Source organism: Pristis pectinata, chromosome 6 (assembly GCF_009764475.1).
Source record: "Pristis pectinata isolate sPriPec2 chromosome 6, sPriPec2.1.pri, whole genome shotgun sequence".
Lineage (NCBI taxonomy): Eukaryota > Metazoa > Chordata > Chondrichthyes > Rhinopristiformes > Pristidae > Pristis > Pristis pectinata.
Window position 1 is genome coordinate 50,952,233 of NC_067410.1, and position 882,916 is coordinate 51,835,148.

At 44.0% G+C, this 882,916-nt stretch overlaps 6 protein-coding genes and 1 non-coding gene across 12 annotated transcripts; 5 read left to right on the forward strand and 2 right to left on the reverse strand.

The window, feature by feature from the left end:
* Positions 1-25,743: 25,743 nt before the first annotated feature.
* Positions 25,744-39,656, forward strand: terf2ip (telomeric repeat binding factor 2, interacting protein). The gene is made up of 3 exons (XM_052017703.1): positions 25,744-30,019; positions 33,005-33,147; positions 37,024-39,656. Exons 1-3 carry the CDS (start codon positions 29,413-29,415, stop codon positions 37,705-37,707), a joined length of 1,434 nt encoding a protein of 477 aa, XP_051873663.1. The 5' UTR covers positions 25,744-29,412; the 3' UTR covers positions 37,708-39,656.
* A 6,280-nt stretch (positions 39,657-45,936) lies between these two features.
* Positions 45,937-61,365, forward strand: abhd14b (abhydrolase domain containing 14B). Of its 2 annotated transcripts, none has more exons than XM_052017704.1 (4): positions 45,937-46,127; positions 56,182-56,413; positions 58,514-58,755; positions 60,077-61,365. In XM_052017704.1, the coding sequence occupies exons 2-4, from the start codon at positions 56,206-56,208 to the stop codon at positions 60,257-60,259; spliced, it is 633 nt and encodes a 210-aa protein (XP_051873664.1). In that variant the 5' UTR covers positions 45,937-46,127; positions 56,182-56,205; the 3' UTR covers positions 60,260-61,365. The 2 variants fall into 2 exon arrangements, with proteins under 2 accessions (XP_051873664.1, XP_051873665.1); XM_052017705.1 differs by lacking the exon at positions 45,937-46,127 and adding an exon at positions 46,884-47,026.
* Positions 61,366-72,286: 10,921 nt separating this feature from the next.
* On the forward strand, positions 72,287-100,192 carry gmppb (GDP-mannose pyrophosphorylase B). Of its 2 annotated transcripts, XM_052018529.1 has the most exons (11): positions 72,287-72,426; positions 73,897-73,981; positions 74,844-74,978; positions 75,890-75,970; positions 76,916-76,964; positions 77,613-77,755; positions 78,617-78,775; positions 93,218-93,296; positions 95,513-95,640; positions 97,955-98,137; positions 99,000-100,192. In XM_052018529.1, the coding sequence occupies exons 3-11, from the start codon at positions 74,850-74,852 to the stop codon at positions 99,129-99,131; spliced, it is 1,083 nt and encodes a 360-aa protein (XP_051874489.1). In that variant the 5' UTR covers positions 72,287-72,426; positions 73,897-73,981; positions 74,844-74,849; the 3' UTR covers positions 99,132-100,192. The 2 variants fall into 2 exon arrangements, with proteins under 2 accessions (XP_051874489.1, XP_051874491.1); XM_052018531.1 differs by lacking the exons at positions 72,287-72,426; positions 73,897-73,981 and having other exon boundaries at positions 74,915-75,046; positions 99,000-99,482.
* Positions 100,193-100,531: 339 nt separating this feature from the next.
* Positions 100,532-432,210, reverse strand: LOC127571811 (E3 ubiquitin-protein ligase RNF123). Of its 2 annotated transcripts, none has more exons than XM_052018522.1 (39): positions 432,091-432,210; positions 431,714-431,812; positions 424,146-424,230; positions 412,733-412,812; positions 397,378-397,475; positions 393,763-393,817; positions 390,105-390,190; positions 382,980-383,066; positions 382,023-382,090; positions 375,263-375,388; positions 369,556-369,670; positions 367,650-367,754; positions 366,725-366,850; positions 360,451-360,543; positions 359,948-360,023; positions 356,936-357,051; positions 356,706-356,796; positions 351,394-351,455; positions 348,176-348,247; positions 323,543-323,663; positions 321,234-321,335; positions 302,723-302,823; positions 296,467-296,659; positions 294,328-294,473; positions 274,709-274,792; positions 272,545-272,652; positions 271,973-272,150; positions 266,402-266,476; positions 262,981-263,068; positions 261,487-261,574; positions 254,175-254,259; positions 238,472-238,611; positions 235,037-235,225; positions 223,634-223,709; positions 211,089-211,173; positions 129,432-129,574; positions 115,860-115,954; positions 105,589-105,674; positions 100,532-103,887 (listed from the first exon to the last, which is right to left on the reverse strand). In XM_052018522.1, exons 2-39 carry the CDS (start codon positions 431,793-431,795, stop codon positions 103,788-103,790), a joined length of 3,906 nt encoding a protein of 1,301 aa, XP_051874482.1. In that variant the 5' UTR covers positions 431,796-431,812; positions 432,091-432,210; the 3' UTR covers positions 100,532-103,787. The 2 variants fall into 2 exon arrangements, with proteins under 2 accessions (XP_051874482.1, XP_051874483.1); XM_052018523.1 differs by having other exon boundaries at positions 432,087-432,193.
* On the forward strand, positions 116,657-116,821 carry LOC127572171 (U1 spliceosomal RNA). Its single transcript, XR_007956599.1, has one exon. It is a non-coding gene; the product is annotated as a U1 spliceosomal RNA (small nuclear RNA).
* An 18,647-nt stretch (positions 432,211-450,857) lies between the features above and the next one.
* ip6k1 (inositol hexakisphosphate kinase 1) lies at positions 450,858-543,834 on the reverse strand. 3 transcript variants are annotated; one of them, XM_052018527.1, is made up of 7 exons: positions 543,704-543,816; positions 501,194-501,282; positions 500,314-500,695; positions 488,822-489,026; positions 473,304-473,485; positions 462,896-463,071; positions 450,858-456,488 (listed from the first exon to the last, which is right to left on the reverse strand). In XM_052018527.1, exons 3-7 carry the CDS (start codon positions 500,534-500,536, stop codon positions 455,982-455,984), a joined length of 1,293 nt encoding a protein of 430 aa, XP_051874487.1. In that variant the 5' UTR covers positions 500,537-500,695; positions 501,194-501,282; positions 543,704-543,816; the 3' UTR covers positions 450,858-455,981. The 3 variants fall into 3 exon arrangements, with proteins under 3 accessions (XP_051874487.1, XP_051874486.1, XP_051874488.1); XM_052018528.1 differs by lacking the exon at positions 501,194-501,282 and having other exon boundaries at positions 450,860-454,797; positions 456,101-456,488; positions 543,704-543,834; XM_052018526.1 differs by lacking the exon at positions 501,194-501,282 and having other exon boundaries at positions 450,859-456,488; positions 543,704-543,834.
* A 6,514-nt stretch (positions 543,835-550,348) lies between these two features.
* On the forward strand, positions 550,349-597,422 carry LOC127571812 (aminoacylase-1A-like). Its single transcript, XM_052018524.1, has 15 exons — positions 550,349-550,642; positions 550,803-550,905; positions 554,526-554,590; positions 558,053-558,157; positions 558,239-558,333; positions 559,470-559,546; positions 566,121-566,210; positions 567,535-567,591; positions 574,071-574,144; positions 574,818-574,867; positions 590,021-590,165; positions 590,320-590,388; positions 591,191-591,270; positions 592,011-592,071; positions 595,519-597,422. The coding sequence occupies exons 1-15, from the start codon at positions 550,364-550,366 to the stop codon at positions 595,681-595,683; spliced, it is 1,515 nt and encodes a 504-aa protein (XP_051874484.1). The 5' UTR covers positions 550,349-550,363; the 3' UTR covers positions 595,684-597,422.
* The last annotated feature ends 285,494 nt before the right edge of the window (positions 597,423-882,916 follow it).

The following is an 882,916-nucleotide window of genomic DNA, read 5'->3' on the forward strand; positions in this document are numbered from 1 at the left end:
TCAAACCTCATCTCATTTGGCAATGGTTTGATGCAGAGAAACACAACCACCTGGCTCCAATCTACTAAAACTCTCAAGCATAATTCTGCAGGGATAATTTGCTTGTTACAGATTGTGAAGGTGATTGTAAAAGCTGCATTTTTCATGATCCCACTTGGCTATTATAGGTGAGAGTTGTTATAGGGTTCTGGTAGGTTTTATATAGTGTGTGTGGAAGGAAGGGAAACAAGCAGTGGTGTCATGGAACATGTAGATATTAAAGAGGAGGAGGTGCTTGCTGCCTTACAGTGAATAAAGGTGGATAAATCCCCCAGGCCTGACAGGATATTTCCTCGGACATTGAGAGAGACTAGTGTAGAGATTGCAGGGGCCCTGGCAGACATATTTAAAATATCCTTAGCCACAGGTGCGGTGCCGGAGGACTGGAGGGTAGCTCATGTTGTTCCGTTGTTTAAAAAAGGCTCTAAAAGTAAACCAGGTAATTACAGGCTGGTGAGCCTGACATCAATAGTAGGTAAATTATTGAAAAGTGTTCTGAGAGATCGGATATACAAGTATTTGGACAACCAAGGGCTGATTAGGGATAGTCAGCATGGCTTTGTGCGTGGTAGATCGTGTTTAACAAATCTTGTAGAGTTTTTCAAGGAGGTTACCAAGAAAGTAGATGAAGGAAAGGCTGTGGATGTTGTCTACATGGACTTTAGTAAGGCCTTTGACAAGGTCCCACATGGGAGGTTAGTTCAGAAGGTTCAGACACAAGGTATCCATGGAGAGGTTGTAAACTGGATTCGAAATTGGCTGTGTGGGAGAAGACAGAGAGTGGTAGTGGATGATTGTTTCTCAGACTGGAGGCCTGTGACTAGTGGTGTGCCTCAGGTATCTGTGCTGGGGCCATTGTTGTTTGTTGTCTATATCAATGATCGAGATGATAATGAGGTAAATTGGATCAGCAAGTTTGCTGATGACACTAAGATTGGAGGTGTAGTGGACAGTGAGGAAGGCTTTCAAAGCTTGCAGAAGGATCTGGACCAACTGGAAAAATGGGCCAGAAAATGGCAGATGGAATTTAATGCAGACAGGTGTGAGGTGTTGCATTTTGGAAGGACAAATCAAGGTAGGACATAAACAGTAAATGGTAGGGCACTGAGGAGTGCAGAGGAACATAGGGATCTGGGAGTTCAGATACATAATTTCCTGAGAGTGGCATCACAGGTAGACAGGGTTGTAAAGAAGGCTTTTGGCATCCTGGCATTCATAAATCAAATTATTGAGTACAGGAGTTGGGATGTTATGGTGAGGTTGTATAAGACATTGGTGAGGCCAAATTTGGAGTATTGTGTGCAGTTCTGGTCACCTAACTATAGGAAGGATATCAGTAAGATTGAAAGAGTGCAGAGGAGACTTACTAGAATGTTGTCGGGTCTTCAGGAGTTGAGTTACAGGGAAAGATTGAACATGTTAGGACTTTATTCCTTGGAGCACAGAAGAATGAGGGGAGACTTGATAGAGGTTTACAAAATTATGAGGGGTATAGACAGAGTAAATGCGAGTAAGCTCTTTCCACCTAGATTAGGAGAGATAAGTACGAGAGGACATGGCTTTAGGGTGAAAGGGGAAAGGTTTAGGGGGAACATTGGGGGAACATTGGGGGAACTTCTTCACTCAGCAATGGTGGGAGTGTGGAACGAGCTACCATCTGACGTGGTAAATGCAGGCTCATTCTTAAGTTTTAAGAATAATTGGATAGATACATGGACAGGAGAGGTCTGGAGGGTTATGGACTGGGTGCAGTTCAATGGGATTAGAAGAATAAAATTTTGGCACAGACTAGAAGGGCCGAATGTCCTGTTTTTTGTGCTGTAGGGTTCTATGGTTCTATTCTGTTGGATCCCCCACACAGAATCTATTGTGGCTGATCCCTCTCACATGATCCTCAAGGTAGTGTCCATTATGCTGGTTCCATTAATTTTCATTTTATTATGTTGGGTCTGTTACACCAGATTCATTGAACAGGTCCTATTGCACAGGATGCATTACACTTGAGATGTCGTTAAGGACCCTGACCCATTTTTGCATCTGTCCAGTTTTTCAGCATCACTTCCCTGCTAACTTTAGTGATAATAATAACTGGCATCAGATATCTCACCTTCCGCTGCCTCATTATCAGCCACAAATCAAGACTGTATAAAACAGGTGTCAGCATTGCCAAGCAATGAATGCAATGCTACAGTTGATATGAAAACCTACATGCAGGACACCTCTCATGCCTTCCACCATTTCGATAATTTCCAAATCCCTCATCCCAACTGACTCATCTTTACCATGGACATCAAATCTCCATACACCTCCATCCCGTCACAAGGTATTAGTGCCCTCCGTTTATTTCCTGAACAAAGACCCAACCAGTTCCCCTCCATTAACACACACCACTCAGTAGGACATGGCCCTACCCTCAACTTCTCTTTTGATTCCTATCACTTTCTACAGATCGAACAGGTAGCTCTGGTCACTCACATGGGCCCTAACTGTGCCTGTCTTTTTGTTGGCTACATGGAACTGTCCTTGTTCCAAGCCTATTCTAACATCCCCCTCCCCAACTCTTTCTCTGCTGAATTCACAACTGTATTTGTGCTGCCTCCTGCAGAACTCATCAATTTCAGCACCTACACCACCAACTTCCACCCTGCTCTCAAACTCACTTGGACCATCTGAGGAGATAGACTTGCCACTGCAATCTTATACAAACCCACCAACTTCCAGGCTGCCTCCTATAAGGATGCCAGCCCTTTTCCTCAATCTTTCTGTCTCTGTCCATTCTGCTCTCAAGATGAGGCCTTCTGCTCTAGAACTTCTAAAATGTCCTCCTTCTTCCAGAAGCATGCCTTCCCCTCTCATGTATTTCCTCCACTACCCACACATCTGCCTTGACACCTGCCCCTCCCCACCCCAGGCAGAATAGAGTTCTCATGGTGCTCACCTTTTACCCCACCAGCCTCAGCATCCAACACATCATCCTCTGCCACTTCTGGCAGCTCCAGCACAATCCCATTACCAGGCACACCTTCCCCATCCCCCTCCTTTCCTGCTTTCAATAGGGACTGCTCCCTTCGGGACTCCCTGGTCTGCTCATCCCTCCCCATCCTCCCCTCCTGTCCCCTGGCACTTTACCCTGCAAACGAAGGAGGTGTAACAAGTGTCTCTTCATCTCCACCCTCACTACCATCCAGGACCTAAACAGCCCTTCCAGGTGAGGCGGAGGTTCATCCGGACCTCTTCCAACCTGGTCTACTGCATTTGGTGTTTTGCGACATGGCCTCCTCTACGTTGGTAAAGCCAAGTGTAGACTAGCATTCCTTTTGCAGAGCACCTGCATATTGTCTATAAAGGCCACCTCAAGCTTCTGGTTGCATGTCATTTGACCTCTCCCTCTCACTCCCCCACCAACCTTGCTGTCCTCGGCCTCCATTGATACGGAGAGGTCAAACACAAACTGGAAAAACAGCATCTCATATTCCACTTGGATAGCTTACAACTCAATGTTATAAATATTGAATTTTCCGATTTCAGCCAATCCACACCCCGGTGCCTTCCTCCCACACACTCACCTGTTCAACTAGTTTTCTTCTCTTTGTTCATTCTCCCTCATCCTGGTTCCATCTATCCATCATCTCCTCCCTATCTAGCTCCACCTATCATCTACCAGCCTCTGTCCCACCCCCTCACCCCTATCCCGTTCCATCTGCCTGTCATCCCTTCCCCATCTAGTTCCATCTATCACTTTCCAGCCTCTATCCCACACCCTTCTGTATTGTGAAGGGTCATGGCTGTCACGTGACACCACTGATCACCTGGTCGAAAGTCACATCACTGTCAATCAAGGTCTGGCTCCACCCACCCATTGGTTCACACTTGACCATTGGCCTCTGTAAACACCTGTGTACCTGGCCTTGGGCCATTGGCTTGTTTGAACTACCTGGGCTGGACCACCCAGCCCTCTAGCACTATAAAGAGTGCCACATGTGCGTGGTTCACTCTCTTTTTTGATTGCTCTGAGGAATCGTGAAACAACGCTGAAGAGACCATTGGTAAGAGTGTGCACTTCCACGGGGTTAGGAGCATCCTAAAGTAGATTCCTGGTAGCATAGAGCCGTGCCCGCACTGAGTCGAGGGGTGGCAGGCATCGTATTGTTTCTTCCTTGATTGTTTGTACCCAGTGCGTTGTGTGTGTGCATCTTACCCTTGTTGCAATCCCCCCATGTTCACGATCACCAGTGTGCATGTGTGTATGTGTGTGTTGTTCCCATTATCCTGTCCCGCATTTGTCTTTTATAAATAAATCATTTTAACTCCAAGGACTGTGTCCAGAGTCCTTGTCCCTTGAGACCCTCGAATCTGTTACACAACACCTTCATACTGCTAATTACTGGAAATCTTTCCTGTTTGCTCTTTTTTTCTGATGATGTCCCAAACTGTCGATTTACATCATTCACCTCCACAGATGCTAATTGATTTGCTGAGTTCTTCCAGTGTGCTGTTTTTTGTTCAAGATTCAGTTTAGATGGTTTTAAAATGTGGACCATAAACATGGCAATGATGGGCTTATATACCAAGTAACTGCACATAGAAATTCATTTGTGGAAAGTTAACCATAGAACCATAGAACCATACAGCACAAAACAGGCCCTTCGGCCCACCATGTTGTGCCGTCCATCAAACCATCCTCACACTATCTAACCCTTTCCTCCCGCATATCCCTCTATCTCACATTCCTCCATGTGCCTATCCAACAAACTCTTGAACCTGTCCAATGTATCTGCCTCCACCGCCACCCCAGGCAGTGCATTCCATGCACCAACCACTCTCTGGGTGAAAAACCTCCCCCTGACATCTCCCCTGAACCTCCCACCCATAACCTTAAAGCCATGCCCTCTTGTCTTGAGCACTGGTGCCCTGGAGGGAGGTGCTGACTGTCTACTCTATCTATTCCTCTCAATATTTTATATACCTCTATCATGTCTCCTCTCATCCTCCTCCTTTCCAGTGAATAAAGCTCTGGCACCTTAAGCCTCTCCTCATATTCCATATCCTCTAATCCAGGCAGCATCCTGGTAAATCTCCTCTGCACCCTCTCCAATGCCTCCACATCCTTCCTATAATGCGGCGACCAGAACTGAACACAGTACTCTAAGTGTGGTCTAACTAGAGTTTTGTAAAGCTGCATCATCACTTCGTGGCTCTTAAACTCAATCCCACAATTTATGAAAGCTAACATCCCATAGGCCTTCTTAACTGCTCTATCCACCTGTGAGGCAACTTTCAGTGAACTGTGAATATGAACTCCCAGATCCCTCTGCTCCTCTACACTGCCACGTACCTTGCCATTTACCCTGTACTCTGCCCTGGAGTTTGTCCTTCCAAAGTGTACCACCTCACACTTCTCCGGACTGAACTCCATCTGTCACTTTTCAGCCCAGCTCTGCATCCTATCAATATCCCTCTGTAAGCTCCAACAGCCCTCCACACTATCCACAATGCCGCCGATCTTAGTGTCGTCCACAAACTTACTAACCCAGCCTTCCACCCCCTCATCTAAGTCATCTATAAATATCACAAAAAGTAAAGGTCCCAGAACCGATCCCTGCAGGACACCACTAGTCACTGCCCTCCAATCCGAGGGCACTCCCTCCACCACAACCCTCTGCTTTCTACAGGCAAGCCAATTCCTAATCCACACAGCCAAGCTTCCCTGGATCCCTTGGCCTCTGACCTTCTGAAGAAGCCTACCATGAGGAACCTTATCAAACGCCTTACTAAAATCCATGTAGACCACATCCACTGCACTACCCTCATCAATCTTCCTCGTCACCTCCTCAAAGAACTCTATCGGGCTTGTAAGGCAAGGTCTTCCCTTCACAAAGCCATGCTGGCTGTCCCTAATCAGTCCATGATTCTCTAGGTGTTCATAGATCCTATCCCTTAGAATCCTTTCTAACAGCTTACCCACCACAGACGTGAGACTCACCGGTCTGTAATTCCCTGGACTATCCCTACTACCTTTTTTGAACAAGGGGACAACACTCGCCACCCTCCAATCCTCTGGCACTGTCCCCGTGGACAACAAGGACTCAAAGATCCTTACCAGTGGTTCAACAATCTCCTCCCTCGCCTCACGAAGCAGCCTGGGGAAAATCCCGTCAGGCCCTGGAGATTTATCTGTCTTGATATTATTTAACAACTTCAACACATCCTCTCTCTTGATATCTACAACCTTGAGAACATTACCCCTACCAGCACTCCCTTCCACGTCATCAAGATCCCTCTCCTTGGTGAATACCGAAGAGAAGTATTCATTGAGAACTTCTCCCACTTCCGCTGCCTCCGGGCACATTCTCCCACCTTTGTCTTTAATCAGACCTACCTTCACCCTAGCCATCCTCCTACCCTTCACTTACGTGAAAAAGGCCTTGGGATTTTCCTTAACCCTACTAGCCAACGCCTTTTCATGTCCCCTTCTAGCTCTCCTCAGCCCTTTCTTAAGTTCCTTCCTCGCTAACCTATATTCCTCATGGGCCCTGTCTGAACCTTGCTGCTTATACCTTACGTATGCTACCTTCTTCTCCCTAACTAGTCGTTCCACCTCTCTCGTTACCCACGGCTCCTTCACCCTGCCATTCCTTCTCTGCCTCAGCATTAGAAAATAGAAAATTGATTTGTATTCAGTTGTAACATGATTTCTTGGATGTTTTGTGTAATTCTGGAAATTCAAATGTCTAACTCCTGGAGTAAGAACATAAGGAATGGGGAGTGGTGCAGGAGTTTAATTTCTTACCATTAGGCCAAAAATGCCCCTTAAGTCAGCTACACCAATCTCAAATGTTCCAGTCTCTGCCTCAGTATCAATTTCCCCTGATCTCCCCATACCCCTTGGCTCCCTGTTAGCTCAAGTGTCTATGAACATCTGCCTTTACGGTGAAATTTCTGAAGAATGATGACCCTGTGAGAGGAGAAATTCCTCCTCATCACCATGTTAAATGGGTAAGCTCTTATTCTGAAACTGTTTCCCTAGTTCTAGGTACCTAGAAGAAATGTCCTCTCATCACCCACCCTGTCAATCTCCCTCAGAATCTTATATCTTTTAAAAACATCATCTCTCATACTTCTAAACTCCAATATTTAGGCCCAATCTGATGGACCCATACATCACAAAAACGAACCTAGTGAACCTTCTATGCACTACCTCTGAAGGAAGTACAGTAAAACTCGAATAATTCACTATTGGACTGTTTGAAGATCTCAGAGGTTCGGCATCTTACTCAGTAGGTGTTCATTCCCAAACTCCCTTTAACATACCAGACTCTGGTTCCTGCATTCCATTTAACACACAGGTGATGCAGTTACCACGCTCTGTTTTGCATGGCCAGGGGCCCGATTCTCACACTCCCTTTAACACACATGACCTTGGTTTTCTCACTCCCCATCACACACCAGGGCCCTGGTTCCTGTGCGCACCCTTTAAACTCATCAGGGCTGCAGTTCCTGTGCTCCCCTGATATTCACCTGGTTCTGGGTTTCCCACACTCCCCTGAAACTTACCAGGGTCCTTTTTCTATGCTCCCTTTAAACTTCCAGATTCACTGAAAATTTTATTATTTTACTGTGGAACATCTGAAAATGTGCTGTAGTATTAATAGGAATAACAACCAACAAACCAGAAAATCTACTTGTCCATCATCACCAAAGTCCTGAGCATGCCAGATTAAAGGAGTTTTACTATACATCCTTCCTTAAACATCGAGACCAAAGTTACATCAGAATCATGTTTATTATCACTGACATATGTCATGAAATTTGTTGTTTTGCAACAAGCAGTACAGTGCAAGACATAAAAATTACTATAAGTTACAAAAATAAGTAAATCGTACAAAAGAGGGTAACAAGGTAGTGTTTATGGACCGTTCAGAAATCAGATGGCGGAGGAGAAGAAGCTATCCTAAAACGTTCTGATTCTGAGTGTGGGTCTTCAAGCTCCTGAACCTCCTCCCCAATGGTAGTAATGCGAAGAGGGCATGTCCTGGATGGTGAGGGTCCATAATGATGGATGCCTTCTTGAGGCACCGCCTCTTGAAGATGTCCTCGATGGTGGGGAGGGTTGTGCCCGTGATGGAGGTGGCTGAGCCTACAACCCTCTGCAGCCTCTTTCGATCCTGCACATTGGAGCCGCCATACCAGATGGTGATGCAACCAGTCAGAATGCTCTCCACTATACATCTGTAGAAATTTGCAAGACCCTTTGGTGACATAACAAATCTCCTCAAACTCCTAATGGAGTAGAGCCACTGGCATGCCTTCTTCATGACTGCATCAATGTGTTGGGCCCAAGATAGATCCTCTAAGATATTAACACCCAGGAACTTGAAGCTGCTCACCCTTTCCACTGTTGACCCCTCAATGAGGACTGGTGTGTGTTCAACCGACTTCCCCTTCCTGAAGTCCACAATCAATTCCTTGGATTTGCTGATGTTGAGTGCGAGGTTGTTGTGACACCAGTCAACCAGCCGATCTATCTCACTCCGGTATGCCTCCTCATCGCCATCTGAGATTCTGCTAACAACAGTGGTGTCATCAGTGAATTTATAGATGATGTTTGAGCTGTGCCTGGCCACACACTCATGAGTGTAGAGAGAGTAGAGCAGTGGGCTAAGCACGCTGTAGTATGAGAGCACAAGGCTGTCACGTGACAGTAACAATACTGACCTCCCCTAGTCGGAGGACAGCATTGCTTATTGGATCAGAAGTGACACTACTGTCAGTCAAGGTTTGGCTCCACCCCACCCATCAGGTGTGGGCATAGGGATTGGCCTTGGAGAGCACCTTTGTTCCTGAACCTGCCTGACCATTGGCCTTGGAAGGCACCTTTGTCCTTGACCTCCAAGTCATTGGCCTGTCCAAATTACCTGGCCGGGCTCCACCCAGCCTCCCAGCACTATAAAGATTGTTGCACTGCCCTGGCCCTTCCTCTTTTGACTGCCCCAGGAGTAGTGAGATGATGCTGCAGAGACCACTGGTAAGAGTGTGCATCACCACGTGGTTTGGGAGCATCTTAGTCAGATTCCAGGGAGTGTTAGGGCCAATGCTTGTTTGGGTCAAGGTATTCAGGCATTGAAGTGTTTATCCCTTGATAAGCTGTACCTTGTTTATTGTGTGTTTGTGAGTGTGTGTGTGTGTGTGTATCTCATCCTCGTTGTGATTCCCCCTCATGATTGCGGTCTCGTGTGTGTGTGTGTGTGCGCGCGCGCATCCGTTCCCATTCATTCTGTCCCCATGTTTGCCTTTGTGATTAAACCACTTTTAAAATCCAAAGCCTGTGTCCAGAGTCCTCCATCTTTAAGATTCAAAAGAACCTTTTCACACAACACATGCATCCTTGAAGTACGCCTGTGCTGATTGTCAGTGAGGAGGAGATTTTACTACCAATCCACACTGACTGTGGTCTCCTAATAAGGAAGTTGAGTATCCAGTTGCAGAGGGAGAGACAGAGGCCCAGGTTCTGAAGCTTGTTGATTAGCACTGAGGGGATGATAGTGCTGAACACTGAGCTGTAATTGATAAACAGCAGCCTAACGTATGTTTTGCTGTTGTCTAGGTGCTCCAAAGCCAAGGGGAGAGCCAGTGAGATTGCATCTGCTGTAGACTGCTATAGGCAAATTGCAGCGGGTCCAGGTCCTTGCTCAGGCAGGAGTTAATTCTAGCTATGACCAACCTCTCAAAGCACTTCCTTACAGTAGATGTGAGTGCTACCAGATGATAGTCGTTGAGGCAGCTTGCCCTGTGCTTCTTGGGCACCGGTATGATTACTGCCCTTTTGAAGCAGTTGGTAACCTCTGACTGCAGTAGTGAAAGGTTTAAGATGTCCTTGAACATTCCAGGCAGTTGGTCGGCACAGATTTTCAGTACCCTGCCAGGTACACTGTCGGGGCCTGATGCCTTGCAAAGGTTCATCCTCTTGAAGGATGTTCTGACATCAGAGATAGAGATCACAGGGTCGCCAGATGCTGTGGATTCGCACAGGTGTAGCGTTAGTCTCCCTTTCAAAGCGTGCATATACACAGTACTCCAAGTGTGGTCTACCAGCATGCTGCAAAACTGCATTAAAACTTCACTATTTTTGTATCCTATACCCTTTGCAATCAAAGCCAACATTCCATCAGTCTTCCTATTACTTGCTGTACCTGCATGCCAGTCCTTTCTGTTTCATGCAGCAGGACTACCAGATCCCTTTTGACTGCAACGTTTTGTAGTCTTGCCCCATTTAAGTAATGTTACTTTTTCATTCTTCTCTCCAAAGTGAACAACCTCACATTTTCCCATACTATACTCCATCTGCCAACTTTTTGCCTACTATTACGTACCAGCAACAATAGAAACACTGAATCATGTACAAGTGTTAAAAACTATTTTATTAATAACTACTTGTAATAATAAGAAAAGTAAAAACATCAGATATCAAACAAATTCCCCAAAACTAAACTCAAAGTGTGTGTGTGGCAAATTCCCAAACCCCAAGTCTAGGAATAGTTCTCAAAGTTCAGTTCAGCAAGTCATAAGGTGAAATGTGAGCAAAGGCTTTTGCAAAACTACCGTTGACTGAAGAGAAAATGTAGCGAGAATATAGAGAGAATTTATGAAATCCACAATGGAACCCATACGACACCTTAATCACTGATGATCTCCATTGCTTTGTTCCGAAGTATCTGCCACCCTGAAGGCATTCAATACGTGGCCACCCACAGAAATACCTGTTTCCCTCTACAGGTTAACGACAAAATGGACTCCATTTGTTTGCTCCAAAAATCCATACATGGATTGTAGTGACAGATACAGCTATTCTTCTTCATCCATTGTTACCGTGACCAGCAGTCAGTGTCTCTCTCTCTCTCTCTCCCCCCCTGACTCACTTCAACTCACTGAGCAAAAAACAGCCAGCACGTTGTTATCTTGCTGTTGTGATGATACCCCACACACACACACACTACTACTCTACTGTCCAGGTGCCTTAAAGGGACATTCGCCAAATAGCAACCTGCCTTGTAACACCACTCGCAAACTATCTATGTCCCTTTTCAGACACATTGTGTCCTCCTCAGATCTTGATAAGCCACCTACCTTTGTATCATCAGCAATTCTACTATAGTACACTTAGTCCCTTCATCCAAGTCTTTAATATAGATAGTAAATGGTTGATCCCTACTAATGGAGACACAAGAGACTGCAGATGCTGGAATCTGGAGCAACACACAAGAAGCTGGAGGAACTCAGTGCATCAGGCATCATCTGTGGAGGGAAATGAACAGTTGACATTTCAGGTAGAAACCCAGCATTGGTCCTAATGAGGGGTCTCAGCCCGAAACGTTGACTGTCCACTTCCCCCCCTCAGATGCTGCCTGACCTGCTGGGTTCATCCAGCTTCTTGTTTATTGCACCCTACCAATTACTGATTCCTGTTTCCATAGATGACTCTTCCAAGGCTCTTCTATCAGAAGGCACTCCACACAAGAAATTTTCACTACATTTGCACTTTATTTTCACAAAACTCAGTAAGGCCTAAGTGGTAACATTATGTTTGACCAAATTCCAATCTTTGTTTGGCTGTTAGGACTTCAGCCAACCAGGTGAACTACAGCTTGTGCATGGTTTGGCTGTAATTTCAGTTTTGAATGGCCTACTAATTTCAGACACAGAATGTCTTCTTTAATATCAGCAGTGAAAGAACTCTTCCTTGATCTGCTTCCAATCTGTTTTCTGCTGCAGATAGATGAACAACCCAGCCAAGAGTATTCAGCCCAATCTGTCTGTGTGTGGAGTTAAAACAAGTCACATCGCTGTTTTTCTAGAACACTGTGGTTTCTTTTGCTCTCAGCTACACCTTATACTATAAGATCATTCTAAATATTAGCTTAGATTCTGAACTGAAATTGTTGAAAAATCAGAATTGTTAAGAAGCAAATTTTCTCCAAATTGCAACTGCTAACCATTTCCTCTCTCCAGGAGTGAGACCACTCCCCATCAGTCAAGCTCCCCACTCCTGCATCCCAACAATCTACAGCCTAGCACCACAAACCTCCAGTAAGCTTTCCCAAGAATAACCTTGTTGGAATGCTAGCTACCTTCCAACAGCAACCCCATGTTGGCAGGCTAGGACTGCCCAGAGGATGGTGAACATGGACAGTGCTGTCGGTTATGGTTGAGTGAGATGAACAAAGCCTGCAGGATGAATCTGCCCATAAACCCCAGCAAAGCTCACAACCCATCTGAAAAGTGATCATGATCTTTCCTGGGTTGTGACCACTGACGTGATCATAATCCATATTTTAAGAACTGCTGCTTCATGCTCATTACTTCCTCTATTTTCCCTTCAACATAGAAGATGTAGCAGGCATGACTTTCCAGCACAGCTAGCTTCCCAAAGTTTTAGACCTTAATAAACTGCACACTAGACACCTCTGGCTTCCCTTCAGAATCCAAAGCTCTTTTATGAGTTTCAAGGGCTTCTTCTCTCTTACGACAAGCATCGTCATAATAATTTTAGTCCAGACAAGTCTGAGGTAATGCACTTCAGGAAGTCAAATCCTGACAGGACATTTGGAGTAAATGGCAGGGACTTAGGAATGTTGATGTACAGAGGGACCTTGTGGTGCAAGTCCATAGCTCACTGAAAGTGGTGACACAGGTAGATAGGCTAGCAAAGAAAGCATTTAGTATGCTTGCCTTCATAGGCTGAGGCATAGAGTAGACGAATTGGGATGTTATATTACAGCTGTAGAAAGCATTGGTGTATGATGTACAGTTTTGGTGTGGAGGCAATAGAGTGTGCAGAAGAGATTCACCAGGATGTCACCTGGAATGAAGGGTTGTAATTATAAAGAGAGATTGAATTGGCTATGTTTATTCTCATTGGTGATCTTAAACAAGTTTATAAAATTGAGAGGAATAGATACGATAGAAGTCAGTCTTTTTCCCAGGGTAGGAGAGTCTAGAACTAGGGGGCACAGTTTAAGGTGAGTGGAGAGAAATTTAGAGATCTGAGGGGTAAGTTTTTCCACAGAGGATGGTGGTTATCTGAAGTGAGCTGCCATTGGTGGCGATACAGGCAGATACAATTACAACATTTATAAGTCATTTGGACAGGTACTTAGGAAAGACATAGAGGGACACAAGTCTATCAGAGGCAAATGGACGAAATGGGCTGCAAGGGCTCATTTCTGTGCTGTATAATTCTATGAAAAACCACAGCAGCACAAGGAGCTTGATAGACCATTCTACTGGCCTCCTTAAAATGGGATTTGCTATCTACAAAATTCTAGAGGTGTCATCAAGAAATCACCAAACAAGGTCTCATTCCTTATTGTTTTCTGCTGCTTACTGCATAACCTAGCAAATACCTTCCTTTCCTGAAAGGCTTTAACAAGAGGAGCATGTGGAAACATAACATGAAGTTATAGACATGTTGAGCGAGTGGGAAAATGCATGACAGATGCAAAATAATGTGAGTAAATGCGAAGGAAAACAGAGGAAAAGCAGAGTATTATTTAAATGGTGAGAGATTGGGAAATATTGATAAACAAGGGGAGCTGAGTGTCCTTGTACACCAATCACTAAGCAAACATGCATGTGCAGCAGGCAGTTAAGAATGTAAATAGTATGTTGGCCTTTATTACAAGAGTATTTGAGTACAGGAGCAGGGATGTCTTGCTACAATTATACATGACCTTGGTGAGGCCATGAATTAAATATTGTGTGTAGTTTTGGTCTCCTTACCTAAGAAAAGATATAGTTTCCATAGAGGGAGTGCTTCAAAGGTTCAGCAGAATGATTCCTGCAATTACAGGATCCTCATAAGAGGAACAATTGAATTGACCATGTCTCTGTTCACTTCAGCATAATAAAATGAAAGGAAATCTCATTGAAATGTACAAAATTCTGACAGGGTGGATGTTTCCTCTGGCTAAGAGTGTAGAATCGGGGGTCACAGTCTCAGGATATAGGATGAGACAATTAGCACTCAGATGAAGAGAAATTTCTTCACTCAGTGGGTGATGAAGTTGTGGAATACTCTACCACAGAAAGCAGGGAGGCCAAGTCACTGAAAATATTTAAGAAGGAAACAGACATATTGCTAAATACCAAAGGAATCAAAGTGTATGGGTAAAGCTCATGAACATTGCATTGAAATATATGATCAGCTATGCTTGTACTGCTACATTGCCTCACAAATTTCTTCGCCCTACCTCTGCAATCGAACCCTATAACATAGAAACATAGAAAACCTACAGCACAATTCAGGCCCTTCGACCAAACATGTCCCTACCTTAGAAATTACTAGGCTTACCTACAGCCCTCTATTTTTCCCAGCTCCATGTACCTATCCAAAAGTTTCTTAAAAGAGCCTATTGTTTCCGCCTCCACCACCGTTGCCAGCAGCCCATTCCACGCACTCACCACCCTCTGAGTAAAAAACTTACCCCTGACATCTCCTCCATACCTACTCACCAGCACCTTAAACCTGTGTCCTCTTGTGGCAACCATTTCAGCCCTGGGGAAAAGCCTCTATCTACCCGATCAATACCTCTCATCATCTTATATACCTCTATAATCCTCCATCGCTCCAAGGAGAAAAGGCCGAGTTCCCTCAACCTGCTTTCACAAGGCATGCTCTGCAATCCAGGCAGCATCCTTGTAAATCTCCTCTGCACCCTTTCTATGGCTTCCACATCCTTCCTGTAGTGAGGTAACCAGAACTGAACATAATACTCCAAGTGGGGTCTGACCAGGGTCCTATATAGCTGCAGCATTACCTCTCAGCTCCTAAATTCAATTCCCCGATTGATGAAGGACAATACACCATATGCCTCAACCACAGAGTCAACCTGTGCAGCTGCTTTGAGCGTCCTATGGACTCGGACCCCAAGATCCCTCTGATCCTCCACACTGCCTAGAGTCCTACCATTAATACTATACTCTGCCATATTTGACCTACCAAAATGAACCACTTCACACTTATCTGGGTTGAACTGCATCTGCCACTTCTCAGCCTGGCTTTGCATCCTATGTCCCGCTGTGACCTCTGACAGCCCTCTATACTATCCACTACACCTCCAACATTTGTGTCATCCGCAAACTTACTAACCCATCCCTCCACTTCCTCATCCAGGTTGTTTATAAAAATCACAAAGACTAAGGGTCCCAGGATAGATCCTTGAGGTACACCACTGGTCACCGACCTCCATGCAGAATACAACCCTTCAACAACCACTCTTTGCCTTCTGTGGGCCAGCCAGTTCTGGATCCACACTGCAATGTCCCCTTGGATCCCATGCCTCCTTACTTTCTCAATAAGCCTTGCGTGGGGTACCTTATCAAATGCCTTGCTGAAATCCATATACGCTACACCTACTGATCTCCCTTCATCGATGTGTTTAGTCACATCCTCAAAAAATTCAATCAGGCTCGTAAGGCAGGACCTGCCCTTGACAAAGCCATGCTGACTATTCCTAATCATATTATACCTCTCCAAATGTTCATAAATCCTGCCTCTCATGATCTTCTCCATCAGTTTACCAACCACTGAGGTAAGACTCACTGGTCTATAATTTCCTGGGCTATTTCTACTCCCTTTCTTGAATAAGGGAACCACATCCATAACCCTCCAATCTTCTGGGACTTCTCCCGTCTCCATGGATGATGCAAAGATCATCACCAGAGGCTCTGCAATCTCCTCCCTCGCCTCCCACAGCAGCCTGGGGTACATCTCATCTGGTCCCGGTAACTTATCCAACTTGATGCTTTCCAAAAGTTCTAGCACCTCCTCTTTCCTAATATCTACATGCTCAAGCTTTTCAGCCTGCTGCAAGTCCTCACTACAATCACCCAGATTTTTTCTGTAGTGAATACTGATGTAAAGTATTCATTAAGTACCTCTGCTATTTCTTCCGGATCCATACACACTTTCCCACTGCTACACTTGATAGGCCCTATTCTTTCACATCTTATCCTCTTGCTCTTCAAATACTTGTAGAATGCCTTGGGGTTTTCCTTAATCCTGCCCACCAAGGCCTTCTCATAACTCCTTCTGGCTCTCCTAATTTCCTTCTTAAGCTCCTTCCTGTTATACTCTTCCAGATCTCTAACATTACCCAGCTCTCTGTACCTTTTGTAAGCTTTTCTTTTCCTTTTAACTAGATTATAGCCTTTGTACACCATGGTTCCTGTATCCTCCCGTGACTCCCCTGTCTCATTGGAACATGTCTATGCAGAACTCCACCCAAATATCCCCTGAATATTTGCCACATTTCTTCCGTACTTTTCCCTGAGAACATCTGTTCCCAACTTGAGCTTCCAATTTCCTGCCTGAGAGCCTCATAATTCCCTTTACTCCAAGTAAACACCTTTCTAGTCCATCTGTTCATCTCTCTCTCCAATGCTATTGTAAAGGAGATAGAATTATGATCACTATCTCCAAAATGCTCTCCCACTGAGAGATCTGACACCTGACCAGGTTCATTTACCAATACCAAATCAAGCACAGCCTCTCCTCTTGTAGGCTTATCTACATATTGTGTCGAGAATCCTTCACGAACACACTTAAGAAACTCCACCCCATCTACACCCCTCACTGTATTGAGATGCCAATCGATGTTTGGGAAATTAAAATCTCCCATTACAGCAACTCTGTTATTATCACACCTTTCCAGGATCTGCTTCCCTATATACTCCTCAGTATCCCTTTTACTATTGGGCGGCCTATAATAAACACCTAGTAAAGTTATTGACCCCTTCCTGTTCCTAACCTCCACCCACAGAGACTCCGTAGACAGTCCCTCCACGACGTCCACCTTTTCTGCAGCCGTGACACTATCTCTGATCAACAGTGCCACTCCCCCACCTCTTTTGCCTCCTTCCCTGTCCTTTCTGAAACATCTAAAACCCGGCACTTGAAGCAACCATTCCAGTCCCTGAGCCATCCAAGTCTCTGCAATGGCCACCACATCATAGCTCCAAGTATTTATCCAAGCTCTAAGCTCATCCGCCTTGTTCACAATACTCCTTGCGTTAAAATGGACACATCTCAAACTGTCGGTCTGAGCATGTCCCTTCTCTGTCACCTGCCTATCCTTCCTCTCGTACCTACTACTAGCTTTCTCTATTTGAGAGCTAAATACCTCTTCCCCAGTCTCTCCAGTTTAGACCCCACTCCCCAACAATTCTAGCCTTTTGAGTTATTTGCACTAATCCAATTCTTCAGATATGAGCATCTTCATATTTAGCTGGTTCACCACTGGTGGCTGAAAAATTAGCTGACAAGATGCTTAGGTCTGAATTTCATCCCCACTCTCACCTTTCTCCTCCTTTAAGGATTTCCATTGAGCAGTTTCCATTAGCAGGTAGTTCAAGGATCAGGGGGCATATATTTAATTTTGATAAAAATATAGTTGGAAGAAGGTGGTGGGAACATAATAAAAACCTGTTTTTGCGAATATATGATTTTAACAGTATAAAATGGATTTGCTGAGAGTATGACCCTGAGGTGCAGGCAGGGACCAAACCCAAAGAGACAGCAATAGCTCCTTGGTATTATTCTTCAAGGCCAAGGCAAGAAGATGCCAGAAGTGCCTTTGGTGGATAAACAGCTAATCATGTCAATGAGAAAGTTGAGCAGGCTGTGAGTCATGTAAATTAAAATGGTGTGAGTCCTTGCTATGACTGTTATGGATGTCTTATGGCCTTAGAATGCTTGTTCAAGATAACCCAATGTTTAAGTTGCCACTGACAGGGCACTTTGCACTGGTGTACTTGTCCCTCAGTAAGGCAGCTGCTGGTAAGGACAGTGATCCTCATCTATCCTAGGTGCAAAAGTATAGAACGATGTTCATGGAATACCATCCATGCACTGGAATCAGAGAGTGCAGAAGTTGAGATGGGTATGCAAGTCAGAATTTACTGTACAAACAGTAATCAGCAGTACATTAGTGGCTTTCTTATCAATTGAAAATATTGCAATCAGCATGCCTATTGACTCTGCTGAAAATTGGTTGACTATAGGGCAAGATGTGTCCCAAAAATAACTCAAGTGCTTTTATTTTAAGGCAGAGTAAACTGGTATTAAGCACCAGTGCAGGAATAATTCTTCAAGTATGGGAAAGATATTCTGTTGGTTGCCACTGGAAATAGGAAGATCCAATTACCTACTGTGGTCATGGACCAGTGATAGGTACTTACAATCACTGGCATCCATTGAATCAAGCCACACAAGTTGCGGGACTTTTTTTTAAAAAGCATTCCAGCACTGGGTGACGACAGGATCTGAGTCACTCAGCCGGCCACACCCAAGACCACCACTGGTAGAATAGCTTCAGAGACACCAAGAAGTTCAGAGCTGATAAAACAAGGCCACGCCAGGACTAACGTACACTACTTTTCTGGTTGCCCATGGAGACTGAGAAATCTATAGCTAATGTTCCATTCACTGGGAAGACAATATATAAATCAAAAACAGCAGATTTTGGACATTTGAAATGAAAACAAAAATATCCAGTAGGACAGGCAGCATATTTGGAGAGAGAAAAACTGAATGAATGTTACAGGTTGATAACCTTTCATCCAAAACTGGCCACTTTTAACACAAACTGAAAAGAATTGGTTGCCTGAAATATTGAGTCCTGACAGCTGTAGTGTGCCTAGTCAGAAGATGGGGTGCTGTTTCTTGAGCTTACATTGGGCTTCAATAGAATAGTGCAAGAGGCCAAAGACAGAGGTCAGAGTAAACAAAGTTATGCCTGGTGAGAAGAGCATGGTGGTGACAGACACTTCTCTCCATGGAAGCAAGTCTGGTAATCTTGATACTGGCAATAACATGCTGGCACTGTAGTTGGAGTACAAGGAGCACCCAATTTAAGGAGCTTATAGTTTGTGCCATCAAATGAGAGAAACAATAAGTGAAAGGGTTTTTAGTGAGGAGGTAACTCAGAATCTTGCAAAGATTGTTTTGACAGGAGATTCCTAGAAGATACAACAAGGTGGAGCTGTGGTCAAGATAGGAACACTAATACCATCCACAATATTAAGAGAGGTGCAAGAGTGTTTCTCGAAACATGGGGATTTGCAATGTAGATTGTTTGCCATAATCCCAAAGAAAATCAAGAAGCTTGATCCAAGGGGTTGTAGTAATGCCATTTCAATCTCCTGCATTGTGCCACTTCAGTGAAAGAGACAGCTCAGATTCTGGAAAAAGCTGTGGTATCTATGAATCTTCTATTGTTCACAAATGTGCTACATGACTTGAATCAGTCTCAGACTAAGCTGGATGTCCTGAGAGAATTGTTTTACTTTTTGAAGGTGATTTTATGAGTCCTAGGGTACAATGCATGATGCCACCAGGTCTGGATGTATAGAAAGCAAGCTAAGATGTAGCTGACAAGGAAAACATGGCAGGGACAAGCACCTCCTTCCTTAGCAGCGAGTATGGTGTGTGACATTCTGGCAGCAAAGCATTGGCACTGACAGATAGAGTCTATGGACAGTCCATCTGAAGAAGAGCATGTAACTTGAGCTGGATGATGGCTAAATTGCAGGCATTAGAAACCAAACAGAAAAGGAAGCTCCCAGGAAGTGGTGACTTCCTAACTTCAAAAGGGTCAGAAGAAAAAAGGTCAACTGTCCATGAGAAACTACAGTTCACACTTGGTTAGCAAACATTTACTTAAGAAACCTTTGTCACAATGAAGGGTTTTATTTGTCACTTAACAAAGGCTTTGCTCATTACAATGAAGGTCTGTGAACACACTTGGAGACTGCTTTTAAACATGGGTCCATAAAAACCAGTTACATTTAAGTCTTTTTGATTGAAACTCTGGGAAGGAATCTGTTAAACAAACAAGCTATTTAAGATGGGGGGAGAAGTTTCCTTGAGCAACTGTGCTCTTTCAATGGCACTTGATGCCAGATGTATGAATGATATATAGGTTTTAACCTAACAAAATACCAGCCATTTACCTTTGATTTACTACATCCTTGCCGGGTGATTTGACTAGCTTCTGACTTTGTTTTCTTACCATCCATTGCAGCTGGTATCTCCCGCGAAAATTAAGAGTGGACTGTGTCTTCCACTGTACAAATTTTCATATAAAAAAGGATTCTTTAAGAGCATTAACTGGGGGGGTGGGGATTGAAGTGGAACCTGTATAGTGAGAGTTAAAATGTAAAACAGTGTTGTTACGGACTCAGTGAAAGTCCCTTTAAGATAGAGAGTGTGTGTATGTGTGTGTGGGGCATGCTTACGTCAATAGAAGATAAAGGACGTAATGACGTTGTTGGAGAAGTCAGAAGAAGAAGAGAGAGAGAGAAGGGAGAGAGACACCAGCCTGCTTGTTTTCTCTATCGATGGATGAGAAACAATAACTGTGTCTGCCACTGAAATCCATGTATGGAAGTTGGAAGTAATCCGGTGGAGTTCACTTTGTTGCTGACCTGTAGAAGGAAACAGGTATTTGTGTGTGGACGACCACGATTCGGATGCTTTTCGGGGTGAGGAAGTCACTACCGAGTAAACACTGAAGCATCGCTTGGGTTCCATCGTGGAACATTTGGATTTCGTATTTACTCTCTCTATGTTTCTCTATGTCTACATCTTATCTTCAGACAACGGTGGTTGTTGAAGAAGCCCTTCCTCATGTTTCACCTTATGGCTTGTGGAACTGAACTTTAAGAACCATTCCGGAACTGAGAGTTTTGGACTTTGCCACACACACACACGAAGAGTTTAGTTTTGGGGTTAACGTCCGAGGTTTAACATTTTTGAATTCTAACATACTAACATTTTTACTTTTATTTTACGCATTATCATAAGTAGTGACTAATAAAATAGTTTTTAACACTGAATCATGCTCAGTGTGCTTCTTCTGTTGCTGGTTCGTGACAAAATTGGGGGCTCGTCCGGGATCCAATCCAAAGATTAACGAGTGTCGTCTGGGATCGTTCCCCAGATTGACGAGATTTGTTCGGGATTCAGTCCAAAGATTTTTGAGGGAGGTCTGATAAATTATTTTTAATCGGCTTGTGTGTGTGGAAACCAGCAGCAATGGATATTAAGGCATTTTTGGAGTCACCAACCCTACAGGGATTGGAGGTGGTGAAAAAGGATGATTTGATAAAGATTGCTACAAAGCTAAACCTTACAGAAGTAAAGCAGTCTATGAGAAAAGCAGTTATTCATAGAATGATAGTTGACTATTATTTGGAGAAGGAAGTGTTTGAGTTGAGTGAGGTAGTTGAGTTTCCTGAGAGTAAACCAGTAATTTCTGATGTGACTTTTCAACCAGTGGAGTTGGAGGATCTGGAGGAGGAAGAATTAGAACAGTTAGAAGAGTTTTCTGGGGGTGAGTCAGAGAGACCTGTTAGACAGGTGCAGATAGCAAAGATGGAGTTAGAACAAACACGGCTGAAGGTCGAGTTGGGACAAAAAAAGATAGAGGCTGAACGAGAGCAAACCCAGTTAAAGATAGAGGCTGAACAAGAGCAAAAGAGATTAGAGGCCGAACAAGAGCAAAAGAGATTAGAGGCCGAACAAAAGAAATTAGAGACTGAACAAGAGATAACTCGGATGAAGATAGAGGCTGATCTAGCAATGAAGCAGATAGAAGTGAAAAGGATGGAGCTGGATAGCGAGGAGAAAAAGAGGCAGCATGAGTTACAAATGAAGCGAAAGAGTTCAGAATCTGATTCTGATGATGGTTTTTCAGCCAGCAGGGAGGTTCGATTAGTCCCTCCTTTTGAGGAAGATCAGGTTGATCAGTATTTCCAACATTTTGAAAAGGTTGCTGTGAGTTCAAACTGGCCAAAGAAAGGATGGGCTCTTATGGTACAGAGTGTGATTAAAGGGAAAACTCAAAAAGCTTATTCTGCTTTGTCTGCTGAGGATGCAGCTGATTATACCAAGGTAAAACAAGCTATATTGAAGGCCTATGAATTGGTACCTGAAGCTTATAGACAAAAATTCAGAGACTTGAGGAAATCTGCAGATCAGACTTATATGGAATTTGCCAATGGAAAGAGAATATGTTTTGAACGATGGTACATGGCTAAAAATGTAGATGGGGATTTTGATAAATTGAAAGAATTGATACTAGTGGAAGACTTTAAAAGATGTGTTCCAGCTGAATTAACAACATATTTAAATGAAAAGGCAGTGGAAACTTTACAAGAAACTGCTAGGTTGGCAGATGATTATGCTTTAACCCATAAATCCAAATGGGGACAACCTAAAACCTTTCAAAAGAGTTACAAGGACAATCCAGGTAAACCGGAGATTAAATTGGGAGGTAATCAAAAAGGAAAGGATGAAAAGAAGCCAGGGCTGGAGAAACCTGTTGAGCGTACTTGTTATTACTGTAGGAAACCTGGCCATGTGATATCTAATTGTGCCCTTTTGAAGGAAGGAAGCTGTGCCCAATGCTTGCTTTCAGGCAATTAAAAATCAAAAAGGTTTAGGAGATGCTGTTAAAGATCAGGCCTTGCAAGAGGTAAAAGCTGAAAAGTTGGAGGAGGTGAGAAAGGAATTCTGTTCTTATGTATCAGAGGGTTTTGTTTCACTGAATGATGGGTCACCCCAGGTGCCAGTGAAAATTCTTAGAGATACTGGGGCTTGCCAATCTCTCTTGCTGGACAGTGTTTTAAATTTTGGTAAAGAAAGTGACACTGGTAAGGTAAATCTAATACGAGGCGTTACAGATGACACCATATCTGTCCCTTTACACAGGGTGATTTTAAAGTCAAAGTTCGTAGAAGGACCAGTCGAGATAGGGATAAGACCTAGGTTACCAGTGGAAGGAGTTTCTTTGTTATGGGGAAATGACCTTGCAGATGGAGAAATTGTTCCTGTGGTACGGTTAACGACCAAACCAAGGATTGATGAGTCTGAGAATGATCCAGATGTTTACCCATCATGTGCGGTGACTCGAGCTAGAGCTAAGGAATTAGCCAAGGTCGACAGTCCGGTGCAGTCTGATGTGGTTCCTTGTGACAGTCCTAAACAGGAAGAAAATTATGATGCCTTATCTGAGACTTTTCTGTCTTCACTGGAGGATCAACATCCTTATAGTGAGCCTGAATTTAAAGATTTGTCTTTGTCGAGGAAGGATTTTATGGTGGAACAGACAAAGGACCCTGAGTTGACAGAATTGAAAGAAAAAGCTCTCTCATGTGAGGAGATTGAAAAAGTGCCAAGTGGATATTATGTCAAAAATGGAGTGTTAATGAGGAAATGGAGACCTCCTCATGTTCCTGTTAATGAGGAATGGGAAGTTATTCATCAGGTTGTTGTTCCAAAAGTTTATAGGGATGAGATTTTAAACCTGGCCCATAGTATGCCTTTGGGTGGTCATTTTGGGGTGAATAAAACTGTAGGGAAGATCTTGAAACAATTCTATTGGCCTGGTTTGAGAAAAGATGTGGTGATGTTTTGTCGAACCTGTCACACATGTCAGATGGTAGGTAAACCAAATCAAAAACCCCCTGTGGCTCCATTGAAACCAATTCCTGCTTTTGGTGAACCCTTTTCGAAGGTGATTGTGGACTGTGTTGGTCCATTACCAAAGTCTAAGACTGGAAATCAGTATTTGTTAACCATCATGTGTGCCACTTCTAGATTTCCAGAGGCAATACCCCTTAGAAATATTAAGGCCAAGATGGTGTCAAAGGCTCTTTTAAAATTTTTTACCTTGTTTGGTTTGCCAAAAGAAATCCAATCTGATCAAGGTAGTAATTTTATGTCAAATTTTTTTCAACAACTAGTCTATGAGCTGGGAGCAAAGCAGATTATATCATCTGCATATCACCCAGAATCTCAAGGAGCTCTGGAGAGATTTCATTCTACTCTCAAAAATATGCTGAAGACTTATTGCTTTGAAAACACAAAGGATTGGGATGAAGGCGTTCATTTACTTTTGTTTGCCGTTAGAGAATCAATCCAGGAGTCAATAGGATTTAGTCCGTTTGAGCTTGTATTTGGACATAGGGTGAGAGGACCTTTGGAGTTGTTGAGAGAGCAATGGGTTAATGAAGAAGTGCACTTGAGTCTGTTGGACTATGTCCAAAAATTTAAAACTCAGTTGGAGAGAGTCTGCCAGCTAGCGAGAGAGAATTTGAAAACCAGCCAGATAAGAATGAAGACATATTTTGATAGACGTGCTCGGCCTAGGACATTTGCAGTGGGGCAAAAGGTGTTGGTATTTTTCCCTAGCCAAAATAATCCCTTGCAATCTCGTTTTTCTGGACCCTATGTTATTGAGTCTCGAGTGACTGATTTAACATATATAATCAAAACACCAGATAGACGCAAGAAAACACAACTCTGTCATGTAAATATGCTAAAGTCTTATTATGAGATGGATTCAGTTGTGGCCTTGGTGGATGATGTAAAGGTTGTTTCTAGAATGCCTGATGTTGATGTTGAGGAAGGCCAATTTAGACCAAATATTGTTCCATCGAAACTAAAAAACCAAAATATCCTGGAGAACCTTGAAACAAAGTTGGACCCTTTACAAGTTTCACAAAAACAACAGATGAGAGAATTAATTTTAAAATTTAAAAATTTGTTCCCAGATGTTCCAAACAGAACATCGATAATTACCCATGATGTTGATGTTGGGGATGCAAAACCAATCAAACAACACCCATATGGAATGAATGTGGAAAAAAGTAAACTTGTTGATCAGGAAATAAAATACATGTTGGAAAATGATATTATTAGACGTTCTACTTCAAATTGGAGTTCACCCTGTGTTATTGTACCTAAACCTGATGGAACTGTTAGATTTTGCACAGATTACAGGAAAGTGAATGCTGTAACAAAGTCAGATGCTTACCCTATTCCTAGGGTGGATGATTGCATAGACAGAGTGGGAAAGGCAAAATTTCTTACAAAGATTGACTTATTAAAAGGGTACTGGTGTGTTCCATTAACAGATAGAGGACGGGAGATTTCAGCCTTTGTAACCCCTTCTGGATTGTATGAATACAATGTTTTGCCATTTGGAATGAAAAATGCTCCGGCAACATTTCAAAGAATGATTAATTCAGTGATTCATGGGTTAAAACATACAGATGCCTACATTGACGACTTAGTGACTGGGAATGATACATGGGAGGATCACATATCTGCGTTCGAAAGGTTGTTTGAAAGACTTTCCAAGGCTAACCTTACAGTAACTTGGCTAAAAGTGAATTTGGCCATGCTACTGTGACGTATCTTGGTTATGTTGTAGGTCAAGGCAAGCAAGCTCCTGTTCAGGCAAAAGTTCAAGCAATATCTGAGTTCTCTATTCCCACAGGTACGAGGACTGTTAGAAGATTTCTGGGAATGGTTGGATATTACCGAAAATTCTGTAAAAATTTTGCTGATATTGCTCTTCCCCTAACTAATCTTCTGAAGAAGGGAGTAAAGTTTGTTTGGACAGATTCTTGTCAAGAAGCATTTGAGAAGCTGAAAGCCATTTTATGCTACCATCCTGTGCTCAAAACACCTGACTTTGAAAAGCCATTTTCATTAGCAGTAGATGCCAGTGATGAAGCTGCAGGAGCTGTGTTGTTGCAGAAGGGTGACCTTGATGATATTGACCATCCTGTAGCTTACTTTTCAAAGAAATTTAATGAACATCAAAAGAATTATTCCACCATAGAGAAAGAATTACTGTCGCTTGTTTTAGCCTTGCAACATTTCAGTGTATATGTTTGCACCACTCAGAAACCATTGACTGTATATACAGATCATAACCCACTGGTGTTTCTGAGCCAAGTCAAAAACAAGAACAGAAGGCTGTTAAACTGGAGTTCAATTTTGCAAGAGTTTGATCTCATGATAACTCACATTAAAGGCAAAGATAATGTGATTGCTGATTGTCTTTCCCGATGTTAAATGGGAAACATGTACCTGTACTAATCTGATAGTCTGTAGTTGTGTAGAATGATAATTATTGACATTACTAACTGTATGCGCGGTTAAATTTTTCTTGGGAAAAAATTTTTTTTAGGTGGGAGGTGTTACGGACTCAGTGAAAGTCCCTTTAAGATAGAGAGTGTGTGTATGTGTGTGTGGGGCATGCTTACGTCAATAGAAGATAAAGGACGTAATGACGTTGTTGGAGAAGTCAGAAGAAGAAGAGAGAGAGAGAAGGGAGAGAGACACCAGCCTGCTTGTTTTCTCTATCGATGGATGAGAAACAATAACTGTGTCTGCCACTGAAATCCATGTATGGAAGTTGGAAGTAATCCGGTGGAGTTCACTTTGTTGCTGACCTGTAGAAGGAAACAGGTATTTGTGTGTGGACGACCACGATTCGGATGCTTTTCGGGGTGAGGAAGTCACTACCGAGTAAACACTGAAGTGTTGCTTGGGTTCCATCGTGGAACATTTGGATTTCGTATTTACTCTCTCTATGTTTCTCTATGTCTACGTCTTATCTTCAGACAACGGTGGTTGTTGAAGAAGCCCTTGCTCATGTTTCACCTTATGGCTTGCGGAACTGAACTTTAAGAACCATTCCGGAACTGGGAGTTTTGGACTTTGCCACACACACACACACGAAGAGTTTAGTTTTGGGGTTAACGTCCGAGGTTTAACATTTTTGAATTCTAACATACTAACATTTTTACTTTTATTTTACGCATTATCGTAAGTAGTGATTAATAAAATAGTTCTTAACACTGAATCATGCTCAGTGTGCTTCTTCTGTTGCTGGTTCGTGACAGTGTGCATGGAGACAAGAAAACAAGAAGTATTTTTTAAAAATTTGTATAATTAATAATTGGTTTGCGACACCTATAAATATTTTGGAAAAAGTGTCTATTGCAATTATTGCAGTAGTTAATGGGTTATTAGTAGTTTTGGTTATTAGGTTTTCAGACTTAAAATCAATGTTGAGAAATACATGTGAAATACTGCACATAATTAGGTATAGTTAAGACAACTAGTATAAGATATGGGATTTATCATATGTTAAGCTTTCTGGAAAAGTCATTCATTGGATTTGTCACCATCAGATATAAATACTGATTGATTTTTAAGGTCTGGTTCATATTGTAGTGTTATGGTTGAGAGGTTTAGAAAAATTAGATATAGGGTTACTCATTCTTAATAAAGGTATATATAGTGTTTGTAAATAGTTATTTGCCTAATTCTCTATAGTATGTAGATAGTCAAGTTTATTTAACTTGCAAGTAGCTAGTGATATAGCTTTGTTATTTTTGGGAGATAGCACTGTAATAGATATTGAGTGTCTTCTTCTCAGGCAGTCCCTTGGAATTGAGGATGACTTGCTTCCATTCCAGTTCTGTGGGATCTGAAGTGACCGACGAGGCCAAATGTTGAATCTGCAGACTCTATCATGGGTGGAGCAAGAGGCGCCTAACGGCACTGGCAGGTAGTAGTCTGTGAGCTCCTTCTACCTTTTGTACTAGGCTTCCGTGTACTTCCAATGCACGGTCTTGAAGTTCCCAGTGCCAGCCCAAGTGCTCCTCTGCTTTGATTGGCTGTATGCCAGGAATTTCAGTCACTGGGGACATTACATTTGTTTCGAGATGGTTTTGAGACCATCCTTGAATCTTTCCCTCCACTTGATAAACTCTTCCTGTGATAGAGCTCTAAAAAGAATTGTCTGTTTCAGGAGTTGGGCATGTACACAATGCTGCGTGCTCAGTAGAGCCATCTGACTATAATTAGGGTCTCAATGCTAAGGATGTTGCCCTTGGAGACAACACCAATATTGGTTTGCTTATTCTGCCACTAGATTTGGAAGGTTTAGTGGAGATAGTGATTGTGAAATCTCTCCAGTACTTTGAGGTGCCTGTTGTAGATCATCCAAGACTCTGTCAATGGGGACAGACTGTGAAGCACCATCTTCAAATCTGGCTGCCCACAAAAATTCTCCTCCCGTCTTGCATTTTCTTCATGACAGTCTGCAAGCCAAAATCTAAGGTCTACAACAAAGCCAATCTCAAAGAAGACCGGTATCTAGCAAGACCGAATCATTACCACTGCAATCTTTTAATCTTTCTCACCACAATGTTGCACCTCACTTCCAATAAGCTTCTAGGTGAAACTTATGGGAAACTATTCAACTTACATTGTCTCCACTACAGACTCAAGGTCACTTCTACATCATTAGTCATGCTACAGTGTGCAGACAACACTTGTCTATAGCCATTTTTGGAGGGTCAGCTCTAAGTCACCATCAGCTGGTACATTGGAACATACAAGGGAACAGATCTAACATTCAACATCTGCAAAACAAGATCTTCAACCAAACTACCTCCACTGTACAACACTGCCCCCTGACAATAATGATTCACATTAGGACCTGGAAAATGTAGACCACTTCCCATATTTCAGGAGCCACCTCTCGGTGAGAACAGACATCAGTAATAAAATTCACCATGACCTGCAGTGTTTCAGCAGACTTTGGCCACCTGAGGAACATGTTTACTTATCTTACTAAAACAGCAGGAACCTACCAATTAGGGGCATTCAAAGTTAACAGCTGAGAAATATTTTAAACACACCGGCATGGAAAAATATTTACATTTTCAATGCACTTTGTTCATGACATTGTTGTAAGATGACACCTCCTTTTCTGTTGGGAGGGTACTGAATGGGTGAGAGAAGTGGCAATGTTAGATCAAGATGTAAGTGTACAGTGGTACTTCAGCGTAGGCATTTTGAACTCTCAAAGAATGCAATGGACCTGCAGAGGTTGAGTGGAAACGTCAGATCTGTTATGATGAAAGACTGGATAGGCTCGGTTATTTTCCTTGGAGCAGGGGCTGGTGAGGCTGATAGAGGTCCACGAAATTATGAGGGGCATATATAGGGTGGGCAATAATAAACTTTTCCCTATAGCAGAGGAGCCTGTAACCAGGTTTATGGCAAAGGAGTAAGAGGTTTACAGAGAATAAAAGAAGACTTTTTTTTACCCAGATGGTGGCAGGAATTTGGAACGCTCTGCCTGAGAAAGTGGTCGAGGCAGAAGCTCTCACAACATTCAAATATCCAGGCGAGCATTTGAATTGGCAAGGCTAAGGCTGCGGGGAGGTGGTGGCAGGACGCCAGAGCAGTCTCAAACAGACCATCACCTGTCCGAGACTCGTAGACTCCAGAGGTGGTTCCCCCTCTATCAGATGTTGACCAGTATTGTTTTGATCCCCCCCCACCCCGCCTCGCAGCACGATCCAATCAGGAGCTGCGCTCCTTGTCTCCGACACAAGACTGTTCAATGAAAGAACCGCTGCCCAACCAGCCTATCAGACGGCAGCATCACGTCAGCCGCCGAGCGCGCGGCTTTTCTGTTGGCGACTTCGAGTTCGGGCTGAATGGCGACCAGCAGGAAGGCTGGGACCTCCGGGCTCCTGTCCCATTCCAGGACTCTCTTCCTGACGAGTCACGGCGAGCCGCTGCGCTTTTACATCCGGCCGGGGCCTACCAAGAGCTCGCTGCTGCCGTTGATAATACATGGGGGTGGCGTGATGTGCCGAGTCCAAGAGCCGGGCGCCATTCTGTTGGCGGACTCGGCGGAGCGGGAGGGGATGCCGAGCGGCTACACCCGGACGCAGTACGTGCTGGACTGCGTGCAGCAGAACCAGCAGTTGTCGCTGGAAGATTACACGGCGGTCAGGTCGCCGCCGCAGCGACAGGCGCGGTCGAGCGCCGCCGGTAGGGTTGCCTACACCAAGCTGGAAGACGTGGCCATCCTGATGTACGTGCGCGACCACGGCGGCGCGGGCTCGGTGCGCGGCAACGCACTGTGGCGCGAGATGGAGCGCGTGCAGCTGACACGTCACAGCTGGCAGTCTATGCGGACCCGGTACTTGCAGCACCTGCGCGGCCGCGAGCACCTCTACCAGATCGACAGCCGCTCCGTCATCCCCACCGCCGTCTTTTCTCAAGTGCTCGACCGACAGCCGCCCAAACCAGAAGCAGGTGAGAAGGCAGAGGGAGGGCCGCCACAGTCTCACCGTGAGGAGGGGGGTGGCGAGGTTTGATGCGGTAGCCACACCCTGACCGTTGGGAGGATAGCCGTTGCTCTGCGCATGCTCCAAACTCCAACCTTGCTCTTGCGCGGATCTCTCCTCCCCGCCACAATAATGACATTTAACATGTTGCTGACTTTGTTCTTCTGTTACCTTGGCCTTTTCTTAACCCTCACTTTTCTTTTTAAAATCCTCCGTGTAATTCTGTCCCATCTCGGTCCTTGGTTACCCGCCGTAAATTCCATAGTTTCAGATGATTGGAGTGTGAATTCATAAGGGACCCGAGTCTGAAGACTGGTGAGGTTTGTGGAGGTGGTTTTCCATCCTAACAGATGTGGACCACTAGTTTTTCCAATTGTTAAACGATCAGACCCCTAACATATTTGCACTAATGTGTTATTCTGTGATTGCCCTTTTCCAAAAAAATCTGGAGAGCATTGGTGTTCTCAGCCCCTGATTGTAAGGTGGCTGTGTTTGAAAAGAAATTGTCTCTGGAAAGAAGATCTTGCTCAAATCTCTTTCTGCTGCAAAGCCTGATATTGATGGAAGTAATTTGCTGTTAATTTTTCCAAGTCCCTGGTATAAATTGCACATTGTAGAAAATTATCTTGTAAAGCAGATTCACAATGGCATTGAAGACACGAGACTGCAGATGTTGGAATCTGGAGTAACAAAATCTGTTGGAGGAACTCAGCAGGTTGAATTTCCTCCCACAGATTCTGCTTGACCTGCCGAGTTCCTCCAGCAGATTGTTTGCTGCCTCAATGACATTGCAGTTTCACCCAGGTAAGGAGTTACCTCAAATCAAATGAGTTTACAACACTGAAGGTTTTACGAATTACTGTCTTGATGCTAGATTGAAGTTTGCCAAGTTTTCATTGATAATTGTAATGAGGAATGTCTTATCCTATGGAGATCAGCTCCCATTTTGTTATTCTCACAAAAATCCTTTGCCCTCTTATTAGGGCTCAGTGAAATATTGTGTGGGTATTAGATTTGTGCAGATAAAGGGATATTCATTTTTGGGTTGAAACCTTGCATCGGGGCTGAGTGTAAAAGGGAGATAGCCAATATAAAGGAGTGAGATGGGCTGGCAGGTGATGGGTGGAACCAGGTGAGCAGGGATATGGGCAATTGAGGGGGGGTGGAATTGGGAGACTGGCTGGAGGGTGATTGGTAGAGAAAGGCAACAGGTGGAGGTAGAGCCAGGCTGGAAGGTGATCTGGAAGCAAGAGACTGCAGATGCTGAGATCTGAAGAAGAAAGTGATAAGTGGACCATGCAGCTCCAACCTTGTCTACTATATTTGGTGTTTTTGATGTGACCTCCTCTACATTGGCGAAACAAAGTGTAGACTAACTTTTGCAGAACTCCTACTGTATGCTCAGTCTGCAATGGCCTCCTGACAGCATGCCATTTCAACTTCCCTTCCTAGTCACACATCAAACTGTCCTCAGCCTTTATTTATCTTATTCAACATCAGATTCCAGCATCTGCAGGCTATTGTTTCCACTTACATCCAGCCTCCACCCATCTACCTCCATCCTCCTCCCCTGCTCCAATCTGGCTCCATCTACCCTTTTTTTCCCCTCTAGTTTCTACTTATCACCCACCTGCAGCTGTCTCCCGACTCCAACCCACTTGGTTCCACCTATTGTCTGCCAGTTCCTGACTCACCCCTCCCTCTCTTTATACTGGCCATCTCCCTTACACTGTTCTAATTCAGGGTCTCAATCCAAAACATTGACTATTCCTTCCCCTGTAGAGATGCTGCCTGACCTGCTGAGTTCATCCAACAGTTTTTTTTAAACTCCAGATTTCAGCATCTGCAGTCTCTTGTGTATATTAGATCACTTGTTTATGTATCCAACTTTGGGGGTCATTGTATCCTCAAGTTAATGCTCTTCTGGACCTGGGAACGCCTTCATCAGAGTGATGAATGTGGAATTCTTACCACAGAAAGCAGTTGAAGCCAAATAATTAAATATTAAAATAATTACAATTAGTTCTTGGGGTATAGGATCAAAGGATATGGTGAGGGAATGGGGTATTGAATTTGATGATAAACATGAGCATATTGAATTGTGGAATGTGTTTGAAGGGCCCCCAGAGGACAGGATTCACAACTCTCAAACAATGGATTTCATTTTAAGTTTTGAGAGATGACCCTTGTACCAGACTGGATCCTAGCATTGAGATGTACCTCATCAAATTCTCATGATTTCAGTGAGGTCACCTCTTGTAAACTGAAAAGAGCTTTCATTTATGACTTAAATAACCATCTCTATAAAGTACATAGTGGAACTGACAGGACTTTGTTTAACATCTCATGCCAAAAATGGCACCTCCAGTAGTGCAGCATTCCCTCAATGCTGTACTGGCCTAGATTTTTCCCTTTGGATGTCCAAAGTGGGACTTGGAGTGTTATCCACTCAGCTTTACTAACAAATTGAGCCCACGCAGCCAAACTCAATTTGATAGTAAGAGGCAATGTTTCCTGATTGCAGTGGTTCACTCAAAGTGGGAAGATTTATTAAAGATCATCATAGAGTTGTACAGCATGGAAACAGGCCCTTCAGTCCAACTTGTCTCTACTGACCAATTTGCCCACCTGAGCTAGTCCCAGTTGCATGTGTTTGGCCCAATCCCTCTAAGCCTCTTCTATCCATCTACCTGTCCAAATGCATTTTAAATGTTACAATTTTACCTACCTGTACCTCTTCCTTTGGCAGCTCATTCCACATACCCACTACCCTCTGGGGGAAAAAGTTGTCCCTTGGGTCCCCTTTAAACTCATCTTAAATCAATGCCCTCCAATTTTAGATCCAGATATTTCTATGATTATCTAATTTGTCATACCATTGTTGTCTTTAAAATTTGTTTAAAAATAAAGTTAATTGAGACTTGTTTTTCCTGTGGTTGAATGCATCCAATAGGTGAAAAGAATAATGGCAGTCTCAAACATGCTGAACGAGAGTCTAATGAGGATGCATCTTTCCCTGATGAGCAAGAATCTGATGGTGTAAATTCAGAGGAGGAATTCTTCAACATATTTCCAGTTGCTATCCGTGAATTTGAGGTAGGTTGTATGATTATCCTGTTAATGCATACCTTGTTTTTATTGAAGTTTGAAAGTTTTTTTAGTACACTTGACATAGGAATAGAGTACCCAAGCGATCCAGGCTGAAGAATGCTTCATTTGTCTCCTCCCATTTTATCACAAGACCATAGATATAGGAGCAGAATTACACCATACAGCTCAGTCTACTCTGCTATTCAGTCATGGTTGATTTTTTCCAACCCTATTCTCCTGCCTTCTTGTAACCCTCAACCCCCTTACCAATCAAGAACTTATCAATTTTTGCCTTAAATTCACCTAATGACAGTCTCCACAGCCCTGTGGCAACAAATTCCATAGATGTCCCACCCTCTGGCTGAAGAAATTCCTCTTCTCCTTGGTTCTAAAGGGATGTCCCTTTTATTCTGAGGTGGTGTCCTGATGGAACCAGCCAGGCCTAAGTATTCAGTAGGCTTCAATGAGATTCCTGCTCCCCTCCCCATCCTTCTGAACTCCAAGTACAGGCCCTGAGCCATCAGACACTCCTCATACATCAAGCCTTTCATTCCTGGGACCATGCTTGTGATCCTCCTCTGGACAGCACATTTCCTTGGATACAGGGTCCAAAATTGCTCAATTCCAAATGTGGTCTGACTAGTGCCTTAGCCTCGTCAGTACATCCTTTTATATTCTAGTCCTCTCAATGAATGCTAACATTGCATTGCCTGTACTACCAACTCCAACTGCAAGTTAACCTTAAGGGAACCTGAACTAGGATTCCCTTTGCACCTTTGATTTCTCTCCCCATTTAGAAAATAGTCTACCCCTTTATTCCTTCTACCAAAGTGCATAACCCAACACATCTCTATGATGTATTCCATCTACTACTTATTTGCCCACTCTCCTAACCTGTCAAAGTACTTCTGCAGGCTACCTGTCCTACCTATCTTTGTATTGTCTGCAAACATGGCCACAATGCCAGCAGTTCCTTCATCCAGATCATTAACAATTAGTGAAAAATTGTTGTTCCTAACAATGACCCCTGCAGAACTTCACTAGTCACCAGCAGCCATCCTGAAAAGGACCCCTTTATTCCCACTTCTGCCAGTCTCTATCCATGCTAGTACCTTGCCTCTAACACCATGGGCTTTCGTTTAGCAGGCTCGTGTGGCACCTTGTCAAAGGCCTTCTGAAAATCCAGGTAGATGACATCCACTGATTGTTTGCCTTAAATAATTCTAACAGATTTGTCAGGCCAGATCTCTCCTTAAAGAAAATGCTGACTTTGCCCTATTTTATCATGTACTTCCAAGTACTCTGAAATTTCATCCTTGATAATGGATTCTAAAATCTTACTAACCACTGAGGTAACCTCGTTCCTTGTTCTGCTTGTATTATTGGTTCCCACATGAACTACGACAACTGGATCCTTCCTCTCCCACTCCAGGTTCCTCTGCAGGCCAGATTGGATATCCTGAACCCAGGCACCAGAGCCATCTGGATTCTCGATGCATTCCCCTGACTTTACTATTTCTCTTCTCCCCTCTTGAATGGCACCCTGAACCATGGTTAGGTTGCTTATCCTTCCTGTAGTCCCTGCTCTAATCCACACATACAGCAAGAATCTCAAACCTGTTTGACAAGCTCAAAGGCTGAGGCTCTTTCAACACTTTGGATCCCTCTACCTGCCTCACTCAGTCACACCCTTCTGTCCCTGAGCACTAACAGAATTTGATTTAGATAATCTAAGCAGGTATGACTGCCTCCTGAAATGGTGCCCAGGTAATTCTCCCCCTCTGAGGTGTCACAGTGTTTGAAGCTCAGATTCCAGCTCATCGACTTTGAGCCAGAGTTCTTCAAGCAACCAATACTTACTACAGATGTGGTCACCAGGAGCCACAGTGGGGGCCACCTGCTTCCACATCATGCAGCTACAACACATCACCTGGCCCTGCATCTCTACTTCATTTAATTAGTTATAATCTTTTTTAATATCAAAATGCTGTGTTATTATCTAATTAATGTTGTAGACATTAAGTTACAAGTCTACTAAGCAGTTTATCTTGCAATTCAGGAAAGGAAAGTTAAAAGACCTTACCCACTCTTACTTGGACCTGAGACTCCATCTTCTTGCCAAAGCCTCTCCATTTGCACAATGACTGGAACCTGCCTTTTACTGGCTGCTTGGTCTCCCAATTAGCCAATCTACTGCTGCAATGCTCTACTCTGCCTTGGAAATCTCACTAGTCAGCTACATCTATTAGTGTTGCTCTCTGTCCTCTTCTCACTGTGCCCTTGTCCAACCTTAAACACTTCCTGTGTATCAAGTTCCACATTCTCACCACTCTTTGGGTAAAAGTTTTTTGAGTTCCCTATTGGGTTTCTTGGTGACTGCCCTATAATGATGGCCTTTTAGTTACACTCTGAAAACATGCTTTCTGTATCCATTTCTATCAGAACCATTTGCAATTTTACAGGCTGCCTACTGGGTCACCCCTCTTCTTTCTGAGAGAAGACCCAATGTGTTCATGTTTTCTTGATTATGTATACATTCATTTCTGGTATCATCTTTGTTAGCCTTCTATGCATCCTAATCATTGCCTCTGTCCTTGTAATATGACAACCAGAACTGCATTCAGCATTGAGGAACAGTGTAACCAAGGTACACGTTTAGCATAACTTCTCCGCTCTTAAATTCTTTCCCTCAAATTAAACACTTCCTGCTTGATTCATTTGCTTTGTGGCCTTCAACTTGCAGCAGAATTTTTAGTGTTTGTGCTGCCAAAGTTCCTTTTGTTCCTCTACTCTATTTAAACTTGCACTTTAAGAAGTAAGAAAATGGTGATCATTATTCATTGTACAGAAATGTACTGTTGAATCTCATCTGCCAAATATTAGCCCATCTACAAATTTATCAATGTCTTGTACTTGTTGCTGTTGTCCTCTGGATTGACTATTTCCCACCCAATTTGATATCATTGGTAAACTTCTTCCATCTAAGAAGTTGAGTATGTCCCTGTATCCAAGGCTATTGGATGGACCATGACCTTCCTGTTAATGGGAAGCCTGCACAGACCTCTGGTGCTTCACCTTAACAGGTATATAAAATTCGTAGAGAAGGGGCATATCATCTCCTGCATTGTGGCCTCCGTGACCCTCAAAGGTAGCTAGAAAGAACCTGTGTCCTGAATGAAATGTAAGTGATATTGAGGTGAGGAATGTGGGAAGAGCATTAATGCCAGTATTAGAATTTTGCCACATGCAAAGATAAAACATTTCATATAATCATTTTATTTAATTTACCATTTATATGGGTAATTTGTAAGCATATAGGGCAAGATCCCAAAAAAGATGGATAAGTAGCTAGCACTTATGCTAACCACTTTTTTTTGATTGTTAGACAGATGACACCTTGTTTAATGCCATTTGAAATTGCTATCATATATAGCACACTTGGCCTAGGTTGGACCTTTGACCAACAATTATCTGAACCTCTAGAGTGCTATGAGTTGAGTCAAGCAGATTGTTATCCAAATTGTCATGATTGTTACCATTAGCTAAGGATATTGTGATTATATTGTGTAAGATTTTAATTATCCATGTTGCTTGGTACATGCTTGACCCAACTGAACATGCTTTGTTCTTGAGAAGTGAGAGATACTGGAAAGGCTGTCCTGGAGGTAGTGAGTCTGAGTCCCATGAATCAAAATGGAGTTGATGGGCATGTGAGAGAATATGGTGTAGGGGTATAGGAAAATGATGGGAATATTGTCCCTGACAGCTGGTGTGAGCTGAATGGCTTCATTCTGTGTCATTGTAAGTTTAAGATGAGTTGCTTGAACTGTTCTGTTTACTTGATGGCTTTATTTTTTAACCATCTTGTTTTCCCTGTCCTAGATTGACGAACCTCCTGAACAGCTGAAGGAGACTAGTGATGTGACAGAGGCAGAAAATATCCTGCAAGAGCAACAGATGCAAACTGACAAACAACCAGAAGTGGGCCTTAGTGAGCGTTGTCCTAAAAGGAAAGGAACTATGGCGGAATTAATTCCAGGCAGTGACCAAATGGAAACAGACAAACCACAAGAAGTGAGCCTTGGTGAGCCTTGTGCTAAAAGGAAAGGAACTACCTTAAAAATTATTATGGACAATAAGCAGATGGAGGCTGCCAACCTTCCAGAAGTGAGCATTGGTGACCAGCAAACTAAGAAAAGAGCTTTGTCAGAGTTTGTCGTGAACAATAAGCAGTCAGAATCAGACTCTCGAGCATTGGTAGATGAGCTGTCCTTGCCCACAGCCTCCCAGGATGAAGTGGAATGTGCAACCATGGCCATCAGTACATTGATGCAAACTCATGATCTAGATCTCTGTACAGCCACACAGTTGCTACTGAAGAACAATGGAGAACTGGCAGCAGCATTACACTTCATGGAAACTGGCCACCGACCAGATGGTTATTCTATCTGGACACACCAAGATGACCTTGACCTTGAGAGTGTTGATAGAAAAGTGCGAGGGAGGCTAATCCAAAAATTTGGCTCTGAGAACCTAGCTAAACGCATTGCCTTCAGAAAAAGTTAACAATGAAAATTGACTTTCATATATTTAAGGTTTTGGATATGTAGCTAAAAGGAGGCAGAATTTGAGGGGTGATTTTATGGTTGAGTCTTGCCCCTTCTGTCTCCTAAGACCTGAATTTACACCTGGTTTGCTGACTGAATAGAATAAAAATCCATGACAGTTACAAAATCAATTGAGTTGGAGAGTTTCATCCCAAATTGGTGTACAAAACTGACACTAATTTGCCACAAATGTGCACTGAAGGTCAAGCTTGTATAAGAAATGGAAATAAGAGTTAAAAGTCCATAGAATTTTATTCTTCCCACATTCCCACATACTCCTCCAGATTTTGCCATTCACCTATATGTCAGAGGCAATTTACAGTGGCCAACTTGTGTATTGACCTACATACCTTTTGAGATACGGGAGGAAACCAGAGCACCCGGAGGAAACCCATGCAGTCACAAAGAGAAAAACAGACTCCTTGCAACAGCTCGAGGACTGATCACTGGAGCTGTGAGGATGCCCCACTGCTGCCACATATTAGTTGTCAATTTCAGATGAAGTTTTGCTGGATGTTAAATTTAACATGTCTAACCAGAGAATGCAGTTTTGGAAGATAATCCAGGAATGAGCTTTTTTAGCAGTGGGTTTGAGTGGAGTAAGTGCTAATGACATGGGAAAGATTTGGGGGCATTGATCATTAACTAAAATATGAATGTTTGTACAGAAATAAACTACTTAAACTTGCAATCCATTCATATGTATAACTTAAACAATGATTTGTACAGCACTATCCAAATCTTTCTTTTGAAAATTCAGTGAGATGCTAAAATGCACTTTCTTGCAGAATATTCTTTACTGATTTTTTTTCAGATGAGTCTTCATGTTGTTTGCCTCTACTGTTGCTATCTGACGTAGTGCTTGTTCCATTTTAACGTTGTTTGAGTTATTGATCTTTATTCCCAGCCCATCACTGGAATAAGAAGAGTGGTCTTGATACAGTGGGCTGATATGGGGGAAAAATTCAGTGGTTTCTGCTGAATTGTCTGGTGATGTCTCATGAAAAGCATGGATATTGAATGTAGACAAGATTGCATCTGTCTGCAATTCCTTCCAGTCTTTTCTATAATTATGCTAATTGGTGGGGTATTAAGGAATTAATGCAATGGAACTATCACTGCCTGTTGGTTCCTTTGAGTAAGGAGAACATTGGGGAGGGATGATGGAACAGCCTAATTTTCTCGTTGTGTACAATCTCTACATTAGAGGGGTTGCATTCCTAGAAAACTGTCCATATCATGTATTCCTACAGGATGTTTTTCTCTGATATTAAGGGGTGGGATTTGAGAATTGGGGTTCATGATATTGAGAGACTTAAGCAAATTTTGTTTTTTTTTCTTTCACCTTTGTTTATTTATTCCCACAAATTCTGTAAAAGCAAATTATATTCTGTATCTCAAATTTGAGTAGTGACTTCTGAATTTCATAAGGGTGAATTTCTGTTACCTGAATGGCTGTAACATGGTGGTTGCCTGGATGTTGAATGTAATTTTCTACTGTAAAGCTAAGTATTGTTGATGGCATATGGTTCCATAATGGAGTCCGCCAGCGATTGGGATTCGATTCCCGTCACTGTCTGTAAGGAGTTTGTACGTTCTCCTGTGTCTGTGTGAGTTTCCTCCGGGTGCTCCGGTTTCCTCCCACATTCGAAAGATGTACGGGTAGGTTAATTTGGGGGTTTATAATGGGCAGTGCGGACTCATTGGGCCGAAAGGGCCTGTTACCAAGCTGTAAATAAAATTTAAAAAAAATTAAATTTATATGTACCACCTATTAACTACTAATATTACATTTATCAGACTGGTATATTCTGTGTTATACTGTTTATGAGGTGATGTACAATAGAAAGGGATGGGTCTAACTAGTACAGCATGTCGGTTCACTAGGGAATAAAGACTAATTTGTAAATGAAAGTCCTTGTATTTTCATCCTTCAGTTATACCACTGCACCCTGTCTTTTTCCAGACACATGAATTAAAAGTTTTTAATATTGTACGTGGTTTGGGAGTTGCTGGTTCTGCTCTGTACAATTGAGAGCAAATATTCCTAAGGTGCTTAACAGTACAATCATAAAGTAAAAATGATGCTGAGACTCATTGGGTTTTATTAGGACAGGTGATCAAAAACTTAAATATGTTTTAAGAGTGGGGGGAAAAGTGGGAGGGAGTTAAAAGGCCTTGTGCCTTCAGCTGGCAATGGTGGGGTGTTTGCAATCGGGAATGGGTAAGAGCAGAATTAGAGATGCTTGGATATGTTATGTCTTAGAAGGTTGGAGAACATCAGGTTGGGGGAGGTAATGGAGGGATTTGAAAACAGGATGACAATTTTTAAAATTGGAATTGCTTAACCAGGAGCCTGCAGAGGTCACTGATGTTGGGCAAGGGATTTGATTCATTTGCCGTGCAACCCATTCATCCATCTATGACTCTGACTTGACTGCCAGAGATAGTCATCCCAGAAGTGTTTACCATTCCAATCTTTTACCACTGCATCTCCTGCACACTGGCCATGTTGTCCATTTATTTATTTCCTTTATTTATGTGTGGGAAATAGATTGAAAATTAAAAACAATTCCATTTGTTTCAGCAGAAATTCAGTCACTTACTGTGTTGCCCAGTTCTTTAGTAATCTTTAGTAATCTTCAGTCTCCCCTAAAAGGATCTCCCATGTCTTGGTCTTTGTTTTTGAAATATAATAAAGCAAATCAGACACACAATTCTGCAGATGCTGGAATCTGGAGCAATGCACAAAAAGTGCTGGAGGAACAGCAGGTCAGTCAGCATCTATGGAGGGAAATAAACAGTCGACATTTCGGCTGAGACCCTTCATCGGGACTGGAAAGGAAGAGGGCAGAAGCCAGAATAAGGTGGTGGGGTGGGGGAGGAGGAGCACATGCAGGTGATAGGTGAGTCCAAGTTAGGGGGAGGGGGTGGGAGAGAAGATGTAATAAGCTGAGGTAATGGGTAGAAGAGGCAAAGGGCTGAAGAAGGAGGAATCTGGTAGGAGAGGGCAGTGGTCCATGGAATAAAGGATGGAGGAGGAGACGAGATGGGCAGGTCATCAAGGTGGGGGAAGGGAGCCACATAAATAAGGGAAAACAAAGAAGAGAGGAGAAAAAGAAGGGGTGGGGTTACCAGAAGTTAAATTGATATTGAGGCCATCAGGTTGGAGATTCCCAAGGTGGAATATGAGGTGTTCCTCTAACCTGCGCCTGGCCTCAATGTGGTATTAGGAGGCCATGGATGGACATGTCAGTATGGGAGTGGGATGTGGAATTGAAGTGGGTGGCCACGGGGAGGTCCTGGCTGTTGTGGCGGATGGAGCAAAGTTGCCTGATGAAACGGTCACCCAATTTGCATCAGTTCTCACTGATGGACAGGAGGCCGCAATGGATGCATTAAATGACACCCTCGGACTCGCAGGTGAAACACTGCCTCACCTGGAAGGATTGTCTGGGATCCTGAATGGTGGTGAGGGAGGTGGTATAGGGACAGGTGTAACACTTGGTGCAGTTGCAGGCATAAGTGCTGGGAGTTATCAGTGGGAAGGGATGAGTGGACAAGGGAGTTGCAGAGAGGGGGGTTGAGGGGAAGATGTGCCTGGTGGTGGGATCCCATTGGAGGTGGCGTAAGTTGCAGAGAATGATGTGTTAGATGCGGAGACTCGTGGGGTGGCAGGTGAGGACAAAGGGGAACCCTGTCCCTGTTATGTCGGGGGTGGGGGGGTGAAGGCAGGCGTGCGGGAAGTGGAGGAGATACGGGTAAGGGCAGCATTGATGGTCGTGGAAGGGAAACACCGGTTACTGATCTCTGATGTCCTAGAATGAAAAGCCTTATCATGGGAACAGATGTGGCGGAGGAACTGGGAGAAGGGGATGGTATCCTTACAAGTGACAAGGTGGGAAGAGGTGTAGTCAGGGTAATGGTGGGAGTCAGTGGGTTTGTAGAAGATGTCTGTGGTTAGTTTGTCTCTGGAGATGGAGACAGAGAGATCCAGAGAGGGGAGAGAGGTGTTGGAGATGGACCAAGTGAATCTGAGGGCAGGGTGGAAGTTGGAGGCAAAGTTGATGAAATCGATGAGCTCAGCACGGGTGCAGTCATCAATGTACCAGAGAAAGAGTTGTGGGGGGGGGGGGGGGGGCCTTACCGGTTTAGACTTGGAACATGGACTGTTCCACATAGTTGACAAAGAGGCAGTCATAGCTGGGGCCCATGTGAGTATCCACGGCTACACCTCTAGTTTGGAGAAAGTGGGGGGAGCCGAAAGAGAAGTTGTTAAGGGTGAGTACCAGTTCCGCCAGTCGAAGGAGGGTGGTGGTGGAGGGGAACTGGTTGGGTCTGTTATCGAGAAAGAAACTGAGAGCCTTAAGGCCTTCCTGATGGGGGATGGAAACCAAACACTTCTGTAATACAGTACAGATCTAGATAGTTCCTGAAAGTGATAAAGTATTTCCTGTTACTACTGTCACCCAAGGCCCAGAAGAAGTAACCAAGGCAATGATCCATCCCCTGGATTAAAGGTTAATTACTGTTTCACAAGATGTTCAATGTATGTGTTCCATCTTATGAAACATACTGATTGTTTTTGATTTACAGGAATGAATATTACGAAACCATTATCCCTCTTATATTTTTAAGATAAACAGAAACTTCTGAAATTTTTGGTGCCAAAATCTAAGGACAGAATAAGTATTCATTCAATCGTTTGTCTACAGTTAAATCTACATTTTGAAGTAGTGATGTCACTAGCTGTATGTTCTTTAAAGTTACAATTGTGTCTAGGAGTATGAATCACTGTTACTTCTGCAATGGGGAGACAAAACACCCTAACACTGGTGACATTGCCTTTTTCTCTAGAGAAAAAGCAATCTTTTTGTGAACTTGGCCTTTTAACCATTATGTAAATTTGTCTCTTGGGTAAATGCCTCAGTTAATGATAAAGTGTGGATTCTTATCAAAACTGCAAGAGACGTACTAAGTAGCTTTCAAGAGATTCCAGTGAAACTAGAGGCACTGATACTGAACTACTTTAAGACCACAGTAGAATGCTAGTGGATGGTGGACGATATCATGGTTTGCATAATATGTTGCATATGTCTCCCTTGGCTGCACATCTCTTCCACCATGCTTGACCCTGAATCTTGGCTTGAACATATAGAATAGATTTTCTTGTATAGTACCAAAGATGAAGGGATTTGTGGAGGGACCAAGGGTTTCACTTGGGAGTAAATAAAGCTGAGAAGGAATTGTTCTAAATCATGAACTGTTCATAAGGATCTGGTCACTTTATCCTACCAGTAGTGTTGATAGATAAGCAACAGCTGAATTGAAGATTGTTTAGAGGTATTTTGGGATTTGTGTGTGGCCAGAGATTAATCTCTCAGAATAGCTGATTCTGGAGGACAGAGTCTGGCTGGAGCCTAGATTGTAGTACTTGCACTGGGAGGGTATTCACAAGAACTGAGTAGAATGAAACTGTGAGAAGATACCTTCCCTGAGCTGAAAATATACAGATGCAGTAGGCCATGTGATGCTGTGAGTCTTCTCTGACATACAATAAGATTGTGACTGACCTATGTCACTCCACTTCCCTGTCAAATTTTCTTGTCTATCACTCCCTGTTGAATGCACTTACTGACTCAGCATCCACTGGTCTTTAGGTAGAGAATTCCAATGATAACGCTAATGGAAAACTTTCCTGCTACTTGAATCTAATCCCTAGTTCTAGATTCTCCAGCCAAGGAAAACAACTTTAGTCTCTCAAGCCTCTTTATGCATTGATTTGGTGAAATCACCTTCATTCTTTGGGCTCTTATTCTCTACAATTTCAGCCTCCTTAATCCTGCCCTCATAGGACATCCATCTTGAAATACTATGAGAGTGTCTGTCTCCATCAGACAGTGCGTTCCAGATTCCAACTTCTCTGTTCTGCCAGCTCTTTCCCCATCACTCCCTCTCAGCCCTTTATACTGGCTAGATATCCTCTACTCTCAGTCCAGACGAAGGGTCTTGACCCGAAATGTTGATTGTCCATTCCGCATCCCCACCCCCCCCCCCCACCACCGCTCCAAGATGCTGCATGACCCTCTGAGTTCCTCCGATTTTTCACTTTTTGCTCCAGATTCCAACAATGGCAGGCTCATGTCTGCAAGAAAGTGAAGATCTTAACATAGAAACAGCAAGATTTAAAGTAATATGTATGAATGCCAAAACCCAGGATTGAACCAGGGACCTTCAGGCCTTCAATCTCTAATGCTCTCCCAACTGAGCTATTTCAGCTACTTGAGAAAGCATTATTATTACCAATTTCAGTTTAGCTGTACTGAAAATTGATGTACTTTGAATGCTTTTATTTGACAACTGAACCTATCTGATTTTGCTAAACATTAAAAATCAAAAAACACCTGAATGGAACAGAAATAAAAACTGGAAAATCTCAGTCCCTAAGTAGAACATAGAACTGTAGAGCAGAGGAACAGACCCTTTGGCCCACAATGTTGTGCCAAACTAGTTAAACTAATGACATCTAATCCCTTCTGTCAGCACATGCTCCAAGTGTAGTGGTTAGCGTAACGCTATTACAGCGCCAGTGACCCGGGTTCAATTCCGGCCGCTGTCTGTAAGGAGTTTGTATGTTTCTCCCCGTGTCTGCACAGGTTTCCTCCGGGTGCTCCGGTTTCCTCCCACATTCCAAAGACATACGGTTTAGGAAGTTGTGGGCATGCTATGTTGGCGGCGGAACCACAGCGACACTTGTGGGCTGCCCAGAACACTCAATGCAAAAGATGCATTTCACTGTGTGTTTCGAATGTACATGTGACTAATAAAGAGATCTTATCATCCCTCCATTCTCAGCCTCTTAAATGCCTCTATCGTATTTGCCTCCACTACCACTACCACTCCTGGCAGTGCATTCCAGGCACCCACTACTGTCTGTGTATAAAAAAAATTTGCCCTGCACATCTCCTTCGAACTTAGTGTTTCTCACCTTAAATGCATGCCTCTAGTATTAGACGTTTTGACCCTGGGGGAAAAAGATACCAGCTATCTCTCTATGCCTTTAATAATCTTATAAACTTCTATCAGGTCTTTCCTTAGCCTCCACTGCTCCAAAGAAAACCTACTTTGCCCATCTCTCCTTATAGTACATATCCTCTAATCCAGGCAGCATCCTGGTAAACCTCTTCTGTACCTTCTCCAAAGCCTCCTCTTCTTTCCTATAATGGGGCGACCATGCTGAACGCAATACTCCAGATACGGCCCGACCAAAATTTTATAAAGCTGCAACCTAGCTTTCTTATTCTTGAATTCGGTGCCTTGACTAATAAAGGCTAGCATGCCATATGCCTTCTTTACCACCCTATCAACTTGTGTGGCCATTATTATTTTGATGTGTGTGCAGGAGCAGAGAAATGTGGTGGTGCCTTTATGGTTGAAGGTGTCAGGGTAAGTTGATGGACAGTTAAGAAAGCAAATGGAGAATAGGGCGTGGCATTCAAAAACAACAAACTTTTAAAAACCACTTGTCTGGTTTTGAGTATTGTGCCCCATTCTGAACACCACAGCTTGGAAAGGGCATCAAGGTCTGGAGGGGGTTTACCAGGATGTTGCTGGGTGGAGGGACTTGTTCTGTGGAGAGATTGGAAAATTGGGGTTTTTCTCCTTTGAGATTGAGAGAGCTTTTTCCCAGGGTGGAAATGTCAAATACAAGAGGGCATAGCTTTAAAATGAGAGGGGGAATGTTTAAAGAAGATGTGCAAATCATTTTTATAGAAATTGGTGGGTGTTTGGAATGCACTGCCAGGAGAGTTGGTAGAAGCAGATACGACAGTGATGTTTATGAAGCAGCTAGACAGGCAGGGAGTGGAAGGACACCATGTGCTGGCAGATGGGATTAATTTAGATTGGTATCATGGTCGGCACAGACATCGTGGGCCGAAGGACCTGTTCCTGTGCTGTACTGTTCTCTGTATCATGGGGGGTTTGAGGTAGGGAGAATATGTTTCCTGTGGCTTGTGAATCAGAAAATATGGTTTTAAAGTAATTGCCAAATAGATATATATTTTTCCAGGGGTTTTTGAGATCTGGATCACACCGAATGAAACGGTGGGAGAAATCACATTGCATGGTAAGAGCAGTTTTTCTCCGTTGTTTAATTTGCAGGATTAACATCGAAAAACGTTGTGACGTGGAGAATTTGCGAAGCAGCTCCTCCCGGGGCGCTGAGATTGACGGGCCGCGGCTGGTAGTGGTGCTGGCGAGCAGTAGAGGGAGCAGACGCTGGTTTTCTCCATTCCTGCTCCCGGAACGAGCTGGAGACTAGTAGAAAGGCGGTTTGCTGTGGAGTGTGCAACTTTAATACTCCACCCAAAGACTTCGGTTGGTGAAACCTCTTCCTCTTTACTCCGTCTCTCTGTCACTTCAGTAGTGTAAATAATTCCCCTCCTGTCTATCTGCTCACTTTTAACTTGCAACTTTGTGGGGACAATAAGAATGCGTGTTGCCCTAGGTTTTCGAAAGGACATGCTGCAGCTGATTCGCTCTGTGCCTAGGTTTTAGAGAATGGTTACAACGGCCCCTCGGGTCTGGACTAGCTGTAGGTAAAAGCAATCCAGCTGGTCTCACTCCCCTGCACTCCCCCCAGAAACTTTTTCAGAAACTTTCCGAGGTTACTTCTGAGTACTATAACCTTATCCGCCTCCACTACTCCCCCTGGCCGCACATTCCAGACTCCAACCTTAAAGTTAATTGGAGAATGGGTTTCGTCTTGAAAATCTATGAAGTGCAGATGCTGGAAATATGCAATAAAAACAGGAAAGTCTGGTAATACTCATCAGGTCAGGTCGCATCTGTGGGAGGAGAAAGAGAGTTCAGGTCGAAGACCCTTCGTCAAAACTGGGAAGCAGCTCATTAAGCTGCCGGAAGGGTGGGTGGGTCTGACAGGGTAATACCAGGGTGACCATGGGGACAAGCTGTTAACAAGGTTATCTGGTCAATGATTGAATGGGAGCAGTTAGAGTGAGAACATAGAAGAATGTGGGAGTTGCAGAATGACAGGCTCGGCGAGTTGGGCTGGGTGTGTCCCAAGCTGAGCCACTGATACAGACAGAAATCAAGTTACCTGAAGCTGTAGAATTTAGTACTAAGTCCCGAAGGCTGCAACGTACCCAGACAGAAGATGAGGTACTGTTCCTCAAGCTTGTGTTGGGTCTTACTGTACCAGTACAGGAGGCCACAGACTGAAGGTCAGAGTGGGACTGGGATGAAGAATTAAAGAGGTAGGCAATAGGAAGCTCAGGGTCACCCCTGCAGACTGAACACAGGAGCTCTGTAAAGCAATCACCCAAACTGTGTTTGGTTTCTCCAGTGTAGGGAGACCACATTATGAACACCAAACTGCAGTACACTATATTAGAAGAAGTGCAAGTAAATCGCTACTTCACCTGGAAAGATGACTTGGGTGCCTGAATGGTGGGAAGGGAAGAGGTGAAAGGACAAGTGTTGCATTGCCTGTGGTTGGCAAGGGAACATGCTGGAAAAAGGAGGGTGGTTGGTAGGAATGGAAGAATCTAGCTCCCACAAATATCCTAGGGAGATTTTTAACAGAAATGTAAATGTAGATAAACTCTCTACTCAGCTTTGCAGTTTCTGGTGGTGTTTGATGTTTTTCAGTGTCAGCTCTGGCATTCTTGTAAACGCTCTCACTTCTGAATCACAAAGTTCCAGAATTCTGCAATAAATTATCTGGTGTTATCATGTTGCTGCTTATGGGAAATTGTTGGGTGCAAACAGGCTGTTGCTCTTAAAGCAGTGACTACGTTAGAGAAGTATTTCATTGGCTGTAAAGTGCTTTGAGATGATCTGGATGGGACAGGAAAGGCGTCATATAAATGCACATCCATCTTCCTTGGTATTTAACTTGTGCTGTTCCATTGCTGGGAGTGCTTGACATGGCAATGCAGAGGGAACTTTATTGATGTGACACTGTGAAGGGAGGTTTAATCTATATTTAACGTAGGCTGCACCAATCTAATGGAACTGTGTAAAGTGAACTTTGAATGCTTCCTGTCTGGTTCTTCACCTCCCATCTTGATAGTGTTGGGGAGTTTACGCCTGTATCAAACTATGCTGTAGCTATCATAGAACGTTGGATGGAACAATGTGTAGATATTATTCAACAGTATAATTCCTGGTATATGTGAGGGGATAAAGTTGGGACAGCATTATCTAGATCCAGCCTGTTCTGTACCTGTCCTGTGACTGACGGATGTTGTAACAGGTGTTTTATTCTACATCTACCAAATAATACCCGGTCCTGGAATGTTTGCTGGATCCACATCGAGGAAGCCTTGCACTGTTTCATCAGTGCTATACTAATCCTGGGGTGTGCTGTATAAGGAGATGCATTTCTGAATTTAATCTGCTTTGTACCAAGTAGTTAAGAAGGCAAAAGGCATATTGACCTTTATTGCAAAGCGAGTTTAGAAATAGGGAAGTTACAGTTGTACTGGGTGTTGGTGAGGCCACACCCGGAGTATTGCACACAGTTTCAGTCCTCCTACCCAGGAAAGAAAACCGACCTAACCTATTCAGCCTCTCTTTATAGGACAATCCTCTAATTTCAGGAATTAGTCTGGTGAATATCTTCAAGATAAAGAGGTAGTCAAAGACAAAATTGAGGTTAGATAAGATAAGATGTGCACAAGTACATGTCTGCACAGGTGCAATGAAAAACTTGCAGCAACATCACAGGCACATAGCATCACATAAGCAGCATTCACAAGAAAAACGTAAATTATACACAATTTTTACAAAACAAACACAATTAGAACAAACAAAGGTCCATTTTAATGCAAAATGATCAGAGTGGTCATATTGTTGCTAAACTGTAGTGATTAGGGTTTTGCCGGTTGGATCAAGAATTGAATGGTTGAAGGGAGGTGGCTGTTCTTGATATTTTCAACAGTAGTGGTATTGGTTTATTATTGTCACTTGTACTGAGGTACAGTGAAAAGCTTGTCTTGCATTCCGTTCATACAGATCAATTCATTACACAGTGCAGATACATTGAGTTAGTACAGAGTGCATTGAGGTAGTACAGGTAAAAACAATAACAGAATACAGAGTAAAGTGTCACAGCTACAGGGAAGTGTATTGCGGGTAGACAATAAGGTGCAAGGTCAAACAAGGTAGGTTGTGAGGTCAAGAGTCCATCTCATCGTATAAGGGAACTGTTCAATAGTCTTATCACCGTGGGGTAGAAGCTGCCCTTGAACCTGGTGGTATGTGCCCTTGGGCTCCTGTATCTTCTACCTGATGGGAGAGGGGAGAAGACAGAATGACCCGGATGGGGGGGGGGGGGGGGGGGTCTTTGATTATGCTGGCTGCTTCACCAAGGCAGCGAGAGGTATAGACAGAATCCATGGAGGGGAGGCTGGTTTCCGTGACATGCTGGGCTGTGTCCACAACTCTCTGCAGTTTCTTGCGGTCCTGGGCAGAGCAGTTGCCATACCAAGCTGTGATGCATCCAGATAGGATGCTTTCTATGGTGCATTGATTAAAAATTGGTGAGTGTCAAAGGGGACATTTCAGATTTCTTTAGCCTCCTGGGAAAGAAGAGGTGCTGCTGAGCTTTCTTGGTCATGGCATCTACATGGTTGGACCTGGACAGGCTATTGGTGATGTTCACTCCAAGAAACTTGAAGCTGTCAACCCTCTCAACCTCAGCACCATTGATGTAGATAGGTGCATGTACACCACCCCCTTTCCTGAAGTCAATGATCAGCTCTTTTGTTTTGCTGACATTGAGGGAAAGGTTGTTGCCATGTCACTAAGCTCTCTATCTCCTTCCTGTACTCTGACTCATCGTTATTTGAGATCCGGCCTGCTACGGTGCTGTCATCTGCTAACTTGTAGATGGAGTTAGAGCAGAATCTGGCCACACAGTCATGAGTGTATAGGGAGTAGAGTAGAGGGCTGAGGATGCAGCCTTGTGGGCACCAGAGTTGAGAATAATCTGTACATCTGTAGAAGTTTGTTAGAGTGTTCAGTGACAAGCTGAACCTCCTTAACATCCTAAGAAAGTAAAGATGCTGGCGCACTTTCCTTATGATTGCATCTATGTGTTGGGCCCGGGACAGGTCATCTGATATGTTAATGCCTAGGAATTTAAAGCTGCTGACTCTCTCCACTGCCTATCCCCCAATGTAGACTGGTACATGTTCACCCTCCTTCCCCTTCCTGCAGTCAACAATCAGCTGTTCAGTTTTGTTGACGTTGAGTGACAAGAGGTTGTTGTGGCACCACTCAACAAGGTGTCTCATCACCACCTGTGATTCGTCCAACAACAGTGGTGTTGTAGATGAACTTGAGGATGGCATTGGAACTGTGCTTAGCCACTCAAGTCTTGTGTTATAGAGAGTAGAGCAGGGGGCTAAGCACACAGCCTTGAGGTGCATGATCAGCGAGGAGATGTTACAATCCTCACTGAGGTGTGCTGATGAGGAAGTCGAGTATCCAGTTGAAGAGGGAGATACAGAGGCCCAGGTCCTGAAGCTTGATGATGAGTTTGGATGGGATAACTTTGTTGAACACTGAGCTGTAGTTGATGAACAGCAACCTATGTATGAGTTCCTGTTGTCCAGGTGGTCCAGAGCAGAGTGAAGAGCCAGAGAAATCATATCTGATGTTAACCTGTTGTGATGGTAGGAAAAGTGGAGCGGATCCAGGTCATCTGAGGCAAGAGTTGATTTGCGCCATAACCAACGTCTTGAAGCACTTCATTACAATAAGCGCCACTGGACGGTAGTCATTGAGGCAGGTCACCGCGGTCTTCTTCAGCACCGGTACAATAGATGCCTTTTTGAAGCAGGTGGGAACCTATGACCACAGAAGCGAGAGGTTGAATATGTCAGTAAATGTCATTTTAATCTAACGTACATGGAAATTTCTTCCCATGGAGGGTTGTGAATCTTGGGAATTACCTGCCGAGAGAGTTGTGGAGACCAGCTGGTTAGAAATATTTAAATGGTGATAGGTGCATTTTTGGAAGATTGAGGGATTAAGAGTTATGTGGATCTGGCACCGAGAAAGAGTTGTGGTCTGGGTTAGATCAGTCATGATCATACTGAATGGTGGGGCAGGCTTGAGGGGTCCTGTGGCCTACTCCTGCTCTTATTGTCTTCTCTTCTTGGAGTTGTACAGCACAGAAATGGGCATTTTGGCGCAACGTGTCCATGCCAACCATGATACCCATCTATGCTAATCCCATTTGCCCACATTAGTTCCTGTCCAAATGCCTTTTTAAACATTTCAATTGTATCTGCCTCCACCAGCTCCTGTGCAGCTTGTTCCAGATAACCACCACCCTCTTTGTGGGAAAACTTACCCCTCAGATCTCCTTTAAATTTTTCCCCTCTCTCTTTAAACCTGTGCCCTCTGGTTCTAGACTCCTCTTCTCTGGGGGAGAAAGACTCTGAATATCTATCCAATCTATGCCCCTCAATTTTATAAACGTCTATAAGGTCACCCCTCAGCCTCCTACATTCCAGTGAGAATAAACCCAGCCTTTAGTAAAGCCTTCCATTTCAGGCAGTATCCTGATGAATCACTTCTGCATTCTCTCGATTGCTACCACGTCCTTCCTGTAATACAGAGGGATCTTGGGGTCCAAGTACATAGTTCAATGAAAGTGGCCACGCAAGTAGATAGGGTGGTAAAGAAGACATATGGTGAGCTTGCCTTCATTGGTCAGGGCATTGAGTATAAGAGTAAGGAAGTCATGTTGCAGCTATATAGAACTTAGGTTAGGCCACACTTGGAGTACTATGTGCAATTCTGGTCGCCCGATTACAGGAAGGATGTGGGGGCTTTGGAGAGGTTGCAGAAGAGGTTTACCAGGATGCCACCTAGATTAGAGGGTATGATCTATAAGCAGAAGTTGGACAAACTGGAGTTGTTTTTTTCTGGAGTGGCAGAGGCTGAGGGGAGACCTGATGGAAGTTTATAAAATGATGAGAGGCATGGATAGGGTAGACAGTCAGAATCTTTATTCCAAGATAGAAATGTTAAATACTAGAGGACGTGCATTTAAGGTGAGAGGGGGAAATTTAAAGAGAATGTGTGGGGTGTTTTTGTTTCACACAGTGTAATGAGTGCCTGGAACAGGCTGTCAGGTGTAGTGGCGGAAGCAGATACAATAGTGCTGTTTAAGAGGCTTTTAGATAGACACATGACTATGCAGGGAATGGAGGGATATGGATCATGTACGGCCAGAAGAGATTTAGCTTAATGTGGTGTTGTGTTTGGTACAGACATCGTGGGCTGAAGGGCCTGTTCCTGTGCTGTACTGTTTTACGTTCTATGTAGTGCGGTGACCAGAACTGTGCACAGTACTGCAAGTGTGGCCTAACCAATGTTTTGTACAGCTGCAGCATGACATCCCAACTCTTGTACTCAATGACACAGCCAATGAAGGAAAGCATGCCAGCTGCCATCTTCACTACCCCATCCACCTGCGTCACTATTTTCAGGGAACTATGTACTTGCACACCAAGGTCCTTCTGTACATCAACACTCCTCCCATTTACCGTATATATCCTGTTAGTATTTGATGTCCAAAAATGCATTCTTCTTGTACCCTTCTTAATTTAGCTGCATTATAGAGAGAGCTTCATTTTGTAACAAACCCATGATTTTGCTTGACCAAGGACCATTTGAATAGGATGTGTGGAAGGAACTTTCCCTATTAAGAACACCACCTGCAGTGAAGAGTTCAGCAGGAGTTGTAGTCTGTATCGTATCAGTACTCAATCTGCTCTGGGATTGTTTGATGGTCCCACGATTTCCTCCTATACTTTCCACAAAATCCTAGGATGTGTCCCATATGGTCTTGATGACTTCCCTACTTTAAATTCGGCCATTCTTATCAATATTTAGTGTATCCTGTAACTTGGCTACTACTTTGGAAGCACCCTTTCCCTGGTGAAGATGTACAAAGTACTCGTGTAGTTCCTAAACACTGCCCTCAGCATCCATGTTCAAGTTCCTGTTGTTCCCTGTAGGAAGTCTTCACTATATATGCTGGTTAAACAGTTTTGGATTTCCTCTCACATTGGCATCTAATCTTTCCCCATTTGCTCCTCTTTTCCTTTTTTTTAAACTTCCAATCTGAATCTTTTGTGATCTGCCTGGTTCTCACTGATATTTACAACCCAACACTTATCATATTTTACCTTTTCTTGCTATATCTTCTTCCAGTTAATGTTTCACATCAATGACCCTTCATCAATGTAGAGGGAGTCTCTGTCTGTCTCCATCTATAACCCATGCTACATGGTTTCACCGTGTATCTAAACCATGAAACAAGGACATTTACTTTAACACTTACTGTACCTGACCTGCAGTTGTAATAGGACAGTGTGGAAGGAACCTTATTCATTTTCTAACCTGTCCTGAACCAACCCTAGAAGTGTTTTGATGGGATATTTTCAGGGGAAATTTACACTATATATAGTTCTCTGGGAATGCTTGAGGTGACAATGTAGAATGAGCTTTGTATCTGATTCCTGCTGTACCTGTCTTGAGAGCATTGAATGAGACAGTAAAGAGGGAATTTCACTGTGTAAGTGATGTTGACAATCTGAGATAAAAACAGAAAATCTTGGAAGCACTCAGCAGTTCAGGCGGCATCAACGGAAAGAGGAACAGAGTTAAGGTTTCAGGTCCAAGACCCTTTGTCAGAAGTGGGAAAGAGAAATGAGCTAAAACATGGGAAAGTGCCATAAGATAGGGAACAGTTGATGGGGACATGAGTGGACCAGGGAATTATGATAGGAGCAATCCTCCCAATGCTGAAAGAGGATGGGAGCAAAATGCATCTGGTGGTGGAACTGCAAAAATTCAGAAGGATGATCTGTTAAATCCAGCGGCTGGTGTGGTGGAGGGTGAGGACCGGGGGAACTCTGTTCTTGCTCTGTCCAGGAGAGGAGGGGTGACAGCAGAGATACGGGAAACAGATGAGATGCAGTCAAGGGCTCTGTTCACTATGGTGGAGGATGCCACATGTCAGCTAAAAGGTCATTTAAGAATGGAAACATTATTTCTGTTTCTCTCTCCACAGATGCCATTTGACCTGTTCAATGTTTGTAACATATTTTTGTTTTTATTTCATTTTGTTTGTAACTGGTGCTGGGATGGATAGGATAGAATATGTTTTTATGTGCAGCATCCTGTGCACCAGCTCCCATGGTAATGATGGACCAGCGTGATGGGACCTTTACTCACTCTCTAACTGTGGTGTACTTGTTCTGAGAATGTTGTATGAGCCAGTCTAGAGGGAGATTCATTCTGTACCTAGGCTGTGATGTTCTGGTGACAGGCTGAGACAGTGTAAGGGAAGCCATGTACTATAAGTAACCCATGGTCTAACTGCCCTGAGAAGGCATGATGTGACCATGTAGTGGATGCTGTTCCCTGCATCTATATCTGCCCTGGGATAGTTGGTTGAGATATAAGAGTTTTACACTGCATGTAAACCTGAATATAACATACCCTGAAATTGTTTGCTTGAACAATGTAACGGGAGCTTTACTGTGCTAAAAATCAGCTGCAGGAGGAACTCCACGGGTCAAGCAGCATCTATGGAGGCAAACGGACAGTCGATGTCTTGGGTCGAGACCCGACAGCAGGAGAGAGTGTAAAGGGGAAATAGCCCGTATAAAGAGGTGAGGGGGAGGGGTGAGACAGGAGCTGGCAAATGAGAATGGATTGATGGGCAGATGGAGCCAGGTAGGGGAGGGAAGGGTGGACCTCTCCTCACCTGGTTCCACCTATCACCTGCCAGCTCCTGCCTCACCCCTCCGTCTCACCTCTTTATACTGGCTATTTCCCCTTCATTATCTCAGTCCTGATGTAAACTGTCGACCCAAAATGTCGATCATCCCTCTGCCTCCACAGATGCTGCCTGACCTGCTGAGGTCCTCCAGCAGTGTTTTTTTGCTCTAGATTCTGCAGTATCCCGTGTCTCCATTTCACTGTGCTAAACCCACATTGAGCCTTCTGTTGTGAGTGTGGCGGAACTTTACTCTGCAGTAGTCCTTGGACTATTTAATAGTGTAGTGTAAAGAGAACTTTACTCTGTACGTAATGGAGGATATCCCCGTATGGTGTAGAGTGTGTTTTTTCACATTCTGTCTAGACTGTGCTATATCTGCCATCGGACTGTTTGATGAGACATTTTGAATGGCTTTTCATATTAATTAGAGTCATGGAGAGATGCAACATGGAACAGGCTCTTCAGCCCACTGTGTACCTGCCATCGACCACCCATTTACACTCAATCTACACAAATCCCATTTTATTCTCCTGCATTCCCATCAATTCTCCCCAAGTTTCTACCATTCAACAACACATCTGGGGCAATTTACAGTGGCCAATTAACCTATCAACCTAGACACTTTTGGATGAGGGAGGAAACCGGAGCACCCAGGGGAAACCTGTACAGTCACAGGGAGAATGTGTAAACTCCCCACAGACTGCGGGTCAGTACTGAACCTAGGTTGCTGGATCTGTGAGGCGGCAGCTCTAGCAGCCTTGCCACTCTGTGATGTATATATCCAAGCAATGTTTATTGGGAGATACAGTTGAGATTTGCTCTGTAGTTAACCTGTGCTGGGAGTGTTTGATCAGCACTATAAGAGGAAGGTTTACTGTGTACCCAGGGCAAAAAAAAACAAACTGCTGGAGGAACTTGGTGGGTTAGGCAGCATCTGGGGAGGCAAAGGGATAGTTGATGTTTGGAGTCCAGACACTGCATCAGGACTGTGTGTGTAAAGGGGACATAACCAGTATAAAGAGGTGAGGGGCAGAGACGAAGTAGGAGCTGGCAACCGATAGGTGGATCCCATTGAGGAGGGGTTGATGAGCAGGTGGGGGAGGGAGGGGTGGAGATGGCAACAGGGGCTGGGCGGTGATTAGTGAGACAACAAAGGGCTGCAGATTATGGATAGAAAATACTGAGGAAGGACATGTGACTGTAGCGGCAGGTTTGAGTGAGAACGTAGTCGAAGAGCAGTAGAAATCAGAATGGGGGACCAATGTGAGAGGGTCTCACAGAAATCCTGTCAAAAAGAGGAGAAAAACTGTGTACCTAAATAGCTCTGCACATATTGTTCTATAGTACTATGTAGAGAGTGTTTTACTCAGTATCTAACCTCTGTTATACCTAGCCTGGAATTATTTATCTCTGCAGTGAGGGGGGAGCCTTAGTATTTAACCAGTGCTGTACCTGCCCCTGGAGTGCTTGATGGGTCAGGGTAGAGGTTATTTTATATCACATGTGTGCTTCATCTATCCTGAGAGTGTTTTGTTTAGAGATGTAGAGGGAGCTTTCCTCTGAGTCCAGCCCTTGATGTTCCATTGTGTCCTCTTGCAGGATCTGCATGCGTATCTGGTGACCATGGCTGCTGCTGAGATTAAGGAAGGCAAGGTGGAGCTCGAAGGACAGGAGCTGTTTTACAGATGGGCGAGTCCCACTGAGCAGCCCCCCAAACTCTCTGTCCTGCTGCTCCATGGCATTCGTTTCTCCTCTGAGACCTGGCTGAACCTTAGAACACTCCACAAACTGGCAGAGGCAGGGTACCAGGCAGTGGCTATTGATCTACCAGGTAAGGAGGCTGCTCACTGTTGATCAGCGCTACTGTTGAATGGGCACAGCATTGAAGGTTGGCTGCATGTTGGGAATGAAGGCTGCCACACCCACTTCTCACCCTGACATTTCTGTGGACACTGGCAGCTTTTACCTTTCGATTACTTCTCAGGATGTTGCCAAGAGCAGCATTTATTCCCGATCCCCAGTCCTCCTGTACAATCACATGGCTTCTTCAGAGAGCAGTTGAGAGTCTGAAACTGAATGATGTAGAGCATGACCAGCCAACCATGGTAGATTTCCTTCCCTGAAGGACATTTGTTCACCATATCAGTTGTTACTGTAAACGGATGGGTATGAGATCACTCTTCATGATCTTAGATTATTAAATCGAATTCAGACTTTGAAACTGCTGTGGTGCATTGTGATTAATTCTTTTGGATTATTAATCCAGTAACGTAATCATTGCAAAATTAATGGGCAGCATTACTTGTGTCTTTCTGCTCCATTGTTCATTGTGTTCCTCCCACTTTCATTACGACGGACCCCAAATTTAAGTCCTTATGTGGCAACATTATCAGCAAATTGGACTACATTCAGAGTGAATGCAAGATGGTGTCTGGCTGATAAAGGCTGTTCAACCACTGCTCTGTTTGGTTTTGCGATTGTTTGTTTTATAAAACACCCATCCACATCAGTACCATGAGCTGCATGGACAATAGAAGAGTTTTTTGGGGGTCAGGATGTCAACTGTTAGCTGTGGAGTACTCAGCCCTTCATCTGCTACTGTAGCTTATTGACATTGCCTTTAGCAGGTTTTTGTTTTGCTGTTTTTTGCCACTTCTTTCCCAGAATATGGTTCCCCAACCTTTGAGAGCTCTTTGGTACCTCTACAAACCTAATTTCTTGTGAATTTTGGCAAGGTATTCAACTCTAGGGCATCACAGTTGACAAGTCATAGAGAAATACAGCACAGAAACAGATCCTTCAGCCCACTGCGCTATCAAACACTCATTTACCCTCATTGTACCCTAACCCATTTTATTCTCCTCATATTTCAGCTCCCCCAAGATTCTATCACTCGCCTACACACTAGGGGCAATTTACAGCAGTCAATTAACCTGTATGTCTTTGGGATGTGGGATGACATTATGGCCAAGAAAGCGCCTCTGCATCCTCAGGAGGTTAAAGAAATTTAGCATATCCTGGTTGACCCTCACCAATTTTTATAGATGCACCATAGAAAGCATCCTATCTGGATGCATCATGGCTTGGTATGGCAGCTGTTCTGCCCATGACCTCAAGAAACTGCAGAGAGTTGTGGACACAGCTCAGCACATCACGGAAACCAGCCTCCCCTCCGTGATCTGTCTTGGGAAAGCAGCCAACATAATCAAAGACCCTACCCACCCTGGACATCCTCTCTTCTTCCCCCTCCCATCGGGCAGAAGATACAAAAGCCTGAAAGCACGTACCACCAGGCTCAAGGACAACTTCTATCCCGCTGTTATAAGACTATTGAACGGTTCCCAGTATGATAAGATGGACTCTTGACCTCACAATCTACCTCATCATGACCTTGCACCTTATTGTCTGCCTGCACTGCACTTCCTCTGTAACTTTATTCTGCATTCTGTTTATTGTTTTTCCCTTGTGCTACTTCAATGTACTGATGTTGTGAAATGATCTGTATGGATGGCATGCAAAACAAAGTTTTTCACTGTACCTTGGTACATGTGACGATAATAAGCCAATTAGCCAATTTTACCCACACAAACAGCACTGGAAGTCAGGATCAAACCTGGCTCCCTGGAGCTGTGAGGCAACAGCTGTACTACTGTGGCACCCTCAGTCCTGTCCATGTAGGTGCAGTGCTTTCTGGAAGTGGGGTGTGATCAGGAATTTCTCAACTCTAATGCAGGGATGCTTAGAAGTTGTCTGACATCAGCAACACCTACAAAGGCTGGTAACAGAATTGCGGTCTTCTGCTTTGCAGCACTGCACTGGCTGAGTCATTACCAATGGAGTACTCTTAGTGTTCTGGCGCTGTGTGGTTAGTGAAGGATATTACAGGTGCCCTGACCAACTTTTCTTCTGCTGTTTCTCTCTCCCCTCCCAGGCCTGGGTAACTCTAAAGAATTCACTGCTCCTGCCAGTGTCGGGGATCTCGCTCCTGACAGTTTCCTCTTGAATGTACTGAAGGGTTTAGAGCTGGGCCCAGTGGTGATAATCAGCCCATCGCTGAGCGGAATGTATTCACTGCCGTTCCTGTTTAGCCACAATGATATGGTGAAGGGGTTCATCCCTGTGGCCCCCATCTGCACTGAGAAGTTCTCCACTGAGCAGTACAGGAATGTACAGGTAACCTGGCTTTTTCACACACATTGCAGCAGAGTGCTCTTAACGTTCTCTGGACACTCCAATGCATGGAACAACCAATGAAGCACTTTGTGAAAGTTGGTCATATTATTCTATTTGTTTCCACTGTTGAATACCAGTAACCTCTTGAATGATACCAGCAATGTCTGCTCCTCCTGCCCTTGGACCATTATTATCCAAATGCTAATGGTTCTGTGCTGAGCCCAATTCTTCTCATCCACATTGCTCTTGGTTGAAGGTATCTGCATTTAAGGGACTGGCCCTACATGTATGTCAATGAAACTCGCTCTACATCTCCACTCGACCCTTCTCCTGCCTCTGCTCTGTCTGGCACCCAGTTATCAAACAGCTCTAATTAACTCCACCTTTGCTCCCTGTCACAAACTCTTTACAATGCCAACAATAGCCTCTCTGGCCAATGCCTGTGGTTGAACTAAAACCTTTCAGTGTTGGGATCCAATTTCACCCTGAGCTGAGCTTTCAACTCCACTGAAACTTGAGGATAAGAATTTTACATCTGAGGCATTGGGAGATGCTACGAACCAAGATTAGGCAGCAAGCACAGTCAAGTGGATAGGGTGTGGGCAACAAAGGTTCAGTTAAACTTTTCAAAGCATAGTAGGTGTCAGATAAAACAACGTGTGCCTTGATACCATCAACCTGGAGGTGACCAAGGTAGAAATAGACTGTGTTGCAGAGGTGGAATTGGGCAATATTAATGTTAAAGATTACCACCGTCTCAGATTTTAGATTCTTCTCCTTGTGTTTAAATCAATTCAAAACCTCCTGTCCCCATCCCAACCCAGACTTCCACTATCCTATCATCTCTCAAAACTGCGGAACTGGAGATTGTCACTAATCTCTCTCTCTTCCTGACTTGCATCTTTCCTTTACCTCCACTTCACTTCACCTTTAACTTCTGTGGCTCACTTCTAGCAGATCTAATTCCAGATGTCCAGGTCCTTGCCCTTACAAAAAAATCTCCTGCCCCTTCACATACCTCCCCTCCTTAAAGCCTTTCTCTTTAACCAAGAACTTGTTCAACTGTTCCCTACCATCTCCTCCTCTGAGTTAATCTTGTGAAGTGCCTTGGTACGTTTCTACATTAAACACCCACTGTAGATACAATATGTTCAAACTGGTCCACGTGGTCTAGTGAGCAGTGGGCTCTTGATAAGCTATCGGAAATCTTTGTAAAACTAAGCAGTGAACAACATATGCTGCAGTGGACCTCACTGGCACATTTTCAGTAGTTGGATGATGGTACTGAGCCAGTTACTGATCCCTGTTTTGTTTTTGACAGATCCCAACGTTGATAGTCTACGGTAGTGAGGATAAGCCAATGGGAGAGGCATCATTCAACAATCTGAGACACTTGTCTAACCACAAGGTGCATATAATGAAGGAGGCACCACATGCCTGCTACCTCAGTAATCCTGACGAGTGGCATCAAACAGTGCTGGAGTTTCTACAGAGTCTGTCCTAAATCCCCTTGGACACAGACCACAGCAGTAGAAATAGTGTTTTATTATTGAACTAATCATTCATGTCAATTATTTACTAATACACCAATAAGAATACATCTTGTTTAGTCCCTGATATCTTACCTCCAATAATAATGCAGATTTATTACAGCTTCTGACATTGGTCAGACCTTCATTGCCAACCCACCTAAGCTCCACGCCACTTTGGACATGCAGCCCTCCCTCGTGCATACGAGGTATCTCATGCATACGAGGTATCTCGTGCATACGAGGTATCTTGTGCATAGAGGACTCAGAACCGTGCACAGAAATATCAGTTTTCATTTGTCTGCTCCAGTCATACTGTGTAAATTAATCAGGAAGGAATGCATACAGAAAGGCTTTTACTCTCCAGTCCACAGCTGGGCTGGCTGTGTGTTTAGGAAGGCTAGTTATGCAACTTGTTGCAGTGAAACACAATGGGAATCAGCAGACATTTCATTTGCACAGAGGAATTATTTGGTTCACCTATTCTTTGATCAATTTATCCATATTACACCACTTGATCACGAGTTGGCATGTATCATCTGGAAGCAAGAATGGGAGGTGGATGATGATCTCCATCAATATAGCTCCAGGGCTCCCAGAACAGAGTTGCCTTGGTCATTTACATTATAGACTGTAATCTCTCCAAAGGGGGTTGGAGTTGGCCTAAGTGAACATGGAGGCTGTTTGGGGTGTTGATACCAATAGCTGCACATCTAGAAGATGTTGTCAGTGTATCAGTGGAGCAGTGCAATTTGAAATGATCACTTCAAGCTTTAAGTTGCTAGCAGTCTATATCCGTTATTCATTCACATGGGTCACCTCGGTTTGATTTTCTGAATAAACTCTTATGCTTCCCTTTATGTTAGAACATTGTAACACTATTAAAAAAAAGCAATTCACAACCAACTGATATCAGAGCCCAGTGATTTTTTGCAGGGACGATTTCAATCCTTTTGACAAAGTCACTCTAAATAGACCAGCATCTGGAGTAAACTCTCCTTCAGAGTGGGGGAGGTGAAAACCCTGTTTATATGGAATGGTTTGTTGCTAATGCACAAATAAAGATGACCTTACTCATTCACTGATCATGTAAATCTTTGAAAAAGAATGAAATTTACAAGAGTTATCCATGTTATAAAAGGGTTGCAGAGGCACTGGAGAAGATGTGAAAAATATCAGAAAGGATAATAACAAAACAGATCTTATTACCTAGAAATTTGAACTGGGCCAAAAAAATTACCTTGGTCATTGACCCAGCACATCAAACTTATGTTTTGACCACTTCCCGCCCAGTCCTCATCTCCTGGAATTGTTGAGGGAAGAAAGCTTGGAGCCTATATATACACCATCACTTCCTTGACCTTGCTATCACACATCATATCATATATGGCCATTGACCTGAAACAATAACTGATCCTCTCTCCACAGATGCTACCTGACCTGCTGAGTCTTTCAGTAGGTCCTGTACCATTTTGTCTCTATACAACACTGTTAATACAATTATAAATACCCAATGGGCAGAACCTACAACTTTACCAACCAGAGCTGTTAAATGTAGATGAAAGTTGTAACGTATACATAGGCAGTCTCAAGATTAAATGTTGCCCTAAAGCTTGAAAACAGGAAACAGTGTACTTGAACTGTGGTTATACAAAACCATCTTAATGATAAACTTGGAAAAAAAGTTTTCCACTCAGAAGTTGATGAATAAAGACAGCTGGTCAGGTAAAGCACCAGCTCATCTAGATCTGTCAGACTTGTAATAGCTATAGAACGCCACACACCTGTTTCAGAGAGGGACTGTTGGAAGGTTTCAAGATTAAAAAAAGGGATTTGGTGAATTAAAGAGTGATCACCCATCTCTGCTATTTATAGAATGGGAGAACTTGCGGTGTTCTTTGCTGCCAAAACTTCTAGCCTAATTTGACAGAGAACAAAGAGGACCATCTGAGAAGTTCCATGGAAGATTTGTGATGGACTCAGGTACTGATCATTGTAATGGGCATAAAGACAAGAATTCACCTCACAGATTCAAGATAAGGACACAATTCAGACAAAATATAATAATGAGAAAGGGGACCGATTTGCAGCTTGAGTGCTGGAGGACTTAGTCCAATACATTTCCATAAACGACAAAGGGCAGCAATTAGAAGCACAGGCTGAATTGGTCCTTATCCTGCTTCTTACAATCCCACTTTCTTCGGTTCCATTGTATCTGTTCCCTGGTTCACTCATCATTCTTCACTAATACCATCCTCCCTCTTCTCAGGCATTTTCCCATGCAATCACAGGAGAAGCAATTCTTCTAAACTCCAAGGAATACAGACCTAAACAGTCTAACCTTGTGATTGGATAACCTCTCATCCTAGGAATTAGCTTGGTGAATTTCCTTTGGATTTACTTCATTGCTAATATATCCATTTTGTTTTTAGGGTGAGGGAAACAAAACTGCATGGTATTCCTGTGGTGGCATCATTAACACCCTGTACAACTGTAGCAAAACCTCCCTGTTTTTAAACTCCAACCCCATGGCAATAAAGCCAACACGTCGTTTGCCTTCTTAACTACTCCGTGGACCTCCCTGCTAACTATTTGTGATTCATGCACTAGAACACCTATTTACATCTGAACTTCACTCATGCAGTCTCTCTCCATTTAAATAATCCACCTTTTGATTCCTCTTACCAAAGTGCATGACTTCTCACTTCCCTACGTTAAACTCCATTTGCCAGGTTTTTGCCTACTGACTCAATCTATAGCCTGTTGCAGAATCACAATGACTTTCCGTGTATCAATTGGAAAGCTTGCATTTTGTTCCCTCCTCCAGGTCATTAATGCAATTGAGGGGCAAGAATTGATCCCTGGGTACTTCACCTCTCTACCTGGTAACCTCTTGCTCTGACAGAACTTGGAATGGAGTCTCTTGTTGGACTCTAATCTTCTTTCCACTCTACCAGCTATCATACACAACAGATTATTCCCTTTCTTCAGCATGAGGCTATCATTAAACACATATCCCTCCCTCCTCATCAAAGGGAATGTTCCATGTGCAACACCCTGGTCAATTCTTCAATCATCCCCAAGTTCAAGTTTATTGTCATAGGCATACATACCAGGATACAGTTGCCATGAAAAATTGCTTTTTACTCCATTTTCCTGTTCAAGCACAAGAGATGCACACCTCCCCTTTCAGCTCTGTTTTATTCTGTCTTTTCAGGTGAAACACTAATTTACCACTTTCAAGGTAATATACTTTATTTGCTACAAAAGCAAAATTCTGCAGATGCCAAAAAGTTGAAATAAAAATATAAAATGCTGGGAATACTTGGGATGTCAGGCAGCATCCACATAAACAGAGATAGCATTTTATGGTGTTACAGACTCAGTGAAAGTCCCTTTAAGATAGAGAGTGTGTGTGTATGTGTGTGTGGGGCGTGCTTACGTCAATAGAAGATAAAGGACGTAATGACGTTGTTGAAGAAGTCAGAAGAAGAAGGAGAGAGAGAGAAGGGAGAGAGACACCAGCCTGCTTGTTTTCTCTATCGATGGATGAGAAACAATAACTGTGTTTGCCACTGAAATCCATGTATGGAAGTTGGAAGTAATCCGGTGGAGTTCACTTTGTTGCTGACCTGTAGAAGGAAACAGGTATTTAGTGTGTGGACGACCACGGTTCGGATGCTTTTCGGGGTGAGGAAGTCACTACCGAGTAACACTGAAGTGTCGTTTGGGTTCCATCGTGGAACATTTGGATTTCGTATGTACTCTCTCTATGTTTTTCTACATCTACATCTTACCTTCAGACAACGGTGGTTGTTGAAGAAGCCCTTGCTCATGTTTCACCTTATGGCTTGCGGAACTGAACTTTAAGAACCATTCCGGAACTGGGAGTTTTGGACTTTGTCACACACACACACGAAGAGTTTAGTTTTGGGGTTAACGTTCGAGGTTTAACATTCTTGAATTCTAACATACTAACATTTTTACTTTTATTTTACGTATTATCATAAGTAGTGATTAATAAAATAGTTTTTAACACTGAATCATGCTCAGTGTGTTTCTTTTGTTGCTGGTTCGTGACAAAATTGGGGGCTCGTCCGGGATAGTTCCCAAGGTTAACGAGATTCGTCTGGGATCCAATCCAAAGATTAACGAGTGTCGTCTGGGATTGTTCCCCAGATTGACGAGATTTGTTCGGGATTCAATCCAAAGATTTTTGAGGGAGGTCTGATAAATTCTTTTTAATTGGCTTGTGTGTGTGGAAACCAGCAGCAATGGATATTAAGGCATTTTTGGAGTCACCAACCCAAAAGGGATTGGAGGTGGCGAAAAAGGATGATTTGATAAAGATTGCTACAAGGTTAAACCTTACAGAAGTAAAGCAGTCTATGAGAAAGGCAGATATTCAGAGACTGATAGCTGGCCATTATGTGGAAAGAAGGTGTTTGAGAAGGAAGTGTTAAAACAGTTTCCTGGCAGTGAAATAGCAATTTCTGAGGCACAGGTGCAGCTGGCAAAGATAGAGGCTGAACGAGAGCAAAATAAATTAGAAGCTGAACGAGAGCAAAAGAGATTAGAGGCTGAACGAGAACAAACCCAGTTAAAGATAGAGGCCGAACGAGAGAAATTAGAGGCCGAACAAAAGAAATTAGAGACTGAACAAAAGATAACTCAGATGAAGATAGAGGCTGATCTAGCAATGAAGCAGATGGAATTGAAGAAGATGGAGCTGGATAACGAGGAGAAAAAGAGGCAGCATGAGTTACAAGTGAAGCGTAGGAGTTTGGAATCTGATTCTGATGATGGTTTTTCAGCCAGCAGGGAGGTTCGATTAGTCCCTCCGTTTGAAGAAGATCAGGTTGATCAGTATTTCCAACATTTTGAAAAGGTTGCTGTGAGTTCAAACTGGCCAAGGAAAGGATGGGCTCTTATGGTACAGATTGTGATTAAAGGTAAAGCTCAAAAAGCTTATTCTGCTTTGTCTGCTGAGGATGCAGCTGATTATACCAAGGTAAAACAAGCTATATTGAAGGCCTATGAATTGGTCCCTGAGGCTTATAGACAAAAATTCAGAGACTTGAGGAAATCTACAGATCAGACTTATATGGAATTTGCCAATGGAAAGAGAATATGTTTTGAACGATGGTGCCTGGCTAAAATGTAGATGGGGATTATGATAAATTGACAGAATTGATACTAGTGGAAGACTTTAAAAGATGTGTTCCAGCTGAATTAACAACATATTTAAATGAAAAGGCAGTGGAAACTTTACAAGAAACTGCTAGGTTGGCAGATGATTATGCTTTAACCCATAAATCCAAATGGGGACAACCTAAAACCTTTCAAAAGAGTTACAAAGACAATCCAGGTAAACCAGAGATTAAATTGGGAGGTAATCAAAAGGAAAAGATGAAAAGAAGCCAGGGCTGGAGAAACCTGTTGAGCGTACTTGTTATTACTGTAGGAAACCTGGCCACGTGATATCTAATTGTGCCCTTTTGAAGAAAAAGAAGGAAGCTGTGCCCAATGCTTGCTTTCAGGCAATTAAAAATCAAAAAGGTTTAGGAGATGCTGTTAAAGATCAGTCCTTGCAAGAGGGAAAAGCGGAAAAGTTGGAGGAGGTGAGAAAAGAATTCCGTTCGTATGTATCAGAGGGTTTGTTTCACTGAATGATGAGTCACCCAGGTGCCAGTGAAAATTCTTAGAGATACTGGGGCTAGTCAATCTCCTCTTGCTGGACAGTGTTTTAAATTTTGGTGAAGAAAGTGACACTGGTGAAGTAAATCTAGTACGAGGCGTTACAGGTGAGACCATGTCTGTCCCTTTTCACAGGGTGATTTTAAAGTCAAAGTTCGTAGAAGGACCAGTCGAGGTAGGGATAAGACCTAGTTTGCCAGTGGAAGGAGTTTCTTTGTTATTGGGAAATGACCTTGCAAATGGAGAAAAGTGATCCTGTGTATGGTTAACAACCAAACCAAGGATTGATGAGTCTGAGGATGATCCAGATGTTTACCCCATCGTGTGCGGTGACTCGAGCTAGAGCTAGAGAATTAGCCAAGACAGACAGTCCGGTGCAGTCTGATGTAGTTCCTTGTGACAGTCCTAAACAGGAAGAAAATTATGATGCCTTATCTGAGACTTTTCTGTCTTCACTGGAGGATCAACATCCTTATAGTGAGCCTGAATTTAAAGATTTGTCTTGTCAAGGAAGGATTTTTATGGTGGAACAGACAAAGGACCCTGAGTTGACAGAATTGAAAGAAAAAGCACTCTCATGTGAGGAGATTGAAAAGGTGCCAACTGGATACTATGTCAAAAATGGAGGTGTTAATGAGGAAATGGAGACCTCCTCATGTTTCTGTTACTGAGGAATGGAAGTTATTCATCAGGTTGTTGTTCCAAAAGTTTATAGGATGAGATTTTAAACCTGGCCCATAGTATGCCTTTGGGTGGTCATTTTGGTGTGAATAAACTGTAGGGAAGATCTTGAAACAATTCTATTGGCCTGGTTTGAGAAAAGATGTGGTGATTGTTTGTCGAACCTGCCCACACATGTCAGATGGTAGGTAAACCAAATCAAAAACCCCCTGTGGCTCCTTTGAAACCAATTCCTGCTTTTGGTGAACCCTTTTCGAAGGTGATTGTGGACTGTGTTGGTCCATTACCAAAGTCTAAGACTGGAAATCAGTATTTGTTAACCATCATGTGTGCCACTTCTAGATTTCCAGAGGCAATACCCCTTAGAAATATTAAGGCCAAGACGGTGTCAAAGGCTCTTGTAAAATTTTTTACCTTGTTTGGTTTGCCAAAAGAAATCCAATTTGATCAAGGTAGTAATTTTATGTCAAAAATTTTTCAACAAATAGTCTATGAGCTGGGAGCAAAGCAGATTATATCATCTGCATATCACCCAGAATCTCAAGGAGCTCTGGAGAGATTTCATTCTACTCTCAAAAATATGCTGAAGACTTATGCTTTGAAAACACCAAGGATTGGGACGAAGGTATCCATTTACTTTTGTTTGCCGTTAGAGAATCGATCCAGGAGTCAATAGGATTTAGTCCGTTTGAGCTTGTATTTGGACATAGGGTGAGAGGACCTTTGGAGTTGTTAAGAGAGCAATGGGTTAATGAGGAAGTTCACTTGAGTCTGTTGGACTATGTCCAAAAATTTAAAACTCGGTTGGAGAGAGTCTGCCAGCTAGCGAGAGAGAATCTGAAAACAAGCCAGATAAGAATGAAGACATATTTTGATAGACGTGCTCGGCCTAGGACATTCGCAGTGGGGCAAAAGGTGTTGGTATTTTTTCCCTAGCCAAAATAATCCCTTGCAAGCTCGTTTTTCTGGACCCTATGTTATTGAATCTCGAGTGACTGATCTAACATATATAATCAAAACACCAGATAGACGCAAGAAAACACAACTCTGTCATGTAAACATGCTAAAACCTATTATGAGAGGGATTCAGTTTGTGGCCTTGGTGGATGGTGTAAAGGTTGTTTCTAGAATGCCTGATGTTGATGTTGAGGAAGGCCAATTTAGACCAAATATTGTTCCATCGAAACTAAAAAACCAAAATATCATGGAGAACCTTGAAACGAAGTTGGACCATTTACAAGTTTCACAAAAACAACAGATGAGAGAATTAATTTAAAATTTAAAAATCTGTTCCCAGATGTTCCAAACAGAACATCGATAATTACCCATGATGTTGATGTTGGGGATGCAAAACCAATCAAACAACACCCATATCGAATGAATGTGGAAAAAAGTAAACTTGTTGATCAGGAAATAGAGTACATGTTGGAAAATGATATTATTAGACATTCTACTTCAAATTGGAGTTCGCCCTGTGTTATTGTACCTAAACCTGATGGAACTGTTAGATTTTGCACAGATTACAGGAAAGTGAATGCTGTAACAAAGTCAGATGCTTACCCTATTCCTAGGGTGGATGATTGCATAGACAGAGTGGGAAAGGCAAAATTTCTTACAAAGATTGACTTATTAAAAGGGTACTGGTGTGTTCCATTAACAGATAGAGGAAGGGAAATTTCAGCCTTTGTAACCCCTTCTGGATTGTATGAATACAATGTTTTGCCATTTGGAATGAAAAATGCTCCGGCAACATTTCAAAGAATGATTAATTCAGTGATTCATGGGTTAAACCATACAGATGCCTACATTGACGACTTAGTGACTGGGAATGATACATGGGAGGATCACATCTCTGCGTTAGAAAGGTTGTTTGAAAGACTTTCCAAGGCTAACCTTACAGTTAACTTGGCTAAAAGTGAATTTGGCCGTGCCACTGTGACGTATCTTGGGTATGTTGTAGATCAAGGCAAGCAAGCTCCTGTTCAGGCAAAAGTTCAAGCAATATCTGAGTTCCCTATTCCCACAGGTACGAGGACTGTTAAAAGATTTTTGGGAATGGTTGGATATTATCGAAAATTTTGTAAAAATTTTGCTGATATTGCTCTTCCCCTAACTAATCTTTTGAAGAAGGGAGTAAAGTTTGTTTGGACAGATTCTTGTCAAGAAGCATTTGAGAAGCTGAAAGCCATTTTATGCTACCATCCTGTGCTCAGAACACCTGACTTTGAAAAGCCATTTTCATTAGCAGTAGATGCCTAGTGATGAAGCTGCAGGAGCGTGTTGTTGCAGAAGGGTGACCTTGATGATATTGACCATCCTGTAGCTTACTTTCAAAGAAATTTAATGAGCATTTCAAAGAATTATTCCACCATAGAGAAAGAATTACTGTCGCTTGTTTTAGCCTTGCAACATTTCAGTGTATATGTTTGCACCGCTCAGAAACCATGACTGTGTATACAGATCATAACCCATTGGTGTTTCTGAGCCGAGTCAAAAACAAGAACAGAAGGCTGTTAAACTGGAGTTTAATTTTGCAAGAGTTTGATCTCATGATAACTCACATTAAAGGCAAAGATAATGTGATTGCTGATTGTCTTTCCCGATGTTAAATGGGAAACATGTATCTGTACTAATCTGATAGTCTGTAGTTGTGTAGCATGATAATCATTAACATTACTAACTATGCGCGGTTAAAATTTTCTTGGGAATTTTTTTTTTAGGTGGGAGGTGTTACGGACTCAGTGAAAGTCCCTTTAAGATAGAGAGTGTGTGTGTATGTGTGTGTGGGGCGTGCTTACGTCAATAGAAGATAAAGGACGTAATGACGTTGTTGAAGAAGTCAGAAGAAGAAGGAGAGAGAGAGAAGGGAGAGAGACACCAGCCTGCTTGTTTTCTCTATCGATGGATGAGAAACAATAACTGTGTTTGCCACTGAAATCCATGTATGGAAGTTGGAAGTAATCCGGTGGAGTTCACTTTGTTGCTGACCTGTAGAAGGAAACAGGTATTTGTGTGTGGACGACCACGGTTCGGATGCTTTTCGGGGTGAGGAAGTCACTACCGAGTAAACACTGAAGTGTCGTTTGGGTTCCATCGTGGAACATTTGGATTTCATATGTACTCTCTCTATGTTTTTCTACATCTACATCTTACCTTCAGACAACGGTGGTTGTTGAAGAAGCCCTTGCTCATGTTTCACCTTATGGCTTGCGGAACTGAACTTTAAGAACCATTCCGGAACTGGGAGTTTTGGACTTTGTCACACACACACACGAAGAGTTTAGTTTTGGGGTTAACGTTCGAGGTTTAACATTCTTGAATTCTAACATACTAACATTTTTACTTTTATTTTACGTATTATCATAAGTAGTGATTAATAAAATAGTTTTTAACACTGAATCATGCTCAGTGTGTTTCTTTTGTTGCTAGTTTGTGACAATGGTTCAATATCTTTCATTGGCACTGGTAAATATGAGAGAGAGAACAAGCTTTAAGATATAGGAAAAGGGGAAGGGAAGGAGAATATTAGTATTGGTTTATTATTGTCACTTGTACTGAGGTACAGTGAAAAACCTGTCTTGCATACCGATCGTACAGATCAATTCATTACACAGTGCAGTTACATTGAGTCAGTACAGAGTGCATAGATGTAGTACAGGTAAAAACAATTACAGTACAAAGTGTCACAGCTACAGAGAAAGTGCAGTGCAAATAGGTACAAGGTCACAACAAGGTAGATCGTGAGGTCATAGCCCATCTCATGGTATAAGGGAACTGTTCAATAGTCTCATCACAGTGGGGTAGATGCTGTCCTTAAGTCTGGTGGTACGTGCCCTCAGGCTCCCGTATCTTCTACCTGATGGGAGAGAGGAGAAGAGAGAATGACCCGGGTGGGTGGGGTCTTTGATTATGCTGGCTGCTTCACCAAGGCAGCGAGAAGTAAAGACAGAGTCCAACAAGGGGAGGCTGGTTTCTGTGACGCACTAGACTCTGTCTATAACTCTCTGCAGTTTCTTGCAGTCCTGGGCAGAGCAGTTGCCATACCAAACTGTGATGCATCCAGAAAGGATGCTTTCTATGGTGCATCGATAAAAGTTAGTGAGTGACAAAGGGGACATACTGAATTTCTTTAGCCTCCTGAGGAAATAAAAAGGAAAGGTCTGTGATGGGGTGGATATTTGCTGCTTTGCACTAGGGTGACTGAACACAGCAATAGCTGCTGGAGGGTAGTAAGGGGAAACACAGCACTGGTAGCCTTCGCATTCCTATTTATCACCCTCCAGCCTGTGCCTCCACATTCACCCTATGCTACCAATCTTGCATTCAATTTAAAGGCGACCCAAGGGGCAACTTTTCCCCCACACAGAGAGTGGTGGGTATACAGAGTGAGCTGTTGAAAGAAGTGGTGGAGGCAGGTACAATTACTATGTTTACAATACAATTGGACAGGTCCATGAATAGGAAAGGTTTAGAGCATATCAGGGGCTCTGATAAATAGACCATTCTAAGTCTGCTACATCATGACCTGCAAGCCATGATTCTAACCACTGGGATTCAGCAGAACTGGACTGGAAACAAGTTTTGTTCAACCTCAAAGGACTAGCACAAACAGCTATGAAGTGTAAGTGCCATACATCTGCCATAAGGAGAATCTGGAGTTAATACTGTGCAAGAAGAATTATTTTCCAATTAATGACCAACTACATCAAAACTTAGGCACAAGGTAAACCATATGTAAACAAAGCTTGCTGCTGTAACAAGGAGACACAGAACTGAACTCTGGACTCATCCAGTCACATCCAAAAATCATTTATCCTCAGCCTATTTCACATGACTGCTTTATTAATAAGTTTTATTGAAAAAGAATCTTTGTAGAGCTTAATCTCTGATACCACTGGTGAGAACAAACCAGTGAGTAAATCCAAAACATCACTTATGCATTTTATTTTACACAATTGCTTATCAGGCTAAACTGCACCCATCTCTGAAACAAAAAAACCCAGAAATGGCTGGGAAACTCAGCAGGTCAGGCAACATCTCTGGAGGGAGACCTGTTTCAGCTGGTTGATCCTGCATCAGAATGAGAAAGGGAGAAATCAGGTTGGATTAAAGTTGTAGGGAGGGTGGGATGACATGGCGGGCTCAGGGGAGGGTTCTATTTCTCTTCCAGTGCCATTAACAGCTAGGAGAATGGTTCAAGTCTGGTCTCACAGATCAACTCTCCAACCAGCACCTCTTTGGCTTTATTTCAGGTTTCCAGCATCTGCAGTTTCTTTTGCTTTTCATTCATTCTCTCTGCAGACGGATGTCGATGACCATCGGCCGGCAGCAGCAGACATTGTCCTCAGCAGTGTGCTCCTCTCATCACGCCTGCTGCTGCCTAGGGAGGTCACTGTCCTCCGAACTCCTCTGGCGAAGCCCATCTTGTCTTCACTGCACTGTAACAGCTGCTGTCGCTCCCTCATTGGTCGGTGCGGACCGTCCTCTTATTGGTGAACGCTGGCGCGTGCGCACAAGGGTGCTACCTTCGATTGGGTTGGGGAAAAAACACCCCCGTTTCTCATTGGCCGGCTGACCCACAGGCGGCCGGCTATTGGCTGTTGCCACGTTACGGCGCGGCGGCGGCGGCAGCGGCAGTGCCACGTCTGGTGTGTTTGGGAGGCCGCGGGCCGGCAGCGGCAGCGAGGGCGAGGGAGTGGCTGCGTTCCGTGTCCGTGGGTCGGCGGTGCGGCACAGCCGAGCGCGGCGCTTCCATTCTCTGCGGGTGAGTGTGGAGGGCGCGATCGGGGGGTGGCCCAGTCCGGCCCGGAGACGCACTGACCGCTGCCTGGCGCGGTGCAGCCCCGGCCGCTGCTCCGTGCTTGGCCGCCAGGCCCTGAGCCACAGGCTGGTGCAGCTGGAAGGCGAATGCGTCACCACCAGGATCGTGGCAATAGGTGGGGCTGGCGATCAGGAGGCCGGGACTGGAGGAGCGCAGGGAACTGGAGGCAGGAGACTGCAGGTGCTGGGAACTGGAGCCAAAAACAAACCGCTGGAGGAACCCAGCGGGTCAGGCAGCATCTGTGGGGGTGGAATAAATGGGTGACGTCTTGGGTCGAGATCCTGCATCAGGACTGAGAGTGTCGAGGGGTCATAGCAAATTTTAAGAAGTGAGGAGGAGGGGCGAGGCAGGAACTGGGAGGAGATAGGTGGAACCAGGTGAGGAGGGGGATAATGGACAGTTGGAGCCGGGTGAGGGGAAGGGTGCAGGTAGAGACAGAGGCTGGAAGGTGATTAGTGGAGACTCTAGAGGCTGCTGATGCTGGAATTTGAGGAGGAAGTTCTTCAACCAGAAGGAGGTGAATCTGTGGAATTCATTGCCACAGAGGGCTGTGGTGGCAAAGTCATTGGGTGTATTTGAGGCAGAGGTTGATAGGTTCTTGATTGGTAAGGGGTTCACTGAAGGAGGGAGAAAGGAGCACAGGGAGTATGTGTTACCTGAAGTTGGAAAATTCAATGTTCACACCTTTGGGTTGCAGACTACCCAGGCAGATTACTAGGTTCTGGCCTCACCCTGACAGTGGAGAAGGCTGAGGGCTGACAGATACCTGAGAGTGTAGTGGTGGAGTAGGTTACAGATGTAGGGACTGTCTAACCATAGCCGAATTTGAACACTGACATCAGGCGTAATGTTGAGTTACTGTTGGACAGCACAGGTCAGTGAGAGTCTGGGTGGTTGGGGTTTGGTATAAATTAGGATCTGGCTAAGTGAGTTTTGTAGATGAGGTCAAGTTTATGGAGATAGAAAGTGGGTGCCGGATCAGGAGTATGTTGGAAAAGTTGGGTTTGGATGATGGTTTGATTAGTAGATGAGCTCATTGGGGTAAACTTGGTTGCACCTTCCCCTTTGAACCACATAATATAACACCAACAATGTGAACAGTCTTTGTGGGTCAGGGAGAATGATGGAGACGTGAAGTGGGAGTTGTTGATGACAATATGGTCTCCCCAGTGTTTATTTGGTGGAAATTATTGCTCATCCATTACTCAAAGCTGGACAAGCAGTCTGACAATGGATGAGTATAACATACAGATGGAACCTTGATCAGAGAATCTTACAATAAGAGCAGCCTACTTGCCCTATTGTAGTCACTTTTGTGAGATTTGGTTGTGGATTTCCTGCAGGTTGTTGCCTTTCAATTCTTTTTTCAATATTCTTGCTAGATTATTAAATCATCTTCTATTATCTTTTCAGGCAGTACATTTCCAGATCACAACTCGCTGAATTAAAAAAATCTCCACTAAACTGCTGTGGTTCTTTTGCCAGTTAATAAAATCAGGTTAGTCTTTGACTCTAATTAGTTCTCTTATTATAACAGTGGTTACTTTGTGATATACTTTCTGATGTTTTCATCAAGGGGGAGCATAAAATAGGAGGTGCTAAGAACAGAGTCCTCTAGAACGTAATCTGACACAGCACGGAGGCAGGGCTTTGCCTCATCGAGTCCACACTGATGATCAACCACCCATTTTTGCTAATCCTACATTCTCCTTGCGTTCTATGAACTCCCCCCCAGACTCTATCACTTGCCTACACACTAGGAGCAATTTGCAGTGACCAATACCTTTGGGATGTAGGATCTGAAGGAAACCCTTGTGATCACAAAGAGAATGTTCAAGCTCCACACTGGCAACACCAAAGGTCAGGATTGAACCCGGGTCTCTGATGCTGTGAGGCAGCTGCTCTACTAGAAGTTCAATAATAGCTGTTAGGTACTGTGATAATAGTAGAAACCTCAACAAAGAGTTCACACATATGAAGACATGGAAGCAATATGTACAATGAGAGAATACAGGATGGGAGAATGGGACACTAGATTGTAAGGATGGGAGGTAGGGTTTGCTGTATATTTGTTTTGTGAAGCGATAATGATAATTGAAAGATTGAAGTGGAAAGAATAATAACAGGGAAGAACCATTAACGTGAGGGCCACAAAGGGAAATTGGGTGATCAACAGTTTAGTGGGAAGGGGTTGAAGATGTGTATTCCCAGACATGTCTTTGTGGGGCGTCACTTGGTATATGGATGGTCACGTTCCTGTTGTTGCGAGTATATTACAGCATTTTTAAAGCCCTGTTGCCACAGCAGTTTTCACCTCTGAAATACTGAGTGAGAGGTCGGATTTCCAATTTGTTTTACAGGTGAAGATGAAAGCATTGATTTTGGTCGGAGGCTATGGTACGCGGTTACGGCCGCTGACGCTTAGTGTTCCAAAACCGTTGGTGGATTTTTGTAACAAGCCTATTCTTCTGCATCAAGTGGAGGCTTTAGTAAAGGTACACTCAGCATCTCAGTGGCAGGATGGAGATCGGAATGTGAGAGAACAGTGCGCATTATTACCAAGGCATGAATTTAAGCATCCTACGGAAATGTTGTGATAGTCTAACAGTGGTTGGTTGTCTATTGGGGGATTGTTCCCTAATTATCTTTCATCATTACCTCTTATTTCTTGCGTAAACTTGCACGCTTTCAGCACTATACGAACTATTTCCCTTATATGGGTGCTAACATGTATCATGGAATATTACAGATATGCCAATACAATAAAGTATTGGACATTCCCATTTCAAATTTGTTAACACCAATACTACAGGGACTGGTTACAGTGATTAGTAACTTTGGGTTGACAAGACAACAGTTCAAGTTGTTCCTACTTAGGAGGAACACATCTGTGGTCAACATGATTTCACACTTGGTCAGCATGATTTTTGCCTTTGTGTTATATATACTGTATCCAGCAAACCTGAAGAGAAGCTTATCTAATTGTACAGTTTTTTTTTAAAATGGTGTAATACTTGTGTCCCCATTAGCTTATTTAATGTTACGCCAGAAGAAATGTAGGTAGTAACTGTTTGATATTTGTTGCAATAATAGGTGCATGTGTTTATCGGGAGTTTGGTGCAGGTCCTCCCCAGGTTACGAGTGCCTAACTTACGTACAGCCTGTACACACAAACGAGTGTTCGGGTGGATTTTCCAGCTGCTGCGGCATCTTCTGATTGCCTGGGAACTTGGTTCACGGCTGCATTTCCAACTTGAGGATTGTCCCAGGTTATGAAACAATTCACAGGAACGGAACCCTGTCGTAACCTGGGGATGACCTGTGTTCAGCCAAAAAATGCAAACTGTGAGAAGAATGTTTTTTACAATTCTTTCCTGAGCATAACCATGTGGTCTGTTTTGAATAGGCGGGGGTATCACATGTGATTCTTGCTGTTAGCTACATGTCTGAGATGCTGGAGAAGGAAATGAAGGAACAGGAACAGAGGGTAAGCCATGAAAATGAACAAGAATGCTTCCAGTACATTAAAAGTTCCTGTCGTTGTGATAGGCAGAAGGAATGCTTGAATTGAAATCCTTTTTCACTCCTAAAAATATGTGATGCACCCTAACTTTATGCAGGACAAGTGTATCAATTTTGCTTTCAAATGTATTTGATTGGTTCTTCAGCCTAACCCTAATGCATTGTTTCAGATGAAGTGGATAGGAAATGTTTGCATTCAGGAGAATGACCAAGAACCATGTAAGAAATAGCCCCAGTGAAAAGTATGAAATCATTCCACAACTAAAATCAATAAGGGAGCTGTGTTTCCAATGAGTCACAAAGCAGTGAAGGTTTTCTGTGTGTTTATTTGTGTGTTTGTTTTTGTATCTGTGTGTGAGAGAGAATTCATGAACTTGCAATCATAAATTGCTTCTTACAACCCCAGTATGAAGTATCTTTGAAGGATGGTCATGCTGTAACATAGGAAAAGCATCAGTTAGTTGCAGTTGGCCGTATTCCACAAACAACATTGTGATATTTTCTGGCAATCTATTTGTAATGCTGTTAAAGGGATCAAATGTTGGCTGGAGTTCTCTGCAAGAAGTGCCTTAAATTCTCTCATGTCCAGCTGAAAGCACAAATGAGAACTCTGTTTAACATCTGATCTGAAGGAGGGTAATTCGAACAGTGCAGCATGCTCCCAGTATTGCACAGGAGGTGCTGGTTTGCATTATGGGCTCAAGTGCCTTCCACCTCTGGCTACTATAGAGTTGCAGGTTGGATGAGCACCTGATCAGGCCAGATCGCTAAATTCCATCCAACCCACCCTCTCCGTCTAGCTCTGTATAGGTTGAATGGCCACCTAAACCAAAAGCCACTAACAAGCTACCACAGAAGGGTCTTGCAAGAGAAAAGGTGAAGTAACTGTGTACTTCATTACTTCCTTTAGCTGGGTATTCGTATCTCGTTGTCTCATGAAAAGGAGCCCCTGGGAACGGGTAAGAAATCTCTCTACATTTCAGTGGCAGCATCTCATGGTCCTTTTATTTGTCCTATGGCACTGTAATCCTGATAGAATTTAGAGGGACATTTTAATATAATTGAATCAGATCAAATAATTAACTGTTTCTCTTCTAGAATTAAATTTCTTTGTAATCCTTAGTTTTTCATTTTGCCAATTGTTACAGGAAATAAAAGTTTTTTTTGAAATTTCAATAATGTTCCATTCTGTTCAGTGATACCTTTCAGTAAGAGATACGATGCACCCATTGAAGGCTGTTTAAGTTGCACATGATTAGCTATAGGAACAGGGGTAGGCCATTCAGACTCTCAAACTTAATTTGTGCTTCAGTTATATGACGACAGATGTTTAACTTAACTCCTTTCCTCCTTTGATAAGTTTCTTCTTCAACAAAAAGCAGCCAGTCTTTTATTTCTAAGTTCCAATTGGAAACCTGTTTTATAGAGTGGCAGGTTCACTGTATTTGATGTTGGCCTGTCTGTGGCGAGAGGAGTGAATGGAGGGTTCAGATAAATTTTGGAAGAGGATTGAATTAGAGGCCGAGTTATTGACTGTTCTCTAGCTGGTAGTAACATGGTGCCATTCTGATTCACCCTTTCTCACTCTCCGATTCTTGTGTTTGCAGCTGGACCCCTTGCTCTGGCCCGTGAGCTATTCGCTGATAGCTCAGAGCCTTTCTTTGTCCTAAATAGTGATGTCATCTGCGACTTTCCCTTCCAGGAGATGGCCCGCTTTCACAAGCATCACGGGAAGGAAGGTACCATAGTGGTAAGTACAATGTCCATTAACACTGGGTCAGTAAGTAGTAAATCAAATTTGTATCACAGGAGAGGAATGACTATCTCCAAGAAGGTAGAGTTGAATTGTCTTAGAGTCACTCACTGTCAACATGCTGGGATCACCCCTGACTGTAAACTAGACCAGTCACATAAATACTGCAAGAAATGGCCAGAGGCTGGGTATGCTGTAGTAAGTGACTCACCTTCTGACATGGATCACTGTGGCAGACCTCCAAGACCAGTGACCTCTACCAGTAAGAAAGATAAGGGCAGTGGGTGCCTGGGAGCACCACCACCTGTAGTTCTCCCGCAAAGTCACAGACCATCCTGACTTGGAAATAGAGTGCTGGTCTTATGTTAGTGCTGGGTCTGGAACTCCCTCCCCAAACAGCACCTTGGGAGCACCTTCACTGGGAGGACTGTGGTGGTTAAAGAAGGGGCTTCTGAAGGGATGGGCAATAAATGTTGTCTTGACAATGATGCCCAGATCCCAAAAATGAATAAAACCAAAAGCCTTTGTCTCCTGGTATAGTGATTGCTGTAATACCCATTGAGGAATGTACCTCCTCAATGTGGTTTTGAATTTAGAGATATAGCAGCAGGTTACTGCCTTAAGTTAAGTATGTGTGTTTGTGATACAAGGTCGCAGGCTTTCCTCAACTAGCATCTTGAGTGACACTCTGGGTTCTCCCTGCCAATAGTTCCAGTTCTGAATGGAGCAGTGTGAGCTGCCTTCTTGCAGTTGCAACAAATGAGCTGATGGAGACTGAGAGGCAAAATTGTCTTTTAAAGGTTCTTCCTGTCCTTGGTATCTTTCAATGACTGTGTCATCTGCCCCTTTATTTGACAGGTTACTAAAGTGGAGGAACCTTCCAAATATGGGGTGGTCATATATGAAGCAGAGATTGGGCGGATACACCGATTCGTGGAGAAGCCTCAGGTGTTTGTGTCAAACAAGATCAATGCAGGAATGTACATCTTCAGCCCCTCAGTCTTGAACAGGATACAGGTATGATTGTCTTTACAAGAAGAAGGAAAATCTCTGGTCCAAAGGGCAATGGAGCCCACAGTGCTTTGTGTACAAAGTCACCTTTATGTTGAAGGTGATGGAATTTAGGTCCTATTACCAGACAACCAGGACATCTGGCAAACTCTTGTGCATCATAAGAAACTTTTAGTGCTGATGAACAGACTTCAAATCACATCAAGACAGATGTTGTCATAATGGAAGGTGGAGTAAGACTTCCACTATTCTGTCCTGTCAAGATGCCCAGGGGAGGTACAGCAAGGATTAGATATGGCAGTTCACTATACTCTGTCAACTGCGAACATCACCAGAACATTATCCCACCAGCCTGTTTCTGCATGGGTATTTGGTGCTAAATGATTAGACTTGTGTTTACAGGAAGCTGTTGTATTATATTTCCAGTCTGAAAGCTGTCCTAGTGAGAAGGAAAATCTCAGATCCAAAGAGCAATGGAGCCTACAATGCTTTGGTTTAGTTGCTGCTCGACATTGCTTCTGTTCAAGCCTGTATTTGGTGTTTTACCAGAAAACCCAGCAATGGGCAGATGGGCATGGTTCGACATTGCATTGATTAACATTTAACACTCTGCATGAAAAGTTTGCCTGCTGTCTGGTTGTAGGTGTGGAGTGATGTACCAGTACCAGAGATGATGGATTTGAGCTCCAAAGTCAGATTGGAAATGCTGGGATTGTGTTCCTTGGGATAAAGGAGATTGAAAGGAAATTTGATGGAGATGTACAAGATCATGATGGGTTTAGACAGTGTAACTATATGGAATCTGTTTCCCTTTGTAGATAGTTCAAGGATCAGGGGTTATAGATTTAAAATGGTTAAAGGATACAAGGGGCTGTGAGGATAAATGTTTTTGGAGTGTGATAATAATGTGGAATTTGCAGCCTGTAAGAATGATGGGTGCAGAATCAATCCGGCATTTCAAAAGGGAATTTTTCTAGGCTCTTGAAGAATAATTTGCATGGCTGCAGGAGAATGAAAGTTTCTGGGAGCTGGTGTGGACACATTGAGGCATGTGGCCTGCTGTGATTATAAGCTGCAACCTTAAAACTGGCATCTGTTCTCATGGACAAATAGCTGTCAAGTGAAAACAGCATGTTCAAAAGACATGTTGCAATGAGGATATTTGGACTATGCAACAGGATGTAGATAGGTTGAGTGAGTGGTTAATTACGTGGCAAATGGAGTTCAGTGTGGGTAAGTGTGAGGTCATGCATTTCAGTAAGAGGAATCTAAAGTGGACTATTATCTAATTGCAGAGAGACTACAAGTGAATGGAGTGCGGAGGGATCAAGGTGTTCGAGTGTATGAATCGCACAAAGTTAGCAGGCAGGTGCAGTAAGTGGTTAGGAAGGTGAGTGGCATATTAGCCCGTATTGCAAGGGGGTTGGAGTTTGGAAATAGGAAAGATTGTTACAATTGTACAGGATGTTACTGAAGCCACACCTGGAGTACCAATTTAAGACCCAGTATGTACTCGCATTGAAGGCTGTCCAAAAGTGATTCATTCACTACGCTAGTTTCTGGGTTGAGAGGGTTGTACTGTCACATACGGATAAAACAGGTCTGTATTCTTTGGAGTTTAGAAGAGTAAGGATGATCTTACTGAAACATAAAGATCCACAAGTGGGAGAGCCTCGAAAGAGAGGACATAGTTACAGGATTGGGGGCAGTCATTTAAAACTGGGGTATATAGGAATTTCTTCTTGCAGAGGGTGGTGAATCGCTGGAATTCTCTACACTAGGGAGTTGTGGATGTGAGATCTTTGGATGTGAGAGTCAGAGAGTCATACAGCATGGAAATGGGCCCTTCAGCCCAACTGGTCCATGCTGACCAAGATGCCCCATCTAAACTAGTACCATTTGCCAGCATTTGGCCCATAACCTTCTAAACCTTTCTTATCCATGTACCTATCCAACTGTCTTTTAAAAGTTATCATTGTACCTGCCTCAACAGCTAGTAGCTCATTCCACATACAGTGGCATGCAAAAGTTTGGGCACCCTTGGTCAAAATTTCTGTTACTGTGAATAGCTAAGTGAGTAAAAGATGACCTGATTTCCAAAAGGCATAAAGTTAAAGATGACACATTTCTTTAATATTTTAAGCAAGATTACTTTTTTTATTTCCATCTTTTACAGTTTCAGAATAACAGAAAAGGAAAAGGGCATGAAGCAAAAGTTTGGGCACCCTGCATGGTCAGTACTTAGTAACACCCCCTTTGGCAAATATCAGAGCTTGTAAACACTTTCTGTAGCCAGCTAAGAGTCTTTCAATTCTTGTTTGGGGGATTTTCACCCATTCTTCCTTGCAAAAGCCTTCTAGTTCTGAGATTCTTGGGCCATCTTGCATGCACTGCTCTTCTGAGGTCTATCCACAGATTTTTGATGATGTTTAGGTCAGGGGACTGTGAGGGCCATGGCAAAACCTTCAGCTTGTGCCCCTTGAGGTAGTCCATTGTGGATTATGAGGTGTGTTTAGGATTGTTATCCTGTTGTAGAAGCCATCCTCTTTTCATCTTCAGCTTTTGTTTTACAGACGGTGTGATGTTTGCTTCCAGAATTTGCTGGTATTTAATTGAATATATTCTTCCCTCTACCAGTGAAATGTTCCCCGTGCCACTGGCTACAACACAAGCCCAAAGCATGATCAATCCACCCCTGTGCTTAACAGTTGGAGAGGTGTTCTTTTCATGAAATTCTGCACCCTTTTTTCTCCAAACATACCTTTGGTCATTGCGGCCACGAAGTCCTATTTTAACTTCATCAGTCCACAGGACTTGTTTCCAGAATGCATCAGGCTTGTTTAGATGTTCCTTTGTGAACTTCTGATGCTGTATTTTGTGGTGAGGATGCAGGAAAGTTTGGAGAGAAAAGGGTGCAGAATTTCATGAGAAGAACTGGTAAGCATGGGGGTGGATCGATCATGCTTTGGGCTTGTGTTGCAGCCAGTGGCACGGGGAACATTTCACTGGTAGAGGGAAGAATGAATTCAATTAAATACCAGCAAATTCTTTTTTTAAAATTTTATTTACAGCGTGGTAACAGGCCCTTCTGGCCCAACGAGTCCACACCGCCCATTTTAAACCCCCATATTAACCTACCCATATGTCTTTGAAATGTGGGAGGAAACCGGAGCACCCGGAGGAAACCCACGCAGACATGGGAGAACGTACAAACTCTTTACAGACAGCGACAGGAATCGAACCCTGATCGCTGGCGCTGTAATAGCGTTGCGCTAACCGCTACACTACCGTGCCACCCTAAAATCCTGATACCAGGAGTGGGGTCAATTCTGGAAGCAAACATCACACCGTCTGTAACAAAAAAAAAAGCTGAAGATGAAAAGAGGATGGCTTCTACAACAGGATAATGATGCTAAACACACCTCCAAATGCACAATGGACTATCTCAAGAGGCACAGCTGAAGGTTTTGCCATGGCCCTCTGACCTATACATCATCGAAAATCTGTGGATAGACCTCAGAAGAGCAGTGTATGCAAGATGGCCCAAGAATCTCACAGAACTAGAAGCCTTTTGCAAGAAAGAATGGGTGAAAATCCCCCAAACAAGAATTGAAAGACTCTTAGCTGGCTACAGAAAGCATTTACAGGCTGTGATACTTGCCAAAGGGGGTGTTACTAAGTACTGACCATGCAGGGTGCCCAAACTTTTGCTTCAGCCTCTTTTCCTTTTCTGTTATTTTGAAACTGTAAAAGATGGAAATAAAAAAAGTAATCTTGCTTAAAATATTAAAGAAATATGTCATCTTTAACTTTATGCCTTTTGGAAATCAGGTCATCTTTTACTCGCTTAACTATTCACAGTAACAGAAATTTTGACCAGGGGTGCCCAAACCTTTGCATGCCACTGTACATACAACCCTTTGATTTAGAAAAAAAAGTTGCCCCTCGTTCCTATTAAATCTTTCCCCTCACACCTTAAACCTATGCCGTTTAATTCTTGATTTCCACAACCCTGGGAAAAAGACTGAGTGCATTCATCCTATCTATCCCCCTCATGATGTTATACACCTCTAATAAGATCATCTCTCTCTGTCTCGTACGCTCCAACGAATAAAGTCCTAGCCTGTCCAACCTCTCCTTATAACTCAATCCCTCAAGTTCTGGCAACATTCTTGTAAATCTTTTCTACACTCTTTCCAGTTTAATAACATGCTTCATAAAGCAGGATGACCAAAACTAAATACAATACTCCAAGCATGGCCTCACCAGTGTCCTGTACAAATGCACATGCCTCCCAAATTTTATACTCATTGCCCTGACTGATGAAGGCCAGTGTGCCAAAAGCTACCTTCATCACCCTGTTACTGTACTTTCAGGGAACCATGTACTTGAACTCCAAGGCCCCTTCTCTTTGACAACACATCCCAGGCCCTACCATTCACTATGAAAGTCCTTGCTTGATTTGACTTTCTAAAATGAAACACCTTGCATTTATCTGAATTAAACTCCATTTGCCATTCCTCGGCCCACTTACTCAGCTGATCAAGATCCCCTGTATTTTTGATAATCACCTTCATTGTCTACTATACCACCAATTTTTGTGTCATCTGTAGACTTACTAACCATACCTTGTACCTTCTTATCTAAATCGTTTATAAATGACAAACAACAATGGACCCAGCACCAACCCCTGATGCACACCACTAGTCATGGGCCTCCAGTCTGAGAAACAACTTTCTGCCATCACCCTCTGCTTCCTACCATCGAGCCAGTTGTGTATCCAATTAGCCAGATCTCCCTGGATTCCATGCGATCTAACCTTCCAGAGCAGCCTACCATGTGAACCTTATCAAAGGCCTTACTGGAGTCCATATAAATCACATCTATTGCGCTGTCCCCATTGACTTTCTTAGTAACATCATCAAAAAACTCAATCAAGTTTGTAAGACATGATCTTCCACGCACAAAGCCATACTGACTATCCCTAATCAACCCCTGTCTTTCCAGATGCATCTATATCTAATCCCTCAGAATCCTCTCCAGTAACTTACCTACCACAGATGTTAGACTTGCTGGTCTGTAGTTCCCAGGTTTTTCTTTGCAGCACTTCTTAAGTAAAGGCACAACATTCGCTACCCTCCAGTCTACCGGTACCTCACCCATGGCTAATGGCGATGCAAATATCTCAGCCAGGGCTCCTTCAATTTCTTCAATAGCCTCCCACAGTGTTCTTGGATATACCTGGTCAGGCCCTGGAGATTTGTCTACCTTCAAAAGGTGTGGCCTCTACTATAATCTGGACTGTCCCCAAGAACACCCCATTAAGTTTCCCTAGTGCCGAAGTCTTCATGTCTTTCCCCACAGTAAAAACAGAGGAGAAATATTTATTAAGGACTTTGCCCATTTCCTGTGGCTCCACACAGAGATGTCCACTTTGGTTCTATTCTCTCTCTCTAGTTACTTTTTTTCCCTTAATGTACTTATAAAATCTCTTTGGATTCTCCTTAATCTTCTCCTCCAAAGCTATCTCATGCCCCTTTTTTTGCCCTCCTGATTTCCTTCTTGAGTACACTCCTGCATTCTCTATACTCCTCTTGGGATTTGCTTGATCCCAGCTGCCTGTACCTGACCCATGCCTCCTTTTTCCTGGCCAGGGACTCAATATCCCTTGTCATCCAGGGTTCCCTACTCCTACCAGCCTTGCTCTGCACTCAAACAGGAACAAACAAGCCTTGAGCTCTCACCATCTCACATCTTAAGAAGTCTCCCACTTTCCAGAGGTCCCTTTGCCCACAAGCAACCTACTCCAATCAACCTTTGCAAGCTCCTGTCTCATACTGTCAAAATTTGACTTGCCCCAATTTAGAACTTGAACCTGTGGACCAGTTCTGTCCCTTTCCATAACTATTGTAAAACTAATAGAACTGAGGCCTTTGGTCCCAAAGTACTCCCCCACTGTCACCTCAGTCACTTGTCCCGTTCTATTACCCAACATTCAGGAAGATTTTGGACAGTCAGCATGGCTTTGTGCGTGGAAAGTTATGTCTGACAAATCTCTTGTCCTTCTTCAAGGAGGTAACCAAAAGGGTCGATGATGGTAGGGCAGTATGTGGACTTTAGCAAGGCCTTTGACAAGGTCCCTCAGGGCAGGCTAGTCTGGTAGGTTATATCGCATATAGCTGATTGGATTCATAATTCATAATGATAGGAAGCAGAGGGTGATGGCTGAGGGTTGTTTCTTGGACTGGAGGTCTGTGTGTAGTGGTGTGCTACAGGGCTTGGTGCTGGGAAGTGTTGTTTGTAATTTATATAAACAAGTTGGATGTAAATGTACGAGGCATGGTTCGTAAGTTTGCGGATGATATTAAAATAGCTGGTGTTGTAGATAGTGCAGAAGGTTATGAAAAATTACAGGGGGATCTTGATCAGCTAAATGTATGGGCTGAGGACTGGCAAATGGCTTTCAATCCAGATAAACGTGAGGTATTGCATTTTGGGAGATCAAACCAGAGAAGGACTTGTACAGTGAACGGTAGGGCCCTGGGGAATGTTATGGAACAGGGACCTAGGAGTGCAAGTGCATAGTTCGCAAAGTGGCGTTTCTGGTAGATAGGATGGTGAAGAAGGTGTTTGGCACACTGGCCTTCATCATTTGTGGCTTTGACTATAGGAGCCGGGAAGTTATGTTGCAGTTATATAAGATGGCGAGGACGCACTTGGAGCATTGTGTACAGTTTTGGTCACCCTGTCATAGAACTAGAAGGAGTATAGTAAAGATTTACCAGGATGTTGCCTGGACTTGGGGGCCTGAATTATAAAGAGGTGTTGCGTAGACTAGGACTTCATTGCCTGGAACGTAGGAGATTGAGGGGTGATCTGATGGAGGTACATAAGATCATGAGGGGCATGGACATGGTGAAAGCACGTAGTCTTTTTCCCAGGGAAGGGGTGCTAAAAACAAGAGGGCATAGGTTTAAGATCAGAGGCGAGAGATTTTAAAATGGACATCAGAGGCGGCAGCTTCACGCAAAGGGTAGTGTGTATTTGGAATGAGTTGCCAGAAATAGTGGTTGAAGCAACCATATTAATAACGTTTAAAAGTCATCAAGATAAGTACATGGATAACAGGTTTAGAGGGCTATGGGACAAACGTGGGCAGATGGGTCTAGCTCACTGGGCAACATAGTTAACATGAATGAGTTGGGCCAAAGGGCCTGTTTTCATGCTGCTTTGCTCTATGACTCTATGGATGTGAGTTTCAGAACTGAGGTCTCAATAGCTGGTCATATATTCAGTGATGGAAAATTGGGGAGATGCAATAGGACAGAAATGGAGAAGTGTTGACATTTGGTGTATCATTAGAGTGAATAAGATTAGAAAGATCATAGACAGGTTTGAAAACATGAATGAGAATTTTTTAAATTGCTTAACCAGTAGCCATGGTATGAATGAGCATGAAGATGATCAATGAACAAGACTTTGTGTGGGTAAGACACAGATAACAGAGTTTTGGATGACAGATTTGTTAAGGTCATTATGAGTGCATTGGAATCATTAAGTCTAGAGGTAACAAAAGGCAATATTAAGGAAGTGGTAATAGTGGTTTCAGTATGGTGTATTGTATGGTTCCAATCTTAACCTGAGGTTGGATATAACACCAGTGTTGGCTGTTGTCTTATCAGTCTCTGTTGCCAAGAAGCTGGATAGCCATTTGATGGTCAGGGAATCTGTTCAAGTGAGAGCTTTGGTCTTCCCAATATTTACCTGGAGGAATTTTCTGCCCATTCAGTATTGAGAGTTGGAAAACCAGTATGATAACTCAGACAGTGGACAGATCAAGGTTGAGTTACTGGTGAGGTAGAGTTGGTGTCTTCGGCATACATATGCAAACTGATGGTAGAAAAAAGAGCACACTGGAAGAACTCAGTGGGTTAAGCAGCATCTGCGGAAGCAAAAAAAGGTGTAAGTTAGTGCATCAGGACTGAGAGGGAAGTGGAAAGATTGCCAGTAAAAAGCAGTACGAAGTGGTGGTGGGATGGAGGCTGGTAGGTGATAGGTGGAACCAGATGGGGAGGGGATGACGGGCAGATGGAAGCAGATGGGGGATGGGTTGAGACAGAAGTTGGTAGGTAATAGGTAGGCTTCCAGTTGCATGTCATTTCAACACTCCTTCCCACTCCCATACCAACCCATCTGCCTTCAGCCTTCTCCTTTGCTAGGGAGAGACCAAATGCAAATTGGAAGAACAGCAACTTGTATTCTGCTTGGGTGGATTGCAAACCAATGATTGAATTTTCCATTTTCAAATAACCCACACCCAAGTGTTCTCCTCCCACACACATTCATCCATCCACCTGGTCTTGTTCTTCCTTCATTCACCTCTCCCATTCCCTTTCCCCCCACTTGGTTCCATCTTCCCATCATCCTCTCCCCATCTGTTTCCACCTATCGCCTACCAGTCTCTATCCCATCCCTGCACCCCTCATACTGCTACATAGTGGAAATCTTTCCTCTTCCCTCTCAGCCCTAATGCAAAGTCATGGCCCAAAACATCGATTTATACCTTTTACCTCCACAGATGCTGAGTTCTTCAAGCGTTCTGTTTTTGTTCCAGATTCAAGCATCTGGAGTCTGTTGTCTGCTAACTGATGGTGTCTTTTTGATGCCATTGACAAAGTGCAGTCATGGAGATTAGAACCAAGGGATCCATATAGATCCCTGGGGGACACCCAATGTGACTGGGAAAGTGTGGATAGAAACCAATGCAACAGGTTTTCTGGATTGGTAAGAATTGAATCAGGTGAGTTTGGTCCCACCACAGGCAAGGAATTGGAGGAGAATGGTCAACCATTTTTTTTTTGTGACTCTGAAGTGAGCCATTTCAGTACTGTGATAGAGTCATAGAGTAATATAGCATGGAAGCAGGCCTTTTGTCCCAACTCATCCGTGCCAACCAAGTTCCCCAACTGAGCAAGACCCATTTTCCTGCATTTGACCATAGCCCTCTAAACTTTTCCTATCCCTGAACCTGTCCAAATGTCTTTTAAATGTCATAATTGAACTTGCCTCTACTACTTCCTTTAGTAGCTTGTTCCATATACTCACCAACCCGGTGTGGAAAAAGTTGCCCCTCAAGTTCCTTTTAAATCTTTCCCCTCTCACCTTAAGCCTATGCCCTCTAGTTTTGGACTCCCTTACCCTGGGGGGAAAAAGACTGTGATCATCCACTTTATCTATGCCCCTCGTAGATCATCATAGAGTCATAGAGCACGGAAAAGGGCCCTTCAGCCCAACTGGTCCATACTGACCAAGATTCCCATCTAAGCTAGTCCCATTTGCCCACGTTTGGCCCATATCCCTCTAAACCTTTCCTTTCCATGTACCTGTCCAAGTACTTACTAAATGTTGTTAAAGTACCTGCCTCAACCACTTCCTCTGGCAACTCATTCCATATACTGACCGACCTCTGGGTGAAAAACTTGCTACCCAAGTTCCTATTAAATCTCTCCCTTCTCCCTTTAAATCTATGCCCTCTAGTTCTTGATTTCCCAACCCTGGGAAAATGACATGCATTGACCCTATCTATGCCCCTCATGATTTTATACACTTCTATAAGATCACCCCTTATTCTTCTATGCTCCAATGAAAAAAGTTCCAGTGCTGCTCAACCTCTCTCAAGAACTCAGTCCTTCAAGTCCTGGCAACATCCTCGTAAATCTCCTCTGCACTTTTTCCAGCTTAATGGCACCTTTCCTATAGCATGGTGACCAAAAGTGAACATAATATTCCAAATGTGGTTTCACCAATGTCTTGTACAACTGCAACATAACATCCCAACTTCTGTACTCAGAGCTCTGATTGATCAAGGCTAGCATGCCAAAAGCCACCTTCACCACTCTGTCTACCTGTGACGCTAATTTCAGGGAACCATGTACTTGTACTCCTAGGTCCTCCTCATGATTTTCTAAAACTTTTAAGGTCACTCCTCAATCTCCTTCACTGAAGGGGAAAAATGTCCTAGTCTATCCATCTCTCCTTGTAACTCAAAGAAATCTGATTGGAGGCGTTTGGACATGGGCCTGCGAAAGTGGATTTTTAGAGGTGATGGCATGTTTATGGAAAGAAATGGGAGGATGAAGATGGATCAGGACCTTGCAAGGAGAGTGGAATCAGGACTTCGTTGAAAATCAGTAAAACCGCAGATGCTGGAAATCTAAAATAAAAACAGATAATACCGTAAATACTCAACAGATCAGATCGTATCTGTGGGAAGAAAAAGAGCCAACGTTTCAGGTCAACGACTCTTTGTTGCTCTTGAGGAGAGGTGTGATGACTGCAGATTTAGGGGACTGCACCCTAGGAGAGGGATCCATCACCATCAGCTAACCAAGAATTAGGAAAGGAGGTTGAAAGGAAATGTCAGCAGTTCAGTGGGAATAGGAGGTCGGTCTCTGAAAACTCGGAGTGAGCAGGTGGTGAGAAGGGAAATGAAAGAAACATGAGTGCAAAGTTTAGGGCAGAGGGAGGCCTTTGAGCAAGTTTGACCTGCTGGGCTAGGGGAGGGGTGGGGGGGAGCAGAGGATTGTCTGGAATGATGTGCTGTCTTGGCAGATGGGAGCAGGGCCCAGGGAGCTTTATGGTCCAACCACATCTGGCCTTGAAGGGTTAAACCACAGGCATCTGCATCCCTTGGAGCTAAGGGAATATAGACAGTCAGTCTGAGGAAACAGGTCAGGTGAGGGACCAGAGCGCCAGTCCTGAAGGTGGGGATGTCACTGAGTTGTACAGCACAGAAACAGGCCCTTCCACACAGCACGTCCATAGGTAGCTGCAAACAAGTTGTTATTGGGGAACTCAACAGTAAAGATTTTGAAAGTGTGTAAGATTATCCTAGGGGCATCCGCTGATTTTTAGTGGAGTTGTAAGAAGAAAAGATTGTGAATGGAGAATGATAGCTACTTTTTTAGGGCTAAGCTGATGAGAGGCATGAGATTACATGAGGTCATATGATTAAATGGTTGACTGTGAAAATGGGGAGTTTGTATGTGGGAAAAGATGAAGGGAGGTTCAGAGGAAATGGGTTTAGTAGATAAAACAATAAACTAAAACAGAGGTCATTTGGAAGTTGAGAAGGACACTTGTTTCCTGGCTTCCTTGTTTGGCCTATTTGGTTGGGTCACAGAGACCTTGGGCCTGAGATATCAGGAGGCTTGCATATTAATCTGCAGCCTATATGAGCAACTGATCTTGGCTGCAGTTGGCCTTGAACATAATAATACAGGAGTGTGCCTCAGGCTATCCTGAGCCTGCTCTACCATTCACTAAGATCATGGCTGATCTTCCATCTCTTGTCTGGTCCACACTTCCCTTGATTTTGGAATCCAGAAGTCTTATCAAGCTCAGTTCTGAGTATATGATCAAGTTTTCAGGGAATTCTCTGGGATGGAGAATTCCAAAGTTTCAGAGATTCTAGGTGAAGAAATTACTTCTGATGTATCTTGATGTTTGATTTTCTTATCCTAAGACAATGACCCTGGTTTAGACACTTTTTATAATTTTAGTTATTTCAAGGAATCACCTCAAAATTCCAGAAAATTCGACTCAATTCTACCCATTCTACTCAATTCTAACCATTCTACTCAAATTTTGTTCAGGGGACAGTTCTCTCCAATAAGTTTTCAGTGGCACTGCCTGAAAGGCAAAAACATCTTTCCTCGGGTAAAGAGAGCAAAACTACCCTCTGCTCGAGAACCCTACACAACTGTGGCAAATCTTTCCTCCTCATTGCCCAGTTCTCTTGGATTGAAGGCTTATGCGAGGTTTCCTAATTGCATGCTGCACCTGCACAACTAACTTTCTGTGTTTCACATCTGAAGACTCCTCAACCTTGTCTGAAACCAACATTTAATAGTTGTCATCCATTTAAAAAAAGTTCTATTTTGCTATTCCTCCTACCAAAGTGAATAATCTTGCATTAGCCTGCATTACACTCGATCCCCCACCTTTTTGAACATCCACTTTAACTCTGACTCAGCCTGTTTGTAGTCTGCTTTCCCTCCAAGTTGTATTTTATCAGGAAACTTGGCTATGTTACAATCAGTCCCCTTATATATATCATTGGGCTAGATTGCAATGTATCAGCCTACTGCCCATGGTTCCTGAACTCACCTGGGCTGGAAGAGGGAAACTGAACTCACTGGTCTCTGCACTCGGGTGGGTGGGATGATCTGGGTGGTGGCTAGAGCTCGGGTGATGTTGGGTGGAGTTCCTTCCCTGCTTCACGGAAGGCAAAACTGGGGCAAAGCCTTATTGTCTGACAAAGGTGTCAAGGATTTTGACAGTTTTTAAATGTCTTTAAAGTTCAGACATATTTAACAACTGTCTTTTATTAGTTTTTAAATGTCTTCAATATGTAAGAACATTAAAGAGATTTAAAAACTTAAAATTGAAGTAAATGATTTAACAAAAAGCTTTTTCATATGTACAAACTATAGAGTTAATTAAAAATAAAGTTAATTGAAATGCATAAGAAGACAGTGAAGTAATTGAAAGGATTAAGCTAAAGTAAGCGAACCATAAAACAACATTGCTGGCCTCCCATCTAAATTCTAATTTTCTAACTCAAGAAAACTTGAAATCGATGGGTCTCAGAACCTGTGCCAAGTCAGACCTGGAGCAGGACCTGAGCAATTAGGAAGGCAAATGGTGTGTTGACTTCAGTGCAAGAGGATGTGAGCGTAAGAATAAAGGCTTTTTACCGCAGTTATAGAGTGCTATAGTGAGACCAGACCTGGACTATTATGCACGCCTGGTCCAACAAACAAAAGGATGGATTCCTGGGATTGGGGGAATTTCCTATGAGGAGAAGATTAGGCCTACACACTCTAGAGTCTAAAAGAATGAGAGGTGATCTCGTTGAAATCTAAGGTTTTTAATGGGGGTGAGAAAATGATGTTTCCCCAGGCAGCGGTGTTGGGAACCAGGGATGGAAAATAAATAAGAAGTCTGCCATTCCTGACAGGGATGGTAACAAATTTGTTCAAAAGGTAGTGAGTCTTTGAAATTCTCTACCCGAGAGGCTGAAGATTATATTAAGGAAATCAGGAGATGTGTGGTTAGTGCAGGGAAGTGGATCAGAGGTAGATCATTGATCTTATTGAATGGTAGAGAAGGCACCTGGGGCTGAATGGTCCATTCCCGTTTCTATTTCTTGTGTTTTGACGTGTTCTCACATTCTGTGTGGTGATTTCTCCAGCATGCTGAGCCCCATGTGGAGTCTGGTCACTGGGCAGGGTGAGAGAGGTGGCGCCACCTGTCACTCGGTTGGTCTCAGACTTATCCTGCTGCTGATGCAGAAATCTGAGACATTTAAGATTCAACTGTTGAAAGTCACTGGTTCCAATCGAGATCACCAACTCCATCAGGGTTTGTCCCATAAGTGCAGATTGTAAGTATGTTGAGGCTGGAGCTCTGATCCATCCAGTAGCTGCCTGGTTACCACCTGCCAATCTGAAATGACCCAGTTATTCCTACTCATTTTCTCTATGTTGCTTGGGCCTCTATTCCACCTAATCCCAACCTTGTGAGCTCTATTCTCGTGTAACAACTTTTACCGTGACACTTTATTACAAATCCTTTGATAATCTAAATATACCACCTTTACTGCTGCTGCTTTAGCCTTTTGAGATTTTTTTTGATGTAAAATTCTTTGGCAAATGCAATTTCCCTTTCATTGAGCTATGTTGGCTCTGTCTAACCAAGTTATGCTTTGCTAGGTGTCCTTTATCACTTACTTGATAATTCCATATTCTATATTTCTTTAGGATGTAGAAGGAGGCCATTTCAGCTTGTTGAGTCTATGACAGATAACAGAACAATCTCATTCCCCCACTGATATTCCCTGTGAAACTATTCTCCTTGTATTTCCATCAAATCCCACCACCACGCCCCCATCCTCTGGATCCACCATTTGCCTTGCATTTTAGGGCCAAGTAACAATGGAACACTAACCCACCAACTCGCATATGTTTGGGATGTGGGAGGAATCCAGAGCACCTGGGGGAAACCTATACAGTCACAGATGGAATATACAAGCTCCACACAGACAGCACCAGAGGTCAGGATCACATCTGGGTCACTGGAGATATGAGAAAGCAGCTCTACTTGCTGCAGTAAGTGCCAGCAAATGCAGTTGGCCCCAGTTCTGTTTTCTCCTCATTCCTTCATTTCTTGAATAGGGTGTTATATTTGTTGTTTTCCCAAAGTGCTGGGGCCATTCCAGAATCTGGGGAATCTTTCTGGATCACCCACTTGCATTCATTGTCTGTGCACCATCTACTGGAACCCTAAGTGTAGGTCTTCAGATCCGGGAAATTGTTAGCTTTCAGCTGGATTCTTGTGAGGTGAGGTCAGTGGTGTTGACTCTGCATGTTGTTTGTCTTTCTGCAGCTCAGGCCAACATCAATAGAGAAGGAGATTTTTCCCGTCATGGCACAGGAGGGGCAGCTGTATGCCATGGAGCTGCAAGGTGAGAATGTGCCCAGTACAGGTCTGGAATGTGGTATCCAGATTCTTATCACAATGCAAAATCTCTGGGCTTCAGGTTGGGTCACTTTGTGCTGTTGAAATGATAATCCAACTCCTTTTATTCCCACCACTCAAACACGTCATCTCTCTGAAGCTGCGTGGTGAATGTTGGTGACCTGTTTGGCCATGTGGAGGTTGCCCTACTCCACTTTTGGGCACTCACTTGCTAATTGGAGGACACTAGAAGAGAAGACATTTGGGGCAGGCCCTTTAGCCAATGCCCCATTGTATTGGCCAGGGATTGAACCTGAGAAATGGTAACTTCAGACCCACGGACCTAAACCAATGGCCTTGTGTTCCAATGTCCAATACTTCCCTCTGGAAGCTCGAGGTCCCTGGAGAAATGATGTAATCACCTGATGTGCGTGCTGGAGAGTTCACCCCTTTGCTGCACTCAGCCATTTTTTTTAAAGCTAGCATTGTTTCTGCTTTGCCCAGGAGTCAGTCTTGAGGTTGTTTTGCCTGTAGGGTTGATGCTGCTGAGGGAGAGTCTTTCCATTGGTTTTCATGGAAACCTAATTCACCTCGGTCTCCATGAACTTTCCCTCCATTGATTCGTTCATAACCTGCATAGGAGTCACTTTCACTCACACTGCCTGCTCTCATTTTTGGCACCCTTGACACTAGTGATGCTTCTGGTTTGGCTGTGGAAAGGTAGCATGGGAAACAGACTGAAATGGAGAGACTCTTTACTACAGTGGAGGAAATCCAGAAGAAAGCTTTATTAGAGCCAGGGCATTTAGGAGTAAAATTGGGAAGGGATTTACACAAAGAGTAAAGTAAATCTGGAAGTCTCTTCCCAGAAAACAGCTGAGGATGTTGGTTAATTGGAGCTTTCAGGACTGAGATTGACCTTATCCAGAAATCAATGAAGGATGTGGATTAGTGGATTCAATTCAGCTGAATGCAAGGATGTGATATCAAACTTGCATCAAAATTTGTGCAGCTCCAGACACCATGGGGAAGGTTGTCAAGCCCTTGGAGAGGATGTAGGGGTTTGCTGAACAGAGAAGATTGACAGGAACGTTTAAATCCTGTTAGAATAATCCTGCCTGTCCGTTTCCTGTCTCTTCCCATAGGCCTGCAAGTTATTCCCTCTTGTGAACATCTAATTTCTTTTTAAAGACACTAATTCATTCTGTTCTCATCAGCTATAGCCAGTAAATTTCAAAATGTGATGACTATGCATAATAGAGAAAGTGTTTTTCCTCACAACTCTATGTATCTTTTGCCCAAGATTTTAAATCCAAGCACTCTGGCTGAACTAGTAGCAGCAGTATCCACAACTCTCCCTTTTTGCTCCAGTAATGATCTTTTACATCTCTATGAAATTTTCTCTCAGCCACCTTTATGTTCCAAGGAGAACAGCTCCAGCTTCTCCAGTCTAAAAAAAATCCCTCATCCCTGGAACAATTCTGGTAAATCTTTTCTGCACCCTCTTGAGGACCTTTATGTCCTTATAAAGCTACTGGAACTGGAAGCAGTACCTCACTTGTGGCCTAACCAGAATTTTAAACAGACTTGCCCTCAATTCTATGCATTTGTACAGGTAGTTCTGCTGTTGTGATACAGCAGAACAGGCTGTAGTTGCCTTCAAAGCACAAATTTAAACGGGTTTATCTGATCGCGATCATGCTATAACCAGTGTGGCCCATGTAATGCAAATAGTATTCCCTAATCCATCAATCCTGTTATAACCAACACGTGTTATAGCAGAACTACTGTACTCTATGTCTCCATTTATCATTCTGTGGATCCTCTCTCCTCCTGCCCTGCCAGTTTCAGAATTTAAACACACACACACCCAGGTCTCTCTGTTTCTGCACACCCTTTGGATCTGTGTCACTTGGTCTATGTTGTTTCTTATTCTACCTACCATCTACCACACTTCTGTATTAGATTTTATCTATCACTTCACCTGCTCATTCTGCCAGCCTTTCTGCCTTCTTACAGTCTGATCTTCAAAGACTTGAGGGAAGAAGGTGAGTGGACATTGTAGGTAGTTCTTGAGAGTTGGCATAGTTACAGTTTCTGATTGGTTCTTCTGATCCAAATGCAATTTCCACGATCTACAAGCAGTTCCTACCAATCCCAGTTGAAGCTCTGGTCCCAAATCTCTGACCTTGGTGACTGATGCAAATGTTTTCTTGTGTCTAGGATTCTGGATGGACATTGGGCAGCCCAAAGATTTCCTGACTGGGATGTGCATGTATTTGCAGTCCCTCCGACATAAAGCACCGGACAGGCTGCACCAAGGGCCTGGTATTGTTGGCAATGTGCTGGTGGTAAGTTGCATATCCTGACGGGTTTTGCACCTTCAGCTTTGTTTCTTGGTTCATGTGATGCGACACCGATCTTGTGGAAGCCTGTGACTTGTACCTTTCTCCCTGCCCAATTTTTAGAGCAGCAGTCAGTGGTCTTGGCTTTTTGCAACAGCATGTTTTGCTATGTTTTGGGTTGGGTCAGATGCATCTATCAGGCAGAATGTTGGACCTTGTACAATGCCCCTACAACCCCACAGCTTCTATCCCCTTCTTATCAGACCCTTGAATGGACCTCTTGTATGATAAAGATGAACTCTTGATTTCTTAATCTACCTCATCGTGGCCCTTGCACTTATTTGCCTATCGGCACTGCACTTTGTCTGAAACTGTAACACTATATTCTGGATTCTGTTATTGCTTTTCCTTTTGTACTACCTTGATGTACTTGTGTTTGGCATAAGCTGTCTGGATGGCATGCATCACTGTATCTCGGTATGTGACAATAATAAACTAATTACTAATTAGATGATAACCAATTACCAATTATTTCACCAACTTCACCAATGCCCAGTCTAACTGGAGGGCCTGGATCTCCCCAGCCCAATCCTGCATAAAGCTACTAGGAGAGGGAACTAGGGAGGGGAAGGAGAACCACTGCTGTGTTAACGCCGATTCACTATTGAGCTGGTTTGAAAAGTCTTGCTGTTGGTTGTACTGTAACAGCAGCCACTGCTGTGAGCTTGTAATTGGGAATAAGAACTGTTACTGCAGAGTGCGAGTTCCAGGCTGCCTGAAGGTCAAGATCACGTACTTACAGCAATTAAGGGTTTCCTTTGTGAGCATGTGATCACAGGGATCAATTGTCATTAGCCAGAAAGCCCAAAGTTATTTGTTTTTTGTGGAACTTCACTGCAATTTCATTTAGCTTGGTTAATTAACTTTTCCTGTATAACTGTGTCTAAATTCATGCAATCATGTTTCGGCCTGGGTCTTATTGGTTTTGCCATATTTTGTATGATTTGTGTGCGTTTGAGGTGCTGGTATTGTGAACATTTATAGTCACAGGATAGATTCTTGGGTATTGGCTAATTGTCTCCTTCCCCAGCAGGTGGCAGTGTCTGACCAGTTTTTCCAATGTGATGCAGCCTGGCCCAGGGTATTTCTAAGGGTTGTTGAGTCAAACATGCAAATGTCGGACTGGAGCAGATCAGGGCAACATGTTTCCCTTCCTTAATGACATCAATCAACTGGTTGGGTTTTCAATCACAATCTGAGTTTCATGGCTCCATTCAGTGGGAAGGACCTATTGGGGTGAATGAAGTTGTTGGGGTTGTATTTCATAAGGTTACAGAAATGGGCCCTTCAGCCCACCTCGCTTATGCTGATCCTCAAGAACCCACCTGTACTAATCACCTTTACCAGCACTTCACCCATAGCCTATTGTGCCTTGGTGATTCAAGTTCTTATCCAGAGATTTTCTTAAATGTGAGAGTACCTGCTTTCACCATCTTCTTTAGGTAGTGCATTCCAGTCTGCTACTAGCCTCTGAGTGAAAAATTCTTCCTCAGATCCCATCAAACCTCCTCTCCTCAGTCAAGACTTCAGTTTTAGATATATATGGTTTTAGACATCTCTGCCACAGGGAAAAGTTTCAAACTATCTGCCTCATCTGTTCCTCTCATTATTTTGTTCACCTCTGTCAGGTCCCCCTTCAGCCTTCTCCGCTCCAAGGAAAGCAAACTCGGCCTACCCAGTCACTCCTCATTACTGAAATGTTCGATCCTAAGCAATAACTGGATTGGGGTGGCGATGTGAGTGCATCACCCTAGATTGGTTGGTAACTAATAGAGGCAGGACTGCTGCACAGTCCAAAGACCAGAGGAAAGGGCTTCTGGAAATTATGCAGAGAAGGTTGTTGGTATTGGGGAACTATTTCAAACACCAGCACTCCCCAAGCTCGTATAGTACAACCAGATGCAGCATTAAACACCATCCTCGTGCCCACCCTCTGGGTGACCCCCCCACTCTGCCATATTTTCCCACATCCCGCTCAAGTCCCATTCAGGCCTCTCTGAATGACATTGCTGCTTGGACGATGTATAGACTTTAGGGTGAAGCACAGTAGGAATTGAGTTGGGACTGACTAATCATTTCACAGACCTTTGCAGCCAATAGATATGACAATAGCATCCAGGTCAGATGTGAAAACCCACTGCCAGACCCTCTGTGTGATTCACTGTCATTTAAGTGTTTCAGCCCTTGCATTTGGTTTGCAGAATTTGACTACCTGTCGCAGCTCCGAGACTCGGCATCGATGTGTTCTTCTCTCTCCTAGGACCCAAGTGCTCAGATTGGAGAGAAATGCTCCATTGGTCCCAATGTGACGATCGGCCCGGGAGTGGTAATTGAGGATGGAGTGCGGATAAAGCGCTGCACGGTGCTGAAGGGCTCACGGATTCGCTCCCATTCCTGGCTGGAGTCCTGCATCATTGGCTGGAGCTCTGATGTGGGTCAGTGGGTAAGTGAGGGGAGGTGGGGCTGTGGTGATGAGAAAGAGGGTTGGGTGGGGGGGAAGAGAGGTTTGTGAGGAGCAACTGAGGGAAGATGTAGGATCCTTGTGTTTCCCCCGTTCCCTCCCTGTACTTGCTGGTGTGAATGGATCTGATGGGCAGCATTTGCTGCCCAGTATTTTAGGGCAACATTTACCATTGTCCCCAACATGTTGCACCTGGGCTAGTGCTGTCCACTAATAGGTAGCTGAAGTACCTGGATATAGTAAACTAAGTTGACAAGCTCCCCACATTCTGCTGAGGATCATTTGGCTCCTGGACTCTGCACAACAGGGGAGAAATCGCTCAATTTTGGGCCCATCTTTAGGTGTGAAACTGGACAAAGGAAGAAGATCTAATTTCTCAGGGCTGTGACACTCACCTCAAGGATGCCTCAAATGCACACATGCACTTTTATACGTTAATAAAGTCTGACTTTTTAAGGACCCCTTCCAGGAAATGGCAGCACTGATTCCCTCAGCTGGATGAGCCACTGCCAACAATCAATAACATTCTAATTAGACACAGTCGAACAGGAGCTTTGTGGTCTGGAGTTTGCTGGATCAGGAAGTTGGAGCAGGGGATAAAAGCAGAGGTGCTGATCATTTATACATAATACACTTACACATTGAATGAGAAAGTGTTGTAGCTGCTGAGTAGTGAGCTTTTGGCCTGTCCACTGGGATGCCTTCATTTCTTCCTGATATTCTTATACCTGTGGCATCGACCCTGTTGTGCCCGTTAAGGTGGTCGCTTTATTCCGACACAGATAGTGAGGTATAAGATTGCCACTGGCATCGTTGGGGTTGACTGGTGTCTGTTTGTCTCCAGGTGCGGATGGAGAATGTTGCGGTCCTGGGAGAGGATGTGATTGTGAAAGATGAACTTTACTTGAATGGAGCCAATGTCCTACCTCACAAGTCTATAGCTGACTCTGTGCCCGAGCCCAAGATCATCATGTAGGTCATGGCTGTTTCCTGAGCTCAAGCTGAAGGGCTGAGCTCTGCCACTTGCCAATGGACGGATTGGAGCTACAAATCAAATAAATGAATAAAGGTTGGGTACTTCGATAACTCCCCTTGCAGCACCTGAATTCAGGCTATGACAAATCACCAAAGATGCTGTTGTTTAAACTGCGTCTTCTTACCAAGTGCGTGAGGGAAGTTCATCTTAAAATTTGATTTGCCTTGAAGTATTTGCAGCTTTTAATTATTTTAGGTGGCTCTGTGAAGGGTGCAAATCTTATACGAGATTGGATCCAGTAAATAGTATCCTAGAAAGAGGGTGTTTTTTTAAAATATTACCTGGGAAAGACACACCAACCTCTTTTACTAACAGTATCTAGCCATTCATTAACATAAAACAGGGCCTTTGGTCATTGTGTGGGTAATTTATCCATTGGATTCCAATCTGTTCCACTTAATGAAATGGCATGTTCTTGAAAACAATCTTGAACTGTACAGCCTTCACATGTTATAGAATTGAGACCAAGGGTGACACATGGCCACACCCAGTTTAAGTTGTTCTGGCTGCATCATACTGGTCTGAACATTCAGCATTTTAACTGTAATTCTACATGGTTATAATGGGGGTTAGGAATAATGCGGGCTCTGACACTGTTGCACTGTGCTGGGTAATGTGAGATTGATGCTGCTTTGCTCTGTACCCTGTAGTGTTAACCTTTTTTTCTACGTGCATGTGCCAGTACAGACTAGAATGTTTAGAAATGTAAGCAATTACCCATTGTGGTGAAACAAATACCAATGATAATGGTGGGAGTTCCAAATTAATTCCTTGTGGGTTTCTTATGTGAATTATTTTTATTAATTTGTACACAGTTTCTATACTATACCCTTTATTTGGAATTGGAGAATTACTTGCTATCAGAAGCATCATTTAGTTTGTTTAACTGAAGTAGTTGTGGAATTGGCCATTGAAGTGCCTGTAAATGAGTGGGGCCTCCTGTTGTATTTTAATGTGATAAATCTGATAAATTTTTGTGCAAATATAGTTTAAAAGAATCATGCAGGCTCCAGCAGTAGTCTTTGTGGTCTCTCAATGTGTTAAATGTAATCTAATCCAAAGGCTCTTATCATGTTAGTCTCATCATAATCAAGAATACTTTCAGCATGGCTTATGGTCACAAATGTTTTATAAAACTGATTATTACAATCTTTGAAGATTAATTGAAACTATACCCTTGCCATATGTTCAAGACTTGCAGGCAGTTGACCTGATGACATTGTCACCAGATCCTGGTTGCATTAAATCATTTCTTTACCAAATATCTTTTGCATATTTCAAATGAAAAGTGAAAATTATGTCCACTTATTTGTATTTGTCACATTTTATATTTGGCTATTCAAAAAACTATAATGCTAATTTCCAAAGCATTTAAACAATTAAAATGCAGCTAAGGTAAAAACATTCATTTATCCTTGGAGACCTCAGAAAGCTGTGATCAGAGCAAGAATCAATGGTGGCACTCGCAGGGCCTAAGGGTTGGAGGTCAAGTCCTCCCCTGAATTTCAGCATGTGATCTAGACTGACATCCTTGTGTTTGAATGCCCTAAGGACTGATTCCAGCTGCCATTTTAATTTGGGACTTCCTGTGGTATTTCGTAATTGCTGAGTTAGAGGTGGTGTCACTAGTCATGGTACTGGGTGAGACATTGTAGGAGTGCTTCCATGAAACAGGCCTCAAATCTGATTGGTAACTCATTTTTATTGTTCATGTCTGCAAGTAAACTCGCATATAAGAACAGTCCATCAAACTTAACACAAGCAGCAGTTTCTCACACACACTCCATTATCCCCAACAAAAGGGAATCCCAAAGTATTAAAAGCAGAAATCAGCAGTTCTCACACTGCATGCATCTTCCTGATGAAAGGCTCTCCATTGCTGCCGACCCTTTCTCACCTTCAAGATGGGGAACAGGGTCCTAGTGCCCTACCAACTGCTTAGACCAGTCAATTCATTTGTGATAGTTGTGAAATCCTTTTTGTAAAAATAAACCTTAAGTTCTGAACTTCCCAGGCAAGGAATACGATGATATACCAGGGCCACAGAGCGAGTTACAATATTAATTTATAAATGTTAAATCTTCAGTTTTTAACACATGTTGAGATACAAGATCAAATAGTGCAAATCAGCACCTTCACACACTCTTCACTGCAGCCAAGAGTCCAACAGTAACTTGGACAGCAGAGAGTTTAGTGCTTGACAGCCATCACTGGTGCTGTTGTAGGAGGACGATGAATGGCACTGTCCTGGTTACTAAGTTCCAGCTTTAACTCAAACCCAGCTTCACCAGTCAATTTCCTCTCTCACTGTTGCAATGCATGTATGCTGGTGCACAGTCAGATAATTTTGCATGTTGTGCACTGACTGGTTACTGAGAGTGAACAGTGTCAGGTACTCTGAATTTAATTAGCGAAGAGAGAAATAAATCATTAAAATTCAGGGAAATCAGCCTTCAAAAAACACACATCTCACACAGCATTGTAGCAGAGATTGGGACAAGTTACCCAGTTCCTTAAGAACTTGATGCTGATTTTCTCTCTCTCTCTTTCCCAGTTTTTCCCATCTTTCTAAAAACTGAGAATTTACTGCTTCTCACTGGTCAAGTCTGACACACTGATGGCTACCCCACAGACTCTGGGCTCCTGCAGCAAGCAACACTGTAGTGCAAGTCTTCACTCACGTGGTAGATCTTTGAATCTGTAATGTCATGGCAACTCCAAGTAGCATTAAATTAATTGTGAGAAGGTGGATCTCACTATTGATAACACTCCTCTGTAGTGTGGTTTATAGTGTCAATGACCAACAGTAATCATCTTTAGTAAAATTGAGTTTTGAAAGTAGAAGAGGAAAGGCACTGTCTCACATGTTATGCAGTGTCATTACAGATAGGGACATATGGGAATCTGCCTGGTGTGATAATCTCGTGACAAACCAGACATGGACATTTTGGTTGATTCATGTTTCATTTGAGGTGCAGACCCATGAGATCCTGGCTGATATCACCCAGTGACAATCCAGGTGGCAGCATGTTTTTGTACATTATTCAACATTGGACCAAGTGAATACATTAGTACCCTGACTTGCATGTTAGTCAATGAATGCCAGTCCAGGCATCAGCAAGTTCACACCTGGTACCCTGCTGTGACACTGAACAGGTTCACAGCAGTCCAGTGTCATAGCATCCGTATAGGTGTGGACACATGGGCTTGATTCACACGTTATCTAGCATGTCTGGGTATAGACATGTTATGCAATGTCACACAAGGAGTGTCTCACAGTATTGGTCTGGATGTGGACACAGGACTCTGATGTACAAAGGGTCAGTGTTAGTCTAACTATGGACAGATGAACCCTAATCATTGCCTTCTCAAGCATCAGGCTGGCTGTGGCCACACAGGATACTGAGTGGTATGTTTTCCAGTGTTAATACAGGTGTGAACATATGATCTTGATGCTAGTTACATGAAGCGAGTCCCAATTCTAGAATTAGAGAGGTTGGGGAAATACCTTAGACTTAAAGCTGAAAATTGGATAATAGATAAGAAACATACCTGATGACTGGGGTCACTGGGTCAGATTATGAGGCACAGGACCTAAATCTTAGATGTGGGAAACTCCAGTGCTGGCACTAGGGCATAGGTGAAGCACAATGAAATCACTGCAACTGGTTGTTGCCCTCACGACGATGCAGTGGAGTGACTTTATTCTCCAGTCTGGCACTGTCTGTGGCTGCACCAGTTGCTGGACATCAAGGGACGTGAAGTTAAGGGGGAAATGTCAGCCATTTGAGAAATGGTTAATTGGGACTCCAGATATGAAACCAGGCAATCAGACAGGAAGTGCAGAGACACATTGTTTCCAAGTAGGATTATTTAGAAAAACTTCAGGACATTGATAAGACCCCTGGATTAATAGAAAATGATCCTGCCATTTTGTGATGGTTTGGTTAGTAAAAGTCAGGTCAAGGCAGGGCATCGAAAAATCTGGTAACTGTTTGAATTCCGCTGTTGATAAAAAAAGTTTTCACCAAAAGCCTTAATGTGTGGCAAAAGGGATACAGTAGCTTCGAACAATTTTCACAGGAGCCTGAAACCACCTGCTGAAGACAAGGTATCTTCTCATGGATTGTTCCAAGCCCCCGCCAGACTCTAGTTCAAGCCAAGTAATACAGTGGAAGTTACACAAGTATTTGCTTCCTTCCCCATTTCTTCCAAAGATTTAAAATCTCACTTGACTCCAGTTTGCAGCTCATAAGCTAATAAAGGTAGGCATTAGGACCCAGGGTGGGAATCAAAGTTAAGACACAAGATTAGCGTGTCAGGGTTTGAAGGGACAGGGCGAAATACAATCTGTAAATTGCCCTTCAGAACACGTTAGCCTCAGTCACTAGCAATCAATATATGAAATTAAATAGCAATCTAACAAGCGTATCACTGCTTGATGGAGCACCAAGGATCTTTCCCTTTTGTAAACATCAGATATTGATCATTTCAATCTCTGCATCTTACACAGTTGCTAACATCCTGAAGAGTATTTTCTCTGTTACCCTATCTTTTGGAAGCAGGGAAATTGCAAGGTCGGCAGATCAGTGACAACTAGGACGACGATGGTTTTGTGTAATCATCTACGGCGGTGATGGTGGCCTTGCAGAAGAAGCAGTCCTTGTTGTTCATCAGGTGCTGGTTGATGCAGGCCCTGAAAGGGCAAGAACAACAGTTGAATCTCTCCAGCACTGGCTCCAGAAATAATTTCTGCTGCTTCCTGTGAGAAGAGCCAGTGTATTCCACAAACAAAGAACTTAAATTACCAATAATAAAAAAATGAAAATGCTAGAAACACACACTGCAGGTCAGGCAGCATCTGTGGAAAGAGTTCTGACAAAGGCTGTTCAAACCTGAAACATTAACTCTGTTTCTCTCTCCACAGATGCTGCCTGACTGACTGGCTGAGTGTTTCCAGCATTTTTGGTTTATATTTCAGATTTCCAGCATCTGCAGTTATTTTGATTTTCAGCCTTATTTACCACACAGCCATCCACATAGTGTATTAAAGTGGCCGTCTTTCTGGTCAGTTCATGCTGTTCTACAGAAGGACAAGATACTTCAAATTTGGAATTTCTTTGGCAATTGAAAGGTGAGGGGAGCAAAACACATAGTAAACCGGGTTCAATCCTTTGCTCGGGTGGTGTCAGTGGGGAGTTTACACATTCTCCCTGTGACTACGTGGTGCTCTGGTTTCCTCCCACATCCCAAAGATGTGCAGGTTAATAAGTTAATTGGTCTCTAAATTGCCACACGTAGGTGATCGGTATAATCTGGGAAGAGGTGGGGGAGTTGATGGAAATATGGGCAAAATAAAATAGGTTAGGGTCGTATTAGTTTAAGAATGGGTGCTTCATGGTGGCTGTGGACTTGCTGGGCTGAAGGTCCTGTTTCCTTGCTGTACTTCTCCATGACTCGGACATCTGGTGTAACAGCCTGGACACGGGTTGGATGCAATGTAAACCCTCCTATTGTATTCTGACAGCAGAAACTCAAATTGTAGCATTTTCAGACAAAGTGAATCATGGCAAGAGTGGTTGGGGAGGTGTGAGATACATTAAGGGAGGTGTTGGACAGATCAATACAAGGGATGGTGCAGTTCATAAGGTAGCAATAGCTTGGGAGGAGCTTCAAGTTTGAAGAAGATCTCGAACTGGAAAGGATCCTAAAGAATAGGGAACAGATCAATACAGGAAGACCTGGATGAATTTTACTGATGTTAGACTGATGAATGCTGGACTTAGTAAATAATGGAAGAAGGCAAAAATTGAAACAGAAAAACAGTCATAACCACTTTTAACAAACAAAATATCCCAGAAGTACTTCACAGGGATGCTATCAGAGAGAAAGTGACACCAGGCCACTAAAGGACATTTTAGGGAGATAACCCAGAGCTTGGTCAAGTGAATCGTCGAGCGGTGGAATAAGGGAATTTCAGAGAGCAGGACCAGGATAACTGGGGGCACAGACATCCGTGGTGAGTTGAAGGAAATTGGGAATGGACAAAGGAGCAGAATTTGCACTCGTGTAGGAATGAAGTTGGAGAAAGTTACACAACAAGCAATATAAGCAAAGTGGGATTACTGAACGGGAATACTGTGGATCCATTGCAGGAGACATTAGTACATTGTGTGACCTGTGGGCTTGATGTATTTAGGGAAAATGGAGAAGAGCACCTGGTGTAGAGGGAGTGGGGTGACAGTAGGCTAACAGGGAGCGCACAGCAGTGTGATGCTAAGACATTTGCCCTGTTAATGAGCTGAAAATTTTTGGTAAAGAATACAGACAAGACGACGGTCAATATTTTAACACTGTTGCAGGACGTAGTCTCGAGCGTAACTCAGGCTGGGCTTACTTGCAAGATTTGTGAGAACACGGCCTGAAAACGGCAGAGATTGGATGTGCGTAACAGATGGGGCACAGATCTTCCTCACTGGTCGGCTGCAAGAAAACAGGAAGATATTATAACTCTTGCGGTGCTGCACGGCACACAGCCCCCACCCCAACCTTGGTGGCCCTGCTGATGCTACATTCAGAATTCAGTGAAGCTCAAAATTCGTGCAGTATTTTCCTGGGAGAGATCTGTCAGTTTTCATAAACCTTACTGTTAAAACTTGTACTAACAACAGAGACTGTAATTCAAACTTACTGACCAGACAGGAAATCCTCAGGGATAAGGTAAACTATATAAATGCCACTTCTCCCTTTAGATTGGTTTCTGAAGCTCCAACATGAAAGGTTGGGACCTGCAGTTTCTGATCAAGACCCAAGGTAAAGGACGCGGGGCCAGGTTCCTGTGTGATCCCTACACCTGGCCATAACCAGACAACAGATTCACTGACTGCCCTCATATAGAGCCAGATTTATGCTCCTGTTCTAGGTTTACCTAATCATCTAGAATCTAAAAGTAAATGCAGCGGGATTCACTGCAAAACCCAGTAAAATCTGGGATTCCCAGTCACCACCTCATCTCACACCTATAATAATACACAAGGCCCACGGGTCCCACACCTGTGGAGCAATCCCTTCTTTCCCATTCCTCCTCACCTGTCTTCCTGAAGCTTATTTGCTCTTACACACCCCTTTGATTCTTCTTGTCAACAGCCTACACTAGGGGTCATTTACAGAAGCCTCTTAACCCATCAGCCGTCTTTGGGAGGAAACTGGAGCATCCAGAGGAAACCCATGCAGTCACAGGGAGAACGTACCAACTCCACACAGACAACACCCAACGTTAGGATTGAACCCAGGTCAATAGGACTGTAAGGCAGCAGCAATTAACTGCAAATCCACCATGTCTTGGCAGACTTATTGTTTGTAGGCAGCTTTGCAAGACAAACTGGCTGTAAGTGTTCGAGGTAAGAGTCATTCACTGTATGAATGTTCCTGGTAAGAGGATTACTGGCTGTGAGTGAGTGCTTAGAATTCCTGGTTATTCAATGGGGTAAGGGTCATTCTCTGTAATGTGAGAGTTCCTGTTGGTTTAGCAGGCCATGTTATTTTTCAATCTCTGCACATTAATTCATCCTTTAATGATTGTTTCAAATTATTCAATCTTTGCTGATGTCATCAGTAAAACAACAGCAATGTGAGCTATTGATTTTTATATTTCTGATTTAAGTAGTTGGTATTCATGGTCTTCCGGTATCAGTACCTAGTGATATCACTGTTCACACATTCTCTTCTGTCCCCGTTTTCACAAGTCGGAGCTGTGGATCTACAATCATCAGTCCAAAGTTGCAGCACAGCATGAGCACATCATCCTAGTTTGTTGTGCTTCTTGTTTTTTTTGAAAAGAACATTCTGCTGACACTGGAAGACCTGCCCAGTCTCAGATCTGATTGCAGGTTACTCAGACACCTTCCAAAGCCCACAGAGTGTGTCACAACTAGCAATGGAGTGCCTTTCTCTAGCAATTATTCAGTGGGTGCCTCACTGGGTCACTGCTGACAACAAACCTTTACCAGAGACTGATATGGCAATAACAAGGTTGGGGACCTTGTGAAGATCCTACTCCGTGTAGTCCAGCCTCTCTCCATGTCTAATCCTTAAGGCCAAAGTAGTTCAGCCAGCACAGCCCAGATATCACTTCATAATCACTCTCATCCTTTGCAGGAACCACCCGTGTTGATGGTCCATTTACAAAGTGACCTGCTGCAACTACTGTATGTTCAAGTGGTCAGTAATTACTGGAAGCACTGAAGGTTCTGTGATGAATGAGTGGGATTCATGTGTGGATGGGGACAACTGTAGCCACCTCTTGGTGGCCCTGAGTGAGGTCCTGCCACATATCTCTCTGAATGAGGAGCTAAATGTCCCTTTGAGAATAAGAGGTATTTTCCTACCCCTGCAGCTTTGCTCCTCCACAGCCACAGTATTACTGTGCATTACTGGTGCCTGATTGCCATGGGACTGTGCCTTTAAGAGCTGACTCTCTGCTCACATAGAGGTGCTGCGAACGGTCACAAATTGTGTTCAGCTGAGCCTGGTTCTGTCAGGGAACATTTAGTTAGGTATGGCTGTAGCAACATATTTCAGTGTGTGAACCTCCCCAATGCTGTTTCTAACATCTTTCCGGTCAGTTTCACGAATTTCTTTGTGGTGAATCTGATTGGTGTATGCAGTGGAGGTTTAGTGAACTAATTGAGGGTAAAACACATGCGTCTTATTTGGAAGTTCAAAAGATTCTTCCTCCACAGTGAATTTAACATGATGAAAGCCCAGCAAATGTGCTGACCAGCTGCTGCACACAGAGAGCAGTCTGTTTCATTGTGAGGACTGACCTGCACAACACAAGTCACACACCTGCTCAACATCTGCCAATCCCCAAACCTACAGTGGCATATTTTCTACTAAACAAGCTGCATTGTGCCCAACCCTGTTCCTCAGTATACCTTGGCACAGTTTACTTGACACCCTTGATATTCCAGTTAGATATATAAGACGCACTGACTACCACCACCAGCAGGTACAAAGGGGCAGCACAGTTGGACAGCTAGAGTAGCTGCTGCCTCACAGTGCCAGAGAGAGACCCAGTTTCAATTCTGACCTCTGGTGCCATCTGTGTGGAGTTTGCACATTCTCCCTAAGACCTCATGGGTGCTCCAGTTTCCTCCCACATCCTAAAGATGTGCGGGTTGGTAGGTTAATTGGCCGCTGTGAAGTGCCCCTAGTGTGGAGGTGAGTGGTATTGGTTTATGATTGTCACTTGTACCGAGGTACAGTGAAAAACTTTTCTTGCATGCTGTTCATACAGATCAATTCATTACACAGTGCATGGAGGTAGTACAGGGTAAAAACAATAACAGAATACAGAGTAACGTGTCACAGCTACAGGGAAGTGCAGTGCAGGTGCAAGGTCATTAACAAGGTAGATTGTGAGATCAAGAGTCTATCTCATTATACAAAGGAACCGTTCAATAGTCTTATAACAGCAGGATAGAAGCTGTCCTTGAGCCTGGTGGTATGTGCCCTCAGGCTCCTGTATCTTCTGCCCGATGGGAGAGGAGAGAAGAGAGAATGACCCGGGTGGGAGGGGTCTTTGATTATGCTGGCTGCTTCAACAAGGCAGCAAGAGGTAAAGACAGAGTCCATGGAGGGGAGGCTGGTGAGGCTGGTTTCCGTGATGTAGAATCTGGGGGGAGTTGATGGGAATGTGGGGAGAATAAAATGAGATTAGCAAAGGATTAATGTAAATGGGTGACTGATGGTTGGCATGGACTTGATAGGCCAAAGGGTCTGTTTCTGTGTGGTGGGACTCTGTGCTTCCACCAGAAATGGAGAGGAATCAGATTTGACAGGAATCGGCAACAACCCACTCATTGAAGGCTTTACAGGGGTTGCACTGTTATTTGCATTTTTAGATTTCCTGCATCTGCAGTTGTTTTGTGATTTGTACTCTTCTTCTTATTTATTTATAAATTGAATTAAAATAATTTCCACAGCAGCTGGATAATGATGGAGTTGGAACAGCAGTTGTATCCCCTGGGTTGGGGTTCAGGAGCTAGAAATTACCCATGGGATTCCTTATGGACAAGAGGATCAAGCAGAATATGAAAACAAATCTATTCACCTGCAATTACTTGCATTTGTTTAATTTGTCAATTATCAAGTTATTTTCCTTGTTTAGTTAGTCTCTGTTCTGACTTAGACCCAATTAATTTTAGTTAAAATGAAAGAAAATATTTCTCTGTTGAACCTGTGATTATTACGTTATGTACTTTCATTGGAAAGCAATACGCTTATCAGAAGTGAGAATAGAGCCCTAGAAGTTGTTCACCCAATCACCAGGCCGGTACCAATCAAAGAAAAGAGCTACTGATACTAACCTGACACCTGGGCAGTCAGTCTATCACCCTGTAGCACGTGACAGGTAAGAATTTATCAAGGTTCTCCTCAAGTCTGATGAAGGTTTTTTTTTAGCTCTTTAACCTTTCCAGAAAGGGCATTCCAAACCCCCACCACTTTGGGTGTCGGAAGATTTCACATGTTTCCATGCTCAGCAACGTCATCAATGATCTTCCTTTCATCACAAGGTCAGAAGTGGGGACACTTACTAATCCCATCTGAAACTCCTCAGGAATTGAAGCAGCTAGAGCTGGAAAACATTCAGGCCTGAGTTGATAAGTGGTGAATAATGCACCACTTATGCAATGGTTACCTCCAACAAGAGGGTCTAACCAACATTCTACAGTATTGCCATCAACATGTGGGGTAATGAGAGTGCCTCTTATATAAATAACTATAATAGCAGGTCAGAGGTTGGGTATCCTGTGGTGAATGACTTACCTCCTGATTTCCCAAAACCTTTGAAGCAACTACAAGCCATTCAAGGAATAAAATGGATGAATGCAGCTCCAACTCTCAAGAAACTCAACATCACCCAGGACAAAGCAGCCCATTTAAATGGCACCTAATCAACCATCCTAAACATTCATTCCCTCCACCACTGGGGCACAGAGCCTGCAGTGTGCATCGTATACACAATGCACTGGAGTTACTCACCAGGCTTCTCCGACAGCACCTCCCAAAACGCAGACCTCTGCTACCAGGAAGGATCAAGCCCATGGCAACACCATCTCATGCAGGTTCCCCAGTCTTGGAAGCAAATTGCCACTGGGTGTAAATCTTGGAACCCCCTATCCAACAACACCTTCAGCAGAAGGAAGGCAGTAGTTAAAGCACTTGGTAATACTGTAGAACGTTAAGGAGGTGGTTAGACCCTCTTGTTGGAGCTAAATGTTACCCGCCTCTTGTGAGTGCGAGCATTATTCACTACTTTTCAATCCAGGCCTGAATGTCTTCCAGCTCCACCAATTTCAGTTTCCTGTGTTCCAAATAAAACAGTCCCAGCCTGGACAGTCTCTTCTAATTACCATGCTCCAGCTCCTCAATCTTCCTCCACCCCCTCTGCTGTCATCACTCCTGTGGTGTCTTCCCAGAACTTTATGCATTACTCTAGAAGTGGCTCAACCAGGGTTTTTATACAGTTCCAATACGACCTTATCATGTTTATATTGTACACCTTGGCTGAGAAAGGAAAGCACCCTATATGTCTTCATAACCATCTTTTCCATCTGCCATCTTGTCTTCAGCCATGCACCGTTCACTCTGCTCCTCTACAGCATCCGAGCATTTATGACGTATTCCCTTGCCTTATTTTCCACCTTAAAATACACTTCATTGGACTAAGTTCTATTGCCATATTTCTGCTTCCTTGTCCATTGATATCTTCCTGCAGTTTACTTCCTCATCAAACACTACTAATCTTTGTACCACTTGGCTCCTGCATTCGAGTCCAAATTGATTGACACACCACTCAGCCCTGCTGCAAAAAGGCTGACATTCACTAAAATTAACTATCAACATTACCCTTTGTTTCCTGCCCCTGTCTGATCCATCTTGTTAATTTCCCCTTACCTTTCTGATGAGTCTGCCATTTGGGATCCTGTTAAGTGTACACAACATCAAACATACTACTCATTTCCACCCTCTTCAAAAAATTCAATCAACTTAGTCAGATAAGACCTTCCCCTAATACTGACTGCCCTTGATTAATCTCTGCTTTCTAAATTATGAATTATGCTGCCATACTTTGTTTCAATTATTTGGTAGGTTGATTACCCAGTAATTAATTGGTCTTTTCTTCTAAGTAACACTATCACATCAGCAGCCTTCCAGTCCCACAGCATCAGGCCTAGACCTACAGAGGATTAGAAAGTGCTATCTCCTCCCTTCCTTCCATTAAGGTCTGGGATACATTTTGTGCAGACTTAGTGATTTATCTACATTTAAAAAGCTAAATCCCTCAATATTCTCATCAATGCATATCAAATGCAATATTTCACATTTCCAACTTATAAGACTGCAGCTTGCAATAGAAACACCAGACACAAGAGAAGTTCTAGGCAACAAACTCTGTCTCTCTTCCACTTTCAGCATTCCCAAGGGACCATCCCTCCATATTCTGCTTCTATCCCCACCAGCACTGAGTCCCCCTTCTCACTGCCCCTTACTGTGCAACTACAGGAGATGCCAGCTTCCCTCTCACCCTCCTCCCTTCCACCATCTAGTATCCCAAACACTTTATCCATGCCAAAGTAGTGATTTACTTGAACCAATTTAGTGTACAGTGCTCACTGCTTAACACGTGGTCCTCCTCTACAGTGCGAAGACCAAATGTAGATTGGGTGACCCTTTATACAATACCTCCGTTCAATTTATGGCCATGACCTGACCTCCCAGTCACTGGTCACTTGGATTCTTCACCTCCTTCCCACTCTGACCTGTCCTTGCACTCTTACACTGTTCCAATGAATCTCACCATAACATTTCATATCCTGACTGAGCACATAACAGAGTCTTCTGGAGCCAGCACTAGGTTCAACTCTTTCAAATAATTAGCATATCCATTTCAAATTTTCAGTAGTAATTTCAAATTCCTTTGGCCATTTACGATAATCACTCTGTATTTTCACATCCTTTGGGTTTTTGTTACGCTGCACTATCACCCTTTCATCATATAATCTCTCCTGCCTTCTGCCCTTCCACAGATCTTCCCCTTTTTTTCTCTCCCACTCGAAGCTCTTCCTCTGCATCTTAAAACATGCAGCATTTCCCCAGTAATCATTCCTCTCTCCACCGATGCTGACTGAGTTCTGAGTAACTCCAGCATTTGTTTTGTTTTAAGTGAAGAAAGCAAGTTCTTTCCTGTGTGTCTGTACTGAGGCTGTTTGGGTTAGTGTTAGCTGGGAAAGGCAAGAGGCAGCACTACCTAGGAATGGAGTGAGAGGACAGCATTCAGGACAAGATGAAGGAGGAATGCTTCACTGTAAATGGCTTGTTGGATCACTCCATAACTGGGAATGGCACATGAGAGGAAAATAGAGGGAAAATGGCATTCTGTAGGTAAGAGGGAATAGCTATGTCGCACAACATTGTGGGCTGAAGGCCCCGTTCTGCGCTGTACTGTTCTATGTTCTATATACCTGGGGAATGTCTGAGGAACACTGTTTCACTGGAAAGGTGTCTCAGAACTACAGGTGTCACACACAGACTCCTAGACAGAAGTGGGCATTCCAGAGACTTGTACAGGGTTTTTCTAGCCAGGAATGGATTATTTTATCACTTGAAATGGTTTGAGGTATTAATCATGGAACATTTACACAGCAAACTATCGAGAAAATTATGATTAACTTTTGTAAACTGTGTCCTGACAGGGGTAAGGGAAGACTGCTTTGGGATGCAGAGGATGAAATAAGGCTGCGGTGAGAGGGTCTGGGGTTCACTGAGGGGGTAGTGGAAGTTGTGGTTAGGTAGGTACTGGGCCCAGAAGGTGGAGTCAAGTCAGACTACTAGTGCAGGGCAGAGTGGAGTGGAGTCTGTGGGCTGGCTGAGCCTGTATTAACCTACAGGGATATGAATCATGCCCTTCTGACCTAACGTTCACTGACCGGTCATTAAATAATTTGATATTGTGTACTAATATAGTGCCATAACTCTTTGCTGGAAATTGATCAAACAGTGTCAGGCTGACATTGTCTTGACTGTTGATAGCAAGACATATTTACACAATCATTTCCCTTGCACTTGAGGCATTAACTAGAGCCCAAACAATAGCTTCACTTCATTAAATTACATGATGAGGCATCCAGGGCACAGGCTGCAGTGGAACGAAGAGATGCTGACTCAGTACCACTCAGAAATGTGGAAACCACTGAGTGCCTGTGCTGTCAATTATTCATCATGCCAGCATTCTTTCAGGTCAGGGACTGCGCAGTTTGTGTGCTCGTTACTTCAAACTGCACTATCACTTTCAGGCAAATCATGGGAAGGTGACTCACCTCTGCTCTGCTCAAAGTCTGCAGCTTTCATCAAAGAAATTCAGAGTGCAAAATACTACCATGATTGAAGTGAGTAGTGGTGGGATTCAGACAAATCAAGGAGAAGAGCATAGCTGGTGCCAGCTTAAAACAAAATTCACAGCAAAGAACTGCATCAAATACTGAGTCAGATAATGTCAGACATCAGGGCATCCAGAGACACACCGTGTCAGACACCAGGGCATCCGGAGACACACCGTGTCAGGCCCCCCAAGATACACTATCCGTACACCAGGACACCCTGACTGTGTCAGACAGCAGGACACCGAGACACCCTGCCTGTGCAAGGTAGCCTGTGCCACACAGTAGGACACCACACATGCAATGCCCACTGCAGTGTCCAGAGACTGTGGACCTCAGTGTATAAGGAGGTAATTTATTTGTTTAATTTAATTAGTTTTTCTTAACCTTGCAGCTTTCATTTGCAGTGATAAACAAATAGTATAAAGTGGTTAACAAGTAACTAGGCAATTAGGTAACCAGCTAGAACTAGTTAATATCCTAAGGGTTTTGAAAGTGATGGCTATGGAGAGAGTTGATGTAGTGGTTTGTCATCTTCCAAAATGGTTCCCACAGATTGGAGGGGAGTAAACTTAACTGCACTATTTGAGAAAGGAGCAAGATGTCAAACCGGGAGCTAGAGACCAGTTAGACTGCCATCAACAGGATGGGGAATGCTGGAATCTAATACTGGAGGAAACAGTAGCAGGGCACATAGATGATAAAAATAGGATTGGGCAGAGTCCACATGGATTAATGAAAGGCAAATCGTATTTGGCAAATCTGTTTTGAGGTTATACGAAGTAGAATGGATGAGGGGGAAACCAGTGGATGTGGCGTATTGGGAATTTCAGAAGTCTCTGATTAGGTGTCTAACAAAAAGTTATGAAAGAAAGTATGGGCACATGGATCAGGGGTTGATGCACTGGCTTGGGCCAAGGATTGGTTCACTGACACAAAACAGAGACCAGGAATAGTGGGGTGCCAGAGGGAGTAGGAGCAGTGGGGTGGCACAGGGAATGGTGATGGGTCTCGATGTTAACCATCTACATCACGATTTGGGTGAGGGGAACAAGTGTAATACACCCACTCTAAGCTGGGTGGCAGGTTGGGTTGTGAGGAGGATGCAGAGAAGCTTCAATGGGATATAGAAAGGTGAAATGAATGGGTGAGAACATAGCAGATGGAAATGGGCAAATGTCACTCTCAGAGATCTGTGGAGGACAGGTCTCTCAGAGACCAAGAGATTTTTGGAAATCAAGGGATATGGAGCAGGAAAGTGACACTGAGGTAAAAGATCAGCCACAACACAACTTGCTGACCAATACTGCCTCTTAATATCGTTTAGAATGTGCATTTCTGACCAGATGCACTCCCCAAACCTTTCGACCAAAAAAGACTCAAATTTAAGTTGTTCTTTCCCAGAGGATAGGGGTGAGGGCAGAGGTGCAGGAAATGGATGAGTCGCCCATCTGTGATATTAGCTCAGTTTGTTTTTTCTCCCTGGAAGTGGAGGACACCCCCAGCCTGACCTGCTGGGCATGTCTTCCTGCTCTGCATCCGGCAACTCCTACATTCTTTTGTCCATGTTCTTACCCTCTTCCTGCTCCCATTCACTCATTGACCAGATAAATCTATTTATAACTTATCCTCAAGGTCACCCTGTTTTTACTCTATCAGAGACTTCCCACCACCTTCCCCCCACCCCCCCCACAGCTTTTGTCTTCTCCCCAGTTCTGACAGAGGGTATTTGACCTGAAACATTAACTATTTCTCTTCCCACTGAAGCGGCCTGACCTGCTGAGTATTTCCAGCACTTTCTCTTTTTATTTTAGCTTTTCAGCATATGCAGGTTTTTTTTTGATTTTGATGAATACTCTGACACAGTCTGACTGTGGGGGAAACTACAACACTGACACAGTCTGACTGTGGGGGACACTGCAACACTCTGACTGTGGGGGACACTACAACACTCTGACACAGTCTGACTGTGGGGGATACTACAACACTCTGACACAGTCTGACTGTGTCAGTCAGTTTAGATTTGAGTTTCTGAATTTCTCCAAGCCTTACACAGAAATCTGTGGTCAGGAATGTAGAAAATGCTGCAACAATGATCTCTGCCTTTGCTTTGAAAGCGGATTTAATAAAAAAAGCTCACAGCCCTGATGCCATGACAATAAAACAGTAAGAGAAGCAATAAATAAGAGCAAAGTTGTGGTGTATTGCTGTCTGTGGTACTCACCAGGGCAGTGGCGGCAGCCTGTTTAGACTCGCGGGTCAGATGGGAGAGTAAACCTTCAACCTTCATCAGCTCTTCCGAGCTGATATAATCTGGGTCTTAAGAGGGAGAATCAGAGGTAGACACAGTCATGCACATAACCTGAATCAACTCTATAGAAGCAATCTTAAAACGGAAGTCTGAGCTGTTTTAGAATTTAATGTTCAGCTGTGTATTTCATATTAAAATGACATCCCCTGTTGCTCCTCAAGTGTGGTGATGGTCAGCAAGAGGCCTGAAAACAGGTGCACCACTGACCAGGTAGTAACACTGAAGATACACTGCAATGGTGGTTTAAGGCAGGGCTGTGCTGGTTGACCTGCCAAATACAAATTTAAACTCTCTAGTTTCAAGGTCTAGAGTACATTACTCAGAATGATGGCATTTATCATCAATGTTGCAAACAGATCCTTTATCATCTGCCAGCAGAGGAGATGGAAGCAGATTCAAGCACAAGAAGCAGTGGTATCACCAGTCCTCTCTAACATCTAATCTGAATGTCTGGCATCCCACCCATCACAGCTGAAAGGTGTATCCCTGGAGATGACTTAACCATATTCACCTTCAGCAAGTCAATTCCCAAAATACTAACTGTTTAGTCTCAGGATATGAATATTGTAAATACGGGACCAGGTAGCTTCCAGGGAGCCACACGTGTGGCATCGGTGCTGGTTTTTTTATATATATAAAAAGGTAACACTAATTAATGATCTGTACAAGAATGTAAAGGTTTGCACTGTTTTGTAATTGTATATAGTTTGTCTTTTATTATGAACAAAGTTTATTTTGAATAAAAAAAAAGGTTCTCCCAGGACGAGGCTAGCCCATTGCACTTCGGGTGTGCTGACGCCTGCAATATCCCCAAATGCGGGATACTCAACTGCAAAATTTGTGGTAGTGGGGGACTGCGTTCGTGATCTCCCCTGGCATTCCATTCAAAGACAGAACTGATGATATTCTTTCTCCGCAGCATGTCGCCGAGAGCCCCACGAGTGGCATGGGTGCTGTGTTTTTTATATATGAAAAGGTAACACTAATGATTGATCCGTACACGAATGTAAAGGTTTGCACTGCTTTATTGTTGTATATAGTTTGTTTTTTTATGATGAATAAGGTTTATTTTGGATTTTAAAAAATGAATACCGGTCTCCTTGCACTAATGGAACCTCAAGCTCACACAAATATAAAAACACTCATTACTGTTCTCCTTTGTTATCATACCTCATAGAAGAGAATCAAGATTGCCCTTAACAGTAATGATCTTCCTTTCACAGGGAGGAACTCCAGCTAAGACATGAACTTACAGGGAACCTTGACTGAAAATAGCTAAATGTCAAATCTCGCATTGGTACTATGAGATGGTGAGGCAGGAACCACCTTCATAGTCAATTTCATCAATCCATGAACATCACCATCTGCACTATTACATACTCCACTGAATACTGCTGAATAGTCACATCAATAAAGCTGATGTTGCCCTGAACTTAACAAAGAGAACAGTGTATGATCTCCTCCTATCGACATGGTGTCAATTCATTGACTCTCCTTTATCGATTCTACGAATTACAACCTCAAAAATCTCTCACAGATTTGACACATATGATTTTCCTTTCATAAATCCATGTTGACTTTGCATAATGCTATTAGTATTTTCTAAGCACCCTTTACCACTTCCTTAATAACAGGTTCTAGCATTTTCCCTGCTACTGACATCAGGCTAACTGGTGTGTAGTTCCCTGATCCCTCTATCCTTTTTTTCAGTAGTAGAATTACATTGCTACCTTCCATATGGAATTCTGAAAGGTAGCAACCCTGTGTATTCATTTTCACAGCCACTAGTTTCAAAACCTCAGGAATTGTAGAGTGAGGCTTTACCAGATTGATTCTTGGGATGGGGAATGCATTCTATCATGAGCAATTTAGCAGACTGGGTGTATACTTGGTTGAATTTAGGTGAGCTCATTGAAACCTTGGGCTTAATACAGGGAAAATGTTTCCCCTGACTGGATGCTTAAGTTGCTGAGTATGTTCAAGACAGAGGAAGATAGATCTTGAATTACTAAGGATGTGTGTTTGGTGCAGGAAAAGGGCCCTGAGGTGAATGATCAGCCTTTTCTCCTTGGAGCGATGGAGGATGAGGGGGGACCTGATAGAGGTATATAAGATGATGAGAGGCATTGATCGTGTGGATAGTCAGAGGCTTTTTCCCAGGGCTGAAATGGTTGCCACAAGAGGACACAGGTTTAAGGTGGTGGGGAGTAGGTACAGAAGTGATGTTAGGGGAAAGTTTTTTACTCAGAGAGTGGTGAGTGCGTGGAATGGGCTGCCGGCAACAGTGGTGGAGGCGGATACGATAGGGTCTTTTAAGAGACTTTTGGATAGGTACATGGAGCTTAGAAAAATAGAGGGCTATGGGTAAGCCTAGTAATTTCTAAGGTAGGGACATGTTTGGGACAACTTTGTGGGCCGAAGGACCTGAATTGTGCTGTAGGTTTTCTATGTTCTATGTTCTATAATTGAACTGAATGACTTAAAGGCACAAGTGGCTGATTGGCCTTCATCTGGGTCTGTTCCTTACAAAGGTGATCCTGGCCGGTGTGAGGTGGATAAGGATCAGAGTGAGGTCTTGTTAAATCCAAGCAATGTTAGGTATTTTTTTATTCAACTCTGGACATGGGAGTTACCACCAAGGGCACTATTTGCTGCCCATCTCCAGCTGAGGAGGTGATTGTGAACACTTTCCTGAGCCACATTGTTGGGTAGCGCTTTTCATATTTGATGATGAACTAATGTATGCTTACAAGTCCAAATAAGGTCATGATCAGTGCAGGTAACATCCTGCAAGGTCTGCAACAGTTTTGGGTAAAGGTTCATTATTGTGTGAAATGTTAAACCTAGTTGAAATGTAGTAAAGTTTCCCACTTGTTCCTTTGCTGCTATTCCTGTTGCTTCTCTTTCTCTCCTCTTCCTGCCTGCTTCTCCTGTTTGTTTCTCTTCTACTTTGTTCTGCTTCTATTTCCTGTTTTCTCCCCTCACTGTTGTTTTATTCCTTTCTTTTTCATTTCCATTTTGTCACTCTTATCCTTGGTCTCGTTCTCAACTTGATGGTACCATCACTTTAACTCATTTTAGCTCTTTTAAAATGAGCATGTTTCATTTCTAAATTGCTTCTTCCCACTGATAGTACTTAGTTCATTATGGCACTATTCTTTCTCATTATGTAATGATAGCCATGGTGGCCTACACAAACAGTACAATGTCAAAGCAGTTACCATACAATAATAGGAAGATAATGAAACTATTAGCTGAAATCACCTTGGCACATCAGCTCAGACCATAAACACGTGGACAACGGATGGGACCCACTGACCCAAAATTGCATATACACATGCCCGCTCGGTTAAACAATTAGATGAGAAGTTGCTAACCTTGCATTGATACTCTTTTTGAAATGGAACATTAAAAAACATGAAAGCAGAACATCAAGGGCATCAAAAAGTGATCAGAAATCTTGGTTTATGTGAAGAAGTGAAAAAAACAAGCTGGATGCTATGGTCAACTTGTAAAAATATTTAGTGTGGCCACAGCTGGAGTACCATGCACATTTCTGGGCTCCCATATCATAGGAAGGTGTTGCAGCCACAGAGGATCACCAGGACTTTGAAAAACAAAAAAATTGCAGATGCCGGAAATCTAAAGTAAGAACAGGAAGCACTAGGGAATCCTCAGCTGTCAGGTAGCATCTGTACAGTGAGAAACAGAGTTAAGGGCCATTGACCTTAAACGTTAAACTCTGTTTTGCTCTCTACAGATCGTTTGAGTATCCCAGCATTTACTGTTCACTAGGATATTGTGCAGTGTGAAGAAATACAATGACAAAAGACTTGAAAAAATTGGAGCTGCTTTTATGAGGGATTACAGTTTCGGGTGATTGAAAAGCTAAAAGAAAGTGACTAACTTAGTGACTTCGAACCAAGATCAGGAACTGATGAATTCTTGTAAGGACTGAGAGACATGAAGTAGTGAGTGAAAAAGAGACCAGGATAAAGGAGAGAGAAGGAATGGGGAATGAAAGCATACTGGATGAGTTAGGCTTGAGGGATTTGGTCCAGCTGACAAGCCTGATCTGTGCCATTATTTCCCTGTGATTCTAATAAACTTAAACAATGATGCGCAATGTACACCTATTAAAAACACAGATGAGATTCATGGCAACAGGCTTAACATGGGTAGGGAAGCCTCCCTTTTACTGCTGATGGCACTCCCCCAGCTGATGAATCAGTGGCCCTTCACATTGAACACCACTTGGAAGTTGGACTGAGCAAGGCTAGGGCACAGAACGTATTGAGTGAGGAGGCTTCAAAGACTAATTACCAAGAGGTGCTCAGCGGGATAACCATGGGTTGAGCTGGCCAACGCCTGAAGGACGCAGCTTCCAGACTGAGCTCACAGCAGATGGTGAGTACACCAACACGAAGCTAAAACCTACTTGATCTCAGCTTCACCATGCTACCTGTCATGTAATGGCACTGTGAGGAGTGACCACCACATGGTCCCCAAGGACATGTTCAATCATCTTGTACAGCACTATCACCAGACAAAATGGAACTGATATAGAACTTATTGAACAACTCAATACATCCATGAGATGTTGTGGGCCATCAGTTGTAGGAGGTTTAGGTGGTGTACATGCTCATCATTGTCCTCCAGCACAACCTATAATCTCATGGCCCAGTATATCTCTCAGTCTGCCATCACTATTAAGGTCAGGAGATCAGCTCTGGTTCAATGGTTCGATGAAGAGTCATGGAACAGGAGCAGGCCCTTTGGCCCCACAGTGTCTGTAACAATCATGATGCCATTTAAACTAATCCCATCTGCCTGCACATGGTCTGTATCCATCCATTCCCTGCCTCTTTCATGTGCCTGTCTACATGCCTCTTAAATGCTGTGTCGTATCTGCTTCCACCACCTCCCCCGGCACCTACCACTCAATGTATTAAATTAAAACTTGCCTCGCAAATCTCCTTTAAAATTTCTAATTCTCACATTAAAGTTATGCCCTCTGGTATTTGACGTTTCCACCTTGGCAAAAAGTCTCAGTCATAGAGAGCTACAGCATGGAAACAAGCCCTTTGGCACACTGTATCCATGCCAGCCATCAACCACCCATCTACATGAATCCCTTTTTTATTTTCTATTTTCCTCACTTTATCAGCAACTCCTCCCAGATTCTACCACATACCTACACACTAGCAGTAATTTAAAGCAGTCAATTAACCTACTAACCTTTGGGATGTGGGAGGAAACTGGAGCACCTGGAGGAAGCCCGCACGGTTACAGGGAAAATCTGCAAACTCCACACAGACAGCACCTGAGGTTAGGATTGAACCCAGGTCCTTGATAATGAGGCAGCAGCTCTACAGTTGCACCACTGTGCCGCCCAAATAATTCCACTCTCACAGCAATCCTATTCCTCCACTTATCTCCCAGTAACCTATTCTCCTTCACATGGTATTATCACAGCCAGTTAACCCCACCAGCCTGCACGTTTTGGGATTTGAGAGGAAACCAGAGCACCTGGGGGAAACCCAAGTGGTCACAGGGAGAACAAGCAAACTCCACACAGACAGCACCGGAGGTCAGCTGTGCCTGGCTAAGGAGCCAGTTCATAGGATGTGCCAGAAGAAGGAGTAACTAAAAATGAGGGTGCAATCTGTTGAAATGATAATACATATTTAAATGCATGTTTAATAGTCAAAAGCAGCAAGTGAAAGACCAAACTGCAACTGACCAAATCAAAGCTCTTCTCTTGCCACATCCATTCTCAATGATAGTAGACTATTTAACAACACAAAGAATAGGCTTGATGAACGTTTCCATCCTCAGCGATGGCAGGGTCCAACATGAGTGCTAAACACAATGATTATGCACTGGCAACTGTGCCAAGTGAATGTTTGCATCTGGGCTCCTCCTGACATCCCCACCATCACAAAAAACCAATCTCTAGCTGATTCAGTTCACTCCATGTGATATCAAGGAAAGGCTGGGCGCAGCAAAGGCCATGACACCATACAACATGCCGGCTGTTGTACTGAACACCTGCACTCCACAACTGGTTGTGCTTCAGCCAAGGTTACATCATGAGCATCTACCCAACAATGTGTACAAGTTTAAGTATGCCTGTCTATTAAAGTAGGACAAATTAAATCTGGCCTATTACCATTAACCTATGTGCTCTTGAACACTGAAACAAAATTCATACAGGTTTCAACAGAGTAAATGCAGGGAAGATGTTTCCCTTGGCTGAGGAGTTTAGAACTAGGGTAGGCTACGTTTTAGAAGCAAATACAATTACAATGTTTAAAACACATTCGGACATGTACTCGGATAGGAAGGGCATGGATGGATACAAACCTAATGCAGGAAAATGGGATTAGCATAGATTGGCATCACGGTTGGCACAGATAAGGACCCATTTCTGAGCAGTATGACTGTATGAGTCTATAACCTCTCTCATTCAGCTAGATGGAGTGATCTTTACCTGATTACAGTTTTATCTTTCCAGGTTTAACCACAGGATGACCTGTGATGGGATATCCTCCCACATAGTTGCCTCCGGTGTCCCCAGAAATCTATTCCCAGGCTCATCCTATCACTCACCTAGGTGCTATTCCTCAGGAACATCATTCATCATCTCTAATTGGATTTCCTTCTTGCTGACATTAACTCCAAATGAACAGGAATTTCCTCCAACCACACACTCTGTTCCCTAACCATTAATTCCATCCCTGACAACTGCCTGATGTGGAATTAGACTGTCCATGACCTTGGCACTATACGTGACTCTGAGGTGAACCTCCAGCCACAGATCCATTTCATTCCTAAGACTGTTTCTTTCCTCCTCTGCAGCACTCTACTCTGACCTTGCCTCAGCTTTTCTCTGCTGAAATGTTATCCATGTCTTTATTACCTCTTGACTATTTCTGTACTCTCCTGGCCAGCCTCCCATCTTCCACATTAGATAAACTGCTCTCCAAATTTTAACTGGCAACAAGTCTTATTCATCTTCGTTTGCTGACCTACACTGGCTCCTGGTTCCAAACTGCCTCCATTTTAAAATCCTTACCCTCATTTTCAAATTCCTCTACGGCCTCAGGACTACACTAACCAGTCATAAGGCACTAGGATATCTTGCATATGTCCAATTCTGACAAACTGCAGATACCTGGTTAATCCTCTAGCATTGTCTTCTATGTTTTCAGCTCCAAGCGCTGAATCCTGACATGCTCCTCCTGCCTCTGTATCCATTTCTCCTGTTTTAAGATGCCACTTAAACCTAACTCTTTGACCAAGCTGATGTTCATCTGTACTAATAGAGGTCTGTGCTTGGTAATCAATATCTTATCGGTAATACCCTTGATGAATGACTTGAATCTTTGCTGCCTCCTAAATGTCATGTAATTTCAAACTCTTCTTGCCGTTTTACAATTTGACCAGTTTGTTTTTGTTCAGCTTATATCAGGTGTCACCTTCTACCTTACCCTGATAAACCTTTAAACATATGAACAAATGAGGGCAGTGTGGTAGCATAGCGGTGAGCGATAGCGCTATTACAGCGTCAGCGATTGGGTTCAATTCCCGCCGCGTCTGTTAAGGAGTTTGTATGTCCTCCCCGTATCTGTGTGGGTTTCCTCCGGGTGCTCCGGTTTCCCCTCACGTTCCAAAGACGTAAGGGTTAGTACGTGAACATGGGTGTAATTGGGCGGCGCAGGCTCGTTGGGCTGGAAGGGCCTGTTACCGTGCTGTATAAATAAAGTTAAAGTGAACTTGAGTGTTTCTTTTTATATGTAGTGTTCTAACTCCTCCTTGCCCAACCCCACTGAGCCCCAAGGCACTCAAGGTGGCTATGGATCAGAATGCCATGTGTAAAGAACAGCACTTCCTCCTTAAGCAAAAGAGCTGGGCATGGTTCCAAGAGCACTTTCCAACAAATTTTGGAAATAGGTCAGCATACACTGGCTAGTAATATACTACATTCCACACCACTGCATTTTCCTCATAACAAACTTCTCACACATTGACTTTCCACAGCAAACTTGGATCAACACAATCCATGTATCCCAACTCAATGAACAATGCTCAGAGCAAAACTGAATATCTCAAGGTAGCAACAACTAGCACTGAAATCTCACAGAAGTTGCACGTCTTTCTCCTTATTAAGATAATACATGCAGCACATTTTTTTGTTATCATTTTTCCTCATCCCTCCAGAACTTGTATTTATGTGGCACCTGTCATAATAACAGGAAATTCCAAAGTACTTTCCAGCCATTCAAGTAATTTTACGATTACTGCTGTGGCACAGGAAACAGTATCTAATTTGCATAGAGCTAGATACCTCAAAGAGAACTGAGAAAATTATCATTAGATCTGTTTTAGGCATTCATTGAGGGGTACTAACCAGGACACTCTTCTGCTCTTCTTCATATAGTGCAATGAAATGTCCAACAACTACTGAACAGAGCAGATGGGCCCAGCAACTGTGAATGTGCAGCACATCTTTTAGATCTGGAAAGGGAGCGTGTAGTTGGATAATGGCTTCGAGTCTTAAGAGCAACTCCACAACCTTCTGAATTAAATACAAGAACATTGCCCATTAACTCATGGCAGACACAAGCTGCTGAATCATTCTTCAGGGTGCTGTAGCAGCCAGAGAGATGTCAAGCATTCAAACAGGCTCTGGGAGGACACTCTGTTGCTGGCAGGGGAGTGAGAAGGGGGGGGGGGGGGGGGGGGGGGGGGGGGGGAGGAGAGGGGGGGTGGGGATGGGGGGGGGGAGATACAGATAGAGGAGAGCGAGAGAGGAGAGAGAGAGAGAGAAAGAGAGAGAGAGATAGCAGGGAGACAGAGACAGATAGGGGAGAGAGAAGAGAGAGAGATGTAGAGGAGAGAGAGCCATAGAGGAGAGCGAGGAGGGAGAGAGACAGAGACATGGGGGGAGAGAGACAGATAGAGGAGATAGAGGACAGAGAGAGACAGACACAGACAGACAGAAAGGAGAGAGAGACAGACAGACAGATAAAGGAGAAAGCAAGAGATAGATAGAGGAGAGAGTGAAGGACAGATGGAGCAGAGAGAGAGAGAGAGAGAGAGAGAGAGACTGACAGAGGAGGAGAGAGACAGATATAGAGATGCTGGGAACCCCAGAACAAAATGAAAGTAATTCATGTGGTCAACACCTGGTCAGTATCAATGTGAGAAAATGGAGTTCCTGACAACACAGAGCTGACTCTGGGCACAGAACAAGCAAATACGGATGTTTTGGAAACTGACATTTTGCAGAAGGGACAACCTGATAAATTAAAAAAGCAGGAACCGATGGTTGAGGTAATTGTGGAATGGCGCTGGCAAGAATTTGAGGTGGTTAAAGAAAAAACAAACTTGTATGGATAAGGAACAGACTTATATCTGCACGGTTGGCTATAAGATTTAAGCAATATCTGGAAGGAATGCGAAGACATGTGAAAAAAATCTGCCTTATGAGATAACTTGGCAACAGTGTCTCAGGAGACCAACCACTGAAGAAGACGACCCCGAGTCAGGGAGTCAGAGAAGAACTCGCCAAGAACAAACCCCAGCAGATTCATCAAGATGCGGGTAATATTGGAATACAGGTAGTGGGTTTTGTAAGTTGTGAAAGTAAACAGTTGTGTAACTGAAGAGTTGATGAGTTTTAAGGTTGTGAAACTAAAGAGTTAAGTAATTGAACTACGTAGTGAATCTTTGAGTTGTTTGAGCTAATCTCAATTAGTAAAGGAGTATAGCCATTAGGCAAAGTGTGCTTTATCGTGTGCTGTATTTAGGTGGCAACAATGCCATGGGTGATCATTTGCCCCTATTTGGTCAGGACAGTCCTGACATGTGAGCATTCAGGCCTGGGATGTACAACTACAGGACAGCATTTGTCTCACAGAACTCTGAGCAATGACACACAGTTTCCTTCCGCAGGCTCACTAAAGAAGCAGCAGTGCACTGTGTCTGCAGTGGGCTCCTAGAAGCAGGAGTGGGTTCCTGGAAGTGGTGCTGAGGTCCCAAAAGCTGTGATGGACACAGGTTTGTGGAGGCAGTGGTAGTGGCTTGTGGTGGATCCTGGTGCAATTTCACTGTGATTATGACAGCACTGGATTAGGTAATGGGATTCAGAAGATGGCAGTGGCAGGAATGTGGAGGTGTTCATGCAGTGTACAGAATGAATCAAGATCTGAGTGAGGGCATTTAAGAGAGGCACACTACATCCTACTCCAGTGCCGGGTAAGGTTTAATGCAGCATTTCGTAATTACAGTGAAAGAACATCCTTGCATTGCCTAGTTTTTAAATAGAGCTGTTCTCAGTTGCTGTAAAAAAGACTTGCATTTACACTGTGTTGCTGGTGGGGATGCGCAAGGGGCTGGAGATTGCTGCAGTAAGAACAGAAGTCACAGGTTCCTTCATCCAGCCAGCTCAGACTTCCCTCTTTAAGTGTCCTGTCTGCTTTGATTATCAGCTGCACTGCCCAACCAGACACTTGGTGGAAGCTCTTCTGCTGCTCAAATGGCAGGGCCCATTCACTCTTTACCAGCACCAGGAACAAGGCCCCGGTTAACAACAAGAGAAAAGAAATTTAATGCAAAAATAAACCACTTCTTATTAGAGAATGCATTCTGAACCAGGCTTTATCCTGAGGCAAAGGACTGCATTCTATGTCATAAAACCATCACATAGCGTCATACAGCACAGAAAAAGGCCCTTGGGCTGACCAAGATGCCCCATCCAAGTTAGTCCCATTTGCTCATGTTTGGCCCATAATCTTCCAAACATTTCCTATCCATGTATCCATCCAACTGTCTTTTGAAAGTTGTTAATGTACCTGCCTCAACCACTTCCTCTGGTAGCTCATTCCACATACATACCAGCCTCTGTGTAAAAAAGTTGCCCCTCAAGTTCCTATTAAATCTTTCCTCTCTCACCTTAAACCCATGCCCTCTAGTTCTTAATTCCCCAACCCCGGGTAAGTGCATTCACCCTATCTACGACCCTCGTGATTTTACACACCTCTATAAGATCAACTCTCAGCCTCCTACACTCCAAGGAAAAAAGTCCCATTGGCAGGATTCAAACAAACCTTGCTTGTGGAACTAACTAGACAATGTTCTCTGTATTCTTAAATGGTGTATGCCCCACTTTCTCCTTGAAAAAGGAAGCAACGCAAGAGTGCCAACAGCTTGTTCTTGTGGCTATCATTTCATCCCTGAGTTTTGGCAGCCATTCATCAAGCAAAGTGCATGATTATGGAAAGACTGAATCAGATGCCGTCTCATTCAAAATGCACAAGAGAGATGCTGTCGGAGTAGCCTGGGAAGGAGGGAGGTAGATCAGGTTTCAATCAAGAGGGTTGCTCTGTGCTCAGTGGCTTTGCTTCTTGAGTGTTGCTAAAACTGTACTCATCCAGCAAAGTGGAGACCATTTCATTACAAATCAACATAAGAAATAGAAGCAGGAATAGGCTATTCAGCCCCTCATGACTGCTCTACCATTCAGTAAGATCATGGATTATGTTTTACCTCAGTGCCACTTCCCTTACTAACCCCACATCTCTTGGTCCCTTAATATCTAAACATCTACTGATCTCAGTGTTGAATATATATAGCCACTGAGCCTCCACGGCTCTGTTGGGTAGTGAATGCTAAGATTTCACTATCCTCTGGTGGAAGTAATCTCTTCTCATCTCTGTTCTGAATAGCCTACCCCTAATTTTGAGAGTGAAATTCTTGGTTCTAGAATCGCCATTTAGAGGATACGTCAACCTCACATCTACCCTGTTAAGCACCATGAGAATTTTCTACATTTCAATGAGATTGCCTCTCATTCTTCTAAACTCTAGAGAGCATCAGCCCAGTCTGCTTAACCTCCACTCATATGACAAACCCACCATCACAGGAATTAATCTGGTGAATCTTTCTTGAAGGTAAATCCTTAGGTAGCAAGATCATAGATGTAAACAATATTCCAGATGTGGTCTCTCCATGACTCTAAGTAATTGGAGTAAAGACACTCTGACTTGTGTAATCAAATCCTCTTTCAATAAAGGCTGACATATTGTTTGCCCTCCTAACTGCATGTTACCTTTCAGGGATTCATGTACAAGGAAACCAGGTCCCTCTGAACACCACCTTTCAATCTCCCACTATTTAAAAAATACTTTCTACTTTTCTATCAAATTATATCCCACGTACCATTTCCTGCCCATACACCAAATCTGCCCATATCCCTCAGAAGCCTCTCAGCATTCACCTCACAGCACAAAATGCCACTGAGTTTTGTGTGATCATCACACTTGGTTTTGTTACATTTGACTCCTTATTCAAGCCCTTATTCTGATACAGATTGTGAACAGCTGGAGCCCCAGCACTGATCTCTGCCGCACTCCATTGGTCACAGGCTCCCAATCCAAAAAATGACCCATTTATACCTAATTTGTTTTCAATTCACACCAATCTACACCATTTGCGTGGCAATTTATCAAAGGTCTTCTGATATCAACTGGTTTGTTCTCATCTATTCTGTTCGCTACATCCTAAATTAATAGATTTGTCAGACATGATTTCTCTTTCATAAATTCATGTTGACCTTGCTCAATCTATTATTGTTGCTTTATAAGTGCCCAGTAAACAATGCTTAATAATTGATTTCACCACTTTCCCTAGTATTGATATTGGGCTAACTGTCTGCTGGTCTCCATTTTCTCTCTCCCTCCTTTTTTTAAAATTGCAAGGTAACATCTGCTTCCCTCTGTGGAAACTATTCCAGAATCAATGGAATTTTGAAAGATGACAATCAAGAGTATCCACCAAAACAAATTCCTTCAAAACCCAAATATAGAGATAATAGGGTCTTGGGGATATAGCAACATCTAGTTCCATTAATTTCTCCAATATTGAATTTATATTAATGCTAATTTCTTTCATATTCCATTCACTTTTCTATCAATTCCAGTACATTTTCTGTGTCTTCTGTGATACAGACACAAAATAATCATTTAATTTCTCTGGCATTTCCTTATTAATAATTTCTCCTGTTTCCGTCGGTAAGGGACCCATATTATACTTAGTTAATCCTTTTCTGTTAACATATCCTTGGAAGCTCTTACGATCTGTTTTTACGCATTTTGCTAGCCTTGGTGCTTCTTTGCAAATTCTGACATTTTTCCCAATCAGAGGCTTACTGCTCTTTTTTGGCAACTCCATATATCTTTGACCCAATATCTTCTTGATAGCGATGGCTGGACTACTTCTCCTGCCTATTTGTGCCTTGATGGTGATAGAAAGGTTTCTGGAAATCAACATCAAATGAAAATGCAAATAGTTTCCACATTTCCTCTCTCAAACGGGTAATGGAAATCATGAAGTAGCTACGGATTCTCCAGAAGGATATGGAGCAGACCTTCTGTGTTGCAACAGGTCTAATCCTCAAGCCCAAGTACCCATTATACTCACATGCTTGGAGTGAGAAGTGTTTCTTCACAGTTGGTGGGGGTGTTGCTCCCAGAGCAGAGAGCTCATTTTCTCCTAGAAGGTATTGTATTGATCGCAGCTGAAAGCAGGGATCGGCCAGCAGCACAGCTGTTCCTCTTTGGACCCTGGAAGAAGCAAGAGATGAAGCACTGGAGGAGACCTTGAAGTGATAACAGAGGGAACTGATATAACCATTCCAGGCACATCACTCACCATTCAAGAATTCCAGTTCAAACATATTAGCTGTCAAGTATGATAAAGGAAGCAAGCTAACTGGAGCATTTTGGCTCCTCAGTTGCAAGGGGGTGTGTAATGGTCAGTATAGTGGGCTAAAGTGTGAGGTATAAATAGGATCAAAGGGCAATTAAGTGTACTTCTGGAGGGAGAAGAGATATGAAAGTGGGATTGATGACTTGAATTTAGTGGGGCTAATGGCTTCTCAAGCATCACCTGTTTGTCATCAGCTCAAAGGAGTGAGAGCCTTGTGCTCAGTACTTCAGTAAAGAGCAAACTGAGCAGCCATCCAGCATCGATAACCCAAAGTACACTGAGGATATCTACAACCTCGTTCAGCCTTTGGTGCAACTCAGTGGAACACATTTCAAGTGAGTCAAATGCCCTATGCTGTGGAGCAGGCCCACCGGTATTGTGTTGGGTCCCAAATATATTACTTAATGTTAAAAGTTCTTCAGTCATTTACACCTGGCACTGACTATACCACAATAAAATATACCTCACAGTACTATAGAGGCAAACCCTTGAGAATGAGAATGCAATTTTTGTCATTCATTTGCCCAAAATACTGTAGGACACACACCACTGTTGATTTTTACATGGTGAATACTGAACTTGAAGTTTAACATCTATTCCTCCGCTTAGCTCCAGCACAAACCTCCTATTTATGATGCCTCACTCATTAGAACACTCACCTGATGCAATGAATTAACTGGGCGACACCAACTGTATATGGGCTCCAAGTTTACAGACTTCATGTCTTTGGATCATGGTCTGTGAATCTGGTTCCTTGTCCAGTAATATAATCACCATTTTATTGTACTTCTAATATACTGTACCAACTGAACCCGCAACATTTTTGTGTCTGAAGGGTTTAAGATCTGGGCTCTTTGAAACTTCGACAGTCTTGTAATTCAGATGAAGTGCCCGAGAACAGAGCAGCCATCTTCTCACAGTTAAAATCAGGCAGAAGGTACAGAAGCCTGAAGTCCCACACCACCAGGTTCAAGAACAGCTACTTCTCTTCAACCATTTGGTTCTTGAACTAACTGGCACAACCCTAATCGCTACAGTTTAGCAACAATATGACCACTTCGATCACTAAAATGAACTTTGTTTTTCCTTTGTTCTAATAGTGTTCTTTTGTGAAAAAATTGTATTTAATTTATGTTTTTATTTTGTGAATGCTGTTTATATGATGCTATGTGCCTGTGATGCTGCTGTAAGATCTTCACTGCACCTGCGTGTACGTGTACTTGTGCATATGACCTTAAACTCGACTTTAACTTTGAGAAGGAAGACCAGGTGTTGTATGCTCTGTAACCACTCCCCCCCACTCCACCCACCCACACACACACACACACACACACACACACACACACCTCTCACAATGTCATTTTTAACTTTCCAAGTAATAGATGTCCATGCCAATGAAGCACATGATATACAGACAATGCATGGAACTGGGGAAGACCATGACTGAAGGCCTAAGGCAAGCTATGGAAGTGATTGTTCCCAAAACTTCATCACCTACCAAAACTTTTGTAAAGACTAGGCTCTGTACAAGCTTTGCATTAGTTCCCTGCGTAACCTGAGCTGCTCCCATGAATAATCTCAGAGACATTAATGAACAAAACCATCCAACTTTATCAGACTGTATAAGGTCCTGCAAGAAGTGATGGAGTATTAGATTATCCACATACTACAATGTGCGTACTATACACATTCTATTGCACCAATGCTCAAACATATATGCAAATTTCTGTGGAACAACAGCATTTATCTTCTAGTCAGTATGGATTTAAACTTTACAGCAAACAAAACATACCATATCTTTAGTAAAACAACTGTGCAAAAACAGATTAATATACAAAATAACTAGAAGAAACCCATCATTATTTAAAGGTCATGCTTGCGTGGTGGGAGCAAGAGAACACAGAGCAAGGACAGACCACATTGAGTCTATAGTGACAACTCTCGCAAATGTATGGACCTTTGAATCACCCGTGCCGTCTTCCGGTTCATCTGGGGATCCAAGATGGAGCGGGTCCGATGGGCCACCACGCACAAGTCCCTGGGCAATGGAGGTAAAGGTGTCCCCAATGTCGCCCTCCTCCTGATGACCACCTTCGTCTGTGGCTGCATCAGGCTGTGCGTGGAACCCAAGTATGTGGGCACTAAGTGTCACTACATACTGAGGTTCTACCTGTCTCTGCTGTTGCGAAGGATAGGCCTGGCCCCATGGCCACACAGCGTCCCAGTCAGCTGGACGCTGCCGCGCTACTTGTCCTTCGTGGAGAAGTTCTTCCAGACCAATACCTTCGACCACAAGTCCATCAGGCAGTGGTCAGCACGGAACATCCTGCAGGCACTGCAGGAGAAGGACTCAACGGACACTGTGGGGTGGTTCGCTGAGCAGACTGTCCAGACCATCTGGCAGAATGCCTCATCGCCAGAACTCACCAACAAGCACCAAGACCTCGCTTGGCTGGCGGTGAGAGGGGCCCTCCCAGTCAGATCCTTCCTGCATGGTCGGAACCTCACTCCCAGCGCATGCTGCCCCCGGAAGGACTGCGCTGGGGATGAGACGGTCGCCCACCTCTTTGCGGGCTGTGGGTTTGCGAGGAGGGTGTGGCAGAAGATGCAAGGGTCCTTGTCATGGTTCATCCCCAGCAGCTGCGTAACAGAGGATTCTCTGATCTACAGGCTGTTCCTGGGGACACATACAGAGACGGACATCAACTGCTGCTGGAAGGTCATCAACTCGGTGAAAGATGCCCTTTGGTCTGCCCGAAACTTGTTGGTCTTCCAGTACTGCGAGGTGTCCGTAGGGGGGTGCTGCCGACTGGCACATTCCAGGCTGCAGGAGTACGTGCTGAGGGACACACTGAAGCTGGGTGCAGCCAACGCAAAGGCTCGGTGGGGAAGGACTACAGTTTAGGGTTCTTCTGCCGCTGGAGAGGGAGGGACGGGTCAGGCGAGAAAGCCCCCTAAATATTGTAAATATGGGACTGGGGTATCACCCCAGGGAGCCACACGAGTGGCATCGGTGCTGTGGTTTGTGTAAAAAGTAACACTAATAATTGAAATTGATCTGTACATGAATGTAAAGGTTTGCACTGTTTTATTATTGTATATAGTTTGTCTTTTATTATGAATAAAGTTTATTTTGGATTAAAAAAAAAGGAAATCTGAAAGGAAGGACAATCTAATTCTGGTAAAATCAATGGGTATTTCTTTGAAGGAGAGCATGGGCCACAAGGAACATGACTTAAAATCAGTGCAGCAGTTTCCAGAATTAGAGGTTGTAGATTATTAAGTATGATTGATTAACAACATAAAAAACTGGAGAAGGATAATGGCTATTCTTCTACCTCAGTGCCATTTTCCATGCCATGAAAAGCTCGGGCCTGAGCACAGATCACTGTGGTAGTCTACTCATCATATCCTGTCAATCTGAGAACAATCCATTTATTCCCACTCTGCTATCTGTCCAATAACCAATCCTCCATTCCTGTTAACCAACTTTCTGTGTGGGATCTTATTAAGATCCTTCTGAAAATCCAAATAAAGTGGCACTGTGGTGCAGTTAGTAGACATGTCTTCAGTCCTCACCTCAGATGCTGTCTACGTTGAGTTTGCATGTTCTCCCTGTGCTTGTGTGGGTTTCCTCCAGGTGCTCCAGTTTCCTTCCACATCCCAAACACCCAGAGACGTGTGGGTTACTAGGTTAACTGGCCACTGTAAATTGCCCCTAGTGTGTGGGTAAGTGGTAGAATCTGGGGAGGGGGCAGGAGTCAAGGAGAATGTGGGGAGAATGCAGCAAAATTAGTAAAAAATGTTAGTGTAAGTGGGTACTTGATGGTTGACATGGATTTGGTGGTCTTAGAGGTCTGTTATAGAGTCATAGTGTTATACAACACAGAAACAGGCCCTTCGGCTCAAACCATCCATGCCGATCAGGGTTCCTACCTAAGCTAGTCCCATTTGCCTGCATTTGGCCCATATTGCTCTAAACCTTTCCTGTTCATCGAGTCCTGATGAAGGGTCCTGACTCAAAACGTCAACTGTCCACTTCCCTCCATAGATGCTGCCTGACCGGTTGAGTTCCTCCAGCTCGTTTGTGTATTGGTCCAGATTTCTAGCATCTGCAGTCTCTTGTGTCCCTATCCATGTACCTGTCCATGATCTATGATGATATGACTCTACGACCACATCATTTGTCCCCCCCCCTTATCTGTTCACTAGTCACGTCCCCAGAGAACTCCAGCAGACTGGTGGAACATGATTTTCCTTTCCTCTTGGTTCTCTGGTTTTTCTGGGAACTATTTTGTATAGATTCAAATGTGAATTAAAAGTGTAGGTTGAAGGATAATATTGTACAACACTCCATCCAACATATGCAGTTTGCCAGCTAGTTAAGTTCAAGAATTTAGGTACTAATTTAACTTCTGCCAATATCTAACTGTTAACAAATATCTTATTCAAGAAGCATTCTCAGCAAAGGGACAGGGTCATGTGCCTGTAATCTCTCTCCCACTGAAAAGCACTGGTCGGTCTGTGTCTGTGACCCCTCTCCCAATGAAGGGACATTGGTCTGTGTCCGTGATCTCTCACCCAGTGATCCTCCTCACAGTGAAGCAAAACTGATTTATGATTCCTTCATAATGTTAGAGCTTTTATCTACTTTAGAATACCTCAAATTGTAATTCTGAATCTACTTGTAGGAATTGTTAAGAAAAGAGAGCTACAAATATATCAAGGTGCATATGAACAATGCTACAGACATTCAGAGTCTCCTGCTTGGGGAATCATCGTGCCTCGTGAAATACCTTTCGTGATGAAAAATGACTTCTACAGCTTGGTGGCTTTTAACTCTTCCATCTGAGTACATTCTCCATGGATGTCAGGTGTCCAGAGAAAGACAGTACCACCATTGCAGAGAACTCTAAATTATCATCATCCTGCGTTATTGATCAATACATTGAAAAATCGGCTGTTTGATAAAGTCCTTTGCATTCTGCAATGTTCAATATTAGACTCTGGCATAGTCCTCTAAGGTTACTGCAGACACAATATGAGATCTACTACAGGTGGGGTGACCAGATGTACCAATATCAGAATTGTCTGCTTTTTTCCCCAGCATTATCTAAACATTACCTAAACATATTTTTCACACTTGCTATCTGGTCACTTGGGACCAGAGTATAGTGGAACTGCTGAGCACAATTTGCTGTCTAATACATCTTTACAGTGCAGCAGGAAGTGTTTATGTTCCACTTCTACATTATAAGGACCAGGCTGGAGTTTCAGATACCGATTGGTTATGTGTGGGATTATCTCTAAGCCCACCTCTGTGTCCACTCCAGCTAACCTAACAGCACCTGTTGCAGCAATGGGTACTGGCCTGTGGTCACTTCTTGTCCATTCTTCTGGGCACAGTGCAACTTTCCAAACTAAGAAGCTAGGGGCTACAGCCGGAATGTGTGTGAGGAAGACTGGAAACTGGGCAAGGGAAGAGCTGCCCGGCTCAGCTTGGCTTCACCTCCCCTCCATGCCGTAACTGCAGTCAGCTGTACTTGTTCTCCCTTTCTTTGGGTAAAGGCTTCTGACTGTGACCACATTGAGGATTTCTAAACTCCATGGAGCTAGCAGGCTGCTAATGTTGGCCACTGTGACTTCCTTGCCCACCATGAACAGAAAGTTGGGAACAGCAATTAAATATTAAAAGAAGAAAATATATCCTTGCTCAGCTCATTATGGCACAGGTAGCAGCTCTAGAAACATGGCCAGGTGTTGCACAGAGGACATTGGAGTTGGGGTGTTTTAAGGGTAGAGGTAGGTTTCCACAGGGACAAATGTTCATGGAGCTGGAACAATGCGTTTTAGCAAACTTAATGCTGAATTGCAAATTCAAGAGGAGTAAGTTTTATAAGCATTGATAGGGCAATGCGGTACACATTAATTTATTATTGCCATAAAATAAGATATCTTTATTAGTCACATGTACATCAAAACACACAGTGAAATGCATTTTTCCTCTAATGAAATCTAAAATCATTTCTTCCAGTGAAATTAGTCCCACAAAGAACTCTGGTCCTTTTGTAAAGTCGACCCTTATTTATCCAAGTACACATTTTGAACAAACATCAAAGTGAAAGTAAGTACTCTGCAGCAAGTGTAAAGATACTTCAGCTTTTTTCCCACTACTTCCCCACACTGTCCACATCAATTATTTAAGGACCTGCTCCACAACAATTCAGCCTAATGGTGCACATTCTGTTATTTTAAAATACATATGCAATTAGCTCATACGTATTGTTATGAGACAGAACAAATGTTTTGTGAGGATCCCTCAGCAACAAGAGTGCGTGCAAAAGACTAAATTTCAAGTATGTATAAGCTTCTGACTTGTTATTACACAGGTCTTCGATTCAGTCAGCTGTTGGTGAACTCCACTGTACAGAGTAGAATTTTGAGAGTGACCAGACTCAGCACCACCTCATTACATTTTGACCAATTAAAGTTACAGGGCTAAGGTAGAGAACAGGGCACTAGTTTGGAATGTGCAGGTGTTTTCTGTCCTGTGAACATAGCCCTTCCCACCACCATTAGCCCTTCCCACCACCAGGGTTATGAACCAAATGCAATTCATAATCTGATATTATGGTATTTGTAACAACAGAATTCTAATGCAAAATATATTAAAGATGAATGCTTGTGTAAACTTTTTAAGGCGAGAAAATCTATGTGTTATTAATTCCCGGGTCAAAAATGAGTAACATGCATATTATTAGATTCTTGCAAATTTCAGCTCCAGGACAGAAGTAGGATAAAATTATGTACCTTTGCCTTGATTGTAACACTAACATGATGTTGTCTGAAGTAGACCAGTGGCAATGCATTATTTTGCAACAAACAGAAGGATATGTCAATAGAAATAACGTTATGTGAACTACAGAACACAATATTTCCTTACAACCTAAGCAGCCTCCTTACCGCACACTTTAAAGGTGGTCCTAATAATCTGACTCATTTATTGCTTGCTCAGTTATTTCATCAAATTGGTTCCTAAAACTAAAACAAAATTTGTGGAATGACCTAATAATGACAAAAGATTTGAAGACAAAAGGCAAATGGGCCTGTGCCCAAAGAGAGTGGTCAACGAGCTGTAAACTAGGAATGAATCAAATTCAGAATGTTCAATTGTGTCTCTATCTGATTCATCCATAAAGCTTACAATGAACACTCTGGCTAGTTGTACAGCACTCAATGTCTTTTTTTTAAAGAAGTGTTGTATTTGTGCCAATATGAAAATTGGCTTGCTGTTGAAGCACATGACTGTAGAAGTTCACAGGACAGAAAACACCTGCACATTCCAAACTAATGCCCTGTTCTCTACCTTAGCCCTGTAACTTTAATTGGTCCCAATGTATATCAAAACGTAATGAGGTGGTGCTGAGTCTGGTCACTCTCAAAATTCCACTCTGTACAGTGGAGTTCACCAACAGCTGACTGAATCGAAGATCTGTGTAATAACAAGTCAGAAGCTTATACATACTTGAAATTTAGTCTCTTGCACACATTCTTGTTGCTGAGGGATCCTCACAAAACATTTGTTCTGTCTCATAACAATACGTAGACCATTTAGGATTGCGATGAGGACAAATTTCTTCAAATAAGGGTGGTGAAGCTTTGGAATTCTCTACCCCAGCCTTAGTTATTGAGTTCTTTCAATGGATAGATTTCTAGATAGTAAGGAAATGGGGCTGTTCTGGAAAATGGGAGCTGAGTTATAGGATCAGCCATGATCTTGTGGAATGGTGGAGCAGGCTCAAAGAGCTGAATGACCTACTCCTGCTCCTACTTCTCATGTTCTTAAAATTATCCAACCCAAGTTTCTCATAATAATGAGCATCCAGTGATTTCATTAAAGTTTTGAGTAACATAACTCTTCTAACACTGGGATCTTGGAATAAAGCCAAAATATCTCTAATCGTATTGTCTTTGTAGAGTTTCAGTTAATTGCATCATTATAATATTTTTAATACCCAAGATGAAGGATTATGAACCACAGCTTTTGCCAAGTTCATTTTAATGGGGCCAACTAACTTGTGGAAAGCTTGCACTGGTGTCAGAATGCACAAGACCTGTACTCAGCAGCACTGCACCCCAGTTGCTCAGGTGTAACCCAAATTTGCAAGAAGTAAATCTATATCCGTGTATTTCTCAAAGTTCAAGGAGGCGCAGATACACCTAACATTACACCACTCATGCAGGCAACATCACATCTGCTATCTATTCTATCGAGAATACCCTTCAGGTACTACCTACATTTTAGACAGAATGGTAGGTTCTCAGGGAGGACAGCACTGAATGGAAATACCACCATGGAACATTAGGGATAGTTGGAGCCAAATGATCCTCGATCCTCCTCTAGTTTTCAAACAAGTTCTTGGCTCATCTGATCTTGGCCTCAACCCCACTTTTTTGACAGGCCCCCCATAATCCATTTGGACATATAGCTCAAAAATCTGCCTAACTTGGTCTTGTTTAGCCAATGACTCTGTCTCCACAGCTGTCTGGGTTAGAGATTTCCAAAGATTCGTGACCCTCTGAGAGAAGAAATTCCTCCTCATCTCCATCTAAAATGGGCAAACCCTTATTCTGAAACTATTTGTCTTGGATCCACATTCCTTATAGGGGAAACATCCTCTCAAATCGTCCCCTTAGAATCAAAAGATCACATTTCATTCTTCTAAACTCCCAGCCTGTTCAACCTCTCCCCCTCATCAGACAAACTTTTAATTCCAGGAATTAGCCTAGTGAATCTTCTCTGAGTTCCATCCAGTGCATGTATATACCTCCTTAAATAAGGATACCAAAACTGTCTGCAGCACTCTTGCTATAATTTCACTGACACCCCCCCCCTCCCCCCACCACCACACAGGTGCAGCAAGATTTCCTACTTTTACTCTCCATCCCCTTCTCAATAAAGGCAATGCTCCATTTGCCCTTGTAATTATTTGCCACACCTCTGTGCTATCTTTTGGCATTTCACATACAGTGGCATGCAAAAGTTTGGGCACCCCTGGTCACCCCAAACTTTCCTGCATCCTCACCATAAAATTCAGCATCAGAAGTTTGCAAAGGAACATCGAAACAAGCCTGATGCATTTTGGAAACAAGTCCTGTGGACTGATGAAGTTAAAATAGAACTTCTTGGCCGCAATGAGCAAAGGTATGTTTGGAGAAAAAAGGGTGCAGAATTTCATGGACAGAGCACCTCTCCAACTGTTAAGCACGGGGGTAGATTGATCATGCTTTGGGCTTGTGTTGCAGCCAGTGGCATGGGGAACATTTCACTGGTAGAGGGAAGAATGAATTCAATTAAATACCAGCAAATTCTGGAAGTAAACATCACACCATCTGTAAAAAAGCTGAAGATGAAAAGAGGATGGCTTCTACAACAGGATAAGGATCCTAAACACACCTCAAAATCCACAATGGACTACCTCAAGAGGCACAAGCTGAAGGTTTTGCCATGGCCCTCACAGTCCCACGACCTAAAAATCTTCAACAATCTGTGGATAGACCTCAAAAGAGCAGTGCATGCAAGATGGCCCAAGAATCTCACAAAACTAGAAGCCTTTTGCAAGAAAGAATGAGCGAAAATCCTCCAAACAAGAATTGAAAAACTCTTAGCTGGCTACAGAAAGCGTTTAACAAGCTGTGATACTTGCCAAAGGGGGTGTTACTAAGTACTGACCATGCAGGGTGCCCAAACTTTTGCTTCGGGCCCTTTTCCTTTTTTGTTATTTTGAAACTGTAAAAGATGGAAATAAAAAAGTAATCTTGCTTAAAATATTAAAGAAATGTGTCATCTTCAACCTTATGCCTTTTGGAAATCAGGTCATCTTTTACTCGCTTAGCTATTTACAGTAACAGAAATTTTGACCAGGGGTGCCCAAACTTTCGCATGCCACTGTATTCTGATTCTTCTGCACAGTAGCATTCTGTAGATGCTCACCACTTAAACAGAGTTCTGCATTCTATTCCTTCCACCAAAGTAGATAACCATCATACAGTCTACAGGCACCAGCATATCAAAAATATGCTGCAGTATAGTTGCTTTTTGTAAACAGCTCCTTTCTGCTCTTGCATACTCGCTATTATTCTCTCCCCCTCCACAACTTCACCACCATCCATTTGATTTGGCTGCCTTCGTAACACACTGCCGCCTCCTGCCTCCCATTCCTAAATTAATAAATGATTAGCACTCTCCTTACAGTAGCACTTTATAATTATCTTCGATCTGAAGCCAAGCAGTCGTTAATTTGGGGTACTTCTTGTAACATGTGATTGAGTTGAAAGTTTTTAAAGCTGTTAACAGCAAATTTGCAGTCTACAAATTGCTCTGCAACCATCTTTAAGGTATTACAACACCCAGTGAAATATCATTGAGCATATTCAAGAGTTCCATATTATTGACATTGTCAATTTAAAAAATATATTCTCATTGCTTTCCAGGGATAATGCACATCAGAAGAAACCATTAGCAAAATGAAGTATGGTTGGAAAGATTGCTTTATAAGAAGCTACATACTATTTCTTGTAACGTTCTTCTTGTATCCACACGCATTAGCATTGTAAAAATGAGTATTACTTGATGATTTCAGAAACTAGCTAAGCAGGAAATTAGCCTGCTGATGAAAGCATTCAATGACTTTCACAGATAATAATTATGATTATTGGGTACAGAGTTTTGGTAATTTGAAGGTACTTAGGGAGGAGGATTGGAGGAGAACTGGAGGATTTTGTTTCAGCAAAGGGATGCTGGAGGTTTGGAACTGACTGCCTTAATGAATGACAGAGGCAAAAGCATTCATTGCCTCTGAACAGTACACGGATCAGATTGCAACAACATGCAAGGCTGTAAACCAAGGTCTGGGAAATGGGATTAGACTGAGCAATTTTTTTCCAGTTGGCATGGACACAATAGACAGCATGTGCTATAGATATTTTTGATGACCTTCTACCCTAAACCTCTCTTCCAACCCACTCCTCCTTAAGGAAGCTCCATGAAACCTATGATAAACAAGGTTTTGGTCATTATGTCTTTATGTAGCTCTGTGCCATGTTTTATTCCATAATGCTCTCATGAAGCAGCTTGGGGTGTTTTACAGTCTTAAATATGCCATGTGGGTGCAAGTTGCCATTCTTGCATATCCATCTTTCTTCTTGAAAGGTCACACATCATGTACACCAACTTGTAGGAAGGGATGGTGGGATGTGAGGAATGAAGGTGACCATCAAGATGATAATGATTTATCCTCTGATTCATCCATAACTTCAAGGATGGATTTCGGAAAGAGGGAAGATTTATAAACCAAGATGTCAGTTACTTAGAGAGATGTATTATATATTTCATGGATGAGCAGTAAAGCTGGCTTTACAAGCAAAACCAACATCTCGTAGAGGAACAAAAATCTCAAACCTTGGAAATGAACCTCAGTATATATGTGAGCATATATAATATACACTAGAAATATCATCACTCTGGAGAACTATTGGCTCAGAAAACAGCCTTTACTAGACCATTAAGTTCTCTAGTAAGAATGCAGCAGTGTAACATATACAAAGCCAACATGTGCCTGGTTTTCATCTGCTCTTTGAGGCATAGAAAACATGTAACTACCTGGATGTCCAAGAACAACATAGAAGCTTAGATTTCTACAAATGTCTATATTCTTCGGTGACTTTTATCTCCAGGGCATACTGATTCACCTTTCTGTTTCCAACAATAACTTATTCCATTCTCATAACACTTTCCCGTGCAACCACAGGAGTTGTAATACCTGCCCTTTTACCTTCTCCCTTCCCACCAGCCAAGTACCCAAATACTCTTTCCAGGTGAAGCAAATAGAGTACACGTCTTCCAATTTAGTGCACAGTATCTACTGCTCACAATGTGGGCTTTTCCGTACTGGGGTGATTAACCTCAGATTGGGTGACCGCTAAGTGCTACATCTTGGTTCAGTCCTCAAGCATGACCTCAAGCTTTCAATCCCCTGCCACTTTAATTCTCCATCGATTCCCACTGTACCAAATAAATTCAATGTTAACTCAAGGAACAGCACCTTATCTTCTAAAGAGGTGCACCATCTTTTGGAAGCAGCATTAGGTTCAATAATTTCAAGTAATCAGCATTTTATTTCAGATTTCCAGCATTCACAGCATTTTCCCTTGGTAATTTCAACTAATGATTTGGATTCTCCTCTTTATACTCCTATAGGTTTACTCTCTAAATGTCAATAGCATGATTAACACTGTATGGATAAAGAAATAAAGCCAGCAACAAGGGATAGGCTGCTGAGACTGCTCACCATTTGTGCAAAGTCCAACTGTCTACCTAAGATCTGGAGAAAAGAAAGTATGGTTGCACTTCTGAAGCCAGGTAAGGTCCTCTCATATCCAAAGATCTTCCAGACAAGTTCCTTGCTTTGCTGCCTTAATAAAATGTATGACTGCATCACTTGGAGTTGATTCTCACCCTGGGAAAGCAAGTGCACCCCAACAGGCTGGTTGCTGGACATGATCAAATCTGCCCAATACACCAAAGACAGCTTTGAGAAAAACCCAATTACTGGTGTCACTTTTATCAATCTCTTATTGGAGTACCACACTGTATAACATCCAACACTGCTTTAGAAGATGTACCACATGCGAGAAATCATTAACTGGTTCATATTAACCAAACACCTGTGGAAACCATTATTTGAACTCTAAGGAAGAAATAGCTACAGGTGCTTCCAAAGAAAAGCCTATCTCAAGAATCTATCTCAGCATCCATTTTTGACACATGCATGAACCACCAAATCTCTGAACTTCATCTACACAAATGACTAGTAATAGGGTCATAGTCTTATAGCACAGAAATAGGCCCTTCAGCCCAACATGTCCATGCTAACCATAAGGTCCCCATTCATACTAACTGCATTTACCAGCACATGCTCCACAGCCTTCCAGGCCTTGGCGATTCAAGTGTTTGTCTAGATATTTTTTAAATGCTGTGACAGTACCTGCCTCCCCCATCCACTCAGATGGAGTGTTGCAGATTCCAATTATTCTCTGGGTAATAAAGTTCCTCCTCAGCTCCACTCTAAACCTCCTATCCTTTACCTTAGTCCTATGCCCTCTAGATTTAGACAGCCTTGCTATGGAGAAAGGTTTCCTATTATCTACCCTATCTGTGCCCCCATAATTATGCACACCTCTTTCAACTCCAACCTCTCCAGTTTTTTCTCTTAACCGAAAGGCTCCATCCCAGGAAAAGTCCTGGAAAATCCCCTCTGCGCCTTCTCCAGTACCATCATGCCATCCAGATCAAATGCATTATCACAGCTACACCAAACAAGCTGACTGACTGTTATGCTGTTTATCAACTTAAACCAAGTCAAACACAATCATAATGAACATAAAAAGCTAATCATAACAGGGCCATCTCACTCACTGAACAAACCCAGTTTACCTTGCTGTAGTCAAACTGAAAAAGCTGCAGTTGCTAGAAATCTGAAATAAAGGCAGACTATGCTGGAAATGCTCAAAAGGTCAGGCAGCAGCCCTGGACAGAGAAACAGAGTTAATGTTTCAGGTCAATAACCCTTCATTAGTTTTGATGAAAGCTTGCCTGATGTTACTCCAATGCCAAGTCTGCTTGCCTGGTATGAGAACACTCTGCCACGCCATATCCCATGAGCATCATCTTTCATCTTGTACTCTTTCATCCCTCTATTATTATATCCCTCCTGCATTCCATCCTATCACGCCCCTTCCATTTGCTCTCCTCCCCCTTACCTTGCAACTTGGAACTTGTTTATCTCTAACCTGCCTGATGAAAGGTCATTGGCCTGAAGTGCTAACATTTGATCCACTCTCCACAGACACTGCCTGTTTCCAGCATTTTCTGTTTTATTTCAAATTTCCAGCATCTGCCTCATTATCTTTGTGTACGCATGAATACAATTGGCTTTAAACCAATTTCAACAGATACACGCAGAATGCGGAAAATATCATTAAAGAATAGGGTGAAATGATTTGAAGGGTCATTGCTTGACAAACCTTTACTATTGTATACTGTTAATAGCTGCCTTGTGTGAAATAATGAAAGCATCCACTATCCAAGATAGCATCTGATCTAACAGCCGTGGTAGGAATACAATTTTTGGATTTCATGTGGGATTCTGGTCTGTTTACTGCCAATATTTTTTAAAAACTGCAGGTGAGTAAAATAGAATAAATGTAGGGCTGATGTTTCAAATGAAGTGCTCACGTTTTGACGACAATTTCTACTTTTTAAATCGTAGCTAGCCTGGCATTGAATTCTTGGTGGAATTGTAGAACTTTAATTTATGATTAATTCAAAGATTAACATTCTTGTGATCAGATTCACCAGATGAAAAAGCACAAACTACCCTTTTCTAAGGAGTCTGCCCTTACTGGAGCCAACTGAAAGCTGGCCATTCACCTAGCCTCTAATCTGTTAACTGAAAGCTGGCCATTCACCTAGCCTCTGATCTGTTAACTGAAAGCTGGCCATTCAACTAGCCTCTGATCTGTGAACTGAAAGCTGGCCATTCACCTAGCCTCTGATCTGTGAACTGAAAGCTGGCCATTCACCTAGCCTCTGATCTATTAACTGAAAGCTGGCCATTCACCTAGCCTCTGATCTGTTAACAGTCTAGATGAAATGTAACTGGCTGAGAGTGTTTGGACAAATTCATGCTGAAACAGCATAATATCATGCCGCAAGAGTAAAAAGCGATGAAAGGTTTTGCTCCTGAATTTCACAAGAATGATGGGAATACAAGAACGGTCAGTACACAGAAAAGCATTACTGTTTGCAGCAAACTCTGTCTTTCATAGAACAATACAGCACAGCACAATACGGGCCCTTCGGCCCACCATGTTGTGCCAACCTTCAAACCTCACCTAAGACTATCTAACCCTTATTCCCACATATCCCTCTATCTTAACTTCCTCCATATGCTTACCTAACAGTCTCTTGAACTTGACCAACGTATCAGCCTCCACCACCACCCCAAGCAGCGCATTCCATGCACCAACCACTCTCTGGGTGAAAAACCTCCCTCTGACATCTCCCTTGAACTTCCCACCCATTACCTTAAAGCCATGCCCTCTTGTATTGAGCATTGGTGCCCTGGGAAAGAGGCGCTGGCTGTCCACTCTATCTATTCCTTTTAATATTTTGTACAACTCTATCATGTCTCCTCTCATCCTCCTTCTCTCCAATGAGTAAAGCCTTTAGTCTCTCCTCATAATCCATACTCTCTAATCCAGGCAGCATCCTGGTAAATCTCCTCTGCACCCTTTCCAATGCCTCCACATCCTTCCTATAATAAGGCGACCAGAACTGGACACAGTACTCTAAGTGTGACCTAACCAGAGTTTTGTAAAGCTGCATCATTACTTCGCGGCTCTTAAACTCGATCCCACGACTTATGAAAGCTAACATCCCATAAGCTTTCTTAACTACCCTATCCACCTGTGAGGCAACTTTCAGTGATCTGTGGATATGAACCCCCAGATCCCTCTGCTCCTCCACACTGCCCAGAATCCTGCCATTTACCTTGTACTCTGCCTTGGAGTTTGTCCTTCCAAAGTGTACCACCTCACACTTCTCCGGATTGAACTCCATCTGCCACTTCTCAGCCCAGCTCTGCATCTATGCATGGCAACAGTAACTCTGCATGGCAACAGTACAGGTGATAGATACATTTGTATTGTGTACGCAGACTTGTAAAGGCTGACCCTGTTGCTGGAATAGAGAATTCTGCTAAAACCTGTTGTGCTTTGTTGATTCTGTAATTTCATGCAGGTATTAAATCGAAAATTGCTTCCATTTACTGTGAAAGGACTAGAAATTATACATTGCGGTCTATGTTGAAGCAAGCAATTCAGGCAGGGATAGAGAAAAGTTTCTGCTCAGGGGGTATCAGAATTTGGGGGCTAAATTAGAAAAACAGGACCACAAAGGTCTCCAGGTTACTGCCCAGGTCATAGAGATTGACATGGAAACACTGAGACAAGCAGAATTAATGGCTGCTTAAAGAACTGGTGTGGAGTTGGCACCATTCTCATTCATATTAGGATAGGTAGATGCTATTATCATTGAAGAGGACTCCACCTGTACGAGCTTGGGACCAAGCGTAAAGAGCAAATAGGAAGCTGGCAAAGATTTTAAACCAGTACAAGATGGAAGGGATCTTCAGGAAATAAATCATACAAGCAAAGTAGGAAAACATAGAACAGACTAAATAAAGGAGGAACAGAAGTAGCTCAGAAAAAATTTTAGAACAGGAATGTGAAAAGATAGTTTAGAATGGAGAATGAATATGTCTAACCACTAATGCACAGAGTATTGTTCGGAAAACATGACATTAACACATTGTAAGAAATGTAAAATAAAAATAACCTAGATATAGCTTGTGGGAATTAAACAATGCAGGATATAACTTATTTAGACAAAAACTAAAATGGGAAGGGGCAGAAAGAATGACAGTAGCATAAGTGACACTGTTATCAGTAGAATAAACAAGATAATGCATGTGTATAGAGTTATAAGGTTATAAAGAACATTCACACCAATACCACCAGGTCACTTAACAGAGAAAAAGTTATGTAAACAGATTAGAGAAAAGAATAAAAACATAGAATAACTGAGTGGTGGGGGAGGGAGGGGAGTGGGGAGGATGAGACTGCAACAAAATTAATTTGCTGCTAAGGGATAGGTACAAAAGTGAAAAGTTCAAAGAGGGAGGCTACACCATTGAATTTAGTGAATCAGAATGAACCAGAGCAAATAAGAGAAACTCTGAACATTTAGGCAAAATTGCACATTATGTTCCATGAAATAACTGAGAAGGGCATAAGTGTACCAAAAATACAGGGTAAAAGATTGGAAAAGTATCTTGAAGGGCTAAGAATAGAAAATATTGATAATATTGGTAAACCATGATGTGGAAAAGCAATTGGAAATATTTAACATAATGTGCAGAAAAATGCGGCCCCTTTCTTGTTGGTAAATACAGGGAATTCTGAATGGAACCACCAGCACTTGTTTATTTAAGTGGAAGTAAGCCCAGAATATTTGTTGTCTAATGCCAATGATCTCAACATGGAGTCCAGCTGCAGAGTTCTATCTTGCTGAGATTCCCCAGGATCTATGCTGTGGAAACTGCCCTCTTGGATCCTGTACCAGGCTTGATCTGGCGCAGGACCCAAAACTCAATTGATTTCAACTCTGATTGGAGGACTGCAGATAAAAAGCAAAGTCAAATGCAAGGAGATTTCTTTAATTATTTAGATCAGGTTTAATGGTTGTAATCATTTATATGTTTGTAACTATTGTTTTAAGTTGTATTGATTTTACATGTTTAAAAGCATTTATTGCATTTCAATAGTATTTAAATATCTTGAAATATTCTATGATTATTGTAGGTTTTACAGTTGCAAAGTATAGGTGTGGTTCTGCCAGAGGTCAAAGCTTTCGGGGACAGACTTCCTCAGTGTGCCAACAGAGACCCAGCTTTCACTCAGCCTACATTCTGGGATGCTTTGGGTCAGCAAAGTAGATGTGTGGGAGATGATAGGCAGTGATCCCAGGCCAGTAGGATTTAGCCCATTTTATTCCAGTCAAACAAGCAAAAGAAGCCAAACACTGAAGAGACCCTATAGATAAATAATAATAACTTGCAATTCTAAAGCAAGTTAAAAAAGCAAAAAGTCCTAGGGCATATTTCAGAAACACAATCAAAGTTTGAAACCAAGCCAAAAGGGGACATTAGGGCAGGTATCAAAAGCTTGGTCAAAATGACATAACTCAAGGGGGTGAGGAAGGTATGGAGGCAGAGAGGTTTCAGAAGAGAAATGCACAGTTTCCAGCCTAGGGGTATCACCAGCAGAGCAATGACATTTGGAGCTGATAAAAAGGCTAGAATTAAATGAGTGCAGAGAAAATTTTAGAGGTGGAGTGGGTACAAAGGGATCAAAAGAGAACATTGTGTCTAAGGAAGGAGGTATAAACCAAGTACTAAAAACACCTTACTGAAATTTTACAGGTCCTGGTGAGGATGCACCTTGGAAAATGTGGACAGATCTGCTCTCCCTGCCCAAGGAAGATCAGATATTGTGATAGAAGGAGTGCAATAAACCAGATTGATTCCTGGGATGGGGTGGTGTCCTGTGTGGAGAGAATAAGCAGACCGCGGCAATACTCCCTTGTGTTAAGAGAAGTGAAATGGAATGACATGGAAAATCTGGCCAAGGGCCCAGTCTCTGCACTGCATATTTCATAGTGTATGAAGAGCTAAGAATAATTGCTAATGATGAAAAATCACAATCCTTACTAATAACTAATCCTTATCCTGCTTAATAATCATCAATGTGATGTCAAAGACAGAGCCACAGTCCCCAAGACTAATGAATAAACAGTATCTCCGCAATTACAGCACAACCCTTATAATAACTAAGAACCCCTGAATTCTTAACAATTTAGAAATGCTGTTAATCCAGCTGTTTTGAACAAATTAAACTTAATCTAGCAAATTTTAAGGCAGAGTTTCATTCCTCTTTTAACAAAGGTGTTTTTCTGTCAGCTGAGTAATTGTGCAAGAAGAAAAATCGCCTTAGCCAAAAACCTTTTAACCAGTCTCCTGAGAAATACACATAGCAGATAAGAAAGAAAAACTTGTATTAGTATAACATGTTTTTTGATGTCAGGGTGGTCCTTTGTGCCTCACAACAAGTGAAACACTTTTGAAACGCAGCCACCGTTGGTTATATTGGAAACACGGCAGTCAGTTTGCACATAGCTAGGTATCGCACACAAAGAAGAGGGATAATAACAAGATAGCTGCTTTAGTGTTAATGACTGAGGGATAAGTATTCAGTAGGGCTCCAGGGAAAACTCGTCTCTTCTTCTGTGATCAGTACGCTCAACCCATTGTGACAGATGGGGCTTTGTTCCTCACCTTATCCAGAAGACAATGCAGCACTTCCTCGAAAATGCACTGAAATGTCAGCCTAGATCCTGTATTCAAACATCTGGAATGGATCCTGAATCTACAACTGTTTGATTCTAAACTAAACTGCTACAAATGATACCTGAGTGGTTTGTTCACTCAATGTGGAACATGCATGCTCACTCTCCCTATAGAGACATACCTCACTAACCTACACACAAATGAGAATAGCTAAGGATTATTGTTTATTGCAGAAGTTTAACCATAGTTTCCTAGTTGCTACATATAAACAAACAAGTTAAAAGTGGGAGTACGCTACTCAGCCCTTCAATCCTGCTCTGCCATTCAAGGGCATCGTGACTAACCTATCACTTCAACTCTGCATTGCTACCTGCCCCTATGGCCCCTAATTCCAGATACTACCTAAAAAGGACTCATTGTCTATATCCACATTGTCAACACATCTCAGGATCTTAAATGTTTCAATGAAGACCGCTCTCACTCTTCCAAACTACAGCAAATACGGGCCCAGCATGATAAACTTTTCCTCACAATACACCCGTCCACTTCAGATATTATTTTAATAAACCTTCTCTGAACTGCTTCCAAAATGGAGTTTAGAAATAAGTATGTGTATTTACAGTTGTACAGGGTGCTAGTGAAGCCACACCTGGAATATCATGCACAGTTTTAGTCCCCTTACCTAAGAAAGGATACATTAACATTGGAGGCAGTCCAAAGGATATTCACCAGGCTAATTCCTGGAAAGACAAGATTGTTCCATTAAAAGAGGCTAAACATATTGGGTCTGTATTCTTTGGAGCTTGAAAGAATGAGAGGTGATCTTATAAAACATACATGATCCTGAGGGAACTTGACAGGGTAGATGCTGAGATGTTTAGTGGGAGAATCTTAAAAGGGACGTAGTTTCAAGATTAGGAGCCAGTCATTATAAAATCAGGGTGCATAGAAATTTCTTCCCAAGGGGGGGATTGAATCTCTGGAATTCTCTGACCCAGAGTGGTGAAGGCTAGATCATTAGAAATATTTAAAGCGAAGGTAGATATATTTTTGAAAGACCAAGGAAGAAGAGTTGAAGCCAGCACAGATCAGCTTAAATCATATTGATTGGTGGGGCAGGATTGAGGGGCCTGGTGGTCTACTCCTGCTCCTATTTTATTGTGCTCTAATGCTTATAATATTTGATATAAAACTAATGAAATGTAGTTTCCTGCTTTCTGTATTAGGTTTGCTATTTTACAATCTAATGGAACATTCCCTGAATCGAGGGAATTTTGGAGAATCAACATTGAATACATCAACTATCCCACGAGCCACTTTTTTGACCCTAAGATGAAGTCCATCTGGAGCCAGGGACTTGTCAGCCCACAGGTCCAACAATTTGCTCAGTACCACTGCCCTGGTGATTGTAATCCTCCTGAGCCTCTCCTTCACAACGAAGACCTGATTCACAGCTATTTCTGGGATGCTACTTATATCATCCACAGTGAAGACTGATGTGGAAAAACCTGTTTAATTCACTTGCCATCTTCTTGTATTCTCTTATTAAGTTTCCAGACTCACTTTCCATACAACCAATACTTACTTCAACCTGATAAGAACAAAGATCCAATGGCATCTGCCTGCCATTAACCAGGAACTTGGTTAACAGTAGGTCCTGGATAAATGAACATTTGTTTCTCAAATACAGCCTCCTGGTACCATCTATCTTCCCAAGAAGCAGTTATCTTCCCAAGGCTCAGAATTTCCCCATTAACAATGAAATAAATACCAGGATTTATATAATGCCTTTCACCTCCCTTGCTTGGCATACCAAAGCATATAACAAGCAAAAAGGTACTTTTGAAATTTTCGAGAGCAGCAGATGTGGCAGTTAATTTGTGCACAGCTAGTTTGCATAAACAACAAAGTAATGGTCATATTCTGCTTGGTCAAATATTAGCCAGGGCACAGTGGTTAAGCCACATCTTCTTGAAAATAATGCATATGCCTGGATAGCAGATGGGCTTCGATTTAACCTCATTAAAGAAAATCCAGGGTTCCCTCAGTTCTGCAATAAAATGTTCAACTCAAGGCTTTGGCGTGGGATATACAAACCCAGAAACTTCTAATTTAGTGGTGAGAATGCTCTCAACTATATTAGCAATAAAACTAAATGATAAAAATTGCCATGCTGGCAGCACCTATGTTTAGGGCTCTCAAACCTGTTGTAACACAGGCACAAAGGCATTCTTAAAGGCCTCAAGCTTGAACATATCTAACAAAGTGGCTGGCATTCCTCAACAACTGAAATCGAACTGTCTTTGCGTTGTCTTCTGTGCCAAATGTTTACTTTGAAGAGCAGAATCAACCAAGTTCCTATCCCCACTAATGTCTCAGTTCTAGTTAGACTTCAATGATCCCAAGAATTTCTTGTTTTTCAAATTACTTGTACACCTCCTACTCCAGATTCTAATCCTTTCAAATGATTCACAGCATTATCCAGTTTCGCTTCCTCAGCCATTTGCACGTTGACCTCATTAAATTCTAATCCATATTCTTTGAAATCATTCCCATCACCTTCAACACAACAATCAGCACATTTCTTCAAACATCTGTTCTGCATCTTTTCCCCTCCTTAGTTTAATGTTAAGTTTTCTTTAAAATTCCAAAGTGTGCAGTTGGCTTTTAGCTCTCTCCCCTACTCCCTGTTTTCTCTCTGCAGTCAAGCTTCTATACTATCACATTGTCAAAACATCACTATTCTTTATCTTACATCATCCAAAACCAGTCAGCCCAATGCTAATGTGGGGAACTGTTTAGAGAGAATAATCCTAGATAAATTAATTTATAAAGGACACATTACGGTCTAATAAGTGAAAGAAATCCAGGATTTGTTAAAGGTACATTGTAAGTGACTACCTTTGAAAGGGTTGATGAGTTTAGTGCAGTTGATGCCATACAATTAGATTTTCAAAAGGCTTTGACAAACAACCACTTAATAGACTTTCTGGCAAGAGTGAAGTCATGGGATTAAAGGGGAATAGGCTGTATGGATTAAAAAAACAGGGCCAAAGGGTAGAAAGTGAATAGTACTGGCAAACAACACACTTCACATATGGAAATGCAAGTTTCTTTCCTGTATGTATCCAGGACAAAATCATTATCAGCTCCATTTGCTCACTTGGATAGAGAGGGCATATTTGTTTAAAAAATTGTAGGCGTCACAAAACCCAGAGCAATGAAGGGAATAGTAACAAATTGCCAGAGAACACAGACTGGTAGAAAGCACAGACATGTGGCACATAAAATTTAACACAAATGCTACATTTCGGCAGAATGAATGGGAAAAGGCAACATGAACTAAATGGTACAATTTTAAAGGAGGTGAAGAAACAGACAGATTTGGGAGCACATGCACACAAATCTTTGAAGGGATAGGTGAGAAGATTGTTAAAAAAATATACCAGATCCTTGGTTTTATTAACAGAGACAGAGTACAAAAAAACTTTATAAAAGGCTGGATATGTAAAATAGAAAATCTGAGATTCTGATGCTAAGGACACTATGTGCGATTTTATGAGGAAAACAAGCTGTTGGTGAACTGATTTTTTCTCCTCACACCACAGCGAGGTGTAGTGAGAGAAGGGAGGGCCTTGGTCTCCATAACACGCTCCTAAACTACAGTACGAGTTTCAAATGGATGCTTGGACTGAACCCATTGAATTAAGAAGCTTAATTCCCAAGGGCTTCATATATAACTCTGGACCATGTTCAAGCTGAATTGCATCAAACACACAGGACTGCATCAAAAAATGCAATTATAGAGCTGCCACCAGTAGAAACTAATGCTGATTCAGGTCAGCAGCAGCTTCAGCTGAAATAAAGAACAAATTTCACACAGCTGATCGCAAAAGAAAGCAATACAATGAAGAGGGCAATTATTCAAAATAATTACCAGTTTAAAATATACACCTCCTGATGATGGGTTCCATTTTATAGACAGGTTCATACCTGGGGCCAGGTGTCCTTCAGGGAGTTATGTCAGGGAGAGAAAGGTGTTATTCTAACCCATTCTCTAAGAATATTATGCCATTCTACAGCACTCATTACTTAGAGATATTCAGAGTTTTACACTGGATGGTGAATGGAGAGGCACCATGGTGGAGTAGGAGTGATATGGAAAGTAAAAGTGGCCTTGGCAATGCTTCGATGCTGCAGGTGAACTGGACCTGAGGTGACAAGTGGGGACGAGACTGTGTCAAAGGCAATGTTGAGGAGGCTTGGCTGGGAGCTGAAGAAAGTTGCTTCTCATTTCTCACAGTAAAGCTAGAGGAATTCCCCAGTCATCCAGACCCATGTGTACAATATATGGCCAACCTGCCATACCCAGTCCACCTATACTTGCCATCCCCGAAGCTCCACAGGTTTGCTTCTGGACCTTCTCCATACTAGCTACCAGGCCATGAGATTGGCAACAGTTGCAAATATGAAATCAAAATTGGCTGTCCTGTTTGACCCTCACAGGGAAACCAACTTTCCCATAAAGCCAACAGAAGCTGTGGGGAAGACACTTGGAATCCTTAAGACAACATCAACTTAAAAGGAGCAGCCATGATGTCATCAGGCTGAAGCCAAGTGGAAAGGGCAATGTAGCGGGTGCGGTGGCAGACCAGTGGTAGGACTTGAACCTCCTGCTGCCTGCCCAGTGCCGAAGACCCACCTGATGCCAGGCTCCTCAGGGCTCACTGGATTCTGGGCATGGGACAAAAGCCCTGGATGGGTCTGAGGTCATGAGTCCAAGACGTCAAGGATATTTGCATGTATGAGAGAATAAGCTGCAGGGTTAAAAGGGCAAGAAGAGGGAGAATGGGATTGTTCTGCTGGGAGTAGCATGGACCTGATGGGCCAAGTCGCTTCCTCCTGTATCATAATATATTAAGTATCAAGAGACCACGTTTTACCCAGGCTGATCTGCTGATCCCAGAACATATCCCACCCTTGACCTAGGGTACTGCACTGGAAAGTACAATCAGTCACTGTGACACAGGTCTGTCACTGTATAATATTTGACTACAGTAATGCTGGGCAGTAATTCCAAGCAAGCTTGTCACCAAACTCCGAGACCTAGGACTCAACACCTCCCTCTGTAATTGGATCCTTGACTTTCTAACAAAGAGACCGCAATCAGTGAGGATAGGCAGCAATACCTCCGGCACGATTATTCTCAACACTGGTGCCCCACAAGGCTGCGTCCTCAGTCCTCTACTCTACTCCCTATACACTTATGACTGTGTGGCCAGATTCTGCTCTAACTCCATCTACAAGTTTGCAGATGATACCACCGATGTAGGCCGTATCTCAAACAGCGATGAGTCAGAGTACAGGAAGGAGATGGACAGCTTAGTGACATGGTGTCATGACAACAACCTTTCCCTCAATGTCAACAAAACAAAAGAGCTGGTCATTGACTTCAGGAAAGGGGGTGGTGTACATGCACCTGTCTACATCAATGGTGCTGAGGTCGAGAGGGTTGAGAGCTTCAAGTTCCTGGGTGTGAACATCACCAACAGCCTGTCCTGGTCAAATCATGTAGATGCCACGGCCAAGAAAGCTCACCAGCGCCTCTACTTCCTCAGGAGGCTAAAGAAATTTGGTTTTTCCCCTTTGACTCTCACCAACTTTTACAGATGCACCATAGAAAGCATCCTATCTGGATGTATCACGGCTTGGTACGGCAACTGCTCTGCCCAGGACCGCAAGAAGCTGCAGAGAGTTGTGGACACAGCCCAGCACATCACGGACACCAGCCTCCCCTCCTTGGACTCTGTCTTTACCTCTCGTTGACTTGGTGTAGCAGCCAGCATAATCAAAGACCCCACCCACCTGGGTCATTCTCTCTTCTCTCCTCTTCCATCGGGTAGAAGATACAGGTGCCTGAGGGCACGTACCACCAGACTTAAGTACAGCTTCTACCCCACTGTGATAAGACTATTGAACGGTTCCCTTATACAATGAGATGGACTATGACCTCAAGATCTACCTTGTTGTGACCTTGCACCTTATTGCACTGCACTTTCTCTGTAGCTGTGACACTTTACTTTGTACTGTTACTGTTTTTACCTGTACTACATCAATGCACTTTGTACTAACTCAATGTAACTGCACTGTGTAATGAATTAACCTGTACGATCGGTTTGTAAGACAAGCTTTTCACTGTACCTCGGTACAAGTAACAATAATAAACCAATACCAATACCTAGATCTATCACTGAACATCAATCAACAGCAGATGCTGGAAATCTCAGTCAGCATGGATCTGTTGGGCCAAAGGGCCTGTTTCCATGCTGTATGACTCTATCTGAAATAAAAATAGAAAATACTGGAAACACTCTGAAGGTTATGCAGCATCTGTAGGAGGAGATACATTGACCTATCACTGTTTGACACTGAGGTACTCTAGCGTGGGTACAGATATAATGTTAACGCTGCATGAGCCCCAAGGCTTTTTTGTCTGCCTGGTGCTAGGGCTAGGAAGAAAAATCAAAGTTAGTATCAGTTGAAAGGAAAAGGCTGAAGATATTGCCAAAAGGAGCTGCAAGCCAAAGGAATGGGAATATTTCAGAATTTAATAAAGAGAGGCAAAAGCATTGATAAGGACAGGAAAGGCAGAATATGGGAGTAAATGAGCCAAAAACATTGAAACAGAGAGTAAAATTTTCTATAGATATGTAAAAAGGAAAAGTTAATCTGGGTCCTTACGGACAGGAGACATTATATTGGGAAACAAGGAAATGGCAGGGAAATTAAACAAATATTTTATGTCTATCCTCATGGAAGATATATAAAAAAACTCCAGGAAATAGTGGAGCAAAATAGGTGAAGAGTGAATAAGGAGCTGAAAGAAATGAGTTGTCCTTAGAAGTAGTTTGATTTATCAATCTAGCGCTTCTTACAAAAAATTTGTGTACCATTACCTTACAGAGAAAGTGAGAGAAACTGGCATTACCGATGGAGTCAATTATGATCCTCAAATCAAACAGCAGGAGGATTAATTTGTGAGGCAATGTATGTTTTAAGTATTGTCACAAGCTAACATTCGATAACCAAGTATCAGGAGAGTCACAAGTACATAGAATGATGCAGCTGTGGAGTCAACATGGCCTTTCAGGTCTGTGCTGACATTTTGAAAGAGTACTTTACATCCACTCCCCTGTTCTTTCACCATAACCCCTCTTGTCAGTTACTATCTCATCTGATTCTTCCACTCTTCTAGGCAGTGCTTTCCCAATCATCACATCAGACCAGCTAAATAAAATTCTCTTTTCTGGTTCATTTGTATCCTCAAAGAGAATGTTGATGAGTGGCTCTTGTTATGTGCAGCCTGTACTGAAATATTCTCAAAATCAAAGTATGTTGAAGACTATTGACAAAACAGGTGCCTAAATACTCAATGCAATATTGTCGGCAGCACCTTGTAGCTCTATTTGTTTTAATTATTCATATTTGGCCCATCAAATCTATGCTGGGTGACAGAGGAATCTAATTTTCCCAACTTATTTTCCCTATAACCTATTCTCCCCATATTGTGTCAACTTCCTCCAGATTCTACCACTTATCTACATACTAGGGGCAATTTACTGTGGTCAATTAATCCACGACTGGCAGATTTTGTGATGCAGGAGGAAGCCAGAGCACTTGGAGGAAACCCATTCGATCACAGTGAGAATGCGCAAACTTAGTATAGCTAGCATCAAACATCAAGACTGAACCTGGGTCACTGGAGCTGTGAGGCAGCAGCTGTACCAGCTGAGCCACTATACAAACTGTTAGCATGACTATAAATCATAAATCCAAGCTCCTCCAATTTTCCAGGGCTGGCCAGTGTATTATTTACCCATTTTGACCACAAAATCCCTAGTTTAATTGGCACTCTCATCTGGGGATCCAGTTGCATTTTTCTTTGGAATTGCCTCTCCTGGTCAAATTTGCAGGAATTTGTGCTGGACTGTGCAAGTAATAGGCATTATAGCTAGAAGCCTGAAGTTGAATATCCTGATTATACTGGGCTCACAAGTGAGGAGTGGCCATTTGGCTACAGTATGATAGGATGAAGGGTACCTGTATGGTTGTACACTAATAATAGTTAGCATCTCCACAAATGATGCAAAGTTAAAAAGGAGCAAAAAAACTATTACTGTCTGTCCTTGTTGCTGTTCTATTAAATTCCTCCAAGTGTCACTTGGAATGTATCAAATAGCGAGCAGACATCACACAGGCAATGGAGATTACTGCTGGTTTCACATTACAGGATATATTTCACTGATACAGTACAAAGCACAGTAATTGCTAATTCACTAACCTTCAATTTATGAGCCAAAATTTAGGTGAAAATTATAAGCACTGCTAGAGAGAATAAAGCAACTACAATGATACTTATAAGCCACTAAAATGGTAGGTAAATATGTTTTTTCTCTCTCCGCAGGAGAGGACCCAATTTGTATTGATTGGTAGTCAATCTCCATTACTCAGCAAAACAACTCTATTCAATATTATTCAAGAGAGACTGCAGATGTTGGAAATCTGGAGCAATACACACAAAATGCTGGAGGAACTCAGCGGGTCAGGCAGCATCTATGGAGGGAAATGAACAGTCGACGTTTTAGGCCAAGACCCTTTGTGTGTGTGTTGCTCAATACTCAAGGACATAGGCTCCTCATTGTGTAATAACGCATTACAAAGCTATGACTTGGGAATCAGTTTTTACTCACATCAGGAACTTTTCTAATCCAATCCCACTGATAATTTCAATGGTCAGACTAAAAGAAAGTAGTACCGCAAATGGGCAGAACAATCTAACAAGCAAATTGCCTAACTTGTAAATTGTTACAGATGCAAAGGTTCCCTATCATTAGGTCCCTTTTACCTGCAGTATTTGTACTGTGCAATTCCACTTGGGTTTCACATAATTGGATCAAGGGACATTTGTGTCTTTACAATTTTTCCGACTACTTCACATTAGCCCTTGGAGGGCAGCTGAAGTGTTTTTGAACTCCTCCCAGGAACAAATGCGACGAGTATTTTCCATTTTCTTGACATTTCTATAAATAGAGGCCTAAGCTACGCTGAGGTTGAGTGTTGTATGCTGGCAGACCTACCCATGAGTGCCATGTGTTACTTAACAAACTGAATTCTCATGTGAAAAGAGGGCTCTCCAAATGCTTCACAGCCAATTAAGTTTTATTCTAAGGTATAGTCACTGTTGTAAAGTAGGAAGCTCGGCAGCCAATTTGCTTGTAATAAAATCCTACGAACTACAATGTGATAATGATTTGATAATCCTGATAACAATTTTCCTGAGGAATACACATTGACCAGAACACTGGCAAGACCTTCAAAATATTGCTATAGGAACTTTTATACAAACAAACAGACTCGGTCTTACCTTGCCACTCACTTGAAAGATAGAAGTTCCAAGCATCCAATAATCCCTCAGATTATCTGCTCATATCCTAGCAATGGGAATTGAACCCATCCTGGGCTACTCAGGAATTCGAGTGCTACCAATTGAGCCAGAACTTGACAAGGCATTGGCTGAAAAGTGATTCTAATACTTCCTCAATGGTACAATCTTAGAGAGAACTCATCAGTAGCCTGCAACAAACAGATCAAAGTCATTGCCGCAGCAGATGATTTGGTGCAGTGGAACCTTGACTTGCTGAAACAACAGTTTTCCAGGGAAAAACAATAACCCTCTGATGCAGAGAAACAAAATACGTTGTCAGTGACACCAGGACCCCTGGTGCCTTGGGCTCAGTGGCATCACTCAGGTGTCCAAACATCTCACATCACTGCGATCACGTTATTATCGGGGCAGATGCACCTGCTGTGTAATAAGCAGAAAATGAGGTGCAATGTATTAACAACCAGTAGAAGGACAGAAAGAACTAATGCATTTATAGTCCAGTGTGATGAATCAGGAAGCAAGGGGCTGGGATTTGTGCCCAAAACATTGATTTGAAACAATGATCAGAAAATATTATTTCCAGATTGAGTTAGCTAGAACTCATCAATGCTCCCCCTCATTGTTTTATTTGGGACCTGGATCAAGAACAGCATCAAAGTATATCTGAGGACAGCCTGCTCACCCTGCTTTTCTCTGGGAGTTCTGCACAGCACAATCAGAAGGTCACCCGTTCAGCAAGAAGCACTGTGTTCTGGATCTCACACCCAATATTGTGTACAAGCCATAATGGGAATTAATCTGGGAAAAATGTGCTCTGACAGTCTGAGCCAACTCCATAATATTCATCCTGAAATAAGAAGCATGTTTCCACGTCCCTTGATGCAGTCCCCTCACAATGACAGCTGATCTTTTTGCTTTCATTCAGAGAGTTATTCTCAATCCTAATATTTTTGTCATTAAACCTTTATGTATTCCTGTCCCTTTTAACTCACAGGGCGTTATAGTGGCATTAGGCTGTCTTCGACTTTGCCATTGCTGAGATAAACGAGTGCTGGTTACAGCTCACTCCCACCCACTAGTGGTGAATAGTGATTGCACACCACTGCATTGAGACCTACTTAAACATTGCCCCAACTACTGACAGCCAATCAGCATCAAGCCTGCCTCTCAGCAAGCCTCCCATCCACTCCAGTTTAAATTGAGAGAGATCAATTATACACAGGCTGTGGGACTGCACGGAGCTTTGTGCTTGTCACCAGTCAAAGCAGAAAGTTGTGAATTGCTGCCGAGGGATGGTGTGTCTAGATTTAAAGATTTGTCCAGAGGGAAACAAGTGACTGAAGCAAAAGCATCAAGGGATCAAAGGCTTCGTCATTTATTTCGCGCTTGCTACCTGAGTGTTCTGTGTAACTTCATTTGCCTAGAGACTACAGAGAAGGGAGTTTAACACTCCTGATAACACTGTATGCAGATGTGGTCCTGAGTCAACAGCAGCAGCAGCAACTCTGCCAAGATGAATGACGGATACTAACTGATCTGAAGGAAATTATCAGCTGTAAGTACTTTCATTAAAAGGGAATGGAAGGAAGTATCCTGTGTGAATTGATACTGTGACATTATGCCATCACATTAATATAGCCACAGTCTGTGTGGTTAAACATGCAGCACTGAACTCTCAAAGACGGCAGCCCTGCAGTATGCGGATCCCTGTGCAGTTCACGGTTCGGCGTGGTTTAATGTCGAAACAGATGTAAAATGAAAGTGTCCATTTAACTCCTGGCAAACTTCACTGCAGCCTTTCAAGAGTGGACCACTAAAGTTATATACCATGAGTAGCCCTGGATTGGTGATTCTGGTTCTGTGGTGGCTAATGGCAGAGTTGTTATCGGATTCAATCTCAAAGGGAGTAGAGGCCAGCCTCCATGCTTGTCCTGGGGCATGCATTTGTGCCTCGGACCTGCTGAGCTGCGTTAGTCGGAGTCTGTCCATGCTGCCTCCTGGACTCCCCAACACTGCAACTAGCTTGGACCTGAGTCACAACAGCTTGCATCAGCTGCAGGACAGATGGCTGGCTCAGCTACCCCGTCTGCACATGCTCAGAGTCGGTAACAACCACATCAGCCACATTGCTGCAGGGGCCTTCCATAATGTCTCCCAGCTCACACACCTGGACCTGTCCTCCAACAGGCTGCACTCGGTGGAGAAACACTTCTTCCAGGAATTGACCAATCTGCAAGAGCTGCTGCTTTACAACAACAAGATACAGCGGGTGGACAGCAATGCTCTGCCTGCCCTCAGCAGTGTTCAGAAGGTGTACCTCAGCTGGAACCTGCTGACAGATTTCCCCTTCAGCACAATGCAGGACAACAGCCTGCCTCAGCTGAAGATAATGGACATCTCATCCAACAGGCTCTCTTCCATCCCCATTGATGAGGTGATTGCATTGCCTCAGAATATTAAGAATGGCCTCTACCTTCACAACAACCCTTTCACATGTGACTGTACTCTGTACAGTATGTTTCTGCACTGGGAGGAGAATGGGTTTAATTCTGTTCACGACTTTCGAGAGGAGCACACCTGCCTGGTCCTCAGGCGGCCCACAGCCTCACTGCGCTTCCTGAAGCACCGCAAAATGTTTGAGAACTGTACCCTTATTGGCCACGGACCGATCGGGATGAGAGATGCCAACTTCATGGGGGTGGTGGGGGAGCCAGTGCTGATTACCTGTGACACCAGCTTGCAGGGCAAGCAGACAACCTACCTGTGGATTTCGCCGAACAAAGAGCTTATCACGAACAGCTTCAACCAGACATTCAAACTCTACTCCAACGGGAGCCTGGAGATTCGCAAGGCTCGTAAAGAGGACTCTGGTATCTACACATGCATTGCGACCAACAAGCGGCTGATGCACAACGAGACCCACGAGGTCAATGTGACTGTGCACCACAGAAGGCACGATACTGAAGGCTTCAATACTGGGCTCACCACTCTGCTCGGGTGTGTGGTGAGTCTCGTCTTGGTGCTCATATACTTGTTCCTGACTCCATGCCGTTGCTGGTGCAGGCCACCGCCAAATCCTACCCCGCCAAATGAGTGCAGTGCCCGCTCCTCTATACTAAGTGCCATCCCGCCCTGCAATGACGAAGCTGGCCGCAAAGCCGGCGGGGGAAAACATGTGGTGTTCTTGGAGCCCATAAAGGACTGCCAAAACGGCAAGATACGGCTTGCCGTCAGTGAGGAGTTCCCAGACATCAAAAACCCGAAAATCCTCCAATTGAAATCAGACTCAGATTCCATCAGTTCTGTCTTTTCAGACACTCCCATTATGCACTAGGTTCATATAAGGGAAGGAAGCTTTTCCATAAACTGCTAGCAATTCCTGAGTAACCCAATCTACTGACTGAGTGTTGCTAGTATGAGTCAGAGTATCCAAATGATGTTGTGCACCAGCACTCTACATCAAACACCAAAATGCACTTTTTATCAGTTTACAAGTAGTTCTGCTGCACAGGCTATTTAACAGAACAGAAAATCAATACCCTGTGTTGGGAAATGCAGGTAATGGTATTGTGTGAATTACAGCTCTTCTCACTCCTCACAGGTTTAGAATGGATCTCACCTTTCATCCTGGTGCCTTGTGTTTGGCAGAGGTCCCCTTCCAGCCAATGACAGGAACAATGACAGGAGTAGTGTGGGATAAGGCGGGCCAGAGACTGGCCAGAACTTTTAAACTATGTTAAATGAAGAAAATGTGTAACATATCAAATATATTGTCCTAATTATATATGTGTAATATCTAACAAAACATTGTATCATATCATGTATTTCATGTACATTGCAATGATGTAATCCTTAATAGGGCCTAATTTATAATAAATAATTTGATTTATTTCTACCCTTGTATATCTCATAGATCAAATAAATGGGCAGAGAATAGCAAAGGGTGCATGTTATTGGTGCTGCTGTTAGAGAATATGGAGGTGATCTCAGCTTCCTTGTAGCCTATTTTTAGCAGGGGAAAAGGTTAGGGATGAATCACTTTGGAAGACCTGCAAAATTGATTTATTATCATTTTCTATCAACTCTTTCATCTTTTCTTTTTATTTATGTATTTTTTCTTCTATATTTTGTTAAATTACAATGATGGAGCTTATTGCAAGGGAATAGGTTACCTCCGACTTCTGGCATCAAGTACTTTCAGATCATTTTGTAAATTACCCACAGCACGCCCAAAAAAGTGGAAGACAGAACGGTAGAGAAAGGAGGACATTGAAAATAGGGAGAGAGAAATAAACGTTTTTTTTTGTTCTTCAAAGACAACACTATGATTAATAGTGCTTGAAGGAACCCCTTCAGAATTTTAACACTAGTTCACAAGCAGAATGATGTAGTAGCAGAGGGCTTCCCCAACTATTTTCCAATACAAACCGATTTTAACACTTGAAATTTCATGTAACTCCCAGACAGCAACATATATTGCGCAGAGGAAGATTCCACAAATGTGATGATGATCAGATAATTTATTACAATGATGTTGACGAATTAATATTAGTCAAGACACCATAAAGACCTTCTGGGTATTCTACAAATATTGTCTTAGGATCGGTTACACCTGTCTGAGAGAGGAGACATGGTCCTGGTTTACAGATGGGAACTTTGACAGTGCAGCACACCCTCAGTACTGGAATTTTAACTTAGAATTTTTGCATTCAAATCTCTGGAATGTGACCTGAACCACTACTTTCTCACTGAGAGACGAGAGTTCTACATAGAACTGTACAGCACAGTACAGGCCCTTCTGCCCATGATGTTGTGCCGACCTATATAAACCTATTCTATAATCAATTTAACCCTTTCCTCCTACACAGCCCATAAACCTTTTTTCTTACATCCATGTGCCTATCTAAGAGTCTTTTAAATGTCCCTATTTTATCAGCCTCTACCACCACCCCTGGCAGTGCGTTCCATGCACCCACCACTCTCTGTGTAAAAAACCTACCTCTGACATCTCTCCTAAACTTTCCTCCTCTAACCTTAAACTGATGTCCTCTGGTATTGGCCACTTCCGCACTGGGGAAAAGGTGCTGGCTGTCCACTCCATCTATGCCCCTCATAATCTTATACACCTCTATCAATTTGCCTCACATCCTGCGTGGCTTCAAAGAGAAAAGCCCTAGCTCGCTTAACCTTTCCTCATAAGACATGTTCTCTAATCCTGCCTCTGAGAATATACCTGTCAATATTTGGATTTAGCCAACTCAAAGATTCGCATACAGTCACACTCACAGGCCTGGGCACTAAAATTTCTGGCAATGAACACTAACAGGCCTGACAGAGCACTTGGCTTCCACCCAATGCACAGGAGATGGAGGAAACACAGTGACATTATTGCTCTCTCTGTCCCCCTCCTTTCCTGCCAGAGTCCAGCTGCCGAGCACAGCAACAGGCCAAGCTTTTGTTCCCTCCCTCTCCCCATTGTGAAAACTCCTGCTGTCCAACAGATTACAAGCAAGAGTTACAACGGTTGAGTGGATAGGTAAGCCTTCACTCCCACAGTTCAAGATTAACACAGCAGAAGGAGTGGAGAGGGGCTGTCGAACAATGTGGTGGGTGGGACAGTGTGGTCCAAGAGTCCTGTGACAATAGTATGAGGCAACATGGCAATTCAAATGATGCCCTAGATTGTGACCCAATCAGCTGATGTTGTAATCCAACTTGAGATCATGACCCACAGCTTGAAAAAGCATAAATTAGAGCCCCACAGATACTGTGGTGTCCAATTTCTTTTTTTTGGTCAAATCATACTTATGTACATGGTGAACCATTCACTTTTCTTTCCTCCCATTTCAAATTGATCCTGGATACAACAATATCCTCATTTATGTTTAGCAAGGGGTAACATTCTCTGCTCAAAAGCCAAAGGCACTGCACAGCTACAAGCCTATTTCCACCACCCTCTTTGAGTATTAACATCATTTAATCATAGGCAGCTGTCAACAGAGATAATAAGCAATTCTGACACAAAAATCCATCAGCGTAGAAATCTGCAAATTAGATTAACCCTTCTCTTACCCAACATGTTACTCATAAAAAAACACCCGTGGCCGTGCACTTTCGAGATGCTCCCAGACACTTCCTCACACAGATACTTGATTAGTTGGTTACACATTGCAATGTGGACAGGAATTTTTCCACCAGACTTAATCTGATGAATGCACTAAAATTTAAAACACTCTCAGTTTCCAAGGATTGTTCGCACTTGCAACCAGCATGACTCATTTCAAGCCTTTATCTAGTGCGATTCCATAAAACTCATTCCCCAGACACATTTTTAACTTGGTTTAAAGCACATCATTATCATATTTATATCTAATGTGACTTTGTAAAGCACACACCTTTCTCCTATTTATATCCAGTGTGACTCTGCACGGTTCATTTACTGGTGACATTGCTGTCAAGTGTAACTTAGAATAGCTTGCTCGCTTTAACACCTGTGACCGAGACCTCACTCCCCATGGTTGCAGTAATGTGTACAATTATTCCTTGAGTTCATTCCCTTGTTACGCCTACACCTGGTGTTGCATGATTTTTGACTACATTAATAAGTAGTGTGACCCCCATGTGGCTCACTCCAACTGGACCACTGCAAATCACCTTCTGATTAAGCTATTGTCTGGTGTGACTCAGTACAACTCACCTTCACAACATTATTCACTGTGTACTACAAATATACTACAGGTCAGTGTGATATTGTGCAGTTCGCACTTAGTTATAATAAAGAGACTCTGAAGGTCCCTTTCCAATTATGATTGCCTAATGTAATAGTGCATTTCACTCTGTGGTAATACTGTTTTGGAGTTTGACTCTGTGTGGTTCACTCTCTGATCACACTACAGTAAAACTCCGTTAAACCACACTTGGGACTTAGTCTGGAAAATCTGTCAGTTTTGCACCACCTATCAGATGTTATTCTGTTAATCCTACAACACACATTTAAATCATTTTCTCCTTAAATTTTACACAGTAGAATATTAAGTCTTCCAGAACAGAGCTCCAGTGAGCAGGAAAGAGTGCAGCAAACATCATCTGGTGAGCCAGATGCCGAACCATCAGCATTTCCAGATTGTGGGATAGCAGGTTATTGGATTTGAACTGTATTGTCCTGAGTGATATTGGACAACTCAGTTTCTGATTGCTAACCATTGAGGCTTTGAGCAGATTACACTATAGCCCAGTGACCCTAGCTGAGCACTCACTGATGACATTGTAGCCCTGTGTTCCTCTGGACAACTCACTTGTTGATGGCATGATAGCTCAGAACTCACTTGGTTTACACTTGCACCTGTTCCGCTCACTTAATGGTTAAACTATTACTCGGATTAACAATGAGCAATGCATTCTTGTCCTTATAATCTTTCAAAAGACCTTGGTCCCAGAGGATTGGAAAAACATAAATGTAACCCCCCCCCATTCAAGAAAGGAATGGATCAGAAAGCATTTGGAACCAGTCAGGTCACATCTAGCATTGGGAAAACATGAAATCCATAATGAAGTAATAGCAGGACATTTATAAATCATAATCCAATTAAGCAGAGTCATCATGGTTTTATGAAAGGAAAATGCACGAGTATCTTCATAGAACAACAATAATATGTTTAAACAGTGGATAGAAAACAGGAATCAGTAGCAGTGCATTTAGATTTCCAAAAGGCATTTCAGAAAGTGCCATATAATTGCACAAGGTAAAAGCTTAAGACACTGGGACTAATACATTGACATGGATAGGGGATAGGTTAACTAAAAGGAAGCAGAGAGTCAGCAATAATGTTCATTTTCAAGCTGTAACTAGGGAGGTACCTCAATGATTGGCAATGATTTAGATGAAGGAAACAAATGTTTTGGAGGCAAATTTGTTAATAGTACAAAAACAGGTGGAAAGCAAGTTATGAGGAGAACACAGAGGTACAGATAGTGGAGGATATTGACAGAAGGAGTATATTGTGGGGAAGTGGGAGGCTATCCACTTTAGTAGGAAGAACAGAAATGCAAATGATCGTTCAGGAGAGAGGGTCTATAGAATGCTGCTCTACAGAGGAGGTCCTTTCACATGAAATTAGCATGTAGGTAGAGCAATTAATTAGGAAGGCAAAGGGAATGTTGGCCTTTATTGCAAGGTGTGGTGGAGTACAAAATAGTGAAACCTTGTCAGAACTGGGCAGACCACACCTCAAGTACTATGTGCATCTTTTGTCTCATTTAGGAAGGGATATATTTGCATTGAGGCACTCAGAGATGGTTCACTGGTCTGTACCTCGAGATGAAGAGGTTGTCCTTATGATAAACAATTGAGAAGACTATACCCACCAGAAGTTTTGAAGAACGAGGAGGGCTCTTTTTGAAACATGGTGGATGCTAAGAGGAGGATGCCAAGTGGGGGAATCATGAACCAGAGAAAACAGCTTCTTGGTGAGGGGTTGGCTTCAACAGAGAGTTGTTGTGGCTGAGTCAGTGAATATATTCAAGGCTAAACTCAGCTGTTCCAACTACTGTAGAATTAAAGGTTCATAGGGATCAGGCAGGAAGATGGAGTTGATACTAACATCAGATTTGCCATATAGAACAGTGGAGCAGGGTCCAGAGGCCATAGGACGGCTCCTGTTCCTTTTTCTAGGGCCAGATCACTTGCCCTCTATCGGGCATTTACTGCTGCAACTGCAGGCACTTAACTACTTTTCAGATAAGAAGGTGGCCAGACTGGCAGAGTTGCTCCCTACATGTCAGGCTGGCAACTTTCCAACTGTTGGGAGCCATCGACTCTCCCTGTCTGTGTTGGCGAGCAACCCTGGCGGGATTGATCCAGGTTCCACTGAGATTTTCCAGTATACCAGTCAGTGGAACAGGCTCAGCACAGATAACATTGAAAATTCAAATGGACACTCTTCTGCTACCATAACTTGATTAAATAAATTCAGTGTTACCACTTTGGTCTTGCATCTCTGATCTCAATGATTCCTTCACTGTCCAGAAAACAAATCATGGTCCGTTTAAACATAGCATGCAATATACAACAAAAATAACAATTATTGGCAAATAGTGGTTCCCTGATTGCAAAGTTATTCAGCAGAAATCAATTGTTTTTAATTGTTTTACTGACTGAACAAGTTGGCCAATTTGAATGATTCACTTAACTGCCTGCAAGTACTGGTTAGTGTGGGTTGGTTTTAAAAGAGGCGGAGGTAGCAAAGTATATTACAATACGGGCTTCAATTACCACCTTAAGAATGCAGAACATTGATACAACCTCTGCAATTGATTGGAAAACTTGCAGCATAAACATTGGGGTAATTATGACCTGAACAATTGCAGGAAGTGCAAGGCTGCCTGTCCCATTAAGATTGCCTGCTCCTTCCAGTCTTTGTCGATCATCTCTTACAGGTCCTCCCCAGTACAAACACCTGACTTATGTACATACATACAAGTGTTTGGGAGATGGGCAGGATGGACTTGCCAGCTGCTGTCGGGCTGCAGGTATCTTCTGCTATGTAGGAAATCAGTTCGCGGCAACATTTCCAACTTGTGAACAGTTTGGGTGACGAACAGTTCACAGGAACGGAACCCTGCCATAACCTGGGGACAAACTGTATTATTATTTCAATGCCACTGTGACCTAAACTAGGGAATTTTCAGTCTCAACTATCAGTCAAGTGAATCCAGGATGGCAGTTCAGGCGATTCTCAGAGTTAAAAGGACATTCTAACATTGCCAGAGGACTAGTTAGTGGGAGGATAGGGGGAATGCCAACCATTGGGTGTAGATAATCCTCACTTCATATACACAGCACAAAACCTTCTGTGCTGTGCTGGTACTGGAATTCCAAACAAATGATAACACAATATATTTGAACAATTATATTCACAAAGATTAAGTTTTAATTAATTTCCGGTAAGTTGTGATGACTACCCATAGTTTAAGATTTTAAATTCAAATAAAGTGACTCTTCAAAGGCACTGAAAGGAATAATAGTGAATTTGATAAATACAATCAGATCTTACCACAACCACTTAACTTCAAAACAAGTTTTGGGGAGGAGCGTAATTGTGGGGAAGAGGCAAGATATCTTTAATAATGACATTAAAGTCATCATGAAAGTACACATGAGGAGCAGTCAAGAGACCTACCAGGAGCTTCACTCAGTTCAGTACCTATAGGATTTGTCAGAGGGAGTGACGTCCGAACCAGGACAGCCATAGGTTCACTTGCTATTCTCAGGTACAAAGCTGGTGAGTTGCAGGTCAGGAATTCTGTCCTCTAATGTACCGTGCCTGGTGTGGCCCTGGGCAGCTCACTACTCACGCTTTGACCCTGGGCAGCTCACTATGGTCTCTCTCCCTATTACACTACTGCCCGTTTCAACTCTATGGACCTCTTTCTTTTCATCACTTTTCACATAGCACTAATAATTTATGTAAACTATCCAAAAATCCTTGCAGAACTTATATAGAAGAATAACTGTCTCTCAACCAAGGAGGCTGAAAACATCAATGCTTTATGAAGGGACTAGTAGACGCAGAAGTCCTATGTGTCAAGGATGGAGAATCATGATGCACACGTGATTTCTGTACTGCCAAGAGCTATGTCGAATCTAAAGCAAAGGAAGGGACCCTCCAGTGTAGCTGGTCTGTATGAGTGCTTACACTCCATGAGATTTCTCCCACTTTAAATACCCCATCCCATAATAGCTCCAGTACCCCACTTTTATCTTCTCCTTCATGTCTGGACCAATCCTCTCACCAAGTGAATTAGTACTGTCTGCCTCAACCATTCCATACTGCAACAAGTTCTGCACTCACACCACGTAAAGAAATTACTCCTAAATTATTTACTTGTTCCATTTGTATCTATCTTATATTGCCTTGTTCTGGACTAACCATCAATGGGAGACAGTTTCACTGCATCCCCACATAAGTTAAAAGCCCCTACTAGGACTCCTCTTGGACTTCATTCTTCCCTAGAAAAGTGCCCAACTCTCCTCAAATTTTCCTGTTTGTTGGATCTTTTCACTTCAGGTAACATTGTGTAAATCTTTGCTGCATTTTCTGCCACACCTCAGGATCTTTCTGCATGATGGTGTTTAGAACTGAACACAACTGTTATTGAGATTTAGGCCTTTGTGAGTTTAAAAAAAGAGATTTCCTTACGAAAAGAACTTTATATTCAGCTGAGTTATGTCATACTCCAAAGTATCAAAATGGGAAAAAAATGCAAGTTCAAAATGGCATAAGACACTACGGAAGAAATTCCATCTTACCTCTTCCCAATCAATGCAAGTGAATTTTCATCATCTTTATAAAAACATTCTTAACTTTGGGAAAGTAAGCCACTTTGTTCTAATGAAACCAGCTTTGGTTTCTCTAACATCTGTCCATATTTAAAGTCTCTGTTCCCTAACTATAGTACTGAATCCCTTCTGCATTATCAGCATAGCTGAGACCTACTTTCCAAATTAGATGAGGACATACGCACGTAGTAACAGACAGACAGAGACATACGCATAAAAGACTTGTATGTTCAGTAAGTCACTTTGGCAGTTTGCCTTGCACAAAAACCTATATAAATAGATATTAAACTTTTCCCATGTTAGGTTTCTATAATAGTCCTCAGAAACTCTGCACCAGCATGTATTGATTACCTCCTTAAACAAATTCAGCAGAGATGATCTTCCACATACAATGTCTGCTTCCACTTATATTGTGGAAATGTAATTTATAGGATCAAATAACTGAGAGCTATCAGTTTGTGCAATGATACCCCTAACTTTTATATCTATGGCCCTATTGATAGAATACTCTTCCCTTTAAAGATTCTCAAACAGCGACTCCAAGTCTTGGTGTTGACAGACAATTACTTTAGCCAATTTCAATTGAGAGAAGCTTTGTCACCTAGCAATAGGAGTGTTTGGATGTGATCACTCACAGACCTGCTTTTTCATATATTGGAACACCTTCCCTCACACAGAAATGGTGTGACATCAGCCATGTGCAAAATGCTGAATGACCAGCATCCTTACTGATGGAGAGGTGACTGATGGAGAACCCTGTGGACTTATGTGGAGTCAGGTTTATTTATTTATTGCCTGGCAAATGAAGATATTATGGTTGTTCAAGTGCACACCTGCAGCTGTAATGAATGCATGAATGCACTGCTGTGACTGCTCTCACACGGTCACGGTCACACAGCAAGGAAACAAGCCCTTTGGCTCAACTCGTCTACCTTGATCAAGATGTCCATCTAAGCTAGTCCCATTTGCTCGCATTTGGCCCATATCCCTCTAAACCTTTCCTATCCACGTACCTGTCCAACTGTCCTTTAAATTACCCTCAACCACTTCCTCTGGCAGCTCGTTCCATATTTGCACCACCTTCTGTATGAAGTTATCCCACAAGTCCCTTCTAAATTTCTCCCTTCTCAGCTTAAACCTATATCCTAGTTTTTGATTCCGTTTCCTTGGGAAATAGACTGTGTATTCATCCTATCTATGCCCCTCATGATTTTATACCCCTCAGTTTCCTACGCTCCAATGAATAAAATCCTAGCCTGCTCAACCTCTCCCTCAGGCCCTCAAGTCCTGACAACATCCTCGTAAATCTTCTTTGCACTCTTTCCTGCTTAGTGACGTCTTGCCTTTAACAGGGTGACCAAAACTGTACACAATACTCCAAGTGCAGCCTCACCAATGTCTTTAGTACAATTTCCAAAGCTGAATCCTTTGTGAACTGGTGAAAGTTTAAGTTTGGACTTCAGACAAAAACACCCTGTAGCAGCATTTTACTTCTCCTTGCATCTGATGTTAACTGAGGGTAAGGAAGCTGGGCTGTAACTCTGGTCAGGAAGATCTTCATTGTAATGCAATCCAGGGAAGCACTGAGCCTTAGGCTATAGATCCAGTGCATTTGCTTATTACTTTAATGACAGAGTTTAATGTCCACAACTGGGGATTGAAGATCCCAGCTGTGATGCATCATTTCAAAATGTTATATCTAAATTCTAAACTGTAACAAGGACTTGATAGTCAATGAAATACATTTGAAGTATTGTCATTGTTGTAATGCAGGAAACTTGGCAGCTGAATTGCATTCAGAGAAATGTAGCATTGTAAGAATTGCTAGACAATCTGTTTTTAGTAGTGTTGGTTCAGACTGGGATGCCAGGAGAACTTCAGCTCTTTTTGACTGAGGACCATATCCAGTGTTCCTGACAGGGCTTCCTCTAGCCAGCACAGCAGTGGCATTCAATCCATTGGCAGTGACGGCAAGCCATCCACCATCAGAACAGACATTCCACCTTTCTCGTATTATTGCTGAGTTGTCCTTCCAGCACAGCATGGACTTTCAATTAACACTGACCGGTGAACCACCATCCAGCGCAGTACTGGAACTTCTCCCATTGACAAGCAAACAAAGCCACATATCCAACATGGTGCAAGCATTCTATCAATTAAAAAAACATACAGAGGATAGTAGAGGCAAGAGTAGACCACTCGGCTCCTTTTGCTTGCTCCATTAGTCAGTAAATCCTTTGTTCTTTTCCCTTGGTGCCAATTTCCTGCACTGACCCTGTGATTCCCAAAATATCTAGAAATATACCAGTCTGTATCTTGAATATACTTAGTGACTGATCCCCATCAGCTTTCTTGGGTAGAGAATTCTTAGCATTTACCAACCTCTGCATGAACATATTTCTTCTCATCTCTGTCCCGAACGGCCAGGCTCTTCGACACTGTGACATCCCAGTGAGGAGAAACAGCAATTCCGTATCTACCATGTCAAACCCTTTAAGAGTTCTGTATATTTTAATGAGATCACCTCTCATTCTTCCAAAAACAAGAGATTACAGGCATATTGTACTTAATCTCTCCTCATATGACAAATTCACGATCCAGAAATCAATTTTATGATCTTTGCAGATATTTCCTTCCCTTGGTGGGGAGAGAGTATACAACATTCCAGGTGCAGTCTCACCAGGACTCTATACAAATGGGGTAAGACATCTCTACTCTTGTACTCCAATCCTTTTGCAGTAAATGCCAACATACTGTTTGCATTCCTAACTGCTTATTAAATCTGCATATTAACATTGAGAGATTTTTGTTTAGGACACCCTTTGAAAATCAACCCCTTTCACTTGCTCACTATTTAAAATAAAATTCCAACTTACGAATATAACCCACATTATATTCTATCTCCCAACCTATTATGTTTTCTGTCTGTTAGCTCTTCGCCAATCCATGCTACTGTATTACTCCTGATATTAAACCCTTTAATTTTGTTTGTTTTCGAAGACCACTTGAAGATTCAAATACACCATATTAACTCATTAATCGGTATCAATCTGCTAGCCAAAAGCTCAAAAGATTCCAAAAGCTTTGTCAAATAGGATTTCTATGTAGATTCTGCCCAATCCTATTCTTATCTTCTAAGTGTCCTGTTGCCACTTGTTTAACAGATTGCAGCTCTTTCCCTATTACTGATGTCAGGCTAAATATTCCCTAGTTTCCCTTACCCTGCTTTCTTAAATAATAGGGTTACATTGCTACCTTCCACTCTGCGAGAACCATTCCAGAATTCATGAAATTTCGGAAAATAAAAATTAATGCATCCACTTTTTCTGTAGCCAGTTCCTTAAAGGCCCTAGCACCCAGTTCTTCAAATGCTGGGGATGTATCAGCTTTCAATCCCATTAATTAATTCAATACCTTTTTTAAAAAAAAACTAAGGCTAATTTCTTTCAGCTCCTTGTTACTCTAAACCTGTAGTTCTCCACTATTTCTGTGAGGTTTTCTGTGCCTTCTTCCCTGAAGACAAACAACATATATATGCTTAATTTCTCCACCACCCAACACAGTACAGTGTTTGTACCAATTGCTATTGAGTCACCCAACAAGCACATTATAAGCATTGCAACTATTACCACTGAGCCATAAGACCATAAGATATAGGAGCAGAATTAACCATTCAGCCCATCCAACAGAGCCACCCATTCAACACAGTACAAGCATTTAGCAATGGCCAACACTCATCATCATGGTCAGAGTGCAGCCCTGAGCCCCACCTCAGCATTGAGCGGCTGTACACCCTGGCTCAACCCACCCAATTCTAGCCCTCATAGGGCTTAAAGCACACTTCGTGGGCCTTTCATTACTTCATAAGCACCAGCAGAGGGCAGGCATTCACACCAGTTTCTTGACAAAGAGACACGTCTCCAGGTATAATTGCTATAATGAACTTTTTTTTGTGAGGTACCAGTGTACATTAAAAGCCATCTGCTGAACTTCAACTCTTGTTTCAAGAACTTTAGCTGGAAATGTACTTAAAACTCCTGGATAACAGCTTGTAATCCTCGCAGTACTGAAGAATTTGGTTTGAGCCAGATGCATCTGTCTGTTCTCTAATGCTCTCTTAATTGCTGCTTTTTAATGAATGGGGTATTTGAGCATGCCTTACACCACAAGGATAGACTAAATTCTGTCCTAAATTTCAAAGGCAATTTTCCACACTTTACCCAATAAAAAACAAATTCAAATATTCTGAGCCTGTATTTATTTATGCAGCTTCCCAGCATCACCTGTTCTGACGTAGGGTGTAACTACTCCAAGAAGCTCACCTAGGCAGTTCTCATTATAAATAGAAGGCTACAGATGCTCACACTGACCCTGCTGTAATATTCTATCCCATGTGATATTGCATTCAAGTCATGAGCAGACACCTAGTCAGCAGCCCTCCCTTACAACCACCTCTTTGAGGGCAACAAACAAAAAAACAGAAAATCCCCAGGGCTCAATCTTTCTCAGTTTTTAAATAGTCTCATCAGAAGCAGTAAAAACTGATAGATCATGCAGAATGAAGGTGATAACACTTTGAAAGCATGGGAGAATACAGCATTTGGCATTCTTACCCTGCACTTTACTTAAAGCTACACTCGAGTGGGAGTTGAGCTGTTTTGTCTCCTTTCATTATAATGCAGCATCCTGCCTGCCCAAGCAAGTTTGTTTAGGGAATGCAACTGCCCAAGGATCTGAGAGACCTTGTCTATAAGACAACGCGTCTAAGGGACAATAGCGTCATTGTGCTGGCAGTCAGCTATAGCCCGCAGCATCACTCAATGCAGTTAGTCATCACCATGGAGATCGCAGGTAATATGGCAGCATTCGGGACACAAATAAATACAATCAGCATGGTGAGGGACACAGAATTTTAAACATACACTGCAGGTTCCAGAGATAAATGCTTGATTCAGGAACTTCAGCTGAAGAATGAGGTGCATAACTAAAGAGGTTAAAGAGGCACTCTCTTCATATAAATTGCCCAGATTTTTTTAGTACCAAAAATACAAGGCAATAAGTGCCCTGGAACCTATTACACTGTTGTAAGAAAACAAGTTTCCAACTTGACATGCAACTGAGTTCTATTTTTGAAAATGGCAATGCAAACAGTTTTGCAAAATTATTGTCTTTCTTTAATTAAAATCTATTAAAATAAGTTGAAGACAAAAAATATTTTTCAGCTGAGTAGTGTAAGATGATTCAATATATTCATTTTATCTCCATTTGAAGACCTTTGCCATATTTCAGCACAGTCCCAAAAACTAAAAGAAATTGAACTTTTGTAGTTCCCTTGAGGTCCCTTGCTGAGTTGTGTGAGGTATTGCAGTTGGGAATACCCACGGCCATATCTTCCTGCCTAGCCTATTGTTCAAGATGATGAGTTGACCACACAAGATACATATGTGATTTAGCTACAGATTTAATACTGCATGCCCACATTGCTGATATATATATGGAACAGAAACTGAAAATATTTATTATACATTGATTAATAAATATTATTTATAAATCAATATATCAAGAATTGTAAGAGTGAAGAACTACCCTCTTCATTTCATTGATCAGAGCTAGCTGAAGGAAGCATACACCTTCAATCTGAATATGAAAAACTAGTGTAAATCAGGTATACCACATAGAAATAATATGAACTATTGCAATCAGATTCAATGGGTTAACGTTGTTTTGAGATATTACAGAAAATAGGTGAGAGCATATCAGCAACCAGTTTTACACTTCTAATTTCTTTTCGACTGACTTCAAACATGACATGGTGTCATTGAAACAGGTTCACAGCTTACATGCCAAATGATAATGGAACTCTCTAATTTCTAGGATGATTCTGGCAGCTCCTAGCTTGCATAACATCTCAGGCTAACTTTGGCTTTGTTCCTAATGGATGAAGCTATAATGTAAAGCACAGTACAGATGCGTAAAGCTGACACTTGGTTCCCAATTTGGACCTATCTTAGTGCTGAACATTTTGCAGGAGTGAATGACATGCTCCGAATGTGCATTTGTTTGGAGAAATGGAACAGAAAAGACAGCAGTGCCTTTGCCAATGGGGCCACTTAAACTGGGAGCCATGAAAGCAAGGCGGCCACATCTCAATTTAATGCAAGTCTTTTCAACATTCAAAGCTTTCAATAAGCTGAGAGGGTGCAGCCAATAAACGGTCCCATAGAGGGAACAATGAAAACCCAGAGGGAATTATTGAAAAAGTCTGGAATCACTAAAGATGAACTCTTCAAAGACACAAACAAGATAATTTTGGATTTACTTCGGCTACACTACTAATTCTAAACTTTGACAATGACTGTCATATAATATGTCCTATAGAAAGACAGCAATAAAATGACACAAGAAAATATTTGTGGTCAACTTGAAATGAAAGCAAAATATGATATTCTGTTACCAAAAATGAAGAAAGTTTTCAATTAAAATGAAATCAGGCTTACTTTTCTTCAATTCAAAGGGAAATCACCCTGAATTTTCTTAGCTATGTGGAGAGTTATCAGCCTCCATAAGTAATAAATACAACACCGTCACATCAGATCAATGGTGTGGCTTTAAAAGTAAATTGACATGGCAGGAAGCCGAATGGTCATTACTAGGAGCAACTGTGGTATTATGCTTCTCTCAGTGACAAAGTGTGTGGAGAGACAAATCCTAAAGTTTACATCAAACTTCACCTGTTATAATTTACTGTGAAACTTCAACTAAGGCATCAGGAAATATCTCACTCACCTCACCAGCAAGCCTGCAATTCAAGGCCCAATCAAAACATAAACACTCAAAGACCTTTGTCAGTTTAGAAGGAAGATGTGCTGAACTGTACAAACCAGGATGTCTGCTTATGTTGAGTCAGCTGATCGCTGCTAGAAAGGTGGTTCACCCATCAATTTCACCCATGCCACATCACCCCACTCGGCAGTGCCTCCTAGTGAATCATCCAGAGTTTGTGCATCTTGTCATGCATAACGTTTCAGCTTTTTAGCATTCATTAAGACAATAAGAAACAGGACCAGGAGTAGGACAATTGGCCCTTCAAGCCTATCTACCATAAACTAAGCTCATGGCTGATCCAATCTTGGCTTCACCGTGACTTTCCCACACTCCTCCTTGACTCCTTTGTGGTTCAAATGTTTGTCAATCTTCACCCTGAATGTATTTAATGACTCCACTGCCACAGCTCTGTGGGATAGAGAATTCCTAAGGCTCTTGACCTGACAAGAAATTTCTATGCACCTCTTTCTTAAATGGGTAACCCCTTATTCTGAAACTATGCCCACTAGTTCTGGATAACCCTACTACGAGAAACACCCCTCAGCATCTATCCTGTCACTGCCCCTGGAACCTTATGTTTCAATAAGATCACCTCTTATTTCTCGGAACTCCAGTACATAGAGGCCCACACTAACCAACTTCCTCACCCCAGGAATCAACTCATGAATAGTTTCTGCACAGCCTCCAATGTAAAGATACCTTAAGTATGGAGTCTGAGACTGTACCCAGCACTCTACATGTAATCTCACCAGTGCCCTGTAAAGTTCCCTACTTTTGTGCTCCTTGCAGATGAAGAGCGTGGCAGTGCTGCACTGAGATGCCTGTTCACGTGTCCTTGGACTGGAGAAGGCGTGGAAAAAGGAGAGACTCGGCTGCGACTGACAACCCTACTGACATGATGACGTCAGATCTAAATCTTATTGTCCGACAGTACTGAGTTGTTAATAATAAAAATTGACAAAGTCTGTTGTTTCTTTCGCATGAGCCTTGTCCATCTTCAGTCTAATGTTGGCCTCTGCCATTAAATAGTGGTGGTGGGTCACTTTGTCATGGCCAATAAGATGGCTTAATATGAGAGAAAAGCATCCCATAGGAATGTATCTCTGCTTATAACATAGGATTCAATGGGAAAAAGGGGTTTTTGTTACAGAAAACTGTGATAGGATAGTTTTTAGGAAGGCAACCCCTCTGTAGTGTGCGAGGCACCTGTATTGTTACAAACGCCTCACTGAAATGGCTATCAGTTCATGGCCATTTGGTTCTATTTGTGGCATAACCTCATCTACCTTATTATAAATACTGAATGGATTTAATAGAGAACCTTTAATTTTATCTTATCATTTTTCCTTACTTTTACTTTACTTATGGTACACTCTGCTCCTGCCCAATACTCTGTGGCTATTGACACCCTTGTTGTTGCCCTTTATCATTGCATTTTCCTTTTTCTTAGCCTTCCTAAACACGTCTTAACCTGGATCTTCTATTTCCACCTTAATTTTTCTCTCTTCTTGTTCTACCATCAGGTAGAATCCCTTTGCCATTTTAATTTAAGCCCTCCTCAGAATACTGCCCACCAAGACACTGTTCCCATTAAGATGCAACCCATCTGGCTTGTTAAGGCCCCAGAAACAACTTAAATTCCTCAGGAATCTCAAACACTCCATCCAATACCCATCTCTTCAGCAAGGCATTCATTTATCTTCCTATTTCTGTACTCACTAGCTGCAGCACTGGTAATAATCCAGACATTACTACCTTTGAGGTTCTGCTTTACAACCTCTTTCTAGATCCTAAACTTTGCCTGCAGGTATATCCCTCTTTCTTCCTCTGTCATCGACACCAATATCTCTGGCTATTCACTAAGCCCCTTCGGCTGTCTAGGGACAATCTTGAACCTGGAATCAGTGTCAAACATGCTACAGCAGAATCGCCTAGCTATTCCCCTGACTGTTGTATCCCCTACCAATATTGCACTCCATCTTCTCTCCCCTCACCATAGCTGAGCCTTCCATGATGCTGTGGTCTTGGCTCTGTCTGCATCATTCTCACCAGAACTCAGTACCAAATACCAATTGGTGAGCAAGATGGGCCCCAGAGATTCTGCACTACCTGCCTGGTTCTCCCCTTCTTCTGTCTGACACTCACTCATTCCCTCTCTGCCAGCACATTCCAAAGTTTAAGCTTGAGGTTGTTCTTGGTATAAGGCAGCACTGGCAAGGTCAGCATCTATTATCTGCTCTGTTACCTTGGAAATGGTGGAGCTGAGCTTACCTCTTGAAGCATTACAGTGGTGAATATGCTCCTGTTAGGAAGGGAGTTTCAAGACGTTAATCAAACAACAACAAAGAATGATGATATATGCCCAAGTCAGAAAAGAGAGCAAATTGAACTTGGAGAAGATGCACCTGCTGACCTTGTCTGTCTAAGCGGAGGAGGCCACAGGCATGGAAGATCAATACTGTGCAAAGTCGAGACCAAGCACACCTGTTGTGTTCTTTCTGTGTGCTCACAATGATCCCTTGTACAGGTTCCCATTTGTAAGAAGCCAGGTTAGATGAGATACAGGAGATGCTTAGTATGGATCCATTTGCAGAGATTCAGGTAGCTACCTCAAACGCATTGTGATTCCAATTTTGGTGCCACCTAGTGCCAACAGCCCTACATGAGCCTAAGCACAGGCGTGGTGCTTGTAGTGGCAAACAGAAAACTGAAGAATAAAATTCTATGTGCTTGTATGAGAGGTGACTTACACAAGATTCTGACACCATCATTCTAAGTTATGATTTGTTAACGCACCAGATGGTGTCATACCTTTCCAGAGATAAGCATAGTGACCTAATTGGATCTACTAATGCAGTTTTCAACAGTTGGGTGAAAGATGGTAATACTAAAATTAATCTGCCAATTTAGACTGCTGCAGTGATTATGCCTCAGTTATAAAAGTTTGATAACTGCATATTTAATGCAATTAGCATTAATGGCATAAAGGATCAGTGTCTGCATGGTGTGTGCCTAGACCAAAGAGCAGAAGGTTAACAGTTATAAAGAAAGCCAGCCAGAAATCAGCTGTTCCATTGATACTGTTTCTATAATGAAAACTTTATGAGCAGTACTCAGTGAGCAAGAAGATGGGAAATTCAATCTGCTTTAACAAAACACTTACTAATAGTTGAAGCAGGGTAAGAGAACTTTATGATGCAGGGCCAGGTCAACAGTCAGAAGCCCAGGAACACCCCAAGATACACTAGTCAGAGTGGAGTGGTGGTTGAAATAGGGTACCAAGTGGGTTGCTTAAACATACGGGTCACGTGAACTTCCTGGATTCATGATGTTGACCATAAAAATTTCTTCTGATGGTTGATCTTGAGTTCATGGAATTGGGACTATGGATTTAAAAACTAAGTTGTGTCTGAGATCCAAGAAGAAAACAAATCATATAGAGCTCTGGTTTCTGAAGGGGACAGCAAGGCACCACTAATGAAAGCTGGCACTCTTTGGGGAAACTTACTTTCCTTGTAAATCCATGTGCAGACTCAGCCTGATGGTCTCTGCTAGGGAAAGGAGACAAGTAGGGATCAGAGGCTTGGTATCCTGTGACAAATGATCCACCTTCTGGTACCCCAAAGCCTTTCCATCTTCTACAAAGCACATCAGGAGAATGATGGAATATTCTTCACCTGCCTGGATAAGTGCAGCACAAACAACTCCCAAGAAGCTCCACAGTATCCAAGACAAAGCAGCCATTTTGATTAGCACCCCATCTGCCACCCTAAACATTCATTCCCTCCACCACCGGTGCACAGTGACTGCAGTGTGTAACATCTACAAAATGCACTGAAGTTACTTGCTTAGGCTACTCTGAAAGCACCTACCAAACCCACGACCTCTACCACCAAACCAAGGAGGGCACTTGGACCATGAAACACCACCTGCAAGTTCCTCTCTAGATCACACACCAAGCTAACTTGGAAATATATTATCAGTACTTCAGCAACTCTGCATCTAAATACTGGAACTCTCTACCTGAGCACCTTCACTGAAGCATTGCAATGGTTCAAGACAGCAGTTCCCCACCACGTTCTCCAGCACAAAGAGCAGTAAATGCTGGCTTTACCAGTGATGCAAAGATCCCAAGAAATAAATAAAAAAGCCCTTTCTTCAGTAGAAAGTATAAGAAACAGCTGTAAAGCTCTGGTGTCACGAGAAGCTCACATATAGGGCAATTCTTTGACCACTATGGGAAGAGCAGTCAAGCAAGAACTGCAGCTCTGTCTGCAGATGTCACCCAGTGACTTACGCATGCTTGTGGGAGAGCTGAAGTAAGAAGCGCTGTTCCCTGGACGAAGGTTGCCAACGTTTATTCCAACACCAAGGCAGTGACTGTGGCCAGGGCCCGATACAGATCTGGAAAATTGGACGCCCTTGGTCCAGTCTGATCTCTGGTCATTGGTTCTACCCCTGGTGTAGTTCCTGGGTCTCAGTTACTGTTTCAGCCCCAGTACAGTCCCTGTGTGGTTAGGCCCTGGTCCCAAATACAATGTGATCCCTGGGTCCCTGAATTTCCAGTCATTTGGTCCATGGTCCTAGCACCAATCTGCTCCTGGGTTCCAGGTGCCTGGTCCCAAGCCAAATCAGCTCCAGGGTGACTAGTCCAAGACCCAATCTGTCCCTCAGTTCCCATGTCCCGGAGCCAGACCAGTCCTGTGTCCCATTTCTGACCCCGTGTCCCAGACCAGTCTGGTCCCAGCATATTCTGGTCCCACTGTCCCAAACCAGTCTGATTCTCAGGTTCTGGGTGCAGTCTTACCAATCACTCAAAAGTTAGTTCAGGATGAGTTAGTTTGGAGTAAATCTCATTAGACAATGCTGGAAAATTCCTTTACATCAGATGCAAAAAACCTACAGCACCATTTGAATATTTCCATTTTCTTGCATTAAAAGGGCGTTTTCCCTTGGGCAAGGAGAGAACTGAAAGAGACTGGACAATTTATTGCTAAGTCACTCATAGGTGATGAAACCAAAGATAACAATATATTACTTTATGAAAGGTGAATTAGTTTGCTAAGCTATGATGGACACATTCATAATTGGCAGAAATTAAATCTAAATTAGCAATGTAATGGATTAATTAGAAGAGAAAGTATTTTCTGTAATTATAGTATGCTTACGTTGCTTTTAATTAGATTCTGCATACAAATAAGGTTAATCACCACTGGACTTTTTCCGGATAACTCAGCAGAGTCCACTGGTACAAGTATGTCTGGAAAGTGAGATCAACTCCAGATAATGATGACTTTGAAAATCAGTACTACAGTTCATATTTGGAAATGTCAGACATGTATTGACATTCCAGTAGGTAGTATATTTATTCCACTTGGATCTATAAAGTACTACTATTAAGATTCTGGTGGAACAAATCACAGAGAATAAATAATGCACCAATAAAGTGATGTCTGATTACTTCAGCCAAAAATAGCAGCAACCACTGCCTGCCTACCATCCGCTCACTGCTCCTTCTAGTCTCCTGCTGAAGCTATTACTTATTTGTTTTGTGAATCCTTCTTTCATCCTTGTTGTACAGCTGCCCAATCTCAAAGAGAAAGCTGACTTATCCACCATTTGAACCTCAGTGACACTGGTAAAAAGAATTTCTCTCAAGTTTTACCAACAATCAACATCACGCATTAATCTGTCAAGCTCTGTCAGATCCATCATTCTGCAAGTCACAAACAGATCCCAATGACATTCCAGTCAAATTCAAAGTATGTGACTAAATCCAGTATTTCTCCACACTGTCTTGTCAATATCATATGTGTTCAGTGTAAATGTCCTTCCCCTTTAAGAATGCATAGTAACTGATCCACCTATCCTCTAATTCCCACCTCATGGATCTTACTTCAGTTCTTTCTGAAACCATGGAAGCTGATTTTATCTATTAAATAAACCTCAGCTTGAAAATTTTGGTAGAATATAGAAGAGCTAAGATAACCATTCCTGGTGACCTTCTTATAATGAATAAGCACCTTGGTTTCATAGGCATGAGCACCTCCAAAACATCTGATGAAGTGAGGCACCCTGTACTTTCAGATAATTGACCATCATCTGTCTGTGTTGATGGTTATGTGGTTCTTTGAACTATTCCACATCTTGAAGTTTTGTGTGGATTGGCTGACAAATCAAGGAGTCTTTTTGTGATTCTTGCCCTCCCTCTCATATTATTCTTTCTACATAACAATCATCACGTTCAAATCATCATCTGATCCCATTGCATTGCTCACAATTCCACTCGCTATCCGTCAATTTCTTTGGAATGTTCCTCCAAAGATCCAATGCAATAAGACAATACAGATTATACAGTGCAGATATCTGATTACCCAGATGGTAAACGCATGTTGCTACTATTCTGATGCTTTAACATAATGCAAAGAAAGAGCCGTGCATTTGAGGCCTCCACAGCAAAGCTGATTTCCATATCCATCACAACTATCAAGCTTTAAAAGTAAAGCATTTTCCATGTGTCCAAAGTTGACCAAAATTTCTGGATGTGCCGGGGACTTGGGTTTACTTTCAGTATAATTCAAAAATGCATATTCTGCAATTCCTAGTTCTGTAAATGCTTCCTCATCACTGCTCATTAAGACAGATTAATACCCAATGATAAGAACTAGATGAGATATTAACAAGGTAGACTGAAGGTTCATCAGTTCAAGCCATAAGAGCACAATAATAGTGGAAAAAGGTAGTGAACTACAATAAAAGGAAGACACAAGAGACTGCAGATGCTGGAAATCTGGAGCAACACACGAAAGGAGCTGGAGGGACTCAGCAGGTCAGGCAGCATCTATGTAGGGAAATGCATAGTCAAGGTTTTGGGTTGAGACCATTCATCAGGAGTGAAAGAAAGAGGGAAGATATCCAGTATAAAAAGGTGGGGGGTGGGGGAAGAAGGATGGAGCAAGACCTGGCAGGTGATAGGTGGATCCAGGTGAGGGGGTTAATAGGCAGTTTTGTTTTAAATTTTATTTACAGCGTGGTAACAGGCCCTTCTGGCCCAACGAGTTCGCGCCACCCATTTTAAACCCCGAATGATGCAAGAAGCTGGGAGGCGATAGGTGGAAGTGGTAGAGGGCTGATGATGATGGAATCTAATAGGAGAGGACAGTGGACCATGAATAAATGGAAGGAGATGGGGAGGGGAACCAGTGGGAGAAATGTGTGGGTGTTGGGCAGATGGAGAGGGTGGGTAAAGGGAAAGAGATAGGGTGATTGGGTCTGGTGGGATCAGGAAAAAAAAGAGGGAAGGGACAAAGGGGAGTAGTTACCGGAAGTTAGAGAAATCGATGTTCATGCTGTCAGGTTGGAGCCTACCAAGGCGGAATATGAGGTGCTGTTCCTCTAATCTGCGCCTAGCCTCAATTTGGCAGTGGAGGAGGCTGTGGATAGACATGTTGGCATGGCAATTGTACAAAACACATGTAGCACAGATTTGCCTCACTTTTGTTAAGTCACATGTCCAATTATTGATTACTAACCTTTGCCCTCAACAGTTAAGCCTGACAAACTATAAAGGAGCTCATAATGACTCTTAGATTGGACTCCTTCAGATGAAGGTATTTGGAAGGTTTCATGCTCTGTGTGATCTCCTGCTCTGTATAATGACTGAAACTAGAAGGGTGACTTAGCAGTTGGGGTTACAAACATTCTGCTCCAACAAGAAGGGTCAGGTTGCACATCAGACCAAGTCCCCAGCAGCAGCTCAGGCACAGTGACCCAAACCACTCCCTACAACCATTGACCTAGCATGGCTAGCATGGATGCTAGCAATGAAGTAAATGAGGAAAAAGAAAACATAATACAGGATTTGCCAGTAACTCATTCCTGAAATCTGACCATCAAACTCTAAAGCAACACTCCAGGGTACTCAGAAAAAAATATATAAAAATGTCACCTTTGCAAAAAGGACAAACATTTCCCAAGTTAGGAAGTTGGAGACATTTCTTCCCTGTCTACCCTCAAAAGCCACCATCCTTCACAGTATTAGCTTTAGCTAGAAAGCCCTGAAGCTCACATTCACATGCCTAACAAGAATAAATTCTGGGAGGAAGGTCACGGCAGGGAAATATTAATTAACATATGTGCTTGTATCAGCTCTTTAAAAGAGTTCTTTGAAATTGGAATCATAGAGTCATACTGCACAGAAACAGGCTCTTCAGTCCTCTATGTCTATGCTGACCATTAAGTACCTAGCTTCAATAATCCCATTAACCAGCACCTGGTCTGGTTTAAACTGCAGTTAGTACCAACAAAAATTGTTCAGGTTCAGGCCATTCCCTGGGACCAGGGTCCAAACTGCTCCCTGGTGCTCCATGCATAGCTTAAGGACCCAGACCTTGCACTGGCACACCACTGTGTGGTTAGTCCTACACTGAGTGAGCCTTGAGGATCTGGCTAGCAGCAAAGAGAGCCTAGATGAATGGGCTCGGAAACCTGGCATACTGCAGACAAGTGCAGTAGTTAGTGCAGCTGCTTTACAACTCCAGCATCCCAGGTTCACTCCTGACCTCAGGTACTGCGTGTGTAGAAATATCCAGCAGGTCAGGCAGCATCTGCAGAAAGAGAAACACAGTTAACATCTGAGGTCAAAGACCCTTTGCCTCCGACCTGACACATTAACTCTGTTTCTTTTTCTACAGATGCTGCTTGATCTCTTTTTTTTATTTTCTATTAACCTAGGTTTATACACCTTCCATGACTGCCTCTGGCATCTATGAGTACTGATGTGGGAGAACTGGCTCAGGAAGCCCAATTCTGTTCCAAAGCAGCAGTTAGGATGAGGTAGTTTAAACCAGGAGCTGGTGATACACCTTATTATCCTTCTGGTAATTGTTCTACTTGGAGGCATCGTAACAGAAGAAAATCTGATTTTGAACCTTCTCATGCACCTTGGTGGCAGATTATTCATCCACCCTCCCTTTAAAAACTAGCCTACCATAGTCCACTGACAGTTGCACCTTTACCGCAAAGCACTTGTGGCATCGCTCACAAGCTGGATTTCTTCATCCCTCCCTAAAAGATGCCTTCAAAAATTTGCAATCTACATGAATCTTTCTTGAAAGATGAAATTAAGTTTGAATGACTAATAATGTCTGTCTGGCTGTCTCAAGGTGACTCTATCTTGGAAATAAAAAATTACCATTGACTCTTTTAATGAAATGTTGCTGAGATAATTGGCTTTCATAAGATTTAAACTTTTGTATTTATTTACTACAGGTTGAAACTTCTGTGGTCTGGAACTCCCGGGTTCTGGCATGTTTTCAATCTGTAGTACAGATCTATAAGTAAATAACTAACTCTAACCAAGATCTAAAATAAACTAAGATCTGTACTAATCTGTAGCTAATTAACCTCGTAGTGCAATTTATGCAAACTCAGCTGACAGTGTTTCCGACTTATGTAAACTTCAGTTAATGGACCCTTACGTGCCATACTTAAAAAGAACAGTTCTGCTCAAAGGAAGATGATCAGGGGGCAATTTCTGTGGTCTGGATTTTCTGTGGTCCAGGACCAGTCAGGTCCCAAGGGTGTTGGACTAGAGAGTTGCAACCTGTATTAGGATCAAAGGAATCTCCCTGTTAGACCCACCCTATAACCATCTCCTTCCCTCACAACTCAACTCATTTCTGAATTCATGGAACTCAAAATAACTTTCATTTATATATAATTCTTAAACAGAGAAAAATATTCCAAGCCACTTTACTGTAAGCAACACAAAATGTACAGCAGGGACAAAATAGTTCAGTGTAACACACACAAATGCTGGAGGAACTCAGGTCAGGCAGAATCTATGGAAGAAAATAAACAGTTGACGTATCGGGTTGAGACCCTATGTCCACTGTTTATTTCCCTCCATGGATGCTACCTGACCTGCTGAGTTCCTCCAGCATTTTGTGTGTGTTGCTCTAGACTCCAGCATCTGCTGAATCTCTTGCGTCTTCATAATAGTTCAGTGTCATTTGTTTTTCATACTTTCTCATGAACACACTACTTTTAAATATGAGGCGCCATAATAAAATATAACACAGAAGACCATTCAGTCCGTCGTTTGCATGCCATCTAACACAAACCATTGTGATATCTCTTTTCACAGATTTTGGTCCATAGCTTTGTAGGTTACAGCTATTCAAGTACTCAGCAAAGTAATTTTTTTTTAAATATGGTCAGAGTTTCTGCCTCCACCATGTCAGGCACTGAGTTTCAGGTGTACCTGATTAGTTCAGTTAAAACTCTTCTTCAACTCCCCTCTAATTAGTTCACCAATTAACTTAAACCACTACCCCTAATACTGCCAAGGGAAATAGGTCCTTCTAGTTCACCGTCTTGGCTTCTTGTGATTGTCGACATCTCAATTAAACCTTCCTTCAGTCTACTTTGTATCAAAGAAAGCAGCACCAGCCTGGATGGCTATGCTCATTGCTGTTGTTCTCCAGCCCTTGTAAAATTCTCGTAAATCTCCCCTGCATCCTCTCTGGTGACATCACATCCTTCCTGTCATACGATGACGGGAACTGTGCACAATGCTCTAGTTGTGGCCTAACTGGTGTTTTATACTGTTCTAGCATGACCTCCCTACTCGTCTATTTTACCTCTTGGCCAATAAAGACAGGTATATGTACAGCTTCTTAACCATCTAACCTAGCTGTTGCTCCACCTATAGGGTTGTTTGGACATGAACTCCAAAAGTCTTTGCTCTTCTGCACTTGGTATCCTACCATTTGCTGTGCATTCCCTTGCCTTGCCAAGCTTTGGCCTCCTTACCTAAGGAAGCATGTACACACTCTGGAGGAGGTGCAAGAAAAGCTCACTAAAATAGAATTGCTGAAGATTGCAGATTATAACCCTCTGTGATGTTCAATATTTACTGATGTTGATTTAATACTTGCAGGCTACCACGCGTTTCTGGAATTTGTTGGAAGATCATTTACAATCTTACAGATGACTGGGTACCCTGATGGATATCCTGGCAGTTCTCCATTACAGTAGCACTATTGGTATAGGGAAGACCTTATAATAGACTGGTAATAAGAGTGATAAATGCAAGACAGATTACACAAATATGTTGAAACACACTCACACTGGAAGTAAATCCCAACATCTCTGTTCATTTACTGCAGAATCCAAAGAATGATTTGCCCTTTCAGTGAAGTGATTATCTGTTTTACTGAATAAATTTCTGTCCATTCTGTCCATGGGTGCCTTGGAAATTGGGGTAGATCTTCTGTAGGAGTTCCCTTATCTCCTGCTGTAACTTCAGCCAGAACGCTGAAAAAATTATATCACTACTGAAACTGAAGATGAGAACAACTCCAACAAAAATTGCATTTGTTGAACCCTGGTGTGTGCAAATTAGCTGGCTTGATTCCTACATTACACCAGTGAATACATTTCAAAAGTAATTAACTGGCTGTGAATTGCTTTGAGAGACCATGGGTCCAGGAAAGATTCTATAAAAATACAAACTCTTTTCTTATCACAGACAATGCCAGCTTGCTGGGTCCCCTGAGGAGTGAGAACCAGCCAAAGGCCACACCGTAGAACCAATGAAGTGCTGCTGAAGAGCTGTCATTGGTTTTGTGGGTAAAGGTGGTGGACAATTTTTACACAGCATGGTCTCCCAAAAGACAATGAATTAATTGTCTAATTAACCTATTTTTGTACAGTTGGTTGAGGCTTCAATAACATAGGACACAGAAGAGAGCTGTCAGCCTTCAAACCAAAAGTTAGATCAGTAGTCATTGCACAAGCTAAATGTACCAAATAAGGAGTGGAAAGCAGTTCATCCAGTTACAATTCTATAATTCCTTTCAACATCCACCATAGTGATTTTTACAATCAAGTGATCAGCCAACAGTCCCAAATAGTTTCTACATTTGTTATGGAAATCACAGGGTTTGCAATCAGCTCTGGCACTTGTGAAATCACCTTGAGAGCACTTGAGAAGACGTTTGTGCCAGTGGACCATGGAGAAAGGCCAGGACTATAGCCTTGCACTACTGGTGGCTGCTAGCTAAAGAGTGAACCATAGAACATAGAACACTACAGCACAGAAAACAGGCCATTCGGCCCTTCTAGTCTGTGCCAAAACTTTATTCCGCTACTCCCATTTACCTGCTCCCAGTCCATACCCCTCCAGACCTCTCCCACCCATGTATCTATCCAATTTATTCTTAAAACTTAAGAATGAGCCCGCATTTACCACATCAGATGGCAGCCCGTTCCACACTCCCACCACTCTCTGAGTGAAGAAGTTCCGCCTAATGTTCGACCTAAACCTTTCCCCCTTCACCCTAAAGCCATGTCCTCTTGTACTTTTCTCTCCTAATCTAGGTGGAAAGAGTCTATTCGCATTTCCTCTGTCTATACCCCTCATCATTTTGTAAACCTCTATCAAATCTCCCCTCATTCTTCTACGCTCCAAGGAATAAAGCCCTAACCTGTTCAATCTTTCCCTGTAACTCAACTCCTGAAGACCCGGCAACATTCTAGTAAATTTTCAGAGTGATTGAACAAGTCTGTAAATAATTATGCTTTATTAAGAACAGAACAAACAGGAGCAGGAGTGGATCACCCAGCCCTTTGAGCCTGCTCTGCCATTCATCAAATTTATGGGGGATCTATCTCAGCTCCATTTCCCAGCACTATCCCCACATCCCTCAATTTCCTCAATATTTAGAAATCTATCAACTTTGGTTCTGAATGAACTCAATGACTAAGTCTCCACAACCCTCTGGTGTAGAGAATTCCAAACTTTAATCACCCACTATGTGAAGAAATTTCGCCTCATCTCAAATCTACAGAGGTTTAGTCTGAGACTGTGAACTCTGGATTTGGACTCTTCAGCCAGGACAATATCCTCCATACATTCACCCTGTCAAGTCCTGTAACAATTTTGCAAATGTTAATGAATCCACCTCCCAACCTTCTATACCCTGAATACAAGCCTAGTCTGTTATTTTTCTTCTCATACAGCAAATCTGCCACCAAAGAACTAGTCCCATTGATCTCCTTTGCGCTCCCTCTATGATAAGTATATACTTTTTTTTAGTTAAGATGGCCAAAACTGTACATATTACTCCAGGTACAGTCTCACCAAGGCCCCATATAATTGCAGTGTCATCTTTACTCCTGTGCAATCCTGTACTCAAATCCTCTTGTAATAATGGCTATCATATGATTTGTCTTCCTAACTGGAGACACAAGGGAGTCCAGATACTGGAATCTGGAGCAACAAACTATCTGGTGGAGGAACTCAGTGGGTTAGGCAGCACCCATGGGGACGGAAGGAATTGTTGACATTTCAGGTCGAAACCCTGTATCAGGACTAATTGTTTGTTGCTTGTCTTCCAAATTACTGGCTACAACAGCATGTTAGCATTTATTTTCTTATGTACAAACACATCAGGTTGGTTCTAGACATCAACATCTCAAATCTGTCAGCCTTCATAAATACTTTGCTTTTCTGTTATTTTCATCAAACCAAATGACCTCACATTTTTGCACATTCTATTCCATCTGCCAGACTCTTGCCTGCCCTTTCTAAGGGATGGAGACAGAAAACTGGTGACCATTGACCAGTTAACCTATCACCTACCATTGGGAAAACTCCAGAATCCATTATTAATAGCAGGAATATTGTGCTACAATTTGGCTGAGTCAATCTGGGTTTTATACAACATTCTCTTACTGCTGCCCCTAGTACTTTGTTGCATGCCTCCCCCAGGATCAGCAGTCATAAACAGAATTAACAGTTTCCTTAGAGCCATTGCTTTGGGTTCTGTAAACACACACACACACACACACACACACACACAGATAAACAGAAACAGTCTCTTCGGCCCACCATGTCCATGCCGGCTGTTTTGCCCATCTACACTAATCCCATTTGCTGGCATTATGACCACATCCTCCTACGCCTTGCTGATTTGTTTGTGACTAAATAGCTCTTAAACATAGTGATTAGATCAGATTCCACCATCTCCTCTGATCGTTCCAGATATCAACCACTCTGTGTAAAAACCCCTACCCCTCAGATCCCCTTTAAGACTCCTTCCTCTTACCTCAAACCTATGCCTTCTTGTTTTTGATACCCCTAATATGGGGGAAAAAGAGACTTGGACCATTACCCTATCAATGACTCTCATAATCTTACATACTTCTATCAGGTCACCCCTCAGCCTCCTTTGCTCCAGGGAAAACAAGCACAGGCCAATCCAATCTCTCCCCATCACCGAAGCCATCCAGTCCAGGCAACATTGTGGTGAATCTCTTCTCATTTTCTCCAAAGCAATCACATCCTTCCCATACTTTGATGGCCAGAACTGCACACTATACTCCAAGTGCGGTCTAACCAGTGTTTTGCAAATTTGCAACATAACATCCCAACTCTTACATTCTGTGCTCCAATCTATAAAGGCAAGCATGCCATGTGCCTTCTTCACCACCCTATCCACCTGTATTGAGGTGGTCCATTGCTCCATAACCTTTAGAATTGTCATGGACAAGGATAAGAGCAAAGAGGACGGGAAGATAGTTAATTGGGGGAAGGCGAATTATGAGGCTATAAGGTGAGCACTTGGGAGTGTAAATTGGGATGATATTTTTGAAGGGAAATGTCCTATGGAGATGTGGTCAACGTTCAGGGATCTCTCGCAGGATGTCAGGGATAAATTTGTCCCAGTGAGGCAGAGAAGGAATGGCAGGGTGAAGGAACCGTGGGTGTCGAGAGAGGTGGAACAACTAGTTAGGAAGAGGGCGGTGCATACATAAGGTGTGAGCAGCAAGGATCGGACAGGGCTCGTGAGGAATATAGAGTAGCAAGGAAGGAGCTTAAGAAAGGGCTGAGGAGAGCGAGAAGGGGACATGAAAAGGCTTTGGCGAGTAGGGTTAAGGAGAATACCAAGTCTTTTTTCTCGTACGTGAAGAACAGAAGGATGGCTAGGGTAAAGGTAGGTCCGATTAAAGACAAAGGTGGGAGGATGTGCCTGGAAGCTGTGGAAGTGGGTGTGGTTCTCAATGAATACTTCTCTTCAGTATTCACCAAGGAGAGGGGTCTTGATGATGCTGAGAACAGTGTAGGTGAGGGTAATGTTCTAGAGTATCTAGATATTAAGAGAGAGGATGGGTTGGAGTTGTTAGAAAATATTAGGACAGATAAGTCCCTGGGGCCTGACGGAATATTCCCCAGGCTGCTTCGTGAGGTGAGGGAAGAGATTGCTGAACCGTTGGCTAGGATCTTTGAGTCCTCGTTGTCAACGGGGACGGTACTGGAGGATTGGAGGGTGGCGAATGTTGTCCCCTTATTCAAAAAAGGTAGTAGGGATAGTCCAGGGAATTACAGACCAGTGAGCCTTACGTCTGTGGTGGGTAAGCTGTTGGAAACGATTCTAAGAGATAGGATCTATGAGCATTTGGAGAAACATGGACTGATTACGGACAGCCAGCATGGCCTGTGAAGAGAAGATCTTGCCTCACAAGCCTGATAGGGTTCTTTGAGGAGGTGACCAGGAAGATTGATGAGGGTAGTGCAGTGGATGTGGTCTACGTGGATTTTAGTAAGGCGTTTGACAAGGTTCCACATGGTAGGCTTTTTCAGTAGGTCAGAGGCCAAGGGATCTGGGGAAGCTTGGCTGTGTGGATTCAAAATTGGCTTGCCTGTAGAAAGCAGGGGGTTGTGGTGGAGGGAGTGCATTCGGATTGAAGGGCTGTGACTAGTGGTGTCCCGCAGGGATCGGTTCTGGGACCTCTACTTTTTGTGATATTTATTAATGACTTAGATGAGGGGGTGGAAGGGTGGGTTAGCAAGTTTGCAGATGACACAATGATCAGTGGTGTTGTGGATAGTGTGGAGGGCTGCAGAAGCTTGCAGAGGGATATTGATAGGATGCAGAGCTGGGCTGACAAGTGGCAGATGGAGCTCAATCCAGAGAAGTGTGAGGTGGTACACTTTGGAAAGACAAATTCCAAGGCGGAGTACAAGGTAAATGGCAGGATTCTGGGCAGTGTGGAGGAGCAGAGGGATCTGGGGGTTCATATCCACAGGTAACTGAAAGTTGCCTCACAGGTGGATAGGGTAGTTAAGAAAGCTTATTGGATGTTAGCTTTCATAAGTCAGGGGATCGAGTTTAAGAGCCACAAAGAGATGATGCAGCTTTACAAAACTCTGGTTAGGCCACACTTAAGAGTACTGTGTCCAATTCTGGTCACCTCATTATAGGAAGGATGTGGAGACGTTGGAAAGGGTGCAGAGGAGATTTACCAGGATGCTGCCTGGATTAGAGATATGGATTATGAGGAGAGACTAAAGGATCTAGGGCTGTTCTCATTGGAGAGAAGGAGGATGAGGGGAGACATGATAGAGGTATATAAGGTATTGAGAGGAATAGATAGAGTGGACAGCCAGTGCCTCTTTCCCACGGCACCACTGCTCAAAACAAGAGGACATGGCTTTAAGATATTGGTGGGAAGTTCAAGGGTGATGTCAGAGGGAGGTTTTTCACCCAGAGAGTGGTTGGTGCATGGAACGCGCTGCCTGGGGTGGTGGTGGAGGCTGATACATTGGAGAAGTTCAAGGGATTGTTAGATAAGCATATGGAGGAATTTAAGATAGAGGGATATGTGGGAAGAAGGGGTTAGATAGTCTTAGGTGTGGTTTGAAGGGTGGCACAACATGGTGGGCCGAAGGGCCTGTATTGTTCTATGGTTCTATGGTATTGCCACTTCCAGAAAACTTGGACTTGGACCCCTGGGTCTCTGTATTATGTCCTGTCATTTATTGTATGTCCTTTCCCTCTTTGACTTCCCAAAATTCTCCATCCCACTGCCACGCTGTCATCTGTGTCTTTGGTTTCCTACACTTTTCCAATGACAAAGAACACTTCATTTTCCATCTGGGCACATTGCAGCTCTCAGGTAACCCTTTTTTTGTTCTGTATTTTTCAGTTTCAATGAGTTTCTTTTTTCTTTTCTCTTCTGTCTCTAACTGCTGGTGTTTAATTTGATCTGCACCCTATCAAATGCATTCCCTCTGCTTTCTCTATTTCTCCCCTACTTTGCAACTTTAAACACATTTGTTTTCTCATTTTTCCAGTTCTGATGAAGGATCATTCTCCTTCTCCCTGAGCTGCTCAGAACTTCTGGATTTTAAGTTTTTGTCACAGATATATCCCCCCCTCTTTCTCAGACACACACAGCAATTCAGACCAGCCCTGCAAGCGTTCACTGATCACTCATTATCAAAGTACAGAAGCACCATTTAATGAACTGTGCCTCCATTTAAAGTATTTGAATCAATCTTAAAAGTGTGAAATGCTAGTTGATGCATCTATCCAGAAAATAGTTTTACTCTGTTTGTTGAAAATATTTTAACTTACCAATAACCCACAGCAATGCAAAACAATCCAATTACCACAACTTTTAGAATTAAAAAATATTCTGGATCAAGTAGTAATAGGACAGATTTCCCACATGTATTATCATTTTACAACTGACAAAAGAGTCCTGCAAAATTTGGGCAGTACACTTGTTTGGTGGGGGTTGGCAGAAGGAGTTTAAAGCATTTCTGTGCAGCAACTTTTCCACCTCTTCGCATCAGAAACTTATTGGATCAATGCTAATAGGGTGCTGAAAATTGCAAAGCATGCAGCAAAGGTGTCCTCCCTTTTTTGGAACATTTTATTTAATTTGATCCATTAACAGGTTTAATTTAGTATCCTGCTCTCACACATTAGACTTCTCCATGATATAACTGTAATGGATTTTTAATGATATCAATCACTCAGATGTTTGTCACAGCTTTAGTTAATTGATAAGTGCATCCATCATGTTGCAGCAACAGCATCGGAAGTTCAGTATACTGGGCATGTGATTAAACACTTCCAAGAGCATCAGGACTAAACAGCAAACCCAGAGCAGCTTCCAGCTAAGTGTGTTCCATAACAGCCTTCCAGCACCACGTAACCCTGCACTTAAACTACTCTCCAACTGAAACTGATCTCTCTGTTGAACCAAATGATTGCCAACTAAGTTATGTTTCACTAGAGGAAGTCAGTGGACAAACACCTCTGAGTTCAGCAGTGGAGTGAAATCACCAAGCACAGTGAGTCAATAACTCCATTACAGAATACTTCTTATTGTTAAGAATGAAATTCTTCAAAAATAAGTCATTACCTTAAAGCAATTGATTGGAATTGTGTTTGGTTGGAGAAGGGGACATGAAAAGGCATTGGCTAGTAAGGTTAAGGAAAATCCCAAGGCCTTTTTCACCTACGTGAAGGGTAGGAGGATGGCTAGGGTAAAGGTAGGTCCGATTAAAGACAAAGGTGGGAGAATGTGCCTGGAGGTGGCGGAAGTGGGAGAAGTTCTCAATGAATACTCCTCTTCAGTATTCACCAAGGAGAGGGGTCTTGATGACGCGGAAGGGAGTGCTGGTAAGGGTAATATTCTCGAGGTTGTAGATATCAAGAGAGAGGATGTGTTGAAGTTGTTAAATAATATCAAGACAGATAAATCTCCGGGGCCTGATGGGATTTTCCCCAGGCTGCTTCGAGAGGCGAGGGAGGAGATTGCTGAACCGCTGGTAAGGATCTTTGAGTCCTCGTTGTCCACGGGGAAGGTGCCGGAGGATTGGAGGGTGGTGAATGTTGTCCCCTTGTTCAAAAAAGGTAGTAGGGATAGTCCAGGGAATTACAGACCGGTGAGCCTTACGTCTGTGGTGGGTAAGCTGTTAGAAAGGATTCTAAGGGATAGGATCTATGAACACCTGGAGAATAATGGACTGATTAGGGACAGCCAGCATGGATTTGTGAAGGGAAGATCTTGCCTCACAAGCCTGATAGAGTTCTTTGAGGAGGTGACGAGGAAGATTGATGAGGGTAGTGTGGTGGATGTGGTCTATATGGATTTTAGTAAGGCGTTTGATAAGGTTCCTCATGGTAGGCTTCTTCAGAAGGTCAGAGACCAAGGGATCCAGGGAAGCTTGGCTGTGTGGATTAGGAATTGGCTTGCCTGTAGAAAGCAGAGGGTTGTGGTGGAAGGAGTGCCCTTGGATTGCAGGGCGGTGACTAGTGGTGTCCCGCAGGGATCGGTTCTGGGACCTCTACTTTTTGTGATATTTATAGATGACTTAGATGAGGGGGTGGAAGGTTGGGTTAGTAAGTTTGCGGACGGCACTAAGATCGGCGGTGTTGTGGATAGTGTGGAGGGCTGTCGGAACTTACAGAGGGATATTGATAGGATGCAGAGCTGGGCTGACAAGAGGCAGATGGAGTTCAATCCGAAGAAGTGTGAGGTGGTACACTTTGGAAGGACAAACTCCAGGGCAGAGTACAGGGTAAATGGCAAGGTACTTGGCAGTGTAGAGGAGCAGAGGGATCTGGGGGTTCATATTCACAGTTCACCGAAAGGTGCCTCACAGGTGGCTAGAGCAGTTAAGAAGGCCTATGGGATGTTAGCTTTCATAAATTGTGGGATTGAGTTTAAGAGCCACAAAGTGATGATGCAGCTTTACAAAACTCTAGTTAGACCACACTTAGAGTACTGTGTTCAGTTTTGGTCGCCGCATTATAGGAAGGATGTGGAGGCGTTGGAGAGGGTGCAGAGGAGATTTACCAGGATGCTGCCTGGATTAGAGCGTATGGAATATGAGGAGAGGCTTAAGGTGCTAGGGCTTTATTCACTGGAAAGGAGGAGGATGAGAGGAGACATAATAGAGGTATATAAAATATTGAGAGGAATAGATAGACAGCCTGCGCCTCCTTCCCAGGGCACCAATGCTCAAGACGAGAGGGCATGGCTTTAAGGTTATGGGTGGGAGGTTCAGAGGAGATGTTGAGGGAGGTTTTTCACCCAGAGAGTGGTTGGTGCATGGAATGCACTACCTGGGGTGGTGGTGGAGGCAGATACACTGGACAGGTTCAAGAGTTTGTTGGATAGGCACATGGAGGAATGTGAGATAGAGGGATATGCGGGAGGAAAGGTTTAGATAGTGTGAGGGTGGTTTGATGGATTGCACAACATGGTGGACCGAAGGGCCTGTTTTGTGCTGTATGGTTCTATGAGAAGCAATTAAAGACAGATGGCCAGATGGGCAGGCACAGTGGTGTAGCGGTTAGTGTAACGCTATTACAGCGCCAGCAACCCAAGTTCAATTCAGGCTGCTGCCTGTGTCGGTTTCCTCCGGGTGCTCCGGTTTCCTCCCACATTCGACAGACATACAGGCTAGGAAGTTGTGGGCACACTATGTTGGCGCTGGAAGCATGGTGACACTTGCGGGCTGTCCCCAGAACACTCTACGCAAAAGATGCATCTCACTGTGTGTTTTGATGTACATGTGACTAATAAAAATATCTTATCTTAACTTGCTGAGAGTTTGAAGATCTTCAGTGTAATAATCACAGACAATTTATTTGCTTATATATTGGATGGGAGGGAGGGAGGGAGGGAGGGAGGGAGGGAGGAAGGAAGGAAGGAAGGAAGGAAGGAAGGAAACAAACAAACAAACAAACAAACTTGTTCTGGGAAATGTTCTTGAAGTAATCTCTGGATTTAGGCCAGATTAATGAAGTGGATTGCACTGTCACAATTGGAGAGCATCTTGGAAAAAGCAATGAAAGATTTGGATTAGTTATAGAGAAGGACAAGGAGCAACCTACAATGAAAATACTCAACAACCAGAGAGTTTATTTCAATGAATTGAGGAGTGACATATCCTGGGAAAACTGTAGTCAAATACTGTGACAGGCAGAACGTAACAGAGCAGCGACAGTCCTCGCAAAGACGTCATCACAACCTCAGTCCAAACATGGGTCAAAGAGCTGAATTCCGGGATGGGGTGAGAGTGACCTCCCTTGAGTTCAAGATAAGCATTGACTGAGCATCATGGAGCTCTGGTAAAACTGATGTCACCAGGGATCAAAGGGAGATAATTCCAATGGCTGGTGCCAAAGCTCACATAAAAGAAGATGACTGTGGTTATTGTAGGTCAATCATCCTGGTCCCAGGACACTGTTGCAGGAGTTCCTCAGAGCAGCGTCCTAGGCTCAACAATCTTCAGCATAAGGTTAGAAGTGCTGACGACTTTTATTGACGATTGTGCGTGTTCAATTTCATTCACAACTTCTCAACAAATAAAGCAGCCCACACCTGCATGCAGCAAGACAGATATTTAGGCATAGGTTGATTTGCCACAAGCAATACTTCTGATGAGCAATATTTGTGACAAGCCACAAGAGTACCAGGCAATGGATATCTCCAACAAGACAAAGTGTAACCACCAGCTTTTGGCATTCAATGGCATTACCAACGCTGAGTCCCCACCATCAAGTGGGGGATGGAGGGGTCAATATTGTCCAGAAGCTCAAATGAAGCAGCCATTACATGGCTAAAACAGGTCAGAGACTGGGTATATTGAGGAGTGATACCCAGACTTGATTAGCATCCTATCTCCCATCCTAAATATTCATTCCTTCCATTATCGGTGCACTGTAACAACAGTATCAACAATCTATAAAATGAAATGCAGTTAAGTACCCAGGCTACTCTAACACTGTCTCTCTAACCCATGACCTCCACCACCAACAAGAACAAGGGCAGCAGGTATATGAGAACATCTGGGTCTGCAAGTTCCCCTCCAAAGTACACATTACCCTGACTTGAAAATGTACTGCTGGTTCATCTTTGCAACTGTGTCAAAATCTAAATCCTGGAATCTCTTAACCAGCAGAAGGAACTGAAGTGATTCAAGAAGGTAGCTCACTACTATCTCCTCAAGATGAATTAGGTATGGGCGTTAAATACTGGCCTTGCCAGCAACTTCCACATCCATAAAACAATAAAAAAAGGAAGATTGGCTAAAAGGAAGTACTGTTTGACATGAGGGTATTCACCCTCTGATGAGATTAATAATATAATCAGCAGGTGATGTGCACAACCTCTGATGTGAATGGATGGGAGTAATTTTAAGTAACCTTCATAGAATTGGACACAGTAGGCTGAGATCAGAATAAGGATAATAAATCAATGCAGTGTAGTGTAGCTCCTGTCAGCTCTATGTCAGAAAATGGAATCATTAGTGAGTCAATGGCTTATGCGTACGAGAGAGGAACACTGCATTCATTGGAAACTAAGTTAATTCCTTAAAATCATTAACAATTAACATTGTGCAGGAGCTAATAAGTCTGCAGATGACTGAATGCTGCTCTACTTTTCAACTGTCCAAAGATACTGTAATCCCTTAAACTGAACCTGCAAGTGAATGAGTCATTTGAGAATAAGTGGGCTGCCAACCCTAATGTTTCTGCCTTCTTAAAGTTTTTCACATTATATTCCATCTGCCATGTTCTTGCCCTCTCACTAAGTTTGTCTACTTCCCCTTAAAGCCTCTTTCCATCCTCCTGTCACATCATAATCCCACCTTGTTTGATGCTATCGGCAAACTTGGAGATAAGACATATGGCTCCTTCGCCAAGTCACTGGTATTGATTGCGAGAAGCTGGGACCTAAGCACCGATCCCTGATCCATTATTCCCAGCCTTCAACCTGAGAATGATCTAATTATTCCCACACTTGGCTTTTTGTCCGATAACCAATTTTCAATTCACGCCAATATATTATTCATATTCTATGCACTCTACCCTTGTTAACCAACCTCCTGTGTGGGACCTTATTGAAAGCCTCCTGAAAATCAAAATGCATCATATCAACTGGTTGCCCCTTGTCAAGACTATTCATCACATCCTCAAAGAGCTCCAGAAGATTAGTCAAACATGGTTTTCCTTTCATAAATTCACACTGACTTTGCTAATTCATTTCAAAGTGTTCTGCTATTATATCTTTCATTATATATTCCAGCATTTTCCCCACCACTGACATTAGGCTGACAGGTTGGTAGTTCTCTGCTTCCACTTTCTGATATCCACGGTATTCATTATATTTCTAACCATAAACTCAAAACTCTGGGATATATGCCATTCGGACCTTAGGAGTTATCAGTTTTTAGTCTCACCTACTTCTCTAGTACTATTTATTTTACCAATACTTCTTCCTCATTCTGACTAGACCTTTGGTTCCCAGACACTTCTTTCTGTGTCTTCTGTGAAGACAGACACAAAGTAGTTGCCATTTCCTCAGTCCCTGTTATTAATTCTTCCTGTCTCTGTCTTCAAGAAACTCACATTTCCCCTGGGCTTGTCTTTTCCTTTTTACATACTATTGAGGCTCTCATAGCACGTTTTTATGTTTCTTACCAATTTAGACTTATATTTTCCTTCCTTTCTTCGTCAATTTCTTGGTTCCCTCTTGCCGAGTTCTAAAATGTTCCCCATCCTTGGGCCCAGTGTGATTTCTGGTAACTTTATAATCATCCTTTGATTTAGTACCATCTTTAATTAGTAGTCAGTCATGGACAGGCTACTTATCCTGTTGGGTTTTTGTACCTTAACATAATACATCTTAGCTGCGAATTAATATTTCTTTAAATACTAGGCGTTGCCTGTCCACAATATTATTTGTAAATGTATTTTTCCAATCAACCACTAATGTTCCCCTCATACCTTCATTTTTCTTTGTTTAGATTTAAGACAATAGTTTCAGATTGAACTACATCACTTTCAAACTTAATGTAAAATTCTATATTATGGTCACTCTACCCTAAAGCAACAAGATTATCAATTGACACACAAAATGCTGGAGGAACTCAGTAGGACAAGTAGCATCTATGGAGGGAAATGGGCAGTCAATGGTTTGGGTCGAGGCTCTTCGTCTAGATCGCCCGAAATGTCAATTGTCCATTTCCCTCCAGGGATGTTGTCTGTTCTTTTGAATTCCTCCAGCGTTCTGTATGTTGCTCTAGATTCCAGATTTTTTGTGCTGCCTATTTATTTCACTTATTACTTTTCTAACATCCACCTCCTGCTTTGTTTCTTTTCTTCCTGACTTCCATCTGAGGTTCCCATCTGCCTGCTAACCATAAACTGCACAATTTGCAAATGGAGTCCCTTGAGATTAAGAAGTCTGGTTGTAAAGGGAAGTATCCTCTATAAAAATCTGCAATGCTGGAAAATCTCTCTGCCTACTCTGCTTCAACCTCTGGCTAAAAGAAGAGTAGATGAATATTTTTCTCCTTGGGTATGGAGCATGAACAATAATGCAGTTAGCAACAGACTAAGGCATGGCAGAGCTCAGCCAAAGCTGCCTGGAATTAACTAAGACTAGGAAGCTGAGTGTAACAGTGACATTGACTTTGAACATGAGAACATACCAGGGGTGTGAAAGTTGTTTGAGGGCACCTGTACCCACAGTCACCATGGCAGACGTCAGATCAGTCTTCTTGAAAGTGAACCCATGGAAAGCATCTCCAAACTCCTAGACCTAGGACTCTGCACCTCTCTTTGCAACTAGATCCTTGACTTCCTGATTAACGGACTGCAATCAGTAAGGATAGGCAGCAACACCTCCACCATAGTTATTCTCAACACTGGTGCCCCACAAGGCTGCATCTTTAGCCCTTTATTTTACTCTCTATACACTCATGACTGTGTGGCCAGATTCTGCTCTGACTCCATTTACAAGCTTGCAGATGAGATCACCATAGTGGGCCAGATCTCAAATAACAAGTTGTTGTATACAGGAAGGAGATGGAGAACCTAGTGGCATGGTGTCATGACAACAACCTTTTCTTCAATGTCAGCAAAACAAAAGAGCTGGTCATTGACTTCAGGAAGCAAGATGGAGCACACGTCCTTGTATGTGCTGAGGTGAAGATGGTTGAGAGCTTCAAGTTCCTGGGTGTAAATATCACCAATAGCTTGTCCTGGATCAACCACATGGACACTATCACCAAGAAAGCTCACCATCTCCTCTACTTCCTCAGAAGGTTAAGGAAATTCAGCATGTCCCCGTTGACCAATTTTTTAATAGATGTACCATAGAAAGCATCCTACCTGGATGCATCAGGGCTTGGTATGGCAACTGCTCTGCCCAAGACTGCATGAAATTGCAGAGAGTTATGGACACTGCAGTCCATCACTAAAACTAGCCCTCCCTCCATGGACTCTGTCTACACTTCCTGCTGCCTCGTGAAAGCAGCCAACATAACAAAAGACCCCTCCCACCCTGGTCATCCTCTCTTCTCTCCCATTACAATGGGCAGAAGATACAAAAGCTTAAAAACACACACCACCTGGTTCAAGGACAGCTTCTATCCCGCTGTTATAAGACAATTGAGTGGTTCCCTTGTACGATAAAGATGAACTCTTCACCTCACAATCTCCCTAGTTATGGCCCTTGCACTTTATTTGTCTACCTGCACTGCACTCTCTCTGTAACTATAACACTATATTCTGCATTCTGTTATTGCTTATCCCCTTGTACTACCTGAATGTACTGATGTTTTGAAATGATTTCTCTGGATGGCATGCAAAACAAAGTTTTTCACTGTTTCTTGGTACATGTGACAATAATAAATCAATTACCAAGCTCAGTACAAACCTGCCGTGTCTTCCATGCTTATGGCACATTCTGTGTCTTTGAGCAACAGAAGTAGTTGGTCTAGGCAGAACCATTGGAAGCAATATTTCTATGAAGAAATGTCATTGGAGGTCAAGAAAAGGTGCAGTGTTAAGATGAGCTGTCTGTAGGCAGCTTCCACAGTAGTGTGGAACAGTCAGGCAAGTAATGCAGCTTTAGTGTGCGAGTGGTCCTTTAAATCAAGGAGCTCCAGAGGATGCTGTATTAGTAAAACCTGGCTGGTCCAAGAGTGATCAATAACCGCCCAGTTTTGGACCAATGTAGCTTAAAATTAATCTGTGATACTGGAAATGTGTTGGCACGATTGTAGTCATAACTAGGTGGCCTTTTTGTGCTGAAAATCAAAATCCTGACAAGAAATCCCAGAACATGTTTCCAGTCGGGTATGATGTAACCCAGGAAGGGTCACTAAATGCTCCACTCTGTGTTAAACTAATCTTCAGCTGCACCGAGCTTTTTTTTCCAGTGCTATGTGATCAGATGTTTTAGGCTTCGAGTTTAATAATTTGCTTATTTTCATGATTTCTGAGCCTAGACTCTGTACCTGTCCCCAGACTATTCATGGAGAAAAAAACTTTCAGTCTGTGATTGCCTTACGGGACTTGATGGATGTGCTGTTCAAAGAGTGGAAGCCACTCCTCCCACTCCATTAACTGCTTTTTTCCTGTCAGAGCAGGGATTCCCATGAGGGATGTTTCGTTTCTTGAAGGAGGCTTTGAGCACATCCTTGAATCTTTTCCTCTGCCCACTGAGTAATCCGTTCCTGTGACACAGCTTGGAAAAGAGCATCTGTTTCGGGAGCGAAGTGTCAGGCTTGTGAATGATGTGACCAATCATTGCACACACAACCATCGTGCACAAACACATCTGAACACTTCAACAATTGTCCCAGCTGTAGGTCAAGTAGTCTCAATGACTTGTGGGTAGGCACTTGAACCAAAGAAAAAGGGAGTACCGCTGTCAGTAAATCATGTACAGTATCTGCAAGCCACCGTGCCAATTTCTCAAGGGCAGCTCCAGCTGCTGACAGCCTACACCTGAGCACATCAGCATACACGTCACAAGCTCAAGTGCCTGTGTGCACTAATTTGTGAGGAAACAGAGTGTGGGACTTAAATCTACTCACTAAAAGCCCCCAGCCGACAGGCAGCTTGGATGCATGACAGGCCAATGGCGGATGTTTGCATGCTATTGAGGTGACAGAGTTGCCTTTTCCACCACAAGGACAAGGCAGGAGAAAAGAGTTCTTATTCATTGTGTGCTTAGCCAGCCAGCTGGTTGGCCATGGTTATGGTTAACTATATATCCCAACTCTGTCACATTAGTAGCTTTCCAGGAGGACAGAAGAATTAAGTTTTGGTTGCAGAGCTCAGAACAGAGTGCTTGTTTTGAGAAATGGGTGTCAAGCATGTGAATGATGTGGCCTGTATAATGGAGCTCAATGAATGTGATCAGAATCTCAATGCCAGGGAAGTTGTCTTGGAAGATGAAGCTGACATTGATTTGCTTATCTTGTCAGTGGATTTGGAGGATTCTTTAGAGAGTGCTGGTGGAACACCTCTGATGCTTTCTTTAGGTGGCTACAATGGGTTGTCCATGTCTCTGAAGCTTATAGAAAGGCAGGATTCACCGCTGTTTGGTAGATATGAGCTTATAGTCAGGTTTGAGGTCTTGGATATTAGTCTACTCCAGCCGGGGAACTACAATTGAATTAAAGAATGTTATTATTACTAGGTTAAGTGTGGTACAGTGCAGGAGAGGCCAGCCCGAAGTGATAGGATATCCCTATCATACACAGCAGAAACTGTTCTGGAACTCCAACATCCCTGATGGACTGCACAGATGCAGCAGTAAATGAAGAGCTAAGGCTTTATTTTTAAAACCAGGCTAAATCTTATATACAGATCTCCGCTTATATATACTCAGCTATGCTTAGTGAAGAGGGAGGAAACCTGCACAGTGCCAGCACTGCCTGCACACTCACTGACATCCATGTGCAACTAAATCTGGCCACAATTTTCCATCCTGCAATTTAGCAAATTTTTCCCAAGAGTGACAGGACCACCCTCCTTTCTGAGGAATTAGTGCAGTGAATCTTTTTTGCACTACCTCCAATGCCAGCATATCCTTTAAGTAAGGGGACCAAAATTGTGCACAGTACTCCAGATGTGGCTTCACCCCTACTGCGTATAGTTGTAACAACACTTTCCAATGACTCCAACCCCTATATAATATAGGCCAATATGCCATTTGCTCTCCTAATCATTTATTAGAAGAACAACTATCTCCTCTTGAAATTCACTTTACTTATTTACTCATGTACGGAATGTGAGTGTTGCTGGTAAGGGCAGCATGTATTATCTAATCCTAATAGCCCTTGCGAAGACGGCAGCAATCCAGTTTCTCGAACTGCTGTTGATCTTCTAATGAAGGTACTTCAAGAGTGTTGTTGGGGGGAAACTTCCAAGATTTTGACCCAGTGATGATGAAGGAAGGACGTGTGACTTGGAAAGGAACCTTTGGTGTTGGTCTTCCTAAGTGGTTGCAGATTTGCTGAATGCAGTCACAATAACCTGGGCAAGTAACTGTAGTGCAGTTTGTAGAAAAGGTAATGAATGTTTAGTGGGGTGAATGAAGTGCTCATCAAGTGTACTGTTCTGTCCTGGATGGTGCTAAGCTTCTGCAGTGTTGCTGGAGTTACCCTCACCCAGGAAAGGAGCCAAGTGCATTATAGAACATAGAACAGTTCAGCACAGGAACAGGGTCTTTGGCCCACGATGTTGTGCCAAACTAATTAAACACCTAACTAAACTAATCCCTTCTGTCTACACAATATTCGTATCCCTCCGTTCTCTGCATATTCATGTGCCTACCCAAGAGCCTCTTGAACACCTCTATCATATTTACATCCACAACACCCCTGGCAGCACATTCAGGCACCTACCACAATTATGCCCCTTCCTTGTGCCTTGTTAATGGTGGAAAGGCTTTGGTGAGTCAGGAAATGAGTCACTCACTACAGATACCCAGACTCTAATCTGATCGTGTAGCCAAAGTAGTCATGTTGTGGATCCAGGTGGCCTCTGGTCAATGGTGGGGACTCAATGACGGTAATGGCATTGAATGTCAAGGATAGGCGTTTAGATGCTCTCTTGTTGGAAATGGTTATTGCCTGGATGATGTGGTACAAATCACTTACCATCCTATGCCTGATTGTTGTCTGGGTCTTGAAGTACGCAGACATGGACTGCCTCATTTGCTGAAGAGATGTGAATGGAATTGAACTATGAATTCATCAGCAAACATTCTTACTTCTAACCCTATGATAAGCTCATTGAACCAGCAGCTGAAGATGATTGTCCCAGAGGAACTCCAGCAGTGGTATCCAGGGGCTGGGATTGTTGATCTCCAACGAGTTTCTCATTTTTTTTACAAGATACAAGTCCAGCACTGAAGTGTTTTCCCTTGATGGCCATTTGACCAAAGCTCCCTGAAGTTAGAGTTGGTCAAAATATTATCTTGATGTCGAGAGCAGCTAGCTACTCTCAATTCGCCTCTGGAAGATGGCATGAGATGTAGAACCAAGCAGTTCTTGTGAATGCCAACAGCGAGCAAGTTATTTTTTTTCAGCACAGTTTGATAGTACTGTTAACAATACTTTCCAACAATCTGCTGATGGATGATGGGAGGTTAATTAGGCACTGATTGGCCAGATTGGAGTTGTCCTGCTTTTTGTGTACAGGATACATCTTGGTAATTCTCCACATTGTGGGATAGAAGCCAGTGTTGTAATTGTACTGGAAGAGCATAGCTAGAAATCCAGCTAGTTCTGGAGCACAAGTCCAGTACTACAGCAGGGCATGTCTCATAGTCTTCATGCAGTGCTGTAAGACATGAAGTGAAATAAATTGGCTGAAGACTGGCTTCTGACTGGAGGGACCTCAGGAGGAGGTCAAAATAGCTCAGCCCTTCTAGCTGAAGATAGCTGCAAATGTTTCAGCCCTCTTTTGGCATTCAAAGGTCCTGCCATTGTAGTGAATGGTGATTCCCTTAGATTCTCCTCTGTCCAGCTGAGTCCCAGAACATCCTATATTCATAACTGACCATAAAATAACAGGCACTGCTGCTTAAATACAATGACAAGAGCAGAGCAGATGTGTATTCTCATCTCCCGAATCCCCAAAGCCTACTTAGCGCTGAGAAGACATACATTAAGGGTGTGATGAAATATCCCTAACACACTTGCTTGACCAGTACAGCTCCAACAATATACAAGGAGCTGTGAGGGACCCAGGGCAAAGCAGTTCACTTGACCATTCTATTGATCATCTTAAAATTTGCCTTCCCTCTGCAACCAGCACAAGGTGGCCTCAGTGTGGAACATCTTCCAGCTCCACTACAACAGGTCGCTAAACCTCGACCTCTACTATCTATGATAGCAGGCACCTGGGAACACCACCACCTTTGTTTCCTTCCAAGTCACACAATATCCTGAGTTAAATATAATGCCATTTCTTCAATATCCCTGAGTCACACTTCTGGGACTCCTTACATAATAAGCGCTATGAAAGTTCTTCCACAAGACAGATTGTGTTGATTTCTCTCCATAGGTACTGCCTGACCCAGAGTTCTTCCAGCCCCTTTGTGTATTGCTCCAGAGTAATTGGGGATGTGCAAAAAAAAAAATGCTGGCTTTGCCAGTGAAGGCCACATCGCGAAAATTAGTAAATAATTTAAAAGATAATAACATTGGCACTGTGCACTGCAGAAAAACAGAAAGAAAATTATGGAAGGGTTTTATTCAGTGGCAGATTACTTAATGGACATCATGCTGATCTTTAGCTGGTGGTTATATAGGGAACTGCTGCCTCACTACAGTGTATGTGTCGGCTTGTTCCAGACTTCTGCATCTGGGCACTGCAACATGGAATGGGCCAGAGGTCAGGTGCCAATGCATCAGATCTCCCGCCCACAGATGGACCAAGTCCAGCAGTGCTTCCTAGTCAGACTAGGTCGAGGCAGCAGATACACTCTCTGCCATTGGAGTGAGCTTGTCGACCTTCATTAAGAAGTTAGGTGGATTGGTTATTTTTTCTTTCCTAAATTAATTTTAAAGTTTTCAATTAATTTGCAAAAGGTAATAGTGTTTTTATATAAATTTATTATACCTTAATTTTAAAGTAATTATTAATGTTTTTAATTATTTAAATGTATTTTAATTTTTTTATATATCTATATGTCTCCAATCTTTGAAGATGTTCTTAAGTAGCAGAAAAGGCCCTCTGACAGCATATGTTGCCAGAGGGCCTTCAGGGCAGCCCAGGGATGTGCCTGAGGCAGTCCCCACTCGCTGACCTGTCCAGCAGCAAGACCTCGGGAGACTGGATATCACATGGCTGCAGGTTAGTGTGTGCATGGGGATCCCACAGAAGGCCAATGTCAGGCGCAGGCCAGGCACAATCTGACCCACAATACAGGCTGGTGAGCCAAAGGCAGCAAATAAGGTTTGATATGTTAATTATTCTGAGGACAGTACCATTTGCGTCATCCTTTGCTGCAAGATCCCGTTCAGTTGGCTGGGCAAAATTCTTTCATGCACTCAAAAAGAGTGGCTAGAACAATCCAGGGGCATTCAGTATTGAGTAGTATGTCCAGGAATATGTCCAAAACTTAGTGAAAGAAATCCAGTGAAGAAGAGAGAAAAGATGCAAAAGGAAATAAAGGCAAAGGGAGAATATGTCATAGAATCATACTGCAAGGAAACAGGCCCACTGAGTCCATGCCAACCATCAACCATCCACTTACACCAATCCTATGTTAATTCCATTTTACTTTCCTCATATTCCCATCAACTCCCTCAAATTCTACCATTCACCTACATAGTAAGGTCAATTTACAGTAACCAATTAACCTGCTATCCTTGGGACATGGGAGGAAACCAGAAGACCCGGGGGAACCCATTAAGTCACAGGGAGATCATGCAAACTCCACACAGACTGCACCAGAGGTCAGAATCGAACCCGGGTCGCTAGAGCTGTGCGGCAGCAGCTCTACAGCTGTGCCACTTGCCACGTTGTGACATGACAGAGGTTGCAGTTCAAAGTTGCTCTTATAGTGCCCTGGGATGTGTGAGGCATTTGTCAGAGATTCAAGACTCCAGGCCTATCTTTATGATCCCTGTGCCTGCTTGCTGATTTTGTGTCTTGAGAAAGGCATGCACTGTTAATACTTTTCTGGGAGGATTTGCTGCAACGTGTTGCCAGGCCACAGGAGATCATTCTCCTCAAGAGTTTCTCTCCTTCCTGCAGTGATGTATGTGTAGCATCACTAACTGCATCATTATACTGCCATCAGTTTTGCACTGTTTCCATACAACAGAGGACGTGGCCAATTTGTCCCATCAAATCTATTCCAGTCCAAAGAACAGTCCTATCCCCTGCTAGCTTTTTCCCCTAGTAACCTGTTCTCCCCCATATTCCCAACAGCTCAAAGCACTCAGAAGAAACCCATGTGGTCACATGGAGAAGGTACAGACTCTACACAGACAACACCAGAGGTCAGGGTCAAACCATGGTCACTGGAATTGTGAGGCAGCAGCTCTACCAGCTTTATCTCTGTGCTGCCCTTGCTATTCACGGAGGCGGTCAGCTCATGGATTGGCTTCCCAGCCTTAATTAGCAGAATTCTGTTCCTGTCTGTGCAGCTCACCCAGGGACTGATGGTTTGGGAATCCCACATTTTCCCCTCTCCTCCCCCCTCATCTGATGCTACTTATTGTGGTATTTTTACTTCTCTCTAATTAAGATATCTTTATTAGTCACATGTACATCGAAACACACAGTGAAATAATTCTTTTTGTGTAGAGTGTTCTGGGGGCAGCCCGCAAGTGTTGCCACATTTCCGACGCCAACATAGCATGTCCACAACTTCCTAACCTGTACATCTTTGGAATGTGAGAGTAAACTGGAGCACCCGGAGGAAATCCACGTAGACACGGGGAGAACCTACAAACTCCTTACAGATAGCAGCCTGAATTGAACTTGGGTCTCTGGTGCTGAAATAGCGTTACGCTAACTGCTACACTACCAGGCCTGCTCTATTTCTGCAGAACCCCTGTCTTGAACCCCATGCACTGATGCTCTGTCCAGCCTCAAGCTCAGGAAACAGCTGCAAGAGACTGTTGGGTTCAGTGCGGTGCTAAATTGGGATTGTGAGCCTTTTATATATTAATATTCACCTGCACCTTGCAGTTTGCTCCATGCCCCAGGGGTCATGGAGCAAACTCCCAGATGCAGGTGTGAGAATTGACTGGCAACAGGCAGAAGGCATGGCTGAAACACTACATGATTATTCTGTATCTGCCTTAACCAAGGAAGGTGTTGCTGTCGAAGTCTCAGCATAGATAGGGTCAAAATTGATGAGGACAAGATAAAAGAAAAATTGACTATGCTTAAATATGATAAATAACATGGTCTGGTTGGGATGCATCCCATATTGCTGATCAACTATGGCTGGAAATTTCAGAAGTACTGTGCAGAATCTTGGAATCTTCACTCGGTACAGAGATGGTATCGAGCACTGCAGAATGGCAAACATTACAACTTTGTTCAGTAAATAACCAGACAGAAAAATTAACAGTCATTGGGAAAGGTCTGAATTATTAATGACAAGCTGTGTTTGACTAACTTACTCCAGTTTTTTGATGAGGTAATAAAGGAGGCTAATGAGTATAATGCAGTAAATATCACACATAACTAACTTTCAGAAGGCATCCAATAAAGTCTCTGGCTGTTAGCAAAACTGAAACCGATGAAAGAGAAGGGACATTGATGGCATGGGTAAGAGGTTGGCTCAAGGACTGAAAGCAGAGAGTTATTGTAAATGGTTGTTTCTCAAACTGGTGAGAGACAAACAATGGTGTGGGTTGTTACTAGACCAGCAGTTCTGGACCAGTGTTCCACTGGCAAATTAAGGAATCCAGGAAATATAAATTCAGTAACAAAATAGACCTTGAATTAAAAAAAAAGCTGCAATAAGTCACCCCATGAGGTTACCAGATTGAAAAGCAAGGTGGTTATTTTGAAACTTTATAAACATTGGCTTGTCTACAACAAGAGTTTAGCATCCCATTCTGCTCATCACAGTTTAAAAAGGAATGTAAAGGTCCTAGATAATATGAACAGAGGGATAAGAGATTTCGGTTACAAGAACAGACTAAAGCCTATATTGTTCTTAGTGCAGAGCAGGTTAGGAGGCCAATACCATGATGGGTTTAAATAGGATAAATAGACAGAAACTGTTCCCATTAGTGAAAGGCTAAGGACACAGATTTAAAATAACTGCAAAAGATCCAGGCTGACAAGAATAAAACCTCTATAACACAGCAGGTAGTTATGATCTGGAATTCCCAGCCTGAAAGTGTAGTGGATATTTTTTAAATTGTGGTTTTCAAAAGAGAATAGATAAATAAATGAAGGGGGAAAAAAGCAAATGTGTTAATAATGAGCAGGTTAACTAGACTAACTGGAGACTCTATCAAAGCTAGGTATGGACCTGCTCTGCTGGGCTGAATGGTCTCCTTCTGTGCTATAATGATTCTAGCAAGTTTTATAGCAAGTTAAAATGGAGGAATATAGCTGAACTTTGCACTGCTACCATTGGGGTTCTGCTGCAGCTCTTCTAAACCTCAGGACTGACACAATCTGAATTAATCCCAATAGTTCTTTAACCAAAACTTCACAGGCTGTTTTTGCAACCATGCTTAAGAGCCAAGAAAAATGGTCAACACTTTCTATCAGCCATAGACACTAAGAGAGTTAAACATCAAGGAGTAAAATATACCTCTACAACGATAATTTATTTTATTGAAAATAAAATTATGCAGTTTCACATATCAAATGCACTCTCTAACCAGATGATATCTATATGTGTGTGTGTGTGTGTGTGTGTGTGTGTGTGTGTGTGTGTATGTATGTATATATATCTATCTATCTATCTATCTATCTATCTATCTATCTATCTATCTATCTATCTATATCTCAATCATCTGGTTAGAGAATGCATATAGATATATATATAGTATACTGTACATATACAAAGTATCATATCACAGCCCAACAATTCTCCTGCTCAACACTTAGCAAACAGTTTCTTACCCCTGAACATCAGAGTCAACTAGGATGTGGACAAGAATTCCAGTCACAGCTACCAATATTGGATAATGATCCACACTTTCCAAACCTGAGGAAGTAGGAAGGAGGGAATAAAATCATTAGTGCACTCATTTTTGAAATACAGTTTCTAACTTGCCACATTGATCTACATTAAAGCAAGATTGTTGCAAGAAAGTATGGAAGATCAGGGCCTAGTGTGTGTATTTTCATAGTCAAGCTTTAGATGAACAGATTTGTGAATTTGAAGAGAATCAAGGAATATGGGGATCAAACGGAAATGGAAACTTGAGGTTTCGGATCAGTCATGATTTCATCGAATAGTAGTGCAGGCCATTTAGTCAATCCCTGCTTTTCTTAATTGCAATGTTAAGCAAGACTGGGGCATAAAAACCTCCAAACTACTGGATTGCAAAGCAATCTTAGACTACTCTGCTGCTTAGTTCACATGACATTTTCCAGAATTTTACTCAAGCCTACATGTCAGTTTGACCACTTCCTCCACTGTCTTTGAAATAGCATCCATGCATATGGATTTTACTCTCTTGAATCATGAGTGCTATCCACTTCGGCATCAGAATGTTTTCTACAGCAAAGCAACACTTGTACTTATTGCAATGTGTAGGTGGCATGAGCTGAACAGCACAGAAATGGCCCCTTCGGCCCACCATGTCCATGCCAACCTTTTTGCGCATCTACACTAATCCCATTTGCCTGCATTAGCACATATCCTTCTGTGCTTTGCCTACTTAAGTGTCTGTCTAAATGCCTCTTAAATGTAGCAATTGTATCTGCTTCCACCACTCCCTCTGGCAGTGCGTTCCAGATATCAATTACTCTCTGTAAAAAGAGTAATATAATCACAGTAATATAATTAGATAAAATCTAACTATGAGCTGCATAGAGGAGAGGTAACCAAACACTGCTCACAGTCTTAATGTCTTAAAGACAAAAACCAAAGAGGTTTAGGAAGGGAATTCCAGAGGTTAGGGCCAAACATACTAGGCATGCTCATTAACACTGAGCTGAACTGATACTGTGAAAAGTGGTTTATAAATACAAATCCTTCCCACAATAATTTGAGGAACTGAAAGATGTGGAGAATTTTAAATTTGAAGCATTAGCAAAACTGAAAGCCAATGTAGGTGATGAGCACAGGTGAAAGGTTAATGGAGCTCGGGTAGGTGGGGATGGAGGAGCAAAATTCTGGATGAGCACAATGAAAATCAAAAAAATTGATGCTGGAAATCTGAAATAAAAACAGAAAATGCTGGAAACACTCAGCAAGTCAGGCAGCATCTGTGGAAAGAGAAACACATGTTTTAGGTCCAAAACCCTTCATCAGAACTGGGAAAGAGTAAAAACAGGTTAGTTTCAAGTTGCAGAGAAGCTGGGGGAGGGATGGAAGGGACAAGGGAACATCTCTGATAAAGTAAGACAAAATAGTTCAATGTGGAAGTTTGACACAGATTATGCTCCTTTGTCTGTGTTGTCTGTTACCGACAGCAGGGTTGTGGGACATGCCCAGTCTGTCAGGCTCAGGAATGCAGGCACAGTGTTAATGCTGTTTAGGTTCTTTAATAACCGACTCACAGGATGGAGACTGAATATTGGTTGGAAGAGGTATTTTAATGCATTAACTGCCTACATAATAATTTATTTTTTTAGCAGAGTCTGATTATTCTAAAACATGGCCAGATTAGATGAGTTTAAGGGATTTCCACATTGCCATACCAATTAATCAAATGGGACTGAATCCAATTTATTTATATTTTCATAATATTTGTCACTTACTTATTGCAATTACACATATTGCTAGCTTTTCCTCCTCCACAAAGCCAATCGTACCTAAATCCTCCCTCTTCCATCATCATTCCCAAGGCACCTTCAGGGCAGCACAGTGGAACACCTAGTAGAGCTGCTACCTCAACTCTAATGATCCAGGTTCAATCCTGAGCTCCTGTGTGGAGCTTGAACGTTCTCTCTGTGACTACATGGTTTCTTCTCACATCCCAAAGATGTGCGGGTTAGTAAGTTAATTGATCGCTATAAATTGTCCCTAATATGTAGCTGAACAGTAGGGAATTGATGGGAATGTGGAAAGTATAGGTTAATGGAAAATTAACGGCAGAATAGGATTGCTTTATGCCAGGAAAGACTCAATGACTAAAACAGTCTCCTTCGATATCATAGGAAATGTGGTAATTTGGACCTACAACTCCATTCTACTCCTGTCAGAGCCCTCTTCTCAGGGCCCTTCCTTCCTTTCCTCGCCCAGAACATTTTGCCCATTTACAAAGCCCAATGCAATCCCAAGATCCATCCATCCTGCCAGACAATGCTCTTCTGCTCTTACCGCTTCATTCCTTCATACTGAATCTGCTCAAAGTAATCAGATGTCAGGATACAGCTTTTCTTATACACAACCTTAATATGCACACACACAAACAATCTGAAACAGGGGATCAATGCTCCATATGCACCATATTGAACAGGGGGGACAATGCTCTGTGCGCCCAGTACTAAACAGAGATAGTACTATTTCCAGCACAATTGTATAAGTTGGAGGGTGTGTGGGGTGGGGTCATTCCTCAATAAACATGCAGATACAGAGGAACAAGTGCTGCATCCACACTCAACACAAAACAGGCAAAGCTTGATACCCAAATCCAATATAGGGAACAGTGCCACACATACACAAACACTCACCTCCATAGTTTTTGTTTCTCTTTTCTCTCTCTCTCTCTCTCTCTCTCTCTCTCACACACACACACACACACACACACACACACACACACACACACACACACACACACACACACACACACACACACAGTATCTCCAATGGACTGGGATTCTAGAACAAATCAAAACCTGCAACATCACAGGCAAATAGGTAGGTGATCATGCCGTGGGATTTATTTATTTATTTATTGCCGAGGCAGTGCTTTGAACAATAAGCCAGGGTATACAACTTACTATTATTTTATTAGATTAATAACTTAGATAAATATGACAAAAATTATCATCTGAATAAAACTAAGAGGCTGCAGCTGGTGGAACCTGGAGCATCAAACAATCTGCTGGAGGAACTCAGCGGGTCGAGCTACATCTGTGGGGGGAAAGGAATTGTCAATGTTTTGGGTCAAAACCCTGCATCAGGACTGAGGGTGGAGAGAGAAGATAGCCTTTACTGTCCACCCTCCGTCCTGAAGCAGGGTTTTGACCCGAAACATTGACAATTCCTTTATCCCTCAGAAACTGGTCGACCCAGAGTTCCTCTAGCAGATTGTAAGATTGAATAGGAATGGCCGGTCATGTGGAAGTTGGTGAAGACCAGTTAGGTCCCCAGTATCCACAATTACAGGGGTGCTGTTTCTAAAGGAACTTCAGTTCTAAGTTGCTGAGCTGGAACCTGAGCTGCAAACACTACAATGCACCGGGCTGCTTAATCGAAGAGGTTGTCAAACCCCTCAGGTTAGGTGGAAGTTTAGAACTGCTCAGTAGTCAGAGACAGGTGGTATGACTGTAAAGCAGGTGAGTGTAAGAAACCAGAATGCAGCGATGCAGGGGCCTCATCCAGCAGAAACACAATATATATGCTGCCTGTACAGATGATAATAAAGTCAGCACGAAGGATGGGAAAAGTGACCATGGCATCATTCAAAGAACAAGGAAAACGGTTTTAATAGAGAATAGAATGGTCTTAGAGATAGACACTATCCTCTACAGTCAAGGCAAAGTTCTGAAAGCTGGTTGTCTGCCTGGTGACAGGGTTAGAAATGAGCTGAGAATGAGAGAGGAAGGACTTAGCTGGTATGTGTAGAAACCAATTCCATAGGTAGAACTAGAAAGGTGGTTCCTGAGAGAGGTCAAGGAGTTAGGGTCAAAATTAAAATTCAGAACATCAAGAATAATAATTTCAGGATTATTACCCAAGCCCATGCAAACTGGCATATGGTGGAATGGATCAGAGTTTAATGTGTAGCCCAGGGATACAGATGCATGAGACACAATAACACTGGGGGAAAAGACAGTTATTCTGTTGGGATGAGCTTCACTTAGTGAGTCTGGGGCCAGTATCATTATAAACTAAATATCCAGAACAGATGCTATTAACTAATCAGGCTGTGGTGGGAAGAGAGAGAAAAGGTTCATATGAGATTAAATATCAGGCAGAGACAAAGTGTTTAAGGATAATAATACAACATCAAGTAAAGTCAATTCAAGGTAAGGTAGAAGTTTAAAGTGTTGCATATGAATGCATTCTTTACAAAACAGATGAATTTATAGCAATAAATAGAGACACCTGTGCCTGATCTAATAACCCAACATGTGTGGTAACCAAGCTTGGGAATTAGGTATTCCAGGGTTTTCAACAGTTAGAAAAGAGAGATGACTAAATGAAAGGAATTCTTCAGGTTGTTACTAGGAGGGGTCACAGGGATTAGTATTGGGCCCTCAGCTACGAACAAAAATAAACAGAATGTAACATATCTGGACTTGCTGATGATACAAAGCTGGGTAAGAAAATGAGCTGAGAGGAGGGTAAAGTCTGGGTTTCTCTTTATAAATGTACTGCACCAATAAAACTCAGCTAAATATCGTTGTGAACTCAAAATCAAAACAAGCTACAGTATTGACAATAAGTGCCATAAAATTAAATGTTAGTGTTTTATATCATTGATTGATGGTGGCACCACAGGTAGGGAGCACAGTGACAAATTAAACGTGAAATCTAGTCAAATGTTCAAGTTCATAAATCATGTGCTAGGACACCCAGATCCCTCCGTAGCTAAGAGCTTTGCACTGTCTCACCATTTAGCTTCTTTGTTTTGATTCCCATCAAAATGGACAATTCCACATTTTTCACATTATACTCATGCAAATAAAAGCTTTTCACTGTAACTCAGTACATATGGCAGTATTAAACCAATTATCAATTAATTGCAGATCACATTTAGCCTATCTTTATTCCTTTCTAGTCCCCTCAAATCTCTTCACAACTTACTTTCCTATCTACCTTTGTGTCACCTTAGTACTGTAACAGAAAACAGAATGCTGGAAGAACTTAGTGGGTCAAGCAGCATCTGTGAAGGCAAACAGTGTAAGTCAATGTTTCAGGTCAAGACTATGCACCAGGTCGAGACCATGCACCAGGTCGAGACCCTCCTTCAGTCCTGATGAAGGTTCTCGGCCCGAAACAGCAACCATTTCTTTTCTTCCACAGATGCAGTTTGACCCACTGAGTTCTTCCAGCATTTCTGTTTTTTGTTCTAGATTACAGCATCTATAGTCTCTTTTGGCTTATAGTACTGTACGCTGTTACTTTGGCTGCTGAGGCAAGTTGTATTGACCTTAAGAGTCAGTGCGGTGTAGACGTGCAAGATTGATGCCTGGGATGAGGGGCATAATATACAAATATTACCTACTAAATAAGCACCACAAGATTGGTGAGTTGCTACTTTGAGAGACTGTGCCACATGACCATCTCCTGTAACGTTGTTTGTACTCTTGTATGGTGTTCAGTTGAAGTTCTACACATACACACAATCCCAAACAAACTGCTCTAGATAAAAACAGTTCTCTTTAGCAAACAGATGAACAGTGCTTTATACACACAGCCTTAGAGAAGGTGTCAGTGATCCATACATACACAATTTGTAAAACACTCAACCAAAATAATAAGTATTCACCACACACACCCAAATTCTTTACCTGGGGACTATGATTCTACATACCTAACACTAAACATGAGGAAATCAAAATTCAGTGCTGCGACAGACTAAGCACAGAAACTGTACTCAGAACCATTAACATGTGGAAAGGGCTTCAGAGGTATAATTCTAACAGGAGGACAGTGCACTTCACACATACCAGAAGGCAGTGTTCTCCATAGACAATCTTGAGAAGTGAACAATGCCTCAAACTGATCCTAAATGGGCACAAAACCCTTTACACACATTTTAGGACTCCCATTAAGTACTTCACACACATATCTTAAATAGGTGACAGTGATTTTATCATACAGATTTCCATGCAAAATCCCAAATAGACGGACAGTGCTTCATAGGTGAAACCCAAAGCAGAGAACAGTTATCAATAAACAGTCAATTCTTAACAGGAAGACAGGACTCAATGCTCACTCAGGAGTCATCTATACATACAGTCTCACATTGAGTGAAATACATGACAGGCACAGTTCTGAACAGATGGACAATGCTTCTTATATAAAAATGGAAAATGCTTGAAATATTCAGTTGGTCAGCCAGCAGCAATGGAAAGGGAAACCGTCAAAGACTTTCATCCGGAATAGCTAGAGATAAAGCAAGTTTTACGATAACAGAGAAAGGGACAAAGTTGGAGAGAATAAAAGTGAAGTTTGTGAATGGAGTTGAAAGGAGGTGATAATAGGAATCCAAAGGATAATGTTGAGGTAGTGTACAGGCAACACAACTATTTGAAAGTACCAGATGAACATGCTAGAAAAGTGAAAATAACCATGCCTGGAAATGCTGATTCACCAAAACTGTTGAACTCAATGCCAAGTCAGAACCTGAGGTGCCATTCCTTGAGATACAATGCAATGTTTACAAATTCAAGGGCACAGGGATCAAAGTGGGAGTGAGATGGAGAATTTAGTGACAGGCTTGTAGACTGAACAGTGATGGATTGGCCTCAAATGTAGAGGTCACCACATTGTCAGCAGTAATCATACTAATACATAGATAGCTTCACCAGGGATGGGGATGTGCTGGGCCTGATCCTAAGAAATAAAGCTGAACAAGTGGATGAAGTGTCAGTGGGCGAGGACCACGTGGATAGTGATCATAACTTGTTAAGTTTCAAAGAAGTTATGAAAAGGGATAAGGATGGTCTGAAAATTAAGTGTATGAATAAGGGAAAGGCCAATTTTAATATCATCAAACTGGACCTGATAAATATAGACTGGGAGCAGATATGTGCAGGTAGACCTACCTTTGGGAAGTGGGGAGTATTTTAAAAGTGAAAACATGAGAGTTCAGAGCTAGGTGCTCCTCTAAGTCTGAAGGGCAAGGACACCAAGTCCAGTGAACCCTAAATATCAAGGGATATCAAAGATCTGATAAAGAAAAGAAAGGAAGCTTACAGTAGGTATAGAGAACTGAAAACAGGGGAGATCCTTCAGAGTAATAGATGGTATAGGAGAGTGCTTAAAAAGAAATTAGGAAGGCAAAGAGGGGCCATGAAATATCACTGGCAGATGAGGTTAAGGAAAATCCCATGGTATCTTATAAATATATTAAGAGCAAGAGGGTAAGCAGGGAAAGAGTGGGGCACATTAGGGCAATCTGTGCATGGAGCCAGAGGACATCGGTGAGATCTCAAATGGATACTTCTCATCTGTATTCACTAAGGAGAATGGCATTGTCGTTGGATAATTCAGTTGGATCAATGAAATTCTCAAACATATTGAGATTAAATAGGATTAGATGTTTTAGTACACTAAGAAAATCTGCAAGGCAGAGCATTATTTAATTGGGGGTAAATTGGGAAATGTTGATGTAAAAAGAGATCTGGGTGTCTTTGTAAAGTAGTTAGTGAAAGAAAACATGCAGGTTCAGCAAGTAGAAGAAACAAATGGTATGTCGGCCTTCATTGTAAGAGACTTTGAGTACAGGAGCAGGGATATCTTGCTGCAACTATACCCGACCTTGGTGAAACCAGAACTGGAGTATCATGTGCAGCTTTGTTCTTCCTACCTAAGAAAGGATATACATAGAACAGAACAGCATGGGACAGGCCATTCGGCCCATGATGTTGTGCCGATCTTGATGCTGATTTATACTAAATGTCCTCCTCCTGTGTATCATCCATATCCCTCCAGTCCCTTCATATTCATATGTCCATCTAAAAGCTTCTTAAACTCCACCAAACTGCCTAATTCCACTACCACCCCTGGTAACCCATTCCAGAAACCCACCACTCTCTGCATAAAAAACTTGCCCCTCATTTTGCCTTTAAACTTCCCCCCTATAATCTTAAAAGTATGTCCTCTGATGTTTGACATTTCTACCCTGGGGAAAAGATTCTGACTGTTTACCTTATCTATGCCTCTCATAACTTTAAAAACTATCAGGTCACCCCTCAGCCTCTGACGCTCTAAGAAGAACAACCCAAGTTTGTCCAAGCTTTCCTTATAGCTCATATCCTCTAATCCAGGCAGTATCTCGGTAAACCTCTTCTGCACCCTTTCCACAGTCTCCACATCCTTCCTATAATGGGCAACTAGAACTGCACACAATACTCCAACAGCGTTCTGACTAAAGGTTTATATAGCTGCAGCATGACTTCCTTACTCTTATACTCAACGCCCCTACCAATGAAGGCAAGCATGCCATACACCTTCTTTACCACCTTATCCACTTGCGTAGCCACTTTCAGTGAACTATGGACCTGGAGCCCAAGATCCCTCTGTACCTCAGTGTACTTTTTCCTTTCATTTGACCTCCAAAAGTGCAACACCTCACACTTGCCCAGATTAAACTCCATCTGCCATTTCTCTGCCCATATCTGTAACTGATCTATATCCTGCTGTATTCTTTGATATTCCTTTACACTGTCCACAACTCTCCCAATCTTGGTGTCATCCGCAAACTTGCTAATCCACCCATCTACATTTTCATCTAAGTCATTGATATATATCACAAACAGAGGCCCCAGCACTGATCCTTGCCGAACACCACTGGTCGCGGACCTCCAGCCAGAATAACAACCTTCCACCCCTACTCTGTCTCTTCTATGGGCAAGCCAGTTCCAAATCCACACTTGCAATTCACCCTGGATCCCATGCATCTTTATCTCCTGAATCAATCTACCATGAGGGACCTTGTCAAATGCCTTACTTTAGTCCATGTAGATAACATTCACTGCCTTACCCTCATCAAGTACCTTTGTCACCTCCTCAAAAAACTCATCAAGTTTGTAAGGCATGACCTGCCCTGCACAAAGCCATGTTGACTGTCCCTAAGCAGGCCATGCCTTTCCAAATGTGTACAAATCCTATCCCTCAGCATTTTCTCCAATAGCTTCCCTACCACTGATATGAGGCTCACTGGCCTATAATTACTTGGATTATCCCTATTTCCCTTCTTGATGAAAGGCACAACATTTGCTACTCTCCAGTCTTCTGGGACCTCACCGGCTGCTAATGAAACACAAAGATACTTGTCAAAGCCTCAGCAATCTCCTCACTTGCTTCTTTCAATATTCTGGGATATATGCCATCAGGCCCTGGCACAAGACACCTGCCACAAATGGCTGCACTGTCAAATGACAATGCTCCATAGACAAAAAGAATCCTAAACAGGGGGACAGTGCTGATCACACACATAATCGTAAAAGGCTAGTGGAACAAACAATCAGCTGAAGGAACTCAGCAGGTCGAGCAGCATCTGTGGGGGAGGGGGGTGGGTGGAAGGAGTTGTCCATATTTTGGTTTAAAGACTGGTAATGAGTTCTACAGTTGAACCCCTTAAATAGGGGTTCAGTGGTCAATATGTACAGTCCTAAGCAATAGGAAAGTGCTCCATATGCATGTTTTCTGAAACACACAGAAACCAAAATGGGCCATTTAATTCCTCAGGCACTTTGTCTTTTGGTGTACTTATGTAGTACAAGTAAAAACCATTTCATGATATACTTCAATTCCTTTAACAAAGATTTATCAATTTAAAATTAATGACTAATCTCTCAGCTATTGGCATTTGTAGAGCAAGGTTTCCAGCCCTTCATAAAAAGCCTCCTCTAATTTTTAGGGGTAGTCTCTCTAGTCCTAGAATCTCCAGTCAGTAGATATAATTTCTCTCCAACCACTCAATCAGTTCCACTTAACAGCTTGTAAAACATGAAATCACCTGTAACTTTCAAAAGTACTGAACTTTACACACTTTCTCCTTGTAATTCAACTCTCAAATGAGGCATCATTCTATGACTCATTCCTTCCAAGAGCAACATGTACTTCCTGAGCTGTGGTGCCCAGAACTGTTCCCAATATGTCCCAAGGCTTCATGCAGACTCCCTTGTACTCCCACCACTTAGATGCAAAACATGTTATCAGCTTTTTTTCCATTAGTTTCCTGCACTGATTGATAATGGGCCAAATCTCCATCGTCAATATCTCTCATTCCCAATGCGATCACTTGTGTTTTGCAATTACATGAGAGTTGTCCTGGGCTGCTGTCCAAGCACTGGTACGTACAGATGTTCCTTTACTCATTAAATGATTGACTCCAAATTTTGAACTAAGCCGCCCCCCCCCCCCCCCCCCATCCCCCCCCAGTTTTGGACTCCTCAACCACTGTAAAACCAGCCTTGTCAACATTCCCCAGAACTAAGCCTCCCAGATCCTATGCCAGGTCAGATCCACGATCCTATAGACTTCCAAGGGATTTATAGAGTTTAGGATTAGAAGGCAAAGGCGTTAAGATTTTATTTAGAATTATTTCACATTAATTCAATGATTTTTTATTATGTATTATGTATTTTGAGATGAGTTTAATTAACTTTAATGGTTTATACACGAACAATCCAAAGCAGCTGAAGTGGGTTCTGTATTTTCACAATTCACAATAAATTTACAGTGCAAGAGGGACTCTATCATCAATAGACAGACCATGCTCTATACAAAGTCTTGAAAGGGTGATAATACTCTGAATATACTATCCTAAATTGAAACTGAATGTACTGCAACCACAACCATTAATGCACACATTGACAAGATCAAAAGGCCATCTAGCAACTCCAAATCAATGTTCTCAAAAACAGATAGTATTCCTGCTGTAATTCTGAAACTTGGAGAGAAACCTCAGCCACAAATTCTCCACCTCAATAGGTGAACATGCCAGGGATGCCACAATAGTCACCATCTTCAAGAAACACAAATCCATTTACAGTAATTATAGAAAAGGTCCTCTGCTCTCTGCCACAGGCTAAATTTTGACCAGGATCCTTCTCAATCACCTCCTGCTGGTGGAGCTGCTCTCCAAATCGTAGTGTGGACCCTGCCCACCAGAAGCACACTGGACATAACCCTTTCTACAGTGTCAGCTTCAAGAGAAATGCAGGGAGCAGCATTAACCGCTATACCTGGTATTTTGTGCTCTCACAGGAACATTTGACTCTACCTGTGGAAAGGAACTGTGGTACATCCTTCTAAATGTGTCTACCTACAAAAACTTGTTGCCATCTTATATCTGTTATATAATGGCATGCAAGCCGTGATCTTAACCAATGCATTCACAACAGACCCAATCTCAGTGCTGACCAGTGTCAAACAAGGCTGCTTCACTATCCTGACACTTTTCTCAACCATTTTTGCTATAATATGGCACCTCTCCTCAACAAGCTTCCCACTGGAGAAGAGCTAAAACACATGTCAAATGGGAAGCTGTTCAACCAATATCACTTTCACTATGAACCAAGGTCATTCCAACTTCAGTCATTGAGTGTAATGCATGCACAATGGTTATGTATTCACATGTTCCAAATCTTAGCTCTAAATCATAGTTGATACATTAAAGAATGGTCCTACAATTAACACTCACAGAACAAAGGAATCAACCCACTCCTGCTGTATAACATCATCCACCAACAATGAAGGTCAACAACAAGACCCTGGAAAACGTGGCCCATTTTCCAAATCTCCTGAACCATTCTCAACTAAGGCAGACATGGATGATGAAATTGATCATCAGCTTCAGTGAATTAGCACAGCCTTTGGCCTTCAATAATAGAGACTTCAAACCTGGTACAAAGCTCACTGTCCATTGGGCAGCAGTGCCCCCTGCTCTAAGGTACATTTCTGATATATGAATATCTACAACAGGCAACTCAAAGCATTGGAGAAATACCACCAACACTCCCTCTGCAAAACACTCCAAATCCACTGGCAGAATAAGTGATCTTCAGCATCCTTTCCCATGCCAGTATCCCCAGCACCACATCTCTAATTAGTCATCTCCAGTAGGCAGGCTATATCATTCTCATGCCAGACTTTCAAGAAAGGCACTTCATTCCAAGCTCTGTCATGGCAATGAGATTGCCTGGTGGATGAGCAATTTAAGGATGGTCTCAAGGCTCCTTGAAGAAGTGTAACATCCAGACTGACTTGTGGGAATCCTCTGGCCCTTGACTACTCAAAATGGAAGAGCACTTACAATGGCACTGAGAACCTTCACGGCAAGCAGCACAACACCTACCAAATTACCCAGCTACCTGCCAATTTAAGCATCTCCTGCTCCACTGTAGCAGAGTCTGCAGGTATCACATTGGCCTCATCAGCAACTTCAGAGCCCATATAGCTGGAGTGGAAACAAATCATACTCAGCTCCAAGGCAGAAATATATGCTTCCCATCACTGTGTGTTATGCATAGTGCATGGATGTAAACCTAATAACTTGAAGGTAGTTTACAAGTCAGGTGGGCTCCGTAAATATCCTTCATAAGCATTACTAAAAGCTTTCTGAGAAATCAAAGAGGATACCACTCACCAGGTAAACGCAGATTGACAACACGGTCGAAGAGATTCTTCTCTGCCGTCACTCTGTTCAACACCTGGTTTATCAACTGTGGAGGAAACAAATGAGTATGGATTAGCAGGAAACACATTTCTCATCGAATTAAGTCAAATGGCTTCTATTACTTTTAACATTTGTTTGTGGCCCTGCTTCCCCAATCATTATGCAAGAATTAACACAAGCCCAAGAGTAATTCCCCTGGTTGTGCACTTATATTTAATACCACCATACCAAGATATTTTTTCAGGTTAGCTTAGAATATTTAAAGGCACACTGACTTTGAGGAATGAGATTCTGTAGCTGACTCTAACTTCAAATTCCGGTAACCTTTATTGAAATTGCCCATGCACATTTAACACTACACAGATCATAATGTAGTCTTCTAATAATTTAGCACTAACTGTATTCAAAAAATGAAGATGCTATTTTAGTTAGAAAATTATATTGAGCATGTTGTTCCATTATTCAAGAGGGAAAAAGGGATAATCCTGGAAATTACAGACTGATAGGGACTGGTAGGGAAACCACTGGAGAGGATTCTTAGAGATAGGATTTATGAGCATTTGGAAAACCATGGCCTAATTAAGGACAGTCAGCACGGCTTTGTGCAGAGCAAGTCATGACTTACTAACTTGATTGAGTTTTTCAAGGAGGTGACGAAGGTGATTGATGAAGGTAGAGCTGTGGATGTTGTCTACATGGACTTTAGTCAGGCGTTTGACAAGGTCCCTCATGGGAGGCTCATCCGGAAGATTAAGATGCATGGGATCCATGGTGAATTGGGCGTTTGGATTCAGAATTGGCTTGTCCATAGAAAACAGAGGGTAGTAGTAGATGGAACTTATTTTAACTGGAGCTCCATGACTAGTGGTGTTCTGCACAGATCTGTACTGGGACCTCTGCTGTTTGTGATATATATAAATGACTTGGGTGAAAATGTAGATGGATGGGATAGTGAGTTCACTGATGATACAAAGATTGGTGGTGTTGTGGATAATGTAGAAGATTGCCAAAGGATACAGCGGGATATAGATCAGTTGCAGATATGGGCAGGGAAATGGCAGGCAAATCCGGCCAAATGTGAGGTGTTTCACTTTGGGAGATCAAATGTAAAGGGACAGTATGCTATTAATGGCAAGACCCTTAACAGTCTGAAAGTTGCTGCACGGGTTGATAGAATGGTAAAGAAAGCGTATGGCATGCTTGCCTTTATTAGTTGAGGCATTGAGTTCAAGAGTCGGGAAGTTATGTTGCAGCTTTATAAAACTCTGGTTCGACCAGATCTGGAGTACTGCATTCAGTTCTGGTCGCCCCATTATAGGAAGGATGTGGAGGTTTTGGAGAGGGCGCAGAAGAGGTTTACCAGTATGCTACTGGGATTAGAGGGCATGTACTATAAGGAGAGGTTGGACAAACTTAAGTTGTTTTCTCTGAGCAGTGTAGGCTGAGGGGAGATCTGATAGAGGTTTATAAGATTATGAGAGGCATAGACAGAGTATACAGCTGGTATCTTTTTCACAGGATCAAAATGTCTAATACTAGAGGGCATGCATTTAAGGTGAGGGGGGTAAGTTCAAAGGAGATGTGTGGGGCAAGTTTTTTTTTAAACACAAAGTGGTGTGTGCCCTGAAATGTGCTCCCAGAGGTATGGTGGAGGAAAATATGATACAGACTTTCAAGAGGCTCTTAAAAAGGCACATGAATGTGCAGAGAGGGAAGGATATGGACATTGTGTAGGCAGGAAGGATTTGTTTAGTTAGGCATTTAATTACCAGTTTAATTAATTCAGCACAACATTGTGGGCCGGAGGGGCTGTTCTTGTGCCATACTGTTCTATGTTCTATAATAGTGTGATTACCCGCGTTTACCAAATTGTCTTGTGATCCATTCATTTAAAATTTCTTAACTGTGCTAACTGTGCAAGGAATGTTACTTCATTCCTTTGAACTCAGAATGTGGTGCTACTGGCACCTCCACCAGAAGAAAGTCCCACCCTGAGGTAGTGACATTAGACAAGGATTTCAAGTTACTGACCTGGTGTTGATGAGGACAACAAATGCATGTTCAGGTCAGGGTGCTGTGTGCCTTCGGGAGTAACTAAGTGGTGGTGGTGCTTCCATGCTGTTATACACAGGTAAGGATTGATTATCTTGTTTTATACGCCATGAATATTACTTAACACTTACCAGGCCAAGCCTGGAAGTTGTCCAAATACTGCAGTATTCTGGTAGTGAGTGTTTCAGTATCAGGAATTGTGAATGGTATTGAACATTGTAGAATTATCAACAATCATCCCATTAAAGGAATGGAAGGTCATCGATGAAGCAAATGAAAATGGTTGCGCTGAAGACATGGACACTGCTGAGGTATTCTTGCTGTTATATAGAGAGCCATGAGATTTGGTCCCTCTTCCAGAAGGAACCATTTAACAACTACCTCCCACTTTATTCACTTCAACTTCGTCTCACCCAGTTGATGTGAGTCTATTCTAATCTCCATCATGGTCCTATCTCCTGAACTGAAATGTTATGTACTTCATTTAATTTAATAAAGAGTTCCATATTCTCCTGAACTCCTCATTGGCTTTGTCAATGGTTACCTTATACTTATAGCCCCTAATTTTGGACTTCCTCGGGGAGATATCTCCATGTCTGGCAATTAAAACCATAACACTCTTTTAGTCTTGAGAAGGAGCCACACCCTATTCTGTCATAAGAATAGGAGAATTGGGAGCCAGATTAGGCCAACTGGCCCTTCAAACCTGTTCACCGTTCATCAAAATCATGATTGATCTTCTACTTCAGTGCTACTTTCTTGTAATATCCCCATATTCCTCGACTCCCTTAACATCCAGAAACCTATCATCTCTGTTTTGAATGAACTCAACAACTGAGCTTCCATAGCCTCCAGTGTTGGATGCTCCTTCTTCACCATCTTGGAAGAAATTTCTCTTCATCTCAGTCCTAAACTGCTTATTCCTTACTCTGAGACTGTGACCCCTGGATCTGTACTTCTCATCCGGGGGAAACACCTTGCCTGCATCCAGCCTGTTAAACCCACCAAGAATTTGGAAGTTTCAATGAGATCTTCTCTCATGCTTCTAAAATCTCAAGAGTACAGGCCAAGTCTACTCAATCTCTCCTTATTCAGCAAACCCTCCCTCTCCAGAACCAATCTTTCACCAATTAGAAAATACCCTACTTTTCTGTTTGGTGGATGACTTCATATTTCTCCACATTATATTGCACTTACTATATTCTCAGCCACTCACTCAGCTTGTCCATATCCCTTTGAAGCCTCTTTATATCTTCCTCCATACTCACAATCCTACCTAGTTTACTATCATCAGCAAATTTGAAAATATAACATCGTCCCCTCAACCAAGTTATTGATACGAATTGTGAATAGCTGGGGCCCAAGCATAGATCCCTGCTCCTTTTCTGATAGTTTTATCATCAGTAAAACCTTTCCTTTAGCACGCACTGCTACTTTTTCTTTCACTATGGAAAGATTTGGGATCTCTTTTGGACACGTGTTGTGGACAACATTATGCGGCGGACTTCATCAACCATTTTACCATGAAAATGCAATCTTCCCTGTGCTTTTGTTTGCAGTTTTTCCAAACTAGATGGAATACTGAGTTGCAAATTGACAGTTCTACAACACCATTTACAGACTCCATGGTTCTTTCCCTGTCGCTGGGTCAAAATCCTGGAACTCCTTCCCTAACAGCATTGTAGGTCTACCCACACCTCAAGGATTGCAGTGGTTCAAGAAAGCAGCTCACCATCACCTTCTTAAGGGCAATCAGGGATGGGCAACTAGATGCTGGCTCAGCCTACAAAGCCCACATCCCTTGAATGAATATATATATAAAAAAAGTTTCCACTATAGGATTTGACATATTTTAATATTACTTAACGTTATTAAGCATGTGCTATTATTTGCAGATGTAGCTTTATGATGGGAAACTCTGATCAAATACATTGGATGAGTTGTCTTAACATAACGTTGCAAAAAATGATGGAAAAAGAAGCTATGTTGGAGGGTTTAAAAAGAAGTCATAAGATTCCATTTCGTTTCGGGTCGTTTCAGCGAACTTCGGACTTCGAAGCAGCTAAGTGTTTTTTTCTCTCTCTAATCGGGCATAGTGGGGCAAGACTGCACAGACGCATGATGTAAGCAGGTAGCGCGCACGAGCAGTTTAAAAAGCGAAAAAAAAACTTTGGCGGTTTCGTTGTGGTCATTTCAGCGAACTTTGGAGGAGCTAAGTGTTTTTTTTCTCTCTGATCGGGAACAGTGGGGCAAGACTACACCGGCACGTGACATCAGCAACAATACTGGTGAGTAGCTGGTAAGTAAAGGTAAGGTATACCTGTTATCTGTTATAAATTTTTAAGTAGGATAAAACTAGGTAGGGAAAAAAAAGTAGTTCAGATGGAGGGCAAGGCGATGTGCTGCAGCTGCTTGATGTGGGAGCTAGCGGACCCTGCTGTGGTGCGTGGTGACCACATCTGCAGTAAGTGCTTGAGGCTGGAGGAACTTCAGCTCAGAATTGATGAGCTGGAGTCGCAGCTTCAAACACTGTGAAGCATCAGGGAGGGAGAGAGTTATGTAGATGCTGTGCATTGGGAGGCAGTCACCCCACTTAGAGCAGGTACATCTAGGGTCCAGGAGGCAGAAAGATGGGTGACTGTCAGGGGAGAGAAAGAGAAAGGGAACAGGCAGACAGTGCAGAGGACCCCAGAGGCTGTTCCTCTCAATAACAGGTATTCTGCTTTGGATGCTGTTGATGGGGATGACCTACAGGGATCAAGTGGCACAAGCCAGGTCTCTGGCACTGGGACTGGTCCTGCTGCTCAGAAGGGAAGGGAGGAGAAGAGGAGGGCAATAGTGATACGGGACTCAATAGTCAGGGGAACTGAGAGGAGGTTAAGTGGATGTGAGCAAGAATCCCGGATGGTATATTGCCTCCCAGGTGCCAGGGTCCAAGATGTCTCTGATTGGGTCCATAGCATTCTTGAGCGGGAGGGAAAGCAGCCAGAAGTCGTGGTACATGTTGGTACCAATGACAGAGGTAGGAAGAGGGATGAGGTCCTGAAAAGTGAGTTTAGGGAGCTAGGCAGAAGGCTGAACAGGACCTCAAGGGTAGCAATCTCAGGATTGCTGCCAGTGCCACGTGATAGTGAAGGTAAGAATAGGAGGAGATGGCAGATGAATGCGTGGCTGAGGAGTTGGTGCAGGGGGCAAGGTTTTAGGTTTTTGGATCATTGGGATCTCTTCTGGGGAAGGTGGAACCTGTACAGAGTGGCTGGGTTACATCTGAACTCGAGGAGGACCAATAACCTTGCAGGCAGGTTTACTAGTGTGGTTTGGGAGGGTTTAAACTAGTTTGCAAGGGGGATGGGAACCAGAGGGATAGGTCAGTGGAAGAAGTGCATGGAGTAAAGTCAGATCTAACATATAGAGAGGCTTTGAGGAAGGAGAATCAGAGTACAGGGTATAAAAGTAGAAAGGTGAATGGGCAAAAGTGCATTTACTTAAATGCAAGAAGTATCAGGAATAAGGGTGATGAACTGAGAGCTTGGATAAATACGTGGAACTATGATATTGTGGCTCTTGCAGAGACTTGGCTGTCACCAGGGCAGGAATGGATACTGAATATTCCTGGATTTCAGTGTTTTAAAAGGGATAGGGAGCAGGGAGAAGAGGTGGCGTTACTGGTCAGGGATACTATTACAGCTGCAGAAAGGGAGGATAATGTAGAAGGATCCTCTCTAGAGTCAGTATGGGTGGAAGTTAGGAACAAGAAAGGAGCAGTTACTCTACTGGGAGTATTCTATAGGCCCCCAGGTAGCAGCAGGGATACTGAGCAGTTTGGGAGGCAGATTTTGGAAAGGTGCAAGAATAACAGGGTTGTTATCATGGGAGGCTTCACCTTCCCAAATATTGATTGGTACCTGCTTAGTACCAAAGGTTTAGATGGGGCAGAGTTTGTTAAGTGTATCTAGGATGGATTCCTGTCACAGTATGTTGACAGGCCGACTAGAGGGAATGCCATATTAGATCTAGTATTAGGTAATGAACCAAGTCAAGTGACAGATCTCTCAATGGGTGAGCATTTGGGGGACAGTCACCACCGCTGTCCTGGTGAGGCAGAGAAGGAATGGCAGGGTGAAGGAACCATGGGTGACAAGAGAGGTGGAACATCTACTGAGGAGGAAGAAAGCAGCATATATAAGGTTTAGGAAGCAAGGATCAGATAGGTCTCTTCAGGAATATAGGTTAGCAAGGAAGGAACTTAAGAAGGTGTTGAGGAGAGCAAGAAAGGGACATGAAAAGGCCTTGGCGAGGAGAGTTAAGGAAAATCCTAAGGCTTTTTTCATTTATGTGAAGAGCAGAAGGATGATGAGAGTAAAGGTAGGACTGATTAACGACAAAGGTGGGAAGATGTGCCTGGAAGCTGTGGAAGTGGGTGAGGTTCTCAATGAAGACTTCTCTTCAGTATTCACCAAGGAGAGGGGCCTTGATGACGCTGAGGACAGTGTTGGTAAGGTTAATGTTCTGGAGCATGTAGATATCAAAAGGGAGGATGTGTTGGAGCTGTTAGAAAATCTTAGGACAGATAAGTCCCTGGGGCATGACGGAATATTCCCCAGACTGCTCTGCAAGGCGAGGGAAGAGATTGCTGAACCGTTGGCTAGGATCTTTGAGTTCTCGTTGTCAATGGGAATGGTACTGGAGGATTGGAGGGTGGCAAATGTTGTCCCCTTATTCAGAAAAGGTAGTAGGGATAGTCCAGGGAATTATAGACCAGTGAGCCTTACGTCTGTGGTGGGCAAGCTGTTGGAAAGGATTCTTAGATATAAGATCTACGGGCATTTAGAGAATCATGGTCTGATCAGGGACAGCCAGCATGGCTTTGTGAAGGGCAATCATGTCTCACAAGCCTGATAGGGTTCTTTGAGGAGGTGACCAGGAAGATTGATGAGGGTAGTGCAGTAGATGTGGTCTACATGGATTTTAGTAAGGCATTTGTCAAGGTTCCACATGCTAGGCTTCTTCAGAAGGTCAGAGTGCATGGGATCCAGGGAGGCTTGGCCGTGTGGATTCAGAATTGGCTTGCCTGTAGAAAGCAGAGGGTTGTGGTGGAGGGAGTGCATTCAGATTGGAGGGCTGTGACTAGCGGTGTCCCACAAGGATCGGTTCTGGGAGCTCTACTTTTTGTGATTTTTATTAGTGACTTGGATGAGGGGGTAGAAGGGTGGGTTGGCAAATTTGCAGACGACACAAAGGTTGGTGGTGTTGTGGATAGTGTGGAGGACTGTCGAAGGTTGCAGTGGGAGATTGATAGGATGCAGAGCTGGGCTGAGAAGTGACAGATGGAGTTTAATCTGAAGAAGTGTGAGGTAGTACACTTTGGAAGGACAAACTCCAAGGCGGAGTACAAAGTTAATGGCAGGATTCTAGGTTGTGTGGAGGAGCAGAGGGATCTGGGGGTTCATATCCACAGATCCCTGAAAGTAGCCTCACAGGTGCATAGGTCCCATAATAAAGCTTATGGGATGTTAGCGTTCATATGTCATTGGATCGAGTTTAAGAGCCGCGAGGTAATGATGCAGCTCTACAAAACTCTGGTTAGACCATACTTAGAGAACTGTGTCCAGTTCTGGTCGCCTCATTATAGGAAGGATGTGGAAGCATTGGAAAGGGTGCAGAGGAGATTTACCAGGATGCTGCTTGGTTTAGAGAGTATGCATCATGAGGAGAGACTAAGGGAGCTTGGGCTTTACTCTTTGGAGAGGAGGAGGATGAGAGGAGACATGATAGAGGTGTACAAAGTACTAAGAGGAATAGATAGAGTAGACAGCCAGCGCCTCTTTCCCAGGGTATCAATGCTCAATACAAGAGGGCATGGCTTTAAAGTAATGGGTGGGAAGTTCAAGGGAGACATCAGAGGTTGGTTTTTTACCCAGAGAGTGGTTGGGGCGTGGAATGCACTGCCTGGGGTGGTGGTGGAGGCAGGTCCATTGGTCAAATTCAAGAGATTGCTAGATAAGCATATGGAGTAATTTAAAATAGAGGGATATGTGGGAGGAAGGGGTTAGATAGTCTTAGGTGAGGTTTAAAGGTCAGCACAACATTGTGGGTTGAAGGGCCTGTATCGTGCTGTACTGTTCTATGTTCTATGAAAGTAAAGGTTGGGGAGGGAGGTTAGGGGGCAGATGCATGTCTATTTACTAACTTGTTGACATGGACTATTTGTTAGCTCATCAGTTGAGTACAGACACAAACAATAAGGAATAAGGAATATCTTTGTATTGAGATAAACTATTTTCAAGGAAGGTAGCTGGTATCCATCAAAGATCCCCACCATATGGGCCATGCCATCTTCTCACTGCTATCATCGGTTAGGAGGTACAGAAGCCTGAAGTCCCAAACCGCCAGGTTCAAGAACAGCTACTTCCCTTCAACCATTTAGTTCTTGAACCAATCAGCACAAGCTTAATCACTAGAGTTTAGCAACACTGTGACCATTTTGATCACTTTTCACTAAAATGGACTTTGTTTATTTTGTTCTAATTGTGTTCTTGCCTGTAAAAATTGTGTCTATGTTTTTCTTGTGAATGCTGCTAATATGATGCTATGTGCCTCTGATGCTGCTGCAAGTAAGTTTCTCATTGCACCTGTGCAGACATGTACTTGTGCATATGACAATAAACTCAACTTTGATATTTTTGACTTTATTGGTCTCAGTCAACAAAACCCATTACTTCCACCATCAGCTCTGACAAGTCAATCCAGCCATGGAGAAGGCCATGAAAGAGACGATAAAAGAATGGTACTGTAGATGCTGAGTGATATGCATCATTGTAAAAATCAAGGGTATCTTGTCCTTGCTTTCCTCTTTTAGTCTTTGCACTGAATGATTAACATCCTGGTGACCTCAAATTTCAATCAACAGGGCTTTGTCTCTCTCCTGAGTTCATTGGCCATTTCCTTTAAAAATCCCCTCTCCCCAAACGACCACTGCTTCTTTCTCACTGTTTCTCTTGGCCTTTCAATTCAGACTATAAAAGTCATTGACAAGGCAGAATCCAATATTTTTCCTACTCACCTCCTTTACTCCCTCTCTCCAAACAAATCCTACTTGCAGGCAGGTGCTCTGCAAAATAACTTGCCCAAATCCTTTGCAAACACAATTTCACCATGCTGTTTGTTCCACTACTGATTTGCCATATGATATTCTCTCCACTCCTTTCCCTGATTAAAACTATTTTTTTTTTCTCACCCAGATTCATACTTATTTTTTCAGGATCTGGACATTGTAGGAAGGCCAGAATTTATTTCCCACCCCTACGGCCCTCAAGAAGATGGTGAATTGCCTTCTTGAACCGCTGCAGTTCCTGAGGAAGGGACTCCCACAATGCTATTGGATAAGGGTTCTGGGATTTAGATGCAGCAATGAAGGCCAAGGGTGGTTACATTTCTGATGGTCCACAGCCCTCATGGGGCTGTTTTGAGCTGCCAAGTCTGTTCTGAGTCTTTCCAATTTAGCACAACTATAGTTCCATGGAACACCATTAAGGCTGTCCTCATTGTGAAAACAGAACTTTGTCTGCTCATGGGCTGTGGAGTGGTTACTTCTATGAATACCGTCATAGGTAGATACACCTGCTGCAGGTAAGTTGACAAGGAAAAGTAAATTTGCGCACCCCCCCACCCCCATGTTAGTTCACACACTACCTGCAACAGAACCAGTCTGGCAGCTGTGTCCTTCAGACTTGGCTGGCTCAGTCAGCGGTGGTGCTACCAAGCCACTCTTGATGATGGACATTGAGATCCCCAGAATATTCTTGACCTTGCTACTTTCAATGCTTCTTCCAACTGTGGCCAAACATGGAGCAGCCCTGATTCATCAGCTGAGGGAGAATGGGAGGTGGTAATCAGAAGGAGGTTCCCTTGCCCATGTTTCACCTGATGCCGTGAAACTAGGCATCTGGAGTCAATTTTGAGGATTCAGCGGACCACACTCTCATATCTGTACAGAAGGATTGAGGCAGACATCTGGCATGATGTGGTAGCATGTGATTCTGTATGATAATGTCAAGCTTTTTAAACGCCAGTCCACAGATGTTAGAGAGGAGGTGACTGTCTGAATTCAGTGCTAATGGTCCATCCAGTTTTATATTTTTCTGCCTTAACATGTGGCTTTGATATGACCAGGTAGCTTGCTTGGTCATTTCAGAGGGCAGTTTGGAGTCAACCACAATGCTGTGGGTCTGGAGTCACAAAAGGACAGACCTGCAGTGCGTAGCATCACTGCAGTAACTCAGGGCCTTCTTTAACAGCATCTTCCAAACCCATGACTTCTACCACCTACAAGGACAAGCACAGCAGCCACACGGCAACACCAGTCACACACCATGCTGATTCCAAAGGACCGTCATTCATTCATCCCAGTATCAGAACCCTCTGCTAAACACCATTGCAGGAGTACCTGCATCACAGACCATTGACCAACTTCCCATTAAAAGATTACAGATGGCCATTATGCTCTGGCCTTTTCAGCAACATTCATATCCATATCCATAAACTATTAAAGACTCAGCAAAGACAAGTTGTGATACATTAGGAAGAAGTGAAAAAATTATGGGATTTCAAAGCCTGTAGATTGCAGAGAGAATGAAAACCTGAGGGAGATGAAGAGTTTAACAATCGTGAGGTACTGCGAAACACAGCTGAAGCAAACCATATTCCCAGTCATGAAGCCACAATATTAGACTCCCTTATTTCCATATACTAAAAAAGGTGCCTCCTGCAATTAAACAGTCCTGAAACTGCAGAGTTTATAACTATTGCAAAAACATTGATCTACTCTAGCAATCTTGCTGATGGGATTAATCTCCCCAATACATCACAGTCAACGTACAGGATTAAACTGCAAGGCATGTCCAATGGTACAATTTTATCACAAGCAGAAGTATTCTGCACATAGGGTCTGGGTGATTAATGAGCCCACATGTTGAGGCCCAGGGATACAGTGACCCAAACTTAGCAGAAATTATTGCGTGGCTGATATGAAGAATGAAAATTAAGTCTACCACCAGGGACTCACAGAATTAATCCCCAAGGTAAATGATCAGCAGAAATATCAAATCAACAGGTAAAACCAATTGGCTCATGTACTGTAACAAAGCTTAGTTTCACAATATCTCCAGTTTTCTGGGCAAACAGATAAATATTTACTGAAACCATGACATTTCCAAAAGCACAGAACTGAAAGTGCAAACTTCAGGTTATCCTGAAGTGACTGTTACACATCAGTGATCTGCAAATGTGAAAGTATACATGGGGAGCAGGTCTGCAGCCTACCTGTGCAAGGCGTCGCAACAGCAGTTCTGCAGACTGTCTGGTCCAGTTCAGAAAGATCTCAGGGACAAGAGTGACGGTCATTTCCAGAACTCTCAGCAGGCTCACGGAAAGGTCAAAGCAAGTGGCACAAACCTTCAGCTGGCGACTGTCGACAAAATTCCGCTCTGGTCGCTCAGCCGCCTGTTGTATCTGCCAGGGCAAGGAATAGGCAGCATGACCTAACACAGAAGGTTTCCACATCAACAATGAAACTACAATTAGACTGTTCTTTCTGCTGGCTGTGCTAGGACAAGGAATTTACAGCAAGACTTGATAGAGACCATGCCACTTCAGCAAGGATCAAATTGTAAATACATATATTTATGGTCTTAACAGTGCAAATTTATACATACATGAGGTCCGTGTTGATTACCTTAAAGAGGGGCATTACCTTGGAAATAAAAAAACATAGGCAAAGACTGCAAAATAGTAGAACTATTAAATAATCTGGTCGCCTCACTACAGGAAAGATGTGGAAGCCATAGAGAGGGTGCAGAGGAGATTTACAAGGATGCTGCCTGGAATGCAGCGCATGCCTTATGAAAGCAGGTTGAGGGAACTCGGCCTTTTCTCCTTGGAGAGACGGAGGATGAGGGGGGGACCTGATAGAGGTGTATAAGATGATGAGAGGTATTGATCGGGTAGATAGTCAGAGGTTTTTCCCCAGGGCTGAATTGGTGGCCACAAGAGGACATGGGTTTAAGGTGCTGGGGAGCAGATATAGAGGAGATGTCAGGGGTAAGTTATTTACTCAGAGAGTGGTGAGTGCGTGGAATGGGCTGCCAGAAACGGTGGTGGAGGCAGATACGATAGGGTCTTTCAAGAGACTGTTAGATAAGTATATGGAGCTGAGTAAAATAGAGGGCTATGGGTAAGCCTAGTAATTTCTAGGGTAGAGATTTGTGGGCCGAAGGGCCTGAATTGTGCTGTAGTTTTTCTATGTTCTAATTGCATATTTACCAGGGAGACAGATCTGGAGTGCATATGGCATCAAAGGATGAAATTAACAATGACATTACCACATTTAATATAATAAAATATTAAATAAAGAATATTAAACCCTTGTTTTAAAGAGTTGGCAAAGCCATTATTATACAAACTTAATAATTCATTAGTGAAAGTGATAATGCCAGAGGACAGGTAATATCTCTTCTTAAAAGTAGGTAGGATATGTTCAGGGACCCATAGACCAAAACACAATAATATACAGTTAACATGGATATCAAAAGAAAATGTCTTTTTTTGAAGATCGAGCAGCTGGAAAGGAGTATTAACGCTGGCCTTAGTTGGGCTGAATAGCCTGCCCCTATGTTTATTCTCCATGCAATTCCATTCTGTGTTGTTGAAACCACACCAAGGTAACACTTCTACCAACTTTTCCCACAACATCTTCTCTTAGGCCCCTCTCTGTCCTTTTCTCTCTCATGTACTTTCCCAAACCACTACTCAACTCTTCATTGCTCTTCAACCTGACTACTCTCCTCCCACTGACCCATGATTGATCAGATCATGAAATACCTTTTACCTCTCTCACCATCCCTTACAGCACCAATCAAAAGCAGTGGCCCCAACTCTCCCACCACACTCTCTTGCCCACATTCACACAGTGCACATGCAGAAAGTGATTCCTTTCACTTTTCTTCCCATTCCACTCATCTTTCCCAACAATGATCCAATGAATGCTGCTGTTAATCAACCATCACTCCCACTATATCTTTTTTCCATATTTTTCATATATCCTATGAGATATGATGCCATTTCAGCCCATCAAGTCTGTATCAGTACCCAGACCAATCCCATTCCCCACTAAGCCAATTGAGAAGGAACAAAAAATAACAACCAATCACGATGAAGATCATTGATTTCATAACTATACCAGAAAACCACTTAAGATCTCAGCACATGGAGATAGTGATTTCAGTAGAGTGTACTTGTGCTGAGTAATGTGTGCTTTAAGAAACAGTAGTGTTAGGTGTCTTGCACGTATCTGATTTTTTCCATCTCTTATTTCTCAGGCTTAATGTTCAGAATGAAACCAGAGTTAGGAAAGGGATTGTTTACTGAAAGAAGATCTGGAAATGAAAAGAAAACAAGAAAGGTGGACAATTAATTGCAAGAGTGGCTGCTTCCTAAGCCTCCCTCAATAATGGATAACTAATCACCCTGAAGTACATTCAACTCAAAACAAATTGGTTTGTTTTTATTTCCATTGGCTTCAGGAAGCAGCATCAACTTCAGCTAAATTGTATGGAACAATTACCAAAATCTGCTGATTCCCACTTCATAGGAGACAAAACACCTATACCCTGCATAAATCCAGCAAAGGCTCATTGCTGTAAGGTGAAGTCTTTTAAACTCAGTTGTGTTATGGGAGCTGTACACATTAACATGATACATGTGGGTTCAGTCGATTTGCTCACTCCCCCATCACATCAGGCAATTGCCATTATTATTACATCAAAGGAAGCCAACACAAGTGGCTTGCAGCAGTCCAAAGTGGTGGCTCACAACCAGCTTACCACTAACATCCACATCCTGCAAATATACAAAATAAATCTGACCTGAAAGGAAGGAAAAGAAATAACTTTAGTTCAGATGAATATTCCTTTGCATGCGCCAGAGAAAATATTTTGATTAAAGTGTTTTCTCTAAGAAAAAACATTCAAATGAAGGAATTTAGGTGTAACTCAGGGTGGTTCAATGAGACATGTTAATTAGTAAGAATGGATGTAGTACATCTGGTAATATTTATTTGCCTTACAGTCAGAGCATTTCATTGTTTATAGCATTACAGCTCTGAAGTCTAAGTTTACATTGAGCAGTCCATGTCATTCACCAGACTCCCAAAAACTCTGTTCTGCATTCTGTCACCAGAGAGAGATTACCAGGTGGACAGATGAAAAGGTTCAAGAATGTGTCCAAAAACCCCCTTGACAAAAAATGCAACATCTCTACTGCACCCTGGGAATCCCTGGCCCACATCTGCTTAAAATGGAGAAGAAATATTTGGGATGGCACTGAGAAATATTGGTGCCGGAAGCATGGTAACACTTGTGGGTTGCCTGCAGAACACTCTACACAAAAGATGCATTTCACCATGGGTTTCAATGTACATGTGACTAATAAATATCTTATTTTAACTTAGACCTGTGCATCAGGAACACACAGAAGCTCTGCATAAACTTACAAGAAGAGTGTACCACCTACCCACCCAACCACCAACCCTGTAGGCACCTACTACCCCAGCTGTGGAAGAGTCTCCAGATCCCACATTGGTGTGTTAATTCCTCAAAACAAGAGCAAGTCCTCCTCGATCCTGAAGAGCTGCCTAAGGACGAGAGAGGGGAGTTTGAGTAGACAGTTGGATTTTTACTGTGGGGGTACCTTGGTCCTTACCTCCTGGATCATGCCAATGAACTCAGAGAAGGCCCAGTTCAGCTGGTTGAGCACACTATTGAGGAAACTTGCTGCCATTTCACAGTCAGAGCGCAGCAGATCCGCCATGTGTTGTTGTAGTAGAGTAGAAGGACAAGGCTCTGGAAAGGAAGCAGAAACACAAAGTCGGTAGTTAATAGAAAGTTACTGAGGAAACAAACATAGAAGATCAAGAGCACTGACCCAAGCGCAAGATCTCCGAGGGAGAAATGCCAGCAATCACTTTGCCCAGAAGCCCTTTGGGTACCTATGCTTCACTGACTCAGAAGGGTGATGCTGGGTGGACAGTCAGTGGCTCATAACACCAAGACTTTCCCCCTCCATACACACAGGATTCTAAACTAAAGATCAAAAGGTGGACTGTGAAATGGGGCCAAGACTCTCTTCTCCCACTGGAATCTGCACACTTTCTCATTCTTCTGAATGAACACTTACTTCTAAACCTAAACAAGCTGACAATTGCTAACAAGGATTTTGCATTGATAACATTCTCATACACAGAAAAACACTAAAAGCTAGATAACTGTACCCTCAACCAATCGGATATTCATCAACAAAATGCACAAAAATAGTTTACCGTGACTTCATTAAAATTCCCATGCAACACTTTTGCCTCAGTTTGGAGCTCATCAAGAACAAGCAAGTTCAATTAATACAGTTGTATGCCACCAATTTTTTTTAAATGTAATGCCTTGTCCTTCTTAGCAGAAATGAATGCATATTCAGCCAAAACATCACAATCTAATTCACCAATCTTTTATACTGCATATCATGTCCTGTTGCTAATAAACTGGCCCAGAAGTGTAACAGGAGTTTTCAGCAAGCTTAAACTCATGTAAGAATCATAGAATCATAGAAGAGTACAACACAATACAGGCCCTTCAGCCCACAATGTTGTGCCAACCTCTAAACCTCACCTAAGACTATCTAACCCCTTCCTCCCATATATCCCTCTATTTTAAATTCCTCCATATGCTTATCTGGCAATCTCTTGAATTTGACCAATGTACCTGCCTCCACCACTGCCCCAGGCAGCGCATTCCATGCCCCAACCACTCTCTGGGTAAAAAACTTTCCTCTGATATCTCCCTTGAACTTCCCACCCATTACTTTAAAGCCATGCCCTCTTGTATTGAGCATTGGTGCCCTGGGAAAGAGGCGCTGGCTGTCTACTCTATCTATTCCTCTTAATATTTTGTACATCTCTGTCATGTCTCCTCTCATCCTCCTTCTCTCCAAAGAGTAAAGCCCTAGCTCCCTTAGTCTCTCCTCATAATGCATACTCTCTAAACCAGGCAGCATCCTGGTAAATCTCCTCTGCACCCTTTCCAATGCTTCCACATCCTTCCTATAATGAGGCAACCAGAACTGGACACAGTACTCTAAGTGTGGTCTAACCAGAGTTTTGTAGAGCTGCATCATTACCTTGCGGCTCTTAAACTTGATCCCACGACTTATGAATGCTAACATCCCATAAGCTTTATTAACTACTCTATCCACCCGTGAGGCAACTTTCAGGGATCTGTGGATATGAACCCCTAGATCCCTCTGCTCCTACACACTACCCAGAATCCTGCCATTAACTATGTACTCCGCCTTGGAGTTTGTCCTTCCAAAGGGTACCACCTCACACTTCTCCAGATTGAACTCCATCTGCCACTTCTCAGCCAAGCTCTGCATCCTATCAATGTCCCTCTGCAATCTTAAACAATCCTCCACACTATCCACACCACCACCAACCTTTGTGTCATCTGCAAACTTGCCAACCCACCCTTCTACCTCCTCATCCAAGTCATTAGTAAAAATCATGAAAAGCAGAGGTCCCAGAACCGATCCTTGTGGGACAACACTAGTCACAGCCCTCCATTCTGAATGCACTCCCTCAACCACAGCCCTCTGCTTTCTACAGGCAAGCCAATTCTGCATCCACACGGCCAAGCTTCCCTGGATCTCATGACCTGAAGAAGCCTACCATGTGGAACCTTGTCAAATGCCTTATTAAAATCCATATAGACATCTACTGCACTACCCTCATCAATCTGCTTGGTCACCTCCTCAGAGAACATTATTAGGCTTGTGAGACATGATCTGCCCTTCACAAAGCCATGCTGGCTGTCCCTGATCAGACCACGATTCTCTAAATGCCCATAGATCCTATCTCTTAGAATCCTTTCCAACAGCTTGCCCACCACAGACGTAAGGCTCACTGGTCTATAATGCCCTGGACTACCCCTACTACCTTTTTTGAATAAGGGGACAACATTTGCCACCCTCCAATCCTCTGGTACCATTCCCGTGGACAACGAGGACTCAGAGATCCTAGACAACTGTACAGCAATCTCCCCCCTTGCCTTGCGGAGCAGCCTGGGAATATTCCATCATGCCCCGGGGACTTATCTGTCCTAAGATTTTCTAACAGCTCCAACACATCCTCCCTTTTGATATCTACATGCTCCAGAACATTAACCTTACCAACACTGTATCAGCGTCATCAAGACCCCTCTCCTTGGTGAATACTGAAGAGAAGTATTCATTGAGGACCTCACCCACTTCCACAGCTTCCAGGCACATCCTCCCACCTTTGTCTTTAATCGGTCCTACCTTTACTCTCGTCATCCTTCTGCTCTTCACATAAGTGAAAACTGCCTTGGGGTTTTCCTTAACCCTACTCACCAAAGCCTTTTCATGTCCCCTTCTTGCTCTCCTCAGCTCCTTCTTAAGTTCCTTCCTTGCTACCCTATATTCCTCAAGAGCCCTATCTGATACTTGCTGCTTACACCTTATGTATGCTGCCTTCTTCCTCCTTACTAGATGTTCCACCTCTCTTGTCACCCATGGTTCCTTCACCCTGCCATTCTTTCTCCGCCTCACCAGGACAAATTTATCCCTAACATCCTGCAAGAGATCCCTGAACAACAACCATATCTCCATAGTACATTTCCCTTCAAAAATGTCATCCCAATTTACACTCGCAAGTTCTAGCCTTATAGCCTCACAATTTGCCCTTCCCCAATTAAATATCTTTCTGTCCTCTTTGTTCCTATCCTTGTCCATGACAGTGCCTAAGGTTAGGGAATCGGACATGTTTAGCTGAAACAAGAGTAAAAGTGGGCAAAGATAGAACTGATGGTCTTTATAGAGTCATAGAGTACTACAGACCTTTGGCCCATCTAATCTATGTCAACCTGATCTTCTGCCTAGTCCCATCTACCTGCACCCGGACCATATCCCTCCAATCCCCTCCCATCCATGTACCTATCCAAGCCTCTCAAAATGTTACAATTGAAGCTGCATCTACCGCTTCCGCTAACAGCTCGTTCCACACTCGCACCACCCTCTGAGTGAAGAAGTTTCCCCTCAGATTCCCCCTTTCACCCTAAACCTATGCCCTCTAGTTCTAGTCTCACCCAACCTGAGGGGAAAAGCCTGCGTGCATTCACCCTACCTGTACTCTACATAATTTTGTATACCTCTATAACATCTCCCCTCATTCTCCAGCACTCCAAGGAATAAAGTCCTTTCCCTATAACTCATGTCCTCAAGTCCCGGCAACATCCTGGTAAATTTTCTCTGCACTCTTTCAAGCTTATTGTTATCTTTACTGTAGGTAGGTAACAAGAACTCCAAATACTCCAAATTTGGCCTCACCAACACCTTGCATAACTTCAACATAACATCCCAACTCCTGTACCCAATGCCCTTATTCATGAAGGCTAAAGTGCCAAAGGCTCTCTTTACGCCTGTGACGACACCTTCAAGGAACTATGGATCTCTATTCCCAGGTCCCTTCGTTCTACCGCACACCTCAGAGTCCTACCATTCACTGTGTAAGTCTTATTCTGGTTTGTCCTCCCAAAGTGCAACACCTCACACTTGTCTACATTAAATTCCATCTGCCATTTTTCAGCCCATTTTCCTAGCTGGTCAAGATCATGCTGCAAGCTTTGATAGCCATCCTCACTGTCCACTATGCCCCCAATCCTGGTGTTTGCTGATCCAGTTTACCACATTATCATCTAAATCATTAATGTAGATGATAAACAACAATGGACCCAGCACCAATCACTGTGGCACACCACTAGTCACAGGCCTCCAGTTAGACAGACAACCATCTCTTACCACTCTCTGGTTTCTCCACTAAGCCAATGTTGAAACTAATTGGCTACTTCATTCTGAATGCCAAGCGACTTAACCTTCTGGACCAGCCTCCCATGCGGGACTTTGTCAAAGGAAAATGAAAGTGGAAAGGAAAAGGGAGTTTCATTGTTCTAATTGGAGCTTCTGAGTTCATATCCTCTTTATGCTAAAGAGTATACAAGTTCCGTAGCTCAACTTAGAACAATGAAACTGCCAAAAAGTCCAGTTCAAACTGAGACTAGACTGGGGAAGATGGAATCAATGGCAAGAGGAATATACTCATCGACCAAGTACCCTTAGCCTTCTGGGAAGAAGTATTCCATATCCCAATCTTTTACCCTGAGATTATGACCCCTAGTTCTTGATACTCCAGCCAAATGAAACAGCATCTCAATATCACAAAACTGAGGTCATTAGATTTTTATGCAATGAATATGGGGTTAGGTCTAGAAAGTGGAGTTGCACAAATTCACCAGTGATGTTATTGAACAACAAAGCAGGTTTGAGTTCTGTGGCCCTCAGATTTGGGTGACGCAGTGGCAAAGCCAGTAGAGCTGCAGCCTCACAGCACCAGTGACCCGAGTTCAATTCTGACCTCAGGTGCTGTCTGTGTGGAGTTTGAATATTCTTCTTCCACAGGGTGCTCCAGTTTCCTCCCATATCCCAAAGATGTGTAGGTTGGTAGGTTAATCAACCACTGTAAATTGCCTCAAGTATAGGCACATATTAGAATATGGGAGGGTGAGGGGAGTTGATGAGAATATGGGGAGAATAAAAAATAGGATTAACGTAGGATTAGTATAAGTGGACAGCAGATGGTCAGCATGGACTTGGTGGGCTAAAGGCCCTGTTTCTAAGCTGTATCTCTCTATAAAGTCTATTTTGAGAGTTGCAGATTGGGACCAGAACAGAAGGAAATTCCCAGGGATGAAAGTAAGTAGAGGTTTTGTTGGGAATAGATGCATAAGTGCGGTTGAGCATCAATGGATACAGATAAGTGTCTTGACAACTGGAAGACAAAAGATGAAGCGCGAGACTGATAGTGCAGATGTTCTGACTTAGGGGATAAATTTTTCCAAGGAATGGACAATGAATGAAGTGGAATTGAAATAGGTTGGAAGACTTTGACTGGGAAGAGGTCAAAGAAAGTTTGTCAGCAATTGGAACAATAAAAGTAGAAGGGCCACAGGAGTAAGCAAGATCAAAGAGGTAGAAGAACTATCCTGGAGAGCATACTTTAGAAAGACAGGAGGGCAGTGATTTGAGTAGGACAATTTAATTACCAATGGACAGAACCACCAGAAGTAGCAGTAGAAGAGGGAGGGAATAGCTCTGGCCGTGCACAACAATGACTCCAGCCTCCAGGAAATCCCACACCAACAGACTAAATAAGGACAAGAAAACTTCCTGCTGATTACCGCCTATTGTCCTGTCACGGCAGATGACACAGCGCTCCTGTGTTGAACAACATTTGGAAGCCGTCATGGGAGTAGCAAGAGGACAGAATGTACTATGGAGGGCAGTTTCAGTGCCTAAAAATCAAGTGGGTTAGCAGCAAAAATAATTGAGCAGGACAAAGGACAAAGCTGCCAGCCTGGGTCCACGACAGGCGAGCATATGAAGCAACATGTGAGACAACTTACTTGCTGCAGATAACTCTGTTCATGTCAGTTTAAAGGAGTGACCAACAAGTACCCAAAGAAACAAAAGCCAGTCTTCACACTGAGGACACTGTTTGTCATATTGTGTAGAACCACCAGCATTGAAAATGTGATAGACTCAGAACAGATTGGGCAGCCGAAAACTGTGGAGGTGCCGTGGCCATCAGAAGCCAGAATCACATACAAGTACAATCTGTATCCTCATGGCCCAGGACATCTCTCATTCTGCAATTATTATCGAGCCAGGGAATCAGCTTTGGTTCAACAAGCAGCGCAGGAGGGTATGCTAGGAAAACAAGACATACTTAGTGAAGTTACCATTGAAGACAACTCGTGCGAAACAGCAAAAAACAGCCTGCAATATGCAATCCCACAACTGATGGATCATATTAATGCCATACAGTTTTTTATATAAATATGTATATTACATATTATGTATATATTTATATATGCTCTACAGCCAATCAATTTAATCACTTTACAGTAGATATCCACACAATGTTCCATCTAGGCATAGTCTGGCATTGCACCAACTTTATCAGAACATTACAATTGTCCTTGAAAGCTGCTGACAACACTACAAGTAAAATGAAGAGTCCTCGAACCGTCAAGCAATTTTGTGCAATGAATGATTATGATGGGGGGGGAGGGTGGGTGGGCAGAAATCATACTGCATACAACATTGACAAGATGACATATCTGCAGGATCACAGTGTGAATAGCACTGCAGTAGATCCGGGCATTCATTTCACTTAACCCCTGATCAGTAAGATTCAGCAACACGTTGACAGGACACATGCTTGGGCAGCCTGAACTAAGTTCCATGCTGTCACATCTTTCATATGGATCTGGCAAATCTTTTACAATTAAAAATTAGGTAAAAGGAACCCTTTTGTTTTGGAAGATGGAGCAGCATTGTTAGTAGCGAAAGGAAGGACACGGTTTTCAATGACCGTGTCCTTCGCAATGACCTGGTTGTTAATGTACTTTGAACAAGAGTATAATCCAATTCTGTGGGTCTAGGCATGTATTTTGCAATTCATTTTTCAAGATCTGGGCATCGCTGAAAAGGCCAACAATAATTACCCCTCCCCAATCTTCCACATTGTCTCGTAGATGCCAATGCTGTCAATGCACTGGAATAGCTTGGCTAAAGGCACAGCTAGTTCTGGACCACAAATCTTCAATCCTTCAGCTGGGATGTTGTCCAGTCTCATGGTTTTAATTGTATCTAGAGCCCTCAGTTGTTACTTGATAGTCTGTGGAGTGGGTCTCAAGAGGAAGCCGAAATGGATTATCCACTCCGCACTTCTAGCTGAACCTAGCTGCAATGTTTCATTCTCGCTGCACCCCAATCTGTTTATTTTGAGTGATTTCTTTGTATTCAAGACAAGGTACAACAATGGAAATGTAGTATCCAGAAAAAAATATTCAATACTCCCATTCCACATAAAATAGGAGAAAGTGTCAGATAAGATCCAAGATGGCATGGAATGAAATAAACTTGCTGTTTGTCCCAATGAGCCCCCTCCCTCCATTAGACCACAGGGCTTGCACTGTAGGATACTCTCACCAATTTATATAACTTTTCCTGGAGGATATTAATGAGGCAGAGAAGTCTCTGTGACACTTCAACCTGACACCTGGAGGTTACCTGGTCAACAGCTGAATACTGCAAGCTGCTCCACTACAAACCTCTTTGGGCACAAACCAAAGATGAGATTAATGGGCAATTTTGACAGAAGGTGCTGACTCCCGACAAAACATTCTGGACCCAGAGCAGCACAATCCTTCAAATGGGCAGGGAGTTAAAATGATCACTTTCAACAAAGAAGTGGAACTAACTTCACATTTAATTGTTCCAAGATATGAAACATCTGCCCGAGAAATACCTGATAAGGACAGTGAAAGAAATAGCAGCTTGAACTTGAACATACAACAGCAGCAGCTTGCTATTCTATCACATGCTTCATTGCTTACAGATTTAAAGGACTAATCTGCTTGGACATTATTTATAATAGCACATGAACTGTGCACGTGAATGTGCACGCGCACACACACGTTAAACTGCTATTGATACTTTGAGACAAGGATCAGTGACACTGATACAGTGCTGATGCAAGTGTTGCTGGCAGCATTTCAAGACTCAATGTCACAGAACTTGTACATATAATGAAGAACGCAAATACATTTCAACAAAAATATCATGAATACAGAAGAAGCAACTGAGCACTGAGGTCAATTACGAATGAGAGTCAGTGACCCCACTCCAGAATAGTACTCTGCTGAAGATATCGACAAGTAGATGAGATTATAGAAACCTGCAGACATTTCTTTAGAATATTAATCAAATGTACATTTGTTTCAAACAAGCCTAACACAGCAAATGGATCAAAATGACACCATTTCCCAAATGTATAAAAGTGTCTCAGATGCAAACTGAGTTTCTCACAGTATGTAACTGCAGCATTTTCAAAAAGAAATCTTACATAAACATAGGAAATTCACAAAAAGCTTGATAAAATCCAAGAAAACATCTTGATACCAGTTAGTTAGAGTTTCATACCACATAATCCAACACCCTCACCAAATTGAAAACAGGTGATCTGAGCCTTGGTTAGTGCTTAAACATTCACATGGAGTCAGATAACAGGCAGATAGATGCAAGATCAGTGAAAACAAATCTTGCGTGTAAATGGGTGGTTGATTATCAGCATAGACTCGATGGGCCGAAGGACTATTCCATGCTGTATCTCTCTGTGACTCTATGAATGTAGGCCCCACCACAGTGTGAAATGGGAGTTTTATAATGGGAACAAAGAGCTTTCAACAAATAGTTTGGTTGTTTTCATGGAAGCGGAGAGAAATAATTTCCCAGAAATGATGGGGAACCCAGATCCTAATGAAAAGAAGGAAATAAAGGAAATTAGGATTAAGATCAGTAAAAACAAAACCATACTAGAGAATTTAATTACACTGAAAATTGATGAATACTCAGGGTCCGATAGTTTGCATCAAGGAATACGAAATAAAGGTAATCATGGACTTAGAAGATGCAATGGCTGTCATCTTCCAAAATTCCATAGATTATGGAACAGTTCCTGCAGATGGGAGGGTGACAAATGGAGGGTAGCTATTTAAAATAGGAGGGAGAGAAACAAGGAACTACAGATCAATTAGCCTAACATCAGCAAAGGAAAAATGTTAGATTCTATTACAGAAAATGTGATATCAGGATACTTAGAAAATACCACCAGTGGGTGTGGATACCACCAGTGGATTTTTAAGAAGGCCAATACAGAGGATAGTATGCAAATTAAAACACATGGGATTGGAGGTTATATACTGACAGAGATTAATAACTGGCTGACAGACAGAAAAAAAAAGTAGAAGTACATGGGACTTTCTCAGGGTGGCAAGCAGTGACTAGTGAGGTACCACAAGAAAAGGTGCCTGGGCTCCTGCTATTCACAATATACATCAATGGTTTGGATGAAGGAATCCAGTGTAATATTACTAATCTTGTCAGTGACACAAAACTATGTGGGATTGAGAGCTGTGACAAGGATGCAAAGAAACTTTAGAACATAGAGCTGTACAGCGCAGTATGGGCCCTTCAGCCCACGATGTTGTGCCGATCTATATAAACCTACTCCATGAGCAACCTAACCCTTCCCTCCTACACAGCACATAACCCTCCATTTTTCTTACATCCATGTGCCTAACTAAGAGTCTCTTAACTGTCCCTATTGTACCAGCCTCTATCACCACCTCCAGCGGTGCATTCCAGGCACCCACCACTCTCTGTGTAAAAAACCTACTTCTGACATCTCCCCTAAACTTTCCTCCCCTGACCTTAAACCGATGTCCTCTGGTATTGGCCATTGCCGTCCTGGGGAAAAGGTGCTGGCTGTCCACTCCATCTATGCCCCTCATAATCTTATACACCTTGATCAAGTCTTCTCGCCCTGTGTCGCTCCAAAGAGAAAAGCCCTAGCTCGCTCAACCTTTCCTCATAAGACATATTCTCTAATCCAGGCAGTATCATGGTAAATCTCCCCAGTACTCTCTCTAAAGCTTCCACATCCTTCTTATAAGGAGATGACCAGAACTGAACACAATACTCTAAATATGGTCTAACCAGAGTTTTATAGAGCTGCAACATTACCTTGCGGCTCTTGAACTCAATCTCCCAACCAATGAAGGCCAGCAAACCATATGCCTTCTTAACCACTGTATCAACTTATGTAGCAACTTTGAGGGACCTATGGACTTGGACCAAGATCACTCTGTTCCTTCACACGGCAAGAATCCTGCCATTAACCTTGTACTCCACCTTCAAGTTCGTTCTTCCAAAGTGTATCACTTCATACTTTCCGGATTGAATTCCATTTGCCACTTCTCTGCCCAACTCTGCATCCTGTCTATATCCCATTGTAACCTACGACAACCTTCTACACTATTCAAAGCACCTCTAACCTTTGTGTCATCTGCAAATTTACTAACCTGTCCCTCCACTTCCTCATCCAAATCATTTATAAAAATTACAAAGAGCAGGGATACCAGAACAGATTCCTGTGCAACACCACTAGTCATCGACCTCCAAGCAGAATACTCTCCATCTACTTCCACCATCTGCTTTCTGTGGGCAAGCCAATTCCAAATCCATGCAGCCAAGTCTCCATGGATCCCATGCCTCATGAATTTCTGGATGAGCCTACCATGGGGAACCTTGTCAAACACCTTACTAAAATCCATATTCACAACATCCACAGCTCTTCCTTCAACAATTTGTTTTGTCACCTCCTCGAAAAACTCAATTAGGCTCGTGAGGCACGTCCTGCCCCTCACAAAGCCATGCTGACTATCCTTAATGGGACTATGCTTCTCCAAATGCTCGCAAATCCTGTCCCTAAGAATCCTCTCTAATAGCTTGCCCACCACTGATGCAAGACTCCCTGGTCTATATTTCCCAGGATTATCCTTATTACCTTTTTTGAACAACAGAACAACATTTGCCATCCTCCAATCTTCTGGTATCACTCCTGTGGCCAGGGAGGATGCAAATATCATCATCAACACCCCAGCAATCTCTTCCCTTGTTTCCTGTAGTAACCTGGGGTATATCTCATCCGGCCCTGGGTACATATCTATCCTAATGTTTGTCAGAAGCTTCAATGCTATCTCTTTCTTAACCTCAACATGCTTCAGCACATTAGCCTGTTCTAAACTGACCTCACATATGTCAAAGTTCCTCTCCCTAGTGAGCACTGAAGCAAAGTATTCATTAAGGACCTCCCCTACATCCTCTGCCTCCAGGCACACGTTTCCCCCTTTATCCCTGAGTGGTCCTACCCTCACTCTAGTCATCCTCCTGTTCTTTATGTACATGTAGAACACCTTGGGGGTTTCCTTAATTCTACTCACCAAGGCCTTCTCATGTCCCCTTCTAGCTCTCCTAAGTCCCTTCTTAAGATCCTTCCTGGATACCTTATAATTCTTAAAAGCGCTGCCTGATTTTTGCTTCCTAAACCTTAAGTATGTTTTCTTCTTTCTCTTGACTAAATGTTTCACCTCTCTTGTCAACCATAATTCCTTTACCCTACCATCCTTTCCGTCTCAGTGGAACAAATCTATCCAGAACCCCATACTAGTGGCCCCTAAACAGCCTCCACATTTCTTCTGTGCATTTTCCTGAGAACATCTGTTCCCAATTTACACTCCCAAGTTCCTGCCTAATACCATCGTAATTAGCCCTCCTCCCTTTCCCATATTGTCTGCTCCTATCCTTGTCCATGGCTATGCTATAGGTCAATGGGTTGTGGTCACTGTCTCCGAAATGCTCGCCCATTGAGAAGTCTGTCACCTGACCAGGTTCTTTGCCTAGTACTAGATCCAGTATGGCCTCTCCTCTGGTTGGCCTGTCCACACACTGTGTCAGGAATCCTTCCTGGACACACCTAACAAATTCTGCCCCATGTGAACCCTTTGCACTAAGGAGATGCCAATCAATACTGGGGAAGTTGAAGCCACCCATGACAACACCCCTGTTACTTTTGCACCTTTCCAAAATCTGCCTACTTATCTGCTCCTCAGTGTCCTGGTGGCTATTGGGGGGCCAATAGAATACTCCCGCTAGAGTGATTGCTCCCTTCCTGTTTCTGACTTCCATCCACACTGACTCAGTAGACGATCCCTCCACAATGTCCTCCCTTTCTGCAATGTGATACTATCCCTGATTAGCAATGCAACTTCCCCCCCTTTACCTCCCTCCCATCCCTTTTGAAACATGTAAACCCCAGAACATCAAGCAGCTAATCCTGCCCTTACAACAGCCAAGTCTCTGATCCATGCTCTAAGTTCATCACCCTTACTCTTAATACTTCTCACATTAAAGTGAACACATTTTAACCCATCCAACTGACTGCATTTATGCCCAATCCACTGCTTATCCTTCCTCACAGTCCCTCTGCACATTGTATCTACCTTTACACCAACTGCTCCATCATCTGACCTAACACTCTGGTCCCCATCCTCCTGTTAACCTAGTTTAAACCCTCCCCAACAGTTCTAGCAAACCTTTAAGGCAATCTAGACAAGTTATCCACTTTGGTTGGCAAGAAAGGCCAAATATTACTTAAATGATGATAGATTGGGTAATGTTGATGTACAAAGGGATCTAGATGTCCTTGTACACCGCTCATTGAAAACAAACATGCAGGTGCAGCAAGGTTGTTAAAAAGACTAATGGTATATTGGCCTTCATTGCAAGCAGTTTTGAGTACAGAAGCAGGGATATCTTTTTACAATTATACAGTGTCTTGGTAGGACCACACCTGGAGTATTGTGTGCAGTTTGGTCCGATTACTTTCAAAAGCAGAGGGAATGCAATAGAGGGAGTGCAGTGAAGATTCACAGACTGATTCTTGGGACAGCGAGACTGTAGTACTGGGTAACTAGTAAAGTATTCACAAGAGTTTGGAAAAATGAGAGGGCATCTCATTGAAATGTACAAAAAGGTGATAGGGTGAGCAAGACTTGGGGTGGATGTTGCCCTGTCCCAAGGGGGGGGGGGGGGGGGGGGGTGGGGGTGAGGGTGTAGATGGAGGAGGGATCACAGTCTCAGGATACATGTGGACTGACATGACGAGAAATTTCTTTACCTTTTGCTGGGACTGGAGATTTTTGATATAAGGTTGAATATCCTTCATTCTAGATGGTCCCAAGAAATCATAAATGCTTCATTAAATGTCATAGAGGCATACAGCATGGAAAATGGGCCTGAGTCTGCATTGATCATCAATTGAGCAAGCAGGGTCACTGATTCAACTTTCACATGACCCAATGAGTAGCGATCTCTGGGGTATGATGCCCAAGGCATTACAACTGTATGGGGAAGACTGAATGAACAACCCTGCATTTTCCTCTCCACCATTTTGTCTAACAAAGCACATGCTCATGGGCAACTTGCCTAGTTTGACCTTGGACTAACAATTTGCATGCCCAAGGGTACTTTGTCTAGGTTGTAATTTTAGATACATTAAAATCCCAACCTGGTCCAAGGCCTCCTGGAAACAAGCAAAACACTCAGATCTTGGTCAGAGAGCAGTTTATGAAAATGGAGAAAAGATTTTCCCAATAAACCCACACCAATATTCTTGATACCACTGGTTGCCCTGTTGCTTGTGGTCTACTTTTGTTCTTTAACCGGACTCAATGACATGAAGCAGTTGTTAATTTTGTAAATATCTGCGTTATCTTAGAATTTTCTAAAAAAAAAATCAGGATTCTGTGCACCAAAAATTGAGTTAAAGTGCCCACATACACAAGAGGAGTTAAAACTTGAAGTCGCATTCCTTCAGTGCTTGTGGGATTTGACAGGAGCGCCCATAGATTAAACAAAAGCGGTGAACCACCTGGCTCACAAACATCAAACTTCAGCAAGCAAGTTTTCCAGGGAGATGCAAGAGATGGAGATGCTGGAATCTGGAACAAAAAAAAACCACTGGAGGAACTCAACGGGTCAAGCGGCATCTGGGACGGTTGACATTTTGGGTCAAGACCCTGCATCACATTTCCCAGAGGTTCATTCACCTGCAATATACCAGCTTTGGAAATGAGCTCCACTCAGGGCCTTCATTATGTTATAGAGAGATACAGAATGGAAACAGGTCCTTCAGCCCACCAGCTCTGTGCCGACCATCCATTTATGCACATCCTATATTGACTGCATTTTTTATTCTCCCCACTGGGCTGATACACCAGTGCAATACAGAGGGAATGCTCTATTATCAGAGAAGCTGTCTTTCTACTGAGACTTTTATCCATGCTCCCACCTGCCTATTAATGTGGATACAAAAGGTTCCATGGTACTTCTAAAAATTTCTTTCCACTACCTTCCCTTCTTTCCCAGTCTCCTCTCTTCCACTGTTGATATCCCATCACTGGGTGCACTTTAGCCCAAAATATTTAACTCTTAGTTTTAACCATCACTTCTCAAACCCTGTCTTGAATACCCAAAGATTTCTTCAGTGAGCATGGGACATTTTCTCTCATTTGAATTCCAAATGCCAGACCTTCTCTCAACATTAAGCTGATGCTTCAGTACCTGCTCTGGCTTTGATCTGATGCTCAGATTCATGAATTTTAAATTAAAGTTATGCATACTTTCCCATGCTATCGTACTGTGATTGGCCCAATGTTTAGTTTCCCAATTTCAGCTACAACCTAGTCCATGCTGGAAGTTTGTGCTTCTGAGCTAAAATATATTTCTCCACAACAATGTCATCCAACTGCAACCATTTTATTTTCTGCTATGTGACTTAATAGATTTGACCTGGAGTTGTGGGTCATTCATGAAAATGCTGAAGTATCCTGGTATCTTGCATGAATTCGAGGTCAATGTAGTCAGAAAGCCCTGCCTTCTCCATATATTAGCCCATCAGCAGAGCCATGGTGTGCACATGTCAGTCTTTTTCCCAGGGCGGAAATGCCAAATACTACAGGGCACAGCTTTAAGGTGAGAGGGGAGAGTTTAAAGGAGCTTTATGAGGTAATTTTTTTTAAAAAACAGTGATGGGTGCCTGGAACGCACTACCAAGGGAAGTGGGGGATCCAGATATGATTGCAAGGTTTAAGAGGCATTCAGACAGACATATCCACAGGCAGGGAATTGAGAGATAATGGTCATGTGCAGGCAATGTGCAGCTTAAATTGGCATCATGGTTGGCACAGACATCATGGGCCAAAGGGCCTGTTCCTGTGCTGTACTGTTCTATGTTCCATTCCTACTTCAATTCACAAGATGAATATATCTCCCCCTTAATTCATCAACTGCAGGAATCCTCACCCAACCTTTATTACTTTCAGATTCAATAATTCCAACCCACTCTTGACTGGCTCCTTTGACCCTCTGTGAACTAATGATCTAAAACTCTACAGCCATTATCCTAACTCACACCAGTTTCAATTCATCCATTTAGTCTGTCCTCAGGATAATGTGAGAAAGACTTTGTGAGAGAAATTTCCAGTTCTAAATAGTTTAATAATAGCCATGACATTTAAGTTACCCTTGCTGCAGTTAAGTACATTCCTGTAAAGAAATGCAACTACAAAGTAGCAAGATCTCTGATAGCACAGTTAATTGATGTATGGACTAAGGATGGCTTCAAACTCCGTTCAGAGAAACCTGTCTGACCATATGACTCATGTCTGACTTTTTAAAGGCAGAGTAAGATAAATAACTTTGTTTCATTTCATTTGTTTGTAAAAAACAATAGGGAAAACTGCTAGATGGAGACAGTGTCACGAGATGAGTCAGCCATAGAATCAGCTGCCAATGAAGTTATGGTTTGGCTCATACTCACTCTGCAGGCTTGGCATGTTGGCATCTTCTGGTTTGCTTTTCAATAAGTGAGGGAGCCGTGTGTACCTGTATCCAAACCCACATCCCTAGAAATGAACAGAGAATTACATTAAAACAGATCTCCTAAGCATTTGTTTCACGACATTATTCGTGAACACCACATCACTTCTGGCACTGTCCTACTCAGGTGTTCAAACTGATAACTACAATAAGGCTCCAAACTTGTAGCAGTTGTCTGTAGGGGTGAATGAGATTTTGCAGTTAGCAACTCCTTCATTAAACTGCCGACAGCTAATCTACTTCTCTGCAGACTAGCTCATTGCTTGAGAGTCCTTCCAGACTTCCAAAGTGAGTGGAGGAATATCATGTCAGTTTATGGTCAGTTAACCCCTAAACAGTCTGTTCAGCATGCGAATAGTGCACGCTTCCTCTCATCCAAAACTGACATGTTGCTCAAACAGACATGGAAGTCTCAGATTCTTTATAACACCAAGCTTCCTTCAGGTTAGCTACAAATTATATTGCAAGTGAAGTAAAAGAAAAATTACAAAGTAATAAAGAAGGCTGGGTAAGATTTGTGTCAGGGAAACCAATAACAAGCCACATGCTCTAGAGCAGGAAAACTAATCTGAACTCTCACACTCACCCACATTGCCAGTATGGGATATGTGATAATCTGGCAGGATCTGAATGAAGCATGCACTCATACATCGCCCTACTTAATAGAGTTCTACCCTTGTGGAAAATGATTAAATTATAAAAAAATTCCTCACCACCTTAAGCGCCAGTAATAATAATAAAATAAATGATAAATTTATTGCTAGATCTAAGGAAACCTATATCTAAAGGTAAGATTACCTCTTTTAAAATGCATATAGGTCAGCTAGTGACCTCAAGTTCACTCAAATCGTAGAAGGCAATGGCAATTCTAAAAACCAGAACTGTAATTAACACATGGTTCAACAAAAGTGTGGGAATGGGATGAACAGAAGAATAAACAGACCAATGATATCCAATCTACAGCCCACCACCTACCCGTCTCCCACAAAGGTATCCTCTGACTCACTGTCACCACCTCTCATGTGCATCAGTCTACAGAAAATTAACTTCCATTTGAAAATTACTTCATAAGGCATTCTAGTTACATTAAATAAAATTCAAAAAGTGGAAACTGCTTGAAATGATTGCCAAGGACTCAAAGCAATAACGATTTTGTTTAATGATGCAGTGGACTTAGTTTGTAACTATCAGGGAGGGATGTTGTATGCAGAAATGGCTTTAAAATATCCAAAGCACATTCTAACTAAATGAGCTTTTAGTAAATTAATCACGAATCATACCACATTCCAAGTAATAAATTACACATTTTAACATTTCTTTATCAACTAGAAATTCAAGACCTGGGAACAGGAATAAACCATCTGGCTCCTTGAGCCTGCTCCATCATTTAAAAAACATACATCACAGCACTATTCACATATTGCTTGATTTCTTCTACAACCAAACATATATTGATCTGTTTTGAATGCAATCAGTGTTTTAGCTTCAGGTTAGAGAATTCCAAAGATTCATGAGTGAAGAAATTTTATCTCATTTCAGTCCTACTTTTCAGCTGATGACCCTAGTTCTAAACTTCGCCAAGAAAATATCCTCTCTGCTTTTCAGGTCTAGCATCCAAGCAGAATTCAGAATATTCCACATTTGTTTACTAAGCTTTATTGAACTATAAAAGATATACTGGGATTTCTATACCCTGCCTCAACATTTAAAAGGTTTATCAAAGGTATCTCCCAAGGGTAATCTCTCAGTTTGAATTTTCACAATATTTGTACTGCAACATGTGTAGTGGTGATCATGGAGATCCTCTGGTACTTTAACAAAACCTCATGCAGGTTTTCTACACAGATGTTGGCGCTGGAACTTGGCACCAAGACTTGTCAAGAGTATCAGTGGGGTGGATGACTGGGAAATGATGCTGTATCATTTTTGGACTTAAGGAGATGTGCTCAATATTCTGCAATCCAGTTGAATCAGCTGCAGTCATTTCCTGCTGTCTACTTTCTATAAAGTTCTGGCTCTTTAGTTCCATTTGAATTATGCAATACAACAAAGGAAGGTTTGCAGGGAACAGAGGTGAATAAAAATAGAGGAAGAAGCTCTCAATTTATATAGAATCTATACGTATTCAGGACATTCTAAAGGGCTACAATGCTCATTTATTCCTTCCAAAATGGAGAAACACAGTCAATTTGTACAGAGTAAGGTCCCACACAATGACCGCAGTTTTGAACGTCAATGAGCTGCTCTGGTGACAAGGATTGTGGGATAAATTGCAGCTAGGAACTGTGGAAGATTCCCCTCCCTTTCTTCAAATGGTCCCATGGCACTTTTATGTCCAATTCAAGCTCAACACCTGCAACAGCACTCCCATAAAGTATAGCATTCCTCAGCACTGTACTGAAATGTCAAGCTGAATTTTCTACTCGTCTTGCAAATATTCTTCTGTGCGTCACTGCCCGCTGCTTCTGTGGCACAAATGTTACTTGGCGCTTATCGGCCCATGCTTAAATATTGTCTAGGTCTTGCTGCATGGTAGTTGGGTCCAAGACACAGCCCTGAGGAACTCGGACCCTGAACAATTACAATCATTTTCCATTGGGTGAGGTACGACTCTGACCACTGCATTGTTTTCTCCTTGATGCCCATTGACTTCATTTTTTCCTGGGCTCCCTAATGCTACACTTGGTGTCAAGGGCAGTCAGTCTCACCTCACTTCTGGACTGAGGCTAAGAGTTCTGTCGGCAACTGGTCCTAGCAAAACCCAAACTGGATTACTGTTGAGTAAATGATACTTGATGGCACCGTTGAAGAGATCTTCCATCATTTTGTTAATAACTAAGATTAGATTGACTGGGCAATAATTAGCTGGACTGAATTTGTCTCAGTCTTTGTGGGCAATTTTCTACATGGTTTGGTGGATGCCAGTGGTGTAACAGTACTGGAACAGCCTGGCTGGAGGCACAACTAGCTCTGAGCACAGGTCTTCAGCAACATCTTTTTGTTTTGAAACAAGACTAGAAACTCCTTTTGTCATTAATCTCTCCTGCTTTCCACCTTACTGCTGACCATCCCTTTTGTTATCACTGTCCCTCCTCTCTCAGCTTCCTCTACAGCTTAACCATTGTTTTATGTCTAACTTTTACCAATTCTACCATAAGATCTCTAACATTAATTCTGTTTCTATCTCTGCAGATGCTGCCTAACATGTTGAGTAACTCTCAGCACTTTTACCTTTTATTTCAGGTTCCCAGCATACCCAGTATTTCCCTTTTGCATTTGCGCTGAATCCCCAGGTTACATATAATGAACTAAATACTCATAGCAGGTGTAAAAAGCAAGTGATACAAATAGTTATAAACAAAGGGTTAGCTCAGCCCATAAAAATGGAAGGATATCTTCTGCAGAATCTTTTACTGAATGGTCAGATTTTTACCTGATAGCAGCATTTTCATTAAACATACCCCTTTTAAGAGCCTTTTAGTCAAAAGTAGTAGCTATGTTCCTCACCGCGAAGTACCATGAGCAGCAAGAAATAAGTGGCCAATTAATCAATTTTGGTGTACAGTATATATCCTGGCTTTAGAGTACACTGAGCATTCAGTTAAATCTCTTTACTTTCTCAGCAAAACAATATTGGTTAATTATTATCATTTTAAGAATAATAAATTGCAACCCATTGCTTTCTAGCTATTAGGTTAGATCAATCCCTAATTAAAACTTCATCTTATTTATATCTGCTACTCGTAACTAACTGCATTAACCAACAGTGTCACAAATTGCATATATTAATTTTAGAGTGGCAGCTTGGCTCAGCGAAAATTTGCATGTCTGATTAAAACCCTATGGGTATAAACCCCATCCCAGGACTTAAAGATAGAGTCTTCAGTGCCTTGTTTGGGTATGCTGGAAAGCTGTTGCCCTTCTGATGATATATTTTAATTAATCTGCAAGATAATGCACCTTGCCTTCATCTATTGATCAAGAATTGGTAGTGGTGGTAAGGCTTCTGCTGGTCTGAAATACCTGAGCAACTTGCTGGAAAGGGCTGATATAGGTTTACCACATGGGTGCACAACCTGTGAGGAGGCCAGATTGACAAACCAAATCACTTCTCAGAACCAATCATGTGAATCATTTTAATTGCACAATCAGATATTGATATTTTAAGCCATGTACATGGTATATGTTCAGGTGGCTACCAAAGAACAGCTAACCAGTAATAGCTTTCTTACTTAAAATGTAGTTAACTATGACAGGTATTTGTATGCAATTTAAAGCATGAATGCTTGAAACCATTCTCAAAGCCTTATCAGTCCTGGAAATCTAATAACAGTCTGGGCTTTTGATCTTATCACTGTCTCTTCATTATTTTAAAACATCCACAGTCTTATAAATTAAACACTCATTTGCAAAGTATACTTATTAGACTGGGAGTATTTAATTTTATCTCAATTAAAACCTCCTCCAGTTTTCTCTGAACTCCCTCCAAGTTGCATCTATCTATTTGTGTCTATGTTTATTCTCATTAAATGATAATACAGCTCCTTGAGAAAGAATTAATTTTCCTTCATGGATATTTGTTCCATGAAAGAAAATAGCTGCATTGGACTGGGATATTATAGCCATTACAGAAACATGGCTCAGAGAGGGACAGAACTGGTAGCTAAATGTTCCAGAGTACAGGTGCTATAGACGCAATAGAGGTGGAGGAAAGAGAGAAGAGGGAGTTGCATTTCTAATCAAGGAGAACATCACAGCAGTAGTCCGAGATGAAATTACTGTGGGATCATCCAGTGAGGTTTTGGGTGGAACTGAGCAATAAGAAGGGGATGATCACCTTGTTGTGATTGTACTGTAGGCCCCCTAATAGTCAACAGGAATGGGAAGAACAAATATACAATGAGACTGCAGAAAATTTTAACTTTCCTAATGTAGACTGGGACTCCCATAGTGCAAAGGACTTAGATGGGCACACATACCCATCAACTCCCCTTTGATTCGTTTGCTTTTTATCTACACTAAGGGATAATTTAAAGTGGCCTTTGTGTTCTGGAAGGAAATTGAATCAGCTGGAGGAACAGGCAGTGCAGTGGTGCAGCTACTAGAGCTGCTGCCTCAGAATGCCAGAATCCTGGGTTCAATCCTACCTGGTGTGCTATCTGCATGCAGTTTGCACATTCTCTGTATGACTGTATGCACTTCTTCCCATACCCTAAAGATGTGCAGCTTGGTAAGTTAATCACCCATTGCAATCACCTCTAGTATATAGGCATCTGGGGGAGTTGATGAGAATGTGTGGGGAATAAAATGGGGTTAATGTAGGATTAGTGTAAATGGGTAGTTGATGGTCAGTGTGAACTTGGTGGACTGAAAGCCTGTTTCCATGTTGCTTCTCTCTGTGACTCTATGAAGTGTACATGGTCACAGGTAGAATATGCAACTCCACACAGAAACAACCTGAGATCGAAACAGAAGCCAGACTGGGTGGAAGACAGTAGCACCAACTGATGTCTCTTCCACCCATCACTCTGTCACCCAAATAAGAATGAGACCGGTCAAGTCACTGAATAACTCCCTTGGGAACCCCAAAGAGTCACATTCAGGCTACTGTCAGGAACACTGGATGGAAACAAGAGATTGCAGATACTGGAATCTGGAGCAACAAACAATCTGCTGGAGGAACTCAGTGGGTCAAACAGGATCTGTGGAGGGAAAAGAAATGTTGATGTTTCAGCTCGAAACCCTGCATCAAGACTGAACTGGATGGAACTTGGATGGGAGAAATTCAGTTTTTACACAGCAGAACTGCAGGTGGTAGAATAGAAGGTTGAATGGTTTCACATGGGTGGATGTTTAGCTGTAATATTGCTATGACTGGTGCAGTTTATCTTCTACCACCGTGACCGCACTCAGTGCAACTACAAGAGTTATATTGGCTAATCATGGCAATCAATCTCTATCAACGGCTAATGATAGAACTGGAGGTGATGCAAGGAAAACTCTAGCAGTGGAGTAATTCATGCAAATAAATCTGCTTCTCCCAAGTTTCCTACAATGACCACATGATGGCCAAGAGATGAAATTACATAAAGATCTTTATTTCTGCGTTATGTGATTGAAATAAACATTGGACACAGTGAATTGCAATATCGACAATTTCCAAATTATTTTGTCTGGACACTTAACACAGCACTTCCTAGAGGTCTCGGGAGTGATATGTGCACACACAATGTCATTGCCTGATAGAAATCTAATTTGCTTTTGAATGAATCAATGCTGACTTCTTCCACCATCTCATTTAGAAGCCTCTTCTTTTGCTCACTCACTCACGGAATACATTATGCTTTTATAGATGAGTTTTGAATTTACCTTTCTGCCTTCACTTCCAATACAGGTTATGTCCTCACAATCAAGATGAAACAGCTTTTCATGATCCTTATCATCCAGTCCATTTAGGATCATAACTACAGCAAAAACAGCACCACTCAGCCTTTGCTTTTCCAGAGAGAATATGCTCCATTTACAGTTAGTTCTCATACTCCAAAACCCTACATGCCTTCATCATTATGCTTGCATTCTTCTATATTTTTTCCAAAAGCTGCAACAGTTATTGTTACCATGATAATGGAAAATATACACAGTACTCTAAATGCAGCAGCGCTGCTAGTTGATAAAATGCAGGAACGAACACCTTACTCTCAGTTCAATATTGACCTTTTAATCTACCCTAACATCTGATCTTCTTTTCTTACCACTACTGAGCATTATTATGACAACTTCAAGATAATGCCAATCTCCAGATCTCCCTCATTTTCTAAGCATGCTACTTTATTTTTCTCTTGAAGTAGTTATATACAACTTTGTCCACAGATGAAACTCATTGCATTTAATGCCATTGTCAGCCTGATGTCCAGGTACATTGATGTCTTTCTATGATTATCCTGTTTGTTGTTGGAGGTCTCCACCTCCCTAGCTTTACACCCTGGGTGAATTTAGCTATTGAGCTGATATGACATTAGCTCCTGATTTGCTGAGTTTTAATAATAATTAGAAAACATCTAGTCAGGGGTGAGGAAAAGACAAGGCTTAGAAATATTTTTAAATGGAACCCTCCCCCGTAACAATACTCCAAGTTAATAGAACACATGCAAGTGTCGAATAGAAAAGAGCAAAAATGAAAGAAAACACTGTTGTATTGAATTTTTGTTTTAAAACTGTAAGTAAAACCTCTGTGCAGTAAGAGGTAAGCCTACCCTCCAGAGTCGCACAAGGATCCAGTTGGTCTGTGCCCATGGCCGCTGTTCATAGGGAGCTAAGAGATTCTTCATCATGGCTATACGTCTGCAAAAACAAAGGCACAAGGCTCCAGAAGTACCAATATTTATTAACAGCTTGTAGAGACCTTCCTTGGCTTTGGATGTGAGTGGTTGTGACGATGTATTTGAGGAACTGAAAGGCTGCACACTGTGCAATGTTTACAGAACCAGAGACACTTGCTGCTAGTGTTACACCTTCAACCATCAGAATGAAATCCCAATGAAAAAGCTACACTGTGGCACGCTTCTGGCATAGTGGTGCCTTTTGAATAGAAACTAACAGCAAACCAGAAAACTCTGATGAAAACTGTCCCCTTAAAGAGCACAACTTGCATATCATGGACATATGAACAATGTTTCAACAGATTTATCATATTTTCAAATACCAGTATTTTATAAAATAAGGCATCAGAGATCAGCATTCTTTGGGTCACTGTTTTTATCCTTCAGGTTCCCAAAGTTCAGCTTGTGCTTCAGTTTATTTTGGAATGAAACTGCCTGAGTTCATTCAACAGAGGATCACCAAATGATTGAGTGTTATCTTCAAAGTTTGTGACAACTCAAGTTTCTAGCTCACAAGCTGTTGACATGAATCACGTGGTAGGTATTTTACTACATTTCTCACTGCCTCGGTAAGGCAGCCAACATTATCAAAGACCCTTCCCACCCCAGACATTCTCTCTTCTCCCCCCTCCCATTGGACAGAAGATACAAAAGCCTGAAAGTATGTACCACCAGGCTCAAGGACAGCTTCTTTCCCACTGTTATGACTATTGAACAGGCTTCTTGTACATAAGGCGGACTCTTGACCTCACAATCTACCTTGCCATGGTCTTGCATTTTATTGTCTCCCTGCACTGCACTTTTTCTGTAACTGTAACACTATATTCTGCATTCTTTATTGCTTTTCCCTTGTACTACCTCGATATACTGATGTGATGAAATGATCTGTATGGATGGCATGCAAAACAAAGTTTTTCCCTGTACCTTGGTACATGTGACAATAATAAACCAATTAACCACTGGCACTGTTCCACATCAACAGGAAAATTGAGGAAAATGGAGTGCAGAAAGAGAACTTTCTCTGACAGTATAAACTTTGGTCAGAATTATAATTACAGTTACAACTACAATTGGTCAAATACAACTGCAGTGCCCCAAAGCTTGTAAGATGTTATACTGGTGGATTCCTATTATTCTTCATGTTACCACTCAGCCCTTTTCAGTCTCACACTGCGGGTAAGTGTTATCTTGGTCACAAGCTCCCACCATGTTTAATTTAGATTTCTCCCCAGTCTCTGTGGGATCTAAACCTATGAATTGCAATTACACCTCCACTAGATAACAACTGTTGCGAATCTGACCATCAATCAGAAATGTGTTTAGAGCGTCTCTGTTGCATATGCAGTAGCCAATAGTGTTTATACTTACTGCTCCTCTGGGATGCTCTCAACAGCTCGCAGAGAGTGTGGGTAGCAGACATAGCTGGCGAGAGCCTGCATCAGAGAATCCTTAATATCTGAACGGGAGAGAGAGAGAGAGAGAGAGAGAATGAGAGAGGGCGAATGGGTTTTATTGTCTGAAGGGACCATGAATTAATATTGTGGAAAGGAATAATTTCCATCCATGAAACAGCAGTGCCAGATATGCCCAGATGCATATAAAGCTTGCTTAGTACTGTACACCCCATCCAGAGGCAGGAGATTTCACTCTCATCAGGGATGAATTGGCATAATTCCAGTCATTTATAGTGAAAGTTACAGACTAAGCCAAAAAGTCATCAATCAATTCAACCTACTCAGTACATGAGAACTGTTTAGAGTTTCTGGTAATCAGTGCAGTCATGAAACACCAGTGGATCATTAAAACTAACTTAGGCAGTGGAGTTGGTAGCATATTTGGTGGTCAAGGAGTTAAAATAGCCAGCCCAGAACAGAAAAACATGCAGTTATTTTAGTTTGAACCAATGTTTAGAGGTTGCCAAATGCAAGGGGTTAACAGTCTGTGAAGGTCACTGAGAAAGTTTAGAAAATATACACGAGGAGATTGATAACAATTTAAGTGAATAAATGATCTTCAAGACTGATTAATTACTGGATGAACTAGTCTGGCATAAGATAATGGACAATACCCCAATGTAATATTCTCTTAGCTCCACTAACCAGCAGCTATAAATTGGGAAGATAGCTCACTTTACCTCACCCAAGGACTCAGAGGACTAATTAATTGGGAAGTGGGCATCTGGTTATTGTAAGATATGAAACAAAGAGTTCATTCTAAGACATCTCCAATGGCATTTAGGGCCTAAATGGCAAAAAAACTGGCTGTTGCTACGGTAACAATAGATAGCTGGAGGTCTAGGTTAACACAGAGAAATATCTAAGTGATTTGATCTGGTCATGAGTCTCATGTGGGGAATAGGACCCTTGTACAAACTGTCAGGAGCAATCAGTTTCACATTCTGTACCTGACTGGGTTAGTATCAATAACTAGAATGTTACACAACCGGTGAAGTGGGTAGTGGAGGTGATACTGTGGCAACCAACATCCATCTGCAAAGGGATGAAGATGGATAAAATGGCTGTAGTATTAACAGGGTACTGTCCGATTCACAGGGAACAGAAGGAATAGGCAGGAGATGGGTCCTGGAAACCTGGAACAGTATGAGAGTCTAAAACTAATACTCGGAAAAGAGAAGCCCTGAATATGGGATTCAGAGAAAGTTGGAGCTGATTGCCTTTTGTCTTGATGCATGATGTAATGTGCAAACTGAGTGCCTGTACTATGCAATTACGAGTTTGAACAAAACTAAGAATACTTTCACCAGATGTTAGTGATGTATCTCTAATATGTGTGAATTCGGCACAGCACACGGTAACACCAGCAGCCTTTAAACAATATGCACCAAAACCACACTTGCCTGCTCCTGCACCACAATATTTGTTCCAGAGTGGCCTTGGCTCAGTCTTCTGCAGTTAGCACAGCTCCAAACACTTCAGCATAGCTTGGAGCCTTGTGACTGATTCAACAGAACCAGCCTGATGAACTCACAGAATGGTTTTGACAAACAGGAGTCTCTATGTCCCCACCAGGCCAAGGGGCTGACAAAGCTAGCCACATAGTTAGGTGAATGTTTTACATTCACAAACATTCAGTAACAAATGGGACATCTTACAAAATAAAAAAACTTTGTTTAAAATTAGAAGTATTATTAAATTACATTTAAAAAAATCAAATCAAATCATTAAAACTAACATAAATAAATAATGAACATAGAACATAAAGCAGTACAGCACAATACAGGGCCTTCAGCCCACCATGTTGTGCCGACCTTTAAACCTCGCTTATAACTATCTAACCCCTTCCTCCCACATATCTCTCTATTTTAAATTCCTCCATGTGCTTATCTAGCAGTCTCTTGAATTTGACCAATGTACCTGCCTCCACCACCGCCCCAGGCAGCGCATTCCATGCCCCAACCACTCTCTGGGTAAAAAACCTTCCTCTGACATCTCCCCTGAACTTCCCACCCATTACTTTAAAGCCATGTCCTCTTGTATTGAGCATTGGTGCCCTGGGAAAGAGGCGCTGGCTGTCTACTCTATCTATTCCTCTTAATATTTTGTATACCTCTATCATGTCTCCCCTCATCCTCCTTCTCTCCAAAGAGTAAAGCCCCAGCTCCCTTAGTCTCTCCTCATAATCCATACTCTCTAAACCAGGAAGCATCCTGGTAAATCTCCTCTGCATCCTTTCCAACGGTGTTGTTCATCATTCCATTAATAAATGGAATGATGACTTGCCTTTTCCTGGCAGACAATTTCTCTCTTTGATCTGAATGGGGATTCCCGAACCAGTGCAGGTTTAACCTGGCACAGCCTCAGGCTGAGAATAGGAAAGAGGAAGATCAGGAGCAACAAACAATCTGCTGGAGGAACTCAGTGGGTTGAGCAGCATCTGTGGTGGAAAAGGAATTGTCGGCATTTTGGGTCAAGACCCTGCATTGAGGAGGAAGATCTGGCTGGCCAGCTGCACTGAGTCATCTACCATAGCAGTAGGGCAGCAGATGGTGGTGTCAAGGCTGAAGATGCTGCTGCTGGGTTAAGCCAATGCCAGCACTGGAAACTAGTTCTCCCTTTGGGATTCCCTGGCAAGTCCTGGTATACTTTCTGGATCTGGGGTGGAAGAACTTGGCCAATCCCAACAACTGATCTGCTCTAATCCTCATCATCATTCTTAGACCTGTAACATTTTCAAAGTATTGGTGAGTTCTTCAAGCTGTCTGCAAACAGACCTGGCAATGTCCGTGGTTAGTTTCAACACTCTGTTCATCTCAAGTACTGAATCAAAAAGCTACATCCAAGAAGCAAACCTGTAGCTCCCAAATTTCCCATCTGTGCCTGAACCTGAATGTGGAGCAGCAGATGTTGACCTTTAACTTAGAAGTCAGAACCCATAAAGACCTACCTGATTACCTTAAAATAAAAATGGCTTTTGCTTCACAAGGTGAAGGATGCATCTGCTGGGAAATGGAACATTGTTCAATACAAGCAACTATTCCCACCTCAGAGTTGAGCAGAGCCACTCTCTGCTCTCCTCCAAAGAAATACCTCAACGCCATCCTCATGTGAGCAGTTTCTCCTGCATGCAACAAGCTCCTCATTGATCAGCCTGCAAGCTGATGTGTGAAGCATTCCTAAATCAGCATCAAACATGTCAAGTGGACAGAACATTGTAGAAGACGGTAAACAATTAGCTTGTACAAATTGATCCCTTTCATTCCAGGGGCCATGCTTAACTTCACCCCAAGGATTGTACTGAATCAAACAAGAGCTGACCCATAATGCCTCACCTGTTCCCACGATTCGAGAGTCAGCAAAGTGCTTGGCAAGGATGGCAGCTAATCGGCTCAGTGTCTCCTGATACCCTGTGGAGAAAGGTATTAATTACTTTAGGCCTGTTGCAACTGGACACAACCAGATTCTTCTAGTCAGACACCCTTCCTCAAGTATCAGTGAGTAGTGCACAACACCTAAATATAGACTCAATTCCAAATGTTTGTTCTGTGCTGGGTTCTCTCCCATCTAGAAATGTAGAAAAACTACAGGACAATTCAGGCCCTTCAGCCCACAAGGCTGTGCCGAACATGTCCCTACCCTAGAAATTACTAGGCTTACCCATAGCCCTCTATTTTTCTCAGCTCCATGTACCTATCCAACAGTCTCTTAAAAGACCCTATCGTATCCGCCTCCACCACTGCTGCCGGCAGCCCATTCCACACACTCACCACTCTCTGAGTAAATAACTTACCCCTGACATCTCCCCTATACCTACTCCCCAGCACCTTAAACCTATGTCCTCGTGGCCACCATTTCAGCCCTGGGGAAAAGCCTCTGACTATCTACCCGATCAATACCTCTCATCATCTTATATACCTCTATCAGGTCCCCCCTCATCCTCTGTCGCTCCAAGGAGAAAAGGCCGAGTTCCCTCAACCTGCTTTCATAAGGCATGCTCCGCATTCCAGGCAGCATCCTTGTAAATCTCCTCTGCACCCTTTCTATGGCTTCCACATCCTTCCTGTAGTGAGGTGACCGGAACTGAGCACAGTACTCCAAGTGGAGTCTGACCAGGGACCTATATAGCTGCAACAATACCTCTTGGCTCCTAAATTCAATTCCCCAATTGGTGAAGGACAATACACCATATGCCTTCTTGACCACAGAGTCAACCTGCGCAGCCGCTTTGAGCGTCCCGTGGACTCAGATCCCAAGATCCCTCTGATCCTCCACACTGCCAAGAGTCCTACCATTAATACTATATTCTGCCATCATACTTGACCTACCAAAATGAACCACTTCACACTTATCTGGGTTGAACTGCATCTGCCACTTCTCAGCCCAACTTTGCATCCTATCTATGTCCCTCTGTAACCTCTGACAGCCCTTCAAACTATCCACAACACCCCCAACCTTTGTGTCATTCTCAAACTTACTAACCCACCCCTCCACTTCCTCATTCAGGTCGTTTATAAAAAAAACACAAAGAGTAAGGGTCCCAGTACAGATCCCTGAGGTACACCACTGGTCACCGACCTCCACGCAGAATACGACCCTTCAACAACCACTCTTTGCCTTCTGTGGGCCAGCCAGTTCTGGATCCACACTGCAATGTCCCCTTGGATCCCACGCCTCCTTACTTTCTCAATAAGCCTCGCATGGGGTACCTTATCAAATGCCTTGCTGAAATCCATATACACTACATCTACTGCTCTCCCTTCATCGATGTGTTTAGTCACATCCTCAAAAAATTCAATCAGGCTCATAAGGCAGGACCTGCCCTTGACAAAGCCATGCTGACTATTCCTAATCATATTATGCCTCTCCAAATGTTCATAAATCCTGCCTGTTAGGATCTTCTCCATTAGCTTACCAACCACTGAGGTAAGACTCACCGGTCTATAATTCCCTGGGCTATCCCTACTCCCTTTCTTGAATATGGGAACAACATCTGCAATCCTCCAATCTTCCGGAACTTCTCCCGTCTCCATCGACGATGCAAAGATCATCGTCAGAGGCTCCTCAATCTCTTCCCTCGCCTCCCACAGTAGCCTGGGGTACATCTCATCCGTTCCCGGCGACTTATCCAACTTGATGCTTTCCAAAAGTTTCAGCACCTCCTCTTTCCTAATATCTACATACTCAAGCCTTTTAGCCCGCTGCAAGTCCCCACTACAATCCCCCAGATCTTTTTCCGTAGTGAATACTGACATAAAGTATTCATTAAGTACCTCTGCTATTTCTTCTGGATCCATACACACCTTCCCACTGCTGCACTTGATAGGCCCTATTCTTTCACATCTTATCCTCTTGCTCTTCACATACTTGTAGAATGCCTTGGGGTTTTCCTTAATCCTGCCCGCCAAGGCCTTCTCATGTTCCCTCCTGGCTCTCCTAATCTCCTTCTTAAGCTCCTTCCTATTAGCCTTATACTCTTCCAGATCTCTAACATTACCTCTCCCATCTCTCCCGGTGTGGATTTGGACAGGCCAACTTGTGCCCTCGTTCATCTTTCATCTGCACCTTATGCGGTTGCCAGTTCTGCTCCCAGGTACTGAGCCAACCAACACAAAGTACCAGTGCCTCCAGGAAGCCAGCTCACCACCTCAGTGGGGTAATTACACACCATTGTTTGGCACAGCCCCACAGCAACATACAAAAAACTGGAGATACTATCCCTTAGATCTTGCATTTCTGAAACAGTAAAAGTAAACAGGAAAGGTATTTTCTATACTAATCCTGCTGTTAATGCTGAGAATCCTTGCTCTGTTCAAAGGGGGGGGGCAGCGTTCTATCAGATCTCTGTCAATAGGGGCCTCCATTATCAAAAGGTAGCACTCAATCAGGATAGCTCCATCGGATATTTGTTCTCTATTTAAGGGAAGAGACTGAAGCATCAGCTCAGCATCTGCCCCATCACTGTAAGTTAAACAAGAACAACCTCTTTTGGATGGAGGGCATTACTAACTTTAAAGGAATAGTCTCCCTCATAAAATAAAGCCAAGGTGTTTTTGTTGGTAAAAGGAAAAACTGGGATAATATCTTGAGAGAACCCAATTGTTACATAACAAACACAAACCAAAAATCAAAGCAGTTTTCATATTATTAAAATGGGTGAACAATAAGCAGTGTAAAATAAATATTTGATGCAAACAAACAGGAAGTTCTGGAAACTCTCAGTTGGTCAGGCAGCATCTGTGGGAACAGAAAAAGTTAAAGATTCAGGGCTAACAACCTTTTTCAGAATTGGATAAGAAATAGAACAAGTTAGTCTGAAGATGCAGAGAGGGTGGTGGAGGGAGTTTAGGACAAGGGGAATATCTCTGATAGGATGAGGTCAGGCTGTAGGGATAGGCAGTTGATGAAGTTATCTTACTGATAGGTTATTGGAGGACATTAGAGGGAGAGAACATAAATAAAGTAACATAAACACTGTGAAATGCTGGGTTGTAGGAAATGCCCAGCAAGTCAGTCCATGCTAAGAGAGAAAATTTGAGCCAACAACAGAACTGGCAAGATCCAATACAAACAGAAAAGGCAAGTTATTTGAAACTGCTGAATTTGATATTGAGTCTAGAAGTTTGTATCATGCCCAGACAAAAGGCAAGATGCTGTTCCTCTAGCTTATGTTGGACAGGAGGCCACAGACAGAGGCATCAGAGTGGGCATGGGATGAAAAATTAAAGTGGTAACAGGAAGCACAGGGTCGCCCCTATGGGCTGAACAGAGATGTTCCACAAAGCAGTTATCAATTTACTTTCTCCAAATTGCAAAAGGTGATCCATTGAATGCAAAGGCTGACTGGGTGAAAAGTGAGGCCGAGAGAACTCTCATCTTGCTCTATCCAGGAGAGGGGATGTGAGCAGAGGTGTGGGAAACAGATGAGATGCTATCTAGAGTGCTGTCAATTGTACTACGTAGTACACAATCTGTTAATGAAAACATGACATTGACCATCTTGATTTTTCCATAGCCCTTACTCACTCTTACCTGCCCTCTTCTGAACTAGCAGCACTCTATTCACTAAGAACCGACACCGATGACATCATCAAATTACATCTCCATGCAATCAGCTACTGCAGTTACTTATCTGCACTTAATCAACATGAACACAATGGGCCGAATTTTCCTGATAAGTGCTGTCAAATCACATGGAACATGTATCACTTCCCTATACAAGTGCCTGGAATCCTTAGGTTCTCCCAAAAATGTGCTCGAAATTGAAAGTCTGTACTTCTTGATGCGTGTTTGCTGGGATTTTGCTTCAATGCATTGCCACTGGATACCACATAGAGACCAATGAGAAGCAATAACTTGCTACATTGAACAGCACTGAGACTGGGATTAGGTTACAGCTGGCATAAGTTCAGCAACTCCATTTACCTTAATGTGGAGAGAGCTGAGCTTTGATGATACATGATTTTTTGAATTAATTGTACTTATTTAAGCACTTATTTATTATTTTTTAAATATTCATAGAAAAATGTCACAGAAAGAGGCTTTTCAGCCTATTGTGTTTCTGCTAATTGAAAAAGAGCTAATAAAGCAGGGAGTATTGTGTGCAGTTCTGGTTGCCAAGCTTTAGGAAGGATGTGATTAAGCTAGAGAGGGTGCAGAAAAGATTCATGAGGATGTTGCCGGGGCTGGAGGGCTTGAGTTATAAGGAGAGATTGGATAGGTTGGGGCTGTTTTCCCTAGAGTGAAGAGACTGAGGAGTAACGTTATAGAGGTTTATAAAATCATGAGGTGGATAGTCACACTCTTTTTCCCCTAGAGTAGGAGAATCTAAAACTAGAGGGCACAGTTTTAAAGTGAGAGGGAAAAGTTGTAAATGGGATCCGAGGGGCAAATTTTTCCACAAAGAAGTTATATGGAATGAGCTGCCAAAGGAAGTGGTAGAATTGCAGGTACAATGGAGGGGAAAGGTTTAGAGGAATATGGGCCAAACACAGGTAAATGGGACAAGCTCAGGTAAACACCTTGGTCAGAATGGACGAGTTGGGTTGAAGGGCCGGTTTCCATGCTATGACTTGATGTGTCTCTGTATGGGACTTGTTCAGGTTGTAGTACATGATATCATTCACATCCAAAAAGCTCCAAGCTGCACTAAGCTTCACTGCCTTTAATGAAGAAGTTTCTTCTGGAAGATCCATTAAAGTTAAGTGTGGACATAGCAGGTAGGTGAATGTCAGGGGCAGAAAACTCACTGCTGTCAGAAAATACTGCATCAACATTTCGTCCTTATCCACTTCAGTACCTGAAGTCACATTGAAGACATTAGCAATGGTGCTGAGTTCCAACAAACACGGAGGCCGAGCACATCTATGGTGAGAGGTCCAGAACTACATCTTACATGAACCAACTCTACAAATTATTCTGATCAAGGACAGGGATTTGTGGGGGAAGAGGTAATCAAGTGAGGCAACACCCTGTTGTGAAAAACACACACAGAGAAAGGGCATTTAGTCTATCATGTATCTCTTCTCTAATAACAAGTTACATTCATATGGCACATTTAATATAATAAAATTATCTTGGGCACTTCACAGGAACATTACAAGCAAAATTTAACAGCAATCCTGGAAGCAGATGTTAAAAGCTTGGGTCAGCAAGGTAGATTTTAAATATTATTTTAAAGAAGAGAGATAAAGAGATTTTAATGGAGGAACTGCAAAGCTTGGGAACCTGGCAACTGAAAGCATTGTTGGAGCACTTATAACTTACACGTATAGGATGTCTGGAAAAAATCCAACTGTGCAAGGGAGCTTGGAGTAAATTTACAGACAAATCCTCCAGGAGCAGAAACACTTCCCAAATCCTACAGCAAAGCTGGTGGTACTACCTACCCATCCACCTGCACTTACCAGGCAGTTCGTCCATGCTGTTGACTGGACTGAAGTAATTCTTCAGAGCACTGTAGCTGTTCATGGCAACATTCATGTAGAACTCCGGCATGAAAGCAAATAGCGTTTTAGTCCGGTCACTGTGTTCAATTACTCTTATGCACACCTGCAGCAGCCAGTAGATGTCCAACATCTTCTCCTGAAGCAAGTAATAGTTTTATTCAATCATGGAAAAAGAAAACTAACTTTCTGAAAACTGTCTAAAATCTACCTAGCCTTACCTTTGGGTAAATTATTTGCTAGACCCTGTTTTTAATAAAACTATTAATTTAAAATTAATGTAAATTATTGGGTGGCCACAATACACTGATGGTCCTGTTGCTGAGAAAGATCTGAATGCTCCAGTGAGATTCTCTTTCCCACTCACCAACATTCCAGCGTACAAAGAAAATCATCCAGTTATGTGTAGTTTAATATTTCACTCTGACCAATTTAAATCAAAACTAGTGACTCATGTTTTCTGAGCTCCAGACCTCGTGCAAAAGGAAAATGGCTCTTTACATCAACATTCACAGCTCTGAGACTTACTTTACCTTGGAGTAGATGGTGGCATTTATCCAAGCTAGCCGGCGGCTCAGATGATTCAGCTTCTCAGAGAAAACCTTCTGACTCTTAGTCAATTCATCTAGAATATCTTTCCTCTGAAAGGAAACAAAAAAGGCACTGGAATTTCCTCAGTGAATGGGATATAAAAGGGAGAAAAATCATGAGGAGACAACAGGGGTTTATGTCAAATTTAATGGCTAACACCAGCTTGATGGTAGAATGGCTTCCTTCTGTGCTAATGCTGTTCTCTCCTTCTGTTGTATTCAACCTGTGACAAACCAACAGAACTAGTCTCCATTTTACAAGAAGGCCCACATCTTCTACAGAGTAGCCTGCCATCCACACTCAGTGGTTGCTTGCCCACTGAACTTAATGTAGAGTGGGCCAACTAAGCCAAACTTCCTTTGTTAACTGCCTCCAACCTGACTTGAGGCCTTGCACAACACAGAGGCTTCTGTATACACAAGAGCATATGAAGAAGAATAAGCAACACCATGAGGTCTGTCATTCCTGCTCTGCCATTCAAAAGGCATATCATATTCAATATGATCCACACCCCTTTTGAATAGAAAATGCCAAATATTCACCATCCACTGACTGAAGAAACTCTTCTCACATCTATCCTAAATGCCCATTCCCTCATTTTGATGCCTTGATTCCTGTTGAGGACAATCCAGTCAGGAGTAACATTAACCCCACACTCTCCCTGTCTTGCCTCTTTTATTTCTGTATCCTTCAATGAAATCAGCTCTTATTCTTCTAAACTTGGGAGCATAATCTCTCCTCATACAACAATCTCCCCTCATACAACAATCTCCCTCTCCCACCCACCCCAGGAATCAACCCGTTGAACCTTCATTACATTCCCTCTGTCCGAGATCTACCCTTCCTTATGTAGGTGCCCAGACCTGTACTCAATGTTCCAGCTACGATCTCACCAGGGCCTAATATACCTGAAGCAAGATACCTCTACCTTTGCACTCAAACCCTCTTGCTATAGAAGTCCAAGTTTTTCCTTCCTATTTGCTTTCAGTACCCTCATGCAAACTTCTAGTCTGATTGCAAACAGCCTCATAGCTCCAGCGGCCCAGGTTCTATTCCTCCATGGAGTTTGCATGTTTTCCCCATGTCTGTGTGGGTCTCCCCCAGGTGCTCTGACTTCCTTCCATATCCCAAAGGTATACAGAGTGGTAGGTTAGTTGGCTGCAGTAATTACCCCTGGTGTGTAGGTGAATAGTAGAATCTGGGATGAGTTGATGGGAATTTGTAGAGAATAAAATGGGATTATTTTGGACGGGTGCTGAATGGTCAACAAGGAGGTCAAAGGAACCTTTTCTGTGGTGTATATCATCAGCTCAGTTACATTAATAACAAAGTAAATTCTTTTTTTACTTTTCTTCCTTGCAGTTGTTCCTCCCTGAACAAGTGAACGGACTTTGTTTCCACGCCATAGGCAGATTTCCCGGTTCAAACACTGGGAAACCATGAGGTCTGCCATCCACCTCTCCACTTGCCTCCAAATCCCCACTCCAGTGGAGCTGCTGGTTGTTCTGTCTGTACCAAGCATCTACAAGCCTAGAATCAAAGGAGCTACGATGGGAGGAGGCTCAAGTGGGGTATAAATGCTGGTGTGAAGTGATTGGGCCGAATGGCCTCCTTCTGTGCCATTTATCCTACATTTAATTCAATGTGAAGAAATCTTTCCTGAAGTCATAGCTCACCTTTCCATTCCAATACATCTACCAGGGAACACCAGAAGTATGTCTTTACCCAAAAGGTGGTTAGAATGGGGAACTCTTTCCCACAAGAGGAATATCTAACCACCAGGGCAAAAGGAATGGAAGCACACATTGTTGGGGTGGAGGAAGCTCATGTTGAGCATAAACACTGGCACTGTTGGGAAAGATGGCATATCTCTGTGTTGTAACTACTTGAAAACATTTTGCAATGAAGATTCTGGATATTATGTACAATCAACAGTCTGCACACATCTACCATTAGGGGGCAAGAATGAAGATTGATCAGTTGTTTGTGGGTGTGTCTCAGAGACAGGGACCACATTAAGGACTAATTGGTATTACCATCCATTATGCCATATGTGCATCATCACAGACCACTGCATCTCACCAGAATAAATATCTATTTACTTACCTTTGCAGGACAACGTGCAATTTTGTCTTCAGTGTCTTTCAAGGCCACTGCATATTCATGGACATCATCTGACACACCCACCATCTGCAAACACAGAGAAAGTTGAGCTGAGCACAACTCATCCAACAAAACAGCAGTCACAAAATCAGCGTTTGCATGACATGAACATGCCACAAAAAAACAAAAATCACACCAAACCTAACAGGAGTTTAATTAGGAAAAATTCCATCCTCTTTTTAATTCCAACCAACTCCCCATCTGCCCATTCTGGCTGAGCCACATGGTAGACCCTTGCTCGGTCTTCACTGAGCTTCGAATATGATATCTTCATTCACCACTCCATTCCATACCATTCTCCAGAACTATAACTCTGATGGGCTCCTCCTGTACATCATTTAGGGGAAGAATCAATGGAAATGCCTCCCTGAACTTTCTACTTTGCAACTTCATTTCTTCCCTTAAAAACTTTCCATTACAAACATGTTTTGAGATATTGACAAATTCTCTGTTCTCTCTTTTTCTTTCTGCAGGCACCATCTTGGGAGATTTTGTTGCATTAAAGACACAGTAAGAAAGCAAGAATTAATGGGCCTTACATCTCACAGCTAACAATGTCAGAAATGACCAGATCATCTACTTTAGTCATCTTAAATCAGGAATAAGTATTGAGGAGTGGTTAGTCTAGATTCCATTACATCCTGAATGGAAACTGAGCCCACAATCTCCTGATTCATAGAGTCATACAGCATGGAAACAGGCCCTTCCACCCAACTCGTCCATGCCGACTGTGTTGCCCAGACAGCTAGTCCCATCTGTCACATTTGGCCCATAGCTCTCTAAACCCTTCCAATTCATGTACTTGTCTAGATGGTTGATAAATGTTGCTAATGTGCCCACCTCAACCACTATTTCTGGCAGCTCATTCCAAATACGCACCACCCTTTGTGTGAAGAAGCTGCCCCTGATTTTTTAAATCTCTCGCCTCTGACCTTAAACCTATGCCCTCATGTCTTTGGCACCTGCTCCCTGGGAAAAAGACTATGTGCTTTCAACTTGTCTATGCCCCTTGAAATCTTATATACCTTTATCAGGTCACCCCTCAATCTCCTAGGTTCCAGGGAGTAAAGTCCTAGTCTATGCAACTTCTCCTTGTAAATCAGGCCCCCAAATCCAAGCAACATTCTGGTAAATCTTTTTTGCACTCTCTCTAGTTTAATAACATCTTTCCTATAACAAGGTGACCAAAACCATACACAATACTCATGATGAGCAAATTAGAACCATAGAACAATACAGCACAATGCAGGCCCTTCGGCCCACCATGTTGTGCCGACCTTCAAACCACACCTAAGACTATCTAACCCCTTCCTCCCACATATCCTTCTATTTTAAATTCCTCCATATGCTTATCTAACAATCTCTTGAACTTAACCAACGCATCAGCCTCCACCACCACCCCAGGCAGCGCATTCCATGCACCAACCACTCTCTGGGTGAAAAAACCTCCCTTCGACATCTCCCTTGAACTTCCCACCCATTACCTAAAGCCATGCCCTCTTGTATTGAGCATTGGTGCCCTGGGAAAGAGGCGCTGGCTGTCTACTCTATCTATTCCTCTTAATATTTTGTATACCTCTATCATGTCTCCCCTCATCCTCCTTATCTCCAATGAGTAAAGCCCTAGCTCCTTTAGTCTCTCCTCATAATCCATACTCTCTAATCCAGGCAGCATCCTGGTAAATCTCCTCCGCACCCTCTCCAACGCCTCCACATCCTTCCTGAATTGGACACAGTATTCTAAATGTGGTCTAACCAGAGTTTTGTAAAGCTGCATCATTACTTCACGGCTCTTAAACTCGATCCCACCGCTTATGAAAGCTAACATTCCATAAGCTTTCTTAACTACCCTATTCACCTGTGAGGTAACTTTCAGTGATCTATGGATATGAACCCCCAGATCCCTCTGCTCCTCCACACTGCCCAGAATCCTGCCATTAACCTTGTACTCCGCCTTGGAGTATGTCCTTCCAAAGTGTACCACCCCACACTTCTCCAGATTGAACTCCATCTGCCACTTCTCAGCCCAGCTCTGCATCCTATCAATATCCCTCTGTAAGCTTCAACAGCCGTCCACACTATCCACAACACCACCCACCTTTGTGTCATCTGCAAACTTGCTAACCCACCCTTCCACCGCCTCATCTAAGACATTAATAAATATCACAAAAAGTAGAGGTACCAGAACTGATCCCTATGGGACACCACTAGTCACAGCCCTCCAATCCCAATGCACACCCTCCACCACAACCCTCTGCTTTCTACAGGCAAGCCAATTCTGAATCCACACGGCCAAGCCTCCCTGGATCCCTTGGCCTCTGACCTCCTGAAGGAGCCTACCATGTGGAACCTTGTCAAACGCCTTACTAAAATCCATGTAACCCACATCTACTGCACTACCCTCATCAATCTTCCTGGTCACCTCCTCAAAGAACTCTATCAGGCTTGTGAGGCAAGATCTTCCCTTCACAAAGCCATGCTGGCTGTCCCTAATCAGTACATGATTCTCTAAATGCTCATAGATCCTATCTCTTAGAATCCTTTCTAACAGCTTACCCACCACAGACGTAAGGCTCACTGGTCTGTAATTCCTTAGACTATCCCTACTACCTTTTTTGAATAAGGGGACAACATTCGCCACCCTCCAATCCTCCGGTACCATTCCCGTGGACAACAAGGACTCAAAGATCCTAGCCAATGGTTCAGAAATCTCCTCCCTCGCCTCACGAAGCAGCCTGAGGAATATTCCTTCAGGCCCCAGGGACTTATCTGTCCTAATATTTTCTAACAGCTCCAACACATCCTCTCTCTTGATATCTACGTACTCTAGAACATTACCCTTACCAACACTGTCCTCAGCGTCATCAAGAATCCTCTCCTTGATGAATACTGAAGAGAAGTATTCATTGAGAACCTCACCCACTTCCACAGCTTCCAGGCACATCTTCCCACCTTTGTCTTTAATCGGACCTACCTTTACTCTAGCCATCCTTCTGCTCTTCACGTACGAGAAAAAAGCCCTGGGATTCTCCTTAACCCTACTTGCTAAAGCCTTTTCATGTCCCCTTCTTGTTCTCCTCAGTCGCTTCTTAAGTTCCTTCCTTGCTACTCTATATTCTTCATGAGCCTTGCTGCTTACACCTTATGTATGCTGCCTTCTTCTTCCTAACTAGTTGTTCCACCTCCCTTGTCACCCATGGTTCCTTCACCCTGCCATTCCTCCTCTGCCTCACCGGGACAAAATTATCCCTAACATCCTGCAAGAGATCCCTGAACATCGACCACATCTCCATATTATATTTCCCTTCAAAAGTGTCATCCCAAGTTCATCCCACTCTCAAGTTCTCGCCTTATAGCCTCATAATTCACCTTTCCCCAATTAAATATCTTCCCGTCCTCTTTGCTCCTATCCCTATCCATGACAATGCCAAAGGTTATGGAGCAGAGGTCGCTGTCTCCCAACTGCTCACCCACCGATAGATCTGTCACCTGACCCGGTTCATTACCTAAAACTAGATGTAATATGGCATCCTCTCTAGTCAGCCTATCAACATACTGTGACAGGAATCCATCCTGGACACACTTAACAAACTCCGCCCCGTCTAAGCCTTTGGCACTAAGCAGGTGCCAATCAATATTTGGGAAGTTGAAGTCTCCCACGATAATAACCCTGTTATTTTCACATCTTTCCAAAATCTGCCTCCCAATCTGCTCCCCGGTATCCCTACTGCTACCGGGGTGCCTATAGAGTACTCCCAGTAGAGTAACTGCTCCTTTTTTGTTCCTAACTTCCACCCATACTGACTCTAGAGAAGATCCTTCTACATTATCCACCCTTTGTGCCGCTGTAATATTGTCCCTGACAAGTATCGCCATCGCCACCCCTCCGCCCCCTTCTCCCCCCCCTTCCTATCCCTTCTAAAACACTGAAAACCAGGAATATTCAATATCCATTCCTGCCCTGGTGTCAGCTATGTCTCTGTAATAGCCACAATATCGTAGTCCCATGTACTTATCCAAGCTCTCAGCTCATCTCCCTTATTCCTGATACTTCTTGCATTTAAGTAAATGCACTTTAGCCCATCCACCTTACTACTTTTATAGCCTGTACTCTTCTTCTCCTTCCTCAAAGCCTCTCTACCTGTCAGATCTGACTTTTCCCCATCCCATTCTTCCTTTGTCCTACCCCTCTGGTACCCATCCCCCTCGCAAACTAGTTTAAACCCTCCCGAACCACCCTAGGAAACCTGGCTGCAAGGATATTGGCCCCCCTCAGGTTCGGGTGTAACCTGTCCTCTCTATACAGGTTCCACCTTCCCCAGAAGAGATCCCAATGATCCAAAAATCTAAAACCCTCCCTTCTGCACCAACTTCTAGCCAAGCATTTATTTGCCATCTCCTCCTATTCCTACCTTCACTATCGCGTGGCACCGGCAACAATCCCGAGGTTGCTACCCTTGAGGTCCTGTTCTTCAGCTTTCTGTCTAGCTCCTTAAACTCACTTTTCAGGACCTCATCCCTCTTCCTACCTAAGTCGTTGGTACCAACATGAACCACGACTTCTGGCTGTTCTCCCTCCCGCTCAAGAATCCTGTGGACCCGAGCAGTGACATCCCGGACCCTGGCACCCGGGAGGCAACATACCATCCGGGATTCATGCTCACTACCACAGAACCTCCTATCTGTTTCCCTATCGAGTCCCCTATCACTACCGCCTTCCTCTTCTCCTCCCTTCCCTTCTGAGCAGCAGGACCGGTCCCAGTGCCAGAGACCTGGCTACTGCTGCTTGATCCCTGCAGGTCATCCCTCTCAACAGCTTCCAAAGCAGAAAACCTGTTATTGAGGGGAACAGCCTCCGGGGTCCTCTGCACTATCTGCCTGTTTGTTTTCTTTTTCCTTTTCTCTCTCCTGACAGTCACCCTTCTATCTACTTCCTGGACTCCAGAAGTACCTGCTCTAAGGAGGGGTGAATGTCTCCCGATGTACATTATCTACATAACTCTCTCCCTCCCTGATGCTTCGCAGTGTTTGAAGCTGCAACTCCAGCTCATCAATTTTGAGCCGAAGTTCCTCCAGCCTCAAAGCACTTACTGCTGATGTGGTCATCGTGGATCACAGCAACGTCCACGAGCTCCCACATCAAGCAGCTGCAGCACACCACCATGTCCTCCATCTGAACTAATTCCTTTTCTCCCCCCCCACCTAGTTTTTTCCTACTTAAAAATTTATAACAGATAACAGGTAAACCTTACCTTTACTTACCAGCTACTCACCTGCCTCGCCCCTTTAAGCCGAAGCCCCTTTAGCCAAAGCCCAAAACACTCTGCTCCCACTCACTCAGCTGCCCACTCCGACGCTGCCTGCTGGTTATGGCAGTCTTTTTAAACTGTGCACGCGCTATTGACTAACGTCACGCGCCTGCGCAGTTACCCCCCGCTATCCTTGAAACTGTTAGAAGAAAAAAAAACTTATCTCTTCGGAATTCCTCGGCTGCTTCTGTTCACTGGCCTCTCGCTCCTGATCATCTCCAAACTCCTAGAACCGGGACTCAACACCTCCCTTTCAACTGTATCCTTTACTTCTTTACCAACAAACCAGATTCAGTAAGAATAGGCAGCAACACACCTCTGCCATGATCATTCTCAACACTGGCACCCCACAAGGCTGCATCCTCATTCCCCTACTCTACTCCCTATACACTCATGACTGCGCGGCCAGATTCTGCTCGAACTCCATCTACAAGTTTGCAGATGATACCACCATAGTGGGCCGTATCTCAAATAATGATGAGTTGGAGTACAGGAATGAGATAGAGAGCCTAGTAACATAGTACCATGACGACAACCTTTCCCTCAATGTCAACAAAACAGAAGAGCTAGTCATTGACTTCAGGAAGGGGGGCAGGGGGGCAAGCCCCTGTTTACATCAATGGTGCTGAGGTCAAGAGGGTTGAGAGTTTCAAGTTCCTAGGAGTGAACATCACCAATAGCCTGTCGTGGTCCAAGCACATTGACACCACGGTCAAGAAAGCTCACCAGTGCCTCTAATTCCTCAGGAGGCTAGAGAAATTTGGCATGTCCCCTTTGACCCTCACCAATTTTTATCAATGCACCATAGAAAGCATCCTATCCAGATGCATCACAGCTTGGTATGGCAACTGCTCTGCCCATGACTGCAAGAAACTGTAGAGTTGTGGACACAGCTTAGCACATCACAGAAATCAGCCTCCCCTCCGTGGGCTCTGTCTATGCTTCTCACTGCCTCGGTAAAGCAGCCAGCATAATCAAAGATCCCACCCACCCCAGACTTTCTTTCTTCTCCCCGTTCCCATCAGGCAGAAGATACAAAAGCCTGAAAGCACGTACCATCAGGCTCAAGGACAGCTTCTATCCCACTGTTATAAGACTACTGAATGGTTCCTTAGTACGTTAAGATAGACTCTTGACCTCACAATCTATCTCGTTGCAACCTTGCACCTTACTATCTACCTACACTGCACTTCCTCTGTACTGTAACACTTTATCCTGCACTGTTATTGTGTTTACCTTACACTTCCTCGATGCACTGTGTAATGAATTGATCTGCACGGTATGGACAGTATGCAAGACAAGTTTTTCACTGTACCTCAGTACACATGGCAATAATAAACCAATTTACCAATTTACCCCCAAGTGCGGTCTCACCAATGTCTTATATAACTGCATCACAACTTCCCAACTCCTATACTCACTGCCCTGATTGACGAAGGCCAGTGTGCCAAAAAGCCTTCTTCACTACCCTATCTACCTGTGACGCCACTCTCGGTGCACTTTGAATTTGCACTCCTAGGTCCTTCTGCTCCATAGCACTCCCCAGGGCCCTACCATTCACTGTACAAATCCTACCCTGGTTTGATCTCCCAAGATGCAATACTTCACACTTATTTGGATTGAATGTAATTTGCCAATCCTCAGCCCACATACAGTACCTAACTTATCCAAGATCCCCCTGTAATTTTTCATAAACTTCCACACACCAGCTATTTTAGTATCATCCACAAACTTACTAACCATGCCTTGCACATTCACATCCAAGTCATTTATATAAATTACAAACAACAAAGGTCCTAGCACCGACCTCTATGGCATATCACTAGACACAGGCCTCCAGTCTGAGAAACAACCCTCAACCCTCACCCTCTGCTTCCTACCACTGAGACAATTATGAATCCAATCTGCTATCTCCCCCTGGATCCCATATGATCTAAGCTTCCAGACTAGCCTGTCATGAGGGACCTCGTCAAAGGCCTTGCTAAAGTCCATATAGGCAACATCGCTCATCTACCCTCTTGGTTCCCTCCTTGAAGAACTCCAAGAGATTTGTCAGACACAACTTCCCACACACAAAGCCATGCTGACTGTCCTGAGTCAGCCCCTGTCTCTCCAAATGATGGTAGATCCTGTCCCTCAGAATCCCCTCCAGCAATTTACCCAACACCAATGTCAGACTTATTGGCTTATAGTTCTCTGGCTTGTTTTTGCTATCTTTTTAAACAATGATACCACTAGTTTGTGAGGGGGAAGGGAACCGGAGGAGTAGGTCAGAGGAAGAAGGGAATGGGGAAAAGTTAGATCAAACAGGCAGAGAGGCTTTGGGGAAGGAGAAGCAGAATACAGGCTGTAAAAGTAGTAAGATAGATGGACTGAAGTGTGTTTACTTAAATGCAAGAAGTGTCAGGAATAAGGGGGATGAACTGAGGGCTTGGATAAGTATGGGGGACTATGATATCGTGGCTATTACTGAGACGTGGCTGACGTCAGGAGAGGAGTGGATATTGAATATTCCTGGTTTTCGGTGTTTTAAGAGGGATAGGGAAGGGGGGAGAAGAGGGGGAGGGGTGGCGATACTGGTCAGGGACACTGTTACGGCTGTGGAAAAGATGGATGTTGTAGAAGGATCATCTCTAGAGTCCGTATGGGTGGAGTTAAGGAACAAGAAAGGAGCAGTTACTCTACTAGGAGTATTCTATAGGCCCCCCGGTAGCAGTAGAGATATAGAGGAGCAGATTGGCAGGCAGTGTTTGGAGAGAAGCAGAAATAACAGGGTTATTATAATGGGAGACTTCAACTTCCCAAATATAGACTGGAACCTGCTTAGTGCCAAAGGTTTAGATGGGACAGAATTTGTTAAGTGTGTCCAGGAGGGATTCCTGACGCAGTATGTTGACAGGCCGACTAGAGGGAATGCCATGTTAGATCTAGTTTTAGGAAATGAACCGGGACAGGTGAAGGATCTATTGGTGGGTGAGCATTTGGGGGACAGTGACCATTGCTCCATAACCTTTAAAATTGTCATGGACAGGGACAGGTGCAGAGAGGACAAGAAGATATTTAATTGGGGAAGGGCGAACTATGAGGCTATAAGGAGAGAACTTGGGAGTGTAAATTGGGATGTCCTTTTTGAAGGAAAATGTACCATGGGGATGTGGTCGATATTCAGGGATCTTATGCAGGATGTTAGAGATAAATATGTCCCGGTGAGGCAGAGAAGGAATGGCAGGGTGAAGGAACCGTGGGTGACGAGAGAGGTGGAACGACTTGTTAGGGAGAAGAAGGTAACATACGTGAGGTATAAGCAGCAAGGTTCAGACAGGGCCCGTGAGGAATATAGGGTAGCGAGGAAGGAACTTAAGAAAGGGCTGAGGAGAGCTAGAAGGGGACATGAAAAGGCTTTGGCTAGTAGGGTTAAGGAAAATCCCAAGGCCTTTTTCAAGTACGTGAAGGGTAGGAGGATGGCTAGGGTGAAGGTAGGTCCGATTAAGGACAAAGGTGGGAGAATTTGCCTGGAGGCGGCAGAAGTGGGAGAAGTTCTCAATGAGTACTTCTCTTCGGTATTCACCAGGGAGAGGGGTCTTGATGATGCGGAAGGGAGTGCTGGTAGGGGTAATGTTCTCAAGGTTGTTGATATCAAGAGAGAGGATGTGTTGAAGTTGTTAAATAATATTAAGACAGATAAATCTCCGGGGCCTGATGGGATTTTCCCCAGGCTACTTCGAGAGGCTAGGGAGGAGATTGCTGAACCGCTGGTAAAGATCTTTGAGTCCTCGTTGTCCACGGGGGTGGTGCCAGAGGATTGGAGGGTTGCGAATGTGGTCCCCTTGTTCAAAAAAGGTAATAGGGATAGGCCAGGGAATTATAGACCGGTGATTCTCACGTCTGTGGTGGGTAAGCTGTTAGAAAGGATTCTAAGGGATAGGATTTATTAACACCTTGAGAATCATGGACTGATTAGGGACAGCCAGCATGGCTTTGTGAAGGGAAGATCTTGCCTCACAAGCCTGATAGAGTTCTTTGAGGAGGTGACCAGGAAGATTGATGAGGGCAGTGTGGTGGATGTGGTTTACATGGATTTTAGTAAGGCGTTTGATAAGGTTCCTCATGGTAGGCTTCTTCAGAAGGTCAGAGGCCGAGGGATCCAAGGAAGCTTGGCTGTGTGGATTAGGAATTGGCTTGCATGTAGAAAGCAGAGGGTTGTGGTGGAGGGAGTGCCCTCGGATTGGAAGGCAGTGACTAGTGGTGTCCCGCAGAGATCGGTTCTGGGACCTCTACTTTTTGTGATATTTATAGATGACTTAGATGAGGGGGTGGAGGGCTGGGTTCGTAAGTTTGCGGACGACACTAAGATAGGCGGTGTTGTGGATAGTGTGGAGGGCTGTCGGAGCTTACAGAGGGATATTGATAGGATGCAGAGCTGGGCTGACAAGTGGCAGACGGAGTTCAATCCGGAGAAGTGTGAGGTGGTACACTTTGGAAGGACAAACTCCAGGGCAGAGTACAGGGTAAACGGCAAGGTACTTGGCAGTGTGGAGGAGCAGAGGGATCTGGGGGTTCATATTCACAGTTCGTTGAAAGTTGCCTCACAGGTGGAAAGAGCAGTTAAGAAGGCCAATGGGATGTTGGCTTTCATAAGTCGCGGGATTGAGTTTAAGAGCCGCGAGGTTATGATGCAGCTTTACAAAACTCTAGTTAGGCCACATTTAGAGTACTGTGTTCAGTTCTGGTCGCCTCATTATAGGAAGGATGTGGAGGCGTTGGAGAGGGTGCAGAGGAGATTTACCAGGATGCTGCCTGAATTGGAGAGTATTGAATATGAGGAGAGGCTTAAGGTGCTAGGGCTTTATTCACTGGAAAGGAGAAGGATGAGAGGAGACATGATAGAGGTATATAAAATATTGAGAGGAATAGATAGAGTAGACAGTCAGCGCCTCCTTCCCAGGGCACCAATGCTCAAGACGAGAGGGCATGGCTTTAAGGTTATGGGTGGGAGGTTCAGGGGAGATGTCAGAGGGAGGTTTTTCACCCAAAGAGTGGTTGGTGCATGGAATGCACTGCCTGGGGTGGTGGTGGAGGCAGATACATTGAACAGGTTCAAGAGCTTGTTGGATAGGCATATGGAGGAACGTGAGATAGAGGGATATGCGGGAGGAAGGGGTTAGGTAGTGTGAGGGTGGTCTGATGGACAGCATGACACGGTGGGCCGAAGGGCCTGTTTTGTGCTGTATGGTTCTATGGTTCTATGGTTCTATTAGCCACTCTCCTGTCCTCCAGAACCTCACCTGTGGCCAGAGATGAAGCAATAATCTCTGCAAGGGCCTCCACAATTTCTTCTCTAGCTTCCTACAGGCTCTGAGAATGCACCAGGTCAGGACCTGGGGATTTATCCAACAATGCACTTTAAGGCCTCCAATACCTCCTCCCTGCTAATTCATATGTGGGCCAAGACAACACCACTCATTTCCCCTGTTTCCTTAACTTCCATTGTTTTCTCCACAGTAAAAACTGAAGAGAAATATTCATTAAAAATATCACCCCTTCCCTTTGGTCCTACACACAGATGGCCATGCTGATCTCTAAGGGGACCTATTCTCTCCCTAGACACCCTTTTACTCTTAATATAGCTATAGAATATCTTGGGATTTTGCTTCACCTTGCCTGCCGGATCCTTCTCATATCCTCTTTTTACCCTCCTAACTTCTATCTTAAGTGCACTCTTATACTTCTTGTAGTCATCAAGAGATTCACTAGTTCCCAATTGTTTATGTGCAGTGTATGCCTCTGTCTTTTTCTTAACCTCAAGCCTCAATATCTCTCATCAACCAGGATTCCCTAAACATTGAGCATAATTAAACAGAGCTCAATTTCACATTGTGTCCTATGGCCAACTCACAACTACCACAAGTGTGCAGTCTCTGTAGTGTATGTAGCACCTGTGCACAAACTGTACTCTTATCACACATATCCCACAGCCCTACTGCTCACATCCCTCCCCACCCAACTCAGGTCCCCTACTTCTATTCCATCCTGCTACCTTGAAAGATTTCTATCAATGGTCTTGTGGTCTCTCTGATCTTCCATCCCTCTAAAATTGTACCATTTGATTAACATTGCCTTTCCCCACCTTTAGGGGTTTGTTATTGTCAGTAAAATTATTTCCTGTTTTTCTAACTTTCACTTCATCTGCAAACTTTGAAATTAAGTCCCATTTATCAAGTCCAGGCCTTTCAAACAGCTGTGGTCCCAAAACTGACCCCTGCGATTCACTAACACACAATTCCAACACATCTGAAAAATGCATCATTTCTGCTTGCTTCCCTTTTCTTCGTCAATTATCTATCCAGAAACCCAGTGCCCCTTTCAAACAATGGAGTTAATTTTACTAATGAGTTTCTTTTGTGGAAATGCTCTTCAAACTTTATAACCAATCAACCACTGTGTTACCATCATCAATTTCCCCAGCAGAATGCATTCCAAGCCACTTGTCCAGAAGCCATCTGAGAGACAGGCCCTTCAGCCCACCATGTCTGTGCTGACCACGACATAATCCAACTAATCAGTTAATTAACAATAACAGAATAAAAAATCTCTAAAAGAACAGTAGTATGTGAATTACATATTTAGTTTGGGAATAATGTCCTCAAGTTAATTTTGAGGGTATAAGAGGCAAATAGGCTACGAATGGAAAATTAGATAAATGGATGTGCTAAATGGTTGGAAATATTCAAAGAAATATTCTATAATTTCCGATATATATTCATAGGTCCCTTAGAAGCTGGGAGAGGAGAAATAACAACAAATAAGATGTTAAACAAATATTTTGTCCAACTTTACTACAATAAACTTGAGAGGACCTGTGTTAGGGGAATGGGTTGACCAACATCCTAGCTGGGAGGTTTGCCTGTGCTGTTGGGTAAGGTTTAAACTGAGCTGGCAGGGAAAGGGGGCTGAGAGCAGTTGTTCAGATGGGGAGGTACAAGCATCAAGAGGAGTACAAGTTAGTAAGTCCAGAAGCAGAACAAGTGACTAAGTGAACACCAAGGGAATTCAAGCTCAAATGTATCTATTTTAATGCAAAAAGTATAACTAGTAAAATAGATGAATTCAAAGCTTTAATTAACACGGAGATCTATGACATCGTTGCCATCACTGAGACATGGTTGAAGGACAGGCAGAACTGACAACTCAATATCCCAGGGTATAGAATTTTGAGGCAAGGCAGAGGGAGGGGTGGGTGGGGGAGGAAAAAGGGAGAAGGTATTGCACTAACAGTTAGTCAAAGATTGCAGTATTGAGGGAGGATATCCTAGACGTCTCCTCAAACGAGCTACGTGGGTATAGATTAGAAACAAAATGTCTGTCGTCATTTTGCTGGGGGTGTATTACGAATCTCCCAACAATCATCAGGAGATAGAGGAACAGTTATGCAGGCAAGTAGCGGAAAGATATGATAAAAATAGGGTTATATTACTGGGGGATATCAATTTCCCAAATCTTAAATGGGATTGCCTTAGTATTAAAAGCTCAAAGGGGGCAGAATCTTTGAGGTGTGTCGAGGAGATGAGATGTAGTATGTAGATAGACTAACAAGGGAAGGAGCATTACTGGACCTTGTCTTGGGGAATGTAGCTGGTCAAGTGGAGAGAGTGTCGGTAGGGGAACATTTTGGAGATAGTGACCATAACTCAGTATATTTTAAAGTGGTTGTGGAAAAGGATAGGGGTGGAGCTGCAATTAAGGTCTTAAATTAGGGGAAAGCCTAATTTCATTAATATAAGGGAGGACCTGGAAAAGGTAGATTGGGAGCATCTACTTGTAGGTAAGTCTACATCTGCACAGTGGGAAGAATTCAAAGGAGACATAGAAGAGTTCAAGGCTGACATGTTCCTGTGAGGGCAAAATCCAGGAGTAACAAGTATAGGGAAACCTGGATGTCAAGGGATATCAAAAGTTGCATAAAGAGAAAAAAGGAAGCATATGACAGGAATAGGGAACTAATGAGGGGGGAGGCTTGTCAAGAGTATAAAAAGTGTATGGAAGTGGCTGAAAATGAAATTGGGATCACAAGAAATCACTGGCAGATGGGATTAAGATAAATCTGGAAGTGTTCTATAAGTGTATTGAGGTCAAAAGAATAACCAGGGAAAAAGTAGGACCAACTGGGGACAACAGGAGCAATCTGTACATGGAATCAGAAGGTATAGGTGAGGTTCTAAATGAATACTTTTCATTGACATTCACAAAATACAGAAGTAGGAAGATTATGCTCCAACTTTACAAAATCTTGGTTGGACCTCAGCATGCAGTTCTGGTCACCAAGGTAAAGGAAGATTGTGATAGTGTTGGAGAGAGTGCAGAGGAGATTCACCAGGATGGAGCATTTCAGTTATGAGGAGAGACTAGAGAAGCTAGGTCTTTTTTCCCCTGGAGTAGTGAGGGGACATGATTGAGGTATAATAATTATGAAGGGTATAGATAGGGCAGATTGAAGTGAACTGTTCCCCATACCAGAGGCCGATAAAACTGGAGGACATAGGTTTAGAGTATGGGGGAAGAGATTCAGAGGGGATCTGAGAGGGACCTTCTTCACCCAGAGACTGGAGAGTACCTGGCCTGAGAGAGTGGTTGAAGCTGGGTTGCTGACAGCTTTTAAATAAGTGTCAAGATGAGCACTTGAATCACTTTGGTATAGAAGGCTAAGGACCAAGTGCTGGGTGACAGGGCTAATATGGAAGGATGTCCACTGTTGGGCAATTTGATCTGAATGGTCGGTTTCCATGACATACAATTCTATGAAAACAAGCAACTTTCTACAAATTGTGGGAAACCAAGGTTCATAGGAGGGTGAATCTTAAGCCAAATATTAATACTAAAGAAAAAGTGCTGGAAAAACAACTGCACGCAATAGACAAAACTAAACAATCCCACAACCAAGTCCTGCTGTCCTGCCACATCAAGCTATGCATGGTGGATAGCTAAACATTCCATCGTAGAAGAAACCAGCAATATCCCTATCTATAATAATGGAGTACAACACATAACAAAGGAGGGAGAGAGAAAATATACAGCTTTCGGATGAATTAGCCTTTCATCATTTGCTGGGAAAACGCTGGAATCCATTATACGAGCATCAGGAATCCAATGGCTTGATTAGGGAAAGCCAGCATGGCTTTGTGTGGGGCAAGTTGTGTCTTACTAACCTGGCTGAGTTTTTTGATAAAGTGACGAGAGAGATTGATAAAGGTAGAGCTGTGGATGTCATCTATATGGACTTTAGTAAGGCATTTGACAAGGTCCTACATCATTGGTTAATCAAGCAAGTACGGATGCCTGGGGTCAGTGGAAAATTGGCTGTGTGGATCCAGAACTGGATTGCCCGTAGAAGACAGAGGGTGGTGGTTGAAGAGGCCTGTGAGTAGTGGTGTTCCGCAGGGATCTGTGCTGAGACCTCTGCTGTTTGTGATGTACTTAAATGACCTGGATGAGTATGTTGATGGGTGGGTTAGTAAGTTTGCAGATGATATCAAGATTGGTGGAGTTGTGAGCAATGTAGAAGACTGGCGATGGATACAGTGTGATATAGATCAGTTGCAGATGTGGGCAGAGAAATGGCAGATGGAGTTCATCCCAGATAAATGTGAGGTGTTGCACCTTGGTGGGACTCATGTCAAGAGGTAGTACACTCTAAAGGGCAAGACTCTTAACAGTGTTGAAGAGCAGAAACACCTTGGGGTGCAAATCCATGGCTCACTGAAAGTGGCTACACAGGTAGATAGGGTGGTAAAAAAGGCTTATGGAATGCTTGCTTTCATTAATCGAGGTATTGAGTACAGGAGTCAAGAAGTTATGATGCATCTCTATAGCGCTCTAGTTAGGCCGCATTTAGAGTATTGCATGCAATTCTGATCACCTCACTACAGGAAGGATGTGAAGGCTTTAGAGAGGGTGCAGAGAAGGTTTACTAGGATGCTGCCTGGATTAGAGGGCATGTGCAATCAGGAAATGCTGTACAAACTTGGGCTCTTTTCTCTGGAGCAGCAGAGGATGAGGGGTCATCTGTTGGAAGAGGGGCATAGATAGGGTGGACAAGCAATATCTTTTTCCCATTACTGTGCGATCCAATACCAGAGGGCATGCATTTAAGGTGAGAGGGGGCAGGATCAGAACAGACGTCAGGAGCACATTTTTTACTTAGAGAGTGGTAGATGCCTAGAATGCATTGCCTGATAGGGTGGTGGAGGCAAATTCATTGGGGGCTTTTAAGAGAGGCTTGGATGGGCACATGAATGAGAGGAAACTGAAGGATATGAGATTTCTGCAGGTAGAAGGGATTAGCTATATTGGCACAACATTGTGGGCTGAAGGGCCTGTTCTGTGCTGTACTGTTCTATGTTATGTTCTATTTATTATTACCATGTATACTTCATGCGAGCAGGGAATTTCGTTGCACCCTGGTGTAAATGACAATAAACTAAACTAATCTGAATCTTATTAAGAAAGTGATAATAGGGTAGTCTGGCTTATCACTTTACGTTTTTCTGAGTCAACATGGAGATGGAGCATAATGTGGTCAGTAAAAGGGAACTTGTGAGGGTGCCTCTAGCAAGGTAGATAAGGAGAAACAAGTAGATGTGGTATATTCAGAGCATAAGAGATTGTTACACAATCTGAGTGCTCAAAGGTTTGGATAGGCTATATTAGCTTGGCTGGAGGATTAGCTAATCGCTTTGATATAGAAGGCTAAGGACCAAATGCTGTGAAACGGGGTTAATACGGAAAAGAGTAGGAATCAATGGGTCATTTCTGGTATGCTGATAACAGGATAAGCACTTGACCTCAACTACTTACAATTTAAATTGATGTTTTAGTTGTTTAGCGCACACTTTAAAGGTTAACATACCACTTATAGGTACAGTAGGACAGTAGATTAAATGATGGTGATCAAAAAGTAAACTGTAAGGAAGATGCAAAGGGATAGAGGCAGGTTAAATTAATTGACAGGACAATGGCAGTCAGAGTGTAAAGTAGCAAATATGAAGCTATTTACTGGAAGAAGAACAGAAAAACATAATTGGATTATAGCTATTACCTGTTGATGTTTAAAGAGATCTGGCTCTCTTCGATAATAAATCACAGAAAGTTTGTATGTAGACACAGCAAGAAATTAGGGAGGCAAGCAGCACATTGGCCTTAACTATCAGGGGATTGCAGGATGTGGAAGTTTTACTCCATTTGAAAATAGTTATGAGACTGCACATGGAGTATTGTGCAGTTTTGATCTCCCTAACTCAGGAATTATATTACTTACCTTGAAGGCAGCATAACAAAGGTATCATTTGATTCCTAGATGAGAGGACTGCACTAAGAGGAAGGATCAAGTGGAATGAACCTACATCTTCTGGAGTTTAGAAGAATGTGAAGTAATCTCAATAAAAGCATAAAATATTCTGAAGGGGATTGACAGGACACTGGAGAGTCAAGAACTGAGGGACGTCATCTCAGGAGTAAGGATCAAACATGTAGGATTGAAATCAGGAGAAATTTCTTCAGTGTCGTTACCTGTGAAATTGCGACTTGGGAGAGCTATGGATGATTAGTTTCTTCAATATGGTCAAGACTGAGATCAGAGTTTTGGAACTGCAAAGAACCAAGAGATAAGGGAATCACAAGGAACATGATGCTGATGAACACCAGCATGGTGTTATCAAATGCCAGATCAGAGTTGAAGGGTTACAGTATGTGATCTACTTTTGTTCTGTTCTTGTATTTCTCTCTCCTTTCTACTCTTATACTCACTAACAAATGTTACTGGGAGTAAACCAGGAAATAATATGTTTGAGGTTTTGCTCTGAATTTAAAACTTTTTTGACAGAAGGTTGAGGAAATACAGAGCATTGGAAATTTTTCACACTTTAATGAGAGTCGGAGTATGCAGAGCAGCTGGCAGGGGCAGGGTGTACTACTGGGGCAGGAGTATGGGCTGCTAATAATCATGACGCATGCTAAGGCTGCATAGATATACACATATAGGTGTATGTGCTCTGTGTGGCCTTCCAAAACAGCAATTTAACTCCTGTGCACTCTCTTCTGTGTGCAAGAGTGAGAGTGAGAGTGAGAAAGGAGGGAGCTGAAAGTTAGCCATCATTCAGATAAAGAACAATGTGCAAGATTAGATAATAGCATTATGATCGCAAGCCCACTAGTGCTAAACTTGACAGCTGGTAGTTAAGTATCCAACTTCTTTGTTATCAACATGTACAACAAGTGATTCTTAGTCCAGTTCTCAATGCTTCTGCATCCTCATTGTCCCAGAGTTCTATCTTCCTCTTCCTACAACTTCCAGAGTTCTAATGCCTCCTCACCTCAAATAACCACTGTAAACTACACTTTAAGCATCTCTGCTCTATTGCAGGGAAAAGAAAATTACAGATGCTGGAAATCTGAAACAAAAGAGGAAAATGCTTAAGACACTTACCGGATCAGGTAGCATCATTGAAAGTTTCAGGTCAGAGATCCTTCTTCAGATTGGGAGTTCTAACAAAAGGTCCCCGACCTGAATCATTAACGGTTTCTCTTCCCAAGGATGTTGTCTGACCTACCATGTATTTCCAGCATTTTTTTGTTTTTGTTCCACTCTATTACTGCTCTTTCAACAGGTCTAGTGAGATTCAGCACACATTCCTCTGAATGTTTAGTCCCAGGCCATACAGAGTACAGCACTGGGGAAATCAACAATAATAATTCAAATTTAAGAAAGCTAGAATTCCCCTTCTGCGAGAATCTCATGGCCTTCAATTGCTAATCTTGCCCAGGTGAACAAATGACTAATGGTTTAGTGATGGGCGGCTGAGTGGAATCATACCCATGTGAGGGCTTCATCAGCAAAGGAAAGACACTGAAGTGAAGGGATGGGTTGAAACATACCATCCTCCATGCTTACCATTTCCATCTCATCACTTTACACTCTGTCATTACTGAAAGGCCATTTTAATGAAAGACAATTGTGACAATCAAGCGTTTCTCACACTAAGGAAACCTGATTAATGGAGATGTGGGACAACTCGTTTCCCATTAAAAATGCAGCCCAACGATAATTGAAAATTGCAGTGGTGCAGAGAGAGTTCTTAGCATTAGAAATCTTATATCTGTACACAGTTCCTATCAATCTTTTACGCTAAATCTTGTTTGTTTCTATTAATAATGAAGCTGTGTGTAACTGTCAATTGCAATTACACCCACCATTCCATTGAGATACCAGTGAGTGAGTGAATGTCGGTACTGCATAATAAATTCACAAGGGCGTTCCCGTTAGACATGTAAATTTATAATGGCAATAAACAAAAAGCAAGCATAGACTGAATATCATTTAAAACAGAGACTAAATTGAGTAAGTACATCTGCTCCAATAATTCCCCACCAACTCCAGTTCACTTCAATATTACTACTTAATTTTAATTCTATCATGAATAATTTCAAGCATAATCAGTTGCAAATAGGTGAACATTTAATTATTTGCAAAGAAGCTGCCGAGTCACAGACCTTGGATGGAATTGTACAAGGTTCACTGTGCCATAGAGAGCTGAAGTGGTGACTAATGGAGTTTGACTTATTTTTCCAGTCAGTTTGGAGCTAATTAGTTTTAATCTTCACTATCTGTATATTATAGAGTACCATACAGAAAGGCAATGTCAAATCAATGTGAGGAGAACAGTACAAGCAAAATAAAATAAAACCTTTGTACTTTCTCTCTGGATTGTGAGATTTATTTTCTTGTTAAAGAAACAGCTATGGAGGAATTGTGTGGAACATCTACAGAATTGTACACAGTTTTACAGAACCACATAATTTCAGAATAATACCAAACAGGGTTTATTATTAACACTTTTGTTAGCTTTTAGTAATACTCTGCATGCTGGCTGGCCCCAGTTCCTTCTACTCTTCCTGCAGAGTGAAACAAAGTGAGAGAAATTCCCAGGATTGCTTGAACCACAGAATCGCATGCACAGCAGACTGTGATACTCTGAAATCCCAGCATATGGTGGCTGAATGAAAGGTATGGGCAGAATGAGGCTAAGGCTTCAGCTGATTGCTGGGACGTGCAGCACTTTTGGATATGTCAGCTTCTGATAGCATTGTTGAATCTATGCCCTATGTTCCTTCAAAGCGTTAAATAAAATGGTGATACTTTTAAGATGAGCAGGGCTGTCCTGGGCACTCACATCAGTCCCTCAGCTAACATTCCTATATTACCTTGCCAAGCTGCTGGTGCACGCTGAGGTTGTACATCATGATAGCTCCATCTAGGATTTCTAGTAGAGATTTCTCTGCGATTGGATGTTCTGGTTCATCAGGAGGACGCCCTAACAACAGGCCATCATTTCCATGGGTTCCTTCAACTGTAGGGAGAAGTTATCACATTACATCACATCACTCTTCATTTCACTGTATAGGTATCAGCATGCATATGAGTACAGATACTGGAACAGCTGCAGCACAATACAAAGTTACCTCCACAAGTATTACACTGATACTTGCATCCATACTCTGACCTTCACTGTGACCCACCTGTAACTGCTACTTCCAGAGTATACACAATGTAAATGTGATACACATACCATTGTTCAACTGCACATAGAGTACAAAATATCACACAACCAGTACTATGTTTGTGAACAGTGACTATATTGCAGCTACTTAAACATTCCCCTGAAACAAATAGCAATTACCCTTGTTTGAGTTTAAATCCTTAATGAGGTCTCCACACAGCAAACATGCAGCACTATGAAAGGATTTATATGGATGGATTGGGGCAGGGATCACTCTAGGTATGCTGCAGGAGGTCAATGGCACACACTGTTGCTGCAGCTTTAAATTCTGTGATTTACCCAGTGTGTGCTAAAACCACTTACATGGGATGGATCATTCTTCCCCTCTTTGTGGGATCCATGACTTTCTAACAAACAGACTGCAATCAGTGAGGATAGGCAGCAATACCTCCGACACGATTATTCTCAACACTGACGCCCCACACGGCTGCATCCTCAGCCCTCTACTCCCTATACACTCACGACTGTGTGGCCAGATTCTGCTCTAACTCCATCTACAAGTTTGCAGATAATACCACCATTGTAGGCTGTATCTCCAACAACAATGAGGCAGAGTACAGGATGGAGATAGAGAGCTTAGTGGAATGGTGTCATAACAACAACCTTTCCCTCAATGTCAACAAAACAAAAGAGCTGGCCATTGACTTCAGGAAAGGGGGCGGTGTACATGCACCTGTCTACATCAATGGTGCTGAGGTCGAGAGGGTTCCTGGGAGTGAACATCACCAACAGCCTGTCCTGGTCAAATCACGTAGATGCCACAGCCAAGAAAGCTCACCAGCGCCTCTACTTCCTCAGGAGGCTAAAGAAATTTGGTTTGTCCCCTTTAACTCTCACCAACTTTTAACGATGCACCATAGAAAGCATCCTATCTGGATGTATCACAGCTTGGTACGGCAACTGCTCTGCCCAGGACCGCAAGAAACCACAGAGAGTTGTGGACACAGCCCAGTGCATCACAGACACCAGCCTCCCCTCCTTGGACTCTGTCTTTACCTCTCGTTGTCTTGGCGAAGCAGCCAGCGTAATCAAAGACCCCACCCACCCAGGACATTCTCTCTTCTCTCCTCTTCCATCGGGTAGAAGATACAGGAGCCTGAGGACAGCTTCTACCCCACCAGACTTAAGGACAGCTTCTACCCCGCTGTGATAAGACTATTGGATGGTTCCCTTATACAAGGAGATGGACTATGACTTCGCAATTTACCTTGTTGTGACCTTGCACCTTATTGCACTGCACTTTCTCTGTAGCTGTGACACTTTACTCTGTACTGTTATTACCTGTACTACATCAATGCACTCTGTACTAACTCAATGTAACTGCACTGTGTAATGAACTGACCTGTACGATCGGTATGCAAGACAAGTTTTTCACTGTACCTCGGTACAAGTGACAATAATAAACCAATTCTAATACCAATACCTTATTCACCATTCCAGTTCTGATCACATCATCGTAAGCCTTCCCTATTATCCATTACTGTCCCAGCTCCAAACCCTACAATCCTTTTCCCAGGCTCTGTACTTATAAATTGTTAACCTAGTTTTTATAAAAGGTCATCTTCGTAAAACAGGCTTTATTTATCCCTCTGCAGAAGCTGCCTGATGTAATGTGTTTTGCAGCATTTTGTAGTTTTGTTACCTAAAGTCACTTCTCACATGTAACACTTTGCAGATTTAAAAGTCAATCAAGTTATGTTATTGTTCCTTGTTGCAGAAACTACATTTTTCTCATGTAAATACATCTCACTTCAAACTAACCACCTACTGAATGAATACTTACTGTCTTCCTCTGTCCTCTGCTCCACACTCAGAGTACGAACCTTCACCTTTTCCACAGTGGCCAGGGAGCGGCGGGGATTCATCAGACTCACTGCTGCTGTACTTAGGAACCTATTGGCTCGGCCTAACGTTGGAGAACTCAACCAACTTGGTCTGGCAAGAGCTCCACCTCCAGCAGTAGCACCACCTGACCTCTGCCGAAATTCAAGGTACATGCAAAGGAGGTAGAATACAATTACAAAGCTGGAACAAGATGCTAGAGTTATATGTAAAATATAATACTCAAGGACCTCTCCTTTCTACAGTAAAACTCCAATAATCCACTCTCCAATTATTCAGCATCTGGCTCTCCTGCTTCCCATGCTCCCTTTGCACACACAAAGGCCCAATTTCCTTTGCTCCCTCTAAAATGCTTTGCATGTCCATTTAAACACATCTGCACTACTGCATAACACCTTAGAAGAAAATTGAATTAAAAGTGTGTTGGTGCATTAATACAAGTATTATCCAATAGTCTGGAAAATCTGGCAGTCCAACACCAGTTTGGGTCTCGAGATTTGCCAGTGAGTTTCACTGAACAGGAGCCTACAAGAGACACACTTGCAAATTGGGGGGGGGGGGGAGAGGGGGAGAGGGGAAGCTGAGGCTTTGGTGTGAAGAGGTTGAGTAAATGCCCCAGGTGTTGGGAGTGAGAGTAGCTCTTTAAGAAGGCTTCAGTGCGAAGGCAAGGTTTTAGTTTGTTGTTGATCCTTAGCTCTTGATTCAGTGTAGACAGGATGGTAGTTAGGGTAGTGGAATGCTCCTCCTGGAAGATGTGGAAAGTTGGGGAACCTCATGGTCTCCCTGATGACTACATCTGTGGGAAGTGCATCCAGCGGCAGCTCCTGACAGACTGGGTCATAGAGCTGGAGGTGAGAGGCTGAGGGTTTCATAGATGAGAGTTTTCAGTGAGGTGGTCACACCCAGGATCCAGGCCTCAGATGGGTGACCACAAGGAGAAGTAAGGGTAGTAGGTAGACAGTGCAGGGTCTTCCTGTGACTATTCGCTCACTAACAGGTATACCTCTTTGAATACTGTTGAGGGGGATGTTCTTTCATGGGCTAGCAGCAGTAGTCAGGTCCCTGGAATTGAGACCGGCTCTGAGGCTCAGAGAGAGAGGGTACAGTCAGACAGGGTGATAGTAATAGGAAACCTGACAGTGAGGGGTACAGACAGGAGGTGACTGTGGCTGCAGAAGAGATGCCAGGATGATGTGTTGCCTCCCGGGTGCCAGGGTCAAGGAGGTCTCTGAGCAGTTGCAGAAAATTTCTGAGGGGGAGGGTGAAAAGCCAGAGGTCATTGTATATGTTAGTACAAACAACATAAGCAGAACAAGGGATGAGGTTCTGCAAAATGAGTACAGAGAGTTAGGTAAGAAATTAAAATGCAGGACCTTGAGGGTAGTGATCTCCAGATTACTCCTGGTGCCATGTGCTAGTGAGTCCAGGAATAGGAAGATAGGCCAGATGTATTTGTCGCAGAAGAGCTGGGGCAGGGATTTGGGTTCTTGGACCATAGGGATCTCTTCTGGGGTAGAGACAAGCTGTACAAGAGGGATGGGTTGCACTTGAACCAGAGGGGAACCAATATCCTAGTGGGGGAATTTGCTTTTCCCACCAGCGAGGGTTTAAAACAGATTGTCAGGGGGTTAGAACTTGAGAGAGCGAAGTCAGTGAGGAGACAGGTGCAAAGAGTGTAAGCCTAGCAATCAGGATTGCCATGTTTACAGTAAAAGGGCAGATAGGACCACTGCTTTAAATTGCATCTATTTCAACACATGTAGCTTAACAGGCAAGGTGGATGAACTGAGGGCATGGATTGCCTCTAGGGACTGGGATATTGTGGCCATAACACATGTGACTGAGAGAAGGGCAGAACTGGCAGCTCAATGTTCTGGGATACTGGTGCTTTAGGCCTGACAGAGGAACAGGTAAGAATGGATGAGGTGTTGCCTTTTTGATAAGGGAGGGCATACAGCAGTGGTTAAGGAGGATATTCTTGAGGGATCATCTAACAAGGCCATTTGGGTAATACTTAGAAATAAGAAGGGGATGGTCAACCTTGGTAGGGCTATATTATAGCTTCCCCCCCTTACCCCCCCAAAAGTCAGCAGGAACTTGAGGAACAGATGTGTCGAACTGTTACAGAGTTGTTAAGAAAGTAGGGTAGTGCTAGTGGGAGATTTCAATTTTCCCAGCATCGACTGGATCACCCAGAGTGTAAAGGGCCTGGATGGGGCAGAATTTGAGGTGCGTCCAAGACAGTTTCCTCACACAATAAATAGAGGAACCTATTCAGGAAGGAGCAATACTGGACCTCCTCTTTGGGAAAAAAACGGGCCAAGTAACTGAAGTGACAGTTGAGGAGCACTTTGGGTCCAGTGACCACAATTCTAGTTTTAAAATAGTTATAGAAAAAGATAGAACAGGTCCTCAGGTTAAAGTCTTGAACTGGAGCAGGGCCAGCTTTGAGGGCATTAGGCAGGATCTACCTGGGGTCAACTAGGTGACTCTAATTAAAGGCAAAGAAACAGTTGGCAAGTAGAAGGCTTTCAAAAGGGTCATATCAGGAGTCCAGGGGCAGCATGTTCCTGATAGGGGGAAAGGTAGACATACCAAGTTCAGGGAACCCTGGCTGATGAGAGATATCGAGGCTCTGGTCAGAAAAAAGAAAGAAGCGTACATCACCTTTAGGCAGCTAGGTATGAATGAATCCCTTGATGAATACAAAAAGTTAAGACCAGGCTTAAGAGAGAAATCAGGAGGGCAAAAAGAGGAATGAGATGGATTTGGCAGGCAGGGTTAAAGATAATCCCAAGAGGTTCTCCAGTTATATTAACAGTAAAAGGGTGACTAGGGTGCAACTAGGTCCTCTTAAAGACCATCAGGGCCACCTATGTGTGGAGCCACAGAAGATGGCTGAGATTTTTTATGTGTGTTTTTCCTGTATTTACTCAGGAGAATGTCATGGATGCCAAAGAAATGAGGGAAATAAGTAGTGAGGTGAGGAAGGAAGTATTTGCAGCCTTGAAGTGCATTATGGTGGGCAAATCCCCAGGGCATGACCAAGTGCACCCCAGGCATTATGGGAGGCCAAGGAAGAAATCGCGGAGGCCCTTGTAAAGATATTTGCTTTGACGTTAGCCACTGGTGAAGTTCCAGAAGACTGGCTAATGTTGTTCCATTGTCAAGAAGAGTAGCAAGGACAGGCCAGGGAACTACAGGCCTATGAGCCTGACTTCAGTTGCAGGGAATTCTGAGGGACAAGATCTACCATTACTTGGATAGTCAAGGTCTGTTCAGGAATAGTCGGCACAGTTTTGTGTATGGGAGGTCATGTCTGATGAATCTTTTGGAGTTTTTTGAAGAGGTAACTAAGGGGATAGATGAAGGTAGAGCAGTGGATGTTGTCTATATGGACTGTAGTTAAGGACTTTCACAAGGCCCTGCATGGCAGGCTGATCTGAAAGGTTAGGTCGCATGGGATTCAGGGTGAGCTAGCGAGGTGGATTCAGAATTGGCTCAATGATGGGAAGCAGAAGGTGATGGTTGATGGTTGATTCTCCAACTGGAGGCCTGTGACTAATGGGGTGCCCCAGGGGTCAGTGTTGGGACCTCCGTTATTCATTATGTATGTAAATGACCTGGATATGAAAGTACATGGCACAATTAACAAGTTTGCTGATGATACTAAATTAGGAAGGTCTTGTTGCTAGTTAAGCAGGTTACAATGAATTACGAAGAGATCTTGATCAGTTAGGGATATAGGCTGAGGAATGGCAAATGGTTTTCAACTTGGATAAGTGTGAGGTGATGCATTTTGGACATTCAAACCAGGGTAGGACTTGTACAGTGAATGACAGGGCATTGTACAAGAGTGTTGTGGAGCAGAGGGACCTGGGAGTACAAGTGCACAGTTCGCTAAAAGTGGCCATGCATGTAGACAGGGTGGTGACATAGGTGATTAGCATGCTGGCATCATCAGTCAGAACATTGTGTTTAGTAGTAGTGGGGACATTACGTTGCAGTTACATAAGCCGTTGGTGAGGTCACATTTGGAGCACTGTGTACAGTTTTGGTCACCCTGTTATAGGAAAGACATTGTCAAGCTGGAGAGGGTGCAGAAAAGATTTGTGAGGATGCTGCCTGGACTAGAAGGCCTGAGTTATAGGGAGAGGTTGGCCACACTGAATCTTTATTCCTAGAAGAATGAGGGATAACCTCATTGAAGTTTATAAAATCATGAGGGGTGTGGATAAGGTGGACAGTCATAGTCCTTCCCCCAGAGTTGGGAGTCCAAAACTAGAGGGCACAGATACAAGATGAGAGGGGAGAGACCTGAGAGGTAGCTTTGTTACACAGAGGGTGGTGAGTGCTTGGAATGAGCTGCCAGAGGAAGTGGTTGAAGTGGGTACAATTGCAACATTTAAGAGGCATTTGGAGAGGTGCATGAAGGGGATGATCTTGGAGGGTTATGGGCTGAACACAAGCAACTGGGACTAGAAGGGAGGATGCTGTAATCAGCATGGACCAGTTGGGCTGAAGGGCTTGTTTCCATGCTGTATTACTCTGACTCTATGACCAAAGTCATGAGGTTGCTGGATTAATGGAGTTTTAATGTACTTAGAAATTTTGTCAGAAGACCCTGTAATCTGAACTATTTTCTTTAATTCCAGTAGTTTCACTACTTGAAAATTTGACTAACTTTCATTGTTCCAGAATCCAAGACCTTGTTATATGTGAGATGCAGCAGTGGCCTCATACATAACCCAGATTACTTCACTTCATGTAATTACTAGTCTTCTACAGGTTCATTGTTCATTCCCAAAATTTAACCCAGATTACCAAAGGGTTATTTTCTATAGAAATCTGCAAGTTTACTTATTATCAAATTCTATTAGTGTACATGGAATTGGAATAAGACTAATGTTAATAGTTGTCTGGTTTTATTTAGTCTCCCTTTTAGAATATAGTCACCACAATGACCACTTCTAATTAATAACCACCTCCCTTCTATCCAGCATCTTGCCTCAAGAATGTCCCACTCAAAACTGAGTTGAATCAGTCTACCACTGAAAAAATGTTTAATTTGGACACATTAAGCGATCTAGGATTCTCATCTTAGTTCACCACCTTAGCTACCTCTACTTGGGGATAGAATGCTACTCATTGCTTTCCCTAGAGAACATGTGGAAAAAGCAATCTTTAGAATATTTCTCATTTTTGTTCTTATTTTCAGTTTCATACTTCCCACATCTTTCATAGCTCTTACTTCTTGTTACCACTGTAAGATAGTTGTACTTTTCCTCAGCTCCAATGTAGTTTTCTAGGTTTATCATGGCTCCTCTTATTGCCCGTACAACATATTTGTGAATACACCTATGCTTTGCTCTGTTTTTCCCCTGCAGGATGTGTGAAAGTCATTTTTTTTTCACTTTATATTGATATTGATGTGTCAATCACAGAGTCACACTTGTTTAGGATGAGCTTACTGATTTTATTTAAACATCTGCCCTTCATGCTTGGCAGAGTTTCTTTTAGAGTCATTTCACTTGCTGCCTTCTATTGTGGTTTATTTGCTTTTGACATTCCCTCAATTCTTTTCATTCAGTTATTATTGGTCTTGGTTAAATTTGATAATTCTATGCTTCCAACTGCCAGCATTGTTACAACATGAAACCCTATGTGTTTGAAAAGTCATTACAAAGATATCAGCTCAATTTGAGAACCATCTCTCCTGGCTTTCATAACTTGCTGTACCATGAAGATAACATCCTGGTATTTCAGTTTGGATGGTGCTCATGGGGCAGGGGTAGATTAATACTCTGAGGTTGTCTTCCCCTCAGAGTGTTCCTGGAGTAGCAAAAAATAAACATTGCACAGTACTAAGATTTTTCTTTTGTCACAAAGCTTAAGTGAAGCACAACCATATAAGGATAACATAAGTTCTTCAAGATCATTGAGAAGCTGCTTGCATAATGTGGCTTCATTTGCTGCAACCAATATAAGTTACAAAGAGTATTTGAGACATCCAACAATAGGATAATGCACTTACCTGAATATCAGCTCCCTATTATTTTTAAACAGCTAATGTCAGAATATCAATAATAGGCCCTCCACAATCCTTATGATATTCTTGGTTAGCAGTAGTTACATCACCATTTCCTTTGGAATCTAACAACTGCAGCAAACTGCAAAGCTGCAATGCACTTATGTACCTGTTGAGTTAAACTCTCATCATCCTCATCTAAGTCATCCATTGAGATGGCGGAGATCTCTGCAGGATCAATGATAATGTTGGCCTTTGACGCAAGATCATCTATGAAAAATACAGCGAGTATTAGAGCCTTCAATGTTCTGCACAAATACATATTACTAACATCTGCAATGATATGATGTAATTAAAACTCCTGTGGCAGCCTGATTATCAGTTCGTGTGCTGAATATGATAAGTATCATTCCTTCAAAGTTTGTCATATGATTAGGCAAAAAAAAAGTCTGAATGAGCCCATATGTCTAACTCGTGCAGGTGAATGAACCATAAGGCAACAAGGAGGAGTACATGAAGAGCATAAATCAAACTAAATATCTCAGTTATATTCCAGAACCTATAAAAACTGGAATGCATTGTAAAACTAATCAAACAATACCTTAACATAGAACATAGAAAAGTACAGCACAGTAAAGGCCCTTCAGCCCACAATGCTGTGCCGATATTTTATCCCACTCTTAAGATCTATCTAACCCTTCCTTCCCACATAGCCCCCTATTTTTCTATCATTCATGTGTCTATCTAAGAGTTTCTTAAATGTCCCTAGTGTATCTGCCCCCACCACCCCCGCAGGCAGCGTGTTCCACACACCCACCACCTTCTGTGTAAAAAACTTACCCCTGACATCCCCCCTTATACCTTCCTCCAATCACCTCAAAATTATGTCCCCCCGCGCTAGCCATTGTCGCCCTGAGAAAAAGTCTCTGACTGTCTACTCGATCTATGCCTCTTATCCCACTTTGACCACTGCACTAAAATGGACATTGTTTTTTTTTATGTCTCTTTTAGATCTCTCGCCTTCGATCCCAAACCTGCGCTGTCCTGTCCCCAGCACCCCCTCTCGGGGAATATATGTTCTTCATTTGTCATTTCCTTCCCAAAGTAAGACAGAGGGCTAGAATTAGCACCTCACACATAAAAAAAACTGTACAATAATTTTGGGATGGGGAGAGAAATCACTCAATTTTTCCAAAGGATTATTTAATACTGTAAACACTTGCAAGAAGGTTCCCCAAAAATAGAACTGTGCCAGTGTAGGCAATCCTAAGTTCATGAATTCATTACTATGAGCATTTACCTCTGTTCATAGCATCTTTCTTAACCAACAGTCACTTATGAAGGATATCTGCATTTTATTCTTAGTCAGGGACAGAATGACAGCTCAGCTTAACATCTTTGAGTTTCAACAAAATTGGGTTCTGTTGCCTTTTTTTGAACTGACAGGAAGTTTCAACTAATTTGGTCTGGAACCAAAACCACTTTTCATTAGTTTAAGGACAAATGCTAAGCTATTGCTTATTGCCCAAGATCATCCATGAGGTACACTTCTGAATTGACAACATGCCCTTACTAAATCAAAGTTCCTTTACACATGGGCCAATGAAAGGGAAGAAAATGAAGTACTGGTTCCTATTACTCTGATCTCTTATTACATTATTCATTACGATTTTAAAATTACCATGCCAAAATCTGTTTTAATTACAAACACCCTCCCTACTTCATTGCCTGTAAGATGGCAAATCATTTGCCTAACAGCAAAATATGAGCTCACAGCTTTCTGCAAAAATTTCTACAAGGCTTTCACAGCTTTAATTATCTGTTAGCTTTTGCCTTTAGCTGTTATCAGTAGTTTTCTATAGCTCACCATATCTTCCTTGTTCAACCACCCACATTCCTTTCCCAACATCTCGCAATGAACCCAGATGGGCTGCGCATCTCACTATGACCAATGCTTATAGTGTTCTTGAATTAGCTTGTGAAGAACAACAATAATATATTCCATAGGTGCAAAAATTTCAACAGGAAATGTGTGTGGGGGTTGGGTGGGAATGGTTGATGGTAAAGGTGGAGGGCAAGTGGCTAAAGAACAAATTGATAATACTTTATTTGCAGCAGGTAAAGATTAGTGGAAGCCAGGCAGCCTATGCAAGGATCATGGTGCTCTGTTGGGAGAAAACAGCAGAGTGCACGTCAAGACATTACTTCATTTGCCTTTTAATTTCCCTGAATTTATGGCTTATTTTGCAAAGTGCATTTTGTTCCCAGATGGATTAAAATCTGTCAGCCCAATAAAATAAAAATACTGTGAAATCATTCCAAATGACATGAAATTCCAGCAAAATAACTGCACTTCTGCCAAATCAGGTTCATCAATGGAGCACAAACTTTGTCTGTCCGGCAGACTGAACAGATTTATGGGTGAAATTGACTGGGGCATCTGCACTTTTAATCATGGATATTGGGAAAATGAACCAGGGCTAGGTAAGTGCCCATGAGCCTTATGGAAACACTCATGAAACTTGCCAGAGGAAATTATCCCCTAACTAGTCAGTAAAACAAATCCAATTCAGTATCTCCGGCATTAGAATCAGAAACAACCATTTATCTACCACCTTTAACGTAGCAAAGTGTCATTAAGTGATTCATAGTTGGGAAACAAACCTGAGGAAATGGGGAACTGGGCTGGATCATTTAAAGCTCAATTGATGCAAGACAGAAGCAGAAGAGATGGAGAAAAAGAAAGATCATGTAGGGGAGCTTTAGAGTGGATGGATGAGATGGCTGCACACTGTGCCCTTGGTGCCAGAGGAAGGGTGGAAGCTACAAGCAGAGAAATATCTTTGTAGAGTTTGGGATGGCAGCCAGTGGACTTTGACAAAAACAGGGAAGTGATATCTTGCGTCTTGAGTTTGTGGGATGAGATTCGGATCAATAATAACACATTGGATATATTGTTAGGGATAAGTCAAGTACAAAAGAGGACTTCATTGGAGTGAGGTACAGATGAAGATTCAATCCTCAGGGTGAAAACAGTTGACCTTGATGACAGATTGGACATTGAATTTGAAGCTCAGCTTGTTGTCAGATTGAATATCTAAGAACAGGATTGAGGAACAGCATGTGGTGGAGACATGCCTTCAAACTTGCCAACATCAAGACATAAACAATTTACACATTTCTAAGTTTAATTGTTCCACTATTAAGGACTGTACCATGAGCTCCTTTGTTCCCTGGTTCTAGAATTCCCTCCCTAAACATTCCTCAGCTTCTGCATACCTCTCCCTGGTTTATTCACCTACCTGCCTAGATCTTTAACCACGCTCTTGGCGATCTGCCCTGCTCTTACGTTCAGGGTTTAATACCAAAAAAAATGGTTAAGGGCCTAAGGAAGTTTATTATATTAAAGGTACAATATAAATGTATTCATATTCAGAGATTCATATTCAGTGACCATGTAACCCGAAACATCACTAAGAGGTTACTTAAATGGTCAGATTATCTGCATCTGCCACAATTATAGCAATATGAAATGGTGGAAAAGTTGCTTGTCACTCATATAAATCATTTTGTTCTTTCCATTTATTGATGTTTCTCTTGACAAGGGAGCTTTCTCTCAGTCCACCTAAAATCAGCACTTACTGAGGTATTTTTGTATTCTACTGTCTGTGTTGCATTGCCACAACTAAGGGTAAAAGGTGACAAAACACCACCACACCAAATTTCGTGCTTATAACTTTAACAGATGTTTTATAAAAATTTAGCCAAACACAGAAACCATCAATAACATTGAATATGCCATCCTCAAATAGGATAAATATTACATTACCATTTTGAATATGGCTTTGTTCTGTCATTTTGCCAAGGCTCATAATATATTATGTTCAGTGGACGTATGTTCCAAAAGCAGTGATACAGGAGATTCGAGAAGTAACAGTGTAGAGCAATTTCAGCATAGATGATGATCATAAGCTGTGCTGAAGTCTTCAACAGCACCCACCTGTTCTAAATCCATTTAAAATACCTTTTGTAAATGCACAAAAAGCAAAAATTTGCTGCTTGAAATTTGAAATAAAAGCAGAAAATGGGTATATTTGGAAAGTCATGCAGCATCCCTGGAGAAAGAAGCAGAGCGGACCTTTCATTTCTCATGGAGTTACCCAGCACAGAAATAGGCCCTTTGGCCCAACTCACACATACCGAGCAAAGTGCCTACCTGAGCTCATCCCACTTGCCTGCGTTTGGCCCATATTCCTCTAACCTTTCCTACTCATACATCTGTGCAAATGCCTTTCAAATGTTATAATTGTACCTGCCTCTACCACTTCCTCTGGCAGCTCATTCCATATGTCCTTCTTCTCTGTGAAAAAGTTTCCCCTCAGGTTTCCTTTAAATCTTTCCTCTCACCTTAATCTTATGCCCTCCAGTTTTAGACCCCCCCCCCCACCCTGGGAAAAAGACTATGACATCCACTTTATCTATGCTCCTGATGATTTTATATACTGTACCTCTAAAAGGTCATTCCATATATCCACCATCCTCTGTATGAAAAACTCGCCCCTCAGGTTCTCCTTAAATCTTTCCTCTCTCACAAACCTATGTCCTCTAGTTTTAGACCCGCTACCCTGGGAAAAAGACTGTGACCATTCACCTTATCTATGCCCTTCATGATTTTATAAACCTCTATAAGGTCACCCTTCAGCCCCCTATAGGGAAAACCATCCCAGCCTATTCAGTCTCTCTTTATAACTCAAGACCTCCAGTCCCGACAACATTCTTATAAAGCTTTACTGCACCCTCACTAGCTTGATCATATCAGGGGCAATGGACAAGGGCAGGAATGGACCTGATAGGGATTTGCCTCCACTGTTGAAATGTCTGCTGACACTAATTTTTAGGCTCGCTTGAGCAGAGGACAGCCAGTGGTCATGGAAATAATAAAACAGTTTGGAGTCAATATGTCAGGACAATATAGGAGTGTGGATAAATAACAGCAGGATGCTTGCAAAGTGACAACAGCATCTCAGTCAAGGAGAAACAGTGATCAAGCACTGTATCAAATGGAACTAGCCAATACGAAATTTTTATTCCTTTTTCATTGGCCTGATCGGGGAACAAAGGTTGAGATTGTGATACATAATGACTGAGAAAAAACAAACATCGTCACTCAGTAGCTGATACTTTCAGGGATGCAGGCTGTAGAAACCCTGACTCAAGCACATTCCTCATCTTGGCAAGACCCTTCCTACAAATCCATCAACCATTTATTGCTATTCCGTGGCCTGGATCCACGTATCATCATTCTATGTTTCATTTACTGGCTACTCTAAATCACTACTATAATAAAGATCTGTTTTTTTACCATCTGGTATAATAAATACCTAACTTTATTTGAAGTATACATTTTAAACAGGTTGGAAACTTCAAAACCACTGAGTAATGAATATTATAGACTGCTCCTGCTGCAACAGCGCCCCCCACTGCATCCATGCAAGTTCAACATTCTAAGCACTCAATGGGGAACAAAATTTCTTTAAAATTCCCCGATGGATTTACTGTGAAAGTTAAAGGGACAGAAGTAAAAAAAAACAACTGTTGGTCTCTGCCTGATGAGGTTATTGACTTTCACAGAAAAATACAAAGAACATTGTTTAGTTAAACTCTGCAATGCAGCCACTTTTCAAATTAGAAAGAAAATCTCCCCATTCTTTGAATCTCACAGGTTTTTCAGATCAAGCCAGTCTCAGAGGTTTTCTACTGCAAGGGTCAGCTATTCCCAATCTTCAGTATTCCTCTCTCTTTCAAGCAACTGTCTTAACTCATCTTTAAGCATTCAAAAAGCAGAAAGAAACTGCAGATGCTGTAGATCTGAAATAAAAACAATGTACTCAGCAGGTCAGGCAGCACCTGTGGCAAGAGAAATACAGTTAACATTTCAGGTCAATGACCTTTCATCAGAACTGTGAAAATTGGAAACGAGGCATGTGTACAGTTGCAGAGAAGGGGAAGGGATAGAGAGAACAGAGGGAAATTCTGCAATAGGGAGCTAAAGACACAGACTGGTGTCAACTGAGAGAGGTGGCAAAGCCTAGTTAATGCCAGCTAATGTGCTTGGTGGAGGTGTAAATAGAGGGAATACAGTGGAGAAAGAAACATTAACAAACAATACAGGAGGATTTAATTTCATTTTTAAGTAACTTCTATTTCAGAATTCCAGATGCTAATTGGTTTCTAAACACAACATTTTCTAAACTCTTCATAGCTGAAATCTCCACAAAATATTTCTCAATCACATGATCTAATGCTAGGACAGAAAAGACAGGCCCCTCCAGCCAGCTCCACCATTCATAGAACATAGAACAGTACAGCACAGGAACACACTCTTCGGCCCACAATGTCTTCGCCAAACACAATGTCAATGCCAAATTAAACTAAATCTCTTCTGCTTGTACATGATCCATATCCCTCCATTCCCTGCATATTCATGTGTTTATCTAATAGCCTCTTAAACGCCACTATCGTATCTGCGTCTACCACTACACCTGGCAGCCGATTCCAGGTATCGTCACTCTCTGTAAAAAAAAAACTTGGCCCACACATCTCCTTTAAACTTTCCCCCTCCCATCTTAAATGCATGTCTTCTAGTATTTGACATTTTGACCCTGGGAAAAAGATTCTGACTATCTACCCTATCTATGCCTCATCATTTTATAAACTTCTTTCAGATCTCCCTTCAGCCTCCAACAATCCAGAGAAAACGATCCAAATTTGTCCAACCTCTGCTTATAGCTCATGCCCTCTAATCCAGACAGCATCGTAGTAAACCACTTCTGCGCCCTTTCTCCACATCCTTCCTGTATTGGGGCAATCAGAATTGCACACAATAATTCATTATGATCATAGTCTCATATGGGCCTCAACTCCACTTTCCTGTTTGTTCCCCATGATCCTCAACTCCCCTGTAATTCAAAAACTGTATCACAATCGTGAACATATTTAATGAATCAGTCTCCAAGGGTCTCTGTGTTACAGATCCCAAAAATTCACAATACTATTAGAGCAGAAATTCCTTCTCATCTCTGTCTGAAATGGGCAAATCCTTATTTTGAAACTAGGGCCACAAGTTCTAGATTCCTTCCTGAGGGGGAATGCCCTCTCAACATCTATCCTTTCCAGTCCCCCCAGAATCCTTTATTTTTCAATGAAATCACTTCTTCTTCTACATTTCAATGCATATACACCCAAACTGCTCAATTATTCTTCATATGACAACCCTTTCATCCAAGAAATCAACACACTGAATTTTCTCTGAACTGTCTCCAAAGCTAGTGTATCCCCGCTCAAACCAGGAGACCAAAACTGTACACAGTACTCAAGGTGTGTTCGTGTCAATGCTCTGTAGAGTTGAAGCAAGATTTTATAGAATCATTCAGCACAGAAACGGGCTTTTTTGGCCCATCTTGTCCATGCCGACCATGATGCCTATCGACACTCATCCCATTTGCCTGCATTAGGCCCATATCCCTTTACTTTCCTATCCAAGTACCTGTCCAAATACCTTTTAAACATTGTAAATGTATCTGCTTATACCTCCTCCTCTGGCAACTTGTTCCAGATAACCACCACCTTCTGTGTGAAAAATTTACCCTCGAATCTCCTTTAAATTTCTCCCCTCTCACATTAAACCTGTGCCCTCTAGTTCTAGACCCCCTGCCCTGGGAAAAAGACTGACTGATAATTCCTAAAGATTCCTAAAAATTCCTAAAGATTCCAACTTCTTTACTTTTATACTCCAACACTTGTGATTCCATCCACTTTTCCAATGGGAATACAAAGATAATTTAATTTCCTCTCCCTACAACAAACTATTTTTTAAACCCTGCACCAACCCCTTCCACTACCAACAAGAATTAGGAGCTCATGGACTCCTTTTGTACTAAGGATGAAGTCATCAGCTGGTGGTGCCTTTGTCACTTTCCCCCATTCCCAAAGGCCAAAGACCTTCCCCTACCTCTTCACAAAAAACTCTCTCCTACTTCCATGATTCTTTTCCCACTAAACTAAGTTCACAGCATTGGTCCCTGCACCTATGTTAGCCAATATTAATGAATACATCACTCTGCAGGCACTGTCACCCTTTTCTTTAATCCTGCCCCAATTGTTCTTCAAGATTCGTCAAGATCTTCTGGAACTATCAGCACCCTTTGACATGGTTGAATATATCATCCTCTTCCAAAGCCTTTCAACTGCTCTCTAGTTGTGTGGGACTGCATTCATCTGGTACCATTCTCATCCAGTATTAACCAGTGAATCACCTGTGTTACCTCCAGTGTGTTACCTCCAGTGTTCACCAATGATTTCCTCTATTATTGTCACCTACTTGCTGCCCTTCAACATCAACCAAAAATCACTGGACACAACACCCCTACACCACATGCATCAGGAATATGGGCAATTAGTAGAGCCACTGCGTCACAGCACCAGAGACCCAGGTTCAATCCTGACCTCCAGTGCTGTCTGTGTGGAAATGTGAAAACAGGGAGGACTGTATCTAGTGGTGTCCCACAGGGGTCGGTGCTGGGACCTTTGTTGTTTGTAATTTATATAAATGATTTGATGTGAACGTACAAGCCATGGTTAGTAAGTTTGTGGATAATACTAAAATAGGTGATGTTGTAGACAGTATAGAAGGTTATGAAAAATTACAGAGGAATATTGATCAGCTAAGTGCACTGAGGATTGGCAAATGGCTTTCAATCCAGATAAATGTGAGGTATTGCATTTTAGGAGATCAAACCAGGGTAGGACTTATACAGTGAATGGTAGGGCCCTAGGGAGTGTTATGGAACAGAGGGACCTAGGAATGCAAGTGCATAATTCACTGAAAGCCACGTCACAGACAGATAGGGTGGTGAAGAAGGCATTTGGCATACTGGCCTTCATCAGTCAGGGCATCGAGTACAGGAGACTCAAGAGACTGCAGATGCTGGAAATCTGGAGCAACACACAAAAAGCTGGAGGAACTCCGCGGGTCAGGCAGCATTTATGGAGGGAAATGGAGTGTCGATGTTTCGGGTCGAGACGCTTCATCAGGAGTCATTGAGTACAGGAGTTGGGAAGTTATGTTGCAGTCATATAAGATGTTGGTGAGGCTACACTTGGAGTATTGTGTACACTTTATTCCCTGGAACATAGGAGATTGAGGGGTGACCTGAAAGAGGTATATAAGATCATAAGGGGCATAGACAAGGTGAAAGCACATAGTCATTTTCCCAGGGAGGGGGTGCTAAAGACAAGAGGTTTAAGATCAGAGGCGAGAGGTTTAAAAGGGACATCAGGGGCAACTTCTTCACACAGAGGTATTTGGAATGAGCTGCCAGAAATATTGGCTGAGGCAGTTACATTAGCAACATTTGAGCTATCTAGATAAGTACATGGACAGTGAGGTTTAGAGTGCTCTGGGCCAAATGCAGGCAGATGGGACTAGCTCGCTGGGCAACACAGTCTGCATGGACAAGTTGGGCCAAAAGACCTGTTTCCATACTGTATGACTCTATGACTCTAATTAAAAAAGCAGGATTAATATAGTACCAGTATAAATGGGTGGTTGATGATCAAGGTGGAATCGGTGGGCAGAAGAGCCTGTTTCAGTGCTTTATAACATGGGCAGGAGTATGGACAGAGGCAGGGCCAAGTTAGTTGCTGGGAGCAGGACTGGAGGTCAGAGTGAGGCAGGGAGAAGGAGAATGCAACGTGGACAGGGATGCCCAGGCAGAAAAGAAGGGCGTAAGGGCTAGAGGGAGGAGGACTGAGAGAGGGCAGGATGAGCTCACAAGAGAGGGGAAGGGAAACAGGGATAGATGCATGTAGAGAGGAGATTCAGGCAGAGGAAAGACAGGATTGCAGAATGACTGCAGATGTATACTGATACACAGAAACAGCAACCCTGCCTTCTGATACAGTGACCTTGTATACAGACACAGCAATCAGATTATACTGACAAGGTGGCACATTGCACACAGTGTATACTGACACAGAGCCAGTGATTACTGACTCACTGACACTGTGCTGGTGTATGCTAATAAACTGACACAGCATGTGAGCCAACAGACATGCTGGTATAACATCAGTGTATACTGACAGACAAATACAATGCAAGTATCACTGGCAGTATTAACTGGCATGACATCAGTGTAAACAACATAATGACATAGCACCCAACTATGCTGACAAAGTGTTGGTTTACGCTGACATTTCCACACAACACCAGTGTATTCTGAAACATGCTGCCAAATGACCCACAGTCCAGGTGCTGCTGCACACAGACACTGACACAGCATTGGTGTGCACTGACACACAGCTGCTGTTAATGACACACTGAAATAGCACTGATGTTTATTGAAACATTGGAACAATCCTCGTATGTATTAACATACACACTCCCTTGGAGCACAATGACACACTGCTGGTATATAATGACAAACTATTAGAGTACAGTTGATCCTGAGACCTTGACAAAGTGACAGTTTATTCTAACTGAGCACCATTTCACACTGACTCACCAACACATCAACTGGGTATACTACAATATGCCACAGTATCAGTGTATCAGTATACAACATTGGTATACAATTACACAGAGCCAGTGTGGTGACATGACAACAGTGCACAGTGACACAGCACCAGTGTACAGTAACACAACGCCAATGGATACTCATGCACCAACGTGGTGCCAGTGTATATCAATACTGAGGCAACACTGATATGTCCTGATACAGAAATACACACAAAATGAAGCAATACCAGCATGTACTGACACACAACCAGTGCACACCAACACAACACAGGTCCAGTGGTGCACAGTACTACTGTGTACTGACTGCTCTTTAGTTAACAGTTTAATTACCCTCTGAGGGAAAAGTGGTTTGCAGGCCACTGATAACAAACCCCACACATCATAGGACTATTAATAATTTTGCTTTGTTAATCAATAATTTCCAGATCAAACTTACTAAATATTTAGATTATATACTAAATTGATCCAAAAAAATGAGTTCTCTGTCAGATAAACACCCCCACACTGTGGAATGGTTTAACTTTTCTAAACAGTTGTCCCCACAATTTCAACAATGCACAAGAGGAGTTACCCACACCCTCCCCAAGCTCCCAATCAAAGCAAGTGCATCCAGAGATAGATCAGCACACCAACTGCGTGTGAAACATCACTAAATTGTCTTGGTTTGTTCCTCCACCCCTCCCAGCCATCAGTTTCCACTTTTAACAGAATGTCATTCTGACACGTAGATATTTCAAAGATGAAGCAGTCAAACTGTACTCAGCTGGCCGGGCACAAGGTTAATTTAATACCAATTTCTCTGATGAACATGTTTTTTTTAGTCCTATTGACAAGCTATTAGTCACACTGCAGCATTTGACTGCCTGAGCTTAGAGAGCAAATAGAATTTGCAGGCCTTTAAGTAAATGAGGAAAGAACTTCCCTCCCAAAGCCCAGATTACTTGCCCCTTCCCTATCCCTTCTCCTTCCCCTGCCTGGTCTTCAGCTTTGGCTAACCTTCCTTTTTATGTCTGTGGTGGATGCAATTGTTTGCTTTACTAAAGTCCTCTCACAACTCACGACTGTTCATTTGATGTTGATGTACATAGAACCATTGAACAATACAGCACAAGACAGGCCCTTCAGCCCACCATGTTGTGCCGCCCTTCAGACCACACCTAAGACTATTTAACCCCTTCCTCCCACATATCGTTCTATCTTAAATTCCTCCATATGCTTATCTAACAACCTCTTGAACTCGACCAACCTCAACCACCACCCCAGGCACCATTCCAGGCACCAACGATTCCCTGGGTGAAACACCTCCCTCTGACATCTCCCTTGAACTTCCCACCCATTACTTTAAAGCCATGCCTCTTGTTTTGAGCATTGGTGCCCTGGGAAAGAGGCGCTGACTGTCCACTCTATCTATTCCTTTAATATCTTGTACACCTCTATCATGTCTCCCCTCATCCTCCTTCTCTCCAATGAGTAAAGCCCGAGCTCCTTTAGTCTCTCCTCATAATCCATACTCTCTAATCCAGGCAGCATCCTGGTAAATCTCCTCTGCACCCTCTCCAACGCCTCCACATCCTTCCTATAATGAGGGATCATTACTTCGCGGCTCTTAAACTCGATCCCACGACTTATGAAAGCTAACATCCCATAGGTTTTCTTAACTACCCTATCTACCTGTGAGGCGACTTTCAGTGATCTGTGGATATGAACCCCCAGATCCCTCTGCTCCTCTACACTGCCCAGAATCCTGCCATTTACCTTGTACTCTGCCTTGGAGTTTGTCCTTCCAAAGTGTAATACCTCACACTTCTCTGGATTGAACTCCATCTGCGACTTGTCAGCCCAGCTCTACATCCTATCAATATCCCTCTGTAAGCTTCGACAGTCCTCCACACTATCCACAACACCACCGATCTTTGTGTCATCTGCAAACTTGCTAACCCACCCTTCCACCCCCTTATCTAAAGTCATTAATAAATATCACAAAAAGTAGAGGTACCAGAACCGATCCCTGTGGGACACCACTAGTCACAGCCCTCCAATCCGAATGCACTCCCTCCACCACAACCCTCTGCTTTCTACAGGCAAGCCAATTCTGAATCCACACGGCCAAGTGTCCCTGGACCCCATGGCCTCTGACCTTCTGAAGGAGCCTACCATGCGGAACCTTATCAAACGCCTTATTAAAATCCATGTAGACCACATCCACTACACTACCCTCATCAATCTTCCTGGTCACCTCCTCAAAGAACCCTGTCAGGCTTGTGAGGCAAGATCTTCCCTTCACAAAGCCATGCTGGCTGTCCCTAATCAGTCCATGATTCTCTATATGCTCATAGATCCTATCCCTTAGAATCCTTTCTAACAGTTTACCCACCACAGACGTAAGGCTCACTGGTCTGTAATTCCCTGGACTATCCCTACTACCTTTTTTGAATAAGGGGACAACATTCGCCACCGTCCAATCCTCCGGTACCATCCCCGTGGCCAATGAGGACTCAAAGATCCAAAGCAACGGTTCAGCAATCTCCTCCCTTGCCTCACGAAGCAGCCTGGGGAATATTCCGTCAGGCCCCGGGGACTTATCTGTCCTAATATTTTCTAACAACTCCAACACATCTTCTCTCTTGATATCTACATACTCTAGAACATTACCCTTACCAACACTGTCCTCAGCATCATCGAGACCCCTCTCGTTGGTGAATACTGAAGGGAAGTATTCATTGAGAACCTCACCCACTTCCACAGCTTCCAGGCACATCCTCCCACCTTTGTCTTTAGAACATAGACCATAGAAAAACTACAGCACAGTTCAGGCCCTTCAGCCCACAAGGCTGTGCCGAACATGTCCCTACCCTAGAAATTACTAGGATTACCCATAGCCCTCTATTTTTCTCAGCTCCATGTACCTATCCAACAGTCTCTTAAAAGACCCTATCGTATCCACCTCCACCACCATTGCCAGCAGCCCATTCCACACACTCACCACTCTCTGAGTAAAAAACTTACCCCTGACATCTCCTCTATACCTACTCCCCAGTACCTTAAACCTATGTCCTCTTGTGGCCACCATTTCAGCCCTGGGGAAAAGCCTCTGACTATCTACCCGATCAATACCTCTCATCATCTTATATACCTCTACCAGGTCCCCCCACATCCTCTGTCGCTACAAGGAGAAAAGGCCAAGTTCCCTCAACCAGTTTTCATAAGGCATGCTCTGCATTCCAGGCAGCATCCTTGTAAATCTCCTCTGCACCCTTTCAATGGCTTCCATATCCTTTCTGTAGTGAGGCGACCAGAACTGAGCACAGTACTCCAAGTGGGGTCTGACCAGGGACCTATATAGCTGAAACAATACCTCTCGGCTCCTAAATTCAATTCCCCGATTGATGAAGGACAATACACCATATGCCTTCTTAACCACAGAGTCAACCTGCGCAGCCGCTTTGAGTGTCCTATGGACTCGGACCCCAAGATCCCTCTGATCCTCCACACTGCCAAGAGTCCTACAATTAATACTATATTCTGCCATCATATTTGACCTACCAAAATGAACCACTTCATTTTGAACTGTGTCCACCACTTCTCAGCCCAACTTTGCATCCTATCTACGTCCCTCTGTAACCCCTGACAGCCCTCCAAACTATCCACAACACCCCCAACCTTTGTGTCATCCGCAAACTTACTAACCCACCCCTCCACTTCCTCATTCAGGTTGTTCATAAAAATCACAGAGAGCAAGGGTCCCAGTACAGATCCCTGGGGTACACCACTGGTCACCGACCTCCACGCAGAATACGACCCTTCAACAACCACTCTTTGCCTTCTGTGGGCCAGCCAGTTCTGGATCCACACTGCAAAGTCCCCTTGGATCCCATGCCTCCTTACTTTCTCAATAAGCCTTGCATGGGGTACCTTATCAAACACCTTGCTGAAATCCATATGCACTACATCTACTGCTCTCCCTTCATCGATGTGTTTAGTCACATCCTCAAAAAATTCAATCAGGCTCGTAAGACAGGACCTGCCTTTGACAAAGCCATGCTGACTATTCCTAATCATATTATACCTTTCCAAATGTTCATAAATCCTGGCTCTCAGGATCTTCTCCATGAGCTTACCAACCACTGAGGTAAGACTCACCGGTCTATAATTCCCTGGGCTATCCCTACTCCCTTTCTTGAATAAGGGAACAACATCCGCAACCCTCCAATCTTCCGGAACCTCTCCCATCTCCATCAACGATGCAAAGATCATCGTCAGAGGCTCCGCAATCTCTTCCCTCGCCTCCCACAGTAGCCTGGGGTACATCTCATCCGTTCCCCGGCGACTTATCCAACTTGATGCTTTCCAAAAGTTTCAGCACCTCCTCTTTCCTAATATCTACATGCTCAAGCTTTTCAGCCCACTGCAAGTCCCCACTACAATCCCCCAGATCTTTTTCCGTAGTGAATACTGATGTAAAGTATTCATTAAGTACCTCTGCTATTTCTTCCAAATCCATACACACTTTCCCACTGCTGCAGTTGATAGGCCTTATTCTTTCGCATCTTATCCTATTGCTCTTCACATACTTGTAGAATGCCTTGGGGTTTTCCTGAATCCTGCCCACCAAGGCCTTCTCATGCCCCCTTCTGGCTCTCCTAATCTCCTTCTTAAGCTCCTTCCTATTGGCCTTCTACTCTTCCAGATCTCTAACATTACCTAGCTCTCTGTACCTTTTGTAAGCTTTTCTTTTCCTTTTGACTCGATTTATTTGACTAGGTCTTTAATTGGACCTACCTTTACTCTAGCCATCCTTCTGCTCTTCATGTACAAGAAAAAAGCCTTGGGATTCTCCTTAACCCTACTCACCAAAGCCTTTTCATGTCCCCTTCTTGCTCTCCTCAGCCCCTTCTTAAGTTCCTTCCTTGCTACTCTATATTCCTCACGAGCCCTGTCCGATCCTTGCTGCTTTACACCTTATGTATGCTGCCTTCTTCTTCCTAACTAGTTGTTCCACCTCTCTTGTCACCCACGGTTCCTTCACCCTGCCATTCCTTCTCTGCCTCACTGGGACGCATTTATCCCTAACATCCTGCAAAAGATCCCTGAACATCGACCATATCTCCATAGTACATTTCCCTTCAAAAATGTCATCCCAGTTTACACTCCCAAGTTCTCGCCTTATAGCCTCATAATTCACCTTTCCCCAATTAAATATCTTCCTGTCCTCTTTGCTCCTATCCCTGTCCCTGACAATGCTAAAGGTTATGGAGCAATGGTCACTGTCCCCCAACTGCTCACCCACCGATAGATCTGTCACCTGACCCGGTTCATTACCTAAAACTAGATCTAATATGGCATCCTCTCTAGTCAGCCTGTCAACATACTGTGACAGGAATCCATCCTGGACACACTTAACAAACTCCGCCCCGTCTAAACCTTTGGCACTAAGTAGGTGCCAATCAATATTTGGAAAGTTGAAGTCTCCCGTTATAATAACCCTGTTATTTTCGCTTCTTTCCAAAAACTGTCTCCTAATCTGCTCCTCAGTATCCCTACTGCTACCAGGGCGGCCTATAGAATACTCCCAGGAAGGTAACCGCTCCTTTCTCGTTCCTAACTTCCACCCATATTGACCACCATAATGTAGAGGATCCTTCTACATTAACTACCCTTTCTGCAGCTGTAACAGTGCCCCTGACCAGTACCGCCACCCATCCTCCTCTTCTCCTCCCCTCCCTATCCCTTTTAAAACACTGAAAACCAGGAATATTCAATATCCATTCCTGCCCTGGTGTCAGCTATGTCTCTGTAATAGCCACAATATCGTAGTCCCATGTACTTATCCAAGCTCTCAGCTCATCTCCCTTATTCCTGATGCTTCTTGCATTTAAGTAAATGCACTTTAGCCCATCCACCTTACTACTTTTATAGCCTGTAGTCTGCTCCTCCTTCCTCAAAGCCTCTCTACCTGTCAGATCTGACTTTTCCCCATCCCCTTCTTCCTCTGACCTACTCCTCCGGTTCCCTTCCCCCTTGCAATCTAGTTTAAACCCTCCTGAACCACCCTAGCAAAGCTGGCTGCAAGGATATTGGCCCCCCTCAGGTTTGGGTGTAACCTGTCCTCTCTGTACAGGTCCCAACTTCCCCAGAAGAGATCCCAATGATCCAAAAATCTAAAACCCTCCCTCCTGCACCAACTTCTCAGCCATGCATGTATTTGCCATCTCCTCCTATTCCTACCTTCACTATCGCGTGGCACTGGCAGCAATCCTGAGATTGCTACCCTTGAGGTCCTGTTCTTCAGCCTTCTGCCTAGCTCGCTAAACTCACTTTTCAGGACCTCATCCCTCTTCCTACCTATGTCGTTGGTACCAACATGAACCACGACTTCTGGCTGTTCTCCCTCCCGCTCAAGAATCCTGTGGACCTGATCAGTGACATCCCAGACCCTGGCACCTGGGAGGCAACACACCATCCGGGATTCATGCTCACTTCCACAGAACCTCCTACCCGTTTCCCTGACTATCGAGTCCCCTATCATTACTGCCTTCCTTTTCACCTCCCTTCCTTTCTGAGCAGCAGGACCGGTCCCAGTGCCATAGACCTGGCTACTGCTGCTAGGCCCCAGCAGGTCATCTCCCTCAACAGCTTCCAAAGCGGAAAACCTGTTACTGAGGGGAACAGCCTCCGGGGTCCTCTGCTCTGTCTGCCTGTTCGTTTTCTTTTTCCTTTTCCCTCCCCTGACAGTCACCCTTCTATCAACTTCCTGGACTCCAGAAGTACCTGCTCTAAGGGGGGGGGGGGGGGGGGGGGGGGGGGTGACTGTCTCCTTATGTACAGTATCTACATAACTCTCCCCCTCCCTGATGCTGCGCAGTGTTTGAAGCTGCAACTCCAGCTCATCAAGTTTGAGCCGAAGTTCCTCCAGCCTCAAGCACTTATTGCAGATGTGGCCATCGTGGACCACAGCAAGGTGCACGGGCTCCCACATCAAGCAGCTGCAGTACACCACGATGTCCTCCATCTGAACTAATTATTTTTCCCCCTAGCTTTTCCTACTTAAAAATTTATAAACAGATAACAGGTAAAACCTTACCTTTACCTACTTACCAGCTACTCAACCGCCTTGCCCCTTTATGCCGAAGCCCCTTAAGCCAAAGCCTGACCACTCTGCTCCCTCTCACTCCACTGCCCGCTCCGACGCTGCCTGCTGGATATGGTGGTTTGCTTTTTAAACTGCCCGTGCCTTACCTGCTGACGTCACGCGTCTGCGCAGTCCAGCCCCCACTATTCCCGATTAAAACTTATATAACAACTTATAATAAAGAACCTTATAAAAACTAAACCTTATAATAAAAACCCTATTAAAAAAAAACTATCTGCTCCAAAGTCCCGACGTCTGCCGAAGTGAAACCTACGAAACCTCTGAAGTTTTTTTTTACCCGCTTTTTAAACTGCGCGCGCCTTACCTGCTGACATCACGCGCCTGCGTATTAAAAAGCAAACCGCCATATCCAGCGGGCAGCGTTGGAGCGGGCAGTGGAGTGAGAGGGAGCAGAGTGGTTGGGCTTTGGCTTAAGGGGCTTCGGCGTAAAGGGGCAAGGCGGGTGAGTAGCTGTTAAGTAGGTAAAGGTAAGGTTTTACCTGTTATCTGTTTATAAATTTTTAAGCAGGAAAAACTAGGGGGAGAAAAAAAGAATTAGTTCAGTAAGTATGTAAGTATGATCTTAGTACATACTTTGAACTGGCGATCTTCCCCGAGCTTACATTCAACTTTATTTGTGATTGTTTTTGCGCTCTCATGCATGGCTGTTTTGTTGTGCACAGGATCATACCTTTTCTTCCAACAAAGAACACTGAGAATTTATGCAGTAAAGGACAGGGTTAACTTGTAACATTATACACACACCCATTACACTCAACCCATCACTGACAGGTTCAGCAAAAGTACCACTGGAATCTGGAGTACAGGTCTCATGTTTAATATATAAGAGATATCACACTGCGCAGACGATGTTTTTTAAACATTATGAATTGCAATTCTGATGAAGTGTACATTAGCATCAGTAACGGAATGCTAGAAAGGACAGAGACCATTGATTCATATATATTGCCTCACCTTTTAGGGTTTTCTTTAAATGAGAAAGAAGACCACCGAGCCTCTGCTGGTCAAAGTAATCCACCTTCCCATTGAAAAAGAGCTGAGGGGGGACGTATGCATCTGCAAGCACAAAAACAGAGTAACCAAGAAAGTGGACAATGGCTCACCACAGAACAAATGCACAGTCAATGGATCACAACTCCACACGCGCGCACACACACACACACACACACACAATGGACCACCACTCAGTGTGCACACATACAGTCAATGGATCACAACTCCATGCCCACAGTCAATGGATCACCACTCTACACACACACACAGTCAATGAATCACTATACACGCATGCACAGCTGCAGTCAATGGATCACCACTCCACACACAGTCAATGGATCGCCACTCTACACACAAACATAGACAGTCAATGGATCACCACACACACACACACACACACACACACACACACACACACACACACAGAGTCAATCGATTACCACTCCATGCTCGCACACACAGTCAATCACCACTCCATGCATGTGCGCGCACACACACCATACAAACACACACACAATCAATGGATCACCACACACACACACACACACATCCAGTCAATGGATCACCACAGACACACACCCAGTCAAACATTCACACTCATGGTTAATGGGTCACCATTACACAATATAACAGCCTTCTCCAGGTTTTGTGTTGGTGACTTTGTGCTCCAAGTAGGAGCATAAACAGCCCACTGGACCCTGCATCGCAAACCTTCCAGTGAAAGCAGTAATTAAGCTATCTCAACTAGTCCTTTCAAGGACATTAAAAGAGCAGTTGACCTTTCTCTTTATACACTCAAAACTCCACATTGACGTCACAGCCCTCCAAAAAGAGAGGAAATGACAACATCAAAATCACTGCCTGTGAGCCTCAAAACCATGAGCCAGCTGAGTAAGCATAGAACAAATAATGACATGAAAATTTTGGAAGCATCAACAGTGAGCAAAGGAGGTGTGATCATGGTTTGAAATGGGGATATCACTATAGCGGACATATACAATGATCATCATGTGTCTTAATCCCACACTACCTTCCCTTCCTCATCCAGTCCAGAAAGCCTGCTCAAATAGTCGAACATGGGAATCTATCACAGAATGGTCTCTCTTGATGACTCTGCTCTATGATCTGAGGCTATCTGAATCATTTGGTTCTGCAGGTTGGACTACAGGTCATAAGCTTAACCGATGTTCTGTTACCACAACTTCAGGTACCCCAATTGCACCACAGGAACCATCCTGACTCAGTCCTGCACAGCTAACATCATTCAATCAATTTAGCCAAGAAGAGTCATATCTGCAACATATAATAAAGAAATTTCCTTGGCACTTTCTACTGTCAAATCCTGGTGCGATATTGTCGCCAAGGAGTTTAAACTGTTTAACCCACAACTCAATAAAGCAATGAAAATGTGTTCAGGAAAATTGAACTGCCTTCCACTCCTATCAAACATCCCACCTCCACAAAGCAAAAGAGCATCAAATATCTCCAACTAGTTCAGGTACCTGCCTAATTCTGACACACGGTGCTGGTTATCAAACCCATTCATTAATAAAAATTCCTACAAATCAAACGAATGAGAACGAATATCTGTTTGCACACCCACAGTCAACGGGCCAGTGCTCAACACACACCCACAGTCGTGGGCCAGAGCTCAGCACACACCCATAGTCAACGGGCCAGTGCTCAGCACACACCCACAGTCAACGGGCCAGTGCTCAGCACACACCCACAGTCAACAAGCCAGTGCTCAGCACACACCCACAGTCAACGGGCCAGTGCTCAGCACACACCCACAGTCAACGGGCCAGTGCTCAGCACACATACACACAGTCAATGGGCCAGTGTTCAGCATACACACAAAGTCGATGGGCCAGTGCTCAGCACACACCCACAGTCGATGAGTTGCCACTCAGCACACACCTACTGTCGTGGGCCAGTGCTCAGCACACACCCACAGTCAATGGGCCAGTACTCAGCACACACCTACAGTTGATGGTTCACCATTGATGACTACACTCAGGGATCATGAGTCATCACACATCTGTGCTTAGTGGATCACCATTCAGGTCACTTCCCACTCTTCTATACTCCAGTGACAATAAGTCCATCCAGCTCAATCATTCCTCATTAGATCACAAAAGAAACATGTAACAGGTTCTAGGAAAGAAATTTATGCTTTGGGATAAATTTCAGCTGCGGGTCCTCATCACTCACAATGTACAATTCAGATACTGACCTGCCTGCACACACAATTAAACACTGGTCTATACCTTCACTGGGTATCGCTGATGGATTCCTCAATCTGTACTCATCCCAGTAACTTCGCAAAGCAGCAATCAGTCGGTGCAAGAAGCAGACCATGTATTCAGGAGGGCAAAGAATTGTTGGATTCTGTAAAGGCAGAGAAGGGTATGTGGCTGTTAGTGCTGTAGCATTTGAGCAGCTAATAAAGATGAGATGGCCTCCCGAAGTGGGCAAATATGCATCTTCCTCATAACATTGGACCCCACCAGAGATCCAGCAAGCCACCCAAGACTGAGACCTCAGGTGGGCAGAAGAGGGCATGGAGACAGAGAGTGACAAAGAACCCAAATGTGAGTGACGGAAGAAGAGAAAGGTGAAGGGAAGGGTTGTGGAGAGGAAGGGGACAGGAGGATGGGAGAGGAGAAGTAGCAAGAAAGACCTAAGCACTGGGAAGAATGGGGTAAGAGGTGGGAAAGAGGCTGGAGGGGAAGTGGTTGGGAAGGAAGAGAGATCCAGTGGAGTGGTTGAGGTCAGAAGTAAGGTTGTGGAGTTTGAGGAGTGAAGGGTGGAGTAATTGTGGAAAAAATTTATGTGAGATCCAGGTGTGTTAGGGAAGATCTGGCAAGGGGGTATCTGAGGAGAGAACCATGGTAGGTGTGTTATGTGAGGAAGGAGACACAAGGTTCAGGAGGAAACAGGAAAGACTCAATCAGCAGGAAAATGCAAGACCAGCTAAGTGGTGAGGGAGTAGATGAAAGAGTAAAGGTCCAGCCATGGTAATGGAACTGGGAGGTGGAGGAGGGGAGTGGGAGAAACTTTGGCAGGTGAGTGAAATTGGGACCAGAGGTGGAAGAAACTTTCCACCAGTAACTGATGATAACTCAGATTCCTTACATAGCCAACTACAATATAAAACTGGATGTATAGTCTACATCTACCTGGTAGGATGCATCTAATGCCACAGTATCCTCATTTAAACCCCCAGTAATCCTATAACCCACTGATGTTCACCCTGGAAATGAAGTCATGATCCCTCAGTTTTGCACTGAACAAAGTGCTATGAGTTTCCCTCTCAGTAACTCCTTTAATGTGCATTCTTCTCACCATCTGTACTAATCCCAATAAATCTCCTTCTTCAATATCTCTCATTGCTCTGAGTCCAATTTACGCTCAACTAGCTGCTTCCACTCCACTTCTGCAGTATCACTTCCCAGTATGGTAAATTTGGCCTTCAGCTATTTGAGAATTTTTACTTCTATTTTGCTGTTTACCAACTAAATTCTCCTGAATGCGATTTAGGAATTTCTGTGTCTCTATACTTTTCACACTGACTGAATCCCAGTTAATATTCAAGTAATTGAAATTTCCTGATTATTATTCCCCTAGTGTTTTTGCGCTTATCAGAAATGTGCCTACAAAGTTGTTCTTTCATCTCCCTCGCACTGTTTGGCAGTCTACAGTATAATTGTTCCTATTTTTGTTCTTTTGTACAATTGATGTATATTTTAAAACAACCACAGAACTGGACTCCCTGCCACTCACTCCCTGTCACAGGAAAACTTCTGGTATTTATGGTAGCAGAAATTCCAAAAAGCCCGACTCAGTCCTTGCTGACAATAGTTACCTGATAACCAGTTCCAGTTTGTCACTTTATCAGCCTTGTAACTAGCATGAGCAGAGAGCTTGTTTACCACTAACTTTGTGAAAGAAACTATATTAAGGTCAAAGTTAAATGCAAAATTAAACAATAGAAAGAGACTAACACCCAACAACATTCTCCTCCACCCTCCATAATCCTGAGTTTGTAAGCGCAGTTCTCCATGGAAATGGACTCTATGTTACTTCCGCTTCTGGTTTCCTTCTATCTGAGTTACTTCATCCTCAACATTCTCTTCTTCCTTGAACCTCACCCACTGCCAAACACCCAGCAATGGTCTAATGACTCTGGTATCCGCCTTAACCCCAAACTCCAGTCCAGCTCATTAACTTCCATCTTCCAACACCCCAAATCTGCTCCGAATGCAAATACAGGTAGTTCCTAGGTTACGTGAGGGTTCCGTTCCTGAGAACTGTCCTTGCTGATTTCTCTAGATTAGAAACCTCTATTTTCTATAACCACCCATATTGTATCGTTTTACGTACACTTGTTATAAGTCTTTCATTTCATTGAATAATCACCCTAATATTACCCATAATTAAACTCACAAGATCACAAGGCAAGGGAGCAGAAGTAGGACATTCGGCCCATCGAGTCTGCTCCAAAGAAAAGAAAAAGAAAAAGAAGATAGAAAAAAAGAAATGAGAAATGGGGGAATGTCCATGAGAGAGAAAAAAAAAACTATTCCTTTCTATCCCCAATTTCCGGCCTTATCCCCATATCCCTTGACACCTTGACTAATTAGGTAACTATCTATCTCCCCCTTAAATGCGTCCAATGATCGGGCCTCCACTGCTGTACATGGCAAAGAATTCCATAAATTCATTACTCTCTGGCTAAAGAAATTTTTCCTCAACTTTGTTTTAACCCTGTACCCTCTAATTCTAAGATTGTGCCCTCTAGTCCTGGACTCACCCACCAAGGGAAACAGCTTAGCCACATCTACTCTGTCCATTCCTTTCAACATTTTAAATGTTTCTATGAGGTCCCCTCTCATTCTTCTGTACTCCAGTGAGTACAGTCCAAGAGCCGAAAAACGCTCATCATATGTAAGCCCTTTCATTCCGGGAATCATCCTCGTAAATCTCCTCTGAACCCTCTTCAACATCAGTACATCCTTCCTAAGATTTGGGGCCCAAAACTGCACACAGTATTCCAAATGAGGCCTCACTAGTGCCCCGTAGAGCCTCATTAACACCTCCCTACTTTTATACATTATACCTCTTCAAATGAACGCCAACATAGCATTCACTTTCCTTACTGCTGATCCGACCTGGTGGTTAACCTTTAAGGTATCCTGCACGAGTACCCCCAAGTCCCTTTGTACTTCTGTACTTTGAATTTTCTCCCCTTCTAGACAATAATCTGCCCATTTATTTCTGTTTCCAAAGTGTACAACGGCACATTTCTCAACATTGAATCTCATCTGCCATTTCCTTGCCCATTCTCCTACACTATCTAGGTCTCTCTGCAACCTTCCTGTCTCCTCAATGCTCCCTACTCCTCCACCTATCTTGGTGTCGTCTGCAAACTTAGCCACAAAGCCATTTACTCCATCATCCAAATCATTAATGTACAAAGTAAAAAGAAGCGGCCCCAACACCGACCCTTGCGGAACACCACTAGTAACCGGTAGCCAACTAGAACAGGATCCTTTTATTCCCACCCTTTGTTTTCTGCCAACCAGCCAATGCTCCACCCATTCCAATATCCTACCTGTAATTCCATAACCTCTCATCTTATTAATCAGCCTCTTGTGCGGCACCTTGTCAAAGGCCTTTTGAAAGTCTAAATACACAACATCTACAACTTCTCCCTCATCCACCCTACCTGAGATTTCCTCAAAAAACTCCAATAGGTTGGTCAGGCAGGATCTTCCCTTCAACTAATGGAGTATGTACTGTATCCAGTCAGTAATGAATACTGTGAAACATTTTATCATTATTGTTATTTCTAGCTTGAAAAATGATTTAAAAGTGGGAGAATTTGTGTAAAGTCGAATTTCCTTAAGTCAGGTCATTCATAACCCGGAGAGCTTCCATACACTTTCAACCTCCCTACGCCCATAAGCCCATACCTCTAAGCGCATCACCGCACCCCCCACCCCACCCCACCACCACCACCATCTTTATTCAATCAAGTGCCCTCAATGTCTTCAGCCATCCATTCACCTGCTGGGTCTCAAACCATTGACCCCTCATGGTTGCCCTCTTTCAATATGGCCTCTCACTTCTTCCAACTCAGTCTCTCCCCCATCCTGGGGATTGGTTGCCTGTGTGGATGTGGGAAGGATAATGCCAACACCATGCCAGACCTCTCACTGCAGTAGCTGCTGGTGATGCTGCAGAACAGGTGGAGTCCTGGTGCAATGAGAAATCCATATTTAGCAGCTTCTTCACACTGCTAACAGTATCCAGCAGATTCATGCCCAATTCCTGGAGACAGGAACTCAATCCAGGTTCCATGCTAATGCATCCGTAAACAGATTTAGAGCAAGTATCCACTTACTCCCAACAACAACTAGAGTAATAGAGCCTTAGAGAGATACACCACAGAACAAGCCCTTCGGCCCACCAAGTGCACTCCAACTATCAATCACCTATTTACATTGATCTTACAATAATCCTATTTTTTATTCTCCCAACATACTCCACAAATCCCCCGGATTCTACTACACACTAGGCAATTTACAGTGGCCAATTAACCTGCCACGCACACGTCTTTGAGATGCAGGGGGAAACTGAAGCATCTGGAAGAAACCAACGTGGTGACAGGGAGAAATTAAAATCTCCAAAAGACATAGGAGCAGAATTAGGCCATTCAGCCCATCAAATCTGCTCCACCATTCGATCATGCCTAATTTATTTGCCCGTCTCAACCCCATTCTCCTGCCTTCTCCCCGTAACCTTTGACACCCTTACTAATCAAGAACCTATCAACCTCTGCTTTAAATATACCCATTGACTTTGCCTCCACAGCTGTCTATAGCAATGAATTCCACAGATTCATCATCCTCTGGCTAAAGAAATTCCTCCTCATGTCAGTTCTAAAGGGATGTCCTTTTATTCTGAGGCTGTGCCCTCTGGTCCTCGACTCTGCTACTACTGGAAATAACCTCATCACATCCACTCTATCCAGGCCTTTCAATATTCAGTAGGTTTCCGTGAGATCCCCCTTCATCCTGCTATACTCCAGTGAGTACAGGCCCAGAGCCATCAAACGCTCCTCATACCCAGGGTCATTCTCGTAAACCTCTTCTGGACCCTCTCAAACACCAGCACATTCTTCCTTAGATATCAGGCCCAAAACCACTCACAATACTCCACTGTGGTCTGACCAACACCTTATAAAGTATCGGCATTACATCATTGCTTTTATATTCTAGTCCTCTCAAAATGAATGCTAATATTGCATTTGCCTTCCTTACTACCGACTCAACCTGCAAGTTAACCTTTAAAGAATCCTGCACTAGGACTCCCTTTGCACCTCCGATTTCTGAACTCTCTCCATTTAGAAAACAGTCTACACCTTTATTCCTTCTACCAACCTGCATGACTTTACACTTCCCAATGCTGTATTCCATCTGCCACTTCTTTGCCCATTTTCCCAACCTGTCCAAGTCCTTCTGCAGACTCCCTGCTTCCTCAACACTACCTGCCCCTCCACCTATCTTTGTATCATTTGCAAACTTGGCCACAAAGCCCTCAATTCCATCAACTAGCTCATTAACATATAACGTGAAAAGTAGCGGACCAACACTGACCCCTGCAGAACACCACTAGTCACCGACAGCCAACCAGAAAAGGCCCCCTTTATTCCCACTCTTTGCCTTCTACCAATCAGCCCATCTTCTATCCATTCTAGTACCTTTCCTGTAATACCATGGGGTCCTATCTTGTTTAGCAGCCTCGTGTGCGGCACCTTGTCAAAGGCCTTCTGAAAATCCAAGTAAGCACTTTGTCTATCCTGCCTGTTACATCCTCAAAGGATTCCAACAGATTTGTCAGGTAAGATCTCCCCTTAAGGAAACCAAACTGACTTCAGCCCATTTTATCATGTGCTTCCAAGTACCCCAAGACCTCAAACTTAATAATGGACTCTAACATCTTACCAACCACTGAAGTCAGGCTAACGGGCCTATAATTTCCTACCTTTTGCCTCCTTCCTTTCTTAAAGAGTGGAGTGACATTTGTGATTTTCCAGTCCTCTGGAACCATTCCTGACCATTCTTGAAAGATCATTACCAATGCCTCCAAATCTCTTCAGCTACCTCTTTCAGAACCCTGGGGGGTAGTCCATCTGGTCCAGGTGACTTATCCACCTTCAGACATTTCAGCTTCCCAAGCACCTTCTCCTTAGTAATAGCAACTACACCCACTTCTGCCCCCTGACTCTCTCGAATTTCTGGCATGTTGCTGGTGTCTTCCACAGTGAAGACTATGCAAAATACTTATTTAGTTCATCTGCCATTTCTTTGTTCCCCATCACTACCTCTCAGGTGTCACATTCGAGCAGCCCAATGTCCACTCTTGCCTCTCTTTTACTCTTTATTTATCTGAAAAAGCTTTTGGTATCCTCCTTTATATTATTGGCTAGCTTACCTTCATATTTCATCTTTTCTCTTATTGTTTTTTTAGTTGTCTTCTGCTGGATTTTAAAAGCTTCCCAATCCTCTAGCTTCTCACTAATTTTTGCAATATCATATATCCTCTCTTTTGCTTTTATGCTGCTTTTGACTTCACTTGTCAGCCACGGTTGCCTCATCCTGCCTTTAGAATGCTTCACCTTTTTTGGGATGAACTGATCCTGCATCTTCTGAATTACTCCCAGAAACTCCTGCCATTGCTGCTCTACCATCATCCTTGCTCAGGTCCTCTTACAATCAACCTTGGCCAGCTCCTCTCTCCTGCCTCTGTAGTTACCTTTACTCAACTGTAATACTGATTTATCCAATTTTAGCTTCTCCCTCTCAAACTGCAGGGTGAATTCTATCATATTATGATCACTGCCTCCTAGGGGTTCCTTTAGCTTAAGCTCCCTGATCAAATCTGGTTCATTGCACAACACAAAATCCAGAATTGCTTTTTCCCTAGGGGGCTTGACCACAAGCTGCTCTAAAAAGCCATCTCGTAGGCATTCTATGAATTCCTTCTCTTGGGATCCAGATCCAACCTGATTTTCCCAGTCTACCTGCATACTGAAGTCCCCCATGGCCACCATAACGTTGCCTTTCTTACATGCCTTTCTATCTCCTGTTGTAATTTGTACTCCACGTCTTGGCCACTATTCGGAGGCCTACATATAATTCCCATCAGGGTATTTTTACCCTTGCAGTTTCTTAACTCTACCCACAAGGATTCTACATCTTCTGATCTATGTCACTTCTTGCTAAGGATCTGATTTCATGTTTTACCAATAGAGCCACCCCACCCCCTCTGCCCACCTGCCTGTCTCTTCGATAGGATGTGTATCCTTGGATGTTTAGCTCCCAGTTGTGATCTTCTTTCAGCCATGATTCTGTGATGCCCACAACGTCATACCTGCCAATTTCTAACTGCGCTATAAGCTCATCTACCTTTTTTCATATACCGTGTGCATTCAAATACAACACCTTCAGTCCTGTATTCACTACGCCTGTTCTCAAATTTGTCTTCCTGTTGTCTAAAGTTAAATTCTTATCCCTTTCTAAACTTTATGTCTTATTTGTTTATTCTGGAGACTTCAGTAACCTCTCCTGTGCTCATCTTCCCTTTTACTTAATCCATACTTTTCCAATGTGTTGCACCCACCATGTAAAGCGCTATCCGCAGCCCTAGTTATGTGATTCGCCAGGACCCTGGTCCCAGCATGGTTCATGTGGAGCTCATCCTATTGGAACAGCTCCCTCCTTCCCCAATACTGGTGCCAATGTCTCACGAATTCAAACCCACTTCTGCCACACCAATATTTAAGCCACACGTTTAACTCTCTGATTTTATTGACCCTGTGCAAATTTGCATGTGGCTAAGGTAGTAATTTAGAGATTATTACCTTTTTGGTTCTGCTTTGCAATTTAATCCCTAGCTGCTCAAATTCCCTCAGCAGAAACTCTTCCCTTGTTTTACCTACATCGTTGGTACCCACATGGACCATGACAGCTGGATCTTTCCCCTCCCACATCTCTGTGCAGACAGCACCCGAGGTCAGGATCGAACCTGGGTCTCCGGTGCTGCAAGGTGGGGGCTCTACTATCTATGCCCTTGTACTGCTGAAACTTGAATTTTCAGATAAAAAATTGTCCCAGGACACAAGATATTTGGATAAATACATGGATAGGAAATGTTTAGAGGGATATGGGCCAAACTCGGGCAAATGTGACTAGCTTAGGTAGGTATCTTGGTCGGCATGGACGGGTTGGGCCAAAGGGCCTGTTTCCATACTGTATTACTCTATGACTCGATGACTTTGCAATAGACTTACTGAAGAAGATTTGAGACCAATCAACATTGGGAAACATTAAGACAGGAGAGCAAAAGCTTGGTCTCAGAGGTAGATAAGATCGATCTTAAGTATTGTTTGAAAGGAGAAGCAGAGAGGCAGAGAATTTTAAAGAGAAAATTCCAAGGCTTTGCGTCCAGGTAACTGAAGACATGGCCAATAGTGGTAGTAGAAAGGAAATCAAGGGTCCACAAATGAGGGCTGGAAGTTACAGGAATGGGTGGTCTACTTGCATAAAGTCCAGTCCATGGAGCCCAAATATCCACAGTTCATCACCAACAGTTTAGCTTTCAGTACAAAGTGGCTAATTAAGTTTAGTTTCTTTCATTACAGTAAAAATGATAACCAAAGACTTTATATATTATGATGGGTCATGATTCAGTAGTGCCAGACTGATTGGAAGGGCAGATAATTAAGAAAATTAAAAGAACCAAAGATCAGAAGAACTTTAAAAATCTTCACAAAGGTAAAAGGCAAGCTAACTATATGTCACATCAAAGTTTAAGCAGAATTCATTATGTGTTTTCTTTTAAAAACTGTTCATTTAGGACATGAAGGACATGGACAGTGGTGGTAGTGGTTAAAGAATCCCAGAAGCCTAGACTAATAATTCAGAGAAGCAAGTTCAAATCCCACCATGGTAGCTATGGAATTTAAATTCAGTTAATAATCTGGAATTTAAAAATAAATGCGGTCACTTTTACAATACTGTAGTGGAGAGATGCTTCTGAACAAAATTAGGATCCCTCATGGTGGTTTGCTCATTAGCAGTCAAAGACCCAATCTGGCACCAGTGCCCTTAATGACACATTCAGGTGTGATGTGATAAAATGGTGCTCCTCCACGCTGAACAAGGCAGCGCACCACAAGATAAAAGAGATATTCATACCCACATTAACATAGCCCAGAAGTTCAGAGGTCCTGATTCTATCATGTTCATTTATACCTCAAAGAAAACCTAATCTAAGTATCAATTCAAAATTCACCAGAGAATGTTTAAAACATGTGTCATTTTTCACCACTAGATGGTATAATTGTGCAAACACTGCTGGAAAGGATTATAGGAAATGAGCAGGAGAACACCACATGGTGTAAACACCACAGGACCAAAACCAGGGTCTTCAACTTAAGGAAGGGCAATTATAATGGTATGAATGTGGAGTTGTCTAAGGTGGACTGGGAAAATAAGCTAAGAGATAGGTCTGTAGATGAACAGTGGCAGATATGCCGATTGCTGGTCCACAACACTCAGCAGGAATTTATCCAAATTAGAAAGAGGGATTCATTAAAAAGAGGCACAATCTGTGGTAACAAAGAATGTCAAGGATAAGGTTAAATCGAAAAGTAGAGAATACAAAGTGGCAAGGGCTGCTGGTGGACCAAAGGACCAAAGTTTTTAGAATCTATCAGCAAAAGACTAAAAAGCTCATAAGTTGGTGGGCATGTTACATTTTTTTTAAGGAAGTTTTGAGGACTTCCTTGAAGTGTTATCTTTGTCCTCCTGGAAATTGCTTGCTGTGACGGAGTTCAGAGCAGAGTGCAGAAGTTGGCTGGAGCACACTGAGCATGATTGGATCTATTGGAGTACAGAGCATAACTTCTGCTATATGGTATTACCAACGAGGCTGTGAGTTTCTCTTGAGTAGGCTGACATTCTACATCTACATTTCCAGTCATATAATATTCTCTGTGCCTTTCAGTATTTTCAAAAGAATTTAAAATTTTGTTGGGATTACTTACTGCCCCCTGAGATTCTGAGAAAATCCAAATTTCAAATACCTTTGAAGTTAGTTGCTGTAATTTGAAATGAGGTTAAAAATGATGGACAATGTGGGCAAGAGATTGTACTTTGCACTGGGAAAGCCCTGAAAAAGTGAGGCACATTGAGAAAGCTGTAATGGTACCTCAAGATTGTACGTAAACAAAGCAGCAGGTTAGTACAGGGTTCCTCACAGCTTGTAATGCAGGGTGAATGCAGATTAGCTTGGCTGTGCTGAAGAATTTTATGAAGCTTGAACACCATTCCTATTGTTGCTTTTAAGATAACTAAGTGGAAAACAGTCCAATTACAGCATTCTGACTTACGCCTAGGTGAGGGCAACAGAAATAATTCTTCATTTCTTCACTCCATAGCAGAGCTTATGAACAGATAGAGTATGTGAAGGAGCCTCTGTCTTTTAGGATGGTTAAACTGTGTAGGATTTAAATTCAGGATCCTAATAGTTGATGGTATTAGTGTGTGCTACAAATGATCTGACTTAAACAAATCCTCCTATGTTTTTGTGAAATGTGCTTCAGAACACAGGCATCAGTTTTGGGGGAAAAAAACTTGGAAATTTTATTTCTCAAAGGGATCATTTATTGTTTTGTTGATTTTTATAAATGATCCACATTCTCATGTTGTAGCATGACTGTATTCTTTTTGCCAGCAGCATAAACTGATCTTTTTATTATCAGTAATGCACACCTAAGCATTAGTGAACTGATATATTTTGGTGGAGGAGAGAATTAGTTTACATTGTGCTCTCCATATAAAATTAGATCATTTTTGAAACTAGATAAGAAAAAGGTTTTGATAGAAAACATGAATTAAACCCTTGTACACAACAAAATCATTATTTCTACAGTTGTATTATTACTTGGTGTATGACTTACTGAACAATAGCTTCACTTTCCCATTCTTCTATCTGTGGCTCAGTGGGTAGTACCTTTGCCTTTGTCATAAATTCAAGTTGAACTCCAGAGACTTGAGCATAAAAATTGGGGCTGATTCTCGAGAGTGTTGCAGTATCAGAGGTGATATCTTTTCAATGAGACTTTGAAATCTATAAGCACTTGGAGAAATATGGACTGATTAAGGACAGCCAGCATGGTTTTGTGAAGGGAAGATCTTGCCTCACAAGCCTGATAGGGTTCTTTGAGGAGGTGACCAGGAAGATTGATGAGGGTAGTGCAATAGATGTGGTCTACATGGATTTCAGTAAGGCGTTTGACAAGGTTCCGCATGGTAGGCTTCTTCAGAAGGTCAGAGGCCAAGGGATCCAGGGAGGCTTGGCCATGTGGATTCAGAATTGGCTTGCCTGTAGAAAGCAGAGGGTTGTGGTGGACAGAGTGCATTCAGATTGGAGGGCTGTGACTGGTGGTGTTCCACAGGGATCGGTTCTGGGACCTCTGCTTTTTGTGATATTTATTAACGACTTAGATGAGGGGGTGGAAGAGTGGGTTAGCAGTTTGCAGATGACACAAAGATCGGTGGTGTTGTGGATAGTGTGGAGGGCTGTAGAAGCTTGCAGAGGGATATTGATAGGATGCAGAGCTGGGCTGACAAGTGGCAGATGGAGTTCAATCCAGAGAAGTGTGAGGTGGTACACTTTGGAAGGACAAACTCCAAGGCAGAGTACAAGGTAAATGGCAGGATTCTGGGCAGTGTAGAGGAGCAGAGGGATCTGGGGGTTCATATCCACAGATCACTGAAAGTTGCCTCGCAGGTGGATAGGGTAGTTAAGAAAGCTTATGGGATGTTAGCTTTCATAAGTCAGGGGATCGAGTTTAAGAGCTGCAAAGTGATGATGCAGCTTTACAAAACTCTGGTTATGCCACACTTAGAGTACTGTGTCCCGTTCTGGTCACCTCATTATAGGAAGGATGTGGAGGTGTTGGAAAGGGTGCAGAGGAGATTTACCAGGATGCTGCCTGGATTGAAGAGTATGGATTATGGGGAGAGATTAAAGGAGCTAGGGCTGTTCTCATTGGAGAGAAGGAGGATGAGGGGAGACATGATAGAGGTATACAAGATATTCAGAGGAAAAGATAGAGTGGACAGCCAGTGCCTCTTTCCCAGGGCGCCAATGCTCAAAACAAGAGGACATGGCTTTAAGGTATTGGGTGGGAAGTTCAAGGGTAATGTCAGAGGGAGGTTTTTCACCCAGAGAGTGGTTGGTGCATGGAATGCACTGCCTGGGGTGGTGGTGGAGGCTGATACATTGGACAGGTTCAAGAGATTGTTAGATAAGCATATGGAGGAATTTAAGTTAGAGGGATATGTGGGAGGAAGGGGTTAGATAGTCATAGGTGTGGTTTGAAGGGCGGCACAACATGGTGGGCTGAAGGGCCTGTATTGTGCCGTATTGTTCTACGATTCTATGGTTAAGGAGAAAAATTGATCTTGAGAGAAAACACGTGTAGTATAAAAACAGACATTAGGAACTTCTATAGATATATAACTAGGAAGAAGGTGGCTAAGGTAGGGATGGAACCTCTGAGGAACGAGGTGAATTAATACAGGAAACAAAGAAATGGCAGATATGATAAATCAATTTTTTTTGCATCAGTCTTCACCATGGAGAACATTGCAAATATCCCTAAGGTAACAGATGGGTTATTTTCAAATAACGGGGGGGGGGGGGGGGGGGGGGGGGATACACACACAAAATGCTGGAGGGACTTAGCAGGTCAGGCAGCATCTATGGAGAGAAATAAACAATTGACGTTTTGGGTCGAGATCCTTCATCAGGACTGGAAAGGAAGAGGGCAGAAGCTGGAATAAGAAGGTTGAGGGAGGAGGAGGAGTTCATGTAAGCAGGTGATAGGTGAGTTGAGAAGGGGATAGTTTGAAGACAATGTGTGAGTTATTTTTGTTTTACACAGGAAGTGGTAGGTGCCTAGAATGTGCTGCCAGAAGAGATGGTAGAAACAGATACAATAGCAATGTTTAAGAAGCATTTAGACTGTCACATGAACAGGCAGGGAATGGAGCTTTAAAGACCAGGTGTAGGCAGATGGAACTAGTTAAACAGGCATCATGATTGGGGCAGACATGGTGGGCCAAAGAGCCTGTTCCTGTGCTGTACTGTTCTATGTAACTTATAAAAATCCAAATCACAAGGGATAAAGTATGAGAGAAACTCATGGAGCTAAAGGCAGACAAATCGCCAGGATGCAATGGTTTGTACTCACGAGTTTTAAAGGAAGTGGCTGCAGAAATAGCGGGACCCATTGGTTACGATTTTTAAAAACTTGCTAAATTCCAGGGGAGCCCAGAAGACTGGAAAACAGCCAATGTGACTCCTTAGTTCAAAAGGGGAGGAAGACAGAAGGTGTGGAAATATAGGCCAGTTAGTTTAATGTCTACTGTTGGCAAGATGCTGGAGTCAATAATCAGAGGAAGTAACTGATCATTTAGGAAAGCTGAATGTAAACTAACTTAGTCAATCTGGTTTAATGAAAAGTGAATCATGTTTTACAGATTTGCTGCAATTCTTTCAGGATGTGACAGGGAGAGTTGACAAAGGTGAACCTGTAGATGTGATGTATCTAGATTTGCAAAAGGCATTAGATTGGGTGCCACATTAGAGGTTGATACATACAGTATATTAAGAGCCCTAGGTATTGGAGGAGGTGTGTTAGCATAAGTTAAAAATTGGCTGTCACATAGAAAACAGAGAGTTGGAATAAATGGGTCCTTTTCAAACTGGAGAACTGTAACTAGTGAAGTACCCCCAGGATCGGTTCTTGGCCCTCAATTGTTTACTGTTTACATTAATGACCTGGACAAAGTTTAAGGTTTCCAAGTTTGCCAATGATAGAAAAATAGGTGAAAGGACATGTTGTGATGGGGACACTGTGATGCTGCAGTGGCATGTAAATAGAAACATGGAAACATAGAAAACCTACAGCACAATTCAGGTCCTTCAGCCCACAAAGCTGTGCCGAACATGTCCCTACCCTAGAAATTACTAGGCTTACCCATAGCCCTCTATTTTTCTCAGCTCCATGTAACTATCCAACAGTCTCTTAAAAGACCCTATCATATCCGCCTCCACCACCGTTGCCGGCAGCCCATCCCACGCACTCACCACTCTCTGAGTAAAAAACTTACCCCTGACATTTCCTCTATACCTACTCCCCAGCACCTTAAACCTCTGTCTTCTTGTGGCCACCATTTCAGCCCTGGGGAAAAGCCTCTGACTATCTATCCGATCAATACCTCTCATCATCTTATATACTTCTATCAGGTCCCCCCTCATCCTCCGTCTCTCCAAGGAGAAAAGACCGAGTTCCCTCAACCTGCTTTCATAAGGCATGCTCCGCATTCCAGGCAGCATCCTTGTAAATCTCCTCTGCACCCTCTCTATGGCTTTCCTGTGGTGAGGTGACCAGAACTGAGCACAGTACTCCAAGTGGGGTCTGACCAGGGACCTATATAGCTGCAACAATACCTCTCGGCTCCTAAATTCAATTCCCCGATTGATGAAGGACAATACACCATATGCCTTCTTAACCACAGAGTCAACCTGCGCAGCCGCTTTGAGTGTCCTATGGACTCGGACCCCAAGATCCCTCTGATCCTCCACACTGCCAAGAGTCCTACAATTAATACTATATTCTGCCATCATATTTGACCTACCAAAATGAACCACTTCACACTTACCTGGGTTGAACTCCATCTGCCACTTCTCAGCCCAACTTTGTATCCTATCTATGTCCCTCTGTAACCTCTGACAGCCCTTCAAACTATCCACAACACCCCCAACCTTTGTGTCATTCTCAAACTTACTAACTCACCCCTCCACTTCCTCATCCAGGTCGTTTATAAAAATCACAAAGAGCAAGGGTCCAAGTACAGATCCCTGAGGTACACCACTGGTCACCGACCTCCATGCAGAATATGACCCTTCAACAACCACTCTCTGCCTTCTGTGGGCCAGCCAGTTCTGGATCCACACTGCAATATCCCCTTGGATCCCATGCCTCCTTACTTTCTCAATAAGCCTTGCATGGGGTACCTTATCAAACACCTTGCTGAAATCCATATGCACTACATCTACTGCTCTCCCTTCATCGATGTGCTTAGTCACATCCTCAAAAAATTCAATCAGGCTTGTAGGGCAGGACCTGCCCTTGACAAAGCCATGCTGACTATTCCTAATCATATTATACCTCTCCAAATGTTCATAAATCCTGTCTCTCAGGATCTTCTCCATTAGCTTACCAACTACTGAGGTAAGACTCACCGGTCTATAATTCCCTGGGCTATCCCTACTCCCTTTCTTGAATAAGGGAACAACATCTGCAACCCCCTAAATCTTCCGGAATTTCCCCCATCTCCATCGATGATGCAAAGATCCCTGTTACCATTGATAGGGTACCATTAATAGGATAATTGATAGGATACCATTGACCAGGGATACTAATGGTATCCCTGTTACCATTGGGCGGCCTATAAAAGACATCCAGTAAAGTTATTGACCCCTTCCTGTTCCTAACCTCCACCCACAGAGACTCTGTAGACGGCCCCACCACGACTTCCACCCTTTTCCGCAGCCGTGACCCTATCTCTGATCAACAGTGCCACTCCCCCACCTCTTTTGCCTCCCTCCCTGTCCTTTCTGAAACATCTAAAACCTGGCACTTGAAGCAACCATTCCAGTCCCTGAGCCATCCAAGTCTCTGTAATGGCCATCACATCATAGCTCCAAGTATTGATCCAAGCTCTAAGCTCATCCGCCTTGTGCAGAATAGTCTTTGCGTTAAAATAGATACATCTCAAACCTGTCTGAGCACGTCCCTTCTCTATCACCTGCCTGTCGTACCTACTACTAGCTTTCTCCATTTGAGAGCCAAACACCTCTTCCCCAGTCTCTCCAGTTCAGATCCCACCCCCCAACAATTCTAGTTTAAATTTTCCCCAGTAGCCTTAGCGAACCTCCCTGCCAGGATATTGATCCCCCTGGGATTCAAGTGCAACCCGTCCTCTTTGAACAGGTCCTACCTGCCCCAAAAGAGGCCCCAATGATCCAGAAATCTGAATCCCTGCTCCTTACTCCAATCCCTCAGCCATGCATTTAACCTCCTCCTCATTCTGTTCCTATACCCACTGTCACTTAGCACAGGCAGTAATCCAGAAATTACTACCTTTGAGGTCCTGCTTCTCAACTTCCTTCCTTATTCTCTATAGTCTTTTTTCAGGACCTCATTCCTTTCCCTACCTATGTCGTTGGTACCAATATGTACCACGACCTCTGGCTGTTCTCCCTGTTTCTGTTCCAAATGACCAATCCCTTATTTTCACACCATGACCCATGAGCCTAAATACCCCATCCAGAGGAAATGTCAACTCTGCATCCACCCTGTCAAGCCCCATAAGAATTTTGTCTGTTTCAAATGTGTTCATTTCTGAACTCTGGAGAGTGTATAGGCCCAGTACGCTTAACTACTCCTCATAGAACAATCCCCAACAATCATCCCCATCACAATCTGGTGAACCTTCACCGCACTCCCTTTATTACAAGTACATCCTTCCTTAGCTGCAAGACCAGACCTGGACACAATATTCCTGGTACCATCTTCACTAGGGTCCAATATATTTGGAGTATGATGGTATTACTACTCCAGTCCTCGTGCAATAATGACCAACATGCTATTTACCTTCTTAACTGCCCTCATTTTCTAAATTTCCCAACATGGAGAACATCTCTTAGGAAGTAACTGACCCATCAGGCTATCTTAGAATCCTATATGTTTCATAAAGAGCATCTCTGGGCAGACCCCATCAAGGAGTCATCTATGGCTCTATTCCATAGGGGGATCCACCTTTGCTGAAGCATTTCTAACAAAGAGTAATTTCAGAGAGACCCACCACCTGAAGTGACCACATTGTAATTTTCTGTAACTGTCCTCACAGGGAACCAAATTTGAAGCAGTTACCAGAATTGGGAGTTGGGCACAAACATGTACAAAGTCAAGATTTGTGTCATTTTATTAATGAATTTCCAGTTATTCAGAAGAACTGTTCAATGCCTCTCATCCCTCTCTATGGTTTCTCCATTTTGGCTTCCCTCAACAACTATAAATGGTAAGCATATTATTACCACCTAAAGGACCCATGTTATTTGTTACAAATTCATTCCAGCTGTAAGCTACAGGAGTTGATGGAAACCAATGCATCAGGAAGCAGGACACATGGTTAGACAGACACTTTGTTCCAGGAAACACTCACATCCTTTGAGGGGCTGAACAGTCATTTCCTATGCTGTGAGAAAATATGTGAATTAAATATAAGGACTTTCAAATTGGTCAATTAAGAGGGATAGAAGGCCGTGACTATGCGTGAGGCAGGTATGGGAATCCAGAAAGTAGAGATGGAGGAGGATTAGCCCTTGTACTTGCCTAAGTGAATGAGAGCAGATCCTGTAGGGAGGATAACTAAACTCAGCACAGCACTGTGGAACAGGGGGCCATTCAAGTTGGGGTAGTGAAAAGAAATGTAGTGGTAACAGTGGAAGTAGAGTTTGCGGGGTCAGTATCAGGCTCTGCATCCACAGGAGTGTGTCCAGAACACTTTGATACTTCAGGGCCCTACAGGAACTTGGAGTGGGGAGAGGAAAGATCAAGTTGTAGTAGTCCGTATGGAAAACAATGACATGGATAGGATAAAGGAGGTCACTCTGATGGAGAAATATGAGCAGCTAGGGTCCAAATTACAAAGAACCACAAACATGATAATCTCTGGATTACTACATGAGCCATGGCAAATTAGCATAAAGTAATTAGGTCAGAGAGGTCAATATGTGGTCCAAAGATTGGCATGGGATAAGTGGGTTTCACTTCACAGGCACAGGAACCAGTACTGGGAAAAGAGGGAGCCGTTCCATTAGGACTGGCTTCACTTGAATCCAACTAGGATGAGTGTCCAGCTGAATTGAATTACTATGCTATAGATAAAGCTTTAAACTAAAAAAAATCTGTGTGGAGGGGGTGGGTTCTAGTAAAGGTGAAATTAGAGATACATAACACAAAGTGATATATCAGGGCAGTGAAATGGATAATGATAATCAGTAAGAGCAGTGCATTCAAACATAAAAATATACTTGCAATTAGAGTTAGTGCAGGAAAACGTCGCTCAAATACAAAACTGAATTCTCTGAATGCACACCAACTTCATAACATGGGTGCATTGATGGCATAAATAGAAATGAATGGATACAATCCAATAGACATTACAGAGATGTGGCTACAAGGTGATCAAGTCTGGAAATTAAATATTCCAGGGTAATTAATTTTTAGAAGAGGTAGGCAAAATGGCAAAGAACGGGGGAATGGCCCGGATTTTAAATGGTGGGATAAAGTCAGTGCAGAGAAAGGATCATAGCTCAGAAAATCAAGAACTGGAACCAGTTTGGGTGGAGCTAAGAAACAGCAGCTGTCACGAAACACAAACAGTGAAGGTAATGCAGGGCATAATGTAAATCAGGAAACAAGAATAATGTAATAATCATGGGAAACTTTAATCTACGTAGAGACCAGGCAAACCAAAGAAGAAGCAAATATGTGTTGTGTATTAGAGCTCAATATGTAGAGGAACCAATGATGGCTACTTTAAATTAAATATTGTGCAGTGAAAAAGAGTTCATTGATGATCTGGTGGCTTTGGGGCATTAGCGGAACAGTGATCATGATTTGATAGAATTTTATATAAAGATTGAAAGCAAATTAGTTCAACCTGAACAAACTATGAAGGTACAAGGATGAAATGGCTGTGGCAAACTGGGAATGTACATTAAAATTATGATGGCACAGTGGTGCAGCTGGTAGAGTCGCTACCTCACTGCACCAGAGACTCAGGTTCAATCTTGGCCCGGGGTGCCTACTTTGTGAAATTTCTACATTTCCTCTGTGACTGTGTGGGTTTCCTCAAGGTGCTCCGGTTTCCTCCCATATCCCGAAGACAAGCGGGTTGGTGGGTTAACTGCCCCTAGCATGTAGGTGAGTGATAGAAATGGTGGGAGTTGATAAGAAAGTGGGGAGAAAAAACAAAAGTGTGATTAGTGTAGGATTAGTTTAAATGGGTGGTTTATGGTTGGCATGCACTTGATGGGTCAAAGGGCCTGTTTCTGTGCTGTATCTCTCTATGATTTTATGACTTCATGTATGATAGTAAACAAAAAGTGGCCAATTTTCAAAGAATTAATGCATACTTTACAAGGAATATAGTAAGTTTAAATCTTTTCAACCATGATTTCATTGAATGGAGGAAAAGGCTTGCAGGACCAGGTGACCCACTCCTTCTCCTAATTCATATGTTCCTGCTTTTATTTCTTAAATTCTTACATTTGAAGTTGCTTCACAGGAATGTTATCAAGATAAATTTGACATTAAACCACATTAGGTGGCTTGATCAAAAGTTTGACCAAGAATGTTGTTTTTAGATAGTATCTACAAGTGAGGAAAGAGATAGCAAGATTTTAGGGAGAGAATTCAGAACTTAGAACCTAGACAATTAATGTCACTGAATCAAAGGTGGCGCAACGAAAATCAGGAGATCCACAAGAGGCCAAAACCGAAGGAGCTCAGAGGTCTCAAATCTGCGGGAAAGCAAGACCATGAAAAGATTTCCAAATATAAGAACTTTAACATCAAAGCACAGCCAGATAGAGATGCAAGTCACAAGGGTCATGGGTCTACAAAAGACTTTTGGCACATGAGCAATTAAATTTTGAAAGAGTTCAAAGTTACAGAGGGCTGAAGCTGGGAGGCCAGCTAGTAAAACAATGTAATACTCAAGTCTCAGAACAAAGGTTTCAGTAGTGGGCTGGTCAAAAATGTAGAAGTCCAGCATGGGAACAGGCCCTTCAGCCCAACTCACCCATGCCAACCAAGATGCACACCTGAGCTAGTCACATTTGCCTGCATTTAGCCCATATCCCTCTAAACCTTTCCTATCCATGTGCCTGTCCTAATTTTACCCATCTCTATCACCTTGTCTGGCAGCTTATTCAACATACCCACCACCCTCTGTGTGAAAAACTTGCCCCTCAGGTTCCCTGTACATCTTTCCCCTCTCACCTTAAACGTATTCCCTCTAGTTTTAGACTCCCCTACCCTGGGTCTATGCCCGTCATGATTTTATAAACCTCTATAAGGTCACCCCTCAGCCTCCTCTGCTCCAGAGAAACAGCCCCAGCCTATCTAATCACTCCTTATAACTCAAGCCCTCCAGTCCTGGCAACATCCTTGTGAATCTTTTCTGCATCCTGTCTAGCTTAATCACATCCGTCTTATAGTGTGGCAACCAAAAATGCATGCAATATCAGCAGCTGTATTAGCTCTCTATCAATTGGCAGAGGCACAATAGGCTAAAAAGCCTCTTCCTGTGACACTTACTATGAACATAGAACATCAAAAGGTTACAGCAGGGGTAAGCCGCTTGGCCCCTAACACCTATTCTGCCATTCTATGAGATCATGGCTGATCTTTTACTTTAGCAACACGTTCCATCTCCCATCCCTTATTATCTAAAAATCTATGGATCTTTGCCTGAATATAATCAGTGAGTGAACTTCTTGGGAAGAGAATTCCAAAGAATCACTATCCTCTGGGTGAAGAAACTTCTCCTCATCTCCTACCTTTTAATTTGAGATTGAGACCCCTGCATCTACACAGCACAGCCAGGGGACTTACCATCCCTGCCTCTATCCTGTCAAACCCATAAGGAACTTGCATCAGATCACCTCTCATCCTTCTAAACATGAGAGTACAGGTGCTGTCTGCGTAATCTCTCCTCATAGCACAACACCCTTTCGCCTCAGCCCACTTTTGCTGCATTCCCTCTAACATGCATTTAACTCCCGATTTAGGGAGAACACTTTCAATTCTCATGTACAACGATACTCAGGTGCCCCTGAACACCAACACTTTTCAATCCTTTTCAATCTCTCACCATTTAAAAAAATATGCTTGTCCTTCTGGATTTTCTACCAAGGTGGATCTTCACATTTTTACACATTCATTTCTCCAGTACTGTGTTTGTTTTTAAACTTGTACTAATTTCTTTTAACTACTAATTCACTTTACACCTGTTGATAACCACTATTTCCATGACGTCTTTTGAGTTTATCTGTGAAAACAGATGAAAAATATTTCTTTAACTTTGCTGCCATTTCTTTATTCCTGAATATAATGTCTTCTTCAGCAGTGTGTAAGGGACCCATATTAACTCTTGCTAATCTTTTGTTGTTTAAATATCTATAGTCTATTTCATCTTTAGAACACAGAACATAGAACAGCACAGCACAGGAATAGACCCTTCAGCCCATGATGTTGTTCTGAACTAATTAAGCTAATGACACCTAATCCTTCTATCTGCACATGGTCCATATCCCTCCCTTCTCTGCGTATCCATGTGCCTATCTAAAAGCTTCTTAAACACTTCTGTCGTATCTGCTTCCATCACCCTCCCTGGCGGTGCATTCCAGGCACCCACCACTCTGTCCTCGCACTTCCCCTTTGAACTTTCCTCCTCTCAATTTAACTGCATACTCTCTTGTCTTTCTCACCAGATTACTGCCATACTCCACTTTTCCATCCCTTATCAATACCATGGTCCTTTGGTGGATTCTGAGATTTTTTCTATCCTCAGGCTTATTGTTCATTTTAACCCATTTCCTTTGATCTAATGCTATCTTTAACTTCTTTTGTTGACCACTTTCCTGTTGTTTTTTTGAGCCCTTAAGTGACATATACTTGTTGTAAATAATGCACTTAAACACTAACCATTGTTTGACCATTGTCATACCTTTTAATGTAGATTCCTATTCTACCACAGCCAGCTCATGGCTTTGGACTTCAATGTTTCCTTTGTTTAGATTTAAGACCTGGTTTTAGGTGCAGCAGACACAGTAGTATAGCGGTTAGCATAACGTTATTACAGTGCCAGCAACCCGGATTCAATTCAGGCCGCTGTCTTTAAGGAGTTTGTACATTCTCCCCGTTTCTGCGTGGGTTTCCTCCGGGTGCTCCGGTTTCCTCCCACATTCTAAAGATGTATGGATTAGGAAGTTGTGGGCATGCTACGTTGGCGCCAGAAACGTGGCAACACTTGCAGGCTGCCCCCAGAACACTCAACGCAAACGATGCATTTCACTGTGTGTTTCGATGTACATGTGACTAATAAAGATATCTTATCAAATTATGTATAATCTTAATATAAAAACTCTATCGTGGTATGATCGTTTCCTAAAGGTCCCTAACAAGATTATTAATTAATACTTTTTGTTGCACAATATTAGATTTAGAATAGTCTAATCTCTAGATGACTCATCAACATGGTTTTGTGAAGGGAAGATTCTGCCTGACCAACCTATTGGAGTTTTTTGAAGAAATCACAGGTAAGGTGGATAAGGGAGAGGCGGTAGATGTTGTGTATTTAGACTTTCAAAAGGCCTTTGATAAGGTCCCTCACAAGAGACTGATTAATAAGATGAGAGGTCATGGAATTACGGGTAGGATAACAGAATGGGTGGAGCATTGGCTGGTTGACAGGAAGCAAAGAGTGGAAATAAAAGGATCTCGTTCTGGTTGGTTACGGTTACTAGTGGTGTGCCACAGGGGTCGGTGTTGGGACCGCTCCTTTTTACCTTGTACATTAATGATTTGGATGATGGAATAAATGGTTTCGTGGCTATGTTTGTGGATGACACCAAGATAGGTGGAGGAGTAGGGAGTATTGAAGAGATAGGAAGGTTGCAGAGGGACCTAGACAGTTTAGGAGAATGGGCAAGGAAATGGCAGATGAGATTCAATGTAGGGAAATGTGCAGTTGTACACTTTGGAAGCAGAAATAAGCGGGCAGATTATTATCTAGGAGGAGAGAAAATCCAAAGCACGGAAGTACAAAGGGACTTGGGGGTACTCGTGCAGGATACCTTAAAGGTTAACCACCAGGTTGGATCGGTGGTAAAGAAAGCGAATGCTATGTTGGCATTCATTTCGAGAGGTATAGTGTATAAAAGTAAGGAAGTGTTAATGAGGCTCTACGGGGCACTAGTGAGGCCTCATTTGGAATATTGTGAGCCGTTTTGGGCCCCACATCTTAGGAAGGATGTGTTGACGTTGGAGAGGGTTCAGAGGAGATTTACGAGGATGATTCCAGGAATGAAAGGGCTTACGTATGAGGAGCGTTTTTCGGCTCTTGGACTGTACTCGCTGGAGTACAGAAGAATGAGAGGGGACCTCATAGCGACATTTAAAATATTGATAGGAAAGGACAGAGTAAATGTGGCTAGGCTGTTTCCCTTGGTGGGTGAGACCAGGACCAGAGGGCACAATCTTAGAATTAGAGGGTACAGTTTCAAAACAGAGATGAGGAAAAATTTCTTTAGCCAGAGGGTGGTGAATTTGTGGAACTCCTTGCCACATACAGCAGTGGAAGCCAGATCAGTGGGGGCGTTCAAGGAGGAGATAGATAGATATCTAAATAGTCAGGATATCAAGGGATATGGGGATAAGGCCGGTAATTGGGATTAGAATAGTTTTTTTTTTCTTCTTCCCCCATTCCCCATTTCTCATTTCTATTTCCCTTTCCTTGGAGCAGACTCGATGGGCCAAATGGCCTGCTTCTGCTCCCTTGTCTTGTGATCTTGTGAACAAACTGATCTGGAAAACCACCTTCTATAAACTCCATGAATTTGCAATCTATACTATCATTGTTAATTTGGTTGGAATCACTGTCCATGTAGATTGAAATCCCCTATAATTATTCAGTACCCTTGTTACCCTCTAATTTCCTGATTTATGCTAACCCCTTTACTGGTTGGAGGCCTATAGATTACCTCCACAAATGCCTCTCAATAGTTCTTAGTCCAGACTAATTCTACTTTTTGATTTTCCAAGCAAAGATCGGCTCTCATTACTGCCTTTATCCCATTGGTCATTATCAGGACCATGTCAGGACCACATCTCCTCCTTTCCATTTCTAACACGTGTAAAACCTAATAATCATGGAAGACTTATTTCCCAGTCTTGGCCATTTTCAACCTTGCCTCCATAATGGCTCACATCCATTAATTTCTATCCATGCCATTAATCCACCTGCCTCGTAACAAATGCTGTGTGGATTCAGATAAAGAACCATAAATTTTCCTCTTTCTTTCCCCAATACTGTCACTAGTGCCCCATGAATTGAATCCTACATTTCCCACACCTGTCTTTGAACCATGGATTCATCTCACTGATCTTATTGACCCCATGCCAAATTGAATGCGATTCTATGATGAGTTCTGACGGGAGCAGAGTCATACTTGGTCAGTGTTGTGGAAGTGAATGTAGATGGCCTGAGTGATGAAGAGAAAACATGGTCAGAGCTCAGCTGTGAGTAGACTGGTTCAGCCTTAGATGTTGGCTAAGGATAACAATGGAGTAAGTTGGTGGCTACAGAACAGGATTTATGATGCCCTTTGTGTTTCCTATAACCAGTTGGTTGAAATTTCTGCTCATCCAATCTGGGATACCAGGCAAGAAGCAGAACAAATCAGAAGACGTGGATGGTCAACAGGGTGCCAATCAATGGACACAAAGAAAATAATGTGTTTTTAATGATGCTGTGGAAGGTCAGGATTTAGATTAGAAACAGGAAGAGACCAAGGATGGACCCTTAAAGGACTCCAAAAGCAACCCTGAAATATTGCAGAATTCCTTATACAGATTTGGTTAGAAATCCAGGATCAACAAGATGTTAATGAGTACTCACCCCTCGATTGCTGGCATTCTCCTGCAAAAATTTTCTGAACTTATTCAGGAAAATGTATCTGGATGCTTCACCCTAAAATGAAAAGAGTTAAACATGTTTTTGTGTTGAATTAAATCTTTTATCATTTAACCCTTTGGTTACAGTCTCAGCTTCCAACTAGATGGAACCTCAAATTCCCTGGTGAGAGAGTTTCATTGAAAGCTTCAGACTTGACACATTACCAATATGCTTCATACAACTGAGTTAGACTTTATTAACAGCCTCAGTCAAAAACCCTGTGACCATATCCCACTAACAGCATGTACATAAGTTAAAAACTGGCAGTCAGATAGTTAATAAAGAGACTAACCTATTGTTGACCTGTATTGCAATAAGCTTAAATACAAGGAGGATAAGTGATGCTTTGGACACTTAATTGGTTTAGGTACCAGACTTCAAGTGGGATATATTAGTCTTCAGTAAAGTAGAGATTCTAAGATTACTACCAGCTCTTTAAAGGGTTGAGGGGCTGTAGAATAAAACTGTTTTAAATAAAATTTTAAAATGATGAAAAGATTTGTTAAGGAAGAGGGAATTGTTTTGTCTGGCATAGGAATCCTGAATAAGATAGGGTAAGGGGCAAAGGTAACTTTCAAGATCAATTTTTTTTTGTTTGAAAGGGATGTTGAAAGAATAAAGGTAGACAGGCATTGAATATGGATCAATTGTGATCCAGATAAATGGCAAAACAGCCCCAAAGGCTGAATGACCAATTCCCATTCATACATCCCCTGAACTCACTGAGCTATTAATAATTTATTTCTGCCAATGCATGAAATTCTACACTTTTGCCCATATCTATGTTTTATATGACACAGGAGGAGACTATGCAAGCTCCCAGAACAATTCCATTAATTCCATTCCATCATTTATTTCCCTATAACTTATTCTCTCACACATGACCATTAACACTACACTGATTCACCTACCACCCACCTAGGGGTAATTTACAGTAGCCTAACAACCAGGACACCTTCGGGATGTGAGAGGAAACCAGGGCACCCAGAGGAAACCCACGTAGTCACAACGTGCCAGCTCTACATAGACAGCACCAGAGGTCTGAACTGAATCTGGGATACTGGAGCTATGGGCAGTTATACAACCTGCAGCACTATCATGCCAACTATCTACACTTCTATCAATGATCTAGCTCATCCTTACTTCTCAAATTGTTCTATACCCATGTATGAAGGTCTCTGTAATTTATTTCTTTCAAATCCTCATTCTTCCACTACAACTTCAGCGCCACACCCTTCCAGCTATTTGACCTTGCACACTGGACTGTCCACTCAATCAAACCCATTAATAAGTTTTCTTCTCCTTTTAAAAATCTCTTCATGAAGAAGCTCTCTGGCAAGCCTTTTGGTCACCTCACCCAATGCTTTTCCTGCTGCCAAGTTAAGTTCATTTTTGGCCTCTGGAATTCTGTGCAGAATTTTAAAGAGATAAAGGCAATCTAGCTGTCATTTAACTGCCACACTGCAAAACCAGACACCAAAAAAAATGAATAAAACATGGCATGAACTCGCCACACTTCAACACAACAAACTCATAAGTGAGTACCAACAAAAAAACCAGTAAACAAGCCATCAACATAACTCAGAGAATATTGGGCATCCTAACCCAAACACAGGGCAAACTCTGAGAAGAACATTCATGACATCCAGAGCATTAACCTGCAACAAAGCACAGACCACTTAGAAAACAATATTAAGATGCAAAGCACTAAACCACAACCTACCATTCTTACCACAAAGTGTTCAAAGTAAGTGCAGCACAAGGCCATGATTGACCAATAAGTTTGGCAAGGTGCAGAGTCAAAAATACATCTCCTTCAGGGGAAGAGGATGGAGAGAAACAGGAAAAGAATGAACAGGATCAAGAGAAATCAGATCCAGTTCCTGAGCTTACAGCTGGAGCTGGGAATGAATCTGAAATATATGCATTTAAAGCAGAAATATTCTACAGTCCCGCATTTGCTGCTACAATATCTACAGTAGGTGCATCACTGACTGATGTTTACCAACATGGGAAATAAGAGCAGACGCTGCTGGAAATACTCAGCAGGTCGGGTAGCACCTGTCAGAGAGAAATGGTTAACTTTTCAGTTCAATGACCTTTCATCAGAACTGGGAATAGTTAGCAAAAAAAACTTATTTTAAGTTGAGTGAAATGGGGGAGAGGCAGAAAGGACAAAAGGAAGGTGTGTGATAGGATAGTGGCCTGGTGAGATTGAATGATGCATGCAGTGGTGCCAGCTAAAAAGGAGCAATGAAAACTGGTGCATTACCAAAGCTGTGTCTAAAGCAGATGTCATTTGGGAGGAGTCAAAAGAAACCTGAACACCAGAAAAGGCGAGGGAGAAGAAAAATATCACGTGTGCAGATAGTCTGCAGTTGTGCTTAAGAAGGAATAGAGATAGTACATGATGGGTTCAAAATAAGAATATTGACAGTGGTCAGTTAGATCAGATTTATCATCACTGATATGACATGCAATTTGTTGTTTTGCAGCAGCAGTACAGTGCAAAGGTATAAAAATCAATAAATTACAAAAATAAATCGTGCAAAAAAAGGAATAAAAAGGTAGTGTTCATGGGTTCATGGACCGTTCAGAAATCTGATGGTGGAGCAGAAGAAGCTGCTCCTGAATCATTGAGTGTGGGTCTTCAGGCTCCTGTACCTCCTCCCTGATGGTAGTAACAAGAAGAGGGCATGTCCCAGATGGTGAAGGTCCTTAGTGATGGATGCTGCCTTCTTGAGGTACCACCTCTTGAAGATGTCCTCAGTGTGGGGGGGGGTTGTACCCATGATGGAGCTGGCTAAGTCTACAACCCTCTACAGCCTCTTGCGATCCTGTACATTGGAGGCTCCATACCAGGCCGATGTAAACAGAGTGCAGTATGTTTCAAGTGGGAAGTTAGAGAGTACGCATTGTATTCTACACAGAAATATAGACAGTAGGTAGTGAGATCCACATGTAAATATACATACTGGGCAAGAGGTTTGACACAAGAACGCAGACAGTGTGCAGTGGGTTATGGACAGGAATACAGACAGTTCACAGTGTCTCTGAAAGTGCAGTTTTACACATAAACTTAGACACTCAGCAGTGATTTCTTAATCAGGAATATAGACAGTAAGCAATAGTGTAAGCTCTTCTTGCACATTGTTACTCACCGATCCCCTGTCTCTGTTGTTGAGAAACAATTTCAGTATTTGAATCTGCAGCTCTTCCACAACTACAAAACAAAACATTACAGGTTATCAGTGATTCCTGCCCACTAGAATGTAGTTTTATATTTCACACCAATTCTTCAATTACATTATCACATTTCACAGCAAAATGCACAACATTAAGCTTCTATCAATAGGGCATCAGTTCGTTGATGACGTTATCCATTGTAATAAACAATGTAGGTGCAATGCCCTAACTTTAATTCAGCTGTATTCACCCAGGGCAACAAATGGGTACAGAAACAGGTATGAAGTGAGCAGGGAAAGGGATCTGTGTGCTGGCTGTGTCACCCTTATGGAACAAATTTTTTTTTTGTAGCAGAGTCCCAAAGAAGGAAACATTTTTGAGGTACAGATCAAAACAACTCCACCTTGGAAATGATCAGTGGCTGTAGGCTTGTACCTCATCAGTAATCAATCCCTGTAGAACTGTACCCCACCAATAGCCAGTGCCAGTGGAACTGAATCTCATCAGGATCCAGTGCCAGTAAGTCTGTTCCTCACCAATATCCAGTGTCTGTGGATCTGTCCCTCACTAATCTCCAGTGTCCATGGATGTCCCTCACATCCAGTGTCCTTTGATGTCCTTCACCAACATCCGGTGTCTGTGGATCTGTCCCTCACCAATATCCAATGTCCGTGGATCTGTCCCTCACCAATATCCAGTGTCCGTGTATCTGTCCCTCATCAAAATCCAGTGTCCGTATATTTGTCCCTCACCAATATCCAGTGTCTGTGGATCTGTCCTTCACCGATATCCAGTGTCCGTGGATCTGTCCCTCATCAATATCCAGTGTCTTTGGATGTCTCTCACCAATAACGAGTAGTTGGTCATCACAATTATGGTTATTGGTGAGAGACATCCATTTTATTTATTGCTGCTTCAACTACACAGTTAATGACAAATTGTAACATGATTAAAAAAGAATGCCAAGCATTAGACATTTGGACTTTTCTTCCTAAACTGGGATAGGCTACAGAGTCAAATGGTTATAGGAATGATTCTGTCATTTCAACAAGCAATAGCAGGATGGTGCTCACTATTGTATGTCAAAATTCTTCATAAATCAAGAATTAATTGTGATTTGGTTGCATGTTTCTATGTAATGAAGCTGTTTCAGGGGCTGTCAATTGACAGGATTTTAAAGAATGAGCATGATCATTCACATATATAGTGTTCAGCAACTCAAGATTTTAACACTCCAACTAGCAGTTACCACAGAGGCAGCCGAATTCCAAACATCTTACGTAGTGTATGATTTAAGGAAGACTAAGTGACAGAAACAGTGCATAAAGACATTCTATACTCATAACTTTGGCAGCGCCCCAGACTCGAATGAAGTAAATCTGAATTCTCACTACAGATATTACCCTCCATGTTATTCTTTCTTCAACACAGGTAAGTGTGGACACTGAATGAGGACAAGCTTGGCTGCACTGCTCATGCAGTGTATCTCACTGTCTACATTCATGCACAAAGACTGACTATTCATGCGACTACAGCATTGTGTCCATGCAAGAAACTGGTTTTGTGAGGAAGGAAAGGGATAAAAAAATTTTTAAAAAGCTATGTTAAGAATGAAGTTGCTTGAGACCAGGTAAAGCAAGTAATATCCAAACTAATACAATGTCATATAAAATGTAGGGTATTGTAGTACAGACAATGGGTCCAGTTTTGCAGTTGGCTCTGGAGCTGGAGATCAGAGCATGAGGGGCAAGGAAAGTGAGAAGGCAGACAGTGGGTTATGGGTTCTCTGTCTGTGTGTGAACATGCTGAGTGGCACCTATACCTGCGCCCATCTCCATGTGTGAGTGTCAATACCCACACAATGGAATCTAGTCTCCAGTCACCTTGGGCCCCCTCACCACTGGATCAAGACCTTGTGATGTGAAACCCATGAGGCAGCTGGTGTACAACAAGTACTCCACGTTAGAAGAAACCACAACAGACAACTTCCCTTCCACAATATGAAGGTCCGGAGCTGGATTGTCAGGACTCTCATGGACCACCCACCCCAACAGTGATAGACCTGAGGGCCGCTCCATTATCACAGCTCAGGATCTCAGACACTTTGATGATGAATTGTCACACTGAATGAGACAACAGGCAGGAGATGGTCATTTTAAAGAACACAGTGATAAGTGCACCTTCTTCTCAAGGGGCAAACCAGGAGAGGAATGGAGTGAGCTTCACCTTTAGTAATGAGCTAACCTGACATCTCAGCAACTCCCCCTGAGGAATTAGTGAACATCTTATAAGCTTTGGCTTACTCTAGCACAGAACCTACAGGCTATGGTCAGCAGGGGAATGAGATTGATGGGATGGCTCTGAGACTGGCATTGAGTCAATAGTCTGAATGACATCTTTCTATGTCCTAAGAAAACATGAATAATACGAGAATGCAAAAGTGGGAAGGGATGGACATTCTGTCAACACACACAAAATGCTGGAGGAACTCAGCAGGTCAGGCAGCATCTATGGAGGGAAATAAACAGTCGTCATTTCGGGTTGAGACCCTTCATCAGGACGGGAAAGGAAGAGGGCAGAAGCCAGCGTGTCTGGGAAGGAAATAGGGAAAGCTAACTCCAGCAATGTCCTTCCTTTGACAAAATGCTTAGAACGTGGCCTTGTCATAACGAACACCCCCTTTCATCACAGGGAGACACACAGGATGTCATGGCAACACAGCAGGCCCAAGCACTGGCACCTGTTAGAATGCATCATTGTGAGGAACCACAAAGATATTCATGTCACCTGAACCAAATCAGGCAGTGATCACTGTTGCACTAACAACTGCTTAATTTGCTCTATCAATTCGATCAACCAGGCCCAAAAACATCAGAGGTGTTGCAGCAAGAAGTTTAATATCAAAGCTGTCAAGCATCCCACAAAGACAGCAGTTCTCAGCCAGCACCTCAAAGACAACGTGAAAACTCTCAGCCTGCAGGAGCCACAAGACGTCCACAGTTCATGAGCTACCCTCGAGACCCGCAGGTGCCTATTTCTCTACCCAGGAAAATCAGGACTAGTTTGATGAGAGTTACCAGGAGATTCAGGAACTAAGTAACTGCAAATGCAAGGCATTCCTCAAGGGAAAAGAAACAGCTTTACAGGCATGTATATCCAGAGGTCCACCAGAAAACTCAGGACTTAAAGAACAAGTGAATGGAGTGAGTACAGGAGGCTCAGCAACTCGCTGACAACCATGGCGTGAGCAGGTTTTCAGAGCTGAAAAAGCAATCTATGCACCAAACACTCAAGGCCCTACCCTACTAAGATACAAAAGCAAAGGTGAACTCATCAGGAACAGTGAGGCAGTTAACAAACGCTGGAAAGAACACTTTACAGGCCCCAATAATCCTCTGTCCTTGAACTGAGCACTCTTGACTCCATCCCAAAGCAACATACTCAGAGGTGAGAAGCTCCACTCACAAAGCCACAATTTCATCAGCTACATCTGGGATGACGAAAGCATACCAGGGAACCTCAGCAATGGTTAAACATGACCACCTTCAAGAAAGGAGACATCCAAGTGTCATAACAATAGAGAGGTCTCCCTGCTAGCTGCCGAAGGAAAGTCATCCCCAGGGTCCTTCTAAACATTCTCACCTCAGTGGCTGAAGAACTGCTCCCCAAATCGTAGTGTGGATTCCATCCATCTAGAGGTACAGTGGACATGATCTTCACTGAACAACAACTCCAAAAGCACAGGATTCACCACCAGGCACCATGGCCTCTTTCAACCTCACCAAAACCTTTGACTCCATGAATCAAGAGGGATTGTGATATTAACAAATAGGTCTACAACAACAGAGCCAATCTCAGTGAAGACTGATATCTTCCGTGCTGCAATGTTTTGCCACCAACATTCTTGCAAGAGTGGAGCTAACCTTCAGAACTAATGGCAAGGTGTTCAAGCTACAGCAACCAAGGTCATCCAAACCTCGGTGCTCAGGCTGCAGAATGCAGTCAATACTTGTGTTTGCACACACTGGAAGGATGAGCTCCAAATCATTGTCAACTCATTCACTGATGCATAGTAGAGGATGGGCTTTACACTGTGTGACCAGGACAAAGATCCCCTGGCAACCTGCCCCTGCTGCACCACAGTATCCTCCAACAAAAAAGGTTCTCTTTGAGACCCTGAAAAATGTGGACCACTTTCCATATCTCAGGAGTCATCTTTCAGCTAAGGCAGATGATGGTGAACTACAATGTGCTAGCACATACCTTGTTTGATTCAGGAAAAGGCTATTTCAGGATTAAGGCCTCAGACCTAGTACAAAACTCTTGATCTACCGAGCAGCAGTGATCGCTGCCCTCCTATATGCTTCTAAGATTTAGACTGTCTTCAGCAGACATTGCAAGGCAATGGAAAAATACCATCAACACTGTCTCTGCAAGATCCAAGAAATTTACCGGAAGGATAAGCAAATATCAGAGTTCTCTCCTAGGCCAATATCTCCAGTGCTGAGGCCTTGGTTACACTCAGCCAGCCACAGTGGGCAAGCCACATCACTCCGAGGCTGACACCAAATTGCAGAAACAAACACTATTCTGAGAAAATGAGTACTAGCCAGACAGAGGGAAAGATTCAGGATGTGCTCAAAGTCTCCTTCAAGTAATTCAACATCCCATTTATTGTTGGAAATCCCTCAAACATGATCACTTAAACTGAAGGAGGAGCATCTGGGACAGTATTGAGAACCTCTAGTACATACACCAGGAGCACATGGAAGCCCTGTGTAATTTGCAGAAGGAGTGCACTACCTCAAAAACTGCCCACGCACCCTCCCCCTCAGGCACCACCTGCCTAATCTATGGAAGAGTCTACGGTTCCCAGACTGGCCTCATCAGCCACACCTCAGAACCCAAAAAGCTGGTCGGGAAGCAAGTCACAGTCAATCCTGAGGGTTCGTCCAATAAGACAAAGAAGTGAAGTAATTATGCAACAGGATAAAAAGGAGTAAGGATATCAGCTCATCGATTTTCATGGTTCCCCACCACAGTCAATACTGCATTGACATTTATTGATAAGATTCTCAGATGAAAGAATAGCCCTTAAACCTAAACTGAGATACTAACCATTAAGAAATTGCTGTCAGGAACATCTAGAAATGCAGGGAAGAACTACAAGGAAATGCAAGCAGTGGATACGGGAACCCTAGAACATTAGTGCCAAGGAGCGAGCTCCAAATACATTACCATATAAATGGCTCCAACCATCAGTATCCTTCAGATGGTAAGTGCTTACCTTCAATCCGCTTCTTCAATCGCTGACAACCACGTTCATAAGCTCGGCGTCTCAGCCTCTCCTCAGCACTTTCTTCCTTTACCTCCTTGCCCTGAAGTGAAACAATCCGGCTTCTGTTAAAATGAGAAAATTATTTGGAAAATCCCCCTGCCCCCAACTTCTCCCACTGAAACCAATCCCACGTATGCTTGCTCACTCACAAAGAGCAAAGGTCAAACAAAGGATCTCACCTCTTTATCAAACCTGGTTGGCCACCAGGTGGTGGGAATGAGCTCCTCTAATCCTGCTTCTTCCACTCGAAGAGGGGTCTTAATATAAAAAAACACAACTGATCGAAGCACATCAAATGTAACTTCAAGTTAAGGGTCATTAGGACACCAAGCCTTACTTTAAAAAAGTTTGTGTCATATTCTCAAATGACCATTGCCCTAACTTCTTTCCTCCGTGCTAATTTACTTCACTTATCCCAACCAGAAAAAGGGAAAGAATATTTCAGTCTTGCCAAGTTTTGAGAGACAAGATTGAAAACACAGGGACAATCTCTAAAAAGGGCACTATGTCCTCAGTTACACTACTCATAATGCAAGCAATTTCCACTGGTGAGTTCATCTGTTGTCAAACATTACAGCACAGAAACAGATTATAAAGAATGACAACAGAGGTAGGAAATCATTTCCAAATCCATAATGTAGCCATATATCATATAACTGTTTGTCCAACTCCAAAGGGCCTGTCAAGGAACCTTAGTAAAACTGAAGTCAATTGATAAACACTGGAACGGTTGGAGTCATACTTTGCACAGATCTAGATGGTTGTGATATCTATTTGACAGATCTTTTGGAGCTGGACAAACACATATGAATGTTTGGCTACAGTATGGTTTTGGAAATGACTTCTTAGCCTTATTTGTTGGAGAGGAAGGATATGATTACACTGGAGAGGGTACAAGTGGGGATGTTGTCTGGGATGGGATGTTTCAGTTAGGAGGAGAAACTGGAGAGGCTGGGTTGGGTTTCCTTAGAGTGGATGAGGCTGAAGGGGGGAGAAGATAGAGGCATACTAAATTGTAAGGGGCATAGATAGGGTGGATAGCGGGTAACTTTTCCCATAAGAAAGACATTTAAAATCAGAGGGAGTAGATTTAGGAAGGTTAGAGGGGATCTGAGGGGAAAAAAATTCACTCAGCAGGTGGCTTCAGTCTGGAAAGCAGGGCCTGAGAAGGTAACGGAGACAGGTACTCTTACAGCATTTAAAAAGCATCTGAATGATCAACTGTATCACCAAGATAAAGGCGGCTACAGACCACGTGCTGGTAAGAGTGATTAGTGTAGATACGTACTTGATGGCTGGCATAGACATGATGGACCGAAGGGCCTTTTTGGTATTGTGTGACTCTATGGGCCCTGGGGCATCATTGCAGGAGTTTCTCTGGGCAGTGTCCCAGACCCAACCATCTCCAGCTACTTCATCAATGGCCTTATTTCTACCACAAGGTCAAAAATGGGGATGTTTGTTGATGATTGCACACTGTTCAATTTCATTTGCAACTACGCAGACAGTGAAGTTTTCTCAGTCTGTGTAACCATGCTGCAAGATCTAGACAACGTTCAAGCACAAGCTAATAAGTGGTAAGTTACAGAGTGGGACGACAGAAGTCCCAGACAATAACCATCTACAAAAAAAAAATCTAACTACCTACTCTTGACATTCAGTGCCATTGTTGAGTCTCCCATCAACATACTGGAAGTCCACCATTGACTTGCAACTCAACTGGACTGGCTACATAAGTATGTGACTATAAGAACAGGTCAGAGGCTGGGTATCCTACAATGAGTAACTCATCCCTTCACTTGCCAAAACCCTTTCAACATCTGTAAGTCAAGAATATGATAAAATACTCTTCAGTTTTTGCATAAGCACAGCCCAGAACACTCAAGGAATTCAGCTCCACCCAGGAAAAAGCAGTTTATTTGACTGGAACCCATCCATCACCATAAACAACCTTTCTCTCAATGTCAGCAAAACAAAAGAGTTGGTCATTGACTTCAGGAAGGGGGCAGTGCACATGCTCCTGTCCACGTTAATGGTGCTGAGGTCAAGAGAGTTGAGAGTTTCAGGTTCCTAGGAGTGAACATCACCAATAGCCTGTCCTGGTCCAACCACGTAGACGCCATGGCCAAGAAAGCTCACTAGTGTCTCTACTTCCTTAGGAGGCTAAAGAAATTTGGCATGTCCCCTTTGACCCTCATCAATTTTTATCGAAGCACCATAGAAAGCATCCTATCTGGATGCATCATGGCTTAGTATGGCAACTGCTCTCCCCGGGACTGCAGGAAACTGCAGAGTTGTGAACACAGCTCAGCATACCATGGAAACCAGCGTCCCCTCCATGTACTCTGTCTACACTTCTCGCTGCCTCGGTAAAGCAGCCAACACAAAGACCCCACCCACCCCGGGCATTCTCTCTTCTTCCCCCTCCCATCACGCAGAAAATACAAAAGCCTGAAAGCATGTACTGCCAGGTTCAAGGACAGCTTCTATCCCACTGTTATAAGACGGTTCCCTAGTACAGTAAGATAGACTCTTAACTTCACAATATACCTCATTACGATCTTACACCCTATTGTCGACCTGCACTGTACTTTCTCTGCAGCTGTGACACTTTATTCTGCATTTTGTATTGTACTACCTCAATGCACTGTGTAATGAATTGACCTGTATGAACAGTATGCAAGATGAGCTTTTCACTGTACCTCAGTAAAAGTGACAATAATAAACCATTCCATTTTAATTTCTTTTTTAAGCATGACTACTGATGGAAAGCTCCAGTACCTTCAATAATCAGCAGTTGCAGTGAATAATATGCATTATTATTGAGGAATCTATGGAGGACAGGCATATAACCTTTTGCTTCCATCCTTGGTACACCTAAATTCCCAGCAGCAGTTGCATGGTAATGGGGAGACACTAAATTACTCACAGTGAAGACCACTGAATCCTCTCAGATTTGAATGAACCTAGTCTAATACACACTGCAACCACTTCATTGGAGAGGAGCCAAACACTTCCTCAAAAAACAGGCATTGACACAATGAGCTGCCGTCATGCCCCTTCTACTTGTCACTTTGGCATGAGCAAAGCCTGAGGACAGGATATCCTTCTGCCAGCATAATTAGAGATCACGTCACGGGATAAATGAGGCAGAGGTTCTGTCCTAGGACCAGAGGAAATGTTGAAAGGATATAAGACGTTGCTGAGCAAATACTTCCTGGTTTTCTCGTGCTTCAGAATAGCTATGGTAAGGCGCAAGTAGTGGATCTGAAAAGAAATACAAATGAAGCATGTTAATACACCAAATTACCTGAACCATAGGTTGTTATACCACAGAAGAAAGCCCGCTAGCCCAGTTTTCTTAACATATAAATGCAAGGAGGGGTCCTTAAGCCCATACTGTCACTACATAGGATCATGACTGATCTGATTTTGGCCTCAATTTACACTATTATTGTTTTTGCTGAATACTGTCCAGTAACTGATTTTAATATCACTTTAAATGTTACACTCCTGTTGTGGAATGTTTGAGAGGAGTTAACTTCCTAATGTATGATTGTGGGGTGTGAGGATGCACTTGCAGTTTTGGGTAATCTGGATCTATTTGCCGCAATCTTAGGGTTGTGGCAAATAGATCCAGACACCTGCTTTGAAAGCTTAGATAATGCTGCCATACAGGACGGGAAGGCCTCACCTGTAGCCCTAGGTCAGGAATGATTGGAGAAAACCTGTAGGCACGAAGTAGTGACATCATCAGCTGCTTCAAACACTCTTGTACTTCATAGTCCTGCAACAGATAATAAAGTATTATCCAAAACAAAGCCCAGGTGACAAGCAAGAATGGCAATAATGAATGAAACACATCACAGCGAATTATCTCCTGAAAGAGCCCAAATAGAGAGCAAACAGTACATTAACTTGACGGCAGTTAAGACGCAAATACAGACTCACAAGTACACATGTTGGGGGGTGGGATCCGAACTGGAGAGACTGGGGAAGAGTTGTTTGGCTCTCAAATAGAGAAAGCTAGTAGTAGGTATGATCAGCAGGTAATAGAGAAGGGACGTGCTCAAACAGGTTTGAGATGTGTCTATTTTAACACAAGGGGTATTGTGAACAAGGCAGATGAGCTTAGAGCTTGGATCAATACTTGGAGCTATGATGTGCTGGCCATTACGGAGATTTGGATGGCTCAGGAACTGGAATGGTTGCTTCAAGTGCCGGGTTTTAGATGTTTCAGAAAGGACAGGGAGGGAGGTAAAAGAGGTGGAGGAGTGGCACTGTTGATCAGAGATAGTGTCACGGCTGCGGAAAAGGTGGAAGTCGTGGAGGGACTGTCTACAGAGTCTCTGTGGGTGGAGGTTAGGAACAGGAAGGGGTCAATGACTTTACTGGGTGTTTTTTATAGGCCGGCCAATAGTAACAGGGATATCGAGGAGCAGATGGGGAAGCAGATCCTAGAAAGGTGTGAGAATAACAGAGTTGTTGTGATGGGGGATTTTAATTTCCCAAACATCAACTGGCATCTCCAGACAATGAGGGGTTTAGATGGGGAAGAGCTTGTTAAGTGTGTTCAGGAAGGATTCTTGACACAATATGTAGATAGGCCTACAAGAGGAGAGGCTGTGCTTGATTTGGTATTGGGAAATGAACCTGGTCAAGTGTCAGATCTCTCAGAGGGTGAACATTTTGGTGATAGTGATCATAATTCTATCTCCTTTACGTTAGCACTGGAGAGAGATAGGAACAGACAGACTAGAAAGGTGTTTACTTGGAGTAAAGGGAATTATGAGGCTCTCAGGCAGGAAATTGGAAGACTAGATTGGGAAAAGATGTTCTCAGGGAAAAGTACGGAAGAAATGTGGCAAATATTCAGGGGATATTTGTGTGGAGTTCTGCATAGGCATGTTCCAATGAGACAGGGGAGTCACGAGAGGATACAGGAACTGTGGTGTACAAAGGCTATAATAAATCTAGTCAAAAGGAAAAGAAAAGCTTACAAAAGGTACAGAGAGCTAGGTAATGTTAGAGATCTGGAAGAGTATAAGGCTAATAGGAAGGAGCTTAAGAAGGAGATTAGGAGAGCCAGAAGGGGGCATAAGAAGGCCTTGGCGGGCATGATTAAGGAAAACCCCAAGACATTCTACAGGTATGTGAAGAGCAAGAGGATAAGATGCAAAAGAATAGGGCCTATCAAGTGCAGTAGTGGGAAAAGTGTGTATGGATCCAGAAGAAATAGCGGAGGTACTTAATGAATACTTTACGTCAGTATTCACTATGGGAAAAGATCTGGGGGATTGCAGTGGGGACTTGCAGCGGGCTGAAAAACTTGAGCATGTAGATATTAGGAAAGAGGAGGTGTTGAAACTTTTGGAAAGCATCAAGTTGGATAAGTCGCTGCGACCGGATGAGATGTACCCCAGGCTGCTGTGGGAGGCGAGGGAAGAGATTGTGGAGCCTCTGACAATGACTTTTGCATCGTCAATGGAGATGGGAGAGGTTCCGGAAGATTGGAGGGTTGCGGATGTTGTTCCCTTATTCAAGAAAGGGAGTAGGGATAGCCCAGGGAATTATAGACCGGTGAGTCTTACCTCAGTGGTTGGTAAGCTAATGGAAAAGATCCTGAGAGGCAGGATTTATGAACATTTGGAAAGGTATAATATGATTAGGAATAGTCAGCATGGCTTTGTCAAAGGCAGGTCCTGCCTTACGAGCCTGATTGAATTTTTTGAGGATGTGACTAAACACATCGATGAAGGGAGAGCAGTAGATGTAGTGTATATGGATTTCAGCAAAGCGTTTGATAAGGTACCCCATGCAAGGCTTATTGAGAAAGTAAGGAGGCATGGGATCCAAGGGGACATTGCAGTGTGGATCCAGAACTGGCTGACCCACAGAAGTCAAAGAGTGGTTGTTGAAGGGTCGTATTCTGCGTGGAGGTTGGTGACCAGTGGTGTACCTCAGGGATCTGTACTGGGACCCTTGATCTTTGTGAGTTTTATAAACGACCTGGATGTGGAAGTGGAGGGGTGGGTTAGTAAGTTTGCGGATGACACAAAGGTTGGGGGTGTTGTGGATAGTTTGAAGGGCTGTCAGAGGTTACAGAGAAACATAGATAGGATACAAAGTTAGGCTGAGAAGTGGCAGATGCAGTTCAACTCAGATAAGTGTGAAGTGGTTCATTTTGGTAGGTCAAGTATGATGGCAGAATATAGTATTAATGGTAGGACTCTTGGCAGTGTGGAGGATCAGAGGGATCTTGGGGTCCGAGTCCATAGGACGCTCAAAGTGGCTGCGCAGGTTGACTCTGTGGTTAAGAAGGCATATGGTGTATTGTCCTTCATCAATCGGGGAATTGAATTTAGGAGCCGAGAGGTATTGTTGCAGCTATATAGATCCCTGGTCAGACCCCACTTGAAGTACTGTGCTCAGTTCTGGTCACCTCACTACAGGACGGATGTGGAAGCCACAGAAAGGGTGCAGAGGAGATTTACAAGGATGCTGCCTGGAATGCAGAGCATGCCTTATGAAACTAGGTTGAGGGAACTCGGCCTTTTCTCCTTGAAGCAACGGAGGATGAGGGGGGACCTGACAGAGGTATATAAGATGATGAGAGGTATTGATCAGGTAGATAGTCAGAGGCTTTTCCCCAGGGCTGAAATGGTGGCCACAAGAGGACATAGGTTTAAGGTGCTGGTGAGTAGGTACAGGGGAGATGTCAGAGGTAAGTTTTTTACTCAGAGAGTGGTGAGTGTGTGGAATGGGCTGCCGGCAACGGTGGTGGAGGCAGATACGATAGGGTCTTTTAAGAGACTGTTGGATAGGTACATGGAGCTGAGAAAAATAGAGGGCTATGGGTAAGCCTCGTAATTTCTAGGGTAGGGACATGTTTGGCACAGCTTTGTGGGCCAAAGGGCCTGAATTGTGCTGTAGGTTTTCTATGTTTCTATAACCAATAAAAAGGCAGCAATACAGACCCAGCCATACACTATATGGTTCAAATACAGACCAATCGATCCACTAATTTGACAGAACAATACAGACACAAACAGAATGGTATACTAATCTCACAGAGAGCAACAAATATAAGCAAGGCAGTTTACTAATGATCACAAGATCACAAGACAAGGGAGCAGAAGTAGGCCATTCGGCCCAGCAAGTCTGCTGCATGATCTAAAGGAAAAGAAAAAAAGGAAAAGAAAAAAAGAAAAAAAAGAAAAGGAATTAAAAGAAAAAGAGAAAAAAAACTATTCCTTTCTAGCCCCAATTTCCAGCCTTATCCCCATATTCCTTGATACCTTGACTAACTAGATACCTATCTATCTCCTCCTTAAACACCTCCAATGATCGGGCCTCCACTGCTGTACGTGGCAAAGAATTCCATAAATTCACTACCCTCTGGCTAAAGAAATTTTTCCTCATTTTTGTTTTAAACCGGTACCCTCTCATTCTAAGATTGTGCCCTCTGGTCCTGGACTCACCCACCAAGGGAAACAGCTTAGCCACATCTACTCTGTCCAGTCCTTTCAACATTCTAAATGTTTCTATGAGGTCCCCTCTCATTCTTCTGTACTCCAGTGAGTACAGTCCAAGAGCCGAAAAACGCTCATCATATGTAAGCCCTTTCATTCCAGGAATCATCCTCTTAAATCTCCTCTGAATCCTCTCCAACATCAGTACATCCTTCCTAAGATTTGGGGCCCAAAACTGCACATAGTATTCCAAATGAGGCCTCACCAGTGCCCTGTAGAGCCTCATCAACACTTCCCTACTTTTATACACTATACCTCTCAAAATGAATGCCAACATAGCATTCGCTTTCCTTATTGCCGATCCGACCTGGTGGTTAACCTTTAGGGTATCCTGCACGAGTACCCCCAAGTCCCTTTGTACTTCTGTACTTTGAATTTTCTCCCCTTCTAGATAATAATCTGCCCGTTTATTTCTTTTTCTGAAGTGTACAACGGCACATTTCTCAACATTGAATCTCATCTGCCATTTCCTTGCCCATTCTCCTAAACTATCTAGGTCTCTCTGCAACCTTCCTGTTTCTTCAATACTCCCTACTCCTCCACCTATCTTGGTGTCATCCGCAAACTTAGCCACAAAACTGTTTACTCCATCATCCAAATCATTAATGTACAAAGTAAAAAGAAGCGGCCCCAACACCGACCCTTGCGGAACACCACTAGTAACCGGTAGCCAATCAGAACAGGATCCTTTTATTCCCACCCTTTGCTTCCTGCCAACCAGCCAATGCTCCACCCATTCCAATATCCTACCTGTAATTCCATGACCTCTCATCTTATTAATCAGTCTCTTGTGCGGCACCTTGTCGAAGGCCTTTTCAAAGTCCAAATACACAACATCCACAGCCTCTCCCTTATCCACCCTACCTGAGATTTCCTCAAAAAACTCCGATAGGTTGGTCAGGCAGGATCTTCCCTTCACGATACCATACTGGCTTGGATCTACCTTGCCTTGCACCTCTAGGTATTCCATAACCTCATCCTTGAGGATCAATTCCAATAACTTTCCCACCACCGACGTCAGACTAATAGGTCTGTAATTTCCTTTATGCTGCCTCCCACCTTTCTTATGTAGCAGAACTACACTTGCCACCCTCCAGTCCTCTGGGACCATGCTGGAGTCTATCGATTCCTGGAAAATTATCACCAATGCTTCCGCAATCTCTAAAGCCAGCTACTTCAGAACCCAGGGATGCACCTCATCCGGTCTGGGAGACTTATCTGTCTTTAGTCCATTTAGCTTTCCTAGCACCTTCTCTCTAGTAATCTTAACTGAACTCAGTTCCATCCCTTGAGACTCCTGACTATCCGGTATAATGCTGATGTCCTCCACAGTGAAGACCGATGCAAAATACTCATTTAGTTCCTCTGCCATCTCTTTATCATCCATTATAATCTCTCCCACACTGGTTTCAATTGGTCCTATATCAGCCTGTGCCTCTCTGTTACTCTTCATATATTTTAAAAAACTCTTAGTATCCTTTTGAATGTTATCTGCCAACTTCCTTTCATAATTCATCTTTTCTTTCCTAATGACCTTCTTTGTTTCTTTCTGTAGGTTTTTAAAATTTTCCCAGTCTTCTGTTTTCCCACTAATTCTTGCTTCCTTGTATGCCCTCCCTTTTGCTCTTATTTTAGCCTTAACCTCTCTCGTTATCCACATTTGTGCCTTTTTTCCATTCAAAACCTTTTTTCTTGGAATATATCTATCCTGCATTTTCCTTATTTCTTGTAGAAATTCCATTCATTTCTGCTCTGCCGTCCCTTCAGCTAGCTTGCTCTTCCAATCAATATGGGCCAGCTCCTCTCTCATGCCACTGTAATTTCCTTTGATCCACTGAAATATCGATACACCAGCTATCAGTTTCTCCTTCTCAAATTTGAAACTGAACTCAATCATATTGTGATCGCTAGTTCCTAATGGTTCCTTTACCTTTAGTTCCCTAATCACCTCCTTACACAGCACCAAATCCAAAACAGCCGATCCCCTGGTGGGCTCATCAACGTTGCTCCAAAAAGCCGTCCCATAGACATTCCACAAACTCACTCTCCTGAGATCCATTGCCTTGTTGGATTTCCCAATCCACCTTCATGTTAAAATCCCCCATAATTATCTTAACGTTGTCTCTCTGACACGCTTTTTCAATTTCTAACTGTAGCTTATAGTCCACATCCTGACTGCTTTTAGGGGGCCTATATATAACTGCTATTATTGTCCTTTTACCCTTGCCATTTCTCCACTTATTCCCATGTTGGGTGAAAATACACACTCAGTGCTAATCCAGTGGAGGCCAGAAGTCATTATTGTGCCCTTGGCTCAACAAAATGGACAAGCTGTACTCCATCCCGCAGCTGTACACACCCCACCCCACACCCCCCGCCCCATCTGCTGGTCCAACCTTTGAACCATTTGGTATGTCTTTCGTTATTTTCACTCACCTCCATGAGGAGCCACATCAGGTCCAGCAAGTGTTGGATCAATGGGTGTTCATCTACTGCCCCGCCCCTCTCCAGTATACCCAGGAAATAGGACATCAGCACTTCTTCCACAAGGTAAACTTTACACTGTTTATAGCAAAGGAACATGAATTAAAAAGAGAAAACATTTCTGAATTTGCCTCTTCTAGCTAGTACTCTGAATATCAGGTGTCAGTTGTGAGGGTCCTACAAAATACTGCCAGAGAGATCAGTGACAGATATAGGGAGGATAGAGATAGCAAGGTGAACAAACAGTGGTCAAAGTGGGGATAGAAAGAAAGAATCAACAGTGAAATATGGCGAGAATAATGTATACAAAGTAACTGCAGAAAATAATATAAATATCTGTCAAAATCATCTTTACTCAAACTAAGATCACTTTACATTACTGAAACATTTAATGAAAATATAGTGTAATTGCTGATCCAAATAGGCCTTGAGAGGTTCCTTAATAATTTACAGGACCCAAGGTCAGTGACAGTGAAGACACTGAGAAAGACATTTGTGGAGGCAGGTTCTCTGGCTGCCTCTGAAATATGGTGTTGCTGCCTGACAAAGGTGTCCTTTACCATATCATGCTATAGAGTCAATATGTTTGACCCTGGTCACCCATGGGTTATCAACTCTGTCAAAACTCTAACACATAGTGCTCACTGTTCTCAAGTATGAAATATCCAACCAGGCCAATACAGGATGTTTGTTAATGCAGCTCAGCATTACCAGGATGCTTCACCAAGATGCACAATTGCTGTTGGGTTCCATTTGCAGCTTCTGAACAGGTGCCATTTGAGCAAAGATCACATGGTTTTTGTAATGTTGCTGCACGAGGCTGAGTAGACACCTGGAGGTATGCTATGGTTTCCTAACTGAGTGGTCAGGTACTTGCCATTAGCGGTGCAAAGCAGTTGAAGATGTGTGCTAATGTAATGAGCACAGTAGGTTCTCCCTCAGCTTGCCACGATGCAGGGTCCTTCTCCGTCAGCTTTCCTTCCTTTAAAAAAACACTTTACAAAATAAGCAATGTTATCACCTCTCTGCTGTTTCTCCAGGATGTACTGGCTGCTAGGTGCTCTGCAGCAATTCTATCCTCAACATCTCCCAAACCTTTATTGCCCCTCCAAGTCACCACCAGTTGCTCAACAGCAACTACAGATGAACAACAATGATGGTCTTTCTACCAAATCTCAGATCCCCTGAATGAATAAAGAATAGTAACTGCTCATAGGCTGGCAAAACACACACTAAGCCACATGTCATTGCGGTGCCTACAAAGTTTTATTATTTTAACCTATCCCACTGCAGATTAAGGATGAAAAATCCAACAGCTGAACTTGAACTACCGGTGTTAAATACTGAAGGGCTGTACGCTGCCAGGCAATAGCCCATCCACAGGGAGCATTATTGTGCAAGTTATGCAGTGACACTTTACTTGCCGTGTTACCTTAAGTACAGATAATTAACTGCAGAAATTGCTAGTACAATGTCCAAGTTGTCAAACATTACCTTGTGAACACAAATTCTCATCACCAATGCTATCATGGGAAGGGAAAACATGAGCTGTTAATACTGTGTAATATTCCAACCAACTGGGAACAGGCCCTGCACTATGGGCAAGACAGTAAGCAGTCAGTTAATATATTGAGAAGTTGGAATTAAAGAGGATAACAATGAATCTACAGTTCTTGACCGCCCACCCCCCTCCGATATTAATACTGAGTGAACTAGCGTCACTCAACAGGGTGGACAGACTGAAACTAAACTGGAAGGACTCTTAAAAATGGAGAAGCCAGGTGCATAATTGGAAGGTGGAAAGCATTCAAGGAGTGGGAGGGATGACTGGAATGCTGGAGAAGTCGAGGCTTCTTTTCCTGAAAACAAACAATGATGTGAATGGTGAATCAATCTTGAATGAGACCAGAGGCTGATAATGTCAGCAGGTTTACAAATCCTCTATTAGAAGTCCAACTCTGCATTATCCAGATGATGACTGCCTTAAGCGTCACTGGATGAAGTGGGTTTTGATGCAGGCTTAAGGACAAAAGATTCAACAACAGACAAGCAAAGCTCCACTTGTGAGGGCGAAGGCTGTGGGGAGGTAGTCCTACAGGGAATGACCAATGGTGAAGAGTTTGCGAATGTTCACAATGAAAGGGAATGTGTAAAAGCCACGAGTGAGGCCACTCTGCCCAAAACAGCAGTTATACCGAGGTGATGTTGGATGCCGTGCGGAACCTGGTATAAATGAGGTTTTCAAATTACATGTAAGCCAGAAGAGTGAGCGAGCTGAAGGGAGCATGTGTGATTGAGGTCAAAGTAATATTGTTGTTTCTCTTTCCCATCGATTTTCTCCATCCTTACCGTCCTGAATCATTTCCAAGACCTTGGCTGAACAGCGACTCTTAATAACATAGAGTGCAATTGTCAGCAAGTTATTTTGTATGGAGTAAAATGGGAAAACACCCAATTACTTTCTCAAACTCAATTTGCACTTTCCCTCCAGGTTACAAATCTAACTAAAACATTTCTATTTGGCATAGCAGGAATACACCAACTCAACACAGACTGGAAGATGAGTGTGAAGCCCTTTTGCCAACAGAGGCTAGCAGCAGGAAAATTTACCAAATTCTCCACTAAGGATTATGCATAGTGCACTCAAACACAAGGGAGATATCATAATATCCATTCTTACACCACGCTCACTGCCTTTCCAACATTCCCAGCACACGAACAATCATGACCCATGGGGGTAACTAAATAAAACATCAATGATGAGTTAAACCCAATTTCCTTACCTGGATGTCTAAGCCGATAGTGAACACATTCTTCAGGTATCCCAAGAGTTTGTGTGCCTTCGTGAGATCTGCCTCTGGTGGGTCCTGCATGGGGCGATAGCCTTCCATTGGATACGTGTGAATAAGTTAAAAGTCAATTTGTTCAAACTGCAAATGGTAGGGCTTTGGCAAAGTTCAGGCTGCTGGCAATTATCAAAGGCATGACTAATGGAGAACTGTTAACCAATGCGACACACTGTAATATCAAATTGCTTCATTCACAGCAATGTACCTGGACTAATACACGGTCACAGGAGGCGATGAGTCAGCTTACTGGAGCAAGATAGGACACCTGGTTGAGTGGTGCTGCAACAACAACCTCTCACTCAACATCAGCCAAACTAAAGAGCTGATTGTTAACTTCAGGAAGGGGAAGAAGGGTGAACATGTGCCAGTCTACATTGGAGGATTGGAGGTGGAGAGATTCAACAGCTTTACATTCCTGGGCGTTAACATATCAGATGACCTGTCCTGGGCTCAGCACATAGATGCAACCACAAGGAAAATGTGTCAACGTCTTTACTTTCTTAGGAGGTTCGGCTTGTCACTGAACACTCTAACAAACTTCTACAGATGTACTGTTGAAAGTATCCTGACTGGTTGCATCATGGTCTTGTACAGCAATTCAAATGCGTAGGAACGTAAGAAGCTGCAGAGAGCAGTGGACTCTGCTGAAATAAAAATGGTGCCAGAGAGGGGCAACTTTTGATGTGCAGCTCCCAAGGGAATCATCAAATACTCCTGTCTGGACCTACTACAGCTGAAATCTGCAGCCACAAAGACTGCAGTAAGTAACATTGTCCCAAGCTATTTAAAAGAACAAGCTTCAGACCACACACCAACATGTCTGTCCACGGACTCCTCAACTGCCAAATTGAAGTTAAACACAGATTAGAGGAACAGCACCTCATATTCTGCGTTCATAGTCTCCAACCTGACGGTATCAACATTGATTTCTCTAACTTCCGGTAACCACTCCCACTGCTTCCCCTCCACCTCACCACCCCGCCTTTGGTTTTCCCTTATCCCTTTGGCCCTTTCACATCTTCTGTTTACCCTCATGACCTGCCCTTCACCCATCCTCCCTCTGGTTCCCCCCCCCCCTTCACTTTATTCCTGTCCTCTCCTATCAGATTCCATCTTGTTCAGCCCTTTGCCTCTTCCACCCATCACCTCCCAGCTTCTCATATCATTCCCACTTCCCCCCCTCACCTGGATTCACCTATCACCTGCCAATTCGTACTCATTCCCCCTCACCCACCCTTTTATTCTGGTTTCTGTCCTCTTTCTTTCCAGTCCTGAAGAAGGGTCTTGGCCCGAAACATCGACTGTCCATTTCCCTCTATAGATGCTGCCTGACCTGCTGAGCTCCTCCAGCATTTTGTGTGTGTCGAGCTTCAGAGCCAGCAGGCTCAGGAATCCAGACCACCCAGGTAGCGAGTGCAGCAGCTGGAAGCTCAGGGGAGGTCTCCATCGTCTCAGAAAACATGGCTGCCGGGGAGGTCTCCAGGTAGAACTGAAGCACAGGGCCCCAAGGCCACCCCTCCCTACCATCCTCCTGGTTAATACACAGTCTCTAGAAAATAAAATTGAAGACCTCAGAGCAAAACTGCAGTACCAGAGAGACATCAGGGACGGTTGTATACACTGCTTTACAGAGACATGGCTCACCCCCGGCACTCTGGACACAGCACTCCAGCCAAGGGCTTCACCATCCATTGCATGGACTGGATGGTGGCATCAGGGAAAGGCAGAGGCAGCAGCATTTGATAAATGACTAACTCATCGTGGTGCACAGACGTGGTGGTTTTGTCTCAGTCCTGCTCCCCCAATCTGGAACATCTAATGGTCAAGTGTCATCTGCTCTACCTGCCAAGGGAGTTCTCCGCCAACATCCTGGTAGCGATGTACGTTCACCCTCTGGCATATGTCAAGCTGGCACTGGGGGAGCTGAGCACCGTGGTCAACAGCCACGAGACAGTGCACACTGATGCCTTCCCGACCATCACGGGGGACTTCAATCAGGCCAGCTTGAGGAAGTCTCTGACCAACTACCACCAACATGTCACCTGCAGAACCAGAGAAGCCAACACACTCAATCACTGTCACACCACCATCAAGAACGCTGTGCCATCCTGCGCCCGCACTTTGGCAAGTCCGATCACCTGGCTGTACTTCTACTCCCGACGTATAGGCAGAGACTGAGGACCACAGCACCAGTGGTGAGGACAACAAAGGTATGGTCAAGGGAGGCGGAGGAATGTTTACAGGACTACTTTGAATCAGTGGACTGGACCACATTCAGGGATTCATCTTTGGATCTGAATGATCTCCCGGTTCATCAAGATCTGCATGGATGAGTGTATGCCTTCAAGAACATACTGAGTTTTTTCCAAACCAGAAGCACTGGATACTAGGAGATTCACAGTCTGGTGAGGGCTACATCTGTGGCGTTCAAGACCAGCGATCCAGAATCTTACAAGAAGTTCAGGTATGACCTGCAGAAGGCCATCGTGATAGCAAGAAGGAAATTCTGAGTGAAGTTTGAGACACAATCAGATGCATGACGCTGTGGCAGGGTTTGCATGCCATTACTTCCTATAAGGCAAAACCTAACAGCATAAATGGCAGTGGTGCTTCACTCCCTGATGAGTTCAGCGCCTTTTATGCACACTTTGATAGGAAAAATAACACTACACCTGTGCGAATCTCCACAGCATCTGGTGACCCTGTGATCTTTGTCTCAGAAGCAGATGTCAGAACATCCTTCAAGAAAGTGACAAGGCGTCAGGCCTTGACAGTGTACCTGGCCAGATACTGAAAACCTGTCCTGACCAACTGGCTGGAGTGTTCAAGGGCATGTTCAACCTCTCACTGCTGTGATCTGAGGTTCCCACCTGCTTCAAAAGGGCAGCAATCATACCGGTGCCCAAGAAGATCAGGGTGAGCTGCGTCAATGACTATCGCCCAGTTGCACTCACATCGACTGTGATGAAGTGCTTTGAGAGGTTGGTTATGGCTAGAATTAACTCCTGCCTGAGCAAGGACCTGGACCAGCTGCAGTTTGCTGACCTCCACAATAGGTCTACAGTGGACACATTTTCACTGGTGCTCCACTCTGCTTTGGAGCACCTAGACAACAGCAAAATATACATTAGGCTGCTGTTTATCAATTACAGCCGGGCATTCAACACCATCATCCCCTCAGTACTAATCAACAAGCTTCAAAACCTGGGCCTCTGTACTTCTCTCTGCAACTGGATCCTCGACTTCCTCATCAGGAGACCACAGTCAGTGTGGATCGATAATAACATCTCCTCCTCACTGACAATCAACAGAAGCACACCTCAAGGATGCGTGCTCTACTCTCTCTACACAATGACTGTGTGGTTAAGCACAGCTCAAATGCCATCTATAAATTCGCCGATGACACCATTGTTGTTGGTAGAATCTCAGATGGCAACAAGGAGGCATACAGGAGTGAGATAGATCAGCTGGCTGAGTGGTGTCACAACAACAACCTTACACTCAACGTCAGCAAGACCAAAGAATTGATTGTGGACTTCGGGAAAGGGAAGTCAGGAGAACACGTTCTCATTAAGGGGTCAGTAGTGGAAAGGGTGAGCAGCTTCAAGTTCCTGGGCGTCAACATTTTGGAAGAGCTATCCTGAGCCCAACACACTGATGCAATTATGAAGAAGGCATGCCAGTGGCTCTACTGCATTAGGGGTTTGAGGAGATTTGGTATATTACCAAAGACTCTTGCAAATTTCTATAGAAGTAATGTGGAGAGCGTTCTGACTGGTTGCATCCCTGCCTGGTATTGAGGCTCCAATACACAGGATTGCAAGAAGCTGCAGAGGGTTGTAGACTCAGCCAGCTCCATCATGGGCACAACCCTCCCCACCATCAAGGACATCTTCAAGAGGTGCTGCCTCAAGAAGGTGGCATCCATCACTAAGTACCCACACCATCCGGGACATGCCCTCTTCTTGTTACTACCATCAGGGAGGAGGTACAGGAGCCTGAAGACCCACACTCAATGATTTAGGAACAGCTTCTTCCCCTCCACCATCAGATTTTTGAATGATCCATGAACCCATGAACACTATTTTGTTATTCCTTTTTTTTAGTGATATTTATTTATTTTGTCATTTATATTAATTTTACGTCTTTGCCCTGTACTGCTACCACAAAATGCCAAATTTCACAACATATAAGTCAGTGATAATAAACCTGATTCTGCCCAATACATCATGGGCATATCCCTCCCCACCATCAGTAGTATCTATAGGAGGCGCTGTCTTAAGAATGCAACATTCATCATCAAAGATCCCACCTCCCAGGCCATGCCAACTTTTCGCAGCTACCACCAGACAGAAGGTACAGAAGCCTGAAGTCCCACACCACCAGGTTCAAGAACAGCTACTTCCCTTCAACCATTCGGTTCTTGAACCAACCAGCAAAATCCTAATTACCACTACTGTTTAGCAACACCATGATGATTTTGATCACTTTGCACTAAAATGGATTTTTTGTTCTGTTTTTTTTCTTGTAAAAATTGTGTATAATTTAGGTTTAATTTATGCTTTTCTTGTGAATCTGCTTATATGATGCTATGTGCCTGTGATGCTGCTGCAATTAAGTTTTTCATTGCACCTGTGCAGACATATATTCATGCATATGACAAGAAACTCCACTGACATAAATCACAGTAAAGAGGAACGTTGGAGATGCACTGATGCACACCTCTCTCTGGTCTCAGTTTTGCCGTCAATGGTCTGGCTTTTCCCTTCCTTCCAGTTTGGGGCCCTCCCCCTTATTCTTCTTGAAAAGGGGAAGGGCACAGAAGCTGGGCCCCTTTAGGTTTCAGACTCATCTAAGATGATTGGGTACTAAATCCATCTTCTGTGAAGGATTGGGTAATCCAATACTTCAGTTAGGTAGACTAAGAGCATTGCAATGACAACATAGACGGATGACCATAAATTGTCTTACTGACCTGGAAAGGTCAATGCATCACAGACGGTTGTAGTTTTTGCACTGTGGTTGAGTTAACCTTGCAAGCCAAGTAAGGTCAGCCTAACTTAGTTAACAAAAAACATATGGTAAGCAACATGCAATCTGCCATCTATACTCCAGCAGGGCTCATGGAGATATCTAGTGACCTTGAGACTCAGACTATAAAGTGTCCATGCTTAGGTAAGCAGATCACATCTACTTGGCACTCTGTGTCAAGTAAACAGAATCACGTATGAAAAACAAATCAAACTGCTGATTCTGGAATCTGAAACAAAACCAGAAATGCTGGAAGAACTTAGGCAGTTAAGCAGCACTTGTGGAAAGAGAAACCAGATAACGTTTCTGGTCAGGGACCTCAGAACTGAGAAATCGCTACTTAAGTAAAATTTTTGGTACCTTGATAATGTAATTCTTTGCTTATTTTACATCAAATTTATCAAAAAAAATAATCTCACTCAGCTTCCTCAGCCTTCACTGAGCTAGTGGCTAATTGACATTTTATGCCACAGAGAAGGTGTCACATATTTGAAGTAAAAACACCGTCTGGAAACTAACAATAACACCAAGGGCCTGAAGATGGGAATGCTCAGTCTACACCTGTGTTGGACAACAGTTACTGATCAACCTGACAACCTAAAAAGGATATCGGATAGGCCGGCTGCCAAAGTTGAAAGCCACCGACTCTTTGAAGGACAGGCTGATTGCTGGGAAGTAGGCTACACCAGGGCCTAATCTGATGTCTTCAAACGCAGTTCCCAAAGATATTCCGTTTCTGGAAAAGGAAGATTATTCTCAGTTGGATATCTCTGATTTCATCTGATTAGTTCAACTCTTTCTCGTGGCCTACAGTAAAGAATTACACAAAGTCGCACTACGTTTCGGAAAAATAAAGCAAACAAAATTTCTACATCAATGCACACAAAATTAAAATGATAAGCTGTATTCCAATACCAACCACATTGGTGATTTAGGCAAGCACTTTGGCAGGTTTAAAATTAAAGTTAGATAGCTCAGTAACAGAGCAAGTTTGTGGAAGGTGAGAATATGTATGGGGCAAGAGGGCAGCTGAGAGAGAGGGAGGAGGGTGGATGAAGAGCAGCCAGAGTGAGAAGAATGGGAAAGGCAAGTAGAAAGAGAGAGGGCACGAGATGGGATTAGAACATAGAACAGCACAGCACAGGAACAGGTCCTTTGGCCCACGATGTCTGTGCCAACCACGATGCCAAATTAAAGTGCACATCTGCCTGCACATGGTCTTTCCCTCCATTCCCTGCCTGTTCATGTGTATTGTCTAAATGCCTCTTAAATGTTGCTATAATATCTGCTTCCACCACCCTCCCTGGCAGCATGTTCCAGGCACCTACTACTCTCTGTGTAAAAAAATCTTTCCTCATAAATCTCCTTTAAACTTTCTCCTTCTCACCTTAAAGTTATATCCTCTAGGGTATTTGTAATTTTCTCTCTGGGAAAAAAGCTGACCATCTACCCCATCTATTCCTCTCATAAGTTTATAAACTTCTATCAGGTTGCCCCTCAGTCTCCAATGCCCTAGAGAAAACAATCCAAGTTTGTCCAACTCTCCTTATAGCTAATACTCTTTAATCCAGGGAACATCTTGATTTACCTCTTTTGCACCCTCTCCACAGCCTCAACATCCTTTCTGTAATGTGGCGACGAGAACTGCACACAGTCTCCAAATGTGGCCTGACCAAAATTTTATACAGCTGCAACATGACTTCCCGACTTTTATGCTCAATGTTCTAAGTGAAGAAGGCAAACATGCATTTCACCTTCTTTAGCACCTTATCTACTTGTGTTGCCACTTTCATGGAGCTATGCACTTGCACCGCAAGATCCCTCTTTACATCAATGCTCCTAAGCATTGATGCTTAGTTGCCATTTACTGTCTCCTTTTACATTTGACCTCCAGAAACGGTTGAGAAGTGAGGGCAAGGGGGTGAGAGACAGGAAGGGGAAGGAACACGAGGCAGTGATCAAGGGGGCACAAGATAGAGGCCAAGGGAGTGAGATAGACAAGATGGATAAAGGGCAACTGGGAGAGAATAAAGAAATGTAGTAATGGTAGGGACAGCATAGTTAGAGTGGCAGACACTGTTCTCTACAGCTGTGTGTCTCAGTCCCAAGGCAGTGTTCCCTGTTACTTCCAGAATTAACAATACCTATTCAAGGCTAGAGAGTGGCAAGATCCAGTTGTCATATTCCACGAAAGTACCAATAATATGGGTTGGACAAAGAAAAAAACTGTGCTGAGGGAGGAGCAGCGGTTAGATTCTAATTTAAAAGGTAGAACTAGAAAGATAATAATCATATTTAGATTGACGTACAGTCAACAAGGTCAGAGTTGAAGGCGTGACTCAGAGGGGCAAGCAGCGAGGAAAACAGGGCGGGGATGCTCTGTTAGTAAACAATGAGATTAGTGAAGGAGTGAGGAATGATCCTGGCTCACAAGGTCAAGATGTGGAACCAATTTTGGCTGAAGAAGTAGCAAGGGAAACAAAAATCATTGGTGGTAGCAGTACCTGGGTCCCTAACTGTAGCTACACTGTTGACTAAGTATAGATCAAGAAAAAAATGGTTGTTTGCAAGACGGGTACTGCAATAAATGTGAGTGATAGATTGGACAAATCAGCAAATTGCAAAAGTAGCCTTAAAGGTGGATTCACAGAGTGTATTTAGGATAGTATTTAGAACCAATCAGGGAACAAGTTATTTTAGAACTAGTCATATACAATGAATCAGGATTAATTAATGATCTCAAAGTAAAGGGAGGGCAGGGTAATCATAATAGTGTGACTTGGTAGGCATTTTCTGGGTGTAGTGTTCCCATGCTTTTGCTGCCCTAGAAAGCTGGTAAAAGTTATGGATTTGGAAGGTGCTGTCTAAGAAGTCTTGGTGAGTTCCTGCAGATGGTACAAACTGCTGCTACTGTGTGTCAGTGGTGGAGTGAGTGAATGGTTGTGGATGGGATGCCTATCAAATGGGCTACCATGTCTTGTATGGTGTTGAGCTTCTTGAGTGTTGTTGAAGCTGCACTCATCCAGGCAGGTAGAGACCATTCCATAACACTCCAGACTTGAGCCCTGTAGATGGTGGACAGGCTTTGGGGAGTTAGGAGATGAGTTACTCACCACAGGACTCCTAGCCTCTGACCTGCACTTGTAGCCACAATGTGTATATGGCAACTCCACTTCAGTTTCTGGTCAATGGTAACCCCCAGAAATATCAACAGAACACAGAACAGTTAGGCACAGGAACAGGCCCTTCAGCCCACAATGTCTGTTCTGACAATGATGCCAATCTAAACTATTCCCACCTGCCTACACATGGTCCCTATCCCTCCATTCCCTGCCTGTTCATGTGTCTGTCTAAATGCCTCTTAAACCGATTCAGTGATGGCAATGCCATAGAATGTCAGGGGGTGATAGCTAGATTTTCTCTTGTTGGATATCGTCATTACCTGGCACTTGTGTGATGTGAATGGCCTACTGCTTCTAATGTTCTTTGGAGCGATATAGACAGAAATATACATTTCCCTGGTTTGGCATGAATGCCTGCAACTTATATTCTATACTATAGCTTAGTTGAATAAAGATATGATGCAGTTATCTTGGGTGTACATCTACAGTGCGGATTCAGTGCATCATTTATCCTATGTTTTCTGTGTTTTTCTAATTAACATATATCTAGATAATGAAGGTGCTCCTGTACGACACCATTTAAGTCAAATAAATAAGATAACTTGTTTTCTATTTAATCAGATAATCAGATAACTTGTTTTTGATGGACCACTACCTAAATATGACACTGAGGAAATAGCCTTCACGTAAACTCACCACTGACTACAAAGCCCGAAATCGTCCCAATGCCAGCTGTCACTGAAATTATTTAAAGCTTACGAAATTCTCAATCCACAACTTCACTGCACTTCAAAATAAATAAATTACTTTATAGAATAACAATGGTTGGTAAATAACTGGAAGCATAGGCTGTGCATTCACCTTCGGACTGATTAAATTACAAGATTAGATTACAAGATTACAAAATTAGAATCAAAATTTGGAAGCAGTTTAAGACAATGGGTACATATGGATGCTGTTACTGAGCATGAGCTGGATGTATAATAATTGCATGTATTCAGGTATTCTCATTCAACAGACAATACATAAATAGGGCTAAAAGAAAAATGTTTTTCTGACTAAATGTCAGAAACCATTGTGTTCATTCCTCCTCTCTCCGTGGCTATTATCTAACATGTTGATGTTCCCAAGTATTAAGTTTATTATTGTTTGACATATTGTAGCCTTTCTGTGTATACTCTTCATCCTCCCCAAGTGCTGACCTTCCAGTATTCTGCTTCCTTCCTCCTTTATCCTCTTCTTTCAAAATGCAATGACAACTTTAATGGCACCAATTTCCTTGCAATTTTCAAAAGACCCTTCTTCACCAGTTTGCCACACATTGTTTTGGCTAATGTATTAAATGTCATCAACCGAGGGTAATTTTAAAAATAAGGGGAAACAGTCAAGATTTTAAAAAAATCATAGCTGCAGAACTCCCGTTTTAATGTTTAGCTCAGAAAATTCACCTATTTATCAATCAGCACTTCAAAATTGCAGATTTGATATCAGCCCTCCAGAGACTACATAAGAAATAAGAGCAGCAGTAAGCCATCTGGCCTTTCGAGTCTGCTTCGCCATTCAATAAGATCATGGCTGATCTGGCCGTGGACTCAGCTTCACCTATCTACCTTTTCCCCATAACCCTAATTCCCCTACTATGTAAAAATCTATCTAACTTAGTCTTAAATATATTTATTGAGGTAGCCTCCACTGCTTCCCTGGGCAGAGAATTCCACAGATTCACCACTCTCTGGGAAAAGCAGTTCTTCCTTATCTCTGTCCTAAATCTATTCTCCGAAATCTTGAGGTTATGTCTCTTAGTTCTAATCTCACCTACCAGTAGAAACATTCTTGCCTCTATCTTATCTATCCCATTCATACTTTTATATTTTTCTCTAAGATCCCCTCTCATTCTTCAGAATTCCAGTGCGTATAGTTCCAGGTAGCTCAATCTCTCCTCATAGGCTAACCCCCTCATCTCCGGAATCAACTGGTGAACCTCCTCTGCACTGCCTCCAAAGCCAGTATATCTTTCCTCAAGTAAGGAGACCAGAACTGCACTCAGTACTCCAGGTGCGGCCTCACCAGTACCCTGTACAGTTGCAGCATGAGCTTCCTGCTCTTAAATTCAATCCCTCTAGCAATGAAGGCCAACATTCCATTTGCCTTCTTGATAACCTGTTGCACCTGCAAACCAACCTTTTGTGATTCATGCACCAACACTCTCAAGTCCCTCTGCACAACAGCATGCTGCAATCTTTTGCCATCTGATCTTCTATTTTTCTTTCCAAAATGGATGACCTTGCATTTGCCAACACTGTACTCCATCTGCCAGATCCTTGCACACTCACTTAATCTATCTATATCTCTCTGCAGACTCTCCCCATCCTCTGCACAATTTGCTTTTCCACCCAATTTAGTGTCATCTACAAAATTAGACAAGCTACACTTGGTTCCCTCTTCCAAATTGTTAATGTATATCATGAACAGTTGCGGGCCCAGCACCAACCCCTGCAGCACTAGGAGTTATATCCTGCCCAATTTCTCTCTAGCTGGCAGTGATCATGGCAAATTTCGGTTCCACAGGCATAATGTAACCTCCAGATTTTAAACAACTGTAAACGTTGTGATAATCATTTAATAATGATGTAATGTCATAATCTATAAAATGATATTGATCAGTTTGTATAACTGGTAGAGCAATGGCAGATGGAACTTAATCCTGATGTGCAAGGATCATTTTGGGAAGACAAATAATGGTAGGATATATAGAGTGATGGTAGGGCCCCAAGGGAGTACTGAGGAACAAAAGGATCTTGGTGTACAAGTCCAAAGATCCCAGAAGGTTGCGGTACAGGTAGGTAAGGTGATGAAAGAGGCATATGGGATACTCGCCTTCATTGGCCAAGGCATACAATATAAGAGCAGGGAGATTATAAAATATTAGTTATACCACAGCTGGAGTACTATGTACAGTTCTGGTTGCCACACTGCAGGAGGGATATGATCATACTGCGGAGGATGTAGAGGAGATTCACTGTGATGTTGCCTGGGGTGGAATATTTCAGTTATGAGGAGAAACTGGATAGACTGGCCTTGTTTTCTTTGGAGCAGAGGAGTCTGAGGGGAGACCAGATAGAGGTATATAAAGTTATGAAAGGCATAGAGAGGGTAGATAGTAGGAAACGTTTCTCCAAGGCACAGGTTAGGGTAGGGGTAAGAGGTTTAGAGGGGATCTGAAGAAGACCTTTTTATCCAGAGGGTGGTTCCACTCTGGAACACATTGCCTGAAGGGCTGGTGGAGTCAGTACTCTCATATTTTGGAAGCATCTGGGCAAGCACTCGAACTGCCAAAGTTTAGAAGGCTACAGACAAAGTGCTGGGAAATAGTATTCTTATGGTTAGGTACTTGATGGCTGGCATGGACATAGTGGGCCAATGAATGTTTCTGTGCTATATGTCTCTGTGAGAATGTATGGATAAGGCCACCCCTGCCTGAAATTTATTGTTAATATCTAGTACCTTAATCCTCTCCCTTACTGTGCTACCAGAAAACAGCTAAGTAAGCATCAGCATTAAGGATATCTTTGGAGACACACATAGACAAAGACAGGGATGATTCCTTCTCTGAAGAACATCAGTGAACCAGCTAGCTTTTAATAACAATCTGGTAGCTTCACAGTCTCTTTACTGATTCAGACACCACTGCTCATAGTGAACACATTTCATGCAAATAAAATTTGCCCACAATACACGTTGGTTGACATTACAAGGTAGTAGTAATTCTGCTGCTCATTAACAGCAGCTGCTCTCTGAACAAGTACCTGAATGAATCTCCTTAATGTGGACCCAGGACCAAACTAAGTTCACACTTATATGTATTATATTCCACTTCTTCCCCGAGTTGCCACTCCCGAGTACACAAGAATCTGCCTCTGATATCATAGTCACTATGCTGCCCCTTCACTACGCATGGTAAACAGCCATGCTTCCAACAGGCAGATTCTTCCACAAGACAGAGGAACTGAATAACAATGTTAACCCATGGAGTGTCAGATTTAAAACCCAGAGTCCCAATGGTATTCCTAATGTTTTAATTTCATTATGTAATTTTGCAATGGATTATAACTAGTTTGCCAGAAAGGACTGTGTAGTTCCCTGAATGTTTTCCAAACAATGGAAGGTAATCAAGATCTTCAACTCTTCCTTAGGTACAGTATGCTAACATTTGAACTCGTTGTGCGAGAGGTTTAACACTCTACTCACAGGCAGAAGCCAATCTTCCCTTCATCCAGGTCTATCACACAAGTCACAATATCTCCAGCTGCCCAAGCCTGAAAAAAAAAGACAGTATTGACAATATTTAGCAGAGAAAACTAAATTTACTTTTACATTCCATTGCCAGATACCAGACATCAATCACCCCTGATTGGAGTGTGGAGAATGTACAGGTTGAACAGGAAACTGTTCAACCTCGGTCACCACCACGGTAGAACCAAGCTCAGTCATTGAAGTTCAGTATGTAGACAACACCTGCACATGTGCACACTCAGAGTCTGAGCTCCAAGTGATTATGGACTCCTTCTCTGAAGTTTGCAAGAGGATGAACATCATAGAGGATATCTGTAAAACAAATATTGTCTACCAACCAGCCCCACTGTACAACACAGCCCCCAAAACTATCAAACTCCACAACGAAAATTTGGAAAATGTGAATCACTTTCTATATCTCAGAAACCATCTCATGGCACAGGCAGACGAGGAAGATGAAATTCACCACATTCACCAGTCTTTGCCAGTCTGAGGAAAAAAGTATTAGGAGATTACAACCTCAAACCCAGCAGTAAACTAAATCACCCCTGATTGGAGTGATTTAGTGATTGGAATGACCCCTGACTGGTGATCATTGCTGCTCAGCCTGCTGAGCAGCAATGATCACCACCCTGCCATAGGCTTCTAAGATATGGACAAGGATTAAGGCAAAAAATGGGGATGGAGAGACAGAACTAGATGCCATATAGTAAGTGAAAGAAAGCAATTCTCATAAAAGGGTTGGATGTAGAAAAGAAACAATGCAAAATATAAAGGTTTCCCATTTCTGAAGTTAGAGATAGAGCAAAAGAGAGAGTGCAAGTGCACCTATGGAAGTAGAGAGCTGTAAAAATGTGACAAATTTATATAGCTTAAAATTACCATGTAATTATAAATCCACAAGTCACTTACTTTTCCATAATTAGTGGTGGTAACATTCCATTTGCGAACTCTATTTCCATCATAAGCGTAAGAATCTGAGGTGTCACCAACCCCCTCCTGTTGAACAGACAAACAGGTATCAGGAACATACGCTGAATAAATTTGCAATTCCTGAAGCAGCAAGAAGGCTGTCAGAATATCTCACCGCGAACAAAACCGCTTTAGACACATATTATGCTCAGGTTAAGAAAACTTAATGCACTGTGACAAATAAATAAACATCATTATTACAAAAGAGAGTGCAGACTAAAACTTGCAAATACTGCCACTCACCTTTCTGTTGCCACACCTCCTTCGAATCCAAATTTTGCACTGAATTATCCATAACCATATTGTGAAGTTCCCTAAACTTCCTCTTATTTGCTTACCATTGCTTGGTGTTCCAGGAATACTACACCTTTCTATCAGTAATATTTACATATTTCCAGGTAATCACTGTGCAACATGTAGTCAGTCAGTCAAGCACCTCTTCCAATAATCTAATAGTGCAATCCAACTGTTAATTAATCAGTAAGTGTGTGATTTAATCATAATCAAACACATTTCCCAATGATTGCTGTGAAATAACGATGAACAACCTCTGTAAAATAGTGTGAGAATTGATCTGATTTCAATAATCTTTGAACATCAAAAACACTGCAGATGCTGAAAATCTGAAAGAAAAACAGAAAAGGCTGGAAAAACGCAGGAGGTCAGGCAGCATCCTGATTACTAACATAACATACAAATTAGGAGCAGGAGGAAGCCATTCGACACCTCAAGCCTTCTATTCCATTCAGTGAAATCATGCTGGAAGGGCAAGTTGTGGTGATGGTAATGTGAATCTGCAACAGATATCGAAAGATCAAGTGACTGGGGCAAAAACTTGGCAAATGGAGTTTATTGTGGGAAAGTATGAGGTCATGCACTTCAATAAGACGAATCAACAGACAGATCATCTAAATGGAGAGAGACTGCAAATACAGGGGGATCTAGGTGTTCTTGTGCATGAATCTCAAAAGGTTAGTAAGCAGGTGCAGTAAGAAGGGTGCAAATGGCCTATTGACTTTTACTGCAAAGAGATTAGAGTTTAGAAATAAGGAAGTTTTGTCACAACTGTTCAGAGTGTTGGTGAGGTCAGGAGCACCACACACAGTTCTGGTCTCTTATCCAAAATAGTATAGAGTAGCATTGGAGGCACTTCACAGATTCACCAGGCTAAATCCTGGGATGAGAGGGTTGTCCTATCAAGAGAGGTTAAATCTTTGGAACCTAGAAGAATGAGGGGTGACTTTATTGAAACATGAAAGAGCCTAAGGGGTTGAGATGTTTTCACAAGTGGGAGAGTCCTGTATGAGGGGCCGTAGCTTCAAGATAAGGAGCCAGTCATTTAAAACGCAGGTACATGGAAATTTATTCTCACAGACGGTGGTGAATCTCTAGAATTCTCTACCCCAGGGAGTTGTGGATACTTGGTCATTATTAGAAGTATTTATAAAGTTGAGGTAGATAAATTTTTGAAAGGTCAGGGGATTGAGCTCTGTGGGGATCTGGCACAGAGGCAGAATTGAGACCTGAGGTAGATCAGCCATGATCATATTGAAAGGCGGGGCAGCTTGAAGCACCATGTGACTTGCTCTTGTGCTCTTGAGATTCTGACTATTTCTGGCTAACTTTATCTTGTACTCTAATTCTTCCTTCCTCATTAAACTTTTTGTCATTCATTGCTGTTTTATATTCTGTCCACTCTTCTGACCTGCCACCCATCTTTGCACAATTACATGCTTTTCCTTTAAACCTTTATTTTTTATTAGTTAACTGAGGATGGTGCACCCTCCCTTGGAATATTTCTTTCTCAGCGGAATGTATCAACTGTGTATTCTGAAAGATCTGATTAATTACCTTCCACTGCATTTCAATAGATCGATCCCTTAACCTAATTTGTTAGGTCACTTTTCAAGCCCTCATAACTGCCCTTGGACTCATTTTCTCTGACTCAAACTGAATGTCACTGGAAGTTGTGAAATGGCTCTCAAATAGAAGATTTTAGATTTCTCCATGTGCAGTGCTGAAGTGCATGAATAGGAGGATTCTACATAATGTGGTGAAGTATCTGAATTTCCTGTCTGTATTTGCATTTGGATGTATCCAACATCTCCCAATGTGCACGTCAGGATCCAATGGATCATCCATATGAAGTTCATGGCAACTCGATGCTTCCACTGGACAGAGAAGCCCAAGGGATTAGTTATCTCTAGTCATTTTTAGTTAGAGAGACTCTTCTTGACTAATGTCCTTCTCCATTTGTGATGAAGATTTTCAGCTAGCAAATTTTGATCTGTTCTTTACATGGGCTGGATGGACTTGGTGGATGTGTTATTTCAACGTGCTAAGGATAGGGGCACATCTAACGTGGGTTTTTTTATGTGCAGCTTCTATCACATTTGTTTTGAGGTGGCATTTGTGGTAAGAGGATATTTAAAACCACCAACAACCAAGTTAGCTTCTGGCCTTAGTACAAGCAAGACCAGCTTTGCTATGCCATTTAACTGCGTGACAACCATGACAACCTTTCCCTCAATGTCAACAAAACAAAAGAGCTGGTTATTGACTTCAGGCTACATCAACGGTGCTGAGGTCGAGAAGGTTGAGAGCTTCAAGTTCCTAGGAGTGAACATCACCATTAGCCTGTCCTGGTCAAATCACGTAGATGCCATGGCCAAGAAAGTTCACCAGCGGCTCTACTTCCTCAGGAGGCTAAAGAAATTCGGTGTGTTCCCTTTGACACTCACCAACTTTTATCGATGGACCACAGAAAGCATCCTATCTGGATGTATCACGACTTGATATGGCAACTTCTCTGCCCAGGACCGCAAGAAACTGCATGGAGTTGTGGACATAGCCCAGCATGTCACAGAAACCAGCCTCCCCTCCTTGGACTCTGTCTTTACCTCTCGCTGCCTTGGTGAAGCAGCCAGCATAGTCAAAGACCCCACCTACCCGGGTCATTCTCTCTTCTCTCCTCTCCCATCAGGCAGAAGATACAGGAGTCTGAGGGCACATACCACCAGGCTCAAGGGCAGCTTCTATCACACTGTGATAAGACTATTGAACAGTTCCCTTATACGATGAGATGGACTCTGACCTCACAATCTACCTTGTTGTGACCTTGCACCTTATTGTCTACCTGCACTGCACTTCGTCTGTAGCTGTGACACTTTACTCTGTACTGTTATTGTTTTTACCTGTACTACCTCAATGCACTCTGTACTAACTCAATGTAACTGCACTGTGTAATGAATTGACCTGTACGATCGGTAGGTAAGACAAGTTTTTCACTGTGCCTCGGTACAAGTGACAATAATAAACCAATACCAATACAAAAGGGAGCTGCTGGCTAGGCTGACCACTGTATTCAGCTGCTGAAAATGCATGTTCTGGCATAACTGTTCATAATGTGTTGGCTCTGCATCCCTAGTTGGTACCAGCCAGTTTATTTGTGTTGGGCTTTATAGTCCCCAGATACATGAAGCTGAGATCCAGTGCACTTACAAGTCAACATGGACAGCTATCATGAGAATTTTTTTTTCCCCACTGCAGTTCTATTGCTATTTCCACACTGCTTTGGTGGAAGTTCAAGAAAACACACTTTGCTAGGTTGGACTCTTAGCGCGAACACCAAACCCTCTTCTGAGATAGTTACTGTGATTGTCTGTGTAAGCAAATTTTCAGCTCGAGGATGATGATCTGTCAGCTACATCCAAATTAATGAAGCAACAGTAAGCACAGAGTCCTGGGGGACTCCATATTAAGCTGCGTTGATCTCCAAGATATACTCTGAACTGTTCAGACAGCAGGGCTGGCCCTAATATGCCCCATCCCCACATTAATAACTGTTTTCAATCATATCTGAGCAATTATGTTCTAACCAACTAACGTGATTAGCATGGAGACCCAAAGTCATCCCCTGGACAAAAAAGTTAGTGATTAAGTACCAGGTTAACAGGCATCCAAATCTGTTTTCCATAGCCTGTCTCACACACAGTCCCAAGCATGTCAGCCCTGTACTGCTAATCTAAACTGATTCCTGTTCTAGCAATACCCGAAATTTAAAATTCTTGAAGTATAAAAAGGGCTTGAATTTTTCAGTTTTTAATAAAGTTTTGTTTGGGAATATTTAGTGATCAGCAAAAATCACTTAATAAATGACATCCAGAGACATAAATAAAAATAAAGCACAACCATATTCAATGTACAACATCTTATCAAAATTTATTTAAGTCACTGCTTGCATCGTGGCACCATTTTCTTACAAAAATACATAATAAAAAAGTATACACATGATAACAAAATATGTGGAAACATATGTGTGTGTATATATATATCTATATATATATCTATATCTATATATATATATATATATATATATATATATATATATATATGATTCAGAAAATCCGTTATGGTAAATCATGGCATACAATTTTAATGAGTCTGCAGCTCATTAAAATGATGCTCTGCAATCACTCACAATACGAATTTGAGAGCAGGAACTGACTTTGCACTAATTGTGGGCACTGTCAATCTGGTTAATATGGTTAATTTTGGCCACCAGGCAGGCTCTCCTTTCCAGAATGTTGAGGTGTTCAACAAACCCATTTTGCAGCATCACTTGAGCACCTTCCCACAAAATAGGTAATGGTTAAACTATAACCAAAAGTTGGGGAAAGCTCCCCCTCACAGGATGTTGCTAACTTCAGGTTAACAGAATGGGTCCTTGCACTGAAATTACCATGCCTCCTCCATGCACCTTTGGTTGCCAGACACTTGAGAAACATGAAACAGAGAGACTTCAGGGATGTTTCAGGCTTTCACATACATTGAACATAGAGTTCAGCAGAGAACAAGTTTCAGCCCCAGAATCACTGAAGCTTCAAGTTCTATGGTTTGGTTTGACTCAGTGATGTGACATTCCCACCATAAATTTAAGATGGCAAAATAAAAAGCACTTTTTAACTTTCAGAACTGATGAAGCCGACCAGTCTGAGTGCCTCTACTTCCTCAGAAGGAAATTTGGCATGTCCTTGTAGGCCCACAGAAAACATCCTTTCTGGATGCATCACAGCTTAGTACGGCAACTGCTCTGCCGAAGACTGCAACAAACTGCAGAGTTGTGGACACAGCTCAGTCCATCCTGAAAACCAGCCTCCCTTCCATGGCCTCCAGTCTACACTTCCCACTGCCTCAGGAAAGCAGCCAACATAATGAAATGCCCCGCCCACCCTGGTCATTCTCTTTTCTCCCCCCCTTCAAACGTGCAGGTCATACAAAAGCCTGAAAACACACACCATCAGGCTCAAGAACAGCTTCTATTTCGCTGTTATAAGACTCTTGAATGGACTTCTTGTCGATCAATATGAATTCTTGATCTCACCATCTATCTTGTCTTAGCCCTTGCACCTTATTGTCTACCCGCACTGCACTTTCTCTGCAACTGTAACACTATATTCTGCATCCTGTTATTGCTTTTCTTTTGTACTACCTCAATGAACTTATGTCTTGAAATAACCTGGTATGCAAAACAAAATTTTTCACTCTCTCATGAAAATGAATCATGTTTCATGTAACTGTAATAAACTGATCATCAATTACCTTCCAGAGGCTGTGATGCCTACTGGAAATTCTGTGAACGGTCCCCTGCTTTCAAGCAAGTTGATAAGAATATAATTGTTCAGATACAATTAAACCAGTCATTAAATGGGGGGCACAATGTTGCACTAAATGAGGGTGCCACATTAGTTTTCAACAGCCTCAGTAAAAGAAAACCAACTAAACATAGTGACTGATGGGATCACTTTCAGTACTAAACCAATTTCCTGGCACAGTCAGTACACAGATATATCAGATCAGCTTTCCGAATATGTTCAGAACATTTCCCAGTGATGTTGCTAGATAGAGAGGAATTGTGTGCTTGCACAATCTCCAGATTGCCTATTATAGTATTCCTGCCATTTCCTTTCTCATCACAAAACAGATGCATCCAGCTGGATCAATGTGCATCTCAGGGCTTTTCTTATTACCCATAATGCTTGAATGTGTCGCAAATCACTTTAGGAAAACCTTTGACAAATACCTGCTGTAAAGCAGCTGTGTGTATGGAAGAACTTACGCTGCAGGATCTCTTTTATGAAACAGTTCGCTGAAGGGTTCACCCCCAACTGAGTCACTACCCAAACAAATTCATCATACTCTTTTTTCACTATACTTACAGTTTCACTTCGTGACATCTGTACAGCTCCAGAAGTTTAAACAGAATTTTAGTTCTATCTGCAATGCTCTGCGCCAAAATCTGACAAACGATTTTGCTAGTATTCACAGACAACTCTGTAGTATTCACAGACTATTTCAAGCCTTCTTTTCATTTCTTCTGCAAAATCTTCATTTTCTTCCACATATTCACAAACACCTTTTGGTTTTTGCTCCATTTCTGCCCAAGCTTTTTTTCCGCCGGGTCACTAGCCAGTACATCCCACTGACAAACGGGAATGATGAGAGGTCTCTGTGCATGTCTTACAAGGTGTATTCAACATTCAGCAAAGGCAGCATGGTTGACAGTTACTGCAGGTAGGGAGCTTTAACAGTTGAAAAAAATATATAAAAAAACAATTTCCAAGTAAGTAGGCCCTCAGGGTTTTTTCTCCATGTTTTATTGGTTAAAACTGAAAAGTTCAAGTCCAATCAATGTTCTGATCCTTCCCTCTGTATTCGGTACCAGTCCTACACACCTCAGATCCTGTTCTCCTGTCTCACAGATTCAGTGTGCCCCAAATCTAGCGATTGAGCCTACAACTGACCTGAAAAGCTCTGGAATTTCTTCCCTAACCTCTCCAACTGCTTCTTAAAATGATCCTTGAAATTAATCTCTGACTAAGTTTTTGTTCACCTAATTTAATAAATCCTTATGTAGCTCAATGTCAAACTTGCTTGGTAAATCTCCTGTCAAGGACTCTGGTACATTTTGTGTTGAAGCAACTACATAAGTGCAAGTTTTCATTAGTGAATCAAAATACCTCACCACCCACCTTGTGTAGACACGAGAGTAAAATATCATCTCACCTCCTGATTGAACCTGCAGTGCAGGGTGCACCAACCAATCTGCATCAGCCCTTGAGAGGAGATCAGAACTTCATACATCCACTTGCCTGTGACACAAGAATCAAAGAACAAGGTGAGATGGGTATTGTAACAACAGCACACAAAGCATAGGGGATTTAGATCTTTTTGCAAGTCTCACACACATATCAGACCTTTGCATCATAATCTCAAACTGTACAATAACAAGTGTCTGTAAATGCCTCAAAACATGGGATTAACCTATATGTGTTACTGAAAATTGAGAAACAGATTCCCCATCTAGATAACTACCTGTTTTATCTAACGCAACAAATTATAACACAGCCAAAAATTAAAAGATTGGTTTAAAACAACTGACATTCATTTTTGTTTAGCTAGCTGCACTTTACTCTCTATTCCCGTGCTGATGAAACCTCACTGACCTAAAAACCATCAGTCTTATCTTCCCCCCTCCACTACTTTCTGCATTTCGCAGGGACCACTCATTTTGTGACTCCCTGGTCTGCTCTTCCATTGCCACCCACCACTCCCTGACCCACAGCACCTTCCCATGCAGCCAGAGGAGACGCAACACCTGTCCTTTCAGCTCTTCCCTTCCCACCATCCAGTGACCCAAACAATCATTCCAGGTGAAGCAGCGATCCACTTGTACTTCTTCCAATCTAGTGTACTACAATCGACGCTCGCAATGTGGTCTGCTCTCCACTGGAGAAACCAAATGCAGATTGGATGATCACTTTACGGAGTACCTGTGTTCAGTCCACAGGGGTGATGCTGAGCTTCCTGTTGCATGCCACTTTAATTCTCAATCCTACTCCCCTTCAGGCCTGATTTTCTGCAGCCTCTTCCACTTCTATAGTGAGGCCCAACATAAAATTGAAAAAAGTCTTATTTTCTGTCTTGGCAGTTGCAACCTTTTGAAATGAACTTTGAATTCTCCAACTTCATGCAAACTGCTTTCATCCTTTCTCACTCCATTTCTTTTAAATGCCTTGCTAATGGTCAGTACTCATGCTCCTTATCAGTTGGTCTGCCTTAACTTATAACTTAATTTACCCCTCCCCATTTGCTCTGCATTGAAAACTACAAATCCTACACTCTTCCCTGAGTTCTGAGGAAGGTCACTGATCCCAGAGCATTGACCTGTTTCTCTTTCCACAGATTTTGCTTAACTGCCAGAGTTCTTCCAGAATTTCTGTTTTAGTACCAATCAAGTGGCTGCTTTGTCTTGGATGGCATCAAGCTTTGAGTATTATTGGAGCTGCATTCATCAAGAAATGAATGAAGCAGCTGAAGATGGTTGGGCCCAGGTCACTACCATGAGGAACTCCTGCAATGTTCTTCTTAACTGGGATGACCGACTTCCAACAACTGCTGGGACAGCTTTGTGGCATGGCCAGCTGACCCACTGCCTCACAGCTCCAGTGACTCGGGTCCAATCCTGACCTCCAGTGCTTCTGTGTGGAGTGTGAGAGTTTCCTTCCATGTTCCAAAGACGTGCAGATTGGCAGGTTAATTGGTTGCTATAAACTGCCCCTAATGTGTAAGTGAGAGATAGAATCTGGGGCTATTGATGGTTACATAGGGAGAATAAAATGGGATTAGTTTAGAATTACTGCAATTGGGTGCTGAGCAGCCCTGGCAAAACTCAAAATGGGCATTGGTGAACAGAATACTGATGAGCATGTGCTACTTGGAAGTAGTGACAACAATACCTTCCATCACTTTGCTCATGGGTGATAATAAGCTGGAATGGATTTGTCCTGCGTTGTGTGAACAGGACATACCTGGGCAATTTTGCACATTGTCAAGTGGATGCCAACACCGTAACTATACTGGAACAGCTTGGACGAAGGTGCAGCCAGTTCTGGAACACAAGTTTTCAGTACTACGGTCAAGATGTTGTTTAGTCCCGTAATCTTTGCCTCATCTGGTGCTAACAACTTTTCCTCAATATCACAGGGAGTGAATAGTTATTTTGATGTATTGCAATTGGTCCTGTCATCTAGGTTTAGTGATGATACAATGGTACATGAGAAACTACAGAGGGTGCAAAGGGATATAGGTAGATTAAGAGATGGGCAAGAAATTGACAGATGCAAATACAATGCTGTCTAAAGTGAGTTTACTCACATTAGGAGGAAGAGCAGAAAGACATTATTAAAGAACAACTATTAAATATTGGCATTGAAGGAGGTTTGAGTACCCCCTGCATACAAACCACAAACGCAGCTGCAGCTTTTAACGCAGGGGGCAAATGAACAAGAGGAAGGAAATCCTGTTGTAATCATGCAGGACTTTTGTGAGACCACACTTGGGAGTACATAGTTGCTTTGGAGGCAGAGGAACGGTTTACTAGGTTGATTTCTGGGAAGTGGTGAGTCCAATTAGGAAAGATCAAGTACAATGGACAATGCGGTGGGTTTTAGAAGAAAGAAAGTTGGAACATATTATTGGAACATAACTAAGGGGCTTGACTGGGTGTATGCTACAATGCAATTTTCCTTAAACAGGTTGTCCAGAAATAAGGGCTCAACCTTATTCAAGGGGTCAACCTTTTAGGTCTGAGATCAGGAGGAACTTAAACATACTAAAGGGCTGCTAGTCTCAGGAATTCTCTCCCTCAGAGAGCTGCAGATGCTTGATTGCTGGGTATAACAATAGATTTTTGTGATCCAAGAGGATGTGAGAATTGGAAGGGAAAGCAGAACTGAGGTGGATGATCAGCCATGATCCTGTTGAATGGCATACCTGACATGGCGTAGATGCTCACATTTTTTATCTTCACAGCGGATGGGACAGCTGGTAAATTCTGGGATGCTCAAGAGGGCAGAACTGAGGGAGCAATTTATCTCAGCAGGTTACACTGTTGGTACATTTTACAGAGATAAACGGGGTAGGGGCAAGGCAATGGAAAAGTAGGATGAGCAATTTATAACTGAAATACTATTTAACTGAGAAACAATGTAAATCAGCAATGGAAATCTAATTGGGTGAATGTGACTGGGTGGGAGTTTGGATGATCTTGTTTACAGATGGTAGAAATAGGGAGTTTGGCCAGAGGTGCATTAGATAAAATCACCTTGAGGTAATGAAAGTATGGGCAAGGGTTTTAGCAGCAGATGAGTTGGGGGCAATTATATGATCTTATGGAGGTGGAGATAGGTGGTCTCAGCAATGTCATAGATTTGTAGCTTGGAACTCACCTTGAAGTCAGGTAAGAACACTAAAACTGGAACAGTTTGATTCAGTTTGATCAGGAGACTCTGTAGTTAGGTAACAGAGTCTGTGGTGCAACTAAGCTATCCTACCATAGAGTAATACAGCATGCAAACAGGCCCTTTGGCTTAACTCATCCTTACCGACCATGGTGCCTACCAAGCCAGTCCCATTTGCTTGTGTTTGGCCCATATCCCTCTAGACCCCTCTTATCCATGTACTTATCCAAATGTCTTTTAAATGTTGTTGTTGTACCTACCTCAAACACTTTCTCTGGCAGCTCATTCCATATATACACCACCCTCTATCGTTGATCTTGCTCTACATTAATTGCAGTGACATAGTGTGATGTGGTCAGATCCTTTTGAGAGCAGTAGGATTACAACAATGGTTTGACCCAGACAAAACCCTTCACACTCACCTTTATATACACACGAGGTGGCTCTGATTGAGCTGAAATTACTATGGCCAACAACCTAAAAGGGGGAAAAACAAAGCAAGTACAAGTCAATATATACTGTGGCATAATTAGTCCTCAGCTACAGGGAGGAAGGTTATGGTAATCTAAAACTATCTCTTCAAATTCGTGAAATAAAATGACAGCATCACTCAGGGAAACCTTGAAAGTGGCAATGAAGTAGCATCAACGGTACGGAAAGAGTTAAGGTTAGCCAAAAGTCATTTCTGATTCCTCCTTAGTATGTGCAGCAGTGTGTAACATAAAATGGTGGTTGTAAGACAAAATGGTGTCAGCCTGGAATGTGGTAATACCTTGAAGATGTGCACAGACACACATCCTTGAGATTAGATACTGGTGAAGAATGGTTTCTTCTTTGCAGACTTGCTGTCTCTGTTTCTAAGTTATATGCCTAGGCCAAAGGTCGTGAGTGAGAAGGTGGTACAGGCTGGTACCACTAGGGAATGGAAAAGTACTGGGGTAAAAGTTTTTGAAGGTTATAAAAGGGGTACCTTCTTTGTGCAAGTCGGAACCCTCACTTTGGCTGGGTCACAACTGGTGCTAAGACACAGAGGGAGGCTGCGTGAAAGGCTGTTGGACACCAGAGGTTCCCTCCGGCATTATATAGATCAGTTCATTGATTGGTTGATAAATATTATTTTGCTTCCTTCTGTTTTTGTTAAATATTCTTTTTCCTTTCTGTATTTTATTCTTTATATAGCTCCAATAAAGTAGTTTCTATAACCTTTAACAGCTGCATAGTGCATAGTGCCTCCTTTGTTTGCAAATACCTCTTGTTGCTGAATCAGGAAAGAACAAGGAACGATCTTTAAAATATTTTCATTGCAGCAACATTGTCAAGTCTAGGATCCGAGGGCATGGCCTCAGAATAAAGGGACATGCCTTTAGAACTGAGATGAAGAGGAATATTTTTCAGCCAGAAGGTGGCAAATCTGTGGAATTCATTGCCATAGAGGGCTGTGGAGGCCAAGTCATTGAGTGTATTTAAGGTAGAAAGGTTCTTGATTGGTAAGGGGGTTAAGGGTTACGTAGAAGGTAGAAGAATGGGGTTGAAAGAAAAATCAGCCATGTTAGAATGGCGGAGCAGACTCGATTGGCTGAATGGCCTAATTTTGCTCCTATATCTTACAGTCTTATAACCTTCATAGATTCGGTACAAAAGAATGGGTGGTAGAAAACTCAACAAGCAGCTGGGTCTGTTACAAAGCCAACAAGTGCAGTAAAATTTAAATAAAGCTCAGAATTGAGCTATATTATTTAACCCACATGAAATACAGGACACTGTGATGGCCAAGCCATATAGACCAAGAAAATCACATCTTCAAACTCAGTCCATGTTGAGTAAGCTGATCTCAGCTGGAAAGGTTGCTACCAGCCACAACTGTGAAATCCAGTTGGCAGTGTCACTGCCACTCACAGACTATAAATCTCTCCTCCCCTCTCCTCCTGAAAGTACAAATATATGGATTCCAGAGGAGTGCCAGATTTTACTCAAAGTGATTTGCAGCACATTCAAAGAGCAGACCATTCTCTGTCAAATCATATGGAGGGATAATGGGCATAATCATCACTTGTGCAACTTATTTTTTCTCATGACACAGGAGGCGGCTATGTGAGTCTGCATTAGCTGTCAGACCAATCCCATCAGTCCCATTCCCCACCTCATTTCCCTTAACCTATTCTCTCTCATATTCCCACTGGCTCCACCCTGATTGTCCTACTACCCATCTACACTAGGAGTCATTTACAGTAACCAGTTAAACTAGAAACCCACACATCTTTGGGATAGGGGAGCAAACTGGAGCACCCGGAGGAAATCCATGCCATCACAGGGAGAACAGGCAAACTTCACATAGATAGTACCTGAGGTCAGGGTTGAACCTGGATCTCGGAAAGCTGAGGTAGCAGCACTACCTGCTGAGCCATTGTGCTGCCCAATGTCTCTAACAAGAAATTCAAGTCCATCAGAGGGAAAATATCAAATCATAGCATAGCTAATGTTCTGCCTTTATTTAAGAACGGCAACAAGGATAAGCCAGAGAACTACAGAGCGATGAGCCTTACATCAGTGGTAGGAAAGTTACTGGAGGGGATTTTGACAGACAGGATTAATCTGCATTTGGAAAGGCAAGGACTGATGAGAGATAGCTTGATTTTGTGCGTGGGAAATCATGTCTCACAAATTGGATTGAGTTTTTTTTGAGGAGGTGACCAAGAGGATTGACAAGGGAAGGGCAACAGATGTCAACCTGGACTTTAGAAAGGCTTTTGATAAGATTCCACATGGTAGGCTGGTCCAGAAGGTCAGATAACATGGGATCCAGGTGAGCTAGCCAATTGGGTACAAAATTGGGTTGGTGGAAAGAGTCAGAGGGTGGCAGTGGAGGGTTGCTTTTCAGATTGGAGGCCTGTGACTAGTGGTGTGCCACAGGGATCAGCGTTGGGTCCGTTGTTGTTTGTCATACATATTAATGATTTGGATGAGAAATAAGGTGGCATAATTCGTAAGTTTGCAAATGACACTCAAAATTGGTTTGTCGTGGACAGTGAAGAAGGTTGCCTAAGGTTACAACAAGATCTAGATCAACTGGGAAAGTAGACAAAGGAATGGCAGATGGAATTTAACTCAGACAAGTGTGAAGTGATGCATTTTGGGAAGTTAAACCACATCAGGACATACACAATGGGGGCCTGGGGAATGTTGTTATAGAACAGAGAGACCTAGGGGTACAAGTACACAGTTCCTGAAAATAGAAACACAGGTAGACAGGATGGTAAAGGAAGGCATATGGCATGTTTGCCTTCATCTTCCAAGGCACTGAATATAACAATAGGGATGTCATGTTAAGTTTGCACAAAATGTTGGTTGGGCCCACTTGGAGTATGTTGTTCTGATCATCACACCTTAAGAAAGACATGATTAAGCTAGAGAAGATGCAGAAAAGATTCACAATGATGTTGCCTGAATTGGAGGGCTTGAGTTATCATGAGAGATTGGGTTTTGTTTTTCCTGGGTTAGGTTAGGTTAGGTTTGTTTTCCCTGAGGCAAAGTAGGCTAAGAGGTGACATAATAGAGATAGATAAAATTATGAGAGGCATAGATGGGGTAGATAGACAATGTCTGTTTCCCATGGTATAGGTGTCTTAAACTTGAAGGCATAGGTTTAAAGATGAGAGGGAGAAGGTTTAAAGGAAAGCTAAAGGTTAAGTTTTTCCACACAGAGAGTAGTTAGAATCTGGAGTGAGCTGCCAGAGGTGGTAGTGAAAGTAAGAACAGCAACAACGATTGAGGTATCTGGACAGGTATTTGATGAGGACATAGAGGGATATACAATTAATGCAGGCAAATGGGATTGATATAGATAGAAATAATGGTCAGCACAGGTCAGCATGTTTCTATGCTTACAACTCTATGATATACAGCACAGGAACGGGCCCATTGACCATGTCCATGCTGAATGAGGCAAAAAACATGATAAAATGGAACAAATTGGTTTCAGAAAAACTTATCTTTAAAATCAGGAAGGTAATCCTGAAATAATGCTCTTAAGTACTTACCCCAAGTAAATCATCATCCACAAGCAACAATCCCTCAAACCCACTTGTGTGATCCAGGACCACTGTGGCTGGACCAAGACGCCCATCCATATTTTGATCTGAAATATAGAACCAACAAACTGTCAGCAATTCTCAAGGTCAATAGCAAATTGACAGCAATTACAAAGATATAGAGATGGGTAGACCACAGATATCTGGGAGTGGATTACAGCCTGTTATCTGATCAAGGGGTTTGAGCGCAGGATAGAATAGGTACCCAGGAATGGGTACAGTCTGGAATATAATAAGAGTGTTTCAGGTAATACACATATAGTAGGGACCCTAAAATCTGACACTGAAAATATTCAAAATTATGCTTGATACAAGCAGCAACTTTGAAAAAGATGGCAATAACTCAATTCTTGGCTTTCACAAGTAACCTCACTGTCTGATGTTCCAGGCACTGAGGTTATTTACATTCCTGATTACAGTTAAAACTGCTCCTCATTCTAGCTGAGGCAAGGAAAGGCAGGACTCTAGTGACTGAATGATTTAGAATGATTTCTGTTTTGTCCCCAGCATCAGTCACTGGCTATAAAAGGTTGCATTTCATACAATCTTTATTTTGGCTGTGTGCATAAGTTAAACATCTGTCCAGTAACACACCTGGTAACTTCTTTGTCATTAAGTACAACCCTATGTGAGATCGGAACATCATTCTGCTGCCAGTGAGTGGAGGAGCATGCCAGCATGTGTCATGAAAAGGACTTCACTAAATCCATGCTATCACCAACATGTCTGATCTGGTCAGTTTGTCTTCCAAGTTAGCACTCCTAAATCCATTTTTTTAACCTGGTTGCTCTTGAGTAGATAAACTCAAAAAACTAGATCAGAGATACCTATCACTGTAAAGTAAACTGATGTTCATATGAAGAAGCTTTGCATGCCAATTATGTTCTCTCTAGTAGCAGTTGCTCACACCCTGTCCAACAAACTAGCTATCAAGGAATAGGAAGTTTGTGCTCATTTATTGTTTAATGTACTAACCTAATGCTGGCACAAACTTGGGAGACAGTTTCAAACTGAGATTAACCAAGCTTTTCACCCTAAAACTAGCTCTCCTCAATAGGTCTGACATTTTTTTTAAAAGAACCAATCACAACAAATAGGTTTAATACAAGACATTCATTCATATTTGAAGGCAAGGCAAGACTTTTGTGTTTGTTTGCATTCTGGTGTGATGACAGTGTAAAATACAAAATTCTATTGTGGGCTTGCATTTGACACATATGGCTGAGATACATGGGAAATGAAGAGCCAGACAACTATCTTCAGTAGCCACTCTGATGTCACATGACTGAGATTTTATCGTCATAGATAACCTTCCAGAAAAAAACAGCTTTTAAGTTCAATAGGAAAGTGTAATGAAAAATTAATAGGGCTAAAGGAGATCTTCCCCCCCCCCCCCCCCACAAGATGTGAGTACTATTGACAAAGTCAAAATATTAGCCCATCTCTAACCAGCCTTACTAGTGCACTTCAAATAACCATTATGACTCAACCACCTTGCTGTGGGCCCAAAGTCACATACAAGCCAGATTGTGCAAGGACAGCAGATTTACTTCCTTGAAGGGCATTACTAAACCAGATGGACTTTTACTGTAATGTAATAATTTCACAGTCACCACTACTGATAATAGCAATGCATTCCAGATTTATGAACTGAATTTAATAAATCTGGAATGCATCCCAGTTGCCATGGTGGGGGCTGAACTCATATATAGGAATGATTTGTCCAGGATTCTGGATTAGTCCAGTAGCATAACCGTTAGCTTTTTAGGAAGGCTGAGGAAAACAAGACAAAGTTTAGGGAGAATTTTAAAGGACAGAGAGAGATGAAGAGAAAGATTGATTGCATAGAGTGCAGCCAACGGGTCACGTCGAGGGTACGGGCTTTACAACAGACACAAGTCAGAGGGTTCAGAATTTGGGGGTCAGGGTGGGGTTCTTTGTAAATTGAAGAGGTATAGGGAAGTGGAAGATGGAAAAAAAACTAAACAATACTGACTACAACTTTCAGGGAACTGCTGCATACAAAGCCAGTGCAGGTCTGTAAATAAGTCAATAAAGAAACAGTCCCTTTAGCCGAATATGTCCATGCCAATAGTTTTGCCCATTTATACTAATTCTATTTGCCTGCATTGGGACCACATTCTTCTATGCCTTGCCTATTTAAATGTCTATCAAAATGCCTCTGAAATGTAGTGATTGTACCTGATTCCACTACCTGCTATGGCAGTGAGTCCCAGATAGCAACCACTCTCTGTAAGAAGAAAAACATACCCCTCAGATCCCCTTTATAAGTCTTGCCTCTCACCTTAAACCTATGCCTTCTTGTGTTTGATATCCCTACCATGGGAAAATGATTTTGACTACCTACCCTATCTATGCCTTATAATTTTATATACTTCTGTCAGTTACCCCTCAGCCTCCTTCACTCCAGGGAGTGCAAACCCAGTCTATCTAATCTCTTCTCATACCAAAAGTCCCCCAATCCAGGCAACATCCTAGTGAATCTCCTCTGCACTCTCTCCAGCAAAATCACATCCTTCCTATAGTGCAGCAGCCACAACTGCACAGAATACTCCAAGTGTGGCCTAACCAACGGTTTGTAAAGTTGCAACAATGTCATAAACTCTTTTATTCTGTGCCTTGACCCATGAAGGAGAGCATGCCATATGTCTTCTTCACCACTCGATCGACCTGTATCGCCACTTTTAGGGAACTGTGGACTTGAACCCCTAGGTCTCTCATCAATATTCCTAAGGGCCCAATCATTTACTGTGCATGTCCTTGTCCCATTTAACTTCCCAAAGTGCATCACCTAACACCTGTCAGGATTAAATTCCACCTGCTAATGCTCCTCCCAACTTTCCAATTGATCTATATCCTGTGGTAGCCTTAGACAATCTGCCTCATTATCCACAACAGCACCACCAAGTGAATAAAACCCAGTTATAGCTGGGTTACAGCAGCAGTTTACAAAAGCTGGAGGATGGCAGGCTGGTCAAGTGAGCATGGAACATTCAACTTCAGGGCTTAATTGGCTGAGGTTGGGCAAGGGTGGAGGTTGAAAATTACAACTGTGAAAATTTGTCATGGAGTTGCCGATACCTGCAAAGTATCTGATTCAGCTGGAGACAATGGCAAAGAAAGAAAATGGAATCAGTTTTAGGAGGATGGGGGAGAAGTTGAAAACAATGACTTTGGTCTTAAATGTGTGGCTAAATTACAATGCAGCTCAGCCACACAGGAGACAGACAAGCAGACTGAAAATACAGAGGCAGTGAGTGCTAGTGATGGTCAAGAGAAGCATAGTTTAAGATGTACAGGATTATACAGCCTGAAGCTTGTGCACTTCAAGACCATGACCTGGTGAAGAATGGACTCTCAAAGATCCTAATTTGCATGTAATGTAATCTGCTGTTTATCCATCACAGTAATTTTTCCTGTAAACTTGATCACCATTTTTTAAATTATTTAATCCCAGAATATGGGAGTTTTGGGCAAGGCGAACACCTTTTCAACTCATCAGTGAATAGGTTTCTACAATCCTGTTAGATACAGAGCTTCAAGATTTTGACCCAGCAGCAATGACATCAACAAACATACACATCAGAATGGTGTGCAGCTTGGAGGAAGAGATACGTCACTGGTCCCCATGTCCTTCTAAGGGGTAAAGGTCATGTGTTTGCCAAAGAGGCCTTGGCTCCACATAATATGGGCAGCAAACTCTGCAGCCACTAGTCTCTAAACCAACAGAGGAAGTGGATGCTTGAGACAATGGACTAGTTACTGAACAACGTGACTGCTCGGTCCTAAATTATGATGAGCATTGAGTTTTGTTGAAACTTTACCTGAACAGGCAATTATTCCTTCATAATTCAGGTGCACTTCAAGGCTGCATGCTTAGCCCCCTGCTCTACTCTCTATACACACATGACTGAGTGGCTAAGGAAGGCTCCAATGCCATCTTCAAATTCGCTGATGACACCACTGTTGTTGGACGAATCACAGGTGGTGATGAGTCAGTGTACAAGAGTGAGATAGGACACCTGGTTGAGTGGTGCCGCAACAACCACCTCTTGCTCAACGTCAGTAAAACTAAAGAGCTGATTGTTGATTTCAGGAAGTGGAAGGAGGGTGAACACGCACCAGTCTACTTTGGGGGAAATCAGTGGTGGAGAGAGTTAGCAGCTTTAAATTCCTGGGCATTAACATATCAGATGACCTGTCCTGGGCCCAGCACATAGATGCAATCACAAGGAAGGTGTGCCAGCACCTTTACTTTCTTAGAAGGTTAAGGACGTTTGGCTTATCACTGAAAATTCTAACAAATTTCTACAAATGTACTGCTGAAATTCACCTTGCAGGAATCAGGACTTGGAGCGAGATTTGGTGCAGGAGATTTGAAAAGAGGTGAGTCTCTGTGATTGTGCTTGGGAGTTTCACCTTGTAGGAGTCTAAAAAAGGCACATTTGCAAGTTGTTAATAGTTGATTGGCTCTTTGGCTAGTTAATAGCAGCCATTTCGGAGCAGCTATTGTTGGAGTGGGCCAGTGTTAAAGTGGGGAGCTGAGGCTTTGGTGAGAAGAGGCGAAGGCTAAGGAGTTGGCAACTTGGAGCAAAAGCGGGAGAATTGAAGCGACTCCTTGCAAGTTTCACTTACAGGAATTTAAGATATAAGTCTTAGTTAATAGGTGATTGGCTAATTATCAGCAGCTAATAAAAACAAGTTAGTGTCAAATAGCCATTTTGGAGCAGCTACTACTGGTCAAAGTGCTGCTGGTTGTTTAATGTGGGCTTTGGTGAATACCAGGCTTCAGTGAGCAACACTAAGGTAAGGTGAGGGTTGATTCCTATTTTTTTTTTCTGTCTATTTTCCCTCAAAGCTTTTTAGTCATAGCAGGTAAGCTCAGATCTGTGTCACACTCCTCCTGTGCAATGTGGGACTCTGAGGCTGCCAGTATCCCTGATGACTACATGTGCAGGAAGTATGTCCAAGTGAAGCTCCTGATGGACTGTATGACAGCACTGGAGCTATGCATGGATTCACTTTGAAGCATCTGTGATGCTGAGAATGTTGTGGCTAGCATATGAGTTGGTCACACTGCAGTTTAAAGGCCTAGGGAAAGATACAGAATGGGTGACCAACAAGCAGAGCAGTAGCAGGAAGGTAGTGCAGGAGTCCACTGCAGTCATCTCCCTCCAAAACAGATGTACTGCTTTGGATACTGCTGGGGGAGATGGCTCATCAGGGGAAGGCAGCAGTGGCCTGGATCATGGCACTGTGAGTGGCTCTCCTGCACAGGAGGGCAGGAAAAAGTGGCACAGCTATAATGGTAGGGATTCCATGGTAAAGGGAATAGATGGGAGCTTCTGTGGCTGCAAATGGGACTCCTAGTTGATGTGTTGCCTCCCAAGTGCAAGGGTCAGGGATGTCTCAGTAATTGTAGGGCATTCTGGAAGGGGAGGGTGAACAGCTAGTTGTTGTGGTGCATGTAGGTACCAGTGATATAGGAAAAGTGGGATGTGTTCCTGCAAGCTGAATTTGGGGAGCTAGGAGATAGCTTAAGTAGGACCCCAAAGGTAATAATCTCAGGATTACTACCTATGCCATGTGCTAGTCAGAGTAGGAATAGCAGCATAGTCAGGATGAATATCTGGCTTAAACAGTGGTGCAGGATGGAGAGTTTTAAATTCCTGGGACATTGGGACTGGTTCTGGGGGAGGTGGGACCAGTACAAACCAGATGGTCTACACCTGGGTAGGACTGGGATCAACAACCTAGGGGGAATTGTTTGCTAGTGCTGTTGGGGAGGGTTTAAACTAATATGGCAGGGGGTTGGGAATCCATGCAGAAAGACAAGGAAGCAAAGCAGAGACCAGAATAAAAGTTAGAAAAGAGTGAAGTACAGAAAAGTCAAATGCAAAGGATATAAAGGTTTCTAGATTCTAAAAGGATAATGAGTGCAAGGACACTTTATCTGAATGCCCATAGTATTCAAAACAAGGTCACTCAACTTGTGGCACAAATCAGTACAAAAGGGGTATGATAGTGGCCATTACAGAAACATGCTTGCAGGGTGGAGATGGGTGAGAATTAAGTATCCAAGGGTATCACGTAATACAGAAGGATAGGCAGGAAGGTAAGGGAGGTGGGGTAGCACTCTTAATTAAGAATGAGATTGGGGGATAGTGAGAGATGATACAAGATCTAAGGAGCAGAATGCTGAGATTGGAGATGGGTAGAGATTAGGAATAGTAAAAGAAAATAATCACTGGTAGTTGTCGTCTATAGGCCACTGAATAACATTACAGTTGCACAGGCAATGAACCAAGAAACATTTGATGCAAGTAAGAATGGAATGGCAGTTGTCACGGGGGATTTTAACTTCCACATAGGTTGGGTGAATCAAGTTGGTTGAGGCAGTCTTGAGGAGGACTTCATGGAATGCATCCATGATAGCTTTCTTGAACAGCATGTTAGTGAACCTACAAGGGAAAATGCTGTCTTGGATCTGGTCCTGTGCAATGAGACAGGTAAAATTTAATGTCTTGTATTTAGGGATCCTATGGGAAAGAGTGATCATACTGTGATTAATTGAATTTCCCATACAAATGGAGGGTGCAATAGTTCAATCTAAAAACAGTGTATTATGCCCAAACAAGGGAGACTACAATGGGATGAGGGAGGAGTTGGCTAGTGTAGACTGGAAACACAGGCTATATGGTGGGATAGTTGAGGAACAGTGGAAGACTTTCGAAGAGATTTTTCACTGTGCTCAACAGAAGTATATTCTAGTTAAAAGCAAGGACAATAAGGGTGAGGAGAACCAGCCTTGGATAACTAAGGAAATAAAAGGTGGCATCAAGCTAAAAGCTCATGCATACAAAGTCACCAGGAGTAATGGGGAAACTGGAAGATTAGATTGCAGCATGCTGTTGTGCAGAGGGACTTGGGAGTGCTTGTGCATAAATCGCAAAAGGTTGGTTTGCAAGTGCAACAGGTTATCAAGAAGACAAATGGAATGTTGGCCTTCATTGCTAGAGAGATTGAATTTAAAAGCAGGGAAGTTATGCAGCAACTGTACAAGGTACTGGTGAGGCTGCACTTGGAAGTACTGTATGCAGTTCTGGTCTCCTTACTTGAGGAAAGATGTACTGGCTTTGGAGGCAATGCGGAGGAGGTTCACCAGGTTCATTCCAGAGATAAGGGGGTTAGCCTATGAGGAAAGCCCGGGACTATACTTGCTGGAATTAAGAGGGGAATCTTTTAGAAATGTACAAAATTATGAAAAGGATAGATAGAGGCAGGAAGGTTGTTTCCACTGGTAGGTGAGACAAGAACTAGGGGACATGCCCTCAGGATTCAGGGGAATAGACTTAGGACTGAGAGGAGGAGAAACTGCTTTTCCCAGAGAGCCTATCGAATTTTCTGCCCGGGGAGCAGTAGAGGCTACCTCATTAAATATATTTAAGACAGATTTTTGCATTGTTGGGGAATTAAGGGTTACTGGGGGGTGTGGTGGTGGAAGGCAGGTAGGTGGATCTGAGTCCATGGCCAGATCAGCCATTACCTTATTGAATGGTAGAGCAGGTTCGACAGGCCAGATGGCCTATTCCTGCTCCTATTTCTTATGAAAGCATCCTGACTGGTTGCATCATGGTCTCTTATGACAATTTGAATGCACAGGAATGCAAGAAGCTGCATAGTGGACTCAGCCCAATACATCATGGGCACATCCCTCCCCACCATTGGTATCTACAGGAGGCATTGCCTCAAAGGCAATATCCATCAGCAGAGATCCCCACCACCCAGGCCATGCCATCTTGCAGGTACAGAAGCCTGTAGTTCCACACCAGGTTCAAGAACAGCTGCTTCCCTTCAACCAGTTGGTTCTTGAACTAACTGGCATAACCTGAATCACCAGAGTTTGGCAACACTGACCACTTTGATCACTGCACTAAAATTGACTTTTTTGTTCTAATTGTGTTCTTGTAATTGTTCTCTTGTTAAAAGCGTATAATTTATGTTTGTCTGTCTTGTGAATGCTGCTTACCTGATGCTATATGCCTATGATGCTGCTGCAAGGAAATTTTTATTGCACCTGTGCATACATGACTTGTGCATATGACAATATAAAAACACAAACATGACTGAACTTTTGTTGGAGATGACCTACTCATCACTGAAAATCCATCCTGACCTCTTAATCACCATATGAATGGATTAGAAGAAATGGGATTGTGAGAAAGAAGGATGATGGAAGAAGTCTTCAAAAGAATATAGACAAACTAAGCAAGTGGGCAAGAACATGGCAGTTGGACATAATGTGGAAAAGTGTGCAGTTAATCATACTGGTACATGACAGAAAAGCAAAGCATTTTTTTTCTCCAATGTTGAGAGAATGAATAATGTTGCTTGAAGGGACCTAGTAGGCCTTGTACAAAAGTCACTGAAAGCCAATGTGCAGGTACAGCAAGTGGTTAGGAAGACAAATGGTTTATTGAGCTTTATTATGAGAGGGTTTGACTACAGGAGGAAGGATGCCTTTCTGCAGTTACACAGGGCCTTAGTGAGACCACACCTACAAAATTGTGTACAGTCATGGTCTCATCTAAGACAGGGATATACAATAAACTCAAGTAATTCACCATCTCATTGGTTGGAAATCCTGATGGTTCAGCAGAAGGCCCACCAGATGACATTTCCCATGTTCCCTTTAATCTCTCCAGGGCCCCATTCCCACTCTCCTTTAAAACTCACCAGGGCCCCATTCCCATATCCCCTTTAAACAGCCAACATGCTCCCTTAAACTCACTGAAAAAAAAATTATTATACTTGTTGCTCAACATCTAAAACAATGTAAATTAAGCTTGTATTGGGTATTAATAGGAGGAACAGTGAATAATCCAAAAAAAAAACTACCAGATGACACAAGTCCTGAGGATGCTGGTTTATTAGAAATTTTATTGTACTTGCCACGGAGGGAAGTGCAGCAAAAGTTCACTGGACTGGTTCCAGAGATGGCAGGTTTGCTGTACAAGGACAGATCAATCAGACTAGACTTGTATTCTTGAGCAGTATGAAGGAGAGGCATCTTGTTGAAATTCACACAATTCTGAGAGAGCTCAGCAGGCTGAATGCAGAGAGAACATTTCCCTAGCTGGGGTGGTGGGTTCTAGAGCAAGAGATTACCCTGTCTAAATATGGGGTAGATTCTTCAGGACTGGATAAGGAGAAATTCCCTCAAGTGAATCTTTGAATTCTGAGGGCTGTGGAGGCACAGTGACTGAGTTCACTCAAAACAGAAATCAACATTTTTTGTCATTAAGAAAATCAAGTGATATGGGAATAGTGCTGAGAGGAGATCAGCCATGATCTCAATAAATAGTGGAAGAAGTTTAAAGATCCATATGACCTTGTACTTTTGTAGCCTTTGCAAAATAAAACTCCTTTTCTTTTCCAATGTCTTTACTTTAAGAAAGGTGCTCTATGGTGAAATGATCACATGGTCAAAATGTACACAAGCTGGAGGACAACAAAGTCAAACCCCAACAAGGTCACACTTACCACTGATGGGTTGACATTTTCTGGCAAAGGACTTGGGGTTTACAGTCAGGACTAAGAGCTATAACTAATTTTCTATTTCGTTTTAGAATTCTAATTTCTTTGCCAAGAAACTTTGGGTTAATTTTAGAAGCCAGATCAAAAGTGTGTAACTCAGACCAGTAGCAGTTTGGCAGCCAGTGAGCTTACCAGCAGACTCTCACCAGCTGTCAAAATCATTCAGGAGTGGAGCTAGCTAGCTGCTGCACTTAAAGTCCCTGCACTGTGCTGGTCCTCACCAACCAGCTGGAAGCTGGCTTCCAAAAGGAAGATTAACCCCTTGTCCTCACTTTGGGAAATCAGACCACCAGGCTGTGCTCCTTCTCCCTGCATACAAACAGAAACTGAAACGGGAGGATCTGGTACAGAGTCGTGCAGTGCTGGTCTGAGGAAGCAGATGAGCTCCTATGTGACTATTTTCAGACAGTGGACTAGGCCATGTTAAAAGACTCAACTGCCAGCCTTGATGAGTATGCCACCACCATCACAGACTTTATCAGCAAGTGTGATCCTCTGTGTACCAAAGAGGACAATACAGGTGTTTCCAAACAGGAAACCATGGATGAACTGGGAGATCCACTCCCTACTGAAGGAGAGGACTGCTGCATACAAATCTGGTGATGCTGATCGTACAAGAAATCCAGATATGCCCTTTGGAAAGCTATCAGGGATGTCAAGAGGCAATACTGACTCAATAGTCCCAGACCAGCTGTCAGCTATGGCAGGGCTTACATGCCATAACAGGCAACAAAATGAAGTTGGGCTGCATAGTTGACAACAGTGCATCCCTTCCTGATTAACTTAATGCATTCTATGTGCATTTTGAACAGAAGTGGATTGTCACCACCCACCCTGACAGCCTCCAATGCAACTGAACCTGTGATCACCATTGAGGATGTAAGATCAGTCTTCCGGAGAGTGAACACGAGGAAGGCATCAGATGGTGTCCCTGGCTGTCCCCCTTCAATACTACAATTCCAAGCAAACTTGTCACCAGACTGAGACCTAGGACTCAACACCTCCCTCTGTAAATGGATCCTTTACTTTCTAACAAACAGTGAGGACAGGCAGCAATACCTCTGGCACAATTATTCTCAATACTGGTGTCCCACAAGGCTGCATCCTCAGCCCCCTACTCTATTCCCTATACACTCATGACTGTGTGGCCAGATTCTTTAGCCTCCTGAGGAAGTAGAGGTGCTGATGATACCACAGTCAAGTTTGCAGGTGATACCACTGTTGTAGGCCTAATCTCAAACAGCAATGTGTTGGAGCACAGGAAGGAGATGGAGAGCTTAGTAGAATGGTGTCATGACAACAACCTTGCCCTCTGTCAACAAAATAAGAGCTGGTTATAGACTTCAGGAAAGAGGACTGTACATGCACCTGTCGACATCAACAGTGCTGAGGTTGAGAGCTTCAAGTTCCTGGGAGTGAACATCACCAACAGCCTGTCCTGGTCAAATCATGTAGATGCCACAGCCAAGAAAGCTCACCAGTGCCTCTACTTCCTCAGGAGGCTAAGGAAATTTGGTTTGTCCCCTTTGACTCTCCAACTTTTATTGATGCACAATAGAAAGCATCCTATCTGGATGTATCACAGCTTGGTATGGCAACTGCTCTGCCCAAGACTGCAAGAAACTGCAGAGAGTTGTGGACACAGCACAGTGCATCATGGACACCCGCCTCCCCTCCTTGGACTCTCTTTACCTCTTGCTGTCTTGGTGTAGCAGCCAGCATAATCAAAGACCCCACCCACCCAGGTCATTCTCTCTTCTCTTCAATTGGGTAGGAGATTGAAGCTTGAGGGCATATACCACCAGACTTAAGGACAGCTTCACCCACTGTGATAAGACTACTGAACTGTTCCCCTATACGATAAGGTGGACTCTGATCTCATGATCTACCTTGTTGTGACCTTGCACTTTATTGCACTGCACTCTCTGTAGCTGTGACACTTTACTCTGTACTGTTATTGTTTTTACCTGTACTATCTCAATGTACTCTGTACTAACCCAATGTAACTGCACTGTGTAATGAATTGACCTGTACTATCAGTATGCAAGACAAGTTTTTTCACTGTACCTTGATACAAGTGACAATAATAATCCAATACCAATAAATTAAACCCAGCACCACTCGAGAAGGCAGGCAAACAGTGTTCAGGCCATTCACTGCTCATTAGAAGATCAGCCCCACTACAGCAACTGACCAAAGGCAGATCTTAACAGATACCTTCTAGAAAACTAGAGGAAGAAAGACTTGGGCAGGGATTACCACTGACCAAAGGCAGATCTTAACAGATACCTTCTAGAAAACTAGAGGAAGAAAGACTTGGGCAGGGATTACCAAAATTCAGTGCAGGCAAAAAAAGTCACAGCCAGCACTAGTGCATTAATTCATATTGGCATCATGGAAGAGTCCAGACTGGAAATGTAGAAGTCTTTAGGGGTAAATAATATAATTGGACATGACCTCTTAAGCCTGCACTGCCATTCAATATCATAAATTGAGATTTCAAACACACTCACTTGATTGCTTTATTCTCCAGAACAAATCTCTCAAACATACTCAAGTGCAAAACATTCAGGGCCTTAGAGGCAGAGAATTCCAAAGATTTAAATACTTGAGTGAAAGGTATTGCTCTACTTGATCCAAAAAAGTCACTCTTCTTGAGACCTGGTCCCAGTCTAGACTCTTAGCACTTACTCTGTCAAGCTTTTTCAGAATCAGACATTTCAATAATAGTCTCATTCTTTGAAACATCAGTGAGTGTAGTCCAATCTTTCTTTTTACATAAGCTAGGAATCAATCTTGTAAAATTATAGTGCACTGCCCCCAAGGCAAGTATAGCCTTCATCAAGTAGAGGCCAAAACACAGCCAGTACTACAGGTTTAATCTCATCAATGCCTTTGCTACAAGACTTCTTTCTTTCTATACTGCAATGCCATTACAACATAGCATTTGTTTTCCTAACTGTTTGATGTTACTGAATATTAACTTCCTGTATTTCATGAACCAGCACAGCCAGAGCCTCTTACACAAACGTTTAATTGTTTCTCAGTTATGATGGACTGACCACATAAAATTCAAGCAATCCAAAGATGTTACCACATGGAAGCTACTGCAAAGACAGTAGTTGCAAGGTCAGTCTGTAAAAGAGGTGCATAGACTTGCTCAGAATTAATCTCAACGACTGGGCCTGGACAACAGCTACAAGGACAGTTACAGGGTACAGAACTTGCAAGACTGCAGTGTATGACTTCAAGCATCACCTATGGGAGTCAACCTTCAATATAAGGCTTGCAGGATACTGAGCCGTGTGGAGAAACACAGGTACTTTTGAGAGTACATACACAAATCCTGGAGAAGATTCTTAAAGACAGGATTTATGGGCATTTAGAGAAGCACAGGCTGATTAGGGACAGTCAGCATAGCTTTGAGGGGCAGGTAGTGCCTCATGAGCCTGACTGAATTCTTTGAGAATGTGACAAAGCACATTGTTGAAGATAGAGCAGTGGATGGATTTTAGTAAGGTGTTTGATAAGGTTCCTCCTGGAAGGCTTACTCAAAGTCAGGAGGTATGGGATCTAGGGAAAATTGGCTATGTGGATTCAGAATTGGCTCACCCATAGAAGACAGAAGGTGGTGGTAGATGGAGCGTATTCTGTCTGGAGGTCAGTGACCAGTGGTGTTCCGCAGGGATCTGTTCTGGGACCCCTGCTCTGTGATTTTTGTTTTAAAAATGACTTGGATGAGGATGTGGAAGGGTGGGTTAGAAAGGTTGGTGGTGTTGTGGATAGTCTAGAAGGTTACTGTAGATTACAACAAGATATTGATAAAATGCAGAGTTGGGCTGAGAAGTGGCAGATGGAGTTCAACTCTAAGTGTGAAGTGATACACTTTGGGATATCGAATTCGAAGGCAGAATACAAGGTTAATGGCAGGTGTTACAAATTAGATTACTATTTGGTGAATGGCCCTTTAAGACATAGTACAGTAGTGTGTGTGTGGCATTATTATGACAACAACAGGAGATATACTGTGTTTCTTCTGTTGCTGGTATGTAACACTCAGCAGTGTGGAGGAACAGAAGGATCTTGGGGTCCATGTCCATGGATCCATCAAGGTTGCCACGCAGGTCGATAGGGTTGTTAAGAAGACACATGGAGTGTTGGCCTTCATTAGTCAGTGTGGAGTTCAAGAGCCGTGAGGTGATGTTGCAGCTCTATAGAACTCTGGTCAGACCACACTTGGAGTATTGTGTTCAGTTCTGGTCGCCTCATTATAGAAAGGATATGGAAGCTTTAGAGAAGGTGCAAAGGAGATTTACCAGGATGCTGCCTGGATTGGAGAGCATGTCTTATGAGGATAGGTTGAGTGAGCTAGGGCTTTTCTCTTTGGAGAGGAGGATGAGAGGTGACTTGATAGAAGTGTACAAGATAAGAGGCATAGATCGAGTGGACAGTCAGTTTTTTCCCCCCAGGACGACAATGGCTAACACGAGGGGACATAATTTTAAGGTGATTAGAGGAAGGTATAAGGAGGATGTCAGGGGTAAGTTGTTTTTGTTTAAACACAGTGGTGGGTGCGTGGAACACACTGCCAGCAGGGGTTGTGGGGGCAGATACATTAAGGAGATTAGAAGATTCTTAGATAGACACATGAATGACAGAAAAATAGGGGGCTATGTGGGAGGGAAGGGTTAAATGGAACTTAGAGCAGGATAAAATGTTGGCACAACATTGTGGGTTGAAGGGCCTGTACTGTGCTGTAGTGTTCTATGTTTAAATCCTTAAAGCTGGCTAGACAGGTCAATAAAGTGGTTAAGATAGCAGATAGGGTGCTGTGCTTTATGAGTCAAGGCATAGGATACAAGGACAGGGATGCTGTGCTGAAATTGTATTTAAGATTGGTGAGGCCTTAGCTCCAGTAATGCACTTGGCTCTGGTCTCATTACAGGAAAAATGTGACTGCATTGGAGAGGGTGCAGAGAGAGTTTGCAATGATGCTGCCGGGACCAGAAAATTGTAGCTAAGGAATGACTGGATAGCTGGGGTTATTTTGGAACAATAAGGTTGTGAAGAAATTTAACTGAAGTGTATAAAACAAAGGCCTAGATGGAGCAAAAAGGATGGACCAATTTCTACTCATCTGCTATGAGGAAAACCATGGGGGTGGGGGTGGGGGGGGGGGGCAGATATTTAAACTAATTCATGAAAGAATTAAAGGGGAGATGAGGAACAATATTTTCATCCAGAAGAGTTGTATATCCTCAGTGTACAGATGGAACTCAGCATGATATTTACACTGTTTTCCTAACTGATAAATGAAAAACATTAGAGGGCCAAGGACAGATCCTTGGGGATCATGGGTACAGAACAGGAGCAGAAAAATCCCCATTGCAGGAGATATTATGACTATAACAGACTAGGCAAGAATAGAAATGAGGGCAACTGAACAATGGAGGAGAGGCCTTATTTAAAAAAACATGATGGTCAACTGTATCAAAAGCTGTAGACAAGTGGAGTAGGAAGAGAATGAGACATTGCCCCATATTATCCCATAATGATAAATGATTACAAAATACACCAGTGTTCAGAAGAATAAATAACCTCTCCACTACACAAGCCTATATCTGGTTTTATTCAACCTCACTCTCAGGAAAAACATGGTGCTACTCCCATGACACAATTTTCCTACCTTTATCTGCCTCAGTGTCCAGTCCTTCAGTCAGTATTCGATCCAAATGTTCATTCAGATTCTGAAAGTTCAATGGCTTTCTGAAACAAATGTACAAAATATTAGAATAAAAATGAATATAAAATATTTCTAGCTTAAACTAGACTACAGAATAAATTTGTAACCTTAAAACCTTTAAGTAACTCAGCATTCCTTACTCATAGTTTGTACCAGATCCCAATAGGGGGGTGGGGAGAAAAACAATGGTTTTTATTTCTGCACTTTCCCTAACTGCCCCACAAGAACCTAAGGGTGAGCAACCTCCTTGAACCCCTGCAGTCCTTTGGTGAAGATGCTCCCACAGTACTATTGGGTAGGGAGTTCAAAGATTTAGACCCAACAATGAAGAAGGAATGAAGTTGTTTCCAAGTCAGGACATTGTGCAAGTTAGAGGGGAATCCACAGATGATGGCGTTCTCATGCACAAACTGTCCTTGCCCTCGGTGGCAGACGCCACAGGTCTGGGAGACAGATAGTGCAGCCTAGGTGCGCAACTGCAGTGCACTTTATTGATGTACTCATTACAGCTAGTGGTGAAAAGAATTGAAGTTCAGCGTGATTATTGATGTACTAATCAAGTAGGCTGCTTTCTCCAGAATGGTGTTGAGCTTCAAGTGCTGTTGGAACTGCACTCATCCTGGCAGGTGGACAATATTCCATTGTGTTCATGACTTGTGGCTTGCATACATTGGAAAAACTGAAGTGTCAGGAAGTGACTTACTCACCACAATATACCCAGCCTTTGATGCATTCCAGTTGTCATAATAGTTATCTGGCTAGACTTCTTGCATCTCCAGTCAATGGTGGTCCCTAAGGTATTGATGGTTGGGCTCTGATAAAAAAGGCCATAGCAAATCAAACATAGGTGGTTAGACTCTCTCTTCTTGTAGATGGTCATTGCCTGGCACTCTTGAAGCAATGTCCTAGCTGGGAAAATGGATATCCACTAGCCACAAACACCTCCCTTTTTGCAAGGTATAACTCCAGTGACTGGAGTATTTTCCCTTTGATGCATACAACTTCAGTTTTAGTAAGACTCATCGATGCTCAGTTAAATTATACCTCAAAGCCAAGGGTAGTCAAAGTTGTTAGGAGATACAGAAACAAGTAGTCCTGCAGTAAAAGCCAAACTGAGCATCATTGAACAGGTTATTGGAGTCTTAGAGCCACAAGATCAAGGATTACTCTGTTCCATTTCCAATTCTTGGGGTTCTGAGGTGAATGATGAGGCCAAAGTGGGACGGATAGGTGGACAGTTTGAGAGGTAGTGCACTCCTTCCACTCTTTGCTAAGCTTCTGTGTACTCCCAACAATGATTTGAGGTTCAGTTCTCTTCTGGATGCTCCTTCTCCATTTCAAGCAGTCATGGACCAGAGATTGCTATGACTCAGTGGGAATCTCCAAGAACATCCATGAAACATTTTCTGTCTGTTTGGAAATCTCTTGCCATGATGGAGCTTGGAAAAAAGTACCTGTTTCAGGAGTGTGGTGTCGGGCCCATAAAAGATGGGCTGCCCAACAGATGTAACGTGTTATTATAACTTGTGTAACGTGGGCCTCACTGCTGGAGATGTCAGCCTGGGAGAAGACACTGACATTGGTTCACTTATCTGTCAGTGGATTGTGCAGAGAGTGTTGGTAACATCTTACCAACACTAGTGATGTTTTGGAGAGTAATTAGCTGGATTGGATTTGTCTCACTTCCTGTGAATAGATGTAGCTTGCCCTGCAGGTTCCAGTGCTCTGTCAGCTTGGCTAAAGGTGCAGCTGGCTCTGGAGTGCAGGTGTTCATTACTGCAGCCAGGATATATTCTTGAAATATCCACAGGATTCTAGAGTGGGAGGGAGATCAGCCAGAAGTCGTGGTTCATGTTGGTACCAATGACATAGGTAGGAAGAGGGATGAGGTCCTGAAAAGTGAGTTTAGTGAGCTAGGCAGAAAGCTGAAGGACAGGACCTCGGGTAGCTGCCAGTGCCACGTGATAGTGAAGGTAGGAATAGGAGGAGATGGCAAATATGTGCATGGCTGAGAAGTTGGTGCAGGGGGGAGGGTTTTAGATTGTTGGATCATTGGGATCTCTTCTGGGGAAGGTGGGATGTGTACAGAGAGGACTGGTTACACCTGACCCTGAGGGGGGGCCAATATCCTTGCAGCCAGGTTTGCTAGGGTGGTTCAGGAGGGTTTGAACTAGATTGCGAGGGGGAAGGGAACCGGAGTAGAGGAAGAAGGGGATGGGGAAAACTCAGATCTGACAGGTAGAGGGGCTTTGAGGAAGGAGAAGCAGAGTACAGGCTATAAAAGTAGTAAGGTGGATGGGCTAAAGTGCATTTACTTAAATGCAAGAAGCATCAGGAATAAGGGAGATGAACTGAGAGCTTGGGTAAGTACATGGGACTACAATATTGTGGTTATTACAGAGACATGGCTGACATCGGGGCAGGAATAGATATTGAATATTCCTGGTTTTCAGTGTTTTAAAAGGGATGGGGGGTGGGGGAGGGGGAGAAGAGGAGGAGGGGTGGTGATACTGGTCAGGGACACAGTTACAGCTGCAGAAAGGGTAGATAATGTAGAAGGATCCTCACTGGTCAATATGGGTGGAAGTTAGGAACAAGAAAGGAGCAGTTACCCCTGGGAGTATTCTATAGCCTCCCTGGTAGCAGTAGGGATACTGAGGAGCAGATCAGGAGTCAGTTCTTGGAAAGATGTGAAAATAACTAGGTTGTTATAATGGGAGACTTCAACTTTCCAAATATTGATTGGAACCTACTTAGTGCCAAAGGTTTAGATGGGGCAGAGTTTGTTAAGTGTGTCCAGGATGGATTCCTGACACAGTATGTTGACAGGCTGACTAGAGGGAATGCCATATTAGATCTAGTTTTAGGTAATGAACCGGGACAGGTGACAGATCTATTAGTGGGTGAGCATTTGGGCGACAGTGACCATTGCTCCACAACCTTTAGAATTGTCATGGACAAGGATAGGAGCAGAGGACAGGAAGATATTTAATTGGGGAAGGGCAAATTATGAGGCTATAAGGCTAGAACCTGAGTGTAAATTGGGATGACATTTTTGAAGGGAAATGTACGATGGAGATGTGGTCAATGTTCAGGGATCTTTTGCAGGATGTTAGGGATAAATTTGTCCCAGTGAGGCAGAGAAGGAATGGCAGGGTGAAGGAACCGTGGGTGGCGAGAGAGGTGGAACAACTAGTTAAGAAGAAGGAGGCAGCATACATAAGCTGTAAGCAGCAAGGATCAGACAGGGCTCATGAGGAATTTAGAGTAGCAAGGAAGGACCTTAAAGAGCTGAGGAGATCGAGAAGGGGACATGAAAAGGCTTTGGCAAGTAGGGTTAAGGAGAATCCCAAGGCTTTTTTCTTGTATGTGAAGAGCAGAAGGATGGCTAGAGTAAAGGCAGGTCCAATTAAAGACGGGTGGGAGGATGTGCCTGGAAGCTGTGGAAGTGGGTGAGATTCTCAATGAATACTTCTCCTCAGTATTCACCAAGGAGAGGGGTCTTGATGATGTTGAGGACAGTGTTGGTGAGGGTAATGTTCTGGAGCATGTAGATATCAAGAGGATGTGTTGGAGTTGTTAGAAAATATTAGGACAAATAAGTCCCCAGGGCCTGACGGAATATTCCCCAGACTGCTTCGTGAGGCGAGGGAGGAGATTGCTGAACCATTGCTTAGGATCTTTGAGGCCTCGTTGTCCATGGGGATGGTACCAGAGGATTGGATGGTAGTGAATGTTGTCCCCTTATTCAAAAAAGGTAGTAGGGATAGTCCAGGGAATTACAGACCAGTGAGCCTTGCATCTGTGGTGGGTAAGCTGTTAGAAAGGATTCTAAGAGATAGGATCTATGAGCATTTAGAGAATCATGGACTGATTAGGGACAGCCAGCATGGCTTTGTGAAGGGAAGATCTTGCCTCACGAGCCTGATAGGGTTCTTTGAGGAGGTGACCAGGAAGATTGAGGAGGGTAGTGTAGTGGATGTGGTCTACATGGATTTTAGTAAGGTGTTTGATAAGGTTCCACATGGTAGGCTTCCTCAGAAGGTCAGAGGCCAAGGGATCCAGGGAGGCTTGACCATGTGGATTCAGAATTGGCTTGCCTGTAGAAACCAGAGGGTTGTGGTGGAGGGAGTGCATTCGGATTGGAGGGCTGTGACTAGTGGTGTCCCATAGGGATCAGTTCTGGGACCTCTACTTTTTGTGATATTTATTAATGACTTGGATAAGGGGATGGGAGGGTGGGTTAGCAAGTTTGCAGATGACACAAAGATCGGTGGTGGTGTGGATAGTGTAGAGGGCTGTCGAAGCTTACAGAGGGATATTGATAGGATGCAGAGCTGGGCTGACAAGTGGCAAATGGAGTTCAGTCCAGAGAAGTGAGGTAGTACACTTTGGAAGGACAAATTCCAAGGCAGAGTACAAGGTAAATGGCAGGATTCTGGGCAGTGTAGAGCAGAGGGACCTGGGGGTTCATATCCACAGATCACTGAAAGTCACCACACAGGTAGATAGGGTAGTTAAGAAAGCTTATGGGATGCTAGCTTTCATAAGTGGTGGGATCGAGTTTAAAAGCCGCAAAGTAATGATGCAGCTTTACAAAACTGATTAGGCCACACTGTGTTCAGTTCTGGTTGCCTCATTATAGGAAGGATGTGGAGGCGTTGGAGAGGGTGCAGAGGAGATTTACCAGGATGCTGAGGAGAGACTAAAGGAGCTAGGGCTTTACTCTTTGGAGAGGAGGATGATGATGAGGGGAGACATGATAGAGGTATACAAGATATTAAGAGGAATAGATAGAGTGGACAACCAGCACCTCCTTTCCCAGAGCACCAATGCTCAATACAAGAGGACATGGCTTTAAGGTAATGGGTTGGAAGTTCAAGGGAGATGTCAGAGGGAGGTTTTTCACCCAGAGAGTGGTTAGTGCAGGGAATGCGCTGCCTGGGGTGGTGGTGGTGGAGGCTGATACATTGGTCAAGTTCAAGAGATTGTTAGATAAGCATATGGAGGAATTTAAGATAGAGGGATATGTGGAAGGAAAGGGGTTAGATAGTCTTCGGTGTAGTTTGAAGGGTGGCACAACATGGTGGGCTGAAGGGCCTGTATTGTTCTATGGTTCTAGTTGATCCAATATCAACCAACACCAATAGAACAGATTGTCTTGACCAATAGCCTTGCTGCATCGAACACTTGCAGCTATTTCTTGATACCACCTGGAATGAATTGAACTGAACTGGCCAGTACTGATGGTGGGGATTTGTGGAGGAAGCCACACCCCTCAATGAACCAGGGTAGACCTCTTGGCTTGATTTTAACAATAAGAGTCTGGGCCATGAGATTGCAGTAGTGTACCTTCGGGCAGTCCCTCAGGATCGAGATGACTTGTTTCTACTCCAGTTTTGTGGGTTCTGTATAACTGACTTCAGTGTTCCAGGGCATACAGAAGTTCATAGACTTCAGCCTGGTTGTGATGAAGTGGGTGTTGGAACACCATGAAGCAACAAATATAGTGAGGCAGTCTGAGTAACCACCTGAAGGGAACAGGAAAGGAGAAACAAAAGTTTAAAACTGAGACAGGGCTATGCTGAAGAAACAGAACTGAATTCAGAGACACAGATTCTCCTAAATCAACAATAGCAAATGTATATTTAATTAATCAGATAACAAGTGCAACATGAAAGGCAAAACTGCACATAGTGAAAATAATTCCAAAGTTGCAAAGGCACGATAGCAACAATTCAATACACAGCAACCATGAGGAATGTGTGACAGTGGTAACCAGGCAGTTGGAAATGAGAGGCAATAAAAAGTTGCTGGAAGTGATAAATCTTTTGTCTGCTATTTCAACTCCACTTTGCAATACATAAAATAAAAAAAAATAGGCATCTAGCCAAATGGTCTGTGCTGTTGATTATTATCTAGATACCTCCTCCTTAATTTATCTTGAGGCATATTCTTTCTTCATGTTTCTATTCACCTTTCCCTTGTGCTATTTGTTTCAACTGCTCCACATGCTACTTAGTTAAGCGAGAGAAGAATATATTATACAAAGACAATGAAGCATTAAAATTCCACAACTAAAATTATTTCATTACTGCATGCTGATTGGTGAATATTTCAATCACCAAAAGTGACCAGAGCCACCAAAATAATGATGAATTAAACTTCCTGCAAAAGGATGTATGTTGCTGCCCTGATGTCATCATTCCCTTCTAATCATTTTCTGCCCTGCATAGTACAAACTCATCTTTTGAAAAATCACCTTCCTTCCCTCCTGATTGCTGCTCCCACTGGACAACCTTTGGTGCATTCCAGATAACAGGCCTGTCTGTCCTTCAGGAACCTTTGAACAATGTCCTGGAGGTCCTACACTGGGTTTCAAGCCAAAACATCAACAACCCCCCAAATGCTGCTTGACCTACTGAGTTCCTCAAGCAGTTTTTGTTGCTATAGTTGAGCTGTCTTTAGTCGGCCTTGTAGCCTTGTTCCACTATCTTCAATACAATCTTATGCCTTCAAGGAGGACCCAGCTGCTGTTCCATTATTCTCCAGCCTGGTGTGCAACTTAAACACGTGCTCTATTGACATGAAACAAAGCCGACGGGCCATTCCTCTAACATGTACTCTACTGCGTGACCTTTCTTGTCTCCCCATGTGCCCAGATCCACTCCCAGCTGGACTCTGCTTCTGTACTATTTCTTACTAATACAAATCATTTGTTTTTTCTGCCCAACACATGGTTCTTATCAAGACTGCTGTACATAGCGACAATTCTCTGAAAAGTGATTGATTAAGTTGTGAACTTCATCCTCCTTTGGCCTTTGCAGACTAATTTCCCCCACCACCATGTCCCATGTCTTCCAGTCTAGCTGCCAAATACTGTCAGACCAGAATCTGTGCTCCTAGTCCCAACGATGCTCCAATAGCCAATCCGGCAATCATCCAAAAAACAAACTGCTAGAGGAACTCAGCGGGTTGAGCAGCATCTGTGGAGGCAGAGGGTTGGTCAACGTTTCAGGTCGAAACCTTACAATCAGGACTGTGGGTAGAGGGGATATAGCCGGTATAAAGAAGGGAGGGGGATGGCCTGGTAGGTCATGGGTAGAACCAGGTGATTAGGGAGATGGGCAGATGGAGCCAGGTGGAGGTAAGGGGTGGAGTTGGGAGATAACAACTGGTGGGTTAGGTTGAGACATGGGGAGAGAGGAAAAAAAAAATGGGCATGAGCCATAGCTACCATTGTCTTTTCATTGGCTATTTGGAACTGTGCTTGTTCCAAACCAACTCTGGCACTTTCTCTGCAACATCAACTACTACATTGGTGCGGCCTCCTGAACCCCATCGAACTCATCAATTTCATCACCTTCACTCAAATTTCCACTCCACCTAAGTAAAGGGTTAAGAAATTGTGACCGTACATAAACTAATGAAAAAAAATACCATGCAACTAAACAATAAGTGAGGTTTGTCCTAAACAATGACTGTGATGGTTGTCTTTTATCTTAGGCTCCCCAATTGAAATTGGTGCAGTCGCATTAAGTGTGTGACAAGGACTGTATAAATTGTCTGCCCCTCTATTGTGGAGACCTCCAATAAAGACTCTGCGTGAGAGTCAGGAGAATTCTCCCTGGCAGTATACTGCTCATAAACACGTTTTAACAGAATTAATCTGTGGCACTGTGATTTTGCAGTAGGCAGGAGTAAGAACTTAAAATTGGGATTACACACCCTCAAATTCACTTGGACTATTTCTGATACTTCTCCCCCTTTTCTGGATCTCTGTCTCCATCCACTGACGTTTACTCTAAACCCACCGTACCCAGACTGCTTTGACTCCAGTTCCTCCATCTCCACCACATCTGCTCTCAAGATGAAGCCTTCTGTTCCAAGACATCCGAAATGTCGTCCTTTCAGGAAACAGCTTCCCTTCTACTGTGATTGATAGATCTCTCTCGCATCTCTTCTGTTTCTCAGACATCTGCTCTCACCTCACCTCCCCCCCAGATAGAATAAAGATAGAGTTCCCTTGGTCCTCACCTTTCATCCCATCAGACTCTGCATCTAGCAAATCATCCTTCATCACTTCCACCAGCAATCACATCTTCTCCTCCCACCCCTTTCCACAGGGACCACTTCCTCCATGGCTCTTGGTTCGCTCATCCTTCCCTATCTCCTGACACTTTCCCCAGCAACCACAGGAGGTGCAACACTTCTTACACCTCCCCCACCACTGTCCAGGGAACTAATCAACCCTTCCAGGTGAGGCAGAGACTCACGGGCACCTCCTCCTACCTAATCTGCTGCATTCAGTGCTCTCAATGTGACCACCTCTACATTGGCGAGACCAAGAGTAGACTAGGCAACTGTTTAGCTGAACACCCACACTTCGTCTGCAAAGGCCATCTTGACCTCCAAGTTGCATGTCATTTCAACTCCCTTTCCCACTCTCACACTGACCTTAGTCCTCAGCCTTCTCCACTCCCATGGTGAGGCCAGACGTAAACTAGAGGAATAGCACCTCTTATTCCGTCTGGGTAGTCTACAACCCAATGGCAAGAACATTGAAATCTCTAATTTCAAGTAACCCACAACCCCTATGTTCGTTTCTCTCTCCCTGATCCACCCAGGTTCTTTCACCACCCCCCCCCCCCCCCCCCCCCCCCCTCACCCATAAGCATTTCCATTCTGGTACTTCTGATCTCATCTTGACACTCCTGAGCCTTTGGAACGGAAAGAGCATTTGTGCAATTCACAGAAATATAGGAAGTGACACTTGCATTTGTAAGTCTCTTTTAATATACAAAAAGATAGAACAGTACAAGCAGGATCAGGCCCTTTAGCCAACAAGGTCTGTGCCAACAACGTAGCAAAACATCCCAAAATACCTTCCAGGAACTTGATGCAAAGACCGACAATCACAAAAGACATTTGGAATGATGACCAAAGGCTTGGGGGGAGAAAAGCAGGCTTTAAAGAATGGAGGGTAGAAAGGTAAGATTCTTAGAAAGAGAATTCCAAAGCTTTGTTCATGGATCACTGATGACTGAGTACCATTGCTGGTCCAAGAGCAGAGTTAGAGCCTAACCAGGAAACAAAATCAGAATGAAATCCAAATAAAAAGGAACAAAGGGTTGAAGAAAGAATTAAAAGGGAGGAATATTTTTGCATCCAAGATACTACAGGAATTGCCTTAGTTATTTCTACTATCACATAACAATAAAAAAGCATGCATTATTAGCTGGTGAGTTGATTTTTTTTTAAAAAATGGTTACCAGGTTTGTATTTTAACCTCTAATAAATGTCAACTTGAACCACACAAAATAAACCAAGCTAAGGAGTGGGGCTGGAACCCTATTGGAAAACATCTGCACCTTCAGAGCTGTGTAATCTGGAACTGTATCATCCAGTTGCACTATCAAGCTATTATTAGTGAATGCAGACTCACAAGGTCAGATGCTGGTATATGGAAAAAGTCAAGCAGTTTACACTCTCTGGAAGGTGTTCACACGATACTCTAGATTCCCTACACATCCTGAAACCCATGCTCTCCCATCATATAGATGAAATCTGACTACTGAGGAACAAACTTAAATCAGAGAATGTTAGCTTAACATCTGTATGATGCGTAGATATACTACATTATATCACATCCAGAAACAAATGCTCACATGATTTAAATCATTCTTTCATGTGTTGAACTGTACTTTCAGTTCACTCTAGAAGTGACTCAAAGATACTAACAGCCTTCAAGCTCATGCCCAGTGCATTACAGACACCAGTCTCCCCTCCTTGGACTCTGTCTTTACCTCTCATTGTCTTGGTGTAGCAGCCAGCATAATCAAAGACCCCACCCACCCAGGACATTCTCTCTTCTCTCCTCTTCCATCGGGTAGAAGATACAGGAGCTTGAGGGCATGTACCACCAGACTTAAGGACAGCTTCTACCCCACAGTGATAAGACTATTGAATGCAATGAGATGGACTATGACCTCATGATCTACCTTGCTGTGACCTTGCACTTTATTGTACTGCACTTTCTCTGTAGCTGTGACAGAGCTCTGTACTGTTATTGTTTTTTTTTACCTGTACTACATCAATGCACTCTGTACTAACTTGATGCAACTGCACTGTGTAATGAATTGACCTGTAAGATCGGTTTGTAAGACAAGTTTTTCACTGTACCTCCGTACAAGTGACAATAATAAACCAATACCAATTATAATGGGCAACTCTAGCCAACAGCTATGACCTGCAAGTTCAAACACTCCCAATCTTGTCCTGTTCTATTCTCACGTCTATACACAAAGGTTCTCTCCAGCTAGGTCACGGAAAGCCATTTGGCCTTTTAAATTTTACTGTTTGAGTCCAAAGACAGAGAGACCAATTCTGCCATTATATTAATATTTCTGTTTGACAACAGCTTATGTACCTTTACAGCTGCCACTACAGGTCCAGACAGGGGAGTTTGAATTGCTTTGCCATGTTAACAATTTCATTGAGAGTGCTCTCAAACTCAATTTCAATGAAAAAAGGTACACAAGCGTTACTTGTAGTGTCATGTCTTCTCTGTGGATTGTCACCTTGTTGTGGTGGAGAAGCTTGTGTCGTCCTGAGATCTCGAGAGCAATGTTGTCTGGAGCTATGCTCCTGGTAAGGTCACCTATGGCAGTAAGGTCGATGGTGAGGTCCCTGACAAAGAACAATCCAACCAAGACCTCAATGGTGGAACAGGCAGACGAAGTTACTTCAAACTCAACGGCTATGAAGGCGGATGAAGGCTACAACAAATCCATCAGCCCCAATCGTCGTGGTTTCCATGCCATTGGAATCAGTTGGTTGATTTGTGAAGTATTGTGTGCTTTTTGTAGTGCAACATCAAGTACATGTTGAACAAATACATGTTGAACAAATACATGCACAGGCGTCTTCGCTCTGTATGAACCAAGATTGGACTCATAAGCCACTTGAGAGCCCATAAATAGATCAACGGAACGAAGACCATCATCCTCGACCTTGAGGGATAGCCACGACGACGAGTGTCACGTAAAACTAGGTGATCTTAGTGCACGATAGAGAGCACTCACATATAAATAAAAACTAGGCTCCAACACTGATCACTTCTTTGATCCCCAAAATAATGTACAGGAAGTGATACTGTAAAGTGTATCAGCAAATGTCAACTAAATAACCATCCAACAGAGCACAAAGCTGCAAGTGAACAAGAACCTTTAGACCACCTTCAATAGTCAGAAACTGCAAAGTGCAGCCACAAAAACTGGACATCACACATTTACACACTTCAGTAGACAAGGCTATTGAAACAGTCTACAGAAGCACTTTATCAAACACTCTGTACCTGGATGTAGCAGCCAGCTGAGCATTCTCAGAGGAAGGGAATACATGGTGGAGGTAGTTGCTGAGGAGTCTGTCATTCACAAAACCTGCAAAAAAAAATGAAATCAGACACATTCTCCTGCATTATGATACCCATCTAATATTTTTATTTCTAACAATATTCATTTCTGTTGTATTGCTTGTGTGCATTCATTCTGCAAAAAAGTACTTCCTCATTTCCTTCCAAATCAGCTTGCCTTTAATTTCACCTTCTCATTCTCAATTCCCCAAATGTAATATTTTTTTAAAAATGCTGCTACCTTATTAGTCCCAATCAGGTGAATAGTCTGAGAGGTGCTGAGTACTCATCAATACCTCAAGTACCAAAAGCCTTAACACCTATTTAATTATAGAGTAGAGGCAAACTGCTTCATCTAATGTACTCTTTTCAACTTTATTCACTGCACAATGATCAGAATTAAGATCTTGATTCCCTCTCTGGCCCAAGGGAAGTCAATGACAATATACCATCATCTCCACTGTCCCTCACCAGAGGTTAGACAAAATAAGCACAATGTGCAAATTAATGTGGATTCTCATTAGTCCACATAGCTCAGTAACATGCAATGTAATGCTATCACCTAAGAAGAAAGAAATAAAGCTCGCCTCAATAAGCAGGTTCATTAGACTACCCTGGTCAAGACAACAAATACTATGTGTGCTGCTATTCTTTCTTAGGAATGTTTAAGCATATTCCCAACTCTTATTTTTGCAATAGCATAGTGCAGGACAGCCTCTGCACGTGTAACAAAGTGGCAGAGCTGATGTTTATCTCCACCACCCTCCATAAGCTTAGCCGATCTAGCCAAGCAGCTAAGGGTTTTTTTTCCATTTATTCATTTTGAGGATCTGTGAGTCACTACCAAGACCAGCATTTATTGTCCATCCTTACCTACTCTTGAGAAAGGATGGTGAGCCAATACCTTGAACCTCGAGATACTCACATTGTAAAGGGAGTTCCAGGATTTAGACCTGGCAGTGAAGAACCAGCAATGTATTTCCAAATCAAAATGATGTGCAGCTTGGAGTCAAACCAGGAGGTGCTGATGTTCCATGCACCTGCTCCCTTGTCCTTCATGGTGGCAGAGATCACTGGTTTGGGAAGTGTGTTGGAGTAGCCTGGGTGAATAACAGCAGTGCATTTTTTTTTAAGATGGTACACACCGCAGCCATTGTGCGCTGGTGGAGGATGGGTTGCCAATCAAGCCAATTGTTTTGTCCTGGATGGTATCAAGCTTCTTGAGAGCTGGTGGAGTTGGACTCAGCCAGACAAGTGGAGAGTACTCTCCTCATATTCCTGACTTGTGCCTTGTTATGGTAGAAAGGCTTTAGGGTGCCAGGAGGTGACTCATTTGCCACAGAATATCCAGCTTCTGACATATTCTTGTAACCATGGTATTTATGTGACTGGTAGTCAATGATCAGTATAGATGAAAGGTCACATTCAGCCTTGCACCAAATCCACAAACCTCCCTTCCCAACCAGTCTGCACTTTTGCTTGAATAACTGCACTCCCTTTATTGAAAACTACTGCAAGTACTAATTCTATGTGCTGAAGTGCTTGCTAGCGTCAGTCCTGTATTTGATGTGGATGAGTTGAGATATTTGATGTGGACCTGTGGATGAGAATGTACAAGGCATGGTTAGTAAGTTTGCAGATGACACTAAAATAGATGGTGTCATTGACAGTGAAGATGGTTATCAGGATTTACAGAGGGATCTTAATCAACTGGGTAAGTGGGCCAAGGAATGGGAAATAGAATCTGATAAGTGTGAAGTGTTGTATTTTGGGAAGACAAATGAGGGCAGGACTTTCACAGTGAACGGTAGGGCCCTGGGAAGTGTTGTAGAACAGAGGGACCTAGGAGTACAAATACATGGTTTCCTGAAAGTGGCATCACAGGGTGATGAAGGAGGCTTTTGGCATGCTGGCCTTCATCAGTCACAGCATTGAGTACAGAAGTTGGGATGTTCTGTTGCAGTTGTACAAGACGCTGACGAGACCACATTTGGAATATTTTGTTCAGTTTTGGTCAACCTGCTTATAGGAAAGATGCCATTAAACTGGAAAGAGTGCAGAGGAGATTTACAAGGATGTTGCCAGGACTTGAGGGACTGAGTTACAGGGAGAGGTTGAGCAGGTTGGGATTTTTGGAGGAGTGATCTTATAGAGATGTATAAAATTACAAGGTGCATAGATAGGGCGAATTCATACTGTTTTTCCCCCAGAGTTGGGGAACCTAGAACTAGAGAGCACAGGTTTGAGTGAAGAGATTTAATAGGAACCTGAGGGGCAACTTTTTCAACCCAGAGAGTGGTCAGTATATGAAATCACAAGACAAAGGAGCAGAAGTAGGCCATTCGGCCCATCGAGTCTGCTCCATGAGCTAAACTAAAACTATTCCTATCTAGCCCCAATTTCCGGCCTTATCCCCACATCCCTTGACTAATTAAATACCCATCTATCTCCTCCTTAAACGCCCCCAATGATTGCACCTCCACAGCTGTACGTGGCAAAGAATTCCATAATTTCACTACCCTCTGGCTAAAGAAACTTCTTCTCATTTCTGTTTTAAAATGGTACCCTCTAATTCTAAGACTGTGCTCTCTAGCCCTGGACTCACCCACCAAGGGAAACAGCTTAACCACATCTCCTCTGTCCAGTCCTTTTAACATTCTAAATGTTTCTATGAGGTCCCCTCTCATTCTTCTGTACTCTAGTGAGTACTGTCCAAGAGCCGAAAAACGCTCATCATAAGTAAGCCCTTTCATTCCAGGAATCATCCCAGTAAATCTCTTCTGAACCCTCCCCAACATCAGTACATCCTTCCTAAGATATTGGACCCAAAACTGCACACAGTATTCCAAATGAGGCCTCACCAGTACTCCATAGAGCCTCATCAATGCTTCCCTACTTTTGTACACTATACCTCTCAAAATGAATGCCAACATAGCATTCACTTTCTTTACTGCCGATCCGACCTGGTGGTTAACCTTTAGGGTATCCTACACGAGTACCCCCAAGTCCCTTTGTACTTCTGTACTTTGAATTTTCTCCCCTTCTAGATAATAATCTGCCCGTTTATTTCTTTTTCCAAAGTGTACAATGGCACATTTCTCAACATTGAATCTCATCTGCCATTTCCTTGCCCATTCTCCTGAACAATCTAAGTCTCTCTACAACCTTCCTGTTTCTTCAATACTCCCTACTCCTCCACCTATCTTGGTGTCATCTGCAAACTTAGCCACAAGACTGTTTACTCCATCATCCAAATCATTAATGTACAAAGTAAAAAGAAGCGGCCCCAACACCGACCCTTGCGGAACACCATTAGTAACCAGTAGCCAATCAGAACAGGATCCTTTTATTCCCACCCTTTGTTTTCTGCCAACCAGCCAATGCTCCACCCATTCCAATATCCTACCTGTAATTCCATAACCTCTCATCTTATTAATCAGCCTCTTGTGCGGCACCTTGTCGAAGGCCTTTTCAAAGTCCAAATACACAACATCCACAGCCTCTCTCTTATCCACCCTACCTGAGATTTCCTCAAAAAAACTCCAATAGGTTGGTCAGGCAGGATCTTCCCTTCATGAAACCATGCTGGCTAGGGCCTATCTTGCCATGTACCTCTAGGTATTCCATAACCTCATCCTTGAGGATCGATTCCAATAACTTTCCCACCACCGATGTCAGACTAATAGGTCTGTAATTTCCTTTATACTGCCTCCCACCCTTCTTATACAGCAGAACTACATTTGCGACCTTCCAGTCCTCCGGAACCATGCCGGAGTCTATTGATTCCTGGAAAATTATCACCAATGCCTCCGCAATCTCTGAAGCCACCTCCTTCAGAACCCGGGGGTGCACCTTATCCAGTCCGGGAGACTTATCTGACTTTAGTCCATTTAGCTTCCTAAGCACCTTCTCTCTAGTAATCTTGACTGAATTCAGTTCTATCCCTGAGATCCCTGACTATCCGGTATATTGCTGATGTCCTCCACAGTGAAGACCGATGCAAAATACTCATTAAGTTCCTCTGCCATCTCTTTGTTATCCATTATAATCTCTCCCACACCATTTTCAATTGGTCCTATATCAACCCGTGTCTCTTTCAACTCTTCATATATTTAAAGAAAACTCTTGGTATATTTTGGAATGTTATCTGCCGACTTCTTTCATAATTCATCTTTTCTTTCCTAATGACCTTCTTAGTTTCTTTCTGTAAGTTTTTAAAAGTTTCCCAGTCTTCTGTTTTCTCACTAATTTTTACTTTCTTGTATGCCCTCCCTTTTACTTTAGCCTCAACTTCTCTCGTTATCCACTTTTGTGCCATTTTTCCATTCATAACCTTTTTTCTTGGAATATATCTATCCTGCATTTTCCTTATTTCTTGTAGAAATTCCATCCATTTCGGCTCTGCTGTCCCTCCAACTAGCTTACTTTTCCAATCAATTTGGGCCAGTTCCTCTCTCATGCCACTGTAATTTCTTTTGTTTCACTGAAATATTGACACATCTGATATCAGCTTCTCCTTTTCAAATTTGAAACTGAACTCGATCATATTGTAATTGCTAGTTCCTAATGGTTCCTTTACCTTTAGTTCCCTAATCACCTCCGGTTCGTTACACAGCACCCAATCCAAAACAGCCGATCCCTTGGTGGACTCATCAACAAGTTGCTCCAAAAAGCCATCCCGTAGACCTTCCACAAACTCTCTCTCCTGAGATCCACTGTCTTCCCGGCTTTTCCAATCCATCTTCATGTTAAAAATCCCCCATAATTATCTTAATGTTGTCTCTCTGACACACTTTTTCTATTTCTAGCTGTAACTTATAGTCCACATCCCGGCTGCTGTTAGGGGGCCTATATATCACTGCTATTATTGTCCTTTTACCCTTGCCATTTCTTAGCTCCACCCATAAGGGTTCTACTTCTTCTGACCCTACGTCCCTTCTCTCTATTGATTTTATACCATTGCTAACATCAGAGCCACACCACCCCCTCTGCCAACCTGCCTATCTTTCCTATATACTGTGTACCCCTGGACATTTAGTTCCCACTCACAGCCTTCCTTAAGCCATGACTCAGTGATTGCCACAATGTCATGAGATGCCAGAGAAAGTGGTTGAGGCAGTACATTAACAACATTTAAAAAGGTACTTGAACAGATACGTGAATAGGAAAGGTTAAGAAAGATATGGGCCAAACGCAGGCAAATGGGGATCTTGGTCGGCATGGACCAGTTTGGCTGAAGGGCCTATTTCAGTGCTGTTTAACAGCTCAGGCATCACAACCAAACTCAAAGTAACAAATAGCATGATTATTAAAAAGAGGAAGAAATCCATTTGAATTTAAACAGGGCTGTTGGACCACCACAATGTGATACCTGCCCATGGAAAATGCATTGCAAATTACACAAACCAACTGGGAATTTGGGAAATTTTAGGTCTTGCACAGTTTATATCTCAACTCTTGACTTAAATTTCTTGGGAATTTACATGTCCAAACAAAGAAAGACGGGTACTGCACCACTGTAAGGCAGAAACCAGCAGAGGCTTCGAGGAATATTAAAATCATCACAAACTTCAGACATTCTGAAACTTGCACTCAGCACTCTTCATCACACCTATATGCTGTAGCTTCCTAGATAATATTTACAGTAACTAATTAAGGTTAGACATATTATAATTCTGCTGCACATGAGCATTTCCTGGCCATATATTTCACACTCATAAGTTTTGACTTCAATGTTTGCTATTAAGTAAGTCATTGTAATCAATTTGTCACTGTTCAGGGATCTCTTGCAGGATGTTAGGGATAAATTTGTCCCGGTGAGGCAGAGAAGGAACGACAGGGTGAAGGAATCATGGGTGACAAGAGAGGTGGAAACAACTAGTTAGGAGGAAGAAGGCAGCAAGGATCAGATAGGTCTCTTGAGGAATATAGGTTAGGAAGGAAGGAACTTAAGATAGCAAGAAGGGGACATGAAAAGGCCTTGGTGAGTAGGGTTAAGAAAAATCCTAAGGCTTTTTTCATTTATGTGAAGAGCAGAAGGATGACGAGAGTAAAGGTAGGACCGATTAGAGACAAAGGTGGGAAGATGTGCCTGGAAGCTGTGGAAGTGGGTGAGGTCTTCAATGAATACTTCTCTTCAGTATTCACCAAGGAGAAGGGCCTTGATGATGCTGAGGACAGTGTTGGTAAGGTTAATGTTCTGGAGCATGTAGATATCAAGAGGGAGGATGTGTTGGAGCTGTTAGAAAATCTTAGGACAGATAAGTCCCGGGGGCCTGATGGAATATTCCCCAGGCTGCTCTGCGAGGCGAGGGAGGAGATTGCTGAACCGTTGGCTAGGATCTTTTGAGTCCTCGTTAATGGCAGGATTCTGGGTAGTGTGGAGGAGCAGAGGGATCTGGGGGTTCATATCCACAGATCCCTGAAAGTTGCCTCACAGGTGGATAGGGTAGTTACAAAAGCTTATGGGATGTTAGCATTCATAAGTTGTGGGATCGAGTTTAAGAGCCGCAAGGTAATGATGCTCTGGTCACCTCATTATAGGAAGGATGTGGAAGTGTTGGAAAAGGGTACAGAGGAGATGTACCAGGATGCTGCCCCGGTTTAGAGAGTATGCATTATGAGGAGAGACTAAGGGAGCTGGGGCTGTACTCTTTGGAGAGGAGGAGGATGAGGGGAGATATGATAGAGATATACAAAATATTAAGAGAAATAGATAGCCAGCGCCTCTTTCCCAGGGCACCAATGCTCAATACAAGAGGGCATGGCTTTAAAGTAATGGGTGGGAAGTTCAAGGGAGATATCAGAGGGAGGTTTTTTACGCAGAGAGTGGTTGGGGCATGGAATGCGCTGCCTGGGGTGGTGGTGGAGGCAGGTACATTGGTCAAATTCAAGAGATTACTAGATAAGCATATGGAGAAATTTAAAATGGAGGGATATGTGGGAGGAAGGTGTTAGATAGTCTTAGGCAAGGTTTAAAGGTTGGCACAACATTGTGGGGCGAAGGGCCTGTATTGTGCTGTACTGTTGTATGATTCTATGAATTTAGAATAGGAATTCCATCTGTAAATAGTGGAACTATCAGGGATTTTTAAACCACCTGCAAATCTAGTGGGACCTCTGACGATTCCCTTGGTATTCTACTGACCTGTCAGCATACTTGAAACAATGATATTCTCAATGTGAAAATATTCAAAGATAAAGCTAATACCATGCAGCATCAGATACCTGACATTCAAATAAGGCTCCCATTCATCTCAATGGTATTGAGTTTCACCAAACTGCCTAATATTCTTGAACCAAAATGAAAGGGAAAAAAATTACTCCTTGCCATCCTATCTGGCTTCTGCAGCAGAGACACAACCATCTGAGTACCAGACAACCAAATCTTCACTCCTTCATGCCATATTTCAATTCACAAAGGAAAACAGTTTCCTTACAAACTAGAAATGCACATTCCAAACAGCATTTTTACTCTTTCAACCAACCACACTGTGTCGACCCAAACGTACCTGTGACTTTTGGCTTTTCATTGTCAGAGGTTAGTCGATAACTCTTCCTAGGGTAAGCCGCACTGGTTCCTTTTGATGTCATTTTCAACACAGGCGTCTCTGTAACATAAACTAATGCATTAACAAATGGAACATAAGGAACAACTACAATTATCCCACTGTATTAAAATGGTTATGGTCATCCAAAACTCAGTGGTGTGGGGAAGGGTGAAAGGGGGCGTGGGGGGACTGAGGGGTGGAGGAGATGGGGGGAGGGGGAGGTTGGTGTGGCGTGGGGAGGAGAGCTGGAGGGAGTACCGGTCAGAGGGAGGCCTCGACCCCCACAGCCCAGGCCCCCCTCTCTCCCTGACCCCGTGTCCCGGCGCCGCCTCACCTACCCCACCGACCGACCAGCCCCAGCCCCGCTCGTCTCCCGGGTAACGTCCCGCCCGCTCGCCTCACAGCACCAGCTGCGCCGCCATAATGCTGTACGGTGGCCGCTGCGGCCGTCAGTTCAAAACGCGATCAGCCGGCGCGGAGATAGAAATCCCGCTTCCTTGTAGCCACGCCGCCTGCCGCTTCACTCACGAGTAACCACGGCCGCTAATGAATCCGGGTGTAGTCACGCCTCTCCCACCGCACCCAGTAACCTCTAAGCCTTTCTACTCATCATCCAGGAGTAATTGCATCCACTCCCACTCTCCTTCCAGAAGTAACTGCACCCCTTCCTACTCACCAACTAGCGGTAACTACATCTCCCCCCTATACTGTCGAGAGTTAACCACATCCCCTCCCGCTCACCATCAGGAATAACTGTTGTGACTCCAATTACATCCGCATGCACAGGAGACTGAGGGGTGACCTGATAGAGGAGTATAAAATCAGGAGGCCAAAGGGTGAGTGCACAGAGTCTTTTTCCCAGGGAAAGGGAACCAAAAACTAGAAGGCATAGGTTTAAGGTGAGAAGAAAAAGATTTAAAAAGGACCTTAGGAGCAACTTCTTCACACAAAGGATGGTAGATAGATGGAACGAGCTGCCAGAGGAAGTGGTTAAGACAGGTACATTAACAACATTTAAAAGACACTTGGACAAGTACATGGGTAGGAAAGGTTTAGAGGGATATGGACCAAACCAGGCAAATGGGATCAGGGTCACCATGGATGAGTGGGACCAGTTTCTGTGCTGCATTACTCTCTGACTTTATATAACATACACTGCTTAGTACTACCCCACAGCACCCTATTGCTGAATGCTAGTCACTCCAAACACTCATGGGTACATTGCCCACTTGGGCTGCACACTGCACGTGATGTGAGCCTCTGCCCTTGGTTGACACTCACAGCCTGGAGATTTCCCAATGGCTGCGTGGCCAAAGATTGGGGGATATGGAATTTCCATCATACCCAGCACGTCGATGAGGGAGACTGTAGGATCGACGAAGTCTGTCAGCATATTGGAGCAGGTGCTCCCAGTCCCCACCAATGCCCGTGCCCTGAGCCCCACATCTGTTCTGAGCAGCTGCACCACTTACTGAATCCTTCCATCTCCAACCCTCACAGGTAGCTTCATTACGGGGGGAAGCACCCAATTCCCAGTACAGCAGTGTGCCATAGTGGGGAGGGCAGGTGTACACACCAGTGCCAGGTACAGCAGTGTGCAGCACTGTCAGTGATGCATCTCTCTCTCTCTCATATAAAAAATTCACACCGATTCCATTCACACTCTCATTCTGAGAATGTATCCTGAGCACTAGGTGAGGTACCAGTGCAATGTGCAACTTCCTTAGTTCCATGTACAGCAAGTAGTGACTGCTGGATATAGCCATGTTCAAATACAGCTATATCCCATGAGCCAAAACTTAATTCTGAATCACTTAACAGTCAGCCTTCCTCTCACAGACCAAAGTGATGGAAGCTGTCATCAACAGTGCTATCAAGCAGCACCTACTCATCGACGACCTGCTCACCAATGTCCAGTTTGAATTTCATAGGAACACTCATCTCCAGTCCTCATTACAAGCCTTGGTCCAAACATGAGCTGAACAAGTGAGATATCAGGATAGCATTCGACATACAAGGCAAAAGATATCTTTATTCGTCACATGTACATCGAAACACACAGTGAAATGCATCTTTTGCGTAGTGTTCTGGGGGCAGCCCGCAAGTGTCGCCACGCTTCTGATGCCAACATAGCATGCCCACAACTTCCTAACCTGTATATCTTTGGAATGTGGGAGGAAACCGGAGCACCCGGAGGAAACCCACACAGACACTGGGAGAACGTTGAGGAATAAAGGGCTCTGGTAAAAATTGTAGTCAACTGCATCAGAGTGAAAACACTCCAAAAAGGAAGATGGTTGTGACTGATGGTGGTCAACCTTCCCAGCCTCAGGACCTCACTGCAGAAGTTCATCCTGGGCCCAACCATGTTCATCAACCTGAATCTTCTTTTAGGCTGTACCTAGCAGAATTGATAGAATGGAACTAGTGGCTATGACAGATTTGGAATTTCAGGTCTTCCATAAGGTGCTGGATAAAGTTATTGAACAAAATTAGAATACGTGAAATTAGGGCAATATCCGGGTGTGGTGGAATATTAGTTAAACAGATTGAAAACAGATAAAGGAATAAACAAATCATTCTTCAGTTGTGAGGTTGTGTCTTGAGGAGTGCCAGAGGGATTGGTGTGTGGCCCCAGCTGTTCCATGAGTTGGACATGGGCATCAAGCTCAACATATCCAAATTTGCTGATGATGGAGGTGGGAGCTGTGAGGAGGGTGCAGAGAGTAATGAAGATGGGCTAAGTGAATGAGTGAGGACATGGCAGGTGGATGAGAATGAAGGAACAGCAACAATTAAGAAGGCAAACAGTATGTTGGCCTTTATTAGAAGTAGAATTGAGTAAGATTTGGTGTTTTTCCTAAATATTATAGGGCACGAATGATACCACACCTGAAGTATTGTGTATATGTCTGGTCTCCCTACCTAAGAAGTAGAGGGAGTGCAGTGAAGGTTCAGTATATTAAGTACTGTGATGGGAAAATTATTCTGTGAAGTGATTCAGCAGACTGAGCCCATACACTGGAGAGTTAAGAATGAACATACAAAATTCTTTTAGGATAGAAGAGATAGATGTGGAGTAATTGTTTTTCTGATACTAAGGTGTCCAGAATCAGGGACCACAGATATGAAACAAGGGAGGTGAGCAGAAATTTCTTCATCCAGTGAGAAGCAAATGTTTGGAGTTCTCTACCGACTCCGTAAGGTTCTGCTACTCTACTAAGGCTCAGTGCATTCAAAAGAGAGACCGATAATTGTTGGATGTGAAGGGAATGGAGAGTAGGGGCTAGTTCTGGAAAGAGGCTCGATTAAAGATCAGCCTTGACAATACAAAAAGGCAGAGCAGGTACGAGGGGCCAAATGGCCCACCCCAGCTTCATTTCTTGCGCTCTGATAGTATGAACACAAAAGAGCCTCAATAGCCCTGCTGATGATATCTTCATTGTTTTGCTGATAGTTGAGAAAAATAGCATTATAGCAAATTTATGACAGAAAAGGAGGCCACTCAGTCTTTCGTGTTTGTGCTGGTCAAAAAAAAAGTTAATCAGCCTAATCCCACTTTTGGCACTGGGTCGCATCCCTACTGGCAATGGTTCTTCAGGTACACACCCAAACACTGTTTAAATAAGAGTTCCAGACACCTACGCCTCATTTTCCAGGAAATCTAGGAAACATTATTCCTCTAATCCTTACACCAATTACTTTAAATCTCTGCCCCCTTTGTTATTGACCCCTCTGCTAAGTGAATCAAGTCCTTCCTATTCACTCTATGAACCCTTCATAATTTTATTCATTTCAATTAAATCTCTCTTCATCCTGCTCTGTTCCACGCAAAACAACCCCAGCCTATCCAACCTTCCCCCACAGCTGCAATTTTCCATCCATGGAACACCACAGCACGGAAACAGGTCTTTCAGCCCACAATGTCCGTGCTGTTCATGATGCCAAATTAAACTAATCCCATCTGCCTGCCCATGATCCATATCACTCCATTCCCTACCTGTTCATGTGCCTGTCTAAATGCCTCTTAAATGCCATGATCATATCTGCTTCCACCACCATTCCTGGCAGCATGTTCCAGGCACCAACCACACCAAGGGGAAGTCAGGAGAACACACACCAGTCCTCATTGAGGGGTCAGTGGTGGAAAGGGTGAGTAGTTTCAAGTCCCTGGTCATCAACATCTCAGAGGATCTATCCTGGGCCCAACACGCTGATGCAATCATGAAGAAGGCACACCAGCAGCTACTTCATAAGGAGTTTGAGGAGATTTGGTATGTTACCAAAGACTTACAAATTTCTACAGATGTATGGTGGAGAGCATCCTGGCTGGTTGCATCACTGCCTGGTATGGAGGCTCCAATGCACAGGATCACAAGAGGCTGCAGATTCAGTCAGCTCCATCATGGGCACAACCCTCCCCACCATCCAGGACATCTTCAAGAGGCAGAGCCTCAAGAAGGTGGCATCTATCATTAAGGACCCTCACCATCTGGGACATGCCCTCTTTTTGTTACTACCATCGGGGAGGAGGCACAGGAGCCTGAAGACCTACACTCAATGATTCAGGAACAGCTTCTTCCCCTCCACCATCAGATTTTTGAACAGTCCATGAACGCTATCTCACTTTTTTTTGCACTATTTATTTTTGTAATTTGTAGATTGACTTTGCAGTGTACTGCTGCCACAAAACAACAAATTTTATGTCATACTTCAGTGATAATAGATCTGATTCTGATTCTTTGTGTAAAAAAAACTTGCAAATCTCCTTTAAACTTTCCCCTTCTCACAAACCTATGCCCTCTAGTATTTGATATTTCACACCCTGGGAAAGGGGCTGACTATCTACCAAATCTATGTCTCTCATAATTTTATAAACTTCCATCAGGTCTCCCCTCAGCTTTCTTCACTCTGGAGAAAACATTCCAAGTTTGTCCAGCCTCTCCTTATAACAGTCTGCAGTTTCATGCTGACCATTACTGAGACCATTTTGTTTTATTATTATCCGTGTTTAAATTCCACAACTCTGGTGGTAGGATTTCTAGTACAGATCTCTGAATTAGCAGTCTGGTGGTTCAATCTCTGCCACCAGCCCCATTGTTTGAATCATCTGGTGAGTAAACCAGTGATCGATGGAACTTAAGCAGCTGTGAAACAGGCTGGGTATCTACTGGTGTAGATCAGTTAGGATGTATACTGAGCTGTGGTGTGAATGTTAGCGTCCTCTCCCAGCCCTGCATCAAGCCTCCGAGCACACTCAACAGGTAAGTGGGATGGGGGGGTGGGTGGGGTGGTGGGCGTATCTATCAGTGTGGTGTAAATCACAGCTCCATTCAATATCATTTGTTTCTGGCTGTTGGAGATCAAGTAAACCATGTTCATAAAATCTGTCAAGATACATTAAATTATCATAAAAAGAGTGTAGCTCACAGTGCAACACTGATCACCCTACTGCTGGACTTGCCACAAGGCTCAACACGGGGATGGGACAGAGGACTCTTGCTGGACAGTATTTGAAGGCTTTCCCACACCCACCCATTGACTAGACAATGGGATGGAGCTGTTGCATTCCTCCTCAGACTGTGCTTTGAGGGGCTTTATCCTCTGATGCAGACTCCTCTACTTGCCAAACTCACCAAAACTTAAGGGTTCAGCGCCAGGATGGGCTGGGAAACTATCCATGGGAAGGATTTTCAGGTCCTTAGAAGGTTGGGTTGAAAGGATGCCACCTTCTCCCTCGAGGCTGCTGACACCAAGGTATCAGTGTGTGGCTCGCACCTGCTCTCTGGAATGGACTTTGCACCACAAGATGTGTGGAGGACTGTGGAGGACAGTGAGCCCAGAAGCACACTGTGAGTTCCTCACTGATTCAGGCACCTACTCTGGCAGAACAAGCAGATTCAGCAAGTGTCTCAAGGCAAGATTCTCCCTTCCCTCCTGCCTTTGGGGTTGAAGAAGCTTTCATTTTGCTTTGAACACTTACCCCGTGCAACAGGAAATCAAAAGGGGGTTCAGCCTTTTCCCTCCCCTTTGATTTGCTCAGTTTCACTTTTGATACAGGAAGTCCCCGACTTATGAACGCCTGACTTACGAACGCCCGTACATAAGAACCGACGTTCATGGTCTTAACAACCTTTGGTTCGTAAGCGGGCCCGGCCCCCGATCCTATCACCTTCTTTGGCCCAACCCCGGGCCAAGTGCGCATGCGTGGCCACGATCCCCGGGCCAAGTGCACATGTGCGGACACTATTCTGAGTTACAGACAAAATCGGGTTACGAACAGTCTCAAAAACGGAACTCGTTCGTAACCCGGGGACTTCCTGTATTTCCATATTCCACTGTCAACCTTCATCTGCCAACAAACAATCTGCTGGAGGAACTCAGCAGGTCGAGCAGCATCTGTGGGAGGGGAAAAGAATTGTTCTTGATCTGCCAAACCTGTTTCTTTGTTTAGTACAAAACAGACCAGCAAACTGTCTTGGAGCTGTGACACTGCAAAGTAGCATGTTACTGTCAGCCAGACACGGCCAAGTTAACAGCCAGACCCTTGGAGAGGAAACATCTGCGAAGGTGTCAGGAAAATAGCACTCTGTCTGGAAATGTCACTTGGCCCACATTACATAAAGGTTAACAGGGCTGTTGGTCATTTACCCCTGAACTACGGTTATTGGAAACAAAGTTACCCACCTGCCTGGTCTGTCCCTGCTAATGACAAAAGGCTGTTGCCCAGGCCCAATCTCTTAAAGGGACCTCACTTCACCTGTGCTGTTTCTGTCAGTTTTAATTCTCCTGAGTTAGCAGGACTAAGGAGCTGACTGTTCTCTGGCCTGGCCCACCTTATTGATATTACCACTCAGCCTAAATATCTGAATTTGCAACTGTAAGCAGGACAGCAACTCATCCGACAACTGTGGCAGCATCAAGGATTTTCAGCTGAAAATTTAGCTACCCAACAGAGACTCAGTTGTCTGTGGCCAACCTCAAGCGTGTTACCGAAATACCTCCAGTACATCTCCTGCTCCACCAGGGGCACCAACACCCTTGACCACTGCTACACAACCATCAAAGATGCCTTCTGAGCCACCCCTCATCCTCACTTTGGGAAATCAGACCACCAGGCTGTGCTCCTTCTCCCTGCATACAAACAGAAACTGAAAAAGGGAAGATCCGGTACAGAAAGTCGTGCAGTGCTGGTCTGAGGAAGCAGAAGAGCTCCTACGTGACTGCTTTGAGACAGTGGACTGGGCCATGTTAAAAGACTCAGCTGCCAGCCTTGATGAGTATGCCACCACCATCACAGACTTTATCAGCAAGTGTGTGGAGGACTGTGTACTAAAGAGAACAATACGGGTGTTCCCAAACAGGAAACCATGGATGAACCGGGAGATCCACTCCCTGCTGAAGTCGAGGACTGTTGCACACAAATCTGGTGATCTGTATAAGATGTCCAGATATGACCTTCAGAAAGCTATCAGGGATGCCAAGAGGCAATGCCGACTCAAACCAGACCAGCCATCAGCTATGGCAGGGCTTACATGCCATAACAGGCTACAAGGTGAAGTCGGGCTGCATAGTTAACAACAGCGCATCCCTTCCTGATAAACCTAACGCATTCTATGCATGTTTTGAACAGAAGGGAAGTGGATTGTCACCACCCACCCTGGCAGTCTCAAATGCAACTGAACCTGTGATCACCACTGAGGACGTAAAATCAGACTTCCGGAGAGTGAACACGAGGAAAGCATCTGGCCCAGATGGTGTCCCTGGCTATGTGCTCAGATCTTGTGCTGATCAGTTGGCAGAAGTATTTGCAGACATATTTAACCTCTCCCTGCTTCAATCTCAGGTTTTAAGAAGACCACTATCATCCCGGTACCGAAGCAAGGAAACATGCCTCAATGACTACCGACGAGTGGCTCTGACATCCACCATTATGAAGTGCTTTGAGAGGCTGGTCATGGCACGCATCAACTCCAGCCTACCAGACAATCTTGACCCACTGCAATTTGCCTTTCACCGAAACAGGTCCACAGCAGACACCATCTCCCTGGCCCTACACTCAGCTCTGGAGCATCTGGACAGTAAAGACACCTACGTTAGACTATTGTTTATTGACTACAGCTCTGCCTTCAATACAATAATCCCAAGCAAACTTGTCAGCAAAGTCCAAGACCTAGGATTCAACACCCCCCTCCGTAACTGGATCCTTGACTTTCTAACCAACAGATCGCAATCAGTGAGGATAGGCAGCAACACCTCCAGCACGATTATTCTCAACACTGGTGCCCCACAAGGCTGCGTCCTCAGCCCCCAACTCTACTCCCTATACACTCATGACTGTGTGGCCAGATTCTGCTCTAACTCCATCTACAAATTTGCAGATGATACCACCGTTGTAGGCCATATCTCAAATGGCGATGAGTCGGAGTACAGGAAGGAGATAGAGAGCTTAGTGGAATGGTGTCATGACAACAATCTTTCCCTCAATGTCAACAAAACGAAAGAGCTGGTCATTAACTTCAGGAAAGGGAGTGGTGTATATGCACCTGTCTACATCAATGGTGCTGAGGTTGAGAGGGTTGAGAGCTTCAAGTTCCTAGGAGTGAACATCACCAACAGCCTGTATTGGTCAAATCATGTAGATGCTATGGCCAAGAGAGCTCACCAGCCCTCTACTTCCTCAGGAGGCTAAAGAAATTCAGTTTGTCCCCTTTGACTCTCACCAAATTTTATCGATGCATGATAGAAAGCATCCTATCTGGATGTATCACGGCTTGGTACGGCAACTGGTCTGCCCAGGACCGCAAGAAACTGCAGAGAGTTGTGGACACAGCGCAGTGCATCACAGACACCAGCCTCCCCTCCTTGGACTCTGTCTTTACCTCTTGCTGTCTTGGTGAAGCAGCCAGCATAATCAAAGACCCTACCCACCTGGGTCATTCTCTCTTCTCTCCTCTTCCATTGGGTAGAAGATACAGGAGCCTGAAGGCACATACCTCCAGACTTAAGACTATTGAACGGTTCCCTTGTACGATAAGATGGACTCTGGCCTCACGATCTACCTTGTTGTGACCTTGCACCTTATTGCACTACATTTTCTCTGTAGCTGTGACACTTTACTCTGTACTGTTATTGTTTTTACCTGTACATCAATGCACTCTGTACTAACCCAATGTAAATGCACTGTGTAATGTATTGATCTGTACGATCGGTATGCAAGACAAGTTTTTCACTATACCTCGGTACAAGTGACAATAATAAACCAATACTAATACCAATTTCTCGTCCACACACAAAAATGTGGGCAACCCACAATTATCAATGGCTGTGCCTTGGTCAGGAATTGCAGCTAATTGCCCTTCACAGATCCATGATTCAGTTCAAGGTTGTGAAGCTTGTCTCAAACCTTTCTCCCTCAATTCCCATCTCTGTTGACAATTCTTGTTTCTGAAGATTGGAAACAACAGGCCTGCTTCCTTTGACCTGTCATCCGGTTTGAAAAGGCTCGAAGGGCTAAAGAGCCTACTACCACCATTACGCAACAGGCTCAAGGAAATGGATGAAGTACCCTATTCCAATGTCAAGCGGATTACTTATCAACAGTTTAAAACTTTATAAAACTTTGAAACTTTATTTATACAGCACGGTAACAGGCCCTTCCAGCCCGCGCCGCCCATTTAAACCCATGTTAACCTACCTGTAAGTCTTTAGAATGTGGGAGGAAACTGGAGCACCCAGAGGACCCATGCAGACACAGGGAGAATGTACAAACTCCTTAAAGACAGCAATGGGAATCGAACCCTGATCACTGGCACTGTAATAGCATTGCGCTAACTGCTACGCTACTGTGTGCTATGCTTATCCCAATGACAATGTGGCCTTGACTTACCAGGGGTATTCCCTTTGTCCAGCTGTTCACACCCCCCCTTACTATCGTAATATTAACTTTTTTCCTTCTTTCACAGTTCTGACCAAGGTCTTTGGCCTGCAACATTAACTCTTTGTTTCTCCACAGATGCTGCCTGACCTGCTGAGTGTTTCCAGCATTTTCTGTTTTTATTTTGGGTTTTGAATCCCCTCCCCTTCCCCTGCTGGTTCAATCCATCTACAACCCACACACTTCAACAATTGGATCCCTCCCCCAGCTGCTCCCCATCTCTCCCCTAATGGTTCCTATTATCACTTTTCTTACTTATCAGATTAGCACAGGTAGCCCTTTGTGTCCCTGTTTATCATCCATCCAGCTGTCTTCACCTTCATCCTTCACCCCTCCTTGGTCCACCAATCACCTCCTGTCTCACCCCTCCCCCTCTCTTCACACCTGTCATCTCCCATCTCTACTCTCAGTCCCAAATTGCCAACAATTCCTCTTTTCCCACAGATTCTATTCAACCCATTGAGTTCCTCCAGCAGATTTTTTTTGCACTTGATGTTACTGAGACCTGGGTCCCACCTCATTGGATGAGTCACTCACAAAAGGCTGCAAGTTCCCTGATCTGTTGTTAGTACAGCAGTGATTTTTACATTTTCCTTGCCTACCAGTACAGCCCATTCATCAGGTCTGCTGATCCTCTGGGATTGGTTGTGGTGCTGCTGTCTGTAAATTGCACCTGCTTTATCGTAAGGATAAAAATACTACACATTAACACCAGCTTCCACCTGCTGAATTTGTAGTGAAATTAGGGGAATACCTGCAGTATTTTCACATCTAAATCTCTCCAATGCATGACCATCAAGAGACCGTCATGGACTCCATCTATACCTCTCGCTGCCTTGGTGAAGCAGCCAGCATAATCAAAGACCCCACCCACCCAGGTCATTCTCTCTTCCCTCCTCTTCCATCAGGTAGAAGAGACAGGAGCCTGAGGGCACGTACCACCAGGCTCAAGGATAGCCTGTATCCCACTGTGATAAGACTATTGAATGGTTCCCTTATATGATGAGATGGACTCTTGACCTCACAATCTACCTTGTTATGACCTTGCACCTTATTGTCTACCTGCAATGCACTTCCCTGTAGCTGTGACACTTTACTCTGTACTCTTTTATTGTTTTTACCTGTACTACCTCAATGTATTCTGTACTAACTCAATGTATCTGCACTGTGTAATGAATTGATCTGTATGAACAGTATGCAAGACACGTTTTTCACTGTACCTCAGTACAAGTGATAATAATAAAACAATACCAATCAAGGACTCTGAATGCCTGGAGCAGAAGCAGTTGCTTCTCAGAGCCATCAGGTGGCAGTTGAGTCCCGCAGTTCCCCGAATCAGTGGGTGGGTTATTGCTGGTGCCCACACTTCATTTACATGAAGAACCCCTCCAGCTAGCTCCAGTGGGTGAACACATTCCTTGCCCACATGTTGCAACATGGAAGTCATAAGCAATGGACCAGGTTCCTCAGAGTTCTAAGGTGAGGGGTTGCATGCACTTCATACATGGCCCCTCACCACTGTGCAGACATGACTAGTGTATTCATTTGAATGGAGATGCCCATGGCTGGAGAAGATAGGTTTGTTTTCTCCCCTTTATTTTTATTAATATTATTTATTAATCCAAATGAGATATGCCTTTCTAAATTTTGACATTTACATTTTTTATATTTATACATTTTAAGCTTTTTTTTTACAAAACTGATGACAGACATTAAGTTGAAAAGGCCTCTGACAGGGTTGTCCAGGTTCCACCACTGAGGCTGAGTCACTGCCCATGGGCTGCTATGTCACAGGGCAACCAAGGCAGTGCAGCCACAATTTTGTTTGGACCCATGTGACCATAAAAGGTTTGTGCAACTGTAGGGTTAGTGCAGAAGGGCATATCCAATAGTCAAGCCTGATTGGAGTAAATAATTTGTAACAAGCTTTTGATCTGCAGTCCATCACTTTCCAGATGTCCTGACTGGTCCACAGCTAGGCCAATTATTTACCCTCGATGGCGTTACCTTACAAAAACCTCTTGGTTCCACAATGGATGAACCCAGTGCAGCAGCATCACCACCCTCTTGCCATTCCAGTATCCACAGGGATTCAGGCTACAGAGTCCCAGCTTCTGTGATACTGTGTGAAAAATTCTTCCTGATTTCACCCCCAAAAGCAGAGATCCATGGATGAAATGTTGCCCCCTGTTGTGGATTTCACAGCAGAAGAATGTTTTGATCAGATCAATTTGTCATTCAGGTTGGAAACACCTCAATGAAAACACTTAAAAGTTAAAAAAAAAAATCAGTCATGATTGAATGGCGGAGCAGTCTCAATGGGCTGAATGGCTTAATTCTGCCCGTGCCTTATGGTCTAACACATCTCAGTCTTCTAAACCCAAATGAATATAATCCAAGCTGTGCTTGTATCTGCAAGCCAAGGTCCCACTGACCCTTCACCTTACCTACAGCCCCACTATTCAGGATTAATTTCCTTTCCCTGTTCTTATTTCCAAAATGAAATATTTCATTGTTTTTTTTAACTTTTCACTGTTATAAACCCAGAGCACATTTCTCCTTATTGACATGAAGATTGACTTTGCACATGGCAAGGCACTAGGCAAAATCTATTTTAATGTGAGGAAAGGACAGCACAGGAATTTAGGAACAAACTCTGCCCCTTGAACCTGCCATTCACTTAGAAGATACAGCTCTGCATCGTAAATTGAGCTGACTCTATACCCTCCAACCAACAAAAATCAGCCATTTCTCGGTGTCCTGTTTTCAGTTGAAGGAGACCGTTCGCTATTTCCACTAGACTTTGTGTGAAGAACTATTTCTGACACCACCCCTTACAAGGTTATGCCATCACTGAATAGTTTTCCCCACCAAAGTAAATGGTTTGCCTTTCCCCAACATGCCAAATCCTTTAAATCATCTTAAACACCTTCATTACATCACCCCACTTCCAGTATTTTCATTTTTATTTCAGACTTCCAGCATCTGCAGTAAGTAAACACCATCCCCTTCAATGCAGTTGCTGTTAGATCTACATACAATGGAAATAACCCCTAGTCCAAACAGAGATGTAGCCGGTAAAGATAATTCCTGACCATTAACTGCACCATCTGTGAATTCAAGCCACAATCTGAATAATTCACATGATTGATTTGCAAGATATCTGCCACTGCATGCAAGCATTTAAACATAAATTATCCATCCCATTTCTCTGCTACATAGCATGGATGACAGGTCTCAGAGCACAGCAGGTGCACCATAATATATTGGTATAGTTTATTATTGTACAGTGAACAGCTTTTGGCTGTGTGCAATCCAGGCAGATCATTCCATACACAAGTATATTGAGGTAGTAAGAAAGAAAACATAATGCAGAATATAGTGTTAAAGTTTGGAGGAAGTGCAGTGCAGGTAGACAAATAAAGCACAAGGGTCACGATGAGGTGGATTGAGAGATCAAGAATTTTTCTTTAGTGTACGAGAGGTCTGTTCAAGAGTCTGATAACAGCAGGATAGAAGCTGTCCTCAAGTCTGGTGGCATGTACTTTCAAGCTTTTGTATCTTCTGTCCAATTGGAAGGCAAGAGAGAATGACCGGGATGGGAGGGGTCTTTGATTATTCCCAAGGCAGCAAGAAGATTAGACAGAGTCAATGGAGGGGAGGCTGGTTTATGTGATGGACTGGGCAGTGTTCACAACTCTCTGCAATTTATTTCGGTCTTGGGCAGAGCAGTTGCCATACCGAGCTGTGACGCATCCTGATAGGATGTTATGGTGCATCTGTAAAAACTTGTAAGAGTCAGTGGGGACATGCCAAATTTCTGAAGTCTTCTGAGGAAGTAGGGGTGTTGGTGTACCATGAAGCATCCAGAAGTGGAAAGGTGACTGAACTTTGAGGTTTTTCCACAGTCAGAGCTGATGTAACATCCCAGAGCAACCAACACTGACATTGTTACTTAACAGCTTTACTGCTTTGGTTCAGACTACAGACTTCTCTGGAGCAAAAAAAACGAGCTGCTGGAGGAACTCAGTGGTTCAGGCAACATCTATGGAGGGAAATGGACAGTCAACGTTTAGGGTCAAGACCCTTCATCTGGACAGAGGGGAGATAGCCAACATAAAGAGGAGAGGGGATGGGGTGGAGCAAGAGCTGGCAGGTGAGGAGGGGTGATAGGCAGATGAAGGAGGAAAGGGCAGGTAGTAATTGTGATGGAAGCTGGGAGGTGATAGGTGGAGGCAACAAAGGGCTGCAGATGATGGAATCTAATAGGAGAAGGTGGAGCATGGAACCAAGTAAGTGAGGTGGAGAGGATGAATGGGAACAGCAGGGGGAGGGGACCCAGTGGAAGAAGTGTGTGGGCAATGGGCAGATGGGGTGGGTGTAAGAACTGGGTAGATCAGGAGAGAGAAAAGGAATGGGAGAGGTGGTTGGGGGGGCGGGGAGGGGAAGCAGGTTACCGGAATTCTCTGCTTTGCCACAGTTCAAAGCAAGAGTTGCAGATACAGTGGAACCTGCTGCACAATGGCCCACAGGTTGCTGATCAAAGTGAGGTGGCTGATCCCTTGTCAGCTTTAAATTACAAGAAAAGGCCAAACTGTCAGGAAAGCACATTTCTGACCAATGCAAAAGTACTAAGGCAGTAATAATGGGGAATTTCAATTACCACAATATTAACTGGAATATCCTCAAATGTATTCAGAAGAGAACTCCTTTAGCCAGTATAAAGCAGGTCTAACACAGTCATGGTGGTGGGAGGTGCCATTTGTGAAGGAGTAGGGGAGGAATTCTGGAATCGGAGTCATACAACAGGGAAACAGTTCCTTTGGCCCACTTGAGTCCACACTGATGTCACGCACCCACACACCAATCCTACATTAATCCTATTTTACCTTCTTCACATTCTCATCAACTATCCCCTGCTTCCAACATTTACCTACAGACCAAAGGCAAATTACAGCAGTCTGCTAATCTGCATGCTTTGGGGATGTAGGAGGTAACCAGATGACCCAGAGGAAACTCAGGGAGAATGTGCAAAATCGCACAGATAAAACCTGTGGTGGGGACTGAACCCAGTCACTGGTGCTGTGAGGCAGCAGCTCTACCAGCTGCGCCACTGTGCCACCCAAGTTCATGGAATTAAGCTGGGAGGTGGAAGGAGAATCAATGAGAGAGGACAATAGTGGTAGTGATCATAATTAAGTTAGACTTAGTTACCATCAAGTAGCTGGTTCCTATTCATGTTTTGCTAACTCATTTTGCTGTCCAGTAAAATTGGCCTGACCCTATTTAAGAACTTTTACTCTTATTTTAGTTTCAGAGCAGTGAGAGGCATTTGAGGAAGAGATTCAACTGGTCAGGGTAAAAGTTCCCGCTAAGGACAGAAGTGCCAAATCTAATGCCCCCTGGATGACAAGGTACATAATAGGTAGGATACGGCAAGAAAGGGAAGCTTACCTCACATGACAGAGCTAGTAGAGCCGCTGCCTCACAGCGCCAGAGACCCGGGTTCAATCCTGACCTCTGATGATGTGTGTGGAGTTTGCACATTCTCCCTGTGACTGTATCTTCTCCCATGTGCTGAAGACGTTTTGGTTAGTGTGTAGGTGTTAAAATCAGAGGGTAATCAATGTAAATGTCGGGGGAATAAAATTGGATTGACATGGGATTGGAGTAAATGGGTAGCTGATAATTGGCGTGTATTAGGTGGGCCAAAGGACCTATTTCAATGCTGTATGACTATGACTATTAATATGGCAGAAAGCCTGTACGAATTGAGAAGGTGCAATGATAACTTTAAAGGGGAAATTAGGAAAGCAAAGGGAAGGTATAAGAAAATATTGGCTGATAAAAGTAAAAATCCAAAGATGTTTTATGTACATAAAGACCCAAGGAAAGGGTAGGGCCTTTTAAGGACAGAATAATAATGTGTGGGAAAATTATTGGAAACCATTCTAAGTGACAGAATGTTGCAATTTGGGAAGTCAAGCCAGGGCAGGACCTTCACACAAAACACTCGAGGAACTCAGCAGGCCAAGCAGCATACTGAGTGTTGGATGTTTGTGCTCCAGATTCTAGCATCTGGAGTCTCTTGTGTCTCAAGCATAGGACTTTCACAGTGAATGGCCCTGGGAAGTGTTGTATAATAGAGCAACCTAGGAGTACAAGTACATGGTTCCCTGAAAGTGGCGTCACAGGTAAATAGGGTGGTGAATAAGATGTTTGCACACTGGCCTTCATCAGTCAGGGCAGTGAGTATAGGAGTTGGGATGTTATGTTGCAGTTGTACAAGATGTTGGTGAGACTGCAACTGGAGTATTGTGTCCAGTATTGGCTACCCTGTTATAGAAAAGAAGTCATTAAGCTGGAAAGAGTGCAAAGATTTACGAGGATTTTGCCAGGACTCAAGGGTTTGAGTTACAGGGAGAGGTTGGGCAGGCTTTATTCCTTGAAACATAGGAGACTGAGGAGTATAAAATCATGAGTGGCATCAATAGGGCGAATGCACATGATCATTTTCCCAAGGAAAAGGAATGAAGAACTAGAGAGCATAGGTTTAACATGAGAAGGGAAAGATTTAAAAGGGACACAAGAGGCAACTTCTTCACCAGGGGAAGTGGTTGAGGCAGGAGTGATAACATTTAAAAGACATTTGGACAGGTACATGGATAGGAAAGGTTTAGAGGGATATGGTCCAAACACGTTAGACCAAAGGGCCTTTTCCATGCTGTACTACTCTATGATTCTAATAAACCTTCATTGGAAAGACTCAGATTTATCAATGGGCAGTTAACATAGAGTTAAGAGAAGATCTAACTGATGAAATTTCTTGGGCAGGTTACAAGGAAGCTTGAGGTGAGAACTACATTTCATGTGCTCTATGTTGCTTTTAGCAAGGACTGTTGGAGCTGATTGCTCTGAAAAGTTAAAGCTCATAAGATCCAAAGGAGAGTGACAAATTGGATCCAAAATTTTATTGGGGGCAGGAAGCCAAGAGTAATGGTTGACAGGTGCTTTTGTGAATGAATACTGTTACCTGTGCGGTTCCAAAGGGTTCAGTACTCAAGAGTTATACAGCACAGAAACAGGCCCTTTGGCCCAACTTGTTCATACCAACCAAGATGCCTACCTGCGATAGTCCATTTCCTTCCAAACCTTTCCTATCCATGTGCCTGTCTTTTCAACATTGTAATTGTACCCACCTCTACCACTTCCTCTGGCAGTCTGTCCCACATACCCACCTCTGTGTGTGGAAAACTTGCCCCTCTTGTCCCCTTTAAATATTTTCAGTCTCACCTTAAACCTATGCCCTCTAGTTTTCAGCTCCCCTATACTGGGGGGAAAAAACTGACCATCAACCTTACCTAGGCCCCTTGTGATTTTATAGGCATCTATAAGGTCACTCTTCAGTTTCCTATGCCCCAGGTAAGAAAGCTCCAAACTATGGAGTCTCTCCTTATAACTCAAGTCCTCCAGTTTTGGCAACACCCTTGTGAATCTTTTCTGCACCCTTTTGATCCCTGAGTTTTTGCTGTCTAAAAATATTGAAGTGTAGGGGATAATACAGAAATTTGCAGGTGATACAAAAATTGGCTGTGTGGTTGATAGTGAGAAGGCAAGCTTGTGGCTTAAGGAAGATTTAGATGACCTGATCAATTGGCGTAAAAGTGGCAAATGGAATTTATCCAGAAAATGGGAGGTAATGCTTCTGGGGAAATGCAACAAGGCAAGGAAATATGTAAGTGGGAGGGCATTTAGTAGTGTGAAGGAAGATACCTTAAACCTTAAAAAGGTAGCAGCACAGGTTGAAATTGTCAGTAGAAAAGCATGGGGATAGTTTCCTTTATTAACTACATTTGAGAGCAGGGAGGTTATGTCAGAACAACATTAGTTAAGTCAGTGAAAGAATGCTGTGTATATTTCAGGAGAGGCTGCAGAAGGGATTTACAAGTGTTGGCTGGATTGGAAAACTATATTATGAAAGCTTGATTAAGCCACAGTTGTTTTCTTTGGGGGGGGGGTGGGACTTAACTGAGGTACATAAAATGATGAGGGGCCCAGATAGATAGAATAGGAAGGCCTGAATCGAAAACATGGGGGAAGAAAATTTAAACAAATCTGTATATTCATTTGCACAGACTAACATATGTGCACCTGCCAGTGCACTCCCAGCCTTATTTCCTTCCTCTAAATGAGGGAATTAGGACAGAGAATATTGGTCAAGGTGCTCAGGAGCATTATTTTACCCCTTTCTCAGACCCCATATCATGCCTGGAACATGCATACACCAATACGCAGTATGCTATATCAATGTGTTGTAAAACAATGATTCAACTTAATAGCAAAGAAGCCATTTACTTACAAGGTCAAACTGGTTTGCTTGTTTAAGTAACAGTAGCCTTTACTCTGGTGTGCTATTTTATTCTGCAAATACCAAAGTATTTTTCTTTTGTATTTCTCTTATACGAGTACTTGATGTTGCACATCGAACATCTTCTTTTGACAATTATATGTATTGTATGAGTGGGCCACAATGTTGCATTTCAAAAGCAGTTAAATAATCCTGTCAAGCACCAACCTTGATAACATCCATTTTAAAGTGTTGATATTTACTTCCAGCACCATTTATGCAGAAGTTCATCTGGTGTTGAGAGAGTCAGGAAAATGCTAAATGTCTGGTCAAGTAGTGTTTGCTGCAAACCCAGCACAGATCTGGCTCAGTGGCAGTTTGCAGCTGCACAATCAAGCCATTGTCCACAATCTGTCCACCAGCACCAAAGCAAGAACAGCAAGATACTCATTTTGGAACATTTTCACACATTGAGTTTTAATTACATTTCTGATCCTCAGATAAATAACATAACGTATCTCTGCTCCTTCAGAGCCCAGGGTGAACAGCCCTCAATATATTACCTCAATTCTTCATATATTATTGCAATCTTTCTGCAGACTCTTAGGAAGCCCTCTGAGAACCAGATCATCACTGGCATTCACCAGTCAGCACTCTACAAATGTAATACTTGCACACCCAAGCAACCAATTTCTTTTTTAATTTCCTGGTTGCTTCATTTGGAAACTGAGTAAATGGGATAATGGATGCCATCCAAGCATTCGGATTCTATGAGCTATTTCTTGCATATCTCCAATAAAACATGTTTGAAGAAAATTCCACTTCCTTCCCCACCAACCAATTGCTAGAGATGAAAAAAATCAAGACCATTCACCCAATGGAAACAATATTTGGGGATTAAATCCTCAATATATCAAGGAATTGCCCAACCCCTGTAAAGACAAAATGGCAGGAAAGTAGCACTATAACCCTCTCTCCTATAGTGAGACAATTGAAGATGATCTGACCTTAGTGATACCAAGGATTAAGCCCAACTGGAACCTAGAAACCAACAACCTTCGCACTCAACACCCCACTCCTAACGTCACTACAAATGTCACTAGTTTCAGTGCAGTGACTGTGTACAAGAGCTTACCTGATCTCCTGTCTTTCCTGAAGACTGTACCAGTGCCTTTAAAGACCAGGAGATCATCAAGCTATATTCCAAGTTGAGATGGTCATTACATGGCTCTCAAGTTGCATATATGTTACTTGTCATTAGTTAACCAGATCCTAGGTATTACCTGTCTTTTTCTGGCATGTACTGCTCTATGGAATCATCTTTCTACAAGACAAAATAACCAATGAAAGATCAAGCAGAATTATATGACTCCTAAATGTATTTATTTCATATGTAACTGTGACAACTGGAGGTAACACTATCAAACACAGATCACAGGGATACAGTATACTCATGCCCACAGATTCCTGAAGATAGTTTATTAGCATTAAAGATATAGTCACGGAACAGAAATACAATGAAAAGAAACCAGTGAAACTTTGAATAAATTAATCATGTTATAAAACAATTCCCATATCTTGTTGGGTGCTGAGGGACTTTACCTCCGGTTTAATGCTGTGCAGATAATTAATGGTTCCCTACATCTCCGGCAAATGGTTTAGTACAACTTTCAGGAGCCCTTGTGACTTTAGCAACCTCAGTGGAAGAAGGAAAATGTTTTTAGCCTCGACTTTCCCCACATTCCCTCCACTTTCCAATAGCGAGCATTACATCAAAGCTACAGCATCCCTTCTCATTAGTTAGGTTCAGGTCTTAGCTGAGTAAAGAAAAGGGCAAATATATCACTGCTTTTTCTCAGTGCAATGATTTGACTGTCAGTCTCCAGGGATGGGAGTCAGCATTAAGAGAATGCCATTAGTTCACAAAAGATAGATTTCATATTGAGTGGGAAAATACATTTGCCAGCACAGTTTGGGGAACACCAGCTCCCAAGTTATAGGTAGGTGTACTTTGAAACCTACCTGGTTTGGAAGCAATTAGTAACTAGGTATCTGGAAATTCCACCAGTGCTGGTCACCCCCTCAGTTCTGTACATTTGTCATTTCTGTTTGAAATAATTGAAAACACAACCAAGCCTGAACAACCTAATTGAACTGGACAGAATATCTGGACTGGGCTGCACCATCACAACAATCAGGTATCCGCAAGCCTTAATGACGTGTTGTATCCATACAGTACCTTGGAGCCAGGCTGTTCCAGGAACACGCACACCTGAAACACTTGAAATAACTAGATCTTCCTTGGCAACTGGAACAACTACATTTAATGTTCCAGGGATGAGAAAGGACAGCGATCCACGACACTGTGTTCCAAAACCAAGGCTTGTAGCATTCCTTTCCTTTATTTCCCTTAACAGGCTCTATTTTTAAATAGCTGTGCTTTTTGTTCAGAAAGTTAATCTTCTACCTGCATTTCTCTTTGAGAGAACAACTAATAAGAAAGTTTGAATTTGATTTTTTTTAAGATGTTTGGTGATGGGCATCTCACATCTTCTGTTCTGGCCACCTGTAGTCAGGCAGAGTGAGATGGCACATTAACACTTGTATCCTTTCCCTTCTATGACACACTTACTTCAGAAACAGAAAAGTGGGCACAGCTCAGAAGCAGAAATGCTCCCAGCATATTTGCCTTTCTTTTTAAAGAAAGGATTTAAATTACTAATGTACAAGTTAAATTATTCCAACATATTTCATTCTCTGCCAGTGTCTTGGTTCCAGGCCTGTTCATATCCACCTGCTAGATGTAGATTTGTGCAAAGTTTCTCAACAGATATATTGTTATGTACGTGTTAAGTAATTGTACTGAGGATTGCAACATCATTTTAACAACACAACTTGGATTTTGCTTCAAGATCAGAGAAGTGAATTAGCATAATGAATGAGAGGGGTGACTGTCCACTCCTCTATTCAAACCACCGCACAGCTACAATAAAAGACTACTGTATTAAAACAATCTTCCATTAATCAGCCAATTAGCAACCAGCAACTGCTTCTAAAAGAATTAAAAAATGCCTGAAATTTTACCAAACATCTGGCAGCCATACTGGTCCCGACAGATCCAGTTACACCTGAAAGTAAAATATAATTAAAAAAGCAATGCTAGGATTTAAAAAAGTCACCAATAGCCTACCCAAGGACCTTTGCCCTTTTCCGTGCCCTCCAATTTATCCTTTGAACCATTTCCCAACCTTTTGATTCTTGGTGCCCTAGGCCTCAGTGAATATGGCCTGTGAATTCAGTCTTCTTCACTGGTGCTCACTCCTAACCTCAGGACGGTTTCCAGCATGTTGCTAAATTGAAAGATCCAGAACAAGGTGATGGGGAAGTACTTTTCTCTTCTCACAATGCTGAGTACTGCCCTGTTTCTGAATGCAGTGGTTTAGACATTTTGAAGACGATGAATGAAACTTTCTTTGTTCAATGTTGCAGTGGGGTTCCATTGAGGTAAGCTGGTGTCATTTACCTGCTAAACTGGGAAGCGGTGCCTTTTCTGTCAGCTCTATCGAACTGACCTAGGCACTACAATAACGACAGTTATGTTCCCAAGTGCTTAATTCCCCTGGGAAGTAGGGGCTTTGATATGGGACGGGCATAAGGAAAGACACAAACAGGACCACTCAGGTCCCCAACCACTGGCTTTATGAGTGAACTGTATTCAATAGTGAACTGTAATTCATGTTGAGCTGCTGAGGAGCCTTCAAAGGCATCTCAGAAAGAATCTAGATTTATGTTCTCTTTTGAACATCTGAAAGACAAGAAGTCACTTCTGGTATGTGCTTGCAAAATACAGGAAGCAATCCAATCTGTCTATAGGGCAAAGTACAAGGAGGATGTGAAACACTCAAGCTAATATTTCATGTTATTAACTACAACATAAATGGTCCATGGCTCATGCTCTAATGTACCCACAAGCATCACAAGAGAGACCAACTCATAGTTAATGAATTCTCTGAAGAAGAATCATCTGCTCAAACAAGGTTAAGCAAGTCAGCAAAAATGTCCCTGTAAAGTGTTTAGAACTGTAGTAGTTGGGAACTTGCCCATAGCTCTCTCTGGCAAATCGTGTAGACTCTCCCATACCTGTTCTATATATCTCATGCTGCATACGAGGGGACAATTCAGTCCCCGTCACAGAACATAACCCCAAAATGATATTGGTCCTAGTTAGAAACCTATCAAACCTAATCAAATGCCAGAGCCAGAATCTCAGGAACTTGCAGTGAAACCTTGGTCATAACCAACCCAAGAAATATGATTGTGAAATTACCACAACTTTCCCTTTGGTCCAATGCTGGGGAAAGGGCAATACCTGCAGGTCCAACACATATTCATGTTTTTAAGTACAAATAGATGTATCGTGAGCAGGTCCAAACATGCCCTGGGCTCACAGTAAAACACTCACAGGTGTGTTTAAATTAAAACCTAGACTTTGAGCAGGCAGCACTCCATCCTGATTAGACTCATTAATTTCACAATATGGTCTCCAACCTCAGCCACATGGGGCAGTGTTCTCAGCTGCCAGCCAGCCAACCAATCAGGGCTTTAATACTGGAGCAAACCTGAGCTATGCATTCAGCTGAGCCAATCCGTGCCTCATTCTGGAACAAGCCACTGCAGCTTTCAGCTTTTCTTACACATGCCACTGAAAGGGGATGGACAGCATTCTGTAAGGCAGGGCTCTTCAGTATGTCATGATCTGGACTGAAATGTACACAAAGACAAAAATAAAGATTTAGGATCAACATAACAATATAGCAATCTTAAAAACTACACAGTAAAATTAGTTGCAACTCATTAAATACTGGAAATATTTGTACACAAAGGTGTATAAACATATTTTGAACAAAAGGATGACGACATAAGTGCTTTATATTAAGAGGGTACAAGGCAATGTGCTTTCTACGAATGCCTAAATATCTCCCCGAAACAGCAAGATGTATATATGCAGTTACACAAATAACAGGTGAAAGTCAATTCCATGTGGGAATGAACAATGGGAAGTATTTCTACATTTATGCCACTCCCAGTAACATTCACAGGAAACCTGCAACAGCACTGTTATTTTTTTTGTCTTCTTATTCAACCAGTATTGACAAATTTGTGCTAGTTAGCAAAAATCTCTTGCATTAGGACATTCATATCACCACTGTAAAGCTCTGACATTGTGACATACACAGTCCTTTGCAGTAGAACAACGTTGGTCCGTGATCCAACTCTTGGAACACTACTCTGATCTACCTTCCGAAGAACATGCAACGGCCTTCCAAAAAGCAGGCGAGCCACAGGCTCTGTGCATTAAATTGCTGGCAAATGAGACATTAACTCTGGCAAGGTACAGAGGGAATAATATTCAAGGGAAAAAGTGAAATTCAAAACAAACCCACACACCTGTCAGCTAAAGAACCTGAGTGCTAGATTATGGAGTTCTTTACTCACATTCAGGTGGTCATAAATGAGGAAATTTGTCCCAGCATTTACAAATATACAGCTATTCATGCAGCCTCAGTCTTTGGGAACTGTAGAGGAATTACCTGGCCTGCTTGCTGCTTTGGTACCGAGTGGCTGCCCTCACACTGGCAACTTCCACTCTACTGCATGGCTCAGTGAATGACATTGCTCCCTTGCACTAGTGTCAGTACAGGCAGTGCTGCTTCACACGACTATATAATGGTTTTATATATACACTGGGGTATAACAAACAGTTCAAACAACAAACTCCTTTTTTTTGTCTAATAACCTGCCAAAAATTGACAGTAATTTTTTTCCTGTGATGTCATCGCTGTGATGAGCATCAAAGTGAGCAGTCATAAGTATGTGCTTGAGAGGGAGAAGGTCACACCCTCCCTAGAGTAATAGGTAAAGAAACAGGAAAGATTTTGAATATGCTACTGATTCTGAAGTTGAATCTTTTCAAGAATATTAATGAGGTTCTCTAGTCCAAAGATGTAGCCTCTGTCTGGCCCATCATGCACAGTTTGGTCATCCCGGAACCCCTTGTACGTACTGTGGGCAAAGTCTATCATCCTCACATCGATTTTTGGCAGGTTCCCAGTGTTGGTCGAGGAGCAAGATGAAGATGGTAAGGAGCTGATGTTTTCCTGCATGTTGTCCTGGCTCAGTACCTCTGCAGAGTTCTGTTGCACTTCCAGCTTTTCTTCCTTTCCATCATAGATGATCAGTAAGGAGCTGGAGTAGAAACGATAAGAAGCCTGCTTCTCTAGAACCCCTTTCAGACTTCGAAGTTTCTGCAGAATTGCATCAAACAAGTCTTTTCGCAGGTACCTGCCATTGTGCAGGAACTCATACAGAGCGTTCCCAAACCCTTCAATGGAAAGGCTACGGCCATAGTACTTGTTCCTGCACACGTAATGCCCTGAGTCTAACTGATATACCTGGAAAAAAAACGAACATGACTGCTCAATTTGGCATTTAGGATGACCAATTATCAGCACAAACAAATTGGCAACCTGAAATACTCTACGTTTTTTTTTAATGTTTGCATCCAGGATGAGATGAGGGAATTCCCACCCACAATACAATCCAGCATTATATACAATTGTCAATCTCACAAACTAGTCTGCTAGTAAGTAAAACTAAATTAGCAGCAAAGAATACAATTTACTCCAATGATTTTTGGGAGTTCTGATGATTTAAGAGGAAGGGCGGAGGCAGACTGGGCAATGTTAGCTCTGGTGATTACCATCAGTTGAGATAATTTCATAGCACCCTGCTGAGGGCATAACAATGAACAAGTTTTGATTCGACCCAATGAATGTTTCCAGTTTATTCCGTTCTTACAAGGATGAGTAATATTGTTGGGAAGTGCCTTCTGAGTGGGAAAGCAAGGATGGTGATAGGTGCTTTGTATAAAGTGTTCAGGGCAGTAACTGCACAAATAACAGGTGAAAGTCAAATCCTTCTCAGAATGCCCATCACTTTCCAATCCTCTTTGGCTTTGGGCATAATGTCAGAGAACTGGAAATGAGCTAATGTGCAATTGTTATTAGAAAGGAGATAGGGACAGACCATCAACAAAGGCCTGTACCTTGCAAGGAGACTTCAGCAAGGCATTTGATGAAGTCCATATGGCAGAATAATCAGGAAGATAAATGCCCATGGGATCCAAGGAAAAATGGCAAGTCAAATTTAAAAAATGGCTCAGTGGAAGAAAGCAAAAGTATATATTAGTTTTGTTATTTATAAATGATTTGGATTTAAATATTTGCTGATAATACCAAAATTTGGAGTGCAGTTAATAGGGAGGAAGCAAATTCTTGGCAACATGAAGAAAGTAATAGACTGGTTAGGTGGGCATGGAAGTGGCAAATAGAGTTCTATCTGGTGAACCATGAGATTATAAATTAGGGTAGAACAAACAAGGCAAAGGAATAAACAATAAATAATAGAATACCAACTGGTGCAGAGAAAGCGGGCTCAACATTCACAGATCACTTAAGGTAGCTGGATAAGTAAATGAGGTGGTTGAGGGAGCATTTGGCTAAGAATATAACAGCAAGATAGGAACAGGCATAATTAGACCACAGCTGGAGCAGTTTTGGTCACCGCATTACAGAAAGGATGTTGCAACATTAGAGAGGCCACAGGTGAGATTCCCGAGGATGTTGCTAAATTAGAGAGTTACAGTTATGAAGAAAGACTGACTAGACCAGGGCTGTTTGGAGCAAAGGAGACCAAGAGCAGATTTACTGAGATGGACAAAATTATGAGAATCTGAGACTGAGGAACAGGAAAGACGTATTCCATTTAGCAGAGAGGGTGACCACTAGGGGATGTAAATATACATTGATTGATGGAAGGATTATAAGAAAATTGAGGAAATATTTTATCACCCAAAGAATGGGTCTGAGACTAACCACCTAAACACATGGTGGAGGTAGTAGCCCTCATCACATCTAAAAGGTACCTGGATGAGATGAAGAACTGTAACCTAAAAGGTTATGTACTGATAGCTGGGAAGTGGAAGTAATGTGAATTGCTACATTTTTGGGTGCATAGAACACGATGGGCTGAATGGTCTCCTACTCTGCTGTAATTTCAATGATTAACATTTGGCAGAGACATGGGCAGCAACGGGCTGGTCACTAAGAGGGGCACTGCGCCTTAATGCATGTTAAGTTATCAGAAGATAAAGGTCTCATGTACATCGAAACACACAGTGAAATGCACCTTTTGCGTAGAGTGTTCAGGGGGGCAGCTGGCAAGTGTCGCCACGCTCCTGGCGCCAACATAGCATTCCCACAACTTCCTAACCTGAACGCCTTTGGAATGTGGAAAGAAATCAGAGCACCCGGAGGAAGCCCATGCAGACACACGGGGAGAACGTACAAACTCCTCATGGACAACGGCCGGAATTGAACCCAGGTCTCTGACCCCGTAATAGTGTTGTGCTAACTGCTGCGCTACTGTGCCTACTCCATGATACAGGGATGATGTGAGGGGAAAATATTTTTATGTAGTAAGTTAGAATTACCTGGAACACACTGCCTTAAACATTTGTGGAAGCAAATTTAATGGTACATTGCAAATGGGAACATTTCAGGGAAGTATTTGTGTGCAATGGACAAAGGAGAGTGGGGCAACATGGATACAATTTTCAAACATCTGACATAGCTACAGTGAACCACATGGTCTCCTGTGCAATATCACTCCATGTATATCAGGGAGGGACTGACTGGAAGGGCTGACAGACAAGGTGAAGAAGTTGGATTATCATTGATGGTAGAGGCTGTAACACGGGGAGGTGTTATTGAGTGATAGAGTGAGAAAGGTAGTTATTATTTAAGACAGTGGATGCCTTTTGTTTTAAGCTGTTCATTCCTGCATTTATTACAGAATTGGAAATAAACTACAAGGTGGCTAGTCAGGCACTGGACAAAGTAGTGTTTGCCACACCTCCCTTTGCTTCTTTCCTCCTGTACCTCAACTGTGCAAAGCTAAGTTCCACAAACTCCAGATGGAATAAGTAGGATAAGTTGTGTTCAATTATATTGGCAATTGTAGTCAATCTTATCCATACAAGAGAAAGAGTTGATGCTTCAGGTCCGAAGTACTTCGTGAGAATGGTCACACTGAAAGCATTGTTTCTCTCTCCACAGATGCTGCCTAACCTACTGAATGTTCCAGCATTTTCTGTTTTCATTTGAGATTTCCAGCATCACCAATTTCTTTGACTTCCACATTTGTACTGCACTGTCACTGCTCCAGTATTTCTGGCAGGATTTTTGTGTCTTCCATGAAAAAGACACTAAATATTTGTTTAATTCCTCTGCCATTGACTTATTCCCTGTTATAAATTTTCCCATTTGCGCAAGGAACCCACATTTGACCTTGCTGAACTTTTCCTTTATACATTCCTAAAAAAGCATTTACAGTCTGTTTTTGGTTTGCCGCTAGTTTATTCTCATATCCTTTCCCTTTCTTTATCAAATTATTGTTCATCTGTTACTGAATTCCAAGACTTCCAATCATTTTATAAGCCTTTCCCTTAAGACTTAATACTCTTTGTAATTCACTGTTTGAATATTTTTCCTGTTTTGTCTTCAAGCCTTAAATCCAAGTACATCAGTTGCAAATCAGGCCTTATTTCTTGGAATGTGAGCTGTTACCTGAACACTGTCATATTCTTTAAAAAAGCATTCCAAGCTACCACAGCCTTCCAGCCCCTCATACCTTTACACCATAGATTCTAGAATGGTTCTGGCAGATTGGAGGATAGCATAAGTGACTTACTATTTTAGGAATGAAAGGCAGAGAAAATGGGGAACTATTAACCTGTTTGCCTGATATTGGTAACTGCGAAAATGCTGGAATCTGTATTAAAATATGAAGTATCAAGACAATTATAAAAAGGTGGTAAGTGACTGAGCAGAGTCAACATGGACTTAAGGAAATCATGTCTGGATAATCTACTGGAGTTCTTCAGGGATGTAACTAGCAGAGTAGAAGAAGGGAAATTTGTGGATAGTAAAGAGGGTTGTCAAAGGATACAATAGGATACAGATCAGTTGGAAATAATGGGTGGAGAAATGGCAGATGGAGTTTAAACTAGATAAGTGTGAGGTGATGCACTATGGAAGGTCAAATGTTAAGGGGCAAGTATACAGTAAATGGCAGGCCCCTTAGGAGCAGGGATCTTGAGCTGTAAGTCCATAGCTTCCTGAAAGTGGCAACGCAAGTAGATAGGGTGGTAACGAAGGCATACAGTGCCTTTACTGGATGGGGTATTGAGTATAAAAGTTGGGAAGTCATATTGGAGCTGTATTAAACTTTGGTTGGGCCATATTGGGAGTATTGTGTACAGTTCTGGTTGCTGTATTACAGAAAGGATGTGGAAGCTTTAGAGAAGGTGCAGAACAGGTTCACCAAGGTGTCTGGTTGAGAGAGTATTAGCTATAAGGAGAGTTTGGACAAACTTGAATTGTTTTCTTTAGAGTGTCAGAGGCTACGGGAATTCCTGAGAAAAGTTTATAAAATGAGAGGCCTACATAGAGTATATAGTCCTTTTCCCCCCAAAGATGGAAATATCAAATACTAGAGGGCATAGGTTTAATGTGAGAGGGGAAAGTTTAAATAAGATGTGTGAGGAAGTTTTGTTTTTAAACTCAGAGAATGGTTAGGTGCCTGGAGTACACTGCCAGGGGTAGTGGTGGAATCAGATGCAATAGTGACATTTAAGAGGCATTTGGACAGGCACATGAACAGAGTTTAATTTGGCATCAGGGTCAGCACAGACATCGTGGGCCAAAGGGCCTGTTTGTGTGCTGTACTGTTCTATGTTCTTAAGGGAATTCACCAGGTGTAGCAAACTTTTCACAAACTTTCTCTAAGATCATATATAGGTTGGTGAATTAAGTTAGAGCATGTGGAATTGGGGGTAATATTTAGCACAGACTTGAGAATTGGTTAACAGAAAGAAAACAGAGAAATAAATAAGCCCTTCTCAGGATGGTATGGCTTGTAGGACTATAGGGATTGCTGCTTGGGCCCCAACCATTGATATCAACAATTTGGCTGAGGGGGCCAAATACAACATTCCCAAGTTTATTGATGGCACTAAACTAAGTAGCGACATGAGTAATGATGTGGATGCAAAGAGCTTTCAAGGGGAAACAGATGGGCTGAGTTAGTGGGCCACAACATGGCAGATGGAGCACAATGTGGAAAAATGCAGTTATCTTTGGCAAGAAAATACAGAATTGCTGTATTTATATGGCGAGAAATTGAGAAGTGTTGACGTTTAGGTAGACCTGGACATTCTTGTACACTAATTACTGAAATCTAACATATAGATGCAGCAAGCAATAAGGATGACAAATTATATATTGGCCTTTATTGCAAAAGGATTTGAGGACGACAGCAAAAGTGTTTTACTGCAATTATACAGTGCCTCAGTGAGACAACAACTGGAACAATGTTCGGTTTTGGTGTCCCTACCTAATAAAATGAAATACTTGTTAGAGGGAGTGCAGTGAAGATTCACCAGACTGATTCCTGGGTTGTAATGAAGGACTCACAGGGCAAATATGGGAACCAGAGGTCACAATCTCAAAATAAGGAGCTGGTCACTTAGATCTGTGATTAGGAGAAATGCCTTCATTCAGAGGATAGTGAGTTTTTGTAATTCTCTATCCAAAGGACTGAAGTTGTCAATTACTGTAGTCAAAATGGAGATCAATGTGTTTCTGGATATTACAGATATCAAAAGAACACTGGTATAGGGCAGGAAATTGATGCTGTCAGATCAGTCATTACTTGGAACCTCCATAGAACCACAGAACCATACAGCACAAAACAGGCCCTTCGGCCCACCATATTGTGCCGTCCATCAAACCACCCTCACACTATCTAACCCTTTCCTCCCGCATATCCCTCTATCTCACATTCCTCCATATGCCTATCCAACAAACTCTTGAACATGTCTAATGTATCTGCCTCCACCACCACCCCAGGCAGTGCATTCCATGCACCAACCACTCTCTGGGTGAAAAACCTCCCCCTGACATCTCCCCTGAACCTCCCACCCATAACCTTAAAGCCATGCCCTCTTGTCTTGAGCATTGGTGCCCTGGGAAGGAGGCACTGACTGTCTACCCTATCTATTCCTCTCAATATTTTATATACCTCTATCATGTCTCCTCTCATCCTCTTCCTTTCCAGTGAATAAAGCCCTAGCACCTTAAGCCTCTCCTCATATTCCATACGCTCTAATTTCATCAGAGCTGAAATTCAAATTTACTTCATTTGGTAGAGCCTGCAGACTTGACCAGTTTGCATTAAGTTAACAATCTTAATTTGCCTAAAAGTAAAATAAAGATAGCAAAGGTCTGAACAACAATCTCTGCAGCCCCTCATTTGGCACCTTACTTTCTTCCCCTGCAGCTGTCATGACTCCCTTAATAAGGACCAAGTTCTTCTCGTTCTTAAGCCAAGTGCCTAACCCTTCCAGTTTTTGAACTGAAGCTAACTGTGTGCAATGTGGCCATTTTGTGACTAATGAAACCAATCCAATAACATGATTCTGCATCAAACCTGAATGGCTTTCTCACCCTCTCCCACTCAAACCAAAATTAAGTTTCAGTGTGGGAAATTCTCTCAGGTTCTGATCTCCTCCAATTACATGATGATTTGGATCTGTTTGAAAGACTATGGGAACTAAAAGAATGATTGTATTAATTAAAATTCTTTCTAATACAGATTTAAGGAAAATAATTCACCTTGCTTGAGAAGATAAGGTTGAACTGATTGGCAGAGTTTTTAAATGTTTAAATCAGTCACTTACCTGCATCCCACAAACTCGCACACCCAGTGCTCCTGATGTGCTCAGCTGACACTTCTTTATCTGCCGTGCTGCTTTTTCCTCGGATGCATCATCTCCGTGCTGCCTAGTCCCCATCTTTAGATCCAGAATACAAGGATACCCAAAGTGATGAACCACATTCTCCAGCAGCAGAAACTCTTGGAGGGAACTTTGTCAAGGAAAGTCTCTGGCACAATATGGCACAGAATTCTGAGCACATCCTAGTACAAAGGTAACCCAACATAATGTCTCTCATTAGGACCCTGCTCATCAACCAAAAAATAAGTTCAAATCTGTATTTAAATCATCCAGAAGCTACACTGTTACTCCTGAAATGATATCTCAGAGGAACTGGAAACTGCTTAGAACTTAGTAAAAAGTGTCATGATACACAAACTCACTTGACCAGCTAGAACTGAAACTTTGACCTTCAGAGACATTGAATATTTCTTTTAAATCCATTTGCAAGACGCACTGAAAGTTTCCCAATAATAGAAAAGATGATGACAAAGAAGCTGCGAAAGGATATGTTAAACAAATGGGCAAGAGTCTGCTAGATGCAATATAATGTAGGGAAATGTAAGGTTATCTACTTTGAAATGAAGAATGGAAAAGTAGACTTTAGTTTTACATATATAGATTCCCCACATTACAGTGATTGAGAGGGGATTGTGGAGGGGTTCCTAGAAAACCACATAATGATATCCTGTAATGTGAAGCTGCGTCATCTGTACATGTGAAGAAATGTGGTTTGAAATCAAATAAATTTCATATTTATTTACTTTTTTCCCCACATAAATTCTGTAAGAGCGAATTTGATTCCGTATTTCAAATTTTCGGAGACTGATTTGTGAATTCTGTAAGGGTGAATTTCTGTAACCCAAACAGCCAGAATGCAGGGGTCACATGTACAAACAGATTACAAAATGCTGCTCTACAAGGGAATCTCAGTTCCTTCTTCATGAAACAAGGTTAGCATACATGTAATTAACTAGGAAGGGAAATGGAATGTCGGTCTTTACTGGAATGGAGATGAACTACAAAAGTAGTTAAGTTTTAAAAGTAGTAAAGAGCTTAACAAGTTCAATATTGGGCAGAAGTTTCCCCTTGTGGGGAATCTCAAATTGGAGGGCAAGGGCAGAGATTCAGAATAAGTGTTGCCCACTTCAGAAGAGGAGGAATTTTTCTCTGACGATCATCAGACTTTGGAGTTCTCTGCCTCCACAGCTCTCAGAGGTGGAGTTATTGAATACATTCACACTGAGGTAGGCAAGAGTTTTGGTCTATAGAGTTGAGAATTCTGGGGAAGATGCAGGGAAGGGGAGTTAAGGCCAAGATTGGATTTGCTGATGCCTTATTGGATTGAGGGTCTGCAAGGGATACTACCGCTCCTATGTCCTTATGTCACGTGAATGATTTTCAAATAACTCTTCATCACACTTTCTACTTTTGGTGTGAACTAAGTGCAAATGATCAAGGATTAATAGTTCTGTATTGGCCAACTTAACCCAATGGTTAAAACTATATTTCTCAGATGTTCTCACATTCTTTCCTGATGACTCCCTCTACTCTGCCCCAACACCCTTGTATCAGCCACATAGATTCAAAGGTGGAGGTTCAATCTTGCTGTGATTCCCCAAGTTTTAACAGTAATCTTGCTTTAAAAAACATTTAACCAGAATCCAGTGTGAATAGTTTTAATGCAAGTCAGAACACACAGCTCAATATTCTTCAATTGTCCTGGAGGCAGGAAAGGAAAAAGTCAAGGACAAAGCATGAAGGATGTAGAGTGACAGATGGAAGGATAACAACATGTGTTCATGAGCGCCTGCATCTTAGAAAAAAACATAGAAAAAACCACAGCAGAATTCAGGCCCTTCGGCCCACAAAGCTGTGCCGAACAACAAAGCTGTGCCAAACAGCTGTGCCGATCTTGCGGAGTGTTTCCAAGTGTTTGCTTGCTGACCTGCACACCTTGTGGTGCCGAGGGCATGATGGGAATATTTGTCCCAGATCTATGTCATGAACAATGCACAGAGCTCCTCCAGCTGCAGCAACACTGCCAGAGGTGGACACAGCTCTGGGATTTGCAATATTGTAATAGCTAGTGCTACACAGTCTGATTAGGAAGCCATGAGGATATAATATGGGTAGAGGTTTAACTAGACAGAGGCCAGTTCCCCCAATTCCAATGTTCACTCAGTGCCAAAACAGTTCAAAGCAGGACCAAACTATTTCCTTTGAGCTTGTATAATAGAACCATAGAACACTACAGCACAGAAAGCAGGTCATTCAGCCCTTCTAGTCTGTGCCAAAACGTTAGTCTGCTAGTCCCATTTACCTGCACCCAGGCCATAACCTTCCAGACCTCTCCCGTCCATGTACCTATCCAATTTATTCTTAAAACTTAAGAGTGAGCCCGCATTTACTACATCAGATGGCGGCCCATTCCACACTCCCACCACTCTTTGAGTGAAGAAGTTCCCCCTAATGTTCCCCCAAACCTTTCCCCTTTCACCCTAAAGCTATGTCCTCTCGTACTTATCTCTCCTAATCTAGGTGGAAAGAGCCTACTCGCATTAACTCTGTCTCTGCCCCTCATAATTTTGTAAACTTCTATCAAATCTTCCCTCATTCTTCTGCGCTCCAAGGAATAAAGTCCTAACCTGTTCAATCTTTCCCTGTAACTCAACTCCTGAAGACCTGGCAACATTCTAGTAAATCTTCTCTGCACCCTTTCAATCTTACTGATATCCTTTCTATAGTTAGGTGACCAGAACTGCACACAATACTCCAAATTTGGCCTCACCAATGACTTATACAACCTCACCATAACATCCCATCTCCTATACTCAATACTTTGATTTAAGAACGCCGGGATGCGAAAAGCCTTCTTTACAACCCTGTCTACCAGTGACGCCACTTTCAGGGAATTATGTATCTGAACTCCCAGATCCATTTGTTCCTCTGCACTCCTCAGTGCCCTACCATTTACTGTTTATGTCCCACTTTGATTTGTCCTTCCAAAATGCAACACCTCACACTTGTCTGCATTAAATTCCATCTGTCATTTTCTGGCCCATTTTTCCAGTTGGTTCAGATCCCTCTGCAATGTGAGGTCTACTCCACCACACCTATCTATAGAGCACAAACTGGTATTTAGATCAAAATATTACCAAATATCAGAGCTCAATGTGAATAATATAAAGCTCATAATAAATCAAATCACTACTTTTACCCCCTCAAACAGGTCAATACTCACAACTGAAAACATCCATACACCTTAATCCCCTACTATAGTGAGTTACTTCACCACAAGCCTGCTGTTGGGTCTTGAAATCTGGGTTGTGAATCCAAAATCTTAGCTGGTCTCTGCTACTGGAACAGTCATACCACTGCCACTGAAGACTGAAGGCCAAGTCATGAAATATATTCAAGGAGATGCAAGATGTATTCCTTAATGCTGAAGGGATATGGGGAGAAGACAGAAACAAGGTGGATTATCAGCCATTGTGTTGAATGGTGAAGCAAGGACAAAGGGCTGAGTAGGGTACTTCTGATCCTATTTTATGTTTCTAGCTGTGGTAAACTCTATTGGTAAAAAGTTGATGGACAAGTGCTTTGGAATGAGTTACAAAGTGAAGGCACTATACAATGAAAGCCGTTGAGAAAGTAGTTTACGGGAATTTTATCACTCCAAAAACAAAAGTTTTTTTTTGAAAAGATTGTTCGCATCCAAATTGAACTTTGATGACAATGTTGGCATCTGTTGATCATCATTACTGCCCCTAAATTGAGGAGGCATTGAGTTACAAAGAGGTGAGGCCAGATAAGGATGGTAGATTTTCTTTTCTGAAGGAGAGTGGTGAATCAAGAGCATTACAACAATCCTGAAGTTATACAATTACTGAGGCCAGTTTTTACTAAGTTCCAGAATTATTTCTTGCTTCAATATTCCCAGAAAATTGGGATGGAGCTCTGTAGGTTGAGGTGTCTAATGTGGCCAGTATGGGACCCTCAACCTTTACAACAAACAAGAGGCAGCTGGATGGGTAGGTTGGGAGATGGTGCATTATTCTGACATTTATGTTGGAGTCATAGAGTTACACAGCATGGAAACAGGCCCTTTGGCCCAACTCACCCATGCTGACCAAATTGCCTACATGAGCCAGTCTCATTTGCCTGTGTTTGGCCCCATATCTCTCTAAACTTTACCTATCCATGTCCTTGTCCACATCTTTTTTAAATGTTGTAATCATACCCATCTCTATCACCTCCTCTGACAGCTTGTTCCATATGCACACCACCTTTTCTGTGAAAAACTGGCCTCGTATGTCCCCTTTAAATCTTTTCCCTCGCCTTAAACCTATGGCCTCTAGTTTCAGACTACACTACACTGGGAAAAAGACTGTGATCATCCACCTTATCTATGTCCTTCATGATTTTATAAACCTCTACAAGGTCACCCCTCAGCCTTCTACGCTCCAGGGAAAAAAGCCCCAGACTATCCAGTCTCTCCTTATAATTCAAGCCCTCCGGTCCCGGTAGCATCCTTGCAAATCTTTTATGCACCCTTTCCAGCTTAATGACACCCCCCTTATAGTTCAATGACCATAACTGTACACTGTACTCCAAGTGTGGTCTCACCAACGTCTTGTACAATTGACATAATGTCCCAACTCCTGTTCTCAATGCCCTGACCTATGGAGGCAAGCATGCCAAATACCTTCTTCATCACCCTGTCTACCTGTGTCACCATTTTCAGAGAACTACGTAATTGTGCCCCTAGGTCTCTCTGTTCTACAACACTTGCCAGAGCCCTACCATTCACTGTGTAGTTGGACTCATGACTGCTTCCAATGAAAGGACTTGAGGTTGTTAATGACATTCCCAAAGCTCCTTCTCCACGATGAGTTGCCACAGGGAGTTAGCAAGAAAACGGCATCAGAAGTGAGGTACAGCATTGAAGGGAGAAAGATTGAGAAAGTCTATGAGATATGATGTAGCCTTGCTTGACCCCAGTCTGCATTGAGATTGGGTCTATTGTGGTTATAATCACTGCTTGCATTTCATCATGTAGCAGACTTGAATCAAAATACTCAGCAGCCTTAGCAGGACTTAACCGCGATGCTGCTGTACCTGCTGGAAACATCACAGAACTACTGCAGAAGGCTGGATATGCAAATAAGAATGAATAAGAAAGTAGCATATTAAAAGACAATGGCCAAAAGTGAGACAGTCAAGCGCATAGATAGATAGCTGGATAGATATACATAACACTGAACGTGCAGTTTCCAGTGTTTTTCTGTGTAACCATTAAGGCAGTTAATCCAACGCGAAATCCTTCTTACGTAGCTTATCTCCTTATATACTGTGTCATTAGATTTCCTTGAGGTAATACTCACCTGATCCAACTTGGGACATTTTACTACTTTAACGGCATCATGAAACTTGAAACTGAAAGACATGAATGACATAGAAAGCAACGCTCCTAGTCATTTTGGAGTATAATTCACCAAAGGTTCTCTGCTAATAGTATTGTTTTAGAAAAGTTTTTGTGTTGCTGACAAAGTCCTAAATGTAGCAAAAGTCAGACGCCAGTGAGGTGTTCGGATGGTGTTCCTGAATACCCTGGAAGAATTAGTTAATCTTAAACCACTGGAAATGTCTAATACTTCAGGGGTTGGCCAGTAAAGATAAAACTCCTTCTGCAGTGCACATTAAAACTACGGGACCTGTGGTTGATTCAAAACTGTCCTCTGAAATGGCCTTGCAAACCATTCAGTTACATCCAAACCACTCTGACCAAACAGAATAAGAATAAAACAGACCTCCTGGGACTGAAATAAATGCTGACTTTGGATAGGACGAAGTCAGTACCAGACAAATTGACTTTGCAAAATCCTCAACATGAGCATCTGGGACTGTCATCTACATTAAGAAAGCTGTCCCACAGACTAAGCAAGCAACAGCCCGAGATAGTCATATTCACAGAACCATACCTTACAGCCAAAGAGCCAAATTCCTCCATCACAATCACTGGCTACATACTGGCCCATTGGCAGAACATGTGTGCAGCACAGATGTGGCAGGGGAACACACACAGGCAGGAGGAAGGGACCTTGCAAATCATCCACAATGAGCAGACCCCATGCAGTCTCATGGCATCAGGTCAAGCAAGGGCAGGGAAACCTCCTAATAACCAACTATCCCAGCCAATAAATCAAAACTGGTGCATGGTGAATAACATCTGGAAGGAACAGGAACAGAAAGGGAATAAAATGTACTCTGGTGGTGGATTTCAGTGCCCATCACCACCCGAGGTTCCCCCACTCCACGTCAATACTTACCTGGTCCACACAATTTTGCTGGTCTGAAACATGCTGGAATCCAATGCATGTTCTGAGCTGTGACAAGGATTTCAGCAGAGCAGTGTTAAGGTCTTGGCTCTGAAAAAACCTCACCCGTAGCGCTACCAGTTGCAAAAATGTTTTTGTTATGTGCCTGATATCCAGAGACATTTAAAATTATTAAAATAAAGTTAAAAACCTTTAAAAAGCAAAGAACCCAGAGTGCATAACTAATTAACATTAAATGAAAAGTAAGTTGCGTTTCCCTTTGTCTTCTACTATGAAGCCCTACAGTTCCCATTGATTTCCACAGGTCTGAACTTGTGCTGGTTCCAGCGGGGGTTTCCCCAGCAAGCCTGGAGTCCACACTGAACTCCAGGATGGAGTGACAAGCCCCATGTACTTGTCTGAAATAAAGTGTTGTTCACAGGCATGCAATGCTGAACTTGGCTGGAGCCATTCCCTTTAACTGCTTCCCAGTGAAAGCAATTTGGAGATGCAGGTGCGGAATGATAACATAGATTTTCCCTTAACGTGGAGACTGTATAATAATCATTGCACAACATTCTAGACTAGTCAGTGGTGAACTCTGAATGCTTGACCCTGCTCTCTGTTGCAATGTGCTAAGTATTGAGAAACAATGGATAGGCTCTGGAGGGTGGTAGCACATAAACTTCCTGTCTTTCATTTTTTTTTATATATATATTAAATCACTTGGACAGAACAAAAAAAGCAGGTAGTCTCCATTCTAAGGGAAAATCTGCATTTCATCATTCTGCATCTGCACCTCAGTTTGTAAAATCTGATGTCTCAGCACACATTCAACCTTCAGCTAGCTGCTTCCAGTCTAAATTTTGCTAAATTTTTCCACTTTTGGTCTTTCTTTCCTTTTAGACTTGTCTCTGACCAAGGTTTTGGTCAAATATTATCAAGTTCTCATGTGGTCAGGGTTATATTTTACCTGATACAGCTCCTCTAAGCATTTTGGAACATATTACAATGTTATAAATGGTTTAAGAGTGGAAATTTTTAGCATGGGATCTGAACATCAATGGCCACACATGCATTTATTACAAATCTCATTCTACCACTTCTTGAACTGCTGCACTCCATGTGAAGATAATACCCCTATGCCGTTAGGAAACTAACCTAGGATTCTGACCCAGTTGGTTTATAATGTGTGACTTTGATAGAAACTTAAAATCTAATGTTCCTGAGGTCCTGCTGCCCTCTTCCTGGGGGTCACGGGTTTGGGGGTCATTGAAAGTTGCTGCAGTATGTTTAATAGATTGTATGCACAGCACCACAATGCACTGTTAGTGGAGAGAATAAATGGTTAAGGTGGTGCATGGTAATGAAGCAGTTGCTGTGTTTGCTCTCAAGTGGTGCTGGAATTGCACCAGCCACTAAAGTGGTGAGGATCCCTTGACACTTGTGATGTGCCTTTTAGATGGTAGAAAGGCTTTGGAGAGTTCAGAGGCAAGTTATTTATTGTGCAACACCCAGTATCTACCTTGCTCTTGTTGCTACAGTACTGCCGTGGTTGGTACAGTTAAATTCCTCATCAACAGTGACACCCACGATTTTGATGGTGATGGTTTTAATGCAGGTAACAGGGAGGAGTTTAAATTCATTCTTGTTAGTTGTTGTTCGTCTTAGGCTGGCTTTTCCCTTCCTATGCTGGTCGCCCCATTATAGGAAGGATGTGGAGGCTTTGCAGAGGGTGCAGAAGAGGGTTGCCAGGATGCTGCCTGTATCAGAGCACATATGCAAAAGGGAGAGGTTGGACAAACCTAGAATTGTTTTCTCTGGAGTGGCAGAGGCTGAGGGGGGACCTGATGCAAGATCATAAGATTATGAGAGGAACAAATAGAGCAAACAGCCAGTATCTTTCTCCCCAGCATCGAAATGTCCAATACTTGAGGACATAGTTTTAAGATGAGAGAGGGAAAGTTCAAAGGAGATGTGCAGGGCAGGTTTTTTTTAAATATACAGAGAGTGGTGGGTGCCTGGAATATGCTGCCAGGGGTGGTGGTGGAGGCAGATACGATAGAGGCATTTAAGAGCCTCTTAGATGGGCACATGGATATGCAGAGAATGGAGGGATATGTACCATGTGCAGCCTGAAGGGGTTAGGTATCATGAGCTTAATTAGTTCGACGCAACATCGTGGGCAGAAGAGCCTGTTCCAGTACTGTACTGTTCTAATGTGCTATACTTCAAGTTGCATTCTAGTCTGCAAATTTCTGGCCTGTTGCTTTTATGCAAAATTTTGTTAAAAACATAAATCAATGCTGACTTTCTGTTTACATCCAGCGTTTCACGATCCAAAGGGGCTGTGCCATGCTGGGGGAAGGTGGTGGAGGAGATAATGGATGTATCAGGAAAAAAGGGTTCAAACACAGGCTTGAGTCATGTCCATACCAAACCAGGTCATAATCTTATACACAAGCAGATCTCCAATTCCTTGTTGTCAAAGACCGAGATCTTATAAACAACTGTAAACTGCAGCCTACATGCTGACGACATAAACCCACCTGCCAGCTGACCAGACAAAAACAAAGTTAACAAACAGTAACTATTCTTGGATCCTTAAAGGATTCATTATGACTAAGCAACTTTGCCTAAACCAGTACAGAATTAATTTCAGCCCACTTGGTGCAAAAGAATTCCAGTCTCCAGTTAAGCAACTAAATGCTCATTCCTTTCACAACGGAGCTGGGTGATGAACAAGAGAATCAGATTGACACTACTGGAGTAGTGAAAGACTCCTGATGAATATTTATCCACCAATCAAAATCATGAAACAGATTAACTTCCTGTTTGTGGAAGCTTGTTGTGCGCAAATTGCCTGCTGTATTGCCTATGTAAGTATAACTGCACTTCAAAAGTGCTTTGCAATGTCCTGAAAGGTATGTAAATAATGTTATAAGATGTAGTAAACTACAGATATGGATATTCCCAATTTAATTTCTAAAGTATAAAGGTGTATCAGTGGAAAGGAAAAAAAAAGTAACTGCACCATGCATTAAATTCAGAGGGTGATATTAGAGAACTTGACATTTCTTCCAGTTAAGTATTGAGCCCCAGGTCATCTTCCTTCGGCCTCATTGTAAAGCCCTCCCCTATCACTACATGAGCCTTTGAACTCTTATCTTTACCCAAATGGAAATATACCAGTTATAACACAAAAAAAACAGGCTTTACAACCCAACTTGTGCATGCCAAAATTAATTTAACACCATTCTCATATAGCTTCAACCAACCTTGTACTGTAATCTTGAATGTAGATGTGGTTTGTGGCTCAGCAGAAATGATAATAAGGAATATTTCTGCACTATCATTCCACTCCCCTTTCTCAGTCCATCTGCATGGGAAGTCCCTTTCCAAAAAAAAATTATGTCATTGGGACCCAACAATTCCAAAATTCTCCCAGCCAGCCTCCCATCCTTCAGAGTTTTCAACATCCAAAATGCTATTCCCCAAGTGTCAGCCCTATACTATGGCATGCTTACCTGTCAATCACCCACCCTTGTTGACCTGCTTGGCTCTCCCATTATCCTTTCATCCTTGCTCCTCTCTAGGAGTGAACACCTCCAGTTCAGCGACATTCTTCCACTCCCATCACAAAATTTTCTTTCCCATGATTTCTCCCTTGTGGATTTCTCACCGATGGCAGCCATACCTTCTGCGCCCTTCACCACACTCTGGGATTCCTCCTTACACCCCTATGCCTCTTCTTCAAAACCCACCTTGTTTGCCAAGTCTTTGGTTACCAGTCCTGACTTGCCCACTGTCTCTAGCCACTAGACATCTTCTGTTAATGGGTTTTACATTAATGCAAACTTTTATCATGGGTTGTAATTGTTGCATTAGTACCTTAAGTACATTTAGGTGTAGATGTGGTGTTCTTTCTTGATCAGACCTTTTGAGGTACTGCAGTTATATTAAGTTGTAGCAAATCAGAGCATGGAATGGTAACCAGGATGTCACAACATTGACCCTAGCACATTACACATGTGTATCTAAGCAGAGGATACTGTACAGTTTCCGGTCCTTTGATTCAGAGCGCATACGACTCAGCTGCTGTTTGTGGCAGCGTAAACTCCAAGGGTTGAAGCTGATCTTCTCTGAAATCAGTGTACTGTTGCTATCCAGCATTTGGAAGGGAATGTCAGACGAAATCTGTAACTCCATCCTTGGACTCTTCATCTCCTGAGAGCTATGGGAAAACCAGAGAGCAAGGAACACCATGAAGTGGGAAACAGTGATTCATTTAAATGTCAAGATGACAAACACTAATTAAAGATGGGGCTGGGGTCTTTCTAAACACATTGATCTAAATGGGATCACAATGCAAACCAAAACATCGATGAAATGAGAAGTGGATCTTACACTGCAATAATTCACAGCATGTTTTGTTAACTTCAACTGAAAGCAGTAATATTTTACTGGTAACATTCTGTACTTGGTTCACCTGTTTGCTTTGATAAATGGTCATTCATTGCACCAAAATTTTAAATAGTTTACATTGAAACCCCAATTCTAACACTGGCACATAAAATTAGATTGAAAAATAATCTGTGACATCGTGCTGAAAGCTGATTGCTTTCTAACGGGGATTCAAAGTTGCCCTGTGAGGAATATGTATCTTTAATACCAAGCTAATAGCAATTGGGATTGGCCAGTCCCAATATTCTGGGCAGCATTAACTTCATATAAACCTCCTTACCATTAAGTAATGGCCTTTTGCCTATTGACTATGTGTCAAGGCAGTGGGATTGAATTGATTTACATTCCTTGCAACTACCAATACAACCATTGTGACTCGTATTCATGTGTTCAAGCTAATTACCAACACACTGTCAAGTACACTGTGGCATATTTAACTTCTTCAAATGTTTGCCTGAGGTTTCAATTACCTTCACAATATCTCGGCAAACGGTGCCACATGTCAGAAGTCACTCTCCCCATATAGCAATGGAAACATACATGTTACTTGATCAGGCAACCACTCTCAGAATTCTGTTCTTCAAAGCAGATAATTTGCTGTTTTCCTGAGCTATTATTGCAACCTCGCCACATGATGTGGATTCACTGCACCAGAAGGCTTAACTTTTTCCCAATGACACCTGCAAATTCACTTTCTCGATCACTCCTATCAAACCCACATTCTCAAAGCCATTGCCAAGATGGGAGCTTTGTTCCAACAGCTGGGATTTCTCTGTACTCTGACCCTCACCAATTTTTATCAATGCACCATAGAAAGCATCCTATTCAGTTGCATCACGGCTTGGTATGGCAACTGCTCTGTCTGTGACTGCAAGAAACTGCAGAAAGTCGTGGACACAGCCTAACACTTCATGGAAACTGGCCTCCCCTCCATGGACTCTGTCTATACTTCCCTGTCTATACTTCTCACTGCCTCAGTAAAGCAGCCAAAATAATCAAAGATCCCACCCACCCTAGACATTCTCTCTTCTCCCCCCTCCCATCGGACAGAAGATACAAAAGCCTAAAAGCACGTACCACCAGGCTCAAGGACAGCTTCTATACCACTGTTATAAGACTACTGAACGGTCCCTTAGTACAATAAGATGGACTCTTGACCTCACAATCTGCCTTATTATGACCTTGCACCTTATTGTCTACCTGCATTGCACTCTCTGTAACTGTACCACTTTATTCTGCATTCTGTTATCGTTTTACCTTGTACTACCTCAATGTACTGTCATTATGAATTGATCTGTGTGAATGGAATGCAAGACAGGTTTTTCACTGTACCTCTGTACAATTGACAATAATAAACCAATTTACCAGTTTACCAATTTAAATATTTATTTCCTCAAGCACCGACACATTGTGGCTGCAGTGGAACCAATCTACAAAATGTGACAATAATAAACCAGTTTACCAATTTAGTTATTGTGCCTAAGGCACAAAAATAGAACATATAGCCCACTGGCATAAGTTGTGTATGATGGGTTGCCCTTTAACTGTTTTCTCCAAGTGCTTACCTAGATCCTTTAAATATACCTACACTATTTGTCTCAAGTGGAGTCCACTGAGCACATATATTCTTTCACAAGTGGGGCACAGTCATCTCTTTCAAACCTCAGTCCAGAGTTTCTAGCATTTTTCTAAAGTGCACCAAGTAAAAACTTCTATCAATCAGACTTAAAGCCCTCTATCGCTTCTCATTAAATACTACCACATTCCTTCAGATGTGTGGGCAAAGGAACATTTATTGCATTGAAAACTGATCGCCCCACCCTTCTTACAAGTGCCAGAATTACTACAAATGCTTCTAGCCAGTCATGAAAGACCTGCAGGAGGAGTTACATACATATCAAATACTGCTGTATGTGCAGGACAATCACGCAAGTCAATTTACTTTCGTGATGCTACAAATATATTTCATCAACCTCACAAATATTAATACTGCAGACCATTGATAGAGGCGAACCAAAAGTGACTAGTATGGTACCAGTTATACAGTGGCATACCTATACCAATCAGTACTGGACCACCAATGAAATCCCAATGTTAGTGACAGACTCCTACTAATCTGCACTGAACCCTTTATCAGGGTGACACATCTGTATCTACCAGACTGCAGACCAAAAGTTCTGCAATGATACACATTTGCATTCACACTGTGCCCTGTATCATACTGATAGTAATGCATCTTGTTATGTAGTGACAGCCCACCAGCATTCTACCACAATGTTCCACAGTAACAGACTCCCTGTTACCGCTAATTCTGTACTCATGTCCTTTAATGACAGATCTGCACACATCAATATTGTACCCTCTATACTTTTTCACACATCAGTACTATACTTTTCTTAAATATGGTTTGGGATATGGCATCACTGGAAAGACCAACCTTTATTGCTATCCAGAAATACTCTTGGTAAAGTAGTGATGAAACACCTTGAACAGCTTAAGTCCTTCCGGTATCTTGCTTTTGTTACACAGAGACTTCCAAGATTAGACCCAGTGATAATGAAGGAACACTGATATTTTTCCCAAGTTGGGATGGTGTGTGATAGGGCCAAGTGTGGAGGCTGTTATCTTAAGGCTGTCCATCTTACCAGCTCATCAATAGTGTCCTGCAACCATAGACCACACTCCAATCAACAGCATCATCAATATTCATGTCATCTCTGAGCATACTAATCATGCCTCCTATATTCACATCCAAATCATTATTGTATTTAACAAACAGCAAATGTCTGAGCACCAATTCCTGTGAATACACCACTAGTCCCAAGCACAGCCCTCCACCATCACCCTCTGACACCTATTACCAAGCCAATTTTCAATCCAATTTGTCAATTTGCCCTACGCTTTCACCTGCTGAATCAGTTGCTCAGCTGGAACCATGTCAAAGACCTCACTGAAGTCCACGTAGACTACATCAATCACACTGCCTTAATCAATACACTTGATTCCCCCTTTGGAAGAATTCAAATCAGATTGGTCAGAAAGGATTTCCCCCAAAGCTGTGCTGACTACCTTCAATTAATCCTTGGCAATTTAAGTGTAGGTGAACCTTGTCCTTCAGTACTTTTTCCAATAAATTCCTTACCACTGACATTAGATTCATCACTGGCTTGTAATTACCTGGTTTATTCCTACTGCTCATAAAAGTACAACATTCGCTGTCCTCCAGTCAGAAAGTATCCACCTGCTTGTTCTTTACACTGGCCACATCCTACTCTGAGGTCCCCAGCTATGACAGTAGAGTGGCATTCAGGTCTGTCACAGTTGGGATTATCCACAAGAATCCTCATGTTCCAGGTCCCAATCTTCATACTGTGGAGTGGAGGTTGCCTTGTGCTGCACATTAACCACCACATAGACATCACAGAGCAAGGGTCTTGATCTAGTGCAAGGATTCCCAAGTTGGCTGGACACCAAGCTCTGCTGTGTGGGCATTAACACTCATCCACTGGTAGGCACATGAAGAGGGGTCACATGGTACACACATAACATATACACGAGCCCTTGACCACTGCTTCCCTCCTCACCTCCCATACTTATCCTCCTGCTGCTGTGCCCAGCAATGCTCCTGTGTCCAACTTCCAATCCTATCTACATAACTGACCAACATTATACTCCAATGTAGCCACCATCTTCTATCAATATTGTGTTAGGCAGTACAGCATCCCAGTGTTGTTTGGCAGAGCTGTAGCAACAAGCACTTTAGCAGAGTGTTGCACAATGGCAGATCTGCACCCAACAGTATTTTACCCCAATGTTATACATTGGTACCAAAGCAAAATTATACAGATGCTGTTTGTCAGAACTAAGGAAAAAATAGCTTTTGGTTGGACAGAAAGTGGGAAGCGGAGATCAGAACACAATGGTATTGCAAAGCATTACCCCTTTTTGTCATTTAACTCATCCTGCCTTCCATCTTGCCACAAACTTCAGTTTGGTTTCCTCCACTTCTCCCTATTTCTCTTTGCTTATCATCCTGAAACAATGTCTTTTTCGCCCTCCACAGATGCTACCTGACTACTTCCAGCATTATTTACATTATACATTTGCACACTAATGTCATAGACAAAGGCTTGGTAATAGCCACCTAGACATTTTTATAAATTGGGAAGTATGGGAATGCCATTGAAGGTAATTTTGGTAACTAAAGGCAAAACATCAAATTGTGACATTTGGGATTTATGGTACACTCTTTGAAGTCCAAATTCTGACATCTACTTTTGTTCAAATGTATGTTTGCTGAGATGATAACTGATCTTCAAATTATTTTTCATTTCCTACTCACATTTGCTAATAACCTAGTAACTACCTTGTGATGGTGGTCAAACCTAACTTTGTCATAGCCTGCTCTCTTCTCCCACAGTTGCATTCTTATGTCGAACCTGTATCCAGTCATTTCCAAGTATCAATCAATCCCATCTTTCAAATTCTAAGACACCTGCTGTGCACCTTCATAAATCTTTTTTAGTTCAGATTAACAACACTTCTCTCTAATTGTGGAATCTTGCTATTTCCCCCCACAGTTAAGGTAACCACAGTCATGATAATTTCAAATACTCACTTACATAGAGCAACAAAATCATATTTTGTCGGCATTTACCCATCTTTAGTTTAATACTTAATACTAGTCTCTATTCATCATGAATTAGAAACATTCCTTATGCCAATTTACATTGAAGTTAATGCTGAATATCTGATCCAATTTAAGTTCATTAAACACACACAGTACACAAATACTCCCTCATCTATATCATAGGAAATAGGCGCGGTAGTGTAGGAGTTAGCGTAACGCTTTACAGCGCCAGCAACCTGGGTTCAATTCCGGCCACTGTCTACAAGGAGCTTGTACGTTCTCCCCAAGTCTTGGTGGGTTTCCTCCGGGTGCTCTGGTTTCCTCCCACTTTTCAAAGACGTACAGGTTAGGAAGTTGTGGGCATGCTATGATGGCGCTGGAAGCGTGGCGACATTTGCGTGCTGCCCACAGAACACTCTACGCTTAGATGCATTTCACTGTGTGTTTCGATGTACATGTGACTAAGAAAGATACCTCTTATCTTATTCTCCAGAGAGTAGAACAAAGTTTAGACACACACTTCAATGCAATACTGAGGGTGTGCTTCAATGTTGGAGATGCTGTCTTCCAGATGTGATGTTAGGCCAAGACCCAACCTTGGGCTGCATGGTTCGATCCTGACTTCGGGTTCTGCCCTTGTGGAGTTTGCATTTTTCCCCATACTATATGGCGTTCCTCCCACATCCCAAAGATATCCTAGTTATTAGGTTAATTGGCTGCATTAGATTACCCCAAGTGTGGATGGGTGATAGAATCAAGGAGAAGTTAATGGACATGTGAGAGAGAACACATTACAGGGTAATAGGTGGGGGTATTGGATTGATGAGATTGCACAGAGAACCATCATAGACTTGATAAGTCGAATGGCCTCCTCCTCCATGGTATGAAATATGAAAAAATCTGTTGCCCCTGCCATCACATGATGAATAGATGGCGAAGTACACCCATCAACCAAAATAGACTCCAGTCATTGATGTTTATGCAACCTTGCTTTGAGCAAAATTACTGCTCTTCATATATTACAATGTTTACTCCACTTCAGAAAATACTTGGAGATGTCCTGCAACAGTGAAAGGTATGCCATATTTTCTCATCAATTTAGCTCCCCCAACAAGGGAGTTTACTGCATGGAAATTTATCTGGAAGTTACCTGCATGGAAGAAACAGTACAACATTTGATTAAATACATAAACTATACAATATTATTTGAAATTGTTTGACATTTACTCCACTGGAATTTAGTTTGTGTTAAAACATATTGTAATGATAATTCATGTTCTAATTTTTCCACACGTTGTCAAAAGACAGCTGAAGATCCTAAGTAATCACTCATATATATCTGTTTCCTTGCTGCAGGGTTTAAACAAACGACAATGGTCAGGCAAACAGAGAATTGATCATCTTGACCATTTAAGCAGCTAAGGTGAACAGGAAACTATTTGTTTCTGGTTAAGTCATTTCCTTTGGATATTTAGAAATCATTATTGACAATTGCATTAACAATTCAAAAACGGAAGTACAAACCTACCACATTCCACAACATAATTGCTGCCTATCTCCTTAAGAAATTAATAGTTTTGTGCACTTCTCTCAGCAACATGTAGACAAAAAAACTTTCATGTTTCATATGGCAGACTAAAATTAACATTAAAACTTTATTCTACATACTATATATACACACAGTATATACACACACACATATACACAGTATATATAATACACACACACACACAAACACACAAATCCTTCTCTAACTCAATTTATTCTCCCCACATTCCCATCAACCATCCCCCTACACACACCCCCCACCTGCAGATTCTACTACTAGGTGCAATCTACAGGGCCAATTAACCTATCAACCCACACATTATTTTTGGCATGTGGAAGGAAACTAAAGCACCCAGAGGAAACCCCCATGTGGCTACAGGGAGTATGTGCAAACTCCACACAGACACCACCAGAGGTTACATTGAACGCAGGTTGCTGGAGCTGTGAGGCAGCAGCTTTACTAGCTGTACCACTCCTATCCTTTTTTATAATAACATTTCCACAATATGCAATTTAGACAGAAGACTTCAGATACGTGATGTGTATAACCACTTCAATACTACAGACAGGAATGGGAGTTCTTAGAAAAAACAAATCGAGTAATGCAAGTTTACTAATCATTGGTGACCTTATTAATCCAAGGACCAGCTACCAGGTTTGTCTTGGATTACAAAAATGATCAACATAATGGGATAAACCATTGCCCTGATGTACTTATCTATAGTGGTAAAGATCTTGCAAAGTACAGCATTGATATAGCCTGACCTGTAACTGAAAATACAGAGGCATGAGAGAGACAAAAGCATTCCTCAGCTCCTGAATGATGAGTAACCAAAAGATCATCAGCTTGATGATCCTTGCATCTCAGTTCATTGCACTGCCCACACATAGCCTCAGCTGGGGTTGAAGATGTTCCCGAGGAAAAGTGATCTCAGTCTGTGTACCAGTTGTGACCAGCTCTGTCAAACATTATCTTGTCCTTAACTTGGCCATCCTTACAATCATCTCCATTTCCTCCAAATACATCTCTTTGCGGGTTAAGTTCTTCCGTATATGACAGTGTGCACATTTTAGCCCTAGCATGGCAAGTAGTTAGCTTACTGTCAATGTTCACCTCCCTGCTGTGCTGACTCTGTTTTCCTCAGTAAGCTCTGCATCTTTTTGGCTGCCAAAATCTTAACTTCTCTAGACATTCTACACTGAACATCAAAGGCTCAGATGATGCAGCTGTTCAACAAATTCATAAATTTTAAAATAACTTTATATGGTCTATAACTCATGTCTGTTATTACATGGTGAGTCCATGACTGCCTCTCATATGGCTCAACTTCTGGTCCCTGGAAATTCTGGAACTTATGGTGATTTCCAATTTTGCCGCATTTATGTCTTCCAAAATAGATTCTGCACATCACTGGCATTTTCATTCCCTCTCATCCAATGTCCTACAAATGGCTGACGGACTCAAATGATTGCCAAACCTGCCTTGCAACCTGCAGATCCCTACCAATAACAACCCACACAGGTATGTTTGATTTTAGCTATGGATTCCCTCCTATTGGCTCCTCGCTATTCTGATTTACTTCCATGATATGTGCATCCTAAACCTGTTAGGTGTCAGACATATGCAACTTAAATTTTCCATAGCCTGTGTCCTGACTGACTGCTAGTCCAGATTGATCCATCAACTCTGCCGCCATATTTTGCTTTCCTTTTGTCTTGCTTTCTAATCCCAAATCAGTCCCCCTTCTGTTACCATGCCTCCTTTCATTTTTGTTCTCTTGGGTCCATGGTCTCCAAATCCCCAATCCAATGCCTCAGTACTGCCCATCTTTCTACTCTCCTGGTCACCATCAACTTCAAACATTTATGACACAAGCCTAATACTAACTTCTGCTTATGATCCCAGGTGTTCATCCCTGCATACTCTTATGAACAGAAACCCAATATTCCAGCCCAGTGCGCCCAATGGGGGCTCATCTTTCCTACATTGTTCCATTCAGCTCACCCTACCCTGTGCTGACTCTGCAATGTCTACCCCATTTCAACTTTTATTGGTCTTCTTTGCCCTTCCCTTCAGAATGTCTGTTCACTTGTGAAGTTATTCAGAAGCTTATTGTGGATAATTGCACTAACATCATAACCTTGATGGAAGCCTGGCTGAGGAAGTGGCATCTACTTTTCTAAATTAAACCTTCCTGCCATACTTGCCTCACCCAGACACAGCAAAAGTTTCTCTAAACAATAAATCACACCTTCTCTCTACCATCTCATTGGCACCTTCTCTTCTTTCACTTTGTTCTACCTTTTCACTCCGTATTTAAAACCTTCATTTTCCACAGCACCTAAAGACTATACCTTTATTGCTTTTCTTACTCATCCTTAATGAAATCAACCTCCATCTGAAACTTGCATTCTCTTTCCTCATTGTTCACTGTTCACCTATCCTCCCTTAATCATTGTCAATATAAGCTCCCCAACTTCCACAAAATCAATCATAGCTAAGGCTATAATTGATTATTTACATGAACTGTTTCCCACCCACCCTCCCCAATGCCAACTCAATTGCCTTATGTGTCCCTTTGGGAAAAGTTCATTTTACTCAGCTACACTTTCACAATCCTATTTGTCTAGTTTTTGACTTTACCATTCAGTACAACATTTTTTGCAGCAAAAAATTTAAGCCATTATGCTCTTCCTGATTTTTTGGGCACATTTCAGCTTTTAAAGGAAATGCAGACTTGAATGGGTTTGCTGGACATGGGTTTCCAATTAATGCCTTATCTGGCTGATCTGTGAAAAGGACATTTGCACCCTACACTTGTTTGTCACAGCTGTTCACAAGTGCAAATTACACAGCTACACAGCTACTCTGTAATAGCACTCAGAGCATTATAGTGCTCTTGGCCTTCAGTCTGACCACTGATCACTCACAGATACATACATCTCTGTAAGTTGAAACAGGCATTCAGTCGGGCTGCACACTGCGGTGCTGGGAACCTAGGAATGTGCACTGTGCACTGCAGATGTGCAGTGTTGAAACTTGCAAGGGTTGGCAGTGTCAAGGTTGCAACCTGGCTGACACAGTGAACGTGGGCCAGTGCCTTGGACTAGCAGCAGCTGCTGCCTGTTGACAGAACATCTGCATCTCCCTCATAACCTCCTGTTGGGCTTAATGGAAGCTGCTATCTCTACCCTCTCATTGTTGTTTTGCACAGCTCCCCCTTGCCCAGGAGATTTCTCTGTGGAAACAAGCTCAAATGTGATTGTTGGCTGTTTGCCAATCCTTTTCCTCTTGCATGTCCACTGGGCTATGTGCCCTAGGGCTATCCTATCCCTCTTCTCTTATCTCTTTGAATGTTCAACTTTCTCTCATCCAGCGGACCCACCTGCTTCCTCAAAGTTACTCCCACTGAACCAATGACCACATAAATACCCTTCCAGGTCTGATGTTGGCAGTTACAGCTCACTTCCTACAGGTTCCATTTCAGTCTCTTTGAAAATTGCCTTTATTGCTCCTATCCTCGCTATCCTAGTACCATCCTGTCATCTGTAACTGTCCTTTTCTCTCCAAAGTCCTTAAATGTGTTGTTGTCTCCCAAATCCAAGATATGATCTTCTGTGAATTCAAAAGATATTTTGGGGTTAATAATACAACCCAAGAGAAACTTATTCATCACAGTAGAACTAAAGCAAAGCTGGAAATATATTAAGCCAAGTTAGCTATTCCAATAATGGACTGAGAGAATATACTCCAGCAATCAGGATCGAGTCTCTAGAGCTTTCCTGGCCAGTCACACCAGTTCCAGTGGGACCAGAGAAGTCAGGTTCCAACCCACATGCATTCCTCAAAGATACCAGACTAAAGTTCACTTCACAAGTACCAAATGACTTTAGTGTACTTTAAAATCTAACCCCAAAATAGCCTCGAAAAAATATATTCTGCTTGCAATCATTAGATAAATTTCGACACTGAATAATTTCATTCTCACAGATTCAGTAAAGCTGTTTTCAGGAGCTGCTGAAATTGCCAGTGAAAATATTAGCACTTTCCCATAACTTGCCCTCCTCCAGCCCTACAACTTTCCTCCAATTCCAGCCTCACTGAAATGCAGCATTTCCTTTGCTCCCAAATCCATGCACATTTTAATTCCATATTTTAATCCCAGGAAATCCTTAAAAATAATGGAACTCATTCACCTGAAATGTTAACTCTGTTTCATCATTGACAGATACTGCTTGACCTGCTAAATATTTCAAGCACCCTCTAGGTAACATACCTCAATGACTACCGACCAGTGGCTCTGATATCCACCATCATGAAGTGCTTTGAGAACTCCAACCTACCAGACAACCTGGACCCACTGTAATTCGCCTATCGGCGAAACAGGTCTACAGCAGATGCCATCTCCCTGGCCCTACACTCAGCTTTGGAGCATCTGGACAGTAAAGACACCTACATTAGACTATTGTTTATTGACTACAGCTCTGCCTTCAATACAATAATTCCAAGCAAGCTTATCACCAAACTCCGAGATCTAGGACTCAACACCTCCCTCTGTAACTGGATCCTTGACTTCCTAACAAATAGACCGCAATCAGCGAGGATAGGCAGCAATACCTCTGACACAATTATTCTCAACACTGGTGCCCCACAAGGCTGCATCCTCAGCCCTCTACTCAACTCCCTATACACTCACAACTGTGTGGCCAGATTCTGTTCTAACTCCATCTACGAGTTTGCAGATGATACCACCGTTGTAGGCCATATCTCAAACAGTGATGAGTCGGAGTACAGGAAGGAGATAGAGAGCTTAGTGGAATGGTATCATGACAACAACCGTTCCCTCAATGTCAACAAAACAAAAGAGCTGGTCATTGACTTCAGAAAAGGGGACGGTGTACATGCACCTGTCTACATCAATGGTGCTGAGGTCGAGAGGGTTGACAGCTTCAAGTTCCTGGGTGTGAACATCACCAACAGCCTGTCCTGGTCATATCACGTAGATGCCACAGCCAAGAAAGCTCACCAGCACCTCTACTTCCTCAGGAGGCTAAAGAAATTTGGTTTGTCCCCTTTGACTCTCACCAACTTTTATTGATGCACCATAGAAAGCATCCTATCTGGATGTATCACAGCTTGGTACGGCAACTGGTCTGCCCAGGACCGCAAGAAGCTGCAGAGAGTTGTGGACGCATCTCGGACACCAGCCTCCCTTCCTTGGACTCTGTCTTTACCTCTCGTTGTCTTGGTGTAGCAGCCAGCATAATCAAAGACCCCACCCACCTGGGACATTTTCTCTTCTCTCCTCTTCCATCGGGTAGAAGATACAGGTGCCTGAGGGCACGTACCACCAGACTTAAGAACAGCTACCCCACTGTGATAAGACTATTGAACAATGAGATATACAATGAGATGGACTATGACCTCACGATCTACCTTGTTGTGACCTTGCACCTTATTGCACTGCACTTTCTCTGTAGCTGTGACACTTTACTTTGTACTGTTACTGTTTTTACCTGTACTACATCAATGTACTTTGTACTAACTCAATGTAACTGCACTGTATAATGAATTGACCTGTACGATTGGTTTGTAAGACAAGCTTTTCACTGCACCTCGGTCCAAGTGACAATAATAAACCAATACCAATACCAGATATCTAATAATTGCTTAAATGTGACAACATCAAGTTTTGTTTTAGGTACTCCCTGTGAAATGCCTTGAGACATTGTTTGCACTTCAAAGTATACAGGAGATACTGCTGACATTAGTTTGCCACTTGAAACCATTAGGATAAATAAGATTTTCCTTTTCCATATAAAAATTCTTACTTGAATCCCACTCTTAAATGACTTTTAAAGATGCTTTTCCTCACTGCTGAAGTTGGCAAGGAGCCATACTGTTTAAACAGAAAAAGAATAGTTCAAATCCAATGAAGTACTTTTAAATGTCCTACAAACAGCACTGTGGTAATGATCAGTTTTGGTGGCCAGTGGACCAGAAGTTTTTCTCTGAATAAGGATCTTTTCATCTATCCTGAAAAGGCAGACAAAATTTTGGTTTAATGTCCCAACTGAGAGGCAGCACCTTCAACAGTGCAGCACACACACAGTCTGGATTATTTACTCATTCTCCCAGAATGTGGCCAGAATCCATGCCCGATAGCGTAGCCGGTTAGCACGACGCTATTACAGAGCCAGTGATCGGTGTTCGATTCCCGTCGCTGTCTGTAAGGAGCTTGTACGTTCTCCCATGTCTGTGTGGGTTCCCTCCGGGTGCTCCGGTTTCCTCCCACATGGCAAAGACGTATGGGTAGGTTAATTGAGTTTAAAATGGGCAGCGCGGACTAGTTGGGCCAGAAGGGCCTGTTACCACGCTGTAAATAAAATTTAAAAATTTTAAAACATTTTTTTAAAAATTCTAATTCAGGAAATGAGGGTGTTAGTTATTAAGTTATGGCTGACACTGTCATTATAGATGATCCTAGTTAACCCTCTCAATAATCCTAGGAAATAAATTACTATTCCTGGTTGTGCTATTTATAACACAGTAAATCCATTCATGCTTCAAAGGGAAGCCTTTGTGAAAAGAGAATTAAGATATTATCTCACTTTTCCTTTTTGTCAGAAGGGGACTTTGGGAGTACAATGGGATTGAAGAAATCCAACAGGGCAAAAGTGACACAAGAATGAGCATTCACTACAGGTGTTTGCAAGAATAAAGAGAATAAATTATGGCAGATGAGAAGAGTATCTATTAAATGCTTGCTATAACTGAACAGCAGAGAGTCATACAAGCATGTTAAGCACTTGCCAATAAATGACATCTAGGAAAATGCTTAATGTTGCATCACCTTCACATCCTAGATGTGGAGTTATTGCAGATGGCAATAAGCACTATAAATCAAGTTCAGTCATCATTAACAAGTAGCAGGGAATTGCTTTTTCTTAAAGTTCTTCATATGATTTCTTCTTAAGGGTATTACTGTTCGCACTTCATGAATTCAGAATCCACCTACAATCATAGCTGCCTCCACAAGATCAAGTTCAAAGATGCAGACAGATTTTTCTTAAAACACAGGAAATAAAATCATAATTTTTACTGTCTTTTGGTTTATTTTTCCCTATAAAAAATACTTAAAAAACAACTACAACTCAAATCTTGTTCAAAGTTGGGCTTCAGTGCAGTTTAAACAGAAATGAAGGCAATTAAAGGTAAGAAGGGTTGGAGAAGAGTTGGCTAAAGCTGACTGAAATAATACATTAAAAGTTAGATAAGCAGCAGCAGACATTTAAGAATCCTCAAAAAAATATATTCCATTGAAATAAAAACTCCATGAGAAGGAGAATCCATCTGTGGCTGAGGAAGAAACAAATTGGGGGAAAAAAAAGCTTACTACATGTTGAACATTAGTGGTAGGCCAGAAGAATCGGAAAATGTTAGACACCGGCAAAAGATGACCAAATAATAAACAGGGATAAAATAGATCATGAGAGTAAGAATAAATGCAAAAACTGACAACAGTTTTTACAAGAGTATAAAGGATAGCTCAGGTAAATGTTGGTCCCTTGGAGGATGAGGCTAGGGAATTAATGGAAAATATTTCACCATCTTCATGGTAGAAGACACCAAAAGCATCCCAAACGATGGAAAATCCAGGAGCAAAAAAGGGACAGAGGAACTTGAAACCTATTTCTATCACAAGAGGAAAATACTGGGTGACATAGTGGCACAGCTAGTAGAGTTGCTGCTTCACGGCACCAGAGACCTGGTCCAATCCTGACCTCAAGTGCTGCCCATGTAAAGTCTGCACAAGCTCCCCGTGATCATGTGGATTTCCTTTGGGTGCTCCAGTTTCCTCCCTCATCCCAAAAACATGCCAGTTGGCTGGTTAAGGTTAAGTGGCCATTGTAAATTATTCCTAGTGTATAGAATCAGACAGCATCTGAGGGAGGAGGGGGCAGGGGTGAGTTCATGAGATTAATGCAAGATTGGTGTACATGGGTGGTTGGAGGTCAGCACAGACCTGGTGGGCTAAAGGGCCCATTTTCCATGCTGTATCTCACTCTATAAAGAAAATTAATGGAACTAAAAATAGCCAAGTCCCTTGGACCTCATTGCCTGCATTCAAGATTGTTAAAAGGATTGGCTGCCGAGATAATGGATTCATTGGTCATCATTTTCTATAACAGTAATCTCGCAAGAAACAAAAACAGACTGTAAAAGCTTCTCTAGCTATACTAAAAGGTCTCAAATAAATGAACAAATGAATGATCTGTTTATTCCTACTTTCTCTTTACTGTCTGTAACTAATTCCCCATCCTATGCTCTAATTTTGTTTAATACTTTATATGGTACTTACCAAAGGTTTTCTAAAAGTCCAAGTACACACATCCACTGGTTCCTCTGATCTACACTGCTAGTAATAACCTCAAATAAATCCTGGCCAGATCTCTCAGCCCGAACCTTCAATAGGCTGATGCATCACACCACTTTTAAATAATCAAATATGAATATCTCTCAATTGCGTAAACCTTTTCAATGCAGCCTGGATCCAGCTGTTCTCCTTGGCATACTTCCACCTCCATTAGCGTTTAGTTCATCACTCATTGTGGATTTCTGGGATTCAATCTAGGATAGGCTTTTAGAAATCCAAGCTCTTCCCAACATCCATTGGGGCCATTGAAATTGACACTGTTGGTCCTACAGTCTTCTTTCTGCATTGCACCATGACAAATTTACGGTGATCTGACTGAGACCAGAAGTTCACACTATGGGTAAATAATAGATACAGGTCTGGCTCTACAAATTGCAGCTTGCCTTAGAGTATCCTGAGCAAACCTTTTGATGGAATTGTGGTTCTTGATGAGATCACTACACAATCCACAAAGAAGCACACTCAAACATCCTGAAACCGCTCCACCTACCTCTCTGCGCTGTCAGAATTGTCTATCTGGATCAGATGCTCATTGCCACTAGCTGACCGGTAAAGGCTTCTCCGTGAATGTTTCCTGCGGGGTTGTTCTCTTTCTTGAACCTCTTCCTGCTCCAAATTTTCACTTTCCACGTATGGGTATGCGACTAAGTTAATGTAACCATCACGACCTCCTTCGAAACACACTGACACAACACCTGGACAGGAAGAACATTGGAAGACTTGCAAATTTGCTTTATAAGTGAATTTTGTCTCCTAATTTCCTTGAGAAAGTTATTGCAAAATAAGTACATGCATGTATTTGTAGCATCACATATTCCCTGCTTCATTAAACTAAAGCACAAAATAGTAGTCACAGAAATCAGAAATTAATAATGCTATAAAACACTTAGAGGTCAATCAGCACCTGTAAAGAGAGAAACTGATAATGTGCTGATGCAGACATTCTGCCCCTCAAGGCCTCTTGCGCTCCAACTAAAGTACCTTCATTCACAAGCAGTCATGTTTCCTTGTTCAAATGACAAGGAAATGCTATAATATGTACAGGGCACATAGTCAGTGTTTATAATGTGAAACACAAGCAGCTTCAAATGTTGCTCCCTACATCATCAATTTACAAAGGCTTTCTATGCTGACCCTCAATTAAAAATAAAATCTGTTCTTACCCGTACAAATTTCACATCATACAAGTCACTGATAATACACCTGATTCTGATTCAAATTGGGCAGTGGCTATAAAAAGAGTAATATTAACAAATTACGGGAGCTTCATAGGTTATTTGATTTAATGTATATTCTCATGGAAGGTAGGCATTCTTGGCAAAGCCAGCATACTATGGTCATTTCCCTAATTGCTCAATTAGCTGCCTTCCTGAACCATTGAAGACCTGCTAGCTATAGGCAAGGATTACCTTTCCGTGACAATTAAGAAATCACTATATATTTCTAGTTAGGATTGTGAGAGTCTTAAAAGAGAGTTAGTGGTGATTCTATGCAATTGACTGAGAAATTTCTGTCAAAATACCCTTAGTGAATGACTCCAGTGCATGACGTGGTTGCCACAAACTATAGATAAGGCTGGCTGCGGTGGAGAAGTCCATGCCTGGAATGGTGCATGGAGTGTCAATCAAACTGGCCACTTTGCCTGGATGAAGTTGAGCTCGCATGTTGTTGGAGCTGCAATTTCCCAGGCAAATAAGATTATGCTATCACACTGAGTTGGATTTTGTAAATGGAAAAACTTTGGGGAAATCAGAACAGAACACCCCATTGTAGTAGTTATGGTGGCTGGCCAATGATGAATTTTTTTTGGTGAGGGCATTGAATTGTTTTGCTTTTGAATGTCAAGGAGAGACGGTTTACTCTCTGCTATTGGGTATTGCCTGGCAATTGTGTGGCATGAATTAACCAGACACTTTCTGATAATGTCTAGGGCCTGCTAAATGCAGTCATGGACAGCTGCATGATCTGAAGAGTTACAGTTTTAATTAATAATCAGCCCTATGCATAAAGAGAGCTATTAATACCACAGTTTATATAAAGCTTCAGCAGCAGAGTCTGGACTGGAAAGGTCACAATATTTTCAGCCTAAGTTCATCCAGCCAACTCCCACAATCTGTCTGATTAATGCGTTCATCGACATCCACAGTAATGTCAACAACTACATTAGGTGGGGGAGACAGCTGCCTGCTAATGTTGTGTGATGTTCATTCTTTTCAGTTTTTTTAATTCTCAATCTTCAAGCTCCCCACACATTTCCAGAAGAAATCAGAAGCTAGAATTTGGCATAAATTCTGCAAAGGTAAGTTTATCAGAATTTTCTTGTGAAAATTAATTTAATCATACTGACCAATACAATAAATAAGTGGCATATTGCTCTAGATAATATCAACAGAAATAAAACACAAAATGAAAGCCATGGCAAGTTGCTTAGTTGAAAGGTGGTAGCCTGTTCAACACTGAGAAGTTTAACTATGACAAAAATCTCGTGACTTTCTTCCTGTGTTACAATAACTTATTACTGGAAAATACTACAAAGCAGTCCTACTTAAACAAGATTTTATCCAGTATCTTTTTGTATTAATCCACAGAATGTGATTTCAGGCAAGACTTGTGTTTATTGACCACAACTAAACCCATGAGAATATCAGCCTCCTTGAACTGCTTTGGTTCCTGTGGTAAAACTAGTTCTACATGCCTGTGAAGGTAGGGAGCTACAAGATTGAAAGCCATGATGAAAGAACTGTGATCCATTTCCAAGTTAGGACAGAGTACCATTGGAGATGAAGACAAAAGAGACTGCAGATGTTAGAATCCAGAACAAAAGCATGACGCTGGAGGAACTTGACAGGTCAAGCAGCATCCATGGAGGTAAAAGGTGTAAGCTGACATTTCAGGCTGAGACTCTGCATCAGGACCAGATGCTGGGCCTCAACTTGAAACAGCAACTTACAACTTTTACCTCCACAGATGTTGCTTGACCTACTGAGTTCTTCCAGCATTCTATTTTTGTACTGCTTGAAAATGGTTATATTTCCATTTGGTGATGTCCTTGTCCTGTTAGTTGGAAGTGGCCGAGTTGCAATGCACTTTTGGAAAAGTCTTGGTAAATTATTGCACTGCATTTTATAAAAGGTATGTAAAACAGCCAGAGTGACAACAACAGAGAAAATGTTTCTCTGGTGGGTGAAGGGTTTGCCAGTCAAGCAGGCTACTTTGTCCATTCGTGAGCACCATTGGAGCTGCACTCATCCAGGGGGTAAGTGGAGAGTATTCCATCACATTTTCTCTGGTCTTACAGACATGTGGTAGTCCAAGAGTAAACAGAAATCCTCAGGATATTGGTAGTTAAGATTCAGCAACAGTAAGTAGCCAGTGAACATCGAGGGTGAGTGGTGTAGACCCTTATCGGAAATGGTCACTGATTGGTAGGACTTTGTGGAGCAACCTGCTCTTGTTGCATTACATTGCCCTCTGGCAATAAAGGCTCACAGCAAGACTCTTGAAAACGTACACCACTTTCTATATCTCAGGAGCCACTTCTCGGCAGAGACCAATGTTGATGATGAAATTCACCAGGACCTTCAACTGGGATTGAGAAAGATGGTGCTTAAGATCAAGACCTCACACGCAGCACAAAACCTGAGTAGCAGTCATCCTGTCCTCTTATATGCTTCAGAGACCAAGATTACCTACTTACAGCAGGAACCTCAAGACTCTGGAAAAAAACACTGCCAATGCTCCAAAATCTTCCAAATTCAATGGAAGGATAATCAAACCAATTTCAGTTTCCTCTCCCAAGCCAACACACCCAAGTTGGCAGGCTGCATCATTTGCATGCCTGACCCCAGACTCCTGAAATAGAGGCTTTATTCGAAGCTGTTATGGTGAACAGAAATGATGATTCAACAATAAGCTCAAAGTATCCTTGAAGAAGTGCAGCTCCCACCGACTCCTGGGAACCTTCAGCCCATGACCATTCAAATCAGAGACTGAGAATTTGGGATAGTATAGAGAACCTCAAGTCCATGGGACCTCGAGTCAGGAGCACACAGAAGTCCAGCATATGCAGTAAAAGGAGTTCCTACCTCAGAAACTACTGACCCACCTGCTCGCTCCAACAGTGAAAAACTCTTGTCATTCCCACGTTGGCCTCATGAGCTCCCTCAGAACTCAGAGTGGAAGCAAGTCATCCTCAATCCCAATAGGCAGCATAAGAAGAGATAATGAAAACAAGTTGTTTTCGTCTCTCCCACTTTAACTCTGCCAAGATTAGGGATAACCCTCACGCCAGGAGGAATCATTGCCACAAACACCACCTTATGGCTTAGTAATTAGCCCAAATGTTCTTATAATAACTTTACTAAATCCATCAAGCTTTCAAAATAAATATAGCACTCTTATTTTAGCATTAGAATACGATACAGATATCAAACCCAGGGTGACTACTACATTACCGCATTAGTGCAATAACCACTTTAGGAATGATCTAATTTGTATTAAGCTGCATCTACATAGGGACATGGAGAATTTGTTGCAGCTCACTCTGCTTTTGTTTACTTAACCTGCTAACTAATAGCCAGCTCACAAACACTCTTGGTATTAACAACATTATCTAACCATGTCTTGGCATTTAATAGCTGCTCCAAAGAGATCTGTGAGAAGAGATGAAAGCTAATTAACATGCAAAGTAAATATAAACAGAAAATGCTGGAAACACTCAGTGAGTCAAACAGCAGCAGTGGAAAATTAACATTTCAGGTTGAAGATGCGTTCCCAGCATTTTCTGTTTCCATTGCGAACTTCCAATATCTGCAAATTTTGGATTTTGATGCAAAGTTAGTACTCAGATTTATCCCTGAGAGTGTATATTTTTAGTATCAATATAAAAGAATTGTTGTTATCAATATGATTAAGTGGTACTAAGCGTGCACCATTTTCCAAAGATAATATTACAAAGATAGTGAGTGCAACAGCAATTACCCAAGTCCAGTAGAATTAAGAAATAGAATGAAATATTTACTTTTTCCAAATTCAAGGCTTGCACTTCAGTAACTGTGGCAAACCACTCAAAGGGGAAGAGCAAACAGGTGGGAGAAAGGGGAGAGGGAAGAAATAAGAAAGAGCAGAGAGAAAATAGAAAGCTACATGAATATGCAAAGAATGGAGAGATATGAACCATGTTTAGGCAGAAGGGATTAGTTTAATTAGGCATCATTAGCTTACTTAGTTCGGCACAATACTGTGGGCCGAAAAGCCTGTTCCTGTGCTGTATTTCGTATGTCACTAAAGACTCTTGCAAATTTCTATAGAGGTATGGTGGAGAGCATTCTGACTGGTATGGAGGCTCCAATGTACAGGATCGCATGAGGCTGTAGAGGTTTGTAGACCCAGCCAGCTCCATCACGGGCACAACCCTTCCCACCATTGAGGATATCTTCAAGAGGTGCTGCCTCAAGAAGGTGGCGTCCATCATTATGGACCCTCACCACCCGGGACATGCCCTCTTCACGTTACTACCATCGAGGAGGTGGTACAGGAGACTAAAAGTCCACACTCAATATTTCAGGAACAGCTTCTTTCCCTCTGCCATCAGATTTCTGAAAGGTTCATGAACCCATGAACACTACCTTGTTATTCCTCCTTCGCACTATTTATTTATTTTTGTAACTTATAGTTATTTTTTGTCTTGCACCGTACTGTCGCCACAAAACAACAAATTTCACAACATATGTAAGTGATAATAAACCTGATTCTGATTTGCTCTATGTTCTGTATCATGGTTATATAACTGTCTGATTCAAACCCCTGCCCCCCCCCCAACCCCCATCTAGTATATTGCGTTCAGTTCTGAAAGGATACTCTAGCCTTCGAACAGGAATCGAGCCGATTTATCAGGAATGATACTTGGACCAAAAGTGATAAATACTAAAGCAAGTTGAAGGGACTCAGCCTGTATTGCCTTCAGTAAAGATGACAGAATGATTATATTTGAAATGATTATCAAGTTTCACAAAGTAATCAAGATGGTATTTCCAACATTCTCTTATATTTCATATTTCCAGCAATATCTATGTTCTGTATCACACAGCTTAGTATGTTCATTCGTTTCCAGTTCCTCTCTAAATGCTGGCACCATAGGCAACCACATTGCAAGGGTGATCTTGGGTTCCACCTTATCACTGAAATTCCCTCTCCACCCCTCCTATCTTTGCAACTTAAAACAGGGCTGCTTTCTCACTTTTCCAGTTGTTATCAAGGTTCATTGATCTGAAACATTATCTGTTTCTCTCTCACCACACACAGTGATGAATATCCCCAGCAACTTGTTTTGTAGGAGAAACTTTTCTTCTTATGAGTAAACCAAGAACTGGGAACCAAAACCCTAAAATTAGAGTTAGGATAGTTGAGTGCAATGTCAAGAAGTATTTTCCTCACACAAAAAAATGATGAACATTTGGAACCCTCACAAAGTAGCTATTAAGGCTGTTGGTCAAATGAAAATTTATGAATTGAAACTCATCAAATTTTTGTTAAGCATGGTATTAAAGGTTACAGAACCAAGATGAGTAAGTGGAGTTAAGATGCAGATCAGTTATGAATTAAGTGAATAGCAGTGTAGTGCTGAGGAACCGAATAAGCTCCTTGTGCTTCTAAGAAGAGGACAAAGAAGTGAGAGGAATAATATATTCAATGCAGAAATCTGACTGTTGGCCCACTTGATATTGATCAGCATAGTACTGGTTTAGAACCACTAGGCAGTGTTTTATAATTTAAAATTGCAAATGTTGGAAATCTGAAATAAAAACAGAAAAGAGAACACCACCATCTAGAAGTTACCCAACCTAACACCGTCCTGACTTGGAAATATATCACTGTTCCTTCATCATCACTGGATCAAAATCCTGGAACTCCTTCCCCACAGCAACGTGGTTATATCCATAACACAAGGACTGCAGCGGTTCAAGAAGGCAACTCACCACCACCTTCTCAAGAGCAATTAAATGCTGGCTCAGCCTGCAAAGCCCGTATCCCTTGAATGAATGTATTAAAAAATCTTATTGGAATGGAAATTACAAAAGATGATCATTGAATGTGGAGGTTGGTGGGATGAAAGGTGAGGACCAGGGGAACCTCTGTCCAGGAGATGGGGCTGAGAACACAGGTGTGGGAAATAGATGAAATGCACATTATGGTGTGGAATAAACCATGGTTCATACAGTCCAAGATGATGATTGCTTGGAACTGGAACAGCTGTTGGTCATTTAATCTCTTAAGCCATCAACTTGACCACAGCTGATTGGTCCCTCAGCTCTAATCACCCAACTTTATTCTGTACCCCTCTAACACAATTCTACATTGAAAGTGTCAATTGATTTTCAGCACCCAAAACATTTTGGACAGAGTTGGAGATTTCCTGATCTCACTCTTTCCTACTTTCAATCTATTTTTAAGATGGTGCTCCTTGCTTTGAATCCTCCCACTAAAGGAAGTATTTTTGTCAAATCTACCCTATCAAAATCCTTTGTCATTGCCTCTCAGTCTTTGTTGCTTTGTGGAGCACAAAACCAAGTTCATGTCACCTGTTTCTACAATATAAATCCATCCTTGAGCTTTCAAACCAGGAACTAAAAGTGAGTCCTGCCACGGTACTAACATCTCAGACCTGTGGTCTGTATTCACCAACTATATACATAGCAGTGCCACAAATAGCAATGACCTCTTCAATCCCTGTGCAATGCATTCCAAGTATTTAGTTAAAACATCTGTACTTTTCTAATTTGGGACTTGCTCTTGATATTATATTGCAAAGTGTCATCTGCAGCTTTATGTGTAGCACTATGGAATGGTTAGCTCCAGCTTACCAGCCACGTTCCATAGTTTTAGTGATGTAGCATCCCCAATAATTAATAACAAAAGGCTGCTGCTGCTAGTATTAGTTTCAGATGAGATTTTCCTTAATGCATAGCTATCCTACAAGGTATAGTCCCATAGAGTTTTGCTGAAACAAGTGTTTCCTTGATTTCCCAATAAATTCCAGTGTTAAACTGTACAAACTAAAAGCCGATTTCAAGTTCAACCTTCATTCTGTGCTATGTTACTTGACCTTAGCATATGTTAACAATAGGAACAGTAGGATTGGGCTCCATGTGGAAAATCAGTCAAGGTCCCATTCAGTTCTGACAAAGGGTCTTCAATCGGAAACATTAACCATTTCCCTTTCCACAAATGGTGTCAGACATGTTGAGTGTTCCCAACATTTTCTTTTTTTATTTCAGTTTCCATTACATAATGGTCACTTCTGTTTTACTGGAGGAAATTATTGTTTAAAAAGCCTGGATATTGGATCAGCAGACTGACAACACAGGGCGCATAATGTCAAGAGAAATGGTAGAGAGGTAAAGCCAGTGCTGCCCATATGTATTTGAAATGTGAAACGTTAAACTCTCGAAGGATAGCATATAGATAAGGAAGAGGGGCAAGCCTTGGGAAATTCCAGACGTAACAGTGAGGGGAATGGAAGTCATTGCTGAAGATATGCTAGTTGTGATCTGATAAAGTCACCTGTAGAAAGCAAGCACCCATTAACCAGACAATGCAAGAAGGGTATTAGCAATATCTTTCTGGTATCAAATGGCTATACAGTAAAATGAAGATGAATAAAAAACTGAAAATGCACAATGGTGACATTCTGAGGATGTTATTTGTAATGATGTTAGAGCTGTTTCAAAGCAGGAGGAAAGGCTGGAATTTAATTGGAGATTTCAATAAGAGTATTACAGGTAAGATCACTGAGGATTTGGGATCAAGATCTGGAGTTTTCCTGCATTTGCACCTTGATACATCTGCAATGTGGGTGCAAACTAACTGCATTGTTTACAAGATCATAGAATTGGCCTTGAGTAACACTCATAATAAAAAGAAGCACAAATTGCCCTGAACTGTTTATGCCCATCCATCAAACCTGACATCCGAACAAACTTCTGGCCATAAAACATACCATGTCCCCGAATCCAGTTCATATTCATTCCAATTGCATACGACTCAACTACTTTAGAGGGCTTTTCAATGGGGTCCTTTAACATTTATTGGAAAGCAATTCTCAGTTCAGATTTTTTTAATGATACTTGTTATCAATACACATTAATTAAAATAACAAAAGCTTCCCTGATTCCAGGTTCTCAAACATTGTGTGCCTGATGAATGGTCTGTAAAAGAAAATTTTAGGATTCAAGGAAGAAAAACTGGTGAGGTTCTGATTATTCCACTGGACTAAATTATTTCTCCTAATTGATGCATAGTTACATTTAGGCGTAGTCCAATGAGATTAAATCACACGCAAGCATTCTCCTAAAGTTAGCAAAACAGATTTGCTTCCAGATCTATATATTCAGGGATTTTGGAAAGAAAAAGGAGGGTGGAGACACAGCACTTGCTTGCAAGAACAAAAGGATTGCAATTAGATTTTGAAAGATGGGCATTGATCGTCATTTTGAAAGAGGGCATGGGGGTCGCTACCAGGAAAGCATTGAGAGAAAAGTTCTCCATGTGGCTCAATGGTAAAGTACTAACCAGCAAATGGATCCCAATTTTGTGCACTTGAGAAACAAAGTACTGCAGATGCTGGAATCTAGATGAAAAACGCTATGATGCTGGAGGAACTCAGCAGGCCAGGCAGAACCCACGGAGAAAAACAGGCCGTCAATGTTTCAGGTCAGGACCCTTCTTCAGGACTAAAGAAAGGAAAAGCCCAATATATAGGAGGGAAAAACAGAGCAGTGATAGGTGGACAAAAGAGGGGAGGCAGGGTGGGCACAAGTTAGTGATAGGCAGGCGCGGAGCAGGAGGGGAGAGCAGATCCACTGGGGGAATAGGTCAAAGGTAAGGAGAGAAAAAGGGGGTAGAAAAAAGAGATGTGCACAGTTTAGGTCAGGGTGAAGTACTGCTCAACTAAAAAAGGGAGAAGAGAAATAAATTCATCTGCTGGGTTTCTACTCCAGACTGTTCTATCATGACAACCAAATCCCACACATCTTGTTGACAGTGTAATTGCAGTGTAAAGGTCAGGATAGAAACTCTTATGAAGAACAGCCATTTTCATTAGATATCATAGGGCTGGGTACCATATCCATTGTTCGAGGATTACCTGAACCTCGTGTGATCAGGTATACTATTTATACTAGTATCAATAACTTTAATGGACCAAAGTGAGCTGGATTCAGTCTGCTGCCAGGACTCGACACTTGCAATCTCTGCCTCACTGGTTTGGATGCCAGAGACTAATCGAGCAGCCAGGAAACATCCAGATAGGTATAGTGAAGCCTCAGCGGCGAGTAGGCTGAGGCTACATACAGCTAAGGCCCTGCTCAGGGAACAGCATTTGAGAAGAGGCAAGGCTAGGGAGGAGCCTAATTGCTTTGTAAAACTCTTAAATGACTCCGATATCATAACATTTGAAACTTATTTAGATTGCTTTAAATGAAGTAAAAATTTACAAACTACAAAAATAAAATTAAAAATATTAAAACACTAAGAAATCATTAAAGATATTAAAATAAAAGTAAAAACAAAATGATTTAAGCTTTGGAACCTGACCTCCAGGCCAGGAATCCCATTCAAAGGTATGGCATATCCACTTCTACACCCTACTCCCCAGCATAACCAAGCTCTGCTGCTGGACTCCACGTCGATCTAAGTCTAGGACCACTTATCTGACAACTGGCCAAAACTAGCATTGTCCACGTTAATGAAAGCTAGCCTTACACATATGTCCATTTATTCAAGCCAGAGTGCTGCAAGGACTAATGGACTATTGTGTCATTTCAGAAGAAAATATGGTAGAACCAGCATTACGAGTTTGGTCAGTGCAATATTCTTGCACTGTTAAATCTAGAGCTCAACTTAACAAGCATTAAGGACTATCTTCAAACAAAAGAGCTGGTCATTGACTTCAGGAAAGGGGGCGGTGTACATGCACCTGTCTACATCAATGGTGCTGAGGACGAGAGGGTTTAGAGATTCAAGTTCTTGGGAGTAAACATCACCAACAGCCTGTCCTGGTCAAATCACGTAGATGCCACAGCCAAGAAAGCTCACTAGCGCCTCTACTTCCTCAGGAGGCTAAAGAAATTTGGTTTGTCCCCTTTGGCTCTCACCAACTTTTACCGATGCACCATAGAAAGCATCCTATCTGGATGTATCACGGCTTGCTCTGCCCAGGACCACAAGAAGCTGCAGAGAGTTGTGGACACAGCCCAGCGTATCACGGACACCAGCCTCCCCTGTCTTTACCTCTCATTGTCTTGGTGCAGCAGCCAGCATAATCAAAGACCCCACCCACCTGGGTCAATCTCTCTTCTTTCCTCTTCCATCGGGTAGAAGGTACAGGAGCCTGAGGGCACATACCACCAGACTTCTACCCCACTGTGATAAGACTATTGAACAGTTCCCTTATACAATGAGATGGACTCTGACCTCACGATCTACCTTGTTGTGACCTTGCACCTTATTGCACTGCACTTTCTCTGTAGCTGTGACACTTTACTCTGTACTGTTATTGTTTTTACCTGTACTACATCAATGCACTTTGTACTAACTCAATGTAACTGCACAGTGTAACGAATTGACCTGTACGATCGGGTTGTAAGACAAGCTTCTCATTATACCTCGGTACAAGTGACAATAATAAACCAATACCAATTATTTGCATCCAGTTCTCTAGCATTAGGACTAATTTATGTGACCATAAGTGATGTGGATTACATATTGTATCTATTTAAAGTACAAATACTGCGGAGATCAACTGATTCAGTGAACAGTCAAATATGCTGCCAAATTGTTCTCACTTAATCCAGGTTACAAACAGTACCACTCATCTTAAGCCATTCGAAACCAAACTTAGTGCAGGCTTCCTTGGAATTTGCACTCATGCGATAGATAAAAACAAACTGCTAACTTGTGTTAAAAGGTTTTTTGATTTCTCACCTTTGTACTCTGGAGTAAATTCTTTCATTTCTGGTGGCAATGACTCGTAGAACCTCTGCTCCCGACTGATGAGGGGCTTACAAACTGTATGGTCATCATAGCGCATCATGCTGGTGTGCCCGCCAACCTGATGATTGAAGGGCTCCAAGAGAACTCCTTTGCTTCTCTCTGGAACTGTGTTGTTACTGTATTTCCCCACTTCCATGGTGTCCAAAAGGCACATTGCGTTACTGGGCCACAACTCAGAGGAGACATGGAGCACAGCGCATAGGTCTGGTTACGCTGGCTGTAGGTGTATGGGCCAGAGGACCAGCCCTCAGGACCAATATCTCCAGGGAAGAGATGTTTTAAAATCCACACAAGTCCTGCTTAATGCACGCTTCTAAAGAGAAAAGGAAAAAGAAAAATGTAAACTCACGTAAACTCCAGTAATCCACGGACTGGCACCTCACGCTTTTACGACAATGTTTGCACTGGCTACAAGCAATCACTGAAAAATCTTAATCAATTTCCAGGTAGTCTTAAAACTAATAGAATTCTCATCAGATAGGCCATGGGAGAGTCTCACACTTTTCATAAATTTGAAACTGGATGGTTAAAGTAAAATCAAATTTACTCAGAATCCCAAGCACCACTAGGATGCTTAAATTTAATTTTTAAAATGAAAAATGGCCATTCCTCAAAATCTCTAGCTTTCATAAATATTTTCATACAAAAACAGTACAATAAATTTGGTCATTTATGCATAGTAGCATAAGTAGGCTGTTGACAAAAAGCAAGATAACATAAACAGATCAGTATAATCAGCATTAACCCTGCTGCACATTTACTTATTGAAAAGTCACTTGTCTAAACCAAACAGAAGATCCGTTCAACGCACATTAGGAATACTCGATCTGTTCCTCTTATGGCACTGTATCCATTCCTCTGTGTCTATAACAGTTTAAAAGAAGCTGGAGTATCAAAGGCCTGAAAATAACAAGCAGGACATTGTGACTGGCAATGCAAGTGATGATGTAAGCTGTTTATAAAGGCTGCACTGAAAACACAACAGGACAGCACCTCATATAGGCAACAAGTTGTCTATTTTTAAAAACAATGAGGAGCTCTCCTATGGAAAGCCAGATAGTGCAACACTTAAAACGAGAGAGGTACAACTTTATTCTGCTAAGGAGGAACTGTGATAAATAGTTCAATTAACAGTTATGGGATACTTTACAATTTCAATCCAAGTCTTCAATGAGTCATAATTTTCTCCAGTTTTACATGAAATATCACTGTTTTCTGAAGTCAGCGTCTTTTCTACCCACTTCCATTGCACTAATTATCATTTTTGCATCCAGTTCAATGAAGTAAACTTGAAACCCTGAATTTTACTCCAAGAACTCTCACCTCGCTCCTCACCTCTATTCGGTTCCTGAAACTCTTCAGTTAAAGGTTCAGTGTGCCAGGTAGTCACCCATGATCCATTTTCAATGAACAACGTCCAAAGAATGGCACACCTAACCTGACTGTAGTGTTTTCATATTTCTACCCATGAAGCAACTTGATGTTCTTTATAGGAAACAAAGAAATGGCAGACGAACTGAATAAGTATTTTGCATCAGTCTTCACTGTGGAAGACATGGGCAATGTGCCAGAAATTCAAGAGTCAGGGGGCAAAAGTGAGCATAGTCACTATTACAAAGGAGAAGGTACTTGGGAAGCTAAAAGATCTGAAGATAGATAAGTCACCCGGACTAGATGGACTACACCCCAGGATTCTGAAGGAGGTAGCTGAAGAGATTGTGAAGGCATTAGTAATGATCTTTCAAGAGTCACTGGATTCAGGAATGGTTCCAGAGGACTGGAAAATGACAAATGTCACTCCACTCTTTAAGGAGGGAGGCAAAAGACAAGAAATTATAAGCCAGTTAGCCCAACTTCAGTGGTTGATAAGATGTTAGAGTCCATTATTAAGGATGAGGTTTCAGGGTACTTGGAAGCATATCATTGGAACAGACTGAAGTCAGCATGGTTTCCTTAAGGGGAAATCTTGCCTGACAAATCTGTTGGAATCCTTTGAGGAAGTAGCAGGCAGGATAGACAAAGAGTCAGTGGATGTTGCTTACTTGGATTTTTAGAAGGCCTTTGACAAGGTGCCACACGAGGCTGCTAAACAAGATAGGATGATATAACAGGGAAGGTAATAGCATGGATAGAAGACTGGCTGACTGGCAGAAAGCAAAGAGTGGGAATAAAGGGGGCCTTTTCTGGTTGGCTGCCGGTGACTCGTGGTGTTCTGCAGGGGTCAGTGTTGGGTCCACTACTTTTCATGTTATATGTTAATGATCTGGATGACGGAATTGATGGCTTGGTAGCCAAGTTTGCGAATGATACAAAGATAGGTGGAGGGGCAGGTGTTGAGGAAGTGGGGAGTCTACAGAAGGACTTGGATAGATTGGGAGAATGGGCAAAGAAGTGGCAGATGGAATACAGCATAGGGGAGTGTATAGTTATGTACTTTGGTAAAAGGAATAAAGGCATAGACTATTTTCTAAATGGGGAGTGAATTCAGAAATTGGAGGTGCAAAGGGACTTGGAAGTCTGAATGCAGGATTCCCTAAAGGTAAACTTGCAGGTTGAGTTAGTAGTAAGGAAGGCAAATGCAAATGCAAATTCGTTTTGAGAGGAGTAGAATATAAAAGCAAGAATGTAATGTAGAGGCTTTATAAGGTGTTGGTCAGACCACATTTGGAGTATTGTGAGCAGCTTTCGGCCCCATATCTAAGGAAGGATGTGCTGGTGTTGAAGTGGGTCTAGAGGAGATTTACAAGAATGATCCGGGGAATGAAAGGGTTAATGTATGAGGAGCTTTTGATGGCTCTGGGCCTGTACTCACTAGAGTTTAGAAGGATGAAGGGGGATCTCATTGAAACCGCCCAAATATTGAAAGGCCTGGATAGAGTGGCCGTGGAGAGGATGTTTCCAGTAATGGGAGAGTCTAGGACCAGAGGGCACAGACTCAGAAAAGGTGATTCATTTAGAAGACAGATGAGGAGGAATTTCTTCAGCCAGATGGTGGTGAATCTGTGGAATTGATTGCCACAGACGGTTGTGGAGGCCAAGTCAATAGGTATATTTAAAGCGGAGGTAGATAGGTTCTTGATTAGTTCATGATCGAATGGCGGAGCAGACTCAATGGGTCGAAGGGTCTGATTCTACTCCTACGTCTTATGGTCTTATATTAAGAATGCTTCAGAGATAAGATGTTATTTGTGCCATCATAAATTATTACCCTGAGCACAATTCATTTCAGAAGCTCATTAAACTGGTGGAGAGTTGTATTGTTGAGCAAAATGCAGACAGATTTATCAATGATAGGATGAAAACTCCCAACAAACTGCGTGCTGCAAAACTGCATATTCGTTAAAGCTGCTGGCCATGAAGGAGGAAATGAAAACCAAAGGAGTTATTCTGCATCTAATTGCTATGCAGTTCAAAGAGTGCAGAATTCATCTAAGAACTGACCAGGTTCATACCAACAAAGACTGACTAGCTTGTGTGACCACAACAGCCACATGGACAACAGAGATTTGGAGTGGGAGCTTTGAAAGGAGGTGAGTCTCTGTGCATGTGCTTGTGAGTTTCACCTTGCAAGAGTCTAAAAGAGGACATTTGCAAATTGTTAGTAGTTTATTAGCTAATTAACAGCAGTGAAAAAAGGAAGATGGGTATAAGCGGAGCGGCCATCGTGTGAGTGGATCAGAGTTAGAGGGGGGACAGGCTTTGGCTCAAGAGGCTTCGGAGAGAGTAGGTGGAGGCTAAGGTAAGTCTCTGGTAAGTTTGTTCGCTTCTTTCTTTCTTTGATTTTCCATAGTTAGAATGGTTCCAGGGTCAGTGGTGCGTTCATCTTGTGGGCAGGTAGTGCAGAGTATCCCTGTGGCCATTCCCCTGAATAACAGGTATACCGCTTTGGATACTGTTGGGGGGAAACAACCTACCAGGGGAAAGCCGCAGTTTCCAGGTCTCTGGCACTGAGCCTGGTTGTGTGGCACAGAAGGGAAGGAAGGAGAGGAGGAAGCAGTAGTGATAGGGGATTCAATAGTAAGGGTGGCAGACAGGAGATTCTGTGGACATGAAAGAGGCTCCCAGATGCTATGTTGCCTCTTGGGTGCCAGGGTCAGGTACGTCTCAGATCGGGTCCACAGCATTCTGAAGGGGGAGGGCAAACAGTCAGAGGTCATAGTACATATTGGTACCAATGACATGGGTAGGAAAAGAGATGAAGTCCTGATGAGGGGATATAGGGAGCTAGGGAGGAAGTAGAAAAGCAGGATCTCAAGCGTAGTAATCGCTGGATTGCTGCCTGTACCATGCGCCAGTCAGGGTAAGAATAGGTTGATTTGGCAGATGAATGTGTGGCTGAGGAGCTGGTGCAGGGGGAAGGGTTTCAGATTTGTGGATCATTGGGATCTCTTCTGGGGAAGGTATGACCTGTATAAAAGGGACAGGTTACAGCTGAACTCGAGGGGGACCAATATTCTTGCAGGCAGCTTTGCTAGAGCTGTTGGGGAGGGTTTAAACTAGTTTGGCAGAGGGATGAGAACCTGAGTGATAAATCAGAGGTTGGTGCATTTAGTGTACAAGTAGATGCAGCATGTAGAAAGACTGTGAGGAAGGATAGGCTGTTGAAAGGGCAAAATTGCAGTCAGTTGAATGGAATTAAGTGTGTCTACTTTAATTAGGAATGAGGGTGATGAACTTCAAGCATGGGTAAGTACATGGAACGACGACATTGTAGCCAGTAGAGAGACTTGGCTGTCACAAGGACAGGAATGGCTGCTGGATATTCCAGGCTTTAGATGTTTCAAAAGGACAGGGATGGAGGTAAAAGAGGTAGGGGAGTGGCTTTGCTGATCAGGGACAGTATCACAGCTGTAGAAAGGGAGGATGTCCTGGAGGGATCGTCTACTGAGTTAGTGTGGGTGGAAGTCAGAAATAGGAAGGGAGCAATCACTGTACTGGGAGTATCCTGCAGACCCCCCAATAGCAGCAGAGACACTTAGGATCAATCAGGAGGCAGATTTTGGAGAGGTGCAAAAATAACAGGGTTGTTGTCATCGGTGACTTCAACTTCCCTAATATTTATTGGCACCTCCATAGTGTCAAGGGGATAGATGGGGCAGTTTGTTAGGTGTGTCCAGGAAGGGTTCCTGACACAGTATGTGGACAGGCCATACTGGACCTGGCACTCAGCAATGAACCTGATCAGGTTTCAGATCTCTCGGTAGGCGAGCATTTTGGAGACAGTGACCATACATCCTTGAACTTTACCATACCCTTGGAGAGAAATAGGAGCAGACAATAATGGGAAGGTATTTAATTGGGGGAGGGGGAATTATGATGCTATTAGGCAGGAACTTGGGAGCGTAAATTGGGAACAGATGTTCTTGGGGAAGTGCACAGCGGAAACGTAGAGGTCGTTTAGGGAGTACTTGCATGGGGTTCTGGATAGGTTGGTCCCATTGAGGCAAGGTAAGGATGGTAGAGTGAAGGAACCGTGATTGACACGAGACGTAGAATATCCTGTCAGAAGGAAGAAAGCAGCTTACCTCAGGTTTAGAAAGCAAGGATCAGACAGGGCTCTGGAGAGTTACAAGGTAGCCAGGAGGGAGCTTAAGAATGAATTTAGGAGAGTTAGAAGGGGGCATGAGAAGGCCTTGGCGAGTAGGAATAAGCAAAACCCTACACGTATGTGAAGAACAGGAGGATGAGTAGAGTGAGGGTAGGACCGTTCAGGGATAAAAGATGTGCCTGGAGTCGGAAGAGGTAGGGCAGGTCCTTAATGAATACTTTGTTTCAGTATTCACCTTGACGTTTGTGAGGATAGCATACAACAGGCTGATACTCTAGGGCATGTCGACATGAGGAAAGAGGATGTGCTTGAACTTTTGAAAAACATTGGGATAGATAAGTCACCGGGGCTGGATGGGATTATGGCCAAGGTTATTACGGGAAGATAGGGAAGAAATTGCCGCACCTTTAGTGATGATCTTTGTCTCCTCATTGGCCACAGGAGTAGTGCCCGATGATTAGAGGGTGGCAAATGTTGTTCCTTTGTTCAAGAAAGGGAGTAGGGACATCCCTGGGAATTTCAGGCCAGTCTAACTTCAGTGGTGGGCAAATTACTGGAGAAGATTCTTAAAGACAGGATTTATGGGCATTTGGAGAAGCATTGGCTGATTAGGGACAGTCAGCATAGCTTTGTGGGGGGCAGGTCATGCTTCATGAGCCTGACTCAATTCTTTGAAGATGTGACAAAGCATATTGATAAAGGTAGCGCAGTGGATGGATTTTAGTAAGGCATTTGATAAGGTTCCTCATGAAAGGCTCAATCAGAAAGTCAAGAGACAGGGATCCAGGGAAACTTGGCTGTGTGGATTCAGAATTGGCTCATCCAGAGAAAACAGAGGGTAGTGGTTCACGGAGAGTATTCTGGCTGGAGGTCGGTGACCAGTGGTGTTCCGCAAGGATCTGTTCTGGGACCCCTGCTCTTTGTGAACTTTATAAATGACTTGGATGAGGATGTGGAAGGGTGGGTTACTAAGTTTGTTGATGACACAAAGGTGGTGTTGTGGATAGTGTAGAAGGTTGCTGTAGATTACAGCAGGACATTGACAGGATGCAGAGCTGGGCTGAGAAGTGGCAGATGGAGTTCAACCTGGAAAAGTGTGAAGTGATACACTTTGGAAGATCGAATTTGAAGACAGAATACAAAGTCAATGGCAAGACTCTTAGCAGTGTGGAGGAACAGAGGGACCTTGGGGTCCATGTCCACAAATCCTTCAAGGTTGCCATGCAGGTTAATAGGGTTTTTAAGAAGGCGTATGGTGTGTTGGCCTTCATTAGTCGGGGTATTGAGTTCAAGGGCCATGAGGTAATGTTGCAGTCTATAAAACTCTGGTTGGACCACTCTTGGAAGTTTTGTTTTCAGTTCTGGTCGCCTCACTACAGGAAGGATGTGGAAGCTTTAGAGAGGGTGCAGAGGAGATCTACCAGGATGCTGCCTGGATTGGAGAGCATGTCTTATGAGGATAGGCTGAGTGAGCCAGGGCTTTTCTCTTTGGAGCAAAGGAGGATGAGAGATGACTTGATAGAGGTGTACAAGATGATAAGAGGCACAGATCAAGTGGACAGTCAGAGACTTTTTCCCAGGGTGAAAATGGCTAACACGAGGGGTCATAATTTTAAGGTGAATGGAGGAAGGTATAGGGGGGATGTCAGAAGTAAGTTGTTTTTTTTTTTACACAGAGAGTGGTGGGTGCATGGAACGCACTGCCGGCAGAGATGGTGGAGGCAGATACATTTGAGACATTTAAGAAACTCTTAGATAGCCACATGAATGATAGAAAAATGGAGGGCTATGTGGGAGGGAAGGGTTAGATAGATCTTAGAACAGGATAAAATGTTGGCAGAACATAGTGGGCTGAAGGGCCTGTACGATGTTCTAATGTACCAGGAAGCAACACGCTGGCAGAGAAAAAATACAAAAGCAGAATGCAAAAGCTTTACCTGCCTAACGCAAGGAGAACCAAGCAGTTAATGAGTTCAAAGGAACCAATGGTTAAATGAAACTTGGCCAGGAGAAAGCAGAAACTGTAGGGTAACATAGTCAACGAAAAGTTTCCTTTTGCAAACCAAAACACCTCTGGAAAATTCGGTCTTGGATAGTTCAATATTACGAGAGCCCCATGTTCCAAGCAAAATTACACTATCTCTGATCAGCATCTTTGTTAGAACTTTCCAAATGCTGCCATGGCTGAGGTTAATCAACCTGGCAGAGTCCAGAAAATGAACTACAAACTCTCTTTGTGGTGCACAGTTTGAGTATCACAAGCAGCCAAGTTGCTTTGCTTTGCCTTTTCTCTATTTCTCTTAAATCACTGAATCACAAGGATTCCTGCATGTTTAATTTGTGGAAGGGTCACTCAATGGGTTAGAATGTAGGCTTTCAATGGTATGATGATTATTGAGACAGATGATTGTTAAGACAGACATTAGCAGGTGCACGCACACATTTTATTGTATGTTGTGCTATTCACCATGCAGCTCTAGGCTTTTGTACCCTTCAGTTGTTTTTATCTCTGCTTGTTTATAATTCCCAAGCCATATCCATCCAAATGAACACACAAATTAGAAATGGAGTAGACCACTCCACCATTCAATCATGAATGGCTGCTCTGATTATGAACTCAAATCTGTATTCCCACCTACTCACAGTAAGCTTTCACCCCTTGCTTATCAAGAATCTACCTCAGCTTTAAAAGTATTCACAGTCTCTGCTTCCACCACCCTTTGAGAATGAGTTCTAAAGACTCGATCATTAGAGAAAAAAAATTCAATTCATCTCCGTCATAAATAGGTGACTTCATTTTTGAACAGAGACCTCCTAGTACTCCTAAAGGAAGAAATATCCTCTCCACATCCACTCTGTTATGACCCCTTGGTATTGAATATGTTTCAATCAAGCTGCCTTTCACTCTCCTAATCTTATACTTCTAATGACATGGAAGGAAGCTGTTCAGTCCATCAGGACCATGCCAGCTCCCAAAGGAGCAATCCGCTTAGTCCCATTCCCTCTCTCATTATGTCACTATACCCCTGCAACTTAATCTCTCTCTCCACATATCAGGCAATTCCCCTTTGAATCATTTTGCCATTAACCTACACTAAGTGGTAATTTATGGTAATTAACATACCAACATGTTTTGGGATGTTGGAGTGAATCCGGAGCACCCAGAGGAAACATATGCAGTCAGGAAAAGATCGTGCAAACTCCACACAGGTAGCACCCGAGGTTGGGATCAACCCTGGGTCCCCAGAGCCAAGACACAACAGTATTAATTGCTTTTAAACACCAGCAGATACGAGCTTAGTCTTTCAACCTTTCTTTGTAAGGAAACCTGCCCATTCCATGTAATAGACTAATAAACTATCTCTGAACTGCTGCCAACACACCTACATCCTTCCATAAATAAGGAAAACAATACATGGTTAGCTTTCCTAATTACTTGCACTGTTTACTAGCCTATAGCGAATCATGCATTAGCATACCCTGATCCATCTGCACTTTTAACCCACATTTCAGACTTCAGCCCAGAGTCTATGCTGACACACAGAGCAATTCCAGTCCATCACTAAATTTTTTCCCCCTGTAGCCCATTTTCCCCATATTCCCATCAATTCTCTACCACCCCCCCCCCCCCCATTCTACCAGTCACCCCTACACCATGGGAAATTTACAGCAGCCAATTTATCTACCCACCCATAGTCTTTGGGAGAGTGGTAGTGGTTGGTTGTTTCTCAGACTGGAGGCCTGTGACTAGTGGTGTGCCTCAGGGATCTGTGCTGGGGTCATTGTTGTTTGTTGTCTATATCAATGATCTAGATCATAATGTAGTAAATTGGATCAGCAAGTTTGCTGATGACACTAAGATTGGAGGCGTTGTGGACAGCGAGGAAGACTTTCAAAGCTTGCAGAGGGATCTGGACCAACTGGAAAAATGGGCCAGAAAATGGCAGATGGAATTTAATGCAGACAAGTGTGAGGTGTTGCATTTTGGAAGAACAAATCAAGGTAGGACATACACAGTAAATGGTAGGGCACTGAGGAGTGTGGAGGAACAAAGGGATCTGGGAGTTCAGATACATAATTCCCTGAAAGTGGCGTCACAGGTAGACAGGGTTGTAAAGAAGGCTTTTGGCACCCTGGCATTCATAAATCAAAGTGTATAGGAGTTGGGATGTTATGGTGAGGTTGTATAAGACATTGGTGAGGCCAGATTTGGAGTACTGTGTGCAGTTCTGGTCACCTAACTACAGGAAGGGTATCAGTAAGATTGAAAGAGTGCAGAGGAGATTCACTAGAACGTTGCCGGGTCTTCAAGAGTTGAGTTACAGGGAAAGATTGAACAGGTTAGGACTTTATTCCTTGGAGCGCAGAAGAATAAGGGGAGATTTGATAGAGGTTTACAAAATTATGAGGGGTATAGACAGTAAATGCGAGTAGGCTCTTTTCACCTAGATTGGGAGAGATAAGTACAAGAGGACATGGCTTTAGGGTGAAGGGGGAAAGATTTAGGGGGAACATTAAGGGGAACTTTTTCACTCAGTGAGTGGTGGGAGTGTGGAATGAGCTGCCATCTGACGTGGTAATTGCGGGCTCACTCTTAAGTTTTAAGAATAAATTGGATAGATACATGGATGGGAGAGGTCTGGAGGGTTATGGACTGGGTGCAGGTCAATGGGACTAGCGTATAAAGCTTCGACACAGACTAAAAGGGCCGATTGGCCTGTTTTCTGTGCTGTAGTGTTCTATGGTTCTTTGGGACTTAGGAGGAAACCCATGTGGTCACAGGGACTACTCCACACAGACGCCAATGGAGGTCAGGACTGATTCCAATCAATGGTGCTGTGAGAATGCAGCTCTACTAGCTGTGCCACCCTGCATTTTTGAGCTCTGCAATCCGTCAACATTTAGATTAAATGTTTTTATTTTTCACTTTTCCTATCAAAATAGGTTAATGTGAGAAAATGCAAACTTGTCTATCTATATTCATTTGTAGCATCCTTATGTCTTCAAAGTCTACTTTCCTGCTCATCTTTGTGACATCATCAAATTTAGCTAGTTTACCTTTGGGGCCTTCATTTATGTAAAATGTTGAGTGCCGATATCATTCCCTGTGGTACAGCATTCTTTGCATCTTGTTGACCAGAGAAAGACCCATGTCTACAGTTTCCTGCATCTTATGAAATGCCTTCTGAAAATCTTAGTAAATCCACTGATTCCTCTTTAGTGACCCATCCTGTTACTTCTTCAAACATGATTTCCCCTTCATCCCATGTTGATTTTGCCAAATTATGCTAACATTTTCCCCAAAGTGCTCCACATCATATTGTTAATAACAGCTAACATTTTCCCAATGAGAGATGTGAAGCTAACTGGCCTATAGTTCCTTGCGCTCTCCCTCTTTTGAATAAAGGCTTGATTGCCTTAATGGCATGAATAAGCCCAATGAATACAGTTCTGATGAAGGGTCCTAGACTTGGTATGTTAACTGTTTCTCTTTCCACAGTTGCTGCCTGACCTGAGTGTTTCCAGCATTGTTTTTATTACCATAAATAAATATTACCTCTCTCCCTTCATTCTCATCCGTTCTTTACATGCACCAAAATGAAATTAGTTTAGGGAGGTGCTAGAGAGGTAGCACAGACATAGTGAGCTGAAGGGCCAGTTTCTGTGCTGTGTGACTACGCCTATATGCACACATTTGAGCCAGTATCTCCAGATTACAATATTACACAATGACCATATGGTGATTACCTGACATTGGCCTTACTCAACAGAATGAATCAAAAATGCATGTTAGAAATAGTCAACTATTAGGTCTAAACAGTTTAGACCTGAATCTCTCCACAGTATTGGTTTATCAAATTTAATGTAGCAAAAGCATGCACTTGGACTGGTTTCTTAAAAAGAAAATCTGCTTAACCCAGTTCACTGGCAGCAATTATGGCTGTGGGTCCACCTCCTGATGGCCTAAAGCCCTTCAGCCATCTACCAGGTACAAATCAGAATGTGATTAAAATAATCTCCACTTTCCCGGATAAAGATATCTCCATCAACACTGCAGCAGCCCAATATCATTCAGGATAAAGCAGGCCACTTGATTGGCATCCCATTCATCACCTCCACTAGCAGGTATATCATGGCTACAGTGCCTACAAAATGCTTCCAGTTATAGATCTGAGACACCTCCCAAACCTGCAACCTCTACTATCATGAAGAACAACTAGTAAGTGAATTGGAACACCACTGCTTACATGTTCCTCTTCAGACTTGGGGGCCTGACTTACAAGGAGAGGTTGTGTAGACTAGGACTTAATTTCCTGGAACGTAGGAGACTGAGGGTGACCTGATGGAAGTATGCAAGATCATGAGGGGCATATAACAGGGTGAATGTACATAGTCTTTTTCCCAGGAGGGGGTGCTAAAAACAATAGGGCATAGGTTTAAGATCAGAGGTGAGAGATTGAAAAGGGATATCAGGGGCAGCTTCTTCACGCAAAGGGTGGTGGGTATTTGGAATGGGCTGCCAGAAATAGTGGTTGAGGTGGGTACATTAGCAACATATAAAAGCCATCTAGATAAGTACATAGATAGAGGTTTATGGGCAAAATGCAGGCAGATGGAACTAGGTCATTGGGCAACACAGTGGATGAGCTGGGCCAAAGGGTCTTTTTTCATGTTGTATGACTCTAAGTCATGCACCATCCCAATTTGAAGATACATCGCCATTCCTTCATTGCTCAATCTAAATCCTAGATCCAACAGCTATGTGGGAGTGCCTTCATCAGAAGAACTGCAGCAGCTCAAGGTGGTGGCTCACCAACACCTTCTCAAGGGCAATTAGAGATGGGTAATAAAAGTAGCCTTGCTCTTATCCTGAAAGACAAATAAATTGGCTGTGTCTTTTAGATACATAAACACAACATAAACCAATGATGTCACTGGGATTTCAGGGAAATTTAAGGGTGGACATGTGAGAGTTCTGCATTATATCCCATAGAGTAGTAATAGTTGCAGTAAAAAGCTTACTATTGGTGCTGGTAGCAGTGAATCAAAACAATGCAAATGCAATTTTTGAATAATGGCACCCATAAACCTGGCCATTGCAGTCAACCCATGTGCAAGTTCCCCAAGATCCTCACCCTTTCAAATTGAAATGACTCAAACTACCATACAGTGGCATGCAAAAGTTTGGGCAACCCTGGTCAAAATTTCTGTTACTGTGAATAGCTAAGCAAGTAAAAGATGACCTGATTTCCAAAAGGCGTAAAGTTAAAGATGACACATTCCTTTAATATTTTAAGCAAGATTACTTTTTTCCCCCCATCTTTTACAGTTTCAAAATAACAAAAAAGGAAAAGGGCCTGAAGCAAAAGTTTGGGCACCCTGCATGGTCAGTACTTAGTAACACCCCCTTTGGCAAGTATCACAGCTTGTAAACGCTTTCTGTAGCCAGCTAAGTCTTTCAATTCTTGTTTGGGGTATTTTTGCCCATTCTTCCTTGCAAAAGGCTTCTAGTTTTGTGAGATTCTTGGGCTATCTTGCATGCACTGCTCTTTTGAGGTCTATCATCCAAAATCTGTGGAAATTTAGGTTGGGGGACTGTGAGGGCCATGGCAAAACCTTCAGCTTGTGCCTCTTGAGGCAGTCCATTGTGGATTTTGAGGTGTGTTTAGGATAGTTATCCTGTTGTAGAAGCCATCCTCTTTTCATCTTCAGCTTTTTTTTTACAGACGGTGTGATGTTTGCTTCCAGAATTTGCTGGTATTTAATGGAATTCATTCTTCCCTCTACCAGTGAAATGTTCCCCGTGCCACTGGCTGCAACACAAGCCCAAAGCATGATTGATCCACCCCCGTGCTTAACAGTTGGAGAGGTGTTCTTTTCATGAAATTCTGCACCCTTTTTTCTCCAAACATACCTTTGCTCATTGCGGCCAAAAAGTTCTATTTTAGCTTCATCACTCCACAGGATACATCAGGCTTGTTTAGATGTTCCTTTGCAAACTTCTGAAACTGAATTTTGTAGTGAGGATGCAGGAAAGGTTTTCTTCTGATGGCTTTTCCATGAAGGTCATATTTGTGCAGGTGTCGCTGCACAGTAGAACAGTGCACCACCACTCCAAAGTCTGCTAAATCTTCCTGAAGGTCTTTTGCAGTCAAACAGGGGTTTTGATTTGCCTTTCTAGCAATCCTACGAGCAGTTCTCTCGGAAAGTTTTCTTGGTCTTCCAGACCTCAACTTGACCTCCACCATTCCTGTTAATTGCCATTTCTTAATTACATTACAAACTGAGGAAACGGCTACCTGAAAATGCTTTGTTATCTTCTTGTAGCCTTCTCCTGCTTTGTGAGCATCATTTATTTTAACTTTCAGAGTGCTAGGCAGCTGCTTTGAGGAGCCCATGGCTGCTGATTGCTGGGACAAGGTTTGAGGAATCAGGGTATTTATAAAGCTTTGAAATTTGCATCACCTGGCCTTTCCTAATGATGACTGAACAAGCCATAGCCCTTGCAAGCTAATGAAGGTCTGAGCTCAAATCTCTTGGGGTGCCCAAACTTTTGCATGGTGCTCCTTTTTTCACTCTAAAATTGTACAAAACAAAAATAATACAATTATCTTGCTAAAAATGTTGAAAAGAATGTTTCATCTTTAACTTTATGACTTTTGGAGATCAGTTCATCTTCTACTCACTTAACTATTCACAGTAACAGAAATATTGACCAGGGGTGCCCAAACTTTTGCAAGCCACTGTATATGAGACAAAACTTTAGTCTTCAATCCAACAGGCTATTGCTGGTCTTGCAATATTACCTGCCAGATTTGAGGCCTGATTTTTTTCTTTTAAACCACACTGTAGATTTACAACATGTGTTGTAGAAAGTGGTGTATATTAACATTCCTCCGTATCCCAATTTCTATCTCAAAAAAAGCACGTTGGAATACCCTGCCCTTTCAACTGCACAAAGTTGGAGAAGCAACAAGGAACTGAAACTTCTGTCTTCAACAGCTTCTGGAACAATTATACAAGATTTCAAGAAAGGAAACTGCTGAGAATGGCAGTAAGAACATAAGAAATAGGAGCAGGAGTAGGCCATCTAGCCCCTCGAGCCTGCTCCACCATTCAATAAGGTCATGGCTGATCTGGCCATGGACTCAGATCCACCTACCTGCTTTTTCCCCCATAACCATTAATTCTCCTACTATGCAAAAATCTATCTGTGTCTTAAATATATTTAGTGAGGTAGCCTCTACTGCTTCCCTGGACAGAGAATTCCACAGATTCACTACTCTCTGGGAAAAGCAGTTTCACTTCATCTCCATCCTAAATCTATTCCCCCAAATCTTGAGGCTATGTCCCCTAGTTCTTGTCTCGCCTACTGGTGGAAACAACCATCCTGCCGCTGCCTTATCTATCCCTTTCATAATTCTATGTGTTTCTCTAAGATCCCCTCTCATTCTTCTGAATTCCAGCAAGTATGGTCCCAGGCGACCTAATCCCTCCTTGTAGGCTAATCCCCTCGTCTCCAGAATCAACCTGGTGACCTCCTCTGCACTGCCTCCAAAGTTAGTATATCCTTCTTCATGCAAGGAGACCAGAACTGTATGCTGTACTCCAGGTGCAGCCTCACCAATACCCTGTACAGATGCAGCATAACCTCCCCCTGCTTTTAAATTCAATCCCTCTAGCAATGAAGGCTAACGTTCCATTTGCCTTCTTGATAACCTGTTGCACCTGCAAACCAACCTTTTGCAACTTTGTCAAATGCCTTACTAGAGTCCATGTAGGTGACCAACTGCACTGCCCTCATCAATATACTTAGTTACATCTTTGAAAAACTCAATCAAATCTTCCAAAGGTAAGCCGACTACCTCTCATCAATCTCCACCTTTACTTCAGAATTTTATCAAATATCTTCTCTACCACTGACAGGTTAGATGCTAAATAATACATTTGAAAAAAGATCTGATTTTTTGAAAATTTAGATTTTTTTGAAAAAGAACACATTTTAAAGGCAACCCTGAAGCTTAAAAATAGATTCAGCTTTTCAAAATTGTAAATTAGTGCAAAATAGGTAAAGATACAACAACCGAAGAGTTCAAAAACTCAAATGTTAAATTAATATTATTCTTAGTAGCAAGTTGATGAATGAAGGCCCAGCGGTTTCCAAAAAAATGGTGTGAAAGTATACCAAAGTTTGATGAATTTGAGAAAACCAGAACAGTGTGAAGTTATTAAAAGTTATTATCCTACTCAACAAAAGGATAAAAAAAAATCAGGAATGACACTTCAGCAAGTTTTGTTTTGAAAGTATGAAATTCCTTACAACATTCATCAGGCAACATGTTGAAAGCTAATTAGGAAAAGGGAGCAAGATTCTGTGAAAGGAAGATCGAGCCTGGCCAAACCCAATGCAAAGATTGGACAAAACACCTAAGTGGGCAGATACTGAAGGCAGGTACAGGACAACAGACAATGAGGCTCAAATCACATGATAAAGTTTACTATAACACTAAGTAATCTTAATGACAAAATTATTGGTAATCTAATGACATAGACAGGAAATTAGATGGGAAATATGAAAACAAAATGCAGATGGTTCAACCAAACATAATCAATCTGAAATAACACCAGGAAATGCTCAAAATACTTTACAATCGGGTAGCATGTACGAAAAGAGAAACTTAGAAAGTTCTAATGAAAAATCATCCAACTGCAACAATTGCTCTTTCTCAATTTACATACATCATCCACCTTATGAACATAGCCAAAACACTGTAATAAGTTTGACAAACAGATCTATCTTTCACAGCTTGAAAGGAAGTATTTCCTAATTGCTGCATAGTAAATGGAACAATGTTGGGCCCCGGTTCACTCTTGAATTATGAAAAATCAATTTTTTAAACTTGTACTATTGCAGAAGGTAGGTACATCAATTAAGAAAATTTGCAAATGTGAAAGGACAGATTATATAACTGATTCTATCCATACTTGTTTAATCCAAAGATTACATGGTGATAGCAAACTTTTGGGTGAAAGAATCTAAATAAGAAAGCATAATTTGGGGGCAGGGATGGATGAAAGAGAATGTGCATAGTGTTTTTTTTGTTTCAGGCATATCTCATTAACGGCTCATGTTAATAAGCAGAAAGGGCAGAAGGCAGGACATCACAGAAGAATATATAATGTTAAAGTTGTTCCACGCAGTAATAATGCAAAGACAAACAGAACCAAGGAGCGTACGACAAGCACTTTATTGTTCTTTTGCTGGTGGGAGTGAGGGATACAGAGAAAGAGTAAACAGTGTAACCCGAGCTCTGTATTGATACTCACTCCAAGATTCCAATGCCAGGGTCCCTTTTTATACTTAAAACAAAGAAGCCTACATGCTAAGTTTCACATACCAAGCTATACTAACGACTATTTTTTCTTAATTATAATGATTTACTCCTTCCTTCATTATCCGTTATGTTTTCTTATCTTTAAGTACTTTGTAACCCAGCAGCAGTTCATCATGTTACAATCCGAAGTCACAGACAGCTCCAGGCTCCAAGGATAATCGCTTATTGCAGACTTGCGAAGAGAGGAATACTCCTAACTACTTTGATTTACACAAGGCACCTGGGTACATCATGCATCTCTACTATAGTCATACCATGGTTAAGCCATAGCAAGCTGAACAACATTAACCCTTACATTTTCAGTTTCTTCTACAATAGAACAAGGCAACATTACTATATTTATTCATGATATTAATCAGGAATATGGGGCTTCAAAGTTGCTGACCTAAGGAAAGAGGCACCAGAATTGGACAGAGTCCAGCAGCAATTTGTTACAGCCTGGGAGAAAGTCACGATTGAGTACTGAATAAAATTGGGATGGTCCCAAGATGAGAAATTTCATTATCCAATGTGTGCATTTCAAATAACGAAGGGAGCACACTATTTCTATCCTGGCAAGGTATGGGTATATTGAAATTGTTTTGTTTTTAAACAAAAGATTTAAATCCCCAATAAACAGTAAATACCTACTGTGCAGTGTATTGCCATGACTAAGGCATGAAAAGTGATAGTAGTTCAAGAAACAATAATTAGATGACAGACAGTATTTAAAAGGTGATAGGAAGGGAAGGGTCTGCTACACACGCCAGAGAGAAAGATTACTTTTAAAACCAACTTGGTGATATACAATTTTTAAATGCATTATATAATGGAGAGAAAGTTACTCCCAGAACCAAGTTATCTTTTGAAAGAGTTCATCCATAAAACGGGTTGAATGAAATAGAAATTTAACATTACCTAAGTACTATCCAGACAACCCGGTCTGTCTTCAAACAACTCTGGGCCCAACATAACTACAATGCCAACCTTGCTTCTGAAGCCAGGGAAAGTTTCAGCTGAGTAATGGGCTATTATTACTAGTTACTTTCATGCAATGTCAGTAAGACCACAGTCTACTTACTTATAGATGCATCCAGATACAGCAGCTGTTGACAGATCCAAGCAGTCAATCAGGCGAATTCAGTGTGCTTCCCACACTGTGAAGGTGACAACAAATGTATACACTACTACTGTGAACTCCTTCCAACAGCGATGTCGAGCATGTCAGTCATAAGCATACACTAAAGGACCACCTCTCTGATTACGCATGTCCATTGCTTGGAAATAAACAAGTAAATCAGCTCAAGGAAAAGGTGCCTATTGAATCAACCACTTGGTTCAAAAAGAATGCAAAGGTGACCCCGCTGAGAGGCTTTACTGCTATGGTAAACTAGTTGCTATGGATTAAGTGCTTTGCTGAAAAAGCTTTTCACACTTTAAATCTTTTCTATAACTGCTGACCCTTGTACTTCCCGGACCTCTTCCTTGCTCAACAATAATTTTGATTTGTATAATGCCTTTACCATGGCAAAAACATCTCAGTGTGCTTCACAAGACAGCTATCAAATGAAAAATGACATTAGAATATGGGAACACAAGCTTGGTGAGAAAGTGAGGTTTTAAGGGCCATTTTAAAGGTAAAAAGGTGGAGAGGTTTTAGGATGGAATCTCGAAACTTAAGGCCTTGATATCTGAAGGCGCCTTCAAAGATAAAATCTGGGGATGTACAACAGGCCAAAAGAGCATAAATGGTTATATCCTTGTAGCAGATTATCAAGATTGATGGTCAGATCACAAGGCAAAACGACATACATTTATTGCCAATGCATTTCCTGCATCACCTCCCCACCCACTTCAGAGGCGTCCCCAAGTTTTAGACTCTCTGATTGACAGAAACCTCTCAGTAACTTTAAACTTCGAAGAACATAGGCCCATCTAACTATTCTCAATCAGCCCTTGTAACCTTTAATGCACCGCTTCCAAGGTGGTTACACTGCAGCAACTCCTTAATCTTGTTGTCCAAGCCTTTTGCAATGAAGTCCAACATACTATTTGCCATCCTAATGTTTTGCTGTACCTGCATATTACGTAATGTACAAGGAGACTAAAGTGTTTCTCAACATCAGTATTCATAGCTGATCTTCATTTATTAGAGAAGACAAGAAAAACTGCAGATGCTAGAAATCTGGAATAAAAACAGAAAATGCTGGGATAAAAAACAGGTCAGATGGCATCTGTGGAAAGATGAAGGGTCTTCAAGCTGAAACATAAACTGTTTCTCTTTATACAGGTGCTGCTTAGCTGCTGTCCTTTTTGGTTTTCCTGCATTTTCAGTTTTTATGCTTCATTTAATTGATATTCTGTTTTACTATGTAACACCACCTGTAACCAAGGCTGAAACAGGATCCATTGCTGACACCAAGTGAATCAGTACAGGGCCAACATCTTGAAATATGCAGCAGGTCAAGCAGCATCTGTGGGAAGTAAAACGTCAATGTTTCAAGTCTCCACAGGTGCTACCTGACCTACCGAATATTTCCAGCATTTTCCATTAACAGATTTCCAGCATCAGTTCAGTAAGACTCCAATAATTCACTACCTGACCATTCAGAAATCCTGATTGTTCAGTATCTCGTTCACCAGTGTGTACCAAGTTCCTTTCTGACTTACCAGGACCCTGGTTCCTTTGCTCCCTCTCAACCGACCAGGGTCCCATTTCCCACATTCCATTCAAGTTTACCTGGTTCACTGGGAAATTTATTATAATACTCTGCAGCATGTAACAAAACATGAATTAATATTAATAAGTCCGATAGTCTGGAAAATTTGCTAGTCCAGCACCAAAATCCCAAATGTGAGGGATTATTTTTTTACTGCTTATTTATTTTGCTTTGAAACAATTTTGCTTTGATCAGTTATCTTGTTCTCACTAATCCATCTATCTCAGATGTATCTATTCATGACAGTCTTAGTAAAAGCAACCAACAAATCCTCATTTGCAAATGACAAATTCTTGTCTTCACACTGAGGAACATTCCATTATATATGGCACTACTACAGAGTCAGTGAGATGAATTCAGAGCAAAATCCAGTAACCCAATGCTACATGAGACACTGCAGGCCATCAGCAGCAGCATTGTATTCAAATCTGTAACCTCAAGTTCTGCAGTACACCTCATTCTACTCACAGCGGAACCCTGGTCAAGGGATTGCAAGAGTTGCCAAAAAAAGATGTATTTCTGTTGAAGCTACGAAGTCCCACATGGTAGGCTAGTCTGAAAGGTTAGATTGCAATGGATCCAAGGAGAGCTAGCTAACCGGATTCATTATTAGATTGACAGTAGGAAGCAGAGAATACTGGTGGAAGGTTGTTTCTCAGACTGAAGGCCCGTGACTAAAGGTGTGCCATAGGTATCGGTGCTGGCCCATTGTTGTTCATCATTTATATAAAAGATTTGGATGAGAATGTACAAGGGATGGTTAGTATGTTTGTGGATTATACTAAAACAGTTGGTATTGTACACAGTGAAGAAAGTTTTCAAAATTTACAGGGGGATCTTGATCAGCTAGGTAAGTGGGCCAAAGATTGGCAAGTGGCATTCAAATATTATTCAAATAAGTGCGAAGTGTTGCATTTTGTGAAGACAAAGGTAAGACTTGTACATTGAATGGTATCACCCTGGGGAGTGTTATGGAACAGAGGGACCTAAGAGTACAGATACATAGTTCACTGAAAGTGGCATCACAGGAAGACAGGATGGTGAAGGTGGTGTTTGGCATGCTGGCCTTCATCAATCAAGGCACTGAGTATGAGTCGGGATGTTATGTTGCATTGTACAAGATGTTGGTGAGGCCATGCTTGGAGTACTGTGTACAGCTTTGGTCACCCTGTATAGGAAACATGTCACTAAGATAGAAAGAGTGCAACGAGAATGTGCCAGGACTCAACAGCCTGAGTTACAGGGAGAGGTTGGGCAGGCTAGGACTGTAATCCTTGGAATGTAGAAGATTGAGGGGCAACCTTATAGAGGTGTATAAGATCATGAGGGGCATAGATAGAGTGAACACACAGTCTTTTTCCCAGGGAAAGGAAAGCAAAAACTAGAGGGAATAGATTTAAGGTGAAAGAGGATAGATTTAAAAGGGACCTGAGGGGCAACTACTTCACACAGAAGATGGTGTGCATATGGAACGAGCTGCCAGAGAAAGTAGTTGAGGAAGGCACAATAGCGACATTTAAAAGACATTTTGATAAGTATATGGATGGGATATGGGCTAAACATGGGCAAATGGGACTAGCCTCGATGGGTACCTTGGCATGGACAAGTTGAGCCGAAGAGCTTGTTTCTGTGTTGTTTTACTCTATGACTATGACTAAGACAATAACACAGACATACTAAACATTGGAAATAGTATGTTACACAGTACTAAGGATAACACAACCAATGAATCAAGTTTACAGTTCTGCAATCCTACTATTAGTAGAGTGGTAGAGAGAAAAAACTAATTCAACACTAAAGACTCTCATTTGTCAACACTCCTTAAACATAGGGGGAGGAGAAAAGAAGAAAATGAAACACAGATGGCCGTGAAATAGATACTGTCACAAACACATGACTAAAGTCCATAAGGGTGCACTTAACAATGTCACACTCTCTATAAACTTTATCTTGTAAATCCACTGATTGATGGCAGTGTTGAAAGGTAGATCCAATTTCAGATAAACTGTGAGAAGCTCAGTTGCATGATCCACATGCACCATCAGTGATCTTCCATTACAACTCCCACATGAAACAAGAGAGGGCAACATTTAATAATCTTCATCTAGGTACTGTTTGGTCTAGTGGTCAGCTTTACATAGAATTCTGCGTCAAACGTGAAGCATTTTGCAAAAACATGAAAACCTCCAGCCTGTTTATAAAATGCCAGTGTAAAGGGGACCACTGATTTCCTTCCCATTATCATTCAGTGCATCTGGAGGCACTATACCTTGTGCTCTTAGGAGTGTGGCTGACAGTGAACTGGGAGCTGAGCTTCTCAACAGCTTTTGTGGGGAAAACAAAGACTGTCTCATTCTTCTGGGTGTACTACAAGATGTGACTTCTATAATGGAAAAGTAACTACTGGCATGAAACATTGCTGAAAATGCAGATTTTGTAATAGTGCTTTTTTTAAAAAGAAACATCTTAAAAGGCTAGCATTCAATGGTCATTTTTTTTATTATACAAAACAGTACCTTGGTGGCTGTTAAGTCAATGACAACATTAGGTCCAGGGCTGGCAAGTACAACACAGGGGGCTTAAGTGTTAAACAATATTGTGGCACTCTTTGCAAGCCACCTGTAGCCTTTCATGTTTGCAGGACATCTTTCACAACCAGTGAAGTACTTGTTTGGTCCATGTTGTTTTGAAGGAAATGTGACAGCTAATTTGCATACAGCAAGTCCTGACCAGTATATTAGGGAAAACTATCTTGCTCCTTTTCAATATAAGTTACTTTGGGTGTACCAAGTGGAGAGAAAGTTTCACTGCAACGTTTGAAAGAGCACTTCCAACGATGTACCAACTGTTCAGTGCTAAAATATCAAAATAAATTTGACAGCTAATAAAACAGAAAATTAAAACAAAACATGTTGGCTCCATTTTTATCCCCAGTGAAGAGTGACTGGCCTCGATCACACAATGTGCATGGGGTTCACTGCTGAGAAAAGTGCTGGTGGTACCATGCTGAACAATCCTCAGGCACACCAACAATTGATAATGTGAATATTAAAATGTGCCATCTGCCCCAAATGCAGAAGAGACAGAAATTTTCAGTAAGATGTCTAATTTAACTCTGAAAATTCTCATCGCCACTGTTACTTAAAATCTTCAACTTTAAACACATCCCCTTCCCATTTAATGAAAAGTTAATTAAATGCATAATTCCACCCCAGCTAAAAATAGCTTGTGCCAACTGGTCACAATTAGGCAACACAGTGGCACAGGTAGTAGAGCTGCGTCCTCAGAGCACCAGAGACCCGAGTTCAATCTTGCCCTTCGGTTCCCTCTGCGAGGAGTTTGCACATTCTCCCATGGCTGCATGGGTTTCCCCCAGGTACTCTGGTTTCCTCCCACATCCCAAATATGTGCAGATTGGTATGTTAATTGGCTGCTGTAAATTGCCCTTCGTGTGTAGGTGAGTAGTAGAAGCTAAGGGGTATTAATGAGAGCATGGGGAGAATAAAATGGGTTAGGATAGGATTAGTGTAAATAGGTGGTTGATGGTCAATTGGTGGGCTGAAGGGCCTGTTTCTATACTGTATCTTTCTATGACATTGTCCCTAGCAGTATGTCTTTGCTGCTCAAACACTTCAACATCTATCAATGAACTGCAAAAATGGCAACAGTTGAACAACAAAAGGGCTGGAACAAAATGCGTGCAACCAATCTGTGAGCCATGCTAAAAGGATGAAACAACAATAAAAACTGCCACTATAAACTTCAGAACATTTCAGCCAAAAGAACTCTCAGTGGTTTAGGGACAGGGATGAAAAAGAGCAGAAAAATATTAAATAGAGGGAAACCAGCAAATGACCCCAAACAAGAACATAACAGTTTTCAGGAAATTTTCCAGAGCTTGTCAAGAGGTACCTATTGTTCTTCAAGTTACTACATGGTGAACATTCCTTGACACCAAGATGAACCTGTGGAGTATTTCAGTGCTCTCAGCTCTCCAATATTTCACCTGGTGGTCCTATTTTAATTACAATACAGCATTTGTATTAATGTAATATAGGTTTGACACAAAACCAAAAGAAATACATGTGGGGAATTACATTGCTGAATTCAGAAAGCATCTTGGTGATTGTGATATTCTGCAATAGAAGCAAGGTTCAATGTATTGGGAGTTCATTTTGGCTGATGTAACATTTCTTAAACCTCCATTACAAACTTTGAGAGGAGCGAACAGCTGGCCCATCAGTCCTTTAGCCTGAACAAGTCATTTTAGGTGTGTAGCAGGTAATATAGTTGAACACAGTAAAAAAGAGAATCATGGGATTAGGCTCCTAGAAGATGGGAAATAGGAGCAGTAAATCAAAAATCTAAATTGAATATACTCAACTGAATATTCACAGCCATCCAAGATAAAACATTCCAAATGTTTATAATCTTTTGTAAAAAACTTCCCATCTTGTTCCAAAATAGCCAAATCCTCAGCCCCATCTAAATTCAGGGCTGAAAAAAAACAGCCTTACAGCATTTCTCCTATTAATCTCTGTCAGAACTTTGTGCCTCTCAATGCAATCACTTCATTCTTCTAAATGACAGTGAGTATAGTCAATCTTACTCACTCTTCACAGGACAGCCTCCTCAACTCAGAAATCAATCTCATGAATCTGTGCTGCACTGACTCCAAATCACTAGGTACAGAGATCATAGCTACACTCAGTACTCCAGATCAACCCCCCGAACAATGTTGGCAAGATTTCTTTATTTTCACAATGCAACCACCCTTGTATAATAAAAAACAAACTTTTTGTTAGCTTCCTAATTCCTTACAGGTTTACTTTCTGCACTTCATGAACTAATACACCTCTGCACATCATTAATAAAGTATTGCTTTCCATTCTCCCCACAGAACTGAACAATATTTTCCTCCATTTCACCCATCTACCATCTTCCTGCCCTGCTGGTTAACCCACCTATAAATTGCTTTACAGGGTGTGTGTCTTTCTCAGCTCATTTTGCCATCTAGCAATGTATCATCTGCAAACTTGTATATGCTACACTGCCTTTTCACCTAAATTATTAATATAAATTGTGACAGCTGAAAAGCCAAAACCTTGATCCTTGTTGTACCACAACAACCCTGAAAATAACTTGTTTTCTCCTATTCTGTTTTCTGTCCTTTAACCATGGAAGGCGAATTTTACCTACCAGGAGTCCAAACTTGAAGTGAGAGGAGGAGCGGTTTCACCCTACAGAACTCTAAGAGGCAAGTTTGCTAATTGTTAGTTAATAGTTGATTGGCTAATTAGCTAATTAACAGCAGTGAATAAAAAGGTAGGGTCAAGTGGAGTGGCTATTGTGACATTAGGCTAGTGTAGAAAGCTGAGGCTTTGGCTCAACTTACTGAGTAAGTGGCCCAGGTTTCAGAAGTGAGTAGTGGATCTTTAAAAATGCTTTGGTGAAGAGGCACAGGTAAGGTTTTATATTGCTGTTGATCTTTAGTACTTGATTCAGTGCAGGCAGAATAGCAGTTAGGGCAGTAGAATGCTCCTCCTGCAAGATATGGGAAGTCAGGGAACTTCATGGTCTCTCTAATGACTACATCTGTGGGAAATACACCCAGCTGAAGCTCCTGACAGACTTGGAGCTGTCTGGAGCTGGAGCTGCAACTCTAGGGAGCTGGATGGACTTGATCAACTGGGAAGCTGAGAGCTTCATAGATATCACCTTTTAATGAGGTGGTCACTCCCAAGATACAGGCTTCAGATAGATGGATGACCACCAGGAAAAGTAAGGGCAGTAGGCAGACAATGCAAGGTTCTCCTGTGGCCATTCCCCTCACAAACCAGTATAGCTCTTTCAACACTATTTCAATGCTCTTTCAGGGGCTAGCAGTGGTGGTCAGGTCTCTGGCACTGTTACTGGCTCAGAGGGGAAGGGTGCAGTCAGAGAAGGTGATAGTCATGGGAGACTCAATGGGGCAGATGGGAGATTCTGTGCTGTAGAAGATACATCAGGATGATGTATTGCTTCCAGGGTGCTAGGGTCAAGGATGTCTCTGAGGTCAGAAATAGAATGATAGGCCAGATAGATTTCTGGCTGAGGAGCTGGGACAGGGATTCAGGTTCTTGGACCATGAGGATCTCTTCTGGTGTAGAGGTGACCTGTACAAGGAGGAAAGGTTGCACTTTCTCCAGAGAGGGACCAATATCCTTACAGGGAAATTTGCTAATGCTCGATGGGAGGGTTTAAACTAGATTGGCAGGGGGGTGGGACTCTGAGCAGGAGTAAGTCTTGGGATAAAGCAGTGGCCACCAAGTTTAGTAATCAGGATAGCCAGGTGTACAGTAAAGGTGGGGAAAGGAATACTCAGTTAAACTAATTTAGTTCAATGCACGAGGTTTAACAAATAAGGTGGACAAACTCTGAGCATGGATTGGCTCTGGGAACTGGGATGTTACAGCCATAACAGAAACATTGCTGAGGGAAGAGGAGGACTAGCAGCTCAATATTAAAGGCTACAAATGCCACAGGCATGATAAATACAAGTAAGTAGGGAGGGATGTTGCCTTTTGGATAAGGAGGCTGTAACAGCAATACTTGGAGATGACATACTTGGTGGATTGTCCATTGAGGCCATATGGCTAGAACTTGAACAAGGGGAGGGTCCCTCTAGTGGCTGTATTACAGACCCCTTTATAGTCAATGGGAATGTGAGGAGCAGGTTTGTAGAGAAACTGCTCCTAGTTGTACCAATAATAGGTTGTATTAATGGAAGACTTTAATTTCCCCAGTATTGACTAGACTACTCAGTGTTAAGGGGCTGAACAGGGGGGTATTTGTGAAATGTGTCCAGGAAAGTTTCCTAAGATAATATAGAGGGCCCTACTCAGGAGGGTGCAATACTGGACTTTCTCTTGGGGAACATGGTAGGGCAGATAACTGAAGTGTCAGTCAGGGAGCACTTTGGCTCTAGTAACCATAATTCTCAGTTTTGTGATAGTAATGGAAAAGGATAGGACAGGTCCACAGGTTAGGATCCTAAACTGGAGCAGGGCTAATTTTGGGGGAATTAGGCAGGATCTAGCAGAGGTCAATTGGGTGAACCTGTTTGAAGGGAAAGGAATGAATAGCAAGTGGGAGGCTTTTAAGAGTGTGATACCAGGAGTCCAGGAGAAGCATGACCCTGTTAGGGTGAAGGGCTAACCTGGCAAGTTTAGAGGACTTTAGCTGTCGAGAGTTATTGAGGCTATCTTCAAGAAAGAAGAAAGCATTTGTTATGTTTAGGAGGTTGGGAATGAGTGAATCCCTTGATGACTATGAAAAGATTCAGAATGCTCAAGGGAAATCAGGAGGTCACGGTATGAGATGGATCTAACAAGTAAGGTTAAGGAAAATCCAAGAAGGTTCTATAGCTATATTAAAAGTGTGACCAAGGAGATAGCAGGTCCCCTGAGATCAGCAGGGCTGCCTATGTCTTGTGCTGCAGGAGATGGATGGGATTTTTAACTAATTTCTCCTCCTTACTAAAGAGAAAATTATGGTTGCTCAAGAAGGCAAACTAGTGGACATGTTTTGGAGAACATTCATATCACAAGGGAGGAGGTATTTGCAGCCTTACAGTGCATTGAGGTGGATCAATCCCTAGGACCTGAGAGTGCATTCTTGAGCTTTGGGAAGCTAGAGAAGAAATTGTGGAGGCCCTTGTGGAGACTTTTGCTTCATTAGCCACTGGTGAAGTTCCTGAAGACTGGAAGGTGGCTAATCTTTTAAGAAAGGTAGCAAGGACAAGCCAGGGAACTACGGGCCAGTCAGCCAGATGTTAGTAGTGGGGGGAAACTACTGGAGGGAATTGAGGGACCAGATCTACCAGCATTTGGAGAGACAGCCTGATTAGGAGTTGGCATAGCTTTGTGCATGGAAAGTCATGCTTGACTAACCTTTTGGTCTTCTTTTGAAGAGGTAACCAAAAAGGTAAATAAGGATAGGGCAGTGGATGTTGTCTATTTGGACTTTAGCAAGGCCTTTGACAAGGTCCTGCATGGTAGGCTGGTCTGGAAGGTTAGTCCCATGGAATCCCAGGAGAGCTAGTCAGGTGGATTCAAATTGACTTGGTGGTAGGAAGCAGAGGGTGGTGGTTGAAGGCTGTCTCTCCGAATGGAGGTCGAAGAGTAGAGGTGTGCTGCAGGGGTCGGTGTTGGGACCCTTGTTATTCATTATTAGTATGATTTGAATGCAAATACACAAGGCTTATCAGGAAATTTGCAGATGATACTAAATTAGGTGGTGGTGTTGATAGTGAAGAAGATTATTGTAGATTACGAGGATCTTGATCAGTTAGGGAAGTGGGCTGAGGAGTGACAAATGGATTTCAATACAGAAGTGAGGTGATGCATTTTAGAAAGTCAAACTAACATAGAACTTGTACTATTGTAGGGAACTAGGGAGTGTAATGGTACAGAGGGACCCAGGAGTACAAGTGCATAGATCATTGAAAGCAGTGTCACAGGTAGATAGGGTGGTGAAAAGGGTGTTTAGCACACTAGCCTTCATCAGTCAGGGCAGTGAGTATAAGTTACAACATTATGTTGCAGTTATACAAGTTGTTTGAGGCCACACTTGGAGTACTATGTACAGGTTTGGTCACCCTATTATAGGAAAGATGTGGTTAGACTATAAAGAGTGCAGCAAAGATTTGAGTATGTTGCCAGGACTAGAGGGCCTGAATTACAAGGAGGTGTTGGCCAGGCTAGGTCTTTATTCCTTGGAGTGTAGGAGAATGAAGAGTGATCTTAAGTTTATAAAATCATGAGGGCATAGATAAGGTGGATGGCAGCACCCTTTCCCCCAGGGATCCAAAACTAGGGGGCATAGATCTGGGGTGAGAGAAAGATTTTAAAAGGGGTCTGAGGGGTAACTTCACGCAGAGCGTGGTGAGTATATGGAATGAGCTGTCAGAGGAAGTGGTTGAGGCAGACAAATAGTATCATTTAAGAAGCACTTGAATAGGTTCATGCAGGGGCAGGGCTTAGAGGGGTATGGACTGAATGCAAGGAATTGGGACTAGATGGGTAGGCACCATGGTTGGCATAGCCTCATTGGGCCAAAAGGCCTATATCCATGCTGTATGACTCTAACTCTAACCAATCTTCTGACAATGCTGTTACCCATAACCCCATGAATGCTTGATGTAGCAACCTTATCTACCTTGCTAGTGGCATTTTCAAAAGCTATTAAATTTGTCAAATGCAATTTTCCATTTGACTCTACCTAATCATATTATGAATTGGTAAGTGCCATTACCAGTTCATTAATGATGCCTCAGTGCTCTTCTGACAACTAATGTCAAGTCAACTGATGTATGGCTCCTTTTTTTCCCCTTCTTACAGAGCAGTATTACATGTTCTAACTGCCAATGTACTAGGACTGTTGCAGAATCCAAAAAAGTTGATGAATTATTACTTAATGACACAGAAGGTGGTCAACTTCCCCACAGGGTCCATGCCAGAGCCTTCACTCCCATTCCCTTGCTCCTTGTTCCCTGTACCTATGCAGCCTATTCTCTTACACATGCCCATCAATTCCCCTGTGATTCTTTGTCATTAACCTATATAGTGTAAGTTAGTAGTTTATTAACTCACCAACACATCTTTGGGAGGAAACCCAAGCACCCAGCAGAAATGCATGTGGTCATGAAGATGCAAACTCTGCTAATTACAGCACCCTAGATCAGGATCAATCTGGGGCTTGGCTACAAGACAGCAGCCTAACTACAGCACCAACACTTGGCCAACCTTTTTTAGAACTCTGAAATGCATAGCATCAGGGTATGTTTACGTCACTTTAATTTCTCGATATTGCTTCCTAAAACTTGTCCAATCCTCATCTTTCACCCCCAGTCCACCAATCATCTTGGGCTCCTGTCTCACCACTCCCACTCTCTTTATACTGGCCATCTCCCTTCTCCATGCAGTTTTGATCTGAAACATTGACAATTCACTTCTTCCCCCTTACCACTGATGCAGCTTGATCCTGTGGAGTTCCTCCAGCAGATTGTTATTGTCTCAATCTGAGTTAACTTTAAATGGACACTATCCACAAATTCCTTGGCTCTCAAACTGCATGTTAAATTATTATATCACTCTTCCTAGAGGATTCCTTGCAATGAGCTTAGTAATTTAACTCCTGCTTCCATTATGTACTTATTCAGAAAATGGTCCAGCATTACTATCCATTTCTAGCCCTGTGACATACACAGATGTACCCAGAGACATAAAAGCAATGCTTTCTCCATCTCCCACACAGCTCCTTTGGCGTTCTACAGGAATGTAGCCAAGGCCACATCCACTTTTTCTTTTGTAGAATTAATGCAAGGGATGAGGGTATCAGTATTTACTGTGCATCTCTATTTGCCACTTAGGAGGTCATGGCAAGTTGCAGTTATTCTGGTGAAGGTACTCTTGTGAGTTGTTGAATCTAGATCCAGAGGCAATAAAGAAACAGTAATATATTTCAAAGTTCTCATAGTGTGAGACTTGGAAACAGAATTTATGGATCCATTCTGATATATCTGCTGTCCTTGTTCTGTAAGTTGAGGGTTGACAGTTTGGGAGCTCCTGTGAAGAAAGTTTTAAGTAGCTGCAGTGCATTTTGGATATGGTAAACATTGGAGCTATATTGGTGGTGGCAGGACTGAACATCTGGGGTGGAGGACAGTTGCCAGTCTAGCAGGCTGCTTTATCCTGGATGGCACATTAAGCTCTTTGAGTATTGTTGCCATTGTTCTAATCTAGGCACATGCGGAGTATTATGATCATGCTTCTACCTTTGTAGATCGTGAAAAGATTTTGGGTGTAAGGTGGCAAATCATCCACTGCTGCATATCAATTCTTACAAGAACAGAATTTACATGGCTGCACCTGATCAGTTTTTGGTTAATGATGGGAAGGCTCTAATATTCATGCCATTCAACATGGAGAGGTTTACTTATTCTTATTGGGAGTACAGTTGCACAATGAATTCATTCATTGAAATTGATAAAAGCTCAACTGCCCATAAAACTGGATTGCAGAAATATTTTCTGACTCCTTGGTTTACAGGGATGACAGCACAGCAGCAATGGCAGGAGTTTCTGGGAGTAATTCAGAAGACACTGGATTAGTTTATCCCGAAGAAGCAGCATTGTAAAGTGAGGCAACTGTGGCTGACAAGGGAAGTCAAAGACAGCATGAAAACAAAAGAAAGGACATACAATATTGCAAAAATTAGTGGGAAGCTAAAGGATTGGGAAGCTTAAACCAACAACTAAAAAAGCAATAAAGGGAGAAAAGATGAAATATAAAGATAACTAGCCAATAAATGTAAAAGGATACCAAAAGTTTTTTCAGACGTAACAAGTAAAAGGCAAGAGTAGACATTGGACCACTGGAAAATGATGCTGGAGAGGTAGTAATAGGCAAACAATGAAATGGCAGATGCACTGAATAAATATTTTGCATCAATCTTCACTGGAAGACATGAGCAACATGCCAGAAATTTGAGTTGGGGCAAAAGTGAGTCTACTACTAAGGAGAATGTGCTTGGGAAGCTGAAAAGGTGGATAAGTCATGTGGACTGGATGGACTACACCCCAGGGTTCTGAAAGAGGTAGCTGAAGAGATTGTTGAGGCACTAATAGTGATCTTTCAAGAATCACTAGATTCAGGAATGGTTCTGGAGGACTGGAAAATCACATGTCACTCCACTCTTTAAAAAGGGAGGCAAAAGAGAAAATTATAGGTCAGTTAGCCTAAATTCAGTGGTTGGTAAGACGTTAGAGTCTGTTAAGGATGTGGTTTTGGGGTACTTGGAAGCACATGATAAAATAGGTCAAAGTCAGCATGGGTTCCTAAAGGGGAGATCTTGCCTGACAAATCTGTTGGAATTCTTTGAGGAAGTAACAGGCAGGATAGACAAGGGAGAGTCTGGATATTGTTTACTTTGATTTTCAGAAGGCCTTTGATAAGGTGCTGCACAAGGCTGCTAATCAAGATGTGAGACCATGACATTACAGGAGAGGTATGAACATGGATAGAAGTTTGGTTGACTGGCAGAAGGAAAAGTGGGAATAAAGGGGGCCATTTCTGGTTGGCTGCTAGTGACTAGTGATATTCCACAGGGATCAGTGTTGGGGTCTGTTACTTTTCACATTGTATGTTAATGATCTGGATGACTGAATTGATGGTTTGGTGGCCAAGTGTGGTGGGGGTGGAAATCTCATTGAAACCTACAGAATATTGAAAGGCCTGGATAGAGTGGATGTGGAGATGTTTCCAGTAGTGGGACCAGAGGGCACAACCTCAGAATAAAAGGACATCCATTCAGAAAAGATGAACTTCTTTAGCCAGAGGGTGGTGAATCTGTGGAATTCATTGCCATAGATGGCTGTTGAGGCTAAGTCATTGGGTATATTTGAAGTGGCAGTTGAAAGGTTCTTGATTAGTAATGCACTTTCTCTGTAGCTGTGACACTTTACTTTGTACTATTATTGTTTTTACCTGTACTACCTCAATGCACTTTGTACTAACTCAATGTAACTGCACTGTGTAATGAATTGACCTGTACAATCAGTTTGTAAGACAAGCTTTTTACTGTACCTCAGTACAAGTGACAATAATATACCAATACCATTGAAGGTTATGGGGAGAAGGCAGGAGAATGAGATTGAGAGAAAAACAAATCAGCCATTATCAAATAGCAGAGCAGACGCTATGGGCTAACTGGCCTAATTCTGTTCCTGCATCTTATGGTCTTAGGGGAAATCGGCATCCATTGTACAATCTGGCCAAAATGTGATTCTAGTCCTGCAGCAACGTGATTGAACTCCATCTGATCTCTGAAATGGCCTTGTATCAGTTCATGGGCAAATAGGAACAGAAAGAATTGTTGGCCTTTGAAGTGACAGCCACACCCCATGAAGGAATGAAAACAAATGATGGACGATGCCTAGCACCAATATTATTTGTCACTTATCAGTCCCTGCCTGAACATCACCCAGGTCTTGCTGCATGCAGACACAATGCTTCATTATCTTGGGCATTATGAATGGAACTGCAGAATAGAGGTCATCCCAAAGTTACAGCAGGGTTCCTGTGAACTGTTCACAAGTTGAAAATGCAGCCACAAACCAAGTTCTCACCTAGCAGAAGATGCCTGCAAAAGCCAGTATACCCATACTGCCAAACACTTGTTCATACAAGTATTATAGATCTTCCCCAGCTAATGAACACCTGACTTACACTGTATGTAAGTCAGGTGTTCATTAGCTGGGGGAGATCTATAATCACTGAAATTCTCACCTCTATCCTTGACTGCATACTTCCCTTGGCAACATTATCAGAAAAAAACAGCAGTCTCTAACTTCACCAACAACTGCCCTGAGCTCTCTACTATCTCCAAATTGTAGACCATCTACCTGACAATCAACATTAGATTAACAAATATTTCTTGAAATTAGATATTGGGAAAACTGAACACCAACCACCCTGTGGAAAGAACTTGCCTCAAACAAATCTCCTTTAAACTCCACCCCCCCCCCCCACCTTAAACCTATGGACCCCAGAGTTTGACATTTCCACCCTGAGGAAAAATACTATTGACTATTTATCTATGCATCTCATAACATTATATACTTATAGCAAGTCACCCTTCAGCCACTGATATTCCAGAGAAATCAATCCAAGTTTGTCCAACCTCCTTGTAGCTCATGCCCTCTAATCAAGGTAGCACCCTAATATATAGGGTTTCGACCCGAAACATCAACAATTCCTTTCCTCCCACTGAGTTCATCCAGCAGACTGTTTGTCGCTCCACATTCCAGCATCTGCAGTCTCGTGACAGCATCCTAATGAACCTCTTCTGCACCCTCTCCAATGCCTCCATGTTTTTCCTATAGTGTGATGACCAGAACTGCACACAATACTCTAAAATGTGGCCTAACTGAACTTTTATACAGCTACAGCTGCAACTGCTTGCCAACTTTTATGCTCCATGAAAGCAAGCAGGCCAATATGCTGCTTTTACCACCCTATCCACTTTTAGAGAGCTATGCGAGACTCTCTTGGTGGCGCTAGATGCAGTAGGTTGCATTTTGGCACTGCTCCACTCAATTTTTAAATTCTTGTTCACCACCCTCTTATTACCTATGCTAAAGTATTAACAAGACTTTTATAATACTTTTACAAGATTGGATTTTGATTTTTAACTGCCAGAAATGAATACCAGAGCTAAAGCTACAGCTGAAAGCAAGGGGAATGGGGATCCTCAACTTACTTTGGAAGCCATTTCTAAACTCCTGGATAAAAAACTTGATCAGAAATTTTCCACTTTGGAAAGGCTGTTAAAGGAGATTGAAGACAGACTAGCAACACTTAAACAGGAAAATGTTAAACAACAACAATTAATTGCTGAACTGGATGAAGCTGGCAAAGAGAGAGATCGCAGACTGAGCTCATTGGAAAAGGAATTAACTTCGACTACCCAAATACTGGAACAGCAAAGACAGATTATTGATTTAGAAAGTCGAAGTCGGAGGAACAACTTGCGATCATTGGCCTTCGCGAAGATGCCTAAACTGGTAATCCTACTGAATTCTTTTCCAAACTTTTGATGGATGTGTTTGGCTCTGAAGTTCTCTGTATGCCCCATATTTGATCATGCTCACCGAGCATTAAGACCAAATCCTCTGGCAGAGCGAAAACATGGCCAGTAATATTGAGATTCCACTATGTGAGTACTAAAGAACATCTCATTCGAATTACTCATCATCAAGGAATGATCCAATACAAAGATTGAAAGTTTCATCTGGTTGAAGGTTACAGTCCAGAAGTTATGAAAGAGAGATTGCATTATAAGCTGATTATGTCGTGGCTTTATCAAAGGAAGTATCAGCCTGCATTGCTGTTTCCAGCTCACCTGAGAATTGTCCTCCCTAACAAATCACGTAAATGGTTTAATTCCGTGGATGAAGCTGAAGAATTTCTCAATTATTAACTTTCGACTCCAGGTGGTTAATAAATGTGCTATTCTTTGATTTTTACACCTATTGGTCTACAAGATAATAACTAACTCACAGATTTGAGATCTTTTTTGCCCTTTGTTAACACTTTTGTGTTTGGTTCTGTAACATGGATATTTATCATGTTTCTATTTCACAATTTTTTCCCTTTTATTATTCTACTTTAATATTTTTAATTGTTTTTTCTTTTGTAATATTAGTAAGATTGTATTTTTTTTTAAATGTCACCTTTCAGTATTTTTTAACCACGTAGAATTTTCTCAGTAAGCTGTTTTGTCTCAATGTTTATATTTTTGAAATGTTTTTGGTGCTTGTATCTCCATGTTTTGACTATTGGAGATTTTCCACCAAAAGAGGTGGGGTTAAGGGATTTTAGTAGGTAGCATTCTGGTTGTCTATTGGCCAGCTTTCGGGCTTTTGTGGGTAGGGGGCGGGGTTGTTTTTAGTTTAGTTTTTTCCTTCTGGACTGATCTAAAACTACAAATGTGTCTGAATTGTCGTCATATCCCGCTCCTCTTCGAACTTTTTTCCTCTTCCTATTAATGAATCTCCTGTGCATCAAGGTTAACCCTTTACATACCATATGTTTTGGTTTATTAAAATGGATAATATGATTAATTTTGTTTCATGGAATACGAATGGTTTAAACAACCCAATTAAGCGGAAGAAGATCTTTAAAGTTTTTCAATAGATTAAATGCTCAGATTTTTGCTCAGGAGACTCGTTAGGAGAGAGGATAATCAGCATTTTTTAGATTCCAGAGAGGTCAACGGTTTCATTCTAATCCACAAGCGAAGGTGAAAGGAGTCTCTATTTTTATAGACTCCTCAATTTCATTTGTTCATTATGAACAATTTCGGACCCGAACGGTAGATTTTTATTAATTACTGGCTTACTTCGTAACAAAAAAGTTGTTATGGTTAATGTTTATGCACCTAATGTTGATCATCCCGAGTTCTTTAAACACTTATTTGCATCTTTTCCTAATTTAAACAAATATACGTTGATTATGGGTGGAGATTTCAATTGTTGTTTAAACCCTTCGATAGATAGGTCTGCATCGCATCAAGTACTTCCAAACAAATCCGCTGTTTTTATTAATTCCTCTTTAGTTGATTCCAGAATATTAGAAGTTTGGAGATTTCTACACCCATATGATAGTGTTTTCATTCTCTTCTCATGTCTATCACAACTACCCTAGAATTGATTACTTCTTTATCGACTATCTGTTATTGACTGTAAGTATGATGCAATTGCTGTTTCTGATCACGCGCCATTGAAACTATCAATCAAATTAGTGGACATAGTCTCTGGTGCCAGACAATGGCGACTCAATTCTTCTCTACTTCAAGATTTAAACTTTGTTAATTTTATTAAAGAACAGATTTCCTTTTTCTTCTCAACTAATTCCACGGAAGAGATTTCCAGTGGGATATTATGGGATACCTTTAAAGCTTATATCCATGGTCAAGTTGTTTCATAGTCTGCTGGAATTGAAAAAATGAACTAAATGAATTATGCATATTGGTTGATAAGATTAAAGAAATTGATAAAAAACTGTCGCTCCTAATTTGGAGCTTTATAAAAAGAGAATTGAACTTCAATTGCAACACAATTTGTTATTAACATCTCCAATTGAAAATCAACTACTCAAAACTAGGAGCCAGTTTTATATACATGGTGATAAATCTGGTAAATTATTGGCCACCAACTGAAAACTGCTTCCACTAAACATCAGATTATTAAAGTTCATAAACGAGATGGTAATTGGACGGTTGACCATGATCAAATCAATAAATCTTTTCAAGAATTTTATACTTCTTTATATCAATCAGAATTTCCTGAGGATTCTACATTAATGCATGAATTTTTAAGGAAATTGAAGATTCCAAAATTATCACTTAATGAATGTTTAATATTAGGTGCACCCATTTCAGAGGAAGAAATAAAGAAAGCAATTTCTTCAATGAATTTGGGTAAAACACCTGGTCTCAATGGGTATACAGTTGAATTTTTAAAATCTTTTTCTGATCTTTTTTCTCCTTGGTTAGGTAAAATTTTTAAAGATGCCCTATCAGTAGGTAAAATTACCACAATCCTTTTATGAAGCAACTATCTCTTTAATTCTTGAAGGATAAAGATCCTACTGAATGTGCATCTTACAGACCTATCTCTTTATTGAATGTGGACTCCAAAATTTTTTTCCAAAATATTGGCTTCTAGACTGGAAAAGGCACTTTCACAAATTATTTCTGATGACCAGACAGGATTTATTAAAAACCAGTATTTACATTTTAACATTGAGGTTAATGAATATTGTATATACCCCTTCATCCACAATTCCAGAATGTGTTATCTCGCTTGATGCCAAGAAGGCGTTTGACAGAGTCGAATGGGAATATTTATTTAATACACTTGAGAAATTTAATTTTAGCCCAAATATTTTCCACAATTAAATTGATATATCATACACCTTTGGCTTCAGTACTTACTAATAATCAGAGATCCTGCTTTTTTGAGGCACTAGACAGGGCTGCCCTTTATGTCCTTTACTATTTGATATTGCCTTGGAACCCTTGGCAATTGCCTCTCGGGACTCTTCTAACATACTTGGTATTAGTCGTGGAAATAGGACGCATAAGACATTATATGCAGATGACCTGTTACTTTATCTCTCACCCTGAGAAATCTGTCCCTGCAGCATTATCACTGCTTGCTCAGTTTAGTGTTTTTTCTGGCTGTAGATTAAACTTAAGAGTGAGCTTTTCTCATTAAATACGCAAATCCCAATCTATAGGAAATTACCATTTAGACTAGTGATTGATTATTTTATTTATTTGGGTGTTAAAATTACCAAGAAGCAAAAGGACTTGTTCAAAGTTAACTTTTTACCCTTAATCCATCATGTTAAACAATTGCTTACTAAATGGTCCCCATTGATTGACCAATCATTGATTGGTCGAATCATCAATGCAGTTAAGATGACCATTTTACCTAAATTTTTGTATTTATTCCAGGCGGTTCCAACCTTCATCTCAAAATCCTTTTCTTGATATTATTGATTTCAAAATTTTCATATATATGGCAGAATAAAAACCCAAGGTTAAGAAAGAAATATTTATAGAACTTAAAGAATGGCAGTATGGCTTTGCCTAACTTTAGATTTTACTACTGGGCAATTAATATTAGACATTTAATTTTTTGGACACAAGATTTAGATGTAATTCAATGTCCCCAATGGGTGTATCTTGAGCATGAGTCAGTGCAAGGGTTTTCGTTAGCTTCTATTCTAGGAGCTTCGCTCCCCTTTGCACTTACTAAATTGAGTAAACAAATGATTAACCCAATAACTAAACATACAATACAAATATGGTTTCAATTTCATTAAATTTTTTGGATTGATTAAATTCATGTTATCAAGTCCTATCCAATCCAATTTTTTCTTTCAACCATCCAGAATTGATTTAGCTTTTTCTTTATGGAAAATGAAGGGAGTAACATGCTTTTGTGATCTATTCATTAATAATTGTCTTTTGAACAGTTGTCTAATAAATACAATTTGCCTAGATCACATTTTTCAATATTTACAGATTAGAAAATTAAGTTATTTTACCTACTTTTCTGATACCACAATTGAAATTACAGAAAATTTAGGTTTTAATCCTTATCAGAAGGGCCTGATAGCAATAATTTATGATCTGATTATGAAAATACATCTAGAGACACTTGATAAAATTAAGAATGAATGGGAAAGGGAACTTTCAGATACTTTTACCTATAGAGGACATAGAAGAAAATTCTCCAATTAGCTAATACATCTTCAATGTGTGCTTGACATTCTTTGATACAGTTTAAGATGGTTCACAGGACCCATATGTCTAAGGATGAGTTAGCCTATTTTTATCATCATATAAATCATATATGTGACAGATGTAATTCGGAGGTTGCTTCCCTGACATGTTTTGGTCCTGCCCTCTTTTGGAAAAATATTGGGAAAATATTAGCGGCACAGTAGCATAGCTGTTAGCACGACGCTATTACAGCGCCAGCGATCGGGGTTCCATTCCTGTTGCTGTCTGTAAGGAGTTTGTACGTTCTCCCGTGTCTGCGTGGGTTTCCTCCGGGTGCTCCGGTTTCCTCCCACATTGCAAAGACGTACGGGTAGGTTAATTTGGGTTTAAAATGGGCGGCGTGGACTCGTTGGGCCGGAAGGGCCTGTTACCACACTGTAAACAAGTTTTTTAAAAAAAAATATATTTTTAATATTATTTCAATTGTATTGAATATTGATTTACAACCTCATCCTATCACTACAATTTTTGGGTTACCAATGATGGAGTTCAGCCTGTCGTATGATTGCATTTGTTACATTAACGGCCAAGAGATCCATTCTATTTAAATGGAAGGATCCAATACCTCCTACCACATTTCAATGGTTTTCTCAAACTATAACATAATTAAACTTAGAAAAAATTAGGAGTGGTACTGTTGATCCTTTGCTTAAATTTGAGGAAATGTGGAGCCCATTTATTCAGTATTTCCCTATGATGTAACTAGACCTTTTTTGAATCCCTTTCAGTAACCTCCTATTTGAATATAGAGGAGCGGCGCTAACGACAATGTTTTTCAACCGAAGAAATAACAGTCCAGCTTTTGTTTTTGAAGTTTTTGGTTTGTTTTTGTTTTTTTTTTGTTTTACTATGGTTTTTTGTTTTATTTTTTGGGGGTTCTCTTTTCATATAATCAAATTTCTTTTCAAATTCTTTTGTATCATGTTCATTTAGTAAGAAGTTGGGAGGTTCAGATTATATATTTTACTCCATGTTTGTATATGTCAACTGTTACTATTGTAATTCTGATCTCTTCTACCATGTGTATAATAACTATTGTGTATTAATTTGAAATTTAATAAAGATTGAGAAAGAAAGGGGCTATGTACCCCAATATCTGTACATCAAAGCTCCTTAGAGTCCTATATAACTACTATATAATTTCCTGTTACACTTGCCTCCCAAAATGCATCTTCTTACTTGTCCTGACTAAACTCCATCAGCCATTCCTCATCCAAAATTTCCACTGATCATACTGTTGAAACTGAACCATACTAATCACATAATCAATTATTTCACAACATTAAATTTGGAGTTCATATCCATAACAACACAGATGTAATATTGCCAGACTGATCTTGTTTCTGCTCAACAGCTGCTTGTTTGTTTTACAAATTTGCTATAATTGAGGATATTAGCAAACAATATGAATAAAGGAATCAGGAGACCAGGCTTATTTGGATTCCCAGAAAGCATTCAATAAGGTGCCATGTAAAAAGTTACTGCACACGAGCACATGAAGCTAGGGTTAACATATTGGCATAGATAGGGGAGGGGCTAACAGAAGAGAGAGTTGGGATAAATGGGTCACCCAGATTGGTCATCATAGTCACACAGCATGGAAACAGGCCCTTTGGCTCAACTTGTCTATGCCAACTGTGTTACCCAGCAAGCTAGTCCCATCTGCCAGCATTTGGCTCATAGCCCTCTAAACCTCTCCTATCCATATACTTATCTTGATAACTTTTAAATGTTGCTAATGTGCTCACCTCAAGCACTATTTCTGGCAGCTCATTCCAAATCAGCACCACCCTTTGCATGAAGCTGCTTCCCCTTTATGTCCCTTTTAAATCTCTCACCTCTGATCTTAAACCTATGCCATTCCAATGGTAACTGGTGGGGCATCACAGGGGTCTCAACTATTTAGAATCGATACTGATGATTTGAATGATGGACCAAGTGTACTGTAGCCAAATTTGTTGATGACTCAAAGATAAGTGAGTTAGCAAGCTGAAAGGAGTTCACAAAAAAAACCTGCAATGGAATACAAATAGGCTAAATGAGGTGGGCAAAAGTTGGCAAATGGAATATGTGGAATAAGAGGTTATCACTTTAGAAGGAAGAATAAAAAAAGTGAATGATTTAAGAGTGAAACTATGAAATATTGCACTCCATTGACAGACATGTAAAAAGAAGGGGATTGAGGGGGACAGAGATAGAGGCCAAGACTGGATCAGCCATGATGTTGCTGAATGGCAGAGTAGGCTTCAGGAGCTGACTAGCTTGCTGTTACAACTAATGTTCTGTCTCTCCCAAATCTGCAATGCTTTTGGTTCAGAAATTCTCTCTCATATCCCGACATGGTCTCATGCCACTAGATCTCTATGCCTGTCACTTCTCAAACTTTGTCTTTTAAGCATCCTCAAATTTTATTGCTCCACCATACAAGGATAGAAGTACGTTCTCTGCCAATACAATGAGATCATGGTCGATCCTTCACCTCAGCAACACTTTTCTGAAGGAACCCCATGTGCCTGCACTTTGAATATCCAAATGCTCATCAATAGTTCTGCCTTCAGCTACCAAGGCCCTAAACACCAGTGGTTTTTTGATGCAAACTCCTCCTGTCTGCTTATAGGATACTCCTCTTCAACCAAATTCTTTTCTCGTGTACCCTCGTACTTCCTCCTGAGATGCAGTGTCAACAAGCTCCTGTGAAATGCTATGGGACATTTGTGCTCGATTAAACGGATACCCTAAATAGGCGGGGGAAGGGGAGAGGGGGGGAGGAGGGGAGAGGGGGGGAGGAGGGGAGAGGGGGGGGAGGAGGGGAGAGGGGGGAAGGGGGGAGAGGGGGGGGAGAGGGGGGGAGGGAGGGGGAGGGAGGGGGAGGGAGGGGAGGAGAGGGGAGGAGGGGGGAGAGAGGGGGAGGGGGGAGAGAGGGGGAGGGGGAGAGGGGAGAGAGGGGGGAGGGGAAGGGAGGGGGGAGGGGAGGGGGAAGGGGGGAGGAGGGAGGGGGAAGGGGGGGAGGAGGGAGGGGGAAGGGGGGAGGAGGGAGGGGAAGGGGGGAGGAGGAGGGGGAAGGGGGGGAGGAGGAGGGGGAAGGGGGGGAGGAGGGAGGGGGAAGGGGGGGAGGAGGGAAGGGGGAGGGGTGGAGGGGAAGGGGGGAGGGAGGGGAGGGGAGGGGGAGGGAGGGGGGAGGGAGGGGGGGGGAGGGGGGAGGGAGGGAGCGGGGGGGAGGGGGGAGGGAGGGGGGGAGGGGGGGAGGGAGGGGGGAGGGGGGGGAGGGGGGAGGGAGGGGGGGGCGGGGGGAGGGGGGAGGGAAGGGGGGAGGGTGGAGGGAGGGGAGGGGGAGGGGGGAGGGAGGGGGGCGGGAGGGGAGGGGGGAGGGGGGGGAGGAGGGGGGACGGGGGAGGGAGGGGGGAAGGGGGAGGGAGGGGAAGGGGGAGAGAGGGGGAAGGGGGAGGGAGGGGGAAGGGGGGAGAGAGGGGGAAGGGGGGCAGGGGGAGAGAGGGGTGAGGGCGGGAAGGGGGAGAGAGGGGAGGAGGGGAAGGGAGAGAGGGGGGGAAGGGAGGAGAGATGGGGGGAAGGTGGAGAGAGGGGGAAGGGCGGGAGAGAGGGGTGAGGGGGGGAAGGGGGAGGGGAGGTGGAAGGGAAGGGGAAGGGGAGAGAGTGAGAGAGGGGGGAAGGGGAGCGAGAGGTGGGAGAGCGTGGGCAGGAGGAAGGGGGAGAGAGGGGAGGGGGAAGGGGGAGAGAGGGGCGATGGGGGAAGGGGAAGAGAGGGGGCAGGGGGAGGGGAGAGAGCGGGAGGAGGGGGAGGGGTGAGAGCTGGGAGAGAGGGGGAGGGGGGGAGTGGGGAGAGAGGGGAGGGGGGGGGAGGGGGAGAGAGGGGGAGGGGGGGGCGGGGAGAGCAGGGGGAGGGGGGGAGGGGGAAGAGAGAGAGAGTGGGGGGGGGCGGAGGTGGATGAAGGGAGGGGGTAGGGGGGAGGGAGAGGGAGAGGGGGAGGGGTGAGAGAGGGGAAGGGGGGGATTGGGAGAGGGAGAGAGGGGAGGGGGATGAGAGGGGAAGGGGTGAGAGAGGGGGAAGGTGGGAGAGGGGAAGGGGGAGAGAGGGGAAGGGGGATGAGAGGGGAAGGGGGAGAGGAGGGGGAAGGGGGAGAGAGGGGGAAGGGGGGGAAGGGGAGGGGGAAGGGGGGGAAGGGGGGAAGGGGTGAGGGTGGGGAGGGGGAAGGGGGAGAGTACGGTGGAGGGGGGGAAGAGGGGAGGGGAGGGGCAAGGGGAGAGGGGGGGGAAGGGTGGGAGGGAGGGGGAAGGGGGGAAGGGGGGGAGGGGGGGAAGGGGGAGAGAGGGGGAGACCCTCCTTCTCCCAGGACTAGACCTCCCCAGTTTGGGGCGGGGTAGCCGCCTCCCCCCACCCCGGGCCGACCGGAAGAACCTCCCCCACCCAGACCTCTCTTCCCGGGACGATACCGACCCCACAACACTCCCCTCCCCCCCGGGACCAACCACAAAAACCCCCTCCCCCCTCAGACATACCGCATCTCCCAGGACTCTTCCCTCCCCCAGGGACCGCCCCCCCTCTACCCCCGGAACCGGCATCCACCTCCCCCTTCCCGGGGCGGAACCCCAACCTCTCTCTCTCCCCCTCCCGCCCTTCACTCTGCCCCCCCCCCTCACCCCGCAAAGGCCCCCACCCCGCAAAGGCCGCACCGCTCGCTCTGCTCACGCGCTTAACCCCCTTCCCCCCGACCCTGGTTCCACCATTCGCACCCCCAGGGTGGAGCCGGGCCGGGTGCGCTTACCGTGCCGAGGGGCCGGCGCTCGGCCTCCCTCACTCGGCCACAGAGCAACGGGCGCCCACTCACCACCGCCTGGAGACCCAGACACAAACAAACAAGATGGCGGCCGGGCCCGCGCGGCCACCTCATCGCGCTCATCAACACGCGCACGCTTGCTGCTGACGCAATCACGCCTCATCAATATGCGGGCCAGGCGGCCGCTGAGTGGAGGGCGTCTATACATATTCATACCCTTGCGCTGTGGCCCCGCCTTCACGCCCCAGCCCACTAGCCCCATTCATTCCAGCTCAGAATGAATGAGGGACCGCACCAGTGCTCATCTATATTTATGAGGCACGGATTTTTATTCTCTGTTCCCAAGTTTTTTCTTCTTTGCTCCTCCGGTGTTGTGCCTCAGGAAGGCTCTGCTTGTAATACAGGGAGCGCAGCGGAACTTCAGTGTATTCATTCCAGGGATGGTGCTGAATATTAGATTTGAGATCGGGTGCAGCATTCAACAAGGAATTTTCATGGAATAAATGTAAAACGGTATTCACGGGGAGACTCTACCTAGAGACTCTGTAAATCAAATTATAACTAATAATGCAGAAGAATTCTTAGGATATATCGGAGATTCGTTTCTAAGTCAGTATGTGGACACAATAGACTGCAGATGCTGGAATCTGGCGCAAACTGCTGGAGGAACTCAGCGGGTCAGGCAACATCTGTGGAGGGAAATATTTCTTGAATTTAAGAAATAAACTTTATTTATAATAAAATATATATGAAAAGAAAAATGCAGTGCAAAACTTCTTACATTCTTAGTGACATTTGGTCAATATATTCGGTAGTGTTAATAGTTTAAAAACCATAACACCATTGGAGGGACTATTTTTATTCCAAAATAAACTTTATTCATCATAAAAAACAAACTATATACAACAATAAAACAGTGCAAACCTTTACATTCGTGGACGGATCAATCATTAGTGTTACCTTTTTATGAAAAAACACAGCACCGATGCCACTCATGTGGCTCCCTGGAGTGCTACCCCAATCCCATATTTACAATATTTAAGGGGCTTCCTTGCCTGACCCCACCCCTCCCTCTCCAGTGGCAGAAGATCCCTAAACTGTAGTCCTTCCCCACCGAGCCTTTGCGTTGGCTGCACCCAGCTTCAGTGCATCTCTCAGCACGTACCCCTGCAGCCTGGAATGTGCCAGCCAGCAGCATTCCCCTATGGACATCTCGCAGCGCTGAGAGACCAACAAGTTTCAGGCAGACCAAAGGGCATCTTTCACTGAGTTGATGACCTTCCAGAGGCAGTTGATGTCTGTCTCCGTGTGTGTCCCCGGGAACAGCCCATAGATCAGAGAATCCTCTGTTACACAGCTGCTGGGGATGAACCGTGACAAGGACCCTTGCATCTCCTGCCACACCCTCCTCGCAAACCCACAGCCCGCAAAGAGGTGGGCAGCCATCTCGTCCGGGAAATGGACAGCCGACGTTTCAGGTCGAGACCTTTCATCTGGACTGAAAGATAGAACGGAGATAATATAGCGAGGTGAGGGGAAGGGGTGGAACAAAAGCTGGCAAATGATACATGGATCCAGGTGAGAAGCCAAGAGTGGAAAGAGGGACAGAGGCTGGGAGGTGATAGGTGGAGGATACAAAGGGCTGAAGATGATGGAATCTAATAGGAGAGGAAGGTGGAGCATGGAATCACAAGGTGGGGTGGGCAGATAGGAAGGGGACCCAGTGGGAGGAGTGTGTGGGTGATGGGCAGATGCAGTGGGTGGAGGAGGGGAAAGAGATAGGGGGTGGGGTGGGGTAGAAGAAACTGGGTAAACAGTAGGAGCAGTTTACCAGAAGTTGGAGAATTCAATGTTCCTGGGTTGTAGATTACCGAGGAAGAATATAAGGTATTGTTCATCTAGTTTGTGTTTAGCCTCACCCTGGCAGTGGAGGAGACTGAGGACAGATATGTCAGTGTGGGAATGGAGAAGAGAATTAAAATGAGGTAACTGGGAGCTCCAGATGGCCATGGTGGATGGAGTGCAGGTGCTCGGCAAAGCGGTTGCCCAGCCTGTGCATGGTCATACCGATGTAGAGGAGGGAGGGATGAGACATGGGCTAGTAGGTGATAGGTGGAAACAGATGAGGAGGGGAATGATGATGGGCAGATGCAACCAGGTGGTGGGTTGAAACGGAGGCTTGTGGGTGATAGGTGGAAACAGATAAGGGAGGGATGGTGGGCAGATAGAACCAGCTGGGGAAGAGGATAGGAAGGGTCGGCCTGGGAGAAGGAAACCCAGGTGGATAGATGTGCAGGTGATGGGCAGATGGAACCAGGTGGGGGAGGGTAACAAATCTAGCTGGGGTGGGAGGGATGGAAAAGGTGAACAAAGGGAAAGAGACCCTGGGTGGACTGGTGGGAGTGGGAAAGGAATATGGGGAGTGAGTTACTTGAAAATAGAAAATTAATTAATAGGTAGGTTGCTGTGGGACTGGAAAGGGGAGTTGGAATGACCTGCAACCAGAAGCTCAACATGGCTGTTGAGAACAGAGGGCAGGTGCTCTGCAAAACAGTCACCCAGTCTGTACTTGGTTTTGCTGATGTAGAGGAGGCCACATCATGAGCACCGAATTCAATAGACGCTGTTGGAGGAGGTGAATGTGAATCTTTGCCTCCCCTGGAAGGGCTGTTTAGGACCTTGAATGATGGTGACAGAGGAAGTGAAGGGACTGGTTTTACACCTCCTACAGTTGCAGGGGAACGTGCCAGGAGTCAGGGAGCAATACGTGGGGAGTGATGAAAGAACCAGAGAATCATGGACAGAGTTGTCCCTGTGAAAAGCAGTAAGGGGAGGGGGGAGCGGGGAAGAAGTGAGTGGTGTGAAGGGATCACCTTGAAGGTGGCAGAAATGGCAAACAATGATTTGCTGGATATGAAGGCTGGTGGAGTGAACTCTTATCTCTGTTCTGCCTAGGGAAGGAGGGACAAGAGCAGATGGCTGGGAAATGGAGAAAGTGTAATTGAGGGCTCCATCAACTATGGTAGAGGAATGTACCAGGGAACTGGATGTTTTGGATCCAAAACTGTGCACGGAGTAAGAGTTAGTTAATAATCTTGTTGTAAAGGGGGACCTTGGAAAGAGTGACCACAATATGATAGATTTTACTTTAAGTTTGAAAGTGATGTAGTTCTTTCTGAAATGAGGGCATTATTAATTAACTAAAGAAAATATGGAAGTGTATATAAAAATTATGAAAGGCATAGATATGGTAGAAGGCATAGATTTAAGGTTGGAGGGGAAAGTTTAAAGGAGATGTGCGGGGCAAGTTTTTTTACACAGAGAGTGGTGGGTGATGGAACATGCTGCCAGGGAAGTGGTGGAAGCAGATATAATAGCAAAATTTAAGAGGCATTTAGGCAGGCACATGAACAGGCAGGGAACAGAGGGACATATATCATGTGCAGGCAGATGTGCAGTTTAAGTTGGCATCATGGTCAGCACAGACATCATGGACCAAAGGGCCTGCTTCTATGATGTTCTCCCTAATCAATATTGCGATGCCCCCTCCTCTTTTACCCCCATCTATCACGTCTGAAATTTCTATACCCTGGAACATTGAGCTGCCAGTCCTGCCCTTCATTCAACCACAATTCTGTGATAGAAATGATATCGCATTCTCATGTGCTGATCCTTGCTCTAAATTCATCAGTCTTGCTTGTCAGACTCCGTGCATTAAAATAATTGCAGTTTAACCTAGCTGCCTTATCATGCCCCCATCTATTCTTCCTACTGACTTGGTTTATTCTGTATTTTACTTCATCTCTCTGCCTACTGTACTACTGTTCTGTGTCCCATCCCCCTCCCAACAGCATGAGCAAACCTCCCTGCAAGGATATTGGACCATTCCAATTCAGGTGTAACTGGTCATCCCAATGATCCAAGTACCTAAAAGTCCTCCCCTCTGCACTAGCTCTTCAGTCACACATTCATCTGTCCTGTCCTATCTCTATACTCACTAGCATGTGGCACCAGAAGTAATCCAGAGATTACAATCCTGCATGTTCCACTCTTTAACCTTCTGTCTAACTGCCTAAATTCACTCTGCTGGACCTCAACCCTGTTTTACCTATGCTGTTTGTACCAATGTGTACTATCACCTCTGGCTCTTCTTCCTCCCCTTTGGATGTTCCGTACTTATTCCAAGACGTCCCTGACCCTGGCACCAGGGAGAACGACCACAGACCATTCTGGAATCTCGCTTCCTCTCTGTTCAGTCCACTACTACTACAGCTCACCTTGTCAACTCACTCCCTTATAGCCCAGCTGAGCCAACTGTGGTGCCACAAACTAGGCCCCTGTTGCTGAGGGGTCATCCCCCCAACGGATCCTATAAATTTCAACTTGTATCCTATAAAGTGGAGGGTGACAGCTATGAGCCAACTATTGAGGAAAGAGTGAGTGAGAAAACAAGGAACTACCAACCTGTTAGCCTGACAGTGATAGTAAAGGAAATACTGGAATATGTCACGGTTTGTGATGTCAAGATATTCATGTAATGATATTATTGAGCAGAGTCAACACGGATTTATGAAGGGAGATCATGTTCTGTAAGGATGTTTTCAGTTGAGTAGATGAGGGAGGGTCGGAGTGTAGGAAACCAGTGAATGTGGTCTATTTGGAATTTCAGTAGACCCTTGAGAAGGTCCACATAGGAGGTTGGACGTGACATGTACTAACACACCCAGGGCCCTTTGTAGAGGAACACCATTGAATCTCACACCACTTAACAAATACTGTGCCTGCCTGCAATGTGCACTGAAGGTTACAACGCATGGAACAGGGGATGGGGGAGGCGGTAATATACATGTGTGAATTGTCAGTTATTTAACAGTGAGAAAGCAGAGAATAGGAATAAATGGGTCTTTCTTAAAATGGCAGGCTGGGACTTGAGAATCTAAGAAGTAGGAGCAGAGGAGTTGATCCGGCCCCTCAAGCTTGTTCCATCATTAAGATCATGGCTGATCTTCTATTCAATTTTTCAGAACTATTACCATTTCCTTGATGTCCAGAAATCTATTGATCTCAGTTTGCCCCTATACTCACACTGTAGCCCCTGGTGTCAAACTTAGTAAAGGGAAATATCCTTCCTGTATAATGCCTGTCTAGCCCTCAAACAATTTTGTAAGTTTCAATGAGATCTCTTCATTCTTCAAAACTGTAAAGAATGTATGAAAAACACAATGATGCTGGAGGAACTCAGCAGGCCAGGCAGCATCCATGGAGAAAGTCAGGTGGTCAACGTTTCAGTTCAGGACCCTTCTTCAGGACTGAACCGAAACGGTGACTGCCTGCTTTTCTCCATGAATGCTGCCTGGCCTGCTGAGTTCCTCCAGCATCATCGTGTTTTTCATCTAGATTCCAGCATCTGCAGTCCTTTGCTTCTTCTGTAAAGAATGCATTCCCACTCCACTCAATCACTTCTCAAGTGTCAAACCCACCATTCCTGGGACCAGTCCAGTGAATGTTCGCTGCACTCTCTCTATGGCAAGTACATCATTTCTTAATAAAGGACATCAAAACTGTACACCGAAGGTGTAGTTTCTTCAAGGCTCTGTTATAATTAATAGAATCACAGGGCACACAGAACTGAAACAGGCCCTTTGGCCCTCTGAGTCTGTGCCAACCATCAAACAGCCACACACCAATCCTGCACTAATCTCATTTTATTCTCCCCACATTCCCATAAATTCCCCCAGATTCTATCACTGACCTACACACTGAGGGGGGTGGGGGGTCAATTACAACGGGCAACTAACCAACCAACTCGCACATCTCTAGTATATGGGAGAAAACTGGAGCACCCAGGGGAAACCCACACCGTCACAGGAAAAACTCCACACAGATAGCACTTGAGATCAGGACTGAACCTGGCTCTCTGGTGCTGGTAACTGTACTAACTGTGCCACTATGCTGCCATTCCAATTGCAATAAGACATCCTTACTCCTATGGAAGCATGGCAACACTTGTGGGCTGCCTCCAGAACACTCTACGCAAAAGATGCATTTCACTGTGTGTTTTGATGTACATGTGACTAATAAAGATATCTTATCTCCAGTTAAAAAGGCTATACCATTGCTTTCCCAATTGACTGCTGCATCTGTATGTTGGTCTTTGGTGACATGTGCTAAGTCAGACAACTCCCTTTGAACATCAACAATCTTTGACCCAAACCGTCGACTGTTTACTTCCCGCCATACATGCTGCCTGACCTGCCGAATTCCAGCATTTTGTGTGTGTTCCTCTAGATAGCAGCATCTACAGAATCTCTTGTGTCTCCAGAAATCTTTTACTTTGTTTTTGTTTGTTATAAGCAGCAAAGTGGATGGTGTCACATTTTTCCTTATTATATTCCATTACCCACTCAGCTTGGCCATATCCCCGGGGTACATCTTTACATCTGGTTTCCTGCTCACAATGCCATCTAGATGAACGTCATCAGCAAACAAATAAGACATTTTGTTCCATCAGCCAAATTAGTGATATGAATTGCAAATAGGAGTCCAGGGACCGAGCCCTGCAGTAGCCCCGAGTCACAGCCTGCCAACCCAAGAATGATCTGTTTATTGCTACCCTTTGCTTTTTGTCCAATAACTAGTTCTCAGTCTATGTCAGTATATTACCCCAATGCTGTCTGCTCTGGCCCAGGGGAGTGTGTGATAACCAGGGGAGAGTGTGATGCCCAACCGGTGGTGAGCGGGGCAGGTAATCTGCCCCCCTCCCCCTCCGGCTTCCGGCGTCGGGGACTGCCTCCCATTCCTCCCCGGGGCGGAGCGAAGATCTGGACCCTCCCGCCCTGGGCGCCGCCTCCTCCTAGATTTCTGTCTGGGCCGGGCCCAGCGCAGAGGAGTGGAGCGGTGAGAGCGACCGGGTGTTCTAGTGAGTGGGTGAGTGAGTGAGTGAGAGGGAAGGGTCGGAGACGGGGGTGGGAAGCGGATAATATTGTTTGTTGTTTGATCTGTCCCGGGCGCTGTTGTTGTGGGCGGTGGTGCTGTGGTTGTTGCTCTGTTGTGGCTGCTGTAACCTGCACCTGTTGTCTGTCTCCAGGGTCACTCCAGGATGGGTGGGATACAGGAAGAAGAGCATCCCTCTGTTGGATTGTTCCGGGAGTACCTCAGGATCAGGACGGTGCACCCTCAGCCGGACTATGGTAAACTGTGTGGGCATAGGGGCCAGCAGTGATAGTGCAGCCGCAGGATGTCACAGATCCAGGAGCACCCTGTGAATGTGCCGTCCTCCTGCCCTTTTACTTATTCTGGCAAAGTGCTTGCAGTTTTCACCAATTAATTTACAATTTATAGTAAAGAGAAATACTGTTCTATTTACAGTGAGACATTTGTTTCTTGCCATGCCTGATTAACCTGAGGGGTGTTGCACACAGTTCAGCCCCACCCTCTGCAGTTGGGGAGAGCCTTCAGCCCTCACCTTTCCCCACAGAACCTTTGCAAGGGCAGACTTCAGCCTTCAAAGGCACGAGTCTGCAACATGGTGAATTTGGGGGTGTTTTTAACTTCAACTGAGTGATCTTGGAAGCATTGAATTGAGAGAAGATTAAGATGAAATATCCAAGATGCAAAAGGGGAGAGGGATTTGGGAACATTCGCCTTGGAGGTGGGGAGACACAAGAGACTGCCAGTGCTGGGATCAGGAGCAACAAACAGTCTGCTGGGGGAGCTCATTGGGTCGAGCAGCATCTGTTGGGGGAAAGGAATTGTTAACCTTTTGGGTGGAAACACTGCATCAGGACTTAGAGTGGAGAGGGGAGAAAACCAGTATAGAGAAGTGGGGGGGGGGGGTGAGACAGGGCCAAGAGGTGATTGGTGAACCGAGGGAGGTGGTGGGGGTGAAGGATGACAGGCAGTTCAACTTGAGTAGGGGAGGGAGTTGTAGTTGGGAATCAGAATCAGGCTTATTTTCGCTGACATATGTCGTGAAATTTGTTTTTTCAGCTGCAGTACAGTGCAAGACATAAAAAATTACTATAAGTCACAAAAATAAATAAATACTGCTAAAGAGGAATAACAAGGTAGTATTCGTGGGGTTATGGACCATTCAGAAATCTGATGGCGGAGGGGAGGAAGAGGAAGAGAAAAAGGCAGATGGAAGCAGACAAAAAAAGGCCCCTACACTATCAGGCCTGATTTGGGGTCTCAACCTGAAATGTTGACCATCCCCCTGTCTCTCTACCTCCACAGATGCTGCCTGGCCCGCTGAGTTCCTCCAGCAGTTTGTTTTTTCTCCAGATCCCAGCATCTGCAGTGTCTTGTATCTCCTTTACAATCCAGTCAGATCTGGTGCAAAATGGTTAGCGCATTTGTCTACCATATTAATTTAGGCTTGCATCCATTAGAGTGGGTAGAGCAGGAGTGAGGAATGCATTTGGGGAATGGTCAGGGGTGGGGAGAGAGGGTAGACGCACTTGCATTAAAGAGGAGAGTATGTGTGAGTTGATTGGTGGTTGGAAAATTGTTGTGATGAATGAAGTCCAAATGGCTTGAGAGGTTCAGATGTGATTGCAGACTCTGAAAAAAGTGGTAAGGGGATATGACAAGAATTGACCCTGCCTGGGAGTAAGGGGAGCATGTTAAACAATTGAAGGATAAAGAGGCTTGGTGACACAGCTAGAACTTTGATCATTGCCAGTGTCTGATAACTGGCAGTACAGTCAAAGTTCCTATTGCACCTGATTGTGTAAGGTGGACTGGAGCCAGCAGTGGAACATTAATGGCTGGGTTGTGCAAGAGTTCAGTGCAATTAAACATTGGCACTCTTACCTGTGTTTTTCAGGTCAGTATGCCTCCAGAATCTGATGGTAGAGGCACTTTATTTGCTGGGAATGTTTGGGCCACATTTGCAGCATCCCCCTCCAAATCCACCGTTCCTGTCGATAGTTGCGTGTGGTGAATCAGTGTGGATGCCAGCCTCTGTACGTGAGGAGCAGCAGCAGGCTGCTGGCTCTAAATGCTGCTTCTTGCCCGCCTAGCGCACACACATGCCTTTTCTCCCATAACAAGGACCACCCATTGTGGCTGATGGTTCTATCTCTACCCACAAAACCCGAGCCTCCGAAGCCAGCTGAGGCCAATTGTAGCCAGACAGATGCTGACTGACAAGCAAGGCTGCTGTGTACACCTTAGCGTCACATGCCAGCATATGGAGAATGAATGTCACTCATTTAACGGTGCCCATCTCTATGATACAGAAAAAGGAGGGTGTTAATGGTGTGGCTGAGTGCTCTGCCTTATCTCTACTCCGCACAGAGACAGCGTTCCCACTTCTTGCTGGACACACTGGGACTGGCACTGCTGCGTCAGATGTCCTCGTGCTGAGTTGGGAGTGGAGCCGTTAGTTGGTGTACAGAGGGATCTTGCTGTGTTGGGCTTTTAAATGCTGCAAGTTGTCAGGAAGGTATACAAAACAATTGGGAAGGCACTTGATGTGTTGGCTTTCGTTCTGAAAGGCCTTGACAGTTGGTGATAAATGCTGGCTTGGGCAAGGTTGTCCACATCCAGTGAAAGAATTAAACAGTTCCTTAAAATATACATCTTTGATCCAGCTACTGGTGGCATCAGAGGTTCAGTGTCAAATTTTGGGTGATAAAACTATTTAACTATGAAACCATTATTACGGAGTGTCCACAATACAGGTGTTCCTTAGGACAGCAGGATAGACATTCAGAGGGCCTAGAGCTAAGGGACATAATCTCAGGATCTTGGGGAAATCATTTAGGACTCAGATGAGGACAAATTTCTTTAATCTGAGGACTTGGCATTGTCTGCAGATGCTCAGTCATTGGGTGTACAGCAATTCCTCCAATCACAAAATGAATGGTAAATATTTCACTAAATGGAATTTCATTAATCAAAGACTGGATGAAATGCATTACGTGTATTTTAATTTGATGTTTTTCTGTGGGCAGAGCATGGCACGCTCTCTGCTACACCAATAAAATAAACCCTTAAATCAAGGACACTGAGCACAGAGAGTCAATTACTTTAAAGTGGGAATTAGTACAGTGAACATCGGTAAATCAAGACAGGGAAAGATTTCTCAACATTCCATGATTAATGTTGAGTAGGAGTTTCATCACCCAAAGTTTGAGACTAAACCTCTGATGGAGGTGATGGAGTGGACAGCCAGTAGTTGGATCAAAGATGTACATTTTGAAGAACTGTTTAATTCTTTCATTGATGAGGGTGACCTTGCCCAGGCCAGGCTTTATCACCGTCTGTTATGGTGAGGTGAGTCACTGCCTTGAACTGCTGTGGCTGTGTGGTGAAGGTATCCCCAGTGTTTCAGGTTGGGAATACCAGGATATAGACCCCAGCCATAATAAAGGACCAGCTATACATTTCCAGGGCAAGATGGTTTGTTGGGAACCTGAAGGTGGTGCTGATGTTCCCACATGCCTGCTGCCCTTGTTCCAGATGGTAGGGGTGATGGAGCTGTATAAGTAGACATCCTGACCTTGTAGATGGTGTACACTGCGGACAAAATGTACCAGTGACTGAGGGAGTGAACTTTTAGTGCGGTACTCTGCCTTGGTTTGTCCTGTTTGGTGTCGAGCTTCTTGAACCTTGTTGGAGCTTTATTAGACAGGAGAGTATTCTTGTCCTTGAGATGTCAGAGGGTGAGTCACTCACCACAGGGTAGCCAGCCTCTGAGTTGCTCGTATAATGACGGTATTGCTGTTGATAACCATAACGTCTGTTATAAGCCCTGTGCCTGTGGGTACTGCAGGATGGACTGTGTGAACTCTGTGTTTTTCAGATGGTGCCATTGAATTCCTGGAGAGGCTCGGTACAGAGTTGGGTCTTCTCTGTAAGAAGATTGAGGTGAGAGATTGTTCTTTCCCTGTCCCTGCCCATCACTGCAGAGCAGATTTACAATAATTAATTTGGATAGTTTTCATCCATGTATTTTGGGAAGGGGAGGGAAAGAAGAGGTGTGACAACTATTAGAGGTAACATATGAAATAGGAACAGGAGTAATCCATCTGGTCCTTCGAGCTTGCTCCACCATTCATCAAGATCATGGCTGATCTACCTCAGTGCCATTTTCCCACACATCCCCATATCCCTCAGTTTCCTCAATATGCAGAAATCTATTGATCACTGTTTTGAGTCAACTCACTGACTCAGACTTTGGGGGTGGGGAATTCCAAAGATTCACCACCCCTGTATGAAGACATTTTTCCTTGCTAATTATTTTGAAGCTGAACATTAGTTCTAGACTCCTCAGGTAGAGGAAATATTCTGCCGACATCCTTCTCAGTATTCTGTACGTTTCAATGAAGTCATAGAGTTATACAGCACAGAAACGGGGCCTTCGGCCGAACTGGTCCATGCTGGCCAAGATGGCCATCTAAGCTAGTCCCATTTGCCCACATTTGACTTATATCCCCCTAAATCTTTCCTATCCATGTACCTGTCCAGGTGTCTTTTAAACATTGTTACTGTACCTGCCTCAACTGCTTCCTCTGGCAGCTGATTCCGTATGCAGACCATATACTGAAAAAGTTGCCCCTCAGGTTCCTATTATAGCTGTTCCCCTCACCTTAAATCTACGCCCTCTAGTTCTTGATTCCCCGACCCTGAGAAAAAGACTGCATTCACGCTATCCGTGGCCCTCATGATTTTATACACATCTATAAGATCACCGCTCATTCTAATGAATAAAGCCCTAGCCTGCTCAACCTCTTTCTAAACTTAGTCACTTGAATTCTGGCAACATCCTGCTAAATCTTTTCTGCATTCTTTCTAATTTAATAACATTATTCCTATGGCAGGGTAACCAAAACTGAACACAGTATTCCAAATGCTGCCTCACTAATGTCGTGTACAACTGCAACATAACATCCCAACTCCTATACTCAGTGCTCTGACTGATGAAGGCCATCATGCCAAAAGCCTTTTTCACCATCCTATCTACCTGTGACGCCACTTTCAGTGAAGTCACCTCTCAATTTTCTAAATTCTTCAGAGTAGAGGCCCAGTCTACTCGACCTCTCCTCATATGACAGACCTGCCATCCCTGGAACCGATCTGGTGAATCTTTGCTGCATTTCTGCCATAACAAATACATACCTTTTTAGGTAAAGACACTTCAGCATATTTTATCTTTATTTACTTCAACTTTAAACAGTACTCCAGGCATGGTCTCTCCCATGCCCTGTATAATTGCAGTAAGACATCTTTACTCTTCTCCTCAGGAATACCAGTTGCTTTCTAAAACAGTAACCTGGAGACCTGGACTAACAATCTGCAAACCTGAGTTCAAGTCCCACCACAGCAGCTGTAGAATTTAAATTCCATTCCTAAGTTGAAATTTAAAAGAAAGTATAGCTGTTAGAAATGATGATCATCAGTTTACTAGATAGATATAAAAATCTCATCTTGCTCATTAACTTCCTTACCCAGTCTGGCTATCAGCACCTCCAACTCAGAATTCTTCTCCTGATGTTTAAATCCCTTCATAGTCTGGCCAACATATATCTCCATAATCTGCATAACTTCCTGGCCATTGTTCCTCTGGTTTGTCTTCTGATTATAACTGCTTTTCATCTCTCTACTATTGATGGTCAGACAGTACATAGAACCGCTGCCTCGCAGCTCCAGTGACCCAGGTTCAATTCCGGTCTCCGGTGTGGTCTGTGTGGAGTTTGCACCTTCTCCTTGTGGCTACACAGGTTTCCCCCGGATACTCCAGTCTTCTCCCACATCCCAAAGACTTGTTGGTAGGTTAATGTGCTACTGCAAATTAACCCCAGTGTAGTAAGTGGCAAAGGAGTCAAAGGGGACTCCTTTGCCACTGTAAAAGGATTTAGAGGGAAATAAGGAGAGGGGAATGGCATTGATGGGTTTGCTCTGGTGGGAGCTGGAATGGTTCTAATGGGCTGAATGGCCTCTTTCTGTTCAGTAACACACGAGTAAATGCCTTTGGCTACCCTGGCCCTAAGCTGTGGATGGATCCCCACCATCTGGGCCATGCTCTCTTCTTACTGCTACCATCGGGCAGGAGGTGCAGAAGCCTGAAGTCCCATACCACTATGTTCAGGAACAGCTACTTTCCTACAACCATGAGGTTCTTGAACCAACCTGCACAACCCTAACCCTACCTCAGCAACGGAACACTACGGACCACCTCGCACTACCATGGACTTATCTCTGATTTTTTTTTGCACTAATGTCTTGTTTTGCAGTTTTTTTTCTCTTCACTACCTTGCATAATTTATGTGTAATTTATATGCTGCATGTTGTCTGTACCTGCAAGCAAGTTTTTCATTGTACCTGTACCTCACTGTACTTGTGCACATAACAATAAACTTGACTTGACTTGAATTCCCTCTTAAACTTCTCTGCTGCTCTGTCCCTTTCATCTCTTTCATCAGGGTTTTGGGTTCTGCTTCCTTTAGACATAGACATAGAACAGTACAGTGCAGGAACAGGGCCTTTGGCCCAAGATGTTGTGCTGAACTAATTAAACTGGTAATTAAATGCCTAACTAAACTAATCCCTTCTGCCTATACAATGTCCATATCCCTCCATTCTCTGCACATTCATGTGCTTATCTAAGAGCCTCTTAAATGCCTCTATCATATTTGCCTCCACTACCACCCCTGGCAGTGCATTACAGGCACCCACCACTCTCTGTGTAAAAAAAACTTGTCCTGCACATCCCCTTTGAACTTGCCCTCTCTCACCTTAAATGCATGCCCTCTAGTATTAGACATTTTGACCTGGGAAAAAGATATCAACTGTCTATCTCTACTACCTATGCCTCTCATCTTATAAACTTCTATCAGGTCTCCTCTCAGCCTCTGCCGCTCTAGAGAAAACAACCCGTTTGTCCACCTCTTCTTATAGCAGATGTCCTCTGATCCAGGCAGCATCCTGGTAAACCTTTTCTGTACCCTCTCCAAAGCCTCCACATCCTTCCTATAATGGGTTGACCAGAATTGAATGCAATACTCCAGTTGCAGCCTAATCAGAGTTTTATAAGGCTGCAACATAACTTCCCGATTCTTGAACTCATTGCCTCAACTAATAAAGGCAAGCATGCCATACACCTTGTTTACCACCCTATCAGCCTGTGCAGCCACTTTCAGGGAGCTATGGGATTGGACCTCAAGATCCCTCTGTACATCAAAACCTCTATACCTTCCTTGACAGAGTTCCCATTTTGTACGATTACACCTCTGCACAGCATCCTGTGAGGTTTCACTGTGTCACAAGTGCTGTGTTAAGTCAATGTTACCGAGTGCAGCTGACGCTGATGCTCATGTTCTTCTTCTCCAGATTGGTCCTGGCCTGAGAATCCTCATCCTCACCTGGGAGGGGACTGACCCCAAGCTGAAATCTATCCTCCTCAACTCCCACATGGATGTGGTTCCAGTGTTCGAGGTAAATGATGTGGGGAGAGAGTTGGGTGTGTAGGGTGGGAATGTGGGGAGAACTGAGCTCATTCTTCCCTTCTGTATACAGGAACATTGGAAGTTTGATCCATTTGCAGCCCAGAAGGATGAAGAAGGGAATATATATGGCCGAGGAGCTCAAGACATGAAGTGTGTGACCATTCAGTGAGTTCATCACCTGGGGTACCCTGCACTGGTACTGATGCAAGCAAACCAGGGGTGGATCCCAGTAACGGAGAAGCAAAAAGCTGCGGATATCTGAAATTAAAATAGAAAATGCTGGAATCGCACAGCAGGGCAGGCTGCATCTATGGAAGGAGAAACAGTTAATGTTTCAAGTCGATGGCGTTTCATCAGAACAGATGCTGCCCCATCTGCTGAGTAACTTGAGCATTCTCTGTTGTCAGGGCTCCTCATTGGGTTTTCAGTCTGAGCCCATGTAAACCTTTCCGGCTATGCAGTAGGGGAGGGAGCTGGTTAGAACAAGTTTCCATGTTAGAAGGAGGGTAAAATCAGCTAGGCCTCCAACTCTTGATTGCTGACTCATGGTTGTAAATGGAGAATGTGTGTGTTCTGAGTTGCTTAATATGCCTCTGTGGTCCAATTACATAAAGTGTGATGAAGGGTTGCTTGGATAAAGGTATTAGAAAATAAAAAAAACTGCAGATGCTGGAAACCTGACATAAAAACAGATAATGCTGGAAACACTCAACAGGTCAGGCAGCATCTGTGGAGTGAGGAACAATGTTTCATGATGAAGACCTTTTATCAGAACCGGCCTGAAACATTGACTGCTTCTTTCTTCACAGATGCACCTGATCTGCTGAGTATTACCAGTGTTTTCCATTTTTATTTTGGGCCAAGCTGTGTTTGGCTCGTTGGTCAGTCTGTGAACCATTTTGAACACAGATCTTTTCCACACCACCCTACAATCTATAACTGAAGTACAATGGAGGGGGTGTTGTGTGATAGGATGAAAGTTACCACTGGCTCTCGGCATCCTTTGTGAAATGTGTTTAGGCAAAAGTATGTTGATGGGACTGGATAGGGGAAGGGGTGGGGGGGGGGGGTGCACATTGCTCATTCTAATCCATACTGTAGCTGTCCTGGGAGTGAGTAACGTGCAATGAACGTTCCAAGCACTGGCCCCTTCCACTTGGACTGGTGGTACCTTTCCACACTGAATGCATACAGTGGTACTACTGGGATCATGTGTTGTTTGCCGTGGCTTAGTCTACAATACCCTGATCTCGCTACAAGTCCTGTAGGTTTCTGAATCACTTATCACCTGTTCCTTCCAGGTACCTTGAAGCAATTCGAAGGTTGAAGTCAGAGGGCAAAAGGTTTCCACGGACAGTTCACCTGTCGATGGTTCCTGGTAAGAGTTAATAGCTCATTCTGATGCCCACGGTTGCTAATAATTGTGCTGTGTTCCTTTAGCAATGGTGAATGTGACAATAATAAAGCATTCTGTCTGTGAAATTTGGTGTTCCAGTGAATTCTGTGTCAGCAGATTTGGAGTCTAGGAGAGTTTCTGCCTGAATCTGTAACCACCCCAACATAGTACAGATGTTGCTTTGATTACATCCAGGAACCTTTGATTCAGGGAGTAATCATAACTACTTATTCCAACTGCTTTCCATCGTGCAGCACTTCCACAAAAAGTTCCAGAACGTTCTGTAGGATGAACAGACATAACTAGGCATTCAGGGTAGAGATAAGGTGAAGGAGCATAGAAAGGGTGAATGCACACAGTCTTTTTCCTAGGGAAAGGGAGCCAAAAACTAGAGGGCATAGGTTTAAGGTGAGAGGGGAAAGATTTAAGAGGGACCTGAGGGGCAACTTCTGCATGCAGAGGGTGGTGAGTATATGGAACGAGCTGTCAGAGAAAGTGGTTGAGACAGGTACAATAATGGCATTTAAAAGACATTTGATAAGTACATGGCTTAGAGGGATAATGGCCAAACGCAGGCAAATGGGACCAGTTCAAGTGGGCGCCTTGGTCAACATGGATGAGTTGGGCCGAAGGGCCTGTTTCCTTGCTGTATAACTCTATGATGCTATTTGACAAAATTAAATTCTAAGACCTGGACAAAAGCTTGGTTAGATGTTTCTGAAGAGCAGCTGAAGAGAGGTAGGAGAGGGAGAGACGAGCTAGAGATGGGAGAAAACTCCAGGACCTGAGCTGGAGGCAGTGGTGGGCAGAAAGATCATAGGTGGAGGAGGTGGCTGGGATTGGAAGCCTGAAGTTGGCACAACGGTTCCACTACATTCATTATGGGCAGTTCCTGCTCTAGTCACTTGCTACATCTGACACATGCTGGAATCTGAGGCAGAGTCAGATTAAAAACCATTGACCAGTTTTGGGATCTTCAGAGAGGAAAGATGAGCAACTGGGAAATGTAAAGGGAAATGTAAAGAGAAATTACTGCAACTTTAAATATTAAGTTTGCCATTTACATCTACAGCAAGCTCTGATTTTGTGGCTCCTGTCAGACCTGAAGAAGGATGAGAAACCTGAGACCAAGTACTGTTCCTATGAAAAAAAATATTTCAGATGGTTCCCTTAGGCGAGTTGAAATTAAAGCCTTGAGTGGAAACTCCAGAATGAGAGCAGTTGTGAAATACAGACCGGGGTGAGCGAGGATACAGAGGCTCCGGAGAGTTGAGAGTTTGGGCCAGCTGCTTTCTCCAAAGTTCTAAAACTATTTTACAACTTCAGACTTGTTCCTGCCATTGCATGAGATGTTGCCTGTCTATGTAGCTTTCTCTCTTTTCCCTGAAATGAACTGGCAGAGATATCAGCAGTGCCTCTGTGACAGCATTCAGACTGAACGTAGAACAGAGAATGTCACAGCACAGTATAGGCCCTTCGGCCCACAATGTTGTCCCAACATTTTATCCTCCTGTAAGACCTATCTAACCCTTCCCTCCCACATAGTCCTCCATTTTCCTATCATTCATGTGTCTGTCTAAGAGTCTCTTAAATGTTCCTAACGTACCTGCCCCCACAACCTCTGCCGGCAGTGCGTTCCACGCACCCACCACTCTTTGTGTAAAAAAAAACTTATCCCTGACATCCCCCTTATCTTCCTCCAATCACCTTAAAATTATGCCCCCTTGTGTTAGCCATTGTCACCCTGGGAAAAAGTCTCTGACTGTCCACTCAATCTATGCCTCTTATCATCTTGTACACCTCTATCAAGTCACCTCTCATCCTCCTTCGCTCCAAAGAGAAAAGCCCTAGCTCACTCAACCTAAGACATGCTCTCCAATCCAGGCAGCATCCTGGTAAGTCTCCTCTGCACCCTCTCTAAAGCCTCCACATCCTTCCTATAATGAGGTGACCAGAACTGAACACAATACTCCAAGTATGGTCTAACCAGAGTTCTATGGAGCTGCAACATCACCTCACGGCTCTTGGACTCAATACCACGACTAATGAAGGCCAACACACCATATGCCTTCTTAACAACCCTATCGACCTGCACGGGAACGTTGAGGGATCAATGGACGTGGACCCCAAGATCCCTCTGTTCCTCCATACTGCTAAACATAGGTGTGGATCCTACCTAAAGGTGGGGCAAAAATCTATGCAGTAGTGAAAGTCTGTATGTTTCAGGTGATGTTAAACTAAGGCTCTGTTGGGACTTAAAAGACTCTATGGCACTCTTTTGAAAAAGAGTGACGTAGTTCGTTCTGCAGTCTGTCTGATGTCTATAATTTTAATATCATTGAAGTAGATAATCTAAATCTTATTGTTAAGCCGTATGTGGGAAGGACTAAGGAAAGTTGAAACAGAACTGCAGATACTGTAAACCTGAAATAAAAACAGAAAATTCTGGAAACACCCAAGAGGTCAGACAGCATCTGTGGTGAGAGAAACAGAGATAAGGTTTCGGGTTGAAGGCCCTTCATCAGAACTCTGACGAAGGGTCCCTGACCCGAAACATTGGTTCTGTTTCGCTTTCCACAGACATTACCTGACCCACTAAGAGTTTCCAGTATTTTCTGGTTTTTATTTGTGAAGGACCGCCTTTCTTTCTATCCACTGGGTGACCCATCAGTCTTGCGATACTGACTGCTAATGGTATTACACCCAATGATCATTTCTTCATGTGTAGGTACTGTGAGGCTGTTTTGGCCATCATTAATCTCATTGTCCCTGTTTTCACCTGAAGTATGTTTCTGTCCAAGAGTCGCTTTGATTTGGATTTATTTTCCTGTCACAAATCTGTGAAGCATTGAGGTTAATAGACAATGATAATTGGTTTATTATTGTCACATGTACCAGGATACAGTGAAAATCTTTTGTTTCCATGCCATCCAGACAGATCATTCCATACATTGAGATAATACAAAAGAAAAGCAATAACAGAATGCAGAATGTAGTGTTTCAATTACAGAGCAAGTACAGTGCAGGTATATAAGTGCATGGGCCATAACAAGGTGGATTGAGAGATCAAGAGTTCATCTCTATTGTACAAGAGGTCCATTCAAGAGTCTTTAACCGTAGGATAGAAGCTGTCCTTGATCTTGGTGGTCCGTGTTCTCAAGTTTTGTATCTTCCACCTGGTGGAAAGGGAGGAAGAGGAGAGAATGTCCAGGGTGGGAGGGGTCCTTGATTATGTTGGCTGCTTTCCTGACGCAGGGAGAAACGTAGATGGAGTCAATGGAGGCGAGGCTGTTTTGTGTGATAGACTGGGCTGGGTTCACAACTCTCTGCGATTCCTTGCAGCCATGAGCAGAGCAGTTGCCATAACAAGCTGTGATGCATCTGGATAGACAATGTTGCAAGCACTCAGCAGGTCTAAGAGCATCCTTTGAAGGAGAAACAGCATTAACATTTTAGCTTGATGGTCTCTCCCAGAACTAGGAAAATCTAGAATGCAGGCACGTTTTGTTACAGAAGGAGAAGGCAGAGAGAACAAAGGCAATGTGATAGGGTGAGAGAGACTAGGTGACACAGATTGATGTTGAATTAGAGAGGGTACTGGAGGCTTGTTAATGAAGGCTAGCTAATCTGGCTAGCTAAACATGGGCACAAAATGCTGGAGGAACTCAGAAGGTCAGGCAGCATCTATGGAGAGAAGTAAACAGTCAACATTTCGGGTCGAGACCCTTCATCAGGACTGGAAAGGAAGAGGGCAGAAGCCAGAATAAGAAGGTCAGGGGAAGAGTACATGCAGGCAGGTGATGGTGAGTTCAGGTGAGTGGGGATGGGGGGAAGGTGGGGGTGCGGAAGGGGGGAGATGTAAGAAGCTGAGAGATGATAGGTAGAAGAGGCAAAGGGTTGAAGAAGAAGGAATCTGGTAGGACGGGGCAGTGGACCATGGAATAAAGGGAAGGAGGTGGGGAATAGATAGGCAGATCATGAGGGCGGTGGAAGGGGAAAGAAGGGGGGGAGGGGGCCACAGGAATGAGGGAAGACAAAAGAAAAAAGGGGAGGGGTTACTGGAAGTTAGAGAAATTGATGTTGAGGCCGTCAAGTTGGAGACTACTAAGGCGAAGTATGAGGTGGTGTTCCTCCAACCTGCGTCTGGCCTCAACGTGGCTGTAGAAGAGGCCATGGAAAGACATGTCATTATGGGAGTAGGATATTGAATTGATGTGGCTGGCCACTGGGAGATCCTTGCTTTTGTGGCAGACGGAGCGAAGGAGCTCAACAAAGCGGTCACCCAATCTGCATCAATATAGAAGAGGCCGCACTGGGAGGGTGTCATTTATTGTCCACCTTGTTGGATCTGTGAATAAGGGAGCATGTAGAAACTCCAGCAGGAGAGAGAGAAACTGAGACATCAGACTTGGCCAGGGATTGAAAAGCAAAAAACTGCAGATGCTGGGAATTTGAAACAAATGTTGGAAGTACTCAGCAGGCAAGGCAGGATCCACAGAGAGAAACAGAGCTGATACCCCAGGCCGATGATCTCCCGAAACACCAAGCCAAACTGGCAGACAACCCAGCATTCTCTGCCTTTATTACAGGGACTAGTAAATCCTAACAAACTGGAAAGGATGGTTATCTGAAGGTGTTGAACTCCATCTTGAGCCCAGAGGGCTTTAGAGTGTCTAGACAATACAAAATGTTACTAATGTTGTATTTTGTTGGAATAATGTGAAAGGCCAAAGAGAGAGATCAGAATGGAAGTGGGATGTTCACTTTAATTCTTGATCCCACTCTGACCTCTCTATCTCCAACAAAGCCTGAAGGAAGCTCAAGGAACATCACCCTATCTTCTGTTGAGGCACATCACAACCCTTGGAATCCAATATTGAATTCAACAACCTCAGATAATCAGCCTTTCCAGTTTGTTAGAATGAGTCTGTTTAGTTATCAGAGGAGTGAATGCTGGTGATTCTCAGTGCCTTGGGCAGCATCTGTGAGAAGGGGCAGAGTTGGTGTTTTGGAGGATGACCTTTCGTAGCTGGGGGCAGTTATTGGCTGTAGGTACTAGCTCTTTTGCTGTTGTCATAGATGCTGATGGACATGCTGAGTATTTCCACGTTCTGTCTTTGTTTCGGGTTTCTAGCATCTGCAGTTTTTTGCTTTTCAATCCCTGGCCAATTCTGATGTGGCTCAGTTTTTCTCTCTCTGCAGCCACCTTCATCCTGCCTCCATTCACACCATTCTGTGTATCTGTGTCTTCCACTTTCTCCACCCTTCCACCCACATTCCCACTGTTCTCTCCCCTCCTCCGCAACCTGCTGATTTTCTAGATTTTCCTACTTCTGATCACCAATCTGACCTGTTGAGTGTTTCCAGCAATTCAGATTTACAGCATCTGCAGTGTTTTGCTTTTCAAGGGCTGAGGTTAATTGTCCAATCATGGACAAGCCAGCAGGAGCACACTCTGAGCAGGTTGTTAGCAGATCATGCAGCTTCAGCAATGAGTGCAGCTTGGGTTCATGAAGGCTTTTCCCACTTCTGACCCAGAGTCGAGCCTGTTCTGCCACGCTTCAACCATGGATGCTGTAGGCAGCCTGTATCATCTTCCCAGGGCTGAAATGCATCAAAGATTAGAGGGGGACAGTTCAAAGGAGATGCGTGGGGCAAGTTTTTTTTATATACAGCGAGTGGTGGGTGCCTAGAACGGGCTGCAGGGGTGATAGTGGAGGCAGATACAATAGAGACATTGAAGAGGCTCTTAGGTAGGCACATGAATATGCAGAGAATGGAGGGATATGGATCATGTACAGGCAGAAGGGATTAGTTTAATTAGGTATCATTAGCTTAAGTAGTTCAGCACAGCATTCCTGTACTGTTTTATTTAACTACTGAGCACTGCTCACTCTGCTGCAGTCCTGGACACGGAGTGAATGTGCCCTTGCAACCCGCCCTTGCCTGCATGAGGGGTACCTGCTTGGGTATTGGTACCAGGATGTGCTCACTGGCATTGCAACTGCTCTTGTAGATTCTTCACCCTTATCCACTCCTGTGCCAGTGTCTGTGTAGAGGGGAAGAGAAAAGACGTTTAGTTAGTACCTTACCCTGTCAACTCCACAGCCAGGAAACTCTGCCAATTTGCACACAGCAAGATCCTATGGACAGTAGTGCAATGATCCCTGTATTTGGGTGATGTTCATTCTGTGATAAATATCAATCAGGTGTCAGGAGATTCCCGCCCCCCCCCCCCCCACGTGATTCATCTTCAAATGATGTCCTTGGAGGTTGGTTCAGTGTGCCATCTGAAAGGCAGCACTCTCTCAGCACAGGACTGACTGCTTTGGGGTGCTGGTGCCTGGGGCGGCCCTTGAACCCACAACCTTTTGACTTGGGGTGAGCACAAGACAACTGGGCCAGGGTGGGTGCCACCCCTCCCCACCTCTGTTCCCCCTCACTGGGATGGACGGGCAACAGGAGGAGGTGTTCTTGGGAGCTTGGTGTGGGAGGACGGTGAGATGGTGGATAGAAACTTTGTTACAGTGCCTGAAGTCTGTTTCCTTTCCTCCAGATGAGGAGATCGGAGGTTACAATGGAATGGGAAAGCTGATCAAGCATGAGGAGTTCCGGGCGTTGAATATTGGGTTTGCCCTCGATGAAGGTAGGAAATGTTTCTTTACTTTGTTTCTTTCCACTTCAGATTTCTATTTTCTTTCTGTTTTTTTTAAACTCCTGGGCCTTTCAGCTAGGCCTCTCTGTGTCCTCCATACACACGCCTACATCATCTCCCCACCATCTCCCTGCTGCTCGTCTGACACACTGGATGAGCAGAGAAAGAGTGAAAGGATCCAAGATATTTCATTTCCCTGTGAAGTACATGCTATAATTTTTATTTCTGGACGTTTGGCTTTAAAGGAATGAGCTGGCTGTGACTCTCAGCACACTGCACAATGAGGAAGACAACCCCTCCTTTGTAACTCACCAGGCGCCCACAAGCTGCAGTGGACCAGTTAACCATCCAGACTCAAACCCGCGCTCTGTCTCTCTGCAATGGACCAATCCAGCCCTGCCCAAGTGCCAGACCCTCACACATTCTGCACCAGCTCTGTTTGACTGGGGCCCACCGATTCACTCTTCAATGACTCTGACCCCCTCCCACCACTCACTCTGCTGTACGGTAAGGTGTCCTCACTCACCTGTGACATTACCGCCCACCCCACAGTGCCCTGCTTCTGTACTTGTCCCACACATGCTAGTTCCTCCTCCAGTCACTCCTTCCCAGTCCCTCTTGTGCACCACCAACCCCCACCAACACTGCCCCCTTCCCCAGCTGCTCCTTGCTACCCATCCCCTTCACAACCTCACCAAACCTGTCTCTGCCACAAGATTGGCAGTGCGGGAAACGCCCTAAGGTTCCATTTCGACTGGCAGCAGTGTTGGCTCTTGAGCCTGAACTCACTGCAGGCGGAGTCACTAACGAACCTTGGAAGCCTCAAGGTCCACTGTGCACTGCCCGACAGTCGAGCCCCTGAGGTAAACCATTGGCAAGACCTCGGGCTTGTGGCTGCTCTGTTTCCCAGGCCTCAGGCTCGTGGGCTGCACCATCCTCGAACGCTACAATATTTAAAACATAAAGATTTGTGATCAATCAGTCTTCTCCCACCTCCCGCAACCTGGTTTTTAGGTATCTGATGATTCAAAGCCCATGTCCCCATTCTCTGAGCCTAGTGCTAGTGGCTGTACAGGGCAGGGAGTCAGATGCCAACACAACTTGGCTCTCCCACACTTGCACACCTTAGGGTGTTCCTCCATCCCTAATCCTCACTGTAGGCTGGACTTTGATCCTGATGTCCTTGTTTGCTTGGTTCCTGCCAACAGATTTACCCACTAGCCCCTCTGTCCGAACTTTGCCTTGGAACATTTGGACTACATTTAATTGTGCAATTCTGAGTACCATCACTAATTCCTGATCTTTGTGTCTGCAGGTTTGGCCAACCCTGGCGATGCCTTCACAGTGTTCTACGGTGAAAGGAATGTGTGGTGTGAGTAACTGTACGCTCCTTGGTTCTGGCCGCTATTCAGTGCTTGTTATAGTAGCTGTTGGATGCCATTGGTCACTGTGTTGTTCTGTGATGCCACTCCTGTTGACTGCTGTGACTGTAATTGAGAGCATGGGGCAGTTTAGCCTCATACTGCACCCATCCCCTGATACTGGGCTGTGATCATTGGTGTTGTACCCAATGTTCCAGTGCTTGAATTTCCAAAGTATGACAAGGCCACAGGGAGGGCAGGAAACAAAAAGTTAAGACAATGCTGGAAGTACTCAGTGGTTCAGACAGCACCTGATGTTCAGTGAACATCACCAACAGCCTGTCCTGGTCAAATCACGTGGATGCCACGGCTAAGAAAGCTCACCAGCGCCTCTAATTCCTCAGGAGGCTAAAGAAATTCGGTTTGTCCCCTTTGACTCTCACCGACTTTTACCGATGCACCATAGAAAGCATCCTATCTGGATATATCACAGCTTGGTATGGCAACTGCTCTGCCCATGACCGCAAGAAACTGCAGAGAGTTGTGGACATAGCCCAGCGCATCACAGACACCAGCCTCCCCTCCTTGGACTCTGTCTTTACCTCTTGCTGTCTTGGTGAAGCAGCCAACATAATCAAAGACCCCACCCACCTGGGTCATTCTCTCTTCTCTCCTCTTCCATTGGGTAGAAGATACAGGAGCCTGAGGGCACATACCACCAGATTTAAGGACAGCTTCTATCCCACTGTGATAAGACTATTGAGCGGTTCCCTTATACGATGAGATGGACTCTGACTTCACGATCTACCTTGTCGTGACCTTGCACCTTATTGCACTGCACTTTCTCTATAGCTGTGACACTTCACTCTACTGTTATTGTTTTTACCTGTACTACATCAATGCACTCTGTCCTAACCCAATGTAACCTTACTGTGTAATGAATTGATCCGTATGATTGGTATGCAAGACACGTTTTTCACTGTACCTCAGTACAAGTGACGATAATAAACCAATACCAATACCAATCTGTGGGGAGAGAAGGAGGCATTGAGTTTCAGGCCATGGACCTATTCACCAGGAAAATTCGCTGGGATGAGGGTTTTACATGGGAGGAGGGGCGGGCAAAACTGTGGCTCTTTTCGTAAGGGCAAGAGATGCTTGATGGCAGTTTTCAGAGTCTCCACTGAGTCTGGTGATTACAGGGTCTGTAACTGAAAAAGTTGGAAGAAAGATTGGAAAAGTAGAAGAGGCGGTACAAAATGCTAAAATTGAATCAAAAATAATACTTATAAGGAAAGGAGAAACTTAAACCAATTAACATCAGGTGCTATGGTAAACCAATGAGATGAAGTTGGGAAGCAAGTCCATAGTTCACTGAAAGTGGTGACACATGTGGATAGGGTAGTGAAGAACGCATTTAGCTTGTTGCTTGCCTTTATAGGCCAAGGCATTAAATAGAAAAGTTGGGACATCGTGTTGCAGCCGTACAAAACATTGGTTAGATTGCACTTAGGGTATTGTGTACAGTTCTGGTCGCCGCACTACAGAAGGGACTTACTAACAATAGAGAGAGTGCAGAAGAAATTCTCCAGGATGTTGCCTGGAATGGAGGGCTGTAGTTATAAGGAGAGATTGGATAGGCTGGGTTTGTTCTCACTGGAACATAGGAGGCTGGGGGTAACGTTATAGAGGTATACAAAATAATGAGGGGCATAAATAGGAAAGACAGTCAGAGTCTATTTCCCAGAGCAGAGGAGTCTAGAACCAGAGGGCACAGATTTAAGGTGAGAGGGGAGAAATTTAAAAGAAATCTGAGGTTTAAGTTTTTCCAGATCGAGGGTGGTGAATATCTGAAACAAGCTGGCAGGGGAGGTGGTGGAGGCAGATACAATTACAATGCGTAAAAGGTGTTTCGACAGGTACATGGATAGGAAAGGAGTAGAGGGATGTGGGCCTAACGTGGGCAAATGGGATTAGCGTAGCGAGGCATCAAGGTCTGCATGGATGAGATGGGCCAAAAGGGCTTTGTTCCTGTGCTGTACAATTCTATGATTTAGTGAAGGTTGACAAGTGCCTGGAACCTGTAAACCTGCATTTTGGGGTCATAAGGAACGGGCTGCAGAGGTGTGGATGCATCACTTGTGATCTTTCAAAGTTCCCTAGTTTGTGGAAACTCCCAGCTGATTGGTTAGCCACAAATGTAACATCACCATTGTGTGAGAGAGAGAGAGAGAAAAGATCAGTTCATCTAATCAGGAAATGGTATCGGAGGACTTAAAAAATCAAAGGAAAGTTAAGCAGAATCACCATGGACAAGCAATAGGGAAATGTGTTTGGAGAACTTATTACAGTTCTTTGAGGATGCATGAAATGGATGTGGTGTATTTGGATTCCAAGAGTTTGATAAGTGGTAATTGGTTTATTGTCACATATGCTGAGGTACAGTGAAAAACTTTCATTTTGCATGCCATCCATACAGATCACTTTACAACGTAAGTGCATTGAGGTACTATTACAGTTACAGAGAAAGTGCAGTACAGGTAGACAATAAGATGCAAAGGCCATGATGAGGTAGATTGTGAGATCAAGAGTCCATCTTTATCGTACATAAGGTCCAGTCAAAAGTCTTATAATAGCAGGACAGAATCTGATAAGGTGCCAAATCTGGATGAGGGGGTGGTTTATTAAAAGAAAGTGGCAGGAATAAACAGGACATTGTCAATTTGGCAAGATGTAACTGTTTGAGTGCTTTGGGACTCGGTGGGCCCCAGCCATCGCGTATTGGTTTTAAGTATTTATTTAATGATGGCATGTAATATATTCAGATTCAGAGATGGGGAGGTCTTCGAGTAGCTACAAAAGGATATAGACATGTAACTGGGCAAAAAGATGACAGATGCAGTATGAAGAGGGCAATTTAAAATCATAGACATTTGAATGGGTCCATGGATAGGAAAGATTTAAAGGGATATGGGCCAAATGCAGGGAAATGGGACCAGCTCAGGTAGGCACCTTGGTTGGCATGGATGAGTTGGCCTGATGGACTTGTTTCTGTGTTGTATAACTGTATGACTCAATGAGAGATATAGCGTGGAAACAGGCCCTTCGGCCCAACAGGTCTGCATTGTCCATCAACCACCCACTTACACTAATCCTACATTAATCCCATTTTTTAGTTCTTTAAATTTATTTTTATGAGCTACCTACATTGGTGGGAACAGTAGATAAAGGAGCAATGAGTGCTGGCATTCAGACAGAACTCTGTTTCCTAATACAAGAAAAAACTAGGTCAGCATACAGGTGCGACAAATCAGTTGGAAAGCAAATGAAGTGTTGCCCTTAGTGTAAAGGGGCAGGGATATATAAGGAGGCAAGTCTTGCTTCAGACACATTGAACATTGCTGAGACTACATCTGGATTACTGGCCTGGGAAGAAACTTTATGCATTGAGGGGGCTGGGAGTATCTAGAACAAAGGGGCACCGAGGGTACAGAATTCCCCCACATACTTTTATGATCATATCAGCTGAACCATGATCTCAATGATTTATGTGGTTGGATAAATGCCACAAAGAAGGAGATTTATTTTGTGTCATAGAGACATACAGCTTGGAAACAGGCCCTTCGGCCCATTGAGTCCATTGCAAACCATCAACCATTTTACACAAATCCTATATTAATCCCACTTTTTTATTCTCCCCACATTCTTATCAACTCCTCCCAGATTCTACCACTCACCTACATGCCAGGGGTAATTTACAGCGGCCAGTTAACCTGCCAACCTGCACATCTTTGGGATGTGGGGGGAAACCCATGTCGTCACAGGGAGAATGTGCAAACTCCACACACAGAGCTCCAGAGGTCAGGCTTGAATTCGGGTCTCTGGCACTGTGGGTCAGCAGCTCTACCCGAAGGTCAACTGTTTGGAAGGTAGTTATGCTCAGCACTATCCCAGCATCACATCGAATGTGTGACCAGTAGCAGAACTGGGAGCAGAGTTCGCAGGTTTTTGTTTAGTCAAGGAAGTGTGTAATTATTTGGAGTTGTTTAAATGAGTCTAGGGAAGCAATTTAAAATCACAGGGAGACATTTGGATGGGTCCATGGATAGGAAAGATTTAGAGGGATATGGGCCAAATGCAGGCAAATTGGTTTATTATTGTCACATGTACCAAGGTACAGTCAAAAACTTTGCATGCCATCCGTACAGATCATTTCATTACAAGGTAGTACAAGGTAAAACAATACAGAATGCAGAGTAAAGTGTCTCAGCTACAGAGAAAGTGCAGTGCAGGTAGAAAATAAGGTGCAAGGCCATGACAAGGTAGATTGTGAGGTCAAGAGTCCACCTTATCATACTAGGGGACCATTCAACAGACTTATGACAGTGGGATAGAAGCTGTCCTTGCACCTGGCGGTACGTGCTTTCAGGCTTTTATATCTTCTGCCTGATGGGAGGGGGCAGAAGAGAAAACGTCCAGGATGGATGAAGTCTTCGATTATGTTGGCTGCTTTACTGAGGCAGGGAGAAGTGTAGACAGAGTCCCTGGAGGGGAGGCTCATTTCCATGATGTGCTGAGCTGTGTCTACAACTCTCTGCAATTTCTCGCATAGCTTTCTCAGTAAGGGCCAGTCTGCCATATGGCCTGTTTTACTGGGTCTGTGATTCCTCCAGAACCTCCTATTTTCAAAGGGAGTTGGAATGGGAGCACCAAGCAAGAGGATCAGGGAGGTCCCATAAATGATGGTTAACACTTGAGGACCTTTCCAAATAAATTCACACTTGATGTCGAAAAACAAACAAAAGACCCTGCAGATCTTGGAAATCCAAAACAAAAACAGAATTAGAATCAGATTTATTATCACCAACTCAGATAATGTGAAATTTGTTGTTTTGCGGCAGCAGAACAGTGCAAAGACATAAAAGGCCTGTATCCGTGCTGTATTGTTCCGTGACTCCATGACATCCCCATCCTCACTCTACCTTCTGTCTTGCATTACTAAAAGTTACAAAAATAAATAAATAATGCAATCAAAAAGGAATAACGAGGTAGTGTTCATGGACTGTTCAGAAATGTGATGGCAGAGGGTAAGAAGCTGTTTCTGAATCCATTCAGTGTGTGTCTTCAGGCTTCTGTACCTCTTCCCTGATGGGAGTAATGAGAAGAAGGCATGTCCCAGATGGTGAGGGTCCTTTGTGATGGATACTGCCTTCTTGAGGCACCACTTGTTGAAGATGTCCTTGACGTTGGAGAGGGTTTGAAGACCTTTGATCTGAACTGTTAACTCTGTTTCTCTCTTCACAGATGCTGCTGAGTGTTTCCAGCATTTTCGGTTTTCGTTCTATATTTTGTATGAATCAACGGAAAGGGGAATGTTGGACAGGTGCTTAGATACCACCTGAATGGTACATCTGGGACCTGGGCTCAGAAAGCCTTGGCTGATGAGTTGTGTTCTCCCTGCTACTTGGTACAAGGTGCTCAGGTGTATCAGAGTCAATTTACTGCTGTCCTAAATTGAATTAGACATTCACTGGAAAATGCAATTAATTAACAGAAGGAAAATGTCTTAATGGAAATAATGTTGTGGGTTTGGAAAGTAATTGAACAGTGTTACAGGAGACTTGCTCTCTATTCAGCTGACACCTTCCCTACCCCAGAAATATTTCCTGGAACACCATAGAAGGTACTTTGAAATATAAACAGAAAATGTTGGAAACACTCAGCGGGTCAGAAAACATCTTCAACACGAGAAACGGCATTAACTTTTCAGGTCCATGACCTTTCATGAGTGTGGATGGTACTCCGATCTGTAGCAACAAACAAAGAAGTGAAGGAACTCAGCAGGTCAGGCAGCATCTGTGAAGGGAAATGACAGTTGATGTTTTGGGTCAAGACCCTTCATCTGGTCTAACAGATAGAGGGGAAATAGCCACTATAAAGAGGTAAGGAGAAGAGGTGGAACAAAAGCTGGCAGGCGATAGGTGGATCCAGGTGAGGAAGTGTGATAGGCTTTATCCTGGCTACCTCTTGTCAGATGAAGGGTCTCGATCAGAAACATCAACTGACCATTTTCCCCACGGATGCTGCCTGACCTGCTGAGCTCCTCTACCTCCTTGTTTGTTGCTTCACATTCCAGCATCTGCAGTCTCTTGTGTCTCCTGTATACTCTAATCTGTATCTAACAAGCTTCCCCAACACGGTCCCTCAAACACTCCCGTGCACTGGACATTTCAGCTTGCTACAGGAAAGGTTGTATCCAGTGTTGGATGAGAGGAGAGGAGGGAGAGCTGTAACCTGGATCTTCATTCTTTGTCTGCCTTGGTATGGCATCTAGATAGCTGGATTAGGAGATCAGCTCCCAGAGATAAAGCACCATAACAGAGATGCAGTGTGACTGAGCTGGAGACCTGAAGTATAGAGTGCAATTAGAGGGGGCAAAGGTGAAGCTTTTCAATTGTTAATTTGTGCAATCTTGTGTCCATCCATTCAGGGGTATCAGTGCGGTGCCCAGGTAGTCCAGGACATGGGTCTCGTTTCATCGAAAACAATGCGGGAGAAAAGCTGGTAAGTGTTGCAGTAAAGTGAAAGGTCTCCAAGCCTCTCTGTACCTCCTGACCCAACTCCATATTTACCTGCTTAAACCCCTCCACTCCCATTCCCCCTTCTGTAGATACTTCCATCCCTGCAGCCCCATCCTCCTCATCTCCTTACACCCCTCCATTTCTCCAGACTCCTCCCCTCCTCATTTCCTTCATCCCTTCCTGACCTGTCCCTTCCTCACCTCTGAAACCCTCACAGCTCTCTGTTCTCTTTATAACCATCCATTCATTGTCTCAGTGCCTATTTCTTCTTGTCTTTCTGCGCGGACAAAGTCCCTGTCCTGGTGGGGGTGGTGTGGTGGGGATAAAGAAGAGATGGAATGTTACACTGAGGATGTGTGAGGATCACGAGATGCAGCATCAATGTTCCATGCGTTTATGGGCGAGAGATTGGTGAGCAACACTGGGGAGATCAGGGATTGGGAAGCTGAGGATCTCCAGATTCAGTGAGGTATAGACCAGGTATTAGTATTAGACATCTGGAGGTATGGCTCCGTTGAGACCAACGGTTAAAGGGAGGGCCTGGAGATGTGGAGGGTGTAGATTTTACAATGATGCCATGTTGAGAAGCTGAAGATAAGATAGCAAGATTTAAGATTTAGTCACTGTTAATTCTTTCTTTTTTTTAAACATTGAAGCGTCGAGTTGTCAATTCGTTCTTGGACTTCAGAGAGAAAGAGAAGAAGAGGTGAGGCTCTGCATCTTATTCTCTGTTCAGCCTGGGGCAGGTGCTGTTTTTTCTGAATGAAATGTTGTATCTCCTTCTGGCCAATCATACCAGACACTCCATTAACACGACTGACACAGTGGTGTGATGATGCGGGAGTGTCACCCAGTCACAGGTGTCACCTTTTGGAAGAGATGTTAAATTGCAAACCATCTTCTTATATCTCAGACCGATTTTGGGATGAGTGATAGGTTGTTCTGGGGTCCCAGCTGGCTACTATGCCACAACAGCAGGAGCTTTTGAAGGATCTTGGAGCTAAATTAATGGCGGAACACTTTCAAGCAACAAACTGACACTGGGCCATGCGAAGAGATATTAGAAATGGTGACACTGTCAAAAAGAGAGGTTTTAAGGAATAATTAGACAGGAAAAGAGCTTGATCTCAACAGCTAATGGTACAGCTGCCAATTACAGGGTGGTTAAAGAATGTGAAGAGCCCAGAAATGAGGACATGGAGGGGATGGGAAGAAGTCTGAAAACAAGGATGACAATTTTGAAATGGATGTGGTGCCTTTGTAGAACTGCTTCAGGCCATTGAACGGGGGAGAGGGTTGAATGGAAGAGGGGATGTTTATGTTGTAATCCTTTAAAGTACTCCCAATTGATTGTTAATTGTCTTTCATAATCTGTGGAAACAGTCAGGCTACTTGTTGGTTCAACAAGAGTTCAGAGTCTTTACATAACGTGGTAGAATGATCAGAGACTGTGTGTAATACAAAATCTTACAATTATTCTCATACAACATAGAATAATAGCGCATAGGAACAGGCCCTTAGGCCCATGAAGCCTGTTCTGACCTTTATGCCAATTTAATTGGTAATTGGCTTATTACTGTCACACGTACTGACATACAGTGAAAAGCTTTTGTTTGCATACCATTCAGATAGATCATTCTATACATAAGTACATTGAGGTAGTAAACAGGAAAACAATAACAGAATGCAGAATATAGTGTTAAAGTTGCAGAGAATGTTTCAGACAAAGTGCAAGGGCCATGACGAGGTAGATTTGGAGATCAAGAGTTTATTTTCATCGTATAAGAGGTCCATTCAAAAGTCTTGTAACAGAGGGATAGAAGCTGTCCTTGAACCTGGTGGTACATGTTTTCAAGCTTTTGTATCTTCTGCCTGATGGAAGAGGGGAGAAGAGAAAATGTCCGGGGTGGGAGGTGTCCTTGATTATGTTGGGTGCTTTCCCAAGGCAGCGGGAAGTATAAATGGAGTCAATGGAGGGGAGGCTGGTTTGCATGATGGACTGGGTTGCGTTCATAACTCTGCAATTTCTTATGATCTTGGACAGAGCAATCACCATACCCAGCTGTGATACATCCTGATTCAAACTGCGCATTTGCCTGCATGTGGTCTGTATCCCTCCATTCCCTGCATGTGTCTGCCTAAATGTCTGTTAAACATTGCTATCATTATGATTTCCTTTGCATCTTTCCACAAGTTCAGAAACTGTCATTTTCCTTAAAGCAGTTTCCGGTTGCCAATTTTACATCTCTATTCAATATTAGGCCAGGTAACATGTTACAAAGTTTCTTGCGCAGGTTTTGACACAATGACCATTGATCCCAGTTGTTTAGCATTTATCAGGGCACTGTGGATTCCTGTTAGTCCAACGTCAGTGTTGGGGAAAATGCTGGAATCCATAATGAAAGATGAAAGTTAACAAAATACCTTGGCGTGACAAAATGATAGGATTGAGTCAACTTGGATTTGTGAAAGGAAAACTGTGTGACTGACTAATCTGCTGAAGTTCTGTGAGGATGTGACTAGTGGAATAAATAAGGGGGAACCTGTGGATGTGGTGTATTTGGATTTCCTGAAGGTTTTCAATAAGTCCCACACAGGAGTTGGTTAACACAGCACTGGGGGAAATGTACAGACATGGATTGAGAATTGGTTACTGGACAGAATGCAAAGAGTGGGAATAATAGGATCGTTCTCAGGCTGTGAATAGTGGGGTATCACAGGGATTGGTGCATGGGCTTAGCTATTCATGGTCTGTATCAATGATTTGTCTGAGGGGACCAATTGTCAAATGTCCATGTTTACCAATGTCAATCTAGGTTGGGATTGTGAGAGGGAGGAAGATTCAAAGAGGCTTCAACGGAATCTAAACAAGCTAAGTTAATGGTCAGGAACACAAAGATCTTGGTCACGGCCCCAGCAATCTCATCTCTTGCCTCTCTCAATAACCTGGTGTATATATCATCAGGTCCTGGGACTTGGCCTCTTTAATGTTCTTCTACCTCTTCCTTAATCTCAATATGCCCAAGGATATTAGCATGCTCCACACTAATCTCCCTATTATCTACTTCTTTATCCTCTAAATACCAACACAAAGTACTCATTTAGGACCTTGCCCACATTCTCCGCCTCCAAGCACATGTTTCCTTCTTTATCCTTGAGTGGTCTCACCCTCTCCCTAGTTATCCTCTTGCACTTAATGTAGGTATAGACTGATTTGGGATTCTCTTTAATCTTACTTGCCAAGGACTTTTCGTGGCCCCCCCCGCCCCCCCCCCCCCCCGGCTCTCCTAGTTCCCTTTTTGAGTTCTTTTCTAGCTTCTTTATAATGCTCAAGGGCCCTGTTTTATTTTGGCTTCCAGGATGCTGCTTGGATTAGAGGAGAGATTGGATAAACTTGGGTTATTTCCTCTGGAGTGGCGGAGGCTGAGGGAAGACCTGATAGAAGTTTATAAGATTATGAAAGACATAGATTAGACAGCTGGTATCTTTTTCCCAGGGTCGAAATGTCTAATACTAGAGGACATGGCATTTAAGGAGAGAAGGGATAAGTTCAAGGAAGATAAGATCAGATATCTTTATTAGTCAAGTGTACATCGAAATAAACAGTGAAATGCATGTTTTGCGTAGAGTGTTCTGCGGGCAGCCCACAAGTGTCAGCACACTTCCGGCACCAACATAGCATGCCCACAACTTCCTAACCTGTGCATCTTTGGATGTGGGAGGAAACTGGAGCACCTGGAGGAAACCCACACAGACACGGGGAGAATGTACAAACTCCTTACAGACAGTAGCGGAAATTGAACCCGGGTCGCTGGCGCTGTAATAGCGTTACACTAACCGCTACACCACCGTGCCTGCATGTTTTTTTACACAGAGAGTGCTGAGTGCCTGGAATGCACTGCCAGGGGTGGTGCTGGAGGAGGCAAGTATGATAGAGGCATTTAAAAGGCTCTTAGATAGGCACATGAATGTGCAGAGAATGGGGGGGATATGGACGTTGTGTAGGCAGAAGGGATTCATTTAGTTAGGTGTTTAACTAGTAGTTTAATTAGTTCAGCAAAACATTATGGGCTGAAGGGCCTGTTACTGTGCTGTACTGTTCTATGTTCTAAACCACACTCCCCTTAAACTCACTAGGTTCACTCGAAGATTTATGATACTACTGTGTTATATCTTTAAAAAAAGTTTATTAAAATCGGTTTGGGATAGTAACAAAATAACAGCCAATAGTCCGGGAAGTGCACCAGTCCAGCACAATCAAAATCCTGAGTGCATCAAATTATTGGAATTTTGGTGTATTGTGTAAGTTTTGGTCTCCTCACAGAAGAGAGGATGTACTTTCCATAGAGGCAGTGCAGTGAAGATTCACCAGACTGGTGGTGGGCTTGCCACATGAGGAAAGATTGAGTAGACTGGGACTGTGTTGTCTGGATTTTCGAAGAACGAGAGGAAATCTCACTGAAAAATTAAAAAATTCTTATGGGGCTTTAAAGGCTAGACACAGGCAGTTTGTTTTTTTTTACTGAGGAGTCAGACTACAGGGCACATTTTGAGAATAAGGGGTCAGCCATATAGAACTGAGCTGAGATCTTTCTTCAATCAGAGGGTGGTGAACCTATGGAAATCTGTACCCCAAAGGCTGTGGAGGCTCAGTCAGTGAGATCATTCAAAACAGGGATAGCTAGGTCAGATTCAGATTTATTACCACTGACTTATATGACAAAAAATACAGCAGTACTGTGCAAAGACATACTGGAAAACTGTGCCAAGGTAGAAGATCAGCTGTGGTCTTGAATGGTGGAACAGGCTCGAAGACTATTCCTGCTCCACAGAACCATAGAACAATACAGCACAATACAGGCCCTTCGGCCCACCATGTTGTGCTGACCTTCAAGCCACACCTAAAACTATCTAACTCCTTCCTCCCACATATTCCTCTATTTAAAATTCCTCCATATGTTTATCTAACAATCTCTTGAACTTGACCAACATATCAGCCTCCACCACCACCCCAGGCAGCGCATTCCATGCACCAACCACTCTCTGGGTGAAAAACCTCCCTCTGACATCTCCCTTGAACTCCCCACCCATTACCTTAAAGCCATGTCCTCTTGTTTTGAACATTGGTGCCCTGGGAAAGAGGTGCTGGCTGTCCACTCTATCTATTCCTCTAATATCATGTATACCTCTATCATGCCTCCCCTCATCCTCCTCTCCAATGAGTAAAGCCCTAGCTCCTTTAGTATCTCCTCATAATCCATACTCTCTAATCCAGACAGCATCCTGGTAAATCTCCTCTGCACCCTCTCCAATGCCTCCAGATCCTTCCTGTAATGCGGCGACCAGAACTGGACACAGTACTCTTAAGTGTGGTCGAACCAGAGTTTTGTAAAGCTGCAATATTACTTCGTGGCTCTTAAACTTGATCCCACCACTTATGAAAGCTAACATCCCATAAGCTTTCTTAACTACTCTATCCACCTGTGAGGCAACTTTCGGTGATCTGTGGATATGAACCCCAGATCCCTCTGCTCCTCCACACTGCCCAGAATCCTGCCATTAACCTTGTACTCCGCCTTGGAGTTTGTCCTTCCAAAGTGTAACACCTCACACTTCTCTGGATTGAACTCCATCTGCCACTTCTCAGCCCAGCTCTGCATCCTATCAATATCCCTCTGTAAGCTTCGACAGCCCTCCACACTATCCAAAACACCACTGATCTTTGTGTCGTCTGCAAACTTGCTAACCCATTCTTCCACCCCCTCATCTAAGTCATGAATAAATATCACAAAAAGTAGAGGTCCCAGAACCGATCCCTGTGGGACACTACTAATCACAGCCCTCCAATCTGAATGCACTTCGTCCACCACAACCCTCTGCTTTCTACAGGCAAGCCAATTCTGAATCCACATGGCCAAGCCTCCCTGGATCCCTTGGCCTCTGATCTTCTGAAGAAACCTACCATGTGGAACCTTATCAGACACCTTGCTAAAATCCATGTAGACCACATCTACTGCACTACCCTCCTCAATCTTCCTGGTCACCACCTCAAAGAACCCTATCAGGCTTGTGAGGCAAGATCTTCCCTTCACAAAGCCATGCTGGCTGTCCCTAATCAGTCCATGATTCTCTAAATGCTCATAGATCCTATCTCTTAGAATCTTTTCCAACAGCTTACCCACCACAGACGTAAGGCTCACTGGTCTGTAATTCCTTGGACTATCCCTACTACCTTTTTTGAATAAGGGGACAACATTCGCCACCCTCCAATCCTCTGGTACCATTCCCATGGCCAACGAGGACTCAAAGATCCTAGCCAATGGTTCAGCAATCTCCTCCCTCACCTCACGAAGCAGCCTGGGGAATATTCCGTCAGGCCCCGGGGACTTATTTGTTCTAATATTTTCTAACAGCTCCTCTCTCTTGATATCTACATACTCTAGAACATTACCCTTACCAACACTGTCCTCAGCGTCATCAAGACCCCTCCTCTTGGTGAATACTGAAGAGAACCTCACCCACTTCCACAGCTTCCAGGCACATCTTCCCACCTTTGTCTTTAATCGGACCTACCTTTACTCTAGCCATCCTTCTGCTCTTCACGTACGAGAAAAAAGCCTTGGGATTCTCCTTAACCCTACTCGCTAAAGCCTCTTCATGTCCCCTTCTTGCTCTCCTCAGCCCCTTTTTAAGTTCCTTCCTTGCTACTCAATATTCCTCACGAGTCCTATCTGATCCTTGCTGCTTACACTTTATGTATGCTGCCGCCTTCTTCCTGACTAGTTGTTCCACCTCCCTTGTCACCCATGGTTCCTTCACCCTGCCTTTCCTTCTCTGCCTCACCTGGACAAATTTACCCCTAACATCCTGCAAGAGATCCCTGAACATCGACCACATCTCCATAGTACATTTCCCTTCAAAAATGTCTCCAGTTCCTTATCTTCTGATAAAACATTTTCTCCTTGGTTCTGTTAAACCAAGGAGAAAATGCATTCCTAGCAATCAAAGAATCTCCCACCATCTGTGTCCCAGCAGTACTGACCCTTCACCCCACTAGGTGATGTTCCACCAGGACTACTTGGAATATTGTGTACGGTTTTGGTCACCCTGTTATAGGAAAGGCATCATTAAACTGGAAAGAGTGCAGAGAAGATTTGAGGATGCTGCCAGGGACAGAGGACCTGAGTTGTGGGGAGAAGTTGGGCAGGCTAGGACTTTATTCCTTGGAATATAGGAGACTGAGGGGTGACCTAATAGAGGTGTATAAAAATCATGACGGACATGGATAAGGTGAACGTACACAGTCTTTTTCCCAGGGAAAGGGAACTAAAAATTTGAGGGGAAAGGTTTAAGGTGAGAGGTGAAAAATTTAAAAGGGACCTGAGAGTTAACTTTTTCATGTAGAGGGTGGTGGCTATATGGAACGAGATGCCAGAGAAAGTGGTTGAAGTAAGTGCAGTAACAACATTTAAAGGCATTTGGATAAGTACATGGATAGTAGGGGTTTAGAGGGATATGGGCCAAACGCAGGCAAATAGGACTAGCTTGGTGGACATCTTGGTCAGCATGTACGAGTTGGACCGAAGGGCCTGTTTCTGTGCTGTATGACTCTAGGACTAGTTGTGGTGTGGGGCACTACCTGCAGTTTCTAGCCCAGATGTTGTGTGGGTGAACGAGTGAGTCTCTTCTGTTTGTTGCCTTTCCGCTGCTTCTCTTTTCTCAGCCAACCTAACCCTCTATAAGTGCAGCAGGACCGGGATTAAACAGCTCCTTCTTGGCTTGGCAGACTGTGATTAGTGGGGTACCGCAGTTATTAACAATCTAAGTCAATGATATGGCTAGAGGGGCCAGACATCATATGTCCATATTTGCAGATGATACAAAACTAGGGGGGGATAGTGAGTCTGAAGGAGGATGTAGAGAGGCTTCAAGGGAAGGTTTTACCTGAAGCAACCTTCCCTATTCAGAGACGCATCTGCAGTGTTAAGGAATAATCATGCCACAGAAAATGCCAAGCAGTGGTCATCTCCAGCAAGAGAAGGTCTTAAGAACCTTCCTTTTATGTTTAGTGCCATTACTGTTACCGAGTCCCCCACCATCAGCATCCTGGGGGTCACCATTGACCAGAATCTCAATTGGACCAGGCATACCATGACTAGAAGAGCAGGTCAGAGATTGGGTATCCTGTGGTGAGTGACTTGCCTTCAGACACCTTAAGGTCACCAGCTAGAAGGTACAAGGTGGAACACTCACCTTATGCTAGGATGAGTGCAGCTCCAACAACACTCTTTTTAAAAAAAATCTCAACTCCATACATTATAAACATCTGTCCCTCCACCACTGGAGCAATGTGCACCATCTACGAATGCACTGCAGTTACTCGCCCAGGCTACTCTGACAGCACTTCCCAAACCCATGACCCCCACAACCAAGGGCAGGGGCAGCAGGTGCATGGGAACATCGCCGCTTCCGGGTTCTCCTCCGCATTGCCCTGGCTTTGGATATATATCACCATTCCTTCATTGTGGTTAGGATTAGATCCTGGAATTCCCTCCCCCACAGCACTGTGAGAGCACCTTCACCAGAAGGGTTGCAGCAATTCAAGCAGGGACTCACCCCCGACCTGCTCAAGCTGGGCTTGCCACTGACACCCATATCTTGGAGAATTAATAAATTAAAATACAATGAAATGATGCGCTCAAATGAACAATTTGAGTGGGACCCAGGCTGAATGTAGTCATTTGAGAGGGGAGGTGGAAAAGAAGATAAGAAGGTCAAAGAAAGGATTTCAGAATAGAATGGTAGTCACCCTAGAGGAGAAAGATCCCCAATGTCTTCTACGAGGCGATGGTAGGAAGAGAAGGTGGGGCTAAGAAGGTGACCCATGCAGAGAACTGGTCAGTATACTCAGTGAATACTTTGTCACAGAGTATGGAAATAAAATGCTGGAAATCTGAAATAATATAAAATATTAGAAATACTCTGGTCAGGCAGCTTCTTTGGTGAGATAAACAGAGTTAATGTTTCATGTTGAAGGTAGTTCATCCAAACACAAGTGATGCCTCGTGATGAATGTTTCCAGCATTTTCTGTGTAAACAGAAAGAACCCATTTCCCTCAGCAGAGGATTCGATAATGTGGGTGCATTGATTTCAGATATAGACGGGAGGAGGGGAGGAAGTTTTTTTCCATGTATGGGGGGGTGGGGGAGTCAGGAAATCACTGTCTGTTAGGATGTTGGAGGCAGAACTTGTCACCAAGTTAGTGCTCAAAGAGCAGTTATCTACGGACCCATGGACCAAGAACTGGGAAGTGAGATTAATCTTATCTGTGTTTGGTTGGCATGGATACATTCACTGAAGATCTTCCTCCTGTACTGAAAAATTCTACCATTCTTACAACCCAGAATGATGCTTTCATTCACAGAAACAGGCCATTTGGCCCATCTCGCCCATGCTGACCCTATCTGTGCCCCTCATAATTTTATAAACCTCTATAAGGTCACCCCTCAGCCTCTTTTGCTCCAGGGAAAACAGTCCCAGCCTATCCAATATCTCCTTGTAACTCAAGCCCTCCAGTCCTGTAGCATCCTTGTCAATCTTTTCTGCATCCTCTTTAGCTTAATCAAAATTGATAAGTGCTGATTCTGCTCTCTCTGCTGACATATTTTAAACAGGTTATTTTCCAATTGCTCAAGGCCTTGACCTCTAAGTTCCCAGTTGGTGTGTGGCTCACTTATATACAAGAGTTCCTGGCCAGGGCCTATTTACTTCTAGTTGTAGCATTGTCTCCCATCAATAATATCTCCTTTCCCCCTATGCTTCTCTCTTATCAGTTGCAATATTTCCTGCATTCAGACATTGCTTGTGTGCTGACACAGTACAACGTCCTTGTATTTTGTGGCGTGCCTTTCAGTGAGTAGCAGAACCCTGGTACCTCGCACTTGACGTCCTCAAGGTCTGTGGTTCATGCTCCACTGAATAAACTGGCAGTTATCACCTTTGCTCAGACTGGGAGCTTGTAAAACAAACCACTATTAGCTCTTGCACTAGCTTTCAAAAAACACTTCGTGTGCAAACTTTTTCCAGTTGACAAACATACTGGTCTCAACTTGTGCTCAAATTAAAGGAAAAAGCTCCTTCAGATTTGCTTCCAGCTGCTAAATATTTCACCTTCTGTACCTGGCTAAAAGAAATCTGATTCATCTCTGTACAAATCAGAGGGAGTGCTGGCTCACTGATCTCCTGAACGTAGTGGAGGGACATACACAACTTCCAATCAGAGGGAACTGTTCCTGAGTCAAGGCACTATACTTGGGGCACTTGCAATGTTCTCATCTCACTTCTTTAAAATCACGGGGTGGTCACGTTCCCACCGCTCCCCCCCACTGTCCTGGGATCTTCTCCAATCTTGTTCTTGAACACTGCTATTCTGGTCACGTTTGTTGTGGTGAGTCTCAGTTCCTAATTCAGTTTTAGCTTCCTTCAAACGTTCAGCTTGCCTCCCTCCTGCTTCAATATAAATTCTGAAGCTTTGTAAACAATAAACATGAGTGTCATTTCCTTGCTTTCATTTAACTGTTTTTATGAAGCCTTCATTGTTCCTGACTGCCCATTTCTCCTGATACAACTCAAAATGATTGATGTCTTTAAGATTTTTCATACTTTTTTGTATCTCTTGTATTTTTTTTTACATTTTATTGGCCTTTGTCTTTTCCCAAGGGCCTGCGTCTCTGCTTGTTCTGACCTTTTTGTATACTTTATTTTTAATCTCACAAAATCCTGGACTTCTTTAATCATTCATGTGTTGTTATCCTTTGCAGTTACTAATCCCACAGTTTTCCCAGTGAGTATCAGGCTGTAACTGAACCTCCTGACATTGATGGCACTGGAGGTGAAACACACACTGGTGTCAGTGCTTTAAGAGGTGCATGATCCCTGTCTCACAGTGATTCTACCTGCGCCATCTGGTGGAGCTACCACCACCTTTTATGTGGCTGATATGGTGAAAGTGCAACAACTGTCATGTTAGATGTTTAAATTAAATAGCTGTACCGGGGCGAATGTGCATTTTGCTGTGGGTGTTACAGTGGCGTAGCCAGTAGAGCTGCTACCTCACAGCGCCTGTGACCCAGGTTCAGTCCTGACCTCCAGTCCTCTCTGTGTGGAGTTTGCTTGTTCTCCCTGTTACCGTGTGAGTTTCCCCCAGGTGCTCTGGTTACCTCCCACATCCCAAACACATGCAGATTGGTCGGTTAATTGGCTGCTGTAATTTGTCCCAAGTGTGTTGGTGAGGGGGGAGTTGATCGGAATGTGGGGAGAATAAAATGGGATTAATGTGGGATCGGTGTAATGGGTGGTGGCTGAAGGGCCTGTATCCATGATGGATGACTCTATGACAACAAAAAATCTCACATTGCTATTTCGAAGAAGAACATGGGAGTTAAACTGGAGACGGCAGATGCTGGAATCTGGAGCAACAAACAATCTGCTGGAAGAACTCAGAACTTTCCCCTCTCACCTTAAACCTATACCCTCTGGTTTTAGACTCCCCTAGCCTAGGAAAAGACTGTGACCATTCACCTTATCTATGCACCTCATGATTTTATAAACCTCCTATGAGGTCACCCCTCAGCCTCCTTTGCTCCAGGGGAAACAGCCTCAACCTATCCAAATGTTGTGAGAGTCTCTGTTTCCACCCTCAGGCAATGCATTCCAGATTGCAACCACCCTCTGGGTGAAAAAAATTCTTCCTTAGATCCCCTCTCATCCTCTTACTCTTCACTTGCCCTCTGGTTTTGGACACTTCTGCTTTGGAGAAAAGTTTCCCATTATCTACACTAGCTATGCCTCTCAGAATTTTGCATACCTCTTATCAGGTCCCCCCTCAGCCACCTCCTCTGCAAGGAAGACAGATCCAGCCTCTCCAGTAGGCGGTAGGAGAATCAGAGAAGAGTAAACAGGCACGAGAGCGAGAATAGGCAGTGAAGTAAATGGGGGAATAGGACTGATGGGATTGCTCTGAGGGCTGGCATAGACTCAATGAGCTGAATGTCCTTCTATGTTGCAGAGAAATCTGAGAAGTACATTTGTAGATCGGGCATTTGGTCTGTGTATGTTCTGTTACTTGTTCCTGGCCATAACAGTCAGACTCTGCAGAGTTCCCTATTGTCTAGTTTTGTATTGTGACCACGATGGCCATGGCTTGGGTAGACTTGGGGCAGTGTTGCCCAGAGGCTACATGGACAATGAAAGCCTCTGAGGAGGTCCTTCACTGGATGTGGAAGGGAGCAGCCTTCATGTGGACCCCTCTGCTAAATGAGGGCTGAGGAGCTGGTACAGGGGGCAGGGATTCAGGTTCTCGGACAATTGGGATTTCTTCTAAGGTAGAGGTGACCTGTACAAGAGGGACAGGTTGCGCTTGAACCAGAGAGGGACCAATAACCTTGCAGGCAAATTTGCTAATGCTACATGGGAGGGTTTAAAGTAGATTGGCAGGGGGCTGGGATTCTGAGCAGGAGCAAGTCATGGGATAAGGCAGTAGCCAGCGAGAGCGAATTTAGAAATCAAGGTAGCCAGGGGCAAGGTAAATGCAGGGAAAGGAATACTCAGTTAAACTGCATATTTCAATGCACAAGGTTTATAACAGGTAAGGTGGACAAATGCAGACTATGGATTGTCTCTGAGGACTGGGATGTTTCAGCCATAACAGAAACATGGCTGAGGGAAGTCCAGGACTGGCAGCTCAGTGTTCCAGGATACAGATACTGCAGGCGTGACAGAAGTACAGGTAAGTGAGGAGGGGGTGTTGCCTTTTTAATAAGGGAGGATTTAACAGCAGTGCTTAGAGATGACATTCTTGGGGGATTGTCCAGTGAGGCCATAAGGGTAGAACTTAGAAACAAGAAGGGAGGGTCATTCTAGTGGGTCTGTATTATAGACCACCCGCCCCCCCCCCCCCCCCCCCCCCCCCCCCCCAGTAGTCAGTGGGAACTTGAGGATCAGGTGTGTAGTAAAATTGCTCATAGCTGTAAGAATAATAGAGTTGTATTGGTGGGAGATTTTAAGTTCCCCGATATTGACTGGACTACTCAGAGTGTCAAGGGCCTGAACAGAGTGGAATTTGTGAAATGTGTCCAGGAAAGTTTCCTAAGACAATATATAAAGGGCCCTACTCAGGAGGGTGCAATACTGGACCTTCTCTTGCGGAACGAGGTAGGGCAAGTAACTGGAGTGGCAGTCAGTGAGCACTTTGCTCTAGTGACCATAATTCTATTAGTCTTAAGATAGTAATGGAAAAGGATAGGACAGGTCCACAGGTTAGGGTCCTAAGTGATATCGAGAGTCCAGGAGCAGCATGTGCCTGTTAGGGTGAAGGGTAAACCTGGCAAGTTTAGGGAACCCTGGCTGACAAGAGATATTGGGGCTCTGGTCAAGAAAAAGAAAGAAGAATACATTGGGCTTAGGAGGTCGGAGACATGTGAATCCCTTGATATAAAAAGATTAAGCATACTCTTGAGAGGGAAATCAGGAGGGCAAAGAGGATCTGGCAGGTAAGGTTAAGGAAAATCACAAGGGGTTCTATAGATATATTAAGAGTAAAAGGGTGGCTAGGGAGGGAGTAGGTCCCCTTAGAGATCAGCAGGGCCGCCTTTGTCTCGAGCTGCAGGAGATGGGGGGGATTTTTAACAAATGTATCTCTTTGGAGTTTACTGAGGGGAAAATCATGGTTGCTCAAGAGATAAGGGAAACAAGTGGAGATGTTTTGGAGAACATTCATATTACCAGGGAGGAGGTATTTGCAGCCTTCCAGCGCATTAAGGTGGAAAAGATTTATGAGGGTGCACCAGGACTAGAGGGTCTGAGTTACAGGGAGAGGTTGGTCAGGCTAAGTATTTATTCCTTGGAATGTAGGAGAATGAGGGTCAACCGTATAGAAATGTTTAAAATTATGAGAGGCATAGATAAGGTGGATGGTAGGAGTCTTTCCCCAAGGGTAGGAGAGTCCAAAACTAGCGGTCATAGATTTAGGGTGAGAGGGGAAAGATTTAAAGGGGACATGAGGGGCAACATTTTAATGCAGAGGGAGGTGAGTATATGGAATGAGCTGCCAGAGGAAGTGGTTGGGGCAGGTACAATAGTGTAATTTAAGAAGCACTTGGATAAGTATGTGCAGGGGCAGGGCTTAGAGGGATATGGGCCAAACGCAGGAAATTGGAACTAGCTGGGTGGGCACCATAGCCGGCATGGACTCATTGGGCCGAATGGCCTGTGTGCGTGCTGTATTGCTCTATGACTCTAGGAGAAATACTGACAAGTGCAATCAACTTAGAAACCCATTACCAATCACCCATCCACCAGTGTAAGAGCAGCCATTCCAACCACCAAGGAAAATCCAGCATCTTGTTTACCTTTTGTGCTGCTATGTGGAGATGAATGCCAAGTCAAAAGTGATGGGCACGTTTTGACATGCTTTAGAGTTTTAGATCCTCTTGTGTTTGCTTCCGGTGTTGCAACATTTTGTTGTGAACATCCTTCAACTCTGATCAACCTCCCAGTGACGTAATTAATCTGTCAGACAGTTGTAGAGTGACCCAATGTTGGAAACAGGCCTTTCGGCCCAACTCGTCCATGTGGCCGAGATGCCTACTTGAGCTGGTTCCATTTGGCCCATATCCCTCTAAATCTTTCAGATCCATGTACCTGTCCAAATGCCTTTTAAATGTCTTAATTGTACCTGCCTCTACAGCTTCCTCTGGAAGCTCGTTCCATATGCCCACGACCCTCTGTGTGGAAAAAGTTGCCCCTCCAGACCCTTTTAAATCTTTTCCCTCTCACCTTAAACCAATATCCTCAAGTTTTGGACTATCCTACCCTGGGGAAAAGACTGTGACCATCCACCTTATCTATGTCCCTCGTGAATTTATAAACCTCTCAGGTCACCCCTTAGCCTCCTCCACTCCAGGAAAAAAGAAGTCCCAGCCTATCCTGTCCTTCCTTGTAACACAAACCCTCCAATCCCGGGAACATCCTCGAAAATCTTTTTTTGCACCTTCTCCAGTTTGATGACATCCTTCCTATCGCAAGGTGACCAGAACTGTACACAGTACTCCAAGTGGGGTCTTATTGGCATCTTGTACAACTGTAATAATGAATGAAGGTAGGATATTGAGAAAGGAGGGTTAGCAGTACAAGAAAGAGCCCTCCAGCTTCATGGAGGTGGACCTAGACCAGGCTCACAGATGGTGCAGGAAGCAGCACTTTATAGTTTGGGAGCAGTCTGGTTTTTAAGAACAAGAAATGCTGAGTACTGGGCAGTTTGTGGACAGAGCTTGCAAGAGTCATTTCAAGCTCTGACAAAGTTGTAGAATCAGAGGTAGGAGCCATTCGGGAGCAAAGTGTGCTGTTTTGATATCACATCTGACAATAGGTGCAGGGTCACAGGGGTCAGACACAGGACCACAAGACACGCAGAAGAGATACGGGTACTGAGAAAAAAGACACAAGGTCAGACGACAGAAGGCAGGTGAATGAATGCACCATAATGGTCTCACACAGGGCAAGGAATAAAGATTCACAGAGTGCAAATATCAGACTGGAGCACACACAGTAACAGCAATGAAAGGTGAGGCCATCGACACAGTACGGTATGTAGGACTATTGTGTGCGGACTGGGGTGGCGAAGGTCAGTGCATGGAGATGATGGATAATCAGCATGAACTAACAAATGACAACAGGCAGTGAGCACCTGATAAGAGGACACATCCATGTGATGATGAGAGCTGAGAAGAGGACACAGACAGAGCAGCATTAACACAGGTCCTGGTTCTGAGTGTAACCATGCTGTTGTGTTGTGTCTAGGCTCAATCAAAATGAGTGCCTGACTCTGGGAGATGTCACCACCGTCAACCTGACCTCCTTAAAAGGAGGTGTAGCCAACAACGTTGTTCCTGATGAGTTTATGGCCGGCTTTGACATCCGGATCCCTCCCACTGTAGACCTCAAGGTATGCCATGGTCTGTTAAGTGGTTTACAATGGCAAAGAGAGTGTGTGTGCATCAAAGGACAGAGGGAGACCTGTCCTTACCTGGCAGAGGTGGGTGAGCATGATCTTGGACATCCATAGATGGAGACCACTGTCACCTTCTGTCTTGTTTCAGGCTTTTGAGGAACAAATGAAGACATGGTGTCAGAATGCAGGGGAAGGAGTTGTCTATGAATTTTCTCAGGTAATAATGTGAAAGCTGTGGTTGACAGTCTGGGCAGAACCTGTGATTTATTATTTTGAGAGCTCCCAGCTCCCAGGAACATTGTGGTGGCTTCTGTAGGAGGCATCTTGCACCTCTGATCTCGTGTACAATGTAACTCTCCCTTCTGCTGCATAGTCTGTCTCGGCTGGGAGATGTGTCTAGACTGCTTGTCCTGTGTGCATGCAGAGACAGTATGTCTAGACTGATCCCACTCTGTCTGTATGATGGGATTCCCCAAACACAGATGCCGTTGGTCTGGACGAGTTTCTCCCTCTCTGTGCAGCATGTCTAGAACCATCGCCTCCCATACTGATGCAGTTTGTCAGCCTGGTCTCCACTCCTGTCTGGACTGGTCTTGCTGCACATTACTGGGGTGTGTCTGGACTGGCCTACTGGTCTGGACTCTCCCTACTCCCCATGAGCTCTCAGTGATCAGGAGATGATGAAAGCTCAATATGTTGATGGCTCCTGTCACAGGTCTCCCTCTGTCCTTTGAGGCAGCAGAGAGACAGTAACAGGGATCACACTGCCAACTGCCAATGGCTCCACTCCCAGCACTGTGGAGGTTGGATGTGGGCAATCAAAAGCTTGGGTCCAGAGTCCACACAGGATATTTGCAATGAGTCTCGTTCAATGGGCTTATATAGGGGCCACTGACGGGGGCTGCGTACCGTGGTTAGTGACGGGGGCTGCATACTGGGTCAGTGATGGGGACTGCGTATTGGGTCTGTGTACTTGGCTGTGTTTTCGGGGTACTCACTGCTCTGAATTTCTCTTGCAGAAAACCACCAACAAGCAGCTGACGTCGATCGACCAGTCGAACCCTTGGTGGAACGCCTTCAATACCGCCTCTCTCCAGATGTGAGTGGGTGCTGGGTGTCCAGGGGAGGCAGGGTTGAAATCTCGGGGTCCCTCTGACCCAGCCTCACGGTCACTCACCACCCCGTCACTCTCGCCGCCCCCCCTCCCCCCCCCCCACCCCAGTCGATCTCACCCTCCCTACCTCTCCTCCTCTTCGGCTGTCCTCTCGCCCACGCCTGCTCCCCTCAGCTTCCCTTCCCCCACCCTCACCATGTGAACCCCTCACTTCGCCTCCTGAACCCACCCCTCCAACACAGTGAACCTCTCACACAGCCCTCAACCCACATCTCCTTGCCACGTGCCTCTCCCTTCACCATTCTCCTCACCCTCCCCTTCATCCACTTCCCCTCCTTAAAACCTCTTCCCTGACTCCCCCACTCCCTTCACCCCATTGATCCTCTCACACCACCCCCTCCCTTGTCTCCCTCACCTTTGCCCTAACTGAGGTGGATGTGCTCTGACCTGGCCCCAGGGTAGTTCTGAGGAATGACTCTCTGTATTTGAGTAGCTGCCCCCGACACCTGAGGATCTGCAGTGGTGAGGTCATCGGCACTAGTCTCTGCGTTCCACTGAGGGTCTGTATACAGTCTTGGGTCTGTGTTCCAGTGAGGGTCTGCATATTGACTATGCTGTGTGGTGAGCTGTGGGTACCTGTGTCTGGGTTAATGTTCTGGGTTGGAGGGTGTTGTCCTCACCTGCTGACCCTGAGTCCACATTAACACACTCCTCCCGTGTTCCAGGAACATGACCGTGCAGACTGAGATCTTCTCTGCAGCCACCGACAGCCGATTTATTCGAGAGGTGAGTCCCACCAGAGCAGCCCAACATTCACCCATCGCTGGATTACACGGACAAAGTGTACACACAGATTGTGTATGGGGTGTGTGCGTGTGGGCTCTGGGGTGTGTGCGTGTGGGTTTGGGGTGTGTGTGCGTGTGGGTCTGGGGTGTGTTGTGTGTGCGTGTGGGTCTGGGGTGTGTTGTGTGTGGGTCTGGGGTGTGCTGTAGGGGTCTGTGGTGTGTTTGTATGTGTAGGGGTCTGGGGTGTGTTGTGTGCGTGTGTGGGTCTGGGGTGTGCTGTGTGGGTCTGGGGTGTGTTGTGTGTGTGTAGGGGTCTGGGGTGTGTTGTGTGTGTGCGTAGGGGTTTGGGGTGTGTTCTGTGTGTAGGGGTCTGGGGTGTGTTTTGTGTGTGGATCTGGGGTGTGTCGTGTGTGTGTGTGGGTCTGGGGTGTGTCGTGTGTGGGTGTGGGTCTAGGGTGTATGGGTGTGGAGTGTGTGTGTGTGTGTGGGTCTGGGTGTGGAGTGTGAATGTGTGTTGGTCTGGGGTGTGGAGTGTGTGTGTGGGACTGGGGTGTGGAGTGTTGATGTGTGGGGGTCTGGGGTGTGTTGTGTGTCGTGTGGGGGTCTGGGGTGTGGAGTGTGTGTGTGGGGGAGTGTGGTCTGGGGTCACAAGATCACAAGACAAGGGAGCAGAAGTAGGCCATTCGGCCCATCGAGTCTGCTCCTAAGAAAAGGAAAAAAGAAATGAGAAATTGTGGGGGGGGGCGCAAAAAAAACCTAACCCCAATTTCCCCCTTATCCCCATATCCCTTGATACCCTGACTATTTAGATATCTATCTATCTCTTCCTTAAACGCCTCCAATGATCTGGCCTCCACTGCTGTACGTGGCAAGGAATTCCACAAATTCACCACCCTCTGGCTAAAGAAATTTCTCCTCATCTCTATTTTAAACCTGTACCCTCTAATTCTAAGATTGTGCCCTCTGGTCCTGGACTCACCCACCAAAGGAAACAGCTTGACCACATCTACTCTGTCCAGTCCTTTCAACATTTTAAATGTCTCTATGAGGTCCCCTCTCATTCTTCTGTACTCCAGTGAGTACAGTCCAAGAGCCGACAAACGCTCATCTTACATAAGCCCTTTCAATTACGGGAATTATCCTCGTAAATCTCCTCTGAACCCTCTCCAACATTAGCACATCTTTCCTAAGATATGGGGTCCAAAACTGTGCACAGTATTCCAAATGAGGCCTCATTTGAACAAGATCCCCCTGTAATCTACGATAACCTTCTTCACTATCAATAACCTCTGCTTCCTTCCTCCGAGCCAATTTTTAATCCACCTAACTAGCTCTCCCTGGATACCATGGGACCTAACCTTCCAGACTAGCCTGATGTGGGACCTTGTCAAAGGCCTTGCCAAAGTCCAAATAGACAATATCCACTGTCCTACCGTCAACAACATTTTCTCCAAAAAAAATCTAAAAGGTTCGTCAAGTATGCCTTTCCATGCACAAAGTCATGCTGACTCCTCCTAATCAGACTCTGTCTATCCAAATGCTGCTAGATCCTTTCCCTCAGAATCCCCTCCAGTAACTTCCCTACCACTGATGTCAGGCTGACCGGCCTGTAGTTCCCTGGCTTGTCCTTGCTACCTTTCTTAAAAAATGGAACAAAATCCAGTCTTTGGGAACTTCACCAGTGGCTAACGATGAAGCAAATATCTCCACAAGGGTCTCCGCAATTTCTTCTCTAGCCTCCTGCAAAATCCGGGGCTGCACTCGGTCAGGCCATGGGGATTGATCCACCTCAATGCATGGTAAAGCCACAAATACCTCCTCTCTGGTAATATGAATGTTCTCCAAAACATCTCCACTATATTTCCCTTATCTCTTGACCAACTGTGGTTTTCTCCTCGGTAAACAACAAGGAGAAACTTCTGTTAAAAATCCCACCCATCTTCTGTGGCTTGAGACATAGGCAGTCCTGCTGATCTCTAAGAGGACCTACTCTCTCCCTAGTCACCCTTTTACTCTTAATAAAGCTATAGAACTTCTTGGGATTTTCCTTAGCCTTACCTGCCAGATCCATCTCATACCCTCTCTTTGCCCTCCTGATTTCCCTCTTAAGTGTATTCTTAATCTTCTTATAGTCATCAAGGGATTCACTCGTTCCTGACCTCCTAAACCCAACGTCTGCTTCCTTTTTCTTGACCAGAACCTCAATATCCCTCAACAGCCAGGGTTCCCTAAACTTGCCGGGTTTACCCTTCACCCTAACATGCTGCTCCTAGACTATTGATGTCACATTGTTAAAAGCCTCCCACTTGCCATTCATTCCTTTCCCTTCAAACAGGCTCACCCAATCGACCTCTGTTAGTTCCTGCCGAATTCCCCTAAAATTAGCCCTGCTCCAGTTTAGGACCCCAATCTGTGGACCTGTCCTATCATTTTCCATCACTATCTTAAGACTAATAGAATCATGGTCACCAGAGCCAAAGTGCTCCGTGACTGTCACTCCAGTTACTTGCCCTGCCTTGTTCCTAAGAAGAGGTCCAGTCCTGCACCCTCCCGAGTAGGGCCCTCTATATATTGACTCAGGAAACTTTCCACCCCATTCATGCCCTTAACACTCTGGGTGGTCCAGTCAATACTGGGGAAGTTAAAATCCCCCACTAATACAACCTTATTATTCTTACAACACTGTGCATTTTCACTACACACCTGATCCTCAAGTTCCCACTGACTATTGGGGGGTCTATAATACAGCCCCACTGGAGGGACCCTCCCCTTTCTGTTTCTAAGTTCTACCCATATGGCCTCACTGGGCAATTCCCCCAACAATGTCATCTCCAAGCACTGCTGTTACATCCTTCCTTATCAAGAAGGCAACACCCCCTCCTCACTTACCTGCACCTCTGTCAAGCCTGCAGCATCTGTATCCTGGAATATTGAGCTGCCAGTCCTGACCTCTCCTCAGCCATGTTTCTGTGATGGCTGTAACATCCCAGTCCTCAGAGCCAATCCGCGGCTGAGTTCGCCCACCTTGCCTGTTAAACCCTGTGCATTGAAATAAGTGCATTTTAACTGGGTGTTCCTTTCCCTGCCTTTACTGTGCCCCTGGCTATCCTGATTACTTAACTTGCTCTCGCTGGCTACTGTTTTATATATGAGTATGTGTGTGGGGTGGCATGTGAGGTGTCTGTAGCGTGTGTGGTGTGTCTGGGTTACCTGTGGGGTGGTGTGTGGGGGGTGCGTAGGGAGGGAGGTATCTGCTCCACCACCACTGTGACCTTCAAGAAAAACACTATGATACTGGAGGAACTCAGCGGGCCAGGCAATTTGTGTGGAGTTTCTCAGCATCCTGGCCTGCTGAGTTCCTCCAGCATCAAAGTGTTTTTCATCTAGATTCCAGCATCTGCAGTCCTTTGTTTCTCCCATACCGCTGACCTTCCCCTCTCTCCCACAGATGGGATACCCGGTGATCGGATTCTCCCCGATGAACCACACGCCCATCCTGCTGCACGACCACAATGAACACCTCAACGAGAGGGTCTTCCTCACTGGGATCAGCATCTACACCAACCTCATCCCCGCCCTCGCCCGGGTCCCACCCCTCGCGGGGGAGGCCTGAGGGAGCAGGTCCCACTGCACACTCCACACTTCCTCCCGCCCTCCCTCCCTCCCGCCCTCCCTCCACATCCCCCCCTCCTCATCCTCCTCCACGTCCCTCCTCCTCCTCCACCTTCATGTCCCCCCTCCTCCTCCTCCTCCTCGCCCCTCCTCTTCCTCCACCTCCACGACCCCCTCCTCCTCCTCCTCCTCCTCCTTGCCCCTCCTCTTCCTCCTCCTCCTCCTCCTCGCCCCTCCTCTTCCTCCACCTCCACGACCCCCTCCTCCTCCTCCTCCTCCTTCTCGCCCCTCCTCCTCCTCCTCCTCCTCCTTCTCGCCCCTCCTCTTCCTCCACCTCCACGACCCCCTCCTCCTCCTTCTCGCCCCTCCTCGTCCCCCTTCTATACACACCTTTCCTTCTCTTCCTCCAGCACCCTGCCCTTGCACCCACTACAAAGACGTTGCTTCCCACCCACCCAGCCCCCTCCCCCTACTCCCCCCCCACCCAAACATTACCTCACAGCCCCCACCTTGCCCCATGTCTCCTGAGCAATCTCTGTGCTCAGTATTACCTCAGTTACTGAATGTTTTGACTCTCTCTCAGGCTTATTAGATTTATCATTGGGCCTTCCACAGGCCTATCAGTAGTCTCCCCTCCTTTTCCACTGTTCGATCAGCTGCCTTTAAGCTCTGAGAAACCTTTCTACATTTTGAATCTGACAATTCCACCCAGCTCCTGTTGTCAGCGAGAGCTCCCGGTGCCGGGGAGTGTGGACCCACTGTCGGTCAGCTTGGTGAAGGTGGCTGTGCCTTTTCAACAGGGGATACTGTTCAGCAGAACCCCTCTCTCAGTCCCAGTGGAGGAGTCCAGATCTGGGACAGAGCCACCAGGAAAACCCCGGGAACTTGGGACAGCTGCTGTCGTTGGAGGCAGGGGCAGACGTAACTATAGTGGAGGGCCCCTCCCTGCCCCAGCTGGAAGTCTGACATCTCCCCATTCTCTGCTGAGGAGGGGCATGTCTGGGAACCCCCAGTCAGGGAAGATGTGGGTCTGTGGACCCCGGGACCCTCACGATTCAGCCAACTTGAAGCAAGGCTGTGTCTACCCTACAAGGCTGTGTCTGACCCAGCTGACACCCCAAAACCTCCCCACCATCCATCAGGTGCGTCAGGAGTACAATGGAACACTCCCCAGTTGCATACTCGAGAAGCTCAACACCATCCAGGACAAAACAGCTGCTCGATTGGCTCCCAGTCCACCATCCTAACATTCGCTCCCTCCCTCGCCGGCACACAGTTCACAAAATGCACTGCAGTTGCTCACTCACCCAGGCTGAGTCCAACCTCCCAAATCTGTACCTTTCCCATCAGCAGGCTCGTGGGATCACCATCCACCACCTCCTAGTCACACACCATCCTGACTGCTCTTGCATCGCTGGGTCTAAATCTTGGAACTACCTCCCTAACAACACTGTGGACAAGATGACAGCCGTGGTTCCAGAGGTATCTCTCACAGAGAGGTGGGGTAGGCATTAAATGCTGGCCTCAATGACAGTGCCTTTACAGTACATCAGAGAGAAAGGGGCAAGTTGTGGAGGGGTAGGGACTCCCCGGAGAGTGGAGCGGAGCTGGCAAACTCGAAGAAATCTGTGGGATAAATGTATTTTCTGGAGATCATGGATATAATTAGGATTAGATTGCAATTTAATCATCATTGTATTCTTCCAAAATAAAGCACTGTGCAGTGCAGACTCCACACTGGCTGCTGTCTCTGGCTTTTTATTGCTCTGACCTTACTGAAGAAATATAAAATATATACAGCACAGAATCTGACTAAACACAAGATCATAAGGAACAGAAGGCCCGTCATTCCCTGTAGCCTGATCCACCATTCCAATACACCATGGCTGATCTAATCTTAGCCTCAGGACCACTTCCCCATTCTCTCCTCAATACCCGTTGAATCACTTGTAGTTCTAATGTCTGTTGGTCTCCACACTGAATATATTAATTGATTCTGTATCCTCAGCTGTCTGAGGATGGGAATTCCAAAGATTCACTGCCCTCTGAGCAAAGAAATCCCTCCTCATAGAGTCATACAGTAATGCAGCATGGGTACAGGCCCTTGGCCCAACCAGTCCAGGCCAGCCACGATGCCCGCCCAGCTCATCCCAATTTGCTACATTTGGCCCATATTTCTCCAAGCCCCACCCCTCCATATACAGTACCTATCCAAGAGCTGCTTAAATGACAATATTCTACCTGCCTCAACCACTTCCTCTGGCAGCTCGTTCCATATACTCACCACCCTTTGCATGAAAAAGTTGCTCTCAGGTCCCTTTTTAATCTTACCCCTCTCACCCTAAATCCATGCCCCCAAGTTTTGGACTGCCTACCCTGGGGAAAGGACTGATACCATCCTCTGTCTGAAATAGGTGTCTGATTATTCTGAAACAACTCCCCCCAAGATAGGCTGAGGCTGTTTTTCTCGGAGCATGGGAGGCTGAGGGATGACCTTACAGAGGTATACAAAATCATGAGCGGCATAGATAAGGTAGATACCTGGGCCAGTGGGATCTTGCCTGCCCGGGACAGTCTCCTTGTACAACAGCTATCGGATCCAGACGTACATTAAATTGTTTAAGATGCAGCGTCAAATCCTGTCTCCCTGAGGCTGTCTATGGTTTGGAGACAATATTATACTTGCCCTTACTTTATAGAATCGGAGGAGAGATTTTGATGTGCAGAGTGCCACAGAAGATGGCAGTGTTAGCTTGATCTTTCACCGTCAATATCAGTGAATCCCACATATCCTGCATTTCCATCCTACTGTCATTGTGAGAGGGAGACTCCGGGCAAGAACATGGGGAATCTGTCTACACTCCCACTGAGAGCAGCAAGCCTGCTTATCACTCCAACCCCAGCAGGGGGCACTCAGGCACAGCATCTCACCACAGGCATTAGCAGACCAGTCTCCCACTGACTCACTCTGCACAGACAGATCACTGCCGTCATATGTTGCTCCGCCTCCCCCACTGGGTCTCACCTCTGCTCGTGTGTCTCAGTGTGTGTTTCTGTGCCCCCAAAACACACACACACAGCCACACAGCCTCTCCCCACGTGCACTCACACCACACACACACACACACACACACACACAGGAAGTTTCTGAGGGACAAGATTAACCTACACTTGGAAGGGCTGAGATTAATCGATGATAGTCAGCATGTTTTAGGGGAAGATCTTGTCTGACTAATCTGAATGAATTTTTTGAAGCAGTAACAAAACGTATATAGTATGCAGTCTATAGTATGGCCTTTGACAAGATCCCATATGAGAAAGTGGTCCAAAAGGTTAGAGCCCATGGGATCCAAATTAAGTTGGCAAATTGGATCCAAAATTGGCTTGGTAATAGGAGGCAGAGGGATGCCTTTCCGATTCCAAGTCTATGACCAGTCGGGTAGCACAAGGATCGATCTGGGATCCTTGATGTTTGTGATATAAACAACTAGGATGTAAATGTAGGAGGTATGATTAGCAATTATGCAGATGGCAAAAAAATTAGTAGCGTTGTTGATAGCAAGGAGTGTAGTCTTAGGCTACAGGGTGATATCAATGTATTGATAAATTGGGCAGAACAATGGTAGATGGAATTTAATCCTGAAAATTGGAAATAGGAGGACTGATAAGGGTAGGACATACAACAAGAATTGTAGGCTCCTAGGGAATATTGAGGAATAAAGGGAGCTTGATTTACATTTTCACAGATCCCTGAAGGTGGTAGCACAGGTGGATAGGGTGCTGAAGAAGGCATATGGGATACTTGCCTTCATTAGCCAGGGCATAGACTATAAGACCATGGAGGTCAAGGTACAACTTTATAAGACATTGGTCAGGCCACAGTTGGAGTACTGTGTACAGTTCTAGTTGCCACACTACAGGAAGGATGTAATTTCATGGGAGAGGGCAACATACAGTGGCACGCAAAAGTTTAGGCACGCCTGGTCAAAATTTCTGTTACTGTGATTAGTTAAGTGAGTAGAAGATGAACTGATCTCCAAAAGTCATTCTTTTAAACATTTTAAGTAAGATTAGTGTACTGTTTTTGTTTTGTACAATTTTAGAGTGAAAAAAGGAAAGGAGCACCATGCAAATGTTTGGGCACCCCAAGAGATTTGAGCTCTCAGATAACTTTTACCAAGGTCTCAAACCTTCATTAGCTTGCAAGGGCTATGGCTTGTTCACAGTCATCGTTAGGAAAGGCCAGGTGATGCAAATTTCAAAGCTTTATAAATACCCTGATTCCTCAAACCTTGTCCCAACAATCAGCAGCCATGGGCTCCTCAAAGCAGCTGCCTAGCACTCTGAAACTTAAATTAAATGATGTTCACAAAGCAGGAGAAGGCTATAAGAAGATAGCAAAGCGTTTTCAGGTGGTCGTTTTCTCAGTTCGTAATGTAATTAAGAAATGGTAGTTAACAGGAACGGTGGAGGTCAAGTTGAGGTCTGGAAGACCAAGAAAACTTTCCGAGAGAACTGCTCATAGGATTGCTAGAAAGGCAAATCAAAACCCCCATTTAACTGCAAAAGACCTTCAGGAAGATTTAGCAGACTTTGGAGTGATGGTGCACTGTTCTACTGTGCAGCGACACCTGCACAAATATGACCTTCATGGAAAAGTCATCAGAAGAAAACCTTTCCTGCATCCTCACTACAAAATTCAGTGTCAGAAGTTTGCAAAGGAACATCTAAACAAGCCTGATGCATTTTGGAAACAAGTCCTGTGGACTGATGAAGTTAAAATAGAACTTTTGGCCCGCAATGAGCAAAGGTATGTTTGGAGAAAAAAGGGTGCAGAATTTCATGAAAAGAACACCTCTCCAACTGTTAAGCACGGGGGTGGATTGATCATGCTTTGGGCTTGTGTTGCAGCCAGTGGCACGGGAACATTTCACTGGTAGAGGGAAGAATGAATTCAATTAAATACCAGCAAATTCTGGAAGCAAGCACCACACTGTCTGTAAAAAAGCTGAAGATGAAAAGAGGATGGCTTCTACAACAGGGTAACGATCCTAAACACACCTCAAAATCTACAATGGACTACCTCAAGAGGCACAAGCTGAAGGTTTTGCCATGGCCCTCACAGTCCCCTGACCTATACATCATCGAAAATCTGTGGATAGACCTCAAAAGAGCAGTGCATGTAAGATGGCCCAAGAACCTCATGGAACTAGAAGCCTTTTGCAAGGAAGAATGGGCGAAAATCCTTCAAACAAGAATTGAAAGACTCTTAGCTGGCTGCAGAAAGCGTTTACATGCTGCGATACTTGCCAAAGGGGGTGTTACTAAGTACTGACCATGCAGGGTGCCCAAACTTTTGCTTCGGGCCCTTTTCCTTTTTTGTTACTTTGAAACTGTAAAAGATGGAAATACAAAAGTAATCTTGCTTAAAATATTAAAGAAATGTGTCATCTTTAACTTTATGCCTTTTGGAAATCAGGTCATCTTTTACTTGCTTAGCTATTCACAGTAACAGAAATTTTGACCGGGGTGCCCAAACTTTTGCATGCCACTGTATGTCTACATGTGTGGTCATTATGTTTTAGACACCATGACCAGTAATCTGGAGGTGTGGGTTTAAGTGCCACTACAGTAGCTGGAGTGTGTAAATTCAGTGTATGAAATGCCAGTGTATGAAAAAACAAGTGAGAGTGATGGTGACCGTGACATTCCCTGTAATTGAAAAACAGAAAAGAAACACAGATATTGGAAATCTTAAATAATTCTGCACAGAAACAGATCCTAACTCTGAGGTACAGCACCTCATCTCTCATCTCTCATCTGGGCGCATTACAGCCCTCAGGACTCAATATTGAACTCAACAATTTTAGGTAACCTGCCTTTCTTTGTGTCAAAAAAAGACCAGTTCTGATCGAACTTAGTTTCTTATTCTATCCTGTCTCCCTTTGTCAAGTCCCTCCCCACCTACATCCAGGTCATCTCGTATGCCCTCTACCACTTAGACAACTTCTAATTCACCGGCACCCACTGCCTCATCTTCTATGGACATCCAGCCTCCATCCCCTATCACAAAGGTCCTAAAGCTCTCATCTTCTTTCTGCACCAGAGATCCAACCAGTTCCCCTCCACCAGCACTCTCATCCACCTGGCTGAACTTGTTCTTAACCTGAACAACTTCTCTTTTGACTTCTCTCACTTCCAACAAATTACAGGTTTCATATGGTCACCCGTATGACCCCCAGCTATGCCTATCTTTTCATTGGGTACATGGAACAGTCCCTGTTCCAAATCTTCTCCAGTCCCAAACTTTTTCTCTGTTACATTGAAGCTGCTTCCTGCACCCATGCAGAACTCAATTTTGTCACTTTTGCCACCAAGTTCCACCCTCCTCAAATTCATGTGGACCATTTCTAATACTTCTCTCCTTTCCTAGATCTCTCTGTCTCCATCTGCTGATATTTACTGTAAATCTGCCAACTCCCACAGCTACTTAGACTACCCCTCTTCCCACCCCGTCTCTTGTAAGGATGCCATCCCTTTCTTCCAGTTTCTCTGTCTCGGCCACATCTGCTCTCAAGATGAGGCTTTCTGTTCCAGGACATCTGAAATGTCCTCCTTCTTCAGGAAACGTGGTTTCTCTTCTGCTGTGGTTGGTGGAGCCTGATCTCTCATCTCCTCTGTTTCTCATACTTCTGCTCTCACCTCACCTCCTCCCAGACAGAATAGGGATAGAGGTCACCTGGTCCTTACCTTTCACCCCATGAGCCTCCGCATCCGACATATCATCCTTTGTCACTTCCACCAGCTGCAACATGATCCCACCACCAACCATATCTTCTCCTCCCCACCCCTTTCCACCTCCTGCAGGGGCCACACGCTCCGTGACTCCCTGATCCACTCATCCCTCCACACCCACCCCTCCCTAACCCCTCGCACTTTCCCCTGCCCTCACAGCAGCTTGTCCTTACGGCTCCTCCCTCACTACTATCCAGGCACCTAAACAGTCCTTCCAGGTGAGGCAAAGGTTCACATACATCTCCTCCAACCTTGTCTACTGCATTCGGTGCTCCCGATGTGGCCTCCTCTACATCAGCGAGACCAAACGCAGACTCGGTGACTGCTTCGCAGAATATCGATGCTCAGTCTGTAATGGCCATCCCAAGCTCCCAGTTGCAGACCATATCAACTCCCCTCCCCATTCCCACACTGACCTGTCCATCCTTAGACTTCCCTGCCAGGATGAAGCCCAATGCAAACTAGAGGAACAACACCTTATATTCTGCCGAGGTATTTTACAACCCAATGGCATGAATATTGTGTTTTCCAATTTTAGGTAAAACCCTCCCCTTCAGTGGATTGTTTTCCCCCCTTTCCCCCTATTTCCCCTGCTTTTTTTCCACACCCATGCCCCCCCCTCTCTCCTTCAAATCCTCCTCAGCTCCTCCCATTTTTGTCCCCTTTCCCAGCAGCCCCCATCACCCATTTTCGTCCCCCTGGTTCCAACCACCCACTACACACGCAGTTCACCTGACCGGCTCCCCCCCTCCCCTCCCTCCTCTGGCTCTGGTTCCATCTGCCATTCACCTCTCCCCCAGTGGTTCCCATTATCACCTCCTTATTTATCAGAGTCCAGCACTGGTAGCGCTTTGTGTTCCTGCTTATCTCCCTCAGTTCCTTCATTCTCCACCTTCAATCTCCCCTCCTCCCTCCTTGCTCCATCTGCCTCTCATTCTTTTCTCTCTCTTTGTCTGCCTCCATCTCTCACCCACCTGCCACAGTCTCCCAACTCCACCCCTACTCCCCTCCCCTATGCGGTTCAACCTGCCTGTCATCTTACATCCCTCTTCAATCTGCCAATCGCCTTGGACTCCTGTCACACCACTCCCTTTCTCCTCTTTATGCTACCCATCTCCCCCCTCCACGCTCAGTCCTGATGCGGAGTCTTGACCTGAAACATCGACAATTCTTCTCTACAGATGCTGCCTGACCCACTGAGTTCCTCCAGTAGATTGTGTGTTGCTCCAGATTCCAGCATCTACAGTCTCTTGTGTCTCCTGATGGAAGATCATCCACCTGTAACATTCACTCAGGTTTTCTCTCTCTATGGATCCTGCCTGACCCACTGAGTACTTTCAGCAGTCACTTTTGTTTCAGATTTCCAGCAACTGCTGTTTCCTGCACCTCACTCCTCCAATATGTTTCTTTGTTTCTTTTCTCCAACGCCCAGCACTGAAAATAACTCTATTGCCTGAACTACCTCAGTGCCCACCCTATCACAGACATTCCCTCTCCACTTTTCCCTATTTCTGTGACTCAAAACGTGCCAATTTTCCCATTTGTCCAGTTCTGATGAAGGGTCAATGATCTGAAACGTTAACACTGTTTCTCTCTCCACAGATGCTGCCTGACCTACTGAATGTTTCTTAAATTTCAAATTTCCAGCTCTGAATCTCAGCACTTTGGTGTCTACCACTCATCTACCTTCATTCTTCTCACTCTGCACCGAACACTCTAACAAACTTCCACAGACGTACTGTTGAAAGTATCCCCATTGATTGCATCATGGTCTGGTACGGCAATTCGAATGCGCAGGAACATAAAAAGCTGTAGGGAATAGTGGACTCTGCCCAATACATCACAGGCACATCCCTCCCCACCATCAGCAGTATCTATGGGAGGCGCTGCCTCAAGAAGGCAACATCCATCATCATAGATCCCCACCATCCGGGCCATGCCATCTTCTGGCAGCTACCATCAGGCAGGAGGTACAGAAGCTTGAAGTCCCACACCGCCAGGTTCAAGAACAGCTACTTCCCTTCAATCATTCGGTTCTTGAACCAATGAACAAAACCCTAATCACTACAGTTTAGCAATACTGTGACAGCCTTGATCACTTTGCACTAACATGGACTTTAATTTCTTTTGTTCTAATTGTGTTCTTTCTTGTAAAAATTGTGTATAATTTATGTTTAATTTCTGTTTTTCTTGTGAATGCTGCTTATATGATGCTATGTGCCTCTGATGCTGCTGCAAGTAAATTTTTCATTGCACCTGTGCAGACATGTACTTGTGTACATGACAGTAAACTTGACTTTGACTGTTTACACCTCCTTCAGACAGATCAAGCCTTCACCACCATTGCTCCTCTTGGATTTCATCCTATCACAGACATTGGCTCTGTTTCCTCCACCCCTCTCCCATCTCCAGCTCAGACCTGGGCATCCATGTGGCGCTGGGTACCATCAGCAGCAGCAGGAATGTACACCACCACAATCTGTAACCTTTTCACTCAGCCTATCCCACTCTACCATTACGACAGGGTCAACCCTGGTTCAGTGAAGAGTGTGGAAGGCCATGCTGGAAGCAATACAGACACACATAAAAACATGCAGCCGGCCAACGTTCGCTCCAACACAGGACTGCATGTGTGCTTAACAGCAAAAGCAGCAAAAGTGGATCAGATTGCAGTCTGACCATAGCTGGCGGTGAGTGGTGGTGGTAGCTAACAGGAGGAGGCTCCAAGAATATTCCCATCTCAACAATGGTGGGGCCAGCATGTGAATGCTCGAGGCCAGGCTAAATAATGTGCAACCACGTTCAGCCAGAAGTTTCAAATAGTGTAATAGATTCACAGAGTTATACAGCACAGTTGGCCGAACTCATCCATGCCAACCGAGGTGCCCACCTGAGCTAATCCCTTTTGCTCCTGTTTGGCCCATATCCCTCATAGAATCATAGAGCAATACAGCATGGATACAGGACCTTTGGCCCAACCACTTCATGCTGACCACAGTTCCCACCCATCTAGTCCCAATTTTGGCCCATATCCCTCCAATCCCCACCCCTCCATGCACCTATCCAAGTGCTTCTTAAATGATACTATTGTACCTGCCTCAACCACTTCCCCTGGCAGCTCTTTCCATTATGAGAAATAGACAGTTGATGTTTCGGGACCCTGATGAAGGGTCTTGGCCCGAAACGTCGACTGTTTATTTCCCTCCATAGATGCTGCCTGACCTGCTGAGTTCCTCCAGCACTTTTTGTATATTGTTCATTCACCCTATCTATGCTGCTCATGGTTTTATACACCTCTGTAAGGTCACCCCTCAGTCTCTTACATACCCAGGAATGAAGTCCTAGCCTGCCCAACCTCTTCCAATAACTCAGCCCCTCGAGTCCAGCAACATTCTTGTAAATCTAAATAGATGAACCATCTCAGCTTCTTTCTGAAATCTTCACCATCACAGAAACCAGTCAATTCCAATCACCCCACATTATATCAAGAAATATTCCAGGCAACATTCTGTCTCTAGTACTGGAGACCTGCACTCCACAACTAGCTGCATCTCAGCCAAACCCTTGCAGTACAGTGACAACATGTCATGTACCTGACATTGTGGTTTGTCCTGTTCACAATAAGCAGGATAAATACAACCAGGTTAACTACTGCCCTGTCTACTCACAAACATCAGCAAAGTGATGGAAGCTGTTGTGGATGGTTCTATCAAGTGGCACTTACTCACCAATAACCTGCTCACCAATGTCTGACAACACTGTGAGAGCGCCTACAACTGAAGGACATACACAATGAATAGCAGGGTCATGGGGAGTGTTGTAGAACAGATAGACCTTGGGGTACAAGTACACAGTTCCCTGAAAGTGGCAACACAGGTAGAAAGGGTGGTGAAGAAGGTATATGGCATGTTTGCCTTCCTTGGTCAGGGGCACTGAGTACAAAAGTTGGGATATCATGTTACAGATATACAAATCCTTGGTTAGGCCACCTTTGGAGTATTGTGTGCAGTTCTGGTTGCCGTGCTAGAGGAAGGACGTGATTAAGCTGGAGAGGGTACAGAAAAATTTCACAAGGATGTTGTCTGAATTGGAGGTTTTGAATTACAAGGAAAGACTAGATAGGTCGGATCTGTTTTCCCTGGAGTGAAGGAGGCTGAGAGGTGATGCAGTTGAGGTATATAAAATTATGAGGGGCACCGATAGGGTAGATAGCCAGAGTCTGTTTCCCATGGTAGAGGTGTCTAAAATAAGAGCGCATGGGTTTAAGGTGAGAGGGAAGAGATTTAATGGAGATCTGAGGGGTGAATTTTCCACACAAAGAGTAGTTGGTATCTGGGAGGATCTGCCACAGGAGGTGATGGAGGCAGGAACAGTAACGACATTTGAGGTATCTGGAGAGGTAGGTGAATGAGCAGGACACGGATAGATATAGAATGCAGGCAAGTGGGATTGGTATGGATAGACATGATGGTTGGTATAGACGTGATGGACCAAAGGGCCTGTTTCTATGCTGTACCACTCCACGGCTGCAGCCATTGTGAGTGAAGCTCACCACCATGTTCTCTGGGACAATAAGGGAGGGGCAATTATCTCATCAGCAATGACCACGCCCACTCACCTCTCAGCCTAGACCTGGCTTGTTGCTATGGGGATTTAAGGCAAAGGATTCAAAGGCAAAGGGCAGGTAAGTGAATGTTTCAGAATGATCTTTGTCTTAGTTTAATAATTCACAAGTATTTTTATTAACTTTAATATTATTTTTAAAATATTAGTAATGTTTTAGTTATGTGCCTCTGTCTTATCATCAGTGATCTTACAAAATGATTATAATCCTTAACAGCGAAGTCCTACCCCCAGCTCTCCCAGCCAGGGGTAGATCCAGCTGTGGAACAGGGACTTCCTTGGTCTGCAGGAGAAGGGGGCGTGTGTGATGTCGGTGAGAGGCGGGAGGACCTCCTGTAAGGGTGCGGCTCTTCACTTGGCAGCTGTGCCAGTCATGCCATCATTCCACTTCAGAGCCTTTCTATAAAATTCCGAACAATGAATGTGTCCACATCAGCTCTTCTACTGAAGCCCCCTAAGGTGGGAGAAAAATACCTCATGGTCACCCAGAGCAGGAGATCCCTCAAAGTTCTGGGCAGTGTTTATTCCTCAGACCAGGACACTGGAACAGACTAACCAGCCAGTCATCACATTGACCCGAGAAGAACTTGCATTTGCTCCCCAACTTCCACCTCTGACTGTTTTTTAATTCATTCTTTAGCACCTGGGTATATATGGCAAGAGCAGCATTTGTTGCCCATTACTAATTGCCCCTGAGAAGATGCTGGTGAGCTCTCTCTTGAACTACCTACAGTCCTCCTGGTGAAGGTTCAGCTTCAGGATCAGATTAGTTTATTGTCCTTTACACCAGGGTGCAATGAAATTCCTTGCTTGTGTGAAGCTCACAGAGTAAAGTGTGCATGGCAATAATAAATACAACAATAAGTACAACAACAAACACAAAACTACAGATGAAGTAGTGCAAAAAGAAATGCAAAGGTGACAATAGCAGAGTAACCGAGAGAATTCAAATTAAGGCTCCTAGAACATGGCAGCACCACCGGGAAGGGGATTTGAAAGAGGGGATTGGTTCAGAAGTCTGATAGCAGTGGGGAAGAAGCTGTTCTCAAGTCTGGATATCTGGGCTTTCAAGCTTGTGTATCTCCCAAAGTACTCCCAATTGCTATTGAGGAGGGCATTCCAGGATTTAGACCCAGCAACTAAAGGAACTGCGATATCTTTCCAAGACTATGCTCTAGAAAGGTACTTCCTTGGTTGTGAAGGGCATTGGAATGTCCAGTGGTTGGAGAAGCTGCTGGAGAAACTACCCTCCTGCCCAGATGTTTCTGTCACTCAACAGGAAAATGTGCGGCGTACTTTAACACAGGCTGTGGCAGACTGCAAAGTAACAGCTACTCGTTATGAACAGAAAGTAATTCATCTCCATTTTGAATACGGCGACAAATCAAAGTTAAATGAGAAACTTGACCCATTTAGTGAGATAAAATCAAGGAGTTAATAGGTTTGCCAGACTGCCCGGCACCTAGGTTGGGAGATAACGAGATGCTTTTCACACTGAACTCATCCCTAGCGTTTGAACAAGATCTTCAATATGACAGTCTGCCAGATAAAAAGTGACTTTAATTAATTCTCTATATAAATATTATTATATTAACAAAGCAGAGTTTCCATTAGTGACAGGAAGCATCTCATTCACGTTATGATTGCTAACTGACAGCCCATCCAACTCCACAGTGGAGTCTATTCATACGTGTGTAACTGAGGCTGTGTCACAGACACTGCCACTCCAGCTCAATGCCTCCACACTGCAACCCAGTGCTTACCTACTGGAAGCTGAATACTGGCCCCACTGCTGCATGTGGAAACATGTTATTGGTCTTAACTATTCACTCCCCTTTTGCCCTCTAACCTGTTTGTCAGCTTTGTTAACGAGGTCCTACAAAATTTTTTGGAGGTTTGGATGCCTGCTTAATGTTGAAAGATTGAGCGTTGTACCTTAGGATTCAGGCACTGTAAGGAGGAGTTAGTGGCTGACAAGGGGCAAAGTATTTCTAACTGTAAGTTCTGTAAGGCTTGAAGTCCAAGGAGACAGGCCTGTCTGCACACCAAGTCTGCACTGACCATCAAACAGTCACAAACACTCATCCCATTTTATTCTCCCCACATTCCCATCAACTCCCCTCACATTCTACCATCTACCTACACACTAGGGGTGATTTATAGCGGCCAGATCCCCTACCACCCTGCATGTCTTTGGGATGTGGGAGGAAACTGAAGCACCTGGAGGAAACCCACATGGTCACAAGGAGAACGTGCAAACACCACACACAGACAGCGCCCAAGGTCAGGATCAAACCCAGGGTCTCTGAAGCTGTGAGGTAGCAGCTCTGCTAGCTGAGCCACGGTGCCGCTCTCCTGTGTGCCGGGTAGGATGCTGAGATCTCACTGAAGCAGCTTTCTCTGCCTCACCTTGAGCCATGCAGCCATTGAAGCAGCCGCAACACTGCCTGTGTAATCCACAGCTTGCAGCACAGCCTTGTCACGGGCCTCAGGGACCATCGGCACCTGTGTCCAGGAGCAGAATCAGGCAGTGACGAAGGAGACCGAATGGAAGCCTGAAGATTAATTTCCGCTGACAAGCTTTTTGACAGATTTTCCCACCTGCTGCCTCAGCTGTGGCGCCATGCTGGTCAAACAGGTTGAGCTGGAGCAGTCAAATTGTTCGTAGAGTGAGGGCAGGACTCCCGGAGACAGCTGACAGATAACACCCCTATGATGTTGGAGCCTGGTGCTGTCTTTTCAGAAGAATAAATACTGCGAGAGATGGGAGCCCAAAGATATGTTTTAATTGCTTGCAGACGGTGTCCACCGTGCTCCCAAGAAAGTCACACAGCACAGAAACAGGCCCATCCTCCACGCCAACTAATCTACCGGCACCTGGTCCACAGTATGTTGCTTCAAGCCTCATCATTGTTGAGTTGGCCCCCTGTGAGCTCCCAACATGTGGGCTCGGACAGCACAAGGGCCAAGGGAGGGGCTGTGGGTGCTCTGCGGAAGAAGTTCTTCTGGTTGGGAGCACCTTTGGAGTTTCTTCCAATGGAGAAAGACGAGACTTCCTTTCGTTCTTCTCTCCCTGCACTGGGGCTTCCTCATCAGTCCTAAAATATTACCCTCTTACTCTAGAGAAACAAAGGATTGCAGATGCTGGAATCTACATGAAAAACATGATGATGCCGGAGGAACTCAGCAGGCCAGACAGCATCTGTGGAGAAAAGCAGGCGGTCAACATTGTTGACCGCCTGCTTTTCTCCACAGATGCTACCTGTCCTGCTGAGTTCCTCTGGCATCATCATGGTTTTCAACCATATATTCCTCTGCTTTCCCCATTCACCTTCATACTTTCTCGGTCTACAAAGCTATCTCACTCCTTCTTAAGTATACTCAGTGATTCGACTTCCACAGCTTCCATGGTTAAGAATTCCACAATTTCACCACCCTCTGAGTGAAGAAATTTCTCCTCTCCTTGAAGTGTCCTGAGACTATGCTCTCTGATTCTACACCCCAATAGGGGAAACCACCTCCCTGCATCCCAGCCTGTAAAGCCCTGTCAGAATGTTGTACATTTCAATGAGATCTCCTCTCATCCTCCCAAACAGTAGTGACTACAGGCCTGGTGGACCCAGTCTCTCCAGAGATGACAGTCCCACATCTCCGAAAGCAGACTGGTGAATCTGGTGAGCCAGACCAGATGAAGGGTCTCAACCTGAAATGTTGTCTGTCCACCTTCCTCCACAGATGCTGCTCAATCTGCTGAGTCCCTCCAGCAGATTGTTTGTTGCTCCAGATTCCAACATCTGAAGTCTCTTGTGTCTCCTGGTGAATATTCACTGCACTCCCTCTGTTGCAAGAAGATTTTTCTTCCTTCGGAAAGGAGGCCAAAACTGCACGCAGTACTTCAGATGTGGCCTCACTCAGAGGGTGGTGAAATTGTGGAATTCTTAACCACAGAAGCTGTGGAAGTCGAATCACTAGGTACATTTAAGGAGGAGTGTGATAGCTTTGTAGACTAAGGAAGCATGAAGGTGAATGGGGAAAGCAGAGGAATATGGTATTGAGCCATGATGGCATACTACTGTATAATTGTAGTAAAACATCCCTGCTCCCAGATGCTCTTACAATAGAGGCCAACATACTATTTCCCTTCTTAACCACCTGCTACACCTGCATGTTTGCTCTTGGTGATGTGTACGAGGATTACCAGTCCTCTTGCTTATGTCAACACTTGCCAAATTATCATTCTTTGTTTAAACAGCCTTTGTTCTTCCTACTGAAGTGAATAACTTCACATTTACCCATGTTATATTGTACGTATATGCCCAGTCATTCAAAGCACCAAAACACCTTAAAGCTTCTTTACATCCTTCTCCCATGTTGTCAGCAAATTTAGAAATCTTACGTTCAGTTCCTTAAGTCAAATCTTTGATAAAATATATACATATACAGTGAACGGCTGGGGCCCAAACACTGGTCCCCTCTGTCGCCACCTGCCACCTGGAGGAAGACTCGTTTTATTCCTACCCTCTATGCCCCATTTGTCAATCAATTCTCAATCCATGCCTGTATGTTACTCCTCCCTTCCCCCCAGTCCCATGTGTGTTAACTTGGCACACCAACCTCTTACGTGGGACTTCTGAAAAGGTGTACAAGGATACCCGATTCTCTTAGAACATGGAACAGTACAGCACAGGAACAGGCCCTTCGGCCCAACATGTCTGTGCCAACCATGATACCAATCCAAAATCCAAATACGCCACATCCACTGGTTCTACCTTATCTATTCTATCCTCAAAAAACTCCAGTAAGTTTGTCAAACATGGTTTCCCTTTCATTAATCCATGCTGATTTAGTCCAATCCCACTGATATTTTCTAAGTGTTCCGTTATCACATCCTTTATAATAGATTCCAGCATTTTCCCATTGACTGATGTTGGGCTGTCTGTGTAAAATTGGAGGGTGAAAGACAGGGACATCTGGTGCTGATCGTGTTCATTCCACTCTTATACCCAAGAACCACGCTCTTAAACACACTGTTCTAGGATTATCTAAGTCAGAACAAAATGCCAAATCTGCCCACAGTGAATAACCGTTGATGGTAAACAGCAGCAAACACAACTCTGTATTCAGTGCAGGAAAAAGTCCTTGGATGCTTCACAGGAGTATTGGTACCCAATAATCCAAAGCTGTGCTGGGCAAGGAGGTGTTATCCGAGGTAACCCATAGTGCAGTCATAGCCGGGAGGTCTTAAGAAGGACAGAAAGGAGAGGTAGATAGGGGAGAATTCCAGAGCTTAGTGTCCTGAAGGCCATTAATGATGGAGGGAATTCAAGAGCACAGGCACCTGAGAAGATTGCAGGGCTGGAGAAAGTGACAGGAGATAAGAAGGAGTGAAACCATAGAGGGACTTAATGAGAATTTTAGAACTGGACATTGATAAACATAGGGCTGATGGGTGATCAGAAAACGGTGCAAGGTACAGGACACTGGTAGCAGAGATTTAGTTGAGCTTGATTTTCTGGAGGTTGAAAGAAAGAAGGGTTTCTGGGAGAGATGGGTCCGTTGACAGCACATTCATTGACTGCCAGCAAAAGGGGATCTGTGTAACCCACCATCCTCTTTCAATGGGATCAGTAACGACTGAAACTTGTCATGCATACATTAATTCTTTCTCTTCCTGGATGTACTTCAGAGTACTTTTTAAGACTTTTTTGTCATAGGTTTCTGTGCTGGAGCAGGTGATGTATGAAGTCAGACATGCCCTCTAAACAGGATGCTTCTCCACTGCCTCCAATTCCACCCATTGGATGCCTATACACCTCTCTTGGCCTCGTGTATTCAGTTGAAACATAGAACCATAGAACAGTACAGCACAATACAGGCCCTTCGGCCCACCATGTTGTGCCGACCTTCAAGCCACACCTAAGACTATCTAACCCCTTCCTCCCACATATCCCTCTATCTTAAATTCCTCCATATGCTTATCTAGCAATCTCTTGAACTTGACCAATGTATCAGCCTCCACCACCACCCCAGGCAGCGCATTCCATGCACCAACCACTCTCTGGGTGAAAAACCTCCCTCTGACATCTCCCTTGAACTTCCCACCCATTACCTTAAAGCCATATCCTCTTGTTTTGAGCATTGGTGCCCTGGGAAAGAGGCGCTGGCTGTCCACTCTATCTATTCCTCTTAATATCTTGTATACCTCTATCATGTCTCCCCTCATCCTCCTTCTCTCCAATGAGTAAAGCCCTAGCTCCTTTAGTGTCTCCTCATAATCCATACTCCCCAAACCAGGCAGCATCCTGGTAAATCTCCTCTGCACCCTTTCCAATGCCTCCACATCCTTCCTATAATGAGGCGACCAGAACTGGACACAGTACTCTAAGTGTGGCATAACCAGAGTTTTGTAAAGCTGCAATATTACTTTGCGGCTCTTAAACTCGATCCCACCACTTATGAAAGCTAACATCCCATAAGCTTTCTTAATTACCCTATCTACCTGCGAGGCGACTTTCAGTGATCTGTGGATATGAACCCCCAGATCCCTCTGCTCCTCTACACTGCCCAGAATCCTGCCATTTACCTTGTACTCTGCCTTGGAGTTTGTCCTTCCAAAGTCTACTACCTCACACTTCTCTGGATTGAACTCCATCTGCCACTTGTCAGCCCTGCTCTGCATCCTATCAATATCCCTCTTTAAGCTTCGACAGCCCTCCACACTATCCACAACACCATCAATCTTTGTGTCATCTGCAAACTTGCTAACCCACCCTTCCACCCCCTCATCTAAGTCATGAATAAATATCACAAAAAGTAGAGGTCCCAGAACCGATCCCTGTGGGACACTATTAGTCACAGCCCTCCAATCTGAATGCACTTCGTCCACCACAACCCTCTGCTTTCTACAGGCAAGCCAATTCTGAATCCACATGGCCAAGCCTCCCTGGATCCCTTGGCCTCTGACCTTCTGAAGAAGCCTACCATGTGGAACCTTATCAGACACCTTGCTAAAATCCATGTAGACCACATCTACTGCACTACCCTCCTCAATCTTCCTGGTCACCTTCTCAAAGAACCCTGTCAGGCTTGTGAGGCAAGATCTTCCCTTCACAAAGCCATGCTGGCTGTCCTTAATCAGTCCTTGATTCTCTAAATGCTCATAGATCCTATCTCTTAGAATCCTTTCCAACAGCTTGCCCACCACAGACGTAAGGCTCACTGGTCTGTAATTCCCTGGACTATCCCTACTACCTTTTTTGAATAAGGGGACAACATTCGCCACCCTCCAATCCTCTGGTACCATCCCCGTGGACAACGAGGACTCAAAGATCCTAAGCAACGGTTCAGCAATCTCCTCCCTCGCCTCACGAAGCAGCCTGGGGAATATTCCGTCAGGGCCCGGGGACTTATCTGTCCTAATATTTTCTAACAACTCCAACACATCCTCTCTCTTGATATCTACATACTCTAGAACATTACCCTTACCAACACTGTCCTCAGCATCATCAAGATCCCACTCCTTGGTGAATACTGAAGAGAAGTGCTCATTGAGAACCTCACCTGCTTCCACAGCTTCCAGGCACATCTTCCCACCTTTGTCTTTAATCGGACCTCCTTTACTCTAGCCATCCTTCTGCTCTTTACGTACGAGAAAAAAGCCTTGGGATTCTCCTTAACCCTACTCGCCAAAGCCTTTTCATGTCCCCTTCTCGCTCTCCTCAGCCCTTTCTTAAGCTCCTTCCTTGCTACTCTATATTCCTCACGAGCCCTGTCCGATCCTTGCTGCTTACACCTTATGTATGCTGCCTTCTTCTTCCTAACTAGTTGTTCCACCTCTCTCATCACACACGGTTCCCTCACCCTGCCATTCCTTCTCTGCCTCACCGGGACAAATTTATCCCTAACATCCTGCAAGAGATCCCTGAACATCGACCACATCTCCATAGTACATTTCCCTTCAAAAATGTCATCCCAATTTACACTCGCAAGTTCTCGCCTTATAGCCTCATAATTCGCTTTTCCCCAATTAAGTATCTTCCCGTCCTCTTTGCTCCTATCCCTGTCCATGACATTTCTAAAGGTTATGGAGCAATGGTCACTGTCCTCCAAATTCTCACCCACTGATAGATCTGTCACCTGTCCCGGTTCATTACCTAAAACTAGATCTAATATGGCATTCCCTCTAGTCGGCCTGTCAACATACTTTGTCAGGAATCCATCCTGGACACACTTAAGAAACCCTGCCCCGTCTAAACCTTTGGCACTAAGTAGGTGCCAATCAATATTTGGAAAGTTGAAGTCTCCCATTATAATAACCCTGTTATTTTCACATCTTTCCAAAAACTGCCTCCTAATCTGCTCCTCAGTATCCCTACTGCTACCGGGGGGCCTATAGAATACTCCCAGGAGGGTAACTGCTCCTTTCTTGTTCTGAACTTCCACCCATATTGACTCTAGAGAGGATCCTTCTACATTATCTACTCTTTCTGCAGCTGTAACAGTTGATTAGCTAATGAAGCTGGAGAGAGAACACTCACGGAGGAATAGAGAAGCTGTGAAATGTAGAGCTGTCGGAAATGCCCAGCAGATTAGACCACAGATGACTTCACCAGAAGACTTCATCAACAGTTTATCACCATGGCAACCCAGGCCTCACTCTATCAGAGCTTCTATCCTGCTGTTATAAGACTATTGAACGGTCCACTAGTGCGATAAGATGGACTCTTGACCTCACAGTCTACCTTGTCATGGGCTTGCACCTTATTATCTGCCTGCACTGCACTTTCTGTAACAATAGCATTTTTTTCTGCATTCTGTTACTGTTTTCCCTTGAACTACCTCAATGTACTGATGTGATGAAATGATCTGCATGGATGACATGCAAAACAAAGTTTTTCACTGTACCTCAGTACACGTGACAATATTAAACCAATTTACCAATTTATTTTAGAGAAACAAAGGACTGCAGATGCTGGAATCTAGATGAAAAACACGATGATGCTGGAGGAACTCAGCAGGCCAGGCAGCATCTGCGGAGAAAAGCAAGCGGTTAACATTTCGGATCAGGACCCTTCTTCAGGACTGAAGATAGGAAAAGGTGGGGGGGGGGGGAGAGCCCAATATATAAGAGGGAAAAGCAGAGCAGTGATAGGTGGACAAAAGAGGGGAGGTGGGGTGGGCACAATGTGGTGATAGATAGATGCAGGTGCTGGGGAGGGGGTAGAGCAGATCCACTGGGTGATGGGTCGGGGGGGCGGGTTAGAAAAAAGGAGAGATAGGCTAGGAAAAGTAAGAAAAGAAGAAGCAAGGTTGGGTGTGGGGGTGGGGTGGGATGTGGGTGTGGGGATTACTTAGTGGGAGAATTCAATGTTCATGCCATTAGGCTGCAAGTTTCCAAGAAAGAAAATGAGGTGCTGTTCTTCCAGTTTGCGCTTGGAATTCTCCTGGCGGTGGAGGAGGCCGAGGACTGACATATCAGTGATAGTGTGGGAGGGGCAGTTGAAGTGACTGGCAATGGGGAGATGCAGATCACGGTTATGGACAGAGTGCAGGTGTTCTGTGATATGGTCACCTAGTCTGTGTTTGGTCTCACCAGTGTAGAGGAGGCCACACTTGGAGCACCGAATGCAGTAGACGATGTTAAGGGAGGTGCAGGGGAATCTCTGTCTCATCTGAAAGGATTGTTTGGGTCCCTGGATGGAGGTGATGGAGGTGGTGTAGGGGCAGGTGTTGCGCCTATGGTGGGGGAAGTGGAAAGTTCCCGGGGTGGGAGCGGGAAGGGCTGGGGGTGTGGGAGGAGTGAACGAGGGAGTCGCTGAGAGAGTGGTCCTTGCAAAAGGCAGAAAGGGATGGGGAAGGGAAGATGTGCTTGGTGGTGGGGTCCCATTGGAGATGGTGGAAGTGGCAGAGAATGATCCAACCCCCACCCCCACTCCCACCCCCAACCATGCCTCTTCTTTTCTTCCCTTTCCTTGTCTATCTTTCTTTCTTCTACCCCCGTGCACGTGTGTGTGTGTGTGTGTGTGTGTTTGTGTACAACACACACCATACATGGATAGAGCAGTTAGAAGCTACATGTGCTCCATATAACTCACATGAAGAAGCAGGATAGAAATAAGTCCTGAAGAAGGGTCCTGACCTGAAACGTTGACTGCCTGTTTTTCTCCACGGATGCTGCCTGGCCTGCTGAGTTCCTCCAGCATCATGGTGTTTTTCCATACCAATTTATTTTGTCCTATCCATTACTTCCCTGTCCTCTCTGCAATTTAAAACTAACTTGTTTTGTCTCCTTTCCAGTTCTGACAAATGGACTTTGATCTGAAACACTAACTCTGCGTCTCTGTCTGTGGATGCTGCCTGACCTGCAGATTGTTTCCGGAATTTCTGTTTTTTCTCCTTATCTCACCTCAGGTTTTTAGCAATTTTGTTAAGTCAAGTTTCTCAGCCACCAACCATGCTGGCAGTGGAAACTGTTTGCCCCTTTTCAAGCTACTAAAAACCCTCCATGCTGGTGAATGCCTCAAACAAGACTCCCCTGACCATATACAGAACTCTATCTTCCCACATAACTGTGGTTCCTCATCTCTGATACCTTCTAGTGGCCCTCCTCTGCCCTGCTTTGATTTCTTTGCTAACATGTATTATTGTACCTCAGTACAAGTGACAATAATAAACCAATACCAATACCAAGACCTAAATTGGACTTCAGTATTCCAGCTGGGACTGAGCCAGTGTGTCCAGCTGTGCACAGGGATCTTCAGGAATTATTCCATGCACAAGAGATATTGAAGCTGCTTTCTGAGTTTTGCTTCATTGCTGCAACTCCTGTATTCCACTGTTGTTTCTCTGTGTATGAAACACTGCAGCATACAAAGTTAACCACTTTAAACCACATTCATTCTGCTTCTATTTGAATCAGAATTGCAATCCCACTTGATTTCCTTATCTCGCATTGAAATGCCAGCGTTTGGTGTGGAATAGAAGTCACCGCTCTCTTGGAATGTGTAATCTGTTCATTATCACTCTTTATAGAGTTGTTGTTGGAAGACGTGACACAGAGGTGCAAACCCTCGAGAGTCTTTTGCAGATTTTTGCACTCAATCTATCACAGACAATAGAAGCAGTGGTGCTTTTGTGAAGCTGACATTTCCGTGACTCAGACTGGAGTCTGGAGGTGCAGGTATTGAGATTGAAGCGATGTGGGTAATTAGCTTTTCAACCGCAGCTTCGCGGTGCAAGACACAGTGCGGGAAAACTGATAACCTGCCTTCAGTGGCAGAAGGACACAGGATCTCTCGGGGTTGGCACTGACGTACAGCTACACTGAACCTTTCGGAAGGTTGGAGATGATTCATTATTGAAGCATATTATAAAGCAGCCCCGTGTAAAGCAGCACTCTCTTGACATCAACCTCACTGATTTTATTTGTTGAGTCTCCCTTTCCTAACTCTTCCAGCACCTTGTTAAGTGAGCAGAGAGTTGGGTCCTTCTCTCCTCAGCTGTCTGATGAGTGGAGTGGGTGAAGTTTGTCCCTTGTTGCCCTGTGTGCCACAGCCGGGTTTTCTTGGATGCCCTACCTGTCTGCAGTGGGTTAGAATTTACCTGGCAGGAACAGAGCCAGTCCTGGGAGTGGAAACAGCTTGAGGCTGCTGGAACCTCACATCCCTTGTCCCAAGGTGTTTAGCTGTGTGACATTTGACTGGGTGACATTAGGACTAGAGGGCCTGAGTTGTGGGGAGATGTTGGCCAGGTGAGGTCTTTATTCCTTGGAATGAAGGAGAATGAAAGGCAACCTTATAGAAGTGTTTAAAATTATGAGAGGCATGGATAAGATGGATGGTAACAGTCTTTTCCCCAGGGTAGGAGAGTCCAAAACAGGGGGGGGGCATAGCTTCAGGGTGAGAGGGGAAAGATTTAAAAGGGACCTGAGGGATAACTTTTTTCACGCAGAGGGAGGTGAGTATATGGAATGAGCCGCCAGAGGAAGTGGTTGAGGCAGGTACAATAGGGTCATTTAAGAAGCACTTGGATAGGTATATGGAGGGGCAGGGCTTCAAGGGATATGGGCTGAATGCAGGAAATTGGGATGAGCTTGGAAATTGTGTGGGCATGGACTGGTTGGGCCAAAGGGCCTGTATCTGTGCTGTGTTGCTCTGTGACTCTATGACCTGTTGATCTTCGTCTGGTGGTCTCCTGGTCTGTATCTGAATGAGGGCATACTTCCATGCCAGCAGATACCCCAGATCTGTTCCCCACCTCCAACACCCACTCCCGCCCAACAGGACGGACAACTGCTCTAGGGTGGAGCTGTAGAGGTGACACATTGTTAGCCCATACCACCCACCCCTACCCCCCAACTCCCTCCTTTCCGCCAGCGCTTAGCTTACACAACTGCTACTGGCTGCTGGCTCATACCAGCTCTGAAAGACCACTGGCTCAATCTGGCCTTCATGACATACTTGGCCACATGCATCCCAACACCAATTTCCTGAAAGAACAGAGACATCTTTTTTCTCTACTCTTCCATCTCATACCTTTCTTTTATGATATAGGAGGAGTCCATTCAGCCCATTCAGTCCATGCCATTTCTCAATCCAATTCCCACTTATTTCCCTGTAATCTATTCTCTCTCATAGGCCTGTCAACTCCTCCTGGATTTTCCAGTCACTCACAGGAAGGGCAATTTACAGCAGCCAGTTAACCAACAACCCCACATGTCTTTGGGATGTGGAAGGAAATCTAAGAGATACCCATGTGGTCACAGGGAGAACATGAAAACTCAACACAGACAGCGCCTGAGGTCAGGATTGGACCTGTGTCAGAGGAGCTGAGAGGCAAGTGGCTCTACCCACTACACCACTGAGTCTCAGACACCAGTTTACAGACACATGGACTGCTCTGAGGCGCTGGTCAAGTGGAGTCCTTCACGATTGTTTCTGCAGCCAGTAGGTCTTTCAGAAGTGGAGTGGCTGCTGACACCTGAGCATGAGCTGGGGAGGAGACTTCTGCGAATGCTGCCGAGAACGAGGGACCCCCAATACATTGGAGAAGTTGGGTTGTTGGAGCAGGGAGGGATAAGAAGAGTTTCTCCCAGTTGCAGCAAGTGATTCGTTCTTCGCCCACTGCTCTACTCTCTCTATGCTCATGACTGTGCGGCTAAGCACAGCTCAAACGCCATCTATAAATTTGCCAATGACACCACTGTTGTTGGTAGAATCTCAAATGTCGACGAGGAGGCGTACAGGAGTAAGATAGGTCGGCTGGTTGAGTGGTGTCATAACAGCCACCTCACACTCAACGTCACTTCCGGAAGGGGAAGTCGGGAGAACACACACCAGTCCTCATTGAGGGGTCAGCAGTGGAAAAGGTGAGCAGCTTCAAGTTCCTGGGCGTCAACATTTCGGAGGATTGATCCTGGGCCCACCACATCGATGCATCTCAAAGAAGGCACGCCAGTGGCTCTACTTCGTTAGGAGTTTGAGGAGGTTTGGTATGTCACTAAAGACTCTTGAAAGTTTCTATAGATGTCTGGTGGAGAGCATTCTGACTGGTTGCATCACTGCCTGGTATGGAGGCTCCAATGCACAGGATCATAAGAGGCTGCAGAGGGTTGTAGATTCAGCCATCTCCAAGGTGACTCAAGAAGGCGTCACCCATCATTAAGGACCTTCACCATCACGAGCAGCTGATCTCCTTCAGCAAGCACCTTCTGCTCACAGTGAGTCACACTGAGGTCAAGTTGCGAACAAAAGAGTTGTGCTTCACTCCCTCAGGATCACGTACTGCATCAGTCTGAAGGTACGATGTGATTCCTGGGATCACTGCTCACCAAACTTACACTCTGCACAAACCTTGGACAATTCCAACTCCAGTACTTGTACAGTGGCTCTGGAGAGGTAAGGGGCAAGGGGAAGGCAGTGTGGGAGGGACGAGCGATGGGAGGAGGGCATTGGGAAAAGAATGAACTCTGTGTGTTTGTCTCTGTGTGACTTTATGTCTCTGTGTGTGTTTATGCCTGTGTGTGTGTTTACATCTGTGTCTATATGTGTTTGTGAGTTTATATCTGTGTCTCTGTGTGTTTGCCTCCGTCTGTGTTTGTGTTTCTGTGTTTATGTCTGCGTGTGTGTTTAATATCTGTGTGTGTGTGTGTGTGTGAGTTTATGTCTGTGTCTGTGTGTGTTTTTGCCTGTGTTTGTGTTTATGTCTGTGTGTGTGTGTTTTTGCCTCTGTGTTTATGTGTGTGTGTGTGTGTGTCTGTGTTTTATGTCTATGTGTTTGTGGTTTTGCCTCTGTCTGTATGTGTGTGTGTGTATATGTGTGTACAAGTGTATATGTGTATGTTTGTGCAGGTATGTCATTTCAGTACTGTACATGTCTTTGAGTCTGTGTCTGTATCTATGTCTGTGTCTAGGTGTGTTAGTCTGACTCTGTCACATTATATGTGATGGGATCATTGTCATACAGCATGGAAACAGATCGTTTGGCCCACCGTGTCCATATCTACCATTATGCACCTCTCCATTTCACAGCACTCAACCTGTAGCTGTGTATGTCATGGATCTGCTTGTGAGATGGGATTTGGGCTGGAGGATGTTGATTTATGGGCCAGCGTTTAGTGCTGAATCATCCTTGCCTTTACCTTTCACTTCCTTATCACTGACACCGGATACACCACCATGCTTTTGATCTCAGAATAATAGCAGCACAATCAAACTGGATGGAAGAAAGGAATTATTTTTCAGCCACTATGCACTGAATAGAATTCATTGCAGGCAGACAAGAAGCAACACTGAGAAAGCACGAGCAGGACATTCAATTGAGAACATGGCTGATGAAATCCTGTCAGCTTGAAACCATGCTGACATCTTGGCTTAAACCCAGCCCCCTTACAACCCTGCTGTCAGTTTCCAAACTACTTATGTTTGTGCGATAATCATTGTGCTTCTCCCTTACAATCTACTCAGCATTATTTCAATTTGTTCACACTCAATAATTGCAATCGGCTTTTCAAACCTCACTTAGTGCCAACTGAGATTCAAACCAGACTCGTGTGTGTGTGTGTGTGTGTGTGTGTGTGTGTGTGTGTGTGTGTGGGTGGGTGGGTGTGTGTGTGGGTGGGTGTGTTAACATAGTTTGAAGAACCAATGAGCAGGCTCCATTCAGCAGCCCTTTGCTGGGATTTGACAACGAGAGTATTCTGGGATCGGGCATCGGGCAGGAAATATCTGTAACTGCCCAGGTTACAATGATCTGTGGAAGGTTCAGGAGAGGATGTGAGAAAGAGTGAGCACTCTAGCTGTGGGCAGTTTTGAACCATGCCTGTTTATAGGTTGTGATGTAGGTAAACGTTGACCCATACTCACTGTGTCACTGAGCTGGAACAGCAGTCTCACCTCAATGACTGATCAGCCTTCTCACCTCAGACACATGTTTTGCTTCACTACTGGGCATCCACAAGCTGTAATTTGCGGCATTTCATCAGGCAGAAATAGTAGAAAACATGAAAAATCTGTTTGGAAATTAATTTCTTTTCCTCTCAGGTTGAGCTGAGGAGTTTTATCTCCACCCGACTGGGTTCCGAATTGGGGCTCCAGCACAGCCATGTCTAAGACGGCTGTTACATGGAGAGAGAAGAGGGGGAGGAAGGAGCGTGGGTGACTGGGGAGACAGGTGGAGGGAAGCAAAGTGAAGAGAATGCTTACTTACTTGTACAGCACAAAAGGAGACAATCAGTCTTAGAGGCCTCCCCATCTCTCCCTCCAGCTTTCTCATTGTCTCTCTTCCTCTCTCTCTTTCTTTCTCTCTTTCCCCTTCTCCATTTCCTCTCTGCCTCTCCTCTCTGCCCCCCACTTTCTCTCCCTCTTTCTTTCTCTTCCTCTCCCTCTTTCTCCCTCTCCCACTCTACCTCTTTCTCTCTCTCCCTCTCCACTCCCTCTCTCTTTCCCTCTCTCTCTCCTTCACTTCTGTTCCTCTCGCCCTCTCCACTTCTCTCCCTCTTCTCCCCCCATCCTCTTTCTCCATCATTATTCCTCTTCCTCTCTACCTTTCCTGCTCCATCTCTCTCTCTCTCTTTCAATCTACACCACCACCCCATCATCTCAATACTTTCTTTGATCTCCTTAGAAACCATCTGGGCTCAGTTATTGGGCATCTGCCCTAGTATCACCTCATGTCCAAATTCTTTTTACTGACTCCTGCTAAGTACCTAGAGGTGTTGTAAAATCCTTAACCTCATTGAGGGTTATGGGGAGCGCACAGAGGGGGAGTTGAGGCCAACATAGATCAGCCATGATCATATTGAATGAGACAGAATATATATCAGTACAGCACAGGAACAGGCCCTTTGGCCCACAATATTGTGCCAAACTAATTAAACTAGTAATTAAATGCCTAACTAAACTAATGACTTCTGCCCACACAGTGTCCATATCCCTACATTCTCTGTACACCCATGTGCTTATCTAAGAGCCTCTTGAACCCCTCTATTATATTTGCCTCCACCACCACCCCTGGCTGCACATTCCAGGCACCCATCACTCTCTGTGTGTAAACATCTTGCCTCGCACATCGCCTTTGAATTTATCCCCTCTCACTTTAAATGCATGCCCTCTATATTTGATATTCTGACCCTGGGAAAAAGATACCAGCTGTCCACTCCATCTATGCCCCTCTTAATCTTACAGATCTCCACCACGTCTCCCCTCAGCCTCTGCTGCCCCAAGGAAAACAATCCAAGTTTGTCCAGCCTTTCCTCATAGCACATGTCCTCTAATCTAGGCAGCATCCTGGTAAACCTCTTCAGTCACCCTCTCCAAAGCCTCCACATCCTTCCCATAATGGGTATGGTAAGCGGGGTGTGAACTTCTTAATGGCTCCAACAGTTCAACAGTGGGTCTGGGGATCAGGACCTGAGAGCTGCCATCACCAGAGTCAGAGAACGGTGTTACCCCACCAGTGACTGACAGTGGCAGCAGGAGTCTTGGTCGTCCTTCCTGAGGATGTGGTGCTGTACAGTTGGAAGTGTCTTAAGGCTGGAGCAGAACAAACCTACATCAGTTTCTGGCCTCACACCACACTGGAGTCTGATGCCAACCTTCCCTGGCACTGAATGAAACTTACCTTTGACATCAGCGACAGTGCCTCATTGCTTCACAACCTTGCTGTGAGATTTCAAACCTGATGGCTGGTGTTCACTTTCCAAACAGTTCATGTATCCCCCTGCTGTTCCCCAGAAACCAGGGCATTTTTAAGGGCCAACACTCAGACAGTGCTCGATGCAAGGCTGCTCCACAGCCACTCTGCAGCCTCACGCTCACTCTACACACTGCACGTTCATCTCTACATGGGTGGCAATTGTATTCACCGGCCACCCCTCCTGTTGAGTGAAATGGAAATGAATATAAGCCTCGAACTTACCACAGGCAGCCATGGGTGAGGAGGGATTGAAGAATTCATCACCCAGGACAGATGATTTTGCGTGGCACGGCAGTGCACCTGGTAGACCCGCTGCCTCAAAGCTCCAGCGACCCAGGTTCAATCCTGACCTCAGGCATTGTCCATATGGAGTTTGCACGTTCTCCCTGCGACCACATGGGTTTCCTCTGGCTCTTCTGGTTTCCTCCCACATCCCAAAAAGAGGTGAGTCGGTGGGTTAATTATCTGCTGTAAATAGTGTATGGATGAGTGGTAGAATCTGGGGGGAGTTGGTGGGAATGTGGGAGCAATAGATTACGGGGAAAATTAGAGGGGAAATGGGAATGGTGTGCGCTGGTGTAGACTCAATGGGCTGAATGGCCTCCTTCTGTGTCATAAGGAGATCTGGAATATGAAGATCTTACCTTTCCAGGATTAGAGGGTCCCAGGCCCATATCCAGGGTTCTGTCAGCAGCAACGTCTGAAGAGAGTTTGCACTGGGATCTGTGACTTCAAGTACAGCCTTACACATAGGTCTGGACTGCTGTCACAGTCAAAGTCATCGTTAATCTCAGTTTCCTAGCCTCAGGATCATCCTAGTCCACTGGCACTGACCAATACCACCAATGTTTTGTGTGTGTGTGTGTGTGTGTGTGTGTGTGTGTGTGTGTGTGTGTGTGTGTGTGTGTGTGTGTGTGTGTGTAAAAGACCAAAAGACATAGGATTAGGCTATTCGGCCCATCGAGTCTGCTCCACCATTCAATTACGGCTAATTTATTTTTCCCTCTCAACCCCATTCTCCTGCCTTCTCCCCATAACCTTTCATGCCCTTACTAATCAAGAACCTACCAAACTCCGTTTTAAATATACCCAATGACTTAGCCTCCACAGCCGTCTGTGGCACTGAATTCCACATTTTCACCACCCTCTGCCTAAAGAAATTCTTCCTCATCTCTGTTCTAAAGGGACATCGTTTTATTCTGAGGCTGTGCCCTCTGGTCGTAGACTTTCCCACTACTGGAAACATCCTCTCCACATCCACTCTATCCAGGCCTTTCAATATTCAGTTGGTTTCAATGAGATCCCCCCTTATCCTTCTAAAATCCAGCAAGTACAGGCCCAGAGCTATCAAACGCTCCTCATAAATTAACCCTTTCATTCCCCAGATCATTCTTGTAAACCTCTGGACCCTCTCCAACACCAGCACATCCTTCCTTAGGTATGGGGCCCAAAGCTGCTCACAGTACTCCAAATGTGGTCTGACCAACACTTTATAAAGCCTCCACATTACATTCTTGCTTTTATATTCTACTCCTCTCAAAATGAATGCTAACATTGCATTTGCCTTCCTTGCTACTAACTCAACCTGCAAGTTAACTTTTAACGAATCCTGCACTGGGACTCCCAAGTCCCTTTGCACCTCTGATTTCTGAATTCCCTCTCCATTTAGAAAATAGTCTATGCCTTTATTCCTTCTACCAAAGTGCCTGACCATACACTTCCCTGCGCTGTATTCCATCTGCCACTTCATTGCCCATTCTCCCAACCTATCCTAGTCCTTCTACAGACTCCCTATTTCCTCAACACTACCTGCCCCTCCACCCATCTTTGTATCATTCGCAAACTTGGCCACAAAGCCATCAGTTCAGTCATCCAGATCATTAACATGTAATGCGAAAAGTAGCAGACCCAACACCGACCCCTGCGGAATACCACTAGTCATCAGCAGCCAACCAGAAAAGGCCCCCTTTATTCCCACTCATTGTCTTCTGCCAGTCAACCAATCTTCTATCCACGCTAGTACCTTTCCTGTAATACCATGGGCTCCTATCTTGTTTAGCAGCCTCATGCGCGGCACCTTGTCAAGGGCCTTCTGAAAATCCAAGTAAACGACATCCATGGACTCTCCTTTGTCTATCCTGCCTGTTACTTCCTCAAAGGATTCCAACAGATTTGTCAGGCAAGATCTCCCCTGAAGGAAACCATGCTGACTTCGGCACATTTTATCATGTGCTTCCAAGTACCCCGAAACCTCATCCTTAATAATGGACTCTAACATCTTAATAACCGCTGAATTCAGGCCTATAATTTTCTGTCTTTTCTTTCCCTCCCTTCTTAAAGAGTCGAGTGAAATTTGCCATTGTCCAGTTGTCTGGAACCATTCCTGAATCCAGTGATTCTTGAAAGATCACTACTAATGCCTCCACAATCTCTTCAGCTACCTCTTTCAGAACCCTGGGGTGTAGTCCATCTGGTCCAGGTGATTTATCCACCTTCTGACCTTTCAGCTTCCCAAGCACCTTCTCCATAGTGATAGCAACTACACTCACTTCTGCCCCCAACTCTTGAATTTCTGGCATGTTGCTGATGTCTTCCACAGTGAAAGTTGATGCAAAATACTTATTCAGTTCATCTGCCATTTCTTTCTTCCCCATCACTGCCTCTCCAGTGTCATTTTCCAGTGGCCCTATGTCCACCCTTGCCTCTCTTTTACTTTTTATTTATCTGAAAAATCTTTTGGTATCCTCTTTTATATTATTGGCTAGTTTACCTTCATATTTCATCTTTCCTCTTCTTATTGTTTTTTTAGTTGCCTTTAGTTGGATTTTAAAAGCCTCCCAATCCTCTAGCTTCCCACTAATTTTTGCAATATTGTATGCCCTCTCTTTTGCTTTTATGCTGCCTTTGACTTCCCTTGTCAGCCACGGTTGCCTCATCCTGCCTTTAGAATGCTTATTCTCCTTTGGGATCAAATGATCCCGCATCTTCCGAATTACTCCCAGAAACTCCTGCCATTGTTGCTTTATCATCATCCCTGCTTGGGTCCTCTTCCAATCAACTTTGGCCAGCTCCTCTCTCATGCCTCTGTAGTTACCTTTTCTCAACTATAATACCAATATTTCCGATTTTAGCTTCTCCCTCTCAAACTGCAGGGTGAATTCTATCATATTATGATCACTGTCTCCTGAGGGTTCCTTTACCTTAAGCTCCCTAATCAAATCTGGTTCATTGCACAACACCAAATCCAGAATTGCCTTTCCCTAGTGGGCTTGACCACAAGCTGCTCTAAAAAGGCATCTGGTAGGCATTTTACTAATTTCATCTCTTGGGATCCAGTGCCAACCTGATTTTCCCAGTTTACCTGCATATTGAAGTCCCCCATGACCACAAACACATGTGTGTGTTTATTTGTGTGTGTGTGTGTGTGTGTCTGTCTGTCTGTCTGTCTGTGTGCATGTGTGTGTGTGTGTGTGTGTGTCTCTGTGTGTGTGTGTGTGTGTGTCTGTGTTTTGCAGTGGGGAAGGGTGATCTAGGAGAGAGTGCAGTGATGACAGAGTGACAGTCAGTCTGTGTGGGTGGGAGAGTGTGTCAGAAGGAAGTGTTGTAGCAGGATGTGGCTGGAACTGAGGAGGTATGAAGTGCTGACGGTTCACCTTCGTATACCCAGTGGGTTGATGTATTCCTGGCTGCATGGGTTTGCAGAAGCACCTCGATTCCATGGTATGCTGCTGCAGAAACCAGAGAACCAGGCAATATCATTTAATACTATCGCAGTGGAAAATTCTGAGCACAGTGGCATTTCTTTAAACCACAATATCATATCATGCCACATTCTTTTACCACAGCTGGAAGGAAAGACTGCTCTTTTGTGGCTGAGGTTTCTCACCTGCGATAAAGGTGTAAAAGACCAATGATTTTGTAAGTTGTGTGTGCCACTCATAACCTTACAGTTATGCATGCATCTGTGCTAGCTGTGTAACAACTACTCTTGCTGAACAAACACCAAACTCTAACCAGAACTGATTAACAGCAAAACATTGCTGCTGCTGTAGATCTGAAATAAAAGCAGAAAACATTGGAAACTCTCAGAGGTCAGGCAGCATCTGCAGAGAGAGAAAGAGAGTTAATGTTTCATGTCGATGAACCTTTGTTGGAGCTAACAGTTTGATTTCTTTCACAGATAAGCCCAAGCCTACTGCATAAATGATGATTAATTTGGAATAATTTAGAGGGCTAAATTACATTTTTCCAGTAAAGCTCAAGATAAACTCTAGGGACAGCACCTCAGTTTTGATTATGTTCATTCCAGCGATTCAGACTCAGCAGGAAGTTCAACAAATTTGATTTGTCACTTAAGCTTCTCAGTCATTTTCCTGAAGCATGGACTTTCTCCGATATTCTTCCCTCCCCTCCCCCAACTCTCCGTCTCTGCCCTTTCCTAAGCTCCATTATCAACTTCTCCAAGTTCTGACGAAACTTCATTGAAACATTAACTGTTTCTCTCTCCTTTCCTTTGACGCTGCCTGACTTGCTGAGTGATTCCAGCATTTTCTGCTTTTACCCTCCCCCCAACTGGTAATTGGTTTGTTATGGTCACATGTACTGAGATACAGTGAAAAACTTTTGCCATCCAGACAGATCACTTCAAAACATAAGGACATCGAGGTAGTACAAGGGGAAAAGCAAATGCATAATGCAGAATATAGTGTTATAGTTACAGGGAAAGTGCAGTGCAGGTAGACAATAAGGTGCAAGGCCACGATGAGGTAGATTGTGAGGTCAAGATTTCACCTTTATCGTTCAAGAGGTCTGTTCAAAAGTCTGATAATAGCAGGGTGGAAGCTGTCCTTGAGCCTGGTGGTGTGTGTTTTCAAGCTTTTGTATCTTCTGCCTGATGTAAGGGGGGAGAAGAGAGAATGGCCGGTGTGGGTGGGGTCTTTGATTACGTTGGCTGCTTTCTCGAGACAGTGAGAAGTGTAGACGGAATCCATGGAGGGGAGGCTGGTTTCTGTGATGTGCTGAGCTGTGTCCACAACTCTCTGCAGTTTCTTGGGGTCTAGGGCAGAATAGTTGCCATACCAAGATGTGATGCATTTGGTTAGGATGCTTTCAATGGTGCATCTGTAAACATCGGTGAGGGTCTTGGAGACATGCTGAATTTCCTTAGCCCTCTGAGGAAGTACAGACACTGGTGCACTTTCTTGGCCGTAGCTTCCACGTGGTTGGACCAGGACAGGTTATTGGTAATGTTTACATCTCGGAACTTGAAGCTCTCAACCCTCTCCACCTCAGCACCATTGATACAGATAGGGTACTGAGCTACTTCACCCCCACCCAACTTTTGGCTATTAATTAATTCCTTTTCTCTCCTTCCTATAGCAAACACCAAAAAATATGTAAGGTGGTCCATCTTTGCTTCATTTCCTTCTGATTGCTCATTAAAGCTAAATTCTACAGGAGAGATATGAGATCAAAGACAATGTGAATTTTAAAGTCAAGGCATTCCTTAAATGGAAGCAAGCATAGGTCAGGGTGAGTGAAGGAGACTTGGTGAGCATTAGGAATCAGGCAGCTGAGTTTTGGATGTTCTGATAATAAAACACAGGAGGAATACGGGAGTATGTTGGAATAATCAAGTGTAGAAGGGCCAATGGCATGAATTGGGTCCTTTACCAGGCAGTCAGGCGCAATGTTCGCTTCATACTGACTTCAAGAAGTGTCCGGCTCAGGGGCAAAGTGAGGTTTGGGATTATTGATGCCCATTGAGGCACAACCAGCTGCCTAACCTGTTCAATGTCTTCAGTGAGCTGATTGTTTAGTGGAACTTTTGTACTGACTGCCCTTAGCAATGGCAATGGATCAGCTGATGGAGGTGATGTGTCAGCTGAAACAGGCGATGTGGTGTTGGACAAGCCCGAATGCACCAATAAACTAATAATGCACTAATTGGCAGGCATGGTAGTGTAGCGGTTATGACAGCACCAGCGACCTGGGTTCAGTTCTGGCCACTGTCTGTAAGGAGCTTATATGTTCTCCCCGTGTCTGCATGGGTTTCCTCCGGGTGCTCCAGTTTCCTCCCACATTCCAAAGGCGTATGGGTTAGAAAGTTGTGGGCATGCTATGTCGGCGCCAGAAACGTGGCAACACTTGTGGGCTGCCCCCAGAACACTCTACTCAAAAACGATGCATTTCACTGTGTGTTTCAATGTACATGTGACTAATAAAGATATGTTATCTTATAAACAAATAGTTAATTTTAGTGAGGGTAAAAATAAATTATAAGGAATACTTAAGATGCTCCACACCATCCAGAAGCAGTTTCCTGTCTCGGGATACAAAATTAGCCTCACATTAGCAGTCAATGCTGAAGATATCCTCCAGGGATCCTCGAGGAATGGGATGATCCACAGGGATCTGCTCCTGTCACTGATCTACAGCAAAACATCAACAATCTGGTGCCCTTGATGGTGTTGAACTTGCAGATTTTCCTGATGTTGCTTCCATTAATAGCCCAAAACACTTTCATTCACTTTTTAAAGTAAGTTTTCCATTGAATCAGGTAAGTTCAAAGGGAGTGCAAGAACTGGATGGTGAGTGGGAAGAATAGAACCAATGCCAATGAACGGAAGGGGAGGACAGCAAATATTATTAGTGAGTCAGATACTTAACCATTGGGATTTCTGACAGCAGATTTTTAGAGCTTTACTGTACTGCAATATTGACTGCAAAAGACTCCTGGACTGTGGATGGGGTTGAGAAATTGAAGTGTTCTCCAATTGAAGGGGGCTTACTCTGCCCCCAACTGGCCCTTCACCCTCCCACGCCAGGGAGCACTTGGCAAGTGCAGGGCTACAAGGATGACCACTCTCTCGCCCGCAATGGAGGATTCCCAAGGGAAACCTCATTTTTACCAGGTTAGTGATCCCACCATGTAGCGGAAACAGCAAAGGGCTAAGTTGTGAGAAGGGGTTGGAGTGACTGTGCTTTGTTTGAGGTGAATAAATCAGGCACTCAACATGAGCTACCTCCTCATAGAAAGGTTCATTTAAGGTGAAGGGGGGTGGATCAGAACAGATGTCAGGGGCACATTTTTTACTCAGAGAGTGGTGGATGCCTAGAATGCGTTGCCTGATAGGGTGATGGAGGCAAATTCATTGGGGGCTTTTAAGAGGGGCTTGGATGGGCACATGAATGAGAGGAAAATGGAGGGATATGGGATTTCCGCAGGTAGAAGGGATTAGCTATGTTGGCACAACATTGTGGGCCGAAGGGCCTGTTCTGTGCTGTACTGTTCTATGTTCTATGTCAGTGAATGTCTGGAACCCTCTTTCCCAGACACTAGGAGGTTAACTCACAACTTCAGAACTGCAACTGATAAATTCTTGTTTGGGTAAGTGGGCCAAGGAAAATGGAACTACTGTGGGTGGATGGAGGTAGGATACAGGTCAGTCATGACAAAGGACTCAGCTCAAGAGGTTAACTGACCTGCTACTGTTTCCACGTGCCTGAATAATCTGTGGCATCCATATCACCAGCTACCTATGCTGGGATTTTAACCCCTTACTCCACATTTTCAACAGTGCTAGGAGCAGGGGCAGTGTATTGTGAGGGTTAAACCATGCCCAAGTTGAGTTATTTTACATTTTCCGGCACTTACTTTGGAAGCATGGCTTGGCAGGGATGAGAAGATGAGAGGAGTGCCAGGAGAGGAAGACATTTTGGAAAGGAACTAAAGAGGCAAAAATTTGCAACACTTATGTCTCCCGAAGGAGACAAATAAACGGGAGCACTATCTGTTGTTTGAAGTGGTACATTTAGTCTTTGGGCTCATCAGCTCCCAGAGCTCCCCTAACAGCAGCAGCCTGAGCAACATCATGAGCCAGCTGAGCTCACACGAGTATCATTCCACCTTCCTGAAGGGGAGACACAATCTATTGGCAGATGTGGATTGATAGCTGCTGAATGGTTGGTGAGTCCCACATTGTCCACTCATGGAGCTAACACAGCTGGACTTTCCACGGCTGAGTGACCCACATCTCCAACAGCGCACGATTCCCATCTGGCGAAGATTTAACCCCATTATTCCAACAAGTCGCAGACAACAGACTGGTAACAATGTGGGAAGCCCTGACCCAGGATCTCTGAGACACTCAGTGACCATTGCTGGGGTTCATACTCATTCAGCTGGGCATGTGATCATCGCTGCCTCTATGGACATTGGCCCCCCTCAGTTGAGGCAGTGATAGACCTTGATAACACTCTTGGTCTTGCTAGGACTCATGAGTCAGGGGCCAACCGTATTGGCTAACCACCCTCCAGGATTTGCTCCACTCTGTCCATGGGAGTTACAGATTAGTCTCCTGTGAGGGAACTAGGAAGGAAATCACATGCAGAGATTAGTTTTCCGTATTAACTGAACAGATTTGTTTATTATCTGCAGGTGTATAGGAGTTGGCAGGTCAACCTGGAGGAAGCAGGCAGCCGGAGACAGCAGCTCTTACCCATGAGATGTGGCAGGGAGTGCACACATGCTTCCCAACAAAGCTCTGAGGACAAACTGCAGGTACACCTTCTACTGAGAGCAGCCTTTTCAATCCAGGAAACAGAAAGTGTTGTAAACTCACTGGTACAGCACAGAAACAGGCCCTTTGACCCACCACATCCATGCCAACCTTTTTGCACATCTACACTAATCCGATTTGCCTGCATTAGGACCACATCCTTCTATGCCTTGCCTAGTTAAGCGCCACCTACCATGGGAACAAGATGCTGTCTATCTACCCTCTCTATGTCATGGAGTCATAGAGCAATACAGCACGGATACAGGCCTTTTGGCCCAACCAGTCCATGCTGACCACAATGCCTGCTCAGCTAGTCCCAATTTCCTGTGTTCGGCCCGTATCGCTCTAAGCCCTGCCCCTCCATGTACGTATCCAAGTGCTTCTTAAATGACACTATTGTACCTGTCTCAACCACTTCCTCTGGCAGCTCGTTCCATATACTCACCACTCTCAGCGTGAAAAAGTTGCCCCTCAGGTCCCTTTTAAATCTTTCCCCTCTCACCCTAATCTATGTCCCCTTGTTATGGAATCCCTACCCTGAGGAAAAGACTGTTACCATCCACCTTATTTATGCCTCTCATGATTTTATAAACCTCTATAAGGTCATCCCTCATTCTCTTACGTTTCAAGGAATAAAGACCTAACCAGGCCAACCTCTCCCTGTAACTCAGGCCCTCTAGTCCTGGCAACATCCTCGTAAATCGCTTCTGCACTCCTTCCAGTTTAACCACATCTTTCCGATAACAGGGTGACCAAAACCAAACACAGTACTCCAAGTGTGGCCTCACTAACAACTTAGACAACTGCAACATAATGTTTCAATTCCTATACTCAATGCCCTGACTGATTAAGGCCAGTGTGCTAAATGCTTTTTTCACCACACTGTCTATCTGTGACGCCACTTTCAATGAACTATGCACATAACCCTTGGTCTCTTTGTTCCATTACCCTCCCTAGTGCCCCACCATTCATAGTATAAGTCCTACTCTGGTTTAACTTTCCAAAATGCATCATCTCACACTTATCTGTATTGAAATTCATTTGCCACTCCTCAGCTCACTTCCCTAACTGATCAAGATCCCCTTGTCATCTACAATAACCTTCTTCACTATCAACAACACCTCTTAATTTTGTGTCATCCGTGAACTTACTGATCAAGCCTTGTGCATTCACATCCAAATAATTTATATAAATAACAAATAACAAGGGTCCCAACACCAACCCCTGCAGCAACCGCTAGTCACTGGTCTCCATTCTTAGAAAAAACCTTTAACCACCACCCTCATAAACTTCACCACAGGAACTTCACCGGTGGTTAATGATGAAGCAAGTATCTCAGCAAGGACCTCCACTATTTCCTCTCTAGCCTCCCACAAAGTCCTAGGATGCACTCGGTTAGGCCCTGGGGATTTATCCACCTTGATGTGCAGTGAGGCTGCAAATACCTTCTCCCTGGTAATAAAAATATCCTCCAAAACATCATCACTTGTTTCCCTTATCTCTTGAGCAACCATAATTTTCTCCTCAGTAAGCACTAAGGAGAAATATTCATTAAAAATCCTACCCATTTCCTGTGGCTCAAGACATAGGCAGCCCTGCTGATCTCTAAGGGGACCTACTCTCTCCCTAGCCACCCTTTTACTCTTTATATAGCTATAGAACCTCTTGGGATTTTCCTTAACCTCACCTGCCAGGTCCACCTCATTGCCTCTCTTTGCCCTCCTGATTTTCCTCTTAAGAATACTCTTAATCTTTTTATAGTCATCAAGGGATTCACTCATCCCTGACCCCCTAAATCCAATGTACGCTTCCTTCTTTTTCTTGACCAGAGACTCAATATCTCTTGTCAGCCAAGGATCCCTAAACTTGCCAGGTTAACCCTTCACCTTAACAGGAACATGCTGCCCCTGGACTCTTGATATCACACTCTTAAAAGCGTCCCAATTTTTTAATTTCCCTTCAAGCAGGCTCTCCTAATCAACATCTGCTAGATCCCACCTAATTCCCCCAAAATTAGCCCTGCTCCAGTTTGGGTCCCTAACCTGAGGACCTGTCCTATCATTTTCCATCACTATCTTAAAACTGATAGAATTATGGTCACTAGAGCCAAAGTGCTCCCTGACTGACACTTTAGTTACTTGCCCTGCCTCATTTCCCAAGAGAAGGTCTGCAATATATTGACTCATGAAACTTTCCTGGACACATTTCACAAATTCTACCTCATCCAGGCCCTTGACACTTTGGGTGGTCCCATCAATATCGGGGAAATTAAAATCTCCCACTAGCACAACCCTATTATTCTTACAACTATGAGCAATTTCTCTACACACCTGCTCTTCAAGTTTCTATTGCTAGGAATGCAGAGCAGATCAGTCTGTGTTTATTGAGAGAATCTGAGGAAGCTTTGACCTGAAATGTTTCTCTCTCTACTCAAGCTGCCTGACTGACTGTGTATCTCCCCATCTGTAGCTTTTGGCTTTTCATTTTAATTCTAGACATTCCTCCAAAGGTCCACACCAGTAATAATATTTGAAACAATGTCCTCTGAGTACTTTGATTCCAATCTCCCAAAAACATGTCCAATGAAAGAACCATTGCAACATGACACCTGTTCTGTAAGAACAGAAGGATGTTAGAAAGAGGAGTAGAAGTAGTCCACTCAGCCCCTCCAGCCTGTCCCACTCATCAATAAGATCATGGCTAATCTGATCTTGGCTGAGTCCAATTACAAGCCTGTTGCCCAGAACCTGGAGTTCCACATAGACCAGGGTCTTGAATGTATCCAGGGATACCGCCTCCAAAGCCTCCTCAGGTAGACAAATCCAAAGAATGACAATCCTCAGGGAAGACATTCCTCCTCTTCCCTGCAGCACTCTCAGACAGAGGGAAACATCCTCTCAGCGCGATGCAGGGAGACCCCTTTAGGAGACGGGATATAGATAAGTTCTATAGAATTCGGGGGACTGCAAGGTGCCATCCAGAGGTGTGGTATTTCTGCAGGGTGAGATCCAGGGGTTAAGAGTGTGGTAGGGAAGAGGGGGTGATCCAGATATTTGGGTGTGGAAGGGTTGATCCAGGTGTTGGGGCAGAGGGAGAATCCAGATGTCTGGGCATGGACAGTTGATCCAGACTTTGGAGTCTGGAAGTGATCCAGATGTTGGAGTGCAGGGGGTGATCCAGATGTTGGATTCTAGGGGTGATCTAGATGTTGGCATATGTAGGTGGATCCAGGCGTCCAGATGTTGGGGTGTGGAAGGGTGATCCAGGGATTGGGGCTGAGGAGGGGATCCAGATGTTGGGAGTTTTGAGGGGGTGATCCAATTGGGAGCATGGATGGATGATCCAGATGTTGGGGCTGTGGGGTGGTCCAGATGTTTGGGGAGTGCGGATGCAGCACTTCAGATGTAGGGATGTGTGGAGGGATTTATCGAGAGTTCAGGGTGTTGGCTGGAGGGGTTGATCCAGATGGTCAGGTTTGTGGAGGGGGTGATCCGGGGGTTGGAGCTCTCCTGTTCATGCTGTTTGAAGGGAGGGGGCTTCTGGAGATGTGCATTCAGCATAGATTTTGTTGGACCTTTCCTTCTTTCCCAACACCTGGACACAGTTGCCCCAGCAACCACCGCCTCCGTCTCTCCCCCTTCCCCAAACTTCTTGTCTGATGTCAGGCAGGAGATCCTGCGATTGAATGGGGTTGGAGGCCTGGATATCACGTGGGTGGGAGAGAGCGAGAACACAAGCCTTGAGATGATGGTCCAAACGATACAGGGGCAGTTAGTTCAGCGAGAGAGGTGGGTCTCGGGCATTGGGATGAAGAGGGATATCCCTGGCCTGGCATTCCTGGAGTGGATGGATCTATTTCAGGACAAAGGCCTGTAGTTTGGAGACTGCACCTTTCATCAGGAGTGGTGTTGATCAGAGCATGATGGGTAGGATTCTTATTTGTACACTTATTTGTATCTCTCATGAGGATAGGTTGAGTGAGCTAGGGCTTTTCTCTTTGGAGGGAAGGAGGATAAGAGGTGACTTGATAGAGGTGTACAAGATGATAAAAGGCATAGATTCTGTGGACAGTTAGAGACTTTTTCTCAGTGCGACAATGGCTAACACGAGGGGACATAATTTTAAGGTGATTGGAGGAAGGTATAAGGGGGATGTCAGGGGTAAATTTTTTTACACAGAGAGTGGTGGGTGCGTGGAACGCACTGCCAGCAGAGGTTGTGGGGGCAGATACATTAGGGACATTTAAGAGACTCTTAGATAGACACATGAATGATGGGAAAATGGGGGGCTATGTGGGAGGGAAGGGTTAGATAGATCTTAGAGCAGGATAAAATGTTGGCACAACATTGTGGGCCGAAGGGCCTGTACTGTGCTGTAGTGTTCTATGTTCTGTGTTCTACGTACACGCAAAGAACCAAATATGTGCAGTGTGGAGCCAGAGAAACACCACATCAAAGTGGCAGGTGGCTACCATCTTGGAGCACTGCAGGTAAACTTTCTTCTTCTTAGGCAGTCCTTTGGGATCAAGGATGACTTGTTTCCACTCTGGTTCTGTGCGTTCTGAAATGGTTGAAGAGGCCAATATGGGACCTGTAGACTCTTGCACTGGTTTCTGATGGGAACAGGTGGATGTGTAGTTTGTCAAAGTCAAAGTCAAAGTCGAGTTTATTGTCATATGTACAAGTACATGTATGCGCAGGTGCAATGATAAACTTATTTGCAGCAGCATCACAGGCATATAGCATCAGATAAGCAGCAGTCACAAGAAAAACACAAATTAAGCATACATTAAACACAATTTTTACAAGAAAGAACACAATTAGACAAAAAAAACAAAGTCCATTCTAGTGCAAAGTGATCAAAGTGTTACTAAACTGTAGTGATCAGGGTTGTGCTGGTTGGTTCAAGAACCGACGGTTGAAGGGAAGTAGCTGTTCTTGAACCCGGAGGTGTGAGATTTCAGGCTTCTGTATCTCCTGCCTGATGGTAGCTGTGAGAAGATGGCATGGTCTGGATGGTGGCGATCTTTGATGATGGATGTTGCCTTCTTGAGGCAGCGCCTCCCAGAGATACTGCCGATGGTAGGGAGGGATGTGCCCGTGGTGTACTGGTGCACTCTCTGCAACTTCTTATGTTCCTGCACATTTGAATTACTGTACCAGACCATGATACAAACAGTTAGGATACTTTCAACAGTACATCTGCAGAAGTTTGTGAGCTGGTGTGTTCCTTCCACTCTTGCACAGGGCTTCCCTGTGCTCCTGATGTGTGGACTTGAGGATCTCAATACCTTGGTTCTGGAGTTAGACTGTGGATTGAATATTTCCCATTCGCTCTGATGATTAGCTCCACTCCCTGTGAGTACAGGTGACACTCACATAATGCCACTTGGGTTACAGAAATTCAATCTCACAGAATTCACAAATCACTACCCAAAAACTTGAGATGCATAATAAAATTCGGTCTCATGGGATTTGTGTTATAAAATTAAATAAAGTAACACAAACTTTTTTTTTCAAATCGCATTTCCTGACACATGCACAGATTACATGGATTCACATTATAGAACATCACGACAAAGTCCATATCCTGGGAACGTAACCCCCCCATAACACAGGGCTCACCTGTAGTTTGTTGGAGATAAAACACAACATTGTGGCAAGAAAGAATGAATGAAGTATTGGGGAAAAGACCCAGCCTTATTTGCTTTCAGTCTTGGCTGGGATCGGTTCTGTTGCAGGCTCATTGGTTAGGGTCACAGATGGATGCCAACGTGGAACAAACATAAGATGCAGACTAATTACTGTGGGCAGCTGATTGATGGAGTCAGTGGTTTGGTGGGGTTGAAGAAGGCCACGGATAGTGGTTGGAGCTGCTCCATGCATTTGTCTTAGAGTTGTCACACGGTGAAGATCACCTCCATCATGCCTGTGGGTGGATGTACTGTACTGTGACTCCGGGGGCAGTTCTCCGGCCATGGAGCAGGCAGTTGAGGTAGACTCCAGTGATGACCTTTCCTTGTGACAGGCAGCAGGGAGAGCCCTCTGGAGTCACCACAGTCAGACTCATCACCCTTTATGAATATGGTCATGATCTTTTCCCAGATGAGGACAGTGCAATTGTGGATTTGTGACTGGGGCTCTTCACCACCAAGATTAGGACTTCTGTGGGAGTACCATCTGCTCTCTATACACACACACATCCCTCTCTCTCTCTCTCTCTCACACACACACACACACACACACACACACACACACACACACACACACACACACACACACACACACACACACACACTCTCATTCACACACACAAACACTCACACACACTCTCTGACACCCATACACGCATACACACATAAATGGTCACACACACACGCAACCAATTATAAAGACACTCGTACTACAGAACACATAAACACATGCGGTCAATATTCTCTGCATTTTGAATCATACAGTTCAGATTTGTTGCCACATCAAAGGCCCGAGGAGGATGTTGCCCATTTATTTACTCAGAGCACAGAGCATTGTTGCAATGTGATTGGACGAAGCAGTGTAAATGCCGACAATCAGTGATGGGCCACTGCCACCGAATCAGTCTTCTGCCGAATTTACAAATTACACACCATGGGTGAATGGGTGTAAACAAAGTGATTGGCTGCTTATTATCTGTGAGTTTAGCAGCGGTACATTTGTGATTCAAGGACCTCTCAAGCTTTCACAGACAAATTTCCTAGCAAGGCCACATTCATTAACATAAAACTCCATTTATGCTGACATTCCTGCAGCTAAAATGAATAATCAGCTCCACTCAAATGCTCAAGGGCTTGTATCCATGTCAAGGCTCCTTCTGCCCACCTCTTATTCTGGCATCATCCCATTTCCTCTTCAACGTTCGTTTGCTGTTTGCTTTGACTCCTGGTTAAACCAGTTCTGTGCATTTGTTCGGAATGAGGGTCTGGTTGGAATTAAGGCTTCAGGTTGGAACAGGATCAAATTGTAACAACATCGAAATTCAGCTTCAGTGATCAGGAGCTCCGGACACTCAGAGAAATCGACTGATTCACCAGCCCTTCAATCATCTGCTGTACATCCCAGACACACTCAGGCAGTTCTCTGTTTCTAACAATGATACATTCTGGAAATGCAATATCACATAATTCACTTAACTCACAGGGAGGCTTCAGTGCTGGAATCATAGTAGTGAAGGCAGTATATTTGTCTCTGTGCTCAGTGTGTGAAACAATAGTGTGACCGGTCCCATACTGTGGGTGCACTGTGTAAGCACAGACTATCAGTAATGGGCTACTGTCATTGAATCAGGATTCTATTCAGTTTATAGATTACTCACTGGGTGAATGCTTTACAAGTATTTTCTTTTCAACAATTCATCCAATTTCCCTCTGGAAATTTGCAACCAAACCCACGTCCAACAACCCAAAAATCTCTAGGGTATAATGACTCCTGAGTAAAGTTACTGCTGTTAATCTTCCTGCTTCATGCAACATGATCTTAAATCTTTGATGAAGTGTCTTCCAGTTGAAACATTAACTCTGTTCCTCTCTTCACAGACACTGCCTGACCTGCTGAGTGTTTCCAGCAGTTTCTGCTTTTATCTGAAATCTCAGTTCTTGAAGTACCAGTTCTCCAGTGTGTGTGCATGTGTACATGTGGATGTGTGTATGTGAGAATGTGTGTGTGTCTGTGTGTACAACACACATCATACATGGGTAGAGCAGTTAGCTACATATGCTTCACGTGAAGAAGCAGGATTAAAATGATAGTAGTTTAGCCCATAGAATGAGGCCACTCAGCCCATTATGTTCATGCCAGCAGAAGTGGCCTTTAATCCCATCCCATTCTTGTTCCCTGGGTCATGGTTCTTCTGCTTACCCTTACCTGTGGAATGTGACAGAGATTTCTGCCTCCAATGCCCTTTCAGGCAGCGAGTTCCATAATGCCTTCTCACCTCTCTCATCCTTCTACCAATTAACTTAGAGCAATGTTTGATTGTTACTGAGGCCTCTGTGAGGGAACTGTCCTTACAATTTATATTAATATAGATAAAGGGAAGAAGAGAAGTATGGTGGTGGGGGGGCGGTGGGGGGGGGGGGGTGGGAGCGGTGGTTGGTGGGTAAGGGGTGTGGGGATTACTTAAAGTGGGAGAATTCAATATTCACGCTGTTAGGCTGCAAGGTTCCAAGATGGAAAATGAGAAGCCGTTCCTCCAGTTTGCACTTGGAATTCTCGTGGCAGTGGAGGAGGCCGAGGACTGACATGTCAGTGATAGTGTGGGAGGGGGAGTTGAAGTGACTGGCAGTGGGGAGATGCAGATTGCAGTTATGGACAGAGTGCAGGTGTTCTGCGAAATGGTCACCTAGTCTGCAGTCAGTCACTTAGACTAGTCATCTAGTCTAAATAGTCACCAAACCTTTTCTCTTTCCTTTCTCTCTCTGCCTTTGACCCATCGCCCGGTGGATCTGCTCTCCCATCCTCCCCCGCACCTGCCTATCACTATCTTTTACCTGCATCTTCCTATCATTACCCTGTGCCCACCCCGCCTCCCCTCTTTTGTCCACCTATAAATGCTCCACTTTTCCCTCCTATATATTGGGCTTCCCTCTCTCCTCTCTTCAGTCCTGAAGAAGGGTCCTGACCAGAAACGTTGACTGCCTGCCTTTCTCCACGGATGCTGCCTGGCCTGCTGAGTTCCTCCAGTATCATAGTTTTTCATCAGACATGTGTTGCAGTTGTCCATATTTGGAATATTGTGTTCAGTTTTGGTCACCCTGCAATAGAAAGATGCCATTAAGCTGGAAAGAGTGCGGGAAAGATTTATGAGGATGTCGCCAGGACTCGAGGAACTGAGTTACAGAGAGAGGTTGAGCAGGCTAGGACTTCATTCACTGGTGTACAAAATAGGGAGAATGCACACAGCCTTTTCCCCAGGGTTGGGGAATCAAGAACTAGAGGGCATGTTTAAGCTGAGATGGGAGAGATTTAAAAGGAACCCAAGGGGCAACTTTTTCACTCAGCGGGTGGTCAGTATATGGAATGAGCTGCTAGAGGAAGTGGTTGAGGCAGATACATTAACAACATTTAAAAGACAATTGGACAGGCACATGGATAGGAAAGGTTTAGAGGGATATGGGCCAAATGGGATTAACTTAGATGGGAATCTTGGTAGGCATGGACCAATTGGGCCGAAGGGCCTATTTCCATGTTGTACAACTCTATGACCTAAGTGAGGGACTGCCATGTTTTGTTAGAGAGTTGTGTTCTTCCTGGAAAGTATTTATAGTGAGGCATGGTATGTTGGGTTCAGAGAATTGCCTGGTCTGTCCTCAAAGTATGGAGTGGTGTTCTTAGATCTGTGTGTTCTTGTGATATATGCCTGTCACCTTCTGGCTGGCTGCATTGTGCTAGCTACGTTCTGACAGTGCAGCTATTGGCATTCAGCAAGCTCACGCCAAGCCATTTCACATCATCATCATCTTTATCAGAAAGCCAGGGAGAGTGGGAGTTGGCAGGTTTAACATTGTGCAAGGAATCTGCCACCGTCTTCTGCAGCTCTCAGTCTCACTCGCTTTCCTCTCTCTTCCATTCATGCAATCCTGCTTGGCAACTTCCTATTCACAACAACCCCCTGCACACTCCAGGGCAGTGCCATGTCTTGAAACTTCCACCACCACTCCACTGAGATACAATGCAATAAATGAGGTGTCATCCTTATCTCAAGGAAGATGGATGGTGAAGGGTTGTAGATTAGACAGGTTAGATGCTGTTGCGAGTACTCTGCTAAGCCTGGCCACCAAGTCTCAGGAAAGCAGGGTCCTGGAGAGTGTTATAGAAAAAAGAGACATAGGGATACAGGTACATAGTTCCCTTAAAGTGGCAACAGAGGTGGACAGGGTGCTGAAGAAGGCATCTGGCATGCTTGCCTTCATCACTCAGAGCACGGAGTACAAGAGCTGGAACATTATGTTACAACTGTGCAAGATGTTGGTGAGACCATACTTGGAGTATTGTGTGCAGTTCTGGTCACTGAACTATAGGAAGGATGGCATTAAGCTGGAAAGGGTGCAAAAAAGATTCACAAAGATGTTACCAGGACTGGAGGGCTTGAGTTACAAGGAGAGGCTGCATAGGCTGGGAGTGTTTTCCCTGGAGCATAATGGAAAGAAATGAACAGTCGATGTTTCAGGTCGAGACCCTTCATCAGGACTGGGAAGGAAGAGGGCAGAAGCCGGAATAAGAAGGGCAGGGGAGGGGGAGGAGCACATGCAGGCAGGTGATAGGTGAGCTCAGGTGAGAGGGGGAAGGTGGGGGTGGGGAAGGTAGGAAAGATGCAAGAAGCTGAGAGGTGATAGGTAGAAGAGGCAAAGGGCTGAAAGAAGAGGAATCCGGTAGGAGAGGGCAGTGGACCGTGGAATGAAAGGAATGAGGTGGGGAACAGATGGGCAGGTCATGAAGGCAGTAGAAGGGGAAAGAGAAGGGGGGAGGGAGCCACAGGATTGAGGGAAGAGAAAGGAGCAAAAAAAAGGGGATGGGGGAAGAATTAGAGAAATTGATGTTGAGGCCGTAAGGTTGGAGACTCCCAAGGAAGTCTTGTTCCTCCAACCTGCATCTGGTCTCAATGTGGCAGTAGAGGAGGCTGTGAATAGACATGTCGGTATGGGAGTGAGATGTGGAATTGAGGTGGCATGATTAGTAAATTTGTGGATGACATCAAAATTGGTGATGTGGTGCACAGCAAAGAAGGTTGTCTAAGGTTACAACAGGATCTGGATCATCTCGAAAAGTGGGGAAGGGAATGGCTGATGGAATTTAACTCAGACAAATGTGAAATGATGCATTTTAAGAAGTTAAACTAGGGCAGGACATACACAGTGAACGGCAGGGCCCTGGGGAGTGTTGTGGAACAGTATAGGGATACAGATATACAATTCCCTGAAAGTGGTGACGGAGGTAGACAAGGTAGTGAAGAAGGCGCTTGGCATGCTTGTTTTCATTGCACAGGATATTGAGTACAAGAGTTGGGACATCATGTTATAGCTGTATAGGATGTTGATGAGATGACACCTGGGGTATTGTGTGCAGTTCTGGTCACCAAACTATAGGAAGTATGTAATTAACCGAGAGAGGGTGCAGAAAAGATTCACAAGGATTTTGGCGGGACTGGAGGGCTCGAGTTACAAGGAGAGGCTAGAGAGGCTGGGACCATTTCCTTGGGGTGTAGAAGACTGAGGAGTGACATTATAGATAAGGTGGATCATCTTTTTCCCAGGGTAGAGGAGTCTAAAACTAGATAGCATAGATTTAAGGTCAGAGAGGAAAGGTTTAAAGGGGCCTTGAAGTCAAGTTGTTCAGGTGGAGGGTGTTGGTTATATGGAACAGGTTGCCAGTGGAAATGGTAGAGGGGGGTACAATTACAATACTTAAAAGGCATTTGGACAGGTACATGATTAGGAAACATTTAGAGGAATATGGGCCAAATGGGACTAGCTTAGGTAAGCATCTCTGTCTACACATAAAGTCATAGAGCAATACAGCATGGATACAGGCTCTTCAGCCAACCAATCCATACTGACAATGATGCTCACTCAGCTAGTCCCAATTTCCTGTGTTCGGCCCATATCCCTCTAAGCCCTGTCCCTCCATGTACCTATCCAAGTGCTTCTTAAATGACACAATTGTACCTGCCTCAACCACTTCCTCTGGCAGCTCATTCCATATATCACCACCCCCTGCATAAAAAAATTGCCCCTCAGGTCTCTTTAAATCTTTCCCCCTCACCCTAAATCTATGCCCCCTAGTTTTGGACTCCCCTACCCTGGAGAAAAGACTGTTACCGTCCACCTTACCCATACCCCTCATGATATTATAAACCTCTGTAAGATCACCCCTCATTCTCCTATGTTCTAAGAAATAAAGACGAAACCAGGCCAACCTCTCCCTATAACTCTAGTCCCTCTAGTCCTGTCAACATCCTCATAAATCTTTTCTGCACGCTTTCCAGTTTAACCACATCTTTCCTACAACAAGGTGACCAAAACTGTACACAGTACTCCAGGTATGGCCTCACCGATGACTTGTACAACTGCAACATAATGTCCCAACTACTATACTCAGTGCCCTGACTGATGAAGGCCTGTGTGCTAAATGCCTTTTTCACCACTCTGTCTATCTGTGACGCCGCTTTCAATGAATTATGCACTTGTACTCCCAGGTCCCTGTTCCATTACACTCCCCAATGCCTACCATTCATAGTATAAGTCCTACGCTGGTTTGATTTTCCAAAATGCATCACCTCACACCTATCTGTATTGAAATCCATTTGCCACTCCTTGGCCCACTTCCCTAACTGATCAAGATCCCCCTGTTATCTATAATAACCTTCTTCACTACCAACAACACCTCCTAATTTCGTCATATCATAGAACCATAGAACAATACGGCACAATACAGGCCCTTTGGCCCACCATGTTGTGCCACCCTTCAAACCACACCTAAGACTATCTAACCCCTTCCTCCCACATATCCCTCTATTTTAAATTCCTCCATATGCTTATCTAACAATCTCTTGAACTTGACCAACGTATTAGCCTCCACCACTACCCGAGGCAGCACATTCCATGCACCAACCACTCTTTGGGTGAAAAACCTCCCTCTGACATCTCCCTTGAACTTCCCACCCATTACCTTAAAGCCATGCCCTCTTGTATTGAGCATTGGTGCCCTGGGAAAGAGGCGCTGGCTGTCCACTCTATCTGTTCCTCTTAATATTTTGTATACCTCTATCATGTCTCGCCTCATCCTCCTTCTCTCCAATGAGTAAAGCCTTAGCTCCTTGAGTCTCTCCTCATAATCCATACTCTCTAATCCAGGCAGCATCCTGGTAAATCTCCTCTGCACCCCTTCCAATGCCTCCTCATCCTTCCTATGATGAGGCGACCAGAACTGGACACAGTACTCCAAGTGTGGTCTAACCAGAGTTTTGTAAAGCTGAATCATTACTTTGCGGCTCTTAAACTCAGTCCCACGACTTATGAAAGCTAACATCCCATAAACTTTCTTAACTACCCTACCTAACTGTGAGGCAACTTTCAGTGATCTGTGGATATGAACCCCCAGATCCCTCTGCTCCTCCACACTGCCCAGAGTCCTGCCATTAACCTTGTACTCCGCTTGGAGTTTGTCCTTCCAAAGTGTAACACCTCACACTTCTCCAGATTGAACTTCATCTGCCACTTGTCAGCCCTGCTCTGCATCCTATCAATATCCCTCTATAAGAGTCAACAGCCCTCCACACTATCCACAACACCACCGATCTTTGTGTCACCTGCAAACTTACTAACCCACCCTTCCACCCCCTCATCTAAGTCATTCATAAATATCACAAAAAGTAGAGGTCCCAGAACTGATCCCTGTAGGACACCACGAGTCACAGCCCTCTAGATCACCAGTCATCTGCAAACTTACTGATCAAGCTTTGTGCATTCACATCCAAATCATTTATATAACTGACGAACAACAAGGGTGCAACTCAGACCCTTGTGTCACACCACTAGTCACTGGCCTCCATTCCAAGAAACAACCTTAAACCGCCACCCTCTGCTTCCTACCTCCTAGCTAATTTTGAATCCACCTAACTAGCTCTCCCTGGATTCCATGGGATCTAACCTTCTAAACCAGCCTAGCATTTAGGACTTTGTCAAACGCCTTGCTGAAGTCCAAATAGACAACATCCACTGCCCGACCCTCATCTACATTTATGGTTACCTCTTCAAAATACTCTAAAACACAACTTTCCATGCACAAAGCCATGCTGACTCTTCCTAATCAGACTCTGTCTATCGAAATGCTGGTAGGCCCTGTCCCTCAGAATTCCCTGCAGTAACTTCCCCACTACTGATGTCAGGCTGACTGGCCTGTAGTTCCCTGGCTTCTCCTTGCTATCCTTCTTAAACAACGGAACAACATTAGCTACCTTCCAGTCTTCGGGAACTTCACCTGTGGATAACAATGAAGCAAATATCTCTACAAGGGCCTCCACAATTTCACCTCTGGCCTCCCACAAAGTCTGAGGATGCACTCAGTCAGGCCCTGGGGACTTATCCACCTTAATGCTCTGTAAAGCTGCAAATACCTCATCCCTGGTAATATGAATGTTCTCCGAAACAGCTTGACTGGCTTCTGTTACCTCTTGAGCAACCGTGATTTTCTCCTAAACACTGAGGAGAAATATCTGTTAAAAATGCACCCCCCCCACCATCTCCTGCGGCTTGAGACATAGGCGGCCCTGCTGATCGCTAAGGGGACCTACTCTCTCCTTGGCCACCCTTTTACTCTTTATATAGCTATAGAACCTCTAGGGATTTTCCTTAGCCTTACCCGCCAGATCCATCTCATACCCTCTCTTTGCCCTCCTGATTTCCCTCTCAAGTGTATTCTTTTTTAGTCGTCAAGGGATTTTCTAGTTCCCGACCTCCTAAACCCAATGTATGCTTCCTTCTTTTTCTTGACCAGAACCTCGGTATCCCTCACAAGCCAGGGTTTCCTAAACTTCAACCTACCAGGAACATGCTGCTCCTGGACTCTTGATATCACACTGTTAAAAACCTCCCACTTGCTCTTCATTCCTTTCCCTTCAAACAGGCTCACCCAATCAACTTCTGTTCAATCCTGCCTAATTCCCCCAAAATTAGCCCTGCTCCAGTTTAGGTCCCTAACCTGTGGACCTGTCCCATCCTTTTCCATATCTATCCTAAAACTAATAGAATTATGGTCACTAGGGCCAAAGTGCTTGCTGACTGCCACTCCAGTTACCTGCCCTGCCTTGTTTCCCAAGAGAAGGTCCAGTATTGCACCCTCCTGAGGAGGGTCCTCTATATATTGACTCGGGAAACTTTCCTGGACACATTTCACAAATTCCACCCTGTCCAGGCCCTTAACATTCTGGGTGGCCCAGTCAACACTGGGGAAAATAAAATCTCCCACTAATACAATCCTATTATTCTTGCAACTATGAGCAATTATTCTACATACCTGCTCCTCAAGTTCCTGCTGACTACTGGGGGGTCTTTAATACAGCCCCACTAGAGTCACCCTCCCCTTCTTGTTTCTAAGTTCTACCCATATGGCCTCACTGGGCGATTCCCCCAAGAATGTCATCTCCAAGCACTGCTGTTACATCCTCCCTTATCAAAAAGGCAATACCCCCTCCTCACTTACCTGCACCTCTGTCAGACCTGCAGTATCTGTATCCTGGAGCATTGAGCTGTCAGTCCTGACCTTCCCTCAGCCGTGTTTCTGTTATGGCTGTAACATCCCAGTCCTCAGAGACAATCCACAGCTGGGTTCGCCCACCTTACCTGTTAAACCTCATGCATTGAAATAAACACAGTTTAACTGGGTGTTCCTTTCCCTGCGTTTACTGTGCCCCTGGCTATCCTGGTGACTAAGCTATTGCTTTATCCCATGACTTGCTTCTGGTCAGAGATCCACCCTCCTGCCAATCTAGTTTAATCCCTCCCGTGTAGCGTTAGCAAATTTACCTGCAAGGATATTGGTCCCTCTCTGGTTCAAGTGCAACACGTCCCTCTTGTACAGGTCACTTCTGCACAAGAAGAGGTCCCATTGGTCCAAGAACCTGAATCCCTTCCCTCTGCACCAGCTCCTCAGCACAAATTTATTGGCTGCTGCTAATTAGCCAATCAACTATTAGTTAACAATTAGCAAACTTGCCTCTTTTAGAGTCCCGTAAAGTGAAAACTCACAAGCAAGCCCCGAGACCTATCTCTTTTAAACTCTTTTACCACTTCTCACTGCCTTGGTAAAGCAGCCAGCATAATCAAAGACCCCATCCACCCTGGACATTTTCTCTTCCCCAACAACGCCACCCCCCCCACCCCCAATCAGGCAGAAGATACAAAAGTCTGAAAGTATGTACCGCCAGGATTAAGGACAACTCTATCTCACTGTTATAAGACTATTGAATGATCCCCTAGTACGATAAAATGGACTCTTGACCTCACAATCTACCTCGTTATGACCTTGCAGTTTATTGCCTACCTGCACTGCACTTCATCTGTAACTGTAACACTTTATTCTGCATTCTGTTATTGTTTTCCCTTCTACTACCTCAATACACTGTTGTAATGAAATGATCTGTATGGATGGCATGCAAAACAAAGTTTTTCAGTGTACCTTGGTACTTGTGACAATAATAATAATCCAATTTATACATCTTGGTCAGCATGGATGAGTTGGGCCGAAGAGTCTGTTTCTGTGCTGTATAACTCTGACTCTCTGACTTTAGGCCTGGATTGAGCAAGGAAGCTGCGAAGGTTTTGGGCCATTGGTTGCACATAAATCCTGAGCCAAGATCAAAGCATGAACAGTTTTCCCAGTGGGAACATTGGAAGGGGTTACTCTAGCCTGGTGATCAACTTGGCCATCAGTTGACAGCATCTCCACTCGTTCTGCCCTGTCAGAGTGAGTGTGTACATTGGGGAATGTGACGTGTTGGGGGAGGTGGAAAATAGGGATGGGTGATGTGAAGAGGGCTTGCTGTAATGTAAGCCTGTGCTCAGCATTCCCTTGTTGTAACTTTGGGCAGATTTGTACTATTGAGTCAGAGGGTGAAGTAGAAGCTCATCCACTGTGATCTCAGACCTGAGGCAGGTCCACTCATACCACTAGCTGGGCATAAGATCACCTGGAGCAAAAAGCTGCAGATGCTGGAAATTTGAAATAAACATGGGAAATGCTGGAAATGCTCAGAAGGTCAGGCAGCATCCCTGGAGAGAGGAGCAGAGAGAACATTTCAGGTGGATGACCCTTCTTTGGGGTTGGGAGGTTGGTATACCTCCACGAGTTGGATGTATACCAACCTCCCAACCCCAACGGGTGTATGGCCAGAGGCAGAACCAAGCTCCAGTAATTGGAAGTGCTGCTGTTCATTGTGAGATATGTCAGAAGCTTGGGATTGACAGGCAAGGGTGTTTGTTTTGACACTAATACCAGCCACATAGGTCATATTCTGCTTGATTGTCTCCAGAGAGAACACATGTAGCTCCGGGCTACCCAGCCAATCCCCCAGTTCAATCAGCCGCACTTGAAAAACCCCAACGTCACTCTCAATTAAAATCTCCATCCCTTTCTTTGATTTGAAAGACTTTCTATCACAAGTAGTTTTTATAACACTGGCAGGCAAGACCTGGCTCTTAACTGTTTGTATGTCTTGCTGTTTCACTCTGTAGTGAGAAGCTACACAGAGCATCAGCGGCAAAGGAGCCCTCTACCGAGCTTCATATCCAATCATAGTGCTAAGGAATGTTGATGGACACAGAAACATCGGGCTCCAAGTTCATGGTTCCCTGAAAGTGGCACATGGCATGCTTGCCTTTATAGATTGGGGCACAGAATATCAGAGTCGGCACTTTATGCTGCAACTTTACAAAACACTGGTTGGGGCACACTTGGAGTATTGTGTGCAGTTTTGTTTGCCACACTATAGGAAGGATGTGATTGCGCTGGAGAGAGTGCAGAGGAAATTCACCAGGATGCTGCCTGGATTGGTGGACTTTAGTTATGGGGAGAGATTGGATGGGTTGTGTTGTTCTCCCTGGAGTGAAGGAGGCTGAGGGGTGACCTGACTGAGGCTTATAAAATTGTAAGAGGCATGGATAGGGTAGATAGTCAAAGTCTTTTTTCCATGGTAGGGGTATGAAAAACAAGAGGGAATAGGTTTAAGGCGGGAGGAAGGAGATTTAAAGGGGATTTAAGGGGAAAGTGTTTTTTCAAAGAGAGTGGTTGGTGTCTGGAACTCACTGCCAGAGGAGGTGGAGGAATCAGATACAATCACTGTGTTTAAAAGACATTTAGACAGGTACTTGAATAGGCAAGGTATAGAAGGACATGGTCCTAGTGTGGGCAAATGGGATTAGTGTAGATGGGCAAAAAGGTCAGCACAGACATGGTGGGTCGAAGGGCCTGTTTCTGTGCTGGACGACTTTGTGACTATAACATTCCAGCGATTGGATTGTAACCCACACTGGGTGAGGATTGTTCTGTGAGCATGCCATTATTAATAATCCAGTTCTGCCCTCAATGGCTTTGACAAAACCATGGAAGGGCTAAAGCAGAGCCCTGTTCAGTTACCTTGCACCCAAGAACATGGAGTTTCTTGAGCATCAAACAATCTACTGGAGGAACTCAACAGGTTGAGCAGCATCTGTGTGTCTTGGGGGGTTCGGGGGAAGAATTGTCGATGTTTTGGGTCGAAACCCTGCATTAGGACTTTGACCCAAACTGTTGACAATTCCTTTCCTTCCACAGATGCTGCTCGACCGCTGACCTCCTCCAGCAGGTTATTGCTCCACGTTCTAGAATTTGCTGTCTCTTGTGTCTACATGGAGTTTCTGGGCTGATGTGTTGTGGTGCTGTCTGTTGAGAAATGTATATTGGCTGGGTCCTCCTTGTTCTTTCTCCATGAGGTGCCAGAAAGCATTTGCATCACCTGGGAGCGAAGGTCCAGCCTTGTTTCAGTGTCTTGTCTGAGCAGTCTGGCTCTCCCCGACACTGCACTGAACTGTCAGCCCAGATTAGGTGCTGCAGTGGGGCTGGAACCTGCCCTGCAGGCAAGGGTGCTCCCACTTAGCCCACGCTGAGCTCCAGGTGGAATGACTTAAAACTAATGTTGCTGGTGGGTTAGGGTTCACTAACCTCCCCTGAGAGGGTGATGCTGAGGCTGCAGTCTGTGTGCTGAAGGTTGCTGTTCAATCGGGAGCTCCTGCAGTGATGAAATATGTGCACGTTAGGAATGTGACGAGGAGACAATGCAGTTCTCACATACCTACTGCCCTTTTAAACTTGTCTAATCTATTCACAGCCATCCACTGACTCGCCTGTCACACAATCCTAGATAAACCATTTCTGGTTCAACCTTTATTGCTTATTGTCTCCCTACAATCCAACCCAGCTTTGTGACCAACCCTGAAAAGCTCTCTTTTCTATCCATTCTCTGCAATTTCTAAATCCTTCCAATCTAGACTTTGGGCACTAGGTTTACACTTCCTGCTACCTCAGGAAAGCAGCCAACATAATCAAACACCCCTCCCACCCCAATCATTCTCTCTTCTCTCCCCCCTTCCATCAGGCAGAAAATACAAAAACTTGAGAACATGAACAACCAGGCTTAAGGACTGCTGTTATCAGACTCTTGAATGGACTTCTTATACACTAAATGATGAACTCTTGATCTCTCAATGTACCTTGTCATGGCCCTTGCACTTTATTTATCTACCTGCACTGCACTTTCTCTGCAAATGTAACACCATATTCTGCATTTTTTTTCCTTTTGTACTACCTTATGTATGGAATATATGCACTTGTATGTATGGAATGATCTGTCTGGATGGCACACAAACAAAGCTTTTCACTGTACCTCAGTACATGTGACAATAATAAACCAATTACCACTAACGTTACTTGCTGTAACCTCCTGCCCCCACACCTGACAGTATACGCATCCCTGCCAGGAATACAAATTTGAGTGAATATACTGGAGTCGTTTTCTATTTATTCATTTTTCAGAACCTGGGAAAGACGAACATTTATTACTCATCCCTCACTGCCCTCGGGAAGGTGGTGGTGAACCGCAACCTCGATCTGCTGCAGCCCTTTCAGTGAAGGTGTCCCCACATTGCTTTTGGGAGGCAGTTCCAGGATGTAGACCCAGTGATGGTGAAAGACCACCGATATGGCTTTCCTGTGTCTATATTGATTAATGTGCCTGGAACCTCTCTTCCAGCTGCTATTCTTTGCTGGAACCCAACCTTTTAACACTGTCCCCCATGTCTCCTTCACCCTCACCTCAATAAAATGTGTGAATATCTCATGGATTTTGGCATTAAGGTAGGGTTTGTCTGCATTTTTCCTGCATTAGAAGTGCCACATAAATGCAAACCCTTGTGTCATGGCCTAATGGTCCAGTTTAATGGGTCGTGAATGCAGCTGAAGACAGGGAAGAACCACGCAGGATGTACATAAGCGGTGGCATCATCACTCTGAGTGGTCGAGTACACTAGGCATGCTACAAACATTTGGGAGATCATTGTGTTTCTGGTTCTTTCATACTCGGAATATGAAGAATAGGAAAACCAAGCCTCAGGCATCGGCAATGACTTGGCCTTGGAGAATGTATCAAATATCAAAACAATATTAAATCATATGTAGCAATGTGTAAAGAGTAAATTGGCTTCAGAGTAAGACATTGTATATCCTGCAAGAAAAGCCAATTACCCACAAACCACATGTTTAAGTTGATCGACCAGGGGCTACAGATTTGTCTGCTCTGGACTAGGAAGTGGCTGCAAGATCTGGGATGCAGCAGCACAGTCCTATCCCTTGCACTGGGAAAGGTTTCGGCATTCAAGTGCAAGGCACATAATATTGAGATGAGCACTGTAAATGCACGGCAAATGTTGATTATTTTAACACAGGCACGTGATGTCCAGTTTGGAACTGACAGTTTTTTATCAGAATCAGAATCAAGTTTATTATCACTGACATATGATGTGAAACCTGTTGTTTTGCAGCAGCAGTACAGTGCAAAGACATAAAAATCTATAAATTACAAAAATAAATAAATAGTGTAAGAACAAGGAATAACGAGGTAGTGTTCATGAGTTAATGGACCGTTCAGAAATCTGATGGCGGAGGGGAAGAAGCTGTTCCTAAATCGTTGAGTTTGGGTCTTCAGGCTCTTCCTCCCCGATGGCAGTAATGAGAAGAGAGCATGTCTCGGATGGTGAGGGTCCTTAATGATGGATGTCGTCTTCCTGAGGCACTGTCTCTTGAAGATGTCCTCAGTGGTGGGTAAGGTGGTGCCCATGATGGAGCTGGCTGAGTCTACAACCCTCTGTAGCCTCTTGTGATCCTGTGCGTTGGAGCCTCCACACCAGGCAGTGATGCAACCAGTCAGAATGGTCTCCACTGTAATGTATAGAAATTTGTAAGTGTCTTAGGTGACATACCAATTTCCTTGAACTCCTAATGAAGTAGAGCCGCTGGCATGCCTTCTTCGGGATTACATCAATGTGTGGGCCCAGGATAGATCCTCTGAGATGATGCTGTCCAGGAATTTGAAGTTGTTCACTCTTTCTCAAGCTTTTGTATCTTCTATCTGATGAAAGGGGGGAGAGGAGAGAATGAGCAGGATGGGAGGGGTCTTTGATTATGCTAGCCCCTTGTGTCTGTTCTATCATTCAGTAAGGCCATGACTGATCCAATCTTGGCTTCAACACCACTTCTCCACTCTCTTCCCCATACCTCCTGACTTGCTTGTGGTTTAAATATCTGTCTACCTTGGCTGTGAATATAGTCAATGGCTCCACCTCCCCAGCTCTCCAGGGTAGAGAATTCCAGAGATTCAAAATGCTCTGAAAGAAAAAAGAAATTCCTCATCTCCATCTGAAATGGGCGATGTCTTAAGTCAACAGAGTCACAGCAATGATGCAGAAGCAGACAAGGCCAATGCAACATCAAGGACATGTGGGGCATTTGGGAGAGCTCAGTTCCACTAGATCCGTAAAACCTTCATGGTAGACAAGAGGCTGGCAAGTAACTTGCATCTGATAGTAAATGAGATCTGGTAATGTGGGATCCCCTGGGGATCTTACCACCAGACCTTCCCCTGAACATCACATGGGTTTGGATGGATCCAGGAACATCCTGTTGGCCTCAGTTCCTCACCTGAGTTTTCCTCCTGTTGGGAGAATGAAGAATATTAGGCATTAGTGCAAAGCTGCTACTTTGCTCCACAACAAGTCATTTGCCTTTCAAAGGAAGTAAGGGGGATGGATTGATCATTCAGTCATACAGAAGGAAGACATCAGTACCATCAATACAGCATTAATCATTTCACAAAGCAATGTACTTTGTCCCACTCCACCAACTGTGCACCATCCCAGCAATGTTTCTCCAGCAGTGTGCACAGGCAGATCTTTCTAAATCCTGACAAGAGACTGCAAATGCTGGAATCTGGAGCAACAAACAATCTGCTGGAGGAACTCAGTGGGTCGAGCAGCATCTGTGGGAGGGGGGATTTGTTGATGTTTCTGGTCGAAACCCTGCACCAGGACCGGTCTTGGTAAGAAGAGCAGGAGAGCAATAGACACCACAGAGAGGGAGCAGTGAGAAAGGGTCTCACAGAACACCCATCAGAGAAAGGAGGAAAACTTCTTCAACATCGACATACCTTGAAGACACTTTGTAGTGGAGCAGCCCTTGATGCAGGGTTTCAACCTGAAACATTGAGAGTCCCTTTCCCTCCACAGATGCTGCTCGACCCACTGAATTCCTCCAGCAGATTGTTTATCATGCTCTTAATACTATCCACTTGATTAAAAAAAGTCACTACCTCTGTTAATTTTTAACTGTACCATCTCAAAAATGCACTGTGGTTACTTGCCTTGGCTACTCCAACAGCACCTCCCAAGCCCAACAATTCTACCACCAAGAAGGACAAGGCAAGCAGGTGCATGGGAATGCCACCACCTTCAGGTTCCACTCCCAGTCATATACCATTATGACTTGGAAGCATGTCATTGGACTCTTACTATATCTGGATCTAAGTCCTGTAGCTTCCCTCCTACCAGTACAGTGGGAACACCTTCACTGGAAGGACAACTGTAATTCAAGTGATTTCACCCCCATCTTGTCCAGGACAATTACAGGTGGGCAATAATGTTCTGGTCTTGCTAGCAACAACTAGATCTCAAAAAATGAAAAAATAAATTTAAATTGGTGACACAAGAGATTCTGCAGACGATGGAAATCTGGAGCAACACACAAAATGCTGGAGGAACTCAGCAGGTCAGGCAGCATCCACGGAGGGAAATGAATAGTTGACATTTTGGGCTGAGGCCCTTCATCAGGACTCAAAAGAAAGAGGGCAGAAGCCAGAAATTTAAATTGGTGCCTTTTATTAAGTGCATATCCAGAGGAAATAGTTCTTTTTGGTCCCAGCTAAACCTCCAAGGTTTTAAACATCTCTATAAAATCTCAGCTGAGCCTCCTGCAGCTTCTTCAGTCTGACCACCTAAGTTAAATCCTTCATCCACAGAAGTTACCCTCCCCTAGTCTTAGTGGTGCCCAATCATAGAGGGGTGGCATTACCTTCCTTATTAAATCTTCTGATGGGACACAGCAGGACAAGTAATGTGACTATGGTTTATCTTAATGTCCAAATAGTTGGAGACTGATTTACATCTTCTGGGAAGTTTATTTATTTTCTTCAAGCCTGCTGAGTGCACATGCTTGCAAACACAGCCCAACGAGAGATCAACCAAAGTGGTTTCTGCCAACACTCACAACATTGACACGAGATAGGATCAGAATCAGGTTTATTATCACTGAGATATGTTGTGAAATTTGTTGTTCTGTGGCAGCAGTACGGTGCAAGACAAAGACATAAAAATGACTAAGTTACAAAAATAAATAAGTAGTGCAAAAGAGGAATAACATGGTAATGTTCATGGACCATTCAGAAATCTGATGGTGGACGGGAAGAAGCTGTTCCTGAAATCATTGTGTGTGGGTCTTCAGGCTTCTGTACCACCTCACTGATGGTAGTAACGTGAAGAGGACACGTCGTGGGTGGTGAGGGAGTGCCCCACACCGCTCCACTGCTCTTGAGTTCTGGCCTCAAAGGTGCTTGTTGGTCACACAAGAGGAATGTTGAGCCAGAGTCACCAGGATCTCTCAGCTGCCTGGATTCTGCTCGTAGAAGACTGTATTGAAGACTCAGCAGGTGAGGCTGTCTTTGGCACAGAACCTTATCAGCAGCTGGAGGGAGGTTTGGGCTGCCGGAGTCCCAGAGCAGGAATTCCGATCTGACGGACTGCGTGATCCGACATCGGAAGGCGAAGGACGCACACTAATGTGTCAGTCCATCCAGAAATATGTTCCATGAATCCACTGTATCCCATTGGAGCAAGAATTGGCTTGTTGTCCTTAAAAATAGAGAATGCCATAAAATCTAGTAGGAATATCAGGAGCTGGGCAGAGAGATTGCTTCTGATAGATCTGTCTTGCAACTGTGGATTGTAATTTTAAGAAAGAGTTTCTTATTGAAAATTTTCTACATTAACAGCAGTCCGACTGGTTGTTGCAGCACTGCTGGTCTGGCAGCTAAGTCATCGCCATCACTTCTATCCTCTTATTCGGTCATGGCTTTTCTGTCAGTTCCCCTGCTTTCCCGTTAGCTTCACAATCTTTTTGGGTGCTAAATCCAGCATGTGTTTCTGCCTCAGTAGAACAACTGCTGCCCAGTTTAAGCCTTCACAGTTATTGTAATGTCCATAATCTATGATGTAGAATTGAATGCTGGTAGTTGGTGGTTGCTCTCCTCCAAGCCAGCAGAGGTCTTGGTGATTTTGGTCAGTAAGACCAAGGAAATGATTGTGGACTTCAAGGGGAAGTCGGGAGAACACACACCAGTCCTCACTGAGGGTTCAGCAGTGGGAAGGGTGAGCATCTTCAAGTTCTGGAAATCAACATCTCAAAGGATCTATCTTGGTGCCAACACATGACACAATCATGAAGAAGGCACACCAGTGGCTCTACTCATTAGGAGTTTGAGGGAGATTTGGTACGTCACCAAAGACTCTTGCAAATTTCTATAGATGTACGGTGGAGAGCATTCTGACTGGTTGCATCACCTCCTGGAATGGAGCCTCCAATGCGCAGGATTGAAAGAGGCTGCAGAGGGTTGTAGACTCAGCCAGCTCCATTATGGACACAACCCTCCCCACCATTGAGGACATCTTCAAGAGGTGGTGCCTGCAGAGCCCAGGGTATGGTGGTGTACAGACATTACTGGGTGAGTCTTGCCCACTCACTCAGCTTGTCCATATTTCCTTGAACCCCTTTGCATCCTCCTCTCTACTCACAATCCCACTTAGTTTAGTATCATCAGCAACCTTGGAACATTTGGTCCCAGCAGCCAAGTCATTGATATAAATCATGAATAGCTGGGCCCAACCCAATTTATAGATACTTGATGGCTTCTTTGAAAAGGTTGTTCTTGTCACCAAGTACTTATCTCCACATGGTGATATCTGCACCATTACACTTTAATTCAACATTGTGATCTACATACCCTACAAGTTCTGGGAGCCAATAGCATCATGTGACCCAGCTGTATGGTGATAAGCTGAGAGCCAATCAGGCGTCTTCAGCACCAGAGCAATGGGCACCACACAGCTGATTTCTTGGCCATATCTGTCAGGCACTATCCAACTTCAAATTCAAGTTTATTGTTGTCAGACATACATACACAGGGTATGAATGCCATGAAAATTAGTTTTTTGCAGCAGCAACACAGTACGTTACAAGACGAGGACAAACATAAGTTAACATGAACTTAAATTAACATGTAAAGATATGTAAAACTTTACACTACAAGAAACTGCAGAAATGAGCAGTTGGATAGGTACATGGAGGGGCAGGGCTTCGAGGGATATGGGCCAAAGGCAGGAAATTGGGACTAGCTGGGTGGGTGCTGTGGTTGGCATGGACCCATTGGGCTGAAGGACCTGTATCCTTGCTGTGTTGCTCTGTGATGCTATGAAAGTATGAGTTGTGGACACAGCTCAGCACATCACAAAAACCAGCCTCCTCTCCAAGGACTCTGTCTATACTTCATTGCCTTGGTAAAGCATGCGTAGCCCACTGCTCTACTCTCTATATATACACATGACTGTGTGGCTAAGCACAGCTCCAATGCCATCTTCACATATGCCGATGACTCTGCTGTTATTGGATGAATCACAGGTGGCGATGAGTCAGCTTACTGGACTGAGATGCTGCTGCAAGTAAGTTTTTCATTGCACTTGTGCATACAGGTACTTGTGCATATGATAATAAACTTGACTTGATTTGACTTAACATAATCAAAAGATCCTTCCCCCTCTCCCTTCGGGCAGAAGATACAAAAGCCTGAAAGCAGGTACCACCATGCTCAAGGACAGCTTCTATCCCACTGTTATAAGACTATTGAACGATAAGGTGGACTCTTGACCTCACAATCTACCTCTTCGTGACCTTGCACTTTATTGTCTACCTGCACTGCATTTTCTCTGTAACTGTAGCACTATATTCTGCATTCTTTCCCTTGTACTACCTCGATGTACTGTTGTAATGAAGTGATCTGTATGGATGGCATGCAAAACAAAGTTTTTCACTATACCTTGGTAGGTATGACAACAATAAACCAATTTACTTACCAATTTGTGTGTGCAAGATAAACAACAGAATAAACTAGTGCAAGATTGAGAGAGAAAACAAAATATAGTCCGAGGTCCATCATCATTCTAATGTGAGGGTACTTGGATGGGATACAACAGTAAAAGCCAGTCTCCGACATGATTGAAGGATAGTGAAGGAGATTGTGACCGTCCCCACTGTTCCCTTGTCAATCAATGTGATCTCACCTGCTTGCAATTTCATTTGGACTTTATAAGTCTAAATAAATCACAAAGAGTTGTACTGGACCCTTCAAAAAAAACTTAGCTTTCACCAAATTCACAGTCCACGAACTTGGTTCTTCCAAGCGGCAGAGTATTGTCTACGACTTCAGGAAAATTCATTTTTTTTTCGACAGTGCAGCCAATGGCTAACCCCAGACATTTTCAGTAGTATTGGAGAGCTGTCAGTAACCATTTTAACTCACTCTGTCACTAATACAAATTACACATCAATTTAATCTCTTTAGTTTAGCTCAATCCATCACACACAAAAAAAGACAGACATTGATGTAAATCATTCCATCACCAAATCAGTTCAGAAAGCAACACTGTGTCTCATTGAAATTCTCCCTGTCAGAGATTCAAATCAGGGAGCTCTTCAATGTTAACTCACTCCATCAATGACACTGACATACATAAGGGCACAAGAAACAGGAGGAGAGATGCAGCCCCTCAAACCTGTTCCGCCAATCAATATTGGGCTTATCGTAGCCTCAGCTCTACTGTCCTGTCTGTTCCCCATCATCCTTGACTCCCCTTTTGACCTGAAATCCACCTTAAAAATATTTAGTGTTTCCCCCATCACTGCTCTCTAGGGTAGAGGATTCCAAAGAGTCATGACCCTCTGGAAGAAGAAATACCTCCTCATCTCCATCTCATCCTTCAGCACCATCATCTGAGGAATCAACCTTCTGAACCTTCTCTGCACTGCCTCCAATACAAATATATCCTTCCCTAAATAAGTAGATCAAAACCGTACATAGTTCTCCAGTGCAGACTCTAATTCCCCACACAATTGCAGCAAGACTTCCCCATTTTATACTCCCCTGCAATACAGCCCAACATTCCATTTGCCTTCCTAGTTACTTGATGTACCTGCATGCTAATGTCATTTTTATCGATGCACCACAGAAAGCATCCTATCCGGATGCATCATGGCTTGGTATGGCAACTACTCTGCCCATGATTCCAAGAAACTGCAGCGAGTTGTGGACAGCTCAGCACATCATGGAAACCAGTCTCGCCTCCATGGACTCTGTCTATACTTCTCGCTGGCCTGGTAAAGCAGCCAGCATAATCAAAGACCCCACCCACCCCAATCATTCTCTCTTCTCCCCCCTCCCTTCAGGTAGAAGATACAAAAGCCTGAAAACACGTACCACCAGGCTCAAGGACAGCTTCTATTCTGCTGTTATAAGACTATTGAACAAGATGGACTTTTGACCTCACAATTTACCTCATCATGGCCTTGCCTGCACTGCACTTCCTTGGTAACTGTAACACTTTTTGTTCTGCATTCTGTTATTGCTTTTTCCTTATACTTCTATGCACTGATGTGATGAAATGACCTGTATGGATGGCATACAAAACTAAGTTTTTCCACAGTACCTCGGCATCTGTGACAACACTAAATCAATGTACCAATTTATTTACCAATTTACATTTGCAAAATAAACAACATAAACATAACAATTATAAACCAATTTATGCTGCTACAGGTAGTTTTGCTTTAACATAATGCATATGGATATAACGTGACTGATGAATTAGGGAACAGTATTTGTATTATGTAGGCCAAATTGGTTATAATATGATTTCGATCAGGAACTAGCCCTGCAGTAATCAGCTGTCACTGAAGAACACAGGCTGCTAGTTTCACCATGGGAGGTGACTTAAGAGATTTGCTTTGGAAATTGACAAGCAATCACTTCAATTGATACTTGTGCAGTGATACTCTATTAAACAATGTAACGTACAGCCGTTAGTAATCCAAGATTGTAGTAGCAAAGTAAACTTAACACCTTAGTTCTGAAAATCCTGTGGGAAAAATAACTTTGTTAATGTGAGTCTGCAACTGTCTCTAGCCCCAACTCTCTTTTTCCCATTGACCCATTTATTTGTATCATGTGATTTTATCACAGTCCTGTCCAACATTTATCCTTCCTGAAATGGTGACAGCAGCATTAGTCTTTCTCCGGTTCTTAGCGGACGGTCACGTGGAGACTGGCTGGGCCTGTGCCAAGTGGTGCTTCGGGTAAAGTGGTGGTTGCTGCCATGTAAGTGCTATTCTAATGCTGAGTGAGCCAGCTTCACTGGGACTGCTAATGCAATCCCACAGGTCATTCTGACAGCATGCATTTTACAGCAAATGTAAATCCAATCAATCTTCCCAGAAATCTATGACTGAGGTTCTCCTATACGTGAGGGGAATTCAGGTGTGAGCTCTTGCATGAGAGTCTTACTGAATGTTCAGTGCAATCTTTGGGGACATAGGCCCACCAATTGTCCCTCGGTACCTGCCTGGAGATCTGGTGCAGAACAGCACTAATGATGCATTGGTCCTCTTCCAGAAAAGAGGAGCAGAGACCTGGCTCCACCATCTGTGGAATTCGCTGCCACGGAGGGCTGTGGAAGCCAAGTCACTGGGTGTATTTAAGGCAAAGATTGATAGGTTCTTGACTGGTGAGGGGGTTAAGGGTTACGAGGAGAAGGTAGGAGAAGGCAGTCAAAAAAAAATCAGGCATGATTGAGTGGTGGAGCAGACTCAATGGGCCGAATGGCCTGATTTTGCTCTTATATCTTATGGTTTTATCTCACTCAGGTGGCACAATGGAGCATCAGGTAGTGCTGTTTCCTCACAGGCCCAGCAACCCAGGTTCAACCTTGATCTCCAGTGCTGTCTGTGTGGAGTTTGCACATTCTCCCTTTGACCATGTGGGTTTCTCCTGGGTGCTCCAGTTTCCTCCCACATCCCAAAGACTTGCAGGTTAGAAGGTTCATTGACTGCTGTAAATTACCCCTGGTGTGGGTTTACTGGCAAAAAGAATCAAAGGAGAGTTGATGGGCATGTGTGAGAGAGAGCAAGTTCAGGGGTACAGGAACAAGGGAGTAGGGCTGATGGGATTTCTTCTCTGGTAGCCAGCATTGATTCAATAGGTTGAATGTCCTCCTCCTGAGTTTGACATTTGCTTGCTGCTGATGGGAAGTTTAAAAACTTTTATAATCTATTCAGAACTAGTGACTTCAACTCACTAAGACAGTTGATTAGTAGCACACAATGTTCCCTAATCACTGGGAATTTTACTAACTATTAATAAAGTCAAAGTCGAGTTTATTGTCATATGCACAAGTACATGTCTACACAGGTGCAATGAAAAACTTACTTGCAGCAGCATCACAGGCATATAGCATCACATAAGCAGCATTCACAAGAAAAACAAATTATACACAATTCTTACAAGAAAGACCACAGTTAGAACAAAAAAAATAAAGTCCATTTTAGTGTAAAGTGATCAAAGTGGTCATAGTGTTGCTAAATGCTAGTGATTAAGGTTGTGCTGGTTGGTTCAAGAACTGAATGGTTGAAGGGAAGTAGCTGTTCTTGAACCTAGTGATGTGGGACTTCAGGCTTCTGTACCTCCTGCCTGTTGGTAGCTGTGAGAAGATGGCATGGCCCAGATGGGGATCTTTGATGATAGATGTGAGGCAGCACCTCCTGTAGATACTACTGATGGTGGGGAAGGATGTGCCTGTTATGTATTGGGCAGAGTCCACTACTCTCTGCAGCTTCTTACACTCCAGTGCATTTGAGTTGCTATACCAGAACATGATGCAACATGATAGCCAACACCTGTGTTTGATGTCTTTACTAACCACTAATAATCAATGCTGGAGTTGTCTACTGGTTATTATCCACCAATACCATAGCATCATAAGGCACAGTGAGACATTACTTTCTCTGCAGTTTTTAGAATCTGGTTTAAGTTTATGTTTTATATTTTTCATACAGCTCACTCAGAGATTGGATAGCTTGGATGAAAACCACTGGGCAACAATCAGAACCATGATTAAATCAGAGAACTCAAACAGTTTATAGGTTCTGGTGTGGGGTGTAAGTGGCAGAGCCAGCCCGCCACACTTTGCAGTCTGAAGGTTGCTCTAATGTGACCAATATTTACAGTGCAGTCAAAATAATCAAGGACCCCTATTGTGTGAAAAGGTTCTTTTGGAATCTTAAAGACGGAGGGCTCTGAACACAGGCCTTGGATTTTAAAAATAGTTTAATCCCAAAGGCAAATGCCGGGACAGAATGAATGGGAACATATGCACACTCACACACACCCAGGAGACCGTGAATGTGAGGGGGAAATCGCAACGAGGATGAGATACACACACAAACACACAATAAACAAGGTACAGCTAATCAAGGGATAAACACTTCAATGCCTGAATACCTTGACCCAAACAAGCATTGGCTCTAACACTCCCTGGAATATAAGACGCTCCCAAACCACATGGTGGTGCACAATCTTACTGGTGGTTTCTGCATCGTTGTCTCACTATTCCTGGGTCAGTGGAGAGAGGAAGGGCCAGGGAAGTGCAACACTCTTTATAGTGCTGGAAGGTCCGGCCAGGTGATTTAGAAAGGCCAATGGTTTGGAGGTCAAGGACAAAGGTGTTTACCCAGGCCAATGGTCAGGCAGGTTCAGGAACAAAGGTGCTTTCCAAGGCCAATCCCTATACCCACACCTGATGGGTGGGGTGGAGCCAAACCTTGATTGACAATGGAATCACTTCCGATCCAATAAGCAATGCTGTCCTTCGACCAGAGGGGTCAATGTTGTTACAGTCATGTGATAGCCATGTGCTCTCATACTACAACCCCTAACACCACTGTCATTCTCTCTTCTCCCCCTTCCATCGGGCAGAAGGCACAAAAGCTTGAGAACACATACCACCAAGCTTAAGAGCAGCTGCTATCCCACTATTATTAGACTCTTAAAAAGACTTGTACACAAGATGAACTCTTGATCTCTCAATCTACCTTGTCATGGTCCTCGCACCTTATTGTCTGCCTGCATTGCACTTTCTCTGTAACTGTAATACTATATTCTGCATTCTGTTATTATTTGCCCTTTTGTACTACTTCAATGTACTTTATGTATGGAATGATCTGTCTGATGGCTATGCAAACAAAAGCTTTTCACTGTATCTCAGTACATGAGACAATAATAAACCAATTACCCTGTTTCCTGTGGATTTCACTAACCCTATGAATGCTCCTGCTATACGATGAGGTTGATGATTCTGTGGTGGATCACCTACATTCCCCCTCACCTGGACTCACCTATTACCAGTCAGCTCGTGCTCCTCCCCCTCCCCCACCCTTTTATTGTGGCTTCTGCCCGCATCCTGATGAAGGGTCTCAACCTGAGACATTGACTGTTTATTTCCCTCCATAGATGCTGCCTGACCTGCTGAATTCCTCCAGCATTTTGTATGTGTTGCTCCAGATTTCCAGCATCTATGGTCTCTCGTGTCACTCATGGTCACCAAGCTCCCTGGATTATTTTGGAATCTCCAGGAATCCATCTCCCAGACACAGATGTGGGAAAACCAGAAGATAAAGCCAGAGGAAGCTGCCTTGTTATTTTTGGAAACTCATCTCTCATTTGAAATTTCAGCACTTTCCGATCTCTATAAATGCCTCTATTCCTTGCCTTTCCCACTTCCCTGGCATTCACTGCCCCACCCCGGAGCTCAAGTTCACAGGTGGCTCTGGAACCTCCTCCCAAGTGTTTCCCTTTCTGTCTCTCTGTCCTACTTAAAGGCATCCTAATGGAAATACAGCCTGTCCCCAGGTTATGGCAGGGTTCCGTTCCTGTGAACTGTTCATCACCCAGACAGTTCACAAGTCACAAATGCAGCCGTGAATCAAGTTCCCACACAGCAGAAGATGCCTGCAGCCCTGCAGCAGCCGGCAAATCCACCCCGTTGGTCTCCCAGACACTTGCTCACGTGTACAGGCTGTACATAAGTCAACCATTCATAAACTGGGGAAGACCTGTAACTGGCCAAACATTTGTCCATCTGTCCTAAGGTCTTCTTTGATTGGGAGTGAATTTTTTCCATTTAACTGAACTTCCATGTAGAACTTCAGATATCTTTTTAAGATATCTTTATTAGTCACATGTACATCAAAACAGTGAAATGCATCTTTTTTTTTGCATAGAGTGTTCTGGGGACAGCCCACAAGTGTCGCCATGCTTCCAGCACCAACATAGCATGTCCACAACTTCCTAACCTGTACATCTTTAGAATGTGGGAGGAAACCGGAGCACCTGGAGGAAACCCACACAGACATGGGAAGAACGTACAAACTCCAGAACACTTCATTCCTGAATGGTGCTGTGCAACTGTATATTATGGTTGTCATCCTTAGCCATCCTACCGCTGAACCTGCCTTGTCACTGCTGACCAACTGTGACACCTGTATACTCTCACTTTATGGTTGCAAACACATAAACCACTCACGTCCCCTACCACTAGCCAGTTCCACCGTGTAATAAAGTCATGGCTGAGCTGATTATAATCTCAACTCTGCATTCTGGTAACCTTTCGCTCCTCTTGCTTTATCAAAAATCTATCCACCCCTGCTTTAAAAATATTCAAAGGTTCTGTTTCCACTGCCCTTCGAGGAAGAGAGTACTGGACTTCTGAGAGAAAAAAAAGTCTCTCATCCTCCTTATTTTTAAACAGTGACCCCCTAGTTTGAGATTCTCCCCCAAGAGGAAGCATGGTCTCCACATCCACCCTGTCAGACCCCTCAAGATCTTATGTTTCAATCAACTCCCCTCTCACTCTTCTAAACTCCCAGCCTGCCCAACTTTCTTCATAAAGCAACCCACCCATTCCAGGGATTAATCTAGAAAATCTTCTGAACTGCTTTCAATGCAGTTACATCCTTCCTTACATAAGGAGGCCTGTACTATTCACAATGGTCCAGATGATGTCCACATTCTGGCATTGCACACACTCTGGTGGTGGCTGATATGCACTTTATCTACAGCCCTATAACGTAACTCTGTAGAAACACAAAGGTTTTACAAATTATCTTCGGTATAAGAATGCAAGCACTAAACTGCACTTACAGGCTTTGTTAATCAAGTGTATTGTCTCATGAGACACACAAGACTATATCTTGAACTCTGGGTTTGACTTACACCAGTGCACCAGAACTCTAGGCTTACAGCTGTGCACCCATTGAAGGCTGCAGAAGTTGGCACACTTCCCAAATGTGCAGGCTAGCTTGGGCAGAACAGGGAGATGGAGGGATTAAGGCAGACCGCCCTGCTGTAGGACTCTGATTCAGCAGTCCCATCAGCCCACAGCTCCTCCTGTGGGTCAGGAGTTGGTGACCAAACACCTCACCACCACCCTCCACCCACCGCCCCCCCCCCCCCACCACCACGCCCCAACAATTCCAGAGACCCAGACCAGGGGTGGGGGGGCCGGATCCATGAGTTACCCAGTGCAGATGCTGTGACCGAACAGTGTGTCAACACTGCCAGGATTGGTGCACACCTGCTGATCAGTAAGTAAGCAGAAGATGAAGTCGTTGGCTGGAGTTTTAGATCACCCAGTTGTGACTGGAAATTCTTCCAATCCTTCCAAGGCAGAGATAAATGCTAAAGTTTGGAAGGGTTCTCTGGGGAATAAATCTCTGTCTACTTGATGCTGACACTGTGCATTGGAAGGCAGCCTATGGGATGTGGCACTGGGTCAGGAGAAAGGCAGAAATGCTGCACAGAGAGTGTTATCAGTAAATGAAAACAGTCACTATAGCAACAAAGCAACCTTTACAAACCTCTGCTCCTGATTATGAAATGCAATGAGACTTCCAATGAAAAATGAAATGAATTTGGCTGTGGTATAATTATGGGATTCAGGCTGCCCTGGGACAACAGTGAATCTCTGGTTGTGATGGGGATTACAAGCAGGACAAGGCACAGGGCTGAAGTGATCTACCTGATGGGCAGCAACAGATGTTTTGCAAAATGTTCACAACTGAGAACCTTCTTACTACATCCCTGCTTGCTCTGTACAGTAAAAAGAGATTAGTTGTTGTGTCAGTCAATGGGTCCATTATCACTGGGTCATGTGACCGCCAAGATGACTGTGGGTGAACTATACTGATCATGGTCTCTTGACAGCCCTGTTCTGTCTGGGAACTATTCAACACTCTCACAGCAAGAGTGTTCAGGCCTTAGTGAGCCTGATCGTGATGCACACTTGATACAGGATGTGCACACACCAGACTGAGTCTGCAACCTGTGTAACCCCATCTCAGGTGCATATGTGGGGGCCTGCACATCTGGTGTAGGCACAGAGCTGGCATACCAGTGCACACAGAGTTGGCATACCAACAAGCCCAGGCTCCAGTGCACATGTACAGGCCCTCAGATCAATGCTCATGTACAGGCCCTATTGGAGCCTGTGGCTGCAAGGCCTGATGATGGGTGCATGTGTGCAGCCTGGAGAACAGGGTGCACACACTGCAGACTGAACGTCTGGTGAATGAGTATGGGTGCAGAGTTCCAGTGTACAGATTTAAGATCTCTTTATTAGTCACATGCACTGTACATTGAAACAGAGAAATACATCTTTTGCATTGAGTGTTCTGGGGGCAGCCTGCAAGTGTCGCCATGCTTCCTGTGCCAACATAGCATGCCCACAACTTCCTAACCCATACATCTTTGGAATGTGGGAGGAAACTGGATCACCTGGGAGAAACCCATGCAGACACAGGGACAACGTACAAAATCCTTATAGACAGTGGTGGGAATTGAAAGCGGGTCACTGGCACTGTAAAAGTGTTATGCTAACTGCTACACTACTATGCCATGGTCCCGGCGCATGCATAAGTTGGAGTTCTGGTGTTGTCCAAACCAATGGGGAACAAGCCACAGCCAATGTCTCGTATGCGGCAGCAGATTGCAGAGACTTGGCTGTCACCAGGGCAGGAATGGATACTGAATGTTCCTGGATTTCAGTGTTTTAATAGAGATAGGGAGGGGTGGTATTACAGGTCAGGGATACTATTACAGCTGCAGAAAGGGTGGATAATGCAGAAGGATCCTCTCTAGAGTCAATATGGGTGGAAGTTAGGAACAAGAAAGGAGCAGTTACTCTACTGGGAGTATTCTATAGGCCCCCTGGTAGCAGCAAGGATACTGAGGAGCAGATTGGGAGGCAGATTTTGGAAAGGTGCAAGAATAACAGGGTTGTTATCATGGGAGACTTCAACTTCCCAAATATTGATTGGCACCTGCTTAGTGCCAAAGGTTTAGACAGGGCAGAGTTTGTTAAGTGTATTCAGGATGGATTCATGTCACAGTATGTTGCCAGGCTGACTAGAGGGAATGCCATATTAGATCTAGTATTAGGTAATGAACCAGGTCAGGTGCCAGATCTCAGTGGGTGAGCATTTGGGGGACAGTGACCACCACTCCCTAACCTTTAGCATTGTCATGGACAAGGACAGGACCAAAGAGGACAGGAAGATATTTAATTGGGGAAGGGCAAATTATGAGGCTATAAGGCTAGAACTTGCGAGTGTGAATTGGGACGACATTTTTGAAGGGAAATATACTATGGAGATGTGGTCATTGTCCAGGGATCTCTTGCAGGATGTAGGGTTAAATTTGTCCAGGTGAGGCAGAGAAAGAATGGCAGGGTGAAGGAACCATGGGTGACAAGAGAGGTGGACCAACTAGTTGGAACCATAGAACATGACAGCACAGAAAACAGGCTATTCAGCCCTTCTAGTCTGTGCTGAAGTGTTATTCCGCTAGTCCCATTTACCTGCACCCAGTCCATAACCCTCCAGACCTCTCCCGTCCATGTATCTATCCAATTTATTCTTAAAACTCAAGAGTGAGCCCGCATTTACTACATCAGATGGCAGCCTGTTCCACACTCCCACCACTGAGTGAAGAAGATCCCCCCTAAACCTTTCCCCTTTCACCCTAAAGCCATGTCCTTTTGTACTTATCTCTCTTAATCTAGGTGGAAAGAGCCTACTTGCATTAACTCTGTCTATACCCCTCAATTTTGTAAACCTCTATCAAATCTCCCCTCATTCTTCTGCACTCCAAGGAATTAAGTCCTAACCTGTTCAATCTTTCCCTGTAACTCAACTCCTGAAGACCTGGCAACATTCTAGTAAATCTCCTCTGCACTCTTTCAATCTTACTGATATCCTTCCTATAGTTAGGTGACCAGAACTGCACACAATACTCCAAATTTGGCCTCACCAATATCTTATATAACCTCACCATAACATCAGCTCCTATACTCAATACTTTGATTTATGAATGCCAGGATGCCAAAAGCCTTATTTATAACCCTGTCTACCAGTGACACCGCTTTCAGGGAATTATGTATCTGAACTCCCAGATTCCTTTGTTCCTCCACACTCCTCAGTGCCCTACCATTTGCTGTGCATGTCTGACCTTAATTTGTCCTTCCAAAATGTAACACCTCACACTTGTCTGCATTAAATTCTATCTTGCCATTTTCTGGCACATTCTTCCAGTTGTCCAGTTCCAGCCCAGGTCCCAGGCTGCTTCTGTTAATTTTGCCTTTAAGCGGCAGGAACATGCAAACTCTGCACTCAAAATTGCACCTTTGAAGGCCTTCCACTTACTGAACACATCCTTGCCAGAAAGCCAACTTATCCCAATCCACTTCCTAGATCCTCTTTCCATTTCACAAAATGGCCTTTCTCCAATTTAGAACTCAACTTGAGGACAGACCTGCCCTTATCCATAATTAACTTGAAACTAATGACATAATGGTCACTGGACCCAAAATGCTCACTCTAACATACTTCTGTCACCTGACCTGCCTGTTCCCTAGTAGGATTTCAAATTATTACATTCTCTCTCGTTGGTACCTCAATATATTGATTTAGAAAACTTTCCTGAACACATTGACAAATTCCAGCCATCCAACCCTTTCAGTGTGGGAGTCCCAGTCAATATGTGGAAAGTTAAAATCCCCTACTATTACAACTTTCTGTTTCTTACATCAGTCTGCTATCTCCCTACAGATTTGTTCCTCCAATTCTGACTATTGGGTGGTCTACAATACAACCCTATTAGTGTGGCCACACCTTCCCTGTTCCTCAGCTCCACCCATATGGCCTCTGTAGATGAGCCCTCCAGGCTGTCCTGTCTACGCACAGCTGTGATATTTTCCCTGACTAGTAATGCCACTGCTCCCCCTTTATCACATCTGAAACAACAGAATCCCGGAACATTAAGCTGCCAGTCCTGCCCCTCCTGCAACCAAGTCTCACTAATAGCAATAATGTCGTAATCCCACGTGCCAATCCACACCCTAAACTCATCTGCCTTACCTACAATACTCCTTGCATTGAAATAGATGCACCCGAGTACATTCCTATCATGTACCAACCTTTGATTTCTGTCGATACCTGCAGTCCTCACATGATCATTTTCCTCCACCTCACTATCTGCTCTAACACTCTGGTTGCCCTTCCCCTGCAAATCTAGTTTAAATCCCCTGGAGCAGTACTAGCAAACCTACCCACAAGTATGTTAGTCCCCCTCCAGTTCAGGTGCAAACCACCCCATCAGAACAGGTCCTACCTTCCCTGGAACAAGTCCCAATTGTCCCGAAACATGAAGCCCTCCCTCCTGCACTATCTCTTTAGCCACGTATTTAGCTGCATGATCCTCCTACTTCTAGCCTCACTAGCTCGTGGCACAGGTAGCAATCCTGAGATTGCAACCTTGGAGGTCCTGTCCTTCAACTTTGCACCTAGTTCTCTAAATTCTCTTTGCAGGACCTCCTCCTCCTTCCTATCCACATCATTGGTCCCTACGTGGACCACGACATCTGGCTGCTCACCCTCCCTCCTGAGGATATCGAGAACTCAGAGATATCACAGACCCTGGCACCAGGGAGGCAACAGACCATCCAGGATTCTCGATCTCTCCCACAGAACCTCCTATCTGTCCCCCTAACTATCAAATCCCCTATCACTTTTCCCTCCTTCCTTTGAGCCAAGGGTCCCATCTCGGTGCCAGAGACACGACCACTGCAACTTGTCCCTGGTAGGTCATCCTGACCAGCAGTATCCAAAACAGTATACTTATTGTTGATGGGAACAGCCACAGGGATGCTCTGCCCTTTTGGTCTATACCCCTTCCCTTTCCTGACAGTCACCCAGCTACCTGCCTCCTGACTTTTAGGGGTGACTATCTCCCTGAAACTCCTGTCTGTTTCTGCCTCAAACAACCCAGAGTTCATCCAGCTCCTGCTCCAGTTCCCTAACTCAGCTTGTCAGGAGCTGCAGCTGGATGCACCTTTTACAGGTGTAGTCATCAGGGACAAGTGTACTGTCCCTGACTTCCCACATACAGAGCACATGACTGCCCTAACTGCTGCCTTCATTACCTACTCCTAAGTTAATTAAATTAAAGGAACTTACCAGCCTTACCTCTCTGGGAGCAAACTCTTCCTCAGCTCGCCAAAGCTTCAAAGCTCCACTCACACACTGGCCGCTCCTCTTCAGTTACCCCTCCTTATATTTGTCCCTGCCAATTACCTCAAGTGCACACTCCCTCTAATCAAGCACTCAACACTCTGTTTAACCTTTCAGTTGCCCTCCACTTATTAAACTTTTTAAATACACTCACCGTACCTGAAAGGGAACTGCTGCTCCAACGGCTCCTGGGTCGGGTAACAGATCTCTCAGTGGGTGAGCATTTGGGGGACAGTGATCACCACTCCCTAACATTTAGCATTGTCGTGGGCAATTTTCCAGTTGTCCATGCTGAGGAAGAAGAAGGCAGCATACATAATGTTTGGGAAGCAAGGATCAGATAGGTCTCTTAAGGAATATAGGGTAGCAAGGAAGGAACTTAAGAAGGGGCTGAGGACAGCAAGAAGGGGACATGAAAAGGCCTTGGCGAGTAGGGTTAAGGAAAATCCCAAGGCTTTTTTCACTTATGTGAAGAGCAGAAGGATGACGAGAGTGAAGGTAGGACCGATTAGAGACAAAAGTGGGAAGATGTGCCTGGAAGCTGTGGAAGTGGGTGAGGTCCTCAATGAATACTTCTCTTCAGTATTCACCAAGGAGAGGGGCCTTGATGACACTGAGGACAGTGTTGGTAAGGTTAATGTTCTGGAGTATGTAGATATCAAGGGGGAGGATGTGTTGGAGCTGTTAGAAAATATTAGGACAGATAAGTCCCTGGGGCCTGACAGAATATTCCCCAGGCTGCTCTGTGAGGCGTGTGAGGAGATTGCTGAACCGTTGGCTAGGATCTTTTGAGTCCTCGTTGTCCACGGGAATGGTACCGGAGGACTGGAGGGTGGCAAATGTTGTCCCCTTATTCAAAAAAGGTAGTAGGGATAGTCCAGGGAATTACAGACCAGTGAGCCTTACGTCTGTGGTGGGCAAGCTGTTGGAAAGGATTCTTAGAGATAGGATCTACGAGCATTTAGAGAATCATGGTCTGATCAGGGACAGCCAGCATGGCTTTGTGAAGGGCAGATCATGTCTCACAAGCCTGATAGGGTTCTTTGAGGAGGTGACCAGGAAGATTGGTGAGGGTAGTGCAGTAGATGTGGTTCTACATGGAAGGTTTCTTCAGAAGGTCAGAGGCCAAGGGATCCAGGGAGGCTTGGCCGTGTGGATTCAGAATTGGCTTGCTTGTAGAAAGTAGAGGGTTGTGGTGGAGTGAATGCATTCAGATTTGAAGGCTGTGACTAGTGGTGTCCTACAAGGATCGGTTCTGGGACCTCTAATTTTCGTGATTTTTATTAATGACTTAGATGAGGGGGTAGAAGGGTGGGTTAGCAAGTTTGCGGATGACACAAAGGTTGGTGGTGTTGTGGATAGTGTGGAGGACTGTTGAAGATTGCAGAGGGACATTGATAGGATGCAGAGCTGGGCTGAGACGTGGCAGATGGAGTTCGATCCGGAGAGTGTGAGGTGGTACACTTTGGAAGGACAAACTCCAAGGCGGAGTACAAGGTTAATGGCAGGATTCTGGGTAGTGTGGAGAAGCAGAGGGATCTGGGGGTTTATATCCACAGATCTCTGTAAGTTGCCTCACAGGTGGATAGGGTAGTTAATAAAGCTTACGGGATGTTAGCATTCATGAATTGTGGGATTGAGTTTAAGAGCTGCAAGGTAATGATGCAGCTCTACAAAACTCTGGTTAGACCACACTTAGAGTTTTGTGTCCAGTTCTGGTCACTTCATTATAGGAAGCATGTGGAAGCGTTGGAAAGGGTGCAGAGGAGATTTACCAGGATGCTACCTGGTTTGGAGAGTATGGGTTATGAGGAGAGACTAAGGGAGCTAGGGCTTTACTCCTTGGGGAGAAGGAGGATGAGGGGAGACATGATAGAGGTATACAAAATATCAAGAGGAATAGATAGTGTAGACAATCAGTGCCTCTTTCCCAGGGCACCAATGCTCAATACAAGAGGGCATGGCTTTAAAGTAATGGGTGGGAAGTTCAAGGGAGATATCAGAGGGAGGTTTTTTACCCAGAACGTGGTTGGGGCATGGAATGTGCTGCCTGGGGCAGTGGTGGAGGCTGGTACATTGGTCAAATTCAAGAGATTGCTAGATAAGCTTATGGAGGAATTTAAAATAGAGGGATATGTGGGAAGAAGGGGTTAGATAGTCTTAGGCGAAGTTTAAAGATCGGCACAATATTGTGGGCTGAAGGGCCCGTATTGTGCTGTTCTTTCTATGATTCTATGATTCTATGATTGGGCCCGAGATTGGGAGCAGGCTGGAGATAGGGAGTGGGTCAGAGATTGGGAATAGGCCCAACAAGAAGGTCAGGCTGGAGAAGTGGGTTTCCAACAGGTTTGGGAAGATGTCAGTCTGGCTGAGAGGGAAGTGTGGAGAGGATCAGAGGTGGTTCATTGTCTGCAGCCTGACCTGTGGAGCAGTCCTTACTTGCAGGTGGGAGAAGATCAGCATCAGGACTTGGACTGATTTTAATTCCAGCTGTTGTTAAAATGAGCAACTACAGGAAACAATGGGTGGCACGATGGTGCAGTGATCAGTGCTGCTGCCTCACAGCTCCAGACACCCAGCGTCAATCCTGACCTCCGGTGCTCTTTTTGTGTGGAGTTTGCATGTTCTCCCTGTGACCTGGATGGGTTTCTCCTGGATGCTCCATTTTCCCTCCAATCCCAATGACGTGTGGGTCAGTTCATTGGCCGGTGTAAATTACCCTCAGTGTTGACAAGAGGCAAAAGAATCAGGAGGATGTTGATGGGCTTGTGTGAGAGAGAATAAGTTACAGGGATACAGGGAAATAAGGATTGGGAGTGGGGCTGATGGGATTGTTCCCTGGGAGCCACTCTGGACCCAGTGGGTCAAATGGACTCCTAATAAATGATATGAGAGAGGAGCAACAGTGATGGAGCCCTCCAACACTCCATGCTGGGCCTCACCCCGTGATCTTGTCACTTCCCAACACAATAGAAGCTGCTTCTAGTGTGAATGCTGCTGTGGATCAAGCAGCCCACTCACTACCACCCCCTGAGAACCAGCAGGGGCTGGACAGTGAAAGCCAGCCCCGCCAGAGGAGCCACCCTCCTCCCCTCTACCACTTGTTTTCCTGGCCAAGGTCCCATCATCAAAGTCCTGACAGGTCCCTGACCAACAACAATGTAAAGGCGCCAAGAAGAACTGCAACATCAACCTCCCAGCTGTGCAGTACCATTAATACAGCAAGACACCTCATATTGTCAGACAAGGAGGTGGTAAGACAGGTGATCCAAGCCTTAAGTAATTAGGTTGCAAACGGTGAATGAAAGGGAGAGATGCAGAGTTAAGAAGGGAATTCCAGAGCTCAGGGCCCAGGCAACTGGAAAGTGTGGACTTATAAAAACTATCCAGAGCCAACACCTCTCAGTAGCTGAGAAGTTGAATAATTGTTTAACAATGACTTAACCAAGCAGAACTGTAATAACCTCTCTCTGCCTCTGAGCGATGGAGCTGTGTGGTGCCAAGGGCAGGGCTGGGGTATCTCTCTCAGTCTCACTCCACAACTTAATGCAGAGCTGGTGTTCGTCCAGAAAACATCCCGGCTCCATGTGGAATCCAGTGGCTGGGCTCCCTACCAGCCAGACCTGGTGAAGGAATGGTGGCCCCATTCTCCTGAACAAGGGATGACCATGCATCCCTTCTGCAACAGGATGTGCCCTGCCTGTTCTGAAGAAGTGGCAAGTTGTCCCATATCTTGTGACTCCCAATATCTGTTGCACTTCACAATAAACCATAACACAATTTTGCCAAATGACTGTGTCCCTGAATCAAAATCTACAGAATACCTGGGTTAAGTAGGGGTACTGCCATGCTGCAGGAAAGGGAAACCTTGCTGCACTCACAGTAACATAAATATGCCAATTAACTTTGTGGTACAGCAGTGACTCCCAGTGCACTGATGAACATGCATAAGCTGTGCTGGGCATACAGCATTGCACACTTAATAACACCACAGACACATCACAAAAGAGTGCCTGTTCTTCTATTGAGAACTTCTGAAAAGAGTGAGAGTTTTGAAGACATGTTGGTTGCTGACAGCAGACAATTTGTTCGATGTGTGCGCAGGACACGAGTCAGGCTCTCCCAGTGGCTGAGGTGACATGGCTCAGCACAACACACAGAGACACTGAGCCACAGGACGGTGGGTATATGGAATGATCTGACAGATCAAGGAAGTGTTAGAGGCGGGTATAATTACAACATTCAAAAGACATTTTGGATAGGTACATGGATAGGTAAGGTGAGAAGGATATGGGCCAAATGCAGGCAAATGGGACTAGCTCAGTTAGGCAACTTGATCGGCATGGACGAGTTGAGCTGAAGGCCTGTTCCGTGCTGCATAGCTCTATGACTCTATAACTGTAACTGCAAGAGTTTCACATTCTCTTGTAAAGCAAAATGCAGAAATTCCCAGTTCTAACGCTTCATTTTCATCCAACGATTGAGGTGAAAAAAAATCACAAGAGTTTATTTCTCTGCTGGGGGAAATATCTGGCTTGCAATATGAATTTCTTCATCAAACTGTTTGAGAAAAATCACCCCAGTGAAACGCCTGTTGGACTTTGCACAGATGGCCTCAATACATATGTTGGAGGTGCTAAACAAGCTGGAAGGAGCAATTGTAGGCTAGCTGAAGGCAGGAGATAGATGGTGTTGGGTTGGTGGTCATGTTGCTCACACCTGTCTACAGACTGCAGACAACCATATTCCACCTGCCTTGGGGTGCTTTGCTGCGAGAATCTATAAATATTTCCGCATCCGCACTTTCTGTGCAGAAGAACTGTTGCTGATTTCTGACCCTTCAGAATGCTACACTGCAGCACGTGGTCCCTGAATGGGCCAGCGCCTGACAGAATTTTATTGATTTTTGCAGGACCGTAAGAAATAGCCAGCACTGTTGAAAAACATCCTTAACGACCCTTACATCAAATCATGGCTTGCTCTTGCTGGTAAACAGATAGCCACTATTCAGAAGGCAGTAGAAGCTATTGAGAAAACTGTCAGTGACTGAAGGTGATGTACAAAGCTGTGGACTCCGGGAAAACTCAACAGGGAGGCTCAGAAAAGGCTTGTCACATCAGGCAGAGAGATACTCTTAGAGTGTTTGGTGAGAAGGGGAAATTAGGGGATCTTTTCTCCACAGCACTGAGTTTGCCAGCCTTTGAGTGCACAGAACCATGGGAGTGGGCCTTGTGAAGGAACATGCTGGAGTGATATGGCGTATGAAGCAGCCTTCCCACTAGCTGAACAAGAATTGCTGCCCAAAGTTTAATGGGCAAGAATTGATGAACAGGCAAATGCAAAACTAATAATCCCCTGACTGATTGGAATGCACACAAAGTCGTGTCTTCTGAAAGGCAGGACCAGGTTTTGCAGGAGATGGACAGAGACTTGCTGTGAGACTCAGACCACCAAAGTCAACTGAGTTCATACTGAATCCCCTGGCAGCCTGACCCTAGCTGAATGAGCCTCCTCGATGACAGAAAGGAGGGCGGCCTGAAGCCGCTGCTCACCGTTTCTACAATGTTTTGTTTCTATTTTTGGCCCAGACTGCACAAACTTCCATGAAAGACTGTTGAAAGACAAACAGACCTTACAAAAGATCCTTTCAAAGAAAAATGCATCCTACAGGAAGCATTTCACTCAGACGGCACAAGGAGAAGAGCTAATGACAAGGGACCTTGGACTACCTTGAACCAAGGGCTACAGAAAGAGAATAGGAAGGTGGCGCTGAGGTCAAGATTGGATCAGCCAAGATCTTATTAAATGGCGGAACAGATGAGGGCGGAATGGCCTCCTTCTGCTTCTGTTTCCGTGCTCACGTCGAGAGCAATCACTGATTAATTCCAAGCATTGGCTCGGAGGTAGGAAGCAGAGGATGGTGGCTGAAGGTTGTTTCTCGGAATGGAAGCTGGTGACTAGTGGTGTGCCGCAGGGGTCAGTGTTGGGACCCTTGTTATTCGTTATTTATATAAATACTTCGGATCTGAATGCACAGGGCTTGGTCAGTAAATTTGCAGATGACACAAAATTAGGAGATGTTGTTGATAGTGAAGAAGATTATTGTGGATTACAGGGGGATCTTGATCAGTTAGGGAAGTGGGCCGAGGAATGGTAAATGGAATTCAGTACAGATAAGTGTGAGGTGATGCATTTTGGAAAGTCAAACCAGTGTAGGACTTGTACTATAAATAGTGGGGCACTGGGGAGTGTAATGGAACAAGGGACCTAGTAGTGCAAGGCATTAGTTTGTTGAAAACTGCATCACAGGGAGATGGGGTGGTGAAAAAGGCATTTAACATGTTGGCCTTCATCAGTCAGGACACTGACTATAGGAGTTGGGACATTATGTTGCAGATGTATAAGTCATAAGTGAGGCTGCACTTGGAGTACTGTGTACAGTTTTGGTCACCCTGTTAGAGGAAAGATGTGGTTAAACTGGAAAGAGTGCAGAAAAGATTTACGAGGATGTTGACAGGACTAGAGGGTCTGAGTTACAGGGAGCGGTTGGCCAGGCGAGGTCTTTATTCTTTGGAACGTAGGCGAATGAGGGGCGATCTGATGGAAGTGTTTAAAATTATGAGAGGTATGGATAAGGTGGGTGGTAACAGTCTTTTCCCCAGAATCCAAAACTAAGGGGCATAAATTTAGGGTGAGTGGGGAAACATTTAGAAGGGCCCTGAGGGGCAACTTTTTAATGCAGAGGGCTGTGAGTATATGGAACAAGCTGACAGAGGAAGTGGTTGAGGCAGGTCCAATAGTATCATTTAAGAAGCACTTGGATAGGTACATGGAGGGGAGGGGCTTAGAAGGATACGGGCTGAATGCAGGAAATTAGGACTAGCTAGTTGGATACTGTGGTCAGCATGGACTGGTTGGGCCGTAGGGCCTGTATCCGTGCTGTATTGGTCTGTGACTCTATGACTCTATTGTCACATTTTGTTTTACTGACAATAATTAGCAAATGTTTTTCTTTGCCGTGCTTTGATGCTGAACGGTTTCTGTCCCAGTGCTGAGTGACTCCTCACCTACATGATGCAGATGGAGTGGGGCGGGGGAGGTGTGTGGGGTTGGACGTGTGATTGGGGCCCAGAAGTTTGCAGCCTGAGCAGATTCTTAACGCTGTAGGTTAAACATGCAAGTTATCTTACTTGGTGTATTTTACGTTATTTTAAATGTTTTTATTATTTATTAATGTTTTAGCGTTTCTTGGTGATTTAAATTTAATTTTTAGAATAATTACCTTGTAGCAGCTAGCTACACTACTATAGAATAAAGACATGGAGTCTGTTGCTTGGAATCAGAAGTCAATTGCTCGACAGGGGCGCGGTGCACCTTTTAATACCGAAACTCTTCCCGTGCTTCAGTTCCTGCGCTGATGTCACGCGCGGGTCACCTGACCTTCCCACGCACGAGCTTTCCTAGCCCAACGATGGAGAAGAAGGAGGGCCCCGCACCATCTTGGATCGGGGCCTCCGACAACGCTTGCGATCTCGGGAGCTGGTTTGATACTGGTAAGGTGATCTGCCACGTAACACCCCCCCCGCCCCCCCAGAACCGGCGATACCATCGCGAAAGCCAGAATTAAATAAACTATGACTTGGGTGGCCTGCCCCGTGTCGCGCTCGCTGGACCACTACCAGTTCGTCCAGGTCTAAATGAGCCAGCTTCAGCCGGTCAATGGCAAAAAACCTCCTCGCGCCCCCCAGTGTCCAGCACGAACATAGACCCATTGTTCCTGACGACCCGGAATGGCCCTTTGTATGGCCGCTGCAGCGGTGTTTGGTGCGCACCCCTCCTGATAAAGACAAACTTACAGTCTCGGAGGGACGTTAGCATACGGGTCAGGGCCTGTCCGTGTCGCGAGGTGGGTATCGGGGCCAAGCCGCTCATGCAGCCGGTTGAGCATTGCAGCAGGTTCTTCCTCTGGCCCCCGAAGGGCTGGTAGGAACTCACCCGGGACGACCAAGGGCATTCCATAAACCACCTCTGCGGACGAGGCATGCGCGGTACGTATCCCCAGCAGGACCCAGTGGAGTTCGTCCACCCAGTTGGGTCCCTTAAGGCGGGCCATGAGTGCTGACTTCAGGTGGCGATGGAACCTCTCCACCAGCCCATTGGATTGCGGATGATAGGCGGTGGTGAGGTGGATCTGGGAACCTCACAAGTTGGCGACGGCAGACCAGAGGCCAGAGGTGAATTGAGCTCCCCTGTCTGAGGTGATATGTGCTGGGACACCGAAACGGGCCACCCAAGTTGACAAAAGGGCCCGTGCACAGGACTGGGTGGAGGTGTCTGTGAGGGGAACGGCTTCTGGCCAGTGGGTAAAGCGGTTGACAATCGTGAGGTGGTACCCCACTCCTTGGGAGACTGGGAGGGGACCGACAAGGTCAAGATGGATATGGTTGAACTTCCGGCGGGTAGGTTGAAAGTCCTGCAGGGGGGCCTTGATGTGTTGCTGTACTTTCGAGGTTTGGCAGTGTGTGCAGGACCGGGCCCATTCGGAAACCTGTTTACGCAGGCCGTGCTAGACGAACTTGTCGGACACCATCCAGACAGTAGTCCGGATGGATGGGTGTGCCAGGCTGTGGATGGAATCAAACACCTGTCGATGCCAGGCAGCTGGAACGATGGGGCGGGGTCTACCAGTGGAGATATTGCAGAGCAGGATGCACTCACTGGGGCCTACCAGTAGGTCTTGCAGTTGCAGGCCCGAGACTGCAGTGCGATAGCTAGGCATCTCCATGTCTGTTCTGGGCATCTCCATGTCCATTTGTTTTGCCTCCTCCAAGGCACCGAAATCCACCCCCGGGACAAAACTTGGATGGTGGGCCGTGACAGTGCATCCATGACCACATTCTTTTTCCCCGACAGATGGCGGACGTCAGTGGTGAACTCTGAGATGTACGACAAGTGCCGCTGCTTCCGTGCTGACCAGGGATCTGAGACCTTGTTGAAAGCGAAGGTCAATAGCTTGTGGTCGGTGAAAGCTGTAAATGGCCTGCCCTCTAAGAAGTATCGGAAGTGTCTGATGGCCAGGTACAACACCAACAGCTCGCAGTCGAAGGCGCTATATTGGAGCTCTAGTGGTCGAAGGTGTCTGCTGAAGAACACCAGCGGTTGCCAACGCCCTTTGATGAGCTGCTCTAGAACGCCTCTGACCGCTGTGCTGGAGGCTTCGACCGTGGGGGCAGTCAGGACGTCTGTACGAGGATGCACCAACATGACTGCGTCTGCCAAGGCCTGCTTGGTTTTGACGAACGCAGTGTCAGCCTCCTCTGACCAAACAATGTCCTTGCTTCTGCCCGACAGGAGAGCAAACAACGGGCACATGATGCGGGTCGCGGATGGTAGGAACCGGTGATAAAAGTTTACCATACCGAGAAATTCCTGCAGGCCCTTGATGGAGGTGGGTCTGGCAAAGTGGCGGATAGCATTGACCTTTGAGGGCAATGGCGAGGTGTCGTGTTTGTCGATCCGATGGCCCAGGAAATCGATTGTCTCGAGCCCGAACTGGCATTTGGCTGGGTTGAATGTCAGGCCGAAATCCCTCAGGCGAGAACAGAGTTGGCGGAGGTGCGTGAGATGTTCCTGGTGGCTGCTGCTGGCAATCAAGATGTCGTCGACGTATATGAAGACCAAGTCCAGGTTGTGCCCGACCACGTCCATCAGTCGTTGGAAGGACTGAGCAGCGTCCTTGAGGCCAAAGGGCATCCGGATGAATTCAAAGAGGCCGAAAGGTGTGATCAGCGCCATCTTTGGTATGTTGTCCGGATGCACCGGGATCTGGTGATAGCCACGGATGAGGTCGACCTTGGAAAAAATGGACCGCCTGTGCAGGTTGGCAGCGAAGTCCTGAAGATGCGGCACGGGGTACCGGTTCAGGGTAGTTATGTCGTTCAGGCATCGGTTATTGCCGCAGGGTTGCCAGCTTCCGGCTGACTTGGGGACCATGTATAGCAGAGAGGCCCATGGGCTGTCCGACCTGCGGATGATCCCCAACTCCTCCATCCTCTTGAGTTCCTCCTTCGCAAGGCGGAACTTGTCCGGGGGTAGCCGTTGGGCGCGGGCGTGGAGGGGTGGTCCCTGAGTGGGGATGTGATGCTGGATGACGTGCTTGGGCAAGGTGGTGGAGAACTGGGGCGTTAGTACAGACGGGAACTCTGCCAGGACCCTGGCAAACTCATTGGTCAAGGTTGTGACGGAGTCAAGGTGTGGGGCCGGTAACTTGGCCTCACCCAACGAGAACATTTGGAAGGTCCTGGCATGTACCAAATGCTTACCCCGCAGGTCAACCAGCAGACTGTTGGCGTGAAGGAAGTCTGCCCCGAGGAGTGGTTGTGCAACGGCGGCCAGGGTGAATGTCCAGGTAAAGTTGCTGGTGCCGAACTGGAGTTGCACTGAATTGGTGCCAAAGGTCCAGATGGCGCTGCCGTTGGCGGCTCTGAGGGTGGGTCCTGGTGTGCGGTTGCGTGTCTCATGGCTGTTGGGAGGCATGACACTGACCTTGGCCCCGGTATCAACCAGGAAACGACGGCCAGAACGCCTGTCCCACACATGCAAGAGGCTATCCGGGTGGCCAGCCGCCATAGCCACCAGTGGAGGCTGGCCCTGGTGTTTCCCGGAAACCTGCATGGTGGCCAGCACCTGCGGGCATCTGCGCCCCACCGCTGGTGGTAGAAGCACCATTGGTTGGTTGGTGTCTCAGACCTGGTGGCTGATGGGGTGCGGTCGATTGCCGGGTCTGGCCTGCTGGGCCGCTGGGTACATGGTGTGGCAACGTGCTCGACAGACGCCCCGCTCTCCTTCTTCGCCAGCCAAAGGACGTCAGCACGAATGGCCACCTTCCAGATGTCGCTGAAGTTGGCATCCGCCAGGAGCAGGTGGATGTCATTGGGTAACTGCTCTAGAAAGGCCTGCTCGAACATCAGGCAGGGTTTGTGGCTGTCTGCCAGGGCCAACATCTCGTTCATGAGCGCAGAGGGGGGTCTGTCACCCAACCCATCGAGGTGGAGGAGGCGGGAGACTCGTTCGCGTTGGGAAAGGCCGAAAGTCTCAAGAAGGAGGGTCTTGAACTTGTACTTCTCCTCCTCCGGGGGCGCCTGAATGAAGTCCTTGACCTAGGCTGCGGTGTCTTGGTCGAGGTCGCTCACCATGTAGTAGTACTTGGTGTCGTCCCTGGTGATCTGGCGAATCTGGAACTGGGCCTCGGCCTGGTCGAACCAAGACATGTGGCCGGAGGGTCCAAAAGGTGGGCAGTTTAAGTGCTACAGCCTGTACCTCTTGTTGCACAGACATCGTGGGTCCAAAAACATTTGGGCCCGTCAGGGTCACCAATGTAGTGGCTAGCTACACTACTATAGAATAAAGACATGGAGTCTGTTGCTTGGAGTCATAAGTCAATTGCTTGACAGGGGCGCGCTGCGCCTTTTAATACCGAAACTCTTCCCGCGCTTCAGTTCCCACGCTGACGTCACGTGTGGGTCACCTGACCTTCCTGCGCGCGGGCTTTCCTAGCCCAACGATGGAGAAGAAGGAAGGCCCCGCACCATCTTGGGTCAGGGCCTCCGACGACGCTCGCGATCTCGGGAGCCGGTTCAATACCGGTAAGGTGAGTTACCACAACCTTTTTTACGTATTTAAACAAGCTCAATATTTTTAACTGTCCCTGGGCATACGAGATTTATGAAGACTGTTATAAAATGCCCCTCAGCACATGAGGCTCCCTGATCAACACAGCCTTCTGTCACAGGGTGTCAAAGTGACCCAGGGGCTGCACCTCACTGGACACCATGTTCAGTTGCACTGTATCCAGATGAGTTAAGCACGGGCAGGTTGGCATTGTGGATGCCCTTAAGGCGTGAGGTAGCTCTACAGTAAAAGCTTGTGGCCACATTAAAAGTTAAACACCTTTAGAACAACACATCAATATGGAAACAGCGAGCTCCTCAACCAACACCCCACTGCGCCTCAATAACCTCTTGTTTACAGAATGACATTTCATCAGAGGCCACACTTTGGTTAATCTCAGGCTATTGTATTAAACAAGAGAAATAAAGACAATTCAAAAAAAAGAGGAAGTGGGTGGCAAGTCTTGGAATTCATATTTTCCCACCTGAAATGTTACTCTTACTTAACTCTATTTTTCCATTTGAAGAATAACCTCATTCTAACTAAAGAAATGATGTTTGACCACTTGGAATGTAATTCAAATTGTGAATATATAATATTTCAAAACTGTAGCGAAGAGCTGACACAGATACCAAATAAACAAACAGAGTAGTTACAACCAGAGTTTTGTTTGCTTGGGACAGGAGTGGGGAAGAAAGGGTGCACAAAACTTAGTGTTAGGTCAAAAATTAAGGTGCAATTTAAACTGGGATTTTACTGTATAAGTAAGACCTTACAACCAAAAGGCATTGTAATCAGGGAAGGGTAACCCCATCAGTCACTAGTAGATGTCAACTGGTAATTGGTAATTGGTTTATTATTGTCACATGTACCAAGATACAGTGAAAAGCTTTTGTTTGCATGACAGATTATTCCATACATGAGTACATCGACATAGTATGAAAGGAAAACCAATAACAGAATGCAGAATATAGTGTTGCAGTTACAGTGTAAGTGCAATACAGGTAGACAAATAAGGTGCAAGGGCCATGACAAGGTAGACTGAGAGATCGAGAGTTTACCTTTATCATACAAGAGGTCTGTTTAAGTGTCTTATAACAGCAGGAGAGGAGCTGTTCATGAGCCTGGTGGTGCGTGTTTTCAAGATTTTGTATGTTCTGTCTGATGGAAGAGGGGGAAAAGAGAGAATGACCAGGGTGGGAGGGAACATTGTTTATATTGGCTACTTTCCTGAGACAGTGGGAAGTGTAGACAGAGTCCATGGAGGGGAGGCTGGTTTTTGTGATGGACTGAGCTGTGTTCACAACTTTCTGCAATTTCTTGCTGTCTTGGGCAGAGCAGTTGCCATACCAAGCAGTGATGCTTTCAATAGTGCATCTATAAAAACTGGTGAGGGTCATCAGGGACATGCATAATTTCCTTAGCCTTCTGAGGAAGTAGAGATGCTGGTTTGCTTTCATGGCCAGCATCTACGTGGTTGGAGCAGGACAAATTGTTGGTGATATTTACACCTAGGAACTTGAAACTCTCAATCATCTCCACCTTAGCACCATTGATGTACACAGGAGTATGTGCACTGCCCCCCTTCCTGAAGTCAATAACCAGCTCTTTTGTTTTGTTGACATTGAGAGAAAGGTTGTTGTCATGACACCATGCCACTAGGCTCTCTATCTCCTTCCTGTACTCTATCTTGTTGTTATTTGAGATCTGGCCCACTACGGTGGTGTCATCTGCAAACTTGTAAATGGCGTCAGAGCAGAATCTGGCCACACAGTCACGAGTGTATAGGGAGTAAAGTAAGGGGTTGAGGACATAGCCTTATGGGGCACCAGCATTGAGGATGATTGTGGCAGAGGTGTTGGTGCCTATCCTTACTGATTCCGGTTTGTTGGTCAGGAAGTCAAGGATCCAGTTGCAAAGGGAGGTGCTGAGTCCCAGGTCTCGGAGTTTGGAGACAAGCCTGTTTAGAATTATGGTATTAAAGGGGGAGCTGCAGTCAATAAACAGGAGTCTTACTTTGTTGTCTTTGTTACCCAGATCTTCCAGAGATGAGTATAGGGCCAGGGAGATTAACGTCTGCTATGGACCTGTTTTGGCCACAGGCAAATTCAAGTGGGTTAAGGTTGTCTGGGAGCCTGAAGCTGATGTGTTGGAGCTGGAGTTGGCTGGTGTTTGAGCTGCCATGACCAGCCTCTCAAAGCACTTCATGATGGTGGATGTCAGACCACCGGGCTGTAGTCATTAAGGTGGTCCACTGAGACAAGGAAAGGCCAAGGAAATAATGATCTGGTCAGTCACTAATGTTGTGCCTCATTGAGTTGTTAACAGGTTAACACCTGAGACAATTGTGAGTATGTGGGGCTCAGTTGGCACAATAGAGGGTAGAGAGAAAGGGGAGGGTGTCACAATAATCTCTCAATATCAAGATATTTTCACACAGAATAAAGAACTCTGGTTAATTGTCAGTTGAATTCCTTCGTTGTACTCCTGCAGGGTCGCTGCTAGCTCAATCCCAGTCAGCTGAAGTGTAGGTAGGTGGGGGAGGTGATTCTGGTCCCATGTGATGGAAGCAGGTGAGTGAGCTCCACCAAGAGATGTTGGAGGAGGATGGAGTGGGCCAGCTGTGGCTTAGCAGGACAACGAGGGATGGTGACAGTTCTAGAAACACTGTGGTTAGCAGGGCAGTTCCTGAGGTCCCTTTGACAGTACGTTCAGTGTGCCAGGCTGCAGGTCTGGGGAATATAATGTGGAAAGATGGGAAGACACCCACTTTGGTGCACAAAATGGAAAGCAGAACCTTTATTAAATGGTGAAAGATTGGGAAGTGTTGATGTTCAAAGGGACCTTAGGTGTCCTTGTACACAAGTCACTGAAGGCCAACTCACAGGCATAACAAGTGGTTAGGAAGACAAGTGGTCTGTTAACCTTTACTACAAGAGGATTTGAGTACAGGAGTAAAGGTATCTGACTAAAATTATACAGGGCCTTGGTGAGATGCATCTGGAGTATTGTACACACTCCTTATCTAATAAAAAGTAGGTATAACTGATGTAGAAGGAGTGCAGCAAAAATTCACCTGACTAGTTCCAGGGATGGAGAGCTTGTTGTATGAGGAGAGATTGAGTCCACTTGCCTATATTGTCTAGAGTTCCAAAGAATGAGAGGAGACCTCGTTGAAACTTAGAAAATTCTTGCAGGGCTCAACAGCATGGATGCAGGAAGGGTGTTTCTCCACCTAAAGGGTCTAGAACCTAGAGAATTGCACATAAAACTCCAGGTGCGGTCTCACCAATGACTTGTACAGTTGTAAAATGACGTTCCCACTTTTATAGTCAATGCCCTGACTGATGAAGGCGTGCGTGCCAAACATACTATTCATCACCTTGCCTACCAGTATCGTCACTTTCAGGGAACTATGTACAGCAATCTCTGTTCAGAAAGAAGTCACTGACTGAACCACTGCTTTTCTGTCTCCCGGGTCAGTAACACTAAGATACTGGCAGAGTCTGTGGGTTAAATTAGCAAAGGGTTTTTGAAACAACATGACTTACAGAGAGAGATGGATAATTTATTTTCCCTGTGCCTACTCCCAGACAGGCAACTGGTTCTGACGAAGGGCCTTCAACCTGAAATGTTGACTGTTTCTCTCTCCACGGATGCTGCCTGACCTGCTGAGTGTTTCCAGCATTTACTGTTTTTACTCCAGATTTTCAGCATCTGCAGTTTTTTTTTGCTTTTCTTTCAGTGGTTTGAGCAAGTTCTCCACTAAACATTGTCCCATTAAACACACAGAGAGGAGCTGATCACGTGATGCAATACTTAAAGGAGCCACACCTGACATCACAGAAGCAAAATCCAGTACAATCCCCAGAGCCCCCAGCGGAAGCCGCGCCCACCCCCAGTTCTGATCCTGATCACCGACTTGATCTGGTACATCAGTCATGTGCTTCAGTCAACCCTCCACCCTCTCATCCTGGCCTCAACCCTGGACGACACACTACTCTTGTGGCAAAGGCACATCACCCAGTGACCAGCACTGATGCACATCAATTTTGTACTAACTCAGAAAGAATAAATTTCCTATTTGTTTGTTAATTGGAAATGATTAGCAGTTTCCCATGCTTTAGCATTTCAAACTCAGCTCTGAGTTACTTGTTGACCAGCATTCCAATTCACCTGAAAAACATATTCTGCCCTAAGTGAAAGAGGTTCCTTGACATCACCCCAAATAATGCCTCTGTCCCAAGGAGGGACCTGTTGGTAAATCAGTATTAGCTCAGAACATGGTTAATTACACACGTCGACTTCAGCCATTTAATCAAGTGCCTTTTCAAAGCAGTTACTCTTTTCTAAGGAATCACGCTTAAAGTAATCTGACCAATTTGTAACTTCAGACTCTGGCCCCTGCTGTAGTTAATAATCACATCCATTAGCACCGAGTTACAGTGACATACTGAATTGTGCGTACAACCTTTGCAAAGTGTGACTCAAGCTCTACTCAGGAGATTAGATTTATATGTGTCTGGAAATGTCCATGTGTACAGCTTTAAATGTGATTGTAATTTATAATCAATTAAGTATGTTTCTTACATAACTTGTGGCTTGGTTCTCTCTTGATGAAGTGGACTGGTGTTTTCCTAACTGATTTGGGAAGGACAACTTCATTCATTCGCCCAGCAGCTTGAGGCTAATCTTACCGGGCACCAGTAACTGCACTTGCATCAGAACTGATTAGTGTGAGATGGCTTGAGGAGCTGAGGCAGGCATTGTTCATCCTCGGACTTAAGCTGGGATGTGAAAGGTCAGACAGTTCCTTAGAGAGAGGTTGAATCAGGCAATAAGGGTCTACCTTGTTCAATGTTATATATTTTTCAGGACACCAAAGGACATCTTAAAAAAGTGTCTCCATGTGCATCCAAAGTGCAGGACATGCAGCTCTGTAAAAACTGCAACTCCTTTCATAATTCCATATTTTCTTACAACAAAGGAGGCTGTTGAGCCTGTCGAGTCAATGTCAGCTCTCAGAGCAATCCCACCCATCTCCATTCCCCCACTGATTTCCCTGTAACCTCTTCTCTCTCAATCGCCCTTCAACTCTCCCAATTCTCCTGCAATTCTCCCATTCACCAACACCAATGGGTAATTTACAGGGGCCATTAATGTAGTCGCACGTCTTTGGGATGTGGGAGGAAGTCAGAGCACCTGGAGGAAACCCACGCAGTCACAGGGAGAACATGCAAACTTCATACAGACAGCACCAGAGGTCAGGATCAAACCCGAGTCATGGGAACTGTGCCGTAGTGGCTTTATTTGAGTGTCGGTGGCAAGGCCACCATTTATTGCCCATCTCAAATTGTCCCTGAGAATGTGAGGGGTGAGCCACCACCTTGAACTGCCACCATCCCTCCAGTGAAGGCACCCCCACAGTGCTGTTGGGGAGGGAGATCCAGGATTGGCACCCAGTGGTGATGGACTGGTGATATATTTCCAAGTCAGGGTGGTGTGTGACTTAGAGGGGAACCTGCTGGTGGTGGTGTTCCAATGTGCCCTGAGCCCTTGGTGGTGAGTTTAGGAGGTGTTTTCAGAGTAGCCTGGGCAGTAACTGAAGTGTATTTTGTAGATGGTGCACACTGCAGTCTCTGTATACTGTTGATGGAGGGAATGAATGTTTAGGGTGGTGGATGGGAAGTCAAGGGATTGCTTTGTCCTGGATTTTACTGAGCACCTTTAAAGTTTTTGGAACTGCACTCATCCTGGCAAGTTAGGGTATTCCACATGGTCCTGGCTTGTGCCTTTTAGATGTTGGGAAGGGCTTTGGGGTGTCAGGAGGTGAGTCATTCACCACAGGATCCCCAGTCTCTGACCTGCTCTTATAGTCACAGTATTTATGTTGTTGAATTTCTGGTCAGTGGTGATCCCTAGGATGTAGATGGGGGTGGGGGTGGGGTGGATCTTGGCAATGGTATGTCAAGGGAATGTGCTTAGGTTCTCTCTTGTTGGAATAGTCATTGCCTGGCACCTCTGTGGTGTGAATGTTACTTGCCACTTATTAGCTGCTCTGATTACAAACATGGAAGTTCAGGCAGTTGTAAGAAAGGATCTTGACTTAAAAAATCTTGAAGATGAATTAGTTTAGGTTGTAGGAAACAACACGAGACAGAAAATACTGGTGGGAGTAGTCTACAGTCACTTAACAGTAGCTATGCTATGGTTCTGAATACCAATTAAGAAAAATAAAGGAGTTTGTGACAATGATGTTGCAGTAACTATGGGTGACCGTAATCTCTATATAGATTGATTAAATCAAATCAGTCAAGGTAACATTGAGACCCAAGAGATTCTGCAGATACTAGAATCTGGAGCAATACACAAAAAGTGCTGGAGGAACTCAGCAGGTCAGACAGCATCCACGGAGGGAAATAAACAGTTGCCGTTTCAGGCCGAGATCCTTCATCAGGATTGTGGGCAGTTCAAGTGGGCAGAAGCCAGAATAATGTTGAGGATGAGTTCATGGAATGCAGACTACTGGAACCATATATTGTGGACACATACAGGATATAAAATGTGTTAGACCTTGTTGTATGTAATGAGAAAGGACAGTACCCTCACAGAAAAGGATCCTCTGGGAAAGATATATGATACAATTTCACTTTGAGTTTGAGTGACAAATTTAAGCCTAAAACTAGTGTCATTCACTTAAGTAATCTTAAATAATAGATTTAAGAGCATTACACCAGATAAGCAGTGGGAGATAGTTAAATAAATATTTTATCATTCACAATGAATATAAATTCTATTGATAAATAAAAACATAGGAAAAGTGTGTCACCCATGACTAATGAATGAAAGTTATAGATGCTGTTTGGTTGAAGAAAAAGGCTCATAAAGTTGTAAAGCATTGTAATAGACCTGGGGATTGGGATAATTTTGGAAATTGGCAAAGGGTGACTATTAATAGAGAAAAGAAAGAAAATATGAGAGTAAATCATCAGAAGTTAAAAACAGATTGTTAGAGCTTCTGTAAGTGTGGAGAAATGAAGAAGTAAACAGTGGTGCCTTAGTTAACCTGGGGCAGGAGAATTAGCAGATGAGAAGACGAAGCGTATTATATCCAAGTTAGCTGGTGATAAAATGATAGGTGGGAGAGTAGCTTGTGAGGAGGAAAGGATCTTTCAAGGTATATAGACAGGATAAGTGAGTGGGCGAAAGGATGGTAGATGAAGTATAATTTGGGGAAATATGAGGGAATTCACTTTCATAGAAAGAAAGGAAAGACAAAATATTGATTAAAGATGTGAGGTTGTTGACATTCAGAAAGATCAGGGCATCTTTCTACAGAAAAAACAAAGTTAACATGCAGGTCCAGGAAGTTGTTAAGAAGGCAAACTGAATGTGGTTCTTTATTGCAAGGGAGATGGAGCAAAAATTAAGGCTACAAGTGTCTAGGACTTTGGTGAGAGTGTAGTGGTGCAGCAAGTAGAGCCACTTCCTCTCAATGACTGGGGTTCAATCCTGACCTTCGGTGCTGCCTGTATGGAGTTTGCATGTGACAGTGTAGGTTTCCCCTGGGTGCTCCGGTTCCCTCCCACCTCCCAAAGACATGCCAGTTGTTAGGTTAACTGGCCACTGTAAATTATCTGAAGTGTAGGTGGGCAGAGTAAGCATCGGAGGTCGTTGATTGGGATGTGAGAGGAAAAATGGGATAAATATAGATGGTCAGTAGGGATACTGTGAGTGGAAAGGCCTGTTTCCATACTGAATGACTCTATGGCGCTGGGGGTATGTTCTCATTGGTGCTTAGGCACTAACTATCCAAGAGTTATATCAACTATTTCACTGAAGGGACCAAACATCACACTATCATGTTTGCTGATGATGCAAATCCAGGTGGGATTGTGAATAGGGAGGAGGATGTAAAGAAGTGACAAGGCAATGCAGTGAATGGGTGAGAACGGATGGAATGTAACATGGCAATTGTAAAGGTAACCACTCTGTTGCACAAATCAGAAATGTAGAGTATTGTTAAATGGTGTGAGATTGGATGGTGTTTATGTTCAAAGGGACCTGGATGTACACAAGTCACTGAAGGCCAATATACAGGTGCAGCAAGCAATTAGGAGAGAAAATGGATGCTGGTCTTTATTATGAGAGGTTTCAATTACAGGACCCAGGTGAGACTGGGAGTATTGTGTACAGTTCTGGTCTCCTTGCCTGAGAAAGGATGTACTTGTCATTGAGGGAGTGCAGTGAAGATTCACAGACTAGTTCCAGGGATGGTGGATTTGCCACATGAGGAGAGGTTGAGTAGACCAGGGGGATATTGTCTGGAGTTTAGAAGAATGAGAGGTGATCTCATTGAAAACACAACATTCTTGCAGGTCTCAATGGACTGAATTTAGGGAGGGTGTTCCCTTTGGTTGAGGAGCCCAGGAATAATGGGCATGGTTTAGAAGAGACATAGGTCATTTAGAACTGAGACAAGGAGAACTCACTGGAATTCTCTACTCCAGAGGTTGTGGATGCTCAGTTGTTGAATTCATTCAAAACAAAGATCGAGAGGTTCCTGGATATTATGGGAATGAAGGGATATGCAGATGAGGCAGGAGACTGTCACTGAGATACAAGATCAGCCATGGTCTTCAATGGTGGAGTCGTTTCGAGGGGCTGGATGGTTGATTCCTGGTCCCATTTCTTATGTTCTTATGAATCCTTCGAAGAAAGAGGTGCAGTGAAGGTTCACTAGATTTGCCTGGGGAGGAAAGCTGAGTAGAATTGATCAATACTGTTGGGAATTTAGAAGAATGAGAAGCATTCTCATTGAAACAGATGGATTCCAGTCAGAGAAGACAAAAAAGACTGCAGATGCTGGAATCTGGAGTGACAAACAATCTGCTGAAGGAACTCAGTGGGTCGAGCAGCATCAGTGGGAGGAAAAAAACTGTCGATGTCTCGGGTTGAAACCCTGAATCAGGGCTGACAGTGGAGAGGTGAAATGGCCAGTATAAAGAGGAGAAAGGTGGTAGCAAGAAAGGATTCTGAGGCAATTGGTGGACTGAGGAGGGGTGTAAGGTGACAGGCAGGTAGGGCACTGCCTGTCTCCGTCTATTATTCACTTGTTACTGTCTTCAAACTCCACGCCCACTCACCTTCCCTACTTGCCAGGGTTGTGGTGAAGGGTTGTTTATCTGGCTGGAGGCCTGGGACCGGTGGTGTACCGCAGGAATCGGTGCTGAGTCCCCTGTTGTTACTCATATATATTAACAGGTTGGATGAGAACGTAGGTGGCATGGCTAGTAAGTTTACAGATGACACCAAAATTGGTGGTGTGATAGACAGTGAAGAAGTTTGTCTATGGTTACAATGGGATCTTGATCAACTTGGTGAGTGGGCCAAGGAATGGCAAATGGAGTTTATTTCAGATAAATATGAGGTGTTGCATTTTGATGAGACAAATCAGGGCAGGACTTACACAGTAAGTGGTAGGGTCCTGGCGAGTGTGGAATAGAGAGACTTGGGGTTGTAGGTACATAGTTCCTTGAAAGTGGTGACACAGTTAGACAGGGTGGTAAAGAAGGCGTTTGGCACACCTGCCTTATTTGTTCAGAATACTGAGTACAGGAGTTGGGATGTCGTGTTACAGTTGTACAAGACATTGGTGAGGCCATATTTGGAGTACTGTGTACAGTTCTGGTTGCCCTGCTGTAGCAAGGTTGTCATTAAACTGGAGAGGGTGCAAAAAATATTTACAAGGATGTTACTGGGATTGGAGAGCTTGGTAAATTGGTTTATTATTGTCATATGTACTGCGGTACAGTGAAAAACTTGTCTTGCATATCGTTCATACAGATCAATTCATTACACAGTGCATCAAGGTAAAACAATAATAGAATGCAGACTAAAGTATTACAGTTACAGAGAAATTGCAGTGCAGGCAGACAATAAGGTGCAAGGTCAGGAGTCCATCTTATTGTACTAGGGTTCAATAGCCTTATAACAGTGAGATGGAAGCTGTCCTTGAGTCTGGTGGTACGCACTTTTAGGCTTTTGTATCTTCTGCCCAATGGGAGAGGGGAGAAGAGAGAATGTCTGGGGTGGGTGGGGCTTTCTGGGTGCTTTATCGAGGCAGAGAGAAGTGTAGACAGAATCCGTGGAGCGGACGGTGGTTTCCATGATGTACTGAGCTGTGTCCACAACTCTCTGCAGTTTCTTGTGGTCATTGGAAGAGCAGTTGCCATACCAAGCCATGGTTCATCTGGATAGGATGCTTTCCATGGCACATTGATAAAAATCGGTGAGGGTCAAAGGGCACGTGCCAAATTTCTTTAGCCTCCTGAGGAAGTAAAGGGACTGGTGAGCTTTCTTGGCCATGGCGTCTACCTGGTTGGACCAGGACAGGCTATTGGTGATGTTCACTTTTAGGAACTTAAAGCTCTCAACCCTCTCAATGTCAGTACCGTTGATGTAGACAGGAGAATGTACAACTTGTAGATGGAGTTAGAGCAGAATCTGGCCACATGGTCGTGAGTGTATAGGGAGTAGAGTAGGGGACTGAGAATGCAGTCTTGTGGGACTCCAGTGTTGAACATAATCGTGTCAAAGGTGTTGCTGCCTATCCTTACTGATTGTGGTCTGTTGTTCAGGAAGTCAAGGATTCAGTTGCAAAGGGAAGTGTTGAGTCCCTGGTCTTGGAGATTGGCCGTGAGTTTGCTTGGAATTATAGTACTGAAGGCAGAGATATAGTCAATAAACAACAGTCTAATGTAGGTGTCTTTACTGTCCAGATGCTCTCGAGATGAGTGTAGGGCCAGGGAGATGAGGTCTGCTGTAGACCTGTTTCAGTGGTAGGTGAGTTGCAGTGGGTTGAAGTTGTTTGGGGGCTGGAGTTCACGTGTGCCATGACCAGCCTCTTGGAGCACTTCATGACAGTGGATGTCAGAGCCACCTGACAATAGTCATTAAGGCACGTTACCTTGTTTTTCTTAGGTACCGGAGGATAGGGGATTTCTTAAAGCAAGTGGGAACCTCAGATTGAAGCAGGAAGAGGTTATAAATGTCTGCAAATACCCCCTCCAACTGATCTGCACAGGATCTCAGGACATGGCCAGGGACACCATCTGGGCCAGATGCGTTCCACGGGTTCACTTCCCAGAAGACTGACCTTATGTCTGCAACAGTGACTGTGGGTTCAGGTGCATTGGAGGCTGTCGAGGCGGGTGTCTTTTTCCCAGGGTAGGGAAGTCCAAATCCAGAGGGCATAGGTTTAAAGTGAGAGGGGAAAGATTTATAGGGGACCTGAGGGGCAACATTTTCATGCAGAGGGTGGAGGGTATATGGAACAAGCTGCCAGAGGAAGTGGTAGAGGCAGGTACAATTATATTTAAAAGGCACTTAGACAGGTACAGGGAAATAAGAGATTTGGAGGGATATTGGCCAAACACGGGCAAATGGGACTGGCTTAGGTAGGCACCTTGGTCAGCACAAGCGAGTTGGGCCGAAGAACCTGTTTTTTGTGCTAAATAGCTCTATGACTTTTTCCAATCAGCCATGATTGAATTGAGTGGCTGTGCTGGCTGGAGGGGCCGTTCCCTATCCTGCTTCCTACATCAGTGCTGACCAGACAGCAAAATGGCAATAGAGACTTTTAGACGTGAATATTGTGTGTGCCCCAGTGGGGTTGGACAGGGTGGTCTCAGACCAGCATGTGCCTTTCAGTGGTATCCGATCATTCCCCTTTTATGGCAGAGTGAAGGAGTTAGGACTGAGGATAAATCATGGCAGGTGCTAAGAATACAAAGTAGGAGGTGCTGGCTCGTGTGTAAGTGTGCGTGTAGCAGTGAATCAGAATGCTTTAGTTATTCAGCTGAGGGAAACGATTGTAAAATATTTTGTTATTAATTCTGCAGCAATTTAATGTTCAGAGATGTCCTGGAGGTGCTTTGCAATGATACATGGCTGTTTGCTTTTCCATAGTTTAACAGTCTCTGTCTGTCGGCTATATTTTACCTGCATTCCTGTCGCATCATGTTCATGTTCTGTGAGAGCATCTGAGCCACTGCGACTGATATAGCATCTTATAAAAATCCAATAAACATTTTTCTACAAAGGTTGCAGAGTGGTCTCTGTTTTCTAAACACAGAAACAACATTACTTTGATAAATTTCTCCTGAAGATGCATGAATTGATTTTTTTGGTGGAGAAGGCACATTGCACATCTTGATGGATTCCCCAGCTCATCCGCCTTGCTCTCTGCAGCTGTCAAAATGAACTGATCTCACAGAATATCTTCTCGAATGAATTTACCACCTCATTTAAGAAAATCCGTACCCAGGGGATGGAGCTGAACTTGGCTTGTTGCGCTTCTAACTCCTTTGCTGATTTCTGATAAGCTCCTGCTGTTTTTCTTTCTATTGCTGTTCGTGCTTTGCAAGCATATGGCTATTGCCAAGACGAGTATGACTCTGCCCAGTGTCTTTATGACCACAACTTGCTCGCCAGCCTCTCTTCTTCAATGATAACTAGGGTTTCACATAGCCCCTCTTGTGTGGTAAAACAGCACAAAAGTCTTCACAGGAGAGTCCTCCAACAAAGTTCCACACTGTACCACAGAAGGGGAGGCTAGGGCAGGTGACCAAAGGCTTCTTCAAAGTTAAGGACCATTGTAAAGAATGTCAGAGATCCAGGGAGAGAATGCCAGACTGCAGGGCCTGGTTGGCTGGAAGTTTCGCTAACAATGGCAGTAGATGAGTTATCTTGGAGGGTTCTCAGGCTGGAGGAGATGTGGAGTGACCAGACAATACAGCAAAATACAGGCCTTTCAGACCAGCATGTTGTGCCGCCCTTCAAACCACACCTAAGACTATCTAACCCCTTCCTCCCACATATCCCTTTATCTTAAATTCCTACATATGCTTATCTAACAATCTCTTGAACTTGTCCAATGTATCAGCCTCCACCACCACCCCAGGCAGTGCATTCCATGCACCAACCACTCTCTGGGTGAAAAACCTCCCTCTGACGTCTCCATTACCTTAAAGCCACGTCCTCTTGTTTTGAGCATTGGTGCCCTGGGAAAGAGGCGCTGGCTGTTCACTCTCAATAGATATTCCTCTCAATATCTTGTATACCTCTATCATGTCTCCCCTTGTCCTCCTTCTCTCCAATGAGTAAAGCCCTAGCTCCTTTAGTCTCTCCTCATAATCCATACTCTCTAATCCAGGCAGCATCCTGGTAAACCTCCTCTGCACCCTTTCCAATACCTCCACATCCTTCCTATAATGAGGCGACCAGAACTGGACACAGTACTCTAAGAGTGGCCTAAACAGAGTTTTGTAAAGCTGCATCATCACTTCGCGGCTCTTAAACTCGATCCCACGACTTATGAAAGCTAACATCCCATAAGCTTTCTTAACTACCCTATCTACCTGCAAGGTGACTTTCAGTGATCTGTGGATATGAATCCCCAAATCCCTCTGCTCCTACACACTGCCCAGAATCCTGCCATTTACCTTGTACTCCGCCTTGGAGTTTGTCCTTCCAAAGTCTACTACCTCACACTTCTCCGGATTGAACTCCATCTGCCACTTGTCAGCCCTGCTCTGCATCCTATCAACATCCTTCTGCAAGCTTCAACAGTCCTCCACACTATCCACAACACCACCGACCTTTGTGTCATCTGCAAACTTGCTACCCAGCCTTCCACCCCCTCATCTAAGTCATTAAATAAATATCACAAAAAGTAGAGGTCCCAGAACCGATCCCTGTGGGACACCACTAGTCACAGGCCTCCAATCTGAATGCACTCCCTCCACTACAACCCTCTGCTTTCTACAGGCAAGCCATTTCTGAATCCACACGGCCAAGCATCCTTGGATCCCTTGGCCTCTGACCTTCTGAAGAAGCCTACCATGCGGAACCTTGTCAAACGCCTTACTAAAATCCATGTAGACCGCATCTACTGCACTACCCTCATCAATCTTCCTGGTCACTTCCTCAAAGAACCCTATCAGGCTTGTGAGGCAAGATTTTCCCTTCACAAAGCCATGCTGGCTGTCCCTAATCAGTTCATGATTCTCTAAATTTTCATAGATCCTATCTCTTAGGATCCTTTCTAACAGCTTACCCACCACAGATGTAAGGTTCCCTGGACTTGCCCTACTACCTTTTTTGAATAAGGGGACGGGACAATGGAGGGATTTGAAAACAAGGATGCAAATTTTAAAATCTGGGTATTGTTTAACTGTGAGGCAAACCGGGTCAGTGCAATGTTCCTTAGCTCAACATCAACATGGCTGGGGCTTGTTAGGATGCTGGTAGCAGAGTTCTGGAATATTCTGAGGTTGATGAAGGGCAGAGAGTGGGAGTTTGTCCAGGTGTATGGTGGAATATGTTGAGAGGCGACAAAGGTCGGCGGGGTGGGGGTGGGGAGGTTTTCAGCAGTGATTCCCGAGCTGGGGTGCGCTCTGCCAGTGTTTACCAGGAGGACTCTGCTATCCAGAGTCCTGACCTATTAATCAGAAAGCAGGAGATTTAAATTCAATTCATGAAATGAACAATGCTGGTGTCAGTGATGGTCATGCAGTCATAAAGTTATACAGCACAGAAGCAGGTCCTTTGGCCCAACTCTTCCTTGCTGACCAAGGTGCCTACTTGAGCCAGACCCATTTGCCTGCATTTGGCCCATATCCTGCTAGACATTTCTTATCCATGTACCTATCCAAATGTCTTTCAAGTGCTGTAATTTTACTTGACTTTACTACTTCCTCTGGCAGCTCATTCCATATAGGCACCACCCTGATTTAATAGGTGATCTAATAGGAACCTGAAGGGCAACCTTTTCCCCAGAGGGTGGTGTGTATATGGAATGAGTTGCCAGAGGAAGTGGTTGAGGCAGGTACTTTAACAACATTTAAAAGGTACTTGGACAGGTAAATGGGTAGGGAAGGTTTAGAGGGATATGAGCCAAACGCAGGCAACTGGGACTAGCTGAGATAGGAATCTTGGTCAGTATGGACCAGCTGGGCCGAAGGGCCTGTGTTGCATGACTCGATGATTCTATGACCCTCTGCGTGAAAAACTTGCCCCTCAGGTCCCCGATAAGTCTTTCCCCCTCACCTTAAACTATGCCTTCTACTTTTAGGCTCTTGTAGCCTGGGTGCCTGTGAAACTGCTGGAATGTTGTCAGTTCTGTCTAATGTCCCTACGGGAAAGGAATCTGCTGCCTTTACTTGGCCTGGCTTTTGTGTGACTCCGGACTACAGCGGAGTCACTGATCCTTACCAGTCAGTCGGCCCCATGAGAAGTTCTGGACAGGGAATAAGCTCTGAAGTAAAATCAGAGAGCACTGGAAACATTCAGCAGGTCAGGCAGCATCTGTGGAGAGAGGAACAGAGTTAACACAATCACAAGGTGAACACGCAAACTTCCCACAGATAGGATCGAACTCGGGTTGCTATGAGGCAGCAGAACTAATGAATGGACCACTGTGCCATCTTTTGCAGAAGTGTAACCATTAAGCCATTAACATATAGCAGGCAAATGGGACTAGCTTAGATGGGGTTCTTGGTCGGCATGGACCAGTTGGACTGAAGGACCTGTTTCCGTGCTGTATGACTCTGTGACACATACTGATGATGTTGCCTGTGGCTATTGCTCTCTGTATAAACAACAATCAAAAGGTCTATGGTCAGTACGACACCATCAGACAGAGGCAGGATACTGGTGCCTCCTTGCTCTGCAATATACCTACAGATATGACTACAGAGAGCATTACACTCACCAGTTACCATCACAACACAGCACATCCACATATGTCGTGTGCCAGATGATGCTGATTATGCAGTGCTAACCTTCTTCATACCTGTAAGTTATTGGAAGCTCGTATTTTTTAATGCCCCTTAATCTACCAACCACCCAGAACACACACAGTATGAAGTAAATATCAAACACCGCAGATGCTGGAAATCTGAAATGAAAACAGGAAATGCTGGAAATAGTCAGTACGTCAGGCAGTGTCTATGGAGGGAGAAAAAGAGTTCAGGATCAGAATCTGAATCAAGTTTATTATCACTGACATGTCATGAAATTTGTTGTTTTGTGGCAGCAGTACAGTGCAAGACATGAAGATATAAAAATTACTATAAGTTACAAAAATAAATAAATAGTGCATAAGAAGGATAACAAGGTAGTGTTCATGGGTTCATAGACTGTTTAGAAATCTGACGGGGAGGGGAAGAAGCTGTTCCTGAAATGATGAGTGTGAGTCTTCAGGCTCCTGTACCTCCTCCCTGATGGTAGTAAAGTGAAGAGGGCATGTCGTGGGTGGTGAAGGCCCTTAATGATGGATGCTGCCTTTTTGAGGCACAGCCTCTTGAAGATGTCCTCGATAGTGGGGAGGGTTGTGCCCATGATGGAGCTGGCTGAGTCTACAACTCTCTGCAGCCTCTTTCGATCCTGCAGACTGAAGCTTCCGTACCAGCCTGTGATGCAACCAGTCAGAATGCTCTCCACTGTACATCTGTAGAAATTTGCAAAAGTCTTTGGTGACATACCAAATCTCCTCAAACTGCTCATGAAGTAGAGCATGAGCAGAGTTCATGTTTCAGGTCAGAGATTCTTCATCAGAACCCTGATGAAAGGTCTTTGACTTGAAATGTTAGCTCTGTTTCTCACCCCACAGATGCTGCCTGACTGCTAAGTGTTTCCAGTGCTCTCTGATTTTACTTCAGAATTTATTCCCTGTCCAGAACTTCTCCTGGGGCCGACTGGTAAGGATTGGTGACTCTGCTGTAGTCCGGAGTCACAAGCAACAGTTAACTAGGACTTTTCTCTGAAGCGGAGGAGGCTGAGGGGGACCTGATAGAGTTATATAAAATTATAAGAGGCTTAGATAGGATAAATAGTCAGAATCTTTTTCTAGTCACAGGGATATGGTGGGCTGTAGGGCCTGTATTGTGCTGTATTGTCCTATGATATCAAAAATAAGAGATCATAGGTTTAAGGCGACAGGAAGGAGTTTTAAAGGGGATCTGAAGGGAATTTTTTTTACCCACAGAGTGGTTGATATCTGGAACTTGCTGCCAGAGAAGTGGTGGAATCTGATATAATTATTATGCTTAAGAGGCATTTAGACATGAAATTGAATAGGCACGGCATAGAAGAATACTGTCCTGATGTGAACAAATGGGATTAGTGTCAATGGGCAAAATAATCAGCATGGACATGGTGGGCCGAATGGCCTGTTTCTGTGCTGTGACTCTGTGACTGTACGACTCTAATTGCTATTTTGCTAAGTTTTGACTAATGCATAGCACTTGTAATGAATTAGCAGTAATATATATCAGTAGTAATATAGTAAAATATGATTTTGTAGCATTAACACCTCCAGTTTTCACTGGCATAGTAACAATTTTGCAATGAAAGCCAAATGTGCAACAACACTCCAATAGATAATTTGATCTGAATATGTTAACTATTCATCAATGTGAGCCTGGATTTAGATTTGAATAAGATCTTGGTCAAAAATCAATGCTCCTTGGCCTCTGATTTGAGGTACTGCCTTCATTCCACATTCGTGTTTCTGCCCAGTGACCTCTCCTCAGCTGAGAGCTTCCTAAGGAACCACAGTGTCGGATGAAGCTGTTCTGAACCTATCTCTCTCATCACCAGAGTGATTTGTGAGATTCCTCTTTTGTGCAGCCTTTGGAGCTGACGTGACAACCCTTTATCAAAGTGTCTACAATCTCTCTTCCTTGCAGACTGGACGTCCGTTCCCCTTGTCGTTAGATGCTGGTCATCACTTCTGACTCTGCAATTCAGGAGAGTGCATGGAGTTTTGATCCTCCTCTTTGTGGAAGAGTCTCTTGTATATTCATGTGAGTACACCAGTCATTATAGTGACGTCTCATCAAGGGTAGCTATTAGCATCTTCCTGTGAGTTCTGTTGATGCTCACTGCGCTCAGGACTGACGAACTTTAAGGTGATTTTTTTAGGATAGGATTAGATTTTCAGTGGAATGAGATTTTTAATTTGCATCTCTATGCAATTATTTGTGTCTTTCATGAAGAGAATATGCTTCTAAAATCAAGGAGCTGACCTGAGAGTTACAGCTGGTCCTGTCTGCTCCATGATTCATGCCGAGGATCTTTAATTTTGATGGTAATTTCTGAAGCACATCTCATCCACCTCATGCAGGCGGAGTCCTCCTGTCATTTTTCTCTCCACCCCTTTGTGGCTGGCAGTTATACTGGGCCCAGGATCAGGTGTGGCTGTTATCAGGAAATCACTGTAATGGGTGTACAGTGACTGTCTACACCATTCCCTCCTTAGCCAGTGGAAGGATAACTTCAGTACAGAACATAGAACAGTACAGCACAGGAGCAGGCCCTTCAGCCCATGATATCGTGCCGAATTAAGTAAGCTAATGACTCCTAATTAAAATAATTCCTTCTACCTTCACATGGTCCATATCCCTCCATTCTCTGCACATTCATGTGTCTATCTAAGAGCCTCTTAAATGCCTCTATTGTATTTGCCTCCATTACCACTCCTGGCAGCGCATTCCAGGCACCCACAACTCTCTTTAAAAAGCTTGCCCTGCATATCTCCTTTGACCTTAGCCCCTCTCACCTTAAATGCATGCCCTCTAGAATTAGACATTTTGACCCTGTGAAAAAGATACTGGCTGTCTACTCTATCTATGCCTCTCATAATTTTATAAACTTCTAAAAGATCTCCCTTCAGCCTCCACCACTCCAGAGAAAACAAACAAATTTGTCCAACCTCTCCTTATAGCACATTCCCTCTAAACCAGGCAGTATCCTGGTAAACTTATTCTGCACCCTCTCCAAAGCCTCCACGTTTTCCTGTAATGGGGCAACCAGAATTGAATGCAGTACTCCAGATGTGGCCTAACCAGAGTTTCATAAACCCAGAACGTAACTTCCTGACTCTCGAACTCAATGCCTCGTCTAATAAAGGCAAGCATGCCATATTCCTTCTTTACCACCCTATCAACTTATAGGTAGGGTATTTAGCAGTGACAGTTTCTACTTGCTTTGTTGGGAGCATTAACAGCAGTAAGCACTAGAAGATCTCACACTCATTGCTGCTCCCCATCATAATCCAATGCACCCCAAGCAAGAAAGACTAGTTACCAAGAAAGATAACTAAACTGATATTGTGCTGTGTTAAGGAGATGTACTGGTGGGGTAATTGGCCACTGTAAATTACCCCTGGTGCAGGTAAGGCATTAAGGGAATCAATAGTGGAGTTGATGGACATGTGTAAGGGGAGGGGGAATGGGACCAATGGGATTGCTGCGCCGGGAGCCAGTGTGAACTCAATGGGCTGAATAGCCTCCTCCTCAGTTGCAGTAAGTAGGCAGCTTGGTCAGCATGGATAAGTTGGGCTGAAGGGCCTGTTTCCTTGTTTCCATGCTGTGTAACTCTATGACTAAGTAAGGAAGGAGGAAGGAAATGCAGTGTGCAGAGGTGTGGGCCATGTGTGGAGGGAGGTCTGTTTTGATCTGGAGACCTACACAGAGTCAACATCGATTTCTCTAACTTCTGTTAACCCCTCCCCTCTTTCCCCTTCTCCTTTTTACCCCTTTTCCCCCTTCCCCCCTTTGTTTTCCCTCGTTCCTGTGACCCCCTCATTCCTCTTTCCCCTCTCCTGCCCTCATGACCTGCCCATCTTTTTCTCACCTCCATTCTTTATTCCATGGTTACTGTCCTTTCCTACCGGATTCCTTCTTCTTCAGCCCTCTGCCTCTTCTACCTATCACCTCTCAGCTTCTTGCATCACTCCCTTTCTCTCCCCCCCTCCCCACCCATCTACTTTCCCCCTCTCACCTGGACTCACCTATCCCCTCCCTATTTGTGCTTCTCTCCCTCCCCCAACCTTCTTATTCTGGCTTCTGCCCTCTTCCTTTCCAGTCCTGATGAAGGGTCTTGACCTGAAATGTTGACTGTTTATTTCCTTCCACAGATGCTGCCTGACCTGCTGAGTTCCTCCAGCATTTTGTGTCTGTTGCTCCAGATTTTCAGCATCTGCGGAATCTCTTGTGACTACATTGTAATTCCTTCTTTTTGCATTATTTATTTATTTTTGTAATTTATAGTAATTTTATGTCTTTGCACTGCACTGCTGCAATAAATTTTATTTCATTTAAGTCAGTGATAATAAACCTGGTTCTGGTTCTGATTCTGATTCTGAGAAATCCTGTCCCTACTGAGTTACCCCTCACCACAGGGCTAAGGATTCAAGAACGTGCTCAAAACCTCCTTGAAATAATCCCATGTATCCCACTGAATCCTGGGGACCTCTGACCACTCAAGCTGGAGACAAAGCATTCATGACAGTATTGAGAGCCTTGAGTCTTTGTAGGGAGGTCCATATTGTTAGATTCTGTGGGTCCCACACTTACCCCATCATTCACCTGAACCCACAAAACCAGAATGGAAGCAAGTCATCCTCAATCCCGAGGGAAAGAAGAATTGTAAATGTAAGTCGTTTCTGGATTGGAACTCCACCTTTATTGAAGGAAAAAGAAAGAGCTGTACAGGTGCCTGAAGGCAGAGGTCCAGCAGAAACCTGGTGACCAAAGAGAGGCACTGGGTGGAGAGAGGGCAGGAGGCTCAGATGCCCGTGACGTGCGCAGCTGCTGTAGTACCATTCACAGCCTCGCCCGCGAGAGTGTGGAGGACAGGAAGCCGGTCCAACACCCACTTGGAGACACACTGAAACCTACCCTTGATGGATGGATGTTTGACTCCATCCCGCCCCTTCCCCACTTCAACAGGATCCAGCCCAGCAGGAGCTGAACAGGCTGTCTCAGAGCTGGGAAATGACAAGGCCGCAGGAGAAGAAAAAATCCTTTCCGAAGTGCAAGAGCATGGCAGAGAAGATCGTCCAGTGCCAACTATTCACTTCATCTCCCTCATCTGGGGAAGGTAGGGACACAGGAGACATCTTACACACACACACACACACACACACACACACACACACATGCACACACACAGGCACGTACACATGCAAACACACACACATGCATACACACACACTCACACATGCACACATACACATGCACACACACTCACATGCACACACATACTCTCACACTCACACACACTCACACACACTCTCATACACATATGCACAGCCATGCACATATTCACATACAAATACTCACATACACACACTCACACACACTCTCACACAAACACACATACACACACTCTCACATACACCCACACACACACCCACACACGTATGTGCTCACACATGTGCACACACACACACATGCACAGACACACACACCTCTCACGTAAACACACACACACACACACACACACACACACACACACACACACACACACACACACACACACACACACACACACACAAAATCCTTGTAACCATGTCCCATTGTTCAGGACTCTCCCAATGATGGAAACATCTCCACACCTACCCTGTCATGCCCCTTATATCTCAATAAATTCACTCAATGTAAGTTTTGAAGTGTTCAGCCCATTGTGGTCTGATTGGTGGACTAGTGCAACACTAGCAGATAGATGCCTGCTCTGGCTTCAGTGAGCAGTGATTGACATTGCCAGCCTCAAGGACATGGTGGAACGCCCTGGGCCAATTCAACATTGGCCACCACTCTCAGGCAAGTTACCGGAACAGACAGCACACTCTGTCTTTAGTCTCTTGCCTAAAAGCATCCATGTCACTCATTAGTTTAAAGTAGGCATGTAACATCGTCCAAGGTGACTTCTTTTCACTGCATTAGAGATCTGTGGGATTGAATGAGAAAGAAGGAGCATTCTGAGCAGCAGACCGAGTTCACTTGAAGAGGAAAAATTTTAATTTACTGCATCTAGTTTTACTACATTAGAAGTAGAATGTTTAGGATCTAAAAACCTAGATTGATTGAACTTATTGAAATATATAACACCCTGAGGGGCAGGATAGGGTGGGTATTGAGGCTTCCACTAGTGGAAGAGTCTCAAATGAGGGGACATAGTTACAAAACTAGGGGGGGTGGCTATTTAAAACAGAAGTATTTTGGAACTTCTGGCAGAGAGTGGTGAATCTCTGGAATTCTTTACCCTGGAGGATTGTGGAGGCTGGATCACTGGATCACTGGATCACTGGGGGTATTTAAAGAGGTAGATAGATGTTTGAAAAATCGAGGGATCCCCTGCCCCCCCAGGGAGACAAGACCTGAGGGTTACAGAAAGGGCAAACAATTTTTCAACCTCTCTAATGTGAAAATTGGCGAATCGTCAGCTGTGGGTCAACCTCTCGCCTCTGAGCCATGGAATGACAGGTCCAGGTCCTTTAATGTGCCTAGATTGACCCCTCGCCCTCACATTCACCCACTGGAGTGTGGGCAGGGAGGGGGTGTGAGGTGGGCAATTAGTAACAGCAACTGACTGAATGGAGCAATTCTGCAAAGTGACCAGAACTTGCCTTTGGTTTCCCTGATGCAGAAGAGACCACTGCATGAGCAGCGGGTACAGTACATCAAACAGAAGGAACTCACTCTGTTCCTATCTTGGAGCCACAGCTCCTCACGGCAACCCATTGCAGGCACACTGATCATTCCTTTCCAGCAGAAGAAGAGTAACAAAGAGACCGTCTATTTCCCTCCATAGATGCTGTCTGACCTGCTGAGTTCCTCCAGCTCTTGCTTTCTTTGCTTTAAAACAAGTGTGTCTAACTAGCATATCACCTTTGTCAATCCTTATCCCAAAATTAATAACAGAAAGACAGTACATATTTGTTCAGTGTTGAGAAATGTTAGAGGAGTTACCCTGCTACCTGAGTACTTTGCATTACTCCAAGTAATGTCTTGGGCAAAGAAATCATTGACTGCATGAAACAGAAAGTTGTTGTGATGGTAGGTTTAATTAGAGCCATAGAGTTGTAAAACCATACAGCATGGAAACAGCCCAACTGGTCCACGCTGACCAAGATTCCCATCTAAACTAGTTCCATTTCCCCAGTATTTAAGGGGGCAGTGATACTGCTGAAGCTAGAGAAGAAAAGAAATCTCTTAAGAATGTTCAGGTTTTTTTTGCTTATTGTGATAGTTGCTTAATGAGGCAGAATCATTGCTGAATCCAGTGCAGTGGAACCACCTGGGAACCACATGGAGGCACTCATTGTTGGGGAGCATCTTGAGAATAGTGATCAATACATCATTAGTTCTAAATTAGTTATGGAGAAGGATAAAGGAAAAAAAAATCTAGAATAAAAATAGTTAACTGGAACAGTGTTAATTTCAGTAAGGTGGCTAGGATAAATTGGAATCAAAGACTAGATTGGGGGAGGGGGAATGGACCAGGGTAATAAAAAGCCTTGAATGAGATGGTCTGAACACAGTGGGGATATCTGCAACAAAGTGCAAGCGAGGGAAACTATGTCGGGGCTTATTTGGCAAAGGATAGGGTGCAGCAGACAAAGTGGGCGTATGACAGGTGTCAGAAAAATGCAAGGAAGAATCAGGCTAAATATAACATTTTTAAGTAGCGATGTAAAAAAGGAAATAATAGAGGGAATTAGACAGCACAAGAGTAGATTGACAACTAACATAAAGAAGAATTCAAAGTTCTTCCATTGACATGTTAACAATAATAGAGTTGTCAAAGGAGTGGTCGTGTCAATTAATGACCAGGACTGAAATCTGTTGGCAGACTCACGGCTGATTCACTTTGCAATGGTGTTTATAGTAAATGGTGATTTTTAGAATATTTGATGAAAAATTCTGGGAATTATAGCCTATTAGCCTAACACATGTTACTGAGAAATTACTGCTCTATAATGAAGGATACATTGACTCAGCATTGTGAATTTTTTTCAGTTGGTCAGAGAAAGCCACTTTTAGATTTCACACCTTGGGTTGTGGCCAATGAAGCAGATTGAAGTTTGTGAAGTGGTGACCAAAGTGGTGAACAGAGGAATATCTACAGGGCCCTTTGGGAAGGCGGGTGGGTGAGTCACATAAGACTTCAGGCAAAGGTGGAGCTAATGCATCTGAATGCAAGTTATTGACCCAGCTGGGAAATGAGAGCTGGGATATTGCCAGGACTCGCACATAGAAAATAGGAGCAGAAGTGGGCCATTTGACACTTGCTGCACCATTCAATGCGATCATGACTGGTCTTCCACAGTTCCCATTCTCTCCCCAAGCCCTGTGGTGCATCTTGTATTGGGAAATTTATTTACCTCCTTCTTAAATGTATTCATCGACTTGCCTCCAAACACTTCTGTGGTAGAGAACCCCACAGGTTCATCACTGCACTGAGATGAAATTGGGGAGGGGTGCATTGTTGTGAGTGATACTGTCCCACTTCATTTTGTAGCCCGTTATAACATGCAACCCTTGCCACAACCGAGGGCTGGTCTGGGACTCTATTTTGGTCTGGTATTGTCTCTTGGCACCCCGATAGCTTTATAAAGGACATACTTTGATTTCCTGTGTAAGTCAGGGTCACTTGATCTGAACGCTTCAGACCTAGTCTTCAGAACAGAGTGGACCTCTTGGTTTCCGGTTGGGGAAACCCAGATTGACCTCTTTGGTATGCATAAGAGTGTGTACTAAAGAGGGAATGATAGGATGGACAGAAAGAGGCAACCTCCGCTGGTTGGGGAGTCTGTGAGTAGGGGCCAGACCCTAAAGATTAGAGGCAAGTCTTTCAGGAATGAAATGAGAAAGCACTTTCTCAGACTCTCTGCTGCAGTTGGCACTTGAACCCAGATCAATTGCTATGCTTAAATCTGAGATTGCCAAATCTTGTTATGGGATTTGGGGAGCTGCAATGTATGAGATTAGCTGACAAAGTGGCTTAGGGTTAGAAAAAATACGTGCTAATGGTTGGCTATCAGATGGGAAGGGGTGACAGAGTTCACCCGCTTTGACCTTGGACAGAAGCTGCAGGGGAGGTGTGATGGAGATTCAGGACATAGTTGTGAAATTTGAAGATTGACACAACACTTAGGTAGAGTCATAGAGTCATAGAGTTATACAGACTGGAAACAGGCCCTTTGGCCCAACTCTCTCATGCCAACCAAGATACCTACCTGAGCTCGTCCCACTTGCCTGTGTTTGGCCCATATCCCTCTGAACCTTTTCTATCCATGATCCTGCTTAAATATCTTGTAAACGTTGTAATTATATCTGCCTCTACCTCATCGTCCAGCAGCTTGTTCCACATACTCATCACCCTCTGTGTGAAAAAGTTGCCCCTCAGATCCATTTTAAACCTTACCCCTCTCACCTTAAACCTCTGCCCTCTAGTTTTAGACTCCCCTTCCCTGGGAAAGAGACAGTGATGATCCATCACATCTATTCCCCTCATGACTTTATAAACCTCGATAAACTCACCTCTCCGCCCCTCCTCTCCAGGGAAAAATGCCCCACCCTCTCCAGTCTCTCCTTATAGCTCAAGCCCTCCAGTCCTGGTAACATCCTTGTGAATATTTTCTGCACCCTCTCTAACTTAATCCCATCCTTCCTTTATCCAGGTAACCAGAACTGCACACAATACTCCAAATGTGGTCTCACCAACATCTTGTACAGCTTTAATATGACATCCCAACTCATGTTCTCAGTGCACTGACAGAAAAGAAGATGGAGACAGAAAAGAAAATTGAACCAAATTGGAAACAGGGAAAGAGGGAGGGAAAGAAAGAGGAGTTAGCACTAGATCACATCTCTACCACGTGTGCCATCTCACTTGGCCCAAGAACAATAGACTTGTCTAGAAGAGATGGAGCAAAGGTTGGTTGGACAATTCCTGGGATGGATGCCCTATTCATGAGGGAGGGATTGAGTGGAATGGAACCACATAACTGAGAGGCCAGCAAATGGACAGGTAATCTCATCTAAACTTTTCCCATTTTTAGCTTTCACAAGATGGTCATTGAAGAGACAGATTAGCAGCAAACAATCTGCTGGATGAACTCTGGGTTGAGCAGCAACTGTGGGGGGAAAGGAATTGTTGACATTTCGGATCATCACCCTGTATTAGGACAGAGAGTGGAGAGGGGAGATGGCCAATATAAAGAGAAGAATGGGAAGGGTGAGACAGGGGCTGATAAGGAGTGTAAGAATGGGGGTCGAAGAACAGGAGAACAGTAGACACCACAGGGGGGAGCAATGAGAGAGAGAGTCTCACAAAAACCCCATCGGAGAGAGGAAAAAAGCTTCTTCAAAGTTGGCGCACTTTGAAAAGACTTCGCAGTGGAAGAGTAAAGTGGAGACACAGGAGAGAGGTAGTAGACTGTCTAGACCCTCCAGCATTGAGGTTATAAGTGGTGAGAAATGTATTCCCACAGGCAATCAGGAACCTTTGATTATGACTTTTTGTGTTGTTGATTTATGGAATCAAATTCAATCCAATAATACCTTTCCATGGCAAACAAAATGGAAGGGTGAAAAATACAAAAGACTATTGCTTCAACCAGGAGAAAACAATAAAAACCAGGGTAGTCTTGGATTTAATGGTGGGAGGAGGGGTGTGGGTATGGAGAGGCTGGGGGACCTGAGCAGGCTGGAGACAGGCACTCAGGCAAAAACTTCAGCTCACCAGTGGATGTGGCTGGGGGTTACTGCTGGTCTGCTGGCTCCTGGTGGGAAGGAGCTGGGTCACGATGGGCAAGTGAGGAGGGAGCTGAAGAAATATTTGTCAGGCTCTGGGGAAAGAGCAGGGGAGGGACAGTAACTGGAAAGTCCTTTCAAAGACCTGACGTAAGACTTCCCACCTACAGAAACAGCAGAACATCAGACTGACAAGTCAAACTACCAGCTTGAGAATTCACTGGTGACATGTAACATGCATCTCCTTTCAACTCATCTCCACCTATTGTTATGTTCTCTCCTGCCTGGCGCTTTCCCCTGTAGATCTGCGCACAGTTCCTCATCATTCCGTCTTCAACCAAAGGCCGCAATCTGCAGACAGGAAGAGGGAAGGGAAGAGGGGCCAAGTTGGAACGGTGTGGGAAAGAGGATAGGAGGGAGGGGAATGAGAGACAATGGGAGGAGGTTAATGGGGTGGGGGAGAAACTGAGGAGGGGAGATCTGGGAGCGAGGGAAACTGAAGGTGGGGGACAGAGGGTGGCCATGGAAGAGGCAGTGGGCAGGGGTGAGTGTGTTGGGGGTGTCTGTGTGTGGATTGTGCATGTGCTTGTCTTCATGTGTGAGCGTTAATACCTGCACAATGGGGTCTAGTCACCTTGGGCCCCCTCACCACTGTATCAAGACCTTGTGATGTGAAACCCATGAGGCAACTGGTGTACAACAAGTACTCCACGTTAGAAGAAACCACAACAGACAACTTCCCCTCCACAATATGAAGCTCCGGACCTGGATTGTCAGGACTGTCATGGACCACCTGCCCCAACAGTGACAGACCTGAGGGCCGCTCTGTTATCACAGCTCAGGAGACTGCGCTCGGTGAGTCACTACGGGCAGGAGACGGTCAATCTGAAGAATAAGTCAGTGGGCACATTTTTTCTGCAGGAGCAAACTGAAAGAGGAACTGTCTTCAGAGTGAGCTTCACCATTAAGAATGAGCTGGCCCAGCATCTCAGCAACTCCCCCTTCAAAATTTGCAAACACCTCGTCACCCTTGGGCTCACTCTAACATGGAACAAAACACGTTATGCATGCAGTACAACCCTGGTAGCTTCAGATAAGGCCCAGGAGACTTTGATAACCTTGAGAAAACTCTTGTCCACAGAAGGAGAAGAATTGATCCTAATGGGCATCTCAATGGCAAGGGTGGGAAGGGACACGACCTTCTGGCAGGCTGTGATTGGCAAGGAAAGAATAGGCAAGGCACATGCCTGCAATGTCCTTCTCTTGACAAAATGCTTTTAACGTGGGCTTGTCATGATAAACACCCCACTTTGTCAGAGGTACAAGAACACGATGTCATGGCAACATGCCAGGACCAAGCAAAGGCACCTGTTAGATTGTGTCATTGTTCGTGCAAGATACCACAAGGTGTGCACATCACCCACACCATACCAGGACCTCATCGCTGCTGGACTGATTACCACTTAACTGCTCTATCATCTCATTCAATTAATCCCAAAAACATCAGCGTCACAGAAGCTTGCAGCAAATAGATCAATGTCAAAGCTCTCGAGGACCCCACACAGGTGGCTCACAGACCACCGATCAACTCACAGCCTACAGTGCCTGCTGATCATGGATTGCCCCTAAGTCAACTGTAATTGGTACGTGTAAAGGGACTCTTGCCTTCTCCACCAGACAACACCTGTACTGGTCTGACAAGAATGAAAAGGAGTTCAAGGAGATAATCAACTGTAAGCACTGGACTGGAAACTCCACCTTTACTCAAGGGAAAAGAAACAGCTATACAGAGGTCCAGCAGAAACTTGGTGACCTGAAGAATAGATGATGAATGGAGAGAGTGCAGGAGTCTCAGCAACTCATGGATAATCATGACATCCACTGCTTCCTTGGTGTTGCTAAGGACACCGACAGTCAAAGGCTGTACCACAGTGAGCCAAGAATGGAGGTCAACTCATCCAGGACGGGGAGGCAGTCAACACTGCTGGTGGAAACGTTCCTTAACCACAGCTTTGTCCTTGAATCCAGTCCACAACAAACTATCTGATCCACCATCGCCACCCCTGATTGACACAAGGTTGGAGAGGCTGTCCAACAGCCTCAAGGGCTGATGAAATCTGGCTGAAGTTCTGAAAAGTAGCTGGCAGAAACTTCTGACACAAATTCACTACCTCACTGCACCAAGGCAAGTTCCTCAGCCCTTTGAGAAATGTAAGCCTCTCTATCTGACGAGCCAATTTGTATGCCCTTTTGTTGCTTGCTTGGTTGGATAGTTACAGGTGTCCTGTGTGCTGATATCCCTGGTAAACCACCAGGCTTCTCAGGTGAAGCAGTCCATCCCTGGCCTGGGCTCACTCTGTCAAACAAAGTAGTGTGTAGGAAAGTTACTTCAGCACTGAGAGTTATACAGGGCCTTCCTGGGTTACAAAAGCCCGACTTATGGATACCTCGCACATACTTGCATAAATATTATTAAATTCAAATGAGAACCAGTCTTAAAAAATATTCACATGCAACCTCCCCGCAGTAATCAGGCACCATTGTCTCTTAAGAACACAGGCTGCCAGTTTCCCTGCAGGAAGCCACTAAAGAGATTTGCTTTGGAAATTGGTGAGGCAATTGCTTCTATTGATACTTGTGCAATGATATTCTATTAAACAATGTGACACCCACTGATACTTCAAGCCCATTGAAACCAACCACTGAGCATGGGACAACCTGATTCTGTACCATTGTACCTAGGCAGGGGAAAACAATAAATAAACCTTCATGTTAATTAGCCCTAATCAACACCATTCATTACAATACTGTGGGGGTATGGTTACCATATCAAGAGATATTGTGTATTTTCCGACTTATGGACAAAATATACTGATGGACTTCTGTAAAAACGGAACCCGTTCGTAACCCAGGGATGGACTGTAAGTGAAGAAGTTAGGAATGTTCTCCTTGGACTCTCTGAGCCTTAAGAGGCTGTTGTTTGGCACTGTACCAGTGCTGGCTTGGCACAGGGTGGGCAGCTCATGGTCTTTGGCAGCACAATGGGCAGGCACATAATCCAGGCTCACATACACCCCCTGCACAGCCATCTCACTTTCATCAACACAAGCAAAAAATGGATGGCTCTTTCAAAGAGCAATCCAGATAGCCCGGCTTCACGACTCCCTCCCACGGATTCATTCTCCTTCACCTAGTCCCCTTTTGAAATGTTCGACTGAATCTGCACCATTCTGCATCCCAACCATGATGCATAAAAGAAATGTTTCTCTTCATGTCATCTCTGTTTTTTACATGTTGCCCCTTGTATTTCTGCTATCAACTCTTCAGTCACTTTACTCTGTCTAGGCCCTCACAATTTTAAACGCTTTGAACAGATCTCCACACTGCTGGAGAAATCACAAGCCATGCTCTCCTCACCCTTTCCTGTGCTGAGTCGTATCTGTTGTGTGTGCACCATCCCACCAACCTGCCAACCTCTTTATTACAAGCTGACGTCAACAGGGGAGTCACTCATCCTGAAATGAATACTTCCCCATCCAAAATTTCCATTCTTACACTATTTCTTACTTTCTTTCTCCCATTTATCTCTGCCCCACATGCCTGTGTGTACGTAGAGTGAGGTAAGTTTTTTGCAGTGTCAATCTTCGGCACCTATGTGCTACATGAGCTGACAAGCTTGGGATCCTTGTGTGCTCCATGGGCCGAGTGCAGTTCCGTCTTTACCTTATATATACAATGGCAAGTTTCGGTCCTGGAGTTTATGGGATAGTTGTTAGACTGGTAACCAGGCATGAGTTCACTTTAGCTCACTTTAGCCTGCAGTTTGTGGTTCAGGTCTGTTGAACTGGTTCCAGACTTTCTCTGCCGGTTACCAACCCTGCAGTGTCTCTCTGCTGCAAAGTCATCCCCTGTTTTCTAATACAGTGCTACAGAGCCATTTCACCATTCCCTATTACACTGATATCTGTTACTTTCTTCCTCAGTGTATGGCACACTTACCTTCTTCGGACAGGGCATTAAATACAAGAATTGGGATGTCTTCTTACAGCTTTCCAAGATATTGATGAGACCAGACTTTAAGTATTGCAGTTCTGGTTGCTCAGTTATAGAAAGGATGTCATTTAGCTGGAAAGGGCGCAGAAAAGATTCACAAGGGTGTTACCAGGACTGGAGGGCTTGAGTTATAAGGAGAGACTGGATAGACTGTGACTGTTTTCCCTGAAAAGAGGGAGGCTGAGAGCGGACCATATAGAGGGTTTATAAAATCATGAGGAGCAAGGGTAAGGTAAATTCACACAGTCTTTTTCTTAGGGTAGGGGAGTCTAAAACCAGAGGGCATAGGTTTAAGATGAAAGGGTGACCTGAGGTGGATCTGTTTCACATGAGGGTGGTGTATATATGGAATGAGCTGCCGGAGGAAGTGGTAGAGGTGGGTACAACTACAATGTTTAAAGGACACTTGGACAGGTACATGGATAGGAAAGGTTTAGAGGGATATGGGCCAAATGCAGGCAAATGGGACTAGCTTAGATAGACAACCTGATGGCCATGGATGTGTTGGTCCGAAGGGCCTGTCTCCATTCCGTATAACTCTATGACTCTCATAGAGTTTTCAGTTATGCTGATCTTGGCCACTTTGGTCTGTGTCCTATCACAGGTACTCCCTCTATTTCCTCCACCCCTCCCCCTCCTGGCAGCTTAATTCACTCTTACTTCTCACAGTCCCAGTTCCAATGAAAGTTCCTTGATCCGGAACATCAGCTCTGTTTCTCTCCCCACGGATACTTACCAACCAATTTTTCCCATACTATGACTTCCTTGTTATAAACGCTAACACACTGTTTGCATTTGGAGCAGAGATGTGGAAACTCAGAACACGAACGTAAACCCAGAATCACTTGGTAGGTCAGTGTGTTTAAGGGCGGCTGGGGTGTGGGGGAATTCAACTCACACAGGGAGCGGTTGGGGTTTGGGGTGGAGGCAGAGTCAAGTGTAGTGTTCAGAAGGGAGCTGGGCAAGTATCTGAAAGGAAAGAATGTGCAGGGTTGTGTGGAGGGACCAGAGAGTGGGACGAACTGGATCGTACTTACATAGGGCTAGTACAGGTTCAATGGGCTGAATGGCCTTTTGCTCTGTAGTTTTTGTGAATTCTGATGGAAATGAGGGATGGGAGAGGGTCAACTGATCGTTCCAAATCAATTTTGTGTTGGTTCAGGGTATAGAACCAAGGCAGCAGATGGTGCTGAGATATAGATAGCCAGGATGGAATGGAAAAGAGTAGACTGCTGGCCTGAATGCTCCCCTCTATTACCATGTCTGAGGACAAGCTCACCAGCATGGTTGTGAACCAGTTACACAGTGTACTGGAGCACAAGCTGATGACTGCTTCAGAGCGAACAGTCTTAGGGCAGGCAGGCGGCCTCTGGGCTGCCTAACTCTCCCTCACTGCATGTTGGATCTGGCCTATGGCATGGCTATTTCCAGTGGGCTGGGTCTCTCTGATTGGCTGGCTGCTCACTGGGTCATGATTCCTCCTGGGAGTTAATATTCTGCCCAGCAATGTCACATCCATGATAAGGAACACAGGAGCCTTGAAGGCTTCACTCTACAACTGTCACACTTAATTAAAAAGGCTTTAGTTCCAAACGCAAACAAAATGCATGGAGACTTGAACTGATCCTCCCTGCCACCTCCTGACAATACACGTCTCACACCATAAACATTATGCCAAGTGATTCTGGGAGTCAACACTGTCAGCTCTGACAATTAACCTCAACAGATCAGCAGCAGGATGTGGAGACTGGGGCTGTGTGTGGCAACAATGCTGCTACCATCTGGGTTCCTCCGTGCTGATAGGAAACACTTCATATTATGGACAAGTAGATGAGCTGAGAGCTATGAAGAGGGATGGAGAGACAAGAGACTGCAGATACTGGAATATGGAGCAACAAACAAGCTGCTGGAGGAAATTAGCGGATCAAGCAGCATCTGTGGGGGACTGTTGACATTTCGGGTTGAGACCCTTCATCTGGACTGAAGTCTGGGCGAGAAAGTGGTTGAAGTTCAAGAGAAAGTAGACATCATAGAGTGGGGGGGAGGGGCAGTGAGAGAGATCTCACAGAACTCCCGTCAATGAGAGGAGGAAAACTTCTTCAAAGTTGGTATACTTTGAAGAGACTTCGCAGTGGAGTGGTGCAATGGGGACACAAGAGACTTCAGATGCTGGAATCTGGAGCAACAATCTGCTGGAGGAACTCAATGGGTTGAGCAGCATCTGTGGAAGGAAATGGACAGTTGATGTTTCAGGTTGAGACCCTGTATCAGGACTTAAAAGGTGAAAGTGCTCCCACAGTGCTGTTGGGGAGGGAGTTCCAGGACTTAGACCCAGTGATGATGAAGGAATGTCAATATATTTCCAAATCAGTGCAAATTGGTGGTAGAGGTGACAGGTTTGGGAGGTGCTGTTGGAGTAGCCTGGGCGAGTACCTGTAGTGCATTTTGTAGATGGTGCACACAGCAGCCACTGTGTGCTGGTGGAGGGTGTTTAGGGAGTTGGATGAGGTGTGAGTCTGGTGAGGTGCTTTGTCCTGGTCATTGCACAGTGCAGCAAAGACTGTTCTCTTTACAGCAGACCCCACCTGTGCTCCTGAATTGCTGCCGGAGGTATTGTCCAGGGTGGCTGGTGGGAGAAGAGCGATATTGGTCCATGAGATAGTCGGGGCTTAAGGGAGGAAGGGGGTCATTGGGGCGAGTCAGCTACTGGGGGAGATGGGGATGGCCCAAGTACAAAAGGTGAGTATGGGGTCTTCAGTCTGAGGTTGTGTTATGCCAGGTAGCAGCCTCAGACTGAAGCCTCAAGTTGCAGCTGTATAAAACTTTGATCAGACCACACTTGGAGTATTGCATGCAGTTCTGGTTGCCCCATTACAGGAAGGATGTGGAGAGGGTGCAGAGGAGGTTTACCAGAATGCTGCCTGGAATCAAGGGTATGAGCCATAAAAGGAGGTTGGACAAATGTGTTGTTTTCTCTGGGGAGACCTGATAGAAGTTTATTTTTTTTACAAAATAAACTTTATTCATAATAAAAGACAAACTATATACAAATACAAAACAGTGCAAACCTTTACATTCATGTACAAATCATTCATTAGTGTTACCTTTTTATATAGAAAACAGCACCGATGCCCCACGTGTGGCTCCCTGGAAGCTACCCCGTCCCGTATTTACAATATTTAGGGGCTTTCTCCCTGTCCCCGCCCCTCCCTCTCCAGTGGCAGAAGAACCCTTAAACTGTAGTCCTTCCCCACCGAGCCTTTGCGTTGGCTGCACCCAGCTTCAGTGTGTCCCTCAGCACGTACTCCTGAAGCCTGGAATGTGCCAGCCGGCAGCATTCCCCTACAGACATCTCACAGTGCTGGAAGACCAACAAGTTTCGGGTAGATCAAAGAGTGTCTTTCACCGAGTTGATGACCTTCCAGCAGCAGTTGATGTCCGTCTCTGTGTGTGTCCCCGGGAACAGCCCGTAGGTCAGAGAATCCTCTGTTACGCTGCTGCTGGGGATGAACCGTGACAAGGACCCTTGCATCTTTTGCCACACCCTCATCGCAAACCTACAGCCCGCAAAGAGGTGGGCGACCGTCTCGTCCCCAGTGCAGTCATCCCGTGGGCAGCACAAGCTGGGAGTGAGGTTCCAACCATACAGGAAGGATCTGACTGGGAGGGCCCCTCTTACCACCAGCCAAGCGAGGTCTTGGTGCTTGTTGGTGAGTTCTGGCGATGAGACATTTTGTCAGATGGTCTCGACAGTCTGCTCAGCGAACCACCCCACAATATCCATTGAGTCCTTCTCGTGCAGTGCCTGCAGGATGTTCCGTGATAAAATTATGAGAGGTGTAGATAGGTGCAGATCAGAATCTTTTTCCCAGGTTAGAAATGTCAAATAGTAGAGGACATAACTTTAAGGTGAGAGGGGGAAAGTTTAAAGGAGATGTGCAGAGCAAGTTTTTTTTCACACAGAGAATGGTGGGTTCCTGGAATGTGCTGCCAGACGAAGTGGTGGAAGCAGACACAATAGTGACGTTTAGAAGGCCTTTATACAGGCACATAAACATGGAGGGAATGGAGGGAAAGGGATCATATGCAGATTAATTCAATTTGGCATCATGCTCGGCACAGACATCAAACACTTCCAACTTTAACCACTCATTAAGTGTGGATCAATTAATATATTCAACACAATCTTCCAGCATTTTCTCTTTCCACCTCTGTTCCACAGAATTTCTCGTCTCCCCAAACCTCAACACACAAACTCACAATGATGCAGCTTCCAACAGTACCTCATAATAAAGTGGTGCTGGAGAAATGAAGGTTCACCAGCTGCCCAGTGTGACCTCCTCTTTCTGGGTCATTGACAACCACCCTGTTCACTGAACTCCTTTCGGGGTGGGAGTCTCCTCTAGTCTGGCCTGGGTGTAACTCCAGGAAAACAGCAATCTGATTGGCTCTTAACTACGTTATGACATGACCTCGCACCTTGTAACAGACTGCCACTAATGAAAGATAATAAGAAATAAATTAACAGACCACCTAATTAATACATGCCAAAGGCACACTGAGCTAAATGCACCCATCGCAAATGTGGCATACCTCAATGGGGAAAGGTCAAGTCGAGTTTATTGTCATATACACATACATGGACTTGTGCATATGGTGTCCCATTAGTCAATAACAGCCTGTCTTACCTTCCAGCCAGTGTCTCACTTTCCTCCATCACAACCCTGACCCACTGGCAGGACAGATGGTGTACAGCTGTGGAGGGGACCTGAGAGGTCTCTACATTGACTCCAGACCCAGTGAACTCTCACGGCATCAGGTCAAGCCTGCGTGAGGAAACCTCCTCCTGATCACCACTTCCCGTCCTCCCTCAGCTGATGAATCAGTGCTCCTCCATGTTGAACAACACTTGGAAGAAGCACCGGAAGTAACAAGGGTACAGAGTGTACTCTGGGTGCAGATTTCAATGTCCATCACCAAGAGTAGCTGGTAGCACCACCACTGACTGAACTGACCAAGTCCTTAAGGACACGGCTGCCAAACTTGGTCTGTGGCAGAACCTCAAAACTCACCAATCACAGATAGATTAAGAGCAGTATTGATTATAGTAACCACAACACAGTTCTTAAAGAGATAAGATGCAGACTGAGGCCAGTCTAGGATATACTGTGTGGCACTATCTGCAGCGAGGGGATAGAACAGACCTTGCAGCTTCAACAAGACCTTTGATAATACACACCAGACTTTTAGCGGCAGAACTATATCCCACTGAATACTGTACCTTATGGCCCATCATTTTGCCCACAAGCATCAGGCTGTCCTGCTGCATAGTTTGCCATAAGCAGTGCTCGACCCACCTAACAACTAGGTGTCAGTCTGGGGAGTGAGAACACAGGACAACGTGCATTCTAAACTGCATTAAGCATGCTGCCACAGGGATGGTGTCAGTGGTGAAGGTAGTGACCAGCATCCAGGGGGCTGCACCAGTGATCCAGACACACCGTCAAGTTATAGCCCCCAGAACACTATGCAAAAAGATGTATTTCACAGTGTTTTTCAATGTACATGTGACTAATATCTTATCTAACAGAACACAGAAACAGGCCATTCAGCCCATCTGGTCCATGCTGACCAAGATGTCTGTCCAGGCTAGTCCCAATTGCCTGTGTTTAGCCCATATCCCTCTAAACCTTTCTTATCCATGTACCTTCCAAATGTCTTTTAAGTGTTATAATTGCCTCAACCATTTCCTCGACATCTTGTTACATATAGTCACCACCCTCTGTGTGAAAAACCTGCCCCTCAGGTCCCCTTTAAATCTTTCCCCTCTCACCTAAAATCTCTGGTTTTAGACTCCCCTACCCTGGGAAAAGACTGACCATTCACCTTATCTATGCCCCTCATAAATTTTATAAGGTCACCTCTCAGCCTCCTACACTTCAAGGAAAAAAAATCATCGTAGCTGGGAGATAAATGTCACAGAATCCAATATAATACAGAACTAAAGAATAAATGATGACCATGAAAAGTTGTGATAAAACCCATCTATTGTCCCGCCTGTGGCTCAGACCCAATAATGTGTTGATTCTTGATGCCTCCTCAGGGCATCTGGTTCATGGGAGCACCACCACCTGCAGGTTCCCCTTGGAGTCACACGCCACTGTGGCTTAGGAATGTATTGCTGGTTCTTCATCGTCACTGGGTCTAAACACAACAGCACTGTGGGAGCACCTTTACCAGGACTGCAGCGTTCAAGAAGGCAGCTCATCACTTTTCAAGGGTAATTCAGGATGGGCAATAAATAGAGTCACAGAGTCATACTGTAGAGTTGTACAGCACAGAAACATGCCCTTTGTCCCACTGTGTCTATGCTGACCATCATGCCTATTTTTACCAATCAGATGCCTTATATATTGTTACCGTTCCTGCCTCCACCACCTCCTCTGGCAGCTCATTCCAGAAACCAAGGATTCTTCCAGTGTCAATGACTCGCTGTGTAAAAAATTTCCCCTCAAATCCCCTTTAAACCTCCTCTCTCTCACCTTTAACCTATGCCCCTTTGTTTTGGACATCCCTATCCTGGGAAACAGACAATGCCTATGAATCTTTTCGACACCTTCTCTAGCTTAACCACATCCTTCCTGCAGTGTGGTGACCAGAACTGCACACTGTACTCCAAGTGCAGCCTAACCAATATCTTTGTAACATGACATCCCAACTCGTGTACTCAGTGCCTCAGCTGATGAAGGCAAGCATGTCATATGCCTTCCTCACCATCCTGTCTACTTGTCTTCCCATGTTCAGGCAACTATGTACTTATACCCTTAGGTCTCGCTGTTCACCAGCACTCCCCAGGGCCCTACCATTCACTGTGTATGATCTGCCATGGTTTAACTTCCCAGAAAGCATCACTTCACACAAGTTGAATTCCATCTGTCATTCCTTTGCTCACTTTCCCAATTGATCTATATCCCATTGGAACCTTAGACAACGTTCTTCACTGTGCACCACACCACTAATTTTGGTGTCATTCGCAAACCTCTGTCTCTTTCTGCCAAGCCTATTTTGTATACGATTGGCGAGATCACCCTAGATCCCATGTGTTCTAACCTTCGGGATCAGCCTACCACACAGGTCCTTGTCATAGCCCTTGCTTTGGCCTCGTCAAAATTCTTAGTCACCTCTTTAAAAAACTCAATCAAATTTGTGAGACATGGTTTCCTACACACGAAGTCATGCTGACTATTCCCAATCAGTCCTTGCCTTTCCAAATGCAGATATATCCTGTTGCTCAGAATCACTGATGTTAGGCTCGCTTGCCTGTAGTTCCCTGGCTTGTCCTTGCAGCCGTCCTCAAATAAAGGCACAACATTACCCACCCTCCAGTCATCTGGTACCTCACCCATGGTTAATGATGATACAAAAATCTCTGCCAGGGCCCCCAGCAATCTCTTCGCTTGTGTTCCATAACATCCTTGGATACATTTGGCCAAGCCCAGGGACTTATCCACCTTTATGTCGATCACCAACTCCTCCTCCTTTGTAACATTGATATACTTCAGAATATCACTGTTCCCTCCCCTGAACTCACCAGATTCCATGTCCTTCACCATGGTAAATACAAACAAGAAGTATTCATTTATGATCTCGCCCATCTCCCATGGCTCCACACATAGATGACCAGACTGATCCTTAAGGGGATCTATTCTCTCCTTAGTTATCCTTCTACTCTTAATATACGGTACTTTTAGAACCTTTTAGGATTCTCGTTTAGCTTATCTACCTGGGATGTACCATGTCCCCTTTTTGTCCTTCTGATTTCTTTCTAAAGTGTACTTGTACATCACTTATACTCCTCAAAGGATTCCTTTGATCCCAGCTGCCTATACTTGTCATATGGCTCCTTTTTCCTAAGCAGAACCTCAATATCTCTCTTTAAGCAGGGTTTCCTAATCCTGCCAGCCTTGCACTTAACTCCAACAGGAACATATTGGCCCTGAACTCTCCCTTATCTCATTTTTGAGTCCCTACTTTTTGAGTCCCTTATGACTGCGTGGCCAGATTCTGTTCTAACGCTATCTACAAGTTTGCAGATGATACCACCATAGTGGGCCATATCTCAGGAAAGAGATACAGGAAGGAGATAGAGAGCTTCGTGACATGGTGTCATGACAACAACCTTTCCCTCAATGTCAGCATAACAAAAGAGCTGGTCACTGACTTCAGGAAGGGGGGCAGTGCTCCTGTCTACATCAACGGTGCTGAGGTCTAGAGGGTTGAGAGCTTAAAGTTCCTAGGAGTGAACATCACCAATAGCCTGTCCTCATCCAACCACGTAGACGTCAAGGCCAAGAAAGCTCACCAACGCCTTTACCTTCTCAGGGGGCTAAAGAAGTTTAGCATGTCCCCTCTGACACTCACCAACTTTTATCGATGCACCATAGAAAGCATCTGATCTGGATGCATCATGGCTTGGAATTGCAACTGCAATAAACTGCAGAGAGTTGTGGACACAGCCCAGCACATCATGGAAACCAGCCTCCCCTCCATGAATTCTGTCTATATTTCTCGCTGCCTCGGTAAAGCAGCCAGCATAATCAGACCCCACACATCCAGGACTTTCTCTCTTCTCCCCTCTCCCATCAGGCAGAAGATACAAAAGCCTGAAAGCACGTACCACCAGGCTCAAGAACAGCTTCTATCCCATTGTTATAAGACGAACAGTTCCTAATATGGTAAGATGGACTCTTGACTTCACAATCTACCTTGTTATGATCTTGCACCTTATTGTCTGCCTGCACTGCACTTCCTCTGTAGTGTGGCACTTTATACTGCATTCTGTATTGTTTTACCTTGTACTACCTCAATGCATTGTGTAATGAAATGATCTGTAAGAAAGGTATGCAAGACAAGTTTTTCACTGTACCTCAGTACATGTGACAATAATAAACCAATTCCAATTCCAAATTCCCAGTGGTTTTCCCAGTGACACCCACAATTAATAAATACATTCGTAGAAGCACCAGGTCTGTCACAGTTACATTAAACAATAGAACCATACAGCACAAAACAGGCTCTTCGGCCCACCATGTTGTGCCGTCACACTTTGAAAGTTCTTTTTGCTGCATCATTTTCCCCATAAAGAGAGATGAAGATACAGGGTTGCTGGTGCATTTGGATGTCCCTTTATTGTGTTGTTGACAAGGGAAGAAGTGTGGGTGATAGACATCTTGATGGATCTTCAGTCCTCGAAGTTAAAGGCATATGGCAAGTGGCAAGTTCGATGGTGTAGGGAGTTTGTTATAATTATTCCTCCATCAGCTGGTTGCTTCCCTTGATGTTCCTCCTCCTGTTCTCTTCCAGTGTGGGTCCAAAAATCTTGACCTTCTGACGTAATTGCTGGTGATATTGGCTGATCCCTCGAGGTCACCAATGGTTGGTCAAGTCACCACATATCTGGGGAGCTGCTCAGTCCCATTCAGCAGGAGACCTCATGAACCAGCCAGGCATCGAGCAGTTGCTTCACAATGGTATTCATGTTGGCCGGGTGACTCTCCTTGCCCAAGTGCTTGGTTGATATCTGGGACTTTCTCTTGATCCAGGGTATCAGAGGGTATCTCCTGTCACCGTGGCAGTCAGTCAAGGACATTGAGCTGGGGCACAAAGACCTGTGAATGGAACCCTTCCTCATTGCTAGCATATTGTGGCAGTTTCCTGGAAACAGACATTCCCCTGTACACAAGAGTGGACAATCCTTTCTGCTGCTGAGTGATCGAGAGCATGGGCACACCTGAAGTATCAATGTCCCCTGTACCAGTGGAATACTCAGTCCTCAAGTTCACAACCTATTATAGCCTTGCATCAGCAAGTGACGCATAATCAACTTCCATTCTCCACAGACATAAGTGTTGGGTCTCGTGAGAACTGACTGGTGACTTCCTGCAGTGAGGAGGATTTCTGCAGTGTCAGAATTAAAAGTAACCTTGACTGCCTTGGCTGTGCTGCAAGAATCAAGACTTGACTTCAGAAAAGGGAAGTCAGGAGACCACATGCCAGTTCTCGTTGCTGGGTCAGAAACGGAGAGAGTAAGCAGCTTCAAATTCCTGGGCGTTAACATCTCAGACGACCTGCCCTAGGCCCAGCACATAGATGTAATCATGAAGAAGGTGTGCCAATGCCTTGACTTTCTTAGAAGCTTAAGGAGGTTTGGCATGTCACCAAATACTCTAACAAACTTCTACAGATGCGCTGTTGAAAGTATCCTGACTGGTTGCATCACAACCTGGTACAACAACTACAACACACAGGAACACAAGATAGTGCAGAGAGTAATAGACACTGGCAGGTCCATCATGGGCACAGCTCTTCCCACCACTGACAGCATCAACAGGAGGCACTGCTTGAAGAAGACGGCATCTATCATCAAGGATCCCCACCACCTGTGCCATGCCCTCTTCTTGCTGCTACCATTGGGCAGGAGGTACCGAAGTCTGAAGTCCCACACCACCAGGTTAATCCTACCTCAGCAACAGAACACTATGGACCACCTCTTGCACAATCAAGGACTTGTCTCTGATTGTATTTTTTTTGTACTAATATATTCTTTTGAACGGTCTTTTTTTGCTTCACTGTCTTGGATAATTTATGTATAATTTATGTTCTGCGTGTTCCCTGAATCTACATGCCTATGATGCTCTCACTACATTGTACCTGTACCTTGCCATACTGGTGCACATGACAATAAACGTGACTTGACAATAGATCTCAAATATCTGGGACCAGCTGCTTGGTAAAACCTGACATTTTCTTGCACTAGTGCACAGGTTAAAGGAAGGAGAGATGATGAAAAGACAAAATTAAGAGCTCTGTATCTAAATTCACATTGTATCTGAAACAAAATCAATGAAGTAACAGCACAAATAGAGATAAACGGTTCTTATCCAATAGCCATTACGGAGACACGGTTACAAGGAGGTCAAAGCTGGGAATTCAATATTCAGGGATATGTGACTTTTAGTCAAAGGACAGACAGGAAGGAAAAGGTGAGGGAGCTCTGCTAATGAGAGATGAAATGTGCAGTTGTGAGAGATGAACTAGGCTTCGAAATGTTGAGTCCATTGGGGTGGAGGTTAAAAAAAAACAACAGAGAAAGACAGTGGTAGGGGTAACAAAAAGGTCCCCAAACAGTAGCATAAACCAAGCACTGATGGAGGCAAGTAAACAGAGCAGTGCGTTAGTCATGGGTGAGTTTAATCTTCACGTAGATTGGGTTAATCAGATTGGAAATGATAGCCACAAAGGTGAATTTATCTGGAGGGCACTGCTAAAAGAGAAATGGAGGAACGGCACAGTGGCAGAGGGTAGCACAGCTGGTAGAGCCGCTGCCTCGTAGTTCCAGAGACCTGGGTTCAATTCTGACCTTGGGTGTTGTCCGTATAGAGTTTGCACATTCTCCCGGTGACCTCCGGGTGCTCCGGTTTCCTCCCACATCCCAATGACGTACCGGTTGGTAGGTTAATTGGCTGACCCAAGTGGGAGAGTCAGGGAGTAGTTAATGGGCATGTGTAAGAGAGAATAGTTATCAGGGAACAAGTGGGGATATGGAAATAAGGTGGGAAATGTTGGTTATGGGCCTGAAGATTGAGATAAATTCAGAATCCAACAAAGGAATAAAAAGATCAAAGGATAGAAAAAGTTTGAAGGCAAACCAGTGAGAAATATAACTGGTTGATATTTTGATAGATGGAGTTTCATTCTATAGATAGAAAGGAAACAGAGAGAACAAAGTGACCATAACCCTCGTAGAGAATAAGGCTGAGGCAATGTTATGGAGGAGTAGTTGGTACCACGAACATCCCATTAATATTGACAAATCAGGGTAGGAGTTAAATACATTGCCATCATAAGGTAATTAGCATTAGGTAAAATAATAGAGTTTAAAGCTGATAGTCAAATGGACCTGATGAAGTGGCTGCAGACACAATGGATGCAGTGGTGGTAATCTTCCAAGAGTCCTTTGTTTTTGGAGAGGTACCAAGGGATTGAAGTACATCCAATGTAACATCCTAATTCAGTAAGGCTGGGAAGAAATAAATGGGTAACCACTGGGCAGCTGGCTTAACGCCGATCTGAAAAATATTCAAATCATATCCTAGGAGGTAAGAGCAGAACACTTGGAAAGACATATTCTAACCAAGCAGAAATAGCAAGCTTCAAGAAGAGGAAGTTACATTGGACCAGTTCAACAGAGTTCCTTGGAGAAGGACCAGCCAGGGTGGATAGAGGGGACCAGTGGATGTAATATATCTGGATATTCAAAAGGCGACTGAGAAGGTTACTTTGCAAGATATGACATCATGTTTTTGCAGGTAGTAGATTAACCTAGATAGAGGATTGGCCAATCAGCAGGAAGCAGCAAATAGGGACAAAGGGGTCAACCTGTGACCTGTGGGGTGCTGCAGGGGGTCAGTGCTAGGATCACAGCTGTTTGCAATAAATGTTAATGATTTAGAAGAAGAAAACAAATGTGCTGTAACTAGAGGGCACAATTTAGGGTGAGAGGGGAGAAATTTAAGGGTGATCTGAGGCGTATTCACACAGAGAAAAATATATTGGTTAACTACACTGGTTTAAAGAATGGGGATAAAAGAGAGAGAGAGAGAATGAGAGAAAGAGAGGGAGAGAGAGATGGGATAAAATGGCTGTCTAAGAAATATTTCTTCATTGGTTAAGAAAAAGCATATGAACATGCAGAACAGAAGCAGGTAGGTCATACTGCTCATTGAAGGATATGGCTCATTATTGTGGATGACTTGATGATTTGTCATAACTGAATTCTTTACCCCAATCCCAATATCTCTTGATTCTTCTGTTACCCAGAAGTCCACCCCAGCGATTGTTAGACTTAACTACACATTTACAAAACAAATACAACTGTAAGGAGGGATAAATCATTAAAGATATCAACAAATGTGGCCAAATGGATTGAATGAGGAACAAATACTGGGAGCTGACCTTCACACTCCCAAAGAGTGAGAGGAAAATGGAGGAGCAAGTCATGGTGTGCAGGTGAGACATGCAAAGTCAGCCTGGCAGTAATAGTGTGGACTTACAACTGTGCTGATGTTAACTGGACAAAACAGTACTACAGGTGTGAAGGACACCTGTCCACAAAGGCCTTCTCAGTGAGTGTGGAGCACCCTGGAGATTGTGGGGAGGGCTGCAATTCTGGAGCTAGTTTTGGGGATTGGTGCAGGAAGGGATATGAAAGGAAAGTGTTTGAGAGGTAGGAACCATAATTCAGTTTGGTTTAGGGCAGTAGTGAAAGGTGGACCAGGAGTGAACACTCTCCATGGCAAAGGTGGGCTTCATTGGGTTAGGAAATAATTTAGCAAAAATGGACAGGAAGCAGCAAAAGGTCAATCCTTGTCATTAGAGTTTAAGGAACAGGAGCCAGAGTAGACCTGTCAGCTCCTCAAGCCTCCTCTGCTGTCTGGTGAGATTGTGGCCATTCTAATCTCTGGTCACTTTCCTGAAGGATGTGTGAGCCTCGATTCTCCTCTAACCTAAGATCCGTCCATCCCTGCCTTGCCTTTTCTTAATATCCCAGCATCCACATCTCCCTGCAGCAGACAATTGCGAAGTCCTCCTTTTCCTTAGTCTTGAATGAGCCCATGTCCCTTAGTTGCCCACCCAGTGATACATCCGCACAGCAGCACCTCCCTCAACCCCTCTCAGAATCTTATGTGTTCCAAGGAGGTATGTCTAAATGCCGGAACAGGGGCAGGCATTCAAGCAAGAGATAGAAAGGGTTCAAAACAGGTACATTACCACAACAGGAAAGGCTGAGACTCTGTGACCTAGGGGCCCTGGATTTCAAGAAGCAAACACAGTGGAAAAGAGCAAAGGGGAACTTATAGGCTAATGAGAGCACAACACAGCAGAAAATTGAAGGGTGAGTTTGAGTGACTCTTTTCTGACCAGCATGGGTACAATGGGCCAAATGACCTCCTTCTCTATTGTAGATTTTCTCTGGCTGCATGAGAAGGCGGCAGCAGGACTCACACCAGTGGTATTGTACATGTTCCGTCACTACACCATAGGAAGGATGTGAGTGCACTGGAGAGGGTGCAGAGACTCACCAGGATGGTGCCTTTCAGTTACAAGGAGAGACTGGAGAGGTTGATTCTGTTCTCCCTGGAGCAGAGCAGAGAATGGATACACTACTATGAGAGGCATAGATGGGGTGGATGGTGGGAAACGTTTTCCCCATGACTCAGGTGTCTAAAATCAGAAGGCATAGGTTTAGGGTAAGAGGGATCTGAGCAAGAACTTTGTCACCAGAGGGCGTTTGGAATCTAGAACACTCTGCCTGAGAGGCAGGTACTCTCACAACGTGTAGATGAGGACTTGAATCGCCAAAGCATAGAAGGCTACAGACCAAGTGTTGGTAAATGGGATGAGTAGAGATGGGTGCAGCATGGACAGGGTAGGCTGAAGGGCCTGTTTCTGGGCTGTGTGATTCCATGATTCTAATAACCCAGGCCTCAGGTGTGCAGGTTTTGATGTGCCGTTGACATGAGCCATTGGGCAGCTGAAAATACTCCAGAGACCTGGCACCTTTTACGATGGAGAAGTCTTAAGAAGCACAGTGCTTTCTACTATATACAAGAAAAGTCATTAGTGTCAGCTCCACTTGAGGTTGTAAAATTCTCCACTTAGCAAACTTTGATGCATCAAACCTTCAGCAAAGTGATAACAACCTTGTGAGGGAATCAATAGACAGCCAAGTAAAACTAAACTAATAGTCTTTAGATGCTACGCCCAGCCTATGCATTGTGGCAGTGTCAGAAACAGCACCCATTACTGCCACAGACAGCCGGGGATTATAACACACTCTTTCTGATAGAACAACAAGAAAGGCTTTAGATCATGACAAGGTTTTGAAAGGTAAAGGTTGCAGGAGAGTTGGGAGAAACCAGACCAATATGAGTACATAGTAATAGAGTCAACAGAAGGGAAGAGTAAGTATTTTCACCCAGGGTGGTTGGGAAATGGAACTCATGACCACTGCCTCCCATTGGGAATGGTTTCGAGGTGGGACCCTGCTCCCACCTGCCCCGGAAAGCTCACTCCCTGAATCTTCCGCTGGGAGTGTTTGACTCCCTTCACAAAAGCCAGGAACTCCCAGTGGTCAATTCAACTGTTCCAAGGTAGGTGGAGGAGAAGCAGCGTCAGATTGTGTAATGTTATGGGGGGCAGTTGGGGCTCGGGGGAGAGCAGCCAGTAGGACTCACATTTACAGGCACCACTCCTGCCCGCACAGCTCCAGTGTCAGCTACCTCTGGCTTCCTGAGGAACGGTCCATCGGGGGGATTGTGATCTCTACAGAAGCTGCTCAACACCACAGCAGGAGTGAGTAACACACTTGCACACCAGGCCCCACACTACCCATGTCAGGTAATGTAACACAGACCCAATGGTTTTGTCTCAGGCTGTTTTATGTCAGCAACAGGCCAAGACTGCTCCCAAATACCAGCAGCAGTAAAGTGCAATCATGAGCCAAGCTCACAATGGGTGCCAATGAGTAACAATAGGTCCCAATCATGCCAATGGTTGCCAATGGGTAACAATAGGTGTCAATGGATAAAATAGGTGCAATGGGTAACACTAGGTACCAATGGATGCCAGTGGGTGCCCATGGGTAACAATGGGTCTGAATGAGTGCTAATGGATGCCAGTGGGTGGAGCTGGCAGAGGATCACTATAGTGCAACAGGCAGGTAACAGGCTACAGTCCTCAGGTGTGCTGGGTAGCACTCAGGGGAGGGACGGTGGCTTGGTGGATCACCAATGTGCTTTCTTCCCTCAGCACACTGACAGCCCTTCACTGCACCATTTGAAGTCCCGAGCTCTGCTTCTGACATCCCCTCCATCCCTGCCAGCTGCTGCCAGCTTGGATTGACTCCTAGCAGATGTGACGACAGTGACCGAGTGCTGGTGAAGAGAAATTGGGGGGGTGAGGTTGGTCACTGGAAGGATACCCATAGGGTAAGTAGGCCTGAGTATACAGCCAGTACCTTCCTCACCCCCTCCTCCTCCTCCTCTTGAGCTACCCTCCGGTCGTGAGGGCCAGGAACTCTTTATGCCAATTACATAGAATGTGGCTGAGTACCACATATCTCAACCCCATCCTTCTCCAGCACAGCCAAGGCTTCTAACATATTGCTCTGCTCCCTAATGCCCCTGAACATCTCGTTTTACTATGTCACTTTTATGGGCATAGTCATCTTAATTGTGGCTCCTAGAAATGTGTTCCCTGCCCTACTTTAAGACTGCATGTGTGGACCAGGTGGGAGATTTCACTCAGGGCAGTCATCTCACTAGTAATACTTTGTTGAGGTTTCATTAGGTGAATTACTCTCTCAACATCCTGAATATATATGGCTGTAACCTCAAGCTCTTCTTCCCTTCTCCTCCCTCATCCCAAGCACTCCATCGTTCTGTCTGACCTTGGCTCATCAGACACAATGAATGAGGAAGGAATGGAGATGAACCAGGGCTTGATGGACACAGTGGTACTTAAGGGAGTGAAACCCTCTGAGAGAATGCACTGGAGAAAATAAAGACTAAGGAACAAGACTAAAAGATCCCCTTGAGACTCATTTCCAGAGTTCTAAGTGAAGGGGTTGCAAGGATAGTGGATACAACATTGATGATTGTCCAGAATTCCTCAGATTTTGGACCAGTCTCTAACTGGGCAGCACAATGGCACAGCTGGTAGACTAGCTGCCTCACAGCTCCAGTGTCCCAGTTTCAATCCTGACCTCTGGAGTTTGCTTGTTCTCCCTCGTACTCCGGTTTCCTCCCACATCCCAAAGACATGCGGGTCAGTAGGATATTTGGCCACTGTAAATTGTCCCTGGTCAGTGGTAGAATCTGGGAGGAGTTGGTGAGAATGTGGGAGAATAAAAACAATGTGATTAATGGAGGATTAGTGCAAATGGATGCTTATTAGTTACCATGGACACAATGGGCTGAAGGGCCTGGTTCCCTGCTGTTTCTCTCTATGACTGGAAGGTAGCAAACATAGCAGCTATGCAGCAGATGTGGAGGAAGTAATATTGTTTGGTACTGCTTTAAGAAGTCAATCATGGGATGAACTAATCCACCTGTGGTGCAACGTTTTTTGGTGCAGAACATTCCAGCACCTGTCCGCCTCTGTGATGTTTTTTTCTTCATTGTAATGATGTACCCATGTCACTGGTTTAAATTACTAGCTATCCTCCAGTTCTGATGGACATTTATAAAATTATGAGCGGCATAGATAGACAGCCAGTATTCTTTTTCAATGGTTCAAATGTCTAATACTAGAGGGCATACATTTAAGGTGAAAGGGGGTAAGTTCAAAGGAGATGTGTGAGGCAAGTTTTTTACACAGAGAGTGGTGAATGCCTGGAATGCACTGCTAGGGGTGGTAGTGGAGGCAAATACGATGGAGGAGTTTAAGAGGTTCTTAGATAGGCACATGAATGTGCAGAGAATGGAGGGAAATGGACCTTGTGCAGGTAGAAGGGATTAGTTTAATTTGGCATCATTAGCTTAGTTAGTTTGGCACAACATTGTGCACCGAAGGCCCTATTCCTGTGCTGTACTGTTGTAGGTTCCATGTTCCATGATCCCCAGTGAGAGACTGATGGAGGGGGATACTGAGACATGGTGTCAGAAATGTTGATCACTGACCCTATGAAATTCAGTCTCCGTGCGGGAGTTGGATAATTGATCCTGGGCGTGTTCTGGCTCATCTGAGATAACACAAAGGTGGAGAGACAGTGAGTGGTGGATTCAACTATGCCTGTGGCAACAAATAGAAACATCCAAACTTGGGGTCTGGGCAGGTACCCAACACTGGGGGTCCGGGCAGGTACCCAACACTGGGGGTCCAGCAGGTAGCCAACACTGGGGGTCTGGGCAGCTACCCAACACTGGAGGTCCGGGCAGGGACCCAACACTGGGAGTCCGGGCAGGGACCCAGCTCCGGGGGTCTGGGCAGGTCCCCAGCTCTGGGGGTCCTGCAGGTACTGAATACTGGGGGAGAGACAGACCACCCAGAGGAAACCCATGTGGTCACAGAGGGAAATATGCAGATTTCACACAGACAGCAGCAGAGGTCAGGGTCGAACTGGAGTCTCTGGAACTGCGAGGCAGCAGCTCTACCTGCTGTATTCGGTACTAACTAAGGACGGGCAATGACACTTACCACCTGGCCTTGCTATTGGCACTCACATCCCCTGAATAAATAAAAGAGAAGCTGCCCTCTTGACTCTGAGCACTGGCAACCTCCGCCGATTTGATGTAGTTGGATAGCCTGGCATTGACCTCTGTAACTCATTGACACACATCAGAAGCAGCAGTGATCCCAGATCCCCAGGATTCTAGTGATCACTGCTATCCACCAAGATACTGCTCCCTTAACAGCAACCCCTTGCTGCCTAAAGAATTCAGTTCCTCAGTCACTTTAAGAGCTCATTTTACTCAGTACTTTTCCACTTCGTAAAGCAATTTCCCATGTGAGATTTTATCAAAGGCTTTGAGTATATGAAAGCTATTGCATTCCCTTCAACAACTAACTGTTATATCTTCAAAGAACTCTGGTAGTTTTCCTAAGCAAGATAGGCCATCTTTAAACTCATGTTAATTACTTCTTAGTTGGCTGCTTTAGAATACAGTTCACCATTAGAGACAAAATGTTTGGTTTGTCAAGGTCATGAAAGGCACTGCTGTGTTTTCCTTCTAACTCCCTTTGGCAATTCATAATTGACAACCTTGTTGTACTAGGCATTAGTCCAATAGCTGGTGATAAACATAACACACTTAAGTTCTGTCTCATTTGTTTTCAAAGCTTCTGAGCCAAGGTAACTCCCTCTGCTGACAGTGCCTCTCTAACAGTATGTCTTCCTTTGCTCAGTCCCTTGCCCAACATCCACAGCTCACGTCTAATCTGCAGACTGTGTTGTAGCTGCTCTCTCTACCACAGCTTGACAAAGAACAGCCATTTCCGATTAAGTTGTAGCTTTAACATTGCAAAACATTTCAACATTCCCATAGGAGCATTAACTCAGCAGAGAAGTTTGGAGACTTCTTTACCCAGAGAGTGGTGGGAAAGGGGAACTCACTCCCAGAGGAAGATGTTGATGGGAAGAGAATAAATGATTGAGGGAGAAAATGGTAAAGGGAATGTTGATGGGAGTGTGATAAAGTGTGGGAGGAAGGTCCTGTGGACCAGAAGTGCCAGCACATGTCAGTTGGATTGAATGGCCTGTTTCTGGGTTACTGATTGTGGGTTATACAAGCAGTTATTAATCAATGTCCATGCAATGTTTCTGAAGATATATAGATGTTTTCAAAAATTCCATGAGTAATTGTACTTAATGGTGTTGACCAATATTTATCAGTCTGTCTCTAACAATGATTCACTACTGACCCCCACATCACACAAAACCAGTGTCCAGCCAATTAGTCAGCCCACGTAACAAGAAACGCCTGAGAGCACTGGCTACAACGGTGTCTCTAGTACTGGAGCTGGGATGTTGGCTGGTCCTAGAGTTCCGGAACCGGATTACATTGCAGTCTACAACAGCCATCTCAAGCTTCCGGCTGCGTGTCATTTTAACTCTCCTTCCCACTCCAACACCAACCTGCCAGTCCTCGAGCTTTTCCATTTCTACAGAGAGGCCAAGTGCAAGTTAGAAGAACAACATCTCATATTCTGTTTGGGTAGATTACAGCCCAAAGGTATGAACATTAAATTTTCCAATTTCAGGTAACTCACACCTCCAGTCCTCTCCTCTCACACACACTCACCTGTCCACCCAGTTTTCTCCCTTTGTTCATCCCCTCCCCATCTGGTTCCACCTCTCACCCACCAGTCTCTATCCCACCCCGCCCATGTACTGCTATATTCTGGCAATCTTTCCTTTTCCCTCTCAGTCCTTGACCCAAAACATCAACACACCTTTTGCCTCAGATGCTGCTTGACCTGTTCTGTTCTTTCGGTGTTCTATATTTTGGCTGCTGTTTCCAGCCTTTGCAGTCTCTTTTGTCTTTTGTCTACATCCTGGATGTAGTACTGAGGACCTGCTCTCCAGAACTATCTCTGTCTCTATTCAAGCTGTTCCAGTACCGATAAAATACTGGAACAGCTTGACTAGAGACAGAGCTAGTTCTGGAAAGCAGCTCCTCAGTACCAAAGATAACAACTTTGTGTTGACTGGAACTCCACCTGCTCCAAGCGATGTGCCTCAAACTGAGGCATAACGGAAGATGGTTGTGGTTGTTGGAGGTCACACATCCCAGCCCCAGGACACCACTGCAGGAATTCCTCAGGGCAGTGTCCTGGGCCCAGCCATCTTCAGCTGCTTCATCAATGTCCTTCCTTCCATCAAAAGATCAAATGTTCACTGAAGGTTACACAATGTTCAATTCCATTTGCAGTTCCTCAGCTAATGAAGCAGCCCGTGCCACACCCAGCTGGACCTAGGCAACATTCAGGCTTGGGCTAATAAGTAGCAAATAACATTTGTGCCACAAAAGTGCCAGGTAATGACCATCTCCAACAAGAGAGGATCAAACCATCTGTCCTTGACATTCAACGGACTTACCACCACCAAGTCCCCGCCATTAATATCCTTGAAGTTCACCACTGACCAGAAAATCAACTGGTTCAAGTTCAAATTCAAGTTTATTGTTATGGGCATACGTACCCAGGGTATAAATGCCATGAAAATTAGCTTTTTGAAGCAGCAGCACAGCACATTACAAACATGACAATTATGTCAACATAAACTTAAATGAACATAAATTATACAAAACTTACACAACAAAATAAACATAATGGTATTAGTGCAAGTTGAGAGAGAGAAAAAGAAATATAGTCTGAGATAGTGTTAGGGCTTTTCAGGTCAGTTCAAGAACCTGATGGCAGTGGGGAAGAAGTTGTTGTTGAACCCTGAGGTGTGGGTCTTGAGGTTCCTGTACCTCCTGCCTGATGGCAGAATCGAGAAGAGAGCACAGCCCGGATGGTGGGGATTCTTAATGACGGATGTCGCCTTCCTGAGACATCACCTCTTACTGATGTTCTCAATGGTGGGGAGAGCTGTACCCGTGATGGAACTGGCTGAGTTCACCACGCTCTGCAGCCTCTTGCAGAATGCTTTATGGATTCTGACTGGTTTATGGACCAGTGGCATAAATCCTGTGCCTACAAGAGCAGGTCAGAGGTTGGGTATCCTGTAGCAAATGACTCACCTCCTGACATCCCAAAGCCTTTCCAGCATTTATAAGGCATGTCAGGAGCATGATGGAATACACACCACAAAGACAAAGTAGGCCTTTGAACTGGCTCCTCATCTACCGCCCAAAACATACATTCCCTACACCACACGAGGACTGCCGGGTGTCCTGCCTACAAGATGTACTGCAGTTACTCACCCAGACAGCCCCAACCAGTTACCTCTACCACCAAGTAGGATAAGAGTAGCAGGTGCATGACAACAACACCACTTGCAGATTCCCCTGCACGCTGCATACTGTCCTGATTTGGGACTGTATCACAGGTCCTTCATTATCACTGGGTCTAAATCCTGGAACTCCCTCCTCACTGTGGGTGCACCTTCACCAGAAGGACTGCAGCAGTTCAAGCAGGTGGCTCACCACCACTTTCTCAAGGGCAATTAGGGATGGGCAATAAATGCTGGCATTGCCAGAAATGTCCAGATGCTGAAAATATAAATAGAATTGCCCAGATATGTCCTGTTCACGAAAATCAGGACAAATCCAATCTGGCTAATTACTTTCAAATGTGAATCACCAGCAAAGTGTCATCAACAGTGCTGTTGAGGTATACTTACTTTCAAATGTGAATCACCAGCAAAGTGTCATCAACAGTGCTGTTGAGGTATACTTCCTGCTCCCCACTGCCCAGTTGGGTTTTCTTGAGGATCATTCAGCTCTATTCCTCATCGTGGTCTGGATCCAAAACATGAACCAAAGAATAAGTTCCTGGAGTGATATGAGAGTGACAGCCCTCGGCATCAAGACAGCTTTCACCACGTGTGGCATCAAGGAATTCTGGTGATTCTGAGGTCAAGGACCAACAAAGGGAGACATTCCAATGGCTGATGTCAGACCTCGCACAAAAGGAGATGGTTGTGGTTGTTGGAGGTCAATCATCACAGTCCAGGACATCATTGCAGGATTTCCTCAAGGCAAGGCGTTGGACCAACCATCTTCATCAAAGACCTTCCTTCAATCATAAATTCAGAAATGGAGATGTTCACTGATGGTGTTGGTTATCTGAAATTAGAAAATTCATATGAAGTAGTCCATTCCTGCATGTAGCAAGTCCAAAACACCACTCGGTAATGGGCTGATAAGTGCCAAGTAATATTCACACTACAACAGTGCCCGACAATGACTTTACCGACAAGAGAAAGTCTAACCATATATTCTCCTTGTAATGAGTATACAATGGAATAGCTATCTTAACAGAGTCTGGATCAGGCTGTAAACAAAAGACCTATTTATTCAATGCTAAACAGACAAGTGAGCAGTGTTCAATGTAAAAAGAACATTTCAGGATATGTCAGAAGTACAAAGGAACTTCTCCCGTGCTAACCCTCAACACCAGGATGAACCTTAAGGCAAGATCAGTCACTTCTATCATGAATAGCTCCATATCCCAGTTGGGAAATGAAAAGTGACTGGCATAATCAGCCTTAATTACAGCATTCAATGTAAAATGGAACAAATGACATTGGAATTACATTTCTTTCCACAATGCTGAATTATAGAAATCTCTCTGTAATTTGATATCAGCTCTCATGTTGATGTATTTGAAAGGTTAATGCCCCCATAATCTGGGTTCCATGTGGCACATTATTGACATTGACAGATTACTGTTCTTCATGCAGAGCATGGAGTGCACAGAGCAGAAGGAACAGTGTCCCACATTTGTGTGAGGGAAATAGCTGAGTTGCTGTGTAAGAGATTGCACTGAAGTTGCCAGCAGTAAATATTATGGTGTATGATGGGTTGTGTGAAACTAATTGGCAGAAGCCAGCTAGGTGTCCAGTTTAAGAAAGTAGTACTGGCTCTTGGGAAGGTTTCTGCAAAACCTTTAACAGACTCTTTGCACTGCACACCTAAACAGACTCTGGCTAGTCGCAAACTCCTCTTTCATATTTAACATTGCTCATAACTTCCCAGCTTTTCAACTGCAGCCCCATACATCTCTCCTGAATCTGTCTGTGTGACCTTATCTGAATAGACAGCAGATTCCCCAGTCTTTGTTTATTCAGTGTGGTACCTTCATGCTCATGACTTTCCTTCTCCTCTATCAATATGCAAGCTGATCAGAATTCAATATGCTGCTGCTCAGAGTTTGAGGGAATTGGTTATTAGTGCCTAATTAATAAACTCTCTTCTTGTCACCTCATCTCCTATTGATTAATGCCCATTCTTTTCTCCATCAGATGAAACCAGTACAGATTTATCTCTTAATGTCCTCTTCAGAAACATTAAATGTGCAAGAGCTGAGTCAGTCAGACTTTCAGTGTTTCCTCCACTCCTTCCATTATTTACTGCATTGTGTACAGCACTGTCATGTTTTGTTTGACATGGACTTGGTATATAGGCGATGATGGTGCAGATTATCACTTCTGCCATTGTCATTAAATCACACACTAGCAAAATCCAATCTAATAACATTCAATGTCAACAGAACCAAATATAATTGCGCAGGCATATTTTCCTATATATAATGGTTAACAAAGGAGTACATTTCCACCAGATACTTCGGCCATTGAAAAAGCCTCCAAGGTGACCAAGATGGGACCTTACGTGGAACTGCTGACTGAGATGGAATTTCTCACATGTGATGACCTTGTGCTAAGAGCTAGAGAATCCTTACACAGTCAATTGCCCCCAAAAAATCCTCAGTATTCATCAACAGGCCTGCGCTGTATTTTGGTGGTTGGCACCTGACTCCTCCTGTCTGTGACCAACAACTGACCATCGTTGAGCATTGGGAATCCCTGAGGCTAACCCATCATTCACTGTTTACATCCAACCATGGAAAGAGCGTATTTACCTATTGGGTCTCTGCCTACTCCTGGTAAACCAATCCCATCAGTTCCATTCCCCCATAACCCCCACCACTCTTTCCCACAGCACTGCAAAGTTTTTATCTTCAAATACTTATCCAATTTTCTTCTAATTCATGCAGTGAATTCCAGGTCAGCCCTAGGTCTTTAGAGTCAATGACTTTAAATCTGTGTCCCCTTTCTCCTCCCCCCACTTCCTCTGCTGGTGGGAAGAGTTTCTTTCAGTTCACCCACTCCAAACCTGTTGTAATCTTGCATATTTCCATCAAATCCCTCAACCCTCTCTGCTCCCAGAACAAACCCACTCTCTGGTCTCTCCTTATAACAGAAATCCCTCATCCCTGGGACCATTCCAGTAAATTTCTTCCTCTCCTCTCACTCCACATCCTTCCTAAAGTACAGTGACCAGACATGGATGCAATACTCCAGGTATGTTCAACATAACCACCTTGGGTTTTGCTCTCAACACCTCTTATGAAGGACAGGATTCTGTATGCTTCATCATTTGCTTTCTCAAACTTTGCTTCAAATATTTCTGTTCATATGTACCAAGTCTGTTTGTTCTTCCACTCAATTAGAATTGACCACTTAGTCGAGATTGTCTCTCCCCATTCTTTTGTCTCACTTCTGTTGATTCCACCACCCAGTACACGAGGACTACTGCTAGTTTTGAAATGATACTGGCTGGCCATTTTATTTCCCATACCTTCTGTTTTCTAACTAGCCTTTTACGTCAGATTTGAAGAAACCTCTGGAAGATCCATACATGTGATATTTTCTGTATTGACTTCATTGGAAAAAAGAAAAAAGGAGGCCACTTGTACTTTCAGTGGTAAAGTTCAGCAAGCCCATGAAACTCCTGGGTGCCCTGTTAAGTTTGAAATATTTCTCCAATTGAGTAATTAGTGTGGAAGACTCTCTTTGAGTTCAAGAGTTGGGATGTCATGTTAAAATTGTATAAGACATTGGTGAGACTGCATTTCGAGTAGGGTGTGCAGTTCTGGTCACCTGGGTATATAGGAAGAGTATCACTAAGCTGGAAAGGGTGCAGAAAATATTCACGAGGATGTTACTGGGACTGGAGAGCTTGAGTTATAAGGAGAGGCTGGGTAGGCTGGGGTTTTTTCTCTGGGGTGTTTATAAAATCATGAGGGACATAGATAAGTTTCCTGGGTAGGGGAGTCTGAAACTGGAGGGCATAGGTTTAAGTTGAGAGGGGAAAAATTTAAAGGGGAACTGAGGGTGGTGGGTCTTTGGAACAAGCTGCCAAAAAAAGTGGTAGAGACGGGTACAACTGCAACATTCAAAGGACATTTGGACAGGTACATGGATAGGAAAGGTTTAGAGGGATAGGGGATAAACACAGGTCTAGCTTAGATAGACAACTTGGTCGGCATGGACAAGTCAGGCTGAAGGGCCTGTTTCCATGCTGTATAATTCTATGACTCTATGTCCCAAAAGTTGCAGTTTAATGCTAGTTAGCTGTTTAATGCTAAAGCTGCAGATCTTGGTAGCACAGGTCATTGCTTGGTTCCTGTCTCTGCACTTACATCACAATAACCTGCTAGATTTTACCTGTATCTGAAGGTGCTGAGCAGTTTGGCTGTGTTTGTTGGTTCAATAGGGAAAAAAGGAAATCCACGATTGAAGTGCTAATGTGGAGTGTGAGTTTGTGTCTGAACCAGGGAAAGTGTCAGTGTGTATGGGAGCTGACTCCCATTAGATCACTTCTCATTCCTGGGATCCTTGCAGAACATCTCCTCCAGAGAAGGTCTGTTGCATCAGTTACTCAATTGGAACAATATTTCAAATTTAACAGGGCCGCTAGGGTTTCTTCAGATTGCTGTAGTTTGCTGCTGAAAGTAGAGCAGGAGTGGAGGGGACAGAGGGACCAATGAGTCTCCAGCAGTAAAACTCAGTGTGAGTTCTCAGCTGCTGGTGGGGAAGGGCAGAGTCACTGTTCAGGGAGCGGGAGAGGCAGAGAAGGGGAGGGAGAAAGGGGAGGGACATGGAGGGAGAGGGGAGGGAGGAAGGCACAGGAGGGCGAGGGATAGGGATGGGTGGGGGAAGAGGGATGGAGTGTACAAGGAGGAAAGGCACAGGTAGGGAGGGAGGGGGAGGAAGAGGAAGGGGAAGGGAGGGACAGCAAGGGGGAAGGAGGGAGGGGAGAGGAGAGGATAGGATGGACATAAGGGGTGGGATAGGGAGGAACAGGGAGGGGAGAGATGGGGAGGGGCATGGAGTGGAGGGAAAAGAAGGGAGAGGGAGGAAGAGGGAGGGGAGGCACAGGGAAGGACATGGCTTGGATGGACAAGGTGGGAGAGGGAGGAGAGGAAGATGGAGTGCTGCAGAAATGTCGAGGTGGGAGAGGCAGGGTGGGAAACTGTGAGAGTGAGTGGGAGGGGTATTTGAGGCGAATAGCAGAGACGTGCAGTCTCCAGAGGGTACAACCTGTGACAGAGGTTCCTCAGTGGGTGTAACGGGAGGTGTCCCAGAGTCTCCTAACCTTAACCTGGTACACCTACAGCCTACTGAAGGATCTGCTGTGTGCTGGGCAATGCCCATAACCACTGGCCCCAACCGCCACCAACTGATAGACCAGCACCTGCCCAGTGGTCACCCCACTGACAGGAGGCTTGTCTGCCAGAGCCAGTGACTGTGCCAACATTGCTTGTTATGATTCTTGTCTAAAGAAACTGGAGCTCTGGTCTGTGTCTGCAGCCGGCTCCCGACAGATGAAGGACCCAGGACAGCCAGGAGTGAGTCCCAACCTAGTGCTGGTGTGCAGAATCTCCGGGCACCAGTTAGCGACGTCTCATCCTGCAGAATCCAAGCTCCCAGTCCTATTCAGCTCTGGAAGTAGCCTGAGGGGCTGTGAAGACACAAGAGACTGCAGATACTGGAATCTGCAGCAACACACAAGCTGCTGGAATAACTCAGCAGGTCAGGCAACATCTATAGAGGGAAATGGACGGTCGACATTTCGGGTCAAGACACTTCATCTGGAATGTGGGGTTGCTTGGAGATGACAAAAAGCCATTTCCGACTTGGCCGATGAAGAATTACATTACAGTGGACACCAAGTCACCAGTAGAGGTGTTGTCGAGCGAGTCATTGACGTGCCCAAGGTGTGATGAGTTGACCTGGAGATGCCTCTATGTTATCTGACAGTTCTCAATCCTTGCACAGTTCTGCAGCAGTGAGGATTGGGCAAAGAAGAAGGTAAAGATCTCTGATCTCCTGGGTTTACAGAATATGGGGACTGAAAAAGAGAGCTAGATGTTCCAGCTGTTCAATGTACTGCCAGAGGTGCATGCAAGTCACCAGGGAATGCGATAACCTGTCGACACTTGACCTCTCTCCCTACCAACCATGGACCTCCAGTACAAAGGCATTTTACGAGCAACCTTGAACAGTTTATTATTGTGAGTTAGAAAGTCACTTACCATCCTTGAAGGTCAGACTGGAATTGCACTGTTTTTGTGGAGGGAACCTGGGGAATCTTCCATATATCCACAGAGGTACTGGTACTGGAATGGCTAATTCTGGGGTACGAATCTTTAGTGCCATATCTGGGATAATTTGGGGTCCAATAGCTTCTGTTGCACGCAGGGCTACTGGAGGTATTTTTGTATCATCTGTATGGAACCAATTTGTCTGAAGATGTTTGTGAATAATTGGCAATTGGTTTATTATTGTCGCATGTACTGAGATATGGTGAAAAGCTTTTGTTTGAGAGTCATCCAGACAGATCATTCCAAACGTAAGTACATTGAGGGAGTACAATAAGGAAAAACAATAACAGAATGCAGAATATAGTGTTATAGTTATAGACAAAGAGCAGTGCAGGTAGACAATAACGTACAAGGGCCATCACAAGGTAGACTGGGAGATCAAGAGTTCATCTTTATCATACAAGTGGTCCATTCAAGAGTATTATAACAGCAGGACAGAAGTTGTCCTTGGACCTGGTAGTATGTGTTTTCAAGCTTTTGTACCTTCTGCACTATGGGAAGGGGGAAGAAGAGATAATGTCCTGGGTGGGCAGGGTCTCTGAATATGTTGGCTGCTTTCTTGAGGCGGCAGGGAGAGTAAGTGTCCATGGAGGGGAGGCTGGTTTACGTGATAGACTGCTGAGATGCATCCAGATAGAATACTTTCTATGGTGCATCTGTAAAGGTTGCTGAGGATCATTATGGATATGCCGAATTTCCTTAGCCCCTAGCTGTGGAAAGTTCCCACAGGGAAATGATTAACTGGGTATTACGACCTTTATGTTAAAATTTCTTCAGTGATTTTCTGACATTGCTAATATCAAATTTAATTAATGGAAGTTAATAAAAATCACACAGAAAGACTTATCTTTATTAGACAGGATAATATCCCCGGCAGCTCAAAGACTCAGCTATTTTAAGGATCCTGTCAGCAATGTTCCATTTTCTTGTGTTAACTACATTGGAAATAGATAAATATTGTGAATATCTGCAAGCAATTACAACATGTAATTTCTATATAAAATGTCATTGAAAATGAACCTCCAAAGATCTTTGGGCCTTCATTTTTTTGTACCACTGTGTGGAGCACAATCAGACCAGAACTAAATGAAAGGAGGTAACTGTCAGGATAATCTCCACCCCAAAAATTTCTCACACATCTGGGTTTTATATTAGGATGCAGATCCAAGCTAAGAGCATTTGGATGGGATACTTGCTGGATTCCTGGAGTGGCTTTCTCTGGATTGATTAAGATGCTCTTTGCCATTTTTCAAAAAGATTTTGGCTTTCTAAGAGATCTGAATTTTCAATGTACTTGTGAGGTTCATTTTTGGATTATGTTCAACATAAATTGGCTCTTTGGCAATAGAATGTTAGCTTTGGATCAATAGCTTGCACCCTCATCCCTGCTGCCTGACTTAGAAGATGTGCAGTCAATTCCTACTGAGTAATTCCTACTGGGCTGACCCCTTGGTGCAGTGCTGAATCAGTACTTCATAGTTGGATTGCAGGTTTCAGATGTGTTGTTAAATCAAGGCTCCATCTGCCCACTCAGTTATTTCCCTGTCCAAGAGGCAGATGAGGAAGGCTATTGTTCATACACCCTGGACAGCAGTTAACACTGAAACGACTTATTCTCCACCGCGACCATAGCCAATATTGGCTGCCAGATGTGATTTTCAATTATGCTACAATTTGCAGCCGCAGCCTTAATATTTTCAACGTTAGACTGAAATGCAAAGGAAACACAAAATAAAAGCAGAAAATGTTAAAGAGTATAACAAGGACATGTTAATGTTTCAGGTGGAAATACCCAGCAGAATCAATTGCACTGGGTTTGCAAATTCAGAATTACCACAAGCAGTCTGAGATATCTACGCAAATGGGATCAGTGTAGACAGCCATCAGGCAAATGGAATTATAGTTGATAGGCATCATTGTCAGTAGAGATAGGCTGAGAGGGCCGATTTCTGTGCTGTAAGATTCTATGATAGCCTCTCAGCAATGGACAGTCAGGGTGCCTGTTAATCAGGTAGCAAATCCTTAAATTATTATTTGGAGCCCAAAACTGCTGCTTCTGGAAATCCTTGAATTAATATGTTTTCATAAATCATGATTAGTGTAAATACACTGGAATCTAAATGAACCATTGATCAGGGGTGGTAATCCACTAATTATCAGAATCAGAATAAGAATCATATTTATTATCACTGACTTATATAAGGTAAGGTATCTTTATTAGTCACATGTACATTGAAACACACAGTGTTGAGTGTTCTGGGGGCAGCCTGCAAGTGTCACCATGCTTCCGGCGCCAACATAGCATGCGCACAACTTCCTAACCTGTATGTCTTTGGAATGTGGGAGGAAACCGGAGAACCTAGAGGAAACCCACGCAATCACGTGGAGAATGTACAGTGGCATGCAAAAGTCTGGGCACCCCTGGTCAAAATTTCTTTTACTGTGAATAGCTAAGCAAGTAAAAAAATGACCTGATTTCCAAAAAGCAATAAGTTAAAGATGACACATTTCTTTAATATTTTAAGCAAGATTACTTTTTTATTTCCATCTTTTACAGTTTCAAAATAACAAAAAAGGAAAAAGGCCTGAAGCAAAAGTTTGGGCACCCTGCATGGTCAGTACTTAGTAACACCCTCTTTGGCAAGTATCACAGCTTGTAAACACTTTCTGCAGCCAGCTAAGAGTCTTTCAATTCTTGTTCTTGCCCATTCTTCCTTGCAAAAGACTTCTAGTTCTGTGAGATTCTTGGGCCGTCTTGCATGCCCTGGCGGGGAGGTTTGCTAAGGCTACTGGGTAGGGGGGGGCTTAAACTAGATTTGTTGGGGGGTGGGATCCGAACTGGAGAGACTGGGGAAGAGGTGTTTGGCTCTCAAATAGAGAAAGCTAATAGTAGGTATGAGAGGGAGGATAGGCAGGTGATTGAGAAGGGACGTGCTCAGACTGGTTTGAGATGTGTCTATTTTAATGCAAGGAGTATTGTGAACAAAGCGGATGAGCTTAGAGCTTGGATAAATGCTTGGAGCTACGATGTGGTGGCCATTACAGAGACTTGGATGGCTCAGGGACTGGGATGGTTGCTTCAAGTGCCGGGTTTTATAAGTTTCAGGAAGGACAGAGAGGGAGGCAAAAGAGGTGGAGGAGTGGCACTGTTGATCAGAGATAGTGTCATGGCTGCAGAAAAGGTGGACGTCATGGAGGGACTGTCTACGGAGTCTCTGTGGGTGGAGGTTAGGAACAGGAAAGGGTTAATAATTTTACTGGGTGTTTTTTATAGGCCACCCAATAGTAACAGGGATATCGAGGAGCAGATAGGGAAGCAGATCCTACAAAGGTGTGATAATAACAAAGTTGTTGTGATAGGAGATTTTAATTTCCCAAACATCAATTGGCATCTCAATACAGTGAGGAGTGTAGATGGGGTGGAGTTTGTTAAGTGTGTTCAGGAAGGATTCTTGACACAATATGTAGATAGGCCTCCAAGAGGAGAGGCTGTGCTTGATTTGGTATTGGGAAATGAACCTGGTCAGGTGTCAGACCTTTCAGTGGGTGAGCATTTTGGAGATAGTGATCATAATTCTATCTCCTTTATGATAGCACTGGAGAGAGATAGGAACAGACAGAGTAGAAAGGTGTTTACTTGGAGTAAAGGGAATTATGAGGCTCTCAGGCAGGAAATTGGAAGCTTAAGTTGGGAATAGATGTTCTCAGGGAAATGTGGCAAATATTCAGAGGATATTTGTGTAGAGTTCTGCATAGGCATGTTCCAATGAGACAGGGGAGTCACGATAAGATACAAGAATCGTGGTGTACAAAGGCTATAATAAATCTAGTCAAAAGGAAAAGAAAAGCTTACAAAAGGTACAGAGAGCTAGGTTAATGTTAGAGATCTGGAAGAGTATAAGACTAACAGGAAGGAGCTTAAGAAGGAAATTAGGAGAGACAGAAGGGGACATGAGAAGGCCTTGGCGGGCAGGATTAAGGAAAACCCCAAGGCATTCTACAAGTATGTGAAGAGCAAGAGGATAAGATGTGAAAGAATAGGGCCTATCAAGTGCAACAGTGGGAAAGTGTGTATGGATCTGGAAGAAATAGCAGAGGTACTTAATGAATACTTTACTTCATTATTCACTATGGAAAAGGATCTTAGTGATTGTAGTGATGACTTGCAGCAGACTGAAACCTTGAGCATGTGGATATTAAGAAAGAGGAGGTGCTGGAACTTTTGGAGAGCATCAAGTTGGATAAGTTGCCGGGACCGGATGGGATGTACCCCAGGCTGCTGTGGGAGGCGAAGGAGGAGATCGCGGAGACTCTGACGATAATCTTTGCATCATCGACGGAGATGGGAGAGGTTCCAGAAGATTGGAGGGTTGCGGATGTTGTTCCCTTATTCAAGAAAGGGAGTAGAGAGACTGCAGGAAATTATAGACCAGTGAGTCTTACTTCAGTGGTTGGTAAACTGATGGAGAAGATCCTGAGAGGCAGGATTTATGAACATTTGGAGAGGTATAATATGATTAGGAATAGTCAGCATGGCTTTGTCAAGGGCAGGTCCTGCCTTATGAATCTGATTGAATTTTTTGAGGATGTGATTAAACACATCAATGAAGAGAGAGCAGTAGATGTAGTGTATATGGATTTCAGCAAGGTATTTGATAAGGTACCCCATGCAAGGCTTATTGAGAAAGTAAGGAGGCATGCAATCCAAGGGGACATTGCATTGCGGATCCAGAACTGGCTGGTTCATAGAAGGCAAAGAGTGGTTGTTGAAGGATCGTATTCTGCATGGAGGTTGGTGACCAGTGGTGTACCTCAGGGATCTGTTCTGGGACCCTTGCTCTTTTTTATTTTTATAAATGACCTGGATAAGGAAGTGCAGGGATGGGTTAGTAAGTTTGCAGATGACACAAAGGTTGGCTGTGTTGTGGATAGTATAGAGGGCTGTCAGAGGTTACAGCGGGACATAGATAGGATGCAAAGTTGGGCTGAGAAGTGGCAGATGCAGTTCAACCCAGATAATTGTGAAGTGGTTCATTTTGGTAGGTCAAATATGATGGCAGAGTATAATATTAATGGTAGGACTCCAGGCAGTGTGGAGGATCAGAGGGATCTTGGGGTCCGAGTCCATAGGATGCTCAAAGCGGCTGCACAGGTTGACTCTGTGGTTAAGAAGGCATATGGTGTATTGTCCTTCATCAATCGTGGAATTGAATTTAGGAGCTGGGAAGTATTGTGCAGCTCTATGGGACCCAGGTCAGACCTCACTTGGAGTACTGTGCTCAGTTCTGGTCGCCTCACTACAGGAAGGATGTGGAAGCCATAGAAAAGGTGCAGAGGAGATTTACAAGGGTGCTGCCTGGAAAGCGGAGAATGCCTTATGAAAGCAGATTGAGGGAACCCAGCCTTTTCTCCTTGGAGCGACAGAGGATGAGGGGGGGACCTGATAGAGGTGTATAAGATGATGAGAGGCATTGATCGGGTGGATAGTCAGAGGCTTTTCCCCAGGGCTGAAATGGTGGTCACAAGAGGACATAGGTTTAAGGTGCTGGGGAGTAGGTATAGAGGAGATGTCAGGGGTAAGTTTTTTACTCAGAGTGGTGAGTGCGTGGAATGGGCTGCCGGCAACGGTGGTGGAGGCGGATACGATAGGGTATTTTAAGACATTGTTGGATAGGTACATGGAGATGAGAAAAATAGAGGGCTATGGCTAAGCCTAGTAATTTTTAGGGTAGGGACATGTTCGGCACAGTTTTGTGGGCCAAATGGCCTGAATTGTGCTGTAGGTTTTTCTATGTTTTCTATGGTTTTCTATGTTCTATGGAAAGTAAACAGATGATGGTGAACAGCCAGCTGTTGGTCCTGCATGGCCGATGAGTTATGGTGGGTAGTGTGGAATGGAGAGGATGAGCTACAGAGCTTCCCAGCTGCACACGTCATCACTCCTGAAACACCGGTGCTGGGTAATCTTGAAATACCCACCACCTCAACCTGTGCCCTGCGTCACCCTCAGTGTCCCAGCTGAGGAGGTGGCACTATATTTGTAGCTCACGGTCCCATTTGGAGTAAAGGATTTAGTAATCAGCTTAACCTTGCATTGTACTCAGCAGGAGACTGGACCAATGGTCTTATAGCAACACATTCTGGCACTGCCAGGACCTGCTATAGTGGTCACGATCAGCACCTGCCATGCACCTCAGGACCCCAGCCCAGCGGAGGGCTAGGAGGATCCCACTGTGACACTGAGCTCCATGGGAATTCCAGTGATGGCTGCTATAACTACCAGCAAAAGGGTGGATCATTTTCTCCGTTACCTTCTGCTGGAGGCCATGTACTGCCTGCATTCTCAGGGAGTGAGATCGCTTTGCATTGTGAGACAGGTTAGAGTTCCCACGGGCTCTGGGAATGTAGTGGGAGCAAGTCGATCACTACCCAAGAGGAGGTGAACACACTACCTTGACACACTGCTCAGTGGTCTGTTGATAACCAGGGCAAATGGCAGCCAACACTGCTGGAAATGATACAGAGGTGGGAACTCCATACCACTGCCAGTCTCACTGTGACTGAGAGAGAGGGCCTGGCTGGAGCTGTGTCCACATATCTGGGACCATCTCTTGTAAACATTATTGAACAGTCAGGCAGACTTAGATGTGTTGCTCAGGGAAAACTCTCCATGGTCTGACCTGCCCAACCAGAGACCTTCTCCCCCTCCTCCTCTGACATCCTCTGGTAAGGAGCACCAGCTTGGTCTGAAATCAAAATAGACTGCAGATGCTGGAATTTGGAGCAAAGAACAGAATACTGTAAAACTGTCCATCATCTCCTCCCCATCTAGTTCCATCTGTCCATCATCCCCTCCCATCTGGTTCCATCTGTCCATTATCCCATCCCTATCTGGTTCCACCCACCAGCTTCAAACCCACCCCCACCCCTTCTACCGCTCTATACTGACAATCTTTCCCCTTCCATCTCAGTCCTGATGCAGGATCCCGACCCTAAATGTCGACTTACACCTTTGCCACTACACCCCCTCTGTTTATTGGAGACCCAGGAACATCACAAGCAAAGCTGCTGTTTTCAGCCAGATTTCATGGAAATGCCACAGAATTCCCAGCTCCAGTCTTGTAGGGTGAACTCACCTCCCATTCAAACCTGAATAATTAAGAGTCCCTTTCAATTGAAGATCTAGCCTCCAAACTTGATACATGGTTTGAGAATCTGCAAAAAGCTAAACTTAAGCCCATGCAGAAACTTACACTGCTCCATACATATATGATACCGAGGACATACTATCACCTCACCTTGACAGAAGCATCCCAGAACATGCTAAGGGAGCTTGATAGATCCATCAGAAAGACAGTCAAAGAAATATTACATCTGCCCCTGGATACTACTGACGGAATTTTATATTCCAAGTTGAGAGACAGTGGCCTTTGTCTACCAAAACTTGAAGTTCAGGTTCCTATCGCAATAATCAGGAAGCGACAAGCTCTCGAGGAGTCAGAGGATATTACTATCAAACCATTGGGGGTGGGAGGGGTGGTGGGTGGGGTTTCTCCTGTTCTTCAGACCAACTTTTCCATGTGCTGTTGACAGATTGTGTTGGGTTCCTATTTTGAGAGGGCATCATTAACATCATCAACACGCACTGCGGTGAGCACAATGCCTATTGTGTTGGGAGTAACATCACATTCTTAGGGAGAAGGGAAGCTGCTTCATTATGATCCAATAGTTGGTTGTTTTCTCTTACAAGTTTTCTCCACCATCCTCCCACCCCTTCAAGTGATGACTTACTGAGTTTTCACTGCTGCATTTCAGTGGCGCACATCCACACATGTGGCTTGGCCAATCTGAACAAAGGAGGCATTGTTTTCACAAGCTTATTATGGGATCAAGTTGCAATATGCACCCGGGCAAAAGGATGAAGCAGTTTAATTGATTTTAACCTCAATAGCATTGCAGATACATCATGCTAAATAGAATAGGTATCGATTTGCTCTTGCCATGCAACTCCAGGCTGAACCAACCCTTTAATGGTTTAAAGCTTTCTATCAATAAAGCAAATCAATACGCACTCGATCCTGTTTAGTATTCCCAGTACAAGGCCTTCGGATGAAATTCTGGCCCTGCCTGGGTACTGTAATTATATAGCAGTGTCTGCAATAAATTGTGCCTGGGAACCTAAAATCAGATCCCACACAGCCAAGAATTTTATCTAACATCTCACTTTGCCACGAAAATCTAGAGGCTGTGTGTTGATGTGATGAGGGATATGCACCTTTCAATGGAGAAGCATCCTCTCGGCTCAGGCAGACATAGTGAAGTGATCAGGTGGGCCATGCTAACTAAACATTTTTTAAAAATCTCTTGCTAAGAAAAAGTTCCCAAGCTCAGCCTTTCCCTTCCAGGACCATGTACCCACATCTCCCCTGTTCTACCTGACCTTGTACACACTACATGATTATTATCTAGCCTTTCACAAGTCCTGTACTCCATGAAGTGGAAACTCTTCACACTGCCTCAGACCGCAGAGATTCTGACTGATGCCAGGATGCTTCTGAACAATTCAGGAACAGCTTCTTCCCCTCCACCATTAGATTTCTGAATATTCCATGAACCCATGAACATTACCTCATTATTCCTTTTGTTTTGCACTATTTATTTATGTTTGTAATCTATGGATTTTTATGTCTTGCACTGTATTGCTGCTGCAAAACAACAAATTTTACGTCATATGTCAGTGACAATAAATCTGATTCTGATTCTGCTGATCCAGAGTTAACCTCAATGCACCAATGAAGAGAGTGCCCAACACACTGGGATTCTGCAAAGACATAAGCAGCCACTGACTGGTTTTAAAACCATCCTGGATATTGTCATATCAGTATAACAGTGAGAAGGAATGGTATATCCTTGGTGGAAAGCCAGGTCCAGAAGAGGCACTGCTGTTAACACCATCTCCCGTACACCTCAGGCAACTACAACCTGCAGCAAAGTCAGCTCTTGAACCCAAAGGCAGCAACCCACTGACCTCGAGCAGACTGCAGGTGCACATTCACCTCTGTGGTCATGGGAGATACAAGGACACTTAACATCATTTGTTGTTGGCTGCAATGTGGGGCTCTCCATGATCCACACTCATTAATGGGCTACCTGAGAACAGTCGGTGTAAGGGGTAAAACGAACAGTTTCAGCACCACCTCTTAGACCTTGTGAACTTTTCCTTCCACTGTCAGACTCCCAGATGTCTTCTCTTTCTCCTTCATCTCCATTGTCACCATCAGTTTGGAAGAAGGAGACAATAAGACTGGAAGATCTGAGATATGTTGGCTGCTCTGACTATGGTAGGGATGTTCCATGTTCTCCAGATCCACTGGCTCTACACCTACTTTTCTAAAGGTGAGAGGGGATAGATTTAAAGGGGACCTGGGGGCAAGCTTTTCACCCAGAGGATGGTGGGTACATGGAACGATCTGCCAGAGGAAATGGTAGCAGTGGGTATAATGACAACAATTAAAAGACATTTAGACAGGTACATGGATAGGAAAGGTTTAGAGGGATATGAGCGAACTACAGGAAAATGGGACTAGCTCAGGTAGGCATCTTGGTCGGCATGAACAAGTTGGGCTGAAGGGCCTGTTTCCGTGCTCTATGACTCTATGACTCTACCTTGCCAGAGAAGAAGGAATGAAAAGAGGAGAGAACCAGAGAGGAGAGGGAGAGAGGAAGGAAGGTTACACTCACCTTTCACGACCTGGAGAAGTTCCGAAGTGCTTCATTGTGTCTCCATCAGTGGGAGAGTCTAGGACCAGAGGGCACAGCTTCAGAATAAAAGGATTTCTCTTTAAAACTGAGATGAGGGGGAATTTCTTCAGCCAGAGGTTGGTGAATCTGTGGAATTCGTTGCCACAGAGGGCTGTGGAGGCCAAGTCATTGGGTGTATTTAAGGCAGGGGTTGATCGGTTCTTGATTGATAAGGGGGTTAAGGGTTACGGGGAAAAGGTGGGAGAATGGGATTGTAAAAAATCAGCCATGATTGAATGGCAGAGCAGACTTGTTGGGCCGAATGGACTAATTCTACTCCTATATCTTATGGTCTTATTGCCAACAAAATACTTTTCAAATGTTGAAAGCACGGCAAGCAATTGGAGCACTTTAGGACCCCACAGACTGATTACATACTTTGGTGATGTGTTTGAGAGAAATATAATGCATGGAGAAACTCTGGCTCTTGAGGTCACTGACAAAGACAGTTCTGAAGACCTGACTGAGGCTCCCAATCACAAGGAGCTCTACTTTCAGTGGTACTGAAAGAATGATGGAACACCCGCAAAATCTATTTGTCAGGATTTGTTAAGCTGTCAGTAGCCATATTCACAGGTGTCTCGGGGGCAACCTTTCCATCTTTACGCCAGGATACTTGCTATCAGAATAGCTCATGGAGAGGCAACGGGGTTACACATCATGCAGTTGATGGCACCTCCCATTAATCAGGGCCAGGAGCACATCTCGTTCCCACCTGCTCCCAGATAAGACCAGGAGCCCAGCTCTCTCCCACCTGCCCCCAGAGATACCCCTGTACCTGAGGTTCACTTGGTTCCACTTCGGTGTTGCTTTGCTCCATGCCCCTTGGTCCCTTGGCCCGTGTGTACTGGCTGACTGGAAGCTGTGGGTGAACTGTGGGCCACACCCCACCACATAGTGCACTTCATCTGCCCTGCCATCCTGACCCAGTGCCTCATCCCGGTCCCCTCCACCCAGTCCTCACCCCCCTCTCCTCCTGGGACCAATCACCTCAGCCTTGAATACATTCAGTGCTAGAGCAAACCAGCCTCCCCTCCATTGACTTCATCCCGACTTACCGCTGACTTGGTAAAGCAACCAATATAATAAATGACCCCCCCGCCGCCTCCACCCCCACCCTCGACATTCTCTCTTCTCCCCTTCTTCCATCGGGCAGAAGATACAAAAGCTTGAGAACACGCACCACCAGGGTCAAGGACAGCTTCTATCCTGCTGTTATGACTATTGAACGGTCCCCTTGTACGATAAAGGTAAACTCTTGACCTCACAGTCTACCTTGTTATGGCCCTTGCACCTTATTGTCTGCTTACACTGCACCTTCTCTGTAACTGTAACACTTTATTCTGCAATCTGTTATTGCTTTCCCCTGTACTACCTCAATGTACTTATGTTTGGAATGATCTGCTTGGATGGCATGCAAAACAAAGTTTTTCACTGTACCTTGGTGTATGTGACAATAATAAACCAACTACCAATTACCAGAGCAATAACAGCCCCCAAGGACAGAAAATTCCAAAGGAGAAGAGAAAAAGGAGCTAGCATGGTCCCACTGGGCCAAATGGTCTGTGTCTTTATACATATAATGTATAAGATTTCCAGACCTCTGTGTGATGCCGTTTCTCCTCATCACCACACCAGTAGCCCACACCTGATCCTGAGATCTGGCCCACTGCTCCTGAAATCTGCCAAGAAGGAACAGGATCTTTGCATCTCTTCCGTAAACTCTCTCGGACTGAGATCTCCTTTCTTTGCTCAAAACCCTGGTGAGTACAGACCAAGCTGTCTCCATCACTCCACCCTCATCGGGGAATCAGAAGTGAGCTCCATGCCGCACTGACTCTGAGACGGGCACATGCTTCCTCAGGGATGGACACCAGCACTGGACGTGTAGCCTCACCAAGGCTCAACAGGGCTCACTAATTCCCTCCCACTGACACTCCAGTGAAGGAGCTCAGCCCACCTCCCCTCCTGACTGCACCTCCAGAGCCAGTGCTCCCAGATCCCTTTCTACACAAATCTTTAGTCGTTTCTTAGCACTTGAAAAAATGCTCCGCTTCTCCATACTTCCTCTAAGTGCACAGCCCACATTTTCCGCACATTGTATCCTGCCTGGCACAATCTTTCACACTTGTTTTATCAGTCTGTGCCTTTTGGCATATTCTGTGCTCCTCACAGCTTTTTATCAGAAGATTTAGATCCATCAACCTTCTGTGTTTCAATTAAGACACCTCTGTAAATGGTGAAGATCTGGGAACACAGTACTGATCTCTGTGTCTCCTTCTGGTACACATCTGTCAATCTGAAAATGATCCATTAATTCCTACTTTTTAACCAATCTTCTGCCTGTGGCAAATGTTACCCCAAACCTTCTGTATAAATTTTAATGTTGTACCTTACCATGCAAGTAAATACTGGACTTTTGAAAATCCAGATACACTGCATCTACCAGTTCCCCTTTATCTACCCTGCTAGTTAAACCTGGAAATAATTCCGCTTAAGCATATCACACATGACTTTCCACCCTTAACACTGTTGACTCTGTCCAAACAGTGATTTTCTGATTGTCCTGTTACTATGTCCTTGAAGATGGATGCCAGGCTAACTGGTCCGTGGAACAAAATCAAAACACTGCAGAAGCTGGAAATGCATAGTAAAATGAACTAACCTCTGAGGCATCAATCTGGTTTAGCAATTCTATTCATTTGCCACATAAGGGGAACACTCCCTTTTAGTCCCGCGAAGGCTGTCTGTGAGGTGAAGTGCAGAGTTAGGGAAGAACTTCAGTTTAGGGAGGGTGGGAGATGGGAACTGATAATGGTAGTTGCAAGAGATGAGTCTGATAGTCCAGAAGTGTGTTCTTGATCAATCATAGAACACAGAACATAGAACAGTACAGCACAGGAACAGGCCTTTTGGCCTGCCATGTCTGTGCTGATCATTATACCAATTTAAACTGCACATCTGCCTGCACGTGGTCTGTATCCCTCCATTCCCTGCCTGCTCATGTGTCTGTCTGAATGCCTCAAACATTGCTGTCGTATCCGCTTCCACCACCTACCCTGACAGAGTGTTCCTGGCACCAACCACTCTCTGTGTAAAAAAACTTGCCTCGTAAATCTCCTTTAAACTTTCCACCTCTCACCTTAAAGCATTGCCTTCTGGTATTTGACCTTTCCACCCTGGGAAAAAGTCTCTGACTGTCTGCTATATCTATGCCTCTCATCATTTTATAAACTTCTAAATGGTCTCCCGTCAGCCTCTGATGCTCCAGAGAAAACAACCCAAGTTTGTCCATCCCCTCCTAATTGCTAATACCCTCTTGTCCACACAGCCCCCGGTGAACCTCTTCTGCACCCTCTCCAAAGTCTCCACATCCTTTCTGTAATGCAGCAACCAGACCTGCACACAATACTCCAAATGTGGGCTAACCAAAGTTTTAAATCTATTTCAAATCAGTAACACTTACAGAAGGGGACGTGCAGGAGTTTATACTGAATGACCTCACGTAATCACAAATGATCTCCATTGTACCGTGTTAACTGTAACAAAGCTAATGACACTAAGATGTTTAATCTGGCTCTTAACTACACAGGAGAGCAAGATAAATAGAACAATGAGCCAGTCCTCAGAAAGGCAATCTGATTCAGAAATATCTGAGTGCCTTTGTCTCCGAATATTCTTGGAATGCTTCTGGACAGAGGTTTTTCACCAGTAGGAGCAGCCGGAACAGCAAAAAGGAGGAGGCAGTAGTGTTTAAAATGTTGTTTCTGATTGGCTGAGTTGCCACATACTTTTGCCAATAAAAGGAAGGAAGGGTCAAGTGGAGTGGCCATTTTGGGGTGGCCTTTTGGAGTGACAGTGGGCCAATGTAAGAGTGGGGAGCTGAGGCTTTGGTGAGGAGGCACAGGTGAAGAGGTGGTAAGAATCAGGTAAGGTTTTTACTTTCCTGTTATTCTGTGACCTTTAACAATGTAGATGAAATGGCAGTCAGGGCAGTGGAATGCTCCTCCTGCAAAATGTGGGAAGTCAGGGAACCTCATGGTCTCCCTGATGACTACATCTGTGGAAAGTGCACCCAGCGGCAGCTCCTGTTCCTTCACTCCGACTGGGTGAAGGAACTGGAGATGGAGATGGATGTACTCAGGATCATCTGGGAATCTGACAACTTCATCGATGAGAGTTTTAGTGAAGTGGTCACACCTCAGGTGCAGATAGATGGGTGACCACCAGGAGCAGTAAGGGGAGAAGGCAAACAGTGCTGGGTTCCCCTGTGGCCATTCCCCTCACTAACAGGTATACCCCTTTGGATACTTTTGGGGGGGGATGACCTTTCAGAGGCCATCACCAGTAGCCAGGTCAGTGGCACTATGCCCAGAGGTAAAGAGAAGGGTGAAGTCAGACAGAACAACAGTGATAGGGGATGATAGAAAGGGACACAGATAGGTGTTTCTGTGGCCACAACTGAGACTCCAGGATGGTGTGTTGCCTCCCTAGTGCCATGGTCAAAGATGTCTTGCAGCAGGTGCAGGGCATTCTGTGAGAGGACGATGAGCAGCCAGAGGTCGTGATCCATATAGGTACCAATGACATAGGCAGGAGCAGGGATGACGTCTTGCAAAATGATTTTAGGGAGCTCAGTAGAAAGTTAAAAAGCAGGACTTCCAGGGTTGTAATCTCAGGATTATTTCCTGTGTCACATGCTAGTGGGGTGAGAAATAGATGCATAGTACAGTTCAATATATGGATAAGGGGCTGGTTCAGGAGGGAGGGCTTCAGATATATAGATCATTGGGCTCCCTTCCAGGGCAGGTGGGATGTGTATATCAAGATGGTTTGCATCTGAACTGGATGAAACCAATATCCTTGCTGGGAAGTTTTCTAGTGCTACTCGGGAGGGTTTAGACTAGAGTGGCAGGGGGACGGGAACCACAGCAGCAGGGCAACAGGTGGTAGGGTTGAAGGCAAGAAAGATGGTGTGACAAGTAAGACAGAAAGGAAGGACAGCAAGGGACAGGCTAATAAACAAGGTGGGACTGATGGGTTGAAATGTGTTTATTTCAACGCTAGGAGCATTATGGGTAAGGAGGATGAACTTAGAGCCTGGATCAGTACATGGAATTATGATGTTGTTGCCATTGCAGAGACCTGGTTACATGAGGGACAGGACTGGCAGCTCAACGTTTCTGGATTTTGTTGTTTCGGACATGATACAGAGAGGGTAAAAGAGGTGGAGGGGTTGCAGTACTGATGAGGGAGAGTGTCACAGCAGTACTCAAAGGACATACTGGAGGGTTCGTCCATACAGGGAATCTGGGTGGAGCTCAAAAATAGGAAAGGTGCAATTACACTGATGGGATTATACTGTAGGCCTCCCAATAGCCATTCAGAGGTGGAGGAACAGACATGTAGACAGATTATGGAAAGGTGTCGAAACAACAGGGTTGTCATAGTGGGGGACTTTAACTTCCCCAGTATTGATTGGAACTTCTTTAATACAAGAGGCTTAGACGGGGTGGGATTTCTTCAGAGCATCCAAAAGGGGTTCTTGAAACAGTGTATGGAGAATCCAACTTGAGGAGAGAACATACTGGACCTAGTTTTGGGAAATGAGCCTGGCCAGGTGACAGACGTCAAAGTGAGTGAATAATTTAGCAACAGTAACCACAATTCATTGTTTTAAGATAGTTATGAGCACGGATAAAATCGGATCTTGTGGGAAGGTACTAAATTGGGAGAGGACAAATTACAACGTTAAGACGGGAGCTAAAGGGCATGGATTGGGAGCAGCTGCTGTTGGACAAGTCCACGTCTGACATGTGGGAGTTGTTTAAAGACCAGCTGATCAGAGTTCAGGATTGGCATGTTCTGGTAAGGAGTAAGGACAAGGATGGTTAGGCAAGGGAACCTTGGATGACCAGAGAGGTTGTAAACTTAGCCAGAGAGAAAAAGTAAGCATACTTAAGATTTAGGAAGCTAAAATCAGAGTGAGCCCTTGTGGAATATAAAGATAGCAGGAAAGTGCTCAATCAGGCAATTAGGAATGTCAAAAGAAGCCATGAAGTCCTTAGCGAGCAGATCAAGGATAATCCCAAATTATTTTATACTTGTATTAAGAAAAAGAGGATAACTAAGTTGGTAGGTCCACTCAAGGATAAAGGAGGGAATTTGTGCTTGGAGTCAGAGCAAGTGGCTTAAGTACTAAATGAGGACTTTGTGTCGGTATTTACCAAAGAGATGGATTTTGAGGATAGCGAAAACAGAGCGAGGCGTGCTAATGTGCTGGGACATTTTGAGATTAAGGAGGAGACAGTCCCCAGGGCCTGATGGCATATATCCCAGAATATTGAAAGAACCAAGTGAGGAGATTGCTGGGGCTTTGACAAGGATCTTTGTGTCTTCACTAGCAACAGGTGAGGTCCTGGAGGACTAGAGAGTAGCAAATATTGTGCCTTTTACAAGAAGGGAAATGAGGATAATCGAGGTAATTATAGGCCAGTGAGCCTCACAGGAAGCTATTAGAGAGGATACTAAGGGATAGGATTTATGCGCATTTGGAAAGGCATGGCCTGCTTAGGGACAGTCAGCATGGCTTTGTGTGGTGCAGGTCATGCCTTACAAACTTGATTGAGTTTTTTGAGGAGGTGACAAAGGTGCTTGATGAGGGTAAGGCAGTGGATGTTATCTATATGGACTTTAGTAAGGCATTTGATAAAGTCCCTCGTGGTAGTTTGATTCAGAAGATAAAGATGCATGGGATCCAGGGTGAATTGCAAGTTTGGATTCGGAACTGGCTTGCCCATAGAAGAGACAGAGTAGGGGCGGAAGGTTGTTATTCTGGCTGGAGGTCCGTGACCTGTGGTGTTCCGCAAGGATCGGTGCTGGGACCTCTGTTTGTGATATAGATCAATGATTTGGATGAAAATGTAGATGGGTGGATTAGCAAGTTTGTGGATGACACCAAGATTGGTGAAGTTGTGGACAGTGCAAAGGATTATTAAAGATTACAGTGGGATATACATCAGTTACAGATACGGGCAGAAATGTGACATCTGGGCAAGTGAGATGTTGCAATTTCGGAGGTCAAATGAAAGGAGAAAGAAAACAGATAATGGTAGGCCCCTTAATAACACTGAGGTACAGAGAGATCTTGGGGTCCAGGTCCATAGTTCACTGAAAGTGGCTATGCAAGTGGATAAGGTGGTAAAGAAGGTGTATGGCATGCTTGTCTTCATTGGTAGGGGTGCTGAGTATAAGAGTAAGGAAGTCATGCTGCAGCTATATAAATCTTTAGTCAGACCGGATGAGGGGAGACCTGATAGAGGCTTTTAAAGTTATGAGAGGCATAGGTAGGGTAGACAGTCAGAAAAATATTCAAACACCAGAGGACATGCTTCTAAGGTTAGAGAAGGGGAAGTTTAAAGGGAACGTGAGGGACAAGTTTTTTTATGCAGAACGGTACGGTAGGGTGGCATGGTAGCGTCGCGGTTCCATTCCCGTCGCTGTCTGTAAGGAGTTTGTACGTTCTCCCGTGTCTGCATGGGTTTCCTCCGGGTGCTCCAGTTTCCTCCCACATTCCAAAAGACGTACGGGTAGGTTAATTCGGGTTTAAAATGGGTGGCGCGGACTCGTTGGGCCGGAAGGGCCTGTTACCACACTGTAAATAAAATTAAAAAAAAATTTTTAAATATTTTTTATTTAAAAGTGGTAGGTTCCTGGATTGGGTTACTGGGGTAGTAATGGAGTCAGGCAGTTCAGTGGAGTTTAAGAGGCTTTTAGATAGATACATGAATATGAAGGGAATGGAGGGATATGGATGATACACAGGAGGAGGACATTTAGTATAAATCTGCATCAAGACTGGCATAATGTCATGGGCTGAATGGCCTGTCTGGTGCTATACTGTACCATTTTCTATGAAAGATAACCATGGCTAGGAAACAGGATTAGGAGTATTTTAAAAAACTGCTGGAGGAGCTCAGTGGGCCAAGCAGCAACTGTGGAGGTGAAAGGATGGTCGACATTTCAGGCTGAGACTCTGCAGCCAGACTGAGAGTGTAAAGGTGAGATGGCTCGTGTAAAGAGGTGAAAGGGAGGGGTGAGGCAGGAGCTGGCAGGTGATAGGTGGAAGCAGGTGAGGAGGGGGAGATGGAGCCAGGTGGGGGAGGAGAAGGGGGAGTTTAGAAACTAAGGCTGGTGAGTTATAGGTGGAACCAGGTAGGGGAGGGGTTAGGAAGGGTTGGCCAGGGTAGAAGAACTGAAGGCAGATAGAGGTATGTGAATGGTAGATGGAACCAGGTAGGGTGGGGTAATGGGTTTTGGTAACAAGGGGGGGTGGGAGGAATGGGAAAGGTGAACAAGGGGAGCGAGAACCTGGCAGACTGGTGAGAGTGGGAAAGGAACATTGGGGGAGGGAATTATTTGGAATTGGAAAATTTAATTTTCATACCATTGGGTTGTAGGCTACCCAAGTGGAATATGAGGTGTTTTTCTCACGTATTAGACCTCACTGTGGCAGTGGAGAAGGCCGAGGACTGACAGGTCAGTGTGGGAATGGGAAGGGGGGGTTGCAATGACCTACAACTGGAAGCTTGGGATGACCATTGCAGACTGAGTGTAGGTGCTGTGCAAAGCAGCCACCAATCTACGCTTGGTCTCACTGATGTAGAGGAGGCCACATCGAGAGCAGTGAATGTAGTAGACCAGGTGGGAGAGATGGAGGTCAACGCGATTATCTAGAACACTGACCGTGCCATCCTAGTGTCAGACGTTCTCTGGAGTAAGGGGCAGGGACTGGTTTACAGAGAGGAGGAGGGAAACTGTAGTGAGGTACTTGTAGGGGATCAGTGGTTGGAGAAGTGATTGAGTGCCCAAAAGAAAGTTGCCATCTGGTGCCTGTCAACACGCTTGAAGGGAAGTGGAGAGGAAGGTGGAGGATTCAGCCATTGTGATCCACTGAACAGCCCAAGTCTCACCAATGGTGGAACCAGTTTGAGGGACTGAATGGCCTGTGGTCTGGCCTGTTTCTGTGCTGTTGGAAAATTCCATCTGAAGTGGGCAGGTTTTTAATATTCATTTCAGCATCTTTTGCTTTTCTTTCACCTTCTTTGGAACATTCAAACTATCTGCTGAAAATATGAACTCCCACCAGCTATTGCAGCATGATGGTGTGCCATACCTGGGGGACAAAAATGGCAAGTGTTGCCGTGCTGAATAATTAAGCCATTTCAACAATGTTGAAGCAAAGTAAAATGAACTACTCTCCAGGGTGTTTTGAGTTATAGAATTCCTCAAGTACCCCATGGATACAGGAATCTCATTGGGATTCATTTCAGATTTATCTCTGCTCCCATGCTCACAAAGGCACCAAGTCTTCTCTTAGGTTTGTTGTAGTTTGCTGGTCTTCGATAACATCCATTCACCCATCATTGTTGCCAAAATAGCTGAATTATTCATTGCAGGAGAATAGGTACAATGTTATTAACAAGACTTCTAAAGCTTTTACAAGCTAATTGCTAACAATTAAAAGTAAACTTTACCAACTATTTCACTATGTGATCTTTTGTCCGACTCATACTCCTTCTCCTTAGACTTCCTCTCAGGATTGAGGATAACTTGCTTCCCCTCCAGTTACAGAGTCAGAGTTATACAGCACAGAAACAGGCCCTTCAGCCTAACTCATCCATGCCAACCAAGGTGCCTACCTGAGCCATTCCTGTTTGTCTGCATTTGGCCCATATTCCTCTAAACCTTTTCTATCCATGAACCCGTCAACTGTCTTTTAAATATTGTTAATATACCTGCCTGCCTCTTCCTCTGGCAGCTCGTTCCATATACCCGCCACTCTGTGTGGAAAAACTTGCCCCTCAGGTCCCCTTCAAATCTTTCCCCTCACACCTTAAACCTGTACACTCTAGTTTTAGACTCCCCTACTCTAGATTCACCTTATCTATGTCCCTCATGAGTTTATAAACCTCTAAGTTCACCCCTCAATCCCCTCCTCTTCATGAAAACAGCCCCAGCCTAACCAGTCTCTCCTTATAACTCAAGCCCTCCAGTCCCGGTAACATCCACGTGAATCTTTTCTGCACCCTTTCCAGATTAATCACATCCTTCCAACAGTGTTGCAGCCAGATCTGCACACAACATTCCCGGTGCAGTCTCACCAATGTCTTGTATAGCTGCAACCTGACATCCCAACTCCTGTACTCTGTACTGATGAAGGCAGGTGTATCAAATGCTTTCTTCAATACCCTGCTCTGTGGGTTCTGAGATGGATGATGAGACCAATATAGGAACTGCATTCACTCCACCACTGATAGGGCAGGAGGAGGCAAGTGATGGGTGGTTCATGAGATGGTTTCTCCTGGTATTTGCACAGGGCTTCTGTGTGCTCCTGATGTACAGGCTCCATGTTCTCAATACCATCCTGAATATTACTACTACACATCAAGCAGTCACGGGACAGGGTTCCCAGGAGTCAGCAGGGATGTTGCACTTCTCCAACTAGGTTTTGCATCTTTTCCTGTGGCTGTCTGGTAATCCCCTCCCACAAAAGAGCTGAGGATAGTGTCTGCTACAGGTGTCTTTTATAGAACATAATTAACCACTAAAGATCTGAAATCAAACCAGAAAATGCTTGAAATACTCAGCAGGTCAGGCAGCACCTGTATAAAGAGAAACAGAGTTTATGTTTCAGGTCAAAGACCTTTCATCAGATTGGTCAGTACTGATGTAAGATTGTACACCTGTAAAATTAATTGTTTCCCTCTCTCCACAGCTGCTGCCCGACCTGCTGATTATTTCCAGCATTATCCATTGTTATTTAATTCAGGCAGCCTCTGAAGTATTTTGCTTTTTGATTACATTAAGCTTTGAATCATTTCAACATAAAACAAAAAGCTTGGCTTGCTGGTAAACAGTGTAATCTATGATCTTCAGTGGGTTCATTGGGAGATGGAAATGGAGAGTGCAAAAATCTCCTGACACTAACATAACTGTGAGATCAGCTTCAAGAAAAGCATTACAGACCTAATAAACAATCTATTCTCATGCCAAATCAAATAAGGTTGATAGATATTTGAAATGTTTGTGCTGAGACTGACGCTATCAATTATGTTACCTCCTCGATAAGAACTTTCACATCACATGCTTTGTTTGAACTGAAAGTTTATCAACTTAGGGAGAACTTTAGTGGATTTGCAGTTGCCAGCAAGGAGAGACACCCCAACACCGAGCTTACCAAAAGTGGATCTCAAAACAATGGCAACCAATGGGATTTGGTGCTAATGGGTCAAGGAAGGTGTCACCAGGACCAGGAGTGCTGGGAGAGACCTGTGCATCATCAATAAAAACCCCATTTGCTCGCTTTAGGATTATTTTCTTCTATGCCTTGCCTATGGTGTTTGGGATGTGGTTGGTGCTGTCTGAGAAAGGGTGGTGAAGGTTTGTTAATCACAGCTGAGCTGTCTGCAGGAGGTGTAAGTAGAGGGAGATGAAAGAGGACAAGGGAGGGGTAAAATTAATTCTGGAGCTGTGCAATGTAGAACAAGGCAGTTAATGGAAATGTGAAATAAAAACTGAAAATGCTGGAAATACTCAATGGGTCCAATGTGGAGAGAGAAGATCTGACTTAGTATTATAGGTTGTCAGGAACATCAGTATAATTTGGTGACCTGAAATTATTGAATTCATTGGAGGGTGTTGACCCAGTATGTGTACACACTTGAATTCGATAGCACAATTGTGCAGCTGGTACAGCTGCTGCCTCAGCTCCAGAATCCGAGTTCAATCCTGACCTCCGATGCTGTCTGAGTTCTCCCTGTAACCATGTGGATTTCCCTTGGGTGTATTGGTTTCTCCTACATCCCCAAGACTTGCAGGATGGTGGGTTAATGTTCCAGTATAAATTGCCCACAGTCTGCAGATGAGTGGTATTGGTTTATTATTGTCATATGTACCAAGCTACAGAGAAAAGGTTTTGTTTCCATGCCATCAATACAGATCATTCCATACGTATGTACATCAAGGTAGTAAAGGGGAAAACAGAATGCAGAATAGTGTTACAGTTATAGAGAAATTACAGTTCAGGTAGACAAATATCGTGCAAGGGCCATGACAATGTAGATTGAGAGATCAAGAGTTCATCTTTTACCGTATGAGAGGTCCATTCAAGAGTCTGCTAACAGCAGGAGAGAAGCTATCCTTGAGCCTGGTGGTACATGTTTTCAAGCTTTTGTGCCTTCTGCCTGATGGGAGGGGGGAGAAGGGAGAATGACCGGGGTGGGAGGGGTCCCTGACTACGTTGGCTGCTTTCCCGAGGCAGTGGGAAGTGTAGATGGAATCAATGGAGGGGAAGCTGGTTTTCGTGATGGTGTGGGCTGTGTCCACAACTGTCGTCAATTTCTTGTCGTCTTGGGCAGGGCAGTTGCCATATGGGACAGGATGCTTTGTATGGTGCATCTGTAAACATCGGTGAGGGTCACTGGGGACATAATTTCCTTAGCCTTCTAAGGAAGTAGAGGTGCTAGGGTGCTTCCTTGGCCATAGTGGCTGCATGGTTGGAGCAGGACAGATTGTTGGTGATACCTACACCTTGGGACTTGAAGCTCTTAACCACCTCCACCTCAGCACCATTGATACAGATAGGGCAAGTACTCCTCTCCACCTCCACCCCCCCCGCCCCCACCGAAGTCAATGACCAGCTCTTTTGTTTTGCTGACACTGAAGGAAAGTTTGTTGTCTTGATACCATGCCACTAGGCTCTCTAACTCCTTCCTGTCATTATTTAAGATCTAGCCCACAACAGTGGTGTCATCTGTGGACTTGTAGATGGAGTGAGAGCAGAATCTGGCCACACAGCCATGAGTGTGTGGGGAGTAGAGTAAGGGGCTGAGGGCGCAGCCTTGTGGGGGATCGGTTCTTTAGTAAGAAGAGTGGAGTCCAGAATTGATCACAGCTCTCCAGCTGAGGTCTGACCAGTGCCTCGGTAAAGTTTAGCATAACTTCCTTTCGTATTTTATCCCTCTATTAATAAAGTGACGGATCCTGTCTGCTTTTCTCAACATTCTTCTCAACCTGCTTCATCACTTTTGTTAATAATGTCCCATGTCTCTCTTTTTTAATATGTTTCATTCACATTTGATTTCCTGTTCTCTTTGTCCCACCAATACAAACCATTTCACACTTCCCCATGTGTTCATTTCAGTCGTCCTGAAGACCACAGAGTCATGGAGAGATACAGCTCAGAAACAGGTCCTTCGCCCCACCAAGTCCACACTGACCGTCAATCACCCATTTACACCACTCCTGCATTAATCCAATTTCTTTTTCTCCCCACATTCTCATCAGCTCCCCTAGAATAGCCAATTAATCTACCAATCTGCATGTCTTCGGGATGTGGGAGGAAACTAGAGCACCCGGAGGAAACCTTTGCAGTCACAGGGAGAATGTGCAAACTCCACACACAGTATCCGAGTTTGGGATTGAACCCAGATCACTGGCATTGTGGAGGCTCTAAAAGCGGTGCCACTGGGCTGCCCAAGCCGGTCACTTTCTGCCTCATTATGCATTACACCTGCATCATCTTCATACTCTCAAATACACTCATCCAGGTCATTAATACATCGAAACAGTGGAGCCAGAATCTACATGGGTCCATATTTCCCTCCAGTCTGACACACCATTTTCCCTTCTTGAATTAATTCTGTTCCTCTCTGCCCTGTCCCTCTAAGAACCTAGAACATGGAACAGTACAGCACTGGACAGGCCAGTCAGCCCACAATGTCATGCCAGTCTTGATGCTGATTTATACTAAATGTCCTCCTTCTGTGCATCATCCATATCCCTCCATTCCTTTCATATTCATATGTCTATCTAAAAGCCTCTTAAACTCCATCAAAGTGCTTGATTCCACTACTACCCCTGGTAACCTATTCCCGGTTAAAAAAAAACTTGCCCCTCACATTGCCTTTAAACATCCCCCCCCCCAACCTTAAAAGCATGTCCTCTGGTGTTTGACATTTCTACCCTGGGGAACAGGTTCTGGCTGTCTACCCTATCTATGCCTCTCATAATTTTAAAAGCCTCAATCATGTTTCCCCTTGGTCCCTGACGCTCTGAGGAGAACAATCCAAGTTTGTCCAACCTGTCTTTATAGCTCATACCCTCTAATCCAGGCAGCATCCTGGTAAACCTCTTCTGCACCTTCCTATAGTGGGGTGACCAAAACTGCACACAATACTCCAGGTGCAGTCTGATTAAAGGTTTACATAGCTGCAGCATGACTTCCTTACTCTTATACTCAACACCCCTACCAATGAGGGCAAGCATTCCATGCACCTTCTTTACTGTCTTGTCCACTTGCGTAGCCACTTTCAGTGAACCTAGACTCCAAGATGCCTCGGTACCTCAATGCTATTAAGGGGTCTACCATTAACTGTATACTTCCTCCTCTCATTTGACCTCCCAAAGTGCAACACCTCACACTTGCCTGGATTAAACTCCATCTGCCACTTCACTTCACCAACTTCTTGGTGGAGTTATGGACAGCTTTAATCCCACTGTCTATTTTCCTCTAGCAAGTCTTTCATATGACACTTTGTGAAACACCTTTGGAAAGTCAATACACGCCACATTATCTACCCTACTCTCAGCAACCTTTCGTTACTGCTACACACTTCATCAAATCCTTTAATCACCTTAAGCACTTCAATTAGAGCAGCCTGCAATCTTCAGCATGCAGGAGACTGTACTGCCAGACTATGCATCCTCAGAATTTAATCTTTTTTAACATTATATCAATCTGGTCATCAGAGAAAACTACAAATACTAAGAATATCTGGTCAGATGATATTCACACTGGATTGAGCCACTCGTGGTCCTGTAGGGAAGACCCTAATTTATAAGTGCCAATATCCCAGACAGTGTTTGAGTGGATACCCAAGTTCATTAAATCTGTTCCAATTGCCTTAATGCTCAGCCCTATCTCACTTGATTTCACTGTGTGACTGGCAGACACACAATGTTTTAGAAAGTTAAAAAAAATGTTTCAATCATACATCACCCAAAAATTGTGGTCTATCTACAGGCACATTGATAGGTTAGTAAATATCACTGGACCAGATATTCTGAGGCCAGAGAGTAATTGTTTCCATACCCCTCAATAGTTATATGGCCAATGGTGCAATTAACAGGGAAATTTACAGAGAGGATGTTTCCCCTGGCTGAGGAGACTAGAACCAGGGGTCACAGTCTCAGAATAAGGGGTACACTGTTTAGGACTGAGATGAGGAGAAATTTCCTTCAGGTTTTGGGGAAGTGGCACAGAAGAGGAGTTAAGGCTAGCCGAGATCAAACACAATTACATGGAATGGTGGGGTAGGCTTGAGGGTCTGAGTGGTCTACTCCTGTTTTCTAGCTTTCTTGTGTTCACTCACGGGGCGGTAAACTGTGGAGTTCTCTACCCTCGAGGGCTGTGAGGGTTCAGTTGTTGAGTTAATTCAAAACAGAAATCGATGAGACAGGGGCTGACAAAGGTAGACTGGGAGCACCTGCTTGCAGGTAAGTTGACATTTGCACAGTGGAAAATGGCTGACATGTTTCTGTCAGGGTGAAAGCCAGAGGTAACAAGTATAAGAAGCTCTGGATGTTGAAGGTTATTGAGGGTTGGATAAAGAGAAAATAGGAAATATATAATGGGGAACTAATGATGGGAGAGGCCCATCAGGAGTACAAAAAGAGTAGGGAGGTGCTTAAGAAGGAAAAAATTTCTGAGGAACAAGTATAATGATCATTTGGAAAGGAAGGAACCAATCAGAAATAGCCAGCTGGTTTCGGCAAAGGCAGATCCTTCTGATCAATTTGATTGAAATTTTTGAAGAGGTACCAAAGAGTACTGATGAGGACAGTAGATCTGGTTTACATGGACTTCAGTAAGGCCTTTGACAAGGTCCCACATGGGAGACTGGTCCAAAAGGTTAGGGCTCATGGGATCCAGGGCAATTTGGTAAACTAGATCCAAAATTGGCTCAGCAATGGGAGACAGAGGGTGATGGCAGAGGGTTGTTTTTGTAATTGGATTCCAGTGACTAGTGTGTTCCTCACTGGTTCTGAGACCCTTGCTGTTGGTTTTCCCTCAATGTCAGCAAAACAAAAGAGCTGGTCATTGACTTCAGGAAAAGGGGACAGTGCACATGCTTCTGTTTACATCAATCATGCTGAGGTCGAGAGGGTTGACAGCTTCAAGTTCGTTGGGATGTTATGGTGAGGTTGTATGAGACATTGGTGAGGCCAAATTTGGAGTATTGTGTGCAGTTCTGGTCACCTAACTATAGGAAGGATATCAGTAAGATTGAAAGAGTGCAGAGGAGATTTACTAGAATGTTGCCGGGTCTTCAGGAGTTGAGTTACAGGGAAAGATTGAACAGGTTAGGACTTTATTCCTTGGAGCGTAGAAGAATGAAGGGAGATTTGATAGAGGTTTACAAAATTATGAGGGATATAGACAGAGTAAATGCGAGTAGGCTCTTTCCACCTAGATTAGGAGAGAAGTATGAAAGGACATGGCTTTAGGGTGAAGGGGGAAAGGTTTAGGGGGAACATTAGGGGGAACTTCTTCACTCAGAGTGGTGGGAGTGTGGAACGGGCTGCCATCTGATGTGGTAAGTGCAGGCTCACTCTTAAGTTTTAAGAATAAATTGGATAGATACATGGATGGGAGAGGTCTTGAGGGTTATGGACTGGGTGCAGGTAAATGGGACTAGCGGAATAAAGTTTCGGCACAGACTAGAAGGGCCGAATGGCCTGTTTTCTGTGCTGTAGTGTTCTATGGTTCTATGGTTCTAACATCACCAATAGCCTGTCCTGGTCCAATCACATAGATGCCACAGCCAAGAAAGTTCACCAGCACCTCTACTTCCTCAGGAGGCTAAAGAAATTTGGCATGTCCCCCTTGACACTCACCAACTTTTATCGATGCACCATAGAAAGCGTCCTACCTGGATGCATCACAACTTGGTATGGCAACTGCTCTGCCTGTGACCACAAGAAGCTGCAGAGAACTATGGACACAGCCCAGCGCATCATGGAAATCAGCCTCCCTTCCATGAACTCTGTCTATACCTCTCACTGCCTTGGTGAAGCAGCCAGCTTAATCAAAGACCCCACCCACCCAGGACATTCTCTCTTCTCACCTTTCCCATAAGGCAGAAGGTACAGGAGCCCGAGGGCACATACCACCAGCTTCTATCCCACTATGAAAAGACTATTGAACAGTTCTCTTATATGATGAGATGGACTCTTGACCTCACAATCTACCTTGCACCTTATTGTCTACCTGCACTGCACTTCCCCTGTAGCTGTGACACTTTACTCTGTATTCTGTTATTGTTTTTACCCTGTATTACCTCAATGCACTGTGTAATGAATTGACCTGTACGAACGGTATGCAAGGCCAGTTTTCCACTGTACTTCGGTACAAGTGACAATAATAAACCAATACCAATATATGCGAATGATTTGGAGTAGGAGGCATGATCAGTAAGTTCACAGATGGAACAATGACTGACAGAGTTGTTGACAGTGTGGAAGGCAGTCTTAGGCTGCAGAAAGATATGGATGTGTTGGTGCAATGGGCTGAGAAATGGCAGATGGTTTAATCCTGATAAAGGTGAGGTGATGCTTTTTGGGAGCACTAACGAGGCTTGGACATACACCATGAATGGTAAACTCTGAGGGAGTATTGAGGAACAGAGTGACCTTGGTGTACAAGTCTTTGAAGATGGCAGCATAAGTAGATAACATTAGGAAGGGGTATGGGATACTGGCCTTCAGTAGACGGGGCACTGAGTACAAGAGTAGGGAAGTTATGCTCCAACCCTATAAAACATTGGTTAGACCTCAGCTGGAGTTCTGTGTGTAGTTCTGGTCATAAATGTACAGGAAGGTTGTGATAGCGCTGGAGAAGGTGCAGAGGAGATACACCAGGATGGTGCCTGCGATGGAGTGTTTCAGTTATGAGGAGAGACTGGGTCTGTTTTCCCTGGATCAGAGGAGGTTAAGAGTGGATATGACTGAGGTACATAAAATTATGAAGAGTATAAATGGGGCAGACTGCAGGAAACTTTTCCCCATATCAGAGGGAGATAAAACTAGGGGTTACTGATTTCAGGTAAGGGGGAGAAGATTGAGAGGAGCACCTTCTTTACCCAGAGACTGGTGAATACGTGGAATACGCTGCCTGAGAGAGTGGTGGAAGCAGAGCTGCTGACAGCATTAAAGAAGCATCTGGATGAGCACTTGAATAGCCTTGGCATAGAAGGGTATGGACCTAGTGCTGGAAGATGGGATTAGTGTGGATGGGTGCCCACTGGTCAGCATGGATGTAATGGGACAAATGACCTGTTTCTATGTTGTACGTCTCTATGACTCTATAACTAAGAGGTTTCTGGGTACCAGGCATCAGCCCAGGCATTGAGACGTCCTGGAGCAAGAGATAGGGAGCTGGGGAGGTGCCTCATACCAGCAGTGCCAGGACATCCTTGGAAGTGCCAGTGGGAGGAGATGGCACTGGGAAGCCTGCAGGCACTCAGTCACAATGCAGGAACACACCCACCTGTCTGCTCAAGGTTAGCGTGGAGTCCCTTCTACAACAGCAGCACAGGCCCCCCCATACACAGCACCACTCTGACTGACACCCAGTTTACACACAACTGTTCTACTACGGCAGGCAGCTCCTGCCTTGCCCTGCATACTCGCCACTGCCTGGCCAGGGGTGCCCCATGGGCTGGGCTGCACTGTTGACCAAGGTCCCAAAGCTCGATGACTACACTGTCCCTCCCATGGCCGGCAGTTGGCTGAGCAATTCCCCATCTGATGCCACAGCCTGGAGCGAGTACCTACCGTTTCAGAAGGACAGCACTCACATCCCTCCCCTCTAGTCATGCTCCCTCCGTTGCCCCAACCCTGCTGGCCCAGCTACCCCCCCCCCCCCCCCCCCCCCCCCCCCCCCCCCCCCCAGGGCTGGTGGCAGCTGATCCTCCAGTGGCAAGAAGAAGCTCTGCACAAACTCAGCTCCAGCATGGGGGAGCACTGTACTGTAGTACGGAGTAAAGTGTCACAGCTACAGAGAAAGTGCAGTGCAATAAGGTGCAAGGTCACAACAAGGTAGATCGTGAGGTCATGAGGTCACAGGTCATAGTCCATCTCATTGTATAAGGGAACTGTTCAATAGTCTTATCACTGTGGGGTAGAAGCTGTCCTTAAGTTTGGTGGTACGTGCCCTCAGGCTCCTGTATCTACTACCCGATGGAAGAGTAGAGAAGAGAGAATGTCCCGGGTGGGTGGGGTCTTTGATTATGCTGGCTGCTACACCAAGACAACGAGAGGCAAAGACAGAGTCCAAGGAGGGGAGACTGGTGTCCATAACGCGCTGGGCTGTGTCCACAACTCTCTGCAGCTTCTTACGGTCTTGGGCAGAGCAGTTGCCATACCAAGCCATGATACATCCTGATAGGATGTTTTCTATGGTGCATTGGTAAAAGTTGGTGAGAGTCAAAGGGGACAAACCAAATTTCTTTAGCCTCCTGAGGAAGTAGAGGCGCTGGTGAGCTTTCTTGGCCGTGGCATCCATGTGGTTTGTCCAGGACAGGTTGTTGGTGATGTTCACTCCCAGGAACTTGAAGCTGTCAACTCTCTCAACCTCAGCACCATTGATGTAGACAGGTGTATGTACACTGCCCCCTTTCCTGAAGTCAATGACCAGCTCTTTAGTTTTGTTGACATTGAGGGAAAGGTTGTTGCCACTAAGCTCTCTATCTCCTTCCTGTACTCCGATTCATCACTGTTTGAGATATGGCCTACAACGGTGGTATCATCTGCAAACTTGTAGATGGAGTTAGAGCAGAATCTGGCCACACAGTCATGAGTGTATAGGGAGTAGAGTAGAGGGCTGAGGACGCAGCCTTGAGGTGCACCAGTGTTGAGAATAATCATGCCGGAGGAATTGCTGCCTATCCTCACTGATTGCGGTCTGTTTGTTAGAAAGTCAAGGATCCAGTTACAGAGGGAGGTGTTGAGTCCTAGGTCTCGGAGTTTGGTGACAAGCTTGCTTGGTATTATTGTATTGAAGGCAGAGCTGTAGTCAATAAACAATAGTCTAATGTAAGTGTCTTTACTGTCCAGATGCTCCAGAGCTGACTGAAGGGCCAGGGAGATGGCATCTGCTGTAGACCTGTTTCGGCGATAGGCGAATTGCAATGGGTCCAGGTCGTCTGGTAGGCTGGAGTTGATGCGTGCCATGACCAAAGCACAAATAAAAGTACAAATAACAACGGGCACCCATAAATTTCCTCTGGTTCTTCCTTGCTGGACACGTCTGACCTACAGGATGCTGGTGGAGGGGAGAGTGTGCAGTGGTCCTGCTGGATTCTCATGGGACTGGCGTGCATCTACCTACTGGAGGCACTCACTGCCAGGTCACCACCGTGCTACCATGTCCAGTCTCAAGACCCATGGTGAAGCCTGGTGTCACCCAGGGACAGAGTGCCCCTTCCTTGGTATGGTGTGTTCTCTAGGGTACATCCAGGGAGGGCATACCAATATCCTCCCCCTCCACCACCCCCCCCACCCCTCCGGGCAGGGCTCTCCCTGATGAGTGACCCTCTGTAGGGCACAGTGGGGTGACCTGTGAGCTTTCCCAAGGAGGTGGAGGCAGATACACTCACAACATTTAGGAGGCATTTAGACAGGCACAAATAGGTAAGGCAGGCAAATGGGATGAGCGCAGATGGCACAACAGTTGGCATGCACATGGTGGGCCAAAAGGCCTGTTTCTGTGCTGTACCACTCTATGACTTTGTCCAGGCACCACAATCTCATGTTGGGGGCCCCAGTAGCTGCAGGTTCAATGAGCCTCACCTTCAGCATCAATAGGTGCACCTTCAAAGATCATAGCCCATCAACTACTGCTCGCCACACCACACCCAGCAACAACCTCCATCAGATTGGACATGCCTCAGACTCACACACTGCACCAAGTCCCCAGACAGCACTGCCTCAGCCCACAGCACACACCCCGGGCACCACCCACACATGACACTCAGTAATACCCTCCACTCTGTGTTACAGGACAAGGATTGGATTGGTTTATCATGGTCACATGTACTGAGATACAGTGAAAAGCTTTTGTTTGAATGCTATCCAGTTAGATCATTGCCATACGTAAGTACATTGAGGTTGTAAAAAGAAAACAGAATGCAAAATATAGTGTTGCAGTTACAGAGGATGTGCAGTGCAGGTAGACAAGTGCAGGTACGTACGTGTTCTCAAGCTTTTGTATCTTCTGCCCAATGGGAGAGGGGTGGAGAGAGAGTAACCGGGGTGGGAAAGGTCCCTGATTATGTCGGCTGCTTTCCTGAGGCAGCAGGAGGTATAGATGGAGTCAATAGAGTCAAGGGAGGCTAGCTTGTGTGATGGGCTGAGCTGTGTCCACAACTCTCTGCAGTTTAGAACATAGCACACTACAGCACAGTACAGGCCCTTCGGCCCACAATGTTGTGCCGACATTATATCCTGCTCTAAGATCTATCTAACCCTTCCCTCCCACATAGCCCCTATTTTTCTGTCATTCATGTGTCTATCTAAGAGTCTCTTAAATGTCCCTAATGTATCTGCCCCCACAATCTCTGCCAGTGGTGCGTTCCATGCACCCACCACTCTTTGTGTAAAAAAAACTTACCCCTTATACCTTCCTCCAATCACCTTAAAATTATGTCCCCTTGTGTTAGCCACTGTCGCCCTGGGAAAAAGTCTCTGACTGTCCACTCGATCTATGCCTCTTATCGTCTTGTACACCTCTATCAAGTTATCACTCATCCTCCTCTCCAAAGAGAAAAGCCCTAGCTCATTCAACCTATCCTCATAAGACATGCTCTCCAGCTTCTTGCAGCCTTGGGCAGAGCTGTTGCCAAATCAAGCTGTGATGCATCAAGATAGGATGCTTTCTATGGTGCAACAATAAAAGTTGGTGAGTGTCAAAGGGGTCATGCCAAATTTCCTCAGCCTTCTGAGGAAGTAGATGCATTGGTGTGCTTTCTTGGCCGTAATGTCTATGTGGTTGGACCAGGACAAATTCTACACTGTGTAGCTAAACACCGTGGGGCAAGAATTACCTTAACCTTTGGGTCATTGCTTTAGCAGTGATCTAAGGGTTTGTGGCCAGTGATGGGATGGACCCATGAAGATGTCTGTGTCTACATGTACACAATGAAACACAATGTTATGATTTGTAAAAGAAAACCAGCATGAATCCAGTAAGGCAAGTGCAATTACCTGGTTGAATTATTTGCTGTACCAGTATTGATGATGTGGTTGGTGTGTTACACGTGGGCAGACTTGTTAGCCGGTCTGAAGCCCATGGAATGAGATGACACGGCTGTGGTTGCCTTTGGAACTGGGATGGAGTTGTGGAGGACATTGTCTTTGGGTCCTAGGGAACCATGCAGTGGGTTCCCCAAGCTCCATTTCTGGCCCACTTGTTGTATCTGGGTTTGGGTCAAAATGGCATCTTTTCAAAGTCCACAGATGACACAAAACTTGGGAGTGCAGTAAACTGTGAAGAGGACAGTGAGAAACTTTCAGAAGAAATAGACATGCCAGTGAAATGGGCAGCCACATGGAAGGTGAAACTTAATGCAGGAAGTGACACATCTCGGTGGGATTAATAAGGCAAGGTGACAGGTACAACCTGGCAGGAATGCAGGAACAAAGTGATCGGAGGGATATGCAAACATTGAACATGGTTAAGAAAATGATTAACAAAGTCCTACAGAATCCTCTGTCAATGGAGGCACAGAGTCCAGGAGTAAGGAGGTTATATTGAATCTGGATAAAATATTGGTTTGGCTGCTACGTGAGTATTACAACAATATCTGGTCGCTCTCTGGTTGCTGTATTATAGGAAGGTATATAGGGTGCAGAACCGGGGGAAATTAGTCCCAGGGATGAGGGACTGGAGAAGTGTTTTTTTCCTTGGAGCAGAGAAAGATGACAAGTGATCTAATTGGCTGCAAATTATCCATTGTGGGTAGGTGATAGGAGAATTAGTGCAGGTATTTGTTGAGGATGCAAGAAGAGGAAAAAAAATAGAATTACTGTAGGTGGTTGGCATGGACGCAGTGGGCCGAAGGGCCTATTTCTATGTTGTATATCTCTTTGACTCTTAGAGAAAATGTTTTCATTGACAGAAGAGTTGAGAACTGTAGCAGATAATTTAAAGTGACAGGCAATAGAACCAGGGTGAATGATGAAATAAAGTGTTCGACAGCAGAGTTTACTATCCAAGAGGCTAGTGGAAGCAGATTCCATTGTCATTCTCAACAAGAGAATACTGGAGGGAGGGAAATGGGAAGGGCTCCAGGGGAAGAGCCCAGGGTGGGTCTGGTGAGCTGGTTCTTGTGGGTGGGCTGACTCACCAGTCGGTGTGATTTGATACGTTCAGCACTGACATCAGTGAACAGGCTTGTCGTGGTACAGTGCCATGTGCTGACCGTATCCCTCCACCTGATCAGTGTGTCGCCCTGTTATTCTGTGACCTTACCACCAGCACTGTTTAAAATATGCTCTGACAGCTGATTAACTCCGCACTAATTGGAGAAACAAATGAAAAGCCTCTGTTTCGGTGTGAACAGGTCTCATTGTTTATTCTGATAATCATTCCATTACCGCAATTACCACATGTGAAGGGTTTTAATGAATTTGAGAAGATTAGTCCCAAGAGCTAAGTGAATAAATTTCACACCTAAAGTGGTTGATTAAGAGATAAAATTCCAATATAATTCTAAAATGGAGTTAATAATGAAGGGAGAGACAGGGTGAATGGAATAAAGGTGCACTAATAGGTACAGTGGAAAACATTCTGACTGGTTGCATCACCACCTGGTATGGAAATTCGATTGCACAGGAATGCAGGAGGCTACAGAGAGTGGTGGACTCAGCATGTTCCATCACAGCTGCAGCCCTCCCCACTGTCATGGACATCTACAAGAGGCGATGTCTCAGGAAGGCGATATCCGTCATTAAGGACCCCCACCATCTGGGACATGCCCTTTTCTCATTGCTGCCATCAGGCAGGAGGTACAGGAGCCTGAAGACCCACACCTCAAGGTTCAATAACAGCTTTTTCCCCACTGCCATCAGGTTCTTGAACTGACCTGAAAAACACTAATTCTACCTCGGACTGTACTTCCCTCAATTTGCACTAATGTCGTTATGCTTATTTTGTTTATTGTGTTGTGTAAGTTATGTATAATTTATGTTAATTAAATTTATGTAATTTATGTTTGTCATGTTTGTAATGCACTGTGCTGCTGCTGCTGCAAAAAGCTAATTTTTATGGTATTTATACCCTGGGTATATATGCCCTTGAAAATAAACTTGAACTTGAATTGGTCAATAAGGGAGTTAAAAGGCATGTGGAATACTTTCCTTTATCAGCTGAGGCAGAGAGTAAGAGCAGGGAGGTTATGCAGACAAATTGGACCAGAGCTTTAGTGGTGTGTACAGATCTGGCCACCTCATTACAGGAAGAATATGATTGCACTGGAGAAGAGATTCATGAGAACGTCACCAGGACTGGAGAATTGTAACCATGGGGAAAGACTGGAGGGGCTGAGGATTTTTTATGGAACGGAGGAGGCTGAGCGGACGTTTGATTGAGATAAATAACATTAGGAGGAGCTAGGTAAGATGAATAGGAAGGACCTGTTTCTCTTAGCAGAGGGTGCATAGAATTAAATCAGTTGGTGCAAGGATTAGAGAGGAAATGAGGAAAATGTTTTCACCCAGAAGGTAGTGGGATCTGGAAACCACTGCCTGAAAGGGGTGGTGGAGCAGAAACCCTGATTACATTTAAACAGCACTTGGATATGTGCTCAGACCTGGCACACGACTCATGGTTCAAATTTCAAGTTTACTATAATGGGCATACATACCTCGGGTATAAATGCCACGAAAATTAGCTTTGTGTAGCAGCAGCACAGTGCATTACAAATGTGATGAACATAAGTTAACATAGACTTAAATTAACATGAATTATACACAACAAAATAAACAAGAATAAACATAACGACATTAGTGCAAGTTGAGGGAAGTACAGTCTGAGGTAGAATTAGAGTTTTCCAAGAACCAGATAGCAGTGGGGAAGAAGCTGTTGTTGAACCTTGAGGTGTGGGTCTTCAGGCTCCTGTACCTCCTGCCTGACGGCAGCAATGAGAAGAGGGCCCAGCCGGATGGTGGGTGTCCCTGATTATGGATGTTGCCTTTCTGAGACATCGTCTCTTGTAGGTGTCCTCAATGGAGGGGAGAGCTGTACCCCTGATGGAACTGGCTGAGTCCACAATCTCTGTAGCCTCTTGCATACCTGTGCATTGGAGTTTCCATACCAGGCTGTGATGCCACTAGTCAGAATCCCTTCCATTTTACATCTGTAGAAGTTTGTCAGAATCTTCAATGACTTGCCGAATCTCCTTAAATTTCTGAGAAAGTAGAGATGCTGGCTCACCTTCTTCATGGGTTGCATCTATGTGTTGGGCCTGGGATAGATCCTCTGAGATGATGACACCTGGGAACTTGAAGCTGCTCACCCTTTCTACCACAGATCCTTCAATGAGGACTTGTGCATGTTTGCCTGATTTCCCCTTCCAAAAGTCCACAGTTAATTCCTTGGTTTTGCTGATATTGAGCACAAAGTTGTTGTTACAACACCACTCAACCAGCTGGTCTATCTCACTCCTGCACACCTCCTCGTTGCATCTGAGATCCCACCAACAACAATGGTGTCATCGGCGTACTTGTAGATAGCGTTGGAGCTATACTTAGCCACATAGTCATAGGTATAGAGAGAGAAGAGCAGGGGGCTAAGCACACAGGCCTGAGGTGCTCCTGTGTTGATGGTCAGTGAGGTGGGGATGAGGTTTCCAATCCACACTGATTGTGGTCTCCCAGTGAGGAAGTCAAGGATCCAATTGCAGAGTGAGGTACAGAGACCCAGGTCTTGGAGCTTGGTAATAATGTTTGAGGGGATGATAGTGTTGAATGCTGAGCTGTAGTCAATGAACAACAGCCTGACGTATGTGTTCCAGTTGTCCAGGTGGTTATTCTACTGGGTAACAGTGACTCCTGCTCCTCTCTCTGCTACAGAGACCTGGACTACCTACTGCAGACATCGGAAGGCACTTGAGATACCACCAATGAGGTCTCAACAAGATCCTCCAAAATCTCTGGAGGGATAAGTGAATCAACCCCTGTGTCCTCTCTAGGACCAACATCCCTGGCAGGGAGGCCCTGTTTCACTCAGTCAGCTCCATCGGGCAGGCCATGTCACCTGCCTGACGCCAAACTCCCAGAAGGCCCCCTATTCCAGTAATGGCCAGAGATTACCCGGCAGACAGAGGAAAGCAGTCATGGATGTTCTCCAAGTCTGGATGAAGAAGAGCAACATCCTCACTGGCCCCTAGGAATGTCTGGCCCATGACTGCTCAAAGGGAAAAAGGAGTATTTGGGATGGTATTGAGAACCTCGAGTCCAGGCATTGTGAACACAGAGAAGCTCTGCATAAGTGGCAGAATGAACTTGAATCGCCCAGGCATAAAGGGCTATAGCCCAAGTTCTGGGTGGTGGGGTTAATACGAAGGGTGTCCACTAGTTGACATGGATTTGGGCTGAATAGCCTGTTTCCATGCTGTATGATTCTATGACTCCAATGCTCTGAAGAAGCACTGTGTGGAGAATGGTTATTGGGTACACGTCTGGCCCTGCAAACACATCATTGGTACAGACACAATTCACAGACACATGTTCCTGGTGGAATTTCAAGACTAACCTGATGTGACCCAGGTTATGGTAATCAGTTTCCTCTTGGGAAAATAATTGACTTCCATATGCTTTGTATTTGGAGGAACTGTATTGGGGAATTTCTAGGTCACAGTCTCCTTCCTGAGTTCCTTTCTCCACACAGTGAGCAGGGCAGTCTTAGGCTACAGATCAGTATGGGTCAGCTGGTAAGTTGTGCAGAGAAATGGTAGATAGAATTTACTCCTGATAAGTGCGAGGTCATGTATTTTGGGAGGTCAGATAAGGGTAGGACATATACCATGAATGGTAGGGAGTATTGAGCAACAGAGGGACTTTGGTGTGCAAGGATCCCTGAAGGTGGCAGCTCAGGTAGATAAGGTGGAGAAGAAGGTAAATGGGATTCTGGCCTTCAAGAGCTAGGGCACAGAATATAGGAGCATGGAGGTACACAAAAGTATAAGGCCATACTTATAGTACTGTGCACAGTTCTGGTCGCCACACTATAGAAAGGCGATGGAGAGGGTGCAGAAGAGATTCACTCCGATGTTGCCTGGATTGGATTGTCTCTGTTATGAGGAGAGACTGTATAGGCTGGGTTTAGGATTAATGTAGAAAGGCAATAGGGTCAGCATGGACAAGATGAGCCAAAAGGGCCCATCTTGGTGCTGTATGTTTCTCTGATTCTATAAGACCAGAGGGCATAGGCTTTAGGTGAGGAGTAAGGGGTATAGTGGGGAACTCAGGAAGAATCTTTTTCACCCACAGAATGATTGGAGTATGGGATCCACTGCTGCAGTGGGTGGTGAAGGCAGGTACTATCACAACATTTAAGAAGCATTCGGATGATACTTGAATCACCAAGACGTGCCTTCATTGCCTCTATTCCAATTGTGATCTCTCTATAATCCCCAGATAATGAACAGCCATTCCCCAGGTGCCAAGGTCCTACCCACTGAAATCCCTCCTTAAATCACCCTCCTTCTACCATTTCATTTTTTAAGAAGCTCTCTAAATCCAGCTCTTCTGCTCATCTCCCCAACACTGGGGAAGAGATGTAGTTACTTGAATTGATTTCAGATGCCAGAACGATTGATACAAAGAGCTTGAAACCCACCATAGGTAAAGAAGAAATTAAATTCATGTAGGTAACTTCTAGAATACAAAACTAAAAGAAATCTCCTTCCATGTTCTTCAGGGAAGGTTTGTTCTCCTTTTTCAGTCCACCTTATATATGACTGCAGACCCACCAGTAGGGTGGTCAATTCTGAAAAGGCCCACATCCTCTGAGTTTAGGATGCAGTTAGATGCTGACCTTGCAGTGATATCACATCCATGAACAAACAAATGAGAAAGAAAATCACATGTGGCTCAGTGTCAATGTTGGTTTGATAGCTTTGCTGTGAAACACCTCGAGGGGCCTTACCATGTTAGAGCTGCTGTGTAATACAAGTTGCTGATGCAGTGAAGAGACAGCCTCACTCCATCTTAAACTCGTGGCTATCAGTTTAGTAACTGCTTCTGTGTGTGTGTGTGTGTGTGTGTGTGTGCATGTGTGCATATGTGCGTGTAAGTGTGCATGCACGGATGCATATGTGTGTGCATGAGTGTGTGTGTGTATGTGCATGCATGTGTGTGTGTCTCTCTGCATATGTGTGTGTGTCATACACACACATACACACAGAAGCAGTTTTGTGTGTCCTCCCCAGAGTTCCGTTCCCATGACCTGTTCATAATCCAAACAGTTCACAAGTCGGAAATTCAGTTGCGAACCAAGTTCCCACATGGCAGCCCCACAGCAGCTGCAAAATCCCTACCACAGGTCTCCCAAACGCTCAGTCATATGTATGGGCTGTACATAAGTCAGGTGCTCCTTACCTGAGGAGGATCTGTGTGTGTGCTTTAGGGAATTGGAAGGGCCAACATAAAGAAAGCAGCGAGGCCTGTGGTTAGGTGCAGTACAGGTGAGGGGCTGTGAAGAATGCGGTCACACACTGGCTCTGCTACAAGGCTCTCAGATAAGGATCTGGGCAGACCAGGCTCCTGCAGCAACCCTGCACAATGCAAGTCTTACCTTGGGGTCAGACAGGACACCACCAATTGAAGGATCAGCTCCAGTTTTTGGTGGTAGTCAGGGACCACTAGCTGGGGAGCAGAGTGCAAATGTGACCATGAGTCTTGCAGAAAGGTTGTGCCCAATGTCAAGGGGCATGGAGAGTGCTGGCACCCATTTGGCACTAAGCCTTCGCCAAGCTATGGCTAGCATCACAGTTTCCACTGGCCCCAGCTGCCGATCGCTGGCTTCTGTTGTTCAGTGAGGTCTCCAGGTCTCCCAGGACTACGTGGCCAGTACGGAGGCCCTGATTACAGTAATCCATCTCTCTGCTCTCGAACACAACAGGAGGGCTGCTGAAGTGCTGGCCCAGGATTGCACAGCACCTCACTTCTGCCCTGCTGCACATGCCCCTGGTATCTGCCAACCATCCAACACAGATGGATTAAGATGGTGTGAACTGAATCCAGGCCTTCTGGTCCCAGTGTGCCTAGGCACAAGGGTGATCGGGTTACTTTTGTGTTCATTATTTAATGATTGAATTTGTGAAATTGGATTGGGAAGTAGGCTTTTTACGCTGTTAGAAAGGGGATGTGGGGTCAGTGATGGAGGAATAGTATGGGATGTGGATGAGTAAGAGTTGTTGCTACTGGTACCTTTTTGGAATTATTGAGAACCCAGGGGAAGGGGAATGCCCGAGGTGGAGTCTCTTTTCTCTTCCCATTCTGCCATTTCCTGTTGCACTTACTCCTTCTCCTCTTGGATCCTCACTTGTGGTTTGACAGTCACAGTAAGCGTGGTCCCCCCAGAGGGACAGGTGTGCAACACACTTCCACAGATGTTGGTACACACAGCTGGATAGTGGAAGGGTCTTCCAGCAAGTGGAAGCATTGCCTTAGGATGCTGATGACATGCTTCATAATGTCCCTTGTAGAATGCTCTCGCTACCAGTTCTCTTGTCCAGTCAGAACCACGTACGAGTCTTGTTGTCCTATCACTACCCTTAGGGTAGCTGATGCGGGTCTAACATAAGTGGCACAGAGGAGAGCTGGGGGATGGAGGATGTGGATAACAGCCATTTGTTGTCACATTCTGACTACACACTGACAGAGTGGGAATCCTTGCTGTCCATGAGCAAGTTCGTGCACATGTAGTTCACATAGTAAGTTCAAGTCCATGGGGAACCTAGCAATATATCCAAACCTAGAGAAACAAATGACTGCAGATGCTGGAATCTAGATGAAAAACACGATGATGCTGAAGAAGGGTCCTGACCCAATACGTTGACCGCCTGCTTTTCTCCACAGATGCTGCCTGGCCTGCTGAGTTCCTCCAGCATCATCGTGTTTTTCATCAATATATGCAAACCCTCTTGCTCCACCCAGCTGCTTGCCACTGGCTTTAAGATGAATGAAAGGAACCTGAGGTTCCCTGCAAACTCTGAGATGTTGCCTACATCTCTGTAGCAGTCTGGAAAGAGAGCAATGTGAAGGATCACATCTGTATGCTACATTGTCTGCACCAACACTGGCTTTCCCATGCTTGGACTTAGAGTCATAGAGAGATACAGCAAGGAAGCAGACCCTTCAGCCCACTGAATCCATGCCGACCATCAGCCACACATTTATACAAACCATATATTGATCCTATTATTTATTCTCCCCACATCCTCATTAACCCCCATTAAGTTGTGAGAATCCTGACACACCCTCAGCAAGTAAAATCCCTGGCTGAGATGTCCTCTCATCTCCCCACCTCCACACCTCTCGTCCTCCTCCTGTCCCTCTTGCTCCTCTCTCCTCCTCCTCCTCCGCAGTAGTTTTCCCGACACTCCAAGGCCCCACCTCATCCCATCAGTCAAGTTCAATACGCCAAGCAACACTGAGACCACCGTGTGAAGACTCCCGAAAGAAGAGCAGGGAGCCAATCGAGAAGCTGCATTGTCCTGGATGCTGACAAGGTTTTTGCGAGCTGCACTCTTCCAGGCAAGGAGACAGTGTCCCGTCACACTCCTGACTTGTGCCTTGTAGATGGTGGAAAGGCCTTGGGGTGTCAGGAGGTGAGTCAGACTACAGGATACCCAGCCTCTGGGATGGTGACGGTGCCAGTAAATGTCAAAACCAGGTGATGGTCTCGTGTTAGAGTCAGCATTGCCTGGCTCTGATGTGGAACAAATGATACTTACTGAATGTTGCCTCAGTCTTGCTCTGCGTAGGCACAGACTGCTTTGCTTGCTGAGGAGTTGCAAATGGAATTGAACTTCGTGCAGTCATCAGTTCTTTGGTCCATGTTTGGACCATGGCTGTGATGAGGTCTGGAGCAAACTGATTCTGGTGAATCTCAAGCTGGGCGTCAGTGACTTGGTTGTTGGTGAGTAATTGCTACTTGATAGCAGTGTTGATGACACTTCCCAACAGTTTGCTATTGATTGATGGCAGACTGATTTGGCAGTAATTACCAGATCGGGTTTAGCCACTTCACCCGGTCACCAACTTGATGTTAACAAATCTACATTGCACACTGATTAACATCAGAAGATCCCTGCTCTGTGCAGTAGCACCAATTATTAGTTCAACACACACTAGTCCTTTAAATGTACTTCCTACTAAAGTGCACACAAAAATTTTGGGTCCCATTTTAAATCATGAGCAGTATCTAAAATATTGACAACACAGAAATGTAATGGCCAATGTAATAGAAAGAAAAAAATTAAGGGTAAAAAAGAAACTTACAGCAAGTCCATAACCTGATCACTGGCCGTTGTTGATGTACAAGCAGTGGTCTTCTGATTTAAGTACAATTTCCCACATACTCCCCTTTCCCACTGCCAAGCCACAAGCGCTATTTTAGGACTACCTGACAGGATTGTGTGGTGCTTCAGTCAATGACACAGATCTCTCCAATATCAGTATTTTGTTTAGTGTCCTGCCCTTTATTATCAACTTGTCGATGTACACTTCACACAGGAGGCTTTGAGCATGGCCTTTTCCTTTGGATAAACGACTTAATGAGCCATTTTCCTCAGCCATCATCCCTACCTGTCTCTGCCTTTTCTCATCAACTGATATCACATAACCGGTTCAGCAGATTGATTTTGTGATGACCTGTATTTGTATGTTTTCTATGTGGGTAAAATAAGGAAAAAACTTGCATTTACACAGTCCTGTAATTTTCTCTGAAAATCCCAACATCCCATCCCTAACCAGTAATCATGGATAGACCTATACTACTTTGCTGCAATAATTTGGATTGTACTGTGACCACTGTACCACCTCACTGCCTCTCCACTAAAGGGCTCATAAGGTGACTGAATTAGACAGTCCCGTTATTGCTATGCTCTCCTGGTCAAAGGCATTCAGCAAATGACTTACTATCAGATCACTGATGAAGGGTTTGTGATGAATGTGTACTCTGTGTCTCTCTCTACAGATGCTGCCTGGCCTCCTGAGAATTTCCAGCATTTTCTGCAGGGTATGTTGTCTGGAAGCTACAGAAAAAATCTCTAACACAGAAGCGCAAGAGACTGCAGGTGCTGGAATTTGGCATTCATATCTGCAGTGTCTTGTGTCTCCATTTTATTACTCCACTGCAAAGTCTCTTCTTTGACTTTGAGGTTGTCCTCCTCTTTCCAATGTGCTTTCCGTAAGACCCCCTCTCACTCTTCCCCTCTGTAGTGTCCACTACTTTCCTGCTCTTTGACCACGTTCTCATTAAGGCTTGAAACACCAGCCAAGTATCCTTGACAAGTACACTTGTCTTCCCCAGCCAGGATCTCAGGTTTGTGCATTCAATTCACCACTTGTCCCTATGGTTTTCCTCCATGTCCTATGGTCTACCATCTCCACTATGCGTTGGTGCCTTCTGGTCCTATTATTTTCTCCCCTACAACTCCTGGCTTCACTTTCTTAAATGTGCCTGTGTCCACAATTCTTCTTCATCATAGAACATAGAACAGTACAGCACAGGAACAGGCCCTTCAGTCCACAATGTCTGCACCAAACACAATGCCGAATTAAACATTCTCTTCTGCCTGTACATGATCCATATCCCTCCGTTCCCTACACATTCACATGTCTCTGACAGCTTCTTAAACACCATTATCATATCTGCTTCCACCACCACCCCTGGAAGCCCGTTCCAGGCACCCACCACTCTCTGTGTAAAAAACAAATTCTGCACATCTCCTTTAAACTTTCCCCCTCTCACGTCCTCTAGTATTTGATATTTCTACCCTGGGGAAAAGATTCTGACTGTCTACCCTATCCATGCCTCTCATCATTTTATAAACTTCTATCAGGTATCTTCTCAGCCACCGATGCTCCAGAGAAGACGACCCTAGTTTGTTCAACCTCTCCTTACAGCTCATACCCTCTAATCCAGGCAGCATCCTGATAAACCTCTTCTGTATCCTTTCCAAAGCCTCCACAACCTTCCTGTAATGGGGCGACCAGAATTGCACACAATACTCCAAGTGCAGCCTAATCAAAATTTTATACAGCTTTGTCCTCTGCCAGATTCACTCTTTCAACCAAATCTCTAATGCAGTCAGGCGTGTATACTTTCTGCTAAATCACCATGTGCATATCATCTACACTGACTTCCTCTAGGTTGGTTTACCGCTCCACAAATGCCCATCTTTATTGACTGTCTCTGACCCACTGCTCTGCTTACTCTGTTCACTTCCTAGACGCCACTTCATTCAACTTTTGCTGTTACAAGCAAAAGTTAGAGAACTGGTGTTATATACACCATGTAAAGGGGGCAGAGTAGGGATCAGCAGCACCTGTGAAGGCAGAGGGATGGTTGAGGTTTCAGGTTGAGAACCTGCATCAGGATTGAGAGTGTAGAGGAGAGATAGCCAGTATATAGAGGTGAGGGGGAGGGGCGAGGCAGAGCTGGGAGTGATAGGTAGAACCAGTCGAGAAGGGAGATGATGGACAGATGGAGACTGAAGAAGGGTCCTGACCTGAAACGTTGACTGCTTGCTTTTCTCCACGGATGCTGCCTGGCCTGCTGAGTTCCTCCAGCATCAACGTGTTTTTCACGTAGATTCCGGCATCTGCAGTCCTTTGTTTCTCTCGACAGATGGAGGCAGGTGGGGAGGGTGGAGGAGTGGATCTGGGAGACAGCGGCTGGTGGGTGATAGTTTGAGACAGATAAGGAGAGAGAAAAAAGGGGGAGGCTGGAGCTAGGTGGGGGAGAGGAGGGGCAGGTAGAGGTAGAGACAGAGGCTGGAGGGCGATGTGGAGACACAAGAGGCTGCAGATGCTGGAATCTGATACTTCAGGTGGAACCAGATAAGGAAGGGATGGTAGGTTCATGGATCCAGGTTGGGGAGGGGAATAAAAGTGGGTGACATTGTGGGGGAAAACCAGAAGAAGGGAGGAAGGAGAACAGGGAATGTGGGTTCCTGAAATTGGAAAATTCAACATTCATGCCGTTGGATTGTAGACTACCCAGGCAGTATATCAGGTGCTGCTCTTCTAGTTTGTGTTTGGCCTCTCCCTAGCAGTGGAGAAGACCGAGGATTGTCAGGTCGATGTGGGAATGGCGATCAGGAGCTCGGGATGGCCAATGGGGACAGAATGCAGGTGCTCACTTCTTCCCCACTTGGGAACATTTTCTCTTCATCAGTTTAAAGATCAGATTACCCCTCAGCCTTCAATAGAGATCCAGTCTGTCCACCCCCTCCTGATAAGTGTACCGTCACCCTTGTACATCTTTGCATCCTCTCCGATGCCTCTCTACATCTTGTCTATAATATGGGGTTGATCAGAAGATTGGAAGGGTATCTCTGCTGAATTCAAAGCAAGAAGCAACTACCATTGCCTCAGTGCGACAAACCAGCACAGTGATCACTCAGTCTTTGCTGATCCCTCTTGATGTGTCTGCAATCTGTTACATGAAACAATATTGTAAGTACTAATTAATGCATTGCAACCTGTGATAAATGGAAAATCTGTTCCAGTTCAAGTGCCCAGCTGCATCTACTGCTCCCTCCAGTACATGTACTCCTTCGTGCTATTCGCCAGCATTAAGGAAAAGGTACATCTGCAACATTTCTTTTAGACATCGAGGCCTGTGCCCAAACTCCAACATAAGATATCAACACAGCAAGGAGAGAGGGAAAATACTAAGATTTTCAAGATATGGCCAGGTATTAAGTCTGAGCCTTTCATTTTCTCTCAAGTAACCTCGGTCCACCAGACCAAGTTTCAGAACATATTACTGCTGGAGGAACAGCGGGTCAGGCAGCATCTCTAGGGGTAATGGACTGTCGATATTTTGGGTCGAGACCCTTCATCTGTCCAGATGAAGGGTCTCGACCCAAAATGTCAACGGTCCATTTCCCTCCATAGATGCTGCCTGACCTGCTCTGTTCCTCCAGCTTTCTGTGTATTGCTCCAGGTTCCAGCATTTACAGTCTCTTGTGTCTTCAGAACATCTTACTTTGTTTAAAGAGTCAGAGAAACACGTCAGAGAAACGTGTCAATGGTACAATGGTGATCACAAGGAGCCAAAAGACAAGAGAGTGATTGGAACAACAGAGAGTAGAAGTATTTTGTGGGGAGACGGGACCCTGGAATGTTGTAAATTGCTGGTATCACATTGACCAACTTGTGAAGATGCTCAGAATCCACTTGTTCAACCAGAGGCTGTGAAGTATCCATGGTAACCCACATTTGACATTCAATGTACAAGCATGCAAATTTTTCTTGAATGCATCATTAATCAATCCATTACCACTTTCCAAACTATAAAGAAGCACAATTTGCAAAATGCTGCAACCATGCAGAGAGATATTTATCAGGCAGCTCAGAATACATTTTCTTGGCTCCCATGTGCAACAGCTATTCAGATGCTGGGAACATTGACAAGGTGTTTCCAACACAGATGTAAATATTTGTAGTTGCTATTGCATCTAGTTAGAGAGCAAGTGAAGAGTTCATGTTGACTGAGTCACATGATAGGTTGAGTACTGCCTGTCTTGGTGAGCTACAGAATGATATCCAATGTGTGCACCCACATTAGTGGAGTCATGCTGCTACCTCACAGCTCCAGAGACCCACGTTCACTCCTGACCTCAGGGGCTGCCTCTGTGGAGTTTGCATGTTCTGCCTGTGATTTCATGGATTTCCTCCGGATGCTCTGGTTTCCTCCCATGTCCCAAAACTGCACAGGTAGGTTAAATGGCCGCTGTAAGCCACCCTAATGTAGGCAAGAGAATCCAAAGGGAGCTGATGGGCATGTGCAAGAGGGAAAAGGTTGCAAGGAAATACGGAGAGGGGCAATGCAGTTGATGGAATTGCTCCCTGTGAACAGCATGGGCCAATGGGCTGAACGACCTCCCTCTGTGTTAAGGTCACATAGACGAGAGCATTGACACATAGAGTTAGATCCACTGACACTCTGCAGAGAAACGAGGTTGTAATCTCAGTGTGGACTCCAACGTTGTTTTGGTACAACAGTGCCTTGTTGGAGCTGGACTCTGTGGACAGAACCAAGGTTTACTATGATCAGTAAGTCCAGGATGGAATGTAATGCTCTGCAGAAGCCCATTACCAATCAGATCAGAGCAGCTGAGTTGAATGGTTCCCTTTCCAAAGCCCAGTACCAATCTGATGACATCAGCTGAGTTGATTGGCTCCTTATCCAGAATGCTGAGCTCATTCCGTGAGAGATGTGCTGTGTGGTGTAGAGTCAACAGGCTGCACTGCTGCAACTCACCACTGTATCTTCAGTAGCACATCCCAAACCCACAACCTCTACCACCAAGGGCAAGGGCAGCAGGTGCAGGAGAACACCACTGCCTGTGGCTTCCCCTCCACAACATACACCACCCTGAACTGCAAATGTATCACCGCTCCTTCCTCGTCACTGGGTCTAAGTCCAGAATTAACTGTGGAATGGAGTTGTGCAAGTATCCTCAGTGCACACACTGCATAGAACTACCAACAATGTTGTGAATCAGGACTGCCAGTCACAGGTTCACCCCAGCTCACACACCCAGCACTGACACACATACCTCACACCACACACCACACCCAGATACCCAGGTACTGCACCAACACCTTGCACAACACCCACTGACACTCTTTCCATTCACTGACCAGGCAGCCCCAGCAGTCTGACCTACACCCAGCCCCTCTCCACCACAAGTGGGAGGGGGGTGGCACCCCCATGGTCACAGAGGGGTGGAGCTGAAACATTGTGCTGGTTCCTTATGTCCATCCCCCTCTCCCGCCCACTCACCGAAAACCATCCACCTCCACTCCCCCTCTCCACCTCCATGACACACCCACCGCCACCGCCCTCCCCTCCTCTTCCAACCTTCCCCACCTCCCCTCCCCACCCCTCTTCCTCAACTTCACCACTACCCCCCATTCCCACCCCTCCTCCTCCCTCCCCCCACTCCACCTCCACCCCTCCCCCTCTTCCTTCACCACTTCCCCTTCCCTCCTTCCCACTGGTCCTCCTCACCTCCACCCCTCCAGCACCCCCATCCTCACCCCTCCTCCCCCCTCTCCACCTCCCCACTTTCACTACCCTCACCCTTCACCTCCCCCCTTCCCACCCCCTCCTCATCTCCACCCCTCTGCACCTTGCCCCTCCTCCCTTCCACACCCCTCCTCCTCACCTCCCCCTCCATTTCCCCCCATCTCCCCCCTCTCCACCTCCAGCCCCTCTCTCAGTGTTAACCAGTACACAGTCCCTGTGGATGGTTAACCATGATGCAGCCAGTCAGGATACTTTCAACAGTGCATCTGTAGAAGTTTGTTAGAGTATGTGTGTCTCTGAGGCAATGGGACGCCTTCCTTGTGATTGCATCTATGTGTGTCTATGAAGCCATGAAGTGTATCAGCATTGGCTAACACTGCCCCCCAGTACCCTGGCTCTGGTTTGGTGTGGTGCTCAATTCCAGAAGGCACAGCAAACTACTGCGAGATGAAGACATCGGGACTGCTGCCAGGACACTGAGCACTGCCGGCATGGTCACACAGCAGCTGACTGTTGAAGGTAACATCCCTTTCAGCTGTGGCATGTCTCCAAGTAAACATGTGAGGCCTGCAAAGTGAGTGCCAACCACTAACCAGCCTGCAGTCCTCATTAAGCCACCTGCTCTCTCTTGCTGCTTACTAACAGGGGGGAAAGCACCCTCGGTCTACAGAGCATCAGTGACCTTACACAACACCTGGTGGAAGGCTGTAGCACACGACCAACAACGTCACTCCCTGCTGGAGGGAGCATGGCGTCTGTGGCCATGTTGACAGCCACTGACAATGCGGTCCTTGCCCTGTTCCACTGTTGTGGCTGTAACTTTGGCAGGTGGCAGACCTTAGTGTCCTGCTGAAGTGTGGCACCTCACACATCGTTCCTCACAGATAGTCAGGCAGAGCATTTCCTTGCTGAACACCCTGCGCCAATATTGTTCCCTCCTTCTCATTATTCACCCCCATTCTGACTTCATTTAAAATCCTTTCATATACTTTATCTACAATTCCTCTCCATTCCATTAATGAGACAGACTTCTTCCTGTAGTTTAGTTCAATCCATGGGTACCCTGTTTTATAATGTACCTCCTTCCTTGCCAATATCCTGATGTGCTTTCTGATTAACATGGGAGCCCCATCACTGTTTCTTCCTTAGTGTTCTGAATTATAGTTCAGACAGCAATAATGAGTAGCCATCCCCTTCATTTATCCCTATTCTGTTTATTTCCCCAGTTTACATTATTCCGCCCGTCCTGTTCCTGATGTGTTGCACTTTGCTGTGCAAGAAAGCAATAGGATCCGTCCCTGGGTTACAAACACCCACCGTATGGACTTCCACATACGTACGAACAAGCTCCCATAAAATTGTTCAATTCAAAAGCCCAACATACGTATATATTATGTTTGTTCCTACGAACGGCAGAACTAGTTTCTTCTCTCTCTCCACTTTTAGTAATTGTTCTTTCAGATCAGTCTTAGGTCCTTTTTATACCATTCATTAAATACTGTGGCGGTGTGGTCACCATATCGCATGATTTTTGTGTATTTTCAGACTTATGGACAAAATCGACATGGATGTCTATAAAAACGGAACTCATGTGTTACCCTGGGATGGTCTGTATGCTCTTATTTTTCATCCTCATGATATTTATATAAGGCATTTTGTCATTTATATAATTTTTATTGTTACATTCTTAAAGGTTATTCACCTGAAACGTTAACTCTGTTTCTCCCTCCACGGTTGCTGCCTGACCAGTGAGGTGTTTCCAACACTGTGTTTTGTTTCAGAATTCCAGCATCTACAGTACTTCTATATTTATGTTATTTTCATCTTGCTATATTTTGAACTTTACTTTCAACCATTTTTCTCCCAAAATTTAGGTTATTATTGCAGCCACAGGACTAAAAGTTGCTGAGAAGCAATTTAAAACAAGAAATTGAATGAACAAAATTATTTCTGTCATTTTAAATGAAAGAGTAGGAGCAGAACCCGGTGCAGACAAATCTGCTAAAACTTAATGAAAAAGAACATAAAATAATGTAATATGTTCACGATGTTCCATTGTGCCTTCTTCAGTAGCACTGCCAAAAGATTACCGACACCATTGAGTTATCCACACTTTAATCCTCTGCTAGCTAATAGGAGTTTTGGGAAAGCCATGTTAAGCGATGTTTACTTCTAAATACTCCAACATCACTGAAGCCGCTGCATCACATTATGCCCTGTCCTGACACACACTGGGTTGCAGTAGTTAAGGTCTTCACCCACTTGGAATTGTCAGTCTTTTGCACTGTAAGTGACTCTTTCATCATTGCCATTTTCATACAGAACTGTGAGACTTGATTGCAATACTAGACTCAGGTATTGTTATAAATTGTAGCATGTTATAAATGGTCTGAGGGGTTTATTTTCATGAAGTGATAAATGAAGGATTCCATGTTTGTATAAACTGCTCATAAAACCCATCTGCATTGCAAAGATATCCCGTTACAAGCAGAATGAGACAGAGATAAATTTCAGGATTATAGTGTATTTGTTATCATTTTAAAACAATAAAAACGTGTAAATTGATGTCTCCTATTGCTGTGCCTGCTGGAACTCTCTGATGATGATTGGTCTGAACAAAAGGGTTCCTCTTCTGATCAAGGACCATATAATTACGCGGTGTAGCAGACTTGAGGGGCTATTTAGATATTCCAGCTCCCAAGCTCCGAGCAGCTTGCATTGAACTCACACTTGTATCTTCATTCCTGTAAAATTTCATTTCTATCAAATTCGCTGCCACAGTAACATTGCAGGAAAAAAGGCAAGTGGACCCACTGGACGACAACACCTGAGAACCAAATCACACAATGCCAGCATGTGCAAACACACCGTTAACATTCGTCAGCGGAAACCTGAAATCGGAGGTTACTGAATGCATTCAGCGGGCAGGATTAAGGAAAACCCCAAGGCATTCTACAAGTATGTGAAGAGCAAGAGGATAAGACATGAAAGAATAGGGCCTATCAAGTGTAACAGTGGGAAAGTGTGTATGGATCCGGAGGAAATAGCAGAGGTACTTAATGAATACTTTACTTCAGTATTCACTATGGAAAAGGATCTTAGTGATTGTAGTGATGACTTGCAGCAGACTGAAAACCTTGAGCATGTGGATATTAAGAAAGAGGAGGTGCTAGAGCTTTTGGAGAGCATCAAGATCACAAGATCACAAGACAAGGGAGCAGAAGCAGGCCATTCGGCCCATCGAGTCTGCTCCAAGGAAAAGGGAAAAAGAAATGGGGTGGGAAAAAAAGAAGAAAAAAAACTATTCTAATCCCATTTTCCAGCCTTATCCCCATATCCCTTGATACCCTGACTATTTAGATATCTGTCTATCTCCTCCTTGAACACCCCCACCGATCTGGCCTCCACTGCTGTGCGTGGCAAGGAGTTCCACAATTTCACCACCCTCTGGGTAAAGAAATTTCTCCTCATCTCTGTCTTGAAACTGTACCCTCTAATTCTAAGATTGTGCCCTCTGGTCCTGGACTCACCCACCAAGGGAAACAGCCTAGCCACATCTACTCTATCCTTACCTGTCAACATTTTAAATGTCGCTACGAGGTCCCCTCTCATCCTTCTGTACTCCAGTGAGTACAGTCCAAGAGCCGACAAACGCTCATCATACTTAAGCCCTTTCATTCCCGGAATCATTCTCGTAAATCTCCTCTGAACCCTCTCCAACGTCAGCACATCCTTCCTAAGATGTGGGGCCCAAAACTGCGCACAGTATTCCAAATGAGGCCTCACTAGTGCCCCGTACAGCCTCATCAACACTTCCTTACTTTTATACACTATACCTCTCGAGATGAATGCCAACATAGCATTCGCTTTCTTAACCACCGATCCAACCTGGTGGTTAACTTTTAAGGTATCCTGTACGAGTACCCCCAAGTCCCTTTGTACTACCGTACTATCAATCTTCTCTCCTTCTAGATAATAATCTACCCGCTTATTTCTGCTTCCAAAGTGTACAACTGCACATTTCTCAACATTGAATCTCATCTGCCATTTCCTTGCCCATTCTCCTAAACTGTCTAGGTCCCTCTGCATCCTTTCTATTTCCTCTATGCTCCCTACTCCTCCACTTATCTTGGTGTCATCCGCAAACTTAGCCACACAACCATTTATTCCATCATCCAAATCATTGATGTACAAGGTAAAAAGGAGCGGCCCCAACACCGACCCCTGCGGCACACCACTAGTAACCGGTAACCAACCAGAACGAGATCCTTTTATTTCCACCCTTTGCTTCCTGCCAACCAGCCACTGCTCCACCCATTTTGCTACCCTACCCATAATTCCATGACCTCTCATCTTATTAATCAGTCTCTTGTGAGGCACCTTATCGAAGGCCTTTTGAAAGTCTAAATACACAACGTCTACCGCCTCTCCCTTATCCACCCTACCTGTGATTTCTTCAAAAAACTCCAATAGGTTGGTCAGACAGGACCTCCCCTTCACAAAACCATGTTGACTAGGTCCAATCTTGCCTTGCACCTCTAGGTATTCGGTAACCTCCTCCTTGAGGATAGATTCCAATAATTTTCCCACCACTGACATCAGACTAATAGGTCTGTAATTGCCTTTGTGCTGCCTCCCACCTTTCTTATACAACGGAACTACATTCGCTACCCTCCAGTCCTCCGGAACCACGCCAGAATCTATCGATTCCTGGAAAATAATCGCCAATGCCTCCGCTATCTCTACAGCCACCTCCTTCAGAACCCGGGGATGCACCTCATCCGGTCCGGGAGACTTATCAGTCTTAAGCCCCTTTAGTTTTCCTAGCACCTTCTCCCTATTAATCTCAACTGAACTCAGTTCCAATTCGTGAGACTCCTGACTAACGGGCACATTGCTTATGTCCTCCACGGTGAAGACCGATGCAAAATATTCATTCAAATCCCTTGCCATCTCACTATCGTCCATTATAATACCTCCTGCACCGTTATCAATTGGTCCTATGTCAACCCGTGTCTCTCTTTTATTCCTTATGTATTTAAAAAAACTCTTAGAATCCTTCCGAATGTTGTCCACCAGCTTCCTTTCGTAACTCATCTTTGCTTTCCTAATGACCTTCTTAGTTTCTCTCTGCAGATTTTTAAAAACTTTCCAATCTTCTGTTTTCCCACTAATTTTTGCTACTTTGTACGCCGCCCCTTTTGCTTTTATTTTATCCTTCACCTCCCTCGTTATCCACATCTGTGCCTTTTTTCCATTCAAAACCTTTTTTCTTGGAATATATCTGTCCTGCATTGTCCTTATTTCCTGTAGAAATTTCTTCCATTTCTCCTCTGCCGTCCCTCCAGCTAACTTACTCCTTCAATCAATTTGGGCCAACTCTTCTCTCATACCTTTGTAATTTCCCTTATTCCACTGAAATATCGATACACCAGTTATCAGCTTCTCCTTTTCAAACTTGAAACTAAACTCAATCATATTGTGATCACTTGTTCCCAGTGGTTCCATTACCTTTAGTTCCCTAATCACCTCGGGTTCACTACACAGCACCCAATACAAAACAGCCGATCCCCTGGTGGGCTCCTCAATAAGTTGCTCCAGAAAAACATCCCTTAGACATTCCACAAACTCACTCTCCTGAGTATTACCGCCTTGCTGGATTTCCCAGTCCACCTTCATGTTAAAATCCCCCATAATTATCTTCACATTGTCACTCTGGCACGCTTTTTCTATCTCAATCTGCAACTTATGGTCCACTTCCTGACTGCTGTTCGGGGGCCTATATATGACTGCTACTATTGTCCTTTTACCCTTGCTATTTCTTAGCTCCACCCATAAGGATTCCACCTCCTCTGACCCAATGTCCTTCCTTTCTATTGATTTTATATCGCTACTAACCATCATGGCCACACCTCCCCCTCTGCCTACCCGCCTATCCTTCCTATACACTGTATACCCCTTGACATTCAGTTCCCAATCACATCCATCATGAAGCTATGACTCAGTGATTGCAACGATGTCATATTTATTAACCTGTAGTTGTGCCACTAGGTCATCTACTTTATTCCTGATGCTACGTGCATTTAAATATAGTACGTTTAGACTGGTATCTGCTATTGATTTTATTGTACTTCTATTGTTCAGCAGATTATCCTGACTTTCTACCTGTCCATCCTTCTTACATGCATTTAAATATAGTACGTTTAGACTGGTATCTGCTATTGATTTTATTGTACTTCTATTGTTCAGCAGATTATCCTGACTTTCTACCTGTCCGTCCTTCTTACTATCTTCGCTACCTACTATCTTAGACATGTTCGTGTAGACCTCATCCCCTATCCTAACATTCAGTATCCTAACATCCTCATCCCCGATCCTAACATTCTGTATCCTAACATCCTGATTTGTTGTACTTCTATTATTCAGTAAATTATCCTGACTTATCACCTGCCTGTCATTCTTGCCATCCTCAATGGATTCGTTTCTATACACTTTCTCCCTCACCTTAGCATCTTGTAACCTAGCATCCTGGTTACCATCCCCCTGCCAGATCAGTTTAAACCCTCCCCTACAACTAAATTAAACATTCCCGCCAGGATATTGGACCCTTTGGAGTTTAGGTGCAACCCATCCTTAGCAAATAGGTCTTGCCTCCCCCAAAAAAGGTCCCAGGTATCCAAGAATCTGAAGCCCTGCCCCTTGCACCAGTCACTCAGCCACGCATTTAACTGCCAGAGCTTTCTATTCTTCCTGTCATTGACACGCGGCATGGGTAGTAGTTCTGAGATTACTACCCTTGAGGTCCTACTTTTCAACCTTCTCCCTAATGCCTTGTATTCCTCCTTCAGGACCTCTTCTCTTTTTCTACCTACATCATTGGTACCTACATGTACCAAGATTTCTGGCTGCTCACCCTCCCCTCTCAGAATATTCTCGACACGGTCTGTGATATCCCATACCCTGGCACCAGGGAGGCAACACACCATCCGAGACTCATTATCGCTATCACAGAATCTGCTATCCGTACCCCTTACTATCGAATCCTCAATAACCACTGCATGTCTCTTCCTCTGCTGGACCACAGTACCAGACATGGTGCCAAGGTCCTGGCTGCTGAGGTCTTCCTCTATGAAGTCATCCTCTCCAACCGAATCTAAAATGAGATATCGGTTTTTGAGGGGGACCGCCACTGAGGTGCTGTCTACATATTCTTTATAACTCCTGTCTATCTCCTGCTCGCTCTCCCTAACCAACCGAAGGTCATCCAGCTGCTGCTCCAGACTCTCAATCCGTTCCTTGAGGAGCCGCATCTCGGTGCACTTTGCGCAGATGTAGTTATCAGGGAGTCTGGTCGTCTCCCAGGGGCCCCACATCTGACACTCCAAACACAACACTAATCCCAAATGCATACTGCTGAATATCACTGAGCTCAACAACTAAACTAAACTAATAACTTACCCCCTCTCTATAATCTCGCCTCTTTCCCGCTCTCGCCGAAGCCCGTTGAGCCAAAGCCGAACCCACTCTGCTCCCTCTCACTCCACTGCCCGCTCCGACGCTGCCCGCTAGATATGCTCGTCTGCTTTTTAAATCGCCTGCACGCTTCCGGGTGACGTCACGCGCCTGAGCAGTCACTCGCCGCTGTCCCGAATGCTAGAAAGAGAAAAAAAAACCTCGCTCGTTATTTTCCGGCACTCTCCGCTCTCTCGTAGTTGGATAAGTCGCCGGGACCAGATGAGATGTATCCCAGGCTGCTGTGGGAGGCAAGGGGGGAGATTGCGGAGCCTCTGGCAATGATCTTTGCATCATCAGTGGAGACGGGAGAGGTTCCAGAGCATTGGAGGGTTGCAGATGTTGTTCCCTTATTCAAGAAAGGGAGTAGAGATAGCCCAGGAAATTATAGACCAGTGAGTCTTACTTCAGTGGTTGGTAAGCTGATGGAGAAGATCCTGAGAGGCAGGATTTATGAACATTTGGAGAGGTATAATACGATTAGGAATAGTCAGCTTTGCTTTGTCAAGGGCAGGTCCTGCCTTACGAGCCTGACTGAATTTTTTGAGGATGTGACTAAACACATCGATGAAGGGAGAGCAGTAGATGTAGTGTATATGGATTTCAGCAAGGCATTTGATAAGGTAACCTATGCAAGGCTTATTGAGAAAGTGAGGAGGCATGCGATCCAAGGGGACATTGCATTGTGGATCCAGAACTGGCTGGCCCACAGAAGGCAAAGAGTGGTTGTTGAAGGGTTGTATTCTGCATGGAGGTCAGTGACCAGTGGTGTACCTCAGGGTTCTTTTCTGGGACCCTTAATCTTTGTGATTTTTATTAACGACCTGGATGAGGAAGTGCAGGGATGGGTTAGTAAGTCTGTGGATGACACAAAGGTTGGAGGTGTTGTGGGTAGTGTGGAGGGCTGTCAGAGGTTACAGCGGGACATAGATAGGATGCAAAGCTGGGCTGAGAAGTGGCAGATGGAGTTCAACCCAGATAAGTGTGAAGTGGTTCATTTTGGTAGGCCTGGATTGCGGAGCATGCCTTATGAAAGCAGGCTGAGGGAATTTGGCCTTTTCTCCTTGGAGCGCCAGAGGATGAGGGGCGACCTGACAGAGGTATATAAGATGATGAGAGGCATTGATCGGGCAGATAGTCAGAGGCTTTTTCCTAGGGCTGAAATGGTTGCCACAAGAGGACATAGGTTTAAGGTGCTGTGGAGTAGGTATAGGGGAGATGTCAGGGGTAACTTTTTTACTCAGAAAGTGGTGAGTGCGTGGAATGGGCTGCCAGCACCGGTGGTGGAGGCGGATATGATAGGGTCTTTTAAGGGACTTTTGGATAGGTACATGGAGCTGAGAAAAATAGAAGGCTATGGGTCTCTAAGGTAGGGACATGTTCAGCACAGCTTTGTGGGCTGAAGGGTCTGAATTGTGCTGTAGTTTTTCTATGTTTCTACGTTTCTATTCACTGTTCCCGACAAACGTGCAGTGGAAAGAAAGGCAAAGAGAACTACACCAGGGACCATCCCTCACTGACATCAGGGACCCTTCCTCCCTGACACCGGGGACCCTCCCCTCACTGACACCGGGGACCCTCCTTCACCGATACCTGGGGACCCTCCCTCCCTGACACTAGCGACCCTCCCTCACTGACACCGGGGACTGCCCCTCACTGACACCAGGGACCCTCCCTCACCAACACCGGGGACCCTCTCTTCCTGACACCAGGGACCACCCCCCACTGACACTGGGGACCACCCCTCACTGGCACCAGGGACCCTCCCTCACTGACACTGCACTGTGACCATACACCACTGACTCTCTGACCATGCACCTGTGACCCTACAGCTTTAATCCCAGGTCACTAATCTACGTAATCATCAGGATTTTGTCAGTAGTCATGTTTCTATTACCCTAATAATGAGCTCCCACAGTTTTCTATCAACAGGTGCTCTGACATTTGACCTCTTGGCCCTTGCTTTCTTTCACCTTCTTAATTTAATGAGTTTACGCATGATACTTGGTGCATGAACTGGCCACTCCACCCCACTAGTCCATGACAGTGTTGGTGCTGCACTCCAGCCTTCTCCGGGTTTTCCTTACCAAACTATACCAGTGTGACCCTCTGTTCCCTTCCCCATCATACACTTGTCCACTCTCATCTATACTGTACACCTCAGCCAGAGAGAGTTCCACATTGTCAAACCTCTCTGGGTGAAGAAGTTGCTCCCCAGTTCCCTCTGGATTTTTGGTGATAGTTTTAAATTGACAGCTTCTGGTTTGCTCTCCCTCTTTGCTGGCCTCTATCAGAACCCATCGTCAATGTACCTCAATGACTTCGTTCTCAATAGTGATCCAGTCTGTTTACTCTTCCCTGGTAAGTGTAGTGTCACACTTCTGCAATCACCTTTGTCCATATTGTCACCTTCTCCAGTGTCTCTACATTCCTTTCTATTATATTGCAACTAGAACTATGGTCTCATTGAGTCACACAGCAAAGAAACAGGACCTCAGCCCACCACATCCATGCCAACCATCGACTCTAACCCCATTTACCAGCACTTGGTCCATAGCCTTCTATGCGTTGGCTCATTTCGACACGACTTAAGTGTGAGAGTTTCTGCCTCCAGCACCCCCTCAGGCAGTCTGTTCCAGATTGTAATCACCCTCTGGGTGAAACATTTCTTCCTCAGATCCCCTCTATACCTCCTGCCCTAAATCCTCACCTTAACATTAACACTAAACCTATGCCCTCCAGGTTTTACACACTCTACTACGGGGTAAGATTTCCGACTACCCACCCTTCCGTTGCTTGTCATTATCTAACGTACCTCCCACAACCTCCTCTGCTCCAAGGAAAACCAACCCAGGCTCTCCAGTCTCTCCTCGTAACTGAAACCCTCCACCCCAGCCAATGTCCTATAATGTGGGGACTAGAACTGCACACAATATTCCAGCTGTGGTCTAAAAAACTTACGCCTGACATCTCCCCTATACCTACTCCCCAGCACCTTAAACCTGTGTCCTCTTGTTGCAACCATTTCAGCACTAGGAAAAAGCCTCTGACCATCTACCTGATCAATGCCTCTCATCATCTTATTTACCTCTATCAGGTCCCCCCTCATCCTCCATCTCTCCAAGCAGAAAAGGCCGAGTTTCCTCAACCTGCTTTCAGAAGGCATGCTCCGCAATCCAGGCAGCATCCTTGTAAATCTCCTCTGCACCCTTTCTATGGCTTCCACATCTTTCCTGTAGTGAGGTGACCAGAACTGAGCACAGTACTCCAAGTGGGGTCTGACCAGGGTCCTATATAGCTGCAGCATTACCTCTAGGCTCCTAAATTCAATTCCACAGTTGATGAAGGACAATACACCATATGCCTTCTTAACCACAGAGTCAACCTGTGCAGCTGCTTTGAGTGTTCTATGGACTCGGACCCCAAGATCCCTCTGATCGTCCACACTGCCTAGAGTCCTACCATTAATACTATACTCTGCCATCATATTTGACCTACCGAAATGAACCACTTCACACTTATCTGGGTTGAACTCCATCTGCCACTTCTCAGCCCAACTTTGCATCCTATCTATGTCCCGCTGTAACCTCTGACAGCCCTCCACACTATCCACAACACCTCCAACCTTTGTGTCATCCACAAACTTACTAACCCATCCCTGCATTTCCTCATCCAGGTCATTTATAAAAATCACAAAGTAAGAGTCCCAGAAAAGAACCCTGAGGTACACCACTGGTCACTGACCTCCATGCAGAATACGACCCTTCAACAACCACTCTTTGCCTTCTGTGGGCCAGCCAGTTCTGGATCCACAATGCAATGTCCCCTTGGACCGCATGCCTCCTTACTTTCTCAATAAGCCTTGCATGGGGTACCTTATCAAATGCCTTGCTGAAATCCATATACACTACATCTACTGCTCACCCTTCATTGATGTGTTTAGTCACATCCTCAAAAAATTCAATCAGGCTCGTAAGGCAGGACCTGCCCTTGATAAAGCCATGCTGACTATTTCTAATCATACTATACCTCTCCAAATGTTCATAAATCCTGCCTCTCAGGATCTTCTCCATCAGCTTACCAACCACTGAAGTAAGACTCACTGGTCTATAATTTCCTGGGCTATCTCTACTCCCTTTCTTGAATAAGAGAACAACATCCGCAACCCTCCACTCCTCCGGAACCTCTCCCTTCTCCACTGATGATGAAAAGATCATCGTCAGAGGCTCTGCAATCTCCTCCGTTGCCTCCCACAGCAGCCTGCTGTACATCTCATCTGGTCCCGGTGAATTATCCAACTTGATGCTCTCCAAAAGCTCTAGCACCTCGTCTTTCTTAATATCCACATGCTCAAGGTTTCAGTCTGCTGCAAGTCATCACTACAATCACTAAAATCCTTTTCCATAGTGAATAATGAAGTAAAGTATTCATTAAGTACCTCTGCTATTTCCTCCGGATCCATACACACTTTCCCACTGTTACACTTGATAGGTCCAATTCTTTCACATCTTATCCTATCACTCTTCACATACTTGTAGAATGCCTTGGGGTTTTCCTTAATCCTGCCCGCCAAGGCCTTCTCATGGCCCCTTTTGGCTCTCCTAATTTCCTTCTTAAGCTCCTTCCTGTTAGCCTTATACTCTTCCAGATCTCTAACATTACCTAGCTCTCTGAACCTTTTGTAAGGTTTTCTTTTTCTTTTGACGAGATTTATTATAGCCTTTGTACTCCACAGTTCTTGTATCCTATCGTAACTTCCCTGTCTCATTGGAACATGTCTATGCAGAACTCCGCACAAATATCCCCTGAATATTTACCACATTTCTTCCCTACTTTTCCCTGAGAACATCTGTTCCCAATTTAAGCTTCCAATTTCCTGCCTGAGAGCCTCATAATTCCCTTTACTCCAACTAAACACTTTTCTAGTCTGTCTGTTCCTATCTCTGTCTAATGCTATTGTAAAGGATATAGAATTATACAAATACAAATACAAAACAGTACAGCACAGGAACAGGCCCTTTGGCCCATTACGTTGTGCCAAACTAATTAAATTAGTCATCAAATACCCAACTAAACTAATCCCCTGCCTTCACAATGCCCATATCCCTCCATCCTCTGCATATTCATGTGCCTATCTAAGAGCCTCTAAAATGCCTCTATCAGATTTGCCTCCACCACCACCCCAGGCAGCACATTCCAGGCACTCACCACTCTCTGTTTAAAAAACTTGCTCCGCATACCTCCTTTGAATTTACCCCCCCTCACCTTAAATGCATGCCCTCTGTTCCTAGACATTTCAACCCTGGGAGAAAGATAACAGCTGTCTATCTATGCCTCTCATAATCTTATATACCTCTATCAGCTCTTCCCTCAGCCTCCGCCGCTCCAGAAAAAACAACTCAAGTTTGTCCACCTCTCTTTGGTTGGAATGTTGATGTTGGAATGACTAGAAATTATTGAACTAAATGCCCTGCTGTAATAGAATTACCTTTGGATCATTAGTCCCAACCTCCAATCTACTGCTCCCATAACTTAACCAGAAGAAATTCATATGGACTCGCAGAAAATATTTCATTAAGTCTCTTACTAGAAGCAATTGACTAATATTGAAACTTTTCTAATTGAAGAAGATTTATTGAATTGATTAGAAATATGGCAGGGGACAGAGAGAAGGAATCATACTCTAACTCATAAGAGGTTACCAGTGGTATCCCGTGGGAATCTGTGCTGGGCTCTCAACTATCGATCAATTGATTAACAGCTTAGACGATGGGAGAGAGAGCTACAGAGACAGGTGCGATTGTAATGGGTGTAGAGGCAGTAATAAATTAAATGAATGGGAAATTGATTTCAAAGTGTAGGGTACTTTCAAGCTGCAAAGAAAATATAAGAGTACTTTTTATGATCACTATCTCCAAAATGCTCTCCCACTGAGAGATCTGACACCTGACTAGGTTTATTTCCCAATACCAAATCAAGCACAGCCTCTCCTCTTGTAGGCCTATCTACATATTGTGTCAAGAATCCTTCCTGAACACACTTAACAAACTCCACCCCATCTAAACCCCTCACTGTATGGAGATGCCAATCGATATTTGGGAAATTAAAATCTCCTATCACAACAACTCTGTTATTCTCACACCTTTCTAGGATCTGCTTCCCTATCTGCTCCTCAATATCCCTGTTACTATTGGATGGCCTATAAAAAACACCCAGTAAAGTTATTGACCCCTTCCTGTTCCTCACCTCCACCCACAGAGATTCCGTAGACAGTCCCTCCATGACGTCCACCTTTTCTGCAGCCGTGACACTATCTCTGATCAACAGTGCCACTCCCCCACCTCTTTTGCCTCCCTCCCTCCCTGTCTTTTCTGAAACATTTAAAACCCGGCACTTGAAGTAACCATTCCTATCCCTGAGCCATCCAAGTCTCTGTAATGGCCACCACACCATAGCTCCAAGTATTTATCCAAGCTCTAAGCTCATCCGCCTTGTTCACAATAGTCCTTGCATTAAAATAGACACATCTCAAACCGTTGGTCTGAGCACAACCCTTCTCTATCACCTGCCTATCCTTCCTCTCATACCGACTACAAGCTTTCTTTATTTGAGTGCCAAACATCTCTTCCCCAGCCTCTCCAGTTTGGATCTCACCCCCCAACAATTCTAGTTTAAGCTCTCCCCAGTGGCCTTAGCAAACCTCCCTGCCAGGATATTGGTCCCTACACATCTCATACGTAACTGTCTTTTCATTCAAGATTCTCCCTCTGTGGAAACATCTCCCATTAAAAGAGCCATAGAGCAATACAGCACGGATACAGGCCTTTCAGCCCAACGAGTCCATGCTGACCACAGTTCCCACCCATTGAGTCCCTATTTCCTGCATTCGGCCCATATCCCTCCAAGCCCCACCCCTGCATATACCTATCCAAGTGCCTCTTAAACAATACTATTGTACCTGCCTCAACCACTTCTTCTGGCAGCTTGTTCCATATACTCACCACCCTCTGTGAGGAAAAGTTGCCCCTCTCATCCTAAACCTATGCCCCCTAGTTTTGGACTCCCCTACCCTGGGGAAAAGACTGCTACCATCCACCTTATCTATGCCTCTCATGATTTTATAAACATCTACAAGATCACCCCTCATTCTCCTATGCTCCAAGGAATAAAGTCCTAACCTGGCCAACTTCTCCATACAACTCAGACCCTCACGTCCTGGCAACATCCTTGAAAGCTTTTCTGGTGCAAATCTTTTCTGGTGACTAATGGTGCAACCATCAGGGATTGGTTCATCTGTAGTTCAAGGTCAAGGTCCCTTTGTTCTCTATCCCATCTAACCATGCACCTTTCAGGGAATAAGTAACCTCTCTATTCTTGCCAGTAAAATTCATCTGCGTTGAACTTTGTCGATTATCTTCAATGTGCCAGTTTATTTATGTTCTCAGTAATGATTATGACCCACGAGTTGCAAATATAGAAACTGTATTTTTGATTCCAGAGACTAAATTGTTAATACGAATTGTGAAGAGCAGTGTCCCCTGCAATGGTCTTTGTGCCACACCAAGTACTCACCTTCACCCACTGACAATAGCTACCCTTTCCTCATACTCTGTTTTATGTGCTGAAGCCAGAAAGTAACCCTGTGGGCAACATCCCCAACTCTGCTTTCTCGAGGAAAGAAAGCAGAGTGTATGCTGGTCTATGGGACTCCTAGTCAAAGGCCTTTTGAAAATCTAGATGAATTATTCTCATTGTAATTTCATTGCCCACTCTTTCGGTCACCTACTGAGAAAATTCAATAAGGTTGAGCAAGCCAGATCTTCATTTCTGGTATCCCTGTGGGCTATTCGTCATTATATTTGTGTTTCTAAATGTTCTTCATTAGGAATGATTCCACTACCTGCCCCACTACTAAGCACACTGGTCTCTAACTCCCTGGACATGTTCCATGCCCTTCCTTAAACATAGGTGGTGACATCTCAGTTCTCTGACACAACAACACTTTCTAAGAAGTTAGGAAATTATTACAACCTTTCCCTCAATGTCAGCAAAACAAAAGAGCTGGACATTGACTTCGGGAGGGGGGATGGTGCACATGCTCCTGTTCATATCAATGGTGCTGAAGTCGAGATGGTTGAAAGCTTCAAGTTTCTAGGAGTAAACATCACCAATAGCCTGACCTGGTCTAATCACGTAGATGCCACGGCCAACAAAGCTCAACAGCACCTCTACTTCCTCAGCAGGCTAAAGAAATTTGGCATGTCCCCTTTGACCCTCACCAATTTTTATCAAAGCATCCTATCTGGATGCATCACGGCTTGGTATGGCAACTGCTCTGCCGGTGTCTGCAAGAAACCGCAAAGAGTTGTGGACACAGCTCAGCACATCACAGAAACCGGCCTCCCCTCCATGGACTCTGTCTACACTTCTCATTGCCTCGATAAAGCAGCCAGTATAATCAAAGGTCCCCACCGACCTGGGGCATTCTCTCTTCTCCCCCTCCCATCGGGCAGAAGATACAAAGGCCTGAAAGCAAATATCACCAGGCTCAAGGACAGCCTCTATCCTACTGTTATAAGACTATTGAACAGTTCCCTAGTACGATAAGATGGACTCTTGACCTCACAATCTACCTTGTTATGAACTTGCACCTTATTGTCTACCTGCACTGCACTTTCTCTGTAGTTGTGACACCTTACTCTGCATTCTGTATTGTTTTACCTTGTACTACCTCAATGTACTGTGTAATGAATTGATCTGTATGAAAGGTATGCAAGACAAGTTTTTCACTGTACATGAGACAATAATAAACCAATTTACCAAATATGTGTGGTAATGCCTCAATGAAATTTTCCTGAGATTGGAATAAATATGTGAACGTAATACATCCAGGCCAGGGGTTTAATCCCCTTTGACTTTGATTAGATTATTTAAAAATTCCCCTTCTATTTTAATGAAACTCTTTTCATTCTTCACCTCACCATCTCATGTCATGTCCATTTGCTCTGTCTGCATACTAAATACCAAAACAAAATAATTCATTAATATTCCAGCCATCTCCATATCATTATCCGTTGTACTGTCCTGTTCGTCGCTCATTAGCTCTGTTCTCATCCCAATCTTCCAGTTTTTATTGATCTGCAAACTATATTGTTTATTTTATGTTACCTAATTACATAACTTTATGGTTTCTCTTTGTTTTCCTAATTGTTTTTCTAATTTGCTGGGACTTTATTCAGAATCTGCAGCATTTTGAAATGAATCCACTTTCCCAGCAGTATCACCAGCACTTTTGCTTGTATATTCTCCTTCTCAATCACACCCAGATCTTTTCCCTGTTGACAGAGGCCTGCCCAGCCAGATGGAATATTTCCAGTCTGTTGTCCAGCACATTGAAATGGCTGCGGGAGGGCATCTTGGACTCCAGAGAGGCAGAAAACCATGCTTTACAATGCCTTCAGTAATACTCTGCCTAAGGTTTTAGAGGCACACACGTAGATCCTGCATTACTTTGTAAGATAGGTTTGTCTCCAAGAGACCAGCTGGGTAATAGGCCATAAAATGGGTTTTTGTTGGATACAAGGCTTCCCTGATCTCTGTTCCATCCACTCAGCTGACTCCACCCCTGTTTGGATCCAATCCTGTCTTCTCTAACACCAGAGCTGCAATCACTTTACCCGTGTCCTTTAAACACACACACAACTATTTCTGTAAAACTCCTCTCTCCACTTTGGTGCCTTGGTGTTGGTTTTGTTGGTGGATAGAGTTTTGTGTGTGTGTGTGTGTGTGTGTGTGTGTGTGTGTGTGTGTGTGTGTGTGTGTGTGTGTGTGTGTGTGTGTGTGTGTGTGTGTGTGTGTGAGAGAGAGAGAGAGAGAGAGTTGGCATATCTTTATGGATGTTTTGTGTGTAGGGAGGGAATATGCACCACTGTGTGTGTGAGTGCATGCGTGAGTGTGTGTATCTGTGAGTGTATATGTAAAACTCCTCTTTCCACCTTGGTGCCTTGGTGTTGGGTTTTGCTCATGGACAGAGTTGTGTGTGTGTGAGTGTGTGTATGTGTGTGGAGGTGGGTGCTGTGAGACAGTTACAACATACACTTGTAATGGACCCTGTGCCAATACAACAGGTGCTGCCACTGCTAACACACGTATGGATCTGTATGGACAGTCTCCATTCCTTCATCATGGCCAATGTGAAGTAGAGGATTGCAATGTGTTTGTGTCGTCAGCAAAATCAACAGGCAGGTTGAAAACACTGGATCCACTCCTGTTTTCCCCAACAACTGTGTTGCAGCCACTTTACCCATGCCTCTTAATACTATAATCACATGCACGCACGCACACACACACACACACACACACACACACACACACAATCACACGCACACTCACACACACACACAATCACACACACACGCACTCACACACACTCACATACACGCACACACACACACACACACACACACACACACACAGAACTATTTCTGTAAAACTCTTCTCTCCACCAGCCCTGCATGAACAGAACTGACTGTATCAGCAGTCTTTATACAACTGACCTACAGCTACTGATTCAGGTTTCCCAAGTTTCGAATGAAAGGATTGTTTATTGAAAAAACAACAAGATGCTGGAGGAACTCAGCAGGCCAGGCAGCATCCACGGAGAAAAGCAGGTGGTCAACATTTCAGGTCAGGAACCTTCTTCAGAACTGAAGATAGGAAAAGGGGAAGCCCAATATATAGGAGGAAAAAGCAGAACAGTGATAGGTGGACAAAAGAGGGGAGGCGGGGTGGTGATAGGTAGATGCAGGTAAGAGATAGTGATAGGCAAGTGCTGGGGAGGAGGGGAGAGCAGATCCACTGGGCGATGGGTCAAAGATAAGGAGGCAGGTGGCATGGGGAGAGGGGAGGAGAGGAAAAGGAGAGAGAGAAAAAAGCGAGGCGAAAAAGAGAGATATGTTAGGAAAAGGAAGAAAAGAAGAGGCATGGTGGGTGGGGGGTGGGGGTGGGTGTGGGGTTGGTTTACCTAAAGTGGGAGAATTCAATGTTCATGCCATTAGGCTGCAAGGTTCCAAGACGGAAAATGAGGTGCTGTTCCTCCAGCTTGCGCTTGGAATTCTCCCGGCAGTAGAGGAGGCCGAGGACTGACATATCAGTGATAATGAAGTGACTGGCAACGGGAAAATGCAGATCGCGGTTATGGACAGAGCACAGGTGTTCTGTGAAACGGTCATCTAGTCTGTGTTTGGTCTCACCAATGTAGAGGAGGCCACACTTGGAGAACTGAATGCAGTAGACAATATTGAGGGAGGTGCAGGTAAATCTCTGTCTCACCTGAAAGGACTGTTTGGGTCATTCAGTGATCGAAGTGTATAATTTATGTTTTTCTTGTGAATGCTGCTTATGTGCCTGTGACGCTGCTGCAAGTAAGGTTTTCATTGCACCTGTGCAGACATATATGTGCATATGATAATAAACTCGACTTTGACATTTAAGACACACTTGGACAGGCACTTAACTAGGCAAGGCATAGAAGGAATCAGACCTGGTGCAGGCAAATGGGATTAGCGTAGATGGATAAAAAGTTTGGCATGGACGTGGTGGGTCGAAGGGCCTGTTTCTGGGCTGTAAGATTCTGCTTCTTTACCCTGTGTTGTTTGGAAGAGGGGATTGTGCACCAGGAGTACAAATTGGCACATATGAGTGATTGGTCTGATACCCTGTTACCCAGAGTCATTGAGTCATAGAGCAATACAGCACAGTTACAGGCCCTTTGGCCCAACCAGTCCATGCCAACCCAGCACGGTGCCCACCTAGCTAGTCCCAATTTCCTGCATTCGGCCCATATCCCTCCAAGCCCCGCCCCTCCACATACCTATCCAAGTGCTTCTTAAGTGATACTATTGTACCTGCCTCAACTACTTCCTCTGGCAGCTTGTGCACATCTCTAAAGTGCCTGAATGAAGCAAAGTAATTGCACAATAACTCTATGGGTTTGCTGAGAAGCCCTCATGAGGACAGGTGCTGCTGATAATTCTATCTCACTAGTGGCTTTCAGCAGCTCAGGGCCATTGGTGCTTGGTGTAGCCACTGATGCTCCCCACAGTGGTGAGAGGTTCCCCACAGTGCTTCCACTCTTCCATATCCGGATCTCTCGCCGTGGATGGAGGAAGTGCCAGTCTCTCAGGGTCAGGCTCCTGCAACTTGTTCATTGCCTTTACTGTGGCCCTGGTTGTAACCTGGAGACACATCTGTAGGAGTAATCCACTCACCCCACAGTGTACATAGAACATGGAAAGGTACAGCACATCATGTCTGTGCTGACCATGATGCCAAATTAAATTAATCCCATCTGTCTGCATGTGGTCCATATCCCTCCAATCCCTGCCTCTTCATTTGCCTGTCTAAATGTTCTTAGAAATCAACTACTTTGTCAGTTGATGTTTAAGGTAGGAGTGTTGTAGAACAGAGGTATCTTGGAGTACAAGTACATGGTTCACTGAAAGTGGAGTCACAGGTAGACAGGGTGGTGAAGGTGGCTTTTGGCTCACTGGCCTTCATCAGTCAGGGCGTTGTATATAAAAGGTAGGAGGTCATGGTGTGGTTGTACAAGACGCTGGTGAGGCCACACTTGGAGTAATGTGTTCAGTTTTGGTCATCCTGCTATAGGAAAGATGTTATTAAATTGGAAAGAGTGTGGAAAAGATTTACAAGGATGTTGCCAGGATTTGCGGGACTGAGTTATACGGAGAGGTTGGACAGGCTAGGACTTTATTCATAGCCTGTCCAACCTCTCTGTATAACTCAGTGTAGGAGACCGAGAGATAGTCTCATAAGGGGTATAAAATCATTAGCGGCATAGATATAGTGAATGCACCCAGTCTTTTTCCCAGAGTTGGGGAATCAAGAACTAGAGGGCATAGGTTTAATGTGAGAGGGGAATTTAATAGGAACTTGAGGGGCAACTTTTTTTACACAAAGTATGTTAAGTATGTGGAATGAGCTGCCAGAGGAAGTAGTTGAGGCAGGTACAATAACAACTTTTAAAGGACAGTTGGACAGGTACATGAATAGAGTTATAGAGTCATAGAGTCATAAAGCATAGAAACAGGCCCTTCAGCCCAACTGGTCCGTACCGACCAAGATTCCCATCTAAGCTAGTCCCATTTGCCTGCATTTGGCCCGTATCTTTTCCTATCCACGTACCTGAAACATAGCAGTGTGCTTCAGCAGCACGTAAATGTACAGAGAGGCTGAAAGATTTGGAGGTGAATCCGAGCTTCTGGAAGGGAAGCGAGTGAATGTCATGTACCAGTCACACTCCGTGTAAGGTTATGGGCTAAATGCCGGCAAATGGGACTAGTTTGAATGGAGCAGCTTGGTCAGCATGGACCAGTTGGGCCGAAGGGCCTATTTCCATTCTGTATGACTCTATGACTCTACTTTGCTCCCTTAAGACTCCTTAGAGTTGTGCAGGTAACAGGGCCGTAAGACCGATGACTCATATGTGGCAATTTGTCCTCCTGGTGTGAATCTGTAATCTGCTTCCACCACCTCAGCAGGCAGCCCCTTCCAATCACCTACCTCTCTCTACTGTGTACATCTCCTTGATGGTTACTGATCCCATTCTCTCCATGGTAGCCCGTTATCAAAATGGGCCATCACTAATCTTGTTATTACCTCGTTGCTTGTGTGTAGAGGAGAGAGTGAGGTGCTTGAGATTCTCCTGGTCATGACACTCATCCCAGGGGAGTGTCAGTGAGAGCCACCACCGACCTGCTCCTCCAACTGCCTGGATTGTTTCACTGAAGTCCTTTGGACCGGGGCTAATTACAGCCAGGACATGCAGCATGTAATAGTTGGACAGCACTTGGAGTATTGTGTGCGGTTTTGGTTGCCCTGTTATAGGAAAGACGTCACTGAACTGGAAAAGTGCAGAGAATATTTACAAGGATGCTGCCAGGACACAAGGGTCTGAGTTGTAGGGAGGGGTTGGGCAGGTTAGGACTTTATTCCTTGCAACATAGGAGATTCGGGGTGACCTTATAGAGGTGTATAAAATCATGAGGGACATAGATAGGGACATAGATAATATTGATTTAGGAAACTTTCCTGGACACATTTCACAAATTCCACCCCGTCCAGGCCCTCAACACTCTGGGCAGTCTAGTCAATACCAGGAAAGTTAAAATCTCCCACTAATACAACCCTATTATTCTTACAACACTGAGCAATTTCTCTACACACCTGCTCCTGAGCACCTGATCCCGCTGACTACTGAGTGGGGTCCATAATACAGCCCCACTAGAGGGACCCTCTCCTTCCTGTTAATAATTTCTACACATATGGCCTCACTGGATGATCCCCCAAGAACGTCATCTCTAAGTTCTGCCGTTATGTCCTCCCTTATCAAAAAGCCAACACCCCCTCCTCAGTCACCTGTACCTCTGTCACACTTGTAGCATCTGTATTCTGGAACACTGAGCTGCCTGTCTTGCCCTTCCCTCAGCCATGTTTCTGTTATAGCTGTAACATCCCAGTCCTCAGAGCCAATCCATGGCTGAGTTCATCCACCTTACCTGTTAAACCTCGTGCATTGAAATAAACACAGGTTAACTGGGTATTACTTTCACCACTTTTACTGTGCCCCTGGCTATCCTGATTACTAAACTTGCTCTCGGTGACTACTACTTTATCCCATGACTTTCTCCTGCTCAGAGTCCCATCCCCCTGTCAACCTAGCTTAAACCCTCCCATGTAGCATTAGCAAGTTTCCCTGCAAGGATATTGGTCCCTCTCTGGTTCAAGTGCAACCCATCCCTCTTGTACAGGTCACCGCTACCCCAGAAGAGATCCTAATGGTTCAAGAACCTGAATCCCTGCCCCCTGCACCAGTTCTTCAGTCATGAATTCATCTGGCCTATCCTTCTATTTCTGACCTCACTAGCACGTGGCACTGGGAATAATCTGGAGATCACTGCCCTCAAGGTTCTTCTTCTTAACTTCATACCTAATTCCCTATATTCATTCTGCAGAATCTCCCCACTCGAGAATTTTCTGCAGCCGCTCCGAGACCTCCTTGACCCTGGCACCCGGGAGGCAACACATCATCCTGGCATCTCTTCTGCAGCCACGGAATCTCCTGTCTGCCCCCCTCACTATTGAGTCTCCTATCACTATCACCCTGTCTAACTGCACCCTTTCCCTCTGAGCCTCAGAGCCAGTCACAGTGCCAGAGACCTGACTACTGCTGCTCACCCCTGAAAGAACATCCCCCTTAACAGTATCCAAAGGGGTATGTCTGCTAGTGAGGGGAATGGTCACAGGGGAACCCTGCGCTGACTGCCTACTCCCCTTACTTTTTGTGGTGGTCACCCATCTAGCTGAAGCCTGTACTTTGGGTATGACAACCTCAGTAAAGGTCTCATCTATGAAGTTGTCAGATTCCTGGATGATCCTGAGTACATCCAACTCCACCTCCAGTTCCTTGACCCGGTCTGTCAGGAGCTGCAGCTGGGTGCACATCCCACAGATGTAGTCATCTGGGAGACCGTGAGGTTCCCTGACTTCCCACATCTGGCAGGAGGAGCATTCCACTGCCCTGAATACCATCCTGCCGACACTGAATCGAGTATTAAGAATCAAGAGCAATATAAAACCTTGCTGGTTCTTACCTGTGCATCCTAACCAAAGCCTTTTTAAAGATCCCCTCTCACTCCTGAAACCTGGGTCACTTACTCAGCCTCTTCACGCCACAACCTTTCGAGCCTCTTGAGCATAGAACAGCACAACATGGAACAGGCCATTTGGCCCATGATCTTGATGCAGATTTTTTACTAAATGTCCTCCTCCTGTGTATCATCCATATCCCTCCATTCCCTTCATTTTCATGTGTCTATCTAAAAGCCCCTTAAACTCCACCAAACTGCCTGCTTCCACTACTGCCCCTGGCAACCCATTCCAGGAACCTATCATTCTCTGCGTAAAAAACTTGCCCCTCACATCGCCTTTAAACTCCCCCCTCCCCCAATCTTAAAAGCATGTCCTTCTACCCTTGGGAAAAGAATCTGACTATCTATGCCTGGACACATTTCACAAATTCCACCTCATCCAGGCCCTTAACAGTCTGGGTACTCCAGCCAATATCGCGGAAATTAACATCTACCACTAATACAACCCTATTATTCTTACAACACTGAACAATTTCTCTACACACCTGCTCCTCAAGTACCCGCTGACTATGAGGGGGGTGGGGGTGGGTCTATAATACAGCCCCACTAGAATGACCCTCTCCTTCTTGTTTCTAAGTTCCACCCATATGGTCTCACTGAACAATCCCCAAGAATGTCATCTCTAAGTACTGCCATTATATTGTACTCTCTTATCAAAAAGGCAACAGCCCCTCCTCACTTACCTGTACCTCTGTCACGTCAGCAATATCTGTATCCTGGAACATTGTCCTGACCTTCCTTCAGCCATGTTTCTGTTATGGCTATAACATCCCAGTCCCCAGAGCCAATCCACGGTCTGAGTTCATCCGCCTTACCTGTTAAACTTCCTGTATTAAAATAAATGCAATTTAACTGAGTATTCCTTTCCCGTGTAGCAGTAGCAAATTTCCTTGCAAGGATATTGGTCCCTCTCTGGTTCAAGTGCAACCAGTCCCTCTTGTACAGGTCACCTCTAACCCCAGAAGAGATCCCAATGGTCCAAGAACCTGAATCCCTGCTCCCTGCACCAGCTGCTCAGCCACAAATTCATCTGGTCTATCCTTCTATTTCCAACCTCACTAGCACATGGCACCAGGAATAATCCGGAGATCACTGCCCTTGAGGTTCTGCTTCTCAACTTCTTACCAACTCCCTCTACTCATTCTGCAGGACCTCGTCCCTTGTTCTACCTATGTCATTTGTACCAACATGTACAACAACCTCTGGCTGTTCGCCCTCCTGCTCGAGAATTTTCTTACTAAGATTGTCCTTACTTAGAAATATCCTACTGAAGCTCACCCAGACAATGTCTGTCACCTTGCCTTCATCAATCTTAGTTACTGCCTAAAAACTCAGTTTAACTTAGTTAAGTATTTCAACTGGACAAAGCCATGCTGACAATCCCTGATCAGCCTCTGCCTTTCCAAATGCAAATAAATCCTGCCCCTTGGAATTTTTTCCAATAATTTCCCCATGACTGATGTAAGAGTCATTGGTCTGTAGTTTATCCCTGTTTACCTGGCTTATCCCTACTGCACTTCTTAATTAAAGAAACAACATTTTCCTCCTGTCTTCTGCTACCTCACCTGTGACTAATAGAGATGCAAAGATCTGCGCAGGGCCCCAGCAATCTCCTCCCTTGCTTCCCATAACATCCTGGGAGAGATCTCATTCAGCCCTGGGGATTTATCCACCCTTAAGCATTCCAAAATTTCTAACACCTCCACAGTCTTAATACTGACATGTTCCAGACCATCAACGTACCTCTCCTTCTACTCTTTTCTGCTTGGTAAATACAGACAAGAAGTATTCATTTAGGATCTTGCCCTGGCTCCACACATAGATTTGGTCCTCTTTCCCCAATTACCCTCTTGCTCCTGATATATATATGGAATCCTGCTACTGTCAATCTTGCCTGCCAAGGATATTTCATGACCCCTTTTTAACCTTCTAATTTCTTTATTAAGTTCTCCACTACACCCACTATATTCCTCAAGAGACTCCCTTGATTCCAGTTGCCTGTACATCATATGCTTCCTTTTGAAGCTGATCAAACCTTTAATAATCTTTGTCATCAAGGTTCCCTAATCTTACCATTGTTTCTTTTCACCCTTGCTGGAACATTGCTTCCCTTAAACTCTTACCCATTTTACCCACAAGCATGTGCACCCAATATACATTCAACAGGTCCTCTCATTCATTATTGAAATCAGCCTTTCCATAATTTAGGACCATAACTTGAGAATCAACCTTTTCCCTTTCCATAACTACCTTGAAACTTACAGAAGTATGGTCAGTGTTCCCAAAGTGTTCCCCCACCAATACTTCCTCCACCAGCCCAGTTTTATTTCCTGAGATAAAGTCACGTACCTCTCTAGTAGGACTATGTACTTGTTGTCTCAAAAAACAACAAATTCTGTCCCATCTAAGTCCCTTGCATTAAGGCAACCCCAGTCAGTGCTGGGAAAAGTTAAAATCTCCCACTACTATAACCCTATTGTTCTGACACTTTTCTGTGATTTGCTTACATATCTGTCCCTCTAACCGTTGATGGTTGGGAGACCTATAATATAATCCAGCAAATTGCCCCTCTATATTCCTGAAGTTCTAGCCATGTGGCCTCATTTTATGTTCCCTCCAGGATATCATCCTTAAGAACTGCTGTTATGTTTGCCCTAATCAGTAGTATGACTCCCTCTCCTTTTTTGTACCCCTCTCTGTCACGCCTGAATCTTCTATACTCTGGAACATTAAGCTGCCAGTCCTGACCTTCCTTTAACCACATATCTGTGATTGCAGTAACATCATAATTCCGTGTGCTGACCCACACTCTAAGCTCACCTGACTTACCCGTGAGGCTCTGTGCATTAAAGTAAATGCAGTTGAGCCTGCCTGCCCTCCCATGCCCCCTAACCTGCCCCAGTCTGCTCTGCCCATTGGACCTTTGATTGATGTTTCTCCCCACCTGTCACACTGCTACTCTACTTCCCACCCCCCTGCCAAATTAGTTTAAACCCTTCCTGAGTAGCATGAGCAACCTCCCTGCAAGGATTTTGGTACCCCTCCAGTTTATGTGTAGCCCCATCCTTCTAGAATACTGTAGATCCTACCTGTCCCAGAAGAGATCCCAATGATCCAAGTGCCTAAACACTCCATCCTGCACCAGCTCTTTGGCCACAAGTTCACCTGTCCTATCTTCCTATTCCTACCCTCACTCGCACGTGGCACAGGGAGTGACCCTGAGATTCTAACCCTTTTTAATCTTCTGCCTAACTTCCTAAATTCACTCTGCAAGACCTCATCCCTCTTTCTACCTATGTCATTAGTACCAACATGTCCCACAACCTCTGGCTGTTCTCCCTCCCCCTTCAGCATATTCTATATCTGCTCTGAGACATCCCTGGCCCTGGCACCAGAGAGACAACAGACCATTCTGGAGTTTCACACTCAGCCACAGAATCACCTGTTTGTTGCCCTCACTAGTGAATCCCCCACCACCACAGCTGGCCTAGACTCCTTCACTCCCTGCTGTGGATCAAAGCCACCTGTGGTGCCACAACTGCTGCTTTCCTCTGGGAGACCGTCTTCCCAACACAGAGGGGAGTGACCACAGGGGACTCCTGCACTACCTGCCTGCACCTACTGCCCTTCCTGGTGGTCACCCGTCTCCTTTCTCTCTGTACCTGTGGAGTGACCAGCTCACTAAACGTATCATCTACCACATTTTCAGCATTGTGGATACTCCGCAGGGAGTCCAACCACAGCTCCACCTGCTCTGTGTGGTCTGACAGGAGCTGCCGGTGGACACACTTCCTGCAGGTCTAGTCAGCAGGGGCACTGGAAATGTCCCTGATCTCCCACATCCTTCGGGAGGAACAGACCACTACCTGAGCTTCCATATTCTTTATCACCAGTCCCCTTCTCCTACAGAAGAGAAAAAAAACTTACCTGGTCACTACTCACCCTCCTCACCAAAACTGCACTTTGATCTCAGTAGTGGTACTTTGACCCCTCATACAAAATGGGTGTTTGCAGGATGGCTGCTCCCACTACACCTGTCTCTCTTTATATGCCTCTCGCTCACTGACAATCCCACAAAGTCTGACAGTCCTAGTGCTGTCTCTTGGCCTTACCTCACTTACTCAGCTGATCTTGCATGTGCTCCCAGCAACTTTCAGCCCTTCACAAAGTGGCACTCCCAGGATGGCCACTCCCACTACATCTGTCTCTCTTTATATACCTCTCACTAACTGACAATCCCGCAGGGTTTACTGGTCCTGCAGCCACCTCGAAGCTTTATTTCTCTCACACAGGAGCCTTGACTCCGATTTTATCTTTGTTCTTTTCTATGTTAAATCCAACCAAGTTGTGATCAATGCTACACAATGCTTTCCCTTCCATCCACCCAGAATCATCCCGAGAAACTGAATCCACAATTTCCCCCCCTCTTGCTGAACTGGAGGCTGAAACAGTTCCCTAATGGAAGCTGAGTTGGGAATACTGTGTTGTCTCTAACCCTGTCCCCAGGAGTGTTCTGGTAATTGAAACCCCACATTGGTTGACCTTCAGTCCTTGTCAGAAACTTGCTCGCAGAATTGTTCCTCTACTTTTTTCAGTCTGTGCAACTGCCCCCTTTTTTTGATTTTCTGTTCAATCCTTTACTACCTCAATGTACTTTGTACTAACTCAATGTAACAACACTGTGTAATGAATTGACCTGTACGATCGGTATGCAAGACAAGTTTTTCACTGTACCTCGGTACAAGTGAAAATAATAAACCAATACCAATGCCGATCCATGCAGCCTAATCCTTCTGATAGCTCATTCTTTCTCAGGGCTGGTGTTGTTCTCCCCATCTTTTTATAGCCCCCTCTCTATCCCACCTGGGAACCCAGTAACCAAGAATCTTAAACTGCCAATCCTGCCTCTCTTTAAGCCCCATTTCTGTAACAGCTAAATTGGTCCACCTGCCTACCAGTGTCTTATTCACCAAGCTCCTTGCAGTTAGCAGTAAACCATTAAACAAAAGCAGACTCCGTTTTTGTCTATCATCAGCTTTTATGTTTGGTGATACCCCAAATTTCAGCACTGTGGGCATGAAGACATATGTGGTCTATACAGTTACATTCAATGCACCGTTACATTGGTCTGAAAGCAAAGTACTGCAGATGCTTAAAAATCTGAAATCAAAGAGAAAGTGCCGATAACACTTGTCCTATAGAGAGAGATAGGAAAGGAAGTCACATCGAGGTTGCACAAGGCACTGGTGAGAACATATCTGCAGGGCTGTGCCCACTTTTGTTTGTCATACATTAACGGGAAATAAAAACATAGAATGCTCAGTAAGTCAGGTGACATCCGTGGAGTAATATCTTAGGTCAAAGTGCTTTCACCACAATTGAGAAAAGTTAAAAGTTAAACAAGTCACAGAGAAAGGGAAGACAGGCAGGGAGAACAAACTGAAGGACTGTGATTGGGTGGTGAGCAGGAGAGACTGTGACACAATTGAATAATTTGATGTCCTGGTGCAGAGTTTGGATCTAAAACGTCGACTATCCCTCTGTCTCCACAGATGCTGCCTTGCTCATTGAGTTCCACCAGCAGTTTGTTTTTTTGCATCATTTACCCACTGGATGTTCATGGTAAATGTGGAAAACATGAGGCTGACGACTGTAAATTTACATCTACTCAGAATATTAACTTTATGAAACGTAACCACACATTCTCTTCATAAAGTGAGCTTGGGAATGTCAGTTCTTCCTGCATTAGGTTTTGGTGTGCAGAATGTGGTTGACACTGACATTTATCACTGCCTACTGGTACCGTGGGAGCAACAAATAATGTGCTGGAGGAACTCAGTGGGTCACGCAGCATCTGTGGGAAGAAAGAAATTATTGCTGTTTCAGGTCAAAAGGATTTGATAATTCTTTCTTCCCACAGATGCTGCGTGACCCACTGAGTTCCTCCAGCACATTATTTGTTGCTTCCACAGTACCAGCATCTGCAGTCTCTTGTGTATCCTGGTATTGTGGGAGGTTTGCTCAGGTACTGTGTTGCTCCATGTCCATCTCAGTTCTTCCACTCAGAACTCAGGTTTCTGTGCTTGGACAGAATAATCTTCTGTGCCCCATCTAACTGCTCACAGACACTCTTCCACCCTCAGAACCTCTAATGCTGCCCCTTTAAACATCTGCAGATGTGAAACTATTTGATGGTGTGCAGAATTTTTGTCCAAGTTCCCATTTCTTATGAATTCTTAAAACAGTTTTATAGATTTTGTTTTATTTTTGTTAGATTATATTTGTTCTGTCACAGAAGGAAATGTCTCCAGATATTCATTAAATATTAAAAAGTGCCTTGTAGATATTTTGGGAAATGATTATTAAATGCATCCGATATATTCCATATAAAAATTTCATTATTAGATGAAGCGTTATTAAAGTACATATCAAATGCCACAACTGTTTCCCACTCAAGATCTTTGACAATATATTGATATTAAAACAGCTGCAGGAAACCTGTTGGTGTTAAAAAATGAATAGGATTTTTGTAATCATGACCTTTCCACTTTAAATGGCTTTAAAGTGACTTGAGAAGTGACATTTACACAGATGGAGAAATGTACTTTATTTTTATTATTTATTTATACAGATTCTGTTAAAACACAGTGAGGAAGTAAGTTTTTCAGTATAGGGCAGTGTTTCATTGGACAACCTCTTTTAGTAATAACTTTGGTGATGTAGGCATTTATTACCCATCCCTACTGCTCATCAGAAGGTGGTGAGCTACATTCCTGAAATGCTGCAGTCCTTCTGGTGAAGGTGAAAAACACGATGGTGCTGGAGGAACTCAGCAGGCCAGGCAGCATCCATGGAGAAAAGCAGGTGGTCAACATTCTGTGTCAGGACACTTCTTCAGGACTGAAGATAGGAAAAGGGGAAGCCCAATATACAGTATAGGAGGGAAAAGCAGAGCAGTGATAGGCGGACAAAAGAGGGGAGGCGGGGTGGGCACAGGGTGGTGATAGATGCAGGTAAGAGATAGTGAAAGGCAGGAGCAGGGGAGGAGGGGAGAGCAGATCCACCAGGGGATGAGTCAAAGGTAAGGAGGAAATAAGGGTGGAAAAAAGAGAGTTAGGCTAAGAAAAGGAAGAAAAGAAGAGGCATGGTTGTGGGGTGTATGGGGGCGTGTGTGTGTGGGGTTTGGGGGGGTTGTGGGGATTACTTAAAATGGGCGAGTTGAATGTTCATGCCATTAGGCTGCAAGGTTCCAAGATGGAAAATGAGGTGCTGTTCCTCCAGTTTGTGGTTGGAATTCTCCTGGCAGTGGAGGAGGCCGAGGACTGACATGTCAGTGATAGTGTGGGAGGGGGAGTTGAAGTGACTGGCAATGGAAAGATGCAGATCGCGGTTACAGATGGAGTGCAGGTGTTCTGCAGGTGTTCACATAGTCTGCATTTGGACTCGCCAATGTAGAGGAGGCCACACTTGGAGCACCGAATGCAGTAGATGATATTAAGGGAGTTGCAGGTAAATCTCTGTCTCACCTGAAAGGATTGTTGGGTCCCTGGATGGAGGAGATGGAGGTGGTGTAGGGGCAGGTGTAGTATTATATCTTCTGGTGAAGGTACTCGCTTCTCTTGTAGCCATGGTGTTTATGGAGCTGGTCCAGTTAAGCTTTGATCAATGTTGCCCCCAGGATCTTGATGGTGGCGGACTCTATAATGGTAATGTTGAGGAGAGGAGATTAGACTCTCTCTTGTCTGGCACTGTTGTGAGGTGAATGTTACTTGCCACTTATCAGCCCAATGCCCACATGTTCTCTTGATTATGCGGGCATGAGCTGCTTCATTTGCTGAGGCATTGTGAGTAGAATTGAACATTGTGCAATCATTTGCGAACATCCCCACCTAGCCTTATAGAACATAGAACAGTACAGCAAGGAGAAATCACATACAAAGAGAAATCAGCCCACATTGTCCTGAAGCAGTCACCATTCAACACCTGTACATAAAAGAACATGGAACAGTACACCACAGGAAAAGGCCCTTCCGCCCACCATGTCTGTGCTGACCATGATGCCGGCACAAGATTCATATCTCTCCATTCCCTGCATGTTCATGTGCCTGTCTGGATGCCTCTTAAATGTTTTGTCTGTTCCCACCACCCCCGGCAGCACATTCCAGGCACCCACCACTCTCTGTGTAAAAAACTTACCTCAAACACCTCTTTTAAATTTTTCCCCTCTCACCTTAAAGCTACGTCCTCTAGTATAGACTCTGATTATCTACCCTATCTATGCCTCTCATAATCTTATAAACTTCTATCAGGTCGCCCCTCAGCCTCCGACACTCCAGAGAAAACAACACAAGTTGTCCAACTTCTTCTTAAAGCACATGCCCTCGAATCCAGGCAGCATCCTGGTAAACCTCTTCTGCACCCTCTCCAAAGCCTCCATAATGGGACAACCAGAAATGAACACAATTCTCCAAATGCAGCCTAACCAAAGTTTTATCCAGCTGCAACCTAACTTCTTGACTCTTCTACTCAATGCCCTGACCTATGAAGGCAAGCGTAATGGAGGGAAGGTCATTGATGAAGCAGCTGAGGATGGTTGTGTCTGAGACCCTGCCCTGAGGAACATCTGGGATGAGATGATTGACTCCTTTGTGTGAGGTGCCAGTAGGATGTTTTGCCTTTGATGCTCATTAAGTTCAGTTTTTAGCAACAAACAAACTGTTGTAGGAACTCAGCGGCTCAGGCAGCATCTGTAGAGGGAAATGGACAGCCAATGTTTCGGGTTGAGACTCTTCAGCTGGACTGAACTGTCTATTTCCCTCCACAGATGCTGCCTGACCCACTGAGTTCCTCCAGCAGTTTGTTTTTTTTTGCTCCGGATTCCAGCATCTGCAGTCTCTTGTGTCTCCAAGTTCAGTTTTTACACAAGCAGCTTGATACATTTGATCAAATGCTGCTTTGATGTCAAGGGTGGTCACTCCCACCTCACCTAGAGTCATGGGGAGATACAGGATGAAAACAGGCCCTTTGGCCCATCAAGTCCATGCCAACCACCAGTCACCCATTTACACTAATCATACATTCATCCTTGTTTTCATTCTCCCCACATTCTCAACAGATTCCCCCAAATTCTATCGCTCACTGACACACTAGGAGCAATTTTCAGTGGCCAATTAACTGACCAACCCACACATCTTAGGGCTGTGGGAGGAAACCAGAGCACCCAGAGGAAACCCAAGAGAACATGCAAACTCCACACAGACAGCATCTGAGGTCAGCATTGAACACGAATTTCTGGAGCTGTGAGGCAGCAGCTCTAACAGCTGAGTCACTGTGCTGTCCTCACCCTTGCAATTGAGATCTTTGGTCCACGTTTGGACCTAGGCTGCTATGAGGTCTGGAGTCCTGGTGCAGGGTCCCGACCATCCCTTTGCCTCCACAGATGTTGCCCAACCCACTGAGTTCCTCCAGTGGTTTGGTGTTTGCTGGAGACAAATGGTCCTTGCAAAACCCAAACTCGGCAATACTTATGGTTAAGAACAGACTGATTAAATACTAATTGGATTTATCCTGCTTTTTGTGAGCAGGACATGCCTGGGCAACTTTTCACATTATCAGGTATAGGCCAATGTTGCACACCTACTGGACAAGCTTGGCTGGAGGCACAGCTGGTTCCAGAGTGTAGGTCTCCAGTACTACAGTTAGATTGTTATCTGGTCCTTTCGCCTTTGCTGCATCCAGTGCTCTCAGCAGTTCTGTCACATCACGTGGAGTGAATGGAATTGCTGGAGACTGGTCTCTGGTTTCTGTGATGGTGGGGATCCCAGGAGGAAGCCAGAATGGATCATCCACCCAGCACTTCTGGCTGAACACTGTTGTGAATGTTCCAGATGTCTCATACTGTGCCACACCCTCAATACGGATTGGGAAATCTTGGGACCACCAAGACCGCCCCCCACCCCTCCTCCGGCTGCCCCACTGTTAGTTGCTTAAACGCCCTTCATCATTCACAACTACTTGCAGCAGGACTGTAGAACTGCCATCAAACTGCCCACACTGAGAATGCTCATTGCAGTCGATTGCAGACTGCCTTTGTTGTTTAGGACACAAATGTCTGGGGATGGAGAGTTACAGGTTGGTACCTCATTGTTAAGCGCAGAGTTAACCTTCCCAGTTAATGACCTCCCACCAGAAACAGGAAAAGTAGAAGTAAACAAATGTCAGATGCAAAGAATAAGGAATAAATACAGAAGTGATGGAAACCATTCAGCAGATGTCTCAACCTGAAGCATGAACTCTGTTTCTCTCCCACAGACACTGCCTGACCTGCTGGGTATTTCCAGCATTTTCTGTTTTTATTCCATATTCCCAGGATCTGCAGTGTTTGACTGACATTTACAGAGAAAGAGGGGTGAGTGGAGAGAACACAAAGCGAGTTATTGGATGGGGCAGGGCTTAAATGACAGAAGGGATGGAGCAGGATGAGAGAGGGTGGTAAGGGCATTGGTTTTAAGGGTAATAAAGGGCAGGTCTGAAAAAATAAATTGCAGAAGTCTCAGGTTCAATCTCCATTCCCAACCCCCCAGTGGTCCTGGGTCCCACAACATCCCCCCCACCCCCAGTGTTCCTGGGTCCCATTCCCCAGCCCCAGTGGTCCTGGATCCCACTCTCCGCTCCCCTCCCCAGTGGTCCTGGGTCCCTTCCCCACTGCACTGGTCCTGAGCTCCAGTTTGGGTATTTGTGAGATAAGGTCTCCTGGTAAGCCCTTCCCCCCTCCTCCCTCAAGGTTGTCTCTGGTCCTCCTCCCCATAACTCCTGGCCTTGCTTCAGACCAGTGAATCCGCCAGTGGGACACTGGTGACAGAAGGAGTTAAATCTTTGCTCAGCACCTCCTGGGCTTGAGACCAATGGCTAAAGCACCCATGAGCCCTGGGCTGATCGCCATTCAGTGTGGTGAGGTAATGGGATACCCCTGGAATGTGGCGGAAGCAGTAGGCCAGACTGAGTGTTAGTTGGAGTTTCAGGGGTTAGTTTCCAAAAGAGCTTGGCGTTATCCTTGCGTGTCCTGCTTGTTACATGCAACAGCACATGCAACATGCACATCAGTGGCAGCAAATTGTTTCCACAACGCTTGCTGTTTTACCACACTCACATATTACGACCTCTATTTTCCACTCACCCCGTGTTACGAAGCAAATACCACATGATAGAATTTGTAGCCCTTGTCCTTTAAGCCTTCCTTTATCATCAGCAACACACTGGTCGCCCTTACTCTTTTAATCTGACAGACCATTTAAAGGTTACACTCATAAACTTTGCTTCTAAAGTCGGTTTAATATATGTATTAAAAATATCCATCATGTGCTGTATGGACTCTTAATGAAAACTAGATTATCTATTGATTATTTTAAAGTGTGGGAATTACCAACGGGTATTGGGTTGTGTCAATGACAGTACTATTAGTTATGCTGGGAATGTCAGCTAGACAGATTGCAGTGATGGTGAGTTCCTGCTTTTGTACAATCTGACATGTCCTGGATAGTCTTATTTTTTTAGTTCATTAAATATCTGGCAGATCTTTGTCGCAAACCAGTTTTACAAATTGATGTATTGTTTGCTTCTGATGTCCCTCAGAGAAAATCTCAGGTCCATATGGATGTTCTATACCTTCTTAACTGGTAAATAAAGGGAAGAATTCAGTCAAAGCTATTTTAAATTTGACTAAGATGACCATTTGACATCAAAATAAAAACTAAACTTTTCAAACTACACTTCAAAATAAAATAAGATTCTGAAGCACAGTGGATATATTCCTGAATCTAAATTAATAATCATGAGAATGGGTCCTTAAATCCTCCGTTATTTGAATTAAGTCTGAAATAAAGAACTGGTGTAAATAAGGTGACCTTTAGACATTTGGCCCTTCACAAAAAGCAAAAGATGTGTCACTAATATCCTTGGGGAAAGTGACTTGCTGTCCTTGCCCAGTCTTGCCTTTATGTGATTCCTATCACACTCTGAATGGACAGTTGGTGTTCAGAGGCACCTGGTCATCCTTGTACATGAAGCACTGAAAGTTAACATGCAGGTACAGCAAGTAATCAGGAAAGTAAATGGTGTGTTACAGAGTCATAGATAGAAACATAGAGTCAGAACCTTCTTCCCAGAATAGAAATGTCAAATAATGGAGGACATGCATTTAAGGTGATGTTTAAAGGAGATGTACTGGACAAGTTTTTTTACACAATCAGGCTGCAAGGGATAGTGGTGGAAGCAGATACAATAGTGACATTTAAGAGGCTTTTAGATAGACACGTGAATATGTAGGGAATGGAGGGATACGGATCATGTACAGGCAGAAGAGATTAATTTGGTATCAATTTGGCACATATCATGGGCTGAAGGGCCTGTTCATGTGCTGTACCGCTCTATGCCCTATTTTCAAGAGTTAGAGTCATACAGTCATACGGCCCACTGTATCCATGCCAACCATCGTACCCACCAATACGAATCCCATTTACCACCACTTAATCCAGAACTGTCTACATCTTGGTGATTCAAGTGCTTGTCCAGATGCTGCTTAAATGATTTGAGAGTCCCTACCCACTCAGTCCATGTGTTCCAGGTTCCAACCACCCTCTGGGTGAAACAATTCTTCCTCAGATCCTCTCTAATCCTCTTCCTCCTTACTTTAAACTTATCCCTCTGGTCTTAGACACCCCTGCCTTGGGGGAATGTTCATCTACCCTCTCTATGCCTTTTATCAGGTTCCCCCTCAACCTCCTCCACTCCAAGGAAAACAAACCCAGCTGATCCAGTCCCTCCTCATAACTGAAACACTCCATCCCAGGCAACATCTAGGTGAGTCTCCTCTGCACCCTCTCCAGTGCATTCATATCCTTCCTATAGTGTGGTGACCAGAACTGCACACAATACACCAGGTGTGGCTTAACCAATGTTTTATAAAGTTGCACCGTAACCTCTCTGCTCTTACATACCATGTTCCTGCTAATGAAGGCCAGCACCCAAACATCTTCTTCACACCTTATCTACCTGTGTTTCTACCTTTAGGGATCTTTGAACGTACACCAAATCCCTCCATCCCTCTATGGCCCTACATTTGTGGTATATGTCCTACCCTTATTAAACCTCCCAAAATGATTTACCTCAGGATTAAATTCCATCTGCTGTGGCTCTGACCAGCAAGAGGATTTGGAAACAGGAGTAGAGACATTTCATTGCAATTACTTGCAGACTTGGTGGGAATGTTATGTCCAGGTCTGAAATCTCTACCCAGGGAAAGATCTACTTGCGATAGTGGGAGTGCATCAAAGGTTCACTAGACCAAGTCTGGGGTGCAAGTTTGTCATGTGAGGAGAAAATAAGCAGCATAGCGACACAGCAGGTAGTGCTGCTGCTACACGGCTCCAGTGGCCTGGGTTTGATCATGACCTCTGGTGCTGCCTGTGTGGAGTTTGCATGTTCTCCTTGTGACTGGGTGAGTTTCCTCTGTGTGCTCCGGTTTCCTCCCATGTCCTAAAGACATGCGGGTTGGTAGGTTAATTGGCTACTGTACATTACTGGTGGTGTAAATAAGTGACAAAAGAATCTAAAGGGTGTTGACGTACATGTGACAGACAGAACAAATTGCAGAGCTACAGGGAAATGAAGGAATTGGAATGATGGGACGGTCATGCTGTTGACCGGCATGGACTCACTGGATCGAATGGCATCATAAGAAAGCAGACTGGGACTACTTTCTCTGAAGTGTAGATGAGAGAGCAGTGAGTTCAGTAAAACAGGCATTGTCAAAGTTGATGCAGAGACCATGTTCCCCTGGCTGGGGTGTTCTGAAGCAGGAGTCACAGTTTCAAAATAAGGGGGTGGCCACTCATAGTCATTCTTTTTCCTTTTCCAAAGGAGGTTTATTCAGTGATTACAGCATCACTTCATTACAATAAAATAGTATTCCATGATTCACACTATTTAGAGTCAATAGTTTCAAATTATAACGCAGACATCTCTATCCAGAACACACTGGAGCCCCTGTAGCACTCATCGGTCCCGGAAAGCCCCCAATGTACCCATGGATGCCGCTTGCTCCTTCTCCAGGGACACACGGGCATAGACCTAAACCCAGAAGAGGGGAGGGCAATCAGCTCAGGCAGAACCCTTGACTGCCCACCACCTGGACCCATGAATGGACTTATAGTGTCATACAGCATGGAAACAGGCCCTTCAGCCCAACTCATCCATGCTGACCAAGTGCCAAACTGAGTCAGTCCCATTTGCCTGCATTTGGCCCATTTCCCTCTAAACCCTTTCCTGTCCACGTACCTGTCCAAATGTATTTTAAACATTGTAATTGTACGCACCTCTACCACTTCCTCTGGCCGCTCATTCCATACACCGACCACCCTCTGTGTGATAAAGTTGCCCTTCAAGTCCCTTTTAAATCTTTCCCCTCTCACTTTAAACCTTTGCCCTCTAGTTGTGAACTCCTCTACCCTGGGGATAAGATTTTGGCTATTCACCTTATCTATGCCCCTCATGATGTTATGAACCTCTATTAGGCCATTCCTCAGTCTCCTTCGTTCCAGGGAAGGTGGGGAGAGGAAGGGTAGGACAAAGGATGGTGTGAAGCTTGGCTTGACCAGGTGATTCTGCCGTTTGTGGAGCTGTATGGCTAACAGATTAACAAGGGAAGTTTGAGAGAGAACAAACAGACGCTAAAGCTGTGACATGTAGGTCAGAGTTTTGACGAACCTAAAGCCCAAAAGGAGAACATTGGAAATGCCCAGTGGAGAGGGAGAAGCTGAGATAATGTTACAGATAGACAACTTCACAACAGAACAGACTACTGCTGATACAGACAGAAACACAAGTCACCGGAAATTGTTTGATTCAATACTGAGTCTGGAAGGCAGCAATGTGCCCAGATGGACGATTCCTCGTGTTTTGTTGAGTCTCATTGGAACAGTGCAGAAAGCCACAGACAGAGAGTTCAGAGTGGAAGTGGGACAGGGAATTAAATATTAGATGTAGGTTTAATAGCAGGCTGCTCCCAACTAGTCTCCAAGTAGATGTTGGGATTTTAATATTGTGTGATTCTCTCTGGTATGACCTAACGAATTTTCACAATTTTCCCTGTGTCCAGCTTAATGGAGGCTAGTATGGAAACAGATGCTTGATATGGAGGTCTGGCTGGCTGATAAACACTCCATCTATCCCTCAGTACTGATTAATTCTAAAGAGGAATGGACTGAATGTGTTATAACACATCACATGGAGGTACTGCTGTATGAGGAAGTCACGCACAAGTTTAGAAATGGCCCTCCCATTTACCCGTTTCTGTATGAATGCCTGTCATGTGATATCACCAGGCACTGGATGCCAGGACTGCACATGTGTTTGTCTAATCTGCATTGCAAGAAATCTAATAGGGATGCACATTCCTGATACCATTTTCTGTAGGCAGCCTATTTAACATCTAAAAGGCTATTTAACATTTCCATCACATGTTCACCTCAAAAGCCTTGGATCCAAGCTGTACTGTAAATGCTGAGTCCACCCAATGTACTTGGATAACTTTGATCCCAGGATGAGATAGGTCAGGGGCACAATGGATGTGAAGCAGGCTCTGCTTCCGTACTTACAAAGACAGAAGTTCAAAGCAAAGCTGCCAGTGTTCAAAGACCTGAGGAGGTATCTGGGGGTTTGTACACTCCCTGTGAGTCCACACAGTGTCCAAGGTCAGGGCTGGTATTGGTAGTTTCTTGGGCACCTCTGTGCCTGTGCTTAGCTGTACTTGATGCAAGGCCAGACTCCACTGGTTTCAGTGGGAATGCCAAGCCCACTGGTCAGGAGGCAGAGGGGAAGGTAAGTTTATTACAAAGATTAATTTACTTCAATGCTTTCAATTATTTCTAAGTGTTTTTATGTGTTTTTAATTATCTAATTTTCATTTTTAAAAGTGCTGTTAGTGTTTTAAATTATTACAATTTTAATTGTTTTTAAATATCTTCGAATGGTAAGGAGTATTTAAAGTGGTTTAAATCGGTGAGATTTTTTGGGAGACTATTGTGTTGAGCCTGCTGGCAATGTTCCGGACAAGAGCTGCAGCACTCTGCTGATTGAGAGCCAGTTATCAATCCGACCTCATGGCCAACTCAAGACCAACGTGATTGGACAGCCACATCCAGCCCAGACCTGTGGGACCTCACATTGATTGGTACCTAGGGGATTAGTATTAATTAGTACCGAGGGATAGATGGAGTGCTTATCAGCCAGCCAGATATCCATTTCAAGCATCAGTGTTTCCATTCTAGCCTCCATTAAGCTTGGAGAAAATTGTGATAATATATTAGGTTGTACCAGAGAGAATCACATGATATTAAAATCCCCACAGCTACTTTGAGATGTTGCGACTAGCCTGCTATCCTCGGGAACTTGTACATCAGCTTTTAAATCTACAGTATATCTAACATAATGTCTCAGGAAGGTGATATCCATCATTAAGCACCCCACCATCCAGGCCGTGGTCTGTTCTCGATGCTGCCATCAGGCAGGCGGTACAGGAGCCTGAAGACCCAAACCTCAAGGTTCAACAACAGCTTCTTCCCCACTGCCATCAGGTTCTTGAACCGAGCTGAATGTCTCTAATTCACCTTGGATTATATTTCCCTCAACTTGCACTAATGTCGTTATGTTTATTTTTGTTTATTCCATTGTGTAAGTTATGTATAGTTTATGTTGATTTAAGTCAATGTAATTTTTGTTTGTCATGTTTGTAATGTGCTGTGCTGCTACTGCAAAAAGCTCATTTTCATGGGATTTATACCCTGGGTACGTATGCTCATGAACTTGAAACTAATTCTCCTCTCACTCCCACTCTGACCTCTCTGTCTGTAACCTCCTGCATGGTTACAATGAGGCCCAATGCAAGCTTGAGGAACAACACCTCATCTTCTGTCTGACCATGTTGCAGCCTTCTGGACTCAATGTTAAATTCAACCACTTCAAATAACTAAAGCAACAAACAATCTGCTTGTGGAACTCAGCAGACTGAGCAGCATCTGTGGGGGTAAAGGTAAGTTCATTATGTGTTACTTCCACCCCCCCCCACCCACAGATGCTACCTGACCCTCTGAGTTCCTCCAGCAGATTGTTTGTTGCTCCAGATTCCAGCATTTGCAGTCTCTTGTGCTTCCACTTCAGATAACCAGCCTTTCCTGTTTGTGTCACACTGGCCAGTTCTGATTTGTTACCCATCTGTAATATTAACTTGGACCTTCTCTCCCCACAGATGCTGCCTGATCTACTGGGCACTTCCAGCATTCTCTTTAATTTCAGACGTCTTTCTTCTCACAGTTCCAACATTTTCCCTCTCTCTTGCCCTCCCTCCTCTCCCTCTATTTATACTCCCTGTAGACAGCTGAGCTGTGATTAACAAACCTTCACCACCCTCTCTCAGACAGCACCAACTGCATTGTGTCACCCGCACTACCCTGGCCTCCGCCCTATCACATACATTACCCCTGCCTTGCCTTCTCAACAAAATAAAACATGCTGGTTTTATCACTTTCCCAGTCATGGTGAAAGATCACTGAGCTGAAATGTTGACTCGGTTTCTCTCTCCGTGGATGCTGCCCAACCTGCTGAGTATCACGGCATTTTCAGTCTTTGTTTCAGGTTTCCAGCATCTGCAACTTTTCAGTTGCCCACACATTGATAATTTTCCACATTGTCGGGCAGATGTCATTGTTGTCACTGGGCTGAAACAGGCTGGCTAAAGGCACAGCCTGTCTGACACCACTTGTTTTTAGCACTGCAGCTGGTATATTCCTGAGGATTGTTAAACTACCACTGTCATCTTTGTCTTACAGCCACATCAGTAATGAAGGGAGTGTGGAGTGCAAAACAGCTCCTGCCTTTCATGCATCCCACTGACTGCTTCTGGTGTCTGGGCAGAACCTGCAAACTGTACGGTGAAGAGACCACGAGAGCCAAGTTCACAAGCAGTGAAGGAGAGGTGGACCAGACAGAGGATTCATTGACTGCATGTGTGCTTTCCTACAGCAGAATACTGCAGAAACTGCAAATGTTCAGCACATCAAACTGAGAGAAAGTAGTTGACATTTCAGGCCATTGCTGATGAACGGTAGTCATTAATGCTGCTTCTCTCTCCACACCTGTTTCCATCATTTTCATTTTTTAATGGGAAAACACAAATCCAATTGGTGCTGCAGTGAAGCCAGCAGACTGCTTGTGGTCACAGGCACATGTCTGCACTGCAGGGCCTTGCTCACCTCACCTTGTATCAATTGAAAGACCACAAGGTCAGGAAAATGCTTGACATAATTTACAGACACAAGCGCTGTACAACACAGTCTGCATGGTCTATCAGTGGTGAAACTTCAGTAGTGAGGGCTGCAGCAGCAATTAAACTACCAGCCTGTAAGGTGAAAGCCAGACAAACAACTGAGAAGTCTGAGTTCAAATCCTGACACAGCAGTTGTGGCATTTAGATTTGGTTAATGATCTGGAATTGCCTCTCCACTGAGACCCCTCCACTGAGACCTCTCCACTGAGACCCCTCCACCGAGACCCTCTGCTGAGACCCCTCCACTGAGACCCCACCACCAAGACCCCTCCACTGAGGCCCTCCACTGAGACCCTCCACCAAACCCCTCCACCGAGACCCTCCACCGAGACCCCTCCACCGAAACCCTCCACTGAGACCCCTCCACTGAGATCCCTCCACTGAGACCCTCCAACGAGACCCCTCCACTGAGACCACTCCACCAATACCCCTCCACTAATCCCTCCACTAACCCCTTCACTGAGACCCCCGCTAACTCCTCCACTGAGACCCCTTCACTGAGACCCTTCTGCTAATCCCTCCACCGAGACCCCTCCACCAACACTTCCACCAATGCCCATTCAGCAAGTCCCCTCCACCAAGATCTTCCCACTGAAACCTCTCCACCAAGACTCCTCCAGTGAGACCACTCCACTGAGACCCCTCCACCGAGATTCCTCCACTAAGACCTCTCCACCATGAGCCCAGCATCAACTGAGATTGACTCCCTGTGTTCTCTGGATAACAGACAGTGGGTGGTTGGGAGAAGTTAGATGGCTATTGCAAAGAGACAGCTTGTGGGCTATGTACCCTGCACCAGTGCTGAACAGAACAGCGATTCAATTCTGAGGTCCCCCAGGAAACTGCCAAAATTAGTGACTGAAGCCTTTGTCATGGAGTGTTATTTGCCTCAAGATATGAAGGGTATAGATAGGGGAGAGAGAAAGTTACTCCTGGTTATTCATCAAATTTCCCACATCACTTGAAAGACTCTACAAACACTACTGTGCCATCAAACTGACCTCCTATCTCAGCTCCAGAGTTAAACTGAGTCGTAGGTTGTGATGTACCTCACGTGTTGTTTAAAGCCCCCACTGCTGTGAAGCATTGCATGGAGAGGCAGACCTGGACCTCTTCGTGAGTTAACACAAAACTCCTGCAGCCCACACACAATAATATTGGACATTGTGTATGATCTAATGAAGAGAAACATGTGCGCCTTGAGTTTCTATTACATACAGCAGCATCTGTCTGCGCTGTGCAATGTCATTTAATTAGAAAACCGAGTGCTTGAGTACTTACTGTGACTTGTATTTCTGTGACTCAATTGTAGCCACATTTCCAGGTCTGACCCATATGTGCCCCGCTACTGTACTTTGGCAGTGCTCTCCCTCCACCCTTCCTCCACCAGATCCTGCCCCAACTCCAACCACACCCACCTCTGCTGGATCCCTCACCTAGCTCCCAAAGGTGATGCCATCCTCTCCTTCACTGTGACCCGGCTTCATCTATCTCCCAGTGGAATACCAAGCCTCAACCTCCATTACCTCAAGATGCTGATTTTGCCCTGACTGAATGTGCTGCCCTCTGCCCACCACGCTCCCCTTCACTGAGACCTTTCACCACTGCAGCTCACACTCCCCTGACCCCTCACACTGTCCACAACCTCCATAAATTCCTCTGCTTGCATTGCTATTGTGGAGCAGTGTGAACAGATCTCTGTGCCGGTTACACACGACTCTCCAGACAACGGGATCTTGCTATGTAGGGTCTCAGACAATGAACTTGCTGTTCCCACATGCATCATCAACTAAGTGCACCAGGGGTGACAACAGGTAGTGCTGCTGCCTCATGGCTCCAGTGACCTGGGTTCAATCCTGACCTTGGCTAGTGTCTGCTGGAGTTTGCATGTTCTTCATTTTCATCTGGAGGTTAATGGGTTACTGTAAATTCCCCTGGTGTAGTGAGTGGCAACAGGATCAAAGGAGAGTTGAGGGGCATGCATGAGACAGAATAAATTGCAGGGGTACGGGGAAATGGGACTGATGGGATTGCTCTCCTGGGCATCAGCATGGACCTGATGCATAGGCTGATGATCTTCTGTGTTGTAGTGAGTAAGTTCCCTTTCTCAGGCTGAGGGCATCTCCAGGCTCCAGAGTTGACACACCTTATTACTTTGCTCTAAACCACCTACAATCCTGCAAAAGGAAAGGTCACTTGTAGTCTGTTTCCAGAATAACACACAAGATACTGGAGGAACTCAGCAGGTCAGGCAGCATCTGTGGAAGCAGAGAGATAGTCGATGTTCCAGGTCGAGACCCTGCATCAGAACTTGTGTCTCCAGAACACTTGTTACTTTGTAATATTTTGTCCATACTTTTGTTTAAACAATTTTTTTATCTAATTGAAAATTCATTTACTGAATGCAATGGCTGAAAAGCAGGTCCAGGATTTTGGATTGCTCTATAAAGGTTAACTATCTAACCATCATGCTATTTCACTACTGGATTCAGGTTTTCAGTTTACAAGAATTTACTGAACCATTATTAGGCTGTGTGACTGAGCATGCGGCCTTTTGAAGGCTTCTACATGGAGCCCACTGCCAAACATAAAATGCCATCGGAAAGAACAGTCAAGAAAACAAGAGATTCAACCCTACCTCTGCCTGCAGGTCAAAGGGTTTGGAAATATATGATTTATACATGGGGAGCAATATGTACATGATTAACCACTGGATAAATGAAGACAGCAGAGAACAAAAAAATGTGCTCGAAAATAATTATTAATTGGAGCTTTAATCCAGTAACTTCCTAAGTGCTAAATTTATTTTAAAATGTTTTACAACTCAATGCACAAATCTTCTAGTTGAAGCCAATTGAAAAACTGCTTCAGTCTTGGAGCAAGGAAGTTCCCTTGAGGAGCACTGTTCAATTTTATAGTCAGTCTGTTAGAGCAAATTTCACGGTGATCTGTCCACTTCAGGAGGCAGGAGAGGCAGGAATGCAGGCAGGAGAAAAAAAACATGCCAAGATATTCTTCACTGAATGTCAGCTTGGAGACTGCTTGCAAATATTTGGTGATTTAAATGTTTGCCACTTGCAGCAGGGATTCCACAAGCACATCCTGTGCCAGGTGGGATCTGGCACAGGGTTGGTTATCCCTGACTTCAGTGGAGCGTAACAGCTGCGAAGCACTTTGGCAAGTATTACTTAATTAAGATCTGTTTTTAACCATCTGAGAGTATGTAAATGCTTAAGGTCTTTCTTTCTCATTTTGAAAGGTGCTTGTATTTTCAATGGTTTCTGAATGTTTTGGACTTCAGAAACATTCAGACTGCTTGACAGATTTGACACCAGCCACAGATTTGTGGAGGACAGAGAGGGCAGGTTGTTGGCCAGCTCGAATTTGGCCTTAGAGTCAAGGGGTTATACAGCATGGAAATGGGCCATTCGGCCCAATTTATCCATGTTGACCATGGTGCCTATCTGAGCTAGTCCCATTTGCCTGCATTTGGCCCTTCCCTCTAAACCTTTCCTATCCATGTACCTGTCGAAATGTCCTTTAAACGTTGTAGTTGTACCCACCTCTACCACCTTCTCTGGCAGCTCATTCCTTGCACCCACCAACCTCTGTGTGAAAAGCTTGCCCCTCAGTCCTCTTTAAGTCTTTCTCCTGTCACCTTAAACTTATGCCCTCTAGTTTTAGACTCCTCTACCCTGGAAAAAGACTGTAGCCATCCACCTGATGATCTTATAAACCTCTATAAGGTCACTCCTCAGCCTCCTTTTCTCCAGGAAAAACAGTCCCAACCTATCCAGTCTCTCCTTGTAACTCAAGCCCTCCAGTCCCAGTAACATCCTTGTGAACCTTTTCTGCACCAGCTTAATGACATCCTTCCTACAGCTAGGTGACCAGAACTGCACACATCAATAAAAGTGCAGTCTCACAAAAGTCTTGAACAGCTTGCTGAGCAGTTTTCCACATTGCTGGATAGAGCCCATTATTCTGGCTGTACTGGAACAACTTGCACGGAGACACAGCTCATTCTGGAACACGTCTTCAGCACAATAACTGCACTGCATTCTCCTGGTTCTCTGTATCATGTGCAGTGAACGCAGCTGGGCGAAGGCTAGTTCCTTTATTTCAGACACTGCAGAAGGGTGGCCAGCTAGGTCATCCCAGTCACAACCTTCAGCTGAGGTGTGATGTAACAGCATCAAGCTTGTCATCAGCTTTTGTGTCATTGTTGAGGATGGGGATGTTCATGGAACCTCCGGCAACAAACAATCTGCTAGAGGAACTCAGCTGGTCAAGCTTATCCATAGGGTTAATGTGGTGCATTTTTCGCGGTTTAGAGTGTCATGTCCACAGATGTTTCCGATAACGAGATCGGGTCCCACCCTCACTATAAGGGAACATGACCACCAAAGATGGACGGCAGTCGTTTTAGTCAGCGGCAAGAATTTTAAAGCCGAATTAGAGATTGTTCACCCACCAACTGAACATGAACTTTACAACATAGACCGCGAGCACTACCTTGACTATAAAGACTCAAAGCGCAGGGGGCGCGGGGGCTAGGTTCGTTCGAACTTTATTTTATTCAGTTGGGATACATATATACATACACCCAAAGGCGCACTTTAATAGTCCATAAAAACTTGCAATAGATCGATTGTCAATCGTATTGCCAGGCTGCAGGTGTCTTCAGCAAAGGTTTTATACTTCGATATTCCCAGAAAACTGAACAAGGTGTTATTCTCCTTCTCCCAAAGACCATGAGCACCGATTACAAAACCGAAATACTCCATGATCCTGGCCTTCGTCAGATCGATAATTTGTGCCATTAAATGCCGATACTTATTTCTTTTCTTGGTCCATGCTTTAGAGGTGGCTTGACTTGCCAATGGTTCGGATCAAAACCCTGCAGGATTTCGACCTGAAATGTCGACAATTCCTTTCCCCCTACAGATGCTGCCTGACCTGCTGAATTCCTCTAGCAGCTTGTCTGTTGCTCCAGATTCCAGCATCTGCAGTCTCTTGTGTCTTCATGGAATCTCTTCCTACCATTATCTGTTTAATGGATTTTGTAATTTATGATCTGGAGAATTTTCAGTCTGCTGTTTTTGGGATTGCTTAATCTTCCTCTGCTCTTTAGAATACACCTTTTGTAACTCCACCTTATTTTTTAGGCATGCCTTATTTTCCTCTTGGCACTCTCATTGAAGCAGGGTTGATCCCTTGGATTGACAATAACAATGGAGTGAGGGATAAACCAGGCTCTGAGATTACAGATTGTGGTGATGGATATTTCTGCTCTTGCTCCTGGTGCACAGGACCTCTGGGGTGCCTAGTTTTGAGCTGCTGGATCTGTTCCAAGTCTACCCCCCTGTGATGGTGCCACACAGCATGGTGGGGAGTGCCCTCAATTTAAAGCTGAGACTGTGCCCACAAGGGCCATGTGGAGGCCACCTAACGGTTCTCTCACGGACAGTGAGTGCATCAACAAGAGGTAGATTGGTGAGGGAGGCATCAAGTCAATTCTTACTGCACATTGGGTCTCTCACCACCTGCCAGAAGAAAAACTGGCTGTTATGTCCTTCAGGTTTTGGGCAGCTTTCTCTGTATTGGTATATATAAAGCACAGGCAGTGATGTGCATTGAAGTTTCTCATCCAGAGTACGTTCTGTACCCTCACTGTCCTCAATACTAAATGTAGTGGCAGTTTGATGCTGGGTGACTTGCTCCGCCATTTCCGATGACAATTAACTCTCACTCACCTTGGTGCAAGGATGTACAAGCTGCCCTATATAAATCTGGTAATTTCCTTCTCCAGCAGCTATAAGGAACCAGAGGAGTTTTAACCGCAGTCTGGCGATCTCATGCTCACCATTACTGAATGCCAGCTTCTTAAATTAATTTAATTTAAACATTCCCCAGGTGTGGCGGGAAATTTAGATGATTTGAGAACATTCATATTGGTCCAGCCCAGGAACAAAAACCATAAGGTTGCCATACAGAAGGTGCTGGAAACACTCTGCAAGTCAGGCAGCTCTGTGGAGAGAGAAACGGAGCTAATGTTTCAGGTCTGAGACACCTTGTCAGGGCCCCAGTCCTCTCTCCACAGATGCTGCCTGACCCGCTGAGTGCTTCCAGTATTTTCTGTTTTCACCTCAGATTTCCAGCACCTGCAGTTTTTCTGATTTTCCTACAGAAGACAGCAACTGGTTTCTGACAGTCTAGAGGGAGGATGCAGGTGGATAGTGTAGTGAAGAAGGCACTTGGTATGTTTGCATTCATTGGCTGAAGCATTGAGTACAAGAGTTGGGACATCATGTTGCAGCTGTGTCAAACGTTCTAGTCGCTGCACTACAGGAAGGATGTGGTAGCAATAGAGAGAGTGCAGAAGAGATTTACCAGGATGTTGCCTGGAATGGAGGGCTGTAGTTATAAAGGGAGATTGGATAGGTTGGGTTTATTCTCACTGGAAGGTCAGAGGCTGAGAGGTGACTTTAAAGAGGTTTATAAAATTATGAGGGATATAGGTTAGACAGTCAGAGTCTTTTTTCCAGGGAAGGGAAGTCTAGAACTAGAAGGCACAGGTGAGAGGGGAGAAATTTAAAGGGACGTGAGGAGTAAGTTTTTCACACTGAGGGTGGTGGTAGGTGGAATGGACTGTCTGAGGGAGTGGTAGAGGCAGGCACAATTATAACACTTAAAAGGCATCTGGGCGGAAAGGAATAAGAGGGATATGGGCCTAATGCAGGCAAATGGGATTAGTGTAGGTAGGCATCACGGTCAGTATGGACAAGGTTGGCCGCAAGGGCCTGTTTCCATGGTGTACAACTTGATGATACTATGACACCCAGTTCTTTGTGTCTTCTCAACCTCTAGAAGAGGACAGTGAAGTGACTGAGAGACCCATTTCCTCATCCGCTTGAGGGGCACCCAGGCCCTGTGCTCCCACAGCAACACCTACCCCAGGCCACCAGCTCAGATACCTGATCGCTTGTCCCCATCTATTATTGGGGACATTTGGTTTCACTTCATCTTGATGGTTTGGTTGGGATTTCTAGATCTTGCTGCTTGCAGAGATGATGCTTCAGTCTTTCAAATGTTATGAAGGATGTTTAAATCCTGCTGTACAGGGCTCCTACAGATATACTTACCATGCACCATGTTGTTGTGACCTAGTTTAGCAGATAAGCTCTGCGTTGTAGTAGTTTAGCATATAGCATGCTCCACTTTTTCACTAGAGCATAAGAGTCAGGAAGTCATGTTGCAGTTACATAAAACTTGGTTAGGCTGCACTTGGAGTAGCACATGCAGTTCTGGTCACCCCATTACAGGAAAGATGTGGAAGCTCTGGACAGGGTTCAGAAGAAGTTTACCAGAATGAGGGCATTGTCTATAAGTAGAGATTGGACAAAATAGGGTTGATTTCTCTGGATCATTGGAGGCTGAGGGGAGACCTTTAGAAGTCTATAAAATGATGAGAGGTATAATTAGGGTAGAGAGCGAGAATCTCTTCCCAGGTTAGAAATGTCAAATACTAGAAGGTATAGGTTTAACGTGGGAGGGGTAAGATTGAAGGGAGATGTGCGGGGCATGTTTTTTTACACAGAGTTGTAGGTGCCTGGAATGGGCTGCCGGGAGGGGAGGTGAAAGCAGATGCAATAGTGGCGTTCAAGAGGCTTTTAGTTAGACACATGAACATGCAGGGAATGGAGGGACATGGATCATGTTCAGGCAGATGGGATCAGTTTAATTCAGCATCATGCTCGGCACAGACATCATGGGCCGAAGGGCCTGTTCCTGTGCTGTGCCGTTCTATGTTCCAGGTTCTGTCCTTTGTTGCAACATCTGGCTTTCTCCTGTCCCCTTGTGATTGATAGTGTTATAGCTGGTGTATCAAAACTGGTTCTTTGCCTGAGATTGTAAGGATGGTTTCACTTCTTAATCCTCATTTCCAAAACAGAACAATGAAGACAAAGCAATCTTTATTGCCTCAGTGGAGACCCTTAACATTGCATGTGACTTAGCATGTTGAGGAGGTTGCAAACTCTCTATTTGGTGTGGATTGTTCGTGTTTCAGAAGTAGTTTCAAAGTGTCCACCCCAGTTTGGAACGATTTACCTTTTAAAATGAAGACTGAATGCATGCAGTCTTTTTCCCAAGGAAAGGGAATCAAAACTAGAGGACATAGGTTTAAGTTGAGAGGAGAAAGATTAAGTAGAGATCTGAGGGGCAACTTCTTCACACAGAGGGTGGTGGGTATATGGGATGAGCTGCCAGTGGAGGTGGTAGAGGCAGGTACATTAACAACACTTAAAAGACATTTGGACAGGAACGCGGATAGGAAAGGTTTGGTGGGATATGGGTCAAACATGGGCAAATGGGACTGGCTTAGATGGGCATCTTGATTGGCATGGACGAGTTGGGCTGAATGGCCTTCTTCCATGTTGCATTTCTCTGGCTCTGGCCTGTATTCTTTCACTTTGCACTAAGCAACAGGATAAGCAAGCAAATATTTATAGACTGTTTCAGGAGTAAACTGGCTCACTGTGTGGTAAATGTTTGCTTCCATGATATCCTTAATGTAAAAATCAACAAAAGCCCTGCCACTGCCTCCTCAATTATTAACACCCTCTGCTGAGAGATTACCTGTATATTCATTCCACACTGGTTGTTATGACTTTGTTTAACTCTCCAATGACCTCACAATAAAAAGAATGAATGAAGTAATCAGCAGTGTCGTCACAATAATTGTATCTCATTAATAATAATTATTATGGGGCTCTTAAAGATTGAAAATATAATATTAGAATTCCTGACTAGTGCTGAGCAAGAATATGTTAGTCCCTTTCTGCTCACTGGGTACCACTGAGCATGTGTAAGCTTCCCCCAGTGCTTTGTAACCTAAGATGGAAAACTGGCTGATCATGGTGTACCACTAATAACATTTTTTTCACATTGCTGAACCACCTAAATTCCTGTTGAAATCACGAATATTTTGTTCAGGATGAGGATTTTACAGACTGGCAATATGATTGCCCAATGTCATAATTTTGCAAATTTTGCAAACCAGGACTGCTGCTGCTTTGCAGGACTGGACTCTTCAGGAATGGTGCATATCTGCCAAGCTGAACATCACCCAGCTGTAAACTAATCAGAATATTATCCCTCTCTGCTAATTGGTTAATGAGGGAGATCCTCTGTAAAGGCAGCTCTGAACTGAACAGTTTAGGGGAGAAATTTACTCCAGCAACACAGTGATGGAGCTTTGGGGATTCATACTGAGAGTCCCCTTTGTTGAAGTGGTCAGGTATGTAATGTGTTGTTGTTCAAGACTGAAATAAAAACAGCAGATGCTGGCATTCTGAAACAAAACAGAAAATGCTGGAAATACTCGCAGGTCAGGCAGCATACATGGAGAGAGAAACAGAGTCAACCTTTCAGGTCAATGACCCTTCATCAGAACAGGAAAAGTGCGATTTAAATTGCAGAGAAAGGGAGGGATGGTAAGAACAATGTCTGTGATAAGATGGAGATCAAAGTTGTCCAGGTAACATAATAGCTTTCAGTGCAGTCTAGTTAATAGGTGCACAGAGTGAGAAAAGGAACAAAAGAACATGTTTGAGCTGAGACAGACATACTGCACAGAAACAGGCCCTCCGGCCTACCATACCAATACCAATACCAATACCATGGAGAAAAGATTTCTACTATTGACCCTATCAACGCCTCTCATTATCTCTATCAGATCCCCCTCAGCTCTCTCTGCTCCGAAGAAATTCCATCCCAGATAACATCCTGGTGAATCTCCTCTGCATCTACTCTAATGCAATCATGTCCTTCCTATAGTGTGGCGACCAGAACTGTACACTGTACTCCAACTGCGGCCTAGTCAATGTTTTATAAAGCTGTAGCAAGACCTCTCTGCCCCTATACTCTATGCCTTGACTGATAAAGGGAAACAACCTACATGCCTTCTTCATCCCCCTATCTACCTTCAGGGATTCTTGGACTTGTACATCAAGGTACCCTTGTTCCTCAATATTCCTGAGGGCCCTACCATTTGTAGTATATATCCTACTCTTATTAATCCTCCCAAAGTTCAGCACCTTACACTTATCAGGATTAAGTTCTATCTGCTATTGCTGTGCCCATTTTACCTAGCTGGTTAACATCACCTGACCATCCTCCCCACTATCAACAACATTACTGATTACTGATGTAGCAGACATCTGGGAATCTGAAACCTGAAAATTGTAAATCTGAAATAAAAGGGACTGCTGGAAATGCCCAGCAGATTGGGGGGGGGGGGGGGGTGGTGAGGGCACGGGCGGGGACATCTGTGGGGATAAAAAACTAAACGAACATTAAGGGTGGATGACCTTGCATCAGAACTGGTCAGTTCAGACATAAACAGGAAAGGTGGGTTATCTGAAATTGTTGAATTAGGGTCTCAACAGCTGCAATGTGCCCAGTCGGAAGAGGAGGTGCTGTTTCTGAGCTCATATTAGGCTTCATGGGAGCAGTTAGAGGGCCAAAGTCAAAGAGGTCAGAGTGGGAGTGGGGATCAAGAAATAAAGTGACAGGTGATTAGAGGCCCTTTGTGGAATCGAACAGAAGTGTACTGCAACAGTCACCCAATCTGGATTTGGTTCTCCAGTATGGAGGAGACCACATCAGGAGCACTGGAGTACACTGAATTGGAAGAAGTGCAAGTGAATCCCCTGCTTCACTAGAAGGGCTGTTTGGGTCCCTGATTAAAAGGGAAGGGGTAAAGTAACAGGGCAAATGTTGCAACTCCTGCATTTCCACAGGATGGTGTTGTGAGAAAAGGAGCAGGTGGTGGCGAGGGAAGTGTACACCAAGGAGCTGCAGAGGAAGCGGTCACTTTGGAATGCTGAAAGGGGAGGGGAGGGTGCCTAGTGGTAGAATATTGTTGAAGGTGATGGAAATTATGGCCTTACTGATAGTGGAGGCTGATGGGGTGGAAGGTGAGGGCAAGGTGAACTCTATCCTTGTTTTGTCAGGAAGAGGAGAAGGGGTGAGAGCAGAAATGCAGGAAACAGAAAAGCAGTTGAGCACTATGTCAACTCTGGGGGAGGTGAGGGAAAGTTAAGGAAAGATGACGACACCTCGGAGGCACTGGTGTAAAATTCTCATCATCTGAGCAAATATGATGAAGACAGAGAAACCGGGAGAATGGACTAGTTCTGATGGAAGATCATCCACCTGTAACATCCACTCAGATTTTCTCTCTCCATGGATCCTGCCTGACCCACTGAGTACTTTCAGCAACACACAAACTGCTGGAGGAACTCAGTGGGTCAGGCAGCATCTATGGACGGAAATGGACAGTCAACTTTTCGGGCCGAGACCCTTCATCTGGACTGAAAGATAGAGGGGAGAGAGTCAGTATAAAGAAGTGGAGGGAAGGGGTGGGGAAAGAGCTGGCCGGTAATAGGTGGATCCAGATGAGGAGGGGCGATAGGCAGATGGAGGAGGGGAGAGTGGGAATGAAGCTGGGAGGTGACAGGTGGGAAGTGACAAAGGGCTGAAGATGATGGAATCTGATAGGAGAGGAAGGTGGAGCATGGATCAAGGGCAGGAGGTGGGGAGGGGAACCAGTGGAAAGAGTATGTGGCTGATGGGCAGATGGAGAGAGTGGGGGAGGGGAAAGAGACAGGGTGATGGGGCCGGGTGGATCAGGAAGAGAGAGAGAAAAGAGAAAAGGGAGAAAGAGACAGAGGGGGAGAAGTTACCGGAAGTTTGAGAATTTAATGTTCATGCCGCCAGGTTGGAGACTGCCCAGGCAGAATATGAGGTGCTGTTCCTCTAATTTGCATTTAGCCTCGACCTGGCAGTGGAGGAGGCTGTGGACAGTGTTTTCAGCAGTCTCTTTTGTTTCAGATTTCCAGCAAGTGCTGTTTTCTGCATCTCACAGTTCCAACATGTCCATTTGTTTCTTTTCTCTCTCCAACTGCTCTGGTTTAACCATAACCACTACTTAGGTTTCCACCAGGCAGGCACGGTAGTGTAACGGTTAGCATAATGCTTTACAGCACCAGTGACCCGGATTCAATTCCCACCGCTGTCTGAAAGGAGTTTGTATGTTCTCCCCGTGTCTTGGTGGTTTTCCTCCAGGTGCTCCAGTTTCCTCCCACATTCCAAAGATGTACGGGTTAGGAAGTTGTGGGATGCTATGTTGGTGCTGGAAGCATGACAACACTTGCCGGTTGCCCCCAGAACACTCTACGCAAAAGATGCATTTCACTGTGTGTTTTGATGTACATGTGACTAATAAAGAAATCTTATCTTATAAAGTGCAGCATCAAAGATTATTGCAGGAAATAAAATCCGCTGCTATAGGAGGTAACATATCAGTGTGGATAGAAGATTGGTTGGCGATCAGGAGAAAGATGGTAGGCATAAATGGGTCTTTTCTTGGCTGGCAAGATGTACTGAGTGATGTGCCACAGAGATCAGTGCTGGTTTCTCAACCTTTATATAAATGACTTGGATGAAAGCACTGATGGTTGTTACATTTTACTGATGACACACAGAGGGACAGAAAAGTAAGTTGTGAGGACCACATCAAGAGGTTACAAATGGTTGTAGATAGGATAGGTGATGATTTACTAAAGCCTAATATGCAGATACTACAAGTAATTAGGAAAGCTAACAGAATGTAATTGTCTATTGCTTGGGGAATTGAATACACAATTAGGGAGATTATACTTCAATTATATATATCAGTGAGACCACATCTGCAACACTGTGTACAACACTGGTCTCCTTATTTAAGGAAAATGTTAAGGCATTGGAAGCAGTTCAGAGAAGGTCTACTGGTCTAATATCTGAAATAGGTGGGTTGTTATGTGAGGTAAGATTGGACAGCCTAGGTTTATATCTGCTGGAATTTAGAAGGGTGAGAGATGTGGTTGATTGAAACATGTTTGATCATGAGGGGGCTTGTACAGTATGTGGAGAGAATCTTTTCTTTTGTGAGAGAATCCTGAACCAGGGGTCACTGTTTAACATATAAGGGGTCACTCATTTAAGACAGATGACATGAATTCCTTTCTCTCACCAGCTTATGAGTCCCTGGGACACTTTTCAAAGGATGATGAATGTCTTTGAACTTTTTTAAAAAACTTTTTAAAAAAAACTTTATTTATACAGCATAGTAACAAGTCCTTCCAGCCCAATGAGCCCGCGCTGCCTGATTACACCCATGTTAACCTACTGACCCATATGTCTTTGGAATATGGGAGAAAACCGGAGCACCCGGAGGAAACCCACACAGTCACGGGGAGAACGTATAAACTCCTTAAAGACAGCGGTGGGAATTGAACCCCGACCGCTGGCTCTGTAATAGCGTTACACTAACCACTACGCTACCATGCTGCCCAAAAGCAGAAGTATATAGATTCTTAATACACAAAGAGTAAAAGATTACCATGGGTATACAGGAATGTGGAATCAGATCAGTCATGGTTTTATTGAATGGTAGAGCAGATTTGAGGTGTCATGGCCTAATCTTGTTCCTAATTCATATGTTCATACATTGATATTAACCAGACAGCAAAGACAATGACGTTACACAGATAACTTTAGTCTGTGCCCTATCACAGACATCCCCTCTGCTCTCTCTGCCTCTCCCCCTCTCTGCAACAAAACATGCTTGTTTTCTCACTTTTGCTGTTCTGATGAAAGGTCGATGACCTGAAAACTTAACAGCGTTTCTCTCTCCCCAGACAATGCATGGCATGTTGTGTGTTTCCAGCATTTCTGATTTTCATCTGTCAAGGATGATATTGGATATAGCCAGTAAGTTAAACAAAGAAAATAGAGGGAGAGGACATCTCTTTCTCTGCATGCCTGTTCACAGAGAGGCAACCAGTTCCAGCCAAATTGATACTCTCTGTGCAATAATATATAAGGCTTCCCCTTATGTAAGGATCTCCATAAGTGAATGCCCAACTTACAAACACCCCCACATTCAAATGAGCTCCCATAATATTATTAAATTCAAATTCAAAGTTGAGTTTATTGTCATATGCACAAGTACATGTCTGCACAAGTGAACTGAAAAACTTGCAGTAGCATCACTAGCACATAACATCATATAAGCAGCATTCCCAAGAAAAACATAAATTAAACATAAATTATACAAAATTTTTACAAGAAAGAACACAATTAGAATAAAAAAAACAAAGTCCATTTTAGTGCAAAGTGATCAAAGCTGTCACAGTGTTGCTGAACTGTAGTGATTAGGGTTTTGCCGGTTGGTTCAAGAACTGAATAGCTGAAGGGAAGTAGCTGTTCTTGAACCTGGTGGTGTGGGACTTCAGGTTTCTGTACCTTCTGCCAGATGGTAACTGCGAGAAGATGGCATGGCCCAGATGATGGGGATGTTTGATTATGGATGTTGCCTTCTTGAGACAGCGCCTCCCGTAAATACTACCAATGTTGGGGAGGGATGTGCCCATGATGTATTGGGCTGAGTTCACTACTCTCTGCAGCTTCTTATGTTCCAACACATTCAAATTGCCGTACCAGACCATGGTGCAACCAGTCAGGATACTTTCAACAGTACATCTGTGGAAGTTTGTTGGAGTGTTCGGTGACAGTGGCCAATTAACCAAACAATGTGTTTTTGGAATGTGGGACGAAACCAGAGCACCTGGAAGAAACACATGTGGCCGTAGGGTGAACATGCAAACTCCACACAAACAGTTCCAGAAGTCAGGATTGAACTGGATCTGTGAGCGAGCAGCACTACCCACTGCACCACTGTGCCACCCACTGTGTGAACACAATTCTGTAGCTGTGGCTATTACAGTATTCGATTCAGTTCCTGCACCATTCCCCTGCTCTGATACTCCACGCCTGGGCAAGTAAAGGAAAGCACCCTAATGTCCTTCCAAACCACCTGATCTGCCACATTCATCTAAATGGCACCCACTTCAGAAAATGGAGCAATAACTCTCCAGTGACCTCACAATAAGGAGAATGAATGATCAGCATTGGGATCACATTAATTGCATCTCATCAGTAATAATTACTATTGGGCTCTTAAAGATTGAAAATATAATGACAACTCTATAATGCAATCTCTAGTCATGACAGATGATCACAAACAGCCAGTCCTGGACAATTGCCAGTAGGTGGAACACCCATCTGCCATCCATCACATTTGTCTAAACATTGATCACAGTGCACAAAGCAAAGGACCTTGGGCTGCGCTCTGAGGAACCCAACAACAGACACTCCACCTGTCACTAAAACACCCGTCAACCATTAACTTTTGCTTCCTGCCACTGAGCCAATTTTGGGTCCAATTGTCACTTTGCCTTGGATCCCAGAGGCTCTTTCAGTCAAACATGTGGGGTTCGCTAACATCAACGGTTCTGGTCGCCGCACTATCGGAAGAACATGATTACTGAAGAGGGTGCAGAGGAAATTCACCCAGATGTTGTTTGGGATGGAGTGTTTCAGTTATGAGGAGAGACTGGAAAGGCTGGATTTGTTTTCCTTGGAGCAGAGGATGTTGAGGGAGAATCTGATATAGGTTATACTAAATTACAAGAGACATAAATAGGGTAGATAGCAAGAAACATTTCACCATAGTGTCTAAGACCAGGGGGCAAGGTTTAAGATGAGGAGTAAGAGTTTAGAGGGGATCTGAGGAAGATTCTTTTCATCCAGGGGGTGGTTGCGATCTAGAATGCAATCCCTGAGAAAGTATTGGAGTCAGGTACTCTTGTAACATTTGAGAGGTATCTGGACCAACACTTGAATCACTGAGGCACAGAGGGCTGTGGACCAAGTTAAATGTAATAAGTTTGAATTGTTTTTGATGGTTGGCATGGAGGTGGTAGGATAAAGGGTTTGTTTCAGTGCTGCAAACCTCAAATTGCTCATGATTGGTTGTACCCATTCTTTAACCTTGGTCAAAGTTGCTACAATTATAGAATGGAGCACAAAAAGAGGCAGATTGGAAGAACAATGGAATTAGTGCCACTCCACTCTTTCCCCATGGACCTCACTTTCTTTTCCTCCTTCAAATAAATATTCAATTCAAAAGTAACTATTTTACATCCTTTCACCAGCTTTTCAGATGGCACATCCTTATCACTATCCTTTAAGGTAAGTTGTCAACCTCTGTCCTCTGGACTTAAGTCAAATATCTGCAGTCCATGTCCTTACTTGAGGTAGTTCCTCAATCTAAATGCTCCATGATTTTGAACATCTTTTCGAGGTTTCCCCTAACTGTCTCAGCTCAAAGGGGAACAAGCCTGCCTCTTCTAGTCTCTGCTCATAACTGAATTCCTTTATCTATTGAACCAGGAAAACTGCACCCTCTTCAGCAACTTGGTATAATTCCTAATATGTTGGGTCCCAAAGTGGACGAAATATTCATGCTGAGACCTAATTAGTGAATTAATAACAAACAGCTTCCTTGCTTTTGGATTCTATGTATCAGCCAAACACACTTAACAGGCTTGAGAGAATGGAATTGGTAATTGGTTTATCATTGTCACATACACCGAGATACAGTGAAAAGGTTGGTTTGCATGCCATCCAAACAGATCTTTCCATACATACATACATCGAGGTAGTATAAAAGGAAAACCAATAACAGAATGCAGAATATAGTTACAAATAAAGTGCTGTGAAGGTAGACAAATGTGCAAGAGCCATGACGAGGTAGATTGAGAGATCAAGAGTTCAGATGAAACAAAGGACTGCAGATGCTGGAATCTAGATGAAAAACACTATGATGCTGGAGGAACTCAGCAGGCCAGGCAGCAAACGTGGAGAAAAGCAGACGGTCGGTGATAGGCTTTCTTACCTGTAACTATCTATCACCACCTTGTACCCACCCTGCCTCCCCTCTTTTGTTCACCTATCACTGCTCTGCTGTTCCCTCTTATATATTGGGCTTCCCCTTTTCCTACCTTCAGTCCTTAAGAGTGGTCCCGGCCTGAAACGAGTTCCTCCAGCATCATAGTGTTTTTCATCTAGATTCCAGCATCTGCAGTCCTTTGTTTCCCTAGGACATCCAAGATGTCCAACTTCTTTTCTAACCGGGGTTTCCCCCTGACTGTGGTTGGGAGAGCTTGCACCCATACCTCTGCCATGCACCTCCGCTCTCAGCCCCACCCTTCCCAGACGCAACATGGATAGGGTCCTCCTTGTCCTCACATTTCATTCTACCAGGCCTGCGGAGCCAACACATTATTCTCCGCCACTTCCACTGTCTCCAACCGGACCCCACTACCAACCATATCTTCTCCTCCCCACCCCTTTCTGCCTTTCACGGGGACCGCTCTCTCTGCGACTCCCTAGTTCACTACTCCCCCCCACCCATCCCACTCCCACCCGGAAACTTTCCACTGCCCCCACCATAGGTGCAACATCTGCCCCTACACCACCTCCATCACCTCCATCCAGGGACCCAAACAGTCCTTTCAGGTGAGACAGAGGTTCACCTGCACCTCCATTAACATCATCTACTGCATTCGGTGCTCCAAGTGTGGCCTCCTCTACGTTGGTGAGACCAAACACTGACTAGGTGACCTTTTCGCAGAACACCTGCTCTCCGTCCGTAACCGCGACCTGCATCTCCCCGTTGCCAGTCACTTCAACTCCCCCTCCCACACTATCACTGACATGTCAGTCCTCAGCCTCCTCCACTGCCAAGTGCATTCCAAGCGCAAACTGGAGGAACAGCACCTCATTTTGTGTCTTGGAACCTTGCAACCTAATGGTATGACCATTGAATTTTCCCTCTTTAAGTAATCCCCACACCCCTTCCCCACAACCCTCCCCCCCCCCCCCCTCACCACCATGCTCCTTCTCTTCTTCCCTTTCCCGGCCTATCTCTATTTTTTCTATCCCTCTTTTTTTTCCTTTCTCTCCTTACCTTTGACCAATCCCCCAGTGGATCTGCTCTCCCCTCCTCCCCCGCACCTGCCTATCACTATCTCTTACCTGCATCCACCTATCACCACCTTGTGCCCACCCCCGCCTCTCCTCTTCTGTCCACCTATCACTGCTCTGCTTTTCCCTCCTATATATTGGGCTTCCCCTTTTCCTATCTTCAGTCCTGAAGAAGTGTCCTGACCAGAAACATTGACTGTCTGCTTTTCTCCACAGATGCTGCCTGGCCTGCTGAGTTCTTCCAGCATCATGGTGTTTTTGATCAAGAGTTTCTCTTTATTGTACAAGAGATCTGTTCAAGAGTCTTATAACAGTGGGATAGAAGCTGTCCTTGAGCCCGTGTTCTCAAGATTTTGTATCTTCCGCCCAATGGAAGGGGGGTAGGAGAGAATGACTGGGATGGGAGGGGATTTTGATCATGTTGGCTGCTTTTTCAAGGCAGCAGAAAGTGTAGAAGGAGTCAGTGGAGGAGCAGGAGAAGGTCAGTTGGCCCTGTGCCTGCCCTGCTATTCACTCAGACAAAGTCAAAGTTAAGTTTATTGTCATATGCACGAGTACATGGATGCACAGGTGCAATGAAAACTTACTTACAGCAGCATCACAGGCACATAGCATCATATAAGCAGCAGTCACAAGAAAAATATAAAATTACATAAATTATACACAATCTTTTCCAAGAAAGAACACAATTAGAACAAGAAAAGGTCCATCTTAGTGCAAAATGACCATAGTTTTGCTAAACTGTAGTGATTAGGGTTGTGCCAGATGGTTCAAAAACCAAATGATTGAAGGGAAGTAGCTGTTCTTGAACATGCTGGTGTGGGACTTCAGGCTTCTGTACCGTCTGCCCTATGGTAGCCGCAAGATGGCATGACTCGGATGGTGGGGATTGTTGATGATGGATGTTGCCTTCTTGAGGCAGCGCCTCCTGCAGATACTACTAATGGTGGGGAGGGACATGTCCATGATGTTTTGGGCAGAGTCCACTGCTCTCCGCAGCTTCTTATGTTCCTGCACATATGAATTGTTGTGCTAGACCATGATGCAAGCAGTCAGGACACTTTCAACAGTACATCTGCAGAAGTTTGTTAGAGTGTTCAGTGACATGCTGAAGCTCTTTAACCTCCTAAGAAAGTAAAGACGCTGGTGTGCTTTCCTTGTGATTGCATCTATGTGCTGGGCCCAGGACAGGTCATCTAATACGTTAACACCCAGGAATTTAAAGCTGCTGACTCTCTCCAACACCGATCCCCCAGTGTAGACTGGTGTTTGTTCATCCTCCGTCCCTTCCTGAAGTTAACAATCAGCTCTTTAGTTTTGCTGACACTGAGCGACAGGTTGTTGTTGTGGCACCACTCAACCAGGTGTCCCATCTTGCTCTTGTACACTGAGTCATCACCACCTGTAATTCATCCAACAACAGTGGTGTCGTTGGCAAATTTGTTTCTGGCATTGGAGCTGTGCTTAGCCACACAGTGATATGTGTATAGAGAGTAAAGCAGGGGTCTAAGCATGCAGCCTTGAGGTGCACCTGTGTTGATGGTCAGTGAGGAGGAGATCTTATTACCAGTCCTCACTGATTGAGGTCTGCCAATAAGGAAGTCCAGTATCCAGTTGCAGAGGGAGGTACAGAGGCCCAGGTCTTGAAGCTTCACGATGAGTTTGGATGGGAAAAATGTGTTGAATGCCAAGCTGTAGTCGGTGAACAGCAGCCTGACATATGAGGTCTTGTTGTCCAGATGGTCCAGAGCAGAATGAAGAGCCAGAGAAATTGCACCTGCTGTTGACTTGTTGTGATGGTAGGCAAACTGGAGTGGATCCAGGTCACCTCTGAGGCAGAAGGTGATTTGCGCCATAACAACCTCTCGAAGCACTTCATCCTGGTTGTTGTGAGTGCTACCGGACGGTAGTCATTGAGGAAGGTCACTGTGCTCTTCTTGGGCACCGGTACAATAGATGCCTTTTTGAAGCACATGGGAACCTCAGATGGCAAAAGCAAGAGGTTGAATATATCTGTAAATACTCACAGATCTTTAGTACTCAGCCAGGTATGCCATCTGGATCAGACATCTTTCATGGATTCACCTTCTTGAATGATGCCCAGATGTCGACCTCAGAGACTAAAATTTCAGGGTCATCTGGAGATGTGGAGGCTCATGTGGATGTGATAGATCTCCCTATTGAAGCATCCATAAAAGGCACTGAGCTCATCCAGGAGTGATAGGTTGTTGCCACTTATGCTAACCGATCTTACCTCGTAAGAAGTAATTTTGTGTAAGCCCTGCCACAGCTGTTGAGCATCCATCTGTGATTCCAGTTTAGTCTGAAATTGCCTCTTTGTGCTCGCAATGGCTTTCTGGAGGTTGTACCTGAACCATGGCTGATCTTCAACTTGCTACCATTTTCCCCATATTCATATCCCTTTTCCATTAATGTCAAGAAAACTATCTGCTTGAGTGACTGAGCCTCGACAGCACTCTGCGGTAGTGAATTCCAAAGATTCACCACCCTCTGAGTGAAAAAAATTCTCCTCATCATTTTAAATGTTTTTCACCCTTATTCTGAGACTGTCAAAGAGTGATACAGCACGGAAACAGGCCCTTCGGCTTAACTGGTCCCTGCCGACCACAGCATCCTCCCTACTAGTCCCAGTTGCCTGTGTTCGGTCCATTACCCTCCAAAACCCTGCTATCCGAATGCATCTTAAACGTTGCAATTGTACCTACCTTGGCCACTTCCTCTGGCAGCTCATTCCAGGCAATCACCACCCTCTGTGTAACAAAGCTACCTCTCAGGTCTCTTTTAAATCTCTCCTCTCTTATCTTGTATCTGTGCCCTCTAGTTTTGAACTCCCCAAGCCTGGGGAAAAGACTATGACCGTCCACCTTATCCATACCCCTCATCATTTTAAAAACTTCTATGAGGTCATTCTCCTCTGCTCCAAGGAATAAAGATCCAGTGTGGCCAACCTCTCCCTCTAACTCAGGCGCTCTAGTCCAGGCAGCATCCTTGTAAATCTCTTCTGCACCCTTTCCAGCTTGACAATGTCTTTCCTCTAATAGGGTGACCAAAACAGTCCAATATTCAATACTCCAAGTGCGGCCTCATCAACAACTTATATAACTGAAACATAATGTCCCTGAACTCGATGCCCTAACTGATGAAGGCCAGCATGCTAAATGCCTTCTTCATTATCCTGTCTACCTGCGTGGTCGCTTTCAGCGAACTGCTCCACAACACTCGTCAGCGCCCTGCCGTTCACTGTATAAGTCCCACCCTGGCTTAAATGTCCAAAATGCATCACTTCACACTTATCTAAGTTGAAAACCAGTGCCATTCCTCAGCCCATCTCCCTAACTGATCAAGATCTATTTGCAATTCATTGTAACCTGCTTCACTAGCAACAAGACTCCGTAATTTAGTATCATCAGCAAACTTGCTAATCGTACCATGTACATTCATATCCAAATCATTTACATGCATAATGAATAACAGAGATCCCAACACTGACCCCTGGGTCACCCCACTAATCACAGGCCTCCAGTCGGAGAATCTCCCATGTGGGACCTTGTCAAAGGCCTACTAAAGTCCATGTAGACAACATCCACAGCCTTACCTTCATCTACTTTCTTAGTGACCTCCTCAAAAAACTCCACAAGATTCGTTAAACACGATCTACCACGCACAAAGCCGTGCTGACTATCCTTAATCAACCCTTGGCTGTCCAAATACTTATATGTCTTATCTCTCAGAGCACCTTCCAATAATTTACCCACTACTGATGTCAGGCTCACTGGCCTGTAATTACCTGGTTTACTCTTCGAGCTTCTCTTAAACAATTGAACAATATGAGCTATCCTCCAGTCCTCTGGCACCGCACCCATGGCTAAGGACATTTTAAATATATCTGCCAGGGCCCCTGCAATTTCTACACCGGTCTCTCTCAAGGTCCGAGGAAATATCTTGTCAGGCCCTGGGGATTTATCTACCTTTATTTGCTGTAAAGCATCAAGTACCTCCTTTTTAATCTCTATATGTCCCATGACACTAATGTTTGTTTCCCTTCCTTCCATATCCACGATGCCAGTTTCCTGAGTAAATACTGATGCAATAAAACTGTTAAGACCTCCCCCATCTCCTGAGGCTCCACACATATACGACCACTCTGATCTTCTAGGGGACCAATTCTGTCTCTTACTATCCTTTTGCTCTTAATATACCTGCAGAAACCCTTTGGGTTTACCTTCACATTATCTGCCAAAGCAGCCTCATGTCTTCTTTTTGCCTTCCTATATTTCCTTTTTTAGTATTTTCTTACATTTCCTATACTCTTCAAGTACCTCATCCGTTCCTAGTTGCCTATACCTGCTATACACCTCTCTCTTTTTCTTAACTAGCTCACCAATATCCTTTGAAAACCAAGGTTCCCTGTGCTTGTTACCTTTGCCTTTAATCCTGACAGGAACATACAAACTCTGCACTCTCAAAATTTCGTCTTTGAAGGCTTTCCATTTACTGAGCACATCCTTGCCAGAAAATAACTTATCCCAATCCACCCTACCTAGATCCTTTCTCATTTCCACAAAATTGGCCTTTCTCCAATTTAGAACCTCCACTCGAGGACCAGACCTATCTTGATCCATAACTATCTTGAAACTAATTGCATTATGGTCACTGGACCCAAAATGCTCACCTACACGTACTTCTGTCACCTGAGCTGCCTGGTTCCCTAATAGGAGATCAATTATTGCATTCTCTCTCGTTGGTACCTCTATATATTGATTTAGAAAACTTTCCTGAACACATTTGACAAATTCCAAGCCATCCAGCCCTTTCACAGTGTGGGAGTCCCAGTCAATATGTGGAAAGTTAAAATCCCCTACTATCACAACTTTCTGTTTCTTACATCGGTCTGCTATCTCCCTACAGATTTGTTCCTCCAATTCTCTCTGACTATTGGACGGTCTATAATACAACCCTATTAGTGTGGCCACACCTTTCCTGTTCCTCAGCTCCACCCATATGGCCTCTGTAGATGAGCCCTCTGGGTTGTCCTGTCTACGCACAGCTGTGATCTGTTCCCTGACCAGTAATGCCACTCCTCCCCCTTTCATCCCTCCCCCTCTATCACGTCTGAAACAACGGAAGCCCGGAACATTAAGCTGCCAGTCCTGCCCCTCCTGCAACCATGTCTCACTAATAGCAATAACATCGTAATCCCACATGCCAATCCACACCCTAAACTCATCCACATTACCTACAATACTCCTTGCATTGAAATAGATGCACCTGAGAACATTACTATCATGTACAAACCTTTGATTTCTGTCCATACCTGCAGACCTCGCATGATCATTTTCCTCCTCACTTTCTTCTCTAACACTCTGGTTCCCCTCCCCCTACAAATCTAGTTTAGACCCATCGGAACAGCACTAGCAAACCTACCTGCAAGTATGTTAGTCCCCTTCCAGTTCAGCTGTAAACCGTCCCTTCGGAACAGATCCCACCTTCCCTGGAACAAAGCCCAATTATCCAGAAACATGAAGCCCTCCCTCCTGCACCAATTCCTTAGCCACGTATTTAGCTGCATGATCCTCCTATTTCTAGCCTCACTAGCACGTGGCATGGGTAGCAATCCTGAGATTGCAACCTTGGAGGTCCTGCCCTTTAACTTTGCACCTAATTCCCTAAACTCTGTTTGCAGGACCTCCTCCTTCTTCCTATCCACGTCATTGGTCCCAACATGGACCACAACATCTGGCTGCTCACCCTCCCTCCTGAGAATATCAAGAACTCAATCTGAGATATCACGGACCCTGGCACCAGGGAGGCAACAGACCATTCGGGATTCTCGATCTCTCCCACAGAATCTCCTATCTGTCTCCCTAACTATTGAATGTCCTATTACTACTGCTCTCCTCTTTACCCTCCCTCCTATCTGAGATGAGGGTCCCGCCTTGGTGCCAGAGACTTGACCACTACAACTTGTCCCTGGTAGGTTGTCCCCACCAGCAGTATCCAGAACGGTATACTTATTGTTGATGGCAATGGCCACAGGGATGCTCTGCTCCTTCTGTCTATTCCCCTTCCCTTTCCTAACAGTCACCCAGCTACCTGCCTCCTGACTTTTAGGTGTAACTACCTCCCTGAAACTCCTATCTATGTCTGCCTCTACCTCCCGAATGATCCGAAGTTCGTCAAGCTCCAGCTCCAGTTCCCTAACATGGTTTGCCAGGAGCTGCAGCTGGATGCACCTTTTACTGGTGTAGTCATCAGGGACAAGCATGCTGTCCCTGACTTCCCACATACTGCATTCGGAGCACATAACTGCCCTAGCTGGTGCCTTCATTACCCAATCCGACTTTAATTAACTTAAAGGAACTTACCGGCCTTACCTTTCAGGGTGCTAGCTCTTCCTCAGCCTCTGCTCGCCGAAGCCTCTTGAGCCAAATCCTCAAGGTTCCACTCCTACCCTGAGCCACTTACACACTGGCCGCTCCTCACTGGCTGCTCCTCTGAGTTACCCCTCCTGATACTTGTCCCTTTCAATTACCTCAAGTACTCACTCTCACTAATTAAGCAATAAGCATGACTTTTAAATACTCAGCCCCTACCTGTTAGGGACCTGCTCCTCCAACCGAAAACTCTGATCTGTTCCATCTTTTCCCATAACTATTTTAAAACTAATGGAATTGTGGTCACTGGACCCAAAATGCTCCCCAACTGCCACTTCAGTTACTTGGCCCATTTTGTTCCCGAAGAGGAGGTCCAGTGTTGCTCCTTCCGAGTTGGTTCCTCTATATATTGCATGAGGAAACTGTCTTGGACGACCCTCACAAATTCCGCCCCATTCAGACCCGTTGCACTCTGGGTGATCCAGTTGATACTGGGAAAATTGAAATGTCCCACTCGTACAACCCTATTATTCTCACAACTATGTACAATTTCTCAACACATCTGCTCCTCAAGTTCCCGCTGACTATTGGGGGGCTATAATATAGCTCTACAAAGGTTGACCATCCCCTTCTTATTTCTAAGTTCTACCCAAGTGTCCTCGTTAGATGATCCCTCAAGAATATCCACTCTAAGCACTGCTATTCTGTCCTCCCTTGTCAAAAAGTCAACACCCCCTCCACTCTTACCTGTTCCTTACCATGCCTAAAGTGTCAATACGCCGGAACATTGAGCTGTCAGTTCTGCCCTTCTCTCAGTCACATTTGTTATAGCCACAATACCCCAGTCCCTAGAGGCAATCCACACCCTCAGATCGCCCACCCTGCCTGTTAAGCTACGTGCGTTGAAATAGATGCAATTTAAAGCAGGGGTCCTATCTGCCCTTTTACTGTAAACATGGCAATCCTGATTGCTAGGCTTACACCCTTTGGTTGCTGCACGTACCCGTCTCCTCACTGACTTCAATCTCTCAAGTTCCACCTCCCTGCCAATCTAGTTTAAACCCTCCCTGGTGTGGTGAAAGCAAATTTCCCCTTGGTCCCCCCCGGGACCCTTGGTTCTAAACTCTTTGGTCAGGGCAAACATCCTCCCTGCATCCTGTCTCGCAAGCCCCAAGAGACTACAGATGCTGAAACCTGGAGCAAAAAATAAACCGCTGGAGGAACAGCAGGTTGAGCAGCATCTGTGGATGTAAAGGGATGGTCAACATCTTCAGGTCGATATCTTGTGTCAGCCCTTTAAGAATTTTGTAAAATTTCAATCAGCTCTCCACCCATTCTTCTAAATGCTATAATATTCAGTCGCAATCTACTCTCAGTCTTTCAGTCTCTCCTCATATGGCCAATCCACCATGCTTGGAACCAGTTTGGTGAATCTTCACTGGAATCCCTTACTTAGCAAGGAGACTAAAACTGCACATCAAATCACATCACATCAAATGCAGTCACATCAAATCCTAGGCAATTGACCATAAGATTCCTTACTCCTGTGAAGAAACCCTCCCATAGTAAAGACTAACACACCTTTGCTTTTCAAAAGGTCCATGTACCTAAATTCTGCCCAGGTCTCTGTTCCCTATAAAATTGAGAAACTTAGGTTGCATTGCTTCTGTTCATTCAACCTTCCAGTTACAGTACTTCCCACTTTGCTGCATAAATGTTATCTATGCCTCTGTCCATCTTACCAGTCTGTCAGTGTCCTCCTGAAACTTATTACTATCCTCGCTCACTACTCTTGCATATCTCTGAACTGAGGATATGGTTCCACTCCAGTAGGAAGCACCTGCTTAAGCTGCATGCCCCAGGGCAGACATTTCAAAGCTTTGTCTTCAAAAGGAGGGATATTTACTGTGAAGGAGGAGGCACTTTGTGCTGAGCAGCTTTAAGACTAGTCAGCTGCCTTTTAAGAGCTGATGTACTGGAAACCTGCCCATTGTCTCGAGTCCACTCCCAGTACATTATCACACCACCACTAAATTGCCTTTGCTGCACACACAACAAAATGCAGCCCTTGCTCTCATTGCTATGGGACTGCATTATTCCATCCATTACCAGTCTATTGTTTATGTGTATAGGTATTTGAAAGGAGCTGTGCGGTCATTAACAAACTCTTAATGGCCAATCATAGACCCTTTTGCAATTTTTGATTGCTTTTAGACAGGGAACAGTAACAAAAAATGATGACATTTTCTTCTAATCATCTTGTGTCCTTTCCCTTTGTTTTTACACGCAGATATATTTTTCAAGATATTTCTCACAAGCTCCCCGTTGGTTGTGAAGACAATTTAGATGTTCCCATTCAACATCACCAGAACTCCTCCCTGGTTGATTGCTCCTGCCAGACCAGATCATCTATAGTGCCAGCCCCAACTCTCATTAAACATAGGGTCCACAAAAGAAATGTTTACAACGAGCAACAAACTAAAGCTTAATCAAATTAATGTCTTGTCAAGGTTTACAAGCAGCCTAATCAGGAAAGACATGTGTCCTGATCCTGACAGCCGTGTCTACATTCATTCCTTTACCCTCTCCGGTTTCTATCGGTCGGTATACAGTGTAACATAGCCAAGTGTAATATATCCAAGTTTGACAATGATACAAAGCTTAGGTTGAAAGCCAAACTATAGGAAGACATGGAGAAGCTATGGATGGATATTGGCTGGTTGTGAATTGGACAAGAAGGTGATAGATGGAGTAATAGTGGGAATGTGGCCTGATGGACTACAACATGGGATCTGAAATTATCCTTTTCAGTAGAAGGAATGAAAAAGTAGAAATTTGTTTAAAGCAGATCAGACTAACAAGTGTTGGTGTTCTGAGAGAGTTGGGGTCTTTGTATTTGAATCATGTGGTTAACAGCAAGCAATCAGGGCATGGGCAGTAATGTATTGAGAGGGATGGAAGAGTTTGGAAGCATTGCTGAATTATATGGAGCTTTGCTGAGGCCACAACTGGAGCAAGGTATAAAATGTTGGTTTCCTTAGAGGAGTTAAGATATACTTGCCTTAGGAGGGTGCAATGGGGTTTGCTAGATTGATTCCTGGGATAAGTGGATTGCCCTGTGAGATTGAAATGAAGAAGTCTGAAATTTAGAAGAGAGAATTTCACTGAGAAGTGAGATCCCAGAATGCTCAGTCGCAGATTAAAGGTTTGGCCAGTGGGGGCCGAGAGGAGGAGAAATTTCTTCACACAGAGGGTTGAAAATCGATAATGAAAGGCCTATGGCCATTCAGCTAATGAGAACAGTCTTGTCTGAAGCTGATAGATTTTGCTGAATAAAGGAATTAATGGATATGATATAGGATGGGAATTCAGATTGGGTCCTTCTGAATCCAAACCTGACTCAGGCTGTGCAGAAATGCTTTTTTTGCTGAGATGAGTGAAAGAGCGGGAAGTTCAAACTTAATCCAGTCCACTAAAGTTCCTTCCTCACTGCTGTCCTGTTCTTCTCTTTAGCTTTTCCTTCCTCGTTCACTCCATTTATTTCATTCTCTTTCCCCTTTTCCTCATTTCTCTCCTTTTATCCCCAGTTTCTGTTTTTCTTCTCCTTCTTTTGTCTTCTACCTTTCACACAGTCCTTTGCTCTCTCTTTCCTGTTTTCATTGCTCTTCTCATCCTCTTTTTCACCCATTTCATTTCCCTTTTCTGTCTCCTGTCCCTTTCTCTCGCCCTACAACATGAATAAGTAAGATCTTCTGGTTAGTTGTGCCATCATCTCTTGCCTTAGGTTAGCTTCTTCAGGTTACCTTCATTTCTCTCTATAGTTCTCACAAAGCTCAGGACTGATCACCTTTTTCCTCTTTCCTCCATTCATCTTTCCAGCACAACCTTTAACGTCCCATTCGACTCCCTGTCAGCGCATCCCAATCCGATCGGTATACCTTTTGCTAATGACGACAACCAAACGACACTGTTCTTGCATCATTGCCAATGCCCCCTCAAAATTTGTTGATAGTTTGCCCTACTTCCTCAGAGCATCTCCAAGCACATGCGAGAAAGATCTCAGGACCCTGATGTCCCTCTGTCCTTAGCTTTTATGTTTCAGTCCATAATGGTAAATAGAAATAGTACAGATGGTCATCAGAAACATGATGGGCCAAAGGGACTGTATGATCTCTATCTCTATAATGCATCATTCTCAAACTCCTCATTGATTTATTTAGTTCTCTGTTCAGTTGTCCTCTTTCACTGAATACAATTATCTAACTGTTGCTTCAAAAATTATGATTTATTTCATTTGCCAGCTTCAGATATTATTCTGGAGCAACAGACCATCTGCTGGAGGAACTCAGCGGGTCGAGCAACATCTGTGGGGGGAAAGGAATTGTCCACAAACCAGTTCTTACTGGTGGGTCAGAGGTGGAGAGAGTAAGCAGCTTCAAATTCCTGGGTGTTAACATCTCGAATGACTTGTCCTAGGCCCAGTATATGAATGCAATCACGAAGAAGGCGTGCCAGTGCCCCTACTTTCTTTGAAGCTTAAGGAGGTTTGGCATGTCACTAAATACTGTAATTAACTTCTACAGATGCACTGTTGAAAGTATCCTGACTGGTTGCATCATGGCCTGGTATGGCAATTCCAATGCACAGAATACAAGAGGCTGCAGAGAGTAGTGGACACAGCCCTCCCCACCATTGACAGCATCTACAGGAGGCGGTGCCTCGAGGACATGGCATCTATCATCAAGGATCCCCACCATCTGGGTCATGCCTTCTTCTTGCTGCTACCATCAGGCAGGAGGTGCAGAAGCCTGAAGTCCCACACCACCAGGTTCAGTAACAGCTACTTTCCTACAACCATCAGGTTCTTGAACCGACCTGCACAACCCTAAACCTACCTCAGCAACGGAACACTATGGACCACTTCTTGCACTCCCATGGACTTGTCTTATATTGTGTCTTTGGTTTTTTTGCGCTAAGGTCTTACTCTTGCACAGTCTTTTTTTTCACTGTATGGTATAATTTTATGTATAATTTATATTCTGTGTTGTCTGTACTACGTGCCTGTGATGCTGCTGCAAGCAAGTCTTTCATTGTACCAGTACCTCACTGTACCTGTGCACATGACAAAAAACTCGACTTGGCTTGACATTCCGGGTCAAAACCCTGCATCAGGACTACTGCTCAACCGGCTGAGTTCCTCCAGCAGATTGTTGTTCCAGATCCCAGCATCTGCAGTCTCTTGTGTCTCAGATATTAACTCCCCAAGTGTTAACGTGGTCTCTACTGATCCAACACCATGTTCCACATGGGCAACACTTTTACTTGGTTAGCCTGGTAACAATCTCAGCGAAATGCTGCCTTGATGTCAAGGGCAGTCACTCTCACCTTGCTCCTAGATTTAAACTCTGTCAACAGTGTGAGGCCAAGGTTATAACAAGGTGTGGAGCCAAATGGCCTGGCAGAAACCAAGCTGGAATTCTCCAGATTTTTCCCAGTTGTGACAAAATGTTAACTGTTTCCTATCTTCCCAGATGCTGCCTGACTTGCTGAGTGTTTCCAGCATTTTTTGCTAAGCAGGTCATTGTGAGTTAAATATTGCTACCATCAGTCATAAGGACAGAAGATTATGCATCATCTTGATTTGATAATACAATCATCGGTCCATTGATGTTGCTGGGTCAAAATCTTGGAACCAGCCTCTGCCTAGCTGAGCTAATCCTTGTTAATTTAACACAAGAAACTTAACTGGACCAACCATGTGTGTGTAAGTCTACAAGACCAGGTCAGAGGTTGAGTACCCTCTGGTGAGTGAGTCATCCTGACACCCCAAGGCCTCTCCACCATCTACAGGCACAAATTAGGAGTGTGATGGAACACTCTCCAGCTGCCTGTATGTGCAGCTCCAACAATTCTCAACAAGCTCAATACTATCCAGGAAAAAGCTGAATTCTCAGCTGATTTACACCATCCAGTACACAGAGGCTGCAGTGTGCACCGTCTACAAGATCCACCAATAAGGACAAGGACAGCAGGTGCATGAGAACACCACCAAGGACAGGTTTCTTTCCAAGTCACACACCATGCTGACTTGGAACTATATCCTTCATTGTCACAGGTCTAAATCCTGGAACTCCCTCCCAAACAGCACTACTGGAGCACCTTCACCAAAAGGACTGCAGTGGTTCAAGAAGGCAGCTCAGCATCACCTTCCCAAAGTGAATAAATGTAAATTAACTGAAATCTTGTACAATGAACTTAAAATAACTTTGCCCTGTGGTCAGCCTCAACCTCATTTCTCCCATTTTCCTCATCTTATGAGCAAGGTTGTACAGTAAACAGCATTCTATAAGAACTTTGATCTGTGTTGTACTCTCATACTCCAATTGATGTAAAACAGCATTGGAGTCAGTGATTCAGATGCCCCCAAAAGTAAGTTCCATTTGTCTGAAGTCTGGGCTTTCTTACTCCAGTTATCAGGTGGCACAATAGTGTCATAAACTGTGACCACAGCACATAGAACATAGAACAGCACAGGAAATGGCCCTACGGCCCACAACGTCTGTGCCAACAATGATGCCAAATTAAACTAATCCCATCTGCCTGCACCTGATTCATATCCCTCCATGTTCATGTGCCTATCTAAATGCCTCTTAGACACTACTATTACATCTGCTTCCACTACCACCCCTGGCAGGGCATTCCAGGCACCCACCACTCTGTGCAAAAAACTTACCCTGCACATCTCCTTTAAACTTTCCCCCTCTCACCTCAAAGCTATATCTGCTGGTATTTGACATTTCCACCCTGAGAAAAATAACCTCATAATTTTTTAAACCACTATCAGGTCTCTCCTCAGCCTGCGATGGTCCAGAGAAAACAACCCAAGTTTGTCCACCTCTCTTTATAGCTCATACCCTCTGATCCAGGTAGCATCTAGGCAGACCTCTTTTGTGCCCTTTCCAAAGCGTCAACATCCTTCCTGCAATGGAATGACCAGAATTGCACACAGTACTGAAAGGGAGGCCTAACTAAAGTTTTATTAGTTGCAACATGACTTCCTTTCTCTTGTACTCAATGCCTTCACTAATAAAGGCAAGCATGCCATATGCCTTCTTTACTATCTACCTGCGTGGCCATTTTCAAGGAGCTATGGACTTGGACACCCAAGATCCCTCTGTATATCACATCCTTCCTTTTCCTTCAATCTGGGCAGTAGGAGCAAAGCTGTCACTTCTTCAGAAGGATACCAAAGCTCTGAGGAGGCATTGAAGAGATCTACCTGAATGTAACCAGGAATGAAAGTCATCAGTTACACGGAGACACTGAGAGAAACCAGAGTAGAGAAAGCTAACTGGAGGTTTGTTGGAGGTGAACAAAATCAGGAAAGCTTTAGGGAGAGCATAATCTGTTGTTTCCTGTGTCAGGAAGTCCACAAGCTAAGGACATAGGTTTAAAGGAATTCACAGAAGAATCAGGGGAAAAATAAAAATAAAGTAACATTGATTTGGAAAATATTTCCCGATAAACTATTGGAAACAGAATTATTAATGAGTTCCATGTGAAAATGTGATAACTAAGTGGAAAAATCCACAGGACTGCAGAGAAAGGAAAGGGGAGCAGCTCTAACAACCACTCTGGGCTGAATGAACTTGCCCTCTGAACATCAAGTATGCACAAGAGTAGGATGGCAGGGTGTTATTTATTCATTTAAGCATTCTTTTCTGGCACTAAGGTAACCCAAGTTGTTTCCTCATTTGTCTGGGCCTTGAAGATGGTGCATGGGCTGGTGGAAATTAGCAGCGAGCTGCCCACTATACACACCCCTGTATGTTCATACCAGGTCAGATACCGAGGTAGAAATCAGATACAGGGAAAGAGAAGCTCAAAATATAGACGAGAAGAAACAAGTGATGTCTATGTGAGAAACTGGAGCCAGATGTTATCCTGCAACAGGACCTATGGATTCTTCCAACATCATCCTAAAACCAATGTTACAATACACACAATTCTACAGTGGAAACACAGATTGTTATATTAAGCTAATATTGTAGCAGATTGAGTTGGTGAGAGCATTGAGGCTCTATTACACACATTTAGCTGTGTTGGGCACACCACATTGTTTGCTAGGTCTCCCGTTGTTTATCATACATAGTAAAGATTTGGATAAGCATGTAGGTGGCATGATTAGTAAGTTTGCAGATGACACCAAAATTGGTTGTGTGGTGGACAGTGAAGAGTGTTGTCTAAGGTTACAACAGGATCTAGATCAACTGGGAAAGTGGGCAAAGGAATGGCAGACAAATGAGAAGTGATGCATTTTGGAAAGTTAAACCAGAGCAGGACTTATAGAGTTAGTGACAGGGCCCTGGGGAGTGAGAACAGAGAGACCTAGGGGTACAAGTAGATAGTTCCCTGAAAGTGGCGACACAGGTCGACAAGGTGTTGAAGAAGGCATTTGGCATGCTTGCCTTCATCAGATGAGGCACTGAGTACAAGAGTTGGACTGTCATGTTACAGTTGTACAATACATTGGCGAGATCACACCTGGAGTATTGTGTGCAGTTCGGGTCACCATATTGTAGGAGCGATTTGATTAAGCTAGAGATGGTGCAGAAGATTCACAAGGATGTTACTGGGACTACAGGGCTAGAGTTATAAGAAGAGATTGGATAGGCTGGGACTGTTTTCATTGGAGCGAAGTTGGTTCAGGGGTTTATAGAGGTTTAAGATTTAAAGATTAAAGATTATAAAGATTTAAAGGGGATCTGAGGGGCAGGTTTTACACACAGAGGGTGCTGGGTATGTGGAACGAGCTGCCAGAGGAAGTGGTGAAGGTGGGTATAATTACAGTGCTTGAAAGACGTTTACACAGGTTCATGAATAAGAAAGGTTTAGAGGGATATGGGCCAAATGCAGATAAATGGGACTAGCTCAGGGGGGTACTTTGGTTGGCATGGCCAAGTTGGGCTGCAGGGCACGTTTCCATGTTGTACAACTTTGACTCTATGTCTTATCCCACCATCCTGACTGCATGTCAACTGGTGCTCCGATTGATTTGTTAGTATTCACCTTGTCTCAGCTGTTCCTCATTGGAGTTACCAGCCAGAACTACAACAAGCATCCCTTTGAACCATCCAGTCTGCTTGCTCCTTTAAATAATGTAGCAAGAATAAACACTCTATGACTGAGCCAGATTATTAAAGAGTAACAGACAATATTTCCTTTCCAATATAACAGAACATTTGATTGCTCTGGACAGCCACTGTGTGCAGTTGATGAAGCTTTCCAGCTTACAAAAAATATAAACCCCTCTTCAGCTCTCCCCTCCTTCCCATCTGCTGTTTTTGCTACTTATTAAGAAATTAGCATCATTGATTACTTAAGATCAGGCTGCCATTCTTAATCAATTATATCAAATGAATGAATGGGCTAGTGCAAGCCATTCAAACAATTAACATATTAAACCCCACATCATTCTGAAGGAACTAGCTACAGAATTGCCATGAGGCCTAATATTAACATATGACTGGATTGGTTTATTGTGTCTCTGAGATTCTAAGGTGTACTGGAGTGGAGTTTATTAATCCATCGAGCTATTATTGGTCAAAAAAATCCAAAATTAAATATCTATTACAGTCAAATGTATGTACCTTATTTGTTCTTTCTTTCAATGCTTCTTTCTTTATTATTTGTTTCTCTGTCTCATTTAATCATTTTCCCTCAAAGTATATTAACAGCATATTTTCCTCTTGTTATCGACTTCTCACCTCATTTCTTGTGGTCTCTTGCTTTGCTGTGTCACACTCAGTCACAATTTATTTATTTTGTTTCTATGCCTCTTTCATTTCTTTTGCTCTATCATAATTTCTATGTCTGAACCTTTCCTTTAACTGCTTCTCCTTTCAACTAGTTTTCTGCCTCATTCTCTTTCTCCAGCTCTTCATCTACCCTGCCATTTTTTTTCATTCTTTGAATTTTACATTGATGTTCTTAATCCATGTCGCCTTTTCTTCTGCTTGTATTTCTTTCTCATCTTCCTCCTCTCAGCCTTCTTCTTCTTGCTACCTTACCATTTTTAACTTCAGACACATTCTCACACACATTTTCCCTTTGTAATTATTTCTGCCATCCTTGTTGGGCTGTGGTGCTCAATTGGAGACAGGCTGTTTGGAGTTTGGACCCTTAGAAATCCAGAAATATGGGACTGAGGTGGGAGTTGAAGTCAAAGATCAGCCTTCAGTTTGAACGGTGCAGGACTTCTGAGGGTTTTGGAGACCACTTCTGCTGAAGTATTTTCCTACGATGGCTGTCTCTTCCCTCCCACGCTAGAGTCATAGTTATGCAGCACGGACACAGGCCCTTTGGCCCAACTTGTCTACAGTGACCAAAATGCCCATCTACGCTAATCACATTTGCTTGCATTTGGCCCATATCCCTCTAAACCTTTCCTATCCATGTACCAGTCTAAATGTCCAGTTCTGGTCGTCTCATTATAGGAAGGATATGGAGGTGTTGGAAAGGGTGCAGAGGGGATTTACCAGGATGCTGCCTGGATTAGAGAGTAGGGATTATGAGGAGAGACTAAAGGAGCTAGAGCTTTATTCATTGGAGAGAAGGAGGATGAGGGGAGACATGATAGAGGTATACAAGATATTAAGAGGAATAGATAGAGTGGACAGCCAGCGTCTCTTTCCCAGGGCACCAATGCTCAAAACAAGAGGGCATGGCTTTAAAGTAATGGGTGGGAAGTTCAAGGGAGATGTCAGAGGGAGGTTTTTCACCCAGAGAGTGGTTGGTGCATGGAATACGCTGCCTGGGGTGGTGGTGGAGGCTGATACGTTGGTCAAGTTCAAGAGATTGTTAGATAAGCATATGGAGGAATTTAAGATATGTGGGAGGAAGGGGTTAGATAGTCTTAGGTGTGGTTTTAAGGGCGGCACAACATGGTGGGCCAAAGGGCCTGTATTGTGTTGTATTGTTCTATGGTTCTACATGTTCTTATTGTACCTGCCTCTACCACTTCCTCTGTCAGCTTGTTCTATGTACCCTCTGTGTGAAGAACTTGCCCCTCAGGTCCCTTTTAAATCTTTCTCCTCTCTCATTAAACCTATATCCTCTAGTTTTAGACTCCCCTACCCTGGGAAAAAGACTGTGACTATCTACCCTATCTGTGCCCTTCCTAATTTCATAAACCTCTATAAGGTCACCCCTCAGCCTCCTGTGCTCCAGGGAAAACAGTCCCAGGCTATCCAGTCTTTTCTTATAACCCAAGAGGATATGAAAGGATCTGGTAGGCAAGGTGAGGCAAAATCCCAAGAGATTCTATAGGTATATTAAGAGTAAAAGAATGGCTAGGGAGAGAATAGGTCCCCTAAAAGATTAGCATGGCCGTCTGTGTGTGGAGCCAAAGGAAATGCGTGGGATTTTTAATGAATATTTCTCTTCAGCTTTTACTGTGGAGAAAATGATAGAAATTAAGGAAACAGTGGAAATGAGTGGTGTTGTCTTGGACCACATACAAATTAGCAGGGAGGAGGTATTGGAGGCCTTAAAGTGCATTAAGGTGGATAAATCCTCAGGGCCTGACCTGATCTGGTGCATTCTTGGATCTTGTGGGAAGTTACAGAGGAAATTGTGGAGGTTCTTGCAGAGATTTTTGTATCATCTCTGGCCACAGGTGAGGTTCTGGAGGACAGGAGAGTGGCTAGTGTGGTACCATTGTTTCAAAAGGGAAGGAAAAACAAGCCAGGAAAATATAGGCTGGTGAGTCTGACATCGGTGGTGGGTAAATTGCTGGAGGGGATCCTGAGGGACGTGATCTACCAACAATTGGAGAGACAGGGTCTGATTCAGGACAGTCAACACAGCTTTGTGCATGGGAAGTTGTGTTTGACAAATCTCCTGGAGTTCTTCAAGGAGGTAACTAAGAGAGTAGATGAGGGTAGGGCAGTGGATGTTGTCTATATGGACTTCAGCAAGGCCTTTGACAAGGTCCCTCATGGCAGGCTAGTCTGGAAGGTTAGATCACATGGGATCCAGGGGGAGATAGTGGATTGGATTCATAATTGGCTCAGTGGTAGGAAGCAGTGGATGAGGGTCACGGGTTGTTTCTCAGACTGAAGGCCTGTGTCTAGTGGTGTGTCACAGGGCTCAGTGCAGGGACCTTTGTTGTTTTGAATCATTAGCAAGTTTGCGGATGATACTGAAATAGGTGGTGTTGTAGGTAGTGTAGAAGGTTATGAAAAATTACAGGGGAATCATCAGCTAGGTATATGGGTTGAGGATTGACAAATGGCTTTCAATCCAAATAAATGTGAGGTATTGAAGTTTGTGAGATCAAACCAGGGTAGGACTTGTATAGGGAACGCTAGTGTTATGAAACAGGGACCTAGGAGTGCAAGTACAAAGTTCACTGAAAGCCATGTTACAAGTGTGGTGAAGAAGGCATTTGGCACGCTGGCCTTCATTAGTCAGGGCATTGGGTATAGGAGTTGGGAAGTTATGATGCAGTTATATAAGGTGTTGGTGAGGCCGCACTTTGAATATTGTGTACAGTTTTGGTTGCCCTGTTATAGGAAAGATGTTATTAAACTAGAATGAGTGCAGAAAAGATTTACATAGAAACATAGAAAACCTACAGCACAATTCAGGTCCTTTGGCCCACAAAGTTGTGCGAACATGTCCCTACCTTAGAAATTACTAGCCCTCTATTTTACACAGCTCCATGTACCTATCCAAAAGTCTCTTAAAAGACCCTATCGTATCCGCTTCCACCACTGTTGCTGGTAGCCCATTCCACACACTCACCACTCTCTGAGTAAAAAACTTACCCCTGACATCTCCTCTATACCTACTCCCTATCACCTTAAACCTATGTCCTCTTGTGGCAACCATTTCAGCCCTGGGGAAAAGCCTCTGTCTATCTACCCGATCAATGCCTCTCATCATCTTATATACCTCTATCAGATCCCCCCTCATCCTCCGTCGCTCCAAGGAGAAAAGGCCGAGTTCCCTCAACCTGCTTTCATAAGGCATGCTTCACTTTCCAGGCGGCATCCTTGTAAATCTCCTCTGCACCCTTTCTATGGCTTCCACATCCTTCCTGTAGTGAGGTGACCAGAACTGAGCACAGTACTCCAAGTGGGGTCTGATCAGGGACCTAAATAGCTGCAGCAATACCTCTCGGCTCCTAAATTCAATTCCCCGATTGATGAAGGACAATACACCGTATGCCTTCTTAACCACAGAGTCAACCTGTGCAGCTGCTTTGAGCATCCTATGGACTCGGACCCCCAGATCCCTCTGATCCTCCACACTGCCTAGAGTCCTACCATTAATACTGTACTCTGCCATCATATTTGACCTACCAAAATGAACCACTTCACACTTATCTGGGTTGAACTGCATCTGCCACTTCTCAGCCCAACTTTGCATCCTATCTATGTCCCGCTGTAACCTCTGACAGTCCTCTATACTATCCACAACACATCCAATCTTTGTGTCATCTGCAAACTTACTAACCCATCCCTCCACTTCCTCATCCAGGTCGTTTCTAAAAATCACAAAGAAATTTACCAGGATGTTGCCTGGACTTGGGGGCGTGAGTTACAAGGAGAGGTTGCATCTAGGAATTTATTCCCTGGAATGTAGGAGATTGAGGGGTAACCTGATAGAGGTACATAAAATCACAAGGGACATAGACAGAGTGAAAACACATGGTCTTTTTCCCAGGGAGGAGGTGCTAAAAACAAGAGGGCATAGGTTTAAGACCAGAGGTGAGAGATTGAAAAGGGACATCGGGGGCAGTTTCTTCACACAAAGGGTGGTGCGTATTTGGAATGAGCTGCCAGAAATAGTGGTTGCGGTGGGCACATTAGCAATATTTAAAAGCCATCTAGATAAGTACATGGATAGGAGAGGTTTAGAGGGCTATGGACCAAATGCGGGGAGATAGGACCAGCTCAGTTGTCATGGATGAGTTGGGCCCAATGATCTGTTTCCGTGCTGTTTGACTCTATGACTCAAGTCCTCCAGTCCCAGCAACATTCTTGGGAATCTTTTCTACACTCTCTCTAGCTTCATCACATCCTTCCTAAAGTGTGGCGACCAGAACTGCGTGCGGTATTGCAACTGTGGCCTAACCAACGATTTGTAGAGCTGTAACATGGTGTCCTAACTCTTGTACTCAATCCCCCAACTGATGAAGGCAAGCATACCATACACCTTCTTCATCACTCTGTCTACCTGTGTTGCCACTTTCGGGGTGCTATGTACTTATACCCCCAGGTTTCTCTGTTCAATAATATTTGCTACTTTCTGTTCAATTTCCTTTCCCATTTCTTTGTGTTTCTTTGTCTTGACTTTCCTCATTGTCTCTTTCACAGTTGTTTCTCTCCCTCGTACCTCACCTTTCCACTCAACCCTCTGTCTACCTCACTCACTCCTTTCTATTTAACTTCCACCGCTTTCTATTACTTACACCTTCTCTGTCTCTCCCCCATCTACCTTTTCCCTCTGTCTCACGCTCCACCATTCACATTACTTCTCTTTCTTGTTTGCTTCACCTGTTTGTTCTTGCATCGAGGCTCCTCCCTTTCTTAAAGTAATTTTCACTCCTTTTTTCTATCAGTTTACCTATTTATCTCACTTATTCTTCTCTCCTTCCTTTTAATATTCTACTCGGTCATTCCTTTCCCTTGCCCCTCTTGCCCCTCCCTCATGTGTTTTTCTTTCATCCCCTCTCTTCCACTCACTTTAGTGCTGTTTCACTTTTGCTTTTGTTTCCTTCCCTGCACTTCCCTCTTTCATAACCTATGCCTCTACTTTTAAGTCTCAGATGGAATTTCCTCCCTTTCTGCTGGTTCCTCTGCCTTTGTTGTGTTTCTGTTTTATTTCTCTAACTGAATACCTACCCTTTTGCCTCACCCAACTTGTTCCTTTCATTCCTTTATTTATTCACTGCTCATCAACATCTCCCCTCTATTTTCCTTTCCTCTCTTACTTAGATTCATGGAATTTTCCATTACAGGAATCTATTTGCTTTCAAAATTTGTCCACTCATCTGCCCTTTATCTATATCGCTTTGCATATTTTATTTTCTCTTTCTTTCTGTCCTGCTGCAGCCCTGTCATTCCTTTCTTCTTGCTGTCTCATTCCTACTCTCGGCAGCTTGTACCTTTATTTGTAAGAGCACTACGAAAATCATATTAGTTTATCAACCGCTTGTCTTTTTCTCTTCTCTTGCTCTCTGTCTCTTCTCTCTCTCACTCCTTCCCTCACCACATTTTGGCTTCATTTTACTTCCTTTCTGTTTGTTGTTTGTTCTTTTTCTCCATTTTCATTCCTGTTACCTCGGTCTCTCATTCATCGAACCTGTCCTTTTAAATCTAATCTCTCAAATGCTGTTCTCTTGACCTTTCACCTGCTTACCTTCCCGTTCTCTGAAGCTGTCTTGCAGCTCTTCTTTAATCTCTTCACAGCACTGTGGAAATTCACAGCACAGGAGGAAGACTTTCATTTCATCAGATGATGAAAAGTTCTCCATCTCAATCCCACCACCTTTTGTTGGGTCCTTATGGGGAATGTGACCCACCACAGTGGGATTCAGGCTTCACCACCCTTCCAGGCACCTGGTTCCAGATCCCACCACCTCTCTGTGAATGATTTTCTTCCATCAACCCCCTTCAAATCATTCTACCACTTACTTGGTGTTTGACCTCTCTGCTCCATCCTGTTTACGTTATCTACCTGAGCTAGTCCCTCCATGGAGCATGTGCACTCTGTCTCTCTTCCCCACTACACATCTCAGTATTCTGACACTAATTGTGTATAAGCCTTACCTTCCCCAAATGCATTACTTCACACTTTTTTGGATTAAGTTCCATTTGTCACTTCTCACCTGACTGCTCATTTAATATATTCCTGATGTCCACACCATTCTTTCTCCATGTCAGTCATGTGGCCAATTGTGGTGTCATTTGCAAACCTCTTAATCATGCCCCCATACAATTCAATCTAAATCATTGATATAGTCCACAGAAAACAAGGAACCTGCTACATTGGAACTCCACTGCAACCTTCCAGTCACTGAAGTAACATTCAACAGTGATCTTTGGCTTCTTCCTATAAATCCAGTTTGAATCCAATGTCATTCTCCTTTGGATCCTAATGGCTGATCATGTTGGACCTTGTCAAAGTAAGGTTGTTTATGTCATTGGCCCTCGTTTTCCAAAAAGTTGATCAGGTTAGTCAGACACAGTCTTCCCTGATAGATTTACCGGGAAATGTAACATCGAAACCACCTTCGTTTTGTTAAAAACTTGTAAGCTTTATAATGTCTTGAAGGAAGGGAAATATCTTGTCCTTACCTGGCCTCCAGATCCATATCAATGCTGCTGACCTCTGACCGCCCTCTGTACTGCCCCAGCAAACCATCTGGTTGTACCAAACTGCTGGAACAAAAGTAAAACATGATCATTAACCAAGCCAAGCAATAACAAGCCACCAAATGGTCACAATAAAAGCTGGACCAATCAATTCTCATGAACAACTTGGGATGTACCCAAGTTAGGACAGTTGTCCCAACTGATTCCACAAAAGCTTGCTAAAGCCAAAGTCACTTCATTATACATCTCAGCCAATATTTCAGATGCCCCTGTCACAATCCCTAGGTATATCCTGTCTCCCCAGCAGTGGAATACAGCCAAGGGGAGGAGACCCTGCAACCCCAGAACATTGTATTCAGACCTTAAGAAGCTCCTGTCATAAAGTCAAACACAAGCAGCAAGATCTTTTCCTGATTACCTCCTGCCACTGTCCCTCAGCTGATGACTCCTCTGTGCTGAAGTAAACATGGAATTACTAGATCACAGAGTAGTTACAGAATAGAAGGAGCCCATGAGTCCCTTTGAGCCCAAACTCTGTTTGAGCAATCCAGCTGCTTCCATTCTCTCGTCCTCTCCCCAAAGCCCTGGAAATTCCTTTCTTTCAGATTCTTATCCAGCTTCCTTTTGGCACTACAATTGAATCTGCCTTCACAATTTCCCAGAAAGGGCACTACAGATCCTAATGCCAGTGACTCTACTTCATTAGGAGTTTGAGGAGATTCAGTATGTTGCCAAAGACTTACAAATTTCTATAGATGTACGATGGAGAGCATTCTGACTGGTTGCATCACTGCCTCTTATGGACCCCCCCCAATGCACAGGATCGCAAGAGGCTGCAGAGGGTTGTAGACTCAGCCAGCTCTATCATGGGCACAACCCTTCCCACCATCAAGGACATATTCAAGAGGCGGTGCCTCAAGAAGGTGGCACCTCAAGAGGCACCTCATCACCATCCAAGACATGCCCTCTTCTCATTACTACCATTGGGGAGGAGGTACAGGAGCCTGAAGACCCACACTCAATGACTCAGAAACACCATCTTCACCTCCACCATCAGATTTCTGAATGGTCCATGAACCCATGAACATTACTCATTATTCCTTCTTTTTGCACTATTTATTTATTTTTGTAATTTATAGTAATTTTATGTCTTTGCACTGTACTGCTGCTGCAAAACAACACATTTCATGTCATATGTCAGTGATGATAAATCGAATTCTTCTAACAGTCTCTGAAAGAGATTTTCCTCAGCCCACTTTTTCCAATTGCTTTTATTCTACATCCCCTCTTCCTGACCCCTCTGCCAACTGGAACAGTTTCTATACCTATTCTATCCATTCCCTTTACGACTTTAAATCCCTCTATCAGAGTCCCTCACAACCTCCTCTTTTCCAAGGAGAACAGCCCCAGCATCTCCAGTCTCTCCACAGAACTAACAAGCTCCATCTCTGGAATAATTTCAATAAATCTCCTCTGCACCTTCTCTAAAGCACTCCAGTCTCTCCAAATAACTAATGACCCCCAACCCTGGAATAATTTCAGTAAATCTTTTCTGCACTCTCTCCAAAGCCTTCCCACCTTTTCTAAAGTGTGACACCCAGGATTGGACACAATACTCCAGTTGTGGCTTAACCAGGGTTTTATAAATGCTGTTTGTGACTTATTTGTTCTTGTATTTTATATCTGTATTTTGACAACCTAGGATTGTGTCTTTTTAGCCACTTTCAACAAACTATGTACACATACCCCTGTAGCTCTTTATTCTTCTGCCCCTTTGAGACTGTGCCCTTTCGTTTATATTGCCTCTTCTAATCCTTCCTAGCAAAATGTAACACTTCACATTTCTCAGTATTAAAGTCCATCTGCCACCTACGTGCCCATTCCACCAGCCTATATCTCCTTTAAGTCTATTATCTTACAATTCACAATGCTTCCAAGTTCTGTATCATCTGGAAATTGTTCCTGTCCACCTAAATCCATGTCTTTAATATTTATTAAGAAAAACAATGATGCTAGTACCATCCCCTGGGATACTTGCTCCAGTCTGAACAACAACCTTTCACTACTGGTCTGTTTCCTGCTCCTGAGGCAATTTTCTTTCTATGCTACTACAGCATCTTTTATTCCATAAACTTTAATCTGGATGACAAGCCTACTACATGGAATTGTATCATATGTCTTTTGCAAGTCTATTTATAGCACCTCAACCACATTTCCCTCATCAGCCCTCTCCATTAATTCATCAGAAAATAATTTACCTTTAACAAATCCATGCCGGCTTTGTTGATTCAATCTTCACATCCAAGTGATTGCAGATCATTCAAGCCCTGACTATTGATTCCAGAATGTTTCATACCACCAAGGTTAAACTGATTAATCTGAACTCAATAAGTTTACATCCACACCTTTCTTTTTTACAACAAGGGTTGGAAAGGGTAAGGATGATTGAAGACCACAGACAGGAATTCTGCAATTTCCTCCCTCAACTCACTCAGCAACCGAGTGTGCATCTCATTCACACCAGGGACTTATCCACTAAGTCCAGCTAGTCCTTCTAGCACTGACTCTTTATCAATGTTCAGTCCATCCAGAATCTCAACTCTATCTTGCAGCATCTGTGGAGAGAGAAACAGAATGAAACTTTCAGCTCAGTGGGGTCATCAGCCTGAAGCATTAAATTATTATCTCTCTCCACAGTTATGACCTGACCTGCTGAGTGTCTCCAGCATTTTCTGTATTTATTTCAGATTTCCTACATCTGCAGTTTTAAAATTCTTGATTGCATCTTCACTTGGTGGAGACTCAGCAGCATTTTCTTCCTTGGATGTAACGTACTCAGTTGGTGGTGCAGCCATGTCCTCTGTCCCCTGGACCAATCAATGGAAGAGTAAAGTATGGAGTGTGGGTCTTCAAATCCATCACTGGGGTTGGTTGGTAGGCACCACACTGAGTTAGCCATATCCTAACAGCACTGCTGTTAGACTGGGCTGGGCAGAAGGACCAGCGTTTCCCTTGGCAGAAACATTGATGGGAGTAATCACCACATAATCCACGTGGAGGAAAAGTACGGTAATTCGAGATGCTTGAGTGTATAACTTATGAATTTCCACAATAATGCCAGTGATTCTTCAGGATATATATTTTTGGTTTACAGGGTTATGTTTTGCAAGAATGATTAGCACGCCATTATTAGCACCTACATAGAACATAGAACATTACAGCACAGGAACAGGCCCTTGGAAGGATTAATAAGGATCAGACATACACAATGAAAGATAGGGCCTCGGGAGCAGTGACAAACAGAGGACCTTAGTGTATAACTCCATGGATCCCCAAGAATCTAGGCAAGCACTTGAATTGCCAAGGCATCAAAGTCCATGGACCAAGTGTTGGTAAATAGAATTAGTATTGGTGGTCAGCGTGGACATGGTGGGCCAAAGGTGGCAAAGAAGGTGTATGGGATACCTCACCTTATTAGCTGTGGCATAGAATACAAGAGCAGGGAGGTTATGGTACAACTTCATAAAACATTGGTTAAGCAACAGCTGGAACACCGTATAATACTGGTTGCCGTGCAATAGGAAGGATGTGATTGCTTTGGAGACAATGTAGAACAGGACAACACAGTAACAGGCCCTTCACCTCATGGTGTTCTGCACCAACCATGATGCCAATTTAAACTAATCCCATCTGCCTGCACATGGTCTATATCCATCCATTCCTTTCCTGTTCATGTGCCTGTCCAAATGCCTCTCAAACGTTGCTGTCATATCTGCTTCCACCACCTACCCTGGCAGTGCATTCCAGGAACCTACCACTTTCTGTATAAAAAACGTGTCAATAAATCTTGTTTAAACTTCCCCCACCTCTCACCTTAAAGCTATACACTCTGTATTTGACATTTCCACCATGGGAAAAAGACTATGACTATCTACCTTGTCTATGCCTCTCTTAATTTTATAAACTTCTTTCAAGTCTTCCCTCAGCCTCTGATGCTCCAGAGAAAACAATCCAAGTTTGTCCAACCTCTTCTTGTAGCTTATATGCTCTAATCCAGGCAACATCAGAATGTAGCAAGATACTGTATCATGATACCCACATTGCACTTCACTCAGGCCTTTCAATTTATAAATTTTCACTTCATGAAATGCTTTCATCCTTCTTGTAAGTCGAGGAATTACTTTTGGTATGCAAGACAAGTTTTTCACTGTACCTCAGTACAAGTGACAGTAATAAACCAATTCCAATAATAAACCCATTCCAATTATGTTTTCATTCTGCTCGGCAGCATTGCAAACAAACAAAGTGAGATGGATTGGGAGATCAGGCAGCTCAAAGCTGGACAACCATCCATGGCATATACCCTCACCATTAAATACCATGACCTTGTGGCATGGCATGGCTCACATTCTGCCATTAGTACCAAGCCAGGGGATCAACGTGGTTCATTGTGGTATGAAAGTCAGAACTAAAGAAGGCATATGGCATGCTTGCCTTTGTTAGTTGAGGCACTGAGTTCAAGAGTCAGGAAGTTATGTTGCAGCTTTATAAAATTCTGGTTAGGCCGCACCTGGATTCAATCTGGTTGCCCCATTGTAGGAAGGATGTGGAGGCTTTGGAGAGGGTGCAGAAGAGGTTTACCAGGACGCTGCCTGGATTAGATGGCATGTGCTATTAGGAGAGGTTGGACAAACCAGGGTTGTTTTCTCTGGAGTGGCAGAGGCTGATGGAAGGCCTGATAGAAGTTTATAAAATTATGAGAGGCATAGACAGATAGCTGGTATCTTTTTCCCAGGGTCTAAAAGTCTAATACTAGAGGGTATGCATTTATGGTGTTTAAGAGACTCTTAGCTAGGCACATGAATATGCAGAGAATGGAGGGATATGAACCATGTGCAAGCAGAAGGGATTAGTTTAATTAGGCATCATTACCTTAGTGAGTTCGGCACAACATCATGGGCTGAAGGGCCTGTTCCTGTGCTGTACTGTTCTATGTTCTGTGTAAAAGCATAGAGAAAGCAGGAGTTATATCCTGCAGTAAGACGTTCAGAAGCCTGCAAAGGCTCTGGATTCCCAGACTGTACCCATCAATGAGAATATGGCAGGTTAATTTATGAGAGCATCAGAGTCTTTGGGCATTGGAATCAATTCTGGGGTGGGAGGATCTGCTCAAGATGGCTGTGTTTCCATTAAACTAAGTTGGCAAGCAGATGGGCACCAGCCTGTCGCAATGGGAAAGGAGAGGACTGATAGATTACTCTGTTAGAGCAGAAAGTTGTGCAGTGTTAGATGGGGGCTAACTATCAAGGACTCCCAAAGAAAAAAACAGGTTCAGGAAACAAGTGTGTCGATGTGCAGGCTATGGTGAATACCACGGGTGAGCCACAGGCAAAGATAGCTCTGTGGGAATGGGATGTGGTGGCAATAAGCAAAACATGACTCAGGAAGGGCACAGCTGTGCACTCAATGTTCTGGGATACAAGGAGTTTAGGAAAGGTAGTGAAAGAGAAACAGAGGGTGGGTGGCAATACTGATTGAGTGCTGCAGACAAGAGAATGTCCGTGAAGAGTCAGGTATGGAATCCAACTGCAGAAGTCTGCAGGAGCTGTAAAGTGGTGATATCAGGAACCAATCAACTCCGCAGTAATGGAAAAGGAAGGGGTTCTGACCATGGTAAAATGGAATCAAAGATTGGGAGGTCAAAGTATAAGTGAGCAATGGGTGACCTTTAAAGAGGAGATACTTCCAGGATAAAGATATAACTACAAAGGTTAAGGGTCGGGAAACCAAAAACCAGAACTCTCCATCAATATAAAATGAAACAAAATATGTCAGGTATATGATAAATCTCAAGTGAATAGTTGCAATGCAAACCCTGCTGAATATAGTAAGCCATGAAGGGAGGTGAGAAAGAAAACAAGATAGGCAACGAGAGAATATGACAGAAAACATAAAAGGGAATCCCAAGGTCTTCACTAGTTGTGTAAGCAGGAAATAAGAAGGGTGGGTGGATTAGGTATTAAGAAGGTGATGTATGCAAGACAGGGACAGAGCTGGAATATCTAATGAATACTTCGTATTCGTCATTATCAAGGAAGGGGATGCTACTAAAAGCTCAGTGCAGAGGTGTTAAATGTGGTGAAGCCTGCTGAGGAGGAAAGGCTTAGTCAAAGGACAAGATTGTCTTGGATTCAGGCCTGCTGTCTGAAGTTGTCATCAGTGATGTTCGCCCACACTGGTGCCTCCCAAATACAGGCTGTCCCTGGGTTACGAATGCCCAATTTATGGACATCCCTACATACCAACGAGCTTCCATAATATTATTAAACTCCATAATATTATTAAAGTCTGATGTTCATACATACATTCGTTCCCATAAACAGCAGAAGTAGTTTCCTCTCTCTATTTTTAGTAATTGTTCTTTCTTATCAGTCAAGTGCTTTTGATGCCATTCATTACAATATAAGTGGAGGTGTGGTTACCATATCGAGTGATTTTCCTGTATTTTCTGACTTTCGGACATAATCGACTTAGGAACCTCCGCAAAAATGGAAGCTGTTTGTTACCTAGGGACAGTCTGAAGGAGGGATGGTCACAATGACCCTCCCTACCTGAGAGCCACTCTGTAAAGATGAGGTGGCTAGAAGCTACAATGAGGCCTCTGGTGGCAGATCCTGTCTGTCCCCGGGATACCCTGGTAGCCCTAAAACAGCCCACTCTGTCAAAGGTCTTTGAACTATCGTTGTGCGTCCCTGATAATCAGAGATGTGTACAAACTAGACTCAAATAATAAAATTGAAAATTATACAACTAAAAGTAAAAAAAATCTAGTGAATCTCAGGCTTGAGATATCAGATTGGATAGGCTGGGTCTGTTTTCCCTGGAGTGAAGGAGGTTAAGAGGGGACATGATAGAGATATACATAATTATGAGAGGCATAGAGAGGGTAAACAGGCGGTGTCTGTTTCCCGTAGTCAAAGTGTCTAAAACTAGACCGCATAGGTTTAAGCTGAGAGGGAGGAAGTTTAATGGGGATCTGAGGGGTGAATTTTCCACACAAAGAGTAGTTGGTATCTGGGAAGAGCCGCCAGAGGAGGTGGTAGAGGCAGGAACAGTAACAACATTTGAGGCATCTGGACTGGTAGGTGAATGAGCAGGACACAGATGGATATGGAATTAATGCAGGCAAGTGGGATTGGTATGGATAGGCATGATGGTCAGCATTGATGTGGTGGGCCAAAGGGTCTATTTCTATGCTGTACAACTCTATGATTCGAAAACAAAGTCCCAGAAACTAATTAAAAACATTCAGATAAAGTAAAATAGGTAAACCACTGAGTACAGTCCCTATGTTCAACATGTCTGTGCTGGCTACTAGTGAGTGTGGCGGTGTTTGGGAGTGTAGGTACACTGGATCCTGACATCTCCATCACCTCCGACTTCTGCGGTCCAATGCTGAGGCAGGAGCTGAACAGTGAGCATTAGAGAGCTGACAGTTCACCATGGACAGAAAGCAGACAGTCAAGGCAAAGGTTGGCTTTCCTTGAGGTCAGTCAGTATTTGTAATACATGTTAATGATTTCAATAGGCTGCACTGCACACCATTTCAAAATGTGTAAATGATGCAAAACCTGATGGTATGGTGGGCAGTGAGGATGGTAACAACTGCAACAGGACATAAAATAAGCTGGCAAAATAGGCAGGCAATGGGCAGATGAAATTTAATTGTGTACGTGCGACACTTTGGCAGAAAGCATGTAGAAGGACAATGTGAGCTAAATGGCCCAGCTCTGTAAGATATGCAGAAACAAAGAGACCTCAATCCCTTCTGCCTGCTTTGCTAATCTTTTACCTGAGAACAATGGGGATCCCAGCACTGATTCCTGTGACATCCCAATGGTCAAACCTCCCAACCTAAAAATAAACCCTTTATTCCTTCACTCTGGTTTCTGTTCATCACCCAATCATCAATCCACACCAATATTTTATCTCCAATCCCATGTCCTCCAGTTTTGATTAATAACCCCTTGTGTAGCTCCCATCAAACGCCTTCTGGAAGTTCAAATATATCTCATCCACCAGTCAACTCTTACCTATTCTGCCAATTACAACCTCAGAAAACTCAAAGGTTTGACAAACATGATTTCCTTTTCATAGATCCATGTTGACTCTGTTCAGTCCTATTATTATTTGCCAAATGCTCCATTACCACTTCCTTAATAATAGCTCCTAGCATTTTCTCTGTGACTGATGCAAGGTTAGCGAGTTTACAGTTCCCTTTTCCCCTCCCTCCCTTCTGAAATAACAGGGTGACTTCTGCTGTTTGGTTTCTACATAATTCTGGAAGATGTTCAACCTGAGCAGCTACTATTTTCACATCCACCTCTTTGAAAAGCATACAATGTATTGGCCTTCAGTCCCATTGTTTTCTCCGATACTGGTGTTTTTACTATTGCTAGTTCCTTTCAACTCCTTGTTAACAATGGCAGACAGCTAAGAGAATCTTTTGGAGTACAGTAAATAAATATATTCTAATGAGAAGAAAACTCGAGGGTTGGTCCCACCATCTGTGGTGAAGTAAGAAAGATAACACCAAACTTAAAGAAAAAACATATAATTGTACAAAGATAGTTGGCAGGCCAAAAGATTGGGCAGAACATATATATGAAAAGACTACAAAAATCACTGAAATATTAATGATAAAGTCAGCCAAAATTGTGAAAACAGAAATCAAGTGTTTCTTTGGATATTTAAAAAAGAAGATAGTTGACGAGGTGAGTGTTGGTGCTAAAGGAAGTGAGTCTGGGGAATTAATAATGGAAAACGTGGAGATGGTAGAGAAAATAAACTGTTTTTGCATTGTCTTCACTATGGAGATCCTAGAAATAGCTCTAAATCAGAAACTGGAAGACAAGGAGGAACTCGGGAAATTTACAATCACCAGGGCCATGATGCTGAGCAAATTGTTGGAGTGTCCACATCCCAAAAGACTTCATTCCAGAGCCTTACAAGAAGTGGGTGGTGAGACAGTTGATGGAAAACTGCAGAAGCTGAAATTCTGTAATAAAAACAGAAAGTGCTGGAAATACTCAGCAGGTTAATGCATTAGTTTTAATTCCCTCGGGTTGATGATTGTTCCATTAGATTGAAAAATAGAAAACGTAATTCCTTTATCTAAAAGGGGAGACAGAAAGCAGGAAATTGCAGGCCTGTTTGTTTAACATCTATCATATGGAAAATGTTGGAAGCTATTATTAATAGCTTGTAGCGACTCACAGTCCGATCAGGCGAACCGGCTCGGCAGTCGGGTCATGCTGCGTCGGAGCGACGAGGCCCAAGATGGCGGCGGGCCTCGTCTTTCCCGAACGACGGGGAGAACCCGCACGCGGGAAAGACTTGATGACGTAGTACTTACGTCATTGCCGGTTGCATTGGGCTGGAACAGTCTCCCTTAAAAGGCCCGCGCAAGGCGGGAAAATAAACCAGTTCTTGTTCGACAATCCTTCGACTAGCGTCTTGTTTTATTTCGCGGTAGCAACCACTACAAGCTAATTTTTAATGAAGTGATTTTCCTATCACTTAGCAGGGCACTTAGCAAAATTCCAGGTAATCAGCATGCTTTTGTGAAAGGGAAATCTGTTTATTTGAAACTTTGAAGAAGTGATGTGTACTATTGATGAAGGGAAACTGGTGTATATACTGTACTTTGATTTCTAGAAGGTGCTTTTGATAAGGTACCACATCAGCCAAAGGCAGATGGGTAAAATAAAAATTCATGGTGTAGGAAGCAACAGATTGGTGTGGATAGAAGATTGGCTGGGTAATAGGTAACAGGTCATAAATGGGTCTTTTTCTGGTTGGCAAGTTGTATTGAGTGGTGAGTCACAAGGATTGGTGCCAGAGCCTTAATTTTATGTCAATAACTTGGATGAAAGTACTGAAGGTAAGCTTGCTACATTTGCCAAAGGCACAAAGCTAGGTAAGAATGTAAATTGTGATGAGGATATAAAGATGTCACAATGGGCTACAGGCAAATTAAGTGAATGGGAAAGATTCTGACAAATGGAGTATAAAGAGGGAAAATGTAACATTGTCCATTTTGGCAGGAAAATGAAAAATAAGAGAAGGATTTTATCTGAATGATAAGAGCTTGCAGAGCTCTGAGATGATGAGGGATCCGGGTATCCTGGTGTATGACACACAGAAGGCTGCTACAGCAAGTATTATGGCAAGCTAGCAGTATATTACCATTTATTGAGAGAGGGATTGAATACAAAAGTGGGGAGGATATGCTTCAGTTATATTGAACATCAGTGAGACTACATCTGTTGTACCATGTGCAGCATTGATCTCCTTATTTAGGAAAGATGTTAATGCATTAGAAGAAATTCAAAGAAAGTTTACTAAACTAATACCTGGAATGGATAGGTCGTCTTATGAAGGAATTGGGCAGGCTAGACTTGTATCCACTGTAGTTTAGGAGAGGGGATTGGATTGAGACATTTAAGTTCCTGACATGGTGGATGAGGAGATGATATTTTCTCTTGTGGGGGAACCTAAAACTAGGCGTCACTGTTTAAAAATGTTGCCCACTTAAGACAGATGAGGCAACTTTTTTCTTTCAAAGAGTCACGAGTCTTTGGAACTCTATTCCTCAAAGTGCAGTGAAAATAGAGTCATTGAATATTGTTATGACTAAGGTAGTTAGATATTTGATAAGCAAGTGGGTGAAAACGTACTGCAGGTAGACAGGAACCCGAAGTTGAGCTTACGATCAAATCAGCCTTAATTTTATATTGGGTGTAGGCTTGAGGTGTTAAATGACCTACTCTGGCTCTGAATTCATCTGTTTATATGTTGAACCTGCAGTGTGCCACTATCTCTGAAAGGTTTTTGTGTTTTCTTCTGCAATGATGACACAAAATATTTGTTTAGTTTCACTCTTATTTCCCCAGTCCCCTATATACTTTCTCCCATCTATAACTATAAGGGACCCACATTAACTTATGCTTATCTTTTCCTTTTTAGATTGTATAAGTCTTTACAATCTCTTCTTATATTGCCTATTAGCTTTCTCCTTCCTAATCAACGCTTTAACCCTTTGCTGAATTCTTAATTTTTCCAGTCCATGTGCTTACTTATATTTTTTGCAACATTAAAAGCCTTTTCTTTTGCTCTAATACCACCGTTAACTCTCTTATTCTCCACAGCTGGAGCACTTCCCTGTTGGAAATGTTTTGTGTTGTCATGCATCCTTACAGCCGTTCTGTCTCTCTAATATTACAGGGACCATGTTAATTGGAATGGGTAGTGTGCCTGCAGTGTTGGAGTAGCAGCCCAGTGCCCATGAGCTAAACTAGCAAATTGTGGCAACTCACCGTCCGCGCAAGCGAACCAGCTCGGTGGTCGGGGCGTGCGTCATCGGAGCGGCAAGGCCCAAGATTTATCAGTCTTGTTCTACAGCTTGCAGACTCGTGTCTTTATTCTTGCATCGCGGTGGCAGCCACTACATTGGTGACCTCGACAGTCCAAACGGATTTTGGACCCACACAAAGAGTGACAATGCAGCAGCCAATGCAGTGGCACTCAAGCTGCCCACCTTTTGGACGCTTCAGCCCCGTGTGTGGTTCTACC

Bases quoted from the DNA above. Each gene is read 5' to 3' on its own strand.
- terf2ip (XM_052017703.1), top strand. From the start codon at position 29,413: ATGGCGACCAGCAGGAAGGCTGGGACCTCCGGGCTCCTGTCCCATTCC. The intron at 30,020-33,004 runs GTGAGAAGGCAG...TGCATCCAATAG, and splicing joins GCCGCCCAAACCAGAAGCAG to GTGAAAAGAATAATGGCAGT. The intron at 33,148-37,023 runs GTAGGTTGTATG...TCCCTGTCCTAG, and splicing joins TTGCTATCCGTGAATTTGAG to ATTGACGAACCTCCTGAACA.
- abhd14b (XM_052017704.1), top strand. From the start codon at position 56,206: ATGGCTGCTGCTGAGATTAAGGAAGGCAAGGTGGAGCTCGAAGGACAG. The intron at 56,414-58,513 runs GTAAGGAGGCTG...CTCCCCTCCCAG, and splicing joins AGTGGCTATTGATCTACCAG to GCCTGGGTAACTCTAAAGAA. The intron at 58,756-60,076 runs GTAACCTGGCTT...TGTTTTTGACAG, and splicing joins AGCAGTACAGGAATGTACAG to ATCCCAACGTTGATAGTCTA.
- gmppb (XM_052018529.1), top strand. From the start codon at position 74,850: ATGAAAGCATTGATTTTGGTCGGAGGCTATGGTACGCGGTTACGGCCG. The intron at 75,971-76,915 runs GTAAGCCATGAA...TACTTCCTTTAG, and splicing joins TGAAGGAACAGGAACAGAGG to CTGGGTATTCGTATCTCGTT. The intron at 77,756-78,616 runs GTAAGTACAATG...TTTATTTGACAG, and splicing joins GGAAGGAAGGTACCATAGTG to GTTACTAAAGTGGAGGAACC.
- LOC127571811 (XM_052018522.1), bottom strand. From the start codon at position 431,795: ATGACATCAAAAGGAACCAGTGCGGCTTACCCTAGGAAGAGTTATCGA. The intron at 323,664-348,175 runs GTGAGTACTCAT...CTGCCTTTACAG, and splicing joins AGAATGCCAGCAATCGAGGG to AATCCAACAATTCTTTGCCC. The intron at 321,336-323,542 runs GTATAGACCAGT...TTGTGCTTGCAG, and splicing joins ATCAGCGATACCCAGTGAAG to ATGCATACGTCCCCCCTCAG.
- ip6k1 (XM_052018527.1), bottom strand. From the start codon at position 500,536: ATGTGCCTTTTGGACACCATGGAAGTGGGGAAATACAGTAACAACACA. The intron at 463,072-473,303 runs GTATCCTCTGCT...GTTCCCTCCAAG, and splicing joins AAAGGACCGGAAACTGTACA to AGTTTCTGCTGCTGGAGAAT. The intron at 456,489-462,895 runs GTAAGTGACTGA...TTTTTTTTCCAG, and splicing joins TGCGAGTTTGTGGGATGCAG to GTATATCAGTTAGACTCAGG.
- LOC127571812 (XM_052018524.1), top strand. From the start codon at position 550,364: ATGTCAGTATATTACCCCAATGCTGTCTGCTCTGGCCCAGGGGAGTGT. The intron at 574,145-574,817 runs GTAAGTGTTGCA...TAAACATTGAAG, and splicing joins ACAATGCGGGAGAAAAGCTG to CGTCGAGTTGTCAATTCGTT. The intron at 590,166-590,319 runs GTATGCCATGGT...GTCTTGTTTCAG, and splicing joins CTCCCACTGTAGACCTCAAG to GCTTTTGAGGAACAAATGAA.